Source organism: Lissotriton helveticus, chromosome 5_1, assembly GCF_964261635.1.
Source record: "Lissotriton helveticus chromosome 5_1, aLisHel1.1, whole genome shotgun sequence".
Lineage (NCBI taxonomy): Eukaryota > Metazoa > Chordata > Amphibia > Caudata > Salamandridae > Lissotriton > Lissotriton helveticus.
The window spans coordinates 704,731,642-705,885,074 of record NC_136065.1 but is presented as its reverse complement, the minus strand read 5'-3'; the positions used below and the strand labels follow the sequence as shown (position 1 = coordinate 705,885,074).

Sequence of the window (1,153,433 nt, the reverse complement as noted above, 5' to 3'; positions counted from 1 at the left end):
TCATAAATGAATGCACCTAAAAATGATAGGCAAGGGATGCAGCTTACCTTTAAATGTGGAGTTATCATAAAAACAGATAATTGGTTTCATTGAACGAAAAATTATTAATTATGAAAAAATTATTTGAGAAAAAAATAAGTGTTTTTTAAAATCGTTTTTTGATATTTATAAAGCTTAATACTCATACTATGACCTCCTAGTATTAAAATTTGATTTAAATTATGTGTTACGGTGTAATTAGGTAATTTGCATGTTGGTTTTCACTTGGCGCAGGCGTAAAAAGCTCATTTTTCCATGGATTTACATGAAATATGACTAATGTCTTGTCCTGTAACGTGTAAATAACATCCTGAGGATGATTAATATGTAAAACAATTATAGGATATTTATTTTTAAGGGGGCGTGGCTTAGCAGGCCACGATGGCGGCTGTGTCCTGCTGAGGCTCCGCGATCGGGCTAGCATCCAGCCCAGTTCCCGAGATCGCCGGGAGCCTCAGCCCACTGGAAAAGCACCTGGGACTCCCCACGTGCATTGGGGTGCCGCTCCAACGACCTCTGACAGCGGCGGACAGGCAACACACGCCGATTCTCCGAAATCGGAGCCGGGCGCCTCAATTCAAGATGGCGGGCGCGGCTCCGTCCGGCGGGAGCGTACGCCGCCAGGAGCCGACCCAGTGACCGAAGACCCCAGGAGGCGGGACCGGCGACCGCCTGCGAGGGATCCCGGAGCAACAGCGAGACCGACCCCCCCGGAGTGCACACCAGACGGCACCTTCTCCTGATCCACCACCCCGGTGCGCAAGATGGCGGCCGCCGCACCAGGGCTCCACCGCACTGACGCTGCGACCTCACCGGGTGCCTGAACATTCTCCGACATCAACCGCTCCGCCGCCGCGGGGCGCGGAGGACCGGCGGACGTGCTGCCAGCGTGGTGGTGGGCCATTCCAGGGCCGGCAAACGTACCAGCAAAGCGGCGGTGAGTGGCCGCCTCTCTCCCCCCCCCTTCCCCCGAGACACTTGGTGCCTATAGCCCCCCCTGCGACCTCGGGGGCTCAGCAAATCGATAAGACTCACACCGCTGGCTAACTCGGGGACCCAGGGTGCCCCCGCGGCCCCGCAACGACCATCGGACCCAAGCGCCTGACCCTAAGATGGCGCCCGCAGAGGCCTGAACACCGCAAACAGCGCGAGCCTCACCACTGGGACCCCCTCGAACTCTCACCATCTGCCCTCTGGCCCTCCCGGCTGATACTGACGCTGGGCCACACGCCGGGGGAGACCCGCACGCCTTTGTCGCCCTGATCTAGCGCTTGTCCCCTGAGACGAGGGGAGGCCGCCCCAGACCCTGAGGGGACAGGAGAGACCGGCAGACGTTAAACTGCCCCCTGACCCAGCCACGTTGACCTGCTGTGCCCGGAGCACACGACCTCACCCCACGGAGCAGAGAGGATCCTCACGCGGTCGGAGCGGCCGGCCCCTGGCAACCGCAAACCTCCCCTGACGCCCCTGGTGGGGGCTCCCCGAGGAGGAACAGACCTCGCCTTGGGCCTGGAAAGGACCGAGGGAACTGACCAGCACCCGACTGCCGCCACCCGGTAACACTGCGTGGCGACGACCTATCTCCCCCGGGACACGCAACGACCAGGGGGAACCCCCCCTCTCCCTCCTAGCAGCACCCATGGGGAAGCCGAGAGCCACACAGATGACGGCGGTCCCGGAAACAGCCGCCGAGAAGATGCCACAGACGAGAGCATGGACGCAAACCAATACGTCGCAAGCCGACCCTACGCTATCAGCGAAGCTGGACCAGGTGTTGGCAGCAATAGAAATGTCTCGCCTCTCGATGGAGGAGAGATTGGGCACCCTGACGACAGACATCAGCCTAATTCGGGATGAACACCGTAAACTGGCAGACAGGGTGAAAGAGGGTGAGCGGATTGTGACTGAACTACAACCAGCGGTGAAATCGCAGGAGGCAGACATGCAGGAGATCCTGCGCCGCGTGACGACCCTGGAGGAACGAACAGTGGATTTAGAGGGGCGCTCGAGACGCTGTAACATTCGTGTCCTGGGCCTGCCGGAGGGGATTGAAAACTCGGACCCCCTGACATACATGGAATCCTGGACTAAATCGTTCACCCCAGACTGCGACCGATCCCCGTTCTTCTCCATCGAGAGGGCCCACAGGGTCCCAGCCCGGGCGCCCAAACCTGGTCTTCCCCCACGACCCATGCTGGCCAAGTTCCTACACTTCCGAGACCGGGATGCAGTGCTCCGCGCGGCCCGGACGGCGGGCCCCCTGCGGGTGGAAGACCAGCACGTCATGGTGTTCCCGGACTATGCCCGAGAGGTCCAACAGCGACGATCCACGTTTCTGGAAGTCAAAAGGCGCCTCCGCGCAAACGATCTTCAATATTCCCTGCTGTTCCCTGCCCGCCTCAAGGTAATCCACAAAGGGAAAGCCCTCTTCTTCGATACGGCGGCGGACGCGCAGGATTGGACTGAATTTCATTGCCCACTGATCCCTAAACCCGGACCCCAGAAGACACGCAACAATGACTCCAGACGACCCAGGAGACGGGGCGCGAGCCACGGGCGATCTGGACACCCCAAGAGCCAGGCGTCCTCCCAAGCGGGCTCACCCGACCTCGCAGAAATCATACAGGAGCGGCGAGACGCCCTACGGGCGGCGACCGGACTGCACTCGTCGCCCCCGGCTTCGGACCTGGAGGGTCAGCCGCACCTGTTCACTCCAGAGAAAAACCGGGACAGTGATGGAACTATGTCGGGAATTGGCCCAATCTCTTCCCCCCTCGTGGTGACACACACATTGGACGCTACCCTAGCCAGCCAGCCTACCACCTCTTCGTGAACACCTGAACTGTCAACTGACATATCCTTTCCATGTTTGCCTGTTGTAATGCGCGACATCTAGAAGCCTAGACTGCTCTACCAGATAATTGCGAGCTCCAGCGAGCGATACACACTTCTCCTGCTAGAGCCCGACCCGCGCACAGGCCCAGCAGCGACACATGCTGCCACCCCCGCGAATTTCTGTTGGTTTTCTCCCCTAGTGGGACACTAGTTTGGATATGCCACCCCCAGTGACGTATCCTCAGAATTGGGACAGTTGCCCACCCAAAGTTCTAGTTGTTGTTAATTCCCCCAGTCCCCCCCCCACGTTTAAGGAAGCTTGGCGCGCAGGAACATACACGACACGCACACATGGGCGGCACGCGGGAACTGTAGAGGTGCCCCTCCCCCAACCACGTCACCCTAGAAATGGCTGTCCCCCACTCTGACGTTAGTATCCTTACACTAAATGTACGGGGCCTACACACGCCCAACAAGCGCTACTCTGTATACTCCTACATACGGCGCATGGCGGCCAACATTACGTTCTTACAAGAGACGCACATTAACGCTACTGAACTCATTCGCCTACAGGCCAAATGGCGAGGGACCATCTGCGCCACACAATATTCAGCGTTTGCACGCGGCGCATTAATCTGGGTGAGACCTGGTACTCCCTTCCGGGCGCTCCGGCGAGTAGTAGATAGAGAGGGCAGATATGCGCTACTGGAGGGAATTCTTGATGGGCAAGGGGTACTTCTTGGCAGCATATACGCCCCTAATACGGATCAGGACCGGTTCTGGGATCACCTTACGGGCGTCCTGGCCCAGTTCACCACAGTCCCATGGGTGCTGGGAGGCGACTTTAACTGCACACTAGACCCCTCGCTGGACCGCTCACATCCTCCCCCCACGCACTCCCCGGCCCCCCGGCAGGCGGCCCTCTTCAGGGCATGGACCACACACTGGGCGCTCACTGATGCATGGCGACACTTACACCCACTGGCTCGCATCTACTCCTTCCACTCGATTCCACACAACCTTCGGGTCCGCCTAGACCGTTTCCTCTGCTCTGCTCCGATCCTCCCTAAGGTTACATCTACAGATTACCTGGGACGGATCCTCTCAGATCATGATGCCCACATAATACGGCTTACCTGGCGCCCCCCACATCCACCGGTCCCCACCTGGCGCCTCCCCAGAGACTGCCTAGCGGACCCGGTCTTTCAGGACGCGCACAAAACCAGCATACGCGACTACTTTATGCACAACGAGAACACAGCGTCATCGGTACTAGTGGAGTGGGACGCGTATAAAGTGGTGGCGAGAGGAGAATGCATCAAACAGATAGTGGGGGTCCGCCGCACCTTAGAACGATCGCTCTTAACGACGGAACAGGCTCTAGCTGCTCTCACCAAACGGCCTGACGACTCGGAGGAACACGCCGTACTCACGGCGGAGGCCAAAACGGAATATCAAACTGCCTGCGCTGACCTCCGTAAGTATAATTTCAGGGCATACGCCTCTCGGGTGCACAAAGACAGAGACAAAACCGGGGCGCTTCTGGCCTGGATGGCGAAGCAGGACACCGAAATCAAGCCGATCACGGACATTCTCAACCCGGAGGGTGTACTGGTGCAATCACAAGATGAGATTCTCCTAGCATTCCAACGCCATTATGCACGAGTGTACGAAGCCCCGGCATGCTGTACCCTGTTTACCGCGGATCAGTTTTTAGACCCTCTGACGCTGCCCACGATATCGGATTCCGACAAGCGCACACTAGACGCCAAGATAATTCCCTCTGACATCACCCAGGCGATACGCGCCATGTCCCGAAATAAAGCACCGGGACTGGACGGCTTCCCACTAGAATACTACGCAACATTCTCTCCCCTGGTGGTTCCCCGTCTGTCACGGATGTTCGGGGCGTCACTCCACCTGGGGAAACTACCCCAGTCGCTACGGGAATCCGTGATTGTCACCTTTCTTAAGCCCCACAGAGATCCGCTTCACATGGGGTCATACCGGCCTATCACCCTCCTGTCGGCTGATTGTAAGATACTGGGGAAGATCCTAGCTGATCGTTATGCGCAGATCATACGCCCGCTGGTCCACCCCGACCAATGCGGCTTCGTCCCCGGGAGGAATACCTCCCAGAACCTTCGCCGAGTCTTCCATATCCAAGATCAGGTACGCGACAGATTTCCCCGCGCTGCCTGCCTCATTATGGACCTAGAGAAGGCGTTTGACACCCTCACCTGGCCCTACCTGTTTTCGGTCCTGCGTCGCCTTAATCTCGGCCCGACGCTCATGGCATATACCCGCCTCCTATACACCGACCTCACTACTCGAGTTCGTATCGGGAAACGTATCTCACCGGCGTTTGCAGTCCGACGAGGCACAAGACAAGGTTGCCCCTTGTCGCCCCTCTTGTTCGCGCTAGCGGTCGAGCCGCTGGCGGTTCGACTGCGTCGGGAAGGTGTGAACTGGGGAGTACCGCTTGCAGATGGGACCCATTGTGTGTCCATGTACGCGGATGATCTCCTCATATATGTCCAAGACATTGAAATGGACCTAACCCCCATAGGGGCCACATTGGCGGACTTTGCAACTGCCTCGGGTCTACAAGTCAACTGGGACAAGTCCGTGGTTTACCCCCTACACCCGGACCTACCCCCCCGAGACATCGACCTCGGACCACATAGTCTTTCATGGTCCGCGGAAGCTCCCCGATACCTTGGCGTCCGCTTATACCATTCTCCGACGGACATCCTTGAAGGCAATCACCGCGCGGTACTCGAGAGTCTGCGCCCGACGGTCGCCTTCTGGAATAAATTACCACTGGCCCCGATTGGACGGATAGCCCTTGCTAAAATGGTGATGCTCCCCCGGCTCCTCTACCATTTCACAAACCTGCCGGTGATACCACCCAGGTCCTTCTTTCGCGACGTTGATTCCCTCTTGGGAACTCTCATCTGGGGAGCAGGCCGCCACAGAGTCGCCCTGAAAACTCTTCAACTCCCCACAACACAGGGGGGACTCGGAGCTCCATCCTTCGAGGCATATTTCCTCGCAGCACAGCTCCAGTGGCTGTCCTACTGGACAGCGGACCGTTACCCTCAGGAAACGGTTACTCCTACTGGTAGAATCACAACCCCGGAACTCACCCGTCTGCTCCTCCCGGGCACCAAGCCACGGCGCACTTACCCCCTTCAGGTGACGATAGCGCGCCGATGTATGCTGCGGATACACCGGCTGTCTTCCGCTAGGCCCCCATACTCCCCGCTGCTGCCGCTGATAGGCGGCCCCAAGCAGGAGTCCTACTTTGCGGCCCCACTACTCGCCGACTGGTCCCGCTGTGGTATCACAGATCTGGAATCACTCTTCGAGGAGGGTCAACTGAAACCGCTGGACCGCCTGATCGCAGAGTACGGGCTCTCCCCAGGCCAATTCCTTAGGTATAGGCAATTACTCGACGGATACCGACCCCATTTCAATCTCCAAAATGGCGAGCCAGACACGCATCCAGTAATACATACTATTCTACATATGGGGGTGGGTCGCCACCTGGTCACATGGCTCTACAAATCCATCCGGGAACTCTCATACACCCCCCTGGCGACCCTACGAGCCACTTGGGAAGAGGACATAGGCCGTATTCTGCACGACTCGGAGTGGACTAAAGCTCTCGAGGCCCCTAAACGCGTCTCTAGGAACGCCCGCTTCAAAAATATTCAATATTATATATTACACAGGGCATATCTCACCCCAGCGCGATTACAGAAGTTCTACCCCTCCACGCCTTTCCTGTGCCCCAGATGCTGTTTCCCAGCTGCGAACTTCCGTCACATGTTCTGGGACTGTCCCAATCTTCAGCCTTTCTGGCAGGGGGTACACAACACACTACGGGAACTCACGGGTCTCACTACACTAGCCACCTGGGAGACCAGTGCATTAGGCATCCTCCACATCTCTAAGCGTGAACCGGTGCAACGGCGCTTCGTGTCCTTAGCGCTCCTACTAGCCAATAGATGTATAACCATGCGCTGGCGATCCCCAGAGGGTCCCCCCATAGCACAATGGAAGGGGGCGGTTAGCAAATGGGCGGCAGCGGAGGAAGACGCTTTAAGGGAGGAAGAAGCCAAGGGCGCGCGCAAACTTCCCATCTCCATGGAATGGGCCATGCTCCTTCACAGCTTCCGCCAGTCCACGCAGGCTGGTGACCCGCCTGACCCTTCCCCTCCCCCCACCCAAGAAGACCGGTAGCCTTCACCTGAAGTGAGTCACCCCAGAGTCGGACCCCGATAACCCCCTACGTCCTAGGCAACCTCTTGCATGTCCGGCCATCCGTGGGCTTCCCCCCCCCCCCGCCTCGACACCCGCTGCCATCATCCCCCTACTTAGACCCTGCTAGCGCCTACATGCTTCCCTCCCACAGTTCTGTTACCCCCCTGTTCACTGGTAACGCTGTTATGTGCACAGTACAGATCCAGATCCGGCGCTGTTATGGCATGAGAGTGCCCATCTGATCTTATTCATCGCCCCTATGGCGATACCGTCCCATCACCGCTCAGCCTGCAGGAGCCTTTACATGATTATAATGCACTGATTCATCGAAGTCATGTTTATGTGTACCAGTTCTATATAGCAAGAAAATGTTGCACACATAGCTGTTCGTGGCTGAATGTTGAGGCCACGTCGGCGGACTGTTTATGCTGTACTGAGATACTTTACTGCAACAATAAAAACAAATTTAAATAAAAAAAGGATATTTATTTTTAAGTGCCCCAAAGATAAAAGTCGAAATTGAGTTAAATGTTTTTTTTTAACACAGATTCTTGTCATTTACCATAGTGAAAGTGTCTCTGGCTTCAGTAAATGCATACATTTGGGTATAATACAAACTTGTGGGTTGTTATTGAGGTTGTTTTTCATAGCTCGGTGAGCCAATGTGCCCGGTGCAGAGGTTTGTGTTTAATATCAGGGTTGAAGGTTCTAAAATTAGCAAGGCCCATTTCAGACGTTCATCAATGTTAGGTTGCTAAAATGAGTACCATTGTAGAGGGTGGTAGCAAACATTTGTTCTAAAAAACTGGTATGTGTGAACCCTTCACAGTAAATGTAGTAGGCCTTCTGTCCAAATATAAAAAAGGTTTCTTGAAAGGTTTCTTTAAAAGTCCCAACATCATGACATTTGTATTTCTGCTCTAGAAAAATAATGTCTGCTAGTCGTTTTTAATTTGACAGAAAACGAAGTCTTAGACAAAAAAAATAGGATGCAGCCTTTTACTAAAATTTTGAAGCCTACATGAATAAGTAGAACGATTTGCCAAGTAAGAAGTTTTTATCATGGAGATTGTAATTTTAGGTGTCAAGGAAACGATTTTACCTTTGGAAAAGTCAAAAGGGCTTCATGTTGCAAGGTGACTGACAAGATGGTAACAGTTAAGTAATGGAAATTTATTTTTGTGTTTCTTAATGTGTATAATGTTTTGTCTTCTGATTAAAAGTTATAACTGAAATTCGCTTGTTGTCAGAAATGTCTCTCTTGTGTGTTGTGTATGTTTTTTTGTTGCTTCTGCCTACAGACCATTCATGGATTGTTCTGGGTGATTTAAAGAAGACAAGACACGTGAGTTTGGTTGGTTAGACAAAGATGTGTTTTTGCGCAACTTCTTTAAAAAGAAATGTCCATGCGTTTTTCATGTTTGTGTATTTTGTTCTATCATGAATTGTTCTTACTGGTTCTGTGTGTCCGAAAGTTGTATTTGACAGCGGATACCCACTATTGGTGATCTGCTGTCAAACAGGAGGGTATCCTTACACGGTATTATGCGTCACCGCTCATTTATGTATGCTATAGTTTTACAGCGAGTATATCTGATGGCTTCACGTCCGTTTTGTGCGTTTTTGCATGTTTTATGTTGTATGTTGCTGCTTAAAATTTTTTTAGCACAAATTCACCCGTGTAGTTATCAGGGACATGTATGACGATACGTGTCGCTGTTAACAGTTGGGTAAAATTTTCGCTGATACTAAAATTCACAGATATGATTTTTTTCATATTGTGAACCAGACAGACAACACTTCACCAGTGTATGTCAAATTTGGCTATAAGTATTGAAGAAAAATAAACAGCAAATTGTGTCATTTGTAGTCACGATATTGCCCTCTCCTGTAAGGAACAGGCAGCCCTAAAATTATATATCCTGATTGGACGTAAGGATAAATTATAGATTTGTGACTCTTGTACATGGTGACCTAATTTCTTTCACATTAGTCAGTTTTATTCTGCTTCCTAAGTGGCCTTCCTATGGCTCTGGACCGTAAAAGAAACCAGGTTTCATTTTTTGTCACATGCCTGACTATCACCCAAGCACATCAGGCCTAGTTATTGGGGATTTTTAGCTGTGTCCTATTCTCTTTTCCGTATTCCTTTCACCAGTCAGCTTTTTATTATTATTAGCATATTGTTCAGGTTCACACTTTCAGATTGCAGTAATGTACCATGGACCCCCATCTTATGTATAATTCCCTTTTTGTATAACTAGACTGGTTTCTAAGAATTTTCTTTAGGCCTATTCTGATGTTTTTCCAGTCTGACTGTTGGACTGTTAGGACTGATTAACTGACTATATTACTAAATTACTATACTAAGATAAAGCTTTCCACCTCAATAGGAGACACATTACGTTTTTTTTAAATGACAACTTCAATGCCTATTCTAAAATTGTTTTTTAGTTCCTTTTACTGCTTTAATTTTTGATGGACCAGATGTATTATAAATAATGGAAATACCAGGACTCTCTAGTCCTTGTCTTTTGTTTCCACATCTTGATAATTAGCTTTTGTATTGCATAGTCCCACCTGATGCACAATTATTATTATAATATGTATGTGATCCCGCTTTTAAGATGTTCTAGATGAGGATTTTAGGAACACATATGTAATAATTGAGATAAAATGTGTTTACCCAATTAGACGATGCCACTATGTGTGAGGACATCCATTCAGATAGAATTCCCATGTCGCTATGATGATGAAAGATATGCTCTCACACGGAAACCCAATTGAAGAGACTAGAGGCACTGTTTTGCCTATTGCCTTTGTTTTTGTATTGCCTTTGAGAATGACAGTGTATTCCAACACAGAATTGTCCCATGGCGTGTGGCCACTCCTTTGAAGATCGCAGGCCACCTGTTTGTAGTCCCCTTGTTGTACAATGAACTGTTTAAAGCTTCGCAATTGCTTCATCAGAAGGCGTTCAACATCAGAAGCTGGTTTTGCCACAGTCCCTTGAGATTTCAGTGCAAAAGAGCGCCTGTTATGTGCTGGTTAACCTCTGACAGTGTGCAGTCCCTTGAGCCCCTTGGCCTGAGTTTTGGCCACGCACCCCCCTTTTTTCCCTTGCTTCAACGGAAGTGCAGTGCACCGGAGGATCCAAGAGCGGCAAAAGGCACTCCATTCTGGTGCCCATGAAAGAGCAGCCTGAGCGTCCTCTGACACTGAATGATGAGTGTTGGAGTCTGAGAATGGTCCCGGGTCTGCACGAGATGATCTGTGCCCATTGATCAATGAAGCGCACAATATCTGTAGTGTCTGCCGCAGAGGAGAGATACGGTGCACTGCCTTGAGACATTGAGACTTTTTGAATGAGCTATGAGTGTTTGCCAGGAGGGCACTCCAACAGTACTGCAACATCAGAGCATGGGAGGCCTGAATCCAAAGGCCCATGCAACAACCGGAGCAGACTTGATTGGACAATAGAAGTCTGCCAGAGAGGCTTTTTGAACAGACTCTGGGCATAGTTGGTTCCACAAGAGGTTTCCGTGTGATTGTATAGACTACATGTTAGGAGAATGATTTTATTGTTCTGCTGGCATTATTTTAAAGTAGTATTCTGTTTAGTAAAAGCAGAATAAAGTCTATTTTCTGTGAAAGAGTAACCCCTTTTCACCTCAGAGCATTAATGAGGGTCACCACTTGAACGTATAATGAATTACAGAAAATGCATAGGAAAACCTAAAATGGTACTAGATAATTTTAGGATTTACTTTTTGCTTAGGGTTGTGGAAAATTATGTCATTTGTAATAACGGTCACTACTTTGTCTATATGTTCTTAATGACGTGTTTTCTAGTGTTTTTTAAACATGGCATTGTCTTTTATGGGTGGGATTGTTTTTGCTGCCCAATTCACATCTGTACCCACCTCCTATGTCTCTTCCTACTTCTACTTCTTTGCATTCTTTCCAGATTTTACCTGAACATGGACTAGTTAGGAGGTCAGAGTTTACTGATGATTCCTTTTGTACAGTTTCTGCATTTACATTTACATTCCACTACCAGTTAGTAGTGAACATCACTAATTGTTGGGTGTGTGGTCTTAAACCACATACTACAGATAGAGGCGTTCCCTATTTGGTCCTGCCATATATGGCCTTTGTGCTACTGCGTGTGTAGGGAGACCTGTCCCGAGAGAGTCGCTAAGTAATAGGATTATGCTTCAGCAACATCTTGATGATTTGATAAATATAGACCTGGACTCAGACTAGCGTGAGTATAGGTTATTGCCTATGTAAGGGCAAAAGGAGCGTCTGTGGTACTGAAAATTCTGGACTCGTGTAATAAACTTTGTCGTAGCATGATGATTTTTATATCAAAAGACCGAAAATGGCTAGTACACTATGTACAAGCATTTTCGTCATATTCGAGTGACAATTTCACCTCGAAATCGTCATTTTCGTCCTGAAAACTTGGCTTCCATTTTTTGTACGGCAGCCATTTTGTGGGTTGCCCTCACATAGGCTTATAATACAGCTAAATTCGATTCCAAAGGACACGTACACCTTAATTGACTTTTCTCTGACCTGGGCAAGCTGCAACATTGCCCCAGGCCGAACCTGTTTGGTCAGTTCCTCTCCCAGTGGCCGAGCGAGATAGCATCAAGGCACAACATGCCATAAACCTTTTCATCGCACACACACCCTGCCTATCTTACTTCCATCTGTTTCTGTTCCTGCCTCCACGAGCTATTTATGACATGGGCTGTGATCTTACTGTTTTGGGTTTATCCGGCCTTGTCAGCTAGAGAATGTATGCATTATGTGGACATTGTTTATGGCCTGGACTTATCTTGAAAGTGGGTTTGTCATCTACAGTGATTTGTGTGCACGTCCTGGGAATGACCAACAATAATGTACTTCAAAGAGAAAATGTGTGCCTATGGCATAATAAATGGTATAAAAGGTCTGTGCTGAGACCATTCAGGAGGCTGCCTCATTCAGTTGCTTTAGGTGTGACTGGGCGACGTAGCCTCACAATTAATTGTAATAAAGATGCCTTTTCATATTTCAGATTCTCTGTTGATTTCTTTGCTGCTTTTGAATGGACTACTTATTGGTAAGACCCCTGAGAAGGAGTTTGAGGATTTCTAGTACTACACACTGCACAAAGGCAGTACCCAATTAAACAAGAAGCTAAAAAGCAAGTCAGGGAGATCTTAGATCAGCTTGAATACCAGGGGGTGATTGAAACATGCACCTCACAAATGAACAATCCTTTGTTTCCTGTCTCCAAGTCAGACGATTCATATCGTCTAGTTTTGGACTACAGACACCTTAACTCATGTTGCAAAACATTTGCAGTACAAAACTCACACAGTGCAGCACTAATGAATAACATCATGCGCAAAAAATACAAAACGACATTAGACATCTCTAATGGATTCTTTTGTCAAAACATTGCACCTGAGAGCAGGTATTTGACCGCGTTCTCAATAATGGGGTCACAAAAAAAACTTCTGTCGACTCCCACAGGGATTCAAGAATAGCCCAGGATTATTCTCAGCAAGAGTAACAGAGTTACTACAAATATATGATGATGAAACACTATCGTATGTCAATGACATCTATCTAACAGATGATGACCTGGATACTCACTTGAAAAGAGTGAACACCATAATACTTGGTTTCGCAGCTGAGGGTTACAAATTCAACTTTAAAAAGTCACGAATTGCCCATCTAACTGTCCTGTTTTTCGGATATGAAATATCAAGTGAAGGCAAGAGCCTAGCAGACAACTTCTTAGAGAAGTGCGCTGTACTCCAAGCACCAAAAACGCTGAAGAACTTACAATCAATACTAGGTTTCCTGAATTGCGGAAGAACATACATTCTAAATTATGCAGAGAGGGTTAAACCTCCCTATGAATTAATAAAACCTGATTTCAAACCAATCAATTGGACTCAGAAACACACAGAAATTTTAAGATCATTGCAAACAGACATGTTAGCTAAAACAAAATTACAAACTCGTGAAAACATACGCAACCTTGTAATCCGAGTCATCCCAGGAAGATGCGGATTCACGTACCTAACCTCTAATGAGGGAGAAACGGTACCAATAGCTTACAAATCACACTTGTACACACAAGATGAAATGAAATTCAGTCGTACTGAAAAAATTCTCATAGCGGTTCAAACTGCTGTGGCAAAAGAAAGAGCCCAAGCCCAAGGCAGAAGAATAACTGTTTTAACAGCAGAATCTGCCCTTGAGGCATTAACGAGCCCACGCAATTTGACTACCGTGGCATTAGATCCAAAATGGATACAATGGCAAAATTCTCTGGCTGCAGAAGACGTGAAATACTATTTTGACCCGAACATGAAAAAACTAGAAAATCTAGAATAAGAAGAAGAATATCCTCTGCCAATCGAAATTCTGCCTCTCGAACAATACAAATGTGTAATTTACATGGACAGATTTGCACAACACTACGATGTAGAGAAAAAATCCTACAACGCAGCGTGCGCGATTGTTAAAGGTCGCTGGCGCTTGGGTAAATTCAGACCATTAATTACCAAAACTGAATCACTCAGAAACTGTTCAACTCAGCGAGCTGAAATAAGATCTTTAAAGATGGCGCTTGAAAATGCAGATCGCGAATTCCCCACACTAATAGTGTGCGATTCGCATTACTGCATCAAATCTCACAATAATGACTTGCAGAACTGGGTTCAAAACGATTACAAAGATGACACAGGTGCCACAATAAAGCATAAACAGCTTTGGGAACAGGTAGTTCTTTTACAGAAAGAACTACAAAAGACTCACGTGATACATACACTGAGTCATCAACGTGATGGCGTTGACATTGCGGGGAATTCATTGGCTCACAGAGCCACAGCGGAATCGGCTCAACCGGCTTCCATAGCCACAAAAAAGCACTCAGAAAAATACATAGACGGGGAAACAATGCTGGCGGTAAAAATGTCTTTGCAAGGCGACTGTGCAGCATTACCTGTGAACTATCCACTCAATTATACATACATAATTGATGCAAACTCCGTTCCTTTTGCTCGAATCCCTGGAGTGGGGGATAGGGTAATTCCAAACACGAACAGCAGAGTCTTTTTAATAGCAGGCGCACACATGGGATTGGGTCAAAGACACCGAGAGATCTTGAAATCTCTGAAAGAATTACAATCAAAATACTGGTGGCCGGGGATGAGCCTGCATAACTACAAATTTGCAATGGGCTGTCCAAACTGCAACAGAGATCGCAGTGGCGAACCGACCGGAGTTTTGCCAGGACCCTTCTTTTAGAAAGCATAAGGCTATCTATACGCAGAAATCCAATAGGAGAAATGCGTCCCATTTATGTTTAAGACCAGATTCACTTAAAATGTAGACACCAGCGCTCAGCTGACGCCAGAACTGTTATAAAAGATTTGCGAGTCCACATCGGCACATACGCAATTGCCATGCTACATTCTGACCAGGGTCCTGCTTTTAGCTCTCGAGCTTATAAGGAGGCCATGACCAGCATGGGCATTGCATTGCGGTACTCTTGTCCATTCCATCCTGAGGGAAATGCGGTAGTGGAAAGAAAAAACCAGGACATAAAGCAATCTATAACGGCGAGGGTATTAGGTTCGGGTGATGAGTGGGTCCAACATTTAACAAGTGTCCAACATAGTCTTAATAATCTGCCAAGAAATTCTCTAAAAGGTCTCAGTCCGTACGAACTATTGTTCGGTACTAGAATGCATATTCAGGACCTTGATAGTCAGACTTCAGTGGTAGAAGATAAATACTTTGATATCAAAGACCGTTTGGCTGTTTTACAGGAGTTAAATGGAACAAGACGAAACCTGAGCAACGTAAAGTTAAAGCAACAGCCACTGAAGAAAAACCACCTGTCCCAGCAAGACCTGTCTGGATTCCAAAGATTGGGGATCTGGTCAGAGAGAAGATCGCGGTGAAGAAGGAATTTGGGCCTTCTTACAGAAAAGCAGTACCTGTCTTAGCTGTCAGCGGAACAAGATCAGTTGTACTACCACCCCTTGCTGGTAAAAAGGAGAACCGAGTTGTATCCATCGACCTGGTAAAACCGCAATCATGTGGCCAATAATAAGTAGTAGGCCAAGTGGACTCCCAAGAAATAGCAGAGTACCAAAATTTGCTACAATACAAGAGGTTCAAACTGAGAGACTAATCACATTCGATAAACCTGCAGTGAATAAAAAAGGACTATGCCACAATGCCATGGAACTTGTGGCTCTTGAAACCCAAAATGCAACAGTTCGTCATGAAACACCAGTCTACAACGATGTAGCCTCAGACTATGCTAGTGAAACAAAGAAAAATCCAGAAGCAAATGAAAATTCGGAAGCAATTCCAACAATTGACAGAACTGCATCTGGCTACTTCATCAATTTCGATGACTTTTCTGAAGATCCAAGCGAATCTGAAGAAACGCCAGAAACAAAAACTTTCAAAGATAAAGTAACAGAACTCTTTCATCAACTCAAAGAAACCTATCTGATTTCTCCATGGATTGAATTTTGGATTATGTTAGGTTTACTTTTCCTCCTGCTTTGGCTCATCATGGTTCTTTGTTTGGGAAAATTCATTGAAGAAAAATACAGTACAATGGACACAGCAAGTCAGAACATCAACTTGGTCCTAAAGCCTCACAAGTCATCTCACATCGAGAAAAGAGAACTATCATCAGTGACCGTCACAGCCAATCCAATACCCGGTGGGGTAGCATGGGACAGAACTGATTTTGACATTTTTGGCCCGATTGAGCTCTTGAAATATCTACATCAGTTCAAGGTTTCATTAAGTGACTTTGTAACACCAAGTACTTTCTCTGATGATTGGGACTTTGAAAATATAAATAATATGATGTCAGATTTAGTAATGTCAGCATAATTTACAGAACATGATTACTTACAGGGTTCATCAAATTATGAAGAAATGTACTTTTATAATCACTTTGGCCATCACTATTTGCATAAATCTGCACAGCCTAGAAATGTTTTTAATTATAATCAATGGGAACATTTTGCAACTCCACCAAAAAGCAGCTCGAAAACATTCTATGAGAAATTCCCATACTTCTCAGGGTTTAACACAAGTGATGGAGAAACGTTTTATTTTAAAATGTTAAATAAGACAGGGATGAAAACAATGTTGACAAATACTAAATTGATTTATTCTGAAACATTTTATGAAAAAATGATTACATTTGGTTTTGATTTCTAGAATAAACAACATTGAAACAAAAACCATCTGGGGTACAAAAGAATGGCAGGTCCAAGGTCAAGAAGCATTGTTTAGAGCCTGCATGATCCCAGAACAAATAATATTCTTGAATTACACCATTCAACAGACTACCTGTCTTGGCCTAGCCAAAATTAAAGACTTAAACAAACCGTCTATTCCAAAGCCCATACCTGATAGTAATAGCACTATTGATATGGAAAAAGACGTATCCCATATTTGAAACCAAAACAGAACACATCCTGATTGGAAAAAATGGTTGATCTGGCCCACAAACACAAATAACTGTCAAAATAGATTCCTGAACAAAATACAGGGGTTCAAAATGACCAGGCCAGACCCAAGATACTCCCAGAGACAACATCCAGGGATAGTCAGCACATACAGTGTAGGGAAACTCTGCCTCGAATGGCTACAGAAATCCACACTGGCTGAAATTAAGCAACACTTGACTTTACTTAAAGACGGTGCTGACTTGCGTGATTTCATTCTGGGACCACGCAAACAGCGTCAAAAACATTTCATAGCGGCCGATATATATGCTGCGTACAACGAAGCTTGGAAAGTAATGCAAATTGAAACAGCAGAAAAAATACGAGAAATTGATCGTATTAATTTGGAAAAATCACTTTCTGTTGTGGACAATGGGTTAATGACTCTGTCCTCCAGAATATATTCACTGGAGAGTATTGTATCATCTGCTATTGATATAATGGAGCAAGACTTACTAATGTTACAACATGGACAGTCCCAATTGCGTTCTATTGTACAGCTTGGCTGGACGTTGCAAAACCTGCGTTCAGGCTACGTGTCCTGGCGTTTAATCAACGTAACGTCATTATTCTCTATCTTTAACCTTACTGATAAACAAATCAGTTTGGCACAAAAAGGAGCAGACTATACGATTCTGAGCATTGAAAAACTTGAGAGATTACCATTGACAATGTCAGAAAGACCTGTCATTGAATGGATAATACACGGAATAATCACAATTCCGATAACAACTTTCCAATTTAAATACTGCCAAGAGTATATACCTGCGGGCCAGTATGAAAGGTTGGGTAAAGGGTACATCAAGTCAACATGGAATTTACCTTATACACACACATGTTACAGTGAAAAGAAACAGAATATATTTCTTAGTGGTAAAAATTTTAAAAGATCACTAAGCGGTATACTTCTGTGTCAAGGTATTAAGTTGCAAGGGGCCTGCGAAGGGTCTTCGAATAACCTTTCATGTCACCAGCACGGCTCACCTGCAACACAAATAGAGCCATTCTTTAGACGGCTTTCTAACGGGAGCTATATTCTAATAGTGGACCACAGCTGTTGTGGCATGGTGCCAGGGAAAGCCTATCTCGTAAGCGTTAGTTCCATGGTCACTTGCTGTATGCAAGTATTGTATCCAAACAGCAATCCAGATATGGAGGTGGCAATATGGCCTCGTTTGAATATCTCTTCTATTCGAATTGATACTTTAAGCAGAATGAAGTCTGTTCTTTTACAGACGACTGTGCCTTTGACCTCGTCCAGAGAAACGTATGATCTGCAAGTCGGAAGGACAACGGCAGAGATACATACCCTTTTATCAACAAATTGCCCCACACATTTCGTAGAAATACTGGGCCAAATCCTAAATATGTCTGATACCAGTGGCATCGCACATGTATTTAAGACAATTTTTTCGGGACTGTTAACACCCTTTGAAACAGTTCTGGGCATCTTCCCCAATGTTGTCCATTCTGTCTTTGGTGGCCTACCTCTACTTTTAGGACTCGTAGCAGGAATTTTATTTTTGATTCTTCTGCTCCGATATGGCAAGCCAAGTTGCAGACAAGACTCCAGCAACGATGGAAGAAACGATCCTAGCAGTACGCTACCGGGACCGCATAACTAAAGTCCTCGGATTAGCCCGGCTAAGAGATCTGAATATGACTTGGTTTCTTTCATTCAGACCAATCTGGCAAAATTGCATCTTACCTGTGCTTCGATGTGTGCTATGTGGAGAAGAATGCGTGTTGGACATATGTCTTGCACTACCATCAGCAGTACCAATGGATACAGATACCTTGCTAGGTCCGGTAACGACTCATGCATCGTGTTGTCCCCAGCGGCTACCAATTCTGATGACGGCATTTGTTGAGACTTCATCACTACGATTATGTGGCAGTGAAGTACGAGATGAGAGCAGCATCACCCAGGTAGAACCTTCAGTGAGCATTGCTGATCCTGACATCGATGATAGCAATCATTCTCACGACTGCACTGTTGCGGCATTTTCAAACTTGGTCAAACTTTCACCTGATGCGGTAGACCAATTTTTTGCGAGTCTGTCTGAAATGATGTTCTCCCCTGAACAGAAAGAATAACTTTCTAAAAACAAACTAGCACACAGCGTTCCCTGAACTCTGAATTCGGCCTTCAGCTTTGATAAACAAAAGCTACTGAAAATATTTGGAACTATTTTTTTTTCTCTTCCCCTGAAGCGAAATTATTTTTTTTCCCCTTCCAAAATATTTACCTTTTTTCTGGCACATGTACTCTGCTTAAAGTAGAACTATTCTTAGAGAACAGAGCTTCTATTTATGAACTCTAGAGACAATATTATACCTCAGCCTCTAGCACATGTACAGCATTTTGTATTATTATGCGATGGAATGGTCTCGACCTTCTCTTCTGTATTAAGAGCCATTTCATGTGTAATTTTCGCAATTCATTCAGCTGATATATATATGCAAATTTTAACTGAATGATAACACTGCTTGAAAAGAGTACCAATACTCATTTTCGTGTATTTACCAAATACCATTTCAAATGCAAATTATGTATTTTGGGGTGGGTTGGAAAACACATGCACCATTATATGTTTACTATTGCTTAGTTTTAAGTAATGAGGGACATTAGATCGTGGAGTGGGTGTTGTAGTTCTATCTAGGACCCTAATTCGATATTCCTGATTTATGCCCTTATGTGGTTATAATAAATAATATCCTTATAAAGGCATAAGAATCATATCCATATTTAGTCATAGCCCATGCTGTCCAAATTAAGCAAGGCTACTTCCCCAGACTCCTAGAAAGTACAACGAGTTCTGTAAACAAACCAAACCTCCAGCAACCTGGGAATTCCCCATGGCTTTTGTTTTGATTTGTCCTAGAACTCCTGTGAGCACATCTTTATTGACGTCTTATGTCCAACCTTACGTCAAACCCAGCACCTTTCAGGTATAAATATACCAACGCTGCCTTAAGCAAACACACGGTGGTTTGGAGCAGAGCGGCTATCTACTTGCCCGAGAGCCCAGCTGATGCGGAGATCCCACGGACGCCGCCCCTCCCCTTTTTGACGCACTGAGAGAGACGCTGTCTTTTCTCCTGCCGAGAAATCCAGCTCCGGTGTTCTCAGCCGCCCTTGCGGGTTGCTGGGTTATCGAGTCCTGAGAGAGAGATACCAGACCTCCTGCTTTCTATTACCCAGGTACGGAGCTGACTAAACCCTTAAAGAGAATTCTTGACTCAGATTCTTGGCGAAACCAACTTAACTTAAACTGCTACTTACTTACTCCTTCCCATGTATTAGGCCTAGGTCAGGCGCATCGGGGTAGGCGTATTTAGAAACACCAGTTGAGTACGTTAGTCAATGTATATATGTATGTATATATTTTATCCATTTTAAAGTATCATATGGCTAAGAAACCATATCAATGCTTTTACAGTATTATTTTATAATACTCCTTTTACTGTACGCACTTTACTTTATGCTAAGTATTGCAATTGTGGCAATTCATTTCTCTTGCATGAGAAAGAAGACTGCTCAATAAATAACACCTTTTATTGAAAACGCCCGTCTCTCTATTCTCTGCACTCTGGTGAAACTAAGTATGCACGATCGATTGAGTAAAATAGCTGTGTATTGTTTTCACACGACTCTAGAGATACACTCTTATTCTGTGATGTATTCCTATAGGTTCTGAATCGATCCCCCTATTCCTGACCCTATTCTGGTTAAACAAACCAACAAGTTAACTAGCAGTCAGCCCATGAGGCAGAAAACCCCCATGATGCAGATACCGTTATCTGACGCAGTCACACTACGGCACAGGAACGTGTTATCTGATTAGGTCATAACGCTTGCGATCTAATTAGACAAGCGATATTCCTCCAGCCCCTGATAAGGCATACGGAGTTCTCATAACAAATCAACACTATGACAACCTGGGCAAAACCCTGCGGCCATTGTTTTGATTTCACCGAGAACTTCAGCAAAAGAATGTGCTAACGAGCAAGTCGTATGACATCCTTATTGACGTATCTATGTCCATCCTTACGTCAATCTCGGCACCTTAAAGGTATAAATATTACCGATATTGCCCTATGCAAACACACGCGGTGGTGACGAGACGGAGCAGCCATACTTGCCGAAGCGGAGAGCAGAGCAGACCCCGCTGGCACAGCCCCGCCTTCCTGACGCACTGAGAACGAGACGCGCTGCTTTCTCCTGCCGAGAAATCCAGCACCGGCGCTTCCGGGTAGCCCTCGCAGGCAGCCTGGAATATCGAGACCAGAGAGAGAGATACCATCCCTCATTCAACCTAGATTCCAGGTACAGAACTGAATAACCCCTCGCAGAGAATTCTTTAGGTATTCACTTGGCAAAAACAAACTTAACTTAAACTGTAACTTTCTATTCCCGCCCACGTATTAGGCTTAGGTCAGGTACACGGGGTAGGCGTATTTAGAAACACCAGTTGAGTACGTTTAGTCAAATGTATATGTGTATATAATATATTTTATTCATTTTAAAACATCTTATGGCTTAGAAACCATATCAATGTTTTTACAGTACTATTTCATACTATTGCTTTTAATGTATGCACTTTACTTAACTATAAGTATTGCAATAATATCGATCCATTTCTCTTGTATGAGAAAAGAGACTGATCAATAAATAACACCTTTTTATTGAACACGCCCGTCTCTTCCTTTTCTCTACATTCTGATGAGACTAAGAATGCACGTACTGACTGAGTAAAATAAATTGCCTTTTGTTCACACGACTCTCGAGATACACTCTTGATTAGGGGAGAGCAAAGTTGTCATGTTCTATGGTTGTCAGAAACTAAATCCCTTCTTGTCTAATCAGGGAAGTTAATTCCTTCCTGAACATTCGAGAAAGTTTCTAGTGAACTCTGAGCTAGCTGGCAAACCCAAAACTTTAAGTCTAATATCGACAGTAGTAGACCTAGTTAACGTCTGGTCTAGGCCTTTACTATTGAAGATATTATTCCAATGCGCAGAGCCTATTGGGATAATAGGAACTACACTACATGGCGCCCAACGCGTTTGGAAAGGGCGATAAAACTAACGTAAGACATTTAAAGTAACTCAGTCGTGCTTTCTCACTCAGACCCCTTTCTCCCATAATACTCCAAAGACGTCTGGAGTGGGTAAAAGGTTATATCCGCCAGACCTCGCAGGAGGGAACTCCTATGTATGGTTCTTGGTATAGTCAACGTTGAAGGATACACTGTTCCAAAACATTGTGCATCTAATCTTTGTTTCCATAAGAAACCTGATCTGCAAACAAAAGAAATAACCATCCTGTCGGTAAAATGGTAGACAGTGATGAGGAAAGAGAGGCAGTTAGATTAGCAACTGAACTCGCAGCAGCTGATACTGCACTGCAAAACGCAGACCCGGATATAATACTCATCCCGGTCATCAAAAGGAAATCTATAACCTTAAAACGTATAGAAAACGGACTGACACCTAGAGGTGGCACAGTCATATTCGTAATTGAGGCACACGAATATCAGCAGACAGAGGTATACTATTCATGGATACATTTTCCAGCAGCAAATGCTGTAACAAAGTACTTCCACTATTACAAAATAGAGGAACCTCCTGAAACGTACACTCCTTTCGAGGAGGTGGAAGTACCACTCAAATTTCAAGAGCATTTGCTCTTATTTGATGGCGCCCTAAAACATAATAATCACATCACCAGGCTCGGTCCTTTAGGTAGACCAGGAGCAACGTGGCCGGTCCCAGCCGGATACACACCACATCCAGACATCGACGAGATGTCTGCAGCTAACCTGTTAACACAGCTAAAACAATTAATAAAAATACATAGACAATTAGTCCAGTATGTGATGCGGACTTCAACAATTCAGCCAGCGATTAAACTCCCACAGCTGACCCCTCACCAGGGGAACACAAATAAAATTACACCACAGAACATCCAGTCCTGCCTAGGTAAAGTACCGGCTAAACGGGAACAAATACCATTCTGGCTAGCGCAGAAAATCACCCAAATAGAGGCGGTGTTTCCAGACACCACCCCGTTAGAAAAACATAGGATTCTGACTATCTGTCTTCCAATGGGAATCGCACCACACATTGAGGACTGTGACACTTGGGGTACAGTCTTTGCTTCCATTTACACAAAAACGCACGGTGTTCCATCCATTTCGGTAATACCAGATGTGCTAAAACAAATTCAAGACGAATATGGTCCAGAACCCGCTTTAACTCTTGGTATGAAATTACTAAAAGACTTCAAGCAGGTCTCAGCTATATTATTAGCCAACATAAAGGGAGAAGCAGCAAACGTGGCGATCCGCCAGAGGTTAAAGGAGACAGATATAGCAGACCAACCAGCTGAAATTGCCAGAATCATAGAACAAGCATTGGAAATGCAATAGGTCTCGCACCATTAGAGTTAGTGCTTTTAGAATTGTTTATGGTTTTTTTTTGTAAATGTTTAGCATTTTTGTTTCCTGTAGCCAATGCTAAAGTATTACAAATAAAAAAAGCCATAAACATTTCTAAAAGCTCTAACTGAAATGGTCTGAGAACTATTGCACTGTGTGAGGGTGAGGGTGAGTGAGGGTGAGGGTGAGTGAGGGTGAGTGAGGGTGAGTGAGGGTGAGTGAGGGTGAGTGAGGGTGAGTGAGGGTGAGTGAGGGTGAGTGAGGGTGAGGGGTTGAGGTTGAGGGTGAGGTGTTGAGGGTGAGTGAGGGTGAGGGTGAGTGAGGGTGAGGGTGAGGGTGAGTGAGGTGTTGAGGGTGAGTGAGGGTGAGGGTGAGTGAGGGTGAGGGGTTTTGGGTGAGTGAGGGTGAGGGGGAGTAGTTGAGGCTGAGTGAGGGTGAGTGAGAGTGAGGTTGAGTGAGGGGTTGAGGGTGAGGGGTTGAGGGTGAGTGAGTGAGGGTGAGGGGTTGAGGGTGAGTGAGGGTGAGGGTGAGGGAGGGTGAGGGGTTGAGGGTGAATGAGGATGAGTGAGAGTGAGGGTGAGGGGTTGAGGGTGAGGGGTTGAGGGTGAGTGAGGGTTTGAGGGTGAGGGGTTGAGGGTGAGTGAGGGTGAGTGAGGGTGAGGGTGAGGGGTTGAGGGGGAGGGGTCGAGGGGGAGGGGTTGAGGGTGAGTGAGGGTGAGTGAGTGAGGGTGCGTGAGGGTGAGGGGTTGAGGGTGGGTGAGTGAGGGTGAGGGTTTGAGGGTGAGGGGTTGAGAGTGAGTGAGTGAGGGTGAGGGGTTGAGGGTGAGTGAGGATGAGTGAGAGTGAGAGTGAGTGAGGGGTTGAGGGTGAGGGGTTGAGGGTGAGTGAGGGTGAGGGTGAGTGAGGGTGAGGGGTTGAGGGTGAGTGAGGGTGAGTGAGGGTGAGTGAGGGTGAGGGGTTGAGGGTGAGTGAGGATGAGTGAGAGTGAGGGTGAGTGAGGGGTTGAGGGTGAGTGAGGGGTTGAGGGTGAGTGATGGTCAGGGTGAGTGAGGGTGAGGGTGGGTGAGGGGTTGAGGGTGAGTGAGGGTGAGTTTGAGGGGTTGAGGGTGAGGGTGAGGGTGAGTGAGGGTGAGGGGTTGAGGGTGAGTGAGGGTGAGGGTGAGTGAGGGTGAGGGGTTGAGGGTGAGGGGTTGAGGGTGAGGGGTTGAGGGTGAGTGAGTGAGGGTGAGGGGTTGAGGGTGAGTGAGGGTGAGGGGTTGAGGGTGAGTGAGGGTGAGGGGTTGAGGGGGAGGGGCTGAGGGTGAGTGAGGGTGAGGGGTTGAGGGTGAGTGAGGGTGAGGGGTTGAGGGTGAGTGAGGGTGAGGGCGAGTGAGGGTGAGGGGTTGAGGGTGAGGGGTTGAGGGTGAGGGGTTGAGGGTGAGTGAGTGAGGGTGAGTGAGGGTGAGTGAGGGTGAGGGGTTGAGGGGGAGGGGTTGAGGGTGAGTGAGGGTGAGGGTGAGGGGTTGAGGGTGAGTGAGGGTGAGGGGTTGAGGGTGAGTGAGGGTGAGTGAGGGTGAGGGGTTGAGGGTGAGTGAGGGTGAGGGGTTGAGGGTGAGTGAGGGTGAGGGTGAGTGAGGGTGAGGGGTTGAGGGTGAGTGAGGGTGAGGGGTTGAGGGTGAGTGAGGGTGAGTGAGGGTGAGGGTGAGGCTGAGGGGTTGAGGGTGAGTGAGAGTGAGTGTTGTGAGAGAGGGGTGATGAGGCCTGGTTGTTGTGAGAGAGGGGTGATGAGTCCTGGTTGTTTTGAGGTACAGCTGATGAGGCCTGGTTGTTGTGAAGTATCTGACTTTCTTGTGAAGACAAGTGCGTCATAAGCTTAAACGAGAGCCTTGCATTCTCTGTTCCCGATCCTTGCACCCATGCATGGCTCGGGTCTCAGGGCAGCTACCAGGAGTTCTAACAGCTCTCATCAGGTTTCTACAGCTAGTTCCCCGGTTTTGTGGGCTGGGCATGAATAGTGGGCAAGAAACAGCTAATTATAGAAGGGCCGCTTTTGAATGAATTAATTAATAAACCTTTACACCGCAGATATTCAAAGGTCAAGCCACTGATGAGTTGTGATGTTTTGTTTTGTAAGAGGTGTTAAGCTGACTTGCAGGCGCCGGAGAGAATTCACACGGCAATTTGCCCGCCTCCGTTTCAGTTGCAGACTGTTTATGAGCTCAGCAGCAAGGTTTTGGTTGGTTAATCACAGGAACCCTCAAGAGGTGTAGAATTAAATGTTAAACCTGAGGTAGGATGGGGCCTTCCCACGGCTGCATTTATCCACAGTCCGGCTTCCAGGAAGAGGTGAGGTGAGTGGCACACGTCTGTCTCGTACAGCTTTTCCTTGGGTTGGTGAGCCTGCGGGGGCTCTCGTAAGTCAGGCTGCCCTGTTTGCCTCTGGAGAAAGACAAGCCCTAGCTCGTCTGCAGCGAAAGTGGGGGTGCTGGCTTGTGGCCATGACAGACGGTACACTGAAAAGCAGAGTGGAGGGCGGCCTCTGAATTCCAGCATGCCCTGACGTGTCGGCGGGGACAGAAGTGTATGCAGCCCCTCCTCCCCCCACGCTCAAGGCTGGCAGCCTGAAGGAAGAGACAGCTGGAGCGGTGGGTTATGTGAGGAATCTTTCACTCGAGTGTGCCGGGTCAGAGGCCTACCTCTAGGGTCAGTGAGCAGAGCCTTGTGTAATGTGTGCACCTGCAAACAAACCAGGACAAGCACAAGCGCTAATACACACAGCCCTGTACACACAACGAGTAACGGCTTGAGGAGGTGAGGGAAGGGCTAAAGGCAACAATGTCACCGGGTGAAAAGAAAGAGAAAGCAGGGTAACCTGACCCAGGAGGGGGGAGGAGGGAGGAGAAATGCGTCTCGGCTGGAGCAGGGGGCGGAGCAGGGAGAGCGGGCTTAGAAATGTACTTCACACGGCCGGCCGGTCGTGAAACTGAAAGCATGGCCGGCCGGCCGTGAAAGCCTTTGATGCCGCAGGGGGTGGAGCGGCACCAGCTGGGAGAGTAGGCAAGGCAGGCGGCTGGGGGCATGTGCACGCGCTTTTAAGCTCAATGCGCATGCGCATTGAGCTTAAATTTCTCGTGCACTGCAAGGAATCGCCACGATTCCTTGCAAGTTGGATAAAGAGTGGATAAGCCACCATAGTCTCGCTTGCTCGATGTGCATGCGCATCGACAGGCGAGACCTAAAAATCCTATGAGGAACTAGGTAGAGATAGTTTAGGTGGAATACCAGTAAAACCACAACTGATTGAAAGTCCTGAAAAAATATTTTTTAATAATAATTCAACATCACAGAAAAAGAGCTGGGATGGAAACAAACAATCCAATCCTAAAGAAAAGAAATTCCAGTCCAGGGGCAGGTCTCCAAGGCGAAGAGAAAAATCTCCGAACCAAAGACACAGGTCACCCCAGAGTGACCCCTCTGGGAAAAGATATAACCTTAGAAACAGGGATAATATAAAAAAGCCTGATAGATATCAAGACATTGATACACGTCCCTCTCAATCTTTTCAGACTTCCTCGCAGAAATCGGAAAGAAGAGGACGATCAGAACAAAGAGAAGAGCACGCCAAGTCCAAAGACAAGGAACCTGCTCAGCTAAAAAAGAAATTACAATTTCCAAAGAAGAAGGTAGCCAGCATTAAAATAGTTAACAATGCCGAGAATTCTGAGGACACAACTGAAAAACGGGGAATGGGCTCAGACAATCCTAGACAGCGCAGCAGAAGTGAGCATAGCTCGCAAAGTCCTTATGAATCATCTGGAGACAGTGGACACGAATGAATATCTTCAAGTGGAAACTGCAGACACCAGAGTTAGCAAACCTCACAAAATATACGAAATAACATTGCGTATAGAGGGGGATAAGACTAGAAAAATAAGGGGACTATTTTGGGATAATCTCTCCAAGGGCTATGATATCCTTCTAGCTGAAAAAGACTGGCCACCAGAGTTTGTCAGGGATTGCCCTCATGGCGAAGAAGTAATTATGCCAGCCTTCTCAAATCATATCCCAATTCATAAAAAATACACACTTGCTAGAAAGTGGGCAGTGGCTCTAGCTCCTGCTTTATATAAAAATCACGTGGGATGGGATGAGGACTCTCCTCCTCACAAAATCCAGTTAAAATCACAACCTACTGCACAAAGGCAGTACCCAATTAAGCAAGAAGCAAAAAAACAGGTAAAAGAAATACTAGATCAGCTAGAATACCAGGGGGTGATTGAAACTTGCACCTCACAAATGAACAACCCTTTGTTTCCGGTCTCCAAACCAGACAATTCATATCGTCTAGTTTTGGATTACCGACACCTTAACACATGTTGCAAAACTTTTGCAGTGCAAAATTCGCATAGTGCTGCACTAATGAATAACATAGTGCGCAAAAAATACAAAACAACCTTAGACATCTCTAATGGATTCTTTTGTCAAAACATAGCACCAGAGAGCAGATATTTGTCTGCGTTCTCAATAAATGGCACTCAAAAACAATTCTGTCGGTTAGCCCAGGGGTACAAGAACAGCCCGGGAGTATTCTCAGCGCGAGTAACAGAATTACTACAAATATATGATGATGAAGCATTATCTTATGTCGACGACATTTACTTAACAGATGATGACTTGGAGACTCACTTGAAGAGAGTGAACACCATAATACTTGGGTTCGCAGCAGAGGGTTACAAATTCAACTTTAAAAAATCCAGAATTGCCCACCTGACAGTCCTGTTCTTAGGATATGAATTATCAAGTGAAGGCAAAAGCCTGGCTGACAATTTCCTAGAGAAATGTGCCGTAATCCAAGCACCTAGAACACTAAAAAACCTACAGTCGATTCTAGGCTTCCTAAATTTCGGAAGAACATACATTGCAAATTACGCAGAAAGGGTCAAACCCCTTTATGATCTGATAAAACCAGATTTTAAAAGATCCAATTGGACTCAAATACACACAGAAATTTTGAGATCCTTACAAACAGACATGCTAATTAAAACAAAATTAGAAACACGTGATAACACACGCAATCTTGTGATTCGAGTCATCCCAGTGAGATGCGGATTCACATACCTGACCTCTAATGAGGGAGAAAAGGTACCAATTGCATTCAAATCACACTTGTACACTAAGGCTGAAATGAAATTTAGCCCTACGGAAAAAATTCTAACTGCAACACAGACAGCTATAGCAAAAGAACGAGCCCTGGCACAAGGTAAACGAATAATAATCGTGACACCGATACCAGCCCTAGAGGCGGTAACAAAGGCAAGCATTCCAAATGCTAAAGCGCTCCATCCGAGATGGATACAATGGGCTAATTCTCTTGCTGCAACGGACGTGGCATACGAATTTGATCCTAACTTAAAAACACAAGAATTTCTCCAATATGAATTTGAGTGTCCTCCGCCGACCGAAATTCTGCCTCTAGATCATTACGGCTGTATAATATATACAGACGGATCAGCACAACCCGCAGTCGGGGGTAAACAAGCTTATAGTGCTGCGTGCGCGATTGTTAAAGGTCGCTGGCACGAAGGGAAATTTAAACCAACCCTCACTAAAACGCAATCTCTAGGAGATTGCACAGCTCAGTGAGCTGAACTACTGGCATTCAAGATGGCGCTTGAAAATACCGATCGAGAATTCCCCACGCTCATAGTGTGCGATTCGTATTATTGCGTTCAGTCTTATAATGAATACTTGCAGATCTGGCTTCAAAATGGTTTTAAGGATGCAAAAGGAGGCACAATCAAGCATAAAATGCTCTGGGAACAAGTAGTTCTTTTACAAAAAGAACTACCAAAGACTCACGTGATACACACACTGAGTCATCAACGTGATGGCGTTCACGTTGCAGGGAATTCATTGGCTGATGAGGCCGCGAAGGCAGCTGTGCAAACGGCTTCCGTAGCTGCCATCACCCGGTCAAAAACAAAAATAGACAGCGAAATATTACAAGCTGTCAGCGCTTCAGAAAAGGATTCGATAGAAACACTCCCGAAAGGCTTTCCAGTAAAATACTCATACATAACTGATGCAAACAATGTTCCTTTTGCTCGAATCCCTGGAGTGGGGGATAGGGCAATTCCAAACATGGAACATAGGTTAGGACTAATAATAGCGGCACACAAAGGGCTTGCTTCTATCCATGCTGGCGTCTCAGCCACAGTATCATTATTAAAACAGAGATACTGGTGGCCACAAATGAGAAGACAAACAAGGAACTATGTTCTAGAATGTGAAATATGTCAAAAAATGAAAGTATCAACGGTGAGACGTCCAGCTCAGACGCCCCTTCTAATCTCGGATAAACCATTAGCCTGTGTTTATCTAGATCACGGCGGTCCCTTACAAAGGGACGGTAACTATAAATATATCTTGGTCGCAGTGGATTCATGCACGAGATTCATATGGATGTGGCCCCAGCGAACGGCTGACGCCAGAACTGTTATAAAAGATTTGCGAGTCTTTATCGGCACATACGCAATTGGCATGCTGCATTCGGACCATGGTCCTGCTTTTAGCTCTAGAGCTTATAAGGAGGCCATGGTCAGCATGGGCGTGGCATTGCGGTACTCTTGTCCATTTCACCCTGAGGGGAACGGAATTGTTGAAAGAAAAAACCGTGACATAAAGCAATCTATAACGGCAAAGGTATTAGGTTCGGGAGCTGGGTGGGTCAAACATCTAATAAGTGTCCAACGTAGTCTAAATAACTTGCCAAGAAATTCTCTGAAGTGATTCAGTGCGTACGAATTATTATTTGGAACTAGGATGTTGATCTCTGACATTGATAGTCAGACTTCAGTGGTGAAAGAAAAAAGCTTTGATATCAAAGACCGTTTGGCTATTTTGCAGGACTTAAACAAAACAAGAAAAGACCTGAGCAACATAAAGTTGAAACAACAGCCAACAACCACTGAAGAACCACCACCTGTCCCAGCAAGACCTGTCTGGATTCCAAAAGTCGGGGATCTAGTCAGGGAAAAGATCGCGGTAAAGAAGGAATTTGGGCCTTCTTACAGAAAAGCAGTTCCTGTCTTGTCTATCAACGGGACAAGATCAGTCGTACTACCGCCACTTGCTGGTAAAAAGGAGAACCGAGTTGTATCCATCGACCTGGTAAAACCACAATCATGTGGCCGATAACAAACAGTAGGCCAAGTGGACTCCCAATAAGTAGCCGAACACCAAGGTTTGCTACCAGTACAGAGGTCCTAACGAAGAGGCTCATCACATTCGAAACGCCTACAGAAGAACAACAAGGACTATGCAACAATGCAATAGAACTCAGACCTCTGAAAACCCAAATAAAAACATTTAGCAGAGACACACCAATCTATAATGAAGTACCAAGCGAAAATGCAAGAAACAGTAATCCTGAAGCAATTGGAACAATTGACAGAACTGCATCCGGCTACTTCATAAACTTCGATAATTCCTCTGAAGGCTTCAGTGAATTAAAGACACAGCCATCATCAAAAACCTTTAAAGATAAACCAAAAGAACTTTTGAAACAACTAAAAGAAACATATCTGATTTCTCCATGGATCGAATTTTGGGTGGGTTTTGGTGCATTTATCCTCATACTTTGGCTCATCATGGTACTTACTTTGGGACGCTTCATTGAGGGAAAATATGCTAAAATGGACACAGCAAGTCAGAAAATCAACTTGATCCTCAAACCACACACATCTTCACACGTCGAGAAAAGAGAACTTTCTTCAGTCAACTTCACAGCCAATCCGATACCTGGTGGGGTAGCATGGGACAACACAGACTACGAAATCTATGGTCCGGTTGAAATCCTGAAATATCCACACCAAATTAAGATCTCATTGAGTGACTTTGCAAAACCAAGCTCATTTGCTGATGATTGGGACTTCGAAAGCATTAATAATATGATGTCTGACTTAGTAATGTCTGCTAAATTTACCAAACATGATTATTTGCAGGGTTCTACAAATTATGATAGTATGTACTGTTATAACCACTATGGTAACCATTTTTTACATAGATCTGCACAACCTAGAAATGTTTTAAATTATAATCAATGGGAACATTGTGCAACACCTCCAAAAGGGAGCTCAAGAACCGTTTACGACAAATATTCATACTTTTCAGGTTTTAACATAAGTAATGCTGAAACATTTTATTTCAAATTATCAAATAAGACAGGGACGAAGACCATGATAACAAACACAAAATTGATATATTCAGACTCATTCTTTGAAAAAATGAATACTTTTGGTTTTGATTATTGGGACAAAAATGTTGAATTGAAAAGTGTTTGGGGCACAAAAGAATGGCAAGTACAGGGTATAGAATCTTTGTTTAGAGCCTGCATGATCCCAGAACAAATGATATTTTTAAATGACACTGTTCAACAAACTACCTGTCTTGGCCTAGCCAAAATCAAAGACTTAAATAAACCGTCTATTCCAAAGCCAACAATGAGCAGCAATAGCTCTATAGATGAAGAGATAGACGTAAATTATGTATTAAACCAAAACAGAACACATCCTGATTGGAAACAGTGGTTGATCTGGCCCACAGATACTAATAACTGTCAAGACAGATTCCTGAACGAAACACAGGGGTTCAAAATGACCAGGCCAGACCCTAGATATTCCCAAAGACATCACCCAGGGATAATAACCACCTACAGTGTGGGCAAATTATGCCTTCAATGGCTACAAACTTCCACACTGACAGAAATTAAGCAACACCTAACTTTACTTACTGATGGTGCTGACTTGCGTGATTTCATTATGGGACCACGCAAACAGCGTCAAAAACGTTTCATAGCAGCCTCTGTATATGCAGCATACAATGAGGCCTGGAAGGTTACTCAAATTGAAACAGCAGAGAGAATACGGGAAATTGACCGTATTAATTTGGAAAAATCACTTTCTGTAGTGGACAATGGGTTAATGACTCTGTCCTCCAGAATTTTTTCTTTGGACAGCATTGTGTCTTCAGCAATCGACATATTATCGCAAGACTTACTGTTGCTACAACACGGTCAGTCTCAATTGCGTTCTATTGTACAGCTTGGCTGGACGTTACAAAATCTGCGTTCAGGCTATGTACCTTGGCGTTTAATCAACACAACGTCACTATTCCAAATCTTTAACCTTACTGATAGACAAGTCAGTATGGCACAAAAGGGTGCTGATTATACAATCTTGAGCATTGAAAAACTCGAAAGATTACCAGTGACAATGTCAGAACGACCTGTCAGTGAATGGATAATACATGGGATAATAAATATTCCAATCTCAACCTTCAGGTTTCAATACTGCCAAAAATATATACAGGCTGGCATGTACGAGAAATTGGGAAAGGGGTACATTAAAACAACATGGAACCTGCCCTATTCACATGCATGTGTCAGTAATAAAGGACAGAAAGTGTTTCTTAGTGGCAATAATTGTGCGATGTCACTAAGCGGCACGCTTCTGTGTAACGGAATTAGTTTGCATGGAGCCTGTGAAGGGAATTCATACAACCTTTCATGTCACCAGCAAGGCGCACCTGCAACAGAGATAGAACCATTCTTTCAAAGACTCTATAATGGGAGTTACATTCTAATTGTAGATCGCAGATGTTGTAGTCTTATGCCCGGGACTCCTTATCTCGTAACTACGACTGCGAAGGTCAAGTGCTGTGGACGCTCATTGTTCCCCAGCTCCTTTCCAGACAGGGAGGCAAGGGCATGGCCCAATTTGAAAATTACTTCTATTCGAATAGATACTTTAAGCAGAATGAAAACAGTGCTTCTTCAGACGCCTACAAGGCTCACGTCATCAAAAGAAACGTATGATCTACAAGTCGCAAGGACGACTGCAGAGATACATTCATTGTTATCAACTAATTCCCCCATACATTTCGCAGAAATCCTGAATGAAATCTTAAATATTTCTGATACCAATGGGGTCTCAAAGGTATTTAAGACAGTATTTTCGATGGCATTAACACCATTCAAAGCCATACTGGGTATTTTTCCAGATTTCGTCCATTCGATTTTTGGCGGACTTCCCCTGATCTTGGGACTAATTGCAGGAATCCTATTCTTAGTCCTTATTTTTCGTTATGGCAACCCATGTCACAGACAAAACTCTTGCGACAAGGGAAGAAACAATCCTAGCCATTGGATACCGGGACCGGATATCAAAAATCCTGGGACTCTCCCGGCTTAGAGACCTGAACATGACTTGGTTTCTATCATTTCGACCAATGTGGCAAAGATGTGTTTTACCTGTATTAAGGTGTCTGCTATGCGGAGAAGAATGCGTGTTAGACACCTGTCTGACGCTACAATCGGATGCGCCAATGGATGCAGAAACATTGTTGAGCCCGATCAAGGTTCACGCTTTGTGCTGCCCTCAAAGGCTACCAATCCTAATGACAGCATTCGTGGAAGCTTCACCACTACGATTGAGGGGTAGTTAAGTTCAAGATGAAAGCAGCATCGAACAGGTACGACCTTCTGTCAGCAATGCGAATCAGAATGTCAATGGAGACAATCATGCGCACGAATGCATGGTTACACCTTTTTCCGAGTTAGTGGAACTTTCCCAGGAAGCTGTTGACAGCTTTTTCGAAAGCCTAAATGATATGATGTTCTCACCAGAGCAGAAATAGAGACTTTTGAGCAAGCTCGCACACGGCGTTCCCTGAATTCGGCCTTCAACTTTAAAAATAAAGTCACATGAACAATTTTACCTCCAGTTCACGGACAGCAATTTTTCAGCAGCCCCAAAATATTTTTGCATATTTTTCGGGACACTATCTTCTGCTTAAAGTAAGAACTATTCTTAGAGAACTAAGGTTTCTAAATTTTAGATAGCTTATAGACATTAGCTGCCCGCTGGTATTTTCGTAAATATTTTCTTCTGTGATGGAATGGTCTCGAACTTTTTTTCTGTATTAAGAGCCATTTCATGTGTAGATTCTCATATACCAAATAGCAATAATGTATACAAATGCGTGATTACTTTGGCATTATTCTACAGCTTGAGTGCATACAATACATATGATTGCAATTCTTCCGTATATTTGAAAAATTTCAAAATGCATTTATGTATTTTGGGGTGGTAAGGTATACACTATACTCTATTGTATGTTTTACTATGCATAGATTAGTAAATATGTCCATAGTTAGCGTGGAGTGGGTGTGATGTATTCCTATAGGTTCTGAATCGATCCCCCTATTCCTGACCCTATTCTGGTTAAACAAACCAACAAGTTAACTAGCAGTCAGCCCATGAGGCAGAAAACCCCCATGATGCAGATACCGTTATCTGACGCAGTCACACTACGGCACAGGAACGTGTTATCTGATTAGGTCATAACGCTTGCGATCTAATTAGACAAGCGATATTCCTCCAGCCCCTGATAAGGCATACGGAGTTCTCATAACAAATCAACACTATGACAACCTGGGCAAAACCCTGCGGCCATTGTTTTGATTTCACCGAGAACTTCAGCAAAAGAATGTGCTAACGAGCAAGTCGTATGACATCCTTATTGACGTATCTATGTCCATCCTTACGTCAATCTCGGCACCTTAAAGGTATAAATATTACCGATATTGCCCTATGCAAACACACGCGGTGGTGACGAGACGGAGCAGCCATACTTGCCGAAGCGGAGAGCAGAGCAGACCCCGCTGGCACAGCCCCGCCTTCCTGACGCGCTGAGAACGAGACGCGCTGCTTTCTCCTGCCGAGAAATCCAGCACCGGCGCTTCCGGGTAGCCCTCGCAGGCAGCCTGGAATATCGAGACCAGAGAGAGAGATACCATCCCTCATTCAACCTAGATTCCAGGTACAGAACTGAATAACCCCTCGCAGAGAATTCTTTAGTTATTCACTTGGCAAAAACAAACTTAACTTAAACTGTAACTTTCTATTCCCGCCCACGTATTAGGCTTAGGTCAGGTACACGGGGTAGGCGTATTTAGAAACACCAGTTGAGTACGTTTAGTCAAATGTATATGTGTATATAATATATTTTATTCATTTTAAAACATCTTATGGCTTAGAAACCATATCAATGTTTTTACAGTACTATTTCATACTATTGCTTTTAATGTATGCACTTTACTTAACTATAAGTATTGCAATAATATCGATCCATTTCTCTTGTATGAGAAAAGAGACTGATCAATAAATAACACCTTTTTATTGAACACGCCCGTCTCTTCCTTTTCTCTACATTCTGATGAGACTAAGAATGCACGTACTGACTGAGTAAAATAAATTGCCTTTTGTTCACACGACTCTCGAGATACACTCTTGATTAGGGGAGAGCAAAGTTGTCATGTTCTATGGTTGTCAGAAACTAAATCCCTTCTTGTCTAATCAGGGAAGTTAATTCCTTCCTGAACATTCGAGAAAGTTTCTAGTGAACTCTGAGCTAGCTGGCAAACCCAAAACTTTAAGTCTAATATCGACAGTAGTAGACCTAGTTAACGTCTGGTCTAGGCCTTTACTATTGAAGATATTATTCCAATGCGCAGAGCCTATTGGGATAATAGGAACTACACTACAATTCTGAGGGAGCAAAGTTCTCATGTTTTATGGTTGTCAGAAGCTAATCCCTTCTTGTCTATCAGGGAAGTTAAACTCCTCCTTGTTTATTCGAGAATGTTTCTAGTGACCTCTGAGCTAGCTGGCAAAACTAATTAAGTCTAATATAGTCAGTAGAGAGCTAGTCGACCTCAGTCCTACGTCTACACTGCTGTTTATATTATTCCAATGCGCAGAGCCTATTGGGAATATAGGAACTACACTACACCATGTTGCCCAATAGTACCAAATCCAGCTGTGATTCTGTATCAAATACCATGGGGAGCAGGATGGTTCACTGTAATTGATTTATGCCATGCCTTCTTTTCCATCCTCCTACATCCAGTTAGCAAGTTTTTATTTTCGTTCAAATTTGACGAGCATGTTTACATTTGGAATTGTGTTCCTCAGGGGTACATGGAAAGTCCATACATTTTTAATCAGATTTTGAAAAAGTGCCTTGAACCACTAGTGCTGGCCGGAAAATCTGTCCTGGTGCAGTAAATCGATGACCTATCGTTGGCATTGAGAACAAGAAATGACTGTGTGATTGATTCCATTGCATTGTTGAACCATTTAGCAAAAGGTGGACATAAAGGTCCCCAGAGAAATTACAATACTGTACAACCTCGGTTAAGTATCTGGGACACCAAATAGAAAGAGGGATCAGGAGAGTGACATCTGAAAGAATCAAAATAATCCAAAACATGAAACTACCTGTTGGACTTAGCCCTTTTGGCAGGTTCACCCCTGAACTTTTTGCCTTTTATTATGACATAATTATGGTGATTTCTGGTCTCTGCGCACTTTAGCACTGTGGTCCAGTGTAAAGTGCGTGCGCTCTATGAGTGCGTGTGGTGAGATTGGCCTGCCCTCCCGTAGGAATGCATGGGGAATATGTGTGTCCATGGTAGTTCCTGATGTGTGGGGAGTGCAGGGGCGAGTTTGGTATGTGCGAACTTGTGAGATTAAATGCTGCGCGATGATGTGCGCAGATTTAAAGTGTCTAGGGTAAAAGTGCCACTTTTAGAAGTTGGCATGTCTGTGCACTGAATGTGAATTGACTGTATGGCTTGTGATTGGCTGGAGCTGGCTGGTGTGCCTGGCTCCAGGAGTCAGGATGGGTCTGCCCGGTGGTGAATGGAGAGATCTGCATGTTGATGACAGGGAGTAGTTGCACCTGGGACCTGAATAGGGCTGGGCCTTCCCTCCACAATGCTGGCTCCACCCCCTGTGGTGTGTCTGATGTCCCTGGCCTGTCCTGTGAATAGGGAGAGGGGACGAGCAAAACAAAGTGCTCAAGAACCAGGTGCATCTGGTTCGCCCCTTGCCTGTACCTTTGGAGACAAAGGAAATATCTGTATAAAAGAGGGGCTGTGACCCCATGAAAATGTTCTTGTGCTCAACTCGAATCTACCAGGGGTGTGCTGCTGCCGGGGCCCAGGGGAAGGCTTGCCTCTCTGGGCCCTGCCCTGCCCCTGGATTCCTGGAGGACGTTCCTGTGCTGGGAGCTACTGTGCTCCATCTTGATGCTCCAGGACTTCTAGTGACCCTGCTACTTGCTTAATTATTTCCTGGACCTTGGAGAGACTTTGGGGCTACCCCAGCACCTTGTGAGTGCTGGCTTTGTTTATTTGGATGCCCCTAGTTCTTCCTGCGCTAAATTTCCCTCAGGGAGCTCTTTATTTTAGCCCAGCAGCGCTGGACTGCATCGTGTGCGAGGGATGCCCGACCTGAGGGCTCCCCGTCTGTGCTACCTTCAACGCGGGTGGCCACCCCGCTTATTTGCGCCTCTTTGCGGGTGCCCACCCCGCTCCTACATTTGTTCTTTATTACGAGGGTGCCTACCCCTCGTTTTTGCCCCGGGATTCACCGCTGCAGCCGCGGGCACATAGGAAGTCAGGCACCGTAGTGCCTGATGGCGGGCGGGACTTCCGGTTTCAAAAGGGAAGTCCTGCGCCCGCCGCCGGAAGAGGAGGAGGTTGGAGCCGGCCTGCAGAGCTCCCCGTCTGCTGGTAGGAGCCTGCGCCATGCCCAAGAGAAGAGTCCCGGATCCCGAGAGGGGGGCCCGGGTGAAGACATGCAGCTTCCAGCGAGGCTCTCGAGAGGAAGAGAGAGCCCAGCCCCCTGCCGCAAGGAAGCCTGCCTAGGCCCCCGTGAGCAAGGGAGAGCCCCGGCAGACCGTGAGGAGGAGACAGCACCCCCCGCCGCCTCTGGAGAGCAGCCGGTGAGTAAAGCTGCCTGGAGGGGGGGGTGAGCGCCAGATTGAGGCACCGCGGTGGGTTCCTTTGTTTTCTGAGCAGCCCCCGCTTGGTAGAGGGGCTGCTCCAGCGATGGGGACAGTGTTCTCAGAGCCATATGGCTACCACGCCCCACGGAAGTTGCTCTAGTGCCAGTGCGCTCCAGCGATGGGGGCAAGTTCGTTTTCAGGATTGGCGCAGAGTTGTTCTAGGAGCCCGTGTGCTCCAGGGGGCATCTATTTTTTGAAGGGGACCGCGTAGCCCAGGGGCAACCATTGTTCCAGGAAGCCCATGAGGGGCCCGAGAGGCCCGTGCTCAACCCCGTGGGATGCCTCAGTGTTTAGAGGCAAGTTCTTGTCTTCCCTAGTGGCACAAAGTGATGCAAGGAGCCAGCGTGCTCCATGGGGCAGATTCCTGCCAGAGCCTCCATGGCTCCAACGCCCCGCAGCATTTATTCAGAGCCCCGTGTGGCTCCAACCAGTGGCACCGTTTGTTCCTAAGGGCTGGTGAGGGCCCATGCCGCAGTTTTCCTTTTACAGCTGCCCAGCAAGTAGTGGGCAGCTGCACTGTTTAGGTATTTCTCTTAGGGGACATGTGAGTTTGGACTCAGGAGTGGGATGCACTCCTTCACCCCTACCTTGGCCTTCCACAGCTGCGCAGCACTTAGTGCCAGCTGCAGCGTTTAGGCCTCCAGTTCATTGTCCTCAGCTACCCAGCAAGTAGTGGGCAGCTGCAACGTTTAGGTTTTGGCGCAGTGGCGCAACCTTGACCTTCCCTGCTTAGGCAGCATCCCTGATTTTCTGGACATAGGGCATTTGAGACCCCTTATTTGATATGGCCAGTTTTCCAGGGGGGATTGTTACATTTATAGGGTGCAGGCCCTAATGTGATTTTATGTGCTAAAGTGATTTATGTACTAATGCTTTTGGGTGCTAGGAAATGTACTGTGTATAGTATGTTTTGCGCACCCTGTTTTGATACCTCTAGATATGGTTTATGCATAGGAGGTTGTTTTACCTGTTTAGGTTTGTATTAAGGAGATTATACTTCCCTGTGTGATTTACGCCCCTAGTGTAAGGTTTACTTAGGTGGTGAGGGTCTAATGTAGTTAGACTGGTGGGATACTGTGCATGATGGATTTCATGTCACAGACTCTTGCAAAGTACAGTGATTATCAGTGTTTACTGGCTCTATGTTCTATGACCTATTTTAGTCGAAGCATCCTATTTACCAGGAGTCAAGTCTGCACAAGAAGCCAAATTGATTGCTTTAATAAAGGCGTGCAAAATTGGGAAACATTGGAGAGTAACCAGTTACACTGATAGCAGGTATGGTTACGGGGTTGTGCATTATTTTGGTCAGCTATGGATGCAAAGGGAGTTCATGACTTCTTCAGGAACTCCTATAAAAAATGGACAATATGTAAAAGAATTACTTGAAGCAATTAAATTACCTAAAGAGTTGGCCATGGTAAAGAGTGCAGCTCACCATTCTGGAAGTGACAGAGTGACAGCCGGTAACCAATATGCTTACCAAGTGGCCCAACAGTGTGCCAAGTATAAAATGGCAATAAACAAGAACATTGAAGCATGTGGAAACAGCTGCCAACTTATGCTATTGAGTGGTGTGAATACATGGGAGGAAGTGAGAGATTTACAAGGTGAGGCAGAGCCCAAAGAAAATGAAGAGTGGAGGAAAATAGGGTTTCCTGAAGATGGTATAATAGTCTACCTAGATGGGAGACTAGTTTTACCTGACTGTATGCTTGCACCAATGGCCAGAATGCACCATGGGGAGACACACATAGGGAGAGATGCTATGGTGAGGTTGTTTAGAAGGGACTGGTTCAATGCGAACTTCAGGAACGTAGCAGAGAGCCTTTGCCAGAGATGCCTAACATGTCAACTATTAAACCCTAGTATGCAAACTGTAGCGTGCCAAGGAAAAATTGGGAAAGCAGAGGGTCCCTTTATTAGATTACAAATTGACTTCTTTCAGTTACCTGCTTGTCGAGGATTGAAGTATTTCTTGGTCATTGTCTGCCTGTTTTCAAAATGGGTGGAAGCATACCCTACCCGCACGAATGACAGCTTAACAGTAGCCAAACTCCGATTAAGAGAGCTCATTCCTTGGTTCGGTTTTCCAGTAACGATTGAGCCAGACTGAGGAAGACATTTTAATAATGAAATAATTAGTCTGATCTGTGAAGCATTCAAAATTGAGCAAAAGTTGCACTGTGCATACCGCCCAGAGGCTTCTGGGGGGTAGAACAATTGAATGGCACGATTAAAGCAAGATTGGGAAAGATGTGTGAATCTACCCAATTGGAATGGCCTGATGCTTCCCCTCTTGTCCTGATGGGACTCAGAAGCATTCCAGATAAGAAAACCAGCTTGAGTTCCCATGAGCTACTCATGGGAAGGGCAATGAGGCAAGCATGTGTGCCAGGTCATCAGCTGTTAACTATATCTGATGATTTAGTGTTGGAGTACTGCAAAGAGTTGGCTGACCAAGTGCGTTCTATCTCTCACCAGGTTGGGGAAGACGCAGAAGCCAGACATTCAAAAATCACACCTGGGAATCTTGCCTAGCACCAAGGTGGGGAAAGCCAGAACAAGTGATAGTGGTCACCACCACAGCTGTAATGTGCAAGGGAATCCCCAACTGGATCCATGCGAGTCGTACTAAACGGACACCAGAACCTGGTGAAGTTGAGGCTGAAGAGCGACAGATAGGTCCTAGTCAAAACGCACAGGCTGAAGACAATCAATAATCTGCAAGACCTGTGCAGGACCAGACAGGATTAGTAAAAACGGGTTCAGGATGAAGAAAAAAAATCCAGGCTCAACAAAGTCATATCCTGAATCAGGTCAGACTAGACTAGAAGAATCCATCCAGGCGGAACAGTCAACAGTTCAAGTTCAAGTTCAAGTTCAAGAATTTGTATAGCGCACTACTCACCCAGAGGGTCTCAAGGCGCTTGAGGGAGGGGGTGCATTATTTATCGAATAGCCAGGTTTTAAGTTCCTTTCTGAAGGAGATGTGGTTCTGTGTAAGGCGGAGGTAAGTGGGGAGAGAATTCCAGGTCTTGGCCGCCAAGTAGGAGAAGGATCTTCCTCCAATGGTGGATCTGTGGATGCGCGGAACTGCGGCGAGGGCTTGATTGGAGGATCTTAGTTGGCGGGTGGGTGTGTAGAAGGACAGTCGTGTGTTGAGGCATTCGGGTCCTAGTTTGTAAAGGGCCTTGTGTGCGTGGGTGAGGAGACGGAATGTTATTCTCTTGTTAACGGGAAGCCAGTGGAGGTCTTTTAGGTGACCGGTAATGTGAGCTTGGCGAGGGATGTCCAATATGAGTCTGGCTGATGCGTTTTGGATGCGTTGGAGTTTTTTCTGTAATTTGGCTGTGGAACCAGCGTAGAGGGTGTTTCCATAGTCCAGTCGGCTAGTGACCAGTGCGTGGGTGACAGTCTTTCTTGTTTCGGTGGGGATCCAACGAAAGATTTTCTTGAGCATACGAAGTACGTTGAAGCAAGAGGATGAGACGGCGTTGACTTGTCTGGTCATCGAGAGGGAGGAGTCTAGGATGAAGCCTAGGTTACGAGCGTGGTCTGTGGGTATGGGTGCCGTGCCCAGGGCCGATGGCCACCATGAGTCGTCCCAGGCAGAGGGGGATGATCCTAGGATGAGGACTTCCGTTTTGTCTGAGTTGAGTTTTAGGCGACTGACTTTCATCCATTCGGCTACTTCTTTCATGCCTTCGTGAAGATTGGTTTTGGCGGTGGTAGGGTCTTTGGTGAGGGAAAGGATCAGCTGGGTGTCGTCAGCGTAAGAGATGATGTTAAGGTTGTGTTGTTGCGCGATGGATGCGAGGGGACTCATGTTTATTTATTTATTTATTTTGGCATCTTGTATAGCGTGCAGTTACCCTTGGGCATCCTGGCGCTCGTTCATGACTCAGGGGAATGGCACAAAAAAGGAACCTTTGAGGAGCAGCATTAAACGGGAAATAGGTGGGTCTTAAGTAGCTTTCGGAACCTGATCATGCCAGACTCTATCCGTAAATTCAGAGGCAGCACGTTCCATAACTTGGCGGCGTTCACAGAAAATCTTCTACCCCCCGTCCGGGCTCTTTTCACTCTAGGCACTTGTAACAGAGCTTTGTGGTCAGAGCGTAAAGCGTTGAAGAGGGTGGGACTGAGTGATGATCCTTGTGGTACTCCGCAGATGACTTCGGTGGCTTCTGATTTGAATGGGGGGAGTCGGACTCTCTGGGTTCTCCCGGCGAGGAACGAGATGAACCAGTCTAAGGCTTTTCCTTGTATGCCGGTGTTGCTGAGGCGTTGTATGAGGGTGCTATGGCAGACTGTGTCGAAGGCGGCGGAGAGGTCGAGTAGGATGAGGGCAACTGTATCTCCGTTATCCAGAAGCGTTCGGATGTCGTCTGTTGCTGCAATGAGGGCGGTTTCGGCGCTGTGTTTGGCTCGGAAGCCGGACTGTGAGGTGTCGAGGGAGTTGTTGGATTCAAGGAAGGCGGCAAGCTGGTTATTGACGGCTTTCTCAATGACTTTGGCAGGGAATGGGAGTAGGGAGATGGGACGGTAGTTCTTAAGTTCAGAGGGGTCTGCTGTGGGTTTCTTCAGGAGGGCGCTGAGTTCGGCGTGTTTCCAGCTTTCTGGAAAGGTAGCTGAGTTGAAGGAGCAGTTGATGATATCACGGAGATGGGGGTCGATGATGGAGTCTGCTTTGTTGAAGATGTGGTGGGGACAGGGGTCAGTTGGCGAACCTGAATGGATGGAGTTCATTAGGCGGATGGTGTCTTCAGTGGTGATTGGGTTCCAGGCGCTAAGGTTGTTAGAGGGCAGTTTGGGTTCGGAGGTGGGTGGAGTGGACTGTTCTTTGGAAATGTTCTCAAAGCTGTTATGTATGTCGGCTATTTTGTTGTAGAAGAAAGAGGATAACGAATCGCAGAGGTCTTGGGAGGGAGTAATGTTGTTTGAGGCTGCGGTGGGGTTGGTAAATTCTTTGACGATGTTGAATAGTTCCTTGCTGTTATGGGCGTTGTTGTCGAGTAGATCCTTGAATGCTGATTTCTTGGTGGATCAGATTAGTTGGTGGTGTTTGCGGGTGGCAGTCTTGAAGGTGGTTAGGTTGTCATTGGTTGGGTTTTTCTCCATGTTTTCTCGAGAGTACGGCATAGTTTCTTGGATTTCTTAAGGTCATCGTTGAACCAGGGGGCCTTTTTGCTACCCTGTTTGGTTTGGTGGTTTTTCAAGGGTGCTAGTTCGTCAACGCTGTGAGTGATCCATTGTATGAGTTTGGTGGCAGCTTGGTTTGGGTCCGATGAGAGGGCGGGAGCGTTTTGTTTGAGCGATGTGAGGAATTGGTCAGTGTGGATTTTGTTCCAGTTTCTTCGCGGAATAGGTTGTGGGGGGTTGTGGGTCGAGGTGGTTTTGTAGCTGAAGTGAACACAGCTGTGGTCCGTCCAGTGGAGAGCTGTGGTGTGATCGAAGGAGATGTGCTTGCTGGAGGTGAAGATTGGGTCGAGCGTATGTCCGGCTACATGGGTGGGGGTGTCAACAAGTTGTTTGAGTCCGAGGTTTGCCAGGTTGTCTAGGAGGGTGGTGGAGTTGCTGTCGTTTTTATTTTCCAGGTGGAAATTGAGGTCTCCCAGTAGAATGTAGTTTTCGGATGTGAGGGCATGTGGGCGGATGAAGTCAGTGATGTCTTCGTTGAATTGTGTGCGGGTTCCTGGTGGTCTGTAGATGAGTGTGCCTCTAAGTGTGGTCCTGGGGTCGGTGTGGATCTGGAAGTGAAGATGTTCGGCGTTCGCGAGGTTATCGTCGGAGCTGGTTGTGATTCGAATGGTGTTCTTGTGGACGATGGCGATGCTTCCTTCAGTTTGGTTGGTGCGGTCTTTACGGATGATCTTGAAAGTGTCCGGGATGGCTATGGCGATGTCGGGGGCTGATGATGCGTTCATCCAGGTTTCTGTAAGGAATGCGACGTCTGGTGATGCAGTATCGAGTAGGTCCCAGAGTTCAGTGGCGTGTCTGTGGACCGAGCGGGTATTCAGCAGGATGCATTTCAGGTGGTTAGAGCCGGAGTTGTGTTTTGAGGGGGGAGATTTGGCGTGGGTCCTGATGCAGGCGAACTTGCAGGAGAGGCAGGCGAATGGTCCGTGGGTGTGTCCTGGGCTAGCAACGTAGCATTGTGGGGTGCGTCCGGGGTTGAGGGCTAGGAGGGTGGTGGCGGCATACGTTATGTGGGTGGAGGGCGGTTTGCGGGGGCCAGGGGGTCTGGCGCTGGGCGCGGTCCAGGCACGGACGGGCGTAGATGGGCTTACCTTTGGCGCACCTTCGGCGCGACCGCTGCGCGTGGACGATGCGCGAAGGTCCATCTGTCCTAAATGGAGAGTGGGGGGGGCGGAGGGTGGGAGGGGCAGCTGGGAGGTGGGAGCGAGGTGCAGGGAGGGTCTGGGACGGCCCAACAAACAAAACAAAATGGCAGTAACAATAACAAATACTGCGAAGGGTCCCCAAGTAGAGGAGCTATTTCAGCAATGTAGCGCTATGGGAGAAATTGATTTCAGGGCAGCAGTGGTGAAGCGCTATGCACTCAGCAGCAGGCAAGCGAAATGACACCCAGCAAATATCAGTACAAAAGGCAAGGTAATGCTCAGCAGTAGAGCGAGGGATTGTCAGTGGCGAGCGTTTCAAAGCGCAACACGAGTTATAACTAAAACGGAAACAATTACGAGGCACAAAAGCGTTTCAAAGCGCAGCACAGATTGAAATTAAAGCATAAACAATTGCGAGGCACAAAAAGCGTTTCAAAGCGCAACACGAATTAAATCTAAAGCGGAGACAATTACGAGGCACAAATGTGTTTCAAAGCGCAGCACAGATTGAAAATAAAGCAGAAACAATTACGAGGCACAGATCAGCAAATCAGCACGATACCAGGCGAGGAGGTGAGGGGAGCGACCGCTTCTGCAGAGAACAGGACGGTCATAAGCCCTGGACAAGGTGAGTTAGAGAGGAAACCTGAAGTTGACGAAAATCAAGTTGTGCCACAACTTAAAGAAAACAAAAGAACATTTGAAGAATTAGAAAGCACAGTGCCAGCTAAACAACTCAGAAAAGGTGATAAATGGCCTGGTTTTGTTAAAAGACTAAAATATCACCTAGTCACAATAGATGAAGAACCAGAACAAGTAGATGAAGTGACAAGTCAAACTGAACCCTTCTACAAGTAATCAAAGAAGGAGAAGTCCAGGCCTGAAAAAGCTGAACAATAAATTCAAAGGCCCTGAATGGACATACATCATCCTTGAGGATTTTGAAAATCTGGAAATCAGTGATGACAATGATGAAGAATTGATTGCTGATCAAGATATTGAAGAAGTGAGGCTAACGTGAGATAAAACACAGGTGTATTCTGTGTAAAATTCTCAAAGAGGGGTTAAGCCTCCTTAGTCAAAAATGGCTTATAAAAGAGTTACTGGAAACTCGAAAATAAGTTGTATAAAGACATGCTGTAGGATATGTATATGTAGTGTACTCATAGTACTTGTAGTATGGCTAAGACTAACAATAACAATACCGTACTTGATGGCTACTAAACAGAATGACACTAGTATACACGGAAAGATAGCGCACCACAAACAAGATAGAGTAGACTTAGAAGCACCTGATGAGATAGAATTACATCACATTAGAAACAGAAATGAAACTGAGATGAATGTATTTGCTAGTCTATTAGTATATTATGTAGAGACTATGCAAATGAGTGATTGTTTTGTCTGTATGAAACTACCCACCTCTGTAGCAGAAGGTGTTACCTACCATCATTTACCCCTGACGTCTGGCATTTCCTGTAGCATATTAACTAGCCTATTCTAAAAAAAATGGAAAGTTACAGTATTATTATTCTAACATAGAAGTCATTGTCTCTGAAATTCCTATCCGAAGGATAATGAATCCTGTCCTTAGTAGTAAAGACTCACAATTCATGGGTGAATATCTTTGAACAATGGAAAGTATAGATCTAGCTGATGCACACAAATCCACTGTCCTCAATATTATCTCAAAACTTAAACCTTCGTCCCAATCCAATGATCCTCTTCCTGCCCAGTTGGTTCAGAAACTCAAGCACATCATCGCCCCCACCTGGACTAATATCATCAACTCCTCCCTTGCCTCCGGCTGTGTCCCTGCATCCCTTCAACTAGGTCAAATCTCCCCCATCCTCAAAAACCCCACCGCCGACCCTAATGACTTTAACAATCTTCGCCCGATCTCTAATCTTCCCTTCCTCTCCAAAGCCCTTGAAAAATGTGTACTTTCCCAGTTAGACAAACATATCACCTCATTCAATCTCCTTGACGTTTTCCAATCCGGTTTTAGAAAAGGCTGCAGCACGGAAACTGCCATGCTCAGTATCATTGATGATATCCATTGCTCTCTTGATAAAGGTGAATCCTACATTTTGATCCTCCTTGACCTTTCTGCTGCATTTGATACTGTCTACCATACTACCCTTCTTAATACTCTCAAAGACCGTTTTGGGCTTGATGGCATTGTTCACAAATGGTTTACCTCTTATCTCCAAAATAGATCCCAACAAATCAAACTAAGTCATTGCCTCTCCAAACCACAACCTGTCTCACTTGGGGTCCTTTCTCCTACCCTCTTTAATCTATTCATGGAACCACTCACCCTTATTCTCAAAGAAGCTAATATCAATTACCACCTCTATGCTGACGACACACAACTTTATTGCAAGATCAAATCCCACCATGACATTCTTCTCCTCAATGATACCTTGAACAAAGTCCAAGCCTGGTTCCATCTTAACCATCTCAAACTTAATCCCCCAAAAACTGAAATCATCCTTTTCACTCCCAGAAATAGTCCCCTGCCGATTCAACTCTGGATCAATGACATAAAAGCACTCAACTGCACCCTCTCCACCTCGAACTCTGTCAAATCCTTGGGCATCAGTATTGATAAAAATCTTACTCTCATCCCTCACATGAAAAACGCTGCAAAAGGTGCTCTCTTCTCCCTTCTCCACCTTAAAAAAAATCAAACCTTTCATTCCAGCGGATGACTTCAAAATTGTTGTCCAGTCTCTTGTACTTTCCAGGATTGACTATGGCAATGCCACCCTTGTAGGCACCCCAAAAATCCACCTTGCCCCTATTAAATCTGTCCTCAACCTGGTTGCCAGACTTATCTCTGATTGTAAACGATTTGATCACATTTCTCCTATCCTCAAAAACCTTGACTGGCTCCCAATCGAAGGTAGATCTACCTTCAAAATGGCTTGTATTACTCACAAAGCCCTCCACCAAAACACCCCCTCCTACCTCTCGGACAAACTACAAAAAGAGGGCTGCTCTAGGTCCTTGAGAAGCACTAATGCCCTTGTCCTGATCCCCCCGAAACTCAAATGCAAAAAGACTCAATCACGTGCTTTCTCTGGTAATGCCCCGACGATCTGGAACTCTCTCCCCAAAGATCTTCGCTGTAACCCATCCTTCCCTCTCTTCAAAAAAAGTCTCAAGTTGCTTCTTCTGAACAAGTATTGGGTACCTAACACCTCTATTTCGATGTTTTTCCTCTGTTTTTATTCTCATCAGCACACTCCTTCTTTTTCACTTTCCTTTTCTCCCCCCTCTCCTTCTTCCCCTCTCTATCCCTTCTTTCTTCTTCTCTTTCCTCAATTCCCTCATCTAACTGACAGACAATTTCTCCCATTGTGAATTGTTACTCGCCCTGCAATGATGTGTACATTTTACTTGCTTCTCGATGTTTACTTGATTCTTGATGTTTATCTGCCTGTAAAGCGCTCTGATACTCCTGGGTCCAGTAGCGCTATATAAAACCTTCGAAATAAATAAATAAATTTAACATGTAAACTACACGAAGAAGCGAAGATATTTTTACATTTAGTAGAGAAAAGGAGACAGGATTTCCATAAGAACGTCACTGAACCGAAACCCCAGATACACAATTGGGCTGAAAGGGAGGAATTTGTGGCAACTGGCAAACCTCATACTGCTATGTCTTTGGACTTTGAAAAGAAGGGGAACATCTGTCTCCATAGAAAGAAAACTGAGTATAACAATGTATTCATCGGTTCCAGTGAATGTGAACACAATTTCCTCATAATTGGGGGTTGGGGACTAAAAGGGGGAACTGATCCAGTATTTCCTGGAGTCTATTACATTTGTGGGAACAAAGCTTACTTTAAGCTGCCTGATCATTGGTATGAGAGTTGCTATTTCGGAATAGTATTCCCAAAGGTATACCATGTAAAAAGAATCACTGGAAGCAATGAACACGAAAATGAAATAACACAATATAAAAGAGCTAGTTTTGCAGAAATTGTAGGTAATATATTCAGTGCATTGATACCTTCAGTGGGAGTGGTTCTGAAAACTCAAAGAATCTGTAAATTGCCTACAGTGGTGGATCGCTTATCCACTGACACTGCTGGAGGATTCTTATTGATCAATACCGAATTGGTTGCGATCAGATCAATGGTTTTACAAAATCGACTTGCTCTTGATATATTATTAGCAAAAGAGGGTAGAGTCTATAGAATGTTGAAAGCGCAACATTGTTGCACTTACATAACTGATAAAAGTGTAGAAATTGGAAGATATGTAAGGAACATTACTCATTTGGAAGAAGAACTGAAACCACTGGAAGTTGATAGTGCATGGAAGAGACTTACTGATGGTCTCTCCTCTATGGGTAATTAGATCTCTAATGTAGGTAGAAGTATTGTAGGTAAAGTACTGATGCCAATAATAGGAATATCACTAATAATATTGGTGATAATGATTTGGTGCAAATGCTGCAGAAAGAGAAAAAGGTACACTGTGAATGAGAAAATGAAGAAAAGGAAAATTGAAGAGATTCAAATGGAAGAGTTAAAGGGGGATATATACAAAAGAATTAAAGTCTATCAGAATAATGGTAAAAAGAAAACTCCCCAAGTAATTGAAGAAATTGAATCGGGAGAGTGTTACGTTGGCATCTGGTTCCTTAGTTTGGGATGATATAAAATATCATCAAAGAGGGGATTGATGGAGCAAGGTCTCACTTATGCAGAGACTTGCTTGGATTCAGCCCTCTCGAAATAACATACAGTTAATTAACCAACATGTTTTGTTCACTAATATTTGCACTACACGACATTTCTATTATCTAGGGGAAGCTCGCCTACGTGCTTTTACTAACAGTAACTCAAATGCATTAAAATGGCCGCCGAAAAACGCAGGAACTGTACTACGCATGCGTCTGCCACACTCACGTGGTGTGACGTTGTGAGCCGACATCCCGACAAACCCAACCTGAATACCGCCCTACCCCAACCTTACCTCTTGCGCTACCCCCGGGACTGTGTCCCCGGCCTCAGAACGCCAGCATAAGGACCCGACTCGACACGCCATCAAGAGCCCAGAGAGTCACGCCCTTCTTTTCCCCACAGGGACCAACCAGAACATCGGGCCAGACGGACTTAAATCTCGCGGACCCCGGAAGCCCCACCCCTATGGCAGCGACAGCACAGGATAAAAGAGGGAACCAGGAAGTGAAAGGTGTCGGAGATTTGTGGCAGGAACCTCGGACTGGTGGTCGTGAAGGAGAAGGAGCAGGAGACGGAGAGCAGACGGGTGAAGCAGACGAGTGGAGCGAAGAGTGGTGGAGTCCACAGGAGGTGGCTGTAGAGCGGCCGTAACTCAACGGGAGAGTTACGGTGGACCGCGTGAGTGCCTTTATCCTCACTATTTTTCTACTCGCTAGGAGTCCCCTGTAAAGTCCTTGTATAATATCCCCCTTCTCTTTAGTATCACGTCCCCTGCACTGTAAGATAATTGTATAGCACTGCACTGGGTGCCCCGCCGTTTCCTCCACGCCCCGACCGACCACTCTTTCTTCTCCCCGCCCCGTACTCCTTCCTCCCGGTACCTTCCTTTCCTCACTGTCTCTTTTCCGCTCCTTCCCCACACGCCCCGGGTGACGGTGACTGTTGCTGAGATCCTTAAACTAGGACAGGACTAACGGTCCCTTGTTTTCTCTTTTGCTCCCTGCCCTCCGTGGATACACCACGTCACCGGAACCGCCGTTGGAGCCGCCGAAGACCACAAGCTGCAACGCAGACCCGGCGTGGATCCAGTACCCTGACGCCCTCCTTGTTTTCCCTGTGTTCTACTTCTGTGACACTGCAATAAATCCCTACTATAGCACACTACATACGGCCTCCTCGCTTGCTTTTCCGGCCCGCTGCACACCCCGTCTCACATTTGGTGTCAGAAGTGGGATCTGCCGGAAGCCTGGAGGCCGTTGTTAGAAAAATGGCGGACTCACAGGAACAGTTTGCCAAATTGATGGAGCAGTTCCTAAAAACCGCCGAAGACGACAGGGGCCAACTTCACGACGTCCTGAAGGGTCAAGGGACCGCCCACGAACAAACCATGGAGAAGCTAACAACGGCCCTGGGTCAACAGAGGCCACTAGCCTCCCTCCCTTCAGTGGTACTGCAAAAGTACGTCCCGGGGGAAGACCCGGACTACTTCTTTACTAACTTTGAACGTCTTGCCCAAGCAGCCAATTGGCCAGTGGACCGCTGGGGGCAATATCTGGGACCCCTTCTCACAGGCGATCTACAGGCAGCATACCAGCAGGCCAACATACAGGGCACCACACCGTATGTGGATATCAAAAGGTGCATTTTGGAACATCTTGGGATCGATGATGACACCTATAGACTAAAGCTAAGGCAGGCGAAAGAGAGGCCACAAGAGAATCTCAGGGCTCTCTCATTTCGCCTTAGGGATCTTGCAAACCGATGGCTCCGGCCAGAGACCTCCACAAAAGAGGAGATCCTTGAGAAAATCTATTTAGAACAGTTCCTGAACTCTTTACATCCGGCCACTCAGCGCTGGGTGAGACAACATTCCAGGCTCACCCTAGAAACCGCCATTGAGATAGCCTCAGCCTTCAGTCGAGCACAGGAACTCCAGCGGGGTAAGGAGGAACCACCGCACCGAGCCCCGAACGCCGGACCGTCACGACCTCTCCGGCCCCTTCCCCCACGAAGACCAGAACCCACCCCCCTGTTTCCCTCACCAGTTGTATTTCGTCCCCCTCATCCTGGACCCCAGTGCTATGCCTGTGGTGGGTTCGGTCACATCGCCCGGATGTGCCCGCAGAAGGAAGAACCTATGGAGGTCGGGCTCGTCAGGAACTTTCTGTGCAACCCTCCAGGGACCACACCCCCTGCCTTCCACTGTCCGGTCTCCATCGACGGCCAACGATTAATGGCCCTTGCCGACAGCGGCTGTCGTCAGAGTGTCCTGAGACCTCAAGACCTGGCACATCCAGTCAGTCCTACAGGGATGGTTGCCATCCAGTGTGTCCATGGGGACACCAAACAGTACCCCACTACCCAGGTGCGTGTCCAGCACCGGCACGACCCCGGGACATCCCTCACCATTGGTCTTGTACCCGCTCTCCCCGAACAAGCCATTCTGGGGAGTGACTATCCGGGATTGCCTACGCTTCTCCAGGACACCTCCGACTCTCTGACCCAGTGGTGGAAGGACGCTTCTTACCAAGGACAGAACCACCCAGAGACCGTTTCGAAACCCCACAAAACCAAACGCCAGAGGAGAAAGGAGAAGAAAGAATACGTCAGCGCTTACCCCGCTTTTACGGATGACCACCCATGGCAGACCGACAGGGAGTTCAGAGCAGCCCAACAAGAGGATCCCCTTCTTCAAGAAGCCTGGGGAAGGGCCCTTGACCACGAAGACCCCCTGCAAGTAGGTCCCTACTTCTTTAAGAGGAATGGGTTGCTGTACAGAAAAGGGGGCCCCCAACTGAATGCCCAGCTCCTTATCCCAGGTCCCTTCCAGGACAAAGTCCTCTTCCTGGCCCACAGCCACCTTCTGGGGGGTCATTTTGGGGACGAGAAAACTAGTCAAACCATCTTGGAGAAGTTTTATTGGCCCGGGGTATATCAAAGGATCAAAACCTACTGTCGAGAATGTAGCATATGCCAGAAAAACAGCCGACACAGACCTCCCAGAGTGCCTTTGCAACCCCTCCCTCTCATTGACGTCCCCTTTAGCCGAATAGGGATGGACATCATAGGACCCCTCTTGCCCTCCCGTAGCGGGTGTCGCTATGCCTTGGTTGTAGTGGACTATGCCACCCGCTTTCCTGAGGCCATACCCCTGCGACAACCCACTACCCAAACGATAGCCAAAGCCCTGATCTCCCTGTTTTCCCGCGTAGGGTTTCCCCGGGAAATCTTGACCGACCAGGGCACGCCTTTTGTTTCGGCCTTGATGAAGCGGGTATGCGCTGAACTTGGGATAAAACAAATCAGAACTTCTGCCTATCATCCGCAGACAGACGGATTGGTGGAGCGCTACAACGCTACCCTAAAGCAGACCCTAAAAAAACTCTTGGGCCTAGAAGCCAAAAGGTGGGAGGACCTGCTACCATTGGCCCTCTTCGCCATCCGCTGCAAACCTCAGAGCAGCACAGGCTACTCTCCCTATGAGCTACTGTACGGACGCCCCCCTCGTACCCTGCTGGACATGGCACAGGAGGCCTGGGAAGCCGAGCCTGATCGTACACGTCCGCTCCCTGAATACCTCGAGAACCTAAAAACACACCTCTCCATGATCCGGAACATAGTGAGACAGAATCTGGGGAACGCTCAGGACAGTCAAAAAAAGCAATACGACAAGGGCACCCGGTCCCGCGTCTTTGCTGTCAATGACTTGGTACTCCTCATGATGCCCTCGTCGGACCAAAAACTGCTAGGTCAGTGGCAAGGCCCTTATACCATCCTCCGACAGGTGACCCCAGTTACCTATGAGGTAGAAATAGACCCTACACGTGGAACCTCCCAGATATACCACGTAAACTTGCTGAAGAAATGGGAAGGACCCCGTCCGGTTCTACACGGGAGCCTCGGTCACCTTCCTGTCTCTTTTGACTCCTGTTTGGATCCGGAATTGACTCCCGCACAAACCCTGGAGTTACGGGACTTCCTGGCACCCCTGAAGGGGGTCTTCTCCTCCTCTCCTGGTCGTACTAACATCACAGAGCACGCCATAGAAACGGTACCAGGGAAAGTAGTCCGCTTAAGGCCCTATAGGCTTCCCGAGGCTCGCCGAGCGGTCATACGACAGGAGATAGCGGACATGCAGAAGATGGGAATCATAGAGCCCTCAGTCAGCGACTGGAATTCTCCTATTGTCCTTGTGCCAAAACCAGATGGATCAGTACGTTTTTGCATAGACTTTCGGGAGGTCAACAAGGTCTCTACCTTCGACAGCTACCCCTTGCCCCGGGTGGATGAAATGATCGAGAGGATAGGAAAGGCAAAGTACATCTCGACTCTGGATCTATGCAAAGGTTATTGGCAAATACCCCTCCGGGAGCAAGACAAAAAGAAGACTGCCTTTTCTACCCCTGAGGGGTTGTACCAGTTCGTAGTCATGCCCTTTGGTCTACATGGCGCCCCAGCCACCTTTCAGCGCGCCATGAACCACGTATTGAGACCCCATACACAGTACGCCGGCGCCTATTTAGATGATATCGTCATCTTTAGCGACAGCTGGCCACAACACCTGCATCATCTGTTTGATGTCGTCTCCTCCTTAGGTTCCTTTGGGTTCGCCATTAACCCCGCCAAAACAACCCTGGCGGCAAAGACAGTTAAATACCTGGGGTACCTTCTGGGGGATGGCTTGATAAGACCCCAAGAGAGCAAAACAGTTGCAATCCGGTCCCTTCCCTTCCCCCGAACAAAGAAAGATCTTCGAGCCTTCCTAGGGCTTCTCGGGTATTACCGACGGTTTGTGCCAAACTTTTCACAGAGGGCAGCAGCCCTCACGGACCTCCTAAAAAAATCAAGCCGATCCGAAGAGAAACTACGGAACCCCTCTCCCGAAGCCTGGCAAGCCTTCACGGACTTAAAGGAAGCCCTGACCTCGAGTCCTGTCTTGGTTCCCCCCGACTACTCCCTACCCTTTATCCTACAAACGGATGCCTCTGATCACGGGTTAGGGGCGGTGCTGTCCCAGAAAGATTCCCTGGGTAATGAAAGGCCTATCCTTTATGTCAGCCGCAAACTGTTTCCGCGTGAAAAACATTACGCCGTGGTGGAGAAGGAAGCCCTAGCCATCAAGTGGGCGGTGGACCATCTCCGATATTATCTGGAGGGCAGAGACTTCATTCTCTACACAGATCACGCCCCTCTGGAGTGGATGGCTCGGAACAAAGGTCAGAATGACCGAGTCCTCCGATGGTTCCTCTCCTTGCAGCCCTTCTGCTTCAAGACCAAACACAGGAAGGGATCAGAACAGGGGAACGCGGATTTCCTTTCGAGATATCCTTCCTCTCCCTCCCCTACTAGAAGGACTGCTAGGGAAAGGGGATGTGAGCCGACATCCCGACAAACCCAACCTGAATACCGCCCTACCCCAACCTTACCTCTTGCGCTACCCCCGGGACTGTGTCCCCGGCCTCAGAACGCCAGCATAAGGACCCGACTCGACACGCCATCAAGAGCCCAGAGAGTCACGCCCTTCTTTTCCCCACAGGGACCAACCAGAACATCGGGCCAGACGGACTTAAATCTCGCGGACCCCGGAAGCCCCACCCCTATGGCAGCGACAGCACAGGATAAAAGAGGGAACCAGGAAGTGAAAGGTGTCGGAGATTTGTGGCAGGAACCTCGGACTGGTGGTCGTGAAGGAGAAGGAGCAGGAGACGGAGAGCAGACGGGTGAAGCAGACGAGTGGAGCGAAGAGTGGTGGAGTCCACAGGAGGTGGCTGTAGAGCGGCCGTAACTCAACGGGAGAGTTACGGCGGACCGCGTGAGTGCCTTTATCCTCACTATTTTTCTACTCGCTAGGAGTCCCCTGTAAAGTCCTTGTATAATATCCCCCTTCTCTTTAGTATCACGTCCCCTGCACTGTAAGATAATTGTATAGCACTGCACTGGGTGCCCCGCCGTTTCCTCCACGCCCCGACTGACCACTCTTTCTTCTCCCCGCCCCGTACTCCTTCCTCCCGGTACCTTCCTTTCCTCACTGTCTCTTTTCCGCTCCTTCCCCACACGCCCCGGGTGACGGTGACTGTTGCTGAGATCCTTAAACTAGGACAGGACTAACGGTCCCTTGTTTTCTCTTTTGCTCCCTGCCCTCCGTGGATACACCACGTCACCGGAACCGCCGTTGGAGCCGCCGAAGACCACAAGCTGCAACGCAGACCCGGCGTGGATCCAGTACCCTGACGCCCTCCTTGTTTTCCCTGTGTTCTACTTCTGTGACACTGCAATAAATCCCTACTATAGCACACTACATACGGCCTCCTCGCTTGCTTTTCCGGCCCGCTGCACACCCCGTCTCACAGACGTACTTCTGCTTGTGGTGGGAATTTCTCGATTCTGCACACAAGTGCCAGAAATCTCCGCTTTAAATCTCACATGCTAACGCTTATGCAGCAGCTTGTACTAAGCTTGTTCATTCTGCTTAACTATTAATGCAAAAGTTAAAATAAAGTAATGGGGATAGAGTAGAGATAAGTGGTACACGGTGCATTCATTTATTTTTTGTATTCTAGTGTGTCTCTTTTTGATATTACTGCTAGCTCGTATTTGGGCCTGAATACTGTCACATCCTCCAACTTGGGCGATGCTGTGCACGCGCACTCAAACTCCGAATTTGCTGAAGCATTAGCATTGAACCTCAGCCAGCACTCTTCTTCCCCTAGATGTTCCTGGGAACCTGCTCATGTGACCTTTAGAGAGGAAGCTACCAAATACAATGTATTCTAAATGTGTACCAATATTCCGGGGTGGAATAAAGTGCATGGGAAAATAAATTATGGGGGGTAACAGGAATCAATTGAAATCAATATTAAAATTATCTCATCTTAGTATGGTGTGATGACCTCTCCTCGTCTTTTCAACCAATCACTGAAGGGGAACACATAGATTTGCAACATTTAGGGGTGGTAGATTGCACTCGAAATGGTATAACTAAGGTAGGCTTAGATAGAGAAAATTGTCCAACTTGTCCGAGTAGCTGACCTGTCACTGACCCAATGACTGCTGCAGGAGATCGAGAGCAGAGGTGTTGGCAGAGCACTCTGTCAGAAGAATTGAGGTGTTGTTGGAAATTATCGATTACCCAGTTGGGTACTAATTGGCTATCCTGAGAGAGAGGGGTGTGACGCTGGCGTTGCACTTAGCTGAGGTCACCTGTCCTGATCTGCTTCTGTCTTGTCCCGTGGGCACCTGATTAGTCGGGAGCCTGAACCTGGTCTTTTTGCCCCAGCCCATGACCAGGATTGGTCATTGCACCATGCTAGGTAAATATAATCCATGTGGTATGTCTTTGTGCTATTTACCTTTCTCACCCTTGCCAGGTACAGATGTTTAAAGGTGTTACTGTGATTTCTTACAAACTTTATGTCCTACTGGTTATATTCTTGCTTGTAAAATGTATGGTCACGAGATTTTGGCCCTTTTTACTTTGACTCAGAAAATCTTTCATAGATAAAGGTTTTAAAAATTTTCCCCGAGTCTGTGGTTATTACAGGAAAGTAAATGTGTTTAAATATTGCCTGTTTATTCTACCTCCCTTTTCGATCCCTAGGACTTATAGCAAAGGTGACAAGGATTGGTAAGTCATGGTGTACAGGTATAAGTCCTAAACGAACTTCTAGGCACTGATAGGGTGACTAAATTAGTAATTAGTTAGGCAGGACTTCTAGCTCAAAGTGTGAATGTTATATGGGCCCAGTTGAGTATGGTAAAAATGGGCTAGTAGGTCCCTGCGCGCTCTATTAGGTATATTGGTTCTTATTTGTTCACACTAATAATTCTGGATTATTTACTTTGCCTCTTAGCCTTTAACAGATTAACTTTGGCTACATAGTGTAAATTTGGAGGTGTTATATGGTATGGCTGTGCGTTCTTACAGTGTAATACACTAGCAAAAAAGGTTTGGGGTCCAGTAAGGCTCCATTGTAAAACCTTAAGCTCAAACCTGGGTAGCAGTGGATGCGAGCAGCAAGGCTTCAACAAAGGAATTAATTTAGAGCACTTAACAGTAACAAACAACGAAATAAAAAAAAACGCAATACGTGAAATAAATTTGATAACAATTTATAAAAATAGATTATTTGTTAATTAATTTTTAGAGTCGAAAATGAGCAAAATCAACCTGAGGGTTGCGGAGTGTAAGGGAGAGGGTCTTAGGAGGATAATAATGGCCAATAGTCGTTCGTAGTTAGTGGATCGTTGTTTATTTCACGATCAACAAAAGAAACAGCTAGTTCGTTCAGTCTCTGACTACACAACGAAGAGCAAGAAGCGAGGTCCTCAAGTTTCTTTCACTTGGTCCGGGACTTCTTGACTTGGGTCCGCATCTCGGCGTCAGGAAAAACAAGGAAAACACAAACCGACCATTACTGTCACATCCGATTGCTTCACTGATAAGGAGGGCGGGAAAGGGGGAGTGATGAGTCACCAGGGCCCGACACCAAACATAATTATTGTTTTCACTGCGTTTAGTCCCAAGGAAAACAACATTACCGGGAGTGAGACACACAGTGGGGGTACCGGGTCCTCCCTCAGTCCTCCCTTATCGGTTCCCACCCTGCGAGACAAACAATCCCCTCAAACGGCCCCGTACCTTGTCCAGCCACACTTCCCCAGAAGTGCGGCAGGGCGGCTCGTGGTGACGGTGGCCTCCAGGCGTATTCCGTTCGTCTACTTCTCGTCCTGGCAAGTCGTCGGCTTCTCGTCCTGGCAACGCGTCTGCTTCTCGTCCTGGAAATGCGTCTGCGTCTCGTCCTGGAAATGCGGCTGCTTCTCGTCCTCGCAAGTCGTCGGCTTCTCGTCCTGGCAACGCGTCTTGAACGGCGATCAGCTCCCGATTCCCTTCTCCAGCTTTCGCGCTGTGTTGTTCCGGGAACTCCTCTTTATCCGCCCCCTCGGGTGCTGATAGGTCGGAATCGCCCGACGTCAGAGGAGCGGAGACCGCCTCCACCGGGGAGATCCAAGCTGCGTTAAAGGCACCGTAGGGTTCCTGAGGATGGGGCGGAAAGGAACAACAGTTAAGGTCCCCGCCCCGTTCCACGCTGACACAAGAGGCTCCGTGACACATCCCACCCCCGGGATTTCCACGATCGGGGGAAATAGGAAAGCGGGAGAGAAAGTCAACATTCCCCTGATCAGCTCCCTTCCGGTGACGGACCTCGATTTGAAAGGGCTGCAGGGCCAAGAACCAGCGCAGAATACGCTCATTATGTCCCCGATTACGCTGGAACCAGGTGAGGGGAGCATGGTACGTGTACAAAATGAAAGGACGACCCTCCAGATAATACCGCAGTTTTTCCAACCCCCACCGAACAGCCAAGCACTCCTTTTCTATGGTAGAATAGGCCTGTTCGCGGGGAAACAGTTTCCTACTAATGAACAAAACAGGCTTCTCCTGCCCATTCTCGTCAAGTTGGGACAGAACTGCACCAATACCAACCCCAGATGCGTCGGTCTGCAAATGAAACGGTTTGCAGAAGTCCGGGGAAATCAATACAGGGGAGGAGGTGATAGCGTCCTGTAAGGCCCGAAAGGCAGCTGTTTCTGTCGGGGACGGGACCGGCAATTTAGTAGAAGAGTAGGCCTTCCGTAGGAGGTTCGTTAGGGGTCCTGCGAGATCTGCGAACTGTGGGATAAACCTACGATAGTACCCAACCAACCCAAGAAAGGCTCTCAGTTCCCGTTTTGTGGTAGGGTAAGGCACGGCTTGTATTGCTTCCACTTTCTTGGTCTGGGGTTGTATCAGACCATTCCCAGGACATAACCAAGATAATTGACTGACTCATAGGCAACCCTGGACTTCTTAGCATTCATGTGGAGGTTTGCTTTGTATAGGCTGGACAGAATGTTGTCCAGGTGAGAGAGATGGTCTTCCCATGTCTTGCTAAAGACGACAATGTCGTCGAGGTATGCTGACGCGTACTGTAGGTGAGGGGCCAGCAGGGTATCCATAGCCCTTTGAAAGGTTGCTGGCGCTCCATGCAACCCAAAGGGGAGGACGGTGAAGTGGTAATGGCCAGAGGGGGTAGAGAAGGCTGTCTTTTCCCTATCTGAAGGGGCCAAAGGTATTTGCCAATACCCCTTGGTGAGGTCGATGGTGGTGATATATCGGGCCTCCCCAAGGCGTTCCAACAGCTCGTCCACCCTGGGGAGCGGGTAGGCATCCTGTTTGGACACCCGGTTCACCGCTCGGAAGTCTATGCAAAACCGGATGCTGCCATCCGGTTTTGGCACAAGAACTACTGGCGAACACCAGTTGCTACGCGACGGGACGATTACACCCGAGCGTAACATGTTCTCAACTTCATTCTGAAAGGCCAGACATCTAGCTTCTGGGATTCGGTACGGTTTTTGTTTCACCACAACGCCAGGGGGTGTAGGAATGGTGTGTTCGGCTAGGTGTGTTTTTCCTGGTTGGTCAGAAAATACACTCTTGTGGCGAAGAAGTAGAGAAAGAACCTCGTCTTTTTGTCTCAGAGGGAGGTTCTGATTAATGGGGGTATCGTATACAGTATGAGGAGATGGAGAAGCGGAGGCGACCGTGGAGACTGATTGAGGGGGCTTCCCTAACCATTTCTTCAATAGATTGATGTGATACATTTGTTTTTTCTGTCCGGATACCTGTATCAAATAGGTGGTACGCCCTATCCTTTTATGGATCTTGAATGGTCCCTGCCATTCTTTCCGCATCTTGTGTTGGAGCTGGGTAGCAGGACCAGAGCCCAGTCCCCTACGTTCAGTTCCCTCCATTTTTTTCCTCGATCGTAGAAGGTCTTTTGCTTGGCCTGGGCCACGGCTAGATGGTCATGGGCTAGGGGTTCTTAGCTTGTGGAGACGAGTTTGTAACTGACGCGTATAGTCCAACAGTGCTTCCGCTTCTTGGGCCCCTTCCCTTTCCCAGCTATCTTTAGTGATTTCTAACAGGGTTCTAGGTTTACGACCGAAAAGCAGCTCGAATGGGGAAGTCCCTAGGCTGGCCTGGGTTTGGCTACGTAAGACAAAAAGGGCTAGCGGTAGTAGCTGGTCCCAGTTTTTACCATCCCCAGACAGTAGTTTTTTTAGGGTGAGCTTTAGGGAGCCGTTGTAATGCTCAACCAAGCCATCTGTCTGGGGATGGTAGACAGAGGTCTTTATGTGTTTTATTCTCAGTTGGGCACATACTTGCTTCATAAGGCGGGACACAAAAGGAGTCCCTTGATCGGTAACGATCTCCCTAGGGAATCCCATTCTGGAGAACACTTCCACTAATCTTTGGGCTATTGCCGCAGAGGTGGCTACCCGGAGGGGAAACGCCTCCGGATAGCGGGTGGCATAATCCACCAACACAAGTGCGTATTGGTGTCCTCTACCTGACTTGGGCAAAGGACCGATGAGGTCCATACCGAGGCGGTCAAATGGAGTGCCTATAATAGGTAAAGGGTTCAAAGGTACCGGGGGAGGTACGTAGGGATTTCGCTTTTGACATATTCTGCATTCTTGACAATATTTTTGTATCTGGGCATACACCCCTGGCCAAAAGAAATGCTGCAGTTTGGCCTGTCCTGTTTTTTCTGCCCCTGAATGACCAGCTAAAAGATGGGCATGTGCAAAAAACAGTATTTGCTCTCTAAAACTTGTGGGCACCAACAACTGGGGAGTCGCATCAGCCTTAGCCAGTCTATAGAGCAGACCGTTTTTCTCTATAAACGTGGGATAAACCCGGGTAAGGGGGTCCTGATCTTCACGGGCTTTGTTCCATGCATTAGTGAGGCTGGCATCGTTTAACTGTGCGGTGCGAAAATGGGTATCTCTCGCCCAGGGTTCCGGTAAAAGAAGATTATCATACGTTGGCCCCAGGGGCTGTAATACTTCTAACATAAGGGAATGGAAGGAGGGGTTGTCGGTCCCTATGATGACTGGTTCTGGGAGCTCGGATAAGACCCCTACCTTCACCACAGTCCCCCTCCCTGAGTCGCTATAGAGAGTGACGGTAGCTATGGGGTATTCCCTAATATCCCCATGCACACACCTGATGTGAACCGAGTGGCCTGGGATTAGATCAAACTCCTTAATTAACGACTGCTTTACAACGGAATGTTTACAGCCTGAATCAAGTAGGGCTCTCACAAGAAAGCCATTGATGGTCACACTTACATAGAAGGTTCTCCCCGTTTCCTGTGCAAAAAGAATGGAGCGAGGGGCATAGCTCACGTCCATGGGCTCGTCTTCCTTTTCTTTCTTTTTTCTGCAAAAGCGAGCTATATGGCCCCATTCACCGCAATCGTAACATTGGGGTCCTGAATTTACTGGTTTTTTGTCTGTTTTCGCAGTAGGTATGTTTTTTTTTATGTTTTTCAGGTTCTTTAACATAAGGACGCCCCTGTGCTCTAGTATAACAAGTGGCCATTTCTATGGCGTGTTCGAGCGTAAGGCCTGCGTGTTGTTTCAGCCAACGCTGAGTGCCATAAAGCAGGGCCTCCAGAAATTGCTCGAGGTACATCTTCTCCATAACTGCGTCCATGTTGGCTTCGTGTGGCTTAAGCCAAAGGTCAGCGGCTTCCTTTATTTTATAGAACAATGTCTTGGGCAGGTCCCCCTGGGCTCCCCGTTCTTGGCGAAAACGTAACCGATGTGTTTCCTCATCCACCCCTAAGCGGTCTAGGATGTACTGTTTGACAACAGCGTATGCACAAGTACCATCACGATTCACCATTTGGTACGCTGCTTGTGCTTCTCCAGTCAAGAGGGGGGCAAGATAAAATGGCCCTCTGTCTCCCGGCCATGCACTCGCCCTGGCCGCTCTCTCGAAATTTAGGAAGAAGGCCAAGGGTTCGTCCCCCAGAGCAAACTTTTGTAGGGGGACCACGGTACCAGGAGGGGGTGCGGTTGGCCTGCCCTGTCCCAAAACAGTCAGAAGTTGTGTCTGCCCCTCGGCCAACCGGAGTAGGCTTTCAGACTGGTTTTGCATGGCCTGAGTAAAGGTTGTACGGTCCGCCTCTGCTTGTGTGGCGGTTTGTCCGACAGCCCATTCCAGTTTCTCTTGTCCCTCCTTCATCTGTTGGATGACTGCTTCCATCCTGTATCGGATGGTGGCTCGCTCCCTCAACTCCTATCTGGCTCGCCACTTGTAACGGAGAGGGTCTTAGGAGGATAATAATGGCCAATAGTCGTTCGTAGTTAGTGGATCGTTGTTTATTTCACGATCAACAAAAGAAACAGCTAGTTCGTTCAGTCTCTGACTACACAACGAAGAGCAAGAAGCGAGGTCCTCAAGTTTCTTTCACTTGGTCCGGGACTTCTTGACTTGGGTCCGCATCTCGGCGTCATGAAAAACAAGGAAAACACAAACCGACCATTACTGTCACATCCTATTGCTTCACTGATAAGGAGGGCGGGAAAGGGGGAGTGATGAGTCACCAGGGCCCGACACCAAACATAATTATTGTTTTCACTGCGTTTAGTCCCAAGGAAAACAGCATTACTGGGAGTGAGACACACAGTGGGGGTACCGGGTCCTCCCTCAGTCCTCCCTTATCGGTTCCCACCCTGTGAGACAAACAATCCCCTCAAACGGCCCCGTACCTTGTCCAGCCACACTTCCCCAGAAGTGCGGCAGGGCGGCTCGTGGTGACGGTGGCCTCCAGGAGTATTCCCTTCGTCTACTTCTCGTCCTGGCAAGTTGTCAGCTTCTCGTCCTGGCAACGCGTCTGCTTCTCGTCCTGGAAATGCGTCTGCGTCTCGTCCTGGAAATGCGGCTGCTTCCCGCCCTCGCAAGTCGTCGGCTTCTCGTCCTGGCAACGCGTCTTGAACGGCGATCAGCTCCCGATTCCCTTCTCCGGCTTTCGCGCTGTGTTGTTCCGGGAACTCCTCTTTATCCGCCCCCTCGGGTGTTGATAGGTCGAAATAGCCCGACGTCAGAGGAGCGGAGACCGCCTCCACCGGGGAGATCCAAGCTGCGTTAAAGGGACCGTAGGGTTCCTGAGGACGGGGCGGAAAGGAACAACAGTTAAGGTCCCCGCCCCGTTCCACGCTGACACAAGAGGCTCCGTGACACGGAGGTACAGGTTTTTTAAAGAAATCTTAAATCCCAGTTTAACTGCAAACAAGCACTGGTAACCGTAAGGTTGGTAAACTTTTGAAAAGTTTGAAACAGTTGGGAGCCAATAAGGAGTGAGTGAGAAAATAAAGTTTATTTCAGAAAATTAATTCCATAAACTTGCACACAATAAAACAATGATTTAAATGCAATGTTTCAAAATTGTAAGAATAATTGTGATCAGTTTGAGACTTAGAATAACATAACCCTCTTTTAAATAATAAAATCACAAGATGGCTCTCTTTAAAAGGAAATAGAAAGTGGAGCAGGTCTAGTAACGCCACCTAAAAAATCAGAGTCAGAGGCGCAAAAGTGGCAAACTGTATAAGAAATCCATTTTGGCATGAGTTAGAGTTTAAGACCTTTAGCTTTCCTTATTAATCTGTCCATAAATAAAAATGTGCTCAGAGCAAAGACAATGGTAAATAGGTGTGCTGCCCTTCGAGATTGTCATTGCCTCCTGGTATCTCCGAAAGCCATGGTACAAACAGAGTGGGCGTATCCATTTTCCTCTAGGCTTTGCATATGCTGGGTAGAAGAATAATACATGGTGTATGGATTCATTTGAGGCTAGCGAGCACATAGTGCATACGGATGAGTGAACAAGGCTGCTGTTCGAATTCCATAGGGCAGTAAATGACCCTAGTTTCAGTGTATCATAGCAAAATTTTAGATATAAGGTGTTTGCTAGTTGCTGGAGCGGGAGGTCAAGAAGGTTTAATAAAATGAGCGTTCCTTGATAGACAAAAATTGATCTGTCAGCCTACCAAGTGAGGAACTGTGAAAGAGACTAGTGTATATGAACTCCCAGTGACATTTTTTAGGATGCAGCTTAGAAGAAGCCTCCAATGAGGCGGGATCTGACCAAAAGGATCCTAGGTCCAATCTTTCAAACCATTGGTGGACGTGTTTGAACCGGGGAAAAGTCAGGGCTTTTCAGAGGACCAACAATTTCTCGACAGCCATCCGGTATGGCATCAACTCTTCCGTGCTCCAGCTCCTCACCCAATACAAAAGGGGCTTAAGTCTGGCTACTTCTCACACTCTTTTTATGTTGACATCAGAGAACATCAGTATTAAAGGAGTGCTCGATGGGAGATGGAGTAGTGACTGGGCAAACTTGTTTTCGCTTATGCTGAGAGCATCTAGATTAATATAACCCCAGAGTTCTACCCCAAACAACTTGGCTGATTGGGCCTTTAGTTTGTAGAGTTCAAGAGCCGGTATTAGGGCTCTCGAGGTTGTTCCCTGGATCCTCCTGTATATTGCTGAGGCCTGGTGTTGAATCTCAACCCTTCTTTTTTTATGTGTGCAGACCACAACAATTTACTCTCGAGCATTATGCCCAGGTAATTGAAGCACAAGTTGCTTACCTTTGGTAACGATATATCTGTAAGAAACATTAGTTAGTTATAGATTCCTTACCTTAGAATTACCCCTAGGTGTCGAACTGGATCCGGAACGTTTTTTCGTCAGCAGTACCTTTGCGTGTCGGAAGGTGGCGTCTGTCGGCTCCGCGTCCGTCGTTGGCGTAGTGGTCGCCGGGATGACATCGCGGCAGCTACTTAGACGCCACCCTCGCGCGCTGACGTCGGTTCTGTACACGACTTTCCGTGCCAGAAACGCAGAGCCAGGCAAGACACTGACCATTGGTGCACAAAACTAGGGCCCTGAAAGGATGTCCTTAACCCTAGAAATCAGTTCACAGAATGGGGAGGATGAGTGGGGCGGTAAGGAATCTGTAACTAACTAATGAGTCTTACAGATATATCATTACCAAAGGTAAGTAACTTGTGCATCTGAAAGAAACATGTTAGTTATAGATTCCTTACTTAGATACCCCAGCAATACCAACCCCGGTGGTGGGTCTGCGAATTAAGATCACACCAGAAGGTCCTGGAGAACAGAACGGCCAAAGAAGCTGTCTCTCTGGACTTGGCTGTCCAGGAAGTAGTGTTTGGTGAGCGTGTGCAGCAATGCCCACGTGGCAGCCTGACAGATGTCATTCAGAGGCACTCCTCTTCCCAAGGCATTAGTGCCTGCCGTCGCCCTGGTGGAATGAGCGTGAAGCATCACTGGAGGTTTCTTTTTGGATAGAGAACAAAAAGGCGTAATACACAACACAACCCATTGAGAAATGGTGGGTTTGTGTACGGCCCGACCCTTCTTTGCACCCATATAGACAACAAGAAGTTGAATCTCCATGGAACTGTTTTGTGCGATCCTGATAGAAGGAGAGCGCATGTTTTGGGTCCAGGCGGTGGAGCCTCTCCTCTTCCTTTGAAGGATGCGGAGGCGCAAAGAAGGTGGGAAAAGGGATGGTCTGCCCGATGTGGAAGGCAGTGGCCACCTTAGGAAGAAAGGATGGATGGGTCCGGAGAACCCCCTTGTCCGGATGAACAGACAAGAAAGGAGGTTTTGAGGAAAGAGCCTGGAGCTCACACACCCTTCTAGCAGAAGTGATGGCTACCAGGAAAGCAGTTTTTTAGAGTTAAGAGACGTAAAGGACAGTTATGAAGCGGCTCTAAGGGCGCGCAGCTGAAGTAAGTCAGTACAAGATTCAAGTCCCACTGAGGCATAACAAAAGGAATTGGAGGAAAGAGATGCGTTAAGCCTTTCAGGAAATGATTAACTACCGGGGACTTGAAAAGAGAAGGCTGATCTGGCAGCCGAAGGAAAGCAGAGATGGCTGAAAGGTAGCCCTTGATGGTGCCCAGAGCAGAGCCCTGCTGGGCTAAAGAGAGAAGGAACAAAACTACTTCAGAGAGAGGGGCATTTGCTGTGCACCATGCCACAAATTTGATCCACCTGCAGGCATATACCGTGTTAGTGGAGGGACACCTGGCTGCCAAGATTATGTCACAGACTTCGAAAGACGTCAACTGCCGCTGCTCAATCTCCACGCAAGGAGGTGGAGAGTGGACATGTTCGGGTGGAGGACCGCCACCTGCTGCTGCGACAGAAGATCCTCCTGAAGAGGCAGTCTGATCCAAGGCCATGTTGAGCAGCTCGGGATACCAGACTCTTCGGGCCCAATCCGGAGCCACAAGAATGACTTGGGCCCGATCGCGGATGATCTTCTTCAGCAATCTGTACAGAAGTGGTATAGGCGGAAAGGTGTACAACAGACCGCAACACCACTTGCGACGAAAAGCATCGCAGAGCGAGTTCCGCCTTGGAAATTCCAATGCGCAGAATTGCTGACCTTGCACGTTCTCTTCGGTGGCGAATAGATCTAACCAAGGCTCTCCCCACTGTTGGAAGAGACCTTGCACCACCTCCGAGTGAAGATACCATTCGTGATCCATCATGCACCTGCGGCTGAGTTTGTCCGCCCTGGCGTTCAGAGAACCTGCCAGGTGTTAAACCACCAAGGAAATGCCTTGATGTTCCAGCCATGTCCAGAGGCGAAGGGCCTCCTCACATAGGGTCCACAACCCCACCCCGCCCTGTTTGTTGCAATACCGCATGGCAGTGGTATTGTCCGTGAACACCTGCACTACTCTTCCCCGGACAGAAGGAAGGAATGCCTTCAGTGCAAGACTAATCGCCCGGAGCTCCAGGAGGTTGATGTGAAGCCCGGACTACGCAGGAGACAAGATGCCTCTGATCTCCGCCTCTCACATGTGGCCGCCCCATCCCAGAAGGGAGGCATCTGTTACTACAGTGTGGTCAGGTTGGGGAAGGGAGAGGGACCTGCCACTGACCCAATCCTGGTTCATGAGCCACCATTGCAGTTATTGAGCAGTGCCCTCCGAGATCTGGACGTAGTCTGACAGATTCCCCTGAGGCTGTGCCCACTGGAACTGCATGTCCCAAAGCAGAGCCCGCAAAAGCCACCTGGCATGATTGGTCAACAGGAGGCCATGATGCCCAGTAGCCTCAGGGTCATTCTGACTGAAACCCGGAACAAGGGCTGAAATATCGGAATCATAGCCCGAATGTCCCTGACTCGCTGTTCGGGAGGATAGACCGAAACTGCGCGTGTCCAGAACCGCTCTGATGAAGAAGAGCTTTTTTAAAAAAAAAATGTTTTAATTAGTTTATTCTGTTCAGTTCATAGCATATATAACAATTGTAAATCATACATACATCAATAATCAATTGGGTTGCTGTAGAAACTATACAAATACCAAAAACCATTATCAAAATCAAAAACATAGTTTCAAAACGACATCTCCATATGTTGTAGCATGGGCTGCCATATCTTTATCCCCAATTGTTTTTCTTCAACGATTTAATACGGTACAAATTAAATTCAAGATAAAACACATCATAAAACTTTGCTCGCCACATTTCAAATGATCGCGCCTCGAGTTTCAACCACATCGAAGCGATACATAATCTAGCGACGGCCATAGCCATAAAAATAGAGTATCGAAAAGGATAACAAATCTTCATGGCTTCCCTGTCCTTTCACACCCCTAGTAACAACATCTCTCTAAATATGGAGACATTAACCCTTGTCGCTTGAGACAGAAATTTAGTAATACATAACATAAATTGTCTTAGCACAGTACAATCAAAGAATATATGTACAATATCTGCTGCCTCCGACTTACATCTAAAGCATTTTCCATCGTGAACATCGCCCCATTTCATCAATTTAGCAGGTGTATGGTATAGAAAAAATAAACAGTGTTTTATAATGTTGGGTACGTAAATTTGCAGTTAGTATAACTTCGCTAGCCAAAGCTATCGATTCTTGCACAGCTGAACCAGAATTACAGAGTCTATCCCTCCATTTCTGATCTTGAATCTCGATATCATCATGCTGCTGTGCCAATATTATGTTATACAAAATCCCAATCTTAACCCTATTAATCAATGCTTCAAGGAGTTCATTAGTTAGAACAGGTAGAAATTTACAATGTTTGTGTATGTAGTCCCGTATCTGTAATTATTTGAAAAAGTCATTCCTAGATATTTTAAAATGTGCAGCTAATTCCGTAAAAGATAGAATTGCCCCAGCCTTATAGATATCTCCTAAGCGACAGATCCCCTTATCCCTCCATGTCTTCATTTTTGTGTCCCAAAATATCAACTGAAATATTTCTGTAGAGTCAAGAGGAGTATAGTAACTAATCCGATTAATAAACATAATTTTACGAATCCATTTCCAAGCTTTATATGCTGCAAATATAGTTTTAAATCGTGTTCTTTTAAAATAGCTTGGTTCGAAAAATTTAAGCAGGACTTCACAAGCCGGGGCTCCTAATAACATCTGATAAATATTAGGGGATTCAAACAACATTGTTTCTCCTCCAATAACCAAGTATTTCATATTTTGCAAAAAACAGACCAAATAATAAAAAGCAAAATTCGGCACACCCCACCCTCTTCGTGCCAGTGGTAACATCATGTATTTTGAAGCCCGCCGGTCCTTCTTCCAGCTCCAAATAAACCTATCTGTGATTGATTGTAACTGCATTAGTTGTACACGTGTCAGCTCGAGTGGTACAGTCCGAAAATAATAAAGCACCTTGGGGAGTATACACATCTTTAAAACATTACGTCGACCAACCATTGATAAATGTAGGCATTTCACCTTTTCCAGCTGTCTTTTAACTGATCCTAGTATATCAGCCCAGTTTACCTCGACTATCTCCTGGAGTGACATCCTAATTTTAATCCCTAAATACCTGGCTTCTTGTGTCACACGCGCCTCTCCAGAACAAAGCCCCTCAGTACAAACAACCTGGGCTTTTAAAATATTTAACTTATATCCAGCGACCTACCCAAACGCTTGAGATAAATGCTCAATCTCTCTTAGTGCTTGCTCGGGGTCCGATGTTACAACCGCTATGTCGTCAGCGTAGGCCAGAACTCCCACTTGATGCTCACCCACTACCATTGATTGTATACCATTGGTAGTCTCCAACCTTTGCAACAATTGTTCAATATAAATAGCGAACAGTAAAGGCGAACATGGGCATCCTTGCCGTGTGCCCCTGGTTATATATACAAAAGATGATTTATGCCCCATTGTGCAGATCTTGACCCGCGGGCGTTTACTTTATACATGATCTGTAGTGCAAACAAAAACTGGGGACCGAATCCCATCTTACGCATTGTAGCCCATAAAAATGCACATGTAACACGGTCAAATGCTTTTTCAGCATCTAAAAATATCAAACCAATATTTTTTTGTAATGAAGCAGCGTAATCCAACAGTGCTATAACCCTATGTAAATGGTAGACCGTGCTCCGGCCAGGCAGGAAGCCATGCTGATACCGAGATACCAATGGTGGAAGAACTTCCACTAACCGAGTTGCCAGTATTTTTGAGTATACTTTAGCATCCGCATTAATTAATGATATGGGTCTATATGATCTAGGGAGCCTTGGGGACTTGTCTTTCTTCTTAATAACAATTATATTTGCGTCATCCCAAGATGGAGGGGGATTTCCCCTTTGAGCGGATACAAAGGTAGCAAGCATATCATCCTTTATAATAGTAAAAAGCATCTGATAAACCTCCAGAGGAAGTTTATCTGGTCCAGCTACTTTCCCTAGCGCTAAGTCTTCTAATGCTGTCTGTAATTCTTGCATAGAAATTGGGGCTTCCAGCTCTTCTCTTTCAGTACACCCTAACTCCCACAAGTCCAGTTCACTAAGATATTGCTCAATCTGTTCCTGATCAACAGGGTCTTGAATATATAACTCTTTATAGTATGCGTGAAATACCTCCAATATACCTTCCATAGTCTCAACGGTACCCCCTCTACCATTCTCCAAAACTTCAATGCGTAGAGATGCCTGCCTACCCCGCAGTCTTGGAGCTAGACATCTGCCAGTTGTTTCTCCATATTCATAACTTTCGGCTTTATATACTTGAAACTGGGTTGCAATCTCTTGGCTCCAAACCCCATTAATCCTAGCCTTACTACAGGCCACCTTGGTTTGTGCAATCTGGCTACCCATATTCGCACTAATCACAGCGATAAGCTCACATTCAGCCTTTCTTAAATCCTCCAGTAAATCCCCTATTAAAGCTTTCTGTTTCTTCTGTTTAACCCAGCCATAACTACAAGTTTCCCCCCTTAATCCCGCTTTAAAAGAATCCCAAACCATTGGTTGGGTAGTTGTTCCTCAATTATGCTCTAGAAACCGTATAGCCCAAAGTTGAAAATAACAAGTATATTCCTCGTCATTTACAAGCTTTTTACTAAATGTGAATAATCGCTGTTCACGAATAATATTAAAACGAGACAAATCCATAACCACAGGGCCATGATCCAACGTAATACGGGGCATCACCTGCATCTTTGCACCAACAGTTAAAAATCGGGGTAAGAAAATATAGTCTAGCCTAACAAACTTATTATGTGGAGAAGAGAAAAACGTATATCCGGGATCTCCATAATTCACCACCGTCCACCCATCCGCAAGACCATGCTGCTGTAACAACTGGCGCAAAGCCCTGAATAGCTTCGGCTTGCGGCCTTTATAATCAGCAAATTGGCGATCCCATATCTGAGAATCCCCGTGTATATTAAAATCTCCAGGTAATATTAAAGGGGTCCCCCACAGTGCAAGCTCAACATTTAAAAGCTCCAAGATCTCAGCTTCATCTAGGTTTGACCCATACACTATGCAAATTGTAGTCTTAGTGCCCCCTATAATACATTCCGAGATTGCCCGCCTCCCAAAATTATCCGCCCTCTCTCTACCTGTACCAATTACAGCTCAACGCCCCAAAATTGCCACTCCCCTATTCATAGTGGATTGTCTAGATGCTGATAAAACTGTAAATCCCAACTCCGATAATATCTTACGATTGGACCAAGGGATATGCGTTTCCTGTAAACAAAGAATGTCGGGATTAATTAACCGCAACTCAGCAATCACCCGTTTTCGCGTTTGGATATTATTCAATCCACATTGAATGAACAAATACGTAAATTCCTATCTATCATTGAAGCTTATATATCGCAGGCCATTATTATATGGAACAGAAAACAAATATACTCATAAATTCCAACAGCACTTACTATGAACTGACATTTTACCCTTTTTTTCACCCTTCGACAAGTGCCACCCCCTCCCGTTACACCCCAAGTGTCCCACTAAACCCCCCTTCTCCCACCCAACAGAACCCCCCTCCCACCCTGCAAGTGACCCTCCCCCTTAGATGGGGAAATAGGGCAAATCGCCCTGGTGATGCTCGGTGAACAGCTCACTTAATTCTCGGCCGCCCCGTGGTCTTGAATATACAAAACTAGAATCAACAAACCAGCATAGATAGAGAAAAAAAAAGAATTTTTAGTATACAAAACCTGCATTTAAAGATATCCAATTGTCACAAAAAATATAACATCAATATCATTATACTAGTCCCTCAACCCAATGAATGGAGGTATTCTTTAGCAGTAGCCTCAGACGTAAAAATCGTGTCTGCCCTTGATTGACGGTCTTCAGAGTGGCAGGTTGCATTAAGAAGACTTGGAGGCCCTTTGTTTGAAACGGGGCAATCAGCTGCCGTAACTGCCATCTCTTTTCAACTTTAGAGTGACAATAGTCAGGTCGCACAAAAAACTGTATTCCTTTACCGGACCTCTTCTTATTTGGTCTAGCCAGATCATACAATACCTGCCTAGCCCAGAGAAATCAGTATGGCCCGAGGTTGCTGCACTGCTTGCCCAGTCCTTGCAGGTCGCTGCCGAAATAGAAATGTGTGTGCCCGTTGAATTTCACGAGCCCAGCTCCATTCTTTCACCTCGGGAAATGCTTCCTTAAACAGCTTGGCTACAAATTTACACATATCATGCCCCTCTAATCCTTCTGGGACCCCAAGAATGCGTAAATTATTACGTCGTAGTCGATTTTCTAAGTCGGCAAGTTTATCATGTACATCATCCCTATGTGCCTTTATATCTACAACCGCTTCCTTTTGGGTCACCATCTGCTCTTCCAATGAAAATATGTGGGCCTCAGCCTCCGCCATCCTATCGGTAAAGTCATTGCATGTTTTAGCCAAGCGTCTAACAGTGTTTTATAGTTTCCTACATGCAGTATGCGTTTTTAAATGCTCCGATAGAGCCTCCAGCCTATGCTCTGATATAGATCTATAGATCTCCTCCAACGACACCTGACTTGGTGTCTCCACAGCAGGGCCCCCACTAGCTTGGTCAGATAAGTCCAATCTCTCCAATGACAGTTCCCCATTGGAGAGATCCCAATCGAGCGTTTCCACAGGTACTAGTCCCACAATTCGTCGCAATTGCAATGGCTTACGCAGGCAGTTGCTCGGGAGTTTAGAGGGCCGGATGGTCCGCAGGGCAGGATAATTCCAAGGCACGTACTTTCTTTCATAGTAATGCGTCAGAAAATAGACTTAGTCCAACTCACCCTTGAAGAACGTACCTTTCGGCTCTGCTGGAATCGGTGCCACAAACGATTGGGTGCCATCCACCCGTATGCCCCGGAGATTCCTTTGGGAATGTGTACCGCTCTCCCGCATGGTGGCAGCTGGTCGGCGTTGGCTAATTGGGAAGATCTCGGGCTGCATATGGTTGGTGATTTATATAAAGATGGGATCCTACTGACCTACCAAGAGTTGCAGGACACAAACGGGCTCCCGAGGGGAGATTACCTACTTCATGCCGCGTTGATCACCGGCATTCAGAAGCAATGGAGTATGGGGCTCTCCGAGCCACCAACTTCTCTGGGCTGCCAATATGTGGTTATGGCGGCTGGTACTTTCAAAGCTGTGACATGCCTGTATAGGAGGCTATCGACCGAAACTTTATTACCCCTGGAGGGCTTGCGTGGCAGGTGGGAGACAGACATTGGAAAACCCATCCCTGAGTCGACATGGCCCCAATTGGTTCGACGCGCCTGGAAGGGTACTAGAAATGCTAGATTTCAATTGGTTCAGTTTTTTATGTTACATCGAGCATACTTGACTCCGATTAAGATCTCACAATATTTTAGCGGCGCGTCCTCGCGCTGTCCGAGATGTGGAGCTGATGGTGCTGATTTCCCCCACATATTTTGGTCCTGTCCGGGCTTGTCGAACTATTGGACGGCAGTGGTGGATTGTTTGAATACTATAACGGACCGACAGTTGATGGCGGACATGGGCACTTGTCTATTATTATGGTTCCCTAATACCTCCCGAACGAAAGTCGCTAGCAAATTTTATGACCTGGGCTTGATTCTGGCCAAGAGGGAGCTCACCATGCATTGGAAATCGGCCATGGGCCCGAGTTTTTTTAGATGGAGGGCGGCTATGCTTCGCTTGGCACAAGCTGAGGGAGTGCTCCGATTGCAGCAAGCCCGGCGATTAGATAAAGAGAGATCCCTGGAAACAGCCAGGGCTTGGGTGGCTCTGGTAACAACACTCCAAACCCCGGCAGAGGGTTCAAGTAAAAGTGAGGGGGACAGGGATTGAGGACACACTGCCAATTGTACTTGCACGTCGAAGGGAAGAGTTCACCATGGGTTTGTCTTGAGATGTTGCCCCCTTTGCATTCCCTACTGAAGAAGATTTATGGGTTCGGGAGGGTACTCCTGTAGGAAAGGTTTCTTAAGCTGGATTTTGGGCGTGCTGACAGAGGGTGGGATGTGAGGGCGGAGGGGGGTTTAAGTTTACCCTGGCGAGCTCCAATGTCAGTTACCATTATACGATATATTGATGTGCTCCATTGCTACGATATTCTGCATGTTGCTTGCCATGTTTTTCAAATAACAATGAAATTTATTTACAAAAAAAAAATACTAGTCCCACAATTTCTTCCCTATCTTTCTTCCGAACCGTGGATAGACCCGAAACAGCGCCGTGTCCAGCACCGCTCCGATGAAGAAGAGCTTCTGAGAGGGAATCAGGTGCGACTTCGGCACATTGATGGAGAACCCCAGCTGGTGCAGGAGGTCGACCCTAGTCTGGAGGTGAGACGACTGCCTGAGGTGAGCCCGCCTTCAACAGCTGGTCATCGAGATAGGAGAAGACTGAAACCCCTGATCTGCGCAGATGAGCTGCGATCGCCGCCATCAATTTTGTGAACACCTATGGGGCTCTGGTAAGGCTAAAGGGGAGCACAGTAAACTGAAAGTGCACATGGCCTACCGTGAACCGCAGGTAACGCTGGTGGGCCGGCAGGACGGGGATGTGAAATTAAGCGTCATGCAAGTCCAAAGCTGCCATCCAGTCTTGCGGGTCGAGGGCCGACAAGACCTGAGCAAGTGTCAATACCTTGAACTTCTCCTTCCGGAGGAAGCGATTGACATACCTGAGATCCAAGGTAGGACGCAGGCCATTGTCCTTCTTGGTAACCAGAAAGTAGTGGAAGTTGCAACAACAACCTACTTCTGGGACAGGAACGAGCTTGATGGCTCCCTTGGCCAAGAGAGACGTAACTTCCTGCTGGAGAAGTGCCAGACGATCCTCTGACATGCGGTGGTAACGAGGTGGCATGGCTGGAGGGGTAGTCTTGAAGGGGAGGGAGTAGCCCCTTTAGACTGTCTGCAAAACCCACCTTTCTGAAGTGATGGTGCGTCGGGGGGAGGTGATGGCGTATCCTGCCACACACTGGCATTTGATGGGCCTGAAAGGTCGGACTAGGAGGGTTTGGAGGCTGCTGCAGAGGGGCCCCCTGAACCACAATGCTGGTTCCCACGTCACTGGCTGCGCGAAGGTTGGGTAACTTGCTGCGGCCTGTGGCTCTGGGTGGGACGTAGCAGGGCACCCCTTCCTTAGCCATGATAGGGGCGAAAAGCAGACTGCGCCAGACGGGAGGAGAGGACCAAAGACTTGGTCATAGCCCATGAGTCCTTGAAGCGCTTTAGGGTGTTGTCTGCTTGGTCGCCAAAAAGGCAACGGCCATCAAAGGGCATGCCCATCAAGGTGTTCTGGACATCCCCTGAAAAGCCAGTGGACCTCATCCAGTTGTAGCGACAAAGCACTACCGACGTTTAAATAGTCCTGCCCAGAGTGTCGGCAGTGTCCAGCCCACAACGGATCGTAAACTTAGCTGCATCTCTCCCAGCGGTGACAGCCTGGGAGAGCACTGCCTGGGCCTCCTCCGGACACTGAGGCAGCAGTTGCGCCACCGTATCCCACACTGAGTGCGAATAAAGGCCCAACAGAAATGAGGTGTTTACGGACCGCAGTCCAAAGCTGGCAGAACAGAACATTTTCTTCCCAAGATGGTCCAGCTTCTTGGATTCCCTTTCCGCTGGAGCGGTAGGGAAGGAGCTTTTGGAGGTGGAGGCTTGGACCACCAAGCTCTCCGGGGTGGGGTGTTGGGAGAGGAAAGTGGGGTCACACTGAGCTGGGCGGTGGCGTTGGGCTACCATCCTGTCCGCAGGAGCCCCCGTGTTGAGCTGGGACCACGTGCCCCAAAAGGCATCGGTGTGATGGAGCAAGGACTCTTAGAAAAGAGACTTGCTCGGAAGCAATCCTCTCATTTAACTCCCTCACATGGTATTAATTATGTATTGTGTAAAACTAATACGCACCACACCAAAAATAAAGGTCAGAGAAGCTTGCCTATATGTTTACTAATGTAAGTAACTCGAACAAAGTTCTAAAATGGCTGCTAACGGGAAATCTTTATTGCACATGCGTCAACTGCATCTACGCAATATGACGAGCTATCGCTTGGAGGAACATTCTTGCTCATGAGCAAAGAATACTATAATGGCTCCCTGAAGACTCACATGCTTTGCATCTGCTTGCTTGAAACTAAGTGGAGCTATTTTACTAATGCGGGGAAAGTATTAATGAATAAAGGGAAATAGAGTAGAGATGAGTGGGATACAGTGAAACCATTTATTCTTGAGAGTAACGTTTGTTTTTCTGATTTTATTACTAGTGCACATTTGGGTCTCTCAAGTATGACAGAAGTAAGCAGAGTCATGTGATTGAATCGTGCATCTGCGCATGCCTATTAAGAGTGAACCCAGAACGATGACTACAAACTTGAATACAAGCCAAGGCCGCAGAGTGCTCTGGCATGGGAACTGAGCGGTGAAGAGTTCACTGCAATGAAAGAATATGTTGAAGTTATTATAAATGTTGCAAATATAATGTGAATACGGGTGGGAATAAAGTTTGTGAATAAAAATTAAGGGGATGTGTCAATAAACAATGGGCTGACTGAAAAAGGTGACATGTAAGCATGGTGTGAGGATCTTCCCCCTTGCCCGACCAATCAGAGTTAAGTATTTAACGATATTGGAACATTAATGGGTGGTACATGAGGAAAGAAAAGGTATAATTGAGGTTATTTAGTTTGTTAGAACGTTGTCGATGCTGAGATGCTGTGAGCCGTGGGTGCTGTTGGTGACATGCTGGGATATGCTGATGAAGAACTGAACATAGAGCCTACTATCCTAATTATTAGGCTTAGAAAGAAGAGCGCTGAAGAATCTCGAAGAGGAAGAGAGTGTCAGAGAGGAGTGCGATGTGAGCTTCGGTGCTAGAGAGGTCATCTATCCTGTCCTGAAATCTGTCCTGAAGTCTTTGTCTCCTGATCTATCCCGGGGAACCCCTACCAGCCCTTTGGTCAGGAGGCTGGTCTTCTAACCATCCTAGGTAACTATCATTTTCACAAGGTTGCAGATGTTCTTTTCTCTCTGTCCTCTCCTTTCTGAGAATAAGTCATTGCAAGTTTAAAGTATGTGTTAATGATTCGATTAATTGAATTTTCTCTCGTATGAGTGATAGTGAAAGCACTGTACTTTGGAATGGTTTTTCACACAAAGAATGTAGATAAAGATTTAAAACTTTACGAGTCTGTGTTTATTTTCTTAAAGTATAAAGGTTAGAATTAAGTTAGAAATTTTCATCATCAACTAGGACAACTAATGTTCCATCGACCAGAGGAAAGAACCTTTTGATCTGTGAAAGGTTGTTTAGGAATAAGGAATAATCAATCTTCAAGTATGAAAAATAATAAACTTTGACTCTAGCGGTTTACACAAAGTTGTGAGTGTTTATGGGCCCAGGTGAGTATATGATATTGGAGTATCTGTTGCTGATACGCCGCCGGATCAGGTAAGGGCCTCATTAAACAGCAGCAGGGGCTCCGAAGGGCTCCCTGCCGGTTGAAGCACCTCAGTCAGGAGGTTAGTCCTGACCGCCACTGTAAGAAGCTCGGGATTAAGAGCCTCGGCCGCCCTATGCGATTCCACAGCATATGACACTCCCTCCTCTGTAGCCACGGTAGGAGGAGAAAATATGCCAATGCCAGGAGAAGTGTCTATACCACTGACATCTCCCAGTTCCTCTCTCTAGTCCTGTTCAGACCCTATCTGGTCAGTTAAAGGGTCACCTGACCCCTCCCAGTCCTCTTCATCTTCCTCTGGGTGCCATTGTGGTTGGAAATGGACCCCAGGAGTGAACAGGGGCATGAAAACCCCACCCGGTGCAGGATCCGGCTTTGGACAACGCCGGTCCGGCTCCGTGTCCATGTCAGGAAGGAGGCTGGGGGGCCGAACGGCGTTGGGCACGGGAGTGGTGCAGTTGGAAGCGGCACCGGTGGAGGTGTAATAAGGTCAACCAGTGCTGATCCGGATCCAGGCCTGGATCCAAGGGGGGCCTGCGGCGCTGGGGCCGTAGCCGCTGGCGGCAAAGACCTAGGCCCCCAACAGAGTCCGCGGGGCCTGCCGGCGGGGTCGGTCCACTCAAATATGGCATGCATCGCCTTGTAGAACGTACGAAGCTTGCCGGGGTCGCTCCGGGTTCCGGAAAGGGAGGAAAGCTCGGAGTCGACCCTTTAGGCTCTGCACGCCAGCCGCAGAGGTGGCAACACCCACGCACCTCGTCGGGTTAGCCGAACGACGAGGAGAAGTCGAAGAGTGATGGTGCTTCTACGACTTCTTCTTATGTTTCGACTTACCCGACACCGAGTGCGAAGACTTTGATGACTTCAAGCCGGAAAGGCAATGGCTCCGCGACCGGTCCCTCGACTTCCCTCTGGACCTGCCCTCGAACGGCGCGGAGCCGACTGCCAGTTTTCAAGCAGCTTTTGGGACCACTCCCGCAAAGCCTTCGGCGTCAACAACTGGCAGTCAGAGCACGATTTGGGATCGTGGTCGCGCTCCATGCAAAAAAGACACACGCGGTGCGGATCCGTCACCGACATCATGCGATGGCTGGAACTGCAGGCCTTAAAACCAGGCATCCCTTGTGAACCTTACGGAGTTAAAGAGCGGAAAAAGAAAGAACTGACGTCGACCGACGCCACCTTCCGACCTGCAGAGGTACTACTTACGAAAAAACTTTCCAGATCCAGTCTGACGCCTGGGGGTAATTCTAAGGTAAGGAATCTATAACTAACGTGTTTATTTCAGATTCTAGATACTAGACCCAAGTTTTCATTTGCGGATAGCTTGCTTAAATGTTTTTGTGGTCTAACAGTCATAAATTTGTTTTTTGAGATGTTGATCTTGAGACCCTTAGCTAGACATGAAGCGTTAAAAGTAGTCAAGAGCTGCCGGAGGCCCATCAGGGTCTGGGAGATTAAAAGTGTGTCATCGGTAAATAGGAGTGTGGGCACCCTAGCACCCTCCAGTTTAGATGCATCTATATTCCTTAGGGAGAGGGCTTCCACTAGGTTGTTAATATATAGGGAAAAAGGGTAGGGGCCAGGACATGTCCTTGACTCACTTCCCTGGCAATCAGAATTCTGTCAGTTAATTGCCCTCCTGTTCCCCAACAGACCTGGGCATAGTTGCTCTGGTGGAGTCTGATTATCTGGGTGAGGAGGGCGTCCAGGGTCCCTAGATCCTTTAAAGATGCCCAGAGCAGCACCCAGGAACCAGGTCGAAGGCTGCTCTGAGGTCAACAAATGTCCTTTATATGTGTCCCTCTCGGAGTCTTGTATATTTCCAGAGGATGATCAGCAGCCTTAGGACTTGGTCAATATGGCAAACCTTTGGGCTAAACCCTGCTTGGTAAAGTGACACAATCTATAGTCCCTCAATCCAATCATTAAGTTTACTTAACAATTGCAGAACATAGACTTTCTGTAGGGCATCCAATAGGCTAACTGGTCTGTAGTTTGCCGGGTTTCCCAGTGACCCCTTTTTAAAGATGAGTATGATTTCTGCCCCTTTCCAAGTGTCAGGGATGGGGCTCCTGCTGCTACAGCATTAGTCGACCAATTGACATCGGGAACCCAGACTGCCAAGTCATGATGGAACAAATCTCCAGGGATTTATCTGGACCTGGGGCCTTGCTCAGTTTAATTGAGAGAATGGCTAACCTAGTCTCCTCAGGTGTCAACTATGGATCTGGGCTAAGGGGGCGCTAGGTGGCGCCAGACCAAGATGGCCGCACTGGTGTGAGGCTCCTGCCAGTTCGAGCACTCTTCCTCATCCTTCTGTGATCCTGACCGGCGATATCCGACAGAACACCACTCCATTGTGTCCGGGACACCGAGCTGCACACAGCGATACCTTTCATGTTGGGGTAGCACAACCGGAGACGGAGATATATGCCAACGAATCTGGGGCGAGCTGCCGCCTCTGTGAGATCGAGCCCCTGCGGCGGCCCAACCTGCTGGGAAAATCCGTGGATTCGTGGCCTACTCGAGGCGGACGAGAGCAGCCTGCTTTCCCTCCGAAACTACAGTAACGCTTGGCGGACCGGAGGCGAGACCGGCGCTGGAACAACCTAGCTTCTACCGGAGGTGAGCGGCGCTGGGGGGAGAGGGCTCCCTGGGGCTGCGGGCGGCCGGACTGCGTGCGCGCTCCCCGGGGCCGGGCACCAGGCGTACTCTACGGCCGGGCGCTTTGACTGTTGCGTTGCGGGGAGTGCTGGCTAGACACCCGCGCCGGCTGCCTGCCTTCGTGACGCCTGGGTGAACCGCCCGGCTGGTGGTGGTGCCGCGTCCCCCCCCCCCCCCCGCTGTACCCCACGGAGGCTCCCCGATCTACAGGTGGGGCCCCCCCCCACTGCCACAGGTGCATACGGTCTCCGGGGACCTGGCCGCAGCGACTACGCTACCTGACGCCTGTGACGGGCTGCTTGTCCCCCCCACACAACACGGCCTGTGGTCCCTGCTCCCCCATATCCGAAGCTTTGCAGACATTCTTTGGCGAGGCCCGGTAATGGCCGCTGCCCTCTCGTTTCCTGGCAACGAACCATCGGGGGAGATCTTTCCTCGCGCTGGAGCGCAACGATATTTGCACTGTGCCTTCTCGTACTCCCGATAAGACGGCTGGACGCCCTTGTCCTCCTCACGGCCTGTTACGGTGCAAGGCCTATGCTACTGGCGGCCATTGCGTGGGACAACGGTCCGCAATGTGATCGCTTCCCGCGCTTTTTCCCTTGGCATCTGGCGCTTCTTTTGAGGGTGGAGTGCGCCCGTAAATACCGTGGACCCTTTTATTAATTGCTTGCCCTCCCCCCTCCCGGTGACTGGATATTTGCTGTGAAAAATTGTCCACGAAAGCCTGAAAACTCGTCCTCCTCACAAAAACGTCTGGGATTCAGGGCGCCTCCCCTTCTGCGGCCTCCATCTTTGTACATATCGGATCCCCCTGGTATTGACTTGCGCAGGATATTGAGGATCCCCTATCCGTAACTCGATGACGGGCGGCATTTATTCGCCACACAGGCGGAAACCTCTTGGCCCAGTGCCCTCCCCTACCCGTCTTGAGCTGGCACACGCGACGGCATCCGACCTGTACCCAGCTCTCCTGCTCGGTCAGAGCTGATCTCCCCTCTCCTGCCTGAACCCACCCGAGACCTGGCGGCTACTCTTTCCACTGTGCCGTGGACGCCAAGGCGAGACATGGGCCGCAGTGATGCCAGGCAGTCGAAAATTCCATTTGAAGCCAAGAAGTCGTCAAAAATGGCGCCGGAGGACGGAGGCAGCCCTACCACATCGGCCCCACAGGAGGAAGACTGGGAAATGTATGAGGCAGAGCCTGTCGACAATAGGCTCCAAAATCGACACCATAAATACACGCATGGACAGGGTGGTGGCTAAGTTGGAACATCATGACACCCGCATTAAAGAGGCCGAAGACAGGATTTCGACATTGGAAGACGGAGCTGCATCTTCCACCAAACAAGTCACTCAAATGGACAGGCTGCTAAAAATATTAGCCGACAAGAATGAGGATTTGGAGGCGCGGTCTCGCCGCAATAACGTTCGTATTTTGGGCCTTGCAGAATCCACCAACACCGGAAAAATGGAGCCCTTTGTTGAAAACCTAGTAGTGGAACTGTTCGGAAAAGAATCATTCTCCCCCACCTCATAGTGGAGAGAGCCCACAGATCCCTGGCAGCTCGCCCCCCCTCCCGGGTCTCAGCCAAGGTCCATCATTGCACGCTTTCTGAACTATAGAGACCGTGACGCAGTGTTGCGACGCGCGAGGGAGCTGGGGACTGTAAATCATGGCAACGCAATACTGTCCTTTTTCCCCGATTCTACCCCCTCGGTCCAAGAAGCCAGGCGCAAATTTGCTGGGGTTAAAAAGAAACTACAAGCGCAGGAGATCCCGTATGCCATGCTGTATCCTGCAAAATGGAAAATCTCCCATCAAGGCAAACACCATCTGTTTCAAAATCCGCAGTAAGCGGAGGACTTCCTAAAACAATGCAGGAAAGAACCGCACAGAGAGGAATCAACTCGCTGACGCTCCAGATCACAGTCACCATTGTCACAACAAGGCTAACCTAATGCACTGATTTGTGGGACCTCGAGGTCGCACGGCCCCTGGTCACTGGGTATGTAAAGACTGCCTCCTGCGTAACCTGGTGAAGTTTCCGTGCTATTTTAAATCTTACTGGTCTAAGGTATAATTACGTGCTCGATCACCTACCTCCGTCCCACACGAATCGACTGGGGTAAGCCTGGTCGGATGTGGGTGAAAGAAGGGAGGTGGTTGGCAGGTCTGGTGCCCCTAGTTTTGACCCCCAATGGGTGAACCCCTACACTCCCCCTCCCTCCTGAAGGTAGGGGTATGTGAAGTGCTCCATTTTGTTGTGAGATGTTGTTTCTTAATGTTCTCTTGGGTTGGGGTGGGTGGGTGGGCGCTATTTCCCCGGCGGGTTGGGGTTGCCGGCGTGGGTGGTTGGGAGTTTCGACATTTAATGCACATGACCACAACAACTCTGATATGGTCTTGGGTAGAGAGAGCTGGACTGAGAAATGGGGTTTCTAGACGCGCTGTTGATTTTGCTTCAAGTACGAACCTTGATATCATGCTTTTATATTACACATTGCTGTATCCATTGGGATGGGTGACGTAACAGACACACAACCAATCCAACAGTTGCAACTAATTTTGTGGAATGTACGGGGTCTTAACAACCCGAGGAAAAAAAGACAGATTTTAAGCTACTTAGATAGGCAGGGAGTTTCCATCGCAATGCTTCAAGAAACACATTTAATGTCAGGTGGTTCCCCACTGTTTGCGTCCCGCTGGGCCTCTAACAGAGTATTCTCGTCTTATTCCAACTATGCTAGGGGGGTCACAATCTTGGTCAGGCGGGGAGTACACTTCACTCCCGCTGGTACTGAGACAGATGCGGGAGGTAGATATTGTATGATATGGGGCAGGCTCTATTCACACACAATCCTATTTGCATGTTACTATGGGCCAAATACGGACGACCTGACACCACTCCTCACACTATGGGGTAAAATTCAAGCGATGGGGGTTGGGCACGTCATCCTGGGTGGTGATTTCAACACTACACTACGGCCAACTATGGACAGATCTCACCCACAGGCTGTACATTACACACGCACTCAGCGCACCCTGTCGGACATTGTGGAGGAACATCGCCTGATCGACGCTTGGAGACATATACACCCCACACACGCGCAGGGCACACACTACTCAGCGGTGCACTCCACCTGGGCACGTCTGGACTACATACTTTGCACCACGAGGCTTTCCCCTTGGCTGGTTAAAGCAGCCCACCTCGCCCGCACCTTCTCTGACCACTCCCCAGTATTGGTAACTCTGCGCATTCCTCTCGATGTTTCCCCCTACTTAAATTGGCGACTTAACCCAGCTCACTTAACTGATTCGGCCTTCAAGGCGGAACTCGAACAGGACATAAAAGATTTTTTTGAACGCAACATATCCTCGGTGTCCAGTCTGACCACAGTTTGGGAGGCCTTTAAAGTCACAGTAAGGGGCTGGTGCATTGCTAAAGGGGGTGGAGTCCTCAGATCCCTGCGCGATGAGTTGCATAAACTCGAACTAGAACTAAAACAACTAGAACGGGATGTTGACAATCCCACACAGGGACACGCAGTCAGCGCTCAACTTCGAGAGAAACTTAATGACTATGCAGAACTCTCAGAGAAAGAATGTAAGTTCCGGGGGAAACCGTATGCTGCACGCGTATACGGGGAAGGGGATAGGCCAGGTAGGGCACTAGCGTCCAATGTTAACCCCCCTAGATATCACAATTACATCACTACCCTACTGGACGAACACAACGTTCCCCAAAGGAGCTTACCAGACCAGCTTAGGGTCCTCACTGAGCATTACTCTACGCTTTACACCTCCCAGAGATCCACTTCGATAAATTTAAACACTTATTTTGAGGATACTGCGCTCGCATGGTTAGGCCCATCCCAACAAAAATTTCTCCATCACGTAATCGAGTTGGAGGAAATAACAGACACCATAATGTCCATGAAATCAGGGAAATCGGCGGGTTCAGACGGGTTGCCAATTGATTTTTTATAAAACATACATGCATATCTTAGCCCCGATCTTGCAGCAAGTGTACTACACGGCTCTAGAGGAAGGTGTTCTGCCAACCACTATGCACGAGGCCCTAATAACATTACTGCTAAAACCAGGCAAGCCGCCGGAATCTTGTGATTCATATCGACCCCTCTCCCTATTAAACTCGGATATTAAAATTCTGGCTAAAGTCCTGGCATCACGGATTATTCTGCTGATGGAGAGATTAGTGTTGCCAGACCAAGCGGGCTTTGTCCTGAATCGTGCGACGTCCCATAATCTGCGTACACTTCAAGCAGTGATACAAGACATAACTCCCACATGCGAAGCAGCCGCTATTTTTCTCGATGCCACGAAGGCTTTCAAATCGGTAGAATGGGACTACCTGCTGGCGTTACTAGAAAGACTGGGCTTCCCCTCCAGTTTCCTAGACTGGATTCGACTACTATACCGACAGCCCCAGGCCTCAGTGGTGCTAAATGGCTCCCGCTCGGCCCCCTTCAAAATCCACCGTGGCACACGGCAGGGATGCCCATTGTCCCCAGTCCTATTTGCCATAGCGATCGAACCATTAGCAGCCAAATTGCGTCAACACCACAACCATCGCTCGCTCATATACCCGGAAAGACAATTACTTATAGCATTATATGCTGACGACATGACCCTTTACGTACATAACCCTCAGGAAAATTTGAACCCTCTGCTGCGCGTAATTACCAAATTCGGAGGTATTTCAGGCATACAAATCAACTGGTCGAAATCAGCCCTATTTCCACTGACAGACAAAACCACGCAATTTCCACTTGATTACCCTCTAATCTGGGAGGCAGAGGAGATTAAATATTTGGGTATAACCGTGACTAGACAACGGGACACGCTCATTAGGGACAATTACGGGACGGTTATGGACAAACTGACGGACAATGTCACCAGATGGATTCATCTTCCACTATCTATGGTGGGACGCATCTCACTGATTAAAATGGTAGTGTTACCAAAACTACTGTATCTCTTCACTAATATCCCATATAATCCGGGTGCCCATTTTTTCCGTACACTTAATTACCAAATGTCGCGACTCATCTGGGGTGGGAAACAGGCCCGGATCGGCTTGAAGACACTGATGCTGCCCTACCACCAGGGCTGATTCGATGTACCTAACTTCCGGCGATACTACGACTGTGCACAGGGCCACTTTGCCGCATACTGGCTTCGTTCCCCCCCCTTTTATGGCACACCTGGCGGTCGAAGACGGCTACATGAGGCTGATGCAACCATCGGGCTACCTCTACTCCGAGGCCAAAATTGCAGATCGAGATCCAACCACGGTTGACTGCACAATACCTGCCTGGAGACGCTTGGCGGAAGCCATGGGGACGCCATTCATATACTCGCCACTTATGACCTTAGCATACGATCCACGACTTAGCATAACCTGTGAGGAAATAGGCCGTAAAATGCTCACACGATTGGCGCTTCACACGTGGGGTGACCGATATCTACAGGGCAGCTTCCGCACATCAGCGCAATTCTTTGGTGAAGAATCCCCCTCTGTCATGGATACATTCCTATATGTACGGTTGAGACAGGGCGTTAAGGCGGTCACCCCAGCCTTTCCGGATGAACCGGATACAGTCCAGCCTCTTCATTCTCTTCTCCAATCTGACACCCCAAAACACGTTGTCTCCATGCTCTACAAACATACACAGGCGACCCCATCCCCTCCCACCCTTAGAGCGAGACAAGACTGGGACGGCGATCTAGTAGCCTCTATGTCGGATGAACAATGGGAAGAGAGCTGTGCGCACACTACTGCAGTGACGGGCAACACTCGCCTCAGACTGGTACATTATACATTTCTGCACCGGCTTTATTACACCCCAGCCAAATTACATCGCTTTCGACTCCGGGATGATGACCGGTGCCTGCGTTGCAAGGCCAAAGGCGCGGATTTTTTCCACCTTGCGTGGACGTGCCGAGCGGTGGCGACTTTTTGGGATGAGGTGTTTCAAGCCATGTCCGACATGGTTGGAGTGACTGTGTCACCCTGCCCGAGGGTCGCGTTGCTGGGACAGGCTTGCCCCGAGTTGACTGCGCACCGTAAATCTTTTGCGTTCGGCCTTCTCCTGGCAAAGCGGCATGTGGCGTGCCGTTGGGGACGGGGACGAGCACCTAAGTTTAAAGATTGGCTGACTACAATGATCACATGGCAAGACCACCTGCACAATTACGCGGAGTTACTTCCCCATAAATCAAGACCCAAGGACATATGGGGTCCGCTTACCGCGTACCTTCTCCGACTGCAGGCCAGCACTCAGCTGGACGACGACATGACACAACAAGAGGTCGCCCCTTCGATACCAGATACTGCACCTTACACCTGATACATAACACTCATTGAAGTTCTCCCTGATACACAGGCCATACCCGTCACGTACGATGCTACCTGCACTACCGCACATTGAAACACCTGTCTTATACTCATTGACACCCATTGTATATCTGCGATGTTTGGGATCTACATTTCATTTTAATTATGCGGGTTGAACTCATTATGAAATACTTATATTCTTTGCTGTCCAGCTGGTTCAGCGCGTCCCCACTAACCCAATGGATGTACGTTTAGCATGATGTATTGATAGTCACGTCTAATCTAATTCAATATCTAATCAACAGTCACACCCCCCCCCCCTTCCTCCCCATCCCCCCAGTCAGCGATAGACCCATCAGTCTGTCGGGTTACTCGGTTAAGTTGAAGTTAATTTAAAAGAAAAACTAAAAACTTAGAAAAGTTGTGAAACCTCAAGCACTCTCTGTCCTATACCCATCATTATCTCCAGTATTACGTAATGCTTTCTCACACAGCTCCCAATAGCATTTAACGCGGCCGGCCCTGATGGGTTGTAGGCGTCTTGCTGTGTCAGACTTGTATCCCCTCAGCGACAAACATATTTCAAGGAGAATGTTGTAGCTGCCGGCCTGACCATACAGGTTGTAGGCGAAAAAGCTGTGTAACCTATACTTGCCGTAATGAAGGTTTTTAAAAAAAAACTATGGATCTGGGCTAATGTGATTAATAAACAGAGTGGGTTGTGCCTAGGTGTGCATCAGGGGCTGCTCATATAAACAGGAGAAGTGATCCACCCAGGCCCCAGGGTTCAGATGGCAGTCTAACTCTGGGGTTGCAGTCCTCCTCCAGTTGGTGATAATTTTTCAAAGGAGGGAATTATCCCCCATTTTGGCCGCAATCACTAGGTGCCCCCAGCATGCTTCCTCCCAGGCTGATCGGGCTTCCCCAATTGTCTTCTTATGAAGGCATTTTAGAGCACGTACCTCTTGCAAATTAGTATTTCTTTAGAGCATCTATTAAAGACTTTTTTTGGCATTGCAGCACTTTTTTGAGTACCCTGAGTATCTTTCAAATTTGTTGGTCTTTGGTGTACTTTTCTTTAGAGGGGGCCTGGTCAGGATTGATTTCAAGGCTAGTGCTAGTTTACTATGTATATCTATGGTGGGAGCCCATAGAGAGGCTTGGGCGGAGGCTTCACGGAACATGTCTACAAAGGCTTTATATATTTCTGTGAGGGTTCCTACGTTATTCAGTACAGCAGGCCATTTAACAGACCTGTGGTTGTTCGCCAATGTTGGGGCTATAGGAAGAGAAGCAACCATAGGAAGAAAATTTGGGCTATGGCACCTTAATTTAAGACAAAAGGGGTAATGATCACTTTCCACCCTGGAGTCTATGTGGAAATCATCCAGCATAAAGCCATGATTATGATGTAATTTATTTTTGAACGTTACTGGCCCTTCCTTTATGTGGGAGCTCCCTGCTTATCATATGTACACCTGCCATTGAAGGCTCCCAACCCATTTGCCAGAGTAAAGCTTACAACCTGCAATGCTACAACTGAACTGGGAACTAGATGCTTTGTATTAAGGGAAGGAATACCCCAACTCTCTTCTTCCTCTATTCTAAAATCTTGTCAAAGCCATTTATGGGTTAGAAATTTATGTTGAGGTCGTCCCTATCACTATCTGGTTGCTAGGAACTACTGCGCGAACAGACTGTTGCAAGATGGCTAGAGTCTGATTCCATGCTCCTGCTTCTAGGCATGCAATATACGTTTTATGAGTATATGCAACTCCCCTTGGGAAGAGTAATATTTAAATCCAGAACGTCTGGGGAGACTATGTCCAAGTTCAAAATATGAAGGTTTAGGTGTATTTTTATCCAATTAAATAGCCCCCCAGAGGCCCTTCCATGGGTAGAGGGTAAGGCGTTAGCATGGATGGTGATATATTTTGTGTCCCAGGTTTCCTGGAACATGCAGATATCAACGTCTTCTAGGAATTGCATCCAGCCTGGGTCTATCAGATTGGACTTGATGACTGCAATATTCCGAGAGATGATACTCAATGGAACAGCAGACATAGTCGAAGGGCCAGAACTAGAAGAATTCACCTGGGATGTGACGGGGGGGGGGTGGACAAGACGACATTTTGGAAGGATCCAGGTCACCTGGCCAGAAAGATTGGCCAGGTCTGCTCAACATTAAGTTGTCTGGAGAGATGGTGCCATGCAGGGGGTTATGCCCCCTGTGGTGTAACAGGTGGGGGCTACATGAGTGGGCAAGAGTAATGGAGTTTTTTTAGCCCTCTTTAGTAAGCATGATCCTGCACCCGTGGATAGTGCCTGGTGCCATTGTCAGTCTTGCGTGTCTAGAGTTGATAAGGGCTCCAAGAAATTATGTGCTGGGATGGTAGAATTGCCAGGGGTAGGATTAGCAATGGGCCCCCCTAGGATAGTTTGTGAGCTTATTGCCAGATGAGTGGGGTTTAAAGGATGTTGAAGTTGTCTATGGGCCCCTTGCTAAGACTCGCGCGTGTAAGGGGGGAGCTGACCCAGTCTCATATCATCCTGGAAATTGGGGGTGGTAAAACTGACCAAGTGGGACAATTGATAAAGGAGCAGGTAGCCCTTAAGGCTAGCCCTGCCGCCCGAGATAATCAGACGATTAGCCAGTTAAGGGTTCCAACAGTTTACTACTATACAATCCCCTTCAATAAGTTTGTGGGAGGGGCCTACCCACCTTACTCTCCTCGCCATCAGAATTTCATCATATTCATCTATGGAAAAAGCAGTGTTTGTAGTAAGCCAGTGGCATGACCAAAAAAATCTCCTCCCTGTTATCTCTAGGCAGGGGCACCCCCACCAGTACTGTGACATAAGGACAACAAGCCAGTGGGAGAGATAGAGTCTCCTCTAATTGAAAGGGCCGGGAGGGGGATGCAAGCTAGCGATATCCTGATTGATCGGCTGGTTTTTGTCACTACTGGTAGCCAGTTCCTGGGCATTTGTGGAATGATGCTGTTGTCTCCAGTGCCACCTAATATACCACATGGTTTTTCAGAAGGCCCCCTAAAGAAAAAGTTCTGTTAGCCAATATAGTGTTAGTGGATTGAATTTGGGCTTGGGTTTGGTTGCTAGCTGGGTAAGGGTTAGGGTGTGTCCTCACCATTCGGGTCTACTGCCAGAAGGGGAGAGGAAGAAGGAAGAAAGGGAGGAAGAGCAGATAAAGAAGGTAAGGTGGAAGGCTTTGATACAGAGATGGCATCCCTCACCAATTTCTCAAGAGCCACTAATCTAGCCAAAATAGGCGCAGTAGCAACAGTAAGCGCATCTTTAACCTGGTCCATTATCCCCCCCCCCCCCTTGCAGGGTTAAAGTCTTTCAGAGTCAAGCCAGCTGGTTCAGGAGGGGGTGCTGGAATCTGGATGCTGGAATTAGCCAAGATCCTGTTAGATTTATGACTCTGGTTGTTTTGGCTAGCTCGGGCAGAGCATCTCTTCCTTTTCCTCTTAGCCACGAACTCACTCAGGGTTATATTAGCAGTTTGAGCAGGCATATCCTCAGATGATGCCTTGAAAGCAGGGTCTGGGCCACACGGTTGTATGTCAATACAATGCGGTGTTTACACCGCACTACTATTACAACGCTGGTTTTACAATGCAAGTCGTTACCACGACTTGCGCTGTAGGGTGCTGGACTGTAGGAATAGTAAGATTTACTATTCCAACACCAGCCTACGTACAGTAGGGAAGGTGTTGGAATAGTAAATCTACTATTCCTTAGCTTAGAGCGCCCTCCAGCGCAAGTTGTGGTAACGACTTGCATTGTAAAACCATCGTTGTAATGGTAGTGCGGTGTAAACACCGCGTCGTAATGGATGTTCCCCGGGCCACACCTAACTCCTGATCCTGGGGGGTTAGTCTCCTGCAGAATTGGGCCCAAGACTACAGGATCAGTTTGATGAGCTAACACCTCCTGCGTAGCGGCTTGGTATGTGAAATGTATGCATTCTGTAGTAGAACTCTGGCATTCCCTCATGTCCAAGGACAATCACCTCTCAGCCATTTCTATCTCCTTTAAAACTATGCTAACCGCCTGGAACAAGAAAGCATCCAAAGTGGTGCCAGTCCAAGTAGCGGGGCCGTGACCAGGTCCAGGTGAGAGCCGGCTTGTCTCCATACCCTTCTTCTTCTTCGCCTTCCCCACTGTTTGATTACGACCAACCATGGTCCTAGGATGATACAGTGTAGAAGAGTAGGGTCTGCTTTCCTATGGTCACCCCAATTTTTGCTTTTTGCTTCACTGGTTTTCGACTTAATGTGGCTGTGGGCCTGCTAATCAGACCCACAGCCTGCTGTTCTCTCTCTAAATTCATATCCGTGTACTAGAGGTACATCACCAATTTGGTATTGGACACCTTATCAGCCCCTGTACAGTGTACAGTGTACAGGGCATAGGTGCATCCAAGGCCTACCAGGGGCTGCAGCATATCTTTTGCCACCCCTGGCTGGCCATCCAAACTGACACAACTGGCTGATCACTCAGCTTGGGCAAGGTCGTGTAATCACCCCTTGCTTAGATATAGTATACCTATGTCTAAACCTATATCTGGACACATATGCACCTATAAGTCACTCCTATGGCAGGCCTTAACAATCCTGGAAGCAGAGTGCTTGGTTTTATGTGAGATGGTGCTCTAGCATGAGCTGAGCCTTTCTACAGCTTTTGGAACCATTTCCTTGTAGCTGTTCCAGGGTATTGCCATACCATATACTCTTAAGTGCATTATAATCCTCGCGGTTATTGCTAACTTTGGTTTGGCTTTATCAAAGCATGTCGTGTAAGGTGTCATTCACTTTGGAATACTACCCCCTCACCAGTTCTGGCGACGGGGGTAGCATTCCACCCTTCTAGAGGGAAAACACATGTTACTTTACTTAAACGCGGTTAATTCTAACCAGAGCCTCAGCATCACAAAATGGATGCTGCTGCCACCGACACAAGCCTGGCCTCCTGCTGCTGACCGAAACTTGGCAGGAGAGGCCTGGACAAAGGGTTTCCTGTCTCAGGGAGGTGCTACACCACCCCAGACAGGAGATAGTGGATTGGAGCAGGGAGGGCTGAAAGAAACTAGCCACAGCCTGGGGCACACAAGGTGTCCCATGCAAAATCCAGTCAAACCGGTTCTGGGGCACTCCAGCCCCAGCCCTGGCACGAAACTGGACAAAAGGAAAGGGGTGTAACCACCCCCTTCCTGGGTCCCACCCATAGGAGGGACCTAGCAGGTAATCCAGCCCCTTGATTTGGAATAAAGGTAGGAGCTGTGCCCATGAGCAGTAGATTTATCCTGACTGAAACTTTGATACAGAACTCTGGACCCTTCGACATCCCACTCGACGTGGACGACTGAAGAATCTCCCTTGTGGTCAAGGAGTGACCACCCTGTGCAAACAGGCACCATCCAGTGCCCAATGGTTTGCTTTGTTGCAGCTCCATCCGGAGCTCGAGCAACAGAGATCAACAAGAACCGGATTCCCAGACATCCAACAGCTCGATCCACAGCCACAGCAAAGCTGAGACACGTGGGACTGGCCATCTTGAAAAGACTGCGAAGTGCTGACCGTGCAGCTCCTGAGGTATCCTCGAAGCTGTGCATTGAGGTTTTGAGAAGCCCCAGCCCCGAGCAGCTAGTGCACCGAAGCTCACCCCTCCACACTCACCAAGTGCTGCGTGGGGCCCTTTTGCATTTTGCTGCTTGACGCTTCTGTCCGGTCACTTGCCCGTTGGCTAGTGGCCTCTACGACGACGAATCTTTGAAACTACTCTGCTAGTCTGGTTGCTCCAGACTGGCCCTCACTCCCCTGAAAAGGAGTCACCTCTCTGACCGTGCTGGTCCGAGTAAGAAGCGAACTGCAGTTTCTGCGTGGGTTGCATTTGCCAAGGTCTGTTGACTCCGATCGGAAGCCGACACCGCCGACAGCGAGAGCCTTCGTGGGACAGCTCGTGATTCACTCCTGGTCATCCTCGGTGCCCCAGAGTCCACGTGGCAGCGGAGACAAGCTTCACAACAACCACCTGATTGCGCCCGACATCGCCTGGTTCCTTCCTGGTCACTGGCTAGTGACCCAGACTCTGTCCCCTCTGCTTTCAGGTACTCTAAATCTTCGGTCCACCCTTGGATCCAACCGGACTCTTCTCTCCTGGCCGCCTGCAGCATCTTCATCTCCAGGCTCCATAGAACTCCACAACGAAACCCGACACACTTTGGCACCTATGCACCCTCTTCCTGTGGGTGAGGTAACGATTGAATGCCGGTGCTCCTGTAGTGGTTTACACCTCTAGTGTCCTCGTTTTAAGTGGCTAAGTTCTAGTCCAGTCGGAAGACTTCTAAAACAGTAACTTTGTAACTTTTACGCACCATTGACTTTGCATTGGTGCATGCGTGTGCTTTTAGGGCTGCACCCGAATCCCGCGGGCTACTCCCGTCCTAACTGCTGTTAGTCCAGTGTAGTCCCAGCGATTCCCAAGGACCTAGGCCTTACCACTGTTCGTAAAGTTATACTTATACCACTTATTTAATATATGGTTTGAGTGGCCACCGGGCCTATCCATAATTGTGCAACTTTCATATGTTTAAGTGTGCTTTTGTTTAAACGCTTATGCCTCTGCACTCATAAAAAGTACAGAGGATTATTCTAGTAATAAATACATATATTTTTATAATATATAACTTGTGTGGTGTCCTTTCATTTGATATTACAGGATTGCATATGGTAAAACAGCTGGCTTCACATGCCCTCTTGAGTTTAGCCTAAGACTGCTTAGTCCATGCTACCATTAGGATAGCTTGTCTACAAGGTTGACTTACAACCACCACCATAAGGGATTGTTTGGACTGATACAAGGAGCCCCCAGAATTGTGGACATCATACATCAGGCCAACTTCTCACATACAGGAACAATACAGGGGCAAGGCGACTGGAGAACGTCTATGAGGAGAATGCAATTTTGCGAAGACGGTAAGCACAGCGTAGTAGAGGTAGAACAGTAAGTGAACAGATGAAACAGCAGATGGACAGCAGGTATCCACTTTCCTCCTCACCCTGGTGTTGCTGACGCCACTCAATAAGGAGTAATTGGACAATTACCTACCGAATCGTTTTCCATTCCAGTTTCAATCTTTACAGTACAGGGGGAAGTGTCCTATCTGGTTTACAAAAGGGATCCATAGAACCGGACAGTCCTGATGAAAGCCACCAACTCCAGTTGGCGCAAGTAGACTGAGACATGTTGTACATATGTTTGTGTAGATGTGCTGGACATCCAACTCTTCCTCATACACATCTCTCTGTCTTTTAACATTACCACTACCCCAAGACCTGGTACTCACCACCCCACTTCTCTTGTCAATCCAGTTGCTCTTGGAATTCTTTCCAATGATGACTTATTGGTCTAAGAATCACCTAGGTTCTGTTAAGGAATTTGAACATAAGATCATTTGAAACTAGAAGCTATTCCAGTGGTACACAATGTGTGCAACATACCTTTAAGCATCAGATCGGAATGAGTCACTTAGATAGTCTGGTCAATGAAGGAGGTTATTGAACCAACTGATTCCTCACTTTGGATTTTTCCAATAGTAGTAGCTAAGAAGAAATCTGGGGAACTGAGACTTTGTTGATCTAAGGTTTCTGAACAGACAAATCCAAATCAACTGTTTTCCTCTAACAAAGATTCAAGAGATGCTGACTTGAATCGGAGGCACCAAAGTGTTTCCCTTACTGCATTTGAGGGCAGCATATTATCAGGGTGAGTTGTCCAAAACTTCCCATCCATTGACTGCATTTAGTACACAATTTGTGCGCTTCAGTTTCTATGCAAGCCTTTGGGCTTGCCTCAGCTGCCTCAGTTTTTTCAGAAACTGAAGATTAAGGTTTTAAACAATATTCCCAATGTTCTGGCTTACTAGGATGACACTTTGATTTACAGTGAGGAATATCATTTATCCTCTCTTGACAAAGGTTTGTGTATTTTACAAAGTTATGGAATAACTCTTAACTCCTTCGCTGCTAAGCCTTTTTTTTGGCTATTAGGGGTAGTTGGCGCTATGGCCCTGTAACGTTTTGTCCACATAAGTTATCCACACCAAATTTGGGTCCTTGTTTTCCAACATCTTGTGGATTCTAAAGGTACCTAGGGTTTGTGGATTCCCGGGAGAGGACCGAGAAATTAGACAAAATACATCTAATTGTTGTTGTTTTTCGTAAAAATGGAAAAAAAAGTGCTGCAGAAGAAAACATCAGGTTTTTTTCTCGGCAAAAGGTATCAACAAAGGGGTTGTGGTGCTAAAATCACCTTCATCCCAGATTTCAGGAACAGACAGACTTTTGGAGGAACACCTAAATCTTCTACACAGTTTTGACATTTAACTGGGACATAGCCTATTTTTCATATTTTTTGTGATTTCAACCTCTTTCTAGTTAGTGATAGAAATGGGTGTGAAAGCAATAATGGATCCCAGAAAACTATACATTTGATTGAAGGAAGAAATGCTTTCAAAGTCAAGAGGATCACTCGGAGCTCCAGCAAGTTAATGTGGAGTCTTGATTTGGCCAGAGACCATAGTCCTCGGATCTCCACCTCTCCCAGATGGCCACCACATCCTAGGAGTAACGCATCTGTCACTACTGTGTGGTCTGGTTGGGGAATGGAGAGAGGTCTTCCTCTGATCCAATCACGGTTGGTTAGCCACCACTGCAGGTCCTTTGTACTTCCCTTCGAGATCTGGACCATGTCAGAGAGATTGCCCTGATGCTGCGCACAATGGAACTTCAAGTCCCATTGCAGAGCCCACATATGCCATCTGGCATGTGTCTTTAGCACGATGCAGGAGGCCATGAGGCCCCGCAGCCTCAGAATTATTCTCACTGAAATCCAGGAAAGAGGCAGAAACAACGGTATGATAGTGTCAAGAGCCACTCATCTGAAATCCAGGTATTCCTTTAGGGAGATGACTGGACTGGACCCAAAACCCTCTGAAACCTTTCTCATCTATAATGCCTTTTGATAACAATGAGCTACGAATGGAGCCAAGGGTAAAGGGTTTGGGATGAGGGAGAGAGAAAAGAGAACAAACCGCACAGGAACTCTGGAAACCGGTCACTCTCTCTTAGAATTAAGGGTGAGGTTCTTATAGGTTTTTTTCTGGGACTGGAGATGCATTCAGGGTTGTACACTGGAAGAGTCTGTGGACAAGCAAATTAATCAATAGTAAACTTTATCTCACTAACATATACATTCCCGTTAGTATGACGCGTAGTGTCTTAATCTTAAATCATTTAACAATACATGTCTAGTTACATGTTTATTTCTGCTACGTATGTTCCTGGGATTTGAATTTTGTTTTATCCATTGGAAACAGTAAAAATTACGTAAAACTGTTTTTAAAACACAGTTATGCAATTTTTACAAATTTAACTATGTTACTTAACACTCATTTGATTAATTACCTTTTAACTTCTTCTCATACTCATTAACCAATAAAGAACATCTGTCCAAATATTATACACTTGTAAAGCATCAGTTAAAATAATTGTCTTGGTGTAAGTTCTTCACCTCTGTAAGAAAAGACTTTTAACAGTCTTAGGTCCCTAACCGCTTTGCCGCGGCGGACTTTCCTCCGGTGTGCGGCCGAATCTTACGCGTGCGCAGATTGGACGGCCTCCGCACACACCCACCATGACGTTGGACGGCCGAGGCCGTCCAACGCATCGAAAAGGTTAATAGTTCGTAGAATCTTTTTGGTATTTAAGATGCCAAAATAAGGTAAAACCAATATTTAAAATAAATACCTGATGCAAAACGTCTCTTCGCACTAGCCAGACGTAAGCGAAAACAGAAAGAAACTCACTGCCTGACCCAAGATGGCCCCAGAAGTTAGGTAGAGGCACATGGCAGGAAGAGGCAAGACCCAAGGCTATCTGGCTGTGGACTGCGAGAGAGCAGAAGAACGCTGCCAGAAGACACGCCCTATGGGTCATTGCTGGAGACCAGATAAGTCTCATAAAGAACGGAGGCCAAGCGTTGAGCTTTCCACACAGCAGTTATTTATAGTCAGCTTGGCATGCGCTGAATCGCACGCGGAGGTATGGAGACAATTGTTTGTTTGCACTTGGCATGAGCAGTCAGGCTTATCGCAAAGCCAATATGCAAAGCATTTGTACATAAAGCACGCAGTAACACAGTGAGAACACTACAAATGGACAGTAAACCAGTTTAGAAAAATAACCAATCGTTATCTAAACAGAAAAAGACCAAAACAATAAAAATCCAACATACACAACTCAAGATATCACTTTTTCATGGTTTAAGCAATTCAGTCCATAGAACTCTAAAGATGTGTTGATTTTAGCATAAAGTAGCTTTGATGCATCAAAATCCAAGACGAAAAACAGTTGCAAAGGGGGGAAGCATTGCGTCAAATCCTTACTACGAGGTGAAGCGATGCTTTGAATTCTGAAAGCAGCTCTTTACTGCGGGGTGATGCAGTGGAAACTTCCCGCACAGGTGTGATGCATGGAAAATCTAGGTGCGCTAGGTAAATGCAGTGGCGAATTAGACGCTGCATCGATTCTTCAGACACGGTCAGATGATACGTCGATTCCTTCAGCCGCACAGCAGGGTCTCCGTTGAAGTTGGGGTGGAGGTCTTGGATGTCAGAGCCATGGTGCTCTGGACTCGGGCTGCAACGATTCTTCCGGCAGCGAACAGGTGCTGCTTTGATTTTTTTGGCCGCACCTCAGTGATGCGTTGGTTTTTCTACAGCAAGCTTGTGGTGGGAAAAATGGTGCTGAAGGGCGATGCGTGGATTTTCAGCTCTTGATGCAGCAAAATGACCTTGAAGGGCCCAGAACTGGAGTTGGGACCACATGGCAGCTCAGAACCAACAGCAGAGGAGTTGCAGATGAAGTCTTTGATGGCCCTGAGACTTCCCACAGGAGGCAAGCTCTCACAAACCCTTGGAGAACTAGGAAAGTAGAATTTCAGAATGCAACGCCCAGTTCTTTCACTGCTTACTGACAGAAGCAGCAACTGCAGGCCAACCCAGCAGAGCGGCACAACAAAGGGGCAGTACTCCTCCTGACAGATCTTCAGCTCTTTTTCTTGGCAGAGTCCTCAGTCCGGAAGTGTTCTAAAAATGTGGGGTTACAGGTCCAATATTTAAACCGCAGATTGCCTTTGAAGGAGGCATGCTTCAATAGATAGTCTTTGTAGTCCACAGATCCTGCCTTGCCCTGTCCTCACTTCAGATACACTACATGGGGGTGGAGCCAGAATTGTGAGACGACAGGCACAGCCCCATTCAGGTGTCAGTGTCAACTGCTCCCACCACTCTATCCCAGGAAGGCCTATCAGCCTGGTGGTGGGCAATCAGGATGTAAAGGTTATTCCTCAGCTGTCTTTGTGTGGCTATGTAGAGTGAATGCACAAACAGCCCAACTGCCAGTCTAAACCAGACATGGATTTCACAGGCACACAGAGGCACAGGATGGTAAAGCAAGACAATGCCTACTTTCTAAAAGTGGCATTTTCAAACATATAATTTAAAAACCACCTTCACAGAAAGATGTGCTATTAAATCATGAGTTCAGGGAGCCCAAACTCCAAATCTCTATCTCGTCCCAATTTAAAGTTACACGTGTAAGGTGTTACAAGAAAGCTCCAATGATAACCTATAGGAGAGATATTCCTTGCAATAGTGAAAAACGAAATTAGTAGTATTTCACTATCAGGACATGTAAACTCATCAGCACATGTCCTACCTTTCACCTAAACGGCTCTCTGTCCATGGGGCTCCCTTGGGCCTACCTTAGGGCGGCCTTACATGTAGTAAAAGGGAAGGTTTGGGCCTGGCAAGTTGATGCACTTGCCAGGTCGACATGGCAGTTTAAAACTGCCCATGTAGACACTGCAGTGGCAGGTCTGCGACAGGTTTGCAGGGCTACTCATGTGAGTGGCACAATCAGTGCTACAGGCCCACTAGTAGCATTTGAATTACAGGTGTTGTAGGGATTCTTCATATATACAGAACTATGCGCAGGAATATGGGATCTCGGTGTATAGGGGCTAAGCCTTCCTACCACCTCAGTACCCACAATCCCAGGACCGACTAGCTATAGTGTCTCACTCTCCTACACAATCATGAAGATGCAAATGATTAGACACCCCAGAACACAACACTCCCGACTCTCTCCGGAATCGTGGTGACAAGATGTACCCTTTCGCTCACTCACTCGTACTTGTCCACAATAAGAAATGACAGAAACACTGATATAGTTTAAAAAGTTTATTTTAACTATCGTGCTCTATAAGGCTGTATACAAGCCACTACCAGCAGCAAAACGCATAAACCTAAAACAGTTAGCATTGACGCAAGTTCATATATTATTGAAGGAGATGTCATCTTATATCGACAGTGGATAAATGACTATAAGGCCTAACCACCCTCCCCTTGATAAGAAGCAGTATTAATACATAATAGAAGATCTCTGGGGTTTTTCAGCAGACCCCATACCTTAGATGTATCTACATCATAGGAACCACATGGCTCTTCTCCCTGGAAAAGTCCCTTTCCAAGTGTGTGTCAACCAAACATGCATCCCCATAATATCAAAGCACGAGTTTACAGCAGCTGCAGCTGTGTTAGCACGTTTTGTCTAGGTGCTAGGGACTGACCAGAACAGAATAACAAGGGGCAGTGTTTATCGACCGTGCCCACAGTATTCAGACTAAACTCCAGGATCAGACAGAGAATGCAAGAAGCAGGCTGTTCTCATGTGAAAGGCATAAACAGAGTCCGGCAAAATATAGTCATGTAGCAATGTGCGCAAAAGCAGCATCATGGCAGCAGAGCTCATGCTAACCTAGTGATGTCGACAATGTCCCCATCAGCCATATGATTCAGGCCCTGAGCACACACAGTGCACTTTACTAGGGTCTTACCAGTAAATCAAATATGCCAATCATGGATAAACCAATCACCATTACAATTTACACAGAGAACATATGCACTTTAGCACTGGTTAGCAGTGGTAAAGTGTCCAGAGTCCTAAAGCCAACAAAAACAGGTTATAATAAATAGATAGGAGGAAGAAGGTAAATGGTTTGGGGATAACCCTACAAAAAGGGACAGGTCCAACAAGTACCAACACTGATAAAGACTCTTGCCTGCAAAGAAAGATCTAAAATGAAACATATGTTGTCTCTGTGAGTTTGCATGTAACCAAAATATCTGTTGTGCGCAATGAACCACAGTTTTGTTACCTTAATTATTTAATGTATAGAGAGATTCCAACTATTTAACCAAGCACGGACATCCCTGATCCTAACATGTTATGTGCCATGTATTGCAATACAAGGAACATTGATGATAGACTTTGTTGTCCCTGTCTGTCTGCATGCATGAAAGATGAATGGCTAGTTAACTGATGTTAACTGAGACTTAGGTGTGCACAACTATATCAACTTTCAACACAATCCGTAAAGTTTCAACACAATTTCAACATGATTCAAAATGTATTCACAAATCTTTTCAAAATCAAACTAGACACAATTCATGTATTACATTAGCATTTTTGAAATACATTTTGAAATACATCAACTTGATTGCAACATTATTGCTTTACACTATATACATAAAAAAATTCAAATGAAGATGTTCATAGCCCAATGCATTTCGGGACCATTAATAGACCCTTCGTCAGGGGCAAAACTGCAATTCAAAAATACATATACAGGCACATTAGTGGTCGAATTCTTAATCACTCCATGTTCTAGTAAAAGTAAATAAAATTGAAAGAAACACCGTCACCGTAAATCACCTTGTGTGTTTGTGTGCTTGAACAAAAAGTAAGCGATACAAAAGGGGATGATGGACGGAGGGCTTGAGCAAATCAAACACTCACCCCCAGTCAACTGATCTGGGTTTAATCCATCACCATTCTTTAGCCCACTCAGCCACCCCATTTCAGACATGGCTATATGCAAATGAGTCTGACCCTGTGCCTCATGGGAACAGTTCAGCCCGAACTGCCAAGCCATGTCTTCCATGGACCGGAAACAAGCATCCTGGGACCGGTTTCGGATTCATAATCCTCATCAGCCAGGCTATCTTGAATCCAGTGGCCAAGTGAGCAAAGGACTCACGTCTGAGCATACCCTGCCACACTTAGGGCGAACAAAGCGATACAAAAGGGGATGATGGACGGAGCGCTTGAGCAAATCAAACACTCACCCCCAGTCAACTGATCTGGGTTTAATCCATCACCATTCTTTAGCCCACTCAGCGACCCCATTTCAGACATGGCTATATGCAAATCATGGCAGTTCGGGCTGGACTGTTCCCATGAGGCACAGGGTCAAGGCTGATTTGCATATGGCCATGTCTTACCTGGGGTGGTGTGGAGTGCAAAAAAACGATGGATTTAGGCCCAGATCTCTGTACTGGGGTGAGTGTATGACATTGTTCTGCATTCTGTCCATCAATTATTGATTTTGCATTTGTCACCCCGAGTGGGATGGGTATGATCAGACGTGAGTCCCATGCTCTCCACACCACTGGAGTCAAGCTATCCAGGCTGATGATGGCTGATAGCCAGAAACCGGTCCTTGGATGCTTGATTCCGGTCCAGGAAAGACATGGCTTGGCAGTTCAGGCTGGACTGTTCCCCTGAGGCACAGGGTCAAGGCTGATTTGCATATGGCCATGTCTGACCTGGGGTGGTGTGGAGTGCAAAAAAACGATGGATTTAGGCCCAGATCTCTGTACTGGGGTGAGTGTATGACATTGTTCTGCATTCTGTCCATCAATTATTGATTTTGCATTTGTCACCCCGAGTGGGATGGGTATGCTCAGACGTGAGTCCCATGCTCTCCACACAACTGGAGTCAAGCTATCCAGGCTGATGACGGCTGATAGCCAGAAACCGGTCCTTGGATGATTGATTCTGGTCCAGGAAAGACATGGCTTGGCAGTTCGGGCTGGACTGTTCCCATGAGGCACAGGGTCAAGGCTGATTTGCATATGGCCATGTCTGACCTGGGGTGGTGTGGAGTGCAAAAAAACGATGGATTTAGGCCCAGATCTCTGTACTGGGGTGAGTGTATGACATTTTTCTGCATTCTGTCCATCAATTATTGATTTTGCATTTGTCACCCTGAGTGGGATGGGTATGCTCAGACGTGAGTCCCATGCTCTCCACACCACTGGAGTCAAGCTATCCAGGCTGATGACGGCTGATAGCCAGAAACCGGTCCTTGGATGCTTGATTCCGGTCCAGGAAAGACATGGCTTGGCAGTTCGGGCTGGACTGTTCCCATGAGGCACAGGGTCAAGGCTGATTTGCATATGGCCATGTCTGACCTGGGGTGGTGTGGAGTGCAAAAAAACGATGGATTTAGGCCCAGATCTCTGTACTGGGGTGAGTGTATGACATTGTTCTGCATTCTGTCCATCAATTATTGATTTTGCATTGAACAAAAAGTAAAGCAACTTACTCATGCTATGGAGGGGCCAACCCTCCTGAAAATCTTTATCTAATGGCGTGTGGCAGCAACTCCAATCTATCTAGTATCAAAGCAATAAGAAATTAGTCTGTGCTCTATATGGTTATATTCACAAACGACCTGATTCATGACACATGGAGTTCTCATACCTTAAAAAAAGTCCAAAGCGCGGTGTCAATGAATGGTGCCATTGAGCTTGAATCTCTGTTATCAACGAAAAAGGAAACACTCCACTATCGTCTCAGAACGACTTCAAATGCCATTTCAAAACATGGATACAAACACCCAGCCACGCTTACCTCTTTACTTCAATGCGGGACATATTTCACCATCCAACTCTCTTGAGATTTTTAACTACTCCAATACCTGCCGGCATTAAAAAAATAACGTCACAAAGGCTTCCAAGCCTACATTGCCGACTCTATGTATAAACAATAGATCCCCGAGAACTCTTACCGCAATGAAACGCCGCTAGAGCGCATCCGTAACAAAGCCCAAGCTGTTCCACTCTCTATACTCTTTCCCAAAGTTCTTCAACAAACCACATGACTTTGCGGACCTCTAAGACGCGTTAAAAGAACGGCAACCAATCACGATCGTTCTACCAAGACTTCAGCATCACGTGCCCGGCATTCAATGTGTAATATCGTAGTCATAACAACCCCCGAGAGAGCGGCTTCCATACAAACCCATCCAACTTTATTAAAGCCCTGCTGTCTGATAGAAACTTTACCAATTTTAGCCTCATATGTTGCTCAATGCGTGACAATAACGAAGGCGCAACAACCTCCGCATAGTGGGAGTCCCGGAGCGAGAGGAAGGATCAGATGCGGTACAGTTCTTGGAAGCATAGTTGAAAGCGGAGGTGGCGCCGGAGGGCCTATCGCAATTTTACGCACTGGAGCGGGCACACAGGGTTCCGGCTCGCCCGCCTAGACCTGGGGCCCCGCCCCACCCAATGGTGGTGGGACTCCTACACTACCGAGACCGAGATTTCATCCTGTAGAGGGCTAGGGAACAACAGAATTTGCGCAATGGAAACAGCAAAATAATGATATTCCCAGACTATACTAGAGAGGTACAGCGCCAGAGAGCCTCCTTCTTGGCAGTCAAACGGAAATTACGTCAACTACGCCTCCCTTATGCAATGCTGTTCCCTGCCCGGCTACGAGTGACTGCCGACGAGGTCACACACTTTTTCCTCACGCCGCATGGGACTGGCTGGAGGCCCGGGGGAGCCCGGTGCGCGCTCGCCTCCCCTTGAGGACGCCCGCCCACCACACCGCTGACGCAGAGGCCTGTCTCCCCCTCGGACTGGCGCCAGGAGCAAGACAGGGCAGTTTTAGCGGTGGCAGCCATTAGCCAGGGGGCTCTTAGTCCGGTCAGTAGCAACTTGGAGCGCGTGAGGAGTGGAGAGGAGAGCCCAGGTTCGAGTAGCGCACATGGGCTCTCAGATGCAGATCTTCCATAGTTACTCCGCAAACGGCAGATGGGATGTTTGGGTGAGGGGGCAGCAGGGGAGGTGTGAAAAGATCTGTGAGGTGTCTGCTCTGACTATTGGACCTCAAGACTCCTTTGTCATGTGGTGGCGGGCTGCACGGGTGCTCTACTAGAGACGTGGGGGGCCTGGATGGGTGTATTAGATTGCAGGGGAGGGGGTTGGTGGGGGGTTCTGGGACCATCGTGATATAGTTCCGAGCCGCCTTATCTTGATAGATTTTTGTAGTCTCATTTACATAGTTTGGATGGGGTTGCCTCGTTGGGTGCCTGTCCTGGGGAGGGGGAGTTGGGGATGTTTTACCTATGGATTTTTTTTAAGGGGACCAGGCGTGTCACGTGGGTGGGAGTTGTGGGATATCATCAATGTCATTACATGCAATGGGACCCACATTAGGCTACACATGTCTCACATGGAATGTAGGGGGCATGCACACTATGATTAGGCGCCACAAGATACATTCATTTCTGACTCGTAGGGGCATACACGTCGCATTCCTCCAGGGAACCCACCTCATTGCGAAAGAAAGGAAAGCACTACAACGCCGATGGAGGGGTCAGGTTTATTACACTACATATTCTGCATATGCGAGGGGGGTTCTAATTTGGATAAGAGCTGGAGTTCCATTCCAATGCACAACACAATTGATTGACCCAGAAGGCAGATATGTGGTAGTACAGGGGAAAGTAGATGGTAGAGACCTTACTCTGGGGTGTATATATGCGCCTAATGCAGACCAGCCTGCCTTTTTCTCTCTACTATCACGCAAGCTAGCGACCGTCCTCACAGGGCCACTATTACTTGGTGGTGATTTTAACTGTATTACGGATATTGACCTGGATCGCTCCCACCCCCCCTCTTTCGTATGAATCGGCACATAAGCTGGCAGAGGTGCGTAGTACCTGGCAACAGACCTGGGTATTAGTCGACACTTGGCGGGCCCAACACCCACTGATCAAGGATTACTCCTTTTTCTCTGCCCTGCATGAATTGCACGTCCGCCTCAACGCCTTTTTATGCTCCCCGGATGTGCACGGGAAGATTCGCAGTAGTGAATACCTCACTAGGACTGTTTCTGACCATAATACGTTGATGGAGCAGTTGGGATGGTCGCGACTGTGCCCCAAAATCCCCACCTGGAGATTGTGGCCGGAAGCGCTTGACGATCAAGTTTTCCGCACTACCATCGCAACGGCTATTACACAGAGTATTTCCAGTTTAATGAGGCAACGGCTGGGGCGGTGACCGTGGAGTGGGACACCTGTAAAATGGTCATTAGGGGGAGGTGTATTTCGGCTGTGGCTGGGACCAGGAAGGTCCTCCTGCAAGATATCCAAAGAGATGATGAGCGCTTGCGCGCCCTGGAGCAGGAACACCCTGAAAATCCGGCCAAGCAGGATGAGTTATTAGAAGCCAGAGAAGCGGTGGCAGCGAATGTTGAGCACCAAGGGTGCTTTGTTTACAAAAAATATGTCACACGGGCGCATTCGGAGCGGGCTAAGTCGGGGGCCCTCCTAGCCTGGTTGGCCAATCTGGCTCGTTGCGGCTCAGTCATACTGGAGCTGCGAGATCAGATGGGGATAGCCAGCTTTGACCAACAGGGGATAATTGATCTGTTTTTTGATTACTACACGGAGCTCTATCACAGCCGAGTACTCCCTTCTGAGAAAGAACTGCAGAACTTCATGGAGGGGTTACCCTGCCCAAGTTGGGCGACGAGGATGCAAAACTGTTGGGGTGGAACATTGAGGAGCGGGAGGTGCGAGTAGCCATCAAGAGTATGGCCTGTAATAAGACTCCGGGCTCGGATGGCCTTCCAGTGGAATTTTATCTCACTTACATTGATCTCCTTGCTCCTCACCTCACGGGCTTATATAATGAAGCTAGGAGGATAGGTAGATTGCCAGGTTCCACTAGGGAGGTGATCATTATTCCTTTGCTAAAACCAGGCAAAAAACCTTGGGACAGAACAGCCTTCCGCCCACTGTCCATGCTCAACCAAAATCCTGAGCAGGATACTGGCCACTCGGCTGCTTCCTTACAAGCCTTCCCTCATCCATGTCGACCAATCTGGGTTCATCCCAGCTCGCAACACAGCGCTTAATATACGAAGGCTCCTACACATCTTGGAGGCGGATTCCTATGATGTGGATACGGCGGCGATATTTGCTGTTGATATCGAAAAAGCCTTTGACAGCTTAGAGTGGGAGTACCTATTCCAGGTAATGCGACGAATGGGCCTTGGACCTAATTTTGTGATATGGACGGCCCTACTCTATGCAGATTCGACCGCCAGGGTCAGGATGGGAGGCGTGATCTCCGAAGAATGCAGGGTGGGGAGGGGCACGCGGCAAGGGTGTCCCTTCTCCCCATTATTATTCGCTATGGCGGTGGAACCCCTGGTGGCACACGCTCGATCGGGGCGGGCGTACCGGGGCCTTGACGTTTATGGTCAGATCCACCATATCGCACTTTATCCGGACGACCTCTTACTGTTCCTGGTGGATACAGGCGAAGCATTGCAGGGGGCGAAGTCCCTACTGCAGGCCCTGAGTAAAGTGGCTGGATTAAAAGTCAATTGGGCGAAATCGTGTCTCTTCCCGGTGCGCAAATGTAGGATAGGCCCTGAGAACACTGAAGGGGTGAACTGGGAAGAGAGATGTTTGCCTTATTTGGGCACAGTGATTTATCACAAACAGGAGGATATACTTGAGGGAAATGTTGGGAAGGCGATCAGAGGAGCCATGGCTATTTTTGACTTCTGGGGTACCTTACCGTTGTCAGTGGCGGGACGTGTGCCGCTACTCAAAATGGTGACCCTTCCGCGTTTACTATACTTTTTCAGGGCCCTGACGATCTGGATTCCAGCAGCCTATTTTAAGTGGCTCAGAGCGATGGTCATCTCTTTTCTGTGGGCTAAGGGCAGGCACAGAGTGGCCCTCAACACACTCATGAGGCCCCGAACGGAGGGAGGACTAGCGGTCCCGGACTATGAAACGTATTACATAGCAGCCCAGCTCCAATGGTTTACACAATGGGTGGCGAGGGCCACTAGGGAAGAGGGTGGACCAGGAGAGCTGTTGTGCCCCCTATTTGCACTATCTCGCATAGTATTGCGACTTCCGCTAGGGACCACACACCTTACCCGGTAATTTGCCACAGCCCGGAAATGTTGGAACAGATACCTGCGGAGAGGGTCTATAGGGATCCCTTACACCCCTGACATATTGTTGAAGATGTGCAGGGCCCTACCACATGGGGGCACCTGGCAGAGGCTGGAGGCCTGGGAACAGAAGGGATTATTGACGATAGGAGACCTTTACGAGGACGGTGCCCTGATACCTTTTGACGACCTACGAGCCTGTTAAGACCTGCCGGGGGGAGACTTTCTGCTACACACTACACTCATGACAGCTGTTCGAAAGCACTGGAGGGCGGGCCTCACAGAACCACGCACTTCCATGGGATGTCAATATGTTGTTGTGGCGGCGGGCAACATCAAGGCGGTGACGTGTCTATATAGGAGCTTGACACAAGAAGCCCTGCCCCCATTGGCAGCCCTAAAGATGAAGTGGGAACCTGACATAGGGCAGGACATCCCAGACACAGCATGGAATGGGATAGTAGAGTGGGCCAGGAAAAGCACGCAAAACGCGCGATTCCAACCAGTGCACTTTCACATCCTACATAGAGCATACTTAAAGCCAGTCCGCTTGCATAAATATTTCTGGACCCAGTCAGCGTCTTGCCTGCAGTGTGCTATGGTTGAAGCTGATTTTAAACACATGTTGTGGGACTGTCCATATCTTGACCTTTTTTGGAGGGAGGTGACGGCCCTGTTGATGGATGTAACGGAGAGAGACCTACAACCCTCCATGGCACATTGTATCCTCCATTGGTTTCCCCACACCTCAAAGAACAAAATCACTAGCAAATTCATGGACATGGGTTTCCTGCTAAACAAGAGAACTATAACCTCCCATTAGAAAGCAAAAAAGGGTTTAGATAAGTGGAGGGTAGAATTCGGAAAGTGGGCCGAGTGTGAGGGCGCTATCTGACTACAAATTGCATGCAGAACGGGCAATGAAAAGGCGTTGGAGAGGGCGAGAACCTGGGAAAGGCTAGTCATGGAATTTACAGCCCCTGAGGAGGTAGATGTTGATGCCCCAGCACATAGTCCCAAGGCACGCCCAGCATAACATACCACAGTAATCGCTGGGGTTCCATCATGGGCTATCGACGAGATGCTGCCCCTAACCGCATGTGAGACGCTTACTACCACAGTGCTTTCATTGATCCCGTTGCATGGTACACTCAGGGTTCTGGTCCATCTGCGTAACAGTAAATGGCCCACTATGACACGCCAGGGGTGGGGGGGGTGCGGGGGAGGAAGGGGGGTTGTTGGGGATGACTTAGTTGGGACTGGGATTGGGGTGGGGGGGCGGTTATGAATGGACACTTGTACGCCACCCACACATGAACTGTACCGAAACTGGAGGACCGAGATGAATGCAGGCAAGGCAATAGACTTACCTGCAGAAATGGTTCGGTTCCCTAGGGCTCACACTCGGCAACTCTGGGCATTAGCTTGCCTCATCTCCACAACGGCCCCCCACATACACCGGGGATGCCTAGTTTCACCTTGGAGATACCCAGCAGGGATCATCTCTCAGGGAAAGCCAGGACGGGTTCCCCAGTGGTCTACAGCGCTGGGACGCCCCATTGCTGGGGTAGCCATGCGCTTTACAAGACAACATAACATAACATAAAATTGTCCTACTTCAATTTAGGGGTCTGTCTATGATGTAGCCTGCCATGAGAAGTTGTGGGTGAGACGACCCATCAAATATCTTATTTGATGTAGGTGACCGATAGGGACATTTATCTAGTCTTCAATAGTGACAGGATACAGACCGAAGCTCCTTTTGTCTAGTACAGGCTTCTCCAACCAGTAGCTTGTGAGCTACTGGTAGCTCCCCAGATACTAATAAGTAGCTCTACTGTGTACAACCCATCCTACTAAATTAGATGCCTTTACTTAGCTGGATATATTTAAAACAAATTGAGAAGTGTGTATTTGATGCAAAAATTGGTGTATTGTCAGAATTCATAAGATGGTAAATGCCTGAATTTCCGACATATATTTAAAGCTAATATTTGAATGAAGTAACAGGTGGCACTGGAGAAAGTTATTACTAATATTATTACTGTGGTGCCATGAGAATGGCTTCTACATTACTTACGTAAAGGCACTCCAGGTTGCCAAAGGCTTTTTTTTTTTACATTGCTACTGACAAGCCTTCTTGTTGCACAGAGTTGATTTTTGCTGGTAATGTTTTATAGGGTGGCCACTAATGTAATTTGCTGATGTGGTCACTATTGCAACACTAATAATACTAGTAACTTAGTAGCTCTGGATATTTTCATTGAACTTAAGGAGCTCTTGTTTCTGGAAAGATTGGAGATCACTGGTGTAGTGTATATAGGAGGACGTGCGTAAGGGTTTTTTGTTCCCACTTTCTCTCCCTGAGTTTTCATAGCATAGCCAATCTGACTTTTCCCACTGATAGGTCACTCCACCTCCTTTATAGCTACTCCAGGACAGTGAAGGAAACCTAGCATGAGGGGGAAAGGGGGTAGGGACGAGAGAGACACAAAATCCTCTCACCAGCATGTTGGATGGTAGAAGACCTGGACTACTCCATTGGGACAACAGGAGGCCCTGCAACACAGAGGTGTAACCTAATTATCAGTTAAACACAGAGTGAGACAGTAAGTACTGCATCATATATGAAGGAAACAAAAATGTACAAGACTAGCAGATTATCCTGTAACTTGCAGCGTCTCACTGTAACTAGTCCCAGGCAAACTGGGAACCGTCCCTGAGAACTGAAGATGGTTGAACTGCACAGGACCGGCAGGATGAGCAAGGCAGATATCCAAGAAAGGGCATAGTAACAAAGACAAAGAATATAATAAATACTTAGGCTTTCCTGTTTTCAATTTCTATTTTTGGTAAATTCTAGTGTTATTTTTTCCAGTGTTTTCAATACCTTAAGAGAACAGTGGTTACAAATTTTTGCACCATTAAATGTAACAGAAATCATGTTTTTCCAGTGTTTATTGAATGTTTTGCTTTTATTATTGCTTGCTTTCTGCACTGATAGTGCAAATGAATAGACAGTGTGCGTACAGGGTATATGAGGTCCAAATAAACTTTTACATATCCAACTTATTGTAGTACACCATACATTGCTTCTTTATTGAGTATTAGCTCATGCGCCCTTGCTCTTTCCTTCCCATGTAAATGTTTATCAATAAAAAGGCCCTCTCAACAATGGCACTTGGGACGGGCAACGCCAAAGCAGGCAGTACACTATTTGCTAACACTGGCCACTGACATAGCTTTCCATGCCAATACTGGGGCACCTGAAGTTTGCGATTCTCTGGGACAGGTCTGCAACATATGCATTGAACTGGGCGCGGATGCCCTTGGTTATTGAAACAGTAAAAAATTAAGGAGTACTTTCAAAGTCTGGAGAAAATTCCCCTTTAAAGAAGAGAATTAGAACTTATGCCGAGAACCACAGTGAGGCTTCATTGACTTCAAATGTAATGGTTGGTTGGTGAAGGGACATTTATTTGCACCATGGCAAGCCATTTCTCATGCACTGTAAAATAAAAATTCCTTAATTGTTCCTCAACATTTCTTTGCTTAAAAAGTGGCTAGAATTCTAACATAGCACATGTTGCAGTGCCAAAGTCACTAAAAGTGTCGGCCAGCTTACTCTCAAGGAGATATTGCAAATCTACACCAATTACGCTGAACACTTGGTAGACAAGGGTGTTTTCCGACTCTAGTTTTTTGTTTATGTCCACACCGTCAGTCAAGTTTTCCTGTAAAAATCTAAGAATGCAGTAGAGTGTACTTTTTTCACACCACTATCAATATGCAACCAAAGATCCTCACATTTCTTGTTTTGGCATCATCACTAAGCAAAAATTCTGTAAACGTCGCCACATGGATAATATAGCATTCAAGCCCTCTAGGACTGAGAACCTCCGGCTAAATGACCCAGTTGGGATGACTCTTACTTTGATGACATACAAAACACAAAATGAGAAATATTTGCATTTGAGTTCCTGAGCATAACGAAACAGTACACTAGAATGGAGTACAAATTCAACATTAATCACTTTTGCCGGGACCTGTACACTTGGAGCAGGGAGGCCGCACTCTCGTTATCAGATGGTAAATTGAAACACCACTGCAGGAGGACATCCCCTGATTCGCCGCGCCGCGATGAGATATGCTTTGATTCAATCACGCATGTAACTCTAGCCCTCATAATGTTTATCGTACCGTCTACCAAATACAGACAACGGTGGCTCCAGTGTACATATATACACTATACAAACGTGAAAACCATAAGGTTGCTTTTAACAAAAAGGATATTGATCTTCTATAATTGATTAAATAGACTCCATGACCCCAGAACTGAAAGTGTGAGCTTCAATGCACTGTGGTGTCTTGTGTAAAATACAAATTACTGGAGAAAAACTGTCCTGAAGAAAGTGTAAATTTCAAAAACCGAAGCGCTGCGTTGACAACCTGTTTTTCCTTTTTATGTGATCACGAAAATGATATGTTTTTAACCTGTTCTTATGATACTTTTGTACAGAATAATGCATTGCACTTAATAAATCATGTATTTTTATAATTGTTTTTAAAATATTTTTTTGTGATCCTGTACTGATAACTGTGGGACCAGTGGTTCTTCTTCTTTTTTTAAGCAAACGGATGCAAGTACTTGTAGTATCTTTATGTAATTTTATTACTGTTCCCCTTTACCTTGTAACTAGCTGCTCAGCCAGTGTGAGAGTTCCGTGTGGAATGTTTACATGACTGGAATGCTTGGGTGCTTGGGTGTGTGTGAGACAGTTAGGAAGATGGGCTGAGCAGCTAGCATGCTGCTCCTGGTGGGGCTGTTCTATGGATTTTAATAACTTAATAAATATCATAAAGACATCTCTCGGCTACGTCTGCTGTGTCACCTTTACTCATGGAACCACCTTATTACATTTGCCGACGAGGATGGGATACGAACCCACGCGTGCATAGCACAATGGATTAGCACAAACTGTTGTGCAACTCGGGTGAGAGGTCGCTCACCGGTGAAGGTCTATATGTTTATTATCTTGTTCATATAATATGCATTTGTCTTTCTGGAAGTTGGTGTTGCACAACAGTTTGTGACGCTACATTTAGTCGGGTTTGATGCATTGTAGTTGTGTTTCTCATATATGTGAGTTTATTTGTGCTACATGCTCGTTTTAATTGTGTGTGATAGTCATGTAGTGCTTCACACTTAGTTAATTGGAATGGGTTTTAGCCCCATGTCCACTTCATAAGTCACTTTTCATTTTTTTTAGATGTGCTTTGGAGTTTGCATGTTAGCTACATTCTTACTCAGTGTATAGGGGTTACTAGTCCCACCTATGTAAGTAGTATTGGGTTTTAGTCCCATATACTCAGTGTTTAGGGGGTGTCAATCTCACCTACGTTTTTAATGTTGGGTTTGAGTCCCAGTTAATCAGTTTTCAGGTGTTAGTACTGATAGAGCGCGCGGGTCACCCGACCAATAATTTCGCCACTTCTGGCTTCGGGCCCATATATTTCAAATCACCATATACATTGATCTGATGACCTCACGTTCTACTATCAGATATTTGTGAGTTCCCTTCGTTATTCCTCAGCGTACCCGACTTACCATCCACCGACACGGGTACCTATGACCACCATGGATCAGGGAGCTAGCTGTAAAAGGAAAGGCAGCAAAATACAAACCCAACAAATAATATTCAATACCTTTTGTAAAATGACCACGGACAACTGGAAGTTTTAAAGTCTTTATCCAATTTAGTAAAATTCAGAAATCATCAAATTCACAGTAATTAAGCAATCGATAATCAGAATAACAGAAAGTACATAGCTGAATAGGAAATAAGTCAGAGCCACCATTTGTAGATTAATGGAATCAGGACACACTTAAATGAAAGACCAGGAATTAGAACGTTTAAGATGAATCACTAAAGATGGGATAGGCTTTGATTAGGACTAGGATTCTAGAATTATTTCAAGGGAATAAGACAGGAAATTCGGGACATTCATGTAGCTATAGGAGAATCTATGAAGAGAGACACGCTATGCTTTAAGGCAAAGTTATTTAGACAGTTTAAGTAAGGAGGTTCTAAACCATATCAGGAAATGACAAACTGCAATGCAAAATATAATTTCTAACAAATAGGGTGACATAGGAACACGTTATGAAATAAATGCAAATAACTTTATGATTCAATGGTTGCGGCAAAGCATGGAAAATTAACATATGCAAAGGTATGTCTTTATTAAAGCAAAAGACAGAAATTCAGAAAGGTGCAAGATTCAGAGTGATATTTACCTAGACTGGTGTGAAAACCAAACCCTGGCCACGGGTCAGTTAAGGACAGGAAACCCTCAAGGAAGGATACCCCTCAGTGGACAGCAGGTGCAGAATGGACACCCAGGACAGGACAGGAAACCCTCAGATTAGGAATCAGGACAGGACCTCTTGGACAGGACCCTCAGGACAGGACCAGCACCCGCAGTTCGGAAGCAACGCCTGCGCTCCACCCTCTCTGCAGCTATCGATCAAGACCCCGATTGGGTCAGCGAACTCCCAGCAAAGTGCTCCGCCAGCACTTTAAGGTTTAGTAAAACCTTAGTCTATGGTCAATTTCGGACAGAGTGCTCCGCAGTACTCTGTATCTTCAGTCACCTATTGAGTGCGTTGGGTCAGTGACAGGTCAGCTAAACCAGACAAGTCGGACGACTTCCCTAGGTGAACCCAGGGTAGTTATACTGTTTTGGGACGGTGTACCACCCCCCAATGTTGCAAAGTATCAGAATCCCTCAATTTGGATTGGTCCTAAGGTAGGCTTTGGGTAACACACCAATCAGAATAGACTATTTGGAGGCCTAATTTACATCTCTGGGTACCGCCTAGCAAGATTGGGGTTCCCATGAGAAAGCCGCACAGAATACAATGAAGAGAATACATTTTGGTTACAATTGAGCATAATCATGATGCTTCTGCTCGGTGAGGTGTCCCTTTCCCAGGGTGGCTCTGGCATCAACCTTCTTTGGCCTGAATTCAATGCCATAGCAACTTCTGGCGAGTTTGCGCAGAAATACCCTCCAAGATGGACTCCCCAGCCCAGCACCCCTCCGAGTCGAGGATACATGAAAAGTAAGCGAAAACAAATTAATACATAGAAATAAATGTATGTAAACACATCATTGGGTTTGTACTTTAAACTTATCATTATAAAAATATACTATGCAACTGAAATGTTAGCAACATATACACGCTCACAAGAGCATTACCACGTTATTCCCGAAAGCTGTGTATTACGCATGCGCACCCTTTCCCACCAAAACTTATAACTACGTCAGGTCACGTGAGTGTGACTGACGCATGCGCAGAAGCACTTTTCAAGCGGCGGCCATGTTTTAGAGACATGGATTAGTTGTATTAGAAATACACGTACGCAAGCTTCCTTTACCTTGTTCGAATATGAATATAAAAAGATTAGTAAGACGTACAAATTCTATTAATTGATTACACACAGGCGAGGTTCTTGACTCGAGCAAGTCGCGATGCGAAGCTTGCTCTATCAATCCCCTCTTTGATGATATTTACTATCATCACAAAAATAATGGAACCAGATGCCAACTTCTTCACACCTTATACAGCTCTATCTCTTCCAACAAGCGATCCAGTTTCTCTTTCTCATTTTTGGTAGGGTGAGAATTTTTCACCTTTTTGTATATCTGATTATTCATTTCTTCTAATTCAAGCTCATCCACACTTCGTTTCACTCCTCTGGCATTCACTTGATGCTTTCCGGTGTGTTTACGACACTTGCAACAGACAAATATGAAAAATATGATAAGACCTATAATTCCAATTGGCATCAGTACCTTAAACAATAAGCTTTTACCTAAACTAGCAAACCAATGACCTACATTTGAGAGACCATCTACCAGTCTCTTCCAGGCACTGTCAACCTCGAGTGGTTTGAGTTCCCTTTCCAAATTAGTAATGTTTTTCACGTATCTTTTGAGCTGCACACTTTTGTCCGGAATATAAGTGCAACAATGTTGCGCCTTCAACATCCGGCAGACTCCGCCCTCTTTTGCTAATAAGGTGTCAAGAGCAAGTCTGTTCTGCAAAACCATTGATCTGATCGCAACCATTTCAGTATTGACCAGCAGAAATCCATGAGCTGTGTCAGTAGACAACACATCCACTATAGTGGACAATTTGCAAATTCTGTGAGTGTTCAGAACCACTCCCACTCCAGTTATCAGTGCACTGAAAATACTACCCATTATTTCACCTACGCTTTCTCTTTTACTACGCACTAAGCCATTAGTATTTTCACTGCTTCCAGCAAATTTGTTCACATGGTATATTTTCGGGAAGACTATGCCAAAATAGCAGCTTCCATACCAGTGATCCGGCAATTTGAAATAAGCCTTGTCCCCACATATACAATAAATTCCAGGAAACACAGGCTCTGACCCATTTTTGAAACCCCATCCTCCAATTACCTTGTAATTATGCTCACATTCACTGGAACCAATGAAAATGTTATTATAGTAGCTAGTCTTCTCGCGGTGAAGACATAGCTTTCCTTTCTTTTCAAAATCCAGCAACAGAGCAGGACCCGCCCCACCATTTGAGGTGCCTTCCATGTTCTCAGCCCATTTTGGCGTTTTCTGTTTTTCATCATCTGCCTTTCTTTTTATTTTTATTCTCCTCTTCTCTGCCATGTTCAGGAACATCTTTTCCTGCCCACGCAAAGAACAGGTCAAGTTATCTCTGTGTGCGTCACCTATGTCTATATTACCTATAGTCAGGAAGTATTCGCCCATATAGCGAGTAACGTCACTTTTAGTATGTACAGGATTCAAGTTCCCACGTATAGGGAGTTCAGAAAAGATCACGTCATTGTTAGAGTAATAGTACTGTAACGGTCCTCTTTTGTAAAATAAGCTTGCTAAAATGCTACAGGAAATTCCACATGTTAGGGGCAGGTGATGGTATGTCACGCCTTCAGCTACAGAGGTAGGTAGCTTCATGCAGACATAGCAGTCTTCAATTTCCATAGTCTCTACATAGTGTATTAACAAGTTTGCAAAAACATTTAAATGCGTTTTATTCTTTACTCCATGATAATGTAGTCCTCCCTCATCTGATGCTTCTAGGTCTTGTTTTGTTTGTCTGAGTGCTCTCTCATGTTTTGCTACACTTTGTGTTGTTAGTTCTTCAGTCTCAGTATTTACAATCTCAGTAGGGTCAATATTAGTATTTTTGCTCACCGCAAAAGGAATGAAAACTGTTAGTCCTATCCAAATTAATATCACTATAACTATGCTACATACACATACCTTGCAGCATGTTTTGCAACGACTGCAACTAGGTCTACCATTCACGTTTGAATCAGACATTTTGGCTCAGAAGAAGTTTCTCGACCCCTCTTTGTGTCTTTACACCAGTAGCTTACTTTGTGCAAATTCACGGTGGCTCGTCTTCTTCTTCGGCAGAATACTCAGCGACTGGTTCTCCGTCGCTCTCGTCAGTTATATCAAGGTCTTCAAATTCCTCCAAAACGAGCGTCCATTCAGGAGACTTGTACTTTTTGTTTTGTCTTTTTATTCGATCGCTCCTTCTTTTGGAAGTGTCTTCTGGTTGTTCTGCTATGCGAGCACTTCTCCTTTCTTCTGCACGTTTTTCTTCTACCGTTTTTATTCTCAGTCTCAATTTCTTTATGTATCCAGGCTCAATGTGCTTTCTTTTCTTAAGTCTTTTAGTTGGCACTGAGGCTTCGTTCTCTTCTCTTGCCCTTTTATTTTCATTAGTTCGTGGCAATTCTGCTTCTTCTTCCCTTCCTATCTCACTAGTTCCAGGACTTGCATCTATTTCTTCTGCCTGGTTACTAATCTGGCCTTGTTCAGGAGAATTTAGTTTTTGCTTTTCAAATGTCTCTGTTTCTGTTTCCTGAACACTTTCTCCTAATCCTGTCTGATCCTGTTCGAGCACTTCGTTCTCTTGATTTTCTTCCGCTCGAATCTCTTTACTAGGTCTAATCTGTCCCTTTTCGATATCAGGAGTCAGTGGAGGAGTATCGATCACTTGTTCTGTCCCTGTCTGACCTTCTCCTTCCTCAGTTTTGATGTGAATCTCAATACCCTGAGGTTCTTCGCCTGTGCCTTGCTTTTCCTCTCTATTCCACTCTCTACCTTTCAAAATTTGTTCGCTTGTTCGGATGGGGTCTTCGGTAAGGTCAATCAATGGTATCCACTCATCTGGCCATATGCTTGTCAGCTCGTCATCAGCTACTTCTGGACCAACTTTTGGGAACTCTTCAGCAGGCTGGACTCTTGGTAGCTCGTCATCAACTACTCCTGGACCACCGTCTGCGGACCCCTCAGCTTGACTGGTACTGGGCTGTACGTCGTCAGTTACTTCTGGTCTTGCTTCTGCAGGCCCCTCTGCTGGACCGTCTTCTTCTCCAGGCTCTTTGTCGGGTTGTACCTTCTGGGTGTGGCTGGCGTGGATCCAATGGGGAACACCTGCACACTTCACTGCTATGGTCGTTACCAGGATCACTTGGCGCTTCTCTCCCCACCTCGGTTCCAGGCAGCTCGACCGAGTATGCTTCTTTATTTTGACCCAGTCTCCGGGAACCAGTTTGTGGAGAGGAGTCGTTGGATTGGCGACGGCGTCTTCTCCGATCTGGCGAGAGATATAACGCACTTGGTCACCTAATCTCTTGCAGTATTCAAGCACCAAATCATCAGTAATACTCAACAGTTTGCTTCCTGGTACCCATGCTTGTCTCATCACTCTTCCCATCAAGATTTCATGAGGGCTCAGGCCTGTCTTTCGGTCTGGAATACTTCGGAGTCCCATCAGAACCAGAGGCAGGGCCTTTACCCAGGTCATGCCAGATGAATCACACAATTTCGCTAGTCATGTTTTGATAGTCCCGTTTATCTGTTCCACTACTCCAGATGCCTCTGGACGATATGCACAGTGGAGTTTTTGTGAGATCCCAAATGCCTTACATAGTTGGTCGATCACCTCATTCTGAAAATGTCAGCCTTTATCTGATTCACTAGTGACTGGAACCCCGAATCTAGGTATCAGTTCTTTCAGTAAACACTTGGCTACTGTCAGTGCGTCACTTTGGGGAGTAGGGTAAGCTTCCACCCACTTTGAAAATAGGCAGACAATGACAAGGACATAACGCTTCCCTTCACAACGTGGCATGGTGATGAAATCAACTTGTATTCTCACAAAGGGACCCGCTGACCTCCCAATTTTCCCTAGTTCCACCATTGTTCTCTTGCCTGGGTTCATCTTTTGACATGACAGGCACCTCTGGCAGAGGGACTCTGCTACCTTCCTGAACTTTTTACTATACCAAGTCTGTTGGAATACCAGAATCATGGCGTCCCTACCAATGTGTGATCCCTCATGTATCAATCTTGCCATTGTGCCAAGCAAGTGTCTGGGTAACACAGGCATACCATTTGGGCCCAAGATGACACCATCCTCACGTCTTGGTCTACACCCGTCTTCCTTCCACTTCTCTCTCTCTTGCCAGGGTTCCGCCTGCTGCCATTCTCTCACTTCATCCCATGTAGGCACTTCTTCAAACACTCGAAGTTGGCAGCTGGTTCCAGGCCCCCCCCCGTTTTGGATTTATGATATATCGATCCCTTGCGCATAATTTTGCCACTCGATCCGCTAAATCATTTCCCAAAGATACAGGGCCAAAGTCCTTCTTATGGGCAACACACTTGACCACTGCCAGTTCCTTTGGTAACTGGATTGCCTCTAAAAGGTCTTGAACAATTTTTCCATTTCGAATAGGGGTACCTGATGAAGTCAGGAACTCCCTTTGTAGCCATAATTGGCCAAAGTCATGCACAACCCCAAAACAGTACTGACTGTCAGTATACACTGTTAGGCGTACGCTTTTCCCCAATTTGCAAGCCTTTATCATAGCGATCAATTCGGCTACTTGTGCAGACTTTACTTCAAATAAATAACCTGCTTCTACAATTTTCGTTAAGGAGACTACCGCATAGGCAGCACTCAGGCCTCCTTGTTCATGTCTTAGGCATGAACCATCCACAAACAATTCCATGTCATGTTTAGGCAAAGGTGTTTCTTTAATGTCTGGGCGTGGCTTTGTGCAAAACTCTGTTAAATCAATGCAGTTGTGCTCCTCTTCCTCCCCATTTTCCATATCCATTGAGTCGGGAAGCAGAGTGGCGGGGTTCAGAATGTTGCACCTGACAACTGTTATATTTGCAGCACCCACGAGAATCCTCTCGTATTTAGTCAGCCGACTAGGGGTGAGATACTGAGTTTTCGTTCTTGTTAACAAAATTACCACTCCATGTGGAACATACACAGTTACAGGATGTCCCATGACAATGGATTCACTCTGCTCTAAACTTGTGCAAGTAGCAGCTACTGCTTTCAGACATCCTGGTAATCCAGCAGCCACTGGATCCAGGGTGGCAGAGAAATATGCCACAGGCCTTCTGGTTGTGCCATGTTCTTGGGTTAGAACTGCCAACGCGCAATTATCGCGAGTGTCACAGAACAGGGCAAAATCCTTGGAATAGTCTGGCATTCCCAACGCAGGCGCTGTACACAGACAATCTCGCAATTTTGTGAAGGCTGTTAAGCTTTCATCATCCCATTCTACGATATCCGGTGTTCCTCTCTTGGTCATTTGTATCAAAGGCCTAGCTAGGACTGCAAATCCCACAATCCATTGCCTGCAGTATCCTATCACTTCAAGGAACATTCTGATTTCTTTCTGAGTACGGGGTAACTGCATCTTTTGAATTATTCTCACTCTTTCTGACGTTACTTTCCTGATGCCTTTCTCTATCTGGTGCCCCAGATATTTCACTGATTTTGCACAGAACTGTAATTTTTCAGGGGCCACTTTATGTCCCTTCTCACTCAGGTGATTCAGTAGGGCAATGGTGTCAATCACACAGTCCCTATGACTTTTGGACGCCACCAAGAGGTCGTCAATGTATTGCACCAAGACAGAATTTCCAGGTAAGACCAAAGTTTCCAAGCATTTTTTCAAGATCTGATTAAAGATAGAGGGGCTCTCTGTGTACCCCTGGGGGACCCTGTTCCAGACATACACGTGACTGTTGAAGGCAAATGAGAAAAGAAATTTGCTGTCTGGATGCAAGGGAATGGAAAAGAAAGCATGACATAGGTCTATCACAGTGAACCACTCAGCATCCCAGGGGATCTGGTACAGAATCACTGCCGGGTTCGGGACAATAGGGCAGCAAGGAATCACTATCTTGTTTACCTTTCTTAGGTCCTGCACTACTCTGTACTTGCCACTAGGCTTTTTGATGCCCATAATCGGTGAGTTGCATGGGCTACTCATTACTTCTTGTATGATGTTTCCTTCTAGCAATTTTTGTATTTCCAGGGCAACACCAGCTCTCGCTTCTGCATTCATTCTGTAGGGTTTGGTATTAGGGTATACTGCATTGTCCTTGATGGCTATCTGTATGGGGTCTACGTTTTTCATTAATCCTACATCTTTTCCGGTAAAGTCCCATACCTTTAGCTTCACTGTTTCTTGGAGTTCTTTGGGCAAATCCTGCATAGTCATTCGTTTAATTTCTGAGTCCGGTCTGATTAACATTAATTTATAAATGCCATCTTCATCTGGGGTCTGAATTTCAACACCCTTTGGTGTGCAAAAGATGGTACAGTTCATTTTGCACAGCAAATCACGTCCCAGTAAGTTCACTGGGCTGGTGTCACAAACGACAAATCTATGCATTTCTTTAAAGTTTCCAATTGAGATCTCCATGGGCTCGGTAACAGGAGTACTAATCAGTTGATTAGATACACCCACTACTTGGATGGCTTCTCCCGAGAGGGGTAGGTTTGGAACGTCCACTGTTTTCACAGTAGAACGGGTAGCGCCAGTGTCCAACAGAAAAGTGACATCATTTCCGTCAACCTTTCCTTCAATGTATGGTCCGGACTGGTCTACCGGCAAGGAGGCGCCAAGTACGCACTCCTCGTCCTCCCCTCTCAGGCCCCGTCAGTACTGGTCATCACAAAGGAAGGTATCATTTAGTAAATACTGCGAAGTTGCTGTATTTCTGTTCTCATTGCTTTCCCAGACTTCTACGTCATCACCCTGCGTGGATTTTCCCTTAAATACTTGCTTTGGTGCTCGGGGCAACTGAATTGTTTTTACCTGTTGTTGTGTCTTTCTTGGTCTTTCTTTCTGCGTCTGTGGAGTTAAATCAGGTGTTTGGGAGTTATCATCCTGCAAATAGGGACACTCGTCTCGCCAGTGTCCAATTTCTCCGCACTGATGGCAGGGAAATTTCTTCTTAGCCTCCTCCCTGCTCATTTTGGGCCGGGGCTTGCCTCCTCCCCCACCCCCAGGACCTTGGTTCTGAGTAGTTTTGGCCATTTTACTCAATTGTTTTTCCTGCTGTTCTGCGAGCTTCACTTGAGCCCACATAACCTTCTCCTTGAGAGCCTTTTTCTTTTCTGCCATCTCGTCCTCGCAGTACTTTGCGTACCGCAGGACCTCATCCATCTTTTTAGTATGCCAACAGATTTTGTTATCTTTTATCCACTGACAAATTTCGGGTCTTAAACCATTTACAAACCTGTAAATAAAATGTGTCATATCCTTCATCTCGATGTTGTCTATACCGCTGTATGTTTTGAACACCTGCAACAGCCTTTCATAAAAGGAGTGCACTGTCTCGTCTCTTTCCTGTGTTGTTCTATCTATCTTAGTCCAATCAGTTTCCTTTGCTGGCACTTTTAGTTTCAAATGCTGAATTACTTGTTCATATTTTTTCATCACTTCTTTCGATGGTTCCCCTGTGTTGCCATCTCTCGGGTATTCTTCAGTAGGCCAAGCTATGGCTATTTTACACTCGGTCCACAGATCTACCGGGACCACAATGTCGAAAAACCCATCCAGGTCTTTCCACAGGCATTTTTGCACCTTTACGAACCTTTCCACCTGCCTGTACCAGTCAACTGGCTTTTCGCGCAATTTCGGGAAATCGTTAGTAAAGGACACAATATCCTGTCTGGACCATGGAACGTGCACATACTTTCCACCTGGTACTTCGCGCATAGGGCATAACTGTTCTGGTTTTTCAGCTTCTTTTAGCAAAAATTCGGGAGTTGCCTGCCTAGACCTGGCCTCGTCCTTTTTCTTGGCCCATCTGGCTTTCCACCTTTCCACATCTCCCCATTTTTGCAATACAGTCAATAGTTCTTTGACCTGTGCTTTCTTCCCTGAAACATTTAAGTTTTCCAAATCTTTGTCTGAGAAATCTGCCCTATATGGTTTCTGCAGCGGTTTTGATTTTGAAATATCTATTCCCATGCTAGCAGCCGTGTCTATCAGTTTTTCATGAAGCACTCGAGTATTTCGAGTGAGACTCTTGCAGATAAACAGCATTTCGTCTTCAGAGTAGGTATTTAATCTGTCTAATCCTACGTTTCCTGCCATTAATTCCTCTATTTCTATTCTCAGCTTGTAGAGATCTAAAGGCTTTTTTGGAGACGCTTGTTTTTCAAATTCTCGACTCCATCTTTCGATTTCTTCAGGAGTCACCACCGTGACACTCTTAGTACCTGAGGTCGATTCCATCTGGATTTCCCTCGCATTAAAGGTATTCTGTCTCTTCTGTATCCTTTTCCCTGTATTTCTAACGGGCAGATCTAGTAGCGAGACCTCCGACTCGCACTCACTAGTCTGGTCATCTACAATTAAGGGCTCTGGTCTGGGCGGTGCAAGGACAGGAGTAATTACGGGAGGGTTTGGACTTCCTTGACGGTCCCCGTACAACGGAACCACCGGTCCGATCGTTACTGGGATCGTTAAGGCTTCAGGACTTGCATTCAGCTGTGACATTTTCCGTATTATCTCAGCTCTCTGATTTCCTAGCGCTTCTCGCTCTTTCTCTTCTAATAACCTGTCCAAAGTGTTTCCATATAACACCTGTGGGGTTAGAATGGGAGCATAACTCGGGGCAGTGGGATGTGTCTCACTTGGTCCTCCGCCATAATTAGGTTTCTGGAACAGACTTCCTGTGCCTAGAGTTCTCGGATCTTCCTCACTCTGGGGCTGTAATAACGGGATTCCTGAACCCACGGACCTCACCTCTCCTCCATAAGGGGGACGAGGGAAAAAATCTCCTTCACGTGAATATCTGGTTTCCCCATCCACGGGTCTCCTGGGGTAAATACTTCTGGTTTCTATGGGTCCCAGATTCTCAGTATAAGGAGGAACTAGATAATCCCCTCCCACACTTGCGGACCTGACCTCCTCCCTTTGTAGGGGTCTCCGGGGAATATCTCCTGCACTCAAAGGTCGGTGTCCTTCATTATAAGGAGGCGGACTTCTCATGCACATGTCATCTAACAATTCGTCATCTGACTCTCCCAGTGGCCCCCAATGTTTAGTCTTTTCTGTTCTTTTTCCCCCCCCAGGAGGATCTTCTGCTGGCATCATGGGAAACAGTCCCTCAACAATCATGCTCTGTCTCCATTGTTTCATCTTTTTATCTCGGGATTCTTGTTTCAGTTTTGGGTAATACTTTGTCAGCCCTTTGTCCATTCGGGGCTTTTCTCTTTGGAAAGCCTCAATCTCCCATTCCTCTAATGCCTCATACTGCGTTAGTCTCAGTCTGGGATGTAATTCATTCATTCGGGTTCTTAAGTTGAACAAGATCCTACCATTAAAGGTACCTTCTAACGGAAAGGCCATTATTCCGTCATCTTGTGTGTATTTTACCCAATTTTCTAACCACACACACGTATTGTACCCTCTGTCAAACATCATGAAAGAGGCGGGAGTATTTGGTGGTGGAATAACAATGCCCTCTCTAGTTTTAATCGGCTTGTCCTTTTTGAAGTAATTCTTTACCTTATTTACAAGGGACATTTTTCGCTTATTTCCGTACATAATATCGTATCTATTAGCTTTCCACTGATCCCTTTCAAACCCTTGGTTTCTTGGATCGGGTCTAGTCTCTGGAGAATACGAGTGCCACATACGATTTATACGCTTAACTTTGTTTACAAATTACCTCCAATCAGAATGCGTCTTGCAATTCCGTGCGACCAATGGGTGCACGCGTTCAAATATTTTCGCCCAATGGGTGCGCGGCCCTTTTCGCGAGACAGTTCTCACGCTTCGGCGCTCACCCCTCCTTCACAATTCCAGCCCCGCTACCCGCCCGCTGCATCTACCAATCCCAGCGCGGCACGGAGCACGTCAGAGACGCTTCGCGACTGACTCCCTCCCTTCACAAGGTAACGGAAACTTTCTTTCTTTCTAAAGTGCTAGTGCTTGGTTATTTTACAACGAATACACATTCGCCACAGTGCTCAAGTGTCTAGACAGGAAAGATTTCTTTTACTGCAAGTAAACTACTTCCATTTACTTTTCACACGCTGCGGGTAGATCTCTTCCGCCTACCCTTCACTCTAGCATCAGTGAACCTGTTACTTCCCTAGACCCATCCACTCTTTTCCGGGATATATCCGAGTCTAAGGTTTCCCAGCGGACCCCTTTGCTTTCACTCAAGCTCCGATGAACCTGCTACTCTTCCGATGTGACCCTTGCTAGGTTACGCCACTATTGGAATTTTGCCAATGAACCTCGTTACTAACATTTATTCGCACACGTATTCAGAAAAAACCCTAGTTAGTGCTTCTGGTTTTCTACTTAACCTGCACCTAACTTTCCTTGAGCCTGCGACCTCAAGGCAATGAATTCTATTCACCACTTGCCTATTCAATTCCCCGGGGAGTTCTGACAACACTTAACGATACGTTTTACATACGCATGGATTAATACATATAACAATATAAGAACAAGAATAACAATTTTAAAACAATTCATAAATTTCAAAAACAGCTCATTCTCAAGAGAGTGATCAGGTCCCTCGAAATGGCCGCTCTTTTAGCAGCATCAATATACTAGCAGCTACCGACTTGACTTAGCTTAACTAGTCCTTTAACTATTCCCTAACCATCCTCTGCTTACCAGAAAATACTGATAGAGCGCGCGGGTCACCCGACCAATAATTTCGCCACTTCTGGCTTCGGGCCCATATATTTCAAATCACCATATACATTGATCTGATGACCTCACGTTCTACTATCAGATATTTGTGAGTTCCCTTCGTTATTCCTCAGCGTACCCGACTTACCATCCACCGACACGGGTACCTATGACCACCATGGATCAGGGAGCTAGCTGTAAAAGGAAAGGCAGCAAAATACAAACCCAACAAATAATATTCAATACCTTTTGTAAAATGACCACGGACAACTGGAAGTTTTAAAGTCTTTATCCAATTTAGTAAAATTCAGAAATCATCAAATTCACAGTAATTAAGCAATCGATAATCAGAATAACAGAAAGTACATAGCTGAATAGGAAATAAGTCAGAGCCACCATTTGTAGATTAATGGAATCAGGACACACTTAAATGAAAGACCAGGAATTAGAACGTTTAAGATGAATCACTAAAGATGGGATAGGCTTTGATTAGGACTAGGATTCTAGAATTATTTCAAGGGAATAAGACAGGAAATTCGGGACATTCATGTAGCTATAGGAGAATCTATGAAGAGAGACACGCTATGCTTTAAGGCAAAGTTCTTTAGACAGTTTAAGTAAGGAGGTTCTAGACCATATCAGGAAATGACAAACTGCAATGCAAAATATAATTTCTAACAAATAGGGTGACATAGGAACACGTTATGAAATAAATGCAAATAACTTTATGATTCAATGGTTGCGGCAAAGCATGGGAAATTAACATATGCAAAGGTATGTCTTTATTAAAGCAAAAGACGGAAATTCAGAAAGGTGCAAGATTCAGAGTGATATTTACCTAGACTGGTGTGAAAACCAAACCCTGGCCACGGGTCAGTTAAGGACAGGAAACCCTCAAGGAAGGATACCCCTCAGTGGACAGCAGGTGCAGAATGGACACCCAGGACAGGACAGGAAACCCTCAGATTAGGAATCAGGACAGGACCTCTTGGACAGGACCCTCAGGACAGGACCAGCACCCGCAGTTCGGAAGCAACGCCTGCGCTCCACCCTCTCTGCAGCTATCGATCAAGACCCCGATTGGGTCAGCGAACTCCCAGCAAAGTGCTCCGCCAGCACTTTAAGGTTTAGTAAAACCTTAGTCTATGGTCAATTTCGGACAGAGTGCTCCGCAGTACTCTGTATCTTCAGTCACCTATTGAGTGCGTTGGGTCAGTGACAGGTCAGCTAAACCAGACAAGTCGGACGACTTCCCTAGGTGAACCCAGGGTAGTTATACTGTTTTGGGACGGTGTACCACCCCCCAATGTTGCAAAGTGTCAGAATCCCTCAATTTGGATTGGTCCTAAGGTAGGCTTTGGGTAACACACCAATCAGAATAGACTATTTGGAGGCCTAATTTACATCTCTGGGTACCGCCTAGCAAGATTGGGGTTCCCATGAGAAAGCCGCACAGAATACAATGAAGAGAATACATTTTGGTTACAATTGAGCATAATCATGATGCTTCTGCTCGGTGAGGTGTCCCTTTCCCAGGGTGGCTCTGGCATCAACCTTCTTTGGCCTGAATTCAATGCCATAGCAACTTCTGGCGAGTTTGCGCAGAAATACCCTCCAAGATGGACTCCCCAGCCCAGCACCCCTCCGAGTCGAGGATACATGAAAAGTAAGCGAAAACAAATTAATACATAGAAATAAATGTATGTAAACACATCATTGGGTTTGTACTTTAAACTTATCATTATAAAAATATACTATGCAACTGAAATGTTAGCAACATATACACGCTCACAAGAGCATTACCACGTTATTCACGAAAGCTGTGTATTACGCATGCGCACCCTTTCCCACCAAAACTTATAACTACGTCAGGTCACGTGAGTGTGACTGACGCATGCTCAGAAGCACTTTTCAAGCGGCGGCCATGTTTTAGAGACATGGATTAGTTGTATTAGAAATACACGTACGCAAGCTTCCTCTACCTTGTTCGAATATGAATATAAAAAGATTAGTAAGACGTACAAATTCTATTAATTGATTACACACAGGCGAGGTTCTTGACTCGAGCAAGTCGCGATGCGAAGCTTGCTCTATCAGTACCACCGGCATTAAGGGTAATGGGTGTTAGTCCCATCTACTTGGTGTATAGGGGGTGTTAGTCCCACCTATGTAATTTGTAATGGGTTCCAGTCCCATTTACAGTCTGCATTATGGGTTTGTGTTCCTGACATAGGAATACCTACATGGGTGCAGTCCACAGATAGTTTGGAATAGTACATGGGTGAGGTCCACCCAGAGTGTATTTGTTCTGGGGGTGTTTCTCCCTGCGTGTCTTGTCAATGTGTAGAGTACCTGAAGTCCTTTTTTTCTGTGTCTCTCTGCATTTTGTTTCACATATATCTCATGTGGTGTTTTCTCACTTTCTGTTAGTGAGCTAATCGTTCTTTTTGTGTTTTATTAAAGGAGGAGGATGGTGATAGTTTATAATGACCTTTTCATCCTTCTTTCTTCCTTCATGTAGTCCGTTTCCCTCTCGTGTATGGTTTCTACCTTTTACCCCTGGGTTTTAGACTATTTAATACATGTGTACATTTTGTGTATAGTTGTTTAGAGTTTTTAGTATGGTTTGATTTATTTTCAATTGTAAAGGGAGAAGATAATGTAGTATCTTCATGTAATGTTATTACTGTTCCCCTTTACCTTGTAACTAGCTGCTCAGCCAGTGTGAGAGTTCCGTGTGGAATGCTAACATGACTGGAATGCTTGGGTGCTTGGGTGTGTGTGACAGTTCAGAAGATGGGCTGAGCAGCTAGCAGGCTGCTCCTGGCGGGGCTGTTCTATGGATCTAAATAACTTAATAAATATCATAAAGACATCTCTCGGCTACGTCTGCAGTGTCACCTTTACTCATGGAACCAGCTTATTGCAGTACTTTTGTTTACTATTTATTTATTATGCGATAATTGTTGGCCAGATTTTAGGGACCGGTCTGTTTCTAGTACAAATTCAATAGCATGTGATTTATCACAAACAGGAGGATATACTTGAGGGGAATGTTGGGAAGGCGATCAGAGGAGCCTTGGCTAACTTTGACTTCTGGGGTACCTTACCGTTGTCAGTGGCGGGACGTGTGCCGCTACTCAAAATGGTGACCCTTCCGCGTTTACTATACTTTTTCAGGGCCCTGGCGATCTGGATTCCAGCAGCCTATTTTAAGTGGCTCAGAGCGATGGTCATCTCTTTTCTGTGGGCTAAGGGCAGGCGCAGAGTGGCCCTCAACACACTCATGAGGCCCCGAACGGAGGGAGGACTAGCGGTCCCGGACTATGAAACGTATTACATAGCAGCCCAGCTCCAATGGTTTACACAATGGGTGGCGAGGGCCACTAGGGAAGAGGGTGGACCAGGAGAGCTGTTGTGCCCCCTATTTGCACTATCTCGCATAGTATTGCGACTTCCGCTAGGGACCACACACCTTACCCGGTAATTTGCCACAGCCCGGAAATGTTGGAACAGATACCTGCGGAGAGGGTCTATAGGGATCCCTTACACCCCTGACATATTGTTGAAGATGTGCAGGGCCCTACCACATGGGGGCACCTGGCAGAGGCTGGAGGCCTGGGAACAGAAGGGATTATTGACGATAGGAGACCTTTACGAGGACGGTGCCCTGATACCTTTTGACGACCTACGAGCCTGTTAAGACCTGCCGGGGGGAGACTTTCTGCTACACACTACACTCATGACAGCTGTTCGAAAGCACTGGAGGGCGGGCCTCACAGAACCACGCACTTCCATGGGATGTCAATATGTTGTTGTGGCGGCGGGCAACATCAAGGCGGTGACGTGTCTATATAGGAGCTTGACACAAGAAGCCCTGCCCCCATTGGCAGCCCTGAAGATGAAGTGGGAACCTGACATAGGGCAGGACATCCCAGACACAGCATGGAATGGGATAGTAGAGTGGGCCAGGAAAAGCACGCAAAACGCGCGATTCCAACCAGTGCACTTTCACATCCTACATAGAGCATACTTAAAGCCAGTCCGCTTGCATAAATATTTCTGGACCCAGTCAGCGTCTTGCCTGCGGTGTGCTATGGTTGAAGCTGATTTTAAACACATGTTGTGGGACTGTCCATATCTTGACCTTTTTTGGAGGGAGGTGACGGCCCTGTTGATGGATGTAACGGAGAGAGACCTACAACCCTCCATGGCACATTGTATCCTCCATTGGTTTCCCCACACCACAAAGAACAAAATCACTAGCAAATTCATGGACATGGGTTTCCTACTAGCCAAGAGAACTATAACCTCCCATTAGAAAGCAAAAAAGGGTTTAGATAAGTGGAGGGTAGAATTCCGAAAGTGGGCAGAGTGTGAGGGCGCTATCCGACTACAAATTGCATGCAGAACGGGCAATGAAAAGGCGTTGGAGAGGGCGAGAACCTGGGAAAGGCTAGTCATGGAATTTACAGCCCATGAGGAGGTAGATGTTGATGCCCCAGCACATAGTCCCAAGGCACGCCCAGCATAACATACCACAGTAATCGCTGGGGTTCCATCATGGGCTATCGACGAGATGCTGCCCCTAACCGCATGTGAGACGCTTACTACCACAGTGCTTTCATTGATCCCGTTGCATGGTACACTCAGGGTTCTGGTCCATCTGCGTAACAGTAAATGGCCCACTATGACACGCCAGGGGTGGGGGGGGGGGTGCGGTGGAGGAAGGGGGGTTGTTGGGGATGACTTAGTTGGGACTGGGATTGGGGTGGGGGGGCGGTTATGAATGGACACTTGTACGCCACCCACACATGAACTGTACCGAAACTGGAGGACCGAGATGAATGCAGGCAAGGCAATAGACTTACCTGCAGAAATGGTTCGGTTCCCTAGGGCTCACACTCGGCAACTCTGGGCATTAGCTTGCCTCATCTCCACAACGGCCCCCCACATACACCGGGGATGCCTAGTTTCACCTTGGAGATACCCAGCAGGGATCATCTCTCAGGGAAAGCCAGGACGGGTTCCCCAGTGGTCTACAGCGCTGGGACGCCCCATTGCTGGGGTAGCCATGCGCTTTACAAGACAACATAACATAACATAACATTGTCCTACTTCAATTTAGGGGTCTGTCTATGATGTAGCCTGCCATGAGAAGTTGTGGGTGAGACGACCCATCAAATATCTTATTTGATGTAGGTGACCGATAGGGACATTTATCTAGTCTTCAATAGTGACAGGATACAGACCGAAGCTCCTTTTGTCTAGTACAGGCTTCTCCAACCAGTAGCTTGTGAGCTACTGGTAGCTCCCCAGATACTAATAAGTAGCTCTACTGTGTACAACCCATCCTACTAAATTAGATGCCTTTACTTAGCTGGACTTATTTAAAACAAATTGAGAAGTGTGTATTTGATGCAAAAATTGGTGTATTGTCAGAATTCATAAGATGATAAATGCCTGAATTTCCGACATATATTTAAAGCTAATATTTGAATGAAGTAACAGGTGGCACTGGAGAAAGTTATTACTAATATTATTACTGTGGTGCCATGAGAATGGCTTCTACATTACTTACGTAAAGGCACTCCAGGTTGCCAAAGGCTTTTTTTTTTACATTGCTACTGACAAGCCTTCTTGTTGCACAGAGTTGATTTTTGCTGGTAATGTTTTATAGGGTGGCCACTAATGTAATTTGCTGATGTGGTCACTATTGCAACACTAATAATACTAGTAACTTAGTAGCTCTGAAAATTTTCATTGAACTTAAGGAGCTCTTGTTTCTGGAAAGATTGGAGATCACTGGTGTAGTGTATATAGGAGGACGTGCGTAAGGGTTTTTTGTTCCCACTTTCTCTCCCTGAGTTTTCATAGCATAGCCAATCTGACTTTTCCCACTGATAGGTTACTCCACCTCCTTTATAGCTACTCCAGGACAGTGAAGGAAACCTAGCATGAGGGGGAAAGGGGGTAGGGACGAGAGAGACACAAAATCCTCTCACCAGCATGTTGGATGGTAGAAGACCTGGACTACTCCATTGGGACAACAGGAGGCCCTGCAACACAGAGGTGTAACCTAATTATCAGTTAAACACAGAGTGAGACAGTAAGTACTGCATCATATATGAAGGAAACAAAAATGTACAAGACTAGCAGATTATCCTGTAACTTGCAGAGTCTCACTGTAACTAGTCCCAGGCAAACTGGGAACCGTCCCTGAGAACTGAAGATGGTTGAACTGCACAGGACCGGCAGGATGAGCAAGGCAGATATCCAAGAAAGGGCATAGTAACAAAGACAAAGAATATAATAAATACTTAGGCTTTCCTGTTTTCAATTTCTATTTTTGGTAAATTCTAGTGTTATTTTTTCCAGTGTTTTCAATACCTTAAGAGAACAGTGGTTACAAATTTTTGCACCATTAAATGTAACAGAAATCATGTTTTTCCAGTGTTTATTGAATGTTTTGCTTTTATTATTGCTTGCTTTCTGCACTGATAGTGCAAATGAATAGACAGTGTGCGTACAGGGTATATGAGGTCCAAATAAACTTTTACATATCCAACTTATTGTAGTACACCATACATTGCTTCTTTATTGAGTATTAGCTCATGCGCCCTTGCTCTTTCCTTCCCATGTAAATGTTTATCAATAAAAAGGCCCTCTCAACAATGGCACTTGGGACGGGCAACGCCAAAGCAGGCAGTACACTATTTGCTAACACTGGCCACTGACATAGCTTTCCATGCCAATACTGGGGCACCTGAAGTTTGCGATTCTCTGGGACAGGTCTGCAACATATGCATTGAACTGGGCGCGGATGCCCTTGGTTATTGAAACAGTAAAAAATTAAGGAGTACTTTCAAAGTCTGGAGAAAATTCCCCTTTAAAGAAGAGAATTAGAACTTATGCCGAGAACCACAGTGAGGCTTCATTGACTTCAAATGTCATGGTTGGTTGGTGAAGGGACATTTATTTGCACCATGGCAAGCCATTTCTCATGCACTGTAAAATAAAAATTCCTTTATTGTTCCTCAACATTTCTTTGCTTAAAAAGTGGCAAGAATTCTAACATAGCACATGTTGCAGTGCCAAAGTCACTAAAAGTGTCGCCCAGCTTACTCTCAAGGAGATATTGCAAATCTACACCAATTACGCTGAACACTTGGTAGACAAGGGTGTTTTCCGACTCTAGTTTTTTGTTTATGTCCACACCGTCAGTCAAGTTTTCCTGTAAAAATCTAAGAATGCAGTAGAGTGTACTTTTTTTACACCACTATCAATATGCAACCAAAGATCCTCACATTTCTTGTTTTGGCATCATCACTAAGCAAAAATTCTGTAAACGTCGCCACATAGATAATATAGCATTCAAGCCCTCTAGGACTGAGAACCTCCGGCTAAATGACCCAGTTGGGATGACTCTTACTTGGATGACATACAAAACACAAAATGAGAAATATTTGCATTTGAGTTCCTGAGCATAACGAAACAGTACACTAGAATGGAGTACAAATTCAATATTAATCACTTTTGCCGGGACCTGTACACTTGGAGCAGGGAGGCCGCACTCTCGTTATCAGATGGTAAATTGAAACACCACTGCAGGAGGACATCCCCTGATTCGCCGCGCTGCGATGAGATATGCTTTGATTCAATCACGCATGTAACTCTAGCCCTCATAATGTTTATCGTACCGTCTACCAAATACAGACAACGGTGGCTCCAGTGTACATATATACACTATACAAACGTGAAAACCATTAGGTTGCTTTTAACAAAAAGGATATTGCTCTTCTATAATTGATTAAATAGACTCCATGACCCCAGAACTGAAAGTGTGAGCTTCAATGCACTGTGGTGTCTTGTGTAAAATACAAATTACTGGAGAAAAACTGTCCTGAAGAAAGTGTAAATTTCAAAAACCGAAGCGCTGCGTTGACAACCTGTTTTTCCTTTTTATGTGATCACGAAAATGATATGTTTTTAACCTGTTCTTATGATACTTTTGTACAGAATAATGCATTGCACTTAATAAATCATGTATTTTTATAATTGTTTTTAAAATATTTTTTTGTGATCCTGTACTGATAACTGTGGCACCAGTGGTTCTTCTTCTTTTTTTAAGCAAACGGATGCAAGTACTTGTAGTATCTTCATGTAATGTTATTACTGTTCCCCTTTACCTTGTAACTAGCTGCTCAGCCAGTGTGAGAGTGCCGTGTGGAATGTTTACATGACTGGAATGCTTGGGTGTTTGGGTGTGTGTGAGACAGTTAGGAAGATGGGCTGAGCAGCTAGCATGCTGCTCCTGGTGGGGCTGTTCTATGGATCTTAATAACTTAATAAATATCATAAAGACATCTCTCGGCTACGTCTGCTGTGTCACCTTTACTCATGGAACCAGCTTATTACATTTGGCGACGAGGATGGGATACGAACCCACGCGTGCATAGCACAATGGATTAGCACAAACTGTTGTGCAACTCGGGTGAGAGGTTGCTCACCGGTGAAGGTCTATATGTTTATTATCTTGTTCATATAATATGCATTTGTCTTTCTGGAAGTTGGTGTTGCACAACAGTTTGTGACGCTACATTTAGTCGGGTTTGATGCATTGTAGTTGTGTTTCTCATATATGTGAGTTTATTTGTGCTACATGTTCCTTTTAATTGTGTGTGATAGTCATGTAGTGCTTCAAACTTAGTTAATTGGAATGGGTTTAAGCCCCATGTCCACTTCGTAAGTCACTTTTCAGTTTTTTTAGATGTGCTTTGGAGTTTGCATGTTAGCTACATTCTTACTCAGTGTATAGGGGTTACTTGTCCCACCTATGTAAGTAGTATTGGGTTTTAGTCCCATATACTCAGTGTTTAGGGGGTGTCAATCCCACCTACGTTTTTAATGTTGGGTTTGAGTCCCAGTTAATCAGTTTTCAGGCGTTAGTACCACCGGCATTAAGGGTAATGGGTGTTAGTCCCATCTACTTGGTGTATAGGGGGTGTTAGTCCCACCTATGTAATATGTAATGGGTTCCAGTCCCATTTACAGTCTGCATTATGGGTTTGTGTTCCTGACATAGGAATACCTACATGGGTGCAGTCCACAGATAGTTTGGAATAGTACATGGGTGAGGTCCACCCACAGTGTATTTGTTCTGGGGGTGTTTCTCCCTGCGTGTCTTGTCAATGTGTAGAGTACCTGTAGTCCTTTTTTTCTGTGTCTCTCTGCATTTTGTTTCACATATATCTCATGTGGTGTTTTCTCACTTTCTGTTAGTGAGCTAAACGTTCTTTTTGTGTTTTATTAAAGGAGGAGGATGGTGATAGTTTGTAATTACCTTTTCATCCTTCTTTCTTCCTTCATGTAGTCTGTTTCCCTCTCGTGTATGGTTTCTACCTTTTACCCCTGGGTTTTAGACTATTTATTACATGTGTACATTTTGTGTATAGTTGTTTAGAGTTTTTAGTATGGTTTGATTTATTTTCAATTGTAAAGGGAGAAGATAATGTAGTATCTTCATGTAATGTTATTACTGTTCCCCTTTACCTTGTAACTAGCTGCTCAGCCAGTGTGAGAGTTCCGTGTGGAATGCTAACATGACTGGAATGCTTGGGTGCTTGGGTGTGTGTGACAGTTCGGAAGATAGGCTGAGCAGCTAGCAGGCTGCTCCTGGCGGGGCTGTTCTATGGATCTAAATAACTTAATAAATATCATAAAGACATCTCTCGGCTACGTCTGCAGTGTCACCTTTACTCATGGAACCAGCTTATTGCAGTACTTTTGTTTACTATTTATTTATTATGCGATAATTGTTGGCCAGATTTTAGGGACCGGTCTGTTTCTAGTACAAATTCAATAGCATGTGATTTATCACAAACAGGAGGATATACTTGAGGGGAATGTTGGGAAGGCGATCAGAGGAGCCATGGCTAACTTTGACTTCTGGGGTACCTTACCGTTGTCAGTGGCGGGACGTGTGCCGCTACTCAAAATGGTGACCCTTCCGCGTTTACTATACTTTTTCAGGGCCCTGACGATCTGGATTCCAGCAGCCTATTTTAAGTGGCTCAGAGCGATGGTCATCTCTTTTCTGTGGGCTAAGGGCAGGCGCAGAGTGGCCCTCAATACACTCATGAGGCCCCGAACGGAGGGAGGACTAGCGGTCCCGGACTATGAAACGTATTACATAGCAGCCCAGCTCCAATGGTTTACACAATGGGTGGCGAGGGCCACTAGGGAAGAGGGTGGACCAGGAGAGCTGTTGTGCCCCCTATTTGCACTATCTCGCATAGTATTGCGACTTCCGCTAGGGACCACACACCTTACCCGGTAATTTGCCACAGCCCGGAAATGTTGGAACAGATACCTGCGGAGAGGGTCTATAGGGATCCCTTACACCCCTGACATATTGTTGAAGATGTGCAGGGCCCTACCACATGGGGGCACCTGGCAGAGGCTGGAGGCCTGGGAACAGAAGGGATTATTGACGATAGGAGACCTTTACGAGGACGGTGCCCTGATACCTTTTGACGACCTACGAGCCTGTTAAGACCTGCCGGGGGGAGACTTTCTGCTACACACTACACTCATGACAGCTGTTCGAAAGCACTGGAGGGCGGGCCTCACAGAACCACGCACTTCCATGGGATGTCAATATGTTGTTGTGGCGGCGGGCAACATCAAGGCGGTGACGTGTCTATATAGGAGCTTGACACAAGAAGCCCTGCCCCCATTGGCAGCCCTGAAGATGAAGTGGGAACCTGACATAGGGCAGGACATCCCAGACACAGCATGGAATGGGATAGTAGAGTGGGCCAGGAAAAGCACGCAAAACGCGCGATTCCAACCAGTGCACTTTCACATCCTACATAGAGCATACTTAAAGCCAGTCCGCTTGCATAAATATTTCTGGACCCAGTCAGCGTCTTGCCTGCGGTGTGCTATGGTTGAAGCTGATTTTAAACACATGTTGTGGGACTGTCCATATCTTGACCTCTTTTGGAGGGAGGTGACGGCCCTGTTGATGGATGTAACGGAGAGAGACCTACAACCCTCCATGGCACATTGTATCCTCCATTGGTTTCCCCACACCTCAAAGAACAAAATCACTAGCAAATTCATGGACATGGGTTTCCTGCTAGCCAAGAGAACTATAACCTCCAATTAGAAAGCAAAAAAGGGTTTAGATAAGTGGAGGGTAGAATTCCGAAAGTGGGCCGAGTGTGAGGGCGCTATCCGACTACAAATTGCATGCAGAACGGGCAATGAAAAGGCGTTGGAGAGGGCGAGAACCTGGGAAAGGCTAGTCATGGAATTTACAGCCCCTGAGGAGGTAGATGTTGATGCCCCAGCACATAGTCCCAAGGCACGCCCAGCATAACATACCACAGTAATCGCTGGGGTTCCATCATGGGCTATCGACGAGATGCTGCCCCTAACCGCATGTGAGACGCTTACTACCACAGTGCTTTCATTGATCCCGTTGCATGGTACACTCAGGGTTCTGGTCCATCTGCGTAACAGTAAATGGCCCACTATGACACGCCAGGGGTGGGGGGGGGGGTTGCGGGGGAGGAAGGGGGGTTGTTGGGGATGACTTAGTTGGGACTGGGATTGGGGTGGGGGGGCGGTTATGAATGGACACTTGTACGCCACCCACACATGAACTGTACCGAAACTGGAGGACCGAGATGAATGCAGGCAAGGCAATAGACTTACCTGCAGAAATGGTTCGGTTCCCTAGGGCTCACACTCGGCAACTCTGGGCATTAGCTTGCCTCATCTCCACAACGGCCCCCCACATACACCGGGGATGCCTAGTTTCACCTTGGAGATACCCAGCAGGGATCATCTCTCAGGGAAAGCCAGGACGGGTTCCCCAGTGGTCTACAGCGCTGGGACGCCCCATTGCTGGGGTAGCCATGCGCTTTACAAGACAACATAACATAACATAACATTGTCCTACTTCAATTTAGGGGTCTGTCTATGATGTAGCCTGCCATGAGAAGTTGTGGGTGAGACGACCCATCAAATATCTTATTTGATGTAGGTGACCGATAGGGACATTTATCTAGTCTTCAATAGTGACAGGATACAGACCGAAGCTCCTTTTGTCTAGTACAGGCTAATCCAACCAGTAGCTTGTGAGCTACTGGTAGCTCCCCAGATACTAATAAGTAGCTCTACTGTGTACAACCCATCCTACTAAATTAGATGCCTTTACTTAGCTGGACTTATTTAAAACAAATTGAGAAGTGTGTATTTGATGCAAAAATTGGTGTATTGTCAGAATTCATAAGATGATAAATGCCTGAATTTCCGACATATATTTAAAGCTAATATTTGAATGAAGTAACAGGTGGCACTGGAGAAAGTTATTACTAATATTATTACTGTGGTGCCATGAGAATGGCTTCTACATTACTTACGTAAAGGCACTCCAGGTTGCCAAAGGCTTTTTTTTTTTACATTGCTACTGACAAGCCTTCTTGTTGCACAGAGTTGATTTTTGCTGGTAATGTTTTATAGGGTGGCCACTAATGTAATTTGCTGATGTGGTCACTATTGCAACACTAATAATACTAGTAACTTAGTAGCTCTGAAAATTTTCATTGACCTTAAGGAGCTCTTGTTTCTGGAAACATTGGAGATCACTGGTGTAGTGTATATAGGAGGACGTGCGTAAGGGTTTTTTGTTCCCACTTTCTCTCCCTGAGTTTTCATAGCATAGCCAATCTGACTTTTCCCACTGATAGGTTACTCCACCTCCTTTATAGCTACTCCAGGACAGTGAAGGAAACCTAGCATGAGGGGGAAAGGGGGTAGGGACGAGAGAGACACAAAATCCTCTCACCAGCATGTTGGATGGTAGAAGACCTGGACTACTCCATTGGGACAACAGGAGGCCCTGCAACACAGAGGTGTAACCTAATTATCAGTTAAACACAGAGTGAGACAGTAAGTACTGCATCATATATGAAGGAAACAAAAATGTACAAGACTAGCAGATTATCCTGTAACTTGCAGAGTCTCACTGTAACTAGTCCCAGGCAAACTGGGAACCGTCCCTGAGAACTGAAGATGGTTGAACTGCACAGGACCGGCAGGATGAGCAAGGCAGATATCCAAGAAAGGGCATAGTAACAAAGACAAAGAATATAATAAATACTTAGGCTTTCCTGTTTTCAATTTCTATTTTTGGTAAATGCTAGTGTTATTTTTTCCAGTGTTTTCAATACCTTAAGAGAACAGTGGTTACAAATTTTTGCACCATTAAATGTAACAGAAATCATGTTTTTCCAGTGTTTATTGCATGTTTTGCTTTTATTATTGCTTGCTTTCTGCACTGATAGTGCAAATGAATAGACAGTGTGCGTACAGGGTATATGAGGTCCAAATAAACTTTTACATATCCAACTTATTGTAGTACACCATACATTGCTTCTTTATTGAGTATTAGCTCATGCGCCCTTGCTCTTTCCTTTCCATGTAAATGTTTATCAATAAAAAGGCCCTCTCAACAATGGCACTTGGGACGGGCAACGCCAAAGCAGGCAGTACACTATTTGCTAACACTGGCCACTGACATAGCTTTCCATGCCAATACTGGGGCACCTGAAGTTTGCGATTCTCTGGGACAGGTCTGCAACATATGCATTGAACTGGGCGCGGATGCCCTTGGTTATTGAAACAGTAAAAAATTAAGGAGTACTTTCAAAGTCTGGAGAAAATTCCCCTTTAAAGAAGAGAATTAGAACTTATGCCGAGAACCACAGTGAGGCTTCATTGACTTCAAATGTCATGGTTGGTTGGTGAAGGGACATTTATTTGCACCATGGCAAGCCATTTCTCATGCACTGTAAAATAAAAATTCCTTTATTGTTCCTCAACATTTCTTTGCTTAAAAAGTGGCAAGAATTCTAACATAGCACATGTTGCAGTGCCAAAGTCACTAAAAGTGTCGCCCAGCTTACTCTCAAGGAGATATTGCAAATCTACACCAATTACGCTGAACACTTGGTAGACAAGGGTGTTTTCCGACTCTAGTTTTTTGTTTATGTCCACACCGTCAGTCAAGTTTTCCTGTAAAAATCTAAGAATGCAGTAGAGTGTACTTTTTTCACACCACTATCAATATGCAACCAAAGATCCTCACATTTCTTGTTTTGGCATCATCACTAAGCAAAAATTCTGTAAACGTCGCCACATGGATAATATAGCATTCAAGCCCTCTAGGACTGAGAACCTCCGGCTAAATGACCCAGTTGGGATGACTCTTACTTTGATGACATACAAAACACAAAATGAGAAATATTTGCATTTGAGTTCCTGAGCATAACGAAACAGTACACTAGAATGGAGTACAAATTCAATATTAATCACTTTTGCCGGGACCTGTACACTTGGAGCAGGGAGGCCGCACTCTCGTTATCAGATGGTAAATTGAAACACCACTGCAGGAGGACATCCCCTGATTCGCCGCGCCGCGATGAGATATGCTTTGATTCAATCACGCATGTAACTCTAGCCCTCATAATGTTTATCGTACCGTCTACCAAATACAGACAACGGTGGCTCCAGTGTACATATATACACTATACAAACGTGAAACCCATAAGGTTGCTTTTAACAAAAAGGATATTGATCTTCTATAATTGATGAAATAGACTCCATGACCCCAGAACTGAAAGTGTGAGCTTCAATGCACTGTATTGTCTTGTGTAAAATACAAATTACTGGAGAAAAACTGTCCTGAAGAAAGTGTAAATTTCAAAAACCGAAGCGATGCGTTGACAACCTGTTTTTCCTTTTTATGTGGCCATAACGCGATTTCCAGTTAAAAGTCTAGACTTTTTCTACATTTCATTGCACATTTTAGAAAAACGGCCACAAAGGAGATACAGTTGTGGTTCAACAGTTGCAGGTAAAAAAGAGCTGGACGTACTTGCCTAAAATTTTGCTTTTTTAAAATGGGTTTTAAATAAAGGGATCTGGGCATTTCATAATATTTACAGAGGAACATAAAGTGGAGCAAATCCTGAGGAGACTTATTGTCGCAGCCACAGGATGCTAACACTTTGCCTTTGTGACTTCCCCTTGGTACTACAAGTAACAGATGAAAAAGGTTCAGTCTAAACCTGGTGAGTAGGAATCGCTCATATGCAGATATTGGCAGAGTCATATATGGTTCCATATCTGAGGAGGTTTTAAGCATCAGGTGTAACAGGTCAATAGGCTTCAACAAATCTTTCTCCTCCCTATCCATAGTTTTGTTGAGAAGAAAAGAGTGTTTTACGAGCGTAATATCCTTTCTGGTTATACCTTCAGGTTTTATGAATAAATCCAGACGTCCCAGATCACTAAAACAGGTTATTAAGTACTTAATTCAGGGGATTTTAGTCCTATGGTCTAAGTTTAAAATATCCCTCATAAGATTATGTGTAAATCCTAGGTGCTTGTTGAGCCAACATTGAAGCCAAGAAGTCAACGGGCGTAAGGCCAGAGTGTCACTTATGTAGGACAGACCAGTTTCTTCGTTGACTGACAAGTTCGCTGTTCCCTTAGGGACGCTCAGTAATTGTTTTTTATTTTCAGTCACTTGGAGGCCTACAAGGCCAGCGTATCCCCAAATATCACTCTCGTAGCTGGCTATAGATAAACTTTTGGCTCGATATATTTTTAACAATGCTGCCACTGGTCGATTGCCCATTTTTCTGGCAAATCCGAAAAGTGCGGCATTTGCCCGAGTGAATTCGCCCCTTTTTTTATTTAAAAGTGCTGCCCAGTTGAGCCGGTGATATAAAAGAACACCCAAATAGGAGAAAGTTGAACAATTGGGCACTTTAGTTCCATTCGCCAAAGGTGTACTTCCTATTGGAACTCGGCCCCACCTGCATCACATAGGATTTGGTGTTGTTTATGGCCAGATCTCGCTTGGTCATGAATCCGTTAAAGGTGTCAAGTAGGGTTTGTAGACCCTTAGGGGTGCGGGCAAGGAGGACTGCGTCGTCCGCATAAAGCAAAACGGGCAGTCCTCTCCGTCCCACATAAGGGTAATCGGCACCTGTGTCCAGCAAAACTCCTTCTAGGTTGTTAATGTATAAATTAAAAAGAAAGGGTGCTAAAATGCACTCTTGTCGTACCCCCCTTTCTGTGTTAAAATTCCTGGATACCTTCAGGTCTATTGTATATCTGATATTGGCCTTAGTATCTCTGTGAAGGTCCCTTAGGAAGTCCACCAGGGATCGCTCCACCCCCATGGCCTCCATGCAGCAGTATTCCAAGTGACACTAGGTTCCATCTTTTCCAAACGTTTGGTGTCATGTTTTTACCACTATCGCAGATGCTTGGTGACAGCACTCTTTTTACATATGCCTGTCACTACACCTTGCATTGAATGTCTAAAGCCTGTGGTATTTGGCAATTGTCCAACTATCAATACTGACTCTCTAGAAAAAAGAGCTGAAGTATCAAAGTGTTTCACCCATTCTCTGTCTATGGGTAAATGTGATGGTACATATTGGGAGAGAGTCTAATGAAAGCAGCCATTTTACCTCCAGTGAAAGAATCAAACGTAGCCAAAATATCAATATGGTTTTGATATTTCCGGATCCTCTTTAGTTTATAAAATAATTGAAAAAGACCTAAAACATGCTTCTAAGCTCTGCATCTTTAGACCAAAGAACACAAAACTGAAAAAGCAAATGGAAGAAACAATATTTTAGTGACATCCCTAAAAAACAAAACTCAAGCAGATTAATGTGAGCCCAGTCTTTCTTGTTGCTGCCTTGAATAACCAAGTATATTTTATTCGCCCCTTCAGGAAAAAACTTTGATAACTCTTTCACTCACCTTTTCCTTTCTTTGAATGGCATTTAGTTTGTGGCTGCGAAGGTGTTTTTTCAGTGTTTATATGTTTACACCAGTGAGGGCTATTTTCCTTTTGGTGGGGTTTCATCAGTTATATAGGTTTAAACCTAAAACAGGTTAGCTTATAAATACTGCAACCAACAGGTGAGGAAACACCAGAGCAGTCATAGAGGACAAGGTAATTGGAACGGGATCAAGAGAACCGAGAAGGAAAAAACTGCAAAAGCATGCATACAAAAACAGGTGTGAACTAATGCAAAAGCAAAGGAGTCGTAATAAGTTCAAAATGTTTATAGGGATCTCAATATTCTGTCTTGGAAATGGCTCTGATATCGTCCTTCCCCAGAGCCTCTAGGGGAAATCTCTGTCCTGTTCACTAGCTCCTCCAAGCGTGAAGCTTTCTGTGTCCTTTTGTGTGGTGTTCCTCTTTGAGATCTGGCAGCAGAGGTGCCCATTAAGTGCAATTTTGGCCCTGGTGAAATGAGCCCGCTGGGCTCAGGGGACTGCTTCTTGGACACTGCATACCAAATTTTGATGCTGAGGACTGTCCACCTTGGCAGAGTTCTCTTCTGCACAGCCTTGCCTTTCTTTGCACCAGACAATCAATCTCATGTCGGGCCTATGTGCAATCGATGTAAAAGCTTACTGCTCTCGTAGGGTCAAGGCAGTGGGGCCTGCCTTGCCTTTTGGAGGGTAAAGGTGGGACAAAGAACATTACCAGTGATTGATTGGCCAACTTGGAAAGAAGTCACAACCTTTGACAATAAAGCCACCCATGTCCTCAGCATCAATTTTTTTTTTTAAAAGGTGGTGTAGGGTGAATACACCAAAAGCATTGGGAGTTCACTCAAACGGCTTGCTGACATGACTGCAATGCCTTAGAGAATGGCTGTGCATAGGCTCAAAGGACGTGCCCATGAGAATTGTCAAGACCAAAGTCAGGTCACATTGAGGCATAAGAAATTGTTTAGGAGGAACATGCGAGTTAAACCTTTTATAAACAGCATCACAATCACTAGCTTAAAGATGATTGTCCAGCTAAATAAAAAAAGCCAAAAAGGGCTGATGAATAACCTAGTATTGTGGCTAACAACAGAACAAACTCATACAGTTTGGCTGTTAATGGATTAGTGATTTGGTCACCACACCATGCATCAAATGTGTCTCAGCACCCAGCTGATAGACTTCATGGTAGAGCATCTGGCTCCAAGGATGACATCAACCATCTCGGTCAGCAAGCAAACACATTTTATTTGCCACTGCTCAATACCCATGCATGGAGATGTAGTTTGTGGTGGCTGCGATGCGGGACCAGCGCTGTTGCCGAGAAAGTGGGTTCTACCGAAGTGGAAGCTTTTTGGAGGACAACTGCTAAAGAGGTCTGGGTACCACACTGGCCAGCCCCAGTCCGGAACAGTCAGAATGACTTGGGCTTAAAAGCACTTTTCATCGCCTGCAGCTCGAAACTATTAGCTGGGCTTTGTGCTGTTGTGCTCAGCTAGGTTGGGACTACATCCCCAGCATCTTCCTTGGCACAGAGTGGAGGCGGGGCCACAAGCACCTGAAATGCCACACCAGTGCTTTTCAGCTCAAAGTTATCAGCTGGACTTTGTTGGTCTGTTGTGCTCAGCTAGGGTGGGACTATGTCCCCCAGAAACACCCCTGGCACGAGTGGAGGTGGGATGCAAGCAGCGGAAACGCTGTGGCAGCGCTAAAAAGTGTTTTTCATTTCCCAAAGCGTGGGATGTCCCTGGGCGAAGAGTGGGCCCTTCTGAGCCCGTCAGAGGGTGGGTTGGCCACCTCCCCTACGCCTACTCCCATTTCCAGATACTGCTTTTTACATTCATTTTCTTTTCTTTTGGCGATAAGACTGTGACATGGGCAAGTACGGATCACTTTGGATTTGTTCTCAAAACAAGTGGTTGGTATAATTTCCAAAGAGATAGAGCTTGCGGAGTGTCTGACACTCTCCTTGCCCCCCCCCCCCCAGCGCTCTTCTGAGTCCTGCACCGACACTGATGGAAGCTCAAGGAATCGATAATAGTGTTGAAACCATCAAATCAGATACAGAACGAAGCCTTGGGGCTACAGTTTTAGTAACAGCTTGTGCCATCTCGTTGTCACAGGCCTTTGGGGAGACACCAAAAACTCTAATGAGTGACACCACAACTAGGCAGGCAGGAAAAAGGAAGAGGGCTGCAGCAAGTTCTAAGTCAAAGAGGCCATGCAGTTCAAATCTTGGACTAAAAAATGATGAGGGAACAATAGAAGAGGACTCTCTCCGTGATAAATTGAAAGATCTCTGTGTGATCGGGAATCTATACTGAGTAAACTTGAACCCATCTATGCTCACCTGGGGGCTATTGAAGCCCGATTAAGTACATTGAACTCCCTTCCTGCTACTTATGAACTGACTAGGTGCCTCTAGACGCCTCGTATTCTGACACGAGGATCACTACCACCAGCTCCAATAAATGCTTTAGCCATTCACCCAAAGGTGCACAGGGGTGACCGAGAGAGCGGATTCATCAGCGAAGGGTCAAAGGGAGATTGAAAGGGGCAGTGTAAATGCAAATCCAACTTTTTCCCAACTTCCCCCTGAATGCACTCTGTAGGTTTTGGTGTTGAAAGAAGTCCCGACTATTTCCCCATCCACACATGAGGATGGCTCTGGCCTAAAGAATAAAACAATCTATTGGCTTCGTGACCTGAGCTATAAAAAAACGTATTTCTGGGAATGCCCAGGGCCCGGATGTCGTTCCAGATGACATTTTTAAAACTAATGTAAACCTGTGGGCCCCTATACTGACCAATGTTTTTTGGTGTGCGGTGTCAGGCCCCATCCCCAACTCTTGAAGGATGGCTATTGTTGTCGCAGTTTTTAAAAAGTGAAATAGAACTCAGCTAGTCATTTATAGGCAGATCTCTTTACTGGACTGCAATGCCAACATCCAAGGCAGAGTATTACTGTCCCGCCTAGAAGATGGGTCTGCGGGGAAAAATGTTTTGACCAAAGTCCAATTTTGATTCAGGCATGAGATTGGCACTGTCAAACAGTGTTTACATCTTTACCTTATAACGGGAAAGTATTTTAAGGTAAAATGGGTTTGTTACACCTGGCTTTTATTAATTTATCATGTGCCTTGGACCCTGTGAATCGTTCCAAGTTATGGGATTTGATGTGCATGATGGGTGTTGAGAAAGAACTCATCACCCTTATTAGATGCCTACACCAGGATCTCACAGTAAGGGTGCGTGTCAGCCCATCTGGAGAATGTTTTCTCCATATTAGCTCCACTCGGGGTGTCAGGGAAGGGTGCAAATTTCCGCTTCCTGCTTTATATACATGGTATAAACAAACATTTAATAGAAAATAGAAAGAATTAGCCAAGTAGGGGAAATACATTTATACCCATTCTGCTATATGCCGATGACGCGGTGTATATTGCCCGTAATGGCAAATGGCCTCTTTTAGATCTGTTTTTAGCCTGTATAAATTACTTGGACCTCCAGGTAAATTATTCAAAATCATATATATTGACCTGTGGTCACCCAAGCAAGAAGTTGAAGCGTTTTGTTAAGGGGGATTTTCACTTAGCTAAGGTGAAAACTAGGGATTCTTTTTAGGCCATTTATTAGTTGGACTGCTCTTTTAACTTTGAGTACACAGCATTTTAACAGGAACATTGAGTCCATATTCAGATTTGCACATAAATTGAAGAATAAACCAAGAGCAGAAATGTTGAGTCTATACAAAAGCAAATGTACCTTGGTTGTGATACACAGTGCTGGGTTATGGGGCTGCTGTAAAGCAGGGATCCTCCAATGAGCTGAAAATCATTTGATCCGCAGACTATTGGCAGTTCCTGGGAGCACTGCTATACTCATATGTCACGAGGAACTTGGGATGCCATGCTTGGAGGAACTGAGTGGGCTAGCCCCACTGTTATTGTGGATAAATGTTTGGGGAACCCCCGAGGCAGGCCTTGTCAAAACCTGTATCTTTTAAGACCATAGGCCTTCAAGAATTATACAATAATCCTCTTAAAATTGGGTTAGAATACAAAGAACAGATTGAGCAATTCTACGTGGATCAATGCACAACCTGACGTTTAGAGAAGGTGAAGGCCATGGAATCGATAGTCAAATACTCATCCGTGTCAACAAAAAGAAGCATAGAGCCCTACCTAGAATGGCTGACAAATCCTACCCAGCGCCATATTCTTATACTCCTTAGGCTTTGTTTAATATATTTTAAATTTGCTTTTCCCCTGTCAGTGGGCTGGCAACATGAGTTACCCCCTATGCTCTTGCAATAAGGTTTCCATGCAAAACACTAGCCACTTTGTCTTGTTTTGCACTTTGTATTTAGCTCCGAGGCTCTCTTTTCTGGTTCCCATTCTGAGAAAGACGAATTTGCGACATTATAAGGATAAGCTTATTTTCTTGCAGCATTTAGAATCATCAGACATCTGCTACATGATTTTAAATTTAATGAGTGGCTTTTAATATTAGGAAATATGTTTTTAAATAATTTTGCAACACTTTTGCACTTTGAATTGTACTGGGGCACTTTAGGGAATGACATGAACCTTTTACATTTTTTGTGATACATATGTATTACGAATCTCACATTGGCACTATATCCTTCATCACATACAGTTTCGTCTTTGCTGACATTTTTATTTTTTGTATCTTTTTATGTTGATGCCTTGCTTTTATGGCCAAATACAGTTATTTGAATTGACTTGGGCCTCCCGGCATAGGATTCAGGAGCCCAGTCGCTGCTTGTAAAAGTACCACATAGTGGTTGTGTTGAGGACCTGTACCAGCCTATCCTTGATGGAAAGCAGCAAGTCTTTTAGGGCCAGATAGATCTCTGGAAGTAGAATCTGTAAAAGATGGAGAGAGAAGGTTTATGTAAGGGAGGTCATCACATCTTCCCCAGGGAACCCGTCACTGATAACAAGGAGGATGCCTACGAGTCCAAATCAGACTGTTTTATCTTTAGCTGAAGCTTCAAAAAGACAATTGATCTCTTTCTATAGTAGGACTTGCACCCAGACACTTCTGTGTGCTATGCATCATCATTGAGTCCTTTCCTGGTAGGTCTAATATCAACTGGTGGTCTACACCCCTTCATGTGATTTTGCTGCAATTGTTTGGGATCCTGATGAGGATTAAAATACCTATGGGTGATTACTTTGTATCTTACTTTATTTTTTAGGGAATCCTTGGCAGATTAAAAAAGTTGGATGTAGTTGGAGCATTTCTGTACTCCTACATCCATTGAGTCAAGATTCAGTCGGTTTTAGGTTGCCTAGTGGGTCATCCGGCTTTTGTCAGAACTTTCAAGATCCCTGTTGACCACCTCTATCACTAAGGTTAAATCTTGATGTTTGCGTACAATCTAACGCATTTCAGTGTGGTGGTCCGCTGCACAGCACTGAAATGCATTGTCACGCATTTCAATGCCACACCACTGACTCTCTGCTGCCTGAACCAGCGATGAGTAACTGGCCACGCCAGGCTGCTAGCGCGTGTGCCTCTCACAGACACCTGCGCAGGCTCTGCTGCCGCCCGGGCGCTGCCAAAAGCATGAGCACAGGCTCAGTAAACAGTTAATTAAAAATTTGCAAACATAGATGACAAGAATTTTCAATTCTATTACGGACACGGAGGCGAAGATTATGCTTTCTCATTTCTTTACTAAGGAATGTTCAGCAGCCAATCACAGTACAGTAAAGAAAAAATACACTACATTTCCCATGAATACTCTGGGTAACCATAGAGTATAACCACTATATAAAGAACCATAGAGAACAGCAAATCTTCTTTCTTTGTCCAAACTAAAACAGTTCAAGTGAAGAAAAATCACCGTCCCAAACGAAACCATGGAATGAAGAGCAACACCACGAAGCAGTAGTCCACTGGAAAGTAGAAACGATGCTTGCAGCAGGTGAAGAACTTCTGGGACAAACAACAGTCTTCAGGCAGAAGAAAGAACGCACAGCAAGAACTTAATTTAGGATCAGATCCTGAAAAAACAAAACAGAGACGTAATACACCATACCCACAATGGATCAAACATAGGAACCAAAAAAGGGGGGGTAAAAATGCAAAGATCAACAGGAAACAATGCATAAGGCAATGAGAAATCAAGTAAAAACAGCAAACATTAGAAATGCAATCAGATAACATGGGTGGGATAATCTTCGCCTTCGTTTCCTTAATAGAATTGAAAATTCTTGTCACTTATGTTTGCAAATGTTTAATTCTATGGCAGGACCGGAGGCTCCGATTATGCTTGTTCAAAGCTGAGCCACCACAACAGAAGCAATGTCAACAATGGGTTTGAAATAGAATGTCTTAAACACAGAGTCAGAAGACCAATCAGCAGCCTTCATAATGTCATGGAGAACCACACCCATAGAAAAAGCCTTTGAAGCCAAAGCCCCCCCCGTGCGGAATGCGCACCAAAAGTGGAAACATCAATGCCTGCTTCGAGCATGAGCCAACATACCCACCTTGCTAATATAGCAGGAGTCACAGGTTTAAAAGGCTTCTGCAGAGCAATCAACAATTGACCATGCAAATCCTGACAAAAAGGAGCAGTACTTACCTCATAATCTTTAATGCACTGAACCACACACAGTTGTGGAATATGTGGGAAAGAAGGACATGTCACAGAAGATATATTTCATTTGGTGCGTTTGGAGACAGAAAAAGTAACACCCTCCGGGGAAAAAGAACGACCAGCAAGGTCAAGAGCTCGAACGTCGGAGACACGTTTGCACGAGACCAAACACAGCAACATCGTCCATTTTGCTGAGAGTTGTTTGCGAGTCAACAAAGAGTTGGAAGGCCAATATTCCAGAAAACGCAAAACAACAGAAACATCCCATAAAGCCTCATACTTCGGACAGGGCGGTTTTACCAGCCGTATACCTCTGAGTAATTTGGAAACCAAAGGATGTTCCCCAGCAGGCTTACCATCAATAGAAACGTGCCCAGCAGAAATGGCAAATCGAAAATTATTGACAGTCCTGTAAACAAGACCTGAAGAAGCAATGGAGGCCAGAAAGTTAACAATCAAAGCAAAATCCACCGAAGCGGGATCCACCTCGCATTGTGAACACCAATCACACCACCGTTTGCAAGCTGAAGCATAACGTTTGTGTGTGTTGGGGGACCAAGCCTCGCTGATAAACCTGGTAGCGTCTCTAGAAAGGCCCGGGATCTGCCAGCGTCCCCCGAAATCCGCCACGCCACTAGAAGGAGCTGACCCGACTGAACCAGAGGGTGCGGGTAAGAGGGTCTAGCAGAAGATTCCACTTGTGGGGAAGAAGGAGTGGCGTCGAACAACTCATCTCCAGATGAACTGGAAACCAAGCCTGAGCCCTCCAGAGAGGAGTGATCAGAATGAGCTCCGACTGGAAGTGCTTTGTGCGAGCCAAGACCCTGGGAATCATTACAAATGGGGGAAAGGCATAGCACAGGAGAGGAGGCCAGTCCTAGAGAAACGCATCCGTGGCCAAGGCCTCCGGATCTGGACGCCAACTGTAAAACTGGGGAAGCTGTGTGTTGAGGCGAGAGGCGAACAGATCGATCTGACAACGACCCCAAATCCGGGACAGAGTCCGGAACACACGAGGATGAAGCCTCCAGTCGCTGAAATCTCTCAAGTGGCGAGAGTTCCAATTGGCTAACAGATTGTCGCGACCCGGGAAATACTCTGCAATAACAGTGATCTGACGTTGTAGACAAAGATGCCAAAAATCCTTCGCAATTTCTGCTAGAATCTTGGACCTTGTCCCCCCCAATTTGTTGACATAGCGAACTGCTGAGACGTTGTCCATGCGGAGGAGTATGCAACAGTTCGTCATTTGTGGGGCCAGGCAACGAATCGCAAAAGAGCCTGCCAGAAGCTCCAAGCAATTGATATGAAGAGACAATTCCGTCTTGGACCAGCGGTCCCCCGTCGAAACCGGACCCGAAGGAGCTCCCCAACCCCACAGACTGGCATCAGACTCCATCACCACATCTGGGGATTTCCCGAACAGGGCACGTCCGTTTAAAGACTCCATGTGGTCCAATCACCATAACATCTCCAACTTCGCATCCTCCGACAGAGGAACGTGATCTGAATAGCGGAGGCCTTTCTGGAGATGTTTGATCTTGAGACGCTGAAGAGCACGATAATGTAGCGGACCTAGGAAAATCGCCTGAATCGACGAGGCCAACAGACCCACAATCCGAGCCACCGATCTCAATGACACACTCTGTCTGGACAAAACCAATCTCAACTCCCTCTTGATGGATCTGATTTTCTGATTGGGCAAGAGGAGTTGACAGGAGACTGAGTCAACCTGAAAACCCAGGAAGTCTATCGACTGTGAGGGAACGAAAACAGACTTCTGAGGATTCACCAGAAATCCCAGAGATTGTAACAGTTCTATTGACCAATTCAAATGAGTCTGTAAGAGAAGAGGGCATTGCACCAAAAGAAGAATATCGTCCAGATATATAATGAGACGAACCCCGCAGGCTGCCAAAGGACTCCACCACAGGCCTAAGAAGTTTCGTGAAGCACCACGGTGCTGACGAGAGGCCGAAGGGGAGAACTGTGTATTCGAACCAAGTCCCGAGCCATTGGAATTGGAGGAATTGACGATGAGGGCCGTAAATCGGAACTGACAAATAAGCATTCTTCAGATCGAGGCGGACCATCCAGTCCCCTTCCTGAAGACGATCCCTTAGAAGATGGATACCTTCCATCTTGAAGTGACCATAAACAACTCCGCCGTTGAACTCCCTGAGATTGTGGACCAACCTGGAACCGCCCCCTTTCTCTGGACCAGAAACACATTGCTTACGAAACCCTGAGGATGAGGAGACGTGGGAACTATGGCACCTTTGATCAAAAGAGACTCGATTTCTGCGGAAATGAACTCCTGATCGTGACGGGAAAAAACTAGGGGAGAAGGCGGATGGGATTGATGTGGACTCCCGTAGAATTCTATCCTGTAACCCTGCACAGTCTCCAACACCCAAGCATCGCTGGAGATCAATCACCAATTTGGGAGAAAAAACCTTAACCTGCCCCCCAAGACAACCTCCGAGGCCAGAATCAAACTCACCTGAGTTGGAGGAATCGTGACGACCTCCTTCGTTGCCACCGTAGTGCCCCTTCTTGAATTGTCCTCTCCCCTTGCGGGAAGGGTAGAAGGAAGACTTATTTGAGGAATCCTGTCCACCACCTCTCTGGGACTGGTAACCACGCTGATTTTGCTGGTTGGATCCTTGGCCGAACGAACGTCCCCGTCGTCCGACCCTTGCAAAAACCGGGCGGAATGCACGACGAAGCGAAGATGAGCTTTGTCAAGCCCACTGAAAGTGGCCACGAACTGTGTTAATTCTTTGAGAAAAGGCTGTCCAAATAACAAACTCTGCGCCAGAGGTCCTGATTCAGAGGAGGCTAACTAAGTAAGTTTCGGATACAGTTTGAGCAGAATAGAGCGGCGACGCTCACAGGAAAGTGCCAATTTGCATTTCCCAACAGACAAATGGCCCTCTGGGACCAACCCACTAGTTCGTCAGGATCAATGAGAGCACCAGATTCTTGGGCCCGAAAGCCCAGATCCAAATTTTTTGTCAAGGGACCTAGAAGATCCAACATCTTATCCTGACAGGAACGTCAAGCGCGATCCAAGCCTTTTTTCGGGTCCTTAGCATACTTCTTTAGATCCGTGACCATGGTAGGATCCACTTCAGGAGTATCAGCTAGCTTGTCAGCGAGATCAGGACGTGGATATTCCGACCTAAGGCGGGCCTGTACATCCTTCTCGAATGGTTGACGGATATGAGTCTGCACATACTCAGCTACTTCGGATGATGGAAGCCAGGAAGAGGAATTGGGATGAATGATATCCGAAGGATCAAAGGTAAGTAATTGGGGGGTTGAAGGCGCATCCACGAAATGCTCTTTACAAATTGTTTTAGAAGGAGGAGGTACCACCGGACCAGAGGACGAGGAATCAGAAGTGGTATCAGTATCATCTGGATAAGAAGCTGGCGACGAGCGGACAGACCTGGCAGCTGAACTGGAAGACTGCGCAGAAGACAAAGTTTTGGCCAGCTTAGCAAAATCCGAGTGGTGCGGATTTTTGGGAGACTTAGAAGAGCACCCCGAAGAGGACGGCAACCAGCCCTGCTGCGTTGCGTACTCCGAAACATGGCTCTTCAAGGGGGCAATAGCGTGGACCAATGCCTGGTTCATCGAACGCTGGACACCCTGATCCAGGGCTTCCACCAAGTCCTGCTCCATAGAGCCAGAGACATCATCGTCTTCATAATAACCTTCCTTCTCATAATTATCTCCCATATTAGTATAGTGAATACAAAAATCTGCTCACGTGAGGAGGGGAAAAATCAACAGTGCCACAGGCAAATTCAGGGGAAGTGGAAACCCCAAGCAAGCCCAAAAGTAATGCAGGAAACACCTGACGTAATGTAATAAATTGGAATGTGGAGGGAGGGCTTGCTGAACACAATGCCACTCTAGGCAGAGCCTATGCTGCTTAATACTGTGGTGGGCGAGGTCAGGGCCTCGCGCGCAGCGTTGCTCACACAATAAGACACACACACAGTAATAGTATGGTATGCCGGAAAAGACCCCGAGCGGTCTTCCGCGCTTTTTATATATACCTCGGGGCGTGCCCGTCCCGAGGGTGAAGGCGTGCGTGCGTGTGTGTGGTAACAATGTATGTGAGAGGCCGGGTGGCTCTGTACATCCCTCCTTCAATTTAGTTCACATATAACTATCCCCACGTAATGGCTAAGGGGAAGTGCATATAAAGTCTCGAAGTCTTTGGCTTGGCCCAGGATTGGGCCGCAGATGATATCGGTGGTTGGTCCGGGCAGGAGACTCAGCAGCCCCGGCCGGGGCTGTTGTTTCATCTCGGGAAGAAGAAGTGCCCCCAGTTGTTTCACTTCGGGGTACCCCAAGGTGACGTCGGTCTTCTCCTGGCTGGTCGCAGCTCGAGAGGGGCACGGAGTTTTGGGCCCCTGGTCTTCCGTCATCCGGACCATCTGCGCCGACATCGGTGGTTTCATCGGCTTCCTGGGGAGTGCCATCCGGCACTCCTATTCGTTTGAAACAAGATACATTCCGGGTGACGGTCTGGTGGCCGAGGCGGCCCGTCACCATTGTTCCGTGAATCCTCTCCATGACCCATCTCTCTGGCTCGAACGGGGTCCTGAATTTCCACCCAGGGTGCCGATCTTGTACTACAACGACGTCTCCTTCTCGCAACCCTGGGTTTCTGGCATGTCTTTTTTCGCTTGCTTTCTGGTTCGTGATTGTTCTCCTTGTCTGGATGGCATCACTATCCCTCTCTTCCGGGGTCCAGGTAGAGGACGCAGGGATGTTGCCTCTTGGTGCTCTTTTGAACAGGACATGCGCCGGTGCGCAGTGAGTGGTGCTATGCGGGGTCTGTCGGTATGCACTCAGAAATTGATCCAACGCGGCTTCCGGATCTCTGCCATCGTTGACGGCGATGCGGAGCGCCCTGTTGAGAGTCCGCATGAGCCTCTCCACTTCGCCGTTTGCTTGCGGCCACAACGGTGTGATCTTGCGGTGTTTTATCCCTAAGCTCTCCAGGTATGTTTGGAACTCTCGCCCTTGGAAAGGTGGCCCATTGTCCGACTTCACCTCCTCCGGAAGTCCCATGGTGGCAAAGACGTGGTCCAACGCTTTCTTGACCGGTCCAAATGCTGTGGAGGAGAGCAGCTCCACGACGGGGAATTTTGAAAAGGAATCCACGACGACCAGCGTGTGGCGGCCATCCGGGAAACTCCCAAAGTCTATGCTCAGTTGGGTCCAGGGCGCTGTCGCCGCTTCTTCCGTGATGACTGGGGCTGGGGCCGGATCCGACCCCGTGATGGTGCAGGCGTGGCACGAGCGCACCATCTCATCCACCATGCGATCCATGGCCGGGAACCATACTTTGCTGCGTAGTCTGGCTTTTGTTTTGGCGGTTCCTTGGTGGCCCGTGTGAGCAATCACGAGGGTCTGTTGTTGGAGGCTCGCCGGTACCACAATAAGGTGCCCTCTCAGTATAACGCCTTCGTCACCGACGCTCAATTCATGGCGGATCTGCCACATCTGTTGTCGGGCGTGACTAACCTCCGGACGAAGTCCTTGAGCTCCTTCCAGAAACCTCGTCCAGCTTCCAGTGTCCAGGGCAGTCTTGACGCGGGTCAGCGTCTCATCTTCAGCGGTAGCTCTTCCCATCTCTTGCAGGGTGAGGGTCTCCGGGCAGGCAGCTACGGACACCATGTGGACGAATTCTTCCACCAACAGGCTATCCGCCAGTGGGATTGCTTTTCTGGTGACATCCGGATGCCTGGAAGATAGTCCGCGGGATTGTGGGCGCCGGGCCGGAAGACCAGGGTGAAATTATAGCCTTGTAGCTGTACGGCCCATCGTTCAATCCGCGGTGGGGCAAGCCTGGAGGACCCGGCGAACAGGGGGAGGAGTGGCTTGTGGTCGGTCACGATGGTGAAGGGTTGGCCACAGAGATACAAGTGGAAGTGTTGGCAGGCCCACTTGATGGCTAGCGCCTCTCGCTCGATTTGAGCATATCGCGTTTCAGTGTCCGTGAGAGCCTTGCTCGCATAGGCGACAGGTTTCCAGTCGTTTTGGCCATAATCCTGCAGTAGAACGGCGCCGAGACCTACGGGGCTGGCGTCCACGACCAATTCGGTCTTCCTGCGCGGCTGGAAGTAAGCCATCGTGGCCTTGTCCAGAAGGCTCGCCTTGATTTCCTGGAAGGCTTGGTTTGCCGCGCCAGTCCATTCCCATTCATGGTCCTGTCTAGTGAGTGCGCGGAGGGGCTCGGCCAAGTCGGCCAAGTTAGGTATAAATCGGCCACAGTACGTTGCCATCCCGAGGAAGCTTCTCACCTCGGTGGGGTTTCTGGGCGTGCTGGCATTCTGGATGGCTTCCGCCTTCTTTGGGTCAACTCGAAGTCCTTCGCGTGTGAATCGGTAACCAAAGAAATCCACCGCTTCTTGGTAGAACGAACACTTTTCCCTGTGGAGGGTTAGTCCATGTTCCTGCAACCTCTGTAAGGTGGCCCTCAGATGTGCATGGTGTTCCTCCAGCGTGTTCGAGTAGATCAGAATGTCGTCGCTCAGGTTGATGACCCCACTCAGCCCGGACAGAACTTCCTTTATTGCATTCTGAAACACTTCACCCGCCGATGACACTCCAAAACTTAACCTCTTGTATCTCCGGAGCCCGACATGTGTGGAAAACGTCGTGATGTATCGGCTGCTCTGGTCAAGTTCCAACTGGTGGTAACCCGCATTGAGATCAAGTTTAGAGAACCACTTCGCCCCGTTGAGGTCGGCAACGATGTCGTCCATGGTGGGCGTGATGTGGCGCTCCCTTTTCACGGCAGTGTTTGGCAGCCTCATGTCGACGCACAGCCTGATGGCACCCGGCTGCTTGGGCTTCGGGGCAACCACCAGGGGAGACACCCACGGAGTCGGTCCCGACACCTTCTCAATGACGTCGAGGTCTTCGAGCTTCTTCAGCTCCTCTTCGACCTGAGCGCGGAGGTTGAACGGCACTCTTCGGTGACGCAAAGCGACGGGGCGGATGGTGGTGTCTATGTGGAGTTTGATCTTCTTATCTTTGAGCTTTCCGAGGCCGCTGAATAGCGCAGGGAAGTCTCCTAGTATGGAGTCAGCGTGTGATTGGTGTACTTGGTTGGCGAAGAAGACCAGCCCAAGGTCTTCCGCTGTGTTGCAGCTGAGTAGGGTCCCTTTCTTTCCTTCAGTTACATGGAACCGGGCCTCGGTTGTGTACTCCCCATTACGAATGGTGGTGCTGATGACGCCGCGTAGCGGCATGGGTTCGGTGCCTCCATATGTGTAGATCCGAGCGTTCGTCGGGGCTAATGTTGGTTTTGGCGACATTTGTTCATACTGGTCAGAGTCCATGACATTCACGGAGGCTCCGGTGTCGATCAGCGCCCTGATCTCTGAGCCTTCCACAGAGATCGTGCACATGGGTGGTGGCCTCTTCCGGGTGGATATCCTGCTGACATAGGATACCACATATACCTCATCGTCTTCCTCGTCCTCATAGTACGGTTTCCGTTCTTGGGCCTTTGTGTCGGGCGGTGGGTGTTCTTGTTCCAGCGACAGCTGTCTCACCCTGGATGTCATCGACCGAGATCCATATCCACCTCGCGCCCTTTGGGCGCTGGGCCTGTAACGTCCTCCTTGGCACACCGCAGCAAAATGGTTGAGTCTGCCGCACTTCGAGCACGTCTTTCCTTTCGCGTTGCACACGGCGGTCGCCGCATGATCTCCCCCACAGTAGGCGCACTGAGCGTCCCGGGCCTGCCACTGTCGAGCTTTGCCGCCCGCTGGTCTCTTCTGTATCGCGTCGACGGTTTCCTCCTTGATGGGCGCCATTTTGGGCGTAGTTTGCGGGGCTATGGGGGACCGAAGCGCCAGCTCCATTTCGTCCGCTCTGGAGTCCGACAGTTCATGGGAGCGGGCGAGGACGAGAATGGCATCCAACGTGATGCCCGGTTGTCTGAGGATGAGCTTCCGTAGAAGTTTTGATTTGCACCCTACGATGATCTGGTCCCTGATTTCCTCACGTGGTTCCGTGAACGGGCAGCTGCTGGCCAGCCGGCGCAGCCTCGCGTAATACATGTCCACAGATTCGGCCTCAGTCTGCCACGCCCGCTTAAACTTGAACTTCTCGTAGTCTGTGTTGACCTGGGGGTCAAAGTGGGTATTTAGCGCGGCCACCGCCGCGTCATAGTCGTCGTCTTCGCCGGTGTTCGGGAGAGACTCGAAGAGGTCATAGATTTCTGGGCCTCCATATAGGATCAGGAGTGATCTTTTCACCGTGCTGTCTGTCTCTCTGGTGCCTCGAAAGTAAAGGTTCAAGCGCCCCAGCCACGCCTTCCATCTCGGCGCCGCAGTTGCTGGGTCCGCCGTCTCGCTAAATGGCGGAAGCGGGGCCACTCCAGTGTGGGCATGGCTGACTGTGTGCGTGGTAGCTCCGCGCCGTGGAGGTGGGCGTGGCGTAGCGGTATGTGCGGCCGTCCACGTGGGCGCACCCCCTGTGGCGGCGTCGTTCATGATGGCGACCCTTCCCTTGGATCACACCCCACCTGCGCGGGTCGCGTGGCGTGGACTGGAGATGGAAAGGTGAGCAAATGATCGAACAGCTGCACTCGCCAGTGCTTGATGGCACTGTTGATCCCTGTCAGTTGCACTCGCCAATGTTTGATGGCACTGTAGATTCCTGCCAGTTGCACTCGCCAATGCTTGATGGCAGTGTTGACTCCAGTGAACTGAGTGTAAGGGCCCACCGTGAAGCTATTGTAGGTGACCTGCGCCTTGCACTGTTTGTTTTATTCACTGTCTTTATTTCTTTTCATATTTTTCTCTTCACGCAGTAGCAGATGGTCACATCCCCCACCTGCTCCCAGCGAGAGCCCAGGCGCGCAGGACACGGCAGGATGCAGCAGGGACAGGCACGCGTTGGAGGCACCACGTGTCGTGTTCCTGCCTCGGGGCTGACGTGCAGCGTCTCCCCTGTTCACCCCTCCCCCTCCGGGGCAGCACGCAATGGAAGCGCACTCGCTCTAGAAGCAAAGCGGGACAGGCCCGCAGATGGCAGCAGGAGCAGCGCGGGGGCCGGGCAAAAGCCGCGGGGCGAATCACTCACCATGCGGCTCCCGCCAGCTGAACGCGACCCCACCAGGGAGTGCGCGTGGGCGGGGAGCCGACAACGAGCAGGCACAGCAGGCCGGCGGACGAGCTCCGCGGCCTGGGAAGACAGCCAAGCAGGGGCGGCCGGCAGCAGAGAAAGGTGAGGAGCGGACAGCTCCGGCGGGGCGGCCAGGCACACGTGGGAGTAGAACCGGCCTCGTCGCCAGTGTGGTGGGCGAGGTCAGGGCCTCGCGCGCAGCGTTGCTCACACAATAAGACACACACACAGTAATAGTATGGTATGCCGGAAAAGACCCCGAGCGGTCTTCCGCGCTTTTTATATATACCTCGGGGCGTGCCCGTCCCGAGGGTGAAGGCGTGCGTGTGTGTGTGTGGTAACAATGTATGTGAGAGGTCGGGTGGCTCTCTACATCTACAGCCCCAATTCTCATGAAATAAGGGCGCAGGCGGGGACAAACTTCACTGAAGGCTGTGGGCGTGAGCTGACTGAAAGACGCTGCTCCGGCGTTTCTAGCTCCGTAACGAAAAACGGAAGTAAACAGCGGAAAGACTGTCGCGCATGCGCAGTGACAGTCGCCTACGAAGTATGAAGCGGGAAGCGCAAGACTCACGCGCCTCACTGCCGCTGTCCCCTAAACTCCCTCTCCACTGGAATGAGGTGCGGGCACAAAGCGCCCGACCGGGGAGGTGAACACACCCTCCCTGCACCGGCGAAAAAGCGCGACGAACCACAAAGCAGCACAACACGGCGACAGAGCAATGAAGCCGAGAGGCACAGACGGCAAACAATAGCAGCGCTCACAAGGTAGAAGCACAAGGCAGTGCAATGACAAATTAAACAATGCACACAGATAAGAAAATGCAAAGTTAGAGTAAAAGTACTTAACTGGCTGCGGAGCAGCACAGAAAGAGGATTTGCTGTTCTCTATGGTTCTTTATATAGTGGTTATACTCTATGGTTACCCAGAGTATTCATGGGAAATGTAGTGTATTTTTTCTTTACTGTACTGTGATTGGCCGCTGAGCATTTCTTAGTAATGAAATGAGAAAGCATAATCGGAGCCTCCGGTCCTGCCATAGAATTTCAAGTTGCACTGCTGCTACATTGTATCTATAGCCAGCTGGAAAATTCCAGACCACGGCGCCAGCTTGGCTGAGTCACTCACTGATGACTACAGCCACGCCTGATGTCACCTGGCACAGGTACTAGTGCGCAAGACGTCGCAGGGAACTGCAAATGTGAGGGGTGCACAGCGTGACCTCTACTACCACCGACCTACAACAGAAAACCTCATGGTGAGCCTGTTATCTTTCACCAATCCATGTGACTGTAGCACGCTCATAATAACTCTGTTTTATAGCTTTTCTAATATCACTTTAGTGTTTAGCACGTGACCACTTTCCGCTGCCTCTGGCATCTGCCCCGCGGGATCTCCGGGTGCCTTTCCATCGCTTATACCGCTCTGATACTCTACCCCAGGGCTGCAGAGGCAGGCGGCTCTGCTGCCAGTACTCGCAGGCGCTTCAGGATATGCCTCCTTCAGTGCACTGCGTCTGGTGCGGATCGGCCCGCTGTTGAGGCTGAATTGTCATAAAACTCCCCAGATGGAAGCCCCTTCCAAGGTGTACGTGTACTGCAGCCTGCAAGCTTTCATGTTACAACCACAGTCCCCTGGCATGGGTGGGAGGGGCGGCCGTGGGGAAGCCGACAGTTATAGTACTTTTTCTGCACTACGTTCAGGTCGAGCAGATATGCTCCCAGCACTGCAAGAATGATGCTTTGCAAGGCAGGCCCCTGCCCTGTACAGACATTAATCTCGGAGAGATTTGTACTAATAGTGATCTCGGGACTAGTGAGGGGACGGTATGTATCCTGTATGCATCCTGGGCTCAAGGACAACAAGCATTAACAATGCAATGGTCTCGTCTTTGTTAAATTTAGAGCTATTGGCATTGCTCATGACATTATTTTTGTTTATGTTTTTGTTTAAAAAAAATAAAATAAATGGCATTGTCACTGGAGACGCCGCCGAGTCTTGCGGACCGCAGTTCCTACCCAGGAAATGTGGGTAACGAGGATGACTCGCTGCATGAAGGCCTGGAGAGTGGTCTGCGCAGCAAGAGGCTGCTCCCAAAAGTTGGACCAAATATGGGGAAGGTGGAGACAACACTAAGGATTGATAATGACCGAATAGCTCCCCGGCGAGAGATGGCATCAATACTGCAGGTCTCTTAACAACAGGGAAGGGGGGGTCGCAGGGACGAACAATTATTTAAAGACCACTCCTAGTTCAGGTCCCCAGCTACAACATATGATAAACACAAAGGAACGAAGGGGGGTCTGCAAAACCACCTCGTGTGGCTGGCTACCCTGTACTACAATGAAGGTCAGAAGTAGATACCCTAGTCACCCTGGATAGCCTATTTAATAACATACGTTGTAATGAAGGGTAAGTGTACATGGAAATAAGTACATACAGTGCCAGTTTACTGGATCCCAATAGCTCAGAAGTGGATTACCATCAAATGAACTTAGTGATCAGTCCTATCATTTGGTTCATCCATATCAAGTGGTTGGTCCTTTGATCATCGAAACCATTTAACCACGAGCTCGATATTAGAGCAGGATCAAGTCCACAGGCACTTATGACAGCAGATCATTGATGGTTGTGGAGATAGTGAACTCGCAGTGCAACTAAAGAATGTAGTGGTGAATTAGAAAAGAGTGGGATGTCCTAAGAGGAAATAATTTTATTAAGATAAGAATATCTCCCCTTGTTAAAACCAGAACAGTGCAAACGACAGTGAAAACAAATATCTGTCGTGAAAAAAGGCCAACATGTTTCTGCCTAGCGGGGCAAAAAGCGTCCCCTAGCTTTCATCAGGGCCTCTGCTCTTGAAATATTGCTACTGCTTAAAAGTGAAAAACTAATTACAGTCAATATGTAAACAAAAGAAAATGTGTTTAAGGTTGGAACAAATACAACCTGTCAAATCTACTAATCCTCCGTTTCAGTGGATGCATGAACACATCTATGGAGAGATATAGAAAATAAATGCACACATTTCAGTACACTGTATGTCAAAAAATGACCATCAAACATACCCAACATATACTAGAAAATTTAAGTGTTCTCACCCAGCTTGACCGGGGACTGGACCTCACCTCACCTGGACCATGCTCAGGTTACTCGAGGCCCCGTTCTAGAGATAAAAGACAATAACCAAAGGAAGAAAGGGGGGATTTAGGAGCTCATACTACAGATGCCCCAGAAGCCGCATAGTTCCCTCCTGGTTATTGATTGCACTTCCACCTCAGACGAAACCATCCCCTGTATAGCCTAACCATCTCAACTCTGGACCAACCCAATCGATGTCAAAACCACATGTTGAGATTTAAAAATATTCATATGTGTCCTTAACCCTAGCATTGGACTAATAAGTACTAGGGGCCATATGCATCAAAAATCGGTATTACATGTCCTTAATAGCGAAAAATAAGGAATCGCTATTAAGGACATGCAAACCGCGATGCATCAATGATTTCGGTATTAATTACCGAATCGGTAAAAATCGCTATTAAGTAGCGAAACAACCTCAGCGAGACTAGCAAATACCAATTTAGCAAATACCGATTCGGTATTAGTGAATCCGGTATTAGCGAAATCGGTAATAGCGAAAACGGCAAAAATACGCGACGCATCGGAAGCAGGCTGATGACATCACAACCAGGAAGTAGGACAGTCCATGCTCCATTCTGTGCCCGAGGAGCTCAGAGGAGGAGGCAGAGCACAGGAGCTGAGGAGCCAGACTGAACCAGCAGCAACCAGGACTAGGCAAGCAGGTCAAGATGGGGAAGGAGGCCCCCCAGCAGGGAAAGGACACACACAGAAAGAGGAAGCGCAAGTTCTCAGATAAGGAACTCGAAATCCTGATAGAGTGTGTGACCAGCAACAATGACAGACTGTTTGGGAAGTTGTCGCTGAAGGTGCCTGAGGCTGAAAAACGAAAGATGTGGCTGCGCATCAAGGACAAGGTCAATGCCTGCGGAGTCACCCACCGCAGCATCGACAATTTAAAAAAACGCTGGTATGACCTGCGTAAAAGGGCCAAGGAGAGGATTGCGCAGAGGGTCAAGGATGCTGCTGGCACAGGTGGGGGCACATCCAATGTGACACCTAACAGAGCCCTGGAGGACCTAATGGAGTCTACCATTGAGCCGGAAGCTGTTGTGGGGGTCACCAATCTGGACACCTCTGGTGCTGCGGAAGGAGGAGAAGGTAAGATGCATGGCAGCGTAGCAATGCAGCGTGTAGTCAATCCCTGCCCACTCCCCCATGCCATGCCCAGTGCACATGTAGCCATGCCTCAAACACATAGCCTCACCACAGTGTTGCACCATGGGAGTTGTAGTCAATACATAAATGAGTGCATGTCTGACCCCAGAGGTGAATGAAATGAATACAGCAGCAAAGGGCCAAATGTCTGTCCAAAAAACAGCTTTATTTTGAGACAACAATGCTATATCCACATACAATACTTTTATATTAACTATGCACTGTTTCACACACAGATGCATCCCCCATGGATTCTGACGGCAGTGACCGCCTCGTCATCTCGGAGTCACCAGTGGTGACCGATGCGGAGTGCTCACAGGCACATGAAGCCATGTCCTCCCATTCACCACCACCGCGGACAACACCTCCACCATCCATGCGGAAAAAGACACCACCACCACCGCCATCCACACGGAAAAAGACACCACCACCAACACCACCACCACCACCGCCATCCTCGCGGGCAAAGACACCACCACCACCACCACTGCGGTCAACTCCGCAGAGCCGCAGGGCAGATTTTCCCTCCCTGGTCGAGATGGAGTCGGAGCAGAGTTCAGCACCCCAAAATGTTCCACGCCAGACTGTCGTCACTCCAACCACCCAAACTGCAGCACGTCAGCAGGTCAGACAGAGGGCTGTGCCCCAGGTTAGGGCAGCAGCAAGACAAGTGGATCCGTCCGAAGGGTACGGAGTTGTGGAGGCCCGGATGCTGCGTGTCCAGCGCCTGAAGGGGAGACACATGGGTGCAATGAAACTCTCAATAACAAAACCGTGCAACAAAATTGGCAACATGACTGACGCTGTGCGTGAGCACACCACTGCCGTAGCTGCGGGCAACAATGAGATCAAGCTTTGCCTGCAGGAAATGACACGTGCCATAGTCACAGGCCAACAAAGTGAGCGCCGGCGTCACAAGCAGGTCATACTCGCTTTAAATTCCACCAACAAGGCCATCAATAAGCTGTGCAACAGCACAGCTGTGCTGTCCCGCAGGTCCGTGTCCCTGCAAGTGGACCTAGGCATTATTGTGGGGATGTGGCAAAGGCCCTTGAGAGGGTGACCACTGCAGGGAGCAACTGCAGCCTGGGTCAGCCAGTGTCAGCAGTGTGGGAGTGGATGAGGGGAGTGAGGCAGCCTCCAGTGTGAGCAGCGTCTCCCTGCCAGCAGCGTCTCCCTGCGGAGACTAGCGGGAGGAGGCGCAGTGTGCGCAGCGCAACTGCCACTGACACCCATCGTGGAGAAGCAGAGGAGTCACAGGACAAGAGACTGGGGGTACGCGGCAAACGCAAGTAAACATGTGGCAAAGTCAGACTATCCACGGTGACGTAACCATGGCCCAACTATAGTGCCACATGCATCACCCGTGTTGAGAAGGGACAATTTACGTTTAACTTCTACTGCAGCTGCATCATGTTTGAGTTACATATTTCTGCACCTGTCAGGTGTTTGTTTTCATTAAACCCTTCCAAATCAAATACTGTTGTCATGGCACTCACTTACCTGTCTCAGAAATGATGCTGTGTGATGTATGTCCGCCTCCGTTGCCCTTCTGCTGTGTTGGGCACATGCGCCTGTTGGTGTTGGGGGGGGGTTGCTGTGCACGTAGTTCATCCTCTCCGTCCACCTCCATGGGTATCCCCCTGCGGGTGGCGATGTTGTGCAGGATGGCACAGACTGCTATGATCTGGCAGCAGGTCACTGGGTCGTACTGCAAGGCACCTCCAGTCTTGTGCAGTATTCGGAAGCGACTTTTGAGGATGCCGAAAGTACGCTCAACCACATTCCGTGTGCTGATGTGTGCTCTGTTGTAGCGCTGCTCTTGCGGTGTAGCTGGGTTGAGGTAGGGAGTCAGTAGATATTCACGCAATGCGTAAGCGCTGTCACCTGCAGGATGGGGAGAGAAAGGTCATCAGCATGATTGCAATGATACATGTGGGGATGGAGTGAACGATGCTGCATCAATATGTACCTAGTAGGTGTCCCTCTCCAAATTCACCGTTGATCAGGCGCCTGTGGAGGCCACAGTGACGGAATATGTAAGCGTCGTGTGTGCTCCCGGGGAATTGGGCTACAAGGTCCGTAATTATGTACTTAGCATTGCACACAACCTGCACATTAATAGAATGATAAGACTTCCGGTTGCGGTATATGTATTCGGTGGCTGATGGAGGACAGATGGGGACATGCGTGCAGTCAACACACCCTATCACATGGGGGAATTGTGCCACCTGGTAGAATTCCCGTTTGGTGCGGGTCAGCTGCTGGGGGGTTGTGGGGAAGGTGATGTGGCGATTCATGAATGTCAGCATGGCCTCTAGGAACCGGTGGAAGAAGCGTGATAATGCGCTTTGCGACACGCCTCCAGTCTCAGCTATTACCCCCTGGAAGCTTCCAGACGCCAGCAGGTGCAGGCAGCATAGGACCTGGACATGGACTGGTATGGCGTTGGTCCTACGGGTCTCATGCTGCAGTAATGGTTCCAGATCAGCTATCAGGCGCATGATCATGGCACGGTTGAGTCTGTACTTATCGTACACCTATTCCTCGGTCTGCCCCAGCAAAGTGATGCGCACCCTGAAGACCCTGTCCTGGATCATCCTCCTGCGCTGAGCCTGGGCATTGATCCTCCTCCTCCTAGCAAGCACGTAGAGGGCAGCCATTTTGGATGACTTGTGGGGTTTCCCAGGGCATATGTGAAGGCTTACTGATTGTCAGCACCTGCTGGGAATTTTTTTTCTTTTTTTTCTTTCCTTCAAATAACTTTACCTCCTGATTCAGATTCCCCTTATTTTGCTCATGCTAAATAGCGATTTTAGTGCTTTTCGGTATTAGCGATTGTTCATGCATTCTATTGCGATTCTTTAATAGCGATTCGGTATTACCGAGGTCAGCTTTGGTGTTCGTTATTTCCGATTGTCTGATTAGCGATTCAGTAATTTACCCAGGGGATGTTGTAATCGATTCTTTATTTTTTTCCGATTTTTGGTTGATGCATGGCATTTTCTGGTTTACCGTTCGGTAACGGCCTGTTTTACCGATTCGGTATTTTACCGGGAGGTGTTTTGCTTGATGCATCTGCCAGTTAGTCGTTAACAACAAAATTATAACAAAATTATGAGTTGAAAACAAGGTGATAGTAGTGTATGTCAACCCAAGTATGTCTAATGCTTCGCTGTGTGACATTCACAGACCATCGCAATGGCACACACTCTCCTTGTATCAAAAAACCTTTTTATAACAAAAGATCTTGTAACAAACAATTTTGTAACAAACAGTCTTGTAACAGAAATCGAGGGCCTGATAGTACTGATAGTGATTGCAAATACCCTCGATGAAGTGTACATTTGGTCATTTGTGCCGATTGCTCAGGAATAACTAAGCCCCGGTATTATGTCAAACGCTCGATATAGCACCAAAGGGGGGGAAGGAAGGAAGGATGTCCGATAGGGCAGCAGATGTATGTGCCCAGCACTCACCTGTCCGTCGGTGCCTCTAAGCTCAAGCCTGAGTCTTAGGGGGAGGCACCGACGCGGCAGGTTGCGGCTCTTTTAGGGTTCTGATTGAACCGGACTACGTTGTGAACCTCCGCCATAATCACCGAGGAAATGCCGCTACCATCCTCAAGCAGCAAATGTCGCCTCAGAAAGGGTCATTCGAAGCTTGCAATAGAAAATAAGAGAATCCCGATTTTAGCCAAATACCTTGTTTCGCGTAGACTGAACTCGCAGGAAGTTTTGATGTTTGAGACTTCCTGGAACAGGGACCGGTCACGTGTAAATCTCAATTTACAGAACCTATGTTACACTTTTATAACCCTTTCTGAGTGCCGATCAGGACTGATACATAGTATTGAACTACAAATGAAGACGTCATGATGTCATTCTGTAGTCCTTCGACACGTGACCGGCCCCTGTTCCAGGAAGTCTCAAACATCAAAACTTCCTGCGAGTTCGGTCTACGCGAAACAAGGTATTTGGCTAAAATCGGTATTCTCTTCTTTTCTATTGCAAGCTTTGAATTACCATTTCTGAGGCGACATTTGCTGCTTGAGGATGGTAGCGGCATTTCCTCAGTGATTATGGCGGAGGTTCACAAAGTAGTCCGGTTCGATCAGAACCATAAAAGAGCCGCAACCTGCCGCGTCGGTGCCTCCCCCTAAGACTCAGGCTTGAGCTTAGAGGCACCGACGGACAGGTGAGTGCTGGGCACATACATCTGCTGCCGTATTGGACATCCTTCCTTCCTTCCCCCCTTTGGCGCTATATCGAGCGTTTGACATAATACCGGGGCTTAGTTATTCCTGAGCAATCGGCACAAATGACCAAATGTACACTTCATCGAGGGTATTTGCAATCACTATCAGTACTATCAGGCCCTCGATTTCTGTTACAAGTCTGTTTGTTACAAGATTGTTTGTTACAACATCTTTTGTTATAAAAAGGTTTTTTGATACAAGGATAGTGTGTGCCATTGCGATGGTCTGTGAATGTCACACAGCGAAGCATTAGACATACTTGGGTTGACATACACTACTATCACCTTGTTTTCAACTCATAATTTTGTTATAATTTTGTTATTAACGACTAAGTACTTATTAGTCCAATGCTAGGGTTAAGGACACATATGAATATTTTTAAATCTCAACATGTGGTTTTGACATCGATTGGGTTGGTCCAGAGTTGAGATGGTTAGGCTATACAGGGGATGGTTTTGTCTGAGGTGGAACTGCAATCAATAACCAGGAGGGAACTATGCGGCTTCTGGGGCATCTGTAGTATGAGCTCCTTAATCCCCCCTTTGGTTATTGTCTTTTATCTCTAGAGCGGGGCCTCGAGTAACCTGAGCATGGTCCAGGTGAGGTGAGGTCCAGTCCCCGGTCAAGCTGGGTGAGAACACTTAAATGTTCTAGTATATGTTGGGTATGTTAGATGGTCATTTTTTGACATACAGTGTACTGAAATGTGTGCATTTATTTTCTATATCTCTCCATAGATGTGTTCATGCATCTACTGAAACGGAGGATTAATAGATTTGACAGGTTGTATTTGTTCCAACCTTAAACACATTTTCTTTTGTTTACATATTGACTTTAATTAGTTTTTCACTTTTAAGCAGTAGCAATATTTCAAGAGCAGAGGCCCTAATGAAAGTAGGGGGATGCTTTTTGCCCCGCTAGGCAGAAACATGTTGGCCTTTTTTCACGACAGATATTTGTTTTCACTGTCGTTTGCGTTTGCACTGGTCTGGTTTTAACAAGGGGAGATGTTCTTAGCTTAATAAAATTATTTCCTCTTAGGACATCCCACTCTTTTTTAATTCACCACTACATTCTTTAGTTGCACTGCGAGTTCACTATCCCCATAACCATCAATGATCGGCTGTCATAAGTGCCTGTGGACTTGATCCTGCTCTAATATCGAGCTCGTGGTTAAATGGTTTCGATGATCAAAGGACCAACCACTTGATACGGGTGAACCAAATGATAGGACTGATCACTAAGTTCATTTGATGGTAATCCACTTCTGAGCTATTGGGATCCAGTAAACTGGCACTGTATGTACTTATTTCTACGTACACTTACCCTTCATAACAACATATGTTATTAAATAGGCTATCCAGGGTGACTAGGGTACCTACTTCTGACCTTCATTGTAGTACAGGGTAGCCAGCCACACGAGGTGGTTTTGCAGACCCCCCTTCGTTCCTTTGTGTTTATCATATGTTGTAGCTGGGGACCTGAACTAGGAGTGGTCTTTAAATAATTGTTCGTCCCTGCGACCCCCTCTTCCCTGTTGTTAAGAGATTATATGAGCAGCTGTCCGGCTGCGGGTCGTATTATATTACATTATTTTGTGACTACACTTTATCAAGGTAGTTTGCTCACAGTTTAATTCCTTTGAACGGGTGAGTTAGCTCTGGTAGATTCCATCTTTATTTTATCGTTTTTCCGTCCCCTCTGGCAAACTCATAATACTCTCCACAAGAGTTTCTTTATAGCATTGGTTCCATTACATTCCTAATAGTACTGGCTGCATTAGACTGTTATCATGGCAGAAATTAGCGGTTTAGCTTATGACGACACCGTTTATCAATCTATCCTAGACAGCATGCCAAGCATGCTAGAAGTTCTACCTATCGCAACCACTGGCACTCAGGATGAGTGGGCCAAGGTTCTGACTCTGAAGAAATCATACTCACGTACCTTAGTACATGGTATAGCCATGGCTGAATACCTCAGGGCAAGCTGTGCACCTCCTGGCCTGATTGTTACTAACGCGCCACCGCTCTTTTTACAGGATAAATCGTTTCTAAAAGATTGGTCCCTAATAGCTTGGAGGTGTACTAGGGATTGGCTTATCCTGATTATTAGCACCTCTAAAAGGATAGTTGACACAATACTTATTAAAATCCAAGTGTTAGAAGCTTCAATCAAAGCTACCATCACTGGACCTATTTTTAAAAAACAGCAGGATGAGTCTAATAAGAATTCGAAGGAATTTAATGACTCAATTTTACAATCTAAATTAGACAAATTCAAAAAGCATTTGGCAAAATTCAAGCATGAGCGAGTATACCCTTATACAAGTGACACATATACTCCACCCACATTTAGAACTAGCGGGAGACGTTATGGTTCTAACTATTCAGGCTCTAGCTCTGATAGCAGTGACACAGACACAACAGGCACACCTTCTTTCCAAAGAAGAGGGAGAGGTCGGTCCAACAGACGTTTCTCTCGTGGAAATTACCCGCAGAGGCAGTTCCAACAATGGTGGCCACCCACACCGTTGGGGTACCCACAGGAACACCAGGCTTACCCCCCACCACCAGGGCCCTACCATGGTTTCCCCAACGAATTTAACAACCAGCCTTTTTTAGGGTTTGGCCCACGCAGGACACGGGGAAGAAATCGGTCGGCACAACAATCAAGCGTTCACTGGGAAGATCAGTCAGGTCCCCACACAGGGACTCGGAGCCAGACCAGCAAGAATCAGCAGAAAGCAGGACCATCGGGGAATCAACCCTCATAGTCAATCTCTCAACGAAAACACTTAGTGAGATCAAGAAGAGAGTCCTTGACAAAGGTCTTGGTTTCGTAATGACTAATGATGGAGATCCTTTTTTGTTACAATGTGAATTGAGCCAATTCTTTCGAAAACTGAGACTTCATTACTTCTTCAAGAACGGAGACAGTGAGCCGTCCAACACCATCGAAATAAATACTGGACTGAAACCAAAATCAAAGTTCCAACCACCTGATCATACAGTTCCCCCTCAAGTTCTAGCGTTCGAGAAGGCAGTGCAAGATGATGTCTCCAAGATATGGGAAACAAAGAAAAGATCTTTTAAGAATTTGTCCAGAGAGGAACGAACTGCATTGAATGCGCTCTCGCAGGACCAGTCAATAATTATTAAGCCTGCAGATAAGGGGGGGCGCAACAGTTATCTTGAACTCCCTTGATTACAGATCCGAATGTCTGCGCCAACTGGATAACAGACATGCCTATAGACCACTAGAGCAAGATCCCACTGAAGGTCTCCAGAGACAGATCAAAAGCCTGACGGAAGAGGCACTAGCAGAAGGATGGATAACCATGAAGGAAGCACAATTCTTGGCGACTGAAAATCCGGTTATGCCATACTTTTACATCCTGCTTAAAGTGCATAAACAACAAAGGCCGCCACCTGGGAGACCAATAATCTCAGGAATATGGTCGGTTCTGGAACCGCTGTCCACTTTCATTGACTTTTTCCTTAGACCGATTGTCCAGAAGATGCCCACATACCTTCAAGACACGAAGGATGTGTTGAGAGTCTTGCCTGAGATTGATTTCGACCCAGAAAGAGACCTATTGGTCTCATTTGATGTAGAGTCCCTCTACACTTCCATCCCTCAAGATGAGACCCTCGAAGTGGTCACCTCCATTCTGGAAGCTAGTACACTTGATACAATAACACCTGTACCTTTCATTATGGCCCTTGCGAGACTAGCCATGAAAGAAACTTTCTTCCGCTATGAAGAAACAATCTATTTGCAAACATCTGGGACGAGCATGGGCAGCGTTTTTGCGCCGAGCCTAGCTTGTCTTTATGTCCATCAATTCGAGCAGCAACACGTGCTAACACCCAGTAACCCTTTCCATTCATCGATCAGATGGTGGAAAAGATACATCGATGATGTACCAGTGGTGTGGAGAGGCAACCAAGAGTCTATTAGAGTATTCCATCAATGGCTGAACAGCAGGAATGAATATCTCAATTTCACTGTCGAATTCCATAAAGAAAGGATTTCCTTCTTGGACCTTTCCATCTATGCCACACCAACGGGTTTGCAGAGTGAACTCTACAGGAAACCAATGGCAAGGAACTCTCTCCTCTTGTATGAGAGTCATCATCCGAAAGCACTTCGGAATAATTTGCCCTATGGGCAATTTCTGAGAGTACGGAGGAATTGTTCGGAAACTGCTGACTTTCAATCTCATGCTAATAATCTCACTAAACAACTACTTGAGCGACATTACCCACGATCACTTGTAAAACACTCACGTAAACGGGCTAATAACAGTAACCGAGAGGCACTTTTGGAGCCTCCAGTATACAAAGTTCCATCTGAGCGACTGACTTTGGTAAGCACGTTCAATACCAGGAGCAACCATATACAGAAGATAGTTCGCCAACATTGGCGTATTTTGAATCACGGTAGCAACTGTATTGCCCAACCTCTGTTTGCCTTCAAGAGATCGAGCAACATTCGGGATCGTTTGGTGCATACCCAGTCGAAAGAAACCCCCAGGAGAGCAGTAGGAACCCTATGGGATTTGCCTCCACTAACAGGACACCATCCCTGTGGAACCTGTTCTGTTTGTCCTCAAACAAAACATTTGACGCAAATAGACATCGGCACTGAGCGGCCTTGGCTTCAGACCCACTTCACGAATTGCAATAGTGATAATTTGATCTACCTGCTTACATGCCCATGTTCGATCAGATATGTTGGAATGACGACGCGTAAAGTACGCGTACGTATGCTGGAACATAAGAGCTTGTTTTGTTGCAGGAAATACATGACCAGTCTGACCAAACATTTTCTTGAAAAACATCATCGAGAAGATGACTTCGTATGGACAGTATTAGAGAAGCCATTTATACCATCACACATCAGTAAGATCACAAAATATCTCTTCATGAAGGAGCAAAAATTGATTTATAAGCTGCTCAACAGTGTGGAGGGACACAATGATGATATACCCGGGGCATCTTTATGAAGCTACAGGCCTGAATTCACGGCTTATATTGAATAGCTTTGGGAGGGCTTATGATATTTATCATGCACATAACCCATTACAGTAGTTACACAAGATATACAAGCTGGTTGCTTATGTTGCCACTCCCCATAAGTACCAGACATAAATGGCAGGCTTTCTTGCTTGGTTCTGTTTGCCTTTGCCGGGTATCGTGCTGCGTATGTGGACACCGAGTAGTGCATACTAGATACATTGATGTTCCTATTGAACGGTTGAGTCCTCTAGTGGCCTTAGACTGTGGTATTTCCACTAGAGACCTAGACCTCTGGAGTCCAGGATGGCTGGTTCTGTATTAGCTGATATATCTCCAATGTGCGTTTTTTATCATAGTGGTGAGGCATCTAGAGGTTCTAGACTTGGGTGCACTCATCAGAGATCTGGGTATCCTGTATTAAGGATGGTCTTCTTTTTATGAGGTGTTTACACCTCTAACATACAACATCATTTGTTAGGATTGGATTTTGAATTAAAACATAAATAGTTAAAATTGGACGAAGCGGTTTGCATTTAGCAAAAAGACAGACATATAATATATGCCCAGCTAATAGATGCCATATGTTTATTAATCTAGATTTACAGAACCTATGTTACACTTTTATAACCCTTTCTGAGTGCCGATCAGGACTGATACATAGTATTGAACTACAAACGAAGACGTCATGACGTCATTCTGTAGTTCTTAGACACGTGACCGGCCCCTGTTCCTGGAAGTCTCAAACATCAAAACTTCCTGCGAGTTCGGTCTACGCGAAACAAGGTATTTGGCTAAAATCGGGATTCTCTTCTTTTCTATTGCAAGCTTCGAATTACCATTTCTGAGGCGACATTTGCTGCTTGAGGATGGTAGCGGCATTTCCTCGGTGATTATGGCGGAGGTTCACAAAGTAGTCCGGTTAGATCAGAATCAAAAAAGAGCGGCAACCTGCCGCGTCGGTGCCTCCCCCTAAGACTCAGGCTTGAGCTTAGAGGCACCGACGGACAGGTGAGTGCTGGGCACATACATCTGCTGCCCTATCGGACATCCTTCCTTCCTTCCCTCCTTTGGCGCTATATCGAGCGTTTGACATAATACCGGGGCTTAGTTATTCCTGAGCAATCGGCACAAATGACCAAATGTACACTTCATCGAGGGTATTTGCAATCACTATCAGTACTATCAGGCCCTTGATTTCTGTTACAAGACTGTTTGTTACAAGATTGTTTGTTACAAGATCTTTTGTTATAAAAAAGGTTTTTTGATACAAGGAGAGTGTGTGCCATTGCCATGGTCTGTGAATGTCACACAGGGAAGCATTAGACATACTTGGGTTGACATACACTACTATCACCTTGTTTTCAACTCATAATTTTGTTATAATTTTGTTATTAACGACCATGGGCCAGATGTAGGAGGCCATTTACCGACCGGTAACGGCCGATTTCGGCCGTTATTGACTGGTAAATGGGTATTTGTTATGTAGGGGGCCTATTTTACCGATTCGGTAAATTTACCGAATCGGTAAATTTACCGAATCGGTAAAATACAGAATCGGTATTTTTACCGATTCGGTAACGGACAGATGTAGGTGGGACTCTTCAGAGTCCCTAAGGCCTTACAGATTCGGTATTTTACCACCCAATTCAATTGGGTGGTAAAATACTGAATCCAGGTGTGCATGCACATGTGTGCATGCACACCTATGCCATGTGACAGACAGACATGCCCTTAGGGCATGTCTGTGTGCCACATGGCACACATGCCTGTATTTGGGGTGCTAGAGGGTGTCAAAGTGACACCCCCTGCACCCTTGCTGGAATAGGTATTTACCGAATCGGTAAATACCGATTCGGTATTGCCCATTGATTCCTATGGGCTTCAAGGCCCATAGGAATCAATGGGTATTACCGAATCGGTATTTACAGAATCGGTAAATACCGAATCTTAACGATTCGGTATTTACCGATTCTGAAATACCTACATCCCCCCCCTCTATTTTACCACTTCTTAAATACCGAATCGGTAAAATTCGGTATTTAAGAAGTGGTAAAATAGAATTACCTACATCTGGCCCCATGTACATATTAGTCCAATGCTAGGGTTAAGGACACATATGAATATTTTGAAATCTCAACATGTGGTTTTGACATCAATTGGGTTGGTCCAGAGTTGAGCTGGTTAGGCTATACAGGGGATGGTTTCGTCTGAGGTGGAAGTGCAATCAATAACCAGGAGGGAACTATGCGGCTTCTGGGGCATCTGTAGAATGAGCTCCTTAATCCCCCCTTTCTTCCTTTGGTTATTGTCTTTTATCTCTAGAGCAGGGCCTCGAGTAACCTGAGCATGGTCCAGGTGAGGTGAGGTCCAGTCCCCGGTCAAGCTGGGTGAGAACACTTACATTTTCTAGTACATGTTGGGTATGTTTGATGGTCATTTTTTGAGATACAGTCTACTGAAATGTGTGCATTTATTTTCTATATCTCTCCATAGATGTGTTCATGCATCCACTGAAACGGAGGATTAGTAGATTTGACAGGTTGTATTTGTTCCAACCTTAAACACATTTTCTTTTGTTTACATATTGACTTTAATTAGTTTTTCACTTTTAAGCAGTAGCAATATTTCAAGAGCAGAGGCCCTGATGAAAGCCGGGGGACGCTTTTTGCCCCGCTAGGCAGAAACATGTTGGCTTTTTTTCACGACAGATATTTGTTTTCACTGTCGTTTGCACTGTTCTGGTTTTAACAAGGGGAGATGTTCTTAGCTTAATAAAATTATTTTCTCTTAGGACATCCCACTCTTTTTCAATTTGCCACTACTTCTGAGCTATTGGGATCCAGTAAACTGGCACTGTATGTACCTATTTCCATGTACACTTACCCTTCATTACAACGTATGTTATTAAATAGGCTACCCAGGGTGACTAGGGTACCTACTTCTGACCTTCACTGTAGTACAGGGTAGCCAGCCACACAAGGTGGTTTTGCAGACCCCCCTTCGTTCCTTTGTGTTTATCATCAGTACTGCAGACCCTGTCCCCTGACATCAGTGGAGGCACCACCCTCTTGTCAGTGGCTGGATCATATATGGCCCGGAGGGGGTGAGATTTGGGTGGGCAGCTGCCCCTACCGGAGCTTGTCCTCTGGGAGTAAGCATACAATGATAGATGGGTTGATGATGGTCACATCCTTGTGGCATTTAGTTTGTAGTTTTTATGCAAAAAATATAAATAAAAGAAACAAAAAACACATCATCAACAATACACACTGCTTGTAAGCAACTTGCTGCGTACAGTGTTGATCAGGCTTCTCCAAACTGTAGCTCATGACTACTGGTAGCTCTCCAGCTACCTGTAAGTAGCTCGCGTGTGCAGTTCAGCCTAAGTCGGAAACTTTGGTTGGCTGAATGAATATATTGTACTCCAAAATTAAAAAGTATGTAATTGAGACTAATATGTATGTATCCTGGAGAAAATGTTTTAATTTTCCAAAACTAATATTTGACTGATAAATCAGGTAGAATTGTAGGACACGTATTACTAGTTTTATTAACCCAATGCCAGAAGCCATGCAGCTATAGTCACAATGTATTAGCCCCATGTTAAACTCAGTACTGCCCATGTAAAGGCATTCCAAATTATGTTTTACATTACTGCAAATAACACTGCCCGGTGGACAGGAGGTGTTCACGGCTGACAATCTTGTGTAATGTGGCCAGTAAGTAATATTGTCGGATTGGTCACCACCACAATATTATTAATGTTAGTTGATGTTTTTCATTAAACATAACTCGTTCTTATTAAAGAAGAGGTTGCAGGCCCCTCAGATACAGAAATTTTAGCTCTGCAACATCATACTCTCTGTATGGAAGGATACTGCGCTCCACCACTCATCACTGCGAGGGCAAGCATGATAACAGGATCCCAATAAGCTCTGCTCTACTCAAAACAATGCGACACGAGTGCAAAATCCTATTACATGTCTGGCGTGTCTTACGCTTGTAGGTGTGGAATTGCAGGCATGCGGTCTATGCCATTAAAATACAGATCAAGACCCTGCACACAATGTGCGACCATGAAGTACACACAGACATCAACCCCATCCTACACAATACTCCTATCTCAGCCCCCAAATGTATAGTGAGCAGCACAACACTCATCCCCTCCGTACTGAGTGACAGTACAGCGCTCAGTAAGCAAAATAGAAAAAAACACGGTTTGCGACAGTCGAACACAAGCAATGGATGTCAGATGCTCATATTCCCTCTTGATTCTACCCCTCCATGTTAAATGTAACAAAAAGTTTATCATAAATCAGAGAGACATTGAGAAAAAAGCACACGTGGTACACAAAGCGATACTATATCGCATACAAACTGGTAGCTCGCTGTGAAAACCAGTTTTGCCCCAGTAGCTTTAACCCCATCTGAGTACACACAGGAATGCTCTAATGTAGAGACAGGAGATAACAAGGGGAGAATACGTTTGCTCGCATTGGTGCAGAGTCCCTCATACATTGTACACGCCTATACTACCCCCCTACAACACCTCACTGGACTGCGGATAGTGGTTTAAAAGGCCAGCACTCTGGTCCCAAAAACACGGTTTGTCAGAACTGCCTCAACTGTACATGCTACGAATGAATGTCACAACCCCAGCCCTGCCCCCTCACAGGTGTAAAGAAGTTCCCTGTGCTTGCATTTTGCCTCACCTCCTCGCCACCCGGTACAGCAGCACTCCCGACTGTCAGAAAGCAGTTCTTGAACCCACTCCATGCCGCTCAACTGCCGGTAAGAGAGAGCTCGGGTACGCAGGCGTGGTGTTCGTGCACCTTCACAAGGACTTCTCAGTGCGCAGGCGTCCACCTAGCGTGAGGACGCATTCCTCAGCAGGGCGCAGGTGCATTGGTCGCGTGAGCCCTGAAGTTTTGGTGAGCAGGCGCAGAGACGTCCACCTTGTCCTGAACAGATACTCTATACGGCGAGCTCGTGCTGCAGCCGCCTCGCGCTCCTTCGTTTAATAATCCAGCTTCCAGGTCCCCGCCCATCTGTGCCTTCGGACAAAAGAACTGACTCAGATTCGGCAGTCAATGAGGGGCCGTGGAGTGACAGCTCGGGGGCGGCGGAGGGGGGAAGCCGCGTGACACTCCGTGCGAGCGGGGGCGGGTCCCCGGACTGCTCTGCGTGGGCGGGAAGGAGTCTGAAGGGAACGTTGAAATGGCAGCGTCGTGACCAGCTGGGGGGCCCTAAGTGCGTTTTGGCGAGTGAGTCATACTGCTACAAACATTAAAGGGCACACCCCAATAGCCTTTACGGCCGCTGCCTTGTAACATTTAGCGTAAACACGAACAAACTAAGCCCCGTCCTTTTCAGACTGGGGGGCGTGTTTTTTTGATTGACCGAAGACGTCACAGAGAGAAAGAATCGAAAAAACACGCCCCCCAATCCGAAAAAGACGGGGCTTAAATTGACAGACAAACCTCTTCTCCAATGGCTGGCCGCCGTTTAGGAAGCCAGCCAATGGAGAAGAGGGGCTGGGTTCAGCCCCACTACTAGAAAACATAAAATCTCGCCAGCGAGACTGCGCAAGCACAGCCTACGCTAGCCGAGACCTAAAAAAGGGGTCACTTTCTGGTACACTTTCACTTTCAGAGCTGCTTCCCGCAGCTTGACCTTATCTCCCCATCTAATGCTCCTGTGTGATTTACACAAGCTCTGCTCAATGAACAGTGCTCATCCCAGCGCTGCTGCAGACACTAAAGAGGGGAACAAATCACAAAATCAACCTGCTTATTACTCCTATCAAGTATGCGACGCACATTATTTTGAGATCAGTTCAGAAAGGCGCGGATGGGCTTCAGTCCATAATAATTATACGAAAGTGAGCCGAAGAATAAAATAGTGCCAGAAAGAAAATGACTGTGCTCACATGCTGGGAGCTGCATTTCTATAACAGCCCTGGAAAAATTGTGCCACATTGCAATCTGCACCTAACTTCAGCTTTGTTGTGCTCTTAACCACCAATGAATTCTTTTTACATCATATTCAAATGCATTGAAAATACAAGCGGGGATGTACGTTTCTGTACAATTTCAGACACACTCCCAGGCGCTACAACGGCAGCAGCCAGGTGAGTCAAGTGCTCTGCCTAGTGTTGATACCTTTCCAAGAGAAGTTTACTTGTTGTTTCAAGAATCTGCAAATGCCTGGACGTGATACCAATTGAACAGAAAACAAAATCGTATTTATGCATTTGTACCATGCCATTGCTGTACTTTTGTACCTTAAGTATTAGCCACGGATCAGCACTAGAACACATTTAAAAGTGCTTTTTATTTATATTTGTTCTTTGAAGTGTATACAGATAAGAAAATATGTTTTACCACCTTTAGGTGATTGTTTTTGTACCCGCTGGAACAACAAAATATCTATCCTCTGTGTATTTCATCTCTGTAGCAAGTACCAACTAGAGTAACCCAAAGATCCGGATCCTCCGAGGGGCCCCCGGGAGCTGTGGGTCACCCCCCCCCCCTCTGGGAAGAATAGTTACACACTGAAGGTGGGTGTTGTATCCTATCGTTTATGGTCCTTGTCGCGGACCGTAGTTATCTGTTGTGGTAATATGCCCTACGTCATGCGTTCCATTTTGGAATGCCAGTGTTCATACTTATGTGACGTCACCCCTGCCCCGGCCATATTCTCCCCATCCTCTGTCCCCGCACCTGCTCTGTCTTTCCTGTCCCTGGTGGGCCTTTCCATAGTTTATACTGAATAAAATTATATAATGTTCCTCCGTGGTCCGCTCCTGCTTTACAACAATGGCGACGAGGGTCTGACGGAGGAGAGGCTCACCGGATTGTCGGTGCTGCGCGCATTGCCAGAAGGAAGGAAGCAGCTGATGTGCTGACGGGAAAATGAAGTTAGTCAACACGCGGGATAAAAGAAGACTGACGTAAGTGAATCGGAGCATCATTGACAGCTTTTCAAAAATGACCAGGGCTCGGCGAATTTGACAGCGCGTGAAGCATCTTGGGAGTGCTTCAGCATCGCGCCGGTAAAGAAAGCCCATTGGTGTAAGGGGAATGACGTCATTGGGGCAGCCATCTTAGAAAAAACCCCGAAGGAATCCTGTCAGTTTCCCTGACTGAACGGGAATAAATCGTGCTGAAAGTAAACTAGGCTAGCGATTTAAAGCGGAAGCCAGTGCCTGCACAATAAAGGCTAATTGGACTATAACTAAACGGAATAAAGCCGCATAAAAAGAAATAAATCGGCAAAAGTATACTTAATGAAGCAGGAGAGGGAAGCAATAAGAAAAATAAACGCAGCTGAGCTGTGTTGAAGGAAAAAAAAAAGTATACAATTAAAGTGTATGAACACGTCATAGTGAACAGTTACAATATAAAGGAGACACATTTCTATAATAATAAAAGTACGCACTGTCAACTCAACCAAGTGTAAAGTGAACATGGCCCAGAGCAATAACATCTGAGTACCGCCGCTATTCTTAGAGGAACCGGGGAGACCCACAATGAAATGGAAAAAATGGTTAAGGGCTTTTGAGAACTATATTGTGTCAATAGACGGAAAGAAATATGATGCCGAAAGTAAATTAGCTCTATTGTTCGGATTGTTAGGCAAAACAGGTACGAAAATCCACCAGGGGTATTTATACCACTTAACGAATATGATGAAGCAATAAAGAGACTTGAGAAACAGTATGATGAGGAGAGCAATATAATGGTGGGAAGGCACAAGTTTGCTCTCAGGAAGCAAGAAGAGGGTGAAACTATAGAAGAATACATAGGATGTCTAAGAGTGCTAGCAAAAGATTGCGAGTTTAATCAAATGACGGATGTCTACATAAGAGATCAGATTGTGTTTTATTGTCACTCAAAGAAGGTTCAAGAGAGACTATTGACGTGCAGGAACCCCACGCTACAGGAGGTAACAGACATAGCTAAAGCCATTGAAAGATCATTGGTCACCACAAAGGTACTGCCAGCAAGTAATAGTCAAACCAGCGTGTGTTACATACAAGATAAAAAGAGAAGTGAGCAAAAGGGACAAGAGAAATGCTGGGGGGATAAGAGAACAGGAGGAAGAAATTTAAGTTGCTTCAGATGTGGTTCGCATGAACATCTTGCAGATCATAAGTCATGCCCAGCAATCAGCAAAAAATGTGCTAAATGCAAAAGATTTGGCCACTTTACGACCTTGTGTAAAACTAGACTAAGAACAACTGAAAATGTGGTGGTGAATACAGTAGGAGACTTTGACGAGGAAATGTGCGAAAAAATGGTTTTGTATGTTGACATGGAAGGAGGAAGGATCAAAGGACCCATTGGCGAAGCAAAAATTGGAGACATTGAATTACAATTTTGTGCGGACTCTGGGTCGCCCATAACAATCGTATCGGACCTGATGTTCGAGGAGAAATGGCCAGGAACATTGCTGAACGAAACAGACGTGAATCCCAAGGCTTTCGGGGAAAAGGACATCGAAATGAAGGGTTATTTCAATGACTCGGTCACATTCAGAGGAAGGACAATCCACACGAAAATTTATGTGGCAGTAAAGGGCAAGATCTTAATAGGATGGAAAGACTTGGCAAAGCTGGGCGTGATACTCCAACCAGGAGCAAAGGAACCTATTATCTTAAGAGAAGAGCTAGTGAACAATATATGCATGGTAGAAAGCAAAGGAACAGTTGATGTAGTGGAGAAGTACGGAGACGTACGGCGAAGTTTTTAAGGACTCTATTGGATGTGTGCGTGGTTTTACACACGAAATCAAATTGAAAGAGGGTGCAGAGCCAATCAAACACAAGGTGAGAGCAATACCATTGTCTGTAAGAAGTGAACTGAAAGATGTACTGGTCAAGTTATGCGATGAAGGCGTGATAGAAGAGGCGGATGCATCCGAATGGGTGTTGGCAATTGTTGTTTCGAAGAAAAGGAAGACAGGTGACATAAGGCTATGTGTGGACCTAAGGTCATTGAATAAAAACATACTAGTAAACTGCCACCCTCTCCCATTGATACAGGACATCTTACAATCGGTGGCAGGATCGAAGTTCTTCACCCTTATCGACCTAAAAGCAGCGTACCATCAGGTCACGTTAGAAGAGGAATCCAAAAGCCTTACTACATTCATAACGCCCTTCGGCGCATACAGATACATAAGATTACCCTTCGGGCTGGCCTCCTCCTCAGGGGTATTCCAGAAACTGATGGATATACTGTTCGGTGAAATCCACAGAGTGAAAGCGTTCCAGGATGACATCCTGATCCACACTGAAACAGAGCAAGAACACCTACAGGTGCTGAGCAGAGTACTAAATATTCTAAGGAAAAGAGGAATGACGGTGTCGAAAGAAAAATGTAAATTCATGAGACGGAAGATAGAATATTTAGGTCACGTACTTTCATCAGAAGGAATCACCCCAAAAGACGACCTAGTCAAAGCGATCCGGGAGGCACCGGAACCAATGGACAAGGAAACCCTGAAGTCCTTCCTGGGACTCAGCGAGTACTACGCCAAATTCGTGAAGGGGTATGCGGATAAGGTGGAACCACTGAGGAAGGTGTTAAGAAAGAACACAAGTTATGTTTGGATGCCGGAGCAGGAGCAAGCTTTCAATAAAATAAAGGAAGACATAGCAAAGGCACCAGCTCTGAAAGCGTACGATCCCAAGCTGGAGAACGTAATCACAGTCGATGCCAGTGCCAAAGGCATAGGGGCAGTGTTTTGCCAGGTGAAGGAAGGCAAAGAAAACACCATCGCATTCATTTCAAGGAGACTAAACGATACGGAGAGGCACTATAGCACGGTCGAGCGCGAGGCACTAGCTTGCGTGTGGGCAGTGCAGAAACTGAAGAACTATCTGTGGGTAAAGAAGTTCGAAATTGTTACGGACCACAAGCCGCTAGTACACATGATGGATGGAGAAGGTCGTGGAAGTGGGAATGCACGCTCCAGACTCATAAGGCTTTTATCCAAGCTCCAGGAGTACACATTTGGAATAAAGCACATCAAAGGGGGACTGAACAGCAGAGCAGACTGCCTGTCACAAATGCCTCTGGAAAACCATGAGGGGGAGTCCTTGGACGATGTAGAATGTGTAGTGGCCTGGGTTGATGCATTGGAAGATGAATATGGGTCCATAACTGAACATGAATGGGAAGAAGGAATGGAGAAAGACTGGATAATAAGCAAAGTAATGCAGTATGTGCAGTCGAAATGGCCTCCGACAAGGAATTTAAGAAATGAGTTCAAAAGCTATCAGCAGATCAGTGAGGAACTAACTGTAGAAAACTGCCTACTTAGAAGATGCGAGCAGTTCATTCTCCCGGCGGCACTGAGGCAGAAAATAATAAAACTGGCCCACAAAGGACACCCAGGAATTAACGCTACAAAAAACATCATAAAAAACACTACTGGTGGCCAGGAATACATCAGGAGGTGAACAACTTCATTGACGAATGCGAATCGTGTCTCAAGGCAGACAAGCACTGGAAGATAAGGAGAGGAGAGCTGCAGAGGGTGGAGATACCGAGTGGACCGTAGCAAAAAATTGCGGTGGATTTTGCCGGCCCGTTCCTAAAATTGCCAGAAGACAACAGATACATTATAGTTGTGACGGACTACTACTCCAAATGGGTGCATTTCAAGTTTGTACACTTTATTACGACTGAAAAAGTGATCAAGTTCTTTAAGAAAATGTTCGCTGTTGAGGGACAACCCAAAATCATAGTCTCCGACAACGGAACTCAACTAATATCTGCACAAATGCTGGAGTTCCTGAAGAAGGCGGGCATAAAACAACAAAAAACGCCGCTGTATAGCCCAAAGAGTAACGGCCAAATTGAGAGAGTGAATACGTTTATCAAGGAAGGGATCCAACTGGCCATCGCATCTCAACTAAATGTAAAGGACAGTATACGAGAGAAAATAAACACATATAACAACACCCCGAATGAAACAACCAAATTCACTCCGTTTTACCTTATGAGAGGGAGAGAGTGTAGGGACGTACTTACGTCAATATTTGATGATTGGTACAGGAGTGGGGGTGAAACGAGCAGATAAAGGACAATGAGCTGCATGTCAGAGAGAAAATCGTACTGAAACAGGAAAAGACCAAGAAGTACGCCGACCAAGTCAATAAAGCCATGGTGAAGGAGATAGAACGCGGAGACTGGGTTATGGCAAAGAAACCTGCCTTGGTGACCAAAGGAGTATCAACCTACAGTGGTCCCGTGCAAGTACAAGAATCCACCAAAGGGGCAGTGTACCTTGGAAATAAAGGCTGGCGAAGCAAAGACGATGTGGTCAAGTTAAAACATGGACAAGAGAAGATCATTCTCAATGGTAAAAGAGCGGCAGAGGAAGATGAGGATGATAGCATCCTGGAATGGGATGAGGTGTGCTTTACAACAGTGGGCCGCGCTGAGACACGCGAGATACCAAGTAAGCTCTTCAGAAAGGGGCCCCCAAGAAAATACTATTGACTGGGGCATATAAAGTTAAAACAAAGGGGCAAACCGCATCAGAGCCTCTCAAAGACAACAAGACAAGATCTCCACAACATAAGGCCCTACAACGCCTGTGCATATTGAACACATCAATGACTGCACTGTGCGGAAACGCCGCACAGTGCAGTCACCTAGTGCCAGAGCTCTCACACAGGAACCCCTTAGCAAAGAGCCACTGCTGGGGAACATATCACACACCGACTCCAACCGTGCCTGGAGTCAAAATGGCGGGCAGAGAGAGGTGCCCCTCGACAGCACCAGGATCACATCAGGCCCTAGCAGCGGCTCGGCCAACGGTGGGTGATGGTGTGCTGAAGTAGATCCAACGCGCAGCACACAGAAATTGCCACAAAAATTGACTATTTTGCAACACAAATTGACTATTTTGCCCGTTTTTTTTAAACCAATTTTTATGTTGCTTCACTCGTAACATGGCCGTCGGCTTATGTTGAGTTTAGTTCTTGCTTCGTTGCACGCTACCCCCTGCTGGCCATCTAAACGCTTCATTTCTGCCAACTCTGCTCACCAATTCCTTGTGCTGTACTCCGATCACGGACGTCTGCTAGGGTTGTTTACTGTTTACTTCCCATTTCATGCTGCCCCCTGCTGACTGCCTCAAAGTTTGTCTACTCTGCTTTATTAGTTTTGCTAACCCCTTGATCACCTGGACCATGGTCTGCCTGGGTTATTTGCTGTTTGCCTCTCAGCTCGCCTGCTATACCTCCGGGTCTAGCCAGCGCTATATAAAACCTTTAAATAATAATAATAAATAAGTGCTTACCTGTTGGGCGCAATAAAGTGCAATGGCATAGGCTTGTGGGACATTCTATGATGATTGATTTACTTTGATATTTCCTGGGCATATAATAGATTTGTATCAGTATCTTAACCTCCCATTTCAAGGGTTTTAAACAGCATGAAGCTATTTTAGGGCTTCTTTTTGCTCAAATGGGTTGAATTCTAATATTTATATGTTTCCCTCGTCCTCATTGCTTGGTCTTTGCTTGCAAGAAAGTGTCACTCATAGTCGCTGAATGTCACTCATAATTACACAGAAGTTATGAAAATGTCACACGTAGGCAATTTGAAACCTTGGCAGCTATGAATTGTCACTTGGGTTAGTCTAAAATGTGAAGGGCAAGCATGCACTCCGTGCATACAATCTAACATTCCCACACAGAATTTCCAGTATGTCTCACTGCTGGATGACATAGAAGTCCCTGGTGTCGTTTTATGGTAGCAGTTACAAAAGCAATAATCATCTGTGAACTGTATGTGTTTATATATAACACACTGTACACTACTTGCTGTGATTATTTCATTATACCAGACTATTTGTTTGAATCTCAACCTGATTCTCAGCAGAAAACACTGTCATCGTCTAGTCAGTAGTCTTATCATGTTTATACAAGTGATCAGGTTGTATACAACTCATGCTGATAGGATCATTACTAGTATTGTGTTTTCACATGTGGTCAACAAGTACACTAGTCGTGCCATGTTTATAGGGCCAATTACATAATGTTTAGCCCCCATACCTGATACTGCCTGAATAATTGGAGTGAAGTCCAATCGAAATCATGTACTACTACCCGAGTTATCCCTTAGTCCATTCGTGCAGTGCAGGAATGGAGAATATGGCTAAAAAATATCTACAGTCTAAATAGGCATGTTAAGCCGCATGGGATATTAAAGGCAGGCATGAACCTCATATTCTAGGTGAAAAAGGAGGTAAATTGGATAAGGTTCCATAAACCTACATAAACCATCGAGATTATCTTGTTGGACAAGTTACTTACCTTCTTTAACGCCTTATCCAGTAGAGACATTATTTAGTTGCAGATTTCCAGGCGTCAGGCTGGATCTGGAAGTTTTTTTTAGCAGTACCCCTGCATGCCGGTAGGTGGCATCGGTCGATTCCGCGTGACGTCATTGGCTTCATGTTCATTGTGACACCAGTGTCGTCAATTTAACCACCACTCCGGTGCGCTGACTTCAGTACATTTCATGACTTTCCACGCCAGAAGCGCAGAGCCATGAAATGATTGACCATGGTGTATTAAAAAGAAGCTAGGGCCCTGAAGGGGATCAGCCTAGACACTAAAAACAATTCTGCAGTGCGCTGAGGATGGGTGGTTTGGTAAGAAATCTGTGGCTAGATCATGTCTCTATCAGATAAGGCGTTACCGAAGGTAAGTAACTTGTCTATCTGATAGAGACATCTAGCTGCAGATTCCTTACCTTTGAACAGATACCGAAGCAATACCTTCCCCGGAGGAGAGACTGCGGAAAGTTTTAGACCAGAAAATCCTGCAGAACAGAGCAGCCAAACAGGCCCTCTCTGCAAACCAGAGAATCCAGGCAATAGTGTCGGTCAAACCTGTGCGGAGACGCCCACGTGGCCGCTTGGCAGATAGCAGCAATAGGAACCCAACTCAGAAGAGCTGTGGTGGCTGCCTTCGTGCTGGTGGAACGGGCCCTGAAGCTTTCAGGAAGTTGCTTATTTGCCAAGGCGTAACAGATATTTAAACAGAGAATAACCTAACAAGAGATGGACCTCTTGTGAACAGCACATCCCTTATTTGCTCCTATGTACCTTATAAAGAGTTAGTTGGTCATCCAGCAGGAACTCTTTAGTGCAATCAGGGTAGAACAATAACTCTCTTTTTGGGTCCAGATGGTAGACACGCTCTTCTTCTTTGGAAGGGTGCGTAGAAAGTGGGTAGAGTAACGGACTGTCCCAGATGGAAGGGAGTTTCAACCTTGGGCAAAAAGGATGCCCTAGTCCTTAGAAGCACTTTGTCTGGAAAGACTGCAGGCAAGGAGGCTGTGATGTCTGTGCCTGCAGTTCGCTCACCCTCCTGGCAGAGGTCATTGCCAGCAAAAAGGCTGTATTGATGGTGAGCAACCGAAGATACAGTTGTGTAGCAGCTCATACGGTGCGCACATCAAGAAAGTAAGGACCAAATTAAGGTACCATTGTGGCATAAGACAAAGAGAAGGGGTAAACAAGTGGGTTAACCGCTTAAAAATCCTCTGCACCAGAGGGAACTTAAAAGGTGAAGGCTGATCTGGTAGCTAAGAGAAAGGATGAGAGGGCCAAAAAGTAGCCCTTCAGAGTGCCCAGAGCAGAGCCCTGCTGGGCCAAGAAAAGGATAAACCAGAGAATATCTGCCAGAGAAGCAGATAAGGGGTCAATAGACCGTTTTGTACAATATTTACATAATTTATTACATTGGCCGGCGTATACCGATTTCATGGGGGGATGCTTGTCTGCCAAAATAACTGCAGAATAACTTCACAGACTTCAGGGGGAAGGTCAAAAGCTGTCAACTGTCGCTGCTCAAACTCCACTCAAGGAGGCAGGAGAGTGGACAGGTTCAGGTGGAAGACCCTCCCCTGCAGGTGAGACAGAAGATCCTCCAGAAGAGGCAACCTGAACGGAGAATCGATGCTCATATCTAGAATGTCACGATTCGCTTCCTGTGCTCTCGTGTCCACCACCAGGGGCCGCATAGTGTGAATTTCCAGTGTTCTAATAAGCTTCCAGGCACTCCCCTGCATGCATATCCTGACTTCCAGCCATTTGAACATTATTTGGGAATTGACATCGATTCCAAATCCATGCAAGGTTTTGGGGAAGCCAGTCTGCTCATGCTGGAAACTCCCATTACCTAGAATTCCCTGCTCTCTGCTTCGCCTCCACCCCTGCAGGCCAAGGATGGGTGGAGGAATTCAGCTCAACTGTGGCTGACTGCTGCTAGGCTGCTCATACCTGAAGCATGTGAATACTGTGAGCTCTTTTAAGTCCCAGCTCCTTTCAGTCAAGGGTTGGTCATTGTAGCTGTGTCCCAGTGAGACCAATCCTTGTTTCTTGAGCTTTTTATATCCTTGTTTCCTGAGCTTTTGACATTCCTTGATTCCTGGGTTTTGTTTTTCCTTGTCCCAGTTCCTTAATTGCAGCTATTCCTTGTTCCTGATTAGCACTTCTTGCAGTGCTCACTTGATTCCCGACTTGTAGCTATTTCTTGCTCCTGCTTAGCATTGCTTGCAGTTTCTCTTGATTCCTGAGCTATAGCTATGCTTGTTCCTGAACTAGCACTGCCTTCAATGTTTCTTTGATTCCCGTTCCTGAGCTATAGTATTCCTTGTTCCTGAATTTGCACTGTCTTCAGTGCTACCTAGACTCCTGATCCTTAGTCCTTGTTCCTTTGATACCTGAACTAGTGCTATTTAATGCACCATTTAATCCGCTCTCCTGTATTTCCTTTGTCCCAGTTCCTGCTTTTCTTTCCATTACCTCTGTTTCAATCCCAAATTGCTGTTGTCCTGTTCTACTGTCTTGCTTCTAGTTTCCTTGTATGTTTGGTAATTGCTTCCTGCCTAGTGTGTCCTTGTTCCCTTCTTTCCTGTTAAGCACTTCTCCTTACTAGCTCCTTGTCTATTGTGCTTGTGTTTAGTTCTACACCCTTACTGGTACCACCTTGCTTGTTCCTGTTTGATCGCCAGGATACGTGGGCACAGCTGACTACCTAGATGGTGTTTCTTGTCTACTGTGACTATTGTCTTTGAGTTACTTTTATAACATCACAATAAGTATCAGCTCCTTTGCATGCTTATCCTATATTTTGGTTTTTGCAGTAAGAATCTGTAATAGCCATTGTGGGTGAAGAATTTACTGAACTTCAATGTTACCGTGTGGAGCTCCTGAGTGCTTTACCCCACATTCCCTTTATTGTTAATGTTGTTGTGTGTGTGTGTGTATGTATATAATATATTTGTATGTGTGTATATATGTGTATATATATATATATATTCACTGAAAAAACCATAGGTTTAACACTCGTTATAGTTAGGAATTAGCATTTAAAAAACCTTTGAAATTCACTGAAAAAACCATAGGTTTCACACCAGTTATAGTTAGCTGAACATTTTACTCATACAAAACCATTGAAATTCCCACGTTATAGTTAGTTGGACTCACTATAACTCACGTGCCCGCAATCCACTGCTGATGATGTCACATATTACATAATTCATGACATGGTCAGTGACATCACTGATGACATCACTGATGACATCTCAAATGACATCACTGATGACATGACTGATGACATCTCAAATGACATCACTGATGACATCACTGATGACATCAACCAGTGACTGTGTGTTTCTGTAAAGTTTAAATATGTTTTACATATTCAAGAATGAGTGGGTGTATAAGTGTCTGGATGAAGGATTTAGTTGGTGCGTAACTGACTGTATGAGTGAGTGATTAAATGTGTCTTACTGAATGCATGGGTTAGTGACTAAACTGTGTGAATGTGGGCATCAGTATGTCTGTTGTTGTGTAAGCTGCTGCATGTGTTGATCAATAGCTATATGAGTGGCTATATGGGTTATTGATTGGTTGCCAAAGTATTTGTATGTGAGTCTGAGTCTGTGTGTGGGTGGCTGGGAGGTGTGTGTCTCTCTGCATAGATGTGTGAGCAGTTGATTCACCAGGTATATGGGTTCAAGAGTGCATGTGGAAAAAGTTGTATGGGCGGTTGACTGTGTGCATGGCTGTGTTGGTGAGTGAATGGATATCTCAGTGCTACATGTCCAAGTAAGTACATATGTAAAACACAGTGCATGTGAGAGTTGGCATATATAAATGACTATACATGAGAGCCAGTGATTGTGTGAGTGGCTGTATGGATCAATGTGTACTTGTATCAGTGATTGTATAAGCGAGTAAGTATGTGTTAGTATATGTTTGTATATTTGAGGTGCTGTCTGTATAACTGTATAGATGAGGAAATGGGAGTGTGATTGATTCTTTGCATGACTGACTAGGTGTGTGAGTAACTCCATGGATGAGTGGCAGTGTGTGAGTGTCTGTATAGGTGTATGGGTGCATATGATAGTGTTGTATTGATGAGTGTCTGTATGTATGAGTGATTGTATGGGTGAATGAGTGGATAAGTGTGTAGACCTATGAATCAGTGAGTGCGTATGTAGTTACTGGTATTGGTGTGTCAATAATTTCAGGAATGGTAGTTTGTATTTAACACTGGGTGTATCAAAGGTTAGATTAGAGTGTGAGGAGGTGCATCGTATTATCACATGGATGATGTAATCAGTGATGTCATTAGTGATGTCATTTGAGATGTCATCAGTGATGTCATCAGTGATGTCATCAGTGATGTCATCAGTGATGTCACTGACCATGTCATGAATGATGTAATATGTGACATCATCAGCAGTGGATTGTGGGCGCGCGAGTTATAGTGAGTCCAACTAACTATAACGTGGGAATTTCAATGGTTTTGTATGAGTAAAATGTTCAGCTAACTATAACTGGTGTGAAACCTATGTTTTTTTCAGTGAATTTCAAAGGTTTTTTAAATGCTAATTCCTAACTATAACGAGTGTTAAACCTATGGTTTTTTCAGTGAATTTCAAAGGTTTTTTAAATGCTAATTCCTAACTATAACGAGTGTTAAACCTATGGTTTTTTCAGTGAATTTCAAAGGTTTTTTAAAAGCTAATTCCTAACTATAACGAGTTTGTAACCTACGGTTTTTAAAGTGCATTATTAAGTTTTTTTAATAGCTATTTTTTATAGCTATTAATTATTATAATTTTTTAAAATTTATTTCAATAATAAAAAAATTTCGAACATTAATTTTTCAATGTATTTTTCCTCTGTTTTAAAAAAAATCTTTTTACCCCGGAGCGCTCAGGGTACGCGCACCCGTAAACGCACCCGGAGCGCTCAGGGTACGCGCACCCGTAAACGCACCCGTACACGTAGCGAGAGCGCTATTCCCGCGTGCGAAAAAATATATAATTATTTTTTTAAAGTAAATAATAATTAGGGCTCCCGGTTTTCCGTTTAAACAGATTTTTACATATAAATACAGACGGAAAACAAGTTTTCCTTTATCTGTATTTATATTTAAAAACGGAAAATACTAGTATATTTTGTCATTGACATACCATCTGGTGTCTTTCCCCTCCTTAGAGGGTTAAGAGGTGTCAGCCTGGCAGAGACAGCTTGGGCAAGCACACAGCCACACCGAGTACTTCACATGTCTTTGAAAGACCTTTCACTTGTTAATGAGGCTTTGTTTGTCTTTCACCCCTTAGCCCCTGCCTCTTCACTCTGCCGATTGCCCACACTGCGAAGTGCTTCAGCAGTGCTTGTTTCTTTACTTCCCAGTCTGAACATTTCTCACTCTCTTGTCCTTTTCCCCAACCGATCGCCCTCCTTAGGTGTCTACTCCCCAGGGCGCCCCCCTTGCCCGCGCTGTCCAAAACATCTGCAGCTTGTTATGGAAAATACTCGGGGTGGGGCTGGAGGGGTACTGCTTGTTAACCTGCTGTTTGAAAACCCGCATACTTTTATCAGTTCCCATAATTGCTAATGCTCCATTTAATGTTCAACACCGAGAAGCTCTTTACCACCTAAGATCGCACTGATAGCTGCCAGATTTGATTTCTCTGTGGCAGCAGCCTTTACATCAAGTTATTGTTTTATTTGTCCTCCTGTTTCCCGTGCAGAAGACAGAGGGGGGAAAGAGGAGCGGAATTCCCCCCTCCCCTGCCACAATTACCCAGGCTCTTACCAGGCTGCAGCTGAACACACAGGCACTGTCGACATATAAGCAACATGTCATTTTCACATGATAAACAGGGACTGTCGTGGCCGTGTGTACATATTTATTTTCAGGAAAACTGGGTGCCCTACAGTGGCGCTTTGCAGATCTTTCTCCGTGGGGAAGAAGGACTGCTTCCTTGCAGCAAACAACAACAGTGTAAGGGTCCCAAATATAACAGACATGAAAGATGGGAAGCTGTCCACGAGGGTATTTTTTCCGAGCAACACCACAGATATGCCATTGACAAAACTAGGAAGTCATTGGACACTCCTTGGTGGAAAACTGTGGCACGGAGGACAGGTAACCATTCACACCGCTATATCGATAAATTATACAGCACATGGAGTGTGAATTGTGAAAGTTTGAAAGTGAAGTGTCAAAGTGAATCGCCTTCAGTGCGTTCATAACTAGTGTTCTTAAGATCACCTAACCCAGTTATCAACCTTAGAATGATGAAAGGAGGAGACAGAAATGGTCGGATTCAAACCCAATATCAAAAAGTTACTTAGTTGAGTAGGAAAGTTATTTCAGATGGTCCCCCACGAATGAAGGGGCTAATTGCTTGCATTCATCTTCCTAGCGCACACACACACACACACACACACTCACACATGCACACACACACAGCGCTAACTGTGTGCAGAATAGCAAAGGTGGTGCTTTCCTGGTCATCCGCTTGGAATGGTAGAGGCACACTGCATTACTTGAAATAAAAAGCATTTGTAATGCAACCAGGTCTCGCATTTATGAGAGCTTGTGCTCTTGGCAATGTAAATGGCCATGCCTTTTTATTTATGTTTTGGTTTTTGAAACATAAATAAAACACATTGTCATTTACAATGCCAATAGCTTAAACTCGCGTAAATGCAGCATATTACTGTAGTCAAGTGCATAATTTGAATTTAATTGCTTCCAGGTGTTTATAGCGGGGCACAATTGGGTTGCAGCTGAAGGCAGTGGTATTTCTCTTAGTCGGGCAGGATGGTGTTCAGTGGCAGGGGGGCATGTGGCACTCTGCCGATGACAGAAACTGCAAGGCTCTGAGGCAAATGGCTTGTGATAGCACTTTTAAGCATATTTGGGACATTCTGCAAATGGCAAAGTTTTCAGATGAATGCATACTGTTGACCAATAACAACTGAGCGCACGTGTGCATTGTCAATTTAAATAAATGTGGAAAAATACTGACTGTAGCGTCGTCTTTTGCTTGTGGCAAAAATAAATGTGGATAAATACAGAAAAAAAGCCCAAAAAATAAATATGGATAAATACAGACGGAAATGGCAAAAAAATAAATACCATAAAACCGGGAGCCCTAATAATAATGCAAGACATTTAGAGGCATACTCATAATAGTACTAAATTTCATTTTTAATAACCGTATTTCACCTTTAAACGCATTTAAGAAAATCTAGCAAAACGTCATTCTGACGCGCCGCGTAAGCGCCCCCGGAAGCGTTTCCGGAAGCGCCTACGTACGTGCCGTGTTATCGCACCCGGAAGTGCTCCGGAGCGCGTAGCGTAAGCGCGTCAAGCCATGTGACCCTAAAACAACACTTTTCATTGGTTCATAACAGTTTTTTTTTCCAAATATTGAAAGCCCCACCCATTTCCCTCACTATCACTTTGAACTTGGAGAGAGCAAGAGGTGTTATTTGGATCATCTGCAGCATCTTTTCTTTTTCACAACAATGGCTGGAAGACAACCAACCTCCAGTGACTCAGAAGAAGATTTTTTGCCTGAGGACCCTCCTCGCCGCAAAGTCAAGGAACACTTCATCTGGAAATTTTTCACCTTCCCCAAAGGAGAAAAGAAGGTGAATGCGGCAAAGGTGTGCTACAAGATCTGTGGCACCACCTTATCACGTGGGAATCCAAATTAAAAATAGAGCTTTGGGAATTCCACTTTATTAAGGCATGTTGAAAGGAGACACCCCATCAACTATGCATGCAAGGGAGAGTGTCAGGGACCTGGCACGCAATCCCCCAGCAGATGGCGGCAGCACCTCGACTGGTGGAGCAACACCTTCGGGAAGTCAAGCTGCAAGATTGATCCCGAATATACTGCCGGTCTTTGCAGGCAACAAAATTGTCTGCATGGACTGCGACAAACTGCTTTGTTATGGGGAGCAGAGCATAGAACTTATTGCTCGTAAAAAACAAGACCACCGCTGCTCCACCCACCACTAATTTTTCCCTTTTTTTTTGCTCCTGTTGAGCAGTTTTGGATTCCCTGGTTTTGTTTTTCTCCCCCCAAAAAACAAAAAAAAGTTTAAAATCGTTCTAAAAAAGTAAAAAAAAATATAACATAAAAAAAAGAAGAAAAAAAAGTTATTTTTAGAACTACCTCCAATTCTCCAAAGAGAGCTATATTCTTTATTTTTTTGTTATTTTAAAAAAAAAAAAGAATGTATGTGAAGGGAAGAAAGAGACTGAAGGAACAAATGACAGAAGGGGAGTGAGTGAGGGTGAATTGATGAAGGAGAATGAGGATGTGACAGGACAGAGGGAGTGAGAGAAGGAGTGAGTGAAGTGGAGTAAGATGAGTGAGGGAAGGGGAATGAGTGAGGGAGCGAAGGAAGAGAAGAGAGGGGAAGGGAAGTGAAGCAGGGGGACTGAAAGAAGGTGAGTGTGGGAGGTGAGTGAGGGGAAGGTGAGTGAACATGGGGAATGAGGATAAGTGAGGAAAGCGGAGTAAAGGAACGGGGGTGAGGAAGGATAAGAGAAGAGCAGTGAGGTTGGGGAAAGAGGGGTGATAGAGGGTGGATAAAGGCAAGTGAGCGTGAGATAAGGGGAGTGAGGGAGTGAAGAGACAGAGGGAGTGAAGGAAAGAGTGAGAGAAGGGGACTGAGTGAGGGAGCATAGAAAAGTAAGTGAGGGAGTGTAGGTGAGAGAAAGGTAGTGAGCATGAGTGAAGGGGACTGAGAGAGTGAGGGGATGGAGGTAGTGAAGCTAAGAGAGAGGGAGTGAGGGAAGGAGAATGAGGATGTGACAGGACAGAGGGAGTGAGAGAAGTAGTGAGTGAAGTGGAGTAAGGTGAGTGAGGGAAGGGGAATAAGTGAGTGAGTGAAGGAAGGGAATAGAGGGGAAGAGGACTGAAGCATAGGTACTGAGAGAAGGTGAGTGGGGATGAAAGTAAAGGGGAGGGGAGAGAAGGATGGGGACTGAGGGGTAGTGAATGAACCGGAGTAAGGGAACCGGGGTGAAGGAGGGTGAGAGAACAGAAGACAGCGTGAGTAAAGAGGGGTGAAAGAGGGTGGATAAAAGTGAGTGAGGGTAAGACAAGGGGAGTGAGGGAGTGAGGGGATACAGGGAGTGAAGGAAAGAGTGACAGAAAGGGACTGAGTGAGGGAGCAAAGAAAGATAAGTGAGGGAGTGTGGCTGAGTTATAGGGAGTGAGCGGGACGGAAGAGGAGTGAGAGGACGGAGAGAGTGAGGCTAAGAGAGAGAGAGTGAGAGAAGGGGAGTGAGGATGTGAGAGGACAGTGGGAGTGAGAGAAGGATTGAGTGAAGTGGAGTAAGGTGAGTTAGGGAAGGAGAATGAGTGAGGGAGCGAAGGAAGGGAAGAGAGGGGAAGGGAAGTGAAGCAGGGGGACTGAAAGAAGGTGAGTGTGGGAGGTGAGTGAGGGGAAGGGGAGTGAACATGGGGAATGAGGATAAGTAAGGAAAGTGGAGTAAGGGAACGGGGTGAGAAAGGATAAGAGAAGAGCAGTGAGGTTGAGGAAAGAGGGGTGATAGAGGGTGGATAAAGGCAAGTGAGTGTGAGATAAGGGGAGTGAGGGAGTGAGGAGACAGATAATAATAATAATAATCCACATTTGTAAAGCGCACAATCACCCGTTAGGGTCTCTAGGCGCTGGGGGCCGTCGGGAAGATTAAGCAAGCTATTGCCCAGAGTCACATGGTGCTGGGCTAATCTGCCGCCGGTGCCAGGGATCGAACCGTGATCCCCAGCTTCCGGAGTCAGTCGCCCTGGCCGCGGCGCCACACCTCTTCCACTCTTTCCTTCACAGAGGGAGTGAAGGAAAGAGTGAGAGAATGGGACTGAGTGAGGGAGCATAGAAAGGTAAGTGAGGGAGTGTAGGTGAGTTAAAGGTAGTGATCATGAGGTAAGGGGACTGAGAGAGTGAGGGAACGGAGGTAGTGAAGCTAAGAGAGAGGGAGTGAGGGAAGGAGAATGAGGATGTGACAGGACAGAGGGAGTGAGAGAAGGAGTGAGTGAAGTGGAGTAAGGTGAGTGAGGGATGGGGAATAAGTGAGTAAGTTAAGGAAGGGAATAGAGGGGAAGAGGACTGAAGCATAGGTACTGAGAGAAGGTGAGTGGGGGATGAAAGTAAAGGGAAGGGGAGAGAAGGATGGGGACTGAGGGGTAGTGAATGAACCGGAGTAAGGGAACGGGGGTGAAGGAGGGTGAGAGAACAGCAGACAGCGTGAGTATAGAGGGGTGAAAGAGGGTGGATAAAAGTGAGTGAGGGTAAGACAAGGGGAGTGAGGGAGTGAGGGGATAGAGGGAGTGAAGGAAAGAGTGACAGAAAGGGACTGAGTGAGGGAGCAAAGAAAGATAAGTGAGGGAGTGTGGCTGAGTTATAGGGAGTGAGCGTGACGGAAGAGGAGTGAGAGAGTGAGAGGATAGAGAGAGTGAGGCTAAGAGAGAGAGAGAGTGAGAGAAGGGGAGTGAGGATGTGAGAGGACAGTGGGAGTGAGAGAAGGAGTGAGTGAAGTGGAGTAAGGGAAGGGGAATTACTGAGGAAGCAAAGGAAGGAAAGAAGGGGAAGGGGAGTGAGTGACATGGAAGGGGGAGTGAGTGAGGGTGTATTCATGACAATGAGTGATGGAAGGTGAGTGAGGGTGAGTGAGAGGGTGAGGGGACAGAGAGAGTGAGGGTAACAGAGACGGAGTAAGGGAAGAGGAGTGAGGAAGTGAGAGGAGAGAGGGAGTGAGAGAAGGAGTGAGTAAAGTTGAGTAAGGTGACTGAGGGAAGGGGAATGACTGAGGGAGCAAAGGAAGGAAAGAAGGGGAAGGGGAGTGAAGCAGAGGGACCCGGAAAAGGAGTGTGTGAGGAGAGAAAGGGGAAGGGGAGTTAAGGATAGGGAATGAGGATAAGTGAGGGACCTGGAGTAAGAGAACAGGGGTGAGGGAGGGTGAGAGAAGGGCATTGAGGTAGAGGAAAGAGGGATGATAGAGGGTGGCTAAAGGCGAGTGAGTGTAAGACAAGAGGACTGAGGGAGTGAGGACATAGAGGTAGTGAAGGAAAGAGTGTGAGAAAAGAACTGAGTGAGGGAGCAAAGAAAGGTAAGTGAGGGAGTGTGGGTGAGTTATAGGGAGTGAGCGTGATGGAAAAGGAGTGAGAGAGTGAAAGGACGGAGAGAGTGAGACTAAGAGAGAGGGAGTGAGGGAAGGGGAGTGAGGAAGTGAGAGGACAGAGGGAGTGAGAGAAGAAGTGAGTGAAATGGAGTAAGGGAAGTAAGGGAAGGAGAATGAGTGAAGGAGCGAAGGAAGGGAAGAGAGGGGAAGGGAAGTAAAGCAGGGGGTCTGAAACAAGGTGAGTGTGGGAGGGGAGTGAGGGAAAGGAGAGTAAACATGGGGAATGCGAATAAATGAGGGAAGCGGAGTAAGGGAACGGGGGTGTGGGTGGGTGAGAGAAAAGTAGTGAGGTTAAGGAAAAGAGTGATGAGAAAGTAAATTTTGTTTGTCAAACTTACCTTATAAGTAATGTAAACGTAGTGACATATTTGTAATAAATGTAATATATGTGGAAGAGCAAAAAAAAAATATTTATAATTTTTATAATATATATTTCAAAATACAAGAGACAAGGCAGGAGATTAAAAGTCATAAAAGGGTACTTACAGAAAAGTAGGAGCGAAGGACACAGAAAGGGAAACAAAGGAATGGTGAAGGACAGAGAGAGGAAAAAAGAAATAGAGGGAGAGCAAATTACTAAGAGAAAATGAGGCGGATAGATTCAGTGACACAGAGGAATAGAGGGAGAGAGAAATGAACTGAAGGTGAGTAAGATACTAAAGGAATGTGAGTTATCAAAACTAAAGGAGGAAAGGGGAGTAAGGAAAGGGGAGTGAGTGACAGGGAAGGGGGAGTGAGTGAGGGTGCATTCACGACAATGAGGGATGGAAGGTGAGTGAGGGTGAGTGTAGGGGCGTAAGAGAGTAAGGGGACAATGGGAGTGAGGGTAACAGAGAGGGAGTGAGGGAAGAAGAGTGAGGAAGTGAGAGAACAGAGGGAGTGAGAGAAGGAGTGAGTAAAGTTGAGTAAGGTTACTGAGGGAAGGGGAATGACTGGGGGAGCAAAGAAAGGAAAGAAGGGGAAGGGGAGTGAAGCAGAGGGACTGGGAAAATGTGACTGCAAGAGAAGAGTGAGGGTAAGGGGAGTTAAGGGTGGGGAATGAGGATAAGTGAGGGAAGTGGAGTAAGGGAACGGGGGTGAGGGAGGGTGAGAGAAGGGCAGTGAGGTTGAGGAAAGAAGAGTGATAGAGGGTGAATAAAGGCGAGTGAGTTTGAGATAAGGGGAGTGAGGGAGTGAGGACATAGAGGTAGTGATGGAAGGAGTGAGAGAAGGAGACTAAGTGAGGGAGCATAGAAAGGTAAATGAGGGAGTGTTGGTGAGTTAAAGGGAGTGAGTGTGAGGGAAGGGGGAGTGACAAAGTGAGGGGATGGAGGGAGTGAGGGTAAGAGTGAGAGAGTGAGGGAAGGGGACTGAGGATGTGAGAGGACAGAGGGAGTGAGAGAAGGAGTGAGTGAAGTGGAGTAAGGTGAGTGAGGGAAGGGGGATTATTGAGGAAGCAAAGGAAGGAAAGAAGGGGAAGGGGAATGAAGTAGAGTGACTGAGAGCTGGAAAGTGGTGGAGGGGAGAGAGGGAAAGGGGAGTAAAGGAATGGGGAATGAGGGTAGTGAGGGAAGTGGAGTAAGGGAACGGGGTGAAGGAGACTGAGAGAAGGGCAGTGAGGGTGAGTACAGAGGGGTGATAGAGGGTGGAAAAAGGTGAGTGAGCGTGAGACAAGGGGAGTATAATATATATTTCACATACAAAATACAAAATAACTTGTACAACATGTTATATGGTTTATTTTTGCTATTCTCAGAATATATTGAATTTCACTTTAAACAGTGAGTTCAATAGTACTCATCATATGACAGCAGGCAAAAAAAACACAATCAAAAAGATTGTGTTTAAAAAACCCATACAACGTTTCAATAAATAATGTAAAACTTAGAAAAACATATCTTAACTCATTTGTGATCCACTTACTTTTCCACGAGGCCAAATAGTATATGGAAAGTCCCTTTCTTTGGAAATTACTCAATAGTAAACTTAAACTTCTATTTACCCGACTTTCTGAAAGAAAAGCTGCAACATCTTTTTTATCCTGTAACAATACTCATATTTTCACCTCTGGCTCACTCATGATTAACATTTCTTATAATACTGATATCACTCACTATGTGATACACTTACACTACCTCTATGACAACTACAAGTTTTTTATTATCTTGATCACTCTCACTCACAAAGTAATTTTGAACAGCAGACTAAGTTTTATTAACTGCTCCAATCTTCATAGGCCAATTACCTTTCCTAAAATTTCGGTTGTAAGAACACTAGGTAAGAATTTGGTAAGTCAAAAGGCAAACGTTGTTTGAAAGTCAATTGAGTATCATTACAATTAGTCCAGCCTTTTTCACATTTTAAATAAGCTGTGTAATGTCCTGATGCTGTCGAAGGACCATCATGGAAAATAATTGCTGCAGTTGCAAAGGTTCTTCCTGAAATTGATAATTGGGAAGCCACAACATTTTTAATTAAAATTGTCAATTTAGATCCATCAGGTCTACATCGTTGGAACATTAAAATTACATACTGTCCATATTTTTGTATAAATAATGTTGATGGCATTGCAGATTTACATTGAGTACAGACCATGTTTTGATTTGCTTCTCTAACTAGATTATTAAAAGACACTGATTTGCAGTCTGGTAAAGTCAAATATATACATCTTTCAGTGTCTATTGTAGTAGTACTTGAAAAGGAACAATTGTCGCAGTTATGCTGCCATTTATAAGAAAGGCCAAAAAGATTTTCTACATCTATACCTTCATCTTGCAATACAACAAGCATATACATTAGAAATTCCTGACAATCTTGCTGAATATTCTGTGAAAATTGATTTAGACCAGAACATATGTCTAAAACATTTCGAATTTCAGAAACACTTTCTGTTTTTGTTTTATCACTGCTACATGTCTGAAACACAGAATTCAACAAACAACAAAATCTTTGATCACGATTTTCAACAATCTGTTCTTGTACAGTTTGGAGAAAAAAAACAACATTAACCACTACATTAGCATAGCAGTTGACACCAGAACTGTTTTCAAACTGAAATCCAACAACATCTTTAACTGAATCCTTTTCCTTTCTGCTTACAATTACTGGTTCATCTACTTTTTTTCTTTTTGCTACAACTTCACTACAATTTTTCTCATTTCTTCTTTTTCGGCCTACCACACGCTTTTCAAATAGAGGATATTGAGGTAAATTTGGAGCATACTCCCTTCTTAACCTATTATATTCTTTTACACAATTTAGATCTGCACTAATCTTTGTCTCATCAAAATCAATCAAGTACAATCCAGATAAAGTTCTGACTCGAGATAAAGCATCATATGCCATACCCTCCTTGAACACAGACCTTCCAATATTCACCAATGCACTATCTACACTTAAACCTTGAGATTTATGAATAGTCACCGCATATGCCAAAGAAACAGGAAACTAATTTCGGCGGACATATAAATCTTTCACAAGCAAAAATCGAGCAGAACAACGACTGATTTGTTGTACTTCTTCAATTCCATCAAATTTAATTTTTAAAAATTCAATCCCATCTCTATTTCGGTAATTCACAAAATCAACAACATGACCCATTGCTCCATTTACTAAACCTCTTTCCACATGTAAATTCCGTCGTAAAATTATACGACAAATTAAACATGCATACAGAGTCTTTTCCAAACCAGCAGTTTTAGATATTGTCTTCTCTAAAGAATCCAATTTTGATTTCAACTTTTCTGACAAAATAATAGTTGCTCCTTCATGCTCTATTTTATCAATAGCTTCCAGTTTCACAATCTCTTGATTTTCTAACTTTAACATTTTGTTGTTGAAGATTGAACATTCTTGTAGAGTTGGCATCAAGCATATCATAGATATGTTTTCAGGAATGTTCTCAAAAATATTCTCTGGGAGAATATTTTCGTTTGGAAACAAATTTGAAATTAATCGTGCATGTAAAGCTTCTTTGCCATGCTCACTTACTTTTCCAATTCTTACATCTTGTAGAATATTTTTATAATCTTCATCCTTTGACTGTTGCATATTTTGAAGCAGTTCTGCATATTTGAATTATAACCATATATTAACATTTCCAATGCTTCCTAGGCACTTCCTGGTATCTTCATGCGTAAGCATTTTAAACACTGGTCTTAAATGCACAAAAGCAAGCATTACATTTGATACCATGCTTACCTCATCAATGATAAGAAGTTTCATTTTCTTCAGGACTCGGGAAACTTCACAACAAGCTTCTCCAGATAGCTTGTGGTATTGTAATTTATTATCATGCTCTACTGGCAGCATCAATAAACGATATAAAGTAATCCCTTTAATGTTATGTGCTGCCAACCCAGTTGGAGCGGTAACAACACAAGACAGCGATGACTCCGTTCTTTTCTGCAGATAAGTTGCAATTGCTTTAATCCGAAAACTTTTTCCAGTTCCTGCTTCTCCACTCACGTACAGTTGGACAGGCATAAATGATGTACATGAGCACTCTTTTTTCTCATGATATAAACCATGCTCAATCTGTTCTGTGACTTCGTCATATATTTGTTTCTGCTCAACGTTTAGTTCTTTTTCCAAATCTTCTAAGTTAACTACATCCTCCTGAGCTTGTTCCATGGCTCTTTCCACTTCATCCATGGCAGTGGCAGCTTCATTTTGGATAATTGGTCCTCCTAGTGGATCCTGACTCAATGAAGCAGAACTCTGACTGTCTTGAGAACTGTCTCTAGCAATCTCTGCTGCAATTGTAGCTTCTTGCTGTATTTCCTCGTTCAACATTTTCAGATAATTTGAAAAAACAGGACATTCTATGGTATCCTTGGTTGCATTGAAGGAATCTTCATAACTGAGAAAATCTCCAAGTAGTTCCTCTTCTGTACGCCAAGGCTTAAAGAGTTGCAAAAGAGCTAAATAGTAAAATTCCCTTTTGTCAGGAGATTCGCAACTCAATTTTTGAAGATTAATCAAATGGCCTTTTCTTTGTTTCACCAGACATCCTTCACATCCAATTACAGCATATACTCCTTTATTGATATCTTCTGTGATGTTCCTCTTAAAAGTATAGGTTTGCAGAACTTCATAGAGACAAACGTTCTCAAGATGACTACTTCTATTTGGATAGTATGTATCCAACATGTTTGTCTTGAAAATATCTGTACTATTTGGTTCTTTCTCCGCCAAATACTCAATTTCTTGTACAGATTTCAAAACTCGGTTTCGTGTTGCAGCAAGACCTAGACTCACCCAAATGATTGTTCTAGATTTGGCATATAGACTTGCTGATGATAACCGATCAGAACATTCATATGCTCCAATTTATCGATGCGACAACATCTTCAGGCTGTAACTGTACAACTTCTTACTTAGACTCTTTTCATGTGAAATTTCCTCCCACATTTCCTTCAGTTCCGTCTTTTCTGATTTTGTGATGTAAGACGTCACATATCGAGCCACAGCAATTGAGTTGTCAGCAACATATTGAATATCCATGTTAGCATTCCACATGGACAAAATGACTGGGTTGTAGTCATTTATATATTTGGACTCTTCATTTCTTCTTAAGTTGTATGCATTTTTTGGTGATTTTCTTGTCACAGTATGTCGTAAAGATGACATAAAATTGTTCACTCTTCCTTTCGATGTTACTGGACGTGGAAATGCAAAACGACATTTTGTGTAGAACTTGTCCTTGGATTTGAACTTTGGAAGACAGTATTTTCCACAACGATGGGTTTGAAAGCGTAAAACTTGATGTTTTAAATTGTTTTCTTCTGTACTTTTCGGAACAGCACATGTAGAATACTGTTCAATGAAACTCATCACTGTGTCATCCGAATCTGTTCCAAATTTGGGTGCATTTTTGATCCATAGCAGCATATGTATGTGAGGAGCACCTCTTGCTTGATACTCCTTTCTCCAAAAGAAATCCAAAACCTCTCCAAGCGGAGGATTTTTTTTGTTTGTGATAAAAGACATCATAGCTTCAAACCTATGATTGAAATACCTGCATACATTAACTGGATCCAAAGAGCACAGTTCTCCAGGTGTCTTGTATTCAATATTTTCAATGTTTGCATTTGCCTCTCGTAGAAATTGAAGTAAGTCTTCCCAAGCATACTCAGCACAGCTAAGAGTGAGGAACCATGTAGGAGTTCCTAAGTGCCTTAGCATACATTTCAATTCCCCATGACGACAGTACCAATACTTGTTAGTACCACGCTGACATGCCATGAGATTAATTAGGTGACATTCCAAAATACTGTCTTGCAGTTTGACTTTATCCACAAAGTCCCTTGCCGAAACATTTTGCAGATGTACTCCACTTTTCAGTATATGGTTCACTGCATAAGAAAGTCCAGACAAGTCACTCTCAAACAGTAGAGGAAACAAATATGGAATGCATTGACGAAACCTTGGATCTTCTGCATATAATCTTAAGGTCCGGTATTCAGATGCAGGAATTTGAACAGGTCAGTCGTCATATCGTCCACCTTGACCTGTTGGAAATAACTGAGGAAAACAACGAGCTTCCAAACTTTCTTCCCATACACTAATGGGACTTCCTTTTGCTTCTTTCATTTGAAACAAGTCAATAGCATTCCCCATTACTTCTTTGGAATGCAAAAGATGAACACTATAATGTTCATAAATTTCTTCACTTCTAGAGACATCAACTTTTTCAATTTGCCCAGCTGAGAAATGACTGTCCTCTTCTACAGTTGTTTCCTCTTCTCCAACATATACATTTTTGTAGTAGTGATTGGTTTTTACCAAATACAACGTTACCTTTTTGACTTTCCTAACATCCACTAATTCTTGCCAGATTGTCTTACTCTTTGTCGGAACACCATTAACTAGAATAACCAGAGGTTCCTCTTCTACTTTTTCTACTCCAATTGTATCAATATTTTTCTTAAAATCTAGAGGCAAATAAACAACTCTTCCCTTTAATTCTCTCTGTAAACCTGAAGGAGGCAATTTCCCTGTCTTATTATTTATTTATTATTATTATTTAAAGATTTCTAAAGCGCGTAGTCACCCAGGGGGTATCCCAGCGCTGAACCTATTACCACCAGTGGAAGATAGTCGGGAGTGGGAGTCTTAGGCTCCATGCGAACAATAGCTTGAAAAGGATGCACACATTGAATCAGAATAGACTCATAGGTATTTAAATCCATCAATTCAGAAGGAATGTCTACCAACTCCAGATTATTATGAACAGCTCTAGCAGGCATTCTGTTTTCATTTAATTTATTATAACAATATTTACAAATACGTTGATCAGACCCCAAATCAAAACAATTTTCTACCAACAAATAAGTTGCAAAATCCTTCCACTTATTATTATTTTCCATTTCACTTTTTACATATAAATCAACTAACCTAGTCTGATTCTTATAATGAGTTCGTCGACAACACACACAAGAAAAATTAGGCCTTTCACTTGAATTGACTTTAAACTTTGTAATTTCATGGTCAAATTTTTCTGTACTTGAAATCTGTACATTCTCTTCCACATTACCTTCTATTACTGTATCAGTCTGCACTGCCCTCTTTTTCACCAAAATAACAAAACTCAATTTCTTCACAAATGTTCTTCACATCTAATTCAGATCCATGCAAAAGAGCACTGTTTAACTGTTTTAGCTTAAGTGCTGGACTTTTTGCATAATACAACCTTCTCACTAATGTCCTCACTTTATTATGATGCACTGCTCACATCCTAAAATGGTGAAAAACACTCTGACATACTTTTCTTGAAAGACAAGCCATTGAATGCCCATGCAAACCTGTTTTTCTCTCACTCTGCAAGGATCTAACTCTTGCAACATTTTCATCTTTTGTTTTAGACTTTTAGTATATGTCCGTAAGAAATTGAGAAACAAATCAATTGAATCCTGTTGCACACTACAAATACTACTACAATTCCAAGTATACACTGGAGCCTTAGGACATCTCCCTAAAACTTCATCAGCTAACACCTCTTCTGCATTTCTAGGCACAATTTTTTCTTTTTCAACCGGACAACCGTCCTTCACCTCATATGCTCGACCACTGGTGTCAACTGCATGCACCAAATCATTATCCTGAAAGTAACTCTCTTCATTAAAAAATGGCTCACAACTTGAACTATGCTTCCATTCTCCAGAAAAAACATCACAAAAATTAGTCTGATTAATTACTCTTTTCCACTTACATTTTGATTTCAAAACATTGATTGCCTTATCTAGAGTACGAATTCTATTGATTACTAAACTAAATATTTTTTTTCACTTCAAAAGCATGATCCACAATCTTCACTATACTTTGCTTTTTCTTGTAAAAATCAGTCTTCTTTTTATAAATCTTAAAAAATTTTAATAAATTTAAAACAATTCTGTTATAAAACATTCGTCTACGAATGTCAACAAATTGATTTCTCCTTCTATTACTATAGACAATATCATCTCCTTCTACAGGTCTAACATTTTTTGGGGCGCTCTGTTTTTTCTTTGTATTTACAGATGATTTTTTTTCTTTGAAACAACATCCATTTTTTTATTACATTGAGTTAATTTCCCAAAAAACTCCTTTGTTTGCTTACCAGGAGCATTCTTTTTTTTCACCGAAGATTGTGTTTTGAATGAATCTTCTAATTGTGTTTTCTTGGCCAATAAACCATGTTTGTAACTTTTTATTCTTCTTTCCTTCGTCGGCATATTCTTTTATCTTTCTATAGATGATTACAATCTGTGGTAAAGAAAAAATAATATATTATAGACCACTACTAACATACTACATAGCAATTACAATAAGTGAACCATATAAACATAGGTTTACAAAATAAGTAAGATGATAGCACAGCAACTGTGTCACAGCAACAGTGCAGTACAGTTTCATTATTAATCTCCTTCTCTGTCTGCACCCTCTCACTCTTTGCGTGTCTCATCTCACTCTGTACCTGTGTCTCATCTCACTCTGTACCTGTGTCTCATCTCACTCTGTGCCTGTGTCTCATCTCACTCTGTGCCTGCCCCATCTCTCTCTTTGTGTATGTCATTTCTCTATTTGCATGTCTCATCTCACTCTGTGCCTGTGTCTCATCTCACTCTGTGCCTGTGTCTCATCTCACTTTGTGCATGTCTCATCTAACTCTGTGCCTGTGACTCATCTCACTCTGTGCCTGTGTCTCATCTCACTCTGTGCCTGTGTCTCATCTCACTCTGTGCCTGCCCCATCTCTCTCTTTTTGTGTGTCATTTTTCTCTTTGCGTGTCTCATCTCACTCTGTGCCTGTGTCTCATCTCACTCTGTACCTGTGTCTCATCTCACTCTGTGCCTGTGTCTCATCTCACTCAGTGCCTGTGTCTCATCTCACTCTGTGCCTGTGTCTCATCTCACTCTCTGCCTGTGTCTCATCTCACTCTGTACCTGCCCCATCTCTCTCTTTGTGTGTTTCATTTCTCTCTTTCCGTGTGTCTCATGTCACTCTGATAAATGTTTTATGGTAAAATGTATGGCTTTAACATTTTTGACAAGGATCACACTGAGTGTCTGTGTGAAATAAGGAATTATATTTTCACATTTTTCAATAATGTCACCTGTGTCTGCTCGCAGTTTGCATCTCTTAGCTTAAAGAGTACTGTTTCTTTTTGCATTGTGTCTCATGTTTCTATGTAATGCTGGCAAAGAAATGAATGGTGCATATTGCAAATTAACTAAGAGGCCTAACAGACATGCTGCCTAAGATTCTCTACTAGCACATATCCTAAAGCCTAACTGACTTCAAGAATACATGTATTCCCATATTTTTAAACACATTAACTAAGCAAATTATTCACCCGGATTCATTTAAAATCAAGCTTGACTCTCAGTGTGATCTTATGCACATGACCAGGATTTTACATGTAATCTACCATGTCTGTCTCTGCATGCAATGTGTGTGTTTGTGCTCATACTATCTCACTGTCTCTACTGGCAAAAAACAGACCATATATATATAAGCAAGACATAACATTCCTTATTCATTTCAACAGCACACCCTGGATCTTTATTGCACAGCTTAGAGCCTATTTGTGAACTAAGGGGCCTAACAGACATGCTGCCTAAGATTCTCTACTAGTACATATCCTAAAGCCTAACTGACTTCAAGAATACATTTATTCCCATATATTTAAACACATCAACTAAGCAAATTATTCACCCAGATTCATTTAAAATCAAGTTTGACTCACAGTGTGATCTTAGGCACATGACCAGGTTGTTACATGTAATCTACCATGTCTGTCTCTGCCTCCACTATGTGTGTCTGTGCTCATACCATCTCACCATCTCTCACCATCTTACATTTTACCAAAACACATGTAGCATAGTAAATCGTTTTACACACAGAGCACAGCCCATTTAAATGATCACTACATTACAAGAAAGAAACCTGACTCATTTTCAAAATACAATTCCAATATGCACCATTGATTTTTTTGCCAGCATTACATAGAAACATGAGACACAATGCAAGAATAAACAAGCCCAATATGCTTCTTAATCTTCCCCATAGTGCATACAGCACTCTATCTATATTAAATGAATCATTACTCACCTTTAAAAATGCTTTTAAAGATTTAGAACAGTGTCAGTCACACACACCAGATTTTCTTAAGCAGAATCTCTGAAATGCACCTCAAACATTGCAACCACAAATGGCCCTGATTCCCTGTAATTCTTCACACATATCCCTGGACTTAACCAATCAAATTTCTTCCCACACTATTTCAAAACCAAACTGACATTTTAATTGGTTCTACATTTCAACACTTTCAAACTCACATAACATTCACCCATCCCCCCAGTGCTCATTCAGCCTGTTACCATGGTAACTCCCACCTAACTCAGCACACAGGTGAAAAGTTCATCATACTATGTTGCAAATGAATCCAGCAAGGGTGTTTGAGCTCTCAATATACTAGCTAATCATGTGCAATGTTTCTTTCAATGACTTTTTCTCAACCATTAGAATTACTTCTTTCAAAAAACAAAAGCATGCACCCTAATTTTCAGTGGAGAATTAAAAGAAACCTCCAATCATTTCTTCTTTTTCAAGTGCACTGAATCTCAACCACTTTTTTCATAACTCCTACTTTCAAACTGCCATTTAATTTCCACAGCCCATCTGAGTACAACTACATCTACCTTCAAGATGCCAAAAGTCTGGATTGTGGGTCATAGCTTTGTTCACTGGAGTGAAAAGTATGCAGCAAACAGAGGTATTCCCAACCTTGATTTACCAAATGTGGATATTATGTGGATTGGCCAGAGAGGATTGAGATGCCACCAATTGATACCATTGGTAAAATCCTTTATGCATCTACCACACCCTGACCTCATAATTGTGCACTGTGGTGGAAATGACCTGGCCACTTTGACTGGGGTAGGTCTGGAAATGCTTTTAACAGACATCTTTGGGCAATTGATGTCACTTTTTCCAAAAACTGCCTTGGTATATTCTAATATATGCCAAAGGCAAAAATGGAACTAGTTCAACCAATTTTGTCCACAGATTGAGAAAGCAAGGAAACATGTGAATAAATCTGTTTCTGCTTTCCTCAGAAACTATGGTATGGGTTCCATATACCACAACAACTTGCGTTACAACATGCAAGGCATCTATAGGAGAGATGGTGTACATTTTACAGATGAGGGGAATAGAGTCTTCCTCTTGAATATTAGACTCTGCATCGGTACCTACTTGTAGGTACAAAAAACACCCACATAACACAACAGCTCTTTTCAGAGCTACCCTACCTCTAAGCACTCTAAATTCTTATTTACACTATTTTCTTTCACTGTTTTTCCCCGTGGTGCGCTCAGGGTCCGCGTACCTGGAAGCGTACATGGGAACGAACCCAGCGCTTACCCCCCGAAAATTTCAATTTTTTTTTGTTTTTTTAGCCTTCAGGGTCCTTCTAGGCCCCCCTCAGAAAACCTAGGGGGTCAGGGGGTGTCTACCCTGCCCCTTTTTAATCATTTCCCCCTTTTTTTCACCTCTTGTGTCTCGATTCTACCGAGACACAAGATGGCGGACTCTCCGGACTGTTTGGAATGTTGACAGACACCCGACAGCCAATCGGCTTTCCGCTCGCGCACATCCGTGGCGCGCCGGGTGCGCTTACCGGTACGCGTACCAGTAAGCGCTCGGAGCGCGCATATAGATATATACATTTTTTTGAAGTTAATTTTCGTAAAAATCACTGGAGCAATTTTCACCAAATATAGTAAAGGCACTTCTGCGTACCAGTCACTACAATTTTGCAAAGTTTGGTGAAATTCCATTCAGCCGTTCGGGCTGGAGCCGTGTCTGAACGTCCTATGGAAATGAACATGGGGAAAACACGTTTTGGGACCCCCGCATGACGAATCCCCCCGAAACTTCCAGGGAAGGAGCGGGGCGGAGCTGGCCTAAATTTTGGAAAATTACACGCAAATTCCTCAACCAGCGCAAAAGTTATTCCCAATAGAATGTTGCGGATTTACTATGGAAACTAGGTCCTAACTATAACTACCTACTGGCGACCACCAGTAGGTAATGTGTGTATATATATATATATATATATATATATATGTGAGCAAGGGCTCGTGTAGCCCGAAACGCGTAATGCACTTTTTCCAGCTATATCTGACAAAATAAAGAAAACCTGTAACTGATCCTGTGGTCCGTCTCCTGTGTGAACGCCTCGCTGGTCCGTGTGGATTGAAAGTGGCGTGGAGGAGTTTTCGTACATATATATATATATATATATATATATATATATATATATATGATCGCTCCAAGGTTGTCCACCTTTGAGTAGCACACGAGCAGCAGCTTGATTTATGTATAGGTGAGGACGGGAATCCACTTGCAGATGCCGCTCCGTAATGGATCTGCCCGACGCGTTTCGAAGCTCCATATGCTTCTCTTCAGGGGCTTTAACGCAAGCGGCGTGCGTGACCGCTAACCCACTTCTCCATTTTCCATATGACACACCCACCAATGGGAGGCTCGAATGAGACTGTGCATTATGGGAAGTGTGGTACGGAAAGTACATGGAATCGAGGACGGGCCCACTTGTGGAGTCCATACAGGACTTGATTGTGTGCTTCCCGGACCACACTTCCCAGAATGCACAGTCTCATTTGAGCCTCCCATCGGTGGGTGTGTTATATATAAAATGGGGAAGTGGGTCGGCGGTTGCGCACACCGCTTCCGTTAAAGCCCCTGAAGAGAAGCATATGGAGCTTCGAAATGCGTGGGGCAGATCCCGTACGGAGCGGCGTCTACGAGTGGATCCCCGTTCTCACCTATACATAAACCAAGCTGCTGTTCGCGTGCTACTCAAAGGTGGACACCTTCGAGCATTGATTTATACGCGGCCGTCCAGCCGCGGAGTATGCACCACCCCGGTACCCTGGGGGTCACGAAAGTGAAGCAGCAGTCGTACTTAGAATCGAGGACGGGCCCACTTGTGGAGTCCATACAGGACTTGATTGTGTGCTTCCCGGACCACACTTCCCAGAATGCACAGTCTCATTTGAGCCTCCCATCGGTGGGTGTGTTATATATAAAATGGGGAAGTGGGTCGCCGGTTGCGCACACCGCTTCCGTTAAAGCCCCTGAAGAGAAGCATATGGAGCTTCGAAACGCGTCGGGCAGATCCCGTACGGAGCGGCGTCTACGAGTGGATCCCCGTTCTCACCTATACATAAACCAAGCTGCTGTTTGCGTGCTACTCAAAGGTGGACACCTTCGAGCATTGATTTATACGCGGCCGTCCAGCCGCGGAGTATGCACCACCCCGGTACCCTGGGGGTCACGAAAGTGAAGCAGCAGTCGTACTTGGAATCGAGGACGGGCCCACTTGTGGAGTCCATACAGGACTTGATTGTGTGCTTCCCGGACCACACTTCCCAGAATGCACAGTCTCATTTGAGCCTCCCATCGGTGGGTGTGTTATATATAAAATGGGGAAGTGGGTCGGCGGTTGCGCACACCGCTTTCGTTAAAGCCCCTGAAGAGAAGCATATGCAGCTTTGAAACGCGTCGGGCAGATCCCGTACGGAGCGGCGTCTACGAGTGGATCCCTGTTCTCACCTATACATAAACCAAGCTGCTGTTCGCGTGCTACACAAAGGTGGACACCTTCGAGCATTGATTTATACGCGGCCGTCCAGCCGCGGAGTATGCACCACCCCGGTACCCTGGGGGTCACGAAAGTGAAGCAGCAGTCGTACTTGGAATAGAGGACGGGCCCACTTGTGGAGTCCATACAGGACTTGATTGTGTGCTTCCCGGACCACACTTCCCAGAATGCACAGTCTCATTTGAGCCTCCCATCGGTGGGTGTGTTATATATAAAATGGGGAAGTGGGTCGGCGGTTGCGCACACCGCTTCCGTTAAAGCCCCTGAAGAGAAGCATATGGAGCTTCGAAACGCGTCGGGCAGATCCCGTACGGAGCGGCGTCTACGAGTGGATCCCCGTTCTCACCTATACATAAACCAAGCTGCTGTTCCCGTGCTACTCAAAGGTGGACACCTTCGAGCATTGATATAGATATATATATATATATTGAACACACGCTCAAAGCTGGAGGACACCGCTGAAAAATCCCAGGCGCCGCTGCAACAAGGAACACGAGACCCAAGGGTTCAGGTGAGAAGATTTTAATCGGCACCTTCGTCAAACATAACGTTTCGGCCTCCGAAAGGCCTTGGTCACATGACACACGGAGAGCACGATCAAAATTTAAAGTGCTAGTGCTAAAATTCGACCACTTTTGATTGGACACCACATAGTCTTCAAAGATAACATGGAAGACAGACTTTAAATACATACTGAATCACCGGATAATCCAAATTGACAATTTCATGTGTACATTTAAAATGACATAGTGCATTGTTGTTTGGCATGTAGAAATATGTGTTATTAAAACTATTTATGTGAATATAATTAGCAGTCTCATCACAGTTTAGCTCTATATTATTTTGCAATATATTGGATTAATCCACTTTGTATGACATAAAGAGCAGGAACAAGACCCCATACACCCGTTGCAGTTATTAGTAAACCAAACAGTAACACATTAATTGTATAAATACAAAAACACAAATATATAATTTGCATCACCCGCCCCGAAAAAATAGTCGAGACCAACATGCCAAGATAAGCACCCATCCAGTGTCCAAAAACTTTTTGAGTCGAAGTGAAAAAACAAACTAATGAGTGAATGTGATAACATATGCATATACATGAATATTCATATGTAGCTAAAATCAAATGGATTCACAACCATAGGCTGATCCCAACCTATGATGATGTATTAATTATACAGCTGCCTCCACGGCCAACCACAAGAACAGGTAGTTCGAAAAAAAACCGTTCCTTCTCACTAAGTACATAAATGTTATAAATGCATTATGGGTATGGTGAGGAGATAAACATACAGTAACACAGTTGCCCAGAATCAAAACTTGTATAGATGGTATAACAGTAACACTGATGTATTTTTTGCAAGACATTTCAAAGACATGTATGAAGGTCTTCAGTGTAATTTAAGCCCCAAGGAGATTTACTGTTCAATTCAATAATATACTTGGTCTCCAAAGCTCTAAGGAGGCCTTCCCTATTGCCACCTCTTCTGAGAGGACCCACTGCATCAATTGCATAGTATCTAAGGAGTGCACTGTTGTTGCTGTGACACTCCTTAAAATGCCTAGCAACCGGGTACGTGGCATCGTTTGTGTTGATAGCCCTGATGTGCTGGAGCACCCTCTTGTGGACCTGCAGTTTGGTACTGCCAACATAACGCAGTCCACACGGGCACTCCAGCACATATACCATGTACTCACTTTTGCAAATGAGTTGCTTCAGGATTTTACGGGGCGTAGCTGTGAATGGAACGGTGTATTCAGTTTTGCTAACACCATGTAAGCAGGCTTTGCAGTTGGAACACTTTCTAAAACCTTTGCTCCCAAGCATCCAATTGTCGGGCGGAACCACCTCAGGACTAGATTTACCTAATGCGTCCTGAAGAGAGAAGGCTTTACGATAAGTGATGCATGGTTTCCTAGGCATACGCTCACCAATTACCGGATCAAATCTGACAAGATCCCAGTGTTTATTAATGATCTTTCTCAAAGCCCCATGCTGTCTATTGTAGGTCCAAATCAGTCTGGTGGGTTGTTCCTTGACCTCAGTAGTGGTCGTTAGGGTTTTTCTGTGAATAAGGGCAGTATCTCTAGATATCGCATTGGCCTTGTCAATAGCAGCATCTATGATATTAACGCTGTAGCCTCTGGCAAGGAACCGCTGTTTGCTGGCCTCCTGGACCAGCTTACATTGGCTCAGAGTACTACAATCCCTCCTGATTCGAAGCATTTCCCCATAGGGGATGCTTCTTATTAGGTGGGGAGGATGGTGGCTCTGCGCATGCAATACTGTATTACCCGCAGTGGGCTTCCTGTACAAGGTAGTTTGTAACTGACCCTCACTGACTTCGAGAGTAACATCCAGAAAGTGTGCTAAAGTAGGGCTCACTTCTGAGGTAAATGACAAATTGTATTTGTTACAATTCAACTTGTCAATAAACTGCTCAACTTCCGTCTGTGTCCCATGCCAAATTAGGAAAACATCATCGATGTATCTGTACCATCGAATGATGTTCTTCATACAGATGTCATGGTGTTCGCCAAAGAGGACCTGTCTCTCCCAATAGCCCATGTGCAGACAGGCATAGCTGGGAGAAAAACAGGCCCCCATGGCAACACCTCTCACTTGTTGGTAATACTTTTTCTGGAACATAAAGTAATTATTGTGAAGACAGAAGCTAATCATAGAAGTGACCATTTTGTTGTGTTCCAGCAGTTCCAATGGTCTCTGCTCCAGATAGTATTGTACCGCCCGAATACCATCCACATGTACTATGCTGGTATACAAAGAAGTAACGTCTAATGTCACCAACAGAAATTTAGGACTCCATTCCACCTCCTTGATTTTTCTTAAAAAATCACTTGAGTCCTGAATATAGGAAGGTAGTCCACAGACGTATTCCTGGAGAAAGGAATCTACATAGATTGTAGTTTTTTCCAACAATCCCCCACATGCTGATATAATGGGTCTCCCCGGAGGCTTGAAAACGTCTTTGTGGACTTTTGGAATGAGGTAGAGGACTGGGGTGATGGGGTGGTCATTCTTTAAGAATTTCAACTCATCCATGCTAATGAGACCAGATGATCGCCAGCCCATTAGCATGGAGTAAAACTCAGATTGAGCTTTCCTGACCACTCCCACATCACAATGTTTGTAACAGTTGTTGTCATTTAGCTGCATGAGCGTTCTCTTCCTCCAAGTACAAACTCCTTGGCCACAACACCACATTTCCGCCTTTATCTGATTGGCGAACAATCATATTTCCATCTTTCTGGATTCTCCTCACAAGGTCAAAGTACATTTGATTCTGTCTGTTCTTGTGTTTATTGGATGTTAATGTTTTGACATAGAGATCTTTGATCTCCTGGGTAACGGCTTCGTGGAAAATGTCAATGTTATCAAAAGTCATTAAAGGTGTAAACGTTGACTTTGGTTTAAAATTGGATTGACATTTCGAGCTAGTGATGGGCAAGTCTTGTCTGCTTTGTGAAATTGATTGTTCATACCGCAGTGCCTCCAGGTCTTCCAAAAGAGGCGCATCATTGACTGCAGGTCCTTTAGTTGTAGTAGCCTCAATTCGTCTTTCCTGTGCCTTACGGGATTTGCTGCCTGAAAAATGTTTCCTTAATTTCAACTTGCGTGTATATTTAAACAGATCTATACGTGTTTTAGCATAGTTGAAATCATTTGGTGGGCAAAATGACAGGCCCATGGACAAAATTCGCAAATCCGAACTTGAAAGTTTAGTAGGAGTAAGGTTTAAAACTGAAAGACCACAGTCAAGAGCTGATGCAGCATCCCTTACTTCTTGTTGGTCCCTTTCTTGTTGTTTTGTTTTTTCCACTTTGGTTTGGCGTCTTGCGTTGGCTTTCCGTCGTTGCCTACGCTTGTAGTTGAGGTTTTGGCTTTTGATTGAGGCTTGCCCCTGGGACGCAGAGTGTCGCGTCGGTCCTGCCGTACACAGTCCAGTTCCTGTGCCAGTGTAAGCCGTGTAAACCCCAACTGAGCTCTATTTGCGCCAGCTTCTGCTTCTGAACCACTATCCATATTGGAACTCAGATCAGTATTAGACGAACTCTGGGATAATCTGGAGGAAAAGGTTAGCCCATTATCAGTGGATACTTGAGACAGATTGGGTTTGGCAGCTTTAATTGCATCGTATTTTCGCGCAAACGTGAAAATGCGCCGCTGTAAGTAATCATTTTTGTCCCTTTGAAACTTGTATTGTTTTCTTTTGATAATGATATCCTCTTCTTTCTGAACACGCACCAACATTTCATCTCTGAGTTTAGTGCATTCAGCCAGCAAATCTTCTCCTAATTTATCTATTTCCTCATTGAGTTCGTCAATTAATATTTGAATTTTTCTGCGATCTGAGTCAGCATAGCGGATCAAAATTTCAACAAGTCTACGTGAAGAGTCTAAGTTGCACTCAGCCCACTCCCTTAACATTTCTGGGTCTGGTTGCTCATAACTAGGAGCTAGCATAATCCTTAGCCCTCGTGGGATACGATTGACCTCCAAGTACCGGCTTAAAGACCGGTGTTCCCACCACTTGGACTGCTCACGTTTGGTGAGTTTCTCCAGTAATTTGAACTTGTCACGCGCCGTTGAACCAGCGCTTGTAGTCGGTTCCGTGGAAGCAGCCGTGGCCGACCCCCCGGCCGGGGAATCGTCAAATACATCGAGGGCAGTAACCTCCCTCCCTCTCCTTGCGCCAGTTGACATGGTGCTTAAATGAATGGAAAACGCGTACTCGCGTACTCACTTGCGGGGCGGTTGTGTACGCAAATGGAAGAACCGCCCAACACGAACAGGACTCCTCGTCCGGACTTTCCTTTGCACGCCAAACTGCAACGAGCGCAAGATTATATATATATATAACCTACTGGCGGTTAGGTATAGTTAGGACCTATTTTCCATAGGAAATCCATAACATTCTATTTGAAATAACTTTGGCGCCGATTCACGAATGTTTGCGAAATTTTCAAAACTTACGGTCAGCTCCGTTCTGATCCTATCCTGAAAGTTTCATGGTGGTTCGTCAAGCAGGGGCTGAGAAAAAAGGGGGGGTTCCAAAAACACGTTTTCCCCATGCAATTTCCCTTAGGACCTTTAGCCGCAGCTACAGCCCGAACTGCTGAACGGAATTACACCAAATTTGGCAAAGAGGTAGTCGTTAGTTCAGACTTGTGCCGTTTGCTTAAATGGTGTAAATCCATTCAGTAGTTCCTGAGAAAATGACAGTTAAAAGCATTTATATATCTACGGCCTCGGAGGGTCCGCGTACCCTAAGCGCAGCCTACTCGCACCCTGCGTGCACAAGCTGTATTTTAATTGGCTGTCAACACTCCAAATCAGGAAGTGTTGGCAGCCATCTTGTGCCTCGGTAGAACCGAGGCACAAGAAGCCCCCAAAAAAATGTTGCGAAAAGGGGGCAGGTTAGAAACACCCTGACCCCCTAGGCCTGCTCAGGGGGTCCCACAAGGACCCCCAAGGCCCAAATTATTATTATTATTTTTTTAAAACAGGAGGATGCGCGCAGGATCCGCGCATCCTGCCGATAAAAAAAACAATTCAGCGCGGGGCCCCGCGCTTGATTGGTATTTATACCCTGGGGGGCCAAATATATAACGGTATAATAGAAACCAGATTATACCGCAAGAGTGCGTCGGGAAATACCATTCTCCACGCCACGAGGGCGCACCCAGCCCATTTAATATCCAGCATTCCCTACGGGGAGATGTTGAGGCTGAGGAGGGTATGTAGTAACATCAATTACCTCAAGCACGCACAATGTGACAGTAAATTCAGATTCCTTGAGCGGGGATATTCTGAAAAAACTATTGACACTGCCATCGCAAAAACCATGACACTAGATAGACACCAGCTCCTCAGCATATACAATCAGGAAGAACTCAAAGACAGGGACGGGGACAATGAGGGGACAATGGCCAACTCAGCAAAAAAACAACCAGGCCCCTTTAGGTTCTTTACAAGCTACAACAAACAGCATGCTGATATATATAGAATTATTAACCGTAACTGGTCAATAATTCTGAATGACCCAATTATTGGCCCTACTTTACCCAGCACAGCATCTCTAACGTATAGCAGAGCACCCTCTATGAGGGACCGTCTTGTTAACACCAGTCCTGTGGTTATCGAAAAAACCTCGCGGTTGCAGACAAACAGGGTTTTTTACAGATGTAAGACATGCAAATCATGTATCCATGACATCAACACCAAAATATACTGTGATGCATTTAGCCACAAGGAGCACCAGATTAACAAAGTATTAACATGTAAGACTGAAATCGCTGTATATATTCTTGTCTGCCCATGTGGATTGAAGTACGTGGGCAGCACTAAATTGGCTGTGCACAAGCGCATTTTACAGCATCTTAGGTCCATAGCTAATCACGACAACACCTATCTGGTAGCTAGGCACTTCAAAGAGAAACATAACAGCGATAATTCAGGCTTGAAATACTTTGTCATTGATGCTGTGAGTGCCAGCAGAAGGGGCGGGGACAGGGAGTCTAAGCTGCGAAAATTGGAAACTCGTTACATCCTTCAGCTTGACTCTAAGAGCCCAGGAGGCCTGAATATCACCGAGGATTTGCACACATGTCTATCCTAACCCCAGTACTTTTCATCTAGTCATAGGTTCCAGTTCCTCTGTAGGCAAAGCAATCCACGCTGTAATGTCTGTAGCCATAATGATGTAGCAGTTTGTGAATCTCAACCAAGTGATTGGAGTAACTCGGACGCATTACTCATCACTTTTGCTATCTGTACAATAAGCTAACTTGTGAGCTATTCACAAAAAACAATATATATATATAGACTAAAAACCTTGAGATCTCATTCACGGGCCGGGAGAGGAGAAAATACCGTAACTATCAGAGGCGCCAGAGGCGGTGGGCGTCAAAGAGGAGGATATCAAAGGAAATGGAAAAGAGGTGGAAGGGGTCAGGGATCTGCAGCCCCTCAGCAATAAATACAACCACCAACAAAACCATCGTTAATCTGACTTCGCTAGTTCTTTCCAATAAGGAGGAAGAAATCTTGCAATTAGGATTAACTTATGCTGCACCATGTGACTTTGATTACCCAGCGACCAGATGCGACTTATATAAAGCAGTGAGAAAGCTTAAACTCCGCAAATTCTTTGCTTTAAAAGAAAAACCGAAAAACATCCGGACTCAGACGTCTGAACAACGAAGTGAGATAATAAATGCTTCACAAGGCACCAAAATTATAACGGAATTGTGGCTTACAGAAGGAGCAGGATATGATCCCATCAACTTAGGGATAGGAAATTCAGAGGAATTTGACGAACATGGAAATAGATCTTCATCTAGTACAAAGTTCAAACCCGCATCTGTGTTTTGCCCAATTCTGCCTAGAGACAATCTGGACATTTTCCATGAAAATGTGGTAGCTGATCTGAAGGAATTACAAACACGCATAGGAAAAACTAAAAAAAGAAAATTTGACAGCAGGTTGCAACAATACATTGCACTTACCACCAAACTAACAAAGGAAAAAGATCTCATTGTTAGAAATAGCGACAAAGGAGGTAACGTTGTTTTAATGACCAAAGGTGAATATGACAAAGAAGCATATGCCCAACTGAATGATCGTTCTTGTTATGAGCGCATACAGATCAATTCAGTAACAACCATGAAATTGGATTACCACCGTAAGCTATCCAGGTGGAAGTCATTAAAATTGCTGTCTGATTCTGAATATAAATATCTAAAAACTGACAATCCTGTGACACCAGTGTTGTATTTTATCCCTAAGATACATAAGGACCCTGTCCATCCACCTGGCAGGCCCATCATTTCTGGCAGGGGTGGCCTATTGGAACATACTTCCGTATTCATTGACCATTTCTTGCAGGGTTACGTACAACAGCTGGGATCCTATGTTCAGGACACTGGTGACTTTTTGCTCAAAATCAAGGATGTTGAATGGGTCACAGGCGATTGGCTAATCGTCTTAGATGTATCCTCTCTTTATACCAGCATTATGCATGAGGATGGCATCAGAGCTGTTGACCATTACCTCTCTAGAAGAGGACCTGAATTTTCTGACCATAATGCAATGTTGCTTGACATGTTGAGATTTGTTCTTAATAACAATGTATTTCTTTTCAATCACCAATTGTACCGCCAGTTACAGGGCGTGGCTATGGGGGCCAGTTTCTCCCCAAGCTTCGCGTGTCTCCACATGGGAGCTTGGGAGGAACTGGTCCTTGGCCACGAATATCGCCACAATATCCGCAACAATTTGGTTGCGTGGTTTCGTTATATTGACGACCTCTTGGTAATATGGCGTGGCAGCAAGGAAGGGGCACTCAAATTCATAGAGGAAATCAATAACAATGAGCTTAACCTCAAATTTACGGCAACTCTTAGTCAGGAAAGTGTTACCTTTCTCGACACCGAACTCTATATCAGAGAAAACCATCTAGAGTCTAGGCTCTTCCGTAAATCAACTGCGGGCAATAGCATACTGCACGCAGCGAGTGCACACCCTTCTCACCTGATATCCAGTATCCCATATGGGGAGATGCTGCGATTGAAACGTATCTGTAGTAACCCCATGGACCTAAAAATTGCACAAGACCAATGTATTGTGCGATTTTTGGAGCGTGGCTATTCGAACCAGGCGCTACAAAAAGCAAAAGATAAGTCCATGATACCTTCTCGTGATGATCTTCTCACCCGAGCCAGCAGTAGACAGACTGCAAAGTTATCAGCACATGCACCAGGGGTGGAAAACGTTTTCCGAGTTATCACTGGGTATAACAGACAACACCAACAGATACGCAAGATACTCAACAAACATTGGCCTCTGGTCACGCATGATACCATCATTGGCAAAGATCTCCCCAATCATGTCTCCCTTACCTTCAGCAGAGCACCCTCATTACGAGATCACTTGGTAGTCACTAACCCAGAACCCTTTGCGAAATCGACGTGGTGCCAAGAGAATAGGGGTTTTTACAAGTGTAGGATTTGTAAGGCCTGCATCCATGGTCAGAACACCCGAACCTATAAGGATGGTTTCACTGATAAGGCACACAGCATATCTCAGGTATTAACATGCAAGACCGAATATGCTGTGTATATTTTGGAGTGCCCTTGTCAACTTAGGTATGTTGGCAGCACAAAGAATGCTGTCCACTTACGTGTTCTACAGCACCTTCGAGCCATCACCCATGGGGACAACACCTACCCGGTGGCCCGACATTTTAGAGAATGCCACCAGAGTAACAATAGTGGTCTTAAATATTGGGTAATTGACTCTATTCCATACAGCAAAAGAGGGGGAGACAGAGATTCCAAATTGAGAAGATTGGAGACCAAATACATTCTGCTGCTTAACACTAAGTCACCATTTGGCCTTAATGTCACGGAGGACCTGTACACGTGTTTACCCTAAAGTTATGATTGGTCATCCGGCTGGGGACCACAATCTGTAAAACAAACTGTTGAACTTTAGTGTTTTCAAAAAATGTATTTGAACATTAATAAGGTCCGTTCATTATGGGATGTGCTGTTTTCTGTTAGTTTAAGGTAGTTGGTTTTGATCACATGTTTGGTGTTTTCAATATTTTTGGACTGTGCTGGGTTCTTGAACCAAGTCAGCCCAATAACACTATCACTATGTACTTGCACGTCTGGTACACAACAAGGACTTCTTTGAACCTGCTCGCAAAGTTGGTGTTGAGGGTAGGCATGGTATTATAGGATCACAGGAGGTAGAACTCCTAAATAGTTTCCTCCTTTTTCTCTCCGAATATCCCTTGACACAATGAGGTTGGATTGCCTAATAACTTGCTACTCAAAAAAACCTTTTCCTTCCCGAATTACTTGCTAATTGGTATCATGTTCATGTACTTGTCGGATTTCACAGTATAGCGAGAAGCTACAGTTTTGCACATTTTTGCGTTATTTGCACATTCAAACTGCTTATTTGCACATTTTTTGCGTAATTTGCACTGTAAATTGGGTACATCAACATGACCCTCTTTGCTGATTTATGCATTTGCACTTTATTGTAAATATTGCTATGCTGTGACTAATCTGTATTTGACGCATGATTACGAATGAACGAATTGTTTGGTGACAGGGTATCCAGGTTGATATCTGGGATTTCACCGATTTTACTAGCACAGTAAATCAAATCTGAGAATAGACAATATCCAACTTTAAAAACAAGCTCTTTACAGGAGTGAATGTCTGGTATTGGTGACCTAGGTCCATACGTTAATTAAATGATAACATGTTAGTGATTCTAACTGTATATACCATGTTATGCGAACCCTCATTTAAGTATTTTACTTTTATAAAGTGATATTTTACTAGCATATTTTAATGAAATGCCAAATTTAAGGACAAATGCGAGTTCTATCTGATAGTATGTCTTCTATGTCCTTGTTACACATACACACATTTTTTTAACACGTGACATCATTCCAATGTTACTGGCACTTTAAAAGGTTGCACCCGCACATTAAACATTGTCAGGTGAACAAGGCTCGTGGAGCCGAAACGTCTTTGACATACCCGCACTGAAAATAAACTGAAGAAAAGATTTCTGTGGTCCGTGTCCGTGAGTTTTTTTGGTGTGCCCTGGCTGGTTATCCCGGAGCGGGGCGAAACTGCGGAGTACTGAATATATATATATATATATATATATATATATATATATATATATATATATATATATATATATACATATATATATATATCCAAAAGCTATGCAGAACACCCTTTTGAGAAATCGGAGCCACACGAAGGTTGAAGTACAGTCCCTTTAATGATGAGAGACAGCCCACCAGCAGGCTCATTCAGGAAAGCAAAGTGTCCATGAGTGATAACGCCAGACGCGTTTCAGGAAACATCCTTTCTTCAGTGGCGTGTCGTGGCACAGAAATGCTGTAGGCGCTGCTGAAGAGCACTCAGTAGCTGATCACCTGCTCCAAGTGGGCGTGGCCTAATGCAAAGCCTGCTGGGCGATGTAGTGTTCTTCCTTAGTAATCCCCAGTGGGCGCGCCTGCACCCTTTCTTTAATCAAGCCTTAATGAACTGCTAAAATTCATGATAGAACCTCCCCTGCTTTGTGCGCTGTCAAACCTGGAACTTGGAGCTGGTCTCCCTGCACGATTCCAGCTCCCCTTCGTTTCATGGCAGGCAGCACCATCAACGTGCCGCCTTGAACTCGTTGTTGCGAGGGGCTCCTTCTCGCGACCGGGACGGCCGCTTAATATCAAAAAACTATGCAGAACACCCTTTTGAGAAATAGGAGCCACACGAAGGTTGAAGTACAGTCCCTTTAATGATGACAGACAGCCCGCCAGCAGGCTCATTCAGGAAAGCAAAGTGTCCATGAGTAATAACGCCAGACGCGTTTCAGGAAACATCCTTTCTTCAGTGGTGTGTCGTGGCACAGAAATGCTGTAGGCGCTGCTGAAGAGCACTCAGTAGCTGATCACCTGCTCCAAGTGGGCGTGGCCTAATGCAAGGCCTGCTGGGCGATGTAGTGTTCTTCCTTAGTAATCCCCAGTGGGCGCGCCTGCACCCTTTCTTTAATCAAGCCTTAATGAACTGCTAAAATTCATGATAGAACCTGCCCTGCTTTGTGCGCTGTCAAACCTGGAACTTGGAGCTGGTCTCCCTGCACGATTCCAGCTCCCCTTCATTTCATGGCAGGCAGCACCATCAACGTGCCGCCTTGAACTCGTTGTTGCGAGGGGCTCCTTCTCGCGACCGGGACGGCCGCTTAATATCCAAAAACTATGCAGAACACCCTTTTGAGAAATCGGAGCCACACGAAGGTTGAAGTACAGTCCCTTTAATGATGAGAGACAGCCCGCCAGCAGGCTCATTCAGGAAAGCAAAGTGTCCATGAGTAATAACGCCAGACGCGTTTCAGGAAACATCCTTTCTTCAGTGGCGTGTCGTGGCACAGAAATGCTGTAGGCGCTGCTGAAGAGCACTCAGTAGCTGATCACCTGCTCCAAGTGGGCGTGGCCTAATGCAAGGCCTGCTGGGCGATGTAGTGTTCTTCCTTAGTAATCCCCAGTGGGCGCGCCTGCACCCTTTCTTTAATCAAGCCTTAATGAACTGCTAAAATTCATGATAGAACCTGCCCTGCTTTGTGCGCTGTCAAACCTGGAACTTGGAGCTGGTCTCCCTGCACGATTCCAGCTCCCCTTCGTTTCATGGCAGGCAGCACCATCAACGTGCCGCCTTGAACTCGTTGTTGCGAGGGGCTCCTTCTCGCGACCGGGACGGCCGCTTAATATCCAAAAACTATGCAGAACACCCTTTTGAGAAATCGGAGCCACACGAAGGTTGAAGTACAGTCCCTTTAATGACGAGAGACAGCCCGCCAGCAGGCTCATTCAGGAAAGCAAAGTGTCCATGAGTAATAACGCCAGACGCGTTTCAGGAAACATCCTTTCTTCAGTGGCGTGTCGTGGCACAGAAATGCTGTAGGCGCTGCTGAAGAGCACTCAGTAGCTGATCACCTGCTCCAAGTGGGCGTGGCCTAATGCAAGGCCTGCTGGGCGATGTAGTGTTCTTCCTTAGTAATCCCCAGTGGGCGCGCCTGCACCCTTTCTTTAATCAAGCCTTAATGAACTGCTAAAATTCATGATAGAACCTGCCCTGCTTTGTGCGCTGTCAAACCTGGAACTTGGAGCTGGTCTCCCTGCACGATTCCAGCTCCCCTTCGTTTCATGGCAGGCAGCACCATCAACGTGCCGCCTTGAACTCGTTGTTGCGAGGGGCTCCTTCTCGCGACCGGGACGGCCGCTAAATATCCAAAAACTATGCAGAACACCCTTTTGAGAAATCGGAGCCACACGAAGGTTGAAGTACAGTCCCTTTAATGATGAGAGACAGCCCACCAGCAGGCTCATTCAGGAAAGCAAAGTGTCCATGAGTGATAACGCCAGACGCGTTTCAGGAAACATCCTTTCTTCAGTGGCGTGTCGTGGCACAGAAATGCTGTAGGCGCTGCTGAAGAGCACTCAGTAGCTGATCACCTGCTCCAAGTGGGCGTGGCCTAATGCAAAGCCTGCTGGGCGATGTAGTGTTCTTCCTTAGTAATCCCCAGTGGGCGCGCCTGCACCCTTTCTTTAATCAAGCCTTAATGAACTGCTAAAATTCATGATAGAACCTGCCCTGCTTTGTGCGCTGTCAAACCTGGAACTTGGAGCTGGTCTCCCTGCACGATTCCAGCTCCCCTTCATTTCATGGCAGGCAGCACCATCAACGTGCCGCCTTGAACTCGTTGTTGCGAGGGGCTCCTTCTCGCGACCGGGACGGCCGCTTAATATCCAAAAACTATGCAGAACACCCTTTTGAGAAATCGGAGCCACACGAAGGTTGAAGTACAGTCCCTTTAATGATGAGAGACAGCCCGCCAGCAGGCTCATTCAGGAAAGCAAAGTGTCCATGAGTAATAACGCCAGACGCGTTTCAGGAAACATCCTTTCTTCAGTGGCGTGTCGTGGCACAGAAATGCTGTAGGCGCTGCTGAAGAGCACTCAGTAGCTGATCACCTGCTCCAAGTGGGCGTGGCCTAATGCAAGGCCTGCTGGGCGATGTAGTGTTCTTCCTTAGTAATCCCCAGTGGGCGCGCCTGCACCCTTTCTTTAATCAAGCCTTAATGAACTGCTAAAATTCATGATAGAACCTGCCCTGCTTTGTGCGCTGTCAAACCTGGAACTTGGAGCTGGTCTCCCTGCACGATTCCAGCTCCCCTTCGTTTCATGGCAGGCAGCACCATCAACGTGCCGCCTTGAACTCGTTGTTGCGAGGGGCTCCTTCTCGCGACTGGGACGGCCGCTAAATATCCAAAAACTATGCAGAACACCCTTTTGAGAAATCGGAGCCACACGAAGGTTGAAGTACAGTCCCTTTAATGATGAGAGACAGCCCGCCAGCAGGCTCATTCAGGAAAGCAAAGTGTCCATGAGTAATAACGCCAGACGCGTTTCAGGAAACATCCTTTCTTCAGTGGCGTGGCGTGGCTCAGAAATGCTGTAGGCGCTGCTGAAGAGCACTCAGTAGCTGATCACCTGCTCCAAGTGGGCGTGGCCGAATGCAAGGCCTGCTGGGCGATGTAGTGTTCTTCCTTAGTAATCCCCAGTGGGCGCGCCTGCACCCTTTCTTTAATCAAGCCTTAATGAACTGCTAAAATTCATGATAGAACCTGCCCTGCTTTGTGCGCTGTCAAACCTGGAACTTGGAGCTGGTCTCCCTGCACGATTCCAGCTCCCCTTCGTTTCATGGCAGGCAGCACCATCAACCTGCCGCCTTGAACTCGTTGTTGCGAGGGGCTCCTTCTCGCGACCGGGACGGCCGCTTAATATCCAAAAACTATGCAGAACACCCTTTTGAGAAATCGGAGCCATACGAAGGTTGAAGTACAGTCCCTTTAATGATGAGAGACAGCCCGCCACCAGGCTCATTCAGGAAAGCAAAGTGTCCATGAGTAATAACGCCAGACGCGTTTCAGGAAACATCCTTTCTTCAGTGGCGTGTCGTGGCACAGAAATGCTGTAGGCGCTGCTGAAGAGCACTCAGTAGCTGATCACCTGCTCCAAGTGGGCGTGACCTAATGCAAGGCCTGCTGGGCGATGTAGTGTTCTTCCTTAGTAATCCCCAGTGGGCGCGCCTGCACCCTTTCTTTAATCAAGCCTTAATGAACTGCTAAATTTCATGATAGAACCTGCCCTGCTTTGTGCGCTGTCAAACCTGGAACTTGGAGCTGGTCTCCCTACACGATTCCAGCTCCCCTTCGTTTCATGGCAGGCAGCACCATCAACGTGCCGCCTTGAACTCGTTGTTGCGAGGGGCTCCTTCTCGCGACCGGGACGGTCGCTTAATATCCAAAAACTATGCAGAACACCCTTTTGAGAAATCGGAGCCACACGAAGGTTGAAGTACAGTCCCTTTAATGATGAGAGACAGCCCACCAGCAGGCTCATTCAGGAAAGCAAAGTGTTCATGAGTAATAACGCCAGACGCGTTTCAGGAAACATCCTTTCTTCAGTGGCGTGTCGTGGCACAGAAATGCTGTAGGCGCTGCTGAAGAGCACTCAGTAGCTGATCACCTGCTCCAAGTGGGCGTGGCCTAATGCAAGGCCTGCTGGGCGATGTAGTGTTCTTCCTTAGTAATCCCCAGTGGGCGCGCCTGCACCCTTTCTTTAATCAAGCCTTAATGAACTGCTAAAATTCATGATAGAACCTGCCCTGCTTTGTGCGCTGTCAAACCTGGAACTTGGAGCTGGTCTCCCTGCACGATTCCAGCTCCCCTTCGTTTCATGGCAGGCAGCACCATCAACGTGCCGCCTTGAACTCGTTGTTGCGAGGGGCTCCTTCTCGCGACCGGGAGGGCCGCTTAATATCCAAAAACTATGCAGAACACCCTTTTGAGAAATCGGAGCCACACGAAGGTTGAAGTACAGTCCCTTTAATGATGAGAGACAGCCCGCCAGCAGGCTCATTCAGGAAAGCAAAGTGTCCATGAGTAATAACGCCAGACGCGTTTCAGGAAACATCCTTTCTTCAGTGGCGTGTCGTGGCACAGAAATGCTGTAGGCGCTGCTGAAGAGCACTCAGTAGCAGATCACCTGCTCCAAGTGGGCGTGGCCTAATGCAAGGCCTGCTGGGCGATGTAGTGTTCTTCCTTAGTAATCCCCAGTGGGCGCGCTTCAGCAGTGCCTATAGCATTTCTGTGCCACGACACGCCACTGAAGAAAGGATGTTTCCTGAAACGCGTCTGGCGTTATTACTCATGGACACTTTGCTTTCCTGAATGAGCCTGCTGGCGGGCTGTCTCTCATCATTAAAGGGACTGTACTTCAACCTTCGTGTGGCTCCGATTTCTCAAAAGGGTGTTCTGCATAGTTTTTGGATATATATATATATATATATATATATATTGTCTTAAGCTTATATTGTATTTGTATTGCACTTATCTTGGGGCATTAGATATTCACAACCTTCAGTTGCAGTAGGATGTAGCAATAACACAGTATCACATTCTAGAAACAAGTGATGTATCTAAGATAATTAGACTGAAGTCTAGCCAACGGATGTTGAATTGGTCCCAGTTTTAAAAACCAACTTTATTGACACTTAGCACTTTATGAACACTTTTTGCACAGTACTGATGATTGCCTGTAGCAGACCGCCGCTACCTATATTTAATATACAGCCGACTTAAATGTATATTAGTCCATTTAGGATGATCAGGTTTATTTAGTATCAGGACAATTCATAATCTTGTGCCATGTATTTATCCCAAAATAGACATATTTATGAATCACAAAGCTGGCTAACAGCCAAGATTCAGGAGGGAAGACCTGATTCCGTTATGGATAGGTAGACGAATCCGTCTGGAGATGCTACCTATTGAGTAGGGCACTTTACCTACAATTGCGGGGGAATACTACATTGGCATTGTTTTGGTCTTTTATATTTTCTTATAAGCTATCAAGCCGAAAAAATGCAATGCACACCCCTGAGGCCCACAGGGGCCGTTAAGCACATATGACTACAGGTCTTTCATTAGACATGCTCAATTTGCACAGTTGCATCTTTTGCACTACTGATTATGCAGTTTGTTTTAAAAATAATGTTTAATTCTACATGGTTTTTTATAACAACTGTTTTAATATCAAGTATTTTACTGTTATTAGTATATCTTTATATTTATGAACATGCATTTGACTACCAATATGTAAATCATTATATATTCGGGCTATTGAATTAAGACTTTTGGTGGCCTTGATTGCAAACCGCAATATGTGAAATACAAGTATTTTGTCTACCTCTATAACCAGTACTGTCACGTGATGCACTTTCAATTTTGGCACTGTCACTTTAAAAACTGCAGCTTACCTGAAACACATTGTCATGTGAACAAGCCTCTGAGGAGGTGAAACATTATGGCGGCAGTTTGCAACAACAAATAAAAATTTTGCACAAAACTCTGGTCCGTGTCTACGTTGCTGCGGTGGGGACAGGACTGCCTTCGCCGACTCTGTGGAATCAGTGATATATATATATATATATATATTCACTGAAAAAACCATAGGTTTCACACCAGTTATAGTTAGGAATTAGCATTTAAAAAACCTATGAAATTCACTGAAAAAACCATAGGTTTCACACCAGTTATAGTTAGGAATTAGCATTTAAAAAACCTATTAAATTCACTGAAAAAACCATAGGTTTCACACCAGTTATAGTTAGGAATTAGCATTTAAAAAACTTATTAAATTCACTGAAAAAACCATAGGTTTCACACCAGTTATAGTTAGCTGGAAATTTTACTCGCATAAAACCATTGAAATTTCCACGTTATAGTTAGTTGGACTCACTATAACTTGCGCGTGCAATGCACTGCTGATGACGTCACATATTACATCACTCATGACATGGTCAGTGACATCACTCATGACATCACTGATGACACCATCCTTGTGACAGAGTGACAGACCTCATTTCACTGTAATGTAACCCTTGAAACACATATTCAAAAATAGAAACTAACATTTTGCCCTGGTGCCCTCCCGGTGCGCGTACCGGTGAGCGCGCCGGTAAGCGCAGTTGCGGCGCGCCCCGGTTGCGCGTACCGGTGAGCGTCCCGTTAGCGCTATTGCCGCGAATGAAAACATCATCGTGACGTATCGCATAGCCGCGTGATGCGTCTTATGACGCATGGCGTAAGCGCACCCGGAAGCGCATACGATCGCGCAACATAAGCGCCCCGACGCGCTTACGCTACGCGCCCCGGGGCGCGCCCCCGGGCGCGTAGCGTAAGCGTGTCGGGTCATGTGACCTGAAAATAACACTTTTCATTGGTTCAGAACAGTTTTGTTTTCCAAATGATGAAAGCCCGGGTCATGTGACCTGAAAATAACACTTTTCATTGGTTCAGAACAGTTTTGTTTTCCAAATGATGAAAGCCCCCACCTTTTTTCCTCATTTTCACTTTGTTCTTTGAGTGAGGAAGACCTGTTTCCATTGATTGAGAAATGGCTACAGTAGCAGCAGCAGCAGGAGCATCTGCACCACCATCACCACCACCACAAGGACCACCACAACACCACATTGGTGGTGAAGAAGAAGAGGAGGAGGAGGAGGAGGAGGAGGAGAGGAGGACTTTCCTGCCTGAAGACAATCCCCCTTATAAACCGAGAGAGCACATTGTGTGGGAGTTTTTTAAATTCCCAAGAGGCCAAAAGAAAGTCAATGCGGCAAAAGTGACTTGTCTGATCTGTGGCACTGAACTTTCCAGGGGGAACCCTACAAAAAAGTATTATTTTGGTAATTACACCATGATTCGCCACATGCAACGCAGGCATCCCAACAACTATTCTGCGGCAGAGGTGAGAGAACTGTCCAGAAACCTTCCCCAATCTTCTTCCAGAACCTCAACAAGCAAACAACCCACTCCATCGGGTCCAGAGGCAAGGGAGATGGTCCCAAACATCCAAACTCGGTTTGGAGATTTTAAATTTGTTTGCATCTATTGCGGGACTACAATTACGTATGGCGAGAAAAGTATAAAACTAATCAACCGTGCAGGAGAGAACCACATCTGCAAAAAAACCTTAATTTTTTTCCTGATTTTTTTTGCTCCAGTTGAGCCGTTTACAATTCCCTGTTTTTTGTTTCTCCCCATGAAAATTACAAAAAAAAAAAAAATTGTTCATAAAAGCCAAAAAAAGTAAAAAAATTTCAAAAAAACAAACAAAAATATAAAACAACAAAAAGAATAAAAAAACAGTTCTTTTTAGTACTACCTCCAATTTATAAAAAAAGCTACATTTTTAAAAAACTCTGTCATTCTTTTTTCTCCAGGGTACGCGCACCAAAAAAAAAAAAAAGAAAAAAAAGAAAGAAAGAGTGAGCATGAGGAAGGGACACAGAGAAAGTGATGTTAAGAGAAAGAGAGCTAGAGGGAGCAACACAGAGGGACTGTTCAAATATATTTATTTAATCATGTAGACTCTATGTATTCCTTCTCAAAAATGTAAAAGCCAATCATTTGCCCCAAAATCGTTTTTCACATCACATTTAAGAAACACAGCACAGGTCCTATGTACAAGCATTCCATGTCACTACTGAAACTTCACAATTTTACAAATACAATTCCTCTATGCAGCAAAACCTTTTTACCAAGCATTATCAAAAAAACATGACACAAAGCAATATTAAAAAACCACAATTTGCTTCCAAATCTTCTCCATAGAGTATACAAGTCTCTATCTATATTAAATGAATCACCTGTACAAATGCTTTGGAAGATTGAGAACAGTGTCAGACACACACACCAATATTTCTTTAGCAGAGCAAAAGGTATGCACTCCAGGCACTGCAACCATGAATGGCACAGAAAACCTCTAATTCTACACACATATCCCTCATGTTAACCAATTAAAACTCTTCCCTCTCTATTTTCAAACCAACACCCTTCACCCCCTCAGCCCTTTCTACCTGTTACCATAGCAACTCCCTCCTCACTGAGCTCTCAGGGTTAAAAGTTTATTGTACAATGTTGCAAATGAAGTCAGCAAGGATGTTTGACCTCTCAATACACCAGCTTATCCGGTGCAATGTTTCTTTAAATTACTTTTTTTTAACCATTCTAATTACTTCTTTCACAGAACAGAACCATGCACCCTAACTTTCAGTTTTCAACTATCTGAATCCACCAATCATTGCTTGTGATTCAAGAGCAATGAAACTCCTCAGTTTTTTTTGCAAACTCCTACTGTTCCAACTGCCATTTCATTCCCTAACTTCATCTGACTGCACCAGAACCTCCTCTCACCATGTATTCTGTCTGGATTATTGGACATAGCTACATCCACTGGGCTCAAAGGTATGCAGCTATCAGAAATTTCACAACCTTGATTTACCAAATGTAGACATCAAGTGGATTGGCCAAAGAGGATTGAGATGTCATCAATTGATAACATTGGTGAAAACCTTTTACCATCTGCCACACCCTGACCTCATAATTTTGCACTGTGGTGGAAATGACCTAGGCACTTTGACTGGGGTAGGTCTGGAAATGCTTTTAAAGGATACCTTTGGGCAATTGATGACACTTTTTCCACAAACTGCCTTGGTATATTCCAATATATGCCAAATACAGAAATGGAAGTGGTCCAACCAACTTTGTCCAAAATTTGAGAAAGCACGGAAACATGTGAATAAATCTGTTTCTGCTTACATGAGAGACTATGGAATGGGTTCAATATACAACAATAACTTGCGTTACAACATGCAAGATATCTACAGAGGAGATGGTGTGCACTTCTCAGATGAGGGGAATAGAATATTCCTCCTGAATTTAAGACTGTGCATTGGAACCTACTTGTAGGTACCTAAATCAGCCACAGAACCCAAAAGCTCTTTTCAGGGCTACCCTACCTCTGATCACTCAAAATGATTACTTTACTCTAACTTTTTTCACTGTTTTTCACCAAAGTACACTCCCCGGTACGCTTTCCGGTGCGCTCCCCGGTACGCTCCCCCGTGCGCGTACCGGGCGCTCCCCCCGCGACCTTTTGGTCATTTCCCTCTTTGTTTTTGGCACCTCTTGTGTCTTGATCCTACCGAGAGACAAGATGGCGGACGCTCCGGACTGTTTGGAATGTTGACAGACACCCGAGAGCCAATCAGCTTTCCGCTCGCGAACTCGTGTAGCGCGCTGGTACGCGCCCCGTTGCGCGTACCGGGGCGCGCTTATAGATATATATATTTTTTTGAACCTAAATTACTCAAAATCCACTGGAGCACATATCTTGAGACATAGCAAAGGCACATCGGGCTACCAGTCCCTACAATTTTGCCAAGTTTGGTGTATATCCATTCAGCCGTTCGGGCTAAAAGGTAGTCCAACCGCCCTATGGAAATTAACATGGGGAAAACACTTTTTGGGACCCCCTTTTATCTCGGCCCCCGCTTGACGAATCCCCCCCAAACTTTCAGGGAAGGAGCGGAGTGGGCCATCTTCTTTTAGAAATTCAGGCAATTCCGTCCATCAACGCCAAAGTTATTCCCAATAGAATGTTGCGGATTCTAGGTCCTAACTATAACTACCTACTGGCGACCGCCAGTAGGTAATATATATATATATATATATATATATATATATATATATATATATATATGCACACACTGAAAAGCTTTAGGTTTCAGGCACGTTATAGTTAGAAATTAGCATTTAAAAAACCTTAGAAATTCACTGAAAAACCATAGGTTTCAGGGGCGTTATAGTTAGTTGGACATTTCACTCGGACAAAACCATTGAAATTCTCCCGTAATAGTTACTTCACCTAACTATAACTTGTGCGCCCCCAATTCACTGCTGGTGACGTCACATATGACATCACTCATGACATGGTTTGTGACATCACTGATAACATCACTGAAGACATCTCAAACAACATCGCTGATGACATCATCCTTGTGATAGAGTGGCAGACCTCCTCTCACCCTAATATAACCTTTGATACCAGTGATGTCACTGACCATGTAATGAGTGATGTAATATGTGACGTCATCAGCAGTGCATTGCGGGCGCGCGAGTTATAGTTAGCTGAACTAACTATAACGGGGGAATTTCTATGGTTTTGTACGAGTGAAATGTCCAGCTAACTATAACATGTGTGAAACCTATGTTTTTTTTAATGAATTTGCAAGGTTTTTTTAAATGCTAATTCCTAAATATAACGTGTGTGAAACCTATGTTTTTTTTAGTGAATATATATATATATATATATATATATACATCTTGCACATCCATCCCGGGTGTAGTTATTCTGAATGCTAAATTGCCTCTTGGGTGCCCATCCTTTCTGAGTCTTAGCCATCTTGTTTACTTGCGCAGGCTTCCCCTTTAGAAAGATCCCTTTTCTCCTCTGACTTCCAGTGTGATCCTGGGCAGCGCTGTACTCTTCTTTCTGCTTACGTTTTCTACCCAATCACCAGTCCTTGCCCAAGTCCCTGACTGTGTCTCAAACATAGACCCGGATGGTCCCTGACACAGAACTCGGGATACCACACACTCTGTGTCCAATCCGGAGCCACAAGAATAACTTGTGCCCAGTCGCTCCTAATCTTCTTGAGCACTCTGGACATGAGTGGTATGCACGGAAAGTTGTACAGGAGGCCAGAGCTCCACTCCCAACGCGCAAAACTGCTGACATTGCATGGTCTCTTTGGAGGTGAGCAGATCTAACCAAGGCTCTCCCCACTACTGAAACAGACCTTGTACCACCTCCAGTTGGAGACGCCATTTGTTATCCGCAAGGCACATTCGGCTGAGATAGTCTGCTCTGGCATTGAGAGAACTAGCCAGATGTTGAACCACCAGGGAAATGCCCTGTTGTTCCAGCCAAGTCCAGAGGCACAAGGCTTCTTGAAAGAGAGTCCATGACCCGACTCTGCCCTGTTTGTTGCTGTACCACATGGTGGTAGTGTTGTCTGTGAATACTTGAACTAGCCTTCCCTTGATGGGTGTTAAAAAGGCTTTCAGTGCAATTCGGATCGCACAAAGCTCCAATAGGTTTATGTGGAGCTTTGCTTCCACAGGAGACCAGAGTCCTCTGATCTCCTACTCCCCCAGATGGCTGCCCCATCCCAGAAGAGACACATCCATCACTACTGTGAGATCTGGGTTTGGAAGGGAGAGTGGTCTGCCTCTGACCCAATCGCGATTTGTCAGCCACAACTGCAGGTCGTTCACAGTGCCCTCTGATACCTGAACCAGGTCAGTGAGATTTCCTCAACGCTGTGCCCACTGGAACTTTGGTCCCACTGCAGAGCCCACATGCGCCAATGTGAGTGATCCAGCAGCAGGATGCAGGAGGACATGAGGCCCAACAGCCTCAGAGTCATTCTCACCGAAATCTAGGATAGAGGTTGAAGCATCGGTATCATAGCCTGAATATCCTGGACTCGTCGTTCGGGAGGATAGACCCGAAACCGCACGGTGTCCAGAACCGCTCCAATGAAAAGAAGTGTCTGAGAGGGAGTCAGGTGTGAATTCAGTTCATTGATAAAGAACCCCAGCAAAGGCAGGAGGTTCGCCATAGTCTGTAGGTGAGAGATGACTGCTTTGGAGAAGCCTGCCTTCAACAACCAGTTGTCGAGATAGGGGAAGACTGGAACCCCTAATCTCCGCAGATGAGCTGCGACCACCCCCATCACCTTTGTAAACACCCGAGGGGCACTGGCGAGGCCGAAGGGGAGCACTGCAAACTGAAAGTGCTTGTGGCCCACCGTAAACCTCAGAAAGCGACGATGGGCAGGCAGGACAGGGATATGAAAATAGGCAACCTGCAAGTCCAGCGCTACCATTCAGTCTCCCTGGTCCAGGGCAAACAGGACCTGAGCTAGGGGGAGCATCTTGAACTTCTCCTTTTTGAGATAGTAGTTTAGGGCTCTGAAGTCGAGGATAGGACGTGGAGTGCGTCCTTCTTTGGAACCAAAAATAGGGCGAATAACAACCTCAGCCTATTTCTGGCCCAGGAACCATCTCTATAGCTCCCTTGGCCAAGACAGTCTTGACTTCCTCACGGAGTAGGACAAGGTGATCCTCCGTCAGACGATTGTCCACTGGAGGCATGGATAGAGGGGTAGTCTTGAAGGGGAGGGAATAGCCCCTACGCACTATTTGCAACACCCACCTGTCTGAGGTGATGTTTTGCAAGTGGTGAAGATGATGGCATATTCTGCTACCAACTGGCCTTGAATGATCCTGCGGGATTGGACTAAGAGGGTTTTGCTGTGTAGGAGGGGATAGTGACTTGGCTCAATTTCAGGCCTCCCGAACCACGAGGTTGGGGTGAACCGTTTCCACGGCCCCTCAGAGGTTGCTCAACTTGTGGGTCCCTCTGGCCGGAATAGGGTTGGCACGGTTGGTAGGCCCTTCCATAGCGCACGAAAGAAGTAAAAAGCAGATGCAGGCCGGGAAGTGGTGGTGATGCCCAAAGACTTGGCCATAGCCTGTGAGTCCTTGAAACACTCAAGGGCGGCATCTGCATTGTCTCCGAAGAGACGGGAGCCATTTAAGGGCATATCCATGAGATTTGCTTGGACATCCCCTGAACAAACCGATATCCTCAGCCAGGAGTGGCGATGTACGGCCACCGTTGTGGAATTGCTCTGCCCAATGAATCTGTCGTCTCCAAGCTACATCAGATAGCGAACTTTGCTGCATCTCACCCGTCACAAATGGCCTGGGAGAGCAGATTACAGTCCTCCTACGAGATTGTGGGCAGCACCTGCGTAATCGTGTCCCATAACGAATGGGAATACCAGCCCAAAAGGCATGGTGTTCACCAACCACAATGCTAGACTGGTGGAAGAGAACATTTTCTTCCCAAAGCTCCCCAGTCTCTTAAATTCCTGTCTGGGTGTGCGGAAGGGAATGCGACACGGGAAGTGGAAGCTTGAACCACCAAGCTTTGTGGGGTGGGCTGTGAGGAAAACTGGGCCAGCCGGTGCAGGGCAATTGTGGCAGGCAATTGTTCTATTCATGGGAACCCCAACGCTGAGCTTGGACCAAAAGAACATCCATTAAGGCCTCATTGAAAGGCAGCAAGGCTTCTGAGCTGAAAGCACCAGGCTGCAGGACCACTGTTAAGACGTTAGTCTTGACTGCCACTGTAGGGAGCTGCAGGTCGAAGTCCTTTGCTGCCCAACGCACCACCAAAGCAAAGGATTACTCCCTCCGTACCCAGGTTAGGGGAAGACAGCATACCAGAATCTGGAGAGGTGTCCAGGCCACTGGCATCACCCAGTTCCTCATACCACTCCATGTCCTGGGGTTGCGGGATTTCAAGGGGTCCTGATCCCCCTCATCGATTTCTCCCCCTTCGAAATAGAATAGGTTAAATAGCATGGAGCCGTATGGCTCAGTTGGGGCTGGTCTTGGCATTGGCAAACGCCAGACCTGCTCCATGTTGTCGGGGGGCGCCACTGGTGGCTGCCAGCAATGCCGAGGACCTCAGCTGCGGACGTAGAGCTGGGGAAGGCTAGGTAGAGGTGCGACCGGTGCAGGTCCAGACCCGGGAACAGGTCAAGTAGGAGGCCGTGGTGCCAGAGCCGGAGCCGAAGGCGCGGTACCCACGAGAACTCCATTATCAGAGCCTACAGGGCCCGAAGGCACGCCGGTAGCGTCAAGCCACCAAATATGGTGCACATGGCGTCATAAAACTCCTTCAGTTGGGCGGAGGTCACTTCTGGCCACGAAAAGGGAGGGAAACGCAGAGCCAACCCAGGCACCCGCTCCACGGAGCGGGGCCTAGAGCCCCGAGGTTCCCCTGACTCGTCACGCGATGGACGTGGCGAAGTCATAGCACGCTTTGACTTCCTTTGACCATTCTTACCTGATAACTTGGAAGAAGAGGATTTTGATTCTCTGTAGTGTGCTCAGACCTTCCTCTGGACCGGGCTCGAGATCGACGGGGCAACCTCCAAGGTGCTGTGCGCCAGGCCGCGATTAGCTGTAGGGACTGCTCCCTTAAAGCTTTCGGCACCATGGCCTGGCAATTGGAGCACAACTTTGTGTCGTGGACATGCTCCAGGCACCAGAGACCCACTAATTGGGGGTCTGTGACTGACATGGCGCGGTAACAGGTGCCGAACGGCTTGAACCCTGAGGTCTTCCTGCTAGACATTCTTAGCACACAAAATGGAATCGTCAAAAAGTTGAAAAAGTCTACCAAAAAATGACATGGGTAAGCTCTCTTTGTCGGATCTGCACTGGCTGGTACGTAACAAAAAGAACTGACTTCAGCGCGCTGAAGTTGCAGTTAAATTGACGATGCAGACGTCACGACAACAAACACCTCCACGACATGTGTAGTCGACTGTCACAATCTAACGGCGCGCAGGGGTACTGAAAAGAAAATTCTTCCAGATCCAGCCTGACACCTGGAAGTTCAAATGTAAGGAATATGCAGCTAGATGTCTCTATGAGATGATTATGTTTGGAGAGTGACCTACTTATTACTCCAAAAGGTGAATCCAGTAGTCACACCTAATACAGCCCTGTAAGCCCAGAATGTTGGAGCTTGCTTGTTGGGATTAAGTATTTGCGTCTACCACAGAGCCCAGTTTCTTATGTCATCATAGAGGTGTTATGACGACCATACATTAAGCGGCGTAGTTCGTCATTTTTAGCAATCCACTACTACTGCCACGATTTTTAGCATGTCCTATTGTGTTCTTTGTCATTTTCATTTACTGACAGAAAACAACTACTTTTACTGTGTATATACTGCATCTATGGACTGTGTGAGGGTGAGGTAAGATGTTGTCATGTCCAAGCCTCCCTTAAGACACTGCGTTTTGGGTCCTGTGTATGCTCGATGTGTATTAAGGACATGGCAAATATAATATCATATGTATTGAGTGAACAGAGCAGTAATATCAGGATTAGTGAGAGGGCTCAACCGAGGAATATCATCATTCAGTACTTTGGTATCAGTGGCTAATTTATAGATCCACATGCTTGGGTGCTGGAAGGGGCCTAACACTTAGAATAGTTGGGGTGGAGCCATTTTAAAGCTGGATCAAAATTACTTGTGGGGGCTCCCTTCACTTTTCTGGTGCACTACCATGATATTGGGTGTCATTGTTCTCAAAGAAATGTAGCCAATAATGCATTTTTAAGTGGACTAGCAAGTGTTATTGGTCTCAATAGAAGAAGACTTAACAATGTTCAGCGTTCCTCCTCAAAGAATCTTAGCAGCATTCTTATTGTTGTGTGACATATTAAGTCAGTAGACCTGGTAAAGTGTGGAATTTCAGGTTCTATCCTGCTGAGCCATTGGAAGAAGTATTCCCTTGATGGAGCCAACGGAGGGTCTGTCAAGGTAATACTTAAGGTACACCTATCTCTAAATAAAGCAGGCGGACCAAAGGTTTGGTGGGAGGGTACTCTGTCCCATATGAGACAGACTACTTGAACCGACAAACTCTAAATCAGTCCCTTGGTATATGAATCAATGTTCTTACAGTCAAGGGGAAAAATGCCTTGTGTCCGAAGTTTGTAAAACACAGAATGTTGAACTTGTATTTCCATCATTCTAAATAGTACCATGAGTTTTAGCTGCCTTTAAATATATTTTATGATGCGTTTAGGCACTCCCAAGGCCTGAAATGGAGCCCACATTTGGAAAGCTGTTGACTGCACAGACACTCAGGAACCACAGAAACTGAGAATGAAGTGTAATTACCCAAGATGCCACAATAACACAGAATCAAACGTGCATCACATCCATAAACATTGATATCTGCAGAATATGAAATAGTATTACACTTTATAAAAACTATTTGGCAACATCACTTGTACCCAGCTTCAATGTATGTCAGCGGAGGTTTTCTAGATGGCATGATACGTGTACTTCAATTGAATTCTTGTGTGAGGTTGGGTGGACTCATGCATTCCCTGCAGAGATAGTCCATATGGTAAACGTTTTAATTCCAGCAGGCCTCACAAGCCTTTTATCCTTCTGAGGTTGATAACACGAATACCATTGAGGTGGCGAACAAAAAATATCTGTTATTCACGTTTTATTTTATGAGGTGTAGGAGCCATGGAACAAGATTTATAAAATGTTCAGTACTAGCCTAACAGAAGAAAGAATGATAAATGCATGAAATAGAACTGAACAAAAGGTTGTGAGCAACCATGAGAGTTTATATTGTAAGGAAAAGAGTGAGTTGCATGTGTACTAGTGTCTATGTCTAGAAGCATAATTATTTACAACAAGGGGTGGTGATGGACAGAGTCTCTGAATTAAGCAGAGTACTCTCACCCAGTCAAGAGATCAGGGCTAGATCCAACACCGTTTTTTAGCTCATTGCACCATCCCAGTTTCAGAACCTGGCTGTATGCAAATTAGTCTGTCCCTGGCCCAGTGCATCATGGGAACAGGGCAGACCAGACTACAAAAGCCAATTCTTACACTGGGAAGGAAACAAGCTTCCGGGGACCGGTTTCTGCCATTTCAGGCATCTTCGGCCCGGCTTGCTTGAATCCTGATGGTGCAATGAGCAAGGGACTCACATCTGAGTATACCCTTCCACGCTTAAGGTGGACAAAATTAGTACAACAAGGGGTGGTGATGGACAGAGTCTCTGAATTAAGCAGAGTACTCTCACCCAGTCAAGAGATCTTGACTGGGTGAGAGTACTCTGCTTAATTCAGAGACTCTGTCCATCACCACCCCTTGTTGTAATAATTTTGTCCACCTTAAGCGTGGAAGGGTATACTCAGACATGAGTCCCTTGCTCATTGCACCATCAGGATTCAAGCAAGCCGGGCCGAAGACGGCTGTAATGCCAGAAACCGGTCCCCGGAAGCTTGTTTCCTTCCCAGTGTAAGAATTGGCTTTTGTAGTTTGGTTTGCCCTGTTCCCATCATGCACTGGGACGGGAACAGACTAATTTGTATACAGCCAGGTTCTGAAACTGGGATGGTGCAATGAGCTAAAAAACGGTGTTGGATCTAGCCCTGATCTCTTGACTGGGTGAGAGTACTCTGCTTAATTCAGAGACTCTGTCCATCACCACCCCTTGTTGTAAATAATTTTGTCCACCCTAAGCGTGGAAGGGTATACTCAGACATGAGTCCCTTGCTCATTGCACCATCAGGATTCAAGCAAGCCGGGCCGAAGACGGCTGTAATGCCAGAAACCGGTCCCCGGAAGCTTGTTTCCTTCCCAGTGTAAGAATTGGCTTTTGTAGTTTGGTTTGCCCTGTTCCCATCATGCACTGGGACGGGAACAGACTAATTTGCATACAGCCAGGTTCTGAAACTGGGATGGTGCAATGAGCTAAAAAACGGTGTTGGATCTAGCCCTGATCTCTTGACTGGGTGAGAGTATTCTGCTTAATTCAGAGACTCTGTCCCTCACCACCCCTTGTTGTAAATAATTTATGTCTAGAAGCAAGCAGGACCCGGAGAGGAATAGATAAACACATCAATCCTAATCCCAAACTCATTTGAATTTCAGAGGCAGAGTACTGGTTCTTCTGAGCAGAAACTAAATACTGTAAGATAATAAATAAGTGCTCCTGGCATTTTCTATTTCATGAAGTGCCATTCCTGTTGGGGGGACTCATGATCATCTTTCTAATGATCATCATTTCCTGTACCTGGTCACGTTCTACGTCTCTATTCTCACCTCCTTCTTTTCTCTCATTCCTCTCTGCTCATTCTCTCTTCTTTCCCTTTTTTTGTGCCTTTGTCTGTGTACATTCTCTTTCCATCTTTCTTTTACACACACTTGTAGCGCTCTACTCTTTGTAGTCTTCTCTTTTTTCTCTTTCGTCTCCTTATCTGGGTATGTCCCTATCTCTTTTTCCATTCTCCTCCTCCTCCTCTTATTTATATCTTCTCATGTCTACCATTTCATTGACTATTCAGAGGTTTTGAAGCGCTCTCAAAATCTGTATGACCTCTGTAACATGCTACATGCCTTCAACAGTAACAGTGCTTTCAGAAGGTGGTGTTGAGTGAACGTTGCCAAATGCTATCAAGTACAGAAAGCTGAAAATCCAGGACATCTGGTCTTGCAATTTATGGTTACTGCACAGGCCTGGCTTGTCAAATCCAGCAAAACAATTCCCATCAATTAGAACAGTTTTTTCTGGACAAGGGAAAACCCAAAGGAGTAGCACTAGGGTCCTTGGGCAGTAATCTATAGTACAAGACAGTGGACCCTAGTTATTTAGGATCATGTAAAGGAATAGACATATACTGAATAGTATATAACCTCTGTCCAGCCGGACAGGAATTTATTATTTAGATTTTTTGTAATGGTTCAGATTTTTCAACATTTATACAAAAGTGGGCACAACCTGTGACCCACAGGAGACAAGACAAAACAAGTGACAAGATTTTATGTAGAAAGCGCACAAGGCGGTCTGTACTATTACTCAGTATAACAGACTAAGATTCATTTTGAGCAACCCATTGTTAGCAACATTTCTGTAAATTCATAACAACATATGGTGCTTTTAAAGTCGACGACGTTTCGATGCAATTCAAAGATACATGCATCATCTTCAGGACAAAACTATTAAGCCATGTTTGTCTTGAGATTATTTTACATATGTTACATAACCACTGTTGCGATTCACATAAATACAAGTGGAGAAAAAGAGGAGAAAACATAAACAGAAAAATTTCAATTCGACGCTAGGCATGACTGAATTTCATAGTCTGATGCTACTGTTAAGGTTTAGAGGTGACATGGTGATTTTTAAAAAAACATTGGTGAAGGTTGTGCATCGTTTCAACAGTTGCATGCGTACCACCTGGGTTTTTTTTTTGGTGTTCGGCGCTCTGCGCAAGAATGCAAGTGATATTGGTGAAATTTAAAACCATTCATTCGAGCTGTACTTCGTGCATATTCACGCCGGTATAACCCCTGGGGTTGTTTTATCACAAGTTGTATAGAGCATTTAGTACTTATACGTTGATAATAGAGACCATTCATAGGAGCTATACTTAGTGCAATCTCATGCAGACGTGCCTCCTCGGGTTGTTTCAACTCAGAGATAGTTGTATTAAGTATTTCATACTCATAAATTGAGCCACGGTACCATGCGAGAAGCCGTGACGATTCGTGGTGAAGACGTGAAGAAATAGAAATAAACGGCGCGGTGATAACTAAACGGCGCAGTGAACTGGGTGGAAGAAGGTAGAGCGAGGGAGTGAGGTTGCTATCTCGGTGGGCCAGGTCATACCTGGAAGGGCTGAATACGATAGCCGTGTTGCAGTTATGGGCTGATTATAATAGCTGTTTTTTAATCAGGGGGCCGCGGGATATTTGCATGGCATCTATGAGGGCGGGAAAATCGAGAGCATTATTTTAGCAATTACTTGTGAAAGCTTGTCGTGCTCTTAAAAAGTGCAGCTAAAATACTCACTTCAAATTGGTCAGCACGGGGAATTTACCGGAAACTGGGGAATAAGGGGAGGGATAATTAGCTAAGTAATAATCTGAAATAGGCGGGTAACCGTAAAGACAATCTAAGTCTTACTTGATAAAATAAGTTCCTAGATCTGGAACGCGGTGCTGCCGGGCTTCCAAGTGGAATGCTGAGAAAACAAGAGTATGAATTATTTACAAGCCCCGGGTCGGATAATATGCAAGGAGGAGTGGAGGGGAGGCTCGGACATCGTAGGTTACTTACTGTGAGAGGTCTTGCTCGATGGCAGGCCGGATGGGGTTCTGGCGGTGATCGCTACAGAGTGGTGGGAGGGACTGGGTTTTGGAGGTGCCAGAAATAGAAGAAGGACTAAAGAGTCCGTGACCGGGCAGACATCTTAGAATGGTGAAAATGGATTAGGAATCCGTGACAGATGGTGCTCTTGTGACATGTGGTGATACATACGTGCTTTTGTTAAAAAAACATGTTGAGAGACATTTATAACACTTCGATTGATTTCATCAAGGGGGCCACTGGGAGCGGTCCTGCTGTGAAAAAAATGTTATAGTAAGGAAGTCCAGTCCTCAATCCTGTTTAGCCCTTTCCTTATACTGTCTGTTTTCAGGATCCAATGCAACTCCTCTTTATTTAGGATTTGGGAAATGTCTGCTCCTCGTGGGGGGGCTTTGATCTGTGTGATGACAGTCCAAGTGAAGTCATCTTCCGTGTGTCTCTGTTCTTTGAAGTGTTCCACAAGAGGCGCATTGGCGGTTTGGCATCGGATTCTGCTCCTGTGTTGTCCTATTCGTAGCTTAACCTTCTGGCTTGTTTGTCCTATATATAGTAGCATACATGGACAAACAATCGCATAAATCACATTGTTAGAATTACAATTTGTGAAGTACTGTCTGTCATATTTAATTGTTCCATAGGAGAAGGTCTTGCCCTCAATGGTTGAGCTACAGGAGACACACTGACCACATTTGGCATGACCCTTGAGGGCCGGTAAGTCCCACATATCATTTAGTGTAGTTCTTATGTCAGGTTGAGGGAGTGATGCGCGTACCAAGTGATCTTTTATATTTAGGCTTTCCTGTTTTCAGTTTCTATTTTTGGTAGATTCTGGTGGGTTTTTTTCAGTGTTTTCAAGTGATTTCAATACCTTAAAAAACAGTTGTTATCAGTAGTTACACATTTTCACGCCACTAAAAACAACAAAAAAAGTTTTTTTCCTGTGTTTATGGAACTTTTTGCTTTTATTATTGCTTGCTTTCTGCACTGATGAGCATGGTATATAGACAGTGTACGTATAGTGTATATGAGGTCCAAATAGATTTTTACAAATCAAACTTATTGTAGTACACCATACAATACTTGGTCAGTGAGTCTTTGGTCATGTGTGCTTGCTCTTTCCTTCGCATGTAAACTTCTGTGAAAAGGCCTATCAACATAGGCACTTGAGACGGGCAACGCCAAAACAGCCAGTACACAATTTGTTAGCTTTGGCCACTGACATAGCCTTCCATGCCAATACTGGTGCACTTGAAGATTGCGATTCTCAGGGCAGGTTCTGCAACATTTGCATTTAGCTGGGCGGTTATGCCCTCAGAGTAATTGAAGAGGTGAAAAATGAAGCAGCACTTTTGAAACTATGGAGAAAATTCCCCTTTACTGAAGGGATCTAGAACTTGTACAGAGTACCACAGTGAGGTTTCATTGACTTCAAATGCCTTTGGTGGTGAAGGGACATTTCTATGCATCATTGCAAGCCATTTCTCATACATTGTAAAATAAACGTTCCTGAATTGCTCTTCAACGTTGCTTTGTTTACCAAGTGGCAAGCACTCTAACATCGTACATGTTGCATTGCCAAAGCCACTAAAAGTGTCGCCTAGCCTACTCTCAAGGAGATGTTTCACATCTTCACCAATTATGTTGAACACTTGGCAGACAAGGGTTTTTTCAGTTTTTTTTATTATGTCCACTACAGCAGTTATGTTTTCCTGTAAAAATCTAATAATGCAGTAGAGTGTACTTTTTTCACATCACTATCAATATGCAACCAAAGATCCTCACATTTTTTACCTTTGACATCATCACTCAGCAAAAATTGAGTAAACGGTTGCCACATGGATAATATAGCATTCATAGCCCCTTGGACTGAGAACCATCAGCTAAGGGACGCAGTTGAGATGACTTTCTTTGATGCCACACAAAGCACGAAATTATTAATATTTGCCTTTTAGTTCCTGTGCATAAGAAAACAGTGCAGCAGAATGGACTACAAAGTCAATAGCATTCCTCATTAACTCTGAAGATTGTACAGGTGCTTTCAGCATACCATCTAACAAGTGGCAAGGATCTCCTATAGAGAATCCCTTCCACTCTGGGATCAATTGTGACAGGTCATCACACAACTTTTTCATATACGTAGCTGAATGACTGCAAATACAAACAATATCACTCCAATCTTTGTTTAACTTGGAAATAAACTTTTTTGCAGTGCATTCCAGGTGACACTGCATTCCATGTTTTCCAAAAGTCTAGTGTCATGATTTCACCACTAATCCAGATTCTTGGTGATAGCACTCTTTATACATATACTTGTCTCTATACCTTCATTGATTGCTTAAAGCCTGAGGTGTTGGCACTTCACCTACTATCAATACTGACCCACTAGAAACTGTGGGCTGATGTATTAAGGTGTTTTATCCATTCTCTGTGGGTAAATGTGATGACACATATTAGGAAAGATTCTGATGAAACCAGCCATTTTACCTATCAGTAAAGAATCAAATGCAGCAAAAATATCAAATAGGATTTTGATATTTCCTGATTCTTAACAGTTTATAAATAATTAAACATGCTTCTAAACCCTGCATCTTTAGACCAAAGACCACAAAACTGAAAAAAGCAAAATTAGGAAACAATATAGTGGCATCCCTGAACAACAAAACTCAAGCAGAATAATGTTAGCCCAGTCTTTCTTACTGCTACCTTGTATAACAAAGTTACATTGTATTGGCCGCTTCAGGAAGAAACAAAATCACTCTTTCACTCTCTTTTTCCTTTCTTTGAATGGTATTTAGTTTGTGGTTGTGCAGGTGTTTTTTCAGTGTTTATAAGTTTTCAATCGTTAGGGCTATTTCTCTTTCAGTGGGGTTTTATCAGTTAATATAGGTTTAAACCTAAAACCCCACTGCCTATTTATATTTTTCGCTCTTTTGAAGGCGAACATTGGTCGTTCCAAGTTAAGGACCCCAGCATTAAGTACCGGCCAGTGTTTTACTACACTCTTCTTGATTGCATTAGATGCAGGTGAGAACGTTGTCACACAGGTAATTCTTTCTGAGTTGTTTTTGATACGTGGTTCTAGTGATGTCTCTCTGGGGCAGTACCATGCTCTTTTTAGTGAGCGGCGTACCAATTTGCGTGGATAGCCTCGTTGTCTTAATTTTTGACTCAGTGTCTTTGCCTCTGCAAAGTAGTCTTGTTTGAAATAACAATTTCTACGGATACGTAGAAACTGCGAGTAAGGCAGAGAATCTCTTAGGGCGTGGGGATGGTGACTACTATAATTCAGTAACGTGTTTCTTTCTGTAGGTTTTCTGTGAAGACTTGTTATCAATTGTCCCTCGCAGTGTTTTATCTCAATGTCTAGGAAAGGTAGAGATTCCTTGCTAGTGTTTAGGGTGTATTTCAGGCCCCCGCTGTTGTTATTTAGCCAGTGTAGAAATTGGTTAAGTGAGTCCTCTGAGTCTGTCCATATCATAAAGATGTCATCAATGTACCTTTTCCACAGGGCAATGCCACTGTGGAAAGGGTTTGATGCATCAAGGATGGTAAGGTTTTCAAGGTGGTCCATATACAAAATGGCCAGGTTGGGGGCAAAAATAGCCCCCATAGATGTTCCACGGACTTGCCCATAAAACAGTCCTTCAAAAAGAAAGACATTTTTTGTTAAACATATCTCTAGCAGTTGGAGGATAAAAACAGATGGGACATTATGAGGCCGAGGACGTGTGTCTAGAACAGTTTCTATCACTCGGAGGGACTCATATTGGGGTATATTAGTGTATAGTGATTCCACATCCAGCGTGCACATTGTGCTGGATGTGGGATCAAAGGGGTGTTCTTCAATGAGGTTAATCATAGACATAGTATCTCTGATGTAGCATGTGGTAGTGGGGACAAACGGTTTAATGAAATGATCAATATAATGTCCTAGGGGTTCTAGGATAGACCCACACCCAGACACTATAGGTCGTCCTAGGGGTTGTTCAGGGTTTTTATGGATCTTGGGAAGGCAATATAGGACCGGAGTCCTTGGGGCTTTGGTATTGAGGAACTCAAATTCCTTTTTTGACAGAAAACCTGCTTCTAAGCCTTCGTTGGTCACTTCAGATATTAGTTTCTGGATTTCAGCAGTGGGGTTACGAGGTAATTTGCAGTAGTGCTCTTGAATCGAGAGTTGACGCAGAATTTCATTTTTGTACTGCCCCATTTCTTGAATTACAATGCCTCCGCCTTTATCAGCCGGTTTTATGACTAATGATTGATTGTTTTTGAGAGTAGAGAGAGCATTTTTTTCTTGAATAGAGATATTGTAGGGGATGAAGGATCTTTTATTTTCTAACGAGGCCAAGTCATTCAGGACTAATTTCTCAAATGTGAGAATTTCTGGAGGAACCATGGCGCTAGTAGGTGAGAATTTAGATGGGAGTTTAAATGGAGTATTGGCATATTTCTGAGGGCTAGGGTTCAAGATGAAGTAGCTATGTAGCCTAACTTTCCTGAAGAACCTAAGGAGTTCGGTCTGGGCATCTAGAAAATTAGGGCGGACCGTGGGGACAAATGAGAGACCCTTGCTGAGCAGTGAGATTTCACTACATGATAGCGTGTGTTTTGTAAGGTTGAAAATAGGGAGGAGTGTGGTATTGTTTTGGGCATTTTCATGTTCATAGTCGTGTTCATTTACCACTGGTAATGTTGACGACGGGTGAAGCGTTCGCCTGGAGGGTTCGGCCATCTCTGTGGTTGTTTGCCTCTGCCCTTCCCTGGTGGTTCTGGTTGTCCTTGGCCTCTTGATAAAAAATTCCTGTTTGAGGGGCCTGGGCTGTCACTTTGATCAGAGTTACCTGAGGAATCGGCTGAACTGTCTGAAAATCCTACAAAGTTCTGCCGCCTATTAAATCTGCCCCACGGTCTCTGATTTTGGGGCCCGCTATATGCGCGATTGGTATAGTAATCCTTAGTGAGGTATGGGTATGCCCTTTCTTGACTAAAGCTTTTTATATCCTTTCTGACTTTAGTGGTTTTTTTGTCGGTTTCAAATTTATGAAAATCGTCGACAGTTTTTTGGATCTGGTCTAAAAGTTTTTTTGCCTCAGTGTTTGTGTTATCATCATTTATTTGTTTCTCTAAGTCGCTGATTTCAATGGCCAGTTTTTTTAGTTCCTCTGTCGCAATATCAATCCCTAGCACCATCCAGTGCCGGGAGCATGTAGTACTTATATAGCTAAATCCGTTGAGGTATTTCGGATTGTCTGTAAAGACACCAGGGATATTACGTACTTGTAGCCCGATAGGGATTATATTGGCCTTGAGATAATCTGTTAGCAGTTTTATCATTAATGTAAGTCTGACTTCTTTTTTCTTTGCTTTCTCCAACTCTTTAGTCCTTCTTCTATTTCTGGCACCTCCAAAACCCAGTCCCTCCCACCACTCTGTAGCGATCACCGCCAGAACCCCATCCGGCCTGCCATCGAGCAAGACCTCTCACAGTAAGTAACCTACGATGTCCGAGCCTCCCCTCCACTCCTCCTTGCATATTATCCGACCCGGGGCTTGTAAATAATTAATACTCTTGTTTTCTCAGCATTCCACTTGGAAGCCCGGCAGCACCGCGTTCCAGATCTAGGAACTTATTTTATCAAGTAAGGCCCCTCAAACAGGAATTTTTTATCAAGAGGCCAAGGACAACCAGAACCACCAGGGAAGGGCAGAGGCAAACAACCACAGAGATGGCCGAACCCTCCAGGCGAACGCTTCACCCGTCGTCAACATTACCAGTGGTAAATGAACACGACTATGAACATGAAAATGCCCAAAACAATACCACACTCCTCCCTATTTTCAACCTTACAAAACACACGCTATCATGTAGTGAAATCTCACTGCTCAGCAAGGGTCTCTCATTTGTCCCCACGGTCCGCCCTAATTTTCTAGATGCCCAGACCGAACTCCTTAGGTTCTTCAGGAAAGTTAGGCTACATAGCTACTTCATCTTGAACCCTAGCCCTCAGAAATATGCCAATACTCCATTTAAACCCCCATCTAAATTCTCACCAACTAGCGCCATGGTTCCTCCAGAAATTCTCACATTTGAGAAATTAGTCCTGAATGACTTGGCCTCGTTAGAAAATAAAAGATCCTTCATCCCCTACAATATCTCTATTCAAGAAAAAAATGCTCTCATTACTCTCAAAAACAATCAATCATTAGTCATAAAACCGGCTGATAAAGGCGGAGGCATTGTAATTCAAGAAATGGGGCAGTACAAAAATGAAATTCTGCGTCAACTCTCGATTCAAGAGCACTACTGCAAATTACCTCGTAACCCCACTGCTGAAATCCAGAAACTAATATCTGAAGTGACCAACGAAGGCTTAGAAGCAGGTTTTCTGTCAAAAAAGGAATTTGAGTTCCTCAATACCAAAGCCCCAAGGACTCCGGTCATATATTGCCTTCCCAAGATCCATAAAAACCCTGAACAACCCCCAGGACGACCTATAGTGTCTGGGTGTGGGTCTATCCTTGAACCCCTAGGACATTATATTGATCATTTCATTAAACCGTTTGTCCCCACTACCACATGCTACATCAGAGATACTATGTCTATGATTAACCTCATTGAAGAACACCCCTTTGATCCCACATCCAGCACAATGTGCACGCTGGATGTGGAATCACTATACACTAATATACCCCAATATGAGTCCCTCCGAGTGATAGAAACTGTTCTAGACACACGTCCTCGGCCTCATAATGTCCCATCTGTTTTTATCCTCCAACTGCTAGAGATATGTTTAACAAAAAATGTCTTTCTTTTTGAAGGACAGTTTTATGGGCAAGTCCGTGGAACATCTATGGGGGCTATTTTTGCCCCCAACCTGGCCATTTTGTATATGGACCACCTTGAAAACCTTACCATCCTTGATGCATCAAACCCTTTCCACAGTGGCATTGCCCTGTGGAAAAGGTACATTGATGACATCTTTATGATATGGACAGACTCAGAGGACTCACTTAACCAATTTCTACACTGGCTAAATAACAACAGCGGGGGCCTGAAATACACCCTAAACACTAGCAAGGAATCTCTACCTTTCCTAGACATTGAGATAAAACACTGCGAGGGACAATTGATAACAAGTCTTCACAGAAAACCTACAGAAAGAAACACGTTACTGAATTATAGTAGTCACCATCCCCGCGCCCTAAGAGATTCTCTGCCTTACTCGCAGTTTCTACGTATCCGTAGAAATTGTTATTTCAAACAAGACTACTTTGCAGAGGCAAAAACACTGAGTCAAAAATTAAGACAACGAGGCTATCCACACAAATTGGTACGCCGCTCACTAAAAAGAGCATGGTACTGCCCCAGAGAGACATTACTAGAATCACGTATCAAAAACAACTCAGAAAGAATTACCTGTGTGACAACGTTCTCACCTGCATCTAATGCAATCAAGAAGAGTGTAGTAAAACACTGGCCCGTACTTAATGCTGGGGTCCTTAACTTGGAACGACCAATGTTCGCCTTCAAAAGAGCGAAAAATATAAAAGATCACTTGGTACGCGCATCACTCCCTCAACCTGACATAAGAACTACACTAAATGATATGTGGGACTTACCGGCCCTCAAGGGTCATGCCAAATGTGGTCAGTGTGTCTCCTGTAGCTCAACCATTGAGGGCAAGACCTTCTCCTATGGAACAATTAAATATGACAGACAGTACTTCACAAATTGTAATTCTAACAATGTGATTTATGCGATTGTGTGTCCATGTATGCTACTATATATAGGACAAACAAGCCAGAAGGTTAAGCTACGAATAGGACAACACAGGAGCAGAATCCGATGCCAAACCGCCAATGCGCCTCTTGTGGAACACTTCAAAGAAAAGAGACACACGGAAGATGACTTCACTTGGACTGTCATCACACAGATCAAAGCCCCCCCACGAGGAGCAGACATTTCCCAAATCCTAAATAAAGAGGAGTTGCATTGGATCCTGAAAACAGACAGTATAAGGAAAGGGCTAAACAGGATTGAGGACTGGACTTCCTTACTATAACATTTTTTTCACAGCAGGACCGCTCCCAGTGGCCCCCTTGATGAAATCAATCGAAGTGTTATAAATGTCCCTCAACATGTTTTTTTAACAAAAGCACGTATGTATCACCACATGTCACAAGAGCACCATCTGTCACGGATTCCTAATCCATTTTCACCATTCTAAGATGTCTGCCCGGTCACGGACTCTTTAGTCCTTCTTCTATTTCTGGCACCTCCAAAACCCAGTCCCTCCCACCACTCTGTAGCGATCACCGCCAGAACCCCATCCGGCCTGCCATCGAGCAAGACCTCTCACAGTAAGTAACCTACGATGTCCGAGCCTCCCCTCCACTCCTCCTTGCATATTATCCGACCCGGGGCTTGTAAATAATTAATACTCTTGTTTTCTCAGCATTCCACTTGGAAGCCCGGCAGCACCGCGTTCCAGATCTAGGAACTTATTTTATCAAGTAAGACTTAGATTGTCTTTACGGTTACCCGCCTATTTCAGATTATTACTTAGCTAATTATCCCTCCCCTTATTCCCCAGTTTCCGGTAAATTCCCCGTGCTGACCAACTTGAAGTGAGTATTTTAGCTGCACTTTTTAAGAGCACGACAAGCTTTCACAAGTAATTGCTAAAATAATGCTCTCGATTTTCCCGCCCTCATAGATGCCATGCAAATATCCCGCGGCCCCCTGATTAAAAAACGGCTATTATAATCAGCCCATAACTGCAACACGGCTATCGTATTCAGCCCTTCCAGGTATGACCTGGCCCACCGAGATAGCAACCTCACTCCCTCGCTCTACCTTCTTCCACCCAGTTCACTGCGCCGTTTAGTTATCACCGCGCCGTTTATTTCTATTTCTTCACGTCTTCACCACGAATCGTCACGGCTTCTCGCATGGTACCGTGGCTCAATTTATGAGTATGAAATACTTAATACAACTATCTCTGAGTTGAAACAACCCGAGGAGGCACGTCTGCATGAGATTGCACTAAGTATAGCTCCTACGAATGGTCTCTATTATCAACGTATAAGTACTAAATGCTCTATACAACTTGTGATAAAACAACCCCAGGGGTTATACCGGCGTGAATATGCACGAAGTACAGCTCGAATGAATGGTTTTAAATTTCACCAATATCACTTGCATTCTTGCGCAGAGCGCCGAACACCAAAAAAAAAACCTAGGTGGTACGCATGCAACTGTTGAAACGATGCACAACCTTCACCAATGTTTTTTAAAAAATCACCATGTCACCTCTAAACCTTAACAGTAGCATCAGACTATGAAATTCAGTCATGCCTAGCGTCTAATTGAAATTTTTCTGTTTATGTTTTTTCCTCTTTTTCTCCACTTGTATTTATGTGAATCGCAACAGTGGTTATGTAACATATGTAAAATAATCTCAAGACAAACATGGCTTAATAGTTTTGTCCTGAAGAAGATGCATGTATCTTTGAATTGCATCGAAACGTCGTCGACTTTAAAAGCACCATATGTTGTTATGAATTTACAGAAATGTTGCTAACAATGGGTTGCTCAAAATGAATCTTAGTCTGTTGTACTGAGTAATAGTACAGACCGCCTTGTGCGCTTTCTACATAAAATCTTGTCACTTGTTTTGTCTTGTCTCCTGTGGGTCACAGGTTGTGCCCACTTTTGTATAAATGTTGAAAAATCTGAACCATTACAAAAAATCTAAATAATAAATTCCTGTCCGGCTGGACAGAGGTTTTATACTATTCAGTATATGTCTATTCCTTTACATGATCCTAAATAACTAGGGTCCACTGTCTTGTACTATAGATTACTGCCCAAGGACCCTAGTGCTACTCCTTTGGGTTTTCCCTTGTCCAGAAAAAACAGAATTTAGCGCAATCGCATGATTGCAAGGGATTGGAATCCCTCCCCCCTTTTTCTTATAAGTGGGTCCCAACCTTCACTCCCCTCACTTAAAAATCTCCTTTTTCCAAAAAACACCTCTTACTAGGCATGTCTGACCCCCACCCACCCCTATATAATCTTGATTATATCAACAAAAATCCTAGGAGGCCCTTCTCTACTTTCTGATTCAGGCAACACCCGCCAACGCACCAAGCTCTTCTTCTAAAGACGAGTTGGAGAAAGCAAAGAAAAAAGAAGTCAGACTTACATTAATGATAAAACTGCTAACAGATTATCTCAAGGCCAATATAATCCCTATCGGGCTACAAGTACGTAATATCCCTGGTGTCCTTACAGACAATCCGAAATACCTCAACGGATTTAGCTATATAAGTACTACATGCTCTCGGCACTGGATGGTGCTAGGGATTGATATCGCGACAGAGGAACTAAAAAAACTGGCCATTGAAATCAGCGACGTAGAGAAACAAATAAATGATGATAACACAAACACTGAGGCAAAAAAAACTTTTAGACCAGATCCAAAAAACTGTCGACGATTTTCATAAATTTGAAACCGACAAAAAAACCACTAAAGTCAGAAAGGATATAAAAAGCTTTAGTCAAGAAAGGGCATACCCATACCTCACTAAGGATTACTATACCAATCGCGCATATAGCGGGCCCCAAAATCAGAGACCGTGGGGCAGATTTAATAGGCGGCAGAACTTTGTAGGATTTTCAGACAGTTCAGCCGATTCCTCAGGTAACTCTGATCAAAGTGACAGCCCAGGCCCCTCAAACAGGAATTTTTTTATCAAGAGGCCAAGGACAACCAGAACCACCAGGGAAGGGCAGAGGCAAACAACCACAGAGATGGCCGAACCCTCCAGGCGAACGCTTCACCCGTCGTCAACATTACCAGTGGTAAATGAACACGACTATGAACATGAAAATGCCCAAAACAATACCACACTCCTCCCTATTTTCAACCTTACAAAACACACGCTATCATGTAGTGAAATCTCACTGCTCAGCAAGGGTCTCTCATTTGTCCCCACGGTCCGCCCTAATTTTCTAGATGCCCAGACCGAACTCCTTAGGTTCTTCAGGAAAGTTAGGCTACATAGCTACTTCATCTTGAACCCTAGAACTCAGAAATATGCCAATACTCCATTTAAACCCCCATCTAAATTCTCACCTACTAGCGCCATGGTTCCTCCAGAAATTCTCACATTTGAGAAATTAGTCCTGAATGACTTGGCCTCGTTAGAAAATAAAAGATCCTTCATCCCCTATAATATCTCTATTCAAGAAAAAAATGCTCTCTCTACTCTCAAAAACAATCAATCATTAGTCATAAAACCGGCTGATAAAGGCGGAGGCATTGTAATTCAAGAAATGGGGCAGTACAAAAATGAAATTCTGCGTCAACTCTCGATTCAAGAGCACTACTGCAAATTACCTCGTAACCCCACTGCTGAAATCCAGAAACTAATATCTGAAGTGACCAACGAAGGCTTAGAAGCAGGTTTTCTGTCAAAAAAGGAATTTGAGTTCCTCAATACCAAAGCCCCAAGGACTCCGGTCATATATTGCCTTCCCAAGATCCATAAAAACCCTGAACAACCCCCAGGACGACCTATAGTGTCTGGGTGTGGGTCTATCCTAGAACCCCTAGGACATTATATTGATCATTTCATTAAACCGTTTGTCCCCACTACCACATGCTACATCAGAGACACTATGTCTATGATTAACCTCATTGAAGAACACCCCTTTGATCCCACATCCAGCACAATGTGCACGCTGGATGTGGAATCACTATACACTAATATACCCCAATATGAGTCCCTCCGAGTGATAGAAACTGTTCTAGACACACGTCCTCGGCCTCATAATGTCCCATCTGTTTTTATCCTCCAACTGCTAGAGATATGTTTAACAAAAAATGTCTTTCTTTTTGAAGGACAGTTTTATGGGCAAGTCCGTGGAACATCTATGGGGGCTATTTTTGCCCCCAACCTGGCCATTTTGTATATGGACCACCTTGAAAACCTTACCATCCTTGATGCATCAAACCCTTTCCACAGTGGCATTGCCCTGTGGAAAAGGTACATTGATGACATCTTTATGATATGGACAGACTCAGAGGACTCACTTAACCAATTTCTACACTGGCTAAATAACAACAGCGGGGGCCTGAAATACACCCTAAACACTAGCAAGGAATCTCTACCTTTCCTAGACATTGAGATAAAACACTGCGAGGGACAATTGATAACAAGTCTTCACAGAAAACCTACAGAAAGAAACACGTTACTGAATTATAGTAGTCACCATCCCCGCGCCCTAAGAGATTCTCTGCCTTACTCGCAGTTTCTACGTATCCGTAGAAATTGTTATTTCAAACAAGACTACTTTGCAGAGGCAAAAACACTGAGTCAAAAATTAAGACAACGAGGCTATCCACACAAATTGGTACGCCGCTCACTAAAAAGAGCATGGTACTGCCCCAGAGAGACATTACTAGAACCACGTATCAAAAACAACTCAGAAAGAATTACCTGTGTGACAACGTTCTCACCTGCATCTAATGCAATCAAGAAGAGTGTAGTAAAACACTGGCCCGTACTTAATGCTGGGGTCCTTAACTTGGAACGACCAATGTTCGCCTTCAAAAGAGCGAAAAATATAAAAGATCACTTGGTACGCGCATCACTCCCTCAACCTGACATAAGAACTACACTAAATGATATGTGGGACTTACCGGCCCTCAAGGGTCATGCCAAATGTGGTCAGTGTGTCTCCTGTAGCTCAACCATTGAGGGCAAGACCTTCTCCTATGGAACAATTAAATATGACAGACAGTACTTCACAAATTGTAATTCTAACAATGTGATTTATGCGATTGTGTGTCCATGTATGCTACTATATATAGGACAAACAAGCCAGAAGGTTAAGCTACGAATAGGACAACACAGGAGCAGAATCCGATGCCAAACCGCCAATGCGCCTCTTGTGGAACACTTCAAAGAAAAGAGACACACGGAAGATGACTTCACTTGGACTGTCATCACACAGATCAAAGCCCCCCCACGAGGAGCAGACATTTCCCAAATCCTAAATAAAGAGGAGTTGCATTGGATCCTGAAAACAGACAGTATAAGGAAAGGGCTAAACAGGATTGAGGACTGGACTTCCTTACTATAACATTTTTTTCACAGCAGGACCGCTCCCAGTGGCCCCCTTGATGAAATCAATCGAAGTGTTATAAATGTCCCTCAACATGTTTTTTTAACAAAAGCACGTATGTATCACCACATGTCACAAGAGCACCATCTGTCACGGATTCCTAATCCATTTTCACCATTCTAAGATGTCTGCCCGGTCACGGACTCTTTAGTCCTTCTTCTATTTCTGGCACCTCCAAAACCCAGTCCCTCCCACCACTCTGTAGCGATCACCGCCAGAACCCCATCCGGCCTGCCATCGAGCAAGACCTCTCACAGTAAGTAACCTACGATGTCCGAGCCTCCCCTCCACTCCTCCTTGCATATTATCCGACCCGGGGCTTGTAAATAATTAATACTCTTGTTTTCTCAGCATTCCACTTGGAAGCCCGGCAGCACCGCGTTCCAGATCTAGGAACTTATTTTATCAAGTAAGACTTAGATTGTCTTTACGGTTACCCGCCTATTTCAGATTATTACTTAGCTAATTATCCCTCCCCTTATTCCCCAGTTTCCGGTAAATTCCCCGTGCTGACCAACTTGAAGTGAGTATTTTAGCTGCACTTTTTAAGAGCACGACAAGCTTTCACAAGTAATTGCTAAAATAATGCTCTCGATTTTCCCGCCCTCATAGATGCCATGCAAATATCCAGCGGCCCCCTGATTAAAAAACGGCTATTATAATCAGCCCATAACTGCAACACGGCTATCGTATTCAGCCCTTCCAGGTATGACCTGGCCCACCGAGATAGCAACCTCACTCCCTCGCTCTACCTTCTTCCACCCAGTTCACTGCGCCGTTTAGTTATCACCGCGCCGTTTATTTCTATTTCTTCACGTCTTCACCACGAATCGTCACGGCTTCTCGCATGGTACCGTGGCTCAATTTATGAGTATGAAATACTTAATACAACTATCTCTGAGTTGAAACAACCCGAGGAGGCACGTCTGCATGAGATTGCACTAAGTATAGCTCCTACGAATGGTCTCTATTATCAACGTATAAGTACTAAATGCTCTATACAACTTGTGATAAAACAACCCCAGGGGTTATACCGGCGTGAATATGCACGAAGTACAGCTCGAATGAATGGTTTTAAATTTCACCAATATCACTTGCATTCTTGCGCAGAGCGCCGAACACCAAAAAAAAACCCCAGGTGGTACGCATGCAACTGTTGAAACGATGCACAACCTTCACCAATGTTTTTTAAAAAATCACCATGTCACCTCTAAACCTTAACAGTAGCATCAGACTATGAAATTCAGTCATGCCTAGCGTCTAATTGAAATTTTTCTGTTTATGTTTTTTCCTCTTTTTCTCCACTTGTATTTATGTGAATCGCAACAGTGGTTATGTAACATATGTAAAATAATCTCAAGACAAACATGGCTTAATAGTTTTGTCCTGAAGATGATGCATGTATCTTTGAATTGCATCGAAACGTCGTCGACTTTAAAAGCACCATATGTTGTTATGAATTTACAGAAATGTTGCTAACAATGGGTTGCTCAAAATGAATCTTAGTCTGTTATACTGAGTAATAGTACAGACCGCCTTGTGCGCTTTCTACATAAAATCTTGTCACTTGTTTTGTCTTGTCTCCTGTGGGTCACAGGTTGTGCCCACTTTTGTATAAATGTTGAAAAATCTGAACCATTACAAAAAATCTAAATAATAAATTCCTGTCCGGCTGGACAGAGGTTTTATACTATTCAGTATATGTCTATTCCTTTACATGATCCTAAATAACTAGGGTCCACTGTCTTGTACTATAGATTACTGCCCAAGGACCCTAGTGCTACTCCTTTGGGTTTTCCCTTGTCCAGAAAAAACAGAATTTAGCGCAATCGCATGATTGCAAGGGATTGGAATCCCTCCCCCCTTTTTCTTATAAGTGGGTCCCAACCTTCACTCCCCTCACTTAAAAATCTCCTTTTTCCAAAAAACACCTCTTACTAGGCATGTCTGACCCCCACCCACCCCTATATAATCTTGATTATATCAACAAAAATCCTAGGAGGCCCTTCTCTACTTTCTGATTCAGGCAACACCCCCAACGCACCAAGCTCTTCTTCTAAAGACGAGTTGGAGAAAGCAAAGAAAAAAGAAGTCAGACTTACATTAATGATAAAACTGCTAACAGATTATCTCAAGGCCAATATAATCCCTATCGGGCTACAAGTACGTAATATCCCTGGTGTCTTTACAGACAATCCGAAATACCTCAACGGATTTAGCTATATAAGTACTACATGCTCCCGGCACTGGATGGTGCTAGGGATTGATATCGCGACAGAGGAACTAAAAAAACTGGCCATTGAAATCAGCGACGTAGAGAAACAAATAAATGATGATAACACAAACACTGAGGCAAAAAAAACTTTTAGACCAGATCCAAAAAACTGTCGACGATTTTCATAAATTTGAAACCGACAAAAAAAACCACTAAAGTCAGAAAGGATATAAAAAGCTTTAGTCAAGAAAGGGCATACCCATACCTCACTAAGGATTACTATACCAATCGCGCATATAGCGGGCCCCAAAATCAGAGACCGTGGGGCAGATTTAATAGGCGGCAGAACTTTGTAGGATTTTCAGACAGTTCAGCCGATTCCTCAGGTAACTCTGATCAAAGTGACAGCCCAGGCCCCTCAAACAGGAATTTTTTTATCAAGAGGCCAAGGACAACCAGAACCACCAGGGAAGGGCAGAGGCAAACAACCACAGAGATGGCCGAACCCTCCAGGCGAACGCTTCACCCGTCGTCAACATTACCAGTGGTAAATGAACACGACTATGAACATGAAAATGCCCAAAACAATACCACACTCCTCCCTATTTTCAACCTTACAAAACACACGCTATCATGTAGTGAAATCTCACTGCTCAGCAAGGGTCTCTCATTTGTCCCCACGGTCCGCCCTAATTTTCTAGATGCCCAGACCGAACTCCTTAAGTTCTTCAGGAAAGTTAGGCTACATAGCTACTTCATCTTGAACCCTAGCCCTCAGAAATATGCCAATACTCCATTTAAACCCCCATCTAAATTCTCACCTACTAGCGCCATGGTTCCTCCAGAAATTCTCACATTTGAGAAATTAGTCCTGAATGACTTGGCCTCGTTAGAAAATAAAAGATCCTTCATCCCCTATAATATCTCTATTCAAGAAAAAAATGCTCTCTCTACTCTCAAAAACAATCAATCATTAGTCATAAAACTGGCTGATAAAGGCGGAGGCATTGTAATTCAAGAAATGGGGCAGTACAAAAATGAAATTCTGCGTCAACTCTCGATTCAAGAGCACTACTGCAAATTACCTCGTAACCCCACTGCTGAAATCCAGAAACTAATATCTGAAGTGACCAACGAAGGCTTAGAAGCAGGTTTTCTGTCAAAAAAGGAATTTGAGTTCCTCAATACCAAAGCCCCAAGGACTCCGGTCATATATTGCCTTCCCAAGATCCATAAAAACCCTGAACAACCCCCAGGACGACCTATAGTGTCTGGGTGTGGGTCTATCCTAGAACCCCTAGGACATTATATTGATCATTTCATTAAACCGTTTGTCCCCACTACCACATGCTACATCAGAGATACTATGTCTATGATTAACCTCATTGAAGAACACCCCTTTGATCCCACATCCAGCACAATGTGCACGCTGGATGTGGAATCACTATACACTAATATACCCCAATATGAGTCCCTCCGAGTGATAGAAACTGTTCTAGACACACGTCCTCGGCCTCATAATGTCCCATCTGTTTTTATCCTCCAACTGCTAGAGATATGTTTAACAAAAAATGTCTTTCTTTTTGAAGGACAGTTTTATGGGCAAGTCCGTGGAACATCTACGGGGGCTATTTTTGCCCCCAACCTGGCCATTTTGTATATGGACCACCTTGAAAACCTTACCATCCTTGATGCATCAAACCCTTTCCACAGTGGCATTGCCCTGTGGAAAAGGTACATTGATGACATCTTTATGATATGGACAGACTCAGAGGACTCACTTAACCAATTTCTACACTGGCTAAATAACAACAGCGGGGGCCTGAAATACACCCTAAACACTAGCAAGGAATCTCTACCTTTCCTAGACATTGAGATAAAACACTGCGAGGGACAATTGATAACAAGTCTTCACAGAAAACCTACAGAAAGAAACACGTTACTGAATTATAGTAGTCACCATCCCCGCGCCCTAAGAGATTCTCTGCCTTACTCGCAGTTTCTACGTATCCGTAGAAATTGTTATTTCAAACAAGACTACTTTGCAGAGGCAAAAACACTGAGTCAAAAATTAAGACAACGAGGCTATCCACACAAATTGGTACGCCGCTCGCTAAAAAGAGCATGGTACTGCCCCAGAGAGACATTACTAGAACCACGTATCAAAAACAACTCAGAAAGAATTACCTGTGTGACAACGTTCTCACCTGCATCTAATGCAATCAAGAAGAGTGTAGTAAAACACTGGCCCGTACTTAATGCTGGGGTCCTTAACTTGGAACGACCAATGTTCGCCTTCAAAAGAGCGAAAAATATAAAAGATCACTTGGTACGCGCATCACTCCCTCAACCTGACATAAGAACTACACTAAATGATATGTGGGACTTACCGGCCCTCAAGGGTCATGCCAAATGTGGTCAGTGTGTCTCCTGTAGCTCAACCATTGAGGGCAAGACCTTCTCCTATGGAACAATTAAATATGACAGACAGTACTTCACAAATTGTAATTCTAACAATGTGATTTATGCGATTGTGTGTCCATGTATGCTACTATATATAGGACAAACAAGCCAGAAGGTTAAGCTACGAATAGGACAACACAGGAGCAGAATCCGATGCCAAACCGCCAATGCGCCTCTTGTGGAACACTTCAAAGAAAAGAGACACACGGAAGATGACTTCACTTGGACTGTCATCACACAGATCAAAGCCCCCCCACGAGGAGCAGACATTTCCCAAATCCTAAATAAAGAGGAGTTGCATTGGATCCTGAAAACAGACAGTATAAGGAAAGGGCTAAACAGGATTGAGGACTGGACTTCCTTACTATAACATTTTTTTCACAGCAGGACCGCTCCCAGTGGCCCCCTTGATGAAATCAATCGAAGTGTTATAAATGTCCCTCAACATGCTTTTTTAACAAAAGCACGTATGTATCACCACATGTCACAAGAGCACCATCTGTCACGGATTCCTAATCCATTTTCACCATTCTAAGATGTCTGCCCGGTCACGGACTCTTTAGTCCTTCTTCTATTTCTGGCACCTCCAAAACCCAGTCCCTCCCACCACTCTGTAGCGATCACCGCCAGAACCCCATCCGGCCTGCCATCGAGCAAGACCTCTCACAGTAAGTAACCTACGATGTCCGAGCCTCCCCTCCACTCCTCCTTGCATATTATCCGACCCGGGGCTTGTAAATAATTAATACTCTTGTTTTCTCAGCATTCCACTTGGAAGCCCGGCAGCACCGCGTTCCAGATCTAGGAACTTATTTTATCAAGTAAGACTTAGATTGTCTTTACGGTTACCCGCCTATTTCAGATTATTACTTAGCTAATTATCCCTCCCCTTATTCCCCAGTTTCCGGTAAATTCCCCGTGCTGACCAACTTGAAGTGAGTATTTTAGCTGCACTTTTTAAGAGCACGACAAGCTTTCACAAGTAATTGCTAAAATAATGCTCTCGATTTTCCCGCCCTCATAGATGCCATGCAAATATCCCGCGGCCCCCTGATTAAAAAACGGCTATTATAATCAGCCCATAACTGCAACACGGCTATCGTATTCAGCCCTTCCAGGTATGACCTGGCCCACCGAGATAGCAACCTCACTCCCTCGCTCTACCTTCTTCCACCCAGTTCACTGCGCCGTTTAGTTATCACCGCGCCGTTTATTTCTATTTCTTCACGTCTTCACCACGAATCGTCACGGCTTCTCGCATGGTACCGTGACTCAATTTATGAGTATGAAATACTTAATACAACCTAGTTGAAACAACCCGAGGAGGCACGTCTGCATGAGATTGCACTAAGTATAGCTCCTATGAATGGTCTCTATTATCAACGTATAAGTACTAAATGCTCTATACAACTTGTGATAAAACAACCCCAGGGGTTATACCGGCGTGAATATGCACGAAGTACAGCTCGAATGAATGGTTTTAAATTTCAACAATATCACTTGCATTCTTGCGCAGAGCGCCGAACACCAAAAAAAAACCCCAGGTGGTACGCATGCAACTGTTGAAACGATGCACAACCTTCACCAATGTTTTTTAAAAAATCACCATGTCACCTCTAAACCTTAACAGTAGCATCAGACTATGAAATTCAGTCATGCCTAGCGTCTAATTGAAATTTTTCTGTTTATGTTTTTTCCTCTTTTTCTCCACTTGTATTTATGTGAATCGCAACAGTGGTTATGTAACATATGTAAAATAATCTCAAGACAAACATGGCTTAATAGTTTTGTCCTGAAGATGATGCATGTATCTTTGAATTGCATCGAAACGTCGTCGACTTTAAAAGCACCATATGTTGTTATGAATTTACAGAAATGTTGCTAACAATGGGTTGCTCAAAATGAATCTTAGTCTGTTATACTGAGTAATAGTACAGACCGCCTTGTGCGCTTTCTACATAAAATCTTGTCACTTGTTTTGTCTTGTCTCCTGTGGGTCACAGGTTGTGCCCACTTTTGTATAAATGTTGAAAAATCTGAACCATTACAAAAAATCTAAATAATAAATTCCTGTCCGGCTGGACAGAGGTTATATACTATTCAGTATATGTCTATTCCTTTACATGATCCTAAATAACTAGGGTCCACTGTCTTGTACTATACATCAATTAGAACAGGCATGTCTATCAGCTACAGATCATGACTTAAGAAATTTGTGAATAGAAATTTGCCTAGCCTATGAGAAGGTAAGTTTCAATACTATTAAGGACGCGAAGGAGAGTATTATGCTCATTCTTCCTTCGCATTTATTATCAAAATTTCGACAGGGGCTTATCATCATCTTAAAACAAACTACATTTCCCATAAAACCAGGGGAAACAAAAACAGTCTCTATTGTAGTCCTTTCACGATGTCCAAGACTCCCAGCCAATAAATCATCCTGCCACTTCCTCTTTCTTCGCTGGAGGATCTCTTCCATGTTTACGCATTCTGTTTCGCATTTTTGTTTCCTGAAAGAAACCACAGCGATAAATCACTGCTTTATCACCACGGAAAACAAAGCAAGCAAAACTACAGCTTCAATTATTATGTAAAGTCAATATCGTAACACAAAAGGAACAACCATCATTTCATAAAAGCTCGCCAGTCCCATGTCAGGAAACTCTGATAATTGAAAATGATTACTTTTATCCATATGGGGCGGGACAGCAACCAACGCGCTTGCTGGGCGGGATAATCCTCGCCTCTGCGTCCTTAATAGAATTGAAACTTACCTTCTCATAGGCTAGGCAAATTTCCATTCTATGTCAGGACCAGAGGCAAGGATTGTGCTCCTTTAAATCTTGTTTACGACCACTTGAGCCATATTCAGCAGCGGTTTAAAGTAGAACCGTTTAAAGATAGAGTCCGATGATCAATCCGCTGCTCTCATAAGGTCTTCCAAACGCACCTCAAGGCTGACCGCCTTTGAGGCCATTGCACCCCGAGCGGAATGTGCACCGAAAGCTCTTGTATTAATACCCACCTCTTGCATGATCCACTGCACCCGGCGGGCTATAGTGAGAGAGGAAACTGCTCTGAAAGGCTTCTTGAGAGCTATCAGGAGTTGTCGCTTGCCCGGAGAGCGAACTTCCTCCGTGGCTACCTCATAGGCTTTTAAGCATTGTACCACTCAAAGCTTTGGTGATTCTACAAAAGCAGGAGAAGAAATTTTGCGAGTATTTGACTTACTTCGTCTACTCACCGTGAAGGTAACACCCTCAGGGGAGAAAATCCTTGCTGTAATATCCAAAGCTCGGACGTCTGATACTTTCCTGCACAACACCAAACATAGCAACATCGCCAATTCGGCCGATAACTCCTTCCTAGAGAGGAAACAATTCGGTTGCCAGGACAACAATAAATTCAAAACCTGGTTCACAATAGGAGCTCAGCGTGGCTCGAAAGGCCCGGCAATCTCCAGCGTTGCCTGTAATCCGCCATGTCATAAGCTGGAGTGAGCCATCCTCCACCAACCGGTGAGGAGTCCCCTCCGGACTCAACAGGAGATGGGGAGTTGGGAGGAGTCGGATTGGGGAATCCCAAGAAAGTTCTAGTAGAACCGGAAACCAGACTTGTGACCTCCAAAACGGCGTTATCAGAACCACGGAGGCTCCCTGCCTGCAAACCTGGGCCGCCACCCGGGTGATCATGGAGAAGGGAGGGAACGCATATCCGCTCTCCCACTTCCACTCCTGGCTGAACACATCTGATGCCACCGCCAGGGGATCTGGTCTCCAACTGAAGAACCGGGGAAGTTGTCGGTCTAGGTGACAAGCAAAGAGGTCGATGGAGAAAGGACCCCAACGCTCCTGCAGGTACCGAAAAATCACCGGATCCAGCTTCCAAACACTGGCGTCTCGGAGATAGCGGGAGTGCCAATCCGCCCCCAAGTTCTCCTTTCCTGGAAGGTACTCCGCTGTGACTGATATCTGAATGGAGAGGCAGAACTCCCAAAACTGCTTCGCAATGTTCGCCAGGGCCTTGGACCGAGTGCCGCCCAGGTGATTGATATACCTGACCGCCGACACATTGTCCATTGTCAGGAGAACCGAAGCCTGGACACAGTCCTTGGTCCAGCACCGGACCGCAAAGGAGCCCACCAGGAGCTCGAGACAGTTGATATGAAGTTGTTGCTCTTGAGGAGGCCAACTTCCGCCGGTGGAGAATTCCCCACACCGCACTCCCCAGCCTGCCCGGCTTGCATCCAACTCTATCACAAAGTCAGGGCGGAACCAAAGATTGCTCTTCCGTTCCAGGCCTCCATGTGGGATAGCCACCACTCCAACTCCTCTCGTACCTCGTCTGTCGGTGGAACCACCTAAGAGTACGTCAGGCCCTTCCACAGGTGATGCGCTTTTAAGTGTTGACAGGCTAGGTAATGCAATTGGCCCGGAAAAATGTCTTGAATAGAGTCCGAGAAGAGACCTACCAGACAGGCTATCTGTCGTAAAGAAGTCCCCTGCTTGGCCAGGGTTTGACAGATTTCGGGACGGATCTTCGCCACCTTCCTGGAGGGCAGACTGAGCATGGCGGAGAACCCAGAAGAGAAGCTTTCTGAGTCGGAACGAGGAGGGATTTCTGTTCGTTGATTACAAACCCCAGATCCTGAAGCAAGGACACCGCCATCTGCAGATAGTCCCGCAATTGTAAGGGACACTGGGCCAGGATGAGACTATCTTCCAAGTAGACGATCAAGCGGACTCCGTGCGCTCTCAAGTATTCCACCGTCGGCTTGAGGACCTTGGTGAAACACCAAGGGGCCGAGGAGAGCCCGAACAGAAGACATCGGAACTCGTAAGCCTGTCCTCGCCAAAGAAACAGAAGGAACCGCCTGTGCGGTGGAAAAATCGGCACCACCAGGTACGGGCCCTTCAGGTCTAATCTTACCATCCAATCGAGTGGCAGGATTACATCTCTGAGCAGATGAATGCCCTCCATTTTGAAATGTCTGTACACCAGCCACTCAATAATTCCCGAAGGTTGATGACTGGTCTCCGACCCCTGTTGGCCTTTTCCACCAAAAATATGTTGCTAAGGAATCCTTGGGATGAACCTCCGTCCGGCACATCGCCCCTTTGCGGAGCAACTTGGCCACTTCCTCGTCTACCATAGCCGCATCTGCCGCACAGAAAACTATTGGCCGGGGACGATCGTCCTGATGGGGAGAACCTAAAAACTCTATCTGGAACCCCCTTACCGTCTGAAGCACCCAGGCATCCCCGGTAAGAGCTTCCCAAGCGGGGAAAAACAGCGCCAACCTGCCCCCTACTCGCAACTGCGCAGCGGACAAAACACTCACCGTTGGAAGTGCTGTCGTGGCCTCTGTAGCCTCCTCGTCCGCGGAAGTGCTGCCCCCTAGTCGGGTAGAAGTTATTAAATCACTTGTCTGTCTGGTACTGTCCACGTCCGGAGCCTTGCCCCCTGCCCTGGGGGTGCTGGTTCTGAGCACGGCCGGGTGGGTGGCTCCTGCCCCGACCGTCCCCGCGGAAAACCTGAGGACTAAAGACCCTCTTGATATTTGCCTGTGCCTTATCTAAGGACGTGAACGTGGCGACGAACTTTCCTAGTTCCTTAATAAAAGGTTCGCCAAACAAACCCCTTTGCGCTGATGCCCCGGCCTCTGAGCATGCTAGATCACAAAGCTTGGGGTCAACTTTTATTAACAGTGACCTACCCCTCTCCGTCAAAAGAGCACAGTTCGCGTTCCCCATAAAGCAAATTGCGCGCTGCGCCCAAGCTGACAAGACTTCCGGGTCAATCAGGGAACCCGAGCTACGGGCCTCCTCTGCCATGTCAAATATCTTTGTCATTGGACCAATGGCATCCAGCAATTTGTCCTGGCATGCGTGCCACGAACGATCTATCCCTTTCTTGGGGTCCTTAATAAACTTAGCCAGAAAGTTTTCCATCTTCCCCTCGATCTTGGGAGTGAGCAACACCTTATCATCTAGGGTAGGCTGGGGATATTCAGCTCGCAATCTACTCCTAGCCTCATTCTCCAAGGGCTTTCTAAGGCGAGACACCACATACGAGGCAGCCTTCTCTGCGGGAACCCATTCTGCCGACCTAGGGTGTACAATCTCATTGGGGTCCAGCATGTCCGCTATGCTTGCCTTCGGAGGGTCAGTAGACCCCGAAGGCCTCCAAGACTTCGAGGAGCCTGCCTCATTGTCTGAAACATCTGGGGTGTCCCCTTGCTGCATCTGAGGTAAAGCCGGTTGGGGGTCCTCACTCGGTGGAGCGGGTTCCTGGGGAAGTACTATGGGAGCCGTGTGCTCCAAGAAAGCCTGCTTAAGGCCCTCAAAAGCATCCTTGTCAACCCCCCCTTTGCACTTCTTCTTGGGGAGAGGGGGTCCCTCACCGTCTACCTGGGCTGGCCCAGGCTCTCCCGAAGGTATCGGGCCCACAGAGGTGGGGGGCCCCATCTTTGCGCACAACTGCTCTATCTTGTCAGCCAAGCGTTGCTCCATCGGAGTCATGAGTTCTGTGACTGCCTTGTAAATGGAGTTCACCTTATTGTAAAATTCATCATCCCATTGCAGGTATGCTAAGGAGTCTTCCTCCTCATAGTATTCATGCTCCATATTGCTATCAATTATGTATAACACAAAGCGTGGATTAGAAACCCTGGGTAACCCCAGAGAGCACCCTCACGTGTAGCAAGAGGAATCAATAGCTGAGGGTCTCTCAGAATGTATATAGTGGCCAAAGGCACAGCTTCAATGGGGTAGTCAACCCCAGGACACCAATTCTCCCACTAATACACCGGGAATCTACTGCCTGCCCCTGGTGTCAGTGTGGTAACTGACCCGAAGTCCCACACTGTCTGGCACCTACCCGTGTCACCGGGCGTAAATAGAGGAACTCCTACGGTGCACCGCACCACTACCGACCCGCGACGCGGGCGTGAAACAAATTGGGGAATAGTACTGACCCAGCAAAAACTGGGCGATTTGACAGTCAGAGACGGGCGCGGACAGTATCGGATGACCAGAGCGCTTTTCAGCGGTTTCTGACAGAAAATGCGCTCCGATAACACCAAGTCGCGTTGCCCCCACAGCGCCCTCTGCCGGGCGGTGGACCGCACTGCGGTCCCAGTAAAGATGAAACCGAGCTGCGTAAGGAGCGCACTAGCGTTCCCGCGGCAGACGAGGGATCTGTGGAGAGAAGGCCCACCAGGCAAAAATCAGTATGAAGGATCTGGATCTAATGCTAACATTTCAGCCCATATCACACTGTAATGATGTCATAAAATACAAATCTTCGTAACTCATGGCTCTTGCATATAAACTGTAACCAGTTGGAAGCCTAGAGGCTAGCATGGTAGGCTACAACATACAACAGTAGTAAGGATTTCTGAAGGTGATATTCAGCGTTTGAAGGCTCAAGGTGGAGATCCGTTACATATGTAGAGGTTACTGTAGAAAACATCCTTGTGCATTTGCTTTAAACATCACTCATGTGGGCTTCTGTAAACAATCCAGTATTGGTCTGGCACAGTTGGGTTTCAGTTCCACATTGGCTCGGTTTAGTAAGGAAAGTTATTCAAGATTTCCTGTATAATTCAGTTTGGCATTACAGTACTTTGTCATTTCGGGAACCGATCAGCAGTATTGCAGTGGCACTCTTCCTATCTCAGATGTGTAAATGTAGTGCACTTGCATTCTTGTGATTTTGTAGGAATGCAACTGAAGCTGCACCTTCATCTCCTCAAGTGTTGAAGAAGCACGCCTGCATGCTGCTCACTACACGTGTATGAAAGAGCCAGAGTATCACCATTCTCACTTTTGTGTCTCCAGCATGATTGCCATTGCTGTACATCCATGCATGAATTTTGGTAAACTGAAATCTGTCACTTTCAGAGTGTATTTTGAACAAAAACAAACACGTAAAAAACGTTTCTAGAAATCTTACCTAAACATGCCTTTACTATGGCTGTCAGGACTAAAGATCATTGTAAGATCTGCATGCAGCTGAAAGATCACGCAGGACACAGGATGTAGTTGTAAAGTTGATAGGTTTAATCCAAGAAAAGAGAGACACATCCAAGCCACAGACTGGTCAGGTAACAGCTCTGATGTCTTTCAAAGGAACACATTCTAACATTCTAAAACTCCAAGCTAGAACAGAACCATTAGTGTGATGTCATGTGTTGCCATGACATCTTAACATCCTGAACATACCTTGTTCAGGATATTACACACCATTCCCCTTTAATACAAAGGAGAGATCCATGTAAAAACAGACATAACAAAATAAATAATAAAAACAGACAGTGAAAACAAAACAGCAAAAAATCAAGATACATAGTCTTTCAAATAGTATGGCTTCTTAACACATCTAGATGAACAATGAGGAGAAGAAGAATGAGCTCCAATATTTGCATCAGACGAAGACTCATGAGAAAAAGTAAAAGCAGAGCAAACAGAAATTCTATTTAAATTCAAAATACTGTGATCCTGAGTTTTCACAGCATTTTGAACACTTTAATCACTTTGGTTTTGAGAATTTGACTTTTGAACCAGGAAGTCTGATGACAACCAAGTCTCCAATCTTGACAGCAGTTTCTTTAGTAGAATGTTTTGAATCAAAATATAATTTCCTATCTAAACATTTGTTTTCCTCCTTATCACGCCAACCCACATTTACATCATGCAATTGACCCACATCTTTATCTTGTGAAACAGGCACTTTAATAGTTTCTTCAAACAACCTTACCCAGGACGGTTCTACCAGAGTGCAATGAGACCTCCCCTTGAAAAGAACAAAAGGGGACTTACCAGTGGAACTATGTAGAGTAAGCCTATAACACTCCATTTTCTTGATCACTTGGTTGTTCCAGTTCAGGCCAGAACCCTTAGCCCAAGAGATGGTTTCTTTAAGTACTTTATTAAACCTATCCACCATGCCGTTGGTCTCTGGGTGATAAAGAGAGCATCTCTTATGTTTGATGCCACGTTTTCTCAAAAAGGTCTTCATTTCTTTTGAAACTAATTGTTCTCCATTATCCATAAGAATAGACTCTGGATACCCTTCTCTAGCAAAAAGAGACTCAAAAAACTTTATTACTTGAATGGTCTCTATACTTGACGTAAAGTGAATTTCTGGCCATCTTGAAAACAAATCTAGCAATACAAATATAAAAACTTGTTGCCCATTGGAATGGATGGGAACCACTATATCAAAAGTGATTTCCTTCCAAGGCCCACGAGGAAGATCCCTGATAACCATGGGTTGCGCTCTCACTACTTTAGATTTATCACTCATAGTGCACACCACACAGTCTGTGACCACCCTCTCAACCTGTAGGTCCATCCCTGGCCACCAGTAAGAGGAACAAAGTCTCTCCTTCGTTTGAGATATTCCTGAATGATATTCATGTGCCAAGTCAATTAGCATCTTGCGAAGCTCTCATGGAGGAAGAAGACATGTTCCACGTACAAGCAAATCATTACAGAGTGCTAACTCATCCTTGACTCCTCAACACTTGGAGCTCTCTTCAGTAGCTTGTTTTTTTGAATGTCACCCTTTGTGAATTAAGGAGATTACCTCTGACAACATCGGATCTGAGGACAATTTGAGACGCCACTGACATTCATCAATAATCTCCTCTCCAACTGGAGAAAGTTATCTTCTTCACTAACATCTTCTTGAGCATCATCAGGAGATATCTCAACCAACCTTGAAAGAGTGTCAGCTACACAATTTTCAATCCCAGGGATGTACATGATTTCAAAGTTATACTCTTGTAATGCTATAACCCATTTAGTTATTCTACTAGAGACTACTTCAATTCCTTTTATAGAGAAGATCTCACAGAGCAGTTTATGGTCAGTCCTGATTAAAAATAGTTTCCCCCACAATAACTTTTTTAACTTTCTGACAGCCCAAAACACAGCGAGAGCTTCGTGCTCAATGACTGAATACAGAGATTCAGGGTCCTTGAGTCCCCATGAAGCAAACATGATGGTCTCCATTCTATTATGACCTTCCTGTTGAAGAATGGCACCCAATCCCTTCAGGCTGGCATCAGTAGTAACTATAGAAACTCTTGAGGGATCAAAGCTCCTAAGTTTGGGTGCATTTCCAAGTCTCTCTTTAAGAGATTTAAACTCTCTGTCACAGTTCGCATTCCATTTAAAGTCAAAACATTTCTTAAGAAGCCCCCTTAAATTGACACAACATTCAGCAAAGCCTTTCACAAATTTGTTATAATATTCAATCATTCTGAAGAATTTCATGAGTTCCTCCCTGCAAGAAGGAGGAGGCATGCAGGATGTGGTGCCTACTAGATTAGACATGGGGGAAATCCCATCACCTGAGATAGTGTGCCCCAAGTAATGAATGGACGAGGTTCCGAAATGACACTTTTCAAACTTAACAGTGAGATTAGCTTCCTCAAGCCTACCCAACACATCATTGAGGAAATTTTCATGATCTTCATCATCCTTCGCAAAAACTAGTATGTCATCTTGATAGACACAGACACCCTTGCAGCCTTTAAGTACCCTCTCCATTACACGCTGAAAGACAGATGCCGCAGATACAAGTCCAAACTGCATCCTAAAGTATCTAAAAGTTCCAAACGGAGTTATGAAAGAGGTATAATTCCTGGAAGATTCTGCAAGTTCAATATGATGATAGGCGGATGCCAAATCGATGGTGCTGAAGACCTTGGCTCCACCCAACAACGTCAACAGATCTAAGATATTGGGTAGGGGTAGCAATCAACTACTACACATTTATTGAGTTGCCTCAAGTCAATACATAAGCGCAGAGAGCCGTTGGCCTTGCGAGCTGAGACCACCGGAGCAAGCCAATCAGTACTAGCGACTTCTTCAATGATTCCCCCTTTTTTAATTTATCTAACTCTTTTTCCATTTCATCTGTTATGGCTAAGGGTACACTCCTAGCCTTGCAACTATAGGGTTGTGAATTGGTACGTACAGGGATATCTCATTTGAAATCTTTAAGACAACCAAGACCAACTCTAAATATCCTTGGAAACTTATGTTTGATGCGATTTACCAAGGTAACATTGGACTCCAAATTGACAGTGTTGATTTTATATTTAAGTTTTATGGGAGTAGAGGAGCTAGGGTCAAGAATGACATTCAAATCCCCTTGATGGAACCAGCTGATTATGCTATCTCCTTTCTGCGAAACATAAATCTTGCCAGAAGCATAACGCTCTTTGTATTCAATAAGCCCCATGAAATAACCAAGTAATGGAATAGGTTCTCCACCATAAGCTAAGGGGCGAATGTCAGGTTTAATCAGGCGAATCTTGTGAGCTAATTTACTTTGATAGAAGCCTCTTGAGACTAAGGTTATTTTAGCTCCAGAATCAAAGAGTACATTAGTGGATTCCCCTTCTACTTGAATAGTATCAACCGGGCAAGACGTATTATCCGATGTTGAACAAACTTGGACTACAATTTGCCTACATACAAAATCCTCTTCCAATGTTTCTTCTTCTACACATTTGACTAAACAAGAAGACATTTTGCTTTTGCAAACAGTTGAAAAATGCCCTTTCCTCTTACACTTTGAACATACCACATTGAGAGCAGGGCATTTTTTATCATTGGTAAAGTGCCCAACTTTATCACATCTAAAACACTTAGGAACAAAAGGTTTCTTTTTAGCTTTTGTAAGATTAACATTTTTTGTTAAAGCTTTTGCTTCTTCTTTAACAAGTTGAACTGAAGCTTGTTTATCTTTCTTTAAGGTATCAACACATGTTAAAGAATGTTCAACCCCCTTTGCTAATTAAATAACCTCATCCAAAGAGGGTTCATCTTTTAACCAAAGTTCTTCACAAACCCTTTCTATGTTGCACCCAACCATGAACCGATCTCTGATCCTTTCATCCAAGGAATCAGAAAATTGCATGAAGATGCTAATTTTCTAAGCTGCGAGATATAACCGTCAATAGATTCGTCTTCGCTTTGTAATCTTTTTGCAAATTGGTATCTTTCTAATACGGTGCTTACTTTGGATAAGTAGTGCTTGTCTAATGTTTTTATGCAGATTTCAAATTCATTAAGATCTTAACCTTCCGAATCACTAAGTTCTGGCAAGTGGTCAAACACATCTTGACCTTCAGAACCAAGACAACAAAGAAGGAGAGAGGTTCTGCGTTCCGCACTGAGACTCACACCACAAACTTTTGCATAACGTTCAAATACTCTTTTCCACTTCTGCCATTTAATGGCAGGTTCGCCAGGCGACATTAGGAAAAAACGAGGAGCGGTTACGTTTTGCATAATTTTGGTGCACTACACAATATAACATTTTAAAGCTTAATGTGCATAAAACCAAAAACAATGAGCTAATGTGTGGATAGTCCAAAAGGTACTGTTGCTGTACTGCAAGGCAGGAGTTTTTGAAGACACAAAGAAATTGTCTGAATGAGAGTAACAATGGTTCGATGTGTTTTGCTGTAGAAAACAGAAAACAGCTAAATAAGAAACACCATTTAAGAGTGCATGTTACTGTGGATATTCGGGTAAACAAAAACAACAGCATAAATGATATTGTCTAAAAACACAACTTCATGAAGTGTGAGTATAACTGTAATCATACGCAATGGATTTGAATGAGTAATAGCGTGCGTGTCACTGATGTGATTTAGAAAAATAAAGATGACCTTGAAAGCGCAGTTGTTTACAAGAAGTGTGGGTGTCACTGATGAGGCACGCAGAACACTGAAGGTAATAAGAAAGTGTGCCCGTCACTGTTGTGGTGCACAATTGTAATGTTAACTTTGTAACATAAAAGTTAAACCACGTTGTTCAAAATAAGTGTGCTTGTCACTGAAGAAACACGCTAAACCCTTGAAATAGCAAGGAAGTGTGCGTGTCACTGTTGTGGCACGCGTTGAAAATAACCAGGAAGTGTGCGTATTACTGTTGTGGCACACAGCGTAATTAAACTGCTTTAAAACCTTACGGGAGCTGGAGTTATTAAAACGAATGGTTGCCTGGTAACAGCAGTATGGCTTAGAAAGTGTGCGTATCACTGTTGTGGCACGCATTGAAAATAGCCAGGAAGTGTGTGTGTCACTGTTGTGGCACGCAGCGTAATTAAACTGCTTTAAAGCATTGCTGGGAGTCCGCGTTATTGAAGCAAATGGTTGCCAGGAAACAGAAATATGGCTTTCACGTAGCGTGACAGAAGCGTAAAGACATAGAAGCCTCCTTACAGTAGAAAGAAGAAGATGGTTATCAGGAGCATGGCAGAATGCGAGCGGTCGTAGAAAGCTAAGCTCAAGAATGCTTTCAACAGAGGCCAGCAGGTAGGAGACAACAAATGAACGATAGGTATTTGAAATATGCTTTGGCCAAATTTAAAGATCCGTGGCAGAAATTAAACTGCAAAATGTCAAATGTTGGCAGATCTCCAAACACGCCAAGCTGTGAATAAAAGCTCACCAATGACACAAAATCAGACCGTAATCGGCAAAGCCTGATTTGGCATGCCACATTGATGAAAGTGCGGAGAAGCTCCAAGTCCCATCCAAAAATAGATTCACTCCAGTCACAAGAAAATAAATTGAAAGAGGGACGAGCACGCACAGGTAACCACCTCTAAAACCAAAAGGAACTTGAAGGATGAGGTGAAAGTGCGGCAAAGCTCCCAATCCCGGTAGAACTGAATTGGTATAAATTACACTTAATTAAAACTTGAATCCAGTGAAGTCATGCACAGGATGAGTCCAGGGAAAACATGCAGAGGGACTCCCAAATCCTTTGAAAAGAATAATTTTACAGTACCTTAAAAGTTCACAAAATAAGTAGAAAGTTGAGGCTGTTGAGTCCCTCTTCCTTTCAGCTGTCGACTACGCTAGTGTAAGCTCCGCATGCAGCTGAAAGATCACGCAGGACACAGGATTTAGTTGTAAAGTTGATCCAAGGAAAGAGAGACACATCCAAGCCATAGCCTGGTCAGGTAACAGCTCTGATGTCTTTCCAAGGAACACATTCTAACATTCTAAAACCCCAAGCTAGCACAGAACCATTAGTGTGATGTCATGTGTTGCCATGACATCTTAACATCCTGAACATACCTTGTTCAGGCTATCACACTCATTTTCTGTAGTTGTGACTTTGGCCGTTCTTTTAGCCATGGATGGAGGGACATTATCAAAGCCTAGTATCCACATACTAGCATAACATGCTCAACTAAGTCTTCACTCCGGTTAATAATTGGACTCCTTTGAATTAACCTTCTGTAAAGTTGTAATAGTGCATTAGTGTGGATTTTATATTGGAACTGCCACATTTGCAAACCTGTGTCTTTGAAGCCACCAGTCACCGTAGGATTTTATCAGTGGTGGAGGATGCCATCAGTACTAGGGTCATGGACTCAGATGTGTTCAGTCCTCAGTGAAAGCAGAGCTGGAGATAGGGACTTAAAGTTGAAAGCAATATGATCTGTGCAACCATGCAACTGATTTAGATGCTGTATGCAGGTATGAACTCAGCATGTCCTCATTTAGATACCTCAGATTTTTTTAGGTCAGGAGATGGAAAAGAGGGTGTTGTTAAAGCAGGAGACAAATAGGGTTCAAGCTCTGATTTCCCTGCAGTACTAGTAAGGTCAAGGACAAAAGGGGCTTATCAAACAGGGATGCTGGTAACAATGCTTCCCACAATGCTAGTTTTCTTTTTTTTTATTTAGATAAACTAAAGGGAACTAAATGAAAGTAAGGGCTCACAGCATCATGCAGGTTACTGAAGAGGTTAACAGAAGGGCAAGAACGAACAGGGTATTATAGGATTTCAGAGTGAGGAGGTTGTGATATATTGAAAGGGCTTACCTAACCCCTTGCTTTGGTGTTTTCTGTAGTGAAGATTTCACAATTAGGCAGAAAGATCAGGAGCAGCAGGCACGACAATGACGGTTTGTTATGCCATAAACTGGCTTTAGGGGAGAGGTCAGAGAGGCACCATACGCTGGGGGAGCTAAAGCCCTCTCAGCCCAATGGGTGTTGCGCGCCTGGCATGGCGATGAGAGGGTTGGCATTGTGTGAACGCTAGCCCCCTGAAATAGCCTCTGAATGTTATTGGTAGAGTTATTGCTTGGCTAGCAACAATAGCTCCAAAGATTGTGCTGTGGCGCAATTACCTGTGCAGCATTAGCTCAGAATCTGCCATTTCTCCAAATTGCATGAAGCCATCAAAGCTGATGCTTCACGTCTTCAAAAACCCCAGTTGATTGCATCCAGGTGTGACTTCTGAGCATGATACTGATGCCAGCAGCCCTGCCTATGCAGTCCATGGTGTACAGTCCAGCTTGGAGCACATGCTTAGCTGTATCATCCGGGCTAAAGAGTCTCTGATGTTTTTGTCTCTGTAGTGGGTAACTAAAATTCAAGTGCCTCAGCTGCTCTCCTAATCACAACTATGAATGAAGTGCTTTCCTCCACTGGTGGCCCACTTTAGCTTTGCTTTAGGAGATGTGTGTAGCTCACTGGTAATTTGTAAGTGAACAAATAATTAATCATCCGTGTAATGAGTGGGTAGGAATCTATTCCCTTCCTCATCATTATCAGTGTCCTGAGGCACAAAAAATGGTGTGAATCTGGCTAGTATCGATGTCAGAGAAAAGCAACTGGATTAAGACTGATCGAAAGACTACTTGTTGCGCTTTTGAAATTTCATAGCGAGTTTTAGGCCTTGATTGGTCTGATGTCGATTCAGGTTGAGATATCAGGGTCATAAATTGGGGTTAGATCTAGGCGTTGGGACCAGGTCAGCGACCAGTGTTGGTGGAGATGGTGTAGTGCCCGGAAGGAACTGTCAAAGACCCTGATGCTGCAGTGAAAGTCAATGTTGGGGATAGCACAGGCCTGGAACCAGGTCTAATGGGGGCAGATGACATTGGGGATGGACCATACAGAGGCAAGATGGCTGGCGTGCGCTCGGCCGAGTGAGTTGGTTGCCGGCGTCCTCCTGATCTGGCTTTCCTCTCCCCCATGTCTCCGGTCTGATGTTTGCTGAAAGAAGAGCGGGTGCGAGCTGGGAATAAGAGGATTATGATTTGGAGGTCTGGTTGCTGGTGTTTGGTGCTCCCAGTGTTCTTGGGACGAGTTGGACGGGACCTCTGTGCTGGCGATTCACAACTACGGTTACCGTAATGCCACCGAAGAACGCCGCCAAGGGCACTAAGACCCGAGGGATACCTTCAGGCGTTGCGGCCGGAAGTCCCTCGAAGACAGGTAGTGGCACGACAGGTAGTGGCACGAGTAGTTTAAGCCCAGTAGGAGAACCAGGGGATGACAGGATGTTGAACACTGCAACTGTTTGGAAACACAGGTAGCAACCTGCAATGCTAGTAAAGAAAGCTCTGGATCCAGCGGGCTCACTGGTCTGGGACTATTCTTTCTCCCCAGAATTAACCATAAATGAAGCCGGGCAAGCTGGGAGTTGTACAGAAATGGAGGGGCTGAATACAGAGTCACAATATGAAATTACTCTCCTAACCATATATCAGAGCATAATGGCCCATAGAGAGGAGACCAGGGCAGAAAGGTCACGAACCCAGGGCTCAGTCAAGAAATTGCAGAATTCCGTGCGTAGAGTTGGTCTGAATTTGCTGCTAGATTTGGAGTGGCTGAAGCTAGAATCTCATCACTGGAAGATGAGTTAGCGCAACAAAAATCTATCACTGAATCCCTGAAGGCTCAGAAAGATTACACTATCTGTAAATTGACCGAGCTGGGAAATCACTCGAGAAGGAATAACCTGCGAATGCTGGGCGTTTCTGAAGGGGTGGAGGGTAACGCTGTCAGGCAATTTGTGGTGGAACTCTTCTCAGAAGCATTTCCTGAACTGCCACAATAGGATTGGAAAGTTGAACTGCAAAGAGCTCATTGGTTTCCTTTTAGTTAGCGGAAACAAATGGGGGTCTCCTGAAAAACCTAGCGCTATTCTGATTTGTCTTAATAATGTCTTAGCTCATGAAGCAATATATGATTTAGCTAGACTGGATATGAAGAGGGCAGGAACGGAATCCACATTTTTTGTACGGCCTTACTTTTGTCAGGCCGTCACAGTTGAGAGAAGATGGCACATCAGACAGCTGATTCCGCTATTCCAGGCAAAGGGGGCGCAGATTTTTCTGCTGAATCCTGCTAAGCTGAAAATAATAGCTAAGGGACAGATGCAATTTTTTGTCTCAGAAATCCTTGCCAAGGAATATTTGGATACGCTATGAAAGGGTCACATGGCTACAAAGATATGCAATATATTTATTGAGAGTTAGCAATGTATGGTGTATGTTAACTATTGAAGTTTAGACTTACTGTTACAGTAAGACATTGTCTTGTTACAGGGTCTTCTTTTTTTCTCCCTCTCTTTTCTATGCATTGGGGCAGTGCCTCCTTTTTCTTTTGTATCTATTTTTTCTGTGCACTTCATGTCTTTTGAGGGGACGGGAGGGCTAGGGTCAGGGGAGGCCGAGCAACTACTCTCCATCACAAAGGACCTAGGTCCTGAGATGCCTCATATGGGAGGGAGAGATATGGGGGGAGGGCGATGCTCAATGGGTGGGGGGTAGGAGGATGGAGAGAGGGTGGCACTACAGTATTGGGTGACTTTTAGCCATGGCATATGTCTCTATATAAGAAGGAATGAATGTTTGAACAGTATTGAATTTTTTGTATGGTTTGCGTCTGTAAGAATGGAGTTTGAGTTTTTTCAAAATAGGGATGATGGGTAGAATCCGGCTGTATTCTTGGAATATATGTGGCCTAAAAGACAGGAAGAAAAGGGGTCTTACCGCTAAAATTGCAAATTTTATGCAGATTGAGTTATTATGCCTGCAAGAGACTCATATTTCTTAGGATAAACATAGTCGGTTTAGAGATTTGGGATTTGAGATATTAGCTTGTACTCGACAATCTACAACGAATAAAGGGGTGGCAATTTTGGCAAAACGAGTCTGTAAACGAGTCAGGGAAGATACTTTAGGACGCAGGGTCATCTCAGAAATAATGATCTATGGCTCTTCTATATCAATTTGTTCTGTGTATGGGTCTAATTTAGATGATCCTGGTGTACTGAATTTTTTGAGTGTCGAATTAGCACTATGGCCGCATCCTTTGATTCTGTGTGGAGACTTTAATATCCATATAAATAACGATTTTGATATTATTAGTACATCCCCATATCAGGACAGGAAGCTAAAAGTGTTTAAAGCTCTCCGAGGTTTAATTAGAAAACATGGGCTGGTAGACGCCTGGTCCAGGCATAGACGAAACGATCCAGGAGAGACTTATTGATTTGCTCCAAATAATAAATTAGTCAGTTTGGACTACTTTTTTTTAAAAATCTAATCAAAATGTAGAGATGGTTAAAAGGGAAATATTACCCAGAGTTGTCTCAGACCATAATCTACTAATATTAGAATTATCAGTGAGCACCAAAATGAAAAAAACTAAACTCTTGAACTTTTGAAAGGAAACTGTTATTAAACCAAACATATTGCGATCATATGATAAATTGGATCCAGGAGTTTTTCAAGAATAATAGAAATACAGCTTCTGATGCCGTGGTGTGGGATGCCTTCAAGTCTGGGGTACGTGGTGAGACATTACGTTTCTTTATATCTAATCAGAAAATAATTCTGGAAGAAAATAGGGGATGGGTCGAACAACTGAGATTGGCTGAAATTGATCTTATGCAACAAGCTGTTGTAATACTGATGAATCTCAAAGGGCCATTGCTGTCTTAAGGGTGAAGCTACATCAGCATTTTGGGGTTGAGATAGCTGCTAAATATGTGCAATATAGGACTGAAATTTATGAATTAGGGGAAAACACAGGGAGAGTCGTAGCTAAAAGACTGCAACAGAGGGAAGTAGCAAATAGAATTTACAGGATTAAAGATCATGATGGTCAGATACAGGACTCCCCGGTTGAAATGTTAAATGTCTTTAATAGGTTTTACAGACAATTATATACGGAGGGGGAAACGGTAGGAGGAGAAGATTTGATGCAGGATTTCTTTTCAGACTTGGAGACAACTAAGGTTACATATGAGCAAAATAAGATTCTAGCCGCTCCAATAACGTAGGAAGAAGTGGAAGGGGCTATGATGTCCCTAGCCACCGTAAAGGCAGTTAGTCCGGATGGTTTTCTTTTGAAATTTTGTAGGACATTTCGGCAGGTATTATGGCAGGATCTTATGGTGTTATTCTTGTCCGCTCAATAGGGTAGTATTCCTGAGTCCTGGCGTAAGACTACTATAGTTGTTTTTAAAAAAAAAGATAAACCTGAATTGAACACTTCATCGTATAGGCCTATCCCACTTATTAAATGTGACAGTAAAATCTTCTCCAATATTGTAGCCTCTCGATTGGGAAAAGCTATCACCCCTTTAGTGTCAATTCGTCAGCTTGGTTTGTCCCGGGCAGGGATATGACGGACCCTGTGAGATGTCTAATCACACTTCTGGACTGGGCGCAGGAAACAATGTCCCTGGTAGGGGTGATCCTGTTGGATGCTGAAAAAGCGCTCAACAGGGTCTCCTGGCGCTTTTTATGGTATGTCTTGAAGTGAAAGTATTCTGTATGGAATTTATTCAAGCAATTAAGGCCTTATATGTTTCTCCAGAAGCTGTTATCTGTATATCTGGCCAGGAGTCAAGGCTGTTTAGTATCACTAGAGGGACCAGGCAGGTGTGCCCATGTCCCCCTTATTGTTTGCATTATATATTGACTCATTGCTTAATAAAGTAAACATAGACATTAATATTAAGCCAGTAAAAGTCCACAATATGGAATATAGTACACTGGCATATGCTGATGACATTGTGGTCCTTACTAGTGATGTCCCCTTGGCCATTCCAGCAGTAAGATCTCTGGCGGAGCAATTTGGTACCTTTTCGGGTTATAAATTAAATGTTGCGAAAACCCAGATTCTCCACTCACAGACCCAATATCCAGCAGATTTGCCAATTGTCGCTGAAGCCACGTATCTGGGAATTAAAATAACACCGTCAGTAGACTAAATTCCTGATCTAAATATTAAACCACTGATAGATAGTGTAAATAGTAAATTGGAGAGATTAGACCACCTGCATCTTTCTCTGCATGGGAGATGCAATGTTTTAAAAATGCTGATTCTTCCGAAATTCTTATATCTTTTCAGGACTATTCCTTTAGAATTGTCTGTTTCTTGTTCAACAAAGCTAGAGAGGATTTGTTTCAGATTTCTCTGTGGCTATCGAAGACCAAGAAGGGCGCTTAAATGTATGATTCTTCTGAGAGATCGGGGAGGGTGGGCGATACCGTATTTTTTGTTATATTATTGGACATCTATGTTACACCATATGGGGATTCTTTTAGTTGGGGGTTAAGGCTTTAATCCCCCCAGCTAGCAGACCAACCATTTATGAACTTTGTTTAGGGTATGAAGCAAAAAGCTGCTTGGTTAGGATAATAGAGCCTAGCTACTATAAAAAAACGAAATTCAAAGTCCTTAAAGCTGCTTATTCTGTCTGGAAACAAATTTGGCGCAAGTTGAAGATTCCAAATATAACCATCTACACTTCATTATCCGCTTCTGGTACTCTCCCTGTAATTTTTCAGGATCACATCACTTTAGGATGGGGGCGAAGGGAGTTCTATGTTTGGGGGATTTATTTGAGAGAGCCCAACTTGCTCCAATTATGAACCTTCAGGAGAAGTATGGTTTATCTAAATGAGATTTTTTATTTTTTTGCAGATTCGTAGCTTTATAGAGAGAGGCACGCATGGCTCAGAATCAAGGTTTGCCAAGATCCCTTTGGTGGAAATAATAGGTAATAAGGCTTAGTTAGCACAGATTTATCAGCAGTTACTGATGGCTCTCCCTGATGATATTTGTACTTGGAATACAAAGTGGGAAAATAAGCTAGGGCAATCAGGAATAGATATAGAGGAGTAGCTGGATTTGGCTGATCAAGTTTTAATAATCGGGAGACTAAGGAGCCAGCACTTCATGTGTATTTTTGACTTGTACTACACACCTGGTAAAATTGCTAAATGGGGTGGCTTGAGGGAAGGGGATTGTAACAGGTGTGGATTGCCAGCTGCAAATTCTGTTCATATGTTTTTTTCTTGCCCTAAACTAGACTTTTTTTTCCGAGAAGTGGAAACAATCCTGACTATGATCCTAGAGGTCCTGATAACTATGACTGCTGATCTTGTAATATTGGGTGTAGGATTCGATATAGAAAGAGCCACAAGGCCGAAGTCGGTGTCTGCATTTCTGTTCATTGCCATGGCTTTGGTCTGCTTATGCGTTACTTCTGAATGGATAAGCCGGGACACTCCAACATTTTTTAACTGGCGCTCAAGGCTTTTGGCTATCTATAAATTAGAATCTTCAATATATAAAGTAAGAGGGCGTAGCAAAAGGGCCTTGGGCTGCCAAATTTGACCTCCAGTCACAAGAAGGGTAAGAGGTTTTTCTATTTTCTAATTTCTTTATATACCCTTTTTTGGGCTCTATCGCTGTTTCAGAGAAATTTGCAGTCTATTATTGCAGGACATTATGTATTTAAACCGACCACATTTTTTTGTTGTATTCTGTATTTTCTTTGTATGATGTATATGCCATTACCTGCTGTATATTTCAAACCCTCGCTAAAAATGGGATAAAACTAATACAAATCTTTTTTTTAAAAAGGGGGATGGACCATACAACAGAAAACCAACTAGAGACCCCTGCGTCTCCGTGGGGACTTAAGGTGTGCCAGATAGAATTGGAATCACCCCAAAAACAGCTTCTTGGAAGGTTGCTTTTTGCTTCAGGGTTGAAAATAGTCCGATGAATTCGGGACGAAGGGGACCAATTTCGGGATTGGATCATCTTCAGCAGACAGGTGTGATCTTTATTTTGACACCCCTGCACCTGTTCTCTAAACTTCAAGTGACAGGATGGCATCAAGTCCCATATGGTTTTCTTGTGATTGTGTCTAGACATTTACTTACCGGAGGACTTGACCTGGGAAGTTAACTTTTCATGAAAGCGGCCTGTGACTGGGACCACGATCACACCATGTGACCTGGAGCGGTCGTGAGACATATCCTTTGACTGTGACCACTTCTTTTGTTTAAACATAGAGTTTCGCGCCTGGCCCCAAATTGCCTTTGGGTACCTAAGGACACACTTGTCAAGCACACTGTAAAGAGAGTTTTAGAGTCATTGGAAAGCAGATGAATGTGGGAGGAGAGCTCCGTATCTGCGTCAAAAGGTGTGTAAAGAAAAAACTGACATCAGTGCTTAGGGTTGACACTTGCTTGTGGCTCTGCTCTGTCACTTCTGGGGCGGTACGGAGGGAACGCAATGTAGAGCCACAGTGTGCCACCTACCTGCACCCAGGAGCACTGCTGAAGATATTTGTGGATTAAGACTGGTGCTTGGGGTATTCTAGAGGTGAGGAATCTTCAGTTAGATATTTCCAACAGAAATGGTTGGCATATGCAAAAGCCTCACCGAGCCAGATGACTGGCTTACTTCAGCCCTTACCAAGTCCTTCTTAGCCATGGATCATGATCACAAAGGATTTAATTGTGGCATTGCTCCCCTCAAATGGATACGCCACATTGCTGGTAGCGATGGACTATTTGTCCTAAATGGGTCATTACAAACCATTAAAGAATACACCACATTGCTGGTAGTGGTGGACTATTTGTCCTAAATGGGTCATTTCAAACCACTAAAGAATGTACCCAAGGGTGTGCAATCAGCTAGAATTTTCTTACTTCATATCTTTGTTTACAGGGGCTGCTGGACACCATTATTATGGGCAGAGGTATACAGTTTATATTGTTATTCTAGAAAGAACTCATACAAATAGTAGGTACCAAGAATATCAAGTCCACCAGTTATCACCCACAAGCAGAGAGACAGACAGAACGCCTGAATCAGTCCATTGAACCAGTACTGAGTGCTTTAGTGGTTTCCTATTGAACCATCAGAATATTTGGAGTAGATGGCTTACTTTTGCAATTTGCCTAAAATAATTTATTGCAAGCCTCCTTTCTATTGCATATATTATTGGCACACCCATTTGTGTCAGGCTAGAATGGCATTTTGGTTGATCCCTTTAGTCAGTAGCCTTCTGAAACACATCCACACTGTCTAAATAGAAACTTATCAATATCTACTGCAAGCAAAAGTCAAATACATACAATTTGCAGATCATCCTAGGAATGCTGCATCCACCTTTCAGAAAGGGGACACGGTGTGTAAATCCACTAAACTTCTGACAATTCCTAGTCCTCATCCCAAATTCACTCCATGATTGTTGATCCATTTAAGATATATTTATTGATTTATTTATTGTCTCATCTCTAAAAAACAATTCAATTAAAATACACAAAACAATCTTGCAGACAATCTTGCAGATCATGATACAAAAATACTTTAGTAAAAAACCTTCAAATAGAGTATTATAATAAAAGGTTATAAAATTAAGCCACATAGTCAATTGGAAAATACCAACATTAGTACATTGCGAGGTCAGGATAAGTACATTTTGTGGCTTGACATACACAGTCTAAAAAATACAAACTGGTCTTGCAGATAGTAAAGGAGGAATAGAGGACCACAAAACTTACAAATGAATCAGTTCCTCTAATATTCAAGGCAGATGCAATACATGTTGCCACAGGTAAAACGATTCCAGGCAAATCCGTCCTGTGGCACAAGTCCATTGCCTCTTTGTAGAGACTCACTTTATATTTTAAGAACAGGAGATGGAGAAGCCATTTTCTTAAGGAGGAGTTTTAATACAAATCAACATAAAATGTGTGAAAGTTTTACAGGCATATAAAGTTTAAGGACCAAATAGTAATTTAGTTTTGTATACTTCCACATTGGCACATTCATCCTGTCTTTCAGGTCTCCAGACTAAATAAAGCCTTGATGAACATCCCTTGCACTCTTCCTCCAGTATTAGTAGATGGTTCTCCTGAGTATGAGGTCAAGAACATAGTTGATTTTAGAGTACACAAGGGGCAGTTGCAACATTTGATTGCGCACAAGGATTACAATATCTCAAAGCTCATGGGAACCCGCAAACAGATTTTGTTCATGCTCCTCATTTCATACAGAAGTTCTACAAACGCTTCCCACCAAAAAAGCTGGTCTGACTGCCTACTCCTTAGGCATTGTTGCGGGAAAGCTTTAGGTAGAGGAGTACTGTCAGGATCAGACACCGTTTAGAAACTGAGTTACTCACAGAGCTGGAAAGATCTGGAAATTCTAGGCATGGCAGTGGAGATTGGCTTAGGCAAACACTAGACTGCATAGCATAGCTTCAGAAGACATTCTCACTTCTGGTTTATCACAAGCACTTTTCGATTTGATATGGGAGAGTAAGTACTTTACGCCTATTCTAACATAAGGCAGAAGACGGACAATGTGTTGTTTAGTTGCTGTTGTTTCTCCACTGTACATTAGTTCACACCCATTTATAAGTCTTTGGGCCTTTGCTGTTTTTGTCGTTTCCATTCCTTCACGGTTATGCTTCTCCCTTGCTTCTGTTTGTTGTTCCTTTTGTTTCTCTGCTTACTGATTTGATTTGATTCCTCAAATTATGGACTGCAATCTTCTGCCATTCTGGGGATCTTGTCCCCATATCCTGGACCGATGGAAGCTCTACACAGCACCATCCGCCAATATGATGAGTAAGCCTCGTTCTAACCTCGGACTGTACCTGTGTTTTCACAATGGTACTGTATTCTTAATTCTCCCATTTTGTTTACCACAGACATGGCCATTACTCCCTGGAAGTCCTTCATATTTCCTGATAGAAGACCTCTGTAGTCTCAACAAATCCACCCTGAGGGTGAATCCAGTCTAGCATCTTTCTTTACCCTTTCTTTGATTACCCATAGCCTCCCTCCCAGAAATCTACTTGGCTTTTCAGCAATGCCAGTGTCAACTTGAAAGTCCTACAACGTGCACTGGACACCTTTTGTTGCCTCATGTTCACCTATGGGTCCGATTTCATGTAATATCATCAAAACTGTGCATTTCCTGCTGGATGGAATCTTCTTGAACATGGTGGTATCCTCTTAAGCGATTGGTTAGTGATCATTAGGCTATTTTCCTTTCCTTGGTATAACACTAAACCAGCGGAACACAAACCCCATGCCTTTGGTGCCCCTTCCTGCCTAAGAATTAAATTCTGGCAATGCACGCACTTCAGGGATTTAGCAGCATTAGGTTTAATACTTTTACATTAGCAGTTTCCTTGTACATACATTTGTAGCTCTGCCATTTAATACACATTAAACCAAGAAGTAATGACAATACCCTCATGCTTGCAGTCCTGGCATGTCCCCCGTTTAGCATCTTTAGAAATTTGGATTAAGATGTTACGTTGGAAGGTTACAATGTTGGTGTCAGCCTTTTGACTCTAGGAATTTGGTTTCTGCAGTGCCCAGAGACACATCTACAATTTTTTTCCAGTAGGGTTTGATTAGTAGGCTGTCTCCATCAATCTACGTGGAGGAGGGTGGGTCAGTGAGTAATCTTCGATTACACAGAGTATCCACCAAAAAGAGCATTTTCAAAAAGCAAGTAAATATTTCCTCTGATGGGTACTTCTAATCGTAGATTCCTAACCTTGTAAACAGATACCAAAGCAGTACCTCCCTAGGTGGTGCGGCTGGGAACCTACCCAACAGACTGGGCAAAATGTCCCTCCCATCAGCCCTGGTTATTCGTGCAGTAGTGTTCTACAAACATGTGGATTGATGCCCCTGTAGCAGCCTTACAGATTTTAAAGACTGGCACACTACGTACCAGTGCAGTGGTAGCAGCCTTTGCTCTAGTACAATTTGTGGGTATGCCTTCTAAAGGCTGTTTCTTGGTCAGCTCATAACAGAACTTGATGCACAAGACAATGCATCTGAAGATGGTTGTTTTATGTACAGCGTCTCCCTTTTAATTCAAAAAGAAACCCACAAAGAAAAGATCGCCTACCTAATGTTCTCTTGTGCTACTTATGTAGTAATGACCTTCAGAAGGAAGGCAGCTTCTGTTTTAAGAACCAGCTTGCCCATAAAAATGTTTGTGTACGACTAATGGACAGACGGATCTTGTAATTCACTCATGTGACAAGCTGACATGATCGCTATTAAGGAACATGGGGCCAGATGTATGAAGCTCAAATGGGCTCATTTGAGCAAAATGGTATGCATGTAACAAATTTCAGTGCAAAATGAGGAATCGCAAATTTGTGATTCCTTATTTTGCGATTACATTTAAGGAATCGCAAAAATTGCGATTCCTTAAATGCAATTTGCAATTTGCTAATTGTCCCTAAGGAATCGCAAATTACCACCAACTTCAAGCCCATTTTTTGCATTTTTCACAGTGCCATGTGATGCACATACATGCACTTAGGGCATGTATGTGCACCACATGTGAACCCATGCTGATTTCAGGGGTGCAACAGGGTGTCCTTTGGACACCCCTGCACCCTTGAAATTATTCTCAATTTGCGATTAGCAAATTGCAAATCGCAAATTGAGAATAATTTCACATTCATTCCTATGGGCCTCCTGGCCCATAAAAATGAATGGGAAATTATTCCTTAATTGCGATTAGCAATTTGCTAATCGCAATTAAGGAATTTTAAGAAATCGCTAAAAAATAGCGAATTTCTACATACATACCATTTTGCAATTCTCAAATAGCGATTCCTTAAAATCGCTATTTGAGAATCGCAAAAGTGTATCTTGGTACATCTGGCCCGTAGTTTTCAGTGTCAGGAGACATAAGAAACAGCTCTGCTTCGGTTTACATGGGGCACACATAGGAAAATGAGAGCCAAATTATGGTCCACTAAGGCATCACAAATGGTCTTGGTGGTAACATACGAATCAGCCTTTTCAAAAACTGCACCACAACAAGTGATCTAAAGTGAGTTGGCTGTTTAGGTAGTTGCAAGAAATCTGAAAAGGGCTGATAAGTAACATTTAACTGTTGCCACAGCAAGACTTTGCTGAGCTACAGAAAAAATAGAAGTATGTCAGCTAACTGTGCATGTACAGGCTGTATGTTACAAGAAGAATACCAAACATCAAACTTCTCCTTGTGTCCCACAAACTGTTTTGACGGAGGGACATCTGGCTGCCAAGATGACCCCACCTATTTTGGGAGGAAAATCAATAGTCATCAACTCTTGCTGCTCAATCTCCAACCATGGAGGTGCAGGTTGTGCAGGCTCGGGTGCAGGGCCCAGCCCTGCTGTTGAAACAGGAGATCCTGCCGAAGGGGCAGTTGAATCAGAGGTGCAATGCTCATGGCCAAAAAGTTTCAGGTACCACGATCTCCTGGCCTTGTCCGGAGCCACGAGGATGAATTGGGCCTAGTCGTTCCTGACCATCTTCAGAACCTTGGGCAGGAAAGGCAGAGATGGCATGATGTACAGAAGTCTCGAGCTCAAAATCCAAACAAGAGGTGTCTCTGAGCTAGAACAGCCCTGGTAACTCCAACGACCAAAAGCTTGTACATTACGCGCTCTCTACGGTGACAAAAAGATCGAGCCAGACGCTGTGCCATCTCTGAATGCAGATGCCTTTCATGATCCGCTAGGCAATCTCGGCTGTGTTTGTCCGGCCTGGGGTCTAAAGATCCTGCCAGGTGCAGTGCCATCAGGGAGATGCCCTGACGATTCTACCACTTCCAGAGCCCCAGACTCTCTTGACACAGGACCCATGACCCTACTCTGCCCAGTTTGTTGCAGTACCACATGGCATCGGTGGTGTCTTTGAGCACATACACTTGATCCCCCCTTTTGGATGACAATAACACTTTTAGTGCCAAACGAATTGCCTGCAACTCCAACAATTTCCACCTCTCCCAGGTGACAGTTAACTCTGAGTAGGGTAGGGAAAGCATCTGCCATAGGTGCAACTGCAGTCAAGCAGCCACCCCTACAGATCTTTCACAGTCTCCTCTGATACCTAGATGGAACCGAAAGGTTCCCTTGGTGCTGAGACTTTAGATCCCACTGCAGACATGCATGTGCCATTTGGCATGGTCCACATGCAGGATTCAGCAGGCTGCTTTCACTTTGCTCCAGGTCAAGGGTTGAGACATCGTAATCATAACTAAAAATGCTCCGGACCCCCTGAGTTGGAGGGAAGGCCCAGAAGACGACCATGACCAAGATGGCTCCAGTTCGACAGACTCCTCGGTTAATTCACCCTTGACCAGACTTGAGTATTCTCTCCACCAGGAAACGAACTAACCGCATAATGTGACACCACCATCTTAATCATTGTTTAAAATGTGTATGACCATCGAATAATCTGCTGCATCTGTCTTGGTCGCAGCTACTGATGCTAATGTCAGAATTTCATTATTGTAACTGTAACCAGGGGCGGCTGGTGACATTTGAAAGTGGTGAGGCGTAAAAGTTGGGAATTACTTTTTTGTAGTGATTTAGTTAGGTTCTCAGGACATTATATACATATATTTTTCCCTTTGCGCTTGACTTTAGGAAATGCTGACAGACTTTCGAAAAAGTTGACAGAAACAAACCAAGAGATCGTAGCGTTCATTGTACTGTGCTTATATTATCTATTTCTGATGCATTCCCTTTCAAAGCAGGCATAATCACTATGGCATTAGCAAACACTGTATATTACATCAGGGAACTTTACATGACTAGTGACATCACACTGCTGTCTGGCATCTGTTCTTGCTTGAAGTGTCACAAAATCAAAAATGGGGATGGATCACTTGTCCTGCATTAACCTGGGTATGCAGGTTGCGTACTGAAATGTCCCAATTAAAAAACCCTCATGCACGTGATGAGGTATCAGGAATCCCCAATCTCCTTCTCAGGGGTCTTACCAATAAGTAGTCAATTCAAAAGCAGCAAAGATATCAACAGAGAATCTGAAATATGAAAAGACATCTTTATTACAATTAATTGTGAGGCTACGTCGCCCAGCCACACCTAAAGCGACTGAATGAGATAGCCTCCTGAATGGTCTGAGCACAGATCCTTTATACCATGTATTGTGCCCTAGGCACGCATTTTTGCTTTGAAGTACATTCCCAGAACGTGAACACAGATGCAAAACCCACTTTCAAGATAAGTCCAGGCCATAAACAATGTCCACATAATGCATACATTCTCTAACTGACAAGGCCGGATAAACCCAAAACAGTAAGGTCACAGCCCATGTCATAAATAGCTCGTGGAGGTAGGAACAGGAACAGATGAAAGTAAGATAGGGCAGGGTGTGTGTGCGATGAAAAGGTTTATGGCATGATGCTATCTTGCTCGGCCACTGGGAGAGGAACTGACCAAACAGGTTCGGCCTGGGGCAATGGTTCCAACAGGCCCAGGTCAGGGAAAAGTCAATCAAGGTGTACGTGGCCTTTTGGAATCGAATTTAGCTGTGTTATAGCCTATGTAAAGGGCAACACACAAAATGGCTGCTGTACACAAAATGGAAGCCAAGGGTTTCAGAACGAAAATGACGATTTCGAGGTGAAATTGTTACTGGAATATGACGAAAATGCTTGTACATAGTGTACTAGCCATTCTCGGTCTTTTGATATAGAAATCGTCATGCTACGACAAACTTTATTACACGAGTCCAGAATTTTCAGTACCACAGTGACTGATCTTGGATGGAAGCGGTATATCTTGATTCTCCGCTTTTTAGGCACGTGTGTGCATAATCATTGGGTTAGTAGTTATGCATCCTCCAACCGGAGGGTTACCCCTGGTTATCGCAGTAGTGATCAGTGATGGGTGGAGAATGTCAATTTTTTGGGGGGATAAAACAGGCTCGTACAACCAGATATTCCTATTTTATTAAGTCTGGGTTCGAGCCACCTTTAAAACTAAAGGCGTGTGTTTTGAGATAAATTAGGAATCTCACACACTAGTATTCTTTTGTATATAAAAAGGTTAACATGTTTCAGCCCTTGTTTGCCTGATGGGATCGGACGGGCTTTCTTCAGGACCAAGTGAAGTGGGCGTAGAGACCAAGGGCGTCTCTGTGAATGTGAACTCCTTTGAATAGGGTTGAATATTCGTGTGAAGGAGTGGGAAAATGGATATATTAATCCTTCTCCTAAATAGGTCTCGTAGGTACCTGTAATACACAAATGGCAGACATACATAGGAAGGGAATAAAGGGGTAGTAATTGTAGGACTGACAAACAAAGACAACTATTTATGTTGTCACACACAGTAATGTATACCAACTGAAAAATGGCAATACTTTGTAGAACACACACCACCATCGTAAAAGGTCAACTCACTCATTCCATGCGTTTGTACCTTCCGTCTGTGGTGTGAATAATGTATCTTTTATCAATGGCAAAATTCCTCTACTCATTCATATTTCAAAACTAGTCCTTATTGGTTTAGTTCTAATGCGCCTATTGGTTTCATTCCAATGTGCCTGTAGTTCGTTTCTCAGCGTCCTGTTTTTTGATGCATGTCAATAATTACGCGCTCCAAAAAATGTTCCTTGTCCCTCTGCAGTTTGGTATTAGTGCAATAGAGACGTTCTAAATGCGTGCCTTTCACTGTTCTCCTTCATACACTCTAGTCGCTCTCCTCATGCATGCGCGGTCTAATGGTGAAGAAAGGGACATTCACAGTGTCATGCTTAACATACTCTTATTTGGCCAACATTGGGGTGACTTTCATAACGCGTAAGCAGGCTTTAAGTAATAGTTATGCTTTGTGCGTCGTGCCTTGCACAGTAAACTTTTAGCACACTCGGATTAATTTTCAAATGGGTACTCAATGAACAGGTTGGACCAACAGTGAATGACACGTACCTTTGTTTTTTCAATCCCGTGACTCAACGGTGCCCTCATTAGTTATAGGAGCCTACTGGGATAATATACTTGTGCTGACTCTACCAATGGGGCCCGGAAAGACGAGAATGCTTACGGGTTCTGTTATATCGCGTGTGTGTATAGTGAAGAAAGACTCGAGATACTTAGTCTTTTTCTGGGAGGTAGCGGCTTGGATGACCAAGCTGTCCAGGGTGGAGTGGTTAGAGAGAAAAGCTGGGTCACCCAGTGCAGGGCAATGGGGACGGGCTATAGTTCTGTTCACAGGAGCCCCTGAGCTGGGCTTGGACAATGAGCCCCATAGAACATACATCAATGCCTCATTAAATGATAGCAAAGGTTTCGAGGTGGAGACACCAGGCTGCACGAACTTCGTCAAGACATTGGTTTTGACCGCCACTGTAGGAAGCTGCAGGTCCAAGACCTCCACAGCCCTACGCACCACCATTGAAAAGGTAGCCCCATTCTCCTTAGCTATGTTAGGAGGAGACAGCATGCCAGGCTCAGGGGAGGTGTCCAACTGGATGACATCACCCATGTTCTCATACAAGTCCATTTCCTCATTGAAAAGCGTAATTTCTAAGGGATCCTGCTGCCCCTCCCAATCTTCCTCCAGTCCTAACCCTTCAGAATAAGGCACAGGGCAACTTGGAGCCCAACAGCTCTGTAGACACAGGTCTCGGCATTGGAGGATGCCAAGCCAGCTCTGTGTCGTCCGGAATGATGATGGGGAAGTGCCGCCAGTGGATGCAGGTGATGTCGAGGGTCTCTGCCTCGGACACGGCACCAGGAAAGCCCTAAGTGGTAGGACCGGGGCTGGTCTGAATCCAGGATTGAATCCCATGGCAGCCGATGGCACGGAACCCCCGAGAACTCCTTCCGAAAGCGCACCAGCAGGGTCAGGCTGCCCAAATATGATGCACATGTCATCATAGAATTCCTTTAATAGGGTTGCTCCCGGCCTCAGAAAGGGTGGGAAATGTGGAGAAGACACAGCCACCCGGTCCGTGGACCAGGAGCTCCAACGCAGAGACTGGTCTGTCTCGTCAGGTCTTGGACATGGCAAAGTGAAAGCATGCTTGTCAAGAAGGAAGATAGTGTACATAGGTCCGACTGACAATGCTTGCAATGCGTGACATGACATGCACTAGTGACTGCAATGATAAACATGATCGTTAGAAGTTGAAGTCTCAGGGTACAACAATGAAGAGTCTCAAAAGAAGCACCCTTTAAGAATGTCAGTACTAAATTAAGGTACAATGGGCCATAATGAAGGAGAAAGGCTGGAATAAGTGCAAAAGCCATTTCAAAAAGTGAATCACAACAGGAAATTCGAACAAAGACCTCAATAGGCGAAAAAAAAACCTGAAAAGGCCGACAAGTTACAATGCAATAGGTCTCGAGTTAATTACGTTTGAGCTATTGGCATTGCTAAATATTGTAACATCAACTGCAACAAAAGTCTATAAATTGTAGGCCAAAAAAATGTGTATTCATTTTTGTAGCAATGGTGGCATGCTGCGCTTTAGATGAATATGTTTAAAAGTAAAGTGCGCCATACTGCGATTGCTACAATAGTTAATTGTGGATGCATTAACAAATAACGTGTGCACTGATGGCTGGTGGTGAGTGTGCCTGTAGAAACTGTGCACTGATGGCTGGTGGTGTGTGCCTGGTGGAAGCGTGCACTGACTTCTGGTGGTGTTTGTGCCCGGTGAAAGTGTACACTGATGGCTGGTGGTGTTTGTGCCCGGTGAAAGCCTGCACTGACAACTGGTGGTGTGCATGTCTGGTGAAAGCGTGCAGTGTCGGATAGTGGTGTGTGCCTGGTGAAAGTGTACACTGACGGCTGGAGGAGTGTGCCTGCTGAAAACGTGCACCGCCTACAGCACCACTCAACCCCCAACGCCCACATCACCACTCAATCCCCACCGCGTACAGCACTACTCAATCCCCACCGCGTACAGCACCACTCAACCTGCAACACCTACATCACCACTCAACCCGCAATGCCTACATCACCCCTCAACCCGCCAAGCCTACAGCGCCACTCAATCCCCACCGCATACAGCACCACTCAACCCGCAACGCCTACAGCACCACTCAATCCCCACCGCGTACAGCACCACTCAACCCGCAATGCCTACATCATCACTCAACCCGCAACACCTACAGCACCACTCAATCCCCACCGCGTACAGCAACACTCAATCCCCGCCGCGTACAGCAACACTCAACCCGCAACACCTACATCACCATTCAACCCGCAACACCTACATCACCATTCAACCCGCAACGCCTACATCACCACTCAATCCCCACTGCTTACAGCACCACTCAATCTCCACCACGTACAGCACCACTCAATCCCCACCGCGTACAGCACCACTCAACCCGCAACACCTAAATCACCACTCAACCCGCAACGCCTACATCACCACTCAACCAGAAACACCTACAGCATCACTAAATCCCCACCGCGGACAGCACCACTCAACCCACAATGCCTACATCACCACTTAACCCGCAACGCCTACAGCACCACTCAATCCCCACCGCGTACAGCACCACTCAACTCGCAACGCCTACATCACCACTCAACCCGCAACGCCTACAGCACCACTAAATCCCCACCGTGTACAGCACCACTCAACCCGCAACGCCTACAGCACCACTCAATCCCCACCGCGTACAGCACCACTCAACCCGCAACGCCTACAGCACCACTCAATCCCAACCGCGTACAGCACCACTCAACCCGCAATGCCTACATCACCATGCACAGATGGTGTGGGTGTGTGTGTGTGGTTGTATGTGTGGTTGTGTGTGTGGTTGTGTGTGTGGGATTGTGGCTGTGTGTGTGGTTGTGTGTGTAGTTGTGTGTGTGGTTGTGTGTGTGGTTGTGGTTGTGTGTGTAGTTGTGTGTGTGGTTGTGTGTGTAGTTGTGTGTGTGGTTGTGTGTGTAGTTGTGTGAGTGGCTGTGTGTGGTTGTTTGTTTGTGGTTGTGTGTGTGTTGTGTTTGTGGTTGTGTGTGGTTGTGTGTTGTGTGTGTGTTCGTGGTTGTGTGTGTGTTTGTTGTTGTGTGTGTTCATGTGTGTGTGGTTGTGTGTGATTGTGTGTGTGATTGTGTGTGGGGTTGTGTGTGTCATTGTGTTTGTGGTTGTGTGTGTGTGTGGTTGTGTGTGTAGTTGTGTGTGTAGTTGTGTGTGCTCGTAGTTGTGTGTGTGGTTGGTTGTGGTTGTGTGTGTGGATGGGTGTGTGTGTGTGTGTGTGCGGTTGTGTGTGTGTGGTTGTGTGTGTTCATGTGTGTGTGGTTGTGTGTGTGTGTGGTGATTTGCATGGGTAACCGTGTCGAAGGCACAGGAGAGGTCCATAAAGACCATTTAAATGGCACCACCCCAAGCCCTCCGTCCCACTCACACTTGCATCACCATCCTGTAATCATTTACACTTCCACCATCTCAAACCCCTGACCTGGTTCATCCTTGCTCTGGTCATCCCTCCCCACCTTCACCCATCAGCTCATCCCGACGCCACTTTAGAAAGAAAACAAACAATGCCAATTTACTTTTCCAGTGCTTGTTTTTTTGCCCAGTACCCTCAGCTTCAAACTTAAACCTACAGGTCATCCCAATGCTTCTTTAGAAAGAATACAAACTACAGTTCAGCTCCAGAAGCTCTGTTTCTAGCCTGGAATATTAATATAATGCAGCCAAATGCATGTTTACATTTCCAACAAAACAGACTGATGACTGCTGTTGCTAATGTTGATGGCGAGGACACTTCGTTTGTTCTTGGTGCAGCAAATGAATCATATAACGTCCTCTTACACTGTTATATGTTTTCAGACAAAACATTCAACAAAATGCACCATAGCTACAAATCACCCATACTGCACAGTGCAGTTCGTGATTGATCGCTTGAGTCAGCAGAGATGAAACCCGGAGCTTGTCCTCCGTGCCCCCACCACTCCCCCCTCCCCGGGCCAGGCTTGCGTCCGAGCAGAATGCTACAAGCACACACTCACACCCACAGGCCGTGCTTGGCTTTAAACCCCTGTGACGAGCAAAGCCCAGCTCATTTCTTTATTTTGACAGATAAAGAACCACAAAACCTGACAGCAACAAGTGTATCTAGTGTGATGAGCAAAGGAAGCAAGAATGAACTTTGATGTTAATGTAGGAACCTCCCTCAATTCAGACTTTTTGCAAATGTCACATCTGTTTATTGTTGCTCTCTGCCGGGGTATGTAAATGTTCGATTGCTATCAGGGTGTCCATGCAGAATGTGGCAGAGAATTGATGATAAACTTGGTACCACAGTACAGTCACATCTATAAGTGTGTATTTTATCATTAAAGTCATGTACTAGTTCGACTGGACTTGTCCCTACACAGTGGTTTGCAGTGCTGGGTGTGGGGGAAGGGAGGGAGGCAGACAAGTTGAGTCCTGGTGAGACCCCCCAGGACTGGAAGGGTGAATCTTCAACTCAGAGGGCGGCTCCGAAGTGCAGAGGCCCCAGGTGAGCCGTTGACAGCCGGAGAGGCGCTCCAAGGGGGGTGGGAGGCTCAAGCGAGGAGAGGCTGCCCGTGCAAATCACAGGTGAATCTTCAACTCAGAGGGCGGCTCCAAAGTGAAGAGGCCCCAGGTGAGCCGTTGACAGCCAGAGAGGCGCTCCGAGAGGGGTGGGATGCTAAAGCGAGGAGAGGCTGCCCGTGCAAATCACAGAGTCTGCCGGTATCCCTCTATCCTCCCCGTGAACCTGTGCGCCTCTGTGCTCGGTGCTTGCTTCGCAGCTGACGTGAAGAATGTTCTCTGCTTGTTAAATAAACAAGCAGATAAGAATACTCTTTTATGTCAGCCACAAAACAGCCTAGATTGTCCGGAGGGGCAGTGCGAAAAGCGGACAGGGTGGCACCCAAAACCCCTCTTTTCCAATGGGAAGCCAGAGTTTACCATGAACGCAGACGCTACCCAATAGAAAAGGGGCGGGGCTACAGTACCTTTTTTTAGAAACAATATCTCTCGCAGAGGCGTGGCAGCAGCTTCGCTGCTCTGCCCACGCCTCTCCGAGACCTAAAAATGTACTACATATCATCGAAAATGCTCAGAGAAGACCCAAGAACCTACTTTTTCACTTTCTCAATGTTGAAAAAGCATTTGATAGAGTGGATTAGAGATGGATGAGGTTGTCTAGCAGTTACTGGGGTTGGAGACTCTGTTTTTGGACAGGGCAATGGCAGCATATAAATCGATTTCATCAGGAGTAATGGCATGAACTCAGAGTCCTTTGCTACAGAAAGGGTAACTAGGAAAGGCTGTCCCCACTTCTATACACACTAATCCTTAAATTCCTAGCCACTTCCAGGAGATGAGATGGTGACACTCCGTCTTCCAACTGAGGGCCTCATTAGGATGGCAGGTGGACGGACTTCTGTCCATCTGTCCACCATCTATTTGGAATAGGTGCCGCCCACCTACAAGACAGCGGTCCCACATGCCGAATTACGATGCGACCGCCACCATGGCGGTAGCAATGTCTGTTCATTGTATTGCTGTGGGTGCTGCAGTCTGTAGCACCCGCTGCAGTACAATGAAATTACATGTTATATATCTCTGCACTAAGTTGCAGGCATCATGCGGTGCCTGCCACAAGGTGCTGGTATACAGGGCCCGTGTCCGAGGCCAAGGGGCCCTGCTACGAGCCCCCAAGTCTGTTTACGCCTGCCTGGTCATAGCGGGTTAATCACCGCAGACAGACAGGCGGAAAGGGATATCATTATCTTTACGGCAATGCGGGAGGTCCGTTGGGGAGTCGGACTTCAACCCCGAAGACTAGTTCCTCCCATTGTTTGATGCTGCGACAGCTCCACCCCCTACTCTTCTTGACACACTGCTATATTACCAACTATGAGTCACCTGGGGGGCAGTAGCGTGCTGTCTGCAAAATGGCCGCCACGTAGTGAGGCTCTGCAGGCTGGACTGTAAATCCGCCGTTTATACAGCAGTCAGGCCTCCAATCGTGGATTGAAAATGGGACGAACTGCTCCCAAACAACTGCCGCTATCACTCCGTGTGCAACTGACGGGCTTGGGTGGTATCCATACGGAAAACGGAGTGGAGACATGAGTAAGGCCTGCAGAGGCCCCAGCCTGCGCCGAGTCGGAGTGATGGTGCAGGACTCTGTGCTTCTGCTGCTGCTGAGATACAGCAGCCAGCCTGCAGCTGAGGAGGGCTGCTGGGGACCCGAGTGTGCTGGGTACCTGTGAGGAGCCTGTAGAGCCCTGTGGAGGTGTGTGGAGGAGGTGACCCCGAGCAACACCCGGACCCACAGGCGCTGAGGTGAGCGGAGGCGCGCTCTATCAGGGAACTGTCGGCCGCGAGGCACGGTAGGCGGTCTGCTCGGTGCTGATGTCCAGGAGAGAATTGGGGCTGCGGCTGTGCCTAGCCGACCCAATCCTTGCCAGAAGGTCGGAGTGACACTACAGGGACGGTGCAGTGGAGGTGCGCTAGACCATGAGCAGACTGGGACCACGATCGAGGCGGCTGTGGGAGCATCTCTTCCCACACAGCCACCCTGTCAGCGGACTAAGTATCTGACGACCCCCAACTCGGCTTGGTGCATTGGTGCGCCTCAAGGAACCCCTGTGGTGGAGCCGGCCCCGGAGGGCCAGTGGAGTGACACTGGGTCTGTGACGAATCAAGGGCGTGGGAGAGTGCCCCCGACGGAGCTCTGCTGTCCCTGAGGTGGGGAGAGCCCTGGCCCCTTTGGAGTAGGTGACTGTTAATTCAGGGACCCGGGCGCGAGCGGAGACAGCCCTGCAGGGCGGCGATAGTTTCAGTGAGGCGTTAAGCAGCCATTGCTGGGGGGAGGCCCCTACAGAGCTCACGGGCAGGGGACTGAGGCCGTGGATCCAAAGACACGCCGAGCAATGTGTGGAACGCCTTGACAGTTAGAAGGGCCAGTATCCACACTTGCCTGTGCTCCTCCCTGCTGGCCCTTGCTTTTGCAGGGGTATTCAGGGCACCACCTGCCGCACGGTCCCCGGGTACACCCAGACTGAGCCCGGATTGGCCGAGATTGGGAGGACCTGCTTAGGAGAGGACACCCCCGGTTGCACGAACGGGCAGCGTACCATGGGCAAGATGGATGCACGGCAGCCCAAGATATCATTCGAGCAGTGTAAAAACCCGAGGGGACGTACTCCCGCAGTGGAGGAACAGGCAGAAGCCAGTATGACGTCTACAACCCCTGAGCCAGATATCCATGAAATGTTTACTGATTTAAAGCACTCTTTGTCGGCAATCGACTTGAAAAGAGACTCTATGTCAGACCAACTCCGAGATAAAGATTGGAGCACGAGGAGCGCATCGCTGAGGTTGAAAAGCGAACCTCTGCGCTGGAGGATGAAGGTGCAGTGACTCGTGAAAAATTGCTTAGCATGGAGAAGGTGCTGGAAGTTATTTGTAACAAGAATAAGGATCTCAAAGCCAGGTCTCGTTGAAACAATTTACGCATTCTTTGGGTCCCTGAAATCACGGCAATGACTAAAGTGGAGGATTATGTTGAAGAAATGCTCAGAACCCTTTTAGCTGAGGCCCTATCGGCGCTGTGCATCGTGGCGCGTGCCCACAGGTCTCTCGGCCCTAAACCTCCCCCGGGCGCCCCGGCTCGGCCGATAATTGCCAGACTCCTAAACTATAGGGATTGAGGCGTCTTCCTGCGCAGGGCCCAGGAACTGCAGGAGCCTAGATACCAGGACAATCTCATCTCCTTCTCCCCCAACTTCACCCTGTCTGTCCAGGGTACCTGCTGGGAATTTTTTGCCAGTTTAAAGACTGCTGAAGCAAAACGATATCAAGTAGTTCCTGCTATATCCAGCGAATCTACACATCTTCCACGCTGGAAAGACTTTCTTCGGCTTGCTGCCAAATTCGCACGTGGTCTTAAGCGCCCACGACCGGCGGCACCTGCGGATGATGGTCTGAATGTTGAGGGCCCTCTCGATGAAAATGACTGATGACCTGCTGGAGTCCCGCGGTGCTCACTGAACGGGGGGTAATCAACACCCAAAAGGACTCGACCACTCTTTGTGCCCATTTGCAACTGCTTTCCACTTTGCACATAGTGATAGACAGTCATCGAACTTACTTGCCTGACTGCTTGACAACACGCCCGCCATGGATGCACTCTGTCCAGCCACCCAGCGCTGCAATGCTGGGAAATGCCGAGCGCCCTAGTGCCTTTCCCCGGGATGATTCCCATATTGCTCTTTGTGGTTGGCCTCTTGAGGCCTTGGTGGGCCAGGGAAAATGCTCTCCAGCTATTTTGGTCGGCTGTAGTAGGTGTGTGCTGCGAGCTGTTTGGGTGGGGGTTGATTCACCTGTGCTTCGCTGTCCTCTTCTCCCTTGTACTTTCTCCACGTCCCTCCTCTTCTCCCCCCCTCCGGCCTTTTACCTAGGGAAACTGATCTCTGTACTGCTCCTGGTGTTTAAAAAAAAATAATTTTTTATATAACTTTTATAGAGGAAATAAAAGGGCAAGTACATCATTGTCTGTCCACATTTTCAAATACCTAAACAACATTTGTATCTTGTATCGCATATTCTGGACTGCATAACACAATAGAAGCGAATTCCAACAGTGAACTCACAGTCTCCCGTAAAACCTGGGAGGACCCTTTAAATCGAAAAGGAAAACAAAAGGGGAAAATTAAAAAGAAAAGGAAAAAAAAGAAAAGGAAAAAAAAAGTTATCCACATCAGCATCCATGCACTTCTTCTGATGTTATAAGTCTATCTAGACCGTAGGCCGAGCCACGCATGTTGAGTAGGTCTACCCTTCCCACATTCCTGTCAAATAGCAGAGGTCCATTCTTGACTGAGCAGGTATGCTCTCAATGGCTCCCAAATGTCCCTGGGTCTCGAGATCTCGGGCAATTCTTCAGCATAGGTCACCAAGTTGTCTCTGCAATATACCAAGTCTTTAAGCCACATTCCCGTTTTCGGCCTGTTCCTGCCCCCCCATGTCACAGCTACCCTACGAGCCACCATCAATAGAACAAGGCGCACAAACTTGCCGATCACGCCTTTGACGTGTGGTACACAGCACAGCAAACAGGCAAGTGGCTCACATCGCAGCCCCACATTCACCATTTCATTCAGGCATGTTACCACTTTCTCTCAGAATTCCCACACCGTCATGGCCACACCGCGGTGTCATGGCCACACCGCCTACACCTCGCATTCATGCACAGTCCATATCTCTGCAGTCTCAGCGGGGTATAATAAACCTGGTGAATGTATTTGAGGTGGATAATTCTTAAATTCCCATTCATACATAACGTTCCCGTTAGCCCACATATGTGTTGCCAGTTCACTTCCGAGATGGGTTCAGGCAAACACGCAGACCACCTTTCCCAGCTGCGATCCTGGCCCTCCACATTCTCAAGCTTTATCAGTTTGTATAATTTGGAAACTAAACCTCTATTGCTGGGGGCAGTGAGAGCGTATTGTAAGGAGGTCAGTGTAGGTGGTTCTTGTGGATATGTGGGATAATGATCCCTGAGTGCCTGACGCAACCTATGCACCGCAAATCGGAACATCAGCGACTGGTTGTGAACGAAAGTCATATCTTCATCCGCCAACACTGAGCCATTCACATAAACATCCACCATTACCCTGAGTTCTGCCTCGGCTAGCAATCGAAGCAACGGCTTTTCCTGTGTTACTGAAAACTCGGCATGACACTCCAAGTTTAGCGCTGGTGCGTAGAGTGGTAATTTCTGAGCCAACCGCCCAATGTTACCCCAGGCGGATATGGTAGTGTCCACTGAGTTAATTTCCTCCCTCGGAGTACCTCGTCTACTATGTGTGATCACGCTGTGCAGCGGGATCGGGGCCGCATCTCCTTCCTCTACCGCGACATGTGGCGTGAAGGCATGTTCCCTGTACCAACAATACAGATACTGTGCTTGTGCACTTAAGTAATACACATAGAAATCTGGAGCTTCGAACCCGCCTCTCTCATAACTCTTAGTCAGAGTCGTCCACTGTATCCTTGCATGTTTACCTCCCCACGTCAGCCGGATCAGCTGGCCCTTCAGCGTCTTAAAAAATTGCTGCGTAAGTACTATGGGAATGTTGAGAAATAAATAAAGAAATCTTGGCAATACCACCATTTTTATCAATGCAATACGATCTGCTAACGACAATGGTAACGTTATCCAACTATCTACATGCGACTCCAACACCGTGTATGCCCTACCATAATTTTCCCTGATCACGATCTGCGGGTCCCTGTGAATCCAGACCCCCAAGTATTTGACCGGATCCGCTGTCCATATCAACGGAAACTCCAAGTCCGGACAGGAAGTCGAGGTGGTCAGTGGTATTATAAAGGACTTGTCCCAATTCATGAAGAGCCCTGAGAGGTGACCAAATCTGACATATTCTCTAAGCAGTTGTGCTAAGTATCTGGACGGTTCTCGAACAAAGAGAACCATGTCGTCCGCATAGAGTGATATACCCACCGGGCGATGATTAAAGTTAAGTGCCGCCTCACGGTGTCTCTGTCTGATCACGCACGCCAGGGGTTCTAAGATGAGCGCAAAAATTAAGGGCGATAAGGGACATCCCTGTCGCGTACCCCGTGTAATAGGAAACAATTCCGACGTGAGACCTCCCAGTCTCACCCTCGCACTTGGTTTGGAGTACAACACCACTATACTCTGCAGAAATATCGTCAGGAACCCCATACGCCGTAGTATATAGTGAAGGTAGCACCATTCGACCGAGTCGAACGCCTTGGCTGCGTCCAAAAACACAGCCGCCGCTTGCAGTTTCGGCTCTAAAACGTGAAACATGGAGAAGATCATATGCAGATTATAGGATGTAGATCGCTCGGGTATGAAACCTGATTGATCAGGCAGAACCAGTTTCTGCATTAGTGGTTGAAGGCGAGTCGCTAGAATCTTAGCCAGAATTTTAGTATCTATATTGAGCAGTGATAACGGGCGATATGACTCGCATCTGTCCACCGGTTTGTCTTTTTTGTGCAATGCTATCACCATCGCCTCCCGCAACGAGGGGGGCAGTTCCCCAGATTCATGAGCCTCTGCATACATTTCAAGAAGGTGGGGCGCCAGTAGGTCTGGATATGTTTTATAAAATTCCACCGTCAGCCCATCCGGACCGGGTGCCTTCCCGTTAGCTAAGGTTGCAATTGCGGTTTTTACATCTCGTTCATCTATCGGTAAACATAGATATTCTCTATGAGCATCAGATAGCCAGGCACACGCCACGTCCTCCAGGTATGTATCCATAATCTGCTTCTGACGCTGTCCCACGGGACTTATACAGCTCTGCATAAAACGGACGAAATTGCTCCAGCACAGCTCCTTGTTCAACATGTTCATCCCCCCGATCATCCACTATCCTATCAATTCTCGGTTGTTCCAGACGTGTCTTGATCTTAAGCGCCAGGTTCCGCCCCGGTCTGCCCCCTTCCCCGTATCTTCTAGCCGTGTGTCTACGTGACAGGTATTTCACCTCCGTGTCTGCCAATTCCTCAAACTCCCCTAGCACCCTCTGTATCTCAGCCAGCGTATCTGCTCTGGGGTCTGCCTCGTATTTACGCTCCAACTCGCGCAGAGCAGCCTCCTTGTTCCCTAGTTGCGTGCGTATATCTCGTAATATGCCAGCCGCTGTACTTATGCAGACCCCCCGTATGTTAACTTTGAAGGCCTCCCATAAGGTGGCTGCCTCTGCCACAGACCCCTTGTTCAGTTGGAAGTATTGTGTAATGGCAGTTCTGACCGTCGACTCATATACCGGGTCTAGCAGGGCTTCAGAGCGCAGGCGCCACGTGAACGAGGGACGGAGCTCTGAGGGGAATAACACTTCTAGTTTGATGGGATTATGGTCTGACAATGTGCGTGCTAGTGGCTGAATCTCCCTCACCCAGTCCATTACATCCTCCCCCACTAGCCAATATTCTAATCTCGACCAGCTGCCGTGGGCTGGTGTAGCATGCGTACCCGCTCTCACCTGTGGGTTACGAACCCGCCATACATCTAACAATCCGAATTCCTCCATCACACATCTCAACGCCTGGGCCACTTTGGGAGTACGGTGTGTCAGGGGGTTGGACTTGTCTAGCTCCGCATCCAGTTAAGTATTAAGATCTCCGCCCAGAAATACTGGGACCTCAGGCCACTCTCTCAATACCCCACACATTTTCTGAACATAAGTCACATCATCTGCAATGGGGCCATACATATTAACTATAGTGACCATTCTTCCCTTCAGTTTACCACATAACATCACATATCTCCCATCCTCGTCCACATATGTGTGCAAAGGCTGAAAATCCACTCTCCTTTTTATCAGGATCATGACCGCCCTGGCATATGTCGAGTAAGAAGCTGATAGTCTAAAGCCCGCCCACTTGCTAGCTATTTCCCCCTCCGTATGTTTGGTGAGATGCGTCTCCTGTAGTAGAGCTATGTGGATTGCGTGTCGATCCAGATACGTCAGCACCGGCCTGACTTTCTTCGAAGAGTTCAGACCTCTGACATTCCAGGTCAACAACCTACATGCATCCATCACGTCTTGTCAGGTCACAATAACTAATACTACATTGGTAGCCCCAGTCAGGGTGCCTCTCATGCCGGCTCGGGCCTCCAGTCATCCAGCCATTTTCCAAGTGCAGCGAAATGCTTGTGTCGACCAACAAGATATAAACCAAAAAAAATACAACATACAATGAACCCCTAGCCCGTCCCTCCCGCCCTCCACCCACTCCAACCTCCCAATCAGGTCGAGATTTAGTCCCGTCCCCCCCAACAATAGACATGGAACGCCATGTAATCCACCAGTCGGGGAGCACCCGCTAGGGGAAGTGGGCCAGCAGCGAACCCCCACACTATAGTGTGGTTGCCGACCGTCCATCAGATTGCCTCCCCCACCCGCCTCTTCCAAGCAGGCCGGAAGCATAGTGGCCCCCTTGGTATGTCAGTCCGTTCAACAGCGTATGAAATCGGTGCATTGCGAGGCATCTTCTTTTTGTTCTGGGCAGGTCAGAGTACCCACATCGCATCCACCTCTCCGCCCAAGTCCTCTCCTGACAGCGCCTTGTCCCAGCTTGATCAGTCCTAATGTTTATCCTCTTAGTCCGTATCATTCAGACCAGATTCTCCGAGCGTTGTGTCATGTAACGGAGCCGTCTTCCTGCCCTTGCAGATGTGTTTTGTAAATTTCAGCGCTGATTTTGCATCAGTAAAGAAGTGTGCCTGCTCCTCGTGCGTTATCTTTAGCTTGGCTGGGTAAAACATGGAGTACGGCACTGAGGCTTCCCTCAACAGCCTTTTCACCGGCACAAACTCCTTCCTCGCCGCATGTACTCCTGGAGTGTAATCTGGGAAAAACGATAACTTGTCACCTTTATACAGAACCGGTTCTTTAACCCTGGCCTCACGCAGCACCACATCTCTGTCTGCATAGTTCAAGAGGCGCGCTATTATAGGCCGTGGTGGTGCCCCCGGCTTGGGTCTGAGGCCCAGAGACCTGTGTGCTCGCTCCACTATCATAACAGCTGACAAGGCTGGCCCAAACAGTTCACGCAGCAGTTCCTCTACAAACGTCTCCATTTTGGGTATGGGTGTGGTCTCCGATAGGCCTACAATGCGCAGATTGTTGAGCCGAGAGCGCGCTTCTAAATCCTCATTTTTGGCGCTTATGACCGCTAATATCTTTTCCATCTGCAGGATCTGCGTTCTGGATTCAGCTTGCGCATCATGAGTGTCCGAAACCCGGTTTTCAAGAATGTCGAACCAATGTTCGTGTTTCTCTACCTTTTTCTTGACCACATCCAATCCGGCAGCTAAAGCGTCTATCTTACCATCAATAGTTTTCATGCCAGCTCTAATTTCCAATAGTATAGATCTTGTGTCATCAGCCGCATCATCTTCCGAGCCCAGGTTCCCACCCTGCGCTCCACCATCTCCCGCACCTTCCGCTGTGCGTGTGCTGCGTTTGTTTTCAAATTGTAACGTAGCCTGCCGTGGTTCCGTCTTCCCCATGGCAGGCACCCTTCCAGAAACGTGCTCAGAATGCCTCTATGTATGGGCCCCAGCTCTGGTGTCACCAATTGCGGACGGGGACGTCTTCTCCCCTGTTTTGTCTCCAGGGTGGCACGGAGGAGGTCTCCACTGTGCACGGGAGGATTTCAATCACAAATTATGTGCAGGCCTGCAGTTTTCAGTTCAGAGCCTCTCCTTGCAGTAGCGTATGATTTAAGCAGCACGGGGTCACCTAGTCGGTCGGTTCCGGAGCCCAGACAAAGAGCGGCACTGTTCATCATACCATGGGCCACCCGGTCAGGCCAGCAATCCCCTCCGTTCACCTGGCAGCCCCCCGCAGCCACCCAGACCCCCCCAACCCGAGAACGAGTCAGGGCTGATCCCGGTATCCGCAGTCAGGGCCCCCCAGTTCCCGGAGTCGATCCCCCAGCCTTCCCCAGGTCCCTGTGAGCGCGAGCCTGAACCAACGGCCCTCACTGCGCAGCGGTCGGGTCCGCACCGTGCCCCAGTAAAATGGCACCCGGTGTTAGCTCCGCCGCCCAGCAGTCCAGCCCCGGTCCACACAGTTGCCTCACTCACCCCTGCCGGGCTCCTCCGACCTCACCTTCCAGCAGAGCTCCGTCTCCGCCCCGGCCTGCCGTGTCTCAGTTCTGTCTCGGCCCTCCACTGCAATGGAGCCACACTCCTCTTGGGCCGCGTCCCGCTGCTCGATTTCTCTCCACCAGGTACTGCGCAGGGACCCTCTGCCGTGCAAGGCAAAGGGTGGCGCCGCCACCACAGCCGTTCTCCTCATCCGGGCATTCAGCGCGACACTTCTACTCCTCGCGGGTCGCCGCCGTTCGCAGCAGCACACATCCAGGAGATCGCTCACTTCCAGGGGGGTCGGCTCCGGATTTCAGCCGTTACCATCTCATCACCGCCATTTTCCTCAGGCTGACTTCGGTCTCACAACCACAGTATCTTCCACGTTCGGCCACCACTCTTGCCGTATGACCAGCACGACCCCCAGCAAGGGAGCCGCTGTTTAACTGCGGGTGGGGGCTCTATCATAGGATGGGATCACAGGATGGAAGAATCGGCTAGCGGAGCTCCTTCACCAGGCAGCCATTCCGCTTCGCGCCGAAGCCACGCCCCCGTACTGCTCCTGGTGTGCATGGATAACGAGGAGCGTAAGGATGACCGAAAGTGCAAACTGAGCTTACATCTAATGCCATTGACCCGTGTGCCCTTCCCTGTGCACATGATTGAATGGCAGTGCGGACATGGATGAAAGAAGTGATGTGCACTCAGGGCGGCAACCTGTGTTTGCGGTTTGAATGAGGTTATCATTGTGCAACTAATGGCGACGCCTTCTCACCAATATGGAGCCAAAGCTGGGTCCACACAGAGGCTGCACTCTCAGCAAATGGCCTCCCATGGCGTGTGCGCATTGTAGTGGTCCACAACGGGTGGTTTCTGCCTCCCTTCTTGGTGCGCATGGATGCATGGTCATACAAAGATGACTACGACCGTTGACTAGGTGCGCACGCTAAAAACAGTAACCTGGAATGTGAGGGGCCTGAACGATGGCAGAAAGATGTGGTTAGTGGCAGCGCTTCTCAATCGATATGGGGCAGACATTTGTTTTTTTACAGGAGTTACATCTTATGGGAGCATCCTGTTCGCGCTTGTGGGCAGAATGGATAGGCGAAAAGTTTGTGGCGGATTTTCCAATTATGCCAGGGGTACAGCCGCCATTCTCAGAAAGTGCCTGCCTTGGCACATGCGCACTGCACTTTGTGATCTCCAGGGCCGATATGTGATAGTGGTGGGAGTTCTTGGCGGACGCCCAGTGCGACTCGTATCAATATATGGCCCCAACACTGATGACCCCCAATTTTTTTGTGAGGAGTGGTGACTGGCGGACACCCTTGACCGGTGTTATGGGGGCGGGGGGGGGGATTAATGTGTTTCTCGACTCTGATTACAACAGGTCAAGCGCCTCTTGCAGACCTCACCCTCGTGCCGCGGCGCAGCTGCAAGCCCTTATGGAAGATCAGGATCTGATTGACGCTTGGCGTTGTCATGATCCATCCAGCCGAGAGGGGACTTGCATTTCTTTGTCGGCCTCTCGTGATCTAGAATGGACTTGGCTCATATCCCGAGATGTGGACACCTGGGTCTGGCACTGTGCCCACCTTGCCGGAACCTTATCGGGTCATGTTCCAGTGCTGTTAGAATTCACTCTACCAGATGCGCCGACCAGAGCCTTCAGCTGGAGACTTCCCGCTGGGGCCCTTCGAGATCAGGTGTTCCGTAAGCAGATTGGATCTGCCATCATAGACTACTTTGATACCAACACTGGCTCTGTAGACTTCCCGTCCACACTTTGGGAGGCATTTAAGATTATCATCAGGGGGCAGTGTATCGCCAAACACTCTGGTATCCTACTCTCATTGAGAAGCGACCTGTGGTGGCTGGAGACCGAGATTTGTCCTCTCGAATCGGATTTTTTCACATTCGGTTGGCTCAAGATTCTCTGGCAGATCAAGGCTAAAATAGCTGCACATTGAGAAATACACTTCCTTGGGCCAAATCGGGGAGACCGGACTGGCAAAACCATTGTGGGTCTCCTTCAAAAGCCTTGGCAATGACTATATCTATGAACTGAGCACAGACGAGGATCTGGTGGTAGTTGGGCAGTGTTAGACCTGTCAGCTCTAGGGTGGTCTTTCCCTATTTTTTTCGCCCTTGCCTCATTTTTCCCACCTTCTTTTTGTTGGCCCTTAGGTCTCCGGGCCGGGCACCTTTTTATGGCTAATCCATGTTGGGGTGCAGGTGCTCTCTACTACAAACATGGCTGCTACTGGCCCCTGCTACTGCAGCGTGGTCTTTTAGTGTAGCACACTAGTTGCCAGGAGCTGGCTGGATCCCCATACATTGTTGCAATGCCAGCCTGCCATCCCCTGTCCATAGGTAGAGTGGGGAAGCTCCTGGAACCTTCCAGAAGAAAGGCGGAGCTTATTTTTGCCGCCTTAGAGAGTGGTCACCTGACCTGGGCATACTTTAGCAAGGGAGGGAACTTTTTTTAGTCAGTTGGGGCATCACTGACCTGGGGGACCCACGCAGGAGATTAAGGCGGGAGGGCCTAGTCAGGGACTTATGCCACTGGGAGTGACAGGATTTAGGTGCTGCCACTTAAGTTGAGTGAGGTATCCTAGACTAGCCCCCCGATCTGGCCCAGCGGTAGGGGACCTCAGGGACCATTTTCAGTGACCTGAGGAAACTTGTAAGCCTCCAACTCAAGCCCCCCCCCCTCTTCAAGAAACCACCTCATAAGGGCGCAGAACCATCCAAGCGCCGAGAAGACTACTTGCCCTTCATCCAGGGATATCTGGGGGATCGACCAGGTACTGTGCTGAGCCACTGCTGCACCCTCTGCCCCCACCTGGGCCCGCACTGTCCTGCCTTGCTCCCCTGCCTAACTACCTGGACTGCCTGTCAAGCGCTCCCTCTACCTAGCGCTGGGACACTGATATGACTGAAGTGCTGTGCACCTGCTAAACTGCACCCCTGTGAGCAGCGCTGTGCCTACTCCATTTACCCCCGTCGAGTAAACTGCCCCCGGGGCGCTACACCCTGAGAGCGCCATCCTGCTCGAGGCGCGCTGTATGCCCCGCGGTGTTGAACCGGACGAAATTGCCCCCACAGCGCTGTGTGGAAAGAGCGCGCTGTTGCACTCACCGCCGCAGCCCGACCAGGCGTGGTAATATCCTTGGGGCGGCCCCCGGTGCCAGGAGAGGGCCGCCGCGATTCCCTGCGCCTCCAGCCCCCACTTGTGACCTGCTGTGACAGCCCCCGGTGACGGAGGAGGGCCGCCATGATTCCTGTCAGGCCGTGCGGGCCTGACGCGAGGGCCTGATGCCTTCCTCCCCCTGTCACGTGGTGGGGGCGAGGCTTCCTTGGACACGACCCCTTGGGTGCCGCGACCGCCGCCTAACGAAGTCCCCGGCCGCTCTCGTCATCGCGAGCCCCGGACCGGGGAAACTTAGCTCTGGGGAGGGCTCCGTGAGCGCTCAGAGCCCCTCCCTCCCCAGCAGATAGGATGAAATGCACATTTTTACCGCCTGAAGCGCTGGTTTTTGATTAATGAAAGTATCCACCTTACTTGGTGGAAAGGTTATTGCGACAGGCTATGTTATTCACTGAATTGTTATCATTGCTCACATGATGAAAATGTTTTAGCGGAAGATTCTGGGAAATGTTGATGAATTGATTACCCTGATCTAAATCTTATATAAAAGCTACTGATTTTAATCAAAAGTACTGGTGTGGTCTCCATTATTGCGCCCACTTATTGTCTCAGTGGATGAGTGTGTTGTGTAGCTGCTTTACAGGCAAGCCCCTGGTTGCCTACCTGCTCGAGCCAAGCTACCCCCGGAGAACTGTTGGTCCCAGTTCTTACATTGTTGGCGAGCGGTGGGATTCAGGACCTGTAGCTACCCAGCACCCTCCAGTGGGACAGAGTGCGCTGCAATTAATTGGACACCTATCGTGCCTACAAGCTTACTCAATTGCCCCCACTGTCTAGCCTGCAAAGTGTGTAGGGACCTGTGTTGACCCAGCATTGTTGCCTACGTCCTAGTATCTTTCTTCCAGGTTATCTGGGTCCCCACCTGACAAAATGGAGTTCCAGCTGGCTGACCTTGATGAGTACACGGTAGTGCAGTTAAAAGAGTACTGTCAGGGGATGGGGGTGCCGGTTGGGCGGAGAGCGGTAAAGGAAGAACTCCGCACCGCCTTGAGGGCATGGGTAAGGGCCCACCCAGGGGAGGGAGAGGATGAGGAACAGGAGGGACAGGTCACACAAAGGGAGGCGGGCACTCCAGAAGACCCAGGCCTGCTCAACATTGATACGTCTGACAATGTGTTGCCAGGAAGACGTTCCGGGGCAGGGAGTAGTGTATCCAGGGGGAGTGCGTCGTCGCCGGAGTACGAGGACAGGAGGGAGGAGAGGCGATTGAAGTGGGAGCTTGCCAAGTTAGAGCATGAGAGGGAGAGAGAAAGGGAAGACAAGAAGCTTGCTTTGGAGAGGGAAAAATTAGCTATGGAGGAAAGGAAATTGGCGCAGCTGAAAGAATTGAAGCTGAGAGCATTGCAGTTGGGTGCGCCAGGAAGTCCTAATGGTGGCAGCGTACCAGAGGCTCAGCAGGAGCCCAGATTCTGTTTACCTAAGGAGGTGATAGCGAGCTACACCAAGGGGGATGACATTGCGAGGTGGTTGGAGGCGTATGAAGTGGCCTTGACTGCCCATGGGGTGCCCGAGAAACATTGGGGAGGTGGCCTGTACCGTTATATACCTCCCGACGTCATGGACACCCTCCTGTATTTGGATAAGGCAGACCAGTTCAGGTATTCCCCCATGAAGGAGGCGCTCATTAAACACTTTGGCCTCAACCCCGAAAGGTATCACCAGAGGTTCCGTGGCAGCCATAAGCTGTCCACGCTGAATTGGGTGGATTTTTTTGAGAATGCCCGTAAGGCTCTGGATAGTTGGGTGCGTGGCAGCTAGGTGTGTGATTATGAGGGCCTGTACAATCTTTTTTTGAGAGAGCACCTCTTGGATAAGTGTTTTCCGGAGCTGCGCCAACATCTGGTGGACCGCAAGCTTACTGATCCCCGTGAGCTTGCGGAGGAGGCGGATAACTGGGTTAGCACCCGGGTGTCACACAAGGGCCCCGGGGGAGATGGCCCGAAAGGCGGACAGGGCGCCCCCCAGAAGAAAGAGGGTGGAGATGAAAGGACGGAGTTCTCACGAGGCCCACAAACTAGACAGTTTGGGAGAGGAGTAGGTACCCCACCTCAGTCCTGTTCCCCAAAACCCACTTACCCTTACAAGAGTCAGCAGCCAAAAGTGGTCCGGTGCTATGAGTGCGGAGAGGTCGGACACTACAAGGGAGATGCCCAGTAACACAAACGACCCCCAGCCCCCACTGGTGGCAAGAGTCCCGGGGTAGCTAGTGTAGCGCTTGGGATGGAGCTGCCCCTAGATAGGGAAGGGGAGTGGACAGGCCTGACCCTGTTTTCAATTGGGGATAGAGAGATGGTCCCAGTGACGCCCTTACCATCGAATACTGCTAAGTACCAGCAGAGGGTGAAGGTCAATGGGGAGGAGGTGGACGCTCTGAGGGACACAGGTGCCAGCATGACCACCGTAGTGAGACGGCTGGTGTCCCCATAGCAGGTAGTACCTGATGTGTTCCATCCGGCCGTGTTGGCTGACGGCAGTATGAGCTACTATCCCGTGGCTCAAGTTCCCTTTGAGTGGGGAGGAGTGAAAGGCCCGTTGAGAGTTGCGATAAGCCCTGCCTTGCCTGTGGACTGTCTGCTAGGTAATGACCTGGAACATACCGCCTGAAAGGAAGTGGAGTTTAAGGCCCACACTGAGATGCTGGGGTTACCAGGATGGACTTGCGTGGTCACGCGGTCCATGGCTGCCCGGCCAGAAGCTCAACTCGGGTTGGAGCCTGAGACAACGGCCCAACCCAATGCTGGTCGTGAAGAGGAGAGTGTTGTGGAGGACACACCCCGTGTGATGGATGGGGAGCCCGCAGGGGTACCCCCGGAGTCCGTGGAGGTGGATGTCATTCCCGTGGGGGACTTGCCGACCCTTGCCGAGTGGCATGTGGAAGGAGGGCCTACCCGGGAGGAATTCTGTCGGGCGCAGAAGGAGTGCCCCACGCTTGAAGGCATGCGGCGACAGGCCAAAGCCCAAGCGGCTGATCAGGAGACCGGCAGTTTTCACTTGTATTGTGAGGATGGCCTCCTGTAAAGTGAGCCAAAGGTTCCGGTGCAAGGATCCTCGAGGGCCTTAGTGGTCCCCCAGTGCTACCGGGCCTTTTTGTTGGAATTGGCGCATGAGATACCCTTGGCTGGACACCTGGGCCAGGACAAGACCTTTGCGAGGCTAGTCCCACATTTTTATTGGCCTAGGTTGAGAGTTGCCTCTGACACCTACTGCAAGACTTGTCAGGCGAGTGGCAAGACGGGGACCAAAGGGAAGGCCCCATTGGAACCGCTCCCGGTGGTCGGGACCCCTTTTGAGCGGGTCGGTATTGACATCGTTGGGCCGTTGGACCCTCCGACCTCTGCGGGACAACGGTTCATCTTGGTGTTAGTGGACCATGCCACTCGGTACCCGGAGGCTATTCCTCTGAGGACTGTTACTGCACCTGTGGTGGCGCGGGCCCTGATGGGGATATTTACCCGAGTGGGATTCCCCAAGGTCGTGGTGTCGGACAGGGGCACAAACTTCATGTCGGCCTACATGCAGGCCATGTGGAAGGAGTACGGAGTGACCTATCGGTTCTCCACTCCTTACCACCCCCAGACTAACGGGCTCGTAGAGCGCGTCAACAAGACCTTGAAGGGGATGATCCGGAGCCTGCCAGAGGACTTGAGGCGGAAATGGGACATCCTCCTCCCTTGCCTGCTGTTTTCGTACCGCGAGGTACCACAGAAGGGAGTCGGGTTCGGCCCCTTCGAACTGCTCTATGGCCATCCCGTTAGGGGACTCCTCAGCCTTGTCAAAGAGGGATGGGAGAAGACTTCGAAGAAGCTTCCCCGTGATGTCGTCAGCTACATGCTGGCATTCCGCAGCCAGATGGCCAAGCTGTGGAAGGAAGCCTCAGACAACTTAGAGGCTAGCCAAGCCGTCATGAAGGAGTGGTATGACCGTAACGCTCGGACGGTGGAGTTGGACGCTGGACAGAAGGTGTGGGTCATGGACCTGGGGAGCTTAGTGCCCTCCAGGACCGGTGGACTGGTCCGTACGAGATTGTAGAGCGTCGAGGCCAGACCACCTACGTCGTTGACTTGAAGACCCCCCCGTCAGCCCCATCGGGTGCTCCACGTCAACCGCCTGAAGCCTCACCATGAGCGATCGGAGCTTTCTCTCCTCATGGTGATGGACGGGAGCGAGGAGGAGGAGAGTGAGCCTCTTCCTGACCTTCTGGCGGCCCAGGAGAAGGATGGTTCAGTGGAGGGAGTTGTCCTCTCCCCATCCTTGACCCCAGAGCAACAGAGGGACTGCCGCCAGGTATTGGTGCAGCACGCCTCGTTGTTCTCCCTCACGCCTGGAATTACACATCTGTGTACCCATGATGTGGACACAGGGGACAGTCCGCCAGTAAAAACCAAGTCTTACCGGCTGTCCGAGAAAGTGAAGAACAGCATCCAGGGTGAGGTGACCAAAATGCTGGAGCTGGGGGTGATCGAACCCTCCAGCAGCCCGTGGGCTAGTCCGGTCGTGTTGGTGCCGAAAGCGGCCCCACCGGGCACCACACCAGAACTTCGGTTCTGTGTGGACTATTGGGGATTGAACTCTGTCACAAAGACAGACGCTCACCCGATCCCACGGGCAGACGAGCTGATTGACCGGCTGGGAGCAGCCAAGTACCTCAGCACCATTGACTTGACATCAGGGTACTGGCAGATTGCCATGTCCGATGGAGCGAAGGAGAAGACAGCGTTCTCCACCCCCGAGGGCCACTTCCAATTTCGAGTGATGCCCTTCGGGCTCAAGAATGCTCCGGCCACCTTCCAGCGGTTGGTGAACCAGGTGCTATCTGGCCTGCAGTCCTTCTCAGCGGCGTACCTGGATGACATAGCTGTCTTCAGTAGCACCTGGGAGGACCATCTGCAGCATATCCAGGAGGTGCTGCAGGCTTTGCAACGTGCTGGCCTCACCATCAAGGCTAGCAAGTGCCAGATTGGACAGGGATCTGTTGTGTACCTGAGACACCTGGTGGGCGGGGGTAAGGTGCAGACCCTCCAGGCCAAAATTGAGACCATCATGGCCTGGGAGCCCCCCCAAAACTCAGACTGAGGTCCGAGCTTTTCTCGGCCTCACTGGCTATCACCGCAGGTTCGTCAAGGGATATGGCACCATCGTGGTCCCCTTGACCGAGTTGACGTCTAAAAAGCAGCCACGCAAGGTGATCTGGACGGCTGCTTGCCAGGAGGCATTTGAAACACTGAAGAGCGCGATGTGCACCGCTCCGGTGCTGGCTTCCAAAAAGAATTCATCGTGCAGACAGATGCCTCAGAGCATGGCGTAGGCGCCGTGCTATCGCAACTCAACGATGACGGCCAAGACCAACCTGTGGTCTTCATCTCCAGAAGACTCCTCCCTCGGGAACAGAGATGGAGTACCATCGAGCGAGAAGCCTTCGCTGTGGTCTGGGCCTTGAAGAAGCTGAGGCCATACCTTTTTGGCTCTCACTTCCTAGTTCGAACCGACTACTGACCCCTTCGCTGGCTCATGCAGATGAGAGGCGAAAATCCCAAGTTGCTAAGGTGGTCCATTTCCCTACAGGGGATGGACTTAAGGGTGGAACATCTGCCCGGAGCTGACCACGCCAATGCTGACGGTCTCTCCCGGTTTTTCCGCCTTAGTGACGAGAACTCCCTAGAGGTTGGTTAGCTCTCCCCTCTTTCGGCCGGGGGGGGACGCATGTTAGACCTGTTGTGGTACTGAAAATTCTGGACTCGTGTAATAAACTTTGTCGTAGCATGACGATTTTTATATCAAAAGACCGAGAATGGCTAGTACACTATGTACAAGCATTTGTCATATTCCAGTAACAATTTCACTTCGAAATCGTCATTTTCGTTCTGAACCCTTGGCTTCCATTTTGTGTACAGCAGCCATTTTGTGTGTTGCCCTTTACATAGGCTATAATACAGCTAAATTCGATTCCAAAGGCCACGTACACCTTGATTGACTTTTCTCTGACCTGGACAAGTTGGAACCATTGCCCCAGGCCGAACCTGTTTGGTCAGTTCCTCTTCCAGTGGCCGAGCGAGATAGCATCATGCCATAAACCTTTTCATCGCACACACACCCTGCCTATCTTACTTCCATCTGTTCCTGCCTCCACGAGCTATTTATGACATGGGCTGTGACCTTACTGTTTTGGGTTTATCCGGCCTTGTCAGCTAGAGAATGTATGCATTATGTGGACATTGTTTATGGCCTGGACTTATCTTGAAAGTGGGTTTTGCATCTGTGTGCACGTTCTGGGAATGTACTTCAAAGAGAAAATGTGTGCCTAGGGCATAATACATGGTATAAAGGATCTGTGCTCAGACCATTCAGCGGGCTGCCTCATTCAGTTGCTTTAGGTGTGACTGGGCGACGTAGCCTCACAATTGTGTTTAATAAAGATGTCTTTTTCATATTTTCAGAGTCTGTGCCAAGTTCTTGTTATAATTAGTAAGTATTCCTGAGAGCAAAAACTGCCAAGTTCTAAAAATGGCGCCCCACGTGGGGCCTCATCAAGAAGTGACTATCTGAAGGAGTAATCTTGTCAGAGGACAAAAATCTACTGGGGAAGGCAAGACAGAAATCTACTAAGAGGTACTCTGTGCACAGAGGTTCTGGGGGATTCTTTTGTCTCTGCGGCCCAGTATATTTTTGATTTTTCTGACTTAAACTCTCCAAAAGATGTCACTCACGACTGAGGAACCTTTTTGGCTTAAGTGTTTTTTTTTGCAGTTAGAACTTGGCAGTTAGAATTTGGACAACTATTTGTTTGATATAGCTTTGATAGGTTTGTATAGGTTTGTATATGCGAATTGCAATTTGTGTAGGCAGATAATGAAGAGACTTTTCTCCATCTGCTTTAGTGAAGTGGGTCGCTCCCAGTCCTTAGTTCTTAGTTTGATTTGTCCTTAGTTTTTATTTGAATATTGCAATTTTCAAAAACCGAGGGTCTTGTATATTTACAAGTGTATCGATAGAGATAGCCCCCTTGAAGCTTGAAGCTAGAGTAGTGAGCTATAAGATGCCTGATCTTAGCAAATTTGGAGATTTGTGTTGGCCAACTTTGTATACGTTTAGGATTAGCCGGCTAAAATATCTAAATAGGTTTAGATATGAAACATATTTCGTCCTTGGTGATTTTGTATCCCCAGGGAATTAAAATATGACATAATACATGTAAGGATCCTTTGTTCTGTGTAATTTTATGAATGGAGATGCAGAACGAATTTTGGTGTTCTGCCAGTATTGAGAAGCGGTTCTTGTAAATATGACTTACATTTAGTATTTACAAAATGGTTTGGTTTGGGTACAGTCTTTGTAGCTGTCCTCTGTTTCAGTCCTATGTGTTGACCTGTGGGTTCCATGTGTGTTTAAATGTGGTTTTTTTGCCGTTACTGTAACTTCTGTTGTGAATAGCTTTGGCGCGAATTTATGAAACAAAATGCCTACAGCGCTGTCTTGCGTGTCCTGAATGTTTTGAACACTTTCTGTTTCTGTTTGAAATAAGCTCAATGTGTGTATTGTGAGTTTCTTGATGTTTTTCAGTTTGTTGAGTGAAATGTTGGATTAATTAATATTAGGTGGAAATTACATGAACATGCAGCAATTTACCATGCGACATGCTAAAATCGCTATATGTTGCTATTTAATTTATACATTAAGCAAAACGCATATGTGCAAAATGTTAAAGGCTTAAATTAGATAAAGTTAAAATTCGCATTCACTAGGAATATGAAAGGCCTCAAAAATAAATTGTGTGTTTTGTAGAAAAACGAATTTATAGCATTTTTTTGTACCTACATGCATTAGTATATGTACATGACAAAACCTTCAGCTACAATGAATCTTTGCTACATTTAAATGCATCTTATTGCACACGCATTTTAAAACTTGAAATGTCTGTCTTCGGTAACATTGAAAGCGCTCAGATTTCAGCATTGTACAGAGAGCCCTTGCTTCCAGCCGTTGAGGCAGCAGATGCTGTTTTTCGAAGGCCATGAATAGCATTGGAATGTTTATCTAGCCCAGGACTCAGCCGCTAGTTAATTGCAGTTGGTTTGTTTCCTTTCAGAATAGTGGTTTAGAGGGTTACAAGAATAAGGTTCATCGTTTTTGTATCACTGGAAGACCTTTCAACTCTTTAAGCATTTTTTTTTCAAAGTATATATATATATATATATATTTTTTTTTGCTAAAATACTGAGTGTCCTTTTAAAATGAAAGAAATTTGTGGCGCGGAAAATGTCATGTTTAAAGTTAGGCTTTTGTGCTTCGGCGCATAAATGGATTAATCTAAAATGATAGGCAAGGGATGCAGCTTACCTTTATATGTGGAATTCTCATAATAAAGATAATTGGTTTCTTTGAAAGAAAAATTATTAATTATGAAAAAATTATCTAAAAAAAAAGAAGTGCTTTTTAAAATCGTTTTTTGATATTTATAAAGCTTAGTACTCATACTATGACCCCCTAGCATTAAAATTTGATTTAGGTTTTGTGTTACTGAATAATTAGGTAATTTGCATGTTGGTTTTCACTTGGCGCAGGCGTAAAACGCTTTTTTTTTTCTAGGATTTACATGAAATGTCCAATGTACAATCTCTGTAATGTATAAGGGAAATTCTGAGGATGATTAAAATGTAAAGCAATCATAGGATATTAACTTTTAAGTTCCCTAAATTCCAAAGTCGAAAATGGGTAAATTAGACTATTAAAAGAGGCATTCTTGCCAATAGAGTAGCTTTTACAGTGTCTTAGGCTTTAGTAAATGCATACATTTAGGTATCATACAAATTTGCAAGTTATTTGGGGTTGTTTTTCATAGCTCAGTGAGCCAATGTGCCTGGTGCACAGGGCTGAGTTTAATATCAGGATTGAAGGTTCTAACTTTGGCAGGGCCCATTTGGTCATTCATCTTTAGGATTGCTAAAATGAGTATCATTGCAGAGGGTGGTAACAGGCAGTTGTTTTCAGATGGTATGTTGTGTTGTTGTGCTCAGCAAATTCTTCACAGTGAATGTTTTAATAATCTAAGCATAAATGAATTTTAGCCCCTAAAAGAAGTCATTTATAACATGTGTTTTTCAATAGGGTTGATTATAGGAGGGTTAAAAGAGTTGGACAGCTTTTTGCCTTTGTCCGCTCGAGAGACGAATAGGAGGGGGGGCCAAGGAGTGCGCGGAGTGCGCCAGGCAGAGTTTGACCTGAAGGTCAGTGAGGTGGGGGTTTAGGAGTAAGTGAAAACAGATGTTCTGCTGAGGGCCTCTAGGGCCTCAGGGCCTGCTGGCGCAGGGGATGTAGAGTGTCTGTGAATGAGTTTTGCTTTTGGAAAGTTGGAATTTAGTATGTTTACGGAAGATGGTTAATTACAGTTGGTATGTTTGTATGTTATGTGCAGTCAACAGTATGTTGAAAAGAGATGGGTTTTTATTATGACTTCTTTGCAAAGAAATGTTTGTGTGGTTTTTTCATGATTTTGCATTTTCCCCTTTATGAATCGTTCCTGCTGGTCCAGGGTGTCAGAAGCGACACTAAGTTTTATTTGACAGTTCAATCTCCAGTGCTGGTGATCTCCTGTCAAAGGGTGGGAGTAAGTGAAAGTGTAATTTTGAGACTAAATGAATGCATACCTGCGGACCTATTCCAGCAAGACCATGACTTATGGGTACCGTACCTAGCGCGATTGGCAAACGCGCTGGCTATGGGTGCTAGGATTCCGGATTCATGGGCAGGTGCCGAAATATTGCCCATATTTAAGAAGGGAGATCGGTCGGTTCCTTCTAACTACCGGCCAATCAGCCTAATTGATGCGGTCCAGAAGATTATTAGTCGTCTTGTCCTGTTAAGGGTTCAGGCCTGGATTGAGGAATTTAACATTCTTACTCCTCTCCAAGCCGGGTTTAGACCCCGTGTGAGCACCTTAGATCAGGCGTTTCGATTTATGTTACTGCACTGGAAGACGGTTACATTGGGCAAGGGCAACCTATATGCTGCATTTGTGGATTTACGGTCAGCTTTTGACCTTGTCCCAAGGGCAGGGCTATGGAACTGCCTCCTAGATATGGGCATGCCTCCTACTTTGGTGCGCCTTATAGTGAACCTCCACGCTGAGACATTTGCATTTGTGCGATGGGGTAAACCGGGTGAGGTGACAGAGAATTTTTCAGTGGCTAAGGGGGTCAGGCAAGGTTGCGTCTTAGCGCCTACCTTGTTCTCTCTATACATTAACAGAGTTACGAAATATTTCGATAACTTCTCAACGGATGCTCCAACCCTGGCAGGCATGAAAATCCCCCTGCTCATGTTCGCTGATGATACTCTCCTGATTTCAAGAACCAGACAGGGCCTTCAATGTGCACTGACAAGGTTCGAGAGTTTCTGCAGCGACCATGAGCTGGAGGTGAATGTCTCCAAAACCAAATTCATGGTTTTAAGGGGGCGCAAACAAATTACTGCTAGGGTTTCTATGGGGGATGTCCCCCTGGAGCAAACTAAACACTTCACCTACCTGGGTGTCACTTTCAGTGACACCTTGAGTTGGTCCCATCAGATTGAGCTTATGTCCCTGAAACACCAACAGCTGGGCGGAGCTCTGATCAAAGAACACAAAAGGTCTTATACGAGGCCAATGTCTCCTCTTATAAAGATCTACGGTGGTAAGGTTCTCTCAGCCATCTTGTATGGCGCGGAACTATGGGGTAGTTGTAACTTGAACTCATTAAAACTTGCCCAAAACAAATTTTTAAGATTGTCCATAGGTCTCCCCCAGTCGACCCCAATAATACCCCTTCTCTACGATTTGGGATGCCAACCGGTGGAGGCCCAAGCTAGATTCCGTCCTGTTGCATTTTGGCGTCGATTGTGGACAACGCCTGAACTTCACCATTATGCAGCAGCATGTCTGGAGGTCAAAAATAGCCCTGGTGCCTCAAGTGTAGGATGGTTTAGAGACCTTAAGACTATCCTATTAGCTTTGGGCCTCGGTGAACTGTGGCACTCGCCTGAGTTAGCTAGTTTCCCCTCTAAAAAGGACTTAAAAAGATGTTATTGGGATTGGGTGACCCATAATATGTTCATGGAAACTAATCCCAGCAGTCTCACTGGACAGTTCCTTGTACATAAGGATATATCCAAGTTAGAGGGGTTTTGGGATTTAATAACTAAACCCTTGGACCGCAAACTATTCTTTCAACTCAGATGCGGTTCTCTTCCGATTGGGGAGTTTATTCAAAAATGGGGAACAGAAAGGCTGTGCTTTTGTCCAAAATGCAAAGATACTCGGGAAAGCCTGGACCACTTATTGTACGTGTGCCCACTATATTCTGCCCCCAGAGCCAAATGGCTAAAACCTGTATGCCGGCAGCTAGGAACAAGATTGGCTGTAGAAGCAACTAGATTGCTAAAAACAAACTTGGATCCGCTTATTGTTGTGGGGGTTGCGAAGTTTCTTGGATGGGCCTGGGTCCTTAGAAGTAGGTTTTTAAATAACAATAATTAATAGGTGTCTATTCAGTATATTTTAATCCGATGATGCAATGTCTCCCGTGTGTTATTATCCAAATTTTTGTATCTATGTACAAGAAGCTGATTAGCTTGTCAAATGATTTAATAATTGTATTAATTGTTTATATGTATATATTGTATTTTATGTCTTTTATGATGAACTAATCGAATAAAGACTTCTTGACTTGAAAGTATAATTTTGGTGCAATTTTGATTTTGATTCTAAACCTGACAAATTAAGCAGGCCTGCATTTCTGGGTTTTGGGCTGCATGAATGCATGCGTCACTGCTTCTTTACATGTGCTATTGTAATTTGTCTATGCTTTTTTTGTGCTTGCTATACTGCATGTATATTTGATGGCTTGGTATATGTTGTTTGTGTTTTATGTTGCTGCTTAAGAAATTATTACAAGTTTGCCTGTGTTGTGAGGAGGCATGTATGACGATATGTGTCACTTTACAATAGTTGGGTAAAATTTGTGTTGATACTAAATTTCACAGACATGATGTTTGCATGCTGTGGACAAGAATAGACAACACCTCACCAGTGTATGTCAAAATTTGCCCATAATAGTATTGAAGTAAAATAAAAGAGATATACAGGAGTCATGATACTGCCCTCTCCCTCATGGACCAGGTAGTTCTAGATTTATGTATCCTTGATTGGACCTAAGGATGAAATTATAGATTTGTGGCTCTTGTTAAAGGTGACCTAAACTTTTCATTTTTTCCCTGCAGAAGGAACTGGACCATTAACTGACATTACCGTATATGGTGTAGGGGCCAGTGGTAGAGTCCAAATTTCTGCACTATTGTGACTTTTTGTGTCCATGCTTTTGGTATTATGTCACAAACTTGACTATCACCCAAGTAATTTTTGTTCTTCCTATAGATTTTTCTTTTGTTGCTTCTCCCCTGACCGATGTCGCATCATGCTTAGTTATTGGGGATTTTAGTTGTGTCCTAGTTCCATTTCCCTTTTCCATATTCCTTTCACCAGTCAGCCCATTTATTATTATGGGTGTATTGTTTATGTGCACACTTCTAGACTGAAGTGATGTATCAGGGACCCCCCATGTTATGTAAAATGTTTTTTTTTCAGACTGACTGTCGGGGTAGTGACAGGCTGGTTAACTGACCCAATATTATAGTAAGACACGTTTTCCATCTCAATAGGAGATATCTTAAGTTCACCTTTTGAACATGACGAATTTTCAATGTCTATTTTAATTTTTCAGTTCTCTTTTATTCCTGCTGCGTTAATTTTTGGTGGGATCAGATGTGTTCTAATCATGCAAATACCGGGACTCTCTAGTTCTTGTCCTTTTGTTTGCACATTTGATCATTAGCCTTTGTATTGCATAGTGCACTTAATGCACAATTTTTAAAGGGACTTTTATTCATGTCCTTGACAATCTGTATTATGTCATTTTTCTATTTGAGATGTTCTAGATAAGGAATTTAGGAACACCTAATCATTGAGGAAAATATGTATTTGCACCATTAGACAATGCCACCATATGTGAAGACATCCATTTAGATAGAATTTTCATGTAGTTATTTACCCTTAGATGATGAAGGATATGCTCTCACACGGAAACCCAATTGAAAAGCCTAGAGACACTGTTTTGCCTACTGCCTTTATGTTTGAATTGCTTTTTGAAAATGACAGTGTATTCTAGACCAACATTGTCCCATGACGTGTGGTCACTCCCTTGCAGATTGCAGGCCACCTGCTTGCAGTCCCCTTGTTAAAACCCATGAACTGTTTTTGTGCTTGATTTGAAGGAAACTAACAATTGTGCTACATTTCCTATATCACTAGGTTCTGCTGGATCTTCCAGTCAAAGGAAGAGTGATACCCTGCAGACCTGTGATCGAGACTAAGCCCACTCCCCATCAGTGACCGCTACAGATGAATGACAGATTTCTTGGCTCTACAATTTCTGCAACCAGAAAGTCGCGAGGCTGGACAGCGATCATCAGCGTGCCGTCAATGGTACCTCCCAAGCAAGGCATTTGCTTCATCGGAAGGCGTTGCAGAGGAAAAGAGGAGCTGGTTCCTTGTTTGCCACAGAATGAGAGCTTCTGTTTATTTGAGCTTTGTACCTGTTAGGTGCTGGAAAACCTCTGACAGTGTACAGTCCCTTGAGCCCTTGGCCCGAGTTTTGGCCACACACACACACCTCTTTTGCTTTGCTCCAGCGGAAAGGCAGTGCACCCAAGGATCCACGTTTGGAAAAAGGCACTACATTCTGGTGCCCATGAGAGAGCAGCTTGAGCGTCCTCTGACACTGAATAATGAGTGTTGGAGTCTGAAAGTGCTGAGGTTGTTTCTCAGTAGTGCTTGGATCTGCTCGAGATGTTTTGTGCCCATGATCAATGAAGAGCACATCATTTGTAGTGTCTGCCACAAAGAAGAGACACTGGTGCATTGTTTTGAGACATTGAGACTTTCAAGTGAGCTGTGGGTGTTTGCCAGGAGGGCACTCCAACTAAGCAGTACTTTTTCTCATGAAAAGGCCTGAAATCGAGAGGCCCAACGCGGAAGAAGACACTGGAAGCGGATTTGATGGACAATAGAAGTCTGCCAGAGAGGCTTTTTGAACAGACTCTGGGCATAGTTGGTTGCACAAGAGGTTTCCGTGTGATTGTATAGACTACGTATTAGGAGAATGATTTTATTGTTCTACTGGCATTATTTTTAAGTAGTATTCTGTTTAGAAAAAGCAGAATAAAGTCCATTTTCTGTGAAAGAGTATCCCCTTTTCACCTCAGAGCATTAATGAGGGTCACCACTGTTTCACTTGAACATATAATGAATTACAGAAATGCATAGGAAGACCTAAAATGTACTAGAACATTTTAGGATTTACTTTTTGCTTAAGGTTGTGGAAAATTATGATTCATTTGTAATAACGGTCACTACTTTGTCTATATGTTCTTAATGACGTGTTTTCTAGTGTTTTTTAAACATGGCATTGTTTTTATGGGTGGGGTTGTTTTTGCTGCCCAATTCACATCTGTACCCACCTCCCAACCTATGTCTCTTCCTACTTCTTTGCATTCTTTCCAGATTTTACCTAAACATGGATAGTTAGGAGATCAGAGTTTACTGATAATTCCTTTTGTACAGTTTCTGCATCAACACCAGTTAGTAGTTGAACATCACTGATTGTTGGGCGTGTGGTCTTATGCCACATACTACAGATAGAGGCATTCCCCATTTGGTCCTGCCATATATGGCCTTTGTGATACTGCGTGTGCAAGGAGACCTGTCCCGAGAGAGTCGCTAAGTATAGGATTATGCTTCAGCAACATCTTGAGGATTTTATAAATATAGACCTGGACTCAGACTAGCGTGAGTATAGGTTATTGCCTATGTAAGGGCAAAAGGGGCGTCTGTGGTACTGAAAATTCTGGACTCGTGTAATAAACTTTGTCGTAGCATGACGATTTTTATATCAAAAGACCGAGAATGGCTAGTACACTATGTACAAGCATTTTCGTCATATTTACCTCAAAATCGTCATTTTCATTCTGAACCCTTGGCTTCCATTTTGTGTACAGCAGCCATTTTGTGTGTTGCCCTTTACATAGGCTATAATACAGCTACATTCGATTCCAAAGGCCACGTACACCTTGATTGACTTTTCTCTGACCTGGACAAGTTGGAACCATTGCCCCAGGCCGAACCTGTTTGGTCAGTTCCTCTCCCAGTGGCCGAGCGAGATAGCATCATGCCATAAACCTTTTCATCGCACACACACCCTGCCTATCTTACTTCCATCTGTTCCTGTTCCTGCCTCCACGAGCTATTTATGACATGGGCTGTGACCTTACTGTTTTGGGTTTATCCGGCCTTGTCAGCTAGAGAATGTATGTATTATGTGGACATTGTTTATGGCCTGGACTTATCGTGAAAGTGGGTTTTGCATCTGTGTGCACGTTCTGGGAATGTACTTCAAAGAGAAAATGTGTGCCTAGGGCATAATACATGGTATAAAGGATCTGTGCTCAGACCATTCAGCGGGCTGCCTCATTCAGTTGCTTTAGGTGTGACTGGGCGACGTAGCCTCACAATTGTGTTTAATAAAGATGTCTTTTTCATATTTTCAGAGTCTGTGCCAAGTTCTTGTTATAATTAGTAAGTATTCCTGAGAGCAAAAACTGCCAAGTTCTACACTGTCAGCCCTAGGGTGGTCTTTCCCTATTTTTTTCGCCCTTGCCTCATTTTCCCACCTTCTTTTTGTTGGCCCTTAGGTCTCCGGGCACCTTTTTATGGCTAATCCATGTTAGGGTGCAGGTGCTCTCTACTACAAACATGGCTGCCACTGGCCCCTGCTACTGCAGCGTGGTCTTTTAGTGTAGCACCCTAGTTGCAAGGAGCTGGCTGGATCCCCATACATTGTTGCAATGCCAGCCTGCCATCCCCTGTCCATAGGTAGAGTGGGGAAGCTCCTGGAACCTTCCAGAAGAAAGGCGGAGCTTATTTTTGCCGCCTTAGAGAGTGGTCACCTGACCTGGGCATACTTAAGCAAGGAAGGGAACTTTTTTTAGTCAGTTGGGGCATCACTGGCCTGGGGGACCCACGCAGGAGATTTAGGCGGGAGGGCCTAGTCAGGGACTTATGCCACTGGGAGTGACAGGATTTAGGTGCTGCCTCTTAAGTTGAGTGAGGTATCCTAGACTAGCCCCCTGATCTGGCCCAGCGGTAGGGGACCCCAGGGACCATCTTCAGTGACCTGAGGAAACTTGTAAGCCTCCAACTCAAGCCCCCCCTCTTCAAGAAACCACCTCATTAGGGCGCAGAACCATCCAAGCGCCGAGAAGACTACTTGCCCTTCATCCAGGGATATTTGGGGGATCGACCAGGTACTGTGCTGAGCCACTGCTGCGCCCTCTGCCCCCACCTGGGCCCGCACTGTCCTGCCTTGCTCCCCTGCCTAACTACCTGGACTGCCTGTCAAGCGCTCCCTCTACCTAGCGCTGGGACACTGATATGACTGAAGTGCTGTGCACCTGCTAAACTGCACCCCTGTGAGTAGCGCTGTGCCTACTCCATTTACCCCCGTCAAGTAAACTGCCCCCGAGGCGCTACACCCTGAAAGCGCCATCCTGCTCGAGGCGCGCTGTATGCCCCGGTGTTGAACCAAACGAAATTGCCCCCACAGCGCTGTGTGGAAAGAGCGCGCTGTTGCACTCACCGCCGCAGCCCGACCAGGCGTGGTAATATCCTTGGGGCGGCCCCCGGTGCCAGGAGAGGGTCGCCGCAATTGCCTGCGCCTCCAGCCCCCACTTGTGACCTGCTGTGGCGGCCCCGGGTGACGGAGGAGGGCCGCTGTGATTATTGTCAGGCCGCGCGGGCCTGAGGCCTTCCTCCCCCTGTCACGTGGTGGGGGCGAGGCATCCTTGGACACGCCCCCTTGGGTGCCGCGACCGCCGCCTAACGGAGTCCCGGGCCGCTCTCGTCACCGCGAGCTCGGGACCGGGGAGACTTAGCGCTGGGGAGGGCTCCGTGAGCGCTCAGAGCCCCTCCCTCCCCAGCGGGAAGCCAACAAAGCTGCCCTGGGGCCGGAGGGAGGCCCGTGAAGAGCGCGCAAGCCGCGTTGGCCTCCCCGGACCGACCCCTCATCTCCTGAGGCCTGCCAGAGATCGGAGGGCTCTCCGAGTGGAATGAGAGCCCCCCCACTGCCGACACCACCGCAAGGGCCGGGAAGGCCGAAGAACAAAAGTTAACCGGGGGGGGGGGAAGGAGGGCGGCCACGGGAGTGAACGCGGGGCCCCCAGGAAGATCGAGGGAGGCCCCGGGGCCGCCCCTCCCCTGCCGGAATGCTCGTTAGCCCGGTGGCCTTCAGAAACTGACATAGGAGCCCCCGAATTGGGGACTGGGCCCCGTTGGCCCTGAGCTAGCCAAGGAAGGCCCTGAACTGGGCTAGGGGTCTGTTACTGCCTCAGGAAATACTGTTCATGTTGCCTGGTGCCTGTATTAATTGCTGAGATATAAAGTACCCTTGCTTGGGGGCAGTACCTATGCTTGATGAGGAGCCCATTGTCTCTGTATGCCTACAGTAAAATAGGAAAATGTCTTAAGCCTGCTAATAGAACTGTGGATTGCATGCCTTGTACTGAATTTCTTGCAGGGGCGGGCTTCCTAGAGTATCTATGGGGATGTGTTATACTGCTGATCTACCCCCTTGCTACTTCAATGAAATGTTTATCTTTGGTGAACTGGTTATTCTGATAGGATGAAATGCACATTTTTACCGCCTGAAGCGCTGGTTTTTGATTAATGAAAGTATCCACCTTACTTGGTGGAAAGGTTATTGCGACAGGCTATGTTATTCACTGAATTGTTATCATTGCTCACATGATGAAAATGTTTTAGCGGAAGATTCTGGGAAATGTTGATGAATTGATGCCCCTGATCTAAATCTTATATAAAAGCTACTGATTTTAATCAAAAGTACTGGTGTGGTCTCCATTATTGCGCCCACTTATTGTCTCAGTGGATGAGTGTGTTGTGTAGCTGCTTTATACGCAAGCCCCTGGTTGCCTACCTGCTCGAGCCAAGCTACCCCCGGAGAACTGGTGGTCCCAGTTCTTACAGGCAGGAAACTGTTCAGGCTGAAATGACTCAATACTACTCCTCTCTACACGGCATGACAATCGTAGGCCCTTCCTGAACTACTCCCTTTCTTCGACTCCATTGAATTGGTGTGGCTCAGTGATGCACATTGACGGTACCAGGACGAGCCATATTCGGTAGAGGAAGTGATTAGAGTGATTCGGGCCATGCCCAGGGATAAAGCGCCGGGGCTGGACAGCCTAAACCCTGCCTTCTACAAGGAGTTTGCGCCGCTTCTCGCTACCCACCTGCTCACCCTGTATGAGGATTAACTTGAGAGAGGCGTTCTTCCCCCCTCCCTGCGTGAAGGGCTCATCGTGACTATCGTTAAATTGAATAAGGACCCACTATTGTGTGATTCTTATAGACCATTATCAATGATTAAAGTGGATAATAAAATTCTTGCTAAGTTGCTGGCCGTCCGGCTGCTCCCACTGCTTCCTACTATACTCCGGCCCGACCAATGCAGCTTTGTACCAGGAAGGAGCACTGCCCCCAATCTCTGCACTCTCTTCGCAGTGATGCAGGATCTGGACCCCTCCCTACCCGCAGCTGCTGTTTTCCTGGACGCGATCAAAGCATTTGATATGCTGGAGTGGCCATACTTGTTTTCACTCATCGCTCGCATTGGTCTGAGTCCAGTCTTCCTTAAAAAGACAGCGCGACTCTCCACCTCTCTGACAGCCCGTCTGCGGATCAATGGGGCATCTCCCCCCAAGTTGTTGTGGCCCGTGGCATGAGGCAGGGGTGTCCGCTTTTGCCCCTCCTCTTTGCTATTGTCATGGAGCCACTGGTGGCTAGATTGGGACAGCATCACGCCAGAAGGGGACTAGGCTTTAAGCCCAGGGTAATTCTTGAGTCAATGTACGTGGACAATGTGACCCTGTATCTCAATAACCCGGCCGCCAATCTCGACCCCCTTACTCGTGAAATCACCAGATTCGGCGGCCTCTCTGGGTTAATGTTAACGAGGGGTAATCCGGATCTTTCCTCTTACTGCCGCTACGGATATGTTTCAATCAGAATTCCCGCTTAAATGGGCAGACTCCCCTGTGAAGACTTTGGTATATGGATTGGTAGGGATCATGAGGAGCTGTGGAGATACAATTGTGGTAGGCAACTGGACTGGCTTGAGAGCCGCCTACCCCGCTGGAGGGCACTCCCTCTTTCCCCGGCCGGCCGGATCGCTGTGGCAAAAATGGTTGTCCTGCCTAAATTTCTATATGTCTTTGTGAATCTCCCGCTTCCCCTTCCGTCCGAGTACAAGTGCGACTCCGTTCTAATTTGGTATCTCTTGCATGGGCATGAGGGCAACCTTGGGTGGCCCCGGAGACTCTCATGCTCCCGTTTGAGCAGGGCGGCTTAGGAGGGCCTGATATGGAGCTGTACCACAGCTGCGCGCAGGCTCAATATGGGTTTCATTGGGTGTATTCTTTATGGCGCATACCGCCCGAGAGCGATTTGGCAGATCAGCCCGCTGGACATGACGCTGTTCCGCCCGCAGAGTCGCCCGGGATCTGGAAAAGATACTGTGGGTTGTACGGTATGGGCCTGGCAACAGCTTCATCGCAGGGCGCATCTAGACACCTTGTGTGCACCGTCAGTACCACTTACTACACATCCAGCATTGCCCTTCACGAATGAGGCGGGGCCTGCCAGAGACTGCGCAGGCTTCAGCTACACACGATGGGACATGCTTTCCCAGATGGTGTCTTTATCAACATGGACGCCGCACTGGGGGATGAACATTCTGGCCTCCTTGACAGACTGACTTTCTTCCATTTACAGGCAGCGTTATGAGCGCTATATCCTGTGTTCCCGATTGTACCCCCCACTTTCCATGTTCTGGATGCTTTTTTGGCTAACCCTTCGCTCCGCAGGCTCAAATCGCGCATCTACTCTGGCATGCAGCGCGAGTCCCCAATTTGCGTTCCCCCAGCCCAACGTGAATGGGAAGAAAGTCTGGATACCCAGTTCGAGGAGGGAGTGTGGGAGTATTGTTGCACAGTCAAGGGACGTGTTGCCTAATTACATACTAAAGCTCATCCACTTCAAATTCCTCCATAGGCTATATCGGACCCCCGTGTGGATGTGCAGAGTTGGGCTGAGCAGTGATGTGAGGTGCATATGCTGCGGTGCGTCGGACGCCTCCTTCATGCACCTGGTTTGGGAATGTGTGGAGGTGACGAATTACTGGAACTGTGTTTTTGACGTATTGGATGAAATGCTGGTCTGCAGGATGGAGTGCTCCCAGCTTACTGCCTCACTTGGGTATGTTAAGAACCTCACAGTAAAGGGTGTTGGGGCAACCGAACATAGAGGGACATGCCAATATGGAGAACGACATGCAAAAACTAGTAATATGTTGTTATTTAAAGCAGCACTGTCTCTTTATATATAAATGATATAAAACGTTAATGTTGCAAATTAGGATTAAAAATGAGATTTTGTGCTACCTCTAAACTAGATAGAAGAACTCAACAAATTACGTTTATACAACCAAGTCAATTTGAGATATACCAGAATTTGATGGCAGTGTAAATATAGGATCTGTACTAAATCCAATCTTGTGATGTACTGTTGATGAAGCCTGGCATTTCTTGCATCAGCTTAGTTGCTTTTTAAATAGTTTTTAATGTAAGTTTTAACTGTATGTCTTGTATATTGTCTTTTTTGTAACAGCCCTGAAGAAGTCCCTTGAGGACGAAACGCGTCGGCTGTAGATCCTGTGTATAGTTTTTTTCAACTGAACTGAATAAAGAACCTTCAAGAATACAAGAAATAGCTGATGTGATTATTGCTGTTTACCTTATTAGAGATAATAGTTTGCAAAAACGCTTAAGTGGTGCACCTTGACCTTTTTCAAAACCTCACAGTAAATGTAGGGAGACTGACTGCTATGATGCTGTTGCTGGCCAAGAGACGAATTGCTATCTGGAGCCGCAGGCGCAAACCCGCAGAGACGAATGGCTTAAAGATGCCGCCTTCTGCCACAACCAAGTTCTGAGAACTTATGCTGGCGCAGGCTCGCCCTCGCAACATATGGGAACCATTGCCAAGTTTCCTGCAGGCACACTCTGATGATCATGTGCATGCTACAGCAATGGAGATGTGAGCGACTGTGATCTCTTGCGTGCTACAGATGGGCCTGTTTCACATGCCGGAGTAGCCATCCCTCCAACTTATTGGAAGAACCTTCCCTCCCCTTCTTCCTCATCCACTCTCATGCTTCTCTATTCTCCCCATCTCTCTTTTGCTTAATGCGGTCCATCTGAGACCTCTCACTTTACCCTGCATCACCTTGTTCTTCCTCTGTTACTGGCCTGCGGCCGCCAACGCCTAGATGGTTGCATGGACTGGCAAGACGGCATGCTACCTCAGAACCTCAAACAAAATGTGGAATCACTCTTTTCCTCTTGCTACGATTTGAATATTGCACTGCTATATGTATACGAGGACAGTCTTGCACCTATATGTATGCTGTTTGCTCCATTGTTCAGGATGGCAGGCCTGAGTTTGTTAAAATTCTATAAATAAAGTAAAAAAAAAAAAGAAAAACTATGAGCCACCTGCCGCATTCTACATAATGAATGAAATGAATGAATTCGTACTTGTATAGCGCACTTATACCCTGAGGTGTCTTGGCGCTGTACGCATACCGCTGTGGAACCCTTCCTGGCTTTTCCCTGTGAAATGCCCACTCCTGGTCACCCCCAAGGTGAAGCTAGGCATCCCAGCGCTGTTGGGGCCGTTGTGGAGATTAAGCAAGCTGTTGCCCAGAGTTGCAGAGTGGGACCCATGATTAGAATAGGCACCGAGGTGAGAATGATCAGGTCCGAGGAAATTGAGCCCAAGACCCGCCGAGGCGGGAATTGAACCCTGGGTCCCGGGCCAGACCTCTGCATCAGGGTCTGCCGCTCTAACCATTGAGCCACACTTCTCCACAATAATAATACATAATACATTCCCTTTTCTGCCACCGCCCCTCCCAGCTCCAGAGCAAATTCTCACTTCACCATCTCCTCGCAGAGTGATCGCTCGGCTTTAAGACACCGTGCAGCGTACCTCTCTAGCTGTATCTCCAAGGGCACGTGCGGCATGGGAGGGGGACCTTTCCCCGTCCCTTTTGGATACGCAATGGTCCTTCTGCAGTGGTCAATTGGAGCATCTTCCCAAAGCTATAGACTTTGGCTCATCCACTTCAAATTTTCACACCGTCTGTATCGCACCCCGATGCAGCTCTTCAAAATGGAGTTGACCCCCGGATCCTTGCTGTCTGCATTGCAATTTCACCCCTGATTCCTTTTTTTCACCTTGTGTGGCAGTGACTGAAGAGGGCATCCTTTTTGGACGGAGGTGTTTGCCATCATCCTCACGATCACAGGACATTCACCATCCCTCACTCCTTTGGTGTGGCTACTGGGTTATGTTAATAACACACCCAGCCCCCACTGTTGGCCTACCGCCGTGTTACTCCTGATAGCTAAATGTAGGGTCGCCATGTTCTGGGGTAGGAGGCTTCCCCCTCCTCCTGGGTATGTCTGAATGATTTGGCATATTGCCAGGAACAATTCACATTTTTTGGCAGCTTATGCCATTGCACTCTCGCCCCAGGGATATTTGGGAGCTGTCTGCTCTTTCCTCCGTGTCAGGGACTCAGACACACCCGTGTTGGATGTGGCCAGGTATGGGGACCAACCTGATGGGGGTAGCTGAAAAGCAATTGTATTTATGCACTGTTTTTCGCTACGCAATGTGCTGTTCTTATGCTGTTACAGACTTTATTTCAGTGTCTTCCTGGGTGATTTTGACGCTCCCCCTGCATTGTGCTTCTGTGATCTTTCTTATGTGCCTTTAATACTTTAGCCCCTGCACTCTGGGCATATGTCCCTGTCTATGCCCGTATTGGACAATATGAGTGGTGTATTTTGTACTTATTCATGATCGAAATGGTGTAACCGTAATACCCCCCCCTGACTCTTTTCCTTGTCTTTCCCCTATCGCCTAATTTACTTCCTCCTGTCCTTCATATCCTCCCCATCCCAGCTCTCGTTGTATTGTTATTTTGACAAATGCCAATCAAAATATTTTTTGCAACTATCTGGGGGGAAAGGTAAGCCCCTCGCCAGTCACTGGATGTAGGTGATGGCATGTAATTTCAAACTCAATGTTTTGATACCAAAAGTTTTGTTTAAAAGTTGGGAGATCTACCTGGCAACTATACAGGTGGGGGCATAGCAACTCTTAAATACGAAAAAATACTTCTTAGGCCTTTAGTAGGCTCCCCCTGAAGTAGCATTATCTGACGCATGCATATTCTGCTACTGTTAGGGGACGGCATGCGGAGAGCAGAGTTTTGCAATGATGCCCCTTCTAATCCATTAATCAATTGTTTTTCTAATTGTCTCTGTACCCAATCTCATTTGGGGGACTTTAATTTTCCATGTATGCAGCTATGGCTATGTGTCAGGTTTAACTACAACAAAAACACAAGATTCTGGAAGCATCATTCTCAGACACACCAGTGTCCTCACAGTCAGCCATTTATGTAGGCTAATACTATGAACGAGTTTTGACTAACTCAGATTTGATGTCCAAAGAGTGAAGTGTTTCAGTTAAAGTGCTATTGTCATCTGACTTGATCGGACAAAAAACATTCATGCTGATTATTGTGTAAGATAGATTTTGGAGAAGTAATACGATCACTATTAAACTTGTTACTTCACACCCAACCAAAAATCTACATATCACATACACAGGAAAAGTCAGTAATAAAAATGTCAACTTGATTTATAGAACATGATAAATATTTTAGTTATTTAATATGGATAACATTTCTTCATTTTTCTGGCAGTACACTTCCATAGTGCCTTCATGTATGATGGAAAAGAAACAGGTTTGTATCACTGTTAATCATGATTAGATGCATAAGCTGTGCACACATTAAGATACACACTCAAACGTCCATTTTTCAGGTTGATATGTCTAATCATTCTAGTAATTTTTAACTTTGTAAGAGGCATTAGGAAGAAAATACTAATTTCAACTGTGTGGCTCCGACATATATGAAACATATGGCTGGAGAGCTGTTAAAACCACTGAAACCAGTTCATCTACAAAGTTCTGAGGTGATGCAGTTTCTCATAAGAAATGTGAGACCTAGCCTAAATGTTCACAATATTTTATACATTATTGCTCAATAACAACATGATTTAAGTCAACTACACATTATAAACATCTTGATATAGAAGTGCTGATTTAACCCAAGACATACATATATATTACACACTGAAAGTTTTTGTTGGGAGATGTTATGAAGATATGACTTTCTCAACAATATAAAAGTGTAAAAATATCTTTAACTTTGTTTTATTCCTCCAACTTTCACTGGCCACCGAAGACATTTAAAGGGTCATCAAATGCGCTAGAAGCTTTACTTTCAGTTTTTGTTTCTAAATCAGACTTTTCAGGCCGCCCTTTGGATTTGGATGTCTTCACTTGGTTTGCGGATGAAAAAATGTCATCTGTAAAAAACAAATGTTTTGACAATATCTTACGTATTTGCTTAATTCATAGTATTCTCAACAGAAAATGAATATAGGACGATTACACTTACGGAGCATGAATTTATGTCCTTCAAACCTCAAAGGCACCACAATAATGATGTTGTTTAAATACCTATTCATTTACATCTGTACATAAATAACACACACACACACACACACATATATATTACCTACTGGCGGTCGCCAGTAGGTATATATAGTTAGGATTTTTTCTCTATGGGTTTTTTGAAAATTGTATGTCTAATAACTTTGGCGTTTGTGGACGGAATTGGCTGAAATTTTCAGGAAAATGGCACATTTTGTTTCTGAGCAGCCCCTGAAAATTTTGGGGGGGTTCGTCAAGGGGGGGCCGAGAAAAAAGGGGGGTCCCAAAACGCGTTTTTCCCATGTTAATTTCCATAGGGCGGTTGGCCTCACTTTTAGCCCGAACGGCTGAATGGATTTGCACGAAACTTGGCAAACTTGTAGGGACTGGTAGCCCGATGTGCCTTTTGTAGGTCTCAATATATGTGCTGCAGTGGATTTTGAGAAATTAACGTTTAAAAAAAGATATATATCTGTAACAGCGGACTGGGCAGCGGCCCAGGACGCGGACTTTTCGCGCAACGGAGCTTTGTGAAGCGAAGCTGATTGGTTCTCTGGCGTCTGTCAACATTCCAAACAGTCCGTAGCGGCCGCCATCTTGTCTCTCGGTAGGATCGAGAGACAAGAGGAGGCCAAAGCGAAGGGGCAAATGACCATAAGGGGGAATAGTAGATCCTCGCTGACCCCCTAGGTTTGATGTGGAGGTTTTAAAAGGGCCCCGCGGGGCAAAAAAAAAAAATAATAATAATAATCGAACGGCTGAATGGATTTGCACGAAACTTGGCAAAATTGTAGGGACTGGTAGCCCGATGTGCCTTTGCTAGGTCTCAATATATGTGCTTCAGTGGATTTTGAGAAATTAACGTTCAAAAAAAGATATATATCTGTAACAGCGCACCGCTTCGCGTACTTTTCGCGTTACGGAGCTTTGCGAAGCGAAGCTGATTGGCTCTCCGGTGTCTGTAAACATTCCAAACAGTACGTAGCGGCCGCCATCTTGTCTCTCGGTAGGATCGAGAGACAAGAGGAAGCCAAAGCGAAGGGGCAAATGACCATAAGGGGGCATAGTAGATCCTCGCTGACCCCCTAGGTTTGATGTGGAGGTTTTAAAAGGGCCCCGCGGGGCAAAAAAAAATAATAATAATAATAATCGAACGGCTGAATGGATTTGCACGAAACTTATAGTTAGGATTTTTTCTCTATGGGTTCTTTGAAAATTCTATGTCTAATAACTTTGGCGTTTGTGGACGGAATTGGCTGAAATTTTCAGGAAAATGGCACATTTTGTTTCTGAGCAGCCCCTGAAAATTATGGGGGGGTTCGTCAAGGGGGGGCCGAGAATAAAGGGGGGTCCCAAAACGCGTTTTTCCCATGTTAATTTCCATAGGGCGGTTGGCCTCACTTTTAGCCCGAACGGCTGAATGGATTTGCACGAAACTTGGCAAAATTGTAGGGACTGGTAGCCCGATGTGCCTTTTGTAGGTCTCAATATATGTGCTGCAGTGGATTTTGAGAAATTAACGTTTAAAAAAAGATATATATCTGTAACAGCGGACTGGGCAGCGGCCCAGGACGCGGACTTTTCGCGCAACGGAGCTTTGTGAAGCGAAGCTGATTGGTTCTCTGGCGTCTGTCAACATTCCAAACAGTCCGTAGCGGCCGCCATCTTGTCTCTCGGTAGGATCGAGAGACAAGAGGAGGCCAAAGCGAAGGGGCAAATGACCATAAGGGGGAATAGTAGATCCTCGCTGACCCCCTAGGTTTGATGTGGAGGTTTTAAAAGGGCCCCGCGGGGCAAAAAAAAATAATAATAATAATAATCGAACGGCTGAATGGATTTGCTCGAAACTTGGCAAATTTGTAGGGACTGGTAGCCCGATGTGCCTTTGCTAGGTCTCAATATATGTGCTTCAGTGGATTTTGAGAAATTAACGTTCAAAAAAAGATATATATCTGTAACAGCGCACCGCTTCGCGTACTTTTCGCGTTACGGAGCTTTGCGAAGCGAAGCTGATTGGCTCTCCGGTGTCTGTAAACATTCCAAACAGTACGTAGCGGCCGCCATCTTGTCTCTCGGTAGGATCGAGAGACAAGAGGAGGCCAAAGCGAAGGGGCAAATGACCATAAGGGGGCATAGTAGATCCTCGCTGACCCCCTAGGTTTGATGTGGAGGTTTTAAAAGGGCCCCGCGGGGCAAAAAAAAAAATAATAATAATAATCGAACGGCTGAATGGATTTGCACGAAACTTGGTAAAATATTAGGGACTGGTAGCCCGATGTGCCTTTGCTATGTCTCAATATATGTGCTTCAGTGCATTTTGAGAAATTAACGTTCAAAAACAAGATATATATCTGTAACAGCGCTCCGCTTCGCGGAGATAAAATTATATCTGTATTACCTAGCTGTTGCTAACACCAGTTAGCGACGGCTAGTAGGAGATAGCGACCATCTTGGGTCCCACTTTGCATGTGAGTGATATTTATCACTAATGACATGCAAAGTGGGCATGCCAAGATGTTAGCGACTGGAAACAGTCGCTAACATCGCTATCTCCTAGGGACTGGTAGCCCGATGTGCCTTTGCTATGTCTCAATATATGTGCTTCAGTGCATTTTGAGAAATTAACGTTCAAAAACAAGATATATATCTGTAACAGCGCTCCGCTTCGCGGAGATAAAATTATATCTGTATTACCTAGCTGTTGCTAACACCAGTTAGCGACGGCTAGTAGGAGATAGCGACCATCTTGGGTCCCACTTTGCATGTGAGTGATATTTATCACTAATGACATGCAAAGTGGGCATGCCAAGATGTTAGCGACTGGAAACAGTCGCTAACATCGCTATCTCCTAGGGACTGGTAGCCCGATGTGCCTTTGCTATGTCTCAATATATGTGCTTCAGTGCATTTTGAGAAATTAACGTTCAAAAACAAGATATATATCTGTAACAGCGCTCCGCTTCGCGGAGATAAAATTATATCTGTATTACCTAGCTGTTGCTAACATCAGTTAGCGACGGCTAGTAGGAGATAGCGACCATCTTGGGTCCCACTTTGCATGTGAGTGATATTTATCACTAATGACATGCAAAGTGGGCATGCCAAGATGTTAGCGACTGGAAACAGTCGCTAACATCGCTATCTCCTATTATCAACTTTTGGAAATATTCGAGATAAGCGCGAATATCTCCAAAAAGTAACAGCTGCCCTGAGCAGTTCTTAGCCATGTTATCCAATGGGAGGTGGATAACATGGCTAAGAGCATTAGCTCGGTAATGCATGAATATCGCTGAGTTTTCAGCGATATTAATGCATTGCGGTCGTTTTTTATCGTATTTGCGATAAACCTTGATAATAGCAAGGTTTATCTGCGATAATTTCTGACGGTAAAAAAATCTTTGCAATGCATCGTTAGGGATAAATATCGCTTAACTTTGGTAATATGCCCCAACGTCTGTTAACGTTCGATTCGAAGGAAATCAGGAATTGTTGAAAAACATTGTGTGCGCCATCTTGTCTTTTTTCAAATGCCACACTTTTGTCGTGCACGGCAGCCATTTTAGATGCCTTGACCAGACCCACTCTGTGCACGCTGTCGATCCTTAGCATGGCTCCCCACCCTCGCAAGCATCTCACCCAGGCAGTGGTCACCCCCGCTCTCTGTCTTATGCATGGGTAATAAACCTCCCCCCATCTGCGCTGCTCTTCCCTGAGAATCACACCCTGTGCCTGCCCGACACCTCCCTTTCGCCCTATTCACTACCGCACCCTCTGACACTCCTTTTCCTCTGTGTCCGATTGTCCAGGCCGGTCCTAGGCTATCAGCTAGCCCTGCAGATGTAGTTTATGGCCACAGCTGTAAAGAATCACCCCTCTTCAAAGGAGTTATAGTAGATCAAGGCCCACACTCGATGAGATCCGTCACAGCAGAAGCGTTGCTATTATCTGAAAACCATCCTGTATTGTGATTGGGGAGGGGACCGAGCGTGAAGCGGAAGATTCCAGGGATGACTCTTTGTACATCAAAGTTTTTACAATTATGTGTCACATTAAAAATATATAGCACTCCGACAAAGTAGTAAGATTATAAAACTTTAATAATTTATAAATATATACAAGAAAACAAAAATAGTAATAACATATAAACATTTTTAGGGAAAAACAACGAAGTAGCGGTCGGCTGTGCGAATAGTCCCAACGCAGCACAACGTCCAGATTTCCGGCGTGGGGCGTCGCGGGGGGTGGGTCATCAGTAGCAAACTGTTGTGCGAATAGTTCCAAGGCAGCAGAACGCGCCGAAATCTAGATGACACGAAAGTGATGTCTAGTAAGTTGCCACCCAGCAAATAACGGCGTGGGGCGTCGCGGGGGGTGGGTCATCAGTAGCAAACTGTTGTGCGAATAGTTCCAAGGCAGCAGAACGATGGCACCAAGGTGATGTCCAGTAAGTTGCCGCACTGGTTTTGGTATCCTACAATGCTGCTCCGAATAACGGCGTGGGGCGCCCCGGGGGAGGCGACGTGAACGGGCCTCTCCAGGTGGAGTCTCATCTGTTTTAGTGGGGCGCCCCTTTACCGTTTCAGTTGCCATTCCATCCGCTTTTGGTCCACTTTGTCAAAATCCGCCATTCAGCTGAGTTGCGCCCACTCTTGCGGTGCAGCGATAGGCGGCTGCCACAGGACTCTCAAAATGGCGGCAGGCTCTTTCCTTTTTGGGCGTGGTCCACTGAAATGGCCCTGGGACACCTTGGAAATCGGACGCTTGTCTGCTAGGTCTTGGACCCCATTCTCGAAAGCGTCCCCTCCGCCTTGAGAATTCATCAAAAGTTTTGGGGGCCCCGACTCCTGCAGGCTTCTGGTGGGGAGCGGCTGCCATGATTGCTCGCGGAATGACCACGACGGAGCTACGAGATGGTGGTGCTCTCATGCTGACGCCAGTTTAGTCTGAAACATCCAGAAACAAGGTGGGGCTTTCATCGTTTGGGGGAAAAAAAAAAGTTTTCATCCAATGAAAAGTGTTGTTTTTAGGTCATATGATCAAGCCTTCCATCATTAGGAAACCAAAAGTAAAATGAACCAATGAAAAGTTTTATAAACAAGTCACATGACCTGTTATGCGGCATAGGGTATAAAATGCGGAGAAAATACGTTGGCACGTGAGGCGGCGTCAGTAGCGGACCGATGTGCGAATAGGCCGAAGGCAATACAACGCGCCAAGATCCGGATGGCACCGAGGTGGTGTCCAGCAAGTTGCAGCACTGGTGTGGCCATCCTACAATGCTGAAAGTCGGCGTGGGGCGCCCCGTTGGCCTGTGAGTTTGCGTCAGTAGCGGACCGATGTGCGAATAGGCCGAAGGCAGCACAACGCGCCAAGATCCGGATGGCACCGAGGTGGTGTCTAGTAAGTTGTCGCACTTCTGTGGCCATCCTACAATGTTGAAAGTCGGCGTGGGGTGCCCCGTTGGCCTGTGAGATGGCGTCAGTAGCGGACCGATGTGCGAATGGGGCCAAAGGCAGCGCAACAATATTTTCTGACTGACACCACAAGGCGCTGAGATGCCAAGATCCGGATGGCACCGAGGTGATGTCTAAGTTGCGGACTGATGTGCGAATGGGGCCAAAGGCAGCGTAACAATATTTTTTGTATGGAAGATACCACTAGGCGTTGAGATGCCAAGATTCGGATGGCACTGAGGTGATGTCTAGCAAGTTGCTGTACTGGTGTGGTCATCCTACAATGCTGAAACTCGGCGTGGGTCGCCCCATTAGCCTGTGAGATGGCGTCAGTAGCGGACCGATGTGCGAATAGGCCGAAGGCAGCACAACGCGCCAAGATCCGGATGTCACCGTGGTGGTTTCATAGTTGAGAGGCACTTCATCTGCAGTGGGGCGCCAAAATCCGGATGGCACCGAGGTGATGTCTAGCAAGTTGCTGTACTGGTGTGGTCATCCTACAATGCTGAAACTCGGCGTGGGTCGCCCCATTAGCCTGTGAGATGGCGTCAGTAGCGGACCGATGTGCGAATAGGCCGAAGGCAGCACAACGCGCCAAGATCCGGATGTCACCGTGGTGGTTTCATAGTTGAGAGGCACTTCATCTGCAGTGGGGCGCCGAGATCCGGATGGCACCGAGGTGATGTCTAGCAAGTTGCTGTACTGGTGTGGTTATTCTACAATGCTGAAACTCGGCGTGGGGCGCCCCATTAGCCTGTGAGATGGCGTCAGTAGCGGACCGATGTGCGAATGGGGCCAAAGGCAGCGCAACAATATTTTCTGAAGAGAAGACACCAAAAGGTGCTGACATTCCAAGATCCGGATGGCACCGAGGTGGTGTCTAGCAAGCTATGCAGTTGAGTTGTGTGCGCACTTGCGGCGAATAGGTCGAAGGCAGCATAACAATGTTTTCTGAATAGGAGACACCACAAGGCGTTGAGATTCGGTTACCACCGAGGTGATGTCTAGCAAGTTGCCGCACTGGTGTGGCCATCCTACAATACTGCTCCGAATAACGGCGTGGGGTGCCCGAAGGGGGGGGGAGCCGGCGTGAATGGGCCTTCCTAGGTGGAGGCTCGTCTGCTGTAGTGGGGCGCCCCTTTACCGTTTCAGTTGCCATTCAGCTGAGTTTCGGCTGCTCTTGATGCTACAGCGACAGGCGGCTGCAAGAGGACTCTCAAAATGGCGGCCTGTTCTTTGGATTTGGGCCTGGTCCACTAAAATGGCACTGGGACACCTTAGAACTCGGACGCTCGATTTTTTTTTCCTTTCCTGTACATGCAAAAAAAGGTAAATGCCCGGTACGTTACACGCTTCATCTGCCACGATGAACTCTCCAGAGGAACCGAAAAAAAATATAGTTGTGGTAACTATACCATGCATCGTCATATGGAGAGGTGGCACCAATTAATTATAGTGCTGCATAAAAGAGAGATTTGGAGGAGAACCCCTGACCTGCTAGTACATTCATCAAAGAAGTGGCACTGAGAGCTTCAGAGGCAAGGGAAACGGTCCCAAATATTTAGAAGAACTTTGGAAAGATTAAAATGACATGTTTAGATTGTGGCAAATTAATTTCATGTGGACAGATGAGTGTTACTCTAATAAATACAGCATATGACCATCATCATAGTCGATGGTTGGTAGAGACATTTTGACTATATCCTGGACCTGCCCTTCCTCGCCCAAAATGGCGCCGGAATAAATGGGACTCGTAACTCCTTGTTGTGTACTGGTTGCAGAACCTTGAAATCACGAGATACGTATGCAGTTTTGAAGCACATGGCGGGCGGGGACGAGAATTGATTGAATATTTCGACATCCCTATTGATATTAAGTTCTGATGTGTTATTGATTACTGTACTGTTGAAAGTTCGAATTAACGTCACCCATGGTACTTGCCCGCAAATGTATATCTAGATAATTTTATTGTAACTGGCCCTGTCGTATTTTAATTATAAAATGTACGTCCACCGATTCCGTAACTGTTAGACACCTTAGTTCTTGCAACCTAATGGCCCGCCCGTTACGTTCCTCTACAGTGTAAATGTCTATTCATCATATACGATTACAGTTTGCTCTGTGGCAGGCCCACGTGGTTATAGGCTCGTATTTGTATAATGAAATTTTCACAATAAAGGTTTTTAAAAGAAAACATGGTAGTAGTATATACATTGGTAAAGTTTTTAATAATAGTGACTGTTTTAGAATCATTAAAAGGCAAGTGAAATAAAGCAGACCAATTACATGAAGGGTAAAAGGTATAATACGAAGGAACGCAGTAAAGATAAATGGTCAAGGGCTGTTGTGTTTTCTATTCCTGCAACATAAAGTGATCGATAAGAATCTCATATTCAGGCGTATCGGCGACTAAGACAGCAGGTCGACCCTCTTTTGCTCAACGGCTCCGTCATGGGACGAAGAAACGCTCTTTTTCTCGAAAAAAGAATATATTTTACTTGCAGGACAGTTGTAAAATTTCCGGGAAAGTACATTAGCCTGGAACATTATAACATATATTTAAGAAAAAATAATGTTCGGAAGTAATGAAAATCGTAATTTTTAGGTCATATGACCAAGCCTTTCATCATTACAATAAGAAAAGTAAAATGAACCAATGAAAAGTTTTATTAACAAGTCACATGACTTGTTATGCTTACGTTACGCGCTGCGCGCCCCGGATGACTTCCGGATGCGCTAACGCGGCGCGTCATATGACGCATTACGCGACAACGCAGGTACAGAATATAGTCAAAATGTCTCCACCAACCAGCGGTCGGAACACAACCCCTTTCAGCAGGCTATATAGTTCTGTTAAATGACAACAGAAGGGACAGGCAACAAGAACCATCAGTCAAAGAGGGGAGGGCTAGTTCTTCTCTACCGGGTTACATTGGGGCGCTACCGGAACTGATCGAATTGGTAGTCTACAGTGTTTCTGGATGTTTCAGACTGAAGCTGGGGTTAGCATGAGAGCAGCACCATTTCGTAGCTCCGTCGTGGTCATTCCGCAACCAATCATGGCAGCCGTTCTTTATCGTTATTTTGGGCGGGGTGGGTGGCGGAGCCGAGCTGTTTTGCAGCCATCATTGTGTGGAGTTCAGTTCATCTCACTAGTTTTGTATTTGTCATGAGGGGTTGTTCCTAATGTTTCTGTTTTAGCGAGGTCAAAAAGAGATCCCATTAGTGGCCTACTGATTTTGCTCGATTCCTTTTCTTTTTTTTTACACGATTTTTCGTTATCTGCAAAGACTAAACAGAGTATTGCGACTCTGTGTTTGTTTGTAAATAGAGAATGAACCAAAGAGAACTAATTCTAAAACAGTAAATACTTGGATAACAATCAATCAAATGGAGAGAGAAGCAGGCACGACGGATTACAATGGGGGCAAAGGCCTGCGTTAACTACCTTTCACTATCTGCAAAGAGAGAGTACTCCTAATAGAAATGAGGGGGGGGGGGCACCATTCAAAGCAGATCAGTGCGCATAAACACGAAAATGTTTTCACTTACCACGTACTTGACATTCGACAGCTTATGATATTTGCTATTAAAAAACCATTGAAATTCACTGAAAAAACCATAGGTTATAGACCATATATAGTTAGGAATTAGCATTTACAAAACCTTGAAAATTCACTGAAAAAACCATAGGTTATAGACCATATATAGTTAGGAATTAGCATTTAAAAAACCTTATTTTACTCACACAAAACCATTGAAATTCCATATATAGTTAGTTGCACTAACTATATATCGCGCACCCGCAATCCACTGCTGATCATGTCACATATTACATCATTCATGACATGGTCAGTGACATCACTGATGACATCACTGATGACATCTCAAATGACATCACTGATGACATCACTGATGACATCTCATTTGACATCATTCTTGTGCTAATACGATAAACCTCTTCAGACTCTAATATAACCTTAGATACACTCAGTGTATACAGACACTCACACACTGCCACTCATCCATGGAGTTACTCACACACCCAGTCAGTCATGCAAAGAAACAATCTCACCTCCATTTCTTCAACTATACAGTTAAACACACCTTACTTATTGAAACATATACTAACACATATTTACTCTCTTATACAATCCCTGATACAAGTTCACAATGATCGATACAACTACTCACTCATTCAGTGGCTCTCATGCACAGTTATTTATATATGCCAACTCTCACATGTACTGTGTTTTACATATGTACTTACTATGACATGTAGCATTGAGATATCCATTCACTCATCAATACACTCATGCACACAGTCAACTGCCCATGTAGCTGTTTCCACATGCACTCTTGAACTCATACACCTAGTGAATAAACTGCTCACACATCTATGCATAGAGTCACACACCTTCCAGCCACCCCTACACAAACTCAATCTCCCATAGAAATACTTGGGCAACCAATTAATAACACATATAGCCTCTCGTATAGCTAATGATCAACACATGCAGCAGTTTACAGAACAACAGACATAATGATGCACAAATTAAGACAGTTTAGTCACTAACCCATGCATTCAGTGAGACACATTTAATCACTCACTCATACAGTCAGTCACGCACCTACTAAATCCTTCATCCAGACACTTATACATCCACTCATTCTTCAATATGTAAAACATATTTAAACTTTACAAAAACACACAGACACTAGATGATGTCATCAGTGATGTCATTTGAGATGTCATCAGTGATGTCATTTGAGATGTCATCAGTGATGTCATCAGTGATGTCACTGACCATGTCATGAATGATGTAATATGTGACATGATCAGCAGTGGATTGCGGGTGCGCGATATATAGTTAGTGCAACTAACTATATATGGAATTTCAATGGTTTTGTGTGAGTAAAATAAGGTTTTTTAAATGCTAATTCCTAACTATATATGGTCTATAACCTATGGTTTTTTCAGTGAATATATATATATATATATATATAACTGTACAGTCCCAACTGAAATACTTTGTGCTTCAATGCTGCCCGATAGATTTAAGAAATCAATACAAGTGACATAATAATCAGTACTGAGGACTATCTCCTAATCTGATGAGCACCCTCTATGATTGCAAAGAAATTAAATCCAGCAAGGTGATGGGGCCTTGTTGGCTCTGGATTGTAGACTGGAGGAAAAATAGGAAACAAGAAGAGCAACTAACATCAGAGTTTTGGGGTTCTCTGTGATACATTCTCATAATAAGATGCTAGATGTGGTGTGGACCCTCTTTGAAAGTCAACCGGCTCTTGATTGTGGGGATGTAATATTGTTTGCTGTGCATTATTTTCAGAGAGTTATGAAAAACCGGGTGTTGATTGTTTGCTTGTGGAAAACTATCTTTATTTGGGAAGACATTGCATTGTTAGTATATCTTGGGGCTTTTTTGTGAATAATTGTGATTTACAATTAAAAACTTGTCACATAATAACCACACACAGATGCTTCAGTACGATAGCATTTTGAAATATACGTTTTCCTTTCTTTCCTTCCTTTCCTTTCTCTTATTGTAAATGGTTTATGAATTTCAGGATAATGTCCCCACTGAAAATCAACCAGCTCCCAAGGGAGGCCTAGAAGGGCAATGAAATACATGACGCTGCCAGTTTTAAGGGGAGGAATGGGGGTACCTGATTTTTTTTTTATTATGTCACTTGCTTTTTATTGAAAATGAAAGTCCTAATAACAGGTGTTAATGAAGCGGATGACCCTAATATGTCAAATATTTTTGAAATACAGCTTGGGATAAATGCAAAGCTTATTTTTGTAAAGGAAATTGATGGGAGCTATTTCAAGCGAACAAGGTTTAAGGTAATCATGGGGGCTTTTAAGGTCTGGAAATGGTTTATGAAAAATATGGATTTATCAAGAGTGTCATACTATACTCCATTTAATGCACACAGGATTTTACCAGGCATTTTTTTCTGATGTAATGTCCAATAAGTGGCAGCAGAAAGGCATTAAGACGCTAGGACATATGGTTAATAAGAATGGGATGTGTAAATCTTATGAAGAGATCAAGGACGAATACTCACTGCCTAGATGGTATTTCTTTAAATATCTTCAAATACGGGATTATTTAATTCGGCGGGGTGGGAAACTGATTCAACATCAAGTCATTGAAGAAATTAGTAGATCAGCCAAAATTGGAGCGATTTATCAATCCTTGATCTCTGCCAAGAAAGATGACTTAGAGAAATTGCAGCTGAAATGGAGAGAGACTTTAGGAGACTCAGAGATTGATGTAGAAGATCTTCTAATTTTGTCGAAGGAGGGGCTTATGTCTGCGAACTTGAAAGCTCCGTTTTTTAAGTCATTATGTGATTTATATTATACACCCAAGCGAATGGCGAAATGGGTAGTGGGAAGCCAAGGCAAATGTTTTCGCTGCGGTGAGGAGGACGCCGGAGCGATACATATCTTTTATTATTGTGTTAAGTTAAAGGGACTTATTGAGCATCTGGAAAAATGTATCTCTTTAGTGATTAAAACTACGGTAGTTATCTCTCCAGCAATGATGCTGTTAGGAAAAATTCAGAAAGACAATAATTCGGAAACACTTTTTCAACACCGGCACTTTATTTATTTTGCTATGACAGTTGCACGCCTTTGTATTGCTAGTGAATGGCTACAGGAAAAACCATCAGACTTTCATCAATGGCGTGCGAAAATGTTGAGCTTATATAATTTGGAGTGGAGCTTATTCTCAATTAAAGGATCAAGGAAAAAAAGACTGGGCATTAAAATCTGGGGTGCCTTCCGAGACTACTATGAGTCATGAGTCTATCTCTTCTGAAAGTTATCACAACTTGGACTTCACTACTGGACAATGTATTTGTTGAATGTAAAATTGAGATTTTGTTTGCAGTTTACTGTGCCAAGAACAATAATAAATAAAAAAAATAAAAAAAAAGAAAATCAACCAGCTCCTACAAGTTTTTTCTGTGTTTGGAACTTTAGGCAAAAGTGAGAAGAGATCATTTACTCGGAGCCAGCTCATTAAAATGTTCTTAAATGGATGGAAAATACTGCTAAGTGTTTTCCCTACGAAATAACTCTTTACTTGATACTTTAAATCTTTACACATTCTTGATCTTACATTTGCACCATATGAGGTAATGCAGGATTTTTTTTTTTTTTTACTTTCTACCAATACATCACAAAACGTCAGTTAGGGACAAAGAACTTGCTTGTCATCACACAATGCAACAACTCTTTTACTACTACATGAAGTAATAAAAGAAAAACAACTCTTGTTACAAAAATTGAACAAAGGACCAACCACTGAAGAGATAAGGATACAAATCACCAAACCACTAAAATATCAAGGAGTATACATGGCAGATATAGTGTCTGGATCTATTCAATCCCCATTTATAAGGTTTACGGGAAATTCTGACAATTGGTCAAAGAATGTGACAGCAAGCACATGCACAGCGATTGCTTATGCATATCTTACTTACAGTGGGAGCAACATATGAAGAGCTTGTACCAAGCATCTGTCCCTTACAGGATCATGTATGGCATTTGAGAACCACTAAAGATTAGTTATACTCTTGCTCAGGTCAGAGATTCAGCAATTACAGTGAAGTAACCTAGAGCACTGGTCTTAAATGGGCTTCAATGTAACTTATTAAAGATTAACAAGGAGTTCTGGGGACATTCATCCTTTCACTGTATAGTGTTGTACTTGACTGTGAATTTCTGCGTAAATCATGGGAAAATATCAAAACAATATTCAAGAAGGGCGACTTATGTGGCCCAAGCATTTGTAGGTTAATAGCCTTCTTTGTGAAAAGGGAAGAGATGAGGTGATTTGCATTAAATGTATGTGCAACTCCTGGTCCAGACATTTGAAGCAAATGCTTGAAAGGTTTACCGAGATTGAAGACAGGAACGTATAACTAATCAGTCTCCTTCCTTTTCAAGACATACTGAAATGATCAGTGATATGTGCCTAATTTAAACAAAATCTGTTAGTCAGGAGGCTAAATATAACAAAAAGGACCCTTCAGTACTCTTATGCTTCCACACTACTTATTTGCCTAATTGTTAGACACAAATTTACATGTTTCAGATTTCTAATGTTTTATTACGGAGTTCAATATGATTTTGCAGATTATAAATTTGAATCAAACCAGATTTGTGAATACAACACTTCGAAAGAAGTTGATAGAGACTTTTGAATTCAGTAAATGACAATTAAAAAAAATATATATGGTAAATCGTTTAGGGACCCAGTACGTAGAGCCGTGTCTGGATGTTGCAAAAATCAAAAATTAAAAAATTTTTTTTAAAAATTGAAAAAAGAAACAACAGACGGCCAAAAAAAGCAACGTCCCTCCCCCACCCCCCAAAAAACCATAAGCACAGGAAATACCAATTGGTTTGGCAGTCAAGACCTGAAAAAAGCAAGGCCTCCTGAACAAAACTTGAAATAAAGTTGAATATATAATGCAAGGATGAGATAAAGAATCGGATGTGTGCTACCAGAGTGGGCTTTTCACATGTAAAATAGTCCCTTAAGCATTGCAAAGAAAGCAGAAGGATACATGGAAACATCAAACATAAAGAAGGTGAGACTAAAATACTCCTGTGGGCTGATTCAAGATGCTATTGGTAATGTCTTAAGCCAATGAAGGTTTCCGAGTCAAATAAGCCAATGGCTGAAGAAAGCAGAATCAAAGCCCTGTAAAAATATATATAAATAAGTTCTTCATGAATAGTGCCAGGTCCATTACCCATAAAAACTACAAAGGGAAAAAAAGCAGTTTAGGGTCACAGTAATCTGTTCTGTATTTGTAATCTGCTTGTAACCATAAAGGAAAAGTTATTTACCCTTGGTAACGCATTATCTGGTAGAAGACACAATCTAGCCGCAGATTCCTTACCTTAGAATATCCCATGCATCAGGCTGGATCCAGAAACGATTGTCCAAGCAATACCATTGTGAGCCAGTAGGGGGTGTCAGTTGGCTCGACGTAACATTGTCAGCTTTGTCCGCGCCAGAAGTGACGTCTGCGTCACATATTTAGGCACCACCTTGATGCGCTGACGTCAGTTACTTTTCAGGACTTTCCACCCCAGGAGCACGGAGCCATGAATTGCACTGACAGTGGTGTGCACAGAACAACTAGGGCCCTAAAAGGGATTAGCCCTGACCTGAAAAGCCTGGCCACAGTGCGGGGAGGATGGGTGGGTCAATAAGGAATCTGCAGCTAGATTAGGTCTCTAGTTAAGTAACTTGTCCATCTGATAGACACATCTAGCTGCAGATTCCTTACCTAAGAATAGATACTTAAGCACTTACATCCCCGGGGGAGGGACTACAGGCAAGTTTAGACCAGGAAGCCCTGCAGGACAGAATGGCCAAGAGGCTGTCCCTGTGGACTTGACTGTTCAAGCAGTAGTGCTTTGTGAACTTGTGCAGTGATGCCCACATTACTGTCTGACATTTCTCTGTCACAGTGCAGTACATTTTTGGGATAGTTCTCATCTGCACTCTACGACGTTTCTTTGATCCAAGGTACCCCTCGAAGAGTTGGTCTTCCACCCAGAACTCTTTAGTGCGATCAAGGTAGAAGTACAACGCTCTTTTTGGGTCCGGACGGTGGAGTTGTTCCTCCTCTTTAGACAGGTGCAGAGGAGCTTAGTAAGTGGGCAAGGTGACAGATTGACCCACATGGAATGTTGTAATTTTTTTCGGCAAGAAAGAGGCCCTATTGCAAAGCATCAACTTATCAGGGAAGATGGGGAGGTAAGGAGGCCTGGATGGCAGAGCCTGCAATTTGCTCACTCTTCTGGCAGAAGTTATTGCCACCAAAAAGGCTGTTTTGATGGTAAGCAGCCAGAGGAGGCAGATGTGAAGAGGTTCGAATTTCGCACACATCAGGAAGGTGTGAACCAAATTAAGGTCCCACTGAGGCATGATGAATGGGGCAGGTGGGAACATATGTACAAACCCCTTGAGAAACCTATTTACAATAGGTGATTTACATAAGGAGGGTTAGTCTGTCAGCCTCTACAATGCAGACTAGGCCGAAAGAAACCCCTTAAGAGTGCCCAGAAGAGAGCCCTGCTGGGCAAGGGTCAGAATAAAGAGAAAGGAGCTGAGAGAGGGAAGCAGAAAGAGGATCGATAGACCGTTCCGTAAAAATTTCACAAATTTCTACCACCAACAGGCATACACAGTCTTTGCAGAGGGATGCCTCGCTGCCAAAATCACATCACATACTTTGTAACGAAGATGGAATGTTGTTAACTCCCAACAATCAATCTCCAGGCAAGAAGGTGTGAAGGGGACAGGTTCGGGTAGTGGACCTTCCCCTGCTGCTGCGACAGAAGATCCTCCCGAAGGGGCAGCCTGATCGGAGGATTGACGCTACTGATCTTCTTGACCACTCTGGGCATGAGTGGTATGGGTGGAAAGGCGTATAGTAGGCCTGATCTCCATTGGAGACAAAAAGCATCTCTGAGCGACTGCCGCTTTGGAAACTCCAACACACAAAACTGCTGACATTGCCCTTCTCAACGGAGACAAACAGATCTGACCAAGGCTCTCCCCACTGCTGAAAGAGACCTTGCTTCACCTCCAGATGGAGATGACATGCATGATCTGCTAGGCATTTACGGCTGAATTCATCCACCCTGGCGCTCAAGGAACCTGCCAGGTGTTGAACCACCAGTGATATGCCATGCTGTTCCAGCCACGTCCAGAGATGCAGTGCCTCCCGACAAAGGGTCTACGACCCCATCCCACTCTGTTTGCTGCAGTAGCACATGGTGGAGGTGTTGTCCGTGAGCATCTAAACCAGCTTCCCGTGGATGGAAGGGAGAACTGCTTTCAACGCCAAGTGAATCGCTTGGTGCTCTAGCAAGTTGATGTGGAGTCGGATTCCGCCGGAGACCAAAGTCCTCTGATCTCCACCTCTCCCAGATGGCCGCCCCAGCCCACGAGTGACGCATCTGTCACTACTATGTGATGTGGTTGGGTGAGGGAGAGGGGTCTGCCTCTGACCCAATTACGGCTGGTCAACCACCACTGCAGAACCCGTGCAGTTCCCTCAGAGATCTGAACCATGTCGGAGAGATTCCCCTGATGCTTCACCCATTGAAACTTCAGGTCCCATGCAAGGACCGTGTAGTGATGTCACTGTTTCCTTTTTGGACTCGGCTGCATCCAGTCCTCTTACTCTGCTTGTTAGAATGTTCGTGTAATGGCCATTCTAGAGTTGTCAGTTAGTCCATGGCTGGCGTTGGTGATCCCGGCTCACTAGCTGCATTGAAGAACTGCTATTCGACTTGCACATAATAATTGACCCACACTCAAAGGGGCAAGTACTTAGCTTGTCCGATTTGTCTACAGGTAAAGTATTGAGAGACATGGATGGTGTGTTCACAAAGGATTTGGGTGAACTTAAGGGGTACACTCACAAAATTGATTTAAAAAAAGGAACTACTCTGGTCAAGCACAAACTTAAAAGGGTGCCTGTTGTGGTGCGAGAAGAAGTAAAACAATTGTTAGATCAAATTACTACAGACCGCTTAGCCCGAGTATCCTAGACTCGCCGCTCGCGAGGAGAGCCCCGAAACTGCACAGTGTCCAGAACAGCTCAGATGAAAAGGAGTGTCTGAGAGGGAGTAAAGTGTGACTTTGGCACGTTGATACTGAACCCAAGGGAAAGCAGGAGGTTCGCCATAGTCTGGAGGTGAGAGACAACAACCTGGGACGAGATAGGGGAATACTGGCACTCCTGATCTGCGCAGAAGAGCTGTAACCACCGCCATCACCTTGGTGAACACCCGAGGGGTGCTCGTAAGGCCAAAGGGAGCACAGTGAAACGAAAGTGCTCCTGGTCTACCGTGAACAGCAGGTAACACTGATGAGCGGACAGGACAGGAATGTGAAAATAAACGTCCTACAAGTCCAACGCTACCATCAAGTCTCTGGGGTCTAGGGCAGACAAACTGAGCCAGAATGTGCTGCTTGCAGATCAGGACTATAAAGTAGTGGAAATAGCAACCACAGCCGACTTCTGGCGCCGGAACCCTCTCCGTGGCTCCCTGGGCCAAGAGAGCCCTATCTTTTTCCTAAAGCAAAGTCAGGTGGTCTTCCATCAGCGAGTCCCAAGTCGGAGGCATAGAGGTAGTGGTAGTCTTGAAAGGTAGGCAGTAGCACTTTCGGACTATCTGAAGAACCCACATGTCCGATGTGATGTTTTGCCAGTTGTGGAGGGGATGGCGGATTCCGAAGGGCCGGACTAGAAAGGTTTAGAGGCTGAAGAGGGAGGTATGGACTGATTAGATCTCTGGCTGCCTGATCGACGGGGTCGAAAGGAGACACGCCCACAGAAGCGCAGAGGTTGCTGAACTTGCGCCGTCTGCGGCACGGCTGAAAGCCCTTTTCGTGACCACGAATGGGAAAAAGAGCAGACAGGGGACGGGTGGTCACCGAGAGGCCCAAGGACTTGGCCATACCCCACTAGTCCTTAAAGTGCTCCAGGGCCATGTATGCCTGGTCTCCGAAGAGATGGATGCCATCAAAGGGAAGCCTGGACATCCCCAGAAAAGCCAGAAGTCCTCAGCCAGGCGTGGCATCCAATAGCCACCACTGACGACATTGCTCTGACCATCGAGTCAGTGGTGTCAAGTCCACAACGAATAGTGAACTTGGCCGCATATCGCCCATCTGATAGCGCTTAGGAGAGAAAGGCCTGAGTCTCCTTCGCATCACCTGCGCAACCATTTCCCACCAAGATTTGGGGTAACGGCCGCATAGGCATGCAGTGTTCACTGACCACAATGCAAGGCTGGCAGAAGAGAAAATCATCTTGCCCCAACATTTCAACCTCTTACATTCCCTATCCAGGCATGAGGAAAGGGAAGGTGCCTTGTGAGGTAGAGGCCTGAACCACCAAACTCTCAGGGGTAGGGTGATTGGCGAGGAATTTTGTGTCACCCGGTGCAGGACGATGACGGGGGTAATGAGCTGATTCACAGGAGCAGTTGTGTTGGGCTTGGACCAGGTGCCCAGAAAGACATCAGTTAAGGTCTCACTGAAAGGCAGGAGGGGTTCCAAGGAGGAGACACCCAGCTGCAGGACCTCAGTCACGATGGTCGTCTTGACGTCCACCGAAGCGAGGTCAAAGTCTAGGGCCCCCGCTGCCTTTCTCACCACCATAGCATATGAAACTCCCTACTCCGTGGCCAAGGCAGGGGGAGAAATCGGGCCAGAATCCGGGGAGGTACCCAGTCCACTAGCCTCACCCAAATTCTCATACCAGTCCATTTCGTGCTAAGGCTGGTCTTGTAAAGGGTTCTGTGAATCCTCCCAATCCTCCTCCATTCCTAGCCCCTCAAAATAAGGCTGGGGAACTGACCTAGGACTCAAGGGTGCCGTCAGAGCCGATCTGACTCTGGGTAATCAAGGATGAGAATGGGCCTGGTGGTGCCCGGGGGAGCCAGCGGTGTTGGGAATCTAGGCACGAGGGGCGGCGCTGGGGAAAGCGGCAGGGATACGACCGGTACTGGTTCAGATCTACCACCGGATCCATTGGGGGCCATTGGTGCCGGGGCTGCCGGCGCGGAACCCGATGGAGCCCCTCCTGAGCCTCCGGGGCCCAAAGATGCACTGGGAGGGTCAGGTCGCCCAAACATGCGGCACATGGCTTCATAGAAATCTTGAAGCTGGAAGGGGGTCGCTCAGGCTCCTGGAAATGCAGGACATCGCAGAGCCGACCCAGGCGCAGGTTCCGCAGAATGAGGCCTGGAGCGCCAAGGCTCTTCCAGCGCGTTGGCTTACAGACATTAAGAAGAGAAAGCATGCTTCGGCTTCTTGTACTGCTTATGCCTCTTACCTGACCAGGACTTAGTACTCCCTCAGCGACAACCGGACATTCCTCTTGACCGAGACTGGAACAATACCTCTGGGGCAAGCGACATGGAGTTGAATACCAGGCCACAAGCAGCTTTGAGGAACACTCCCTCAAAGCCTTCAGAGCCATGGTCGGCAGTCGGAGCACGACATTGTGGTAGCGCTCCAGGCAAGAGAGACAAATTAAGTGTGGCTCCATCACCAATGTGAAAAAGTGGCAGGCGCCCCATGGTTTGAATCCAGCAGTCTTCTTTGACATCAAGGGAAAAACCTCCATATCAAAAAATGTCAAAGAAAGCCTGTCAAAAAGTGAAAGAGGATAGCTCTCCTTACTGATCTGCTCAAGCTGGCGCAAAAAGAAAAGAACTGACGTCAACGCGCCGATGTGGCGCCTATATAGTTGACGCGCACCTCACTTCTGGTGCGGAGGATACAGGCGACATCCTGCGGAGCCGACCAATGCCACCTACTGGTGCGCATGGGTATTGCTCGAGCAAAAGTCTTCAGATCCAGCCTAACGCCTGGGATATTTTAAGGTAAGGAATCTGTGGCTAGATGTCTCTATCAGATGGAGGAAATACAAGAAGAGAAAACGTGTGGACAGTGGTTCAGAACTTAAAGGGTAAGGATGGAAACAAAAAGGGGGAAAAGTGGACAACTCAAGAGAATAAATATCAAAAAGGGTGCTGGAGGGAATGGTGCAGCAGGCAGCATTTAAAGAAGAGTCTTTGAGGTGAAAAGAGGGGCGGAGGTTTTTTTGGTTAGGTGGTCGTCCCTAGAAAACATTAAAAAAATAAAAAAAGATAGGCGAAGGAGAAATGAAGTGGCGAAAAAGCAAGGAATGCTTGGATGAAAAAAAAAACAGAAAGGAGGAGGAGAAGTCGGGACGGGGTCTTTTCCCAATCAGCAAGTTAAAAAAATTACATAGAAAAATGGAACAGGAATACAATGACAGGAGGAGGAGTCAGGATCTGAACATGCAAGAGGACATTTATCTGTGATTCTTGGGTAAAAGTACTTGCTTGTAAACAAAAGTATGAAATAAAAGGCATGAGCTAAGCTGGCTTTAAATACTTGATAAATGGCATTCACCTGGAAAATTTTAAGGAAACCGGTTTGAAGGAATGGTTTTGACTAAAGTGGTTTCTACAAGTTGCTTTTTTGACCAGGATCACATTGCAGTATTGTGCACCACGATACATGGAGATCAACACATACAAAAATGTGCTAATTGTATGGTTCGACTAAAGAAGATTAAAGGAATGTTGTTATACCTTTGCTTGCATCTGAACTCCGTTTGTAGGCTAGTAATGTGCCAGTGACAATAAAGTCAGAGTCGACTTTCGGCCTGTAGGGATGACTTTTTCTGCATAATATGTATGGAAATGGAATTATAAATGTAACTCTAAAGGGCAAGGGGCTTAATGAGGCTTAACATATTTGACTGCCTTTTCACATTGTTCAGTTTCAATAGTCCATCTAAGACCCTCATTATGAGGTGACAGCCACTGGGGCAGAATTAACAAAATAAATTCATATGCAAATTCGTTTTTTCCCCACAACCGACAGTTACACATATATACTAATTACCCGATTTCATTGTTTGATGTTTTCACATGTAATTACTCAACATACATATTACATATCCTTGCCCCTTGGGGGCTTGTGGAGAATTCACGTAACAAACTTTAAACAATAAGAAAAACAGTATACTGAGTAACAGTCACATAGATATCAGATTTATTTCTCAACAGGCATTGCTATTTCAGGAGTACTGTAATGTAATGTAATTTCCTGGGTCATTCTGGATGCCTAAAGAAAAATATCTTGCTACCTGTTGTGGGTATAGCCTAGAGGTGCAGCCAGTCCCATAGCAGCCGTGCAGCAGGAGCTTTACATGTCATGGCTATGCACTGCTTCACTAGGGCCTGTGCCACAAACATTTAGGATTGTTTTTTCTTGTCAATAGACTTAACAGACAGTGTGTTGCCTCCTTAGGTATCAACCTACTGGTTAACTCAGTCACAAATTTCCTTACTCCATTCCAAAATCGGGATACAGCAGGACACTGCCAGACCATGTGGCACCATGGGTACACATTCGAGGCGCCATAGATACACCCTCCGTATTCATTATGGGTTAAACAAGTGTGGTGAAGAAAAGTTTACTGAGTATCTTCCAACCTAGTGTTTTTCCAAGACCAACTTAATACTACTCAGGTATCTCAACTATTTGTCATCTAACAATTATAGATACAAATGAGTCTCGGACCATACTTTATGTGGTTTCATTTCGATATTGCCCATCTACAGCAGAACAACACATTGGTTTGTTATTGCTCTATGACCAAATTCATCTGTTACTACTACCTGTAGCACTGGTGAGGTGCTGGGATTCTCGTGTACGGCTGCCCAGGCCTGGGACAGCTGGTGTGGGAGTGCGTTATAGAGCAGAAAATTAGCAGGACCCGCATCGTGTACCTCCTTCAGGTCTTCACATGAGTTTAGCATCCCATTATCAAAGATGTCACCCTACACGTTTATTCGCTCTCCCACAAGGGCAGATGTTATGGCCAGTTTTAACCGGCACATCCAGGTAATGACCACAGGAGTAGGTCTAAGGCATAGGAAATTCATTTGGACTTCAGCTGCTCATACTTGTTTCATCTCACCACCTTCATTAACACGTTTATTTTCTCTGTCTAATAACAAGTCAAATATATTAGTGTCACCACATAATGCTATTACGTCATCCTTTTCAGGGCTATGCATATTGGATAACCAGCGCACCGGCCACTGGAGCGGAGTTGCAGCATACTATAGTTCATAATTTGGAGCTCCCACCCCACTTTCAGCCAGGGGGCCATATGTTTTTAGGTCTTGCGGAATCAGCGCGCATGCGCTGCTCGGAGAGACATTTAGTAGCGGCTTTTAGAAGTGCTACCAAAGCGGCCACCAGCTTGCGCTCACGCGCACGCGCACATCCCTTGCGTGCTTTAGCGTGTCATCGTGATCACGTTCGCTTTCACAGCGATCGTGATGACTTTCTTTTTCACTGCCGCGCGGCGTTACTATTACTGCCGCGCGGCCATTGCTATCCGTTGCAATGCGCATCCAGGGCCTGTCCTGCCCAACAAATATTGCCTCGTTGCATTGCTAATCCCTGGTTGCCCCGCGTGACTCCTTACCTCCCATTTCCGTCTCAGTACTAGTGGTGAGAAGGGAGTCCTCTCTACTTCACGGTGCCGTGTGCCGTTTCAGCCGCCCGTCTCACTGTGGCACCGCTGCTGTGCACTCTCCAGTCTTAGCTGCGCTCCTTATTCCAGTCCGGGTCTGTCAACAGTTTGTGACCTGGCCCCTGGGTGACAGGGAAAGTGCACACCAAATGGGAGTCAATCGCCTCTCTACCGACACTGCTTGTCTGCTATGTCATGCTCACCTTGGTCGATATTAACTCCCAGTTATTTAATAGTGTCAAGTCGCAATTTCAGCCCTGTAATAATTGGCATTGTGCATCTGATAGTTTAATTAGGGGAAACAAGCAGTTCCATAAATAGTATCTGTAGCCAACCCAGGAACTAAGGGCAGAGTCCCATTCTGTGTAGCACCCCTAGGAGATAAGGCCAACTTAGAATATCAAAGGCCATCTTGATGTTGAGGTAGGCCACCCAGTGCCCAGCTCATTCACGTTTATCCCAATCCATAATCATGAAAAGACTCCCTAAGTTAAAAAAGGTTTTCCTACCCGGAATGAAGCCATTTTAATCAGATTGCACTGTTGATTGTGCAATGGGTATCAAACGATTAGCCAAAATTTCCCCCAGTATCTTGCAGTACAGACGGAGTAGGAAAAAGGACAACAGTGTTTCTGACCGAGCCACGCCACTCACCACGGACCTCCTCTGAGTCAGCCTGCTGAACCGCTGCTGCTCGCCGGACCCGCTGCGCGGGTCCCGCTTCGCGGTGTCAGCGGCTGTTTGTATTTTTGCAAGGGCTTCCAGCTGGTGACCGGCAGGGCTGCGAGGAAACTGCGGGTGGACTCCACGGACCAGGAGTCCCCGCGCGCCCGTTTCCAGCTGGGCTCCTCTCCCTGCCGGCCCCGCCCCCATCTACTGCAACTATTTAGTGGCTCTCTGCCCTTCCCTCGGCGGATTAGTGTTTCTGACCGAGCCACGCCACTCACCACGGACCTCCTCTGAGTCAGCCTGCTGAACCGCTGCTGCTCGCCGGACCCGCTGCGCGGGTCCCGCTTCGCGGTGTCAGCGGCTGTTTGTATTTTTGCAAGGGCTTCCAGCTGGTGACCGGCAGGGCTGCGAGGAAACTGCGGGTGGACTCCACGGACCAGGAGTCCCCGCGCGCCCGTTTCCAGCTGGGCTCCTCTCCCTGCCGGCCCCGCCCCCATCTACTGCAACTATTTAGTGGCTCTCTGCCCTTCCCTCGGCGGATTAGTGTTTCTGACCGAGCCACGCCACTCACCACGGACCTCCTCTGAGTCAGCCTGCTGAACCGCTGCTGCTCGCCGGACCCGCTGCGCGGGTCCCGCTTCGCGGTGTCAGCGGCTGTTTGTATTTTTGCAAGGGCTTCCAGCTGGTGACCGGCAGGGCTGCGAGGAAACTGCGGGTGGACTCCACGGACCAGGAGTCCCCGCGCGCCCGTTTCCAGCTGGGCTCCTCTCCCTGCCGGCCCCGCCCCCATCTACTGCAACTATTTAGTGGCTCTCTGCCCTTCCCTCGGCGGATTAGTGTTTCTGACCGAGCCACGCCACTCACCACGGACCTCCTCTGAGTCAGCCTGCTGAACCGCTGCTGCTCGCCGGACCCGCTGCGCGGGTCCCGCTTCGCGGTGTCAGCGGCTGTTTGTATTTTTGCAAGGGCTTCCAGCTGGTGACCGGCAGGGCTGCGAGGAAACTGCGGGTGGACTCCACGGACCAGGAGTCCCCGCGCGCCCGTTTCCACCTGGGCTCCTCTCCCTGCCGGCCCCGCCCCCATCTACTGCAACTATTTAGTGGCTCTCTGCCCTTCCCTCGGCGGATTAGTGTTTCTGACCGAGCCACGCCATTCACCACGGACCTCCTCTGAGTCAGCCTGCTGAACCGCTGCTGCTCGCCGGACCCGCTGCGCGGGTCCCGCTTCGCGGTGTCAGCGGCTGTTTGTATTTTTGCAAGGGCTTCCAGCTGGTGACCGGCAGGGCTGCGAGGAAACTGCGGGTGGACTCCACGGACCAGGAGTCCCCGCGCGCCCGTTTCCAGCTGGGCTCCTCTCCCTGCCGGCCCCGCCCCCATCTACTGCAACTATTTAGTGGCTCTCTGCCCTTCCCTCGGCGGATTAGTGTTTCTGACCGAGCCACGCCACTCACCACGGACCTCCTCTGAGTCAGCCTGCTGAACCGCTGCTGCTCGCCGGACCCGCTGCGCGGGTCCCGCTTCGCGGTGTCAGCGGCTGTTTGTATTTTTGCAAGGGCTTCCAGCTGGTGACCGGCAGGGCTGCGAGGAAACTGCGGGTGGACTCCACGGACCAGGAGTCCCCGCGCGCCCGTTTCCAGCTGGGCTCCTCTCCCTGCCGGCCCCGCCCCCATCTACTGCAACTATTTAGTGGCTCTCTGCCCTTCCCTCGGCGGATTAGTGTTTCTGACCGAGCCACGCCATTCACCACGGACCTCCTCTGAGTCAGCCTGCTGAACCGCTGCTGCTCGCCGGACCCGCTGCGCGGGTCCCGCTTCGCGGTGTCAGCGGCTGTTTGTATTTTTGCAAGGGCTTCCAGCTGGTGACCGGCAGGGCTGCGAGGAAACTGCGGGTGGACTCCACGGACCAGGAGTCCCCGCGCGCCCGTTTCCAGCTGGGCTCCTCTCCCTGCCGGCCCCGCCCCCATCTACTGCAACTATTTAGTGGCTCTCTGCCCTTCCCTCGGCGGATTAGTGTTTCTGACCGAGCCACGCCACTCACCACGGACCTCCTCTGAGTCAGCCTGCTGAACCGCTGCTGCTCGCCGGACCCGCTGCGCGGGTCCCGCTTCGCGGTGTCAGCGGCTGTTTGTATTTTTGCAAGGGCTTCCAGCTGGTGACCGGCAGGGCTGCGAGGAAACTGCGGGTGGACTCCACGGACCAGGAGTCCCCGCGCGCCCGTTTCCAGCTGGGCTCCTCTCCCTGCCGGCACCGCCCCCTTTGTAACCCGTGGACATTATTAAGAGGTGTGGTCAAACCCGCGGCGCGGGAGCGCGCGGGAGCGCCGGGAGAAGCCCGGGACAAGGGCGGGACCGTCTGTGGCCGTCCGGGGCCGTAGGAGGCCGGGCTGGGCCAGGTTATTGACACTTTGTACTGTATTTATTGCCAGCCTATCGTATTGTGTCTTTAAATAACTATTGAAGGGTTCTGTTATGAGTCAGTCTGCCCCCCCTGGTGTAGGGACATCGGTTCTCGGTCCACTTGATAAATTTTTTAAAAAATCTACAAAGGAACTTGATATGGACTTACTCCTAGCCGAACGAAGAGCCGAGCGTCGTCGCTCAATTGAGCATTTGAAGAGAAATTCAATGCAGTCTTTAACTGTCTCGAATTTCACCCATGATATGGTTGGGGATGGGCAGAGTTTAATTGATGCTGATGTCACTGACATCAATCAAAGCCCGAGTATATTTAGATTTCCAACTATCTCTCCACTCTGTGTTAATGCAACTAGTGGCGACCGGCTAGGTTGCCCGCCGGTCGATCACTCTAGCTTTGTTGAGTCTAACATCCCCTCTACCAATCTTATTGACTTGGATTTATGCTCCACGCTGCCCTCCCCTCCACAGTTTGGTTTGGCACCAGGAGATGGTATATCCCCCAAGAGTGGATGTAACAGTAGAGCCAAACCTGTTGTGGCCAAAAGGGCTGCGCAATCACCACCTAGAAAAAGAAGGAGGAAGGGGGGAGTAAAAAGAAAAGGATATAGTGGTCGACCTCCCACACCAGCACCACTATCACTACAACGGGCAGTAGAATTGGCCCCTCCATCTATCATAGAGCCTAAGGCTTTAGATACACAGGGATTGGAGTCCATTGAAATATGTAGTGAAGGGGTTCAGGAGGTGTCTCTTGCCAACATAGAGAAGCTTATTAAATCGTACATGCTTCCTGTGCTGGAGCGTGTTAGGATACTGGGGGACAAACTGGATCGTTTGCTGGAGACAGTAGAACCCACCCACGCTCCTAGCGGAGACAAGGTAAAGGGACCCACCAAGTTAACTCAGGGTATACCGCATGTTGTTGCTAACGTGATTACCTCTTCCAATAGAGCTAATAAACATGTCTCTACTAATGAGAAGGCTTCTGCAAATAACAAAGCATTGGTTTCAGCAGATAAACAACCCCCTGTAGCTAGTACTGCTATAACACACACTAGGGTGGGTGTTAATAACAACCCCCCTGAGAAGGTGGGTGTATCTCAGCAAAGGACTGGGGCGATTAAATCCGCCATTCCCACTAGCAAAACTAGTAGACCCCTCCCACATAAGAAAAATGTTGATCTGCCCCCGGACTCTACGAATTATGTTATCGTTTTGACGGGTGTGCCTCCACTTGCGGAAGGGGACAGGGAAAACTATGCTAGTTTAAAAAATAAAGTCATCTTCTGGCTGAAAACAAATAGGCCCCTTCCTTCACATCTAAATGGGGACATTGCTACAGTCAGAAGATGCCGGTGGGTAGGGGTACGCCCCAAGGACATAGAGGGGGATATAGTTATCATTAATTTTAGGGACCACAAAGTCGTATCCCATCTCTCAGACTGGTATGTAGGTAATAATGAGGGTGGGATCTCAACTAGGAACCTCACCTATTTCTACCCTGAGACTTTGCTTAAACCTCTAGATCATCCACCAGTTACTAATAGCAATAATACCAATAACCTCCTTAAATGGACCAATTTCACCCCTAATTTCCATGGTTTTCAGTTTAATCCGGAGGTGCAGTATCGATCTTATATTCAATCAAATTACAATTGCCCTGACCAGACGCCGGGTTGGGCTAAGATCAATACTCAGTTTAAGGGCCCTCCAGTGCTACCTCCAGTCTTACACGACTCTTTATTCCCCAATAGGCCTCAGTATCCACCTGTTTCCAGAGCATTTGATCCTATTCAGACTCATCAGTACCCAAGTTTTTTCCCAACACATTCCTCTTCAAATATGTCTACTCAGCCTAAGGAGTCTTGGAAGATCCCTCTGAGAAACCTTTATGATCCATTATCCTGGCTGGCGACCAATGACTGACCAGCACCCCCACCTGGGGGTGTTGTCTCCAACTCAGAGTGTGGGGGGGGGGTAGAAGCTCTGGGTACTCCACCCTTTGCTGTTGAGAAAGGGGTGTTCAATGAGGTCTCTTCATTGGTTGAATTTTCCCTGCAACCCTATGAACAACTCCCCAAGGATACAACAGTCCAGTGTGCTCAAGCTTGTGTTAAGGGTACTACTTTGGGATGTTGGAATGTGGCGGGTATAGAATCCTGTTTATGTATACCTGACTGGGCTGACTTCATCAGTAATGGTGATATTTGGTCTTTTCAGGAGACATGGTCTATCCATCCAGTTTATTTTCAAGGATTTTTGTGCTTTAACAAACCCGCAGTTAGAGGCCAAAGAGGTAGAGCAATGGGGGGCCTCACCGTTTGGGTTCGCCAAGCTGCAGGGGTTTCTGTGAAGGAAATTTATATTGACTGTCCTGATATCCTTATAGTTAATTTGAAATTTAATAGTGGGTTGGACGTCTTGCTGTTTAATGTTTATGCCAGAGGAACTGCGGGTGGTCGTGTATCTTCCACCCTAACACGTTTAGATGAATTCCTTGGCTCTACAAATTCAGTGGGTCAGGTGGTTGTAATGGGTGATTTTAATATTTGCTTTGAACCTTTAAGTGGAGAGGACGGGATGTTAACTGAGGACGAAGATTTGATGTGGGGTATTCCCCAACTTGAGCTTCCTCCTATTGCTAAGTGGTCCCAATGTGCTACCTTTGTCAAAGGCTTATGTCTGAACTGGGGGTTGCGTGCTCTAAACGGCCGCACCAGATCGGACAGATCGGGCAGCCCAACATTTTTCAACGGCAGGCATAGTAGTCGAATTGATTATATCTTAGTTGATATGTCCCTGTGGCCCTTGGTGACGGACATGGCAATTAGACCACGTCCTGAAAGTGATCACGAACCACTCATCGCTGAACTGAAGGACTTTAGTTTTGCTGGGCCTATTGTGCGACACTCTAATCTCGTCCAAGGGGCCGTTGCATTAACTAATGATATGAGGAGGGTTCGTTGGCCAAGGGTTGCCGTTGATGGGAGTGCACGTAGTAAAATAAGAACACTGGTTTCAAGTTCGCTAAGGGAACTAGAGAAGTGTGTTGATTCGAATCAGACATATCCTAACATTTTAGACGTCCATGCAAGCCTGTTTGCATCCCTAAAGAAACTATTCGTTAAAATTGTAGCTAAAAAGGGCTTAGGTAAGACGAGGAAGCCTGTGAACTGGTTTAATGAAAATTGTGCCAATTCCCACTCAACTCTGTTTAGGGCATTAAAATCTAGGAATCCAGCCCTTATTAAATCCAGCAGGAAGGCTTATAACCAAGCTAAACGGAGGGCTAAAGCCGCATGGGATGAAGAGCGCTGGGCTCTCCTTGTTGATGCCTGCGGCTCTAGGAACCTCACTCAATTTTGGCACCTCCTCAAGTGGGGACAGTGCCAGGACGATCGTCCTAGTCCTGCTTCTGTTGACCCTTGTGCTTGGGTGTCTTATTTTGAGGAACAGTTTAGGTGTGTTAGGGTGGGGGTTGCTCCCATTGGTTGGCCACTGACTAGTGACATCCTTGTGTTTTCTGCTAAAGAGGTTGAAAACGTTTTGAATGCCATCCCTAGGGGCAAAGCGCCCGGCCCGGACTGCATCCCAGCAGATATTTTCCAAGAGGACCGGGACCTATGGGTTCCTTATCTTCTGTATTTGGCAAACTCTTTGGCTAGGGGTGCAAAGGTTCCTGATTCATGGGCTGGTGCTGAGATCCTGCCCATCTTCAAGAAGGGTGATCGGTCGGTTCCTTCCAACTACCGGCCGATCAGCCTTATTGATGCGGTACAGAAGATAGTTTCTCGCCTTGTCTTATCTAGGGTCCAGGCATGGATTGAGGAATTTAATGTACTCACTCCTCTCCAAGCAGGGTTTAGACCTCACATAAGCACCCTGGACCAGGCTTTTCGTTTTATGCTTTTACACTGGAAGACGGTCACCCTGGGCAAAGGAAACTTATTTGCGGCATTCGTAGACCTTCGGTCTGCGTTTGACCTTGTCCCGAGGGCTGGGCTCTGGAATAGTCTTCTAGAAATGGGTATGCCTCCCTCCTTGGTCCGCATTATAGTTAATCTCCACACAGAGACCTATGCCTTTGTAAGATGGGGCAAACCTGGTGAGGTGACTAAGAAATTCCCTGTGTCGAAAGGTGTCAGACAGGGATGCGTTTTGGCACCAACCTTGTTTTCTCTATACATTAATAGAGTTACCAAGTACTTCGACGGATTTCCCACTGATGCTCCGAGTTTGGCTGGCATGAAAATCCCCCTGCTCATGTTCGCTGACGACACTCTCCTGATTTCACGAACCCGACAGGGCCTCCAGCATGCACTGTCGAGGTTTGAGAGTTTCTGCAGCGAACATGAGCTCGAGGTGAACGTAGCCAAAACCAAATTTATGGTGATGAGGGGGCACAAGCAGGTCAACGCTAGGGTTGTTATGGGGGATACCCCCCTGGAGCAGACCAAGTACTTCACCTATTTGGGTGTTACTTTCAGTGACACCCTTAGTTGGACACATCAGATTGAGCTCATGACCCTGAAACATCAGCAGCTGGGCGGAGCCTTGATTAAGGAACACAAGGGGTCACTCACGAAGCCCATGTCACCGCTGATGAAGATCTATGGAGGGAAGGTTCAGTCAGCGGTGTTATATGGAGCAGAGCTCTGGGGTGGAAGTAATCTGGATTCCCTGAAACATGCCCAAAATAGGTTTATAAGGATGGCAACAGGTCTGCCCCAGTCAACTCCCTTACTCCCTTTATTATTTGATTTGGGCTGCCACTCGGTGGTTGACTATGCCAAATATCGGCCCTTATCATTTTGGCGACGCCTGTGGACGACGCCTGATTTACACCACTACGCGGAAGCATGCCTGGAGGTAAAAAATAGTCTTGGCGCCACCAAAATTGGTTGGTTTAAAGATCTTAGGGCCACCTTATTAGCTTTGGGCCTTAACGAGTTGTGGTTTTCGCCCGAGACAGCTAAATTCCCATCAAAAAATGAGCTAAAAAAATGCTATTGGGAATGGGTGACGCACAACATTTTCTTAAATACGAGTACGAGCAGTCTTTCTGGCCAATTTATGGTTCATAAAGATTCTCCTAGGTTAGAAAGGTATTGGGAAATCATCAGCAAACCACTGGACCGCAAACTTTTTTTTCAATTTAGATGTGGTACTCTCCCTCTGGGGGATTTCACTAAAAAGTGGGGAACGGGCAGTTTGGGGCACTGTGCTAACTGTCAGGGCACAGGGGAAAGTCTCTCTCACCTTTTGTATGTATGCCCCCTATACACAGCACCTAGAACTAAGTGGCTCATACCAATATGTAGACTGCTAGGTACCAGATCAGCTGCTGAAGCCTTGAGACTGTTAAAAACTAATCTGGATCCATTTATTGTTGTGGGGGTTGCTAAGTTTCTTGGGTGGGCATGGGTGATTAGATGTAGGTTTATTAAATACAATACAGTTGAGACTGCTTAAATCTTTTATATGTATTGTGATAATATGGTATACATGACAATATTTTAAATTTTTGTATAGATCTGTATGAAGTCAACTCGATGCTGATAATTTAATACTGGTTTTATATGTTTTTGTGTAATTGTATTTATGTCTTTTATGATGAATCAATCGAATAAAGACTTCTTGAAAGATAAAGACAACAGCAACCCACATTCAGAAGATTCCTTTCCGGTTTCGTAAGAACCTCCTGCAATGCCTCGGTCATCGATGCTGGCTATTTCCCTGCTACCCTAGCCAACTTGTAAACTGTCAGCAGTCGGGATATTAAGTGTGTAATACATACAGTAGAAATGTCAATGCCTTCCAATTTAAAAGCAGTAGAGTGCTGTTGGGCCCTTATGAAAATTATCCACTATTCCTACAAAATCTAACGAACAACATCAGCCACTTTTTGTACAAATTCGGCCACCCGAAGTTCTTCAAAAAAATTAAATTGAAGGTCCTGAAATCAGCTGCTAGATTGTGGTATTGCGTGAGATCTACAGTAGACATCCCCTTCTATAGCGATAAGGCCCCGATTTGGGATTCCCAGACGACACCAGACTGCCTTAAGGACAGTTTAGCGATCCCTCTAATATCTGCCGGAATAACAGAATGGGGACAGCTTCTCTTTCAAAATAAACTTCTTGAATGGGAAATATTATCTCAAGGTACAAACTCTACTCTTTCGCAATTCAAATATTACCAACTATTGAGTTGGAGCAAGACCCTCAAAGAAACTAGGAAAGGTAACATCTCCCTGGAAATAAAGATGCAGACGAGAAATCCATTTTTGAAAGAAACATCCTTTTGGTACTGGGCCTTAATTTCGGCTGGGGAGGATGATTTTCTAATCCCGGAAAGGACCTGGGGAAAAGACCTGCCGACGCTGGATACAAGCAACCTATGGCAAGTATCTATGAACAAATGCTGGTCGATTGTAACGTCTGCTGCTCTCAAAAGAAATCATTTGCTCACTATACACAGAGCCTACTGGACTCCGAAAAGGTTATCCAAAATGAACGGAGCCACAGTGAAGAGCTGTCCAAAATGCGCCTTACAGATGGCTGACGACCTCCATATGTTTTGGCGATGTCCCAGTCTGGATAACTTCTGGAAAGATGTGGGTAATACCTTAGAAGGGGTATTGGGAAGACAACTACCTGTAAGTATGAACTTAGTTATTTTTGGGGTCACCAATATAAATGTAATAAGCCCCTTGTCTAGAGCTCAAGAGAATTTAATTTTCATTCTGATTCTTTTGGCAAGGAGAGAGATCTGTGTAAAATGGATAAATCCAGCTCCACCGACCCATAGCGAATGGCTGGCGTCAATCTTGAAAGTGTATAACCTTGATAAAAATAAGAAGCTTACCTCTAAAAAATATAAATTTTGGGACATCTGGGAAGAGTTTCATAAAGGGTGATTTAAAAGTTAAAATTGTGATGTGTATATATAGGGTATACCATATTGTGGAATATATCTGGATCCTTCTTTATACCTCGTTGTAATGTCCAATGATTACGCTACCGCAACAATATCAAGGAAGGCTTGTAAGAGAAGCCACAATGGCTAGCTCATCCCAAATCCGATACAAGGATCCTTCTCCTTACAAGTATATGGAGGTATGAGGTTCCCTTTCTCAGAGTTGCCCGAAGTTGAGAAGGGTCCCTGAAACTTTCCTTACTTTAAACTGTTGCGTAATGAGGACTAAAAAAAACTAAAAAAACAAAACAAATGTCAATGGGTAGGTCGTCTACACCTGGGGTTTCTCTTGCTATCTGCTTCAATACCAATTGCACTTCCTCTGTTAGTGCTTACTCTAATTCAAGCTGCCGTAGTCCTTTAATTCTGGGCAGTGCATTTGGCGATGCAGCGCGCGCAACAACATTTGTTTTATTTATTTATATGTTTACTTACCTCTAATCGGCTGTAATCCGTAATTTACTACACCCCACCCTGCCCCTCCCCACGTCAGCGCCCAGCAGCACTCCCACCACGGGTCGCTACTGATCACCAGTCATATGTGTCAGAGGGAGTAGTCACATCTTTAACCTCCAGCCATGCCTAGGCTTCCTTCAGTGTTACAAAAAACCTGGTCATTCCACCATCACGATCTCCAGCGTGGCCAGAAACATAGAGGTGCAGTGTAAGAACAGATGTCAAGCCGCTTCTTCACCTCCAGGAATGATTTGTCTTTTTGTAACCCCTACAGTATAATCTGGGAAGATACTAATTTTGCTATTTTCCACTAACCAAGGACCTTTTGTTTTGGCAACTTGCAGGATGTGGTCCTTGGTGAGGTAATTGAATAGTCTGGCCACCACGGTTATGGAAGTTGCTCCCAGCTGTAGGGTTTTGATTGGTACCCTGTGAGCCCTTTCCACAGAGAAGAAAGATAAGGATGTTAACCTTCAATACTGTTGCAACCAATCATTCCTCTAAAAACAGGTACATGCTGGGTCCTTCAGATCGCTACAGAAAGCCCATGATTCTCAAAATTGCTAATAAAGAATTACAACACAAAATAACTTGTTCCGACCTTTGATTTGTCTGTGCATGTCATTCGTTTAGGGCCTCATTGTCACTAAGGTGGACTCATTAGTTTCCTCGTGTTCTTTGAGCTTCTTGTGGTCCGTTCAAAGCTAATCTACGTCGACCACCAATCTGATGTTTTTGGGTCTGACGGTGGTCCTAATGTCTTGCACTGCTTGCAAGAACATATGATATTTACTTGTGTGCTCTTGCAGGGTTTACGCCACTTTGTGAGCCCTGGTCGCAATGTCCACCTTGGTGGTGCCCAGCTTTGGAACCTTTGGGTTTCACCATAGCAGAGTCACGGTCAGTAGTCATTTCCCCTATAGGCAATACTCCTGTGAGGTCCATGTCAGAGCATGGTGCGGAGAGTCATCAATAATGGGTAGGTTCAATGAGTTGAGATCAGATTATTTGATGCTCGAAGGGGTGGGGGGTATGAGACAAGAGTCGTATCAAGGTATTTTCCCCTGGGAGGGCTCTGCACAATTCAATGTCTGCAGCATTTTAAAATAGGAGAGTTTGAGGAGCAGAAACTTGTAGCTTGTTTGTTCGAAGCCCAATCCAGTGCTACACTCCTGCAGTGCACACAGTCCAATAAACCAATTCGATACACTCCTCAAGTCTCCCTTGTTCTTCACAAAAACAATGGTGTTGGTATAACATGTTGCATTATGTGCTGGCCAGTATCTGTGTCTGCCGGAAGCGATGCAGTCGGTCAACAATGGTTGGATGTTTTAGGCTGACCCCTTGTCTCATCAATCAGCACTAATCTTTATTTGTGTGGGCCGGTCCCATTCACTGGACCATGGAGCAGGAGCACTCTACAAACTCAGGGGTCTCTGCCCACGTGAAGGGGGAGAAGGAGAGGTCAGTGCACCAGCCACTCCTCCCTGCACAGTGTGTTGCATTCTCCTCTTGTACGGATGATTCAGTGGCAGGCTCGTGCACAGACGCTTGCGGCACTCGATTTTCATGATCAAACTGAATCAGTTAAATTGCGGGCCGGCCTCTAGTGTATGTGCTGGAATTTGTGTTTGTGTCTCAGGCTGCAAAATGTAACCCGTTCTTCCGAGCACCTTCGCATTCCAGCAGCCCCGGCACGTGGGTCAAACGTTGTGTAGACGGAGCAAGTGCCTGGTTTTTGGCAACCAAGTGGAGGAGAGGGGGTATATCACTGTTCTTGGTCATTCCCTCCAAAATATACATGCACATTTACTTTGACCATGCAGTAAATCTGACCCATTACACTGCAATTACAAGATAATTCACAAGGAATGTGGAATTACTGTGTGAAACCGATTTTTTACGGTCTGCAAAACAACACAGAGTTCCCGATTCCATGGGGTTTAATGCATATATTTACCAACTGCTCTGAGCAGGTGGTATTTGGTATTCGGGGGACCACTGGGTGGGGTGAAGTGTGAGGGAGGGCGGTGAGGGCTGGACCAGAGGGAAGGGGAAGGTTATTCCTCATGGGAGAAGCACTGTATGCTTGCTCCTCGCAGAAGGGAAAAAAAGACAGGCAATGAGACTTGCCTGTTTCTGAAGCCAAAGCCTCATGGTATTTTACCATGCTGAATTACCACAAAGTAAAATGGGGTTTTGTTCTTCTGCACCCAGGAAAACTGTATGAGGAAAAACAAACCGCCTTGGAATCAGATGGAGCGAAATTGCATGTGGTAATTCTGCCCTGCCTGACTCGTAATGAGGGTCCAAGATATATGGAATCACCCACTCAATGAATGCCAGCAGATCTTGAGCTAGGCAGGAGTTCCTATTTTCTTTGCAACCCAATCTGCATATAGCCTGACAGATGATTTTGTAGACATAATGAATGTGATGAATGTCGTTGGCTCTGGGGCTATCATTTGTAACGACATCTGTAATCGTTTTACCTGGGCATTCGCACTTGACCTGCCTAGTCCGCCTTCCTTGCGGCCCATTGGTAAAATGATTGCCACAGTCAAATGTCACCATAATAACAATATACACAAAAAACCTGAATATTTTTAAACTGACAGCTGGGCAAGCTTACCTGTTCAGGCTTAAACCTCACACGTTCTGGCAGTTGAATTAAAAACTAATCTTTCTACTCCATCTTCTTACTGTACCTCAGCTCTTTTATCTCACCTCTCTCTCACTATCTCTTTTTACATTTCTAGGTAACAGTATCTCCTCTATCTTTGCTCCATCTCACCTGTCGACTTCATCTCGCTCTCAATATTCCTATCTCTAATTCGCCTCTGTCATAACCTCTCTGATGTTAGACACGGTGTGTAGGCAAGTTAATCCAAAAGAATATATATTTATTTCAAGTGTGGAGGGGATACGTTTATCCAAAAGGATATTTATTTATTTCAAGTGTGGAGGGGATACGTTTATCCAAAAGGATATTTAATTACTACAAGTGTGGAGGGGAAACAGGAGACATCGCCCGTAGTACCCACATCAAGCCATCTCCAACTGACTCTGACAATCTATCTGTTATCCTGGAATCCTGCTCACAAACACTGCTAACAGGATCCCTTGTGGGCATAGCACCAGGACATAACACTATCCTCTCTCTCAACCACACTCTGTGCCGATCTCCAGCCCTCTACTTCAACACTCTCTATTTCTTCCTCATACCAGTTCGTTGACTGATCTGTTTGCAGTTCGCCTCTCTGTAGCTCACCTACATCTACTGGACTTCTCTCTAAGCCTTGAGTCTCTACCCCCTCTCTATCTCACTTGGAAAAGAGCTGCTGAAAAGGGCAAAACTCAGGGACAGAAAGCATCTAAGGTTGGTGATGAACAGAATGAAAAATAGGGTATTCAAAAGTATGACACATCATTCGCAGACATAATCCTTCCTATGTATGAGCCAGGAAGGAAATTATATCTCAGGAAATTGAAGAGGGCACCATTTTGGAAATGGACACTCTGGCAACACAAACTGGAATGGCGAGCATCTTGTTTAGGAGTAGATACAAGCTTAAACATGCTCACCTCAGAAAAATTGCATTACACTTGGATGGCAGGCACAAGATGAGAAACTAAATGTTTGACATCCTGCCCTTGATCCATATCAAGTCTCTGATATTCCATTCTTCCATGCTTCTTATTCAGACTCCTCAATCCGGAGTCCTGGATTGTGCATGAATAATCCTTCTGGCAAACAAAACCCTCCTGATTCGATACATTGAAAAATATATGGGATTGCCCATTTCCTGATACTGGATGCCTCATCACAAAAGTTGACAATATATAAGCTGTATGACAGTCCTACACCCTTGCTAGTCAGGGACTTAGCTGCACAGACCATTCTAAGTTGGCCTCTGGCTTAACATTCCAGTCAGTAATGGTTCATACACATATGTTTGGCTTCACAGGGAACAAATGTTTATCTACCTAGCTATCATCACCTGCAGCGGGTGACCACTGGCCTGTCAGTGCCTGAAGAGCTGCTGGACGAACACTAGCCTGAAGCCAAGGGATAACCAGCTGAAGCCCGGGATTATAAGGGGCACAGAAAACCGCAGTCTAGTTGTCATATTTAGGATTGTAGCAGGAGAGACTAGGGATGGGGAACTCTTATTTGAGGGCTCCATGCTGTCTTCTTGCCAAGACACAGGAGCCCACTGGGGGCACCACAGACAAAACGAGAACCTGTGGGCCTGCTCACTCAGTCATATCAGTTCTAAGTCTGCCAGTGTAGCCATCACAGAAAAGAAAACAGAATATCAGTAGGCATCAAATCTGCTGGGTAAAAAGAATACAGTGGAAGTCCTGCAGGATGCTAAATGAGTCCACCATGTTCCTTGTTTCCTGCTGCTGTTTCCACGCTGGGATTGCTGTTGCTCCAAAATCTGCTTTGCCTCTTGTCACTGCTCGCGGAACCCGCTGCGCGGGTCCCGCTTCGTCCGTGGCCATCTCCTGTCAGCGCTACCGCCGGAACCTGAACTCTGAGTGTGGGGACCTGCAGGGCTGCGAGCGTGTTGTGGGCGCAGGACTACAAGTCCCAGGAGCGCCCACAACTCCCAATCGTTAACAGCTGGGACGCTCTCCCTGCAGGCTCCTCCCCTTCCTCCCTAGACAGTATTTCATTAACCAGAGTGTTCCGCTGCGCGGGAGCGCGCGGGAGAGCGCCGGGCGAAGCCCGGGCCAAGGGCGGGCCCGTTTCAGCCCGTTCCAGCTTGATCCAGGTTGGGCTGGGCCACCCCCCTTGCTTCATTCCATCCGGACCCTACCCTAAAGGTATCATCTTTGCCCATTGACGTCGGACATTTTGAACATTCATTTGTGAGATTTTAAACTGATATAACTATGACTAGGGGTTTAAGAAGTAAAACAGCTCTTAAAGCTGCCTCATTTACAGGACCTATTGATTTATTTATTTCTAAAACAACTGAGGCTATTAATCAAAATATTGCTGTTTTAGAACGTAGGGTGTCTCAGGACCTTGCGATTGCCCGGAGATCTTCTTTGGGCCCTATAGGAACAGCCTTAACCCCACTGCCATCAGCTACCCCTATCCCAATTCTAATACAGTCTGGCACCACAGCACAAGTTCATTCCATCCCTAGTGCCGTAGACTTATCAGCCACTAACCTGTCACTGGAATTGGATTCGACTGAGAACCTAGAGACAACTCCAGACCGTGAGCATATTCTATCCGAAGACCCGGCTCAGGATCTAGCACAAGTCAATAAGCTTAGGGGGGTCAGAGAAGGTGCCGTCCCAAAACAGCGTGAAGCGCACAATAAGGGTAACACCAATATAACCCACCATATTACCAACAAAAAGAAAGGGCCTACTGTCCCATTAGTCAATAATCCCCTTTCCAGTAAAAACCTTGTTACTTCAGATCCATCTAGTTTACAATGCCCCAATTTGGACATTGTTCAAGAAGGCGGCTCAAGTCCGTCTGACAGTGATTCTGCACAACTCCTTGCTGGGTTTAGGGACCTACTAAAATTTCACCTTCAACCCTTGGAGAGGAGTATTATGGCAATAGAAAAGCAACTTGCCATACTCCTCACCAAAATACCCAATCAGACTAGGGTGGGAACTTCTAAAAATGGAGGGGTACCAGTAGCAATTAATTCTGGGTCTACACCGGCTAATCCATCCATACCGCCTGTTACACCGAACGTACAGGCCAAATCTAAAGAGCCTTTAACCACCTCATTACCTGCTCCAAACAATTGTGCAACCTCCAAACCCAACGCTAAACCCATATCTCAACCCACACCCCAGTTACATATATCCAGTCAACAAAACTCTACTCAACCTCCTCCTGCTGTTATACCCCCAGCCACCAGTGCCATCGCGGCTAAGGGGTTTCTGCAGCCACCTCCTGACAAACCCCCGGTTACCCAAAAATCACATCACACAGATACTAAGAGGGGGCCTAGGACTAAACGCCCAGTTCATCTTCCACCGGAGGTCTCCCCATTTACGGTAATCTTAACGGGAGTCCCGGAACTTCCAGCAGGTACTGATGAACCTTCCTGGTCCCTCACGAATAAAATTCTCCAATGGCTCAGTATCAACAGGCCACTACAGCCTACTAATACCTGTAGAATATCCTCAGTCCGTAGGGTATCATGGGTGGGGGCGAGTCCTAAGAGCATTCAGGGGGATTGCGTCATTGTTACCTGCAAAGACGCATCCTCGGTGAATCATATTTGTTCATGGCCAGAGTTGGAGAAAAAAGGGGGAATCGATACTCAGCGGCTCTCCTTTTTCTATCCACCTGTATTTAATTTTCATGCTCCAATTTTAGCCCCCAACTGGGTTATTCCTCAAGAACAAGCCTGGAATTACGGAGGCCCCTGGATGACACAAAAGAGCAGGAACAGGGATTGGCTACCCCACCCCTGGTACCCCAATAAAGGTCATCCTATGGGGAATGGATGGCAAGGTATTCACACCAGCAACAGATTCGACTGCCTGGAGATGGTCGACTGACGTAGTGCCCCATCACCCTCTAGCCAGCCAGCCATCAAGCAGCCTGGGTCCCCCTATGTTTGCAAGCTACCTGTTAACGATAGAACTACTGCATCTAGTACCTCGGACTGTGTAGCGGCTGTTGACTGGGCGGGCCGACGCCATGATACGGTTAACGAAGGAAGCCCCACAGAACCTTTTCCACCCTATACTATCACTAGTAATAACCAAACCACCCATTCTTGCAAAGGTGCCCCCTGTATTAGCCCTGAAGTGAGTGCGTCCTCTGATGCCTCTAGACCGGGCTTAGTTGTGAGTACCCCGGAAGTTAGTCTAACCATACCTTGTGTTCCTCAGCCGGTGATGACCGTTTATGATACTACCAAGTCTGCCGGTCTTACCCTTATCTCCTGGAACATAGCCGGTATTGCAGGGAAATTAGACTCACCCTTTTGGTCCAGGTTTATTGGGGAAGGTTTTGATATAATCCTCCTCCAGGAAACCTGGTGTCAGGATCAAATTAACATTGAAGGTTACTCATCCCATTGCCTCAAAGCCACCAAATCTAGTTCAGGTAGGGCTAAGGGGGGTCTTCTGTTGCTTCTGTCCAACAAGTTGTGTAACTGTATAGTCAGAAGCAGTTCGACTGTGGGAACCCACAGCCAGGTAGTGAGGGTTGATTGCAGTAAGGGAATCGATTTGGTTATAATAAATTTCTATAACAACATCTTTGATGCCTCCAGAGGGAATATTTTATTCCCCCTTGAAAAGGAAATTGTAAGGGTTATGGGCCTTTCGAACAGAAAGGCAGATGTCATATGGGCAGGGGATTTTAACCTACAGCCATGCCACCTGTCCAAAGGGAATCCCTGTGGCCTAGGAACAGTAATGTCTAACCAATGGGGGGGAGTGGGAGAGAGGGAGGATTTCCTCCACTTCCCACATTGTCACTATGGATCTATACTTAATAAAATGTTAACCAAATTAGATCTACACCTGTTAAACTGTAATAAAAACATCCAGACAGATACGTGTCCCACCTTTACAGGAAGGGATGCTGGAACATTTATAGATCATATTTTGCTGTCTAGTACAGGGGACTTTTCTAATCTGTATATCAAAGAGGAAAGCCTCAGTGACCACAATAGCATTTGTATTACCCTCCTGGGTCACGGTACTTCACCAGCGATAGGAGAAAAGTGCTCCATTGACTTAGTACCTATCAGACCAAATGGTCTAAGGATCAGATGGTCTGGAACCAACTCTATGGCCAAACAGAAGGAGGTTATATCTAGCTGTAAAAACCAAATTAGCTATTGTTTAAAAAACTGTAATTAACCTTGATTCCCTATTGTCACACTTCATCACTATCAATCCTACTATTGAAGGTATTTTTACTAAGGCCCCCTCATCTAACAGAGACATGAAGCAGGGATGGTTTGACAAACCTTGTATACTTGCCCTTCGGGAATTGAAGAAGGCATTAGGTACCAAACCACGAGACAGTGACGGAATAAAACATCTTAGGGCCAACTATAAAATGGTAATCACCAAAAGAAAAAAGAACTTGCAAAGTGAAGCATGGGATAAGTTAAAGGAAGCAGTTGAGACCAAAAACTGCAAACTATATTGGGATACAATTAACAGCCCCTTTCTTAACAAAGATGGCATCCCGGAATTAACTTCCTATGTCGCATGTAATGATTGGATTATCCATTTTTCTAACATCTTTTAACCCAGAAGGGTCACCCTTAGTTGTATCAACTATTGAGGCTTCACCCTGGATACCTCTACCCATGGGAGTAACACTGGAGGAAGGTTATGAAGGACTTTCTAATAGTAAAGGGGGAAAAGCTCCAGGCCCGGATGGGGTTCCCATTGACTTACTAAAAGCTGAACCGAATTTGTGGGTCCCCATCCTGGTGGGGATTTTTAATTGTGCGGCAGAAGGCAATTTTCCTCCTTCTTGGGGTCAATCAGTTATAATTCCCCTATTCAAGAAAGGTAGCAAATCTGAGGCCTCCAACTACCGGCCGATTTCACTGCTGGATGCCTCAGTGAAGGTCATGAGTAGGATTCTGCTTAAAAGGTTAGAAACCTGGGCAACCGATTCGAATATTTTAACTAAAGTGCAATATGGCTTCCGGAAAGGTATGGGCACTTTGGAACAATGTGTAAATTTGGACATTATTATTAACAAATATACTGTAGTCAAAAAGGGCAACCTTTTTTTATGTTTTGCTGATTTGAGCAGCGCGTTCGATTTAGTTAATCATGCTATTCTTTGGGAGGTTTTGCTGGAGTCAGGGGCTCCGAAGGAAATTGTCCACTTTTTAGCCAGGCTTTACGAAAAACTCTCTTGTGAGGTCCGTTATGGCACCCTAGGCGAATGTACCCCATTTCTCAAAGTCTCAAGGGGAATTCGCCAGGGATGCGTTTTGGCCCCTCTTTTATTTTCCCTTTTTATCAATGGTGTTGATCGTACCCTGGTTGATATTTCCGCGGATGCCCCTTTGATTGGAGGTAATCCCGTCCCACTTTTACTATATGCGGACGACGCTGTTCTTTTATCCCGCACCCAGATTGGCCTCCAGCGCCTAATCGATAGTTTTATGCTGTTTATTCAAAATAGAAAGCTCTGTGTGAACAAATCGAAGACTTATGTTATGTCATGCGGGCAGGCTGCAAATAAGAAGAAGCAAAGTTTCTTCTTGGACAGTGATAAAATGACACACGTTAAATCTTTCTGTTATTTGGGAATCACCTACACCAACAATGGGTCTTGGACTACTGAATTTGATAACATCAGTTTGAAAATGCTGCGGTCTACCAGCAGTATATTTCGATTCGCCACTAAACTTGGATCGAGAAGCATTCCAGATATGACCAATATATATAATATCCGTTGTGTTTCTTCTGCACTGTATGGGGCGGGTGTATGGGGCCATAGCGAAGGCCCTTTGCTCCAAACTGATGAAAACAAGTTTTTAAAGAGATTGTTATGTGTTCCTTCTTCTGCCTCTGTACAATTAACCCATGATGAGGTAGGGATCGAGTTTATATCTGACTTAGCAGCAGTTCGGCCACTTTTACTGTGGCGTTCTATTTGGGCTAAGCCAGAGACTCGATTCACTCAAGAGATTATTCTTGATTGTATAGGTTTGGACCACTTGTTACGCATACAATGGCTGAGATACATCCAGTTCTGGTACAACCTTTTATTTGATATTGATGTCTTTCTTGATCCAGAACTGGCAGTTGCCATCTCCAAAAAAGAAATCAAGCAAACGTTTTTAAATTTTAAAAAGGTTGAGCGTGACAAAGTGTACGGTAAGTCAGCCACCGTGAAGTTCTATAAGGAACTGAATTTAATTCCGGGGCTTCAATCCTACCTTGTGAATGTGACTCGCCCATCTCATCAATTCGTATTAACCCGAGTCAGATTGGGTATCGTACACCACCTTGTTGCGTTCCCAAACCAGAAAGTCAGAACCGAGACCCCCTGCCCGTGTGACAACACTTCACGCCAGAGCTGTTGCCATTTTTTACTGTTCTGCAAATTTTATCAATTTTTAAGGGTAAAATACCTTAAGCCCATTTTTATAAAATACAACATTCGATCCGCAAAGACCGCATTGATATTATTATCCTCTTTGGAGAATGTGGATATTTGCTTTTTTTTGGCCACCTTTATTTTGAAATGTACAGCTGCCAGGAAAAGTATAGTGTTGTAATACCCTTATACATACCTGTCTGTACTGACGACCTGTATATGTTGTATACAAAATATTTTTCACTTTGTACCTTGCTAGTTTTATGCCCTTTGAGATGTACAGCTGCCAGGAAATGTATAGTGCTGCTATTATTTTATTCATTCCTGTCTGTACATAAAAGTTGTGTAAATATTGAATTATTTTTTATGTTATAAATCTACAGTATGTATTGTATGGTCCTTTTTCATACACTAAATTTTTCCTCTCATGCCAATTTGAGCCGCTTGGACTTTTGTTTTGTTTTAAACGTACAGCTGTCAGGAAACACCATTTGGTGTGATAAATATATTTGATTTCCTGTCTGTACACATATGATTCTTTTGTATAATTTTTATACTGCCCATATTATTTAAATATTATCTGTTGCCCACTAACTGTTGCACATGTTTCTTATCCCCTTTCTGTACATATAAGGTATTGTATTTTAATGTTTGCTTGTATGATTTGTACTTTCAAATCAAATAAAAGCTTATGAATTGAATTGAATTGAGTCCACCATCATTGATGGACCCTACTACATTGGCCACGGCCACTGGAACTACAGATCACAGCAAAACAAACAAATACAACACAGTAATTTACAGTGCATGGAAAACAAAGCATGCCACTACAATAAATTTCCTTTATTTATATTAAATTACGCTTTATAAGCATAAGCACACATTACAATACATATAGAGGTATGCCCTGTTTACAATGCATGTTTCCCGTAATATTTCTCAGCAAGTGAAAGTGATATGAATAAAAAGATGAAACCACTATATTAAAGTGCTATTTTTTTTTACTACTAAAAATATTAACTCTAGAGCAAATATGGATAGTACATATGAAATCTTCCTACCGCCCAATAGCTCAAATTTATACAATTAATGGCAAAATAAACTACAAAATAAAAACATGTCATTGTCACGTGGTCCTGGAGGCCATTGTCATTTCCCCTATGTTAGCATAAGCCAGTGGTAGATTATCTCCTACTTTGCACACATTACTATACGAACATATTTTGCTTTGTGCCACACTGAAACTTATACACAGAAACCTGCTGTTGTTTTTACGTTCTGTTCTTTCTTGGGATTTAGTTTGAATGCTGCAGACAAGTACAAACAACAATGCCCCTTGTTATTCTGGTCTGGTCAGGCCCTAGCACCTAGACAAATAATGCAGATGCAGCTGTTGTTTGGGAACCTGTACTTTGGTCATATAAGTATACATGGGTGGCCAACACACAGTTGGAGAGGGACCTTTCCAGAGAAGGGAGCGTGCCGTCACATGTGATGCAGATCTTCCAGCTACAGACTAAGGTACGGGGTCTCCTACTAAACACCTAGAGATTTTCTAATATATAATCAGGGGAGGGAGGGTAGGCCGCACTGTTTTATACAATGACAGCACCTTTTATGATTTACGGACAGCTTTCTATGCTAACTGTATTTGTGTTAGAAATGTTCTACTTGTTGTGGTGCGTACACTGCAAACTAGAGCACGTTAGTTAAAATAAACATTTTAAACTCTCCTTGTGTCTCTGTCTCATTCTATTGTGGACTGGTATGAGAACGAGAGCGAAAGGGTGTATCCTGTGACTGCGATTCCTGAGAGGGTCGGGAGTGTTTTGTTCTGGGGTGTCTAACCACTTGTTTCTCTGTGAATGAGTAGGAGGGCAAGTGAGACACTATAGCTAGTTGATCCCTGGGCTCAGGGATACTCGGTGGTAGGATGACTCAGTCACTGTCCCCTAAGGTTCCTCGATCCCACGCATAGTTCTGTGACTCTGCAGAATCCCTGCAACAGGGCGCCGCCAATGTTTGGTCTGGTACTGATTCATGGAATGCCTCAGTAGTGCTTGTGCTGGATTTAAAGACAGTTAAGCCTTGAAAAAGTTGTATGTATATACACAACAGAAGCGACGAAACACGTGTTTGCTTTGGCTTTCAATCTGGCTTACAAATCTGAAGAGGCCACAAGAGAAAATAAAAGAATCAATATTCTACTGTGACTTGTGTATATGTTAGCATTGACCTATTACTGCTACTGCTGTCATTTTTCTCTACGATTCAATTTGAACGTGTGCTAGGGAATTGAAGCTCTAGAGTTGCAGCTTAGGCTGCAGAATTTGGGGAGGTAGGTGGTTCTCCCCAACCGGTAGCACTGTACCTAAATAGACAGATCAATAGATACTTAGTGGATATACCTGTTGGGCGCCTTTCCCTCTACACGATACCACCGACTCTCCGATCTATATGCTTGTGCTGGTCCACAATACCCTCACACCAGTTTCTGGAGACGTCCGTGGTGGGAGGGCTTTGCCTCCTCGGGTGATAGGATACACCTATTGCTGAAAGTTATTCAAGCTTGAATTTTTAAAAAAGGCTTTTGACCTGTTTTTGTACTACCGACAGTTCCCTTACATACATTTCGATATGGCTCAACCAGTTAAGATTCCGGCACATTGCAGCGCAATGGTTACACCGCATTTGTTACACCATGGGGTTCCCAATGCGGGGTCTCTTATCATTTTTGTTGTTGAAGCAGATACAGCATACCGCTTCAAGGTTTTTTATTCATGTGTTGCAAATGACAATACTTTTCCTTCTTATAGAGCTGCTGCGGGTCCAGAAGCATATCGTCCTTATGCAGTGGTTGAAGTTCCTAAACAGCCTGAGAGCTCCAGATTTGGTTTATTGGCTCCCTTCCCCACACTTTTTCGTTCATATAGGCCCCTTAAGAATTGACAAGGCCACAGGGCCAGCATTGGTCGGTTTCACACTGCATCCTTTTTATCTTAATGCTAATTTGGCTAAAGTTTGTTTACTGTAGGGAAAGGTGTGTCTTCTATATAGACGCCTCATTCAGTTTATTTCATGTGCCTTTTTGGTGGCTCCTCTTGGCGCTGCGCCTCTGGTACAGGCACATGGTGGGGCCCTTGTAATTAACCCAGATCTTAATCACCCGGTGATGGGTAAACGTCCTCAGGCTCGTGAGGACATTCCAGTTTTGGATTGCTCAGAAGATTGAACAGCTTGATGCTGTCTTCCGTCAGAAACACAGGATCCTTACTATGTGATTACCAAGTGGTCTAATTCCTCCCAGGCAGATTGCAACACCTGGGGGATGGTGTTTGCCTCAGTGTAAACTCCTTGCCTTGGCACCTCCTCCTTGTGAATTCTTCTTCACAGTATTCTGAAACAAATACAGAATGAACACAGGGCAGTTCCTGCCCTGGATTTGGGATTGAACTTAGTGGGCATTGTTGCTGTGGTCTCTGAAATGATTCTTTCTAATATTAAGGGTGAAGCAGTTTGCTTACATGTTTGCCAACGCCTCTTGGTGGTGGCCGACGTTGATCTGGAACGTGAGTTACCGATTATTAATGCCGATGTGTATACATCCTTGTGTCGCAATAATTTGGGGGCGTCAGACCTTCTACCCAGTCTCAAGGTAAACCACCTCCTGACAAGGAGGGATGTCCAGTCATTCCTAAAATGACATGGAAAAGAAATAAACAGCAACAGAAGCCTAAATCATGTGCTGGGTCACCACCACCTGATGCTTCTGAACGTAGATATGATTTACGCGATTGCTCTAAGATTAAAACTCCTGAGAGGTTTCAGGTTCCTGATCCTCGTTCTCCTTGTTCCTTTCATTAATCGTCGGATCGGCAATTTGGTGGTGGATTGGCCTCCCCCGTTTGTTATTGCTTGTCCTTGAGGTGAAAAGGTGATTATTTCTTTGTTTTCTCAATGTGTCGTAGATGAGACTAAACATGCTTATGCTTCGGATTGGGATCTTGCCTTAGCACCTGCCTTATACCGCTACAAAGCGGGTTGGGATAAGGATTCATCTTTCCATTTTGTGCCTGTTCCCTCAACTCCTCAACCTCAAACTCAATATATAATTAAATGTGACGCAAAAGCATTGATTAAAGAAATGATTACTCAATTGGAATACCAGGGTGTAATTGAACCTTGTATTTCTGCGATGAATAATCCTCTTAATCCTATTTTGAAGCCTGATGGTTCTTATCACATTGTTTTAGATTACAGACATTTGAATAGGCATACCCATGCTTTTGGGGTACAAAATACGCATGCAACAACACTGGGTACTAATATCGTACGTAAAAAGTTTAAAACTACTTTGGATATTTCAAATGGATTTTTTAGCCACAATGTAGCTCCGGAGAGCCAGGAGTTGTCCACATTCAGTGCTCTCGGCTTTCAGCAGTGCTATGCGAGAATACCTATGGGGTATAAGAATAGCACTAGGATTTTTGCGGCACGTATCCTGTCCCTTTGAAATGAAATTGATCCAGATGCTTTTTCATATGTTGATGATATTTACCTGACTGATGATGAATTAAATCCTCATCTTGCAAGAGTAGATCACATTCTTCACTCATTTCGCAACCTTGGGGTACAAATTCAATTTTGAAAAATCGCACACATCCTTTTTGGCTTTTCTTTTTCTTGGATATGAACTGACGAATGAGGATAGCGGTTGAGCACCCCACTTTCAGGAGAAGTGTGCTCAATTGCAACCTCCACCTACCCTTAAAAAAATTACAGTCTCAGCTGTTTTTTTTTAAAATGTCAACAGAACTTACATTCCTGACTATGATCAGCGTATCAAGCCACTCTAAGCAGTGATACACCCTTCATTTTCTGCTTCCTCTAGGCTGGCGCAACACACCACATTGTTGCACACTTTACAATCGTATTTGCTCACAATATCATATCTGAAACTAGAGTGAATACTACCAATTTGGTTAACCGGATCTTACCAGGATCAATCGGTTTCACTTATGTGATTTTCAATGAGCATGACACAGTTTCCATTTCCTATAAATCAGATCTGTATAGTTCTGCAGAATTGCGTTTCTCTTCTACTGAACTTTTTTAAACTCCTGTGCAGATGGCGATTCTAAAGGAACTTCCTCTTGCACAAGGTAAACTGATTTTTGTTGTTTCTTCCGTGCCTGCCTTAGAGGGAGTCAATAAAAGCTAGTATTCCTACCTCTAAAGCTCTGCAGTCTCACTGAAAACAATGGGCTACTTCTTTGACATCGGCTGATGTCGATTTTGATTTTGACCCATCATTACAAACTCAAGAGTTTCTTCAGTATGAACATGTTCACTCTTTATCTTCAATGGTTCTTCCTCTTGATCAGTACAAAAGCATCATCTACACTGATGGCTCGGCTCAGCTCAACCTGCCATTGGTTCTAAGCAAGCTTATTCTGCAGCTTGCGCTACTGTGGTAGGTGCAGTAATAGATGGAGCTTTTCAGTCTACTTTAGTTCAAACACAGTCCCTGGGTAACTGCATGCCTCAATTGGCCGAGTTGCGAGCTCTACTTTTGGCAAATGAATATGCCAATCCTGATTTGTCCACCCTTATTGTAATTGACTGATTTTATTGTGTACAGTCTTACAATGACAATTAGAGTTTCTAGAAACAGAATTATTTTTGGGATTCTAAAGGTAGCACAATCAAGCATAAACTGCTTTCGGTCCGAGTGGCTGCTCATAAAGATAATTTGCCACTTGCACATGTTGTCCATACTTTGGGACAGCAACGTACGGGAGCGTATGCTGTTGGAAATTCAATGGCTGATGAAGCAGCCAAATCTGCATTAGCCACAGTTAAAGTAGCTGCAGTTACTAGGTCATACGTGTTCATACTGAAGAAACTATTGAGTTTGTAATAATAGGTCCATGACTAAAATTCCCTTCGTGTTATACTTGATACATGACTTCTAAAAATGTGCCATTTGTGATGATTCCTACTGTTGGTGATCGCTTGATTCCCAACAATGACCGCACACTATCTCTCATTGTGGCCATCCATGAAGGCTTGGCTTCTGCTCGTGCAAGACTGTTGGCTACGGTTTTTCTTTTACAACCATGCTATTGGTGGCGCGGGTTATACCAGCAGGCTTGTAAATATGTGCTTTGTTTGTTGTATGTAGATTTTTGTCTACCAATTAAGAGATCTACAGTCTCGCGTCCGCCTGAGACTCATCTTTTCATTTCTAGCCATCCATTCTGGTGCAATTATCTTGATCATGGCGGTCCTTTGACATCCGATACTGCTTTCACATATATTTTGGCTGCAGTGGATTCTTGCACTAGGTTCCTCCAGGGTTGGCGACAATGCTCTGCTGAAGCTCGTACTGTTATAAAAGGTTTGCATGTCTTTGTCAAGACTTATGCCTGTGGCACTTTCCATTCAGATCATGGTCCAGCTTTTGCCTTTAAGGCATACCGTGGTGCGATTAAGTCTATGTGAGTGAATGTGCATTTACCATCTCCATATAGGCAGAGGGCAATTCTTTTGTGGTGCAGATGAACAGTGACTTAAAGAGGTCTTTAACAGCAAGGGTATTAGGTATGGGCCGTGGCTGGTTAACTCACCTCTATGTGTTTCAATATGCACTTAATGATATCCCTAGAAGATCTCTGGGTAGGCGTATCTCGTACGAAATGCTCTTTGGCATTAAGATGTTTGTTCCAGACTTTTAGGGTCTAGAGGTTGTGGCGGCTGCCGCTATATTGGACGTAGATAACCACTATGCAGTATTGCAGGATCTACAAGAGGCTTGTGACGCCCAGGCAAAAACATATTTGCCCTCCAAAGATTACTGCCCCATACTGATTTTAAATTGGTGTTCTCTCCACAGTGCAACTTCACAAAGAAACCTGATGTTTTTACGTTCTGTTCTTTTTTGGTATTTAGTCTGAACGCTGCAGACAAGGTCAAACAACAATGCCCCTTGTTATTCTGTTCTGGTCAGGCCCTTGCACCTAGACAAAACATGCAGATGCAGCTGTTGTTTGGGAACATGTACTTTGGTCATAACGCTGCAGACAAGGTCAGACAACATTGCCCCTTGTTATTCTGTTCTGGTCAGGCCCTAGCACCTAGACAAAACATGCAGATGCAGCTGTTGTTTGGGAACATGTACTTTGGTCATATAAGTATACAAGGGTGGCCAACACACAGTTGGAGAGGGACCTTTCCAGAGAAGGGAGCGTGACGTCACCCGTGATGCATATCTTCCAGCTATAGACTAAGGTACGGGGTCTCCTGCTAAACACCCAGAGATCTTCTGATATATAATCATGGGAGGGGGGTTAGGCCCCACTGTCTTATACAATGACAGCACCTTTTATGATTGATGGACTACTTTCTATGCTAACTGTATTTGTGTTAGGCATTTTTCTACTTGTTGTAGCGCGTATACTGCATACTAGAGCACGTTAGTTAAAATAAACATTTTAAACTCTCCTCGTGTCTCTGTCTAATCTTATTGTGGACTGGTACAAGAATGAGAGCGAAAGGTTGTATCCTGTGACTGCGATTCCTGAGAGGGTCGGGAGTGTTTTGTTCTGGGGTGTCTAACCACTTGTTTCTCTGTGAATGAGTAGGAGGGCAAGTGAGACACCATAGCTAGTTGGTCCCTGGGCTCATAGATACTCGGGTGGTAGGATGACTCAGTCCCTGTCCACTAAGGTTCCTTGATCCCACGCATAGTTCTGTGACTCTGCAGAATCCCTGCAACCAGGCGCCGCCAATGTTTGGTCTGGTACTGATTCATGGAATGCCTCAGTAGTGCTTGTGCTGGATTTAAAGACAGTTAAGCCTTGAAAATGTTGCATGTATATACAAAACAGAAGCAACGAAACACGTGTATGCTTTGACTTTCGATCTGGCTTACAAATCTGAAGAGACCACAATAGAAAATAAAAGAATCAATATTCTACTGTGACTTGTGTATATATTTGCATTGACATATTACTGCTCCTGCTGTCATTTTTTTCTACGATTCAATTTGAATGTGTGCTAGGGAATTGAAGCTCTAGAGTTGCAGCTTAGGCAGCAGAATTTGGGGAGGTAGGTGGTTCTCCCCAACCGGTAGCACCGTACCTAAATAGACAGATCAATAGATACTTAGTGGATATACCTGTTGGGCGCCTTTCCCTATACACGATACCACCGACTCTTCGATCTATGTGCTTGTGCTGGTCCACAATACCCTCACACCAGTTTCTGGAGAAGTCCGTGGTGGGAAGGCTTTGCCTCCTTGGCTGATAGGATACACCTATTGCTGAAAGTTATTCAAGCTTGAATTTTTTAAAAAGGCTTTTGACCCGTTTTTATACTACTGACAGTTGCCTTACATACTTTTCAATATGGCTCAACCAGTTACGATTCCGGCACATTGCAGCGCAACGGTTACACAGCATTTGTTACAACATGGGTTCCCCAAATGCGGGGCCTCTTACCATTTTTGTTGTTGAAGCAGATACAGCATCCCGCTTCAAGTTTTTTTATTCATGGACTGCAAGTGACAATACCTTTCATTCTTATAGGGCTGCTGTGGGTCTAGATTGCAAAAAACACAGTTGATGGACAGAATGTAGAACAATGTCATACATTCCCCCCAGTACAAGGATCTGGGCCTAAATCCATCGTTTTTTTGCACTCCACACCACCCTGGGTTAGACACTGGCTATATGCAAATCAGCTCTGACCCTGTGCCTCATGGGAACAGTCCAGTCCGAACTACCAAGCCATGTCTTTCCCAGACCGAATCAAGCATCCAAGGACCGGTTTCTGGCTATCAGCCTTCATTCAGCCTGGATATCTTGACTCCAGTGGTGTGGCGAGCCTGGGACTCACGTCTGAGCATACCCAGCCCACTCGGGGTGAAAATTGCAAAAAACACAGTGGGTCTAGAAGCATATCGTCCTTATGCAGTGGTTGAAGTTCCTATACAGCCTGAGAGCACCAGATTTGGTTTAATGGCTCCGTTTCCCACACTTTTTCGTTCGTATGGGCCCCTTAAGAATTGACAAGGCCACATGGCCAGCATTGGCCTGTTTTACTCTGCATCCTTTTTATCTTAATGCTAATTTGGCTGAAGTGTGTTTACTGTAGGGAAAGGTGTGTCTTCTATATAGACGCCTCATTCAGTTTATTTCATGTGCCTTTTTGGTGGCTCCTCTTAGCGCTGCACCTCCGGTACAGACACATGGTGGGGCCCTTGTAATTAGCCCAGTTCTTAATCACTTGGTGATGGGTAAACGTCCTCAGGCTCGTGAGGACATTCCAGTTTTGGATTGCTCAGAAGATTGAACAGCTTGATGCTGTCTTCGGTCAGAAACACAGGATCCTTACTATGTGATTACCAAGTGGTCTGATTCCTCCACAAGCAGATTGGAACACCTGGGGGATGGTGTTTGCCTCAGTGTAAACACTTTGCCTTGGCACCCCCTCCTTGAAAATTCTTCCCAGCATTCTGAAACAAATACAGAATGAACACAGGGCAGTTCCTGTCCTGGATTTGGGATTGAACTTAGTGGGCATTGTTGCTGTTGTCTCTGAAATGATTATTTCTAATATTAAGAGTGAAGCAGTTTGCTTACATGTTTGCCAACGCCTCTTGGTGGTGGCCGACGTTGATCTGGAACGTGAGTTACCGATTATTATTGCCGATGTGTATACATCCTTCTGGCGCAATAATTTGGGGGCGTCAGACCTTCTAACCAGCATCAGGGTAAACCACCTCCTGACAAAGAGGGACGTCCGGTCATTCCCAAAATGATATGGAAAGGAAATAAACAGCAACAGAAGCCTAAATCTCGTGCTGGGTCACCACCAACTGACGCTTCTGAACGTAGATATGATTTACGCGATCGCTCTAAGATTAAAACTCCTGAGAGGTTTCAGGTTCCTGATCCTCGTTCTCCTTGTTCCTTTCAGGAATCGTCGGATCAACAATTTGGCGGAAGGGGGACGACAGGATCGTAGACAAGGCGAGTCCATGCAATCTAAGCGGGACCCAAACGGGAGAAACAACCTCCTAACGCAACCCCTTTTCAGAAGAAGAAAGTTGCCGCTTTGACTCCAAAGTATGCCCCAGATGGTAAGAACCCTTCTCCTGGACAGGAGTTGGGCGGTGACTCTCCTTGACAGTGCTGCAGAAGTTACCATAGTGCGGCAGACACTCTGACAGTTTCTGGAGGCGAAAGCAAATGACACATTTCTATCTGTAGAAACCGTGGACACCCGCGTAGCTACCCCAGGTAGACTTTATCATGTGAACCTTCAGATCGAAAGTGATGTTAAACGAACCATAAACGCAGTTTTTTGGGACAACTTGACTTCTTCTTACGACATTTTACTAGCGGAGGTGGGCTGGCCTCCCCCATTTGTTCTTGCTTGTCCTCAAGGTGAAAAGGTGATTATTCCTTTGTTTTCTCAATGTGTCGCAGATGAGACTAAACATGCTTATGCTTCGGATTGGGATCTTGCTTTAGCACCTGCCTTGTACCGCTATGAAGCGGGTTGGGATAAGGATTCATCTTTCTGTTTTGTGCCTGTTCGGTCAACTCCTCAGCCTCAAACTCAATATCTAATTAAACGTGACGCAAAAGCATTGATTAAAGAAATGATTACTCAATTGGAATACCAGGGTGTAATTGAACCCTGTATTTCTGCGATGAATAATCCTCTTATTCCTAATTTGAAGCCTGATGGCTCTTATCACACTGTTTTAGATTACAGTCATTTGAATAGGCATACCTGTGCTTTTGGGGTACAAAATACGCATGCCACAGCACTGGGTACTAATATCGTACATAAAAAGTTTAAAACTACTTTGGATATTTCAAATGGATTTTTTAGCCACAATTTAGCTCCGGAGAGCCAGGAGTTGTCCACATTCAGTGCTCTCGGCTTTCAGAAGTGCTATGCGAGAATACCTATGGCACAGCTTTCCAAACTTTTCATGTTGGTGACACACTTTTTAGACAATCTTTATTTTGTGACACGGTAATGTGAGCGAGCCCGAACCTCCTAAGGGGGGTTCGGCCTATTATTCCCCCGAGAAAATTTTGAAAAAATACTGGGCAAATGGTGCATTTTCAAGCAAATTTGAGAAAGCAAGAAGGTTAATAAAGCCATTGTGAATCTGGTCTAACACAGACAGTGACTGGCAAAAATGGGTGTAAGAAAGGTTAGGTTTGTGCCTGAAAAGAATATAATCATGCACACTGCAGGTACTGATCTGCAGAAAACACAACACATGAACCGCAGAAAATATTTTTCTGCTCTTGCTCTTTCTCACAGGCGGACCTTGGCTATATGTTCCCACCATCACTGATCTTCTGGTAAGAGCACCAATCACAATCAAAGAGTTGAAGCAGCCACTCTTTTCACACTTCACCCTCCAACCACTTCAGGTTCTCTCGAGTTTAGTTGCCCAGTGATGGTTTAAGTCAGACATAGCCACTGTCAATGTACATTAGGATCACTATTTCTATAGTTTTACGGAGAGAGAATGTGGAATAACAGCTAGGGCGGTCGACCTCGGAGCTGGGGAACAGGGTTTGAGTCTCTGCAGACACGCTCAACATTCTGTGATTCTGGGCAAATCACTTAATCTCTGCCATGCCTAACAAAAATTAATGTGTCCGTCTGTAACGTAACTTGTGCTCATGTAAAGCGCTCTGATACCTTTGGGTCTAGTTTGCGCTATATAAAACTCCACAAAAAAAAAATACAGAGCACCTGATGAGTCTGGGTCAAAAATATCACTATGGTTTGTGCATCAACTTCCCAAATTCTAACAGTAAATGTCTGAAACGGAAACCTAGTTAAAATAGTGGCATTTCCTGAATGTCTGCATTGGAAGAAGGGATATAGCTGGAGCAAGACCACTAAGAATTTGAAGAAAGACCTCCTCTTAAAAATAACAAATCTTGGATTGGGTTTTATTCCACGTTAAGATCAAGAGAGATGGCGGATGTAGCAGACATCATGCAGAATTGAAGTGGCAAAACGCGACCTGCCTGGCCGTGAAAATTTATTCCCAAGCAATAAAATAGCCAGACGTACCACATATCTGTATCAGAAACTCAAATTCTGCATCAACTCCTGCTTCCTTTTATACGACAATGGCAAACTTCACAAGTAAAAAATAAAATATATGAAAAAATAAAGCATGAACATCGACTTCTATGGCACAACCTATGTCTAAAAGGCAAGCGTAGGTGCAAGGCATAAACCACAGTTTTGTGAGCTTCATTTAAAAGGATGTTATGTGATTATTTATAAGTACTTAGTTTGAATTGCAGCTCACGTGAATCACATGGCTATAATACTAATGGAAAAATAATCTTCACTGTTCAAATTTCTCATAAATAAACAGTACTGGCCCTACCCCCTATAGCTCCCCCTTTTCATTCTCCTCTTCCCCTCCTGCCCATTTCACTTTGGCTATGTACACCCACCTTTTTGCTATCTCCTTTCCACTTCTTGCGAAGGGGTGCACCATGATTAACTCCTTATCATCATGCCTGCTCTGTTCAATACTCCACAACATATCCTCCCCAACCCACCTCTTTCGTACCCTAACCGTCTTTCTGCTTACTTTTCTATGTTACTGTTTTGCATTTCTTGGAGTCTATTTTTCTTTCTCACTTTTCATTGACAGTAAATGTGCTTTAAAATAATTGGCTTTCGCTGCTCTCTTTGTTTCTGTGCATCTCGCATTGATTTTCCTGAACTCGACATGGCGTTGTCCACCTCTCCACCGTCGCTCAGCCCACAGCCCCTCATGGAGGTCTGGTTTTGTCAAAGATTAGCAGGTGCTATTTGTGGTCAGCACAGACCATAGCCGGCCGCTTTTGTCCATGACCACAATTTAAAGAAGGATGGGTACTGTTGAGTCCCTGAGAACAGCAGTCCTTTGGAAAGTGGGTGCTCCCGGACGCACCATAAGGGTGTTTCGCACCAGGCCAGGCTCCGAGGCGCTATTCCAAAGATGTTCAGGGGTTGTGTTAAAGTTGCTAGCGGAGGTAGGCAGCCTGGAAGCCCTGCCAGGCAGGTGGCTGGTGAAGAAGGCCTCCCCTCATAATAAGTAATAAATTATGCCTCCTATAAATGTAAAAGCGCGCCCGGGTTTTAGAGTTTATATTGGTTTAGAAAAAATGTACTTTCAAATTTGACATTTAAGAGAGCAAGTATGTAAACTGTCAAAAAGTGTGTGTTGCACACACCATGCTACACAAAAACACAAAGAATGCACAGAGCACTTTACATCACACTTTTACATGGGCTTCGAATAATGCCAATGGATGCATGGCAGTTAAAAATACGTTAATCAGAGTCGACTTACTGCCTGTAAATCCCTGTAGCCACCGCCTATATCAGCAAAACTTATGAAGCTATAACCTTGTGACAGCCCTAACTCAGTAATTGTTAGCACACGATCAACCCCCTGCCCTCCTCCCATCTTCCTCACACCTCTTGCAATTACATCACAACGACCCCAGTTCCCACAACAATCAGTTTCTTTCTGCAGTCCCAGTCATTCGATTATGGCCAGCAATGCGTGTGACCCTTTGCAGGCCACCTCCCCCGCCCCTGCCTCTTCCACAGTGAACTGCTTCTCCACAATATATTGTCTTCACTTCTCCAGCATGCAAGTGACCATTTTTTCCAAGCAGCTTCACGTTATTAAAAGCAGCTGAAACGGTCTTTTTCATGATTTGTGAAATGGGCGCGCTTCTCAATTCAGTTTACACGCTCGGGGAAGTTACAGTGCATGCGCACATCTTACAGGGATCACTGCTGGTGTCATCCCACGACACACCCACCGTTTGCAGGTGACACAGTGGGGCGTCGCGACGCAGAGTTTGGAAAGCTCTGACCTATGGGGTATAAGAATAGCACCAGGGTTTTTGCTGCACGTATCCTGTCCGTTTTGAATGAAATTGATCCAGATGCTTTTAAATATGTTGATGATATTTACCTGACTGATGATGAATTAAATCCTCATCTTGCAAGAGTAGATCACATTCTTCACTCATTTCGCGACTTTGCGGTACAAATTAAATTTTGCCAAATCGCACACAGCCTTTTTGGCTATTCTTTTTCTTGGATATGAACTGACGAATGAGGATAGCGGATTAGCACCCCACTTTCCGGAGAAGTGTGCTCAATTGCAACCTCCATCTACCCTTAAAAAAATTACAGTCTCAGCTGTTTTTTTTTAAATGTCTACAGAACTTACATTCCTGACTATTCTCAGCATCTCAAGCCACTGTAAGCATTGATACACCCTTCATTTTCTGCTTCCTCTTGGCTGCCGCAACACACCACAGTGTTGCACACTTCACAATCGGATTTGCTCACAACACCATATCTGAAACTAGAGTGAATACTACCAATTTGGTTATCCGGATCTTACCGGGATCAATCGGTTTAACTTATGCGACTTTCAATGAGCATGACACAGTTTCCATTTCCTATAAATCACATTTGTATAGTTCTGCAGAATTGCGTTTTTCTTCTACTGAACTTTTTTTAACTCCTGTGCAGATGGAGATTCTAAAGGAACGTCCTCTTGCACAAGGTAAACTGATTTTTGTTGTTTCTTCTGTGCCTGCCTTAGAGGCAGTCAATAAAAGCTAGTGTTCCTACCTCTAAAGCTCTGCAGTCTCATTGAAAACAATGGGCTACTTCCTTGACATTGGCTGTTGTCGATTTTGTTTTTGACCCATCATTACAAACTCAAGAGTTTCTTCAGTATGAACATGTTCACTCTCTATCTTCGATGGTTCTTCCTCTTGATCAGTACAAAAGCATCATCTACACTGATGGCTCGGCTCAGCTCAACCTGCCATTGGTTCTAAGCAAGCTTATTCTGCAGCTTGCGCTTCTGTGGTAGGTGCAGTAATATATGGAGCTTTTCAGTCTACATTAGTTCAAACGCAGTCCCTGGGTGGCTGCATGGCTCAATTGGCTGAGTTGCGAGCTCTACTTTTGGCAAATGAATATGCCAATCCTGATTTGTCCACACTTATTGTAATTGACTGATTCTATTGTGTACAGTCTTACAATGACAATTAGAGTTTCTAGAAACAGAATGATTTTTGGGATTCTAAAGGTAGCACAATCAAGCATAAACTGCTTTCGGTCCGAGTGGCTGCTCATAAAGATAGTTTGCCACTTGCACATGTTGTCCATACTTTGGGACAGCAACGTACGGGAGCGTATGCTGTTGGAAATTCAATGGCTGATGAAGCAGCCAAATCTGCAGTAGCCACAGTTAAAGTAGCTGCAGTTACTTGGTCATACGTGTTCATACTGAAGAAACTCTTGAGTTTGTAATAATAGGTCCATGACTGAAATTCACGATGACATTTTAGCGGTTATAGCCGCAGTCAGGGAGGGTACTCCTTCTCCGCAGAGTTTCCCTTCGTGTTATACTTGATACATGACTTCTAAAAATGTGCCATTTGTGATGATTCCTACTGTTGGTGATCGCTTGATTCCCAGCAATGACCGCACACTATCTCTCATTGTGGCAACCCATGAAGGCTTGGCTTCGGCTCGTGCAGGACTGTCGGCTACGGTTTTTCTTTTACAACAAGGCTATTGGTGGCGCGGGTTATACCTTTTCGGGACGGGGGCGGGTCCTGCCGTCAAACAGGAAGGCGCCAGGAGGAAGCGGAGGTGACCGGCCAGCCCGTGGTAGCGCGGCTGAAGGGCGGGGCACCGAAGTCCAGAGTGAGAGCCCCAAATGGTGTGCAGTGTCGTTGGCTCCATCATGAAGGCCCGAACCCAGAAGGAGGACCGGGCGAAGCGCAGACGGAGGAGTCCTGCCCCCAGAGCTGGTGAGGTGGGGGGGGGGGGCTTGAGAGGGGTCCATGCTTTTCCCTGTATCAAGGCCAATTCCCCGCCGTTGCGGGCCGCTTCAACGTTGGGGACCATTTCTTTTTCGGGCATTATTTCTTTACAGAGCCCCATGTGGCTCCCACGTTTTGCATAATTGTTTTCAGAGCCCAGTGTGTCTCCAACGCTTGGGGGTCATAGTTGTTTTAGGAGCCAGAGCGCTCCAACGAGGTCCCAATAGTTTAGGGGCCCCTGAGGGCCACAGTGCTTGGGGACATTATCTATTTACAGAGCCCCGAGTGGCTCCAACGTTTTGTATAATTATTTCCAGAGCCCTGCGTGGCTCCAACGTTTTGTTTTCAGAGCCCTGTGTGGCTCCAATGAAGGGGGCACATTTGTTTTAAGGGCCACCGAGAGCCCATGCCGCATTTTAGTATTTCCAGGTGCCCAGCAAGTAGTGGGCAGCTGCACCGTTTAGGTTATACATTCTTTGAGAGCATGTTTGAAGTTAGGAGTGAGATGCACTCCTCTGCCCCAGTACTTTTTTTCACAGCTTCGCAGCACTTAGTGCCAGCTGCAACATTTAGGTTTGCGCAGGGCGCACCCTTGACTTTCGCTGCATAGGCAGCAGCCCTGACATTTGGACATAGGGCATTTGAGACCCTTAGAGATGACCAGTTGGCCAGGGGGACTATTAGGTTTGAAGGGCGCCAGGCCCTAATGTGATTTATACAGGGCTAGGAAATGTAATTTATATAGTATGTTTTATGCACCCTGATTTATGCCTCCAGATGTGATTTTACGATCATGAGGTTTTACATACTGTGTTATGTTTTATTTTATCCTCTACTGTGGTTTAGGTGTGAGTTATTCCCTACTGCTGTTTATGTTAGTAAGTTTATTTCCTAATGCGGGTTATGTTTAGGAGGTTATGGTCTACTATGTTTAGGCTTATGAGGTTGGCGCAGAATATATTTCTCGCCTGATGTGTTCCGGTGTGTAACATGATTTATGTTACAGGATGATGCTTAGTATAGTGTTTGCCAGTAATTACTGGTTGTGGTCTATGTTATGATATGTTCTTACTTTTACTATTTTTCCCAAGTGATGATTCTGACAGTGGCCCATGTGGCTCTGTCATGTGTATAATCCCCTGTAAATATTGAGCAGTGCCAGTTGGCACAGTGTGTATTGTGTGATTACCATCTAATATGTTTTATGATAATACAAAGGCTATTTTTATATATAACCTTATGTGGAGTTCCTTTTGTGGTGTGCCTAGTATGTTGTTGCTTTGTGTGATGCGCAGATGCTTTACACATCGCCACCGGGATAAGTCTGACTGCTCGTGCCAAGCTACCAAGGAGGTGAGCAGGGGTTATCTTTGGCGTGAAACTCCCTTGCCCTGACTTGAGTGGTGGTCTCTGTCTGGCTTTGGCGCAAGCCTTAGCCAACCAGAGATCCGATTTCTAACAATAACCTACTAAAACATAATTGACCTTGAAATCCTGATGTTATGCACAATTCGAAAACAATTTGAAAACACAGATACACAAATACAAGGCTGTTTTATTTCTTTTCTGGGCAAGCTGTATGGCAAAGGATACAAAAAAAAGCTTAGCAGAGGAGTGCATTTGAAAAAGCAAACTTCAACACAAAATTAACATAATTACATCATTGACTTTCGTCCCACCCGGCCAGGTAGAAGAAATTTACAAGTTTATGTCTGAGCAAATATTAGACAGAAAATAAGGAAACTGGCAGAATGACTCAATTATGTCTAAGGAATATGGATAGGTCACATAAACAAGTTGGATAAAAGAAGAACTCCTAAGGTTAAAATACCATGCTGAAACTGTTACTGGAGTTGCTTAGATGATGAGGAAAGAAAACAATAATAGCATAATTGCTTCAATTTTACAGTTTCTTGGAAGCTCTCACAAAAGAGTAGAGTTTCCAAGAAATGTGATCAATTGCAATCAACTGTATAAACATAAACTTCCACTAACAACTAAAGAAAATCAGGTGCAACTTATAACAAAATGCGGACAATTTGGTACAATATTAGGGTTATACTACGTGAAAATTATAGCATTTACTTTGGAAAAGAAAAAGTATTACTACTTTCAAACATCTACATTATGCATTCTAAAATTAAATACTTTCTTCTCCAAACAACATAATGCTAAATATTTACTCACAATCTCTCCAAAATTATTACAAAAACACTCCAGAAATGGCCATTAAAAACCTGAAAAACAATAAGATCTACAAAAAAATGCTCCAGGCAACACTATAGTCAATGCAACCTCAAAACTCTTTAAAACCCCATAAATGCTCTGTATTTCTACAAAACACTCCAAGGAATACGTGGACAAAATGGAAACTTCAAAAGCACTAAAATATTTAAAGTTTGATCTCCATTTCTTCTCCAAAGAATGGCATCCACACCACTGTGTGCTGTTCGTGTATGCCACCTGTAAAACAAAAATGTATAGTTAAACACAATACTATATTTTTGTAATACACTAACAAATACTTGAAAAAGTTAGAAAAATATAATACAACTTAATGTAGGGAAAAAAGTATGAATTAGTGAAACTTAACAGAGCTGATGTAACCGCGACCAACTGCTGCCTCATCCATAATGCCTAATACAGAAAAAAAGTGATAGAAAAGCAAATTACAGAAAAAATAACTTATGAACAGCACTCATTCACTGTATTATACATACTATAAAGGTACAGAAAGACGTATAAAAAAGTTAGACATAACATGTAGCAAAAGGTCTAAAATGTACTATTAATAAAAAATGTTTAAATACTTTAACCTAAATATAACTTTTAACAGATAAATTCCACACTATTAAAACATAAATACACAAATGAATGAAACTAACAATATCTCACCTTTTACACAGGAAACAATATTAAATTATATTTAAAAATATTGCTAAATCAATTAAAAATAATATAAAACTGACATTGATTCTTTCTTAAACAGATACAAAAATACAGAAGAAAATAAATAAGACTACTCCTAAAGTAACTTGTAATAAATACTAAATATGAATTAAATACTTTTTTCACAGTCTGAAAATGTAAACAAAAAGATACGTTTCTAAACAGAGGAAAACAAAAAAGAAAGAAAACACCATTCACTACTGTTTTTCTTCACTGATATGTAGTTACAAAAACTACTAATACACCTTTAAACTCTTACATATTTTAGTTAAAAAAACAGTATATATAAATGTTTTTGTTCTAGAAAGAATAGATAACATTTAAATCATTTAGAATTTTGATAAAATGATTAAAATGAACTAAATATTATTTTTAAAAACAATGGAAAGTACTGTTAAAAACAATAAAGAATGCACTTTATTATTAAGATGTTCTTAAAACTAAATGGTTGTCTCTTTCTCTTTTTTTAACCCTCCCAAGCCGTCCCTGAAAACAGCTAAAAAAACAACAAACAATTCCTATTTTTAAAACCCATGAGCCCATCCTCAAAAAGAAACTTATCCTCTGGAAATCTCATGTCCCAGCCCTAAACCCTAAAAATAAACCCATGACCATTCCAAACACCATCCACCAATTACAGTTAAAAATACTAATACCCCATTACTCAAACATACCTGTGAACCAAAAAACACCCTTGCACATCCCCAAGCACAACTTTAAAATTCTGAATTTACCCAAATCCCTCTACCAGCCATAAACTATGAAAAATCTATTATCCACAAAACACTATCCAATTATTACTCCTAAAATTCAAATACACCATTATTTAAAGACACCAATGAAAACATCTCCTAACCGCTTTAAAAACTCTGAAATATACTGTCCTCAAAACAATACACCCTTACCTTTAAGAAATCTCAATAATCTAAACTCAATTAGGCCCCAAACCCCTTAAACTAACCCAAAACCCTTGTCCAACCCTAAGCCCCAAAAACCCATTGCCCTCAAAATAATACCCAATTACCTAAAAAGCAAAATCAATATCTCATCCAGAAACATAATGTCAAACCTTTAAACTTTTCCTTAACTAAAAACATTTCACAGCACTTAACACTGAAACCCCTCTATCCCCAAAACACTGCACACCCAAGCCCCTAAAAATCATGTTGCAAATTACCCATGCTTTGTAAAGGTAATATGTATTAACTTACCTTGTTGTTGCAGTGAAGTCATTGTTGGGCCTGCATTGTTAATGCAATTCATGGTCCTGGATCTGCTGTGGGCAGTTATCGCAACTCATAGTCGGGGTTCCGCAAAAATCATATCATGGCGCTTCTGGTACAAGCGCAGAGTAAAACATCTCTTTAAAATAAGGTCAGTAGTGACTTAAATGCAGTCCTCTTTTATGAACTTTCTTAAAACTGTCTATGATAGGTACTGTATTTTAGTTGCCTTTATATAGAGTTTCATCCCCTTGATGAGGTTACAAAAAGCATTTGAAGACTAGTATTCCTCTTGCCTCTATAAGTGCTGGACATGGCAGTGGGTGTGTTGGTCATGTGGCTTATATGGGTAGTGTTCCGATGTCATACAGTTGGACCAAAGACCTGTTCTATTTTTTTTTTATTTCTGCACCTAGTTTTTTTTTCTCCAGTTTTTTATATAGCGCGAACTTGACCCGAACCGGGTATTAGAGCGCTTTACATAGCACCAGTTATGTTACATAAGGACACACATTCATTTTTATTAGGCACAGGGAGATTAAGTGATTTACCCAGAATCACGGGAGGTTTTAGCGACATTACCGAGACTCGAACCCGGTCCAGTCGAGCACCCTAGCCGTTAGGTGAAAAGCCTTTATGGATAGAACACTTAAGCAGTAGAAGCTGCTGTATGAATGGGTAGTGTGTGCAAGGAAAACATGATCTATAATGGGAAGCATTGTTGCGACGTGCATGTTTACTGAGACTGTTCAACCTTGTCACTGCAAGCATATGGTTATGTTTATACAAGTGTTTGGAAAAAGTGTGAGATTAAACCCAGTCATGGCAACTTCAGATCAGTCTGCATTTTACAGTCTAAAACACTATGAGAACGAAGTGCAGGAGAGGCCCAGAGGTGAAAGGGCCTACCTTAGATCCTGTATGGGATGCTTCATTTATCTACAGTATACAGTCTGGCATCCATACAAAAGCAGCAGTGGATTAAACCATCATGCAAACAGTTATTGTATGTGTTTGAGGATCCAGCCCTATATATATATGGATAGTTATTTCTAATAGAGAAACCAACAAAAACTAAATTCAACACACTTAATAATTGTGCTCATCACAGTGATATCACAGTTCTGCCTTGTGCTTCTTACTTACATTATAACAAACTTTTTTCGCAGGCCTCTAGGAAATGCCCCATAAATTAAAGTAACTATCCAACTGAGGTTTCAGAGCTCTATTTTTTGTCTGAATTTTAAACCAGGAGCAGAAATGAAACCAATTAGTACAGTACTATTTAATCTGTTAATCGTTTGGATCTTACCCATATCATCATCAAATATAGACTTGGGGTCCACTTTTTTCTTACTCTTCTTTTCTTTTGGCTTCACTGCTAGATCAGAAAATATATCTGCATTATCAAATATGTTTGAATCTGCTGCTTTCTCTTTCTCTTTTAATTTCTTTGCTGGTTTAATAGCTTCACTGGCAAATATATCATCCTGTAAAAAAAAAAAAATCAAACACTTATAAGTATTTCATACGGTCAGGCTACTTTATTCACTGTTTAGGTGAAGACTTCTATTGTGGAGTTTACAATGTCAGAAACACATTTTAGTACGTTTAATTATTTAAAAGACAATGTACAGTGCTTCATGGAGGTACTAAATAAACGGATAAACCATTTGGTAGTGTCCTTTCTGATAGATATGATGACATCTGCAGATTCCTTTCCATGAGTAGAAGTGGACTAGAATGTTTTTATAGCAGCAGTAAATAACTGGCGCTGGGTGACAGCACTCAAAGTAGTATGTGGAGTAGCAAGAATGTCAGAAGTGATGTAGGGAATACAAATAATAAGCAATAGGAGCCAGCAAAACCAGTTCTATTTTCAGAGTTTTCATAAAAGTACTAATAATTATTTTCCTCCCCAAATGCATCTTCCTTGCCAGGATCTTTTTCCACAATCCAGTAATAGATCCCATGCTCAGTTGATCCTCTTCCTTTCCTCACTTAGGTATTCAGTACAACGCTTTCATAGCCTGCCCAAAGAATCAACTGCATATTCCATTTTTCATCTCTGGGAGCCCAAGTTGCCTTCCAATGCATAGTTATCTCACGTCTTTCAAGAACAAGAGCCAAATCAATAAACCCTGTACTGTTTTTGCACTTGGCAGATCTTGGAAATCTCCCCAGAAGACAAGTCAAAGGAGCACAATCTTTCGTTCTCTGCATCACCTCATTCATACAGGACACAACACATGCCTCATGGAAAATCCAATATATTTTTCCTAGAGTCAGATATGCCTTGTGTAAATAATAAAAATTAATCAATTTAATTTTTGCCCAGTCTACCTCCGATATGGGATGTGCAAAATCTTCCTCCCTGTTCTCTTTGAGACCTACTCAGCCTGACATTGTGCAAAGTACTGACAAGCACTATGTTGTTTTGGCTCTTCTACACCCATTACGCAATGAAGAAACTCTGGCTACTACTGTCCGATGTAACAGAAATTACCGTCTAAGTATCTCAAAAGAGGCTGCGAAATCCTCAAATGATAACAGATACCCATCGTCATAAAGATCTCCTATTCTAAACACCCCATGATTTGACCATTCTACTAGGCCTATTAGTCTCCCACGTGTAGCAATTTATTCCAAACTTTTCAATGGGAAGTCAAAGGTAAGGGACTCTTCTTATAATGCATATTGCTAAGCGACTTGTTCTTATAATTAATACTGGTTTCCAGAGATTCCTTTATTGGACCGACACCCAAGCAACTCCAAAGGAAGAGCACTCAGACAAATTGGGATTGGGCTCTATCGTGCTCATCTAAACTGTAATACTGGTCAAAGGAATGCACAGAGGATCTGGTAACTGCCTGACAGATTGGCAGTACAGAAACTCCATTAAATAAAGTCAACGTTGCCCTTTGAATGGGTTCAGAATGCTTCATGCCGATCTTTAACCACTAATTCACAATGGGGTACATAAGGAAAACAATCAATATACAATTTCTTAGCTGCCTTGCTCACCCTAGAAACCTCAAAGGCAATACACAGTTTATCATTGTCCTGAAATCTGCCTACCTAAGAATATGCTGCTTTAGGGATTGTCTGTGATTTAACCCATGCAACCTTTCCAATACTCCTAAGGCTGAGGTTGAGAGTCTAAATGCTCCTCGAAGAGACCTTGTATATATATGTTCTACTTGAAAAAACCAGGGCAGAAGCGGTCCTTTTGTAAAACACCCATCTGAGAAGGGGTGTCTCAGTAGGCTCTCATACAGACATTATCCTAAAAAAGTCAACGCCACAGCACTGACCAACACATGTGGAGTAGCAATTATGCATGGGATGGGCATGGCAGTATTAAGAGCTATGTTTTCATCAAATGTCGCATAGGGATTGGCTTGCTTTAATGTACATCATGAACACTGGTCATGACCCCTTTATTTGCAGTGTAAAGAGGAAGCTGAAAGTGCTTTAAAAGGGGACTTTAATGAGGTGAGCCACAGGGAGGTGAATAGGTGGGGGGAGGGCAGGACAGGACACGCCAAGTAACATCCATTTATGTAGGACAGGACCTAAAGGAACTGGGGCTGTTGGATTTGCGATGCAATTTACACCCAACAGAAAAAGACTACACATTTTACACTCACATATGCTGCTCCTAATTCCAGGATAGGATACTATACCTATCATAGGAGGTAACAGCAGAAGTAAAGAATGCCACTTTACATTCCATCCCAATGTCTGACCATGCAATGGTCTCAATCATATTATATAGCATTTAAATTCAAAATATCTTTATTCGAATATAGAATATCCATAAAAGCACAATAAAGGAAGAAAGACAATCCATACATAAAAACATATTAAAGCAAAGAGGTACAGTTCATTTGTAACAATGACTAAAATGGACCACAATTTACGGTGCGTTTAACAACATTACAATGATATGCAGTTCTGATGACCTTCATTGAGTACACATAGTTCTGCGTGACCGTACAGCTGACTTCAGGAATTAACCAACATGGAAGATTAATTAATTAATCTTCCTCTAGTTTAAACACGTTTGTGTATGCTGCACTGAAGTCGAAAATGGCGCGTTTTTTAAAGAAAGGTATCAAAAAGCCTTTTGTAAATTCAGAATAAAAACTATAAAAGAATAAAAAATGCAACATTGTTTGATTACTATGTGCGTTGCATGGGCAGGGCAGTGCATCAAGATCAGCAGTGTAGCCCAGTGGGAAACATAATAAATATTTCATAATGCCTGCCCGTAAGCGAAATAGCTGCCCTCTTTCCCAGTGTCCTATAGGTTTTAAAAGGTATCTGGGAAGCAAGTGAGAACAATCCTCTATGGGCATGTACCTTGCAACTGAGGTTTTCTTGATCTCTCTCTGATGCCTTTCGTCACTATACTTTTACGCCTCTTGTATCACCTTTTTACTAATTAACTCAGATTGGATTGGGTTTGAAAAGATGCGCAGGTGGTTCACGCTCTTAAGGCTCTTTTTTACAGCATCGAGCCATGGTATGTCCCCACCTCCCCCACATCTAAGGCAATTAATTATTATGTCACGGTGAGGGTTGCTGCACTGTTCTTCCAAATTGCAACCCAGAATAGTGCTGGACGCGCCCTAATATAATTTTCGATGTAGGGGAATTTCAGTTCTTTGTGGCACACATATACAGAGGAGGAAATCGGGGCTCCAAAGTTTCCTGCAGTCTGTTTTCTTCACCTTGAATGCTACTACACTTGTTAAAGCCCTACATTTCTGCTCCATAGGTTGCAGTGGGGGAACACTGTAGTTTAAAAATCTTCTTAAGGGCTAAAACTACTTCAGACCTTTTGGGTTGGGGTAAACCCAAAATTGTGTTAATACTTTGTGACAACTTACTTCTGCCGTATGCCATGTGATCAGACCAAGAGCCATTTGTAGCGTAAATTAACCCAATATAAGAAAAAGTGCATATTATATAGCATAACACCACCACCAAGAGGCAAGTAGTGTCAATTAGGGAGGAATATCTTACAAGACTCGGCTAAAAAGGTCTAATTAAAACTCTACTTAAAACAGCACTGTTAGACACATTGAAAGTAGTGGTTAGAGGCAAATTCATTGATTTAGCCTCTGCAGTTAAGAGAAACAAGTAACTATGTCAACTCAAACTAGAACTAGCGCTAAAAAGGACAGAGGGAAAGCATAAGAGGTGCCAGAAAGGACTTTAGACAACAAATGAATATTTAGGACCCACTACATGCACAATTGGTCAAAAAATAGGAAAGGCCCGAGTTAACTCTGAGGCACAAGGTGTACACAACAGGCAAAAAAGAAAACACACACCCTGCTTACCAATACCCTAAAAGGAAAGAAGAACTCCAATATAATAGGGTACACGAGAGAGCAGATATGGAGAAAGGGAGAAAGGAAAGCAGTTTACACAGTATGGATTTTGAATATTTTATATAGCACGATTGCCCATGAGCATCTTGGCACAGAAATCTGCTACATTAAATGCTAAAAGACAAGGAGCTGGGATTAAATGCTAAGAAGAACCTGTAACCGATCACACTGCACAAAAAAGTATCCTGTTTTTGAGGAGTTTCCTAAAACAGGACAGATTGGACCGAGATCTGAGATGTCCTGGTAAGTTAATCAAAAGTTGGCAAGTGGTGTAGATGACACAGCTACCACCCCACTTCATTTCCTTGATTTTTGGAACATTAACTGTTCTAGAGGTTGCCAAACCCAAAGCTTTTCTGGGGGTATATCAGGAGAAATTTATTTTCAAATCTTCTCTGCCTCCACCATGCAGTGACTTATGTGCCAAACACAGTGCCTTGAAACCCACTCTTTTCTTCACAGGTAGCCAATCAAACTCCCTTATTGCCCCTGAGACTGACTTGAATTTAGGAATTTTCTTTAAAAAATTAGCCACTGTGTTCTGCAGGCACTAAAGTTTCTTAAAGGACGCTAGTGTATGCCTGTGTGTAATGCATTATAGTAATCCAGCCTAGACAGAACTAGGGAAGTGACCACTGACTTCTTAAGTTCATATGGGATGAAAGGGACAACTTTTAAAAAATGTTTAACAAAAAGAAACAGGAGTGGGCGAGTTTATTTATCTGAGTGTTGAAAAAAAAGACTAGGGTCAAAAATTTGCTTCAAATTCCTAACTGAAGATACCAGAATAGAGATAGGGCCCTGAGTCTGAGGCCACCAAGATTGATCCAAAAAGGAAGTGTCCCTGCCAAAAAGGAGAACCTCAGTTTTATCCAAGTTTAATTTGAGGTTATTACTCATCCACTGAACTATTGCACCCATACAGCTGTTGAAATAAAGTGCAGTGGCAGCTACATCACTAGAGATAGACACAATTTCTGTGTCATCCGTGTATGCAACTTAGAAAAAAACAGATTTACAGATCAATCTTGTCAGGGAGGCCACACAAATGTTAAAAAGTGTAGGGGATCAGTGAAGAACCCTTAGGAACACCACATGGAAATGAAAAAGGCTAAGATACAAGTCCCACTAGGACAACTGATTGCTCCCTGCCCAAATGAAAAGAGCAAAAGAGATCAGTAGCTGAACCACCAATTCCAATCTCCATCAGGCATTCCAGCATGACAGTGACTCACTGTGTCAAAGGCTGCAGATAGATTCAACAGGATCACTGCATCCTTCCCCTCACTGACTAAAATACTTCTTAGCTCCTCAATGGCTACTACCAAGGCCAACTCAGTGCTATGTTTTGGTATAAAACCAAATTGCGCAGAACCTAAAATTACATTCACCTTCAGAAACTCAGACAGTGCGATATTCATATGCTTCTCGAGATTTTTTGTCGAGAAGGCGAGGCGAGATATGGGACTATAATCATTTACGTCATTTGCATCTAGCAAAGGTTTCTTTAGCAATGGGGGGGATGGAGACCTTTTTCAACTCAGTAGCAAAATAACTTGAGTCCATGATGGTAAACAGTAATATGGTGAGGGGAGGAGCACCTCCCCAACTATATCAGGTAAAATGTTTGGCAGACAGGGGTCAGATGGGGCCAATGACTTTGTTTGGCCTGTAAGTTCAACTACTCCTTCCACAGTAAGAGGAGGAAACTTACAAAATTAATTGTTATCAGGTGCTGTCTCATATAACCCCATGGCCAGGTTTAAGGCCATACCACTGATATTCAATATTCCATGTATATCCTCCACGTTGTTTTATAAAAATTCTAATAGCTTGTCACAAAATACTTGACTAGGGGACAATGTGCAGCTAGACAATACATTGGAGAGGACCTGGACAGTTTAAAAAAGTTATCTTGTGTAGTTCTTGGCTGAATGCATTTTTTTTTAGAAAAATACTTTGGGCCATATGCATCAACAACCTGATTTGCGATTCTCAAATAGCAATTTTTTAGAAATCGCTATTTGAGAATCGCAAATAGGGATGTATGTACAAAATCACAATTTTTTTGCGATTTCTTAGAATTTCTTAATTGCGATAAGAAATACTTTCCCATTCATTTCTATGGGCCAGGAGGCCCACAGGAATGAATGGGAAGTTATTCTCAATTCGCAATTTGAGAATCGCAAATTGAGAATAATTTCAAGGGTGCAGGGGTGTCCAAAGGACACCCTGTTGCACCCCTGAAATTAGCATGGGTGCACATGTGGCGCACATACATGCCCAAAGGGCATGTATGTGCTTCACATTGCACTTTGAAAAATGCAAAAAAGTGCATTTTTCAAGGAATTCGCAAATTACCACCAACTTGAAGTTGGTGGTAATTTGCGATTCCTTAAGGCCAATTAGCATTTTTTTGAGTTCCTTTTATTCAATATATTAAAACACAGCAGCCAACGCATTTCACCCACACGGGCTTCTTCAGGGCAAAGACTTTTGGCTGCTGTGTTTTAATATATTGAATAAAAAGAACTCAAAACAGCATCATTGTGAAAACACCACTATTTCTGTCATCGCAGTCTTCTTCTTGTGTGGGATTTGAACCCTCTGATATTTTGCTTGGGATCCAATGCCTCTCCCACCCTCTGTGTTGATGTATTGTATTTGAAACCAATTGGGGGTGGCTGGTTTTGGGAGGTGGGCAATGGCTATTTGCAACTCATATGCATATGCATTAGGACCCCAGAAACATTGGTAGTAGATGCAGCAAGATATACCCTGCCACCGTATCTGTTTGTATTAGATGATCATCCTCCTTGATCTGTCGGCCGCATTCGACACCATGAACCACACGGTGTTGGTGCGGGGACTACGGAGGTGGGAATTGAGGACTCGGCGCTGGCCCTTCTCTCCTCTTTTTTGCAGGATAGGAAACAGAACCTGAGGTGGGACTGCTTAGAGTCGGACAGTTTCAATCTGCCCTGTGTTGTCCCGCAGGGATCTGCTCTGTCCCCGACGTTATTTAACATCTATGTGAAACCATTAGCAACATTAGTTAGGAAACATGGTTTCACATTTGTGTCGTATGCCGACGATTCTCAATTAGTGATATCCCTGTCAGATAGGCCTGAGTTAACAGCTACCAGTTTCCACTCCTGCCTAAAGGATATCATGAAGTGGATGACTTTGAGTTTCCTGAAGATAAACACAGGAAAGACTGAAGTGATTGAGTTCGGAAATGGGGCAACGTCATCATGGGGGAATGCCCACTTTGAGGTGCCGGGTTGAGGTGCCGGGTTTTTAAGAACCCGGTGGTGCCAGGGGATAACACCCGAAGACCTCTGAGTTCTCCCTTGTTCCGGACCACAGAAACACGGAGTCTTCTAGTCGCAGTCAGAGATCAAGTTTTATTGGCAGCTACCAAGTAACATGTGTCCTAGAAGCACGACAAACGCGGATCGTGTGTTCTCAGGAGACTGTTCGTTTTTACAGAACAAGCCTTCTCCTTATATACAGAAATAATAGCTGCAAGCAAGAATTCTTGAGTTTATGATATGGCTGTACACATATTTCTACAATAATACAAAGAGCGAAGTCATGTAGGCAAGCCCATATTTTAGACGTCCAGTTCGTGATAGATTACCCGGTCAGGCCCGGAACTCCCATCAGATATCGACGAAACCCCAATAAAGAAGGGCACCTCAAAGTCATAAAACTGGCCATAAACAGGGTGCGTGGACAGGTGTGTGTGTGTGTAGAAAACATGATCTGTACGTGGTGAATGGTTTGTGGTATGTTATGCATTGATGCTATCGTATTCGGCCACTGGGCGAGGAGCTGCCCAAACAGGTTTGGCTGGAGGCAAGGGAGTCAGTTGAGACAGGTCAGGGGGGAGTCAGGGAGAGGTGGACGTGTCCTTTTAGATCAAGCTCGACCTTACTCAATTGACTTATCATGAGGGCAAGACACAAGATGGATGCCGTTTACAAAATGGAGTCTGAGGGGTCGGAACGGAAACTACGATTTAGGGGCGTTGGCATTCCTCGATCATGACGCAAATGCATAGGAATGATGTCCTAATCATTAGCGGTCTGTTGATACCAAATTCGTCATGGGATATTGATATTTTGTGGCACGGGTATTGGATCTCGATATCGTGATAACAGTAGGGTCCAGAATTTCAGAACCACAGACCCTCCTTTTGCCCTTATGTAAGACAATAACTCATGTTAATCTGAGTCTAAATCTGTATTAATGAATTCGTGGAGATGTTGCTGTAGCATCATTCTGTTGCTAAGTTCGTCCCTTGACACAGGCTTCCTTACACATGAGGTAGCACAGAGGCCACATAGTGCAGGAGCGCACTGTACACACAGGCAGAACATAAACAGAAGCGCTAAGATCATCCCAACGAAGATCAGTGTTTTCCATCCCCAGGCAGTGATCAGGCCCCAGAACCACCCTAGAAGGGACCAATCTCCTTTTTCCACGTGAAGGGAACCAGATATTTCGTGTAGTTTGGAGATGGCCTGGTACACTGTCGGTGCATTATCAGGGATGAAAATACAGCAACTAGATTGGATCACTCTGCATACACCACCACGATCGGCGAGTATGATATCTAGGGCAACTCGGTTCTGAAGGGTCATAAGTCGATCCGACTGAAGCTCGGTTGTCAAGTTGTCAAGGGCTCCGGCCGTTGTAATCACGGCGGATTCAACTATCCTTGATAACTGGCGAATATTCCTGCTGTTCACCGTAGGCCCCCAAAATGGCAGAAAACCCTTTGCGAAGTCTGCAAATTCCTGACTCGCGGTGTCGTCTTTACTCACAACACCTCTAGCTGTCCTTGTCCGATGGTAATCTGCTCTGGCCGTGTAGGTGGGAGGCAGCAGAAATGAGATGAAGCATGTACCTGAGAAGTCAGGGGGCAACCATGTATAGGCTTGGTCGTGGCAGACGAAATACGTGCCTTTGGCTGCTAAGAATATAGGGGAAGTTCGGGAAGCGAACACATATGTTTCCGTGCATATGCTCTTTCCTAATTGTGCTTTGGGATCCCTACCGATACCTTGTAAACATAAGTGACCTTTGTGGGGCACTATCCAAACTGGGCGGGATTTCTTTGCTGTCTGTCCCTTACTCAGGGAAATCCCATTCTTAGTTATGTTCCAACGACTGTATGGAGTGAGTTCATCTTTGGGGATCGTTTGATATGTGTCGAACTCCCTACTCATATTTCTTATCCCTGCTACTAGTGCCTTGTTACTGGAATCGCTCTCAGTGGAACGGGTCGGGTATGGTTCTAGGGCAAATAGGAACATGGTCTGGAAAGCCCACAGAGAACCATAATAACTGAATGGCAGGATGAAGTATGGGATACCCTTATCCGTTGTGTGTGGCATGAGTCCACATATCCAACAGTTCGATGTGTTCATTATGGACTGGTGTTGGTGTAGGAGTTGAATGAATGAGTTGTTTACAAATTCGAGTCTTCTGGCAGACTCGTGTTCAGGTAGAGGGTGAAAGGAGTGTGGAGAGATAGTAGGAGGAGGTGGTGGCCGGGTGTCATTTGAAAAAGTAACTTGGAATACGAATAGAGTATAACCAGTCAAAAACATCGTTATGCTACACAACATTAAAATACATGTTATCAAAAACCTTCTTTTGGCCAGTACAGTGCATAGTTGTCTTTCAATGTTCGTGAATCTGATAGGTCTCTTTACCCTAGGAAACTCCGTCCTCTAGTTGCTGCCCGCGGTGGTAGATTGATTCTGCCAGGGAGTGCGCTCTGTTCAGTCCGGGGTAACTCCCTTGGACCAACCAGAACCGTTGACCTAAACGTCCCCAGTTGCACTCCCCAGACTTCAACCGCGACCCTAGCAGCAGAACCGGATGGCGGTTCGAAAATCAAAAATGAGCAAGTTCCCTGGGCGAGAGAGCTGAAAAATCTAAAATAGTTCTTAGGGGAAGGGAAATCACATTAATTTGCTTTTTATTAGTCTCTTTGTCTAGACCGTAGATTGTATCGTCGTTTCCCAGGTACGGTGTGGTCTTCAAACAATGTCTCAGGTTCGGTAGTGTCCAACTGCATTGACGGTGGCACAAGTCCTTGTAAAATATGATCACTCTCCTTTTCGGTACCAGTTTCTTTTAAACGTGCATCGCTGAAAGGGATGAAGCGAGGTATGGATTCTGTCTCAGAGTCGGCAAGTCCTTCATTGACCCACCGGTCGTATGGGAGGGGTAGAGGGACCCGTTTACAATGGGTCCCGTGCACCCAGTTCTTTTTGCCTTCCACCCGAACGGCTGATCTCGTGGAAAGAAGTACCAGGTATGGTCCGGTCCACCTCGGCTGTCCGTTGTTTGTGCGCTGGAATTCCGCACCAAGACCCACGTGCCGGGTTCGATGGAGTGACCTGGATCGTCAGAGGCTGGCGGAGAGGAACTGTGAACCTGTTGGTGTAAAACACGCAATTTAGTTGTCAATTCGCACAAATAGTCAAGCAGTACGGGGTGTTCTATTTCGCTGAGTTTCTTTGACCTTGGCACGCCCCAGACGTTGGCTGGGCGGCCAAACACTATCTCATGGGGGCTAAGTCCTAATCTGGAATGGACGGTCATTCTGGTTGACAAGAGTGCTAGAGGCAAGGCGTCAGGCCATTTAAGACCTGTACAGGCTTGGATCTTGGCTAATTTGAGTTTTAACGTGCCATTGTAGCATTCTACTAATCCAGCTGATTGGGGGTGATTTGCAGCGTGGAACTTTTGGTGTATGCCTAGACACTCACACACTCTCTTCATCACGCGTCCTACGAATTCACTTCCATTATCACTCCAGACAATTCTAGGCATACCAAATCTAGGGAAGAACTCTTTGACAAGGGCTTTGGCAGTTGACAAGGCGGTATTGTCCTTAAGGGGGTACGCTTCCACCCACCTTGACAAAGCGCAAACAACAACGAGCACATACTTCAGATTGTTGCACCTCTCCATGTGGATGAAATCGAGCTGCAAAACCTCGAACGGATACGTTGGAGGCGCAAAATGACCAGCTGGAGTTGGGGTTCCCTTACCGGGATTATGCTTCAAACATACCATACATTTTCTGACCACGTTCTCTGCATATTTTGGGATACTACTATTCTGCCATACTGGGGCCAATAGCTTACATATTCCTTTCGAACTGATGTGCGCAAATCCATGAGCCATCGTTACTACTGCAAGTACATAGGCGTTAGGTAATAGCCATCGCTGGTGTTCTGACAATTCGACCCAACAACCATTTGCATCTAATCTACCTTTACTTTCTCACCTCTTTCTCAGTTGCCTCGGCTTGTATAGATTTCACGCTTTCGATGGTGTCCTCACACATTCCCACATCAGTAATCCATCTAGCGGGACCTACAACATACATCCGACTCATTGTGTTCCTTGCAGTCTCTTTCGCAACCTCGTCTGCAAATGCATTCCCGTGGCCAACATCGTCTTGAATCTTTTTGTGTGCACTGCATTTCACGATGGCAACTTGTAGTGGCAAGGTCAGTGACTCGAGGAGCTCATTAACTAGCTTACCATGCTGTATCTTTGCACCATGTGACGTTAGGAATCCACGTTCACGCCACAATCTCCCAAAACTGTGAGCCACACCAAAGGCGTATTGGCTGTCAGTGTACACATTCACTCGCTTTCCTTTCGCCAACACACATGCTCTTGTAAGTGCAATTAGCTCTGCAGCTTGTGCAGAATTGTGGGAAATGCGCGCGGTCTCTATAATGGTGTGTAATGTTGTTACGGCATAGGCTGCAGTCGTATCACCATTTGGCAACTTGAAACATGAACCATCAACCCATAAAGTATTGCATTCAGGAAGGGGAGTGTCCTGCAAGTCTACTCTCCCTTTTGTCTCTTCTTCTGTCCTAAAGCAGCAGTCATGTTTATCAATCTCGTCTGTTTTTGTCGGGATGGGTAGTAGCGTAGCGGGGTTGAGTGTATCACCCCTCTTTATGTGGATGTGACTTGCTAACAGTGTAAGTTCGTAACTGGATAGTCGAGCGCTAGTGAGATGTTGTGTCTTCGTCCTGTTTAGCAAAATGTCTACTGCATGCGGGACCATAACGATCAGAGTATTATTCATGACTAATCCAGCGGACTTTCGAATGCAGACAGCTGCTGCGGCGGTAGCCCTCAGACAACTTGGTAGGGCTTTAGCCACAGGGTCTAGAGTTGCCGAAAAATACGCGCATGGGCGCTGCTTGTCCCCAAAGTGTTGTGTTAGGACTGATAATGCACAACCTTCCTTCTCATGGACGTATAATGTAAAAGGCTTACTGTAGTTGGGGTTTCCCAACACCGGAGCCGAACACAATGCATCACGCAACTCGTGGAAACTCGTCTGACAATCTTCAGACCAGGGCATAGGATTGGGCGTATCTTTACAGAGTAGTGCCAGCAAAGGTTTGGCTAGTGGTGAGAAATTCGGTATCCATTGTCTACAGTACGATGTAATGCCCAAGAAGGCTCGAACCTCTCTCTGTGTCCTTGGGGCACTCAGTTCTGCAATTGCCTGTATTCTTTCTGGTGTCAGTCTCCTTCCCTCCTTCGATAAGATGTGACCTAGGTAGGTTACTTCTTGTCGACAAAATTGTAGTTTGGAAAGAGAGACTTTGTGCTTCATGTCACATAAGTGACGCAATAATGACAACGTGGCTTGTTTGCAAATTTCTTCAGTGTCTGCAGCGATCAGCAGATCGTCCACATACTGAATCAGAGTTGACCCATCTGGCAGAACAATAGTGTCCAGTTGTGTTTTCAGGGCCTGACTGAATATTGATGGGCTTTCGCAGTAGCCTTGAGTAGCGCACTTGAAGCGGAAGCTTCGTCCTCCTAAATTGAATCCAAAAATATCTCTACTCTCCTCAGCAATCGGGATGCTGAAGAAAGCGTTCTTCAGGTCAATCACCGAGAACCAAGCTGCTGAAGCTGGAACCATTGTCAATAAAGCAGTAATGTCGGGGACAACTGGAAACTGTGGGATAACTACCTTGTTCACTTCTCTGAGGTCAATCACAAACCTGTACACAGGGGGCTGTGAAGGATCAGTACGCTTTAAGACTGGTAAAACTGGACTGTTACAAACATTTCCTATTGTTTCTTCGATGACATCTTTGTCAATCAGATCATAAACAATCGTCAACAACGCTTTTTCGCATTCGCTGGATATTTTGTATTGGGGAATACGTGGCAACCTAACGTTGGCTTTCAATGTTATGACATACGGTGCTATCTCCAAACGACCAACATCATTAGAACCATTAGCCCAAAGTATATCAGGAAGACACGACAATTCAGTTGCAATATTTTCTTTTGACACATACATTGGAGAAACGACTTTCTTACCTAAAGTAAGCTGTACTCCCAAGGGAGAACAGTACAAAGTCGCATACAACCTCTTTAGTAAATCCAAACCTAACAAATTTTCACCGCAACCTGTTGTCAAAATGAGGGGTGCTTCTAATTCGCATGGGCCAACAGAAAGGGACATGGGACTAGAGATTGGGTTTCTAACAGGGGCGCCAGAGAAACCTACTGATACATTCATTTCGCCAGACAAAGGTGCGCCAGGAAGTTTTGAGTGCATAATAGAACTTTTTGTAGCACCAGTATCCAGCAGAAATGGCTCTGACACTCCTGAGGTAATTACCTCGACATAAGGTCCATTCTGATCTACTGGAACTGAAACGACTCCCTCTCTTTGTCCATGGCTTTCCTAGCAATCATTACCCTCATTTTCGTGTTCGGTGTAATAGTCGTCAGCATAGTACTGAGCTGACCTAGACGATGCATTAGTCTGTTGGTCAAAGCTGTTCATGGAATTCTGAGGCGGAAAAGAAGCTGTGTTCTGGGAGAAATTTCCACGGCCCCTACCTCTAGGGGCATGTTGAACACCTCTTCCCCTTACACCTGAAACACCGTTTAAACGTCGCGCAAGAGCCGGACAATTACTTTTAAAATGACCCTCTTCCTTGCAATACGCACATTGATTCGGGCCATACGGAAGACGCTGATGGGAAAACTCGTTTCCTTGCGCGTTTCTCGAATACTGCTGTTGTGGTTGATAATTGGGCTGACTAGCCATACGAGGCGGATAGGCCTGCTGGAGAAGAACCTTAGTTTTCAAATCTTTAGTCTTTTTGTCTACCTTATCTAGCTCGTCTTTGCGCCTATTTTCATAGTACTGGGCTGTAGCTAAAATCTGCGCTGACGTAGAGACAGCCCAAGCACTCTCTGAATCTTTTAGTTTAGTACACAGTTCAGGAAGCAAATTATGTACGAATTTGTCTACAAACAATCTTTGACCACCCTCGGTAGCCATATCTTGACCACTATGATCAGTGAAAGTCTCCTCAAATCTCGTGAAAAAGTCAGACACATTCTCATCTTTCTTCTGCTTGCACGCAGATAGCTTGTCCCAGTTTACGCGTACTTCAGGCATTATTGTTTTCATGTACGCTATAATCCTACCGGGAAGTTCGGCTATTAACGGCTCAGGTTTAGAACCACCAATTTGTCTAGCATCTATAGCGGTAATATTAGCCCATGAATCACCTAGTTCTTGGTCATGGTCCGTATGACGAATTTTACTCCATAAAGGATGTGGAACAACATTCCCAAACAACATGTCTACATCCGCTAAATTCATTATACATGAGCTTGCAGTTTGCGATAACTCCTTATAATACCCAGTCGGGTTTTTACGGGGATCAGGTAGTGTCTGCTTGAGCGCTAAAACTTCTGATCTTTTCCAGGGGACATGTACCCATACACGCTGGAAATGTGGCAGAATTGGCGGTACTACATTTGCATCGCCTTCCCTCCAAACCGGAGGAACCTCTCTCATGGGGTACTGTCTCGCTCTTTTCCTACCTGATACGTCGTCTTCGTGCAATGATCTAGGGACGTTTCCCTTACTCCTATAAGAGAACAACAACTCTATCGCTTTCTCAACATCTGCACCTATAATCATACCTTCATGGAACTTAAAACGCGTACGCCATAGTTCGTCAATTGTGTATTTGGGATCATTCGTCTCCAAATCTTCGCACATATATACACACATCTCTTCGAATACGTATCTCTGAGTGGGTGCATTCCATTGACGGAAAACTTCCATAACAGACTGAACATCATATCTAACAGTATCCGCAATCCATTGGCGTGCTAGTTCATTCAGCACTTTTCTTTCCTCGTAATCAGGCAGTTGACTACGTAACTGTCTATCTTCTGTTTTAGGGGTCGTTTTAGGCGACCCGAAGAAAGGTGAAAGCAGACCAGTGACGGTACCTGTCACTCTTTGTCTGATAGAAGGAGAACCTTGCGGAGGGGCAAGTGCATCGGAAAAGACAGGCTGAGGCAAAGAAGAAATCGAGGCCATAGCAGAGGAAGTTGAAACAGTGGCAGACGTAGTATCATAGGGAACAGTTGGAGCTGTAGGCAAAGTGGTAGAAGTAGATGGAGTATGTAGCAAAGATGGCGGCCCTTGAGAAGGCTGCGCCGGAGAAGTAGAAACCAGCTGAAGAGGAGCTGGCGTTCGTGCAAGAGCTGGGTTACGTGCGCCGGGGCGGGGTATAGTAAAATGCTTCGGTGGTGCGGTAGCGTCTAACGCATACGGCGGTGGCGAGTTCAATAATTGGGACATTAACGGATCTTTCTCAGATCTTTCCTCTTGACCTTGTCCCTTATTTGGTAACATCGGGTAACATTTATCTACTGCTAGTTTCTTGCTCCTAAGTATTTGTTCGCTTTTCCTGCTCTTCCTCGTTATCCCTGTATGCAACGGCAGCTTGCACCATTGACATACCTCTTTTATTCCTTTTTGCTAATTTTATTTCTTTCTGTTTGGCTTCTTTGCGCCATAAGCGAAAAGAGTCAAACATCGCCGGCCGGGCTTTTTTCTTGAACAATTTGACCTCTAGGTTGTCTAATATTTCTGAGTCAAAACTACCATATTGGGGCCATTTTAAAACACCATCCTTGCGGGTGTATTTTATCCACACTTCATTATATGTGATGGGACCTACGCCATGCTTCACATAGAGCTCATACGTTGGAGTTCCAATCGGAGGAACCGGACAAGAATCCTCTAATCGGGAGTCCTTACTACAACCAAGACAAAACAAGTTTCCAAGTCTGCTAAAACCAGGCATCTTCGCTCACTAGTCTAGCTTCAAACTTCAAAGGATTATCTGTTACGATATTTCTCGTGAAAACACGAGTCCTTCGGCTTTGGGGCTTGCAAGTACCAAATCAAAGCGTATCTCAAGGATACCAAAAACTAAGGATCAAACTAAGGACTGGGAGACGCTCCACTTATACTTAACTGAAGTATTTGAAGATCAGTGACGTCGCTAGAAGACTCGTCTATCGTTTCGCTCTACCAAGGATCACTGGGTCCAAAACAAGGCGATAGTCAGGGCAGCAGTCCTTCGTAGCCGTCGGGACGCGGGGAACCTCGCAGCAAAGACCTTCGGAACCACGTCGACATACAGGGGTCGCTGAAGTGGCTGGCCGTCCTCTGGAATTTTCACACGAAGCTCCTCACGAACATCTGGCTTGGACCGTCGCCGCTTGATACCGCCCCGAGTTGAGCGCCAACTGAGGTGCCGGGTTTTTAAGAACCCGGTGGTGCCAGGGGATAACACCCGAAGACCTCTGAGTTCTCCCTTGTTCCGGACCACAGAAACACGGAGTCTTCTAGTCGCAGTCAGAGATCAAGTTTTATTGGCAGCTACCAAGTAACATGTGTCCTAGAAGCACGACAAACGCGGATCGTGTGTTCTCAGGAGACTGTTCGTTTTTACAGAACAAGCCTTCTCCTTATATACAGAAATAATAGCTGCAAGCAAGAATTCTTGAGTTTATGATATGGCTGTACACATATTTCTACAATAATACAAAGAGCGAAGTCATGTAGGCAAGCCCATATTTTAGACGTCCAGTTCGTGATAGATTACCCGGTCAGGCCCGGAACTCCCATCAGATATCGACGAAACCCCAATAAAGAAGGGCACCTCCTAGTCATAAAACTGGCCATAAACATGGTGCGCGGCCAGGTGTGTGTGTGTAGAAAACATGATCTGTACGTGGTGAATGGTTTGTGGTATGTTATGCATTGATGCTATCGTATTCGGCCACTGGGCGAGGAGCTGCCCAAACAGGTTTGGCTGGAGGCAAGGGAGTCAGTTGAGACAGGTTAGGGGGGAGTCAGGGAGAGGTGGACGTGTCCTTTTAGATCAAGCTCGACCTTACTCAATTGACTTATCATGAGGGCAAGACACAAGATGGATGCCGTTTACAAAATGGAGTCTGAGGGGTCGGAACGGAAACTACGATTTATGGGCGTTGGCATTCCTCGATCATGACGCAAATGCATAGGAATGATGTCCTAATCATTACCGGTCTGTTGATACCAAATTCGTCATGGGATATTGATATTTTGTGGCACGGGTATTGGATCTCGATATCGTGATAACAGTAGGGTCCAGAATTTCAGAACCACAACTTCCGGTTAGGAAGGTCAGGAATCTCAGAATTATTTTCGGTGATAAACTCAATATGTCAGCACAGGTAAACAGCCTAACGTCGGCCAGTTTCCCCATGCCAAAGACCCTTCGTAAAATCTTCCCTTTCATCCCCCCAAGCTACAAAAGACGGTAATGGTGGCCCTTTTTCTGTCCAAATTGGACTACTGCAACGCAATGTTTCCGGGTATCGACAAACACCAGATAAATAAGCTGCAATTGTTGCAGAATGCGGCAGCACAACTAATTTTAAAAATTCCAAAGGGTTACCCTACATCTCACGGAATAAGAGCATTGCACTGGCTCCCTGTGCGGCACAGAACTGAATTCAACATTCCCTCTCGAAATCTACGATCGGCCAATCTTGGCCTGATACGTACTACCAAGTTCCGAAGGGCCAGATGGGGTGGATGATCCCTGTCATGCTGCTCGGCCAAACTGTGGAACAAGCTGCCAGTGGGATTAGGATTACAACCCAACCTTTTGGCTTTCAGGAAGGCCTTGAAAACCCGGATCTTTACTCCTGACTAGACTTAGCTGAGCCCCTGCTTTGTATACACGTATCAGCGCCAAAACGCCTCGGCATTCGAGCGCTTTATAAGCCCCATATCATCATCATCAAACCCAGTAGGACGGTTCTAAAGCGCAGGGTACCACCAGCACAAGGGCTGCCCCAGGCTCAGCAGCCAGGCTCACTATACAGGAGACTCTTCTCCCAGTAAACCAAGTGATATCTGGACTCACCGCCAGCTACCATGTCTTCATCCTGTTACCTAAAACCCACTAGAGTAGGGCACACTTTCTGCACTACACAGAACTCCTCCCTGGGGAGACCTTCTTCTTGCTGCTATCTAAAACCCACTAGAGTAGGGCACGCATTCTGTTTCACACAGATCTCGTCCCTTGTGGGACCGCCTTCTTGCCACCAATGGGCCAGCTCACGCAAGTCTCCCAGTTTGGCCACTTGCTCCCCTGTAGGTTCCAGTGCGTCCCCCTGGAGGTCAACCTCCTCCCAGACCATGGAAACTTCAGGAGCGGGTTTCCACTGCCCCTTGTCTTTTCTCTTGGCAGGCATCATGGCCTCTGTTTCAGGCTATAGGTCTTTCTGATCACCCTGTCTGGCTGATATGGACAGTGCTATCACACATGCCCAATCTGGTAACCCCATCATCCCCAAGTGTGACCTGAGCTCCACCTCCATCCAGGTGGAAATCTCAAGGTCGTTTTCCAGCAGACAGTCAACCGGCATGGTGGGACTCACAGTTACCCTCAAGGAACCTGAGATTCCCCCCCACTCAAAGGGAACCTGCACCACCTTATACTGAAGCTCAGAAGTGTCCACTGCTACTACTTGGTGGAACACACCAGGGTCTACTTGCTCCTCAGACACCAGGTGACACCGGCCCGTGATCACATTGGCTCGGGTATCTCTTAGAGCCTTTAACAATTGATGGTCACCTATTGCTTGGACATTTTAGTGTTATCAGGCACTAGGTTTATCTGAACCATCTCACTGTCCCTTAGTTAGACATGGGTCATCTCATCTGGTTCCCCACATCCACCTGGGACCAACTCCTACCCAATCGCTACACTAGCCAACACCCTGGACTGCCCACTGGTGTGTGGCTGTGTCCGCTTAGGACACTTGAGATCACCTCTTATGTGACCTTCCTGATCATAAGTAAAACATTTCCGGGGTCCCGTCTCTGCAGGCTTTCCTGAAGAGACCCATGGCTTCTTATCTCCCAGGGGGTGTGAACCTGGAGGACCTTTTGAGAACTCCTTTTGTTTAGCCTTGTCCCCCCCACACTCTTCTGCTGGGGACCCGGCCCACCTTTGGAAGAGTCTACCTTATACACCTTCTTGTGGACCCTCGTACTCTCCCAGTGGTCTGACTCCATAGCAGGCTTTCTGGGGTAAGTATGTCCACTGTCAATCAAGTGCTGGTGCAGCTCTGCAAAACACAGTACAGACAAGTGCTCCCAACACAATCAAATTGTACTGTCCCTGAAAATCTGTGACATTACTGCCCCTCACCCAATCATCCAGTGATCTGCAAAAAGAATCCACACATTCCACCCATGTCTGGGACTCAAGTTTCTTACTCCCTCTAAACTGATCCCTGTACTTGTCAGGAGTGAGACCACACCTGGTGAGGAGAGCATGCTTCATGTCAGAATAGATGAGGTTATGCTTCTCAACCAAAGTCAACAATGTGTCCCTCTCCTCCGCTGTGAAGTGATTCCACAATTTCTCTCAGGGACCCCATTCATGTGAACAGCTGTCTCATAGTCCAGAAACCAACTCTGGATATCATCTCCCTGCATGTACTCTTCTACTTATATTTTTTGGAATGTGCACTACTTTCTTGGACTACACTGAGAAATGCTGCCTTCATCTGTGCTGGAACTGTTCTTGAGCTCCAGCTCCTTTATACCATGCTCGTGGTCTAAGATCATCTTTCTCCCCTCTATGGCTAGCCTCTTGTCCTCTCTTTCACTCTCCAACTGGAGTTTCTCAAACTCAAACTTCCTTGCTTCCCGCCTGTTCTCCAACTCCTCAGTGGACAGACCTTTTTAAGAAACACTGCTGGCTGAACCTGAGGTTACCTCCCCTCCTGGCAGCTTCTGAACCCTCAGCACATCTTTCCTTTGAAATGGCTCCTCGGCCTCCACACTAAGATCTCGAGAATGCCCACTGGCATTCCTGGCTGCTATCCAGGCCCTCATCGCCTTTGTAGCTCATCCTTTTAGGTGAGGCCTTTAAATTGGACTTTGAGGTTTTTGTAAGCTGACTTCAGTTCCTTCACGGTGTAGGTTTGCAACTTTTCCTCCTTAAAAAAGAATTCTAGGGATGTAACTAACGATGCTCTTGACTGAGACATGATGCAGCAGGAAGTTACAATTTTAACTTAAGAAAGGGGAAAGAGAAAAAAAAACAGAATGTGTATGTAGTGGCCTGCAATATGGTAGTAGTGCACACCAATCACTGGAAGTCAAGTACAAACATAAGCCCTATCCTGGTGATGTGCCACCAGTATATCCATCACCAACCCCTTTTGTACCGCTTTGTTCGCCATAAGTTGGCAGGGTATGCTCAGACGTGAGTCCCTTGTTCACTGTGCCACTGGATTCAAGCAAGCCTGGCTGAAGTTGGCTGAAATGCCAGAAACCGGTCCTAGGAAGCTTGTTTCCGGTCCAGGGAAGGCATGGCTTAGCAGTTCAGGCTGGACTGTTCCCATGGCCATGTCTGAACTGGGGTGGCAGAGTGGGCTAAAGAACTGTGATGGATTAAACCCAGATCTGTTGACTGGGTATGAGTGTTTGATTAGTTCAGATGCTCCATCCATCACCACCCCCTTTTGTACCAGTATATGCAGAGCACACTTCAATTCCTTTTGTGTGCCTGTCTAACGTGAATGCACAAAAAGACCCCTGTCAGTATAAACCATATGTTGATTCTACTGACAAGCAGAGAATGGTTAAGCAAGAAAATGGTCACTTTCTAAATGTTGCGTTTTCAAACACGCAATTTAAAAAACATATTCACTCAAAGATGTATTTTTAAATGGTGAGTTCCGACATCCCTAACTCCAACTTTCTATCATCTTCCTTTGAGAATCTACACTGGAAAGGTGTTCCTAGGCAGGCCTGTGTTTACCTATGGAAGAGACAGCCTTGCAATAGTGAAAAACGAAATGCACAGTATTTAACTATCAGGACATGTAATAACACAGCACTACAGGTCCTACCTTTTAGGTATGCTGCACACTGCACATGGGGCTGCGCTGGGCCTACCTTAGGGGCACCTTACATGTAATAAAAGGGAAGGTCGACATGCCAGTTTGAAACTGCGTGCAGAGACACTGCAGTGGCAGGTCTGAGACACCTTTGACAGCTAATTGTATGGGTGGCACAATGAGTGCTGCAGGCCCACTAGCATTTGGCTTCAGAGGCAAGTAAATGATCTGCAAACCATAGAATCATCACCTGTTCACTCTACTGAGTCAGTAGCAGCTGACAGGAAGAGGTGTGTCCATTCGGCGAGGCAGCGGAGCGAGCAGCAGAGTGAGCTATGAGGTACGAGCATAGCTACCGTGCCGGAGCTGGTATCATTGCGGAGACACCCCTGACAGCGGGAAAGGTTAGGTGTTTGCAGGGGGTTCCCCAGAGACCTGCCGGAACTGGGACTGGAGCTCCAGCGGCGAGCACGGCTGCCATTAGGTGGCGGCTGCAGTGAGTGCGTACCCTTGCCGGATCGCGAAGGCAGCCCGATTAGATTGGGTGCAGCCTGTGATTCTGCCTTGTGTGCCCCGCTTGCCTACCCTCCATCAGTTTTTTCCTCCGTTGTCCCAACTTCCCCTGCGCTTGCTGGCCTGCTCCCGCCGCGTTCACCAGCTTCCGTTTACTGTTGTCCACCTCAGCCACCACGTGTCACCCCCGCAAACCCCCCCACCAAAGCAAACATCACCGCAGCCGCCACCGCTGCTACTGTTGTCTCCATCAAGGTGCCCAAGATGCCCAAGGAGCCCAAGGAGTTCAAGGAGCTGCCTCCTCAGCAGCTGTCCACTCCAGTAATCACTCCAGCAATCACTGCAGCTACCACCCTCGCCGCAGCTACCGCAGTCACCCCAAACGGGATTACAGGATTTCAGGAGTCTAAGGAGTTTAAGGAGCCATCGGAGGGGGCAAGTCAACCAACCTTCTCAAGCCTGCCCCGCCCTACGCTGCATTGCGGATCCTTGGGTGAGCTTTCTGAGCATTTCTGAACTGCTCGGCCAGTAGGGGGGTTCTGCGAGGGGGGGTGTTCGGCTCCCGAGCTATTCTCCACACCCCACCAAAAGAAATAAACAAAAAAAGTCTTCCAGTGATGAGATCAGGAAGAACCAGGAAAACCCCATCCAATTCTAAAAAACCCCCTCAAGATGAGTGCTTCAGATGCCACAGTAGTTGCCCTATCTTCAATTGCAAAACCAGCAAAAATAGCGAAAACACTACCAAAACCGGGTACTGTCTCAGACTTAGCCCCTGAGCCCCAACCCCAGAAGCCTTTGTCTAAAGATCAGTTCTCTCATGGCGCCCTTCCCAACAACCAGTTCAGAGTGTAGGTGCGCCCCAGGACAGCCCAATCCTCGAAGACCCAAAATCTAGATCGGCAACAATCGCAGTCTCTTCGTTGAAAAAAGTGTCAATGAGGGACTACTTTAGAAGCTCTGTACCGCGTCCAAGTCCAGATAAAGCTCACTCGATATCCCTCCGACCTTTGCTTCACCTACCTCAACTACTTAGCTCTAGCCTCGCACCAAACTCTGTCTCAGCCCATGATCCACGTGTCTGCTGGTGTGACAGGCCTCAGTTCATTACCAGGCTTCCCAAAGAGGGCCGACGTCCAAACAAAAGAAGCCTCCGAGGCTCCCCCATCGCCCCAGGCTCTCAACCAGTCCTGCTTTGTCTTGCAATACAATAACTCTCCGGTCGCACTGGCTTCACCCCCCCCCCAACTCTAATCGGATGCAAGGTGACCTCGCCAACCCCTCACTCTGTTCAGAACCCTAGCCAGTTTTCTCCTCTGGCAACCAAGTCCCTAATTTTAAAGGACCATCCAGTCGCAACTATTAGAGTCCTTATCCCACAAGTTGCAACCCCGGCAAAACCTCAACTAAGCAACCTCAGAACGTCATCCCCCAATCCCTACCTCTTTTACAGTTAATGGTTGCCAACAAAAGATCAACTCAGGCGTGGGCCACAACACCTTGCCCAATACCCTTCTCGGCCTGTCTTTTTTCAATCAAGAATTTAAAAGGTCCACTGTTAGCCCTTCTTCACTAGACTTAGACGAGCTCTGGTCACAACTTCTTCAAACCCTTCAATCTACGGTGTCAGCATTGACTTACCACTCAGACAAAATGGAACAGCAGGTGAACCTTCTAAATACCCTGGCTGTGTATACCACCGGGATAGGGCGCTCAACTCACTGATAATAAAAGCCCAATCTCAAGTGCAGTATGCTGTTGTTCTCCCATCATTGACTCTCTATCTTCATTGCCTCAATTCCTTTCATCAGTACTAACAGAAATCTCGAAGATTCCGGCAACCAGGCACCCCGACCCCACGTCCCAGGCTCCCACGCAGGGCGAGGCCTCGGAGCTTGAGCATATGACCAATAAAATATCAGCCCTTTCTTCACCTCCAACTAAGGCGACAGCGGTCTCCAATGAAACTACTGACACAACTACAGATGCCCCACCTCCCCTCAACCAATCCATCGTCTATCAAAACGGGGGGAAAAAGAGACACCAGAAATCCAGTTTTAGGCACACGGATGAGCCCAAAAAAACAATCTTCAATTATTTCACAAATAAAAAAACCTGTTACAGCACAGGACTCGAGCAAAGCGCCCAGCGTCACTACCAGCCTGTTGCAAGTAGCCCAGTCACTAACGCCTCAAACAGCTCACCCCCCAAAAGTGAAAAGTTCCTCAGACACAGTGTTGTCCCTACCTCAAGTGACGATCAACAGTCCAGGCTTACATGGTGCAGTTAACCCCTACAAAGGCTTGGATTCACAGTACTCGGCAACCCCTCCTAGCCATCCACCCCTGGTGCTCATGCGCAAATCAGTTCTTACCTCAGCACTAACTAATCAAGTCAGCGAGCAAGCTCCCCCGTTGCCTGTTATACCCCTCCGTCAATGACCATCAGATGCGAAGCCTAAGCCAACTGAGACCTCAACTGCCCAAATCCACAATCTAGCCACTGACAGAAACGGGACAAAATTGCTGTTAACACCCGAGTACGTCGCCCAAGGCCCGCATGACATCTTAAACCGCAGGAACATGATCAGGCTTTTCAAATCAAACCAGGATCTGTGTACTCTGGATTCAAAGGATATAATCGCCATAGAATTCAAACCTAGTAATGGCTTCCAAGCAGGAGAATCAACCTATATTACATTAGCATCCACCGCCATAAGGGAGCTGGTTCAATCAAAAGCCGACCAATTTAAAAACTGGGGAATAATTATAGCAACGCCTTGCGCTCACCGCTACCCTGAAATACTCACGCCGACCCAGGCTCCGGCTTCCATTATAAGTTCTGTTCCTTTCTCTGTGTTAAAGCCAGCCAGAAGCCGCTCTCCGGTCGGCAATGTTGAACTCAGTGCCGAATCTCAAGCTACCTGAAGTGCAGACTGCGCATGGCTGCCAGCAGCCCTATCCCAGAATCGGATCATCTGAAATAAACACAGAACTTGGTTTAACAATTTGATTCTGGGATATTAACGGTCTTCTGCCGAAATCTCAATCCCAGAACACACACGGATTTTTTAAAAAGCACAACATTATTCTTCTCCAGGAAACTTGGTTAGCAACTAGCATCCCAATTGAAGGGTATCTAGAATTCACGTTGCCCGCTACAAGACAGAGCAAGTACGGAAGACTGGGTGGCGGACTTTCAATCTATGCATCCATTAGTCTGCCCGCACGCATCAAACAGCAAAAAATTGAAGTTGACTGGGTCACTGGCATCGTGGATGAAAGTTCTATTTGAGCTAGCCAGTTACTCCCACTAAATGTTTACATCTCTCTGTGCACCACTGACAAAAAATCCAAACTGGACCGCCTGACTGAAATTTTATGCAACATCTTAAGTGCACACAGCAGTAGACCCGGTTTAATTTCTGGAGATTTTAACACAAACCTCTTCCACAATACGTTCGAGGACCTAGGAATCATCTTTCCAGCGGTTCCCCCACATCTTGCTACACAAATATTACCATTAGGACTTAGACCTTCCAAATTGGGTGAATACGCTGTCCTCCAATTCAGCTGAAAAGGCTACATTGTAATAAACGGTTGCCAAGCCCACTCATTTCTGGACTTCACATTAAGAAATAGATAAATACTACCCCTAATCGAGTCCCATCACATCGCAGCACAATGGGAGAGTGATCCCCGACCTCAAATAATAACCTTATCACCAAACATCCCCCACCACCAGGAGTCCAGTTCCGTCTCCCCCGTTATGGAGACATGTAGTGCTTTTCTACATTTACTAAGTGAAAAAGACATACCCATCATCGATGGCTAGGAAGCACTTGTAAACAGATTAATTCACGAATTTTGGTCCAAAACATGTAGCTGGCAAGACACACTACAACCTCGCATCTCATCTGGACAAAAAAGCTAAACTTTCAAAGAAATTCGGGCTTATGCCGGGCCAGGAAAAACACAGGAGACATAGCCCTATTCATCCATTACCAGCAAGCTCAAAAAGCTTTCAAGACATCTGTACCCAGAGACAAGAAAGCAGCGTCAGGCCAGTTTTGGTTGAAGTTAGTCCATGCTAGTAAGAAGTGTAACACAAAATTATTCTGGTCTCTCGTGAATAGAGGCCCACTAGGAGGCAAAGGACACGGTATTGCAAACATAAGTGCCGATAACTGGACTCAGTTTTTATCCAATCACTTCTGTGAACATTCAAGCAGGTCGGACCATCCCAGCCCCCATCCATCCTCTAAATCTGTGTCAGAACCCATTGAAGTCCGCTGCATTGGTCCATCATCATCACCTGGTCCATCATCATCACCAGGTCCATCATCTTAGTCGAAGACGCTCTGGATGAATCAATAATTGAGAGAATGGAGGCGCGAAACGAGCCAACAATTGAGAGGCTGACGACATCAGGAGTGTTAAGAAATACCATCGCTGGGATAATCAGGAAAGGTAGGTCAGACGGAGCTCCTGGCCCACACAGACTACCCTAGGCCCAGTTCAAGTCAGACGTAACCTTGTGCTCAGGCCACCTAGCACCCCTGTTTTTATATTGCACGCTCAACTATAACATCCCAGATTCCTGGAAAGGCGCCATCATCCATCCCATCTATAAAAGTGGTAAAAGAAATGACCCGAAAAATTACAGAATGATAGCTCCCCCTTCAACCAGACTGGCTTTGTGGCCAGTTCAGGCACAACCATCAACCTACTGGCACCAACCATTTTGATGAAGGAAGCAGCAGTTCAGCATATTCAACTTTACTGCTGCTTTGTCGACTTCAAGACAGCATTTGACAGGGTGCCACGGGGCCGCTTATGGCAAAAACTAGAGAGCTGGGGTATACCTCCCGCTCTCTAAAAATCCATAATCCAACTCCATTCACGAATTTGGATTAGAATAAAGTTGGGAGACGGCTCTTATGTCTCAAAAAAGATTCAAACAGGAAGCGGTGTTAAACAAGGCTGCGTGTTGCCCCCCTCCTTTTTAACCTGTTTATTTCGGACCTATCCTCCACACTTGACAAGGTTAACTCCCACCTGCCTCAACTAGATGGAACCCGCATCAGCAACCTTTTATACGCTGACAACCTCGTGTTACTTAGCCACACCAAGGTAGGCCTGCAGAGGCTACTAGGATGAACTTCTTTCCTACACAATAAACAACGCCCTTGAACTGAATCTGTCAAAAACAAAAATAATTAATTTTGGCAAATGGAAGCAGCAGAAAGGTGGGTGCTTTTTCAACAGCAAAAGCATCGACATAGTGCCAAACTATAAATACCTGGGAATTCTCCTGGACTCCAGAGGCTCCTTCACCAAGCAAAAAGATGATTGAGGTCGTCTCTGGAAAACGTTCAAAACAGCTACTTGGTACAAACCTAACCCCACTGGTCAGGTGATGAAGGCTAAGATCACCAACCCGCTTTCATATGGATATGAGATTATGATGGGTGCAACAAGCACCTTATTAAACAAATTAATCACTAGAATCTTTAAACGAGCATGGCGCCTGCCAAGGTCCTTATCCCCAGCACAAGTTAGGCTAGAACTCGGCCTATTAGAACATTATGGCGTCAAGGCAGGCGTGTTCATTAAGCTCTGTAACAGACTGCGCAACTTCCGAGAAGGCAGTCTCGAGGCCAAACTTTGGAATGAAATAACGATCAGCACATCCAGTCGAAAATACCGGCACCACCTGACACACTCTCTACAGTTACTCGGAGTCATGGAATACTGGGGAACAAACCCATCACAACAGGCATTCAAGATCATAATCAAGCAAACTGTCCGGCTTTGGTCTTTTCACTCCACCAGGGCAAAACTATCTAGAAGGAAACACGCCTGGACAGTTACTTCCGACCTCAAACCGGGGGTTGAGTCATCTTACTTATCAAGCACATTTTCACTCTTCTGGAAGCTACAGTTTATGGACCTAAGTTGGGCGAATGGCCTTTTTTAAAGCAAATGCAGGGAGTGTGGCTACCACTCTGAAAGCATGGCGCATATAGCCTGTACATGCCCCGCCTTGCTCAACGATGGAAGGACCTTATTGTCGGAGGCGTGGAATAAACTTGGACCTCGCACTTGTCGCCAGGCCATAATAGCTGCTATGAACTCAGAAAACACAAAGTTGAACATCCGGTTCACTAAATTTGTTAGTAGAGCAGATAAATCGCTGGGGAAAGACAGGGCAGCAAATCCTCTGCTGGATGGTCGTGCCGCTACATCACCATAAAACTATTTAACGACCTCCGGCTCATCCAGCGTGGCCCACCCCAACATGGTTTTCATTTCTTGAATTAACTGTCATGTTCACCTGCCTCTAGTTTAGATTTTTTAAAGCGATGCCTGTGACTGTTCTGTTATCCAAAACCTCGAACTATAGAGGCTATAACCTCAACACTTGGACTCTCTTAACCTTAACCCACATTAAAGCAAGATTATTGCACTGTTTTTGTATTAACCTGGGTTATTTTTTTAACTTTGCTCTATGTATACATGAATTACTTGGTTTTTTAAATTTAGTTATGGTTTTTAGTAATCAAACAAACTTTGAATTGAATTGAATTGATTTGACTTCTAGGCCCTGAGCATACCTGCGCACATTACTAGGGACTTACTATTAAATCAAATATGCCAATCACGGAAGTACCAATCATGAGCACAATTTACAGAGGGAACACTTACCCTATAGCACCGATCAGCAGTGGCAAAATGCACAGAGACAACAGGTCAGCAAAAAAGAAGTACAGCATACCATTAAAACAGGAGGCCAGAAAGCAAAAAGACAGGTGAAACACACCAAAAGATGCCATGACTAACAATCCTCCTGAAGGGGCAGCCTGATCGGAGGATTAACACTCCTGTTCAAAAGCTAGGCATACCAAACGCTCAGTGCCCAGTCCGGAGCCACTAGGATGACTTGGGCCTGGTCGTTCCTGATCTTCTTTTGAACTCTGGGCAGTAGTTGTATCGGCAGAAAAGTGTACAGGACGCCTAAGCTCCACTCGAGACAAAAAGCGTATGAGAGTGAGAGCTGCCTGGAAAACTCCAGTGTGTAAAACTGCTGACATTGCCTGTTCTCGGCAGAGGTGAATAGATCTAACCAAGGAAGTGGTAAAATGATGGAGATGCGAGGAAGTGCATTTGGGGAAGAGTGAAAAGACGGTGCTGAGGAGGAAAGAGGTGGTTGAAGATGTGCAGATGGACGAGATGTGCAGAGAAAAAGGACATACATAGACATAAAGTACACATAACTGAATGCCAAAACTCCTTCCACAAGCCTCAATACTATTGAAATTTCAGAACTGAAACATTTTGAAGGTTAATTAAAACTTTCACAGCGGGATGAAGGTTGTTGCCAACTGCATGAAAGACAGCTCCCTCAAGCTCAACTCGGACAAGAACGAAGTACTCATCCTAGGACCCACCCCCTCAGCCAGAGACAACTCCTGGTAGCTCACCACACTCCCAACCCCATGCGCCATTCACATAACCTCAGCATCATACTGGGCTCTTTGCTCACAACGAACCACCAGATCAACGCCGTATCCTCATCCTACTCCCATACCAGGCCTCGAAAAATCTACTCGCCCACTCGCAATTTGAAGTAAAATGTTATTAGGTCGAGCTATTTTTAGCACCTACTAGTCCCATCTGGCCAGTAAACTTAGGCTGGAAAGGAACAGGCATTTCTGTTCATTCAGAAGGAATGAGAAATAAAGGTGCTATTAAATCCTGTTTTTATCTTGACACATTTGCTGTCAAAGGAAAGAGGTCAAATGTCTTTTAACTAATTGCTGCTTGGAAAATAAGGTTTATTTTTCTCTCTTACTGGAGTTAGAAGTTTTTGTTAAGTAAGCTGTCTGAAGATGTCAGTTATTTTTCACACAGCATTTAAATAAATAGCCTGTACATTAATATTACAAATATTTCCAAATATATCTGGAATTACAAAAGCAAGCTTTTTTTTTTAAATTAAGAAGTGTAATGCAAACAAAGAGGTAAACAGGAGCAAAACAAACCAGAACACTTTACTTGATGACAGATATTTGCAGAAACTCAATTCCCAAACATTATTGTTTGTGCACTACATAGATTTATTAGTAAAGCTGCATGTCAAATGGAAAGTTTGCGGCCATTTCAATGTAAAATCTTTTGATTACAGATGACAGTGTGCTACCACTTCATGCTTTAGCTATGTATTTATTATAAGTGATTAGGATACTTACCCTGTAAGCATCTGTTAGTTGCATGTATAGATGTTGATTCACATGCTTGGCAGACTCCTGCCATCTAGTGTTGGGTCTGGATGTTTGGAAGTTGTTTTTCTTCGAAGAAGTCTTTTCCAGTCACAAGGTAAAGTGACTCCTCCTTTCGGTGATAATGCGCATGGGCATCAACTCCATAAGTGTTGTAAGAACAATGTTGAGGTTCCAGGTGGTGTCATTCTTCGAAGGCCTTCCATAAAGGCTTTGATGTTTTTTTTTTGTAAACAAATGTTATTGATTATTTCTTCTGTATCACATTAATACATGAACATAAGCCAATTTGATTAATTTCACATTAGCTTTCTCATATTCTTTACATATGCTACAGAAATAGTTGATAGGTGTGTTCAAACAGCAATAGGTTGGTAATAATAATTGAGGCCTTCCCTCCCTCCCAGAGTCACTCTGCCAGTAAGTCTCTAGTACAGTGTTGGGTCAAGTGTGGTCTCAGTTCCTAAGCTGGGTGTGCAGGGTGCATAGGGGGGGGTGTTGTCAGTGAAGCATGACGTTCGGTACTCTCGTGGCAGCTGGTACCTATGCATATGCTATTCGCTGTTGACACGTTTATGTAAGGAGCATTAGTTTTTATTCTGCTTCTCTTTTGTCATCAGGGGGCTGAGGTTCCGGGTATTCTAGGTCGTTTACTAGAATCTACCAAGCTCCAGCTAACTCTATGCGCCTTAATCCCCTTTTGGTGTCTTACAACAGTACTCAGCTTTCACATCCTGCCCCATTTCAGGAGGTCCTTACGCCAGGCTGTTATCCTAGGGCCTCCTCTCGCCTTCCAGTTCTTGGTTATCTACTGTTTAGCTAAGATGTATGCTAGGTTTTGAAATCTGCTGGTTGCCTTAGTTTTAGTCGAGTGGGGACAACAGCCCAGGAGGCCGGAGTGCATGCCAGTTCTTCATCTATGATCTCGCTCACTGTCTGTACTACTTCTGTCCACAATTCCTGCAATTGGGGGCAATCCCAGAACATATGCAGTATGTGGACCAAGGGTGTTTTACATCACGGGCAAGCTGCATCTGCAACCTGAAAGTATCTGCTTATACGGTCGGGGGTCAAGTATGCTCTGTGCAGGACATAGTAGTTTATCAATTTGAAGTGTGCGTTTCTGGATACTTTCGGTGTCCCCGCTAGTATGTTATCCCATTCCTTAGTCGGTATGGGTATGCCTAGGTCTCCTTCCCACTGGAGGCGGAGTTTCTCCGGTGGTCGTAGTCCATCTGCGCACAATGCTCTGTATAGGCAAGACACTGCTTAGATAGTACCTGCTGATAGGGCCATATAATACCAGGTTTGTTGCGGCGGGGTTCCACAGATCCCAACCGCCAGTGCTTGAAAATGGCTGTCATTAATACCCTATGTAATAAAAAGTGTCCCTGTGGAATTCCAAACTGCGGAAGGAACGTCTCAAATGGCAGCATCTCCGAGTCCCTGTAGAGTTCACCCATTTTTGTCGCCCCGATTTCCATCCACGTGTTTAGGTCCCGCCAGTTCCTGCCATATGGGAGTGCTCTTAGCGCGTCCAAAGGAATGTCTGGCGAGTATGGGGCCTGCACTCCCATCTTCTGCAGTCCCCGACCCCAGCACTTAGCTTGCACTCTGAGCTCCTTACGGTCCCCTCATGGAGGGCCTTTGCACTCTGAGAAAAACCTTCAGCAGATCGTTCAGTACTACTCCAGATTGTTCCGTGACGTCTCTCTGCTGTCTCTCTGGGGCTATGCTGCATACTAGCCACTGTAATCGGGCTGCTATGGAGTATGTTTTGAAGTTCGGGGTCGCCAGGCCGCCCTCTGTCACAGGCCTCTGTAATAGTGTAAGAGCCACCCTGCGGCGGCCATTACACCAGATAAATGTTCGGATCTGGGACTCAAGGTCCCTAAAAATGCGGTAGGGATACAGAGCAGGAGTGCGTTAAAGTAATACAGAAGGTGGGGAAGTGCTATCATTCCGAGGAGTGCAATCCTACCAGCTAATGACAGCGGCAGGGTCCACCAGAAGTCCAAAGCCGCATGTAAGCTGCGATATGCCCTTCCTATATTCCCCTCATAGAGGTCCAACTAGTCGTGATAAATGTGGATCCCTAGATATGGCAAGCATCTGGTTTCCCATTGTAAGCGCGCCAGGTCCAGAGGTGGTTGGCCCATTCGCGCCACTGGAAAGAGAAGGGACTTCGGCCAGCTCACTCGGAGTCCAGATAAGGAGCCAAATCTCTCCATCAAATCTCGGGATCCTGCTAGGTTCTCCCCCCCCCCCTTAGAAACAGCAGATCATCTGCATATAATGTTATGTGATGATAATCCTGATTGACTCTCAGGCTCATACGATTGTCCTGTCCTGGCTGCTATGGCAAGCGGCTCTATGGCCAGAGAAAATAGTAGGGGGGAGATCGGGCATCCCTGTCTGGTGCCACGCCCTATAGGCCAGCTCCGCGACAATGTTCTTCCCATGTGTACTCTGGCAATAGGTCCAGAGTACAACAGCCTAGTCCACTTGATAAAACCTTCTGCCAGTCTCATGCGTCCCATCACTTCGTACAGGTAGGGCCATTCTAAGCTTTCAAAAGCTTTCTCGATGGCAAAAATTGTGGCGTGCTCCTGGTTATCTCTGTGCGCCTCTAGGATGGCTAGCAAACGCAAAACATTTCCAGCTATACTGCGTGTTTGGATGAACCCAACCTGGTCCTTGTGTACAAGTGTAGTCATGAGGGGCAAGAGGCGCTTGGCCAGAATTCGACTTTGGACATTATAGTCGATATTAAGCATCGACAGCAGCCGGTTAGCAGTCCTATCGTGCGGGCTTAATTTGGTTTCAAAATGGGAACTACTACATCTTCTGTCATGGTGTCTGGCAGGGATCCCATTTTATTAGCTATTTCGTAGGGTGGCAGGAGATAGGGGGTTAATTCAGCTGAATATATGGAGTAGAACTCCATTGGTTGCCCGTCTGTGCCAGGAGTTCTGTTACGTGTTATATGTTTGATAGCGTAACTGCAACAAATGAGGGACGAAATGCTGAATGATTCAAATATTCTCCCCCAGTCAAAGTTAAATCCATTGTTTTTTTGCCCACTACGCCACCTCACTTTGGATCCAGCCATATGCAAATCAGTCTTGAACCTGTGCCTCATGCAAACTGTCCAGATCGAACTGCCAAGCCAGGTCCTCCCTAGACCAGAAAAAAGCATCCCGGGACCGATTTCGGGGTATGCCATGCTTCATCAGCCAGGCTAGCTTGAATCCATTGACACAGTGAGCAAGGGACCCAAGTCTGGGCATACCCATCCCACTTAGGGCGAAAAGTGTAACTGCAACAAATAATGTACAGAATGCAGAGTGATTAAAACATTTTCCCCCAGTCAAGAGATCTGGGTTAAATCCATCATTCTTTTGTCCACTACGCCACCCCAGTTTGGACCCAGCCATATGCAAATCAGCCCTGACCCTGTTCCTCATGGCAACAGTCCAGACCGAACTGCCAAGCCAGGTCTTTCCTTGGACTTCATATGGCTGGGTCCAAAATGGGGTGGCGTAGTGGAGAAAAGAATGATGGATTTAACCCAGATCTCTTGACTGGGGGAGAATCTTTGCATTGTCCAGCATTCCATCCATCAATTGTTTCTCTTGCACATATGTTTGATAGCACCGGTAATCTCGTTGGTTGTTATGTTCCCCCCTAAGTCGTCTGCCTCATCCTCCGTGACCTGAAGGATCTGGAGGTCATCCAGGAATGAGTGCGCTTGTAGTAACCCATGTGTGGCCGAGCTGGTATAAAGAGTGGAATAGTAATCTACAAATATGTTGTTAATCTCCGCTAGTGTGTGGGCCCTTGTTCCCCCCGCAGTCTCCAGCTCTACGATAGGGGAGCCTCGCTTGTTAGGGTTAGCCAACCATGCTAACAGTGATCCCGATTTGTCTCTTTTGGCATGTGTTTTGTCCATATAGGCCTTATAGGCAAAGAATCTCAGTCTTTCTACATGGGCCGCTATATCCTCCTTCGATAAAGGCTTTGATTACTGATTACTGGAACTTTAATACTTTAATAAATGTTGCCTGTTTTGAAGATATGCAGCTACTGCTGCCAGGTGTAGTCGAATAGATGCGTAGGCTAAACCTGTGCATTGTAGATGCAAAAGATAACAAATATTTTGTATAGATGCATCTAGCGGATCAATTGAGTTATTACAATATATGACTAATCATTTCCACTTTGCTGCATAACATGCTCTAGTGGTAGGTCTACTTGCTTCTTTAAGAATTGTCATACAATCTGGTGGTAGGTTTAGATAACCAAACTCTATGACTTCAGGAGCCAAATCTCTAGGTTGAGGTCCTTAGAAATTGGAAGTCTGATTTATCCATGGTTCTGTGTGAGAAGGTTTGACGTTATGTGAAGCTTCTGTAGTGGAACCATTGGTAATTCCAATAGTGTGGTTAACCATGGCTGACGAGCTTATGTGGAAGCTACGACAATCAGTGTGAGAGATGTTTACCAGAGTTTCCGAACCATAAATGGAAGCAGAGGGAGAGGTGAAAAAGCATAAGCAAATATCCCTGACCAGTTCTTCCATAGAGCATTGCCTTTGGATAGAGGTTGTGGGAAGCTGAAGGCGAAGTCTGGGCATTTGGAGTTCTATGCTGTGGCAAAGAGGTCTATTTGTGGAAGTCCCCATTTGTGAAAGTACGGAAGGAAACTTGTGGGTGAAGTTCCCTTTTGTGTATTTGTTGTTTAATTCTGCTGAGATCAGCAAAGATGTTGTCCGTGCCTGGGAGGTGTTCGGCGAGTAATTGGATTTTGTGATGAATTGCCCAATGCCAAATTGTCTGAGAGAGGAGTGACAGTTGTAAAGAGTGTTTTTGTACATAGTACATTGTTGCCATATAGTCCATCGAGATTAAGACAACTATCTTTACTAGGTGAGGTAGAAATGCTTTTAACGCAAGTTGAACTCCTTGCAGCTCTATGTGGTTGATGTGATAGTTCTGTTGTTTGGAGTTCCAATGACCCTGGACTGTTAAATGTTGTAAGTGTGCTCCCCAACGTGTGAGAGATGCATCTGTTGTGAGTGCAACTTGTGGAATAGGTCCGATAAATGGCTGCCCTTTTGATACATTTTGTGTGTTCTACCACTGCAGAGAGCGATGAGTGTGGCAGTCTAGCAACACTAGATCTGTTAGCTGACTCTGTGATTGCTACAACTGATGTGCTAAGCATTCTTGTAGGGGACGCATGTTTAGTCTTGCATGAGGCACTATGGCAACGCATGAGGCCGTCATCCCTAGGAATTGCATGAATGTTCCGGCTGAGGAAACTGGTTGTTTTGAAACTGTAGTAACAATGTTTGAACATTTTGAATCCTTGCTGCATTGGGATATGCTAGAGCCATTCAAGTGTTTAGAATGGCTCCCAGATACAGTTGTGTTTGATTGGGTTGAAGAAGGGATTGTTGTGTATTGACTGCGAATCCCAACTGATTTAGAAGATCTATGGAGATTCGAGTGTGATAGACACACTTGTGATGAGTGCTGGCTTTTATGAGCCAATCATCTAAGTATGGGAAGACATGTATTTGTTCTTGTCTTAGATGTTCTGCACAATTGCCAGGCTTTTGGTGAACACTCTAGGCACAGTGGTTACTCCAAACGGAAGTACCTTGAACTGATAATGATTTTTTTCTATCACAAATCTGATGTATTTCAGATTTTGCTAGGTGAATGGGTATATGAAAGTATGCGTCCTTTAAGTCTAGTGTTGAAATGAAGTCATCTTGCTGCAAAAGTGGAAGTACTTGGAGAGTGGTTTTGGAAAAGGGGGTGGTGATGGACAGAGTTTCTGAATGATGCAGAATACTCTTACCAAGTCAAGAGATCATGGTTTTAATCCATCACCGTTTTTTAGCTCACTGCACCATCCCAGCTCAGAACCTGGCTATATGCAAATTAGTCTGTTCCTGTCCCAGTGCATGATGGGAACAGGGCAAACCAAACTTCCAAGCCAATTCTTATACTGGGAAGGAAACAAGCTCCCGGGGACCGGTTTCTGGCATCACAGCCTTCTTCGGCCCGGTTTGCTTGAATCCTGATGGTGCAATGAGCAAGGGACTCACGTCTGAGTATACCCTCCCACACATAGTGTGGATAAAACCGATTTTGAAAAGGGGGTGGTGATGGACAGAGTTTCTGAATGATGCAGAATACTCTTACCAAGTCAAGAGATCATGGTTTTAATCCATCACCGTTTTTTAGCTCACTGCACCATCCCAGCTCAGAACCTGGCTATATGCAAATTAGTCTGTTCCTGTCCCAGTGCATGATGGGAACAGGGCAAACCAAACTACCAAGCCAATTCTTATACTGGGAAGGAAACAAGCTCCCGGGGACCGGTTTCTGGCATCACAGCCTTCTTCGGCCCGGTTTGCTTGAATCCTGATGGTGCAATGAGCAAGGGACTCACGTCTGAGTATACCCTCCCACACATAGTGTGGATAAAACCGATTTTGGAAAAGGGGGTGGTGATGGACAGAGTTTCTGAATGATGCAGAATACTCTTACCAAGTCAAGAGATCATGGTTTTAATCCATCACCGTTTTTTAGCTCACTGCACCATCCCAGCTCAGAACCTGGCAATATGCAAATTAGTCTGTTCCTGTCCCAGTGCATGATGGGAACAGGGCAAACCAAACTACCAAGCCAATTCTTATACTGGGAAGGAAACAAGCTCCCGGGGACCGGTTTCTGGCATCACAGCCTTCTTCGGCCCGGTTTGCTTGAATCCTGATGGTGCAATGAGCAAGGGACTCACGTCTGAGTATACCCTCCCACACATAGTGTGGATAAAACCGATTTTGGAAAAGGGGGTGGTGATGGACAGAGTTTCTGAATGATGCAGAATACTCTTACCAAGTCAAGAGATCATGGTTTTAATCCATCACCGTTTTTTAGCTCACTGCACCATCCCAGCTCAGAACCTGGCTATATGCAAATTAGTCTGTTCCTGTCCCAGTGCATGATGGGAACAGGGCAAACCAAACTACCAAGCCAATTCTTATACTGGGAAGGAAACAAGCTCCCGGGGACCGGTTTCTGGCATCACAGCCTTCTTCGGCCCGGTTTGCTTGAATCCTGATGGTGCAATGAGCAAGGGACTCACGTCTGAGTATACCCTCCCACACATAGTGTGGATAAAACCGATTTTGGAAAAGGGGGTGGTGATGGACAGAGTTTCTGAATGATGCAGAATACTCTTACCAAGTCAAGAGATCATGGTTTTAATCCATCACCGTTTTTTAGCTCACTGCACCATCCCAGCTCAGAACCTGGCTATATGCAAATTAGTCTGTTCCTGTCCCAGTGCATGATGGGAACAGGGCAAACCAAACTACCAAACCAATTCTTATACTGGGAAGGAAACAAGCTCCCGGGGACCGGTTTCTGGCATCACAGCCTTCTTCGGCCCGGTTTGCTTGAATCCTGATGGTGCAATGAGCAAGGGACTCACGTCTGAGTATACCCTCCCACACATAGTGTGGATAAAACCGATTTTGGAAAAGGGGGTGGTGATGGACAGAGTTTCTGAATGATGCAGAATACTCTTACCAAGTCAAGAGATCATGGTTTTAATCCATCACCGTTTTTTAGCTCACTGCACCATCCCAGCTCAGAACCTGGCTATATGCAAATTAGTCTGTTCCTGTCCCAGTGCATGATGGGAACAGGGCAAACCAAACTACCAAGCCAATTCTTATACTGGGAAGGAAACAAGCTCCCGGGGACCGGTTTCTGGCATCACAGCCTTCTTCGGCCCGGTTTGCTTGAATCCTGATGGTGCAATGAGCAAGGGACTCACGTCTGAGTATACCCTCCCACACATAGTGTGGATAAAACCGATTTTGGAAAAGGGGGTGGTGATGGACAGAGTTTCTGAATGATGCAGAATACTCTTACCAAGTCAAGAGATCATGGTTTTAATCCATCGCCGTTTTTTAGCTCACTGCACCATCCCAGCTCAGAACCTGGCTATATGCAAATTAGTCTGTTCCTGTCCCAGTGCATGATGGGAACAGGGCAAACCAAACTACCAAGCCAATTCTTATACTGGGAAGGAAACAAGCTCCCGGGGACCGGTTTCTGGCATCACAGCCTTCTTCGGCCCGGTTTGCTTGAATCCTGATGGTGCAATGAACAAGGGACTCACGTCTGAGTATACCCTCCCACACATAGTGTGGATAAAACCGATTTTGGAAAAGGGGGTGGTGATGGACATTCAAGCAAGCCGGGCCGAAGAAGGCTGTGATGCCAGAAACCGGTCCCCGGAAGCTTGTTTCCTTCCCAGTATAAGAATTGGCTTGGTAGTTTGGTTTGCCCTGTTCCCATCATGCACTGGGACAGGAACAGACTAATTTGCATATAGCCAGGTTCTGAGCTGGGATGGTGCAGTGAGCTAAAAAACGGTGATGGATTAAAACCATGATCTATTGACTTGGTAAGAGTATTCTGCATCATTCAGAAACTCTGTCCATCACCACCCCCTTTTTCCAAAATCAGTACTTGGAGAGTGACCATATGAAAGTGTTCTGATAATATGTACAGGTTTAAAAACCTGAGAACCAATATTGGTCTTAACGAACCATTCTTTTTGGGAATTAGGAAGTACAGTGAATGTACTCCTGTTCCTTGTTGTTGTTATGAGACAAGTTCTATAACTTCTCTTGTTAGAAGACCTTCGACTTCGTGTCTGCAAAAATGCTTATATTCCAAAGATAGTTTGTGAATAAGAGGTGGAATGTTGGGAGGGATGCTTGTGAGCTCCAGGCAATAACCATATTGGATAATGTCACAACCCATTTGTCGGTTGTTCCTGATTGCCAAATTGGAAGAGACTGATGTAATCTTCCTCCCCGACAGGTGATAAAGGTTCGGGGGGAAGTGATATTAAGTCACTGTTTGTTAGAGGATGGGGAGGGGTACGTGATGTTGTACCTCTACCTCTTCCTTTAAAGTTGTTACCTCGGTATCCACCTCTATAGAATCCTCTGGAGGAGGAAGACTGTGCCTGTGTTTTATATGAAGATGTGGTGGCATCTGTGGTATTATTTTTGGAGCCCACTCTGTAGAAGGAGCGATAAAAGGAACCTCTATTAGATGGAGACTGAAGTGCGCCCATGGATTTTGCCACTTGTGTGTCATTTTCCATTTTCTCTAGTGATTGATCTATCTGAGGCTCAAAAAGGTGTTCTTTGACAAATGGTGCATTAAGTATAGTTTGTTGAACTTCTGGTTTGAAACCAGAAATTCGCAGCTAGTCATGTCTCCTTAGCAGAATGCTGGTATTGAGTCCTCTAACTGCAGTATCTGCAGCATCCAAATCACATCTAATGGATGAATTGAAAATGAGCTTGCCTTCCTGCACTATTTCTTGACCCTTTTTACTGAGTTCTTCGGGGAGATATTGTAATAGTTCTTCCATCTCATCCAAGTGTGCCCTATTCTACCTAGCCAACAGCCCTTGAGTGTTGGCTATGTGCCAATGATTGGCTGATTGAGCAGCTACTCTCTTTCCAGACACATCTATTAATTTGGATTCCTTTTCAGGAGGAGGTGCCTTTCCTGAGGTAAATTTGCCCTTTTATGTGCATTTGAAACTAATAAGGAATCAAAAGGCAACTGACCCTTAATAAAGACTGGTTCAGATGGAGGTGGTTTATATTATTTATTCACTCTAGGTGTTAGTATAGTGACCTGAGCGGGTCCTTAAAAATATTGTCTGCATGCCTCATCATACCTTTTAACATTGGCATGGTTTGAGATGTTCTGTGTGCGTTTCCTAAAGTTTCAAAAAGGAAATCATCTTCTAGGTCTTCTTTATGTAAAGTGACCCCATGGTAAGTGGCTGATCTAGCAATTAGCTCTTGATATGTATTATTATCATCAGGAGGAGAAGGCTGGCTGGAGATAGATCAGGATCTGTGTCTCCCGGTGGATCTATGTTATAGTCATCCCACGGGTCAGGTAGTGGCTGATTATCATTGTCCTCATCATCTACCATATCTGGATTTATATCAGGAGATCCTGGAGGTGTAATATGTAAAGGGTGTGAATCTGGTATGAGAGGCACTGGTGAAGAGGGTGGAGTGGTATTAGGAATATTAATAGGACTAGTAACTATGTCCTTGTTCTTCTTGAGAGGTATTCTGTATTCAGTGTTTATTTTGCTTTTGGGAGGTGGGTTCCCTGGTGTAGTGGTAATGTGCCCAGTTTGAGGTTTAATATGAATTGTCTTCTATTTCGGATACAGCTAATGCTGCTTTTTCTCCAGAATTGGCTCCGGTGTCTTTAGAGTAGCATATTTCAGTTTCGATGCCGAACTGGATTTTTCCTTTTTATTTTTCCATGCCGAAGTCTTTGGAATCGAGGGGGTGTCACCTAGGTTCGAGCCCGAACTCGAAGGCTTGACTTTCTGTTTCGGTATCTAGCCATGAGGCGTTGGAATCTGAGTCTCTGTGCCTGCCATTGCCTGATGATAGTGGTGGCCCAATATCCTTTGTTTTGGTCGTAGTGGGTTTAGCAGGGCAAAGGGGCTTTGTTACTCATGGCAGCCTGTCAATATGGAACGTCATGGAACTTCAACTCCAAATCGGAGTCCTAGATGGAAATGGCCTCTTCCACTTCCACCGCCTCCATCTCTTCTTGCTCGACATCTTCGCCGAAGATATTGGGAGTTCCTCGATAGTTTGTCACTGCATGTCTCTGCGTCGAGCGCAACAGTCTTTAAGAGTCTTTTAGAAATGGAACGACCGACACGCGTCGCAGTCTTCCTCTTTGTGCTCCGGAGAGAGACAAAGGTTACAAACCCAATGAAGGGTCTGTGGGTGGGTATTTGGAATGGCACCGAGGACACAATTGGAATGGTGTCCGTTCCATCGGCGGAAGACTCGATGCAGGATCTTCGAGTGGAAACAGGAGACAAGCTAGGCCTGAAGGCCGTGGTTAAAGTATTCTATTGGAAATGTGAACATTTTCAGAAGATCTTTGACACGTAGAAGGCAGGAAACGCAAACGAAAACAATACCAACAAGGGAATTGTAAACTGAAGAGATACCGTTGACAGTTTCTAATCGGAGCGAAGCAATACACGTCCGAACCCAAAGGCGGAAAAAAACAATCTAACAATGGAGTTGATGCCCATGCGCATTATCACCGAAAGGAGGAATCACTTTACCTCGTGACTGGAAAAGATTTCTTCGAAACAAAACAACTTGCAAACATTCGGACCCAATGCTAGATGGCGGGAATATGCAAAGCATGTGTATCTACATCACACATGCCTCGAACAAAATGCGTTTCCCAAAGATTTCCCTGTGCGTTGATTCGGTGTCCGGTGGTGTGGCAGGGAACGCATCAGGGTTGACTGTACTCATTTATGCCTGCACAAGTAGGCTCCCAGGTGTGGTTGATGGGTCAAGAAGTTCAGGTCACCCGTGGTTTGATGATGGCAGCATTGGGCTGCTATTTACTCGATAAAGCAAAACCAGTATGCAGTTCCTAACAGAAAGTGCAGGCGTTAAAGTGTTAGAAGTGGACTGATCAATTGCATCCATGGGGATTGGATAACATGGAGAAGGATTTTCTCCTTCGGAAAAAGACCCTCACACACCCAGCCAGCTAGGTGTCTTGCTTCATTATCGGGTCTGCTCCTTATCGGGCCGGCGGTGCAATGCCCGATCAGGCGCCCGTGATGGGGCCTACTTAGCGGAGATCTTTTTACCTTTATGCCAGCGGGTGAGGTGCGTGTGAGGGCCCTTGGGGAATCAGTGTAGGTGAAGATAGATGTCAGTGTAGTAAATTCAAATAGGGTAGGAGGTCCACTCAAAGCAATTTTAATGACTGTGGCCCCTCTCCTAATTAAAAATATATGAGGAAGAGTGTCCCGCGTTTACCGTTCCCTAGTGAACAATAGCCCCGCTTCCCTAGATCGACTTCGTGCCCGCTGGGGGGGGTGGGTGGGTCCCCTGGAGGAGGCGGATTGGAGAGATGCCCTTATGGCGCCCAGAACCCTGACCACGTCCTCCAAGCTGTGCCTGGTACAGATATACTACCCCCATGCGGCATACCTCACCCTGGAACGGTTGTTCCATGCCCGACTAAGACCCTCTTCGGACTGCCCGAGATGTGGCATGGCCTCTGCTGATTTCTACCACATGGTGTGGCTCTGCCCGGCGATAATGTCATTCTGGGAGGGGAACGGAAGCTCACCCGGGCCCTGGGATGGGTGGTCCCGCATGACCCATTGCGGATGCTACTGGGGGTCTTTGACGGTCTAGACGGTTCCAGGACGGACAAACGTCTCCTTGGGACGGCGGTGGCCAAGAGGGACATAGCGCTGCACTGGTCGCGGGCCAGGGCCCCAACTGTGGGGGATGGAGGAGAGGGATGGATTGGTGCGGGACACAGGAGGAAGTCCTATTTGAAGCCCGAGGATGCCCGGATTATTTCACAAAATATGGGGGAAATGGTTCAATATGATACCACCATGATTTTCTGTTTTTCTTATGTTCCACGCTGTGCTGTAACTACTATGCAGGGGATACTACTGGACTGGAATGGACTGACCCTGTTTGCTCTCTTTACTATCGCCGACCTACTACTTGTGCTGATTCGGGAGCTGCAACCAATGAATTTTGTTTGTTTATGTAAAATCAATAAAGTTGATTATCCCCCCCCCCCCAAAAAAAAAAAAATATATATATATATACAACAAAGACGCTGTTCTTCACTCTAAGGATGTGAAGCATGCATGTTTGTGGATTAAGGTCAACATGTTTCTCGCCTTAAAACTAATTGTTGGCGATTCGTCAGGACCAGGAGGATCTACCTACACTTTTTGGTAGTGGTCAAGGTAGAATATACAGTGTATAAGTGACCACCAATACAGCACCCTAAAAAGTGGTACCTAGTAGATCAAGTAAACACAGCCCACATGAGGTCGCAACTATATATCAGCTGTACCGGCTTGGGTTGAAACTCTGTCCGGGTAGGTACTCGACTCAGCAGAAACATCAAAAAAGATGTTAAATAAAGAACAAGTTACTTGCCCTTGGTGATGCTTTATCTGGTAGAGACTCTATTTAGCGATACATTCCTTACATTTGAATACCCCCAGGCATTAGACTAGATCCATTAGCACTTTGCGCGAGAAGGTGGCATCATTCTGTACTGCCTTGGCCTTGCTGGAAGTGACGTGCCTAGTAGTTATATAGGCGCCACCTCAACACTCCGACGATAGATACTATAAAGACTTTCTACGCAAGGAGCATGGAGCTACTACGCGTACTGACCACTTTTGTGGAAAACACCTGTGGCCCTGAAAAGGGTGTCCCTTACACCTGAACCGGTTCGCAGAGTGGTGGGGAGGATGGGAAGGTCGGTAAGGAATCTGCGGCTAGATACAGTCTCCTCCAGAAAAGGCATTACCCAAGGGAAGTAACTTGTTCATCTGATAGAAACTTCTAGTTACAGATTCCTTACTTTTGAATAGATAGCCAGGCAATACCTCCCCGGAGGTGGGTCTGTGAACTTGATTAAACTAAAAAGTCCTGAAAGACCAAACAGGCAAAGTGCCTGTCACAACAGACCTGACTGTCTAGGCAGTAAGTAATGTTTTGTGAACGTGTGCAGTGATGCCCATGTCGTTGCCTTGCAGACGTCCAGGAGAAAGGTAGGGTGTGCCCGCAAGCCCTCAAGGGCTGTTTCTTGGCCAATGTGAAGCAAATCCTAATGCACAGGACAATTCATGGTGAGATGGTTCTCTTCTGTACAGCTTTTCTAGCCACCCAGAACTCTCTTGTGGGGTCAAGGTAGAGCGACCATGCTAATTTCGAGTCCAGGTGGTGGAGTCTCTCCAATTCTTTAGAGGGATGAGATGGAGCAAAGAAAGTAGGAAGCATGATGTTCTGACCTACATGGGATGGAGTCACAACCTTTGGAAAGAAGGTGCTACACATCCGAAGAACAAGGTGGTATAAAGAGGGTGCACATAGAACGCTTGCAGTTTGCTGACCCTCCTGGCTAATGTTATGGCCACTAAAAAGGCAGTTTTGATGGCCAATAGCCTAAAAAGGGCAATTGTGTAGAGGCTCGAATGGTGCACACCTGAGACAGGTGAGTGCAGGTTGAGGTCCCACTGAAACAAGAAGAATGTAGGTGAATGTTGCAGGTCTTTAAGAATTTACAAAGCAACAACGAACATGACCTATATTCCTTTACTGGTGGCTCTCCCAAGCTCTAAACTAGGGCCTCAAAAATGCTAATCTCCACACAACAACTTTGATTACTATTTTTTCATATTGTATTTTCTTTTTCTTTTTTCATACGTATCAAAAAATTTTAAATTAACATTTCATTTCTTTTCAACATTTTATCTCTTACATTGTCATAATTCAATTTTGCATCTGTTTTCAAAATATAAATAATGTTGCAAAAATTAAATTTGAAATGAGAAAAAGAAACAGTCCCCTACACTCACACCTCATTCATATAACCCACAACCATATCACTAGCATACTACACACTTCCATACCATGCCCCAGATCAACACTGCATGCACAGATGGTTCGAAAACAGGGTGACAACATCAACCCTTAATTGCTGGGTCTTCACACTCTTTGACCTTTAAGAAGCCTAACCACAACGTGTGGCTTAAAAACAGCTTGGACCAACAACCACAAGCATGCTGAGGTGGTAGAAGTTGACCCTTAACTGTCCTCAAAGCAGAGCCCTGCTGGGCCAAAGACAATACAAACAAGAGAAATGTTGATAAACGTGCAGAGAGGATGTCAACGTTGTGAGACTTACACCAGGGCACAAACTTGTCCCAGCAGCAGCCTAATACTGAGTTGGTGGAGGGTCGCCTGACTACCAGAATAACATCACGGATTTAGAAAGGAAGGCTGAAAGCTGACAATTGTCACTGCCCAAACTCCACGCATGTAGGTGGCGGGTGCACATGTTCGGGTGCAGAACCCTGTCCTGTTGCTGCAACAGAAGAACCTCCCAAATAGGAAGCCTGCCTGGGGGACCTATGGTCATGCTCAACAGATCAGGACACCTACTCTCCATGCCCAATCCGGAGCCACAAGAATGACTTGGGTCAGTCATTCCTGATCTTCTTCTTGAGAACTCTGGATAGGATATGTATGGGTGGAATGGCGTACAGGAGGCCAAAGCTCCACTTGAGATGAAAAGTGTATTAGAGCGAGAGTTACCTTGGAAACTCCAGAGCCCAGAACTGCGGCATTGTGTATTCTCGGTGTTGGGGACCGGATCTAACCAAGGCTCTACCCACTGCTGAAAGAGACCTTGCACAACCTCCGGGTGGAGATGCCATTCGTGATCCACTAGACACTGATGGCCAAGTATTCCGGTCTGGCATTCAAAGAGCCTGCCAGATGCTACACCACAAGGGAAATGCCCTGACGTTCCAGCCATATTCAGAGGTGCAGAGCCTACTGACAAAGGATTCATAACTCCACTGCCCTGTTTGTTGCACTACCACATGGAGGTGGTGTTGTCCATGAACACCTGCATCAGTCTTCCCTTGATCAAAGGAACAAAGGTTGTTAATGCCAAAAGAATCGCCTGAAGGTCAAATAGGTTTATGTGGAGCTCAGATTCTGCTGGAGACCAGAGCTCACCGATTCCCACCTCTTCCTGACTGGCCATCCCAGCCTAGCACAGAATTGATGCATAGGTCACTACAGTCAACTCTGGTTGTGGAAGGAAGAGGGGCCTGCCACTGACCCAATTACAGTTTGTTAACCGCCACTGTAGGTCTTTTGCAGTTCCCTCCGAGACCTGTACCATTTCGGAAAGTTTTCGCTGATGCTTCTCCCACTGGGCCTTCAGGTCCCACTGCAGAGCCCGCATATGCCAGCGGGCATATTTCACCAGAAGAATGCAGGAGGCCATGAGGCCCAACAGCCTCAGTCAGTTTCATCGATATCCAGGCTAGAGGCTGAAAAATCTGTATCAGAGCCTGTATATCCTGGACTCGCTACGCTGGAGAATAGCCCCGAAACTGCACTGTGTCAAGAATAGCTCCGATGAAATGGAGCATCTGAGATCGAGTCAGGTGTAACTTCGCCATGTTGTTTGTGAACTCCAGCGAGTGCAGGAGGTTCACCATAGTCAGAAGTTGGGTTATGACTGCCTGGGATGAGTCCGCATTCAACAACCGATCGTTGAGGTTGGGAAAGACTAAAATCCCTGACCTCTGCATATGAGCTGAAACCACCACCATCACCTTGGTGAACACCAGAGCGGTGCGGATAAGGCTGAGAGGTAGCTCAGCAAACTGAAAGTGCTCATGGCCCACCGTGAACCGCAGATAGCGTCTGTGGGCAAGCAGGATGGGAATGTGGAAATAAGCCTTCGGCAGGTCCAATGATACCATCCAGTCTCCCGGATCTAAAGCAGACAAAACTTGAGACTATGAGCATTTTGAATTTCTCCTTCTTCAAGTAGAGATTGAGAACGCGCAGAGCTAGGATAGGACAAAGTACTCTGCCTTTTTTAGCACCAGAAAGTACCACAAATAGTAACCTCACCCTACTTCTGATGCAGGTACCCTCTCTATAGCTCCCTTGGCCAACATAGCTTGCATATCTTGACAGAGCAAGGAGAGATGGTCCTCCCTCAGCTGATCATAAGTGGGTAAACCAGCTAGGGCTTAGCTGATCATAAGCGGGTAAACTGGCTGGGGTTTGGTCCTAAAAGGCAAACTTGGGGTGGGGGGGGGTTGAGTTGTATATCGAATCGACTTTGCACTGATTGTGAATAGGACAAACAATAGGACAACAAAATCAATAAACTCAAACTGAAAGACAATCATGTGCACCATAAATATAGAACATACGTATTGATGATAGTGATACATTAATACAAATCAATTACACAGATAAATAGAATAGTTCAAACATTCCATGTTTTACAAAGTAACACAAATGGGTCAGATATGATGAATCACAAAGAAAATAGAAGCACAAATTATTCTCCGTCCTCTAACAGGATTGATGTCCTTAGTTGTGCTTTATTAAAATTGGTCTTGATTCATGGCTAGTGGCGGTCTCCTATTGTTGTCTTTTGATCGTAAGTGGGTGGCGTGAGTGAAGAGGGTGTCACAGTGGAAAGGGAATAGCACCTTTGGACTATCTGTAGTACCCAACGGTCTGATGTTGTTGACTGCCAGTGGCGGAGGTGAAGGCCTATCCTTCCTCCCACTGGGTGCCCATGATGGTCTGGGGGTGGACTAAAGAGGCTTGGAGGCAGCAGTTGCTGGGGGGTTGGTGGACTGGCCTGACCACTGGCCAGACCACTGGCCATCTGGTCCACTTGATCTTTGGGATACACATGCTCTGTCACGAAAACGCTGGCTAACCTGCTGGACTAGTAGTGGCTTGCGTCCCTTTCCGTAGCCACGAAAGGGTCAAAAGGCAGATTGAGTGGGACAAGTCTATGTGGGAAGCCTGGACATACCCTGAAAAACTAGATGTTCTCAGCCAGGCGAGGCACCATAAGGCCACAGGCAATTAAATTGTTCTACCTAGTGAGTTAGGTTTAGCAATCCAAAACTGGGATCAAGGAGCAATAAACTATCTGGCCGCTAAAAACTCAATTAATAAACAATGCTACCAACTGTCACAAAGAAATGACCTAGCAGACTATGACACAGGAAGAGGTCCATCTGGGCTGATAACATCATATGCAGGGCACAAAACTCAGCCCTATCTTAGCCAAGCACTGGGAAGGAAATCTCAAAAACATATCTTATGGGACAGATTAGTGCCCCTCCCAATTAAAGAATTAAACCCAGAAGTGGAAGTCCCTTGAACACAAAATCAGATGTAGAATTTGCAACTTTAAATCTGAATCTCTGCTACACCTCATTTGTTGTTGTCCTGGTATGCTACAGCCCCGTAAGAATCTCTTAAAACAAATATGGCTGCGTAACAGGGTCTGGACAGTGAAAGATGCATCTTTGGTTCTTTTTTCCTGCACCTTATCATCAGACTTGGCCAGATTTGTAAGATACATGGCCGAGCTGCATCTTAGGCTTATCGAAGAAGATGGGCCAGGCAATACAAAAGGCAAGCTTGTCTGTTTAATATTCAGCCTCCAGCAATTAGCTCGTGATGACGCCGTTTTACATGTATCAAATGTGCAACAAGGTTGACCTGGCAATCTCTTATCCATTTTAAATGTATATAACATATGTTATTGTATTTGGTTCAGATAATGCCGTAACGTGCACTCACTTTGTACGAATGTTTTAAATAATTGTGATCTTACATTTTTAAATCGTATGCAAGTCATATTGCAAATGGTTTTAAGAAACTGCAATAAAAATAAAATGAATTAATTCATTAATTCATTCATTCACCTAGTAAGTTTGTTGTGTCAAGTCTACATCTGATGGAAAACTTTGCTGCATCCTTCCAGTGGTAAGCCTAAGAGAGTATGGCCTGGGCCATAGGCAGGACTTGTCAAATCAAATCCCATAGTGTATGGGAATATTGGCCCAATAGGCATGCGGTGTTCACTGATCTAATAAACTATAATGTTATTCTTGCATAATAGAAACTCAGGCCACACAAAGAGTGCACATAACAACGGACTTGCTTCTTAGTTCAGTATTGGCATTGTCGGGGGGAGAGAATGGATGTATCTAAATTCATGTTTGGAAACTATCCCTTTTAAAAGATTCATCTGGGTGTTGTTGTAGCAGGTCTTAGAGTCATGCAACGAACTCAAATTCCTGAGGAACACCTCGAGGTTATCAGCCACAGACATCTGTTTGAAATGGTCCCTGCAAGTTCAAATTAAGTACTGTGGGTTGTAGTGGGTGACTTATTCTTTCGCACAGTGAAACATTTTGATGAAAACTCTCTTAAAGAGTGAAGGAGTGGAGCTTGGGATCCAGGTCTGAAGGGGCGGAAAGAAAGGAGCGGAAAGAAAGGAGCGGAAAGAAAGGAGCGGAAAGAAAGGAACGGATGTCTGTGCACACGGGTAGCGCTGATATGCATCTCTGCTCGTCACTTCCAGAGCGGAATGGATTAGATGTGGAGTAGCTCAGAGCAGCAGAAGCACTGCTTTTAAACTGTTCCGGATCCAGTCTAGCGCCAGAAGATATTCACAAGGTAAGGAATCTACATTTAGAATTAACCATCAGAAAGATTTGTTTCTGTTGCCACATAAAGGCGGCAAGGTGTTAATAACGTTAATATCTGATAATTATCTTTAGGGTTCAATTATGTTCACTTTTGTCTATCACAAAACCTTTATATGATATTCATTACAATTTTGTCAGGTGTAACAATTAACCACTACACACTGTACAATTTTTTTCGTGACACAACATTGTATACATTTTTTTTCTTTCTTTACCTCAAATATATTTTGGGTTTTCGGCTTAACATCTTGCTGTGATGCACTTTTTGCACCTGTTTTCTGTACTGACTTTTTATCACCAAAGAGATCTTCTTCGCCTTCATTTTCCAAGAAAGGAGATGTTTTTTTTTTTTTTGAAGCAGATTGCTTTGCAGAAATAAAAAGATCGTCATCACTCCCTTGGTCATCAAAAGCAGATAGAGCAGATTTCTTCTCCGCTTTCACAGGTTTCTTTATCACCTCTTCGCTAGATTTCCCCTTTGCTTTTGATCCAGTAGATATCTTTGACACTGCATGTTTTGAAGAAACCCCATCAGAGCTAAAAATGTCATCAATGGCAGCTGGTTGTTGCTTCTCCGCCACCATTATGTTCTTCACAGTGAAGTCATTCGGTAAAGAGGATGGGTTTCCACTGAAAACATGTTCATCTATTTTCTTTTTGGAAGTGTTTTCTTTTGACTCTTCAGTTTTGGGGTGTTTTATATCTGATATGGTAGCAGTCACTTCACCGTGTGTTAGATTAGATACCATTGTAGGATTCAATTCATCAGAATCTTGAGAAGCTAATCGTCTTCCTGCCCTTGAAGGTGGTCGTCTTTTTCCAGTAACTTTAATGCGATCCTATTTCAAAATCAAACCAATACAACAAAATGTTAGTAGGATTACAGGTCTTAACACCTTTATTTTTAGACATAGTGTACAAGTTAGTAACAACAACAAAAATTGCCCCCCCCCATTAAAAATATATCAGATATCACAGTGAGTGAGTGGAGTGAGAAAGCCTAACCCTGACTTGGAGTGATCTTTGAGAGTATGCAGGGTCGATGTAGTCTTCTCCAAGTAAACTGTAACAAAATAGGGTATAATGGCGCATTTTACAGCACAATATTGAAATAATTCAATATAAATGTTTCAAGTACACAATATGTTTTGAATGGACACTCATTTTGAATGGAAACTCTTGAAGTAATATACGAAATTCAAGACTGCCTACTAAGGTGTGGGTTTCTGCAGAGGGGGGTGCACCCCAGGAGACAATGGGGCCAAATGCATTCTAGGGGTGGCAGACAAGTCTAATTCTCCCCAAGTGTGCCGGAGGGTTTATCCCCAGAAGAAAATGTGGTAAAGATTTGTGGCAGAAAAGAGTATCATTCAGTCAAAATGTACCTAGCAAGTGATTACAAAGCAATGACATTTAGAAGCAGCTGAGTAATCCTAGTATGCAAAGATTTTCATCATGTACTGTGATTGAAAATATACATGGTGGGCAAGGTGAAGAAAGTATACCATTATAAACGCTTGTTAATACAAATTGAGAAATGGCGTCATATGGGGGCATGGCTGGGAACATGGCCGACAGGATGTAAGAGTGGAGAGCTCCATCCTCCCATTCATTAATCCTGCTACAGTCCGAGCCTGCAGCTGTCGCCCGCACGAAGGAGTAGCCTGTGAGCCCCGACACTCAGAATGCCCACCTTACGACGGCGTGCGGGGCAGAACTGCCTCTCTAGTTGGAGAACTGCTGCTGCTGGAAGCTTTCGTGTGCTGGCGGCCACTGTTTTCCATGATGCAGAGGGTGGTTGCAGGGGCCGCGCAGTGGTTGACACTCACCTGTGGTGTGAGCCCACCTTTTCAGGTGGAGGACTACTACTGCCAGGCGGCCTGTTGATGCTCGAGGCCACTCCTCTCTAGGCCACAGGCTGTGCTTTGGGTGCCCCGCAGGGACACCCGGTCAGGAAGTTGGCTGATTGAGGCAGGCAGGGTACCCGGGACACATGTTCTGGTCCTGGAGAAACCATGCATAGGGTGCTCAGGCTGAGCTCCCAAATGCATTCTGGAACAGCCCGAAGGGCGGGATAGCACTGCTGTGGTGACATGGGTGGCTGCAGATGTAGTGAGCGGCCTCACGTACAGCTGGCCCGTGGAGCTGGGAAAGCCCTGGGCCGCCCACTTTGAACACTATAGTCCTATGGCTGGAAGAGGCAGAGTGGGGCCTGGCAGATGATCCCCCAGCAGCTGCATAAGATAGACCATGCAGTTCTGGCAAAGCATTGATCCTCTCTGCTCCCTAGAGGGAACTGGGTGCAACTTCCTGGCCTTGCCTGATGTCCCCATTTGCCACATATTTGTGAAATGGTACACCTGTCACAGCAAAAGAAAAGAGAAGATGGCTGGGTGAGTCGGAGGATGTAGGGGGAATAACACTGGAATGGGAGCAGTGACTGGTGGTCCCACCCTGAAAGATGAAACCGCAAACTCCCCTGAAACATAGTGTGACATACAGGGAGCAGGACCTAAGTTGGACGGAGGATCTGCTTCAGCGAGCTCACTTTGACATTTTAGAGGGCCCTGTGGTATATACTGGTTGCTCTACTAGGGCTGTGAACGCACATGATGGGGGAAGACAGGGTGGCAAGATTGCAGCAACACAATATGATCACACAATATACTACCAGCAATCTCTCCCAAAGAGATCTACAAAACAAACAGAGTCCCTAGGTCGGCCAACACAAGCAGAGGAGGCTACACATACTAAACTCCTAGTGGCAATTCAGGGCTCCAGACAAGCCACTGAAGGGAAAATCGAGAATGATGTGGTGGAGGTAAACCTGCTGCATGCCGACTTGCGCGAGGTCTCCAACAGGGTCCAAATGGTGGAGGGCAATGTAGGTGAGCTGCAGACTGAGGTCACTGCAACCAAACATTATAGGTCTACCTTGTCAACACAGAGGACTATGTTGGAAAAGAGGGCGGAGGACACTGAAAATTGCTCCTGATGCAATCATTTCTGCTTTTCTTAGATTCCCAGAAAGGAGAGACTGAGGAAAAATTGATGACAGGATAGAATGTGACTTGAGACCACAGGGAGCGTTGATGTGGTTTGTAGTGGAGAGAGAGCATAGAGAGTTGTTGGCCAGACTACCACCAGGGGCACTGTCTCATGACGTGATTGTCAGCATTCTCAACCATAGAGGTAGGGACTGCATACTCTCTGCAGCCAAAATCGTGGACACTCTGAAGCTTGAAAAACACTCCATTGCCATATACCTAGACAGCTTCAGGCGTTAAATCTACAATACATGCTTTTATTCCGAGCGCAGCTTTGGTTTATCGCACAGTGGAGGAGCCATCTCTGTGAACAACCAGCTGAAGTGTGGAACAGTTTGGAAATGTGGGATAAGGCGTTGTCCCAGAGGAAAGAGGGCATCTGACAAGCAAGGGGTGCTCAAAATCCAGAGGAAGGAGTGAAGTGAGATGTTGGCCCTCGCAGAGACTTGAGCCTGCTGCACACACCTAAAGTGATTATACAGCAGCATGGCACTATGGCTACAGTGGGGCGGGGGGGTACGGAATTGGATATTGTGATGGACCGGGGCATCCCACAGGCAGAGGAACTCAACATGGAATCTGGACAGAGCAGAAGCACTGGAGCTAGGGGAGATCTGCCCGGAGTGACTTTGACCATACGTGAATATTTGAAAAACCAGGTTACCCCTGGCAGTACATGAGATTGTATCCTGCAAATGTAAAACGGCAGATGGGAAGCTAGTTATGTTATTTGTTGTATGGCTACTGGCCATGACAACTGTGGTTCGAGGGGGTGGACCATGATTGCTTGAGACCTCACTAGGTGGGTGGGACGCTGTTGGGTGGCAGTGGGAACTCTGTGGCAGCCCCCAGAGCTGGGAAGACCTCATACTGGTGGACTCGCCCTGGGAGAGGACTGTCCTCCAGTAGGTGAGGTCTGAACCAGATTGCACCTACCTGCACTTTGTTTAGCTATAACTAGTTTATTGTAAAGTGTTTTCATAAGGAGGAAATAGGTGGGTTCTGTGCATGCTCTCCTGTTGGTGACAAGTGAATTGTTGACACACCTAGGCAGATAGAAGTTGAGGTTGCATGGGTCTGCCCGGGGGTGAGATGGGAGGGAGACATTGTTGTGGGTTGTTATCCACACAATTGTTTATGCACAATGACTGCTTTTGTATACTAGGCCGGCGGAGGGCCACACCATATTGAAAACCCAGCCGAGGATCAAACCTAAGGGAGAATGGAGAGGGTGTAGCCCACTGGTGGACCCCATACACAGACTATCGATGCACAATGCAGACCACACTAATAACATGGAATGAGAGGGGTCTTAATAGCTGCTGAGGAGATACAGGGTTCAAATGCTATAAAGTCCAGATAGCTATGTTGCAGGAAACATATTTACGGTTAGCAGAGGTGGCCACCCTCAGTGAAGGTGTGGAGATTCCAATATCCAAAGGATAAAACCTACTCATTTCATTCTGGGGTACATAGAGGGTACGGCAGAATAGACTATGGGCCACATTTATGACCATTTTCTTTTGAAACTCGTAATTTGTGAGTTGCAAAAGAAAATGTACTAATGTGTCTCAGACACATTTTGCGATTCCAAATTGGGTCGCAAATGACCTGCCTCATGGATATTTTTGAGCCAGGTTGCAATTTGCGACCCATTGGGAATAGACAATAACACAGGGATGGTGGCCTGCTGGGTACAGCAGACCCCCATGTCAGTGTTTGCTTTTTTAATAAAGCAACTTTAAAAATAAAAAAAAATGTAGCCTGTTTTCCTTAAAGGTAAACAGGATGCGTTTCAAAAACAAAAATGAAATGTTTCAATGAGACCACTGCATGCCCCTAAAAACGTTTTCGACGCCAATCACAATGAGGACCCCTGGGGATCCCTTCCTGTTAGCGAGTGTCTTACCATCTACTTGAAGTAGACTGTAAATTGCAACCGCCTTCCAGTCGCAAAACAATCGTGCATGCCCTTGCGACTCGGTTTTCGGAAGAGACGCCCTTGGTACGCCCCTTCCTAATAGTGACTCCCAAACCCTATTTTGCAAGTTGGTAACATGTTAATGTCTCACAAAATAGGGATGATACATGCTACAACCCTTTTAGCATCCCAAATCTCCATTTGCAACTGCAAAACCGGTAGTACATGTGGCCCTATGTGTTTGGGTGTACAGAAAATCTCCCCTTATTTAACCACACTCCCTACCTAAATAGGTTTCTTTCAGATCATGCACCACTGCTTAATGTCCTTAAATGGAGGTATGTCAGACCACAGATTCACTTGTGATCACTAAGGAGTGAGGTACTGGCCAATATGATCTTTGTGGAGCATATAAAAGCATTCACCACCAAATTCTGTGCAGTCAATCAGGGTACCACCCAGAGCAGAGCCCTGGAATGGGAGGCATACATGGTGGCTTTAAGGGGGGTTTGTATGGAGCAGATGGTGGGGGTGAAAAGACGATTAGAACGCCCCTTGGGGGACCAAAAAACCAACAGTACTGATGCACCAATTGATCACAGACCCTGTGGCCTCCACAGCAAGGATAGACTTAATGAGACAGATAGAGGATACCTGAGCGAGTTAAGATAAATACACATTTATACAATATTGGCAGAGACTTTTCATGGTGGGACAAAGACGTAGAATGTTGAGTTGGCTGCTACAAAGGATAATAGCAATCTCACATATTGTAGTTGAAGACTGCAGAGGTGGGGAAAATGGTTGCAGACAGAGACCGAATCAATGTTGAGTAAGTGATGTACAGCAAAGAAACCTTCTCTCAGAAGCAGATTATCCTCCTGGAAAACATTGCTAAATATCTCAGGCAGTATGGCCTCCCGCGGCTAATGAGGGAACAGTAGTTTGGTCTGGAGGCCCCAATTACAGTGGAGGAATTCAGGGAGACGCTGAAAGGAATAAAAAAGCGTAAGGCCCCGGGTGCAGACAGCATCCTGGCTGAATTCTATCAGACGATCTCTGACCTTCTAAAGGAGAGACTGTTGGCAGTATTTGATGAAGCATGCAAGAGTGGCCAGCTCCCTCACACGATTAGGGAAGTGGTAAGAGTGCTTATCCCCAAGGAAAGCCAAGACCCAGAGCTCCTGATATCATACAGACTATTATAAAAAGCTCAACACGGATATTAAAATTTTTAGCAAAGCACTCTCTAACAGACTCTTTGGGATAACAGGCTCCCTGATTCCACTGGACCAGGCAGGATTGATCCCTGGCAGAAACAATGACTGCATTCGAAGACTCAAGCATGTAATGCACCAGGTCAAGGCTTCTGATGGTCACTAAGCGGTATCATCCCTGGATCTGGAGCTTACTTTTGACACTGAGCACTGGCAGTATCTGTGGGCCATGTTGTCAGGTGTGGGATCTGCCCCAGGTATATGAGAAGGGTGCAGCTGCTCTACAGGGCACTGGTGGCCAGACTGCATACAGAGAATGAGCTGTCTGTAGCGTGGACTCTGGAGCAGGGTACCAAGCAGGGATGCCCGCTGTCGCCTTTATTATTTGCATTGGCAATTGAGCCCTTAGCATGCAGTCTGAGGAACAGTCTACAAACATGCGGTACTCGAGTGGGAGATGTAACACGTCATCCCCATGTATGATGATGATACACTGGTTTATTTGAGTGATCCACAGAGATCAATCGGCTACTCTTTGTAGAACTGGACAATTTCACAGCAGTATGCGGTCTGCGCACAACCCGTGGTGAATCCTTGCTGTTGCCTTTAGGCTGACTGGGATATGCTGACCGTGACTTACCCGCTAATGTGTGGCTAAACTGGATCTATGACTGTTTTAGATATTTGGGTGTCCTGAGGTCCAAGGGCCCAATATGCCCTCAATATTGACAAAGTGATGATAGGATTGGAGCACTCAATAGCGTTCTGCAATAAGTACTCCTCTTGATTATGAGTCTCATATCGGTGGGGAAGATTGTAACCCGCACCCACTGCCTATATGTATTACTACACACAATGTGCCTGATCCCCATGGCCACATTCAGCAAACCAGATAGTATGCTGTGTGCACTGGTATGGGCCGGAATGAGTAAAATTGAACACATTTAAATTTCTGTGGCTGGAGGGAGGAATGGCGTTCTAGACTTGTTCCTATACTACACAGCTGCGCAATTGCAGCAAGTCGTGCATTAGCTGGATTTCAGCCCTAACTGAGAAATACCGTCATAGGTACACTTGCATGACTCAGGCGGGGGCTTGAACTGAACTCCTCATGACGGCCTATAGAATCCTGGCAGGCACTCCTGCCTTGATCTGTTGTACTGCACAGTTATGGTACACTGTGGTGATTAAAGTCATGAAATGACCCCATTAGTGGGCAACTTGCCCCTCTGGATTCTTTTTTTTATTTTATATTTCTTTTAATTAAATAGTTTGACCAAAACACATCAAATGGTTACAAGAAGGTGACTTAATCGTTCCTCAATAACATTTGATACAGTTCTAAATAATACACAGTTATTGTAGTAGGTAGATCAAGGGGACTCAAGCGCTTCAGTGTCTCTCAAACGTTCTGGTAGGGCACAGATATCCCCCTGTAACGGTTTCAAGCCTCCCATACCTTCTTCCATTTCCCCGGGCATCCCCTGGTGATGAAGACGGATTTCTCCCTGAACATGCACCAGTCCAAATCTTCCATCCATCTCCCAATCCGAGGTGATTGGCTGGTCCCACACAGTTGGGCACTGTTAGACTTTTTTTTAAACAACAATAGGGGAGTTAAACCTTATGAATAGATCCCAGCCTCAGTAGAGGGGGCAAGTCAATGTGTTAGCCACAAGCCTATGGGACGTCCTTTGTCCTTAAGAAGACCCCTCACTCACCAACCTGGTTGGTGACATTCTTCATCATCGGGGTCCCACCCGGATAGCCGAATGCCATCCAGGTGTGCTACGACACCTGATTACAGTGGAGCTGGTTCGTTTCTTTTATATGTGCAAGGGGAAAGAATAAGTGTTTTTAAAAGTATCCGGTACTACCCACTCACGGAGTTTATTCTGGAGTGTCACGGGTACTGTTTAAAATAAGGGCCACCTGTTACCCAGTTAGGAGGGCTGTCGGTGTAAAAGCTAGGGATATGTGAATTAAAAAGGTCTACATGTTTCAACCTATGTGTCAGGTTACAGGTTTTTGTCAGGACCAAGTGGAGTACCTGCGGGACGGTGTGCGCGCACTAAGGCGTACCCAATCCTCACAGGTAACAAAATGGAGGCTCAAAATGAGTCTCAAATGTGAAAAATGTGGGTTTCTTCCTGTATTTCTGGGAAAAAACTAGGAGCGCTACTAGTTATGGCTCCATGAGCAACCCCGGATCGGCCCAATCCTTACTACGATTTGTAGAGGGAGAGACGGGCGCCGTTCGTGCCTATGCCGTCCAGGCGGGTGCTCCGTGATGTCAGCATCGATCGATAGTAGCATGGCATCCAATTATAGTGGGTTTTGTCAATGAGATGCATGAGGCGTTTGGTACTGTCGCTGCATTTGCGGTTCGGAATGAAACCAGATTGATCAGGCTCAATGATGACAGGGAGATGCGGAACCGGTCTGGAAGCTAAGACCCCCGTAACAATTTTAAGTCGAGGTTAAGTAGGGAGATGGGTCTATACGTGGAGCATTGGGCAGCGTCCTTCCCTGGTTTAGGCAGCACAATGATGTCCACTTATAACATATCCGGCGGGATAGAGCCCGGTCCCTGAAAAGAATTGAAGAGTCGGGTTAAAATTGGCGCTAACAACGACCAAAATGACTTGTAGAAGTCCGCAGAGAAGCAAACAGGCCCTGGGGATTTCAAAGGTTTGAGTCTAGAGATTGCTTCGATGACCTCCTCTATCCGGATAGGTGCATCCAAAGCTGACGCCCCGGAGGCGTTGAGGGCCGTGGTCGCAGCTTGGCTAAGGGTAGACCTCTCCTGCTGTGTCTATGGTCTGATCCATGCTGTACAGGGACGAGTACTCCCTAAATGAATCAGCAATCTGGTCGTCGGAAGTAACCGACATGCCCCGAGCATCACAGATGGTAGTAATCCTGGCTTGTTGGGTACGGGCTCCGAGTTTGCTCGCCAGGAGTCGCCCTGTTTTGTTGCTCCCCACATAATAGGTGTGTTTAAGCCGCAGAGCCGCAAATTCTGCACGATCTAAGTCTAGATCTGCAAGTTGTGCCCTTCAATTGGCGCAAGACCCTAGGGGCTCCAGTACGGCTATGAACCCGTTCGAGCTCCATAACCTTGGCCGTGAGAAGTCCTCTCTGTTCTGCAGCTCCCTATTTTCCGCTGCGGAGAGTGCTACCAGCTCCCCCCTCACCACCGCTTTCAGTGCCCCCCACAGTGCGGGGAGGGGTATTACTGGCTGATCACTGGTTGAGAGATAGTCGGTGAAACATTTACTAAGCTGCTGAAGCACCCCGTTCCTGTGTAATAAAGATTCTCGTAACCTCCATCTGACCATAGGTCTATGTGTACGGGGAACTGTAAGGGAAAGTGACAAGGCATCATGGACTGAAAGTGCAGCAGGGATTATTTCCACTTCATCTATCACAGGGGAAAGTTCTGAGGAACCAAGGAAATGGTCCAGCCGCGCCTACGTGTAGTGTGTACTCTGGGGATGGGTCTCCCGACAAATATCCAGAAGCCCTCTCTGGCTCAACCAAGCCCTCCCGTCAAGTGAAATCGCCCCAGTCATGCCATAGCGATGCCCCGACCTATCCCTGTCCCGGTCCATAACAAGGTTGATGTCTCCACCTAGAAGAACATATTTATCTTGAGACTGCAAGACGTTCGACACTGCACCCTTAAGAAAGGGTTCCTGCTCTGTGTTACGAACATAAAGAGATCCCACAACCATAGTCAAGTCTCCCACCGTGACCTTGTGTGCCAACAGTCGACCCCTAACCTCCGCCACCCTCTCCCCCACCGAGCCCTGGAAGTGTCTGGCAACCAGTATGGCTATCCCGCCTTTTTATCTGCAGTGGAGGAATAATATTGATGCGGAAAGACGCGGGAGCGCATCCTGTGCCAGTCCTTAGATAGCAAGTGTGTTTCTTGAATGAGACAAATGGAAGCCACCAAATTCTCTAGGTAGGACAGAATGGCTCTGCGCTTGATGGGATTGTTGAGACCCTTTACGTTGAGGGTAACTATCTCCATGGTGGTGCCCAATATAGTGTCAGGGTGTGGCAACATCGCATCATCCAGGGAATCTCAGTCACTACAAGCCGCCCCTTTACAGGCCTTCCCTCCTGCTGACACACCGGTTCTCCCTCCCCCCATCCCGTCCCCCGACCCCCGGTCCTTGCCCCAAACTCCCCACACCCGCCCCTCCTCCCCCCTCCCTCCCCCCCAGCCCTTCCAAACTCTCCCCCCTCCCTAGCCCCAACTGAATGTCCCCAACGTGCAATCAAAGTCCCATGTCTGCCTTCCAACCTCGCAGACATGTGGAAAAGTACCCGTTGGCGCGTGCAACCTCGACCACTAGCGGCCACCCGCTCCCCCCCCAGACAGCTATGATTTGTTGCTACTGTAGCCCCCGCTAAATATTCATTTAGACATCAGGAGAGGTGTCTCTGAGTACCGCCCGTCACTGCCGCCTCTCGTTCTTGCGACACGGTGGCCAGGTCAGGTATCAAGCTCGTTGCCGGTGAGGATCTTCGTCTGCGCACCGTTTGCCACCCGCATTCGCGGAGTTGCTGGGACCGGATTGGCGAGCCACCTGCGTCCATGTGATCTAGGCCCAAAAGGTCACAGGTCTCCCGGAGGGACCTCATCTGGTGCAGCGTACCGTTCCACTTAAAAATCAGTCTGAAGGGATGGCCCCAGGCATATGCAACTTCTTTGTCTCTGAGAAAGGATGTGACTTCCTTGAACGCCTTCCTTTTCTGGAGGGTTTTGGCAGATAGATCTTGAAAGAGTGCCACCATATGACCCAGGTATTGTAGTGGTTGCTTCAGCCTAGCTTCCTTGAGAATCTTTTCCAGCAAGGGGAAATCAGGCAGAAAGGCGAGGATGTCAGGCGGAGGAGCAGAGGCCCGTCTCGGCAGGCCCACCCTATGCGCGCTGTCAATCCGAATGTCTAACTCTGGCCCGGCGCCGAGGATGTGTCTGAAAAGGCCCTGTAGATATGATGCAAAGTCTGCTCCTTCTACGGACGGTGGAACTCCCCGGACTCGTATGTTGTTCCTGCGTGATCTATTTTCAAGATCCTCTGCATGGGCTTTCAGGTCTACCTGTTGTTCCTTGAGACGGATCAGTTCCTGTTGGAGTTGTTCCACTTCGGCACTCCTGGATTGATCATTGCCCTCTAGAGCGGCCACTCTTTCCCCAGACCATTCACATCGCGCCGTATCTCCCTCACCTCTCCTGCCACCTCTTGCTTGAGTGTCTGAAAGTCCTCCCTGAGTGAATTAAAGAGCGTTTGAAGGAATGTGCGGATGATTGGTGCCTCCCCCGCAGCGTCTTCCGGCTGTGACTTGGATGGGGATGTGAACGGGGGGCCTTTGTCTCCTTTGGTGGGACCCTTGACAAGCATGTCCGTGAGGGTGCGTTGAGGTTATGATTACCCCTCCACCACCTGCGGCAGACGCTCGGTTCACTTGTGTTGTGCCTCCTGCTGTGATCCCTGGCTCGGCGGCGACCCCAAAGATTGGTGGCCGACACAGGTGCCCAATGGCTCCAGTGAACCCTCGTCTGTAGTCTATGGCCCCCCATTGAGGCGCGTGCACCGACTTCTGCCACCGGTCGAGGACACCTCCCCTGTGTGCCACACTATTGTGGGGGGCTTCCAGATGGCCGGCAGTGCAGGGGAGTTGGCTCTAGCCCCCCTCCGCTTCTCAAGTTGCTGGCCGCTTATGGTGTGGCAATGCGGGGGGTCAAGGATCCCCCCAGCGGCCCCCCCCTCGTCCGCGCCCACGAAGAAGTGGTGAAAAGCTGGTCCGCCGGGGCCCCCGCCTATCGCGGCCTTGTCACGAGCACCTGCCCGCCTGCCCTCAGGGCGTCCCCTCCGATGGTCACGCCACAGGCGGAGCGCTCACCTGTGGCACTGTGCTCCCAGTTGCTCCCTGCCAAACGGGAGTGATGCTGTGGGGCCTTAATCGGGGTAGGTGCGGGTGCAGTGGGGTAGATTGTGTGGTTACGGCTCGGCAGGTCATCCTCTCTCCGGGCAAGGCCCCCAGCCCCAGCCACCACCAACACACAGCCGCCAGGGGAACGTGTCCTCAGCCCAGCCCCACACCAGCAGGCTGCCCGCCGCAGAGGCGTTGAGAGTTACCTAGGCGGGGGGGGGGGGGGGGGGGGGGGGTATGGTGGAGCAGCCGGTGTTGCAGAGCTTCTTCACAGGGCCTGGCCGCCAAACCGCCCGCGCGCCCCCGGAACCATTTTGTGGTGTGAGGGCACGGTCAGGAGGCGCCTCGACCCCCAGTCGGCTGCCGTTCCAAAGTCCTCCTGCAGTGTCAGCTCTGTGTTGTCAGTAGAAGCCCCAGCGTTAACTCCACGGAGTGTCGCGGCGCCGGGCTATGGCTGTATGCAGTGTCCCGGCGGCACGTTGCTGTGTATGCCGTGTCCCTTCGGTACACCAGAGTCTCCAGCCCCAGACTCGATGGGTGCCCTCTCCTCACCTCAGGGCGTCTCGTAGGGGTGGTCCCGGCCAGAGTCCCAGCAGGCCACGCGCCGGTCGTCCACGGGCCGGCCCTGCAGCCCCAGCCTCAATTTTCGCAGTGTCGGCGATGGCAGCCAGCAGATTCTGCTAGCCTCTCGTGCTGGGCGGCGACGAGGTCAACAGCTCACTCCCCGCCACCGGCTCGTTGCAGCCCTCACACCGCCTCCTACGCGATGGACTTGCACTCTGAAGGAAAGCTAGCCAGGCTCAGGGGTCACCTTCGCATTACTGGAGTCGACCGCCCGCCGCATTCGAGATGGCGGTCAATGCGATACACAGCGCGGGAAGCCCCGCTGCCGTTGTTCCGTCTCTCAGCGCCTCAGGATCCACTTCCGTAAGTAGCTCCCTGCTCGCTGCTCTCCCACATGCAGGGGCCAAATAATCTGTACTTTTGGGGCACTTAAGCTAGGTTTGGCCGGGGGAAGGAGCCTGGAGCAGAGAACCTCATGGAAACACGTCCGACTAGTCCGCCATCTTGGCCACGCCCCATTCCAGTTTCTTTTGAGATTAAGTAAGGGATCATCTATGTTATTTATTAATTTCCTATAAATCAGGGAGATGGTCTTCCCTGGAAGGTGTCTGTCTAGTACCCTATCTTCTAGGGGAGAGGCGTCTGGAAGTGCTGTTTCCCTAGGGATCTGGGAAAGTAGCGCATGTCAAACTTGAAGGTAACTGAAGTACTCACTATCATTTAAGATGAACTATAGCTTGAGCAAGTCGTAAGTGTGGACAGTCCCATCCCCCCATACATCTTTTATTTGCGAATGAGGTCCCATTTGTAGAAGCCTTTGGATTTCCAGAGGCTTCCTAATTTCTCTGAGTTCCAGAGTGGGATGGCCAGTGTAAGTTCGCCTTCACATTTCAGGTGTCTATTGACTGCATGCCATATCTGGACGGCATACGCCGTGGGCCCAGTGAGCGGAAATCTGCGGGGCTCAGCATACAACGCTCTGGTGCATTCTCCCCCACGAAGCTGCCACCTATCCATGGCGAACCCAGGGTCGTTTGGTGGACTGTAAATCCCATGATTGATAGCTGCCAGCTGGGACGCCCAGTAATATTTCTTTAGGTCTGGCAACCCTATTCCTCCATCATACCAATTGAGAGTTAACTTTGAGAACGCCATCCGGGGTTTACCATCCCAAAGGAGCAGTCTCTGGAGACCCTCGATCTCTCTGAAATAGGACGCTGAGACCGGATCCATTGTGTTTTGAAGCACGTACACGAACCGAGGCAGGGCCATCATTTTAAAAGCACCGCTCTACCCAGTATGGAGAGCGGAGGAGATTTCCAGTGGGCGACGTCGTTTCTAAGTCTCAACAAGGGAATAGTTCAGGTTTCTGGTGTAGCGAAGTTTTGAGTCTAACGTTATGTAGATGCCGAGGTATCTAAAACCTTCAAGAGCAATTTGGATCGGGCAAGTGGAATGATCGGCGGGTCGCCTCGAAGGATTAATAGCACCAACTTAGTCCAATTTATCGCAAAGCCAGAGTATCTCCCGAAGGTTGGCAGCACATCTAGTAGGCAGATCAATGACCCTCTCGATTGGTGAGATAGAGCAGAATATCATCCACGTATAGGGAGACCTTTTCTTCCCATTCCAATGACCACAGCATTCCCCGTATAGATCGGTCTTGCCTTACCCATGCCGCGAGCAGCTCCAGGGCCAATGCAAAAAGAAGCGGTGACAAGGGACATCCCTGACGGGTGCCCCTGCTCAGACGGAAATCGGGGGACTTGCGATTATTCACCACCACTCAGACCATCGGGTCAGAATACAGGAGGCGTATCCAGCCCGTGAATTTCTGTCCGAATCCCAGTTTGTCCAATACTGTCAATGGGGATTCCAAATAATCTCTGTTCTTGCCCTATAGCGCGGGTAGCGTAATATCTCTAATCATCTCCCCGTTTTCTGCTTCAGTGAACTTGCCCGCCTTGCAATATACCACACGATAGTGGTCTGCAAACGCGTCTGCGATGGCATGTGGGTCTGTTATAGCGCTTGAGTCTTCCCCTTGTATCTCAGGCACTAGTCTCGATGCCCACTCCCTCCTGTCCAGCAAGGCAATCACCTTTCCTGCTTTATCTCCATGTTCATAGATTCTACTTTGAACCGCTCTACTCTGCGCCCTGGCACTATCCCTAGCGATGCTACTGAACTCGTCCTGCCGTAACTTCAAACAGTGAAGGCCTTCCGGGGTTACCGTTCGGGCCGTCTCCTCTTCCGAATTTAACACGCCCTCTCTGCCCTTTCAAGTTCAGCTTCTCTTTCCCTCTTTTTCCCTGCGATTAAAGAGATGGTCTCACCCTGAATGACAGTCTTGTATGCCTCCCACAGGGTCTGCGCTGAATCAACAGTGCCCTGATTCTCCTGAAAGTATCTATCCGTGGCTGTGGCAACATTCCTCCTTGTAGTGGGGTCTTTCAAGTATCACGGGTTAATAGGGGCCACCCTACTGATGTTTACCTGGTCAAATTCCATCTTGAGCCACACAGGGGAGTGATCTGAAACGCCCCGGCCCCGATGACGTACTTCCCCGAGAGCATGGGCCTGCATGGCCGGGACGAGCACATAGTCTATTCTTGACAAACTTTGGTGCGCACATGACATGTGTGTGTACTGTGTCCTGCCTGGGTTGCGTGCATGCCAGCCATCCACTAGCCCCATTGTGTCTAAATAGTCGGGAAGCCACCTTTGTGCGAGCCTAAGGGCCCGAGCCAGATAACGGTCTATTGCACCCTCAATTATGGCGTTGAAGTCTCCACCCAGTACCAAGAGCCCCAGTGGTAGTGTCAAGAAGATTGAATTCAGGTCTTTAAATGTGTCTGTCTGTAGTCCAGGCGGGACATATATTGAGATGAACGTGGCTGTTTTTCCTTCCCATTGGCCCGAAATCCCAACATATCTACCCCGCTTGTCCGACCACGTGGCCTGTATTGTAAGCGGGAATACGTTTTTAATCAATATACCCACCCCTCTTGACCCAGGGGTAAATCCCGCGTGTGCCACCAGCTTATACCCTCCTCTATGCAAGGCCATGCACTTGTTTCCAATTAAGTGCGTTTCCTGTAGAAGAAGCACGTCATGGGCATGTCGTCTGATAAACTGGTTTACCACCCCCCTCTTTATTTCGTCACCCAGTCTGTTTACATTGCAACTCAGTACGCTGAACCCCGATCCCCATCTACCGCTGGACGTCATTACTGTGCAGAAGTATCACCTGCTCTGCATTGTCGTGTGACGGTGTCGAAACAATTAAAACTGTGAACAATTCAAATCTGGCATTAAAAAACATTACAAACCACTCCCAACACCCCCTCTCCCTGCACCCCTCCTTGTGGTGTCCGTCCATTACAGAACTGGCAGAGTGCCTGTCGCCCCACACACAAAAGCTAACTAATAACTAAAAGAAGTAACGTGGAGGAAGGCCAGCATTCCTTCCCCCCACCCCCGGGTCCGAAGTCATACAAACAAAGTGTTCCCTGAAGATTACAAAACCTGTGTCCAGTTGCGGCCGGCTCTCAATCTTGTTCTTGCGTCGCATGTTCCCCTCCATTGTCTTGCACCCCAGCCAGTTCTGGATTGTCAAACAACCAAGCTTTACCCTCAACCTCAACTCGGAGTCTCGCCGGCGACATCATAGTATTTTTAAGTCCTTTGTCTCTAAGTTTATTCTTGACGGCAAGAAAGTTTCAATGTTGTTTCTGTACCAGCTGCGTGAAGTCGGGGAAGAAGGAAAGAGTGGCATTTCCATAGCGCAATGGGGGCGCCGCTCAGGCCGCCTGCAAGATTGCATCTCTGTCCCTAAAGTTGAGGACCCGCGCTATCATAGGTCGTGGGGGTGCTCTGGGCCTAGGCCGCCCCCCTGGGACCCCATGCGCTCATTCAATCGTGAAGAATTTACCGAGTCCCCAGGGCTTAAGATTTGTTAAAATAAGCTCCTCTACGATAGATCAGGGGCTGGTCCTTCTGATTTTTCAGGCATTCCCACGATGCGGATGTTGTTGCGTCTGGATTTCCCTTCACAATCATCCAGCTTCCGTTTGACTGCTTCACAGAAAGATTTCAGGTCACTTACTTCCTGCTGGATCTGCGACACATCCTCCGTCAAGCTTGATGTCTTTACATCCAAGGATTTAACTTTTTCGTTAACCTTAGTGAGGTCAGCCCGAATAAGATTCACCTCAATGGAGACAGTGTCCAATTTATGATTCAACGATTCAATTTTTGTCCCCCAATGATGTTCTAACCCCATCAATGGCTGCCATTACGTCTTGCAGGGTCAGTTCCGGAGCGCCACTTGCAGAGTCCCAGCCCCCCACCCCTCCGTGCGGCGGCCTGTCAAGAGTCAGTCGGCGACCCCCTAGGCAGAGTGTAGAGGTCCAGCTTGTTCAAGTGCACCTGCCGCATACCCTTGGTCACTCCAGACTGAGTCTTGTCTGCTTTATGGTTTAGTCGCCATTTTCAGCCTAGTCACACTGCCCTCCTGCGACTCCTGCACAGGGACTACCTTTGGCGCTGACGATGTCCTGCAGAGACTCCAGGCGCATTCCACGCTGGGCCAGATCCAGGGCAGGGTTCGAATCAACAATCCACCAAAATACCACTAAGATATGGGAACCGCTCCGGATAAAGCAGACCCAAAGCAAGTCGAACTGCACAACTCAGTCCACTATTGACCCCTCCACAGATCAGGGGAGTTGTCCTGTGCACAGAGAATGTCCAGGATGTCCCTACCAGATGCAGGCACTTGTCTTGAGGGGTGGGGTGGAGGGAAGGTCTTCCTTATTTTACTGACCGCTGCAGCACCCACTTGTTGGCTCCTTCTACTCCTGCGCCCGCAGTAGGGCAGCACCTCTGGTCTTTCGCAATCACTGTCCCCCACTGGCAGCAGTCTCAATGCAATGCCGAATGCCTCTGACTGGACGTCCACCAGTTCCCCAGAATGGTATCCCCAGGCCAGAAAAGTCAATTTTCGAGGGCTCAGCCGCACCGCATCTCAGTCAGGAGGGGGGAGGAGGGGGCCTCCCACAGCGTGATCAGCTCACCTCCGCCCCGCATTTGGGCCCGCCGAGCCCCGAGATGGCTCAGGCGGCGCTGAGGGAAAGATCGTCACTCCGCAGCTGCTACTCAGGAGAGGGGGGGGGGGAAAGGCAGGTGTCCACTGAAAGCTACCGGGGGGAGCAAAACCTCTCACTGTGCAGTCTGCAATAAACGTTTGGCCGCCGGACCGGCGACTTATGGTCCGGACCGCTGAGGTCTTCACTTCTTCCGGTGGCTTGCTCCGCACCCAGGTCCCCGGCTGCGAAGCTCCAACCAGGCCCAAACTTTCGGGAGTCACCACCTCAGCTCCCGGTTACATCAGGACTTCGGAGTTGCTCACAGAGGTATCGCTAGCGTCCCTCTCTTGGCATCTGATCCTCAGGGATAGGATGGCAGTCAGGATGCAGGACCCCGGGCCGGGGACGGTGCCCCCGGAGCCGAGAGGTTACACGGCCATACCGGTCCGGCGCTAGGCTCCTCCCCCGCCCCTCTGGATTCTTAAACCACTCAAAGACATGGACAGGGAGATGTTCTTCCAGACCTGGCAGAAGGGTGGCTGTCATACAGCAGGCTAACAGTACACAAGTAACATATGTATCACCTGACCACATAACAATGTGACTGGACATGGCAGGATGTAAAAAATTAAATACAGTATTATATGTGTCATTGGCACAGGGCAGAGTCGGGGCATGGGTAGGACCAGAGACAGCTGGAAGACTGATTACCCTGACGAACAGACACAATCAGAATGGAAGAAGGCACATGAACAGGCCAATGCATATCCCCTAGTGCCTGCTTCAAATTTGTACAAATTCATCATTTTACACAGAACATACTTCACACCCTGCAGGCATACCTGTATTTATACAGGGTGGCCTTCTCTCTGGGGCTGGTGAGGTTTGCTAGACGCTGATTTGTTACATATGATGTCAGTTTATCCCAGGATTGAAGAGTTTTAGATAATGTGAAGAAAACCCTGAATGGGACGACGGGGCTGTCTATAATAAGATGATTAAGTTGGCAGGGTATGCTCAGACGTGAGTCCCTTGCTCACTTTGCCACTGGATTCAAGCAAGCTGGGCTGAAGACGGCTGAAATGCCAGAAACAGGTCCTCGGAAGCTTGTTTCCGGTCCAGGGAAGGCAGGGCTTGGCAGTTCGGGCTAGACTGTTCCCATGAGGCACAGGGTCAGACTGATTTGCATATGGTCATGTCTGAAATGGGGTGGCAGAGTGGGCTAAAGAACGTGAAGGATTAAACCCAGATCTGTTGACTGGGTGTGAGTGTTTGATTGGTTCAGATGCTCCGTCCATCACCACCCCTTTTTGTTCCACTTTGTTCGCCATAAGTTGGCAGGGTATGCTCAGATGCGAGTCTCTTGCTCACTTTGCCACTGGATTCAAGCAAGCCGGGCTGAAGACGGCTGAAATGCCAGAAACCGGTCCTCGGAAGCTTGTTTCCGGTCCAGGGAAGGCATGGCTTGCCAGTTCGGGCTGGACTGTTCCCATGAGGCACAGGGTCAGACTGATTTGCATATGGCCATGTCTGAACTGGGGTGGCAGAGTGGGCTAAAGAACGGTGATGGATTAAACCCAGATCTGTTGACTGGGTGTGAGTGTTTGATTGGTTCAGGTGCTCAGTCCATCACCACCCATTTTTGTATCACTTTTAGAAAGCTGACATTTTCTTACTTTAGCCATTTGGTGCCTGCTGCCTGTCTCTGATCACGTATGGGGTGGGTGAAAGTTGGGTTTAATGGATTCCTCCTGGAAAGCCATACACAATAGAAGCTTAGGTATGTCCTAATGGGCAATCCTGGCAGGATGAGAGGGAGGAGCTGAACACAGCCTCACTTACACCTGAATGGGTTGTGTCCTGTCCCCAAACAAAGGGCTCCATCAACTGCCCCCGTAGTGAATTTGGATCCAGGGCAGGAAGTACAGGGACTTTGTGCACTTCAAAGGCATGTCACTGAAGTCTCCCCTACTTCAAAGGCCCAGCTTTGTAGAAGTACTGGACCTCAGGCGCCACCACTTCAGTGTACTTCTGGAACTGTGGATACACTGCCAGGAAGAAGAACTTCTATGCCGCTGAAAGGCCTGCATCAAAGACGCTGACCTGCTGCCCTCTTACCTGGGGAAGAAGAACCGGACCTAGAAACTATCTTGAACCCAGTGCCCTGGAGTGACTCAAAGGGCTAGTCTGTTGGCCTACTGATCTGAGCCTCAGGGAAATAACAGGCTCCTGTCAACTCCTGGATCCGCCTTCAATGAGCTCCTGACCCTGAAGAGACGCCTCTCCGTTCCTGGGCCCCTAGAAGAGGTTTTTAAATCCTTAAATGTCAAGGTTTTGGCCTCTTTGCGAACCAACCCGTTCGCTCCGGTACCTTGCCGCTCGCACAAAGGGTGAGCATGAGCCGCTGCAAGTTAGTCTCTTCCCACAGCAACCATCGTCTGCTAGCGATGATTGCCAGCACGAGGGTCCAGCCTGCCATCCACGACACCCAGTCTGCTCTTTGCGCCACGCCAACCACTGCCAGCGATGCTCAAATTGCTCCTAGCAAACTTTTTCCCCGCAAACGGAACTCCTATTGGCACAAATCTTGAGAAGATATATCTTTAGTGGGACTTATCTGAGACTACGTCTGACCGGCGTTCCATCGTGGTCGGCTTGAACTTTTGGATTTTACCCAGTCTAGTAACACCAGACATCCCTGGTTAGTGCTTTATGCTTTTAGGCACTATATTTCAGTTTACTCTTTAATAATTCTCAACTTCGGTTCTACTTTTTGGATTTTTGTTTTGTTAATTAAATTAAACTCTATTTTTCTATCCTGGCTTCGAATCTTTTTGTGTGGTGTTTTCACAGTTTCACTGTTTAAAGTGATGCGCAAATACTTTACACATTGCATCTTATGCTAAGCCTGACTGCTCTGTGCCAAGCTACCAGAGGGAGAGTACAGGTTAATTTAGCGTGTGTTTTTGACTTACCCTGACTAGAACTGTGGTCCCTTCTTGATCAGGGTTTCCACTATAGTCAACCAGGAACCCAATTTCTAGCACCCAAAAATAACATTTGAAAGTTTTAGAGTAACCTAGATCTGACAGCATGCAAATAGACGAACCACCACCTCAAATGCCACTGCAGATGTTAGAGTGGGCCTTAACAACACCACAGTTACTAGAGACCTATTAAACTTCATGAGGGCCAGGTTTGAATCTGTAGCTAATATTTCAATTATCAAAAGGTGCAGAACTAAAATGTTATGTTCTCAGTCATTCCTTACATGAAATGCATCATTAAACATTAGCTCTAATTCCTGCTCAGATGCCACTTATCAGAGTGACCAGATAACTCTTTGGAAAGGTAAAGGGCAAAAAAAAATATTCATATGATGATATAATTTAAAAACAACTTTTGTAAACCAAGAAAAAGGGAAGGAAAGTTAATGTATTTAAAAATAGGCTCATTCATAACTTCTATTTTCAAACTTTGGGCCTGATTTAGATCTCGTCGGACTATAAATTCCACAGGATATAATGAGATTTATATTTCGGTGGACGGGCTATCTGTCACTGTTGTGACATAGTAACCCACCCTCTGAGATCTAAATCAGGCCCTCTGTGTTACCCCAGTAATATTTAGGAACTAAAAAATGGAATGATAAATTGTCAAACTAGAAGACAAAACATGCAGCATCCCTAAGTGTCTCTGGACGCCATGCTTTGCTCCATCATATATTCAGTCCAAGAAAAAAGGTAAATATACAACTAACTTCTATTTATAAACTTGTGTGACCTCATTGCTAGACTAAGATTTTTTACAATGGAATTTTCAGTTTAAAAAGACAAACATGCAACATCTGTAAGCATTGCCTGGCCAAAACGTCCCCCCCCTGCATTTTGCCACATGCACAAAAAAACAAATATGTGACTAAGGGCCCGATGTGGGTAATAGGGAAATACAGATTCCTAAATACCGAATTTTACCGATTCGGTATTTAGAAATCAGTATTTCAGATGTAGGTAATAATTCGGTAAAAAATACTGAATTCTTAATATTCGTTATTATCGAATCGGTAATTGAGATTCGGTAATAACTAATACCTACCCATTCATTCCTATGAGCTTGGAGGCCCATAGGAATGAATGTGAAGACATTCAGTATTACCGATTCGGTATTACCGAATCGGTAATTCCGGGAGGTATTTCAAGGGTGCCAGGGTGTCCAAAGGACACCCTGTTGCACTCCTGGAATGTGCATGTGTGCACATGTGGCATACATGCATGCCCTAAGGGCATGCATGTGTGCCACATTTCAAAAAGCAAAAAAGTGTTTTTTGAAAGGAAATCGCTACTTACCACCAACTTGAAGATGGTGGTAAATTGCGATTCCTTAAGGCTGAGGTGCACTGTTTTAAGTGCTACCTACATTGCATTTAAGGAATCGGTAATACCGATTCCTTAAATGCAAGGCCAATAAGGAATCGGTATTTACCGATTCCTTATTACCGATTCCTTCCCTACATCCCACATGGCTAAATACCGGTTGGTAACAGTGAAATTTAACGAATTTCACCGTTACCGACCAGTATTTGCCCACCTACATCTGGCCCTAAGTCTTGATGTTTCCCCGGAAAAGATCAAACTACCTCTTGCCTAAACCACAGTGAATACTCAAAGTTCAAACAAAAGGGATTGTGCCAACTCATTAATATACTTAATATCTATCTTAGCAGATAATTACAATCAATAACGTGAGGAAGATTTACCACACAAAGATTTATTACTGTTGTACAACAATTTAAATACCTAAATATTTTCTTAGTTCAAATACATTAAATAGGCCTCAGGCCTCTCCATTGAAACACAACTAACGTGTTTACTCTTTGCACCAGCTATGTGTCTGAGTCTAGGGCAGAGGTCTTCAAACTTTTGTAGGTTGAGCCCCCCCAGCTTAATTTTTTTAGATGTTGGGCCCCCCCCACCACCTGACAGAAATTTCTGGACTCGACCGCCAAGCGCACATTCCGGACATATTCAGCGAATTCCATTCAATACAATAAGAGTGTTTAGTAAACTGCAGGTTTGTGAGTGGGTGGGTGTGGTGAAATGACAGAGGCTTATTACACAGCTCAAAACACCACTTTCCAAGATAAAATGTGTGCAAATTGTTTTTACTAGGATGCTTTGTTTTACATATGACATGGATTGATAATAACACCACCAACATAAATGTGACAGGTGTGCCTGTTTTCCTGAGACGGTCAATCTGTGGATGGATTTTTGCTACTGCCATCCTCAGGTTGTGCTCCACATCCAGTCTTGAACCGTACTTAGTATTTAATACCGAAAGTGCTGAGAACCCAATCTCACATAAATAGGACGAGCTGAAAGGCAAGAGAGTTTTGATAGCAGTTTCTCCCAAAGCTGAATATTCTGCAGACATTTTCAGCCAAGACAGGGACTGTAAGGGGAGACAGTGTTGTCAGATGTTTCGAGAACTCCCTAGCTCAGAGCTGGTACACGAGAAACAAATCTTCTCTAGATATCATTAATAAACGTTTTTAGCAGCATTATAATGGGATAATTGCCCACCAACCAGTTATGGATCCGAAGACAGTTGAAATTCCACAGAGAAGGCGCTGAACAAACCCCTCATTGAGAATTCCTTAGTGGTACGATAAGTTGCTTGCCTGAAGCAGTGGGGGTTTGGACAAATAGAACTAATAATAAATTAATGATGTTGTCTAGTTTACTTCAGAGTAATGTTGTCTGGCAGACTTTGTGATGGCAGGGACATGTTAGGGATTTTGGGTGCCCTGGGCCAAAACTATTTTGGGGGCCCCTGTTCAGTACAGGTTTAAGTTTAAATGATTTATTTTCAGCTCTGCCATACCCTATTTAGCCAGGCTACTAACGGTGCACAGGCACTGTAGTCAAAATTCTAAAATAGTTTACAGCTAATAATCAGAGATAGTGATGTGTTTTCACTGTTGTAACAAAGCAGCCGCCCACTAATTTTACATTGAATAATATCTGTGTTATCCTCCAATTTCTCATATGTGAGGACCCGCTTGGATCTAACTTTTTACTGGTTAACTTTTTTATGGTTGTTACATAAAACAAACACATTACTCTACAAATAGTAATAGACTCCCTCACATCAATTACATTAAAAAGAAATTAAACAAATTGGTATTTGCAAGAATCGGTTTAGGAATTATTCCCGTCCATCAGGGCAAAAACAGAAGTGTCTCTATCAAGGGGCCCCTGGAAGGCTGGATTGTTCTGCATTTAGATATCTCCTTTTATAATTTAGGACGAAAACCTTAATGGGGCACGACATGCCCATACTTGTGTACAGGGGTGAGTGAGGCGACCATATGAATTTGGGTGCGCATGTTAGTGCAGAGTGGGACGAATTAATGTATGGTTAGTGGTGGGCTTATTGGAGTGAGATTGCAGATTGAACAGTGAGGGGGACAGGTGAGTGAAGTGTCACATGAGTGCAGGTTGACTAGTGTGCTCGTGTGACTGCAGGGTGAGGTACAGGGTGAAAAGCGCAAGTGCATTGTGAGTGCAGAGTGATCACTGTGAGTGGGGGTAAGTGGGTGAATGGTGTGAGTGCATGGTGATCAGTGGGAACGCATTGTCTTCGCAGTAAGTGCAGAGTGCTCACTGTAAGTGGGTGAATAGTGTGAGTGCATTGGGGTCAGTGTGAGTGCTGGGTGAGAGTGAAAATGAAGGGCGAGAATGAGGAGTGAGTGGTCTGAATGCAGGGTGCATTCCCAGAAACTTGAAGTAACTCAGCATGTTATATACGGCAGCGTAGGGTTTCAAAAGTGTTAAACTATAGATATTATGGCAGTAACCAGGGATCAGGGTGGAGGAAATAAATAATGTGCTAATCCCTCAACAAACTCCCAGTCTTATGATTAGAGCTGCCAGCTCATAATTTTGATGTCACAGATGGTATAAAAATAAGCAGTCACCTAAAGCTGTATTTTCAGCACTTGTCTGTGCATACTTTGAACAGCAAATATAAATAGTAAGAACTTTTAATTGTTTTCTAGGGCTGCCTGAATGATCAATGACTGATAATAAAAGGGAGCAAAGATAAAAAAGTCACATTATAAATGAATCGACAAAAAGAAGGGGGGACCGGGAGCTCGTTAACATTACAAATGAATACATACTTATTTATAACTATATTTAGCAATTTGCAAGCTGTTTAAACACATGGCTGACTGGCATTTTGTGTGCCTGCCTGTGTAATTTTAAAATAAACTTTCAGGGACGTTTTAAGGATTTTGTGGCCTGTGGGCCAAATGTATTTTTGGGGCCCCTGTTCAGACCAGCTTTGATTTTATGATCTAGTCTCAGCTCTTTCATGCCTTCGTTGGTCAAATACTAAATGTGTGTACATCGGATATTCAGGGATAGTGATGTGTGTTTTCAGTATGTAACACAACAGCAAGTCACTAATATTACTGCAAATAATCTGTCACACCCTTCTATTTCTCATATGTGAGGTCATGTATTGATCTAAAATAAACTTTTTATATGGATGTCGCATGATGCATAAACACATTTTGTCTGCAAAATGTATGTAATAGACCTATACACATTGAAAATGAATGATTGAAAAACGTTATTTAGCATCTTTCTGGTATAGATACCCCCGCTTTTTGCCTGGTGTCAGTGTGTTTTGACTCTAGTTTACTGGGATCCTGCTAACCAGGACCCCAGTAACTGTGCTCTCTCCTCTAAATTTGATGGTAAGTACTTTGTACACCCCACAATTGTCATACTGGGGTACAACTGTACGTCCCTAGTATATGGTACTAAGGTACCCAGGGCATTGGTACACCAGGGGTCTCCAATGGGCTGCAGCATGTATTATGCCACCCATGGGAGTCCATGCAAATGGTGTCTGCAGAGCTACTATCCCAGTCTGCATGATATGGTGGTGAGAAAGTGCTTCTTTTGCATGGTTAGCCCCTGCCTTTTGCCTGGTTTTGATGTGGTTTCAAATTAAGTGCACAGGGTCCCTGCAAACCAGGTCACATGTACCCGTGCTTCTTCCATAAAAACAAACACAATTGGTACTTCTACCCCCTATTAGTCCCTAGTAAATGGTACCCTTGGTACCTAGGGCTTGGGAGATGAAGAAGGTCCCTTCGGACCCTCCTCACTGGGACCATGCCACTGCATAATCCTGTGAGGGAGAAACTGACAAAATCGACATGGCACCCTGCCAGGGCCGGACTGGCCATAGCGGGCACGGGGCAATCCCCTGGTGCGCCACACGGGTGGGGGCCAGTTTTGGACCCCTGGGGGGCGTTTTTGTTACAGGGTCGTTTCGGCACTGTACCAAAAGCGGCCGAAAACCGACCCCAGCAAAGAGCTCGGCGGCAGTGGGGAGGGGGGGCCGGCCGAGCACTTTGCCGGGGCCGGTTGTGGTTCCCAGTTCGGCCCTGCACCCTGCCTGGGTGCCATGCCAGCTAACACTGCCTGAAGGCATAGGTAAGCCACCCCTCTAGCAGGCCTCACAGCCCCAAGGCAGGGTGCACTATACCACAGGTGCGGGCATATCTGAGCAGATATACCCCTACAATATTGGGGCCCATTTTCCTAATATTGTAAGTGCCAAGGAAGCCATAGAGAGTACATGGGCTGGGAACTCGACAACTACAGTTCCGCAGCACCATGATGGCTTCACTCAACCCAGGAGTGTATGGTAGCAAACTACTCCTTACATAAATCCACAATGATGCCAGTGTGGGATTTATTGTACCATGTACTCAGCTACTCACCATCAGACATGTTTCTGACCCCTGGGTAGAGAGCCAGTGCTCTCTGTGACCAAAAACAATACACATCCTGGGCAGAGGTGTCATACCTCCTCCCGCAGAATGGGCCAGTGCTCAAAGAGCGAAGCTTCAAAGCCCTGCCGCCTTTGACTAAACACGCAATGATAAAGGAAATGAAAATAGTCACCGGACCACAACACCATGCAATCATAGCCCTCTTCCTACCTAGGGGGACCTGATTATTCCAACAAAAAATATGACCTCAGCATAGACATCTTGTTAATGTAATGATGCCTTTTTGGCATTTGACTTTATCTGACTTTATTTTATTTTTATTAATTTCTTCATCAACACTCTCTTGTTTAGACATTTACTTTTTAAGATGGCAGTGACCTTGGTTTTTACTTTCTCAAAATGGCCGAGGTTGGAAATATCAATAACAAGGGGCCCACCCCAACCCACCAGTACTTTTAAGTCTGTTTTCACTGTACCTCCTCTGACCACAATGCGTTTCAGCTGAAACAGGACTATCTTGCGATTAAGGTCCCACGACCGTGAAATAGGACTACACTGGGTATCCCATAGAACCCCATCAGCCCTAATGATCAGTGAAATAGGACTACACTGGTGCTCCCACACTTAATGGAAACAGACAAGGGACTACAAAGTTGGTCAGTAAGATCTCTCCCAATGAGTCGACTGTCTTTACCATAGAGCGCCGGTAGACCTTCACCTCAGATCAGAATCTCCATTCATTCTTCCTGCGTTATGTAAACACGTTATTCTATCCCTAAGCCCTGGGTATTTCCCTTCCTCTCTCTTTCCCCCCCACTTCCCACTCTACAGCCCGCACCTCCGGTGCTTCCACCAAGATACTTGAAATCCCACTCCCGTTTCCCATTCAGCCCATGATTACTTAGCCACCTCCTCATCGGCTGTTCCCCACCCCTCCCTACCCACCCTGCCCCAGCACGCCTCGCCACTTACCTCAAACTAATATGAGGATCATACCCACCTTGCTTCTCATATCATTTCACCAACCTGCCAGCCATATTATGGAGCTCACTCCATGCTGCACCTCTGGGACTACAACCAGGATTCTTGAGATCCTACCCCCTCTTCCCATTTAGGCCTGGACTACCTAGCCACCTCCTTCTTGGCTGTCTTCCCCCATCCTTACCGACCCACCTCCAAGCACTCCTCGCCACCTACCACGAACCCCTATGAGGATCACACCCTCTTTGCATCTCATCTCATATTATTTCACCTACTGTGCTGCTCTCATAATGGAGCTCACAGGTACACACACCTACAACATAATTTACCCCTCCAACCTCACAAAAATATCAGCCAAACGATTCAAGCACAATTTGATAAAACTTCACCCTGAAACTCTGTTTGCCGATCCCTATTTCTCATACATACAACGGGATTACAACCACTGATTTTATTTTCCACACAAAGCGAAGAGCCTCACTCTCGATCTCTTCCTCGAAGAAAACCGCACATGGTATAGTTTTATGTATTTCCCCCTCCCAGCTCTTCCATGCGACAGGAACTATCACCATAAACAATAACTGAATTATCCTCATTCAAGCCACAGACCGCAATCTTAATCTCTTGGAAAACATCTTCCCCATCATTAAAAACCTAGGGCCAGATGTAGGTAAAGTACATTTACCGATTCTAAAATACCGAATTTTACCGATTCGGTATTTTAGAATCGGTAAATGCTATGTAGCAAAAAAATCGGTAAACATTGCCGAATCGGTAAGATTCGGAATTTACAGAATCGGTATTTACCGATTCGGTAATTGTCATTCATTCCTATGGGTCTCCAGGCCCATAGGAATGCATGGCAATTACCGAATCGGTAAATACCGATTCGGTAAAATGGGGGAAACATTCAAGGGTGCCAGGGTGTCACTTTGACAGACTGCTGCACCCCTGAATCGTGCTTGTGTGCAGATGTGCCACACATACATACCCTAAGGGCATGTATGTCTGCCACATGTCACAGTTGAAAATGCACAGATTTGCATTTTCAAAGGTATTAGTTATTTACCACCAACTTATAGTTGGTGGTAAATAACGAATTCTAAAATGGTAAAAGCACTCATTTGAGTGCTCCCTACATTGCAAATTCGGTAATTTACCGATTTGGTATTTTAAGGAATCGGTAATTTACCGATTCCTTAAAATACCCAATCAGTAAATTACTGATTTTGCAATTTAGGACACCTACATCTCAGTAGCCTAATGAGTTTCGGTAACGGCCGAAATTCGGTAATTTCGGCCGTTACCGACCGGTATTGGGCGACCTACATCTGGCCCCTAGAGCCTAAATCCCAATTGGTTACCCAATCTTCCCTCAGCGCCAGCACACATTTGGTACCATCACCCAACCCGTCTGGCAGCCTCGCCCTTCTACCACCCTGTCCACTACCGACATCGGAGTTCTAAGATACTCCACCCAATTTACCCCTCCCGCCAATACACCACACCACACTTCACCTCACCAAAACCACCCAGCACACCTGCCATCCTCGCCCCTCGTCCAACCCGTCCATTTCTGGCATCGGATTCCTACGGTACTTCCACCCAGACTACCCTTCCCAACAACACACCTCACAACACTTTAACAATCCCACACATTCTACCTCCCAGCACGGTCGATACAGCATATGTCCCTCCAATAGATATGTAACCCCCTCAGCATAAGATCATAGCTCCCGTCCCCCCTAACATCATATCCTCTATAATCATCTTTCCCATTACGGCATCCTTGCCCCATAATGCTACTCCTTACAGGTATTCACCCCATCACAGCCCCCCCCCCGAGGTCATTTGCTGTCACATAACTCAACACCACATTACCTCATTGAAAACACATTACCCTCGGAGCACACCCCGCTCCCAATTATCTGTCCCACACCCACACCCACACCACAACCAGCCACCCCCTCAACTCAGCCATCTACATCCACAACTCGTCCACCCTCACGCACAACACTACCTCCAACTCTATTCATACCTGCACCTGTGCAGCCATTCACATGCATAACACAGCCTCCAACTCCACTCATAACTGCACCCGACCCTAGAATAGAGGAAATAATGTCTGCTCTTCACCAAATAAAAAAGGAACTCCAATCTTTTAAGGAGGTGATGTCGAGACAATCATGGCGTAATATTTCCTCAAGAACTTTTAAATCTAACGAGCGCCTGTACCACATAACTCGCACCCCTAAACTCACTCCACCCAGCTGGAAAACAGTTCCCCACCACAAAACATTATCTCGCGCAACGCGAAGCATCAATCCGTTTTCTGAGAGCGATCTTCTATCTCTTCTACATTCCAACGAACCCTCTCCCACAAATGCCCTAACTTCTACTCAGATGACCATACCCTCAATCCATTCAGATCCGCGACACCCAACAATAGAGGGGTCATAAATAACAACCTTAGAAGAGTCCCTCTCATCCAGGACCCCTCCTTCTCCCTCATCACTCCCAGTCTTAAATGCACACTCCTAAACTGTAGATCTGCCTCCAGACATGCAGCGGATATAGCTGACCTCATTATCTCACAGGTCTGGACCTGCTAATGTTAACCGAAACCTGGCTAACGGAATCCTCCACCCCACTTATTGACATTCTAGTGCCCCCTAACTATGACATCATCAGATTGGACATGAATCGATAAGATAGGGGAGGTATAGCCTGTATACATCGTAGCAACATCACTGTAAACAGAGAAATATCCCCGGTTTCCCCCTCTTGCGAATACAGTGGCCTAGATATTAGCAGTAACGGCAAACCAGTTTGCTCGCTTCATATCATCTATCATCCACCAGGTGACAACCTCATCTTCACCGAACACCTCATGGATATGATTTCAATGAACAACCGGCAGCAAAATACCCAAATATTCCTTGGAGATTTCAATCTCCATTGGAATGACAACAACAAGCAGTGGTCAACAGTCTCAAAAACTTCCTTGATGATCTAGCCCTCACCCAAACTTGCAATAGCCCTACACATAATAAAGGCTCAACCTTGGATCTAATAATCTCCAAAAGCGACGTTATTCAGTTGGAGTCGATACAACCCTGCGACTGGTCGGACCATCATATTATCACCTTCTTCATCAAGGAAACAGTAAAATTCAACTCGGTTCAGTCCACAAAACTAAAGATTTGGAAAAGAGACTTGAAAAGACTCAACCCCAACGCATTACCTTCCTCCAGCTACAACCTTCTTCGACCCCCTGCAGGCACGTCAGACGTCCATAATCTCACCAACCACTACCTCAACTCTATGACCTCGATAATTAATGAGGTAGCTCCCCTTCAACTAAAGAGCGTTCACACTGAAGACTATAAGCCCTGGTACAATGGCCTACTTAACGAGGATAGACGGTCTCTCAGAACTTTTGAACGCAACTGGAAATCAGTCCTGTCTACTAATCACCTCAAGTTATTAAGGAAAATGAGAAATGCCCATTACAAAATGATCAAGCGCACTAAAGCAGACTTCTTCAGCCACCAACTAGACCAAGCTAGAAATCGACCCCAAAAACTTTTCGAGTTAATCAAAACTCAATCAAAGGACGCACCTCAACGGCTGCAAGACGTAGCCCGACCGCAACCCAACTATGAAGAATTTTCTGCCTTCTTTAATCAGAAGACTGACAACATCGAGAAGGATCTCCTAAATTATCTATTATTATACTCTGTTCCGCATTCGCAAACCTTCCCTTCACTACCAACCACACCACACCAAATCCCTTCAAAGCTTGACCTTAAGAACGACGCAGCCTGGTCATCCTTTGATACCTACATTGAAGAGGCTTTAGGCAAGATTCTCAATGCCCTGAAGCCTTCCAACCACCGAACCGAACCGCTCCCTGAAAACGCTGTTAAAGACTTAACCCCTTGGCTTCTACCTCTCTGGACCAAAATCATTAACAGTTCACTGCAACAAGGCTGCATCCCAGACTCCTTCAAAGTCGGACAGGTTTCCCCCATCCTAAAGAAACCAACAGCTGACCCCACGAACCTTACCAACTATCGTCCTATATCCAATATTCCTACCTTGGCCAAATTACTTGAAAAATGTGTACACCACCAACTGGCTAAACATATTGATCACTTTGACCTTCTTAACAATCACCAATCAGGAGTCAGAGCAGGTCACAGCACTGAATCAGCCATGACACACATTATTGACGATGTGCTACAAATCCTTGACCAGAACGGATCATGCCTACTCATCCTACTAGACCTATCTTTAGCCTTTGATACGGTCAAACACGAGAATCTGCTAGATCTTCTCAAACTTAGAATGGGTCTATCAGGGTCAGTGTTAAGCTGGTTTACCTCTTTTCTCCATAACCGAACACAAAAATTCAAGGTCAACAACACTCTTTACAAACCAGTACCAGTAAGGCTGGTGGTCCCGCAAGGATCCTCATTATTCCCGACACTGTTTAACCTGTTCATGGAGCCACTCACCGAAATACTACATGCGTCTAACGTGCAATATCATATGTACGCTGACGATACATAACTTTATCTTAAGATCAACACACAGAAGACATTAAACGGCTTAACAATTCACTCTTGAACACCCAGACATGGCTGGCAGAAAACCATCTCAAACTGAACGCTCTAAAAAACAAATTCCTCCTTATAGCTCCACCCGCCAAAGTCCCCATTATGCAAGACTTGATCCAACATCTTACTGCACTCAACGTTCAACCAACCATTGTGGACTCAGCAAAATCTTTGGGAATAACTCTTGACAGCAATCTCACTATGCAGAAATACATTAGCGATGCTACAAAGGGAGCAAACTTCCAGATAAACACACTGAGGAAGTTGAAACCCTTCCTGCCAGTCAATGACTTCAAGCTGGCTGTACAAGCTTTAGTTATCCCTCGTGTGGAATACGGAAGTGCCTCTTTATGTGGTCTTCCAAAAGCTACGACAGCTCCCCTTAGAGCCTCAATAAACGCCGCAGGGAGACTCATCACTGGCTCGAAAAGAAGTTCCCACATTTCCCCAGACTTAAAATCCCTGAATTGGCTCCCGCTTGAAGCGAGAATTCATCTAAAAATAGCGTGCATGACGCATAAGGCCTTACATCATAATGCACCCAGCTACCTCGCACAGAAACTGACAATCTCTGGTGGATCAAGGTCCTCAAGGAGTGCAGACAACCTACTACTGAAACCTCAAAGATTCAACAGGAAGAAAACATAAACAAACCTTCTCGGGGATGGCGCCCAGGATTTGAAATACACTTCCCCCAGAAACCAGACTGAATGCTTCTACCGTTTCTTTAAAAAAGGAAGTAAAAGCGATTCTCATGGCAAAATTCACCTGATCATAGACTAAGTAAATTTGAAGATCAATAGTACCCTTACTAGTAGTCCATTTTTTTGTTAAGGGTTCAACTAAACATCCTAGTCACTTTATTCTGCCCTTGACTTGATTCAGTCGGGATGTTCCTGATATGTACTCTACGGTTTTTCTTTTGTGCACCAACTGTTATGCCATGCGTGATCATTTCTTCGCTTAATTGTCTGTATAATTTGTTCTGCTATTCGTGATTTACCCTCATTTATTGGTGTGTATAATTAGCAGTGCTCACTGTAAAGCGCTCTGATATCCGCAAGGATCTTGTCCGCGCTCTATACAACCTTCAAAATAAATAAATAAAATACCCCTAGCCTCTGCAGCTAGCAGCAGATGGCAGCCCCTGGTTTACACCCCCACTTTGGGTGGGAAAACCAGTGGGAAAAATTCAAAAGAATAAGAGGTGTGCCCACCTCTGCCAACCTCACCCCTAAGCTGGGGAAGACGAGGTGAAGCACAACTTTTAGTCGCGCCCTTTTGAAGATGGGGAGACCTCTCTAATCAGGGCTAGGTCTATGCACCCTCCCACAGGAGGGAGGTATAATAGAGGGTGTAGTCACCCCTGCCAAGGTGCTCATGTGCCCTACCTGCTACTCCCCTAAAATGCCTCCTAAATTTAGTAGTTAAGTGGCTCCCCCAGACCTGGAAACTAGAATAGATGGAACAAAAGAAGGAGAAGACCGAAGATGACCGCTAAAGGACCAGGACCTGATCAGCTGCAGGAAAAAATCAGCAAACCATCCCCCTGTGACCGGTTCGACCCAGAGACCTTTCAACCTTCACCAAAGTGCCAAGAACCTCCCTTTAGACTAGAGGCTCTAGTCCCCTTTGCCCGCCGGTACAAGAACTGATGTGGTGAGGAACAACACTTGTGTCGACGAGACTCACTGTTACAAAAAGAACACCATGACCGCAGTGGTAGAGGGCCGGCACTTGTGTTGACGCGACTCTGCCTTGCCTGCAGAAAGCATCCCAGCCAGATGACCTCCACAACCTCGAGGGATTCTCTCGGGCCAGCAACCCAAGCTGTGCCTGCTCCAGGCCTGGGAGTCCGTAGCCTCCTGAAAGTGTCCCTGTCTGCCTCCTCTGGCGCCTTCTGCCCTGCCTGCCCGACCGACCCGTGATGGTTCGACTATGGCATCCTCCATCTGATCCACAGCAGCCTGCTGCCGGTTACCGTAGCGGTAGCTGTGTTGGAGGTCGGCTGAATACACATCCGCTTCTTTGCTCTCCCCAGACCATGAGGGTAAATATCATTGCCGGTTTCGACCACTTCGCCGTAGATACTGAATCCCGCACCTTCTGGATGCCCCCAGTCCCACATGACCGACTTTGCACCCAGTGTTGGTCTGTGACGCCCGAAGGCTGGACTGGACCTGTAAGTGGCGTACTTCCCTGTTACACCACATAATTGTTTTCCTCCAAAGGATAATATTGAACTATTCTGAAACTGCACTGTCGACTTCTGAATCGGAAAAGTAATTCTAATTGAAAAGGTACTTCCCCGACTGCGAAGACCTTGGTTTTAAAATGAAGTACAAACCAAGTTTATTTTTTAAAAATTGGTCTGGATCTCCTTGAGTCATGTGTCCATTACTGATCACTGTTGTACATTACATGTGCTGCACTCCTCTGTGTTAGGCCTAAGGCTGCTCTCCCACACTACCACTAATGGAGCACTTTGGGTTTTACATTGAGCCCTGTACACTTTTGGGGAACCCCTGAACTCTGTACATAGTATTACCACCTAATAGCAGTATCACATATATAGACCAGATTCCTACAATGGCAAATCTACCTTTCACTTTAAATAAAAGGTTTTCTCTACTATATCCTGGTCACTGCACTTTAAACCTATAAGTCACCCCTAAGGTAGGCCCTTCAGTCCAAAGGCAGGGTGCATGGTTCTAATCGTGTAGGTACACCTGCACGAGCAGAGGTAGCCCTACAAGCCCCAGACTCCATTCTCTATGCTTTGAAGGTATGTAGACACTGGCAAGTCGAGATGTCTAACTACATAATGGTTGCTCTGAACCTGGTCATGTTCGGTATCAAACATGTTTGAATCATGGAACTACACTGGTTCCAGTGTTAGCTGCATGATACCGTGTACTGGGGGGCCCCCTTTGAGCCCCCCCCAAATACCTACCTGTGTAGCCTTAAAGGGTCTGCCTGCCAGCCCGTGCTGCTACCGACCTGAGACACTATTCTGCCCCCCCTGCTGATGAGCTTAACTCGAGTAGGAGAAGATGAACAAAGGATTTCCTGCGAAGGAGAGGTGTGACCACCTCTCGTTTAGAATTAAGTAGGGTGGGGGCCCTTCCGTGCCCCACCAGACTGCACAGGAGGGCACATTTGGTGCCCTCCTTCATTAAGCAGTTATGCTCAGTTCAGGAGCCCTGGCTACTGCTCTGGTGCGAAACCACACAAACGACAGGGGAGTTTCACCCCCTGTCCAGCTCCTCCCTAGGGGGGTGCCCAGAGATCCTGCAGGTGGTCACTTGAAACAGCCATATTGAACCTTGGCCCCTGGGAGCATCTGATTGGCTAGGCCAGCTGAATAGCGTCCCTGACACCTCCCCCCTCCCCCTCCCCCTGGATAGGTGGGTCATCGCAGAAGAGGTCCATCCCCTTTTAGGGTTACTTAAGGTCTACCCTAAGTATGGGTCCTTAGATTCATCTGGACAACATCTTCAAGAACTGACTGCCATTTAAAGACTCTTCTGCTGGTGGACACTGTAACTCTGCTGCTTTTTCGAGCCAGGATCAAATACAAGACTGCTCTTGATGGGAAGATTCCTGCTGCAACTTAGTCTCCACACTATTCTAAGGTTCTACAAGTCTGTGGCCATGCATCCTCTGAGTCAACAAGGACTCTGCATGCATCCTAGCAAGAAGGAATCTCCCTTAGAGTAAAGGCGTTGCTTCCCTGCATCTGCAGCCACCTCAACGTTGATGATTGGTCTGCTGATCCTGCTGTCCCACAGACACCTCCCGGCTCTGCAACACATTTGGTGGTTTGTTGGCTCCCCAGGTGCCTGACCAGTCTTCCCTGCAACTTGGGTGACTGTAATCCATCTCGAGCTGACCTGAAATGCCTCCATGTACACAGAGTCTGTCTGCCATTGCCTAGGCTTGTTGACTCTCTTCACAGAAGATTTTTAAGCTCCAAGAAACCCCAGCCTCCAGCATCGCACGGTCCAAGATAGACCTCCTGTCTTCATTCTCTGCATTGTGGGCCTTCATCTCCTGTGTGCTGCAAAGGTTTCCTTGCGACTCCCTGTGCCTTCATGCCAGAGGGTCCTCGAGGGGCCTGCAACGATTCATGCTGGTCTCCTGCATGCTGAGGGCCGGCCCTAACTTACCCTTGCTGGGTTAGTCCCACAGACTTTGCTGATCTGCATCCAAGCATCTTTTTCTTTACCCTGACTGTTGCGGTCTCAAAGGCATGTTGGTGGTCCTGTCAGTTTCTGACGCCTCTTGCACTCCTCATCTGTCATGGGACAGCTTGTGGACAGCTCTTGTGCTTCTGCAACGTCGCCTGGGCTCCACAGCTGCTTTGTCAAGCCTGTCGTGCTGCAGCAAGTACCTCTGACAACGGGTGCCATGGTGCTCCGGCTTCTACTGGTCACCTCCATGTGGTGTGGACTTTGTCCTCTCTGTTTTCAGGTACTTCTCATCTAGAATCCATGTTTGGATTCCACTGTCCTGGTCCATGAGTCGCTGTAGCTGCCGGACTTACAAGATCCTCCACTGGCGTCAACGTGTGGTTCAGACTCTACTTGATCCCTATGCACCTGGGCACCCTGGTCCAGGTATCTTGGTACCCAGGGTAACCAAGGGTGAGTTGGCTCTCTGACCTTCCCTAATGCGATTTGTCTCTTCAGGGTCTTTTGGAAAGGGTCCTGAAACAAGAAAATACCAACCGTAACATACTCTGTCATCCTAAGGATGTTTGACCAGATGTAACCACTCTGCATCTGGGCGCCTTGGGGGTCCCTAGCTACTCACCTTTGGTGGGTCTCTGCTTTCCCTGGGCTTCTTCATCCTTGGGTAACAGTCTCGTTTTGGTACCTACTTCACATACCACTTTCTTAGTATATGGTTTGGCTCCCGGGTAGGGCTCATGTGTATTTCTATGCTTCTTATCTGTTATTGAAGTATTCCTGATGTGTATTTGATCCCTTCGGATGGGAGACATTCCAAGTTAGTTATTAGTGTTGAGTAAATAAATACTAAGTATTTTTGTAAACACTTGTATGATTCTTTCTTGTGTGACAGTTTACTATGTGGTAAATGCACAGTTTTACACCCTCCTGAAGCCTCAGCTGCTCTCCACCGTTACCCATTGAGAGCTTTGGTTATCAGGGACCTAAACACTACCATGAAGGGTTGCATGGAATCAGTGCACAGTGCCTCACCACAGATGGACACTATATATAGTGATAGTGAGTAGACTCTTGAGGCGGAAGCCGGGAGTCAGGGAACACATTTCTGTTTACTTGTTGCATTTTATTTTATTTTACTTCCACCCTTTAGTAGATCGTAATTCTAGTTGTGTGCCAAATAATCGTCTCCTTCATTTATCTTGCACCATTAGTCGATCGTAAATCTAAATCGGTGTGGCTTTTAAACTTTCACTGTGTGGCATTTTTAATAACATCCACTGAACGCTGTACTGTTATGGTGGGATTTTAAAAAATAACGCTCTGCCCATACCTTTTTCTTTGCACGCCCAGACAGTCCACGCTGTTCTCAGTAGCCAATTAGGGGCCTCTGGAACGCGGGACTAGGCACGAGCAATCTAATTCTCTTCAGGCGCCATATTGGGCATACCGTAGGCTCAGCGGGCTAGTGTTTAGGGCGATTAGGCCCAGCACTACATATAGAGCTGAAGCCTCTGCAACGCGGTGATAGTGAGTAGACTCTTGAGGCGGAAGCCGGGAGTCAGGGAACACATTTCTGTTTACTTGTTGCATTTTATTTTATTTTACTTCCACCCTTTAGTAGATCATAATTCTAGTTGTGTGTCAAATAATCGTCTCCTTCATTTATTTTGCACCATTAGTCGATCGTAAATCTAAATCGGTGTGGCTTTTAAACTTTCACTCTGTGGTATTTTTAATAACATCCACTGAACGCTGTACTGTTACGGTGGGATTTTAAAAAATAACGCTCTGCCCATACCTTTTTCTTTGCATGCCCAGACAGTCCACGCTGTTCTCAGTAGCCGATTAAGGGCCTCTGGACCGCGGGACTAGGCACGAGCAATCTAATTCTCTTTAGGCGCCATATTGGGCGTACCGTAGGCTCAGCGGGCTAGTGTTTAGGGCGATTAGGCCCAGCACTACAAAATGCCCCTCCCACCTCGGCCGCGCAGCGGGCGCGACGATGGCGCGCCGGAGGTGCGCCAGAGGTAAGCCCGTCTGCGCTCGTCCGCGCTCGGCAAAGCTCAGAGCTTGAGACTATGAGAGGATTAAATCAGGCCCCACTCAAATACTCTAGAGAAGCCCTGATACACATGAAACAGAATGTAGCTACCCACTGCCTACACTCTATGTCAGGGGAAAGTTTCTCTACCCACTGCCTTCACTGCCCCTACAGGTTCAAGTTAGATGGGCCTTGTCGAGATATCTCTGTCTCATTTCGCATGGCCCTAGTCAATTGCAGATCGCTTCCTAAACATGCCGAAGAAATCTACCATACCTTAGACGACCTCCAGTTGGAAATCCTCTTCCTAACAGAAACTTGGTTAGGACCCGACTCAGATCCTGACATCAGTAAATCTCTCTCTCCAAGCTATCTCATTCAGCATTTAGATCGATCAAAAGGGAAAGGAGGGGGAATCGCCATTATTTACAGGGACCATCTCTCCTGCCGTTTTCAGGGCAGCCCACTCTCTGACTGTGAAAATGTTCTATTTATGATTCAAGTCTCCCCATGTAAATCTCTTTCGGGACTTCTTATTTATCGCCCGCCGGGCCCAATAGGACAATTCTGTGGCTCACTCCTAGAACAGTCAGGCATACTGGCTGCCACCCACTCTAGCTTTATGATTTTAGGGGATCTTAACATCCACTTTGATAAGGGCGATGATAAACTAGCCTCTGACCTGCTCCTAGACCTTGAAACTCACCAGCTCAAATTGGAAAGTCGGTGTCCCACCCATATGTTAGGGCACCTTTGGACCCTATATTTTCCAACATCACCGACCGTACAATCTTAGGTCCTACCCCGATACCATGGTCTGACCACTTCCTAATAACACTGAATTGGCGATTTTCCATTCTCGCCCGCCCCAGACCACCATCCAGTAAACTTACACGCTCCTGGGCTAAATTAGACCCAGAAAAATGGAAGCATAACTTGGAGCTATCCGCCCCATTATTAGCCTCGGATCCTGTATTAGCTGATGCAGAATTTTCTAAATGGATTGGAGAGACGCTAGATAAGACCCTCCCAAAAAAATCCACCTGCAAACCACGAGATAAAGTCACCTCGCCCTGGTTCACCGAGGAAGTGGGCCTCGTAAAAAAACTTTGTAAAAAAACTGAAAGAGAATAGAGAAAAAATGTTGACCCCGTCAAAAAGCTAGAATATAAACTCATGATCCTTAAATACAAAAAAGCCCTTAAAGTGGCACAATCCAATTACTTCGAAGAAAAAATTAGGCTATCTGCCAATTCTTCTAGGGAGACCTTCCAAATTGCAAAACAACTCCTAAAAACCCCCGATCCTCCTTCCCCCGTGGACCCCTCGGTTAGTCGGTGTAACGAACTAGCCGAGTTTTTCGACTCCAAGGTTAAAAAAATTCTTAACTCCCTTCCCTCACAATCACCGGACAAATCACCTCCTCACGACCTACCCAGACTAACACCCCAAACTCTGGAGCCCCAGCTGAATTGGTTCCCTCCCACGACAGTAGAGACGCTAACCCCAATATTACAATCAATAAAAAGTGGATCTCCATTGGACCCCGCACCCTTTAACATCTTAAAATCAGTTGCCCCAACCATCCTGCCTCTCATGGTGAGTCTGATTAACTCCTCGCTTTCCCATGGCACTGTTCCACTTAGCTGGAAAAAGGCAATTATTAAGGCACTGATCAAAAAACCACACCTAGATCCCCTTGACCTAAGTAATTTTCGACCGATCTCCCTCCTACCTGGCATCAGTAAGATCGCGGAAAAATACGTAAATCGCCACCTTTCCGACTACTTGGAAAGCAATGGCCTTCTTAAACCCTCACAGACCGGCTTTAGACCAGGCCAGAGCACAGAGACCGCGATGTTGGCGGTGGTCGAAGATGCAAGAAAGATCATCGATTCAGGAGGATCAGTGGCAGTGATCCTCCTGGACCTCAGTACGGCCTTCGACACCGTCAACCACTCCACACTGGTCCATAGGCTCAAGGAGTTGAGTATCTCAGGGCCTGCCCTATCCTGGCTGGAATCCTTTCTGAGGGACTGTTCCTTTCAGGTTACGGATGGAAATTTCACCTCCAAGTCAACATCTATACACTGTGGGGTCCCTCAGGGCTCATCACTGAGCCCGACCCTTTTTAATGTGTACTTGTCCCCCCTCGAAAGGATTGTCGCCCCATTTGGGATTAAGCTCTTAACCTATGCGGGCGACACCCAGTTGGTGGTATCCCTTAATCAGCAAGACCATTCTCCCACTGACCTTTACACTTGTCTTAGTGACATAACAAAATGGATGGACAGGACATACCTTAAGCTCATTAGCGAAAAGACAGAGATCATGGTTCTGGGCAACCAGTCACACTTTTGCCCAGAGTCCTGTGGCCTCCCTGTATGGGAACGCCCCCTATCCCCAAGCATGAAATCAAGAGCTTGGGGATCTGGCTGGACGAGGGTCTCAACTTTTCCACCCAAGCGAGGAAAACGGCTGGAACTTGCTATGGTCTTTTACGGACCTCCAGAAAAATCCTCCCTCTGCTCCCAGCAAAATCCCCAAAATTATTGATTCAGGGCCTTGTGATGTCCCGATTGGACTATGGTAACGCCTTGTATCTAGGGGCCCCTAACAAGGTGCTGGCAAAACTCCAGACTGTGCAAAACACCGCCGCCCGTCTTCTGACGGGGACACACAGTCGCTGCTCGGCCAAACCAGCCCTCAAATTGAGGAAAATTATATTTTGCCTTGTTCTATGTCCCTACGTGTTCCCCATCCTATGTTATATGTACATGATCGATATGCATGTATCCCCCTATGATCGATTAAAGACGCAATTACAGTTGTGTCCAACTCTAGTATGCCAGTATCCAGTTCTCGTGAAAGCAACGAGTATTAGGCCTATGTTGCCATGTTTTACAGTATATACGTTAATTCATTGAATTGTCCCCGTTTCTAGGCCTCAAAAGGGCCCGGACGCCAGATTCAAGCTCCAGTCTCCTGAACCCTCTCAGAGGAGCGATGCAGCCCCCACCTGCATCCCTGACCCTTCACTTACTTCCTGCCTCACAGTGCCCGGCCCGGCCTGGCTCTGCCTGCCAGTCTGCCAAGAGTATGTTATGCTTCTAGTTATCAGTCCAGCCCTCCTTCTCTGCATTCCTAAGCTACTGAATCGCATCAATAGTTTCAGCCATGGTCTAGCCTTCCTGTCTCCATGTAAGAGAAATACTGTATTAATATTCATCGAATATTCCTAGCACACGCAATACATGAAGAGTTATGCACGAACCAGTTTTAGTGTCTAGTAGCCTTTGCCCTGATAACTTTTGGATTCTATCAACATGTACTCCAAACACCAGATACTAGATATGCTTTAGGTACATGTCGCTCTGACACTGCAGACTTTAGTCTCCTCTTCTAGCACAGAAGTCATAGCCCCCAGTTCTCCTGGTAACACTTCATTGCCCGTTTGCGCGCACCACTAGGTTAAAGGTCCCAGCTGCTCAGGTAGCCCCCTCCATGTTTCCGCCCCGTTTATGACACTTCTGTTACGTTTACATCACATGTCTATGTACACGCCCTCTTGTTACACCCATCTTGCCCTTATCTTTCGCGACTGCTACAAGCGACGCCTACTGCTACGCCTACTGTATTGAATGTAATGTATTTTGTTTAAGTATAAATACTGTGTCATGTTACTTTTCGGTGTGCAGCTGCCGTCCCGTGCTTTCTATTGCAGGCTGTCCTGTTCCTGTCCCTTATGCCTGATTAAAGCCTGTAGACTCAAGATACCTCGAATCCTGTCTCTTATTTATTGAGCTATCTGTTTTATTCACTGTATTCAAAAATAGTACCGGTAATTAATTATTTATTTACCACATAATGGCGCCCGAATAGGGACTTGCCCTTTCCACACGCGCCGGCGAAGCCACGCAGGCCCCCTGATCCTCTGCAGCCGTGACGGAACCATACCGTGCACGTGCAGATATTTCTGCTTTAAGTATCCCTCAGGCCCACGGAGGAGACGGAGGTTGCGGTCCAGCATCCAGACGAGGCGGTGAGGAACGCGGCGAGTCCCGACCAGAGCCCAAGCCGAGAGTCCAAGGTCCGAGGTATCCGGAGGCCCACCTGTAACTGAAGTCCGAAGTTTCGTAGTCCGTCGTCGTAGCAGTCCAGTCCAGTCCGAGGCCTTCCGTTCTTGCTGCCCGGTGAGTACCGTTGCTGGGGTAGTATCTAGACAGGGTCAATTAATTTGTCTCTGGTCCGTGGGTTTGGGTACACAGATCCAATACGAAGTGTTCACCTAGGTGGATGCGGGTCCTGACGTGTCTCTTTATGGGACCGGTAAGTTTCGTACTGTTTTAGCAGTGCATCTAGTCATTCTAGTAAGTTTCGTTCTCGAGAAATTCATGTGTTCTGTTCTGTTCTCAGTATACCAGGTAATATTCTGTCCGAACTGTTATTTTAAATGTCGTTTAATGTGTTTTCAATGTCGTGGTATGAGTGATTTGTTTTTCCAGTCATTATTGTGTTTATCGTGTATTGTATTGTGTGCGGATTCCAGCCTAGAGAATGCCTCTATTCTCCAAGTTACGTCAGTTAAAAACCAGAAAAGGGTTATTAGAGGAAGCAGTTCCTGTCCCGCCTAGGGACAGTCCAGGTCATTTTATGTATCATAAGCATGGCCTAATTGCCATATTATATCTAGACTTATGGGTGGATTATACCAAGGAGTTAGAGGAAAAATATAGATGGCCCGTATCAGGTACGTGGGATGCCGAGTGCATCATGCGAGTAGAAGAAGCATTATGGAAAAAGAAATCCAGACAGTCCCAGAAAGATGCCATCGAGTTATGGCGCAAAGAATCTCACAAAAGAACAGAAAAAGAAATCAGAAAAACAGAATTAAGTAGGGAATCCTCAGAAAGAGCCCAAGAAAGGGAATTAATCGAAGTAGGTGAACGAGTTAAAGCAGAACAGTCAGACAGACAGAGAAATGCCCTTATTAAGGGTATGTATCCTCTTCTTGCCGAGGGCTTGCCAAAAGCAACCCCGGAAGCACCATGTAATTTTCGGCCGCCATTAGTTCCGATTAAGCTACGTCACAAACCGACCGCAGCTGATATTTTTCTCTCGTCCTATTTGGACGACACAGTCCCAGCATATGCAAATCCTGTTCCGCCTGCTCCTGTAAATAATGTAATTCCTGTTCCTCCAGCCACCGGGGCACCCGTTGCAGCATCTGTTACGGTACCCCCGGTCCAGCCCACAGTACATGTTATGTTATTTATTTATTTATATAGCGCTCGGCTACTCAAAAAGAGTGTCCCAGCGCTTTATTGGAGAAAGGAAAAACTGCGACAGAATAACATAACACCGAATAAAAGAAAAACCAGAGTGCCAGACAAAAACTCACAAAAAACAGACTACTGAGTAAACAGCCAAGTTTTAAGGCCTTTCCTAAAAGCCAACAGGCTGGTGGCTCCCCGCAGAGCAAGCGGCAGAGAGTTCCACAGCTGTGGCGCCAGCAGTCCAAAAGAGCGGCCTCCGAGGCGCGCTTTCTTTACACGTGGAACAACTGCCAAGTACAGGGATTCCGACCTCAGAGACCTGGTCGGTTGATAAAAGACCAGTCTCTTTTGGAGGTACTTAGCTCCCCCTTGTGCAGAGCCTTATAGGCCAGAGCCAGAGTCATGTACCAGCTACATCAGTCACTCTACCAGCACGTACAGTACACACCGACGATTCTAGTTTAGGAGCCACGGGGGGAAGTCCTCCTGGAACCCCGCCTCAACACAGACGTATGACGATACTTGAGCTACATGAACGAGCGTTACAGCGTTCGCCAAAAATTCAAACATTTGCAGATATCAAGCGAGCACTTACCGAATGTCGTTATGATCCAGTTTCAGGCGATGGTAATATGGTCATATATTCATTGCGTGTAAGACGGGTGACCGAATATTTGGACACCCTGCCCAATATGAAAGAATATCTAGACAGAATATATCGTTTTATCCGTACAGGAGTGGATCCAGAAAGTGTTCGCGACGCCATGATTCAAAGAAAAGTCGAGATTCAGCTCATGCTTTTGAAGTTTTTAATTAATTGTTTAATAAGAGAACAAGATTATCCGGACAAAGATCCAGAGGAAATGAAAGTCCTGACCAGGTGGAGTGACCATATAGCCGAGGGAAGACACAAGACACAGAACTGTATAGAGAGTATGTACAAGAAAATCCGTAGGGAAATAATAAAGTTACACGAGAAACGAGAAGCAGCACAAGTAACCGAGAAAGAAGACGACTCTCCTACTGAAGAGGTAGACGACGAGAATCCCTCCAGAATAGCGTATGTAGGTAGAACTAGACTTCCCGACCGACATTCACGCCTAGATCACAGGAAAGTTTTCCCTCCACCAGCACCAGAACAGGGTTCTCTTGAACAAGTATTTCAAGCTACCGATCACATTCTGAAATCACGAATCGGTTATAGTGAGCTTAGTACAATGCATGAACAAGAACTAGCCCGATCAGCAGTCCGATGGACTACTGATTCTACCACTTTTCCAGACGAAATAGTGGCACAAATGTTTCTGAAACTGCCCCCAGCCGAACAGCGACTGGTGGGTATGTATATGATCCAGCACCTCATTACACTGTATGAGGGACAACATTCTGATCCAGGTCCCCTACATGATGTTTTGAACAAGTTACTCCAGTATAGATGGAGAGGTCTAGGTACTGATTTAATTAGTGTCATCCTAGAACAGCGCCACAAATATCGAACGTTTCTGAATCCGCATTTTGTTCACGTCTCACCTCCAGAAAGTAAATCCTTTTACATAGATAGACAGCATCCGTTACGAGAAGTACACCCAGTTAGAGGAACGGGTGGTGAGCTAGAACGAGTATTTGTTTACACCCCTATCACAAAGATGGAACTCTTAGAGATGAAAAAGTTAATTCCCTGTCACGATAAAGATCCAGCAGGGTTCCATCGAGAATTAAAAGACATGCTCCGTATGGGAGAATACACGTATCCTGATATCATTAAAATGTTAAAGGTTCTGTTGCCCGCAGGGGTATATGAAAAACTCAAGGAAAAAGAATGGGAGGTGGGAGAGAAAAAGATTGATTGGACAGCTCTAGAAGCTGAAGATGGTTTACGAGTACCAGGTACCGTTCTTGGGGAGAAATGTAAAGATTTGCCCGAGTTATTGATACAAGTTTTGCCAAGATTACTAGCCACGAAAAAGGAAGATTGGGATGCAATCTCAGCTTGTAAGCAGAAACAAGATGAAGACACTAGTGATTTTTATTCTAGATTTGAAAAATGTTTTATTATTAACAGTGGTCTGAAAACAAGTAGTGAATCGTTCCCTCATCTTTTTGTTACCAAACTAGTCGAGAATTCTTTACCACAAGTTAAAAATCGAGTATTGAAAGTCGAAAGTACCTGGCAAGCTAATACTCCGTCACAAATGTTACAAATGCTCCAATATCACCAGAACAGAATCAGGGAAGAGCAGGAACACGAAAGGAGACGTATGAAAGACACGAAAATGAAAGTATTAGTTGCACAATCCGTTCCACAAGACAGTCAGAAGAGGGGTCCGAATCAAGCCAGTCATCATACAGCTCCCGTTAAAGGGACCTGCAATTACTGTAAACAGCCAGGTCATTTTATAAACGAGTGTGCAGTTCTGAAACACAACATAGCTACAGGTAAAACTAAAGAAAGACCACGTCCGTCTAGACAAGAACAAGTTTCACAGACTTCTCAACCACAGAATGCACAACAGACAGTTACAGCACCGCAGCCTATTGCTGCGACACAGCATGTTACACAGCAGATGTACCAGTATGCCCAGACAGAGTATCCAGATTATCAGCCGTATTCATGAAACAGCCTAGAGAGGGAGGTAGGCTTGCCTCTCATCGAGATACCTGTAGATCAAGAGGGTCCCTATGTACACAGTCAAGTATTAGGGAAAGACAGAAAGTTTCTGATTGATACAGGGGCAAGTAGGACTACCATCAGTCATGACGAGGTTCCAGGGGCTCCACTCTCAGGCTCTAAAAATGTTTCCCTTGGATTTTCAGGAAAGCCGATTGTTAATGAAATTTCGAAACCAGTTACTCTAGGAGTTGGTCCATTGTCCCGAACTACTGATTTGTTACTTACGAAATCTTGTCCAGAGGATTTGTTGGGCATTAAGACATTGAAAGAATTAGGAGCGGTTATTTGCTGTTCCCCAGAGGGGGTCCGCTTGTTTCTGAGAGACTTTAAAGGTCATTGTGTATTACGTGATTTTGATCCAAGATTATTGAATGTACCACAGCATTTATGGGCGCAAGGTCCAACTGATGTGGGTTGTATGCATATCACACCCCATCGTGTGACTCTAGAGCAGGGTGTAGTCTTGCCACGAATCAGACAGTACAGATTGCCACCTGAGGCTGCAGCAGCCTTATCCAAAATTATTGACGAACTTATTGCTCAAGGAGTGGTTGTAGAAACTGACTCCAATGTATGTAATTCTCCTATCATTCCAGTCTTGAAACGTACTGATCCAAATGCACCTCCAGTATATCGATTAGTGATTGACCTTCGAGAGCTTAATAAATGTATCATACCTCAGTACCCAGTAGTCCCAGATATATCATCACTTTTGACAGCCATTGATTCTGAAGCTACGTTCTTCACAGTTATCGATCTCAAGAACGCATTTTTCAGTGTCCCCATTCATCCAGACAGCCAGTACCTTTTCGGTTTCTGTTTAAATGGGAGAAGCTATAAATTCACACGAGCTCCTCAAGGTTTTACAGAAAGTCCTAGCATTTACAGTCAAGCACTTAAGAGACAACTAGACAATATTCACATGCCAACTGACACTGCCCTGCTCCAGTATGTCGATGATCTACTGATCACAGCCCGTTCTGAACATGACTGCGAGCGTGCGTCACTTACAGTCCTGTATTTTCTGGCCGAGCAGGGGCACAAGGTGTCCCCTTCCAAATTACAATTCTGTGTCCAGCAAGTGGTATACTTAGGACACTTGCTGTCCAAGTGGGGTAGGCAGTTGACACCTGACCGTATCCAGTTAATAGCGAGTCTTCCACAGCCCAAGACACAGAAGGAGGTACGAGCTTTTATCGGCCTCACTTCTTACTGCAGACAATGGATTCCTCAGTATGCATTTCTAGCCAAGCCACTGATACAGCTAACGACACAGGAGGCAGCCGTATCGACTGTCCTCCCTTGGACCCAGGAACATACACTTGTTTTTAATGAGTTAAAGAAAGCCTTATGCCAAGCACCTGTTCTAGCAACACCGAACTACAGTAAGCCTTTTACACTTTTTGTCACAGAACGTGATGGTACTGCATTATCTGTTCTTACACAAGATCAAGCAGGACAATACAAGCCCTGTGCTTATTTCTCGAGCACATTAGATCCAGTGGCCCAGGCTCTGCCTGCGTGCCTCAAGTCAGTTGCAGCCACAGCTCTAGCTATCAGACAAAGTGATTCCATAGTGTTAGGACATTCCCTGACAGTACAAGTTCCACACTCCGTGGAAGTTCTTTTAAACCGAACCCAGACTCAGCACTTGACAATTGCACGTCTAACAGGTTATGAACTGACACTGTTCCAGCCACACATAGAGATCAGACGCTGCAACATTCTAAATCCTGCTACACTGTTACCGTCAGTCACTTCAAATCCTGCCACACATGACTGTGTGGAAGTTGTTAACACTATGACAAAGCCAAGACAAGATCTGACATACATTGCATTACCTAATCCCGACCTGACACTTTATGTGGATGGTTCATGTATGAGAACAAGTACAGGAGAACTAGTAGCCGCGTATGCAGTGACTACTGAAACCGAAGTTATAGAAACACACCGTATTGACACCCTGTCTGCTCAAGCAGCAGAGCTAGTCGCTCTGACCCAAGCCTGCATACGTGCCAAGAATCGGAAAGTAAACATATACACAGATTCACGTTATGCATTCGGAGTCGTACACGACTTTGGAGTGCTCTGGCAGGAGAGAGGTTTCATGACTTCTCATGGAACCAAGATTCAGCATGGTCTCCTCATTCAAGCTCTGTTAGAGGCAATACATTTACCGACAGCTATTGCTATCATGAAGTGCAAGGCACATACGAAAGTCACTGACATCATTTCCCAAGGTAACGATCTGGCAGATCGAACAGCCAAGCTCACAGCTCAGACTCCAGACATTCCAGTCAAGACGACACAGACACTCACTCCGGATCAGACTACTTGTATGACAGTTAAGGACCCTACACAAGATGTCATAGACATACAGTTACATGCTACTCCTGAAGAAATCAAGAAATGGTCCGAACAAGGAGGGGTCCAGACAGATCAAGGATGGTTGACGAAGGGAAAAGCCACATGGTTTCTCCCCGACGCTATGGTTCAAGTCATTATTAATACCGCACATAGTCCAGCACATCTAGGAGAGAAAGCTATGTTAGACAGTATTCAGAACTTTTGGTTCAACAAGCATTTACGAGCTGCAGCCAAACAGAAAGTCCGTACCTGTATGATATGTTGTCAGTTCAATCCAGGTAAAAGTGTCCCGGTGGAACAAGGTGGATTCCAACCTCCTGACCACCCTTTTGAGGTCCTCCAGATGGATTATATTCAGATGGAGCGATGTCGAGGTTTCAAGTATGTCCTCGTAGTTGTATGCGCTTTGTCCAGGTGGACAGAAGCATATCCAGTTCCAGATTACACAGCTGCGACCACTGCCAGGCAGTTGGTTCGTGAGTTCTTTCCCCGCTATGGACTTCCTAGGGTCGTGTATTCAGATAACGGCCAGCCATTCTCATCCGAGCTCATGAAACATGTTTCCCTTCTGTTAGGGTACCAGTGGAAGTTCCATTGTGTACGCCACCCTGAAGCAGCCGGTCTCGTAGAGAGACATAATCAGACTTTGAAAATCCGCATTGCTAAAGTATGTAGAGAAAAAGGTGTAGACTGGTTAGTTGCTCTGCCAGTTGCCCTATTCTATATGAGAATGGTTGCACATTCCAGATCAGGTCTGTCCCCGTATGAGGTCGTATTCGGCCGCCCTCCAAACATGTGGGGTACACCTAGACCCCGTAGTATTACAGATGTTTCCAGTAATATGCTGACAGATTACCTAGCTTCCTTGATGTCTGCCCTACACTCTTGTCGTTCACAGGTTGCCGCTGCATTTCCAGACAACACTGAGGTGAAACCGCATGAAGTCGTTCCTGGAGACCATGTCTTGGTCCGCAATTTTGATCGTTCAAGTCCGCTGGAGCCCCGGTGGAAGGAGCCTCGAATGGTGTTGTTAACAACAAGGACCGCGGTGAAACTCGAAGGCAGGAAGGGGTGGGTCCACCTCAGTCATATCAAGAAGTTCCATGGATTGCGACAAAAGACATTTGTTAAGGACTGCCTTATTCCTAAAGACTGCCTAAGAACAGACTCTGAGTTCAAACATCCCCTGTTAGAGAAAACTCCGCAGCAGGAGTATAAAGAAAAATTGAGGTCTAGTAAAATAAGTCAGCCAGTTTAATTGTCTAAGTCCCTCTCGGGTGAAACGGTTAGACAGGTTCCTGACATGTATGAGATAGACCCACATAGTGAGAGAGTTAGTCAAAACTCTAAAAGATGTATTATTGTTCTATTCTTCTTGTTATTTTTGAGTCTTATGGTTACATGCACAAGTTATGCTTTACATTTATGTTTTCCAATTTCACATGTACATATGTTTTCTAATGCTACAGTAGAGCACACATTTAGTGATCTGCCTCCTCACGAGCTATCTTATCGTCTTGCTATGCGTAACAATACATTCATCCGAATGTTACACCATTCACACCAGACCAGCAATGCCACTAATTGTTGGGTGTGTGGTCGACTCCCCCCTTTCCAGACACCGAAGGGAGTTCTGCCACTCTTTCGTTATCCGTTCTCACATAATGGTTCGTGCGGAGCATGGTCCACGTTAACGTCATCCTCAAATGATATGTCCCTTCTGAATCGAACATGTTTCCCAGACAATCAAGGTCTTTCCCATAGAACAGGGTTAGATCTAGAAAATGAAGTATATGATTTAGGTAATTATTCCTCGAATTTCATGGTCCTGAATGTTCAGTCCGATACTACTCCAGATTTGCCTGCTATTTCAGTACTACCAGTCAAAGGTGAATTATGTATCAGAAAGAATGGTTCCGCACATGTAGGACATAGTGATTGTACTACTGTGGTCGAGTATAGTGACAGTGGGAAATCTATTTTCAAAGCCTCACGTCATTCTTATTTTGTTTGTGGTCAGACCGCATATGTTCGTCTGCCCCTCGATTGGGATGGAACATGTTACATTGCCTTCCTACTGCCACCAGTTTTTCTAGCCCCATCTGATTATCACAGAGACACACATCTAGTACACGTTAGACATAGAAGGGAGACTGAGTCCCCAATTGTCGATCAAACTGAAACTGCTCTAGAACAATATCAAGACTTCAATAAAGGTTTCTTTTTCTTCATAGGTCCTGTCCAGAATAGTAAGTTAATACGTAGGTTAACCAGAACCCTTGAAGCAGTAGTGAATGAGACTATTTCCGCTCTAGGTAATTTAACTGAAGAGCAATCTGCTATGAGATTTGTCGTGCTCCAAAATCGTCTCGTCCTTGACGTCATACTGGCCGATAGAGGAGGAGCTTGTAGAGTCATCGGATCTAGTTGCTGCATTTTCATTCCTAATAACGCACCGTCTGTATATTCAGCTATAACCAGACTTCATAAAATTGCCCATCAGTTACACCAAGATCCAGGCACCTGGACATGGTCCGGTTGGCTCTGGAGTATCATATCTGTCTGGGGATGGAAAGTATTGTCATTTATAGGTATAGCAGTAATGATCATATTCAGTTGCTGCCTCTGTTTACAATGTGGCCCTGCGATTTGCGGCTTGTGTGCTACCTCTTGTATTCCTAGCCCTAAGTCCCGTTCCAAGACAATTCGAGACGAGCAAATGATGCTATATGAACAGATAGATGGTATCATGAATATTGATGTTTCCTGATGGAAACGTAGGGTCAAGGAGGGAATGAGGAAAATTATATTTTGCCTTGTTCTATGTCCCTACGTGTTCCCCATCCTATGTTATATGTACATGATCGATATGCATGTATCCCCCTATGATCGATTAAAGACGCAATTACAGTTGTGGCCAACTCTAGTATGCCAGTATCCAGTTCTCGTGAAAGCAACGAGTATTAGGCCTATGTTGCCATGTTTTACAGTATATACGTTAATTCATTGAATTGTCCCCGTTTCTAGGCCTCAAAAGGGCCCGGACGCCAGATTGAAGCTCCAGTCTCCTGAACCCTCTCAGAGGAGCGATGCAGCCCCCACCTGCATCCCTGACCCTTCACTTACTTCCTGCCTCACAGTGCCCGGCCCGGCCTGGCTCTGCCTGCCAGTCTGCCAAGAGTATGTTATGCTTCTAGTTATCAGTCCAGCCCTCCTTCTCTGCATTCCTAAGCTACTGAATCGCATCAATAGTTTCAGCCATGGTCTAGCCTTCCTGTCTCCATGTAAGAGAAATACTGTATTAATATTCATCGAATATTCCTAGCACACGCAATACATGAAGAGTTATGCACGAACCAGTTTTAGTGTCTAGTAGCCTTTGCCCTGATAACTTTTGGATTCTATCAACATGTACTCCAAACACCAGATACTAGATATGCTTTAGGTACATGTCGCTCTGACACTGCAGACTTTAGTCTCCTCTTCTAGCACAGAAGTCATAGCCCCCAGTTCTCCTGGTAACACGTCATTGCCCGTTTGCGCGCACCACTAGGTTAAAGGTCCCAGCTGCTCAGGTAGCCCCCTCCATGTTTCCGCCCCGTTTATGACACTTCTGTTACGTTTACATCACATGTCTATGTACACGCCCTCTTGTTACACCCATCTTGCCCTTATCTTTCGCGACTGCTACAAGCTACGCCTACTGTATTGAATGTAATGTATTTTGTTTAAGTATAAATACTGTGTCATGTTACTTTTCGGTGTGCAGCTGCCGTCCCGTGCTTTCTATTGCAGGCTGTCCTGTTCCTGTCCCTTATGCCTGATTAAAGCCTGTAGACTCAAGATACCTCGAATCCTGTCTCTTATTTATTGAGCTATCTGTTTTATTCATTGTATTCAAAAATAGTACCGGTAATTAATTATTTATTTACCACAAAATCACTGCATTGGCTGCCCATCCAAGAAAGGGTGTATTTTAAAGCCCTTTGTACCACCAATAAAATTCTGCACAGAAAGGCCCCACCCATACTAAAGGACCTTATCGCCCCACACAAAACTAGCAGAACCCTTCGTTCCTCACTTGCAAATTTGGCAGCAGTGCCCAGAATTAGGAAAGCTCGCTCTGGAGGCCGACTTTTCTCGTACAATGCCTCCAAATTGTGGAACGCACTCCCCCCAGACATCCGAGCTCAGCCAAACCTTCTTCCATTTCGTAAGGCACTTAAGACTTGGTTGTTTCCTTAATCCATTTCCCTCTCAACCTCCTCTGATCTATCACTAGCGCTGGGACGCTCAAGGGCAGCCATGCGCTTTACAAATCTGTAAAATAAAAATAAATAAATACTGAGACAGCCTCCTACATATATTAACCCAGATCTCACTTTGTAAATTTGAAGTTGGGGGGTTTTTAATGGAGAAATGGCATCAGTTCGTTTTTCAACGTCCTAATTGCATCCCTTAGAAACAGAAGTGTGCTCCATTGAAATTAATTAAGTGTAATTAAGCGCTGTGTTCCTGTCAAAAGGGGCAAGAGTTTAGAACTCAACAGTCCACCAGCAAACAGTAACGTAAAGTACATCCTAGTGCTCATCTTCTATGGAAAAAGAAAATATTTTATTCACAAACTAAATACTGCACAATTTAATTAGAAAGTTAGTACAGGGTGCTATAGTTATCCAGGATTCTCACAGTTGGTAGCCCATAAGCAACTATTCCTTAGCAAGAAAAGAAAGGTTTCCATTTGAATTACAGCACAATTGTCCATATGCGTCCCAGACCAGTACAGTTTTTATTCTGACCAGTAGTTGGAAAGAAGGCCTTGGTCATGTTTTGTTTTTGGGAGATGGGCTATGTGGTCACTTTTTAAGGTATGTGGAAACATTTCTTTAGCCAGTGATGCTTTTATTAGTGCACACATGAAAGATTCAAAGAAGTGCAAATGGCCACTGATGTAGTTAAAAGATAAGTAACAACAGTGATTTTGCTGGTTTATTTTTTTTTTGAGGATAGTACAGCACTCGTGATTCTTGAAGAAAGAGAGGGAGTCTCAATGATATTTATTTTTTGGGTTATAAGGCGCTCATGGAGGTGCCCAGATGTAATATTTTCCCGTAAATATTTCCTCCTTTTGGTAAAGAATCTGAAGTACTCCTCACATTTAAAGAGCAATGAATTCCCGTTTGTCTTGTAAATCTGGGATCAAATACAACATTTGTTCTCTTATAAAAGTATTTTTTTTAGTAAGCATACAGGAGAACTGTGTTTAATAACTCTTTTTTGTTGCAGAGGAATTCTGAGGACCACAATGAAACACGATTTTGGAAGACCTTTTTAGTTGCAGAGGAGTCTCAACTGGAAGATGCAATTCAGGAATTGGGGAGACAAATTAAGCTATTCAGGTTTTGGAAGAAAAAAGTCTATAGAGCTATGAGGAATGCATCTTCCTCGAAGAACATCTGGTAAGAAGGGCCGGAGATCCACTTTGCTTCTCCTTAAAAAGTGGTGCGCAAACTGCACAGCTTCAAGAAAAACTGGTGAGATGACACAGATTATCTAAATGTGCCTTCTGACTTTAACAGACTTGGCCATGATCAGAAAAATTGAGGACAACAGAGGAAAAAAAAAGTTCTCTTGGGATAGACCCACCAAAATTCCACCAATCCAGGTGTAGGCAAAACTTGAGTTGGAGACCGTATAGCAATTTTAGGCAAACAAATTAACTAATTATTTGATGTGTCTCACTTCCTCTTTGACAAAAAGTATATCTCAAAAGTTTACCCAGGTTATCTTATAGTAAAAGTGAAGAAGTCTATTGCTCAGCTAAAAAGATGCGACACGGCTGACATGGGCAATTTGTCAGGGGTGCTTCGCTGCTACATAAACCTGGAGAGCTGATGCTAGGTTCCTCAGTTGTGCTTACTGGGTCTTCGAACCCGCAGTGCGGATCAAAAGGTGACAGATAGATTCATAGACTTGGCATTTATTATTGCTCAATGGCAACTGACCATGAGCTGGGCTTCGCCTAGAGGGCCAGATGTATATAGGTGATGCTTGTAGTTGGGGAAATGGGCAGACAGAGAGTGAGGCAATACGGAGGTAAGAGAGTAGAAAGGTCTGCAGGATCCCGATTTTGCCAGAGTGAGATGCCATTATCATGGCGTCCCCTAGATTTGGCCAAGAAGGGTGGATTGTGGAGCAGGAACAACTATCAGGGACCTCTTCTCCCGCCTCAAATGTGCGAAAAATGAACATCGGCCCCATGGAACAGAACCTACACACTTTAAAGTTGAATGTCCTGATAGGTGTTGGGCTCCTGGATGAGGATGAAGGCTCCGATAAATGACTGTAGTGGTTACGGGTAGGTGTGAACCTGGACACTTGACCCGATCCAGTGACCAAGATGCAGGTTTATTGGCCGTATTGTTCCTCCCTACAGGATGCACAATAACCTGTGCAATTTTGCTGTTTGGCCAGCTCTGTCACTGCATTCCAATATTTCTGCATGCCATGCCTACTATTGTACTCCTTTGGATTTTGGTGTTTCGTTTAAATGCAAAATAAAAGGTTGAGGCCGCACATCTTTTTTACTCACTATGGCACCAATGATGGTGAACAAACCACACCTCCATTAAGAGGTTTTGCTGAGGTGGGTTTAGAGAACAGTGTTGGCGGCACGTGTCCATTCTTTTAGAGTGACTCTACTGGAAAAGATACTGTTTTCCATCTGTTGTGCATGCTTTAATATGAAACTATATCTAAAAAATTTAAAAATAAGTCAATAATGGGAAAAAAGAATACTACAGAGTTCCAGGAGTCTACATACTAGTTTTGAATTTATAGATTGTTTCAACCTACTTTACAAAAGCCTTTCACAATCTAAAGGCATATTACATGGCTTTGATTTACATTTCTAGAAAAACCTGAGGCACATTTCCAGAAGTGTCTAGGGATGTTCAAGCCAGAGATCACTGACATAATAACTGACCATCTAAACCTGGATTCATTACATTGTTTGCGGCTTTTAAGCTGTCAGAAGACATTTGATTAATAGGTAGCTTGATTTGTGAATGGATTCACCTAACTGCATCTTTTGCCATTTCACAGAAAATCTAGATAATGTGTAAGTGATTTTGGCCTTTCCTGAGGCTAATCTATCCAAAGGAAAAGAAGCAAATGATCTCAACTATGAGAACTTCAATATCAAAATCTTAAGCTGCTTTTCTGAACAACGAAGCCATAGGAGACCATTTAGTCTGACGGAACAATTAAACTGGCATGGAATTAAACCATGAAAGAACAATTTAACTGATGCTGTGTTTGAAACCAATCAAGAAACTAGCCAACTCAGTCAAAGTGGTTCGTCCTCCACCGTCTCATAGTTATTATATAGTTCCTGGCTTAAAACAGCATTTCTTTATTCTCAGTGTTTATGAAATTGGCTAACAGCTAAAATATGAAGTTCACAGTAAACATCATGAAAAAGCTGGACTGGCCAAATCTGGAAATGTGACACTGAGGACTAGTCTTGTGACACAGAAAAAGCACGAGTTGAGGTGAAAGCTGGAGAAAGTATTATACACTTGGTGAGAGTCAAGAGTGGCATTGTGGGAGGCAGCGCTGAAGCCACAGGGTAATGTGGAACAGGGAGATCTTGTTAGGAACAAAGATTAAGAACCCGATAATATAGCCGTCAGTCCCAATCCTCCACATATTCCAATCAAAATATTGAATAGTGATAATTCAATTAGGATCTGGGAGAAAAGTGGGGGAAAGAGTAAAACACAGAAGACACTGGTTCAGAATATAGCCATCATCAGCCTCGAATCATCACATAACCTCACTTGTAATCTTGACAAACCAGAATACAGGACAAAGGCTTTGAAACATATTTAAATTAAATGAATAGTGACATACAACACACTGGAAGCTTACCACTCACTCTGCTCAGGAAGACTGCAACTAAATCTCATACTACCAGGATAGAGGCACGGAATGGAGGAGAGCAGTGTGGTGGAGATGGTGTGGCGGTCAGACACTTTTGGAGGAACAGCAGAAGATGGTCAAAGGATCATGTAGAGCGGTGAGGCAGAGGTGGTTGAATCTTAAAAGAGTCTGCATATGCAAAGCCTATATTGAAACCATAGTTATGAAGGAACAGGGGAAAAAGGAGAGTACCAAAATCCAGGGACTTAATGCTGTAGGATGAAGTAGTTAAAAAGGGAAAAGAAGAAACAACCAGAGATGTTGCCAAGCAACCACTCAGGGTCCGTGAGAGTCTTACATGCTATCACTGATCTCTCAGCCCTGAAAGTCCTGTACATAACCCAGAGGTGTAACCACTTTATCTCTTATGCTAATTTCCATGTTATTGTCTTCCGCAGATTCTATGCCTGACCTCTTATAAACTTACACCTGGCTCTAAACCCTTTATACTAGTTTGTTGTCGTCGTCCCCCAATATTCCTGACAGACCTCTGAGAGGATGTATTTCAAGGTACAGTCATAAGCACCAGCCTCTGGAGTTCTGTTATCTTGGTGGTTCTCTAGAGGCTGGATCTTGATACCAGACTAAGATAGTTGGGTGTACACTTCTGTTATCTGAACTAGGAGACGGGAAGGGGATGAGGGAGCAAAGAGAGGCTGAATGTTATATATTTTTTAAACGAGATGAACAAGTTACCTACCTTCACTAAGACTCTTTTTGTTTGATACTCTATCTGCAGACTCCTCACCTTAAGAATAAATCCTGCGAACAGACTGGATGTGGGGATCTTTTTTCAGCAATACTCCCACGCACTGACAGGTGGCTCCATGTGAGCCTGCGATGAGTCTGCACTGCCTTGGCAGCAAGTTTCCTAATCATTTTCCATCTGCGTCCTAAGAGGTGAAACACTACAGAAAATTGCAGGTGATAGTGTGCCAAAATCAACCTTGGAACATTATGATATTTTTTAATGCACTCCACAAAATGACGAAGTGAAAGGGAAATTAGAAATCTATGGTTAGACAGAGTATCCACCAGGAACAGTGTTACGGAAGGTAAGAACTTGTTTTTCTGAGGGATACTTCTAACTGTAGATTCCTCACCTTAATAAAACATACCATTACAATACTTTCCAAAGGCCATTGATATGCAAAGTGGACTCTGACTGGAAAGACTTGCAGGGTTAATCTGCAAAAATAGCCTTCCTTTTAGACCTGGTTAACAAAGAGAACAAGTTACTTACCTTCCGTAACAATATATCTGTAAGAAACATAGGTTAGTTATAGATTCCTTACCTTAGAATAACTCCCAGGAGTCGGTTGACTCAGCGTTCGTCGTCGTGGTAGCCGGGATGATGATCGACAACCTCGCCAACCTTGGCCTCAGACAACTGGTCACCGCACCCACCCACGCCGCCGGCCACACACTGGACCCCGTTTTCCCCACAGGCACCCACGTCACCTTCGACCACACCACCGAACTCCACTGGACCGACCACCTCTGCATCCATTTCACCTTCAAAAAACCAACCACGCACCACCGCACCCAACAGCTGCCTCGCCGCTGCTGGAGCAAAGTCACAGAAGACCAGCTGACCACCACCCTCGCCCAGAACCCTCCCATCGACCCCACCAACCCAGACGCCGCAGCCCGCAACCTCAGACAGTGGATCGACGACTGCGCCAACACCTTCGCCCCGCTCAAGAAACCCTCCAACAGCCAAGCCAGAAAGAGAGCCACCTGGTTCACCGACGAGCTTCAGACCTCCAAACGTGCATGCCGGAAACTGGAGAAATAATGGCTCCACGAACGCACACCGGACAACCATGCAGCCCACAAGGATGCCATCCGCAGACATCACCAACTCATTAGATCAGCCAAGAGATCCTCCTTCAAAGACCACCTGGATAACAATGCACACAACAGCAAAGAGCTCTTCAGCATCGTAAAGGAACTCTCCAACCCCAGCCCCAACGACATCCCGCCCTCACAAGAACTGTGCAACTCACTAGCCATCTTCTTCCACCGCAAGATCGATGACATCTATGACAGCTTCCACACCACGACCGCCCCATCTACGCCAGACTCCACCTTCCCTGGGAATACCACCAGCGCCAACCGCCTTACCTCCTGGTCCAAGTCAACGACGACGAGACACGCAAGGTCATGAACTCCATCCACTCAGGATCCCCGTCAGACCCGTGCCCACAACACGTATTCAACAAAGCAGACGCAGCCATCGCACCCCAACTACGGAAGGTCATCAACATCTCCTTCGAAACAGCGACATTCCTGGAAAGCTGGAAGCACGCCGAAATCAACGCCCTCCTCAAAAAGTCCAAGGCGACCCCAAGAACTTCCGGCCCATCTCCCTGCTCCCGTTCCCGGCAAAGGTCATCGGAAAAAATCGTCAACATGCAATTGGCCCGCCAACTGGAAGACAACAACATCCTGGACCCGTCCCAGTCCGGATTCAGACAAAACCACAGCACCGAGACAGCCCTCATCGCCGCCACAGATAACATCAGGCGCCAACTAGACAACGGCGAAACATCAGCCATCATCCTCCTGGGCCTGTCAGCCACCTTCGACACGGTCTGCCATCGCACTCTAAAGACACGCCTCCGGGGCGTGGCCAAGATGGCGGCTTAGCCAGACGTGTCCTGCGAGGCTCCCCGGCCCTGAACCCCTATTAGCCTCTTTAGAGACGTGCAATCCCCCCTCTACTCCCGGATTTCACAGTACGAAGCACAGTGCTTCTCAGCGGTGTCCTTTCCGCTCACTGATCATCGCGGGGTAGCCCGCCGGAGCCGCGAGATACGCTGCGGAGGCCCTGGCCAAGGTGGTACGGCATAATGGCGGCGGCGGGCGCTGGGCGCCCAGAATACCTCTATCATCGACAGCACCCTGAGCTGTGCGAGCAGGGAGCCGCGGACTGACGCAGCTCGACTGGGGACGAGTGAGGAGCACTCCGGAATTGCTGGGGTCAGATTGAGCCGGTGCCGGAGGCGGCGACACACGGGGGCCATCCAGCGGGTGGCGAGGACAATTGAGGCCCCGGCTTCGGGCCTAGTCGCCGCGGAGCGGAGGACCCAGGCTGCAGCACTCCCCCGGAACACATGCTGGTGCCCCCGAGGGGCTCCGGGGACCCTCCCTGGCTGGTCGATCGTCTGCCCCATTACCTGCTGTTGCGTAGGTGACCTGGACTGTGCACGGGGGCGAAACACATGCGGCGGACGGCGGCGGTGGCGGGGACCTGGACCTCGGACCGCAGGGAGCCCTGGCTGTCGGCGACAGGCGGATGTGCTGCGAGACGGCGCTCGAGCTATGGAGAGGTGACCAGCCCTGTGAGCCTTGCCCACGGTGTTCAGTCTCTACTGCCGGCAGGTGAGGAGAACATGCCCAGGCTCGCCCGGCCCTTTCGGCGGAGCACTGTAAATTGAGGCCCCGGCTCTGGGCCTGCTGAGGATTTGTCCTGCCCCGGCCGTCCTGGGACCGCGGGGGCCGCCGCTGCGCCGGGGTGTCTGCCGCGCAACTGGTAGCCCTGGTCTTGGGCCTATACGGAGATGGCGGGGCGCCCACGCGGGTGCCTGGAGATAACGGTCGACGGTGAGGCTCCCGGCGGTGGCGGCTGGTGCGGAGCGAGGGGACGCCGACCCCGGTGTGAGCTGCCAGTGTGAGGCACGAGGACAGGGACCGAGGCTGACCCGGGGGTGGCACGAAACTCGAGGTCCAGGCTTCGGGGCCTGCTGCACGGAGGGGGAGGCCGGAGCTCTGCAACGCGTTTGACGGCCCTGGGAGCCCAGCTGAGCCCAGCGGTGCTCTTCGACCAGCCTGATACCTGTGCACTTGAGGTGAAGAGGAAGGACAGCCATCAAGGGGAGCACCGCGCTTTCTCTCTGCAGGACCTGAACCGGTGTGGGGACTTCACCAACGCTCATTGCCTGCCACGGGCGTTCCCCGCCATAGTCTCCAACACATTCTGCCCGAGGAGAAACTGAGCCGGGTCCCTTGTGCCGGGACCTCTCTGCTTGGGCCCCTAGAGACTGTCCACTTTTCTTGCGTGGCTGGAGGAGGGACCCCCACCCCAGCTTGCACCCCTCGGAGACCAGGGGCTATGGCCAACGCAAACCGCAGAACAGGCCGCACGATACCGGACATGCACGCTAAGAGCGCTGTGAAGGGGGACAAGACCCGCACGCCTCCCTTGCCCACTGCTCCAGCTGACACTATGGGGCAGGATGACGGGAGTGCCCCTATCACCAAGGCGTTCCTGGAATCCTTATTCAATACCCTGCGCGATGATTTCACGGCCTTGAAGCAAGATCTAGCCGGGGAGCAACGAGAACTGCGCAGGGATGTGGATGGCCTGGGTGAGAGAGTGGCGGCAGTGGAGAACGCGGATCAAGCACGCAGCGAAGAGGTCGAATTTTTGCGGCAGGAGGTACTCCAGCTACGGGAACAGCAGGTGGACCTTCAGGCGCACGCAGAGGACCTTGAAAACCGTTCCCAGAGGAACAACATCAGCGTCCGGGGTGTTCCTTCAAAAGCCGAGGGTAACAGCGTGTCATGCTACTTACAGGAACTCTTCAGGGAGATTCTCGGGGAGCCAGCTGACTTCGAGGTCCGCATTGACCGTGCACACAGAGTGGGTCTAGCGAGGCGGGCCACTGACCCTCCGCCGGACATTCTGGCTTTTCTTCCAGATTTCCCTTTGAAGGAGCGCATTCTGAGGGAGGCGCGCCAGAAACAACCTCTTAGCTTCCAGGGTCACTCGGTGGCCTTATTTCAGGACCTCTCGGCCATCACGCTCCAGAAGCAGAAATCCTTCCGTGCAGTCACGTCCTTTCTCCAGGATAAAGGGATACCATACTCTTGGGGTCACCCATTTCGGATTATCTTCAAATGGCAGGGAGCCCTGCACCAGATGCGCTCCCTCCGTGACACATGCACCTTGCTGGGCATCGACATAGCGGAGGATGACTCGCCTGGAGGAATGACGCCACGGCGGTTGCACGAGGGGCCCTCATCATCTCAATCTGACGGGTGGCAGCGAGTGAGGAGACGCCACCGTCCCAAGAAGGGCCTCAAACCCGACCCAGAGACAGTGGCCCAGGAGCAGGCGGCGGCTATCCAAGAGGTGGTGAAGGACACGTCGAGCTCTGATTGACGCATCGAGGTTTGGGGGTAGATGTAATGCATTATACTCGCACAGGGGGGCGAAGGGGCCGGGGAGCCGATGGGGCTGCTGCTGCCACATTCCTCCACGTTGAACTTCCACAGGTCTGGAATACGAGTTGACTGACCTGGGACTAGGGGCTGCAAGGTTGCCAGCTCCACGTTTCCCAATACTGACCTGACCTATGGGCCTCCACGAACTTGTGACCGGTCCAGGACAATTTTGTTCTTTGGGGACTTGCCAGTTGGGGTTAGAGAGGGAGTCAAGGGGGAGTTGGGGAGGAGTTGGGGGGAGGGGGGGGGGGGGGGGGAGTCCAGAGCTCAAGTCTTGTATACACACATTGGTTACACCTCAACACTGCTCGGTTCTTGCCGGCCGGGGGGAACCCTTTTCATTCATTGATTAGGATCGCTTGCCGGGTACTATACCCTTATCCCACCACCTCACACGCCACGATGCCTAACACTTTTAAAGTATTGACACTCAATGTGCGGGGACTCAACAATCTGGTTAAAAGACGAGCGATCCTCTCTTCTTTGGAAAATACACACGCGGATATCTGCCTCCTCCAGGAGACGCACCTGCTAGCCCAGGATTGTCACAAGCTTCGCGCACGAGCGTTCCCGGGACAATACTTCTCGTGTGGGACCACTAAAACTGCCGGGGTAGCACTTCTAGTAGCGAGACATTTTAAGGGGGATGTCCTCCACAAAATAGCAGAGATAAAGGGCAGACTCCTGTTGTACCGCGTGGTCCTGGGAGGAGTGACTTTCACAATAGGCTCTTTGAATAGTCCCAATGAGGGTCAGGAGAAATTCCTACACACTGCCCTCACAGAAATAGTGGCGACTTCGGATAGACACATTATAATAGGCGGAGACTTGAATGTCGTATTTGACGCATCCTTAGATCGGTCTTCCCCACGCACCTTCCACGCTAGAAGCCTCTCGGCCGCTTGCACTGACAGGCTACGGGACCTTGATTTACACGATCTGTGGCGGGAGCGGCATCCCGGGGAAAGAGAATATTCCCACTACTCTGCAGCACACAAGTCGTACGCCCGCATAGATCACTTTCTAGTGACGAGTCCGGTGTGTTCTCTCACCTCCTCGGTTGATATGGGAGTCATATCCTTGTCGGATCATGCCCCGGTCTCCATGACTGTTACCACCCCGCCGTCTCTACCGTCTCCTAGAGTGTGGCGACTCAGAGACACGCTCTTGCATAGACAAGATGTGGTAAAATAGGTTCAGGAATCCATACAGGACTTCCTACAGCACAACGCGAACTCGGACACCACGCTAGCAACCCAATGCGCCGCATTGAAAGCTGTCCTTCGGGGAGTATTTATTGCAATTTCCTCGGCCGACAACCGAATGCGAACAGAAAAAAGAGAGGAACTCACTCTAAAAGTGCAGGAACTCGAACGTATGCACCAGCGGACGGGAGCCCCAAGAGTCTGGAAACAGCTCAAGGTGGCACGTGGTCACCTCGCAGCTCTCGATACTGATCGGGCAGAATATGCGGCACTGAGGCTGAAACACGCCTACTACACCGGTGGGGATCGGTGTGGGAGGTTACTAGCCAATCGGCTCAGAATAACCCAACAACCTCAGAGGGTGAAAGAAACCACGCGCCACTGATGGATCGATTGTATTAGAGTATGTGCAAATAGCAGAGACGTTCCAAGACTTTTATGCTGATCTTTACGAGGGCACGCCCCCGAATGTCGCTGCCGCAACCAGGTATCTGGACTCGGTCACACTCCCATCTCTGGCACCGGAACAGTCGGAATGGCTTGAGAGAGACATCCGCATCGAGGAGGTGTTCACTGCAATCGCTTGTCTTAAGGTGGGAAGGCACCTGGGCCGGAAGGCTATACCTCCTCCTTTTACAAGACTTTCTGCACCACCCTAGCGCCGTTGCTCACTCGCCTATTTAATTCGTTGGCGGACCCAGGAGCCATCCCACCGGATCTCCTGCGTGCCTCTGTCTCGGTTATTCCAAAGCCAGGGAAGGACGGAACTAAATGCGGGGCATATCGACCAATTCCCCTCCTTAATGTTGACCTCAAACTATACACCAGCATCCTCGCCACGCGTCTGGCCGCCCATCTGCCAGGCTTAGTAGACCCCGATCAAGCGGGCTTTGTCCCTGACCACCAGACAGTTGACAACACTAAGAGAGTAACCCACCTGATTGAAAAAGCTTCCCGAATACCTGGGGAATACATGATACTGGCGGTCGACGCTGAGAAGGCGTTCAACCGTGTTCACTGGCCCTACCTGGACATGGTATTGGCCAAGTTCGGGATTGGGGAGAAATTTCGGACCCTAATCTTCAATTGCTACAGCGCGCCCTCCGCAGTAGTGAGAGTCAATGGCTACACATCGACCGCGTTCCCCATCGAGAGAGTGACGAGACAGGGATGCCCATTGTCACCACTCCTCTTCGCCCTCTACATGGAACCCCTCGCTTATCGAATCCGGCAACGTCAGGATGCTCTTGGCATCAAATTCGGCGGCGATCTTCATACCATCAGCCTCTACGCGGATGATGTCCTACTTACCTTGGACCATCCGCGGACGGCGCTGCCGGCATGTGTTGCTGAGCTTGAGGCGTTTGCTACGGTGTCCGGATTCAAGATGAATACGGACAAATCTAGAGCATTAGACCTGTCTCTTGCAGCCTCCACACAAGCTTATCTGCAGTCCTTTCTACCCGTTCAATGGGCTACAGATACTGTTCCATACCTGGGAATTCAGCTCGCCCCGACCCTGACCAGAATGGTCACGGCCAACTACACTTCTCTGCGCGCTCGCATCCGAGGAGAGTTAGATTGGTGGAGACATCTTCCCCTATCCTGGCTAGGTCGCATTGCGGCAGTTAAGATGACCATCCTGCCGCAAATCTTATATCTCTTTCGTGCCCTACCACTTCGGCCTCCAGCATGCTGGATAAGACAAACCCAATCGGACCTAGCCAAATTTATTTGGCAGGGTCGGAAGCCCCGATTGAAGAGAACACTCGCCACTTTGGCTCCTGAGGAGGGAGGTTTGGGCGTTCCTGACCTGCATAAATACTACCAGGCGGCGCAATTGCGCTATTTGGTGGAGTGGAGCAGGTGGGAGTCCGACAAGCACTGGCTCTTTCAGGACCAGGCGGTGGCGGGGCGCCCGTTGCAGGAGATACCGTTTTTACCTCAAGTTTATAGACCTGCCAACCTCTATGCGTCCTCTATAACCCGGGTTCCCCTAGAAGTCTGGGATGCGACTAAAACGCTTCACGGCTTGACTACATTCCCCTCTCCACTCACACCCCTGACTTTACCCCCGGAATGGCTAAAGGGGTCTTTGCACATTGGAGGCCGGCAGGTTGCCGCTTCCTGTATCATATATACAGTTCGGATGGGGTGCTTCCTTTCCAGCTCTTTAGGCAAGATTATAACCTCCCCGAAACAGAGCGTATGAGATATTTGCAGGTGCGTCACTGGGCGTTGCAGCCGCAAGTACGAGAATCGGCTGATAGGAAATTCACTCCGTATGAGAAATGGCTTTTCTCACGCACTTCCAACTCCAAGCTCATCTCAGACCTTTATAAATTGATCCAGGCGCCAACCACACACATCTACAATCCGGGCAGGGTACGATGGGAAATAGAACTGGGTAGATCCCCGAGTCATAAGGAATGGGGGAAATTTGCATATAGGGCTAGGCACTCAGCGTACCACATGGGACTCACCGAGACACTCACAAAAATATCTCTATACTGGTACTACACCCCTGAGAGGCTATCCGAAATGGATCCTTCAAAAGATAAGCTCCGCTGGAGGGGCTATGGGCACACCGGAACTTTGGTACACATTTTGTGGGATTGCCCGCTCATCCACTCATACTGGACACACATCTTAGATGAAGTTGACACACACTTCCAGACAGAAGTACACCGCTTTCCCGCTTATATACTGCTGGGCCTCCCCAATGCACTAACTTACCCACTGCGCTCCCGTAGGGGCCGTCAAATGGCCATAGCTCTTGGGTCTGCTCTGCAGAACATCCTTGCACACTGGCGTACCACCACCGTCCCTACCACCACAGGCTGGCTTCACCGGATGTGGCAGGTGTTGGGTATGGAAAAGCTGTCACTCACCACAGCAGGGAAGGGGGACCAATTTGAGGAACTCTGGCAGCCCTTTAGAGCCCTACTTTTGACTGAATTCACGGAGATAACTTGTCCTAAATATCTCAGATTGTTGCGCCTGACGGCACCCATAGCTACGGCCCCTTAGGCACTCGAGGATTGAGACACTCAGAAGTTGAACGAATGAGCCGTAGGGTGACTGCTGGGAGCTCTAGACTGGGTGGGGGAGGGGGGACGGAGGAGGGTTTGGAAGGGGGTTGGACTAGGGGCGGGGGTGAGGTTTTCCTGGTTTTTTCTAGTTCTAATATTTTCTTGGTTCAGTGCATTTTCATCCCCGACAAGTTGGACATTGCTGGTATTGCCAGTATTGCCTTGAACATCATGCCTCCGCTGAGATTGCCAGTATTGCCTTGAACATCATGCCTCCGCTGAGAATTACTATTCGTACCTGGTGTAACCACACTGCTTATTGTACTATATTGCACTGTCTTCCGATAATAAAAAGATTTAAACCTAAAGACACGCCTCCTAGAAGCCGGAATCCAAGAGAAGGCCCTTGACTGGACCACATCCTTCCTCTCCGGCAGAACCCAGAACGTCCGCCTCCCACCCTTCCGATCCAAAGCCACCGACATCATCTGCGGCGTCCCCCAGGGCTCATCCCTCAGCCCGACGCTGTTCAACGTCTACATGGCCCCCCTCGCACAAGTGGCCCGCCATCACAACCTCAACATCATCTCCTACGCCGACGACACCCAGCTCATCCTCTCCCTCACCAAGACCCACACACCGCCAAAACCAACATCCACGAGGGAATGAAGGCCGTCGCCGACTGGATGAGGAGCAGCCGTCGCCGACTGGATGAGGAGCAGCCGTCTGAAGCTGAACTCGGACAAGACGGAAGTCCTCATCCTTGGACCCACCCCCTCAGCCTGGGACGACTCCTGGTGGCTGACCACACTGGGAACAGCACCAACACCCACCGACCATGCACGCAAACTAGGATTCATCCTCGACTCCTCCTGCTGCCAAAACACCCTCCGCATGCTCCGCTGGATCTACAAAGGGATCCCGACCGAAACAAGAAGAGCGGTGACACGGGCCCTCGTCAGCAGCAGACTGGACTACGGCAACACACTCTACGCAGGAATCCTAGCCAAACACCTACGACGACTACAACGCATCCAAAACACCTCCGCCCAACTGATCGTCAACATCCCCCGCCGCAGCCACATCACCCCCACTTGAGAGACCTACACTGGCTCCCCGTCGACAAGAGGATCACCTTCCAGCTCCTCACCCACGCACACAAAGCACTCCACAACGCCGGACCAGCCTACCTGAACAGCAGACTCACCTTCTACACCCCCACCCGCCAGCTCCGCTCCGCCAGCCTCACCCTCGCCGCAGTCCCCCGCATCCAACGAAAGACCTTCAGCGGCAGATCTTTCTCCTACCTAGCCGCCAAGACCTGGAAGAACCGTCCCGACCCACCTACGGCAGACGCAAGACCTACTCGCCTTCAGAAGACTCCTCAAGATATGGCTCTTCGAGCAGTAGCGGCACCCCCCTCCCCCTCAGCGCCTTGAGACCCTCACAGGTAAGTAGCACGCTTTACAAGTACTCTGATTGATTAATTGATTGATGTAGCTACGTAGACGCTGCCCACGCGCGCTGCCATCAGTTCTGTACATGACCTACCACGCCAGAAGCGCAGAGTCATGCAAGAAACTGACCACTGGTGCACAAAACTAGGGCTCTGAAAGTAAGTCCTTAACCCTAGAAGTCAGTTCGCAGAATGAGGAGGATGGGTTGGGCAGTAAGGAATCTATAACTAACCTATGTTGCTTACTGATATATTGTTACCGAAGGTAAGTAACTTGTTCATCTGAAAGAAACAGTTAGTTATAGATTCCTTACCTTCGAATAGATACCCCAGCAATACCAACCCCAGAGGTGGGTCTGCGAACCAAGTTCATACCAGAAAGTCCTGGAGAACAAAAAGGCCAAAGAAGCCGTCCCTCCGGACTTGGGTATCCAGGCAGTAGTGTTTGGTGAACGTGTGCAGTGATGCTCACGTAGCTGCCTGACAGATGTCATTAAGGGGGACTCCCCGTCCCAAAGCAGTTGTAGTTGCCGTCACCCTGGTGGAATGGGTGCGCAGTCCCATTGGAGGCTCCTTCTTTGCCAAAGAATAGCAGGCTTTGATGCAAAGAACGACCCACCTGGAGCTGGTCCTTTTGTGCACGGCCCGATCTTTCTTAGCTCTCACGTAAAGGGCTGGTCGTCCACCCGGAATCGTTTGGTGCGATCCAAGTAGAGGGAAAGCGCACGTTTTGTATCCAGACTGTGGAGCCTCTCTATCTCTTTTGAAGGATGCGGAAAGAAGGTGGGCAAAGTGATGGTTTGGCCAATGTGGAAAGAAGTAACCACCTTGGGAAGAAAGGAAGGTCTAGTTCTGAGAATGACCTTGTCTGGATGAACAGCCAGAAAGGGAGGCTTGGAAGAAAGAACTTGTAGCCCACTCACCCTGCGTGCAGAGGTGATGGCCACCAGGAATGCAGTTTTCAAAGTTTGAAACCTGAGAGGACAGTTATGGAGTGGCACAAAGGGAGTGCACATAAGATATGTAACAACCAAGTTTAAGTCCCACTGGGGCATTACGAAGGGAACAGGAAGAAAAAGAGGAGTATGCCCTTAAGGAAACGATTTACAACAGGAGACTAAAAAGAGAAAGTTGATCAGGAAGTCTAAGGAAGGCTGAAATGACCGAGAGGTAGTCCTGCTGGGCCAAAGAATGGAGGAACAAGAGAACCTCAGAAAGAGGAGGGGAAAGGGGATCCACAGCCTTTGCTGTGCACCATGCCACAAATGTTTTCCATCTGCAGGCTTATACCGTCTTAGTGGAGGGACGCCTGCCTGCCAAGATAACATCATAGACTTCGGTAGGCAGGTCAAACGACATTAACTGCCACCACTCAATCTCCACGCAAGGATGTGGAGGCCGGAAACGTTCGGGCGGCAGACCGCCCCCTGCTGCTGCGACAGAAGATCCTCCCGAAGAGGCAGTCTGATCGGAGAATCGATGGCCATGTGTGGCAGCTTCGGATACCAGACACTTTGTGCCCAATATGGAGCCACAAGAATGACTTGAGCCCGGTCGCGCTTGATCTTCTTCAGCACTCTGGGCAGAAGTGGTATGGGGGAAAGGCGTATAGAAGACCGCAATTCCACTCGCAACAAAAAGCGTTGCCTAGCAAGTGCGGCCTTGGAAATTACAACGCGCAGTATTGCTGACATTGCGCGTTCTCTTCAGTGGCGAATAGATCTAACCAAGGCTCTCCCCACTGCTGAAAGAGACCTTGCACCGTGTGACGGGGCGTGCCGTACGGACAGGGAACATTGTACTTGGTGGGACTCCACTCCCCTGTTACCTACTAACTTTACCTCTCAACAGCCGCCAGACCCCGTATGGACAGAGGAGCAGGAATCCTATTGGACCAGCCAACCTGAGGACGGCGGTCCCTTTAACTGTTCGACCTGGTATGACGGCGCCCCGCCCATCACGTGCCCGGGAGGTAGTTCAAAGGTGAGCCCAGCCCCGGATACGACGGATGAAGTTCCCCCGGAGAAAGGAGAATCGAGAGAGGAGAACGAAGGAGGATCGCGAGACGGAGAGAGAAGAGGAGAAGAGGAGAAGACCGGACCGCCGGAGGAGAGACCCAGCCAGGAGGCCAATGGACTCACGCTTCGCCCCGCCACGCACCCACGGGAGGGGCATGGCTACAACGGGTACGGGGCCGTGTAGCGGGTTGGGTGGCTCAACGGGTCCAACCTCCGGATTGAGTGTGCAGTCCCCTGTAGAGAACCCCCTTCCTTAAACCCCTCCAGCACGAGCACTACCTTTCACAGAGTGTACAGAGTCAGCCACTTCACCGGTTTCCCGCACCCCCGGCCCTACGTATTATGATTTAATACTGCTGTCTGACGAGGTCTATCTCTTTCTCTTGTTCCATATCCCGGAGTCGGAGACGAGGAGAGACGAAGACAGCCCTGTGTGTACAGTGCAGCAACCTGGATACCTCGAGGAAACCCCCTTTTGACTCAGCAGCGTTTGCCCGTGAAAGGATAACGAGCCGGCAAAGACGCAGTTATATTAAAATAAAACCCTCATTGAGATCCTTGATAAAAGACTCTGTATCTTCCTTGTCCTCACCCCCCTGGGAACCCTCAGTATCCCCCGACCAGAGCATAGCCGACCCTCCCCTGGAACACACCGCCTCAGAGTGAAGACGTTATTCGTGATCCATCATGCACCTGCGGCGGATTTAGTCTGCCCTGGCATTCTGTGAACCTGCCAGGTCTTGAACCACCAGGAATATGTCCATCCATGTCCAGAGGCAGAGGGCCTCCTGACATAGGGTCCACGACCCTGCCTGCCTTGTTTGTTGCAGAACCACATGGCTGTGGAGTTGTCTGTGAACAACTGCAATACTCTTCCCCAGACAGAGGGAATGAACGCTTTGAGTGCAAGACGAATTGCCCGAAGCACCAGAAGGCTAATGTGGAGCCCAGACTCTGCTGGAGATCAGAGGCCTCTGACCTCCACCTCCCCATTATGGCATCCCATTCCAGAACTGATGCATCTGTCACCACTGTGAACTCTGGTTGGGGAAGGGAGGTGGATCTGCTGTCGACCCAATCCTGGTTCGTTAGTCACCACTGCAATTGGTGTGCAGTGCCCTCTGAGATCTGGATGTAATTGGACAAGTTCCTCTGATGTTGTGCCCACTGTAACTTCAGGTCCCACTGCAGAGCCCTCATATGCCATCTGGCATGGTCCACCAGAAGGATGCAGGAGGCCATCAGGTGCAGTAGCCTGAGGGTCATCCTGACTCAAACCTGGGGTAGGGGCTGAAAGTTTGTAATCATAGCCAAAATATCCCAGATTCGCTGTTCGGGAGGATAGACCCAAAACTGCATCATGTCCAGAACCGCTCCGATGAAGAGGAGCTTCTGAGAGGGAGTCAGGTGTGACTTCGGCACGTTGATGGAGAACCCAAGCAAATGCAGGAGGTCGGCCATAGTCTGGAAGTGGGAGACGACATCCTGGGGTGGGCCCGCCTGCAACAGCCAGTCGTCGAGATAAGGAAAGACGGGAACCCCTGATCTGCGCAGATGATCTGCGACACCGCCATCACTTTTGTGAACACCCAAGGGGCGCTGGTAAGGCCAAAGGGAAGCACGGTAAAGTGAAAGTGCTCGTGGTCTACCGTGAACCGCAGGTAACGCCGGTGGGCAGGCAGGACGGGGATGTGAAAGTAAGTGTCCAGCAAGTTCAACGCTACCATCCAGTCTCCAGGGTCAAGGTCAAACAGGACCTGAGCGAGTGTCAACATTTTGAACTTCTCCTTCCGGAGGAGGCAGTTGACGTTCCCGAGATCCAAGATAGGACACAGGCCTTTGTCCTTCTTGGGCATCAGAAATTAGTGGGAATAGTAACCACAACCTACTTTTGGGACAGGAACGCGCTTGATGGCTCTCTTGGCCAAGAGTGCCAAAACTTCCTGTTGGAGAAGGGCCAGATGATCCTCTGACATGCGATGGTACCGAGGTGGCATGAATGAAGGGGTAGTCTTGAAGGGGAGGGAGTAGCCCCTTCGGACTATTTGCAAAACCCACCTGTCGGACGTGATGGTGGGGGAGGTGATGGCGAATCCTGTCGCCCTCTGGCGTTTGGTGGCCCTGAAAGGTCGGACTAGGAGGGTTTGGAGCCTGCTGCAGAGGGGGCTGTGGTGGACTGGCCTGCCCGCTGACCCCCAGAACCAAGGCGCTGGTTCGCACGTCCCCAGCCGTGCAGAGGCTGAACAGCTTGCGCCGGCCTGTGGCTCTGGGCGGGACGTGGCGGGGCACCCCTTTCTTAGCCACAAAGGTGGCGAAAGGCAGACTGCGCAGGGCGGGTTGGTGGAGAGGCCCAAGGACCTGGCTGTAGCCCGAGAGTCCTTAAAGCGCTCCAGTGCGTTCCCTGCCTTGTCGTCGAATAGGGGACGGCCATCAAAGGGCATGTCCATAAGAGTGGATTGGACATCTCCTGAAAAAGCAGTCGACCTCAACCAGGCATAGCGTCAAAGGGCTACCGATGTGGAAATCGTCCTGCCTAGTGAGTTCGCGGTATCCAGCCCATGGCGGATGGTAAACATTGCTGCGTCTCTCCCATCGGCAACTGTCCGAGAGAGCACGGCCTTGGCCTCCTCCGGGCACTGAGGCAGCACTTGCACAACAGTATCCCACAAGGAGTGGGTGTAACGGCCCAACAGGCATGCCGTGTTTACCGATCGCAGTCCCAAGCTGGAGGAAGAAAACATCTTCTTCCCAAGACGGTCCAGCTTTTTGCATTCCCCATCAGGTGGACCGGTAGGCAATGTGCCCTTGGAGGTGGAGGCTTTGACCACCAAGCTCTCAGTGGTAGGGTGTTGGGAGAGGAAAGTGGGGTCGCCCAGGTCCGGGCAGTGGCGTCGGGCAATCACCCTATCCACAAGAGCCCCTGTGTTGGGACTGGACCAGGTGCCCAAAAGGATGTCTGTCAGGGCATCATTAAACGGCAGCAGGGGCTCTGAAGAACTCGCTGCTGGTTGAAGCACCTCTGTCAGGAGGTTAGTCCTTACTGCCACTGTAGGTGGCTCTAGGCTGGGAGCCTCGGCCTCCCTACACAACACCACTGCGTGAGACGCTCCCGCCTCCGTAGCCACGGTTGGAGGAGAAAACATGCCAAGGTCTGGTGAGGTATACAGACCACTGGCTTCCCCTAGTTCCTCTCTCTAGTCCGGGTCATAACCTAACTGGTCAGTTAAAGGGTCTCCAGACCCCTCCCAGTCCTTCTCTCCCTCCTCTGGCTGCCAATCTGGTCTCAAAGAGCCAGGGTAGTATAGGCGCACAAAAGTGCATACCTCAAGGTGGACGCCGGCTGGGGACACAACCGGTGCCGGCTGCGGATGTGGGGCACCGGAGGAGGTGTAACTAGGTCGACCGGCGCCGATTCGGATCCAGACCTGGATCCAAGGGGGCCCTGCGCCTTCCGAGGCCAAAGCCGCCAGCGTCGAAGGCCCAGGGCCCCCAGCAGAGTTCGCGGGGCCGAAGGCGCTCCAGCAGAGTCAGGCTGTTCAAAGATGGCATGCATCGCTTCATAAAATTTACGAAGCTGGGCAGGGGTCCCTCCAGGTCGCGGGAAGAGAGGGAAACCCGGTGTCGACCCTTCAGGCTCCGCACAAGGAGCCGCAGGAGAGGCACCACCCGCATCCCTAGTCGCGTTGGCCGATGGGGAGAAGTCGAAGAGCGATGGTACTTCTTCGACTGCTGCTTGTGCTTTGACTTACCTGACCCCAAGTGCGAAGACTTGGATGAAGTATAATGGTGGCTCCGGGATTGGTCTCTCGACCTCCTACGCAACCAAGACCTCGAGCGGCGCGGAGCCGACTGCCGGGCCTCGAGAAGCTTTCAGGACTGGTCCCGCAAAGACTTCGGATTCATCCTCCAGCAGTCGCTCCAGGCAGAAGAGGCACACGCGGTGCGGATCCATCACCGACATCAGTCGACTACAGGAACCGCAAGCCTTGAAGTCGGGCATCCTTGACGTGCACCAGGAGTCGAAGACTCAAGAACGATGTCGACAAAAGTCGGCAAAAAGTCAGTCAAAAAGTGACTGGAGGTACAGCTCTCTCCGGATCTGCACTGGCTGGCGTGGAAAAAGAAAGAACTGACATCAGCGTGCGAGGGCAGCATCTATGTAGCTACCGCGACGTCATCCCGGCGACCACGACTCTGATGACGAACGCGGAATCGACCGATGCCACCTTCCGACACGCATGAGTACTGCTGATGAAAAACTTTCCAGAGCCAGTCTGACGCCTGGGGGTAAGTCTAAGGTAAGGAATCTATAACCAACTGTTTATTTCAGATAGTAGTGTTTCGTGAACAGTTGCAGCCTGTAAGACATTCAGAATCAACCCCACCCTGCCACTTTCATCATAGCGGGCTTCTGAGGATTGCTTCTTAGCCACCACAGAAGATTTTGATGCAAAGGACTATCCATTTTAATAAGGTCTATTTCTGCATTGCGTTCCCTCTCACACCAAGAGCTGGCCAACCACCCGATGGTCCAATGTGAGGTCAATGTAAAAGCTCTAAACCCATTTAGAGTTGACCCCGTAGAGGGTCAACTCCTCCTTCGAGGGTGAGGTGCAGCAGAAAACATTGAGAGCGTTATAGAATGGCTAACAAAGAAAAGCATCACAATTTTGAGTAAGACAGCCACTGGCATCCTCAGCACTAACCTATTTAGAAAGGAGATGGCTTAGGACAGTTGAATGGAGAGCATCTGCATGTTACTCACACAGTGCACAGAGGTGATGGCAGTCTCTGTGAGCTGCTTGTACATGGGCTCAAAAGGGATGCACATAAGAAATATCAATACTAAGTTCAAGTGCCATTGCAGCATGAGAAACAGCTTTTGGGAAAAACAGGCGAGTAAGGCATTTGATAAATCACAACAGGTGATTTAAGTAGAGATGCTTGATCAGGAAAACAGGAAAACACAAAAAAAGCAGAAAGGGTGGTGGCTAACCCTTAATTGTGCCTACTGCAGAGCCTTACTTGGCTAACGATAAAAAACCCTCACCGCATGCAAAGGTTTGGCCTGCAGAGGGTTTTTACAAAGAGCACCATAGCAGACTACAAACTTGTTCTAGTGCATAGCATCAAAGGACTTTGTGGAAGGTGGCTGGACTGGAATAATATATCAAAAACAATGAGAGGAGTATCCCCTATGAAGTTGAAGAACAGACGTATCTGGAGGACAGGTTTTTGGCAAGAAGGAGGGTATTCTTCCTTTTGTTTAAAACCCCTCACTCACCAACCTAGTGGTGACATGCTTCATCATCGGGGTCCACCTTGGCGTCCTAGCGACACCAAGGTGTGCTACGACACCTGTACTACAGTGGAGCGGGTTGTGACTGTGGGTGCGGAAAAAAATGTTAAAAATTGTCCTCGTTGTACTCAAAAATATAGTTTTAATTATAGAGCAACTGAACAATGTTAAAAATACGAGGGCGAGATCCTGGTAGGGGAGTTACGACCAAGCGATCTCTATATGTGTTGTGTGGTCAACATGTTTCTACCTTAAGGGCTATTGCCCGGTATTCATCAGGACCAGAAAAACAGGTGGACAGGAGGTGCGTGCTCCCTAAAAAGCACACCCGTGCCTTGATCCCCTGTGTGCCTACTGGCAAAATGGCCAGTGGTATATGCTGCTCAATAAAATAAGTGAGCAGACGAAATAGTGAAAAAGAGACCTGTAAGGAGAGAAAGAGGGGTAAACATAATCAGGTTTGAATGGTTAACTTACTCTCCTGTAACGTCGTGCAGTGTCTCAGTGGAATGAAATATATTGCCAAAGGGGGTTGATCTCCAAATAAACATTATACCGTGGTGATGGAGTGAGATACTACTCAACATCTATGCCAATAGTGGGTGCACGCGGGTTGCATGCGGTGTAAACTCGGCACTGGTGAGTTTAAATATTCAGTGTATAGAGTGCCGGTATTGAAGAATGCTAAGGATGGCACTGTGTGGATCGTGAATATCACGTGGTGCCTGTGCTCCTAGCGGGGTGGTAAATATCAGGGCGGATCCTCTACCATGGTAGGTAAATATAGGGTGGAGTGATCTAAGGCATAGCGGTAACTCGATAGTGCTATATTCATTTCAACAGCATCTGACTCATTCGTGTGAGTGAATAACAGTTAGTGAACATACATAACGAACACACATGTAACACTGAGGGACAAACTTCAGCTCAAATGGCATTAATGCGGGCTTACTCGAATATGAGCTCTCTGGGCTTCAACGGGCAGGGCGTAGGTTCAATGCCTTAAGCGTAACATATTCTGTAAGATTAAAAAGAGCGCGGGCATTGTAAATCTCTGTGCAGTTCAATGCGCTCTGTAAATGGTGAACGACGCCCACGTGGACCCGGTACATGATTGTGTACCCGGGCGCTGACATAGAGAATCTACTTACAGTTACTGGCAGGAAAGATCAAGTCCGACCTACTCCTAGCGTCCTCTACTCGGCTAGTAGTTGCGAGGGCAGCAGGACGCGGTAAAGAGGAGTTGGCCGTTTCCGGAATAGGGCGCGGCCTGGGCGGGTATGAGGGCGGGGCTAGCAGTACGCAATGGCGTGCTGTCGGTAGCTAGGCTGCCGTGTGTAAACAGACAGCGGGTTAGGGTGTATCACAACACAGGACAAGTTAGGTAGACTCGCGGAGCTGTAAATGAACCGCGGAGCTGGGATAATTGTTCATGTAGCGTGAAATGCATGCCAAAGGATGCAGAGGTGGAGATATTACGCAGGCTGGCGAATTCAAGGGGGGAAGACAATGGAATACTTATTCTGGCATGACAGTGAGGCAGACATTGGTTATTATGACCGGTAGTGGGTCATTTGGAGGGCATGACACAACGTTGTATAAGGTGAGGCTGACACAGGTTAACTTCCAGTATTGGGTCATGTGGGAGCTAGACACATAAGAGTGTTGTGACGCATGATGCATCTTGGTGGGCGCTTGGATAGTGCAAGTGGCCATGGGCTGGTCATCTAAAAGTTAGAGGCACACTAAGATATATGCCCGATGGGGCAAAGCCTGGACAGCCGCTAAAAGTATCTTGTAGCATCTATGCTCTATGGGTGGAGCGCTCCTAGTCACTGGTCAGGTCGACAGATGGCGATGGTATCTCATTTCAGTACTGAGTTCCATGGAATATTATCGTTGAGCCAAATTTTATGAGAAGAAAGCCGATAAATCCATCGCTGCTCTTTTTCAAACAGTCGTGCTTGTGCATTAGGGCCTGGTTGGATTTGCTCAATCACTGGACTGGAATAATAACATCTTTTGTGGTTGGCAGATCAAATTAATTTAACTGTTACAGCTCAATTTCTATGCATGGAGACCTAGGTTGCTTGGACTCAGGTGGAGACCTTCCTCTATTGCGGAGACAGAATTTCCTAAAGAAACGGTAGACACATCAGAGCGCAAATGCTCATTCTCAGGAGTTCCAGGAACCCCACTCTCTTGGCCCCAGGCCGGAGTTCTTGATATGACTTGGGTTGTTATGAGCCCCAATGTACCCCAATATAGGCATTGGTAGCTACCCATCCTTTTACCTACATTCGTCCTACCTTGCTCTGTATAACGGTTCTGGCACTGACCCTTTACCTTGTTACAGGCTGAATAAATGTCGATCAGTTTTCCCGGAAACTGGCCTCATTTAATATGCATGAGAATTCCTAGTAGTTTATTCCCCTGCCCAGAATGTAAACAACAGGATCATCTTCTGTATAACACCTCTATACAAAAGTCACTGCTAACGTCATCCTTGGACGATAGGTCCACTATAAATAATGGCAAGCCATTGCATATCTAGGAAGAAGCGCCTAGCCCCCTAATGCCTTTGGTGACTGCGCGCTTTATAAATCTTCAAATCAAATCAAACCCCTGATGGTACTTTTTGGGTATAAAAGAACCACATCTTTTCTGGGAAACCAGAGGAGAAGCTTCCACGCTGACACTAGAACCTGAGGTCCCGGCCTGCAGTAGCTCCAGCACACAGCTGTCTGACATCCCTTGCGGGGTGTCTAACTCGAGACCAAGATGGGGTCCTTTGTTCTCCCCCATCAGGTAGTGGGGTTGGCTCTTTCCTGGGGCTTTACACCCACATACATGCCAGGTACACGTAGTTACACTCAGAAAGGGTTTGCATCTGAGGAGTACGCTCTATTATTGCCATGTATCGATACACCTGCATATATTTACTGTTTTAGCACCATGGCAGAGTTCTACCTTTTATTACTCCGTTGATGCTTGTAATCTTATACATCTGTTCCTGTCTGATGATTTTCGCAGCAAAGATATTTTATACTAGAATGATGCTGGTTCAATAAATGCTTATTGTAAACGTCCCCACTGTTTATTAAGTGTATGTCTCTAAGACTAAGTGAGCACGATTTACTGAGTGAAAAGTACTGCACTGTTTCCACGATCCCTGAAGGATCAAGGGTTGAAGGGTTGTGATGTTCGATAGTTGCCAGAAACTATTCGCTCCTTGGTAAGGTTAGGGGGCTTATGTTGGCACTGTGAGCTAGCTGATCTAAAGGCTAACATATTCTTTGGGGGTGTCCAGAACCAGCCTGGACACCAATCCCTTTATCTTGTCTAAACGAACAGATCCTATGTATTATTAAGAACAACACAACACGCTCTGGTCTGTCCTGACTTTCCTCAGAAAAGCCAGTACCTCGAATCAAGGGAGGCAAAGGAGGGAACTTGTACTTGATATTAGCATCCTATTCCAGTTGGAATGCATCTCCCAGTGACTTTTCTGTAGGGAATGCTAGTGTGCAGTAGAGTGGGACTGCCTGTTTGAGAGTGGGAAACAGATCTAGAGCTAACCAGAGACTGCCTTTCTAATCCAAGATGCCTCTTGCCACCTAGGGTTGAATATGGCAATAGTGAGCCACCAGCTGATGTCTCCTTAGCTCATCTGTCTGGGATTCAGGGATCCTACTAGATGGTTGACTACCAGAAGGATGTTGTGCGGTCCAGCCACTTACATAGACCTAGGTCCTCCGGGCACAGATCTCAAGACCACACACAAACCAGCTTACTGCAGTACCACATGACTGTGAGTACCTGCACCAGCCTCCCATTGATGAATGGCAAGGTTTTCAGGGACACACGGATCATTCAAATCTTTAAACGGCTATTGTGAAGCTGGCTCTCAAGCTTAGACCAGAGGCCTCTGAACACCACCTGTTCCAAATGACCCCACCACCTCAGCAGTGATGCGTCTGTCACAACCATGAAATCACAGTGAGGAAGGGAGAGTGCACAGCTGCAGGTCAGGCTGGCGCTTGTTTGCCACCACAGAAGATCCGGAGCCAGGAAGAAAATGAAAGGCAGGGCATATGATTTGCAAGGCCCTTCTAGCTGATGTGCTGTTTCTCCAGCCGAGTAGGAAATGTCATATCCTGCCCAACATGTGCCTGTGAAGGCAAGTTAAAACAGCTTCTCAGCTGCCGCAGCCGAGTAGGAAGAGTTAAGAGGAGAACTATCCCAGTTGGTGAGAACAAACTCGGCGCTGACAATCCCCGCTCCACTGGGCCTGCTGCTGCTGCCACCGCACAGGTTGGGAAGGTTAGTGCTGTCTGTAGGATAGCTACCTTAAATAAACCATAAACCTCCAGTAATGTTGATGAAACTGTTTGGGGTGAGACAAGTCCAAATTGCTTGGATCAATCGTCCTTAAATCATTAGAGGGCCTAATCAGCATTCTCCCCAAACAATCTGGAGCAATCAACAGGCTAAAGGATCTTAGGGCCAAACTTGTCAAAGAACTTAGGGCCAGATCTAGGAAGCCTAATACCGGTCGGTAACGGCCGAAATTACAGAATTTCAGCCATTACCGACCGGTATTAGGCATTTGAGATGTAGGGCCCTAATTTAAGGATTCGGTGATTTACCGAATCGGTAATTTAAGGAATCGGTAAATTACCGAATTCTTAAATACCGATTCGGTAAATTACCGGATCCTTAATGTAGGAAGCACTCAAGTGAGGGCTTTCCACTTGTAAGGGTTCGTTATTTACCACCAACTACAAGTTGGTGGTAAATAACGAAAACCGTTAAAAAAGCAATTTTGTGCTTTTTTAACAGTGCCATGGGCAGACATACATGCCCTTAGGGCATGTATGTGTGGCACATGTGCACCCATGCACTATTCAGGGGTGCAACAGGGTGTCAATGTGACACCCTGCCACCCTTGAATGTGTTCCCCATTTTACCGAATCGGTAAGGCCCATAGGGATGAATGGGAAATACCGAATCGGTAAATACCGATTTGGTATTTACCGAATCTTACAGATTCGGTAAAAAATACAGAATGGATACCTACATCCCATTTACCGATTCTAAAATTCGGTATTTTAGAATCTGTAAATCTGGAGGCCAGATGTAGGAAGCCTAATTCTGGTCGGTATTGGCCGAAATTACCGAATTTCGTCCGTTACCGACCGGAATTAGGCTTTTCAGATGTAGGTGGCCAAATTGTAGGATTCGGTAATTTACTGAATCGGTAACTTAAGGAATCGGTAAATTACCGAATTCTTAACATACCGATTCGGTAAATTACCGAATCCTTAATGTAGAGAGCACTCAAGTGAGTAATTTTTACATTTAAGGATTCGTTATTTACCACCAACTATTAGTTGGTGGTAAATTCCGAATACCTTTCAAAAAGTAATTTTTTGCTTTTTATTCAGTGCCATGTGGCAGACATACACTATGCACTATACAGGGGTGCAACAGGGTGTCAATGTGACACCCTGCCACCCTTGTAGGTCTACCCCCTATTACCGATTCGGTATTTACCGAATCGGTAATTCTCATTCATTCCTATGGGCATCAAGGCCCATAGGAATGAATGGGGAATACCGATTCGGGAAAATTTACCGATTCATTACCTACATATCATTTACCGATTCTAAAATACCGAATCGGTAAAATTCGATATTTTAGAATCGGTAAATGATATTTACCTACATCTCGTCATATATTCTTTTAAACTCTATGTATATTTATTTACAACTCACATGTAAATGTCTGACCATGTAAATATTATTGCATGTATGCACACATTGGGGTTTGTGTGTGCATATCTAGTAAGATTTGAGAACTTATACAGAAAATATAACAAGTATAATGTGTATATGTGTGTCTGTATGTATACATTTCTCTTTATAGTTATATGTGTGGGGTTTTCTAGATTCACGTATATATATTTTTTTATTGTTTGAAACCTCTTCCTGTCCTTTCACTCACCGACGCGTCCCAAATTCTTCTGACAACTATGGACCCGCAAACATCCTTTCAAAACTCTTCCCTCCTTTACCTAATTAATCCAGCTAACAGTTCCTCAAGTCCTCCACTCCCAATAACATCTCACAGCTACCCTTTACTAATTCACCTCAATTAAACAATCCCTTTCAAAACACTACAGTAAATGCCTGATATCTCAAGAACAGTACTTCACAAACCTACCACAACTAATCCACAAGGAAAAAGGAAGCATATATTTCTAATTCTACTACTGATTTAACTCTAGCGTTAGGTTCCAGGGTAGCGTGCAATTCGCCACAAAGTGCTTCAACGCCTCGTCTGGGGTAGTAAGTGGTATATACATACAATTTACAATTACATGTCAGGAGACTTTGAATGTTAGACACCCTGTAAAGTAACCTTCTCCCCTAAACCAAACTGGCAAAACAGCGTGGGGCATTGCAATAGGACATACCTTCCAATCAGAATAGTGGGAGGCAATGGAGACTATACCCTCCTTTCTCAAATGTATTTTGGGCCTGATGGGGGCAATGTACCTCTCGGTTATAAATCTGTTCCAGGTACTACATAACATTTCTGTGAGTGCACATCCCTTACATGGCATGTCTGCATTTTTGCACACCTTAATGTCTGACACTGTTTAATTGTTTAAGTGAACTAGCGATAGAGGTTCCAATACACTGGCATATATGACACATGGGTAAAGAAAATATGTCAAAGGCGAAGGCAGGGCATTCAGTATTAGGAGACATCACTTAAAGTGATGTTGACAGTATCCCTGTCTCTCTTCCCTGACTACTATTGCACATTTTCAATTCTGGGTGTCCTTGAAATTTATTGCACAAGACAAAAAATTCACAGAAAGAAGTATAAATCAGAAATAGGGTTAAAAGAACTATTTAAAAAGTTTCATTTCTGGTATACGCAAACACAGGAATTCTCCGATTACCTTATTAGCACTGTGTAAAGTGGATATTTTTGCAGGTTGGTCAAAGCTAGATAAAACATCTTCATTGTTACTTTTAGTATATGACGTAGAAATGCTTGGGGCTTCATTATGATGAGATGAGGTGCTTAAACCAGGGAGACTGGGTGAAGTTCCAGGGACTTTGAAAACTGCACCTGGCAGCATGGTCGCAGGGTTAAATGACAAATTTGCCTGTGAAAGCAACAACAATGATATTTTTTTTAGATTATATGAGCCTTTTCCTTAGGAGGACAGAAGAACATGGTGAGTATTTGCAAGCAGCTGTGCACGAATAAATAGAAAAGCAAGAGTATAGAAAATGTGCTTTAAATCAAGAACATGCTTCAGAACCAATTTTTGACAGATGACTCGCGACAAAATCTATTTTACATTATGAAGGAGAACTAGAGTGCACCACTTTGTGAAAAGCCTCAAGAATGAGCCTTTTGACAGTTAGTAACGCTACTAAGAGCCAAGCTGTGCAGATAAAAACGAGAACTTTGAAGCTATGTTACTACAATTAAAGGTACAAACCAGAAAAAAAAACAGAAAATGCAAATATTTTCTTGGAGATATGCTTTTGCTCACTCAAAGAGCAAAAAAGGAAAACTGACACTTCAAAGCAACTTGTCAGACATCAACAAGAAAGACCACTGGCTATTAAATTAAATTAAATCCAGTCTTATAATACTAATAATAATAATACCAAGAAGGGAACATAGTAATTGGGGGAAATGACAATTTATTTGAATTAAAAGTTATGTTATTCATACATATTTTTCTTGCAGTGAGTTTTTTAATTTGAAATCATTGAGAAACCCAAATTAATTCAAACATATGCAATATGCTAAATTAGTATGTTTTTATAAGGCACACTTTCACCTCCGAAAGATCTCATCATTCTCTAGACAACAACGAGAAGAAGCTGCAGTTGTAAGTAAGACCCCCTGAAATGAAATCACATTCTTACAAACTTTCAAGTGTTTAGCTTCATGCCTCAGTGCTTCTTGAAGGGAATCACACATTTAGCTCATTAGACTTTGAAAGTTCTGCATCCCAAGCTTTTTTACACACAAATATGAACTCTTTCACAGAAATGTTGGGTATAATCAAAGATTCAGTGAAAGCAATTCTTCAAGCAGCCGCTAGAATTGGAGATGGATATAAAACGATCAAATTTTCATAGCGATTCACCTGTATCAACTGATAAAACCGAAAGATAACTAACCCCACAACATTGCATTGACTACCTAAAGGGAAATATCCCACCTTAGAAACTCTGAAAACAATTAGGATGTAAACATGGAAACAAGCTTTTTTTCTCCACCCATGGACTTGGAAAAGCCTCCCTGAAAAGATCAGATTGATTCATACTTTTCTTCCATTACGTAAAGACTTAAAGCCTCAAAAGTTCTCATCTCTTGTATCACTATGAATCTTCTCTTATGTTCTACTGCCTATTTATCTCGAGGGGGCTCTGTTTTTCTATGTACTTGTGTTTGTGCTTTTCTTCATGGCATATACTGTTGGGTTACACAAGTTAAATTTTAACAAAGTCAATATGGCCTTGGTAAACCTCTGCAGTATTCCTTTGACTAGCGGTACATCTATGAGATTGTGGAGAATCTGTAGTTATTCTTTAATATGGAAGCATTTAAAATATGACGGATGTGAAGTTCTTGAAAAGTTCTGTCTTTTAAGAGATCAATTATGCTGCTCACTAAAATTAATCTAAGAATTCAACTAGTGTGATGGTTAGTTAGCGTACACCAATACTATTTTCTAGTACGTAGTTGGCTGCAGAGTCATTGCATCAGTGACCTCCACAAAGATCTACAGAAGGTGCTTTTTGACACATTGGTAATAGCCTCCTGTTTCACTGAGTACATCAAGAAGTATGCACAGTAATTCACGTTCTGAAAGGCATGTAGATACAGATTAAAACAGACTCCTCAAAACATATGACATCTACAGAATAACACTGTATTGAGTTTAAATAAATCTAATTAGCTTTCAATGATTTTGGAGAAGGGGTTTTACTTTTTCATAATGAATTACAATGTGTAGAGGTGAGAAAAATAGCGTTCCCTTTGCTGTGTGCTTACAGTAGCCCACTCAGAAAACAGGTAAAAACTGCAGCTTTTACTGGTCAGAACTGTACCATTTACAACATACCGCTAGCTCAGCAACCTAGTATAAAAAAGATACAAGTCTCCTTATAATCCTTATGACCAATAGGTCTCTGGATGGCTGTAAAAAACATCATCGTGATTCTGTCCTACCGAGAAAGACCTGGAAATAAGTACACTGTAAGAATCAAGAAAGGACAAGGGTAAATTACTATCAAGTTGGTGTTTGGGAGGGCTGGATTAAAACATAAACTTAACACTGGAACCACGCTGGCTGTCAAGATTTGGGAGAAAAAAGAAGGTGCATGAATTGAAGCATATGTACCAAAGCTTTTCAAATGGTATTTATGTTTTATGGGGATTCGAAGTCTCTTTTTCTCACATAGGAGAGATAGAGCAGTCTCCTCAACAGCAGATTGTTAGACTAGAACTGACCGGAAATGTCATCCTATAAAAAGAGTGTTAATGTAATCATTAATAGAACATTCCTACTTTTGTGAGCTATACAGGAATTTAAAATGATGTTTGGCGCACTGTAGGAAGTCCTTACAGATGAATCTCAAGGATGGAAGGAGTCCATCAGGCAACCACCTAAATCTGGTGTCAGACCTAGCAGGTGCCAGGTTGGTTCCAAGCAGTAAGAAACAGATTCATGCTAGATCCATGATCGCCCTTTGATAATTATCTCTTATAGATCATGAGGTCAAGAAATTAGGCATTCGAAGCATTACAACAACCATGTGCGTACTGAACGTAGGGTTTGGGTTGAAGCTGAGACAGAGTAATAATTGGAGAAAAATACCAGACAAAAAAAGTTTAAGGAGTTAAATGTAAGACGAGTATCTGAGCTAAAGATTTGTGTGGGGGATTTCAGTTTTTACCAATGGTCTGGGATTTTATATATATATAATATTTATCATGTAAATTTCCACATTAGCTGCTTTTCAACTAACTGATAAGGACAGTCTTTAAAATAAAAGAACCATATAGGAAAATATTACAAATAGCTGAATATTAGGATTAATTGGCAAGCGTTAACTTGATAGAAGTTTCACAGTTTTAAATACAATCTAAAAAAAACACAAATAATAGGTAAAAAAGAGCACAAACATGTAATAAGATTAAAGATGCAAGGGAAGGAAGAAAAGAGGTCCAATAAAATAATTACTTGTAATTTTCCAATCCGAGAAGCAGGCTCTTTTGTTTTTTTTGGGACTGGAACTGTAGATTTTTCTTCAAAATGATCCTGGGTTAAAACAGATAAGCTGGAAACATTAACTGGGTGCATTATGTCAATAAAAATCAAATAATGTTCATTTGTATTTATTCCTTCAGCTGGCTGACTAAGTTGTTTTAAATTGGTAAATGTTACTTACCAGTAATGTAGTGCTCGTTATGGAGGCTAAATTCCCAAATTAAATATTCTGCTTGCTCTCCAAGGTTTGATTTTGTCCAAACCACATCAACAACACATTCTACACCACTGCCCATTCATGTGTAAAGGTGCAGGCCAAAGCATACAGTTTGACCTTCATAGGCACAAAGAAAAAGAATTTACCTTTGCTTGTTCGTGCCATTTCTTCCCACTTAAATTGCATTGTATGTGCTTCATGAACATTACCCCAGAGCTTTATCGGCTGTATAGTGAGGAAAGGTTGAAGAAGGACAAAGTCCTTTATCATTTATTCTTTATCGATGCCATTCATTAGTTCCGAAAATATATTTTATGAACATATTATGATTCTGAAGGATGCAAAAATCTCTATTTGTTATCTATGTTATCTTGTCCAATAAGTTTATTATCACCATAACATATTCTACATATATTGGCAGTTAAACTGGAGATCTATTCTGTTCCTGCTTCCATAAACAACTGTTATATATTGTGTAACATCACCATTAATCTATTCGGGGTATCAGAGAAAGAGATACCAAGGGCATTACTTAAAACTATCATTAAGTTGAAAGCCAAATAGTGAGGCCTATATAATGCTAGCAGAGGATTTTAATGTGAACCTGTTTGGGTGTAATGGTAACAAGAATTGGCTCTTTCATGATAATTTCTTCCTGTATGCAGGCAACCTAATCAAAAGGGAGACAAACTGGGGAAAGAATTAGTGATAGTCCTCCATAGCTTGGGTCTTTGCTCACTGAAAGGGTATTAATGTTAGGCCATCCTGCACGCTAGACTGAACCTCAACCTGCCCGAGCATGTCCAAATGTCCATTTATTTCTTCAGGCATTACACTGGCATTCAGTTGCAAAGACAATCCCATTCGAACACTTTGCCTTAGAAAGCGTTAAATGGTAATGTTCACAAATGCTTTCGGGACAAGATTATGCCTTACTGTTGTACTGCAATTGATCTAGTGGCCATGCTTTTTCCTAACTTGCATTAAAAAATGTAACAAACTCCCACTGCATATTCATCTTCAAATAAATCCTAAACAGTTTGTGAAAAAGCCAGAAAACGTGACTTTTCTCTACCCTTTAAACTCTTGTCTCTGGTTGAAAAATCTCAAGGAAATCCAGCAACAGGACACCCTTGTCTGGGCAACATAGCAATCTACAAATCACTTAACATAACATAATAAATACTTACTCGTCCGTCCATAGACAATCAGTGCTAGATTACACTTTTGTGTCTGCAGAAACTTTTAAACGTATATTGCACTTTGAAATGCTACCCAGAAAGGGAATGATCATTCCCTTCAGCTTGTGACAATCTTAGGTGAACACTCTTGGAATGAGCTAACAAATTGTGTTGCAAGCTCCACTGTATGTGAGAAATTAAAGCAAATAGACCCGTCTGAGAAGAACGACTGTCTGTGTATTTAGATGGCAATAATGCTCTTTCTGGAGGATACTTTAACAGCAGATTCCTCCCTTTCAGAATATCCCTGAGCATCAGATGGGCTCAAGAAACGTGTCACACAATAGTGCCCGGCCCACCAGTAGATGACAGCGTGCAGCTCATCGCAGACTTCGTTCCAGCAGGAAATGGCGACCGGAGTCACATATAAGCTCCACGCCTGCACACTGACATCAGTTTTTTCTTTGACTATGTCCATGGCCTTGGATGCTGAGCCCCAAAAAACAGTAATAGTACCAGTGTGAAATTCTACTTGGGACCTCTGTGGATGGAAAAAGAGACCTTGCCAGAGAACAAGGAGGAGGAAGGAGAGTGAGGAATCTGCAGTTAAGTAGATTATCATTGTTGGGTAGCCCATTGTCGTTTTCTCTATGTTAGCCTAATTGTGCATGTTGTAGGCCGCTTTTAATATGTACACTAAATATCACGCTTGCTTTTGTGCCACATTGTATTTTCACACAGAACCAGCACGTTTTTGTATTTTATCCTTTTCCTGGGATTTAGTCTGAACAGCCTATGCAAGGTCAAACAACATTGTCCCTTCTTATTTGCTCTGGTCAGACACTTGCCCCTAGACAAAATAAAAGAATGAAGCTGCTGTTTTGAATACACATATCTTAGTAAGTAAGTACATTTATTATGTATAGTTAATTAAAACCAGTACATTCGTTACATTTAAAACAATTTCTTAAAATATGATGACAATATGGTCTGTGTAATCGTCTTTGTAAAAAAGGCATGCAATGAGAAACCGAGGGTGATTGTCGGACAGTATTTCCTGAGGCAGGGCAGGCTAGTCTTTTGTGGCCCAGAGTTCGTCCTTTAGGTCCCAGAGCCAGAAGTTGCTGCCAGTTGTAGATTTTGCAGACTTTGCTCTATCGTGGTCAGAAATTTGACATATCTGCAGTTCAATTTTGTATTTGCAGGGTTTAAGCATGCAAGCACAGCCTGCCTTCGCGTGCTGGTCCCTATCTGCTTTAACTGGACCCTTAATAGCAATCGACGGACTTGTCGGAACTCTTCGCAGAGGCAAGTCATATGTAATATGTCTCCGGTTGCTGATTTGCAGTGCGGACAAACTTCATGGCCGTTGCTCCTGAGCCATGGTGGTTGGTGCTCTCTGCTGGGCAGGATCCCTAGTCTATATTTCAAAAACTTCAGTTTTGTTATTTTTGTGTAGCCCTGGCTGAAGTAAGGTTGTGGTGTCAAGGATTTGTACGTGTTTAATGTCATCCACGTATGGTTTCTTTTTGCAAAAGCGGCCTTGTCCTCTATTAGGGATATAGTTTTTACATTTTTCCAAACCACTTTTTTGAAAGGGTTATGCCCCAGTTGCATGTCCCAGAGTGCACATATCTTGACATATAACTGAGGACAATGGTTCTGAAAAAACAGACACACAGAGCGAAGGTTCTGAGACAAGAGTGTTGAATCAGCTGAGATGTAGAACATCCACCTATGTATGCTAAGGTACGGGCTCCGCCACTAAACCCAGAGATCTGTAAATTATAAACTCTTAGCTTCAGTGGTATGGGAGTGTTTAGGCAGATCTGTCAGATAACATGACAGGGCTTTTTATTGTATAAGGTTTACTAACCATGCTGAAGACATTATTGACATGTATACGTTTTCTAATTGTGGCACATTTATTGCATCTTAGATCATGATAGTTTAAATAAACATTTTAACTTCCTTCGTGCCTCTTCTTTATCATATTGTTGACAAGTATGAGTGAGAGAGCGTTACGGTGTCTCTTGTTACTGCAACCCCTGAGAGGGTAGAGAGTGTTATGTTCTGGGGTACAAAGTCACATGTCTCTCTGGAAAGGTTAGGAGGGCAAGTAAGGCACTATACCAAGTGCGACTCAGACTCATAGATACTTATGTGGTATGGTAACTCAGTCCCCTACATACTGAAGTTCTATGGTTCCACGCATAGTTCTAGTCCAGAGCAGAATGCCGGCAACATGGCTCCTCCAACGGTTGGTAAGGTACTTATTTTCGGGAACCCCGAGTAGTGCTTGTGCTTGTCCACAATACTTGCGCACCTTTTACAGGAGACTTCTGTGGTGTTGGGGAATCATCCTCCACAGTATTTAGGAATCACCTAGCTCGGTTAGTTTTTTAAGCTTGAATATCAAAAGATTGAAACGCAGTTTGTGTTAAACTTTGAATCCCCCCTTGTTTTCTCATGGTGCAAAACTGTTAATTTTGCTGTCAACAGCTGACCGGTAGTCCTTGCATATTTGCAGATTTGGCTGCCTCATCAGACAGAGAATTCCCAACAGAGTGTGTTTCCAAATGCTGGATCAATGGCCACTACCTCCCAGAATGTTCTGCTATGGAACTTGTCAACGGGGTGTTGGCTACTCATTCTTCTTCGCATAAACTGAAAAGAGACTTGTCCCTTGTCAACATTTCAGCCGCTCCAGTGACTGATGGAATTGTTTGGGATAAAGTTCCTTTCTATATATTCAGCCATATGGACATCGTGCAGATTCCACATTGGTTCAACTTTTTTATAGTGATGTAATAAATAGTACATGGGTTCCATTCAGATGATTGGGATGTTGAAACCGTAAATTCTCTGCTTTCAGAGCTGGAATATTATACAGTCTTTAAATCGGAGGACTAATACCTCAATTCTGCTAACTATGCTGATATGTTATGTTATCACCATTATGGCCATCATTTTCTAAGCAGAGCCAGAGGTCAGCGTCCACATTTTAATGATACACAATGGGAAAATTGTCTGACTCCCCCACAAGGGAGGTCTAAAACGCATAGACAAATTCAAGTATTTCACAAGCTATGACACTTTAGACCCCGTCATATTATTTCAAATTAGTCCCTACCCCATCCAAAAAATAAATGCTTGCACAGATCCAAATAATATATACATTTTTGTTTGTTAACCAATTAGCCCTTAAAGGCTATGATTACTTGAAATACACAAATGATCTACCTGAATGACACCGTCCAGTAGACTACATGTCTGATATTGGCAAAAATTAAAGAAATTAATGCCCCAACAATACTCTCCATTGCCCATTTTGATAATTGGCAAAGTTTTACACATTATACCGAAGAACAACTCAATAGCATGGTGCAGAATGGTACATTTAATTCTACACTTTCAGGTCCTATTGGGTGGTTATTGTGGTAGGAGACACTAATGGTTGTCATGCTCGTTTCCACACCTGGGTTCAAATCAAGCAGACCTGGTTTCCAATATTTTTACTTACAACATCTTGTATTGTTACCACCTATTCAGTGGGAAAATTATGTCAACAATGGTTGGAATAATCCCCACTATCTGTAGTAAAACAACATCTTTCTCTCCTGTCCGAAGACATGGATTTGTCAGACTTTCTTTTGGGTCCCAAATCTCCACGTTACAAAAGATTTATTTATGCTACTTATAATGAAATTTGGAAACTGCCCCAAATTGAAGCTGCTGCACGTTTAAGACAAATTGGACAAGATAATTTGGATAAAGTGCTTGCTGTTGTTGATAATAGTATTAATAATCTGTCTTCTCGTATTAATAATTTAAATAACATTGCATTGTCTGTTATTGATATTATGCAAAGGGACATGTCAACAATGTATTATGGGTAAAGTCAGCTTAGATCTATTACACAGTTTAGAAGGACGCTTCAAACCGTTAAAAATGGGTTCCTACCAAGGCGCTATTTGGATTGCAGTAATTTGTTCTTGCCCTTTAATTTAACACACAACCAACAACTAATCGCAATGAAAGACGCCACCTACACATTGCTACATTTAGAGAAGTTTGAACACCTTCTATTCACTATATCTGAAACACCTTCAGCTGTGTGGTTATTAATGCACTTCATGAAACATTTTCCTGCTGGTCGATATAGACCCCTCGGAGGCAGTTTCATTCATGAGTTATGGTCACTTCTCCTCTCCTACCGTTGAGAACGTGCCAATAAGGACGTTTTCTTTACTGGAGAGGAATGCGACTCTTCTGTCGGACATTCACTCGTTTGCAGACATGTTAAGAACCACAGTGCACGTAATGCTTAAGCCCCGAATTTGGCATGTTATTTAAAAAGAATACCGGTTCCCGCAATTCTTCCGCTTATTACGGTCCTTTCAAATTGGAGTTATTTAATGCTTAGTGATCAAGACCTTTGCAGAATGTGAGCTGGAGTCCCCCATCTTGTCAGTTTTCCAGCTCTTTACTTGTTGCAACAAGGTCCTGTTCACATGGGATCATAGAAAGCTTGTTGTGTCCTTCCATTTTAACTTTGAAGACAGATTTAACAAGCTAAACAGACTTAAAGCATTATTGTTTCAAAATTAAGTAACTCTCACATCTGCTCGCGAAACCTTCGAATTGCAGGTGGCTAGAACTTCTAGTGAAATACACTCATTGCTAAATACAAACCTTCCCCTGCATTGCGATGAATTAGTGCATCAAATTTTTAATGCCTCTAACACAGCTGTTCTCACACACTTTTTTCAAGGTGTTGGTTGTGGCCTCGTCAGTTCGTTCCAAACTGTCTTTGGAATAATATCAGCTTTTATTCATTAATTTATTTCTAGTGTGTTTGGAGGAATTATGCTGCTGTTATTCCTCATTTTCAGCATTCTCATCCTTTTTCAGCTTCTCGGTAATGGGTGTTCCCTGGAACTACAACTGTTCCAACACTATCACATGCTTCAGTATTTTGGAATATTTGTACTGCAAGAACTGGATCTTGATTGGTCCTTAACATTCCGGCCTGCCTGGTTTACTACCATACAAACAGTGTTCCACTGGCTCTGGAACCTCCTTGAATGGGCACTGGATATTTGCCCGGCTTTGCATCCGCCCCCTGCCATGGACATTGAACTGCTAATGAGTCCCTTAGTGACACTTTTCAGGACTTTCCCATAGATTTGCGACTTCTCCACAATGCCAAGATTAAGCCACTCACTTTTTAGGAAATATGTGCATCTGCAAATGGATCACAGAATACGGGCTCTACTAACACAGATGCAGGTTACCCTGTGACTATCTCAGCAAGACCGAGGATCGAGTCAATGGATTCCTCCAAAGCATCATCATTATTATTTTTCTAAATTGACAATTATGTTTTTAGCTTTCCCAATATAATTTTATAAATTATGCTTTCAGTTTCTTTATCTCTTGAATACACTTATATTTTTTGTGATTTACTGTGCTATTATCCTGACCAAAGGGAGGGTGTTGTGTTTCTTGTACAACCCGTTGTCGTCTTCCCTATGTTAGCCTAATTGTGCATGTTTTATGCCGCTCTTATTTTTACACGTTACTAAATATCATTTTTGCCTTTGTGCCACATTGTATTTTGACACAGAACCAGCACATCTTTTCGTATTTTATTCTTTCCCTGAGATTCAGTCTGAACAGACTAGTAAAGGTAAAATATTGCCCCTAGTTATTCTCTCCGGTCAGTTACTAGCACTTAGACATATTAAAGGGATGCAGCTGCTGTTTTGAATACATATATCTTGTCATATAACTGAGGACAAGGGATCTGAAAAAACAAACACACAGAGCGAAGGTCATGAGACAAGAGTGCTATGTTCGCTGATATATAACATCCATCTATGTATGCTAAGGTATGGGATCCACCACTAAACCCAGAGACCTATAATTTATAACCACTTAGCTTCAGTAGTACGGGAGGGTTTAGGCAGATATGTCAGATAACATGACAGGGCTTTTTATTGTAAATGGTTTATTAACCATGCTGATGACATTATTGACATGAATTTGTTTTCTAATTCTTTGCCCCAGAAAACCCCAAAAAAGGTGAATGCCCACCCAATGATCTCTGGCATGATCAATGTAAAAGCTTAGGGCTCTTTTGGGGCCAAGCCCATGGAGTTTCTCCACCTTCGAAGGGTGAGGCGGAGTAAATAAAGTTGGGAGGGCAATGGATTGCCAAAATGAAATAGGAGTCATGACTTTTGGTTGCCTTGATCTTCAAAGTCAGAAGACACAATGAGCAGCTACTTCTCGGCTCCAAGGAAGCACACATGAGCAAAGTCAGGACTATGAGGAGATCCCACTGTGGCATCACAGAATGTGTAGGAGTAAAAGCGTGCAAAACATTTCAGAAACCACATCACAACATGGGATTTACACAAGAACGACTGGCTAGGCAAACACAAAAAGGCTGAAAGGAATGACAAATAACCTTTTACGGTGCCCATAGCAAGTCCTTGCTGGGCCAAAAACAAAACAAACACTAACACATTTGACAGTATGGATCGTAAAGGGTCTGTGTTTTAAAACCACACCACAAATGTATTCCAGACCTGGGCGTAAATGTACTTAGTAGAAAGGTGTTCTGCAGCAAGAAAAACAACCGCAACCCCAGGAGGGAAATCGAACACAGTCAACTGTGGCCATTCAGTCTCATGAAGGTGCAAACTGCGCAGGGCTGGGTGAAAGAATCTGCCATGCTGCTGTGACAGAAAATCCTCCCGAAGAGGCAGCTCAATCAGAGTTGAGATGTTCATTCCCAGAAGTTCAGAGTACCACATTCTCTTGACCAAATCCTGAGGCACTATAATGATTTGGGCCCGAATATTCTAATCCTTTTCAGAACTCGGGCAGGAGAGGTAGAGAAAGAAGACTTATAGGAGTCCTTTGCTCAACTATATGCGGAATACGTTACAGAGAGAGAGCCGTCTTAGGAATTCAAACACAGAAGTGCTGACATTGCGTGTTCTTGGCAGTCGCAAAAAGTTCAAGCCATGGCTCTCTCCACTGATGGAAGACGTGCTGTGCCACCTCTGTGTGTCACTACCATTTGTGATCCACAAGGCATCGCCGGCTGAGTTTGTCTAACCTGGCATTTAAAGATTCCACCAGGTGCTGCATGACGAGGGTAATGTCCTGACAATTCAGCTAGTTTCAGAAGCAAATGGCCTCTCGGCACAGGACACCTCACCACCCTGATTGTTACAATACCAAATGGTGGTGATGTTATCCATGAGGACACGAAATAGCCTCCACCCGATAGACGAAAGGAAGCTTTCAATGCCAGTCGAATGGCCCACAACTCCAACAGCCTGGTGTTCACGGGAGACCAGAGTCCTGTTATTGCCACATTTCCCAGATGATCTTCCTAAGCCATCAGTGATGTATCTGCCAATATCATTTGCTCTGGGTGGGGTAGGGAGAGGCATCTTCCAATGGTCTAACTGTGGTTCAGCAGTATCTTTTAGCAGATTCTTTCCAGCCTCTTCCAAAATCTGGATAGCATCTGACAGGTTTGCTTGATGCTGTACACGATGAGACGAGATGCCCCTAGAGAGCCCGCATATGGCATTTGGCAGGATTAACAAGCAAGATGAATGAAGCCAATAGGATAAAAAACCTCAGAGCTACCCTCACAGAGAGAGAAACTAAAACATCAGAATCATAGCCCCAGTGTCCTGGACTCACAGATCTGGACGCAAGGCCCGATAAGGCACTGTGACAAGGGTGGCTCAATTGAAAGGGAGCCTCTGTGAAGGAGTAAGGTCTGACTTTGACATCCCAAAGGTGTCAGAAGGGTCTCTGCCATCGGGTTGTGGTCCACAACTGACAATTTCGAGCTTGCCTTTAATAGCTAGTCGTTGACATAGTGGAAGACTAGTATTCCTGGTCTCCATATATACACTGCAAACAACTTAAAAATCTTTTATTCTAAGTCATGCAAGGTAGCAGAGCAAAGCTTGGTACCAGTGCTGGGAGGCCCGCTGGGTAGCCATGTGCTTTATACCTCTCAGTGAATATAATAGAACCACTGCCATCACTTTCAAAAACACCCTAGGGACACTGATGCGGTCGAAGGGAGCACAGCAAACTAACAATGCTCTTGCCCCACCTTGAACCTCAAGTAGCGCCTTTCAGGCTGAAAATCAGGAACACTGAAATAGGAGTCCTGAAATAGGAGACCATACAGTCTACTGGATCCAGGGCAGCTAGAACTTGGGCCAGTGTGAGTATGGTGAATTGTCCTTCTGCTTCAAGAAACCGAGAAGTGAGATCTAAAATAGGACAAAGGCCTATGCCCTTTTTTGGCACAAGGAAATGGTGGAAGTAACACCCAATTTCTATTTCAGAGGCTGGGACTCTCTCTTTACCTCCTTCCTTTTGCCAAAAGAGCCTATATGTCCTGTGCCAAAATGGACAAGTGCTTCTTCAAAAGCTGCTCTGATGCTGGCGGACGAGGTGGCAGGCCGGAAAGGAATAGCAGAGTGTAGCCCTATTGAACTATCTGCAGGACCCACCTATCGGATGTTATGATATGCAACAAGCTATTTATTAATCAGGCAGAAAGTGTTTTGCTTTCAGTTTACGATTTAGAAAGTTCATTGAATAGAAGGGCTGTCAAATCGATTTCTCTTTTAAGCCTGCAACCACATTAATCCTTTAAGCAAACATCCAGGTGTTATTTCAGCAGGATAGCATCACGAGAAATAATGTTCCCATTACACTTTTGAAATTCCAACATGTACCATTGTAAGCCATACATTTTTAAAGGAAGACCAGTATATTTGATAACTGAATTATTCTGCTCAGCAAATCAATTCTAGCAAATAGGGAAGAATTGTTTTCCACTCTGGTCCTGAAATGCTTGTGTCCAACTGCTGTTCTGAAAGAGGGATCCCTCTGGAATTGATCTAGAAATGTAAACAAATAAGGAACCTGTACTGGTATTAAGTTTGATGCCAGGCAACTGCGGTTTTTAGAGGTGAAAGGGCAATAATGATTTCAGGAATGATAGCTTGCTTAGCACGTCATATATTCAAAAACCTGAAAAGCTTTAGATTAAGTATGGATAAGGTAACCAGCCTAATGAATCTAAAAGTTGCTTGAATGCAGATATCACAATTCCAATAGGTACAATAACCATGGATCATCAGGAACGTAACCCAAAGTCAGCAAGAATCAGGGCTCCTACCTAGGCACTGGATCTAAGAGATATAGCGCTTTAGAATAACATTTTTTTTAACTGTCTCAAGTATCACCCAGGAATAAGCTCTATAACAAACCAATGCAAGACGAAAAAACAATGACAACCAAAAGGTTATGGAAACATTTTTTACTTTTCTGCATTTCTGTGAGATTGCTTTCCAAAAATAAAATAAATGTTGATTTTTTCATAGTTTTTACAAACCTCAACTGACTCGGAAACAGCCACTTCTTGTTTCTTTCTGGGATTCTTACTGACTGCTTTTATTGTTTCAGAGATGTCTTTCTTGACTACTAGTTTCTTTTCTGGTATTATCTAGAACACATAAAGGATGAAATTACTCATTATATTGCATTTATTAGGACACTTTAAAAATTAAAGTTGCAATAAAGAAGGAGGACAACCTATATGTACATATGAGGCATTTGTGCCTTTAATTAGATGCAGGATTCATACAAGTTCACTTATCTGATGCCAACACTGGGTCACTCATAATTAGCTAAGATGGCGAAGGAAATGCCAATGCCAATCCGGCAGACTTGTGGTGAGGGCCTAACTTCTTTGATTTACCTCAGCATCACATGTTGACTTGCAGGGAAGTCTCAAATTGAGTGAAACACAAACGTGATTTTCCAATGTGTTTTTTTGTTTGCTGATTTTTTATTTGATTTAAAACATTACAAGGCTTCAAATTCTGCACCCTATTAGTGAAGCAGAAAGGTAGCTTCCGCACCAATATTAGGGTAAAAACACAAAATAATGGGTTCCAAAGTTGACACTTATATTCATAAACTATTCTGTATACTATTCTATATAGAATGTGTTTACTCATTGCTATATAGAATGTGTTTACTTAAAATAATGGGTTCCAAAATTGACACCTATATTCATATACTATTCTGTATACTATTCTATATAGAATGTGTTAACTGTTATTTTCATTATCAACTATAGTGGGTCATCATTTAGTTTGGCAGAGTGGAAGCTATTCCATAAACTGGAAGGGCAGAACTCATGGTCCTCCTGCCCCAGCATCACAGGAACACCTTTTCAAAATAACAGTAACCCTACCCAGTTCAGGCTGGGGCTACCACCACATATTTTTCCATCTCAGGACTGACATTCAAAGCATGGAAGTCCATGGAAAGAAAATGTAAAAATGTCCCTATCAAAGGAAAAAACAATCCCTAAAATCCTGAATATTGTTTTTGCTTTTCAGTAATAAATCCCCACTTTTGGGTTTGTTTTGGAAAACGAGAATGCTGAGTGGATCGAAAAACACAGTGGCTTGCTTAGCATTCAACTGGGATGAAAGTGAAGTCGCCTCACTGGAGGATGCAGTTTCAATAGAGTGATCCATGTAGATGGGGATGGGAGCTGTGGACATCGTAGAAAACCCTGTACTGGAGGACGGAGGCATAACTTATGAACACTCGGCAGGCTGGTGAATCACTTGCCAAATAATGACAGAGCCCCTTTGTGTTGATTGTAGGGCCCTCAATATACGTTTGCAGAGAGACTAGATCTGAATTTTCCCTCAGAAAAAAAACTGATAATGCAAGGGTCAATACTTCCTTTGGGCAACATTCGAAAGGATTACAATTTTTCACCCTCACATGAAGATTGACCACAAGATTTATTGTTTGAGCACCCATTGCCCTATGTTTTTCATACAATCAGTGCCTTATTCTTATCTGCGCCTTCCGGCAGGTTTTACCTTCCAAAATGTGTGCAAGGAGAAAATAAAAAGGTTTATGGTTAAATGTACAACTTGCATGCCGGTAACCTTTTAGTAGCCAAATCATGGATTATTGACTGCTCAAAATGAGGCTATGATGTACTGAAACGTTTTACACATTGGGGCATGGGCTGGTGGAAGAATTAAATATTTGAACGCCTTGGTTATTTACCATGGCCTCTGCTGTCATCTGCTGAAGTGAAAACCCTGCGACCAGGAAAAGGCCAGTGGATGAACGGTGCAGATATCAGAGTCAAGGGTCAACCAAATGAGAATAGAGATGCTGGTGCTCAGGTGAAAAAGGAGAGGAGAGTAGCCTGTCCACAAGAGAGGACCAAGCACACCACATAGGCATTATCTTGGCTAGCTGGTGGGTAGCAGTGAAATGAAGGGAAATTCTGCCTAAATATGATAAATCTATAGGCTCTAATAGAGTCCCATATTTGTACAGTTAGTCACAAGGCCACTAGGCCAGCCATATTCATAACATCAAGGGAAACATGATTAGAAAAGGAGTTTTATGTTTATTTAGTTTTTCACAAGTATCAATTCGGACACCACTTTGGAGAGTTTTTACATTTACATTTACATATTAAATAATCAGCTCATTCAACCCAAGTGCCACATATCCCTTCAGTCAATCATATCAAGCCACACATACTCACACACTCATCAATCATCCTTCTCACACCACAGCCAAATTGCCAGTTGTTGTAGATGAATCCGGTCCCGTAGGGTCTCAAAAGGAATAGAGACTAGATGGAGAAATGGTGGGACGATCTTCAAGCGCCAATGCGCGTTTCGGTGTTCGGCCTGGACTTGGGCCACACTTTCATCAGGGCACAAAGTGGGAGGGAGGGGGACAACAGCACAAACCTAGAAATCCAGACCAATAACTTCTGGAGGGGATTGTTGCAGAGTTAATCAGAGTGGGGAGTCGATTCAATCAAAGGAGCGCCAAACTCTGATGAGAGAAACAGAAGAATTCATGTTCAACAGAGGGTGAAATATAGAGCTGTGATGAAGATCACAGGGGACAAAGTAGAAAAGGCCACAGCTGAAGTCTGAACAAGCGATGGGGAATCATAGATTATCAGTGGTTTGGTCCTATGCATGGCAGCAACACAGGGTTCTGAGGGGTGGGGATGTGGACTAGGAATAGAGAAGCAGCACTTTTAACACCTCAGAGGAACTTTAATATGGACAGGGATCATCAGGGGATGCCTACATGCCAGAGGGCCTTCACAACATATGGGATGAGCACGCCCCTACTCCTAAGAGGAAGGCTGCAGTGTCTAGAATGACCATAAGGCATGTTAGTGTGGAGTCTGGAAGCATGAATTAGCACATAGGGTCAATATGCCTGCTGTAAAGAACAGATGTGCATTTTATGAGGATAGTTGAGTGGATTAGTAAAGCCAGCCTTTATAAGTGTTGTAAAACAAATTAAATGTATGTGAGAGAGGGGCTATGGGGAGATATGGGGCACTTTTGCCAGGTGGTAGTGAGGAAATCAGGAGAGGAGGCCATGGGGTGGTGCCAAAATAGATTTTCGCACCGGGCGCCACCAGTGCTAAAGCCGGGCCAGTACCCTATACTTGGCAAGCAAGCGGCAGTGGAGTGTACTCTTTAATCATGGTGCTGTTCCTACCTTACAGGCTCGGAGGCCTGCAGTATCTCAAAAGGTGGGTCCACTAGAACACATAGCTCACTTTGGGCCAATAAGTATTTTGAATAAAACATGGAAGTAGGTGCCTAAAAGCGTGCAATGACTTCCTCCTGGGATGAGGAGGGCTTTAGAGCTAAGTAATCAATAAGCAAAGAAACAGCTGTATAGCATTTGTCGCACATTAATAAGGGTGAAAGCTATCTCACATTGGAAAGTGGCTGCGAGGGAAACAGTGGTGTAGCTGATGAAGGTGGACACTCTGCTTCTCAAACTTAGAACTACAATCATGAGTGCTTCTGGTGTGAATAGGGTGATCTTTTTAGGTTTGAGAAATGAGATTGTGAAGACTGAAAATCTCACCTGAAGCACATAGTGTAGAGGCAAAATGGCGGCGGCTGCCAGCCGAGTGAGCACTCGTAACCTATCTCTCCTCACCCCGTAAGAAGAGCACTGTACTGTCTTAATGCGGAAAAAAAACATATAATGTGAAATGCTCTGGGATATACTTACGATACACTGCTCAGTGACGTGTGGCTCCCGATCCTCGGACCTGTGCTCCTGTTTGTTCTGGCGTCAGCCTCGAGGTGCTTTTCGGTGTTTAGCTCGGGACTGGCGTGAAGCGGCTCTGGGAAGGATGCCGCCAAAGAATGTTAGAGGTGGAAAGAAGCGCGGTACAGTGGACACTACCGCTGTGAACAAACCCCTGGAAACCACTCAGGGAAAACAACGAGGTGGTGCGGTTATGGATAATGGCAGCCCTGCAAGCTCCATGGGCCCAGGGAAAAGAGCTATCTCAGCAATTCTTTTGACGGCCAGAAAGGGCAAGAACCTGGGCCAAGATGGGGATTATATGGAGAAGGCAGCACTTTCTGCAGGTCACAATAAGGTGAGCCGAGAGAATGCAGGTGTCCTGGGACAGAGTGTGATGACTGCAATGAATTCAGGGGGGCAGGATAATTCTGTGGGCAACACCCCGTTGATTACTCCAGGGACTGTTAGGCTGAAGGGTCTAGAATTACAGACTCTGACACATGATACAATGACTACCCCAGGGGCGGCGTCCTTAGACCTTGACTTTAATAAGCAAGATTCAGAGGCTTTAATAGCGCATGGTGGCAAGGAGCACATAACAGATGGAAATGATGTTATAGAGCCGCCGGAGAAGGATATAGGAGATCATTTTTTTTCTCTCTCTGATCATTCGAACTCATCAGGGGATGAGTCGCTGCAGATATCTGATGGCCCCTCCAGTTCTCCAAACGGGTGGTGGAGTGAAACCAGCAGTATACATCAGGAAGAGGAGACCCCAGGAAAGCATACCAGGGTATCTGGCCCCGGGACAGTATGGAAACAAATTACAGTCCAACCCGTTTATACCCGGAGCACCTGTGGATCCTGATATATCTACGGGGCAAGAGTAGTTGAACATCAATAATCCGAGTGCAGGTACAGCAGTCGGTGGGGCACAGAGTAAAGAGCAGTGCAACCCGTCAGAATGTTCAGGCGATATCGCTCTGGGGGTTATATACTCGACAATGATGTCGCATAGAGATGAGAGTCGGGCAGAAAGCCGAAAAACCCAAGGTGCCTGTCAAAACGTACAAAATTCACTCCGGAGAGTAACCAAGTCATGTTCGGAGTTCGCAGAAAGAATTTCTGAAGCAGAGAACAGGATCTCCACACTCGAAGACGAGATGACTGTACAGAAAGAAGCCACGGACGCACTGATGACGCAGAAGAGTGACATTGCTTGGAAGCTCGAGGATATGGAAAATCGCCTCCGCCGCAACAATTTAAGAATCCTTGGTGTGCCTGAAAGTGTTGAAGGCTCGGACCCCCAGAAGTTTGTAGTGGAACTTTTTATGGAAGCCCTTCTGGAACTTTCACACTGCTCATAGGATGAAGAGATACAACGCGCCCACCAGTTCCCCTTTCGGCAAAGTAATAACTCGGGACCAAACCATAGACCTAGAGCTATATTGATCTGTCTTTCTAATTTTCTATCTAGACAAGCCCTGTACGACTTGACCAGGCCAGATAGACAGAGAAAGGGGGCAGGATTTGAGTTTTTTGTTCGCCCTGATTACTGTCATGCCACTGTGGAAAAAAGGTGGCAGCTCAGGCAGTTAATTCATCCTTTTCAGGGTAAAGGCACTCGGGGGGGGGGAGGGAGGTGTGGGGGGGCTTCTGGGAGGAGGGAGGCTGCCACAGGGGAGGGTGAAAATTGCCAATAATTGTTGTTAAGCTAACAAGAGGAAAGGATGGGATTATGTGGGAGAGAGGGAGCGTTCATTGCAGTTTTGAGCCAGGCTAAGGATGACTGCTTTATCTTTATGCACGTTTAATGTGCGGGGGCTTAAAGAAAGGGCTAAGCGGCAAAGAGTGGCACAGGAAATTAGAAATATGTCCCCGGACGTGGTATATCTTCAAGAGACACATTTTTCATGGAATAAACATAGTGTATTAAAGGAGTTAGGGTATGAACTTTTGGTCTGTACCTCGCAAGGTACTACTACCAGAGGCGTGGCCATTCTAGCTAAAAATAAGATATTAACGGTAATTAAAAGTCCTGCTGATAAGTATGGCCGGTGGGTGATGATCAAGTGTGCAGTTGCTAACAAGAGATTCACAATATGCTCCGTGTATGGGTCTAACAATGATGAAGCTCAGACTATTGAATATTTGAATACAGAACTGGCCTCCTGGACTTCTTCTTTGTTATAGTGTGGGGATTTTAATATCCAATTGGAAGAAGTTACCCAGGGGCTGGGTGGAGACAAATACCACAGCCGGAAACACAAGGTCTATAAGGCTTAACAAGAGCTCATTTACAAACATGGTTTAGCTGATGCATGGCCAAGGTTAAGACATCCAGATCCAGGGTATACATATTATTCTTGCCCACACTAAAAGTTAGCAAGTTTAGATTATTTTTTTGTCACTAAAACATAACTAGCAGTAACACACATACAGATCTTCCCTCGAGTCGCCTCGGATCATAATCCAGTTTTATTAAAACTCACAATGCATGGTTTGGTACGCTCTCGAAGGTCGTTTCCTTTTGATAGGAAGCTACTATTAAATGACAAATTTATTTGTCACATACGCCAGTGGTTAAATCAGTTTTTTGGCTATAAATTGCAACTCCACCAAATGTGGTATGGTGTGAGATGCACTAAAAGCAGGGCTTAGGGGAGCGATCCAGAGCTTCAGTCTATCTGTCCAAAAGCAACAGATGCAGCTCCTACTGGGCCTATATGACAACCTGCAACAAGCCGAGTATGCCCTGATACAGGCAGTCCAGAGGAAACTAGATACCTCGCAGACGGAGGTTGCTCGCTGTAAAGCTAGGATAAATGAGGAGTGGGCCAAAGATATAGCAAAGAAACATCATCTTTAAAGAAGAAAGTGTTATGAGTTTAGGGAGGCAACCGGTAGATGCTTGGCTAAGAAAATTAGGTGTAAGGAGGTTAAGGATACTATCACTGCAATTGAAGATTCAACAGGTAAAATAGTAGAAACACTAGAGGAGGTCATGGAGGTTTTTAGGGCTTTTTCTGAGGGGTTATATTCAGAGAATATTAATACCCAGGAGAGAATGGAATGCCTCTGTAAGGTCCATATAGGAAGATGTAAAGCGAAGACAATCAGACATTTTTAGAGGAACCAATCACTATCTTAGAGCTTTTGGAAGCTGTGGGCTTGTTAGCAACAGGGAAAGCTGCTGGCCCGACATGCTTCCGCTAGAATTCGACAAAACCTTTTTAGCTGAGATACAATCAGATATGCTCACCATATTTCAGAAAGCACAGAAGGGGAGGCCCGATGTCGTGGGATGTAGCTGGTATTATTATTTTTCTAAAAAAAGATAAACCGCCCACTTCACCAGGGTCGTAAAGACCCATCTCACTTTTAAATTACAAGGGGAAAATCTATGCAAAAATACTGGCCACACGAGTCTCTTGAGTAATAACGCCTTTAGTCTTGGCCCACCAGCATGGATTTTTTCCTGGAAGAGGCACGGTCAACCATGTAGGCAGAGTAATTGCCCTGTTAGACTCTGCTAATGTGCAAAAAGCACCATGCGGAGCGGTGTTACTTGACGCAGAGAAAGCGTTTGACCATGTCTCCTGGGAATTCCTGTGGCAACAATGCGGTGGCAAGGCTTTGGACCTGGTTTCATTCAGGCAGTTAGAACTACGTATAGATCACCAGTGGTGCGGATTTGTGCATTGGGGCTTGAATCTAACCCTTTCGGGTACCAAGGGATACCCGAAAGGGTTGTCCCTGCTCCCCTCTGCTATTTGCCCTTTATATTAATCCGTTCCTGAACTTGTAGGAAAACAGTTTAAACATACAGTCAGTGAGGCTTGGACAGGAACGGGTTAATATATTAACATATGCAGCTGATATAGCGATAGTCTCACCAGGTCCAGCCAGGACCTTGGCAGAGATTAAACAACTAGTAACTATATTTGGGAAAAGATCTGGCTACAAGTTAAACTTGGCTAAGACATAGGTTATATGCACAGATCAGGCATTATTTAACGATTCAAGAGTAACAAGGAGGGAACATACTTAGGGGTGCGCCTTAATGCATGTCTAGACATGATGGTATTGTCCAACTGGGATCCCATGTTGCGGAAGATCAAAAAGGAGTTAGACAGAATGGAGGGCTTACACTTGCCAATGTTGGAAAGGTGTAACGTCCTAAAGATGAATATTTTACCAAGGGTCCTGTACTTCTTTAGGGCGGTTCCACTAGAACTTACAGGGAAACAAATCCAGAAATTACAATCTATATGTGGTAGCTTTTTGTAGGCCCAAGGTAAATCCAGTTGAGCTATGAAATATATGACCCTTTCAAAATCGAGGGGGCTGGGCAGTCCCTAATTTCCGGTTTTATTATTGGGCATGTCTACTTCAATGAATAGGAATTTTACTAGTTGGGGAAGTTGAGGTTAAGGTAGACAAATTCCCGCATGTGTTTCAAATATGTTTTAGGCCCTAACGGGGTTAAGGTGCGCTAAAATTCCTGCAAAGAGCTTCGCATCAATGTTAAGAAGCAAAATAGGTCTGTAGTACCCGCATGCCCGTGCGCCCTTACCAGGTTTTAAAATAACAGAGATCGCCGCTTCAGACATAGAGGGTGTCACCACTCCTGTTTCAAGAAAAGAATTAAACAATCGGGTTAAAAAGGGAGCGAGCTCCACACAAAAAGTTTTATAAAAGGACGCTGGGAATCCGGATGCACTTATCACTGCTAAGATAAAATTTGTGTTGCAGCCTTAGGAGGGCATGTTCCGCTCTGTCCAGGTCTAAGTGCTTCAGCACGTGCCTGCTCTAGCTCTCGCCACTTGTGGCGCCCCCGTGTGCTTATGGATCGCATGTAGGTCACCTACCTCCCTCTCTAACTCAGCGCGTTTTTCTCTGCGTATGGTGTTGTAAGTTTCTGCAATGGCGATGCGCTCCCCTCACGCCACCAGCTTCAGGGCCTCCCATACCGTTGACAGTGGAGTGGACCCTACATCATTAACCTGGAAGTAGTGTACTACAGTGTCTCACATGCGCCTAACCACATTCTCAGAGTGCAACAGATTCTCTCTAAGCCGCCATCCAGGAGGGAATGCTTGTGTATGCTGCGCAGACAGAAGGACAGAAATGAGGGCGTGATCAGAAAGAGAGCGGGGAGTAATTGCAGAGGAGTGCAGATTAGTCATGAGCGAGGTAGAGGCCAAAAAATGGTCAAGGCGTGCATATGTTTTATGCGCGGCGGAGTAATATGTATAGTCTCGGTCAGAGGGGTGCTGAAACCGCAACACATCATGCAGTCCACTATCTTCCAGCCATTCCCTTCCCATCGGTGAAAGAGCCCCAGCTTGGTGCGTCCGCTGCCCTGACCTGTCCATCACAAGATTCAGATCTCCTCCCACCAGAATCGCAGCATCCAGGGAAGTGAGAACCTCCGTCAAGGCTGAGAGAAGGAAGGGTTCCTGTTTCTCATTTGGGGCGTATAGCGACCCAATAGTAAGGTGCGTCTCCCCCCATTGCACCCTTATGACCAACAACCGTCCCTTTATTTCTGCCACAGTACATTATTTTGCATGGGCAATGGGCTCCAAATAAGATAGCCCCCCCATTTTTCTTGGACGGCCCTGCTGACCACACTTGTTGAGGGAACCGACTATCACACATGCGAATGACATCTTTGGAGAGCAGTCGTGTCTCCTGGAGTAGGCAAATGTCACTATCTGCGTTTTCAAGGAGGGAAAGCACTGCAGCGCGTTTTACAGGATTATTTAGCCCACAAACATTCAGGCTTAGCACCTTAAGATCCCTGCCCATGTATCAACAAAAATATGCCATGCATGGCGGTCGTCGGCATCGGACTATCATGTAAATCCTAACATAGACCCTGACTCGCCCCTTGACAGGTCGACCTGGCGCGAGAACCTGTGCGGCGATCCTCAACTGCAGCCCAAACAAACCCCAACCCCCAAAAAATGAAAACAATACAGCACCTAAAGGAATAAATGTCAACAAGAAACTCAAGACCAAAGTTCGTCACAGTAGATAAAGTCCAGGGGATCGTGGCTGCGACTAACGTCCAGCCCGGAGAAAGTGCGACAAGTGTCCACATCGAAGTTGAAGAACCGTCAGTACGATGAACAGGACACTGCCTTCCGTCCTGCCGACGCCCCTCTGTGAGCCTACCCCAGGGCCATCAGCTGTTATCTTCACGGGGTAGCAGGGCAATAGGGAGGAAAGTACTGCCTCTTTCTCTCTGTCTCTCGTGGCCTAGTCAGGTTTCTTAATTGGTGACAGCCTGCCCACCCGCTGCCAGCCTGAGGTGCGACGTGTACGCTGAGAATTGGGTCGTTCAGCGCCCTCCGTGGAAGTGGTATGTTCGAGACCAAGGATCTCCAGGGCTTTCTCCAGCAATGTGATCTGCAGCAACTTGCCTTGATGCTAGAGTACCAGGCGGAATGGGTGGCCACATGAGTAAGGAACATTGTTCTTGCGCTGGTGCGTGGTCACAGGTTTGAACGCCCATCTCTTAATAATAGTGGAGGCCGCCAAGTCCTGGAATATAGCTGGTTGGTGTCTGCGGAAGTGTATGGGTTGGGCCTCACGTGCTTTCCGAATAATGCCCTCTTTTAATTGAAAGTCGTGTAGGCACACTAGTATATCAGGAGGAGGTGCTTTATTACCTCGAGGGAGGCCCACACGATGGACCCGGTCCATTTGAATGTCCGAGATCTCCTCATCCCCTAGGATTTGCTGGAATAGTGCACTGACATATGCCCTGAGATCGTCTCCTTCCTCCTTCCATGGAACGGCCCTGATCCTCACATTATTCCGCCTGGAGCGGTTCTCCCGGTCCTCTGCATGGGCCTGGAGATCGATGTTCTGCTCTCTCTTAGGCGCAGCATGTCTTGCTGTAAGTGGTGGAGTTCTTCATCTCTGTTAACGTCGTCCTCCTCGAGGGTCGCCACCTGCTCCCCAATTTCATCCACATTGCGACGTACCTCTTTTAAATCCGAGGCCAGTTGGGACCTAAGGTCTTGAATATCTTCTTTTATGGCCGCAAAGATCGCTGGGGATTTGTCACCCTCCATTGTACTTGCCCCCTTCTCTCTTTTTTTTTTTTTTTTCCTCATTTGCCTTCCCTTTTTCCCGAAAAGGGTTCAAACCAACCTCCTTGTTAATCTCAACAACATGATTTTGGAATACCCAATGGTATTATGTGTAACCCAGAGCTGAGAAGGAGTTAATTTGGCACTATCTAGGTTTTTCAACCTGTAGGACCCGATCGATTCGAGGCTGACCCTTGGTCCAAGAGCATTAATGGCATAATCATTGGACCCAGGGAAAAAAACCAAAAAAAAAAAAAAAAAAACAGGGTTCACTTCCAACTAACCAGAAGATCCCAAAAGGCCAAATTACGTTCACTGGCATTTCTTTGTAGGTCCATTTTAGAAGTTTCGTATAGAGATGACAACCACCAGGAATGTAGGGGGGGGGGTTTCTATCCATTGAATACAAATCTGTCTTCTTGCCAATAAGATCGCATAAAAAAGGAAAGACCTCTCCATTCCTCTGATATTATCTGCTATACCAAAAATGACAAGTGAAAGAGTAATTGACACGGAAGTTTGTAGAATTGAATTGAGCGTATTCCTCACCTGTTCCCAGAAATCCGATAGATCTGGGCACTCTAAAAACATATGTATATCGTTAACTTCAGCCATATTACACTTACTACATTTTTTGTTTGGAAGAAATTTAGACAATCTTAGTGGTGTAATATAAGCTCGGTGAATTGTGAACAGGTGGTTGCGTCTTAGCCATGCAGGTTTTACCATTTTGTATAGTAAGACACAAGACTGTTGCCATTTCTCATCGCATTGAGTGTCAATCACTTCCCCCCATAATTCGTATGGTAATTTGAATTCCCCATCATTTTCTTGCAACATCTGCCAGTACCAAGTAGCAACTTCTTTACCTCCACTGGGTCGCTCTATCAGCATTTGTTCAAATGTATTAGTTTTCCCGATATTAGGGTCTGTATTATTCTGAGATCTGAGCCAACTATCTAGTTGAATATATTTATATCTAGAAATTTCTAATCCTGCCAGTTCTTGTAGTAGATTCCAGGATATCAATTCTCCGTCTATAATCAGTTGGCCCCATCTTGCGATCCCTGCTTGTTTTATAATTATTGATAACCTGTCCTTCAAAAATTCTGGTAAGCCCGGTGAGTCCCAAATTGGAGAATAGCTGGAATAATATGACAAGCCCATTTTTTTTCTTATATGATACCAGTTTTTAGCCCATGATTGTGCCATCTTTAACTTAATTTTTTTGAAAAATTTGTAATTGCCAAATTTAAACATGAATCCCTCAGGTGTTAAGTTTGCCGCCAATATTATTGCTTTATACAAACTGTTAGAGCTTAGGTTGGATGGTGATTTCAATAACATTCTCGTATGTGACATTTGAAAAGCCCATGAATAGTAGACCAGATCTGGGAGTGCAAGCCCCCCCTTCTCCCTTCTCCTTCTTAATTTCTTCCATGAAATTCGTGTTGTTTTGTAATTCCAAATGAAAGAATTGATTTCTCTTTGTGACTTTTCCAGTTGTTTCACCTCAAATGCCAGTGGAATTGTATTGAAAATGAAAATAAACTTGGGAAGGATGCACATTTTGACCAGATTCACTCTTCCAGATACAGAAAGTGGAAGATGGGACCAGGATTTTAGCTGTTTCTTACTTTCCAGGTGTATTCTTTCCAAGCTATTTGATGCTATTTTGTCCAGGTCTTGTGTTATTCTGACTCCTAAATATCTCATAGTTGTCGAGATTTTTACCTCCAACATGATATTTGGGAGGTTCCAAACCATTACCTCCGTCTTGCTAGAGTTTATGTCATATCCCGATATTTGTCCAAATTCTGTTGCACATGTTATTATTGCTGGGAATGCCATAACTGGGTCCGACGTGCATATCAGTATGTCGTCCGCATATAAAGCTACCCGCTTTTTACCAATCTCCGTAACGAAAGGATGGTATATTAGTGTCTGTCCTCAGCCTTTGAGCAAATGGTTCTACATATAGATTAAAAAGGAGTGGGGAGAGCGGGCAGCCCTGCCTTGTGCCCCTAGTTATGTTAAAAGCATCTGTCAGGCCCCCATTAACCATTATCCTGGCAGAAGGGTTGTTATAGAGTAATTTGATTGTTCTACAAAAAATGTCTCCACAATTAAATTTTTTTAGTACCTCATTAAGATATAACCAGTTGACTCTGTCAAATGCTTTAGTCGCATCTAATGTCAGAGTAGCTAGGGGTAACAAGGTGGTATTTGCTATATCAATATCCCCCACGAGTTCATGAATTAACTCTGCCAACTGTCTACCTTTCATGAATCCTTTTTGGTCAGGGTGTATAATACTTCCGATAATACTGGCTAATCTAGTGGACATGATATTTGTAAAAATGTTGTAGTCACTATTAAGAAGTGATATAGGTCGATATGAACCACATTCCGATAGGGGTTTCCCTGGTTTTGGAATAAGTACTATCACGGCTTCTCCCCAAGATTTTGGTGGTATATCACCATTTAATAAAATTCCATTAAAAAGAGTCGTAAGTTCTGGAACCATTATCATTTCTAGGGATCTATATATTTCTCCTGGCAGGCCATCCGGTCCTGCAGCTTTCCCCTTTTTGGAATGACGAATTGCTTTAATGACTTCTTCCTCCGAAATCTCTTTTTCTAACAATGTTTTTTTGATTTGATGTTAGGATTGGTAGTGTAATGGATTCTAACCAGCTATCTCTTTTATATTGATCATTTGGTAAATCTTCTTTATAAATCTCCTAAAAAAACTCATAAAATGCCCTTCCGATATCTTGGTTGGTGGATCTAATCTCTAACTCCCCGGCTACCTTAATTTCTCTTATATAATTTTGGGCTTTCTCACTTTTAATTTTCCACGCCAAAATTTTTCCTGCAGCTTCACCATACTCAAAATTAGAAGATTTGCTCGCTTCCCACCTTTTATTTACTCTTTCTTGCAAAATATTTTCTAACTGGTTTTTCAGGTCAGCCAACTTCTCTTGATCTGGAGATGATATTGTCGGGTCCAGCCTTGAATCCAAATGTTTCATATTATCTTCTATTTTGCTTATTTTTTCGTTGTATACCCTTCGCCTGTAAGAAGCTCTGTTAGTAATCTGCCCCCTTAAAAAGGCCTTAAATGTTTCCCAGACTATTGTCTGGGTAGCAGAAAAATTGTTGATACTAAAAAAGGCTATAGTTGCATCTGATAGAAACTTGACCTCTTCCTGCTCTAACAAGATAGTACGGTCAAAAGACCAAGAGTGATGTTTGACCACATTATCTCTTTTTAAAGTAAACACTATCGCTGAATGGTCTGATAAATGTGATGGAAGATACTTTATAGCAATCAAGGTGTCCTTCAAATAATAGCTGAAAAAAACATAGTCTATTCTAGATTTATGTTTAAATCAACTATTTCTAAAAGATATTCCTGGCAAGTTGCCCACCTTTTCTCTCCAGAGATCTGCTAACCCTAAATGTTTCATAATAGATTTAAGAGTCTCCCTTGATCTTACCATACTGGGAACTCTCGATTTATTTGACTTATCCAAAGTAAGATCGAGTACGATGTTAAAGTCCCTCATCCAAATTATTGGATCCTGGGTGGATATTAATTGGTTTCTAACAGCATCCAAGTGTGATGGGTCATCTGAATTTGGTCCGTAGTACCCCACCAATGTTCTATTCTGACCCTCAAAAGATACTTTGACCATCAACCATCTCCCTGTTTTATCTTCTTTTAACTCTAAGATTTGTGCTTTTGCTGATTTTTTGAAGATAAAAATAATTCCTCTTACGTTCGCGTTATGGTCAGTAGAGCAAAATGTGTCTATCCATCTGTGTTTCTTTAGTATAGCGTATGCCTCAGATTTGAGAAGGTGCGTCTCCTGCAATACAATAATCTGTGCTAGAGAATCTCTAAGATATTGTAGAATCCTATTTCTTCTACCTTGCACTCTCAGACCGTTAACATTCCATGACATGAAAATTAAATTTGCCATAATTTATAGAAATGATATTTGGCTACTCTTAAATTATTGTTTTTTAGCTGTAATAAACGGTTGGTTTTTAGATGTTCACATTGGTTCGGCAAATGAGGTTTTTTAAATTTCTTGCCCCCCCTCCCTTCCCTCCCCCTGGGAAACCCCCCCTTACTTATTCTGGCTCGGTGTTGAGCCTTTCACCACCCGTCAGAAACCTGACCTTCTTCCCTCTACCACTATTCGTAAAAAAAAAACTGTGCCATCACCGTGTCAACTATAAATGAGTGTGTGTGTCTATATGATTATATATATTCTGTGATTATTCTTGATCTAATTTATCATTTCAGTTATGCTGAATCCTATTATAATTTTTATATTCTTATAGTGTATGTATTTTTATTTTATTTTTTTCCTTTTTCCTTTTCCCCTCTTTTTTTTCCTTTTCCCTTATCCCGTTTTTTTTTATTTTTTATTTTTATTTTTTTAAGTATTGTGGGCTTTTCCTATACATGCTCACATTCTTCCTTAATTTGCTTTATGCATTTGGGCTTGGCTTTGGGCATGCACTCTAATTGATTCGTATAATTCATCGGCATCCTGAATAGAGCGAACATTGTGCATTTTGTTATTGTACATAATCTGAAGAAAAGCCGGAAATCTCATCTGGACCGTTGCCCCAAGCGATCTGAATTTAGCCATACGCTGCCCCAACTCCCACTGCCTCTCCAGAGTAGTCTTAGAGAGGTCTGATCTGACTTCATATACAAAATCAGGACCCTTTATAGAGCCTGCTTTTAAGGCTAGATTTAGGATTTTCTCTTTGAGGGTATATGTTAGAAAATTAACCAAAACTTTCCGTGGCTTAGCCCTAGCAGGATTCAGACGAAAGGGGTCTCTGTGGACTCGCTGGATGTCCTTCTCCAGATCCTCAATTGACTCTTCCAGATTCAATGTATCCTTTATAAGATGCACAGTGAATTTCTTAAGATCCTCGCCTTCTTTTCCTTCCAGAATCTTAAGGAGTCGGATGTTATTACGTCTCGAATAGTTTTCTAATGTCTCGATCCTTCCTCTCATCTCGTCTCCATCCTTCTGCAAGCTATTAATTTTTGACCTTGCTGACTCTAGGCTTATAGTCAGGTTGCCCACTGAACTTTCAAGTGCCTCCGTTCTCTCGCAGAGACCTTCAAGTTTCTGCCCAAGCTCTTCACAAGTGTCTCTGATCTCAGCTTGATTTGTCTTGGATATTGTAAAATCCTGTCTTATTTCCTCTCTCATTTCTGTGATTGAGGAAACTATTGCTTCAAGTGCGCTTCCAATCTCGGGGTCAAAATTTTGAGAAGCAACCTTCTTGCTCTTGCCCACTTTAGTTTTAGTTTTAGTTGAGCCATCTTGCTCCATTGTGCCCGTTAGCTCGACAATTCCATGATTTTCTGCTCCATTAACAGTGGGTGATTCTATTGAGGAGTTTGGTACATCCACTAAAAGGAGACCATTTACACCTCCCTCTCTCAACGCAGTAGGATCTTCAATTATGCCAACTTGCAAAGGCAGCCCCCCTTGATTAATTTGTGAAGTGTGGTCAATATGTACAGCTGGCCCGGATATCTTAAGCTGTTGGTCTTCCAGAGCATCTGCCATGTCGTGTGTAAGTTGTAACACCTGTGGGAGAGCCTTAAAATATGCGCGCAAGAATGGAGCTATTTCCCCCAGGGCTTTAGGATTATTGCTCTTATTCTTGTTTTTCTGCTGTTTAGATTGTTTAGACTGTTTAAATGTAGTAGCCCTGTCTCTACCACCTTCTGGTGCTCTCTTTTTTGCTGGGTTTTTTTTTCACCCACTACAGTGCACTCTGGGAGATGTAGTCCCCTCTGCAACCCAAACTCCTTACCTCCACCTCTCCCTCTCGTTTTACTCCTGGTGATCCTTGTCTGGCTCTCCAACACCTTTTTAGTATGCACCTCCCCAGACGCCTCACAAAATAAATTATAAGGCTTACTTGACTGGAGTTGGTTGGTAGGTGGACAAAACCTCTCTGTCTCCTCAATCTGTGCAGACTGTATTCCTGTTCCTGTTCCTGCAGCCAGTGTTCCGTCCTCCGCCACCCCTCCAAACTTCGCCGACTCCAGTGTGAATGGGCAGACTCCTGGGGCCCCTGACGCTGTGCTCTCTGTTTTCCCGTTTCTCCAGCCGGTCTGACCGCCGGTCGCCGCTGCTGTGTGGGTCCACCTCGCTACAGCCGTGCGGCCGCGCCTAAGCTCTACAGCAGCCCGCCTCAAGTGGAAGGGAGGGGCGGGAATTCTCCGACAGGGTGTTCGTCGCATCCGACACAATCCCGCAATCCAAGAGATGCCGAGCCGAGGTAATAATATTATTTATGCCCCGTACAACAAATCCGCCACATTAATTTCTCCTGACACGGTGTTTCCGTCTTCTGAGGTACTGAAGGTTACAGGTCCCGACGAGCGAGCGAGCCGCACCTAGCCTGCGGCCGCCATCTTTCTTGCTGTAAGTGGTGGAGTTCTTCATCTCTGTTAATGTCGTCCTCCTCGAGGGTCGCCACCTGCTCCCCAATTTCATCCACATTGCGACGCACCTCTTTTAAATCCGAGGCCAGTTGGGACCTAAGGTCTTGAATATCTTCTTTTATGGCCGCAAAGATCGCTGGGGATTAGTCACCCTCCATTGTACTTGCCCCCTTCTCACCTTGGATCGTGGATTGTCCGTCCTGTTTCAGGAGGAGCTCCTTAAGCGATTTTTCTTCACGAGCTCGTGCTGCTGCCATGGCGCACACCTCCCTTCCCGAGCACAACAAGTCCCAACGGCCACACAAATTATCAATGTTGGTACAACCTGCACTGGCTCAGTGCGCCTTTCTGACAGTGAAGACCTACGTGCCCCTCTGCGCAGTACCTTTCCGAGACAGGCCGTCCGCCGAATTGCGGACCGTTAAGGCTTCACACTGGGCCCAAACCTTCAGGCTTTCACTCGGGAGCCACTTCTCGCCCTTTCGGTCCAGTGCCCATACGTTGCCCACTTCGATCTCCCACAGGACTTCTTGCCAGTGCCGTCAGCTCAGGCCCACCAAGGACAGGGGTAGTAGCACCGCTCCTCTGCCGTCACGTTCGTCAACCACGCCGCGTCCCCGTAGTTTGTCAACTGCACACACTCCAGGTAGTTCCCGTCCGCTGATCTGCGTACCACTATGCCCTCGTCTAGGCCCGCAGCCCACTCAACACCATATGCCCCGTGCGCCGATGCGCGGACCGCTAGGGCCTTATCGCAGGCCCACCTCCTCCACTGCCAGATGGGCTAAGGCACCCACTTCGCCTCTGCACACTGTCCCGGTAAGGGCCGCACCACCGCCCAGACCGCAGGCGGTGATGCATGGTGCCTAGGCCCGAAGAGAAATATCATGAGTTGTTAGTGGAACGGGGGGACCTTAAAAATAGGTCTAGGTGTAATAATATTTGCATCAGATGTGTGCCAAGAGAAGTGGAGGGGTAGGACAGTCAGGTCTACGTAGGTTGGTTGTTGCATTATATCTGAGATAAATAAGAAGTCACCTATCAAATTTGATTAGGCACACAAATTGCTTGGCCTGGGGCCAATGAAAGTTAGACCTTGGCCCCCTGATTTCTTGGCCTGAGTACACTTTTTCATGGCTACAGTTCAAATCAAAGATTTCCTCAGCTCCGATGGTCGCAAGGTCCACATATTCCTTGATGTTTTCCTAAAATGAGTATGTCATATCAGGTATTACACCCTTTCTTTCGACTTTCTTCTTATCTGTAATAGGGATTGGGTCCTGCAAACTACACCCTTATTGAAGTGAAAAACAGTTTTGGTCTGACACATGTTTCAGAGGTGCAGAGGCCTGCAAGGGATAGTTTAGACAAGCAAGAACAGACATATATTGCCAGAGGTTTGAGTGCTCAAAAAAATACTGTCTACCAAAGGCCAACCACAATTTCTAACAGAATGTAAAAAAGGTTCCGGGGTGGATGAAAAGACATAAAAAAAGTTTAACACTTTCACTGCGGCGGCAATTCCGCCGCAGCGCTAGGGTGGAGGGGGGGGCCGCACGGCACTCCCATGCTCGTGACGGAACCGCTCCATCATGAGCCTCGGGCGTGCTGTGCTTATGACGAAGTGCTTCCGTCACGGCCCCGCCCGCTCAATGGAACGCGCCGCTCCGTCACCAGCACAGCGCGACCAATGCTGGTGACTGAGCGGTTCCGTCACCAGCATGGAAGGTGTTAATTCTAGAACCCTGAAGCTTGATCACCCTAGAGCAGGACGTGAAATATCAGCTATCACCCCAAGCTGGCCACGTGCCAAAACGGGGAGCGGGTAGATCTAAGGACACTTAGATGCATGGATGGGTAACAAATCTCTATAATGGGGAGGAGAGAAATCAGGAAGAGGATGGGGTGGTTATTTTTGACTTGTTATAATGATACTACTTTTCAGAATTCAACTTTACTCTCTATATATTTGGGGTGTACAGCAAGTGTTTTTAAGGATAGCTAGCATCCCAGATTATATCAGTATGTGCAACAACCGTATACTAATATGGTGACATATATTGCCAGAGGTTTGAGTGCTCAAAAAAATGACTGTCTACCAAAGGCCAAGCACAATTTCTAACAGAATGTAAAGAAGGTTCTGGGGTGGATGAAAAGACATAAAAAAAGTTTAACACCTTCCCTGCGGCAGCAATTCCACCGCAGCGCTAGGGGGGGAGGGGGGGCGCGCGGCGCTCCCATGCTCGTGACGGAACCGCTCCGTCACGAGCCTCGGGCGCGCTGTGCTTGTGATGGAGCGGTTCCGTCACGGCCCCGCCCTCTCAATGGAACGCGCCGCGCAGGTGCGAAATTAGCGCCGCGCAGGCGCGCCGAGCGGGCCGTGACGGAGGCTGGTGACGGAGCGGTTCAGTCACCAGCATGGAAGGTGTTAATTCTAGAACCCTAAAACTTGATCGCCCTAGAGCAGGATGTGAAATATCAGCTATCACCTCAAGCTGGCCACGGTGCCAAAACAGGGAGCGGGTAGATCTAAGGACACTTAGATGCATTTATGGGTAACAAATCTCTATAATGGGGAGGAGAGAAATCAGGAAGAGGATGGGGTGGTTATTTTTGACTTGTTATATTGATACTAGTTTTCAGAATTCAACTTTACTCTCTATATATTTGGGGTGTACAGCAAGTGTTTTTAAGGATAGCTAGCATCCCAGATTATATCAGTATGTGCAACAACCGTATACTAATATGGTGAATCTTAACACCAACCTTACAACTGTTCAGCTAGCATCTCTTAAACATTTCATTCATTCATTTATAAGTTCTCTGCATTTTTTTCATCATCATTATCATCTACTTTATGGTCTGTTCTGAAGGTCAATAATCAAATCTCTTTTGTTCATCAGTTTACACCTGTCAGGGCGACAATCTTGTTTCCAGTGAACTGCAATATGACAGTTTGCCACTCTGCAGCTAAGTGCTACGTTTTAGAATTTCATGCACTTTATTTTCAGCATGGGTGTAAATTTAAGTTAAACTGCACCAGGATCAGCGAAATAATATCTCCCACTACTTCTTTGGAGATGTCTTACAACTTTATGTTTAATATAATGTAATTACACAGCATGTCCATTTGATGTAGATTTGTCTTCTTCACCTCACAACATGTACACCCACCCCCCTTGTAATGAGCAGGGTATCTCTTATCAAGGTCTAAAGATTTAAGACAGGAATGGTGCATGCATTTAAAATGTGCAATAAGCTAGTGTTGCTTTAGGGCATTTTGGGCCTGATGTATCAAAGAGGTTTCTCCATTCTGTGTCAATGGACAAATGTGTTAATACATTGTGATAGGTGCAGTTCACAGTCTCTTTCCCACTTAAATTTAATAAGCAGATAAGCTCGCTGGCAGTCCATAAATGTGCCTTATATAGCGTAGACAGAATGTGACTGCCAGTGGTCAATAAAACTATTTCTATAAGTGTTTCAGATTGGTCTTCCCGGAAATCCCTCCAATATATTATGTGCAGCTTTAGGGAGTCCTGTATTTAACAGGCAATATCATGCCCAGAGTGCCAATTGTATCTTAGTTTCCACAAAAGGACAGAACTTTGTTCATGACAGATATCACCCAAGATTAGGTATCCAACATCTATCAATTTGGCTGTCTTGGCTTATGACTAAATCTTTCAAAACTCTTTCATTTGCCATAGGGGTGCATTTATAGCAAAGCTAGAACTCTTCACCACCGATCTAGATGCCCAGTCCCATACTCGGGACACCGGTGAATCCAACTGGAATATGTCCTGACATGCGTTCACAGGGGTGAGAAATGTATATTTTCATATCATAACAGCACAGCATAGCATGGCATAGCCCTAACAGTTTGCTCTATCTGGTACTCCATCAATCCTCTCTGGGAGATACTGCAGTGGGGACTCCAGGTTAATAACTTGCCATTTGCAGCACACTCAGTCCATCTCTCTAGGGAAGCTTCCATGTGTCTAGTTTGACACTAGGGCAAGCTCTCACTTACTATTAAAGTAGTGAACAGGCTAACTAAGACAACATATTCCTTAACCATGCTATTCTACCGATTCTTAAGAGAAGTAGCTTAGACAAGGAACAAAACTGAGTTGCATAAACTAAACAATACAAACCCTACATTCAGATCTTGCAGGTCTCTTTTTCATGAATCAACTTTATTCTGAGATATTTTAGATCTATGACCTGGCACTGTAACCCAAGGTTAGACAGTTTGCTAGGACTCACTGATGCCAATGTAGAAAGAGGCCCAAAAGGCTGCATATCCAGTAGTAAATATAGCTTATCATGAGCGTAGAAGACAGAGTGAAGAATTCCACCAACCCTTAGCCCCCATTGTCTCAACTCTATCCCCCACACGACAGCCAAAGGCTTTTGTGCTAGGGAAGGAGCAGTGATGTGGGACAGCTTTGATGGACACCAGGGCACATCATCCATTTTTCAGATATCACCCTTCCTGTTCTCATTCAAGCTTGTTGGTTGAAATATAATAGATCAATCTATCCCAAAATATAAGGGCCAAAATTAAAATTCTCGATAACAAAGTTCCATTCTACTGTGACAAAGGCTTTCCAGAGAAGCCAGTGTGCATTTACATTCAGCCATATCACATGAATACTCTACATGTAACATGAGCTAATCAGCACAAGTTGGTTATGAAGTTTCATCCCGGGGTAAAGCCTGACTCATCAGGATATATCAGTTCTATGATTTTGTTTTGTAGATGTTTGGCTGTAGCTCCCCTTAGTATCTTTGTATGCAGTGCCATTATTGAATGTGGTCTGTAGGACCTCAAATTTGATGGATCCTTTCTGAGCTTAGGAAACACAACAGCAAATCCCCTTCTGTTTGAACCTGGGAGATGGCCTTTCTCAAAGGCTTCATTGCAAACTTCCAGTAATTTATCAATGATCAAACCTGGATATTTAGCATCAAATTCGACTGGAAGTTCGCTTGTAGCTGGTGTGTTTGCCTTCTTCATATTTTCAAGAGTAGATAGCAATTCTTCTCTAGCTGAAAGGCTTTCTGACATCAGTTTCACTTTTAGAGTCTGCTTTAGTAGTCATCTGCCTTTCAAATAGTTGCTGACTACATATGGATCATACACTGGGATAGTGCCATTCAGCTGTTGAACTAAGCGTGGCACAGGATGTATATTTTTTGTGGGAATCTATCCATCATACACATGTTACCATATGAAAACCATCCATGTCTTTGGAGTGTCTGCCAAGTGGAGCACCACTCTTAATAGTTTAGGGACAAAGTTATAGGAAGGATATTAGGAGCATACAAATTGAGCAGGCAACTCTCCAGTCTGTTTAAGGAGGATTACACCAGGACAAATCAACCCTCAAAATTTCTCGATAGAAGCCAGTTAAAAAGAACCGTGGCATCGATCAGAAATGCGACTTTGGCAGAGTAGTGCAGTAAGACTAGCAATATGGTGTATCCCTCCATTTTTTGGCTAGCTTCTAATATTACAGTACATCTAAGGTGGTTTCCTGTATGAAAGCAATTCCCATCCCTTGAGATTTAAGGAATGCTAGAACTCTAACATTTCTTTAGCCTTGTATCCGCTGGCATTCCATGCTATTATTTTTACTACACATAAAAGATACATTTCCAAGTCATCTACCACCCTGTCCGACCCCACACATGCAGAACCACTTTTCAATATTAATTTAATCAGTAATTCCTATGGCTACTCATATGAAAGAAAGACATCCCACTGGTAGCTACATGTAATATAGGAATCCTGTCAAATGACCTATAACCCAGCCCCCAAAACAACAACAGATCAGCCATATAGCAGCCACGTTCTTCTGGGGACTACCTGTCTTAGGCAGTATCAGGGAAAAAGGAACACACCTGGTTGGCCTTAAGCGCTATGAAATCACTTTCCTAGTTTCGTGGTGCAGGAGCCACAACCACATTCTTCTGTGGACTACCTGTGCCAGGCAACATCAGGGCAGTAGCAGAGCCCTGCAACATTAAGTGCACACATCTGGTAGGCCTTAAGCACTATAAAAGAGCCTTCATAGACCCGCAGCGTGAAAGCAGTAGCCACATTCCTCTGGAGACTACTTGTCCCAGGCAGAATCAGGGGAGGAGATAGAGCCCTGCAACGTTGACTGTAAACACCTGGTTGGCCTTAAGCGATATAAAAACACCTTCCTAGTCCCATGGGGACAAGCCTGAGCTGTGCCTGGGCTAACGGTGGGACCATCTGTGCCAGTCTGCGGCAGAGAGGCTGGGCCACCCCTCTCACATGGCTCTTCTAGCCCCTGCTCCATTTTGGTGAGTCATTTTTGCTATTCCCAGCCTTACTCTGCGGAATGGGCAAGAGCGAATCAACTGGAGGCCCCTCCTCGCCACGACAACCCACCAGTATTGACGCCATGTTGGAGTGAGTTATTGGGGTTGTGCGCAATGAAAGTGACCTTACTGAACGTAGGCGGTCACTGGGACAGGCAAACAGCATTGAGGAGGCAGCGGATCACTCTGACATACCAGGCAACCATGGCCTGACAGAGGAGGTTGCCTCAAGGGAAAGCAGATTAACAGCAGTCTGCTGTGGTCCACCACCCACACACAATACCCCTCCCTCTTTAGTTATCATGGGACCTCCTCTGGTACCCCTGAGGCCCAATAGCCCCACATCCCCTCCTGAACCGGCTACCAAGCAAATTAAATGCAGTAGTAGCTCTGTAAATGCGAAATCACAGCTGGACTCAACAGGCCCGGGGAAGGAGTCAGTCCCATTGACTTTGGGAAATTTTGATCCAGAGGAATTGTTTAAACGGTGTGCGACAATCAGACATTCAATTAAGTCCTATCAGATCTAGTTTGGATTTAATATAATCAGCTTTGGCATCATTACATAACACCCTACATCATTCTTCCAATGGCGAGTCAAAACCCTGATACTCTGAATTTGTCTGATTCTGGGAAGAGGCACTCTAGAATGTAGGAGTAAACACTGGAGAAACCCAAGTCCTGACACAGATCGCATCATGCCAGACATGACCTATTTACGAAGACAGGGTTAATTCAGGAGCTATTTGTGGAAAATATTGTTATGGGTGTATTTTTACCACCTCCGCTCGGCAACAGTCTACAGTGGCATCCTACTTCCCTACTGAACACAGTAAACAAGAAACTGTAGTCCCCTCCAATCAAGATCATAGGCAGCCATGTCCCTCTGCTTAGAGACTCCATCTTCCTCCCGAAACCAACCCCTTTGTTGCTATCCTGACCAGCATACCCCCAACATTGGGTGTGGTGGAATCGACACATGAACTTATTTGCAAAGCTAAACACTGGTGCCTTGTTAACAGGGGAGTGAGTGGTTATGATTCCGACAATATAATCATGGCCAGACAAGTTGACTGGTTAGGACCTGGCCAAAAGACATTTGAGGCGAACTGAATTGTTTTAGATTTTAGGCAATCTAACGTAGCTAGACGATTGATTCAGTGCAATATGTTGGTATTCAGGTGTTCCCAATAGACTTTTTCTACCCCTCCGCTGTTGTGCAACAGTTAGGGGATTGCAGGTATGTGCGCCTGGATTGAAAATTTAGAAAGTATCTGATTGTGGGACTGCAAGAGACTGGGGACCCAGACAACGGTTTCTTTCCAGAAGGGTAAATCTCCTTTTTCCTCCCAGCTAAATCCTCACCCGCAGGCAGAGCAAAGGTTGGTCTGCTCACACTGATATACCTGTTCAAGGTGTATTCCTACTCAGATTGTTTCTGGGCATAACAACCTACTTGTTGTCCAATTACATCTTGAGGGACGACCGAGTATTTTGTTGGTAAACTTTTACAACTCCTTTGATCGGGTAGCTGCAACTAAACATCTACATGCCTTAAGGTCCTTTTACATTTTTTGAGGAAAAACACAAACTACCTGATTTGGTTATTTTAATTTAATCTTATGCCCCTTTGGCTGTCACAATTTCGAAACCTCACTTGAAACAGATTTCAATTGGGGCAAACACTCTATTGAAGGAAGCATGCTCGACGATGTCTTGGCAGATTTTAACCTGGTGTCCACAAGTGTGTGTTTGGAAGGGGCCGTTATCCTCACTTTTAAGGGCAGAGGGGCTAATAGGGTTATTGATGATCTGTTTTGTCTCAGCCTCCCTAGCTCAGTTTGTGCATAGCTTTAGAGTTCAGTGGTCCGAGTTTAGTGACCACAAGCCCCTAACTTTATAATTGGAATGGGGGAAATCGAATACTTTGACTAAAAATGCGGCCCCAGGTAATAGTGAAATTATACCACATGATCAGGGGCGCAGGTTAAAAAGGAGCAAGGTTTCACATGATTCTTTCTTTAACCCTCTATGCTACTTGTGGCATTGATCTTCAGCTGTGAATAAATGACTCTGGGAATGATAAGCTACTTCTGAATGCATGTAGAAGAATTTGTGAACAGATCAATAACAAGCTTAGGACCACTGGCTAGCAGTACCTTAACACAGGTTAGAGATGGCTTGACTCTATTGCTCAAAAGCCCACCAAAATGTGATAATGGCATTAAAGAAAACTCCCAAAGACAGGGCTGAGATAGCACATACATGGAAGGATTACAGGCATGCTAAATGAACATGCAGGTGAGAGATTAAGGAGAAATCCTGGGAGGACCTTCTGTATCCCAAAACTTTTTGCAATTGTGCGATATTCTGGGAAATTATTACCTGCCCCTTCTTTTCTGGAGCAACAAATAGGGTAGCAGATTGCACAATCTCCACAGATGCGTGGGTAAAGCATTTCTCAGAGAATTTATGGTAGGCCAGAGGACACCATACGCACTCAATGTTTGGGACTACTGAGGAAGGATTCTGCCCTTTATTTTACACAGGAGGAGGTAGGGAACATCATAGCACCTATGACTAGGAATAAGGCACCGGGCAGGATGGGGTCCCTGCTGATGCTTTTAAACACAGCCTTCTGATCCGGGCAAAAATCTTAACACAAGTATTCAATGCTGCGTTGAGTAGGGGCCTCTTATTTCATGGCGATGCTCTGTAATTATCCATGTGTTCAAAAAGAGTGATAGGTCAGACCCTAGGTGTTATCGGCTGATTTCCCTTATTGATTCATCAGTCAAAGTTCTGGGTAGAGTGATTCCGGCTAGGCTGTCAAATTGGTTGGAACAAAGAAATGTGATCCTTTCCTAAGGTATGGGGTTAAACATGGGGGGAGCTATACTTGATCAGTGTCTTAACCTTCATTTGATAATTGACAAATACACAGTGGCCAAAATGCTGACACAGTCCTGCTCGCCAGAACAGCGGTGGACCTTCAGCTACTTCTTCATTTCTTCCTAGAATTTATGGCTTTCCTTAATAAAGATACTAGCTTTTCTAAATCCCATATGATGGCCATTGGCTACAAGAATAAATGTCAGAGGAAAATTATTAGAAAGAATCAGGAAGTGACCAGAGTCTCTACGCTTCCATACTGGAGGGTAATTTCTGATGAGAGGGGATCCTGGGCCCCCAAAAGAAGGGTCAAGAGAAACTTGCTGGCTAGATCAGTAGCACCAGCATTTGGTTTTACGAGAAGACTGGGGGCAGATCCACACTGGCAATGGTCAAAATTTACCAAGCAAAATGTCTATGGATCGCTAGTTATGTAAGCAATTTATAGGGTTATAAGGATTGTGGAGCGATACAGAGAGTAGAAAAGAGTGTTGTCAATTCTACAGTCGGTTGCCACTTTTATATCTGGCAAAGAACTGGGGCTGGAGTATATCTCGGATAGGCTAGCCCTTTTACCTCTAGTCAGATGTTTAAAAATGTGGTTGAACACTGATTTAGAAATGAACCAGGATATCATAAGAGATTGGCTTTCCTTGGACAAAGGCCATACAATCCCATGGTTGCATTACATTAAAGTTTCATTAGAGAAATTGGGGTGTCCAGCCCTATATGGGACTCCTGATAAAATCAACGAAAAAGACCTGTCCTGGATCAAAAAGCAATTTATGATAAGAGCTAATGCTGATAGAGAGGAAGAACTCCAAAACCCCACGGTTAGGGCACATATAATTTTAAAATCAGATACATTTACATCTACCCGAGTGTGGTGACATGGCCGCACCACAACTTCGTCTTAATGCGTTTTAGACTGAACCTTTTGCATTGGCATTTAGCAGAACCACAGGTCATCATAATGTGGAAGATCAGGAGCCATGTTCATGTGATAACTTTTCGAACCAAGACATAATGCACTTTATCATTTTTTTGTGACCACAACAGTATTTTAAGACAGCGTTATATCTTACCTTTGCTCAGAAGGAAGGGATTTTGAAAGGCAAAGCCAGCCTTGGTCTACCTTCAAATGCTGCAGCTCCTCCTTGTTTGTTTTAATATGGCCAGTTTTTTGTCGGGCATTTTTAGAAATAGGAAAAAGCGCTTGAGTTGCTGAAAATATGCGATGTCCTTTTTAACTCCTGTTATTGCATTTTAATCATTGAGGATGTATATTTACAGAAGATTTGAGTTTATTCTTGTTTTTCTTTTACTTGTGATGTGCTTTTATGGTTTTTATCAACCGAATATTTGTATTTTGACTGACTGAGCCATATCAATAAACACCAAGAGCAGACCATGACTTTCCCATTACCCTAATTATGACCCCATTGCTGAGTAGGCCACCGATGAAATATTATCTACCGTTCACCACAATTGTCAGAGGGTAACAGTAAGGAAGGAAAAAGCTACTTACCAGTATGCATCTGTTCTTGGCATGTAGAGCTGCAGAGTTGCACACTGTGCATAGATCGCCACCTAGGGTTGGGTTCGGATGTTTGCAGTTTGTTGTTGTCCTGAAAAGTTCTTTGGAAGTCACGAGATAGGTGACTCCTCCTTTGGACCACATTGCGCATGGGCATCGGCTCCATCCCCAGATTGTTTTTCGCCATTAAGGAAATGATGGAGCTTTGCAAGAAAAAGGAAGGATGCCCATGTAATTTGTATCTAATTAAGATAATACTGGAACAGACAAAGTTAGCCGGGGAGGCGGGAGGGCGTGTGCAACTCTGCAGCTCTACATGCCAAGAACAGATGCACACTGGTAAGTAGCATTTTCCGTTCGAGGCATATGAGCTGCAGATTGCACACTGTGCATAGATTGTATAGCAGTACCCACTCTTAGCGGCGACCACCCCTATCTGTTGCAGTAGTTTGGAATAATGTTTTGAAAACAGCCTGGCCCACATTAGCTTGTTGCTTGTTGTTTGGTGTGCACATCTTCACAATAGTGTTTTGTGAATATGTGCGGTGTACACCATGTAGCTGCTCTGCAGATGTCATCTAGGGGAATGTTCCCTAAAAATGCCATTGAAGCCCCTATTTTTCTTGTAGAGTGGGATTTAGGAGAAACAGATAACGTACGTTTAGCTTTGTGGTAACAAATCTGTATGCATTTGACAATCCATTGTGATGTGCTTTTATGGTTTTTATCAACCGAATAATGTATTTTGACTGACTGAGCCATATCAATAAACACCAAGAGCAGGACATGACTTCCCCATTACCCTAATTATGACCCCATTGCTGAGTAGGTCACCAGGGAAATATTATCTACCGTTCACCACAATTGTCAGAGGGTAACAGTAAGGAAGGAAAATGCTACTTACCAGTTTGCATCTGTTCTTGGCATGTAGAGCTGCAGAGTTGCACACTGTGCATAGATCGCCACCTAGTGTTGGGCCCGGATGTTTGCAGTTTGTTGTTGTCCTGAAAAGTTCTTTGGAAGTCACGAGATAGGCGACTCCTCCTTTGGACCACATTGCGCATGGGCATCGGCTCCATCCCCAGATTGTTTTTCGCCATTAAGGAAATGATGGAGCTTTGCAAGAAAAAGGAAGGATGCCCATGTAATTTGTATCTAATTAAGATAATACTGGAACAGACAAGGGTAGGCGGGTGGGCGTGTGCAACTCTGCAGCTCTACATGCCAAGAACAGATGCACACTGGTAAGTAGCATTTTCCGTTTCGAGGCATATGAGCTGCAGATTTCACACTGTGCATAGATTGTATAGCAGTACCCACTCTTAGCGGCGACCACCCCTATCTGTTGCAGTAGTTTGGAATAATGTTTTGAAAACAGCCTGGCCCACATTAGCTTGTTGTTTGGTGTGCACATCTTCACAATAGTGTTTTGTGAATGTGTGCGGTGTACACCATGTAGCTGCTCTTCAGATGTCATCTAGGGGAATGTTCCCTAAAAATGCCATTGAAGTCCCTATTTTTCTTGTAGAGTGGGATTTAGGAGGAACAGATAAGGTACGTTTAGCTTTGTGGTAACAAATCTGTATGCATTTGACAATCCATCTAGTTATCCCAAATTTTGAAATGTGTGGTGGTGAGAAAGACACAAAAAGTTGTTTTGTCTTACAAAAGGGTTGTGTTCTCTCTATGTAGTATAGCAATGCTCTTTTGACATCTAATGTGTGAAGAGCTCTTTCTGGTACTGTCTGTGGTTGCGAGAAGAAAACGGGCAGTTCCACAGATTGATTGAGATGGAAGGGAGAAATGACTTTGGGCAAGAATTTTGGATTAGTACGCAGAACTACCTTATTGTGATGCATTTACAAGAAGGGTTCTTGAATAGTTAGTGCTTGTAGTTCACTAACTCTCCGCAGAGAAGTAATAGCTACTAGGAACGCAACATTCCACGTAAAAAATTGTAGTTCACATCTGTGTAAGGGTTCGAAGGGAGGTCCCATTAACCGTGTGAGAACAACGTTTAAATTCCACACAGGGGAAGGAGGTACTCTGGGAGGAATTATTCTTTGAAGGCCTTCCATAAAGGCTTTAATGGCAGGCACTCTGAATACAGATAGATGTTGTCTGTTTTGCAGATATGCTGCTATTGCAGCAAGATGTAGTCTAATAGACGTATAGGCTAAGTTACATGTTTGTAGATGCAGTAAGTATCCTATGATGTGTTGAATAAACACATCTAAAGGATTAATACTGTTGTTGTGACAATATATTACAAATCGTTTCCACTTGGCTGCATAACATGCCCTGGTGGTTGGACGTCTAGCTTCTTTTATGACATTCATGCAGTCTGGAGGAAGGTTCAAATATCCAAATTCTAGGATTTCAGGAGCCAGATCGCAAGGTTGAGTTGAGCTGGGTCCGGGTGTCTGATCTCTCCAAGGTTCTGTGTTAAGAGGTGTGGGGACAGGTGCAATTTTTGGTGCGGTACTACCGACAGTTGCAGCAGTGTGGTGTACCATGGCTGTCTGGCCCACGTTGGAGCAACTAGGATGAGGGTCAGAGAATGCTGCTGTAGTTTGCGTACTACTAGTGGCATGAGTGGTAGAGGTGGAAAAGCGTACGCAAATCTGTTTGACCAGTTCATCCATATCGCATTGCCTTTGGACAGTGGGTGTGGATATCTGGCGGCGAAGCTTGGGCATTTGGCGTTTTCGTGGGTGGCAAACAAGTCTTTCTGAGGTTGTCCCCACATCTGAAAGAATGGCTGAAGAACTTGCATATGAAGTTCCCACTCGTGGGTTTGTTGTGTTTGACGACTTAACAGATCTGCTATGGTATTTTGTACTCCTGGGACATGCTGGGCTAGAAGGAATATGTTTTGAGGTATAGCCCACTGCCATACGTTTTGTGCTAGTTGAGATAGTTGCAGGGAGTGTGAGCCTCCCTGCTTCTGTATGTAATACAAGGCTGTCATGTTGTCTGTGCGGACTAACACAGCTTTGTTTGATACTTGCTTTTGGAAAGCTTTAAGTGCTAGGAATATTGCTAGTAACTCCAGATGATTGATGTGGAGTAACTTTTGTTGCGGTGTCCACCTGCCTTGCATGGTGTGTTGCAGTAGGTGGGCTCCCCAGCCGGAGAGCGATGCGTCCGCAGTTAAGATTATCTGAGGAACAGGCCCTTGGAAAGGTTTTTGGTGTTCCACCACTGCAGAGAGCGATGAGTCCGACCGTCTACCAACACTAGGTGTGTCAATTGACCTTGAGCCTGGTTCCACTGACGTGATGAGCATTCTTGTAGCGGACGATTTGAAGTCTTGCATGGGGCACTATAAAAATGCAAGAGGCCATAATCCCTATGAGTTGCATGAACACTCTTGCTGGAAGGGAGTGGTGTAGCTGAAACCTTGTAAGAAGAGTTTGCATGCTGGCTATCCTTTGTGGAGTGGGATAAGCTAGCGCTTTTGTGGTGTTTAATGTGGCACCGAGGTACTGTTGTACTTTGGATGGTTGTAGATGGGACTTGGCGTGGTTTATTGTGAAGAAGCGTGGCTCAATGGTTAGAGCGGCAGACCCTGATGCAGAGGACTGGTCCGGGACCAGGGTTCAATTCCCGCCTCGGCGGTTGTTGGACTCAATTTCCCCGGACCTGATAATTCTTGCCTCGGTGCCTAGTCTAATCATGGGTCCCACTCTGTGACTCTGGGCAATAGCTTGCTTAATCTCCACAACGGCCCCAGCAGCGCTTGGATGCCTGGCTTCACCTTGGGGGTGCCCAGGAGTGGACATTTCACAGGAAAGCCAGGATGGGTTCCACAGCGGTATGAATGCAGCGCTACGATACCTCTGGGTAGAAGTGCGCTATATAAATACAAACACATTTACCTTTACATTTACAACCCCAAGTCATGAAGCAGTTGTATTGTGGCATGAGTGTGTTCCACGCATTGGTTGTATGAACTGGCTTTTACGAGCCAGTCGTCGAGGTACAAAAAGACATGGATGTATTGTCTTCGTAAATGTGCTGCCACTACTGCTAAGCACTTGGTGAATACTCTTGGTGCTGTTGTGACTCCGAATGGGAGTACTTTGAATTGATAGTACTGCCCGTCTATTACAAATCTGAGATACTTCTTGTGAGCCTCGTGAATGGGAATGTGGAAGTATGCGTCCTTGAGATCTAAAGTAGCAAGGAAGTCGTTTTGCGACAGGAGCGGAAGGACTTGTTGGAGTGTGACCATGTGAAAATGGTCTGACTGTATGTATATGTTTAGCAGTCTGAGGCCTAGAATAGGCCTTAGAGAGCCGTCCTTTTTTGGAATTAGATAATATAGAGAGTAAACCCCTTTGTTTTGTTGGTGCAGAGGAACTTGTTCTATCGCACTTTTTTGTAGCAGGGATTGTACTTCTTGCTTTAGCAGTGCTAGATGTTCTTGTAACATTGGACGCTGTTGGGGGGGGGGGGGTAGATGTTAGTTCTAGACAGTAACCTGATTGAATAATTTGTCGCACCCACCTGTCTGATGTGATGTTGGTCCAGGCAGGAAGGAATTGTTGCAGTCTTCCCCCCACATGAGTGGAATGTTGGGGGGAAGGGGAGGAAAGTCATTGAGTAGGGGTAGAGGCAGAGCGGGAGTTGTTGGTTTTGCCTCTGCCTTTATTGTTGTTACCCCTGTAACCCCCTCTTTGGTAGCCTTTAGTGAATGTGGATTGGCTAGGGGTTTTGTAAGAGGTGGAGGGACTTTCGGAGGAGTAGCCTCTAGTGTTGCCTCTGTATGATGAACGACGGAAAGAACGTCTGGGAGCTTGCTGCTTCAAAGATCTCATAGATTTTGCTGTATCAGTGTCTTTCTTAATTTTTTCTGAAGACACATCAACATTTGGGCCAAATAAATGTGTCTTATCAAATGGCTGATTAAGGATGGAGTTTTGTACCTCAGGTTTAAAACCTGAGATATGTAGCCAAGCATGTCTACGTAGGAGGGTGCTGGTATTATTTGCCCTTGAGGCAGTGTCTGCAGCATCTAGGGCACAGCGAATGGAAGTGTTAGCAATATTTTTACCTTCCTGTATAAGTTCATTGGCCCTATTTTTGTATTTGTCAGGTAGATGCTGCATTATGGACTCTAGTTCATCATAATGAGCCCTGTCATATCTGGCGAGCAACGCTTGGGCGTTGGCAATGCGCCCGATATTAGCTGCTTGTGACGCGGTTCTTTTGCCTGGGGCGTCAAGTAGCTTGGATTCTTTGTCTGGTGGTGAGGCCTCACCTGATGTCTGAGAATTAGCATGTTTATATGCATTAGACACTACTAAAGAGTCTAATGGTGCAGGACCTTTAATATAGACTGGATCTGTAGGGGCAGCTTTATATTTTTTCTCAATGCGAGGATTGAGGATCCTAGCCCTGACGGGGTCCTTAAAAACCTCTGTTGCATGTTTGATTACACCCTTAAGCACTGGCAAAATGACAGTAGACCTTTACGTGTTATCAAAAGTGTCTAGTAGGAAATCTTCTTCCACCGCATCTGTGTGTAAGTCCACCCCATGATATTGGGCAGCTCTTTGGAAGAGTAGGTTAAAACCTATAGTGTCCTCTGGTGGGGAGGGTCTAGAAGGGTATATGTCGTCTTGTGGGACATAAGGCACATCAGGGGTGTTGTAATCATCCCATGGATTAGGTGACTGAGGGGGAGTATTGGTCCCTGCTGGGTCATGTGCACCTCCATCTGTGTCATCAGAGTCTGTGTCTACATCATCGTTTGGATTAGGGGACGGTGTAGGTGAATGGTGAGGTGGAGTAGGTGTAGGAGGAGGAACAGTATGGGGAGGTGGAGGAGAAGGCACCCTTAATGGAGAGGTTGCAATGTCTCTCTTCTTTGGAGGAGGAGGAGGAGGTGCTGGCGCATCAAGTGGTCTCTTTTTGGAACTGAGAGTCAATTGACCATACTTAGGATCCTTGACAAGAGTTTTTTGGTTAGGATCAGGTGTGAAAAGTTCCTCTGAACAGGGCAGATCCTTCGGTGCCGAGGTTTTCGGCTCCGTAGGTTTTTTCGGCACCGAGTCGGTAGCTGATTTCGGTTTACAAGTATGCCCTTTTGAAATTTCCTTTACCGGAACCTGTTTCTTCGGTTCTGGGTGTTTTCGCGGTTCCGAAGCGTGTCCTTGAGCATTTCGCGTTTTTTTAGTGGGCTCCGAATGCGGTTTCGGCATTGATGAGCCGCTGCCAGTCTTCGGCGCCGAGTGCTTAGGTGTCGGAGCAACTTTCGGTGTGGTTGAAGAAGATGGCTTTTTCTTCAGTGTCGGTGTAGGATCGGCACCGTGGATAGGCTGGCTCGAGCCCGAGCTGCCTAAAGACTTGACGGGCTTCTTTGCCGGGCCCGAAGGCGGGGCGTTGGAAGCAGTCTCTCAGTGTGAACCCGGGCACGAAGGTGAGGATGTGCCGAAGCCTTTTTAGAGGGTGTAGAGGAAGGGTTGGGGTCAACGATCTTACTTACGACCCGTTGAGCTGGAGTGACTTCCTCGACGTCGGAGTCTTCGGCATCTGAGGAGCTGGTACGCTCTTGGGCATGCTGGTGTTCTGGCACGTTGACGCCCTCTTCGAAGATGTCATCGGGGATCGAAGCTGACGAGTGAGCCATTGTTCTTCGAGCTCGTCAGTCCCGGATCGTCTTCTTGGAGTGGAAGGAGGCACACGTGGAACAGTCTTTGGCCTTGTGCTCCGGTGAGAGGCAAAGGTTGCACACCTCATGTAGGTCGGTGTGGGGAAACTTCGACCCACACCGAGGACACTTCTTGAATGGCGTCCTTTCCATGAGCCAGAAAGTAAGGCCTAGGTAGGCCCGAAGGCCCGAAGGCCTTTGTCGACGACTGGAATCGAAGACTTCGAAGTGGTGAAGAATCGCGTCGATGTGGAGCGCGATCAAAACAATACCGTCGAACTGGGTGATGATTGCGCGCCGAACGAAAATCGGTTCCTAACCGGAGCGCAGGAAACACATCTGAGCCCGATGGCGGAGAAAAACAGTCTGGGGATGGAGCCGATGCCCATGCGCAATGTGGTCCAAAGGAGGAGTCACCTATCTCGTGACTTCCAAAGAACTTTTCAGGATAACAACAAACTGCAGAATTATAGAATTATAGAAAAACACCGTGCCGGAATAGATATCATATGGTCCTCTAAGGGATCCAATTCAGTTAATAAAGGGGCTGAATTACCGAATATCAGAGCCAGAAAGTCAAATCATACTTTTTATGAAAAAAATCTCTTTTTATTGATTTTTGTACACTTATTTATAAAAAAGGATTCAGGGATAGGCTGTTCAGACATTTAAAAAGATATACAATCAAAGGTATATTTCAAATCAGGATAATAAGCGCAACATCATACATTACCGTGTTCCATTCACTCCGGGGCAGATTAAGGGGACTCAAACAGGCACTCACATCTTCAAGGGATCATTCAGACTCAAACACATTTCAACCGTTTACACAAGTAACCCGCAACACTAGAATGGATTTATAGTTGCATGGGTAAGGGTGCAGAAATGAAGGGGCAGATTAGATGGTATAAGACTGCCGTCCTTGGTGGTAGCGCCAACGCGCGTTTCGGTGTCAGGCACCTTCGTCAGGGCAAACAGATGGAGCCGGGGAGGGGAACACACAAACTGAGAGTTACGGAACTTCTAGATGTTATCAGGCTGATACGTGTCCGGGTTTTTCACGTAGGTGGGTCCTGTTTTGCTTTCCTTTCAGTAACAGTCAGGGGTACATGAGGGTAAAACTTCCTTTTCGAGGTGTCTGGTTAAGGTGATCAAGATTCAAATACTGTATTCACAAGCGGGTGTGGTTCAGAGTGTGCCGGCCACGTCTCGTCGTCAGGGGCAGGCAGGAAAAGCAGTTTTTTGCGTCTATCTCTGCCTCACAGGCGATAAATATCAGTTCCGGGTAACTGCGGGGTGAGGTGTCCGCATCAGTTGATCGGCCGGTGGCGGCACGTCAGGCTGTGGTCAGTCACTCTGGTTTTGAAGAAGACTTCGAAGTGGTGAAGAATCGCGTCGATGTGGAGCGCGAACAAAACAATACCGCCGAACTGGGTGAGGATTGCGCGCCGAACGAAAATCGGTTCCTAACCGGAGCGCAGGAAACACATCTGAGCCCGATGGCGGAGAAAAACAGTCTGGGGATGGAGCAGATGCCCATGCGCAATGTGGTCCAAAGGAGGAGTCACCTATCTCGTGACTTCCAAAGAACTTTTCAGGACAACAACAAACTGCAAACATCCGGGCCCAACACTAGGTGGCGATCTATGTACAGTGTGCAATCTGTAGCTCATATGCCTCGAACATAAGGTTTCATTAACCCTGAGCCTCCATTTCTTATGTGACATACTGCTACAGTTGAGGTACAAAACGCCGTCAAAAGGTTATTAGTCTTACCTTGTGTTAGATAAATGGGGAAATTACATCATTGTAAGCTACATTTAAGGGCTCACTGATATCATACATATTCCAGAAAACTCACTTTAGTCATGACGTGAAGGATGTTTTCATTCTCAATGTCTTGTGATGCACCCCTCAACATGTCCTGGCCTCTTCATGTAGCTCCAGTTTCTTCAGAGATAGCACTCCCAAGTTGACAATAGGGGGTTCTCCCGGCCATCTATAAAGTTTTAGACTGTTTCTGGGAACATGTAAAGGCCAGACCTACTTTGACTAGTCTCAGTTATGCAAGCAAAAGAAGTGAGTACTTAAGGATTGTCTCTTTAGAGACGTTGGTTCACCAGCTAATACTTTCTTTTGTTTTTACTTAGCAAAGTTATTGTATAATCAGTAAATATCCTAATGGCAAGGCCTTTGTTTTGTGTTTGTGTTGTTTTCATAATTTGAGCAACTGACCAAACCAAGACCTTGATGGGGTTTCTGCTCGAGACCATGGTACCAAGGCTCTGTATGACTGTTCAGTAGACCTTCGGTTGCAGTGTCTTTGAGTCCATTTTTTCTGAAATAGGTCATTGATGGCCTCCACTCCTTCCAGGCGTCCTACAAAGTGCAGGTTAATGTGGCAGGATCTCCCTTCAGCATTTCCCACTCTGGTTGCCAACATGTTTGTAATTTATTGGAGTTTATAAGTGATAATCTACATGTTTCTGACAGGCTAGTAGTGATTCTCTCTACTGTTCACGCAGTTGCTTTTCTTCTTTAAGATACTTTGAGCTAGCCTGTCCTGATCTGGGTCGTCTCGTCTGAGAAGGGTCAATTTTGTGTTCCAATGGAGCATATATGTCTTTGACAGCTGCAATAAGGTCAAAAGAAGAGGGTCCACATATCCCAACAGGTATCAGGATTTAAAATCAATTTATAAAATATAAAAGTCAGAAGCACTGTCCCTGAGCCTGCCCTCAGATCAGGTTAACTATGTTACAAGCACTTTCCCAGCTAAAGCAGGCGGTCTTCGATCACATATAAGTAATATCCTTAAATGATTTCACCCTCATGAGGATGCTGTGCAGGGATCTACATGCATGGCACATAGGAATGTCTTACTGATTTGGAAGGATCCCAATAAACGCTGATAATTACAATGGTTATCATGCCTAGGCTTCACAACTCATTCCAAACAATTCCTTTGCCACTTCCTCCAACTCTACATATAAGCAATTCCAAATGGAAAGTGACAATTTTGTTTATGGGGATGAAGACCTAGAAATGCTTTTCAGTTTCTCTATTGTTGCTACACAATGGGCAAAGTAGTGCACCACCGTCAAACTTGCTACTTCCAGGCAACAACTTTTTGCTATCTCATAGGGGGAGTGAAAGTCAAAATTGAGAAGGAATGGGCCCTTTAGTGACCATCTCGCAGCTGGTTGCCCTCTATGAATTGCACCTAGCAAAAGCTACGTACTACAGTTCTCACCCGTCACTTGCCCTACAGTGGTATCATGAGACAAGTTTGGTTGATCAAAAGGGCTCACGTACTTCTTCTGTGTGCAATCCTTTGTTCACTCCATGCAATCAGGAAGGTGAGTGACAGGCCTGAAGGGAGAAGGGGTGTATAATCTTTGTGTCTGTGTTATAGGGCTTTTCAATGATTTTAGAAAGGTAAATAGTCTGCCAGACGAGGCCCAGTGTCTCCAATTAAGAAAATGGGCCATTCATCCAGCAGTGAACGGTGGGGCTTCAAGATAACTCACCTCCTTTGAGAAATGGTTGAAGGGAGGAGACCAAGATACACATTTTCTAGCTAACATTTATAATTTTATACTGAATGCAGTTCTAATTGGGAAGACACCAGAACAGAAGATGTGGGAGAGGTTGTTAGGAACGAAATCCAGTGAGAAAAAGCTGGATGAAATATTCCAATGTTCACACAAAATGTTCAAGAATGTGCAAGGGAGGAAAAGATTTTGCAAAATTGTCATAGAATACCACTGTCCTGAGAAACCCCTCACACGGGATGGGAAGAGATTACATGGGTGCTGAAGGGGCTCTGGAGTGACAGGAATGCTACTGTACTTCTTGGGATGCCAGCGAAACTGGAGTGATTTTGGAGCTTTATTGAAGGGATGGTTGACAAGTTTGACATAGAGATATCTGAAAAGCCAGTGGGTTGTTTGGTTGGGTCTTCCATTTTCAGTGCCACTGTCACCACTCTTGTAGAGAGGTAAAATAAGCACCTGGCATTCAGAAAAGACAATATTGGCGTAGGAAACAGGGGGTATCAACTGAAAGAAACTGGATAATCCATATATAAGAGCCTCTAGCAATGGACAATCTGGTCTGCTAAACACAAGCTCAAGGCCTTTGTTACAAACTGGTCTCCATTTTTAACTTGTATGTTGAAGAATATATTGATTGTGGAGCATAGGTAGGGAATAAGTTTAGATGAAGATAGTTCAGAAGTAATCTTTTACTATTTTTCCAGCTGATTGGTTGTTGGCAAATAGGAACAAGCATTTACAATGCAATAGGTCTTGCATGAGTGAAAGTTTGAGCTATTGGCGTTGCACATAATAATGCAACGCCAATAGCTCAAACTTTTAGAAATGCGAGACCTACTGAATTGTGGAGGGTGTCTGGGAGCTTATTTTCAGAGACAGCAATGGAGCAATAAAAGCACCCACCAGGGGAGCACTGTGTGTAATGGGCTGTATTGATATTATAGCCAGATATTTATTATCATAAAACACAAAAGTAATATTATTTAAGTAAGTGATAAAGCGGGATAAAAGTAAATTACGGAGGACACAGGCTGTCTGAACATGCAAGATGCAGGGAGAGATGAAGACGGTGTTGTGCAGCTAACGCTACATTAATGTTAACTTTTACTCAGTTTGTGGTGTGCAAAGCACAAGAGCCGTGAGAGCTGCTACCCTGCCTGGAAACACCTACGGCTATTTAAATGCAGATTCCTGGACAGGAAGTGTTGTTGGGGTGAGCCGGGGAGATTAAGTAAAGTGCAAGCAGTGTCCTGTGCAAAAAGACACCCGCTTCTCAGAGGGTACTCCACTCACTAACACAACAAACCTGACGTGTAGCTTTCCCACCTGGACTGCACATGATAGGCATAAACTGCAGAAAAATGTATTGTGCACAATGGAAGTCTGCACTATCTCTGAGACATGGAAAATCGTGCTCCATAAAAGTTTGGAAATCCCCCAAAAAGAAAAACCCGCTTCCTATCACTTTTGCTGCAACATTAATTTGATGCTTGGTGGATAACAAACTTCTGTAACAGTAAAAACGATTCCCTCCCACACTATGTACAAGAAAGTTGAAGCTTTGCTTATACAAACTAACAGTCAGACCCACGGAACCACCAGAGGCTTGTGCAGTGTCGTTGCGGGTCTCTCAGTGGCTCTGGAGCTTCCTTGGAGTTAGTTAAGAGTGGTCTGCATGGTCTCTGAAGGCATAACCTCTAGGTGAGAGCAGCCTCTCTTGTCTTGGTTGTGACCCCTGCGCTAGTTTGCTGTGAGCCTCAAGCCTTCCAGCCTGCGGGAGCTCTAGACTTAAGCTACCACCATGTTGCTCTGAAGTCGCCTTGTATGGAGAGCACAATATCGGCTGGGGGAGCGGGCCTTGGTTAAGGTACAAATAGATTGGCTGCTGAAGGATAATTAAGGACAGCCCCGTGGAATAAGGTTTTTCGACCGCTTTTTTGTAAATATAAAGCGTGACCTAAGCAGCTATAGCCAAGGCGGGGACCGGGGCAGCAAGCGCCGCTGCCATTGTTAAAGTTAATGCAGACAATGCGCGCTGTTGAGAAAAAGCAAATGATTTAAAAGTTAATATAGGCGAGCCACGCAGCAGAAAACAAAGTTGCGGCCGCCATGTTAAATGTGAAGCGTGCTGTGGCGCATTGCACAAATAGACATAATTAAAGTTAAAGCGTCGTCGCGGCTGCAGCGAACGCTTTTTTGTAAATATAAAGGTGCCACCATATTTTAAGCTAAAGCGTGGCATGGGGCAAGCACTTTTTGTAAATATAAAGCGTGTCCTTATAAGCAGCTGTAGCCAAGGCGGGGGAGCAAGTGTGAAATGAAAACAAGCGTGCGTGCCTCGCGCTTGTTAAACATAGAAAAGAAAGGCAGGCAACAGCCATGTTTAACAAGCGCGTGCGCACTTAATGAGCCATGACGAGAGAGGAAAGCCAGATGGCGCCTCTGCTCGTAACTGTGCGCATAACCGCACGGTCTAGGCCACACAAAAAGCTGTGGTCGGCTTTTTAAAGCCCACTCACTAAATGTCTCGCCAGCGCAGCGCATGGGCTGGCTCAGGCGAGACCTAAAAAGTGAATAAATACAGTTCACTCTAAAATGTTTTCACAAGTAGGACAGGTACAGTGATCAACAGAAGTGCAACTACCCTAGATACAAATCATATACAGACAGCAGCAGCACATATTTCCTTTAACTCATAGAGCAACTGAATCAGAGTCAATAGCAGTGAAAGATTTCCTCTCAGTGCTGGGAGAGAAGATAAAAAAATGGAAAGGGGAAGACTATAAAGGTGGATTCAAAAGAACATGACTAACAGCTGGCTAGGATTACAGAAAAGGAAACAGAAAAATGTTTCTTTGGGCACAATGGATGTGGGTCAGGACGAGGCACTTAAGCCTTACTATGGTACAGCTGACTGGATAGTTTATGGCTAGTGACTTACCAAGAGAGCCTGTGTCTCCACTGTGATGATTCATTGGCTGGGAAAGTTACATGATGAAGTCAGCACTTCGTGAGCACTGCTACATAGTATGCTCCACTCCACTGATTTATTTATGTGATAGTAAGTTAACTGGAGGCTTAGGAAACACACCCATTTCAATTCCCATTTAGTGCCTTGCTTTTAGCATATGCAATGGCAGTCAGGCACGCTGCACACTATGTTAAGCACTTTCCTGATTACCAAATTCAGGACAGGTTAAATCAGTGTAGCTAACATGGAAGAAGGACTTCAAAGGCATCCCAATCTACACATATGGCACATTTAATTGTATTCCACATTCATTATAAATAACCGTCTAGGCAGTTGACTATATTTTTCACCCATGAATAGGTCACTGCTAATACATAGTGCTCAGTAAGGAAGTATTTCACTGCCTGGGAACTGGGTTTCTAATCCTGCTAAATGACTCAAAGGCTCCCGCAGGACTACATTTCTCATGACCACTTAGTGACCTAAGTTGTCATGAGAAATGTAGTCCTGCGGGAACGCACAGACCTCGATTATGCCAGCACGCCACTGTACCTGGTCACAGAGCAAGGTGCAGCTGGCAACTTCCATTCATACCAGTGCTCCTCCGAGTTGGTAGGACAATATGGACCCTTGACGATGTAAGCAGGTACCTATTGGGGCTTCTTCTAGCCCTCAATGTTTTTGGGGGAGTTTTATATAGCGCAAACTAGACCCGAGACATCAGGTATCAGAGCGCTTTACACGAGCACCAGTTTCATTACAGGTGGACACATTCATTTGTTTGTTAGGCACGGGGAGATTAAGTGGTATGCGCAGAAACACAGGATGTTGAGGGTCATTGCCAAGACTCGAACCTGGTCCCCAGCTTCGAGGTCGACCGCTCTAGACGTAAGGCTACATCCTCTCCCCTAATGATTTTGGATTTGGAATTCTTTAACTATAATTGACCTTCTTTAATTACAACCATGGGTCAGCAATACCTCCAATTACCGAATCCTAGTGTGTGACTACATGGGGCATGGCCCCAAGTTGCATTATAAAGTTACCAAAGAAGGTAATAATCCACATGTGCTTCGGACTCTCGTTTACATAATTTCATGCTTGCTATCAACTATATTTGTCACTATCTTGCCAGAGTACACATGTTTTCTAGACACCTTAACACGCCTCCAAGGAGAACTTGTGTGTGATATATCACAGTATGTTGCTACTACAAACGAGTATGAGTGTTAACTTGTGTTATGTTTGACAGAAAGGGTACATGTCTGCAACTTCCCATGAATGTCACATGATCTGCAGAACTGGCAATTGGTGATGTTAAACACACAATGACAGCAACTTCATCCCTGCTTTTTTATGAATGTTTTGTCTCTCCCTAACAGGAATCAAGATACTATTTCCTCAACAACTGGGTGAGTAAACCATATACGTGCCTGTTTATGTGTTGCATGTTGTTTGTCCTTTCTAAATAGATACGACGACAGGAAGTAGACTCCAGGGCACTTAACTTGTCCTGATGAAAGCTCTGGACTCTAGAGGACATTAGCTTGAGGGCTGAAACATGTCGAAAGACTTGCAGGGTAGCAGGTTCATTATATCCCATCATATCCTCGCATTAGTTTTTAATCAAAACTGAACAACCACGGATAAAGGGGATACCTTTGTTAAGGTATTTTTATTCTTCTTTAGGACCCCGGGCTATAACTAAATTGAAAGTGTTCCCTATAACATGGTTGAGTCCATCCTGGTTTTTAGGGACCAGAATGAGGCTTGATGATGAAGCATGCAACTAATTGAGTTAGTGAGGCTCTAACAAAGAACCCATTTGTTCCCAGAAAGCAGGGGGTAACCCGTAAGACACCAGTCTTCGATGATACCACTGGATGTGGGATACCTTTTATTGTTGTAGTATCAACTAAAGAGAGTGTATCTCATATCCTTGAAAATGCCTCGCTTCCCTCACTGAACGACAGTCTAGTCTAGGACCACGCTCTCAGATTATTGGATTGTGGACTTTAAAGGCAGCCAGAGTTTACCAAAACATGCATTAGTAGTACTGATCAGTTGGTCCTCTGTGAATGACCATTGTAATAATACAATATGTTAGAAATTGGGTTACTGGTTGACTGGAGTGTAAACCCTGCTCAAGCAGCAACCACAATTCTAGTCAGGGTAAGGCACAAGCAACCGCAAATTAACGTGTGCTCAACACCCTGGTAGCTTGACAGAGAGCAGTCAGATTTAACTCATAGGCAATGTGTAAAGTATTTGTGCAACACTTTAAATAGTAAAACACCACACGAAAATAGCCCAAACCAGGTAAGAAAATAGGGCTTAATTTAATAAATAAAACAAGACAATAATGACAAACATCCAATCAGTAAGGAATATGCTACTTACCAGTATGCATCTGTTCTTGGCATGTAGGGCTGCTGACATTCTTATCAGTGCATAGATTGCCGCCTAGTGTTGGGTCCGGATGATTGCACATTGTTGTCCTGGAAGAGTCTTCGAAGTATCACGAGATAGGTCGCTCCTCCCCTGGACTACAGTGCGCATGGGCATCCTCTGCATCCTCAGATTGTTTTTCGCCATTGTGGCAGAGATGGAGTATGATACAGTAAGTGATGACCATGCCTGAGAATAATTCTGAGTGCTACAGCTGCGACAGGCACCAGGGAGGAGGGCGGGCGATATGAATGTCAGCAGCCCTACATGCCAAGAACAGATGCATACTGGTAAGTAGCATATTCCGTTCGAGGCATGTGGGCTGCTGAATTCATATCTGTGCATAGAATAAATAGCAGTTTCCTCCCTAGCGGTGGTTGACCGTGCCAGCTGCAGCAGTCTGAAAAAGAGTTCTGAGAACAGCCTGTCCTACAGCAGCTTGCTGTTTGGAGTGTACATCCACGCAGTAGTGTTTGGTGAATGTATGTATGGTGGTCCATGTGGCTGCTCTACATATATCCTCTAGAGGAATGTTACCTAGGAAAGCCATGGATGCCCCTAACTTGCGTGTGGAATGCGCTCGTGGGGGAACTGTTAATGTGCGTTTAGCCTTGTGATAACAGATTTGTATGCACTTAACAATCCATCTGGCTATACCGGATTTGGAAATGGGGTTGCCTTTGTGCTGTGGAGAGAAGGCAACAAACAGTTGTTTAGTCTTCCTGAAATCTTTTGTCCTGTCTATGTAATACAGGAGAGCTCTTTTAACATCTAGTGTGTGCAGCACGTGGTCTGCCACTGAATCTGGATTTGGGAAGAATACTGGCAGTTAGATTGTTTGGTTAATGTGGAACTGTGACACCACCTTAGGCATAAATTTAGGGTTGGTACGCAGCACCACCCTATTAGCATGAATTTGGATGAAAGGTTCCTGAATAGTTAGGGCTTGCAGCTCACTAACTCTTCTTAGCTATGTGATTGCTACTAGAAAGGCCACTTTCCATGTCAGAAATTGTATCTCACAGGAGTGAAGAGGTTCAAAAGGTGGTCCCATTAGTCTGGTGAGAACTATGTTTAGATTCCAGACAGGTGAAGGCGGGTGTCTGGGAGGAATTACTCTTTTGAGTCCCTCCATAAAAGCTTTAATGGCAGGCACTTTGAAAAGGGAAAGGTGCTGTCTGTTTTGAAGATAAGCTGCCATGGCAGCTAAATGTATCCTGATGGAACTATATGCCAGATTGCATCTGTGGAGATGCAACAAATAACATATAATGTTTTGCGTTGATGCATCCAGTGGATTTATGTTATTATTGGAACAATAAATGACAAAACGCTTCCATTTCGCCGCGTAGCATGCCCTGGTGGTAGGCCTTCTAGCCTCCTTGATAATGTTCATACAATCAGGGGGCAGGTTCAGATAGCCAAACTCTATGACCTCAGGAGCCATATTGCAAGGTTCAACTGTTGTGGATCTGGGTGCTGAATGTCTCCACGGCTCTGAGTGAGGAGACTGGGTGTGAGTCGCAGTCGCTGGTGAGGCACCACTGAAAGTTCTAGGAACGTGGTGTACCATGCCTGTCTTGCCCATGTTGGAGCAACTAGGATGAGTGTCATTGAGTGCTGCCGCAGTTTGCGCGCCACCAGCGTATGAGCGGTGCCGGAGGAAAAGCGTACGCAAATCTGTTTGACCAGTTCATCCATATCGCATTGCCCTGAGACTGCGGGTGTGGGAACCTGGCGGCGAAGGTTTGGCATTTTGCATTTTCTTTTGTGGCGAATAGGTCTATCTCTGGATGGCCCCACTGCTGGAAATACGGTTGTAGCACTGAGGGATGTATCTCCCACTCGTGCATTTGATGGCTGTGCCTGCTGAGGAGGTCTGCTATCTGGTTGTCCTTGCCCGGGAGGTGTTCTGCCATGAGGAAGATGTTTCTCTGAATGGCCCACTTCCACATGCTCTGGGCTAGGTGTGACAATTGTGGGGAGTGTGTCTCTCCCTGCTTCTGGATGTAATACATTGCAGTCATGTTGTCCGTCCGGATCAGCACGACTTTGTTGCACAAATGCAATTTGAATGCCTTCAGCGCCATGAAGATTGCCATCAGTTCCAGTAGGTTGATGTGCATCTTTTGCTGCTGCGGCATACATAGTCCCTGCACCGTATAATGGAGGACATGCTCTCCCCAGCCCTGGAGAGATGCGTCCGTTGTCAGCACTATCTGTGGTACAGGCTCTTGGAACGGTCGTCCCCTGCAAAGGTTTTGTGTGTTCCACCAATGCAGAGAGTTGTGTGCACGACCGGTCACCAACACTAGGTCCTTCAAATGGCCCTGAGCCTGGTTCCACTGTCGTGCCAAGCACTCCTGAAGCGGACGCATGTGTAGCCTCGCGCGAGGAACTATAAAGATGCAGGAGGCCATCATGCCTATCAGTTGCATAAACACTTGCGCTGGGAGTGATCGATGGGGATGGAATTGTCGAATCAGCAATTGCATGCTGTTGATTCTTGCTGAATTTGGTTGTGCTGTTGCTGCCAGTGTGTTTATCTCCGCGCCTAGGTACTGTTGTACATGTGCGGGTTGTAGATGAGATTTTGGGTAATTTAGTGAGAATCCTAGACTGTGCAGGAGGTGAATCGTGCGGGACATGTGGCTGGCACATTGCTGGGCCGACTTCGCTTGGATAAGCCAGTCGTCCAGATAAGGATAGACATGGATGTGTTGTCTCCGAAGGTGCGCAGCTACCGTCGCTAAGCACTTGGTAAACACTCTGGGGGCCATAGTGACCCCGAAAGGCAGGACCTTGAACTGGTAATGCTGGTTGTTTATGGTGAATCTGAGATATTTCCTGTGACCTGGGTGAATTGGAATGTGGAAATATGCGTCCTTCAGGTCCAGGGTTGCTAGGAAATCCCCCTGATTGAGCAATGGTAGAACCTGCTGCAAAGTGAGCATGTGAAAATGTTCTGACAAGATGTATTGGTTCAAGTGTTGAGCATGTGAAAATGTTCTGACAAGATGTATTGGTTCAAGGGTCTGAGGTCTAGAATGGGCCTGAGAGACCCGTCCTTTTTTGGGATTAAGAAGTACAGTGAGTACACCCCTGTACCCTTTTGTTCTAAAGGCACGAGTTCTATGGCCCCTTTTTGCAGCATGCAGATGACTTCCTGCTGCAATAAGTGCATGTGCTCTGCGGACATAGGACGGTGCCTTGGGGGTATGTTGGGTGGAGTGGAGGTTAGTTCTAGACAATAGCCGTATTGGATAAGTTGTCTCACCCACCTGTCCGTGGTAATGCCTTCCCAGACTGGCAGGAACTGCTGAAGTCTTCCCCCGACCGGTGTTATATGGTCTGGGGGCAGTGACAAGACGTCACTGTTTATTGGTGGCGGAGGATCAGGCATTATTATTTCCTCGTCCTCTGCCTTTGGTGCTGTTCCCACGGTATCCACCCCTATTGCCCTTGTTATAGGTGGATTGTGCCCCTCCTTTGTTGTATTGGGTTTGCTGTGATGCTTGACCTCTAGAAGCTCCCGTTACCGGATCGACGACAGGAGCCGCCCCTGAACTGCTGTGACTGCAGAGCCCCCATGGATTTGGCTGTCTCAGTGTCCTTCTTAATTTTTTCTAGGGTCGTATCTACATCAGGACCAAATAGAAAGTCAGGGTTAACTGGCTGATTGAGTAAAGTTGTTTGGATCTCTGGCTTGAAACCAGAGATTCCGAGCCAGGCATGCCTTCTGAGCATCACACTTGTGTTGATGGCCCTAGCTGCTGTGTCCGCCGCATCTAGCGCACATTTAATGGATGCGTTTGTAATTAGCTTCCCCTCCTGTATTAGCATTTCCGCTCCCTCCTTATAAGCATCAGGCAGGTGTTGCAGTAGCTGCTCTAACGTGTCGTAATGAGCCCTATCATATCTGGCTAATAGGGCCTGTGTATTTGAGATTCTCCAAATATTTGCCGCTTGAGCCGCCACACATTTGCCAGAAGCTTCCAAGATTTTGGATTCTTTGTCCGGAAGAGGAGCATCACCACTTGTTTGAGAGTTCGCTCTTTTACGAGCATTAGCCACCACCAAGGAGTCCAAAGGGAGCTGGCCTTTGATATACGTAGGGTCTACAGGCGCAGGCCTGTATTTCCGTTCAATCCTGGGGTTCACAACCCTTGCCCTTGTTGTTTCTTTGAAAACGTCACTAGCGTGTTTAAGGACACCCTTAAGCATAGGTAAAGTCTTTACCGATCTTTCTGAAGTTGAGAAAGTATCAAACAAAAAGTCTTCTTCTACTGGGTCAGCGTGCATTTCTACATCATGGTTAATGGCTGCCCTTTCAATCAATGCGTTAAACGCAGCCGTATCTTCAGAAGGCGAGGTTTTGACAGTATAGGACTGAGTGTCAGGCGTGGTGTGTGGCTCACCAGGGTCAGCAGGGTCATTCCAGGGTTGATACTCCTCTTGATCTGTGTCAACAGGATAATTAAATTTCCTCATTGTAGCCCTCCCCCACATCCTCAGTGGCATGTGTGGGAGAATAGATATATTCTTGTCCATAGGAATCTAAAGGTTCAAAAAGAGCAGGTGAGGTGGCAGAGTCCCTTTTCTTTTTGAGTGGTATTTCGTATGACTCCATAGGATTTTCTGGAACGATCTTCCGTTTATAAATCGTGAGCCTTCCAGAATCAGAGTCGATGAATAGTTTCGACTGATTATCATAGGATGGCGCTTGGAACACAACATCCTCTTCCATAGGCTCGGTCCTTGAGGCTACCGACGACTTTTTTGTTGAGTCAGTGCTTTTTTGTAGCTGGAAAGCCTTAGGGCGCGCAGTCGGGGGCAGTCCGTACTTTATTGGTGGCGTAGGCCTCGGAGACGGACTGACCTGCTTCGAGGTTGGGGCCGCCTTCGATCCGACCGACGTGGGATTATCAGGATGCTGTTCGTGGCCATGCGTCAACTTGAGTTCTTGGTGCGCAGCAGGCACGCTCTTTTGCTTCGACTTTTCTATGCTCTTTCGGGTTGAGTTTGGTTTTCGACTCGACGGCCTTGACCAGTAGTGGCTTGGAGGCCTGAAGCTTCGGCTCGAGAGTCTTCTGAGCCTTGAGTCCTTTGTTAGTGTCGCCATCCTTGGACTTGGACGTTGACGGCGTCAGCGTGACGTGCTTGACTTTAGATACTGGTGTTGTCGATCAGATCTTTGGGTCGACACCCCCTTTTGACCCCGAGGGGTCGATGACACTCTTCAATTTGATTGGATCCGAAGTCGTCGATCCGATGACTGTTTTAATCAGTTTCGGTTTCGATTTAGCTTCTGTTGGTTTCGGTTTCGATTTTACCGCTGATTGTGGGTGATCGACCGATGGCTCTTTAGAAATATTCTTAGCCGGGCCTTGAAGCGGGGCTATAGAATGAGGAGGAAGATCTTGGCTAAGGCCTTCCGGCGATGCCTCGACCTGAGCCTTGGAAGGTACAGTGTCAGTACCGGGCCCCGTGACTGCGGTTGGGCCTTGCTCATCGACGGCTCAGATGGCTTGTGCGTCGTCTCCTACCTCGACGACATCTTCATCATGGGCGTAGTCTTCTTCTTTGTCCTCATCATAGTTTGAGTTTTGCTCCGACGCGGGATCAGATTGTGGATCGGGATCCTGTTCTCCTACACCCTCGTCGTCTTCAGCCTCGAAGATGTTCTCTGGGTCGGGAGCTGTCTCCCGCGCCGACTGTCTTGCGGCGGGTCGAAGCCGAAGTGTTTTCTTCAACCTGAATTGAGAACAGGCCATGCAGCTGGCCTCGTCGTGGTCCGGTGATAGGCATTTATTGCACACCGGGTGCACATCGATGTGAGGGTATTTGAAGTTGCAAACGGGGCATCGTTTGAACGGGCTCTGTTCCATCGTCGATCGTCGACGGGGCCCTTGGTGTCGAAAAAGGCAACCGGCCTTCGACGTCCGGTTTAAAGAAGTGGAACAAGTACGTGGCACCGAACGAAAGACACTACCGACGCCCCTAAGGCCTTTTGGCCTCGTGAAAAGTTTTGTTATATCGATTCCGAACGTGAGTTAAGAAAGTACATCCGAACCCAATGGCGGAAAAAAACAATCTGAGGATGGAGAGGATGCCCATGCGCACTGTAGTCCAGGGGAGGAGCCACCTATCTCGTGATACTTCGAAGACTCTTCCAGGACAACAATGTGCAATCATCCGGACCCAACAGTAGGCGGCAATCTATGCACAGATATGAATTCAGCAGCCCACATGCCTCGAACACCGGAGTTATGAATTTATAAATAAAAAACTGCAATGTAGCACCTAAAAGAGGAAAGCGCCAACCGCGGCTATCTGGTCACACTGGACCGGGTCAAAGTCAAACGTTCAGGCAGAACGCGATGGAGCGTGGGTTGGATACAGTCCCAGATAAGTCCTGCTTAAGGTTTACCTTCTCAGGTTTTGTGCCAAAAGTCCCGTCCGTGTTAGAGAGGGTGGCGAGATGCAAGTTGAGCGTTGCAGGTGGAAGTGGGCACGGTGAAAAGAGCAGGCCGGGAATTGTGGACAGGTGGGCTGGAGATTCGCATTGGCGGTCCTTCATGGGCTGCCAATGCTGCTGTGTGAAGAGACAGGCTAATGGCGGCTGGTGCTGATTTACCGAGACAGTGGCAGGGGTCCATGGCAAACTGGCCTGTTCATAGTCACAAACAGCCAAAAAGATTGATTTTAGGAGCTTGGGACCCACACCAAGGGTCCAGGACCTGAGTGGCACCACTTGGGGGTCAGGAACACTGAGGCTCAGATCAGGAGTCGAGCAGACTAGCCCTTTGAGTCTCTCTGGATTCCTGGGTTCAAGATGGAGTTGCAGGTCCAGTTCTTCTTCCCCAGGCAAGAGGTCAGTAGGTCAGCAGGGAAAATAGAGTTGTAGGTCCAGTTCCTCTTCCCCAGGCAAGAGGGCAGCAGGTAGCAGTCCAGCAGAGCGGCAGTTCTTGTAGCAGCATAGCAGCTTTTCTTCCTGGCAGAGAATCAACAGGTCCAGAAATGTACTGAAGAGGTGGTGTCTGAGGTCCTTCTTTTATATACAGTTGTGCCTTTGAAGTGAGGAGAAGCTTCTAGAGGCATGCCGTTGTTGTGTGCCGATACCCTGCCTGCCCTGGCTCCAGACTAACTACCGGGGGTATGCAGCCCTTCGTGCGGAGACAGGACATTACCTATACAAGTGTAAATGAGGCTAGGGCCAGCCTCTCCCTCCCATCCTTCCAGTGATGGCCTATCCAGATACACTAAAGCTCCCATTGTGTGTGGCTATCTTGAACGAATGCACAAAGCGTAACCGCCAACTACACCCAGTCATGTGACTCGAGGCAGGTTGCAAGCACCAAATGGCTTAGACAAAAAAATACCATTAAAAAAAGTGGCATTTTCAGAATTGTAATGTAAAATTCTACTTCACCATAAGTTAGGATTCTAAATTCTAATTCTAGAGACAGCAAACAAGATCCAATTATCTCTTCCCTTTTCGGAAATTACACTTATAAAATGTGCTAAAGCAACTCCAATGTTATCCTTTGGGAGAGATAGGCCTTGAAGTACTGAAAAATGAATTTATGAGTTTTTCGGCTCCGGGGACAGGAAAAACTCAAAAGTATATTTCCCACGTTTTAAATACACTGCACCCTGCCCTCTGGGCTATCCAGGGCCTACCTGAAGGGTGACATATGTATTAAAAAGAAGGGTTGGTGGGGGGGCGTGGCTAGCAACCGAGCGCAATGGCCGCTGCCTAGAGGGGCTCCGGGGATAAGATCGCTTCCCCATTAATCCGCATAATGATCCGGACATAAAACTGGACCCAGAGTCACAAAAAAGAAACCGGAGGAGAAGCGGCACTCAATGGTCTGGCTCCGAAGACGCTGGGAGCCCGAGGTCAAAAGTTATGCTCGGCGGCAGGTACGGGCCTGTGACCGGGATTGAAGCCGGGACCTAAATTGCATGAAAGTCCCCTGGTGCCTGCGGGGAGATCGCCGGAGAAAGCGGCGACTGGAGGAGCAGTGTAGAGAGTATGCCTGCTGGGAGGAGCGCAACGTGAGGATACTGCCTACAGACACCGGAGCGGAGCACGGAGGGCATCGACTGCCCCGCAACTATATATCTGGGCATTGCATACGGCGGGGACATCGGGATAGCCTGCTGAACCGGCCTGCAGCCGCCATTTTGCAGAATAGGAACTCGGAGGTCCCGTGAAGCAGTCAGTGCCGGGGAAGTACAAATGGCCCACTAAAACAGCTGTATAGACGCTAAAAATACACACAAGGGCACACGAAGTGTATTTGACCGCAGTGTAGTGCAAACAGGCTCATTTAAGATCCCGGGGAGACAAGCAGTGCATTGCACCATCGTGGGTGTTCAAAAAGACTGTGCAGCGCGACCTCTAACATATGGGGCAGAGACTATAAGACATACAGCCTGAAGGTGAGACTGTGCTGGAGGCACAGAAACACAGGTACACCGGCGACGGGGAGGTAGTGCTCTGACGCTGCGGACGGTGCGGGCCTGAGACTTCCCGTGATCCCCGCACCCACGAAGACACTGCTGCTGTTGCACGGGGCGTAAAACAGCGGAGCTTTGAAGCGCAGGACCGGGGCGGGCCCCCCATTGATTTTTTGTCGTAAATCACGTGCAAAGAACAATAATTCCGCAGTAGAGTGACGGGTGACCCTGATGTTGACATGATGAGTGGAAGAGGGACTCGTGCAAATCAGTAGGGTAAATTGGACAACTTTGCGTACACTAAAGACTTCCCTCCACTACCGGATGCTACAGACAAAATGAACAAAGATAAAGAAGCGGCAGCGGGGCCTAAGGTGACGTTGGAAGACATTATGGCGGCCCTTCACAGTGTACAAACTACGGTAGGCTCCGTATCAACGGATGTCATATTCTTGCGCGCCGACTTTCAGAAAATGTCCGCAAGGGTTGCGGAGGTTGAACAAGTGACAACAACGCTCTCAAAAGACTCAGCACTCCTAAGCAAGAAAGTGACACGGATGGAGGAAGAAAATAGGCGTAGGCGGCAAAGATAAATGACCAGGAAGGACGCTCCCGCCGCAATAACGTTCGAATCACGGGGCTTCTGGAGACGGAAGGGAGCCCTGCAATGGACCTCTACGTCGAAGAACTCATAAAAACTCGCTTGCAACCTAAAGGACTCTCCACCTACTTTTCCGTAGAGCGGGCGCATAGGGTGCCGGGTGGACGACCAAAGCCAGGAGCCCCTTCGAGACCGGTGCTGGTCCGTATCTTCAACTTTCAGGACAGACATGCGATATTACAGACGGCCCGAGTAGCCCCGCCAGTCCGAGTTCATAACTCAGTCATCTCCTTCTTCCCAGACTATACGGCAGCAGTTACAGCGCGATGCAGAAGCTTCTTAGAGGTTAAAAAAGCACAGAGGGCCCGTGAACTGCCGTACTCCATGCTCTTTCCGGCAAAATTACGTGTTGTGGCAGATGGCAAGACTTGATTCTTTGAAACACCGGAGGAGGCACATGACTGGTTGGAAGTATGGAGAGTAGCGAGGAGAGACGGTAAAGTAAAAAAAGGACGGCGGCATAATGGGAGAAATGAAGATCCTGACGATACTGAACACAACCGTGATGACACCAACCAGTCGCAGGCAAGAGCAGAGAAAGATGTGGGCTGAAGTGGTATTGAGCCCTCCTTGGTGCTTCAACGATAATGGAACTGTTGGAGAAGCAGACTCTGGGGCATGGGGCAGATACGGTCTTCCTTGGACTTCCCGCTCCCATACGTGCAAGTAATGGTTAAGGGGTTGGGTATTAAGCACTCTGCTAAGTTGGGGTGGCGGGCAGTTTCAAGTCCGCATGGCAGGGAGGCAGGGAGGGGAACGGGGAGGTTGGGTTTGTTGAATTTATGTTCTCAAGAGGTTTACTATATGACTCAATACAAAGTCAGTTACGCAGTAGCGCAAAACTCAGAGTTATACTCCCATTTCAGCCAGGCAGATTTTGAGACTCCTATCGGACATGTCAGAAATACCACCGAAAGGAATGGTGCAGGGTGATGCTCGCATAGTCCCTAATGCCACAAGGCCTACTCTTTCACTGCTTACATGGAATGTGAGAGGTGTAGGGGATAAAATTAAATGAGGCATAGTTCTACAGTGCATCAAAAGAGCCAGCCCGGCAGTGGTGCTGCTGCAAGAAACACATCTTACTGGAATATCCAGAAAAGCGATGGATAGATGGGGACACAAACTGGTGGCTCACTCAGAGTTCACATCGGGTTCAAGGGGAGTAGGCATACTACTTAAAAAGCAATTCCTACTGATTGTGAGTAGTGTAAGATCTGATGCACTGGGTAGATTCGCAGCGATAAGTACACAGTGGGAGGGACGACCCCTTAACATAGTATCAGTCTATGTTCCCCCGGCGTTGCATACAGTGGCACTGCCGGATCCCAGTGAATTTTTGCTTGGCCTCCCAGAGGGAGAGCTCCTTATTGGTGGGGATTTTAATGCAACTATACACAACACCTTGGACAGGCTCCCACCCAGACTAGGTACGTCCGGAGGATCACGACTGGGAAGTTTCCTAGAGGCGATGGGCCTTATAGATATATGGAGGAAACACCACCCAACGGAACGCCAGTTTACGTATCATTCGGGGGTTCATAACAGTCGGACCAGGATATATTATTTCCTGGGATCCTTAGGCAGTCTTAAAAATGTGGATACTATAGAAATCAGACCCCGGGGCATTTCTGACCACTACCCAATATTGCTTAAGTATACATACCACCAACAGACAAGACACAGAATCTATCCGATCCGCCCCGGCTACTTACAAGTTCCAAAAATCAGACAAGACCTTAAAAAGGGAGTTGCCCATTACTTTCAGGAAAATACAGGGTCTGTGGCCTAACCAACTATCCTCTGGGAGGCATTCAAAACGGTTGTCAGAGGCCGGGCCATTTCATCTATCTCAGCACATAAAAGGGAAGGACAGGTAGAATTACAGAATCTATGGCCCGATGTAGGTAAATCTTTTTTACCACTTCTTAAATACCGATTCATACCGAATCGGTATTTAAGAAGTGGTAAAAAAGAGGAGGGCAGATGTAGGTAATTTTATTTTAATAATTACCGAATCGGAAGGAATCGGTATTTACCGATTCGGTTAATACCGAATCGGTAAATACCGAATCGGTAATGCCCATTGATTCCTATGGGCATTGAAGCCCATAGGAATCAATGGGCATTACCGATTCGGTATTTACCAAATCGGTAAATACCGAATTTTGCAAGGGTGCAGGGGGTGTCACTTTGACACCCTCTGGCACCCCAATTACAGGCATGTGTGCCATGTGGCACACAGACATGCCCTAAGGGCATGTCTGTGTGTCACATGGCACAGGTGTGCATGCACAGATGTGCATGCACACCTGGATTCGGTATTTGACCACCCAATTGGATTGGCTGGTAAAATACCGACTCCTAAAGGCCTGTGGCACTGTTTGCAGTGCCACCTACATGTGAGATTTACCGAATCGGTAAAATTACCGATTCGGTATTTTACAGAATCGGTAAATTTACTGATTCGGTAAATTTACCAATTCTGTAAAAAAGGTCCCCTACATCTCAATGACCCATTTACCGGTCGGTAACGGCCGAATTCGCCCGTTACCGACCGGTAATGGCCACCTACATCGGGCCCCTAGAGTCCGAACTGAATGCAGCAGAGGCCCTACATGCATATATATCGGCTGATTTCCCCCTGGCGAGGGGCACGCGCCAGGGCTGCCCACTGTCGCCGTTGCTTTTCGCATTGGTCCTTGAACCATTGGCGGAGTGGATACGATGGGAGCAAACAATACGGAGCCTCAAATGGACGGACAATTGGGAGGACCGAGTGTCCCTCTATGTCGACGATATACTGCTATATTTTACCAAACCCAGACACTCCATAATGACCCTCCTGGACGTGTGCACAGCCTATGGCGTGGCTTCAGGATATACCATTAATTGGTCCAAATCAATACTTTACGTGCTTCATGGCCCTCCGCCACTTCTTCCTGATAACTGCCCGCTTAAAATAGCGGGAAGTACGTTTAAATATTTGGGGATCCACGTCACCGCTGACTCAAGAGAATTTTTAAATAAAATCCTACAGCCCCCACTGGAGCGTCTTAGGAGAGATGTGCGTCATTGGGAGACACTGCCACTGACGTTACTTGGAAAGGCAGCACTTTTTAAAATGATGGCCTTACCCCGCTTCTTATATGTCCTGGAGAATACACCATACCCAGTGGTGCCTGCCTACTTTAAAGCCATCGCGGCGCAGGTCTCTAGCCTCTTATGGGGTAGTAACCCACCACGCATAGCTCAGGTCTAACTGGTGAGAGGTGGTACGACGGAGGAATAGCGCTCCCTGATGTGCAGCTCTATTACTGGGCTGCACAGCTCAAGGGAATTAATCACTGGCTCCATGTCTCGCAATCCGACCCGGCATATAAGGCAGATAGAGCACAACTTGGTATAAGAGGTATGCTTGCATCCTTATATGATAAAAAATTGGCATTGACAATGTTTGGCCCACTGCGACATACTCTGATGTTATGGCACACTGCACAGACAAAACTGGGATGGCAGGGGGTATTGACACAACTTACACCACTATGGGACAACAAAAAACTAGGAAGACTTAGAAACAGCAAGGGCTTCGACCAATGGGACGATATAGGGATATCGACGGTTGGGGACTTGTGGCAAGGAGGGGGAATGGTACAGTTTGAGGGTCTTCAACAACTATATGAACTGGCGCCCTCTGAAATGTTCAGATATACACAAATTAGACATGCCCTGATGACGGCGATACCACCAGGCTCTGATGTTCCAGAGGCGTCCCCTATGGAGGATAGGTTGCTGACGGATTTCATGCAAAAGAAGGCTACCTCTTTTACCTATCGTAAATTGGTAAACAACTTCCCCGATCCTACCGGCCCTCTGAAACTTAAATGATCGCAGCACATAGGGGAGATGGATGACTCGGAATGGCAGGAAGCGTTAGCATCCCCGAGGGAGGTGGGAATACCCGCGCGCCTTAGAATTGTACAACTCAGAATTTTGCACAGATCCTACTATACCAGACTTGTTTTACACAAGATAGGAAGTATAGACCACCCCTTCTGTCTCCAGGGCTGCGGAGAAGAGGGAACATTTTATCATACTATATGGGAATGTCCCAGAATAGCAACGTACTGGACACAAGTGTTACGTACCATTTCACAAGTGCAGGGGGTGTCGCTCACACCAGAACTACGCAGATACATACTAAATATATGGAAACCGAATGATCTCACACGCCATGGGCAGACCTGGGTCACATTTGGAATAATGATAGCCAAGAGGAATATATCACAAAGATGGGGAGTGGTAGAGGTGCCTACACTAACAGTGTGGAGCAAAGACATGGATGAGGCTATGATAACTGTAAGGGCAGTGTTTAGTAATAGAGGATTCCGCAAGAAATGGACTAGAATCTGGGGGACATGGAATGAATATAGGGGAGGTATTTGTGATCCACCAACGGATAATGACAGTGATGACTCAGGCCTGGGTGAGGGGTGGTGGGCGGAAGGACGGAGCCTAACAAAAACCGTGAATAATTGGCAGTACAATGTGTATATATACTATGTGTAGAACTATATATTGTTGAAATGTGGAGTTATACAGATTTATTATGTATAACACCAGCTCAAGTTTCTGACATGATGGAGAAAATAAAAAGTGTTAAAAAAAAAAAAGGTTTGGGCCTGGCAAACGTTTTGTTTTGCATGATTGACATGTTGGTTTAAAACTACACACACATGCTCCGGAATGGCTTGTCTGGGACAGGTTTAAAGGGTTACTTAAAAGGGTGGCACAAGCAGTGCTGCAGGTCCACTAGTAGTATTTAATTTCAGGCTTTGGGCACATATAATGCACTTTACTAGGGACTTATAAGTTCTGGACCAGAAACAAGCCTCACCCTGTATCAGCCAGGCTACCTTGAATTCAGTGGTGAGGTGAGCACGGGACCCACATCTGGGCAAACCCTTCCCCCTTAGGGTGACAATAGCAAAAGGAACACATAATGGACGCAATACTGAACAATGCAAACATTCACCGCCAAGCACAAAGATCTGGGTTTAATCCATCATTTCTTTTGCTCAACACAGCACTCCAGTTTGGACCCAGTTATATGAAAATCAGTCTTGACCCTGCTCCTTATGGGAACAGTCCAGCCCGAACAGCCAAGCCAGGTTCTCCTGAACCAGAAACAAGCATCCTGAGGACGCTTTCTAGGCATCACCCTGGCTATCTTGAATCCAGTGGTGCAGTGAAAATGGGACCCACGTCTGGCCATACCCTTCCCGCTCAGGGTGGCAAAAGAAACAGATCTGAGTTTAATCAATTGTTCAGTGAAGACTGATTTGCACATGGCTGGGTCCAAACTGGGGTGGAGTGGTGAGCAAAAGAAAGTTTGAATAAATATAAAAGAAAAAAATGAAAGACTTACCTGCCGCTCTGCTCCCATTGACGACTGCCTCGCTACCCCTTTCATCAGCGTTGGGCCCGGAAGGGGATGGGCCCACAGGCTCCACACCCAATCCAGACGCTGCTCTTACCTGAGTAGCACCAGGATTGTTCTGAGCGGCCTTTTCTACAACCCTGCTGTGTAACACAACCGGGTTGGAGAAGCATAAGTGTGCATGTGTGTTTGGCCACACTAGGACAGCTGTCCAAACAAACGTACAGGCTTATAAGTGCACTGTACTCCTCCTCCCTGACATGCCCAACCCCGCCCCACCCTATAGTTACTGCAAGGCTCAGGCAGACAGCATAAATAAAATGATAATAACTGTGTTTTTATCATTGTGTTTATCATCTGCTGGCGCGGGCTGTGGGGCGACGCTCCTCTGCCATTATGGAGGAACCTCCCATGGGTACATGGCAATGTTCTTAGGGTTTTTAGGTGATGTCCCTATGCTTCCAGTCAGTTCTGATTGTTTGGCTATTTTGTATGCTCTGATTTTTAAGCAAATGCCTGGAATGTTGCGAGCTAAACTGCATGTCCATAAAGGCACACATCTAATCTTTAAAAGCCAGAATTAGTAGAAGCGATCGGAGACATCACATGGCCACTTAACTGCTTTTATGCGTGGGGGGATGACAGAAAAAAAAACACACACAGACATTTCTTCTTCATTATGTTTTTGTCTAATTGCTTTAAATTTAGCTCTTCTTGTTAGTGTTCTGCATTCTTAACTAAAATGTGACCCGAGTAACATTTTCTTGTATTTTCATTTATTGTGATCCTCTGAACCGTTTCCTAGCCTGCATTTATATATTTCACCTCAGATTAAAGAATCATAGAAAAAAAAATAATATATATATATATATATATACCGGGGGTTTCTTTGATTTAGCTGTTGAAAACAGATCATCATCCTCTTCATCACCGAACAACGAAGCACCAAAGGATTGTTGTGGATGTCCAGGTTTTTCAGACTGGAATGAATGAAACAAATTAAAAATACAGAATCAGGTTTCTGTGCTATAACGATGATTTTCATTGTTTATTTTTATGTTTGATTCTAGGATTTAAAAAATTGTATCTGATTTTGCCTCAATTTCAATACCAAACTGGATAACCAGGTACAGGCATTTATGTGTAACATCGAGAAAAGATGGCTATCTTTCTTCTATCCGCTTGGAGGCTAAAGTGCGATTTTATTCCGATAACTAATTTGTGTGTAATACAAAAGGAATGTGATCTGTGTTCAGCTACTTGCTGCATAGAATAAATATAAATATTAGTGTGCAAATATTCCGACAGAACAAGCTGAATCCATTATTGCACCTGTAATGGTTATGTGTTCCCTATCTCACCAAGATTCTCTCCTCCCTGCCCGCTCCCCTTTTCTTCCCCTTTCCTTCCCTTCTCCCCCGCTTTCATTGAATTGTAATCTGTATATTTGACAAAATGCAAATAAAGATATTTTAAAAAAAACAGGTTTCTGTGCTTGATTGAGTACATTATCTTCTTAACTACTGTAGTTACTCAAATAAATTCAATGTATATTGAACCGAACAGGGCTATTCTCAGTCCTTCAGACTCAGGTTTTAAAGTCTTTATTTCGATTAGAAGAAATCATAAAAGACAGGTAATAACAGACATTAGTTAATAATAAATACATATTCATTAAGGTCATAAAATTAGTATTAAACGGCATAAAAGACAGTCCTGAAACAAAATTACTAAAAAAGAAAAAGGTTTACGAATAGGTTCCAAACAGTAATTTGTAAGGGAAGAAGAAAGGGACAATGCAGTTAAATAATATAAAATGAGTCAAAAACAATCATTATCAGGAGCAAATAGACAAACTAAAAAATGCTCAAACAGAGGTACATCACAACAATCTCCAAGATTAAACTATTGTTTTGCCCTAAGTATCCAGGCCCAGCCCAGGTATTTGGCCAGACTCACTGTAATAACTTCTGATGTGTTAGTTTTTAATACACGAATGGCCTCTTCCGATTGTCTAATAGGCAGGCGCTGAAACAGTGGTTTTAGCCATTTGGCCCTAGGTGCTGAATATCTGGGACAAGCAAACAGAAAATGACCCACTGTTTCCTTATGGCCTGGGCACCATCTACAATGATCCGTGGTGCCAGTTGACCAATTTTTCGTAAATGTGTTCAGTAGCAATGCTCCCACCCGGTACTGGTGGTAGAGTTTCCTGTCCAAAGGTTTAGAGACTGTATCCCAATATTGTTCACGGGATGGGTCCAACTTGAAAGACAGGAACCTACCCGTGAGATTGGTGGAGCTAGAAGCATTGACTCTATTCCGGCGGAGCGTAGCCCAATACAGTTCTTTAAATGCTAGTTTAGATGGAAAAATACTGGTGGCGGGAGATGTCCAAAGCTGCTCTAGACCCATGTCCGTCAAGATGGATTTTACCATTTGGAACCAGGGAATTTTCCCCGAACCCCTGATTGACCTAACTTCTGCTACCTCATTTGCGAATAAGGTGAGGTCAGGGGATGTCTATAGGCGCCTCCAGAAAGCAACCAGTCTGAATCTGGCCATCTCATTGATCGGGGGACATCCCAGGTCCAGGCAGAGGGGAATAGAAGCGGACGACTGTGGCAAGCCTACCAAGTTTCGCAAAAAATTACATTGTATTTTAAACAGACCCGTAAGATCCATATGGCCCCACAGATCTGCACCATATAAAATTGCTGGGTTGATTTTGGCATCATAAATCTTAAGCGCTGGGGTAACCCGCTTAGTGATAGATCTTTTTTGCTCACTTAGTAGGAAGCCAGTGAGTCGAGCAAGCTTAAGATGTTGAGCACCAACTTGGGCTTTCCATCTCAGGCGGCTGTCTAGCGTGACCCCCAGATATATCATATTCTCCACTTGGTCCAGTTTGACACCACCCATACTAACTGTGCTCCGGACAGAGCAGTTCTTTGTTAGGACCATGAACTTGGTTTTTCCCACGTTCACCTTGAGGTCGCTGATGGCACAGAACTCCTCAAAGCGGTCCAACGCCCGCTGTAATCCGCAACGTGTTCTGGAGAGGAGTAAGGTGTCATCAGCAAAGATGAGCATTGGGAATCGCTGTCCTGCCAGCATTGGGGCATCCGTCGGAGTAGATTCGAAAAATTTGACCACTTGGTCAATAAACAATAAAAAAAGAGTTGGTGCCAGTACGCACCCCTGACGGACACCTCGAGTAACTGGGAAGGGTTCCGTCACTTGACCCTGTCCTCCCCATCTCACCCTCGCAAAGTTGTCCTCATGCAGTTTGGTTATTAAGTCAAGTAGTTCCTCAGGTATTCCCAAACTCCTCAAGACTCCCCACAGTTTATCCCTCGGGACTAGATCGAACGCGGACTTCAGATCAATGAACGCTGCGAAGATGGTACCGCCGCCAAGCTGGACCACCTTCCAGTAGATCAGACAAAATCTGAACACCTGGTCGATGGTGCTCGTTCCCGATCTGAAGCCCGCCTGCATTGGAGATAGTATGTCCTCTGATTCGATCCAGCCTTGGACCCTACCCAGGACCATACGTGCAATGAGTTTTTGCATGGAGTCAATGAGACTAATCGGGCGGTAGTTACCTGGGTTGGACCTACTGCCCTTTTTATAAATAGGTAATATCTCCGCCCCCTTCCAGGATTTGGGTATTCTCACACCTGCAGCTATAGAGTTGGCCACCTTGGTAATATATGGCGTCCACAGAGCGGGGTTGGCTTTAAACAGGTCGGCAGGTATAAGATCCATGCCCGGCGCTTTCCCTCGCATGGTAGAATTTAGTGCCAACTCGACCTCCCTTTCTGTGAAAATAATGTTCTCGCCTTGGGTGGGTGGGTGGAGTGCCATTCCCAGGGGACAGGAAGGTTTGGGATTCTCGGCACAGAACTGAGTCGAATAAAAAGTCACCCATTCAGTGGGGGGCACATGGTTTGCGGGCGTGCGTGCGTCCGGATCCTTCCCCCACTTAACTATTTCCCAAAATTTAATAGGGTTATTGGATGTGGAAGCTTCCAATAGGTCCGACCAGTACTTGTCCTCCCACTCCCGTTTAGCTTCCCACTGTGTTTTCCTATAGGTTAGTCTAGCCGCTTTCACTGAACCCATGATCCGAGACTTAACTGCTTTAATCAGATGAGTGTGGGCTTCCCTACATTTTTTATTATACAATTTCTGGGGACGGATAGGTGCTTTAGTAGTTCCCTGGTGGCATGGTTGTGAAAGCAGAGATTTTAGATCATCAAAACAACGATTATGGAGATTTATGATGTTGTTAGCCGTTTCGAGGTTATCCCCCAACTGAGCATATGTCAGCATCTCATTATATATGTTGTTAACCACAGTGGTGACCTTATTCCTTAGTGTTTCGTCCTCCACAATTTTTGACCATTTTAACCTCTTCCTATCATTTGTTAGGAAAGCGTCCCCAGTCTGTGAAATACCGGGTTCCTCTAGTCTCACAAGTCCTGGCAACCTTAGTTGCAGAGACAAGGGGTTGTGGTCGCTTTCTGGACGGGATAGTACTTCCATGTCCACCAGCAGGGGCCAGTCTCCTAGTTTTAGCAGGATGTAATCAATACGGCTTCTTCTTAACCCGTTATCAAATGTGTAGTTGGCTTCCTGGTCTGATCTTGCACGGCCATTACAGGCCCGAAAACCTCTATTTAGACAGAAAGCCATCCAATTCACCGCTGCCTCAGTTGCAGTTACCGGTTTAGCGGACAGCAGATCGGGAATACCCCATACTGCATCCTCCGCGGAGCCCCAGCTATCCCCTGGGTCGAGTAAAGGTTCAAAGCTGCAGTTTAGGTCTCCAGCGAGAAGAATAACATTATTGCTATCTAAGGCTGCCAAGTTGAGGTCCAATACTTCCAACAGGGGGGGGGGAGCGGCCACCCGGCAAACCTCGAGCATATATGTTGATCAGGATCAAATCCCGATGACCAGTCCTGCTCAGCTTGATAATAAGGAGGTCCGGGTTTTGTACTGTTAGTTCTGTGGGGTGATATCCCAAGGATTGTTTCACCCAGATCAGTAAGCCCCCTGAGGCTCGCCCTTTGGCACTTCTAATGGCGGGTTTGAAGAGATTTACATAACCCTGCCTAAATATTGGGTCAGTTGCCCAGGTTTCCTGGAGTAGGATGATGTCAAATTTATCCATAAACTCCAGCCAGTCTTCAGAGTGGATACGGCCCTTAACCCCAGCAATATTCCAGGACACAAGGGTAAGTGTTTCTGATGTGGATACCACAGGAGGGACCACCACATCTAAAACTGCAGGGGTGCCCTGTCCATCCCCACCATCCCACCCATTTTCAATTCTCCCAATGGTGTTCTGGTTATTCCCGGTCATCAAGGGGACTCCCACTTCCCTCGATGGTGATATGACAATCCCTGTTAGTGCTGGGACCCCCATACACTCTTCCGCTATGGTTACAAGCTGTAGAGACTCCTGACTCTGCCTCTCAGCCCGAGACCCAAGATTTTCTATGGGTTCGGGTAAGCACGATGATATTTAAAGTCAATCAATGGCCTCGAGATCAGATAAAGGGCCGAAATGATTGAAAAGGGGTGGGAATTGCGGAAGTTGGGGTGTCCTTATCATAGGGTTACTCCTAGTGGCGGGTCGTCCATGTTTAGGGGCCTTCAAGATAGAAACCTGCCTGTGTGGGTAAAAGTATGATAGGCCCAAGGTCTGGACATCCCCCTGCCTGGCAAACCTAGCTTCTCTACAAATCGTATCCACCACCCAAGGGTCCCTAAACGAGATTAAAATACAATCACCCTCCAGATCTTTGGTGCCATGGCCCACCCAGTCAACTCTTCTTACAAACAGGATTTCAGTTGGCGAGGATGGGGGTAAGGGTCGATTTTTATTTAACCAATAAATCACCTTATTACGCAGGTCACCATAGGTCTCCCTCTTACCAGGTTGTAGGGGGGCCACACCAGTCAATACTATTGTGTATAGTGTAGCCTCCATAGGGAGGTCAGCCCGCGGGGTAGTGTACCTGGAGTGTTTTTCTGCCATAGGATTTATGGTACTACGGTGGTTAGCTAGGGGCCCGTGGGGAGGATGCCGGGGGATGTTTAAACTAGGTTTTGCCAAGGAGAGTGGTTTGGTAATATGGGGTCTAGCAGGGTTTGATCTATCCGGTTTGTCCGTGGGCTTCATCATATGGGTACGTTGAGACGGGGCCTCGGATACCTTGCTTGAGGTGGTTTTAGAATCTCCACCCCTCATCGGTCTATCGGTTACTGGCCCTGAGGGTTTGTGGTTAATGGAATTACTAATAAGAGTGTTAGGAATGTTTGATGTCTTTGGGGCCAAGTGTGAAGATTTAACCCCCCCTGGGTTTGTGCCAGTTAAAGATAGTAACAGGGCTGAATTCGTGTTCACTGCAGCCTCCAGTGTGTCTATTTTTAAGGTCATTAACCTAGTCCGCTCCAAAACAGGTAATAAAAGATTTTTCATCAAAGCCTCAATTTTTGCCAACAAGGATTCGTCACTGTTTTGGCACGTTGGGCACGGGTTCGAAGAACCTAAGGAGATAAGGGAGGGGCATAAAACATTTGGAAATGTACTAGGACATTGTTTTTCACTAGGATGGCCAAATGCCAATGTGGGGTTGCCAATAGTATCTTTTAATTTAGGCATCTTACGTTCTCTCCCTCCCATGTGGCTCATGTCTTGCTTTCTCTTCCTCGATACCATGTCTGTGCCTAAAGGATCTATGTGAGTTAGCATGTTAGACACAGTCTTGGGAGAGTCAGGAGATGAGTGGGCGGATTCCGAACTGTATTCAGACACTAGACTATCCTGGGTTGCAATTTCCCCGCTTGCCTCAAAATCGTCCAGGTGGTGTTCAGCATAAACTGGTATGTGTACAGGAAGATCAACCCCCTCACTATCCATGTGGACTATAGCATCAGTAGTGTCTAAATGAATACAGTTAAAGGCTGCATGTGCATGTGACACGGGACTAGGAATCGTGGCCAACCTACCCAGCGAAGAGCGTTTTCCGCTGACTAGGTCAATTGAGAGTCGTTTTTCCACCATTGCAATTTCTTTTTCCAGAATTCCCGTGGCACGTGTAATGAAAGCGTCCAATGGACCCGATACCACTCCTTTGGGTGTTTGGATTTGGACTGTGCGTGTTTTACCTGATCTTAGAGACATGATATCTAATTGGCACCAGCTACAGTTATAAAGACTAGGCACACTGTTTACACAAAATGTAGTAATGACTTAGTAGCCCTCACAGTCAATACAATGTTTCTTGTGTCCAAAGCACTCTCTGCTGGGGAATAGGTTAATGGTGACAAGTCCGCCTACCTTGCATGCATCGAAACTGTGCAGGGAATATGGGCCAGGGCCGTCCTCTGCCGTCCTCGAACGGCCTCAAACGGCCCGCTCTTAGCCCGGTCTTTGCCCCGGGCTGCGTCCCGCGCTGCGGGAGAGATAGTCCCAGTTATAGTAACGTTTGAGAGCGGTGGGCGGGCCGACAGGGAGAGCGGACCGGAAGTTGTTGACGGTCTTGCAGGGACTCCTGGGTAATGGAGTCCCTGGCACGCTCGCAGCCCTGCAGCCCTCAGCCAAGGTTGATTTTTCCCCCGGTGGATGCCCAAGTCAGCTGCCCCTCTCGAACTCCGACGATGCGGCACCCGCGGAGCGGGTGCAGCGAGGTCCGGTGTCAGTGCTCAAAGTGACCGACCAAAGGTGAGCTCGTCCTGGATATGCGCTTCAGCAAATTAAATATTGTCCCACTGATGGAAGAGCAGGAAGGGGTTTAAAAAGCCCTCCGGTGGGCGGTGGGCCGGCCGACAGGGAAAGCGGACCGGAAGTTGTTGACGGTCTTGCAGGGACTCCTGGGTAATGGAGTCCCTGGCACGCTCGCAGCCCTGCAGCCCTCAGCCAAGGTTGATTTTTCCCCCGGTGGATGCCCAAGTCAGCTGCCCCTCTCGAACTCCGACGATGCGGCACCCGCGGAGCGGGTGCAGCGAGGTCCGGTGTCAGTGCTCAAAGTGACCGACCAAAGGTGAGCTCGTCCTGGCAATGCGCTTCAGCAAATTAAATATTGTCCCACTGATGGAAGAGCAGGAAGGGGTTTAAAAAGCCCTCCGGTGGGCGGTGGGCCGGCCGACAGGGAGAGCGGACCGGAAGTTGTTGACGGTCTTGCAGGGACTCCTGGGTAATGGAGTCCCTGGCACGCCCGCAGCCCTGCAGCCCTCAGCCAAGGTTGATTTTTCCCCCGGTGGATGCCCAAGTCAGCTGCCCCTCTCGAACTCCGACGATGCGGCACCCGCGGAGCGGGTGCGGCGAGGTCCGGTGTCAGTGCCCAAAGTGACCGACCAAAGGTGAGCGCGTCCTGGCAATGCGCTTCAGCAAATTAAATATTGTCCCACTGATGGAAGAGCAGGAAGGGGTTTAAAAAGCCCTCCGGTGGGCGGTGGGCCGGCCGACAGGGAGAGCGGACCGGAAGTTGTTGACGGTCTTGCAGGGACTCCTGGGTAATGGAGTCCCTGGCACGCTCGCAGCCCTGCAGCCCTCAGCCAAGGTTGATTTTTCCCCCGGTGGATGCCCAAGTCAGCTGCCCCTCTCGAACTCTGACGATGCGGCACCCGCGGAGCGGGTGCGGCGAGGTCCGGTGTCAGTGCTCAAAGTGACCGACCAAAGGTGAGCGCGTCCTGGCAATGCGCTTCAGCAAATTAAATATTGTCCCACTGATGGAAGAGCAGGAAGGGGTTTAAAAAGCCCTCCGGTGGGCGGTGGGCCGGCCGACAGGGAGAGCGGAACGGAAGTTGTTGACGGTCTTGCAGGGACTCCTGGGTAATGGAGTCCCTGGCACGCTCGCAGCCCTGCAACCCTCAGCCAAGGTTGATTTTTCCCCCGGTGGATGCCCAAGTCAGCTGCCCCTCTCGAACTCCGATGATGCGGCACCCGCGGAGCGGGTGCGGCGAGGTCCGGTGTCAGTGCTCAAAGTGACCGACCAAAGGTGAGCGCGTCCTGGCAATGCGCTTCAGCAAATTAAATATTAAATATTAAATATTGTCAGAATCACATGGGAAGATTAACTCAAAAGGGTCAGCTGATTCCAAACTACCGTAGCATCATATGTACGAAGCATGTCAACAGAAAAAAAACAGAAGACTAACAACAAAAAATGCTGGAGCACTACCTAATCGAAATTAGACTCATTTCAAACTACCATGTCCAAAAAATAATGCTTCATAAAAGAATGGGCGGAGCTCTTAGTAGCTACCTAACGTAAGAAACAAGTTACTCACCTTAGGAAGTGCCTTTTCTGGAACAGACTTTATCTAACCTTAGAATATCGCCAAAGTATCAGACTAGGGGAAAGATGTAGGTAATCCAGAAATACGGAGTCCTTAATAGCGAATTTTACCGATTCTTTCCGGTATTTCCGATGTATGTAATGAATTGGTAAAAATTACAGATTCGGTATAAATCGCTAAAAAATAGCGATTCGGAATGGATCTGTAAAAAATAAATACCGAATCCCCACTACCGAATCGGAAATACCGAATCCCCAATACTGATTCGGTAAATAAATAAAAAAAATCGGCAATTGTGGAATCAGCCAATCCTGTGCATCCCCATTACCTCCCAAACAGGAAGTGTCCACACCCAAGAAGCTGCACTGAACCTGAGTGGACTGTGAGGCAGGGAGCAGAGCAGAGAAGCCAGGAGCAACTCAGCTTTATTTTGCAACAAAAACCTAGCAAAATGGAAAACCAGGAGAGGGAGGAGGAGGCAGGTGAAAGGAAAAGGAAACAAAAAGTCAGCGAGACGAAGCTGGAGGTCCTCATTGAACATGTTACCAAGGACCATGATAAGTTATTTGGAAAGCAGTCCCTGCACGTGCCAGAGTCTCAAAAAAGGCAGATCTGGCTTTCAATACAGGATACAATCAATGTCATCGGAGTCACAACGGGCTTCATGAGGACCTGAAGAAAAGATGGTACGATTTGAGGAAGACTGCTAAGGCGAGAATGGCAGAGAGGCAGAAGCAGGCCAACCAAACTGGTGGAGGGAGGAACACAGTACCTGAACCAACTGAGTCAGTTAGTTCCACTGCTGTTCCTTTCTTTGTGGCAAGGTTATGCAGCATTGCACATGTTGCTATTGTTTTGCAGCAGATGATGGGGCGGTACTGACGTGCACCTCCACATTTGTGGATGCAACGGAACCCTGCTTTTTAGTAGTCCAAAGGTGCGCTCCACAACGTTGCACATGCTTTTATGTGCCACATTGTATCTCCTCTCATTTGGGGTGGATGGGTTGAGGTATGGAGTTAGGATAAATGACCGCACAGCATATGCGCTGTCACCTAAATGGGAAAGAAAGTGCCATTAATTTGAGTCACCAATACATTCAACCAAGGTATACATCAGGGTGTGTCACATTTATTTACCTAGCAGGTATCCTTCTCCAAATTCACCAGCAGCCAGACGTTTGTAGATCCCACTATTCCTGAATATGTATGAGTCATGGGTACTCCCTGGAAATTTGGCCACAATGTCAGTAATGATGTTGTCTTCATCACATATCACCTGCAGGTTGATTGGAATGCATGGATTTGCGGTTGCGGTATATGTATTCTGTAGCTGCAGGTGGGCAGATTGGTATGTGGGTCCCATCAATGCACCCTATTACATGTGGGAACTGTGCCTTTTGGTAGAAATCCAGCTTTGTCTTCTGCAGTTCCGCCTGTGTGTTGGGGAAGCATATGTAGTGATGAATTCTCTGCATCATGGCATCCAAAAAGGAGTTGAAGAAACTGGACAAGCAACTCTGTGACACACCACCTGCCGCAGCTATCGCATCCTGGTAACTTCCTGATGCGAGTAGGTGCAGGCTACAAAGCACCTGCACGTGTGTTGGTATGGCGTGCGCCCTTGGTGTCTGATGCTCCAAGTATGGGTGCAGGTCGCGTATCAGGTCAAAGATGGTTTGTAGGTGTAGCCTGTACCTCTCATGTATTTCTGCCTCAGTCAATTGGAACAGGGTGACACGCAGTCTGTACACAAGTTCTTCCCGTCTCCCGACCCTCAGTCCTGCTGCTCGCAAATGTAGCCGCCTTGCTATAACGTAGAGGGCCACCATTGTTTTCACACTGTTGCATTTTGGGACTGTTTTTATGCAGTGCACCTGATTACCACCTGCTCTGGGTCAGTGGTAATTACCGATTCTTAAATACCGATTTTTAACAAATTCGGTATTACCGATTTTATGTACATCGCATTAGCGATTTGTTACCGATTTCTTATTTACCGATTCAGTATTTTGGTGTTTCGGTGTCTTCCGATCGGTAAATAAGGAATCGGTAACTGGTTTCCCTTATTTTTACCTATTCCTTATTACATCGCACATGGCTAAATACAGGTCGGTAACGCTGAAATTTACTGAATTTCGGCATTACCGACCGGTATTAAGCCACCTACATCTGGCCCTAGATCTGTAAAATTTGAGCAGTACCTCTGCACGCAGGTAGGTGGCACCGATGGCTCTACTTTGACATCTTCTGCGCCGGAGTGACATGCATGGTGCCTATTTAGGCAACACCCCAGCGCGCTGACATCAGCTTCTTTCGTGCCACATTCTACACCCACATCACAATGAGTCTGACCAATGTGCTGAAGCTAAGGAGGAAAGGAGAATATTCCAAAGGAAGGAGTGCTGTTCGCAGGGCAGGGAGGAAGGGAGAGTCTGTAAGGAATCTGCAGTTAGATAGAGTTTCTACCAGAAAAGGTGTTATCGAAGGTAACTAACTTGTTCCTCTGAAAGAGCCTTCTAACTACAGATTCCTTAGTTTAGAATAGATACCCCAGCAATAACCTCTACGCAGGAGGGCCTACAAACTGACCTAAACCAGAAATTCATGCAGGACGGAGTGGGCAAAATGCCTTCATCAACAGGCCGGACAGTCCAGAAAGTAGAGCTTCGTAAATGTATTGAGCAACACACATGTAGCTGCTTCACAGATCTCCAACACAGGTACCTTGCATGTTAACACAGTAGTGGCAGCCTTGGATCTTGTGGAGTGCCCTGCAAGCCTTCCAGGCTGCTTCTTCACCAGTGCTGAGCAGATTTTAATGCAGTGCACAATCCATCGAAAGGTGGTCCGCTTTTGCATAGTTTTGCCCTTTTTTTGCTCGGATGAATCCAATGAAAAGCTGATCGGCCAGTTGGTGTTCCCTGGTACGATCGATATAAAAGCTAAGGGTTTTCTTTGGATCCAAATGATGGACCTTGTCCTTTTCCTTGGAGGGGTGAAGGGTAGCCAAAAACGTCAGATGGGTGACTGTTTGACCAACATGAAAGGGGGTCACCACCTTAGATAGAAGGGAGGCACGCATTCTGAGAACAAGTGTGCCCTGGTAGAAGGTAGAATATGGTGGGTGAACCGAGAGGGCCTGAAGCTCACTCACCCTCTGGACTGATGTAATGATCGCCAAGAAGACAGTCTTAAGAGTCAAAAGTCTGAAAGGACAATTATGCATGGGTTTAAAGAGAGAACACATCATATAGGTCAAAACTAAATTCCGTTCCAAATGGGGCATAATGAAAGGTGAAATCCTTTCAAGAAACGAGTCACAACGGGTGACTTACCAATAGAAAGCTGATCTATCAACTGTAGAAAAGTCAAAATAGCTGACAAATATCCTCTAACATTGCCCAGGCTTAGGCCTTGCCAAGCAACTGACAACACAAACAGCAACACCTCATACAGTTCGACAATGAGTGGAATACGTAGCCACAAAATTGACCCACTGGCAGGCGTATATATATATTTCATAACAGGACGCCTTCCTGTCTGAATAACATCAACCACCCCAGAAGGAAGATCAAAAGCATTACACTGCCCAGTGGTGTAACAATAGCCCACACAGCCCCCATGGTGCAGGAAACCCCCTCTGGCGCAGGTCACAAGCTCCTGACTGGGTGTGGAGCATGGGGGGGTCCCCTCCCAGTACTTTGCAGGGGGGCCTCTGCAAGTTTAGCTACACCACTGCATCTGCCGCTGCTCAAACTCCAAGCATGAGGATGGAGCATGCGTAGGTTGGGACAGGAGGACCTCCTGAAGAGGCAGCTTGAACGGAGGAAGATGTTCAGGTCTAGGAGTTCGGAATGCCAGACTCTCCGTGCCCAATCTGGAGCCACAAGGATGACTTTTGCCCGCTCCGTCCTTATCTTTTTGAGGACTCAGGGCGGGATTTGTATTGGTGGTAAGGCGCTCAGGAGTCCTGAATTCCATTCCAAGCGGTATGAATCTCTGAGCGAGAGCAGCTTTGGATACTCCATTATGTAAAAGTGCGTTCCATGCACGTCCTCAGCGGTAAGAAACAGATTGAGCCAAGGTTCTCCCAATTCATGGAAGAGACCTTGCACCACCTTCAGGTGCAGATGCAATCTGTGGTCCGCAAGGCACTGACAGCTGAGTTCGTCTGCCCTGGTATTCAGAGATTCCACCAGGTGTTGTACGCTGAGGAAGATGTCCTGATATTCCAGCCACTCCCAGAGGCACAGGCCATCCTGGCACAGAGTCCACAACCCCAGCAAGCCCTGCTTGTAGCAGTACTACATGGCAGTGGTGTTGTCTGTAAACGGTCTCCCTTTGATGGATGGCAGAAAGGCTTTCAACAAGAAGCAGATGGCCCTCAACACCAACAGATTGATGTAGAGCAGAGCCTCCACCAGAGACCAGAGTCTTCTGATCTCCACCTCTCCTTGATGCCTACACAATCTCAGAAGTGAGGATTTGGTTACCATTGTCAGTTCTGGAAACAGAGAAAGGGGTCTGCCACTGACCAGACCGTGGTTCGGTAAGCACCACTGCAGATCCTGTGCAGCCTTTCCGAAATATGGACAAAATCGGAGAGATTCCCCTGGTGCTGTGCCCACAGGTCCCACTGCAGACCCTAAATGTGCCACCTGGTGTGCTTCACTAGCAGGATGAAGGATGCAGGAGACCATCAGCCCCGAAGCCTCAAAGTCAGTCTCAGCAAGATCTAGGACTGAGGCTGAAACATTGGGATCATATTCCAAATATCCTGGACTCTCTGTGCCGGAGGGTAGGCACAAAACTTCACAGTGTCCAGAATAGCTCAGATGAAATGGAGAATTTATGAAGGAGTCAGGTGTGATTTTGGCATGTTGATAGTAAATCACAATGAATGTTGAAGATTTGCTGTAGTCTGGAGGTGGGTGATGGCTGCCTGGGGGGGAACACATCTTTTACAATTAATTGCCGATCTAGGGAAAGACTGGAACCCCTGACCGCTGCAGATGAACTTCAACCACCACCATCACTTCTGTGAACACCTGAGGGACATTGGTAAGGCTAAAGGGGAGCACACTGAAAGCACTGTTAGCCCACCATGAACTGCAGGTGACGTCTGTGGGCAGGCAGTACAGGGATATTTCTCCTTTCTCATAAAGTCGTTGAGAGGTTGCAGGTCTTGTAAAGGGTGACGGCCTCTGTCCTTTTTCGGCACTAGAAATTAGCAGGAATAGCAACCAAGTCCTACTTCTAATGTAACCCTGCTAAACAATTTGGAACACCCATTTGTCCATGGCTATGGAGTGGCATTGAGTCAGGTGGTGCCTGATCCTACCGCCGACCCGGGAGCACATGATGTTGCGAGGGCATATTAAAGGGGGTTGGAGACTGTGGCTGCTGGGGGGTTGGGGTACGGAGAAATAGGGCTCTTGCGGACTAGGTAGATCTCTCGTCTTGGGTCCCAAGGGGCTTGTGGGAACTGCGTTCAACTGGCACGAAAAAACTGAGGGAGCCTGTTGCCCGTGATTGCTAGGCGACAATGGAAGTGGGTGGTAGCCCGTACCACAGCAATTGACAGGGCAAAAGGCATAGTGGGGCTGGCACAGGGCCATGCAGAGTCCCACTGACTGGGCGGTGGCCCAGTAGTCCTTAAAGCACTCGTGCTTCAAATCTACCTTATCACCAAACAGGCGGATGGCATCAAAGGGCATCTCTATCAGCCAGATTAACTCAACCAGGCATGGTGACCAAATGCGAATGATTAAGCAATCGCTCAGACGTCAGTTGTATCTAGTCTGCAGCATATAGTTACCTTTGCTGTTCTGTGGATTCGGCAATAGCCTGGGACAGGGTGGCTTGGGCCTCCTCTAAGACCAAGGACAGCACTTCCCAACCAAATCCCAAACAGTGTGGGAATACCAGCTCACGAGACACGTTGCATTCACTGACCGCAATGCAAGGCTGTTGAAAGAGAAAATTCTCCTACTGAAGGTGTTCAGCCTCTAGGAGTCTCTACCAAGTGGTGTGGTAGGGATGTAACAGGGTTTACTTTGGAGGTGGAGACCTGGACAACCAGGCTCTCCGGGTTGGGGTGAAGGATGAGGAAAGCTGGGTCCCCAGGAGCGGGTGGTGGCAGTGGGCAATCATCCTGTGTACAGGAGGCCCTTTGAAGGTGTGACCCATGCTTTGAGCAGGACAACAGTTCGGGCTTGTTAAAGAGGAGAAGAGGATCTGAGGGGGGAAACTCCCAGTTGAAGCATCTTTTGTAGGACGGTCGTCTTGACTGTCACTAAGTGCAGCGGAAGGTCCGGGAACTTAGCCGCCCTCCTCACCACCATGGCAAATTAAACCCCTTTCCTCTGCAGCCACACTAGGAGAGGGACTAGACCAGTGTCTGGAGAGGTGCCTAGACCACTGGCATCCTGGAGTTCCTCAGAGCAAGTTATCCTCTGGCTCTTCCCTGCGGTCGGGGTAACCATAGAGATCCTCAGATCCACTCCAATTGTATTACTCACAGGGTTGATCAGTAAAGGCGACATTGTCTTCGACTCAGAGGGTCTTTTTCTGGTCGGCGCCCAGGTCAAGCTTTGTACTGGAGTCGGTATAACAATAGGATCAGTGCTGCAAAAGGGAATCCACAGCGTCGGGAACTGCGTCACTGGAACGGGCTCCAGAGAAGGTCACAGACTTGTGACCGGAGTTGATCCAGACCCAGGAACAGGTCAAAAGTGCCCAACTGGTGTCAAGTGCGAAACCAACAACGGGAATCCAGTGGGAGCACCTGCCAAACCCATAGGGCCCGAAGGCTCTTCAGAGGGGTGCGTCTGCTTAAACATGAGATGCATGCCTCCTAAAATTCTTTTAGATGGGTGGCTGTCGCTCTGGAACTGGGGAATTCTGGGAGCCACGGAGAGGAACGGACTCTGGCTCCGCAGCTTACGTGTAGGAGCATCAAATTGCGTTTAGGTCCTGTTCTACCACGACTATTCTTGACACTTATTGCTTCTTGGAGCTCTTTTTATTTAACCCTTTTAAAATTCATAACTCCAGATCCCCTTCTACGATGTTTGTCATTTTGGTGTCATTTTATTTAATAAACTATACTCTGTTCTTCTAATTCGTTTTGGGATTTTCATCGTTTTGACTGACTTTATTACTGCTTTAGTCCGGCATACATACTTTACAAATTGCCGCCAAGATAAGCCTGAGTGCTTGATGCCAAGCTAAGAGGGTTAAGCAAAAGGTTTATTGAGTGTCTTTTATGGTACATCCTGACAAGAATTGTGATTATTATTTCAAGTGGGTTTTTAACTAATACAATTTACTGGTCGACTCAGCGGTCCATTGTAACTGGCTCCTAATTAGTCACCAAATGGAAGACCTCCCTTTCACTGGAAGATGATGGCATAAGGGGGATGAGTCAGAAGGGTTGGAAGTTGCCGAACTTTCAGAGAACAGTGGAGACTGGAATGGTTAATGCTGATGAATACATCCCTTGAGGTCATCCCTGCCTCAAAAGGAGCAATGTAACTACTGTTCAATTGCCATATTTTATTCAACTGCATTATAACATTAGTTGCCTTTAGAAAACAGAGAACTGGAAATTTCCGTTCTATGAACCTAAAGATCTGCATGCAGTGATGCCACCCACAGGGCAATCCTCCTTTGTACAGATCTGACTTGGAAGGAAGCGGAAACAGTTACATTTCCTTGCACTTCTGCAAAAGGAATATTATCAGTGTTCTGAAAAAGCAACACAAGAACTGCGCAAGAGCGCCCCCTACCCACTCAATAGGGAATCATTGAAGTTGAAGGCATAAAGGGATTAGGGTGGGAGAGCACACACCAACGAGATGCTGAAGGGGCTGCAGAGAGATCAGTTTGCAACTGCAGGCTCAGCATAAGGTATGGAAGGGATACTGATGTGAAATGCCATAACAAAGCTTAGTTAGGCAACTATAGAATCAGGAGAATACTTATGCAAATAAGATAGATTTAGACTAATAAAGTAGAGATTTGTGAATAAATATCGTTAGAGCATTTTTAGGGTTTGCCCCAATTTTAGTTATGACTGCGTATATTTTTAAAATGAGAATTCTCCCGATACATATAATTTGAAGAGAAATTATGCATGGTAAATTATCAGTCACTGTAAAATATCAACTATTGTGTTTGTCATATATTTATTGGAACCAGGGTGAGGTTTGACCTTTGATACCACCTACAAACAAGAGGTTCTCTGACAGGCTTGGTCTGACTACTAACACTCGTCAGTTAAAGAGCCAGGTCTTGGGGGTCTTCCTGAAGATGTGCAGGGTGGGGGTGCGTATGATGTCGATGGGGAGCTCATTCCATGTCTTGGCCGTGATGTAGAAGAAGGCTCTGCCACCCGTTCTTGCTCAGCAGATGCGCGGGGGTTCGGAGAGGGCAAGGTCAGCTGATCGGAGGGTCCTCTTCGGTACATGGAAGGAGATTCTGTCGTTGCGATATTGGACTCCGGTGATGTGGAGGCATTTGTAGGCGTGGGTGAGTATCTTGAAAGTTACTCTCTTCTCAATGGGGAGCCAGTGGAGGTTACGCAGGTGTTTGTGATGTGTTTGTGTCGAGGGGTGCCAAGGACAAGTCTGGCTGTGGTGTTCTGTATGGTCTGGAGTTTGCGGAGCAGAGAGTTGTTGATCTCGGTGTAGAGGGTGTTTCCGTAGTACAGTCTGCTGGTCATGAGTGCGTGGGTGATGGTCTTCCTTGATTTGGAGTTGATCCATTTGAAGGTTTTTCGGAGGATGTAGAGGGTGTTGAAGCAGGTAGAGGCGATGGCGTTGACCTGTTGGGTCATGGAGAGGGAGGAGTAGAGTACGATGCTGAGGTTTCAGGCGTGGTTCGTGAGGGTGGGGAGCTGCCGAGGGCGGTGGCCTCCAGGTGTTGTCCCATGCAGTGGGGGAGATTCCTAGGACGAGGACCTCTGTCTTCTCTGAGTTGAGCCCAGCCCTTACTTCACGCATGAAGGCGAGGCGGTTCACATTAACTTGGGACAAAATTGTACCGGTGGTCGGAGCAGAACCTGTGTACAGAAGTGATTAGTTCTTGGATTGAAATAGAGGCTACAGAGGCTGCAGGGCTATTCACAAAGTATGAGAGAATTGATCCTCCACCATCCTGATATGATCCTTTTGTTTTTATTGAAGTCCAATTGACTTACATTGTGGCCCCTTACTATTAGCAAAAGCACAGAAGTTGGATATTTAATCAACCCCCTGTGTAGAAAATTATACGTAGGGGTGTCGACCTATAAAGAAAAGATTTGGATTCAGAAACATAAGATCACCATTAAAGGCCCCAATTAACAACAACGATGGTTACCTTTTTCAATTGGTAGCCCCAAATTGACAGTAACACAAAAGCGCAAGTTACTTACCTTCAGTGATGCTCTTTCTGGTGGATAATCTTTCTAACAGCAGATTCCTCATCTTAGAATACTCAATAGATCCAGCAATTCTTCTCCAGTAATGGTTCCATGCACATCTAGGTGGTGCCATCTGGCTCCATGCTGGGTCTGTACCGACTAGAAAGTAGCAGATTGGAGCCGCATATTAGCGACACACCTGAATGCTGACATCCGGTGCTTACTTTGGACAATTGTTGGTACCAATGTCCTTATTCCTAACTTGAGACCTTTTTAGGTGTTAAAAAAAGACCACTCCACAATACAACGAGGTGGGACAACAGTACTGAATCTTAAGTTAGACAGAATATCCACCAGAAAAAAAGTGTTATCAAAGGTAAATATCTTGTTCTTCTGAAGGATACTTTTAACTGCACTGCAGATCCCCTCCTTAAAATTTATTTTATTTATTTAAAGAGTTTTATATAGCGTGGACAAGACCACAGGGGCATTCAGAGTGCTTTACAGATGGGTAGTTGCCAGGGTAAAATAAATAATGACAGTAGTACAGACCGGACTAGAAAAGGAAAGCATTGGTCAAAACAATCAAACATTTCAATAAAGGGAAGGGTAAGAATGCAAGTCCTATGGTGAAATTTAAGGTCTAGCCAGAGATTTCTTCAACAGAACCTCTTTGACTTTCTTAAGAAGGAAGTCTTAGTTAATATCACAACCAAACAAGACAAGGTAAAAACAGATAACAATCTAGCAGTTCACTCGAGACAAGATTAAGATAGTGAGTCCTCAGGTAGGCTAGGGCACTAGCCCAGTAATTTCTTCATCAGAATCGGTTTGATTTCCCTTTTGAAGGAAGCTGCGAATTATTCAGCCTTACTTCAGATGGTAAGGAGTTCCAAATTCTAGGTGCAATACCTGAGAATGTTCGATTGTAAGTTTTCTTTTTATGGAATATCTGTGGTTTAAATAGTAAGGTGCTGGAGCCCCTATAGGATCTGGAGCTTCCAGAGAGCTCAAGTTTTTGTGCAAGAGGTAATGGGGTGTTCCAATGTAGAGCTTTTTGCATCAGGCGAGCAATTTTTAGATGTATCCTTGCTTTATAAGGGAGCCAATAAAGAGCTTTTAACTCAGGCGAGATATGATGATAACGTTTCGAGCCTGTAATGAGCCTTGCGGTGGAATCGAGAGAGGCTTTAAGTGGAGCCATCTTCGATCTAGGAAGTTCACAGAGGGTTGCACTACCATAATCCAGTTTGGGTGTCACTAATGCTTTTAGGTGAGGAACATTTTTATTTTCCTTAGGATGCTCAAATGGAAGTTTCCTCCTTTGGTGAGAGCACTAATGTGATTCTGCATGTTCAGATGTTTGTCCAGTATTATTCCGAGTGAGCTCATAGAATCAATGATGTTTGGAGTGTAGGTGAGGGCTGTCAGTTGGTGAACCCATTTTGCAAAAACTGGGGACTATTTGTCAGAAGCAAGGAAGAGGAATTCAGTTTTGAGAGCATTCAATTTCAGATGATTGAGTGTAAGCCAACTTTGCGTTTCCTGAAGTACTGAGTTGAGAGAATTGATGTCCTCTGGGGAGGAGATTTTCAGGTACATTTGTGTGTCATCAGCATAAATGCGATAATGGCTGTTGGACAATTTCAGGATTTCTGTTAGAGGCTCCATGAACAGATTGAAGAGCGTGGGTGAAAGAGTGGAACCCTGAGGCACCCCCAGAGTGAGCGGAGAGGGGTTGGACAGAAACTGATTAACCTTCAACCTTTGGGTTCTATTGTGTAGAAATTAGGAAAACCAGTTAAGCACAGTACCTGATAACCCCATCCCGTGCTCCAGCAGACTGATGAGGGTATCATGTTTGACTGTATCAAAAGTGGACAAACGGTCAAGGAGGATCAAAAGGCATGACTCATTTTTGTCCAGCGTTGGTAGTGCATCGTCCACATTGTGAGTAACAGCGGATCCCGTGCTATGACCCTGCCTGAAGCCAGATTGGAATTTGTCTAGTAGTTGGAATTTTTCAATATGGCTACATTGTTGGGTGTGAAAACGCATTTCTCGAGGAGCTTTGCCAGTGTAAGAATGGTGGAGATTGGACAAAAATTGAGGAGGTTAGTCTTTGTCTGCCATCATTTTTTTTTAGGATGGGGTTGACCTGCCGTGACTTCAGGAAAACCGGGTTTGACCCTTGGAGCAGAGAGGCGTTAACTATCTTCGTCCAAAAAGGAAGTATGGATGATCTGATCTCCTTGAAGAGTTTCGGTGGTACAGGGTCGCTAAAATGGTTGGAAGGTTTCAGAGTAGCCAGAGTTTTTTGAACGGTGAACTCATCCACGGTTTGGAATAGGCTCTAAGAGGCATTGTTTCTGGCAGGGAGAATCAGACGTTGTGGGGGCACATCCAACCCAGAGGATGGAAAGGTGGCAGATAGATTCTCATGGACTGCCAGTAGTTCCCATTCAATCTTTGTTGATTTATCATAGAAGAAGGAAGCAAACTCTTCACAGTTTGGCTGCTGACAGGGTTCTAAGGAGGGAGGGATAGGTGGGTTATTAGATTTAAACGTGATGAGTTCAAACAGTTTTTGTGGTTGTTTGTTTTGCTTCATCTAGTTGTTCCCTGAAGTAGCTAGCTTTAGAGCATCTGATGCGCTAGTTATATAAATTGTCAGAGACCTCAGCTGAGTAAGATGGTCCACAGAGGGTGAGCATCTCCAGATACGTTCTGCTAGTCTTAGATTTCTTCTCTCCGTATTTAGGCTCCTGTTATACCAAAGTTTGGAGATTTTGGAGGCATTCTTTTCAGTTGTAGTGGTGCCATAGAGTCTAGTATGTTAGATATCAAGTGATTGTAGAGGTCTGTGAGGGCACCAACATCAGACATGTCTGGAGGAGGAGGCAGGATGTGGTCTGTGTGGGAGGACAAATTATATAGGTTAATGTTTTCAGATTTTTTTTGCCAGAGTCTAGGTTTCTTCGGCTGAGATTTAATGGTTCTCGCCGGTTCTGAGACAAGGAAGGAGATGCAATGGTGGTCCGTCCAGTAACATGGGGCGATAAATTCAAGTTGAATGGAGCTGCTCTTGCCAATGGCCAGATCTAAGGTAGCTCTCTTTATGTGCATAGGGCTATCACATATTTGAGTGAGGTTGAGGTCCAATATGAAGGATTTGAGGCTGTTGCTGGACGAGCCATTTAGGTCAATTCAATGAAGGTTAAAGTCACAGAGGAAGATTTGGGTGCTGTGACAGTCCACATTCGCCGAGATGATTTCCATGATCTGTTCTATGAAAGGGGGATTGTCTCTTGGAGGGTGGTAGAGGGCATGGAATTTGCAAGCATGCATGTTGTTGCATGTGACCTCAAAGCACAGGTATTTGCACGATGACAGGGAATCAGAATGTAGTTGTCTAACTGATAAATGAATACATGTGATGCCTCCGCCTACCCCACCCAGTCTATTAAGCCTGATAAGGTTAAAGTTAGGGGGCACTAGAATGTTAATTATTGATACAAAAGATTCTTTAAGCCAGGTTTCCGTCAGCACTAAAATGTCTGGCTCATGTGCCATGATGAGGGCAGCAATGTCTGCAGCATGTAGAACTGCAGATCTGCAGTTGAGAAGCATGCATTTAAGCTGTGGTTTGGGGTCATCTGAGGAAAGTATAGTGGTGGGAACTATGGAGAGCTTGTTCTTATTTAAAGATCTATAGTTAACTGTAGGTTCTCTAGACAGGTGGGAACAGATTGCTTCAATTTAACACACCATATCTGTGTTCCAAACATATGATGGGTCATAAGAGAGAAGAAGGGTTCTAATATCTGAGTCTTGAAGTGAGTCTTTAACTCTGAAAGGCCGAGAGGGGTCATAAGGGAAGGGTGATGTTTTCCATCTATGGTGAGTAGGAGCCCTTAGAGGTGATGTCATAGTTGGTATGGGACACACAGACAGCCTACTCCCAGAATGAAAGGATGTGTATAGTTGTGTGGCACAGTCTTTGAAAACCCCCTAGACTTCTTAATAACCGATAGCTCTGATGTGAGGAGAAAGAGGCTTTGAACAACTGCCTTGAGTTATTGAAGAGTAAGTGAGATATCATCCAGTATAGATTCCATCCGAAGTGGGAGCAGGTTACTGGTCCTTGGGGACAGGAGCTGGGAGGTGGGGGGAGCTCTGGGGCTGGGGGATGGTTAGAGAGGTTCGTAGTCTGGATAGATATATGGGATGCATCATGTGGTGGTAGGGGAGGCAACTCGTTGTGAAGAGGTACCTGGGGTTTATGCATCACGTTGGTGGTCTGGTTAGGGAGACAGGGAAGAGAGCGTGACACCAGTGTGGTAAGGGGGGGGGGACTCCTGTGTATTATAGGAGTGAGCAAGGAGGAAAAGGAAGTAAGAGGGTGGATGGTTTGCCTTATTGGGTTCGGTGCTTTTGACAGTTGGCAATCCTGTTGACAAGTAGGGGAGGAGTGAGAGATGTGTCCTGACCTGCCTATTGTCTTGGAAGAGTTGCTATTTGGTATGCAGGTCTCTATAGCGGAGCTATGTAGGGGTGGGGCAGGGATGCATGGGCCGTCACGACAGAGTACACCAGCTGAGGATTAAGGGAGTTGTCAGTGGGGAAAGAGGCATCTTGGGAGGGTGAAGGTTTGTACTTAGACAATAAGTTCTTGATGATGGGGAAGATGTTGTCGAAGATGCCCAGGTTGTGGTCAGATGACTGTATGAGGTAAGCCACATTGCTGTAGAGGGAGATGGTTGCTTTGCTTTCATAGGTTGGAGAGGGGGCAACTGTAAGTCTGAGCCTGTGAGAGGTCTTCTTGGATGTGACAATTTTGAGCATTGAGTAGAATGCCAACCTCCATTTAGCCCGTCTTTTTGTGAAGAAGATAGGTTCAATTTTTACCACACCTTTTTTAATGTAGAAGTAGGGATCCGAGATGTGGGTTTCTGGGTGCGTTTTTAGGAGTCTGTTATTAAAGTTTTTGGATGCGTTGTTTGTTAGGTTAGGAGGGTAATTAATTGAGTAGGCATTGTGTCCTGAAGACTCCAAATTTGACAGGATAGGATTACAGACTTTAGGATCAATCATCAGGCTTCGTTTAGTTGGGGTCAGGTGAAAAATAAGTGCAGAGCTCTACGTGCAACGAGAACCTGTTGAGGCGAACCCATGCATGTCAAGAACGTGGTGACAATATGGTAGAATGGATGAACAGACAGTCATCTCCCAGCATTATACGGGTGTCAAGCAATTAAATAGGCAAGCAGGTAGAGGCAAGGCTCGAGGGAAGCTCAAAGGCAATGAACATCTTTAGGTCTCCTAGACCTCATGGTCACTTCCATCATAATGTTCATTCCAATAAATGGGATAGGCATCATAGCTAGAACACAAGAGTCTCTTAGTAAGGCCTGAGAAGGAAGGCAGTGTAGGAAACTACTGTGCTCAAGTAGATGGGGATTAGGAAGAGACAGACCTATCCAAGGTGGCAGTTCCTCGAGAAGAGTAAAAAAAAGTCCTCTTTCTGTTTCACCGGCTTTCCAGGCAGATTAAGGACAAGGGAGAGGAGCAAGTGAATCTTTTATTTCTGGTAACACCAGCACAATCCTCCAAGATGGAGAAGAGCTGTGAATGCCTCTTATATTTCTGGACCCTAACTGAGAGGCACCAAATGGCCGTGTAGTGGGAGAGAAAATGACAGCAAGTGGAAGATCAGCTGACCCAAATGACCCACGGTGAAAAGAGAGGCACAAAATGGTCGTACAGTGGGAGAGCGAATAGCAGCGAGTGAAAGTTTAGCTGAGTCGCAGACAGAGAGCAAATGGCAGCGAGTGGAAGCTAAGCTGATTCAAACAGCCAATGGTGAAATGCCGAGTCAGGTGGAAGAGACACCCCGAACCTTGCTCCGGCAGCATGACGCTCCGCTGCAGCGTTGCCAGATCCGCAGTCTCATCTCGAGTCTGCCCGACCCAATGTTATGTTTGGCTCAGCAAGGCGATGTAGCGGGGAGGAGGGAGTCTTCCTAGAGGTGAAGGACCGGGGGAGGGAATCGAAAAGGTATCTTGGTCCGATGCCTTCTCTGAAGCCAGGGGCCACCAGCGCATCCGGTGCAATCCTGCCAGCCCTCGGGGAAGTAGTACCTTTCCCAGTGTGGGGCTGTAGAGTAGACTCAGACCAAAATGCTTGCAGGGCCAAGCGAGAGAAATGTCTTTCCCATCGGCCTTGGCTTCAAGGCAGTAGCATTTAGTGAACTTATGCACAGATTCTCACATTGCACCTGGCAGATGTCCCAGACAGGCACTCCACATGCCAATGCAGTTGTAGCAGCCTTAGCCCTGGTGGAAGGTGCTTTAAGACCTTCCAACGGCTGTGTCCTGGCCAGTGCATAGCAGATGTTAATGCAGAGGACGATTATCGCCTCAACAGGGTTGTCTTCTGTACAACATTCCCTTTCTTTCCATGGGATACCCACAAAAAGGTGATCATCCACACGGTGTTCCATGGCACAAGCAATATAAAAGTTTAAAGCCCTTTTTGGGGCCCAATTGATGACACCTCTTCTCCCTTTTGAAGGGGGAGGGGAAAAGACTGCTGTGGTGATGGCTTGCCAAATGTAGAAGGGCATCACAACTTCAAGAAAGAAGGCCACCTGAATCCTCAGCACCAGTTTGTCTTGGATAACGATGGTACACAGTGGTTGATGTAACAGTACCTAAAGGAATGTATGACGGAATTCCGCATGTGTTTTTCATGCATGCCTTAGGAACTCAGTTATTTGAACCAATGCGTCTTTAGCACGCATTTGTTCTGCATGCAAGTTGTTTTAACCACTTACCTTAGGGGGCGGGGCGCTGGATATTGTAATAGTTTCATTTACTAATCCAACTCAAGTCTGCGCAACAGTAGGGAAGATGTTGGACTTTACTTCTAACATCACTCCACCATTGCGCCTCCTAAAGCAAGTCGTTTTGCGTGCAGAACGATTGCGTCCTAAAGACGCATTTGTTCTGATGCTGAAGCTGTGAAGGTACAGCTTTATTCCGGCTTTGTCTTAAAAGATGTTTCGCTACCTAAAGTTCACTCATGCAACAAACAGAAGTAATTGTAATGAGGAAGAAGGTCTTTAAAGTCAGGTGATGAGGCAAGTAGCTATGTATCAGCTCAAAGCGTGTAAACATGAGAACCATGAAGACCAATTTAAAGACCCACTTTGGCATCACAAACAGTTTGGGAGAAACATATGTGCCAACCCTTTTATAAACTTCATCACAACAGGTGATGTAAACAAGGACGGTTGGTCAGGTAAGAATAGAAAAGCCGAAAATGGCCAACAAATAACCTTTAATAGTGCCCCCTGTGAAAGGCCCTGCTGGGCCAAACACGAAATAATAAAATAACATCAGACAGCTTTGTTTAAAGTATAAGTCTTGTGAATACCACACCAGGACACAAATGGGCTGTGTGAAAGGGCACTTGGTGGCAAGGATGACATACACCACTTCAGGCGGCAGATCAAACACAGTCAACTCCTGCCATTCAATATCCAGGCATAGAGGTGTACATTGCACAGATTCAGAAAAAGAACCCTGTCCGGCTGCTGCGACAGAAGATTCTCCCCGAGTGGTAGCCTGTTTAAAGGACAGATGCTCATGCCCAGAAGTCGGGTTATCAAACTCTCCTGGCCCAATCCAGAGCCACAAAAATGTCTTGTGCCCTTTCGTTCCTGTTTTTTTTTAAAGTCGGGACAAGATAGGTGGGAAGGTGTACAGGACTCACATGTTTCATTCCAGCTGCAATGCGCCTCTAATTTGTTTTCTAGAGGGAATTTCAATACACAAAACCTTTGACACTGAGTGTTCTAGAAAGTGTCAAAAAGACTAAGCCTGGCTACTCCCCATAGTCAGAAGATGCCTTGTGCCAGATCAGGATGTAGACGCCATTTGTGATCTGCGCCTGATTCGGACTGCTCAGTGTGTCCACCGTGGCATTTAAGAGCCCTGCCAGGTGGTTTCCAAGCATACTAATGTCCTGACACTCCAACCAACTCTAGAGGTGCAGAGCCTTCTGACACAAGTGTCAAGGATCTCACTCTGCTCTGCTTATTGCAGTACCACATGGTTGTGCTGTCCGTGTGAACACATACTGGTCTCCCCTTGATGATAGAAAGGAAGGGTTCAGAGATAGACATATGGACCTGAAGTCCAACAGACTGATATGGGACAGGCTTCATATTAAAGACCAGAGTCCTCTGAGCACCAACTTCCCCAGATGACCTTCCCAACTGAGCAGAGACACAGCCTATACCACCATCAGCTATGGGTGTGGGAGAGAAAGTGGCCTGTTACTGGACCAGTTACATCAGAGCAGACATCACTATAGATTGCGAGTAGTCTCATCAGAGATCTGGATGACATTTGCCAGATGTCCTTGATGCTGAGTCCATTGGAACTTCAGATTCCATTACAGAGCCCACATATGTCACTTTGCATAAGCAACAAGAAGGACGCAGAAGGCTAAGAGGCCAAGAAGCCTCAGTCCATGATGAAGGCTTAAAAATTGGGATCACACCCCAAACACCATGCACAAGTTGCAGCAGTGGGAAGGCCATGAACTGCAATGTATTCAGGATAGCTTCAATGAATGGCAACCTCTTCGAAGTGGTCAGAAACTTCAGCTTGATACTGAACCCTAACAATGTGTGGAGCTTCAACATCATTGGAGATAGTCTGCGATTGACTTTGGAAAGTCTGCCTTCAACAGTCAGTTGTCAGGGTAGAGGAAAACGGATACCCCAAAGGTGGGCAATGTACCCCGCGCTCTGTTTTTTGAACACTCCAGTGGCACTGGTGATGCCGAAGGGAAACATGGCAGACTGAAAATGTTCCTTAACTACCGTGAGCCACAGGTCACATCAGCTTGACTACAGTACGAGTAAATGAAAACATGTGTTCTTCAGGACCTGCGCAGACAGGTTTGGGGCCAGCGTTAGCATTTTGAATCTGTCCTTCGGCAGGAAGGCATTCAAAGGTCGAGAGTCTAAAATAGGAATGAGACCCCCGTTCTTCTACGGCACAAGTAACTAGCAAGAGTAACAACCCTCTCCTCTTTACAAGTTCGATCCCTCTTGATAGCAGCTTTTGGGAGTTACACTTGCACCTCTTTTAGCAGAATAGGCAGGTGCTTCTATGAAATTCACTCTGATCAAGGGGGAAGAGTCGGTGGGATAAAAGGAAAGGGCATGTAATACAATTTGTGGACCCATCTGTTGAATGTGACAGATTTCCACCCTAGGATGAAGTGCTGAATCCTGTGACACTAAAGGCAAGCTAAAGTGGTTTGGTGACTGTTGCTGCAGGGCAATAGGACTGGGGGAAATGATGCTGCTGACCTGTGCACTGTCTGCCCAACCCATTTCCTCAGGCCTTTGAAGGACAGGGGTGCCTGCTGTTTCAGTTTTGGAGATTGTGTCTGCCTATATGTCAGCCCTCTGGAAAACCTCTGAACTTTTTGAACTGATTGGCAGGGATCAACATAGCAAAAGAGCGAACTGTGGCTCTATTTTCTTTAAAACACTTCAGGGGAGAATGAGTTTTTCACCAAAAACCAGTGATCCAGCAAAGTGTATATCCTTGAAAGAGGTTTGTACATCTCCAGAAAATCGTGTGGAATGCATCAACTCAGTCAGGGGAGCATAACAATGGTGCCATCCACCTTCCCCAGCAATCACTAGTATCTAGGCCAGCACAAATCACATACCTGTTCACGTCTTGTCCATCATAACCTGCCTGAGCCAAAGACACCCTAAAGTCCTCCAGGACAGCTGACAAAATCCGACTGACCATTTCTCTGAAGGCATGCATGCAGCAACCCAATAACTGCAATGCCAGACTGGCATAGGACAAAATATGTTTGCCAAACCAAATGACTCAAAACTCTTGAACTATTGATCAGGAGGAGTCCTATTGAATGAATTGGAATTCACCTTACTGGTTGAAACCTGAACCCCAAGGCTCTCTAAAGAAAACTGCTTAGTGAGAAAATCATGATCAGCAGAAGGGGATTTGTGACGCCTGGCCACCTGCCTGTTCATTTCTGGACAGGAGTATGGCTTTGACCAAGTGCACATCGATGCACTCTCTTCTATAGGTGGCCCAAGTGGCAGATTGAATCCCATCTCAGGGGAAGTTTCAAGCGCACTGGCCTCTTGTAAATCTATGTAAAAGTTTCATCAGTGTAGTGAGGGGAGGAAAACCATCCCCTCTACACCATCATCATCACCATCCTGGAGTGCACCTTGTTTCGAGTCAGAGCCAAAAAGATACCAGAGGCTCTGTTGTCGTGTATGCATGGTAGAGGCACTGGTTTAGGCTCAGGCAGTTTAACAACTGGTTGCACTTTTATTATCTTGTGGTGCTTTATTATTCAAAATTAAACTTTAGTCGGTTTGGTGTCAGACATCAGAATCAGCAATGGGTCCTCTTCCAGCACCAGCAGCATCAGTACTGGAGTCCACATGGAAGGGCTGGTGCAGGTCTTTCAGCCGGAGTCAAAGTCGGTATTAATTAATTAATTAATTAATTAATTAATTAATTAATTGCTGGTTTCGAACGCGCTAGAATCGACTCCCGAAGGAGTATTTCTGCGCTATAGACCGCTGGGGAACCCGTCCTGGCTCTCCCTGTGAGATGGTCCCTACTGGGTATCTCCAAGGTGAAACCAGGCATCCCCGGCGTATGTGGGGGGCCGTTGTGGAGATGAGGCAAGCTAATGCCCAGAGTTGCCGAGTATGATCCCTAGTTAGAGTAGGCACTGAGGCGAGAATTATCGAGTCTGCTGACCCTGGTCCAAGACCCTGCCGCGTCGGGAATTGAACCCTGGTCCCGGGCCGTCCTCTGCTCCCGGGTCTGCCGCCTCTAACCAGTGAGCCACACCACTCCACCAGAGTATCAGAGTAGGATGGGTGCGTGGTGGTAACAAAAATGGAGGCCACTGGGGAAGTGTCAAAATTCTGCATCATGGCCTCCTTGAAAGCTTCAATCTGCTGCATTGTCCTTCATGGCCGAGAAAAATCGGGGTGCACTGGGATCAGTTGTAGTATCGTCCCTCCAACCGGAGACCTAGAGGGAGATCACCTCGCACCACAAAACTCTTCTGCCCTCTCTTCGTATATAGAGCAGCAGGAAGGGGTTGAGTCCTGCTTTGCTTTTTTTGTGCTCGTGCTTCAATTTGGACTTACTGGCGAACTTAGACTGCAAAGTTGATCTTTCCCAGGATTGCCTCAGGAGCAGGATAGAGTCTGGGCAGTGACTTCAAACAGGACTTTGGAGAGGGCTGAAACTTCTTCTTATGTTTGGTGATATACAACTTTGTTTTTCGGTTCCAGAAAGACTTTGGGTGCATCAGTGGGCATTTATCACACATTACCACACTTCGTGTTGTGTTTCGAGCCTTAACACCAGAGACGGCGTTGTGCTGGTCTATGACCAACATACGCATTCTACAGTCACAACATGGTTTGAAACCTGTTGTTTTAGAAGGGTACATCGTTCCCCAGCACACTGGATTTATTATGGAAGCCTTTGGAAGGCTGACAAAATTGGGAGTGGAGTTGTGGATAAATATATTAGAAGGCGCAGGGAACGGACTTCAGCACACATGGGTGGTGCTTATATGCAGTTCTGCCCTCTTATTTCTAGGTTATTACAAAGCCAGCGCAGAGCCACATTGCGTCACCTGGCGAAACATGGAAGTACTGATCGAATAAAATTTCCGGATCTTGTCAGGTTCATTTTACGTATTATAAGGAGAGGAATCTGAAGTTAGAAGTATCCACCAGAAGTTCGGATTTGGAAGAAAGAGAACAGAACTACAGAAGCAGCCTTACTGTGATTGGTAGAGCAATGGGAGACAGACTATATACAGAAGAAATTAGATTGAATGATAGAGTGCAAGAGTGCAATGGCTATGACTTGCACAGTGAGGAAGCCAAAAGATTTTGTTGTGCCTTAGAGACATGATGAATAATAAAATGGCAATACTGTAAAAGTGAAAAACTGTACAATATCAATGGATACAAAAAGTGCAACAGAAGATATACAGTTTGGTTACATAACATAATTAGGGTCCAATTAATTCAAATTGTATATTTCAACATAAACTCAAACAAAAGTTTGGATTAATGTGAATATACAACAGCTGCACTGTACACAATGATAAATAAAAACCAATTATTAGCGAAGACAATATGTCTCGTCTTGGGGATCAACCGGCTTTGCTAATTGCTATTGGCGCTGTTGTAGTGTGTTGGGAAGCTGTGCAGCATCTTCAAAAATAAATCAAAAATGGTGCAATGGCGGTTGTGCCATTCCACTGATGCTGGCATGCACTAGAATATAGCCATAAGGCATTGGAGTGCTGCACAGGGTCAAAGTCAAGAATAAAGTCAACCACTGGTAGAAGAGGTGGTTGCTTTGTGGACACTTAATTAACTGTGATGTAGTCTTCTTTAAAGAGGACAATAATCTTAATGACTTCAAAATTTACATTAACATTTTAAATTCATAACTAACGGTTTCTTTACAAAGTGTACACATTTTGTTCCTACAAGAAGGGGGATCCCTTGCAGATATGGTAAATAAATATTCCTTTTACAATGAATGATTTTACTATTCCTGCAAGATCGGAGTTTTGCTGTAGTTAAGGCAAATTATCTTGTTCCAGAAAGCTATATGGTAACAAGATGTGGAAGTCCCGGGTCTGTAACATAATGCATACAAGGTGGCCATCTCTGATTTATAAAGAAAATCAGGGAATGCACAAAATGGTTTGTAGTTCTTGATAAAGTACGATAAGGAAAATGGGATGAAGGGAAGGAGATTCTACTCTCTTGTCCACTTCCAAGTTATATTTAGTGCATTTGTTATGTGAAGTCACAATCCTATATTCCTTTGTACTTCTACATTATTGTATTTATATATGTATATATAAAGAACTGTGGTAGTTGCTACTATGTAGGTATAGGTAGGACATAGTTTACAGAGGAAGGGCGTTTTTTTCTTTTGCCATTACCTTTGGAGCTGTTTGATGAATTTCCATAAAACTTTCCAAACGAAAGTTCATTCACGTCCGCTCTTTCCTGGAAGTTTTTGTGGGGATCTATCAAGCAGTGGCCATGAAAAAGAGGGGGTTGCTAAACGTTAATTTCCCAGGATAATTTCAACAGGAAATTATGAGAAGAAATACAGAAAGAAACAGCTGAATGGAATTTCACAAAATTTGGGAGAAAGTTCCAACTTTGGTCAGAAAGCAAATTTTTTCAGGCTTGATGTAAATCCATTCAACTGTTTCAAGAAATGTATGGTTATGAAAGGGTTTAAAAAGGGTATACGTTGACTGCTGGCTTGCAGATATGCTCCTATTGGCCACTCTAAATGGATCTAGTCAATACAAATGACTGGTTAGAACCTCAACAATATGTTGTGGCAGCCACTACAGGACCCGGGGACATTAAACCAACATCTGGAAAATAAATTAAAGAAATATTTAACACACCCGGACACCTAGGGTTATATGCAGTGGGGGTCCTAAAGGGAATCTTCCTTGATTGGCTGACCACAACATAGACAGCAAGTTGTTGCAGCTATTACAGGACCCAGGGTCAAGGTTTCCACTTAAATGCTTTGTAACGAATGGCAAATTTTGAGGGTGACAAAAACAAGCACCTATAAATGGTCATAATGGATTTGAATCACAATATAAATGATTTGTTGGTGCCGCTATTCTAATTTTAAGAATTGTGATGCGTTCTAAGGGGATTTTACCGATTGAAAAATGTCGACCCTCATCTGGGATTTGAAAAACCATGTTTGAGAGAAAACTGTTTTCTCTAAAGATATTCTCATAGAGGTTAAGGAAGGTGCCCTAAAAGCTAAAATGAGAGCACACTGGGTATAAATTCACAATATAGTCCTTTGCAATGTGACAAAGTCTGACATTCTGAGAAAAACCTAAAGTATTCTAATTAACAACTAAAGCACTAGCAGTCACTATTTATGACAATAGTGTGCACACTTGAAGCCATCTTGATGGATTCATAGCCATAAAACAAACACTCCTTTAAAATTAACAAAATGAGGGGATTCTTTCTGCCATAGAAATTATGGTCTAGAACAGTGGTTCCCAAACTGTGGTCCAATGACCCCCAGGGGTTTGTGACACATTCCCTGGGGGTCCACAGGTAGCAGTTTTAAAAGCACTGCAAAGTTCCTTGTATAATCAGCAGTTTTCGGGCAACAATAAAAATTCAAGATAACTCTGATGATTGATGTACCTGCTGGAGAGAGATGGGAGTTTTGCCCAGTGGCAGATTAGATTCATCTAAGGTAGTGCAGGTGCTATAAAACAACTGACATACATGTGACAGAGGGGCTATGGAGAGATAAGAGGCACGGTTGGAGTGTGATAGTGAGGGAATCATTGAAGAGCCCAAACAAAGATTGTTATATCCTGGTGCACAGTAAGGTCATCACTTACTATGCTTTAACAGCTAATACAATTCGATATAGAATTGTAGTTGAGAGGGTTAATATGCCTGCTACAAAGAACGTGTACCATGCATTTAAAAAACAAAACACATTTTATACGCATAGCTCAGTGGGTTACTGCTTTTGTCACAGAGATACTGTTGTTACGGTGCAGTTCATAAATTATAATCTTAATCAAGCACAGTGAACTATGAACTGGCATCAAACAGCTGCATGCAAAATGCAAGGTACAAGTTAGTAAGTTATGTCATTACCCTGAAGCTGCTAAAGAAGGTTCGATTGGTAGAAATACATTCTCATTATTAAAGCCAACGATAACCACTGTGTTATGTTCTGAATCCTGAGTTTGTGCTTTTCCAGACCAAGCACTCTTAAAAAATGCCTACCAATATGGATGACAAGTGATTGCTACACCTTGTAGTCCACTTTCCTTTATGTAACATTTCCTATACACTCATTTATACAAACATGATTTATTGTCTCTGTAAATTTGTGTTGTAAAGTGCTCTGGCACTCTACACTGATATGACAGGTGCTATAAAACAATTGAAATACATGCGACAGAGGGGCTATGGAGCGATAAGAGGCACAGTTGGAGGGTGATATTTATTTATTTATTTGCAATTTGTATTGCGCAAACTAAACCCGAAGGTGTCAAGGCGCCTATCAAAACAGATCAGAAAGTTTGCAGAGCACCACTACAGGTATGCACGTGTGAAAAGGTGGGTCTTCAGAGCAGATCTAAAAGCTTGTAGAGTGGGGCGGGACCTTACTTCCAAAGGGAGAGCATTCCACCATTTGGGGGCCAGATTAGAAAAGGCCTTGCCTCCCCATCTTGTTTTCCTAACACGCGGCACAGAAAGAAGAAGCTTATGTGTGGAACGGAGATTCCTGCCAGGGTTGTACTGAGAAAGGATCAATCCAATGCCTGTAGGGCTGGTTTTGGCTAAGGCCTTGTACACCATACACATGGATTTAAAAAGGATACGATCCTCAACGGGGAGCCAGTGGAGCTGCTTCCGGGCTTCAGTGGCAGAGGCACGTTTGGGTAAGTCGAGAACAAATCTCGCAGCCGCGTTCTGGACCACCTGCAAGCGCTGTAGCTGACTCTTAATCAGTCCTGCATACAGCGCATTGCAATAGTCCAGACGGGAGCCCAGAAGTGCGACGGCAAGCTGCTTTCTTGCCTGGAGTGACAGATAGTGCCTGATTTTCCTTAGGATGTGGATAGTCCCCCAACAGGTCGATATAGTCCTGTTGACCTGTTGGCACATGCTAAGGTTGGGGTCAATCATAACCCCCAGATTTTTTGCTGAGGAGGTAGGATCGGGGCAGACGCCCAGCGAGTTCGGCCACCACTCATCAGACCAGATCTTTTCCTTTCCTCCAAATACCATCACCTCCGTCTTCTCCCCATTCAGTTTCAGTGAATTGTGGATCATCCACTGGCCGACTGCCTCCATACAAGATCTAAAATTGGCTGCAGTCGACGTGACTGACTGGGAGAGAGAGACTAGGATCTGGGTGTCGTCCGCATAGGAAACTACCTCCATCCCAAAAGATCTAATAAGTCTGGCAAGGGGGGTCACATAGATATTAAAAAGGGTAGGACTAAGCGCTGACCCTTGAGGGACCCCACATTGCACAGACAGGGATGGAGATAGAAACGATCCCAGCATCACCCTTTGCTCTCTATGGTCGAGAAAAGAGGAAAGGAGTCCCAGGGCCGACCCGCGAACCCCAATCTCCCTCAGTCGAGATGTTAACACCGAGGGGGATAGGGTATCGAAGGCAGCCGTGAGATCAAGAAGGATCAGGAGGGAGGTCTGTCCCTCATCAACCCTAGTGCGGATGTTGTTAAGCACTATGGTGAGGGCAGACTCGGTGCTATGTTCCCTCCTGAATCCATGCTGGGAAAGATCCAAACAACCCGAGCTCTCCACAAATGCAGCCAGATGTTTATTAAGATGGGCTTCTAACATCTTCGCGGGAGCCGGGAGCAGCGAGATGGGGCGAAAGTTTTTTAATACCCCAGGGTCCAGAGAGGGCTTCTTTAGCAGAGGTTTTACTACAGCATTCTTCCACTGCTGGGGAAAAATGCCCTCCTTCATCACCCTGTTCATGATGTCAACCAGTGGGGGAAGGAGGGATTCTCTGCACTGCTTAAGGATCTTTAGCGGACAGACATCTAGCGGGGAGCCAGATTTAGTTTTGTTGAGCAGGATCTCAAGATCCTGACAGGAAAGAGGAGGAAAGGATTCCAGATCCTGAGGTCGAGATGATTCAGCATCATCAGGCTCAAAAAGAGCGGGCACCAAAGGCACGGCGGTAGAAGGTCTTTGAGCCTCCAGGGCAATGTAAATGTCCGCGATCTTAGACTGAAAGAAGGCAGCTATCTTGTCGCACAATTCCTGTGAGGCAACCACGGGGTTTGGAGTCTGGAGGGAGGTAAGGGAGTCAACGATCCTAAAAAGCTCTCTGGGAGACGAAAGTGAGGAAGAGAGGGCCATGAAATATTCTTGCTTGGTCTTAATCACTTCCAATTTGTAGTTTTTAAGCAGGACCTTATGAGCTTCTCTATCCTTAAGGACCCAGCTAGAGTGCCATAAGCGTTCCTGCCTCCTTACTGCCTGTCTACGAAGCCTTAGTTGTCTTGAGAACCAGGGAGCTGAGGGTCTTTTCCTGGCTGAGTAGCAAGACCTAGCTGGAGCCAGCTCATCCAGGGCCTCCGAGATGGTATTTTCATATTTAAAGACCGCTGAGGAAGCGTCTGTCTCCTGAGTGGTGGACAGACTAGATGTCCACGGATGGAAAGAATCTTCCCTGATATTTTTAAAGTTCCTTCGCACTTCCATAGTATTCGTGACCCTTCTAACAGAGTCCCGCGTCAAATAGGTCATATTGAAGGGAACCGCCAGATGGTCCGACCAGGAAAGATGGACAGGGTTAGTGACTGTCAGCCTTTGATCATTCGAAAAAATTCCATCGAGCGTGTGCCCCGCTCGATGTGTGGGACCATTCACCAGTTGGGTGAGTCCACAGGCTGACATTACTTCCAATAAGGAAATAGTGTCATGAGCCTCCAGTAACTCTAGGTGAAAATTAAAGTCACCTAGAACCGTGAGATTTTGTCGGCCAAAGTAGGGCTCCAAGATCTGCATTAATTTCAGCCCGAAACCTGCTCTAGGGCCGGGGGGGCGATAAACCAAGATCCCATTGAACGCAGGATTGGAAGATTCAGATAGGGAAAAATATAAAACTTGGAACACATCCTTAGGGTCAGAGAGAGGTATAGTATGGCAGTGGAATCTGTCCTGATACAGAATAGCCAGGCCACCACCAACACGGCCTATTCTGTCCTGTCGAGTAACCCTCAGGGACCGCTTCTACAAGATCAGGGCCTGAAGAGTCTTTCGCCCAGGTCTCAGTGATAAAAACCCAGGATGGTTTCTTATCTAAAACAAGCTCCTTAAAAACAATATTATTCTTAATGAGCGAGCGAGCATTAAGGAGAAGACAATTTTCGCTCGGCCTTTTAAGTGCCAAAGAAGGGCAAGGCTCCGGGAGAGCAGGAGAGAAAGAGAGATTAGGCTCCTTCGCGTCTATCTGAAAGCAAGCACAGCCAGGACATATAGGAAAGTCTTCAGGTCTGTACCGATGAAAGCACGGGGCAGGTGTGGGCTTAAGCCGCAGTAAAGCCTGTAAAGAATATTTCAGTGCATTAGCGCCTACCTTATTCTGACCAGACGTCCAGCCGCCCAGCCCGTCCTCAGGGCGGACGGGCGCAGACGGGCTGGACTCTGGCGTGACTCCGGCGTGGCTGCGGCGATCACGCTGCGCGCACACGCTGCGCGTCATCGTGTTCAGTTTAAGTAGAGCTCTAGCCAGTCCTCCTGACTGCTAGAGCGCGGGAGTGTCCTGCGTTTCCTGCACCCACCCAAGATGGCGCTCCGCAAATCGTAAGCGCGAGGGACCGGGCCGCCGAAGTAGCGGTGAGGGGACCAATTAATATGCAAGTGTGCGCACGGGGAGTTTAAAAATAAGGTAAAACGCTCCAAATGAAAAATAAAATAACAGACAAAAAGCGGGAGTTTTAAAATCTCAGCACACGAGCATAACAAAGTGAATCATTGAAGAGCCCCAACAAAGATTGTTATATCTTGGTGCACAGTAAGGTCAGCATTTACTATGCTTTAAAAGCGAATACAATTCGATATAGAATGACAAATGTGTTGCAGAATGCACTCTTTTTCCATAATTTTCTTGGGGAGAGTGCCCCCCAAAGCCCCCTTTGTAGTAATCAGGCTCACTCGTTGCACTTGGTCTGCACCGAAGGGGGACTGTTCTGTCAACATTTGCCAGGGATGCTTTGGGTTTCCACTGAGACTCTGGCAGAAGCCTCGTACTGCGAAATAAAACCAAACACTGAAAATTGAAATGTTTTGATTTTTGCAGATTTTTAATATAAAAGAATCTTTAGCAATTAGATTATTTGTTTGGTGTGCACTTGTTTGTGTATTTTTTGTGAATTACTGTTTTAATGTTTTAAAGTTAAATAGTACAAATTTCTTGGTGGTCCCAGAATTCCAGTAGTGACCCAATGGGGGTCCTCAGGAGTCAAAAGTTTGGGAACCACTGATCTAGAAAACCAAAACGAGCATAGTAGGTGGCAGGGGCAATGGCAGCACAATGGACCTCAGAAGGCAGGAGAGATAAGAGGCATTGTTGGAGGGTGATAGTGAGGGAATAAATGAAGAGCCCCAACAAAGATTGTCATATCCTGGTGCACAGTAAGGACATAATTTACTATGCTAATAGAATTCAATATATGATGGAAAATGTGTTGCAGAAAGCACCACTGTTTCCCTAATTTTCTTGGGGGAGAAGAGCCCCCCAAAACCCCCTTTGTAGTGGTCAGGCTCACTCACTGCACTTAGTGTCCACCGTATGGGGACTTTTACGACAATATTTGCCAGGGCTGCTTTGGCATTCGAGACCGACACCGGCAGGAGCCTCATGAAATTTAAATAGTGCAAATTGCTTGGTGGTCCCCGGCTTCCAGTAGTGGCTCAGTGAAGGTCCTCAGGATTCAAAAGTTTGGGGACCACTGGTCTAGAAAAACAAAATGAGGACAGCAGGTGGCAGGGGCAATGGAAGCACAACGGACCTCAGAGGGCAGGGGGGAGGGAGCAGGGGACACGCAGATGGACAAAGGAGGGCAGGAGTGTAGGGTGCAAACTGACCACAGTGGGTAGTCTGTCATAAGCAGTAGCAGCACAAAGGACCACTGAGGTTAGAAGGGACGTGCATGCACATGAAGAATGGGGGGCAGGGGGAGGGCAAAAGGGGCAGTAAGCTAACCACAGGAGGGCAGGACAGCATGAGCAGCAAACTGACCACAAAAGGCAGGTCGAAGAGAGGTGGTGGGGAGACAAAGAATGGAGGGCAGGCAGAAGTGGGGCAAAGGCAGTAAGATGACTACAGAGGTCAGCTGGCCGAGAGTTGACCACCCATGAGGCTGAGTCTGAACAACCTACCACTGCTCATAGCTGAAGGCCGGCACAGTTGGAGAGTTGGCTGAATATGAAGAAAAGCAAAAAGAAAACGACATTCACCGGAAAAAAAACAACAGTTGAAGAGACATTACAGTTAGCTTTAGTATGAATCTTCCCTTTCGTAAAAAAACATGAAACCCGGAAAGTCACTTAAAAAATAGAAAGGTCAAAGTGACGTCATAGAAAAAACTAATGTTTATAAATACAAACTATGAAATTTGCTAGGTATAGTTTATTGAACTAATTATAACGTGTGTATCTCCATGCACTGCTTATGACCTCACATATTACCTCACTCATGACATGTTAAATGACATTACTGATGACATCACTGATGAAATCTTTCAATGAACGTGACAGTTTGCTATACGCTTTAAAACTAGACGGTATTCATAGACGTACACCAAGAAACGATTCTCTATAACCTCTGCAGTGCTAATTAGTGTAACCTTTTGCAACATGCAGAACATCAAGCATGTCTGTGAAATCACCCACATTTAGTAGATGTTATGCTACTTTTTACTGCCATTCAGCTGCTTAAAAAACAGAAAGTCTCTATAGACATTACTGCAATCAGTACTTTAATAAACCTTGATTACTGTTCAAAAGAGCGTTTGATGATTATTTACCTTGATTAAATGTACCTGTTAATTACCTCAACTGACAGAATTTTAATTCAACTGCTTCACATCTGAACATTATTCACTGATACGGCATGCATAGCCAAGTCCTATGCACAACCCTCTACAGTTCATAAAGATACCTTACACATATATCTGAAATGAGCAGAATAGAGAACACAATTAGGGCAGCGCTTACAGTCCTAGTGCGTCTTGCACATTCGTGAGTCACTCATACATTATACATTCTTCAACAATGTGTAATGTATGTCTCAGAGCTTTCACTGAACGTATGGAAATACTACTGCTCAACTTATAAATCTTCAGTTTATATAAAAATTGTCAATAGCACTACATGACAACTCTTTAACGTCAGCATGCGTGCAAACATCGACAGGTGCATAATGTATTGTAAGAATAAGCTTTAGTTTTTCTCACATACCATGGCAAAGGACTTTGATTTAAGCCACAACCTACTAGTAACCTACGTCTGCACCTCACACTAGCTGCGCTTAGGCTCCACCTTGTTTTAATGAATTATTGGTTGCACTTATAATGTTTACCTAGTTGTTAATTGTGCACCATAAAACATTTACTACAGTGAATCAGACTTGACTCTAGTATTACACTATTTCTGTTTCGGACATGCACATATAATCAATCTATTATGTATATGTTTGTGGGCCCTTTACAACCTACTTTGTTTTCTAAAATGATCTAGGGGTTTATAGAGTAATTTGAGGAGCAATAGCTTGGATCATCAATAATGTTATTTGAAATGACATCAGTGATGTCATTAATGAGGCCATTTGACATGTCATCAGTGATGTAATACGTGAGGTCAAAAGCTGTGCGTGGCAAGGATGCAATGTATAGTTGAACTGAACTAAAACTTGTGAATTTCATTTTTTTATTTTTTGCCTTTATAAACGTTAGTTTTTAACCATTATCAACACCTAACAATAAAGCCACGTTAACCTTTTTTTTTTGTGAAATCACTGTGTCTACCAATATATTTTATAATCAAATATGGATGTTTTTTCTTATTGGCCTGAAGTGTCCTTCAGCCTCAATCATGCTTTCTGAGTTTCATAGCTCCAGTAGGTTCAGAGTCCATTTTATTCAGTTTAGTACATTTGCATGTTTCTGCAAACCTCAACCTTGTTTCAGTGTTGGCACCTACAAGCGGGGATCTTTTGGGAGGATAATAAACTCAGTATGGTTTACATTAATGATATCTTCTCCACAAGGATGTCTCACGCTTTCTTCAGGAGAAGATCTTGGCTCCTGCCCATTAGAGAACGTTTTGCTGAAAGTAATATGTTTCTGTCTAGTTATTAGGCTCCATCGATTTGTACTGAGAGAACACATACACAAACTACCCTATATTCATGTGCATAAGGTGCTGCAATTGTTCGGGGTGGGTCTTTATTGGAGGAAGGGGATAGGAATCTTATACTGTGCCCCAACGACTCAGGTTAAAATGGGGAAGTGCATCACCACCTCAAGGCCCATACACAGGGGCACCTGGCAGGGTTGTTCCCTTTCACTGTTGCTGTTCGCCATGGCCATGGCACCTTTGGGCAATTAGCAGAGGGTATAGATAGCTATGTGGGCAAAAGAGAGGGAGGGGGTTTGGTATGTTTACCAGAGTTAAATGTTGCTTTGTCTGTTACTACAATGTACTCCCTTTATTCTCCTATTTGAGGGTTTAATAGAAAAACTATGATGTGCAAGGGGTCTTCCATTCTGGAGTTTGGTTTATAGTCAATGCGTAGCAGATCTTTATGCACAGAAGCATCCAAAGGGAGATGGTTTTCTACTAAACTGCCTTACCATCAATTTGCTCCAAAGAACCCCACAAAGAGCTGTTCATTCACCCAGTGGTTCTTTGGTACCATCAATGTAGAATCTCAATGCTATCTTGGGGTCGAAGCGATGGAGTATCTCATCCTCCTCGGAGGGGTGAGGAAGAGCATAGAACACCTGCAGGGTGATAGTTTGATCAACTTGGAATTAAGACACAATTTTCTGCTGGAAGGATGCCCAAGTCCACAGAACCAGTTTGTCTAGGAAGAAGGTAGTGTATGGTGGAGTGACACAAAGAGCTTGGAACTCGGGCATGGCCTACGAGGCATGGAGACAGCAGTGTAACTGCGAAGCTCCAGTAATCTGCGGATGATTTGAGGACATTTCTCTTGCCTATACCCAATCCAGTGGGTTTAAGTTGGCTGCCCAAGCAGGAGAAGATGGATCCCGACCCCTAGCGAAGTGATGTGGTCATTGGTGTGATGAGGACTGACACGGGGCAGTGAGGCAACATGACATCACGGCACAAGAGGAGTCGGGCATGGCCTGGGGGTAGGCTGCGCGAAGGAGGAGTTGAACCCGAGAGGCAAACACAGAGCGAGGGCCGAGGTACAACCGCAGATGGCGCTGTACACCATTACCAGAGGGACAGCTTCCCTACAGAGACGGCAAGGCAGTAAAGCCTAAGGACCCCCGCATGATATAATTCTAAAATCACGGTACTTGGACCAGAGCAAGTAAAGAGGTGGTGCCACCCCCCCCTTCTCTCTCCCTCTACTGGAAGGAGCAACAGGCCCTTCTACAACTATGCTGGGCATCGTAAATAGAGCTCCGCCTGAGTGCTTTGTTTTCCTAAAGATATGGCAGTGTGGTGAGACCCGGGTGATATAATCCAGCCATAATTATTGTGTGGGAGCCAGTGGGGGGACAAGAGCCCCCTCCTTTATCCTCTCCCTGTAAAGCACTCACAAGATACACTGCCAAAGTGGTATTTTTGCAGGAGGGTGAACTAAGCACCACTATTGGGACAACATGGTGGAGGTACATGCAGGGTTCACCACGGGATCTAGAGGGGTGGCAACATTGATCACAAAGTCCTTCCTCTTCGCGGAGTATGGACAGATACCATGGGCCAATATGTAGTGATCCTAGGGGACTGGGAGGGATGAAACACTTTCGCTGATTAATGTATACATCCTACCAAACCTCTAGATGGAAACGATCCAGGTATTGAGTTGTGTAATAGCGGAGATCTCGTAGGCCACAAACCTACTGGGGGATGATTTTAACATGCTTATGGACTTAAGAGTGGACTGGACATATGTCAAACCAATATAGACCAGCCATGGAGGGAAGCGGAGTAGATTTATACAGGCATTAGGTATGGAGGATGCTTGGTGCCCTCCGAATAAACAGGATAGGGATTTCTCCTATTATTCGGGGTGCACAATATGCATTCCCAAAAAACAGATTAATTCTTCACGCCTGCTCTGACTCTCCCTAGACTTACAAAGGCAGCCTTAAGAGAGAGACAGGGATATCAGGCTATTACCACCTGGTAGTCACATTACAGGCCTTGCATGTGAGAGGGATAAGTTAATTGCATATGGCATCTTGGAGGTTGGCCTCCCCAGTGGAAGTGCAGAGGCTTCGCAAGGTCACAGATTTGTACTTTCTAGACAACACAGAAACTGCTAGCGGGGTTGGCACGCGATGTGAGCCCCATAATGTTACAGTATGCGGGGGGATCTCAGGAGAGGTGGCGGACAGACAGAAAAGAGAGGATGAGGGCTTGGAGAGGGAAATTCGGCTCTTGGGGGACAGACAGGCTCATACCCCATTGGATAAGGAGAATCTGCAATTGGTAAGGAAGTCGGAGGAATATAGAACAGTGGCGACTAATGAGGTGGAATAGATATGTGTGGCCCGACAGAAGAGGCTAAACGATGTGGGCAACAAGGCGGGCAAACTCCTGCCGTGGCTAGCAGGGCGGGAAGCAGAGAGATCGCAAATTACCAAGTTAATATGTCGAACTGGAGAAAGAACGTAAAGCAGTGATAATATAGTGGGGTCGTGGCAGGATACTTATGAGATTTCTACACAGGAGGCTCCAAGAGAGAGGAGTTGGAGATGAGGTAATTTGTCAAAAGAATGCCTCTGCAGAAAATTAGACAGGGGGAAGGTGCTGGTGTTGGGGGAGGACTTGACAGAAGGGAAGGTGTGTCTGGGACTCTAAAAGTTACAGTCTGGGAAAATGTGGGGACAGAATGGCCTCCCAGTGGAGCTCCTGCACCGATTATCAGAAAAACCTGTATCCTCACTCCCCTAGATGTATGTTGAAGCATATGAGAAGCGTGAACTCCCCCAAGACTTGAGGATGGCAACAGTGGTCCCTATCTAGAAACAGGGGAAACCTCAGGATAGATGGGGCTCTTACAGACCAATCTGTCTCTTGAATGCAGACACACAAATTCTAGCAAAGGCCTTAGCAAACAGATTAAGGGGAGTGATTATGAATTTGATACACCCAGACTAAAATGGGCTTATGTCTCAGAGATCCACTAGACTTAATCTTAGGAAACTACACACTGATATGGCCACAGCTAAAGGGGTAGAGGTAGCACTTACAGTAGCCTCTCAAAACCCACAAAGCATGCAACTCTGTGGAATTGCCTTATATGTTTGCAGCCTTAGAAAAAATGGGATTTGGGCTGAAATATTTGGCCTGGGTCTGTTTGCTCTACACAAAGCCAAAGATAAATGGGTTCCTCTCACCGACATTCTCGATTGGGAAGGGTATGCAGCACGGATGCTTCCTATTGCTGATTGGCGTTGGAACCATTTGCTCAGTGGATACGAGCCAATGCGCAGATTGAGGGTTAGAGATGGGACACCCTGTGGGAGGATCATATCTCAATCTATGCGCTATTGTACCTGGCTAACCCCCTATAGATCGTGGAAAGGATGGAAAAAAAGGGTACTTTATAAGAAATATTCTGGACTGCAAATCAACTGTGGAAAATCCCTGATCTTGCCAGTGTGTATGTGGAAGGCAGAAAGTAGCAGAAAGTAGCCTCCCAATGCAATTCTGTATTGAAAGAGAACACTTTAAATGACTGGGGATGTGGATCTCAAGAGGAGAGCCTCCCATTATGAGGACAATCTCGCACCACCGCTGCGGAATCTTGGGGCAGATGTTGGGTACTGGGGAGCACTGCCTCTTTTCTTAATGGGAGAGCAGCACTGCTCAAGATGGTGGCACTCCCCCATTGTATCTATATACTACAGAATAGCCCCCATCAAGTTCCCAAAACCTTTTTTAAAGCGATGGTTACTGCACTGAAGAAATTGTTATGGCGGGGGCGCCAAATAGCACTTTTCATTCTACAGTGCTCCACTTATGAGGGAGGTCTAGTATTGCCTAATGCTAAGCAATACTATGAGGAGGCACATATAAGTGTGATCAATGGTTGGGCGTATGCACAGATGGAGAAACCAGTGTTTCGAGAAGACAGAGATGCAGGGAAAGAAGGGCTACTTGCATGCTCTTTACGGTGGAAAGATGACTGAGAATGCCACACTGACAAAGATGGGTGTGTCTATACGGCATGCGCTTCATAGAGAGATGACATAGCGTGGGCGCCTCACCCAGAGGACCCCATTGTGAATGGGAACACGCCAAAGAAGTATCTGGCATCCGTGGCTTCCGGTAGTGAGACACGATAGGGCTTAGTACACCGGCGGATGTATGGGTTGCTAATGGAGTCGTACCCTTCACATATCTTCAAGCAGAATATGAGATGCGGCCCTCCCAGGTATTCAAGTATCTCCAACTGAGGCATGCTCTGCAGGCAAGGATCGCACCAGGAAGTTAACGAGGCCTGTCCACTCAAGAATAGATTGCTAGAGGAGCCAATACTCACCAAAGCAATCGATCTCACCTACCAGACCCTGATGAGAGATACCCAAGAAGATCTAGAATTCTTGAGGGAGAGAAGGCAGAGGGACATCGGAGAATTAGAATCGCCAACCAGTCGTGTAAGTTTCCAAATGCTTCAGTTTTCTTTCCATTGTCACAGAGTGTGACTATAGGTCCGGCCCCCACATAGAACTCATGGGGCATTTTCCAGACACTCTCCGAGTAAGGAATTACGTATCATATGTTTTATGTATATTCGCTAAGCACCATGTAAGACGTATATTGATTACCACATGGTAACGCATAATAACTAGGCTTCTGTTTTAACTACTCACTGAACGCCACGGTCCGTCCTCACTACGCCATTGCCCGCATAGAGCAAGGACACCTCGCTCCTGAATCACTTGCCACTATGTGCTATATAAGCATTTTAAATGTTTCTTTGTCTGTATGTTTGTCTGTCGCTTTTTTCCTACAGGAATGCGCCGTTAGAGGAAAATATCCTGTACCACATAACGCACCTTAGCGCGTGCGCCACATAGTTGGTCTTTTAAAAACACTTTTCTAGACCACCACTTAACTTGCACTACACATAAAGTCCTGAAGAAAGCCATCCCACTAAAGAGAGCATGGCTGAAACATGTTGACTGATTAGGATATCAGAGTTACTTTAGACCTCCTAAGATATCTCTCTCTCGTTTTTAATTACTGCCAAGGGGCCATACATTAAAATAGTCCTTTTTGTTCTTTCGGACCCATTGGACATTTTTTTTTAAATTCACTCACCCACTTTTACCGCACTTTCACCACACAAAACCTGCTTCACTGTATCCAGGAATCAAGGCACACCCAAGGTGCACTCGTGCTTTGGGTGGGGCCCGAAGATGAAGCATGTCACCAACTAGGTTGGTGAGTGAGGGCCTCCTAAAAACCAAAATGTGTTTTCCATAGAACAAACATATGCTAGGAGCACCCACCCCATAGCTAGTTCTCCTTGATACATACATGCGTCTAAGCTCGCTTGTACATTATCTGGTAACGTTTTTGGGGGAATATCATAGAGGAATTTCTTGATGAGCTATGGGCTGATGGCTTCTTGGGGTTAGTATAATGTTTGATAAAAGGCTGCAATACTTTCTGCGATCTCAGCGGGATTTGTGAGAATATTCCCAACAGTGTCGCTAATGGCTGGAGGTAGGGTGATAATTAGAGGCTGCTGACATAGGTGATATATGTTTCCCCGATTTATCGCCCCACTCATGGATCCTGCTTTGGGATGCCAGCCATACAAAATGCACCTCGTATAGGAGTTCACTCTGGTATTGTTGCTGCGTGAAACATAATTGCCTGCTTGCCTCATATACATTGCTATCTAGATCCCGTCTCTCCAGCGCACTGATACGGTCTTCTAGCTGTGTGAGATTATGCTTCCAACGCTTCCTTCCCGCCGCGCAGTAGCTAATATCCACCCCAAAGCTTCATGGCCTCCCACAAAATCTCTGTGCTTATGGCAGTATCTGTGTTTACTTAAAAAAAATCTGTTATGCAATATGTATGTGTGCGATAATCTGGATTCTGTAGATGCTATGGGGACAGTTGCCATCGGAAAGGACACCTGTGGGGGCCCATTAAGAGCTGGATCGTGATTGGAGAGTGATTTAATAGTGCGCGCAGCAGACTTATGGTGTTGGCCAATCTCTGTATGTATGTGTGAGGAATAAAAATATAATCTAGTCTGGAGAGGGAGTCATGTGTGAGGGAGCAGTTTGTGTGCCCTTTGTCATAGGGGTGGAGTGTTCTGGAAGCATCGATCCATCCCACCGTTTTAGAGAAAGATTTTAATTTGGATTCCTTGTGGTGATCCAAGGACCCGGAGGATCGTTTCTTGTCTTTCGATGTACACATGACATCGTTCCAGTCACCACCCATAACCACCAGTCCCTCAGGTAGAGTTTTCCAAACGTCTACCAATTTAATAATGAAGCTGTGTCTGAGGGGTAGGTTCGCATATACTCTCCCGATGACTACTTGCTCACCAAAAATGGTCCCCTGAATAAGAATATATCGTCCATAGGGGTCAACCGATGTGCAGGAATGAATGAAGGGTATCCGCCGATGTATTCGAATTGCCACCCCCGGGATCCTCTAGTAAAACCTCTGTGGAATGTTTGCGCAAAGCCAAACCTGGCTAGACAGGGAGCCCTAGTGTCCATAAGGTGTGCCTCCTGCATAAGCCGAATATCTGCCTTCAGTCGTTTGGCCTGTCGGAGGACCGCACCCCTCTTGACTTGTCGAGAATACCTCGTACATTCCAGCTTACAATCTATAATTGACCAATCGGGCTTTCACCTGTTTATGTCGCCATTTACATGTAAAAGTGTATATCTGGATCCCAGATTCCTATAGGAGCTACTGGTAGGGTTGGTGAATACGTGGCACTTTGATAAAATAACATCAAACTTGAATTCAATAAAACTTCCCTCCCCCCCAACCCAATACCTTATAACAAATGTAGCATCTGTTGCGGATGGTCCGTACTGCAGGCCCCCAAGGGGGACCGGCTTTGAGCCCATCCAATGGATCTCAAAACACCCAAACTGTTCCATATTAAGGAATATCGAACAGTATATAGTTTAGCCCAGTATGAGTGACCTGAGCACGGAGTAGTTTCTGTCCTGTAACTCCAGTTCTGTAGTAGGGGTATCACTGTTATAGTCATAATCTAGTGAATAGTCCCGCCCATGTGCGTGGACCCCGGCAATCAAAAAATAATCTCTTAAATTGCAGAACTGCAAAGACACTTAGGAGAGAATTTAAAGACAAATAATGCAGCCTATATCCACAGGCTACACCGTCCAGTACTTCAACTAGAAATTCCACCAAAGAAAACACACAAATAGCACAGCCTGCCCAGTTTCTTCCATAGAGAAACTTGCCTCTACCAGAAAAAGCCTCTGGAATGATAGAGAGGAAGGAATGGACAGACAAGCCCCATAGGCTGCCATTATTTGGCTTAAATAGGATACTGTGCCTTTAAGAGAACTTTCCAGAACTTCTCCCAGTATCCCAGAATGCACAGCAGGTCCTTCTTACTTTCAGTTCTTTTTGAAGGCGTAACACGCCAGACCTGTAGCATTCCTTATATGAACATCACTCTCCCCACAGGGGAGGCGAGCGGGCGCTTATGACTATAACAGAGATACCCCTACTACAGAACTGGAGTTACAGGACAGAAACTACTCCTTCTGTAGTAGGGGATCTCTGTGCATAGTCATAATCTAGTGAATAGAATGGCAAGCCCATCCCCACACCGAAGCGGCGGTGAAGAAAAGAAAATTAACACCACTACTGTGCGAAAATATTTCGCAGCGAAGCCTGCCCAACCTGAGCGTCTGCCCTGGCATCAGTATCCAGGCAGTAATGCTTAGCAAAGGTATGGACCGACTTCCAAGTAGCCGCCTTGCAGATTTCTGCAATAGGAGCATTACGGAGCAAAGCAGTCGTGGCAGCTTTGCCCCTGGTGGAATGAGCCTTAGGTTTACCACCTAAGGTCTTATTAGCTTTTTGGTAACATAGCTGTATGCAGGACACAATCCACCTAGAGATAGACTGCTTAGAAGTCGCAAGACCCGTCCTAACCGATCCATAATTGATAAACAATTGGTCTGACCTACGAATATCTTTGGTTTTATCCAGATAAAATTTCAATACCCTCCTAACATCCAGGGAATGTAAAGACCTTTCCGCTGGAGAGGAAGGATTCTGAAAAAACGTAGGCAAAGTTATGGTCTGGTTGACATAAAAATCAGAAATAACCTTGGGAAGAAATTTAGGGTGAGTACGCATAACAACCTTAGCAGCATGAAATACAGTATAAGGTTCTTGGCAACACAACGCCTGAATTTCACTCACCCTGCGGGCCGATGTAATGGCCACGAGGAACGCCGCCTTCCAGGACAGGTGCTGCAACGAAGCCTTATGAATAGGTTCAAAAGGCTCCTTCATCAATCTGGACAGCACCACATTCAATTCCCATGAAGGCGACGGAAGTCTGACAGGAGGGAATACTTTCTTCAAGCCTTCCAGAAAATCTTTGATCACAGGGATCTGGAAGAAGGAAGTCTGTGAAGGGCATTTCCTGTAGGCAGTCAAAGCAGCGAGATGAACCTTAATGGAATGAACATTAAGTCCAGACTGCGCCAAATGTAGAAGGTAAGGAAGAATAACATCCTCCTTGCACGTCGTAGGGTTATAGTTCTTGAACTGGCACCAGATACAGAACCTCTTCCACTTGTAAGCATAGGAGGTCCGAGTGGAAGGTTGTTTAGACTCCTTCAGTATGTCCATGCAATCTTCTGGCAGATTCAAATGACCATATTGCACTATCTCAGGAGCCATGCCGCCAAACTCAAAGACGAGAGGTTGGGGTGCAACATCTGTCCCCCGAACTTCGTGAGAAGGTCCGGCCTGCACGGCAGCCGTATGTGAGAAAGGAGAGACCGGTGAAGCAGGTCCGTGAACCACCACTGCCTGGGCCGTTCCGGGGCAATCAGTATCATCCGCGCCCTGGACCGGGCCAGCTTGATGAGTACTGCCGGAATCAGGGGAATGGGTGGAAAAGCGTACAGAAAGCTGTTCGACCAGTTGATCCATAACGCATTCCCCAGCGTCCCCCGCTGGTAGTACCTGGAGGCGAAGTCTCGGCATTTGCTGTTTTCGGCGGTGGCGAACAGATCTACGTCTGGCGTCCCCCCACCTTGCGAAGACTTCTCCTAGCACTTCGTCGTTTATGACCCATTCGTGGTTTTCCTGGAGCAGTCTGCTCAGTGCGTCCGCCTGAACATTCTGAACACCTGGCAGATGGGTGGCCGTTATCGTCAGTCCTCGGGCCAGAAGCCAATGCCAGATTGCCTGCGCCTCCTGCGACAGGGTGCGCGATCTCGAGCCCCCCTGCTTGTTGAGGTAATACATCGTGGTCGTATTGTCCGTCTGTACAAGCAGAGAGTTGTTCTGAAAGGATGGATGAAAGGCCTTCAGTGCCAAGTGAACAGCTCTGAGTTCCAGGAAATTGATGTGATACGCGGCCTCCGTCGGAGACCACGTTCCTTGAATCTGTAGGTTTCCGGAGTGCGCTCCCCAGCCTTGGAGAGAGGCATCCGTCACGACAGTCGGATTGGGAATGTCCTTGTGGAAGGGGACCCCTCTGAGGAGATTCTCCGCTGAGCACCACCACTTCAGAGACTGAAGAGCATGCAGAGACAGCCGTATCCTGTCGTCCCAAGATCCTTTCCTCTGATCCCACTGGTCCTCCAAGCACTCTTGCAACGGCCTCATGTGCAGTCGTGCGTGTGGCGTCAGGAAGATACAAGAGGCCATCGATCCCAGTAGAGAAGACACCTTCCTCACTGTAGTAGATGGAGTGATCATAAGAGCCTGAGCCTTCCGAAGGAGTGATAATCGTCTCTCCTCCGAAGGAGACACGCTTGCTGACAGCGTATTGATGGAGGCTCCCAAGTACTCTATGCACTGGACCGGAGTCCGGACAGACTTGGACATGTTGATGTGCAACCCCAGCTTGTTCAAGAGAACGCACGTCTTCTGGAAGTGTGCTTGAGCTTCCGAGTAGGAGGAGGCCTTGATCAACCAATCGTCCAGGTACGGGTAGACGAACACCTTGTCCTTTCTCAGGTGCTCTGCTACCACCGCCATGCACTTCGAGAATGTTCTCGACGCAGACTTCAGTCCGAATGGCAGTACTGTGTATTGATAATGATTGGCGCCGACTTGGAATTGCAGGAACTTCCTGTGTTTGTGTGCAATGGGCACATGGAAGTATGCATCCTGTAGGTCTATAGCACATAGCCAGTCTCCCTGTTGCAACTGAGGATAAATCTGATGCAACGACAGCATGCAAAACTTTTCTCTGCAAATCCACTTGTTTGCCTGTCGCAAGTCCAGAATGGGCCTGAACTCGTTCTTGTCCTTCTTGCGAACCAGAAAGAACCGGGTGTACAGACCTCTTCCTCTTTGAGACCGAGGTACGTCTTCTATCGCCCTTTTCCTTAACAGGATATCGGCCTTCGCCTGGAGCTCGCCAGCTGAAACTGCGAGCTGACCGGTGGAATTGCTGGAGGCGGGCTGGTGAACCGAAGACTGTATTCATTGCAAACAATATTCAGCACCCACTTGTCCTGAGTAATTTTTCTCCACTCTGCCAGAAAAGATTGAACGCTTCCCCCCACCGGAGTGGGTAACGGATGTAGGGGAAGTAAGCGCTCAGGGCCTAGACCCGGCCTGGCCTTTAGTCGCCGTTGCCGACTGCTGGCCGCCGCTGCCTCTCTGGCGCTTCTGGAACGGCCTTCGGAACTGCTGCTGTTGTTGCTGCTGTTGCTGTCCCGAAGACTGGCCACGCCCTCTGCCCTGTCCACCGAATCTGGAACGGGCGGTACGATTTCTTGGTATCCTTGGGCTTCTCCAGGCCCACCGCTGTGAGCGTTTCGGCCTCTGCCTTCATGCGGGCCATTTCATCATCAGCATGTTGTCCAAACAGGGTTTCGCCAGAGAATGGTAGATTGGCAACCCTCTGTTGTGCGTCAAGTTTTAGTAACGTGAGGCGGAGCCAGGCGTGTTTTCACTGGTTAATCCCATGGCAGAAGCCATGCGCCGCCAGTAAGGAAGAATCGGCTGCAGCACTGATGACCTGATTTGCCACCAGCATCCCCTCATTCAACACCTCCTGGAAATCTTCTCTCTTGTCACAAGGCTGCTGGAGGGATTCCCAGAGGGCTCGGTCATACCGCCCCAACAAGGCCGTGGCACTCGCAGCCTTCATGGAAGTCACCGACGTCCCACACACCTCCTCCCAGCCGAATCCAGCCATCTAGATTCCTTATCTGATGGGACCGTGGATGACGGAGTGGTGGCATGCTGTTTCCGAGCTGCCGTCACTATCACTGTTCCACCCTTAGAAAAGCCGGGTCCGAGTCGGGAGCCTGGTACTTCCTCTGCAGTCTTGAGGGGACCGCCTTAGTCACCGCCGGGGTGAGGAAAAGGTCCATGGCAGGCTCCTCCAGCCCCGGCACCAGTGGTAGTAATGGACGAGACAGATGTTTCTGGTGAAGTGTCTCGAAGATCACCGACGGCGTGGGCACCGCCAACGAGATGCCCAATTTCGCCGCACCTCTTAGAAGGACATCCTGAAAGGACACCAGATCGTCAACTGGAGACACCCTTGTCTCCGGTGACTCCGACAAAGTCGGAGAATAGTCCCTGGTCCGCGAGGACCTCGTCTGGGAACGAGACCTGAGCCTCCTGTGGCGTCGTCTCGACCTCGTGGATGACCTGTTATGCGATCGTTCCCTACTCCTGGAGCGAGAGTGCGATCTCCCAGCTCGTGGACACTCCACAGGCCTCTGTGGAGTAGTCTTCCTTGGCCTATCCTGGGGTAGAGGTTTTGGAGTCCCCTTAGGCGGTGTAGGGAGCGGAGGCAGTGATACCGACCTCGGTGGAGGAACGGGTATCTCCGACCGAGTAGCAGGCCCACGTGGCGGAATCGGTGGCGGTGGTTGTCCTGCGGGAGGAAGTGGTGGAAGAGGAGGCTTGATGGGAGGATCCTCTCTAGGCAAAGGAGGCGGAGGCGTCTTAGGCCGAGGTGGTGTAAAAACCACCGAGTACACCGAGCCCGGTGACTTCTTCGGGGGAGGGGACTGCGAATCAGCCCCTCCAGTAGGTGATAGCCGCCTCCGGCGTCCTCCACCAGACCCAGGGTGACTTCTGGCGTCAGAAATCCTTCTGCGCCGCTTAGGAGAGCTGGAAAGTCTCAGAGACGCCGACCTCTTTCTTCTCGACGTCGAGCGTCGCTTCTCCGGCGTCGAACGTCGCCTCCGCGACTCCGGCGTCGAACGGCGCCTTCGCGACGTCGAGCGCTTCTTCCTCGACGCCGAGCGCCCCTTGCGTGACGTCGAATGTGTAGTCCTCGACGATGAGCGCCGACTCCTTCTCGGCGCCGACCGCTTGTCCGAGGTCCTCGACGTCGAGGAGCCCCTCGACGTCGATCGGGGGTGTCGCTTTGACGACGAGCGCCGATGCCTTCTTCTTCGACGTCTGTGGGTCGACGCTGACGTCGACGACGAAGACGCCGTCGACGGTGATCTCGACGGCGGCCTACCCAGGCCTTTCGACGTCGACTTCTCACGCCGTCTCGACCCGGAGCCCCGGGGAGATGGGGAACACACCGTCGTCATCCCTCTCGACGTCGTCGTCGAAGCAATCGACGGAGCCCGGGACCATTTGCTGGGCTTCCTCCCTCTGGGGAGCCCCCCTGAGGCCTCAGCAGAGGCAGAGGGAGCCTTCCCAGTCTGCCCAGACCCACCTGCAGCCGTCTCTCTTCCAGGCCTTGAAGCCTAATCTTCAGCCTGTCCCTCAGGGTCCTTGTAGAAAAGGTATGACAGATGTCACAATCTTCAGGGACATGTGCTTCAGGAAGACAGAGTATTCAGACATCGTGTGGATCAGTCTTGGCCTTCTTCCTTCCACATGCTGGGCACTTGTCGAATAGAGCAGGCATTTTAGAGCCCTAAAAAGCCTGAACAAATACACAGAAGAGAAGGGAAACACCAAGTACATCAACTGAAAACACTTTTAAAGCAAAAAGTGCACAAAATTCCAATAAACCCTTGAAAAAAAGGGAGAGCTCAATGCACCAGGGTCCTGTTAGCAGGAGCCGGAAAAAAGAACTGAGTGTCTTTGCAGTTCTGCAATTTTCTGAAAATTTAAGAGATTATTTTTTGATTGCCGGGGTCCACGCACATGGGCGGGACTATTCACTAGATCAGTGTTTCCCAAACTGTGGTCCGCGGACCCCCAGGGGTCCGTGACACATTCCCAGGGGGTCCGTAGGCAACAGTTTTAAAAGCACAGAAATGTTTCTTGTATAATTAGCAGCCTTCCAGAAGCAGTAAAAGTGTCAAGAGAATGCCAGTGGATTAATGTACCTGCTGGAGCTGAGGAGAGTTTTGTTCAGTGGCAGCTTTGATTGAACTAATGTAGCACAGAGGGTTAATGTGCCTACTGCAAAGAATGTGCATCATGCATCTTAAAAAGCTGTATTTTATGTGCATAGGTTCGTGGTTACTGCTGTTGTCACAGAAATTCTTTTGTTACTGTGCACTTCATAAGTGACAATCATAATCTAGCAGAGGGACCTACAAACTGTCATCAAAGAACTGGTACCAGTTATTAACTTATATTTTTCCCAGTTATTCATTATCCTGATGCTGCTAAAAAGATTTATTTGGGTAGAAATGCATTTTTTTTTTTATTTCACAAAGGTTTTTATTGAGAGAGATTGGCATGATATGAACAGTACATACAAGAGCAAATAGAGATTTGCGGTATAAGTACAAATGAAATCAAACAAGTGAAGAATAACATAAGAGGGGGGAGAAAAAACAAGAAAGTAAACATCCTATCAGTACAACACTAGAGGCTTATTGCAGCAAGCAAATTATATCAGAGATATTATTGTATATTATATCAGAAATACAGCACAGTAGGGTGTATTACGTCCAACCTTTAACACTTTGAGAAGTTGATTGGGTAGGCAGAGTTTAGGCATTTCACGCGGGCTTGAAGAGATCAAAATGAGAGTCAAGCGAGGACCATAGTTTCCTATGTTGTGGACGCCAGGGGCTAGAAACAAGGGTAATGTTATCGGCACCCCTGAGATTAGAAACCCAGTTGAGCCAGTGGGGGAAGGAGGCTTTGGCTGTGTTTTTCCAGTTGGTTGTTATGATTTTAACCGCCGCTGTCAGCAGGAGATCAAGTAGGGCTTTGTCATTTTCATCTAAGGTGACAGCTTTGGATGAACCCATAACTATAGTAGCAAATTCTCTCGGGAGAGAAATGTGTAGGGTTTCGTTAATGAATTCAAATATTCTGTCCCAGTAGGTGGTAACTCGGGGACATTTAAATATTAGGTGTTCAAGGTCTCCTCCTGATTCCGAGCAGTTCCAGCAGGAGTCAGTATCTTTGATGTTGTGAAGGAAGAGTCTTCTAGGGGTCCAAAAGGCTTTGTGTAGGAGCCAGAATTTAGTTTGGGACAGAGTCGCACTAATTTTGTGTCTTGTGGTGGACTCCCAAATTTTGGCCCATTCGTTTTCCGAAGTGGGAGTGGAAGAATACGATTCCCAGTAAGATTGTATTGCAGAGACCAGGTTAGATTTCTGTGGTCTTATCATTTTGTACATTCTGGATACCTGGTGTCCAAGTTTATCAAGGGCGGATAAAAGGCTAGGGAGTGAGGGGGAGGTGTTGCTCAAGCTTGCTCTTGTGAGAGCGACCTTAATGTGTAGGAAATAGTAGAAGTCGATGTTCTCGAGTTGGAATCTATCCTGTAAATCTTTGAATGCAAGTGGAGCTGAACCCTCATAAAGCTGGTGAGGGAAGTGTATTCCCTTTCTGATCCAGGAAGGATTATACAGAGGTTTACCTTTGTATGTTAGTGTGCTGTTCTGCCAGAGAGATTCCCATTTTGAGTTACGAAATTGGTGGGGTAGGGACTTGCTTATATGGAGGAGGGAGTTCTTTGTGTTCTTAAAGATGATCCCCGAGTCGATGTTGGGGCGCAATTTAATGGTGAGGAGGGCGGAGGGGTTAAGACCCTCCATTAGGGATTTTTCTACATGTAACCACACCGGCGTGTAATCTGCTTGCGGTGTGAGCCAAATCGCACCTTGCTTTGCCAGGAAGGCAGTCTGGTAAAGTCGAAAGTCAGCCAGGTTGACACCCCCCAAAGATTTATCAAGTCGTAGCTTTTTCATGCTAATTCTGGCTTTTTTCCCTTGCCAGAGGAAGGAGATCATCTTATCTAATTTAGAGTGAAAGTCGTTAGAAAGTGTAAGGGGAAGCATTGAACTTAGGTAATTGACCAGTGGGGAAATCATCATTTTTATAGACTCTAACCGGCCCCACCATGTGATGAACCGCGGTGACCAGCCATCCAGGATTTTTTTGATTTTCGCTAGCGTGGACGATTCATTGTGTTTGAGTGTACTTAAAATGTTGTCAGTGAATTCTATGCCTAAATACTTTATAACATCTGGTTGCCAGGCTAGTCCCGAATCACCAAGGACTTCTTTGGTAGTATGTACATTAAGTGGTTTGACTTCGGACTTGTCCCTGTTTAATTTATAACCGGACAACGCAGAGTATTTGCTGATTGAGGACATAAGGCCCTTAATTGATACAGTTGGGTTTTCTGTGGTGATTAAGATGTCGTCGGCATATGCCGCTAGTTTTACCCGGGTGTTTCCGAAGGCTACACCTGTGATGTCCTCGTTGGTTTTTATGTCGGTTAGAAGGGGTTCAAGTGCCAGTAGGAATAGAGCCGGTGAAAGTGGGCAACCCTGTCTGGTGCCCTGGAACAGGCGGAACGGGCTGGAGAGCGTCCCATTAATTGCTATACGGGCAGAGGGGGAGGAGTATAAGGCCATCACCCTTTTAATGAATGAGTTACTCAGGTTGAATGAGCCCATACATTGTTGAAGGAAGGGCCATGAGACTTTGTCAAATGCTTTCTCAGCATCAAGGGTTATTGCAATCATCGGTGTTTTGCAGGATTTCGCTTTTTCAAGGACATGACATAGGAGTCTGGTGTTATCATTCGACATCCTATTTTTCAAAAATCCCACTTGTGACGGACTTATCAATTTGGGTAGCACGGGGTTCAATCTAGTAGCTAAGATCTTGGCATAGATCTTGCAGTCAATATTAATTAGCGAAATGGGGCGGTAGTTTTTGGTCTGGAGGGGGTCCTTCCCTTCCTTGGGTATAACAATTATTGTCGCTTCGCTCATCGAGGGAGAAATACTCCCGCTAGAGGCAAAAGAGTTGAACACAGTTTGGAGTATTGGTGAAAGTTGGCTGTCAAAGGCTTTGTAGAAGGATGCCGAGAATCCGTCAGGACCTGGGGCTTTATTGTTTTTGAGTGATTTGATGGCCGTCGATATTTCTGTAACAGTGATGGGGGACCCTAGATGTACTTTGTCAGTCTCCGAAAGTTTGGGGAGGTCGAGGGTCTCCAGGTATTCCGAGCATGCTTTTAAATCCAGAGATTTATCATTCCTATACAGCTCCTCGTAAAATGATTTAAAGGTATGCAGAATCTTGGATTGATTAGTGTGTGTGTTATTTGCGGGGTCTTTTATTGAGGAAATGGTTGCTAGCTTCTGTTTGTGTTTAAGATAGGAGGCTAGTAGCTTCCCGGCTTTGTTTCCCTCACATAGTTTTAAGGCTTTGAAGCGGTTAATCCACACCCCAGCTCTTTTACTTGTGATGGAATTATACTCGTATTTCTTTTTTATGAGTTGGTCAAGGGGGTTTGGGTCTTGGGGGTTAGTTTTGTGTAAGGCTTCTAATGATCTGATCTCCCCCTCTAGTAGCTCCAATTCCTTGTTTATCTCTTTGTTGGCTTTGGCTCTTATGTTGATAATAACTCCACGGATCGTGGGTTTGAGTGCGTCCCAGAGGGTGTTTGGATCCGTGTCAGGGATATTATTTAAGAGTAAGTACTCTTCGATGGCATTAGTGATCAGGAGTTTGTCTTCAGGGTTGGTTAGAGTTTCATCATTGAATCTCCATCTTCTGGGCGGTCTGGTAGAGCGGGAGCCTGCAAGTTTGGTGTGAATACAGGCGTGGTCGGAAATTAGTTTAGGGGCGATGTCAGTTTCCTCGATCAGGTGTGCAAATGTGGAAGATATTAGGATAAAGTCAATGCGTGAGTAGGAGTTGTGAGGAATGGAGTAAAAGGTGTAGTCTCTTCCCTCAGGGTTTTGGAGACGCCACGAGTCTCTAAGGCAGTAACGTTCGCATAGACGCAGAAGGGCCTCATGCGAGCGTGAAGGGTGAAATGAGCATTTGGATTGCCTGTCTAATAAGGGGTCTAGGGGGAGATTGAAGTCGCCACCCACAATCAAGAGGTCGTCCAGAGGGATATGTTCCATCGAGCGAGAAACTGAGTCAGAACTCGGGGTCGTCTGCGTTGGGGCCGTATATGTTCACTACATGTATGGGGTCTTCTTCCCTGCGTAGGTGGACCACCAAAACCCTCCCTTCCGCGTCGTGAGTGTGTGATACCAGTGTTATGTTCGCTTTCTTTGATATCAGTGTAAGTAGACCCCCTTTCTTGTGTGGTGCCGGGGACGACAGTATATGGGAGGCCCAATGAACGTTTAGGAATCGTGTGTCCTCTTCCGATAGTTTAGATTCCTGCAGGAGGATAATATCCCCCTTAGTTTTGGTGATGTAATCAAGGACTTTCCTTCTTTTTACAGGGTGATTAAGTCCCTTAACATTTAGCGACACAATCTTGAGGTCATCTGTTATGGATTTAGTGTTAGACATTGACAGGCAAGATTATCGCTAAATGCAGATCTGGCGGGGGGCAATGTAATGAATCAGTTATCACTGTGAGAGTCAGGGTGTTATTGCGACAACAAGGGGACAGAATCATTGATCTGGTTAGAGATAAATCTGGCATGCGCATGCTGTACCTGTAGGAAACTGACATATAAAGGGACCAAAAATAACATAAGGTGATGTATAAAGCTCTAAAGTACTGACATACTATAGCTGTAGAACGCTCTCTCTTTTTCCCATTACCCATGCAGAACCTCTCTTCCCCCCCTCCCCCCCAAATACGTACGTAGGGAGTACGACGGCAGTACCCAGCTAGGCAAAACAGGAGTTATTAAACATTAACAAACTTCGCTTGGTATTTCCCATGTTAGAACGAATGTGGGTTAAAATGTCGAGGATAAGTGTGACCGCGGGTACAATTTCCCTCGGTAGGTAACAATACCAATATAATATCAGACCATGAGCAACTGGTAGCATTGCGCCTGCAGACATAGTAAACCATCCAGCTGAACATTGTGCTAAACTACTAAAACCGTTAAACTACTAAAACCCGTTATACTGGCATTAAGCTTCCCTTAGCTATGGCAAAATTAAGTGTATAGAAATCCAGTGCATAGAAACATACAATAATGGAATGAATCCAGGTGCGGTTATTTGCGTTGCTTATTAGAAAAGCTGTAAGAAAAGTTGTAAAATAGGGGTAGAGCCAACTAGCAATTGTGTCCATAGTTACCACTGCTTTGTATTGCGGAGGAGAACAGCGATCAACATTGACAATACTGACCATATGTATGTCAGTGAGGGAACGCTAACGTATAATATGACAAATACTTGGTAATGTGAGTGGTCGGCTAGCAACAATAGAGACCAGAGGAAAGCAATTGCGACGTAGCATTAAATGCACAATGGTGCGACCTGGAGAGGACAAAATGACGGTTAACCTGCTCCTCGATGGCATGGTGTAGTCACGTGGTTTTCCTTTTATTGGATGGGGCATTTGACTGGTCCATTTCGTGAGGTGGGCCATTTTTCAGGTAGTCTTTCAAATCCCTCGGGTCAGTGAAGAACTTCGGGTGGCCATTCAAAATGACTTTGAATTTGGCGGGTCCTGCAAAGGAGCAAGTAATGTTTTTGGATCTGAGTATGGTGCGGAGTTCGAGGAACCCCTTGCGAACTTCCACCGTGTCCTTGGAATAATCCTGCGTAAAGACGATCTTGTGGCCCTCCCACATGATGGAGTGGTTCTTTCTTGCGTATTGTAGGATCATTTCGACATGCTGATATCTGAGTGGCTTACAGATCATTGGTCTGGGACCTCTCTCGCGGTTGGTAGTGAATGTGGGGATTCTGTACGCCCGGTCTAGCTCCAGACCGTGTGGGAATACAAGTTTGGTGATCATGGGGATCCATGCTTCCAGGAAAGCCACGCAGGAGTCCGCATCTTTCTCTGCGTTTTCCGGTATTCCGAAAATTCTGATGTTCCCTCGCCTGTTTCGGTCTTCCAACTCAGCATTTTGGCGTCTGAGGAAGTCAGTGGTGGAAACAAGGCGTTGGATTCTAGTGGCCGACTGGCGTGAGAGATCCTCTACATCGCTGATGCTTTGCTCTGCTGTTCCCAGTCCTGATTTTAGGTCATTCATATCAGCTCTAATAGCTGTTAACTCTAGCTGCATAGAGTCCGTGTTCGCTTTGGTAGATTTGGAAATTTCGGTAAGGTCTCCCAGCTTTTTCAATATCATTTCCATTGTGGCCGCCATGTCAGCTCTACTTTTAATGGGGGAGTCGGAAAGCTGTGGTTCAGGTTTCACCTTTTTTGGATTGTTCTTATCATCTCTGCCCGACATTTTGAAAGTGAGGACTGAGGAGAACCTTCTATTACCCCGTCTGGGAGTCTTGTCAGGGGTTATCGTCGGCGGGCTCAGTCAGAGAGGTAGGTACAGGCTGCGGCTGCGTAGCAAGTAGTGATGGCTAATACCAGGGGGTGTGTTGGTCAGGTGATATCACAGGGAGATCCGCAAGGACCCACAAGGAGATCCTATTCAGAACCAGGCAGGTAGGTGGGCACCAATAAGCAGATGACCTCCTTAGTGCTGGCAAACTGGTTGGCTCTGTGTCTGTAGGTGAGTTGTCCCCTGATCCAAGGCCTGTCAGCTGGACAGTGTTGCAGTGTTGCAGTTGGAAATAGGGATTTAGGTGAGCAAGCCTGAAACAGAGGCAGAGTAAGCTACTGGCTAAGAACACACTACCAGTATGCTTTAAAGTCGTGGTCCCCAGAAATCGATGAAAGCCTCACAAAAAGCAGGCAGGAGGTCTTCTCCTTGATATTAGAGGAGAACCGCTTCCCCAAACAGATGCTTAGTGGCTATTAAAGTTAAAATCAAGATCGGATCGTTTTTTGATGATGGCCGCCATCTTGAGGTCAGGCGAGACGGGCAGGAATCAGCATTAAAATGCAAGTTTTGCGCTGATGTAATCGCCTCTTACCGGCATGTGAGGGATTCCGGCGTTGCTATTATCATCCTCGGTGGAGTTGGATTTGATCTGTTGCGGCTGGGTAGTATAGCCCGAGGTGGTAGTCAGGCACCGCCGATGTGACGGGGCGCCGCCATTTTGAAGGGCACCGATGTCGGCGCGTGGGCGCTCTAAAAGGCAGCAAAAGTCCTCGTGAGGTGCGTTAAGATCGCCGATCAGGGCACCGGAGGGCTCCGCGAGGCATGAGGCATCGGGTCGTCACTTCTCCCGCTGTTCAGGACGGTGAGTCAGCTGGGAACCGAAGTAGTCGCTCTCCCGAGTTGCGGAGCTCGAGGTTAGGCGGCCATTCACACTGCCGTCCAAGCCACGCCATAGAAATGCATTTTTAATGTTAAAGTCAGTACTAGCCACTATGTTATGTTCTGAATACTGAGTTTGTGCTTTTCCAGACCAAGCAGTCTTTAAACATTTTATATACACACTGATTTACATGTATGATTCAATGTCTCTATATGTGTGTGATGTAAAGTGCTCTGCCATCCTACAATGGTATGAGAGATGCTATAAAACAAATGAAATACATGTGACAAAGGGGCTATTACTTCAATATAAAATACTAAGTGCCAGATGTACGATCTGTTTTTATATGCGCGAACGGGTTTGCGAACCCGTTTATGCATGCAAAAACCTACTGAGCCATGTACATAGCCTATTTCGCAAGCCGCAATTTGTTTGCGACTCGCTAAATAGGTTTTGCAACTTGCTATTTGGAAGGGGCATTCCCTTCCAAATAGGGAGTGTCTAAACCATGTACAAATGTTTTGCGGTTGCAAAACAGTCGCAATTACCACCTACTTCAAGTAGATGGTAATGCATTCGCAAATGGGAAGGGGTCCCCAGGGGACCCCTCCCCCTTTGCAAATGCATGCAAAATTATTTTTTAAGGGCAGGCAGTGGTCCCAGGGACCGCTGCCTGCCCTTAGACAATTAAACGAAAACGTTTCATTTTCTTTTTTATTTTAAATGCATGGTAAACAGGCTGCATTTTTTTTTTTAACTGCTTTATTTAAAAGCAGTCCGAGACATGGTGGCCTGCAGAGCCCAGCAGTCCACCATCCCTGGGAGGGCTGGGATTCCTAATGGGCTCGCAAATTGCGAGAGGCTCATTAATATTAATGAACCTCACAATTTGCGACCCCATTGGGAATCCCAAACAGTGTTTAACACACTGTTGTACATTTCATTTAGCAACTCGCAATTTGCCACTCGCAATGTGTCGCCAATTGCAAGGCACTTAATGAAATGGTCGTACATCTGGCTCCAAAATCCTTAGTACTTTGAGTATTTGTTTTGTGTGCACATGTGTGTATTTTTTCCGAATTACTGTTTTAATTTTGAAATTTAACTCATACAAATTGCTTGGGGGTCCACGGCTTCCAGTGGTGACTCAATGGGGGTCCTCAGGAGTCAAAAGTTTGGGAACCACTGCACTAGATTATGACTATACACAGAGATCCCCTACTACAGAACGTAGTTTTCACAAGGAGATGGAAGAGTCCCTGATGCGGCTCATGTTGGCGTCTAGATTTATTTAGGGCGGTTGGTGGGGGTATTAGTGGATGAATTCTCCCCATCGGTATTTGTGGTTCTGGAGCGCCATGTTGAGCGAGAGCAGTGTTGTCTTTTTTCCTTTGGTGATTTGTGCTTGCGTCTTGGTTCACCGGAGGATGATTCTGAGTCATGGCGTGGAGGTGTATGTTGTTTGAGATGTCGCAGTTAGTCTGTCCACTGGAAGACTTCTTCCCGTGTATCTAAGAAGATTGTGGGGGAATTGTACACCACAAGTAATCGCGTAGAAAATAGTGGAGCATAAGTGATCTTGAGGTCACCAGAGGGGCATCTTGGCAGCCTGGAATGACCGCTGCTGCTGTTGGACGAGTCTTATATAGTCCAGGAATATCATGATTCAATGTGAATCGTGAAACTGTTTTGTTTTCATCCAGGATAAGGTCATGGGTGCGATAGTTTAGGATCTGCGCAATAATGGGCCTTGGTCTGGCTCCTGGAGGCAGCCTTTGGAGAAAAGCTCTGTGTGCGCATTCTACTATGAAACAGGGGGAGAGTGTACCTGCTGGGATCCATGAAGCGATCCAATACGCCACAAACTTTTCAGTGTTGCAACTCTCGCAATTCTCAGGGAAGCCAGCGCCGTGGATGTTATTCCTCTGGGCATGCCCTTCGGCGTCTTCTATCCGTGTTGTGAGTCCTTTAGTTAATTTCTCAAGGGTGGAGGCCTTCGCTTGTAGCATAGAAACGGCATCTTCAATCCCCGAAACCCTGGTTTCAGCCTCAGCCAGACGTTCCACCGCACCTCAGAGGTCTTGTCATATAGGTGTCGTGTCGGACCCAATGTAGCCAATGTGGGCCTCCAGCACCACCCTGGATTGGAAAATCGTCGCAAGGATAGCAGTAGTGTCTGGTGAGGCCTCAAAGGCTCCTTCTGCCTCTGTGCAATGTGTGCCTGCACTAGTATATTTATCCATAGTGCTCTGGCGTGCAGTGGTGAATGGGAGTTTATCTTTGGTGTTTGTAGGAATGGGCAGTACCCACTGACCAGCAAACAGGATTCTGTCCCTCTTTATAGAGATCCTGCCGTCCTGTCCCCTGGGTTCTTCTTGATGTGTGCCTGTGATGGTGAAAGAGGTAGCTGTAGCTGCAGGCAGGCGGGAACACCCCCAGCCACACGACTCACTAGGGCCTAGCCTGGACGCCTCCGCAGCAGGGAGACACTCACCCCCAACCCCTAGTGGGCCTCACACCCCAGGGGGTTGTATAGTCGGTTAGTCTCTATGTTGCACTGGGTAGTGACTAGTCCCATCAACCAGCATCCCAGTGTACTTGGCCGCTAGTGTCCGGTCAGGCCTGCTACCTAGTGCAATCTGTAGGGCACCACCAATGTGATATCTGTTATCGGAGGAAGTTCTCACACGTGTGGTCTGCTATTTACCAGCCTTGGGTATGTGGGCACTTCAGGGGGTTATAGCCTATATGAGCGCGTGCACAACGATAGTCCGGCCTGTGTATGTACACTGTAGAGGGCTCGTGGCCGCTAAGACAGCCCAGGGCCCAGGCTCCACCGCAAAGCCGTGCCCAATCTCGCCCCGCAGCGGCCGCGTTCCGCGCTGTGGGAGCACACCAGCGCACCTCTAGGTAGTGCTGAGCAGACAAGGATCCTCGATTGCCGAGTTGCAGCGGGACTCGGGCGCCGAAGGCACTCTGCGTCAACACGTCTCCAGCCGGCCCCGGTCCCAGGTAGTATATTAGGCAGCGCGGGAGCTGCAGCCTGTACTCACCACTCCGTGGCCAATTCAATCCTCCAGCAATAGCCACCAGGAGTACAGCTTGCACTGTACCTCCTTAAGTTGAAGTCGTTTTTTACCAAAGTTGGTGCAGGTGGTGCGGTTATCTCCGGACATGTGTTTCTGGGGTCAACCGACCAAGATGGCCGCGGAGGTAGCATCGGGAAAACGGGCTCTCGGGTTTGGGATCACTTTCGTGTAAATCCCTCCTGGCCCGTTCTCCGCGTTCACCAAGCTCAAGACATCTAACCCCCGCTCTCTACTTACCGCGCTGTTATGCTGGACTGCGCGTCCGATCTGCTGGTCTGCCCAGGAACGAGGAGCTGCTTCTGTGTCCCCCCCAGGCTAGTCGGGCCGATCTCACGCCACCGGCAGGACTTAGCTTGAACCTGCCGTAGGTCCGACAGCCGCTCCGCCTTTGAAGAGCCCTGGCGGGAGTGAAGACCGGAGTGAAGACCGGAGCGGTCTGGAAAGACTCCTGGAACCCAGCGATAGCACGTTGTGGGCGTCGCGACCGCTAAAGAACAGCGGGGATGCCCCCTTTTCACAACGGAAGACATAACACGCAGGGGTAAGGCGCCCCCCCGCACCCACGCTTCACGGTGGGACCGATCCTTTCTGCTCACTGCTACAGCCGGGGATCACATAGAGCTGGCGACGTCTGGCCCTAAGATGGCCGCCGCCCAGGACATTCTTTAACTGTCCTTGCACATCGGAGGCCACAACAAGGAGGATTAAGGCGCCCCCCTCAGGCCTAATTCATCATTCCCACACCCGCGCTGCACGGTGGGACGGATCCTTCCACCCCCCCACTACAACTGGGGGTTACATCGATCTGACGACACCTGGCCTTAAGATGGCCGCCGCCCAGGACATACAGCTTCAGAGAGGAAGATTTTAGAGGCTGCCTCCACCTTACTGATTCTTACAGCGAGCTTGGGCAAGGCCCCCCCCTTCCTGTCGACATGATGGGCTCCTCAGGCCTAATTCATCATTCTAGTGAGCTGAAATCGGCTGACTAATGGTGCCTGACCTTAAGATGTCCGCCACTCTGGACAGAAAGTGACATAGGGAAGATCGAAGGTTGCCCCCATCATTGCCAGATCGCGTTGCGGGCCGAGGAAAGGCCCCCCATCTGCTGCTCACGGTTGGCTTCCCTGGCCTACAAATTCAACAACAGCATGGCGCTAGGCTTGGACCGATGGATAACACCTGGCCCAAAATTGGTTGTCTCCTAGGACGCGGAAACAGCAAGAGTCCGCTCCCGCGCAAACTGGGACGTGGCCCTTCCCCACCTGCTCCCATATCATAATGGATAGCTCCCCCCGCCCCTCAGGTAACTTCCCTTGCGAAATCTCTAGTAGGATGGTTATCAATAAGGTCTATCCTCCGCCTACTACAATGAGGTTAGCATCTTAAGGACAGTTCTAAGATACCAACACCTGCAACCTTACACTTAGTCTACTCGTTGTCTCCTAAATCACGGCCCCTTTTTCAAGACAAATCCTCCAGTCCCCTCGTTCAGCCCATTCCCCCCCCCCCCACAGCCCGCAACTATGCCACCAGGCACGTCACCCTCCGTCTTACCTCCTACCTTGTCCCACATGAAACCGCATGGCGTTAACGCCTTCGTGATTAGCTTCCCACCTAATCTCTCTCCTAAAGCGAGAAGAAACCACAAACACAACTTAATCAGACAACATCCAGAAACTTTATTTGCCGACACATACCACTGCTCCTCTAAAGGTCAGTTAAAATGGACCTCATCTTCCACACAGATAGTCCGGAAAGCTGGAACTCCGTATTGAGAATACAACTTCACATTTCCAAAACGACGATCACCTCACACAGCTGTAAATTGACAACCTCCCTACCTAATCAAGCAAATAGAAAAGGGAATACTTCAGTGACCATTTACTCAAATGGCACAGTTTTGGTACAGGCCAATAATGAGAACCTAGAGGCCTTCCACTCCTTCTTCCCCACCCTGTGCTCAGCACACCTACAGTCACGGCGCCCTGCTCCACCCCATCCTAATGCCCCGAGCGACCTCCCTCTGCTGGAGTCGGAAATACCTTCCTCCCCCCTCCTGATGGGACACCCCAGCCCCCCCCCTCAGAAACTCCCCCCACCACGCTGTCCCTGGGAACCCTATCCTTCAGGTCTCTAAAGACGACCAACGCCCGCTTCCCCCGTTATCTTCTCCTCGCCATCACTCTAGCTTCCCACGAGAGCAGCCCACTTACCCCCATCAACCTACCAGAGAAGACCAAGCCCCACCGCTCCAGCAATCTTGCCCACGCCAACATCACTACTCCCTCCCTAGAGCCCGGTCTGTGGACCCACGCATCACTCCAACCGACCCTCGGAGGATGAGCTCAAGACCTAACCCCCGACCTAGGGCTTCTAATACAAACAGCCCGGTTGACCTGCCCAGCATTAAACCCCTAATGGGGATCTGGCCCCCCTTTCCGCGAGATGCCCCTACCCAAAACTGCTCATCACCAGCCTTGGAAAATATGGCGCACCGGTTGTCCCTACTAGAGAGGCAGCTTGAAATGATATGCAGTGGCCTAGATGACATCCTTGCCAATCTTGATGAGACTCGTAAGCCCCGACATGTCCAACACAGGGCCTCCGATTCGACGGACTCTTTTACTCTCAATTTCTGTGCTGGAAACTTACCTACTCCCGAGAAACGACCGCCAAGGCCCCCTAGAACTGACGAGGGGATCCCTCTTCATTCTCCCTCAAGATCTTTATCCACCACATCTGAAGCTCAGACATACACTAATAAAGATGTGGAGACCCAATCAAATAGGCCTCTCAGATCTGCAGCAGCAATGTCAGAGGAAGAAGCTAAGGAATTAGCCTCCACCTATGTTTCCCATCCCTCAACTGCCACCAACGCCAAGATTCAAGTAATCACGGGCTTTGGAAGAGATTTCACACCTGTGACGCTTACCAGACCCCCACCCACCCTCACCTTCATACCGAGGGCCCCTCTAGAAAAGCAGTCGACCAAAAACAATATTCCTACCAACTGCATGCTCATTAACTGTCGATCTGCCCTCAAGCATGCAACGGATCTTGCCGAAGCCATCCTCTCTCAGGACTTAGACATTGCATTCATCACGGAGACTTGGCTAAAGGAATGCTCCCCACCTTGCTTCGACATGTTAGTGCCCCCGGGTTTCAAACTCATCGATAAAGACAGAATAGACCAACGCGGTGGAGGGATAGCCATCATCCACAAAGAGGATATTTCCATCACTGTAATGGACCCTTGCGAAAATAGCTCCTTTGAATGTCTATCGGTCTCTATTAAGCTTAAGGACAACAGCCCTTTAGTAGGTCACCTTCTCTATCACCCACCCGGCAACAATCCTACTTTTGGGGAACATCTCTCTGACCTAATTGCCCACTGCGCACTCAAAGACATTAACCACATAATTCTGGGTGATCTCAACCTACGTTGGAATGAATCCAACAACGCCCTAATCCAATCGCTTAATACTCTCCTTTGTGACAATAACCTTTTCCAACATTGCTCCGAAGAAACCCACAACAAAGGAGCGATCTTGGATGCCATCATTGCCCAACAAGAAACAATTACAATCGACAACATCCTCCCTGTGGACTGGTCGGACCACCACATGATCTTATTCCACATTAATCAAAGAGTCCTATCTCTGCCTCCTGTGCAGGATCCCCCCAAATGGTCGAGAAATTTCTCCCAGATTCCCCTGGAAGTCATGGTAGATAGGTTAAAGCTACTCCTTCCTAACAACAAAAATCTATCCACAACCGATCTTACCTCACTCTACAACATCAATATGCTAAACCTCCTCGAACAACTAGCACCACTGAAACAAAGAAAGAACAGAGCCATTCCATCCAGATCCTGGTTCGCCTCTGACACCAATGAAGAAAGAAGACAATTAAGAGCTGCAGAAAGACAATGGAGAAGTGTGCCTACTATCTCCCATAGAGACAAACTTAGATCCATCCGGAAGAAGTACAACAACCATATCAAGAACAAGAAATCCATGTATTTCCGATCTGCTCTAGACAACGCAAAGAACAGACCCAAAGAGCTCTTCAGTATTATTAAACAACAAACCTCCAAGCCGGATTCCTCCCTCGGACAGGCCTCCAAAGAACGTTGCGACAGCTTCGCCAACTTCTTCAATGACAAGGTCTCCAAAATCGAGCGCTCTCTGGTCATCAATTGCGCTCCACAACCACATAGCAGCCTGGGGGGGGGTGCTTGGTAGCGCTCCACCACCAAATTCTAAACCATGGTCACTCTTCCAGCCCATTCTAGAAGAGGAAATAGTCAAACTTATCTCCGCCTCGAAACCTTCATCTCATACCCTTGACCCCCTTCCTGCTCTGCTAACCAAAAAACTGAAACTCTCCCTAGCCCCACTTTGGTGCAGGATCATTAATAGCTCCTTACAAACCGGAAATGTCCCAGATTGCCTAAAAGTGGGACAAGTCACTCCATTGCTAAAGAAACCTGGCCTTGATACAAATGACTTAAATAACTTCAGACCCGTCTCCAATCTTCCTCTCCTTTCCAAAATACAAGAAAGGTGTGTTCTCCAACAACTAACACAGCACTTGACCAATACCAACCTCCTTGAATCACATCAGTCAGGATTCAGGAAAGGGTGTAGCACGGAAACTGCAATCCTTAACATAATTGATGACATACACAAATCACTTGACCAAGACCAATGCTGCCTCCTCATTCTCCTCGATCTATCTGCAGCATTCGACACAGTTGACCATATTCTTCTCCTCAAAGCCCTCGGAAAAAGGGCTGGACTAGATGATATGGTGCTCAACTGGTTCCCCTCTTTCCTGCATAATCGCTCACAAAGAATCAAAATGAGAAGCTTTTAATACGACCTTCATCCAGTCAATAGAGGAGTTCCACAAGGTTCAGTGCTCTCCCCTCAACTCTTCAACATCTACATGGAACCCCTCTCCACCCTACTCAGAAAAGCTAACATCCCCTTCCACCTTTACGCAGATGATACCCAAATTTATCTGGAAATCTCCTCCGCTAAAGACATTCACAGACTCAACGAAACACTAAAGGAAGTCCAATGCTGGCTGTCTAGCAACCATCTAAAGCTGAACCCTGGCAAAACTGAATTACTCCTCATCACGAACAAAGAAGAGAACCCACAAATGATCGAATGGCTTAAAAATATTGACGCGCTAAATAAGAATCTCTCCTAGCGGACTCTGTCAAATCACTAGGCATCACACTTGACTCCAAACTAGATCTAACCAAACACATCAAGATCTCGGCTACGAGCGCCTTCCTTAATCTGAAGCTACTAAGCAAAATAAAACCTTTCATTCCACCCAGTCATCTCAAACAAGCCACCCAACAACTGGTGTTATCAAGGCTTCACTATGGGAATGCAATCCTCTCCGGAATACCCAAAATACATCTGGCTCCTCTGAAAACAACCCTCAACGCGGCTGCCAGAATGGTCACTGGAATAAAGAAATTTGACCACATCTTTCCGGCACTAAAAGAACTCAAATGGTTACCAATAGAATTGCGGGCGAACTTTAGAACAGCCTGCCTCACCCACAAAGCCCTTCACACTGCCAAACCTGAATATCTGGCATCCAAACTTAAAAAAGCGGGTCAGAACAGGAACCTCAGAAGCTCTAACACCCTACTCCTGATCCCACTAAAAACTCGAAAACAAAAAACCAAGGATCGCTCCTTTGCCGGGAATGCACCCAAAATTTGGAACTCTATACCCTCCCGACATCAGAACTATTCCTTCTTTCCCTAAATTCAAGAGTCAGCTCAAAATCCTGTTCCTTGATCATTCCTTAACTATCAGATAGGATCACCCTGGAGTGCACCTCAAATGTCTCTTTGCTCTGTATTGTACTTTGCTATGCTTTGTTGGCTTTCTTTTGCACCGCCTTGTAATTATGTGAAGCGCTCAGATACCTTGCGGTCTGGCTAGCGCTATACAAAACTTCCTAAAAAAAATAAAAAATAAGAAATAGTAGAGGGCAGAGAAAAGTCACCTGGGGTTGCTGACATGCTCCCCAAGTCTTCACAGATCACAGTACAACTACACAGGAACATAGGTGCATCCCAGGTGAGCTTGTTGGCTCAAAAGAGCCTTTTAAACACAAGGGGGTTGGGAGCACACTGCCTTTCACCCCAGCAGAGTACACCCTATTACATTCTGGTAAATGCAGTACACTTACTTCACAGTTGCTATAGTTTTTCACCAAAGTTGGTTCAGGTAGTTCTGTTATCTCTGGATACGTGTTTCTGGGGTTAGCCCTTCATCAGTGGAGAGCAGAAGTAGCAGAGAGCAGAGAAAAGTAATTTGGGTTTGCCGAAATGCTGCCCAAGTCTTCACACTGCTTTTAAGTAAGCGTACTGCAGTTACCAAAATGCAATGGGGTGAACTGTGCTGGGATGAGAGGCAGTGTGCTCCCTCCCTCCTTATATTATAGCAGAACTCGACACACTCCAATGCAATCCGCCACTGCTTCGGAGTAAAGAAAGACTGGAGTCGCTATCCGCTTATACAAATTCCTTTCACCATGAATGCTACAAACTTGAAGACCCACAAGCCAGATACAATTTTGCAAAACTTAAAATAACACTATCCAGAGTCCTCAATTTCTTGTGTAAAACCAAGCTTTGATGAGGTGCAATTGTAATTTGCCCCTTGACAAGTATCCCGATAAATCTGGGAACCATGACACCAGACTACCACGGATAGTTGCATATTATCTGACATTCTCAGTGACCAATCATTATTGAAACACTGTCGACTAATGTAACCGCAAGATAGTGACTACACATTTACATCTTGCATTCATGGTACCCGCTCCTGTATAGATTTCATCCTGGAAGCAACATTGCCCTGCAACATAGCGAACACTTACTTTATTCCAAATGGCACATCCAATCAGTATTTAATCACTACGGACCCCCCCAACAAACATTGATTTTTCCACACCCCTGCCAGGTACCTTCACTCAACCAGCCTCCTCCTCCCCCACCTGCTACGTATCCTTTGCCAGAGGTGTAGTTTAATCCAACCTCACTCGCAACTGTTCTTGAATCCCAGAAGAAACTAAAAAACTTTAATCTTCCAATAGGCCCCTAAACATGCCAGTACCCCCTCCCTTCACAGGCTCCAGGATACCCACCCAGTTGATATGCAGACCCTACAACTAAAAATAACATAGCACATAGCATGAAATAAAGGGCTTTTTGGGCAGTCTACCTGTGTATACATGCATAGAGAACTAAATGATTTTCCAGCAATGATATGCAATTAAATATTATTTTTAGTCAGAAGCCTAATTGTATTTCAGGATGGATAGTGTCATACAGTGATTATGCGGTTTTACACAAGCTCCACCCTGAACTAGCAATAACATTTTTACTAAAAACGTTTGTAAATTGCTTATGCATATTGGTTTAAAACATATCTTTATTGATTTTCCTAATGCGTACATCATATAAAGATATAGGGGGAAATACTGTAGTAAGTATAATTGTTACTTGATAAAACTATTATCCTCATAGAAGAAACCATCTTAATGCAATTCGCTCAAACTTTTTATGATTATTGGCAAAAATAATGGTTCAAGGTCAAATGGGTCCGCAGACGCCCTGAATAGGTCCAGTGGAACCCAGGGGCCCCCAGGCCTCAGGTCAAGAAACACCGGTCCTAATTGAAGAACCTTTTAAACTACTGCATGTTTGGTAACCAATGAATTCACATAAATCCATATTTGTAATTTATACAATTTCACAAAAAATATGTTAGCATCGTTCATATTATTTGTATAAGCCACAGAGAACTTGCTTATACTACCTATTGCCCTTCACTAAGGTAGGTGGTGGCATTGACTGAGAAGTATTTTAAGGGACTAACTGGAATCAAATATACATACTTATCTACATTTATTGCGCAGTTTTATAAATTTGTGTTATAAACTCATGTGAAGTCTCTTGCAGTGATGTCACTAGGGAACTTGAATACTGTGACCAATACACTTTGAAGAATGTCAAAGGAAAAATAAGAATTGTTTGCAACTTACCACATTCTTTTTAGAACTTGCAAACAGATCAACATCAGGGTCATTGTCCTTTTGTAATTTGTCACTGAAGAGAAGTTCTTCATCTTGGAAGACACCTGTACTCTTTGAATGTGGGGCTCTTTCAATTGGCTAAAAAGAAACAGAAAAAAATAACCTATATGTTTAAACAAAATCTAAGAACAGAATATCTTCAAACTTGACCTATGCCTTACTTGTGTGTCGATACAGCACATTGGTTGTTACTGAAAAGATTACAGATTAGTGAGTTTGTTTCACAAATAACAATATCTGTTATGATTCATGTGAGTCAGCTACTCATTTTTTACATTTTGAATATCGATAGAATACCTGAATTTTTTTTCACAAATATGGATGTTGAATGGATGTTAAAACATATTGGGCCAGATGAAAGACCGTTGTTTGCGGTCGCAAAGGGGAATTCTGCGCGTTTTCAACCGCAAAAAGGTACCATTGTTTTGCAACCAGATTTGCCGCCGCAAATCACTCGCAGTTTACCACCATTTTCAAAAGGGTGGTAAACCATTCGCAAATGGTAAGGGGTCCCCAGGGGACTTCTTACCCTTTGTGAACTGGTGTGAAAATACTTTTTAAGAGCAGTCAGTGGCCCCAAGGATCACTGCCTACGCTTATGAAATGAAACTGAAAAGTGTTTTCGTTTTTTTTTATGCAGCCTGTTTTCTTTTAAAAACAAACAAACTGCTTTATGGAAAAAGCAGTCACAGACATGGTGGTCTGCTGACCCCAGCAAGCCACCATCCCTGTGAGTGTGAGCCATTCCCAAAGGGGTCACAAACTGCGACAGCCTCATGAATATTAATGAGGCATGCAATTTGAAACCCCATTGGGAATTGCAAACAGTATCCGAGACACTGTTGTACATTCATTTTTGCGAGTTGCAATTTGCGGGTCACAATCTGCGACTTGAAAAAATGAATGGTCGTACATCTGGCCCTTTGTCTCTAAAAATGGTGGCCAAATGTTCACTCTTTTGATTTTTAGTGCTGGGTGTTTGTCCCGCGCTGTCAAATCAGCATTAATGGCTGTGCAAGAGGGCGCTGCTTCTTTCTGCCTCTTGAGTAGAAGTTCTATTTGAGTGGTAGCTTCCTCAACGCGAACATAAGGTTTCTCAACGCGAGCAGTAGTGACCATCCACGACCGCCCGCGTTGAGAAATCTCACAGGGAAGTGGTCTAGCGTTGGATTTTCGTCGCTCGCCAACTAGAGGGCGAGTGAGGAAAAAACTCAGTGAGCTCTGCAAAGTGCAAACTCCTCAAACAGAGTGGAGTTCACTACCCAGGCTTAATAGTGGGACAGTTACAGATGCCCGCTCTATGTTGGATTCAGTGCCACAGTGATTTCGCTGCTGGCTTTGCTTCCCCCAGCTCTTTCTCCTTATTGGTTTTTCTTAATGTTTGTTACCACTCCTCCCAGGATTTCTTTGTTTTCTGGGGAAGAACATCTCTTCAGCATGTCGGCTGAAGGGGCTTGGATGCGATTTGGAAGCAATTGCTTTATCCGAGTCCAAACTGGCTTTGCTGCAATCCATTTTTTCCTATTTTTTGGGAGGGGAAGATACCCTCCTGTGCAACCCACTTGCCTCCTCCCATGTAGTAATTTCCCCCATCTTTACTTGCTACGTACGGCAAACTGCACCACAGTGGAGGTGGGAAATGCTGGCGCTGTACAGTCTGTAATTAGAAGGCTGCATACCACACTTGAGGTACCCTACCAAGTCAGAAGAATTGTGGAGGCATTGTGGGGGCTAGGAGATATTGGGGCACATGCATCATTGAAAATACCGGTCGCAAAGTGAAACTGCAACTTTGCGACTGGAATTTTTGCATTTGAAATGCATCAATCTAAATGCAATTTCGCAATTTAAGTAATCCTAAATTGCAATTCTCTAAATGCAATACATGATGCACTTCAAAATTGCGATTTCACAATTTGGAATCACAAATTACCATCAATTTCAAATTTATGGTAATTTGCGAAAACTTTGAAAAGTGCATGAAAGTGCATTTTTCAAAGTGCCATGTTGCGCACAAACATGCCCTTGGGGCATGTGTGTGCGCAACATGTGATCACATGCCAATTTCAGGGGTGCATCAGGGTGGCCTTTTTTGCCCCCTTGCACCTTTGAAATTGCATGCGCAATTTGCGAGTACCTATTTGGTACTCGCAAATTGTGCATGCAATTCCTATTCATTCCTATGGGCCTCTAGGCCCATAGGAATGAATTGGAAGATATTCCTACGAATCGCAATTTGCAATTCGCAATTAAGGAGTATGTAGGAATCGCTAACATTTTAGCGAAACCTATATGTATAGGCAATTGCAATTCCAGAATTGCGATTTCTAAATAAAGGCAATTATGAAATCACAATTGCCTACATTGATGCATGTGCCCCATAGTGACATATTTGGTGTTCTTGTTAAAGGAGTTCTGGAAGGAAGCTTTGGCAGTGATAAAACAAATAACATGTATCCCGACAAAGGATGATCCAACTTTGGTGGTCCTCAACACAGAATCTGAGTAGAGGAGATTTACTAATTGAATCTACCTACTACTCCTAACAGCAAAACTGATCTGTGTCAGGAACTGAACAAAGGGGCACATGCATCATTGAAAATACCAGTTGCAAAGGGGCAGATTAGTCACTTTGAGACCGGTATTTTTGCATTTGGGATGCATCAACCCAAATGCAATTTCGCAATTTAAATAATCGCAAAATGTGCGATTACCTAAATTGCGAAGGCATTTAGGTAATCGCAAATTGCGCTTCCCTAAACGCAATTCATTATGCACTTCAAAATTGCGATTTAGCAATTTGGAATCGCAAATTACAATACATTTCAGGTTGATGGTAATTTGAGAAAACTTTGAAAAGTGAACAAAAAGGCATTTTTCAAAGTGCCATGTTGTGCACACACATGCCCTTGGGGCACGTGCGTGCGCAACATGTGATCGCATGCCAATTTCAGGGGTGCATCAGGTTGGCAGTTTGGCCCCCTTGCACCCTTGAAATTGCATGTGCAATTTCCGAGTACCTATTTGGTACTCGCAAACTGCGCATGCAATTCCCATTTAATGAATGGGAAGCTATTCCTTAATTGCGAAACCAACATGCATAGGCAATTGCAATTCCATCATTGCGATTCCTTAATAATTGCAATTATGGAATCGCAATTGCCAGCATTGATGCATCTGCCCCAAAGCTTCTAGCACCCTTGATGCACATGTGATACTTGAAACTCTGGGACACAATGGCTAAGTAACATCTGACATTACATAGAAGCAATCAGGGGTATACATTTCTAGATTTCTGGTAACCTGTTTTTAACATTCATGGTGAGAGGTGATATAGATGTGACTTGCCCTCCAAAGCTCAGGATGCTGAAAATGATGTCGGAGGGCTGCTTATACCATAAAGAGGAAACTGTACTTCACACACTGAGCACTGTGGGATTTCTTAGCCAACCCATGGGCCATGCCTGGATGCACTATCAGATAGGAGTGAAGCATAGAGGAAGATATGGGAAAGATGTCTGGGAGGAAGATCATATAAGTGATTATACATTTTGATGATTATAAAACAATGGGTGGCTTCTCCTTGGCTTATGATTCTATGGTATATTGATCTTTGATCCTTTGGAAATTAATAAAATAGTATTTAAAAAAAACACCCGATCACAACCTATTGGTGCAAGAAAACATATCCAATCCTAAAAAGACAGGTCGCTAATCTACTACTTCAAAGTGCTAACGAGTTTCACCAATGCAAATCATTTTAGTAAAAGATTCCACATTGCTGTAGTTGGTACCCCCCCATCCACCCCCTCTAATCAAAATACTCCAACCTTTTGTACTTCTTTTTGGGGGTCTTTTTGACTTAGTTGATCTTCAAAGGTCCCTTCCTCTTCATCTTCTTCAAACAAGCTCAAAATATTTTTTATGTTCTTGTTTTCTTTTCCAAGTGGCAGCATTCCAGGAACTGGACTGCTCTCATCATTTTGCAGGCTGGTAATAGAAGTCTCTGCCTGCAGAAAATATAATAATTGAATGCATACAGCAGTAATCATAATTCTTTGTTGATTTCCATTTTTCCAACACAGCCCTAAAAGAAAACATCATCAAATTAGACACATCTGCATTTTAGCCTCAATGACAGACTTAAGGGTTAGTAAGTGAATATTACACTGTAGTAGAAATGGATCTGTAATTTATCTGGGAAGAAGCAAACCGCACCCAGGAAAGGATATAAGACCACTATAAAATGGATATATATACAATATGCAAATGTCCTAATATAATAGGAAGTTAAGTTGTGGGGTCCAGGATTATGCATAAGAGTCTCTTATAAGCACAGCAAACACAAAACAATAACTGCAATATGAAAAAGAAGATAATTTTTTACAATTAGACAAACACGTTACTTACTTACCTTCAGTAACGTTCTTTTTGGCGGATACTCTATGGAGCCACAGATTTTTCACCTTTAGAATATCCCTAAGCACCAGCATGAATCATGAAGATTTTTTAGCATAGCCCTGAGTGCCAGTAAGTGGCGTGGTGTGAATCTGCATAGACCATGTTCCACCCCAGAAGTGACTGTCTGAACCCCACATAAGCAGCATCCAACAGTGCTGTCAGTTCCTTTCTGGATTCTGTCTGTGCCCTTGGACGTGGAGATCAAAAAACAATTATATGTGTGCAGATCTCTTGCGTGGGAACATTTCAAATGAAAAAGAGGCAATTCCACAGAACAGGGAGGTAGGACAGTGATGAGGAATCTTCAGTCAGAGTATTCACCAGTAAGAATGTTACTGAAGCTAAATAACTTGTTCTTCTGGTGTATATTTCTAAACATAGCTTCCTCACTTTTAGAATAGATACAAATTCAGTAATTCACCTCCCCTCCCTGCCTTACCCCAAGGCGGTTGGTCTGTGAAATGGCTCAAATCAGAAAGTCTTACAGGACACACAGGGCAAGATACCTTTCCATTGAACTTAGCTGTCAAGGCAGTAGTGCTTTGAAGTATGCACTCATGCCCACGTTGTGGGCTAGCAAATATCCAGTTCAGGCACTCTGTCAACACAGTGGTGGCACCCTTGACCTTGGTGGTATCGGCCCTTCAAAGGCTGTTTCTTGGATAATGTGTAGCATGAATAGGACTATCCAGCAGGACAATTCTTTTTCTGTATTACCTTGCATTTTTTGGCCATGGAGAACCCAACAAACAGCTGATTTTCAAAACCGTGGTCTTTTGGTGCAATCAAAGTAAAAACTCAGCGATCTTTTGGAGTCCAAACAATGGCATCTTTCCTCTTGCTTCAAGATGTGAGGTGGAGCAAAGAACGTTGGAACTGTGATGAACTGTCTCACATGAAAGGGGGTCATAACCTTTGGTAAAAAGGCCATCCCAGTCTTCCACACCAGTTTGTCTTGAATGAAAGTGGCCTAGGAAGGCTGGACTGAAACAGCCTGAAGCTCACTCACATAGTTCAAGTTCAAGTTCGGGCATTTGTATAGCGCACTGCTCACCCAGAGGGTCTCAAGGCGCTTGGGGAGGGGTTCATTATTTGTCGAATAGCCAGGTTTTAAGTTCTTTTCTGAAGGAGATGTGGTTTTGAGTGAGTCGGAGGTGAGTGGGGAGTGAGTTCCAGGTCTTGGCAGCAAGGAAGGAGAAGGATCTGCCACCCATGGTGGATTTTCGGATGCGCGGGACAGCGGCGAGGGCTTGATTGGACGATCTTAGTTGTCTGGTGGGTTTGTAGAAGGACAGTCGAGTGTTGAGGCATTCGGGTCCTAGATTGTAAAGGGCCTTGTGTGCGTGGGTGAGAAGGCGGAATGTAATTCTTTTGTTGACGGGAAGCCAGTGGAGGACTTTTAGGTGTCCGGTGATGTGGTCTTGGCGAGGAATGTCTAATATGAGTCTCGCTGATGAGTTTTGGATGCGTTGTAGTTTTTTCTGTAGTTTTGCTGTGATTCCGGCGTATAGTGTGTTACCATAATCCAGTCGACTCGTGACCAGTGCGTGGGTGACGGTCTTTCTTGTCTCGAGGGGGATCCAACGGAAGATCTTTTTGAGAATGCGAAGTACGTTGAAGCAGGAGGATGAGACTGCGTTAACTTGTCTGGACATCGAGAGAGATGAGTCTAGGATAAAGCCAAGGTTACGTGCATGGTCTGTGGGTGTGGGTGCTGTGCCCAGGGCGGAAGGCCACCAAGAGTCGTCCCAGGCAGAGGGGGAAGAGCCTAGGATGAGCACCTCCGTTTTGTCTGAGTTGAGTTTTAGGCGGCTATGTTTCATCCATTCGGCTACTTCTTTCATGCCTTTGTGGAGATTGTTCTTGGCGGTGTTAGGGTCTTTGGTGAGGGAAAGGATTAACTGGGTGTCGTCGGCGTAAGAGATGATGTTAAGGTTGTGATGACGCGCGATGGAGGCGAGTGGACTCATGTAAACGTTGAAGAGGGTGGGACTGAGTGAAGATCCTTGTGGTACGCCACAGATGACTTCAGTGGCCTCAGAGTTGAATGGGGGAAGTCGGACTCTTTGAGTTCTCCCAGCGAGGAATGAGGTGATCCAGTCCAAGGCTTTTCCTTGTATGCCGATGCTGCTGAGGCGTTGTATAAGGGTGCTGTGGCAAACTGTGTCGAAAGCGGCGGAGAGGTCGAGTAGAATGAGGGCCACTGTTTCACCGTTGTCTAGTAGTGTTCGGATGTCGTCAGTCGCAGCAATGAGGGCGGTTTCGGTGCTGTGTTTGGCTCGAAACCTGGATTGAGATGGATCGAGGGCGTTTTTGGATTCAAGGAAGGCGGCGAGCTGGCTGTTGACGGCTTTCTCGATGACTTTGGCCGGGAATGGGAGGAGGGATATGGGTCGGTAGTTTTTGAGTTCCGAGGGGTCTGCTGTGGGTTTCTTCAGAAGGGCGCTGAGTTCGGCGTGTTTCCAGCTTTCTGGAAAGGTGGCAGAGTTGAACGAGCAGTTGATGACATCTCGGAGATGGGGTGCGATGATGGAGTCCGCTTTGTTGAAGATGTGGTGGGGGCAGGGGTCGGTTGGCGAGCCAGAGTGGATGGAGTTCATTAGGCGGATGGTGTCTTCAGTGGTGATTGGGTTCCAGGCGGTAACGTTGTTAGTTGGTGGAGTAGGGTCTGAGGGGGGTGGGGAGGGTTGAACGCTGGGAGTATTCTCGAAGCTGTTGTGAATGTCGGCAATTTTGTTGTAGAAGAAGGAGGATAACGCATCGCAGAGGTCTCGGGAGGGAGTGATGTCGTTAGATGCTGCGGTGGGGTTGGTGAATTCTTTGATGATGTTGAAAAGTTCCTTGCTGTTGTGATTGTTGTTGTCGAGACGATCCTTGAAAGCTGATTTCTTGGCGGATCGATTCAGTTGGTGGTGTTTGCGGGTGGGTGCTTTGAGGGTGGACATGTTGTCGGAGGTTGGGTTTTTTCTCCATGTTTTCTCCAGGGCTCGGCATAGCTTCTTGGATTTTTTAAGGTCATCATTGAACCAGGGAGCCTTTTTGCTGGCTGATTTGATCTGGTGCTTTTTCAAGGGCGCTAATTCGTCAGCACTGAGGGTGATCCATTGCTTGAGATTGGTGGCCGCTTGGTTTGGGTCCGATGATAGGGTAGGAGGGTTTTGGTTGAGTGATGTGAGGAGTTGTTCGGAGGTGATTTTGTTCCAGTTTCTTCGAGTAATAGGTTGTGGGCGGTTGTGGTTCAGGGTGGTTTTGTAGTTGAAGTGGACACAGCTGTGGTCCGTCCAGTGGAGAGCTGTGGTGCGATCAAAGGAGATGTGCTTGCTGGAGGCGAAGATGGGGTCGAGCGTGTGTCCGGCTATATGGGTGGTGGTGTTTATAAGTTGTTTGAGTCCAAGATTGGCCAGGTTGTCCAGAAGGGTGGTGGTGTTGCTGTCGTGTTTGTTTTCCAGGTGGTAGTTGAAGTCTCCTAATAGGATGTAGTTCTCGGAGGCGAGGGCATGTGGGCTGATGAAGTCCGTGATGTCATCGCTGAATTGAGTGCGGGTACCTGGAGGCCTATAGATGAGGGTGCCTCTAAGTGTGGTCCTAGGGTTGGTGTGAATCTGAAAGTGGAGATGTTCGGCGGTTGCAAGATTATCGTCGGAGCTGGTCGTGATTTTGATGGTGTTCTTATGAATGATGGCGATGCCACCTCCAGTTTGATTGGTGCGGTCTTTACGGGTAATCTTGTAAGCATCTGGTATGGCTATGGCGATGTCGGGTGCTGATGATGTATTCATCCATGTTTCTGTAAGGAAGGCGATGCCCGGTGACGCAGTGTCGAGTAGGTTCCAGAGTTCAATGGCGTGTCTGTGGACCGATCGGGTGTTGAGCAGGATGCACTTCAGGCGGTTAGAGTCGGGGCTGTGTATGGAGGAAGGGTGTTTGGTGAGTGTTCTGAAACAGTTGAACTTGCACGAGAGGCAAGCGAATGGGCCGTGAGTACGTCCTGGGGTGGCATTGTAGCATTGTGGTGCGCGTCCGGGGTTGAGGGCGTGGAGAGTTGCGGCATCATAAGTGAATCTAGTGGGTTGGGTGAGGCGGGGACCAGGGGGACAGGCGCTGGGTGCGGTCCAGGCGCGGACGGGCGTAGACGGGCTTACCTTTGGCGCACCTTCGGCGCGCAAGGGGCGCGATTGCTGCGCGTAGGTGCAATTGACTTAAATAGAGAAGCGAAGGGGGGCGGAGCGTGGGAGGGGGAGCTGGGAGGCGGGAGCGTAGGGGGAGGGACGGGCTGCAGGCACAACAAAATGGATGATACAACAACAGGGCAACAGGACGCTGTGGGCACAATCAGGTAGCGATTGTGCTCAGGGGCAATGCGGGTAATGCGAGCTGGCGGTGGAACACACGGGCACAATTTCAATGGAATAAAATGTTAAAGCAATGCGGAGCGTACACAGGTCAAATATGCAAAATAGGCAAAGCAATGCGGAGCGTTCACAGATTAACTATTCTAAGCACACAAAGCAATGCGGAGCGCTACGCAACAGAGCGGGTGCAAATTCGATTAAACTAAATTTAAACTATGGCAGTGGTGGGGGATCAGCGCTACGATACCAGTTGCAGCGCTATGGGTTCAGGATGAGAGTATCACATTGATTATTGAGTATTCACATTGAGACATTGAGTATTCACATGAGAGTATCACAATGAGAAAGACTGTTTTCAGAGTCAGGAGATGGAGAGAGCAGTTGTGCATTGGCTACAAACAGATGCATATATGTAAAGAAAAACTATAAATTAAGATCCCACTCTAACATCACAAAGGTCTTAGGAAGAAACATGAATTAAGTCATCAAGAAACTGAATCACAAGAAGTGATTTTAACAAGGATAGCTGGTCCAGTAAATACAAAAAGGCTGACAAATAACCTTTAACAGTGCTAAGCGTAAGTCCTTGCTGGGACAAACAAAAAATCAAAATACATAGAGCAATTTGACATGCAGCGGGCCCATATTATGGGTGCCACACCAAGCAACAAACTTGTACCAGTGTGAACAGACTTTGTAGAAGGACGTCTGGCTGAAAGGTTAACATCCACAAAGTCAGGACAGAGAGTGTTGTCAACTGACGCCACTCAACCTCCATGCATAGAGATGTAGACTGCACAGGCCGAGAAGAAAGACTCTTCCCTGCCCTGCTACTGCGAAAGAAGATCCTTCTGAAGCAGTAGGCTGATTAGAGGACAGAAGCGCTTGCCCAGAAGTTCCAGGTAGAACACTCTCTTAGACTAATCTGGGCCATAAGGAGGACTCTGGTCTGGTCATTCCTGATATTCTTCAGAACATGAGGCAGGAAAGGTGGCGGTGGAAAGGAATGAAGGAGTCCTGACTCTTTAGGAGCTCCACTGTGCAAAGGTGCTGACATTGCATGTATTCTGCAGTGGCGAAAAGATCAAGCTAGGGTTCTACCCACTGCTGGAAGATGCCCTGTGCCACTTCCGGATGTAACTGCCGTTCATGATCTGCGAGGGGTTGCTGACTGAGTTTGTACACCATGACGTTTGAACATCCCACCAGGTGGTGTACGATTAGGGAAATTCACGGACGATTCAATGGGTTCCAAAGGTGCAGGACCTCCTGGTCCAGTGGCCAGCCAATCCCTGGCTTGTTGCAATATCACATGGCAGTGGTGTTATCCATGAGGACCTGAACCAGCCTCTCCCTAATGGACAGTAGGAAGACTTTCAAGACCTACCAGATAACCTCCCTAACCCACTACCACTAGTGTTGCATTGTTCTCCATTGATATTTCTTGGTTGGGTAGAGCAGACTTTGCTGCTGGCCCAATTGCAGTCCATTAGCCACTACTGCAAATCTTTTGAAGTCTCCTCTGAAACCAGGATGGAATCTGACAGGTTCCCTGGGTACTGGGCCCACTGAGACTTCAGATCTCACTGCAGAGCCAGCATATATCATCTGGCATAGTTGACAAGCAGGATGCACAAACCGAATAAGCCAAAAAAACTCAGAGTCATCCTTGCTGAAACTTAGGAACAAGGCTGAAACATTGGATTTATAGCCTGAATGTCCTGGATTTGCTGATCTGAAGGAAAGACCCAATAATGACCTGTATCCACGAAGGATCCCAAGAAAGGGAGCCTCTGCGAAAGAGCAAGATTTGAGTTTGGAACATTGATGGTGAACCCCAATAATGTCAGGAGGTTCTCTGTTGACTGGACATGGTCCACGACTGACTGTGGCAAGCCCACCTTGAACAGCAAGTCATCGAGGTAGGAAAATACTGGAATGCCTCACGTCTGGTGTTTGGGTTGTCTGATTAAGCAGTATAACTGCGATATGAGATGGGCGTCATCAGTTTTGGATAATAGCCACTATTCAAATGCAGTGAGGTGATGCTACGCCGCAGACATCAGAGTGCATGACACAGTGCCTTATCTGTTGATAATGAAAGTGTTCTGATTCGGGGAGACACTGCTGGCTACAGAGGTCCTCAAAAGAAAGCGGGCCATCCTAGTCGATGAGGTGTCCAATCGATCTGCTTCACTCCCTTGTCCACTGTGTAAAGGTCTTTGTATCCATCCCCGGGGAGAAGGAAGTGTTCTCTACAATGGGAGTCAAGGGGGACGGAAAGGTGGTGAGGTTCCTTTTGAGACAGAAAGGTGGTGAGGTTCCTTTTGACCGCTATCTTATCCCAAGCCTTAAGAGGAACTCTTGTTACGCAAAAGAGATAGAGATTATTAGGCTTGGCCGCATCTGGCAGGAAAGGAATCTGCTATAGTGACCGCTCTGCTAGCGCCCTGTCTATTAAAAGCCGATTCTTTTCGGATTCCGGGCGTGACCATTCCACAAAAACCTTTATCCGGGCCGCCCAATAATAATCCTGTCGGTTTGAGATTCCTAGGCCCCCCTAAGTCACACCACATTCTAGGTCTCTTGCCCGCCCAAATGAAGAATGGCAAACACTTTTAGACCCCTGTAATGCCCTAGTATATGGTACCAGTGGTACCCAGGGCAGGGATGTAAAATGGGCACCAAGGCTGCAGCACTTATTGTGCCACCCTGAGTGAAAACAAGACTGCAGGTCTGCCATGTCAGTCCTGCACGAGCAGCTTGCCTGCCCGAGTTCGACCCTGCACACACTATGTATGACATGGTAAGCTCACAGCATTTAATATATGCCAGACACCCCTAAGGTAGGCCTCTTATAGCCCAGGAAGCAGGGTGTATTATGTTATATGGGTTGAAATATATGTGCATGCATATATTGCCCTGTAGTAGAATTCTAAACGTGATTCTACTATAAGTGACTGACCCTCCATAGGATAACATGGGCTGGACACTGGACACACCCCAGATGTCCAGATCCATTATGGGAAGGCTGATTTCTTTTATGTTGGTGTCAAACACAGGGCTTTTTAACACTTAACACGATGATGGTGTCAAGGTTTAACCAGCATGCACATAGGTGGCAAGAGCTTTGTGTGCAGGAGGTGACATCTCTGCCCACACAGGATGGCTAGTGAATGGGCCATCATGGCGGTGAGCCTCGAAGACTTCACCGGCGCTGATGAAAAAAGGAACTTGTCCCCCACCCGAAGGACCAAGCCTCCCTATGACCCAGGCACTGTTTTTCACGGGCAGGTGGAAAATTAGCTATCCAGGAGGCGTACACCTCCACAGGACTGACCACAGCTCTAGGGCATTGCAGGCGAGGGAGTAAAAAGCGGGTTCAGACTAATTCTAGTGACATTCACCCATAGGATGTTGTCACTAAATAGGCACATTAGCCACAGCACTAGATGCCCATTGGCTACTAGTCCTCACACCCACTAACAGCCCCTCAATCCAGGACTTAAGGGGCACCCCTGACACCAGAACCTTATATTCCACGTGACATCAAGAAGAGGCCCGTTTCCATGACAAAGCAGGACTCCGCGAAGTAGCCACCCTGCACCCACTGGATTCTGACTTGATCAAGGCAAGAGACTGGTTCCAAAAGGAAGGTGAACTCCTCTGCAAACTCCAGACTTCACAAGAACTCACTTGGGCTAGAGGAATGAGTCCACTGCAGTCAGCAGGCACAAACCGCCAAAATCCACAACCTTGAAGTGCTCTCCACCAAGTCGTCAGGCGTGGCACCTCAACATGACTGGGCAGGTAGCTTCTGGGAATTGTAGTCCAGACCCTCAGTAAGGCTTAGCTTTTTACAATGTTCCCCTGGTCCTTCGGAAGAAGATTTCCACAACTGCGGAATGGCAAGTACCAAGGCTTGTTGCTGATCAGCCCGACTACTACCTGCTTCATTCCACGCTCCAAGCGGAGAGATCCATCAGCACCAATGACCAACCACCCCTGTGGCTTCATTGTGAAGATATGCATTTGTTTTCACCCTCTCTTGGAACGCCTGCCATTACTAGTGGCCGCGGATCCATTCAGCACCGTGGAAAGCAAAGAGCAGCTCTGCACCAGAGTCCACAGAGCCAGGAGGAGTTGATCTGCCTGGAGACTCCTGGTCCAGGGCCAACTCTTTGCTTATGATCCAAAGGGTTTTGCTCAACTCGTACCGCCAGTACCTTTTTGCTAAAGTATCCATTTAAAGACCGCAAGTCTGATTGACAGCTTCATTTGCAGCTAAAGTGCACCTCAACACCGGCTCCCCTGAGGCAGGTAAAATTGTGCTAGCTGTTGTAAACTGGTTTAGGGACTCACGAGACCTTAACCCTGAGTGGGTTCCGTTAAACTCCCTCTCTAAGTAATCAATTGCATATTTAAGTTTTTCTCAGTGACTGAAACACTTTATACTGCTTTATTTAGTGCTTGAAAATTGATAAATCCAGTTTTCCTGTGTGTATCGACTTTGTTTTGGTGTCCAACAATGTATAAAAATCTGAGCTATTTTTAAAATTGGAGTCGGCTTACGCTCCAGTCAATTACTTATCATCCATGCTGGTGATGTGAAATGCTTAACTCATGTTCCTCTAAGAAGTCTTTATGCTCTTTGTAACTCTACCCGGACTAGGAGAATGTGTACAAGAGAGTACCCGGGGTCAATCTTTGTGTATTGTGCTAGTATTACATGGTAAAGCACCTCTGCCATACTTCATAATACTTGCCCCTTGCAACAAGGATCCACCTGTTGGATGCTGTGGTCTGCCTCCCCTGGAGGCAAAGACTAGGTCAGCATCCCACAGGGTGGTTGTTTGCTGCAAAGTAAAGCAGCTCAGAGGCTGCTGCCGAAGCGGTGGGTGGACAAGGAGGTTTGGTGATCCTCCGGGCCTAGACATGGTCTACTGGATGCCCGACCCAGAAAGGACAGGGATGACAGCTGCTTGGGTGTGGTAATTAACAAGATCCATGAAGGTTCCTGCTAGATCGACGCCAGCCCCAATCCATGATCTTAGACTTAGTGCCTAGCAGAGCTGCTCATAAAGAATTACTAGTCTGCCTGGTGATATTTGCTACGTGTATTTTTACTTTTGCATTTGGAACGTATGTGTAAAAAAGTGGATTTGTTCCCATTTTAAATGGCAGCTGAGGCAACACTTTTCATTTTTATTGAAGTGTTCATTGTGTAACTGTTGGGTCAAGTAAAAAGTATCTGTTTTAATGTGTTAATCCTGGTACTGGGCCATGTTTTGCTGCTTATTATTATGTAGAAAGAGCGTCAGAATGCTTTATTTAGAGTGAGTAACCTCATCCAAGGATGCTCTTTCTTCTGTGCCATTGCCTTTTTTTGTATGAAGCTCTAACTCTAGTGCACCTAAGTGCTTAACTGGATAAGGCTGCAGAGAGATTCAAGGCTCTAAAGGATTGGTATACGCAGGCCAGGGATTAACTATCCCTGCAACAAATAAGTCTATTCGCTTGTCACTGTACTTTTGTACTCTTTTATGTTAGCTGAAGTAGTAATCTCTAGCTGTGTTACTATTCTTGTTTGCTTCAATAAAGGCAGTTAATACAGTTATTGCACCTACAGTGAAAACGGATTAATTCAGATGAGTACTTGTAAACGCACGTTGCTCACCTTCAGAATATACCCAGGCACCAGAATAGATGCAGAACATTTTTTAGCATTGCTCCTGTACACTGGTATGTAGTGTAGTGAGACTAAGCGTTGACCTCGTTCTTACCCAGAATGATGGTCAGGGTCACATACGAGTGCCACTCGAGCACACTGAAGTCCGTTTCTTTCTTTCCACACAGGAGGATACATTACAGATAGCTACCAGCAGTATTTGTTTATGTCAAATGAGGAAAGGGTGTTCAAAGCTGGACATTCTAAGTCCACATGCAAGAGCAGTATAAATCAAACTAGCCAGAAACAAAAATCTGCATGTTTCTAGAAAAAGGTGGGGGAGAGTTGTGGTTCTAGTTAGTGACAACTTTGCCATCACCAACAAATACAAACAGGATAGCCCATAAAAAAATATGCAAGACTTTTCCAAAGTTAATGACAAAGCAAGAGATGATTTTTAGTGAATACTGTAGTTGTCTTGGAATACAGACAATATATTTTGAAAAGCAATGCGCAGATTGGAAAAAGCACCTGTAGATGATTACAGTACAACTCCTCCCATATAAATTTGAGAGATGAGTAGCACTCAGATGATCTATTGTTAGAAAACATTGCTTCAATATGCGTCCCTGAGGCTTAAAGTTAAGAAAGTGGATTGAAATTCAGCTTACAAAGAATATTTGTGAAAACTGATATGGCCACTGATAACATGGTTACACATGAAAATGCATTGAGTCTATTCATCAAGTTCAAGTTGACTCCGATTACTTTAAAATTAGAATTTGTGCTGAAGTACAGCTGCAATCGTTATTGCATGTTAATAGGAATAGCTAGTTAAGTGTGCCTTAAGATAACATAGCAACACATAAAGATGATGGACTGAATGCTGAACATTGTCACAAGTTCACCACCAGTCCCAGATATAGGTTAAATACATAGTGTGATTTTGCTCACCATGAATCCCTAATTTGGACCCAGCCATTTGCAATTCAGTCTCGACCATGCTCCCCCTGGCAATTTGGGCTTGACTGTTCCCATGAGAAGAAAGGTCAAGCTTGATTTGGATCTGGATGGGTCCAAACTGGGGTGGTATGGTGAGCAAAAACACGATGGATTCAACCCAGATTTCTAGACAGGGGGCGAGTGGTTGAAAAGTTTTAGCACTCTGTCCATCATCTTGTTGTGTTTGCTATGTTTGCCCTAAGAGGCCGAGGTATAACCAGATGTGGTTCCCTTGATCGCTGGGTGTTAGACCTGTCAGCCCTAGGGTGGTCTTACCTTGTTTTTTTGCCCTCTCGCCTCATTTTTGCCACCATCTTTTTCTGTTGGACCTAGGTCTCTGGGCGCCTTACCACTGCCAAACACTGCTGAGGTGTAAGTTCTCTCTCCCAACAACATGGCTGCTGCAAGCTCCTGCTACTGCGGAGTGGCCATTGAATACACGCACTAGTAGTTAGGAGCAGGCTGGGACATCCTGATACTGTATCTTTGCCGTCCCGCTTTTTTGTCCCATAAACCGACATGTGGAAGCTCCTGGAACCGTCCAGCCCTGTGAGGAGTTATGCTTTGCCGCCTGTACAGGAGGGTCACCTGACCTAGGGGTATAAGAGGAAAGGAGGGAAATCTTACTAGTCAGTTGGGGCATCACTGGACCTGGGGGAACCTCTGCTGGAGTATAGGCGGTTGGGCCTAGGGTGGAACCTACACTACTGGGACTGACTGAGCTTAGGCCCTGCTGTACCCAAGTTAGCTGAGTGACTCTGCCAGCCTGCTGATCTTGCCCAGTGCGGGGGAAACCCAGGGGACCAACTCCAGTGTGCTGTAGGTAACACCCGGGAGGGAGGCGATTTGTATGCTGAATAGTGGGACTGCCGAGGAGCTAAATTGGAACGGGATGGCAGCCCCGTGACCGCCCCTCACCCCAAGAGATTTCTAGAACAAGCAGCTGCGGCCTGTTAACCCCCAGTTGGCCAGAACTGACGAAGGCTGCCCCCGACTGCTACCTGCAAGGGGCACAGCCTTGACCATCGATGAGGCCTTTCCCATCCACCACGGAGGAGCCCCAGGGGATTCTGGGGGCCTGAAAGAACCTGTGCAGTACCCTAGGCCTATAAAGCAACCCATCTCTCGAATGTGACAGTGACTCAGCAGATATGCTTAAGAACTGTGCCCTGTAGTCACCCTTGCATAAGGACTGTTGCTTGTAAGGTGCACACACATAGGGAAGGTCACTGGCCCTGAATCTGTGGACAGTAAGTGATGCCTTATTGAAGATGCACAAGAGTGATGTTGCTCTAATGAACTTACATGAGATATGTCACCTATATTATTCACAGGCCCAGGAAATGTTTTGATGTTATATGCATCCTCCTAAAGTGTTACTTGATGACCCTGTGTACAAGATATATTGTGGGGACCAGCAAACACTCGGGGGCATACTCTGCTGACAGCGCCCATATGCACAGGGGGCCAATCTTTCTCCTCACCTGCCCACGGACGCCGCTAACTAGTACCGACGGCCGCGAGGGGCCAAAAGACTTCATCCCCCAGACGCCCTAGCGGCGCAATAGCGGATTTCCGCCCAAGGAGGCGCAACTTAAGGACGCCAGACCCGGCGAAGCGGGGGGACCAGCAAACACTCGGGGGCATACTCTGCTGACAGCGCCCATATGCACAGGGGGCCAATCTTTCTCCTCACCTGCCCACGGACGCCGCAAACTAGTACCGACGGCCGCGAGGGGCCAAAAGACTTCATCCCCCAGACGCCCTAGCGGCGTAATAGCGGATTTCCGCCCAAGGAGGCGCAACTTAAGGACGCCAGACCCCGCTTCGCGGGATCGCGCGCGGGTCGACGCCCGGGGCTAAGCCCGGCCAAAGGGCAGGCCCTCTATGGCCCTCAGAGGACCGAGGAGGACGGGACGGGCCACCCCACTTAACCCCACGGAGGGAGGAGGTACTGATACTCTACATCTTCCTATTTGTCCGTTTTTGACTATTTTATAATTGTTTCCTGGATTTCTGCTTTTTCACAATAATGCCCATCTGGGAGGAGTTGAATGCCCTGTGTGGCACAAACTATTCACCGGAGTTATCAACCCCCCCCATAGTGGGAAGAGTCATCGATCAAATAAATTGCACTTCCCAGGATGTACCTTCATCTCCCCTAAAAACTATTCCTCAGGCCAACATACTGTCCCGGGGTCCAACCAGTGAAAGGAAACATGATGAGGCTATTATCGATCGAATGTGCTGTAGCCCCTCTTTATCCCCCTCCAATCCTACGTCATCAATGACGGATCAGGCTGAGGCTACAACCAATGACTCTGTGTCGCCCCTCCAATTGACCCTATTGGCTTTAATCGAACGAATGTTAATCTCTGCATTATCACCTCTGGCCACTAAAATCAACGACCTGGGGGACAGGTTGTCCTGTATCGAAAAAACTGTAAAAAGGATTTGTCCAGTGGCTGATAACTCTCCTATACCTACATGTCCTGCTTTCGCTACCAACCTTGAAAAGGCTAAGCCCGTTGAAAGCAGGAAAGCTCAAACTACTGATTCCCCTCGTACCACACCAACTCCAAGTGGCCGCAATGTTAACCCTAAACCTGAATATGTCCCTCACACAACTCCTAGAATCATTCAAGAAGGGAGGCATAACATTAATCTACCACCTGAAGCGGCCCCATACGTGACGGTTCTTTCTGGGGTCCCTGTACTTAAACGGGGCAAAATGGAAACACACCAGGACCTGCTGTGTAAAGCCATCTTCTGGCTTCAAAATAATAGACCGTTACCACCTACCCTAGATGGCGGAATTCTGAGCGTGAGGAGGGTGGGATGGCTAGGCAGGTTGCCTAAAGACATCCCGGGGGATTTGATATTAATTAAATTCAAACACAGGAACATTGCCCCCTTCTTACGATCTTCTCAGCCCAATTTCAGAGATGGTCCCATCTGTATCTGGGATTTGCATGACTTTTATCCTAGCCCCCAACCACTGAATTATAATATCTGGTGAAAGGGGATTGTGTTCATTTCGCGTATCACTCTGATTACTTGACTCGTTTTTTAGTTTATTTTAAATAGATGGTTTTCTTTTACTCTTGTAACGAATTGTTGAGTTATTTATGTATGTATGTATTTTTTCTTTGTTGCTTTCATGGTTTTAAAAACCGAATAAAGCTTACTTGACTGATATATTGTTGCCTAGGATGTCCCTGAATAGTAGAAGCGTTACCTATTTGAATTGATATCTAGTATATAAGAAGAGTTATTTACCTGAACTAAAGAGATGAAATGAAATGAAATGAAAATGGTACTTATAAAGCGCATGGCTACCAGAAGGCCTCCCAGCGCTAAGCACCTAGCCAGCGAGAGCGCGCCTTAGCTGGATGGGAATAAGAACGACTTCAACTGCCTTTGAAAAGCCAGATGGTATTCTTCCAATTAGATAAAGAGTCTTGATTTAAACAGCAACCTGGTGTGGTGTCAATTTATTGCGTGTGCCTTCTTGAGTCAGGGTGAGTGTGTGCTGCACCACTGCTTTACACATTGCCTGCGGGTGCCATCCTGCCTCGCGCCAAGCTACCGTGTCGGAATTGGTGACCCCAGTTCTAACACTGTGCCACTGGATTCAAGCTAGCCAAGCTGATGAGAGTGATACCCAGAAACCGGTCCCAGGATGCCTATTTTCGGTCTGGCCTGGCAGTTCGGGCAGGACATTTCCCATGGGGAGCAGGGTCAAGACTGATGTGTATATGGCTGGGTCCAGCAAAACACACAAGATGATGGATGGAATGTTGCACAATGGCAAAACATTCACCCCCAATCACAGATCTGGGTTTAATCCATCGTTATTTTGCTCACCAAGCCACCCCAGTTCAGACATGGCCATATGCAAATCAGTCTTGACCCTGTGCCTCATGGGAACAGTCCAGCCCGAACTGGCAAGCCATGTCTTTCCTGGACCGGAACCAAGCATCCTAGTACCGGTTTCTGGCAATCAGCGATCTTCAGCCAGGATAGCTTGACTCCAGTGGCTTAGTGAGCAAGGGACCCACTTCTGGGCATACCCTTCCCACATAGGGAGAACAGCAAAACACACAAGATGATGGATGGAATGTTGCACAATGACAAAACATTCACCTCCAGTCACAGATCTGGGTTTAATCCATCGTTATTTTGCTCACCAAGCCACCCCAGTTCAGACATGGCCATATGCAAATCAGTCTTGACCCTGTGCCTCATGGGAACAGTCCAGCCCGAACTGCCAAGCCATGTCTTTCCTGGACCGGAATCAAGCATACTAGGACCGATTTCTGGCTATCAGCCATCTTCAGCCAGGATAGCTTGACTCCAGTGGCTTAGTGAGCAAGGGACCCACGTCTGGGCATACCGTTCCCACATAGGGAGAACAGCAAAACACACAAGATGATGGATGGAATGTTGCACACTGGCAAAACATTCACCCCCAGTCACAGATCTGGGTTTAATCCATCGTTATTTTGCTCACCAAGCCACCCCAGTTCAGACATGGCCAAATGCAAATCAGTCTTGACCCTGTGCCTCATGGGAACAGTCCAGCCCGAACTGCCAAGCCATGTCTTTCCTGGACCGGAATCAAGCATCCTAGGACCGGTTTCTGGCTATCAGCCATCTTCAGCCAGGATAGCTTGACTCCAGTGGCTTAGTGAGCAAGGGACCCACGTCTGGGCATACCCTTCCCACATAGGGAGAACAGCAAAAAACACAAGATGATGAATGGAATGTTGCACAATGGGAAAACATTCACACCCAGTCACAGATCTGGGTTTAATCCATCGTTATTCTGCTCACCAAGCCACCCCAGTTCAGACATGGCCATGTGCAAATCAGTCTTGACCCTGTGCCTCATGGGAACAGTCCGATTCAGAAAAGGGGTGGTGATGGACAGAGCATCTGAATTAAACAGAACACTCATACCCAGTCAAAAGATCAGGGCTTGATCCATCACCGTTTTTTAGCTCACTGCACCATCCCAGCTCAGAACCTGGCTACATGCAAATTAGTCTGTCCCTGGCCCAGTGCATCATGGGAACAGGGCAGACCAAACTACCAAGCCAATTCTTTACTGGAAAGGAAACAAGCTTCCGGGGACCGGTTTCTGGCATTGCAGCCGTCTTCGGCCCGGCTTGCTTGAATCCTGATGGTGCAGTGAGCAAGGGACTCATGTCTGAGCATACCCTGCCACTCCTATAGTGGCCAAAACGATTCAGAAAAGGGAGTGGTGATGGACAGAGCATCTGAATTAAACAGAACACTCATACCCAGTCAAAAGATCAGGGCTTGATCCATCACCGTTTTTTAGCTCACTGCACCATACCAGTTCAGAACCTGGCTACATGCAAATTAGTCTGTCCCTGGCCCAGTGCATCATGGGAACAGGGCAGACCAAACTACCAAGCCAATTCTTTACTGGAATGCTCTGTCCATCACCACCCCCTTTTCTGAATCATGGGAACAGTCCAGCCCGAACTGCCAAGCCATGTCTTTCCTGGACCGGAAACAAGCATCCTAGGTCCGGTTTCTGGGTATCAGCCATCTTCAGCCAGGATAGCTTGACTCCAGTGGCTTAGTGAGCAAGGGACCCACATCTGGGCATACCCTTCCCTCATAGGGAGAGCAGCAAAACACACAAGATGATGGATGGAATGTTGCACAATGGCAAAACATTCACCCCCAGTCACAGATCTGGGTTTAATCCATATATGGCTGGGTCCAAACAGGGGTGGAATGGCAAGCAAAAAAAACAATATATTCAACCCAGCTCTCTTGACTGGGGGTGAGTGGTTGATAAGTTTCAGCACTCTGTCCATCATCTTGTTATGTTTGCCTTAAGTTAACAGTCCATATTCAGTACAAAGCCTCAGAAGAACAGATTCACAGACAACCAATTGTTTAGTAGGTCTTTAATTTTCAGAATTCATTTTAGTCAGAACCCAATGTGCACAAGCGTTGTCTTTTGACTCCTTGGGACTCTCACTGAAAGGGAGACCTGGTGAGCACCAGAAAAGAGTATATGGCCTTAGGCTCCTGGGATCTCTGAGCAGGGGACTAGTCCTGGAATGGGCATTCTAAGGCAATGGATTAAATTTGACACACAAAAGAGGGCTAAGGTATTTCTTTATTTAATATCATCACTCCTTGATTTTTAATATTGTCTATTTATGTATTTATAAATTCCAAACATATTTATATTTTATGCATTGCTTAATTTATTGGATATTGTTATGACCACTGGTGCACAAAACTAGGGCCCTGCAAGGAGGACCTTAACCCTAGAAATCAGTTATCAGAACGGGGAGGATGGGTGGGGTGGTAAGGAATCTATAACTAACTAATGTTTCTTACAGATATATCGTTACCAAAGGTAAGTAACGCGCATCTGAAAGAAACACATTAGGTATAGATTCCTTACCTTAGAATAGATACCCTAGCAATTCCAACCCCGGGGGTGGGTCTGCGAATCAAGATCACACCAGAAAGTCCTGGAGAACAGAACGTCCAAAACGACCCATCACAAAATGGTGCGTTTGTGTACGGCCCGACCTTTCTTTGCACCCAACAAAGAGTTGATCATCCACCCAGAACTGATTTGTGCGACCCAGATAGGAGAGCGCATGCTTTGGGTCCAGACGGTGGAGCCTCTCTTCTTCCTTTGAAGGATGCGGAGGCGGAAAGAAGGTGGGCAAAGTAATGGTCTGCCCGATGTGGAAGGCACCACCTTATGAAGAAAGGATGGACGGGACCTGAAAACCACCTTGTTCAGATGAACAGATAGGAAAGGAGGTTTCGAAGAAAGAGCCTGGAGCTCACTCACTCTTCTAGCAGACGTGATTACTACCAGGAAAGCAGTTTTAAGAGTCAGAAGGCGTAAAGGACAGTTATGCAGTGGCTCAAAGGGAGCACACATGAGATAGGTGAGTACAAGGTTCAAGTCCCATTGAGGCATAACCAAGGGAATTGGAGGGAAAAGAAGCATTAAGCCTTTTAGGAAACGATTAACCAGCGGGGACTTGAAAAGAGAAGGCTGATCTGGCAACCAAAGGAAGGCAGAGATGGCTGAAAGATAGCCCTTGACAGTGCCCAGAGCAGAGCCCTGCTGGGCTAAAGAGAGAAGAAACAAGAGTACTTCAGAAAGAGGAGCAGAAAGGGGGTCCACAGCCTTTGCTGTGCACCATGCCACAAATTTGTTCCACCTACAGGCGTATACTGTCTTAGTGGAGGGACGACTGGCTGCCAAGATCACATCACATACTTCAGGAGGCAGGTCAAAAGACGTCAACTCGTGCGGCTCAATCTCCACGCAAGGAGGTGGAGACTGGAAAGATTCAGGTGGAGAACAGTCCCCTACTGCTGCGACAGAAGATCCTCCAGAAGAGGCAGTCTGATCGGAGGACTGATTGCCATGTTGAGCAGCTCGGGATATCAGACTCTTCGTGCCCAATCCGGAGCCACAAGAATGACATGGGTGCAGTCGCGCTTGATCTTCTTCAGCACTCTGGGCAGAAGTGGTTGGGCAGAAGTGGTATAGGCAGAAAAGTGTAAAACAGACCGCAACTCCACTCGTGATGAAAAGCGTCACCAAGCAAGTGCCGCCTTGGAAATTCCAACACGCAGAATTGCTGACATTGCGCGTTCTCTTCGGTGGTGAATAGATCTAGCCAAGGCTCTCCCCACTGTCGAAAGAGACCTTGCACCACCTCCGAGTGAAAACGCCATTCGTGATCCATCATGCACCTGTGGATGAGTTTGTCCGCCATGGGGTTCAGAGAACCGGCCAGGTGTTGAACCACCAAGGAAATCCTCTGATGTTCCAGCCATGTTCAGAGGTGGAGGGCCTCCTGACATAGGGTCCATGACCCCACCCACCCTGTTCGTTGCAATACCACACGGCCATTGTGTTGTCTGTGAACACCTGCACTACTCTTCCCCAGACAGAGGGAAGGAATGCCTTCCGTGCAAGATGAATCGCCCGGAGCTCCAGAAAGGTTGGTGTGAAGCCCGGACTCCGCCAGAGACCAGAGGCCTCTTATCCCCTCCTCTCCCATGTGACCGCCCCATTCCTGAAGGGATACGTCAGTCACCACAGTGTGGTCTGGTTGGAGAAGGGAGAGGCATCTGCCATTGATCCAATCCTGGTTCGTAAGCCACCACTGCAGTTGTTCAGCTGTGCCCTCCGAGATCTGGACGCAATCGGACAGATTCCCCCGATGCTGCGCCCACTGGAACTTCAAGTCCCACTGCAGAGCCCGCATATACCACCTGGCATGACCGACCAGCAGAATGTAGGAGGCCATGAGGCCCAGCAGCCTCAGGGTCATTCTGACCGAAACCCGAGATAGAGGCTGAAAGATCGGAATCATAGCCCGAATATCCCTGACTCGCTGTTCGGGAGGATGGAGCGGAAACCGCGTCGTGTCAAGAACCGCTCAGATGAAGAGAAGCTTCTGAGAGGGAATCAGGTGCTACTTCGGCACATTGATGGAGAACCCAAGCAAATACAGGAGGTCGGCCGTAGTCTGGAGGTGGGAGACGACTGCCTGGGGCGAGCCCGCCTTCATCAGCCAGTAGTCGAGATAGGGGAAGACTGAAACCCCTGATCTGCGCAGATGAGCTGCCACTACAGCCATCACGTTCGTGAACACCTGATGGGTGCTGGTAAGGCCAAAGGGGAGCACAGTAAACAAAGTGCTCGTGGCCTACCATGAACCATAGGTAATGTCGGTGGGCCGGCAGGACAGGATGTGAAAATAAGCATCCTGCAAGTCCAACGCTACCATCCAGTCTTGCAGGTCGAGGGCAGAAAAGACCTGAGCAAGCGTCAACATCTTGACCTTCTCCTTCCGAAGGAACGAATGATGTCCCTGAGGCCCAAGAAAGGACGCAGGCCCTTGTCCTTCTTGGGAACCAGAAAGAAGTGGGAATAACAACCACGACCTACTTCTGGGATAGGAACGCGTTCAATGGCTCCCTTGGCCAAGAGAGCCGTAACTTCCTGCTGGAGAAGGGCCAGATGGTCCTCAGACATGTGGTGGTATCGCGGTGGCATGGCTGGAGGGGCAGTCTCAAAGGGGAGGGAGTAGCCCCTTCGGACTATCTGCAACACCGACCTGTTCGAAGTGACGGTGCGCCAAGTGGGGGAGGTGATGGCGAATCCTACCGCCCACTAGCGTTTGATGGGCCTGAAAGGACGGACTAGGAGGGTTTCAATGCTGGTGCAGAGTGGGAGGTTGATGGACTGGCCCGCCTGCTGGCCGCGGAACCTTGCAGTTTTTTCACGACCCCGGCGCGCAAATGTTGTGTAACTTGCTGCGGCTGGTTGCACTGGGTGTGACATAGCGGGGCACCCCTTCCATAGCCACGAAAGGGGCGAAAAGCAGACTGCACTGGGCAGGAGGAAAGGCCCAAGCACTTGGCCAGAGCCCGTGAGTCCTTGAAGCGCTCTAGGGCATTGTCTGCTTTGTCGCCAAAAAGGCGACGGCCATCAAAGGGCATGTCCATCAAGGTATTCTGGACATCCCCTGAAAGGCCTGTGGACTTCATCAACGTTGAAATGGTCCTGCTCGGAGAGTCTGCGGTGTCCAGCCCACAATGGATCGTAAACTATGCTGCATCTCTTCCGGCGGCAACAGCCTGTGAGAGCACTGCCCGGACTTCCTCCGGACACTGAGGCAGCACTTGCGCCACTGTATCTCACACGGAGTACGACCAATGGCCCAAGTGACTTGCGGTGTTTACGGACCACAGTCCTAAGCTGGCGGATGAGAAAATGTTCTTGCCAAGGTGGTCCAGCTTCTTAGATTCTCTTTCCGGAGGAGCGGTAGGCAAGGCGCTTTTGGAGGTGGAGGCTTGGGCACCAAGCTCTCCGGGGTGGGGTGTTGGGAGAGGAAAGCAGGCAGTGGCGTCTGGCGATCATCCTGTCCATAGGACCCATAAGGACATCGGTGAGGGCCTCATTAAATGGCAGCAGGGGCTCCGAAGAGCTTGCTGCTGGTTGAAGCACCTCAGTCAGGAAGTTAGTCCTGGCTGCCACCGTAGGAAGCTCGAGGTTGAGAGCCTCGGCCACCCTACGCAACACTACTGCGTATGACGCTCCCTCCTCCGTAGCCACAGTAGGAGGACACAACATGCCAAGGTCGGGTGAAGTGTCAAGACCACTGGCATCCCCCAGTTCCTTTCTCCAGTCCTGCTAGTATCTAACTGGTTAGTTAAAGGGTCACTTGATCTCTCCCAGTCCTCCTCACCCTCCGCTGGCTGCCAATCTGGCTGAAAATGGCAAGGTTGGAACACGGGGACAAAAGTACCCATGAGCGCCGGATTTGTCGGCGGCCGACGCCGGTCCGGCTCCGTGTCCACGTTGGGAAGGAGGCCGGGGTCGACGACGGCCTGGGAGCCGAATGCGGTAGTGGTGCCGTAGGAAGCGGCACCGGTAGAGGTGTAATGAGGTCAACCGGCACCGATCAGGATCTAGACCTGGATCCAAGGATGGCCTGTGGTGCCGGGGAAGCCAGCAGCGAAGACCTAGGCCCCCCAACCAAGTCCACGGGCCTGAAGTCGTGCCGGCGGGGTGGGTTTGCCCAAAGATGCCATGCATCGCCACGTAGAACGTACGAAGCTGGGCGGGGGTCGATCCGGGTCCCGGAAAGGGAGAGAAACTCTGAGTCGACTCTTCAGGCTCCGCGCGCGGAGACGTGGGAGGGGCACCACCCGCGTGCCTCGTCGGATCGCCCGACTGACAAGGAGAAGTTGAAGAGTGACAATGCTTCTTCAACTTCTTCTTATGCTTTGACTTACCCGACCACGAGTGCGAAGGCTTTGATGATTTGGAACCGGAATGGCGGAAAGGGAGGTCCCTCGACCTCCCTCTCCACCGGGACCTCGAAAAGCGCAGACTGTCAGTGTTCAAGCAGTGTTCGGAACCGCTCCTGCAAAGCCTTCGGCGCAATCGACCGACAGTCCAGGAAAAAGAGGCACATGCGGTGCGGATCCGTCACCGACATCAGTCGGTTACAGGAACTGCAGGCCTTGAAACCGGGCATCCCTCGTGCACCTGTTCGGAGTCGAAGACTGTAAACAAGAAGTCACCAAAAGTTGAGAAAAACGTAGTAAAAAAATGGCTGAGGTACCGCTCTTCCCGGATCGCGCTGGCTGGCGCGGAAAAAGAAAGAACCAACATCAGCGTGCGTGGGCGGCGTCTAAGTAGCTGCCGCGACTAACGCGAAGCCGACGGACACCACCTTCCAAAGAGCAGAGGTACTGCTGATGAAAAAACTTTCCGGATCCAGTCTGACACCTGGGAGTAATTCGAAGGTAAGGAATCTATAACTAACGTGTTTCTTTCAGATTGCTAGATTCACTTAGGTATATCTAGTTAGGGTTGCATAGTAGGAGTATGCATTTTATTGCCATGTATTTTTATACCTGCCTGTATTCATCGCTTTAGCACTATGGTAGAAATCTACTATCCTTCTACTCTGTTGGTACTTATAATCATTTATATTTGTTTCGGTCTAATGGTTATTTCAGCAGACCTATTTTACTCTAGAATGACGATGGTTCAATAAATACTTATTGAAAACATCCCCACCATTTTATTCTGTGTATCTCTCTGAGACAAAGTGAGCACGAGCGACTGAGCAAAAAGTACTGTACTGTTTCCACGAGCCCCAATGGGATACAGTTATCATGTTTGATAGTTGCCAAGAAGTATTCTCCCCTTGGTAAGAGGGGTTTCTAGTGACACTGTGAGCTAGCTGGTATACAGGTGAAAATACTCGGTGGGGGTGTCTGGAATCAGTCGGGACACCAATCCCACAGTCTATGCTGTCCAAACGTGCAGATCCCATATAGGTTTATAGGAACTACACGACATGGCACGCCAAAGTTGGTTTGGTACTTATTTACCTGTCGAATTTGAGTAGTTCAGTTGTGCTAGTTTCAGATACCCCTACTCACATTTTACCAGAGACGTATGGAGTAGGAAGGGAACTATCTGCCACAGCTGAGTAGGCATATCCTATGTATTAGTTGTAAGTTTATCAAGCTTGAAAGACAAATTGTTCCTATTGTGCATACAACCTTATATCACTTTCCTTGAAACTTTTTCCTTCTTCAAATTAATGGCTGACGAAGATGCCAATGTGCCAGCTGTTCTTCGTCCCTATGCCTATTCCCTGCTGAGGAGAGGTAACAACCTTGAAACACGTGTCCAGGGATGGCCAACGCGACAGTGATTTTTGCTCAAGACCCTGGCAGAGGCGCACCCGCTGATGCTTACTTCATGGACCACAATGCTTTGGGGCAACACGCTGATAGGACAAGCAGTGTGCGACCAATTGGACTATCTCCCCAGATAGAGGATTGTACCAAAAGAGGAACAGTTTTCGCTGCCATAAATGCCAGAACTCATGGTATCCCTCCATTAGCAGTAATACCAGATGTATTAAGACAAATACAGTAGGACTATGGAGCAAAACCTGCTCTGAACTTTGGGATGAAATTATTAGGTCATTTTGCCCAGGTATCAGCTAATTAGAAAACATATGAGGGGAGGCAACAGCAGTGGCAATACGCCAACACCTGAGGGACTTCACTCCTTTACAACAGGATCGTGAATTACCTAAAATTATCGAAGACACCCCTGCTGAATTAGGAGGAGATAGTTTGGGAGCTAGAGCAACAAAATCTCAACTCATGGATGGTCAAGAAAAAGAGAACACCAAGCAAGCACCCGATTCTTCCAAGAAGAAATAGGATAAGAACAATAAAAAACAAAAGAATAGAGTGAATAGATCACAATTCAGGTGTGGGTCTTCTCAACAGAAGCCCTCCGAAAGGAGGTACAATCTTAGGAATCGTGATAACATTAAAAAACCTGACAGGTATAAGGATACTGATACACATTCCTCTCGTTCCTTTCAGGGTTCATAAAAAAAACTCTGAGAGGGAAGGACAGTCAGGACACATACAAGAAGAGTGTACAAAGTCCAGAGACACGCAACAGGCTTCTGACTATACTTCCAAAAAAGAAGACAAGCAAAAATCAAAACCTCAATTTAAAAAGAAGAAAGTAGCAGGTCTTAAAATTAGACATGCCCAGAATTCGGAGGACTCTTCTGAACGGGGAATGGGCTCTGACGATGCTTGACAGCACAGCAGACGTAACAATAGCTCACCAGAACCTGATGAAATTTCTGGTGACAGAGGAGTTGAATGAACATATCACTGTGGAGACACCTGATACTAGGGTAAGCGTCCCGCATAAGTTACATGAAATAACACTCCAAATGGAGGGGGACAAACCACAAAAAATTAAAGGCCTCTTTAGGGAGAACCGGACTCATGGCTGTGACATCCTTTTAGCTGAAAAAGATTGGCTGCCGGAAATTGTTATGGAATGCCTAAAGGGAGAAACTGTAATTTTACCGGCTTTCTCCGACCTCGTTCCAATATACTTAAATCATACATATGCGCAGGATTAGGCGATAGCACTTGCTCCAGCATTACATCGCAACCATGTTGGGTGGGATGCTGAGTCACCTCACCATGTGATCCCAGTAAAAACTACTCCAAGGGTGTAATTGAAAATTGCACCTCCTCAATGAATAATCCTTTTTTTCCCTAATGACACCCGATAATTCATATCGTCTAATTTTAGACTACAGACATCTGAACACATGCACTAAAACATTTGCAGTACAGAATGCACACAGTGCTTCATTAATGAATAACATTGTGCGGAAAAAATACAACACCACATTAGATATCTCAAATGGATTTTTCTGCCAAAATATAGCGCCTGAAAGCAGATATTTAAGAGCATTCTCAGCACTCGTTTCTCTGCGTCAATTTTGTTGACTCCCCAAAGCATATAAGAATAGCCCTGGGTTATTCTCCGCTAGGGTAACAGAGTTACTTTAGAATTTGGATGAAGATGCATTGTCCTATGTAGATGATATTTATCTGATGGGTGATGATTTGAAGGATCACTTGACCAGGGTGATCAACATCATTTTGGGGTTCGCCGCTGAGGGCTACAAATGTAACTTTAAAAAAATCAAAAATAGCCCATCTTTATTTTTCGGATACGAGCTTTCAAGTGAAGGGAAAAGCCTGGAAGATAACTTTTTAGACAAGTGTGCTCTGTTCCAACATCCTAAATCTTTGAAGAACTTTTGGCAGAACATACATTTTAGATTACGCAGAAAAAGTAAAACCTTTCTCCGACCTAATAAGACCTGATTTTTAGGGCTTGTGGCGTTAACCGCGCAAAGCGCGGTCTCGCCAGAGACCCTATTGTTAGCGGCTCAGCTTTCCAGGAGACAGCACCTGGCCGCGCGCATTTCCTCTGCCAGAAGGCGATTTGTGCGGGCCACGCGCACGAGAACGCGCTCACTGTAGCCAGCTCCTGTCTCCTGGAAAGCTGCTCCAACACACACGCATGCGCACACAGAGACATCCTCCTTATCGCCACCTTTTTCCAGCGCCTGCATTTCCTCCATTGCGGCGTGAGCCTCTCGTGGGCTCTGAGCAATGCAATGCCCCTTTGAGCCTCCGTGGCTCTGAAACAAGTATGACTCGCGCTGGGGGTGACACAAGCGGGAGCGGCCCGCTGCCTCCGGGGCCGCCCCAAGGGTATTCCTGGGCCCCTCACAGGGCCTTCAACGAACAATGAAGCCCTCTTGAAGCCACGGGGCTCGGTACAACAAAATGCCAGGAAGTACGCCCTTTAGTAGAGGAGCGACCCGCTGCCCTCCGGGGCCGCTTCCTCGCTAACTTGGGACCCCCCTCCTGATGCTCGCACTCACCGGGACTCCTGTTGCGGCTGGAGGCCGTCACCTGGCTTCTTGCACCGGCGGGACTCTCTCTTCCAGGCGGGAGCCTCGCTCCCTTCAGCACTCCTCCGGTAGCTGCTCTGGTGCCGCGGGCGGGGCTCCTCTCCTCCGGGGCCTCGCTCTGACGGCCGCCTTTGCTGGTGCACTCCGGGGCTCTCCCTCCTCCTGGGAGTCCCGGAGGAAGTTCGGTGAGTTCCTGTTGTCCCTCGGTCCCGCCACCGGCCTGCCTGACTTCCTACTGCGGGCCAGGCGGCGGCGGGGACAATCTCGGGGTTGGCTCCCATGAATTAAATAAAATACAGCCACGTATGCGGCGTGGCAGCCGCTGGGAGGCACAGGGTCCCTGGATGGGTGGGCACTTTCCAGGGACCAAAGACAGCAATTTAAAGCAAAGAAGATGCCAGTAGAGCCCTCCCAAGCGCTAGCAGGAAATAAACAGCGCTCCCAAGCGCTAGGTGAAATAAAGCGCTTCCAGGCGCTTGGAGGGGTGAATACAGCGCTTTAGAGCTGTGTGAATAATAACGGTATCAGCCCCGTGCATGAGGTGCATCATCCACATTGCTGAGGTCACCCAAATTCCTGCACTCTCTACCACACTGCTTTCAAGAACAGCATACTCTTGCACACACTCTCACTGCTCACCAATTCAAAGTTTGGTAAACATTTTATGCAACGCATTGTCATACACAATACCAATAACTCAAACTTTAATGCTGCGAGCCCTATTGCATTGTAAATGCTTGTTCAGTTAGGCATTGGACACAAGAACACAAAGATATCCTTTGTTCCCTACAGGCTGACATCATAGCTTTCAAACACTTACAAACACGTGTAAACACCACAAATCTGGTCATCCATGTTATAGCAGGTCCATCTGGGTACACTTACTTAACCTCCAATGAAGGCGAAACAGTACCCATAGCATATAAATCACACTTGTACACAAACGCTGAAACACGTTTTGCTTCAAGAGAAAAAAATCTGACAGCAGTAGAGACTGCGGTGGTGAGAGAAAGAGCAGTGACTCAGGGGAAACAAATAATTGTCGTGACTCCAGTACCGGCCTTAGAGGCTGTTACAAAAGCAAGGGTTCCAAATGCCAAAGCTTTACATCCAAGATGGATACAATGAGCCAATTCTCTCACTGCAACAGATGTAGATTAGAAATTTGACTCTACACTTAAAACACACGCATTTCTGCAATATGAACAAGAATGTCCTCTCCCGAATGAAATAATGCCTCTAGATCAGTATGAATACATTACTTACACTGATGGATCTGCTCAGCCGGCCCTATGAAGTAAACAGCAATACAGTGCCACGTGTGCGAATATAAAAGGTCATATGCAGGAAGGCTAGTTCCATCCTAGCAGTATGAAGACACAGTCTCTAAGAGACTACACGGATCAGCTGGAAGAACTAAAAGCACTGCTACTGGCACTAATAAAATACGGATCGAGAATTCCCCACACTGATTGTGTGCGATTCTTTTTACTGGGTCTAGTCATAAAATGAATATCTTCACTACTGGGGTCAAAATGGGTTAAAAGACTCAAAAGGTAGCACAGCTAAGCATAAAATGCTTTAGGAACAGGTAGTTGTGTTGAAAAACGAACTACAGAGAGCTCATGTGATACACATGCTGAGTCATCAATGTGATAGCGTTCACGTTGAAGTGAATTCATTGGCTGATGAAGCCACAAAGGGGGCAGTACGAACTGCTGCCGGAGCTGCAATCACTCATTCAAAAACTAAAATAAATGGAAAGATACTGGTAGCTGTCATTGCTTCACGCAAACGCAGTACAGACTTAACGAAAGGTGTTCCACTCAAGTACTCCTACAAGTTAGATGCACATAACTTTCCTGCGGCAGGGTCACCCGGGTGGTCGTCTGTGGATACCCTGGGGCATCAGAGAAGGACGAACAGGACCGGCTCCACTGATGTCATGGGGCGGAGTCTGCTCGCGGTAAAGAACCAGGAAGGCAAGGAGGAGGACGCCGGAGAAGGAACAACGAGCGGAAGAGTGGAGGGACCCAACGGGAAGAAGACTGAGGACTGCTGCAAGAAAGGAGGAGAAAGGCGGGGAAGATGCGGGAAGTGCAGCGGACAATCGATCAAGCAGCCATCCCCAGGAAGAGTCGTCCCCAGAGGAAGGCACCCTGGATGAGGCAGCCACGACCCTGTCAGCAGGTCATGACTTCAGGAAAGTGCTCAGGGGAACCGGGCAGAGGCTGGGAGGGTGGCTGTACACTCAAGCGCTCTTCACAGGGCTGTGAGACAGAGGGGAGAGAGCACAGGAAGCAGAACGGTCAGGAAAGGGAGAAGGCTTCCCCTTTCAAGAAACTGCTGTGAAATATCGTTTGTTTTCCCTAAGTTCATTTTTGGCCACAGGAGGTACCAAGTTGTTAGACCAACAGACCACAAACCAGAGAAAAGGGGTATCACAACCTGGGGAGTACCTGAAGTGAAGGCTCCCCAAGATTAAAAGAATTGTCCTACCAGAGGGGCGGGTGGAATCCCCAGGAGTGCATTAAAAGGGAAAAAAACAAGAGATGGGAGGGAGAGAGCAAGCAAGCAGGAGATCCTAACAGGCAAAAGAGGACACACTGACAGCCTCTCTTTCTTCTCTTCTTTACCGAGGGGTTGGCCGGCGCCTAAGAAGACAGGAGGAGGAGAACAGGGAAAGAGAAGAGCGGATAACAAGAATCAGAGGCAGCCTCATCCATTATGCACGAGGATTCTTGGAAACGCAGCAGGACTACCATCTCCTGCATAATAACTATGTATAAGGGTCATTCCTTCCGTGATCCTAAGTCCAACCTGGCATAGCAAGGTAGAACCCCTGAGGGTACCACTTTGGGTATATAAACACCATACCTTGCAGAGGTAGGCAGAGGAGAAAAAGGACTTCCATGCTGACACAGTGACACGGGACGCTGAGGTTCCTGCACGCAAACACTCCAGCTCTCAGCGGTCTGACATGTTTCGTGGAGTGTCCATCTCAAGACCAAGACGGGGTCCCACAGTCTCTCACTTCAGGTAATGGGGTTGACTTTATCCTAGAGGGGTTCTTGTCTGTACACCTACGTACATGCTAGGTACACTTGGGTACATCCTGTTAGGGTTGAATAGTAGGAGTACGCATTTTATTGTCATGTATTTTTATACCTGCCTGCATTTATCGTTTTAGCACTATAGTTGAAGTCTAACATCCTTTTAATATGTTGGCACTTATAATCATTTATATCTGTTTCTGTCTAGTGGTTGTTTCAGCACACCCATTTTACACTAGAATGACGATTGTTAAATAAATACTGAAATGCTGAGACAAAGTGAGCACGAGTGACTGAGCGAAAAGTATTCTATTGTTTCCACGATCCCTGATGGGATAGAGTTGTCAAGTTCGATAGTTGCCAAGAACTATTCTCTCCTTGGTAAGAGGGGTTTCTAGTGGCACTGTGAGTTAGCTGGTAAACAGGCGAACATACTTGGTGGGGGTGTCTGGATTCAGACGGGACTCCAATCCCACAGTCTTTGTTATCTAAATGCGCAGATCCTAAATTGGCTTACAGGAACTACACAGGCCATATTGGAAGTAGGAATGATAAGAAAGAGAAGATTGATTCAGTTCATAAAGATCAAAAATAAATGCTGCTTAAAGAAACAGTATATCATGTTTAGTATATATTATGCAAATCTGGTACCAGGACCGGCTTTAGCATTGGTAGCGCCCAGTGCCACAATAATTTTTCGCGCCCCCACATCCCATGATCGCCTCCTTAGATTCTCTCATTACCACCGGGCCCCTCATCTCTGCAATAATAAGTTATTGCTAAATACAGAGCCCACCCCTGAGGTCAGTGTCCCCTTCACAGGTCAGCGCCCTGTGTGGCCGCACCAGTTGCACTGCCCTAAAGCCGGTCCTGCCTGGTACACTGAAAAAGAAAGACATTAAGATAGACTTGAGACTTGAAGACGGAACTTCCCACAACATACATATGGTGAAGTCCAGTACCATCACATGTTAGTGAGAGCAGTTTCCCCATTGAGATGAAGGCGCCGCTTCTGAGGTAGCTGTCTGAAGGCTGATAAAACATTTGATGCCTCAAAGGTATTTCCAAGGACACCAAGTTAAAACACAAGGAAACCCTAACCACATCTAATGAATTATCATATATAAACTGCAGATCCAGGCTAAATGAATAGCTACAAACTGGTAGAAAGAAGACAGAATGATTAAGGAGGGGCACTGTATGCAGAACCCTGATTCGAATACATGGCACCTCAAGGCTCAAGAAGACCTAATTACCTGCGGAGTCCCCATGGTTCCCTCCTTTCGTCTGTCATCTTCAAACTCCTCACAGAGCCCATCGGTGCTCTATTCATCAATAAACAGGATCACAATTCACCAACATGCTGATGATACTCAGCTCACTTTGAAAATCTACTCTGCTTCAGAAATCCAAACACTGCCTGCACCTCAACCAGACCTGGATGTCCAGTACCTGCCTGAAGCTGTACCCAAGTAAGATAGAATTCCTGGTATTTTCCAAGAACCAGAAGCAATAAATCGTCAAAAACAGGTACAGAGACATAAACCTTTACAGCTTAAAACCCAAACTTTCACACTGACTGTATCCTTGCCTTTGACCCTGTACAAATGCTCCACTGTCTTTTGGCCACAATCCCACTATCCATTACACACATGCAAAGATACATAGATACTGCACGAATGCTTGAAGTCCTCAGGTGATAGAAGCCAGAGTACCTTCCTTGAAAATGAAATCACTAGCCTGAATCTCATGCACTGCTTATCTGAATAAAATATCAAAGGGGAAGTGATTATCAATGACTAACGTGTTAAATTGTAAATCGAAATCAACTCGTGGAAAACCGGTGCTAATGCACCATTTTCAATAGTTCAACGTCTTTGAGCGATATCTTTCTATCAAGTCTCCAGAGTGTAGGGAGATTAAAAATAAATAAGTATTCATAGGAATCCTGGCCTTTAAGTGCACTTAATAAATGCCTCCTGTAAACAGGTATTAGAATATAACAGATATCTAGTCCATTGATTTTCTGGAAATTGAACGACAGAGCTATTAGCCAAACATTTTTATCCTGTCCATACAAAGGAAACTATTGGTTTGTGACAGATCTTCCTCTTCCTGGTCTTCTGACAAAGAGGAATTATAGGAAATAGGTGTCACTGTGTTGCTCCTTAAAAAACACTGTTTCCGTCACATGGAAATATATCCTTCAGAGGGGTGGAATTGTGGTCTTATTCCTTAGGTATTTGAGTGCAAGGATGGAAGTAAAACAGAGTTTTGAATAGGCGGTATCCACACTTATCAAACTTGCGGAATGGGAGTTGTGGATGAATGATTATACTCTATGTGAAAAAATAACATCATCATTGCAAGAAAGTACTAGAAGTGAATGAGGTTTGCATTAGTGGTAGAAAAATACAAAATCTTCTTCTGAAAAACAGATCAAGAACATTCCACTGTTTCCCCAACACACAGACAAATACCCTGAGGGAGGTATTGTTTGTGAAATACACAGCTGTTCTCACCAGCAACTAATGTTGTGACTATATCAAGAAGGCACTTTAAGATGCGGAAATCCTGATGTAATACTACAGCATAAAGAGAATTTAAGGGTCTAAAGACCAATGTGTTGTTTGATTATCACATTCTGTTATTTTGCCATCTATATGTGAAGTTTAAAAAGGAATATGTTACTTACCCTGTAAGCATCTATTCATAGTGTGTAGTGCTGTAGATTCATATGTTTGGCATTGTCCTGCCATCTAGTGTTGGGCTCAGACGATTACAATTAGTTTTTCTTTGAAGGAGTCTTCTAGTCATGAGGTATAGTGACTTCTCGCCCAGTGTGTATTGTGCATCTTTCTTGGCTCCTCTGTTAGATTGTTTTTGGTTCATTGGGTGTGTGTTAGAAAAAGGAGCAATGAAGTGACAGAATAAAGAAGCATGCGTATAATTGTGTGAGTGTGTAAATTATGCTTCTAAATATTATGAAGTAAAGCAACCAAAAGCTTCCGGGGTGGAGGGTGGGTGCAGACGAATCTACGGCACTACAAGCTAAAAATAGATGCTTACAGAGTAAGTAGCATATTCTATTTGTAGCATGAGTTGGCCGAAGATATATATGCTTAGCATCAATGTAAAGCAGTGCTCTTCTTTGTGGTGGCTAGCAATTGGTTGAAGTACTTGTTTGAAATAACGTTTTAAGTACAGCTTGATCCACTCTTGCTTGTTGATGGGTGAATACATCAACACAGTACTGTTTAGTAAAGGTATGTGGGTTATGCAAAGTTGCTGTTTTACAAATATCCTTTATACGGATATTTTCTAGGAAAGCCATAGTGACTCCTTGTTCACGAGTGGAATGAGCCCTAGATGGTATTATAAGCACCTTTTTGGGTTTTTGATAACATGTCTGAATACATCTGACTATCCATCTAGCAAAACCTGCATCGGATATTGTTGCCCCCGGTGAGGTTTGTTAAAAGCAACAAAAGCTGTTGTTTCTTTTGAAAATATTTTGTTCTGTTTATGTAGACATTAACATCTAATGTAGTTAGAGCCCACTCTGCCACTGTGCCTAGGTTAGGAAAAAACAATGGTCGCTCTATTGTCTGACTTGTGTGAAAGGTTGAGACCACTTTAGGTAGAAAGTTTTGAGTTAGGTGTGGCTAAAGAGGTAGTTTTTCGTGTGGCACTAAATATAGTTGCAGTATGATTGTGAACCATGCCCGCCTAGGCCATGTTGGGGCTATTGGGATTAGTGTTAGAGATGTTTGTGTTAACTTCTGAACTACATATGGAATGAGTGGGAGAGGCGGAAAAGCATAAGTCAATACTTCTGACCAGTTCATCCATAGGGAATTGTCCTTGGATGGTGGGTGGGGAATCAAGAGGTGAAGGTTTGGCTTTAAGGTGAGTGGCAAACAAGTGGAGATGTGCCTGAGCTATTGTCCATTGACCGTGAACTGTAAGATCTTGCATCTGTGCTTCCCATTCCCTGAAGGGATGTATCTGTGGTAATGTGATTTTCAGAAGTGGGGCTTTGAAGGGCCAGCCCTGCAACAAGTTATTGCTGTTCTACGACAACAAAGAGCGATGAGTTGCTGGCCCTACCACCACTAGATCTTGTAGATGCCCCTCCGCTTGAGACCATTGAGATTGCAGAGTGCATTGAAGGGAACACATATGTAGACAAGCTTGTGGTACAATGGCTATGCAAGAAGACATCATGCCTAAAAGCCCCATCAGTACTTTTACTCTGAGATGAGCTTGTGATACAAAAAGAGGTAATGTTTCGTCAAACATTTTCACTCTTTCTGGACTGGGATAAGCTTTGACTGTAAATTAATTGAGAGTTGCACCTAGCAAAAGCTGAATTTGCAAAGGTTGTAGATGCGATTTTTGTATGTTGAAGGTAAACCCTAGTTTGTAGTTTGTGCAGAAGGCTGATAACTCTTTCTGAGTGTCTTGAAGACACCTAGTTGGTAGGTTGGGCTTTTGTTGAGCCAGTCGTCTAGGTAGGGGGAAACATGTATTACCTCCCTTCTGAGATGAGCTGTCACTACTGTACAGCACTTTGTGAAAACCCCTGGAGCTGTAGTGGCCCAAAGGGAATTGATAGTGTTGCCCGTTTAGTGGAAAACATAGATAACAGCAGTGTGCTGGATGAATGGGGATATGAGAGTATAGTCTGTGTCCCTGATGTTGTAAGGGTAATATTTGTATTGCCCTTTTTGAAGGAGAAAGAACCTCATCCTGTAAAAGTGTAAGATGTTCCTTTGGCATATTTGTGATTTTGGTGAAATTGTGGGAGGAGTTTGAGTTCAAAATAATACCCATCTTTGATTAAGGATAGAATATATTGGTCTGAGGTGATGTGTTCCCATTGTGGATAGAAAGTTTGTAACCTTCCCCCAACTGGTGACAAAAGTTCTTTCGAGCACTTGTAGTAAATAAGAACAACAGTCCTCCACTTCAGTTTTCAGTTGTCTGTATCCAAGTGTTATTTTCTCCAATAGATTCAAAGCCCATTCAAATAGGGCAGTGCAGCTAACACGTGTTTCGTCTGGTCAGTAATTGACTTTAGACTTCTTCAGGGCTGCAACCCAAACAGGATGAGGATACTTGCGTGAACTCAATGGGCGCTTGTGTCTATGGAGTCTAAGGCATATTGTATAGTGCCATTATATATAGTCTTGCCTTCCACTACCAATTGTATTGCACATTGTTGGTATTGATCTGGAAGGTGTTGCCGTAGTTCCTGCATTTGATCCTGTGTGGCCCGATAGTAACGGGAGAGTAGGATTTGCAATATTCATGTGGATGGCTGTTTGTGCTGCAAAACATTTATCTGCGGCATCATATTTCCTACTCTCTTTATCTGTAGGAGGTGCATCCCTTGTGTCTAGTAAATGTACTCCTTTCCTGGCAAGGTGTGCCCCCAATTAATCTAATGTGACTTGGTCCTTAATATATTCAGGATTTAATGGGTATGCCTTATATTGTTTTCAATGCGATGGGTGAGAGTCTACCCTAGATTTAACTGGCTGCCTAAATATGTTGTATGTGGACAATAACATACCTTTAAGCTTAGGGAGCGATTGAGGTTTTTTTTGTGACCTCAACCAGGAAATCATCTTCATGTTGGATTATGTGTAGGCTTACTTTGTGGTATGCAGGAGCCCTACTGATAGTGCCATGATAGGATGATATATCATCTGGTGGTGAGGGTTTGGATGGATAGATACTAAGATCTGTATCATCCAGTGGACCAATATCATAAATATCCCTTAGGTCAGGGGCAGTTTTGGGATTTCCCTGTGGGTCTGTGAAATATGGGATATTGTATACTTCAGGTTATCTAGTCAGAGGAAATCCCTGGGTAAACCACTTTCATAGGAAATGACTATGTTACCAGACCTTAATGATCTAGGCATTCATTCAATCTCACTCCTGCTAGGACAGACCAATCACCCACACTGATGGCAAATAGTTAATTTCCACACTAAAATTGAACGTTCACAGTCTCTTTAATACAAAGCATAAAAAAGATCTACACAAAATAACAATTTAAAATTTCAAAGGATGATCTTTGAACATATACAATAAAAAACAGATATTCATAACAGTTCATTATAAACATTAAGCAAGCACAATTACATTTGTTTAAATAAATGCATCAAAAACAAGAACATATTAAAAGCAAATATGACAGACAGAAGTGCTATTTGATCACAAAAAAAACCCTACACAATGTGGCTTTTAGATTCTTTTGCCACTCTAATTTCTAGATCCAATGGTCCTTAATTTATAAGTGGTGCAGTCAGCAGTACCATTAGTGCATGAGTATCTGTTGCTCCCCAGACCCTACTTGGATTCTACACACAACAATTTTAAAAAAGCGTTGACGCGTTTCGGTGCTGTGGACATTGGATACTGTAGCACCTTCTTCAGGACTGCCGTTTCTTTGGGGTCACCGGCTTCAAAGACTATTATATGATACCCTTTCCTTCGGGGTGAGGGTGAATAAACGTTCACGGTTATCTCTTGGATATACCACCTTGGTTTGTTGCTCCTCACTATGGATGAAGTTCTTCCTCTTCACTGATATGTGACAAAAATAGAATGGACCTCTCCACTTTCCTTGTAAATATGTGGAAGCACTTCCCCTCTTCCTGTTAGTCTGTATATGTATCTTAGAAATTTGTAAAATTCTTTATGGACGGGCATATGTTAACGTAATTCCGTCAGTCAGCTGGATTTATTCTGGTCTGCTTGACGTTCGCGATTCTGCCTCGTCCTCATGCCTACTTCAGGTTATCGCCAGAATGCGATTGATTTGGTTAGAGAAATGATTTGCCAGAAGGCAAGTATTCTGAAGAGGGTGCTTGCACTGGCCTTGAAGGTAGAGCAGGTGAAGATGGAATAGGAATTGAAGGAATTGGAGGAGGAGGGAAACAAATAGGACTTGTGCCTCTGTCCTTCCTTTTCTTCTTTGGTTGATGGGTTCACTGAGGCCCAGCAATGTTCTCTTCAAACGTGTTTTTCCTTTTTTGAAGCTTAAGGGAAACAGGTGGTGGTGGTGGCTTAGTGACTAGTTTCCCAGTGCCTGGGTGTACAAAGAGAGTCTTTTGTCTTTTGTCTAGTTTGTCTTGCAAGCGCTTAAGAAAGGGCTGCAATCGTTTCTGCCATGGCTCGGAGCTACTTTTAGTGTTTTTCGATGTTGAAGATGTTAAAGACGTCAAAGAGCCTTTTGTACTGGTTGCAGTCTTTTGAATTTGTGGTTTCGATGTGGACGGCTTATGCGCTGGTTTCGATGCCGAAGGCTTTGTAGATAGACCATCTTTCAGTCCTGAGGCTTTTTTCAAATCCGATGTTCGTTCTTTCGGCTAGGAGTTCTTGCTTGACTTTGGTTGTGCCGATGTGGTTTGTTTTGGTGCTGGAACAAACTTTAATGCTTTTGATTTTTCAATGCTAATTGAAGGCTTTCCAGGTGGAAAGGATTTGTGTTTGTGCGCCTGCTGATGGAGACTTCCATGGCTCAAAGGCAGTGGGGCTCCAAAAGCCTGTATGGGTGGTTTGTGTAGCTTTCGTCGAGGTACTCATGTGCCCCTGTATGTAATTGGGCAACGGAATTAGAGCTATCCCCCCTGCTAGCCAGCCGAACCTGCACATCTGGTGGCGACTTGTGTGCCTCTGTGTCTTCTGTTTCTTAACTGGGGTCTGGTGACTGATCCCCAAAGATATCTTAGTGCATCTTCTGTGTGTCACTGCATTGTTGTGTGGACGCAACAACGCTGCTTCCACTGCCAAACAGTTTTCTTCGACCAGAGCGCTTAGCACACCTCATAGGAAGTCTCTTTGTGCTTTGTGTGACTAACCTGGATTGCACACTTCATGTTGGTCTTGCCGGGAGTACTTTGCTTGGCAATTATTGCAAAAGCTGAAGAGCATGTTTCCATTCCTTGTGCACGTAGTCCTGTGGAATGGGCATGAAGAAGTTGTGTAATGCCGGGCACAGGCGGGCACTGTGAAGTGATCGATAACACCTGCTGCTGTGGTTCGAATGTGAACGGTGTTGGACTGGAGAGAAAAATCTGAGCGCTAGCCAAGGCCTCGGTGAGGAATGAAGCATTGGTCCCAGAGCTGCAATATCGACGTCCAAACCCGATGGAGGAAAAAACAATCTAACAAAGGAGACAAACAAAATGCGCAATACACACCAAAAGAGGAGTCAATATTCTTAATGACTCGAAGACTTCTTTGAAGAAAAACTACTTGTAATCGTCCGAGCCTAACACCAGATGGCAGGATTATGCTAGGCATATGTATCTATAGCCAACACATGGTAAATATACTTGTTTTCATTGCAATAAAATTTGTAAACTATGTGCTTCCACTCTGTGCCTTAATAGTTGGGTTACATCACATGAGTCTTGATTTAATACTACACCTTAAAGGGAATTTAAGTATCTTAAGTCCAACAGTCGTTTGATTATGACATTCTGTGCTTTTGCCTGCTATACATGAAGGTTAAAAAACTGGCTTTCCTTGCAACACAATTTGTAAAGTATGTGCTTTCACCTATGTGACAAGTAACATACGCAGAGTAAAATGGGCTAGTATGATGGACTCGGAGAAATGGTTGGGGGAAATCTATTCCCTTGTGGCCGATGGTTTAAGGATTCTTTTAAATGTAGAGAGTGGTTTGGGTAAGGCGATAGAGAGGGATACAATTTGTACAATCTATAATAATCTGCATGCAAAGCTAAAGAACATATGTTTTGTTACATCCCAAAAGTCCCATGGGAAGTGGCCACAGTCTTGGTATAATGGGGCGTGCAAGAAAGCTAGGTCTGCCTCATTATTTGCAATTCAGCAACAAGACAAGGAGGAAATCAAAGCCCAAAGGGTATAAGGAGACTATCAGAATAGCTAAAAGAGAATGTGAAGAGCAACAGTGGGAGGAGATACTGGCCACCACCAGGAAAGGGGATCAATGCCCTTTCTGGAATTTGGTCTCAATGGGGTGTAGGGCGGTGTATGCCCTTCGATGCCCAATGTGCTGGCAGCAGACTGGGTCACACATTTTTCCTCCCTCTACACTCTGAAAGTAGATGTAAATCTTTTCCAGCAAAGGTTGGTGGGTATCCAACCTATGGAAAGGGTGGGGGGGAAGATCCACACATGGAATGAAATCTAACCCAATATCCCTAGAGGATGTAAGACTGGCAATTGCTAGGATGGCACCTAATGAACAAGTTACTTCTCCGCAGTAACACATTATCTGGTAGAGACTATATATAACTGCGGATTCCTTACCATTGAATTCCCCAGGTGTCAGGCTGGATCTGGAAACGTTTGCTGAGCAATATCCCTTGCGCGCGACTTTGGGTGGCTCCATTTGGCTACACGTGACGTCGTTGGAGTTGGTAGCGTTGGTTGTGACATCGTGGTGCCTACACAGACGCCACCCAGGCATGCGGACGTCAGTACTTTTCGTTTTTTCAAGCCAGAAGTGCATAGCCACGAAGTGACTAACGAAAACATGCGCAAAACTAGGGCCCTGAAAGGGGAGAAACCCTAGACCTACAACATCAGTCCGTAAAGCGGCGAGGCATGTGTGGGGCTGTAAGGAATCTGCAGCTAGATAGTCAATACCAGATAATGAGTTACCAAAGGTGAGTAACTTGTTCATCTGATAGAGACTTCTAGCTGCAGATTCCTTACCTCTGAATCAGATACCCGAGCCATACCATCCCGGCGGTGGGTTGCAGACTCATGAGCTAGACTAAAAGTCTTGCAGGACTAAGCGGGCAAAGTGCCTCTCCCTGCACACTTGATCATCAGGGCAATAATGTTTTGGGAACGTGCGCAAAGATGCCCACGTCGCTGCCTGACAGATGTCTTGAACTGGGACACCCCGTGCCAAGGCCATTGTCACACCCTTTCCCCTGGTGGAATGGGCCCCCAATCCCTCAGAGGGCTTCTTCTTCGCCAAGGCATAGCAGATTTTAATGCAGAAAACAACCCAGCGAGAGATGGTTCTTTTATGTACTGCCTTTCCCTTCTTTGCTCCCATATACCCCACAAAGAGTTGGTCATCCACCCGGAACTCTTTTGTGTGGTCAAGGAAGAACGACAACGCCCTTTTTGAGTCCACACGGTGGAGAAGCTCCTCCTCCTTAGAGGGATGTGGGGGAGCAAGAAAGGTGGGCAAAGTAATGGACTGACCCAGATGGAATGGGGTCATAACCTTTGGTAAGAATGACGCCCTGGTGTGAAGCTCCACCTTGTCCGGAAAGGACATGAGATAAGGGGGCGAGCTGGATAACACCTGCAATTCACTCACCCTCCGAGCTGATGTAATCGCTACTAAGAAGGCTGTTTTGATGGTCAACGGCCGGAGGGGAAAATTGTGCAACGGCTCGAAAGGAGAACACATCAGATAAGTGAGGACCAAATTAAGGTCCCATTGTGGCATAACAAAGGGTGAACTTGGAAATAAATGAACCAACCCTTTTAGAAATCTAATAACAATATGAGTTTAAAGAGAGAGGGCTGAATTGGCAGCCGCAAAAAAGCAGGCAGAACAGAAAGGTAACCCTTGAGAGTTCCCAGACCAGAGCCCTGCTGGGTAAGGGTTAGAGTGAACAAATGGACAGTAGAAAGAGGAGCAGAAAGAGGGTCAATAGAACTTTCTGTACAGTATAATACAAATTTCCGCCAACGGCAGGCGCATATAGACTTAGTGGAGGGCTGCCTAAATTGCATAACAGACTTCGGGAGGAAGGTCAAAGGCCATCAACTGTCGCCGCTCAATCGCCACGCATGGAGGCGCAGAGTTGACAGGTTCGGGTGGAGAACTCTCCCCTGCTGCTGCGAGAAAAGATCCTCCCGAAGGGGCAGCCTGATCGGAGGATCAGAAGCTCTGGATCCCAGACTCTCCTTGCCCAGTCCGGCGCCACAAGGATGACTTGGGCCCGGTAACTCCTGATCTTGGTCAGAACCCTGGGCAGAAGTGGTATGAGTGGAAAGGTGCACAACAGGCCTGAGCTCCACTTGCAACGAAACACGTCGCTGGGCGAAAGCCGCTTTGGAAACTCCAGCACACAGTAAAGCTGACATTGCGCGTTCTCTCCGGAGGCGAACAAATCTAACCAAGGCTCTCTCCACTGTTGAAACAGATCTTGCGACACCTCCGACTGAAGACGCCATTCATGATCCTGAAGGCATCGATGGCTGAGATTGTCCGCCCTGATGTTTAGAGAATCTGCCAGGTGTTGAACCACCATGATTATGCCCTGCTGTTCCAGCCGTGCCCAGAGACGCAGGGCCTCTCGACTAAGGGTCCATGACCCCACCCCGCCTTGCTTGTTGCAGTACCACATGGCGGTGGTGTTGTCCGTGAACACCTGCACCAACTTCCTCCTTGACAGAGGGAAAAATGCTTTCAATGCCAACAAAATCGCTCGGAACTCCAACAGGTTTATATGGAGCCCGGTCTCCACCAGAGACCAGTGGCCCCTGATCTCTGCCTCTCCCATGAGGCCGCCCCATCCCAGAAGAGACGCATCCGTCACAACTGTGAAATCTGGTTGGGGAAGGGAGAGAGGTTTGCCGATGACCCAATCACTGTTCGTTAACCACCACTGATTCTTCCCAGTTCCTTCCGAGATCTGAACCACCTCGGTTAGATTTCCCCGATGCTGTGCCCATTGGAACTTCAAGTCCCACTACAGAGCCTGCATACGCCACTTGGTGTGTCTTACCAAAAAGATGCAGGGGGCCATGAGACCCAACAGCCTCAGAGTCAGTCTCAACGAAATCCAGGATAGAGGCATCGTAATCATAACCTGAATATTCTGGACTCGCTGCTCGGGATGATAAACCCAAAACTGCACTGTGTCCAGAACAGCTTCGATGAAAGGGAGCGTCTGAGAAGGAGTCAGTTGTGACTTCGGCACTTTTATAGAGAACCCCAGCGAATGCAGGAGGTCCACCATAGTCTGGAGGTGGAAGATGACTGCCTGGGGTGAGGACGCCTTCAACAGCCAGTCGTCGAGGTAGGGGAAGACTGAAACCCCTGACCTGCGCAGATGAGCTGCAACCACCGCCATCACCTTGGTGAACACTGGAGAGGCACTCTTAAGACCAAAGGGGAGCACGGTAAACTGAAAGTGCATGTGGCCTACCTTGAACCGCAGGTAACGCCTGTGGCCCGGCAGGATGGGAATGTGAAAATATGCATACTGCAGATCCAACGTCACCATTCCGTCTCCTTGGTCTAGGGCAGACAAGACCTGTGCCAATGTGAGCATTTTGAATTTCTCCTTTTTGAGGAAGGGATTGACAGTTCAACAATCTAAAATGGGACGAAGCCCCTTGTTCTTCTTCGGAATTAGAAAGTAGCAGGAATAATAGCCACTGCATACTTCTGAAGCTGGGACCCTTTCTATAGCTCCTTTGGCCAAAATAGCTGTAACTTACTCTTGGAGCAGTTTCAAATGATCCTCCGCCAGCCGTTCCTGAGTTGGTGGATTAGGAAGAGGAAAAGAATGGAAAGGAAGAGAATATCCCTCCTGGGCGATCTGCAAGACCCACTTGTCTGTTGTTATAGATCTCCAGCGGGGGAGATGGTGAAGAATTCTCCCACCCACTTGAGTAGTGTGGTCCTGCAGAATCAGCCTAGGAGTTCTTGGAGGCTGTGGTGCTGGAGCAGTGAGGTAGACCACCTCTGGCCTTCATTCCGAGGACGGAATGTACAGCGTCCACGCATGGCCTGGGCAGTCTGTGAAGGATGGTGGCTGGGATAGGGCTGATGCGGCTGGAAACCCCTTCCGTTGCCACGAAAGGAAGACTGGCCACGAGGAGTGGAGGAGAGGCCCAAGGATCAGGCCGTAGCTCAGGAGTTTTTGAACCTGACCAGGGCCGAATCTGCCTTTTCCCCAAAAAGGCAGGTTCCATCAAAGGACATGTCCATCAAATTGACCTGGATTTCGCCCCCAAAAAGCCAATTGTACGAAGCCAGGCATGGCGCCTCAAGGCCACCCATATGGCGAATTTAGCTGCATCTCTTCTGTCCTTGACAGCTTGGGAGAGCACAGCCCATGCCTCCTCTGGGACTTGTGGCAGCACCTGTGCAACCGTCTCCCACAGAGAGTGGGCTTACCGGACCAATAAGCATGATGTATTCACCTAAGACAATGCCAGACTGGATGAAGAAAACATCTTCTTCCAAATGATTCCAGTCTCTTAGATTCCCTCTCTGGAGGGGCAGAAGGGAATGGGAAGTAGAGGCCTGCACCACCAAACTTTCTGTGGTGGGGTTTTGGCTGAGGAACTTTGGGTCACCCGGAGCTGGGCAATGGCAGCGTGCAATCGTCCTATTCACAGGAGCCCCTGTGCTAGGTTTGGACCATGTTCCTAGAAGGACGTCCGTAAGTGCCTCATTAAAGGGCAATATGTGTTCAGATGTGGAAGCCCCAGGTTGAAGCACTTCGGCCAGGAGATTAGTCTAGATCTGCACTGAGGTCAACTCCAGTCCAAGGACCTCAGCTGCCCTCTTAAACGCCATGGCATAGGACGCCCCTTCCTCCGTAGCCACTGTAGGAGGAGAGAGCATGCCAGTGTCTGGGGAAGTATCCAGACCACTGGCTTCCTCAAGTTTCCCATACCAGTCCATAGACTCCTCAGAGACATCCTGGTTCTCTAATGGGTCTCCAGACTCCTCCAATTCCTCTCCTGAGCCCAGCACGTCCACAAAGTGCTCAGGCGACAACATAGAACCACTGGGTTCAGTCGACATCAGAATTGGCATCCCGCAATGCCGTTCTGGCTCCGCGTCGTCGGGGATGAGGCTGTGGCTTGTGTCACTGGCAACGTCGCAGGCACCAACGTCTGGTTCGACGCCAGGGGAGGTCGTGTTGGTACGGCCAGCGTCGACCCAGATCCGAGATATCCGCGGGCCCGTTGCTCACCAAATGGTCGTTCAGCTCAAATACGCGGCACATGGCCTCATAAAACTCTTTAATTTGAGTGGGAGTAGCTCCGGCTCCCGGAACGGGAGGGAGGCGCAAAGTCGACTCAGGCCTCGGCTACGCAGAACCGTGCCTAGAGCATCAGTGCTCTTTACCTCTCTCGACGTCGGACGCCAGTGGCGGTGAAGTAGAAGACCGCTTGGACGATTACTTTTTCTTGTGCCTCTTCCCCGATACAACCTTGAATGAGAGGAAGAGGACTTAGGGCTCCGTGAGCGGTCCCACAACCTCCTCTTCTTCGAATGGGAACATGACCTCCTTGGAGTCTCGCCTAAAGGTGTTGACTGCTGGGCCGTGAGCAACTTCATCGCCTGCTCCCTTAAGGTCTCTGGAGCCATTGCCTGACAGTCTGAACACGACTTTAAATCGGGGTCGCGTTCAAGACACCACAGACATACGCAGTGTGGATCGGTAACAGACATCATGCGGGAACAAGTCGCACAAGGTTTAAAACCTGTCTTCCTACCAGACATCCCTCGCACATAAAGTCGCTACTCAAATTTTTTTGACAAAAGTCGAGAAAAAAAGCCTGCCAAAAAGTGGCAGAGGCGTAGCTCTTCCCGGATCAGCGCTTAACTGGTGTGGAAAGTAAAACACTGACGTGCGTGCACCTGGGTGGCGCCTATGTAGGCACTGCAATGTCATAACCGACGCCAACGACATCATGCGGAGCCGAATGGAGCCATCAGACGTCAAACACAAGGGGTTTTGCTCAGCAAAAGCTTCCGGATCAAGCCTGACACCTGGGGAATTCAAAGCTAGAAGTCTCTATCAGATAAAGCCCCCGGGTTAGATGAAACACCAGAGGACCTTCACAGGAGTGAAAGTGTTTAGGGGGTCCATATTTTATATTAATATTTAACAACATCCTGGGTAGAGCACCCATCCCTCCTGCTTGGGAGGGGTTGAAAGCATCCCCATCCATTAAAAGGGATCTTCAGCTGATCACCGCAATTACAGGCCCATTAGTCTAATTGATTGTTCCCAAAATATTTTTTGTAGTATACTCCTAGATTGGTTGCAACTATGGATCAGAGAAAAATAAATACCGTCAACCCTCCAGGCAGGATTCAGGGTGGGTAACAGTAGGGTGGACCAGCCCCCAGATGCATCAAGCACCTATTCTGCGAATTTAAATTTGCGAAAAATACCGAATCCCAAATTGGAATTCGCAGAATGGGATGCATCAAAAAATGCGTCCCAAAAATGCGATTCGCAATCGCCGAATGCGAATTTCGCAAAATCGCACAAAAATCACAGAATCTCCTGTTTTTCCAACTTGAAATTACAATTTCGCAATTACCAAAATCGCAAATTGCGATCTTGCAAATTGCGAGATCGCAAAAACGGGAAATCGCATTTTGAGCACAATGATGACATCACAACCAGGAAGTAGGCACTTCCCTTACTCATTCTGAACACAGAGCTGGAGAGAGGAGGAGGCACAGCACTGAGCTCTAACAGACACACCCTGCAGCCTCACAACAGAACAAACATCCAACACCAGAATGTCCCAGGATGCAGCAGGATCCAGTGAAACTGGCAGGAAAAGAAAAATCTAATTTTCCGAACAGGAGCTGGAGTACCTGATTGAGGGAGTCAGCAGGGACCATGATAAGCTTTTTGGGAAGCTATCCAGGAAGGTGCCTGAGGCTGACAAAAGGCGCATTTGGCTGCGCATCAGGACAAAGGTAAACGCCATAGGAGTGACCCAGCGGTCAATCGATGACCTAAAGAAGAGGTGGTATGACCTCAGAGGCCGTGCCAAGGAGCGCATAGCAGAGAGGCTGGGGGAGCGACGGGCCACGGGAGGAGGAGACCCCACAGTTGCGGCCAACACACCACTCGAGGACCTTGTTGAGCACACCATCAACCCTGCAGCCTGCGTGGGGGTGACTCAGCTGGACACCTCCCGACTCACACAACAATCCCAAGGTAAGAGCCATGCAACTGCGACCTCGTCCCCTAACAATGCCCATGCCCCCAGAGCTAGCCATTTGATAACAGTCCATGCACATCAGAAACGCCCTATTGCATTGTGGGACCTTTAGTGTAACAATAGTTCCCTGATAGCCACACACAGCCAGAACTGTCAAGTGAAACATATCCCTGCATGCATGTTGCAACATCCCATGCAAGATTCATATCATTAATCATGCACCCATTTACATCACAGGTGCTGCAGCAGCAGAGACCACAGACAGCGAGGCACTCCATATTGAGGAGACCCTAGAGGAGACGGAGGGAGAGAGCCATCCTGCCCCACAACCTGGACCGTCACACACACCTGCACCAGTACCACCACCTCTCCATGTGGACAGGGCCACCCCTGCAGCAACAGGAGGAGTGCAACCACCCCAGGCGTCACGCATGGCAGTGGAACAGGCCCCATCACCACCCAGGAGGCAGACACGCCACACAGCCACTGTGCGGTCGCAGTCAAGCGGCCGGTTGAGGCAGCAGCGCAACGTGGCCACACGTTCAGACAGGGGGCAACATGCCCAAGATCCAGGGCTAGGGATCGAACGCCAGATGCTAGCTGTGCACCACAAGCAGGCACAGCACATGGCAGCCATGCAGCTGCAGCTGTACAAGACTGCACGCAATGTGAACCAGCTCACCAAAAGTGTGCAGGAGTTAACGGCTGCAGTGAAGGAGAACAGCCAACTGATGGTGTCGCAGCAGGACATTACCCGCCGCCGCCAACGCCAGCTGCTGGACCGGCTATCAGCATATACCCGGTTGAACCACCTGATTGGGAATGCAACATCCCAACTGTCACGCCGGTCCCTGGCAATGTAAATCCAAATGGTGCAATGCTGCCAGGATGTTGCAAGGGCCCTGGAGCAGGTCACCACCGCAGTCCAAAACCAACAGGTGTGTGGCAATGGCCATGCAAGGAGGGGGTCGGGGGGGGGTGATGATGCCAGTGAGGGCACATCCAGCCTGAGCAGCCTGTCTGTGCCGGTGGTACCAGAACGGCGCCGCAGTACCAGGCCCAGTGCAGCATCACGGCCGGACACTGACGACGTGGATTTGGAGAGGCTACAGGGTGCGTCCGGCAGGAGGCGCCAGTGAATTACTGAACATTAGCAGCAGTGCCATGCTGATGTACCAAGCACGCCTGCTCTGCATTCATGAGGCTGTATGAAGCAATACAGTAGTTCTGTTTGAACAAACAAAAAAGTTATAGCTCTTGTTCAAAATAGTATAAGAATTTATTTTCAATGCAAATTTTACTCATGTCATTATTTCATGTGGCATGCATGAGTGCAGTGTTGTGTGAGGGGTATGGGTGCACTAGAAATAGTTCAGTGTGATGTTGTTGCGGCGCCTGTGTCCTTCAGCAGGACTCTTCCCCACGTGCATGATGCACATGTGCAGGTGGCTGGTTGTCCCCCTCCGACTCACTACCAGAGATCTCCACGAATATCCTCCGCTTGGTAGCAATATTGTGGAGTATGGCACACACGGCCGCGATGCGTCAGCAGGCCTCAGGCTGGTATTTGAGGGCCCCACCAGTCTTATGTAGAATGCGGAATCGGCTCTTTAACATCCCAAATGTCCGTTCAATGACATTTCTTGTGTGAATGTGCGCAGCATTGTAACGCCGTTCCTGTGGTGTAGCAGGGTTGAGGTATGGGGTGAGGAGGTACTCACGGAGGCCGTAGGCGCTGTCACCTGAAGGATAGGAGCAGAGGGCCGGTGCCTGTTATGCGCAGCTACATGGTCTTAACATACTGTATGTGGGCATGTGTACTTACCTAGGAGATGTCCTTTGCCAAAGTCACCACAGGCGAAGCGGGTGTGTATGCCGCTGTGCCTGAAGATGAACGAATCATGCGTGCTCCCCGGGTATTGGGCCACTATGTCGGTGATGATTGTCTTTGCATTGCAGACCATCTGGATGTTGAGTGAGTGGTAGGACTTGCGGTTACTGTACATGTATTCTGTCTCAGCGGGTGGACAGATGTGGATGTGGGTACAGTCAATGCAGCCAATTACATGGGGGACTTGCGCGGTGTCATAGAAGTCAAGCTTTGTTTGGTTTAAGTCCTGTTGGGTGGTTGGGAAGGTTATGTAGTGGTGTATCCGGGTCAGCATGACGTCCAGGAAACTCCATAGGCAGCGTGACAGTGTGCTCTGGGAGATCCCCCCTGCATATGCAACTATCCTCTGGAAGCCTCCGGAGGCCAGGAGGTGCAGGCTGCACAGGACCTGGACATGGGTAGGCACGGCGTTGGTCCTCCTTGTTGGGTGCTGCATCAGGGGGTCAAGGTCTCTGATGAACTTAGTTATCATTGCCCCATATTTGGAGTAGATCTCCTCTTCAGTCTGGCCCAGGAGTGTTTAAATAGCAGCCGGAAGATGCGCTCCTGGATCCTGCGTTGGTTCCGGGCTGCAGACTGGAGCCTCAGCCACCTTGCCACGATGTAGGGACCTGGCATTGTGAATGTCCTCATGCTCCTGTCTCTCCTTAAGTGTGTTTGTTTCACCCTGCGCCTGTTTCTTGTAAGTATTTTTTTTTTTTTACCAAATGTACCTCATGGTTACCACCTGGTTTGACTTCTCCTTAATTTGCGACTCCCATTTAGCGATTTTGGTGTTTTTCGCAATTTGCGATTTTTAATGAATTGATTTTGCGATTTATTTGCGAATTCGCAATTTAATTCGCAGAATAAGTGGAAAATCGCTGTTACAGAATCACAAAGGGGGTTCCACATTGATTCGGCGAATTTATGTTTGCGTATTTGCTATTTGGTGGTTTTTTACTTCATGAATTGCGGGAGCGGAAATTGCGATCGCAATAGCTGTTTCGCAGCTATTCCGATCGCAATTTCGGTAGATGAATCTATGTCCAGGTCTTCTGGTTCCAAATCATTTTCTGGAAGATGGTGGTCCTACATAAAGGCAGCCTATAAATTTCATTTGTTGACCTACGTTCGGCGTTTGATTTAATACCTTGTATTGGCTGATGTGGGTGTACCTGCTGACATGTTGACTTTATTTATCAGATTACACAGCAATAATTTTGCACAATTCCGCTGTGGATCTTCGAGAGAACTGACGGACCCCTTCCTGTCGATTGGGGGGTAAGGTACTGTCATGTACTTACCTTCAGCCTCTTAACCCTTTCTGTAAACAATATGATTTCTTTCCTGAATAATTGTGATGTGCCAAGGTTGGCTAATACTAAGATCCCAGCATTGATGTTTGAGGACAATACCTTCTGCCTATCTAAAACACAGATGGGGTGCCAAAAGTTTCTCAGTAGTTTTGAGAGATTCTGTGCCCAGAGGGGTCTTGAGATAAACGTAGACAAAACAGAATTTATGATTTTAAATCCCGGCCATTCTACTCGAGCTAATCCCAAGCTAAATGGTGTTCCCTTAAACTGTGTTTGTGTTTTTGACTACCTGGGGTTGACCCTTCACAGATTTTGATTGGAGATGTCATCTTGAAAAGAGAAGGTTTAAATTAACCCAACCTAGTGGGGTGTTGATAAGAGCACAAAATAATTCCCATTTCTGCCCAATCTCCCCATCAATCCAAATCTACAAAATGCAGGCACTAGTTGTTGCCTTGTATTGGGAAGAGTTTTGGGGGTATGGGGATATTTCTGCTTGGCTAGTTAGTGAGAACCACTTCCTTTGTCAGCTATTGGGACAACCTAATAGTACACCACTACTACCACTTAGACTTGACTTGGGAGTAAGGCCTATTACTGAGGGGGTGGGGTACAGGCCCTTACTTTTTTGGAGGCGGATAAGGGCCTCTCCAGAACTGCACTCCAATCGAGCCGGTCTCAAACAAGTGCTAGGGATCCCAGGGTTGGGAATCATACCTTGGATAAAATACATAAAAGATACTTTGACCAAGGCAGGGTGTGTGGATCTCTGGACATACCTGGAGGCCGCTCTGACAGTTAGTAAAACTCTATTAAAGAAGAGGTACTGGCAATACAAAATGGATCAATTGCTGGCATTCTCCTTATATGGCACACCGACCAACTCTTTTCTTAAGATCAAGGTGGAATAGAGTCTCCTTTTCCTCAAAAGTTGAATACCTTCAGACTTTAGATACAGCACCCTACCATTAACCTCTGTTACTGGCAAATGGGTAAACAGAGCTCTACAGGACACACCTGATCTAGCTGTGGGGCAGATAGGAAGTTGGAAGTGCATGTTTTGTTTTCAGCCCATCTTATGCTAAAAGCAGCAGAAAGTGGATTATTACCATTTGTCTGCTTTTTGGTGTTAGGGATTATCAAATTGCTTTTCACATTTTAAAAACTGGGGTTAGGCAAAGTCTGTTTTTTGCTCTATCCCGCTTTTTAATTGAATTATGGAGGATTAGGCAAAACATGTGCCTCTATATAGTTACTTATTTTAACTAGTGTATTTAATCATTTTTAACCAGTTTTATCTTGTCATATGTGTATTGTATTCATTTGCTTTTTAATATTCTATGGGATTTAATTCATGTTATGTAATTTTATTTGTTTTACTTTTAGGCCATTTAGCCGAAATAAAGTTAATAAAGTAAAGCTTCCACCTATGTGCCTTAATAGTTTGGTTACATCACATGATACGTTAGTGCAGTTGGGTTGGGTGTTGTGTGCCTAATCATCAAAATGCTTTTACTACACCTATCTTTTTATATAACAATACACTGTATTTTAACAAAACAATCCTGTTGCAGTGACCCTTTTGGTCTGCCACCCCCAGTTTTCCATTTTTTCTTAGGACTCACAGGCTGGTAATCTTGAACTCTAACATCGGGACACTGCTATCAATTGCCCAGTGTATATGCTCTGATCCCTAAAATGTATCATAATTGGCTTAAAACCTGAATGGCACGATTTACTTTCCTATAAGGGCACAGTATATGATGCAGAGATAATCCAGTGGCAATGAAGGTTGACTGCCACTTAATCCAGTGGCAATGAAGGTTGACTGCCACTTGTGGTTAGCAGCACCTACTGTGCCATGAACTAAAGTGGCTCCGAAAACATGTTCCTAGGGCTAGTCTGTGTAGCCAGGCTGCTGCAGTGTAAAACCTGAAGTGTGACTTGTGAAAATAACACTTTTTGAGACGCAAAGCCTGACTTTTATATATAAGTAAGTCAGCACTATGAAGGTCTTGTGTTCCACAAGGCATGGTGCAATGTATTTAATACGCAGAAAATGAATGTTACCAAGACCCTACAGTGACAAGGCTCCAAAAGCAATTTTTATTACGGCAGGCCAAGCTGTCCTATCCAAAAAACCAGAGTGCAGGTTAAAATGCTAATACTGATATCTCTGAAATGGGACCAGCTAGAAAAAAATTAAACTACCATCCTAAATAGGTATTAAAAACCCAATTCAATTGTGGAGTTGTCTTTTTATAAATACTGAAGATAAATAACTTTTAGAAAGTTCATTTTCCCAGCCTGAACCTTCAGAAGGCTAACCGACATTAGCCTCTGACAGGTTGCCGCCCTATATTTGTCCTGAATGAGGTGTGACTGAGATGTGAATTTTCTCCCAGGAGCAGTCTGTTTGTTTGATAGGTCAACCTGAATGGTCAGAGCTGGCTCCACTTAGCTCAGAAGAATATTCAGGGTGGGGTCTATGGGCACAACAGTATCAAATCTTGCCTGACAGATCTGTCTGGGGAACATGTACAAGTTTTGTGCCCTTTAAAGGGCTAAAACAGGACCAGACACAATTCTTGTGTATCACGTGTGTGGTTGCTGAAAAACCCTGTTTTGTTCCATTAGATTTCTGTCTACTATTTTGTTGGGGATCCAGGGCCTGCTTTAAATTGGATTTTAGTATTATAGGGAGGAGGACACTGGTGATGAACATATTAACCTCCCAGCACACACCCTCAGCTCTCAGAGCCCAAAGTTCAGTGTGGCTGAGTACTTCATCAATTCTGTCACTGCCAGGGCACCAGCATTTTGGACCTGTTTGCAGGCCCAAAATGTCAAAGTCCTTTTCTGAAAAAGTTTTGAGTTTCAGACTTTCAATGGGACTAACCCACTTGGTGTATCCGACCCAGAGTCTTGAGTTCTCGGCCTGAAATGAAACCTGGTCCAGGTCTACAGCAACCACATACTTCTATTGGGCGCTTAATTTTTCTTCAAAAATTCATATCTCAGGTTTCCCTCATTGGATATTTGTTGTTTTGGTTTTATTTTACTCATACAAATTTTCTTTTTATTTTAAACCTGATTGTGGAGTTTTATTGCACTTTATATGACTCTGTCCACTGTGTATCCACTGCCTAAATAATGTTCGCATTGCCTTTGGTTTAACCCTAACTGCTGTACCAGCATAGGTTTATTTTATTTAATGTGCTTGACATTTAGCAGGTGGTGACTTTATCCCCTGAAGTGGATACCTGTTCACCCCAAATAATAAGTCACTTTCCTACAGATCCCCGGTACAAGAATTACATAAAGAATAAGAAAGACAACTCTCTCTCCCAAGCCTTAAGATAGAACCTTACAACTTGTACAACAATCTTACATCATTATATGCCTGTTTTACTTTTTCCTTACCTTTTCTTTTATCGGCTCAGCAAACCCATCTATTTCACCCAACACGTCCACTACTTCATCAGGATGTTTTTCAGCCCCACTCTTTCCTTGTGATGTTAATTTTTCTGCTACTTTAACTGGCACATCTTTTTTATCTTCATCAAACAAGGATGATGGCATTTGACCAGGAGTATTTTTCACCTATAACATGGAAAATAAATATAGCACATTAAAATCCTCGGAAGGGCTTTACTGTGAAAACAATTTAAAAACATTACATTAAGGCAATTAAAATTCAAAAAAAGTACTGCCACTTAAAAAAAACAGATAAAATGAGGGGCGTGTCAAAGTCAAAAACATTTGCATTGTCCATGTTTGGTGGTTACTATTAAGAAAAAAGAATGGACATGCTAGAGACTAACCACCTTCACACATATGTTTTTGCTTTATATGGTGGTATTTCTGCATCCCAGACAAAGAATTCCAAGTCCGGATTAGCAAAAATACAGCTCAGCTATGATGAACGATATATCTGTAAGAAACAGTAGTTAGTATTAGATTCCTTACCTTAGAATATCCCCAGGCGTCAGTCTGGATCCGGAAACTTTTGCGTAGCAGTACCCCTGCGCGTCGGTAGGCGTCGTCTGCAGGCGTCCCCTGCGGCTCCGCGTCGTCGGCGTCGTGCGCCGTGATGACGTCGCTGGAGTATATAGACGCCGCCTCCGCGCGCTGACGTCAGTTCTTTGCACACAGCTTTTCCGCGCCAGAACACGCAGAGCCATGTGAGAACCAACACTGGTGCCATTTGAAAACTAGGGCCCTGAAAGGGATGTCCTTAACCCTAGGTATCAGTTCGCAGAACGGGGAGGATGGGAGGGGCGGTAAGGAATCTAATACTAACTACTGTTTCTTACAGATATATCGTTACCGAAGGTAAGTAACTTGTTCATCTGAAAGAAACAGGTTAGTATTAGATTCCTTACCTTAGAATAGATACCCCAGCAATACCAACCCCGGTGGTGGGTCTGCGAACCAATACAACCTACACCAGAAAGTCCTGGAGGACCGAACGGCCAAAGAAGCCATCCCTCCGGACTTGACTGTCCAGGCAGTAGTGCCTCGCAAAGGTGTGCAGCGAGGCCCACGTGGCCGCCTGGCAAATGTCCTGCAAAGGGACTCCCCGGCCCAGGGCAGTAGTAGCCGCCGTGGCCCGAGTGGAATGGGCCCTCAGCCCAACAGGAGGCTCCTTCCGAGCCAAAGAGTAGCATGCTTTGATGCACAGGACGACCCACCGAGAGATGGTCCGTTTCTGTACCGCCCGTCCCTTCTTCTCACCCACGTAGCCAACAAACAGTTGATCATCCACCCGGAACTGGCATGTGCGATCCATATAGAATGAAAGCGCACGTTTTGGGTCCAGACGATGGAGCCGCTCTTCATCCTTCGAAGGATGCGGAGGCGGGAAGAAGGAGGGCAAGGTGATGGACTGCCCAATGTGAAAAGCAGAGACTACCTTGGGCAGGAAAGAAGGTCTAGTCCGAAGAACCACCTTATCAGGATGAACAGACAAGAAAGGAGGTTGAATAGAAAGAGCCTGGAGCTCACTCACTCTCCTGGCAGAGGTGATGGCAACCAGGAAGGCTGTCTTTAAAGTGAGAAGACGGAGAGGACAGGAATGAAGGGGCTCAAAGGGAGCGCACATCAGGAAAGTCAAAACCAGGTTCAAGTCCCACTGAGGCATCACGAACGGAGTTGGAGGATACATGTGCGTGATGCCCTTCAAGAATCTTAACACAATAGGGGACTTGAACAAAGATGGCTGATCAGGTAGCCTCAAGAAGGCGGAAAGGGCAGAAAGATAGCCCTTGATAGTGCCCAGAGCAGAGCCCTGCTGGGCAAGGGAAAGGAGGAAGAGGAGAACCTCAGACAGAGGGGCAGAAAGGGGATCCACAGCCTTTGCTGTGCACCATGCCACAAATCTGTTCCACCGGCAGGCGTATACCGACTTTGTGGAGGGACGCCTGGCTGCCAGAATGACATCACAGACTTCAGGAGGCAAGTCAAATGGCCTCAACTGTCGCCGCTCAATCTCCACGCATGGAGGTGGAGACTGGACAGGTTCGGGTGGAGGACCGTCCCCTGCTGCTGCGACAGAAGGTCCTCCTGAAGGGGCAGGCGGATCGAGGGACCGACTGTCATGCTGAGTAGCTCGGGATACCAATATCTTCGAGCCCAGTCCGGAGCCACAAGGATAACTTGGGCCCGGTCGCGCCTGATCTTCTTCAGCACTCTGGGCAGAAGTGGTATAGGCGGAAAGGCGTACAACAGACCGCAACTCCACTCGCGCCGAAAGGCGTCGCCGAGCGAGTGCCGTCTTGGAAACTCCAACGCGCAGAACTGATGACATTGCGCGTTCTCTTCTGTGGCGAATAGATCTAACCAAGGCTCTCCCCATTGCTGAAAGAGGCCTCTCGCCACATCCGAGTTCAGACGCCATTCGTGATCCACCGAGCACCGACGGCTGAGTTCGTCCGCCCTGGCGTTCAGAGAACCTGCCAGGTGTTGAACCGTCAGAGTCACGCCCTGACGTTCCAGCCATTGCCAGAGGCGCAGAGCCTCCTGGCAAAGGGTCCACGACCCCACACCGCCCTGTTTGTTGCAGTACCACATGGCGGTGGTGTTGTCCGTGAACACCTGCACCACACTCCCGTTGACAAAGGGGAGGAATGCCTTCAGTGCTAGGCGAATCGCCCGCAGCTCCAACATGTTGATATGGAGCCGGGATTCCGCCGGAGACCAGAGGCCTCTGATCTCCGCCTCTCCCAAGTGGCCACCCCAGCCTTGGAGGGACGCGTCCGTCACAACCACGTGCTCCGGTTGGGGAAGGGAGAGGGATCTGCCCCTGACCCAATCGCGGTCCGTAAGCCACCATTGCAACTGTCTCGCAGTGCCCTCCGAGATCAGGACATGGTCGGATAGGTTGCCCTGATGCTGGGCCCACTGAAACTTCAGGTCCCACTGCAGAGCCCGCATCCGCCATCTGGCGTGATGCACCAGAAGGATGCAGGAGGCCATCAGCCCCAGAAGCCGCAGCGTCAACCTGACCGAAACCCGGGATAACGGCTGAAAGATGGGAATCAGAGCCTGAATATCCCGGACCCGCCGTTCCGGAGGATAAACCCGAAACTGCGCCGAGTCGAGAACCGCTCCGATGAAAAGGAGCTTTTGAGAGGGACACAGGTGTGATTTCGGCACATTGATGGAAAACCCCAGCTCGTGCAGGAGGTCTGCCGTCATCTGAAGGTGGTGGACGACTGTCTGGGGCGAGCCCGCCTTCAACAGCCAGTCGTCGAGGTAGGGGAAGACTGAAACCCCTAACCGGCGCAGATGAGCTGCGACCACCGCCATCACTTTCGTGAACACCCGTGGGGCGCTGGTAAGGCCGAATGGGAGCACGATAAACTGAAAGTGCTCGTGGCCTACCGTGAATCGCAGGTAACGCCGGTGGGCCGGCAGGACGGGGATGTGAAAATACGCATCCTGCAAGTCCAACGCTACCATCCAGTCTTGTGGGTCTAGAGCAGCCAAGACCTGAGCCAAAGTCAACATCTTGAACTTCTCCTTCCGGAGGAAGCCGTTGACGTTCCGTAGATCCAAGATAGGACGCAGGCCTCCCTTGTCCTTCTTGGGTACCAGAAAGTAGTGGGAGTAGCAACCACACCCTACTTCCGGCCCAGGAACGCGCTCGATGGCCCCCTTGGCCAAGAGGGCCGTAACTTCCTCCTGCAGAAGTGTCAAGTGGTCCCCCGACACACGGTGGTTCTGCGGTGGCATGGCTGGAGGAGTGGACTCGAAGGGGAGGGCATAGCCCCTTCGGACAAGCTGCAGCACCCACCTGTCCGATGTTATCGCGCGCATGCGGGAGTGGTGATGGCGAACCCTGCCACCCACTGGCGTCACGTGAGCCCGAAAGCTCGGACTAGGAAGGCTTGGATGCAGCAGCGGAGGGAGGCGTGGACTGACCACGCCGCTGGCCTCTACCGCCACCACGGCGGAAACCACGGCCGCCACCGCGCTGGGGAGCGTTCTGCGTCGCGTGGCTGGCAGCACGTGTGGGACCTCCCCTCCCTTGGCCACGAAAGGGCCGAAACGAACCCGTCTGCTAGCGCTGGGTCGAAAGACCCAAGGACTTGGCCGTGACCCTGGAGTCCTTGAAGCGCTCCAGCGCGTGGTCCGCTTTGTCACCAAACAGGCGACTGCCATCAAATGGCATGTCCATGAGTGAATTTTGGACGTCTGGCGAGAAGTTGGCAGATCTCAGCCAAGCATGGCGACGAATCGCCACCGTTGTGGACATCGCCCGTCCCAGCGAGTCGGTCGTGTCGAAACCACAACGGATCGAGTACCGCGCCGCATCCCGGCCTTCAACGAAGGCCCGTGTGAGCTTGTCCCACACCTCCTGGGGACATTGCGGCAGACACTCCTCGACCGTATCCCACAGGGAGTGGGTGTAGCGGCCCAAGAGGCACGCGGTATTACAAGACCGCAGTCCAGCGCTCAAAGAGGAAAAGACCTTTTTACCAAATTGGTCATACCGCTTTGATTCCCTATCGGGCGGAGCCGACGGAAATGCGGACTGCGAAGTGGAGGCCTGGATCACCAGACTCTCCGGGGAGGGATGGGTGGATAAAAAGGCAGGGTCGTCCGAGCATGGACGGTGACGCCTCGCGACATTCCGGTCAACCGGCGCACCAGAAGCGGGCCTGGACCAGGTGCCCAAAAGGACATCCGACAGGGCCTCATTAAACGGCAGCAGAGGCTCCTGGGGGCATGACTGCGGTTTAAACACTTCGGTCAGAATGTTCGGTTTGACCTTCGCGACGGGGAGCTCAAGGTGCAAGGCCTTGGCAGCCCTCATCAGGACCACAGAATAGGCAGCACCTGCCTCAGACGCCACAGGGGACGGAGAGACAAACCCAGGGTTGGGCGACTCGTCCAGGCCACTGGCATCACCCAGATCACCTACCCAGTCCACATCATACTGGCAGGCACGGGATAGAGGGTCCTCAGACCCCTCCCAACCCTCTCCATACTCATCTTCATCATACCCATATTCTGGGTCGACGATATAGACGTCGGGGTCAACGGGCCCCATCGGCGTCGGATCCGGCGTCGGCCGACGCCGGTCCGACTCCGCGTCCGGAGTCGGGGAGGAAAGGGGGGTGGCGCCGCGCGGCGTCGGTGCCGGGGACCCGACGCCGGCCGGAGCCGACGGCGGAGTCGCTGCACCACGCGGGGGCGGTACCACGGGTTGGCCCACAGGAACCGACGCCGGAGAGGCCGGGAGACCAGCCGGCGACGAACCAGAGGGAACCAGCGGCGCCGGGGCCGGAGCCGCCGGCGGCGCCGGGGCAGGAGCACCCGAACCGCTCGGGCCCCCAGACGGGACCGACGGGCCCGCAGGCGCCGAAGGCCCCGCCGGAGAAGACCTCGCCCTCATAGCAATGAGGAAGGCCTCGATCTCCTCACGCGACGCGCCTTCCCCAGGGACCGACGGGTATGGGGTAGACGGCGTCGGCGACCCACGCGGGGCCGCGGGGGTGGGGTCACCCGAGCCCCCGGCCGCATCACGCGGGCGTCGGGGGGAGTCGGGGGTGCGATGGCGACGCCCCGACTTCTTGTGCTTACCTGACGAGCCGGAGGAATGGTGGCGACTCCCGGAGCGCCCATGGCGGCTCCGCGATCGTTCCCTCGACCGCTCCCTCGACCTCCGACCGGACCGGGACCGCTCTCGACGCGGGGCCGACACCCGGAGCTCGAGAAGCTTGCGGGACCGCTCCCGCCTAGCTTTTCCAGTCAAGGCCCGACAGTCGACGCAGGACTCCACGTCGTGGTCCGCGCCCAGACACCGGAGGCAGAGTCGATGGTGGTCGGTGACCGACATCATGCGGTCGCACTCGTCGCAACTCTTAAACCCAGGCATCCTACCGGCACCGTAGAAAGAATTAGTTTTACAAACACTTGGTCAAAAGACCGGAGTACTGCTCTTCGGATCTGCGCTAACTGGCGCGGAAAAAAGAAGAACTGACGTCAGCGCGCGGAGGCGGCGTCTATATACTCCAGCGACGTCATCACGGCGCACGACGCCGACGACGCGGAGCCGCAGGGGACGCCTGCAGACGACGCCTACCGACGCGCAGGGGTACTGCTACGCAAAAGTTTCCGGATCCAGACTGACGCCTGGGGATATTCTAAGGTAAGGAATCTAATACTAACCTGTTTCTTTCAGATAAAAAGGATCATGGCTTCCCTGAAAACTTTCTCAGGTGGACACACTCTACTGTGCTTCATGCGGAGAAAAGATTGAAGGTCTCAGTACTATTATAAGTAATTATGGCAATATTGGTGACGATACAAAGGTTGTGTCCAGAGAACTGGTTTGAAGTGAAAGTGGACAGACCCATAAAAATGACAGAGAAGTCTACTGTCACAGATTGAAAAAAGATGCACCTTTGCATGATTATCATACACCTTAGCATTCACAGCAATACTGAGGGAGAACCCTATATCAGTCATGGGAAACTTCCTTCAGACCGAAGCTGGAATCCTGCGGTGCCTTTACAGCAAAAGAATGAACGTGTCTTTAGTACTCATTCATTCAGCACGAAAGTAGTTATAATGACTTGCCTGGGGGGTGGGGTAGGGGTGGAGGGCGTATTGGTAGAAGGGTGTTGCATGTAAGGTCCAACACCTTCCCTACTGTTGCACACACTGGAGTTGGACTAGTATATTGACCTATTCCAAAATCCAGCACCCCCCTAAGGCAAGTCGTTATAACTACTTGGGTGCTGAACGAATGCGTACTTAAGATACATTTGTTCTAATGACGGCGCTCTGAAGGAACAGTGTGTTTTCGGCTCCAGGAATACTGTCTCATATTCATTAGCCATGTATCAGACAGACAATACTGAAATGTTAAAGCACACATCCTGTAAGGATATTGCAAACACTGAACATGTGGGTGAACCTTCACTAAAACTACCTGTTCCAAATCAAGGAAGTTACCACACCGCCTTCCCTTACTCTTCCAGCCTTACCCAAGGACCCCGTAGTCACCACCCATCTATCCATCTTTCCAAACAGCAGAGAGATTTCTTCTTGGAAAAAAAGCCTACTTTTAATCTGATTTACAAACAGTGAATAGGTTTACAAACAGAGAGCGGGTTTGAAATGTTATTGTATATGTTGCTGTTTGACTGAAGCGCAGGAAAATAATGAGTTTTTCAAATCACATTTGCATTTTCATGACATGTGATTGGCCGATGAAGCTCTTGATCAAATGTTTACCACCAGATTGAAACCCGTAAACTCACAAGCTTTGTGCCATAGAATAAAATACATACAGATGGGAGAACCAATGCACAAAAAAAGAATCTTTAAAATGAATATAGGTGATGATAAACGTATGAATTCCCAAAAATCGAAGGGCATACTACCTCTATTTGAAACAGGCTATATTTTCCACAGCTTGTGAGTTTCAAACTGCTGACACATGTTTAGTCTCAAAAAATACTTTTTCTAGGTTCCGGAGAATGTTTTAATGGTTCGAAGAGTTAAAGTCGAATGGTTGGAGGAGGGTTGGGGTTGACCAAAGCAAACATGCAACCCAATATTAGGATCATTTATAGATCCAGTAGACAGAAAGTATTCAGCAGGAGTAAATCCAAAAACAGTGTTGATATTGTATAGCATTACAGTTGCAGGGAGCACCGTACTGAAATAAGGAGAAGCAAGAAAACTGCTTTGAATTGGTAGAAGCTTGAGGAAAACTGTCCAACTGATATGAGGCAGCATTTCTCAACAGTATGAGAAACAACAGCTACCCTTTGTCTGGGAAGTGTTTCACAATTTGAACGACTGAATCACGTCCCATACAAGCCATTAAAAGTCAGCAATATCAGGATGTAGGGGTCATCTTCAACAGTAGTCCTTAGGTCATTGTCTATCAATTGTAAGATAGCGGTATCCTTGCTGCAGCATGATCTGAATCCAGATTGGTAGTTATGCAGCAGATGAATAGCATCAATATTAGGGAGGTTGAGTCAATGAGAGACTGTTTCACAGAAAGAAGAGGATATCAGAGCCCCATTATAAAAAAGAAATGTGAAGCTTATTGTAAAAGGTTAAGGTGGAAAGTCACTCCTAATAAGAATAAAATACAATACAATGACTAATACCCCTCTGATCTCTTGCCCATGGGGAACAGTTCATAAACTTCCTTATGGTGGCGACTGGTTCCTTTTTAAATTCAGTCACCCTAAATTCTTTAAAAAAGTAAAATTAAAGAGTTTAACAGCAGCTAGTGAGATTTGGTACCTAGCTAGAAGAATTTTAAGGTTATCCTATTATAGTGTCGGCGCACCTATTTGGAACTCCCCGGGGACCCCACCATGCCTGCAGGATAAATTGGCAGCCCCACTATTTGAAGCAGGAATAAATAAATGTGGGCAATTACTGCAGGAAGATAAAATTGCTCCTCTGGAGTCAATTAAATAGAGCTACAAACCAACATCTTTCCAAATTCAAGTTTTACCAACTTTCCAGCTGGGCCCGTGGTTTAGGTAAAGATGGCGAAGGCAACTAAGAGTGGGAAAATAATATACATGGGCCTTTATTTCAACATAATGAAGTCCATAAGTGGTACTGTATGTTGGTAAAGGGGAAGGAGGGTTCTCTAGCACCACCGGAGGAGTCCTGGAGGAGTGACCTGCTGACATTCGACTTAACACATCTATGGCAAGTATCTATGCTCACGCTATGGTCGGTTGTCAAAGCTGCTCCTCTTAGACAAAACTATATTTTTACCATCCACAGAGCGTATTGGTTCCTAAAAAGACAATCAAAGATGGGTGGTGGAAAAGGCAAACTCTGCCAAAAGTGCTCAGCGAGTGCTGCAGGATGATGTACATCTGTTTTGGCAGTGTTAACAGCTTCGGGTCTTTTGGCAAGATATCGGTACGGCCATCGCAGAGATTTTGGGAAAGGAAATTGATGTAAGTTTGGCCTTGGTTATCTTCGGGGTCTTGCCTGGTGGGGGGGCTAATATGAAACTAAGAATGCGACATGCCCATTTGCTACTTGTTTTAATGTTACTGGCAAGATGGGAAATTTGTTTAAAATGGGTATCCCCTGTACTGCCAGACTTTTCTGGATAGGTCTAATCCGCTAACAGAGTCAGCACCTTGGATCCGTCCGGCTTCTCCAAAAAAAGAGCAGCTATATGGGTGGCCTGGGAGGAGTAGGTAACTAAAATGTAACTAAGCTCTCTGGATTCTATTACATATGGTCCTATAATTAAAAAATAAGTAAAATGCTGGCAGTGAGGAGGTGGTATCCCTAGCTCATTAAACCCCTCAGTTTATCAGGTCTTTAAGAGGTTTGGTATCTAAACGAGATATGGAGTTGGTTGAGACCCCCCTCTCGAGCAATTAACCTTCTTTTGCCTTCCAAGACTTGCCCACAGCCTATACTTCTCAATAAAGCTACTTATTTATAAATGAGGATAAAAAAAACTGTTCATATACATTATTTTAATCTATCATAAATGGCAGTCTGCATGTCAGAAATACACATTTTTAGAAACATAGCACATAGAGTTACGAATCATACAGAGTTTTATACCCAAGTATTTTAGAACTGGTAATGACATTAATAAGCATTGTACAGGTAGAGAAACAATAACCAATCATTCTTGGGAGGTTAATATGTACATGCTCAGCTAGTAATGATGTGCATAAGTAACATTGCAGTAGTTGGTTGCACTACATAATGGATTCAATGAGACATGGTTTTGTTATTTTGGTTTAGGGAACATCTGGGTATGAAGTACTGATTCAGGATACTTTGTATTAGCTTTTTTGCAGCTAAATGGCAGTATCAACATAATTCCTGAAGATTAAAATAGGTTGATATAAATTATCTTTTGTAGGGGTACAGTGACAAAGGAAGGATCCCATAAAGGGACTTTATGCTCTAATATTCCTATCCCAGTGTCAAAAGGGATAATGATTTTCTATTGTGTAAATCAACTGTGCAACCAAAAATTATTTTCATTCTTGATGAATGCACTGGGTCCTTCTTGGGTCATACAGTGGGCACAGAAACATATATACAGTTTGAGGCATGAGAAAGTGTTCCATGTTTGGAAAGGCCCTGTCCATATTTTTAACTATGGCAGGGAAACACGTGGAAGGAATGCAGAGTTCAACTGCTATGAATTTGCAGCTGTTTTGAGGCCTCTGGGTGGTAAGGTACACTTTAGCAGAGGGGAAGTACGACGATGAAGAATGCTACACTTAGTGGTCAGGGTCCCACACACTTATGGTCTGTATAGTTCAAGAATGTGTATCATCTGAGGCAAAGGTGGAGAGCCTTTATTAAGTGTTATGGCTACTGCATTGTGTGATAGTTTGATATCATATGATATAGTAATTGAGTTTGTAAGTTGGCATACTTCTCAAAACATATATCTCAAATTTGCCCAGACCATAAATAATGCAGAAATGTCCTTGCTTGACCTTACTATAAAGCCAAAAGAGAGAGGTTTACACACCAAGGTATTTAACAAAACTACTGAACAAAAAACACATGTAACATCTGCACAAACCAAGGGAAAACTTACCATTCAATCATTTCCTAAGAAGAAAGTGCAACTGCACAGACGTGTGAGACTTTAAAACGGAGGCTGAGACCCTTTGAAACAAACTAAATGCCACTACCAAAAAATAAAATATTTGAAAGAACGCAGAAAACAGCTTAGGGCAATAAAAGGGACTCTATACTTGAAGTACGACTCGGATAAAACCGACCACACTGATCTGTGTTACCACATATTGCACTGTATACAACGAGGTAAAAAAAAGAGTAATCAACAGACATTATCGAATACTCAATTGCAATGAGCTAATATTTGAAAAACCCATGTTCTCTTTCAAGCAGAATAGGAATTTAAAAGACATGCTTAAAAGTTCATAGCAGACCAAGTAACTAAACTTCCACAGGAGACAACACCTTATGGGGTTTACTTCCAGTACAGTGAGATTTCCAAGTAAATTATTACATTTGGTATTACTCATCAGGAACAGAATAAGCACCTTCTATTGCTTGTAGAATACAGAGCACGTATAATTAGCAACACTCCACTCAGTTTCCTTAACCCTGCCCAATCTGAATAAGGATATTTATAAGTCCTGATGAAAGTCATGTACCCTTAACGGTCCTAAGTAGATAGCTGGAACATGCTCACACAAAGAATGCCAGTAGAGTCAAATCCATAGGCATCCATTACTTTCCATTTTAAACTTACCCGGTGCACCCAAATAAAGGGATACCAGAGTATCTTTTAAGTATTTTTATTCTCTCAATCACCCCAAAAACGAAATATCAAAGTGCTCCCTCCGGTGAGGTCGAGCGCATCCTGGCTTCCAGGGTATCAGGATGAGACCAGGTGATGAGGCTTTTCACTAACCAAGTGGGTAAGGTTGTGACTGCAAAACTTTACTGTATGTTAAGGTGTTTACACTCCTACTCAGGTTCCCAGATCATCGGTTTGAGAGCAGGGCCATGGCCGAAGGCTGCACCCTTTGGCCAACACCCCCTGTGAATGGACAAAGGCAGTGCACAGCAGGGGTTGCTGAAGAGGTGAATGTACTATAGAACAAAAAGATAAACACGCATTGGCAGTGCCAATAGGTCTGGATGAAGGATACATTGTCGGCCAGACCTAAAATTCTATGTAGGTCAAGGACTGTCCTCCTTCCATCTGTGCTGCTGCCAGAGAAAAAACCCCATAAAGTATCCAGTTATATAAGACACTTTAATGGCATTGCAAAGTTATGTGTGTGCCCTTGAAAGTTCAAGCTCAGGCAGCTGGATAAGTAAACAAAATTATCTCAGCTGTGTGGAGGGCGAGGACTTTTTTGTGGAAGCGCACAACTTCTATTCAATCAAACCATGTACTCATGGCTCCCCGACATGTGGGTTCCATAGTTCCAAAGTTCCATTCCAGTTATGCTCACATAGTTGTCTAGTGACAGCTGTACTCTCAAGTCAGACCATAAAAAATAAATCACTGAAAAATCATTAAAGGAAGAGCAATTTCATATGCTCACAAGACAATGCCATATTAGAAATTCCCTTAAAACCACAGCTAAAGTTGTCAAAAAATAAAATAAAAAAATCCCTGAAACTTTCAGGTTAGCTAAACCGATCATAGCCAGTGCCCCGCAATGATAAACATAACTCTCTAGCGAAAAACATTGCAAATGATTTTTGCCTTCTTTCACCCCACGACACAAACTTCCCTTTAAAGGTCATCTACCACCTCATGTGACCTTTTTAGACTCTTAGAATAGAGATCCCGGCGGGCAAAATATCTCAGTTTGCCCATCAAAAGACACACCATATCAAACCTTTCCGACTCTTTCCTAAACCAGAAAAAAAGATTCTGCTGAAAATATATCCTGAAGGTTAGCACTGATCACGCCCATTCTCCCCATCTTTTACAATGTTAGTAGGGGAAGCCACCCTTCTCCGGTGTTTGCAACGAATGTACAAGCAATAGGCTGTTGCTAACATTGAGATTCCGTATGCTGTTAGTGTCAGAAATGTTGTCAATATTTTCTGCAAATCTATGTTTTTATTTAATCATACAGGCAATATCAATACCAGCCCAAGCATATATATCACTTTTAGGAGCATTTTAAAAGGTAGACCAGTTCTTTCCCTTGCTATAGCCCAATTTACAATGCTCAGGTTTAAAGTTCAGAAATGTACTCCTCTGTGCCTACTCCTGCTTTTGGAGTCTATTTTCAACTTGTTGTGATCCCAAAAGAAACTCAGAAGTGCTCATGAGATTCCATAAGATGTCCAGGAGTACGTCAATGCATAATATTTCTTGTGAAATGTCCAGTCAGGTGAAAAATTCTGCATGAGTGTATGATGACGAAATATGCAGTTGTCCAATTTATTTTCTTTATCGCCACTGGAAAATATTTTGGTAACAGAAAGGAAAATGCTACTTACCAGACATCGCCTTCCTCACGGAAACTTGGATGAACGCCTCCTCAGCCCCCGACATCGCCATCGCCATCCCGGACGGTACAAGATCATCAGGAGGGACCGCGTCAACCAGACCGGAGGAGGCATCGCCATCGTCCACAAGAACACCATCCGCATCACAACCGACTTCAACGACACCTTCGCCGCCGCCGAGCACCTCCACTTCCAGATACACACCGACCCAAAGACAACCCTCAGAGGCACGCTCGTCTACAGACCCCCGGGACCACGCACACAATTCAGCGAAGACATCACAGACTTCATCAGCCCGCACGCCCTCCCCTCCGCCGACTACATCCTCCTAGGGGACCTCAACTTCCACCTGGAGAACAACAAGGACCGCAACACCGCCGCCCTGCTGGACAACCTCGCCAACCTCGGACTCAAGCAACTGGTCAACACCCCCACCCACTACACCGGCCACACGCTTGATCCCGTCTTCTCATCCAGCAAGCACATCACCTTCAGCCACTCCACCGGACTCCACTGGACTGACCACAGCTGCGTCCACTTCAGCTTCAGAAGAACCACGACCCACCACCACCCGCAACAGGTCCCTCACAGAAGCTGGAGCAAGATCACCGTCGACCAGCTCACCACCTCCCTCAGCCAGAACCCACCCGCCAGCACAACGGACCCCAACGAAGCAGCGCGCAGCTTCACGCAGTGGCTGACCGCCTGCGCCGACGACCTCGCACCACTGAAGAACCCTCCCAGCCAACCCAGAAGCAAGAAGGCCTCCTGGTTCACCGACGAACTCAAGGACTCCAAGAAGAACTGCCGCACCCTCGAGAAAGCCTGGCTCCGGGACCAGACCACAGACAACATGACCGCCCTCAAACACGCCACCCGCAAGCACCACCAGCTTATCCGCACCACCAAAAAGAAATCACTGAAGGAACGACTGGACAACAACGCCCACGACAGCAAGGAACTCTTCAGCATCGTCAAGGAGTTCTCCAACCCCAGCACCGGCAACAACGACATCACTCCTTCACAAGATCTCTGCGACTCCCTCGCCTCGTTCTTCCACCGCAATATCGCCGACATCCACAACAGCTTCGGCACACCATCCACGCACCCAACCGTCGAACCAACGCCCCCCACCGCCACCCTCCGCACCTGGACCGCGGTGACCGCCGAAGACACAACCCGCACGATGAACACCATCCACTCCGGATCTCCAACCGACCCCTGACCCCACCACGTCTTCAACAAGGCCGACTCCACCATCGCACCCCAACTCCGGAACATCATCAACACCTCCTTCAACACTGCCACCTTCCCGGAGAGCTGGAAGCACGCCGAGCTCAGCGTCCTACTGAAGAAACCAACAGCGGACCCCACCGACCTCAAGAACTTCCGCCCCATCTCGCTCCTCCCTTTTCCTGCTAAAGTCATCGAGAAGATCGTCAACAGACAGCTTGCCGCCTTCCTCGAGACGAACGGATCCCTCGACCCCTCGCAGTCCGGTTTCAGAGCCAACCACAGCACCGAGACCGCCCTCATCGCAGCCACCGACGACATCCGAGCCCTGCTCGACAACGGGGAAACAGCAGCACTCATCCTCCTGGACCTCTCTGCAGCGTTCGACACTGTCTGCCACCGCACCCTAGTGCAACGCCTCAGCAACATCGGCATCCAAGAGAAGGCACTGGAGTGGATCATCTCGTTCCTCGCCGGAAGAACACAGAGAGTCCGCCTCCCCCGTTTCGATCCGAGGCCACCGAAGTCATCTGCGGCGTACCGCAAGGATCATCACTCAGCCCCACTCTCTTCAACGTCTACATGAGACCTCTTGCAGCCATCGCACGCCAACACAACCTCAGCATCATCTCCTACGCCGACGACACCCAGCTGATCCTCTCCCTCACCAGAGACCCCGACACCGCCAGAACCAGCCTACACGAAGGGATGAAAGACGTCGCCGAGTGGATGAAAAACAGCCGCCTGAAACTGAACTCAGACAAGACGGAAGTCCTCATCCTGGGATCATCACCCTCCGCCTGGGACGACTCCTGGTGGCCCCCCGCCCTGGGCACCAGTCCCAAGCCAACAGACCACGCACGCAACCTGGGCTTCATCCTGGACTCCTCCCTCTCGATGACCAGACAAGTCAACGCCGTCTCCTCATCATGCTTTCACACCCTACGCATGCTCCGCAAGATCTTCCGATGGATCCTGACCGAAACCAGGAAGACGGTCACCCAGGCACTCGTCACCAGCCGACTGGACTACGGAAACACCCTCTACGCCGGCACCACAGCCAAGCTACAGAAAAGACTCCAACGCATCCAGAACGCCTCCGCCTGACTCATCCTGGACATCCCCCGACGCAGCCACATCTCCGGCCACCTGAGGGACCTGCACTGGCTCCCCGTCAACAAGAGGATCACGTTCAGGCTCCTCACCCACGCACACAAGTCTCTCCACGACCTGGGCCCCAAGTACCTCAACGACCGCCTGACTTTCTACACGCCAGCTACGATCCACTAGCCTCGCCCTCGCCGCCGTACCACGCATCCGAAGAGCCACCCCGGAGGAAGATCCTTCTCCTACCTGGCGGCCAAGACATGGAACTCCCTCTCCATCCACCTTCGGCTGACCCAGGACCATCTCGCCTTCAGGAGACAACTCACGACCTGGCTGTTCGAGCAGTAGCTGACCCCTTCCCCCCAAGCGCCTTGAGACCCTTCCGGGTGAGTAGTGCGCTATACAAATGCTATGATTGATTGATTGATTGATTGAGTATGCATCTGTTCTTGGCATGTAGGGCTGCTGACATTCATATCTTGTGCATAGATCGCCGCCTAGTGTTGGGTCCGGATGATTGCACTTTGTTGTCCTGGAAGAGTCTTCGAAGTATCACAAGATAGGTGACTCCTCCCCTGGACTACAGTGCGCATGGGCATCTTCTCCATCCTCAGATTGTTTTTCGCCATTGTGGCAAAGATGGAGTATAGTAAGTAAGAGATGGCCATGCAAAAGAGAATCCTGCAGCTGCAACAGGCACCGGGAAGGAGGGTGGGCGATATGAATGTCAGCAGCCCTACATGCCAGGAACAGATGCATACTGGTAAGTAGCATATTCCGTTCGAGGCATGTGGGCTGCTGAATTCATATCTTGTGCATAGACTGTATAGCAGTATCTCCTCTAGTGGTGGTCACCTGTACCAGCTGCAGCAGTCTGAAAAAGAGTTTTAAGGACAGCCTGGCCTACCACAGCTTGCTGCTTTGATTGCACGTCTACACAATAGTGTTTAGTGAAAGTGTGTATGGTAGACCATGTTGCTGCCCTACATATGTCTTCAAGGGGAATATTCCCTAGGAAAGCCATGGATGCCCTCATTTTACGCGTAGAGTGTACTTTTGGGGGAACTGTTAGAGTGCGTTTAGCTTTTTGATAGCATATTTGGATGCATTTAACTATCCACCTGGCTATTCCCGATTTTGAGATGGGATTACCTTTATGTTGTGGGGAAAAAGCAACAAACAGTTGCTTTGTTTTCCTAAATGATTTAGTCCTGTCCACATAATATAGCAGAGCTCTCCTTACATCTAGTGTGTGTAGGGCTCTTCCAGCCACTGACTGTGGGTTTTGAAAGAAAACTGTCAATTTTATGGATTGATTGATATGGAAAGTGGATATGACTTTTGGCATGAACTTAGGGTTAGTCCGAAGTACTACCTTATTTGCGTGTATTTGCATGAAAGGTTCTTGGATGGTTAGTGCCTGTAGCTCACTTACTCGCCTGAGGGAGGTAATGGCAATCAAAAATGTCACCTTCCATGTTAGAAATTGTAATTCACATAAATGGAGTGGCTCGAAAGGAGGTCCCATAAGTCTGGTAAGTACTATATTTAAGTTCCAGACTGGTGAAGGTGGGTGCTTTGGAGGGATTATCCTTTTAAGGCCTTCCATAAAAGCTTTGATTGGGGGTACTCTAAACAGGGACAGGTGTTGTCTGTTCTGGAGATATGCTGTTATAGCAGCAAGATGTAGCCTTATAGAAGAGTATGCTAGATTGCATCTTTGAAGGTGCAAGAGGTAACAGATAATGTTTTGGATGGAAGCATCTAATGGATTGATTTGGGTATTGTTGCAGTAAATTACAAATCTTTTCCATTTAGCTGCATAGCATGCTCTAGTAGTTGGCCCTCTTGCTTCCTTGATAATGTTCATGCAATCAGGAGGTAATTTAAGGTATCCAAACTCTAAGACCTCAGGAGCCAGATCGCTAGGTTCATCTGATTGGGATCTGGGTGCCTGATTTCTCCATGGTTCTGAGTTAAAAGATGGGGCGAGAGGCGCAGTCTTTGGTGGGGAACTACTGAAAGTTCCAGGAACGTTGTGTACCATGGCTGTCTTGCCCATGTGGGAGCATCCAGGATCATTTTGAGTGACTGCTGAAGTAGTTTGCGTGCCACCAGCGGAATCAGTGGAGCTGGTGCAAAAGCGTATGCAAATCTGCCTGACCAGTTCATCCATATCGCATTGCCCTGTGACAACGGATGTGGGAACCTGGCGGCAAAGTACTGGCATTTCGAGTTTTCGTTTGTGGCAAACAGATCTATCTCTGGATACCCCCATTTTTGGAAGAATGGTTGGAGAACTTGAGGGTGAATCTCCCATTCGTGTAGCTGTTGACTGTGTCTGCTTAACAGATCCGCTACTTGATTGTCTTTTCCTGGCAGGTGTTCTGCTAGGAGAAAAATGTTTCTTGGAATTGCCCACGTCCATATGTTTTGTGCTAAGTGGGACAGTTGTGGAGAGTGTGTCCCTCCTTGTTTCTGAATATAGTACATGGCTGGCATGTTGTCCGTCCGGATCAACACAGTCTTGTTGCACAGGTATTTCTGGAATACTTTTAGTGGCAGAAATATTGCTAGCAACTCTAGTTGGTTGATATGCAGTCTCCTTTGCTTGATTGTCCAGAGCCCTTGGACAGTGTATTGAAGTAAATGGGCTCCCCAACCTGTCAGTGATGCGTCCGCTGTTAGTACTACTTGTGGAACCGGCTCTTGGAACAGTTGCCCCATGGAAAGGTTTTGTGGGTTCCACCACTGCAGAGAGTTGTAGACGCGACTGTCTACCAACACTAGGTCTTTTAGTTGTCCCTGAGCTTGGTTCCACTGCCGTGCTAGGCATTCCTGTAGTGGATGCATTTGAAGTCGGGCATGGGGGACAATGAATATACAGGAGGCAATCATGCCTATGAGCTGCATGAATTCTCGAGCTGGCAAAGAGTGTTGTGGCTGAAATTTCTGAATGAGAGTCTGCATGTTGGCTACCCTTGCTTGATTTGGATATGCTTTTGCTACAGTGGTATTTATTGTAGCCCCCAGATATTGTTGTATGTGGGAGGGGTGTAGATGTGATTTTGGGTAGTTCATGGAAAAACCCAGGCTGTGTAGCAGCTGAAGTGTCTGAGACGTATGGCTTGCACACGGCGCGTACGAGTTTGCCTTTATGAGCCAATCGTCCAGGTATGGAAACACGTGGATGTGTTGCCTTCTGAGGTGTGCAGCTACTACCGCTAAACATGTTGTGAACACTCTTAGGGCTGTGGTTACCCCGAAGGGGAGAACCTTGAACTGATAATGTTGACCTTCTATTGTGAACCTGAGGTATTTCCTGTGAGCTGGATGTATAGGTATGTGAAAATATGCGCCCTTGAGGTCTAATGTTGCTAGGAAGTCGCCTTGCTGGAGTAACGGGAGTACTCGTTGTAGAGTGATCATATGGAAGTGCTCCGAGAGAATGTATTGGTTTAGAGGCCTGAGGTCCAATATTGGTCTGAGGGACCCGTCCTTTTTGGGAATAAGGAAGTATAGTAGGTATGCTCCTGTTCCTTGGTGTTGAAAAGGGACTGGTTCTATGGCTCCCTTTTCTAGCATGGATTTGACCTCTTTTTGTAGCAGGGTGATGTGTTCTTTGGACATAGGACGGTGTTTGGGAGGTATGTTGGGTGGAGTAGAAGTGAGTTACAGGCAATAACCATACTGGATAATTTGTCTCACCCACCTGTCTGTGGTAATTGCATTCCAGACTGGTAGGAACTGTTTGACTCTGCCTCCGACTGGTGTTGGATGGTCTGGAGGGAGTGTGATGTAGTCACTGTTTGGCGGCAGTGGAGGCTCTGGTGTTATTGCCGCCATGTCCCCTGCCTTTGTTATTATTGCCCCTGTAACCTCCCCTGTTGGAGCCTTTATTAAAGGAGCTTTGGGTGTTGCTTTTGTATTCAGAGGACGTCTGTGAAGTGTTGCCTTGTGCGGTGCCTCTGTAGGAGGACCGACGAAAGGAACCTCTATGTTATTGAAACTGCAGAGCGCCCATAGATTTTGCAGTTTCAGTATCTTTCTTCATTTTGTCTAAAATGGTATCTACTGCAGGACCAAACAGGAAGTCTTGATTAACTGGTTGGTTAAGGATGGTGGATTGCACCTCGTTCTTAAAACCAGAGATGCGTAGCCACGCGTGTCTGCGTAGTAACACGTTAGTGTTAACTGACCTGGCTGCTGTGTCGACTGCGTCTAGTGCACATTTAATGGAAGCATTAGTTATAAATTTGCCTTCCTGTATGAGATCGATAGCCTGAGCTTTGAAAGGTTCTGGCAGGTGTTGCAGTAAACCTTCAAGCTGGTCGTAGTGCGCTCTATCATAGCGAGCTAGGAGAGCCTGTGTGCTTGCGATCCTCCATGAATTAGCAGCCTGTGAGGCCACTCTTTTGCCTGAGGCCTCCAATATTTTAGACTCTTTGTCTCCTGTTGTTTGCGAGTTGGCCCTTTAGCGAGCGTTTGCTACTACCGGTGAGTCAAGAGGCAACTGGGATTTAATGTAAGTAGGGTCTGTAGGGGCCGCCTTATATTTTTTCTCAATCCTGGGATTGAGTACCCGTGCCCTGGCTGGATCTTTGAATATGTCTGGCGCGTGTTTTAGTACCCCTTTTAGTATAGGAAGTGTCCTGACATTTTTCTCGGAGGTTGGAAAAGTGTCAAATAGAAAATCTTCTTCTATTGGGTCAGTGTGCATGTCGACCTTGTGGTATTTTGCAGCCCTATCTAGCAGTTGGTTAAAAACAATGGTGTTGTCGGTAGGCAACAGCTTTGTAGGGTATGGGGAGGTGTCAGGGATGGGTTATGTGTCATATGGATCATTCTGATCATCCCATGTGTCATCCTGAGCCTGTGGATCCTCTGGGTCATTAAAATCTTCCTGAGGATCTTCCCCCATGTTATCCTCATCATTGTAGTCTGATTGTGTAGGAGAGTAGGGCACCAAAGGCATATTAGGACAGAAAGGAGGAGGAGTAAAAGGCCTAGAGGGAGATGTCCCGAAGTCCTTTTTCTTCGGTGGTACAGGGCAAGTAGTGTCCGTGTCCAATGATCTCTTTTTCCGGTAATAGATGGTAACTTTGCCGCTTTCAGGGTTTATATACAGTTTTGATTGTTCCTCCGATTCTGGATCACGATGGAAGAGTTCCTCCTCCACTGTCCGTGGCTTTGGCGCCGATGTTTTTGGCTTACTGACTTGCTTGTGACCTTTTGGCTCGAGGGCCTTTGGTTCTGGAGTCTTTTTCGGCTCGACTGTCGGTTTGGGGTCGGTAACCTTTTTTGGTTCGACGTCTTTTATTGGTCTGGCAGTCTTTTTTAGTCCGGCGACTTTGTCTGGGTCAACGACCTGTTTCGGATCGATCATCTTTTTGAGCTCGACGCCTTTTTTAGGGTCAGTGTTTTTGGTCGAGTCGATTACCTTTTTCGGTTCGACTGGCTTTGGCTTATTTGCACTCTTTTTTAGGATCGGGTACTGTTTTCGGATCGACGACCTGTTTAGGTTCGAGGCTTTTCTTTGGCTCGATAGCTTTTGACTCGATAGCCTATTTTGGCTGGACGACCTTCTTTGGTTCAACCACCTGCTTCGGCTCGACGCCTTTTGGCTGGTCAACCTGCTTTTGTTCGACAACCTTTGGCTCGACGACCTTCGGTTCGACAACCCTCTTGGGTTCGACGACCTTCTTGGGGGGAATGTTACTTGGTCCTGGGATCTCGGAAGGCTTTGTTTTGGTCTTCGGAGCCGAGCCGGAAGGCGGGGCTTCTGAAGGGGTTTTTCATTCTCAGCTAAGGCCTTTAGGCGATGCTTCGACCGGAGCCTTCGGTTTCGGGATGAGCGGTGTTGGGGGCAGTGTACTCACTGTTTGCCCCGGCGGGATCTGGTCATCTTAGTCCGTCTGGTCCTCAACGGTGATGATTTCTAGATCCAAGTCCGACGCTTCTGGGAGGTCGCGTTCATCATCAAAGATGTTCTCCGGTTCCGGTGCCTGCCGCTGCATCTCTTGACTAGCGGCCCGTCGAATCCGGATGGTCTTCTTCGAACGGAATTGGGCACACGCTGGGCAATTTTCTTTGTTGTGCTCTGGTGATAAGCACTTGTTGCATACTGTATGCTTGTCAGAGTGCGGGAATTTTGAGTGGCATTGTGGGCACCTTTTGAACGGGCTCCTTTCTATCAACAGCAGGCCCACGTGGCGTCGAAAGGCCCAACGGCCCGCGTCGACGACCGGATCAAGATGGAAAGGTTGGTCGAGTCAAGAAGTACCGAACGAGAACAATACCGTCGAAGTCGAAGGCCTTTTGGCCTTTAAAGTAGTTTAGTTTCGGTTTCCGAAGTTGGAGTAAAGGAATAACATCCGAACCCAATGGCGGAAAAAAACAATCTGGGGATGGAGAAGATGCCCATGCGCACTGTAGTCCAGGGGAGGAGTCACCTATCTTGTGATACTTCGAAGACTCTTCCAGGACAACAAAGTGCAATCATCCAAACCCAACACTAGGCGGTGATCTATGCACAAGATATGAATTCAGCAGCCCACATGCCTCGAACATTACGTTAGAGTGTGTTTTTAAACTCACATTGAGGGAGCGCCCTCAGCACCCTACTATGTTGGAAAAAACACAGTAAATGGGAGATAAGTGGGGAATGCCTTGGTGAAAATAAAGTTGGACCAAAGAATATTAAAAACAAATTTAATAACTTGACAAAAAGAAAAATTGGGCATGTATAAGCAGTTAGGGATGAACCTATTCAGTCCACTATGGGGAAGTTAAATATAATGTGTGCGTATATTAGGGGAAAAGCACAGTTGGATGTCTTTGATGCAATAGCTTACAGTGCTCATACTGCAGCTTAGTAAATATTATGTTTGAATAAAAAAAAACATACCTGAATATGAAGAGCAGGCACCGTGGATGAGGGTTTATTAGAAAAAAGCATGCCTTCATTACTAATATCATCTTCAAATAAAAGGGAAGCCCGCTGTGTTCTTTTGTTACTGTAAACAGACAAATAACATTTTTGGAGTTATACTTTTACCAGTAACAAATGATTTCCTAGGAAGGTCAAGAATTGACCTTGTACTGACCCACTCTCCAAAACCAAGACATTACCAAAGGTCCTTCCTGGAATTTGAAGAGTGCTGGCTAAACATGTATTTTTTTTTTTTAAACAGATTTTATTGCCATTTGTTTCATACATCATTCAATTTTGCATTTCTCATAATCATTTGTTCACATCTTTACAGTGCATTGCTCTTTCTCCTTTCAATGCCTTTAACAAAGTAAACTATTCAACTTGTTCAATCGGTTCCAACTCCCAATCCCCCCTCCCTCGCTCCCCCCTGAACTAGTCACTAACTTTCCGGTGTGTGTATGACAGCGGTGTGTGTTTCTTCTTCCTCCTATCTTTGTCTGAGGTCTACGCGAGGTACGGGGGGGGCGACAGTCCCCTCAGCTTTCATCGTACCTTAAGCCCTCTAAGTCCCTATCTCATTGCCCCCACCCTGCGGTGGAGAATTTGAGGATCGTCTGTTGTGTCGTCTAGGTCTGGTATTCGTAAATCATTCACTAGGCTCCCCAGGCTCTCGGTTTTTCTAGATTTCCTATCCCTCAATTAACCGCACGCAGCAAGATTCTATTTTCTGCGTCTGCCCACATCTCCAGGTCCTATTTGTGGGCCTCTCACAGACTTCCAGTTCTTCGTGATTTCCCTTTTTTTGCTAGTATGAAGGATAAGTCTTGAAACCTCCCAGTGACCTTTGTTTTGGTCTGTGCGGAACTTCCTTATCTATTATAATCTCAACAGTTGTGAGTACCTCCTCCCAGAATCCCCTCAGGCCCAGACAGTTCCACAGCATGTGGAGGATATGTGCCTCTCTGTCCCCGCATCTTGGACAGGCCGCGTATTCTGTTTGGAAGTAGCGCCCGATTCTGACCGGCGTGAGGTACGCCCTTTGAAGTACATAATAGTTTATGAGCTTGAACCCAGTGTTCCTAGAAACCTTCAAGGAGTGCTCTACTATGGTATCCCACTCTTTTGCTATAATCGGTACCCCTAGGTTCTCTTCCCATTGCGCTCTTAGTCGCTCCATGGGCTTCTGAACATTTCGTCTGATGGATGCTGGCTAAACATGTATACACATTATGACTGCTCCTATGCAATGATCCCCCATTATGCCAGAGTAGGCCTCGTGATGACAACCATAACCAGAACGTCAATAATTACCACCAGAATGCAGGGGCTGAGATTATATAATGTGTGGGCACCAGTAAACCATGCATCAATGCATCATGGATGCCCACAATATGTTCTGAATTAGCATCCTAGTGTCAGAGTCAACACTATTGCAGGGGTGGGCACCACTGTGCAGATACTCATAATAAATCAAGAATCCCCACTATGGTGCCAGGGCTGCCATTATAGCATGGGTCAGCACCATGTGCCATGAAAGCTTACTGTATGTCAAGAATTAGAACCATTGTGCCAGGACTAGTATGGATTGCCAAAATATGACAGGAATACTCATCATTTTTGCAGGGCCAGCATTTTACCACAGTAGGGATATAGGCACAACAACTCCATGTGCAGAAACACACACAGAAAGACACACACGCATGCATGCAGGCACACGCGCACGTGATGCAGGTTATTTTTCTTTCTTAGCTATGGACCATTTCTCCCACTTTCCAAGGTCAGAATAGTTCCTGACAGGTTTCTTTCCTCAAGGTGAGGGAGATCGCAGTTAATGTCTATTGGCTGAGGCAAACGGTCACTTACACCTCCCAGTAATGCTGGGTAGCATATATGCCCTGAACATAGGGCAAACACAGTTTCTTGAAACACCAATGTCATTACTGTCAGGCGAAGTGGGTTTGCCTATGATCCTAAGGGGAATTACAACAGCATTTAGGACATATACCTTGATAGGTTGATATCACCATTGGTAGATGCACCCACGGTGAAACTTATAGTGACATTGTGGGAATGGGAGAGGCACTCGCACTTAGTGGGTGCCTGGAGACTATGGAATGTGACAAATTGGGAGTACTCTCTATACGCCAGGTCCACGTTTAAACGTCCAGTTGGACAAAATCAATGGAGAAAGAGCTAACAGATCTTGAGAACTCTGTTAATGTGTTGGAGTGTATCCTCCCTACAGACCCATAGGATAGACCCAAACTAGCTACAGAGAGGGAAAAATATGCAGTCAACCTAGAAAAGCTGCGATACCACAGAACTATGGGGCCAGAACTACCATGCAGAGGGTGGAAGAGTGAGATGGCATGGCTTACCCAGACTGCAGACCATGGTCGCCCGATTACCCACATTAGGAACGTGACGGAAGATGTAGTCTTCGCTCAGCGCAATAGCCACTACGTCTTTATCAACTACTACTGTGATCTATACAGGGAGCAACCACAGGTGTTGGCAGTGGAGATGGAAGCTTTCCTGAACAGGGCACCTTTGACCCGGCAGGGAATGTTAGAGGGGAAAGTACTGGAAGGACCCATCTCGGAACTGGAAATCAAAGAGGCCATAGCGGAGCTGGCACGTAGTAAAACTCCAGGGACAGACGACCTATCAGCTGAACTTTATCACAGATCTGCAGCTCATCTTGCTCCTAAGTTAGCTACAATGTACACGAGGGCTCTAGAGAGTGGCTCCTTGCCGGTTACTACTAGAGAAGCTCTCATAGTGTTCATCCTCAAACCTAAAGACAATGCCCTCACCATGTCAGACCATAGGCAGCTATCCGTGAAATATACAGACTACAAAATCCTCAGTAAAATGTTGGCTAATTGATTACTGTCACACCTGAATGCTCTGGTTCATCATGACCAGAAAGGCTTCATTCTGCAGTGTAGCACCTACCTCAATATCAAGAGATTGTTGTGGGTCCTGGACAACCCCCCGGCCCAGTATCATGCCACTGCACTGATACGCTTTCATTTACAACCATTTTACATGCTCACGTTTAAACTTGACATCTTTCTTGAATGTTGACATTTGACACACTTTTTGCTTGCGTGCTTGTACTGATACTGTCCCAAGAAATAGCTCTACTTCAACTAACACATCTTCGTTAGCACATAATCAGAAGCCTTGAACATTCTGTATGAAAGCTAAAGTTCAATGCGCAAAATGGTGTTTATTATTATTTGCTCAGCGACAGATTTGTGAGGGTAGAATCAATAATGGCAGCCTGACAGACCTCGGCACGGCAACATGGGTAATGTATATTACATTAACATCACTCTTTGTTTAGTTAGAGGAGCATTTCGCCGGCACTGCGTGGTCGACCAATGCTGGAAATCCAGCTCAGCTGATTCCTGTTTACCTCCTGAGAGGAATGAAGCCCAGCTCACCACCAAGTCGGGTTTCTTGACATCACTTACACAAAGGTAACTAGGGAGTTAGATTACCCTACATGGATTCTGGCAGATTCACCCACACTAGGCGCACTAGGTTAGGTAGCACTAGGTAGGAGCAAAATATAACAGTAGTTATACACTTGCATATATTCTCTGTAAAAAGCACAATGGTTGTTGAACTGTTTAAGCATGGGCGGAAAATCCGTTCCGCTCGCGGATTTTCGGTAAATTCGCAATCCGCGAACGCTCGCGAATTTACCGAAAATCCGCAAATTCGCACGCAGCGGATTTTTTTTTCTTGGTGATACAATTTTGCGGCGTGCGGCGTAAGTTCGCAATTGCGAACATGTAGGTGCGGCGGGCAGCAACAATCTCGCACTCGCGTAATTACAAAATTTGCAATTCTGCACAAGAAATCCACTAGCAAGCAGCATAGACCTTCAGAAAATGATGATTTTTATCAGAATAACTCCTCAGGTTGACATTTGCCTGCACTTTTTTGGATTTGAGGACTTTTGACTTTCTTTGGATCACTTTTGGATTAGAAATCAACTTTCACAAGTAAGTTTTTTTGGGGCATTACAGTTGCTGTTCTGCAGAAAAACGAGTTTTGCTAAACTGAAAGCACTCAGCAGGTGCAAAAGTTCAAATTCATCAGTAGTATCCATTCCCCCATAGTGCTTCCTGACTAGGGCCCCTCCAGAGTTCAGTTGCTAGTTGCAACAATTGTATGACCCTCACAGCCGGATCATAGAATAGCTACAAGTAGGCCACAAAGGTCCTGGAAAATAAAATTGCACTGCAACAGAAAGCAAATTACAGATAAGGAAGCAGGTGCCAGACTGGATTTTTAAAACAGTGACACATTAATAAATCAACCCCAAATTAATTCATGTCAGTTGAAGCAGGGCAGGTGTACTTGCTTTTTATCCCCATAATCTACAGTGATGATGATGAACCAGAGGGTGGCATTGATGTACCAGAGTGTGGCATGGGTGAAACAGAGGGTGGCAGTGTTGAAACAGAGGGTGCTGTGAACCATTGATGATGAACCAGACGTAGAAACAATATAGTCGCGACCGTTACGTGCCGACAAGTAAGTTCGCAATTGCGAACTGGTACAAAATCCTCGCGAACTGGCAGAAACCATTGCGAACACTATAAAAACAAAAAAATCCGCAAATTCTCGAGAATTTGCGGATTTTGCGGATTGCGAGTTCGCAAATACGCAAATTCGCGAACACCAGATTCGCAAAATTCGCCCATGCTTAGAACTGTTCATCTTCTTCATCATTCTCGTAATGCTGATCCCACTATTCTGTTTCCTTCTATTGATTATTGCAGCACACATATTTTACGCAAGAATCATGATGCTCCAATAAATATTGAAACGCCATGTTGTTTATTTCTTGTGTATCTTTTTGGGTATGCATGGTTTACCAAACAAAAAGGTTCTAGATCTGTTACCATGATTTCCTTGGGGAGTCAGTGTTGTCATGTTCTGACATTGCTCATTTCACCTGTTACCTTACCTTGTTAGGGGTAAAATTGGTGCACTCTAAGCTAGCAGGACAAAGGCCAACATATACTGATGGTGTGCAATAATCAGTCTTTCACAATTGTGACATTTATGTTGTCTAACAAATGCACAGTTTTAGTGAGAAAGTATAAGTCTTATGACAAATCTAGATAGACTTACGTAAGGCATTTGATAGTCTGGACGGGGGGGAGTGGTTATGAGTCGCATAAACGTGGGCCCAGCATGGGACAAATGGGTCACTCTGCTGTATTCTGGCACCTGGGTGTGGGGCTGGACGGGCTGTTGTATATCAAAGGCGTTTACAATATACAGAGGGATGCGGCAGGGCTGTCACCTAACTCTAATGCACTTTGTGTTAGAGGTTGAACTTCTGCCAGTGTGATTAGAATAGAAGGAAGAGGAAAGGGCATCCCGCTACAAGACACTGAGCACATTTTCTCGCTACACATGGACGACATGCTCCTGTACCTCCATGACACAGATATACAAATTCCCTGAAGCTTCAACATCCAGACCACCCTGGATATCGTTTCCGAGCTACGCACTAATTAAAGGAAATCTTGTTCTTTCCCAGTGTCCAAGAGTTCCGTGATCCTTTGCGGCTTAATCCTCAATATACCGTTGAAAGGGCTCCCCAACTCCTTAAATGCAGAGGGATAATATGGGGATCACTCCAGAGTGGACATTAGGGAAGGGAACATGAGGGAGGTGCATCCACCCTTAGTCTGTAGCATAGCGTTCCTGCAATATTAAACTGCCAATTATGGCCAGAATTGCACTGCCTAAACTGGTAATCTTCCCAAGAGTATTATACTACTTTGAACCTGCCCGTGTGGATACCGCAGAGCTGGTTCAGGGACCTAAACACCTTGCTGCGTGACCTGGTCTGGGAAGGGGGTAGGCATCAGATCTCATTGGAGGTGTTAAGGTGCCCAACGGGGATGGAAGGCAGGGGGGCACCTGACTTTGAACTGTACTTGTTGTAGGCCCAACTGCAGTGGCTGGCTAGATGGCTGCCCAGATTTCACAAGACAGATTTAGGGGATGTGGGGGGACTCGAGCCCCAATCACGTTGTTGCTGGGAGTGCAACTGAGGGTGTTGCGGCACCCAGAGTTCCGAACTACTGCCCTTCACTGCTGGAAATTGGTGGTCCACCGTTCACTATACGAGCATACTTTGACAGTGGTTGGTTTGCCCACATCTGGAGAAGGATGCTTCATGTTCGCAGAATGTGAGGCTTGACCGAAATGGGGCTCAAAACAGTAGAAGACTGTCATATGGATTGTGGCTTTGCAACCTATAGGACCTAGACAGGGAAGACAGCCTATCACCATCAGAATTCCTGGCCTAGGTCACACTTATGAGGTTGATGCGTCGCCTCTGCGTGGGGTCTGGAGGAGCCACCTACACACGACCAGCTCCAGATGCTGCTGACTTTCGGTGGTGGACGCAGGCTCATCTCATGGATATATCAGACCGCTTTATTCATAGAAACCAAAAAATTATCAGCTCTACAGACCGGCTGGGAAACTACAAAAACACTTACAGGAGATACTAAGTCAACACAATTGTGTAATGTACTTATCTTTAAGCTAAACGGAGTAATGGGACACACCAGAAATTACATGTGGCTGAAAAACTCCCATCAGACCACCATGATGGCGGAGTATCGTCACGTGGGATACGGATGGTAAATCCACTCTTACCCAACCCATCAGGTGATGGTGTAAAGATGGATTCAGAAGTGACCCTCTAGCCACAATGTATTTCAAAGTGGTGGTGATGGTGTACAAAGTGAAAAAATGTGAGGTAAAAATAACTACTGTAACAGAAAATATGTTTAATGAGCACTGTTACAGTGTTTTTTTTTTTGGATTATAAACTTTTATTGACATACAGACACAGTTACACAGCAGTGTGCCTACAACCGTACAGGGCCGGCAGCGATACACATATATTAACACAGTGGAGCTTTTGTCAAGTAAGAACATATATAGGAAGGATCTCACATGGGTATAAACCAGAGTCACAACCAAAGGGAGGACCTAACAAAACAGATCCAAGCACTTGGGCAGCTGCGATTTTAAGCTTGGCAATTGCTATATGGGGTTGAGGGCAACGGAGCCAACGATCAGGTCATCCCTTCAGTAGGCTAGGGGGGGAGAGCACTTATCCAGCTCTCAATGCACTTGAAATACTGTTAAACAGGGTATGCAGCCGGCAGATCAAAGGGGCCGGGCAGAGGGTCCTTACAGTAGACTGTATTTATCAGGCATAAACCCACATATCCGACATCATTGCTTGCATAATCAATTCTCGTATGACAGAAATCCGAAAACAGCATAGACATATCACAGTTTCCCCCATCCATCCCTGACCAAGACAAGGCATGCAAGTTCAAACTGATTCAGCCGTTAGCGTAATATCCTCAGTGGCAACGTCCTCCTCTCCTTGTGTGGCAGTTGCAAGAAGATAAGTCTGCAGAGGACCCCATATGTCAGCTGGCCTAGAGTTGAGAGGCAGCAATTCTGAAAATATACCGTACTGTTCTTGGCAGTATAACATGTCATGCAGCCAAACCTTGAATTTAGGAGCTCTGCCCCGACCCCACCTACACGCCACGTGTCTTCTTGCCAGTAATATTGCCACATCAGTATATTTCCTAACTGTTCGTGCAATCTTTGCCGTGTATCCTAGTAGGAACAGCTGTGGATCTAAAGTTAGGGCATCTCCTATCATAAGGGAAAGTCCTTCACACACCTGTGACCAGTATTCCTGCACTTGCGGGCAAGTCCACGCTAAATGAAAGAAGTCCGCCCCCTCCTGACCACACCTCTCACATCTGTCCGAGTCAATCAGACCAAATCTAAATTTCCTAGCCGGCGTATAGTATAACCTATGAAGGAACTTATAATGTATTATTTTAAAACGACAGCTGGACATCACCGCTCCTGAAAGGTCACAACTATACTCCCATTGCTCGTCCGTTATCTCCCTGCCAAGATCTGATGACCAATGCGCCCTGGCCGTACTCTCCACAACAGGCATTTCCTCTCGTAGGCTTCTATAAATATTAGACACTAAATGCGCACCATCAACGCTATTCACCACTACCGTGAGTGGGGTCACACTGGGGGGTTCACGAGGGTATTCCGGCAGCAAGACCCTCAGGCCTTCCCGTAACCGTATATAATAAAACAACTCCAATGGGGTGGGTTCATTTTCCTGAAAGAAATCCTCCCGAGACCGAAATAGCCCTTCGCGGAAAAGATCACCCCATTTATGAATGTGTAGCCGACGACACAGCCTTTGGAATCCCACCTCTTGAAGGAGTGCTATCCGCGGGTGATAAGACAGTGGCATCCGAGCCGTGTATAGTAATGGGGCCTGCAGCTTCCTCCCTATTCGATGCCATGCATCCATCGTACAGGTCACTGTATTAGAATGCATATCCAATTCAGATGTAGGGGCATGAACCACGCCTGCCAGCGGTAGCGGATGGGCTATCCAACCCTCCGCCGCCACCTGCGGCATGTAGGGTGACGGTTTCAGCCAATAATACAGGTATTGTGCCTGAGCACTCAAGTAATATGCCTCGAAATCAGGCACGTCAAATCCGCCCATACGGTACGGTTGTGTCATAACTGCCCAGCGGAGGCGTGCCTGCTTGCCCCCCCATACAAGACGTATAAGCTCAGAGCGTAGGGTTTTGAAGAAGAATGCGCCTGGGTAGTAAGGAACGTTGAGGAACAAGTATAAGAAGCGCGGTAGAACCACCATTTTTATGAGGGAGATTCTCGCCGCCATCGACAAGGGCAATTTAATCCATCTGGTCACTGAATCCGCTAGTTTAGTAATAGCTACTCCGTAGTTCGCACGTAAGGTATCCCCCCTATCTCTCGATATATGTATGCCCAGGTAGCGCAGTTCAGAGGTGCACCACTCAAGTGGGTATTCCAGCGGGAACTCCGATATTGCTGGCGTTAGAGGGAAGAGTTGGGACTTACCCCAGTTAATAGAAACGCCAGAGAGGCCTCCGAAGGTGACAAATTCCCGCAGTAATGCATTCAAGTTAGAGCTGGGATCTTTGACGTATAGGGTAACATCGTCAGCATATAACGAGATAGAAAGCTGACGCTGGTGGTAATTGAAGGCGCTAGCCTTATGAAGTTGCCGGATTCGACAGGCCAATGGCTCTATCGCCACGGCAAACAGTAAGGGGGAGAGAGGACATCCCTGGCGGGTTCCTCTTGTTATTGCAAAGGCGTCAGATAGTTGGCCATTCGCGAGTACTCTCGCCGTTGGAGCCGTGTATAACAACCGTACCCAGTTTACGAATATCGGGGGGAACCCCATCCTTCGCAAGACTGTGAATAGGAACCCCCATTCCACCGAATCGAACGCCTTTGACGCATCCAGAAAAACTGCGGCTAGAGGGATCTCAGGATGTACCGTTTGGATCAGGGAGAAAACCGTGCGAAGGTTGTGTGAGGTCGATCTCGTTGGGACAAAGCCCGACTGATCAGGCAATATGAGTGTAGTCATAAGTAAAGATAATCTCGTCGCCAGCACCTTGGCCAGAATTTTGGCGTCACAATTCAAGAGCGACAGTGGGCGGTACGAGTCACAGTATGCAGCATTTTTCCCCGGTTTGAGGAGAGACGTGATAATCACCTCACGCATAGACCTCGGAAGTACACCCACTTCTAAGGCATCTTCAAATACCTCCCGCAGAACAGGTGCAAGGACCTCTATATAACATTTATAAAATTCTGCGGGTAAGCCATCGTGACCCGGCGCCTTCCCATTGCTCAAGGACATAATGGCATCCCGCACCTCGTCCAACTCGAAGGGCGCCCCTAGAAACTGTCTGTGGACATCGCTTATCCAGCAGAGTGCAATGTCCCCCAGATAGTCATCCAGGTCCACTTCACCGACCGCCCGTGAGGTATAGAGTTGTTCATAGTGTGTTTGGAGTGTATTCAGAATCCCAACAGAATCCCTGTGTATCTCCCCGTCCGTTGTGGTCAGTTCTAGGATAGTATTTGAACCCCGTGCCACCCGCACTGCCATGGATAGCGCTCTTCCCGGTCTCCCTCCCTCGATATAAGCGCGGGCCCGCCAGTGCTTTCCCTTGAATGATACCTCCCTTTGCGCTTCTGCCTCGTATTCCGACAGTTTAGCCCTGAACTTGCACCGCATGTCTCCAGTAGCCCCTCGAACCATGCCATCCTCCAGAGTTTTGAGGTCCTCCTCTAACCTACTAAGAGCACGTTGAATGTCCCTCAGCACCCCAGAGCTCTTAGCAATGCACCATCCCCTCACCGTAACTTTGAAAGCCTCCCAGACTGTCTCTACAGAGTCTACAGTATCTTTATTCCGGGGAAAAAAATCTTCTATGTCTGTTCTAAGTTCTTCGCGGAAGACAGTATCTATCAGTACACTAGGGTGTAAGCGCCAAGGTGGGCGTGGTTTATTAAATCCGGGCATGTCTAGAGCCGTCAAGACCGGGCAATGGTCGGAATGTGTCCTGGGCAGATGTTTAGAGTGCAGAATATGTGGTGCTAGATTTATGGATACAAAAATGTAATCAATTCTGGCCCATGTTCCAGTGTGTGGGGTAAAGTGCGTTCCATCTAGAGTATCAGGATGCACTCGTCTCCAACTATCGATCAATCCTTCCTCTTCAACTATCCCTCTAAGGGAATCCCTCGCCCTAGTATGGTATGTTGAACATCCATCCGCTCTATCTAATCTCGGGTGCAGGGCCACATTGAAGTCTCCACCCCAGATCAGGTGCCTGGAACCCACATCCAATATACCCCCCCAGAGTTGCGCAAAAAAGTGAGGATCATCAACATTAGGCGCATAGCAGTTGGCAATGGTGATCGTTTCTCCACCCAACCTCCCCCATACAATCACATATCTCCCCTCCTTATCAATCAGTTGACCTTGCAGTGTGAAGGGGAGGGCTCGGTGTATAAGTATAGCAGTGCCCCTGGAATAAGAGGAGTAGTTCGAGAAAGCCCTTACACCCGCCCATCTCGCGCCGAATGTGGAGGCAGCCGCTGGGGGTTCGTGAGTTTCTTGCAGCATAACCAGTTCAGTTTTTTATAGTCTTTATTTCGAAGTTTTCCTTCATAAAAGACATAACATACATAAAAATTTATCAGAAGCAAAAAGAAGAGAATGATATTAATCAAAATCAAAATTTAAAAGGGATAAACCTTAATATAAGCAAATAACCACTTAATACATTTTTTCTTTTAGCAGTTATCAACAAAAAAAACTATACCAACAATATCTGGAACAGTTTCCATTATACACAATGTTAGAACCAACGAATATAACAGACAATATGTCCCAGATCATAATCAGTCAATTTCAATTTCGAAATAATCTAGTTAAATTAATGATGGACGCTACTTGCTAGCTTCTTTGATATACCTTGCTCGGATTACCCAAGCCCATCCAAGATATTTTGCCAAACCAATAGACATCCACTCAGCTGTATTAGTTCTTAGAATGTGTATTGCTTCTTTACACACCCGTATTTTTGTTCGACGACAAACTGGTTTGAGCCACTTCAGACGGGGTGCGCGATAGGCATGACATTCGAATAAGAAATGGCTCTCAGTTTCGTTAACATCTAGACAAAAGGGGCAATACATTTTCGGACTATTCTGCCATTTGTTAGTAAATTCCCTAATTGGTAAAGTGCCTACTCTGAATTGATGATAGAGTTTTCTATCTAGGCCTTTGGTGATGTTATCCCAATACGTCTCAAGTTGGGGAATTACTTTATAAACTAAGAAGGTACTGGTAAGTGAAGAACCAGCTGAAAGTGAAATCATGTCATTTTTAACGACTGACCAGAACAACTGTTTAAACTCATTCTTTGAGGGAAAGGTTTGATTACCTGGGTCTGACCAATGTAACGGTAGACCCATCTTAAGGAGGGTTGCTTTAATACTTTTGAACCAGGGTATATATCCTGAGCCAAAAGACAGTTGAACCTTCCGAAGCTCATTAGCGAACATTATCAATTCTGGGGTAGACCAAATTCTTCTCCATAAAGCAACCATTCTAAACAGAGCTTGATTTTTAAGAGATTGGCAGCCCATATCGAGCAATAGTGGGATTGCGGGGGTTGAGGGCGGTAAACCTACCAAACTTCGAAAAAATTTGTTCTGTATTTTATCTAGTGGTACAAGATCAGCGTGACCCCATAGATCAGAGCCATAAAGAACGGCCGAACTAATTTTGGCCTTATAGATTTTCGTGGCAGGAAGTACTCTTTTCGTGAGGGAGCAACGCTGTTCCTTCACGAGACACCCTGATAACCTAGCTAGTTTGAGGCACATAGCCTCAATCTGTTCTTTCCACCGCAGTCTATAATCAATAGACACGCCTAGGTAGGTCATTACCCATACTTGCTCTAATGATACTTCGTTCATGGTAACATAACCCTTACGTGGTTTATATTTTGTAAATACCATAAACTTGGTTTTCGAGACATTAATCTCCAGATCATTTAGTTTACAAAACTCCGTGAATTTATTAATGGCAGTTTGCAACCCCACCTGGGTTTTGGCCAGAATCAGGGTATCGTCGGCGAAGATTAAAAGTGGGAATTTAGTCCCTCCCAATACGGGGCATCAGATGAAACAGACGAAAGGAACTCCACTACCTGATTAATAAAGAGAAGAAAGAGGGATGGTGCCAAGACGCACCCTTGTCTAACTCCCCGCGTAACAGGGAATGACTCCGTTACTTGGCTTTGGGATCCCCATCTCACTCTCGCAAAGTTGTGATTATGTAACCTAATCGTTAAGTCTAATAAGTCAGGAGGCATTCCCATTTTACTTAGTGCCAACCACATCTTGTATCTAGGGACCAGGTCGAACGCAGATTTTAAATCTACGAACGCAGCGTATAATGTACCTCCTCCTAGATGCACCGTCTTCCAGTAAATCATGGTGAATCTGACTACCTGGTCGATAGTGCTTGTGTTGGCTCTAAAGCCTGCCTGTAGTGGGGACAAGATATTTTCTTCCCTCGCCCATGACTGTATTCTGCCTAACAGCAATCTGGCCATTACTTTTTGTAGTGCGTCGATAAGGCTAATGGGGCGATAATTCGCCGCACTAGACTTATCTCCTTTCTTATGTACTGGAAGAATCTCTGCCCCTCTCCAAGATACCGGGATATCTGCTCCCAAAGCAATGGCATTAGCCAGGGCAGTGATATACGGGACCTAATTTTCCATATCATATTTAAAAAGGTCTACTGGGACACAGTCCATCCCGGGTGCTTTGCCATTTTTACTTAATTGTATCGCTACCTCCGTCTCATGTTCACTAAAGACCACATGTCCGCAGTTCACCAACTGTGGAAGAATCAACATTCCCTCCTCGCTGGGATTATCATTTATTTGCTTACCACAAAACTGGGCTGAAAAAAACTCAACCCACGTATCCGCCGAGACATGGTTAGTTGGGGTTTGCTGGTCACCACATCCTCCCCATTTAACTACCTGCCAGAATTTCAATTGGTTACCTGATAGACTGGCCTCATAAAGGTCCTGCCAACGATTATCATCCCATATAGTTTTGGCAAGTTTTAGGGTTTTTCTGTACTCCGCCCTCGCAATTTTAATTGCCTGAGTATCCCTAGTTTTAATTACAGATATCAGGCGATTATGCGCCTTCCTACAGCTTGCATCATACCATTTTGCCCCCAAATTACCTTTTTTATTATGTTTAAGACCACCTTTAAACGTAAAATGGGTTTTTATTGTGGTAAATAATGATTCATGAATTGGGCCTACCTGATCAAGAATGCCCCTATTTGCCAATATTAGCTCCAGCTTTTCAGTAGCCAATATGACATCCTTGGAGATCTTAGACAGAACTCTAGGGTCTTCCACAATCTTATCCCAACGAAGCCTACGACAATTGTTACTAAGGACTGCATTCGCTGTTGTATAGATATCAACATTTTGTTTTCTATCTATGCCCAATTCCATTTTTAACGTGATTGACAAGGGGTTATGGTCACTTTCGGGACGTGCGATTACTTCCATATCTACCAAAAGATTCCAGTACTCCACTTTAAATAAGCAGTAGTCAATACGGCTGTTACTATAGCCATTGTCGAAAGTGGGATTTCCTGCAAGGTCAGACTTGGACCTCCCATTGGCTGCCCTCAAGTTCCTCTCCAGACATAGCCCAAGCCAATGTAGCCCTGCCTCTGTTGCTTTAGTAACTGGTGGTAGGGTTAGGCTGGGAATGTTCCAAAGCTGGTCAGCTTCCTCATAGCAACCATCATCCATAGACAATATGGGCTCAATTGTACAGTTCAAATCACCCAGTAACATTACACAATTGTCAGTACCAATGTCATTTAACAAGAGTTCAAGATCATTCATCACTTCAGGGCATTTTCCCCCAGGTCTTCCCCTTGCATAAACGTTGATCACGAATAGATCCCGAGTTTCAGCCCTAGTCAATTTCAAACCCATGAGATCATCATTCGAAGTTGGTAACTCATATATCCTGACATTTAGCGATTGGCGAACCCAAATTACAAGCCCCCCAGACGGCCGTCCCCTTGGGCCTTTGTGAGCTAGTTTGTAAAAATTCAAAAAGCCCAGCCGAAAAAGTGCTTCCATCGACCAAGATTCTTGAAAAACCATGACATCATATTGCTCTGTAAAAATCCCCCAGTCAATCTCAGCCATTTTACCCCTTAGCCCTGCAATATTCCAAGACAGTACCTTTAAACAATTTACAGGCTCACAAGGGGGATCAATCGGTAAAAGAACTGGTAGGTCTATTAATTCAACTGGACCTTCACACGACACATTAGACACAATAGAACACAAACCCTCAGTATATTCTTCTACCATCGAGACAACAAGAGAATTATTACTCAAGTGGTCGTCCAAAATTTCCACCACATCAAATCCTAGGGAGATGGCATCTTCCACTAGCTCCCGTGTACAATTTAGAATTGAGGGTGAAATAACCTTTGTCAAACCTAGATGTCCCTGGTCATTAACCATTAATCCACTATCATGTCAATCTACTCCATCCAACCAACTAAGTGGAGCAAATCGATTTGAGAGGTGGGGCCGGAACAAAGGATGGATGGACACATCAGGAAAGGAACGTTCTCTTGAACCATTCCCAATAGGGAAATGGTTGTAGTTTGAAACAGTATTAATTTTTGGGTAGAAATATTGTAATGATAGGGTCTGTACATCACCAATACGACTAAATCTGGGCTCTCTGCAAATAAGTTCAGCAACCCAAGGTTCTCTAAAACTAATAACAATACAGTCACCCTCTAGATCTTTTTTACTATATCCAACCCACTCTACTCTTCTGACATTGAGTATGACTGCCTTCGTGGGGTGCGGTAAGGGTCGGTTCTTATTTAGCCAATAGTTGACTTTATTACGTAATTCGTTATAAGATTCCTGTTTACCTACTTCCAAGGGAGCCACACCAGTTAAAATAACAGTATAGGGTAGTGATTCCGGAGGAAGGTTCACATTACGTTTAGTACTAGCCATTCTAGGCTTTTTATTGGCTGGATTAGTTTTAGGTACAGGCTTGGGGGTTTTAGATATAGTGCTAGGAACGGGGATGGGATTATTTGCAGTAGAGGGTTTACTATTTCTATTTACTACAGAAACCTGAGTACGTCCAGAATTAGTTACTTGATTGGAAGCACTTGGGGCATTTAATGGCCCAGTCGGTTTTCTTGTAACCCCATCAGTTACGTCCTTAACTTGCTCAGGGGGAATTACTTGTGGCACTACCAGGACTGAGCGATGTAATAAATTGTTAGAAATGGACATATTTTCTTTAATTAATGTTTCCATTAGGTCCATTTTATCATTTAGGAGCCTTGTTCTTTCAAAGATAGGTAGTAGGAGTGATTTGATCAAGAACTCAATTTTCCCCAATAAGGTGACTTCAATGCCACCATCAGCAGCGTTAATACTCCCTGGGGGTTCTAAAAATCTAGATGACAAAGAGGGTTGAGGAATGACAGCAGAGGTTGAGCTTTTCGAATGCGGAGTACCCTCACTATGGATAGAATCCTCTCTTTTCCTTTTGCTCGTTTTACAAGCGGACTGGTTCTCAAAAGACTTGGGGTGAGGATTAATAACAGAACCAAGTGTATTATCAGGGGGCTGCTTTACTGGGTCGCTAGCCTTATACTCAGGAGAATGTCTAATGGAACTACTTTCCAACGAATTGTCAGAATCTGAGTCTAGGTCCCCAGTATCTTCTACCAATACGACATCCTGATTAAGTGTGGTCGAAGTAACATCTCTAGTATTTAAAACAACATCTGTCTGGTCAGTCAATGGGACCGGGGAATGGGCATTATGAATCGGTCCTAGTGAGGAACGCCTACCAGTCACCAAGTCCAACGATAGGCGCTTTTCAACCAGGGCGATTTCATTTTCCAAAACGCGAGTAGTGCGCTGGAAGAATTGGTCTATGGTGCCAGTAAAAACCCCATTAGAAGTAGACATCTGCACTTGCCTGACTTTGCCGGAGCGAAGAGACATATTAAAAGGCGTGGGAGGAAATAGATTAATATACAAATATTAAAAAACAAGAATAAAAGGTATACCAAAAATAATTGGAATATCATAAAATACCCAAGATCACAATGAAAATCATCAACAAATCAGTTCAATTAATTACCTCAGGAATCAGTTAAATACAAAAAATAAAAGAATAAAGAACCAAAATCCAAAAGTAAAAATATAAAGGGAGTAGCCCTGCCCGGCCTCGATCGGCCTCGGACGGCCGCTGACGGCCCCGCCCTTGTCCCGGGCTTCTCCCGCGCGCTCTCCCGCGCTGCGGGAGTACTAATGGCCGATATAGATTAAACACACAAAAGGTGGGAGGTGTAGGAGGGGTCGGGGAGAGCGGCCCAGGTGTTGACAATCAGGGCTGGCGGGCGCTCCTGGGAATTGCAGTCCCAGTTGGAGCACACGCACTCGCTCGCAGCCCCGGGGAGTCACTGTCTTCGCCGTTCCCTCCACAAACCTTCAGGCTGCTGCAACAAAGTATCTCTAGCGATGCGGGACCCGCGGAGCGGGTTCCGCGAGAAGTAAAGGTAAAAGCAGGTCAATCCCAGACGGATAAGTCTAAAATCTGCAAAGCGTCCCACACGCCGTCACAAGGGAAAATGCTTATGAGTCCTCGGTGGAAGGGTAGGAGGGGTCGGGGAGAGCGGCCCAGGTGTTGACAATCAGGGCTGGCGGGCGCTCCTGGGAATTGCAGTCCCAGTTGGAGCACACGCACTCGCTCGCAGCCCCGGGGAGTCACTGTCTTCGCCGTTCCCTCCACAAACCTTCAGGCTGCTGCAACAAAGTATCTCTAGCGATGCGGGACCCGCGGAGCGGGTTCCGCGAGAAGTAAAGGTAAAAGCAGGTCAATCCCAGACGGATAAGTCTAAAATCTGCAAAGCGTCCCACACGCCGTCACAAGGGAAAATGCTTATGAGTCCTCGGTGGAAGGGTAGGAGGGGTCGGGGAGAGCGGCCCAGGTGTTGACAATCAGGGCTGGCGGGCGCTCCTGGGAATTGCAGTCCCAGTTGGAGCACACGCACTCGCTCGCAGCCCCGGGGAGTCACTGTCTTCGCCGTTCCCTCCACAAACCTTCAGACTGCTGCAACAAAGTATCTCTAGCGATGCGGGACCCGCGGAGCGGGTTCCGCGAGAAGTAAAGGTAAAGGTAAAAGCAGGTCAATCCCAGACGGATAAGTCTAAAATCTGCAGCATAACCACCTGTACACTGTGTCTGTCCCAATATGCTAACAGTTGCCTACAATTCCGTGCATCCTTCAGTCCACGCACATTCCAGGATATAAAGGTGCATTTGTTAACAGTTCCTGCGCCTAGTGTGACCTATTTCAATCTGTTTTAGGATCGTACAATGGAGCACCCATAACCACAATGCAACATACTCAACAAGTCCACTCGCATCCCTCCAGCATATCACTGTGTTGTCTTGCCCGTGTAATTCGCATTCAACCAACTCATAAAATTCCCACATTTTCCCCCATTCCCCACCCACCACCCACAGAGGCTTCCCCAACTCGCCAGTGCAATCTTCCACCCGTCCCCTCCCCAATGCCCTCAACAATCGAGGGCGAGAAAACACCCTGTAACAACAGTAACAATATGGGTAATACCCGTTGGGTAGCATTCTAGGTGGCAACACAGCACCCCCTCCCCTCCACAAGTTCCCAACAGCGGGACACCCTTAGCCATCGGGGGGAAAGGGGGGTGCCTGGCGATGAGGATCAAGACCAAATTGTGTCAGGCCAAAACCCCCACCCACCGCAAAAATTCAAGGAGTATAGAAATCAATGATCATGTCTATTGCCGTGTAGTAGTCCACACCGTAGTACTCACAGACAGGATTTAGGGCGATATCTGAAGATCAAGAGTCAGGAGATCACTGTTCCTCATCCTCCATGCGGTCTTCTCCGCGGTCAGGCGCAGCCATCCCGTCCCTGTTCTGGAGCGTTGTGCGTTTAAAATGTTTTATAAATTCCTCAACTTGCTGCGGTTTCGTAAAAAAAATTTGGCGGCCCTGGTACGTGATTCGTAGTCTAGCCGGATAGAGTAGTGCGTAATCCACCTGAAGAGTGCGAAGCTTCGCCTTGACGTCCAGAAACTTGCGCCGTTCGTCCTGTACCATAGGAGTGAAGTCAGGGTATATCGTGAAGCGGTTTCCATCATAGTTAAGTGCTTTGGCGGTCCGAGCCGCCTGTAGTGCTGTGTCTCTATCCCTATAGTTCAGCAAGCGGGCTATGATAGGCCTCGATTTCATGCCCGGTTTGGGTACCGGTCCAAGGGATCTGTGCGCCCTCTCTACAATGAACTGGGGGGAGAATGCGTCCGAGCCACCGAAGCCAACAGGAGTTTTTCCACATAGTCCTCCATTCTGCCCACATTGGTGGACTCCGGAATACCCACTACGCGTATGTTATTACGGCGACTCCTCGCCTCCAAATCCTCGTTCTTCGCCGCTATTGTGCGTAGCAGGTCATCCATCCGCGTAAGTCGTGACGTATGTTGTCCTGAGGTATCTTCAACGTCTGAGATCCGCTGTTCCGCTTCCTTCAGTCTCCCCTCATGGACATCCAGCTTGTGCACGACAGCATCCATCCTGGACGATATTCTGTCCACCTTATCAGCAATAGTTGCGAATCCCTGTCGCATCTCACGTAGGATTTCCTGGATATCTGTGGAGTTGGTCGTCTGACTACTAGTAGGATTACTGGTTTCCGTCTGCGGCAGTTGCTCCGGATTGGTACGGGTTGACTTCTTCGCGGCATCAAATGTAAGCTTCGGCTGACGCGCGTCAGGTCGGCCCATCTTACCACCAATCACACACAAGCAGCACAGTGCGCAGTAAAGTGAGCAGCTAGTTCACCACTGGTATGCAGGCTCGGTGAGCACTATCAACGCAGTGTCTGTACCGTCGCAACGAGCGCCAGTAAATATCAGCACTCGGGTGGGGTTTAAATCAAAGTTAATGCCAGTATCTGTCGTCTCCTTCGTCCTCCAATCTCTTCTTCAACTCCGACTTAGGGGTCTCCCAGTGAGACCACCCCACCGCTGTCTCACCGTGCGTCAATTGCCCTCAGGGTGGTAGGACGGTCGCGCACCATTGGCAGTACTCGTGAATTAGGCCCGCAGCACAGTTAGTCGCATGGAGCAGCCTCCTCTCCCAGGATGTTAATTAGCCGGTGAGGGGCGGTGGTCGCAGTCAATAAGGATTAGTAAGTGCCAAAGGTTTTAGTGCATGGCAAGCCACCGCCGTCTCCAAGTGGCCGGTACCACCTGCGTCTCCTGCCTCTTGCACACCGTCGTGCACTTTCACTTTAGGACCCAGTTAATGCCAGTAGCTGGATAGTAGTTGTAGATCCCCAATAATGGCCGCAGCCTCGGCCCCTGCACAGCGCCGCTCGCTCCACTCACCCCGCTGTCAAGGGGCAGCCAGAAGATGGACCGCTGAGATCAGCCGATTCCTGGGTAGCTCCCAAGAGCTGACGGCATATGCAGCCGGCGCTGCGTGCACCGCGATGTCTTCCACGCCTGGGGGTATGTGATCAGCGATCCCCTGAATGTCTCGTGGATAGGCTGAGGGGCCGTTCCTAAGATGGCCTCCACCCCCGACAGCCGTCAGCAGACCGCTGGTCGCACTCAGCAATAAACAGTTTGCCCAGGGGATCTAGGAAATTATAGCGAGTACCTGCAGGGGTAGATGGGCCGAGCAACAGCACTGCTATCTTCAAGGCGCCGCTATGAGGAGTGGAGCTCGGACAGCGCGTCTCGCCACCGCCGCTCTGTTAGTTTCGCGCCTTCCAGGGCCCAGCAGCTGTTACTGGATCCTCGGCCTCGCGTTGTGCGGCAGGCCGGCCGGCTGCATCAAGCACTCCAGGTCGCTGGGCACAACGGAGCCTCCACCAGCCTTGGGGTATGAGCGATCAGCCTGAAAATTTCACCGGAGCACCCGGGCAGCCTCCTCAGCAGATGGTGGCAGTTTCAGCCCAATCACATATCGGTTCGAGGATCGATTATAGGATTAATTGCGCCAGGCTGTGAGAGCCTTACGAAGAGGCGTCCATACACCAGTGCGCCACCTAGCGCCCTTCAGCACTGTTACAGTGTTAAGATTAAAATGACGCTACATAGTGTGAAAATATGACTATGTAAGGGCGTGGTGCAGAGTGGGAAACTAACCTGGGTTACAGTTTGGGGGAAGAAATGGGAGGCTCTGGAGAGGGTGCTCAAGGTGTTACGGAACACGCTTCAAATCTACACAATTGAATTACCTACATGCATACATATCTCACTCTTGAAGGTCCTACTACACATGGACACCTTGAAATTTCCACGCAGGGCCTTGGCAGATGCCGACTTCACTCACATGGCATGGAGTTGCCCATCATAGCGGGATACTGGAACAGAGTGGTGGGAGACGAGGAGTGCACATTAAGAAGGAGCGACTTGCAGACTTTACTGATCTGCATACTGGGTTTCTACCTATGGCAGACAGGCAAAAAAAGTAGGCAATAAATTCCTTACCCTGGCCCTACTCATTGCCCAAAGGGACATAGCGCGTCATTGGCAGTCACCTGAGGGATCACCTTATAGTAGATAGAAAAGAGAGGTGGTGCGTAGGGCTATGGCTCAGGGGGATGCCATTCGAGCAGAGGAATTGAAGGGGTTGGTAGGGAACCCATAACTGGATTATGGGCAGAAGTCCTTGTGGCCTTCATTGACGTGGCCAATTACCCCATAGAACTTTACACCGCAAATCCCTTAGGGACACGTGCTCCTAGCCCTCACATCACAGGCTCTAGTCTCATGGTTGTTTACCATTTAACAAACAAATTACAGAATTTAGAAGTTGTTGGGTCATGTCACTGCAGCACTTCGCGTTACGCCATTGGTGAGTAGGTAAGCATTATCAGTAACTGCATTGGACGATGTGGGTCGAAAATGTGTTCTGCTTTCGTAAGATGCAGTCGGAATGAGAACATCCTTAAAAAAAAATCTGAGGATGTAGGTCTTTTTTGTCATCTGTATCCCAATTGGGAATGACACAAATATGTGTTGATACGCACTATGCTATCGGACTACGAGAACGCTTAAGCAATCGAACAATATTAAAAAAATGCTAACAAAAAAAGTACATAAAAATTTACAAAATGTATCTGAGCACTCAAAGGCAAATGCACACTTATCACAAATGTTAGGTGTTGTAAGAAGGTTTAGAGGATGGCAAAAGAGCAGCATTTTGGGAGGCTCCCAATCAGCTACTTTAAACAAATAAGTGATTCATAGAAGGTAAATTAGAAATACTAGTGATGAGGAGAAATCAAATGGATGACAGTGGCAACCAAATCAATGATGGGGTGGAAAAATTATGTTGCGCCTATTTTTGAGCTTCAAACATATAATTCAATCCATCCAGCATTGTATGTGATCTCTTCTGAACAACTGCTCCTAGCCTTAATGGTAATCCTGGTTACTTAGAGTTCCGGGATACTACGCTTTTGTCATCTGAAGTACTCTATAGGCAATCAAAGCCTCTTATTGTCCTTCCACACAAACGGCAAGTAACACAAAAAACTGGGTTGGAGATAGAGGTTTAGCTCCGCTAAATAGATTAATCAGAATTACAAGTATTTTAATAGGAGTTGTTTTCCAAATAAAGACAATTTTCACCTATCTTTCGTAATAGCAAACAGATCTTCTTCCTCGTCATCAAACAAAGTGGGCTTTTTCTCAACTTTTCCACTCTGTTCTTTTGAGTAGCTTGAATTAACAAGATCGTCTGTCTGCTTTTGTTCAGCAACAGGATTACTGCGGTTCCAATGGTCCTAAAAAACATAAATATAGTACATCTTTACCGAACATTTACAACGTCTAATCAACCATGTTTTTCAAACCACACGCTTACCATACTATCCTGATTCTGCCAAAGACAGTAAAATAAATACTGGAAAAAACACTTTCACTAATTAAAACCTATACACAATGACCATACACTTCTATTTAGTCAATTGTAGTCTTTAATAATGGTGTGTGCAAAATCGTATGCACATTACAAAATAAAAGCAGTACAAAATATTCTAAAAGTATTAGAAAATAGGTATGGATGGTAGGCAAAGGTACGTTGCTAGACATATTTAAAAATCATTTCCTTAAGATCTTATAATAGCAACTGCCCACTAAGCTTGAGGCATGTGCAAATGGTCTTTTGGTGTAGATTTTCAAGGGCTGCAAGTGTATTTGTGCACCGGATTCATCACGTTTGTTTCAGTGATATTTAACAGTTCTTTCCAGGGGCGAGTCCACTATGGGGCAGCAAAAATTAGTGGGCAGAAAAAATATGGTCCATATCTATAGTTCCACTATCTAGCAGATGGTGGCTGTTTTGCTTGCAGTGTCGTTCTAGCATTTGTCTATTAAACTGTTTGTATTACTTATCACCAATTTGATGGCATGTGTTATTGCTGTATGAAGGATGTGATCTGAAAAGCAGGTATAGTCCATGGCATGTGCTATCGGTATATGAAGGATGTGATCTTCAATTCTGGTATAGACCATAATTGTCATTGGGGTGGTGGAAGGAAATGGTGTGAAAGAAAAATGCTACTTACCAGTATGCATCTGTTCTTGGCATGCAGAGCTGTAGATTGATATACTTGTGCATAGATCGCCATCTGGTGTTGGGCTCAGATGTTTGCACTTTGTTTTTGTTTTGGAAGAAGTCTTTGTAGTCACGAGGTAGGTGACTGCTCCCTAGGGTAATAGTGCGCATGGGTATTGACTACATCTCCAGATTGTTTTCGCCATGAAGGGTTATGATGGAGTTAGTAAGAAATAGAAAGAAATGTCCATGTGTGATGTAACTAAGTAATTTAGTACTGCAACAGAGAGAGGTATCCGGGGAGGCGGGTGGGCGTATATGAATCTACAGCTCTACATGCCAAGAACAGATGCATACTGGTAAGTAGCATTTTCCGTTCAAGGCTTATGAGCTGTAGATCATATACTTGTGCATAGACTATACAGCACTTATCTCCTTAGCGGTGGCTACCTGTATCTGTTGCAGTGGTCTGAAGAAGTGTTTTTAATACAGCATGGCCCACACTAGCTTGTTGTTTTGCTTGCAAATCTACAAAATAGTGTTTTGTGAAAGTGTGTGGTGTAGACCAAGTTGATGCTTTGCAGATGTCATCTAGGGGAATGTTCCCTAAGTATGCCATTGAAGCCCCTAGTTTGACTGTGGAATGAGCTCTAGGGGAATGGTTAATGTGTGTTTGGCTTTAAGCTAGCATATGTGAATGCATTTAACAATCCACCTTGCAATCCCCACTTTTGAAATGAGATTGCCCTTATGAGGTGGGGAGAAAGCCACAAAGAGTGAAGAGCCCATTCTGCCACTGAGTCTGGTTGAGGGAAAAAAAAATGGGAGTTCAACAGACTGGTTAAGAAGGAAGGCAGAAATGACTTTAGGTAAACATTTTGGGTTAGTCCTAAGAACCACTTTTTTATGGTAGATTTGCAAAAATGGTTCTTGTATGGTTAATGCCTGTAGTTCACTAACTCTTCCAAGAGATGTGATAGCAACGAGGAAGGCTACTTTCCAGGTGAAGAACTGTAGTTCGCATTTGTGCAGAGGTTCAAATAGGGGACCCATGATTCTGGTAAGGACAATATTTATATTCAATACTGGAGAGGGTGGAACTCTGGGTAGAATTATTCTTTTAAGTCCTTCCATAAATGCTTTGATAGCGGGTACCCTAAACAAAGACAAGTGCTGTCCGTTTTGGAGATAAGCTGCTATTGCAGCGAGATGTAGTCTTATGGATGTATATGCTAAGTTACATTGTTGTAGGTGCAACAGGTAACAGATAATGTTTTGAATAGAAGCATGTAGTGGATTGATGTTGTTATTTGTACTGTAAATTACAATCATTTTCCACTTTGATGCATAGCATGCTCTGGTGGTAGGACGTCCAGCCTCTTTAATGATGTTCATGCAGTCTGACGGGAGATTGTGGTAGCCAAACTCTAAGACTTCAGGTGCCAGATCGCAAGGTTGAGTTGATTGGGATCTGAATTCTCTTTTTCTCCATGGTTCTGGGTGAGAAGCATGGGTGAGAGGCGTAGCTTTTGATGATGAACTACTGATAGTTCCAAGAGGGTTGTGAACCATGGTTGTCGGGCCCATGTTGGAGCAACCGGGATCATTGTGAGGGAATGTGGTTTGAGCTTCCGAAGCACCCACGGAATTAGCGAGAGACGCGGAAAAGCTTAAGCAAATTTGCCTGACCAGTTCATCCACAGCGCATTGCCTTTGGACAGTGAGAGTGGATACCTGGACGCGAAGCTTGGGCATTTTGCATTCTGGTGTGTAACGAACAGATCTATTTCTGGATGGCCCAACATGTGAAAGAATGGAAGAAGAACTTGAGGATGAAGTTCCCATTTGTGCATCTGCTGGGGTTGACGACTGTGCATATCTGCAATCTGATTGTGTACCCCATGGAGGTGTTCTGCCAGGAGGTATATGTTTTGTGGAATGGCCCATCTCCATATGCTTTGAGCTAGGTGTGAAAGCTGTAGAGAGTGTGTTCCCCCCATTTCTGTATGTAGTACATTGCTGTAATGTTGTCTGTACGGACCAGGACAGCTTTGCCTACCAGATGGAGTTGAAAGGATTTTAGTGCCAGAAAAATTGCCAGTAATTCCAGGTAATTTATGTGGCGTTGTTTTTATTGAGGGGTCCATATGCCCTGAATGGTATGGTTTTGAAGATGAGCTCCCCAGCCGGTGAGGGATGCGTGTGCTGTTAGCACTATCTGTGGAACCGGGTAGAGGAACGGCCGCCCTTTGGAAAGATTTTGTGTGTTCCACCACTGCAGAGAGCGATGTGTGCGGCTGTTCACCAACACCTGATCTGTTATCTGACCTTGAGCCTGGTTCCACTGACGTGCCAAGCACTCCTGTAAGGGACAAATTTGGAGTCTTGCGTAAGGGACAATGAGAAAGCAAGAGGCCATCATCCCGATTAACTGCATGAACACTTGAGCTGGTAATGAGTGTTGAGGCTGGTAATGAGTGCTGAGGCTGAAATTGCGATATTAGAGCTTGAATGTTGCATATCCTGACTGGGTTGGTGTATGCTAGGGATTTTGAAGTGTTTATCGGAGCTCCTAGATATTGCTGTGTGTTGGAGGGTTGGAGGTGAGACTTGGCGAGGTTCACCTTGAATCCCAATTGGTGAAGCAACTGGATTGTTTTGTGTGTGCGTGTTGCACACAGCTGTTGTGTGACTTGGCTTTTATGAGCCAGTCGTCCAGATAAGAGAACACATGAATGTGTTGTCTTCGTAAGTGAGCTTCGACCACTGCGAGGCACTTTGTGAAGACCCTGGGTGCTGTGGTAACCCCAAACTGGAGGACTTTGAACGGATAGTGTTGACCGTCTCCCACAAACCTGAGATATTTCCTGCGCACGGGGTGAATGGGAATATGAAAGTAGGCATCCTTTAAATCCAGAGTGGAGAGAAAATCGCCTTGTTGAAGCAGTGGTAGCACCTGTTGGAGAGGGATTATGTGGAAGAGGTCTGACTGCATGTAAAGGTTTAACGGTCTGAGGTCAAACATTGGCCTGACAGAGCTGTCCTTTATTGGAATTAAAAAACATAGGGAGTAAACCCCTGTGCCTTGATGAGGCGAGGGGACTGGTTCTATAGCATTTTTTTGTAATAGAGAGAGAACCTCTTGTTTTAGAAGAGTCAGATGTTCAGAGGACATTGGACGTTGTCTGGGAGGAATTTTTGGGGAGTGGAGGTGAGTTCCAGGCAATAACCACACTGGATAATTTGTCTTACCCACCTGTCTGTTGTGATGGAGTTCCAGTCAGGTAGGAATTGTGAGAGGCATCCCCCAACAGGAGTGGAAAAATCAGGGGAAGTGGAGGGAAGTCACTGCTCGGTGGTAGGGGGGCTGCAGGTGGTTTTACTGTGGCCTTTTCCTTTATTGTTGTAACCCCTGTATCCTGCTCAAAAAATATCCTCTGGAGGAGGTAGTTTGATTGGGACTTTTATATGATGAAGAGGGATGTTCCAAGCCAGTGGTTTTGGAGCCAGCCCTGTAAAAGGAGCGACGAAAAGAGCCTCTAGGGGAAGACAGTTGCAAGACCCCCATGGACTTGGCAGTCTCAGTATCTTTTTTCATCTTTTCTAAAGATGTGTCGACTGTGGGTCCAAAAAGATGCTCTTGGCCGAAAGGCTGATTAAGAATAGTAGATTGCACCCCCTGCTTGAATCCTAATATCCGGAGCCAAGCGTGCCTGCGTAGTAAAAGCAGGCATTAATAGCACGAAATGCTGTCTCAGCCGCATCAAGGGCACATTTTATCGATGCATCGGTTATTAATTTACCCTCCTGTATGAGGTCATTGGCTTTGTTTTTTAGTGGTCAGGCAGATGATGCATAAGCTTTTCAAGCTCATCATAGTGAGCTCTTTCATATCTGGCTAACAAAGCTTGGGCATTGGCAATCTGCCAGTGATTTGCAGCCTGTGACGCAATTTGTTTGCCAGATGCATCTATGAGTTTTGATTCCTTACCAGGAGGAGGAGCGTCGCCAAGTGCTCTGTGAATTTGCCCTCTTGCGTGCATTAGACACCACAAGAGAATCTAGAGGGACCTGACCTTTAATGTACACTGGGTCATTGGGAGCTGCCTTATGTTTTTTGTCCACCCTGGTGTTCAGGATCCTGGCTCTGACAGGGTCTTTAAACACTTCTGGTGCATGTTTTAGCATGCCTTTTAGCATTGGTAGGGTGTGAACTTTGGTGTGGGTGAAAATATTTCCAATAAAAAGTCTTCCTCTAAGGGATCAGAGTGTAATTGTACCCAGTGGTATTGAGCTTCCCTATTAATTAGTTGCGCAAACCCAATATTTCATCTGGTGCTGATGGCCTAGAGGGATAGAGTTCAGGATCATTGTGTGGATCTGGATCTGTATTGTAATCATCCCAAGGATCTACATCGAGTGGGGTGGTATGTGCGTCATCATCATTATCTGGATCTCCGTTCCCATCCCCCTTTATAATCATCTTCATCATCCTGTGGATGAGGTGAAAATATATGTTGTGGGGAGTGTGCTGGAGAAATTAACAAATTAGGATCAGCTGGAGAAGGAGAGGAAGGTGGAGAAGTATTAGTGCCCATTTCTCTCTGTTTAATGGGTATTTCAGAGTCTGGTGAAGTGTCCAGTTTAGGAGGCTTTGCAACAAAATGACCGGTTTCTGGGTCATTGTGTAGTGTTTTTTGCTTTGGGTCTGAAAAATCTGGCACACTGTTGTTTGGGTACAATGTCCTTTTTCGGTGCTGAAGGTTTAGGGTCAGAATGCTGTTATGCTTTTGTTTCTGAAGCTTTCTGCTGGATCTTGGACTCTAGTTTTTGGTATAGGAGTTTGTGGCTCAGACCTTTTTCGGGTCCGAAGGTTTTTTCGAGTCCGAAGGTTTTTTCGGCTCAGAATGTTTGTCAGATTTGTCCACAATCAGAGACGTCCACCTGTCTGGTGGCAATCCCTGTGCTGTCCAAGGAGCTGCCATTATGGTGCCACCAGTAACGACACTGTAGAGCTTTGCTGTACGAGCACCAAGTTCAAAGTGTCTGCACCAAAAAGTTGTTTATTTTACATATACAAACTCTCAAAACCAAACAAGCTAGGAATTCTCTCCCAGTGAATGGATTTTTTGCAAATGGAAAGGATTTTTGCAAAAGCCCTATGTACTAATAGGTTGGTTCACAGAATTCGGAATCACAGTGGGTTCCAATACGACCTACCTCATTAATATGCATAAAGCTGGTTGTAAACTGCGACCCACCACAATTGGCTAAGGTGACATGCATGGTAGCCTGCTGGGGTAAACAGACCACCATGTCTGGGATTGCTTTTAAATTAAGCAATCTATTTTATTTCAATGCAGCTCATTTTCCTAAAAGGAACAAGTGATGTGTTTAAAAAAATGGCAAGTTAAACAAAGTTTTATCATGAGAGGGCACTGGTCCTGTAGACGACTGCCTAAACCAAAAAAAAAGTTTTGTCAACATTCCCAGAGAGGAAGAGGTTTCCCTGGGACCCCTTTCCATTTGCGAAAGGATTAGCATCCATTTTGAAATTGTGGTAAAATATTAATGTCCTGTAACCGAAATCCGGTTACAATACATTACTACATACCTCATGGAATTGGTATTTGGGAGGGATGCCCGTAACACGCTCCTTCCAAATAGTGATTTCTTAATGTTTACTTAATCTCTTAAAAAAAATTGGAGAACCTTTTATGAATCGATAAACTGGTTTAGTAAATTACAAAAAGTGTTTTAGCAGTCACAAACCCTCTGATTTACCTATCCTGAGGGCTTGCAACCCTTAAAACACTTTCTACATCAGGCCTTAAGTGTAGAGAAATTATATAAGTTTAGAAAGAACAATTAAGATATACTATAGGCGGTAAGGGGCTAAGGGCCTAATGTGCAGAGCTGTTTTGTGGTCACAAAGGGTGACATTACCAAAATCACACAGTTTGCAACAGCAATAGGGCTGTTTAAAAAATACTAAGCCCATTTTAAGAGACAGTAACATTTTTACCAAATTGAAAATGTATTTAGAAAAGCATATTGAATCACTATTTGGTAGTGACTTGTTTAGGACATCAATTCCAAATAGGAATTGGTTATGTTATGTATCAATGTTTTCGGATCGTAATCCAGTTACAAAACATTGAAAAGTTACAGACTCCAGAGCTCGGGTGGTGACACATTTGCAAAAGGATAGGCTTTAAAGTTTGTTGGTGAGTCGACAGTAGTCCAATGGATCACTGGAAACTCTTAAACTTAAAAAATAATACTTTCTTTTAAAATACAGTCGCAAGACAAGCCGGGCACGGACCACAGCCCCTAGGCTCCACCGCATTTTGGCCGCATCACCTTCTCCACGCCCAGAGGCGCATAAAGGCGACTGTGAGGCCCCACTGCGCGGGACCCATCACGCAGGTCCAGTCACGAGACAAACCGGGCATGGACCACAGCCCCCAGGCTCCACTGTGTTTTGGCTGCATCTTCTTCTTTCGCATCCGGAGGAGCATAAAGGCGACCGCGAGGCCCCCCTGCACCCATCATAGCCCAGAGAGGGAGGGCCATCCCACTGAAACTTCATCCCAGAGATCTGCCATCTCCCAAACTCCAAAAGGTACTGTAAGCCACTTATTTTTCAAATCACCCAGAGGCAACACGGGACCTCTCCACTCCCTTCCCTTTTGTTCTTTTGACTCGGCTGCCCCCCCCTCCTTTGGATATTGGGGTGATATGGGAAAGAGATAATTAACCGTGGGAGGTGCCAACAAGAAAAGAATGAATCAGAGAACTCAGAATCTGAATCCTGTGGCAGGGACTAGTGTGCTGGAGTGTATTGTCAATTTACTGTCTGAGTGTGAGTAGCTACTGGACCCCACTGCCATCGTTAGTGATCCAAAGCCTGTCACCTCACGTGCACAACCCAGCCCCACTAAAACTAGGCGCATCGCGAGCATGTTCAGGAAGCCATCCACCAGGACTCAATCCTTTGATGCCACGGATGTGCCACACGGATATCTGAACAGCACGGATTGTACCCCATCTGCGACCACAGTCTATTTCCCATGCAGAAATAGATTCTCACCCCTTGCAGACTCACCAGAACCAGTGGATAGTATTCCTTTCTTAGGAGATCAGATGGTTTGGAGAGATGCAGAGGATGATTCAACAGATCATATCCCTCGGGCCGGGGGTGGGGGTAGGAGGATTGTGAATTCTGAGCACCCAAAACTGATCTCTGCAGGGAAATCTTTACCTTCAAAAAAGTTGTTGGGTCTGTGACTGGGCTTATGCACAAACTGCTGGAAAGACTAGAAGGGCAGGACAACCTAGATAGACTCCCCGCAACGGATATCTCACAGATAGACATCAATTTAACACAACCCTTGCAACCTGCATATACTGCTCCACTTGTTCCTCCCACACTCCTGACATGTAACCCAGACCAGCGCGATATGGGCTGTCACAATACCCCACCACCTTGGGCGAAGTGCTAGGATGGCAGAGGGGGATCCATTGGGGAACATGTATCACACACAAAGGCTTTTGCACAGCGCACACTTCTCCCTAGAGGACGAGGTGACAAGTTATCTCACCAGCCACGAGCTTCCCCAAACTCGTCTAGGCGATACAGACATTTCATCTACATGACAAATGTACCCAAAGGCGGCGAATTTGCCAATCACGAGAACAAAGAGTCCATCAAAAACAAGTCCATACACTGGATCAGGCATGTAAGGGGGTGCAGGTCCATGATAAGGGGCTTCATTCTGAGAGCTAGACGATGTTTCCTGACAAACAGTCCCACAGACGCACTAAAACTCACATTAGTCGATGAAAGCCTAATGCATAACTTAATTGCCCTAGAAGCCAGGATATGTCCTCCACCTACATCGAATATTCAATTCAAAAACCAGATGATCAGCGATTCCATTCAGTCTATGTCTAACATACTGTTGATAAGGCCTTCTTGGTTTTCGCACCTGGCTCAAACCGTTTGACTGTAACATAGAGTCCCCACCTAAACTTGCTGCACCCAGCATCTCTGATTTTGTTTCTCACACAGCCTCTTCACCACCTGAGGGGAGTCCACTGGATCCCAGACCTCTGATTGGCTTAGAAATTACTAATTACACTCCACAGAGGTCACCAGGTGAGGGAGATGCCACCTATGCCGTAGATACTGCCACAAACGCTTATAATGACTCCACGGCCCAGGAAGCTGAGCCCTAAAGTGCCCCCGCTAACCATGACCTAACACTGCTTACAGGTCCGTGGCAGCTCGAAAAAGCCTCATGGAACGTGGCTGGAATACAAAGCAAGCTACGCCTACCCCATTGGGCCACATTTATCATCTCGCATAATACCTGTATATTTCAGGAAACCTGGAGTTTAGCACCAGGATTTGTGAATCTCCACAAGTCGGCATTAGCTCCAAAGCAGAATTAGCTCCAAAGCAGGGCCGCCCCTCGGGAAGCCTCCTAACCTGATAAGCATTGCATTAACCTATGACACAAAGGAACTTCCTACTGACACCCCGACATCCTTGCGGTTAGGCTAAGGGGCACCTCAGGAATTAGTATAGACATCTATATCGTCTACACAAGAGACAACAAGTAATCTACACTGCAAACCCTAGATGAGCTGCTGGGGGGAAGGGAGGGTAGCACACATTAATTATAGGTGGCATCTTTAACGTAACCTTCAAGCCCCTCGACGGTGAGGATATTCAAGACATCACCGAGGAAGACAATGTGTGGTCAGTTCCATCTCTCGACCTCCCATCCATAAAGAAGTGGTCACATTCTGCCCTACAAATCAATGCACGGATGCTAGAGCACAGGTTGCGGGCTACCAACGAAAGAACGCGCTCTGACAGAGAAGGGGGGGCTGACTTTTATTGGTCCTACAGGCGTCAGCCGCATGTACTATACCCTCGTGGCCCTCAGGATATGGCCAACCATCATCAATATGGCCATAATCAAAACCTGTGAAGGAGATCACAACCCGCTAAGCCTGTTGTTAAGGTACCCCTGGGGCAAACACAGTATCACAGGCAAAAACCACTAACTCACTAAGGAGGTGGTACCATTAAACAACAAGCGCCAACTCAAATGGCCAGTGGTCATGAGGGACGAATCCAAATTGAACACCATAAAGAGGGAACTTGAGGCACACTTGTCTGCGACGCGATCTCTATCATATGATCCACGTTCAGCAGCAAACGTCAGTGCTTGGCATGAAAAGTTTTTCACTCGACCAGTTTTACATTTTATTGCCCATCGGCACAATACTAGCCCAAAACAGATAGATGCAAACAAGGTAAACTCAGAGTTCACACGGGAATGCTGGACCCTCCGGAGACGCTTGGCCACAGCTATCAGATCTAAGAATATACCCATGACACGAGAGCCTAGGAGACTCCACAAATCATCTCAAGCTAGGGCCAAGCAAGATTGGGACAAGAATAGGTAGTCTGAACTCAGGGAGGCTTGTTCCCAACCAGACACTAGGAAATTTTGGGCCCTTGTGGCAAAGGGTAATTTTGTAAAATTAACTCCCCTGGCCAATAACATTGCAGCCAACATATGGTATGACCACTTTGATGCCCTGTATAAAAACACCTTTAGCCTTGCTTAAGGCCTGTATACTCTTGATTCACCCCACCCCATACCAAGCCTCTCGTTTTCTAAGAAGGAAATTCTGGCCTCTTTAGAGGCCATTTATTGTTCCTGCCAAGGCCTCTGGTCCAGATGGGATCCCGGGAGACCTCTTCCATTCTGACAGGGACAACTGAGCACTATATATAATGGCACTTGCCAATGACATTGATGGGGTACCCTCTCCCCGTATCCTGGAAGGGAGCCAAAGTGATCCCCATTTTTAAAGAGCAATCCGGGCAACTATCGGCCCACTAGCTTGATTGATTACATCCAAAAAGTTTTCTGTTGTTCCCTCTTACTGAAGATCCAAGACTGGATGGCAGACCATCACATCTTGCCCCCACTACAAGCAGAGTTCTGCCAGAAAACTGGAACAATTGATAATATTGGGCAAAGGGAGTCTTTACATAGCATTTATAGACTTGAAGTCAGTGTTCGACCTTGTGCCCAGGGGAAAGCTATGGCAGGTCCTTAAGGAGATGGGGATGCCCATAGAAATCCTGTCCCTACTCATAAACCTCTATGCAGAGAACTTTGCTAGGATAAAATGGGGTCCTTCAGGGCTGTGTCTTGGCCCCAAAATTGTTTTAGCTGTAGATCAACCAAGTGGTCGAATTTCTAGTAGCAATTCCTGCAGACGTGCCTTCCCTAGGGAAACAGAAAATCGCAACCTTGCTGTTTGCAGACGATACACTCCTCGTCTTCAAAATACCAACGGGCTGCAAATCTTACTAAATCAATTTACGATCTTTTGCGATGAGGGGGGGTGGGCTAGAAATAAACACCACTAAGGCAAAAGTGTTGATGTTGAATCGCCACAAATCCGTCAATGGGTGCCTAACTTTAAACAACCCCCTAGAGAGAGTGAGCAGCTTTGAATATCTGGGCATCAAATTGTTGGAAGCAATGACTTGGAAGCAGCAGCTAAATAAGACCCATCTTAAGTTCTCACAGGTAACTGGGGCCCTTAGGAAGGAACACTGTCGCTCTTAATCGAAACCAGTCGCACCAGCCCTGGAGCTAATCAAATGCAAGGCTGTAAGAAGTGCCCTTTATGGGGCTGAACTCTGGGTTTTTTACAAACTGAGTGACCTAACCATGACTGAGAATAAATTCCTTAGGAATTTGGTGTCCCTTCCACTGAGCACACCACTCTTCCCCATAAAATTGTACATGGTTATAAAATCAATTAAGGATCTAGTTAAGCTCCGCCCGCTTGTATTCTGGCAGAGGCTTGTATCCACCCCGGAGCTGTACAAGTACACAGCTGCTTTTAATGAGGTTTGCTTATTAGACACATCATGCAAAAGAGGATGGATTAAAAACGTGAGGAACCTCATCATCAGCATTGGGTTAACAGGGTACAGCATAAACCGCCCAGCACTGCTCGCCAAGGAACAATTAAAAGCTCTGTACTGAGACTGGGTAGTGCAGAACGTACTAAGGGCTAGCAAGCGGGACAGATTAACAGAGGAATTTATAAACTTTAAATCAAGCTGCTCATTGGAAGACTATCTTTTTTTTTTGTTTTTTGCCCTCATTCATCTTTTAACCATCATAGACAAACCGTCTGTTAATACCCCTACTCAACAATCTGGGAAAACACAGGCTCTTTTGATAAATTCTCTCGATACCTTCAGCCTGTAGGGGTAAATTTCCAGACCGACATGCTACTTTCCGTCAGAGAAAGAGGTTAGGTTTCACTCCCACTTGATCTGTACGACCAGATGGACTCTTTCGGTGTCCCGGGGGAAGGCCCAACATAGTCCAAGGAGTATCCAATAGGCATAATCATCGGACCCGCCCTTCATTATAACATATTCAAGAAGGAAGTAACACAACATATATAAAGATTTTCTTAAACTATTTCCATTGAAGCAGTAGGTCCCAGTATGCAATCTTCTTTCGACTACCAGATCTAGCCAGGTCCATCTTAGATGTTTCATATAAAGAAGTCAGCGAATCCGAATGTTTAGGAGGATCAGGGTCTACCCACTGTGTAAAAAACTACCAACTGATTGCACTCCTCGACGTTGAGGCCAAATACTTTGCAGGACTCCTATTGATCCATCTGCGAGAATGGGCTGCAAACCAAAGCTTAATACCATCCACCCAAACGGGGTTCTGCAAAGACATGGGGACAACAACCAACTTGATCGCCATCTCGTTGCTCATTGACAAGGCAAGAGCGACCAAGCAGGCTCTCCACCTCTGCTTTGTGGACTTTAAAGCGGCCTTTGATAATTTCAACCGAGAAATCCTATGGCAAAAACTGGCCTCCTGGGGGATTCCCTTGCCTCTACTAAACCTTTTAATTGAGTTGCATACAAACACATGGGTCCAGGTAAAGCTTGGGAACAACTCGCACCTCTCTAGGCGCATTCCGACCACAAAGGGCCTAAAACAGGGGTGCGTGTTAGCTCCAACTCTTTTCAATCTTTTTACAGCCGACCTGCCACCCGCCTTAGATGCCAGCAATTCGCATGCTCCGCGGTTAGGAGGCCAAGGGCTGTCCAGCATCTCCTACGCAGACGACGTGGTCCTGGTCAGTCACACGAAAGTTGGCCTTCAAAACCTTATCAACACGCTTCATGGTTATGCCGTCGAAAACCAACTAGAAGTGAACATTAATAAAACAAAAGTTCTTTCTATAACTAGAAGCAAAAAGTCGCACACTTGGATGCTTGGTTCGGATGCAATCTCAAACTGCTCTGAATACAAATATCTTGGGATCCAAGTCGATAAAGGTGGCCGCTACCAAAACCAATTAGAGGCCATCAAGAGGAAAGGCATGCTAATAGCCGTGACATTGAAACAGCTAAAGACAAATCTGACCGGTGAGACTCTACTTCCACTATTACGAGTAGCCAAAATCAAAATAGAGTCATCAATCACGTATGGCAGTGAGGCTCTAAGAGGAATTGATGCTAAACTTCTGGACACAACCATCTCAAAGGCCTACAGATTTCTTCTTAATCTACCATCCTATACTTCGCAGGCCCAGATTCGGTTGGAATTCTGGCTGACGTGCCAAATGCTTGCTCGAAGAGGTTCATACATCAAGTGCTGGCACAAATTAAAGAATTCTCAAGAAAACACCCTGAACCGACAGCTCTGGCAAGACATGCTTACCACACCGCGAATGCCGGCGAAAAAATACCTAGAGGAGTCCTTGTCCATCACAGGACTGAAAGACCTTTGGGAGACCCCTGTATCACATGCGCAATTTAAGCGCATAGTGAACAAGAGTCTAAAGAGATAATCACATGTGGAGGACAAAGCTTTGCTCTCTCATAGGCGCCATGCCTGGATGACCTTGTGCACATACAGAACACCGGGGCTCCAAGCATATTTTGGTCTGGGGTATGGCTGGAAAACAAAAGATGCCTTTTTCAAACACAGGCTGGGGATTCTACCTGCCATTCCTCACCTACCACCATGGTTGAGGCAGAACTATGGGACCAAATGCCGGCTCTGCGGAACAGGATTTGAAGATTTGGAACATCTATTGTGCACTTGCCCGAGGCTGAACGAGGAAAGAGTAGCCCTGTTGAAAACAGCTTTCAACGAACTAGGAGTCCGCTCACGCACACAAGCTGTCCTTGCTTGTTTTGATCCTGGTCTACCGCCACTAAACGGGAAGCTAGTGAAATTCCTGAAACTAGCGGAACAGAAACAAATAACCCAGGCACTTGGCTAAGTGGAAACCCGGGACAGGACCAAGTGCCTTGAACATTTTTTCCCGCGGGGCTTTACTGTTTTTTTTATCTTTACTATTCGATTAATCATGAATTTCTGCTTTTAAGGTCTTTTAAATTTCTTATGAGATTGTTTTAAGGCTCTTTTTGTAACGGTTTTTATTAACCTAAAACAATAAAGAATTACTTACTTACACTGTGTACAAATTTGTCTCCTTGCCAATAAAATTGCATAAAATAAAAGAGATCTAGCTGGTCCTACAATAGGGCTGTTGAGACCAAAAATGATCAAAGTCAGGTCCATTAGGATCGGTACTCTCAGAATACTCTCCATTGTTATCCGTACCTCTTCCCAAAATACGCCAATTGAGGGACAATCTTTGAACATATGCGAGTCCGAGGCTTCTACCAACCCACATTTTTTACAGTTGACTTGAGAGCCTTTAAGGATTTTTGATAGCCTAAGAGGGGTTAAGTATGCTCTATGGACCGTGAAAATGTCATTCCTCTTCAACCATGCAGGTTTAACTAAGCTGAAGAGAATTGTAAAAGAATCATGCCATAATAGGTCACACTGTACACTTGGCATCTGTTCACTCCAGAGCTTGTTAGCCAGCTTAAACTCCCCATCCACCACCTCTTCTATGGCCAAATACCAGTATGAAACCTCCTTCTTACCTACTGGCCTTTCCACAAAACTGCTGCTCTAGACTATTTCCTTCACCAATAGATTTTTTCTGTACCCAACGATGTAGCTGAATATACTTGAATCTTGAGAGACCACTGCCCACTCTCATCTTTAGATCTTCCCATGAGATGAACGTTTTATGGCTAACCAGATCTCCCCATACGTCTAGTCCAGCATCTTTAAGTGGCATCTCCAGCTTGTCCAGAAGGCATTCTGGTGAGCCCGGAGAGTCCCAGAGTGGCGCTAAATTAGAAAAGTAGTTGAGACCTGTCAGATTTTTTATACTTGCCCATATTCTGGAAAATCCCTGTAGGACCTTCAATTTAACTTTCTTAAAAAAAAATTGGTCACCAAATTTATACATAAAACCCTCATCCGGTAGACCCGCCCCTTTTAACATAGCCAATAGCATGTCTCCTCTCCCTGTGTCAGTAGGCCTTTTTAATAACATCCAAGAGTACGTGAGTTGAAAAGCCCATGCTTAGTATTGAAGATCAGGTAGCGCAAGACCTCCCTTCTCCGCCTTAGCTTTTTCCAGGCTATCCTGGTGGATCTATATGCCCAAATAAAATAATTTATTTCTCGTTGAAATATTTCTATAATGCGTTTATTGAAGTATAGAGGGATTGTATTAAAAAGAAAAGTGGCCTTGGGTAATATTGACATTTTAACAAGATTCACCCTCCCTAAGACGGATAAAGGGCCCATGTCTTCATCTGTTTGTGACAATCTCGGAGGACTCGTGTTAGGTTGACTTCTGCTAATTTATCTATACCTTGAACAACTCTGACCCCAAGGTTTCTCGTGTTATGACTTATGTGATGTACCATCCCCGAATGTTCCAGGTCATAATTTCTGTTTTACCAGTGTTTATCCCGTATCCTGAGACGTGCCCAAATTCCTCTGCCAATTTGATAACTGCCGGGAAGGTTGTATCTAAATCAGCTGATAATATCAGCGAACGGCTCGGTATACATATCAAACAGCAGGGGGGACAGGGGGCAGCCCTGTCGAGTCCCTCTGGTGATACCAGCTGCCTTGGTAAGATTACGATTAACTAAAAGCCTAGCCGATGGCGCCTGATATAGCAACTGTATGGTGCGGCAAAACTTGACACTCAAATAAAATTTTCCCATGACTTCTGACAGGTTGTTCCAATTTACCCTGTCAAAAGCCTTAGTGGCATCCAGAGTTAACGCTGCCAGGGGAAGTGAATAGGTGGAAGCGATGTCTATTGCTCCGACCAGATCTCGGGTAAGGTCTGCCAATTGTCTCCCTTTCACGAACCCCTTTTGGTCGGGATGAAAAATGTCCTTCGCCACCACCCCCAACCTAGTATCTAAAATGGAAGTAAAAATGTTGTAGTCAGCGTTTAAAAGCGAAATGGGGCGATATGATCCGCATCTAGAGGGATGTTTACCCAGTTTTAAAATCAGGACTACTGTAGCATAATTCTGTGATGCAGGTGGGCTAGACCCTTCCAAAAATATTCTATTAAATGGTTGAGTTAGTATTGGGATCATACTCTCACCGAGTGATCTATATAATTCAACTGGTAGTCCATCGGGACCAGCTGCTTTTCCCCTTTTACCGCCTGCTAATGCCTTCCTTACTTCCTCTTGCGTTATTCTCTGTTCTAGGTCTAACTGTTGCTCTGCGCTGATAGATGTTCAGGTAATTTTCTCCAACCATGTTTTTACCCTAGTATTATCCTCTATTGAGGTCTCTATATACATCTCCTGAAAAAATTCAAGGAAAGCCTCTCCAATACCTCCATCCGAGGATATGGAGACTGCCCTGTTACCCCCAGATATTTCCTTTATATGGTTCCGGAGCTGGTCTGCTTTAATTTTCCAGGCAAATAGCTTCCCGCTCCTTCCCCATACTCAAAGTGGGCAATCTTGCTGGCCTCCCATCGACGCATTAGCCTCCCCTGAAGAATACCCTCCAACTTTTCCTTCAGAATTTTACATATGTCGAGATCTTCCTTTTAGCCTATTCCCACCGGTCTATTCATTCTTGCCTCGACTTTCCTCATTTCTTGTTTCAGAGCTAAAAATCTTCTTTATATTTTTTACGCTTATAGCTCGACCAATTAGTTATAATACCCCATTGGAAGACTATCTTGAACTCATCAAGGTGGCAGCAACCAGGAAACTATACATGCAATTTAGGCACGGCTCCCTGCCGGTCAATTCATTTACTAGCTCCTGGTCATGTAACACTGCCGAGCCTAAAACCTGCCCCAGCTGTTCCGCCCTGAACTAATCAATCTGTAACCAGGAGGACGATGGCGTGCCGCCTCCCCCCGATACCCGGTGCGAACCTATAATATATGACCCCCCCCCTCTTGTCTCCACAGCCCCCGAGGCTCCCGGAATGGAACCGAGTAGAGCAGTACAGTTATGACGAAGAAGACGGGATCGGGCCCTTTAACTGGATTGGCGGGTGTATGGAGGAGGAGGAGGAGTCCCGATCCACGTTACGTGGCAGCGGTGAGAGACCACAGGTGTGTTATTACACCGGAGGAGCGGACAGAGTGTTGGAGAGCGGAGCGGCGTGGAGCGGTGTGGAGATCGGAGAAACGAGAGCAGAGGAGGAGGAGAAGCTGTAGAAGAGCCAGAGGCGTTCACCTCACGAGAACTAGCGGAGACGGAGGAGATGCGAGGCGGAGGAGAAGCCGAGGACGGACGAGGCGCAGCTGAGTGGAGAAAGCCCGGAGGCCAACATCACAACGCTTCGCCCAGCCGCACACCAGGAGGGGTGTGGCTATCCGAGGTGCGTACCCGTATCGTGGGCTGGGTTAGAAAGAAGGGCAGAAGCCTTCCCTGAACCTTCCCGTCCCCCTGGGGTCCACCACCTTCACGTACTACGTGTTCTCAGCACTTACGGTTTCCATCACTCCCCTTCCCCTGATTGTATTATCATAGAGAGTGTGGACTGATACTTTCCTCTCTTGTGTTTCCCCCTCACTGGTGGAGCCTGGGTCACTACGGAGCCGGAGGAGAAAAGCCGGAGGAGGAGCCCGATCCGGAGAAGGGAGGAGGGACTACTCCGAAAGACCCGAAAAGAGAGGAGCCGATCACCGCGTAGAAGCGCGCCAAGAAAGACCTGTACCGATTATCTGTTCCACCAAATAAATCCCTCTAAAACTAAGACACGTCTCCTGCCCTTCCCTACCCCGCCGGTTACAGTGGTGGAGAATGCGGGCAACCCATCCGTCTGTGTAACGAAGATGGACAAGGTCGTACAGGCACTGGTGAAGGGACAGGAAAGACTAGAATGGCTGGCGGAGCAACATATTCGGTCAGCGGATGCCGACCGGGAAATCAAGAAAGCGGCCATGGCGGCCCGTGCACTCGACCCTCCCATGGCCAGCGGACCAGTGACGCTGGGAGTAGCACCACAGAGCATCAGTGGGGTTTCCCTGCCAAAGTACCAGCCAGGAGAGGATCCCAATGCGTTTTTGTTGAACTTCGAGAGGGCCGCCCGAGCGTGCGGATGGCCCGGGGTAAAGTGACCCTTCTTTCTCGCCCCTTTGCTGGTGGGAGAGGCCCAAGCTGCCTACCAGGTGGCAAACCCGACAGGTGACACCCCCTATGCCGACATCAAGAGGATCATACTGGATAATTTAGGCCCGGATCAGGAGGCCTACCGCCTCAGATTCCGAAAAGAACGAGGAGTACCCGGGGAACCCCTAAAACACTGTTCGTTCGATTAAAAATGGCTGCCGACAAGTGGCTAACACCCAACGCTTGTACCAAGGAGGAAATAATGGACCGAGTCTATTTGGAACAATTTCTAGAGGCCCTACTGTTTGCAACACAGAGGTGGCTCAAGCAGCACCATAACCTTACCACTGCCCAAGCCGTGGAAATGGCCACTACGTTTTCTCGAGTACAACAAAGACCCCCCCTCCCTGGGAGCTGGAGAAACAAAGGGCCGCAATTAAAAATGAGAAAAGACCCCTGAAAGCTACGGAACCGGCCAAGATGAAGCCTTGGAAACAGGAACCCCCGCCCCACAGCGGACCACAATGTTTTGAATGCAGCACCTGGGGCCACATAGCCCGGATGTGCCCCAGGAGGAAACCAGCCGAAGAACCGATGGAGGTCGGGTACCTTCCAAAGACTGTGTTGTATTCGGCTGAGATGGGGCATGCGTACAGAGTAAGTATAGAGGTAAATGGTAACCCCATCCAGGCCCTCCTAGACTCAGGTTGCCGCCAATCGGTGGTACAATCCCATCACGTGCGGCCCCACCAGGTCCTTCCCCGGGAAAAGGTGTACATCAGGTGTGTACACGGGGACGTGAGACCCTACCCCGTGGCGGTACTTCCTGTAGTCCCCCTCAAGGGCACCCCCCATAAGATCAGGGTAGGTGTGCTGTCCTCTCTCCCTGAAGACCTGATAATAGGAACAGACAACCCTGCCTTCCTAGACATGTTTCGTCAGAGTATAGGGCCCCCCGAACCGCGGGAAAAAACCATCCAGAGCACCCGGCCTATACCAGCGTTAGTGTCACCCGAACCCTGGATACTAGACAGGAGTTTTCGTTTTGCCCAGGCGAATGATGCGACGTTGTTTAACGCGTGGGAAAACGCCCACCAAACGCAAGGACAAACGCCTCTGAAATACCCCCTTTTTTTGTAAAAAACGACCTACTGTACAGACAGGGACAAAGGGACGAACCGGAGCAGTTACTCGTCTCCTCGCCCTTCAGGGAACAGGTTCTCTTCTATTCTCACTCCCATTTGGTAGCCGGCCATACGGGAGCCGAAAAAACAACCCAGAACATCCTGAGATGCTTTTATTGGCCAGGAATCTATAAGGACACCATGTCCTTTTGCCAGGAGTGTGAGATCTGCCAGAAGCGAAATATGACCAAACCTCCGGCTGTGCCTCTGCAACCCCTCCCCATCATCGGGGTTCCCTTCGAAAGGGTAGGCATGGACCTTATCGGCCCTCTTCTTAAGACACGAAAGGGACACAATACATCCTCGTACTTGTGGACTACTCAACGAGGTTTCCCGAGGCCTTTCCGCTTACGTCCACCACCACCAAAAACGTAGCGGATAAGATGTTGGAGCTGTTTTCTAGGGTGGGGTTTCCTAAAGAAGTTCTCACGAACCAAGGCACCCCCTTCGTGTCCCACCTAATGAGAGAGGTCTGTCAGCTTATGAACATACACCTAATCAGAACCGCAGTGTACCACCCGCAAACGGACGGGCTCGTGGAAAGATACAACAGAACCCTAAAGACCACTCTCAGAAAAATGCTGGAGGTTAACGGAGCTGACTGGGACCAGATCCTGCTTCTAGCATTGTACGTCATCCGCGGACAAAAACAAAGTAGTTTGGGTTTTTCGTCATTTGAGCTACTATATGGATGACAACCCCGCTCTCTACTCGACATGACAAAAGAGGCCTGGGAAAACGAGACCCCAGAGGAAACACTAAAAACCTTGGAGTACGCCCGGAATCTTCGCTCAAAGCTGGGGAAGTTAAGAGACCTGGCATTCGCCAATCTGGAAAAAAGCCAAGGGAAACAAAAGACGATATACGACAAAGTAAAAAAATGGCGACGATTACAGATGGCCGATTGGGCTTTGGTCCTCCTGCCCTCTTCGTCGCAGAAGTTCAAGGCGGAATGGGGCGGCCCTTATCGGGTGGTAGCCACCATAGGAAATACCAGCTACCGGCTGCAAGTACGTCCCAGGAAAACACAAGTGTACCACATCAATATGCTAAAAAAATGGCTGGGTCCACCGCCAGTGGGGGCACATATGGCAGACTCCACACCACCCGACATAACGAACACCATAGACAAACTCGTGCTCAACGAGGACCTAAGAGAATCAGAGAAGCAGGAGCTGCTGAAGACCCTAAAAGAACACGCAACCGTGTTCTCCGACCTACCCGGAAGAACCTCTCTTGCGGAACACCAGATACCGACTCTTCCAGGAAAGGTTATCAAGGTCCGTCCTTATCGCATACCAGAATCCAGAAGAAAGGGGATCCGACAGGAAGTGACGGAGATGTTGAGGCTCGGTGTTATCAGACCCTCCCGCAGTAACTGGTCAAGTCCCATCATGATGATCCCGAAGCCCAATGGAACCCGACGGTTCTGCATGGACTTCCGAGCCCTCAACGAGATTTCCACCTTCGACGCCTATCCTATTCCAAGGATAGACAAACTTATCGAAAAACTAGGGGAGGCCAAATATATAAGCACCATAGACCTCACTAAGGGATATTGGCAAGTTCCCCTCAAGGAAGAAGACCGACACAAGACCGCATTTTCCACAGAAGAAGGGCACTTCGAATTCACAGTGTTGCCGTTTGGGCTACACGGGGCCCCGGCCACCTTCCAAAGATTGATGAACAACACCCTAAAAGAGATGTCGACCTTCACCTCCGCTTATTTGGACGATATCGTCATCTTTAGCCCCGACTGGGAGACGCATTTAGTCCATCTGCACCAAGTCTTAGATACCCTTGAGAAGGCAGGCCTGGAGATCAATGCAAAGAAATCCCGAATGGCTTTTCAAAAAGTGAAATATCTGGGGTACGTCCTAGGACATGGCCTTATCGAGCCACAAATCGAGGTGCGGGCCATAGCAGAGACCCAGTTCCCCGGAACAAAAAAAGAAATGCGTGCGTTCTTGGGCCTTATAGGCTACTATAGACGCTTCATTCCACAATTCGCACAGCTAGCCGCCCCCCTCACTGAGACCCTGAAGAACCGAGTCAAACAGACTGAACTGTCCACCCCGACCCCGGTATGCTGGATGCCTTCGCTGCCCTGAAACGTATGATCACGTCTACCCCTATCCTGTCATCGCCCGACTTCTCACGTCCCTTCTCCTTACACACCGATGCTTCCGATTATGGGATAGGGGCGGTTTTGTCACAATTGGGGGTGGACGGGCTGGATCTTCCCATCCTCTACATTAGTAGAAAGTTGTTTCCCAGGGAGCTCAGGTACCCCACAGTAGAAAAAGAGTGCCTAGCGATAAAATGGGCGGTGGACAAGCTGGCCTACTATTTGGAGGGGCGACGATTTACCCTCTATACAGATCATGCGCCCCTCCAATGGATGGCTCGCAATAGATCGAACAATGCGAGGGTGATGCGTTGGTTCTTGGCTCTACAGCCGTATGCATTTACCGTGTGTCACAAAAAAGGAACAGACAATACAGGGGCAGATTATCTCTCCAGGAATCCACTTCCCGAACGGAAGTGTCCAGGGGGGATGGTGTGTAACCAGGAGGACGATGGCGTGCCGCCTCCCCCCGACACCCGGTGCGAACCTATAATATATGACACCCCTCTTGTCTCCACAGCCCCCGAGGCTCCCGGAATAGAACCGAGTAGAGCAGTACAGTTGTGACGAAGAAGACGGGATCGGGCCCTTTAACTGGATGGGCGGGTGTATGGAGGAGGAGGAGTCCCGATCCACGTTAAGTGGCAGCGGTGAGAGACCACATGTGTGTCATTACACCGGAGGAGCGGACAGAGTGTTGGAGAGCGGAGCGGTGAGGAGATCGGAGAAACGAGAGAAGAGGAGGAGGAGAAGCTGGAGGCGGGAGAAGAGCCAGAGGCGGTCACCTCACGAGAACTAGCGGAGACGGAGGAGACGCGAGGCGGAGGAGAAGCCGAGGACGGACGAGACGCAGCTGAGTGGAGAAAGCCCGGAGGCCAACATCACCACGCTTCACCCAGCCGCACACCAGGAGGGGTGTGGCTATCCGAGGTGCGTACCCGTATCGTGGGCTGGGTTAGAAAGAAGGGCAGAAGCCTTACCTGAACCTTCCCGTCCCCCTGGGGTCCACCACCTTCACGTACTACGTGTTCTCAGCACTTACGGTTTCCATCACTCCCCTTCCCCTGATTGTATTATCATAGAGAGTGTGGACTGATACTTTCCTCTCTTGTGTTTCCCCCTCACCGGTAGATCCTGGGTCACTACGGAGCCGGAGGAGAAAAGCCGGAGGAGGAGCCCGATCCGGAGAAGGGAGGAGGGACTACTCCGAAAGACCCGAAAAGAGAGGAAGCGATCACCGCGTAGAAGCGCGCCAAGAAGGGGGCGGAGCTAGCGAGCGCAGAAAATGGCCGCATAGTTCCCGGGCTCCGCCGGCACCGTCAGAAATCCTGCAAATATCCTGCACCAGCCTAACTTGTTCCTGACCCCCGACACCCCCGCGTTTGGCGGAGCAACGGAGGAACAGGGGGATCTGCCCAGCGAGAGAATCCGCCGCCTATAACGGCGGTAATCGGCTTGCTCTCCAGGACGTAGTGCGGGCCGCAGACCGCGGCCTCTGGTACACCCGGCACCCGCAGTGCGTGCAGAGATGTGCGGCAGCAGACAGAGAGCACGCCTCCCTGCGTATCCAACTCCTGATAGCGGCGATCGCGGACCAGTCAGGAGATAGCTGGGTCCACCAAGTGACATCGGAAGCCCCGGACCCCCGCTGCCGTGGCGGCAAGAGCGAGAAGGTGAGCCTGATCGGCGAAGCGGGGAGAGCCTGGCGGCGCCATTGTACCGCGACCAGTGAGGTACGCCAGGGAGACGGCGGCTGAGCCGATTGGTGCAGGGAGCACATCCCTTGCCAGGACAACAGCAGCGAAGGTCCCAGAGTCCACTGTTCTCCTATCCACACGCCAAATCTGGCGCAACAAATATCGAGGCTCTTCTCCACCTGTGACACTGGTGACTCGGTGGGTGTTAGCCCTTGCACCTACCTGCCGCGCGGCCTAGCTTGCCCCTTTTGACACCAGCGGCCGCGCCGAGGGATCTCTACACCTGCTCCCCACTCACGGGGTAACGGTGTCCCTTCATTGCGGGGGCACCCAGTATTACAGGCTTGATTGACCCGCTACCCTCCAGCCACTTCAGTGGGGGGACTGGGTGTGGAGATAGTGATCGGACCCCTGATATCGCGCATATTGGGCCCTGGGAGAAACGCTGGGTCAGCTGATTGCGATATAGCGGACTGCGCTTGGATTACCAAAGTAGCCACACGAAGCTACTAAACATGGGGAAAGGGGACAGAACCCAGAGTAAGCTCCCCTTCTCGCAGAGGCGAGTATCAGTGCAGACTCCCCCGCCACAACGAGACGAGGAGGCGCATACAGGGGTCCCGCAGGAAGACAACGCGGACATTAAAACAATGCTCCGCTCCATGGAGCAAAACATCCAAACGAATATAGCGGCGCTAGGATCCAAGATGGACGCCATGTCCTACAGAATGGACCGCATGGCGGAGCGTCTCGACAAGCACGCGGAACGGCACGATATGGCCGAACGGCGAATTACAGAGGTGGAGGAGGCCCAAACAGACCTGGATACAGCGAGACGGAGGGCGGAAACACTTATCAGGACATTGCAAGACAAGACAGAGGATTTGGAGGCGCGGTCACGGCGCTGCAACCTCCGCATTATGGGCCTGCCGGAGACCACCCAGACGGGGAAAATGGAATTATTCATAGAACGCTTGCTCACCACGCTCTTGGGTGACGGAGTGTTCTCGACTATGTTTGTCGTAGAACGCGCGCACCGCACACTTGGCCCGAAGCCCAATCTGGGCTTCCTACCGCGTCCAGTAATAGCGAAATTGTTGAATTATTGAGACAGAGACACGGTGCTGAGGCTGGCAAGAACCAAAGGGGACCTACAATTTGAGGGGTCGGCGATTTCGATTTACCCAGACTTTACAGCGAGGGTGCAGGAAGCACGCAAACATTTCGCACCACACAAGAAACGTCTTAGGGATATGGGCCTCGACTATGCAATGTTATACCCAGCCAAATTGCGAGTGAACAGACAAGGACACTCGCATATTTTCACGGACCCAGCGGAGTTGCAGAAAGCATTGAAAACGTGGGCAAGGGAGAAGGCGGACGGAAAAGCCGAGCAACAGCAGGAAGCGGAATCGAGCCGCCTCGACGAGCAGGAGTGATCTGAGAGTACGATGTTTGGAGCACAGTGAACTCATGAGTGAGACCCCTATTCTCCTAGAATATGGCGGGACGCTACCCTGGATGAGAGACTCGCTGAGACGATGAGACAGATAAGTGTGGCCAGGGATTGGACATAGGAACGGACTAATTGCTTCATGGCACTCTGGTCCCATGATCTGAGGGTGTTCCAGATATGGGGGTGGCTGGCGGAGTTAAGGGATGGAATTTGGGGATGCGAGGGCGGGAGGGACAACACGATGAATAAGCGGGATATATTCACACTGAAGTGCGGGTTGGTGCATTTGCACATTGCTGATGGTGCAGGGAGGAGGGAAGGGGGCCGGGCACCAGAGTCGAAAGTCGGACACTTGGGACAAGCCGGCTGGCTACCTTCGCCTCTGAGCGTTATGCACACGGGACTGTTTAATTTGTTGAAGGGGAGGGATGGGTGGGATGGGAACATGCATGGCCAAATTGGGGTGGGTCTGCTGTGGGTGGCGGGGGGAATGTTGGGGTTTGTATTTGGGTACCAGTTGTTGTTCTGTTTGACTGCTGAGGTGCTGAAAGCTGAAAATGGGACGAGTTCCGCTAGATACGGAATCGCCATTGCCACGCTACGCCGACTGCCAGACCTTGCTCCGCTGGGGCGCTTTCAACCTTTGCAAAGTAGCCTCCTCACGCACACTGCCGGATATGGCTGAGGCTGATAAGGATACATCACGGACGGGTACAGCACAGACTCACCTACGGGCACTGACATGGAATGTTAGGGGCCTCAATGACTTTAGGAAGCTGCGTAAGGTCCTTAGTTACCTGCGTAGGCAACACATAGACCTCGCTCTCCTACAAGAGACACATTTACCACTCAACAGCAGAATGTTGCTGCATAGGGGAATAGCGGGATGCAGTGTAGCGGCAGGCTTCACCACTCACTCGAGGGGGACACTCACGTGGGTCAACCCGCGCTCCAAACTCACATTGACGTCTCTAGAGACTGACCCAGAGGGGCGATACACCATCTGTAGATGCAGGGGCCAGGGACATGACTTATTGCTAGTGAATGTTTATGGGCCTAACTACGATTCACCTGATTTTTACGTGGAATTAGCCCAGAGATGCAAGTCGTATGATTACACGAGTATGCTCTGGGGAGGGGACTTCAATTTGGTCCTTGACCCAGCCCTGGATAGGTCTGCGGGACCCCACAGGAGCCCGTCGGCTGCTGCCACGGCACTTCAGACCGAACTAGTGCACTTGGACCTATTGGATGTGTGGCGCAGTCGGCATCACACCAGAGGGGGGTACACTCATTACTCAGCTTATCACGCACTACACACCAGAATAGATTACTGGCTTGCATCACAACAGCTATCCAATAGTTTGAGGGACTGTCAAATATTGCCACGCACGCTGTCTGACCACTCTCCGCTCCTCCTGATCCTGGAGACGCCGGTGCGCGGGATCCCCCCCCTTTACGTGGCGCTTCCCCCGGTATTCGTTAATGGACGAGGTGTTCAGAGGGGAAATCGCAAATGAAATTGAAAACTTTTTTGAGACCAATACGGGTTCTGTGGAAAGTTTCCAGACCCTATGGGAGGCCTTTAAGGTCTACATTCGCGGGATAGCCATGGCCAAACACTCCAGTGTTCTGAAGTCCATTAGGCAGAGGCTCACATATCTGGAAAATCAGCTATCAGATCAGGAAGAGAGGCAACGGGTGGACCCCGAGGGGGACGCCTTGGACCAAATTAAACAATTACTGACGGAATATAATACAGAGGCAGACAGGGAGGTGCAACATATGGGTAAATATGCTACAGCCCGCACCTATGGCGAGGGTGAAAGACCCGGCTCACTCCTAGCCAAGATGATTCGGCACGAACGTCGTCCGTTATTAATTGGCGAGCTGATCTCGAGTACGGGGGAGATCCTCACGGATGAAGAGCAGATTGTTGGGGAATTTAGGCGGTACTACTCCACTCTATATGAATCACAGTCTACGGGAATGGAAGGGGCTATCGACGAATACCTGAGCTACATCAAGATGCCACAGCTGTCCAACTCGCAGAGAGAATTCCTTATGATGCCCATCCAAAGGGAGGAAATAGCGGAGGCGCTAGATGGCATGAAGTCCGGTAGTGCTCCGGGCGCTGATGGGCTGACTGTCGGCTTCTACAAGTCCTTTAAAGAACAGCTGGTCCCCTTCCTCTCAGCTTTATTTGACGATATATGCATGGAAGGCTCCATGCCCTCGACGATGCGGGAGGCACTCATTATAACGATCCTTAAGCCAGGGAAACCCGCTACGGAGTGCGGCTCATACAGACCTCTGTCACTGATCAATGTCGACGCTAAGCTGTATGCCAAGATTCTCGCGACTCGACTCGCACTGCTCGCCCCGGAACTGGTAGCCCCAGAACAGGCAGGTTTTATCCCATCTAGGAACCTCACGTATAATATACGCACGGTCCTGGGGACGATGCAGCATGTGAAGCCGGAGAATAAGGCATTGGCAGTATTTCTCGATATGGAGAAAGCCTTTGACTCCGTAGAGTGGCCATTCATGTCCAGAGTACTCAGAAAGCTGGGGCTGGGCGAACCCTTCCTACAAATGATAGGCGCCTTGTATTATAAGCCGTCGGCCAGGTTACGAATTGGAGACAGAGTCACGGAGGCGTTTGGAATAGGCAGGGGTACTAGACAGGGCTGCCCTCTCTCCCCATTGCTATACGCCCTAGTGGCGGAGCCCCTGGCGTGTGCGCTCCGGGAATACCACAGTCATGAGGGCATTAACTTCCCTACTTACAAGATTTGTATTTCCACATACGCTGACGACACACTTTTGTACGTCAGAGACCCGGAGCTCAACCTCTCCCCCGTACTCAGGGAAGTAGTGCAATTTGGCACCTTATCTGGTCTAAAAGTGAACTGGACCAAATCGGTGGTGTTCCCACTGACTACGGTGACGAGTAAATTTGTCATGGAGTACCCATTGCAGTGGTCGGAAGAGCTACATCCAGACATGTGCTAGTTAGGGAAAATTATGGTGTCGCTTACACGAAGTTGACTGAGGATGTTGACAGATGGTGCAGGTTGCCGCTGTCCCTCATGGGTCGCATCGCGCTCATGAAAATGATAGTACTCCCGAGGTTCTTGTTTCTCTTTAACAATCTCCCGGTGATCCTCTCTAAGGCCTTCTTCAAGATGATGACTCAAACTCTCACGCGGTTGGCATGGGGAGAAAAGCAGCCTAGGGTACAGTGGCAAGTCCTGACCCTCCCATATGAGCAAGGCGGTCTAGGGGCCCCGGATATGGAACAGTACTATAGGGTCGCGCAGGCGACGCACCTGCATACCTGGATACACGGGGATCGTAACATCCCCCACGTGATTCTAGAGACTTTATTCACGAAGCCCCTCCCGCCAGCGGCTACTGTATTTGAACCGGTCACGCGACGGGTAGGAACTCTAGACTAGATCACGACGACGAATCACGCATGGCACTCTTTGGCCAAGAGCCATGACTGCTCACTGCTGTATTCCCCCCTGGTCCCGATAGACTGGGCCGTGTGGTTACCACCGCTGCGGGAAAAGGGAGTCACGCGTGCTCTTAATCAACTAGGCATACTCAAGTTGGGGGACTTGTTCAAGGAGTGGAGGGTGGTTTCCTGGGACCAGGTCGCTACCTCCCAGACCCCAGCGACGTTGCTGCACCACTTTCATTTGCATAGGGTCCGCGCAGCGCTGCAGGAGCTGCTGGGGCCAAACCTGGAGGAACCCCCCGAACTGCCTGAACTGACGTACGTCCTAAAAACGCCATCATCGTGCAATTTGATATCGCGATTATACAAGATGGGGCAGTGTCACCGGGAACAGGCACCCTCGAAGGCCAGACTGGCGTGGCAACGAGACTTACAGACGGAGATCAGTGATGCAATGTGGAAGTATTGCTGCCAAAATACGAAAAAGGTGTTGCCGAATGCTAGGCACAGACTCATCCAGTTTAAATTCCTACAGAGGGTGTACTACACTCCAGAACGCTTGCACAGATACGGGCTCCGACAGACGCCCGAATGTGAACGCTGCCATGCGCCAGTGGCGGACTTCCTACATCTGGCATGGTCCTGCCCAGGAATTAACAACTTCTGGGAGGGCGTTTTTCTAGAGCTGGGTCGAATACTCGAGATTGAGTTTCCGGTAGATCCTGCGTTGGCACTGTTGGGACACACCAGAGTTCTTCCTCTGGCGACGCGTCGCTTGGCAGACATAGGGCTAATTTTGGCTAGACGAGCGGTGGCACAGTGTTGGATGCGAGGACCGCTACCAACGAAACGAAAATGGGACAGGGATATGCTGTACAGTTGTACCCAATCACAGCTATATAGTGAACTCCTTCCCCCTGTTAGTAGGCCGAAAAACATTTGGGACCTGTATCTGACCTACGATTCCAATAGAAACACCGCGGAAGAGGATCAGGAGGAGACAGAGGTACAACGGGAAAGGGAGGAGGGCCACGAGGATTAGATACACAGTACTGGGGGCATGTGGGGGCACACGGGCGGGACACAGGGGTATATATGGAAGCTAGAAGACGTAGACATATAGGCGGCAAACACTGGGAGACACACTAGACGGGGGTCAGGATGGGCGAGGGACTTGGGTGGGTGGGGAGGGTATAGGACAGCATAGGCGCGGGCGGAATGACAAATAGCATTGAAAAGGCAGTGAAATAATAGTGGACGGCACACAGGCAGTCGGGGGAAGAGGGTGGGGGGTTTAGTGGGATTGTTGCGATAGGAAGGTTGGACCTGGATCTCGTTGTCGGACACACACACTTCATGTTAATACCTACCTCTCCCTGGCGGCCGCCAAATTCACACGCACCAAGGATTGAGGGGTAAGGACTCGGGGCGTAGGCGTACACACAACACTAACGGGGCTGTATTATTTTTGAGACTTGGTCAACTGGACCCTAGGACGATGGTGATGTGCAAATTTTTATGAGTTTGTCTTGATTACTGTACTGACATAGTCCTAGTTTGCTGCCGGCCCCAGGGTTGTAGGCAGAAAGCTGTGTGTGTGAATTGATGACGAATAAAAGTTTATAACCCCAAAAAAAAAAAAAACGCGCCAAGAAAGACCTGTACCGATTATCTGTTCCACCAAATAAATCCCTCTAAAACTAAGACACGTCTCCTGCCCTTCCCTACCCCGCCGGTTACACAATCAACCACGTCTTCTTTGTCTGTTTTGCCTATTCTAGACCCAGGGCAAAATGGTTATCTTCGATCTTCAAACAGCGCGGAACCTGTGACTCCAGTGCAGCTTTGCGCCTATTGAAATAGGACACTAGACCAGAACTTGTGTGCGCAACAACAAAGTTTCTGGGCCAAATGTGGGGAATAAGAAGGAAGGCCCAGAGCCCAATCCCGACCCTTCCCTAAGCTAGTAGAAGTACATCACCCAACTTATCAGGTGTACTACCCCATTGTAAAGCCACAATTAACCAGTCGCCCACATGCACAGGGCTCTCTGAACTAGCTAGCTTTCAGTTTTTAGAGCATCTCTTGCATTTTTTCAAGGCTTAGGTTTATATTGATGTGTTTTATGCTTTAGGATGGATTTTAATATTTTAAAATTTTAACTGAGCTGTAGATAGCATTTTGTACTTTTATGGTCTGACTGAATAAGGTTTATTGATGGGTAATACAGCCTTATTTTACTTAAGCAAAAAAAGCTCCAATTAACAGAAATGTTAACTGTGATCACATCTATGGTGGCCTGCTGACTCCAAATGACAATTCATAAATAGGGCTAATGTTCCTGAGAGAAAAGGAGGGAGGGGAGAGGCACGGTCTATCAGAAAGTGGAGAGTGCCTGGGCCAGAGTATTGGAATGAGACAGTCAGCAGGACTGTTTATGTTGCCCTCACTCATCCCCTAGAGGATCTCATGCTTCATCATAGGGCAGTGCTCCTTGTTGGGCCAGTGCTGCACTGCCCTACGGGTCCCACGAAGGGTCGCTTTGGGGGAGATCTTTCTTTGAGGCTACTGTATGATGAGTGTCAGTGAGGTGGCTTGTGACGTTAAATGGGGTGTGAATTAAAGGATAAAATTGGGAGGGTGATCCGACACTATACTTTAATGTGAGGATTGCCCTTCCAGATATAAAAACCAATGGTATGTGAGTGCTACCTCTGGGTTTAAAAGGATCCCAGGTTGTCTGGAAGGTTGAGATTAAGTAGGAGACATTCCTACCATCTCGAGAGAGGGACCTACCTATGAAAGCATGGTTAGTCGGCCTACTTAAGACTGGAGTGGCTCCTGAAAAGCTGAATCACTCAGGGCACACATAGTTGGCTCTTGCTGACTTGTTTCTACAAGTGTTGCAGACTTGCTGGGTGTGTGGAGTGTTGTACGGCTGTGGTGACATGCTGACCACAGAGTTCGAGTAGTCCCCTATGGGGATCTAGATGGACCACACTTCCTATCTGCCTCAGACAGCACCCAGAAAAGGTGACCTCTGAGTACAGATAGCCCACTGGACATTGATCTGTGCTGCATGAAAGCATAAATGAGGTACTGAAACAGAAAGCATGTTCTTTGGTTGTCCAGAGAATCCCTTTCTTATATACTCTGGAGCTAAAACTGGCAAATAATTTAAAGTGCAGCTTCCACTGTACAACTTTCTGCTTGTCCAAAGTGTAAGAGAGCCATGCTGGCAGAGCCCTATTTTGTAATAGCTTGTGCCCAGTGTCCTTACAGTCGAAGCAGTCTGGGAGTAGCAATAGTGTAAAACAGGGGATGAATGCTGACACTGCCTAAAAGTGCTGAAGAGGGGTGCCACCATTGGCAAATATCGGTGTGCAACCTGAGATAGTGGGATGAACTGGAAGTACCCTCTGCACTATCAGCAAAGACTATGGCATAACGCGGGAAGGGCAAGGATTTTGAGTTGACATGGTTAATAACAAGATATCTAAGGTGAAGCAGAGTAATAGCATTGCACAATTTAGAACTCCGCAAACACTTTTACAGAGGACCACTCTTCTAGCGGAGGCATAAAAAACACTGGAATACGAGGCACAAATAGAGAAGCCCTCTAGGCCATAAATCTGTACGACGAGCCATGGCTCACGAACAGCTTTGGAATAGAATATGGAAATTGTTTCTATGAAGGTTAACCTGTTATGCATGGACCTGAGAAAGGTTGCTGACAGGGTCCACATGGTCGAGGGCACAGTATTCGAAATACAGACAGAGGTAAAGGTGTAGAAAGACAAGATGATGGAACTAATGACGGTGTCAAAAATCGAGACCCCAGAGTGGAAGATGCGGAGACCTGTTCATGTTGCAATAATCTATGATTTGTTGGCTTCATGGAATGGGCCGAGGGAGATAATGCAGGATCCTTCCTGGAGAAGTGGATCAGCCAAGAAATTAGACTCATGGGTTTGTCTGACATGTTTGTGGTAGAAAGAGCCCATAGAGTAGTGGTAATGAGGCCAACCCCAGGGCTCCCTGTAGAGCCCTGATAACCCCAAGACTTAAACATAGAGACAGAAACTGTATCCTTGGGTCAGCCAGGGTGACGGCACAACTCACCTTTGTGAACAATAACATTGCAACTTACCCAGATCATACCAGAAAAGTGCAAGCAATCTTACATGGAGGTGAAAAAAACAAGGTGTTGGACCTCCAATACACATTGCTTTTCCCGGCATGTTTGAAAGTTATATGCAATGGCAGGAGCCACATTTTTAACACCCCGAGGAGGTGTGAGCCGAGTTTGAACTATGGACAAGGCAGGACTTGGGTCAGTGATGCATTTTCTCTCTATTTAAGAAAACTCTGCCCTGGGTGGTGGAGCATGAGGAAATACATACTCATCTTGAGGTCACAGAGCTGGAGGAGTGTGACCAACTCCACGAGTGATGATTCAGGAGGGTGGTATGATGGGGATAGAGGAGTCCTCCTCAGTGGGGCCTGAGACTACTACTGATCGCCCTGGATTATCATGGAGGGTGGTAAAGGCAAGATGGACACAGATCTATCACCAAACTGGCTGTATGATGAATTCTGAAGTAAACTGATGTCCAAATTCATGCTGAAAAAAAATTGTATTGTGATGTTTAGATTTGTATCAGTATGTGGTACACATACTCTCTTTACTGGTATGCTGGATCAAAGTGGGAACTTGACTAAGACTGTGTTCTTTGTATGCGACCACTGGGACAGATAAGCAATGTGACATAACATTTCACCCCACCTTTGGTGTGGGGGTGAATTGTGTGCTCCTCTATGCTCATATTTCGGGACTTGGAGCTATATTGGATAGGCCCTCAGCTGGTCGATGACTGCCCACAAATACTCTAAGAGTTAAGTTAAGGTTAAGGATTTGGTACTAGTTAGAGGCCTGGAGATGTTATATGTTACACCTCTGGAGTAGGCTCTTCGTCTGTGAGTCCAAATCATGTCTCCAAGTCACACAGCAATCTGCCTTACATTGTAGCTATTTGAGACATGGACTCCTTGAAGGGTGTTTTTCCCCCACAGCAAGTCCAGGACATCCGGGCAACGATCCTGATGTTTAAGCGAAAGTTGCTATTATAGCCTTGACAGTTTGCAGGCTATTGGACATGTTAGCCTCCTGTATCTTGTTGGTGTTCTATGTTCAATGTCACACATAGCCCAGCAGTGAAACCACTGCCTGTAATGAGCCCAAAATTGGGGGTACCAATTGGGGGATAGCTGTTGTATAAGATCTGAATTTCTGAGGATTTGTCTGGTTCTACCTGCAGTGTTAGGTGTTGAACTTTAATCTGCTATGAGGCAGGCTGATCTGCTTTCTGCCACCAAGATCAACGTCCCTATATTAAGGCAATTTGTCTTGATTTGTCCCTTGGTGTGAGGTGAAGCATGTTGCACTCTACAGGCAAAGTTGTCTGATGTTCTATTGTTTGTTTTGGCTTTGAAGTGGGCACAGTTAAAGGTTATTTATCTACCATTTTTTTCCATCTTCATGATCACGCCCCAATATTCAATTCAGCAACTGTGATGCAGTGTCTTAAAAAGCTTTCCCATATATTTTACCCAACTCCCTTTAACATGCTGCAGTGGAGCTTCAATCTGGTACTGACCTTTCCGTCGTTTGAGCCCCTACATAGGTGACCTCATTGGCTTCTTAGTCTGAAAACTGTGTTCCTCATTTCAACCATTTCTGCACTTCACATTAGCGAGCTTCTGCCTTTGTCAGTTCAAACTCTATATATAATATTTTTTACCTGACAAAATGAGTCTTCAAACTTGCATTTTTTTCTAAACATGGTGTCACACTCTCTTGAAGGGCAATCCATTACACTTCCCACGTGTTGTTACAATAAGGCAAAAGCTGCAACTATGGCTCTGGCTTAAGGTTTTCCCATAGACCTTCCATCCAGTGGTGGCTGATGCATATTAACCGTAGTGAGGCAGGTGCACAATGAGGGCAGCGCGGGGGAGGGGGGGTGGGGGGGGGGGGGCGGGTGGGGGGGCCGTGGAGAATAAAAAAAATAAAAAGAAACTTACTTCATGCTGCTTCTGCCGCCTCGCGCCTCAGGCTCCTCAACTTCCTGGTCCCAGCAGACACTGTAACAGCAGCAGACTTCCTATTCAATCCCCACGCTGCTCTCGTGCTGCATGACAGCAGAGTGGGGATTGGCCTGTGCTGTTTCTCTAACCTGGCAGTACAATGCAGCCGGGCTGGACAAACCTAACTGTGCAGGTCTGTTTGGCCGGCCTAAGACAGCTGGTCAAACAGACATGCGGAGTGTACATCACTCCGCCTCTCTTCGAATGGCCTGACCCAGCCCATCCCCATACATGCTGGCTCTGCCAGCTGCTGAAAAATAAAACAATATTGTTTTATTTTCCAGCTGCTTGCTGAGCCAGTGGGATGCAGCGAAGCTCCTCCGCCACTGTGGAGGAGCCGCGTCTGCTTCCATCCATACTTAAACAGAAACTACTGTATCCACTGTCAGGGAGGGCTTTTGCTTGTTTGATTCTGCAAAGCTACCTAGTGTAAGTTCACTTCCCAGGCTCTCCTCCTTTACAAGGGACTGTTTTGGATGGATTCAAATGGTGAGGAATCTGCAGGTAGCAGTATCCATCAGAAGAAAAAGTTACTTAATAACGATCTTTCAGGTAAATAGTCTAGCAGCAGATTCATCACTGCCTCCATCCGCCCACCTGTGTCTCTGTTTAGTAGAGTGTTCTTTCAGGTCCAATAAGTTTCAAAGTTACATTTACTCACTGTGAGTTATCACTTCAAAATTGTCATCCTTGCTCTGTGGATGTGCCAAAAAGGAGGAAAACTGACAACAACACACCCGGGTAGTGCCTATACGCAGACCTGTGTTGTCTTGTCTGGGGTCGAGTTGAACCCTGATGGAAGTTAATGGCACCATCTGACTTCTGTTCGACCACTTGTGAGCACACTGATAACTGGCACACATTACGAAAGCCATACAGACCATGAGTCATGCGTTGAAGCTAAGGTAGAGGTGAGCAGCCAAGCTCTGCATAACAGCCAAAGGTAGTAAAATCCTGCTGTAGCTGTAGGAAGGACTTCTAATTATAGCAACAACTTTCTGCTAATTAACAACATCCGTAATTTCCTGACAGACAATGTTGGAGTAGCGCACTGGTCTTATTCATCCGACCATGGTGTCTCATTTTAACATGAAAGGGTGAAGACAAGGAAAAGAATCCCAGTCTTTGATGCTTTTAATATTAGTTTATTGAATTACATCAATTGTTTATGTTTCCCTGCCATGATGATACTTGAATGAACCTAGTGGATGAGTCATCACAGTTTGGGCAGGAGTTTTGCATCATCTTTCCAACTGTGTATTTGAAAAATAGGTTTCTCCATTAGCCACAGAAGATAAGCATTACTATAGTCTTCCAGATGGTTTGTCTTAGTTCCCTTTTCTTTCCCAAAGGTAGCAAATCAAGCACTTGCTATAAAAACCAGTAACTATCTCTTCCCTCCACACTGGTGATATCCATATATATGTATGGCAAAGGTATCCAGTACAGCTTCAGTGCAGTGTTTAACAGCCTGCCCAGGGTGGGAGAACAATTAGGCGAACAGTCTCACGTGCTTAATGCCACTCATATGAAAACAGTACTGCTCGTAACTGCTATTTGCTGTTCAGTCATGTAACGTGCCTGGCAACACTCACACGTTTTAGCCTTATCACTTGGGACTCTGACCTAAGCTTAAATGCTCACATTGGCTTAGGAGTCCAAATAGTAATTTTCAGAATTCAGGAACCCTCGGGTTGTTAGTGTGGTCATAGATATATTCAAAACTGAACTGTGGTAACACGCGCTACATGGTATTTGCGGTTTAGCAGATTAGGCAAATGCAATAGCTACTGAAGGCCAAATTACATCTGGTGTTTAGCATGCAGAAGATGGACCCAGCGCACAGGCTTAGGTGCTGACTACTCCAGCTTTCGGTAGAATACAGAGCAATATTCTTATTATCTTGCAAATCTCATTATGGTATGCCACATCAATAGAAGAAATTAACCCAGTTGTATTTCCCCAGTAGGATTGTTGGAAAGCCAGTGGTGATCACAAATGCACAGTCCTTGGTTTCTCATTATCAATTTTTATATGGTTCAACATTCGCCACCAAGAATTCTTTAGGAAAAATTTGGGCTGCAACACAAGAGTCTATCACTTCTGCCTACACAGAAGCACTAATATAGTAAAGCGGTTTCAACAACACAAAAAATGGCATTGTGACATTATTTGGTTTGAGGACATGGGTATCCTTACTGAAACCACCTGATGACTGACTGAACACTGAGTATTAGTTGCCATAAACCACCCATAATCTTGAGTGGCTCATGGCACAAAGACTCTGTAAATTACAGCAAGCGATGTGATCTGTGAGCACAGAGGGCAGAATGCACACCTATATACTGGCCCATGAATTCTGTATCTCATAATGGCAAAGCATCACTACTAGACTTAGTAGGAATCTGTTTTACTCTTAAATAAAAGCTTTATGGTGATGCATAATAGCGCAGACTAGAGCATTAAGCATCAATCTGAATAGACCCATCCTACCTTGACAAACAGAATGTCATTCCAATTAAAAAAAAAACAAAGCCACAGCTTTCTTACGATTATCAAGTACTCACTGTGCAAGCTCTCACAATCCCCATCTTCTAGAATGAGTAAAGCAACCTTTCCACCAGGGACAGCATAATACCCAAACAGATCATGACCTCCCTTCCCACTATAAGTGCACAAAATAATTAATCAAGCTAAATATTTTCAGAGGCTCCTTCCCAAACAATTATACACACACACCCTACAATCCTCCTTTGATGTAAACCAAATGCCAGAAGGCCATCAGTTTGGAAAATCAAATTCCTGGCAGCAGAAGCACATAACTCAAACAAAAAGACCCCAGAGATCCCTATCAAAGTATAATAAGTATCCTAATGTCAAACTGCAAAAACACACGTCAAACAGACTGTACTACCTCAAAAACTAAGGTTACAAAACTAGCTCATACCCTCCTCTTCACAATTTACCCATATCCCCATCCGAACAATGCTCATTTGCTCCACAACCAAAAACCCTGATCTTTTGACTACAAACATATTAGGTCCCAAAACGTCTGCACCAGCAGTATTGGTAAAATATGTTGCATATCTCCCTACTCTTGCAATTGCCAATATTATCAGCTTATTTAAATTATTTGACAACATCCACAACTCAATTTGGATATCTATTTCTTTGACCAGACTCCCAAAACAGAAACTATGTGAACGTAAGAAGCTTTTGTTTTTCTACTCTGCCCATCCCAGCTATTGACCATCACAAATTTGCAGCACTATGATAATCAGGGTGATTGTGAATTTTAAACACACACATACAGATGCAGACAGAAATACCCACACACATCTCTGCAGAACTACCAATGTAGAGTCTCCACTGGAACTAAATACACCCCTTACACGATTCAAAACACTTGAAACTACATTTAAATGTCCATTTGACCAAGTTCTTTCTGATCTCTGCCAAGGAGCAAGTCATCCGTGCCTAACACATCTTCACTGTGTTACACTAATCTCCAAAAGTTCTCCATCATCAAAAAGATATAAGGTGAGGAGACAGAGGCTTTCCCACCCGAAAATAATAAACAATGGCATATCCTCTTTCTCAACCTCAGATTACACCTTCACAGCTTCTTATACAAAGGAATCTCTACAAACAATCTTAATCGACCAGCTCCAGGTATGATATCATACCCACAAACAAGCAATAAACTGAGAAGTGAATGTAACATATGTGCGTATAGATAAGCCATTTCATAGTTTGTATACTACAAATCGCGGAAAATAAACAATACATCACAATGCACAGATGGAAACCAATATTCTATTAAAATTTAACAATGTAAAGAAAAATATATATTCTCTTCATAAGGAACATGTACCTCTTCATCACTGCGGAACAATATACTTGAAGATTTTGCTGTAGGCTTGCTTGCTTTTATATTCTCTTGGGGTGGATTTACAGGTTTTTGCGATTTTGCTGGTGCAATGTTAAATAGGTTATCCTACAGACGAACAACATTAAATTACATAAGTATGTGATTACTGTTCAGTTTGGCTATTATAAATTACAATACATGCTTGCCTTTTTTTAAGCTAAAAAAGATTTGCTATAAAAATAAGTGACTTGTGTTAGCTACTTTAAATACAGTGCACGTCTTATCTGTAATGAATACTGAAAGAAGAGTAACATTAATCTCTAAACACAATTATAATTATTCCCAGAATTAATAATTAGACAACAAAGTAAAAAGAAGACTAGTTGATATAAATGAAATAAATAAGTAGTAGAAGTAACTGTTAAAAGGATGTGTACAGTAATTAAATTAAATCAGCCCACCACAGCCAGCAAAAAATTTAAGATCTAAGGTTGGGGACTGAATTTGCAACCTGTGTGGGGTTGTACCTCTGCTTTTTTAAATAGAAAAAAGTAAGAGGATAGCGATAGAAACATTAGGAGAATGCAACATAGCCAAAAATAAAATGCATGAAAGAAAAAACATTAATATCCACAAAATGTATGATTTCAATTTTTGGGATTTTCAGACAGAACTTGTATACAGTCCTCGAAGTCCTTTGGTAGGCAAAGTACCCCTCCATGGTCATACGATGGCAATGGAAAGTCCTTGTACAATCAACCATTTAGTAGAAATGAATGCTGGGTTACTGAGTAAGGTAAGCAAGGAATATAGACCGATCACTCAGCTAAGAAGTCAAGAAGTAGGAGATGAAAAATTATAAGTGAAATAAAGAGTAAGCAGAGATAACTGACCCACCATGTTGAAGAGATCAGAATATTGAACTGAATGTCCAGAGCATGCTGTTTTTTTGTGAAGAAACTAAGTGGACTCACTGAAGTTTGTAGGACAAACCAACAGATTGAAAAATACAGAAAGGGAGGTGAATATAATGAAAGAAACTAAGCTGGAAGAGAAGTTTAGCAGCGAAGGGTCAGAGTGAAATATGCATGTGAGAAACCACTGGGTAAAATGAAACAAACATGCCCACGGTCTCTCTGGCAAGCCCATACTGACCAAAATATATCTTGCAAAGGATGCATAACGGTTAGCATTTCAAAAATAGTGTAATTTTAATCACTGCTCTCGAAAACATCTCATCCACTTAAATACAGGTTTAAAGTTATTCCATTTACTTACCAAAAACCTGTTGCCACAGCTCTTCACAATTCTATTACTCCAAAAATAACATTTAAAAATACAAAATAAGTAAAAAGTTTCATTTACCTCTTCTTCATCGTCAAATAGGGAAAGGGCTTTAGTTGTTTTGCTTGCAGGCAGGGATGCAGATTTTGTTTGACTCACTTTTGGACCGGGAGCAAACAAATCCTGTTCAAAGCAAAGAAACATATTGAAACAAATTGCTCAACAATAGGATAGTGAAATAAAGTTTTACATTTGAACAAAAGGAATATGATTACATTTATTTTTTGTCAAATTCAAATTTCAAATGTATTTCTATCGTTATTAGTTGAAACCATCATATGCAAAACATTCAAACATTGGTCCTGACAATCAGAAACAATATATATCATGATATAAAAAGTGTGATCCCTGTTAACAAATACATGACAATCGTTTGGTTACTTTAAAAACTGTAACAACGAATGTAAGGAATACAATGAAACGCAGTGCTTCTTGTTATATAACTCTGGAAAAAAAATTTTTTAATGTATTTTTATTTTCTGCTTTGATACATATCAGGATACACATCGTAAACATTACAACTGAAAAAATTGATAGCATCCAAAAACTTGTCATCATCAACATATCAGACCCCTCCATCCCTTTAGTTCCTATTGGTTTGTGATTACCACCAGTGTCTTTACATGTCCATTACGCATTCCAGCTTGGGTTGGGAGAACAGCAGTAGTTACCGACCAGAAGTTCAGGGAGGCGAAATCTAGTTGGAACCTGGTGACGTCTACCTCACTTGGGATCCCCAGCACCACAAATTGTGGTTCGACCGGCAGAATCCCCCCTAGGACCATACCTAGTGTCTCAATTATCTGCGTCCAGTACATCTGCAACTCTGGGCATGCCCATATTGTATGAAAAAAGTCACCCTTGACCGTTTTACAGGTGGGGCAATATGGCGACACCGCTCTTCCCATTTTATGCAATCTGTCCTTGTCGTAGTAGATTCTATGTAATACCTTGTATTGTATGAGGTGAGTCTTGCCTTAATGGCTACTTTTCTGGGGTGCATTAATGCAGCCTCCAAATCTATATCTTCGAGTGGTCCCACATCCCTTTCCCATCGCGCTTGTAGCCCACTCATCCCATTTGGAATCTTATTGTTAACAGTCTTATAGGTGAACGAGACCGCTTTGCTTCTTAGCTCTTCCTGCAGGAGTCTACCTTCTATTTGTGCATCCTCTGGAAGGTGTTCACATTGGATGCTCTCTGCCTTCCATGCGTGACGCAATTGCGCATACTTAAGACATTTTGAGTTATGCATGTCATATTCCTGCTTACGTTTTGTCCACGTCTTGAGTTCTCCTTTCTTGATGATGTCTCCTATCGTGGAAATCCCCAAGAGATCCCAGGCCTTAACCCTTTTAGCTTACGTATCTCTTTGAACCAACTTCCTTCCCATATTGGCGTGTTCTTTGTGACCCAATTCGCCCACTCCATGGCTTTAGTCGCTCGTGCCCATGCAGCCAGAGTAACTTGCGTTGGGGGCAGTAGGTGGGAGCCCCCCTTCCCTCCTTATAGGTAGTGTGGATGCATGTGTGGTGTCTTTTCTTCTCTCTCTAGGCGGTACGTGGGATGTTCTCTATCTTTATTAATCCATTTGTTTAGGGGTACAGATGTGATGCCCAATGGTATGCCTCTATATCTGGGCTGTGCAATCCCCCTATTATAAGGGTTTCGTTGCAGTATCTTGAGCACAACCCTGGGATGTCCACCCCTGCCACAATAATGATAAACTTTTGCGGTCTATCTTTGCAAAAGTAACATCCGTAAAACATTAATCATTCAATTGCTTTAGTTGAAGCAATTATTTTTATTTTCCTCAATGCTCATAAACACCACTGTGAGAGTCCTATTAATTACTTATAAAGAAGCAATAACAACTTGTGTGCATGAACAGATGCCCAGTACATTAAAAGAGAATTTTAGAAGGGATCTCCTTTCAGGTAGTAGTGTTGGACAAATGCAAACTGTAAGAAATCAGGGCTTTTGTAAATGTCCCCTCACTTTTAGTTCAAATGCGGTGATGGGTCACTCCTGAGTACAGTGTAATAAGAGAGCAAAAGTATCAAGAATCCGGAGAAGGAAACAGCCAGGTTTAGAAAAGTTTACGAAACACAGGGAGTGAGTCACATTCTCTCAGTGTAGCAGTCTTGGTCCAAGATAAGAGAATGCTCAGCTTCCTTGGTGGGATTCCCTAATTCTGGGAATTAAGGCCAGCCTCAAATGATTAGAGCATAACGGTGTGCGGGGGAATACAGAGACACCAATGATCTAAACAAAGAGGTCCGGTATTTGCATATAGCATAATGCGTTAAATTGCACACGCTGCTCAGTGGGTAGCCAGTGATAAGTCCTTAACAAACTGGCTGGGTAGGAAAACATGGGGGGGGGGGACGTGGGGGAAGCAAGAGACGTGCAGCAGCATTTTGCACAGTCTGAAGTCGTTTGAGTAGTGATTTTGTAACCCACTGGTACAAGAAAGTCCTATAGTCCAGCCTACAAATAACTAGAGCATGGACTATGGTTCTCTGGGCAAAGATGGGGATACAAAGGATCTTCCTGAGCCATTTCAGTATGCAAAAGCAAGTTGCTGCTACCGTGTTAATCTGCTGACTCACAGTGAGTTTGTAATCCAGCCAGAAATACCAAATTCTTTACGACTGGTACTGGATTAGGTGGCTTATCCATAGTCACAGTCCACAAGTGTGAGCCCTAAGGGGTAGGGGGTTACACCAACAAGACCACCGTATTGCCTCAGTTTAACTTAAAGGCATTAACACACATCCATGATGAAACGTGGGAGAGACAAGAATGCAAGGCCATCATATTCTGGTTGTCTTTGATGACAGAGATACCACAATTTGCATATCGTCTTCATATGGAAAAAATGTAAGGCCACCATTTTCCACTATATCTGCCACTTGTCCGACATATAAGTTAAAGAGCAGAGGACTCAAGGTGGATCCCTGAGGTACATCAGAGGTTAAAAGATTTTGCCCCCATTTGATGACTGTTAGTGGTTTTCGACCCCAACAGTGGATAACAGCACACCCAGTCAAGTTTCCCAGATCACTCAATACATGCACAACACATGTACATGAGGTAGCATTTTTTCTATTTGGGAAACCCCTTCACTTCTTTCAAATCATTTCTTCATAAAATGATTAACAAAGGGCCCCAGATCTTCTGGGCACAAATGATAATCATTCTCACTGCAAATAACTGTATAATCAGTTACACTTCTCTTGGGCCGAATAAGAATCTAGAGTCCAGAAAAGTCATTTATTGACAGAAATGGGGAGGGCATGTCTTGATGGGTCCTTACCATCTAGAACAAAATACTAGACTGTTAAGAGAAATGAACAGTCATACAAATGTTAATAATATATACTAAACATGCTGGCTAAATTAAATTGGCACAAAAGAGGGTGATTCAGATGCTCCGTCCATCACCACCTTTTGTACCGCTTTTGGCCGCCATAAGTGTGGCAGGGTATGCTCAGACGTGAGTCCCTTGCTCACTTTGCCACTGGATTCAAGCAAGCCGGGCTGAAGACGGCTGGAATGCCAGAAACCGGTCCTCGGAAGCTTGTTTCCGGTTCAGGGAAGACATGGCTTGGCAGTTCGGGCTGGACTGTTCCCATGAGGCACAGGGTCAAACTGATTTGCATATAGCCATGTCTGAACTGGGGTGGCAGAGTGGGCTAAAGAACGGTGATGGATTAAACCCAGATCTTTTGACTGGGTGTGAGTGTTTGATTGATTCAGATGCTCCGTCCATCACCACCCCCTTTTGTACGGCTAAATTAAATTGGCAGAAGCTCCTTAGAGGCATTATAAAAAGGTGTCTATAGTAAAATCAGGGAAATTGTGAATGTAATTGGGGAAACCTTACATCAAATCCTAAGGATCTCCAAATATGGTGTGCAGGATGAAATGGCCACTGTTGGAAACAGCACTGTCTGGAACGCTGAGGGGGTGACCCGGCCAGACAGAACACACAGCTCCTGTGAGGTGCAGGTGATTACACACAGTTTACAGCCCGTGCTCACTCTTGGGTAGCTTGGCACTGAACAGTCAAGCATCCCTCAGAGCAATGTGTAAATCAAAAACACAGCATGCAAACACAATAAAAATTCTGCATGACACAAATAAGAGACTTGCTGTTGAGAAATGTCATTTATATTAAACATTCACATTAAACAATGTCGCATGAATATATTGGAGTTCTGGGCATAAATCACACTTGGCAATATTACTAGCAGTACTAGGCAAAATTTGTGTTGATCAGATCTCGATAACATGCACACATGGGAAAAGCCCTATTCTTTACCCCACACAAGCACCCTTATGCAGTGCGACAAGTTGACATATCACTAAAATATGCGTACATAGAACACTTTTAGCAGCACCGCGGGACGAGGCCACATGGATAAACCCATTGTTGAGAGGTTAAGTACTTTTAGTAAGAGAACAATGTATAAACCAACACCGTCGACCAGTGTGGTAAAGCACAGAGTGTCCACAGATGGTCACTTCCACACACTCACTTTGCAATGCAATGCAATGCAACAGGTACTAGCCTGGTCCGTATGGATATTTTCACACTCATACACACCTTACACCCTAATGCGGTGTCACGGATACCACGCTGGACAATAGATAACACGCTGCAGGTGCTGTGGCACCAAGTCTCTCGCCATCCTCAAATTCACCCCCACTGTCCCAAACACCCTCAATGGAAGTTCACCAACCCCCAACTCTGGGCACAAGGCCGCTCATGGCTGAGGTCACACCTCGTCTGGGTCCCCGGAAAGCAGTTGGGGATAAACATTAAGTATAAATAGGAGGTAGACATATACATAGGATGTCCTGGCGCCACGCATGAAGTTCACCAACAAGTTGTGAAGCAGGCACTGGCCTGGAGCAACAATTCATTACAAACAGGAGCCCAACAGGGTCTTTCGGCACCAGCCCAGTTCTGTGAGGCACAGGGAGGGTCACGCAGTATCTTGACCTGCTCCCGAAACTTCTTGGAAGCATTCCCCCAGCCTAGTCAATACCTCTTGTTACTACCTGGTGTAACAAAGTCTTCAGGAGGGCTAGATGGGGAAAGGGCAGTTTTTTCACTGTGATGGGACCAATGAGGAAACAAGCAGTGAATGGGGAAAAACACACAGGGGAGCCTCTGGGCTTGAGGAGGCAACCTCTCTGGTACAAGCTAATCCAAGTGGTGCACCGGCAATCCAGGGACAGGGTCTGGCGCACAACGAGATGAGTAGCACAAGACACTTCATGTTATATGAAGTAGAGTTGAAATTCTGAACCTCATTGGAAATGAGGCAATTATGTTTGCCACACCTTGATGTCGGTTGCACCAGATGATTCCAGACACACACAGGAGCAAGTTAATCAGTGCCTCACGAGGTAGAATGAGACTCAGCAATGGGAGCAACTCCCACCTCGGAGGGTTGCAACCTGTGAATCAGACACTGCACGCAATGAGCATGCAGTTGGAGCAGCGCACAAGAGAAAATTATGCATGATCGACGAAGCCGGCAATTTTGGATCCTGCAACCGGTGAATCTGCTCACCACCAAAAAAACGCTTATGCAAGCTGAGGTCCCTGCAGTAAAGGAACCACTTTGTCGTAGCTTCGGGCAAAGTCTTGAGCTCCACACTAGTCACTTCAAGTCTGTAGTCAACCTCGCACTGTACTATCCAACTTTCAGCAGGCGATGTGAGAACTTAGAGGGCTCCGCTGTCCAGATGTCACCAGTAGATGGTGTGTGCCCCTTGTAGGAGATTCTTGATGTCCCTGAGACCTCAGAGAGAACAGGAGACCAGCCAAGTGGTCCTTGAGAGTTCACCTCAGGGTGCCACATGTCAGCAGGTAGTCAGCCCAGGCCAGCCACTATTGAGGAAGGCATGCATCCTTTTCACAGGCAGTTATCCTCCATGTGCACAACAGAGTCCTCTGGCAATGTGCACCATGCAGTCCAGGTCCTCCGGTCCTGCGGCCCTACAAGCGGATTTCCCTGCTCAGTGGGGTGGCACTAGGTAGTTATCCCCCACTGGGCCTTTGAAGTTGGGGGAAGGTTCAAAAGGGTATTCCTTTGAACCACAGATAAGTCCCCTGATTTTTCCGTCCTGTTTGCCATGGGGCTGTGGAATGGAAATCTCTATCTTGATGGGGGCCGTGATCTGGCCCCAGAGACCAGGTGTCACAATCTCTGCCCCCATATATTATGCCAGGTCCGCAAATGGCAAAGGTTGGTTATCTTAATTGCCTGCCCAATGGTTTATGGCTGTCACTGGGGAATGCCCCGATGGGCTCTCTTGGCCTCCGGTGTAGACCAGCGCCAATCGCCAAGGCACACAAAGAGTTATATGCCTAGAAATTTCCACTTTCCATATGCGGCATTTCCATGCAAGATATGCCAAGCCCACCGTTACCATTGGAACGGGTTTGGCCTAGAGAATCCATAGATAGGAAACATCGCAAGGGTGCCCCTCTGCAATCCATTATTGCAGCTTAAATACAGGCGATCCCTTCCCCATGATAACTTAAGGGAAGAGCAAACCTCCTTGGTAGGGGAACCTTTGTGGGTCTTCCATTCTACCTGGGCAGCGAACACCCCTGAGTGCCTACCCAGCGCTTCGCATTCCATCCGAGTGGAGGTGAAAGGCCCCCCTCTGGCTGGACCGTGTTTGTTACAGGCCAGCCAGAGTACGCACGCAAGGCCGATCTCATAGACCTGCTGTGGCAGGTCAGACACATTTTTAAACGCAGTCCGTGCGAGCACGGACACTGGGAGCAACTGCAGGTCAAATACATAGGTAAACCACACCAGTGGTGTAAGTGCACACCCAGGTCACAAAGGCAGACGTGACCTACATTTACAAACATCAGGTCCACACCACTTCCTTCTCCGATTAGATGTGTTAAGAACTTGGGAGTTCTAATAAACAACAGACTTTCGTACATGGATCAAGCCAATGCTGCATCCTCAACTGCTTTCTTTGTATTAAAAATGATTAAGAAAATTCTTCAGTTTATACTGGGCCCTTTGCAAAAACCAGTTGTCACCTCTCTGATCCTTGCAAAGATTGATTATAAGGGCTTTTTCTTAATGCCCATCAGAGGGTCATTAATAAATTGCAATCTGTTCAGAATGCTGCTGCTTAGGTGCTGTGTAAAATTCCAAATCATGAGCCTGTCGCCAAACTTGTCTAAGCTCCATTGGCTCCCCGGTCAGACAGTGGATTACATTTAAGGCTTTGTGCACCATGTGTAAGGCACTGCACGGGACAGGGCTTGACTTTCTGTCAGCCCTTGTGCTCTGCTTTGGTCAATTTGCTAGTAATTCCCAGGTTCCAATGCAAATTGGGGAGGCCATAATTTTGTGCTCGGTGCATCTAGGGCATGAAATGCTATTTCATTACACATTAAAACTCTTCCAATCTGTTGACCTCCAGGAAAGTATTAAAAACATTGCTCTTCTCTTTCTGTTAAACATTTCTTCTTGGCTTCTCTCCAGCTTCTGTTTATTCAGCTAGTGCCAAGACACCATTTTGGAGTATACGAGCACAAAACCTCACAACACAAGATAACTTCCTAACATGTGTCAGAGGGGTGCATGCACTTTCACACAACAGTACAGTGAGAAATGGCCCAGTGCCTCGAGGCTCCACATGAGAACCAGAATGCACAGTGGCTTGCAATGGCAGGCGGGCGGCCTGGGTCTCCTGGACATCTGCTGTGTCTGTGTGCTATCTGCCCGACAATGGCGGTCTGGATCCACGCTAGATACTTCCTTGTGACATACTTGTGACTCTTGAGAGAAGACCGCGAAAATTCCCGTGCTGCAGAGGCTGCTGCCATCATCTCCCTGACTTTGCCGCCGCTGCTGACCCGTGTCTCCTCCCGCCGCCGCTACTCTGCACCACCTGAGTGCGGCCGCAGTGGGGGGGGGAGACCAGGTCTGGGGACTACAACATCCAGGATCCCTAGCGGCCGGAAGCCGCAGTCACCCGCGCTAGGAGGCGCTACAAATTACGGCCTTCCCGGCGGAGCGTGGGGACATACTTGTGACTCTTGAGAGAAGACCGCGAAAATTCCCGTGCTGCAGAGGCTGCTGCCATCATCTCCCTGACTTCGCCGCCGCTGACCCGTGTCTCCTCCCACCGCCGCTACTCTGTACCACCTGAGTGCGGCCGCAGTGGGGGGGAGACCAGGTCTGGGGACTACAACAACCAGGATCCCTAACGGCCGGAAGCCGCAGTCACCCTCGCTAGGAGGCGCTACAAATTACGGCCATCCCGGCGGAGCATGGGGACATACTTGTGACTCTTGAGAGAAGACCGTGAAAATTCCCGTGCTGCAGAGGCTGCTGCCATCATCTCCCCGACTTCGCCGCCACTGCTGACCCGTGTCTCCTCCCGCCGCCGCTACTCTGTACCACCTGAGTGCGGCCGCAGTGGGGGGGGGAGACCAGGTCTGGGGACTACAACATCCAGGATCCCTAGCGGCCGGAAGCCGCAGTCACCCGCGCTAGGAGGTGCTACAAATTACGGCCATCCCCGGCGGAGCGTGGGGACATACTTGTGACTCTTGAGAGAAGACCGCGAAAATTCCCATGCTGCAGAGGCTGCTGCCATCATCTCCCTGACTTCGCCGCCGCTGCTGACCCGTGTCTCTTCCCGCCGCCACTACTCTGTACCACCTGAGTGCGGCCGCAGTGGGGGGGAGACCATGTCTGGGGACTACAACATCCAGGATCCCTAGCGGCCGGAAGCCGCAGTCACCCGCGCTAGGAGGCGCTACAAATTACGGCCATCCCCCGCTTCGCGTGAGCGCCCGGGGCTAAGCCCGGGCAAAGGGCCGTTCGGTGGCCGAAGGAGGCCGGGCTGGGCCCACTCTCTTGCTCCCAATCAAGCTATTGCCCTGATACGTCCATCTGTGGAAATTATTTCCCAAAGGCTATCTTACACCGTTGCCATTTTCCCTGTCCGCCCCCCCTGCTGCTTTCCTGAGTAAACTCCACAAGCTGAGTGTCGTCGCTGAGGAAAGATCGCTTGGGGTCTTGATTTGCCACCACTGCATGGGGCTTGTGCTGGAGGAATGTAACTTAGAAGAAGTATAAAAACATCTTTAGCCCCGCTCTAAAATTAAGTTGAGAATAACATCTGCTTGATCATCTACCATGGCTACTACTCCTGAAATAAATACACCCGCAAATGTAGGGGGAAATAGTAAAGGCATACTCGATAAATATTTAATAAAGTTTGCCTCTGATACGGAAAGGGAGTGCGCATTGGCCGAGCGCAGGGCGGAGCGACGCCGCTCTATTGAATGTATTAAAAGTAGACCTCCTTTGGCCCTACCACCTCAGATTAGTCCATCTGGTGCAGGCCTGGCCATAGAAAATGAGGATCCTTTATATACACAGGGTATTCCCATACTTTTGTGAGATACGCCCCCCACACCGGATGTCCTCAATGATATGGACACATACAATGTATCTATCGTTAGTGACCCTATTATGGGGATAGATGTTATACCCGAGCCCTCTCGAGTAGTAATTGAGACGACCAAAAAGAAGGCAGGGAAATTAGTTGTGCCCAAAGTTTATGGTCCGCCACCAAATAAAAGAAGGAGGAGGGGTGGTGTCCCACAAAGAGGTAAGATCAGCCATTCGGACTTTGGCAAAGCTACAAAGCAAAGTGTAACATCCGTATCTAAACCAAAGGCTGGGTTAATACCTGATTCTACCCAAATGGTTCCCCAAGAAATAGCATTAACCCCAAAAACCCCTACACTGACTGCACTCATGTCTGGCTCAGCAAATCCCTTGCATTGCACGTCCAATGAACCATTGTCTGCTGTCTCCCTCGAAAGTATTGAATACCTACTTAGGTCATTCACACTACCTATATTAGAGAGGTTGAAGAAGGTAGAGCAACGGCTGGGGGACTTGGAATTGGCTATTAGCAACAAAGCCAGGTTATCTAAAGATAACGTGAAACCAGCCCTACCCCCTGCAGCCACAGAGATATTAATTACCCCTGTTGTACAAAAGGGTCTAAATCCAACTAGTAAACCCATGAATCAAAACCAACAGAGGGCAAATCCTCCTAAAACAGTCCATTATCCAGCGCCGCTTGTTATTAGCGAAACCCCGAAGGGGGGGGGGAAATTTCGTCACTGGGAATAAGCAGGAGGTAAGGGAGAGGGCAAGTCCAGTCAGAGCAGAGAACCACAGGGGCCGTCAAGTTGAATTAACCCCAGAGGCGGTCCCATTTGTAGTTGTGCTCACAGGTGTTCCCACATTAGAGGAGGGCAGGAGGGAAGGGTTCACCCAGTTAAAAAACAAAACCATGCATTGGCTCAGCCAGAACAGACCGCTCCCTTTTAACATCGATGGTGAGATTATGCATGTTCGCCGAGTCTCCTTGCTGGGGAGCCGAAAGAAAGACATCAAGGGCGATTTAATAGTTATAAACTTTAGAGATCCTGGAGTGGTCGGATACATCCTAAATTGGATTCCAGGGAACGTTGGTAACTCCATCGTTCCCTGTGAACAGACCTATTTTTATCCAAGATCCCTGGTGGCACCTATAATGTCCAATCCTATGATTGCTAAAAATGTATTTGGGTGGGACACTGTACCTTACAGGGGACATAGTAATGGTATTAGGAACATGGACCATCTGCAAGAAAACAGGAGAATGGATCACTGATTGCCATTCACTCCGTTGGAAGTCGCTAACAGATTCGAACCCATTTCAGGTTTTGATGACTGCGAATGACGGACGGGGTTCTCTATTAACATGTCTCCGACTGGCGAGAATAAAGATATAAAAGCTAATTTAAACTCCCAAGAACAAACTTTGGTACCTGTACAAATTATACGTACACAGGAATCTTACAAGGAGATAGTCCCTCAGCTTCAAACACATGTATTAGGGGAAGAAATACCACCATCCCCCCATTTGGTTAACACCCCGGTGATAACTCCCAGTGTTCCATCGGAGTTGGCTTCTCTAACATCTACTAATTTAACATGGTTAACTAACACTGAAACTCCCGGTAGCATAATCTCATGGAATACAGCGGGCCTCGCCTCAAAAATCAATGACGCGGCCTGGCAATCAATAACTATGACCCACTCCATCATAGCCCTTCAGGAAACATGGGCTATCGAGCAATCCCATTTGTTAGGATATAAAACCTTTTTTACTTCGGCAGTCCCTAGCAAAAGGGGTAGACATAAGGGAGGGCTGTCTATATATTTGTCGATTCATACTGGCCCCACTGTCCTTAAGAGCTTTTTGGATAGTGTTTATTATCAAATACTTGTGGTAACATGGGGCTTTTTAAAAAAAATTGCTATTGTTAATTTCTAGAACAATATCCCCATGGCACACCTGGAAACCGTCATTAAGGAATTGTCAGGCACCCTTAAGAACATCGAGGATAGTTGCCCGGGGGTCATGGCTCTTTTGTGGGTAGGGGATTTCAATTGCCCATTATGTCCAATGAGCTTACATGGAGTGTGTGGTTGGGAAGATGAAAACCAGGGGGCATCTAGCCATTTTGCCCACACAAAACTAGGGGATATGCTTAATAATCTACTAGCAGATCATTCCCTGGCATTTATTAATGAGGCCTGCTCCCTGCCTAAATTATTCACCCCCACTTTCAACGCAAGAGGGGTAAAAACAATTTTAGATTTTACTTTATTTTCGTCCCGTTATGTTCCACTGGTCACTAATTGGGAGACACTTACCAGTGGTATAAGTGATCATTACCCTATTTTAGTTACCTTTAAATTAAACCGGGAAGTGCAATCCCACAATACTCACTGTAACTATGACCTTAATCTCATTCTTGGTCAGCAAAACGGATTCTGTATTAAATGGGAGAAGGTAATTCCAGCTACTTTTCTAAAAAACTTAGTAATTAGCTTCCTAAAGGAAATTAATACGTGCCTGACCCTAGAAGAGGACGAAGAGCTCGTCTTGGATTCCTTTAAAAAAATCTGCTCTTCAATTAAACAGCTTTTGACCAGAAACCCGTGCAATGTAGTTAAGAGAACCCCTGGGTGGTTTGACCCAAATTGCACTAGGGCACTGAGGGAACTTAAACAAGCTCTGCACATTACACCAACAGATAGACCACAGGTACAAATGGCAAGGCGAAACTATCGTGTCGCCCTAGCCAGAAGGAAGAAAGATATAAAATCTGAAGCTTGGGCAGCGCTTCACGCTGCGTCCGTACAAAAGGACACTGTAGACTTTTGGAAGGCTGTGAATGCTCCCTTCTATCAAGATGACCAGGGCCCACGTATAGACAATGCTATTAAGGCCCAGGAGTGGGTGCTTCACTTCCAAGCCCTTTATGGCATGTCAGCTTTACCAGCACCCCCCCCCCAATCATCAATAGTCGCTGAGGGAGCAGACCCTCCGTTCCCCTTAGATATTCAGTTTGAACTGGAAGAGGTTTATAAGGCTCTAAGGGAAAGCTCAGCTTCTAAGGCACCAGGACCCGATTGTGTCCCTATTGATGTGTTTAAAATGCTCCCGGACCTGTGGGCCCCTTTACTCACTAGAGTCTTAAACTGTTTAAACAAAAGAGGTTTTATTTTGACATGGCAGGAGGCAATCTTGGTCCCGATCTATAAAAAGGGGGCAAAAAACATTAAATGGTTTAGGTACATCAAGAACTTTGTCAGTGAGATTGGTCATCCTGAATATTTCTCCAATCTGGCCTCACTGGAACAGCTCTCGCGATCCACGCTGAAAAAGACCCTTTTAGAACATTTGGAATTACAAAAATGGAAGGGTGAAAGGACTAAAATAACCGTCATGAGCCACGATGAGGTGACCTCCCAAAGGGGCATTCAGCTGTATCTTGTATTAGACCAACCCCTGCATCATCGTAGGCTCCTGACGTACTTCCGCCTGGAAACTTTTTACAGACTTGTAACATTCCCGATATGTAACGATTGGGCGAGAGAAAAAAGACGCTGTCCTTGTGATGATAAATCATACCAATCGAACATTCATTGCATTCTTTTTTGTACTTTATACAGCCATCCCAGGCGACAAATTTTGAAACCTCTCCTATTAGCCTGGGGTTTAAGAAAAGCCAGAGATGCCTACATTAGATTAAGGACTTTAGACGATTGCCTTACTATTAGCACAGTGAGCTCCTATTTGAACACAATCTTAAGAGTGAGAAGGACCATAACTATGGAATAGCAATAGCCAATTTATTATAAATAATTAATATGTTTGTGACCCGATTGTATTGTTTTATATTTCTCTTTTAACCTTTTTATAGTGTTGCTTAAAGCTTGAGTGAAAAAGATGGAATTTTAATTGTGATTTTATCTGTATACTTTTATGAATTGTAAATTCAATTCGAGTAATGCTTTGAACTGAACTGAGATACTTCCTTGGTGCCAACGCACACACCAGCCCGTCTTGGCAGGCTGGTGGCAGGGGCCTAGAAACATCACAGATGCAAGGGCTCAGGCCGACCGGCACTATCCGGACAGACCCAGACCCAGCACAACCTTGGTGCTAGTGCATCCATCGCTTGTTATGACAGCCAGATGAACTGTTTCACCCCTCATTTAAGTGCTGCATCCCAGGTGAGGTAGAAAGGGTGCATACATTTCCACACTGTACTACCAGTGGGTAAGGACATACAGCTAGATGCAAACAAAAATCCGATCGCAAAGGGGCAGATTCTCAGAATCTGCCCCTTTGCGACCGGTATTTTTGTATTTGGGATGCATCATCCCAAATGCAAAAATCGCAAATTGAGAAATCGCTAAATTGTGATTATTTGCATTTAAGGAATCTCAATTGAGATTCCTTAAATGCAATGCATGAAAGTTTTAAAAATAGCGAATGCGCTAATAGGGCACGCAAATTACCATGAAGTACAACTTCATGGTAATTTGCAAAAACTTTGAAAAATGCAATAAAGTGCATTTTTTCAAAGTTTCATGTTGCGCACATATATGCCCTAAGGGCATGTGTTTGCGCAACATATGTGCACAGTTCAATTTCAGGGGTGCAACAGGGTGTCCTTTGGACACCCCTGCACCCTTGAAATTGCAATCTCAATTTGGAATTCGCTAATTGCGATTCGCAAATTGAGATTGTCTTCCCATTCATTCCTATGGGTCTAGCAATTTGCGAGTCGCAATTAAGGAATTCTAAGAAATCGCTATTTTTTGTGTGATTCCTTGATGCATTCCATTTTGCTATTCCTTAATAGCGAATCGGTATTTTTCGCTATTAAGGAATCGCAAAATGGGTTGTTGATGCATCTGGGGGTTATGCCCTATGGGCAAAAAGGGGCCTCGGTAACCACAGGAGGTGTCCCATGGAGGGGAACTGACCCCTGAGGTACGGGGACCCCACCTAGGGGGTTCTCCCCTGTTCAGGCAGAGGTCACTCTTGTGCCCCCACCCAGCTATTCACCTACTGTGAGCTTCACCCCTCTGGACATACCCTAGGGCCGCTCTGGCGGTAGGGGAAGGCACCTTCCGGGTTGGCTCACCAGTGGAGACACCAACCTGAGTAGGAGACATACTGGGCATGTGAGTCCACGGCATGAGCAGTGCCATGTCAGCCTACTCACCAAATCCACACTCGCCCTGGGTCTATGGTGTACCTTTTCATAGAGCACTTCCGGGTACGACACTTGATCCCAAACACGTGAGCACCCCGCCCATAACCTGTGTAAGGATGGTGCTTGTACCTTCCCACTATAGTACGGTGGGAACATGTCCCGAATTCTAGGGTCACGAACAGAGAGTAGGCGAAGAGTAGGAGGACAAAAGAAGCTAAAAGATTTGGGGATGTTTACCTAAGAAGGCCATGTCAAACAGTCACACACTAATATTTTTTAGTGATAAGTCAGAACAAGCTATTTCAAATCAAATTGTAATACATGCCCAATTGTAAACTTACCTTTACGATTCCCTCTCATCTTGGATTTCTGCTACGGAGACCTTGCAGGTTAATGGTTGTGATGGTTGGACAGGAATCATTTTCAACAATATTGTACTCAGTGTTTATAATTCTCCTAACATTATTTGGAGCACTGTGCCAGCCGGACAGTGTTCTCAATAACCAGAGAGTTTCTTCAATAGTTCCTTTTCCCAAAAAGGGAAATTCCATTGATGGGGCTTTCTTGTTGATAACTGTACTGTTTGAACCTAGTTAAGAAGCACCAAGACCTCAGTTAAGTTGGGACTCGGGGCAAGATGGGTATAACCATGGAACTCATACCTTGATAGTGGTCAAGCAGAGATTCACACAGTCTTCCTTACTGTTTAATTTATTAGCAGCAGATCACACTAAAGAAGTGCATAAGGTTAACTCCTTTTCTCCTAAATTTGGAAGCTCTCACAGAGCTTTGTATTCTTTTCAGAGAAAATATGGCTGTCGTAAGTCATACAATAACTTAGTTTCTGCAACTAATTTCTAGCCATTATTAGGAAACGTAACACTTTAAGATCAATTTAAGTTAGCCCAAAATAAGGAAATTTGGTATTAAGTCCAATTTCAAATCTTGTTGGCTCAAGAGTCAAAAACTGGAAGTGGTTTCCAAATACTATTAGTTAGGCTTCCATGGAAGCATTAATCCAGTTTTGATGGTTCAATGGGCCCGTTTCTTTGCTCTCTCTGGTCAAGGCATACTTAATCATTCATGTTACTTAAGGTGTGAGTGTCCTTCCACATACTGAGGTATAGATGTTTGGGTAGGCACGACAAGATGAGTTATATGAATATATGTCAAGACTTCTGCTCCTTTTTAAAAAGTACGGCTCCAATGGCTCTCAATATCTGAGCTTAGGTGAATGTACTCAGATAGGTCTTCAAGTAAATTTAAACCATATAAAAAATTGGGAACTTTGTGGACTTCGTGAGTTTAGACATCTTGTAGTCCAAAACAGGGTAATTAGTTGGCAGGAGGTGATAGCCAGAGCAAATAATCCCAAGCGACCGACTTTTTTCGAGTATCTACAGATTATTTATTTCATTAGAAAAAATATAAGTGGCCTATTCAATTCCCCCAATGTGTTGATAACAGCCCTCTACGGAGGAAAAAACAAAGGGATAGGAAAATGGTATAAGATGCTCCACCGCTCTGGACAAATTGCTTTAGTAGATAGACACTTAGATAGAATAGCCTCTCGACTCAATGTACTTTTTGTTCTAAGGATTGGGAGGTTCTGTGCCAGCTGGGAAATAAATCCTTACGTGCAGCTAATTATAAGAGGATGTCTCTTTTATCGCGCTGGCTAGCGTATTTGACACCGGAGGCCTTGGAGAGGATGTACCCTGAAGCCGAAAATAAGTGTTTTAGATGTATGGCTGACGGCCAAGGAGGGTGGCACCATATCTTCTTCGCTTGCCCACAGCTAGAATCTTTTTGGAAGGGGATATTTGCGGATATTGAACAGGCCATCGGGAAAACATTCTTGCCAGTGGTAGAGGTGGCCTTGTTTGGTATATGTAAGGATAGGAGCAGGTTCAACAAAGCTGAGGAAATATTTATATTCATATCATGTGCTGTCGCTCGATCTTTAATACTCCAAAACTGGAAATCCACGGAGGTTCCATCCCAATTGAAATGGTTTAATGAAATGAGGAGGACCTGTCATTTTGAAAAAACCTATGCTGGTAGGGTGGGAGCTATCGGGAGATTTGAAAAGAATTGGAAAGACTTCGGGAATCTAGAAGAATTGAAGGGGGGGTGATTAAAAAAAAAGAAATTTGAGATTAGATAAGAATATTTTTATTGCTATCAGCCGCCTCATCTAGGATCTCAATATGTTTTCAGGCACATTTGCACTTTATTAGCTTTTCATGCTGATTTGCACTATTATGGCACTAGCACTTTTAAGATTGCACTTTATTGCATTTTTTGCACCTTGCTGTAGCACTTTGATCTTATAAATTGCGAATTTTGCACATGATTTTATTGAAATCCTTAATGATAATATTGGCTGAATATGTCTCGATGAATTTTGTTCCCCTTTTTATCTCTTTTTAACCTCTCATTCAATAGGAAAAGGTTTTTCTGTATTGAAATGTATTGATATTGAAATTTAAAGTGAAGTTTGTTTTATACCTATTGCTCTGTTCAATAAAAAAAATTAAAAAAAAGATGAGTTGCTACCAGGCCTAATAGCTGGATACTGTTTGTGCAGCCTTGATATAAGAACACTGAAACTGCTCCACTTTTTTTAATAGGATGCTTTAGGCAAGCAACACAAGAGCAAAACATATATTAGTAGACCGATAAATTTGGCAAAAAATTTGACTTTTAACAAAGTAGTACTGTACTTCTCATTCTACTCATGTGGTTATTAAGTATTATTTTTTAAAGTACCATCTAAATTATTCTAAAGAAGCATGGCACGTAATTATGAGTAATTTAATTTCAATTGCTCTTCAAAGCATTATATAGCTTTACCTTTTCATTTTAAAGGATAAAATAAACCTAGTAATTATGTGGAAAGAGGAGGGATAGGTGAGGACAGTGGGAGGAGTAGGGGCATGGAGACAGGAGGTGGATAGTGGGAAGAGGGCGACCTTTTTAGATAACACCCTTTAGGGAAGAGGGGGTGAGCATGGTAGGTGGCATTAATAGAATGTACGAATGGAAAGCAATATGTGTTGGGAAGTAAGATCCCAAAAGGGCTTCCACAGGTTCAGCCACTTAGAAACAGTATTCAGTGTTGATTAGAGCAGAAGGTCCCACAGGTCACATCCTACACCTGCCTCCAAATGCACAGGAATGAGGCCGAAGACCACATGCTAAGGAAATGTCAAAAAGACTCCTATACTGGGACCATGGGGACAAAGGGGCTCATTACGATTGCTGTGAATCCGCCATCGGCAGCCTGCCGGTGGCAAATTCACCACCAAATTGCAGATATTCTCTGCCTGCCAGGTTTGCTGGCGAACGGGAATTCCGTCTGCCACAGGCAATCATTCCGATTGCCTAGCAGACCCGGAAAGCATACCCAGAATGGTGGCGGTGCCTAGCAGGCACAGTCCACCATATTAGGGTGCTTCATCTATGCCAGAGGTGGATGGCTGTTCAACATGCCATTCACAAGCTGGTGGAGATTGACTTCGGGGGCCCGTTGCGGGCCCCCCTTTTATTGGGGGAGGTGTGGGTGCACTGGGGGGTACCCATAGTAGCCCCCTTCATTTCCCTGCACCATGTGGCAGGCACTGCCACTGTGGCGGTTGCATTGTAATTCCATGGTCTGGACCACCGCCATATAGGCGGACGGTCCCAATTCCCATGACTCAAGTCTGTCCACCATCGTAATGAGCCCCAAAATCTTTAGGAAACATTGATCCATGAAGAGAATATTTGTACTCAATGCCATGTCTATGTCAAGTTAACGAAAATAACAGAGTTGTACAGGGATTGTGTGGCTACAGTTACATGTTTAACATTTCTTGTTGGTGTGACATCAAGAAACAACAAAGGTGAGTCCAGCAAACTTTAGGATTTTATTCAGTACTGCAAATCAAGGTTCGTGATCACTCCATTCCCTTACCTCTGAATCCTCTTCATCTGAGAACAAGCCTTTAGTGTGTGTTTTATTGGAAGGATGCAATAAAGATTTGGATTCCTCTGGTGAAGGCTGTGAAAATTTAGAAAAAAAACACCAGCTCATTAAGTACAATTCAACAACAATACTGCAAAACCTTTCATAAATCACAAGTGTCTATGATAAAAAAATACAAAGCTAGAACTGAACTATGGAAGTCCTTTTCCTACCTCCAAGAAAAAAAAGAATCATAACATTACCAGATAATAAACATTATATTTATGTGTGCACACTGTAATCTGCTTATAAAACACTACCCACAAATGTTGCTTAATGACAAGGACTACTAATGTTGGACACACACATATAGCCACTTTCTTTTTTATGGGACTCGGTGATTAGCACTATGCTCATGACATACAGGGTAATGTAGCACAAACACCACAAACATAGCCACAAGAGCTATGAAATGCTCCAACATGTAACAGGACTAACTTCTACACACAAATATCATTATGCATAACATGTTTTGAGTAGTAGGTTTTTATTTTTTTCCTAATGAAATCAGGAAGATGCCAAAAATATTTGAGTCTAATATAGAGGTGGGTCCAGATCTAGAGTTGACAGATCAAGAAAAGGAATGGTAAAGTGTTTCTGCCTTTTTTGACCTTGGGAATGTCCCCTCTTGCAAAGGTCTCATCTCTATAAACTTCCAACCTCCAGTGATGGTATAAAGGTTAACCAAAGAGCATTTGGTGGCACCAGAAAGCTCTGCACAAGATGGCTGCTTCTAGTGAGTGTATCTATGCAATCTTGGATTTTATTGAATAATTCTAACAACAAAAATAGGAGAGTTCACTAAAAAGATACATCACAGAGAATGAGAATGGTTGATGGGCTGAATGAAATACCATTCATTTTTAAGGAAAAGTACCTTAATTGACCTGATGTGCAGTTTAATGTCTAATGGGGAGAGTACACAGGAATGGCCTCTTGGAAATCACTGCAGCATTTGACAGAACAAGCAGGGTAATAAGAGCAGATAAAACCCATATACCAGACACCCCAATAGGGGTAACTATGCAGCCATCCTAAGCATGATTAAGAGCATCTTTTGTAATTTAGTACTAATAATGTGGAGAAGTGTGGCTCAGGGGTTAGAGGCAGCAGACCCGGAAGCTGAGATCGGTCCTGGACCAGGGTTCAATTCCCCGCCTCGGCGGGGTCTTGGGCTAAAAATTCCACGGACTCGACAATTCTCGCCCCGGTGCCTCCTCGACTCACGGGTTCACACTCTGCGACTCTGGGCAATAGCTTGCTTAATCTCCACAAAGGCCCCTCGTGGCGGGATGCCTGACTTTCACCTTGTGGATACCCTGCTATCTCATAGGGGAATACCAGGAAGGGTTCCCTAAGCAAGCGCCGGGAAACCCACTGCGGGTAGCTGTGCGCTATATAAGCTCAACTACATTTACATTTACAATAAGGCAAGGAAACCCAGAGTGCTCCATGAACTTTATGCTGCTAAACCAAGATCATATTTGATAGAATAATGTAAGGAATGAAAAAGGCACCAAAGCAGTAAATGAATCGCAATTCTCTTAAGACAACCTCAGCAACATACAGTAGTTGCCACTGCCCATAACGGATAACAAGCCCGAAAAGATCTGCTCATCACACGTTGATTGGCATGGGATTGAAAAAGCTTGCTCTCCATTGCCAAAATGGCAGTTATAACCTTTTTTTGGGGGGAGGGGTAGGGGGTACTTCTTTATAATATTTTGAATGAACTAACAACAATAAACGCCCCTCCATTCCCCCGACCCCACCGGCGACCCTCTGTATCTCACATTCCTGTTTGTCAAATATATATTAACTCTTACAGATGTGAGTCTTGTCCAGGCACTAATGGATCCTTATTTGCCACAATTGGGTTGGTAGAGCGCAAAGTTATCAAATGACCAAGTGACTTCACTAGGGTAACCGCTTGGGTGCGTTGCTACTACCCCCTGACTAGGTGACCTCCATCTTCATCTGTCATTTTCTTTAAAGTCTCTGCAGGGTCTCTACACATTCTCATATTTTCGCGGGCAGCCCCGTGCCTGGTACTCCTTTTTTACGCCACCATGCACCAGTCAACATTCTGTATCTAGTGCTGTTACTTGCAGGATCGACCCAGTACCCCACATCAAGATGACAGGTCTGCGTGTCTCTATCAGTGAAACATTACAAAGCAGTAGGGTATATATCCTATTTCCTGTGTTGCTTATTTGCATATTTTAATGAGCGCTTTTGGGGGGCCCTGGTCTGCCTCTTTTTGCATAGGTCCCTCATATTGCTACCCTGCGACATTGCTCTCCTATCTGCCAGCAGGGACGGTTCAGATTGGTCTGCAAATGCTCACTGGTTTACCAGCCAGAGCTGTTTCGCCCAGCGGTAAAGTCGGAGGTCTGGCTGTGCTATACTGCGCTCATACTGTAAGTGTAGTCAGTGCTATTCTAGGTGCGCCCCGTCTCACAGCTAAGAGCAAGTGACAGCATTGACTGCAGCGAAGAAAGAGTCTGGGACCTCAGAGAGGCAGTTATAATATTTCTTGATCATAAATCTGTCTATAGATGGCTGCCAGTAAATTCTGCAGAATGGAGGACTGATGGCGTACAAGCAACTGCAGAGTACTGCAGCCTCTGTTTAAAAAAGTACAATACAAGCACTGATAAACAACAAATTCGTCCTCCTGGGTAGGCAGTTTCAGCCCTTTCAGAATTTTCAGTCTACTTGAGAAGGTCTGAGAAGGACTTGTTCCAATGTTTGGTGTCAGGGGTATGAAGAGAATGTTACTTGCCTTCAGAAATGCTCTTTCTGGTAGAAACCCTTTCAAATTGCAAACTGATCACCTTTTGAAGGTTCCCCAGCCATCAGACTGAATCCAGAAACTTTTCAGCAGCACTTCTGTGGGCCGGAAGGTTGCACTGTGTGGCTCCACAATAATGCCGATCTGCTCTAAAAATGACATGCAGGGACTATATAGGTGCCACTCCCACAGGCTGAAATCAAGACTTTCTGGCCCTCAGACACAAAGCCCCAAAAGCAAATAGGTAGACAGTGTGCAGATTCTTAGACTTGGGATTTTATTAATGGATAGAGTCCAGTCACAGAAAGGGGAGGATAAAGAGCTTTTCCAAAGGTAAGTATCTTGTTCTTTTGATAGGCCTCTAGCCTCAGATTCCTCACCTTTTGATTAGATACCAAAACAATACCTATCCGGAGGTGGGTCAGTGAATAGACTCAAACTAAGAAGTTTTTCTACCAGCGAACCTGACAACCAGGCAATAATGCTTTGTGAATGTATGGCGAGAAGCCCTAGTAGCCGTCTGGCATATCTCTAGGACAGGGACACTGCATTCCAATGCAGTCGTAGCAGCTTTGGCCCTAGTAGAATAAACATGCAGTCATTCTGGAGAGTGCTTTTTAGCCAATGCGTAGCAGATCTTAATGTAGAGCATGATGTAGAGGGAGATGGTTCTCTTCTGCACTGCCTTGCCTTTTTTCGCTCCAGAGAATCCCATAAACAGGTCATTGTCTATAAGGTGGTCTTTGGTAAGATAAGTGTAGAAGCTCAGTGTTCTTTTAGGGTCCAAACAATGGCGTCCCTCCTCCTCTTAAGAGGGGTGAGGTGGAGTGTAGAACGTCAAGAGGGTGATGGTTTGGCCAACATGGAACAGCATCACAACCATTGGCCGAAAAGAAGCTCACGTCCGCAGTACCAGTTTGTCTAAGATGAGGGTAGTGGACAGTGGAGAGACACAAAGCGTCTGAATCTAAATCACACCCTGTACGAAGGTGTTAGCGATTAGGAACACAGCCTTCATGGTAAGGAGTCACAAAGGACAGCTGTGAAGTAGCTCGAACAGAGGGAACATCAACTAAGTAAGGACCAGATTAGAGTAATTTTGAATCATTACAAAAGGAGAAGGGGAAAACGTGTAGTGGCCCTTTCAGAAATCACCTTACAACAGGTGACTGAAACAATGAGGGCTGATCAGGCAACTGCAAGAGGGCCAAAAGGTAGCACCAATGAGCCGGCAGGACAGATGTATGGAAAAAGGCATCCTGCATACCCAATGCCATCATCCAGTCTCCAGGGTAGAGGGCAGACAAGACTAGGGTCAGGGTGAGCGTTTTGAATTTCTCCTTCCGGAGGAAGATGTAGAGAGGGCATTGAATAGGCCGAGAACCTCTGTCCTTCTTGGGCACCAGAAAATTGCGGGAATAACAACCACATCCTACTTCTGGTGTTGGTACCCTCTTTACTGCCCCTTAGGCCAAAAGGGCTTGCTCTTCGGGTCTCAAAATAGAATCTGCTACAGGACAGAAATTAACAACAGCAGATCCTTCTGGGACATCATTTCACACAGGATCATAGAGAGCATGAATACCCACCATTGTCCTATTGAGACCAAGCAGTGGGTAGACACCTTCTCCATATTTTATGCCCATGAAACCTCCCTGCATGAAACCTAGAGGCATTACTGAAGATGCATCACATCCAGCCCACTGGAAGATTACAAAGTCATCCTTCTTCAGTTTAGAAGATGCCCTCTCTGCTATTAATAGCCTCAAGTCAGCAAAAGCTTCCGGAACAGACCGATTACCGGTTAACTTGTATAAACCTGAACCACAGATATGAGCTAGCTAGGTTAACCCTCTGTCAAATGCAATAGCCACTGTGGGAGAAATACCATAAACATAGATGGGGGTGGAAATAATTCCAGTTTTTAAGTAGGGAGATGTCGGCAGTCGATCCAACTATAGGCCAATAAGCCTAATAGACTTGCAGAAAGTCTTTTCAAAGCAGATTCTTGATAACTGCAAAATTGGATAGATAATGAACAGGTGTTGTCCCCACTTCAAGCTTTCGAGCTAAAACAAGTATCTTAGACCAAGTCTTTAGGTTTGTTCTTAGTGACTGGAATTATCCGCTGCTCAGCAACCAAAGATTTTATATGGCCTTTATAGACTTGCAGGCTACATTTGATCTTGTTCCCCAAAAGAATTTCTGGACAGAGTGCTCATAGAAATGGGGGCTCCTGGTGGCTTGATCAGTCTCATTGCTAGATTACACAAAATAAATATGCCCAGGTCCATTGAGTTAGCAGGGGCAAACTGACTACTTGCATTACCATTCTTCCCAGGGTTCATCATGAGTGTGTCCTCGCCCCCTACCCTGTTTCCCCTGTATATTAATAATATGGCATGAAAGAATGATTCTCCCATCTTAAATGGGGGAAAAAACCTTATACCCTTTTTTGCTGGTGATTTGCTTCTTATCTCAAAAACCCCTATGGGTCTCCAAAACCTGACTGGTTTAGTTCCTTTAATTCTGCATGGAAAGGGGTCTTAAATTTAATGCGTTAAAACAAAATGCGTGGTTTTTGGTAAAGGCACAACTAGAAGTAGAACTGTAAAGGTTGCCAGCAAACCCTTTGAAAGGTTTTCAGGCATTGACTATCTGGGAATCAAACTGTCTGACAAGCTCAAATGGGAATCCCAAATTAAAAAAAGCTCCCTCCTAATATCCAAAGTGCCAATGCCATACTAAAAACAGCATAAGAGGACACATCCCAGCTCAATTTCACCAGCCCTTATGGCATATTGAGCTAAAGCTCTAAGTGCAGCACTTTTTGGAGCGGACGTTCGGAGTTATACTGACACTTAGAAGCTGACTATTGCCAAGAATAATCTTTAAGATCACTTATCTCGGTTCCGACCAGCACTCCTCATCTTGCTCTGCCTTGATTAGGCATAAAATGTATTTCGGATGTAGCACAGTTGAACCCATTACATAATGGATTTGCATCTGGTCAACACTTGAGCTACTAGAGTATAGGGGCACCCTAGTGGATCTGATGAAAATGGGCAGTGCCATGAAGGTTCCTTGGTTGCGTTTTGTCTTTAGCTAGTTTAAGAAAGTAGGCTTACTCAAATTTTGGAAGGATTCTGGAAAAAGTCAGAGACTGCTCTTTTGAAATCAACATATTGGGCTTACTTGTATGACCAACAAACTACAAAGGGTACTTATGGGCAGCTAGCCAAACAGTTTATTGATTTCAAAACAAGCTTGCGCTTTGAAATATTCATAGACTGCACCCCATGCCAAAAGCTTATACGTGAGGTTCCAATTAGACAGCTTGCCCCTGAAGGCATTCAGCAGCACAAGAAAAAAAGATCAAGCCTCCGACATGGGTCCAACATGTATTTTGGCCCCTGGAACAGAGGAACACATGTTGTTCTTCTGTTCGGGGGTCATGCCAAAAGTGGATACACCTGGTGTGCCTGAATTTGGGGATCAGCCGGTTCTCAGTTGCCCAGCAAATTTTCAGATCTGACATTTCTGGTCACCCGCTTCCTATTCAATGTTCGGTTCAGACGAGCGAAGTTCTTGACCTAATTATATTTTTTATTAGTGGTACTTAAAAGATCGAGCCACCCTACCAGTTTTTAATCCCAGTCAGCTTTTTTGAGCAATTTGTTTGCACTAGTTGCGGAAACCTTTTTAAATGTATAAAATAAGGTTTCCACAATTTTGCAGGTACCTGCATTTTATCAATTCTTGCACTATGTTGTGTTGTACATTTAGTTTGAATTCTTTGGGACATGCTGATCTCTCGATGATTTTGCACTTCATGAATTCTGCATTGTATTAGTATTTGCCATGCTACATTTAAGCAGTTGATTAATTTGGTCTTATATTTCAAGGATCACTTTGTACATATGAAGAGGATGTAGTACTTTCCAGTTCTGGGATACTGTGTGACTATTCAAGTCAAATGTAATGATTAATGTAATGAGACTCAATCTTTTAAAGTTGTATGTTTGATATTTATATAATTGAGTTTTCATATCTTACTCTGATGTTTTATTGTACACTTTTATGGTTATGTCAATTGAATAAAGTATTTTGATGATGAGGAAAATGAGGAGATGGTGTTCTGTTGGGGGGTGGGGGAGGTGGTGGAAGATGCTGCCAGTAGGTTCTCCCTCTGCTCCAGCTGGACCCTCCGATCCTGTCTAGACTCTGGTTCTTGTTCTGAACACGCTTCAGGCGCCACAACCCTTGCCGGTTCCGGACATGTCGACACCAATGCCGACTTCACCAATGCTGACTTCACCAATGCCAGAGGAGGCAGACCCTATAGTTCTGCCCAGCACCCGTCTGGTAAAGTTGCGCCTGAGTCTACCTTAAACATAGGCATTTGATGGCTATTGTGTGTCAGTTTAGCATAATAATACATTTGCTTCCATTCCAGAGAAAAAGTGGGCATGTCAGGTGGATTTAAATATATCAGACTAGCTAGTGGGACCTGTTTCACTGAAACTCAGATCCAAGCAGTTTCAATTCATGATGAACACTTTTCTGCTGCAATGCAATGCAGTTAATCCAATTCAATTCTTGGTTATGCAGTTAATTTAAATAATTTCAATGTATGCAATTTATGAAACTATTATATAAGAACCTTAAAAGTATCAGTAAAAATTCACAGTATCAGCAATTCATTTTTTACTCTCCCACTAATTAATTGAGAAGACCTATATTTTGTGATACCTAGACTGAAGGTTTCTTTCTTGTTTGACTAACCCAGGAAACACCATACAAATATATATGATTGAGTCAGGTATGAAGTATTCTTTTGCGATTTTCTCAGACAACTGGACATGTGAAGAATGTATGAAATAGTATTTCTTTCTTGTAGTTGCAGATCCTGCACTTGCTATTGGCAACTAGATCTATCCAAAAGGAATTTGAATCACTGAAAGGGATTTGTCCAAATTTGTAAGACATCAATTTATACCCAAGACAGGAGATTTTTGTGAAGGCGAGCCTGCCATCGGTTTAGGCCATAGCGGTTCATAATCATTAAAGCATGAGATCTTTTACATAAGATAATTTTATCTTGAACTAGGAATGCAATTTTAAAGGATTTGTTTACAATTTACTTGAAACCACTTAAACTTGACAACATCTGTCACATTTAATGTAGTTTTAGGTTCTTTAAAGCTGTTTCCAGGTAACAGCCATAAGTTGTTACTTCTAGCCTTTATGATTTCTGTTCATGTCAAACTATTTGCTGTATAAAGGGTGGTCCGCCCTTAACAATTTCGAATAGGTGAGTTGGAACATCAACAGTTGTTTTGCTATGTCAAATTCTACACTTACTTGCACATGCAAAGCTTTTAGGCCAGATGGAATAGTCTATAAATCTTTTAAGGAATAGTGTCCTGCAATGCGGCATCCTTTACCATTAAATACTCTGTTGTGGGAGAAGTTTGCAGCTTATGACTTCTAAAATACATTCCAATGAAAGCCCTCCCGATTTCTTTAATAATAGTTTAAGTTCACGTCCTAGGGAATGGGCTTTGGCTATAACAAATATGCATTCTTACTTTTTTTCTGGAGTACATATCAAGTCAAGTCAATGTGGTTTATTTTCAATCTCTTTGCTGTTTACTATAAGGACTACAATGAATGTTTCAATTCCTTTTCCTATGTATCAATTATAAGAAAGTGAACCATTATTTGGGGTGGGTGAGTGCGCATCTCTAGGAATCATAACATTTCTTGTCAAGAAGAACACTCAAAGTCACTAAATTAACCTGAGTTTAACCCCTGGTCGTTAGGACACAGAATTGTCAGACTTACCTTAAGGCAATCTGTAAAGTCAAAACACCAAATAATAAAAATTCTACACTAAATTAAAAGAAAACAGTTACATTCAATTAGAAAAATGACTCCAGAACGACATAAATCAAATAAAGTGAACCAAAGAGATGAATTTTTAGGTAGAAATAGCACAGAGCACCAATGATAGTCCATGAAATTGTTAGACCTAGACATTAGTGGTATTTGAAGCCGACCAAGATAGTGCCCTGATTGGGTACACAAAGTGGACTGGCTCAGGTGAAAATCTGGAAGTCAAAAAGTTAGTTAAAAAGTCCCACATGCAAAAGGGGATTATGGCCTAGTTTATATATTGGCAGTTATGTATACTCTGTTACAACGGCGCCAGAGTATACATACCGTCAAGATAATAATCCATCCGCCAAATTCAAAAGTGGGCAAACCGCAGGTTTAATCATGGTGGAGACTTCTCAGCCTCCACCATGATTAAACCCCTCCAACGGCCCTGCGGAGTCAGGTCTGCCTTAGGCAGACTTCTAATTCCATTCACCTAATTTAGAAGGGCAGAATTAGAGGTCAAAGTCAAAGTCAAAGTTTTTATTATGTTTTGGCTCTCAATGAGGGCCACATAAAATTAAACACACCATTATACAATAGAAACCGACAGAAAAATATGTAAACATACTACATAAGAAACGAAAAAACAAAAACACTACAGTTATCAGCTCTTAAAGTGAACCTCGGCAACATCCCAGCAACATCAATAAATATTTAAGAACCCTTTAAAAAATTTCAAAATTCTACAACAAAACAGTTCATTAGGAGGGCAGTAAAGTGCATGTAAAAACAATTTAGCATTTGCAATTCCCAATTGTAAACAAATAGGTTTAATCCACTTAAATCGCAAGGAGCGTAAAGCAGGACAAATAAACAAGACGTGGTTACGATCTTGTACAGCATCATTACAAAAGTTACATATTGGGGAACCCCCGTACCACTTTGCTAAGAGTGAATTAAGAGGAAGCAAATCATGTCGTAGGAGGTACCATAGCCTACGAACTCCATGAGGAATATTCCAGATCAGATATTGTTGGGCCAGCTTGGGGGTGTATGTTTTTAGAAGAGGTTCCCTGTCATATAATCTGGGTTGGGCAAGGGTATCCAGCCTATAACATAGCTCCCACGATGCTCTTTTTAATGTAGCTTTAAGTTCTGAGGGAGTGAGTAAAAATAGGATACTCTCATCCAACTCTAACAGGGCTACTGCTTTCCTAAAAATTTTTAATAGAGAGGAAAAGTCATTAAGATTGCCCAGTAGCTCCTTTTTAATAAGTTCTCTTAGGGTACCAGGTTTTCCTCTAGCCAAGCAGGCTACCCATCTTACCAGGGCCACCAGTCCCTGTGTCCAACAACTTCGAAGTCCGAATTCTAATCTACATGAAGAAGTAGAACATGCATTACTAAGCGATGTGATTTTCCGAAGTACCCGTCCTTCCATTTTTTGAAGGAATCCCCAATGTTTCAGCTCTACTAATTCAATTCCATATAGGAGAGTAGCTGGCACTTTTGCTTTAAAAACTTCCAAAAAGAGTGAGAAATGTCTCTTCCCAGTGGCGTTATATAACGAACATAACCCCATACCATGGGTCAATGCTTTGCGAGAGTTATGTTCGATATGGGGAATCTCACTAAGATTCGCTGATATTATTTTGCCTAAAAAAGGGATAAGTTTTAACCACGTCGAGTTTTTGCCCCCCAATAAACCACTTATAGTTGCTAGACCTACATTTTCTCTTACCAAAGATACACATGATTTTACTTTTTGATGTATTAATTTTCATATGGTGTGCTACAGCAAATTCATTCAATGCAAGCAGACGGTTAGATAAACCCTTCGGGGTCAAATCTAAAACAAGAATATCGTCTGCATACATTAGGATAGATATAGCAGACCCTCCAATTTTCGGTGCCACTCCCTCACAGGATGAGATAAAGGTTGGGAGGTCGGCCATATATAAAGAAAACAATATAGGCGCCAGTATACACCCTTGTTTAAGGCCATTCTGGGAGGGGATGGATGAAGTGAGACCCCCTTCGCCGCCTTGTAGCACCTTACACCATGTGTTCATATGCAGAGACCTAACCAATGCAAGTAAGTATCCTGGCATACCCAATGCCGCCAATTTTCTCCACAGCGATGGGCGGTCCACTTTGTCAAACGCCGTGGAGAAATCAATAAATGCGGCATATAAGCCACCATCGCGGATACATACATACTTGTCAGTGATCACCTGCAATAATGTCAGGTTATCTAGCGTTCCATGCTCTTCACGGAAACCAGTTTGTTCCATTGGTAAAATCTTATTAGTTTCTGCCCATTCCGTAATTAACATTAATATACATTTGGCGAAAATTTTTCCTATGGCATCTAAAAGAGCTATTAGACGATAATTAGATGGCAGTTCCCGATCCCCCTTTTTAAATATAGGAATTAATATACTACCCCTCCAGGAATCAGGGACAGTTCTTGTTAAAAAGCAAGCCTGAAATATAGGGAGAAGAATCCTACTCCAAGTAGAGATATCCTGCTTAATTATTGACATGGGGAGTTCGTCTGGACCCATGGCTCCGGTAGAGCGCATACTCATTATCGCGGAAACTATTGTTTTTTCAGTGGGGAGTATAGTTTTTTGCATACCATTTAAATCCAACATACCTATATCCTCCAGTACTTCATTAGGAGCGTATAATGCAGTTACAAATACTGTCCAGACTTCTTCGCGAATGGCTATAGGACGGGGACGGGGAGTTACTATGGTACCACAGCCTTTCCTTATTAGGGAATTAGAGGTCAGTTTTCACTGCTCGTCACCACCAGGAAAACCCTGCCGATAAGGATGTAGTGAAAACTTCTCACTGCTCCCCTTTCACGGGAGAGGACTTCCATGGCAAAAAGAGCATTTGTTTTTCCAAAAAGAAAAACCCGGTTTGGGATTTTCTTTTTGAAAAGAAAAAACAAAACAGTTTGTTGCAGGGCTTCTTCATGTTAATAGAGTCCTGCAACAAACTGTAAACAGGACTGACAGAAACCGCTGTGACTGCAGTTCCTGACAATGCTTTAGAAATGACTGCCAGCTTGCTGGTCATGTAGAAATTTGATGGGCATCACCTCCGTCAGTTTGACGGTAATTTACCCTGATGGGAGATTGGATTTACCACCATTACATAAATTAAGCACTTAGTCACTGTTTTGATGAAAAACATTGGCATTTATTTCAAGTCCCAAAGCAGAAAGGACCACTGTCACTATCTGAGAAGACAAATCCTTCCCGTTTGCACCGCGGCTAAAATTGTAACTGCAGATGTGGAACTGAAGGCCAGATACTTGAAGTAGGTTGGTCCCAATGCAACTTTGGAGATTCCTTGCTGAAAGTCCAAACATAAAATGGGACTTAGTTTATTTCTGAAGTGCTGGGATCCATAAGTGGGACAAAGGTGAAATTCAATCCAAACTGTGGAACTGTAATTCAGATAAATTTTCTGGAAGGTTTCATTGAAACACTGGAGGAAAAGTATCCAAACCTTTTTCTGGTGCTGAAAAAACAACCACAGATCTAATTCGCCAATGGCCTCATCGCAAGGCCTTTAGCAACTCTCAGGATGTTAGGCAGAGGTCAACAGCAAAGCGCAGTCCAGGTCCAGTTGCCACCGTAGCCACAAAGCAGGTCAGCCAACTGATGCTCGGACTTCTTTGTCTTAGGTATAAGAGACGGCACCACGTACAGTCCATCAGGCTCCTCTTAGGTCAAAGATAGCAGGTCTAATCCTCTTCTGATCTTTTGCAGTTCCAGCAAGTGTTCTAAGGATGGTGCCTCGGGGTCCCACATTTATACCTGGCACTAGCTAGTGGGTGGGAGTAACTTCTGGGGTCTCTATAGCCAATGAGCTAAAAGTTCCCTTTGGAAACCCTACCCACTTTTTTCAGAAGTTCGGTTTGCCCTACTGCAAATAATCCCACAATGCCCCTCACTTTCAAAATCTAAGATGGAGAAACCTTCTCCCCTTGTGCAGAACCAATGTGCCCACACAGAGGTGTGGCCAGGGTAATAAACGTTACTCCCTTCGGTGGTCACTTCAAACCGGTTTTGTGGGTAGCTTTCCTCCTACTGGGTCTGGTGCCAGCCTGACTATAGGGACAAAGGCTGAGGCTTTTAAAGTGTCACCTACCATATGTCTGTGAGAGGGCAGTCCCCCCTTGAAGTTAATGAAGTTCTTGGGCTCACCCTAACTGATCTTCCTGCTATGGGAAGAAAGCACCTCTCCACACCAAGGCCATTGAGTCTGCTCTGGGAGCAGTTTCCACACTTCTTTCAAACCTTATTCAGGTCAAGTACAGGCTAGGCAGTGGCTGACGAGCTAATGCTTAGCCTCCAGTAGCTTCAGGCATGGTTATGATAACTTTCTAAAAGTAACATTTTGAATATATTTAATAAACATTCAGTGTCACCACTAGATTAATACATCTATGAATGAAGTCTATAGCTGCTACATTTCAAAAGTTATAGATTAAATAATATATTTTACAATTGGTCTTTCATATATGCCAGTTACAGCCTGACCAATGACAATGTTGTTTCTGAGCCTAGAATGTTACAATTGCAATGTCTCAGCCAAATCTGGTACCTTGTGTAGTTTCACTGCTCCTGGGTCTTCAGGAAACCCAGCATGAAGCCCGCAGCTGCGACTGCATTCCTTCATGCGCTTGTGCTCCAATTTGCTGCTCCTCCAGCTCTAAATTGGCAGTCACCTGCCTGAGCATTTGCAGGTGCCTTTTAAAGCTGCTCCACAGCAAGTACAGTTCAGGTTTTTGTTTATGTCCCTTTACGTTTTCCATCATGACTGTTCTCTCTGGTTACCCAATCCGTTCTGATTCCTGTTGTGTGATGTTTGATGCCATTTCGCTGTACTGTTCTTTTACTATATAAAGGCCTTAGGCTAGCTGGAGGGTGCATCACAACATAGATGTGGACCTTTGCTTCATGGAGCTATAGGTTAGTATTTTTCTGATATTTTACCATCCCATTTCAGTCTCTCTAGGTTTTTGTTTAAGGCTCATTGATTACCCTTAGGTAATTACACAGGTCAAAAGTGGCACCTACACTTTCAAGTACAAAAAATGCTTGTGGCAAATGGTCACTTTGAGTTCCTTTGCCTAGTTCAAAATTAGTAATGTAATTAAATAATGACATACTTTCTAGGGTACAATACAATGTGGTGAAAAAGATGATGTTCTTGTAGGTAGTTCATTATTTCGCTGTTAACCATTTATTCTATTAGTTTGGCAAAAAGAGGGCGTAAGGAAACAGACTGATTTCCAAGCTACCAGAAACTTTCCGGAAAAGAGCAAGGAATTGCATAAGGTGGTCAGTGTGGGAGTGGTGTTAACTTTATTCAGCTGTTGCACAGGGCAGGGTTCTAGAGGAGAAGTAGAAGTTAGTGAGGCCACTTTCTTTTCCCCCTCATTTAATAGTAATAGTCTCAAAAACTGACTAAATTTGCAATACTAAAACAAGCATTGGCATAGCAAATAGGTCTCGCCTTTGGGACCTTATGCATTCAGCCAGAACCTTTGGCTATGTTGTAGAGCATTGTGGCTGCAGCACATCATGTGGAAAAGATATAATAAAAAGTGTTAAGCATTTTTGTTACCTTGATACAAACCAAGACAACATTATATGCAACTGAACAACTTGATTAGAAAAAGATTTTAACATGAAAAATGTCTTCTAGTTTTTAGTACTTGCACTGCTGGCAACTTCTTCCTGCCCGAGTGTATTTTTTTGAGTGTATGTTGCATTAGGTGCAGTGTAATTATGTGGCATGTAATTATGTGGCACTGATGGGATTATGTAGAGTGTATTAATTTTGCATTGAGTAGAGTCTAATTATGTGGCGTGTAATTATGTGGTACTCAGTGGTATGTGTAGAGTATTTATGTTGCATTGAGCAGAGTGTAATTATGTGGCGTGTAATTATGTGGCACAGTAGTATTATGTAGAGTGTATTTATGTTGCTTTGAATAGAGTATAATTATGTGACGTCTAATTATGTGGTACTGAGTGTTATTATGTTAAGTGTATTTATGTTGCATTGAGTAGAGTGTAATTATGTGGCATGTAATTATGTGGCACTGAGTGGTATTATTTGGAGTGTACGTTGCATTGAGTGCAGTGTAATTATGTAGCATATGAATATGTGGCACTGAGTGGTATTATGTGGAGTGTATTTATGTTGCATTGAGTAGAGTGTAATTATGTGGTGTGTAATTATGTGGAGTGTATTTATGGTGCATTGAGTAGAGTGTAATTATGTGGCGTAACTATGTCGCACTGTTTCACCCTTCTAGTTTTGTCTCTGTTGCTTCCACCCTCCGCCGGCTTCCCAAAAAAACAAAAAACAAATAAAGGAGGTTTCACACTTTTTTCTTCATTTTGTATGTAGAGGATGCTGTAAAACAAGGCTAAAAGGAATTGCCAAAGCCGACAGTTAATTGGCTTAAAAGTAAGGCAGTAGAATTAGTTGAGATGTGATATTATGGGCTGCTTTTAATGAAAACCCCTCCTTTTAAATGCCCTTCCTTTTCAATGCCCTCTTCTTGGGAGCCCCTCTACATTTTACAAAGGGAAAGACGGTCTGATCCTCTCCTGGGAAAGGTGGCCTAATGCTCCCCCACCAGGAGTGAATGGAAATATCTATTGCGCGTCATAGAAGTCCGTAGACAGTAGAAAGCCTCCTTACAAACTATAAAAGTGCTACAGAGCCTCAGAGGTAGCAATCACTATATAAATGCCAATAATATTCAAGAGCTGGCAGGTCTGCATTCCTCCTTTACGGAGTCTTATCCTGGACAAAAACAATCGACACACCTTAAGAGCTGCAGCCTCAGGGTTAGTAAAATCGACACATGGATGTCATCCATACTGATGTCTACAGTATCAAAGCACTGCAAATCCCAGGTGTTACTATAATCCAATTTATGCTATTCAATTTGATTGCGTCAATAGTATGGCAAATTGAATACGCTTTGTCATAAATCACTGCATTTGATGACGGTGAATGTCCAACTGACTGTGCCATCATTCATATTTATAAAATGGAAGGGGAATATAGTGCAGATTTTTTCTTATCTTGCCAGACAGTCATTAATGTGACGAAACAGTTGTTTACCTAATGTTGGGGGACCTGTACTAGAACTGCCAGCATGACGCGGAAGGAAAACACGAATACTAAAAAAGAAAGTGTTTTTCTTTGCAGCTATTCCTGAAGCCCTAAGGTCTTTGTTAATGTCGGCCAAGCCGCGAAATAATCTCAGCGTGATACAGAAAATTTGGAATGTGTGCAATCTCAGCCAGTGCATGACAAGTCATTTAAAATAATTAAGTCAGCATATAACGTTATATTTTCATACATGAAGCACAGCAGCAGAGCCCGGCACTCAATATTTCGATGGCGCTGAAGGCTTACTTCTGTCGCACATACAGGAGAAGCGAAGAACGCATGAGTAGGGTGGGTTAAAGTGGGGGGTAAGGGAGGAGTGGGTGAGTGAGCAGAGGGGAAAAGCAGCTCACGATGGAAATAGAAACACAGGGGTTGGGGATGGACCCACATGTAGAAACACACGATGGAATGGGGCAGAGAGGGGGGAATACAGAGCATACGTGTGAGGGAGAAGCGTTCTAGAGAGCGAGCAGCAGGCAGAGGTGATAGCAACACTGGGAGCAGGGAGAACACAGAGGCTGGGGAGAAGTACCTGAGAGAACAAATAACCTGAGTCTGGAATGCAGCCTGCCCTCCATCTGGCACACTGCGCGCCGCTGCTGCTAATTAAAAACAGATGGCACCCGGCCGAGCTGCTCGCTCCCAAGCTCCCTAGGCCAGGGGAGAGAGAAGGTGGGACATGCACCCGCCTTTGGCCAATTGTGTGCTGTCTTTCTTAGAAAGACGCATGCAAAGGCCAATAGCAGGGGATGAAAAAAAAAGCACATGCACGAGCGTGTGTTCAGAGTTTAAAGTCCCTACTAAAAGCCTCGCAGCGCATGGGCGCTGGCTCAGGCAAGACCTAAAAAAAGAGCTGTTGCAGGACCAGAGTGTGAGTAGTGGTAGAGGCTGTAGGGGATCCTCATACTGGAAACTTAGTGGTGGTTACACGTTGAAAACATATTAGTGTGTATTAACAGAACTTTGTGCAACATTCCACTGCTGCTAAAGAGGACAGTGTCTTAAAATCTAGACTCCATTATAGTGACAACTATGTGTACTGATAAATTATCAGGTGAAGATTAAGCCTTATGGGAGGAAGAACATTGTGTTACCTAAATGAAAAGTACAGATTATAATTAAAAATCAAGCACAACATGATTGACTACTTCATGAAGTTATTGCTGAAGCAGATAGTACCTCCAGGGGGAAGAGATAGTTTTGTAAAACTGGAATGAGGGAGCATATTAACTTGCATTTGCTCACCCACTGTTGCAAATAACACTCTGTTTGACACGTACATGACTATAACTTCTTGCCAGATATTACCAAAATCCTCCATTACACTTTCACACACTGTATAATACAATTTAATGAATTCAACAAACAAATACAAGTTTACAAGTTGTTATCTAACCTGTGCATAACTACTAATCTCACCATACACACTTTATCATTTAGTGTGTGTCTCTCTTTAAAACAATGACCAGTTTCTATTGTGCCATGCCAGCCAGGAAAGGACCATGTGGTCTAGTAAGTTAGCAACAAAACTAAAAGTTATCCTGATAAAAGTATCTGGATGTTGTGTTTTATTTTTTTTAGAAATGGGTGTCTCTAGTTGGCAGTGGCTTGCACCCTGTCTAAGTAGGGATCCTTATTCTAGTCAGGGTAAGGGGATTACACAGCTAAAATAACCCCTACTCACCCCCCTTGGTGGCTTGGCACAAGCAGTCAGGCTTATCTCAGAGGCAATGTGTAAAGCATTTGTACACAACACACACAGCAACACAGTGAAAACACTACGAATTGACACCGCACCAGTTTAGAAAAATTACCAAGCTTTATCTGAATAAAATAAGACCATAACGACAAAAATCCAACATACACAAGTAAAGATATGAATAAACTAAGTTCCTTGAAAAGCACAAATCTAACAGTTGAGTGATGCAGCACCAGAAAGACCAGCAAAAGAGTACGTTTGGAAACAAAGGGGTCTCGGGGACCTTGAAATGAAATACGAAGATGAGGTGGTTCCGCAAGTTGGTGAGACCTTGAACTCACATGCGTTGCAGGTTAATTATCATGATGTCGAAGTCAGGAGCACTGGTGTTGGCAGGCATCAGGGCTTTGATGTCGTCACAGTTGATGTGTCGTGCTCCTCATGAACTGGAACACAGCTTCAGTGCAGGCAAGGCGTTGATGCAGACGCGTTGTTGTCAGTAGACCCGGGGCAACGATGTGAGACAGGACAATGGTCTTTGTGAGTGGTGCCTTCAGCCACATGTGCCGCAATGGCATCGATGATGGTGTGAAGTGTCATCGTCGGTGAGGTCGGGCTGCTTTGTCATTGCCGTCGATGAGTCATGCTTCTCACGAGCAGTAACCACAGCATGGGGGCCGCAGTGGTGTCAATGACTGCATCGGGGTTGCTTTTCTGGGATTTACAATACAACAACTCAGTTCCAAGGGCCCAGGACTAGATTTGGCACCACTTGGCAATGCAGAACTCACAGCAGAAGAGTCCCAGTGGTGGAACAAGATGTGGATGAAGTCTTTGATCTCCCTGAGACTTCCAACAGGAGGCAAGTACATACAAGCCCTTGGAGAACCTTAGCAAGTAGGATGTAGAAAGCAAAGACTAGTCCTTTTACTGTCCAAGACAGAAGCAGCAAACAGCACGCCAGCACACCAGCACAACACAACAACAAGCAGAGTGGCAGTTCCCTTCCTACAGATTCTCCAGCTCTTCTTCTTGGCAGAATCTCCTCTTTATCCAGAAGTGTTTCACAAATGTGGGATCAGAGGTCCAATACGTATACCCCTTTCTGTCTATGAAGTAGGCATGCTTCAAAGAACAGTCTTTGTAGTGTACAAGATCCTGCCGTGCCCTGACCTGGCTCCAAACACAATAAAGGGGGGTGGAAACAGCTTTGTGTGAGAACAGGCACAGCCCTTTTCAGGTGTCAGTGCAACTCCTCCCACCACTCTAGCTCAGGAAAATCCATCAGCCTGGTGAAGGGCCAATGGGATATGCAGGGCAGGGCACACCTCAGCTCCCTTTGCGCGACTGCCTAGAGTGATTGCACAAAGTTTGGGGAACTAACGGACAGATTCCCCGTTGGCAGAGGGGTGAGGCAGGGTTGTGTACTGGCACCAACCCTGTTCTGCCTCTTTGTCAACGGGCTAATCGCCCATCTCAATGGCATCGAATACACCGATGCTCCCAAACTGAACGGCAGCAGGGTACCTGCAATTATGTTTGCAGATGATACCCTGCTGCTGTCCAAAACCCCCATGGGGATACAGAGGATCCTTGATTCTTTTGTGGTTTTCTGCACGGAAAGGGGGTTAGAGATCAATGCTGTAAAAACTAAGTTCATGGTCTTGAACCCAACCCAAAGATCACGCTTGAACCCCTTGCTAGGATCATCACGTCTAGAGAGAGTCTCCACCTTTGAATATCTGGGTGTAACGCTGAATGAAACCATGTCCTGGGGTCCACACCAGACTAGGGCTTACCTCAAATTAGTGCAGACCACAGGTGGTATCCTACGGATGATGAAAAGTTCAACATATCGACCACTGGGGCCGGTCATCCAGATCTATAGGGCACAGGCTAGGGGTGCTACTACATATGGGGCGGAATTGTGGGGGCATACACCTGCCCCCAATTTGTCTATAACTGAGAACAAATTTATTAGACAGATAGTTGCACTCCCGCCTAGCACACCCCTCCTCCCTTTGAGGATGGACTTGGGCCTGAGACCCATAGCAGACGAACTGGGCCTCAGACCCATAGCCTTCTGGCGAAGGTTATGGAGCAGTGAGGAACTTTCTCCCTACAGGGCAGAACTGAGGGAGTTTCTAACCCACCCCAAAGCCCTACAGATTCCCTGGATAAAATATATAAAAAAGTCCTGCGTGAGAATGGGGTTCCCAGATCTATGGTCCGATCCAGCTAATGCGTCACTTAGGATCCCACGAAGAGTTTTGGCCAATGCTTATTATGAACAGAAACTGGCTATGGTCTTAGATTGCCAGCGCGAGGGGTCATTAACATCTGTATTTACACAATGCAAGGATTCTTACAGGCTGGAGAGGGTCATGGATGGGATGACTCCCGTGTTGGCCAGGAAGCTATTTCTCCAATGGAGATATGGCACATTGCCTTTGCGGTCATATACCAGCTCCTGGTCTACACCGCCCTCTACCAAGAAATGCTCGGCATGTACCTGTGATGAGGAAAGCGACCTACACGTGGTCTTGTTTTGTCCAACTTACAAGGCCGCTAGGAAATATTGGCTTTTACCCCTTATTAGAAACTTTGGTTGCAGGGAATACCTCCCGATGTATAGAATTTTAAAAACTGATGTTTCGGGACCAACGGTGTTTGCACTAGCCAAATTCCTTACAAATGTCTGGCATACCCGCACCCGTATTTTAAAGTCGCAGTTGACCACCTACTTACAAGAATATGAATTTTAATGTATGGCCTTTTATCTGCTTTTCTTATGAAGTACTTATCTTTTATGGTGGAAAGGTTTACTACTGTATTATATGTGTTTTACTGCATACATTGATGGTCTTACACTGCTTTTTTTGTGTTGTACTGTATATCTTTGATGGTCAAATTGGCCGAAATAAAGATGAAAGAAGAAGATTGCACAACCAGCCCAACTGTCAGTCTAAATCAGATGTGTGTTGCACAGGTAGGCAGAGGCACAGAATGGTGAAGGAAGAAAATGCCCACTTTCTAAAAGTGCAAAAAGAACAATTGGTTGACAGAATGCAGAACAATGACATACATTTACCCCAGTACAGAGAACTGGGCCTAATCCATCGTTTTTGCTCCCTATGCCATTCCAGTTTGAACCCAGCATATGCAAATCAGTCTTGGCCCTGCTCTCTATGGGAACAGCTCAGCCCAACAGCCAGGCCAGGTCCTCCCTGGACTGGAAACAAGCATCCTAGTACCGGTTTCGGGTACTAGGATGCTTGTGTTGCAGGGGTAGGCAGAGGCACAGAATGGTAAAGGAAGAAAATACCCACTCTCTAAAAGTGCAAAAAGAACAATTGATGGACAGAATGCAGAACAATTTCCTGCCAGTTCCTCCCTGGACTGGAAACAAGCATCCTAGTACCGGTTTCGGGGATTCACCCTCATCAGCCAGGCTAGCTTTACTCCAGTGGCATGGAGAGCACAGGACCCACGTCTGGGCATACCCATCCCACTCGGGTTGACAAATGCAAAAAGAACAATTGATGGACAGAATGCAGAACTATGTCATACATTCACCCCAGTACAGAGATCTGGGCCTAAATCCATCGTTGTTTTGCTCACGAAGCCATTCCAGTTTGAACCCAGCCATATGCAAATCAGTCTTGACCCTGCTCCCTATGGGAACAGTCCAGCCGGAACTGCCAGGTCAAGTCATCCCTGTAATAGAAACAAGAATCCTAGGTCCGATTTCAGGGGTTCACCGCTCATCAGCCAGGCTAGCTCGACTCCAGTGGCATGGAGAGCAAGTGACCGACGTCTAGGCATACCCGTCTCACTCGGGGTGACAAATGCAAAAAGCACAATTGATGGACACAATGCAGAACAATGTCATACATTCACACCAGTACAGTAAATGTGGCAACACGTAATTTGAAATCAACTTCACTAAAAGATGTATTTTGTAATTGTGAGTTCAGGGACCCCAAACTCCAAATCTCCATCTCTTCCCAATTGCAAGTTACACTTATAAGAATTTACAAGGCAGCTCCAATGATAACCTATGGGAGAGATAAACCCTGCGATCGTGGAAAACTAAAATAGCAGTATTTCACTACCAGGACATTTAAAACACACCAGCACATGTCCTATCTTTTAAATATACAGCACCCTGCCCATGGGCCTACCTTAAATGTAGTAAAAGGGAAGGCTTGCCAGGTTGACATGGCAGTTTAAAACTGCGCTCACAGACGCTGCAGTGGCACGTCTGGGACATGGCTGCACGGCTACTCATGTGGGTGGCACTATCAGTGCTGCAGGCCTACTAGTAGCATTTGAATTACAGGCTCTGGGCACACACAGTGATTTTTACTAGGGCCATGTCAGCAAATCAGATATGCCAATCATGGATAACCCATCATAATCACAATTTATACCAGAGAGCATATGCAGTGGTAAAGTTCAGGAGGCTTAAAGCCAAACACTGCTCAGGCAAAATGTTTGGGGGTAACCTTGCAAAAAGAGCCAGATCCAATACTTTTTAAAACTATTACTCTTATTTTCAGGGAAACAAAGAACTAAATGAATGATTTCCTAATTCCCCATGATCAAACATGATTTGTGCCTTAGGGTTTACCCACCATTACCAAATGTCACTCCCAATTGAAATCACATTTTCTCACTCTTGCTAACTTAGCAAATTCTGCACAGTAGTAAATTAAAGAGAACAAAACTCCACTTATCTTGATTCAGGAAATTACACTTTATGCTGTCATTAACTTTCACTCATGATCCTGAAAAGTTTGGGCACCTGGGTCGCATATGTTAAAATGGTCAGTTATGCTGAACAGGCAGCATCTTTCGCCCGAAGTATACAATTAATTAAGCACTTCCATTGAGTAATCAAGAAAGTACAAGATTATATAATATTGGCATTGTGGAATGTCCTCGACAGGTTAGGCTTACCCCCTTACTTGTTGGCTTTGCTTATAAAATTCCACGAAAACAACTTTGCTCAGATTAGGTGGGGTGTTCAAGGGGAAAAAACATCTAGTATCCCTGTAAATAGGGGCATCCGCCAGGGATGTGTGCTTGCCCCCACTCTGTTCTCTCTTTATGTCAACGGAGTGGTGGAGCATCTTCTTCAACATCCATCAGATGCACCTTCCCTGGCTGGGAGGAAAGTTCCGACGCTCCTATTTGCGGATGACACCCTTCTAATCTCAAAATCACCAGCAGGCATTCAAAAGTTGCTTTCCAGGTTTAAGGCCTTCTGCGATACCAGGGGCCTGTCTATAAATATAGGCAAGATCAAATTCCTTGTCCTTAATCCCCCTAGGAAATCTGTTGCCCCTCCTGCTTTAGATTCTGTTCCACTTGAAAGAGTCAAAGAATTTGACTACCTGGGCATCCGACTTTGCGACACTATGAGTTGGAAGGCACACCACCAAAAGGTGTTTCTGACCCATAAGAGGGTCGCAGGCGCCCTGCTCAAAGAACAACGTGCCTCATCTATAAAACCTATTGGGGCACTATTAGACATTTATAGGGCAAGGGTGGTGAGTGCAGCTTTGTATGGTGCAGAACTGTGGGGCATTCAGAGAGTTGACACCTTATCGTTCCTCGAAAATAACTTCCACAAAGATCTTATGAAGTTACCCCACAGTACCCCTACAATTCCACTCTTGCTAGATGCAGGCACGCGCCCAATATGTGAGCAAGTAAGGCTACGCCCCCTTTTATTATGGGCCAGGATATGGAACGTCCCAGAATTGTGTTGCTACGCAGATGCCTTAGGTGAACTCTTATCCCTTTCGGGTTGGCATAAGGTACCCTGGCTCAGGGAGGTAAAGTGGCTTCTCTATGAGTTGGGGTTAGGAGACGCGTGGGTTAATAGATCAGCACCGTCAAAACAATTATTAAAGAAGGCTTATTGGTCATGGGTGGATAACGAGAGACTGTGCAATCCTAAACATTGTAAATCTGTTGCCCAGTTTTTGCTAGTTAAGGAGCTCCCATACAGGGAACCCTATCTGGATCTAATCCATAACTCGGGCGATAGGTCACTGTACTTCAAATTCAGGGTGGGAGTACTCCCTTTAGGGTTGCTAACTTCCACCTGGAAACCACCATTACAAACTGCACCTTATTGTCCCTTCTGCGACTCAAGGGTTGAGTCTGTTGCTCATCTATTGTTTGAGTGCTATGCCTACGTGGTGCCAAGGTTGAGATGGTTGAAGCCTTTATATAGGAGCTTGGGCACTAGATCACATTTGGAAGCCTTACGTATACTGCGTACCGATGCCCGACCCTTTTTTGCCTGTTGTATGGCAAAATTTCTGGGCTGGGCTTGGCGAATAAGAACTGCAAAGAAACTGTTGATCCAGTAATGTGTTTTTTGCCTGTACCAGTTTTTTATACTATGCCCAATAATGTATTTTTTATTTTCGTTGTTGATTCTGAAGGGTTTTTACATTGTGCATTGCTAAAATTGTTTTTTTTATTGATGTAATGTATCGCTTTTATGATATGGTTTTATATCGAAATAAAGCTTCCTAACAACAATATTGGCATACCAACCCTTAAAACTAACTAACTAACTAATTAACTAACTAACTAACAGTGAATAGTGAGAGTTTTCTGTGGCAGAATTGAATATGCCCCACTATATCAGGGAGTTCAGCGGTATAAATTTAAGGGATGTAATATTATTAAGGAAGAAGTCCATCATCTTAATTAGGTATGATGGTCCTATTAACCACCCAATATGTAATGATGTGTGGCATCTATAACAATATAAGCTACTACAGTTGTATATCCTGAAAAAGGTGGCTTATTACATGACCTCCATTCTAGCAAGCATGCATTGTTCACTGCTTGATGACTGAGCTTTTTTATATGACATATTGGTATCACTATGGATATTAGTTTTTAAATATAGGAGGACCTTGAATTTTTCAGTATTTGCATTTGTTGCTAGTAGGTATAAATTATGGAGTAGATTTTTTCATTAAAACTATAGCAATAAATAATGTATTTTTATGATTGATATATGATATTGCGGACACTAAAGCTCGGGTACGAATCGGAATGGATGGCGAAACCTCGGGGGCAATTAAGGTAGAAAGAGGCGTCCGACAGGGGTGCGTTTTAGCACCCCTGTTATTCATCATCTATATAAACGGTCTGAGTGACTCCCTGAAAGAGACGACAACGGATGTCCCGAAAATCCAAGGGAACCCGCTACCCGCACTCCTCTACGCAGATGATGCGGTGATCATGGGCTTAACACCGAATGCTCTTCGTGCCCTGGTCAAGAGCTTCTCCCTTTTTATGGGGAAACTGGACCTGAAGGTGAACTTTAAAAAATCATTTGTTATGACATGTGGGCCAGGGGCCAAACAACTGAACTCCATCTCAATTGGATCAGAGAAGCTATACTCCACCAAATCATTTCCATATTTAGGCATGGTCTTTGCTGCGAACGGCCTGTGGAGTGGGCATCTCGCCCACGCCACAGGCAAGTTCTCAAAGGCCATAAATTCCATCCTTGCCTTGCCACGACCAAAAAGGTCAGAAACAACCGGGGCAATTATGAAAATCTACAAATTGCAATGTGTTCCGGTTGCAACCTATGGAGCAGAAATTTGGGGGATAGTGAGCCCATCTAGCCTGCAGACAGAAGAAAACCGGTTGTGCAGAAAAGTCTTAGGAGCTCCGATCTCCTCTTCTGGGTATATCTGTCATGCCGAGCTCAACTTGCCCTACATAACCGACTTCATTGCCACGCGACCCGCAACATTTTGGCTGTCGATTTGGGCTAATGAATGTGCCACCCTAACACAGGACATTGTATCTGAATGTCTAAACTGTGACAAGGGTATGAGCATCCCGTGGCTCCGGGCAACAAAGGAAAGCCTGGATAGTATTGGGAAAATCAATCTTTTTAACGACCCTGCCCAGATTAAGAACTCAGATAAGAAGGTCATACAAACTGAACTTTATGCCCTCTTTAGGGAAAAGAGGTTGGAGATAGAGTTACAAAAACAAACTGTTAAATCTTATGTGACTAATATAAACAATGATCTATCCCCACAACGAATACCTTTATACCTCAGACTCCCTCTGACCAACTGGGAGAGGTCGCTGTTATTCCGCCTAAGAGCTGGATCTACAAAATACTCACTCTGCTTTCCCATGGGCCACAGCACTTCGAACCCTGGGCACGAGCTAAGCCCCTGCCCCTGTGATGGTCACAGCAGACAAAACGACCTGCATTTCTTTTTCCATTGTAAATTTTTTATGAAATATATCAAGTGGTTCTTAGCTCCATATTTTAAAAAACAAAGGCCAGTTTCCCTAAATCAATCTTATGTAATGTTTTTAAACTTAGACAATGCAGATCTGATTTTTCGTGCAACCTCATTTCTGAAAGTTATCTTTTATGCACGGAAATCTATGGAACCTCCCTGAAATGCCCATGTACCCAAGAAGAATGTCTCCTATGCAACAGCACTTTGGTTACCTATAATGTATATTGGAATGCACTTTAATAACCTGATCTAGACTGTTTACATCATCATTGCTGCTCTCCTTTCTTTTAATTATTTTTATGGTAACTGTGTAAAATTATTTTTAAAAACGTGTTTTATGTCTATGTGACTTTTATGGATTTTTTGCAATCCGAATAAAGTTTTCTTTGAATTGAATTGAAATTGATATATGCATTTCTTTTGCTGGTGATCTGCAATCTATTTATTTCTGCTCTTGTGTTACAAAAGAGTGACTATACACCGGCACACGCGGCCTAGTATGGTTGAACAGACATGCTGCCATCCACTACTCTGAGCCAATCAAAAGCTTTAGAATGACTTGCAATTCTCACACAGAAACAGTAGAAACAAGTAGCACTATAATACAATTGCTCATCATCAAATGACTGAAAATGCTAAACATGTCAGTTTTGATGTAATTTCTATCAGGAGTATTTAAAATTAAATTATTCTCAGTTCTGTTATTATAAAAAAGTAGCAACCATTTACCGTTTTCTTGGCAGCGGTTACTTTGGTTTCTTGTGATTGTGTGACTGTATTATTTTCAGTGCCTGGAGGGATATCAGACTTTTCCTTGAATAATTTTCTATCACTTTCTGAAACAAAAACATTGGAAATTAATTTACTTGAAATACCAACGATGCAAATTGTAAATGAATGTGATCATTACCAGTTACAAATCAGTTTATCAGAAAACAAAGAAAACCTAAAGCACTTCAAAGTAATAACGATACAAGACCATAGTAGCACCACTGGAGGTCCCAGAAGGTTGCAAGCGTGTGCAAAGGTTCAATTGCAAAAATGGCAAAGTGCGAACAGAGACCTTTCCTTCAAGTAATAATGAAACTGATAAGCAACTCAACAAAACACAGATGCTAGATTCTAGTCGTTTTATTGTATGTCATAACTTGCGTGTACATGAAACTACTATGGTATCTGCATAATAAGAAGTTCTTTTAATCAGCGGATGCCCTACATTACAGAGCGCTGATATTGTGAGTTCAAAACATTTTGATTTGCTACCGGGAGAAGGAGAACAATATGAGAGACCTAGAAAAAGTGAAATTTAATGTTATATATTTCAAATTGTAGAGAATGAGCGCTGTCTCTCATAAGAGTAACGTCCCCAATGGGCACACCTTCAAATGAATCTCAAAAATGTTTCATGTAGATTTTTCATAAAGTTGTATTTTTATTTTTTTTCCACTTGATACTATTAATTCCATAGTATGCATAGCTTGCATTGTTATTCAATCATTTCTGCCCAATGCATTTCGGGGTTAACCCTTCATCAGGGCACTTAATTTCTGAAAACACTAAATGAAATAGAACATTCATATTGGTACAGGATGAACTGTTGTGAGTAATAATGCATATTATTACGAAGTGACAACGGTAATAGTCATACAGAGGTTAAGGTTGGTGAATGACATGTGAACTCAAGCAAAAGCCTTAGTGAAAAAAACATGAGATGGTTAAACGATTGTGTGTCCATGTAATTAGGTCACGCAAGAAGTAAAGTCACTAACAGCCACAATGCGTATCCCTTTGGACCAAGTACATGCTTTGACAAATGCCTCGAGAATGCAGAGGGGGGATCGAGGAACTGCAATTGGCATTTTGTGGGGTTCCCAGAGGGGACGGAGGGGGAGGCCACAGAGCTCTTCCTCGAGCGATGGCTCACTGAACTGATAGATGAGGGATCACATCTGAATTTTGTTATGATTAAGCGAGCCCAAAGAACGTTGGCATGTCGTCCTCCACTCGGGGTCCAAGACTTGGGCATTATTGCTAAAATCCTAAATTATAGGGACCAAGACACTATACTGCAGTGGGAAAGAAAGAATTAGGACCCCAATTTCGGAGGGACCACGATACGCATCTTCCCCGATTATAATCGCAGGGTACAGACTCAAAGAAAGTACTTCCTGGATGTCAAGCAGAAACTTTGATCCCTTAACCTATGCTACATGCTCCTATACCTGGCCAAACTGAAGGTTTGCGGGGAGTCGCTTGCACTTCTTTGGCTCCCCAGGTATGGGACTGATTGGATCACCGGGTTGGAACTGGGAAGGGCCGCATCCTAGGAGATGCCCTAACAGTAGGGCGAGGCCCAGGAATAGACTCAGTGGGTCGGCAGAACAGAGGAAATGGGGAATGACTCAGGTTGGTGGGATACAACACATCAAAGTGCAACCTGGAGGCACACTGGAGAGGGTAAGAAGGCATGCTTGGGAAACTCCTGGGCATCGGAGGGGGGGACCCCCTCTCGCCGTTGTCACAAGATACTGTTATATGACTTGCTTCTGGAGTGCAGGTGGCAAAGTTGTCGTTTTCAGGGTACAAGGAGGGGCACTAAGATGCAGGTGGAAATTGGCTGGTCCATCTAAACAATTTATACCCCATCGAGAGACGAGTATTGATGAAGACTTGGTAAAAAGTGTAAGGGAGGATGGGGGAAAAAATCAAGGGGATTTCCATTTTCTAATACGTTTCAGCATGCTGAAGTTAAAGTAACTGTTGGTGTTGGGAGTGAGGTGTGGGTTTCAGAACTCTCTTGCCTCGCTTGTGAGTGGTTGTTTTGTTTACATGAGGGTATGCACTTGCGATGGGAGGTGGGAGGTGGGGCCGAGGGAGGAATGTGGGGGTTGGAGGAGACTGTTGGGTATTTTGAAGGTTCTATTCAGTTGACACCAGAGAGGGACATACATAGAATAGCACATCTAGAACATGGACGGGTAGTCAATTAGACATTGCTACACAATCCATCAATGACACAAATTAGGTCTCAGGAGAACATGTTGTACTCCATATTGTCATGGAGTGTTAATGGTCTGGGTAGCAAGGTGAAAAGGGGCTGGTTGCCTAGTATTTATGGCGCCTAAAGCCTGACTTTCTTCTTCAGGAGACGCACTTGCTTGGGACCTAGAGCCGTTTTTTGGGTAGGGGAGCTTATACAACCTTAGCACACACAGGTTCAATTTTGTCTCTAGGGGGATAAATATTCTGATTAAGAACAACCCTCTATTTCAGGTGACCAAGACATGGGCAGACCAGAACGGGAGCTCTGTGGGGTCCAAGGACATTGGGGGAGGACTTAAATAACACTGTTAAGTGTCTATGCCTTCCCTGACTAAAGGCACCCACACTAGAGAAGGTAGCGGCCATACTCTTGGAAGCTGATTTCACTCTACATATTGGGGGTGGGGATTTCAATGTATGGTGGCCTCAGACATGGACTGCTTGGGTACAATGGTGGCCCCCTTCAAGGGCATACCCTGGGCACATTTTGTGGCCAGGCTGGGTTTTCAGACTTATGGAGATGCCACCATCTGGAGGAAAGAGGCTATTCATAATGTTTCAGGACGCATAGGGTTTTCCCCCAGGATTTATTATGTATTTGTCCCGGGTGGAGAGGTTGCCACAGTTAACAAGGCGGACTATTTGGCACGGAGACTGTCTGACCATTCGCCTCTATTGATCACGGTGGGTGTGAAGCGTCCCTCTCTGGGTCCAGGCTGGAAACTCAATGCATGAGACTTGCGAGACGCAGAGTTTGCTCGGGAGCTCCAGATAGATTCAGAACTGTACTTCAAAGAAAATAAAAAGACAGTGGACTCTGCCACGGTCCTTTGAGAAGCCTATAAGGCAGTCCTCTTATACAGCACAGGACATACTAGCACACAAGAAGCAGCAAGAGACAGCGGATTTGGAGGAAATTGAGCAACAGTTGTTGCAGCTAGAGGAGAGTCCCGAGGCCGGGGTAGACCCGCAGGTCCTCAGCAAAACAGAGTACCATGAAGTACCATGCTCTGGCACAGGGGGGGGGGGAAAGAAACAAATGCTAGCTACCCAACACCGCCTGTTTGACGCAGGTGATTAGGCGAGCAAGTCGCATGCTTGGTTGAGCAGGAGGGAAGCAGCATCATCAACAGCTCCAGGGCTGCCCATCCGACAGATACAGACTTAGCAGAGGTCTTAGCAAGGTACTATGAATCGTTCTATTGGGCTCACTCTCTGGCGGATGCCCAGCGTGTCAAGCACTACCTGAACATCCTAGATATGCCAGTTATGCCTGCTGAGGGTCGAAGGGCACTGGAAGAGGAGATCATACTCTCTGGAGGTCCAGAAGGCTTTAGCGAAACTGAAAGTAGGGAAGACCACAGGCCCAATGGCCTTTCGGCTGAATTCTTTAAACAATATGTTGGGTTATTGGGACCGTACCTGTTGGATACATAATGAGCTTTTCTGAGAGGCCTGGGACAAAGGGGAACTATCACTTGATGTACAATGTGCCACTATCAGTGTAATACATAAGAAGGGTAAGCCTGAGACTAGCTGCAAGCCATATCATCAAATCTCCTTGTTGAACATTGAAACCAAGGTGCTCGCTACAATACTAGCCACTAGGCTACTCACAGTGGTGGTCCCGGTCATAAATACATATCAGTCTGGCTTTATGCCCGGCAGGGCTACCAGACTTAACTAGCTCTGGGCAGTGAACTCTGCTCCGCTCCCGGAGTTTGAAGAGTTTTCCGCACTCTGCGTTCCGAGAGGCTCTCGTAGTTCCGAAAAACTTTGCTTCGTGTTGCAGAGCGCAGTTTTTTCCTTGCTTGTATTTGTCAACGTTAAGTTGGCGAGCGCAAGGGGGGCGTGGCCGAGCCGGCGACCGTAATGGCTGCCTGACTTGGGAGCTCCGGAGCCATCGTGTCCGATTACCCGCCTAACCACGTCCAGTCATGATCCTTCCAGCCCTTGTGCACTGAATAGTGCACCGGAGCCTCCGGGGGGCAGTCGGTGGCGCATATGGTGCCCAGTACACTTCTCGCCGCCTAATCAAGGCCCAGGCCGAGCCCAGACCTGACTCAGCCTCCGGAGGCCCTGAGTCGACAGTGGACTTGGGTGAGCCTGGGGGAGGGGTCTTGGGCTCAAGTGCTGGGATCGCCATCCCAGATGCCTGCCGCTGCCGCTGTGTGGGACGGCAGCTTCTCTGCTGCACTGCCGGCCACAGGTCGGGCGTAGCCTCAACAGCATCGTCCCCTGCCTAAAGGAGCGCCTCCATTATGCGTGGGACTGGTACAATGGATGTCGAATCCCAATCCTGATCCGAACATGGTGATCTGCTGGGGCTTGCGGTGAGCAACATGCAGTCCTATACTCGCAACTTTGAACCTCCAGTACTGTGAGTACGACCCCCCCTGATGCCCAATGCTGCGATCCCTCATTAATCCTCTTATCTATTGCTGACTATTGCTCAATCTCCACACTTCTGGCTGCCATTTTACAGTGTGACTCACTGAGCTGCTGGTGCGCTTCACTATCCTGTCCAACTGTGTTCCGTAAGCAAGGCACTAGCAAAAGGAATCTGGCTCTCCCCTCCAGCCCGAGCGTTACAGGCACGCTGCGGCCCTCCTGGCAATCCTGTGTAGACCAACTGCCTAGCGTTCACTGTGTGGTGGCTTGACTGTAAACTGACGTCTTGCCCCCACAATCGATTATAGAGAGTGCGCCATAATGTACATGTGACCATTATCAGAGGCAAATCTCCTGCTGGACCAGTATCGGTGACCCGCGTCACAACCTATGCACTTACTGGAACGCCCCACTCCAATGCCAATAGCTCAAGAAATGGGTCGCTCGGACCCCAAACGACGTCCATGGAGCTCCGTTTGGAGGCAAAACCCCCAAAATGGAAGAATCTAGGGGTGCAGCTGGTGAGGAGGGGGGCCAACTGAAGGGCACTGTGGCCATAATGGCTTAACTAAGAGCGGGCTTCCGCGCTATCAACACCCGCTTGGACACAGACCAACAGACTGGAGTATATTCACAGCCGCATGGAGGCCCAAGACACACGCATAGGGGGAGCTGAGCAGCATATTTCAGACCTGGAGGATGCTCAGCCTTCCCTGCAACAACGTCTCGAACGTTCGGAATCCCTTCTCAAGCAAATTGCCTCAAAAACCAAAGATCTGGAGGCGCGTTCACGCCCCAGTAAAATCAGTGTCGCGGGAATTGCGGAATCCACAAACACCGGGCCTATGGCGAAATTCATCGAGACAGTCCTGGTGGATCTATTTGGAAGGGATGCCTTTTCTGCGGCGTTTGCCTTTCGAGAGAGCTCATCGGACTTTGGGACCCATGCCCATTCCTGGAGCTCCCCCGAGAATGACACTTGTGAAACTCCTCAACTACAGTGATCGAGATGTGGCCCTTAGACTAGCCAGAGAACGAGGAACGCTTCTTTACCAGGGATCCACTATTTCCATCTTCCCAGATTTCACATCGCTTGTACAAGAGGCCAGACTCAAGTACATAACTATGAAATGCGCCCTCCAAAAGGCGAACATCAAATATGCGATGCTTTATCCCGCTAGGCTTCGCATTCAGCTAGATGGTAAGACTTATATTTTTGATTCACCGGACGAAGCAGAGAAGTTCTGAAAGAAGCATAAACCATCCACATCGCCGCAACGACGAGAGGTCGACACAGTGCCTGACCCATGATTTCCTGATTCGGGGTGAACTGATATCTCCATGCGCGACTCACATTGTATACACCACAATTTGCTTCCCGCTTGCTTGAGGCGGATTGACTACCTATATGCAAGTATAACACAATACCCTTGCTCCGCCTGGGTGTCTGAAGTGCTCTTTACAAACACTGGTGGGCTGTTTAAAGACCCTATGTTTACTATTGGTTTGGTGGGAATTATTGTTTGTGTTTATTATAGAATCTGATGGCTCCACAGAGCGTTGCCATCCCCGTTGGATGACTATTCATTCTCTTCTTTTTCTTCTCTGTTATTCACTCTGTTCTGGGCTTCCTCTATTGAGATTTACTGGGTGCCTTGTTGTTGTATTTCCGATGGGGGTTGGGGGTGGGAATGGGTTGAAAGGGTGTCCTTGATATACAACTATGTTAGTCCTGTTAATTGTAGGTATGGAGCATTACATAATATTTTTTTTCTGCTGCAGATTGTGTACACTGTTAACCTCTGGTGCGTTATGTTGTTCATACGAACGAGAATTTGTCCACTGATAGCGATACTAGTCCTGGACTCTGACTAAGGTGCCTCTCGTGGAATGTTAGGAGCCTGGCTAATCCGAAAAAGAGTAGACTGATATTAGTATATCTGCCTCGACACACTATCCAAATTGCCTTGCTACAAGAGATCCATTATGCACCACTTCTCGCACACAGTTTTGCATCCACTTGGGGTGGGAACCACTTTTTCTCATGCTACAGCTCTTACTCATGGGGAATGTGCATTTTAATACACCGTTCCCTCCCTTTCCGATCTGTTGAGGTCATTACTGTCCCTGAGGGTAGATATGGTCTTGCAAAAGTTGTTCTGGGGTGTGAGGCTATATTGCTAGTAAATGTTTATGCACCGAACACAGATATGTCAACTTTCCTAATCTGTCCGCTTATATTGACACACTGGGTGCTGACATTATTCTGATGGGGGCGATTTTAATCTTACACTTGATCCCGCTACTGACACTACTGATCCGGGGCGAACCACGAACCCCCCCACATGGGTCCTATTCCCGGATAGATCACTGGTACCTTACACCGCAGCTGTTGCTAGATGTGCGTAACATTGAATATCTACTTTGCACGATCTCAGATCATTCCTCGGTCCTCCTCGTCTTAGATTTATCATTACTCCCCAAACAGCGCCCATAATGGCGATTCCCCTCCTCTGCTCTTTTAGATCCAGTCTTTCGCAATGAAGTAGGATACACCATTAAGGAATATCTCGAGCTCAACAGTGGCACAGTTGACTCTCAACTTATGCTCTGTGACGCCTTCAAGGCTGTAGTGCATTGGGCCAGTATCTTCATGCAGGCGGGTGTGCCCCATTCAATCCATACTGAGCTGAGTGCAATCGAACGAAAACTAAAGGATGTGGACACCAGTTCCCTTGCAGACCCTTCTGCTTTCTCTTTTCGTACCCGTTCTGCGCTTATGGTTGAATTCAATGATGCAGCCGCCCGGGAAATCAAATACCTCGGGAAATATATCGGGGCCAGGGTTTATGGAGAGGGTGAAAGGCCAGGTAGAACGCTTGCGAGACTACTTCGTCCACAATACCAATCAACGTACATTACACCACTGGACTCAGATGATGGGACCCCACTGATTACTAACACTGACATCACGCAAACCCTATTAACACATTATACCCGACTGTACGAAACGCGGTCCCTACGCGATGACCAAGCCCTGAGGGACTATAAGCAAGAAATTGCCATGGTCTTGCTTGAAGATGAGTTCTTAGCATCCCCCATCGATGCTGATTAAGTGCGGCAGGCAATAAAAGACTTAAATAGTAGTCGAGCCCCTGGTTCCGACGGCCTCACCGCAAATTTTTACAAGGCTTATCAAGACCTACTCGCCCCTCGATTGGTTGAGGTATATGCTGAGGCCTTGGAAAACGGCCCCCTCTCTCCAACTATGCAAGAAGCCATAGTAACACTACCTATTAAACCAGGCAAATCTCCTACCAAATGCCAGTTGTACAGACCGCTATCACTGCTAAACCAGGACTACAAAATTCTAGCTAAAATTTTAGCTACTCGACTCTCACTACTGGTAGATACCATTTATTTATTTATTTATTTATTTTATGCGATTTTTAGAGCGCGCAAATACCCGTGAGGGTGTCTCGGCGCTAGTGATACTGAACTCACTCTTGAGCTATGGACGGGGTTAAGATGAAAACAACCAGGTTTTAAGATTCTTTCTGAAATATAGTAGCGAAGGGGCAGTTTTAATATGGAGTGGTAGTGTGTTCCACAGTTTAGCAGTTCCTGTGGTAAAACATCTGTCTCCCCAGTTGGTCCTTCTTGTCCGTGGAACCATCAATAAGTGGGCGGAAGATGATCATAAGGTTCTGGCATGTACCAGGGGACGGAGAGCTGTTTTTAAGAACTGTGGGCCAGGGCTATTGATAGCTTTATAGGCTATGCATAGAGCCTTGAATTTGATCCGACTCCGTACGGGGAGCCAGTGTAGCTCTCTGATGTAGGAGGAAGTTGGAGTAAATTTGGGGATGGCCAAAAGGATTCTGGCTGCGGCATTTTGTACCGTCTGTAATTTGCTGAGGACCTTTTCTTGGGCATTCAGAAAAAGGGCGTTACAATAATCTGTTCTTGAGAACACCAAGGAGCTGACTAGGGTTTTGCCCGCAGACGGCGGTAAGTATGGCAATAGTTTTTTAATCCTTTTCAGTATATAGAAGGAAGAGGATACCACAGCGTTAGCGTGTTGAGAAAAAGTCATCTTGGTGTCAAAGATTACTCCCAGATTGCGTACCTTGGCTACTGGTTGGGGGGGATTTCCCAGCTGGGATGGCCACCACTGAGGGGACCAGATGGGCTGCAAGTTCCCGAATGTCATCACCTCCGTCTTGTCGGAGTTTAGTTTAAGACAATTTGATGACATCCAGGAACTTATTGCCTTCATTCCCTCCTGGAAGTTGGCTGCGACTAGAATACCATCGTTGTGTACTGATAACACTAGTTGGGTGTCATCTGCATAGGTTGTAAGGGCGATTCCATAAGATTTTATTACCCTCGCTAAGTCCGATACATAGATGTTAAAAAGCGTCGGACTTAGCGAGGAGCCCTGTGGTACTCCGCAAGGTAGAGAAAAGGTCTGGGAGGTGTAGTTGCCCATCTTAACTGTCTGGGGGCAGTTGGCCAGGAATGAGGCAAGAAGATCTTTGGCTTTGCCTCTTATTCCTAAAGCCGAGACACGGTCGATCAAGGTGATATGATCGACCGTGTCAAAGGCAGCAGAAAGATCCAAAAGTATAAGAACTGCGGAACCTCCCTTGTCCATCGTAGCTCTTATTTCGTCTGCTGCCTTAAGTAGTGCTGTCTCCGTTCCGTGACCTTGTCGGAAACCGAACTGGGTGTCGTCAAGGAGGTTGTTGTCATTAATGAATTTCGAGAGTTGAGTGTTCATTGTTCTCTCGAAAATCTTGGCTGGGAAGGGGAGACAAGCGATAGGCCTGTAGCTGGCCGGAAGGAGAGGATCCAATGTTGGCTTTTTTAAAAGAGGCTTAATAATGGCCTTCTTCCAAACAGATGGATAGATGCCTGTTAAAAACATTGCATTGCAGATTGTTGATAGGGCAGGAGAGATTGCTTCCGAGATGTGATTAAGAATAGCAGGAGGGCAAGGATCGAGGGGGGATCCTGATTTAGTGCGGGACACGAGCTGTTGAATTTGCTACTGCGTGGTTGATTTGAAACATGAAAAACTCGGGGAGTTGTTGTTGATGGGAGATGCCATAGGGGTTGGGGAGCTGGTGGAGTGGCAAAAGGTCAGAAAAATGGAACTAACCTTATCCTCGAAAAATTTGGCCAAAGAATCAGAAAGAGCTTGTGATCCTTCTAGGCGTGGGGCAGGGGGGTTGGATAGGTGAGTAACTACCTGAAATAGTTGCCCTACCGAGTTTTTTGCCTGGTTGATTTGGGAGGTGTAATAGTGACTTTTTTCAGATATTATGAGTTTTTTGTAAGTGGAGAGAGCATTTTTATAAGTCAATTTGTCAGCAGGGCGGTAGCGTCGACGCCACTGCCTTTCCAGATTCCTACAGTACTGTCTCTGAATTCGCACGGGCTCCGTAAACCACTGTGCTGAAGGAATTTTCCTGCTACGGTGAGAAGTTTTAATAGGGGCTAGTTTGTTACAAGCTTTGTTAAGGTTAGTTAGATAATTTAAGGATGCTGAGGTAGGGTCCTGTTCATCCGGAATATGGCTATCTTGCATTATCTCCGCTAAGAGATCCAGGTTGATATGTTTCCAGTCTCTGTAGGAGACTAGAGACGACGATGTGGAAGTAGGTTTACTGGGAATGGTTTCAATAGAAAAACAGATGGCTGCGTGGTCCGTCCAGATCAAGGGGATTACCTGGGTAACCACAATATATGGATTGTTGGTGAACAGACCATCTAAAGTGTGGCCCGCTTGGTGAGTGGGTTCTTTCACCAATTGCAGCAGGCCGACAGCCGCTAAATCGGTCGTTAGCTGTGCTGTATCAGGGTCGTTGATGGATTCCAAGTGAAAATTAAAATCTCCTAATAAGGTAAAGTGTGGGGATCCTGCAGAAACTTCGATCATATTGCCTATGTTGGCAAGAAACTTGGCACGCGACCCGGGAGGGCGGTAGATTAGCATACCCTTAAATGATGCTTTGGCCATCTTATGCCCCTTCCAGGCAGGGTTTGTTCCCGCTAGATCTACGACTATCAACCTGCGTACAGTATTCTCGGTTATGAACCAAATGGAACCTACGCTCCCAGCAACTGTTGTGATGCTAGATGCCGAGAAGGCATTTGATTACTTGGAATGGTTCTCCCTTTAATCTGTTCCCTGAGAGAAAGAAATGTTGGAATTTTTTAACTATGCCAACGATCTTCAATTGGAGTTTGACATTAACTCATCAGCATCTAACTTCCAAGCCACTATGATTTTTATAAGTGACTAGATGAACAATAACCAATTGAAGCTGAATCCCGACAAAACTGAGCTGATTCTCACGAGTGGGTCCGCCAATCCATGGCACTCCAACTTTTGGCCCCACCTACTGGGCAATCCCCCCCGTGCCAGCTGCTTCCTCCAAAAGCCTGGGGATAATTATCAGTAATTATTTGTCCATGAAAGCCCAGATCAGTTCAGTTGTCTCTGGCAGTTTCTTTTAACTCCGGAGAATAAAGAAGATTAGTAGATTCTTGAGTAGGGAAGCTTCTGGTCACTATAGCCTTGGTAATTTCCCGACTGGACTATGCCAACTGACTGTATGTTGGCATTCCTGCGTACCAACTGAGACGCCTCCAATTGGTTCGGAACCAAGCTGCTAGGTTGATTTTTCATCAACGAAAGTGGCATCATGTTAGTCCTCTTATGAAAAGCCTTCCCTGGCTTCCAGTGATCAAGCGCTGTGCTTTTAAGCGGGGATGCACCATTTTGATAGCCCTTCATGGCAATAGTCCGGCTTTTATGTCAGCTAGACTTCAACGCTACACTCCTTCTCGAGACCTTAGGTCCTCCCACCTAAACCTGTTGGCAACTCACTCGTCTAAACGTAAGAAGTATGGTGGTCTAAGGTTTGCAGTTTTGGCCCCACAATTCTGAAACTCCCTCCCGGTCGAGATGAGGTCTCTGACCTCTCTTGTATAGTTTAGAAACCAGCTTAAGACCTGGTTGTTCGCCCAAGCATATGATGACTAAGCTATTTCCCTGCCACTCCCTCGACCGTTACCTGAGCTCCATGAAACCGTTTGGTGTACGCGCACTCAATAAATGCTTTTAACATAACATAACAATGGTCATTCTTATATGCAAAGCAAAACCAAAGGAAATGATGGACGGAGCGTTGACAATACAAGCACTCACCCCTGTCAACTGATCTGGGTTTAATCCATCACCATTCTTTAGCCCACTCTGCCACCCCAGTTCAGACATGGCCATATGCAAATCAGTCTGACCCTGTGCCTCATGGGAACAGTCCAGCCCGAACTGCCAAGCCATGCCTTCCCTGGACCGGAAACAAGCTTCCCAGGACCGGTTTCTGGCATTGCAGCCGTCTTCAGCCAGCCTTGCTTTGAATCCAGTGGCAAAGTGAGTAAGGGACTCACGTCTGAGCATACCCTGCCAACTTATGGCGAACAAAGCAAAACCAAAGGAAACGATGGACGGAGCGTTGACAATACAAGCACTCACCCCCCAGTCTACTGATCTGTGTTTAATCCATCACCATTCTTTAGCCCACTCTGCCACCCCAGTTCAGACATGGACATATGCAAATCAGTCTGACCCTGTGCCTCATGGGAACAGTCCAGCCCGAACTGCCAATCCATGCCTTCCCTGGACCGGAAACAAGCTTCCCAGGACCGGTTTCTGGCATTTATTTTTTTTTGCAGAGTTTTATATAGCGCGAACTAGAACCGAACCGAATCAGTTATCAGAGCGCTTTACATAGCACCAGTTACGTTACATGAGGACACACTTTCATTTTATTTTTTTTAGGCACGGGGAGATTAAGTGGTTTGCCCAGAATCACAGGGGGTTTTTGGCGTTGTTACCGAGACTCGAACCCAGATGCCCAGGTCCGAGGTCGAGCGCCTTAGCCGTTAGGCCAACCCCGTCTTCAGTCACGCTTGCTTGAATCCAGTGGCAAAGTGAGCAAGGGACTCACGTCCCTGCCTGGGGTGGCAGAGTGGGCAAAAGAATGGTGATGGATTAAACCCAGATCAGTTGACTGGGGATGAGTGCTTGTATTGTCAACGCTCCGTCCATCATTTCCTTTGGTTTTGCTTCATTCTTATATGCATGGTGCAGTGAGCTAAAAAACGGTGATGGATCAAGCCCTGATCTGTTGACTGGGTAGGAGTGTTCTGATTAACTCAGATACTCTGTCCATCACCACCCCCTTTTTGTAATTATTTTGGCCACCATGAGTGTGGAAGGGTATGCTCAGACATGAGTCCCTTGCTCATTGCACCATCAGGATTCAAGCAAGCCGGGCCGAAGACGGCTGTAATGCCAGAAACCGGTCCCCGGAAGCTTGTTTCCTTTCCAGTGAAGAATTGGCTTGGTAGTTTGGTCTGCCCTGTTCCCATGATGCACTGGGCCAGGGACAGACTAATTTGCATATAGCCAGGTTCTGAACTGGGATGGTGCAGTGAGCTAAAAAACGGGGATGGATCAAGCCCTGATCTGTTGACTGGGTAGGAGTGTTCTGATTAACTCAGATACTCTGTCCATCACCACCCCCTTTTTGTAATTATTTTGGCCACCATGAGTGTGGAAGGGTATGCTCAGACATGAGTCCCTTGCTCATTGCACCATCAGGATTCAAGCAAGCCGGGCCGAAGACGGCTGTAATGCCAGAAACCGGTCCCCGGAAGCTTGTTTCCTTTCCAGTGAAGAATTGGCTTGGTAGTTTGGTCTGCCCTGTTCCCATGATGCACTGGGCCAGGGACAGACTAATTTGCATATATACAGGTTCTGAACTGGGATGGTGCAGTGAGCTAAAAAACGGTGATGGATCAAGCCCTGATCTGTTGACTAGGTAGGAGTGTTCTGATTAACTCAGATACTCTGTCCATCACCACCCCCTTTTTGTAATCATTCTTATATGCAGCAATGCAAAAACTAGGCATCCCCATAGGCTTTCTGAACTTGGTTCACCTTCTATACTCCAGTCTGGTTGCTCGTCTAAGAGTGAACGGGATACTTACGGCTCCATTCACTCTGTAACGCGGCACTCGCCAGGGGTGCCCACTTTCACCCCTACTGTTTATTATAGCCTTGGACCCCCTTGCTTTCCATATGCAGGAGCGTCATCTCCATAGAGGCTTGCAATAACACACTGGTCTGCTCATTGTCTCCTTCTACGCGGATGATGTACTATTATTCGTTCAACACCCAGCAGAAAACCTTCCTCCATTATTAAGAGAGACAGTACGATTTGGCGTACATTCAGGGCTGGTCATCAACTAGTCAAAGTCTGAGATTTTTCCACTGACACCTGCAACCGCCCAAGTGGACGTTGAGTTCCCTTTACGGTGGTGTATCCCCCCCCCCCACCCCTCCCCCCTTAGATACCTTGGAATCTATTAACGTTGCAACGCGGACAAAGTCATCCACATCAACTATGGGCCGGCTATTGACCACCTTACCTCGCAGGTAGACCGCTGGATTAAACTCCCCCTTTCTATAGCCGGCCGTATAGCCACAATTAAAATGGTTATACTCCCACGCCTGCTATATCTATTTATAAGTATTCCAATTGCATTGACAACTGTATTTTTACAACCTTACGTTCTATACTAATCCAACTTCTGTGGGTAGGTAAACAGCCCAGAATCGGATGGGATACTCTCACGATGCCGTACGAGCGAGGTGGTTTTGCTGTTCCGGATCTCTACCTCTACTATCTGGTAGCTCAGGTTCATTTCACGTATTTTTGGTATCATTCTGAAGCTTGTATTCAGTATCTCAGACCTGAATGATCCCAAACGCACCCAAATACACTCGTTCATTGTACCGCAAGGGCTCCCACACTGCCCCACTCAAATACAGACAGTATCCACAACTTGTTGGGAATGGAGCAAACTGCATCGATATTTTCAACATGATATCTTATATTCCCCTCACACACCGCTACCCGATAACTTAAGGTTACCCCCACCACCGAAACTCTTACTAAGAGGACGCTGGACAGGTTGTGGCTTAGCACTATAGGAGACCTGTTTAAACACTCTTGACGACTGTGCTCTGTTACTGACTTGGCAGCAAGAGGCCCCGCTACTTACGTTGACAGATTTTTATTACATAGAGTACATGGCTCCCTAAAGAGTATTCTGCCTGAAGCTACAGCAGAACCAGCTGACTTTCCCACTCTTACATTCGTCATTGAATCTACAGATAGACACTATTGTGCCTGTCAAAATAGTTACAGTGAGGGACAGGGCTGCCCCAGCACCTTTGGTACTCAGAAAGCCTAAAGGCAGAAAAAGCCAACTGCAGAATCACAGAGCGGAAATGGAGGAAATCAAAGAGGGAGTAAGACAAATTGGCTTAAAAATTAGCACACAGAACATATCTAGGGAACCTCAATAGAGCCAGGAGAGCGCATCTGGGTAGGAGAATTGCGGAAGCTAGTAACTCCTCTAAAGAGCTCTTCAGGATTCGTAAAGAGTTCACCAATCCCAGAGCCAATAACTCTACCCTTTCACCCACGCAAAGACTATGCGACGATCTTGCCACATATTTTAAACAGAAAATCGATAACATTTATAACACATTTGAAGTGGAAGAGGCTGTCCAGGCCTCAACACCTCCCTCGGAAGATCCTCTCTCCTCCAGTTTAGAGACCTTCTCAGTCATCACCGCCGAGCAAGTGCGTGCCTTGTTGCTACACACTAAATCAGGCTCGCCGTTAGATGTGGCACCGCCCCACATCATTTCAGACCTGGCAATGGCCTTATCAACCCCAATTATGGAAGTCTGTAACTTATCAGCTGTGTTTCCTTTCAAATGGAAAAAGGCCTACATAAAGCCACTGCTCAAGAAAGCACTAGCGGATCCTCCAGACCTACAAAACTATAGGCCAATTTCTCTCCTTCCATGGTGTTCTAAAACCATAGAAACCCTGATTAATCAACAACTGTCGGGTTATCTAGAACAATATAATCCGCTTGATTCGTCGCAGTCGGGCTTCCGTGCTGATCACAGTACAGAATCTGCGCTGACAATGCGCTGACAGAGGTAACAGACTCAGTAAGGATGTTGTTGGATGAGGGAATCCTCTCTATTCTAGTCCTTTCGGATCTGTTGGCAGCCTTTGACACCATATCTCATAGTATCCTTTTGGGCAAGCTGCGAGAGATTGGTGTCAGAGGCTCAGCTTTAAACTGGATGCATAGTTTCTAGACAGACAGAACACAATGTGTACAATTGGACACGCTTGTGTCTCAAACTACAATGGTGGACAAGGGGTTACCACAGGGTTGCATCCTAAGGCCCACCCTGTTTAATAGTTATGTCTCCTCTCTGGCCCCAATCATTAGATCGTGTGGGTTCCAGACAATCTCCTATGCAGACGACACCCAGGTGGGTGATAGTCCCCATAGAAAAGGACCCGGATCTCTGACTAGAGAAAAATTCAAGAGCTGTATGCTAAAAACAGCAAACTGGATGAGCAAGATATTTTACAATTGAACTCTAGTAAAACTGAGATCTTGTTATTTGGGAAAGCTGAGGAGTTATGGCCCACGGAGTGGTTGCCAGAGGAATTGGGGGAAGCCCCCATTCCCCAAAAATGTGCAAAGAACCTGGGCGTGGTAATTTATGACAAGCTTTCCATGGAGGAGCATGTAAAAATCACCTCGGGCAAGTGCTTCGGGTTGATGCGCATGCTGAGAAAGGTCTTCCCATGGATTCCATTTTATACCAGGAAAGTTCTCATTCAGGCGCTTCTGGTCAGTAGATTAGACTATGGGAACTCTCTACTGGTAGGGATTAGAGAAGATCTGTTATCAAGGCTGCAAGAAGTACAGAATACGGCAGAGCGCCTTGCCCTCAATAAGCCCGCACAAACCCCATCATTACCTCTACTGCGTCAAACACACTGGCTTCCTATCAGGAAAAGATCCATTTTTAAACTCCTATGTCTGGTATTCAAATCTCTGCAAGGACATAGACCGACATGTTTAATCAAAAAGCTGGAATGGTACACCCCAGGGCGCCTCCAGATATCTAGCAGTCAAAGATTGCTTCGCACCTGCAGAATCAGAATAGCCAAGATGAGAGGGCGTTCATTTTCTGACCTAGCCCCCGCCCACTGGGATAGGCTACTAGAGGATCTGCGCGCATGCCCCAACCTGGCATAATTTAAGAAACTTCTCAAAACGTGGCTGTTTTGATAGAGCATTGTCCATCCTGTTATTAGTCTCCCAGGCGCCGAGAGATCCTCTTGGGAATGATTCGCCACGCCTTATAAATATGAAATATAAATATATATATAGCACACACCTCATCTCCCGCCTTTATCGTGTATCACAATCCATGAGACCATTATTGGGACTTAAATCTAGGAACGCTTGGGAACTGGATTTGGGTGAAATGCTGTCAGACGAAATATGGTCCTATTGCTGTGCTCAAACCTGATTTGTATCTAACAACTATAGGCATAAATTTACAAATGTTAAATATCTCCATAGAGCATATATTATATTATATTATAAAATATAAGTATTTATTACTAGAATAATCCCCTGTACTCTTTATGAGGACAGAAGCACAAGCATTAAACAAAGAACTTCATATAACATACAAAAGTTGCACAATTATGGATAGGCCCGGTGGCCACTAAAACCATATACTAAAATAGTGGTATAAGTACCACATCACGAACAATGGTAAGGCCTAGGGCCTTGGGAATCGCTGGGGCTACACTGGACTAACAGTAGTTAGGACGGGGGCGGCCCACAGGATGCGGGTGCAGTGTCTAAAGCACACGCGTGCACCGATAGAAGTCAATGGTGCGTAAAAATTGCTAAGTTACTGTTTTGGAAGTCTTCCGACTGAACTAGAACTTTACCACTTTAAACTAGGACACTAGAATGTCTGTCAGGAGATCAATTCTCAGGGAAGTTGAATTAATCAGATAGTGTGTGTGCAGTCACAGAGCATTCAGAAGGCTTTGAACACTAGGTGGCGATCGCGTGCGCGACACCAGAGCAGCCTCAGAGCAGCAGAGCAGAAGCTGCATCAGGGCCGAAGCTTTGGTGGGGGCGAAGGTGAAGCGTGAAGCCCTTAGGACTGGGGGAGTCCTGCCTGCCGCGTTTTGCAAGGAGCACGGAGCTAGAGTGAAGAGCGGACTGGCTGCGAGAGGCTGTTTGGCAGCGGTTTGGCGTCTGGCGTCTTCAGCATTTTGGGCATCTAAGTACTGGGGTGCATCTGGAGCGGGCCGGCTGGGCCGCCTTTGGCCCCACTTGGCCCACCCCAATCGGGCCATAACTCCCCGAAGCTGCCGGCTGCCCCGTGCTTTCAGTATCACGGCAGGGAGAGAGACAGCGCTAGGGAGACAGTGTGAGTGGCGCCGAGCTGCTGTGCTGAGCCAAGCCAAGTCTGCTGAGGGTACTGGCAGGAAGAGTCCGGCTGCTTCAAAAGGCTGCTCCAAGGGGTCGGACCCAGTCCTTAGACCACACGTCGTGACCTAACCACACCCGAAGAGGTAGGGGTGCAGCGTTTGAGGCTCGTGTTATCTAAAACTGTTGCTTGCCTTCTGGGTTTTGGGTTGACGGGACACGGCGGAAAACAACTACACCTACTCCCATACCCACACCCACACCCAGTCCCCACTAAAAACTGAGCCCTACGGCTAAAGACTGTACCGTTGTCGCCGCCATCACCCTGAGTGCTGGGGGTGCGGGCTGGCGAATAGAAGAGAAAGCGGGAACAAGGCAAGGGACACGAGTTTGTGGGTTTTATGCCTGAACGCTAGCTAACCTCTCGCGGCCCGAGGCGTGTAGGCATAAGAGATCAGTGACCAGTGATCTGGGCCTTGTGAAAAGGGACCTGTGCCCAGCGACTGGTGGCCAGTAGCAGCTGATTGAAGCTCTGCCGTAGCAGAGGTCCAGCAGTAGTCCTGTGAGCCTTTCTTCAGTTAAGCTCCTCATCTACTTTGTTGCCTTGAGATGAGATCTGGCAGGGTGAGGATAACGGCTCCCCAAAGGAAAAAGAAAAGCAAAGGGAGAGACGTGAGGACAGTCTCGGACCCAGAACTGTCACCTATTCTACTGCTGAGCGACATCGATATCACAATTGATAGCGAGTCTCAGGCCTCCAGGAAGTGTCCTAATACAAGGGCCAGTAAACCTATTGGAAATCAACCGAAGATAACAACAAAATTCAACTACATAAAGGACGCCGGGTCAACGGTTTTTTCTAGCAACAAGAACATCACTGGGCTTCCAACCCCCCTAAGCCCAATGGTGATCATTTCCAAGGGCCGCGCAGCAAATGGGGCATTAAGGACTCCTCAATGCAGTTACAAGTCAACCACAGCTTCCATCAAACCGCTAACGGCAGTCCGAACCGCGCTCAGGTGGAGCCCAGTAAGGATGACTCCCCCAAGACTGAGAGCGTGTCGCCACAACTCTGCTCCATCCAGACTCGCTATATCCATATCCAGCGTTGGCCTCAACACAAAGGAAATCGATATAGAACCAGCGGCAGAAAAAAACAGCATTTTGGGAAACTCTAACCAAATGCTTCCTGAAGCCAGCTTCAGCATCCCGTGCAGTCAAAACGGAGAATCTGCGCTTCATTTCATCAAGGGCATTAACACCGCCTTTACGACGGAAAATCCAGGCACCTCCTTTGGGGGGGGTGGTCGCAACCAACAGGACCCACACCGTGTGTGCAAATCTGAGCCAGTGCACACTGAAATCGTAACGAACACAGAAGATGCTGAGGGTGTCATGAAGGAGCTTTCCGACCTCGATTCGACAGAATGGGCAAAAATGTTGAATTCATATGGGAACTCAAATCCTGGCCCTCCTAAGCCACCAGCAACTCCAAGGCAGGACAAAAGCGAGGTCCCCTCACAAGAAAAAGCATGGGCTACCGCCCCTGATATCCTTCAAAAGTCAGCAGATGCAATGTTCTACCAGGCTGATAAAACGGACATTCAAATCAGCCTTCTAAATACACTTGCCGTATATGTTGCAAAAATCGACGAAAGGATCTCAAATCTAAACAGACTGATTAGACGGCCCAGGAAACTGTAGATCGCCCGCAGCAAGGATGCGATTGCTCACCAATAGTGGAGAAACTTTGTTCGCTTCCAGGCATAATGGAAAAGCTTGTAGCAGACTTAAAAGAAATAGCAAAGGCTACACCTATCTCTGGGAATGGCAGCGATACAGATTCAGGTAATCCAAGCGAAGCTCGTCAATCCAAAACAGTTTTTAATTCAAGGCTAAGAGAGGAAGAAGCTGTCAACTCCCCACGACCTGAAGAGAATACGGTGCAAGGTGGCGGCACGAGAGGAAAGCAATCTCCCCAGGTCACTAGCAGAGTTAGTTCCACCCCTCTCTCCCCAATTGAACAAGAAGAGGAAAACCCTGCGGGAAAAGTCAAAAGACAGAGGAAGCGGAAAGGACGCAATAAAATGAGAAGGAGCAAACAAGTTCTAAACCTCTACCCGATGTTCAACAGCCTTAGACGTCCTGGTGTCTCCGGAGACGATGAGCAAGGAAATCCCTCTGACCCAGGAATAACAACGGAAGCACAACCAATTAACCAGGATTGTGACAAAAGGAAGAGCCTCATTTCCAGCTCGCCAACAGTAAAGAAACCATCAACGGTCCCTCCGGGACAATGCTTGCTCATTGAAGCAAAAGAACAAAAAAACACTACCATCTCAGCTCCCCCTAACACACACATCAAGCAGAATGAAACAGATGTGAATCATACTCCGAGTCTCGCGACAAGGCCGCCTGGAGGCCCCATTTTAAAGCAGGAAGATACAGTAAATCGTGTCAACTACCAACAGGGCGCACTCCCAGCAAGTGAAAACTGGAACTTTGGTCATGTAAACAATGAAAGGCCCGATACTCTGCGCAACGAGATCCCTTTTACGGGTCCATTGATAAAATTTGCGCAATTGCCAATCATGGACAAAACAGAGGCAATGCCCAGGCCAAATAGCACAGTTCGGAGTGGGGACAACCTCTCTACCCTCTTCTATCCAGAATACAAGTCTAAAGGCAGCCACGATATCCTAAATCGGGGTAACATCTTAAAGCTGATACAAGCGTCAGGTTTGTCAGACGAAATTACCACTCAAGACATAATATCGGTAGAATTCATTGCACCATGTCAAGGCCAATTAAACGAATCCACAAAGATCACCTGGAGAACCGCAGAGGTAATGAACAAAATTCTAGGGTCAACCGACACCTTCAAGCAATGGGGAATACTGATACAACCGGGCAGGGAAGAGGGCTATCCATACGTTCTACAGGGAAGCTGTGGTGTTGAACATAGAAGTGTAGGGAGGGGTACAGTTTACTCCGTCCTCAGGGGTGCATGCAACAAAACTCACACTTCTGTCCACCCAATGAGGAAAGCAAAAGAAGACGGGATCACAATAAATAGGAATCAGGACGAGGTGGGTTCATGGTCATGGCTGGCCGGCGCCCTGAATACAACCCGCCTTTTACGTTGACATCCCAGCAGGGTGGACTGCCACGAAAAGATTCCTTTAAAAATCTGTTCATGGAATATAAATGGCCTTACGAGCAAACTCGAGGACAACGCTACCATTTCCTACTTTCGGGGTTTCGACATACTCTTACTACAAGAGACATGGCTTACGGCACCGCAGCACCTAGAAGGCTTTAAAACCCACCATATTCCAGCGCATAAACTGAATCGTCCAGGAAGAGGGAGTGGCGGTCTTGCAGTCTATATATCAACAAAAAATGCAGTCACCTCCTGGGACCTGCCGGTCTCATCAAATCGCCTCCAATGTGTGGGAATCTCTCTTACTTTGAACAATGGCCAAAATTGGAGGTTAATCTTCATGAATGCCTACGTCCGCCCAAACACAGTATCCAGGAAATCCTTTGTAGACGAAGTAACAGCGTCAGTAGTAAGAGTGAAAACAGGTTTTCTAAACTCAGAAATCCTACTCACTGGTGACTTTAACATGTGGTTAATGTCAGTCCTTCAAAAAAATGATGTCACTAAATCACATGATAGCATCTGGGTGATCCCACCGCAAGCCAAGCCTGGGTGGCACAAGGACGATCCACATGGAAGTTCTCTACAAGGTAACTTTGAAAATCTGGGCCTAAGAGCCTTAAATGGGCGTTATCCTGCTGACAAGCCACCTCGATTCTCCTATCTATCGAAAAAAGGCACTTCATTAATTGACTATACCTTCATCAGCATTTCATTGCTCCATCAAGTAGCAGGATACTGTCTTGGAAACAGAACAGAAAGTGATCACTGCCCGCAAGAAATTATTCTGAGGACTTGTCTTACACAACACAAAAAGGTAAGGGACTTGCCATCTGAGAGCCTTACAATCAACCTCAAACGCATCAAATGCTCATTTAAGAATCTTCAACTCCTATCAGCAGCGGCTAAACAAATAATTGAGCGCCAAACATGCCCGGACAACATATGTGCCAACTGGTCAACATTTGCTACCGAACTTACTGACAGATTCGCCAAACCAACAAAACACACAAGTCAAACTGATCAAAAGTATACGCCGCGCTCGAATTCTGAGATATTATCTGCAACAAGATCGATGAATCGCTTATGGCGGGCTTTAAAAACTGATCCAATGGATCCCATTAAAATAATAAAATTGAGAGAGGCCCGCAATCCTCTCAAGAAAGCAAAACGTGAACTATGCACAAGCCAATGGAACCTGTTTTGGGTCAAACTGCAGCATGACATTAAAACAAACAACTCTGCCAGGTTTTGGCGCACAATCAATAGTGCATCTGGGCGCACATCCAAAGTTGCTTCTTCGAGCATTCTTGAAATAGGGTGGGTTGAATTTCTCTTTTCCCACTTTAATGACCAGGAACTGCTCGTTAACCATCCAAATCCCCCTCCCATGGACACATTAACACAAACAGAGATTGTCCTGGAACCTCTCCTGAACACTTCAAACTCTCTAAAGAAGCTAGGTCACAAAATGACACCAACAAAAGAACGTCACTCGACCCAAAGCTGCGTCAATTTTGCGACAGTCCAGAAGGTCGAAATTGAAAAAATAATAAAAAAGGGACGCAAGGATGGCGCGCCTGGTCCAGGTGGAATTCCTCAAGCTCTGTTCAAGGAAGATGCAACTTTCTGGGCTGCGAAACTAAGCCCCCTTTTTAACACATGTCTGCAAAACAACACCATACAGCCCTCCTGGCGTGGATCCATCCTTGCACCAATCTTCAAAGGCGAAAAAAATCCCCAGGGAATTACCGTCTCATCGCACTCATTGACAACGAAGCAAAGTATTTTGCGGGAGTGCTGCTCAACTCACTTAGGGCATGGGCTGATGAAAACTCTATAATTCCTCCGAATCAAACAGGTTTCACAATAAACACCGGTACCTCAGTCAATCTCATGACCCTTTCATGCTTAATTGACCAAGCGAAATTCTGCTCTTGTTCACTTTATATGGGGTTTATAGACTACCAAGCGGCTTTTGACAATGTCAACAGAAGTAAACTCTGGCAGAAGTTGTCCAGACTTAACACTCCAGAGGCCCTCCTAAGAGCCATACAACTCCTACACCAGGACACATGGGTTAGAATTAAGATCGGGGACGGCTCAAGACTGTCTCGCCCGATTCCGACAGAAAAAGGCCTCAAACAGGGTTGTGTCTTGGCCCCAACACTTTTTAATCTATTCTTAGCTGACCTCCCTGAAGCTCTCAACTCCCACGCTCCCAAACTATCTGGCTTGCCGCTGACAAATCTATTATATGCTGATGACGTGGTACTGTTAAGTAAAACAAAGATCGGAATGCAAAGACTTCTGGATGCTACTTCCGACTACTCAAACGACAATGAGCTTCGCATCAACAACAGGAAGACGAAAATTTTAGCGGTGCACTCAAGCAAAGTTAAGAAACTGTCTTGGGCTTTGAACAATGAAAGCATTGTCGAATCAAATTGCCAAAGGTACCTTGGAGTCACTTTCAATAACAATGGAAAATACAAATCCCACCTAGAAGAGCAAGAAAGGAAGGGTACGGCACTCGCTTTTGCAATCGGACTAATTCAAAAGAAACTACAAGGCCCTACTCTTGCACCCACACTACAGGTGGCCCAGGCAAAAATCATTCCTACCTTAACTTACGGCAGCGGAGCTTTAAAAGGATTGGACAGTGACCAGCTGGATAAAATAGTTACTAAGATCTACAGGTCTGTGTTCAAATGACCAAACCATACATCACCGGCACAAATTAGGTTGGAACTTGGCATCTGAAAACAACGATTGGCCAGAGCCATGTCTTTCCTCGTGTGCTGTCACAAATTGAGGTTATCAAAGGAGGGAAGTTTAGGATACCATTTGTGGGCCAGCATTGATAACAACTCATGGCGAGCAGGACATGAATACTGGTCAAAAGGCTTAAAAACCCTGTGCCTAAATGACCTCTGGAACTTGCATGCTAGCCAGATGGAATTTAAAAGGCTAGCGAAAATCAGCACCAAACAATTATCAATAGTGAAAGACAAAGCCAGCCTTGCAAAAAGAAGCCATGGGTGGATGACCCTTCAATCTTATGCCTTGCTAATTCCACAGCCGTACCTTACTATATCGTTTAGTGCTCGGATGAAACTAGGTTTTTTAAAACTGAGACTGGGAGTTATTAACCTGTTGACTCATTGGCCAAAATGGAAAAGAGAACATGGAAAAGTTCAATGCCGACTTTGTGGGACCCACAAAGAAGACATCATACACATCATATGCCTGTGCCCTCTACTATTGACAGAGAGACGGGCCCTACTCAAGCATCATTGGAATAGAAACATGATTAGAAGCTGTAGAGCAGCAGTTTTGGCCTGTTTCGACCCTAGGAACACTAAATTAAATTGTGCCCTAGTAAGATTCATGGAGCGCGCTGCAAAAAAACTTACTGAGCTGCCCAGAGTTTGCGACCCCCCATTGGAATAATGCTGCCAAGCTTTACTTGCTGTTGCTGGCTTTTTATGAATATGACTTTTTAAATGGAAGTTTCATTTGTTATCATCTATACATACTGACTTTTAATGAATTTAACATTCTAAATGCAATCTTGAACCTTTTAAATGTTTTTTACTTGCAGAGGTTTATTTTTAAATCATGCAGTAAAGATTATTATTATTAACTAGGACACTAGAGGTGTAAACCACTATGGGAGCACCGGAGTATTCTCGTTACCTCACCCACAGGAAGCGGGTGCATAGGTGCCAAAGTGTGTCGGGTTTCGTCGTGGAGTTCTATGGAGCCTGGAGGTGAAGCTGCTGCAGGCGGCCAGGAGAGAAGAGTCCGGTTGGATCCAAGGGAGGATAAAAGATGTAGAGTACCTGAAAGCAGAGGGGACAGAGTCTGGGTCACTAGCCAGTGACCAGGAAGGAACCAGGCGATGTCGGGCGCAATCAGGTAGTTGTCGTGAAGCTTGTCTCCGCTGCCACGTGGACCCGGGGGCATCGACGATGACCAAGAGTTGAACACGGGCTGTCCCACGAAGGCTTTCGCTGTAGGCGGTGTCGGCTTCCGGATTGGAGTCAACAGGCCTTGGCAAATGCAACCCACGCAGGAATCGAAGATGGCTTCTGGATCAGACCAGCAAGGTCTGATGGGCTGCTCCTTTTCAGGGGAGCAAGGGCCACTCTGGAGCAACCAGACCAGCGGTGTAAATTCGAAAGTTCGTCGTCACAGAGGCCACTAGCCAACGGGCAGGTGACCGGACAGACGCGTTGAGCAGGAAAATGCAAAAGGGCCCCACGAGGCACTCGGTGAGTGTGGAGAGGTGATCTTCGGTGCAAGAGCTGCTCGGGGCTGGGGTTTCGCAGTCCCCAATGCACAGCTTCGAGGACGCCTCGGGAGCTGCACGGGAAGCACTTCGCAGGCTTTCCAAGATGGCCGGTCCCACGTCTCACGTCGCCTCCACGGGTCTCAGCTTTGCTGGGGCTGTGGATCGGGCTGTTGGATGTCTGGGAATCCGGTTCTTGTCGATCTCTGTCGCTCGAGCTCCGGCGGGAGCTGCAACAAAGCAAACCGTTGAGCGCTTGATGGTGCCTGCTTGCACAGGGTGGTACAAAAGGGGGTGGTGATGGACGGAGCATCTGAATCAATCAAACACTCACACCCAGTCAAAAGATCTGGGTTTAATCCATCACCGTTCTTTAGCCCACTCTGCCACCCCAGTTCAGACATGGCCATATGCAAATCAGTCTGACCCTGTGCCTCATGGGAACAGTCCAGCCCGAACTGCCAAGCCATGTCTTCCCTGGACCGGAAACAAGCTTCCGAGGACCGGTTTCTGGCATTCCAGCCGTCTTCAGTCCGGCTTGCTTGAATCCAGTGGCAAAGTGAGCAAGGGACTCACGTCTGAGCATACCCTGCCACACTTATGGCGGCCAAAAGCGGTACAAAAGGTGGTGATGGACGGAGCATCTGAATCAATCAAACACTCACACCCAGTCAAAAGATCTGGGTTTAATACATCACCGTTCTTTAGCCCACTCTGCCACCCCAGTTCAGATATGGCCATATGCAAATCAGTCTGACCCTGTGCCTCCTTGACCACAAGGGAGATTCTTCAGTCTTCTACGTCGAGTAGGATGTCGAAGGGTCCAGAGTTATGTATCAAAGTTTCAGTCAGGATTACCTAAAGTCTACGAACACAGCTCCTACCTTTATTCCAATTCAAGGGGCTGGATTACCTGCTAGGTCCCTCCTATGGGTGGGACCCAGGAAGGGGGTGGTTACACCCCTTTCCCTTTGTCCAGTTTCGCGCTAGAGCAGGGGCTGGAGTGCCCCAGCACCGGTTTGAACCAGGCTATGCATGGGACACCTTGTGTGCCCAGGCAGTGTCTAGTTTCACCCGCCCTCCCTGCCCCAATCCACTATCTCCTGTCTGGGGTGGTGTAACACCTCCCTGTGACAGGAAACCTTTTGTCCAGGCCTCCCCTGCCGGAGTTTCGGTCAGCAGCAGGAGGCCAGACTCGTGTCTGTGGCAGCAGCATCCATTTTGTGATGCTGAGGCTCTGGTTAGTTTTAACCGCGTTTACGGTTACCAACATGTCTTATCCCTCTAGAAGGGTGGAATGCTACCCCCGTCGTCAGAACAGCGTGGGGGTAGTATTCCAAAGCGTATGACACCTTACACGACATGTTTTGATAAAGCCCAACCAAAGATAGCATTTAACCGCGAGGATTATAATGCACTTAAGAGTATATGGTATGGCAATACCCTGGAACAGCTAGAAGGACATGGTTCCGAAAGCTGCAGACAGGCTCAGCTCATGCTAGAGCACCATCTCACATAAAACCAAGCACTCTGCCTCCAGGATTGTTAAGGCCTGCCATAGGAGTGACTTATGGGTGTATATGTGTCCAGATATAGGTTTAGACATAGGTATACTATATCTAAGCAAGGGTGATTACACGACCTTGCCCCAGCTGAGTGATCAGCCAGTTGTGTCAGTTTGGATGGCCAGCCAGGGGTGGCAAAAGATATGCTGCAGCCCCTGGTAGGCCTTGGATGCACCTATGCCCTGGGTACCTATAGTACACTGTACAGGGGCTCATAAGGTGACCCAATACCCAATTAGGTATGTACCTAAGGTACATGGAGTCCATTTTACAGAGAGAGCAGATAGCGTTGGGCCCTGATTTGCAGGGTCCCAGGCCAACTAAGTCGAAAACCAGCTAAACACAATGCAAAAAATCTGGGGTAACCATAGTCAGGTATCCACCCTCCTACATAACCCCCCCCCCAAACGAAAGGAGATAAGGCTATCCTTGGCCAGGTAAGCCTATATTACCTGAGTGGCCATATAAGGAGGAACCTGCACTGGCATGGTTACCCCCTGTCTCATGGTCCACCAAGCAATCCCTCGCCCTAGGGGTATCAGAGGGTCTCCACCATGGGAAATTACTCCCTGTGGTCTGTTTTGGCAAAGTAACATGCTGGTGTTGAGATGGAGTACTGAAGTGAGGCTCCACTAATGTAGGGCTCAACTTCCTCCAATCACTATCCACCATGGGTGCCTTTCTTTCCATGACTGAGTTGCATTGTGCTCTCAGGGTCAACCTATGGCTGCCTACAGCTGGAGGCTGGGTCCCTTTTGTTGGCTTACTGGAGGGACAGGTCATGTTTGGGGCCTTTGGGTCCCAGGTTTGGCTGTGCCCAACAGTGTCCATCTGGGGGAGGTTCCTAACTAGGTGTAAGGGAGATCCCTCAGGAGTTTTTGAAGTTTTCACCTTGCTAGGGCTGCTAGCTTTGGTGCCCCTAATCTGCTGATGGGGGTGTTTTATTGGACAGGGGGCCGTTTGGGGCCTACTGGCCTCCTTGACCTCTGCAGCCCTGGGCTGGCTGAGGCAGGGTAGAGAGGGGCAGGTTACCTGCTCCCGACTGGGTCCCACCTTGGAAGGGTCCACTGACATCAGGGGCTCTGCCAGGCTAGGCCTGACTACCTCTGGGGCAGTTTCTTCACAAGGGGTAAGATCAGTTCCCTGAGGAGGCTGATCCGTTCCTAAAGTCTGGTGGGAGGGAGATTTCTCTTCCTCCTCAATGCTCTCTGTTTGTTTGGAGTGATCCATAGTTTCAGGCTTCACAACACATGAATCTGTTTGAGTTTGGGCTGTGGCCATCACAGCCCCACCAACCTTTTCAGGAAGGGACTCAGTTTGGGTATGGACTGTGACCATCACAGACCTGCTAATCTGTCTAGGGAAGGAGTCTCCTTGAGATGGGGCTGAGACTAGCACAGCCCTACCAACCTTTTCAGGGAGGACATCTTGGATTAGGGCTGTGGCCATCACAGCCCCACTAACCTTTCCATGGAGATTTACCATTTAAGAATGGGTTTCTTGTTCTAACTCAGCCCAGGCTGAGATTTCTAAATAATTTCCCAGTAGACAATCTACAGGCAAGTTTGTAGACACTGCCACTCTCTTTGGGCCAGTGACACCTCCCCAGCTGAGATTTACTACTGCCATGGGATGATTTGTCTGCACTCCATCAATATTGGTCACCTGGTATGTGGCACCAGGTAAAAGTTGCCTTGAGGGGACTAGATTCTCAGTCACCATAGTGATACTAGCCCCTGTGTCTCTATAGGCATCAACTTTCTGACCATTGATGAGGGGCTCCTGTCTGTACTTGCTCAAAGTGTTTGGGCAAGCAGTGAAGTTGGCAAACCCCATGCCATTTTCACAGACAAGAGTAGCTGTAGTAGGGGACCTGGTTAGGCCAGAGTCCACACGAGTTCCAAAAGTAAACCCAGCTAAATTCTTGGGGGTGCTCCCACCACCTGGGGGATTACTACTAATAGTAACAGGAGGTGTTGGAGCCTTACTTAACGGAATATTTTCCGTATTGTTATTCTTTGGGCAACTGCTATCAGTCTTCCAGTGGCCAGGCTGCTTACAGGCATGGCAATAAGGTTTCTTTTGGTTAGAGGAAGTGTTTTGGGACCCACCCCCACCATTGGAGTTTTGGGGCCCTGTGGAAGACTTGTCTTTTGATTTATCCCCACCTTTCTCTTGAGCCTTGGAATTATCCTTCTTTTGGTCACCACCCTGATTCTTAAGCCTAATCCTGGTTCTGACCCATTTGTCTGCCCTCTTACCCAATTTGTGTGGAGAGGTCAGATCTGAGTTCACCAGGTGCTGGTGTAAAAGCTGGTTTTGACAATTACTAAGGATCTGCTCCCTCATAATCAAATTATACAATCCTGTATAGTCATGTACTTTGCTGCCCAGTAACCAACCTTCCAGAGCCTTAGTAGCACAATCTACCAAATCAGTCCAGTCCTGAGTCTGAGCCTTTTGGGTATCCCCGAACAACAACCTGTATTGCTCAGTGGTTAAGCCAAACCCATCAATCAGAGCACTCTTCAGGACAGTGTAGTGTTTAGCATCCTCATGTCTAACTGTGAGGAGCTTGTCTCTTCCTTTTTCTGAAAAGGAAAGCCACAAGATTGCTGCCCACTGACTCTGGGGAACCTGCTGTACCATGCAGGCCCTCTCCAAAGCAGTTATCCACTTGTGGATGTCATCCCCATCTTTGTAGGGGGGCACAATCTTACTCCGGTTTCTATGATCATAGGACCTCTCTTTATCCTTAGGGATATTGCTGCCACCAGTGGAATCTAATCCACACAATTTTCTTTACCTTGCTAAAGCAAGTTTAGCTTGGGCCAGAGCTGTTTCCTCTTTCTCTATCTGAAGTTGGACAGCTCTCATCCTAGCCTCATGTTCTCTTCTCTGAGGGGAAGTCATTCCCCTATGAGAACCTCTTGAGGCATTAGAGAGGAGAGATTCCCTTGAAGGAGATCTTTCCCTTCTATTGCCTGGATTAAGTCTACTAGTGGGCCTGGAAAGGTGTAATACCTCTCCATTCCCATGTAAGCTTAGGTTAGCCTGGCTAAGCCTTCTGACTTGAACCTGACCATTTCCTCCATCATCTGAATCAACATCCTCATCTACCTCCTCATCCTCGACTTCTGGGGTGATGGTGTCATCATCTATGGGGGTTGTTCCTTCTCCTGGATTACTTGAGGGATCTGCAGTAGACTTCTCAAGATCAGATGTCTCTAGGACATGTATCAGGATTGGGATGGTAGGGTTGTGACCCTTTTTCAGTCTCCTTGAAGTACACAAGGCACTCAATTCTCTGAAGCTGAATTTTTCATAGCTGGAAGGTGCCTTGGGCAGGTCACCTGTCACAGGTAGAGAACTGGACTGTTCACCTGTGCCAGACATGACTAGTGAGATGTGGGTGTGTGCACCTACCTACTCTAAGTGTTTTCCTACTAGAACCTTGCTAGTGAGTTGTAGTCAGGGTTTGCTAAGCCCTTTGGTCTACAACTACTAAGTTCAGTAGAACTTAAGTATTTAAAGCTTTGTTTATATGTACCTATGGTACTTGATGTGATCTTTCAAATGATATTGTCAACAGATTACAATTGGTAAAACAACAGCAAGCTCAAATCCCAACCGCTGCACACCAATGTGAGAAGTTGGCCTGATGTATGATGTTCACTATTCTAGTGAGCACCTTGTATCAGACCAAACAACCCTTATGGTGATTGGTTGTAAGTCAACCTTATAGACAAGCTATCCTAGGGGTAGCATGGACCTAAGCAGTCTTAGGCTTAACTCAAGAGGGCATGTGAAGCCAGCTGTTTTACCATTTGCAATCCTGTAATGAAAGGACACCACACAAGTTATATATTATAACATATATGTATTTATTACTAGAATAATCCCCTGTACTCTTTATGAGGACAGAAGCACAAGCGTTAAACAAAGAACTTCATATAACATACAAAAGTTGCACAATTATGGATAGGCCCGGTGGCCACTAAAACCATATACTAAAATAGTGGTATAAGTACCACGTCACGAACAGTGGTAAGGCCTAGGGCTTAGGGAATCGCTGGGGCTACACTGGACTAACAGTAGTTAGGACGGGGCGGCCCACAGGATGCGGGTGCAGTGTCTAAAGCACACGCGTGCACCAATAGAAGTCAAGTCAAGTCCAAACCACTTTATTCGATTAATTAAAATCATAAAAGTATGCAATACACTATACAGAACATTATAAAATATGTTATACAATATAAAATACAATTAAAAACTTTAAAAAGACAAATTAATTGTTAAAGACCAATATTCAATGTACATAAGCTTATGTTATATGATTTAGCATTTCCAGTTGAGCTGTCTGTCTAACCCTCCTACTTCTGACAGACGCAACAAGAAAGCTGGCAACACTACACATGATTTCAGGGGATTCCATCAATTGTAAAAACAATAATGCAGGTTTACATTGTATGAAGTCCATCTTTTTCACTAGTGGAAAAATAAACCTTTTTCTGACTTCATGAAAAAAAGGGCAAAAGAACATAAAATGCATGGTGTCTTGGGGGAAGAAATCATCGCATTTACACGGGGGCGCATCTTCTAGCCTAGTCCAACCCTGCAGATCCCATAATACCAGGTGAATTTGGTTGAAACGAAATTTGGTCAAAAGCCATCTGTGAAAGGGGTTAGTAACAATAGACAGATATGATGGCATTGCTAATGACAAAATTACCAAGAAGTGGGTCCTGACAGATGGTTTGCATAGCTCCACTGCTTCCCGCTCTGCGTCGCTTTGCCTAATAACATTTTTCTTAACCCACTCTAAGTCAGCTTTACATAAGGATTCAGGATGAAGGTAAATCTCAGGGCGCCCCAGTTTCTCAGATGTCATTTTTACATACGACAACAACTGGATATCCTTCATTCTATCTAGTTTGATACAATCCTTTAGAATCCTATGATTTAAGGTAAGATTCGGATTCAACCAGATTCTAATCCATAACAAAATTGGGGCTATTTTAATTATGTCGGAAATATATCCTAAGCCCAACTCGAGATAGACAGAATGGGTTGCAGTGGATTGTGGGAGACCAAGGAGGGCACGTAAGAATGTATTTTCTTCTCATTGTATACAGTCAAGTTTAATGTACCCCCATATAGCCACCCCGTACTTTGCAATTGCGATAGTTTTGGCTTTATAAATAGCTAAAATAGCCTCAAAGGGTTTCCCCCCCAATCTATTGGCAAATCCTAATATTGCGGCTGAAGAATTTCTCAGAGCATTCACCTTTATAGAGAGCTGGGGTGACCACGTTCCCCTGTCGTCGAAGACAACTCCCAAATAGGTGAACACTTTCACCCTAGTGATTTCTTCTTCGCCGCAATGAAAGGATCTAGCAGTACTTTTACCAGCCCCTAGGGACATAACGTGTGATTTGCCATTATTGACCACTAGGTCCAGAGAGTTCATAAAGTTCCCAAAGGAATCCAGCAGTCTTTGTAAACCCAAAGGAGTCCTTGCCAATAAAACGGCATCATCCGCATAGAGTAGCACCGGAACCGGTGATCCTCCCATACGCGGAATGTCGAGTGTAGCTGTTAACAAATTAGCTTCCAGCGAGTTTATGTACAGGGTGAACAGCATAGGGGCCAGAATACAGCCCTGACGCACCCCCCTTCCTGACTTAAAACTAGCCGTGCATTTCCCCTCTTGCGTCATCCTTATTGAGGCATTCAGATCTTTGTGTAACTCGGCCAAAAAATACACGAGGGGCGGTCAAGGCCCATTTCCAACAGCATAGTCCACAACCTAGATCTAATAACTAGATCAAAGGCCGTGGACAGATCCATAAAGCCCAAGAAAATGGAGCTCCTTGCTGCCCTCGTGTATTTGGATATTAAGTGTAAATTGAGGCATTGGTCCTCCGTGCCCCTCCCGACTCTAAAACCATATTGGGCGTCGGGCAGTATGTCTTTTTCCAGAGCCCAATCTGTTATCTTTGCTAATATGACCTTTCCCAATATTTTAAAGGAGGAGTCAAGTAATGATATAGGCCTATAGCATCTGGGATCTCCCCTTTGGCCCTTCTTGAACACGGGAATTATAGTTGATCGAGACCAAGACTTTGGAAATCATGAAATGGCCGAGATATTGAAGACATTAGTCAAAATCTTTCCCCAATAAGTGGGATTAGCCTTGTACATGTCTGAGGGAACCCCGTCAGGGCCTGGTGCCTTACGCCCCGCAGTGCCCTCTATTGCTTTAACAACTTCTGCTGTATTAAAATGTACAGGTATAATGGGTGGGTCAGAGATGGGAACCGCAAAAATTTCCAGCTCTAAATCACTCCCATAATTTTTTTTAAAATGGCTTAACCAATCCTCCTCTGCAATGTTTAATTCCAATGCAGAGTTCTGATTGCCAGAGAACAGGGGAGTATTAATTATAGACCAAAACTTGGCGCTATCTTTCAATGTCGCTTTATCCATTAGATCAGCCCACGCATCTTGTTTTATTTCATTTTTCCGTGCCTGGACTACTCTTGAGTACTCCTTCCTAAGCTGACCAACTAAACCTTTATTCCTTGGCCGATCGTTTAGAGCCTTTTTTAATAGATTATGTGCTTTGGTACATTTATGATTGAACCAGCCCAGTACAGGTTTAATTTTCCCTTCTTTACTATTTATTGTAAGTTCTTTAGCCACTTGAGAACAAATGGCTTCAAATGAGGTAATTACACCCCCCCCCATAAAAATGTGGGTCCGCCCATATGTTTAGTTCCTGAGCAGCCTTTGTCGTAATAATATGGAAGAAGTCTTCTGGAGTAACCTTACTCCAATTTAATCTTCTGCCCTGATCTTTAGCTTTTACCTCAGCTACAACCTGCGGCAAATCAGTTTAATTTAATAAGGAAAATCCATTTATCAATTCAATCACCACCGGATTGTGGTCACTGAACGAGGAGGGTATAGCATTATAAAAAAGTACATATTTTAAAAGTCCCGAAGAAAGAAATATATAGGCTATTATTGACTCACAGTCCCTAGCTACATACGTCGGGGTACGAACACTCTTATCGAAGAACCCTGCCTCAAACAAATCATTGTTGGACAGGAGTTTCTCCAAGGCTTCCCCCTTAGAATTATGCTCAAAATGCTGAGGGCATGTAAGATCAGGACCATCAATATCAATAATTTGACAATTTAAGCTACAAAGATGCACATTAAAATCGCCCAACAAAATATAATGGCAAAAAGTGGTTAGCTTTTCCTTATAGGAGTTTAAAAAATCAGACAACAAATTAAGGTGCTCATTAGGAGAATCCCCTTGCTGCGAGTTATAACAATTCACCAGAATTAGTTTTGTATTATTAGCCAAACTTATTTCCAGGATTAGAAAGTTATGGGAAGCACATTCAACCCATTTTACTCTTCCCCTTATGTTTACAGAGACCAAGATCATAAGGCCCCCTCTATCTCTCCCAGCAACTGATCTCAATGCAGGAACAAAATAAGATGTGAAACCATCAATCCAAAAGTCACAGTCTTTATCCCATGTCTCTTGGAGAGCCACAATGTCATATTGTTTCACAAGGTTTAACCAGTTACTATCATCCCTTTTGGAACGTAGACCAGCAACGTTCCAGCTTAACATCTTTACCTTGTCCCCCACAGTTTTACTTATGCTTTCAAGTTTACGACAAGTATTTTTAGGCCTTATTATGGTTTCTTCAGGCTCCAAAGGTTCCCTAACTACAGATGTCCCCCCCCCCCCCAAACCCTCACAACCCTCACGTCAATCACACAACTCTAATCCAGATAGTGCATCAAATCTATTGTGAGTGACAAGGTTAGGCCCAAATTTAAAGTAATTATCTCCCCCACAGCCCTGCGATGATCCAAGGGGCCGGGTCTCGATAGGTGTGGATGGTGTGAAAGGTCTCATTCTCGCACTTTGTGGGGTGCTCCACTTAAATGTGAGTAAAAGTACCCTAGGGGGCCCACACAAATATTATTTGCGTCAAACGACATAGAGGCTGCTCTTAACAAAACTGTGGCGACATGTTGTGGGTGTCTAAAATGTACAATTATGCATTCCCCGCTACACGTCTTCCTAGATGGCCCAATCCAGTTTGCCCTTCTAGTTGATATAATTTATGTGGCAAATTTTGTTGGAAAGCCACAGCTCCTATTCAGCCATGACACGGTTTTATTTGTGAGAGATTCGTGTGTTTCCTCGGTTAGCTGGGCAGAACGGGGGTCAAAGAGTGGTACATTGGTTAAAACCACTACATAGGGGGCGCAGTCAGGCAGAAGATTTATAAATCTACTTTTCCTCACCTGTCTGCTTCCCTGTCTACCCTCTGAACCTGGTTGGGTTTGTGAGTCTGCGCTAGTTGAGGTAGAAGGGACGGGTATGCCTGCATTAGTTCTAGCTATGGGCTGAGAAGGTTTCTGCTGGTTAACAACCATAACTTCCTTCTTTACTCCAACTGGACCCTTCCTGGTAGGTTTTACTCTGTCGGTCAGAGCCAGTTGTTTTTCTAAGATCACTCCTAGCCTCTTTACTTCTGCCGTAAGAGTGTCCAATTTGAGCACTAGGGGTTGAACATACTCTTCTAGTTTGGCTTCAAATTTAGCTTCCAGAGAGTGGACCAGTAGCTCAAACTGCTCTGAGTTTAGGTTAAAACTCGCTGCATTGCTTCCATCCAGCGGGATGGTAGCCACAGCAGGACTATGTTTAGCTGGTTTAGAGATATCAGCCCTTTTTTTACTATACTTCCCCCCACGTTTGCTTTGTTGATTCCTGCAGGTTCTTATTGGTCTGGAGGTTAGTGGGGCTTCCTCTGTTTCACTAGAAGATATGTTTAGATCTTTATCCAGCAACTCTGGGTGAACCTGGGCATCCACTGTAATGACAACCCGCGAGCCCATCCCAGTAAGGTAATCTTCCGGTTGTTCCACCACAAGGGTAGAAACATCTAGGGCTGCGTCAGGTGGACCCTCTCTACCTAGGGAGGCTCTCCTGTCGTTATTAATTTTATTTACCATTTTAACCATGTAATTATCAATGGCGCCTGCCCCCACTAAGACCTTCTCACTTTTGGATTTAGACATGATATATCCTGGTTATAAAATCTTTTGCTACTACAAAACTTGTTATGGAACGGAAGCAGTAAGTGTCTGATCACACGGTTATTTACTAAATTAATAAATAATATAATGAGTAACAATCTCACTGTACGGGGACACCGAGGGCAGCTGCACGAAAAGGTCAAGATCTGTGGCCCAGCCCAGTCTCCTCCTGTCCCGGACTGTCACAGACTGTCCCGCCCTTGTCCCGGGCTTCTCCCCGGCTGCTCCCGCGCGCGACTCGCGGCGCGAGAGGGCGCTCTCCCCTTTCTAGCGCTGGTGGCGTGTGTAGGAGGCGCCGCCCCGGTGCTGCTGGAAGATTAAGTCTTTCGGGAGTCTCTCGGCGCTCCCGGTCTGCCCAAAGACTTTAACCAAGCCGTTTCCCTCACGGCGTGACAGAGAGGAGCCGATGCCCCTTCACTCGGTCAACTGGTGGTTCCAGGTAACGCTCCCCCAGGGGGCTCCTGGGCGCTCTCCCCTTTCTAGTGCTGCTGGTCGCGCTGGTGGCGTGTGTAGGAGGCGCCGCCCCGGTGCTGCTGGGAGATGAAGTGCACCAATAGAAGTCAATGGTGCGTAAAAATTGCCAAGTTACTGTTTTGGAAGTCTTCTGACTGGACTAGAACTTAACCACTTTAAACTAGGACACTAGAGGTGTAAACCACTACGGGAGCACCGGAGTATTCTCGTTACCTCACCCACAGGAAGCGGGTGCAGAGGTGCCAAAGTGTGTCGGGTTTCGTCGTGGAGTTCTATGGAGCCTGGAGGTGAAAATGCTGCAGACGCCAGGAGAGAAGAGTCTGGTTGAATCCAAGGGTGAATCGAAGATGTAGAGTACCTGAAAGCAGAGGGGACAGAGTCTGGGTCACTAGCCAGTGACCAGGAAGGAACCAGGCGATGTTGGGTGCAATCAAGTAATTGTCGTGAAGCTTGTCTCCGCTGCCACGTGGACCTGGGGGCATCGACGATGACCAGGAGTTGAACACAGGCTGTCCCACGAAGGCTCTCGCTGTCGGCGGTGTCGGCTTCCGGATTGGAGTCAACAGGCCTTGGCAAATGCAACCCACGCAAGAATCGAAGATGGCTTCTAGATCAGACCAGCAAGGTCTGATGGGCTGCTCCTTTTCAGGGGAGCAAGGGCCAGTCTGGAGCAACCAGACCAGCGGTGTAAATTCGAAAGTTCGTCGTCACAGAGGCCACTAACCGATGGGCAAGTGACCGGACAGAGGCGTTGAGCAGGAAAATGCAAAAGGGCCCCACGCAGCACTCGGTGAGTGTGGAGAGGTGATCTTCGGTGCAAGAGCTGCTCAGGGCTGGGGCTTCTCAGTCCCCAATGCACAGCTTCGAGGGTGCCTCGGGAGCTGCACGGGAAGCACTTCGCAGGCTTTCCAAGATGGCCGGTCCCACGTCTCACGCCGCCTCCACGGGTCTCAGCTTTGCTGGGGCTGTGGATCGGTCTGTTGGATGTCTGGGAATCCGGTTCTTGTCGATCTCGGTCGCTCGAGCTCCGTTGGGAGCTGCAACAAAGCAAACCGTTGAGCGCTTGATGCTTGATGGTGCCTGCTTGCACAGGGTGGTCACTCCTTGACCACAAAGGAGATTCTTCAGTCTTCTACGTCGAGTAGGATGTCGAAGGGTCCAGAGTTATGTATCAAAGTTTCAGTCAGGATTATCTAAAGTCTATGGACACAGCTCCTACCTTTATTCCAAATCAAGGGTCTGGATTACCTGCTAGGTCCCTCCTATGGGTGGGACCCAGGAAGGGGGTGGTTACACCCCTTTCCCTTTGTCCAGTTTCGCGCCAGAGCTGGGGCTGGAGTGCCCCAGCACCGGTTTGAACCGGGCTATGCATGGGACACCTTGTGTGCCCCAGGCAGTGTCTAGTTTCACTCGCCCTCCCTGCCTTAATCCACTATCTCCTGTCTGGGGTGGTGTAACACCTCCCTGTGTCAGGAAGCCTTTTGTCCAGGCCTCCCCTTGCGGAGTTTCGTTCAGCAGCAGGAGGCCAGACTCGTGTCTGTGGCAGCAGCATCCATTTTGTGATGCTGAGGCTCTGGTTAGTTTTAACCTCGTTTACGGTTACCAACATGTCTTATCCCTCTAGAAGGGTGGAATGCTACCCCCGTCGCCAGAACTGGCGAGGGGGTAGTATTCCAGAGCGTATGACACCTTACACGATATGTTTTGATAAAGCCAAACCAAAGATAGCATCTAACCGCGAGGATTATAATGCACTTAAGAGTATATGGTATGGCAATACCCTGGAACAGCTATAAGGACATGTTTCCGAAAGCTGCAGACAGGCTCAGCTCATGCTAGAGCACCATCTCACATAAAACCAAGCACTCTGCCTCCAGATTTGTTAAGGCCTGCCATAGGAGTGACTTATATAGGAGTGGATATGTGTCCAGATATAGGTTTAGACATAGGTATACTATATCTAAGCAAGGGGTGATTACACGACCTTGCCCCAGCTGAGTGATCAGCCAGTTGTGTCAGTTTGGATGGCCAGCCAGGGGTGGCAAAAGATATGCTGCAGCCCCTGGTAGGCATTTGAGGCACCTATGCCCTGGGTACCTATAGTACACTGTACAGGGGCTCAGAAGGTGACCCAATACCCAATTAGGTATGTACCTAAGGTACATGGAGTCCATTTTACAGAGAGAGCAGATAGCCTGGGGCCCTGATTTGCAGGGTCCCAGGCCAACTAAGTCGAAAACCAGCTAAACAAAAGGCAAAAAATCTGGGGTAACCATAGTCAGGTATCTACCCTCCTACACCTTGCCTCGACCTTTGTTGTTGTTGCCTCTATATCCTCCTTTAACGAAACCCCTTGTAGAGGATGATTGATTGTTGCCTTTGTAAGAGGCGGCAGTATTGATTGAGGACATGGTCTTGAACCCCCGCGGTAGAAGGAGCGACAAAAAGAGCCCCGATTAGAGGGAGACTGCAGAGCTCCCATAGACTTGGCTACCTCTGTGTCTTTTTTCATTTTTTCTAATGATTTATCTACTTCAGGCCTGAAGAGATGTTCCTTGTTAAAAGGAGTATTTAAAATAGACTGTTATACTTCTGGTTTGAAACCAGAAATCCTCAACCATGCATGTCGTCTTAATAACACACTAGTGTTGATCTCTCTAGCTGCGGTGCCTGCAGCATCTAAACGTATCTTATTCAGGAACTGGATATGAGCTTTCCTTCGTGGACTAAATCTTGGACTTTTGCTTTGTATTAATCTGGGAGGTGTTGTAGCAACTGCTCCATTTCGTCCCAGTGTGCCCTAACATATCTGCTTAGTACGGCCTGAGTGTTGGCAATGCGCCAATAATTTTCTGCTTGGGCAGCTACCCATTTACCAGAGGCGTCTAATAGTTCGAATTTTGTCAGGAGGGGGAGCATTCCCTGTAGTCTGTGATTTGCCGGTTTAAGGGGATTAGAGACCACCACAGAGTCTAGTGGTAGCTGACCTTTAATAAAGACTGGATCTGAGGGAGCCGCTATATATTTTTTTATCAATCCTGGGGGTGAGAATTCGAGCCCGCACTTGGTTTTTGAAGATGTCCTCGGCATGTGTCGTCATGCCTTTAAGCAGAGGCAGAGTGTGACTAGCCCTATGTGTGGTACCGAGGGTTTCATAAAGGAAATCTTCCTCTAAAGATTTCTTGTGTAACTGCCCTCCATGATATTCTGTAGCTCTAGCAAGTAATTCTAGATATCCTACATTGTCGTCAGGAGGGAAAGGCTTTGCAGGATAAAGATCTGGGTTATCTGTAGGTGAATCTATGTGATAATCCTTCCAAGGATCTATCAGTACAATATTGTCCCCGCATCTCTATCATCATCATCATCATCATCATCATCATCACCATCATCTTCATCAGGTGGTGGTGGTGGAGAGTTAGCTGGTGTAATTAGTAAATGACACAAAGGAGGAGAGGTTGGTGTAGGGGAATGTGGTAAAAGAGGAGGAGAGGGAGGGTTAGTACCTAGTACCCACAGTCTTCCTCTTGAGAGGAATAAAGAAAGGTTCTTCTGCTGACTCAGGTTTGCATTTCTGAGGTGGCTTAGTAAGAAAACGTCCTGTACCAAGATTTATGCACAGTTCCTTCTGTTTTGGGTCCAATTTGGGTGTTGGGGCATTGAAAATTGGATCCTGCTGCTTCGAAAGCACAGTTTTAGGTTTTGGCGTGGAGGATTTAGGCGCTCGGGTGGAATCACTTTTGGGCACCAAAGGTTTCAGTGCTGAAGGAGGCATTGTCTTGGGCATCAAGGATTTTGGCTCCAAATCACTTTTTGGCTTCAAGCCTGGAGGTTTTGGCTCAGTGCCAGTCTGTGGCTAACTCGATGCTGAGCCGGAAGGCTTAAAGACTTGTTTCGGTGCCGAGCCTAAGGGCAGGCGTTGGAACCATCTTGTCGGTGCCGACAGTGGCCTGAAGGCGGGGGTGGGACAGAAGCCTTTTGTTTCGACTGAGTTTGGATTTTGGGTTAAGGAGCGTTCGGTACTCACGGTACGTTGACCTTGTGGCAAGTCTTATTCCGACTCGTAGTCTGATTTCAGGATGGAGACAAGTTTCTCTTGTTATTCCTCGGCCCCTTATGCATCGAATTCTTGCTTGAATCCTTCACCGAAGATGTCCGGCATGTATTCGACGTTTTGACTCTGCATCTCGACACGTCGAGCCCGACGATCATGGAGCGTTTTCTTCGATCGACTTGATTTGCAAGCGTCGCAGTCTTCTTCGTTGTGGTCCGGAGACCAGCACAAGTTGCACACTTCACGCAAGCCAGGGGGCAAATACTTGGCACAACACGGAGGGCAGAATTTAAATGGAGTCTGTTCCATCGATTGCGAAGTGGACTGATGGACGGCCTTTCCAAGATCTTCAATCGAAATAGAGGTTTTCCTCAACGGATACGATACGCGGAGAAGTGGGATACACGTTTGAAACAATACCGATGCAGGTAGAGTGGATTGCGCACTGAGGGGAACCCAAACAAATGGTTTTGAAGCGGAGGGCAGCATTACACGTCCAATCCCATTGGTGGAAAAAACCAATTTAACAATGGAGTCGATGCCCATGCACAATATCACCGAAAGGAGGAGTCACCTACCTGGTTACTGGAAAGACATCTTCGAAGAAAAACAGCTTGCAAACATCCAGACCCAACACTAGATGGCAGGAGTATGCACAGCATGTGATCTACAGCTCACATGCCTCGAACACATATTATCCAATTGCAGGGGCTACTTTTGCCAAATTAGAGGGAGACTTGAGTATTCTACTGTGGAGCAGTGGGCACCCCAGAATAGCGCTCAAGACACTTCAACACAATCCATTTCATGGTGGTATTGCTCTCCTAGATGTGGGGGCTTACTAATGGGCTGCGTACATGGTGGCTATACATGATTGTATTTTTGCGGCACAGGCACACTCCACATATAGGTTTGAATGTGCACAGTTTGTTACACGGTCACATTTACATTATATGTATGGGGGAGGGGAGTTAGACAGTTGATGTCAAAAGATATCTCCCTCACCTATAGAATACTAAACAATAACGCGCCAGATACACTAGGTAAGCTGAGAGAAAGATGGGTGAAGGACATGGGGGAGGTGGTGAATACAGACTGGGAAGAAGTCCTAATGCACCCAAGGGAAGTGGCAATTAAGTCCAGGTTGTGCCTGATTCAACTCAAGTTCCTACATCGAGTCTACTACGACCATGAAGATTACAAAAAATGCAGAGGGAGGTGTCTACGGACTGCAACAGATGCAACAGCACAGGGGGTACATTATGCACTTAAACTGGGGCTGTCAGTTATCCAGGCATATTGGGATATTTTGAGTCTATAGTCAGTAAAAATGGCTTTTAACAGAATATAGGTGCACCACAATTAATGACAGTAGCAAGACATTCAAGAACAGATTCCAGAGTATATTAAATTATTCCCATAAATGACAGTTAGTAACCAATATAGACATAGCATCAAACATTACCTGTTAAAAACACAAAGCAAATGGAAAATTCTGGGTTCTACATTTGTGGGCAACAAAGCACACCTCATATCATCTTGGTTTGAATAATACCACAATTCGATTTGCTAACAATTTATCACTATTTGAATACAATTTGTTCACCTTAAGACACTAATGCCACAATCAAAACATCGACTGCATGAAGAGGAGCCTGGAGAGAAATGCAACTAAGAACAAAACATGTGATATGTATTGTGGCATGAACAACCTGGGTGCCCACGCCATTACGGACTGAGATAAGGAACATCAGTGTCTCAAAATCAGAAGGACAGAGAAACTGAATAGTAGTCAGTCTGCGTCAGTGTTAAATATTAATAAGTTTCAAATATAAGTCCGTAAAATAAAACCTACCAGAATGTGTTCAAAAGTTCATGTCGTCAATTATGATTCGGAAAAGCAACATCAGGGGTAGTTTTGTGTGGATAAGGATAAGTAGGTTGCAGTCCCGCTATATTTTCATTGTGGTATTAGTGTTGATGATGAATGAATTGTATGCAAATAGTGATACATTGTTAGTAAATAGGATTTTGGTATTATTCAAAACAATATGATATGAGATGTACTTAGTTACCCACAAATGTAGACTGCTGAATTTTCTGTGTGCTTTGTGTTTTTGACATGTAATGTTTGTTGTTATGTATATATTGTTTATTATCTGTCCTTTGTGGGAAGAAAGGGGTTCTTGTTTTGAATTACATTTCGTTCTAGGAGTATCAATGTGCAATATTAGTTTGATTTGTCTGTCCTAGTTTTGGTGTCAATGTGTTTTAAATGTGCCATAAAATAAGATAACACACGGTTTATGTTGGGTTTTTGGTATATATATGTCATGGGTATGTATTTATGTATGTTTGTCTTTTACTTTGGACGAAATGCGTTGACTGTTTACACTGTAAATTAGAAATGGTTTTTAGAAGAATAAGAGAATGAAGAGAAGAATTTAATATACGCTGGAATTTGTTCTTGAATTTCTTTCTACTGTCTTTAATTTTGGTGCACCTATATTCTGTTAAAATCCATTTTTAATGATTATAGACTGAAAACATGCCAAGTTGTTCTAAACTGGACAGTAAGCTTAATTGTAGTATCCTACAATTATCAATCCAAATCAGCACATAGGTTTCTTTGGTAAAAGTAAAATAGGTCACTGATTTAAACAGATTCTGGCACTGAACTGGAGCATCACGGACCAGCAGCATGGTGAGATGTGATGGATAGTTCAGTCTGTTGGAGAGTATTATTTCTGCCAAGTGTGACCCACTGATGCCCAATTGTAATATCTGATCTTCCTGTGCTTCATCTCATCCATTTATATGGATTTATTGCTTGCTTGCACTACTAGAAAAATAATGTAATAGCTGCATGTAGTTTCAAAAAGATAGAAGTGGGACTGAAAATCGATAACATTTAAAAACAATATTTAAATAATGTAAGAATGTTAACATTTACTAGATTTAATATTCCAAAAAGTTAAAGGAGAACCATATGTCATTTCTTTAAATTGGAAAGGGTAGGTTCACATTTACTTTGCCACAGCTCATGTCAGTTCGGATACCGTTTAGCTCCAAACCACATTTCTACTTTGTGTGTTATGTAGATTGAAGTCTTCATTCTGACAGGCTCAATCATTTCGGATTTGTGTTGTACCTCCTGTAACCACCAGTCTCACAATTATGAGTAGTAAGGTTTTATCGCACCCGTAACCCCTACACTAAGTTCATAAAAAAAGTTATTTTTTTTATAAAACTCAGACATAAACCCACCCTCCCCACAAGCTAGATCATTAGACACCAGCTTTAATTTAGTGTTAACACACATTCTATACCTCAAATTCCTGGATTGATATAGAGTTCTGACCTTTCTGGGAAGTGAGCGTCAGCATGTTAGAGTAATGGCACGCTAAATTTTAGGTAAATATTTTCTGCGTATGTCCAGTACAGAGATGTCTTCTGCCAGGAGATCAAAGAGCAGACCATTTCTACATGTGGTTAAAAAAAATCATAGCATAAAAAAGGAGATGAAGTAAATTGTGGGAAGGTCATATGGAGTAAGAGGGCCAAAGCCACAACTCCTTTTAAAATGTAAACATGCATACCAGATTATCTGGTACTACCACTAGGGGGGAGTAAACTTCAGAATGTTGAGATCAGAACGCAGCTGGACACATGTACTAACAGTAAAAATTGTGGTCACCAGTCGACAAACACTAGAATTATTCAAGTTCAAACTATAGGTGTAGGAGCCTAAGCTATTTGGCAGGCCAACAAAACAATCTGTCATGCACAAAGAAATCTGTAATCTGATAGATGAATGGGAGAAGGATACATGGTGCTTTTCTTAGGTGTGGGATGAACACAGATCCAATCACTCAGTGACTCTTGCTTTTTTGCATAGAGGCCTCCACCTGATCTATTTTCAAACATAAGAATCACTGATTTCCCAGACTATTTTTAGATGGATTATGTCAAAACCCAACCCTTGACCAAGGCACTGTCAGCGAACAGTGGAAATGAAAATCTTACAGGTACTAGGGACTCGTTTTCACCCTTGAGTCACCAATCACCTCCTCTCAACCCAACCCAACAGGGTGGAGAGGGATTACTTACTATAATGCATCTGTGACTAGGTATTACCATTAGATAAAAATACATTTGGCACACATATAGACAGACATTGGGTTGTATGTAACGATGGCTAACACCTTTAGAAAAAATAGATTTTATCCCAGAAAGTACCTGTTGTTGGTTTTGTTTTAATTCCACCAAAGAATTCATCATCATCATCGAAAAGACCAGAACTTGTGGGCACTTTAGAAGCAGTTTCAGATTTTGGTGTTAGAGGTTTACTCTTGTCTTTTTCACTAAGAACAGATGATGGATTGAAAACTTGATCACCACCTGTAAAATAAATGCGGTAATAATCAAATCCCTATGTACAGCTTATGAAAATGGTACAGACAGCAACAAGTGACTTTATATGAATGGGTGATGGAAATACAGTTAAACCACTGAAAGGTAGCTACTAGCAATTTCATCTACAGTAAATAAAATAGATGTTTAAATTTAAGGAACAGAATCAGCAGCACACTTATTAATAACTACAACAATAGTTCTCCATTTTCCATGTGGCAGGTATAAATTAAAATGAAACCTACTACAAGCAAATAAGAACTGTTTTTTCACTACCTATGAATTCATTTATGGCCAAATTTAAGAAAATAAGTAAAACTACCTTCCCTCCAGATCTTACTTGGACCCTGCTTTAAAAAATTAACAAATACAGATAGAGACTGATGGGGGTTTCAAACAGACCTTAGAAAATATACCCAAGGGCATTTATAGTAATGAAGAAATCAGCAGCATCTCACTGAAACTTTGCACACTCAAGACTGGGAACTGTGATCCCTTATTTCTATAAATCTCTTAATAATTTCTTTGGATCCACACTGCACATGCACCAATGAAAGCTGCATTAACATAGTAACCTCCAGCAGAAACAGGTTTGCACTATGTGAGATTCCCCATTAATTACTCATGGCATTAATTCTGTTCCTCTAAGTTTCCATAATCCGAATGGCACCTTCACTAGAAGGCCCTTGCGTTTCTGCCACACAAGGCATCTCAAATCGTTCTAGTGTTTTGGCATTTATTACAGTGGAGTATCTAGGCCTTTTGCCGCCCGTGGCGGTCCCTGCTTTTGTTATCAGGTGGCCGCTGCAAGTAAAAGCGGTGGGGGGTGGTGGTGGTGGTGGGGGGGGGGGATTGCAGGCAATTCCCGCGTTTGAAGTCCCGCAATGGTGGCAGGTAAGAAGGGGGTGCAGGCGATTCCTGCGTTGGTCACCCTGCAACGGCCGCAGGTGAGAGCGGGGGCTGAGGCCGCCGCCCCCAAAACCTGTGCCGCTTGGGGCGGATCGTCCCCCTCCCCCTTGCTGCGCCACGGATTCCTTACGTGAGCTGAGAGTTTTCTGAGTGCATTCACATGTCTAAGTTGAAGAAAATATTTAGATGTTTCCCCTAAGTCTCCATCCTAGATTCATACTGTGACTTATATTTGTTTGTTCTTTTTGTTGGAAAATTCTTCTGTTTTGTTTTGGTTGTGTTAGTTCTAAGATGTAAAAAATTAAGATCACCTGTTTCAAAGGAGCTGCAGGGTCGCTTTTATAAACACATCATCACAGTGTGGCCAGCCACTGGGTTACTAGGCTCGCCCTGAAATAATCAATCAATCAATTAAAGTGTTCTTGTAAAGTGCAGCTTGTCACCTCGGAGGGACTCCAGGTGCTAGATCCTAACGTCCTTGGTCAAAGAGCTTCTTTCTGAATTCTTCAAGTGAGGGACAGGTGCGTAGGTGAAGGGGGAGGTCATTCCAGGATTTGGCGACGAGACAGGAGAAGGAACTACCTCCACAGCAGTTCTGGCGTAGGCGGGGTGGGCCAGGACAAGGGAGGTGAAGCAGAGTTTCAGAGTGGGTCGATAGAACATCAGGGGGTGGTTAAGTAGGCACGCCTGGAGTTGTGTAGGGCTTTATAAGAGTGAGTTAGGAGCATGAAGAGGCATCTCTCCTGTACGGGGAGCCAGTGGAGGATATGGAGGTGGGGGGCGGTGCTGGTTCTCCCTGGGAAGCAGAGGAAGAGTTTTGCTGCAGTGTTCTGGATGGCCTGGAGGCCGCTGAGTAGTTGCTTGGTGGTTCCGGCGTAGAGCTTGTTGCCGTAGCCGAGGAGGATGGAGAGGAGGTGTGAGAAAGTGCCATCTTTCTCGCCTTGGTATGCCCCCACTTTTTTCTGAACTGCTGATGTGCTTGACTGAGTGTGCCCTGGGTCCCTGCCAATCAGGTACCCTGGGCCTGTGTTCCTTCCCTAAAAACTGTGTTGAAGCAAAGCCCAATTGGCATCTCTGGCCATCTATCAGCCCCTAGTAAATAGTACCCTAGGTACCCAGGGCATGGGTACCAGAGAAGACCCCTAAGGGCTGCAGCACTTATTGTGCCACCCTTAGGGGCCCTGTACCTTGGTACCCACATGCTGCCTTTGCAGGGTGAGTGCATAGGTACAGAACTAAACAAAGAGTCGACATGGCACACATCCCTGTGTGCCATGCCTGCAAACCCACAGCCCTGGCATACATCAGTCGCCCCTCTAGCTGGGTGCCCTATGCCAGTGGTGTGGGCACAGGTACATGAGCCCTGTGCGCCTACAGTACCCAGGGCCATTCCTGGACACTGTAAGTGCAGTGATGTCATTAAGAGTATATGGTGCTGGGAGGTTGTCATTACGAACTCTACGGCACCATATTGGCTACACTGAAGACTGACAAGTTTGGTACCAAACTTCTCAGCACATTAAACCCACACTGATGCCAGTGTGAGATTTAATGTAAAGTGCACCAGAGGGCATCTTAGAGATGCCCCACTGAAAACCTAACCTAAAATCCACGTCTGGCTGAGTGGCTGCAGAGGCTGCCACACAGCAGACATGTTACTGGACCCCTGGGTGGAGAGCCCCCAGCTCTTCTGGGTCTGCAACAAAGCACATCCTGGGCGAGGGGCTATGTCTCCTCCCCCAGGATTGGCAGGGGGAAGTTTCAAAGGCATACCGCCTCTGAGAGCTTCTCCAGACCATTTGCTGTACCCAGCAACCTGCCCCCACCAGTCCTACCCCCACTTTGGTGGGAAGAGTGGCGGGAAAAACTACGTCAGGAAGGGGGGTGTGCCACCCTATGCCAACTCCACCCCTCAGGAGGAGGAGGCGAGGTGAAGCACGACCCCGGGCTCCGGCCATCTTGTAGATGGGGAGTCCTGCCCAATCCCAGCTAGGCCCCTGCCCCCCTCACACAGGAAGGGATCAAGTTAGGGGGTGTACTCACCCCAGGACAGGGACCCATTGGTCCCTGCCATGGCCCTACCTGTAATGCCCCTACATTTAGTATTTAGGGGCTCCCTGAACCTTCCTTCCTCAGATCCCGATATAAGAAAGAAGAAAGAAGATCAAGAAGAAGAAGACCCGCCGTGCAGCTGCTAACAGGTCAACAACAACTGACTTGTCCCCAGCCCTACCGGCCTGTTGATCCTGGAACCTGCTCCTGCCTAAACCCGGCGACATCCGCGGACAGCAACCTTGGGACACCCAGAGGACCTGCCTGCCTTGACCCTCTCGACGATTGGGACTCCCATCAACAGAGGCTCTGCTGCAACAACCCACCTGGTGCCCACCAGGAAGTTCCGGACCAGCCCACTCTGCACCAGCCGAGCCCGGGCCGGGCCAACCCGAACCAAGACCAAGAGGACGTCCCCCCGGCGACTGGGACCCGAAGTCCAGTGCCCAAAGACCCTCCTCAACGAACCAGCCGACGCCTGCAGACTCAGAACCAGGGGCCACCCCAACCGCGACCAGCCGAGGGTAAGCTTTTCCGACCCTCAAAGACACCCCTGCACCCGGCGGCCCGCAGCCCGCTGTGCCTCCCTTTGGGGTACCTACCTGTGCTCCAACATCTCAACATACCTCTCGAAGTGCTGGTCGCCCCTGGAAAGTCACCGTCCCCGAGCCTGCAGCCTTTGTTCCTTTTTCAAGATCCTCATTGGATAACATTGACCGCCAGACGGCTCAAAAGCACCCTGCACCCAGCCGCCCGAGTGCCGCTGGCTGCGACCTCTTTGCCCTATCCTACTTCCCCCCTTGCCCAGAGCAAGCGACCAGGAGCCCAGCTAACCAGCAGTCACCAACCGAAGGCCCCCTCTCCCTTATTGGATAACATTGGGCCTAACTAGCCAATAGGTGAAAAAAAAAAAAAATATATATATATATATATATATATATATATATATATATATATATATATATATATATATATATATATATATATATATATATATATATATTTTCACCTATCACTCCGTTCCTGGGCTATAAGGTCTAGTTAATTACTATTATTTTTGACTAGCTTGTATGGGTTGCATTGTCTAATCACCTTTTTGCACCACCTTGTTGCCCTTTTGTTGTTGATATATAGATTATTCTAGGGGTAGACAAGTGACTACATTACCCTCGCTCTCTTGTTGTTTAAACATACTTTTGAAAACTGCAAATATTCTTAGAAAATTGTACGAAATACTGAAACGCAATTACCTACCTGTTTTGAGCTAAGCCCCCAGTGCTGGTCTTAGGAGACTAGTACTGGGTTACCAAAGTAACGCAATAGTACTTTACCTGTAACCTGAATTTCCTCCCATTGGATAACATTGTCAGAATCACCTTGAAAAGTTTCTAAGTGTGAACTTTTAAAACAGCTTTATATTCAGGAAAATTCATCACAGTAACTAAAACGTGTTTGCTAATCTGGTTTCAGCTTGGACCCCAGGACTGAATCTAAGATCTAGCCCTGGAACTACCAAAGTAATCCCTAAAGTAATCAACTGTACTTTCCTATGAAAAACCCATTGAGCTCAATGCTATAGAGTGTGTTTAAGAACTGTGTTGCTTATTATCTATTCTGTAATTATTGTGTATACAAACTTATTGCTCCTCTGCAAAGTATTTACATGAGAGTACTCGTACCTTGAAAAGTATATTTATATAACTGTTGGTTCTAAAAATAAAACAACAATATCTGAGGATATAACAACAATTGGCCTGGAGTTCAGTTCTTGAGTGTGTGAAACCTTTTGCTGACTGAGTGTGTACAACAAATGCTTTACACTGTCCTCTGGTGCTGCCTTACTCGACCAAGCTACCACTTTGGAGAGTAAGGTCAGTTCTGACTTTAACCTCTGTTATACCTCTGGGGTTGGTGGACTCTATACACACTGTACTTCCTTCTAGTCCAGTATATATAGAGCCACTTTCTCACAGGAGGGCTTGAGTGACTGTTTTCCTAGTGGAGATAGGGATCCAGTGAAAGATCTTGCCAAGCATGCGGAGAGCGCGGGAGCAGGAGGAGCGGACAGCGTTGACTTGGTTCATCATGGTTAGTTGGCTGTCCAAAATGATTCCAAGTTTGCATGTGTTGTTGGAGGGAGCAGGAGTGGGGCTGGCAACCAGGCGTCGTTTCAGGGGGAGGGGTTGTTACTGAAGAGGAGCACCTCAATTTTCTTCGAGTTGAGCTTCAGACAGTTAGCCTTTATTCAGCTGGTGACGTGGGACAGGGTGTTCTGGAAGTTGGCTCTGGCGGTGTTGGTGTTTTCTGGGATGGAAAGGATGAGCTGCGTGTTGTCAGTGTATGAGATGATGTTAAGTCTGTGAGTGCCAGCGACGTCTGTCAGAAGCATCATTTAGGTGTTGAAGAGGGTGGGGCTGAGGGAGGAGCCCTAGGGGATGCCGCAGATGATGTCCTTGGGTTTAGAGGAAAAAGGAAATAAACATTTCTGACAGACTTCTTCCAACATAACATATGAGCTTTTTGGCGTTCTGGCCAGAGCTGCCACCTTTGGAACTAGGGAACCTGGTTTGAGTCCTGGCATCAGCGCAACATCCGGTGATGCGGGGCAAATAACTTAATATCCTTATATCTAACTAATCAATCTGACCTTGTGTAATGTCACTGGTGCTATTGTAAATCACCCCAATGACCCTGGGCCAAGTTTGAAGGAAATAAAAATCACCCTACCTTTCATGCTATTGACCGATAGCAGGATAGATAGCATTACCAGTTCATTTGTACCTCCTTCTTCCCACTTCTCTTCTGTATTCTTAAACTGTTTGCTTTCCAGTGTACTCCACATTCACGGACACATCTCAGCTGCCTGTAGCTCTGCTTGCATTATTTAAAACACGAAAACAACACAGTGTCTCCAGTCCCATCAATACTCCAGGGCATACACATGTACATACCGGAGCTCTACTCTCCTCGAAGTACATATGTTTTAAGTTGTGAATGATTCTAGTAGCCTGCTCCCCCTTTGCTTCTTATAATCATTATCATTCTCAAGAACTGGATTCTAGGCCTATACACATCAGTCTGGATCAAGTTGCATATCCCTTCTAACATGCATTTTCTTGCTCTCACCAAAAACTCACAGTTATCTGCCTAGATATGTCATGGCTCTATCTCACTTCCACTCAAACCAACTACTCCATATCTCAAATCTCCATCCTCAGGTGTCTGTTTTTTTTTAAAATCATAAATCCATGTCTTTAAAAGACTAGGTTTGTGTTCCTGTGCATCTTGGATCTTTGTGGTATTTCTGTGTCAGACTTACATACCTCCAGGAGTCATTATTTTATGACTGTGCTGCATTTTCTTGATTTTCAAGTGACTAACAGTTTAAGCCAATGCATGAGTATCTGGGTAATGGTTTCTGAGGCTGTGCAAATCAAAATCGCCAAGTACAAAATGTTACTTTGGATGGGTAAGTCAAGGTTTGTGTTATTCCTCTTTTAAGAATGTTTTTTAAACCCCGATGTCTTTGTACCTGGAACGTGTTCCGTGGCTCCTCACATTTAAAAAATGTCTCATAGTTGAAGCTATTATTCTACTAGTTATATTAAACCTCTTTAGCATTTATCATTCAACTGTCAATTGTGTCTCTCGGCCATGTGCTAGTTTCTAGATATCTTAGAGCTCTTTGGCAGCCCAGTTAGCAATTCTGCATGTTGCAAATGCAATACATTTTAAGGTCCTGCAAAAGAGGCAGATTTATAGCTTTTAAGACTCAACACACGGCTTCTTCAGGTGTGAGCACTGTTTGCATGGCCTGAAAGACAATATACTATTATCATCTTATTTCCTTGCTTGGCTCAACAAAATGTGCCACAAAATACAACATGTAGAATTATTATTTGAACTAGCACAACATCACTTAACCCTTGAAAAAATAAATATTCAATTTTCTGTATTGTAAAGCGCCTTTGCACGCTGCTTAGACATGGTGCTTCAAGTTTAAGCTTTTATTTTGGCTTATTCTATTCGAAGATTTCTCTTACTAAAATTAAATGTAAAATATAAAAAATGTAAAATGAGAAAAAACATTTATTGTGCATACCTGGAAATAGTGAAACACCACCTACAGGTATCTTCTTAGTGGGAATCGATGATGAAGGTTCTAGAATTACATGAAAAGTACTTTTTACAAACATGTATACATTTTCATATCATTACTTACAAAACTCCATTTCAACTATGTAAAAGTCTTGCCTTAAATAGCAAAGCTTTATACAAGTTTTCAGTCATGACATTCTGTGCAGTTTGTGCCATGCTATGACATTGCTTTAGCTAAGAATTGAAATGAAAGATTTCCCAAGAGAAATAATAGGGTTATTATTTTTCTATTATACATATTGTCTTTCTTTTACCAAAGATACCTGCCCCTCAAAAAGATCTGGATACTTAGCCTCTACCTGATGTTCAACCCCATCAACACAGAATATCTGCTAGTTCTAAAAAGAACAAGTAAACAATTGGTCCAACCTGGTTCCATGACATGAACCTTGATGGCTTGAAATCCCAATTTTCACCCGATGCCAAGTCACTTGGATTCACCTTGAACACCAACCTCACCCTCATAGGACAAATGGAACATAGCCAATGAACACCAATGAGTGTGTGGAATTTCCAGGTCCATTTTGAAAACCCCTACAAAACGGCTCGCCTGCGCGACCACTGCTGCGCAGTGCATCCCGAGGGGCGTGCCCTAAAAATGACGTGGTGTTATCTCTCTCTATTTAAAAAAAAGTGACTACTAAAGAAAGTGAACCTCCTCCTCCCAGAAACCGACTTCAGAACTGCGGAGCGCGCCCTTGTACTCTTGCAGCGGAATGATGGCAACATCCTGTCCTGCTCAGCTCCATACGTGCAACCCTCTTTACGGCCTCATACATGCCACAACATGTCTATCCAAGACCTAAAGTGATATGACCCCATCCTGATGGAACTCCGCTGGCTACCCTTTCTGGCCCATATCTTGACTACTCCCACACCTTTTGCAAAGCCATCCCGATTAGCACCCACACCAATCCGGCAGACAAGCTCACCAACTCTGAAGGCTTTCAGCACACCCACAGCCAGGACAATATCAGACTGAAGGCAAAGAAGTGTAAAATGTAATTTGAAAAAATGAAGCGAGCAGTCCTTTTCCACCACAGAACCCAGAACGTGGAAAAATATCCCCATTTCCATCAGGACAGCCCAAACCCTGCATCAATTTAGAAAAGATCGAAAGATGTACCTCATAAAAGAACAGTACATCACAATGCAGTAACAGTCCTCTTATGCTATCTGCACACAGCTACGTCTCCAAATAGGCGCCAACTGTTTCTTTGACACTGTACAGCTTTTGGCTAGGTTCACACCATGCAAATATATACAACATTCATACATACCAGGCCAATAGTTTTCTGTCCGGAACACACATACTTCAACGTACTCCAAACAAATGAAGGGGGGCCTAAATGGATTATTGCAACCCAACTCCATGCTACTCATTTCGAGGACTTCAGAAGGACGGTTGGTCCTCCTGGGAACTGAAACGGTCTTGGCTTGCTTGCATACCAGTTCAGGGAGATCCTGGCCTGGCAATTTGGGATGGACTCTTCCTTTTGGAGCAGGGCCAAGACTGAATTACACATGGCTGGGTCCACACTGCGATTCATGGTGGGCAACAGAACGAAGGGTTGTTAGGTTTCCATTTAGCTACGCAGTTTTAGGGTAACCAGAAGGATTCAGTGAGAGTGGGCCTGAAAAGCTTTGACCAGAAGGCTAAGGTAACACTGGGCTGACAGAAGGCCAAGAATGAATGACATAGGAGTGCAAAAGACGAATACCAGCATCACAAATAGATGACTAGATTAAGGGAATTACTGCACTATCTCTCCTTGAATGAGAAATACAATAAAAAGTGACGGAAAAATACTTGGAATTGATTGGAATCACTGGTAATTACTTGGACCACATCACGATTCATCAATTATTTTCCCACAATGCCACTTCATACAGGAACCAGCCACATGCAAATAAGCCTTGATCCTGGTCCTGCTCCAATAGACGTATTCCACCCCGAACTACCAGGCCAGGCCCACAGGACTGCATCCCACTTTACCCATTCTTAGTGCTGAAAAGTCGAAATGAATCACAAGCCAGCGATTTAAAAACCTCAGTACATAAATTTTATGCTATAAACGCATTTTGAGTCATATCCAATGCCTCAAAATTGTAGCACCTTGTAGATTTTATTGTCATTCATACTTTAATAGCTTGAGTTGATCACTTGGTAATCAAAGTCCTCGTCTTCACCGCAGATATAGCAGTGGCTGAAAACTGAGTTTACAAATTGTTATTTGCCATGTGACTCTCTAACCCTCTCTCTTTTCAGAGTAAGCCTTGACTGTTAGGCCTGCTGCCCATGGGCTGTCAAAGTGCATAGATTGGTTGTCCAATGGCTGTCCAATTGGAGTGCAGTGGTTTTCAGCACTGAGACTTAAAAAGCAAATAAGAATATTTATCCAGGATACAGCCCTATATCTACTTACTTCTGCAGGACCCAAAGGCAATGTCTTTCAAGGGTACAGACAATAGACAAATTATTTGTGTCCATTGTTAACAAACCTTTGACTGGTTTAGAAATGGCCAAGAGGAGTAAAGAGCGCATGAGGAGAATGTCCTCTGGTTACAGGTGGGTGGACTGACATTAATAAAAAGGGAGAGAAGCTTATTTAGGCTTTTAGGAGTACGGGCCATTAACCCCTTGCGTGCTGCCGTCGGCCGACGGGAGCACTACCTTCCAAGTGCTGCCGTCGGCCAACGGCCGACCCAGCCCCGCCCACCTAATAGAACGCCCGCACCGTGGCGGAAAAACCACCGCGGTTAAGGCGTTACATTGTGTGGTCCGCATATAATAAGGCAGGAATGGGACAGCAACCAACTCTAGGGACATCAACACCCGCAACAGTCAAGACCTGCTCTGAGTTGTTAACATAAAACATAAATAGAAAAGGAGCTAAAATGCAACCCTGCCGTACCCCTCTCTGCAGTTTAAGTTGCTCTGTGCATTCACCATGTCCTATTTTGACACTCTGGTTTTTGTAAATAATTTAGCCTTAGTCAAGGCTGGTTAGGCCATTTTATGCATTCTGATGTATACCTTGTTCACTGCCCTCCCTCCATCACTCACCCTCACAATTGCACTTTGATGCACTTACTCCTCCCTTCCCCTTCAGGGTCACCTATAGATAAACTCGTGTTGAAAAATGCTATGTTGATGCATCCTATGTTCAATGCGAGTAGATATTTTCAATTTGCATAAATATTGTTTATTTTGCAATCTGGTGATGTTGATGCTTATTTAATTGTTGCTTTTCCACTGGGACCCCCCTTTATTGTAGAGAAATGTTGCGAGGACTTGGGCTAAAATTGTGAAAACTAAACCAACTCCATCTTGCTTATAATCATGTGCATAGCTCAACTTAGGATGGCATGGAAAGACCAGGTAGTGAGATATGGGTTTCTCCTTCTGGCATTTGCAAGTGTTTCTCAAGGTAATATCTACAGGGGGAAGAATGCACCGTTTAACGAACGTTACCAAATGTACCAGGAAGGAGTAGTTAAATATATAATGAATATAGGACTGTTTGCCATGGAGGGGAACTGAACCGTTTTGTACATTTCCATCACTAATGGAGGGGATATCTCTCTCTATGCTTAAGAGTTTTTGTCAGACATTTTGCTGGAGCTCCAGGAGCTCCCATGTCGTCCAGCTAAATAAAACCTTGTTCTCAAAGAACAAGCTTATGAACTTTTAAGGTTTGGGCATTGACACAGTGAGCCAGGACCTTGTGTCGGCTGAGGCAACTGTTGTGCGAACAGCATCTAGGGCATCAACATAGTGTTTAGATGAGCAGGGGCGGCATCATTACCATTTTGAGGAGACTGTGGTGGGGTCACACTGCTTGCACCTCTGCGGATCTTGCAACCTAGTGATCTTCCTCTGGCCCAGATACAAAACCCACCACTCCAGCAAGCTTGGTGTGCACCCCTGGTGAGTACTTAGATCATGATGCAGGCCTCTACTTCATTGTGGTGCTCCTGCAGCACATAGGCATATCTTTTGTAGCGCCTTAAGGCTTTGTGGTGCTCAAGGGGAACTCAGCTAAATTCAAGTTCCTGAGTACCCACTGTCCACGTAGGTACATATTCTATGAATGTGCTGAGTCTTTGGCGACTCTTGGGTGTCACCCCAACATAAAGGTGCAGTTCCTCTCCTTGTATGAAACCGGTATCTTTTGTGAATCTTCTGAGCACTATCTCCCGAATGCAAGGGCACCTACAATGTCCATCTTGAGAAGCAAGTCAGCTGTCTTCCCTGAAGCAGGGTTCATGCAGTGTCGCCTGGCAGTCTAGGTCAAAGATGTTCGGTTTCTAATTCCGTACCTGGAATGGGGATTTGGCAGGGAATACCCTAACCTTCTAGCGTAGAGAGTTTCTTGTCGCCATTGTTATGAAGACCCCAGTTTTTGGTAGAGAATCTAGACATACTTGATAAAAGCTTCTCACTACATCCGTAAACCAATGTTGCAGACAGTAGTTGTGTAATCCAACATTCAGCTCTGAGACTGGTTCTGGGCACTTCTGCCTCTTCTGATTATTGCATTCAACTTCAAAGGTACGGGTAGGAACTGGAGGAGGGAGCAGGCTGGTAACCAGCAAACAGGAGAAATTCAAGGGCAAGGCACCCAAGCAAGGGAGGCTTTCCCCATAACTACAAATCTTTCAAAGAACAATAAGCCAATAGAAAATCCATAGCTTTAAAGGGGTCCTCTGTGTTCTCTTCTCTACAACCAAAATTCTGGCCCACTATAATTAATGTTTGGACTGTCTGCAAAAGCCCTGCAATTCACATCTGCTGCCTAAATTCTCTCCAACCCAACTGCATACATACAATTTGGATGTAGAAAATACAAAATGGATTCCAGTACTATGGCCACATGTATCACATAACTCCATACACACATCCTCTATTCACAGAAAGGTGCACATATACATTATCCATGTCCCACATTGCCAGTTACAACTCTCCAATTACAAAGGCAGGTAAACATCGGCCTTTCCACTACAAATGCCATTGCTGCCACCAATGTCATCCCACTGGAGCCCGGTAACTATGTGAAGAGAGTTTACATGGTGCCTCTTCAGAACACAGAGCTCTACTCTTGGTCTCAATTGGATCAAAATTGCCTCCAAAGCACCTCCATCACTGTCATGTTTGCTGAGGTTGGGGCTCAAAAATCTTCTGCTGGTTGCACGTATTTCCAAAACATGCAAAGGAACTTTTTCAATACCAACACATCCTTTCTTACAGGGGGAGGAGGAAAACTGATCGAACAACACTTCCATTTGCTTGCTCGACCATTACCATCCATAGACCAAACCTGCAATATCTCATTCTTACCTTCATTTAATGGAGTCTTAATTTCTTTAACCTTTTTAACCCTTGGAACATCAACAAAAAGATCATCCTAAAAACAAAACAAAATGATAGCTCATTAAATTAAATATATTTACAGAAGCAAATAATTATTTTTTAATAATTTTTCGGACTTTATATTACATGACCACATCATTCAGAAAACATGCTATTAAGACGGACACGGGCAGTGGGAAGAGTATCTAATAATTGTATTTGATGAAGGAAGCGGGAGCTGAGACCAATACACACAAGTAGAGTGAAAAGGTAGGGCCACTGCAACGAGTTGAGCGCCTTAGTGGCATCATACCCAAGTGTGAAGATGATGCAGAACAACTAAAATGGTGCGAAGATTATGTGATGTGGAGAGACCAGAGATGAATCCGGATTGATATGGCCTCACAATCTGGGGCAAAAGGGGAAGGAGGCGGTTTGCCAAAAACTTTGCAAAAATGTTTTCGTCGACGATCATTGAGAGTGGCCTGCAAGAGTCACAGTGAGAAGCAGGTTTATCTGGTTTGATAAGCGTCACGATGACCACACCCGTGAGGGAGGGTAGCAAAGACCCCTGAGTGAGGGATTCTTCGCACATAGAAAGCATATGGGGTGCCAGGATGGATGCATATTCTTTATAGAAGGAGGTGGTTAAACCAATCAGACCTGGGGCCTTGTCTCCCGGGAGACCCTAAATGACCTGTACTATTTCTTCTACGGTGAACGGAGAGTCTAGGTTGGCTCGGTGGGCACAGTCCAACCATAATATTTGAATGCTTTCTAGATATGCAAGTAAGTAACTTTTGTGGTGAATGAGAGCAGCAGTGTATAATATCCTTGTGTTTGCTTTATAATTTAGCAAAGACTGAAGTCATCGTATTTCGGAGTTCAGGGGAGGTGGATGGAAGATTTAAATCAGAGTCTAGCAGCTCCACCACGTAGGAGGATACATGTGGTTATGGAGCACTGTGGGTAGGGTCCTCCCAGGGCGATCGCCTTTCCCATAGCGGTGGACCTGCACGTTTCAACTCAGGAAAATGTTCTTGCAGAGTGCATCTTCGGAGAACTCCATCAATTTGTCCCTGATGCCTGCTAGTTTGGACGAATCTTTGTATTGGAAGTATTCAGTCTCGAGAACTTGAACATTGTGTTCTAGATTGGCAAGCCTCCCACGTATGGCCTTTAATACACCCGATTGTTTCGCGATACATGTGCCGCAAATGACTACCTTCATGGCTTACCAAAGAGTGCAGGGAGAGTCCACAAAGCCCACATTGTGAGTGAAGACCTCAACTATTTCTTTTCGAATCTTCTTTCGGAATACCATGTCCCACAGAGCCCCAGGCAGCGGGCGTCAAAAGGTATGAGGAGCTGTCTGGGGAATGAAGAGCTCTAGCAAAACGGAGGCGTGGTCAGTGAGAGTGCAAAATAGATGTGCCACCTTTATAGCCCAGGAATGAAAGTCCTGAGAGATTAATCAATAATCTATTCTAAACCATGCACTGTGGTGAGCTGTGATGCAGGTGCCCTCTGTCGCGTCTGTGTGCAAGTGTCACCATATGTCTTGGAGGTGGGTGCCGAGGATAATCGTGCCGGTTGTGAATGCAGCACTGGGGTGAGGGAGTCTGGAAACGCCTGACCATTGCAATCGGTCGTCTAGTATTACAATGAAGTCACCACCCCATAATAATGCCCCAGGACCAAGGTCAGCAATCAACCGCCAGATCTCCAAGAAGAAACCCAGGTCATAGGTATTGGGGCAGTAGACTGCACCGGCTGTCTATGTAGAGTGCCTGCAAGGATGACATAGTGTCCGCCGTCATCACAGATGGCACAACTAAGTTGCCGTGGTATGCCTTTATGTACAAATGCCACGGGCATAGCCCAAGTACAGAGAGGCATAGGAGTCGCCGCTGCACCATCTGGCATGCAGCCCCAGGACAGATGAGTGTGTAAGGTGGAGCTACTAAAGGAAACCGACATTGACCTGGTGTCTGGCTGAATATGCATGTACCAGGCATGCCTTCCTGCGGTCGTTGAGCCCATGAATGTACCATGTCAAACATTTGGTGTTTTGTCATGGCATTGTAAGGAGAGGGTGTAAGGAGTAGCGTTTGGTCAGCTGAAGAATATAGGACGTGCAAATGGATAGGGAAGGGGGCATAACCATGATGAATGTCTGGGGAAGGACACAAAGCAGCAACATACAGCAATAGGAAATAACAACTTTAATCTACCGCCACCCACTCCAACCCCCAAACATGGCTGAGTATTGCAATCCCATCCCACACCACAGTGCCCCATTATGAAATTAACAAGAGATCCGGGAAACATCCCTGGAGGAGGCGAAAAGCTGGAAGGGCGAACCAGCCAGGAAATGGCGAGATAGCCAAATAGGTGCAAGACACCAGAGGTCAGACAGCAGGCCCATTATATCTGCCTGGCATATCCATGAGCACAGCGGCCCCCCATGGGGCGCAGCAGGTCGGCCCCCATGGGTCGCAGCCTGTTGGCCTGGGTCTAAGGGTGGGAGTAATAGGTGGAGATAGGCAGTGACTATCCAGGACTATTCAGTAAGATCAAGTCACCTGCGGGTGCCAAGAAGTCAAGCTATCAATCATTATCGCTGAGATGATCCTCTCTGGAGCCATGCGGTGAGTTCCGGGTGAAGGTTTCTTAGCAGGGATGCGTTTAGCAAACTTCAACATGGATTTGGCATCAGTAAAAAAATTAGGTTTCCTTTCAAAGGGGATGCGTAATGTGGCTGGATAGAGGACGGCATAGATAATCTTTGCCTTTTGTAGGAGTCTCTTGGCAGGCAAAAACTCTAGTCAGGCAGCCCGAACAGTGTAAATAAAGTCAGGATGGTAAGAAATTGTGTTTCCTTGGTACTGGAGCTTTTGATGTTCATGGGCCAATCTTAGGACCTCTTCCCAATCCCGTGAATTCCGGTTTCTTGCAATGATGGGGTGGGCCGGTGTACCAGGAGGGGGCCGCGGTCCCAGCGAGCAATGCGCTCTCTCCGCATTGAGCACGGGCGAAAGTGCCGGTCCGAATAGGTCAAGAAGCATGGTTTCTACAAAGTCTTCCATTTTGTTGTTAGCAGTGGACTCTGGGACCCCCGTGATTTGGAGGTTGTTGCGACAGTGATTCTAAATCCTCATTTTTTACCTTGATATGGTCAATTAACTTGTCTGTTAGCAGAAGATGTTTCCCGAAGTCGGCCTGGGCATCATCTGGATCTTGATTTCCAGAGGGTCCGGTCACTTGCCGTCAAATGTAAGCTTAGACTGGCGTGCGTCTTGTCTACCCGTCGTTAATGTGCAGTTCGTGACAGTGCAGAAGCAGCGGTGTCAGAAGGAGTGCAATTAATGGTGAAGGGAAACTAGAGCGCAGTACTGCAGGGGTCCACAAGAAAGACCGGTTCAGGTGGGAGACTATGGAACCACGTTAGCAACAAATGGCAGTCTGTGATCGTTTCCAAGCCTTCCCACTCCCCGGAGGATGGTTACCCACGGGCAGAACAAGCAGGCTCACTGGGTCTCAATTGTGCAGCCACAAATGGAGAAATCAGCTGGTGCTATAAAACAGTGACTGGGCTACCAGCTGCCCACCACAGGACAGCAGAGGGTCTTCTGGGAGTGCCACATTGGAGGCAGGGTGGCCTGGAGGGTATTAGGAGCAATAGCAGTGGTAATGTTCATCACAGCAAACAAGGAGTGACCTTGTGACTCCAGCCTTTTGGCGTACAGGAGCCAAAAACAGAAAAGCCGGAGAGGGAGTAGTATTGTGCACTCATCAGCTGCCAGAAGGTCTCCAGGCCCTGCTGGTGCGATCTCAGAGCCAGCGGATTGGAACCAGTATCAGTGAGAGGTCGGGAGGTACAGCAATCAGTGCAAACGGCAGTTCATCACCCAAGCAGGAGGAAAGACAGTCTTGTGGGGCCCAACTGGAGCCGTCCATAGGCTCAGGTGGTGAGGCCAAGGCGCACATGTTACTTACCTTCGGTAACGCTATATTCGTAAGAAACCTTAGTTAGTGTTAGATTCCTTACCTTATAATATCCCGAGGCGTCAGATTGGTCATGGAAAGTTTTTGTCATCCTGGCGTCGTGATCACCGGGATGACGTCGCTGGAGTATTTAGACGCCGCCCTCGCGCACTGACGTCAGTTCTGTACATAGCTTTCCGCGCCAGGAACGCAGAACCATGCAAGAAACCGACACTGGTGCCATGAAACTAGGGGCCTAAAAGGGATGACCTTAACCCTAGATATCGGTTCGCAGAACGGGGAGGATGGGTGGGGCGGTAAGGAATCGAACACTAACTAATGTTTCTTATAGATATATCGTTACCGAAGGTAAGTAACTTGCGCATCTGAAAGAAACACGTTAGGGTTAAATTCCTTACCTTAGAATAGATACCCCAGCAATACCAACCCCGGTGGTGGGTCTGCAAACCAAAATCACACCAGAAAGTCCTGGAAAACTGAACGGCCAAAGAAGCAGTCTCTCCGGACTTGGCTGTCCAGGCAGTAATGCTTGGCAAACGTGTGCAGTCAGGCCCACATAGCTGCCTGATGAATATCCTGCAAAGGGACTCCCCGTCCCAAGGCAGTAGTAGCCGCTGTGGCCTGAGTGGAAAGGGCGAGCAGCCCCTCGGGAGGATCCTTTTTAGCCAAGGAATAACAGATCTTGATGCATAAAACGACCCACCAAGATATGGTCCGTTTGTGCACCGCTCGTCCCTTCTTAGCGCCTACGTAGCCAACAAAAAGTTGGTCGTCCACCCAGAACTGTTGTGTGTGGTTCAGGTAAAAGGAAAGTGCATGTTTTTGATCCAGACGGTGGAGCCTCTCTTCCTCTTTCGAAGGATGCGGTGGCGGAAAGAAGGTGGGCACAGTAATGGTCTGGCCAATGTGAAAGGCAGTAACCACCTTGGGTAGAAAAGAAGGACGAGTCCTCAGAACAACTTTGTCTGGATGGACAAAGAGGAAAGGAGGCTTAGAAGAAAGAGCCTGGAGCTCACTCACTCTTCTGGCAGAGGTGACGGCAACCAGGAAAGAAGTCTTAAGAGTCAGAAGACGAAGAGGACAGATGTGCAGTAGCTCAAAGGGAGCACACATCAAATAGGTTAACACCACATTCAAGTCCCACTGAGGCATTACAAAGGGAACAGGAGGGTACATGTGAGTAATGCCTTTCAAGAATCTATTTACAACAGGGGACTTGAAAAGAGAAGGCTGATCAGGAAGCCTTAAGAAGGCTGAAATGGCCGAAAGATAGCCCTTGATAGTGCCCAGAGCAGAGCCCTGCTGGGCCAAGGAAAGAAGAAACTCTGAAAGAGGGGCAGAAAGGGGATCCACAGCCTTTGCTGTGCACCATGCCACAAATATGTTCCACCTGCAGGCGTATACCATATTTGTGGAGGTACGCCTGGCTGCCAGAATCACATCACAGACTTCAGGAGGCAAGTCAAATGGCATCAACTGCCGCCGCTCAATCTCCACGCATGGAGGTGGAGGCTGGACAGGTTCGGGTGGAGGACCGTCCCCTCTTGCTGCGACAGAAGGTCCTCCTGAAGAGGCAGTCAAATCAGGGGATCGATTGACAGACTGAGTAGCTCGGGATACCAGTATCTCTGGGCAGAAGTGGTATAGGCGGAAAGGCGTATAACAGACCGCAACTCCACTCGCGACGAAAAGCTTCTCCGAGCGAGTGCCGTCTTGGGAATTCCAACGCGCAGAAATGATGAAATTGGGCGTTCTCTTTGGTGGTGAATAGATCTAATCAAGGCTCTCCCCACTGCTGAAAGAGACCTTGCCCCACGTCCGAGTTCAGAAGCCACTCTTGATCCATCATACACCGACGGCTGAGTTTGTCCACCCTGGCGTTCAGAGAACCTGCCAGGTATTGAACCACCAGGGTGATGCCCTGATGTTCCAGCCATGTCCAGAGACGCAGAGCCTCCCGACATAGTGTCCACGACCCCACCCCGCCCTGTTTGTTGCAATATCACACGGCGGTAGTGATGTCCCTGAACATCTGCACTACACTTTCCCGGACAGATAGAAGGAATGCCTTCAGTGCAAGTCGTACCGCCCGCAGCTCCAGAAGGTTGATATGAAGCCGGGACTCCATCGGAGACCAGAGGCCTCTGATCTCCGCCTCTCCCATGTGGCCCCCTCATCCCAGGAGGGACGCATCCGTCCCCACTGTGTGCTCCAGTTGGGGTAGGGAGAGGGATCTGCCACTGACCCAATCGCGGTCTGTGAGCCACCACTGCAACTGTCTTGCAGTGCCCTCCGAGATCAGGATGTGGTAAGACAGGTTGCCCAGGTGGTGTGCCCACTGGAACTTCAGGTCCAACTGCATAGCCCGCATCCGCCACCAGGCGTAATGTACCAGCAGGATGCAGGAGGTCATCAGATCCAGCAGCCATAGGACCATCCTGACCGAAACTCTGGATACAAGGCCAAAAGATCTGAATCAGAGCCTGAATATCTCAAACCCGCTGCTTGGGAGGATAAACCCGAAACTGCGCCGAGAGTCCAGAACCGCTCCGATGAAGAGGAGCTTCTGGGAGGGACTTAGGTGTGACTTCGGCACGTTGATGGAGAACCCTAGCGAATGAAGGAGGTCGGCTGTAGTCTGGAGGTGGGAGACAACTGTTTGGGGCGAGTCCGCCTTCAACAACCAGTAGTCGAGATAGGGGAAGACTAGAACCCCTAATCTGCGAGGATGAGCTGCGACCACGACCATCACTTTCGCAAACACCCGAGGGGCACTGGTGAGGCCGAAGGGGAGCACGTTAACTGGAAGTGCTCGTGGCCTACCGTGAACCGCAGGTAATGCTGATGGGCCGGCATGACGGGAATATGGAAATAAGTGTCCTGCAAGTCCAACGCCACCATCCAGTCTCCATTGTCTAGGGCAGCCAAAACCTGAGCTAACGTCAGCATCTTGAACTTCTCCTTCCAGAGGAAGCCGTTGACGCTCCTGAGGTCCAAGAAAGGGCGCAGGCCCCCTTTTCCCTTCTTGGGAACCAGAAAGTAGTGGGAGTAACAACCCCGTCCTACTCTGGGCCAGGAACGCGCTCGATGGCCCACTTGGCCAAGAGGGCCGAAAATTCCTCCTGCAGAAGTTGCAAGTGATCCCCCGAAATGCGGTGGTACAGTGGTGGCATGGGTGCAGGGGTCGCCTCGAAGGGAAGGGAGTAGCCCCTTCGGACGATTTGCAGCACCCACCTGTCCGAAGTGATGGTACGCCAGTGGAGCAGGCATTGGCGAACTCTGCCTCCCACTGGCGTGGAATGGGCCGGAAAGCTCGGACTAGGAAGGCTTTGAGGCAGATCCTGTAAGAGCGGATGTGGACTGACCAGCTCTCTGTCCCCCTGCTCCGCCACGGCCAAATGCACATCCGCGACCGCGCTGAGGTTGGTTCTGCGGCCTGTGGCTGGACGAACGTGCAGTGGTGCCCCTTCCGTGGCCACGAAAGGAGCGAAAAGCAGAAGGTTGCTGGCGCTGGGCCGACAGGCCCAAGGACTTGGCTATAGCCCTGGAGTCCCTAAAGCGCTCCAGCACGCTATCTGCTTTGTCGCCAAAGAGGCGTCGGCCATCAAAAGGCATGTCCATGAGAGTGCTCTGGACATCCCCTGAAAAGTTTGTGGACCTCAGCCAGGCATGACGACGAATCGCCACAGTCGTTGCAATGACTCTGCCCAGCGAGTCCGTGGTGTCAAGTCCACATCGAATGGCGTACCGTGCTGCATCCCGCCCCACAGCAAGAGCCTGGGCGAGTCGTGTCCTGGCCTCCTTTGGACACTGAGGCAGCACGTCTGCCACCGTATCCCAGAGAGTGGGTGTAACGTTCCAAAAGGCATGCGGTATTAATGGATTGCAACCCTAGGCTGATGGAGGAAAACAGTTTCTTGCCAAACTGTTCCATCCTTTTGGATTCCCGGTCTGGTGGTGTGGTCGGGAAGGCGGTTTGGGACGTGGAGGCCTGGATAACCAGACTCTCAGTGGTGGGGTGGGTAGACAGAAAGCAGGGATCGCCCGGAGCTGGGCGGTGGCCCGGGCCACGTTCCGATCCACAGAGGGAACTGTGGTGGGCTTGGATTAAGTGCCCATCAGAACGTCAGTAAGGGGTTCATTAAACTTCAGTAACGGCTCTGAGGAGGTTACTGGCGGTTGAAGCACCTCGGTGAGGAGGTTAGTCCTCACGGCCGCTGCAGGGAGCTCAAGGCCCAGGGCCGTGGCCGTCCTGCGCAGCACCACAGCATAAGTTGCTCCCTCCTCTGTAGCCACAGAGGGAGGAGAGAGAAAACCAGTGTCAGGCGAAGTGTCTAGACCACTGGCCTCCCCCAGCTCATCTGCCCAGTCCTGCCTTAACTGGCACTGCTGTGCCAGAGGGTCCTCAGACCCCTCCCAGTCCTCCCCTTCACCTGTGTCCTGATAAACAGGAAGAAATGATGGAGCCGGGGCATAGGTGAAGGACTCACCAGGAGGCGTCGGAGACGGCGCATATCGGCGCCAGTCCGACGCCAGGCCCCGGCCTGGGCTGAAACTGGGGCCCGAGGGGCTCGGCGCCGGCGGAGGAGTCGTGAGGTCAACCGGCATCGACCGGGATCCAGGCCTGGATCTCACAGGGTCCTGCGCCGCCGGGAGAGAAGTCACCTGCGGCGCTGAGGCTAAAGCCGCCGGGAACACAGGGCTAGGACCCCCAGCCAGACCCGCGGTGCCCAAAGACGCGCCGGCAGGGCCCGACGGCGGAAAGAGAGTGCTCAAGGCCATGAGGAAGTCTTAAATCTGCTCCAGAGTCGCATTGAGCCCAGGGAGGGCGTGGGGCTGGATGCGACTGCGCGGGCTCCGCCTGAGCCGTGTGGGCGGCGCCACCTGAACCCTCTGCAGAGTCGCGCGACCGGCGAGGGGAGGTCGAAGAACGATGGTGTTTCCTCGACTTCTTTTTGCCATGCCTCGACTTACCCGAGTGCGAGGACTTGGATCCAGACGATCGGTGATGACTCCGGCTCCGCGACCGGTCCCTTGACTTCCTCCTCGACCGGGACCTTGAGCGGCATGGAGCCGACTGCCGACTGCCGGAGCTCGAGTAGCTTATGGGACCGCTCCCGTCTAGCCTTTGACGTCAAGGCCTGGCAGTCGGGGTACGACTTGTCATCCTGGTTGGCCCCAAAACAGTGGAGACACCGGCGGTGAGGGACGGTTACCGACATCAGTCGGTGACAGGTGTCACACGGCTTGAAACCGGGCATCCCTACCGGCACCAGGAGTCGGGTTGACTCAAAAAAGATAGACAAAAATGTCCAAAAAGTTATTCCAAAAATGACTAAGGGTACACTCTTCGTCGAACTGCGCTTGCTGGCGTGAAAAAAGAGAGACTTCAGCTCGCAAGGGCGGCGTCTGAGTACTCCAGCAACGTCATTCCCGGCATTCACGACATCGACGACGGACGCGGAGCTGCAGACGATGCCTACCGACGCGCAGGGGTACTGCGGACAAAAACTTTCCGGATCCAGTTTGACGCCTGGGAATATTCTAAGGTAAGGAATCTAACACTAACGTGTTTCTTTCAGATAGGACACCTAGAAAGTGGTGGAGCTCAGCGCCAGGCCCACTGGTCACATAGGCCGCACTTCGCCCGGCAAGTCAGGCTGCCAGAGCCCTGTGGGTGAGTAGGGGCCAGGCAGCAGCCACCACGTCTTTCACAGTTCACTGCCATAGCCGAGCTGTTTTCAGCATTCCACAGCTGCTAACAGACCGTTTAGGAGGGCCACATTTCACCATGGGCGAGTCGCGGCCCGGGTCCCCAAACCTTAGTGCATGGCAGCAAAACAGGGCTGCAAAACTTGTCCACCAGCAGTCCCAGCCAATTAGGGAAGCCGTTGGGATACATAGGTGTGGGGTGATGGGTTCCGTGTGAACAGGATCCGTGCAGGATAAGGGGATTGGCCAGCAGAGCCCTCTTAGCAAGCAGCCATCTTGTGGCACGCTATGATCTGTCCCCATCTGCAAAGTTTAATAGAGGAGGAGTTGGGTAGGTATCCCTGGGTAGAGTAAAGTTAAAAGCAAATCCTTTCTGGGTCTTAGTCACAGTTTCCCTCTGGGTCAAAATAGTGAGGTATTCCATTATGACCAACAAGCAATCTAGAAAGTAAAAGAAGAACAATTTACTTACCTTAGGTTATGCTTTTTTTCTGGTGGATACTCTATCTGTATCTAATAGTAGATTACTCACCTGTAGACAGTGCTTAATTTGTAAAATATGAAGTCCAGGTGCTCAAATGTTTGTCGGAGACCACACCCACTTTCCCAGCTCCACCCACTTATTCCACTGGATCCACCCACTATATATATTGGCTCCACCCACATCCTCAACTGGCACTGCTAAAAGTCAGATGTAATACCCAGTCTAAATTTCAGCAAGAGAGCCTTCCACGTAGTAAGGTTTTGATAGGAGGTTCCCCTGCCCTGTGCTTATCGACTAATAGAGGTGTTTGGGGGGGGGGGGGGGGGGGTTGGGCGTGTGGGGGGATTCGCCCCTCAGGACATTTTGTAAAAAGAAAGACCAAAATGGTGAATAACACATTTGCCATTACATATTTAGCTGCATTAACTTTCAAAGCATAGTTAATCGTAAATGATGACCTGAAATAAGCACCCAGGCCAGATAGCATGGGAATGTCACACAAGCACCCATGTCATAAACCGTGGAAATATCAGATATAAGCACCCAGCCCATTAACCGTGGAAATGTCACACATAAGCCCTCAGGCCAGAAAGCATGGAAATGTCACACGTTAGCACCCAGGCCACAAAGCATGGAAATGTCACACATAAGCACCCATGACATAAACCGTGGACATGTCGGATATAAGCTCCCAAGACATTACTGTGGAAATGTCACACTTAAGCCCTCAGGCCAGAAAGCATGGAAATGTCACACATAAGCACCCAGGCAATAAACTGTGGAAATGTCACACATAAGCACCCAGGCCATAAACTGTGGCACTGTCACACATAAGCACCCAGGCCATGAACCATGGAAATGTCACACATAAGCTCAGGCCATAAAAGAGGGAAATGTCACACACAAGTGCTCAGTCTCAGACCAGGAAGCATGGAAATGTCACACAAAGGCACCGTGGCCAGAAAGCATGGGAACGTCACACAAACGTACCCAGGCCAGAAAGCATGGAAATGTCACACAAACGCACCCAGACCAGAAAACATGGAAATGTTACACAAAGGCACCCAGGCCAGAAAGCATGAAAATGTCAAACAAAAGCACCCTGGCCAGTGGCGCTGGAACAATTTTCAGAGTGTTGTACTAAAAATTACCACTCTTCACTTCTTCACCTCTGTCATGGTCTTACTTCTTTCTTACTACACCTTTCCTTCTCTACCTCTTTTTTTCTGTCCCTCTCTCATCTTTCTGTGCCCCTTTCCCAGTATCAATCATTCTCCCTTCCTCACCGACAACCATCCTTCTACTTCTCCTTCTCTTTATGAACTTTTTCATCTCACCTCTTATTCTCTACCTCTTTACCTCAACCACTCTCTAGCTTTGTTTCACCTTCAGCTCTCTTTCACTACCCCACCTCTGTCTTTTTGTTTCACCTCTCTCAACATCTCCTCTTTCTGCCCTTCAGCACTCTAATTCTACCTTTCTTTCTACCTCTCTACACCTGACTCAGTTATCATTCCACGCCTCACTTCACATTTTACCTCTTTCTTTTCCTCACCCTGGTTTCTCTAGCTTGCACCCCTATATAGTTATCGTACTGTAACCACCCACATTCTACCTGCCACTGCTTTCACTACTTCTCTCTTCCTAGAGTGCTCTTTCTACTTTACCTGTCTGTCTAATTCACCTCTCTTGTACCTTACTACCACTCCCTAAAGTTTGTTCTCTATATTTCTTGATGTCTCTCCATCTAACGGGCATCTCTAGAGGAGGGCTAGATAGGACCACCTGTTCAATAAAGGCGACCAAACTGCAGAGGTGGCTCCAAGTCCAAAGCACATGATTCTGAATGCACCTGAAATGTATGACAATCCTACAGTCTCTTTCCTTCAAACAGCTTTTTATTTTCTCATCCACACATTCTGCTGAACAGAACAGCTGAAGAGATGCGAATGACCCAGGTGCCAGACAAACTGCATCCTGCATTTTTATATTGAGAATTTAGACCATGCAGTGCAGTGCCACATCCTAAATGAATCCTCAACATAAACAAAAAACAAATTCAATGTCATTAAGGGCATTGTACCTGCACACGGTGCCCGGCGCCGGAGGCTTGGTGGCTCAGGGCAGGCCTGGCCTCGGACTCGTCACTCGGTGGTTCACTTCATAGTTCACTTCATAGATATGAAGTGAACTGTGAAGTGGACCACCGAGTGATGAATCTAAGGTCTGCCCTGAGCAACTAAGCCTCGGGCACCGTGAGCAAGTACAATGCCAGGGGCCACGACTAGGCGGCTGGAAGTGAAAGCAAATGGAGTTCAAAGAAGAAACATTTGTGGACTTATTGAACAGAAAGCGTGCACACAGACTGAATAATACAATGATTTTTCTAGTCTGTTTGCTTTGTATTTTTTCCATTTTGTAGAAATGTAACTAATATTTTCCAGTAATGTAAAAGTCGCTATATGTTTCCACCTTTAGAGAATGAATACGTTAGTTCAGCTCTATTGGAATTCACACATGTTCCCAGCATGCCTTACGCATGTGTGGTGGCAACAAGCATTTAACTGATTGAACAAACTTATAGACATTCACAAAAATTGGTTTTTGCAACGTGGCCAAAACAATAGTACAGTTTAAATAATTGTCCCAGCAGCGAGAAAAACACCACTGTGTCGGACAGTTTTGTAGTTTGTATACTTGGGAGACCGTCACCTGAATCTGTAACATCTTTAAACATTATATTGTAGGAAAAGACACTCGACTTTGGGATTGGGGTCAACCCTACCTTAAAGGTGTAAGAAGTGCTACTACGGGCCCCCACTTGCATAATTCAGGACTTGGAATTATTGACCTTCAGGTCCCGCTCCCCCATAAATTGGACAAAAAAGCTAAGGAGAGTTTGCAGGCCCCACATCACCTGAATATCGCACTGCCGCATTAGCGTCCCGGTGTAGCTCTTGTAAAAAGAGAACTATAACTTTATCCACCCCTAGAGAGAGCAGAATCCGCCCCAACTTGCATCTATTCATACAATCAAATGCGGAAGAGAGGTCCATGAAGGTCAAGAAGATGGTACCGGGGCCCGCAACTGTACAAGGTTCTAGCATAGATCCAACGTTAAATGACCAGGGAGGAAGCCATATTAGACCTTTTCAAAAATGTTATTCTCTCCAGCCCATATGGACAGCCTGTCTAACAGAATTCGTCCAGCAACTTTAACCACCGAATCCAATAGGGAAATCAGCCTGTAACAATGTGTGCTGTCTCTGTTCCCCTTTTTGAACACTAGAACAATAACGGGGGTGGCCCGTGAGGCTGGGGGCCCAGACCGAACAGCTGCATTTATAGCAGGGGTGAGCACTGGCGCCCAGAAATCTATATGGGACATGTAGAGGTCGGGAGGATTCCATACGGGCCAAGAGCCTTATTGCAGGCTGATTTTCCATTTTCTACCCCAAGCGGTATCGCTGAAAAGTGGAACCCCCAAACATACCTTCACAATGGCTGACCCAATCATTCTCTGTAATGCGGGTGTCCCATGCGTTGACTATTTCCCCCTGCAGGAGCGGGCTGTTAACAATACTTCAAAACATGGTGCTGCTCTTGATAGGACTAGCTTCCAAGAGCTTACTCCAAGCGTCCTCCTTCAGGGCTTCCTTACGAGTACGAAGGGCCACTTTGTACTGCTTCTGAATATTCTAATTAAGGCATTATTGCTAGGGGTGGCATGCAGTGCCTTTTAAGCGTCCTGGCCGCTAATGAACAGCCTGCGTCAAACCACCTGGGTAACCCTGATATGTTGGATTTTGGTTGATGGGACCGACAATTAATTGGCAATGGTGCTGGAAGTAGATTCAAAAGCTTTAACAATTATGTCATCTGACTGTGACTGAGCAGCCAGGCAAATCTGGATCTCATTCTGGAAACCTGAAGGGACACAAGAAAAGAGTCCTTAGTGATTTGTGCCCATTTAAGCCTTCTTCCCTCATCTGTTGTCTGAAGTGCAGCACCACCCCCACATCTCTTCATGCTAAATAGAGGCCAGCTGGCTTTAAGATATAGTGGGCTGTGATCCCTAAAAATACTTGCTTGGATACTAAAGTCAGCTATCAAATATAAGAAAGGGGTAGAGACAAAGATATAATCAATAAAGGAAACACCACTTTGCCTTTTAAAGGTGGGAACAGTAACCCTCTGTTCTGGGTCCAGTTTACCCATAACTGATTGAAGGTTGAGATCACATACTAAGGTGTATATAATGTCCCCTGACCACTATGTTCAAGGTGTGCCAAAGAATAAAAGGGACAATAGGAACCCCCCAAACCTTGAAATCTTGGCTCCCCTCATGGATGAATATTAAAATCTCCATCAACAAGTTGTTAGGGGTGTGGCGAATAGAGCCATTAAAATTAGTCAAAAACGTGCAAGATGCGTTATATTACACACTTGGGGGAGCTAAGCAATCAACAAGTCATCTAACAGTTTGGCATGTACGGGTCTGTATTGTGTGTGCCACACCAGGCTACAAACTTGACTCAGCATCCATTATAGACAAGACTTTTTAGCAGGACGTCTGGCAGCAAGGATGGCATCTGCAACATTTGAAGGATGATTGAATGCAATCAATCTCCATACATGAAGGTACAGATTATGTAGTTTCAGGTGCTGCTGCGAAAGAAAGTCCTGCCGAAGAGGTAGCAGAATAGGAGGACAGATGCTCATGACTAGAAGTTACCACACTATCCTTGTCCAAATCTGAGCCACTAGGATGACTTGGACCCAAGTCTTTCCTGATCTTCAAAACTCAAGGAAAGAGAGGCAGTGGCACAAAGGAGTACAGAAGTCCTGTGCTCCACTCCATCCTGAATGCCAGACACAGTCTCCTTCTTGGAAACTCCAGCAAGTTTTGACACTGTGTATTCTCTGTGATGGCAAAACGATCTAACCTGGGTTCTCCCCATTGCTAGAAGGTACTCTGTGCCACCTTGGGGTGTAACCTGCATTCATGATCTGCTAGCCACCGCTGGCTAAGTTTGTTTACCCTGACGTTCAAAGATCGTGGTAGGTGATTCAAATTTAGGGATATGACTGCTGAGCTGCTCCAGCCAGCTCCCAAGATAAATTGCTTCCTGGCAAAGGACCCAAGACACCACCCTGCCTTGCTTGTTACAGTACCAGATGGAGAATGCGCTATTTGCGAAAACCTACGCCTGCCTTGTATAGATGGTCAGAAGAAAGGCCTTCAGCGGTAGGTGAGTCACCCACAACTCCAAAAAGGTTGATAGAGACCAGAATCCACTGATCTCCACCTCTTCCAGATAACCTACCCAATCCAGCAGTGAAACATCTGTCACCACCATCAGCTCTGGATGAGATAGGGAAGGGGTTGGTCAGCAACCGGTCCAATTGCGGTTGAGCCACCACTGCATGTTTTGTTTGCAGTTTCCTCTGAAACATGGATGGTTCCCCCGGTGTTGGGCCCATCGAGACTGCAGGTTCCATTACCGAGCCCGAATATGCAACCTGGTCTTTTAAGGTCCTCATTTTGAATGCTAAAGATGTATGGTATCTGGCACTTTGCCATAAAATCAGGGATTGAAGGAACCACTCATACCCTACCAAAATACAAAGCTTTTATACCAATGGGTCAACAGACTTCTACTGAAATGATTGTGATAACATTTTGGCCTTGAAGTAGTGACATCCTAGTTGTGAATAAAGGAAATTTACTTATTCAAAATTGGGCACGGTCTTGTAAACCCTGATTCTGCCAAGAGGCTAAGAAGCCTCAGAGTGCCTCCTCCCAAGACTCAAGATTAAGGCGGAAAAATCAGGATCATTGCCAGAATGTCCTGAACTCATTGTGGAGGAGGAAAGGCCCAAAGTTCTCCCGTAATCAGGTTGGCTCCAATGAAAGGGAGCCTTCGTAAAGGAGTCTGGAGTGACTTCAACAAATTGATAGTGAACCCCAATGATCTTAGGATGTTTGCTGTCGTTGTGGAGGTGGTCTTCGAGTGATTTGGGTACCCGTCTTCAACAGCCAGCCATTGAGGTGTGGAAAAACTGTTATCCCCAAGCTCTGAAGGTGAACTGTGACCACCCCATCGCTTTTGTGAACACCAAAGGGGCACTGCACTGGTGAGACGGGTTGGGAGCATAGCAAATTGAATGTTTGCCTGGTTCACCTTGAACTGCAAGTAGCGTCTGAGGGACTGCAAGATGGGTGCATGAATGTAAGCCCCCGGCAGGTTCCAAAGCCACCATCCAGTCACATGGTTCCAGGGCCGACTGAACCTGGGCCAGCACAAAAATCTTTAATTTGTGCTTCCTCTTGAAGGCATTCAACGGGCAGAGATCTAAAATAGGAAAAAGGCTTACTTCCTTGCTCAGCACAAGGAAATAACAGGAGTAACAGCAAGTCTCTATTTTCTAGGATGGAACCCGATCTCTGGCTCCTTTTGTCAGAACAGCCTGTACTTCTTGGAGTGGAGCAAAACGGACAAGTGCTCCTCTGCGAGACTGTCGGATACCGGTGCCTGGTGTGGCGGGTCGAAAGGAATGGCAAGGCATAGCCTCAATGGACAATCTGGAGAACCCACCCGTCAGAAGTGATATTTTATCTGATCCTGTCTCCCAAAAGATGGTCGTGTTTTTCCAAGAGCAAATTAAAGTGGCTTGGATGCGGTTGCCAGAAAGGCAGGTGGCAGGATAGTTTGCTGCACACAAAGGCCTAGTCATTGTCTGCTTGATCCGCCCCCCAAACCATGAAGGCACTGAGGAGATTACTTTGAGGGCGGTGGACCTGGGCATGGCAATACTCTGGAGTAACCTCGAAGGGGTTAAACTAGTGAGGATACTATTTTACAGGGGTAGGAAGGACTAGGGAAAGCACTGTGGCCTACCTTACTTTTTTTTTTACAACCTATTCAATGTTTTATTTCCAATGGCCCGCCTTTCTTTAAAGCTTTCCTTTTTTTAAAAAAATTATTTTTATTATACAGCTTGTATATAACATCCATATTTCATAGCATTTGAGCGTATCATGAAAACCATAAGATCAAGACAAAGAATAAAAAATCATATATTAAAAAAAAAAAAAAAACAAATAATGACGGTACTACAGATACCATTCCAAGAGTGGACCACCGCAGCAATAAAACCAAATTAGTACATAAAACTAACACAGGTCCAGCAATTCAGTTATTCTGCCAATGAACAAATGTAGCCCAGATTCGCAGTCCTCTCTCCTGCCTCCTCTTGCCCCCACGCATGAACACAGCCGATTCCAGATTATGCAGTGCAAGGATCATGGCTCTCCAATTCATAAACTTGGGGGCATCTGAGCTAATCCATTCAAAAGTAATACCTGAACGTATTAAAGACATCGCAATGAAAATTAAAGCAGAGGAATGGCTCGACCTCAATTCTACGGGATTTGATTCACATCCCAATATTACTAGTTCGGGGGATAAAACAACAGAAATTTTAAGGCTGACATTAATAAATATTTGAACTTCTTGAATAAATAAATCAAGTTTGGGACAGGTAAAAAACATATGTATATCATTAGCAGCCGCTAAACCACATCTCGGACAGCTGTGGCCGCCATTCCCCCCCCCCCCATTTCGAAATTTTAGCCGGGGTATAGTAGAGGTCAAATAGAGCCATGTATGATTGTGCCCATAAGCTCCCTGAAGTCAAAACCGTACTGGATAACTCCAGTGCTTGCGTAATATCGGTGCCTGACAAACCCTGTTTGTTATCCCATTTAGTATTTTGAAGGGATAAGTCATCAGGAAGACCAAGAAGAAGGTTTTGATAGATCAACCCAATTTTTGATTTCTTCAGAATCAAACCCATAAGTGTATTTTCAACAAAAAAAGTTGGATTTCTGAGCAACAGTCTCTCTAGAAAGCTTCGATTCTGCAGATATTTAAAAAATGTGTGCGAGTCTAGAGCAAACTTCTCTTTGAGAAAGAGAAAAGAGGCCAAACTTTCCTGCTGCTAGATCTCCCAAAACTAGAATGCCATGCATCCTCCACCTGATTGTAATTTGGTCTTGAAAAATAGATGGTAACAATCTGGCTGCTGCAAGGGGCGTGTAGTAATTAATATTATATATTGACAATTTCCGCTGTACCTTCCTCCAGACCGAGTGCATAGCCATAATAACTTTGAATTTAGTTTTCTTATAATAACTGGGTTCTAGGACCGATAATGTTCCTTTAACTTCTTCTCCTAGGCCAATTGCAAAGATCGAAGGGCTACAGCATATTGGAAGCACAGCCCTATCCCTATCCCCAAAGAGTGGGACAGCTAGATGTTGAAGCAGAGCTGCCCAGATTGGGGACGGACCACCCACCCCTATCTAACAGCAGATGCATCCATTTCGATGCTCTTCGTGGCTGGCGATAGCTCCATAGAAATCTATTACAACATCTCTCTGCCCTAGCCATACTAGTCTGAGCAAATTCTAGTGGAATAGTCCTAAAGATATACAAGAACTTCGGTAAAATCAGCATCTTTAGGACATTCCTTCTACCAACCAAAGATAAGTGCAACTTATCTAGTCTGTGTAGGGTAGTACTAACTGTGTCTACAATAGGTAAGATGTTAATTTCTGGCAATTTATCCACTGCTGCTGTAATTCTTATACCTAAGTACATTGCACTTGAAACTACAGGCGCATTAGAAGGCCCCATTGTAGAAGATTGTACCACCTGAGTTTTTTGGGCATTGAGTTTGTAACCGGAGCAACGGCCAAATTGTCCTGCTAGAATCTTTATTGCTGAGAAAGAGGTAGCTACGTCGCTTGTTAGCACAATAATATCATCGGCATATGCCAATGCTTTGAACTCAAAGGTGTTAACCCGTACTGGGGATATAGACAAAGCAGTCTCAATTTTGCTTATAAACGGGTCGATATATAGAGCAAATAGCAGGGGCGAACAGGGGCAACCCTGCCTGGTGCCCCTGCTAATGCGAAAATATCTTGAAACCATACCTGAAATGCATATAGTTGCCTGTGGCATATAATAAAGTGCCTGCACTGCTTGAATAAAACTAGGGCCAAACCCCTTCTATTGCAGGACTCTCCACAGGAACCCCCACGCAACCCTGTCAAACGCCTTCTTGGCGTCTAACAGGATTGCGCCAAGGGGAGAGCCTGTAGCTTGAGCCAAGTCTAAAAGTGCAATGACACGTCAGACATGGTCCGCCGTATCTCTCCCCGGAATAAATCCGTGCTGGCGGATGGAAACCAATGGGGAAATAACTAAGGCTAGTCTAGTGGCCAAAATCTTTGCAAAAATCTTGTTGTCCGTATTAATCAATGAGTTCGAACGAAATGATGCAGGATCAAGCGGAGGCTTATTATTTTTTTTACAAAAGAATAATATTTGTATGGCGCCAAGAGTCCGGTATAAGGCCGAGCTGAGCCTCTCTAAGGATTGTTAAAAGATCCTCCCAGATCTCCGAGCGAAATGTACTGTAGAACTCGAGTCCGGGCAAGCCGCCTTGCCCTTAGCCATAGTATTTAGCGCCAGTTCAACTTCCTCCCATTCTATAGGTGCAGCCAAGACTAAATTCTGATCATCTGATATTTTTGTAGTGTTAAGTTCACAGACGAACGCTGCAAACTCTTCATCTATATTATAATCCCTAGCTGTCTCTGTATATAGTGAAGAATAGAATTCAGAAAAGACAGTCAGGACTCCATCTGGGGTATCATGGATACAGCCCTGAGCATCCTGAAACGTATCAATGCGATTGGCCATAGATCGCTGTTGAAGACGCTTGGCGAGGACCCTTCCTGCTTTTTCCCCAAACTCGAACATGGTTGAATGAAACTATATATATATTTGGCTGCTAGATCTATACCAAAAAATTCAAGGAGGGAGGCTGTAATACATGCCACTTTGGCTATGAGCCGTATCCTGCCCTGCCTTAATGGTACTTGTGAGCGAAACCTCTGCGCAGCGTAGTTCTTCAGTCCACACATTAATTTGCTCACGGATTTGTTTCAGACGAGAAAATGAAAAACTCTTAGTTTCACCTCGAATCGCTGCCTTAAGTGTGTCCCAGACTATACTGTTGGAAGCCGACCCTCTATTAATATTCAAAAATTCAAGAACCCAAGCTTGCATATGGTTCAGATAGGATTCTTCTAATAATAGCTTCCTCTCGAAGGTCCAAGGTCTAGGAACCTTTGTGATAGAAGAAAAGGTACAATTAATGATCAGCGGATTGTGGTCGGATATTATTCGAGGTGAAATAGAAATCGACGTTATATCCGCTAGCTGATCTGACAGGAAGAAATAATCCAATCGTACCATTTTATTATGAAGGGCTGAAAAATAAGTAAAGCCATCTAGATCCCTATGATGATGATACCAAAGATCAGTCATTGCATGCTCTTGAACTAGAGCTTGCAAGGCCCTAAACACTTTAGGTTTCTTGCCTATGTATTTTGGTCCCCCTGTTAAATTAAAGTCAGCTGGCAAATTAATATTAAAATCGCCACAAAGACAAACGGGGTGAGGCCACATAGCCAATTCTACATTTAAGTAGTGTAAAACTGCTGGGTCATCCAAATTGGAGCTATAGACAGTACAAATAGTCAGAGGCACCCCGTTAATCAAAAGTTCAACAATAGCCCAGCGGCCACCATTATCTTGGGTGGTTCTGACACACAATCCCACCCCGCGCTTAGCCAATATTGCCACCCCCCTTATCATTGAAGTCTGTTGAGAACATCCTATCAAATCAAAACCAGGGATTTTAAGATATTCTCGATTATGCCATGGTACATGTGTCTCTTGTAGACAAAGTATCTCTAATTCAAAGCATGGACAACCCTTGAAACAAGGCCCTCTTCTTGCCATTATTCAGGCCACAAACATTTAATGAGGCTATACGTAATTTACCCAACGCCATTTAATCTTTTCAACAATAGCAGCAAAATAACCAAAAACTTCAGTATGGTATCCTGATACACACCACATTTTTCAAGCTGTTTTTTTTATGCACCCCCCCCCCCAAAACCCCACCCAAAAGACCCCATAATCAACCCTGAAGCACCCCCACCCGCTAACCCGATCCCCCCCACCCCTCAAACAAGGCAGTAGGACCGAAGTCCGAATGATGGGGAAACTGGTGAGTGCAGGGACCTCCCCCTGGAATTGCTGCCCGTCAACTTGCACAGGGGCATACCCAAGGAAGTTCCAAAGAGAAAAAGAAAAAGAAGGAGACCCGCAATCATTGGCCCCCACAAATGTACATGCCCCCACTAATATTTATATGGAACATAGAAAAAGAAGGAAGAAAAAATAAAACGCAATCTTTCAAGCTTTCTAAATTGAGTCCAGAAAGACCTTGGCTTGTATTTCAGACTCAAAAAATGTAGTCTGGCCTTGATGAATAACTTTGAGTTTGGACGGAAAGAGCAAAAACACCTGCGCCCCCTTAGTTTGAAATGGAACATTTAGCTGCCGGAGCTGCCACCTCCGCTCAACTGTAGCAGGGCAAAAATCTGGCCGGACAAAAAATTGGCACCCCTTCCCTGATCTCTGTCTATCAGGTCTAGCTAATTCATAAAGCCTTTCTCTGGACAAGAAATTGTGCAAGCATATTAAAATAGCACGAGGTCTATTATGCACTTGTCCAGAGCGTTGTTTAGGCTTAAACGGAAACCGGTGGGCGCGTTGAATTTCTTGTTGCCAGTCCCATTCCTTCACTTCAGGAAATGCTTCCGTGAATAGCTCGATCACAAAACGACAGATGTCCGACCCCTCACTGCCTTCCGGAACCCCCAAAATCCTTAAGTTGTTTCTCCGGGATCTATTTTCCATGTCCACAAGCTTCCATTGGACATCATCCCTGTGAGATTGTATTGACTCAATAGCACTCTTCTGAGTAGCCATATGATCCTCCAGGGTCGAGATCCGGGTTTCTGCTTCAGCTACCTTAGATGTGATATCTGCACAGGTTTTAATAACTCTCCGGAACGAATTCTGTACCCTGCGGCAAGCCCCTTGCGCACAAGCACTTTCCTGGCGTGTCTCTTCCCGATGAGCCATTATTGTTTGATAGATTATTGCGAGCGTCATTTCGCCCGGAGGTGCGCCCTGGCTGGGATAAAACATTTTAGTAGCTGACTCTAAGGAGCTAGACGGCACCCCTGGTTGTGTTGTGTATGAATAGTCCCAAGCCAGAGAGCCAATTACTTGGTCAGAGTCTTGATCAGGGTTTGTGGACAGAACCCTTGAGATGGCTGCGGAATTCCAAACCTAATTTGTGCGCCAGTCCCCCATAACACTCTCTTCATCGTCCGTCCAATTACTATCCAAACCATTCTCATCCACCAAGGAACCAGTGTTCTCAGATAGGGAAAACAAATTGTCACAATCCGTATCGCCATCAGAATTTTTTTAGGGCTGATGGCATGGAAGCTTGCATAGCCTCTACATGTGGATGAGCGCCTAATGACGATAGAGTAGGTGTTGCAAGAGGATCTGCTGCTCTGTGTTTATTAAGGGTCTCTGCTGGAGGGACTACATCTTCCAGAAGGCTGTTGGGCTGTGTAGATACATCCATTATGGATTCAGTACAGATCAATGTCCCAGAGTTATTAGCATAAGACACCCCCAACTCTGGTTGTATAATTATGCTGCTTACCGAGCCCCATTTCTAGTGCTAGGCGGTACCACTACAGGTGATATTTTACAGACCCCGTCCACCTTACCTGCTGCAGCAGTAGGAGCTTTAGAGGATGTTGCAGCAGTGGATTGGCGAGTCTTCGCTAGCCCAGGACTGTGGGGGGGTCTGAGGCGTTTTACTGCTAACCGCCCGTGGCTGAAACATTGCAGGTACTGGAACAGTTTTATTGTTCTTTGAAGCCTTGCCGAGCGGGTTCTCTGAATGACCCTTCTTTGCATTCTCAGACACAGGTGCAGCCTGTGTAGGCAGGAGCTGAGGCACCAGGGAGCCATGTTTTGCAGGGATCCAAGGCTGATTTTTAGTTTGCCCCTTCGGCGGCATCGCGGCGTTCTGAATACAGAGAGAATGGGACTGACAGGGCCGTCGCGTCAGTCCGAAGCCGCCACCAAGGAGATGCCACGGAGCACAGATCAGCTGAGTCGGGTAGCGTCGATAACTCCCGGGGAAACGGAGCATCGCGCTACATAAAGGTAACCGTGAAAGATGGTTTTTTTCTTAAAAAAGGGTGATTGCATCCATTAATCCTCTGTCAGCTCGGCAGGGCATCCAGGCGGGGAGAAGCGCTGTGACCAGATCACTCGGCCGATGAAACGGCCGCCATCTTGCCCCCCTTCTTTAAAGCTTTCCAACGCTGAATTGGCTTTCTTGTCAAACAGGTAAGACCCATAAAACAGCATGTTCATTAAAGAGGTTTGCGTGGGTCCAGAGAAGGCCATGGATTGCATCCAAGAATGCAGCCGAATTATCACACTAGTGCCAACTGGTGCCAACTGCTCTGCCAAAGCAGTCAGTACTGTCCAGTCAAGAGTTGAAAATGTACTTTGCTGCATCCTGATCATCCTGGTTGGTAGAGCCAAACTGGCTAGAAATTCCTCATGGACTGCCAGCAAGATTTCGTCAACCATGTTCCATTAAGCAAGGGTAGATCTTCTCAGCAAGCAGTTGGTATTGATTCACTGGAAGGAAGGGTTGGTTGAGGAAAACATCTCCTTCCCAAAGGTCTCACATTGTTTAGAGTTTGTTAGGGGCAGCTGTTGGAAAAAAACTGGGGGTTACTCTACTGGTAGAAGCCTGGTCCGCCAAACTATATGATGTAGGTTGCTCTGTTAGGAACAAATCAGAATCAGGGTCACCTGGAGTCGGTCTGTGGTGTCTTCCTGTCTGTTTACCGGATGGCAGGAACAGAGCTTAGACCAGGAGCCCATAGGATTGTCCGTCAGGGCCTCATTAAATGGGATTAAGAGAGCTCTGACAAAGATTATCCAGGTCATAAAACCTCATAACATTGGTTTTGACTTTCATAGTGGGTATTGTGCATCTTTTCACCATGGCAAAGCAGGCACTCTCTTGTATTGGTGGTACATGGTAGGAGACCAAAACCCACTGTCTGGGTAAGTGTCCAACCCACTGTCATCTTGTAAATCCAGATATAAATTGCTGTCCCGACAATGTTGTGGAAAATACTCCCCATCATCATGATTGTCATTATCAAAGGCTGGTTGGCTCTGGAAAAAATCTGAACCAATACATTGGTGGAGTGCATCTCTGAGCTAGAGGTATAGTTTGGTATGAATCAGAATGAATTGTGTAAGGGTACGTCATTATGGCGTTGAGATAGGTAGGATAATAGGGACACAGTCATCTCTGGCTCCAGTGGTGTGGATGCTCACACTTATGTCTCAGGAACTGGGGTGGACTGTGGTGCCAGATTGAAAGTCAGCTCTGGCATCAGGACTAACCCAGAGGAAGATTCTGGAGGTACCAACAGCACCGAGGGCTGACTCACCAGCAGTATACGGTACGCAGGGCTTCTTGGGGCCAGAAGATACACCTCAGGGAGCCAGAAGGGTGGAGAGAATTTGCAGCATGGCCTCTCTGAGGCCCAAATCTGTTGCAACATCATAGACGGACCAGGAACCTCAGGGTGCATCGGGATTGGGATTTAATTGCAGAATTGACTCTTCTGCAGGGGACAGAGTTATACAGCGAGGCAACCTGAAAGGAGCGGACGTCAGAGGGCAGGGGTGGCACTTATATGTGGCTCTGTTCATCACTTCCAGGGTGGAAACAAGTCATCACAGAGCCACACAATGCCACTTACCCACATGCGGGAACAAGTGTCATGAAGGAGGACAAGTGTCATGAAGGAGGAAAAGTGCCATGAAGGAGGAAAAGTGTCATGAAGGAGGAAAAGTGCCATGAAGGAGGAAAAGTGCCATGAAGGAGGAAATGTGCCATGAAGAGGGACATGTGTAATGTAGGAGGAAAAGTGTAATGAAGGAGGAAAAGTGTAATGAAGGGGGGAAAATGACACAAAGGAGGCTACAGGGGACATAGATGCAGAGAAACTGGTCAGAGGAAGCAACAATGGAGTTGGTGATAGCTACAGTCCTTGTAAAAGGCTGGAAAAAGGGAAAAAGACAATCACATTTGGAGAAGGTGCAGCAAAGGATGGCCTCAACTGGAACTGCAGTGTCAACCTTGGACATTAGGGTGCCAAGAATGTGACGGATGTTGAGGAGAAGGAGCTCTAAGATCTACTGATGCTTTAGGCAAGATAAAGTGGAGATATGCTATTATCTGATAGCATGACTGAGATGCTGAAAAATGCTAGAAGTGGCAAATGTTATGATACTAAGCTTTCGCTTTCATAACTCATGAAGACATATTGAATGTGTGTGGTAAATTCTATTTTGCTAAATATATACCTTCTTTAAGTTATTATAGTCCTGCTTTGTCGAAGACATTCTTTAGACTTCCATCTAGATTATGTAGTACTGAAAAATATAAAGCAATGTAAAATGTAACGCATAACTCTGGAAAACTGAAACCGCTGTAGATTTCCAGATGTGACCTATACTGTTTTCTTTGTTAAGAAACCCCTTGGTCTATAAAACCTTGAAATCTATGAATGTTCCCATTACACATTTCCATTTCAGACTGGTATTACCACTTTTTGGGGAATATCTTCACAAGTGTTTGTGGGTGCTAATGGGTAAGCAAACTGTTTTGAATACTCACCAATGCAATTAAGTTTCTGAATGTCACATGCATTTTGCGTAATTAAAGTCCTAAACAACCGGCACTACTCCTTTCCATCTTACAACCTGAAATCACCAATAGCAGGAAATGTGGGCGCTTTATAATCCTATAACTCTTGAGCTAATTGAACATGTGTAATTGTAAGTATGCAATCAAAACTTTTTCCTGCATACATAGAATAAATTAAACATGATCTGAAGAGCTACCGGGGAATAAACAAGGTCTATTCCTTATTCAATATGAAATATACCCCTACCTACGTAGCTATGGATGCACAGACCCTCACACACATTCCTACACTTTCCTCCCTCCTCACCTTTCTGGATGCCCTAATATGGAGCATGCAGCATGAGAACAGAAGAAAGAATTAATTATGTGAAACAGACCAGAGTTTCATGTTTCTTATTCGCAAGACCTTTTACCTCCACTCTCTTATGTACAGCTTCTTTAGTGGACACCTTAATTACTAACCTCATCATCATCAAACAATCCGGTCCCACCACTAAACAAGCCTCCTTGAGTCCCAAAAGGAGAGAAATCTTCATTTGTTAACTCTGGGGGTTTGAACAGGACATCATCATCATCATCATCTATAAACAAATTAAAAACAAAAAAAAGAGAAACTGAAAATACATTACATAGATTAACCTCACATACCATACGGTTTCCACTATTTAAATGTGGTACCAAGTGGAGACTTAAACTTTCAGGAATCTTACACTTTATGGTTATATTTCTAATCACCCATAGCAATACAGAGAAATGAAATACCTATACTAAGTTGTACTGCCCTGATTACTGCTAAAAGTAATAGATCGTGCATTGAAAGAGTTGTTTATTAGAACTGCCCACACTGTAACGATTGGCACAGATGTAATGTGGTATTTCCACCTCCTTGCATTAAGAAAAAAAGTATATATTACACACGCACTCCTTTATGAATAATCAGCAGGAGCGGATTATCTCACTTTTATTGGGTTAAAAAGTACACAAAGATGTGTTTCGACAACCGCCTTTCTCAATGATCATATATATATATATATATATATATATATATATATATATATATATATATATATATATATCTATCTATCTATATATATGTATGTATGGAGCACAAGAAGCAGCTACCTTTATGTAGTTTGTCTATAGAATAACTGTATTCGTAATACAGTCTGTCAATTCAGGTGCCTTTCTTTGCAATAATTCTCATTTCAAAATTACCCCTTGAATGTTTTCTGTTCATTATACTGATTACATGAATGTGGCAAGTGAAAATCAACCCATGGATTATGCAATTTTAGTAAAGTATCAAGTTTTGTGTAGTTGCCATAGCTGGGGAATTTTATACACAAATCTACTCACCATCAGATGGAACTTTTCTCAATTCTTTTTTTTCTTTCACTTGTTTTTTTGGTACGGATTCCACAGATGGTGGCGCTTTAAAATAAAACAACATATAAATATTCACATTGTTCAGTATGCATTTGAAAAATGATGGCATGTCTGCAGTTTCTAATTATCTTCCAGAACTACAAATAAATATATCTGATATATGGCTTAAGCTTTTATCTGCACCAATCACACTGATCACTGCACAAAGTGGACAAATATTTCTGTAGCATGTTTGAACTGCAATCCAAAAATAGCTGGAGGGTGGAAGAAAAACAACGCTGTCGTTGTCTAAAGGTCACCCCAGCAACTGCAGAACTGGGAGAGCATGAAAGAAACTCTGTAAACTTAACATTGTGTCTACTGCGGTGGCACAATGCTGCAACATTTCACACTTCAGGTATACTCACATATTTCAAGATGGGGCAACCAACTTCAGCCCAGTGTTGAACATAAGAAAGGCTCTAGCATTTCACTGGAAAGGGGGAACCTAGTACAATGGAGCTTCGATTTCCATCTCATCTTTAAATTCAATATTGCAACCCATATGCTCACCACAAGAGTGAGGGTACCAATATACCGGGTTTAGAGAATTGCCAGGAGGATGCTAATGTACCCATACACCGAAATTACCCATCACAGCATGTATCAGACCCACAATAGTGGTGTCTTTTGTGCTGGGTCTGTGATGTCTACTTCAGGCAAAACAGTCTGCTTGTGCACTCTCCCTGTTCCCTTCCCTTTCAGAGTCCTGTTTACCTGGTGGCTGGATAGGGGTTTCCAGCACATTTTCTGTATCCCTAGTGCCAGTATCCCCTGCCAGGGATAATCACAATTCTCTTGTTTCCTGTGTTGTGGGCATCTTCCAAGACAAGGAGAGCACAAATGGCATACTTCCTACGGTTAATTCACCTTTTCTTGTAGGGTCTTTTACCCCTCGCAGAATGTGGAAATTGAGCCTGTTTTGTTGCTTGCCCCTTTGCCTTGGCTCTACGCGTCACCTTCCCCTTCACATCTTGGAGTAGGGTCTCGTCCCATACTCAAACTTGTACTTCATGCTGGCTACATTCTGCACTATTTCGTGGCTTGGGATGTTTGTTTCCTCGTGTCTTGTTTTCAGCGTTTCTCTGCCATGTTTTCTGGAGTTTCTACATTTGAATGGCATCGCCTGTGCTCAAATGGGGATAGGCACCCTTTAGTCGGTGGCATGCATGTTCAGCACCTGAGTATATCCTCTTCTGGACATCTGGGTCTGGTTGTAGGAGTCTGATTTCCCCTGGGGCCTTTTTTGGGATTTAGATTCTTCCCTGGTGACCGTGTTGGCAGGGGATGGATGGGATTCAGGGAAGACAGGACTACTGAGCCCCACCTCTGGTGAATGATGTAGTTTGCAACTAGTCCCGAGGCCCTTCCTATTATGGATCTACAATCTGAGCCATGTACACTCGTTCAGCATTTTACTCAGAGAGAAGAGAGGGTGGGCAGTCAAGAGCTTTTCAGGAAAGTAGTATAGAGAGCTAATGGGCCCCAGCTGTGTTGGATGAGATCATGTGCCTCTGGTGTCCTTCCTACTATGACTCTACATCCTGGGACAACGACACTACTTCAACACTTGACCATCAAGGTAGACAGGGTGAGCAATAAAGGGATTCTAAGGGAGGTATGTGGGAGCAAGTGCTCAGAATTCAAAAGTCAAACAACAGACACAATACTATGGTGTCCACTATTATTTAAAAAAAAATCCCTTAATAACAACAGAAAAACGTAATACCATACAATTAAATGGGGCTCAGCCACAGGGTTGTCATTCAAGCTATGATTCCTCTATAAGTGTTTATGCCCTGTATGGTGCCCTCTCCCGACTCTAGGAGCTTCTATGACACTTCCACCCAAGTGTAGTCATAAGCAGAGATTAGGAATAGGTGCAGATCACTAGGTTTCTACTCATGTGGGGTATTACATTGCTCATTTCAACCGTTTGCACTCAAACCTGGATTGGATAGTCAAAACAGTCAATATTCCCTCTGTAGAAAATGGTCTGCACGTCTAGTTTAATGTGTCATGTGTGAGGCTCTGTTATCTGCTCAGGTTGCTGAGGTAGTACTGCACAGGCAGCCATTCTCCTGGTTGGTGTGTTTCAGCAGCAGCTCGGCTGACATGGGATCATGGCGGCTTCATTTGGGACACCTTCTCTGGTAGATGTCACCTCTGGCTGGGATCAGACAAGTGCTTGTTCGGGCAATCATGATCTCCAGGCTGGGATTACATGGGAGTGCTCACCTGGTGAGCACGGCATCTGGCCCATGATTAGGATTTCACAGTGAGGGCAGCTTCTCCACTGGAGTAACTTGAAGTTGGACATCGCCTTCAGATGTAGCAGGGGTGCCGTACCGCAAGTGAATACTCCTCTGGATTGATTTCTGTATGCTGTCCACTGAGAGAGCCTTAATGTCTCTCCAACTTTGCCCCCAAAGTCAGTCAGCAACTTCTGGGTATCCACATGCTGGGAACACAGCTAGCTTTTCCTCCTCAGCTGGCTCTTCACCGGCCAGGCATTCACCTTACTAGGCACTCTCTCTCTTTGATCAAGCAGATTTCTAGCCACTAGGCAGATCCTCAGCTCCTTTAACAACTTCTGCAAGCTTCAGGTGATGTCACCTCACCTCTGGGAGACTAGCTGTTGTGCATACACCAGCCCTGGTCATAAACAGCTCTTTGAATAGTCTGTGGAGCACTCCTTTATTTGGTTAAGTAGAACTGGAACAAAATATGTTGGTTTGGATTCCACTTATATACCTGTTTTTCAAATCTTCATGTTACTCCTCAGACAGCCTGTGACTAAGATGATGGCTCTCACAGCAGGCAGCAACAGGGCTGGCTCCAAGCATGGCTCCAAAACACATGCACAATGAAGGGTGAGGTCTCTGCATATGACTGCCATTAGCCTTCCTGAAGCAGTAATCACAGACGGTCAAAGGGGCAGGAACTGCCAAGAAACTTCCTCCACTTAAACAACAGAAACTACAGTCACACCCCTGACCGCTATCATCTAACAAATGGCAGTGCTCAGGAAGAATCAGCAGCCTTTTACTAACATGGTCCTCAACTGAATTTTCAAAAGGCAGTCTTGTCTCCAGATTCCCTCACTTCAGTGTTTCAATCTCCTGCTACAGGAATGCAGCCAATACACTTGCACTGACTGGGGAAACTGAATCACACTCCAACTTGTACCATGCTAAACCAAGGACCAAAATGGATCCCACTGGTCTTAATACTCAGACTCATACCACGTGGAGTTTTATTAACATACATGTGCTACACAGTTACTGATCATAAATGCATTCGACATGCACACAGAATATTAGTGCCAACTTATTACAGTAGTCCTCCACATACCCATTATGAGGGCACGCTTTGTTTGTGCATCCAGGTTACAGAACAAGTTCTGGACCTTGCATTACCAGGAACAGGGTTAGGCTTCTGTGCACCCACTAGGTTAGTGTGATACAAGGGCCAAAATAAAAAGTCAGATACGAGTGCTTGCCTGTTTGCTGAGCAGTTCATTCCTGTCCAAACACCTGATGTGCCTGATCCAGAGGGCTGGCTTCCCCTTTTTCAGAAATGTGGCTGCTCCTTTATGGGTAACCTGTTTCTTGGTTTCCAATTTAGTTAGCCTTCAGCATCTGGCTTCGGCTGGTGCACTCACTTCCCACAATCCCCTTTTGTGGGTGTGAAGCTTGATTGTGACCCTCATCCTACACTACATAATGTGCCTAGGATCCGGGTTGTCGTGTGGGCCCTAGTCTTAGGTTTTAACTGCCTCCTGTCCTTCTCATTTGCTGTCCTGTTTTTGTTCCTCCTTGACCCACACACTTGTGGAGTAGAAGTTGGTAGTGACCTTTTCCCTCAAATTTTTGCTTTGATTGAGGTGTCCCTTCTCTCCTGTGGGCTTTTTTCTTGGGCTTTGTGCTGCTGCCTTGTAGCCACCTCTTTCTTTCTTTCTTTCTTTCTTTCTTTCTTTCTTTCTCTACATTTGTGGCTATGTATAATGGATTCCTTGGCTGAGGGCATATTGTAGCTTCTGCGATTCTCCTGTTGCCTCATGAGGGTCTATTCCTGCCATCACCCACTTTATTGACTGCTAGCTCATCTGAACACACAAGTTATGACTCTTGATTTTTGGGCTTCCTGTGCCTGTTGGCTTGCTTTTGCTCTGGCACCCCAAACTGGTGTGGCCAACTGGGGTTGGCCTTTCTCTTTTCTGTCTGGATTGGATGTCTTGGTCTGTGAGCGATGTTGGTCCATGTGCTTTAATCAATCTACAAGATGTAAGCTCTAGAATGAAGAAGCTGGGGAGGAGATAATGTCCAGCAATCTCATTACTCCAGTTCTTCCCACCTTAGTCCTTACAGCTGGCTTCCATCACAGTCTATTGGGCTGCTTTGGTAGCTTAATTATGGATAGAGGAGGTTTTTTAGCGGTACTCCTGAAGATCAAATAATAAACGTTAAGGTAGGCAGCAGCATGTCTGTCACTAGGGTGTGTGTACAAATCACGATGCGGGAACAAGATAGAAAACTGTAATAATGACATTACCAGTTAGTGAACAGATTATGTTCCTACATATCATGTAGAACAAGACCTAAAACCAGCAAAGCCTGGCACAGCAGAATATGATAATGAAGGTGATCAGTAACCTTCAGGAAGTCTTCTAAAACTGCTCACAAACATCGTGCAAGCCTATAACAACGCTCATTGAATCCTACTATTACAAGAAATGAAGAGAGATTCCTTCATTGGTCAGCAATTTTCAGTACGATGATGTTAATGTAGGAAAGTGCTTTTTTTGACATGGTATCCCCCCCCTCCCCCAGACACACATGTTTTGCCTGGTATTTGATTCAATTTTGACTGGAAGAGCACTAGGTTCCTGCTAACTTGGCCCCCAGTGCCAAATCTCATTCCCTAAAACTGTACAATTGTACCCCAATTTGCAATACCTATAACACCCCCTGTAAGTCCCTAGTAAAGGGTACCCCTGGTACCTAGGGCATGGGTTACTAAAGAGGGTCCCTAAGGTCTACAGCATGAATTGTACCATCTTAAGAGACCCGTCACCAATCACAGGCAGACTGCCATTGTAGGCGTCGTGTCTCGGTGCAGACAAAAGTGAAAATATGGCACGCACCCATGTGGCATGCCGACAGACACTGCATGCAGCCTGGGTAAGTCACCCCTAGAGCAGGCCTTACACCCCTAAGGCAGGGAGCACCATACTGCATGTGTGGACATATCTGAATGAGCAGATATGCTCCTGTGCTGGTCAGTTCAATTGCTGCCAGTACAAGTGACCAGGGAAGCCATTTTTAAGTACATGTGCTGGACACTGGTGAACATGAGTTCCCCAGCTACATGAAGGCTTCACTGAATCCCAAGATGTTTGGTATTAAACATCTCCTATTAATAAACCCACACGGATTCCAGCGATGGATTAATTAATACATGCACCCAGAGGGCACCTTAGAGGTACCTCCTGAAAACCTACCAACTACTAGAGTGCTGACTTACTGGTCTTAGCCAGCCTGCCACCACAGATGAGTCTCTGACCCCCCAGGGGTGAAGGCATTTGCTCTCAGGAAGCCTAGAATTAAACCTGCTCAGGCAGAGGGTGTTTACACCCCTTCCCATAGGATGACCTGCAAATTAGCATTCCAAGGCAGGGAGCTTCAAAGAGCCCACCGCCTTTGGTATGTAAATCTGGCTTCCTTCACAGGAGAGGATGCTAACCACACTGTCCAGGGCACATGTGGTGCTTGAACAGGAGGAACAATTAGTAGTGAGAGGCATGTTCACCTTCAAGCTAGTTCCACGCCTAAGGTGGGCTACCTGAAGTAAATACTAAAATCTGAAGTCTGTCATCTTTGTGATGGCAAGTTAGGAACTCTGGGACAGGCTTATGCCCACCTGCTACAGCAATTGATCATAGACGGGACGTAGTGACCCAGGGGTAAGTAGTCCATAGGCTGCTACCCTGCACTCCCCTAATGCCCCTTAATCTAGTAATTAAAGAGAGCTGCTGTCACCAGGAAAGCAGATCCTTCCACCCAAAAGAAGAAGGACTGAAGAGCCGCGAAAAGCAGGAACTGTGGAAGGAGCAACCGACTTGGCACCAACCCGAGATCATCTGCGGCGTACCCCAGGGATCCTCCCTCAGCCCGACACTGTTCAACATGTTGAGGTTGTGCTGTCGGGCGACGTGTGCTGTCGGGCACACGTCGCCCGACCTCAACATAATCTCCTACGCCGACGACACTCAACTGATCCTCTCCTTCACCAAGGACCCCATCACCGCCAAAGCCAACCTTCACGAAGAAATGAAGGCCGTCTCCGAATGGATGAAGATCAGCCATCTAAAGCTGAACTCGGACAAGACGGAGGTCCTCATCCTCGGCGCCAACCCTTCAGCCTGGGACGACTCCTGGTGGCCGACGGCACTGGGGGCAGCCCCGACACCCACCGACCATGCATGCAACCTGGGAATCATCCTCGACTCAACGCTCTCTATGACCAAGCAAGTCAAAGCCGTATCCTCCTCCTGCTTCAACATCCTCCGCATGCTCCGCAAGATCTACAGATGGATCCCGATAGATACAAGAAAGACAGTCACCCAGGCCCCCATCAGCAGCAGACTCGACTACGGAAACACGCTCTTCGTGGGAGCCCCGACCAAGCTCATCAATCGACTACAACGCATCCAAAACGCCTCGGCACGACTGATCCTCATTGTACCACGACACGCCACATCACCACCCCCCACTTGAGAAACCTGCACTGGCACCCCATCAACAAGAGGATATCCTTCAAGCTCCTCATCCACGCACACAAAGCACTCCACAAGATCGGCCCAGCCTACCTCAACAGACGGCTCTCCTTCTACATCCCCAACCGCCAGCTACACTCCGCCGACCTCTCACGCGCCACCTTCCCGCGCATCCAAAGAACAACCTCCGGCAGGAGATCCTTCTCCCACCTTGCCGCCAAGACATGGAACACCCTCCCACTGAGCCTACGACACACCCAAGACCTGCTGACCTTCAGGAAGATACTCAAGACCTGGCTGTTCGATCAGTAGCGCCCCCCACCCCCCCAACCCCAGCGCCTTAAGACCCTCGCGGGTGTGTAGTGCGCTTTACAAATGATTGATTGACTGAACCCTGCCGCCCTGTTCGCTGTTCCTCATGATTGCGCCAAAGTTGACTCTGCCTGTAGGCTGCTTTGTCTCCAAAAGCCTGGTAGGACCGCCAGCCCTTCCGCCAAGACTCAGGAACTCATGTGGAGTAGCAGAGATGCCCACCTTCAACCTGCAGGTACCAAAGAAAGAACTGTGAGGACTCCAGGCCACATAAACCCGACACCAGCTAGCAACAACACTGCACCCTTCGTCCACGCCTGAGTTAAAGTGGGCTACCAGTGCCCATGTGGTCCTCCAGAGAAGAAGCTCACCTTGGTATTGCCAGGTGGGAACTCCTCAAAGCCACCTGCAGCCTCTTTATTAAGCCTCCCCTTATCGTGAGTGACTTGGCTGTGAAAAAGCCGATGCCTCAAGACACATCTGCACCTGTCGCCCCTGGCCTGAGTGTAAGTGGGCTGAAGGTGTCCCCATGTCCCCGAGCATAGTCAGGCCTGAGCTCCCATGTTGTTTCAGACCAACTGGCATCCCAGTCCAAACCAGCAGCATCTTTCCAACTGGACCGGTCCCCATTGACTAACATTAGGCACCTGATGCTGAAAAGCACTTGAGCACCCAGCCGCCGCAAAGCCGCCCGAGGTGACCTGTTGGTGCTGCCTTGGACCCTGCCCCAAACTTACTTCAAATCCAGAAGATTGGCCCCACAGGTCACTGTGGTATATAATACTATATAATAGTAAAGTACCTGTATGCAGTGTATGTCTTTCGTCCATAGGATAACCTAACCGCTTCAGAAAATTTACTAAGTGTCCATTTTTAAAAACTGTACAAATTCAAAACTCGAAACTTACTTACATAACTTTGATGATCATGGTGCCTACATTTATATAAAGATACATGGTATTTTCATAAATTGGTGTGGATCGCCTTATTGAGTTGTGTGTATCCTTTATTAAATGTGTGTATGCATCAAATGTCTAACACTCCTCTCTGATAAACCTCTTTTTGGTATAATATGCTGAAATTAAAAAAAAAAAAATCTAAACACTCAGAATGAGATAGAATGTTTAATCCTTATAAAAACAATTTTGTGCCAAAAACACTATATAAGTGGCTATATGAAAACTGTATTCCCAAACTGACATTTTACAGTAACAGAAATATTTTCAGGATCTCATTACCATGCCACGGTCTATTAAAAAACAAACATGAATGGCTGGTTAGGAAGTGCAAGGAATAAATAATAGTAAGGAACTGATAAATTAATGCAGAAGTGTCTAGCGGCTGTATTTTATTAAAAACATATAAAGAGGGGCCAAAAAAGAACAGGTTAAAAAAAATCATTTTGACAACTCCCCTGAACAAGTTCGGTAGTTTCACCAAAGTAGACTAGGATTACTTGAATTTGTCAAAACAAGCATTTACAATGCAATAGGTCGCGCAACTTCGAATTTTGGAGCCATTGGCATTGTAAATGGCAATGCCTTTAAAAAAATTAAAAGCCATTGTTATTTCCAATACCAAAAGCAAAACCTATTGCATTGCATAGTGCGTGTCCGTTACTGACCATATCTCGTAAGTAGGGATAGTGCTGTGCAGGTGAGAACTGCAGGATTGAAATTTAACATTTCAGAGACCACGAAAAATCTAGGATTTAACATAATTTAAATGTTGTTTCGCTGCAGTCATGCTTTTCTGAAGCTGTGCTGGTTGCTGCCTCCTAAGCCTTCAGAAAAGCTCCAATTTGGATTTTTTGCACCTACTCACAACTCTGTAGTGGTCTCTCGCTGCATTCCTTAAGATTGGGATGTCGTCTACCACAACTTCCGTACAACTTTATGAGGGGATGTGGCACTACAGCCAGAGTTTTAATTCATTTAATTTGTCAAGTTTTATATAGCGCAAACTAGACTCGAAGGTATCAGAGTACTTTACAGAGATAGCACAGCAGCAATAACAAGTGATACATGAGGAGTAAATAGAAATACATAGTTACGCTAAAATGAAAATGGTAACATGTGACGTAAACTAGTCAATAGCCACGCGTGTTTTCTCCTGCCTCAACCCTTGTTTACCCCCCAATGTGTACCTCTCACACACATACTTCTTTCTGATCATCCGTAGACTGTCCTGTGTATTCACCCTAGTGCACCCCCCGCAACATATCGCCTACGTCTCCACTGATTTCCATCAGTCCCCCCCCCCCCACAGCCTTCACATCCCACGGTTTATTTTAATCGATATTAGCCCCGAGGACTTGTTATTTGAGTGACTTGGTAAAATTGTAACGTGTTCCTTATACACTGCCCTGAGAGGTGCTGTTGCGTTGCTGGCCTGCCCTTGGGGGTAACAGGCTGACCATTGTGTTTTGTTACACTTGAGGCCCTTCACTCTGTATCAAAGGGAGCCTCTGAAATGTGTGCAAGGTAGAAGTGGTGTCTGCTGCCGCTCCAACTGGTGCCACAGGCACTGTGTTTGTCCATGCTTGTATTCACCTTTATTCACTCGCATATCTCTGTGGTGGCGGGCTGCCTAGGTGCTTCGAATTTGCAACACACTCCAGCAGGTGCAACTGAGCGCTCCAAGGCGGTCACCCACCTCATGTCCCACAGGCCATGTGAATCTCCCCACACAGGGGCCACTGTGGGCCCCACACGCCCCTTGCCTGTCTTTTGTTGGAACAGAAACTATTTTCCCCTTTCCAAGTATCCCTGAAGTTGTGGGGAGTTCTCGAAACTGCGACACAGGCTATGAGCTTTCCTTTTGTATAGTGGGGTAGGGCGCCCCCTATCCAGGAGTAATCCTATGAGATTCACAGGTAGGCGCGTGGCTCACACTCTTTTCTCCAAATGGGGCGACCTGATGGCCTACCTCCTTCTTCCCTGAGGTGAAAGGTGACACCTCATGTTCAGGGGGCACCTTCACATCTCTCAGATAGGGACATAACCCAGTCCCCTGCAGTCCCCGTGCCCCAACCCTTAAAAGGGTTCCTAACCCTTTTCGGGGTGGGGGCATTCAGCCCAAGGGCAATGAGGATCTGTGAGATATGTGAGTCTCGGGTGCCCACATTACATTCTCCGGGTGGGGGAGTACATCACTTTGTGTTACACCACTGCTTTAAAACTATGAGGTCTTAGACCACTCGCCGCCCCTCATTTCCTTCTCACTCTGGGGTCATTTCCCCGCCACACTGCACACCATTACAGTGACAGGCTAGCGCTAGGCCTGAGGGGGCGGGTTGGGGATTTACTGCGTCCCAGAGAGGACGAGGTCTGCAAGCCCCTCTCTCCATTCCCAGCAGTATGGGGGTCTGTGCGCTGTGGGCTTTGCAGAGGCCTCTGTGCGCTATGGGATGTGAGGAGGCCTGTGAGCGGGACTCTGGTCTGTAGGGGGTTCTGTAGGGAGCTCTTTGAAACTAAGAGGATGACTGTGGGCCTTGGGGAACTCTGTGTGCTGTGGGGGGGCGCACTGGGATGCGTGGTAAGGCAGCGGGATGTGGAGTATGGCAGTGGGCTCTGGAGAAGGCTCTAGGCTGTTGGGGAGGCGGCTCTAAGCTCTGCAAGGACACCTGAGCTCTGGCACATTCTTCCTAATGTGTGTAGAGTACTGGTGTGTGAAGAGAGCCCAAGGCGCCGGGGCTGGGCGGGAGAAGTGTGCTGGGCCTTTGGGGAAGCTGTTGATAAAGCATTTTTTATTGACTTTTTCTGCTGTATTTTTGGGTCATGGGATTTGCATTGCGCAGGTTGTTTTTGTTTGTATCGCATAAAATCCCCCATCCAACCTTTACACACCCTCTCCTCGACATTGGGCTTTCGCTTCATATAATATCTATTTTCAACAGGAAATGGGAGATGTGACTTCCTGTCAATGGCTTCCTGGTACTGCGCCAGCACCTGTATGGTTCAAGGCCGTGTCTGTGCTGTCACTTCAGTTCAGTGTAGAAATTGCAACTTGGTTCTCTTGTGGGTAAACTGCAGCCCATGGTTTTGTGTGAGTGCCGCTCCCGAGTGAAGCTGGTGTACCTACAGCACAGGAATTGTGTTCAGGCAGCTCCGAACTTATGCCAGTGCAGCCTTGGACCGGGGCCTCTGCAGCGTAGGACAGAGGCCGTGAGCTTCAGTGTCACCCGGGCTCGGAGCAGTGTAGCGCTTCACTGGCCCAGCTCAGTTCGGCACCAGTGGGGCACACAGCCAGTGTCACTGTGGCTCAGAGGCAGCGTCAATGCAGCTCGGGACTGACTTCCTTGCAACTCAGTGCCACTCTGGACTCGGGCGACGTTGAAGTACAGTCCATGACTGTCTGATGTGGCAGGGATTGGCACTTCAAGAGAACGTTGTTTTTTGTATAGCGCTTTACACCCCATAAAAACGCTGACAGCGCTAAGGGGAACAAGCCATACGGGAATGAAAGTAGAGTTTTCTTGTCAGAGTTGCCGACTTTAGAAGTCAGTACACATAGGTTCTAGTCTCTGCGTCGGTTCAACGTTCCGTGCTTCCGTAAAATCAGTTAATATCAACATGCCCAAAAGACTGGTGCTCATGTAACGTGGCCCAATACTTTAGGGTCGAACTCGTGCTACATTAGAAAAACAAGCGCTCATGGGCCCACTCGCTCGCAATGGCCTCAGTGTGCAGGGTAGTGCATGCAGACTTTCTTATTTTGGGGGAGCATCGGTTTCTAATTAGCATGGCTGTGCTAAGGCCATGCTAATTAGAAACAGATGCCCCCCCCTAAAGATATGAAAGTGCTTCACAACAGCCGTGAAGCATTCGAGCCAGTACGAATGGGCCGTCTGAAAAGGAGAAAGGGCAGCGACAAAAAAAAACCATTTCCAATGGCAGGCCACTGTTTAGCATAAGCAGTGATGCAAGACAATGGAAATGAGGGGTGGGGCTTCGAGCCCCCTTCTAAAATCTCCTCTCTAACTATAGGTCTCGCCGAGCGAGCAGGGCATGCGCTGCAACGCTAGGCGAGACCTAAACAGACAATCAATTGGTCAAAAAGCTGTAATCTTTTATTGTACACATTTATACAGATTTGATTGGCTAGTATGATCTTACTATTGTACCATAAAACAAGTACTGAACTCTAGCAAATCATTTAATTACTACATTCAATAACATTTGGGACAGTGTTTTCACAAAAGATGTAACAAACAGCAATCATGGGAACAGCAGAACAACGTAACATTTGATCTCACGTTCATGCTGTATGCAACTAATCTTCACTAAACAATTAAGCATGCTTCACGAGCATCACTGTGAACAGAAACAAGTAATACATTTGGATGTGACTTACATTCTGAATCTTCATTTGGTTTGTTTGGGATATCCCCTTTGATCCGTGCTGCTAATTCATCTGCAAAAGAAGTTGGTCTTGGTCTCTTTTCCTTTATAATAAAAAAATAAAAAATAAAAAAACTTTGTTAAAGGTAACAACATTGTAAAACATACAGGTTTGAGACCACATGATTCAAATAAGTATATTGATATAGATTTTTGCAATGACAATCAATTTTGCATTTAAATATTCTAACATCTCATTCGGGGTACGCGAACAAAGTTCATCATCACCCACCTACATTACAAATAGCCATAAGGACTAGGATAAATATGATGACCAATAAACTGTTTGATAACTTTCTACAAAGATAATATTCTAATATGGCATTTCACTTGTCTTATTCAGCTAAAAAGGGACCTTCAGATATTCCGGTTTAGAAGCCCGACAGCTGTGTGTATACAACAATTTAGTAAAACTACAATAAGCTTGCACATCAGTATTGCCAATTGTCTCATGACAAGGGACCAACTGAAGTCATAGGTAATCAAGTACTTGTGAAGATCTTCACAAAACACCTTTCATATTCTAGTCCATCATCCATTGAAAACTTTTACAAAATATTCACAGTAAACCCGATGTACTTTTTTCTTACAGAGGCAATGGTCATTGTAATACACTGTGAACCAGTAAGCTGACATCTATGAATAATAGGTCTATGAACAATTTGACTAAGGTGCTGCCTGTCTCGGAAAATAACTGAAGGGCTTGATTTATAGTTTGGAGGATGGGTTGCTTTGTCACAAATTTGATAGATATCCTGTCACCTTATTTCAAGTGACACAGGATATAACACACTTGTAATAAAGCGAATAAGATATTGTCATGTTAGTGATGTTAGTGATGAAGTAACTCATCTGGCAAACTATAAATCAGGCCAAAATGTATTACATTAGAGTAAGATCAGATTTATTTAATGGCAAAATATGTTACATTATTTAAAATATATGTATGTATAGTGGTGGCAATTTTAGAGGCAAAAGAAACTTTGAATTAATACTACATCAAGTACTACAAAAGGCTGCATTTGTAGAAGGTATTAGCGGTCCTTTAAGACCGTTCAACATTAGATACACCATATATCATAAAGGCAACTACAACTATGTGTTGGATGTTACATGTGTCTGAAGAACAAGTGTGACCAGTGGTATTTGTGTCTCTGTAACGCATCCAGGGACTCTCCTCAGCAAGTCTTGGATAGAAATCAGTGTTCTGTTCTTGGCTTGTAGGCATGACGTTTTGCTGTATAGAGGACAGTATTGTAATTAGAGTTGATCGGAGTGAACCTGCAGATGCTACAACTACCTGAGGGACAATTTTGGTCTATATTCTGGAATATCGATAGATTTGGCAGACTGTGTTCTCAACCTGAATGTGAGGAAGTTCTATTAGACACTCCCTCCCATAAATTAGAGCAGTGGTCTTCAGGTCAAGAGTAGTCTGTACTCAAGACTTTGTGTTTAAGGAGGGAACATTATAGCATAAACAGAATGTAAGTTATGAACGGATTGCTTCAGAAATTATGATGCAACAAGAGGAGCAATAATTTAAGTTTAGAGCAAACAGTGTTTTAGCTAAAACGCCTCATATCCTACAAATGTGAAGAAGCTTTAGAAATTACACAGAAAAGAACACATGAAACACAGTTTGGGAAAGATTTATGGCCAAAGCCGGAAATATCAAGAGGAAAATAACAAAACAGTAATTGTCATATCTTGGTCACATAATTACTTTTATCCAAGTTGAAGTGATTTAACAACTGCAAGCTATCCTGCTGTAAACAAATGCTATATGTTTTCTGAAAAATTATAAATATAAACTCATGGTACATTTTTAATTTGCTATGTTATCACACAAATGGCTGTCCTCATGTGGTGTGAACTCAAAGCAATTTTCTCACTATCGTAAATGAACTGAAACAAAATTTAGGGAGACAATTTTGTTTAACAAAGCCAGTTGCATGGCCAAATGTAGTATATTTAATCTTACTGATTTTGCATGGTCTTCAACATCATCTTCCTCTTCTTCTTTTTCAGAATCAAAGAGGTTAGAACCGTCATCATCATCATCTTCATCACTCAATGCAGTATGCTAATAAGATCATAATAAAAGATATGGGCAAGGAAAATGAGAAATTAATATATACCTGACAAATTACATAAAGGCTCAATTTAACTAGGACATCCCCTTCGGTAGATTGAGAGCAGGGAGAGACACAACACAGGGCACGTCCATATTGATATGTCTGCCACATAACACTCTAAAACGTGTACACACAACAAAACACTGCATTGCAAGTTAACAGACACTTAACACCTTTCATGTAATTGAGACACCTAACATCTCCTCCTTTATCTTTGATATTTCTTCAAAATGTCTTGTTTGAATTGTACTCATCTTGGGGCATGTAGGTAACAATGAACTGCCTTCCCGTACTTCCTCTTTTTTCCTGGAAGACAGGTTTATCTTTCCACAACACTAAAGCTTGAGTTTCTAAAGAGCCATGGTTCAGCTTTTTGTTTTAAAACGTTTTCCATGCAGTTCTGGGTATTGTAGCCAGAGGCAATTCTTATGCAGCCAAGGCAAGAACCAGGGAGAAGGCACAAGTGAATACGTGTGTGGAAGGTTGGTGGTCAAAGAAAAAGGACAGAGCAACGCATCCTTGATGTAATGTTAAAAGAGTGGAAAAGAGAAGAGCATAGTGTATCTCCAATAATCAAGGTTACGACTTGAGACCATACTGAATAACTGGGGAAGAATTGTTGAGAACAGTGATCATGAAATCAACAGAGGAGTGTATTAACAATAAAGGTCAAAGAAGAGCAAACATGCATCAACACTCATAGTAGAAATTACCTGTGAGAGAAACCAATTTGGGTTATTCAGAAGGCCCTCACTCACCAACCTAGTTGGTGACATGCTTCATCATCGGACCCCACCAGGAGTGGCCGAATGCCACCCTAGTGTGCTGCAACGCCAGAGCTGGTTGAGTGTTTGGTGAAGGGTGAGATAAGGGAGTTAAAAAATGTCCAACTTGTGTCAAAAATATAGTTTTACCAATTGGACATGAGTAAAAACAAAGGTGTAGGATTACGGACCAAAATTAAAAGTCCAGTTTTATCCCTGAGGTGTGGTCAACATGTTTCTGCCTATGTGTGAGCAATTAGTCAGGCTTTCGTCAGGACGAATGAAGTGTAGTGGTGAACCCCGGCGGAATGGGTGCGCTAAGCCCACCCTGGCCAGGGGTTGCTAGTGATAAAAAGTTATTAAAAACACTATGTGTGGATTCCTTCACATTGGAGCGGAACCAAGTTTATTCTGGTTAAAAAAAAAAAGAAACAAAGAAATTATTTCAATGTGCCCTTGTAGGTTGTCAAAAAATGGAAATAAAATGCTGGAGTGCTCTTCGAGGTGCACTTATGACCGTAACGAGGACACGAGTGCCAGTATCAGTGAACTCGTGCACATACAGGATTAACAGGAACCCCGTGATAAAGACAAAGGACAGCTGTCCCTTATCAGGCCGATTGGGGTGGAAGTAAAGAAATTCAAATCACGGGCAAATGGTGTCAGAATGCCCATCTTATGATACTGTCTAGCACGTGGATATAGAAAGGGAAAACGGTCAGACGGGCTGACTAGTGCTGTTGGGCAAAAGATAAACATAAAACATAAAAGAGCCAGCAAGAATGGGGAACGGAACGTCTAGGAGGACACAGCCACGTAACACCATGTTGAGCCAATCCTGAACATCACTAGAGCACATGAATTCGACTACCCAATCGGAGTCGACATTGGAAAGTAAAGCTATGACGTGCGTTGTCATGGAACCGGTATTATCGGCATGAAGGACAACAATAAAATGATAATAAAACCACCGATCTTGACAGGATCGTTAGGCAATGTGGTAAGAGGGAGAAAAATACAACATGCCTAAGTGGTGGGACAACTAATCACTTACAAATAGAAGAACAGAGAACATTAAAGAAAACATGCCTCGGCAGCGCCAAAATAACCCAATGCTGGGTCAGTGTTATAGGCGGCACGCGGCACTCGCCAAAGTCATTTAGGAGAGGCAGATTCATATATGGTAGATTAGTAAGAAGTGGAGGTCGTCACGGACCGCCCATTGGGAAATAAAACCATACGTAGTAAGCTTTCCAGAGAGGAAATTAGAAAAAGTGGTGGGATGCACTGTAGTAATGGTAGAGAGTGGTAGTAGCGCACAGTTCAACTGTTAGGTAGATAATATAATGAAGTTCAATAAAGATTAAATACAGTTATGGGCTCACTCCATAATAAAGGTTAAGGATCATACATAACAATCTACCCTATGACAGGGGATTAGTTCTGTATAACAGAAGCCCAGGGGATATTGTCATTTAATCCATGCCCGTTTGTCCCAAGACGGTACACCCACTTTTGCTCTTTCTCTGAGTTTTTGGGGTATTTCGTTTGGTGCTGACCTGCTCAATAACAGTCCACCGCATGTCATTGGTTGTGTGGTTGCTTTGTAAAAAGTGCTCACTCAGTTTGGTAGTTGCACGACCACACCTGATGTTACTGCGATGTTCGCATATTCTCAATTTTACTTTGCACGTAGTCATTCCAACATACCGCAACCCACATGGGCAAGTTATTAGATACACCACGTTTGTGGAGTTGCAGTTGGTATGAACTCTCTGTGTCCACACTTTATTTGGTTCACGATCTAAGGTTTTTGTATGTGACGTAAGGTGGCAGATGCTGCAGTTGGAACAAGGATAATGACCCGTTACTTTTGGCAGACCCCAGGCGTCAGTAACAGATGGAAGACCTCTCGCTGCTGTCTCTCTGGGGCTTGTATTGACCAAGGTGTCCCGGAGACTATGGCCTTTCATGAAAGAAAACAATGGTTTTTCCCATTTTCTGTTGTTGCTGTTTATGATACGCCAATGTTTATTGATGTTTTTTTTGTTAAGAACAGTGCCATGTTTTGTGAGCTGTGAGTATGATAATCAAAATGTGCAACTTCAGCTATATGGCCAATGATCTGACATTTGAGTGAAGAGATTAAAACATTATATTACAACATCAATAATTCTAACAACATATCATGTATAGAATGCTTACCAGCCTTTGCTCCTCAGACCTAGTTTCAGAATCTTCATCCGATTCCTATAAAATAAAACAATTTGTTAAACAAATTGTTAGACTAACTATTGAGGCATGACGCTCATAGAATAAAATTAGGTCTTGGGTTTTCCATAAAAGTGTCAAGTGCATACACTAATATACCCCTTAGGCATAACAAAACTCTCCCAAAAATGAATAGCTGAAGTAGTGGAACATAACTATATATCTAAAAAGTATCCAAATAAATTCATGATCTCAGTTATGCCGCTGAAATCGGGTATCTCAATGATAAAGAATAAAATGTAAACAAGTAACTGTCAGAACCTGTTCAGGGGTCCCAGGACACATCGACTTTTTGGGCCTCAACCTTGTGGTCTGAATCATTTAACCATTGAGAATCAAGTACACTCCTTGAACAACTGACTCTCGTGATAGCAGGAAAGCAGCAAATGGCTTCAGAAGTAGGTGGTGTGGGGTTAAAGATTCTGAACACTACAATCAAAACAATAGCTTTTAAAAATAAAAATTCCCACTCCAATGTTTTTATTTATAAAACTAAAAAGGACTTTAATGAACTAAATATGCAATATAATGCAAAAGGAATAGGTGCAAGGAACATACAGTGCAACGATGGTCCTATAGGAAAGACATTTAAAGCAATATGTAGAAGGAATTCACAGGTGCAGGCTCACAGGAAATGATGAGAGTAGATTACTATGTCTATGACCTGTGGGCTAGTCTCCTGTGCTTGGAACCTCTAATCTAACAGTTTTAGAATCAAAACAAGGTCTTTGGAATTCCACAGGGTCTCTCGAGCAATGTCACTGCTTGAAGTTTTTCCTTCGCGCTCCAGTGGGACTTCAGTCTCGAGGTCCCTGCTATGGTTTTCGGAACGTCATACCCCGCCTCTTCCAAAATGCGGTCAGAAAGGTTGCAGATGGATTAGTTACTTACCTGTAATCCTAGTTCTCTTCCAGGGGTATCCTCAGCAAAGTCATAAGCATTAGCATTAGAATATTCCCGCCCATGCGCGGGACCCCGGAAACACTATATTATATGTGCCCCACATATATATATATACTCATATATATATATATATATATATATATATATATATATAAATATATATATAAAAATATGCAATAGCAGCCAAATCACATCAGAGCTGAAATATGCTGTGAAGAATTTCCACCATACATGAACAATGTGCATTAGAAACATGAGAAACAACACCAAAGATTATTTAGAAACTGTTTTAATGCTTAGACAGCAGTAGAAATTCTTATAACTCACTGAAAGCATAGAAAGCTCCCAGGCTGCATTGCAAACACACAGTCTAAAAGACTGAAAAGCTAACCTGTAGCTGTATGTAATACAAAAACTGACACCGTGCCTTTAAGGCACTCATGACCCCCGGAATCCCATCATGCCTCAGGGGTGACAGTTAGGTCAGTTGTTCTTTTCGGAGACTGAAAAAACCAAGTAACAAATAGGTTAACAATATCTCCTTATTAAAGAATATCCTTTGCCCGGGGGGGCGGGAGGGTTGCTTATGACTTTGATGAGGATACCCCTGGAAGAGAACTAGGATTACAGGTAAGTAACTAATCCTTCTCTTCCAGGGGATCCTCATCAATAGTCATAAGCATTAGAATAGAATAGCGAGCCTCTCCTCATCCCTGCGGGCTAAGGAATGACAAGACAGTAATCTCATCAACAAGCCTGAGAAGGCTATAGGCTACCCAAACAGATTTCTCAAGGAGGCTTGCCCTACTTGAGTATCGGCCCTGGAATCAGATTCTAGACAGTAATGTCTAGTAAAGGTATGAACTGATTTCCAGGTCGCGGCCTTACATATTTCTGACATTGGAATGTCATGTAAGAAAGCTACTGTGGCCACTTTCCCTCTGGTAGAATGCGCTTTGGGTGATACCAATAAAGGCCTGCCTGCAAGCAGATAGGCCAATTTAATGCAGGTGACAATCCATCTGGAGATGGACCTCTTGGCCGCTGGAAAGCCCGTTCTCATTGAACCATAGTTCACAAACAGCTGATCCGTCTTCCTGATACCCTTGGTCTTTTCCAAATAGAACTTAAGCACTCTGTTAAGATCCAAGGAGTGCAGCGACCGCTCAGCCGGGGTCGTAGGATTTGGAAAGAACGAAGGGAGGGAAATGGACTGATTTATATGAAAATCAGAAACCACCTTAGGCAAGAAGGATGGATGAGCTCTCAGAACTACTCTATTGTGGTGGAAAACAGTATATGGTTCCTTCGCACAGAGTGCTTGTATCTCGCTCACTCTGCGCGCTAACGTGATCGCCACTAAAAAGGCTACTTTTCAAGAGAGATGTTGCAAAGAGGCCTCGTGGATGGGCTCGAAAGGAGGTGACATTAACCTGGACAGAACCAGGTTCAATTCCCAAGGAGGAGAAGGATTTCGCACAGGGGGATACACCTTTTTCAACCCCTGGAGGAAGTCCTTAACCACCGGAACCTGAAAGAAAGAAATCTGATTAGGTGATTTCCTGTACGCTACTATGGCTGACAGATGCACTCTAATGGAAGCATATTTCAAACCAGAAGTTGCCAAGGAAAGGAGGTATGGCAGGATTACCTCCTCTTGCCCTTTAGTAGGATCTAGGTGATGATCCCTACACCATATGTAAAATCTTTTCCATTTGAACGCATAAGACGCTCTCGTGGAAGGTCTCTTAGCCTCCTTTAAAATGTGCATACATTCGGGAGGCAGGTTCAGATGCCCATATTGCAGGACCTCAGGTTCCATGCTGTCAGGTTCAGTGATGGGAGGTTGGGATGCAGTATCCTCCCGTTCATCTTGCTCAACAGGTCCGGTTTGCAAGGAAGTCGTCTGTGTGGACACACAGACAGATGCAGAAGGTCCGGGTACCACCACTGCCGTGGCCAATCCGGAGCTATCAAGATCATCTCCATGTCTGACCTGAGCAGCTTGGAAACTACCTTCGGAATCAGAGCTAGGGGAGGAAACGCGTAAGCAAATGTTCCCGACCAATCCATCAGGAGAGCATTCCCCTGCGTCCCTGGTCAGTGGAATCTGGACGCGAAGGCGTGGCATTTTGCGTTTTCGTCATCCGCAAACAAGTCTATGGCTGGACGACCCCAACAACGAAAAAGCTCTTCTACCACTTCGTCGTTTAGCACCCAGTCTGGCTGATCTTCGAAGTGCCTGCTGAGTGCGTCTGCTTTGATGTTTAACTCGCCTGGAAGGTGCACCGCCACCACTGAGAGGTTTCGAGAGAGAAGCCAGTGCCAGATGGTTTGAGCCTCCCGGGAGAGAGGGCGTGACCGCGTGCCTCCTTGCTTGTTCAGATAGAACATGGTGGTTGTATTGTCTGTCTGAACTAGGATTGAGTTGGACTCGATCGCTGGAAGAAAAGCTTTGAGAGCTAGAAACACCGCTCTGAGTTCCAGCATGTTGATGTGGTACGTCCGCTCCTGCACAGACCACTGACCCTGAATCTGAAAGGGACCCATGTGCGCTCCCCAGCCTTGCAGAGAGGCATCTATCACTAAAGACTGGGTTGGTAGAGGTTGGTAAAAAGGCACTCCCACCAGCACATTCCTCATCCGAGTCCACCATTTGATGGCATCCCTCGTTGCTTGGGAAAGAGTGATACGATCTTCCCAACGCCCTGTCGCCTGGTCCCACTGGTCTTCGAGAGCCTGTTGTAGAGGCCGCATTCTCAGCCTGGCGTTCGGGATGAGAAAAATACAGGACGCCATGGAACCCAGCAGGGAGGCTACCTGTCGGACTGTTGGAAGCCGAGACTCCATTAGAATCCCACACTTCTGCCTCATGGAAAAGAGTCTCTCCTCCGAAGGAAACGCTTTTCCCAATTTTGTGTCCAGAACGGAGCCGAGGTAGTGGATAGACTGTGTCGGCCGCTGGAATGACTTCTCCATATTTACATGGAGACCAAGCCTGTGCAACTGGTGTAGGCAAAGTTGCAGATCGTGGGTTACCTGTACCGGAGACGGGCCCTTTAGGAGCCAGTCGTCCAGGTATGGATAGATGAAGAGTCCCTTTTTGTGAAGAAAAGCCGCCACCACTGCCATGCATTTGGTGAAGACTCGTGGTGCGGACTTGAGTCCGAAGGGTAACACCTTGTACTGGTAGTGTTTGCTTCCTACGACAAACCTCAAGTACTTGCGATGCCGCAGTGCAATCGGAATGTGAAAGTATGCATCTTACAGATCCACCGAACACATCCAATCTCCGGCTTGAAGATGTGGGCATATTTGGTGAAGAGCTAACATGCGGAACTTTTCTCTGGCAATGACTTTGTTTAGGAGACGTAGATCGAGGATGGGTCTGAACTTGTCCTCCTGATCTTTTTTTGGGACAAGAAAATATCTGGAGTAGACTCCCTTTCCCCTTTGAGAAGGAGGAACTTCCTCTATAGCTCTTTTTTTGCAGCAGAACTTTCACCTCTCTTCGGAGCAAGCTTAGCTGGTGAGGGCAAGAGCTCTTTGGAGGAATGTTCTTTGGAAGCGCACGGAAACGTAGCATGTATCCATTGCGCAGTATATTCAGCACCCACCGATCCCTTGTGATGCTGACCCACTCTGCCAGGTGTTGTGAAGCACTTCCTCCCACTGGAGTGGGCAACGGCGCCAAAGGAAGCCACTGCTCAAGCCTTTCCTCCTCTCGTGGTGGTAGAGGACTGCTGGTGACCTCCTCTACCCCTGTTGGATTTGCCTCGAAACTGGGATTTTCCCTGGTTCTTATTTTGGGACCACGGAGGGGTTTGAACCCTCTGTTGAGCCCCTTTTCCCTTGTTGGTCTCAAAGCGGCGTTTGAATTCTTTTTTCTTCTCCAAACCCACCGCTTTTACCGTATCCAGTTCCGTCTTCATACGAGTCATCTCTTCGTCAGCATGTTCTCCGAAGAGAGAGGAACCCGAAAAAGGAAGATTAAGGATGCGTTGCTGAGCATCCGGCTTCAGCCCTGTGAGGCGCAACCATGCTGACCTCCTGGCACAAACCCCATATGAATAGGAATGTGCTGCAAGCACTGCACCGTCCGCTGCTGTGCTTATCAACTGGTTCGCCACCTGACATCCTTCCGTCATTGTTTCTTCGAAGTCCTTCTGGTCCTCCTTAGGTAGCTTGGACTTGAACCTTTCCATGGAGTCCCATAAGGCTCTATCGTATCTACCCAACAGCGTGGCCGCACTGGAGACCTTCAGCGTGGAGGCAGCTGAATTGCAAACTTTGCAACCCCACGAGTCCTGTGATTTGCTGTCCTTATCTGGTGGTACTGAAGAGGAAGCAGCAACTGCATGCGTCTTCTTTGCCGCTGCCACTATCACAGAGTCTGCTGGAGGGTTAGATTTTACAAAAACTGGGTCAGAAGAAGCTGGTTTGTATTTTTAGGTCTCGCCTTTTCCATTCCGCAGGAATGGATTGCAGAGAATTCTAGTGGTCAAAATACTCGTCAAACTATGGCTTTTTCGGTGCGGTTTTCTTCGAGTTCACGTGGCCACAGGCACGCGTTTTTGGGCCCGCCTTTTCCATTCCGCAGGAATGGATTGGAGAGAATTCTAGTGGTCAAAATACTCGTCAAACTATGGCTTTTTCGGTGCGGTTTTCTTCGAGTTCACGTGGCCACAGGCACGCGCTTTTGGGCCATAAACTTTTTTTTTCACGAGCTTTTGTGGTTTTTCATTGGCTCTTCACTTTGTCCACGCCTCATTGAAGCTGCTCCCTCCGCCCACCTTCTCTCTGACCTGCGCGTGCCTCTTGCTTATCTCACCGTAGCACAACAACATTCAGACGTGCACTCTTTCCAAGCATCCCCCCCCTGCCTTTAACTTGAGGAAACACGCACACTAAACACAAACAGCCCACAGACTCTCTCCCATTCACGCACGGCAACACGCACACTTCGACAACATTCAGACGTGCACTCTTTCCAAGCATACCCCCCCTGCCTTTAACTCGTGGAAACACGCACACTAAACACAAACAGCCCACAGACTCTCTTCCATTCACGCACGGCAACACGCACACGTCGACAACATTGAGACGTGCACTCTTTCCAAGCATACCCCCCCTGCCTTTAACTCGCGGAAACACGCACACTAAACACAAACAGCCCACAGACTCTCTCCCATTCACGCACGGCAACACGCACACGTCGACAACATTCAGACGTGCACTCTTTCCAAGCATACCCCCCTGCCTTTAACTCGCGGAAACACGCACACTAAACACAAACAGCCCACAGACTCTCTCCCATTCACGCACGGCAACACGCACACGTCGACAACATTCAGACGTGCACTATTTCCAAGCATACCCCCCTGCTTTTCACTCGCGGAAACACGCACACCAAACACAAACAGCCTACAGACTCTCTCCCATTCACGCACGGCAACACGCACACCAAACACAAACAGCCCACAGGGAGCATAAGACCAGCACACGTGGTAGTAATGAAAACTATACAGAGTCCAGCCGCTGCGCACCAAATTCGATCTTTTGGGACTCACATGTAGCTTACGTTACGAGCAAGATGGCTACCGGCGTTCATCCAGCCTATCAGTGCCTCGCATTGAAAGCCCCCGTGTCCCTATTACCCAGAAGCCCAGCACCATAGAGAGAAACAGGACAGCTGGCACTCTCCTAGATGTCCATGCTCTACAAATCGGGACACTAACGATAAATGTATTTTTGGTCAGAGGAGTTAAAACACCCTTTTGTGTCTGCAAATAAATCATCATTTTGGGACAGAAATAACAAGGAACACCAATCCATGCAGTTATTCAAGGACAGAGGTCTGAGGATAAGTAGCACCAAGACAGGTAATAGACTGTGACCGGCACAACTGCAAACATTATTCACGCACGGCAACACACACACGTCGACAACATTCCGACGTGCACTCTTTCCGAGCATACCCCCCCTGCCTTTCACTCGCGGAAACACGCACACCAAACACAAACAGCCAACAGACTCTCTCCCATTCATGCACGGCAACACGCACACCAAACACAAACAGCCCACAGACTCTCTCCCATTCACGCACAGCAACACGCACACCAAACACAAACAGCCCACAGACTCTCTCCCACCCACCCCCCCTCCCAAGCTCTCTCCTATTCACGCACGGCAACACGCACACCATAGCTTCTCTCTCATTCATTCATCTGCACGTTCCTGCCTTTCACACGCGGAAACACGCACACCAAACTCAAACAGCCCACAGACTCTCTCTCCCACCCCCCACACTACCAGTCTCCCATTCACGCACGGCAACACGCACACCATAGCTTCTCTCTCATTCATCTGCACGTTCTCCCCCCCCCCCTCCCAGACTCTCTCCCATTCATGCACGGCAACACGCAAACCATAGATTCTCTCTCATTCATCTGCACGTTCTCCCACCCCCCTTCTACTTTTATGCCCGCTTTTCTCTCAAAACATTTTAAAACACAACCAACAGCCCCCAGACTCTTTCACATTCACGCACACCATCTGCTTCTTCCTTCTACCCTCTCTAAGGTCCAGCGCGTTCCTTTTGCTGAACCCACCCCCTTCCTCTGTAGCACAACAACATTCAGACGTGCGCTCTTTCCAAGCATACCACTTCCTGCCTTTCAACTCGCGGCAACACGCACACGCACTTCTCTCTCATTCATCTGCCGTTTCCCACCCCCTTCTCTAGCACGACAACATTCAGCTGTAGTAATTAAGTACGGTAAAATTAGCAAAGCACCAAAAGACACATTTTTTACGAATTTCCTTTGTTTTCCAACACTTTACATTATCTAACAATTCTAAAACATGGAGAATATCTCTTTTTTGCAATTTGTAGGAGATACTTACTTAGGGTAAAAATACAAGGATACTGCAGTTGGTTAATCTCGGTTGTAAAGATTCTAATCTGTTGTCGGACATCCGCTGTGAAATGTAAATGTGGTGCGAAAATGCAGACCACTGCCTCCCTCACATCCAGCTGCACGTTCTTCTACTCCCCACACCCCCTCCCTCTCATGTGCGCTCTATGCTCTCTTTTTTTTTTTTTTCTCGAAACTCAAGTGAGGCCACAGACTTGCTACATAACTTGCGTTCTATTTCTTAATTTTAAAGGGACAGAAGACTTACTCACTCTGGCCTCTGCAACACAACCTTATTACTTAACACTAGTAAGCACAACCACAGTACCAACACAGCCTAACTCACCACCAGCACAAACCACAAATTACTGCTTTTGAATTTGATGAAAAATAAAAACATATTTTACGAATCATCTTATTTTAACTAAACCTTTACGTTACTTAGCATTTGTGCAACATGTTCTGCTAAACATCTCATTTGCGGAATGCTTTTTAGTACTTTGGAATTCTTAACATTTGAAACAAAGAGTAACATAGTAAGTCTGCTATAGTGGTGGCCATTTTTTTTTGGGGGGGAGGGAGCGAGGGAGCGAGAGCAACAAAAAAACGTCTGGGGCCTAACCACCCCAGGAGACTGGAGTGCTTTAATCTCAGTCGTAAAGATTCTAATCTGTTGTCAGCCATCCGCTGTGAAATGCAAATATAAACAAAAGGGAACGAAACTCGCCTTCTCACCAAATACCCTAAAATACAAGGGAACCAACTTTAGAAACACTGTGAAAACCACCACATTTTTTTACACAAACTATTACATGCAGGTAAAATGTATCGCCCTGAATATATCTTTAGCACTCGATCTATATATTGCAACACCACAGCATCACTCAAAGGCACCACAGCATCACTCAAAGGCACCACAGCATCACTCAAAGGCACCACAACATCACTATGCGCTACCACAGCATCACTGAACGCCACAGCATCACTCATCGCAACAACAACATCTATCTGCTCCACCACAGCATCAATCCATGCAAAAATTCAACAACAACTATTTATAAAATCTTCGCTCAATGGTTCAAACTTTATTACAAATGCCACAAAAAAAAAATTAGGATTTCACTTCTAATCTTAGATATTCTTCACCAAAAAAAAACCTGAACATAATATTCACAAAAGGTATTTAGGAAAGTTTACAATATTGCCATTATACATTATAAATAACTTTTATTTCAATATTAATTAACAAAAAAAAGACATTTATATTAGTAAGATATATACATCTACGTCACGTAAATACAAAACATGTGGCATTACAAATGCTATAAGTGTCACATTTGCTAAAGTTAAAAGTATTGGCATTGTAAATCACAAAACATAAATATAAAATGTCATTTACAAAACCAATAGCTCCAAATTTCCTACTGCGAGACCTATTGGCAACGACAGTGCTTGTTTCTGTATGCGGGCTGGCACCGCTCTGATGGTTGCTGGAGTTAGGAAAACGTCCTTGCCAGGATCCATAATCCCCGGGACTAAAGGCAGCAGTGGACGAGAGACAGATTTTTTGTGCAAAGTTTCAAAAATTACTGTTGTAGCAACCTGGGGGACAGACATTGCAATGCTCAGCTTCTGAGCTCCTCTTTGCAGGACATCTAGATAAGTGCCAATGTCATCCACTGGAGAGGATCTAGAAATAGGACTATCCATCAGCGTGGGAGAGTAATCCCTCTTGAAAGACCTGGTAGAAGAGGTAGATGAAGTAGACGGAGTTCTTCGACGTCTATGGTGAGCACCGTGCCTCCTCTCACGTGATCTTCTTGGATGCTCTTCCCTTCTAGGCGAGCGAGATCTGACCGGATCTTCTCTTCTGGGATCTCCTCTTCTGGGAGATCGAGATCTAACCGGATCTTCCCTTCTGGGAGAGCTGGATCTGGTTGGTTTTCTCTCAGGCGATTTGTCTGCTTGGCGCCTGGGAGGACTACGCCTGTCCACTTCATCCACCAGCCTCTGGACAGGAGATCTGTGCTGCGGACTGGCATAGTCGCGCATACGCTTGGTAGCCCCTGACTCTCGCCAATGATCCAATGACTTGTACCATCTGGGTGACAGTCTGACCTCCGCAGCCAAAGGATCTGGCTGACGCACAGGAGATCCGAGGACAGGACTTCTGGATCTTGAGGATGTTGTTGAGGAGCCAGAAGACCGTGAAGTGGAATGACAAGAGGCTGACTCCGGAACCATGATCACAGAGTTCCTCGACGACGATCGAGCTCTTTCTGAATGTCTCGACGTCGAGCGTTCTGGCGTCATATGTTTTTCTCTCGACGCCGAATGCTTTCGGGGAGTCGGCGGAGCCAACAATCTCGACATCGAATGTCTCGACGGCGATCGATGCGAGGTTCTACAGTCTCTCGACGCCGAAAGGCGATGAGCAGCTGACGACGGAGCCTCTCTCGACGTCGAACGGCGATGACCAGCCGTCGACGGATTCCTCTCTCTCGACGTCGAATGTCTGTGCGATGACGGCGGAGGGGTATTGGTCACCCTCGACGCCGAAACATCGACGGAGACTGCCTCCTCGGCGCCGATCGATGTTTTGTAGTCGACGGCGGAGGGGTCTTGGCCCTCGACGCCGAACGTCGTTTCTTAGACGACGGCGGAGGGGTCACACTTCTCGACGCCGGTCGTCGCCTGGATGACGACGGCGGAGGAGTGACCTCCCTCAACGCCAATCGTCGCCGGGTTGACGACGGCGGAGGGGCCTTGGATCTCGATCCGACCGTCGCCCGGTTGACGGTGGCGGAGTCACTTCTCGACGCCGAACGTCGCCCGGTTGACGCCGACGGAGGAATTACCTCCCTCGAAGGGGATTTCGACGACGGAGCTGGATCCTTGGACGTCGCCGACGTACCTGGTCTTCTTTTCGACGGCGAGCCCGCCGTCGACGGTAGATCTGAAGATAAATGACCCACCGGTGGCTCTTTCCTCAGCGCCAAGCCTGACGCTGAAGCTGAAGGGTGGGAGACTTTTCTTTTGAAGATGATCTAGCCTTCTTTGAGCCCTTCTTCACCGGAAACCTTCCTCTGGATGACCTGTGAGCCAGGCCATAAATGCAAATTCTCTCCCTGTCTTTGAGAGTTCTTCCTGACAGGTGCTCGCAGTGAGGACAGGTGCCTGGATCATGTTCTTCAGGCAGACACAGGATACAAACGTCGTGGTTGTCTGATTTTGCTTTCTTGTTGCCACAAGAAGGACATTTGTCAAAAAGTGAAGGCATTCTCAGCTGAAAATGCTCACCAAACTGACTTAAAAAGACAGTTTCTTACTTGACTAGATTTAAAATGTCAAAGTAAGTAGAAAAAGTTGTTGAAAATGAAGTAATTTTCTGTCAGAAAACAGAAATTAGTGGAGCTGTGTTACCAGGATCCTTCCTGAAGGAGCCGGAAAGAACAACTGACCTAACTGTCACCCCTGAGGCATGATGGGATACTGGGGGTCATGAGTGCCTTAAAGGCACGGTGTCAGTTTTTGTATTACATACAGCTACAGGTTAGCTTTTCAGTCTTTTAGACTGTGTGTTTGCAATGCAGCCTGGGAGCTTTCTATGCTTTCAGTGAGTTATAAGAATTTCTACTGCTGTCTAAGCATTAAAACAGTTTCTAAATAATCTTTGGTGTTGTTTCTCATGTTTCTAATGCACATTGTTCATGTATGGTGGAAATTCTTCACAGCATATTTCAGCTCTGATGTGATTTGGAGATATATATATATATACACTGAAAAAACCATAGGTTATAGACCATATATAGTTAGGAATTAGCATTTAAAAAACCTTATTTTACTCACACAAAACCATTGAAATTCCATATATAGTTAGTTGCACTAACTATATATCGCGCACCCGCAATCCACTGCTGATCATGTCACATGTTACATCATTCATGACATGGTCAGTGACATCACTGATGACATCACTGATGACATCTCAAATGACATCACTGATGACATCACTGATGACATCATCCAGTGACTGTGTGTTTCTGTAAAGTTTAAATATGTTTTAGATATTGAAGAATGAGTAGATGTATAACTGTCTGGACGAAGGATTTAGTAGGTGCATGACTGAATGTATGAGTGAGTGATTAAATGTGTCTCACTGAGTGCATGGGTTAGTGACTAAACTGTCTTAATTTGTGCATCATTATGTCTGTTGTTCTGTAAACTACTGCATGTGTTGATCAGTAGCTATATGATTAACTATATGGGTTATTGATTGATTGTCCAAGTATTTGTATGGGAGACTGAGTGTGTGTGTGGCTGGCTGGGAGGTGTGTGACTCTGTGCAGATCAATGTGTACTTGTATCAATGATTGTATAAGAAAGTAAGTATGTGTTACTATATGTTTGAAAATGTAAGGTGCTCTATGTTTAACTGTATAGACAAGAAAATGGAAGTGTGATTGATTCTTTACAGGACTGACTAGGTGTGTGAGTAACTCCATGGATGAGTGGCAGAGTGTGAGTGTCTGTATAGGTGTATGAGTGCATATGATAGTGTTGTAAAGATGAGTGATTGTATGTATGAATGATTGTATGGGTGAATGAGTGAATGTGTGTGTAGACGTAGGAATCAGTGAGTACGTATGTAGTAACTAGTATTGGTGTGTCAATGGTTTCAAAAATTATACTCTGTATTTAACACTGGGTGAAACAGAGGTTATATTAAAATGTGAGGAGATGCATTGTATTGCCACATGAATGATATCATCAGTGATGTGGTCATTGATGTCAAATGAGATGTCATCAGTGATGTCATCAGTGATGTCATTTGAGATGTCATCAGTGATGTCATCAGTGATGTCACTGACCATGTCATGAATGATGTAATATGTGACATGATCAGCAGTGGATTGCGTGTGCGCGATATATAGTTAGTGCAACTAACTATATATGGAATTTCAATGGTTTTGTGTGAGTAAAATAAGGTTTTTTAAATGCTAATTCCTAACTATATATGGTCTATAACCTATGTTTTTTTCAGTGAATTTTCAAGGTTTTGTAAATGCTAATTCCTAACTATATATGGTCTATAACCTATGGTTTTTTCAGTGAATTTCAATGGTTTTTTAATAGCAAATATCATAAGCTGTCGAATGTCAAGTACGTGGTAAGTGAAAACATTTTCGTGTTTATGCACACTGATCTGCTTTGAATGGTGCCCCCCCCCCCTCATTTCTATTAGGAGTACTCTCTCTTTGCAGATAGTGAAAGGTAGTTAACGCAGGCCTTTGCCCCCGTTGTAATCCGTCGTGCCTGCTTCTCTCTCCATTTGATTGATTGTTATCCAAGTATTTACTGTTTTAGAATTAGTTCTCTTTGGTTCATTCTCTATTTACAAACAAACACAGAGTCGCAATACTCTGTTTAGTCTTTGCAGATAACGAAAAATCGTGTAAAAAAAAAGAAAAGGAATCGAGCAAAATCAGTAGGCCACTAATGGGATCTCTTTTTGACCTCGCTAAAATAGAAACATTAGGAACAACCCCTCATGACAAATACAAAACTAGTGAGATGAACTGAACTCCACACAATGATGGCTGCAAAACAGCTCGGCTCCGCCACCCACCCCGCCCAAAATAACGATAAAGAGCGGCTGCCATGATTGGTTGCGGAATGGCCACAACGGAGCTACGAAATGGTGCTGCTCTCATGCTAACCCCAGCTTCGGTCTGAAACATCCAGAAACACTGTAGACTACCAATTCGATCAGTTCCGGTAGCGCCCCAATGTAACCCGGTAGAGAAGAACTAGCCCTCCCCTCTTTGACTGATGGTTCTTGTTGCCTGTCCCTTCTGTTGTCATTTAACAGAACTATTTAGCCTGCTGAAAGGGGTTGTGTTTCGACCGCTGGTTGGTGGAGACATTTTGACTATATTCTGGACCTGCGTTGTCGCGTAATGCGTCATATGACGCGCCGCGTTAGCGCATCCGGAAGTCATCCGGGGCGCGCAGCGCGTAACGTAAGCATAACAAGTCATGTGACTTGTTAATAAAACTTTTCATTGGTTCATTTTACTTTTCTTATTCTAATGATGAAAGCCTTGGTCATATCACCTAAAAATTACGCTTTTAATTACTTCCGAACATTATTTTCTCTTAAATATATGTTATAATGTTCCAGGCTAATGTACTTTCCCGGAAATTTTACAACTGTCCTGCAAGTAAAATATATTCTTTTTTCGAGAAAAAGAGCGTTTCTTCGTCCCATGACGGAGCCGTTGAGCAAAAGAGGGTCGACCTGCTGTCTTAGTCGCCGATACGCCTGAATATGAGATTCTTATCGATCACTTTATGTTGCAGGAATAGAAAACACAACAGCCCTTGACCATTTATCTTTACTGCGTTCCTTCGTATTATACATTTTACCCTTCATGTAATTGGTCTGCTTTATTTCACTTGCCTTTTAATGATTCTAAAACAGTGACTATTATTAAAAACTTTACCAATGTATACACTACTACCATGTTTTCTTTTAAAAACCTTTATTGTGAAAATTTCATTATACAAATACGAGCCTATAACCACGTGGGCCTGCCACGGAGCAAACTGTAATCGTATATGATGAATAGACATTTACACTGTAGAGGAACGTAACGGGCGGGCCATTAGGTTGCAAAAACTAAGGTGTCTAACAGTTACGGAATCGGTGGACGTACATTTTATAATTAAAATACGACAGGGCCAGTTACAATACAATTATCTAGATATACATTTGCGGGCAAGTACCATGGGTGACGTTAATTCGAATTTTCAACAGTACAGTAATCAATAACACATCAGAACTTAATATCAATAGGGATGTCGAAATATTCAATCAATTCTCGTCCCCGCCCGCCATGTGCTTCAAAACTGCATACGTATCTCGTGATTTCAAGGTTCTGCAACCAGTACACAACAAGGAGTTACGAGTCCCATTTATTCCGGCGCCATTTTGGGCGAGGACGGGCAGGTCCAGGATATAGTCAAAATGTCTCTACCAACCATCGACTATGATGATGTTCATATGCTGTATTTATTAGAGTAACACTCATCTGCCCACATGAAATTAATTTACCACAATCTAAACATGTCATTTTAATCTTTCCAAAGTTCTTCTAAATATTTGGGACCGTTTCCCTTGCCTCTGAAGCTCTCAGTGCCACTTCTTTGATGAATGTACTAGCAGGTCAGGGGTTCTCCTCCAAATCTCTCTTTTATGCAGCACTATAATTAATTGGTGCCACCTCTCCATATGACGATGCATGGTATAGTTACCACAACTATATTTTTTTTCGGTTCCTCTGGAGAGTTCATCGTGGCAGATGAAGCGTGTAACATACCGGGCATTTACCTTTTTTTGCATGTACAGGAAAGGAAAAAAAAATCGAGCGTCCGAGTTCTAAGGTGTCCCAGGGCCATTTTAGTGGACCAGGCCCAAATCCAAAGAACAGGCCGCCATTTTGAGAGTCCTCTTGCAGCCGCCTGTCGCTGTAGCATCAAGAGCGGCCGAAACTCAGCTGAATGGCAACTGAAACGGTAAAGGGGCGCCCCACTACATTTCAGCATTGTAGGATGACCACACCAGTACAGCAACTTGCTAGACATCACCTCGGTGCCATCCGGATCTCGGCGCCCCACTGCAGATGAAGTGCCTCTCAACTATGAAACCACCACGGTGACATCCGGATCTTGGCGCGTTGTGCTGCCTTCGGCCTATTCGCACATCGGTCCGCTACTGACGCCATCTCACAGGCTAATGGGGTGACCCACGCCGAGTTTCAGCATTGTAGGATGACCACACCAACTTGCTAGACATCACCTCGGTGCCATCCGAATCTTGGCATCTCAACGCCTAGTGGTATCTTCCATACAGAAAACATTGTTACGCTGCCTTTGGCCCCATTCGCACATCAGTCCGCAACTTAGACATCACCTCGATGCCATCCGGATCTTGGCATCTCAGCGCCTTGTGGTGTCAGTCAGAAAATATTGTTGCGCTGCCTTTGGCCCCATTCGCACATCAGTCCGCTACTGACACCATCTCACAGGCCAATAGGGCGCCCCACGCCGACTTTTACCATTGTACGATGGCCACACCAGTGGCACAACTTGCTAGACATCACCTCGGTGCCATCCGAATCTTGGCATCTCAACGCCTAGTGGTATCTTCCATACAGAAAATCTTGTTACGCTACCTTTGGCCCCATTCGCACATCGGTCCGCAACTTAGACATCACCTCGGTGCCATCCGGATCTTGGCATCTCAGCGCCTTGTGGTGTATTCTCTTCAGAAAATATTGTTGAGCTGCCTTTGGCCCCATTCGCACATCGGTCCGCAACTTACACATCACCTCGGTGCCATCCGGATCTTGGCATCTCAGCGCCTTGTGGTGTCTTCTACTCCGAAAATATAGTAGAAAATATTGTTGCGCTGCCTTTGGCCCCATTCACACATCAGTCCGCTACTGACACCATCTCACAGGCCAACAGGGCGCCCCACGCCGACTTTTACCATTGTACGATGGCCACACCAGTGCCACAACTTGCTAGACACCACCTCGGTGCCATCCGGATCTTGGCATCTCAGCGCCTTGTGGTGTCTTCAAATCAGAAAATATTGTTGCGCTGCCTTTGGCCCCATTCGCACATCGGTCCGCTACTGACGCCATCTCACAGGCCAACGGGGCGCCCCATGCCGACTTTCAGCATTGTAGGATGGCCACACCAGTGCGGCAACTTACTAGACACCACCTCGGTGCCATCCGGATCTTGGCGCGTTGTGCTGCCTTCGGCCTATTCGCACATCGGTCCGCTACTGACGCAAACTCACAGGCCAACGGGGCGCCCCACGCCGACTTTCAGCATTGTAGGATGGCCACACCAGTGCGGCAACTTACTAGACACCACCTCGGTGCCATCCAGATCTTGGCGCGTTGTGCTGCCTTCGGCCTATTCGCACATCGGTCCGCTACTGACGCAAACTCACAGGCCAACGGGGCGCCCCACGCCGACTTTCAGCATTGTTGGATAGCCACACCAGTGCGGCAACTTACTAGACACCACCTCGGTGCCATCCGGATCTTGGCGCGTTGTGCTGCCTTCGGCCTATTCGCACATCGGTCCGCTACTGACGCAAACTCACAGGCCAACGGGGCGCCCCACGCCGACTTTCAGCATTGTAGGATGGCCACACCAGTGCACCTTACTAGACACCACCTCGGTGCCATCCGGATCTTGACGCGTAGTGAAGCTGCAGCAGCTGCAAATAAGCTTCAGACAGTGTTACAACCGCTGCTCAGAACTCTCAACTATGACACCACTTCGGTGCCATCCGGATCTTGGCGCGTTGTGCTGCCTTCGGCCTATTCGCACATCGGTCCGCTACTGACGCAAACTCACAAGCCAACGGGGCGCCCCACGCCGACTTTCAGCATTGTAGGATGGCCACACCAGTGCTGCAACTTGCTGGACACCACCTCGGTGCCATCCGGATCTTGGCGCGTTGTGTTGCCTTCGGCCTATTCGCACATCGGTCCGCTACTGACGCCGCCTCACGTGCCAACGTATTTTCTCCTAATTTTACACCCTATGCCGCATAACAGGTCATGTGACTTGTTTATAAAACTTTTCATTGGTTCATTTTACTTTTGGTTTCCTAATGATGGAAGGCTTGATCATGTGACCTAAAAACAACACTTTTCATAGGATGAAAACTTTTTTTTTCCCCAAACGATGAAAGCCCCACCTTGTTTCTGGATGTTTCAGACTGAAGCTGGCGTCAGCATGAAAGCACCACCATCTCGTAGCTCAGTCGTGGTCATTCCGCGAGCAATCATGGCAGCCGCTCCCCACCAGAAGCCTGCAGGAGTCGGAGCCCCCAAAACTTTTGATGAATTCTCAAGGCGGAGGGGACGCTTTCGAGAATGAGGTCCAAGACCTAGCAGACAAGCGTCCGATTTCCAAGGTGTCCCAGGGCCATTTCAGTGGACCAGGCCCAAAAAGGAAACAGCCTGCCGCCATTTTGAGAGTCCTGTGACAGCCGCCTATCGCTGCACCGCAAGAGTGGGCGCAACTCAGCTGAATTGCGGCTTTTGACACAGTGGACCAAAAACGGACGGAATGGCAACTGAAACGGTAAAGGGGCGCCCCACTACAACAGACGAGACTCCACCTGGAGAGGCCCGTTCACGCCGCCTCCCCCGGGGCGCTCCACGCCGTTATTCGGAGCAGCATTGTAGGATACCAAAACCAGTGCGGCAACTTACTGGACATCACCTTGGTGCCATCGTTCTGCTGCCTTGGAACTATTCGCGCAACAGTTTGCTACTGATGACCCACCCCCCGCGACGCCCCATGCAGTTATTTGCTGGGTGGCAACTTACTAGACATCACTTTCGTGTCATCTAGATTTCGGCGCGTTCTGCTGCCTTGGAACTATTCGCACAACAGTTTGCTACTGATGACCCACCCCCCGCGACGCCCCACGCCGGAAATCTGGACGTTGTGCTGCGTTGGGACTATTCGCACAGCCGACCGCTACTTCGTTGTTTTTCCCTAAAAATGTTTATATGTTATTACTATTTTTGTTTTCTTGTATATATTTATAAATTATTAAAGTTTTATAATCTTACTACTTTGTCGGAGTGCTATATATTTTTAATGTGACACATAATTGTAAAAACTTTGATGTACAAAGAGTCATCCCTGGAATCTTCCGCTTCAGGCTCGGTCCCCTCCCCAATCACAATACAGGATGGTTTTCAGATAATAGCAACGCTTCTGCTGTGACGGATCTCATCGAGTGTGGGCCTTGATCTACTATAACTCCTTTGAAGAGGGGTGATTCTTTACAGCTGTGGCCATAAACTACATCTGCAGGGCTAGCTGATACCCTAGGACCAGCCTGGACAATCGGACACAGAGGAAAAGGAGTGTCAGAGGGTGCGGTAGTGAATAGGGCGAAAGGGAGGTGTCGGGCGGGCACAGGGTGTGATTCTCAGGGAACAGCAGCGCAGATGGGGGAGGTTTATTACCCATGCATAAGACAGAGAGCGGGGGTGACCACTGCCTGGGGGAGATGCTTGCGAGGGTGGGGAGCCATGCTAAGGATCGACAGCGTGCACAGAGTGGGTCTGGTCAAGGCATCTAAAATGGCTGCCGTGCACGACAAAAGTGTGGCATTTGAAAAAAGACAAGATGGCGCAGACAATGTTTTTCAACACTTCCTGATTTCCTTCGAATCGAACGTTAACAGACGTTGGGGCATATTACCAAAGTTAAGCGATATTTATCCCTAACGATGCTTAGCAACGATTTTTTTACCGTCAGAAATTATCGCAGATAAACCTTGCTATTATCAAGGTTTATCGGAAATACGATAAAAAACGACCGCAATGCATTAATATCGCTGAAAACTCAGCGATATTCATGCATTACCGAGCTAATGCTCTTAGCCATGTTATCCACCTCCCATTGGATAACATGGCTAAGAACTGCTCAGGGCAGGTGGTAGCTTTTAGAGATATTCGCCCTTATCTCGAATATTTCCAAAAGTTGATAATAGGAGATAGCGATGTTAGCGACTGTTTCCAGTCGCTAACATCTTGGCATGCCCACTTTGCATGTCATTAGTGATAAATATCACTCACATGCAAAGTGGGGCCCAAGATGGTCGCTATCTTCTACTAGCCGTCGCTAACTGGTGTTAGCAACAGCTAGGTAATACACATAAAATTTTATCTCCGCGAAGCGGAGCGCTGTTACAGATATATATCTTGTTTCTGAACGTTAATTTCTCAAAATGCACTGAAGCACATATATTGAGACCTAGCAAAGGCACATCGGGCTACCAGTCCCTACAATTTTGCCAAGTTTCGTGCAAATCCATTCAGCTGTTCGATCCTACCGAGAGACAAGATGGCGGCCGCTACGGACTGTTTGGAATGTTTACAGACACCGGAGAGCCAATCAGCTTCGCTTCGCAAAGCTCCGTAACGCGAAAAGTACGCGAAGCGGTGCGCTGTTACAGATATATACCTTTTTTCGAACGTTAATTTCTCAAAATCCACTGGAGCACATATATTGAGATCTAGCAAAGGCACATCGGGCTACCAGTCCCTACAATTTTGCCAAGTTTCGTGCAAATCCATTCAGCTGTTCGATTATTATTATTTTTATTTTTTTTTGCCCCGCGGGGCCCTTTTAAAACCTCCACATCAAACCTAGGGGGTGAGCGACAATGTACTATGCCCCCTTATGGTCATTTGCCCCTTCGCTTTGGCCTCCTCTTGTCTCTCGATCCTACCGAGAGACAAGATGGCGGCCGCTACGGACTGTTTGGAATGTTGACAGACGCCGGAGAACCAATCAGCTTCGCTTCACAAAGCTCCGTTGCGCGAAAAGTCCGCGAACCAGAGCGCTGCCCGGTCCGCTGTTACAGATATATATCTTTTTTTAAACGTTAATTTCTCAAAATCCACTGGAACACATATATTGAGACCTACAAAAGGCACATCGGGCTACCAGTCCCTACAATTTTGCCAAGTTTCGTGCAAATCCATTCAGCCGTTCGGGCTAAAAGTGAGGCCAACCGCCCTATGGAAAACTCAATGTTAAAAACACGTTTTGGGACCCCCCTTTTTTCTCGGCCCCCCCTTGACGAACCCCCCCCCAAATTTTCAAGGGCTGCTCAGAAACAAAATGTGCCATTTTCCTGAAAATTTCAGCCAATTCCGTCCACAAACGCCAAAGTTATTAGACATAGAATTTTCAAAAAACCCATGGAGAAAAAATCCTAACTATATATACCTACTGGCGACCGCCAGTAGGTAATATATATATATATATATATATATATATATATAGATATATAGATATATATATAGGCACATATGATATAGTGTTTCCAGGGTCCCACGCATGGGCGGGAATATTCTAATGCTAATGCTTATGACTTTGATGAGGATCCCCTGGAAGAGAAGCCATGGTTACACTGGAGAAGTGGTTTTACTTTACAGTACGGTTTAGGCCCAAAGAAAATCCCATCACCATAATGAGGGAGAAGAGACAACCCATGGATCTGTTGGCAAGCTCACAGGAGCCCATGGGGGGGACCAGTGTAGATTCTAGGATCCTGTGCTACAGAGTCCGGTGACGCAACGCTAGGAGTTAAGGACACATTGGGAGAAGGGCGCTTCCAGTGCTAGCGCAGGTAGCAGATTTCATCATGGGCAGCGGTTGCTGATTATGTTTACGGTCCCTTCACTATGGGTGCAAATTAGTCTTGGCTTGACTGTGGGAATGAGGTCATGCATTCTTCTCGATGCAGTACACCTTTGGGATGCAGGATGATTCACTTATATTCGAGTCCGGCTATGTCCCATTGGTGATCCCATCCCAGCCAGCACTTTGATTACTCCCAATCCAGGTAGATTGCAGAGAATACTTGAGGGTCATTAGGGGCAACTTGGAGCAAGTACCTTGGTAGTGGGCGCTTCTTTAGCTCTGTGCTGACAACAAAGATGCAAGTTAAGAGAGCTTGTGTAAAATGTAGTCCGCTTTTTCTGGGCAGCACTCTAGATGGCATTCTGCTCAGGGCAGACTTCCTGCTTCAGGGATGCCCTCTGCACCCATCTGTCAGCAGGCCAAGCAGAGTATGTTCCAAGACAGACCCACAGCTTTCCTCCAGCAAGTAGCTGACACTTTTTCAGGTGATGTCCCCCTCACCTTTGGAACACTGGCTGAGAAAGAAACCAGAACTTGATCTCAAAGGTTGCTCTGACAACAATGATAACTTCACCCATATTAGTCTGGTTCATTGTTACTGTTCTACTTCTTTTCCAGATGAGAACTGTCAAATCCCCATGCTCTGGAGTAGGAAGCAGTTTGAGGCAGCACACTTTGTGTGTTCCTTCTCTCCAGAGTAGACAGTATATGCCTTCAGGTGATGGTTCAGAAGCATGGGGCTGACGAGGATATTACACCAGCTCAAAGAAGAGTGCAGCCTTCATCCCTGACAGCTATAAGACTTTTGGGAGCTGCCCCTCAGCCGGAAACAAAAGGTAGATCTTGGAATGAAAGGTTTAACCTGCCTCCATACCAAACAGCTGACTCCACCTCCCATCCTCCAGCCAGACTAATAGGAGTGTTCAAAGGAGGAACCAAAGGCAGGACAACACAGAATGCAAGCCAAGTATCTGTCCCCCCCCACTTCAAATGTGTTGCTTAACAAAAGCATCATGAATGCTAGCAATACTATTTGCCTTTATCATACATTTGTACTGGTCACACAAACGGAATATAGCCAAAGGAACTAGCAACATAACTTGATCAGAATTTCAGGGGCGAGGTAGCATGTCAGTTCGGGGAACAGGGAAGAAAGCCTCTCCGGTCTATGATTCAAATATACACTCCCATCACTGCCAAGCTTATGTCATTTGGCATGAGGGCAGTATTTCTGTGTCCAATGAGGTAAGCTTGGTGTGCCCGTACAGACCTCAGAGCCCAGTTCTGGGTCCTCAGTATGATTTACTGATACTGGGTCCCAGCACACACATGAAAATGACAACATGCTGCAAGTAATTTCTTTATTGTTCGGTTAATTAAAACCACTACAATTTATAACATTCTACAACGTTGAAAACAAACATTTAAAACATAGACAAGGAAATAAATAGGAAAAGGGCAGGGAAATGAGATAAATAAAGAATTTCTGCAAAGAGTCAAACCAATTACGGCAAAGTTTCTGCAATACCAATTTATCTTTCAGCAATGTTCTTTAGACTCAATGGGAATCCGGCAAGTGGCAGCTTGCCTTGTTTTTTCTGCGAAACTGTCCAGGAATTTTACTAACCTACAGATCAGTTGGGCATCCGCTGAGCACAGGGTCTGGACTATCGCAGATCGGCAGGTGCGGACTCCAAGCTTGTTGAGTTTATCCTTAAGCCAGTACCGACGTCCGTGATACATAGCTGGGCAAATACAGACTATGTGTATAAAGTCTTGGTTACCTGCACCGCAAAGATCGCATTCCGTTGTTGCTTGTGGTCTCCATCTAGGTTGGTCTAGTCGTGTGGGTAAAGTGCCCAGCCTTAAGTGGAGAAATTTACGTTTGAGGTTCAACGAGAATGCCGTGTCTAAATAAGGTGCTGGTGCGGGCCTTGTGTACGAATTAATAGTCATCCAGGCATGAGTCCGGGTACTAAAAGTTATTTTGTCCTTGAGGAACGAGTGTTTCTTAGCAATCCTTTTCACTACCTGGTTAAACGAAGGGACTGGCAGTTTTGTTTCCCACAATGCTCCGAGCTCAGTTTCCTCTAATGAGGACTTTAGGTATTTTGAGTACTCAGAGTTCGGGCTTGTCTGTATTGCTCCCCAGAGTGCGCCATTCAGTTTCTTCTCCTTGTTTCTCCATACGTTATACCAAAATTTAATGGCCTCATATTTTTTCAGTAAGACCTGGGATTGTAATCCAAGTTCAAGTCTGACTTGCGCTGAGGAAGAGTTATTCGGTAACAAGAGAAGGAGTAGTTTCTGTCCTGTAACTCCAGTTCTGTAGTAGGGGTATCTCTGTTATAGTCATAATCTAGTGAATAGTCCCGCCCATGTGCGTGGACCCCGGAATATTCACTAGATTATGACTATACACAGAGATCCCTTACTACAGAAGGAGTAGTTTCTGTCCTGTAACTCCAGTTCTGTAGTAGGGGTATCTCTGTTATAGTCATAATCTAGTGAATATTCCGGGGTCCACGCACATGGGCGGGACTATTCACTAGATTATGACTATACACAGAGATCCCCTACTACAGAACCAGTTGTATACTTTAGTTTGTATTTTATCCAGGAGGGTGGCGCTTTTCCCGTGGTGCAAAATGCTCCCATATGCTAATGTGGGCAATAATTTAGCTTTCATTGCAGTTAGCAAAGGGGAGACTAGAGGGCCCTTTAGCTTGACTGCCAAGTTGGTGAAGGCATGCAATAATGTGGCCCCTTTTCATTCAAAAGCTTTGAGATGCACCAGGAAATTTAAGTGTTTGTCTAGGTGTACCCCCAGATATTTATAGCTGTTGACGGATTCCAGCTGATTGTTGTTTATTCGGAAAATTGGTGGATTTTTGCGACGCCGTGATATGAACATAGTCCTTGTTTTCTTAACATTTATTGTAAGCAGGTTCCTTTTTGTGTAGGCGGACAAGTCGTCTAGCAGACGTTGGAGGCCAATTCTTGTCTGGCTCACCAGCACCACATCGTCCGCGTACGATAAGTGCGTTAGACGAAGGGTGCCTAACCTGGGAGGATGCGCGTTAACCTTATCTAGGCTTTCTGCCAGGTCACTCATAAATAAATTAAATAAGTGTGGGGCCAGGACGCATCCTTGCTTTAGTCCGTCAACAGTGTAGATCTTCCTGGTCAGACGTCGCCCATTGTCGATTTTCACCTGCATCCAGGTTTCAGTGTAGAGGTTAATGATGGGCATGAGAATTGAGTCCGGTAGGCCCTGATGTTTTAATTTTTCCCATAACATTTGCCTGTTGACACGATCAAATGCCGCTTTAAAGTCCACAAAACAGGTGTGAAGGTCGAGGGAGTTCTGTAGACTTTTCTCGGCAATAAGACAAAGGGCCATGGCATTTCTCCAGCCCATCAAGGGAACAGCGTAAAGGGCACTGGCCCAACAGCATCATGGCCCAAGTATGACGCTGAACAAAGCATCTTAAAAATAATTGAGAAAAGGAGGCAAGATAGTGCCCCAGGCCCAAACGGCGTCCCACAAGCCATCTGCAAGACGGACCCGCAGTACTGGGCCAGCAAATTCAACTTACTGTTTCAAACAGTTACAAACGCAGGCGGTATTCCTGAGAGCTGGAGGGGAGCTATTATATCTCCAATCTATAAAGGCAGAGAGCGTAAGGATCAAACAACTATCGCTTGATTGCCCTCCTCGACGTTGAATCAAAATACTATGCGTCACTGATATTGGCAGACCTGGCTGACTGGTCAGAAACGAACAATAAAATACCACCGAATCAGACCGGCTTTCGGCGCGGCATGGGACAACATGCTGTAGACATTTGCAGTTCGACAACTCAGAATGGGGGTGCAGGCTCGCAAGACATGCAAAGGACATTCATGCGCCAACAAACACTCTAAAGATAAAAAAGTGTCAGTCAGCTTGCTGGTAGCTTAGTCCAAGAGGTGTAGGTCAGATGCCTGAAGCACCATGGATGGAGGACTAAGACTTCAAGAGTCACTATGGTGTGTAAACTGTGTTAGTCCTAGAATTAACACCCCTTCCTTCAGATCAATGGGAAAATTGTAAAACATTGTAAATTGCAAAACAGCTAGTAGGGGGGTCAATACCAGATAAAGCCAAAATAATTTTTAAGTACAGCTTACCACACGGGGCACTGGATGCAGAAACGATGGCAAATTCATACTGTTCCAGAAGATTGATAAAGAAGAACAAGTGGCTGTTGGACAGACTATGCAGAGACACTACCAAGGATACTTCTGCTGCATTGGCCATTATTGTTTGTGTATAGATATACTCAGGGAAGGACTTCCCCATATCTGGTACCAGAATAAAGGCAAAGACCACAGAAGGTATCCAGGGCCTACTGTAAATGAGCACCTACAGAATGACACAGATGTGACTTTCCTTTTGTTTTAAATTTACCAATCCAACATAGGCAGATTTTGGTGCAAAACTGCAAAATAAAAATGGGCAACGAGGGTTGGGGGGTTACTAGAGGGGTGAGTGAGCGCTGGAAGGAAAAGACAGACAATGAGGAGAGAGCAACATGGGTGGGTAGGCCACTGGCGTAACGAAAACTGAGGGGGCCACCCTGCACGGTACGTAGAGGGCCCCCCCTCCGGGCTAAATAAGGAGCTCCCCTGCCAGAGTGCAGTGCCGAGGGGGCCCCCTGGAGCTTGGGGCCATCACGCCCCGCAGGGGCAGCGGGGGCCTGTGTTACGCCCCTGGGGTAGACATAATATGAAATTGCCTCAGCATGAATATATACTTTGTTTTTTCCTACTCTTGTGTGTTTGTTCTTTTTGCATTCAACGAGTATGAGGAAGCATTGGATAACCCCCTAGGAAAGGAATTAAAAAATGGCTGATTAAAAAATTCAGATAGAACAACTAATGCATTGTACTGTTAGAAGTTCCATTGATAGGCAGTAGAAACAGGTCAGGAGTAAAGGATAAGGTGTATGGCCTAGACAGTACCTTGTGTTTTGGCTGTAGTACAGTGGTCGTAACAGCAGCATGCTCATCTAGTGCAAGAGTTTTGACTTCTGGAGGCTCTGATGCCATCTGGAACAGATAACTACTTACCATCTGCATTCAAACAATGAAAATCCTTGCGACGGGGGTGTGGAAGGTAAATATGCACATCCACAGGCCTGTCAGAAGCATTTGTGGTTTCAATCCCAGCTTAACCAAGCTGTGGGGCCATGTGCAATTACTTTTCTTCACTGTGCCTGCTTTGCCATGATCATCAAATCTGACAGCACCTAGAAATAATTCAGTTTAAGATATGCACTGTGTAGGAACCTCTCTTTTATACGGCTTCATAAACACTAACATTACTCTATCAACAACAATAAAGAGATGTATAGGAGACACAAGACAACTGACTTGGCTCTTGGGTCACTTATAAAATGGTCATCAAGACAGAAGGAAGAAAGAATACAATCCCAGTGTGCACAATGTGCAATGAGGAAAGCTGGTTTCAATCTCTGCTTCCCAGCTCTACTAAACAGTCTTACCCCAGGCAATTACTTTTCTTCACTGTGCCTCCATTTCTTTGATCATCATATTGGAGAGCCCATGACATAATTCAGTTAAGGATAAGCATTGTACAAAATCTCTCTTGTACAAGGTTTAATAGACCATAATGTTGCTCCGTCTATAACAATAAATGCGTATGTAATAGGCACAAGATACCTGAATGTCCTTCCTTAGTCATTGATAAAGCCTGTAAGGCTAAAGGTGGTGTAATTCACTGATTCTAATAAAGACCACAGAGTGCTAAAGTGAAACAATAATAATGTAAAAGTCCGTACATCAGCTATAAATAACGTGCAGCCAGCGACACTTGCAGCAGGGTGGAAGGTCCAACTGAGCTGCTCTTGCGGGGCTGTGAAGAATAATGGGACTTGACCATCACGGCCTCATGACCGCTGCCCAACTGGCACTGCTAGCGAGGCCGGAGATCCATGGCATTGAGCATGCTGTCTCAAGGATTACATGTGCCTACTACACACAGCTCCGAATCAGCTGCAAGCATGGCTTATAAGCATCTGCACAGTCCAGTTCATAGCACGGGCTACGAACACAGTGACCTGCACACTGTGTAACATGCAGGGCAAAGCGAGAGCCTTGCCGAGGAAAAATTAAAACAGGATGGGTGGATTGCTTGAATTAATCACAGCCAATGGTAATTACTCTGGGCCGAAATCCAATTTTTTTTTGACCCACCATGCCACCTCAGACAGAAAGCAGCCAAATTATTCTTGGTTCTGTGACAAATAGAATAGTTTAGCCTGTACTTCTGGACAGGTCCCCTCTGACTGGGAACACAAACCACCCCACACCACTCTGTCTAGTTGAGCACTGCAGAGCGAGTCTTGTGGCACAGTAAGAAAAGGACCCACGTCTGGGCATACCTTTTGCACTGAAGACGACAAGAAATGACGGGTGGATTGCATCAAATTAACTTCAACCACCAGTAATCACTCTGGGTCACAATTCAATCCCTCGTTTTTTTTACCCACTATGTCCACTTAGACACGAACCAGCTATATGCAAATCAACAGCCAAATACGGCCTTTTCAAGGACGGGAAATTGCCCCGCCTGCCCCAACCCCCCTCCTCTTCTGCCTCTTTCTAGCAGAGATGCATGTCCACTGGTACAAACAATTTGTAAGAGGTCTGGATGAAATCAAATCAAGCACAGGTGTGCAATCTGCAAAAGGTACAGACAAGTTTCTATAAGGTCTTGTGATATTATAAAATTGCTCCTCCTACCCCTAACCTGCCTCTCTTCAAGGGCTCAACACAGATTGAAATCTGTGATTTGAGGCGTATGAAGGAGCTCAGCAAAGAGAGGGGGAAGCTCATGGACCTGAGAATACCCCAACTTGCAAAAGAAGGACAGTGATGTGCTTTGTTTGTATTTGTTCCTCCCAAATGAAGAAAAGTGAGCAGGTATCATGGAGCCAGGATTATGCTGGGGGATAACTTGCATCATTGCTCAGAAAACATTAAGCAAAACAATACCCTGTTAGTCAGAAGGATTTGGATAATATGTTTTCAAGAACATACAATAATTGTGAAATAGCTCACACTGTCTACTTACCCGCTCTTCCTTCACATCTTCACTGTCAACATCACTGGCAAGATCACTGTCTATTGAGCCTTCTGTTATAAATGAAACAAAAAATGAATGAATTAAACGTGAATATATCACCTCGCTGTTAAAGGTGGCACATTTAGTGCAAAGAAGCAACCACATTTGTATACTGGGGATCAGAAAAGGTATTTACTTTTTGCAGCGCGCTTTCTGGTGGATACTCTGCGCAGGTTCCTCACCTTAGAATATTTCCCATGTCAGTCTGGATCTGGAGACTTTTGAAGCAGTGCTTGCACACACTGCTAGGTGGAGTCATTCAACTCTGGGTTAGCTCCAAACTGGCCAAATGACAAGAAGAGCCACATATAATCGCCACGCCTGCACACTAATGTTAATTCCTTGTGTTTTCTTTTCAGAGCCCACAGATGCAGTGTGTGAACAATTGTTGGATACAGTGTGCCGATGAATCTATGGTTTGTTCGAGTATCCACCAGAAAGAAGTTTACTGAAGGTACTTTGTTCTTCTGATGGATACTACTAAATGTAGATTCCTCATCTTAGGACAGATACCAAAGCAGTACCCCCCGCAATGGTGAATGATTTGTGTAGTGTACTCAGACCAAAAAGCGTTGCAGAACCACACAAGTGAAGTGCCCTTCCTACCCTACCCGGCTGTCAAGGCAGTAGTGTTTTGTGAACATATAAACCAATGTCCACATCGAAATAACAGGCACCCCTCACAGCAACGAAGTGTTGGCAGCCATGGCGCAAGTAGAATAGGCTCTCTGACCTTGGTTTTTGGCCAGTGCAGAGCAGATCTTACTGCAGACGACTATGCACCACGACAACGTCCTGTTTTGAACATTTTCCGTTTCTATACTTAAAGAACATCGCAAAGTTGATCACCCACTTGATCCTTGGTACAACATATGTAAAAGGTTATAGTGCGTTTGGGGTCCCTCCATCTATTTCGAGAGGTGAGGGGGAACAAAGAACACTTGTAGAGTGATGGATTGCCCATCATAGAAGCAGGTAACCACTTTAGGTAGGAAGGTCGTCTGATACATCAGCATCAATTTGACAGAGAAAACAGTGTTGTAGGACGGTTGCACTGAGTGTCTATAGTTCACTCACGCAACAAGCTAACGTAATGCCAGTGAGGAAGACAGTCTTTAAAGTTAGAAAAGTTAAGGTTCCACGGTGACTTTACAAAGTGCTTGGGAGGAAATGTTTCAAACCTTTAATAAATCTTATCATAACAGGTGATTTGAACAAGGACAGCTGGTCCAGCAAACATAGAATGGTCAAAAGGACTGACAAATAACCATTTGCACTGCCAGGTCGTGCTGGATGAAAGACAAAACAAATAAAATTACATCCAACAGCTTTACCAGTAATTGGTCCGTAATTAGTCTGTATTTTGTGCACCGCAAAAGGTCATACATTTGTCCAAGTGCCTGGCATAAGTGGATTTTGTGGAAGGGCACTTAGTACGGCAGATGACCCCAGTCAGCAAACTGGGCAGTCAGTTACCATCACACAATCTCCACACATGGAGGAGTAAGGTGTCCAGATTCATTCGGAGGATTCTACTCTGTTGCTGAGACAAGAAGTCCTCCCAAAGTGGCAGCCTCATCAGCTCCTAATGCTCAGGAGTTCTTGGCAGAGTGGGCTAAAGAACAGTGATGGATTAAACCCAGATCTTTTGACTGGGTGTGAGTGTTTGATTGATTGGGGTGCCGCTCGTAGCAGTTCCTGGATTGTGGGACTTTGTCTTTCTGCCTGCCGGTGTGGAAATTAACACTCCTGCCAAGTTACCTGTGAAGCTGAGGGACGGGATTACACGGGGGGAGTCCCTGATTGCAAGGAGCCAGTGCGGACGCCCAGGACTGCGAGGACCAGCATTCTTGCTGACATCCACAGCTAATGCCTCTTCCCGGGCTGCCCTGCCCCCACCCTCCGCCTTAATACTGCTCGCGGCCCCCGCTTCGCGGGAGCCGCTCGCAGCAGTTCCTGGATTGTGGGACTTTGTCTTTCTGCCTGCCGGTGTGGAAATTAACACTCCTGCCGAGTTACCTGTGAAGCTGAGGACGGGATTACACGGGGGGAGTCCCTGATTGCAAGGAGCCAGTGCGGACGCCCGGGACTGCGAGGACCAGCATTCTTGTTGACATCCACAGCTGGTGCCTCTTCCCGGGCGTGCCCCGCCCCAACCCTCCGCTAGGATTTAATTGGAATCCCAACGTGCATCGCGGGACGCGCGCGGGACGAAGCCCGGGTAAAGGGCGGGCCGTTTGAGGCCGTTAGAGAACGGCAGAGACCGGACCGGGCTACCCCCCTAACGCCCAATCCCCAGGTTCATTTACTGATCTGTCTGGCTGCAGAGATACTTGGAGCGAGTAAAATGGCCACTAAGGAAACAAGAAGTAAGGCCAACATTATGGCCTCAGGGACTTTGGATAACTTTCTAATTAAGGCAAACACAGTGGTGAACAAAGGTCTTACTGTGTTGGAGAAGCAAATTGCGGAGGGTATAGAGCATTCACATTTGGATTCACAAGGGTCATCATCCAATGTTAGGTCATCAATACTACTTGATGCCACGCATTTATCACTCATGGACAGTATTGACCAAACCATAGAGTCTGTCCTACAACAGCTAAGGACACCATCTAACTCTCATAGGGATAGAGATTCACTACGTGACACTGATGAGATGGAATCTTCCCCTATTGTTGAGTTAGTACCATCTAGGGCGACGGGGGGATGGTCTTACATTAACTGAACACTTGGGCAATAGAGAAGTCGCAGCCCCGAAAAGGAAAAGATCTAGGAAGTCCAAAGGTGCTAAAAGGGCTAAAGTTGACCCTCTACTGAACATTGTTGAGGACCGCCTGGTTACCCCTGGAACATCTGCAACGGGGAACGATCTGGAAACGGTATGCACTCCACCCCCCACTCTCATTTCCATTCACACTGGCCCTTTTGTTTTTGGTGGGGTAATTCCCAATACCCCAGAGCACATTATAGGCTCACTGACTGGTATCTTTAAAAGTCTCTTGGATCCTCTTTTCCTTAAATTAGACTCTATAGAGGCTAGACTTCTAGCTATAGAAAGACTAGGTGGTAGTGGTGGTGATCCGCTAGGGCCAAGAGTAAGCACACATGGAGAACATGTGGATAATGCTGGGACTTCTCATTCCCCTATTGTTACAACTACTATGGCCCCTATTCCATCAATAGCTCCCAACAGGGAAAATAGGAGTACAGCCCCGGCGCCACAGTCTGTTCCTGTACCCCTCCCTAGGCAACTGCCTCCGGTACAAACTGTAAAGAGGTTGAAGTTACCTGCTTCGGCCAGCTTACTTGGCCAAGAGAGACCAATGAATGAAACAGCTAGCCCCCCAACCCGGTTAGCTAGGTCTAATAACTGGCGTAAAGCAGTTAACCTGCCTCCAGAGGCGGCAGCCTATACTGTGATTTTGATGGGGGTACCAGAGCTTCCCAGTGACGTGGTAGAATCTTATGATTCTCTACGTAATAAGGCTATTAGCTGGTTAAATATCCAAAGGCCCTTACCACCTAATCTCAGAGGAGAGGTTCTTATGGTTAGAAGGGTCCCGTGGGTTAGGTACACCGCCAAGAAAAGTGTGGAGGACTGTATAATTGTAAGTTTCAAGAGTCCCCAGGTTGCTACCTATATCTGTAACTGGCTAGGAGGTCCAGGAAATACCTCTATAGAATTGGTTCCACTGTCATACTTTTACCCTAATGTACGTGACTTGACTGTGAGGAGGGACGATGGTTGGACAAGGGTTGGCTTTGCTGTTGATGGGTCAAGATACAGGCCCGCCCGTAATGTCATTCCTGCTTATGGCACCTATGTACACCCGAATAGATTTAGTTGCCTTGATCAGGTTGATTGACTTCGAAAGGGTGCATCCTTACGATGTACCCGAAGTATCGTTAGTGAATCTGTAGGCGACACTGATGTCATCACTCGAGAAATTGACCTAACCCCCCCAGGAAGACCCAACTCCTTCCTGCCCCCCGGGCCGAGCAAGTAACCTATCATGTAATCCACCTGTATATAGCCCAACACCCGTAGTTCCGTCTGGTCCCAACCTAACACCTGCTGCCTTATCCCTTTTGGAAACAACACTGCAAGGGCCCGCAGTTCCATTACTAGAAATCGAACCAGAGAAAATTGGGGGGCTGGGAATAAAATCTACAGCCGAAACCCTAAAAGTCCTCTCCTGGAATGTGGCGGGTATTGTTAATAAATTACACACAAATGACTGGGATTCTTTAGTTGGCAGTAGTGATATTTGTCTTTTTCAAGAGACATGGGCCAGGGAACCCCTGTGTAGAGTAGGGTACTCAGTTTTTTAAATTAAAGCCAGGTGGAGTGGCAGAGGGAGGCCCTCGGGTGGTTTGGCGATTTGGGTAGCTAGTCACATTGGGTGTAATGCGGAGAATGTACCGATGTCTTCGCAAGACATTCAGTGTGTTCTACTCAAGTGCCCTAATGTGCTAAATTTGGCAATCATTAATGTTTACTCTCGCCCAGTCAGTGTGGCCGCGGAGTCACCCACATTAGAAGAACTTTCGTCATTCCTGGGTCAACTCCCCACTGATTGTAAGATAGTGATGGGCGGAGATTTTAACTGCCACTTTGAATCACTGGAAGGTCTAAGGGAGGGTGCTCTCACTACTGAAGATGACTTCTGGGGTGTACCACCATGTCAATCCCCTCACCCTAAATCTTGGTCCCCTCTTGCAGTGCAACTTATGTCCCTAACATTAAATTTTGCTCTAAGGGCTTGTAATGGACGCACCCCGTCTGACATCCCTTCATTGTGTACCTTCAATAGGAAGGACCATGAATCGAGGTTGGACTATATTTTTGTGGATATTGGTCTTTGGGCCAAGGTTCAAGATTTTAAGGTAATCGTAAGAACAGACAGCGGCTATAACGCACTTTTATTAGATATGGTGCATCCTGTACCTGCTGGCGGGTTACTACCTGAAAATCCAAGTGATGATCCAGGGAATCTGATTCTTAGCTCTAATAGGCGTAGGGTAAAATGAGGGAAATTGGTTAATTCAGAAGAGAGCATAACTAAAATCTATGAATTAGCACTCCCTAAGCTAAATGATCTGGACGTATTCATTAATCAGCCCAGAACACCAAATTACAATGAGAAAGTGGCCCAAATCCATGTAGACCTAGTGGGAGATCTTGGTGAGGTATTTTTTTCCAGTGGTAGTCCCACGTAAGAAAAAGACCCGAACTTCAAACTGGTACAATTCTTCCTGTAGAAAGATTAAGGCAGAACTAATAGCTACAATAAAAGTAGGTTCTGATAAGGGTAAGGTCGCAGAGCTTAGGCAAAATTATAGGGAAGCTATGGCAGAGGCAAGGTCGGAATGGGATTGGAACAGATGGCAGGATCTCTCCCTAGCGCTAGAAGCGAGGGACTCTAGAAAATTTTGGTCTTTGGTAAACACAGGTACAGGAGAACCAAAGGCCGCAGTGGAGCCAAACATTGCATCTTCCGTCTGGGAAGACCACTTTGGCAAATTGTACCAAGATATCTCTAAATTTGCCAATGATGTGGACCCGGATGCTATATCCAATCCTGTAGCTGGACTAGAATTTACCCTTGGTGAAGTGGTTAGTGCAATAGAGAGATTGGCGAAGGGGAAGGCCCCGGGATTAGACAGATTGCCCGGTGACCTTTTTAGACATCATCCAGAGATATGGGGCCCGTACTTCCTTATTTTGTTCAATTCCATCGCAGGAGGTATGGAGATCCCTAGTACTTAGCTGGGGGCGGAGATAGTGCCCATTTTCAAAAAGATTATTTACAACAAGGGGTGGTGATGGACAGAGTCTCTGAATTAAGCAGAGTACTCTCACCCAGTCAAGAGATCAGGGCTAGATCCAACACCGTTTTTTAGCTCATTGCACCATCCCAGTTTCAGAACCTGGCTTTATGCAAATTAGTCTGTCCCTGGCCCAGTGCATCATGGGAACAGGGCAGACCAGACTACAAAAGCCAATTCTTACACTGGGAAGGAAACAAGCTTCCGGGGACCGGTTTCTGGCATTACAGCCGTCTTCGGCCCGGCTTGCTTGAATCCTGATGGTGCAATGAGCAAGGGACTCACATCTGAGTATACCCTTCCACGCTTAGGGCTCTCCTCTTCTCCCAGCCAACTACAGGCCGATCAGCCTCATAGATGTCCCCCAAAAATTATTTTCTCGCCTTCTCTTGGACCAGCTTCTGGACTGGATGGAGGAAAATGAAATTCTAAGTCCCCTCCAGGCTGGCTTCAGGAAAAACACGTCCACCATGGATCAGGTTTTCCGTCTCGTTCTCCTCTACTGGAAAACTGTGAGGATCGAGGGGGGGAGGCTGTACATGGTGTTCGTGGACCTGAGGTCAGCCTTCGACTTGGTCCCCCGCAAGAAATTGTGGGAGGTCCTAAAGGAGCTGGGTGTTCCTACCCATTTACTACACGCTATAGTTAGGCTTCACACCAGTAATTTTGCACAGGTTAGGTGTGGGAGGGATGGAGCGTTGTCATCCAGGTTTCCAGTCCTTAGAGGGGTAAGACAGGGTTGCGTTTTGGCGCCGACCCTGTTTTGCCTCTACGTTAACAGTGTCATATCCCATCTCGACAGTGTCAGGGACAACAACGCTCCCTTTTTGGCAGGCAGGAGGGTACCAGCTATCATGTTTTCTGATGATACCCTCCTGCTTTCCAAATCACCGATGGGGATCCAGCGGATCCTAGATGGTTTTGGTCTTTTCTGTACAAAACATGGTCTTGAGATCAATACAGAGAAGACCAAATTCATGATATTTAACCCCTCCCCCAAAACCAGACCTAACCCTTCCTTGGGCTCAGCGAAACTGGAAAGGGTAAAAACCTTCCAGTATTTGGGTGTAACCCTAGATGAGAACCTCTCCTGGGAGCCCCAAATAGCAAGATCTCGGCTCAAACTTTGTCAATTGTCCGGTGCAATTCTGAAGGTTGCAAATACTTCTACTTTTAAACCCATAAGCCCGGCAATAGAAATGTATAAAACTCAAGCCAAAGCGGCCGCTTCTTATGGTAGTGAGCAATGGGGGCACAAAGCTGGGGCAGAACTTCTCAGTGTAGAAAATACTTTTCTCAGACGTCTCTTAGCCCTCCCCCGTGGCACACCTCTGCTTCCCTTGAGACTTGATGTGGGTCTTCCCTCTGTAGCTGAGGATCTTGAACTAAAGCCTTTAAGATTCTGGCACAGGCTTTGGACCACTGATGAGCTTGCTCACTACAGGCAAGACCTCATTCATGTAATGAATTTGAACAAGCGTGACAGAATTCCTTGGTTGGTTTTCATCAAGAAAGAATTGTATCGCCTGAGACTCCAGGAGTTATGGGATGCTCCTGAACAAGGCTGCCAAAGGGTCTCCCGCAAAAGACTGGTGGAAATATATAAGGAAAAAAGTTTATCTAATCAGGTATCTGCACCCAATAACGGCACCTTAACAGATCGATTTTTGGATTCCAAAAATTCTTATCATTTTGAAGGTTTTATGGACATTATCTTTCCCATTTTAGCTCGAAAACTGTTCATCCAATGGAGATTGGGCACCCTGCCTATTAAAACTTTTACTTGTAAATGGACAAAGAGTGATGATAAAATCTGTCCGGGGTGCGCTAATCATGATGAGGAGGAAATTCATGTCCTGTTCTTTTGCCCAGCCTACAACAGACCAAGGAAATACTGGCTTGTGCCATTATGTAGGAACTTGGGCACAAGGAGCCATCTGTACTCTTACAGATTACTGAAAACCAGCACTCTGCCCCATATAGTTTTTGCAGTTGCCAAATACATACTGGCCATGTGGCAGATAAGACATAAACTCCTAAAAGACTGATCATTGATATGAATTGCAATGTTCTCTCTCCCATGAACAGATTTCCAAGGAATTTAACTTTTATGCAATGTTTTATACAAGGGAATGTTCTTTTTATTGTTGAATGTTTTAATTGTATCTTTTATGGTCTAAACGACCGAAATAAAGAATTTTTGGATTGGATTGGATTGGTTTGATTGATTCAGATGCTCCGTCCATCGCCACCCCCTTTTATACCGCTTTTGGCCGCCATAAGTGTGGCAGGGTATGCTCAGACGTGAGTCCCTTGCTCACTTTGCCACTGGATTCAAACAAGCCGGGCTGAAGACGGCTGAAATGCCAGAAACCGGTCCTCGGAAGCTTGTTTCCGGTCCAGGGAAGACATGGCTTGGCAGTTCGGGCTGGACTGTTCCCATGAGGCACAGGGTCAGACTGATTTGCATATAGCCATGTCTAAACTGGGGTGGCAGAGTGGGCTAAAGAACGGTGATGGATTAAACCCAGATCTTTTGACTGGGTGTGAGTGTTTGATTGATTCAGATGCTCCGTCCATCGCCACCCCCTTTTATACCGCAGGAGTTCTTGGTATCACGCTCTCTTGGTACCATCCTGGCCACCAGAATGACTTAGGCCCAGATGATTCTGATTGTAATAAAACAGGTCATTTTGCAGTAGTCCCTCCACTTTTTGCCCCCATTTGAACTACTAGATGCTGGTTTTCAGCTCGGACAGTGCACTGGAGCCTGTTAACCAGGCAACAGTGCCAGTGCTCTTTCCCTAAAACTTGTGTGAATCGGTAATCCCAACTGACAGAAACTTTACCCCGTTATAACTCACTAGTATATGGTACCAGGGGTACCCAGGGCATAGGTGGTAAAGGGGTCCCCAAGGCTGCAGCACGGTTTTGTGCCAACTTGGGTGACCCAAGCAAACTACTGACAGCCGGCCTGTGCAAACAGTTCGAACTCGAGTGTGCCCTCACCATGTGGGGCACAGTCAAATGCACTGCTTTTGGTATACGTCAGTCATCCCTAGAGAAGGCCTCCTTGTGCCCACTAAGTACGGTGCAGTATATTAGGAATGTGGACATGTAAGTGCAAGCATATATGTCTCTATTGTGTCCTTACCATTAAAGTACACTATAAGTGATAGGTGGTCAGTAGAATAATATGGAAATGGAACCAGGGATGCTAGCTCCATTAAGATACCACCTAAATATGCTAAGTTTGGTGTTGAACAATGTACCTTCTTTCCCCTGACATAAATCTGGTGTCAAAGAAGGCTGACATGCACCTAGGTAGCACCTTAGAGGTTGTCCACCTAGTTGCCCAGCTTCACTGTGCTTTGGCTGACCAGCCCACGCTTTCCCACGCCTGTTGAAACCAAGACAGGAATCTCACCTTCTGCCAGGCAGTTGGATCACTCCCAGGAGTCAGGAACAGAGGCCTGAGCAGGAAGGAGATCACACCTCCTCCCTCTCAGGTAGGCTAATGAAGAGACACATCAGAGCGGGAGCTTCAAAGTCTGCACCGCCTCAGATCTGCATCTGGGCTGTCCCCCTAAGGCGGACACAGCACTCTCCTTGCTCCAAGCAGGCTTGTACCCAGACAAGGTGGGAGATTAGGTATGAAGGAGGTGTACACCTCCAGGAAGGCTGGCCACACTTCCAGGGTGAGCAGCTTGATCTGTACACCCAAACTATATTTTTTCCAATTGTAGGAGGGCAGAAATAGTGGGTTCTGGGTAGAAAAGGTGACCCACACCGCCAAATGTGGTCACCTCAGGGGCAGATTATAGCTGCAAGGACTAGATGCTGGTGTACTTTGTGTGGTAACTCGGATCACCCTTTGCCCTGAGCCTAACAACAGGAGCTTTGCTCCCCCAACCTTGTGGCCTGCTCTTGAGCAGCCACCAAACTGAGGCCCACTATCGGATAACACTGGACCTCAGCACTCTGCACCCGGCCCACCCTAGTGCCGCTGAGGGTGCTTTGAGAGTGCATCTTTGAATCTGGGGAGCCCTGGTTCTAACCCCAGAATACCAACTCCCACAAACTTGTACTTACCTGCAAAACCATTAACTTCATTTTTCTCCATAGGAATACATTGACTGTTTCTTTGAAAAATGTTTTGTAAGTGTGGAGATGGTTTTGTATGAAACATTGAAACAACCTCTGCTGATAGCTGAGGCACAATACAGTAGGATGTCTGACAACCTGCAGTGCTTTTGAAATTTCATAGCACAAGCTTGGGCTGATGCCAGTTGTGGGTCTGACATTGGCATCAGTGCCAGATCATCCTCAGGCATCAAAGTGGCCACAGCCATTGTGTAATGCTGGGCTGAAGTAGAAGTCGGTAACAGCACAGATAACATGTCCCAAGGCGACAAACTACATCCAGGGTGGACCTACTAGCAATAACCTGACTGAAAGACCCTGTTGTTCAGTGGGGCCTGAAGGCAGGGCAGAGGGAACTGGCAGCATACTTGATATTTGCCAGATGGCCTCCTTTAAAGCTTTGATCTGCTGCAGGGTGGACAACAGCCTGAGGAATCCAGTGTGTGTTGGGACCAGCTGAGGAAACGGCTCAGTGACCAGTGGCCTTGAAAGAGTAGGATTTACATTATGACACCCTTGTGCCTCCTCTTTTCCTTGAAGTCGGAGTGATGGGATGGCGTTGACTCCAGCTTTGCTTTTTTATGTTTGCAGTTGGACTTGGACTTACTGGAAGACTTAGAGTGGGAAGTGGAACTGTGGCAGAAGCGACATGGGGATAACTCCGGGCAAGTGACTTGGTGCATGAGTGGAATCTACGTGAGGACCGCAACTTCTTCTTGTGCTCACTGACATATTGCATCACCTCCGGGTCTCAAATAGTCTTTAGGTGCATTAGGATGCACTTATCACCCAACACAGTTCTGTCCTGAGCCCAGGCACAAAAGACAGACCTCTTGCAGATTTGTGACGGAAAATACGACATCTGCTATCAGCAGTTTCAGCATGGCTTGATTCCTGTGATTTTCGGTGAGGACACTGTTCCCTAGCACACTGAAAAATCTGAAAGTCACCAGAAAATCCAACAAATTCAGGAGAAAAGCTCCAGATCTGACACAGAAGGTTAAGACTGGAACTGAAGTCACCGCTCTGCTCCATGGCCACCTTAACTGACGAATGAAAACATGCGCAAGTAAAAAAAAAAAACACCAACCCTAGAAAACTCAAGTACTTTTGACCCATTTCTCCGCTCCCCTTACCCGCCAAGGTGCTTGAAAAAGCCATCAACCGCCAACTCATGGAGCACCTGGAGAATAACAACCTTCTGGACATCTCCCAATCTGAATTCCACACGAACCACAGCACCGAAAGTGCCCTCATCGCTGCCACGGATTACATTAGAGCCCTCCTAGACCGCGGAGAAACGGCGGCCATGATCCTCCTCGACCTCTCAGCAGCTTTTGACACTGTATCCCACCACACCCTTATCAAAAGGCTCCACCACATCGGAATTCAAGGAGACACCCACAGATGGATCCCCTCCCTCACAGTAAGAACCCAGAGAATCCGCCTTCCTCCCTACAACTCCGAACACAAGACCATTCATTATCTGTGCCACCCCTAAAGGGTCCTCCCTCAGCCCCAACCTGTTTAACACCTACATGACCCCCCCCCCCCCCCCGGCCGACAATATCAGAATTCCACAGAATAAACATCATATCCTTCACCGATGACACCCAGCTCATCCTTTCGCTATCAGAAAAGCCCTCCACCACGAGGGTCAACTTGTACAAGTGCAGAACAAGCATCGCCCACTGGATGACAACTGCTTGAAACTCAACACAGAAAAAATGAAAGTGCTGATCATCTGGAACAACACCTTCCTGTAGAATGATTCCTGGTGTAATTCCGAAATGGATCCCTCACCCACGCCAATAGACCATGCCTGCAACCTTGGCATCATCCTGGAGAGCATGCGCTTACCCTGAAAAACCAAATCAATGTAGTCTCCTCCGCCTGCTTTATCACCCTGAGCATGCCCTGCAAGATCGTCTAATGGGTCATAGTCAACAGATGAACAGTCACCCAAGCATGAGCCACCAGTCACTGGACTTCGACAATGCACTCCTCCGGAATCAACTTACATCTCTCCTGAAAAGACTACAGACCATACAGAATTCAGCTCCCAGACTCATCCCCAACCTCCCCCAAGTGGACCCACATCACCCCCCACCTCAGGAAGCTCCTCTGGCTCCCCATTCAGAAGAGATGCCATTTCAAGATACTGATCTACACTGACAAAGCGCTGAACAATGAAGGACCCTCATACATCAAGCACTGCCTGTACTTCCACCAACCCTTCAGACACCTGCGCTCCGCCTCCCTTCACCTCGCTCACACCCCTCACATGTGCCAAAGCCGCAGCGGAGTTTGCTCCTTCTCCCACCTGGTGGCTAGGTCCTGGAATGACCCCCCTCTTCACCTCTGGACCTCATGCTCACTGCTGTAATTCATGAAAGGAGTCAAGACCTGGCTGTTCGACTGAGCCTCCGCAGCAAGGCCCTCAGCACCTGGATACCCTCCTGCATGATTAGCTGCGCTATACAAGACCTGTTTGATGCTTTATCGATTGCTCAGTCATTTTCAGGGCGGGCTGAAGCCAACGCAGAGCCACACAAATGCTATTCAGAGGCACACAGTACTGCTAGTTCGAAAAATCTCCAGACCTACTCTGGCACCACAAGAATATTTTAAGGTGAGAAATCTGCAGTTAGAAGAATCCATCGCAAAGGTACAGTTACAGCAAGTCCCTTTTTGTAAACCATCACAATGGCGAGGAACACCTAAAATAATTGATTACAGATATTGAAAACTTGATTCCCTATACTTCTTGGATGTACAATTCCACTCTTAAAGTGTCTAACCACTTCATAAGAATAAGATTTCACAACAACACTTCAATTTTTTCTGGAACAAACGATCAGACGTTGCTCATGCGTAGGAATGTTCATTCTGCAGCACCCAATCAGAATGCCGAATATGTGCTACAAGCCAACATCACAGACTACATGGTTTACAGCTCAAGGTCAAAGATCATCTATATTGGCTTGTAGTTGCATTCATATGCCTATTCACACCCTTCACAAAAAGCCAAAGTACTTGCTATAAGACGGGAAGTGTGCTTGGTTAAAAAGACGTTAAATTGCAGTGTGGTCTATGTGGTAAACATTTTGTTGTCTTGAGTAACCACAGTAGAGCTCTTTTCCTGATAGAAGGTCACTGCGGCTAGGCAGGTAATGGAGGTCATGGAGAAAAGAGGCATTAGAGACAAGTGCTTTACCCACATTTATTTTTGCTTCTGGTGTAAAGGGTATGGGTTATGTGTGTGATCTATGCTGAAAGCACTTCGGTCATGCTTAATGAAGAGTGAAATGTACTCCTCACATCACTATGATTGAGTATATGGAAAAGTAATATATAGCTGTGTATTTAGACTTGCCTACCATCCAAGAGAGGGCAGCGTTCTTGCTCTTTGTTGGATTTGAGCACCAGAGTAGCAACCCATAGGAAAGCAATAATTAAGGCAGTGAGAGTCCTTTTGTGAGCCACAGAAGAGTACATGCAGTACTGGCTCAATACCAGCCAAGGAAAATTAGCAGAGCAGTCCACATCAGAGGGAAAAAGAGCAACTAATAGAAATGTGCTGGATTAAGCGCAGGCATTATAAAAGCGCTTTACACACTACCTAGAAACAACAGAGAGTAAAGTAAGAAATGCTCTGGCAACAGGCAGCCATTGAAAATGATCGAATGATGGAGAAGTAACCCACAGCCATGCACAGGAGAAACCGAACCATAACGGTAGTACATGCTCTTTATGGATTTCCCAGGAGCCACAGGGAAGCAACCCATAGGCATATTCTTGTTGTAGCGAGTCTAGTCCCCAAAGCTCAGATTGGGGTGCAGGTCTACAAACATGTGAAACTAGACAGACTTGGAACGGAAATGCACCAAGTCAGAAATAGCCTAATGCCCAATCCTTACAAGTCACAATCATCCCTTGGTTAGCAAAAAAAACAGCACCTGGGAAATTTCAGCATTTGTTTTCCACCCCAGGCATGTACTCGCTACAGGCAGACATGCTCAATAGAGTGAACCCAGGACAGACAACCCAGAAGTATGCCCTTGAAGACAGACCGCCAGTAAATAAGCTGAAGAGTCTAGCGTGAGGGACAGAGAAGCAACTTATTGGAACATTCACAGGTGTAAACTGGATTACCAGCATCAATGATAAATGACCTGAAGAATTAACCCATGAGCAGCAGGTGAGTAACCCAGAGGAACACACTGGGTCAAGAAGAAAGCCTTTGTAACATTTCTGAAATGTCCATCTGAGAGAGAAGGTGTGCTATAAAGATGCTGGTTATACTTGTGAATGATCCTTTCTTGATCAAGAAAGAAATGTATTATAGTAATAACAACACTAATAGTAACAAAAACCTATTTTTAAAAAGGTTTCATTGCACCCTTTTGCGGTTTCGACGCATTGCAAGTAATAGGTGTTACTATCATCAAATGCAATGGTACTCCATTTACTGGCATCGAAATTAGAGGGAGTTTCAGTTGGCCTTGTAGTGATTCAACTAGTGGCCTGCAAATCACAGTGGACATCAGCAGCAAGCCTTTAACCAAATGTGCCGCCTTTCTGGCTTATAAGCAGTAGCTGTGCTCAAAACTAATGTAGAAGTAAATGGGTTAGGCAGATCACCTTCACTCGAGAACTCTCCAAGACCAACATCTTCTTGTTCCATAAACAGCTTAGAGCCGATAATGTAGGGTAAAGGTCTATCAATATAAAGATCCTGAAAGAAAAAAATGAAAATTATATTCATTAAATCTCATCCTTCCAGCCAGGTTCAAGCAAAATGCTATTAGAAAAAGGAAAGAAGGCATCTAGTAGGGCGTCCATGAAGGAATCCATTACTTCAGCTGTTAAAAAGTTCCTTACCACACCCCAAGGTTTTATTTCTTCTTTAACTATCATTTTGTTTTAAAAAAAGACTTTTACAGGGCTTCAAAACCTTGGAACTTTGACTTCTAGTATGGGCTAGGTCACATGGAAAAAGTAGTTTTGTTCAGGGCAAATCACTATTCTGCAATCTGTAAATATGGGTACTTTAAAAATGTGAAAGTGAAATGTACAATGTGCTGTCCCAATTCCATGGTCACCCACACTTGGTAACACAACCTGGCTTTTGTAATCATGTCTCGGCTGTATCCCTAACACAGTACTTCCTTGTGTTTAAAATGCTCCTGGTATAATTAGAAAAGCTCTCATTTAAGCTTTTCACTGTCCCCTGCAGACAGAGCAGAACTGTCATAAGTATCATGTTCTGTATGGCTTCAGCCACTATTATGAATATGGGTTACAAAACCTTGCTATTCATCTGAGAGTCAGTCAGAACAAAGAAAAATGACATTTGTTTTTCACAACTCTGACATAAGAAGAGCTGGAAAATCAGGTTACAAAGCCTGTGCTCTGATAGATGTGGCTTCGCCATCTCCCCCAGGTCACCAGACACTCGAGGGAAGCAGTTGAATGGGGGCTGACAGATTGCCATCCCTCCCACCGCACTCAGGTTTTCGGCTGGGGAATGTCATCCTCTAGGTCCCCTGTCAGCATAAGTCTTAATAGGTCCAAGGCGAGAGAAGGTTCCAGGACACAGCAACAAATAAAGCATTGAATTATTAAGTATTGGGAGGAGAAGGGTATTCCAGAGGTGGAGTGGGAGGGGGTGGCAGGACTTCAGGCAATTTTTTCTTTTTTATATAGAGGGATAGGAGTGTGGCACTGGGGGTAGTGGAGGAGTTTTGGCAGGAGGCCAAGTATTTTCTTGTATATCCGAGTTAGGGGAGAGTACTGGTTTTTTTTGTTTAAATTTGTTTATTGGTTTTTAACATCATACATAGCAGATTGGCATTGTACAGTCATAATAGAGGGATACGTGTTCGTAATACGGACAAAGAAGGAAACATCTACTGATGATGAAGTTTGCAATAACTGTTCATACAATGTACAAGTGACAATTCTCTGTGGTATGGGCTGGGTGCTACCTATTTGTTAGGTCCGAATATTTTAACAGACATGTGCAATAGCCTGGTTGGGCGCAGTTCCCAGGAGTCCGGAGCTATGCCTATCCCCATACTGACTTATGGGTGCTATTTAGTGTAATAGGTAAGGGATACATTCCCTGTTGATCACCGGCTACGGAACTGCCGATAGATAGTATTAACTTCAAACTTGAGGGGGTGAACTGTGGAAGCTGTAAGGGGGGGATGGCGGGGATATGTATGCTGAAATCAGATATGTGGCTGGTCATAGTGTGACATCACCGTGTGATCATGTATACATGGGGGACCGTCTGGGGCAGTTAAGGGTGGTCTTGGATCAGTGTATGGGGCCTACTGGGTTGGCTCGGGTAGGACGACCATCTTAGGTCCTTGGGCTCAGACTATTGTGTACTGCTGTTGGTCCGTTTGGGGATACGTGTGATGTCTGGGGCAGAGAGGCCTCAGGCGTTTCCGCTGGTGTAGTTTTGTGTTTAAATTGGTGTAATATCGGTACCCACTCCAGGGATATGGGGTGTTCCCTTCCCTTTCTCATCTCGCAACACCTCTTCTTCGGCTGCACCCAATTTTTGCACCGTAGGGGAGAGTATTGTTAGCACTGCTGGGAAGAGCAGTAGGATGGTTGGTCATTTTTGTTTTATATTTTGTTGGGGGGTTGGAAGAGAGCCGGATGCTTGTGGAGGGAGGTGAGTGGGGGACAGGGCACAATCTGTACACAAGGTGTGTACTATTTTGTTTCTGTAGTAGTTTAAGGGGGGGGGGGTAAGAGAGTGAGGTGAGGCCATGTTGTGCAATGTTCCCCAATGACTCCTCTACCCCTGTGCAGTTGATCCATGTGATCAGCTGAGCAGGAGAACAGAATCTGGAGGGAACATCATACAATTCTAGCTAACATGAAGTTTTTCAAAGTCATGGCTTCAAATGGCTTTATAGACATATTGACCTTTGCTCTCCTAGTTTATTTAATTATCACTCGGAACCCCTTGGTGGAACACAACCCCGTTATTTACAGCTACCCATCTATAATTTTATATGTACATGCCTCTCCTTTTTAAATATTAAGGGATTTTGGAGCATGACCAGTGGAGTTCAAGAGTCACTATCTGGAGGCTTGTCATAGGAAAAGTTGACCTTATTATCAAGTGATCTTTTAAGAGACTGTACAGAAATAGAGAAAGTGATCTTACCTTAGGCTCAAGTATTGGTTCAACTCTTTCATTAACTTCTTCCTCTTCTGAATCTGAATTTCCTGCCTTGATGTCCAATTGCTCAAATGCACTCTCCAACACTTGCAATCCATAATTGACAGCTTCTTGGACTTTGGGGATAAGTTCTGCTTCCTTTTGTTCACGTGTCTTTTCCTTTAAGAACAGTAATAATTTTTTTCAAGAAATACATACTATATCTTTCATAGGTTTAAAAAAAAAAAAAAAGCCCACCCCGTGCTCCCTTTTGACTCTGCCAAGTCACAGCCATGGCACCTTACGCGGGTTTTACCACCATCCAGTGCTCCCATGGGTCTAAACACCAATCAGTGCCACCCCATTTCTGACCCATACCCAGTATTTACAACCCATGATTCTATCATGCAAGCACCCACTTGAGTGATCCTCTTCATTCGCCTCCTTTAATACAATTTAACCGTGGTACAATGATTTCATTCACAGTTTTGTTTAAATTACACCCAACTAAACACTTTAGCTGCCTTGGAGACTAATTGCTAATAGTTTAAAAAAGGGACATGTAAGAAGTAGTACAGAGAGGGCTAGGTTTGGGTCAGCCCATCATTTTAGACACAGATTTCATACTTTCATTAGCCCAAACTGCCAAGCCAGGTCTTCCTTGGACCGGAAACAAGCATCTTGGGTCCGGATTGGGGTAACACCCCTCATCAGCCAGGCTAGCTTGTATCCAGTGGCAAAGTGAGCAAGAGACCCACATCTGGGCATACCCCAAGGACTTAGGACAAACAAAGCAAACAGAAGGAGATGATGGACAGAGCGCTGAAACTTTTCAGACACTCACCCCCAGTCACACATCTGGATTGAATTATTCATCCATCATTTTTTTATTTAAATCTCTTTTATTGGATTTTTTTGTTGTTAATACAAACATGATATAGTAAACCAATCATACATCGACACAATAGGATAGCAGCATTTCTGAGAGAATGGTTACATTGCATTTCAATATTCAACAAGGTATCAAGTGCTTAAGCATCACTTACATGTGCTTCTCCATATTAATAAATGCGCTGTGTATCTCTTAGTCGCCTCTCGCTGCCTCCGATTACAATGGACACCACTGCTATATAAATTCACATTGTAAGTGCAGCCCCCAGCTAAAAAAAAGTATCATTGGAATGCTATGCTTATAGGCGGTCTGTATTCTGGTATTGCTGCGTTGCGTAGTGATCTAATGATCTGCGGCGGTGTTTAGACCAAGAGATAACACGTTTCTTATATTATGCTAAGAAAGAGATATAAACTGAGAGAGAAAAACAAAAAAACATATATAAAATACTAAACGAACGCCGTCCAGTACATGCTGTACGTGGGTTGGGATTTATGCGTCGAGGTGTGTTAAAACCTGTGCTTGACTTGTGTTTGGATATGGATTGTAGAAGAGTTGTAACGTAGCAATTGCCCCTGGGGAGTCACGGGAATAACTGACTGTATAATCTGTATTGAGAGAAGAGGGCGTCTCGTTAGGGCGTTTATGGAGAGGGGGCATCTAGTGGCCCACAGCTCCATCAAAGTCTCTGGCTGGTTGTGGAGATGCAAGGCCATCTGTGTCTTCTGGATGCAAGAGCACTTTAAGGATGAAGTCCCAGGACTGCGCTTGTTGGATACTTGCGTAGTTCCGCAGTTTCCTCTCTATGTAATGTAGTGCTCTTAGTCTGCGCCCACACCGCAATTGATTTCACCCAGCTAACTAGTGTTGGGGGGCCGCCGTGTTTCCATCTCTTTGTGATTAGGCGCTTTGCCGTTATTAATCCCAAATACCTGAATCTGGAGGTCACTTTATTTTATTTTTGTCCGCTGACATAGTCCTAATATGCAAAGTTCCCATGTGTGCGGTATCGGCATCTTGGTGCACTTCGTTAATGCCTCCATAACTGCATGCCAATATGGCTGAAGTGAGGTGCAGGATCAGTGAGCCAGTTGGCACCTTGGGCAGAAAGAGGTAGTGGTATTGAAGTATTTATTCATTTTATCTGGGGAGAGGTGCGCCCTGAGCAGTATATATGTCTGTATGAGCTTAAATCTCGAACTACGTGGGATATACGTGGGGCCACTATCCACAGCCCATCTCTCACGGAGACTCGTCAGTGGTGTCAGTGTGTGTGTAAGGAGAGCATCTACCAACTAACGGACCATGTGCAAACCTTCTCCCATGACATGTAAGTATTGAAAGAGCTGATGCGTTTGTGGCTTGGCCGTCATATCTCCCCAGGCCATTGTCAAAGTCTGCATTATAGCGGCGTGTAGAAGGAATTGACCTGCAGGGATATTATTCTCTACAGCTAATGTTTCGAAAGTTAAAAGGGTGCCGTCTGCATATAGGTCCCCCACTGTTTCCAGCTCTGCTTCATGCCAAGCCATCAGTCCTGTTTCAGACACTTTCTCTCTGTCTCTAGGAGTTCCTACTAGTGGTATCAATGGGGCATAGGGGAGTGTGTAGTGAGTTAGCGGAAGGCTCCTTCGATAACACCTGTGAGCTAATTCTATATACATTTGAGGTGGGCGGGGGAGCCGAGTAATAGGGTGGAATAGATGATAGAGTTGAAATTGAGGCCACGGTGGAGATGCTATAGCAGTATCATCTAGATGTTTCCCACTCATCCACTTTGCTACCCACTGCATTTCAGACGCTAGGTAATAGAGCTCCATGTTTGGAACTGCTAGCCCGCCTTTGCTCGTTGGCGCATACATTTTCCATAATGACATTCTTGGCCTTCCTTTATTCCAAATTAAGTCTGGAAAAGTACTTTACAAGTTCCTAAGTATCTTGACCGGGACATATAGAGGGAGATTTGAAAAATAGTATACCAATCTTGGCAATATTATCATCTTAGTTAGGGTAATGCGGCCCATTACGCTCAATGGAAGGGTTTTCCATAAATGCACCTGCGTTTTAATGGCAGCGATGGCTCTTATTAGATTGCCATTGAGTACGTCAGTAGGGGATCTATATATGTAGATTCACAGATATTGACTCGTTTCTGGAGTGTGCTGAGTTTCGCACGTGCTTTATCACAAATATACTGTACATGTTACACAGTGTCATTCCAACTCAAGGTACAAATGAAATAGCGGAGATGCAGCAAAGGACATCTCTTCAAAGGTTGGTTGAGATTTGGTACGGGATCAAGCATTTCCTAAGGTAAATAGCCCATCCCTCTTCTTTCAAAATGAGAAGGTGCAAAAGAAACGTTTACCACTATACACTGTTGCAATTACTAAGAAGCATTATGGCATTTCTGCTGCACAGCTGCAGTTTGCTCATAGCAGTAACCACCTTCAAAGTGATGCATAGTGTACGGATTGAAAACAACATGGATTGCACATATTCATTAGTCAGCGAAAGCTGATGATTTCAATGCATTACGTTCATTACTACATAACAAATTATTGCTTGAGGTTTACATAATATGACCTAATATACACATATTGCTCATGTATTCAAACTTTCCCATAAATAGTTTATATGCAAAGTATCTTCTTATGCATATTTACGCATGACACTGTAAAAATTCCTGTTTGATTGTTCACCTGCTGCATCACGTACCACAAAGGCCACATTTGCCTTGTAGAAATAGAACAAATATAATGCCCTGTGCTTTCTCAGACTGAGACGCACAATTCTTTGATCCAAAGAGAGAGTTTAAGCAAGGACACTGACTGATAACTCAGCTGGGCTCTCAGACTGAACGTGGCCTTGCAAGCAAACAGGTATGCAATGGTGTATCCACCTCTCGTATCAGCAGATCTTCCAGGTGCTAATTCTAATTAGCAGAGGGGTGACTGTACTGGAGTCATTCTCACTGAACTGTATGTATTGTTATGGAGAGGAGCTTGTCCTGCACAAAATGGGGAATAGGAGTGAGTTTGACGGAACCTGCAGCCTGCGAGGACCCAGTGCAAAGAGCGCTGGGAGGCAGAGCGGGGAGCAAGAAGTACTCCCTGGGGGGAGAGTGAGGCACCCCAAGCAGATTGAGTGGGACATCAGATGAGGCAGTGGCAGAGCCCTTGAAAGCCCGCAACGGAGAGGACAAAGTTGCCCTTTCCCATCGCCCCCATTTATTTGTCCTGCTGCTATGCTTCGGGGTTTTGCAGCCATACTGGACTCTTCATTGATGTCGCGTGGGTAACAGGGGTCGCGCGGTTGAGCGGTGGCCCTTATCGTCTTACCGAGGCACTAGGCCCAGGCGGCTGTAGCGGAGTTTCTTGTGCACGATCAGTGACCGCCGAGGTGTGCCGGGCGGGCGGCCCGGTGGAGATTCCTAGGTGATACCCCAGTGAGGAACTAGTGAGCAACCCCAGGCCAGTGACATCTTGAAGGGTGGGTGGGGGCCCTTCCCGGGACCAGCACTGGGAGGCCCTCTCAGTGGGATTGGTCTGCCGTGTCGTGTAGGCCATATCATCAGGAGCAGAAACTACAGCCAATCAGGAGGTGCAGCCAGTCGCATCTGACTCTAGCACCAGATTGCTGCCCCTACCTCTTCTACCACTTGTTAGAAGAAAAAAGAGCTATTCGGAACTTAAGAATAAAGTCTGATGCTGGCTTGACCGTAATACTGGCTTTTCCATGTGGGAATATGATTTTGTTGGTGCAGAGGATCGGAAGGATAGGCCATTCATTTAAAAACACATGGTTGTAAACGCGCGGTTGTAAATTGAAGATACCCAAGAATGGCATTGTGGCTCATTCAATCTGCCTTTAGGCATGGTGCTGCAAGCTCAGCTATTAATATTGTTCCTTTAAGTTTTCTTGGTTTTTTTTTAACAGACCTAATTTGTATAGTGGAGGAAGGCCTCAACGGCAACAAGTGAATGCTGGGGAAGCTTTTTCGGTTCCAGCCCATAATAGATTCATGTCTTTATCAAACTTGGATGCCAACGATTAACTTCCTTCCACCCAGGTGGTGGGTTGGGTAATAGGCAGCACTGAGGATATGGACATGGGAGTAAAGTCTGCCACAGTCATCCCATTAGGGTTCAATAGACTTTCAAGACCCCGCCCCCCCCCCGCCCTCCGTGGAAGTACAATCAACTCATCTGAAGCCAAATACTTTGAATCCCTGGCTATCGAGGGTACCACTGTTTTCCAGGTCAGCACTTCTACTACTGCCTTAGTGAAAAAAGACAAACCTTTACTCTGGAATGTTGCAGGCCTAATGAGTAAGCTTTGTTGTCCTGATTGGGCTACCTTTGTGGACCAATTTGAAATGTGCACCTTCAGGAGAGGGCATCCATCTGGGGTTTGGCAACAAATATTAAAACTACTCTTGCATGTTCATCTAGAATGACTGATCTAGGTTCTCCCGATGTCCTGTGTGTTCATTTGAAGTTACCCATGGGGGTCTCCATATGGTTATACAATTTCTATTGTGGGAATAAAAGCCACAAGGCTAATTTAGCAGTTATTGACGTAATTAGCGGCCATTTGGCATCTCTCCCTCCCAATGTATTTAGAATGGTGCTGGGGGATTTTAATTGCTACTTTAAACCAATTGATTTTGGCCTTGGTTCCATTAGAGGAGAAGCAGACGAATTATGGGTGGTACCTGCCCTCACCTTACCACCAATCAAAAGGTGGTCAACTGCTGTTTTGCAGCTGAATGCTTTCGTTCTTGCTAATGGGTTAAGAGCATGCAATGGGAGAACTCAATCAGATAAGGAGGGGAGGGACAATCGGTAGGTGGGCTCAAGTCGAATAGACTACATATTGGTGTATATCAGGTTGTGGCCCCTAGTTGTCGATATTGAAGTGGTGCAGAGAAGGATAATGATCAGAATGCCTTGAATCTCACCCTCCACCCATTGGGACCCAATACCTCCTCGAGTGCTAACAAACCACTTGACAGGAGACTTACTCCCTCAAGTAATCGTCGTAGGCTGAGGTGGAGTGTTATTGCCTCAACCGGGATTATCCAGATGCATATCTAGGACGCTCTTGTCACTGCCTTGGATACAGTGCTATTGTTGATTCCTTGACACTTGCTGTATGGGATGATCTCGACACTATCCATAACACTATGGGGCAGATGTACGACCAGCAAAATTGTGACTCGCAAATTGCGACTCTTTTGCGAGTAGCAATGTCCAAGGTGCAATTTGCCATGTAGAACAGGGTGTTCAACACTGTTTGTGGCTCCGAATGGGGTCGCAAATTGAGAGGCTCATTAATAATAATGGGCCTCTCGTAATTTGCCCATAAAGCACTTTTTTTTTAAATGCAGCCTGTTTTTCTTAAAGGAAAACGGGATGCATTTAAAAAGAAACAAAATTACATTTTTGGTTTAATTTTTAAGGGCAAGTAGACAGTCACAAAGTGGAAGGGGTCCCCTGGGGATCCCTTCCAAATTGTGCAAATTTTGACTGCATTACCACCCTCTTGAAGAAGGTGGTAATTTGCGAGTGTTTTGCCACCGCAATTGCGGTTGCAAAACATTCATACATGGGGTTGCGGTCGCTTTTAGGCAGGGAACGCCCCTTCCTAATAGCCACTTCCAATTCATAAATAAGGAGTCACAGATAAATTGTGAATCGCTATTTAGGAATTGTACATGGCCCTGGGCCATTTTGCAGGCGCTAACGGGTGGTACACCCATTTGCGCATGCAAAGTATGGTCGTACATCTTGCCCTATGTTCCATTCACTAAAGTAGTTTATTATGGTGGAGTCCAGGTCCCTCCCTAGGAAGGCTAAAGTGGCTTCATGGTATTCTAAGGCATGTAGGGTAGCCCGGAGAGCTTTCTCAGATGCCATTAAGAGCGGCCAGAGGGATTTGATTAAAGAAGCAAGGGCCTCTTATAAAGCTATGCGAGCTCAGGCCAAGGAGAAGTATGAGATGGACAAATCGGAAGCCCTGTTGAAGGCAGTGAAAGATCATTGCCCATTTTGGCTGGCAGGTCTTTTGAATCAGCTGGCTGCTGAACTTTAGCATCTCTGCAACAGCATGGATTAACCACTTTTCAGGGCTGTATGCTGGTGGGGGGCATGGGTTTGTGGCAACGATTCACACTGATTGTACTAAGGGCCTCACTGTTAGGGTAGTAGAGAATGCTTGTGCAGAGAATAGCTCATATAAGGAGGTCCTTCCTGAACTGATTAGATGCAAATTTCCCCCTATTACTGTCAGGGGTTTACTAAAGCCATATATTAGGTCACTCCAGGAAGGGCGCCTGGCTTAGATAAGGTGCCTGGGGACTTGTTCATGGCAGACAAGGTAATTTGGGACCCTTACTGTGCTATGTATTTAAATTGTATATTGGAAGGCCTGCCTACTCCCCCCCACATGGACCAGGGTCGAGATTGTACCAATTTACAAGAAAGGCTCACGGTCCCTGCCTTCAAACTACCAGCCAATTAGCCTCATTACAGTTCCCAAAAGCTCTTTGGTTGCATATTGCTGGATAGGCTGAGTGAGTGGGTAGTGGGTCTCTTAACTCCTCTCCAAGCAGGGTTCAGATCAGGGACTAGCACCATTGACCAAGTATTTCGACTACAACTTATCTCTTGAAGTACGTTGTCCTGGGAGGTGGTCGCTTTATGTGCCATAGAAGGCCCATGGAAAGTTTTGATCAGCCTAGGTGCCCCAAAATACCTTGTTGATGTTATTAGGAGGCTGAATCAAACGAATCATCCGCAGGTTAGGTATGGCACACATGGACAGTTGTCAAATTAGATCCCAGTCACGAGGAGAGTAAGGCAGGTCTGCGACCTTGCCCCAACCTGTGTTTATTATACACCAATGATCTGGTAGTTAGAGAAGTGCACCCACGACAACCCAAACATAGCGGGCAGGAAGATCCCAGTCCTCCTGTTCGTAGAGGACACCCTACTGGTATCCAAGTCTCCTATGAGCATACAAAATCTTTAGGACAAGTTGGGTGTCTTCTGTGAACACAGAGGGCTTGAGATCAACCGTCAAATGACCAAGTATATGGTCTTTAATCCGAGCCACACAACCTGCCCAAACCCATCTTTTAACGGTGCTCCCTTTGAGAGTGTATGCACTTTTGAGTACCTGGCTCTTACTCTGATGGAGAGTTTTTGCTGGACTACACAGATCCAAATGAGCAGGTTGAAGCTAGAATATTATGCAAGAGGTATCAGGAGGGGTTTTAAGGGTTCCTGCTTTTGACCAAAATCCCCGGCCATACACACCTTCAACTTACAAGCTCTTGGTGGGTCATTATATGGGGGAGACTTTTGGAGACAAGAGAAGGCCTCCCACCTAGTACCCCACTCCTGCCACTACGGTAGGATCTTGGCCATAGTTCTATTGCTCACAAGGCTGCTCCTAGACCTTTGCTGTATTGGAGACGGCTGTGGGCCTCTGCGGATGTAGTCGTGTAAATGGTGGGACTGGAGGAGCTACTCAGGAATCCCAGAGTTTCAAGGTTCCCCTGGTTTGGGCATACAAAATCTTATCTGACAAAGCTAGGGTGTGAACATTTGTGGTCTAAGCAGGGAGCTATGACTCATGTGGCAACGGCTGTTCTCAAGGGTATTTACTGGAGGCACGTAGACGGAGAATTGAGTAGGAGCAGGAGTTTGGGTGCTCTGACTCTTGCTTTCTTGGAATTCAAAGATACCTTCCTTATAGAAGAATATATGTACTCCACTAAACTACCCCACCCCCCACCAATTGGCAAAATCCTTGTACATCAAATTACGTTTCGGGGCCTTACCATTGCGTACATTCGCCACTAAATGTGGGCAATTTGATACTGGGCCAGATATGACCTGCCCCTTTTGTCCCCAGACAAAGGAATGTATTAACCATTTGTTGTTCTTTTGTCAACGTTATCATGATTATAGGAAGAGGTGGATACCAGCACTCTGTCGTAACATGGGGATTAGGGACTTTAAGCTTGTTTCTAGAATTATCAGATCCAATACAGCGCTCTCTTGATTGTATTTGCTGTGTCCCACATTTTATTGGGAGTGTTTAGAACCAGAAAGGGCGGTGTAGGGCACTTGGACTCTTGTTGTTGGCAATGCAACCCATCGAAAACAGTCTAACTCCACCTTGTAAGTTAGTGGCTTCCATTTTAATGTGGTGTTTGACCTTCTATTGGACTCTGAAAGCATAAGATAATTGGCTGTAAACAAGTTTAGAATATTTTCATGATTATAAAGGTTTACAGATTATGCTGCTGCTTAGCAGCTGTTTATAAAAGGTCATTTATGATGTCTTAATTTTTTTTACGTTTTTGTTGATTTTAAGTTTTTTAGTGAATTGTATTCATGTGAACTTTTATGGCATGATTTGATGAATGAATATTCTATGGATTTGATTTAAATTTGCAGAGACGTGGTAGGAAATGGAATTATGGCAAATGCCATGTTACCCCTTGTAATATTATTCACATTCTGTTCACTCTGCATTGCCTCTGTAATTGGGATACTTGCTTCTATAATTCAGCAGATCCTCTTTCGTGGTCTGGCTTTTAATAAAATCCTTACAAAATATCACTAGTCAAGTTTTCTTGTGTGTGTGTTGTCTCCGGCGAAAGGGTAAGAAGGTCCCTGCAAGTATCTCTAGAGTCTCTAGTCGATTCCAGGTAATTTAGTGGAGAGATTCATGAGGCACGTGTTTCCCAGCTTCAAATGGTAAATTCACCTACCTGCATTACCTTGGGGCTAAGGGATATCTACTGGGCGCAACCATGAATTATTTGACAACACAGCATCCATACTTAGGGGTCGATTATGATGGCGGTGAATCCGCATCCTCCGGGCCGGTGGAAGCCACCGCCGGCCCGGAGGATGCGGATTCACCGCCGCGGTCACAGAGAACACCCACCGCCAGATTAGGATGGCGGTGGGACCAACGGCAGACGGCAGGTCCGTCCACCGCTGATCCGCGGGGTGTTGAGCGCTATTTGGTGGCGGTGTCTGCAAGACACCGTCAGCCAAATTAGGATGCGTGTTGAAACATGCTTTTCCGCCGTGGAAAAGCATGTGGAACTTTGCTTCAGGGGGCCCCTTGCGGGCCCCCAGGGTGAAGGGGGGGTGGGGGTGCACATGGGGGGTACCTATGGTACCCCCCTGCATTTACATGCACAAAGCGGCAGGCACCGCGCGGTGCCTGCTGCTTTGTGCATGTAAATGCAAATCATGCATTTTTAACCTTGCGGCGGGTGCTGCTTCAAGCAGAACCCACCGCAAGGTTAAAGATACGAGATGTGACCGCCAGGGTGGCGGTCACATCCTAATTGCAACGGAGGGACCACCACTGCCCCTGCGGACGGTCCCTCCACCTCGGGGGTGGCGGACGGACGCAGGTCCGTCCGCCATCCTAATAGGCCTCTTAGTTTGTGAAGATCCAGATCCAAGCTCGCTGTACTTCCAAAATGCATGTACAGAACACAGCATTAATTACAGGTAGCTACACACAAGGGAAACAACATTAGGTGTTAAATTATGTTGTTGATTCAAGGAAAGGTGATTACATTTAGAGAACACTTTTGTTTTATAGACCAGGTTTTCAAATACGATACTCATTGTTCATTTTGGCCCCATATGCAATTATGCCGAAAATTGGTATGAACAATCCAGGATGGATATCTATGGAAAAATATTTGTGTATTTGTTATCAATCGTCGCTCATGCTCCTACATGCCCTTTATGCTCCTCATTTTTTGCAGCAGTATAGAACTGTTGTGTACAGCCAATATTTTAAATGTTATATGCCATGTTATTCTCGTATTTTGCCATCTGAGTGTTTGTCAGGAGGACATACAGCATTGGTAGTTTCATGCTTCTAGAATGAATAGTTTGGTTATATAGCGGATTGTCAGTTAAGAAGACAAGAATATTTCTGCTGTTGCTCCATGTCCTTTTCTATATTCCATCTAATCTTGTTTCAAGGGTTGCGTCTGCGTTTATATGTAGGGACGAAAATGTCTCATGACTCATTTTGTATCAGCTTCTCATTCCTTCCAATTACCTTCTAAATGTAGCTATTGAACAATTAAAAATACAGTAGCCACACTGTGCTGCTCAACAGTCCCTTATCATTTGACATTTGCAATAGGTGGCACTGTTTAATTCAGTCTGTCTCTACTTCATCTCTAAATACATTACTGTAAAGCGTAATAGGGCTACAAAAAAGAAACATAGATTTATCTTCTGGACAAGCCCAGGCAAAGCCCGGGCCTAGGGTAGGCCCGTCTTCACCAGTCATAAACTGGAAAAGGCTGCTGGCTCTTCTGTTTTGATCCATAGTATGCTTGAACGGGTTGCTGGGATGGTAAGCAATGAAATTGAATTAACTGAACGCAGACACTTCCTTGAACAGGGGGCTTTGCAGCACCAAGTTCGGGACAAGAGGTCAACAAATAGCTGTAACATACCTGAGGCACAAGGTATTCATGTATCGAATCCAGTTGGTTTTGATAATGGCCATAAAACAATAAATCTAGAGGTGGCTGTAATTACATCTGGTACCCCTTTAACTTCAAAGCAGGTACCTATGGTAGCGCTTAAGAGGAAAAGGCCACCAGGAAAGAATGTGGGTGGCAAGAGGACACATCCCTCCCCTAGTAAAGGTCTTAAGAATCAATTGCCTTACAGGATCCAGCCACCAACTGTATCTCTGACGTAGGCTGTTGAATGCCAGACTAGAATCTTTTTGTCCACAGATTCTTTGGCTCTTGGAGCAATGTGCAAGAAGTGTGATAACATTTTGGAGGATAAATTGAAAGAGGTGATGGATCGCTTGGTCAGACTTGAAAGTTTAATGACCACTGCCCTGAATAAATACCTACTGGATCAACAAAAGCCCATAGGGAGCAATTTGCACGTGAGAGGTCGGCCAAAATTGTTGCGCACCGCCTACATAGATCAACAAGCTGGCCCTAGCAATTTACCATTGTCTTCTGAGGGGAATCTAAGGACATCTTACAATGCTGCACCCGGGGACATATCTTCAGATCAGCCTGGTGCTCGCCCTTAATCTGCAATCTGTCCTCTGGCCGGACCCACTACTGTACTGACTTCACAAGTTGAGGGCAGTTGTCTACTTGCCCCACGCTCTGATACCCTGAGTCTTCCCCCTGCTACCTGGCCTTATGTTTTAATATTGGCTGGGGTTCCGCTACTAAGATCAAGCAGCAAGAATCTTGGGATCAGCCATGTAACAAGGCTGCTGATTGGCTTTGTAAGCATAAGCATTTTACTGCCTGGGGCCAGAATTAAATAATAATGGCCAGGAGGGTAGGCTGGCTAGGGCATGTATACTTGACATTCTGAATACCAAGGAGCTCTTTTATCCAGAAACAGCTAAGATTGTTGACCTTTACCATTTTTTTTTTAGGGCCGTTCCCCAGGCCTAAGATCTCATATTATGAATACTACAGGCCATGTTCCATGTTTTAATATGTTTTTCACATCAAGTGATTTATGGGCTGTGGACTGAATTCTGGATACTGAGCCTGCGATTAGTCAACCTTCTTTTCATAAGAATTTCCCTAGAATAAATAAAATTCCTAACGCTCTTGATACCCTTGAACCCAAAAGTCAGGTGGAAGATTAATTCACCCACCCTCTGCCAATTTTGGGTATTAAGGGAAGGTCCAGCTTATTTCTTGGAATTTAGCAGGTTTAGCTGCAAAAATAGTTTGCCCAGATTGGCCTGAGTACATAGATCAGTTTGACTTTTGTTTATTTCAGGAGACATGGTCCCGGCAAACTCAGTTTCATGTAGGCTATGTACATTTTTCAAGAATTCTGTCATAGTAGGAAGGGGTAGGCCTTTTGGGGGCGGTACAGTTTGGGCAAGGACAACAGTGATAGGCATATTGCGAGAGGTTGAGGTGGACTCGCCAGACCTTGTGTGAGCCTCTAGGTCCCCCAGGGGAAAACCTACTTATATATAATGTGTATTGTAGATCTGAGGGGAGCAATAAGGAACCAATTGTTCTCGAACAACTGAATACTTACTTATCCTTACAGCCACCTAATGTTAGGGAAATTGCGAGGGTGATTTTAATAGGCAATTTCAGCCGTTGAGCTCTGAAATTTCATCGTTTATGGCTGAAGAAGATGCTTTATGGTCAGTTCCGCGCCTTGAGATCCCTTCAATAAAGAAATAGACCTCGACTGCAAGTACAATCCACGCCATTATTTTAAACGAGGGGCTGACAGCATGTAATAGCAGAACTAGTTCTGACTGGTCATGTTATGTTATGTTATATGAGTATTTATTACGCGCACAACTACTCTTGAGTATCCTGGCGCGGAGCATAACCACAACGAAGTCAGAAAACACATAGCAGAACAAAACAATTCTAATAGGCTTTATTAAAAAGGTGGGTTTTGAGAAGTTTTTTAAAGCTGCTAAAGTCTCTGGTATCCCTGAGAGTGAATGGAAGGGAGTTCCAGAGAGTGGCCGCTTTGACCGCAAATGATTGACCGCCCAATCTAGTTCGCCGGAAGCGGGGGATTGTTAGCCGGCGTTGGGAGGCTGACCTAAGATGCCGACTAGGGACATGGAATCTCACTCTTTTCCTGAGATAGGCGGGGCCAGTATCATGAAGGGCTCGATGCGTAAGAACCAGAGCCTTAAATTGAATTCTTTGGGCCACCGGCAACCAATGGAGAGAGTCAGGGGCCCACTTGTTTAATCGTCAAAATTCAAACAGTTCAAATGATTACATTCTCTTGGATATCAAGCTATGGTCATACCTTGTGCATATGCACGTAATGCAACAACATCATAGTGATCACAATGCCCTGGCCCTTAAACTCAATTTAAACTTAAAGAACCAAACTGTTTACTTCAAGAAGCCAATGGACAGGAGATTGAGGATCACTAGTAATAAGTGAAGGGTCAAATGGTGCAATGTTGAGACCTCGCAAGAGGACATAAGCCGAATCTTTTCTCTGTTGGTAGAAGGGATGAAGGAGATTGCAGGCCTCCTTTCAGGAGAGGGCTTGGAAAGATCACTGGGTGTAATATCGGAGATTCATATAGAATTGTTTTCGAAATTAAGTAGCTCATTACTCAAGTCTGTATGTGTAGAAAGGAGACTTGACCTCTGTAGTTGATAATGCCACATGCCCGGGGACATATAACCCAGATCCAGAGTGAGGAGGAGAGTACTTCAGAAGTGCCTTCCCTGGCGGGTATCCTTAATAAGCAGGGAATCTCGGTCCAGGAAATGTGCTTTGTCATACAGGGTATTGTACCTAACAAAGCCCCGGGCTTAGACAAATTCCTGAGGAGGCATTTTGGAGGTAGGTTGATATTTCGGGTGCTTATCTTTCACCATTTTTATAGCCTTCTTCAAAGGGGCCCCCTTGCCCCATACCTGAGCTGGGGCTGAAATTGTTCCTATGCACAAGACAGGCCCTCGTGATGTACCTGCCAACTATAGACCCATAAGTTTGATCAACAGCTCGCAAAAGCTGTTTTGGAGGATCATACTTGGCTGCCGAAAGAAATGGTTGGATAGGAAGACAGGATTTATATTTTGACACCCCTTCATAAGGGTTTTGGTGAGGCAATGAGCATGATTGATCAATTGTTCCGCCTCCTGAAGGTGTCCTGGAAGGTGTTCACCTTGTGCGTTGATCGCCTGTACGTCTTGTTTGTTGACCTCCGTTCCACCATTGATTTCGTCTTCAGGCCAACATTGTGGTGGGTACTTCAAGAACTAGGGTTACCAAGCTATCTGCTGAATATTATTGTGAGGCTGCACATGAATAATTATGCACAGGTGAGTGGGGACCAGGCTGGTGAGATTACTGAGCCATTCTCTGTAAAAAAAGGGGGTAAGACGGGGCTGCGTACTTGCCCCAATGACCTTCTCTCTATATAAAAACATATGGACTTTTTGGGGCAGAATGAAAACAATGCTCCAAGGTTAGCAGACATTAAAATCCCTGCTCTCATGTTTGCAGATCATACCCTTTTATTGTCTAAATCTCCCATGGGTTTATAAAAGCTCCCGGAATGGTTTGAATATTTTTGTAAGGTTCGGGGCATTGAAATTAATGTAGGGTAAAACTAAGTATATGACATTAAAAACGGTATTAATAGGAACTTCCCTAGAAAGGGTACATAGCTTCACACATTTGGGTGTTACGTTAACTGAATGCCTGGGATGGCAGGCACATGTTACCCACCGCATTCTGAAGTTGGAGCAAGCTACGGGGTATATTTAAGATAGCACGCAGTATGCAATTTTGACCAGTCCACCCAGCCCTACAAGTATACCTATTGCAAGCCCTAGGGGCGACATCCTATGGCGCAGAGCTCTGGGGTCCCCTGGAAACATCTTTGCTTGAGTTAGTGGAAAATCAGTTTATTCGACAATTGGTAGGTGTTACGATAAATATCCCTTTACTCCTCCTCAGACTTGACCTTGGGTTGAGAGTATTTTCAGATAAAATTAGTTTGCACCCTATCCTGTACTGGAGGAGGATCTGGGCTACCTCGGAGCTCCAACAGTATCGGGTAGGTTTAGCAGAGATACTTAATATTATGGGCTCCTGTAAAAATACCATGGGTTCAAAATAATAAAATACTCTGAGAGAAACTGGCCTTGCATCTATGTGGACCGCTCCCAATGAGGATGAGGGAATATCCAAGAACACTATCAAAAAAGCCTCTTGGCAGTATAAAGACCTTGCAATACGAACCCAGGATAGTCGAGGGCCTGTGACTGAAGCAAAGTTTTGTGATCCATCTGACAAGCACTCCACTGCAGATGCACTGATGTGATACGATGTGCAATGTATATCTAGTTCATGAATACTGCTATTTGGCTGCTCTTCCCAATTCCCTTTTTACCTCCTTTTGCACATTACAATTTAACTAAAGTTTGCAATAAGATGAGCTGGATTGAATTTTGCATGTATTTATGGAATTTTAATCTATTTATGTTTTAAACTGTTTTATAGGCTTTTATTGCCTATGTGACGAAATAAAGAACTTTTGAATTGTACTGAATAAGTGGATACCTACAATAATAAAATAGCATATTCTTCTCGGTGAGTTAGAGAAGTCAGGATGAGTTCAACTAGCATAATTAAAACTAAGGGCCTGAATATGGAATATGGACCGGCAAATCCACAGTGGAAGGTGGCAAACCGCCGTATTAGGACTTTGGTGGTCAGACACCCATTGGACCGATGCTACCCCAGGCATCGGTGATTCCTGGCAGTCTTGCAGCGGTCTGAGGCCACAATATGCTGGTGCTGCAGCTCTGCCAAGCATATTATGAGTTTCCTCACTGCCCTCCTTTTTATGGCGGTGAGCCCGCCATGAAAAGAGTGGCAGTGAGGTAACTACTGTGGCCTACTGGGCCCCTGCATGGGGGTGCATGCAGGGAGGGCACATAATGTGCTACAATGTCTTTCTGCACCCCCAATTCCTGCATGGGATGGAATTTACAGTCCATGCCATGCTGGAACGCACTGTGGCGGTCCCACGGCAATACCTTTCTAAGACTCTCCAATGAGCCTTTAAAAAGGCAGTGCCATGGGTCAGGCGCTGCAGGACAGCCTGCCCGGATTACTTGTAATCTGATGGGAGGTTGGCGGTGTTGTGCCGATCAACTCCCACACCGCCATACTTAAATCTTTCTAATGACACAAACATTTAAAATGCTATCTGGACCCCTCACTTCATTGGTTCTACCAAGTAAACGTACTATAAAAAAATAAAAACTGAGTGAGTACAAGATTAGAGAGGTATATGAAGAAAGTAAAATTAAATGTAATCCAGCCAGTCCATGCAATGTTTGGAACTATTTTTGTGCTAATTGCTGAGCATGTTAGATAATTCCTCTACAGAGACTAAATGTCAACCACGATAATAATAGAAAATACTGACACATTCTTCATAAAGGTTATCAAAATGATAACATTATGTTCCTTAAGCTATTATGCATACCGAGCTTGCATGGGTTCCACCCTTGCTAATAAACCATACTTTGATCTGAGCAGAATTGCAAGCAGCATTGCACTGGCTAAAGTTCAATTCCTAGCCAAATGCTAGAAAAATCGTGCATATGGAAAAGCTGGGATTTTCCCAAAGAAGAACTATCTCAGGGTTATTTGTAAGTCGGCTACTGTCCAACTGGAGGCATGGAACTGACACCGTTGATGTCAATGAATACCTCAGCAGAAGAAGACAGACGTTGCAGTATTTGTAATGCCTGACCTGTTTGCTTGCTTTGACACCATCAAATATGATTTCATTACAAGACCGGAGGCTACATTATGCATTATCCTTTAATAGCAACTCAACACAGCCGCACTACATCTTAAAATATAAAGTTCTAGAGTTAACAACACTGAACAAAGGATGTATCCAGGAGATGATCTGCCTCTTTTAAAAGCGGCTCGCCAGCAGATAAGTCACTACTACGTGCTCTCCTTCATTTTAAGCTTTAGACTTGTACTTTTAATTCCTATGTAACTATGTCGTGTTGATTTTAATATATTATGCAGCTTTTATTAACCTGTACCTTCTTGCCTATGTTGTTCTGACTTTATGCCTATTTTGATCACTATCCAGTGACCTTATGCCGTTTCTTTCCTTTCCTTCAGCCCCCTAACACTGTGCCTAAACACAGTCTTCGTCCGTGGGTGGCGCTGGCTTCCCCCATCCCACCCTTCCTCCCAATGGACTTCCAATTTATGGTTGTCCACCTCCCTTTACCCCCTCCAAGCGTGCGACCGCGCTGCCTTTTTTACCGATATTTTCGGCTTTCCCCTTCATCGGCCTTGCTTTCTTCCGCTTGAGACGCGCCTTAAATGTCCGTTTCGGTCACGGAGGTGCGCTTGCGATTAGAGGAAGGAACGTTGTCCCGCATCCATTTCCTCGCTTTCGCTTCAAAGGAAAGCACATTAGCAACACCCGCGTTGCGTGCCTCCTCTCCTAAGCGACTTGCCTTTCCTCCGGCGGCTGAGCTCGAGCACTCCTCGGTAATTTGTCAGTTGCTCTGCTTCAGCCGCCGGAGACACTCTACCATTGCGCTTTTTTCACCGATTCCTTCCCTATAACATTCTAAACACATCTTTTTATATTAAACACGCCTTTTTAGCCAATAATACTGTTAAGCCTTTAACCACTAATTTTAATAAGGACTTAAATGAGTTTACTAGTTCCCCAATAGATACTATAGTAATACCCCAACTTCCCTTATCCCTTCATGCTAATTAGAATTCTATAACCTACCCACCCTTACCTTATATAAAAAAAAAGTGGTAGTTTCAGATTCTGAACCCTAAAAAAAGAAGAAAAAAAAAAGAGGAGAAAGAGAGAAGTTTTTTATTACCTTACCTTTTAATATCTTTTCATCCCCTCTGAACTCTTACTACACCATGTCTGACATGGATTCTGATGACGCCACTGCTAGCTCACCTGCCCCTATTGACGATTCACTTAAAAAATTCCTGCAACAGGAAATTAAGTCATGTATGATGTCCTCTCTCAGAGAAGTCATGCTCTCTAAAAGACCGTGTGATCCCCAGGATCTCCCCTTACACGGTAAGAGACACAGAAAGACCAATCATTGCGAAAGCACTACAGGCCCTAGCGCCTTTCATAGTACAGGAGGTCCTAGCACCTCACTTTGGATGGGAGGCCACCGCGCCCCACTTGAACCTGATGTCCCTCGGGACACTCCCTTGACCGGTGCCCATGGCGGCACAAATATGTACGGTGTCCCTCGCGGCACACTTTCGAATAGTGCTAACCAAAAAAATAAGAATATTGGTCTTGACTCCTCTTCCTCCTCCTTTGATGACAACTCCTCCAAAGACCCTTCAGACGAATTCGTCTTTGGCCTGGATGAGGTCCAACATGATCTTAACTCCCAATCTGATCCGGAACCTACCTCAAAAAATATTATTTTGAACCCTATTGGAGAAGAGATGTTTTCTCCCCTAAACATCTCCCACCCTAATAGTTCAAAATGGTTCCCACAGGATCATGTTTCCAAATTTGTCACACGCTGGTTGAGAAACCTTTTGGATAGAAACACTAGAAACACAATGAGATCTGAATCCCCCAGACCTACCATTGATGAGAGGGTCTGTCAAACTCCAAACTTGGATCCAAACCGTATCAAATTCCTATTTAAATTAGGGTGAGATCCCAGAAAAGGATTGGAGAGAGCCCTTAAAGGCTGCCAAGACCGCCTTTTAGACGTCTTAGGACCCCTTGTTAGAATCCTGGATATGGCCGAACAATCCCACCTCTCCTCTACCCCCTTGAATGTTGATCTCATTAGAGGATGGAGCCAAAGGGCCATCGTTCTCCTTTGCAACGCTAATTCAAGTTTGAACGTTGAAAGGGGGAGGTCCACTCTAAACAAAATCAACCCCAAATTAGGTGACATGGCGGAGAAGGAACCCTCCCAGAACCCCATGGGCCTTCTTTTCGGAGAGGATATAATAAAGGAGATTCGTAAATATGTATCCACCTTCACTGCTCTTGATAGAGCTCAAAATAACCTGAGACAGGTATTCAACACCAACCTTTTTGGTCAGACCGGTAGAAGGGGTCGCTCTTCCGGCCGAGGCAACCAACGACCCTATTCGTCCTTCAGAGGAACAGGAAGGGGCTTCTACCCCCCCAGACAACCCTTCTTCCCCCAAAGAGGAAGAGGTCCAAGAAACTGTGGCTCGAGAGGTCGGGGTACTCCCAACACCTCCAATTCTACAAGTAAGTACTACTCCTTCTTCTTTTTTCCCTCCCATAGTAGGGGGCAGACAAACAGTTTTATCACGTTTGGGATTCAATTACCCAAGATCCAGTGGTTTTAGAAAGCGTCATGGGCTTCAAGATAGACTTCCTACAGATTCCCCTCCAATCACGCTTACCCCAGCTCTTCGTCCTTTCAGAAGATCAAGAAAAGATCGTGGAGGAAGAAATTATTTCTATGATCAAAAAAGACGCAATAGTGGAAGTTCCCTGGTCCGATGCAAGATTCATAAGCACACTGTTTCTTGTTCAGAAAAAGGACAAAGGTTGGAGACCTGTAATAAACCTTCGAGAAGTCAACAAATTTCTGGTTTATCGTCACTTCAAAATGGAAGGTATCCACCTCCTGAGGGATTTCCTTCTCGAAGGAAATTGGATGGTCAAGTTAGACCTGAAGGGCGCCTACTTCACCATCCCTATGTACAAGGAACATCAACCTTTCCTTCAATTTGCTTGGAAAGAACGTCTTTACCAGTTCCAAGCTCTTCCCTTCGGCCTCTCTTCTGCCCCTTGGTGTTTTACCAAGATCATGAAGTGTGTCGTTACTATCCTAAGAGAGAGACGTATCCGCCTCATCATTTACCTGGACGATATTCTTATCATGTCCCAATCCCGTTCAGACCTCCTAAGAGATCTAGAAACTTCCATGAACTTAATAGAGAGCCTAGGGTTCATCATCAACAGAGAGAAATCCATTCTCTCTCCCTGCAGAATTATAGAATTCCTCGGTTTCACCCTAGACACCTTGAAATGTCTTCTCCTTCTTCCTGCCAAGAAGATTGCCAAGATCCGGAAGGAGATCAGGTCCGTCTTGAAACAAGAGTCTTTAACTCTCCGCGAACTAGCCAGACTTCTTGGGCTCCTTTCTTCTTCCATCCAGGCTATTTTTCCCGTCCCTCTGAACTACCGCGCGCTTCAGAGAATAAAGAGAAAAGCCCTCAATTCAGGTCTGTGGTAAGGGGATCTTGTGTCTCTGGATCCAGATGCGAGAGCAGAGCTCTTTTGGTGGCTGGAGAACTTAGACGCCTGGAACGGCAAAGCTATCTTTGGCTCATCCCCGGATTTTGTCCTAGAATCAGATGCCAGTCTTCATGGCTGGGGTGCTCGTTTGGAAGACCAGAACACCGGTGGGGTCTGGACCCTGTCGGAATCTTCTCAACACATAAATTTTCTGGAATTGACAGCTGGTTTATACGCTCTTATGAGCTTCAAAAACTCCATCCAAGGGAGGTCCGTTGTTCTGAAAATGGACAACGTTTCCGCTGTGGCCTATATCAATCGCCTTGGAGGGACGAGATCTGCAGACCTCTCCAATCTTGCCAGGAAACTTTGGATGTTCTGTCTGGAACACAAAATTTCTCTCAGAGCGGAATATCTTCCCGGGAAATCGAACATTTCTGCAGATTGGAATTCAAGATTCCTTATAGACTTCTCGGACTGGAAACTCAATGTGAACGTCTTCAATTCCCTCTTCCACTTTTGGGGTCCCATAGACGTGGATTTGTTTGCCAGCAGGCTTACCTTCCAACTTCCCAACTACTTCAGTTGGATGCCAGACCCGGGCGCTCTTGCTGTGAACGCGTTTCTCCAACCTTGGTCTCACTTCCTGGGTTATGCCTTCCCTCCTTTCGCCATGATTCAGAGGGTCCTTCAGAAAGTCAGATCGGAACAATGCCTTCTGATCCTAATAACTCCCTTTTGGCGGTCCCAAGCTTGGTTCCCGACAGCCCTGGAACTAGCATGCGACATTCCCTTTCTGATCCCAGCCTCTCCAGGCCTGGTCTCAAACGCAGACGGGGAAGATCATCTTCTTATTCTCGAGGGGAATTTGAACCTTCTTCCCTGGAAAGTGTCAGGCAATCTAACGAGCTGTCTGGACTTTCGTCGACAGCTCTCTCTCTTCTCGGAGAATCTTGGGCACCTGGAACACACCTTAGATATAACAACATTTGGAAGAAATGGTTTCATTGGTGCCTGGAAAGGAGTCTGGATCCCGTGGAGACTCCTGTCGTGAATATCGTAAATTTTCTGGTCGAACAATTTGACAGAGGCCTTTCCTATCGTTCTATTAATTGCTTTAGATCCGCAATATCTGCGGGTCATTCTCCTATCAACGGTAAATCGGTAGGTAAAAATCCTATCATTTGTAGAGTCCTCAAGAGTATAAGGCTAAGAAGACCCCCTAGACCTAAATATCAGACCCTTTGGGATGTCAAGTGTATTTTAGACCTTTTTTGTTCTTGGCCAGATAATTCTTCCCTTAATAGAAAGTTTCTCTCCTTTAAACTCGCCACACTCTTATGTTTAGTCTCCTGTAGGAGAGTATCTGACATCAGAAGCTTAGACATTTCAAATAGATGTTATGATATTTTTGGTGTCAAGTTTGAATTACTAAGAAGAACTAAAACCATGTCAGATTTTATCTTTTATCCTCGTTTTGACAGTTTGCCTAAACTTTGTGTGGTTGCTTGTATGAAAGAATATGACGCTAGGATGTCTCTCCTACGCCCTGATGATGCAAATCAACTTTTAGTTTCTTTTGTGAAACCTTTTAAACTTGTTTCTTCCACCTCCATAGCTAGATGGGTTAAATCTACCATGAAACTTGCTGGTATCGACCTCTCTAAGTTTCAAGCACATTCTATTAGAGGAGCTATGGCCAGTAAATCCTTCTGGTCAGGTGGTAAGTTAGATGATATCCTGAAAGCTGCTGACTGGTCAAATGCTAATACCTTTGCTCGTCATTATTGCAAGCCTATCGAGCATATGTCTGATGTTGTTCTTCGAGGCTACGAACATGCATAATGTAGCCTCCGGTCTTGTAATGAAATTGCGATTCTCCTATTAACATGACCAGAGAATCTGGATTTCATTAAAGACACGGAGGCTGACATTATCCCTCCCTCCTCCCTTTTACAACTTTTGGGATGTCTTTTATGAACGTATTACATCTTTGATATATTGTTCATGATATTATTGATTGCTTCAATTGTTTTTAATCTGTTATTATGCCTATGTGATGAGATAGCTCTTTAGGCTCTTGGTTCTTAATCATTTCTTTCTTTCAGGCAATTCCGTTTAACCGTCTGGCCTTTGACTTGCTGAAGTTTCTTCCATGATGTTTTCAAGCTCTACCTGGATCTCTCAGTCTATGAAGTTCTTTCCTGTTACCCGGATCTCTCAGTTTTTGAAGTTCTTTCCTGCTGCGATTCTTTTAAAAGAGGCAGATCATCTCCTGGATACATCCTTTGTTCAGTGTTGTTAACTCTAGAACTTTATCCTTTATGATGTAGTGCGGCTGTGTTGAGTTGCTATTAAAGGATAATGCATAATGTCAGCCTCCGTGTCTTTAATGAAATCCAGATTCTCTGGTCATGTTAATAGGAGAATCGGAATTCTGTACTAGAACGAAAAACGGTTAAATGGGACTTAAAAAGCCCATTACTTGGTTCTTATTATTCGTAAAACACAGTTCTTGGATCTGCACAGGTTAATTTCAGGCCTTCCTGGCTACATTGGCCTAAGAGGACCTGTATACTTACCACTTTTACTGCATTAGTTTAATACCTATACATCTCCCTTGAACAAAGTCTGTGTTGGGTTTCACAATTATGCAGATGATACATGGCTGTACTTCTGTCTTTCTGGGAACTGTAAGAAAGATTCGAAACACTGAAACGTTACTCTAAAGTTTATATCTCTGAATAGGTGCCAAAAGGCCTGTACTTCACAATAGCAAGACAGAATTAATAATTCCTGACCCAAATTGTTTTATTGGCAAGCATTCATTAGGGGCTTTTTCACTTTTTTTTAATATATTTAAAAACAAATGTGTGCCTTATTTCTAAATTACCCAATTGAACAGTTATACAAAAAAGCTGCGGTTATTCTTTGAGGCTGTTCCCCAGTCTCCAATCTGTTGTGCAAGAGCAATGGTCTGGCCAGGTTTGACTACTGTTAGATACTAAGATAGCAACTGTGCTTTGACCCTGGATGCAGTCACCTCTTATCCACGTTTTTTAGACTATAACGGCTGCCACTCTTCCAATATGTGTTGTTGAAAACATCAAGGAAGAGCAAACTTCCCTTGGCCCTCAGCACCAACAGATCTAAAGAAACTCTTGACTCACTTCACGACCAGAAGAGAGCTTTTCTTGGCTTTGGAAGGGCTTTGATGATACAGAGAATTCAAAGACTCACCATCTGAGGATTAAAATCCGAGATGACATGCTGCTGATTATGCATTTGGATGCTGAACTTTAGGAAGGCATTGAAACATATTTGCTGATGTGATTACAATTAAATACAAAGACCACAGCTCTTGGACAGCATCAATCGGTTTCAGTGTTATTCAAAACTCTATGCCACCATTATCTGGTGTACAAAAGAGTGGTTGATTGCATCATAGGATCTTTAAGGACGTAGGAGGTGAATGATAGCTGAGAACTTAAGGCATACTAGATGATCTCTGTGGGATTCCGGAAGTTCACTGTAATGGGACACAATGGAGAATGTACATCCATAATTGAAAAGAGTGAGTTTTCACTGGTTTAATTTACAATTGAAAAATATGTGGAAGTGGACTTAAAAAGCCAAATTTTAGATTTCTATCTGTTCTAGAGGGACAAGGGATGCATTGGGCCCAACGTTTAGTTATTAAATACAAAGATCTAGCATTATGCCAGGGAAGCCAAGCACAACGGCACACCAGTGCCATTTTATAACAATTCTACATTTAGGCTATCCAGAACCTCGAGTCTATTCAGTAACAAATGGATTGGAGGGAATCAAAATATATAACAAGGATTTACAAAGAATATGCATTACAAAAAGGAGTGTCAATCATAAAAATTCAGCTGTAGAAACTGAACGAGAAGATAGTGATCAGCTTAATATTGTAGAAGAATTGAAGAAAGCAAATAATTAGAAGCAGCAGGACTGGAAGCTGTGAAGGTGTAGGGGGCTATGGAATAGAGTACGAAAGGTAAGAAGAGAGGCATGTAATGTATCCCAAAATGAAACAAAGTGTTTGTAGAAAGGTGAAATATGCAAAAAATGGGACTACAGGAGTCAGGTGAATGAAAGGGGCATTGACAGTAACGAAGGGCAAGCAGGAGTGAGAAGTTTGTTTGGATTGGATAAGTAAATCTACACTAAAGATTAATTCAGAGTTCCTCAGAAGAAATGCTTTTTAAAAAGGTTAGTTGATGGAAGGCCTGCCTAACCAAAAGCTGGAGAAGAAAGAACTGTAATTAGCAGATTGCAAGATCCATCATGGGTTAAGAATAGGAACAGAGGATGGAGAACTTATACTTTCATAAATTAAAAGAGAAACAGGGTTAGGGGGATTCCATTACTGCGTGTCCGAATGGCATGAAGTTTAGCGTTAGACGGTCTGGTTGTGAGACAGTTGAGTTTAATTTGAAACACTAGACAGCAGGAGTGTGCACTGTTAGTTTAATTTGTTTCTCAGGAAGGAAGAATAAGGAGATAGTGGGATCAGTATCAATAAACAATAGTGTGACATATTTTAGGTGATGTTTGTGAGATATGCAGGATAACGAGTGAAATTGAAGGGAAATAAATATTTTAATTAGTTGGTGACATTTAAGAAAAGTTAATGTATGTGCTTTAATGCATTAAAGTCCGCTGGAATAAACAATATGTGGATAATACATATTTTGCAGGTAAAGGAGGAGATCTATATTTGAATGCAGTGGATATAAGTGCAACAATAAAAGAAGAGGCCAATGGACAAAGGCAGGGTGCAACACATTTATGACACAGAAGCGTTGGACTAAAATTATGAAAAGATCCGAAAGATAGGAGTAATAAACAGTGGCATCAGAGGTGCCAGGAATAAGATGTTATTACATAGTCAGGGTGGGATGTTCAGAGATGGAAGTAGGAACAAACTAGGGGGCATGGCTACGGCACGTTGCAAGATGGCTGCCTGCTCAGGGAGCTCCGCAGGCCGGATCTAAACATTCAGCAAATACCATCCTTGAATCTTCATGAAACCTCGCAGAATCGAGTGCACTGATTGCTGGCGGCGCTTGGGGCTGGCGTCCACGGTCCTCGTCCTCTAAATACGTGTTGTTTGGCCGGAATGAGGTTGAGAGTGGCGTGGAGAGCGCGAAGGGAAAATGGCAGCTTGCAGCAGTGAAGCTGTGGAGTAAGCCGACGCCGCCGAACCTGCTGAGAGGCTGGGTGACATTTATACTGCCATTCGCCTGGAGCGGTGCTTATGTGTGCTGGCAGTGCTAGCAAATTACAGGCAGTGCTGCTGGGGGTTAACACAGGACTCACCGATTCCTTGCGGAGGAGAGGAGTGACGTCCGCTGGGCCACTGGTGGGTTTCCGGACCAGGACCTGCGGGACGCCATCAGGGAAAGTTTGAGGCGACTGGCGAGGAAGGCTGTCACGGTGGACGTCCCCCCAGGAGCAGACGAAGAGCAGAGTAATATACAGGTGAGAGCGGTGGGGCCCGGGACGCTCCGGTGCTGGGCACTGGCTCGCTGGTGGACTGGATCACCCCTGGACGCTAGAGTCGTGCGGGACTGGGGCCTCGTGCTGCGGTCTATTGTGATCTAATTGGGGGTTCTGTGCCTATCCGGCCTCCTCACTTGGGGGAGCTTGAGCCTGTGTTGTGTGCGTGGAGTGGAGCGGGACAAGAGGAGGACCGGGAGGTTATCTTGACTCCCCAATAGCACGCAACACTCTGGGGTGCTCATGGTACTGCCAGGGGCCTCTGTGTGTCCCTTCCCCCGCATCCCACAAGGCAGCCAAGTTCCTTTGTGATTTGTGTGTTGAGACTGCTCCGGCCGGGGCACTAGCTGAAAGCAGAACCGACGCATGTAGGTGGTGTCCCGCGGATGTCAGGCCAGTGCACTTGAGCTATTTCTTGAAGAAGGCTGCCTGCTGTTCACTAATAGGGGTGCGCTTTGCCACAGGGAACTTTCTCAGCTGCTCCTATCTGACTGAATGCTATGCGAGCTGCCTGAGCACCAGATTTACTTCGCTCCTGTATGTCAGACACTGTTCACTGACTAGGATTTGGTGTCACTGTGTCGTGAATTGATCATCCCGTCTGTGGTCTGGTTCACCTTCTCCCACTGCGTTTTGCTTCACGTCGGGTTGGGTTCAAGGCTGATAGCTGGTCATTGGCAAGGCGGGCCCCAAATAGCCCAAGTTCCAATTAGAAAGTAAGCACAACACACGCACTGTAGACCCACTCGGCGAGTCGGGGCTGCCCAAGGCCCGTCAGAGCATGCGGACGACCTGGACGAAGATTTGAAATTCTTCCTATTGGAACTGCGCACAGGATTGAAAACCATTGATAGCAAAATTGACGCATTCACTTCCAGCCTAGATGCAGTCAAGCAAAAGGTATATAAACATGAAACCAGGCTGGATGTGTTAGAGAACAAGTTGCCGGATACTCATGACTCCACTGCAGAAGCCAGAACCCAGATTCTAAACATGGAGAAGGTGTTGGAGGTCATTAGGGTGAAAAATGAAGATTTAGAAGCGCACTCAAGGCGCAATAATCTCCGCATCATTGGACTTCCGGAGTCGGCAGCCATCTAAAAAATGGAGTCATATATAGAACATCTGTTGCGGGAATTGTTCGGGCCTGTGCTCTCATCTGTCATGATTGTTGAACAGGCGCACCGGTCACTTGGACTCCGACCTGTACCAGGGGCGCCTCCACGCCCAATCATAGTGCGCTTACTAAATTATGCAGACAGGAACGCTATCCTTTAAGAGGCGAGGGCCAAGAGTCCCATTAATCATCAGGGTAACAATCTCTCTTTTTACCCGGATTACACCCCCGCAGTGCAGGCGGCGAGGAGGGAGTTCATGCCTGCAAAGAGACTGCTGCAATCTGCCTCAGTTCCCTATGCCATGATGTACCCTGCCAAATTAAGAATTGCTCACAATGGTCAAACTCATTTCTTTACGGATTCAAAGTGAGCTCTGAAATTCACAAAACACATCGGTCCCTACAAAGTGTCTAAAACCACCTCTAAGAGTGTACAGACATCGCCGTCTCAGAGTGATGCTGATTGAAAGATTGATCTCATAGCTGCATAATGTTTGGTTTTAGTCCAACTGTGGGTCGATAATATTACACATACTCGCTGATGCTATCAGAGAAAGTTGGGGGACCGGGCCGCGGTGATATGCCGTGGGTGTGCTATCACAAATGTTACTGTTATCTGAAAAGGATGTTTTTCTCTAGCATGTAGTGTAATACAGAAATTGCAGAGTTAGGAGGTTTCTATATAACTGGTACCTGACCACCCTACCGGCTGGTAGGTGTATGTTGCTGTTCCTCCCCACCCAGAGGGTGTTCCCCTAGTTTATTCTAGTATCTATGAAGTAAATGGGGTAGATTTGTGATGTGGGGGGTGTTTATTCTCGACCTAATTGGAAGGTTGTAGTGGGAGGAGGGTGGTTCATGTGTCTGCTGCTAGTCACTGTGAGGAGTATCGTGCTGGAACGACTGGCCGTTGTGATCACTTGGACACCAGGATTATGGTATGTGATTATGGGCCTGTGTGTTCTGTCGGGGATGAAGGTCGCTGGGTCCCTGCAGTTGTAAATTTTTATTCCAAGGAGGGTAATGGGTGACGACTACAAATTTATCACATGGAATATTAGAGATCTAAACTCTCCCAATAAAATGAGACAGGTGTTTGCATATCTTAATCGGATGGCGCCCAAGTTGTATTTCTGCAGGAAACACACCTGACCAAAGTCATCTAAACCAAAGTGGCACTCAAGTGGGTGGGGTATCGACTGGCTTCTTCCTACTAGTCTTATGCCAGGGGGTCCTCATGTTGATCGGAAAGGGCATTCCATTCACACCATACAAGACTCATATTGATGATGCAGGCTGATGTGGGATGGTTCAAGGTAAATTGGGAAACATGTTAATTACTCTTGTGAATATGTACGGCTCCATAGCGGATGAGCCAGAGGTGTTTCACCGTATGTATAGCATTTTGCGACAATGGCCGGAGACGATCACGCTGTGGGGAGGAGACTTCAATACATATCAGGATCCATCCTTAGACATGTCTAACCCACAGAATACACGCACGCCCAATGTAGCGCGTAGTATTAATCAAGCTAGGGGGGAATTCGGACTGGTAGATATTTGGAGATTACGGAATAGTGCAGTTAAAGAGGGAACACGTGCTACACCTGCACACAACAGCTGGTCTAGGCTGGATTATTGGCTCCTGAGTGAGGGTGCGATGGAGTGGGTATCTACAGTGGCTAACTACCCGCAAACGCTTTCAGACCATAATTCGGTGGTGTTGGAACTGCATATCCCCACTAAGACACGTAGGCCATTAACATGGCGTTTCCGCTCAGAGGCGGTTAGATTAATTGTAGTGTAGTTCCTATATTCCCAATAGGCTCTGCGCATTGGAATAACATATACTATAGTTTAGACGTAGGACTGAGGTCCACTAGGTCTCTATCGTATATATTAGACTTAATTGTGAGTGCCAGCTAGCTCAGAGGTCACTGGAAACTTTCTCGAATTCACAAGAAGGGATTAGTTTCTGACAACCGCATAAACATGACAACTTTGTTTCCCAAGAATAAGAAATCAATCTCTAGAGTCGCGGAAACAATAGATAACTACTCAGTCAATCGTGCATGCTTCGTTTCACCAGAGTTGCTGAGAAAATAGAGAGACGGGCATTTTCAATAAAAAGTATTTATTGAACAGTCTTCTTTCTCAAGCATAAGAAATGTACAGCTACAATCGTAATACTGGTTATAAAGTACAAGGCATATAATACGAAAAGTATTATAAAGTAGTATTGTAAAAGCATGATATGGTTTCTAAGCCATATGTTGCCTAAAACATATAAAATACATACAGTGATAAAATAATGAATACAAGTACTCAACTGGTGCTTCTAAAATACGCCTATCCCGGTGTACCTAATCTAAGTCTAGTACAAGGGAAGAAGTAAGCGAGGAGTAGCTCCAGTTTAGTATTTCTCTGCCAAGAGTCTGTCCAAGAAATCTCTATGGTCTAATCAGTTCCGTACCTTGGTTTAGAATGAAGCAGGTCTTGTATCTCTAGCTCAGGACTCGATTTCCCAGCAACCCGCAAGGGTAGCCAGGAAACACTAGAGCTGGATTTCTCGGCAGGAGAAAAGACAGCGTCTCTCAGTGAGTCAACTGGAGGGTCGGCTTCCTTCGGCACTTGCTGCTGCAGGGCGTCGGGCAAGTAGTAAGTCGATCTGCTCCAAACCACCGTGTGTTTGTCTGGGCAAATCTAGGCATATTTATACTTTGAAGGTGCCGAGTTTGACGTGTGATTGGACTTAATAACGTCATCAAAGACTCAGTTCTTCAAAAAGTCCATGATTTCCTAGATAAATTAGTATTCAGGCAAGAGGAAGTCCCTAGCTGCTGAAGGCGGATTTCTCTAAGAAATCATTGTTGATTCTTAGAATTTAGTGGAAGTAGCCATGTCGTATTTGGGCTGCATAGGCTCAGTCTAAATATGGTAATGATTTCTATGCCTATATAAGGATCGAACAATCTATACCTATATAAGGGCATGAATTGGGAAAAATTACACTAGAGTCCTAGATTCATTTACAACACCCACTCCACGATTTTAAGTTCAATAAAACTAAACGTAGAAGCACTGAACATATTTAAAGCTCGTGTTTACAATCCCACCCAAAATACAACATACAAATTGCATTTGAAAAGGCTTGTTTAAATGTATACAGTTCTCTATACACATGAAGCATAGTATACATTCTATCACTTGTAAAATACGAAATTACATTCATGAAACGTCTCTGAAGTTTACAGAAAGGAAAGTAAAAAAAAAAAAACAATTATTTTCGAGACCATTCCAAAGCATAATATCTAAACCGTTTTTGTTCTGATGATTAGGCCAAATATTGTTATTTAGGAGGTATAATTAAAAAAAAAAGAAATCTTGTTCTATAAGAATAGTTCTACTTTAAGCAGATTGCTCTGTGCCAAAAGTTCTATTTTGGAAAAAGTTCAAATTGGTAGATGGTTTGTTTTGAAAAATGAAGGCCGAATTTCAGAGTTCAGGGAACGCTGTGTTAATTAGTCAAAAGTTATTCTCGGTGTCAGGAGAAAACATCAGATCGTCTAGGCTGGCAAAGAAACCGTCTACCGTAGTAGGTGAAAGTGGAACCACTTCAGTTAGCAGATCAAAAGTGCAGAAGTGTGGATCATCGCCATCAGCATTTGATGCATTAGCAATGTCCGCAGTAGGTGGTACCTGTATGCCTGTAGTGTCTTGTATCTCACCCTCAGTTAGACTTGCCGGTGAGACCTCAATGAATGCAGTCATCAGAATAGGCAGCCGTTGGGAGCAACACGATGCATGAGTCGTTACTGGACCTTGCAAGGCGTCAACATCCGATGGCAGTACTGATGGAAGTGTAAGACAAATGTCCAACACTCATTCCTGTCCACAAAGCAGGCATCGTAGAACAGGTAAGAAGCAATCTTGCCAGATTGGTCTGAACGATAGAAACCAGGTTGTGTTCAGATCTCTTAAACGAGCCAAGCCAAGAATCTGTGAAATACGTTTCTCTAGACGAGGTCAGTGGCACAGTTGTTTGTAAAAGAATGACTTTTATTCTGCTTAAAGTATCAATTCGTATAGAAGAGATATTCAGTGAAGGCCATAATGCAGTCCCGCTGTCTATCTTGTGGGTTGGATACAATACTTGCATACAACAAGTGACCATGGACGAGACACTGACTAGATACACTTTTCCTGGCAACATGCCACATCAGCTGTGGTCGTTGAGCATAACGTAACTGCCATTGGATAGCTGCCTGAAAATTGGTTCCATCACTGCGGAGGGTGTACCGTGCAGGTGGCAAGAGAGGTTATTTGCAGAACCTTCGCAGGCTCCGTGTAAATTAATACCTTGGCACAAAAGTGTACCACTTAGTGAATTCTTACAATTTTTACCACTAAGGAATACCTCCTTTCCCCCATTCCAACATTTGTGTGTGTATGGTAAAGTCCAGGTCGACTTAATGTATTCTTTACCCAACCTTTCATACAGGCCCGCTGGTATATGCTGTAGACAATACTGAAATTGGAAAATCGTCACTGGTATCGTGATGGTGCCATGTATTATCCATTCAATGACAGGTTTCTCAGAAGCTGTCAATGGTAATCTTTCCAGTTTTTCAATGCTCAGCACCGTATAGTCTGCTCCTTTTCTTGCCAAAGAGATTTGTTTATCTGTAAGGTTAAACACAGTAAACAATGACGTGGTATTGATTAAACGCATGGCACGTAGCCTGAACTGAGATTTTGCAACGTCCAGCCTAGCAGCATTAAAGAACATAATTGAGACTGGCCATGTTTTAACATTAGCAAGTCTTGCTCTATTATGTCAATTGCAGATGATACGATGCTGTCCAAAGAATACATTCAGGAGGACAGAGTCGTTAACCCATTGTCCACTAGTGACATTTCTCTAAATTAATACGATCAATTTCTCATATTCTTTCTGCAGTTTCCATTTGCGTTATTTTCCAAGCTTCGTTGTACGCAGCGTATATATCCACGTATATGAAACGTTTTTGACGTGGTTTGCGAGGCCCCAATAAGAAATCTCGCAAATCATTGCCTTCTTTAAGTAAAGATAAGTGTTGTTTGATTTCTGGAAGTGTAGATTTCTGTAGCCACTCAAGACATAGCTTTCCTACACTGTAAGTAGTTACTATCCCTGGATGTTGTCTCTGGGAGTATCTTGGATCTGGCTTATTCACTGTGAACCCTTGTGTTTTGTTCAGGAATCTATCTTGACAGTTATTTGTGTCTATGGGCCAGATTAACCATTTTGTCCAATCAGGATTAGTTCTGTTTTGTTTTAAAATATAGGGTACGTCTACCTCCTCTTCTGTAGTATCATCACTGTCAGATGTGGGCTTAGGTATAGACGGTTTGTTTAAATCCTTTAGCTTAGCCAGGCCAAGACAAGAAGTTTGTTGAACAGTGTCATTTAAAAACATTATTTGTTCTGGTATAATGCAGGCTCTGAACAGGGCTTCTAAACCTTGCACCTGCCAGTCTTTCGTGCCCCAGACAGTTTTTGTCTCAATGTTGTCTTTCCAAAAGTCAAAACCTAATGTAGACAGCTGAGCATAAAAGTTTGCAGAATAAATGTGTTTAGTATTGGTCAACATTGTTTTCATTCCTTTCTTACTCTCATTTTTAAAATAAAACGTTTCTGGATTTGTAACATTAAACCCTGAGAAGTAGGGAAACTTTTCATAAAATGTTTTTGAGCTGCCTTTTGGCGGCGTTGGACAATGTTCCCATTGATTGTAAGTAAAAACATTCCTAGGGCTTGCAGATTTATGCAAATAATGGTGACCATAATGATTAAAACAATACATTTGTTCATAATCTGATGAACCTTCTAAGTATTCATGTTCTGTAAATTTAGCTGACATTTCTAAATCTGTCATCATGTTATTAACAGTTTCAAAGTCCCAATCATCAGAAAATGTGCTGGGTGAGACAAAGTCACTCAAAGAAACCTTAAACTGGTGTGGAATCTTCAGCAGTTCCACCTCGCCATAGATGTCATAATCAGTTCTGTCCCATACTATACCACCAGGTATAGGAATGGCTGTGATGTTTACTGATGACAAGTCTCTTTTTTTCACGATGAGATGATTTGTGAGGTTTCAGGACCATGTTGATTTTCTTACTTGCTGTGTCCATTGTACTGTATTTTTCACCTATCATCCTTCCCAAACTTAACACCAGTATGAGTCAGAGCAGGAGGAAAAGTACACCAAGCACAATCCAAAATTCAACCCATGGTGTAACCAGATATGATTTTTCAAGTTGATGAAAGAGTTCTGTTATTTTTCCTTTGAAAGTTTTATTTGCTGGCTTATCTTCAGGTTCACTCGGATCCTCAGAAAATGTATCAAAGTTGATGAAATAGCCAGAGGCAGTTCTGTCAATTGTTGGAAAGGCATCAGGATTGTTAAGAATCTTTGGAGCTGCTTTTTCCTTTCTCATATTTGTATAGTCAGAGGATACATCATTGTAGACGGGTGTTTCTTGACAAACTGTTATTTGGGTATCCAGAGGCACAAGTTCCATGGCTTTGTTGCATAGTCCTTTTTTTCTCACTGCAGGTTTATCAAAGGTGATAAGTCTTTCAGTTTGAACCTCTTGGATTGTAGCAAGATTTGGTTGTCTGCTACATCTTGGGAGTCCACTGGGCCTACTATTTATTATCGGCCACATGATTGTGGTTTGACCAGGTCGATTGACACAACTCTGTTCTCCCTTTTACCAGCAAGGGGCGGTAGTACTACTGATCTTGTTCCTTGGATTTGCAAGACAGGTACTGCTTTTCTGTAAGAAGGCCCAAATTCCTTCTTCACCGCGATCTTTTCCCTGACTAGATCCCCAATCTTTGGAATCCAGACAGATCTTGCTGGGACAGGTGGTTTTTCTTCAGTGGTCGTTGGCTTCTGTATGGTGTTACTCAGACTTCTTCTTGTTTCATTTAAGTCCTGTAAAACAGCCAAACGGTCTTTGACATCAAAGGGTTTTTGTTCCACCACTGAAGTTTGACAATCGAGGTCTTCAATTATAATTCTAGTACCAAATAGTAATTAATATGGAGTGATTCCACCCAGAGAACTTCTTGGCAGATTGTTGAGACTACGTTGGACACTTATTAGATGTTTGATCCACCCAAACCGAATACCTTAGCTGTTATGGATTGCTTTATGTCACGTTTTTTTCTTTCCACTACCGCATTATCCTCAGGATGGAAGGGACTAGAATACCGCAATGCAACCTCCAAGCTAGCCATGGCCTCCTTGTAAGCTCGAGAGCTAAACGCAGGATCCTGGTCAGACTGAGCGTGCCGATTGCGTATGTGCCGGTAAAGACTCGCAAATGCCTTATAACAGTTCTGGCGTCAGCCGAGCACTGGGCCACATCCAAATAAATCTTGTGCAGGAATCCACTGCGACCATGATATATTTATAGTTACCATCCCTTTGTAAGGGACCACAGTGGTCCAGGTAAACACACGCTAGTGGTTTATCTGCAATCAGAAGGGGCGTCTGTACAGGTCGTTTCACTGTTGAAACTTTTATTTTTTGGCAGAATTCACATTCTAGAACATAGTTTCTAGTTTGTTTCCTCATGTGCGGCCACCAATATCTTTGTTTTAATAAAGATACTGTGGCGGAAATTCCTGCGTGTGCAGATGCCAGTCCTTCGTGTGCTGCTAAGATCAGTCCTAACCTATGTTCCATGTTTGGAATTGCCCTATCCCCCACTCCAGGGATTCGAGCAAAAGGAACATTGTTCGCATCAGTTATATATGAGTACTTTACTGGAAATCCTTTCGGGAGTGTCTTACCACTGTCTTTAACTGAAGCAGTGACAGCTTGCATTATTTCGCTGTCTATTTTTGTTTTTGACCGAGTGATCGCAGCTACGGAAGCCATTTGCACAGCTGCCTTCGCGGCCTCATCTGCCAATGAATTCCCTGCAACGTGAACGCCATCACGCTGATGACTCAGTGTATATATCACGTGAGTCTTTTGTAGTTCTTTTTGCAAAAGAACTACTTGTTCCCAAAGCGTTTTATGCTTAATTGTGCCACCTTTTGCATCTTTTAACCCGTTTTGAACCCAGTTCTGCAAATATTCATTGTAAGACTGGACGCAGTAATACGAATCGCACACTATTAGTGTGGGGAATTCGCGATCGGTATTTTCAAGCGCCATCTTGAAAGCCTGTAGTTCAGCTCGCTGAGCTGTACAGTCTCCTAGTAATTGAATTTTAGTGACCATAGGTCTGAATTTACCTTCGCGGCAGCGACCTTTAACAATCAGGCACGCAGCACTATAGGCTTGTTTACCCCCAACTGCGGGCTGCACTGATCCGTCTGTATAGATTATACATCCGGAATGTTCTAGAGGCAGAATCTCGGTCGGCAGAGGACATTCGTATTCTAGGAATTCTTGTATCTTCAAGCAGGGGTCAAAAATGTATTCAACGTCTGCTGCAGCAAGAGAATTAACCCATTGTATTCATCTCGGATGCAAAGCCTTAGCATTGGGAATGCTTGCTTTTGTCACTGCCTCTAAGGCAGGTACAGGTGTAACGATCAGTATGCGTTTACCCTGTGCGAGGGCTTTCTCTTTTGCTACTGCAGTTTGAGTCGCTGTCAGAAATTTTTCTGTAGAAGTGAATTTTATTTCAGCTTGTGTGTATAAGTGTGATTTGTATGCTATTGGTACCTTTTCACCTTCATTAAAGGTCAGGTATGTGAATCCGCATCTCCCTGGGATGATTCGGATCACAAGATTGCGTGTATTATCGCGTGTTTCCAATTGTGTTATTGCTAACATGTCTGTTTGCACTGAACGCAAAATTTCTGTATGGTTTTGAGTCCAATTTGTTGGTTTGAAATCGGGTTTGATTAGTTCGTAGAGCGGTTTAACCCTTTCTGCGTAATTCAGAACATAAGTTCTTCCGAAATTCAGGAAACATAGAATTGACTAAGTTCTTCAGCGTCTATGGAAGTTGGAGCAGCGCACATTTCTCTAGGAAGTTGGCTGCCAGGCTTTTGCCTTCATTTGATAACTCGTATCCTAAGTATAGGACATTGAGGTGGGCAATTCGTGATTTCTTAAAATTGAATTTGTACCATTCAGATGCGAACCCGAGTAGTATGGTGTTCACTCTTTTCAAGTGCACGTCCAAATCATCGTCTGTGAGATAGATGTCGTCGACATAAGATAATGCCTCATTATCATACATTTGTAGTAACTCGGTTACCCTGGCTGAAAATAACCCTGGACTATTCTTGAATCCTTGGGGGAGACGGCAAAATTGTCGCTGTGTCCCCATAATTGAGAAAGCGGTCAAATGTCTTCTTTCAGGTGCAATGTTTTGACAGAAAAACCCATTCGAAATATCTAATGTGGTTTTATATTTTTTACGCACAATGTTATTCATCAGTGCTGCACTATGTGCATTTTGTACTGCAAATGTTTTGCAACAGGAGTTTAGATGTCTGTAATCCAAAACTAGACGATATGAATTGTCTGGTTTGGAGACAGGAAACAAAGGATTGTTCATTGACGAGGTGCATGTTTCAATCACCCCTTGGTATTCAAGTTGATTTAAAATCTCCCTGACTTGTTTCTTAGCCTCTTGCTTAACTGGATACTGCCTTTGTGCAGTAGGTTGATTTTTTAACTGGATTTTATGGTGAGGAGAGTCCTCATCCCATCCCACATGATTTTTATATAATGCTGGAGCCTGGGCCACAGCCCATTTTCTGGCATATGTGTATTTTTTATGAATAGGAAAATAATTTGAGAAGGCTGGCATAATTATCTCTTCGCCATGTGGGCACTACCTGACAAATTCAGGTGGCCAGTCTCGTTCAGCTGGAAGAATGTCATAACCCTTGGAAAGCTTATCCCAAAAGAGAGCTTATTTTCCTAGTTATGTCCCCCTCCAAGCGGAGTGTCACTTCATGTAGCTTGTGGGGTACACTAACCCTGGTGTCGGCAGTTTCAACTTGAATGCATTCATTCAAGTCCACTGTCTCCAGATGATCCATCAGGATCTTGCGAGCTATGGTCACTTCTGCTGCGCTGTCTAGCATTGTTTGGGCCCACACCCCGTTCTTGAGTTGTGTCCTCAAGATCCTCGGCATGTCTGATCTTTACGCTTGCTACCTTCTTTTTGGTGAATTGAGTTTTCTTATTTTTTGGAACGTGCTGTTTTTCTTCGGACTTCACGCGTTCCTCTTTTTGTTCTGATCGTCCTCTCCTCTCGGATTTCTGCGAGGAAGTCTGAAAGGTACGAGAGGAACGAGTATCAGTATCTTGATATCTATCAGGTTTTCTTAAAGTATCCCTATTTCTAAGGTTATACCTTTTTTCAGAGGGGTCCCGTTGGAGAGACCTACCTCTAGACTGCGAATGCTTCTCTTTAGGAAGTGTTTGCTTAGTGTTTTCCCACTTCTTTTTAGGACTAGTGATATTCTTAATAAAAACGTTTTCAGGATTTTCAGTTAGCTGTGGTTTTAATTCCACCCAAACTATCTCTACCTAGTTCTTCATATGATTTTTCAATAATTCTTGCAAGCTCATATGGTTGATCTGTTATATCCGTTTCTTTAAACTTCTGGCGGATTGCCATGGATGCTGCTTCACCTTTGATGTTGGCTAATAGTATAGCCGAGACCTGTTTGAAATCTTTCAGTAATTTCATACCTAGATTCAAGGCTGGTTCTGGACCGTATTCATTTTGAATCTGTCTCAGAACGTCTGGTATTACCGCCATGGACGGAACACCATGTGTTTTTGTGTAGATTGAAGCAAAGACTGTACCCCAAGTGTCACAGTCCTCCACATGTGGTGCTATCCCCATTGGTAAACAGATTGTCAGAATTCTGTGTTTTTCATGAGGTGTAATATCAGGGAATACTGCCTCAATTTGAGTAATTTTTTGTGCTAACCAAAACTGAATTTGTTCCCTTTTTGCAGGCATTTTACCAATGACTGATTGTATAGTCTGTGGTGTGATTTTGTTTGTGTTCCCCTGGTGAGGGATGTGCTGTGGAATCCTTACAGTAGGTTGGACTGTTAAGGTCCGCATGACATATTGAACCAATTGTCTATGTATTTAATTAACTGTTTTAGCTGAGCTAATAGTTCTTGACCTGTCATTTTTTCAATGTCAGGATGTGGTGTATAGCTGGCTAGTACCGGCCATGTAGCTCCTGGTCTACCTAGTGGACCGAGCCTGGTAATGTGATTTTGATGTTGTAGGGCGCCTTTAAACCAGAGCTGATGCTCTTGGCAAGTTAACGGAATTTCAACATCCTCGTAAGGAACTTATTCCGTTGGAGGTTCCTCTACTTTGTAGTAGTGAAACTCGTGTGTGTCTCCATCTGCTGGAGGAAAGTGAATCCATAAATAGAATACCTCTGTCTGCCGGTATTCATGTGCCTCTATAACAAAGATTACTTTACCACCTCTCGATGATTCTCCATTTTTTATCGGTTTGTAAGTTATAGTTTTCCTTACATTTGCCGGGATGATTATAGCATCCGGGTTATTCTCTAGGAGATTTCTGTCATTTAAGGCTGCTTGAGCTGCTGCTGCAGCTCTTTCTAATTCTTTGTCTGTATCTGACATTTCGTCGACTCAGAATTTGCAGAGCAAGTTTCAAGGAAACAAAGATTAGGTGCACAATATTTTGGAACACCGTATCCTTCAACGTTGAACAAACCAAAAACTAATACATAGGATTTTTTGTCCTACTCAGTTTTGGCGGATATTATCCTTTCACCCACTCCAGACGTCTATTGGAGTATTTACAGGAGAAAAGGGGTCTGTGTGAAAAGCACGACTGAGTTACTCTAGTATCTAGTGTTAAATTATCGCCTTACCAAACATTGGGCGCCATGCAGGCCCGGACTGGCCATAGCGGGCACCGGGCAATCCCCCGGTGCGCAGCACGGGTGGGGGCCGGTTTTGGGCTCCTAGCGGCCGTTTTTGTTACAGGGCCGTTTGTGCAGCATAGCTGCAAAATCGACCCTGCACCAAAATTGGCCGAAAACCGGCCCCGGCAAGGAGCTCGGCGGCACCTCCAACCCCCCCCCCCCAGTGGGGAGGGGGGCCGGCCGAGAACTTTGCCAGGGCTGGTTGTGGTTCCCAGTCCGGCCCTGGCGCCATGTAGTGTAGTTCCTATATTCCCTATAGGCTCTGCGCATTGGAATAACATATACTATAGTTTAGACGTAGGACTGAGGTCCACTAGGTCTCTATCGTATATATTAGACTTAATTGTGAGTGCCAGCTAGCTCAGAGGTCACTAGAAACTTTCTAGAATTCACAAGAAGGGATTAGTTTCGGACAACCGCATAAACATGACAACTTTGTTTCCCAAGAATAAGAAATCAATCTCTAGAGTCGCGAAAACAAAAGTAAACTATTTTACTCAGTCAATCGTGCATGCTTCGTTTCACCAAAGTTGCTGAGAAAATAGAGAGACAGGTAAAAAGTATTTATTGAACAGTCTTCTTTCTCAAGCATAGGAAATGTACTGCTACAATCGTAATACTGGTTATAAAGTACAAGGCATATAATAGTATTATAAAGTAGTACTGTAAAAGCATGATATGGTTTCTAAGCCATAAGTTGCCTAAAACATATAAAATACATACAGTGATAAAATAATGACTAAAAGTACTCAACTGGTGCTTCTAAAATACGCCTACCCCGGTGTACCTAACCTAAGTCTAGTACAAGGGAAGAAGTAAGTGAGGAGTAGATCAAGTTTAGTATTTCTCTGCCAAGAGTCTGTCCAAGAATTCTCTAAGGTCTAATCAGCTCCGTACCTCGGTTTAGAATGAAGGAGGTCTTGTATCTCTATCTCAGGACTCGATTTCCCAGCAACCCGCAAGGGTAGCCTGGAAACACTGGAGCTGGATTTCTCGGCAGGAAAAAAGACAGCGTCTCTCAGTGCATCAGCTGGAGGGTCGGCTTCCTTCGGCACTTACTACTTGCCCGACGCCCTGCAGCAGCAAGTCGATCTGCTCCAAACCACCGTGTGTTTGTCTGGGCAAATCTAGGCATATTTATACTTTGAAGGTGCCAAGTTTGATGTGTGATTGGACTTAATAACGTCATCAAAGACTCAGTTCTTCGAAAAGTCCATGATTTCCTAGATAAATTAGTATTCGGGCAAGGGGAAGTCCCTAGCTGCTGAAGGCGGGTTTCTCTAAGAAATCGTTGTTGATTCTTGGAATTTAGTGGAAGTAGCCATGCTGTATTTGGGCTGCATAGGCTCAGTCTAAATATGGTAATGATTTCTATGCCTATATAAGGATCGAACAATCTAAACCTATATAAGGGCATGAATCGGGAAAAATTACACTAGAGTCCTAGATTCATTTACAACACCATTGTATACTGACACAATCCGCACGGCAATAGAGAATTACTTTTCTGAAAACAAGGGCACGGTGGGCAGAGCTGGCACTTAGTGGGAGGCATTTAAGGTAACGATCAGGGGCGTATGTATAGGCACTACGGCTGGTATCCTGAAAGATCTTAGAGCACAGCTTACCAGAATAGAGACTGAACTGCAAACCCTGGAGGGGGGTATGAGAAGGGTCCCACCACAGATATATTATCGCGCATTCATACATTACTTCAGGACTATGACACGGTCGCGGAGAATAAAATGCGCTATATTTCACGCAGACATGTAGCTCGGAACTTCGGAGAGGGGGGTAGACCGAGCTGTAGCTTGGCTGAAAAAATTAGGATTAGAGAAGAATACACACACATTGATAAAATAATAGACTCAGCCGGTACGGAGCATTATGCCCCCTTAGATAAAGTGGAGTAATTCAGAGATTTTTATGCTGGCTTATATGCGTAGAGTGGGGCAGGTTCGGACACAGCGATTGAGAAGTATCTGGAGGGTATTGCATGTACATGGCTCTCGGAGGGCCACCGGGAATCTCTGAGTCAACCCATCGATGAAACGGATATTAAAGCTGCAATCAATACCCTACCAAATGTAAAAGCGCAGGGACCGGACGGGTTAACAGTAGAATTTTATAAAGCATATGCAGACCTCATCACTCCATTTCTATTGGAGGTGTATGCTGAGGAACACGAAGGGGGCGTTCTGCCTCCGTCCCTTAGACAGGCTCTAATAATTTCCCTCCTAAAGAAAGACAAGGTTCCTGATGCACAGACCGCTGTCTCTGATTAAAATCGATGCAAAAATACTCGCTAAGATTCTGGCCACAATACTACAGCAACTTATGCCGAAGCTGGGACTGCCGGATCAGTCTGGTTTTATCCCAGAGCGCTCTACATCTCACAATCCACGTACCATCTTTGCAATGATGCACATACTTGACCCCAATCTCCATGCTGCGGCAGTTATGCTAGACGCGGCAAAGGCGTTCGACTCCATCGAATGGAGTTATATGTTTAATATTCTGGGGCGTATGGGGTTTCCACCAATCTTGTATGCTGATCCGTCGTCCAGAGTTCTAGTGGGAGGACTGACGTCTGAGGAGTTCTCTATAGAGCGTGGTACAAGGCAGGGATGCCCTTTTTCGCCCCTGATATTTGCCATCGCTATTGAGCCCCTGGCATGTGTAATACACCAAAGACATAGGGAAACCGCTTTAAATTTTAATCATCGACCAGTGGGTATCTCGCTTTACACTGATGATATGGTGCTTTTAGTGCGCGGACCTGTTCGATACCTCTCGCAGGTACTGAGGTAGTACATTAAATTTGGGATTGTTTCTGGTCTGAATATTAATTGGGATAAATCGAGCTTAGTTCCCCTGACAGCAATTACGACTGCGCCACCCCTGGAATATCCAATAGTATGGTCCGCTGACCCGCTAAAAATACCTGGGAATATGGGTTCACCGGGATCCGGAGGTGGTCGTGCGCGAAAATTATGGGCGAGCATGTGTGAAGCTAGATCAACAAGTAGAAACCTGGATAGCACTGCCACTATCACTTGCGGACTGCATTGCTCTTGTAAAAATTGTGGTATTGCCCCGGTTCCTTTATTTGTTCTCCAATATTCCCCTGAAGCGAACGCAGGTTTTTTTTGCCACATTGCAGTCTTCACTGACAAAATTGATTTGGGGAGGCAAGCAAACAAGAATAGCGTGGGCGACCATCACTCTAGACTATGACAGAGGGGGCTTTGGCGCGCCGGAACCCGTATCTATACTATTTGAGCGCTCAGGCACAATACTCATATTATTGGTTTCACAGACATGATTTCATACCGCATGTAGCGGTTGATGATAGGGATGCTTCTCCGGTCCCTTTGCATGCCATTATTACTCACACAAGGCCGAACACTCCTATATCGGAAATCAACACGATAGACACCACCATAGCAGCATGGCAGGAGATATGCAGACTTACTAATAGACTGCCTCTTTATGCACCGCACTGCCACTGGAACATCAAATGGCGTTATCTGTCACTCAGGAAGCTAAATCCATGCGTATACTTAAAGAGGCGGGGCTGAGCACAATGCAGGATGTTTACCCTTATGGCACATTCCTCACTCCAGAAGAATTGCGGTATGTTGATAACTCCACATTATTATTTAATTTTGCTGTTCCTAGATTGGGACATGCTATTAAATCACATTGAGGAGCTTCGCGCGCAACCAAGATTGTCGCGTGAGCTTAGGGCTCCCGAGACCCTCGTAACCTCCCGCATCTATCCTGTCGTTTATCCTGTCCCTCATTGATGTTTTCGTGAAGGCGAACCACGAGTGAGGCGAAACCTGCTTTCAGATTTTGAATCGGACCCCGGGAGCCGGTGTTACGGTGCTTAGAAGATTGCGGCCTACATTTCCGTGATGCCTGGCTGTGGAGTTGGCGTGGTGCCCGGGCCGTAGTTGAACAACATCGGCTTGAGGGGGCTGGGATGACCGGTCCGGTTGCTTTCACTTTCGGTTTTGCTTCCAGAGAGAACTGTGACTGGAAACGTGCCCACCCCTGAGCCTGAGGACTGGCGCCCTGTGTCACCCACAAGTGTGATTTTTCATTGCCTTGCCGAGTTTGGAAGACATTCGGCCTGTGCCCTCTGGCTGGGGCTGCCTCCGCCCGAGGGGGCCAGGGGACGCCATCTTCCTGTTTCGTCTCTCCTATTCAAGTTAACCTATCTCCCGCAATGACGGGGAAACCAGAGGGTGAAAAGCAGAAACTTAAGACCACTCGACGGGGTGGCTATACCCAGACTAATATCATGGATCGATATGCCCAAGCTAAGGGATCTCCCGGCGGATCTGGTAGGTCGCAGGAAGACACGAGAGATCCACCGACTTCGGCTAATGAGCTGACCTTGCAAGATGTCATGGCCGCTATTGACGGGATTAAATCCTCATTGGGGCAACAAATGGAGACTCTCGCCCATAAGCTCGATACTGTGGCGATTGATGTCAACCTGATGCATACGGACCTGGCAAAAACTAATAAGAAGGTCAAATCTCTGGATATCAAGACTTCCAGTCTGACGGGCGATGTCGTTGACCTACAGACGGCGGTCCGTCACCAGAAGACTGCCAGTGATCTTCTTACACGTCGTCTGGAGGATTATGAAGGAAGGGCTAGGCGGAACAATGTCCGTATTATAGGGGTCCCGGAGAAGGCGGAAGATCCAGCAGCTGACCTCTTTGTTGAGAACCTTATTGTTAGCCACCTCGCACCTAAAGGACTGAGTAAGTTCTTTACGGTTGAACGGGCTCACAGAGTTCCGGGCGGCAAACCGAAGTTGGGTGCCCCACCGCGGCCTATAATTGCAATAATTTTCAATTTTCGTGATAGAGACGCTATCCTGCAGGCCTCACGGATGGGTGGACCTACAAAGTTCGAAAACACAAATATCAGCTTCTACCCGGACTTCACCCAATCGGTCCAGAAGCAAAGACTTGGTTTCCTGGGGGTGAAGAGAAGACTGCGTGACATGGGACACAAATATGCCATGCTTTTCCCGGCCAAGTTGAGGATCGAACATGCTGAGCGGACTTATTTTTTTGATCGACCGGAGGTGGTGGCCAATTGCCTGGACACTCTACCGAACCAACATCCGTCGGAGGAGCAGTTTGGCGGAGCAGAGGGCGGACCGGCGGAACAGGAATAATCGCCGGTTGATTGGTTCCTGGGGTCTCTCGTAGGCCTTGAACTGTGGTTCAAAAATCCTGACATGTGATTTAATGTACATTTGGGGGGATACGGGGCTATTGATGGGTCTTTTTCCTCCTCTGAGTGTCTTTTTGTAGCTTAGTTAAATATGGGGGCGACAGGCACACTGCAAGTTTGGGTGGCTTTTTAGTCTTATGCAGGGATGCAGGGTGGGGGGCTTTGTAAAGGGATGTTGGTGGGGGGATGGGAGGTTCTGTTGGGGTGTGTGTGTGATTTTCTGCAAGGTACCGTATCCTTAGATCGTTTCATCGAAGTGTTGGGTTCTTTCTGGGGATGGATCTTCTTTCTTTTTAGGGATGGGGGGGTAGAGGGCTGAAACTAATGAGTTGGAATGTGAATGGGTTGGGGGATAGGATAAAACGTGGGGTGGTGTTGCAACTGTTGAAGCGTTTCCCCCCTGATGTGGTCCTTCTTCAGGAGACGCACTTGATTGGCAATACTTGTCATGCTATGAATAGGAATGGGTATCGTTTGGTCGCACATGCTGGGTTTTCCTCCGGCTCTAGAGGGGTTGGAATCCTCATTAAGAATTCTCTCCCACTGGAGATTGACTCCACGGTTCTCGATGATAGAGGGCGCTACGTCGCTCTTACTGGTAGATGGGAGGGCCGCACCCTCTCTCTGGTTTCTGTATATGTCCCCCCTGGCCTGCAATCGACTACTTTCGCGGACTTGGGGCGGGTTATTATCGCTCTCCCTGAGGGGTCACTGCTTCTAGGTGGTGATTTTAACGCGGTCGTTTCCGGTATGGTTGATCGACACCCGGTCAGGGATCTAAGGGGATCACAGAACTGGCTTCATGGATTCCTTGACACTTTGGGTCTGGTGGATTGTTGGAGATTGCAACATCCTGCTCAGCGGCAGTATACGTTTCATTCGGGCGCTCACGGTAGCCTCTCTAGGATTGATTATGTTTTGGTACCGGCTGCGCAGGCTCTCTCTATCACTGAGGTCAAGCATTTGGCTCAGGGAATTTCGGATCATTCTGCACTATAGCTTCGGATGGAGTTGGATTCCGGGTCCGAGGGACAGGTTGCCCCGATTAACCCTTGGTATCTCCGAAACCCTAAAACTCGTACTGCCCTGGTAAAATCTCTTGAACTGTATTGTTTGGAAAACGAGGGTTCTGTTTCGTCAGCGGTATCGCTTTGGGAGGCTTTCAAGACCGTCCTTAGGGGTCAGGCCCTGTCGTTTATAGCGGGTGTCAAGAAACGGCGGGATGAGGAGGTGGTTAAGCTTGAGACAGAGATAGCAGACTTGGAGCTTGACCTGGAGCGGGGGGTCACCCGTGCCACGACCCATGTTCTGCGACTAAAACAACTTGAGTACAGGACATTGGTTACTGATGCGGCTAAGGCCATGAGTAGGGAGCAGCAGGGACGTCTGTATGACGTGGGAGACAAAGCTGGTAAATTGATTGCGTGGCTGGATAAGAAAGATCAAGCTAATCGGGTGGTACCTGTGATAGAGACGGCTACTGGTGCTCGGGTCTCTGACCCTAAAGAGATCGTTCAGTGTTTCGCGGATCACTTCAAAAGAGTGTACTCCTCTGTGTCGGACAGGCCGGAGAAGGATTCACATCTATTATTGCGTGATATTGCTTTACCGCGTCTCTCTGATGTCGATAAGGAACAAATGGACGCCGCTATAACAGCTGATGAAGTGGCTCTTGCGACTCGTTCCCTGCGGTCCCAATGGCCTGCCTATTGAACTTTACAAGTTGCGCCCTGACAAGATGGCTCCCTATCTCCAGGATATGTTTCTGGAGTCTCGGGAGTGTGGCTTTCTCCCCCGTGATCAGCGTTTAGCGACCATTGTGGTGATCCATAAGGAGGGGAAGCCGAGAGATAAGTGTGCGTCGTACCGACCTATATCCCTTTTAAATGCCGAACCTAAGATCCTCGCGAAAGTATTGGCTAACCGATTGATCACTGTTATTAGCGAATTGATACATCCGGATCAATCCGGTTTTATCCCACATAGAAACACCGCCATGAATCTTAGGTGTCTGCATGGTGTTCTTGCGAAAGCTGCGACGTTGCGTGAGCCGGCAATCTTGGCGTCGCTGGATGCCACGATGGCTTTTGATACCGTGGAATGGCCATATTTATGGGCCGCGTTGGCTAAGTTTGGATTTGGACCCGGTTTTATTGGCTGGGTGAGGCTACTCTATGAGGACCCCCTTGCGCAAATTGTTGTGAATGGCCGAGTCTCTGCTCCGTTTGGTCTTGGGAGGGGAACTCGGCAAGGTTGTCCTTTGTCACCGCTCTTGTTTGCCCTAGCTCTCGAGCCCCTCGCCGCGTGGATCCGGTGGGAGCCCTCGATGAAGGGTATTCGGTGGTCCTCTGAGTTTGAAGATCGCATCTCGCTTTATGCAGATGATATCTTACTGTATTTGACTTCGCCCCAGAAGTCACTGATAGTATTGTGCGATGTTTTGAATTCATTTGGTAGAAACTCAGGCCTAATCATTAACTGGACAAAATCCTATCTATACGTCCTTTCAGGTGAAGTCCCTCTTCTTCCAAATAACTGTCCCATCCAGATTGCGCACACGGGGTTTAAATACCTCGGTATCTATATTTCATTGGACCCCGCAACTCGATATGAACAGAATCTCCTCCCTCCCTTGTCTAGATTGAAACAAGATGTCGCGGGTTGGCGTAAGCTTCCGCTTTCACCGCTTGGTCGTGCGGCCCTCTTTAAAATGAAGTCTCTGCCTCGTTTTCTTTATGCTCTCCAAAACACTCTTGATGTAGTTCCGGCTAGCTATTTCCGTGCAGTTGAGGGTCTTCAAAGGAAGTTGATTTGGGATGGTAGCCCTCGTATTGCACTTGCTAAACTGACGCTCCCGTGGTACGATGGGGGGGATCGCTCTCCCTGATATAAAACGTTACTATTGGGCGTCTCAATTGGGAGCCATTAACCATGGTATGTATGGTCCCGAATTGAACCCCGCCTTTGCAATGGATAGATGGCTGTTATCTGGGGGTAACTATTACAGGGCACTGTACTCTAGATCGGTGATTAAGGATTTGTCGGGACCTACCAAGACGGCAGTGCGTCTGTGGCAGGACGCAACTAGTTCGATGGGATGGAAAGACCGCTTGACTCGAGCGACCCCGCTCTTTGGCTCTGATAAACTTGATAAACTATGGAAGACCAAGGGGTTTGATAAATGGGACCTCATTGGTATCAGTAAGGTGGGAGACCTCTGGGTGAAGGGCCAGATTAAATAGTTTGAATTGCTAAAGAAGGAGTTTGAACTAGCTGATTCAGAGTACTTCCGTTATGTTCAAGTTCACCATGCTTTGAGGTCGGTTTTCCCAGTGGGGGTGGTAATTCCGGAGTCGTCCCCGCTCGAAGATAGTTAGACGGTCATGTGCCTGATAGTACTATCTCCCTAGTCTATAAAAAATTAATAAATGATAGGTCGGACCTCCTTTTGCGTCTTCGGGACTTGTGGACCCGTTACGGCCTTGAACTGGATGACGAGGACTGGCAATCTGCGATCTCCTCTCCCAAAGAGGTCGCAATTCCAGCTCGACTCAGACTGGTTCAACTTAAGATTCTTCATAGGATATACGTCACGGGCCCCGATTGGTTCACATGGGCTTTACTGAGGAGGGTTTGTGCAAGAGAGGATGCGGGCAGATAGGGACATTTCTCCATATTATCTGGGAATGTCGTGAGGTTGCTGCCTTCTGGAGCGGGGTACATGATGTAATGAAGGAAGTGACGGGGGTTGCCCTCTTACCGGAAGCTAGGCGATGTTTATTGAATGTTTGGGAACCCACGGATTATAACGCAGCCCAGACACAATGGGCGACCCTGGGGGTCATGATTGCCAAGCGCGACATTGCTCAATTGTGGGGATCCCAAAGGCCACCTACAGTTGCAGTATGGAAGGAAAACATGTATTGGTGCATGTTCAGGGAAAAACAGTGTATTTGGCCCGGGGTCGGCCCCGGAAGTGGTGTAGAGTATGGGGACCCTGGAATGCCTACCGTGGAGATATATGTGCACCGCCTATAGTGGATAATACTGATGTCCCACTTTCCCCCTGACCCCACATTCTGGCTACTCTATTGTAAGTGCATTGATTTTCCCTCTGTCCCCCCTCCTTCCCCTTCCATACATAGATTGCTGATTTCATTGTATTGACTTTTCCTTCCCAGTTTGAATTGACACTTAGTCTAATATATTACTTACCTTGCTGTTTCTATATTTTTCAATAAAAAGAAATATAAAAAAATAAAAAAATCACATTATCACACATATCCGGTTGAACCTCCGGTCCTCCAGTCTCTACAACTCTTGCTCACAACGCCCATGCGGAAAAAGCTAATCACGAGACTATACAAGGCTATTAGAACTGATGTGACGAGCGCCAAGGAAGTGAGTTTGAACAGGTGGAATGCTGTGCTTAACCCCCCCCCCTAATGACCTTACGGGAGTGGGAGAATGTATGCAGTCTGACGGGTAAGCTCAGCCCTAACGGAAATCTCTGTATCATTCATTTCAAGTACCTACATCAGATTTACCACACTCCCATGCGCTTACACAGATATGGATTGAGAGATACTAGTGGGTGTAAACGGTGTGGTCACACGTACGCTGATTTCATGCATCTTGCATGGGAGTGTGAGGGAGTGGCTCAGTATTGGGGGCAGGTGGTGCAGAATATAAAGACATGTCAGGTGTGGAGCTTCAGGTCCTGCCACAGGTTTGTCTCTTATGTTATGTTCCTCACGTCACGGAGGCTCTGGGGAAATTTGTACGTATCACACTACTTTTAGCCAAACGTAGAGTTGCTATAACATGGGAAGCCACACGGACGCCACAGGAGCTGCACTGGATCAGAGATATGGTGTACTGCAAAGAAAAACTTGAGCTGTATACTGAGGAACTACCGATTTCATCTAAGCCCAGAGACATATGGGCGCCACTGCGACAGTTTCTGCAGAGGCAGGACTCGTCTGAAACACAGGACTAAAGACTTCTGAACTTTCTGCCGGAGGCGGCTTTGCCCACATAGTCCTACATTGTGCCCTACAGTTTCATATGTAATGTAAATGGTCCAATGGTGTTTACTGATCACAGGTTTTCGGTGACTAGCTGATGCAGAACGCAGATTGTGTAATGGGTTTGTTGTTTGTGGTTTTCTTTTGAAATGCGATAAACAGATGTTTTTTTAAAAAGTAGGAACAAACTAAGCATGAATTAAAAGCTGAAAAGGAAGATAGGCATATAAGTCAAAGATGTGAGATGCCAACAGAACCACATCTTAGAGGCAGGAACTATAGAGGGGATTATCGTAAGAGGGCGTGGAACGAGTACAAAGAAATTAAAGCACACAGAGAGGGGAATAGCGAAATGTAAGTAAATGTATCCGTTATATTTTAACATTTGTTGTGCTTTTAATTTTTCTGACACTGAAGAAAATCTGAGGTTGATGGATGTGACAACATACACTTGCATGCTAAGGTACCTTTAAGGTTAACATCATCCACTTAAGCACAATAAAAATAACTTCAGTTAAAAATCAACACCCAATAAAGTACCTGATCTTGTTTATCTCCTGCATCAGATTTTGGAATGGGTTCTGCAACTTCTTCATCATACACCCTCTGTACATAACAAGATAGAAACATTCAACTACTGTACAATGTAGTATATAAAAATATAAAATATTATGAAATAAGCTGCAGATAGCGGACATTTACAGCACAATGAGAAGCAACACATAAAGAACCACTTGCCCTAGTTTGTATTTAAACTACAATATAGAAAACCTTTTTTACATTATTTTCAGAGCTCACTAAGCTCTAAAGGAACTAACACATTTTTTCCATACGTGAACATGGAAAAGCACTGACATATTGCACTTGTTTAACAATAAGTGGAAAGAGCATAAAAATAACTTGCATTCTTTGATCCTCAGTAGATATCCCTGGCATTTCTGCTACCTTAAACTGTGCACACAACATCCAACATATGGCAGATTTGTCAGCCTGTCCTGTGGTTGTGGCCAAATCCTTCTGTGCAAAAAATGGTTCAGGCATCGTTAAATATAATAAAAGTGTTGTAACTACTATAACCTTTAGACAGTTAATATTATGTGGCAATGTTCTCAACATGTAAGAATGAGAATAAAATACAGAACTCAGCTGAATAGAAAATTAGTTCTCAATGTCCCTAAGGGGGTAAAGGTGATGTCCCTAGGTCAAACGAGCGTTAGTGGTAATTGAGAAATACTGTCATTTACATCAATCGTTCATCCTCAGTTCATCCAGAATGAGACAGCAAACTCCTCACAAATGTAGATTTGTCCCTACCTTAACATGCCTATCAACCAACTCATTCATGTGTCCACCCACCATCATATGGCCACTCACAGAACATCACATATGACCGAACCTCTTCCATTATATGTATACACAAACACCAGTATACGCTCACACACCCCAACAAACAATTATGGCCACATTTATAAACCCACAGCCATGAACATCTCCATTACATCTATCATCAAATGCCCAAACCATCCACAAACATTGCGCTCACACAATTAAATTTTCACGTATACCGAGAAATGTAGACTTATAAACAAGTTATTAGAAAAGCCAATAATTCACTATTGCTGAATTTCAAGAAACTGATAATGGCATGGAAATGTTATAAATCTTTAGGGGCCTGCCTATAGAAAGACTACTAGAGAGAACTGAGGGATAAATAATAGAAATGTGCACATTCAAGCTAGTTCTTGCACAATAAATGCTATATATAGGTTTTCCAGGCAATAAAACTGTAGATTTTACATAACAATAACATTAACATTAAACATTTCTTTAAGTTGAAGAACAGATGTATCATGATGTATCATGATAAGATGAAGTCAGAGGAGACAGTGAAAAACTATACAATGTACATGAGTCACCAGAGACGAAGAGTGGAGGGAGAAAAGTAATGCAGGAGAGATTATATTCCTGCTCTGATGTGTTCTCTCCCACAATGCTGTGCAGGGCTCATTTTTGCCAAAACAACAATGAAGAAACCAGTGCAGGGAAAAGAGGCAGGTACTTGTATACGTCTAGAGGCCAAGGCAAGAAGCGCAAATCAACCACAGGTACTGCAACATTTAACAGCCCCTATGTACCTGAAGTAGCACCTCCTCCTGTTGCTGGACACATTTTGAGGGCTTCTATATCAAGAGTTACACAACAGACTAGAGAGACCAGATGTAACTGGTGCCACCTGGGATGTAGTTAGCTTCTAGACAAAGTCCAATATCTTTTCCTGTTGCCATGGGTGACAGTAACAAGACTGGAACTGGGAATGGGCAAGGGAAACGTACCTTAGACAAAGGATTGGGTTGAAGACATGCGGTTGACGTTGGGGCAAGATGGCGGACACGGCTGTGTCCAAGTAAGCGGGTTTCCGGCGTTCTCCTGCACACCGTGGCTCTGACCCCCTGCTCAAATTAAGACGCTGGCATATCGGGGAAAAGAATAACGGATGGTTACCTGAAGAGGAAGCTTCAGCGACCTGCCAGTCAGACTCTGAACCACGAGGAGTGTGTGGCTCTTTTGAATCGGAGTGCGGCGGAGTGCTGGCCGGTTCAGAGTGAGGAGCGGCATCCTCTGCGGGATTCCTTGGTTTTGCAGCCTGGCGGCTTGCTGCGACGAAGCAAGTAAATCAGCCAGAAATCGTAAACGGTCTTGGATTTCCGCTCCCCTCGGGCTCAAAATGATGATATGGAGAGCCCTGGCTCCTTCTCAGGGGCAATTCCTCGGAAATGCCGACTACAGTTTCTTTTGGCCGCTGGCTCTCATCGGTTTTTTTTCAACATTACAGAATATAATTCTCCTTTCATTTACATTGAGAGTCGTGGTAATCGTCTGGCTGAGTATAGGTATCCACCTGGGAGACTGCGACAGTGTGTGACCAGAGAAACCAAGGTGCACCTGGAGGGAGTGCTGCAAAACCCGGAACAGATCACTCAAATTGACACAATGAGACCTAAGAATGCCGCCTCAAACCCGGCACCAAAGGGAGCTACTACGAGGGCAGCGGCAGCCGCCAACACTCCAGGGAAGGCTTTACAAGCTATAGGTCCTACAGATAGTCAGCAACAGGGGAGAAGAATGGAAACAATTTAAGACGGAGAGAGTGAGAAGTCTGATGATGCTCCCCAAGACATTCGACCGGACGCATCTCCTCCTACTGTCATCTCTACAGTTTCCCCCGCTGGTGCTCCGGGGATAGCGGCCTCTGAGGAGCCCCCGCAGGGGCAAAAGGTAACAATTCCGGCTATCTTTAATAAGACTAATAAAAAAAGAATCAGTTGAGGGCAGAAAAGAATGTACTGTTGATGCTAGCTGGCCAGCCAAGTGTCGCCATTTCAATACAGAACCCCCCCCCCCTCTTCGCCCGGTATAATTTCTGAGATACACTGTTCTGTTACCGCGGATGGTGACACAGCGGATGGTGACACAATCAGTTTACCTGAAGTAGATGATTCTCCCGCGGATAAGGAAATATTGAACGATCTTGACTCTTGTGACTCAGGAGGGAAATTTTACTCTATGTCAGATGTGTCACTGGTCTCTGACGGGGAGGGAGAGAGAGAGGATGAAAGTACGGAAATTGAGATTGAATGGGCAGATGATCATAGTCTTGCCAGCTCCGCTCTTTTGGAAGAAGAAGAAGATTTTTCAAGATCTCCCAGTGGGGAAAATACTGTTCTAACTGCTCCAGGGTCAGGTAACTCTGTATCGCCACATGCTCCCGCTGAGCAAGTGCCGACCGCAGCTGAGAGTTGTGACGAAGGGAGCAAATGGCCCTCTTTTGATGATGGTGGCAGTAATATCACCCTATCGACAATTTATCAAGCAATCATGATACATCGTGAGGAGACTAAGGCGGAGAGCCTTCGTATACATGGAGCAGTTCGAAAATTACAGAACTCTGTCCGCCGTAGTGTCAAAACTAATATAGAACTGTCCACTAGAGTTGCAGAGGCCGAGAGTAGAATTTCTACCATCGAAGATGACTTTTCTTCTTGTAAAGCTGACGTCTCCGCATTGCATACTCTCCGTGATGAGATTAGCTGGAAGCTCTGCGATATTGAGAATAAGGCAAGGAGAAATAATCTCAGAATACTGGGAGACCCTGAAAGGGCCGAAGGGAAAAATATCCGCCAATTTGTAACCGAGTTATGTGTAGAAGCTTTCCCTGAGCTAAAAGAGTGGGAATGGGAGATGGAGCTCCAAAGAGTTCACAGATGTCCCTTCCAGATTCAGAAGGGGACTGGGGGGGGGGGGCAGAAAATAGACCAAGGGCAATTCTTATTTGCCTTAATAATTTTCTTTTACGTGAGCAATTATATGATCTGGCTCGTCCAGACCGCAAACGTAAGGCAAAAGGTTGCGAATTTTTTGTCCGGCCAGACTACTGTCAGGCAACTGTACAGCAGAGATGGCACATTTCAAAGTAAAGGAGCACAGGCTTTTTTGTTAAATCCAACTAACCTAAAGGTCATCACTAAAGATAAAACGGTGTTCTTTACTTCAGAGATTAAGGCCAAGGAGTTCCTAGATTCTTTTTAACCGCATCCGCGCTAAGCGTTTTCCCGCTGTGCGCTGAGTTTTTTAAAAACCCGCATTACATGACGAGCTCCGCTCGTCATGAGTGTACGAGAGGCGTAACTCATGACGAGCTGAGTTTGTCATGAGTGTCGAAGGGGTTAAGGGTATTGAATAAGTTTTGGTTGGCCTCTGCAATCTTCTGTGAGATGTCTGGATTCTCTTCAAGGTTATCTATTGTTTTGTCTGAGTGCGTAGTGTTTTCTTTTTTTTTTCCTTTTTCACTTTTCTTCATAGGGTCAAGTTAAATCTCCTTTTGGAGGTTTCTCAAATTTAGCAGGGGGAAGGGGGTGTACGGGGAACGCCTACTCTTTTCTTTCCATCCTTTATGGGGACTTTTCAGTTCCTATGCCTCACTGTGGTGGGTTGTGGGGGGGGTTCGGGAGGGAGGGGTGGGATGGTTTGTGGGGGCGGGGTAGGGATGGGGGTTGGGGGGCAAGGAACAGCAGGTACAGAGTATGTAATTCACCTTATTATTTGAGACAGCAATCGAGAAGAAGCCACAATAAATTGTTTGTACTGATCTTTAACCCTTTTTTGGATAATGGCTAAATTCTCTATTTGCTCCTAGAATGTTTGTGGGCTGAATAATAGAAAAAAAAGGGGGGTGATGGAACAGATTCTCAAAAATATGGGGGTACAGATACTCTGTATTCAAGAAACTCACGGTGCGTGGAATAACAGGATGTGCCTGAAAGATCTCGGCTATGAAACCTTGATATGCACACGTCAAGGAACAACAACTAAAGGGGTAGCAATCTTAAAAAAATACGGATGGGGGAGTGTAAGCGTGCCAAGGCTGACCCATATGGAAGATGGGCAATTGCTGAAATGAGGGTTGATAATTTTCTCTTTACTATGCGTACCATATACACCCCCAACTTGGATGATCCTGAAATGCTTACTCTGATTAGTATTGAGCTGGCCCAATGGCCTTCTCCCCTTGTGATATGTGGAGACTTAAACTTGCATTTATCAGGAGATTTCGATCATCGTCTCAATTCCTCTTACTTAGGTAGAAAGCCTAAAATCTTTAAGGCAATAAAGGGCATTCTGAATGAATTTGGGCTAGTTGATGTATGGGGCTTTATGCTCTCAGCCTTGCCTGGTTTTACTTTTTTTTCTGCCCCACACCGAAAAACATGTTCGTATTGATTATTTTTTTGCCCCAGTAGACCTGTTAATTAATACTAAAATAGATATTTTCCCCAAAATCATATCGGATCACAACCAGGTTATTCTTGAACTAGTCGCAGATACCTTTTTTACCCCTAACATTAGAAGCTCATGGACCTTCGATCGCCAATTATTGGTTTAATGTCGGCTCTGCAACAGTGGGCATAGTCTGGGATGCGTTTAAAGCTGGGGTGCGGGGGAGAACATTAAGCTTTACTATAAATAAGCAGTGTTGTATCAGGGCTAAGCAAGAATTAGAGATGTCCAAATTGCGTGACTTAGAGTTGGCACTGATGCAAACCTCAAACTCTAATCAAATAGAATTTGAACAAAGAATGCGAGATCTTGCTATCCAGAGAATTAAAATCTATGAAAGCTATGCCGAGAAGTTAGCGGCTCAAATCGCGATTTTTCGCTCTGATATGTTTGAGGCGGGGGAAAAATCTGGTTGATTGCTAGCCAAACGACTAAGGCAGAAAGCGGTGGCTAGGAAAGTGGACGCAATACAGGACGCCAATGGCTTATTACATACTGAGCCTGGCAAAATCTTGGAAGTATTTAGAGAATTTTATGTTAAACTTTATTCTAGTGAGGACTCCTTGGATATAGAAGATGAACTTGCGATGTTTATGGATGGTCAGGAATTTTCTAAACTCACAGATTTCCAGAGGGAAGCCTTAGAGATGGAGTATACAGAACAGGAAGTAGAGATGGTGATTTCATCTCTAGCTTTAGGGAAAGCAGTAGGTCCTGGCGGGATTCCTTTAGAATTCTTTTGAACTTTTTTTTTCCATTTTGAAGAAACACCTCCTGGAAGTCTGCCTTAGGGCACAAAGTGGGGCACCTCCGGCTTCGTGGAATAATTCCATAATAACAATGTTTTTAAAGAAAGGCAAACCTGGTCAGTTACCATCATCTTACAGGCCAATATCTTTAATAAACGCCGACAGCAAGTTGTACTCCAAAATCGTAGCCACTAGACTTTCCGCTATGATTTCCTCTCTGGTTTCACCCCTTCAGCGCGGATTTATTCTGGGCCGTGACACGACAGACCATGTGAGGCGTGTTATTGCTTTAATTGACTGGGCAGAGGTAACTAAAACATCCATAGGCGTGACCCTGTTGGATGCCGAAAAGCCCTTTTTGGACCTACAACGTAAATATGGTGTACATAAAATGATTTTTTTAAATTTCTTCAAATCCGCAGTTACTATGTTCAGCTGGGACAATACGAAACGCGGTTCAAGCAAATTCCTGTGTTAGAAGGGATGGGAAAAGGGTCACCCATTGTTTTTTTTTTATTCAAATTTAATTTTGTTACTTTCAGAGGACCTGGATCAATGTCAGGAGAAATGGAGAACTAAACTAAATGTTGCCACTATTGACCTTTACTTCTCTATCTCTCTTGCTAAGGAGGTTCTGACCTCAGGTAAGATGTTTGCCCAACATTACATGGTTTTATATGACCTGTACTATTCTCCTAGGAAAGTCTCCAAATGGAGTACTGGTCCGGGTGCCAGTTGTAGTAGATGCAGATGTTATGCGGCTGATGCGTTACATATGTTTTTTTCATGTCCTAAACTTGCACTCCTTCTTAGCTTGGTTCAAATTTTTCTAACTGAAATATTGGGCTCTCCCATATGTATTAATGCTGAGTTGGTGCTGTTTGGTACAGACTCCACAGTTTTGATTACTTCTAAGGATCGGGCCTCTTTTCTTTTCATTTGTATGGCAGTACTACTGGGTTGTATCTCCAAAGAGTGGATATCTCCCGATCCTCCCACATTTCATCTGTGGAGGGCCCAGCGATTATCTGTATACAACTTGGAGATTGCAATATATAAAACAAAGGGTATTCGTAAGAGGAGAATAGGGCTTAAAATTTGGAATCCTATTACTGAATGGATATAATGAACGGATGGTTACTGATTTGTTTATTCCTTTTTTCTTATCTCATATCAACAGAATGTTTGATAATTGCCGTTATTTTTTGTAGTGTTCTTCTTTTTCTTCATTGTTTCTTTCTTTTGTTCTTTTTGACTCTCTCTTGTGTTCATATGTTATATCACATTGTAATGGTTTTGTTCTAACGATTGTGCCTACATGGTTCTGTACTTATTACTTGTGGGGTCTCATGTGTTTTCTCTGTAACCTTTTTGTTCCTTGCATAAAAAATGAAAATTTTTAAAAAAGGGTTGAAGACATGCCACCACATACCAGGTTGTACATGTTTTGGGGAGAACGGCTGGGGCATATCCATTTTACGGAATCAAAACCACCATCTTGTCAGGATGGACACTTCTTCTGAAGGACCCACAACCCACCTCACACTCACTTAGTAGATGTGCCAGACATGATGCAGCCAATTGACCCCAGTTATGGGGGATGGACAGACATTTTGCTTGAAAGCACCAGTAGGCAGAGCCCCCTCAGAGATACTGCTTAAAAAGGGCTGTCCCCTGGACTAGAATTACACTGCCACCACCAACAGTCACCACCTTCCCTAGGCTGAGGGTGTAGTAACTTTTCTCACTCAGCATGGGAGTCCACTTTGGGTCACACCATCTGCTTTCCCATACCCCTGCACCCTTCACTCCACATGGCTTGGTTCCGATGGTCATAAACAAAAAAAAGATGAAGCAACTCTAGTGGGTTTCCATTATTGTTGAGATAACTATCCCCCTTGAGGTTGAGAAGCAGGCACAGGGGGCAAATGTAGAACAGAGGAGGAGAGCAATACGAAGAGAAAGAAAAAGAGAGGGAAGGGAAGAGAGATGAAGAGAGAGAGAGTGAATATGAATCGAAAGAAAGAGACGGGAAGGATTGGGATGATTTGAACATATGCCAGGGCTACTTCTGGCTTCCAGTCCTGCCCTGGTGATGGGGTTAATGTATAAAGAATGTCGGTTCTGCAGGGTCGTTTATTAATTGCTAAGTGTGCTTTCAGATGCCCTGTTATGACATTTAAAAAATCACAATCGTAAGTGGGCTGCTCCAAATCAACGAGATATGCTTTTTTAGGTCTCGCCTTCTAGACAGCAGCCTGTTGTGAAACACATTGTCAGCTTATAGTGGCCTTAGAACCTGCCGATTTATTACCATTGCTTGGTTTCATTGTCACTCACTTACTTGCTTGTGTGGTCTTTCCATCCTCTTCTTGTGTTCGTTACTTCCCTGGAGAGTGGATGCAAACTTGTATCCTTCCACTGCTCTTCTTTTCAGTCGCTACTTTTTTCTTTTTGCTTAAGCACTCCCAGGAGTGCTTGTGTTTTCCAGCTGTCTCCATCATGCACTTTTCTCCCCCCTTGAGTGCTGCTCTGTAGTCCGTGTGCTTCTACGCCACTCCATCCGTGTACCTTTCTCACCCATGTGTTTCTCCCTGCTAGCTCCATGTTGCTCTCTCCCCAGTGCACCAATTTGCTCTCTCTTCGCGTCCTTCCTCACACCTATGCTCTCCATGCTGCTTCCTTCAGCCGTGACACCCCTGGGTTGTTTCCTCTCGCCGGCACCCCTGCTTGTTGCTTCACCCCACCACCACCTGTGTTGCTTCCCCCTACCCACGTCCCAGTGCTGTATCTGCCCTCATTTTTTTCTTTTAAGTTATTGATCAAACTCGGATTGGAAAAAAAAGGATGATGTACTTACCCAGTAAGCATCTGTACTTGGCATGTGGAGTTGTAGATTCACATGCTTTGCATACTCCTGCCATCTAGTGTTGGGTCCGGATGTTTGCACGTTGTTTTTCTTCAAAGAAGTCATTCCAGTCACAAGGTAAGGTGACTCCTTTCGGTGATAGTATGCAAGGGCATCCACTACATTGTTAGATTGTTTTCCAGTAAGAGGATGAGAATGGAGAAAGTAAGTATAGTATAGAGATGTCCGTGTATGTAATGTAGATAGTGAGAACTGCAACAAATACAGGTATCTGTGGAGATGGGAGGGCGTTTGTGAATCTACAGCTCTACATGGCAAGAACTGATGCTTACTGTTAAGTAACATAATTCATTTGAGGCATGTGTGCTGTAGATACACATGCTTTGCATAGCCTATAAAGCACTTATCTCCCAAAGCGGTGGCTAACCAGTAGATGTTGCAGTTGTCCGGAACAGTGTCTTTAGCACTGATTGGCCTACAATGATTTGTTGATGTGCTAACCCATCCTCACAATAGTGTTTGGTAAATGTGTGTGGTGTAGAACATGTCGCTGCCTTACCTATGTCAACTATGGGAATGTTACCTAAAAAGGCCATAGTTGCTCCTATGTAGTGAGTGGAATGAGCTCTAGGAGGTATAGATAACGTTCTCTTAGCTTGCACGTCTGAATGCATTTAACAATCCATCTTGAAATGCCAGGTTTAGACATAGTATTGCCCTTGTGAGGGGGAGCAAATGTAACAAACAGTTGCTTTGTTTTACGAAAATCCTTTGTCCTTTCAATATAGTACAATAGTGCTCTTCTGACATCAAGTGTGTGAAGAGCTCTTTCTGCTACTGAATAGACTGAGGAAAGAAGACAGGTAACGCAAGAGATTGTTTAATATGAAAAGCAGAAACTACTTTAGGGAGGAATTTGGGCTGATGGGAAGAACTACCCTCAATTTATGAAGCTGAAAGAAGGGTTCTTCTAAGGTTAATGCCTGCAACTCACCAACTTTTCCTTAATGAGGTGATTGCAATGGGAAAGGCAACCTTTCATGAGAGAAACTGTAACAGACAGTTGTGTACTGACGCAAAGGGTGGACTCATAAGTCTTGTAAGAACAATGTTAATATTCCACACTGGTGCTAGAGGTATCTAGGTGGTATCACTCTCTTTAAGCCTTCCATAAAGGCTTTAATGACAGGAACTTTGAACAAGGATAAATGCTGTCTGTTCTGCAAATACACAGTTATTGCTGCAAGGTGCAACCAAATAGAAGTGTAAGCTAGACCAGTTTGCTATAGGTGCAAGGGGTAACAAATAATGTTTTGAACAGAAGCATCTAGAGGATTGATTTTATTGTTGTTACAATAGGCTACAAATAATTTCCAATTTGCTGCATAACAAGCTCTAGTGGTAGGCTGTCTTGCTTCCTTCAGAATAGCCATACGGTCTTGTGGAAAGTTTAGATATCCAAACTCTGTGATTTCAGGAGCCAGATGGCTAAATTGAGCTCCTTGGGATTTGGAAACCCGATTCCTCCACGGTTGTGAGTGAGAAGACTGGAGATGAGATACTGCTTTTGATGTGGAACTACCGACAGCTCCAACAGGATGGTGTACCACAGGTTGCAGGCCCATATGGGAGTTACCAAAATCAGTGTGAGGGATGTTTGCCTGAGTTTCTGAACCAAAAACGGAAGGAGTAGGGACAGGCGGAAAAGCATAGGCAAATATCTGTGACCAATTCATCCACAGGGATGTGAACCTGGAGGCGAAGTTTGGGCATTTTGCGTTGTCTACTGTGGCGAATAGTTCTATTTGTGAAAATCCCCATTGTTGAAAGTATGGAAGAGAACTTGGAGATGACTTGGAGATGACTTGGAGATGACGTTCCCACTTGTGTATTTGCTGCCTCCTTCTGCTGAAGAGTGTGTGCAGATATTTGCGATACGTGCTAGCTTTGATGAGCCAGTCATCTAGGTATGGGAAGACATTAATGTGTTGTCTTCTGAGATGAGCTGTCTCTACTGCGAGGCATTAGGTAAAGACTATGGGAGCAGTAGTTACTTCGAACTGGTAGTGTTTGCCTGCCATTACACATCTGAGGTATTGGGATGAGCTGGGTGAATGTGAAAGTATGTGTCTTTTAAGTCTAGTGTGAACATAAAATCGCATTGCTGTAAAAGTGGAAGAACTTGTTGATGCGTTAACATATGGAAGTGCTCTGACAGTATGTATTGGTTTAACATTCTAAGATCCAGAATTGGTCTTAAGGAGCCATCCTTTTTGGGAATTAGAAAATAGAGAGCGTAAACCCATGAACCTTGGTACAGTGATGGAACTGGTTCTATGGCACCCTTTAGTAAGAGCGATTGCACTTCTTGTTTGAGTAATTGTAAGTGGTCTGGTGACAGTTTGTGAGAGTGAGGTGGAATGTTTGGAGGATTGGTAGTAAGCTCCAGGCAATAACTATGTGGGATAAGGCCGATTACCCATTTGTCAGTTGTTATGAGTTGCCAAATGGGGAGAAACTGTTGAAGTCTTCCCCTAACAGGTATTAAGTAATCTGTGGGAAGTGTGGGCAAGTCGGTGCTTTTTGGGAGTAGGGGTATTATGGGGTGTGGCGCCCTTACCCCTACCCATAGAGTTGTTTCCTCTATATCCTACTCTATAGAAACCTTTAAAGGAAGAGGATTGCTTGTTGCCTTTGTAAGAGAAATCATTGGGTCTGAGGATATGGTTTTAGACAATGCCCGATAAAAGGAGCAACAGAATGAGCCTCTATTCGAAGGAGACTGGAGTGTTCCCATGGACTTTGCCATTTCAGTGTCTTTTTTCATCTTTCAAGAGCCTGATCGACTTCTGGACCAAAAAGATGTTCCTTGTCAAAGGGGGTGTTTAGGACGAATTGTTGAACTTCGGGTTTAAACCCAGAAATCATAAACCATGCATGCTTTCTAAGGAGAATGCTGGTATTGACCTCTCTAGCTGCGGTATCAACAGCGTCTAGAGCCCACCTAATTGAAGAGTTGAAAATTAACTTGCCCTCCTGAACCAACTCTTGAGCATCAGCCTTAAGTTCTTCTGGGAGATATTGGAGCAGTTGCTCAAATTCATCTCAGCGTGCCCTGTCATACCTAGTAGGCCCTGTGAATTTGCGATTCGCCAATGATTGGCGGCATGAGCAGCTACATGCTTTCCTGAGGAATCTATGAGCTTAGATTCTTGGTCTGGGGGGGTGCAGCACCAGAGGTTTAGAGTTAGCTCTTTTGCAGCATTAGAGGCTACCAAGGAGTCAAGAGGCAGTTGACCTTTCAATAAGACAGGGTCAGACGTCGAAGGTTTATATTTTTTATTGACTCTAGGAGTCAGAATGTATGCTCATACAGGGTCTTTGAAGATGTCCTTTGCATGCCTCATCATGCCCTTCAGCATAGGGAGCATCTTACTTGACCTGTGTGTAGACCCAAGTGTTTCGAATGACTCTTTATGTAATGCTACCCCATGGTACTCTGCTGCTCTAGCAATGGGTTCTTGATAAGCCATATCATCAGCAGGTGGGGATGGCTTTGCAGGATAATGATCTGGATCGGTGTCTAATGGAGGGTCACTGGTGTAATCGTTCCATGGGTCTACAGGTAATTGAACATCTTCCTCGTCAAGATCATCCCCTTCAGGCTGTGAAAGTGGGGATCCCGGAGGTGTGATGTGTAGAGGATCTAAATGTAGAGAAGATGGTAGAGGTGGAGGGGATGGCTGGGCAAGATGAGCAGGGCTAGTAGCCATGTCTTTTGTCTTCTTAAAAGAAAACTTATAGTGAGAGTCTTTAGAAGGAAGCTTGTGTTTAGATGGAGATTTAGCATGAATATGTCCTGTATCAGGGTTGATATAATGTTCTACTGTTTGGGGTCCAATTTGGGATGAACCATGTCTAAATAAATTTGGGGCAGAAGCCTCAGAGACACTCTCTTTTAATTTCTGCATCGAAGGTTTGGGTGCGGAGATAGGTTTGCTTTTGTGAGCGGAAGATTTCAACTCCGAAGAATGCTTTTGTTTCGGCATAGATGGTTTTGGCTTGAAGCTGGTTTTGTTCTTCGAACCAGAAGGTTTAGGATCCGAAGAGGATTTCGGCCTACTCGGTCCCGAGCTGGAAGGTTGACTATGTGTTTCGGTGCTGAGCAGGAAGGCAGGGCGTTGGAAACATCGTCTAGGTGCCATCCTTGGCCAGAAGGCAGAGGTGGTGCCGAAGCCTTGGGTTTTTTAGGCATGAGTATAGGGGGCAAGGGGTCTTCGGTACTCATGGCACCTTGTCCCAGAGGCATGTCTTCGGACTCCGGATCTATCTCCAGCTCCGAATCTGAGTCTGGAATGGAGAAGGTCTCATCTTCTTCTGACGCTGACGCCTCAACTTCCTCATGCTTTGACTCTCAACTGAAGATATACGGAGTGTGTCCTATACTTTGGTGTTGTATTTCACGACGGCAAGCTCGAGGATCGCGAAGAATCTTTTTGGACCAAAACAATTTACAAGCGTCACAGTCTTCTTCCTTGTGCTCCGGAGACAAGCACAATTACACACTTGATGTGAGTCGGTGCGAGGGTACTTGGCGTGGCACAGAGGACAGAATTTAAAAGGAGTCAGTTCCATCAACAGAAGGCTGGACCGACGTAGTAAGGCAGGAAGGCCGCACACAAAGTTTTTTTTAATCGAAAGTGAAGGATTTCTTGATCGAAACGATACGAGGAGAAGTGGAAATGCATACAAAATAATACCGTCAAGGAGAGAGTGGATTGCCCACCGAGGGAAACAAGAGGAACGGTTTCAAACCGGAGCGCAGCAATACACGTCCGAACCAGATTGTGGAAAAAAAACATTCTAACAATGGAGTCGATGCCCATGTGCACTATCAGAGAAAGGAGGAGTCAACTTACCTCGTGACTGGAAAGACTTCATCGAAGAAAAATGACTTGCAAACATTTGGACCCACCATTAAATGGCATTATGAGGAAGTGTATACAGGTAGGTGTGTTTTCTGGTGACTGGAACATTCCATTTATGTCAAACGGATTATTTTACACTTGGAAGTACAGAGTATAGTGCTGACAAAATTCAAATGGCAACTTCATGACTGTAAAATGTTGTATCTTAAGAAACCTAGATATTTTTAAGGCATTGAGATCCCATCTGAATCAGTATCAGTTGAGGTGTCAAAAGAGTTAGATAACAATGCCATAGTAAGTGCTGCATACTGTGTGTTTAATTGCATACATGCCACATACTTTAATTTTTATTGCTCCATCATTTGCCTTTTCGTTGTTGGATGATTTAGTCAATTCTGCCACAATAACAGTCTTCCATTGCTGATTAACTCCAGAGGCCATGGTTATAAACTGAAATAGAAACTCTGAAAATCAACCGTACCATTTGTTTAGACAACCATACTTGGGACACTGCTTTTATGAAAGCAGAATAATATCAGCCATCTTATAAAGCAGACCTGTTAAGCCAAGTTGTGCACAAAAAGCTAAGGCCTTTAACTGACCACATCATTAATTTATTTGCATGCAGACAGGAAGTACACTAGCGCCTAAATCCTTGCACAATCTTGAATACTTACGTTCTCTATGAACTGTGTATTTGACAGCATAAGAAAGTCATTGAAGACATTATGGAGGCGACAATTTGTGGTTTTCGTATCTCGAATCAGACCATCCAGCTGCTTTTCTATTTCATGTGTTTTCGATATTGTTTGTTGGGAAAATTCTTGCAGAAAATTCAGGAGCTGTTTAACACAAAAAACAGAGAAATTAGTCTGATATGTAGCACAGCAAACGCTGGTGCTGCGGAGTGGCTCCCCTTTTATTTAATCTTTATATTGCTCCCCTTATTTTTTCTCTACAACAAATGGAGGTCGCCGTGTTTAACTACGCGGACGATCTCCAGCTTGTTTTTGACCTGTCTTCTTCTCCCTCCTCTGCTCTTAACTTTCAATCTATCATGCTCCATATCCGGGACTGGATGAGCCACAACCACCTTAAACTCAACCCTGATAAGACCGAGTTGGTGTTGACAGGTGGTTCATCCAGACCCTGGACTCCTTTGTTTTGGCCCCCTTCTCTTGGCCCCTCTCCCACTCCTGCTGCTTCAGTTAAAACCCTTGGCATAAAAATTAATTCCCAACTGTCCCTTCACTCCCAGGTTAGCTCTGTGGTTTCTGCTACTTTTCTTGCACTGCGTACTATTCGCAGGGTGTCCCGTTTTTTTTCCTTTTCTGCCCTCAAACTCATCATCCTGGCCATGGTGGTGTCCCGCCTGGACTATGGTAACGCCCTATATGCGGGTATTCCTGCATATAGTTTACGGCGTCTCCAACTCATACAGAACCAGGCGGCCCGCCTGGTCTTTAATCTCCCGAAATTTCACCACTCCACCCCCCTCCTGAAATCTCTACACTGGCTGCCTGTACGAGCCCGGGTCCAATTTAAGATCGCTTCCATTGCCTTCCTTGCTCGTCTAGGCTCAGCCCCAGCTTTTATCTCTTCTGAGATTACCCATTATGTTCCGTGTAGAGAGCTCCGTTCGTCCTCCCAGGCCCTTCTTACGATTCCACGTTTCCGAAGAAAGAAGTGGGGAGGCTCTAAATTTGCCACTCTGGCCCCGTCATTGTGGAATTCTCTCCCTCTGGAAATTCGATCTCTCACTTTGTACTCTCAATTCCGGAAACAACTCAAGGCCCACCTATTCAAGAAGTCCTTTGAATAATCCCTCACGGCCCCCTCCCTCCTTCTTCCCCCGGTAGTTCGTTAGTTGTAGCGCCAAGAAACCGCTGGTATACGCGCGCTCTTACAAATAATTTTAAACTCAAACTCAGTGGCTAAGAATGGTTAAGGCTGTCCCATGTTAAGGAGATGGCAGCGCCAACTCGTCTGTAGGGAGGTCATATGAATGGCCTGGTGCACTGGCAGTAAGAGGCTTGCTGTGCCCTAATGGCACCTCTTAAAAGCTGTTGGTGAGTTGCAGCAGAAACCCTCTTTGCATGGCTGGCATACCTTCTGTGAGGGCAACTGCTATTTAGAGACTCGCAGCAGCCATAGTAGTGACGATGTGAAGGGACTAATGGATTCACCAGATGACATAAGGGACTGATGGCAGCACTGAATGCACTGATGTTTTTCCAAAAGGCTTGAAAGGTCATGATGCGTTAATGCTGAGGGCCTGGCAATGTATACATGGATTTAGGATGGTGGTAGACTGAAGTACTACAGATGTGCAGAATTGGGGCAGCAGAGGCAGGGAGGCAGTTGCTTCTGTACGCGCCAATAGTGAGGGATTAAAAGTCTCCCATGGGTCCTCACAGTAATTGTCTCAAGTACCATTCATTTTCCTTTATTAAGGGTCTGGCAGTGCCCATTGTGTGCTATTAGTGAGGAGTAGGCAGTACATTGGCAATGCTGAGCCTGGACGCAGTATGCTGACAATAGGTGGGAACAGCAGTGCTGGGAATCCGGAGATAATGGATGAAAGTGGCAGTATCCAAGAGCAGTGCCCTAGGTGTGCAGATAGCACAGGGTTAGGGGTCCTCCAGGAATGTTAAAGTAAAGGGCCAGCAGTATCTCTTGGTTGCGGACAGTGAAGTGTTGGTAGTACTTGCCTTTGCCGTTAGTTGGAAGATTGCAGTGCCTGCTGTTGTTGCTTCTATAGAGCTAGGAGTGCCCCCAAATATGCTGATAATGAACAGCAAGAAGGGAGGTATGTGTTAAATAAATGTGAGGCTAGAAGTGTCTCACATGTGGTGATAATGATGGGGGCGGCGGCACCTAGAGGTGCTTAAAGTAAAATACCTGCCAGGGAACTGTGAAAGCAGATACTATAGGTATAGAGCACATAGGTGTGCTGACCATTATTCAGCGATGTGGTGTGCAAGGAATGAATTGTTTGAATCCGTTATATTGATTTTCAATTAACAACACAGACGTACACAGTATAAATCACATTCTGCATCAGCCATTATTGGTGTGTTACTTTGATAGGCAGTATATATTGGTACAAAACAACAAGGGCATGTACACATTTCTGGCGATGACAATCACATGTTCATGCCAAACTTATTAACACCTCACATGTTGACTTCTGGTGCTATCTGAAGTCCCTTCATAACTAAGTGCATCCTATGTGTTATTTCAGTGAGTGTCGACTGTGTGGAAGTCTGTTACCAGGAGAGGCAGGTGATAATGAAACAGGACAAAGTAAAAACATAACAGGTAGTTGTGAGTCAAACTGGAGCGTTTCCTGGTCCCCCATGTCTATATACCCCCTCTGCTTTTCATGAGTTAGGTTATTTTAGTGTATGCTCTGAAACCCGCTTCAGGTGGAGGAGTGTGGCTCACTGATTAGAGCGGCAGACCCTGATGCAGAGGTCTGGCCCGGGACCAGGGTTCAATTCCCGACGCGGCAGGGTCCTGAGCCCAAAAATGTCCACGGACTCGATAATTCTCGCCTCGGTGCCTATTCTAATCATGGGGTCCCACGCTGCAACTCTGGGCAATAGTTGCTTAATCTCCACTATGGCGGCCCACCCCACTGCGGGATGCCTGGCTTTCACCCTGGGGATACCCAGTAGGGGTTATCTCACAGGGAAAAAGCCAGGACGGGTTCCCAAGGCAAGCGCCTTGATGACTTCGGGTGATACGTGCGCTATATATAAGTCGCAATACATTTACATTTACAGGTGTTGATTGAGAGTGCCCACCAGCCATGAACCCTCGACTACAGCCGTATCAGGCCCCATATTCCTTCCCCAGCATACACCTGGAGGTGCCACTGTCATTCGAGGCTGGCATATCTATCTCGGCGTTATGAGTGTTTTGTAGCTCAGACAATATTAAATCCCAGCTTGTAGCAATTGAGGTCATACGTGTGCCCAATGTGTCCTCTCAGTGTAGCGCAACGATCTCCACTTTAGCCCACGTCAACAGGAAGCGCCTCCAGGCCAACACGTGAGGGGGTTCAGTGACCTTCCATCTCCTAGTGATCAGTCTCTTAGCTACTGCTAGTCCTATATCTTGGAAGCGGGACGTCACTTTGTGTTTTTCAGTTCTGCTCTAGAGATGAAGGATATAAGTCTCCCACTGGAAGGGAATGGCGCGCTATGTGAAGCGGGAGAGGGTGTCTGCCACCACACTCCCCAAAGACAAGGGCTCCCCCATAACATGTGTAACAAGTCTGCGTCGATAAGGCGACAGAGAGGGGAGGTGCATCGACACAATGGAAATATCTGTTAATCTTGGCTGGAGTGAGATATGCTCTCTGCATGATGTAGCATTGTATCTGGTGAAAGCGCATGTTCCTGGGGATACGGACAGGGCCCTCCAATACAGCAGCCCATTTGGGGTAAGTGAGTGGTCGGTTCAGGTCCCCCTCCTAATGGAGCCTCAATGGTACAAGTGTGATTGCGGTGGGCTGTCTAAGGGAAGCGGCAAACCACCACTTGAGGTGTCCACCGTGCCCCATCACGTGCAGGCACTGGATTGTAAGGTGTGTTGGGGGCTCGTTTGTTATGTCTCCCCATTTAGTGGCCGGAGATCCAAGGAGCAAACGATGCAAAAGGAACTGACCTGGGTGTAACCCATTTTCCTCACTCAGCTAGTGTGGCATGTGGTATTAGAACGTCCTTCCGGTACAAATCCCCCATGTCCTGAATCCTTACCTCCCACCAATCGCACAGTTCAGCTGCTGTGGTTATGGCATGTCCCCCAGGCGTGTCCCTCAGTTGTAAAGCGGGTGCATATACCGTGGTGCTCCCGGTGATATATAAGCACCTGAGGTAACATCTATATGCCACATCGATCAGCAGAGGCTCCGGCGCTTTTGACTTTACACATGGGTGAAACAGGTTTATTAGGGCAGCTATGGACCATGTCAGTTGCGTGACTGCTGTGTCGCATAGTTGGGGGTCGGCTAGCCATCTATCCACCCACTGCAGCTGTGCCACTAGGCCTCCTCTATCTGTAGGTAGGTAAAGCTTTTTGATGGCAATCAGGTGGCGAGAGTTACCCCAGATGAAGTCTCTGATTGTTATCTCGAGGGTCTGATGGGGAAGTTTGCAAAGTAGTATAAGAGTCATGGTAGGATCACCATTTTAGTGAGAGCCACCCTGCCTGTCACGGGTAGTGGGAGCGTGCCCCAGAAGGATACTTCACAGCAGACAGCTGCCAATGCTCTGCCTAGGCTGCCATCCAATAAGTCTGCCTGCTGTAGATATATTCATATGCTGAGGTAGCGAACAGTAACAGCCTCCTACTGCACCCGTACCCCATTAAGTACATACATCAGGTCCCGATAGGATATTGTCCGCGTACATTGAGATTGTGTGCACTCCATCTCCAAGCAGGACACCCCCCACCACTTCAGCGCGGATGGCCTCCTCCAAGGGCTCAATGGCTAAGGAGAAGAGGAGCTGGGATAACAGGCATCCTTGCCTAGTACCCCATAGCACCATGATTGGCTCAGATATGTATGCGCCTATTATCACTCGTCAAGTCAGCTCCTTCTATAGAAGTTTAACCATGCTGATGAACGTTTCACCAAGGCCATATCGGGCTACGCGGCGAACAAGAATTCCCATTCCAAAGAGTCAAATGCCTTCTCCAGGTCTAATATTAATCATCCCGAATGTAGCCAGAGACTTGCGGAGTATGCAGCAACGCTAAAAAAAGCCTCAGGTTTAAGGAGATGCTATGAGAGGGCACAAACCTGTTGTGATCCACATGAACTAGGGTAGAGACTATGGGCACTAGTTGGTCCTCTAGGAGTTTTGCTAGTACCTTGTAGTCTGCGTTCAGTATAGCCAATGGCTGATAGGAACCTAGGGTTGTGGGGTCCCTGTCAGGTTTTAGTAAAGACACAAGGCTTGCTTCACACATCAATGAGGGAAGTTTCAACTCTTCTAGTGCTGTGGTGTAAAGGTTGTGTAGCGCGATTAGTGTTGCAGCGTATGTCTTATAATATTCGGCCGGAGCCCATCTAGTCCAGGGGTTTTACCCATCGCCAGAGCTGCAAATTTTGTTGGGGGTAATTGGAGCGTCAAGTGTCGTGCACTGTTCAGGGGTTATCTTAGGCAGGCTCATTGATTCAGGAAGTTGTTCAACTGCTCTCTATCACAGCTTCCCGAGGATTTGTATAGTGATGTGTTGCATCATTGCTACGTGTATTTCATGTTGTATGTATAGCATGTGTCCCACATCGCCACGTAAAGCGTGTATAGATTGGCGAGCCTGCTCTTGGTGCAGCAGCCATGCCAGCATCCGACCTGCTCTATCTGATGTTGCATGTGTGCGTGCAGATTGTGCTGCATATTTGCTGCACCTAAGCCTTTTCAGTAATTCTACATGTTCACTGCGTAGTTCGTCCATCGCCTAGTATCCCCAATGCATTTAACATCATCGGTTATGTGTCCTAGGAGCTTGCATTCTATTCTGCTGATTAACTTGCTCATTTGTTTACGAATGTTGCAGGTGAGCCCTAGGCTACGCCCTCTAATAGTTACTTTAAAAGCATCTCATTCTAGGAGCGTGTCACCTGTGGTTTATCACAACGAATTCAGAGGTCGCAACCCCCAAGGTCTGCCGGAATGCCAGATCCTCCAGTGCCACCTGCTGGAGGCACCAGTTGGGAACAGGTAGCGGAACCACTTCCCACTTGAGCTGCAAGAGCTGGGGGTTGTGATTGGAGTGCTTGCGCCCCAGGTATTGAGTCTCTCCTACTAAGGAAAGCAAGGTGGTTCACCCCACAATGCGATCTATTTTTACGTGTAGGCCATATACGGGGGAATAGAATGAGTATATGCGAGCATCTGGGTTGCGAATATGCCATATGTCAGCCAGGGACCAGTGGGTCAGCCATGTTACTAGGGTCAGCCATGCTACGATACGCATTCGATACGGCTGTGGTGCGTGTCAGGAGTGGGAATAATCGGTCTTGTGTCACATACAATACAGAGTTGAAGTCGCCACCTATCAGCCAAGGAATTCCACTCCAATGGGCCAGACCTCTGTCGATTTACGAAGGAATTAATTTTGCTTCACATTGGGGGCTTTGAAGGATCCAATGAGGAGGCTCTGGCCTTTTAGTCTACCTTTCATAGCACATATCTGGCCTCTACCTCCTCTATCACATAAGGAACCCCTGCCCTTACCAATACCAGAGCCCCTCTTTGCTTGGGAGGAGTAGTTAGTGCTATATACTTTGCCTCGCCAGCACCGGCAGGGCGATCCACTTCTATTCAATGTCAGGTGGGTTTCTTGTAGGAGGTCTATGCTGGTAAATCTATGCAGTAATTAGGAGTATATGGAATATCTACGCACAGGTGTATGATTATTTCCCACGTTCGATAGGAAGATGTTCGTATGCACCATGTTGGGGGGTGGTTGTATCTACCTCCGTAGGGGGTAAGTGTATGCGGGGGGGCCAGGCGATCAGTCGGTGCTCCGTGGAGTTGCAAAAGAAAAACTTGGGTTTGAAGTGCAATTTGCACAACTTCATGAGAGTGAACTTGCAACTGGAGTTTTCCCCAACAATATTGCCCAACTATGGCAACTACTGCGTATGTTGATGTCTGGCTATGGGGGTAGTGCGCTGTGTACTGTTGCTGTCAGTCTACCCATGTAGTGTTTCCCATAGGGTTTAGTGCTAGCGCGTACACCATCAGGCAAGGGGGAGCACCGTATTCGTGCCATATACTGCCCTGACCCATCCAGAAACAGCTCACTACTTATGTGCCGTTTATCATATGAAGTGTCTGGTTGGTGACCACCCTCCCTCCATATATGTGAAGCGTGTGTTAGAGTTCAGCTCTTGGTCTTCTTGCGTTCACTCAAATGATATCATCTGATGTTTGTGGCGGGACAACTGGCAGGTGTGGCAGGTCTCCAGACCGAATGGGGGTAGAATCATCTTCGCTCTGCGATCTGGCAGACTCCGCCTCTTGGTCGGAACCATGCGTCGTGGCTCGGATTGCTGCCGCCACGTGAAGGGCTTCTCGTCTTTCTGTTAATATTTGCTCTAGGTCAAGAGCCGCTGATGGCGGTGCACAGCGGTCTGAGCCTCCACCCCTTCCCCTGGGCACAGCCTCTTCTGCTTCGTTTTGATGTTGATGGGTAATTGGTTGGTTTAGGTTCAATTGCCAGGCCAGCACCTTCCAACCAGTCTAAAAGCATCTGATGGTGTATCAAAGAAGCCCATGGCGCCTTTTGCCACCACTCGCAATCAGGTCAGGAACAGCAGGGAGTAGCCTATATTTAGTTGTCGGAGCTGGCATTTCACAGCACTGAAGGTGCCCCGCCATTTCTGTACCTGAGCGGTCTAGTCGGATGGTATCTCTGTCCTTGTAGTTCAGAATTCTGAATAAGAGCAGCCACGGATTGGCCCCAGGCAGACACCTGAGGGCAGGTACCATGTGTGCTCGCTCCACCATGAACTGGGCGACAATACCCCTTCTGGTAGGAGTTCTCTCAACCAGGGCTCTACATAGGTCACCAGATCCTGTCCCTCCGGTCCTTCCGGGAGGCCTACCACTCTCACGTTATTGCGACATGATCGTTCTTCTGCTTCTTCCAGTTTGTCTTCCAGGATGTTCACCCGGTCCAGGAGATCTTACAGTGTGCCGCATAATGTGACTGTTGGTTGTAGATTAGTTAGTGCATGTTCATTGGCGTGGACTTCCTCAGCTATTTTATGATGGTCGGCCCTCAGGAGCGTCAAGTCAGATGCAACTTTGTCGATTTTGGACTACAAGGACGTGACCATTTGGTTCTAGTACTGCTTCTATTTTCTTGACTGCTGCTAGGACTGAATCTAATTTAGTGGCCAGCTACAAGTGCGGGGTTTTCCGATTCTGTTGCTTTCTGCTTGTGATGCCTCACCCACTCCCGAGTGTGTCCCTGACTGTGGATTGTTTGATCGTAGATGACCCATGGCCAGTTTTTGCACTGAAGGCATATTTAAGCTATCTCAAGTGCGAAACCAGTAAGCCTCAATTATACGGTCACCAACCGGGTGTCCTATGGGACCGTGCCCAGTAACTAACTGCAGTCCCTCCAGTTGCCCACATGAGTTAGTGACCGCTCGTATGTCTATGTGGTGGTAATGGGTTATCTTATCTTGGCATTTGCTCCTTGTGGCATCTTCTCTGTAATGTCATCATCCAGGCCTTCTTCCTTGTTTATTCTGTCTGGTGCCTGCTTCAGATCGTGCTGCATCAGCTCTCCTCTGCCCTGGTTGTCGCAGCGCATGACGGGGCTCTTCTAATCTTGGGTTAAATTCCCACCTACAGATGCTCACATTAAAGTGTTTCACACTTACATTGAAGATGAAACACCAGAGGAATATTTTCCATATGTGGACATAGAAATTCAGTTAACTTACCAAGAACACATAAATTGGTTTAAATACGCCCTCCCCATATCATAGAAAATGTGAGACTTAGTCTACTCATTAAAGGAGTGACTTGGCAGGTCCTAGCTGCTTTTACACCGCATCCTAATCTTAATGATTTAGATGCAGCAGAAATAACAACACTATACAAAGATCTGGTAAACATTTACAGAAACCTCATGCTGTACATTATGCGAACACTCACTGTTAACCATGCATGGACAACTCAGGAAGCACAACCTCAATTGGCTGCTATGGATATCAGCCGTCGAACACTGAATGCTGTTATTTGAAAAGTTACCACCAGTTGGGAGCAAATTCCGTTCTGGATAGTAGAAAACAAGCTAGCTTGAAGCGGTTTTCCCATACGGGACCACAGGATAAACATAGAATATTAACAATTTGCTTGCCAATGGGGATGGCCCCCTCGGTGGAAGATTGTGCCACTTGGGGAACAATCTTCGCTGCAGTTTAAACCAGAACTCATGGTACCCCCTAAATAGCAGTTTTACCTGAGGTACTAAAACAAGTACAGAATGAGTATGGGCAGGACCTGCTCTGGACTTGGGGATTAAACTGATGGGCAATTTTGCTGCAGTATCGACCATTATGTAAAGTAATATAAAAGGAGAAACAGCAACATTGGCTATACACCAACGCCTGAGAGAATTCACTCCTGCAAAGCAGGAGCAGGAATGACCTTGAATTATCGAAGAAACCTATGCTACGCTAGGTAGAGATAATTTCGGAGCCAGACGTGGGAAACCACAGTTGAAAAGTAATTCTGAAAAGTATAACCCAAAGCAAGCAGCCAATTCTTCCAAAAAGAAATGGAACAAGAAACAAAAAATAAGTAAAATAAAACACCATCACGGGGTGGGACTACTCAGCAGGAAACCATTGACAAGAAATATAACTTAAGAAACGGTGATAATATTAGAAAGCCTGACCGGTATCAGGATACTGATACACGTTCCTCTTGATCCTTTCAGGATTAATCCGATACACGTTCGGAGAGAGGTGAACGGTCAGAGTGAAGATCAGAAGAGCGTGTGAAGCCAAAAAGTTAAACACATCACATTTCAGGCTACATCCTTAAAGAGGACAAAGAAAAGACTGCTAAACCTCAATTCAGAAAGAAGAAGGTAGTAGGAATTAAAATAAGTCATGCCCGACTACTGAGGACTTTGCTTCTGAACAGGGAGTGGGCAGGGACGATGCTGGACAGTGTAGCAGAAATCACAATAGCTCACCAGAACCTGATAGATTATCTGGTGGTAGTAGCGCTGAATGAGCAGATCACAGTGGAAATACCTGATACAGGGGTAAGTGTCCAACATAGTTTCTACAAAATAACACTCCAGATGGATGGGGACATACTCAGGAACACAAAGGATCTCTTTTGGGTGGACCCGCCATATGGTTACAACATTCTTTTGGCTGAAAAGGATTGGCCACCCGAGTTCATAATGGAGTGCCCACTGGGAGAAATGGTAATTTTACCTGCTTTCTCTGACCTCGTTCCAGACATTCATATGCGCAAGAGTGGGAATTTGCGCTATCAACTGCACTGTACCGCAATCGTGTTGGATGAGATGCTTGCCATGGGCTCATGTTATCCACACAATGAGTCATCAGAGTGTTGCCGTTCACGCTGAATGGAATTTCATGGCCGATGAGGCCGCTATAGCAACAGTCCGCCCTGCAGCCATTGCTGCAATCACTCATTTAAGTATAAGAATAAACAGAGACCTTAAGGTGGCCGTCAATGCTGGTCGCAATGATACCCACATGCCGAAAGGCTTTCTGCGCAAATACTCCAACAAGTTAGATGCACAAAATATTCTGTATGCTCGGATTCCAGGAGTGGGGGATGGAGTAATACCAAACATTGATCGTAGATCGGGTTTAATACTAGCTACAAATGAGGGTCTGGGTCAGAACACACAGGAGTCACTGCTACAGTTTCCTTACTGAAGCATTGCTATTGGTGGCCTAGTCTTAAGAAACAGACCAATAACTTTGTCCTCAAATGTGACATCTGCCAGCATCCCAAAGGAAATTCGGTATTTGAGAGAAGAAAAGTGACTTAAAGCAGTAGGCTCAGGTGGCAGGTGGGTCAATCACGAGTACAGAGGGCACTAAAGAACATGCCAAGGAAATCCCTATGGGGTCTTACTCCTTATGAACTCCTGTTTGGTATGAGAATGTGGGTGCCAGACCTCGGTAATGTCAACACAGTAGCAGTGGAAACATCGTTTAAAATCAATGAAAGTTTGGCTGTTTTACAGGACCTCAATGAATTCCGGGCGCGTACAAAGTAATGTCAAGGTACAACGCACTGCCATTGTAATAGTGAAGGTTGTACTGGCAAAACCTTCCTGGGTCCTGAAGATTGTGGACCTAATCAGAGAAAAAATCTGGACCATCTTTTAGAGCACCTGTACCTGTCCTGGCTGTTGAAGGTATCAGAATTGTACTTCTTCCGCCCCTTGTCGGTCGCAGAGACGAAAGGTTTGTCTCCATTGTTCTAATCAAACTACATTATGTGGCCGATTTTCAACAGTAGACCGCATGGGCTCCAAGGTAGCCACCGTACTCCTCTCGCTACCATTCAGGAAGTTCAGATGGAACCCTTAATAACTATAGAAGATTCCTCTCTGCAAACAACAGTGAAGTGATACTTCTTCCTATTCAAACAACTACAATTGTACAGTCAACAAGTACAGAAATCTCAATTCGAAAAATTCACAATGTCTATGTGAATATGCTGCAGATCGAGTCATCTCCTAGTTCTACAAAACCTGCTGAGCTACCAAAAATAGACTGGATGGTGTCTGGCTTCTTCGTGCATTATGACAACTTCTCACCAAGCTGATATAGTCTGCTTCCTTTATTTTCCAACTGTCTGTACAAGGTTTTTACTTTTGGAAAGGCACCATAGACACAAAATCTGTCTGGGGGACAAAAGATTAGCAGGTCAGGGAACGGAGGCTCTTTTTAGAGAATGTCTCATACTAAATCAGATAATTTTCCTGAATAAAACAGTGCAACAAACTTCCTGTCTTGGAATAGCCAAAATGAAGGATTTGATCACTCATCGTATTCCCTCATTTTCATGTTTTGAGAACTGGCATCACTTAACACACTTCAGTGAGGATACACTAGATACCATGATACTTAATGGTTCTTTTAATTCATCAGACCCCAATTGGAAGGGATGGTTGGTTTGGCCTGTGGACACAAATGGGTATCAATCTAGATTCCTGGGCAACATCGAAGGATTTAAGATCAATAGGCCTGATCAGCGATATGTACACTCTGGGGTTGTGACATTTTATGGTTTTGGGAAGTTGTGCATTGATTGGCTAAAACCCTCAACACTCTCTGAGATGAAGCAACACTTGTCCCTCTTTCTGATAACAAGGACCTCAGGGATTTTCTTTTAGGTCCCCGGAATACACGTCCTGTTATCTGAAGGATTCCAAGGCTGCCTTGATTCATCCAGTTTTCAAGCTCCTCTTGAAGGGGAGCTATTTGATGCTGAATGATCAAGGTTGCTGTGGAATGAAACTGGTATTGCTTATCTGGTGACAGTAAATTCCATAGTCACTTGTTGCACCTGCCCGCACAGTTAGGGAGGCAACACTATGGCCTTCGATAAAAGTTTCCAACATACATTTTGATTCTCTAAGCAAACTGAAAGTCATGCTTTTCCAAAAGGATGTGGCCTTAACTTCAGCCAGAGAGAAGTTTAATCTCCAGGTTGCAAGGTCCTCGCCTGAGATACAGACACTACTCCACACTAACCTCCTGCTGCATTTTGGGGAGCTGGTTCACCGTATCTTTAATATGTCTAATAAGGAAGGGTATAGTGCACTTTTTTAAATGTTTCGGCTCTGGACTGGTTACCACCTTTCAGATGATTTTTGGAGGTATACTATCTTTCATACACTCTGTGTTGGGAAGCGTTTTTGGAGGGCTCCCACTTGTCCAGATGCTTGTGGCAGGAATCCCGATTAAAATTTTTCTGCTCTGCAATGGACGTCCCAGTTCAACGCAAAGTGTGCTGCAATTCCGTGAGCACACGGTACACTGCTTCTGAACATCTCCGCTTCGAGAACTAAATGAGCACTGGTTCTTGTCCTTAAAGCCTATTTGGCTTCACTACGTACAATCTGTATTCCACTGCATGCTTTGCAGCCACAAATGCATTTTGGATCTATTTTAACAAAAAAAACTGACGGCAGTGGTTTGTTAAGGTAGTCAGCACCTCTGTTATGTTTGCATAAAGATCAAGTCATCACTATCCTACTTTAAGGCGTGCTCAATGTCTTCGCACCGTGCCATCCACAGCCCTACAAAATATATACAGAATCCTCCATATATATCAATACAAAGCAAAATATAGACAGAGCACAGCACAAATATGTATGAAATTGACTATCCACAGTCAGTAACAGTATTTAATATACAAAAGAACACTTGAACAACTGGTTCAGCAAGCAATCTTCACAACTGTTGTAAGATTGTTTACACCATAGGTACAGCCACAGCCGACACGTGTTTCGTCGCCATTCGCAACTTTCTCAAGGCTGTCAAACAAGATGTTAAAGTCTACAATCAATAATTTTGTTCTATTGGAAAGATCTGCACATATACATATTTTACATTCCTTTCTACCATTTGTGCTCGTTAAAACGTCATACTCCCTTGTGCATTGTGAACATGTAGAATAGAAACGACAAGGGTGTTAGAAAAAGACAGGAACACCAATACGTGAAAGAAAGGGGAAAACAGTGTTGTCTTAGCCAGCGTGCTCCGTGACATTATAAATAACAAAGTTGTTGAAAGAGAGTAAGGAAAAATAAAGGTAACATCACCCAATGACTGTGTTAAGAGTTCCTAGAGAATGTAATAATAATAATAATAATAATACTGATGCTTATAAAGCGCGAACAGCTACCTCTGGAGAGGTGTCCCGGCGCTAGCGAATCCTACAACAAGGAGCGAACCGTCAGGCTCAAAATTGTAAGTACCTTCTGTAAAAAATAAAGATGTCACTCTGGAATCAAGTATATTCAAAGTGAACAGGTTCACACCGGATCTGGATAACAATTGTCTAGATCGCTGTAATGGCTTCCAACTTGTAGGCGGGTACTAGGAAAGTGACACAAATATGCTTAATTTTCCCTAGATAGTACTCTAAACATTGTACGAAGAGAAGCAGCAATTATAGAATAGGTCATTAAAAGTTGGTGCTGGCCAAAAGCTTAGAATATAAGTTATAGCTCCCACATATAAGAGCTTACGTAAAACATCTAGATGATATATGACCACCAGTTCATGTCAAATATGTTCATCCCCAAGTCATAGAATTCTCTGACAATGGAGTTATTGTCATTACTACGAATGTGTGAGGCCATCTGGCAAAAGTTAGCTAGTGAGCATCTAAGAGCATTCCTCTTCCTGAGGTCTTGTGTATCTACGTATAGATTTGTCAGAGATTTATTAAAATGCTTTGACGCCTATATGCTAGCTTGAAAGGAATTATTAACAACGTCTTAACACATCACAATTTATCACTTACGATATATTTCTAGTTCATGCCCCAACGGAGGAAAGTGGACTCTGAGCTGGAGTAACAAGGCGTAGAAAATTCCTTTGTCTATATTAAATGCATTCACTGTAGGGAGAAAAGAAAGGAAGCCATTACAGCGATCTAGACATTTGTTATCCAGATCCGGTGTGAACCTGTTAACTTTGAATATACTTGATTCCAGAGTGACATCTTTATTTTTTACAGAAGGCACTTACAATGTTGAGCCTATTACCTTCTCTAGAAACTCTTATACAGGCATTGGGTGATGTTACCTTTATTTTTCCTTACTCTCTTTCAACAACTCTGTCATTCATAATGTCACGGAGCACACCGGCTAAGACAACACTGTTTTCCCCTTTCTTTCACGTATGGGTGTTCCTGTCTTTTTCTAACACCCTTGTCGTTTTTATTCTTCATGTTCACAATGCACAAGGGAGTATAAAGTTTTAACAAGCACAAATGGTAGAAAGTAATGTAAAATATGTATATGTGCAGATCTTTTGAACAGAACAAAATTAAAGATTGTACACTGTAACATCTTGTTTGACAGCCTTGAGAAAGTCGCGAATGGCGATGAAACACGTGTCGGCTGTGGCTGTACCTATGGTGTAAACAACCTTACAACTGTGGTGAAGATCGCTTGCTGAACCAGTTGTTCAAGTGTTCTTTTGTATATTAAATACTTTTACTGACTGTGGATAGTCAGTTTCATACATATTTTACTGTGTTTTGGATCTATACCTAGGATCACAATTGGTTGAGGTACTGATGTACCCCTCAAAGGCCCATGGGTGGTGTTGTCCCCAGCGTATTCCATTGCTGATGAATGCATTCTTCAAGCCACCCGGGATGCTTTTGCTCATAGGGAAACGGACACCAGTTCAACAATACTCTTACAGGATGCAGTCCCTCTCTCAGCGGCTGCTATGGGAATTGGATGGAATCACCTTTGCTCCATAAACCTGCTTCAAGGTGCACCTCTGGGACCATCTTCTGTGGTTGTGGGCAAGTGCAATGTTGAATCTACCACTCAGAACATATAAACAACTCGCTTTTACTGTGGGGGAACAAATTGGCCTGTTTTGTAAACAAAATTTAACCAAAACAGCTTTTTGCTTTTTCTATGCACCTTGACTTTCTGAGTGCTTTGAATTTCAAATAGATTAATGATTTTGAGGCTTTTATATGAATATTTTAAAGGGAAGTTGGCTTTTAGATTATTTTTTCTGTAGTTTTTTAAACACATTTTTAATTTTGTTTCATTATAGCCTGTTGGCTTTTTAGATAGCTTTTAAATATCGACCTCAGTGTGAGGAGTGGGTGTTACGTTCCATGTAGAGAAGCTCCTCATTTCCTACATTGTCCTCTTTTTCACAATAAAATTTCTGCTGTGAAATTTTCCACATATTTGCATACATGACAATGTCAGATTAGTTTCTCTGAAAACACTTTGTTTCCACATCTAGCTTCGCACAACATTATCATGATGCCTCAACCATCATGTACAAGGCCTCTTAACACACTATGTACAAATGTCGTTCTATCTTCATCCACGGGGTGACAGAGCTATCTTACATATCCATAACATCGCTAATCTACAACCTACATCGCAAGGCTGCTTTCTATTATAATTAATGAGTGTCCCGAAAGATTAGCAGAGGAGGCACTTCAGCGGGCACCAAGGGTCCTTTAATGCTGAGACTTCACCACGCAGCGGTCTGACATTTGGTGAGGGGCATTCATTTTATGACCAAGATGGGGTCCTTCATTCTCTCCCTCCAGGTAATGGCGTTGGATCGTTCCTTGGGGGTATTCTTGGCTCTATACCTACAAACATACTCTAGATACACTTAGAGTAGGGTTTGCATAGTAGAAGTACACCAGATTACTGCTTTGTTTATATGCCTGCATATATACACTGTTTTAGCACCATGGTAGAACTGTATCTACTATTAACGCTGTTAGTGCTTGTAAGCACTTTCACCTGCTTCTGTCTACTGACTATCACAGCACGTGTATTTTATACAAGAATAACGTTGGTTCAATAAATATATTGAAAACGTCCCACTGTGTATTCTCTGTATATTGCTCTGAGCACAAGGTTCTGATCTGTTTCCACCATCCCTGAGGGGTCAGGGTTGTCATGTACAGTGGTTGCGAGAAACCATCTGATCCTTGGTAAGGTTAGGGAGGCTTACAGAGGCACTGTGAGCTAGCTGGTCTCTAGCCCAACATATCCTGCAGGAGTGCCCAGCACCTCACCCAAAAGTTTATGTTGTCCAACAAGCGAACAGATCCTACGGATTAGTCGAAACTACATGACACAACCTTTCAGTACTTCACAGATAAACCTGCAATTGCTTTCAACAACAAAAACAAATAAATAAAAACTGAAACTTTCTTTTTTAACATTTTAACATATTTGACAAGTATCCCATTGACATGTATGACACTTTCACTGCTGGCTTTTGATACCAGCAAATTGCCTTGCAGGAGTTCCAGGGTAAGGGTTAAAAGTACAGGATAAAGAGTATAGGCTAAATGGTTAAGAACATAAGGTTCAAGATTTGGGTTGGAACATAAGGAAGAGGAGTAAAGAGCCTAAAGATTTAGGATTAACCCTTTTAATACATTTGTTTAATGTCAGCTGGAAATGTGTTTACTTTAAGATTGAGTATTACAGTCGGTCTATAACAGAAATAAAATCACTGTTACTGTTCTCAGTGACAATACACTTACTTTCAAGGAAGCAAACTTCCCTTTCGAAGTGAGGCAATTAGCTGGTGCTTGTTATCACTACCAAAATTCAAATTAACAAGGTAGAGCTGCTGCCAACGAGGCCATTTGAAGGAGTCATGAATGACTGAAGATCACCGGGACATACGTTTATAAGTTCCACGGCGTGGTCTATTACACTTCAAACACTGTTACTGGTTGCTCCTCTTGTAAACCCAAATACTGAATCCTGCACACCTATTTTATACAAGTGTTCTATTTCACTTACATTATGCACAAAATTAGGAAATTTCTTTACTTTATTTGTCAAATTTTGCCATCAAAAGTCATAAAAATAAAAATAACGTGCATACTCAAATTAAAACCAAAGGATTACAAAAAGATAGCATATTTTGTATAAAAGTGAAGGCATTAAAAACAAACTAGTGTGATAAAATTACTTTATAATATGAGAAGAGAAGATTAAAACCAAGTATAGTCGACTGGATAGCTACCATATGGTACACATTGCAGCACTGTATTAAAGCACTCTTTGCCTAATCCTCTACATGGTAAATCAGAAACCTCGAGACCCCAAAACCCACAGGTTGCCTGGCATCAGACAGTGTGATTCTCAAAGCTTCTTTCAATTCTCTTACTCTAAGGCTTTGACATAATGGAGCAACACATTTGGTTCTTATACGATGATAGGTAGGGCAAAAGAATAGAACATGTTTGATTGTTTCAGACCATGAACTGCAGAATGGGCAATGACCAAGTGTTGAGTTGGCCGGTCGATCGCACCTACTTGTTAACGAGGCAAGTAGAAGAGTCCAGTATCTAAATTGCAGGTAGAGCTTTCTTGTGTAACTAGGCTCTATTTTGTCCAGAAACTGTTCTATCACAAAATCATCTTTCTGCATGAGAAAAGCCAGCGTGAAAAAGTCCAAATTGGGCCGGTTTTGCAGTGAGCCCATTTGGTAGAACCAATAAGCCCTCTTTAGTGATCACACATGCCTCTTCTGGGGCAGCGCACAGGTGCGTAGGACGAATATTCACAAGTGTTGACCTCACATGCCTAACCCACAGGACATCTCACGCTTCTGGCAGAAACAAAACCTTGGCCAGTTCCTGTAGATAAGAACTCATTTCTGGGGTTGCCCAAATCCTCCCCCAAAACAAAGGAGGCCCTAGCATATCTATATCCATTTTTTAAGCCCCCAGATCCAACTGCAAGGGAAGCAATGTTGTACTTATTGGCAAACCAACCAGTTGTCACAACAAAAACGAATTCTTTGCAGCAAGCAAGGAGGATGCCTCCCTTGTGTCCCCGAACTTCAACACCATACAAAGCGGATCCCTGTGCCCGATAGTTGTAAACCTGCAAAATTGGAAAATAGGGCAGTATTGGTAGGCCTTAGATGTCTTCAGTTAAGAAATAGAGCAGGACCCCCATATCAGCTAGAATTTGCCACAACTTTAACCGGGGGACGAGGTTGAATGCTGACCTAAGATAAACAAACACCACATATAGTTTACCACCCCCTAGATGTAAAATCTTGAAATAAAATACCTGGAGGCCGAGAACCTGGTCAAGTGTACTGGTACACTCTCTAAAACCTGCTTACAGTGGCGTCAATATATCTAAGGCAGCCATCCAGTCTTGCAGTCTACTCAGGATGACCCTTGCGAAGAGCTTTTGGGCACTATCAATTAGGCTTATCGGCCTATAACTAAAGGGAAAATCTTAGCATCCCTTCTTACAAATGGGGACAATTTCAGTTCCAGCATGGGAGGGGGCGGGGGGGGGGGAGAAAGGAGACCCTTTCAGTATGGCATTAAAGAGGATGGTAAAATAAGGGGTCCACACAGCAATCGTATCCATGAAAAGGTCCCGGGACCTTATCTAACCATGGAGATTTATTTCGCCCAATTTTATTAATGGCTTATCTGATTTCCCCAAAACTAAAGGTCATATCTTCATGCGGGCCACATAACAAAGCAGGAAATCTTGCGATGGGTTCTAACCCATCAGAGCTGTCCAGGTCTAAATCACAAATGTCCAGCTGAGAATATTCCTACAGCTCCTCAGTGGAATATAAATTTGAAAAGTGTGAAACCCGTTCTGTCATTCGATATAGTTTTCAACAGGAATAAACCCTTCACAGGAAACAGTGAAAAAGATATTCCAAAAAGAGTTCAAGTCTCCTCTTTTGGTCGCTGCAAGGAGACCCTCTCATTTCTTAATTTTCCACTCTCTCTTAGCATTCCGTATGGCATATTTGTATGCCCCTCTGGTTACTTGGATAGTTATCTATCATTCGATTTGAGTGCACTCGTTAGTGCCCCCCAGGCCTCACTACAACTTGAACTGTACTAGGTAGGGGCACTACGCCTCCTAGCTGATCGAGTCAGATTTACATACTGAGGACCTACAATAAACATTGTAGATTTAAAATACAGCCACACCCAGAGAAGACAAAGTGATGCACAAAAAGTCTAAAGAGTCTAACTTGATTTCCTTGATGCTACGCATTAAAGTTGTTTTGGCCCACTATGTTACACACCCCACTGGCCTACCCCTATCCAGTGAAGTGACACAAACCCTGAGAGATGCATTGGGCCAGTCGACCAAGTTTTCTGGAATATACATATATTGTAAGCATCAATAAAGGCACACCACTCAGGGAAAGACAACTTAGATGGTAGTGTGGCTACATTTCAGGATCAGTCTGATGGTTCAGGTAGGATGAGCCCGGTCAATACACACACCCTCAACATCAGCGGGGTTCAATAAGTGGAGCCCATCCCCATCCAAACACACATTCTCCTTAGTAACATCACAGAGTAGAGTGATCCCTGCCCTGACCTAGGGCACACTATCACTGTCAGGAACAATAGGTAAGGCAAGCTCGGTCCCATCTAGGCAACCACTAACACGGTTGGCTATCTGAAATAGTCCAGGCCCTCCCTTATCATGTCAATTGATGTCCACTAATACATCAAAGAGGTTATAGGTTGATATCTCACTCTGCAGAACAATGCATCTTAGGACCATGTGCTGTGCCCATTTATTATCCTAGCTGGCACATGATCCAGGCTTATAAAAGTAGCCCAGGGGCAATAGGGCAATGTTGCTGTGATCCTGCTGACTATTCATGCGCCTGAAAAGCAATTGTTGTACCAAGTGAAGTGGTCTGAAGTTGACAATAACACAGTCCCCTTGCCTGTCCTTCAGTCCCATGCGAAGCCAGCCTACCCTTCTTGTCAGCAAGATGCCAATTGCCATATCCAGTGGAAACTTTCCATGGCGACCCAACCAGCCCATTGTCTTATTGAACAAATCAGCCTGGAACTCTTTTTGATCCAGTCTCAATGGCGGCACACCAGCATGGATTACCACATAAGGGCATGAAGCTGGAGGCAAGTTTATGACTGGCTACTTTTGCGGGGTCACTCCGACCATCGTCATCCATATCCTAGGCTTTATTAATAGCGTTACCATTTATTTGTACATAACAATTGGGCTTAAAGATGCAATGGTCCCGGTTTTGCTTAAAATTAGGGGTGTTGGTAACCAGCTTTGGCGAACACGGTGGAACACTGTGATTTGTCGGCGCTATTGGGCTGGGTTGGTGCCTCGTAAAGTTACTTTGATACACAACATCACCCTCCATCTCGCTTACACTTGCGGCGGAGGGCCTACTGGGGCACCGAGTAGAGTTCCCATGAGTGCTTTAGGTTTATCAACATGGACTCAGTGGCATCCAGCCTAAGTAATATGGGGAATAATTCTGTCTGCAGTGCAGTCATTACTTTGTCCAAGCAACCCTCAATCATGCTCCTCCCTTTTGAGGTTTCAGACACATGAGACAACGGTGGTGGATTAATCAAGGCTGCAATTTATGATTATTATACGTAACGTGTAAAGCGTGTGCCTACCTGAAAAAGGTTTCCCAGAGCTAGGCTCATCTACAGAATGGATTAGGACCTGCAAGGGGAATATCGAGCATTAGAACAGCCAAGTTTTTAAGGATTTACGAAAGGCAGAGAGTGATTGGCAAACTCTCAATCTTAGAGGAACATCATTCCACCATCTCAGACCAAGGAAAAAGAGGGCACGATCCTCTTGGCACGATTTTCTGATTCTGGGAATTATTGCCAACCTATAAAAACTTGAGCGCCGTGAGTGAGTGGGGATGTACGGAGACACCAACGCTCTAAAATATGAAGGTCCTGAGTTTGCAAGGCATTAACAGGGCCTTAAAATACACCCTGTGCTCAACGGGTAGCCAATAAAGCATCCAAAGCAAGGTGGCTTTAGAAGTCAATTTAGGAGGGCGGAGCAGAAGCCATGCAGCAGCATTTTGAACACTCTGAAGGCATTTAAGTAAAGCTTTTCACGCCTCCAATTATAACACATTCCCGTAGTCCAGTCTTGAAACCACCAAGGCCTGGAATACGGTTCTCTAGGCAGCAATCGGGAGACAGTATAGGATTCTAAGCCATTTGATGATGCCAAAACAAGTAGCAGCAACCTTATTAATCAGGTGATTTATGATGAGTTTGTCCACATTCCTAAATGTGTTATGACTGAAACAGGACTGGGAGGACTGCCCATGGTTGAAGGTCATAGCTGAGAGTCCCAGGGATTAGAGGGATCCCCTATCAACTCCGATTCATCACCATTCTATTTTAGGGAGTTGGAGTACATCCAAGCTGATACTTGACTAAGGCATGAGTTGAGAGCCTGCACATTGTGATTTCCCTTAGCGGACTCCGATACACTTTTCTTGTATGCTGATGATACAAAAATTGTTCCAAGTCCCCAATTCTCAAAAATATCTGAAAAAAGCCTAACATACAAGTTAAAAAGCAAAGGACCCAGAACCTATCACTGAGTCACACCTGAAAAAAGTGCAAGCGATTTTGATCTGTACACGTTGGTATGTACTTGAAAAGTACGATCCTGCTGCAGCGGCTCCACAATTATACACTGGCTGAGGCTTCATAAGCTGCTTTGAGCGCTTTGCCGCTGCAGGCTATCAGATGGGCAGGACGCTAGAGTTAAGGAAGGTGTCCAGCATTATGTACGGCTAAAGGCAATAAAGTACAACCGGGTATGCTAATGGAGTGAGCAGGTAAAGGAGAGGAGACTTGAGAAATGCTTGTAAATCCTATCCCGGCGCAGCAGCCAAGAGAAACCATGCGTTCAGTAAGGTCAATTTCATTACTTAACACACTCACAGCTTGCTGGCTCATTTTATCTTTTGAGGTGGCTTTGGCCGGTGTTGTGGTGCTGAACGGGCCTCCTACTGATTTTCTCCTAACCCTTTTGGCTGTGGTATCACAGGAGTCACAAATGAAATGCCAACTAACATATAACAGCAGGCACGTGAAAGAAAAAACCAGACCCAAAGAAAATAGAACCGGGGGGGGGGGGGGTTAGCCCAGCCTTCCCCGGGCTTCGACGGGCGTGTACAGGCCTGACCACAGTCCGCGCGAGTCGAGCGTAGCATGATAGGAGCCTACTTTTAATAGTGCTTCCAGCAGGTGGAGGTGATTGAGCAATGGGCCGCCTTCTGGGGCCGTGAGCCCTCTGATCTTTGAGGGCAGTTACCCCCTTGAGCAAGGCAATGTCGAGCGAACCACGCTGTGAGATATGGGCTTGCGATTTATAGCGCTTCCAGTAGGTGATGCAATGGGCCATAATCGCTCTGCTCTTTGTAGTACATTACTCCCTTGAGCCAGGCAATGATGAGCGTCACGCGCATCAGTATGGGGGCATGCACTTTATAATGCTTCCTGCAGGTGGTTAGGCATGCAGTGGGCCACCTCCTGGGGCCGAAAACTCTCTGGACTTTTCAGTTCACTACCCTCTTAAACCAGGCAATGACAAGCGTCCTGTGCAGCGGGATGGGGACAAGCACTTTATAGCACTTCCAGTAGATGCAGGTGATTAGGCACTGGGCCGCGGCGCCTACTGAGGCTGTAAGCACTCTGGTCTTGGTAGTATGTTACCTCCTTGAGCCAGGCAATGACTAGTGTCCCGCAAAATTAAGCAGTTACAATGACTTTTGGTTTGACTTCTCTATGGTGTGCACTAAACATATTTTTTATCAAGTGTCCCTAGCTGACAAAATAGGCATAGAATGTACATTAGCACTTCTAATACAGCACAAAGAAAAAGTATAGGTGGGTAGGCCGGGGCATTTGTGTAAATCAATGGTGTATCGATTAAGTAGTGAATCTGTTTCTGCTTGTCACTGACTAAAACTCAGGACAAATGCAGTAAACAAATTCGAAACAAACTGGAAACTGCTTGGTTCATGGGTAATTTGGGGGTTTTGTGTAGTGCACATTTTTGCTGGAGAGGGTGAACTACACAAATGGTAAGAAGTGCCTGGAATCCATCTGTATCCCTGGTTTGCCTGTAAAGGAGGGAAGGAGAGAGCACGAGAAACAAACAGAGAGAGACATATGCTTGAAAGGCTGCTGCTGGCCCTGGCATACAGGACATAACTCTTGTCTTTTGGGGATGGTATGCACAGCATATGCAGAAGGTGATTAGTTATGCTAAAATACAGTTCCTGGCATGCTAGAGGTCATACTTATCACATGGAAGTCTACACAAGGCATCACTGTCACTCTATGAAGATGCTGGAGTATTTTATGAAGGCCCCTTCAAACTCTGTTTTTTTTTCTAAAGCTACATGAAAATTGTCCATTAAAATGCACTATTTGACTTCTTTTTTCAGACATTTTCTTCACCCAAGCTCTTCTAGAATTAGGCAGACTCGCTTGCTGTAATTAGGAACAGGTGTTGCACGCCACCAATTTCAAAGATTAGCAGTCACACTGTTGATCAGAAAAAGTAGAGGCATAGATAGCGATGCATGAGTTGAGGGGGGAGCGTCTTCAGAGAGAGGGCAGGAGCAGCGACTTGGCAACGAAATTACGAGCATTTTCCAATAATAAAATATACAAAGCTTTATACAGTTCATTAGTGCATGAGTAAGCCACATTCCCTTTCTATCTGAAATTCTCCCAAAGTTATTATTCAAAGTATGGTCATGTGACAGGAGCCCCGCAAATTGTTTTGTGATGGTATGTATTTATGTATGTGATATTTCTTGCCGCGAACCTAGTCAAAAAGTAGTGAAGAGCTGTTACAGAGTCAAAGACGAGCATAAAGTCAATGACTAATAAGAAAGATAGCTGGTTTTAGGAATTATAAGGCAATGTGCTATAGTGTTCTTTAAAGAGGTGCAGCTCCAAAACTTTCCTTAATTGGACTAGCACTGGTGCTGGCTTGGTAGATACAAGGAGGTAGTTCTAGATCATGGGTGCATAGTTGGAAAAGGCCTGATGCCTTGTTTTTACTTTTTAGTCTACAGACTGATGGTGTACTGACTGTGCGTGTGCCGACAACCACCAGTAAAGGTGAGCCTGACTGAAAGTGAATGTAGGGTGATTGTCATGAGGCCTTTGTAAATGATGTAGCTTGTTTTCCGATGGTGCAGACAGGCTGGGGTGCCAATGGCAATCAATAATGATGATATTGATGTTTCTTCAGTCGCTGCATGTTGCTTCAGCTAGTGCAATTTAGGGTGCCAGTGTGGAGTCTGAGAAGGCATAGAGCAGAGGGTTATCATCATCCATATTCAAGAGTATAAGGGCTTGAACAGCTGTTCTGAAGTCTGTTCTGGAAGAAATAGTTTCACTTTCTTTTGAAGAGAGAGCTGGTATCAGGCCAACTGTTTCTTTGGCAATATATTCCTTGATTGTGAGGTTGGTATCTAGGGTGAATCCATGAGACTTGCCATTCAGTTAAAGTTGGAGTTTACAGATATCAAGATTTATGACAGTGAGCCAGGTTTGTATTGTTTCTTGTTCTGTGCAAATATGATGTCTTGGTGAACTTGACTCCCATTGATTCCAATAGACTTGAGAATTGGATACAGTATTTGTTGTCTGATGCCAGCGTAATTTAAACACACAAGTTGCATATGTGACAAGAAATGTCGTCATATTTACCATTAATGTAATTTCCCATTTCCTATGCCTTAATTCAGGCTTATTCTGGAGTGAAAAACTACATTTATTAGGTCTTTTTATCCATAAAACTCCACAATCAAAGGTACATAAAACCGTCATTCAATCAAGATAAACCTAAAATCTAATCAACAGTCGACATTAAAGTTAATGTTATAATAAAATACATTTCATTAAGTATAAATTACCAAATACTTTTATACTAGTTACAATCTGAGTTTGGCCAATTGCAGTATCACGATATTCCATATTCGCTAGAAAGATATTTTTAAGCTGTCTCGTATAAATCGCATATTTTAACAACAAAGGTTTTTAAAACATTTTCCACAAAATCAAGATATAGGACAATAAAGAATAATATGAGAAGTTGATCATCCTACAATTAAATTACATAAGCATACTCCACTTTTCTCCTTCACGATTATGCAAAGCTCTCAAACAGAAAACAGAAGATCACAATCTACCCATAATGTTAATATGTCTAGCAGTAACTGGTGGTCAGAAAAGCTAAACAAATAATGAAACGTATTTTTACTTCATAATGAATACAATTAAAATTATATTTACTAAGTATTCATGATCCAACTTAGAAGATATCTTAATCCCAGAAGATTTTAAAACTTTGACGGTGAAGGTTTCCATAACTCAATGCTACCAATCAATTCATATTAAGCGCTAATATTATTAATAACATTTAGAAGAGACTTGTCCCAGTTGCTTTCACTGCCCAAAGATTAATCCAAACAAAGGGAAAAATAAATGGTGGGCGCTTACTAGGAAACGATTAACAAATATACATCACAGGAGAACTCCCACCTATTAAACCCAAGCCTCCAATGCCCACACAGCCATTGCCTCTATCAAGAAACATTACCCCCATAAAGTGTCATTGGAAGTATTTTAATTTCAGTAATTTTCATTTTAGGAAGAAATTAATAACCCCCATATCTGCTGTTAAATTTTACTAATAATTCTGAGATTAAAAGAGCTCTGATCTTCACTGCTTTTAGATGATCTTTATAGTTAAATGTTCTATTTATAAACATGTCGAGATGCATATAAACTTGTACTTACTCTACTTTCACTTTATTTAAAAGCCAAGAGAAATTTGCTATTTACCTACCAAAAATAGTTACTTTAAAAAAAGAATTTAGTCATAAAATTAGACTCAGTTGAGACCTAATCTTGCTTTAAGTAGGCAGCATTTCTTATTAGGGTCAGGGACAATAATCAAATAATGCCTAATTTCCAGCATAATATTTGGAATAACAAAACAGAGGAAGGTACTGTATCTCTTCAGCTTATTTCATTATTCAATAAACGTTCAATCAGTTGATTATTTCGTTTATACTTGCTTTCTACTGATGGAGCAAGGTTTCACATGTAAAGTGACTTGCTTGTACTCAACCCTCTCGAAAATAATATTAATGTACTAACTAACATGTTTTGTTTTATTAATATTGTATTACACAACATATTAGGCATCTAGGGGAAGCTTGCCAATGTGTTTTTACTAACTATAATCCGCTTGCACTAAAATGGCTGCTGCTACTCTGGATTTTCTACTGCGCATGCGTCTGTCATGCTCACGTGACATGCTTGGTGGGAAAACTTTTGTTTCTGAGCAATAGAACTAAGATGGCTGTTATGTGTCCTAACATGCAAGAAGCTTGCATCGCTGCTTTGCTAAGTTGTTTGTTTTTGCTTAACATTTAACGCAATAGTTTAAATAAATAATGGGAATAGAGTAGAAAGAAGTGGTATACAGTGCATTCATTTATTCTGTGTCTCTAAAATTGCTTCTTTTCCATTTTTACATGTAACGAAATAACGGGCCTAAATGCTTTTCTGAACTCCATCTTTGGAGAAACTGCGCCTGTGCGACAAAAGTCCTGAAGCCACTGAAGCTGTAGCCTTGAACTCAAGCCAAATCAGACATGGATGGCAGAGAAGAATGAACTCCTTGCCTTGCTAGAGGAAGCTGCATTGAACAATGTTAATTATGTTTATTGTTACATTTCACTACCGGGCGGAATAAAAGTACATGAATAGATAAAGTTATGGGAGAGAACAACTTGAATACATGATTGACAAGTTGCTTCAAGAAAAGTATGGTGTGATGGCTACTCCTTGTTCGTGTCCAATAAAATTGTGGGATTCACACATTTGCAACATTTGGGGGTGGTACAATGACCTAAAAAAATAGTATAACTAGGGTAGGCTTAGCTAGTTAAGATTGTCCGACTTGTCCGAATAGCTGACCTGTCACTGACCCAACGCACTCAATAGGTGATCGGGAGCAGAGTTGTTGGCGGAGCACTGTGCCAGAAGAATCGATAACCCAATCGGTGTTCTGGGAAGGAGATCGATAACCCAATCGGGGTTCGACTGTTAGCTGCAGAGAGGGTTTACAACGCTGGCGTTTTGAACTTTAGCTGTAGTGCAAGTCTTAGCCTGTGGTGGTCCTGTCCTGATCCAAATTGGTCCATAACCTGTCCTGATTATGGCTTGCACCTGTACTTTGGGATTCTTATTCCTTGACTCAGCCCGTGGCCAGGGTTGGTCACCACACCATTCTAGGTAACTATAAAGTGTAGGTTTGTCATTGTACTGTTTTCCCTTTTCTTTACCCATCCTCTGTTTAAATGCTTGATGACATTTTCTCTCCAAATCATTTGCAATGTTTATGTTTAAATCTGCATTAGTCTAAACAGAATAAGACGTTAATATGAGTTCATGCTTTATAATTTTTTCAAAGATTTACTAGATAAAGAATTTGAACTTTTTCCAAGTTTGTGGTTATTTATGAAATGCTAAATGTTATTATTGCGGCCTATTCTCTCTTTAACTCCCTTGATCCTTTAGGACTATAGGTATCGGTGACTTGGATTGGTAAGATAAATGATATAAAATCCAAATGGTAAAAAACGCCAATTGATGGTTGTATACATAAATATATGGGCCTAGGTGAGTATCACTACAATAGAATTGACTAATCACAGGTAATCCTTTTTAAGCGCCAACAGGTGCTTTCGCTTCAGTCGGGATTTACAAGTAAAGCGAAAGTACGAAACTTTTTCTAAAGCAGAAATGTATCAAAATAACGCCTTGTGAAAACTGTACAAGGAAACGCCACACCAATGCATCAAAACCTCTGGTGTGCCTTATGGCTTGTGGTATTGAAGCTATACCTTCAGAGTTTGTACTCGTTTCTTTAAACTTTGCTGGTAGCATAATAAATAAGACAATCTCTTTGTGGTCGTGCGAGAGACCCAATAGTTCTGTGTTGCTGCATGTTTTCAGGAAATTAGAAAGAATGAAATGACCTCCCCTCACAAAGGCGATATGACTTATTTGAAAAATACTCCGTGGAGTTTGATTATCGAGTCCAATAAAACATAGGCCTATGAGTTGAGATAACTTTCAAATTGTGCTACATGTCTCCCATACAATCCGCTGACATTTTAATATACCAACAGCTTTCAGAATTATTTCAGCAAGTGCTTCAATTGGAGTAGAAGTTGATATAAGCGGAGAAGCCTAATAAAGGCAGTTTCGCATTCATCGGAGGTTTGGTGGATATGGCGGACAGGTATGATTAAGGCATGACAGTACTGAGCTGCACAGTTTGAGAGAAACCATCAGTGCTGCGTTTGTGATGACAGCCTGAGCATATTGGTAGTGCTCCGGTGTACTAAAGAACTGGCAGTGTGTGGATTTGCTGCTAATGAGGAGTCGTAAGTGTCCTGCTTTTGTTGATAAAGAAGTTGACAAGAGTTACAGACAAGCATGGAGGTGCGATAACCAACGACTGGTATTGTTTTGGCCTTTAAGCAATGAAAGGGAGAGTCTGCCAGTGCCGGGCATGCATATAACTTAGTAATGCGAGTCTGTGCTGGTATTAAATCAGGGAATGGGAGCTCCTTTTTGCTGGAATAGAAATACCCTGCATCGTCGTTGAGTGGCAAAGCGCATGGTATGATGGGCTTGTAGCACCCAATGTGTGCTGATCGTGGGGTCATGGGGCAGACGTCAAGTAGAGCTGGTAGTGAGGATCAGGCAGAGGTCTAAATACTGATAATGAGTTGCTCTCATAATCAGCTGCGTGCTGGGGTGAACTAGCCAGGGTGCTTTGTAGGTCCAGGTTTTCGTTGGCATGGCGGTGCTTTTGTACTTGCAAGATTTACAATGCCATTCTGTGTATAGGGATGGGAATACACTCAAGGGCTTGTGTATATATCTTGGGGGATCCTTTCACTTACCCCAGCGTCAGCTGCCAGTGACCAGTTTCCGCTGCTGCTGCGGATCTCCTCCAGCGTCCAGGGACGTTCCCAGATGGCCTCGCTCCGCTCTGAGCCCCCACCGCCATTATGCTGCCCTTCGTGCCGTGGCAATGGGGCTCCAACCGGCCCATCCATCTGCAGCTCCTAGATCTGTCACACAGAACTGCTCCAGGTACACCGAAGGCTCAAACAACAGTCACGTGAGCCACGATGAGAGCACGTGACCTGAAATTTCTACCCGGAAATTAGTCCTCATCTAGCTCGGCCAGAAGCCTGGGCGTGTCCTCGAGAACGGCCATTTTAAGGCCAGGCATTGTGCAGCGAACGAATATTGAACAAGCAGATGTAAAGTCAATAGGTCTGGCCTTCCGGGCCTAAGAACGCTGGCACTTTTTCGGCATGGCATACACTTAAATTACCATTGCAAGAAGTTTGATGTGTTGAAGCAACATATTTTGACCCTGGACGTCAAAGCAAATATAACGTTTGCCAAAATCAATATATAGATCCAGGCATACCCAATTCAGATTGGACCCTCCTGATTTTGTATGCAAAAATGACTTTATTTTGTCTGTCTCTCGCCTAAAATTGCCTTTGCTTCAATAGAAATCCATGGGGGAAATACATTCTCACAATTATTTTTTAAATCTCCCCCTTTCCTCCTCTAAAATGTTGGCATGTATGAGATGGGCTCAAGTGCATGGCTGCCACGTTCTCAGTTTGTTTATGAGTGACATGATCTCCAGGTTTTCAGTAGGGTTATGTGTGACATTTCAATGTTTAATGTGTGGCACTTTGAGTAACACTTATATGCAAAACAAAGAATGTATGTAAGAAATTACACCGTAAGGCATGCGCTTGCAAACTTGAGATTGTCTGCGTTATTCAGGTCACTGTTCCCTTTTAATCTTCACTTCCCGTATCTTTAAAAATGCATTCCTCACTTAAAGTTTACATGCTACAGGTGTGGTCTGTGCCATCTTCCTGTAATGCGATGTTAGCAAGAGAAAAGATTGATGGAAAAAAGTAAAATTCTTTAGAATGTTTAACCTTTAAATATGCTTATAAAGAAACACAAGTATGTCTATCTTCAAATGACATTCACACACCTCATCACAAATCTCTTATTATAAAAGCTGTTTGTTTGAATATTGATTTTATAAACACAATAACTACTGGAGCAAGAGCACACTTCTTACATGTTGAGCAAGTGGGGTGAATATTTCGGTGGCTGCTTGAAATTTGTGCTGTGCCAAGGCTCTCAGTTGGAGGGGTGGGAGTGAGGCGCATTCATAGCTGCCAAGTTTTCTGATTCCATAAGTGTGACATTTCTGTATTTTTATAGTTTATGTGTGACATTGATTGCCATATATGTGACACATTGAGTGATATTTTATGGTGAGTGTGTGTAGTCAAGCAGTTTTGTCCTTTTAATGAATATGTGACTGTAGGACCACACTGTATACCAGGGCTTCAAGTGGGCCAGGTCTCACCGGTGCTGAGCACCGGCAGTTTTTTAAAGGAGACCTCGAAACAGGTCTCAATCGGGTTCTGGTTTGTGCCCTGGCGCAGGCAGTCCTTTTTTTTTGGTCCAGATTGCAGTGACAGCAGGCACATCGAAGTGCGCATGCTCACACTGCTCATTTCTCACTAGTGGTTAAGTTACAACATGACGTCATGCCAGGTGAGCGATGTAGGGAAAGGGAAATCCTTTAAAGAGAGTCGTTGTCTCTCTGGATTTCCCTTCTCTTTTTGAAACGCAGGAACAGAAAAATTGTCATGGTGTCACCAGGGGTTCAAGTGTAAGCTTTTTCAATATTAATTACAAGCCATAGTTTCTGCTTATTTATCTTATGCAACTAACAATCATTGACAAAGCCAATAGTCCTGACTTGTAGGTATGATGTTACTTGATGTATCATATTTCTGGATGCAAGGACAAAAACAGCAAAATACAAGTCGGGCAGCACACTACTCTAAGCACAGATTTTTAGCTACGTGTTTTTAAGCCACACCCTTAATTGCATTGACCACGCCCCTTTGAGAGACACCGCCCCCCCCCCCCAGTTTTTCATCACACTTAAAGCCCTGGTGTACACACACTGAACATAAGCACAGCTCAGCTATGTTGTGTAGATATGCCTATGATGGCATTTGCGGTCGCTACTTAACAGGGCTGGTGAGGCGGGGGGAGGTGGGTTGAGGAGGTGTGGGGGTTTAAATAAAAAGAAAATTGTCACTTACCTGCTTATCTGCACGCCGGGTGGTCACTTCCTCTCCGTCCTATTCGGCTCTTCTGTGGAGTCCAGGAGCAGGAAGGAATCAGGAAGCACCCAGGCTCTGCCAGCCAATCACAATGCTACCTTACAGCAGCGTTGTGACTGGTCCTGAGCGCCGTGGTTCAGTTCTCAGAGACGGAATGGGGGTCTGGGCATGTTTTCCACCCAGGCTGCAATGCAGCCTGGGTGGAGAACATGCAACGTGTGCATGAATCTTTGGCAGGCCTGAGATGGCCAGCCAAACATTCTTGCGCACTTAGGAGAGTGCCACTAGTGTTCTAAAATTGGCAGGCCCATCCTTAATCAGGTGAGACACAGATGAAAAAATAAAATAAAAATAAAGTTTGTTATTATCCTTTTATTTTCCTTTTGTCAACTGCTCACAGTGTAGTGGGGCGATGCTCCTCCGCCTTAATGGGGGAACCACCCCTATTTGATGGGACAAAATGTATTGACTGTAGCATGGACTTGTTAGACCTGTCAGCCCTAGGGTGGTCTTACCCCGTTTTTTCGCACTTTCGCCTCATTTTTACCACCATCTCTTTGTTCGACCTAGGTCTCTGGGCGCCTTACCACTGCCAAACAGTGATGAGGTGCAGGTGCTTTCTCCCAATAACATGGCTATCGCAGGCCCCTGCTACTACGGAGTGGCCATTGAATACACGCACTAGTAGTTAGGAGCAGGCTGGGACATCCTGATACTGTATCTCTGCCGTCCCGCCTTTTTCTCCCATAGATCAACATGTGGAAGCTCCTGGAACCTTCCAGCCCTGGGAGGGGTTATGCTTTGCCTCCTTTACAGGAGGATCACCTGACCTAGGGGTATAAGAGGAAAGGAGGGAAACTGAACTGGTAAGTTGTGGCGCCACTGGACCTGGGGTAACCTCTGCCGGAGTATAGGAGGTTGGGCCTAGGGGGGGAACCTACACTACTGGGACTGACTGAGCTTAGGCCCTGCTGTACCCAAGTTAGATGGGGACTCTGCCAGCCTGCTGATCTTGCCCAGTGAGGGGGAAACCTAGGGGACCAACTCCAGTGTGCTGCAGGGAACCATCCTGACTCTGATGCCTGCCAACCCAACCCCCTTCTTCCCCTCCCAAAAACCTGCAACTGAGAACTGCTGTGTAATCTTCCCCCCAAAGACAAGTGCTGGACTGAAGAAGTGGACTGCCTGCTGTGAGCACTGCTGGGGGATCAACCAGGTAATCAGCGCTGTGCCAACTAAGCGCTGTATTGAGAGAGCTGTGCCCCCCCCCCCCCCAGCGCTGTGCTCCTGAAGCGCTGCGCAGCCTCCAAGCGCTATTTTGCCCAGGACTTTAAAGAACTGCTGCTGGAAGAACTGTGCCCCCTGCGCTGTGCTACTTAAGCGCGGTGTTATTCAAGCGATATATCGCCTAGATCACCGCCGCAGCTCAGGACTTGGTTGCATTGCTGCTGGGCCACTGCCTGCTCTGATTTGCTAAGCACTGGGGTAGCTCAATATTACTGACCCCAGCATCTGCCCTCTAGCACTGTGCCAGGAAGTGCGCTATCTGCCAATCACCGCCGCAGCCTGGTACCTGTGTCCTAGCGCTCTGTCCTTAAAACGCTCATCAGCCGAGGATCACCGCTGCGGTCCGGGCGCTGTGAGATCCAAGACCCGGCCTGCATCTCCAGCGTGTGGGTGCCATGGTTGGGCGCTGCTGCAGAGTGCGCCTTGGGCCCACGAATCACCGCCGCGGCCTTGCCGCCTGCTGACACGAAACCACCTGCCGCCCGAGTTCACCGCTGCGGCCCCCGAAGCCTGAGGAGGGCCGCCGCAGTATTGCAAAAGGCCGCACCAGGCCTGTGAGGGCAGCGAGGGCATCATCACGTGGCTGGGGCGCCGGCCACGTCATCGGCCGTGCCACCTGCCAGACGCGCCTTCATTGGCTCTTGGCGCTGCGCCCCCCTCAAGTCGCGTTCTCATTGGTCCCGGGGCCGGAGGAAGCATTGGGAGGTCCGGGACCGACTCTGAACACTGGCAAGGGGGCTCCCAGGAGAGCGAGAGCCCCCCGATCTGCCCCAGACCAGGGCCGAGCAGTGAGGGCCTCGGCAAGGCCAAAAACAAAGGTAACACCCACCCCCCCGGGGGAGGGCAAAGGTATCAGGGAATAGCGGGGCTGCCGAGGAGTCTCACAACCCTGCAAAATATAAATAACGTTTCTCATTCAATGGCATTTCCCAACTACAGGAATTTCAGATAGGCACCTTTGATTTTATTTACTTAAATTGGCCCTGCAAACATCAATATATTGGATTTATTTTGCCATCCGCTCACTACAGTAAGCATGTGTTAACCAACCCCATCTACCTGGCCCCAATACTGTTCCGAGAAGCCACAACATAGTTCTGGAACACTCTCAGGCCTGGTTCCGTAAGATAGCCTCTTCCCATGTGCTAATGCAAGCTTGCCCATATGGCAGCAGCGCTCTTATGGCTGTTTTGAGCAAGGGAGCTGGCTGCCACTAGGTGTCACTGTCTGACAGCTAATCAAAAGAGTAAAGTCATCCATAACAAGGTAGCGACAAGCATTGGCAAAGCCAACAGGTCTTGCCTTTGGGACCTTATAAGTGTTTAGCCATGCATCAGTTAATGTTGCAGTAAGGATAGTGTACTGCATAACTAAAGACTTATAAAGTCCCAAACTTAAACACAACTGGACATTTTCATCTAGGTCGTTTATTATGTGTATCAGTAATTATATCTATAAAAAAGTTACAACTGGTTAACTGGAATCTCATTGAAGAGTATAGCAATAATAAGAATGACCGTCTTTTTCCCCAAACCGACAGAAGGTATAAACCATGTTTGTTTAGAACCCAAGAAGCGCTGTCCATATTTCACATGGTAAGAACTGTGCAAACGGCGCTGTTTCTGACTCATCTTGTGACATTCATCATCAAGTGCAGTCTTACCCTGCCATGAAGCCATCAGCAACGCCGTATACTGTCCACATCCAACAAACGCTGTTTGTTTAAATAAAGCAGATATTGTGATTTGATGTTTTAATGTTTTTTTTTTATAAATCTTTTTATTGTTTTAAAGCAAGAAAATAAACAGACATATCCGATGCCATATATACATCCAATGATAACAGGGTGAATTGGTACAAAAACAGGATAGACGTAGAGCAGCAAAAATTCTTCGAGAGGCCCGCACTATTAAGCACAAAATAAAATTTGCATCAGTATAATCGCTAAACAGTTTAGATGCGGATCCTCAAAACCCTCCCACCCATAAATCAAACAGCAGGAGAATCATGGCAACCAGACACTAGAGGGTAAGGATCAAAGTCAGGATATTTCGCCAATATTACAAGTGAAGGAAAGACTAAGAAAAAAATTGAAAAAAGAGAAAAAACCATATGGGCGATAACAAAAACCAAACAATAAACCCATCCCCCCACCCTGCACCCCTGCAAACGGCTATCGCCTAACCCCCAGTAGCAGCGTGCCTGTCGCCCCAACTAACTAGGTTCTAAGGAAGAAATCTACCAAAGTAGAGAAGAGAAGTGGAGGAGGGCATATTCGTACGGGCTCCCGGTCGCCCCTCCCCCCCGCCAGAACAAAGAATCCCCAGATGGAAGTCAAGAAATCTATCGGACAACAAATATGTATCTCTACAAGGGAAACTTCAAACACCGCCCAGCCTTCCTAAAGCATAAGTTTAGCAGATTCTGTGCCCATCGATACTTAAGTCAAACCCAGTCTTTCAATCTCATCCTTGCCCCTTCCGATCAGACGCATGAGTCCCTCCGGACAAACCACCTCTTCCACAGGACAGTCCAAGTACGAAGAAACTGTAGTAAAACTCAATGCAAAACAAAGCAGAAGAACGAAAGTGCCGTGAACACCATCAGGCCCAGAGACTCCCTACCCCGTTATGAACTCCCAGCGTTGATTCGTCCGCCATCTTAGCGGCTCCGATGTATAGGGGAGTGACGCAGTTTCATTCCGATAACAGTTCTCATCAAAAGTCTCTGGAGTGGGAACATCAATTAGTCCTTCCATAGTCGGCAATGATCGTAGGCTTAACAATCCATTGGTGGCACCGAGCTTGTTCTCATCGTGCAAAACACTGGTCAAAGGCTCCGACACCTCACACAGTATGGGGTCTACTTCCCCCATCAGCGTGGCCATCTTGGGTATCTCGGTCGTCACCGTTTCTTGTAGTGGAGTAGGGTCCGGTCCAATTCGTACCATCTCAGACAAGCGCGCCACCATCGTCTGAATGCGGCCTTCGACGTATACATGAATTGACCCAATGGCTGCCAACACAGTTCGTAGCGACGGGTCACTATGGGTCCGTTCCACCACTCTTCGATCGGTGACGGTCATGATTGCTTCCCCCAGCGAGCTCGATCTCTCAGAGGGGGACGGGCGAATAGGGAACGGGTGAATAGGGAACGGTCGAATAGGGAACGGTCGACTGCAGAGGGAGACTTATCAGTTGTTCCGATGATATCCTAGGTCCGCCACCGCAGGCGGAGAGCCCAACCCAGCGAACACCAGTGGGCCCTTTACCGGGTCACCGGGCAGGACCTCCGTCCACAGCTGCAACCGTTGGATTGTCACCCCTCCTCCGACTTTCACCAAGGCAGCCAAACGTCATCCACATCAATCCGAAAAAGCAAAAAAAAAACGAAAAAAAAAAACATTTTTCCACTCCGGTAGACCGGACCCAATCACACCACCACAGCCAATGTTATTTAACTGAAACCCGGATGGGCCAGTACTCGAGACCCCGGCTTCCGGGCAGATCTAGGCCGCAAACTTCCACTCAACATATCTTCGTCAGCCGAACAGGTAGAGATCTCGGGATAGCACCATTAATCTCACGGTAGGTTCATACACACGGTGGCTGGGCGCAAGGACAGGATAAATGACAGGATATTCCGGCGGGAGTCAGAGGTCGGCGGAGCCGGGAGCCTACGCGGCCATCTTGGTTGCTAGCGTGGCTCCTCCCCCGATGTTTTAATGTTTAATTGTCCGGTCCTCTGAGCCCGTTTAACCTCGAAGAAAAGTGTCTATAACTTATTCAAGACAAAATACTGTTTGCTGTGTTTCCTGTAACCCCCACCCCTGCTGTCTTTTGCATCAAACCCATCATGTCACCATGCCTTACAACCTAAATAAATGCAAATATGTCACAGGACGAAGAGAGTATGGACCAGGCTTTGGTGCTTTCACACGAATAAACGAGGTATAGGATAATCGGCTTAAAAAATTAATATAAAATAGAAACCAGGATGTCTCGGCATCATATCAACGCCCTGTGATTCCAGGCATATCACTTAATCTCCACGTACTTTTAAAACAGAGTGGGTGTGTTTAAGTAAAGTGCTCCGATACTGTCAGGTCGAGTGTAAAACTGGAAAAATGAACACTTCATTAAAGAAAGGCCTCTTTGCGAGCCTCATATCTGGAGCCAGCCACCATATCTTCAGAGGCACGCACGGCAATGAGTTATCGGGGATCTGCCTCGGAAGCAGTGGCTTGCCAACGAAGGTGAGTTTGGGACAGCGCGCATGCTTCTACGAAAGTGAAAGTGGGTACGGCGCAAGATAATTAAAAAAACATATGCCCCTGCACGCCTGTAGATGCTGAGGGTGGAGGGGTGTGGGGGAATGCAGCCGAGAGCACACAGAGCGTTTCTCTTGCAGGAGCGAGCAGAGGCACCATCCAAAGCTTGCTCCCGCAAGGAAATCACCAAACGTGCATGCATTGCTATTGAAAACAATTCAACGTGTGCACGTTTTTCGGCGAAAAAGTGAGTCGATTACAAGAGGTCCCCTATGCAGCGCATGTGTGCTGCATAGGCGCTAACTCTTTAATTTTATATATATAGCGCTAACTCTTTTAATCTTTATTCAGCATAGTTACTTAAAACCATTGCAATGTAAAAATGAATTAAGAACAGTAAGGATAAAACAACAGTTTTAAAAGACTCCGAGTTTAAAATTTAAAATGTTCACATTTCCTAATGACCGATGTGCTTGTATTTGGACTTAATATTTGTTAGTTAATACTCAGTGTCCTCATAAGCACGTGAATCGGTGAAACAATCAGCGAAGTGATGTCAGGTCAGCTGAATCGGGCAGTTATCGGTTGGGTTTTTTGGCATCTTTTTTTCAACTGCCTTCAAAAATTTTACAAAGCTGCAGTTCAAGCCAGGGTCGTTAGGATGAAAACATGCAAGGACCGCCGCCCTTCGAGTGCGGATCCCTTGCCGATTGAAGTGGTGTTTTAGCCAACGTTTCCGTTCTTCCTGTAGTTTTCCACAAGAGCATATTAAGTGAAGCATGTCCTCTTGTGCCAAACCGCATAGCCGACAGAGGGGGTCAGCTTTGATTTTGAGCCAGCGTGGGAGATTTTGAGTACAAGGTAGCAGGCCCAACCTGTGCCTTAGAAAGCACATCTTGACACTTTTGGAGTAACCCTCGGCCAGATAGCGCTGTTGTGCTTTAGTTGTGTACGAGTTCAGAGTCAACCAGCCATGTGTTCTCTTCGAGAGGGTTTCCTTGTCTTGCAACCATGATTGTAATTTGATAGATTTTTTTACCAGTTTTTTGAAATTTGTATGGCTTGTTGGAGTATTCCAGAGCTGTTCTAGACCTGTACTCGTCAGGCTACCCACGAGGTACTTAGCTGCTTCTGAGAAAGGATGCTGTTCTAACTCCTTCCACAGGTGTTCATTCAGGGTTCCTTGTTTTGATTTCCTCACTTTATCCCAGGCTATCACGTAGGCTCCCTTTCTTGCTAGGAGCTGTTGGTCGATGCCGAATTCGAGCCTGATTTGAGCAGGTGAGGTTTGCTTGGGAAGACTGAAAATAATTCTGTAAGCTGCTGTTATAGTATTGTCAAGGATCTTTGCATCCCTTCCTCTGAGTGCCTCACTCCCGTAAGTAATTGTTGGAAGAAGTTTAGCACGAATTACTTGCGTCAGGGGTAAAAGGGATGGGCCGGAGAGTTTGTGATTTAGCGCCTTCAGCGAAATCGCTAACGATAGACCTTTCCCTCGTATGCTTGTTCTCTGAACCGAGAACCGCCCACCATTGTCGATCTTCACTCCTAGATATTTGTATGTTGTGGTTTCTTCGATTCTTGTCGTGTTCCAATACCATGATGTTGGTTTCCTTTTTTTCCTGCTGATGGTCATTGTTTGGGTTTTCCCCAGATTTATGATAAGATCGTTCTTACTTGAGTACCTTTGTGTTGCGTCTAAAAGATGTTGAAGTGTGCTGCATAGGCGAGAACTAAAAAAAAAGAGATGTACCGGTTAGCTTTCTCTTTATCTTGTTTGCATGACAAATTGCGGTAAAGCTGGAACTTAACTTAAGTTGCATTACCCTAACACAACATGCGGGGCACCTGGCAGATAACAAGAAGTCTGCGCAGCACATATGGGTGTCAGTGACTAAAAAAAACACTTAATCGCATAGAAAGGGAGGGTCGCTAGCCCAGGTTCCAAGGCAACAGTGGTCTCCAATGGGGCAAAGAGTCCTAAATGATTCACACTGTGTATAAAAAAAACTAGGCCTGTCAGCTGCGGGAGACGCAACTTTTCAGGGGGAGCATTATGCACTCACTTTAGCCCTGCAAAGTGCCACGCATGTGCGCGATAATGTTCAATACCTTTCAGGGATGCGGATCCTTCACTGACATGCATTACATTAACCGGAGATGTGTGGAACTGGGCAGGCCTGCAAGTGCATGAATGGTAGACCATCTTTAAATGTTTTGAATACAGTGTTTATTTCCAGCATATTTAGGTGAAGTGGTAAAATTGAGATTTGATGCCAAGTACCCTAGATCCAAACATGCCCACAAGACTAGACCCTATTACTGGTCAGTAAGTGTAGTAGATACTAACATTTACCATTGGTAAAGCTAAAGATTATTTAATTACATTTGTATACCAGATTTGTTCATTTTTTAAATTTGTCTCTCAATCAATGTAACATGGAGCAGTCAAAACTTACACCATGAGGTGGTAACTCAAATATAGTATGAATAGTAAACACGCACAATAAGCTCAAACTCTGGCAGAGTTATATGGTTTATAATTGTCTGAAGTAAAGATGAGTATTTAGAATAAAACTTCACAAATGTGTTGTCCAATTCATAGTTTCTCCCTTGTTCTCCCCAACAAGCTTCTTCTGAGGTCTACGTGCGAGCAATATGTCTCTGCCTATGCAGCATATCTCCATGCATGCAAAGTAAAAAGAATGCTGGAACTCTTTTAGTTACCACTTTACACCATAGACCTGAGACATAAGTGTTGGAGGGATGAATTGCAAGCAGACTTTGAATGTTGAGTTTTGACTTACACACAGCAGAATAAAGAAGTGTCAATTACTCTCCGTGTGTGGCATAGTTCTTGGCGGATACCTGGGTGCTACTACTAGCAACGAAAAAGTGGATACGAAGCTCGTACACTGAAAGCCATCTTCCAGAGTGTTTGCCATGGCCCAGCAAACTGCTCGTGCATGCCATGTGTGCCTCAGTCGAAGTGCAGAATTGACGCTGGAACCAGTGGTGTCTCAGCGCAATGTCAGCCTGTGTAAAACACTTGACGATAAAGAAAATGACATTGAAAGTCTACATGGTGGTGGCCAGGAATTAAAGGAAACACAGCCAATAAAAGGTACTATGACATTACGCAAATTAATGCCATAAGCTATAAGGAGTAAGAATGCTAAAGGTGGGTTCAACCAGGTTATGAAAGCAAAGTAATGCAATAGTTCAGTACAGATTAAAATGAAATTCATGTACTTTGAAACACAGATTAACTATGTGTTTTTGAAGAAACATTTAAGCACAACACTGACCAAATATAATGTTATCTGTTTTCATGGACTAGTAGAATACAAGGTTTACCGACTTACCAAAACCATTAATGAATCATCGTGCCATAATGTTTTGCGAGGCAGCCCCAGAAGGAGGGTCAGGCACTGTGTTTGACAGCTGCACAACAACCACTGAAGCTGCAGAGTAGGGGCTTAAAACAACTCCTTAGACTGACATCAAAAGGAGAGCTCCAATGGAGAACCAGGGTGAGATCCAAGCTCCAAAAGTTAATAAGACTGAACCTGAAGCCAGCACATCACAAGGTGCTAGAGATTCTTTGCGTGAACAAGTTCCACAAGAAGCCCCTGGGAGACCATTACTGTCCACCAATGCACATATGGCTGCTGCATACTTAAACCCGCCATCACCAATTTGATACTGCCAAAAAACACAATATTGGCAATAGATGGACTGCATGAATAGAGACTTTCGAAGATTTCATAGATGCAATAGATTAAAAGGACAATAAAAAGATTATAAAGTATCTGAAGAACATGGCTGGTGAAGGAGTGAAAGAAGCCATTGATAAGATACTACAAGAAGGTGACATACGATCAAATCAAAACAGCCTTGAATGTCAAGTTTAATCCAGTGGCAAATGTGGATTATGAAAGATACATTTTCATTCAAGAACACCAGAGATCAGGTGAGCCCATCGATGAATTTGTTGAGAGACTGGATATTCTGGTGAAACACTGTAAATCCAATTGATTTAATTATGAGGAAACTTCCGTCCTCAGAGTTATTGATGGATGTCTGTCAGATTCCTTTCAACGACGAATGCAGAAGGAAACTCTGAGCTTGGAACAAGTCCTCAAGGCTACTCGTGCTGAGGAGCATGCTGATCGTCAAGCGACTGACATGGAGGCCGGAGGCGCCCAAAGTGTGTCAGCCATGAGCATAAAAAGTAAGCCAAAGTTCAAGGTGGAAGGACACAAAGTGATGTCACCACAGAAAAAGAAAACTTGTTACAGATATGGACTGTCATTTCCACATGAAGGTAAATGTCCCACCATTGGACAGAGATGCATGGGCTGTGATAAATCGAACTATATGGTGATGATTTCCAGGGTGAAGAGAAAATGAAGTGCATCATAGCTTGACGACAAAATGGCCAACCAAAAGCTGCCTCAGTGACGTCAACGTGCTTCCACAAGGTCAAGCGATCAGACCCACTGAGGCAGATCAACACTAAATGGAGTTAATCATCATATAAATCATCCACAAAGAGTTCCTAAGTATCAGTTTCCAGTGAAAGTGACAATGACAATTGTGCAATGTTGATGTTTACTTCAGAAAGGCATGCACATACATGTGGGACTAGTCCGATGTGAGGAAAATTTCAAAGTGAAGACAAATCGACATGAAAAGCACCAAAGCCTTTCAAACATTGTCCAAAGATTACCCTAAAGATAAATGGGTGTTGAGTTCTATTCATAATTGACAGCAGTGAGTTGATAAATATTATGCTTGAGGTGATGTATCACAAATTGTCTCCACTACCACAACACAGTCAAATACTAAAACCTACATATTGGCTGCCTCATTGCCCTTAAAAAGTCAAGGTTCATTTGTAGCCATGATGAAACATAGAAAAACAGTTGTGAAAACGCCCATTCATGAATTTCAAGGAACGGCTTCAAGTGCTGTTTGGTCAGTTTCATCACTACTGCGGATATGGGGCTGATATCAGTGAAATACAATATGAAGGCTCATCATGAAATTGTAAGTCAAATTCCTTCATTATTTCATAGGTTAGCAAAACTCAAAACAATGAAAGTAAAGTTACAAATAAATGAGGATGTTTATCCTGTTGCTTAAAGGCACAATGTGCATTTCACTTGCAAGAAGCTGTTGAGAAGGAACTTAATTAGTTGCTTAAATATTACATAATTGGACGCTCCATTGATCCAACACCGTGGGTTTCTCCCATTGTAGTGGTGCCTAAAAGAGACAGTGAAGGAATTGTATGTAAATGTGTTGACATGCAAAGTTCCTATCTCCACTTGGCTTAAATAAAAAGATATCACCAATTGGAACTCGAAGAAAAATCTAGGTGCATTGCAAACTTTTCTACACATATTGGCCTGTTTAGGTATAAGCGATTGAGTTTTGGTGTATCCCCTGCTGCAGAACTTTTCCAAGATGTCATTCAATGTATATACAGCCTGTAGTAAATGCATTTAACATTTAACCATAACCATAGTCCCTCCATACTGACACATGGGTCCGCACGAAGCTCACACAGTCACACTCAACTGCCAAGACCTATACGAACAAATGGTTAAAACAGGGCTGTGTGATTGCGCCAACACTGTTTAACCTATACACCGCGGACCTGGGAGGGGCACTCTCTCAAACTAATATTTTTCCACCTAAATTGGGCCGCCTTAGAATACCCATCATGCAATATGCGGACGATCTTGTCATCTTGGACCATACCAGAGTAGGCATGAAAAGGGCATTGGAGACTCTTCATTTATATAACTCAGAAAACAAGCTCCAAACTAATGCAAATAAAACCAAAGTATTGGTCTTTGGACATAAACCCAAAAAATCTCTGTTGGGTTGGAACATCGGACCACTTAGAATTGCAACTGCAAATAAATATACCTACTTGGGTGTACAATTTTTAGATACCGGCAGAACAACATCTCAGTCCAAATCATTGGGGACAAAATCTGCTAAGGTCACACATGCCCTATGAAAAAACCATCAGAACCTTGTGAGTCACTCAACTGAGGGCTTCCGAAGAGTAATACAAGCCAAGCTATTTTCAACAATCAGCTATGGCCACCTGGCTTTCCCGGGCCTATTGTCCGATAAACTGGAGCATTTACATATTATGGCTTTCAGGAAAATCTTCAGGCTACCATTCTCAACAAGGGCACACTGATCAGACTTGAGTTTAACTTAACATCAATGGACATAGAATGTAAAACAGACATAGTGAAGCTATACCACTGTGTACCCTAAGGGAAGCACTTCAAACACTCTTCATGGATCAAAGCAGTCGATAGGCCAGGTACCTTGCTTCAGCTAATAAAACACTATGCCTGACAACTGATCAAATATTAAATCTGCCAATAGTTAGCCTAAAAAACCTGTTAAAAAAACAGGGAAAGACCATCTCAAGGCTCCGGGATATAGATACGATTAGAGTTATTCATGGCGCTGAGGGCCTCGCAAAATCACATGAAGCCACTCAATGCCAAGCATACCTGAATGCGGGCCTGGGGAGATATGCTCTTAAAAATGTTTAGAAGACCAGGCTGCTAACCCTACCAATAAAGGACTATAGGGCTCATTGGTCAACCATACCAACTGGAAATAGAGGATGTGTAATGTGTCAATACCACACAGAATAAGCAGAGCATATATTCTGTTGTTGCCCAGCGTTGGTAAGCCCAAGGCGCAAATACTTAAGGGCAATATTCAATCTTAATAAAGTAAGAACATGCAAGGAGGCCTTAATGCACATTTATACCACAACAGTGGCAATGGAGTTGGCACGTGCCGGGAAGTTCTTTGCCACTGCTGGACAGATCTTATGTCAAACGCAAAGTCCAGATAAATAACAGCTTAACTACAATCCGTATGTCGATGAGCATCTATAGTATCAATAGTGATGCTTCACTAATTCCTAGCAAAACACAAGGTCATGAACATTGCCACCATAATTGAACAGACAAATAAACAAAGTATTTCATGGCCACCGGTGATTCGGTACCAAGCTTGATAAGCTAAGATGATCTGACATTAGGGCACTGACTGTCCAACCCGATGCATATGTACATGTTTTTTTTAACTTTCTCTTTTTCCTTTTCTTTTAAATCTCTTTGCACTTTAAATGTTTTTCTTAAACGTTTATCTTTTATCAATCTACTGTTATTTTACAATGATCGTAATATGCTTTGCTTTTGTAAATGATTTTAGGTGATCATACAATAAAGTATTCATTCATTCATTCATTCCTTCATTCATTCATTCATAGTGATGACATAAGGTTTTCCATAGCACTCAGAAAGAGCATGACAAAGCCGTCATGCAAGTATCTTGTTTGCTTACTGATGCAAGCTTAACTGTTAATGCTGACAAATGTGGGGCCCTTTGGATCTTACTTTTGCCCATATCGCCTTGAGCCGTGCTGTGCTGTTTCGTCCACGGGACGCCTGCCTGCTGTGCATCAACACCCTGGTGGGTCTTCTGCTCCCAGGGTGCACCACTTCATTCGCCTGAGCTGTTGAAAAAGGGTCAGGCAGATCAGGTCGATTACCCCTTTTCAAGGATTGCCCGGCGTTAGCCGCCTCTCACCCAACTCACGGTTACCAAATAAAGAGGCAGGCGCTGGAGACTGGAAGGCAGGAAACAGGAGTTTATTCCGACGGAGCAGAACACGTCAAATCAGACAACAGGGTATCTTCTCGGGGTGCTCTAAACGCATCTCTGAGGCCTGGCCTCTTATACACAAGTTTATGACTTTATTACATTTATGACATCCGTGGTATTGCTTTGAAGTTTAAAAAGGCATCTTTGGAATCTCCGGTTCAGGCCCGTTCTCACACATATCTACAGTAGAGGTCCCCACCCAAATCTCAGCATGATGGCTATCGCGCAGCTGGACATTCCGCTGGGAACAAGAATGTGGGCGATCGGTCGGATCTAGTGGTGTGAAGGCATTGATTAATCCCCGCTCCTTTGATGTGAGGCGAGGTCCTACTGTAGGGGGCAATAAACTGCATCTGTTGGGCTAGGCGATGGCCTGGGATCAGGTCAGACAATCGGGCAGGGAGGATGAGGTTATCAAAAAGGGCCTGTTCTTTGAATGAGATGAAAGAGCGAGAGGATTCAGCACGGGATGTGGCTCGGAGACAGAGTCGCGTTGCAGGGGTGGTTTATGGCCCAAGCATGTGAGAACGTGGGCTGTCAGCGCGCGGGGGATGCTTGCGGGGTCAGAGAGGGAGAGAGAGAGAGACGCGCTGGCTATCGGTAGTGGGCAGAGAGGCCATGGCATTCAAAATGGCCGCTACTTACGCGCACATAAGAGCCTAAAAGGGACAAGATGGCGCCGATAATGTTTACGTCACAATCTAGATTTTAACAGTCCTCCATTTTCAACATATCTAGCCAGCTTGTCAATTTATGTCTATCCCCATCATATTGCGGATTTCTACATCATACAAAGCTTTCATGCGTTCAGCTTCAAAGTTCGGAGTCTTAGGGCAAACACAGTTAGCAAATAGTGAACACAGAGGTGGCAAGCATTGAATACCCAGGCAGAGTCCGCATATTACGACGATTGGTATCAGTACAATCATGAGCAACTTCCATCCCCAGTCCTTTACGGTACTCCAGAACATAACCACATGTAGTCGATGCGATAGGCGAGGAGGCAGTGCATACAAAATTACATTAGCTGTGTCATATGTTAGACCTTGGAGACGGGGATATTATTTAGACGATGTAGGAAATTCGTTCGAATACAAACATGATGTCATACAAAAATGTTCTGGCCAAATAAGGGCTATTACGTATATTTCTTGAGGTCTGGACTTCATGGGGGTCAAAACTAGACGGTATGCTTATGTGCATAACTGGTGCTCTACAATCATCATGATACAGAGTTAACGCTTTCTTAGGTATCCATGTACAGTTGAAAGTGACCGATGTAAGGTTTCGAAAGCTCAATTGGGTGATAATCAATACAAGTAGTTGGGAGAGGAATTCAACTGAATACAAGGGACAGTCAAGAGGTGGCAATGTTCAAAACGGGTTCGTCTGTCCAGTGTCTATTTTCAGCGAGCCATCACTGGTAGGCTCTCATTGTTTTTTTTCTTTCGTTGGCACTGTTGAGCACCGGCGGTGGAGCTATGCGTCCAGCTCTACTTCAGATCTCGCGTTGCAGGGTGTGGCCATTCTTTGCTCTTGGACCACAGTCCTGTGTTTGTCCTGTTCCTTAACTAATGTATCATAGGTACCTTAGGCGGGGTACCCGCATTCCGTTCTTCCTTCATGACAAACCCTATTCTATCTTTTGTGATGTCTTTCGTCTCAGAGTCAAGTTCAAAAAATTCCATATGAAAAAAAGGGGGGTGATGGGGGCGTGCTTTGGGAGGCCGAGGGAAGAGAGGGTGGAGTGGGATCAGATCTGAAACGGACCAAGGAGGGCAGAAATTTCAAGCAAGTGGGCCAATCAATCGGGCACAATGGGCTGGGACTTTCGGCACGAGCTCATCAATGTGCAGGGGCTTCTGGGCGGCCCTTCTTTCCTTCACTTTCCACACTGAGAACGGTGCCTTGTCCCGCAACTCTTTGCTCTGTGGCTCCACCTTGGTCGAGGTCATAGATATTCCCCGATCTGCAGCCAGGTTGTGCGTCACATCCGGCCCCTCTCCTCCGACGACTGCACGTTATCCTTAAATGAGTAAAAAAAAACAGTTTTTTTTTTTAGAGAATTGGCAGGGGAAGACGTTTACACACTTTAATTTCTCTCCCAACCCCAAGTAGTTGGGGAAACGTTCATTGGTCACGATAGGGTGGATGCTTAGTAATCCTTACATCGGTGTATGTTGTTAACTCATGCATCATTGCTGTAGTGCAGGTCGGCAAGCATTTTTTTATTTTCAAACAACATGTCTGTCTGGCGTTTTACTCTTGTTATATTTGCGAACGTGGCAAGAAGTCTGATATCTAAAATTTACATAGTTTATCGAATTCAAACCGGCTCCTTCAGTAGAGACTCGCGTTTGTCTAAAACAAATCCTGTTGAGCTATATGTTTCTTCAAGGTCTGTTAATTTATAAAAAATGTGAAATGCTGTTATCATGGGACTATAGCTACAGTCTTTAAGATTTTCTGGGACGGCTGGTACAGAACTGGGACCATTCTGGAGGAACGGGGACGTATCGGACATTCTGTTTTTGTACAATGGGCGGTGGTAATCCGAACGATGAGGGTGGTGTTACCAAAGTACTTAAGACAAAAGCCACTGACATATAGTTCCCTTATTAAGGGTCAGATTAGGGGACATCAGTCGTCTCACCTGTCCTTTCTTTCTCAGCCAATTAAGTTTCATCATTTTACAGAAAGGAGAGGCAGTAATATGGCAAAATACGATCGTTTTGTTTCTGTCAATTTGTTCAAACACTGTCGTGTCTAAAAGCCAATTATTCCCGTACCGGCGAGGTACAGTGTCGTCATTTATTCAAAAGGGAGCGAGGGAGCCCTCAGAGGGAGAGAGCGTCGTGCGTACCAAATAGGCTATTAGTACACGTACAACATAAAAAGAGGGAGAGAGAGAGAGAGAGAGAGAGAGACGTGTACAATAATAGGCTATTCAGTGCACACACATATAGATCAGTGCGGGTCAGTTTCACGTATAAAACACAAGCTGAGGGAAAACATAAATTCATAGTTTACGTATACACAAATACCAGATAGGGTGCGACAGTACATACATCAAGTACGAAAACTTAAGATAAAACAGAGGGCTATTTTTGGCGAAAGAGCCTTTTCATGCGTGTTGCATATTTTCAGTACTCCATTTAATTCATTTGGGGGTCGAGTTCTTCGTTCTCCTTCCTTCCTAATAGCAGACAATTTCTGTTGGTAACCTCGCTTCAATAAATACTTACTCCCTTTAATTGGTCGGACACTGGTCCAGTCGTGCTTATACTCACGGTGGGGTCTTCCAACATCTAACAAATGACGATCCAAGTTGAGGTAAAGGAGGGGTGTCTGTCGGATGTGCGATGGTGCAATTCTGACTTTTCTATGAGGATGGAAGAAGAGGGGGTGAATCTAAAACATGACAATATCCCTAATTTCTGGGCTGAGGGGGGGTTTTGGATGAACCCCAACCCGGGGTATCCTTAACTTTTCTCATCTAGTCTGCACATTAAGTTGACTCACTGGTGCGCGTCATTTAGGGCGTTCATTTGGGATATCGGTTGGGGTCCGAGGTACTACAATAACCCTTCAAGTTTCTGGCGTAGGCCACTCTCCCATTCACTAGCTCCAGAGAGGGAGAGAGTCGTTCCTAGGTAAGGTAAGTGCTATATTCTTTTTCGTCCTTCACATGCAGGTATCATGTTCGGGCTCGTTTTTCTTATTCCATTAACCGCTCGATCCATACCTCAGTCATACAAAAAAGCATTCGTCCGTCAACCCAGACGTGCGCCACACATGAGCATTCATACAACACAAATCGGGGCCCACGCGCGCATTCATACCATACAATTCTTCTTCTTTCTGCGTGTAACACGGTGCATTCTGGGTCTTCTCCATACTCCAGCTGAAATTCCGATATTAACCTGCAGAGAAAGAGAAGGGGGGGGTGACAGCGTACAAAGCACATCAGCGCGCAAAAACACGAAAATGTTTTTACCTACCACGTGCCTAACTTATCTTCTTTGGGAAGCAGTACCTTGCATCTCGGCATTGCAGCCCAGAGGAACTGGTCTATTGTCCTATTCATAGATATATCTAAATATCCGGATCCTTTACCTATTGCTTATGCTGCAGGAATGCAAAAATACGACAGATCTTGACTATTCTTTTCGCATTGTTCGTATGTACCATGCCTTTCTAATTTTTCATAACCAAAATTGCTTCATTTTACTTGTCCTTTATTTATTTTGAAAATAGTAGCCTTTATCCGAGAACCTACCAATCTAAGTGACTGATATGAGGCTAGTTCTACATATTTTATTTATTTTTTTCTTTTAAAACCTTGATTGAAAAAGATGTCAGCATAAAAATACGGGCCTACAACCACGTGGGCCGGCCACGGAGCAAACTGGAATCGTATATGACGAGGGGACATTTACACTGTAGAAAAAACGTAACGGGTGGGCCATTAGGTTGCAGGAACTAAGGTGTCTAACAGTTGCGGAATCGGTGGACTTAATTTTATAATCAAGGTACGACAGGACCAGTTACAATGAAATTATCTAGCTATACATTTGCGGGCAAGTACCATGAGTAACGTTAATTCGAACTTTCAATAGTACAGTAATCAATAATACATCAGAACTTAATATCGATAGGGATGTCCAAATGTTCAATCAGTACCCGTCCCCGCCCGCCATGAGCTCCAAAACTGCATACATATCTCATGATATCAAGGCTGAGCAACCAGTACACATCAAGGAGTTGCGAGTCTCATTTATACCGGCGCCATTTTGGGCGAGGCCGGGCAGGTCCAGAATATAGTCAAAATGTCTCCACCAACCAGCGGTCGGACCAGAACCCCTTTCGGCAATCCAAAAAAGTTCCGTTAAATGACAACAGAAGGGACAGGCAACAAGAACCATCAGTCAAAGAGGGGAGGGCAAGTTCTTCCCTACCGGGTCACGTTGGGGCTCCACCGGAACTGATCGAATTGGTAGTCTACAGTGTTTCTGGATGTTTCAGACTGAAGCTGGCGTCAGTATGAGAGCGCCACCATCCCGTGGCTACGTCGTGGCCATTCCGCGAGCAATCATGGCAGTCGCTCCCCACCGGAAGTCTGCGGGGGTCGGGGGCCCCGGTGACTCTTGTAGAATCTTCAAGGCTGAGGGGACGCTTTCGGGAATGGGGCCCATGCCCTAGCAGTCAAGCGTCCGAGTTCCAGGGTTGCCCAAAGCCATCCTTGCAGGCCAGGCCCAAGTCTGTGGAGCCGACCGCCATTTCGTTAGCTCCGTGGCAGCCGCCTGTCACTGTACCGCAAGAGCGGGTGCAATTCAGCCGGATGGTGGGTGAGACGCTGTAGCCGCAAGAGCAGGCGAAACTCAACCGGCCGAGCGAGGCACTGTGCCGCAAGAGCGGGCGCAACTCAGCTGGCCAAGTGAAGCGCTGGGGTGCAGCTGAGGGACCTCCACCTGGGGAGGTGGGGGAGGCTCGTTCGCGCCGCCTCTCCCTCCCAGTGCACCCCACGCCGTCTCCTGGCGCAGGTATATGTGATGGTCGGACCAGGCAATAAGAGGGGGGGGGTCATCAGCAAGGCATTCACCCCCCCCACCCGTGGCTCGCTGGATGCCACCTCAGGGTGGACGAATGGGAAGGCCAGTACAACAACATCGTGGCCGTGGTGCTTCCGGGCCATCCACCCAACGACCTCTTCGGCCGATGGCTGCCAGCAAGGCCCCGCCCTATACGTGCCGGGGGCCTCGTCTTCCGGATGGGCGTAGCTGCGAACCTGCTGCACTTCGGGAGTTTCCGGAATGGGGGTAGGTATCTGTTAACTTTTATCTGTATCATGTTGCCATTATTGGGCGTGGTGGGCGGTGGGGCGGACATGTTTGGGCAGCAGGGACGGAGGAGTCGAGCTGCCTTGCGTCCATCGCGGCTTCGAACTTGGCTCCTCCCACTAGTTTCATATTTCTCGTAAGGGGCTATCCTTAGTAATTCTATTTTAGCTGGTAAAAAGGATCTCATCAGTGGCCTACTGATTTTGTTCGATTTCTTTCGTTGTTCTTAGCGATTTTTATGTTTTTGTTTGCTAGCACGATACAGCGGCTAACCCGCAATTTTTTATATATATTTATGTCCTTTTTATTAGGGGCGTCTTCCGGTGGAGCCGGATGATCTACCTCTAATAAACGGTCCGGGCTGAACCAACTACCAACAAACGGGGCAAAGATAGGCATGACGGGTTACAAAGGGGACAAAAGTCTGCACTACCTATCCTTCACTATTCACAAAGACTAAACAGAGCATGGCGACCCTGTGCTTATTTGTAAATAGAGAATAACCCAAAGAGAACCAATTCCGAACGATCAATGTTCGGTCAAACAATCAATCAAATGAGGGATAAAAGTAGGCACGACGTATTACACCGGGGCCAAAAGCCTGCGTTACCTATCCTTCACTATTCACGAGGACTAAACAGAGTATTGCGACTCTGTGCTTTTTTGTAAATAGAGAATGATCCAAAGAGAACCAATTCCAAAACAGTAAATGCTTGGATAACAATCAATCAAATGGAGAGGGAAGTAGGCACGACGGATTACAACGGGGGCAAAGGCCTGCGTTACCTACCCTTCACTATCTGCAAAGACTAAACAGAGTATGGCGACTCCGTGCTTGTTTGCAAATAGAGAATCTCTCAGAAACAATCAAATGAGTAATACTAGTATTTTCAAACAATTAAACAATCAATTCGCAATTCGTCGTGTTACACGACACCTTACCTGGACCGCATGGACAGTTTCTCGTCTTCCGCTTCCAGCGCCTGATCGTCCTCTGTTCTCCGTAATTGCTGTGGCACTCCTGATGGTTCCCAGTCAGGACCGTAGATCACTCGAGAGAGGTCTGCTCGGAACCGGTGAAGTTCGGATGATCGGCTGCCAGACGAGGGTCTATCGGGCAGGAGCTCTTCCCAATCGTTGCGGTCGTTCACTCTGTCGTTGGGACCTCTCCCACTGGATCCACGCGTCGCTGATGGGCCCCACGTTTGGGACGCCAATTGTTGAAAAAGGGTCAGGCAGATCAGGTCGATTACCCCTTTTCAAGGATTGCCCGGCGTTAGCCGCCTCTCACCCAACTCACGGTTACCAAATAAAGAGGCAGGCGCTGGAGACTGGAAGGCAGGAAACAGGAGTTTATTCCGACGGAGCAGAACACGTCAAATCAGACAACAGGGTATCTTCTCGAGGTGCTCTAAACGCATCTCTGAGGCCTGGCCTCTTATACACAAGATTATGACTTTATTACATTTATGACATCCGTGGTATTGCTTTGAAGTTTAAAAAGGCATCTTTGGAATCCCCGGTTCAGGCCCGTTCTCACACATATCTACAGTAGAGGTCCCCACCCAAATCTCAGCATGATGGCTATCGCGCAGCTGGACATTCCGCTGGGAACAAGAATGTGGGCGATCGGTCGGATCTAGGGGTGTGAAGCATTGATTAATCTCCGCTCCTTTGATGTGAGGCGAGGTCCTACTGTAGGGGGCAATAAACTGCATCTGTTGGGCTAGGCGATGGCCTGGGATCAGGTCAGACAATCGGGCAGGGAGGAAGAGGATATCAAAAAGGGCCTGTTCTTTGAATGAGATGAAAGAGCGAGAGGGTTCAGCACGGGATGTGGCTCGGAGACAGAGTCGCATTGAAGGGGTGGTTTATGGCCCAAGCATGTGAGAACGTGGGCTGTCAGCGCGCGGGGGATGCTTGCGGGGTCAGAGAGGGAGAGAGAGAGACGCGCTGGCTATCGGTAGTGGGCAGAGAGGCCATGGCATTCAAAATGGCCGCTACTTACGCGCACATAAGAGCCTAAAAGGGACAAGATGGCGCCGATAATGTTTACGTCACAATCTAGATTTTAACAGAGCCAGAGTGGTAACAGCTGCTGCAGGGGGAGGCGCTGACATCGCGCTATAAAGCGCCACCTTCCCCCACGCAGCGCGGGGCCCTTTGGATCTTACTTTTGCCCATATCGCCGTGAGCTGTGCTGTGCTGTTTCATCCATGGGACGCCTGCCTGCTGTGCATCAACACCCTGGTGGGACTTCTGCTCCCAAGGTGCACCGCTTCATTCGCCTGACCCAGAGTGGTAACAGCTGCTGCAGGGGGAGGCGCTGACATTGTGCTATAAAGAGCCGCCTTCCCCCACGCAACGCGGGACGCGCGCAGGTGGCGCCAGGAGAAGCCCGGGACAAGGGCGGGCCCTTCTAAGGCTGTCCGAGGCTGGAAGAGGCTGGGCTGGGCCGATCCTCTTGGTTCCAGCATATTGAAGGTACACTTGGTGAAATAACTCTTAATCTTCATATCGCTCCCCTCCATTAACTGTTACTTCGCCCAGTTAATTTATATGGGTGCTGCTCTCTTTTTACTATCCCCGTATTCGGCCGCCCATTGATCTCTCGATTTCATCTAGTGGCTATTACTGGACATTTCGTGACGATCTATTATTGAGTGTTATACCACCCAAGCTAGTACATTACAGTCCCGCAAACTGGTTTTGTTGGATTATATGAATAGTTAAGCGGGCTGTGTTAATTGAACATCTTGGTGATACTTGCTATCTCTGCTATATTTATTTCTAACTATAGAGTTGGTGGTGGGTTGTTTTGGAGCTATTGCAGAAACTTGGTAGCTTAATACTGCCTGTTGATCAAGTTAGGGGAGGCTAATCTAATGATGAATAAACGGAAGGGAACTGCTGGAACGCCAGGAGATTTTATAACGCGTGCAGAATCTGTGCTATGTAACGAAATCGGATGTATGACATTACAACGCATACTTTTACATTGCATGCCTTTACAACGCGGTATTTACAACGAATACCATTACAACGCATAGTGCTTTTGGGTGTTGGATAGTGAATTATTTAATTTACTATTCCAACTCCAGTCCCCGTGGATAGTAGGGAAGGTGTTGGATAGTAAATTAAATCTATTCCCTATCCTAGAGCGCCCCCCAGCGCAATGCGTTGTAATGGTTTGTGTTGTAAAAGTTGAGTTGTAAAGGTTGTTCACCAACGAAATCGAACTAGCGCAAAGAAGACTCTCATTAGACCCCTTCAAACTCCCTACATATATGCAAACTGGGGTACAAACACCACATAATGTACTGCTGCCAAATATAGGTATGGATATCCTTCATGATAATGCCCAACTTATTTTGAATAAAACTAAAATAGACCCAATTAGACCGCTTGATATAAATGATCAAGCAAGTCCGGGAATTTCTACAAGATTACGGGTACAGAAAACAATGAGAGTATCCGAAGAAAAAGATGATAAGAATGTAAAATCAGAGAGGGGGAAAAAACTGGTGAAAAAAAAGGGAAAGTGGGTGGAAAAGGGGATTCATGTTACAGGGATCCCAATACACTGGAAAATGAAGGAAGCAGGCACAGAACTATAGGGTTGCAAACTGATGTTAAGAATCACTTAGGATCAAGCGGAGATAATGAAGTAGTAGGGGCAGTGGAACAAGCAGTGGCAGATATTTTCAAAACCACCTTAGATTCTATCCAGAGCCATATAAATGAATGCATGGACAGCAAATTAAGGGCCATAGATAATAAAATCGCCCAACTAAATGATGCAATAAATTTTTTAGGCAAGAATATTGGCGAGGGAAATGGGATAATTAAAGAAGGGGCAAATTTAATAGTCGATCTAAAGAAGGCTTCAATGATCAGTAATGAATTGTATGATGCTGGTAACACTTTGAACCAACCTAGTACAATAATTTCAAACAGTGCCCAGAAGGGAAAAGGAGCAGAGGCTTTAATGACGCATGACCCAAAGAAGAAGACTCCTATCCGTCCCAACAACAGCACAATTAATCCAGAGCGTGCTGGTTGCCGGACATTGGTGTATAGCCCAAAGGGGGCAGATTTAATTCCCAATTCGGATACTCTGATCTTAGCTCCTGCGACATGTCCATATGTTTTAGTCTTAGCCGGTGTCCCAGCATTGAAAAGAGATCAAAAAAATCTTGGCTCAATCTCAGGAATAAAGTTGTTGATTGGTTATCCAAATACAAAAAGTTCAACTTCAATAAAATAAGCGAGATCCTGATGGTTCGCAGGGTAGGGTGGGTGGGAGATTCTCTAAAGGATATACAGGGTGACTGTATTGTTGTTAATTTTAGGCATCCCCATGTAGTCCGTACCCTATTGAAGGCATATGAGGAAACTCCAACTTGCAAAACTAATATACACGCTCTACCCTTGGAATATTTTTATAAACAGATGGTAATTGGACCTGAGAACAAGCAACATAACTTGCTATTGCCAGAAACCTTTAACAGTTTCTAAGAACTGTCCTCTCTGGAAGCGATAGATTGACTGCACCAGTCAGATGTTAGTAAAAATGTATTGAAGTTTGTAAGGAGGAAAGTAGGGGCAATAAATATGGTACCAATCAAGAACTCTAGTGAAGAAATGGGGGGGAAGAATCCTGTTGTGTGAATGAGGACGTGCTACCAATTCTGAGATGCACTGATACATTACCCAATGAAAGTCCACTGAGAAAAGCTAGTGACGGGGCCCTCGTTGATCTAAAAGTTATTTCATGAAATATAGCGGGCCTTAAAAAGAATGCTAGGGATCCTGAATGGAACAAATTTATCAAAACAAGCGATATTTGCTTACTACATGAGACCTGGGCAACTATGATTATACACAGGGTAGGATATTAAACCTTTTTCTTGGCAGCAGTTCCGTCAGTAAGAGGAAGACCTTCGGGTGGTTTGGTTATCTGGGGCAAAATAACCCTTGTTATTAGTATAATACGATTAGACACGGAGTCCCTAGATATACTTGGGATCAAAATAACGACCAAGGATAAAAGGGTGCTCCATATATATAATGTTTATAACCGACCTGGCTTGGCATCGAAGGAGTCCACGATAATTGAGCAAAAGGACTCTATTCTAAATTTAGTGGATCCAAGCACAAGCATAGTGATAGGTGGAGACTTCAATCGCAATTATGAACCTATTGTAGGGCTTGGAATGATTCTAGAAGATGAAGATTTGGCCAATAAGATTCCTACAATACATAACTGTAAAACTGTCCCGTGTACTACTTTAGCATTACAAATCATGAGACTAATGGTGGGTCACGGCCTAAGGGCATGCAATTGTCGCCTTCCATCAGAAGTATCGAAGGTTCCAACCTTTTGTAGAAATACTACTCAAAGCAATATAGATTATATAATTCTTTCCCTTGATATTTGGCCTTATGCTGCAGACTGAAAAATGATACAAAGGGTAGAGAGTGATCACCGTCCGCTTGAACTTGTCTTGAAAATAGACTACTGTCAATTTCAGTGGAGGGCAGCAGTATTCCTTGTTGTAGAAGCATCGACAACATCATAGTTAGTAATAATCGCCGCTCGGTCAAATGGGCTCACATGTTGGAGCATGGCGAAAAGTTGGCAAGTATTTACAGCACTTTTTCAAACACTTTTTGTAACTGTGATACCATGGAAATGGAAAAAAATAAATTCTTAGAACTACACAAGGGTTTCTTCAAGGCACTAGTTCCATTTCTAACAAAAAACGTCAAATCAAATGGGAAAAATGGATATTCAAGGCTCATGGGGAAACCTTGGTATAATAAGGACTGCCGTGCTGCCAAAACTGAGTTAGTACTAGCTGTGAAAAATAATAGTTCTCAGACAGTCAAAGAAACAAGATTGAAATATAACAAAGTCCTAGAGAATGCTAAGGAACTCTGGGATGATGAAATTTGGGCTGAACTGTTGGCAAAAAGTAAGGAACAAATGGCATTTTGGAAACTCGTGGCCAAAGGAAATAAAAATTTAAAGGGCTCTAGAGATGTTTATCTTGATGAGACCACTTGGGTAAATCATTTTACCAAGTTGTATAGAGCCCCTGAGACTGAAAGTCCAACTAATGTAGATTTATTACTACGCCCGAGTGAAGAAATCCTAGTTTTTAATTTACAAGAAACGATCTTGGCTATAGATTTAGTGAAAAATAGTAAAGCCCCAGGACTAGACAAGATTCTGGGAGATTTATTCAAACATGATACCCGTGTCTGGGGCCCCTATACTAATCACTTGTGTAATTCTGTAGCCGCAGGAGCTGATTTACCAGAGACGTGGAGGGGGGCGGAAATCATTTGTAATTTTAAAAAGGGCGATAGGAGCGATCCTGCGAACTATCGCGCAATTAGTTTAATTGACATTTTACAGAAAATATATTCAAGGCATATTTTAGATCATATCAATTTTTGGGCCGAGGAGAAAGTAGTCCTCTCAAAGTTCCAGGCAGGTTTCAGAGCCAAGAAAAGCACTATAGACCAAGTTTTTAGGTTTTGTTGCCTGTGCTGGAAGTATGTAAACATAAGGAAGGGCCACTTATACGTGGCGTTTGTTGATTTAAGGGCTGCGTTTGATCTCATCCCCAGACACTTTCTATGGAAGACACTGAACAGTGAGGGGTTACCAGCCAACCTTTTGGAGCAGATCGTAAGATTTCATGAAAACAAGTATGCCAAGGTGAGGTGGGGCCCCGGTCGCGAACTAACTAACCCTATCCCCATAAAAAGAGGGGTTCGCCAAGGCTGCGTGCTAGCACCAACCTTGTTTTCATTATTTGTTAATGACATTCCATGTTATTATAAAGGGTTGTAGCAATGATGCACCGAAACTGGGGGGAGAGGAAATACCAGCCCTATTATTTGCTGACGATACTATTCTTATATTTCAAACACCGAAGGGCCTGCAATGTTTACTTAGCACTTTCCGAACCTACTGTAGTGAAAAGGGTCTTGAGATTAATACCAATAAGACAAAGTACATGGCATTAAATCCTCATAAGTCTTTTAGAGAAAATTTGTTTTTAAAGGGACAGAAATTGGAATATGTTAAAAATGTTAATTATTTGGGGGTGTCCTTGGACTCGAAATTGTCATGGAAAACCCAAATAGAAAAGAGCAAGCAGTCATTAACGCAAAACACGTTACCGATCTTAAAAAGGCATGGAAATAGCCTTAGCAAGGCGGTATCGCCAGCACTTGAGGTAGTCCGATTTAAAACCCAATCAGCAGCACTATATGGGGCTGAACTCGTGCAAAAAGGCTTTTGAAGTTAGCGAGAATACATTTTATAGAGCATTGTTAAAGATTCCAGTACGTACTCCGCTAACACCGACCATGCCAGATCTTAACATGAAACGCACTGACCATTACGCAATATTGAGACCCCTGATGTTTTGGGTCAGACTTTGGTCAAGACCTGAGTTGCTGGATTATAAGGTGGCCCTAACAGAAATAAAGGATCTAGATACTAACAACAGCATTGTTTGGTTTAAACATGTCTGTACTTGGTTAAAGAAGCACATTTTTGGAATAATCCATCTATACTCACCCCAAGCTCGAAAAAGATTTTAAAAACATTCTTTTGGGCTTTTATGGTCCATAACAGACTAAGTGATAGAGTGAATGAATCATTTACTAGCAGGTTTCTTGCATTTAAAGACACAGCTTGCTTTGAACTATTCCTAGATGAAGTTAATCCACCACTCGCTAAAAACCTATACTTGAAGTACAGATACGATGTACTAATGATAAAAGTGTATAAAAGTGTAGCAAGGTGGTCAAACGATACCAATGAAACGTGCACTCTGTGCTTAGGAAAAGTCAAAGAAGATATTCCACATGTTTTATTTTTTTGTCCGGCCTATACGGTCCCCAGAAAAAGATGGATTAGACCACTTTGTATAAATATAGGTGTGAGATCGTATAGAGAAGCAGAACAGATTTAAAAAACTGATACTTGCCAGGTCACTGTCTTTGGTATTAGCATGTTTTTGTTGGCTGTAAACTTTCTAAGAACAAAGGCCGGGGAGAAATTTTAGTGAACTGCTATTGAGATATATGTGTTGTCTAAGAAACAATATAATAAGTTGCATTCCTACGGATATATATTTGGTAAATTTGGAATACTTTGGCCCAAATCTGAACTTGAATGTTATATTTTGTATTCAAATGCTTGTCCTTAAATTTCTTGCACTTTAGTTCTATAGGTAACTATGTCCTTAAAATGTGGATGTTCTTATCTTATATATATATATATATATATATGCCTTTTTAAATAATTTATATAAGGTTCTTAATTTAATGATTGTTCCGCCCATCCATCATATTTATTAACTATTGAATTGTATTCTACCTGGTAGCTGTAATATTGAGATCTCTCCTTTTTTATGTACTTGTATTGTTTTTTTTAATGTAACTTTTATGATACTGTTGTATCGAAATGAACATTATGAAATGAAATGAAATGAATTCCACAACAAAAGCTTGAAATTGTTTGGTCATGTCTTTTCTGATGGGGGTATGAAACTTAATCCAGCTAGAATGTAAGCGTTCTCTATTGCAAATCCCCCATAGGATATTTCGATATTGCGATCATTCCTTGGAATATCCCTTTACTGTTTCAGATATATACAAGACTTTGCTATGGTCAGGGCACCGTTAAAGGAGTTGATGCCCAAAAATGTGCCATTTTATTGTTCACGTGAATGTGAGACGAGCTTCCAAAAAATCAAGCAAGTCATTGAGAATGCCTCTGAAATGGCCTATTTTGATCACAAACTTTATTCAGAGGTTGTAGTGAATGCTAGCCCTATCGGGTTAGAAGCCATCCTTGCATAGCACAATGGACAGACAAATGCCTGGAGACATATCGTTTTTGGCCACTATAGGTGTGGCAGGGTATACTCAGACATGAGTCCCTTTCTCACTGCTCCATCAGGATTCAAGCAAGCCGGGCCGAAGAGGCTGAAATGCCAGAAACCGGTCCCCGGTAGCTTGTCTCCTTTCTGGTGAAGAATTGGCTTGGTAGTTTGGTCTGCCCTGTTCCCATGATGCACTGGGCTAGGGACAGACTAATTTGCATATAGCCAGGTTCTGAGCTGGGATGGGGCAGTGAGATAAATAACGGTGATGGATCAAGCCCTGATCTTTGGACTGGGTAAGAGTGGTCTGCTTAATTCAGACACTCTGTTCATCACCACCCCCTTTTCTGAATCGTTTTTGGCCACTATAGGTGTGGCAGGGTATACTCAGACATGAGTCCCTTTCTCACTGCTCCATCAGGATTCAAGCAAGCCGGGCCGAAGAGGCTGAAATGCCAGAAACCGGTCCCCGGTAGCTTGTCTCCTTTCTGGTGAAGAATTGGCTTGGTAGTTTGGTCTGCCCTGTTCCCATGATGCACTGGGCCAGGGACAGACTAATTTGCATATAGCCAGGTTCTGAGCTGGGATGGGGCAGTGAGATAAATAACGGTGATGGATCAAGCCCTGATCTTTGGACTGGGTAAGAGTGGTCTGCTTAATTCAGACACTCTGTTCATCACCACCCCCTTTTCTGAATCGTTTTTGGCCACTATAGGTGTGGCAGGGTATACTCAGACATGAGTCCCTTTCTCACTGCTCCATCAGGATTCAAGCAAGCCGGGCCGAAGAGGCTGAAATGCCAGAAACCGGTCCCCGGTAGCTTGTCTCCTTTCTGGTGAAGAATTGGCTTGGTAGTTTGGTCTGCCCTGTTCCCATGATGCACTGGGCCAGGGACAGACTAATTTGCATATAGCCAGGTTCTGAGCTGGGATGGGGCAGTGAGATAAATAACGGTGATGGATCAAGCCCTGATCTTTGGACTGGGTAAGAGTGGTCTGCTTAATTCAGACACTCTGTTCATCACCACCCCCTTTTCTGAATCGTTTTTGGCCACTATAGGTGTGGCAGGGTATACTCAGACATGAGTCCCTTTCTCACTGCTCCATCAGGATTCAAGCAAGCCGGGCCGAAGAGGCTGAAATGCCAGAAACCGGTCCCCGGTAGCTTGTCTCCTTTCTGGTGAAGAATTGGCTTGGTAGTTTGGTCTGCCCTGTTCCCATGATGCACTGGGCCAGGGACAGACTAATTTGCATATAGCCAGGTTCTGAGCTAGGATGGGGCAGTGAGATAAATAACGGTGATGGATCAAGCCCTGATCTTTGGACTGGGTAAGAGTGGTCTGCTTAATTCAGACACTCTGTTCATCACCACCCCCTTTTCTGAATCGTTGGAGACATATCGTGGCATACCCCAGTAAAAGACTGTCACAGAGGGCTAAGATGGGCTGAGGAATGAGAGGGCCGCATCTCGCTGTATGCCGATGATAACTTACTATACCTGGCATCGCCGGTGTCCTCCCTGAATAGAGTACTGCACATCTTCATAGTCTTTGGGAAGTTTTTTCGGGCACACTATTAACTGGTCTAAGTCGGTTCTCTATGTCATCAGTGGTAAATCGACAATCTTACCCAGGAGGTTCACTATTGCCGAAGTCACAACAGGATTCAAATACCTGGGGGTTCATGTGTCCAAAGACCTGACGCTTTTTCATGACCTGACTCTCCTCCCCCCGTTGCAAAGACTCAGGAGCGATATCTTGCATTAAAATACGCTTCCACTGTCTCTGTTGGGGCGTGCAGCCCTATTTAAAAAGATGTCCCTTTCATGTTTCCTCTACGCCTTTTCAGAACATGCCACACCCAGTGAAAACAGAATATTTTAAATCTATTGACTGTGCTCTGAGAGAACTCCTATGGGAGGGGAAGCCGCCTCGGATATCAATTCCTAAGCTCACCAGAGGCTGGTATGATGGGAGTATAGTCCTTCTGAACATAAAAAGATATTACTGGGCGGCACAACTAATAGCAGTAAACCAATGTACATATGGACCGCAGAGCGATACAGGATTTAATATGGATAGGTGGCTATTCCCTGGCGGAGTTTTTGAGGGCATGCAGTATGCTAACCCCTCTAAATTAAAACTGATGGGACCCACTGGCCATGCCGTTCAGGTGTGGCAGACTGCCACGATGAGTTTGGGCTGGAAAGATAAGGTCCCACTGGCCACCACACTCTGGGAGGCTGCACAACTAGGCACTCTAAGATTCACAAAAGGCTTTGACCGGTGGGACTTGATAGGTATTTCCCCAGTCGCTGACCTATGGAGGGCGGGGTAATTTATTTTGTCCAACTGAAGGAAGAATACGAACTAGTTGATATGGAATGATTCAGATACCTGCAGATTAGACATGCGCTACAGGCGGCAATACCTGGGGGAGAGACACCACCAGAGTCATCCCAGCTAGTGGACAGGATACTAGATGGACACCTTCCCGGGAAGGCAATTTCACTAATCAACAAAAAACTTGTCAACAAGAAGCCTGTCCCCCTCCTCTGTCTCAGAACCAAATGGGATTATGACGTAGCGGGACTGGATGACGGGGAATGGCTTGAGGCTCTTGCCTCTCAAAGGGAAACAGCTATTTCTTCCAGGCTCAGGCGGAATATTGCAAAGCTGCGGGGGGGACAGGAACGGCCGCCCTTGACACTTTGGAAAAATGATATGGACCATTGTATGTTTACCAATAGACAGTAAGTGTATCAAGAGGCTGCCCTAACAAGTGGACACAAATATGAAACAAATGGAACAGTTACAGGGGAGAGATCTGTGAACCGCCGTTGGCTAGACAAAGGCATGTACCAGAGTAGTATGCTCCCTATTAGTCATAAGGTGCAATGTTTTAGATTTTTTGGTGAACTCTGTACTTACTGGGAACAGTGTTGATGGATGTACTGCGGAAAGACATGCTTGTTCATTGTTTTTACCTGTGATACCTTGTTTTTAATAAAAAAGAAATGTAAAAAAACCTTTCACACACACAACATGCTCACTCGCAACGTGAGAAAGAAAGTTTAGCACTGGTCTGGGCTTGTGAATATGCCAACAAAAGATACAGCAGCACAGGAGTAAGACCACTGGTTACCATATAGTTTGAAACAATAAAATACTTCAAAGTCCAAGTATTTATCGTTTGTATTTGTTCCTCTCAGTATTTTTCATAGTCCTTGAGGAGCAAGACGTGACATCACAGACAAAGCAGCAGCTGGCTACCTTCCGGCTTTTCCCAAGGTAGCAGCAGCCGGAAGATCGAAGCCTCGGGGTCTTTGGAAAGCATGAAGTTAGAGGCCTAATATCTACCGGGCGGCAGCACAAGCCTTTGATGTTAAAGTCGACGTATGAGATAAAAAGCCCATAGACGGTATCGTTTTGAGTTTAATATGGGTGGCTAGGAGGCTAATGAGGATTAAATAAAAAATTTAAAAAAGCAGCAGCTGGCACATGTTTTGTCACAGGGAGGTTTTCAAGGCTGAATTAAGGTAATCAATTTATTCAAGTGCAGGGTGGTGCAGGATTAGATCGTGCTTCATCACAAACGGAAGCGCGGAATTGGTTGGTCCAGGCCAAATAGTGGCAATGATGAAAATTTATCAAGCTCAACCAATAGCCAGTTGTGGTATTTTGAAGTGCACAGTCTGTTGCAGATTCCACTTGTATCTATAATGCAATTCTACTATTAGTGGGCTATGTGTTGCCAAGTCTTAAAAAGACCAATTCGTCATGGAAGAACAATAGAAACTTCCCAAGTTCGTATTGTAGCAATCCAGTCCAGGAATAAGTGATATCTTAAGCACAGTGTAGCATCAGGGCAGAAAGTCTAAGTCCGGGAAATAAGAAACTAAGGCTACAATGAGCCTGCAGCTGTCCAATGTCCTCAAAAGCAAGTCATCAGTGTAGGCCTGAAACATTTTCCAGGTGGACCACTTCACACAAGGTGGCAGGATATGCGTCCCAGGAAAACACCACTCTAAGAACTCTTTTCCTTTGTTGTTATACATTATTTCCCTGACTGTTTAATGCCTTTTTGGATGTGCGAATACTATGGCATACCCATCACCTGTTCCGCTTGTGGATTTGTTAATATTTCCACATGTTCTTATATGGAAAGCATTTCTCAGCCGTGACTGACCATCAACTTCATGGGTTATTTTAATTACATGTAATTCATTTGCAGTGTATTATATAATTTAGTTCACCCTGAAAGGAAGGAATCCGAAAAGAGGATAGGGTGTACTGCTTCAATTTTAGGCTAAATCACAATATCACAGATGGCACAGCACTGAGACCCGATAACTTCCTAATCATTAGAACATGGGTGCAACAAAAATGGACAACTCTTCAGCGAACTGGGCCAGTTCTGCATTGATTATTATACAAACGTTAAAGGTTTGGGTCCTTAGAATCATGCAAGATTGAACCACTATTAACCAACACACAATAATATAACTTCAGGTGAAATACTTCTTACTCTTATTTCAACAGCATTTATGCAAATAATGCAGTGATCACTACAATCGCAAGTACATGTATTTCTTTAGAGAGTTTAAATTACAGTTTATACTAAACTTTAGGTTTTATATACAATTATCATGTGCATTTCAGCAATACTCTCATTGTTCTAGGCAACAAATACCTTAAATTCAGAAAGGTTTGCTAGTAAAAATGACAGTCCAACATAATGTATCTTAGCCCATCCCCAAAAATGTATGAGCACCCTCAAGTGAACACAATATATGTATATAATGTTAAATTAGCATTTCCAGTCCTGTTTTTCAAAATGATGGTATGAATAATGTCCATAAAAGCTCATTTTAGGGAAACATACTCTATAACCCAACCCTAAACAAGCATTTACAATGCAATGGTCTCGGCTTTATTAAAGTTAGAGCTATTGGCATTGCAAATGGCATTTTTTTCATTTTTTGTTTTTTAAAAACATAATTAAATGGTATTGTCATTTACAATGGCAATAGGTGAGCATTAGAGGGTAGTAGAGAGTATTAGCGGACACAGAGCCACACACACACACACACACACACGCACACACACACACAGCCACACACAGACAGCCACACACAGACAGCCACACACAGACAGCCACACACAGACAGAGCCACACACAGACAGAGCCACACACAGACAGAGCCACAAACAGACAGCGCCACACACAGACAGAGACACACACACACAGACAGAGCCACACACACAGACAGAGCCACACACACACACACAGACAGAGCCACACACACACACAGACAGAGCCCCACACACACACAGACAGAGCCACACACAGACAGCCACACACAGACAGCCACACACAGACAGAGCCACACACAGACAGAGGCACACACAGACAGAGCCACAAACAAACAGCGCCACACACAGACAGAGCCACACACACACACAGACAGAGCCACACACACAGACAGAGCCACACACAGACAGAGCCACACACACACAGACAGAGCCACACACACACACAGACAGAGCCACACACAGACAGAGCCACACACACACACACACAGAGCCACACACACGCACACAGAGCCACACACACACAGCCACACACACACAGAGCCACACTCACAGAGCCACACACACACACAGAGCCACACACAGACAGAGCCACACTCACAGAGCCACACTCACAGAGCCACACACACACACAGAGCCACACACACACACACACACAGAGCCACACACACACAGACAGAGCCACACACACACAGACAGAGCCACACACACACAGACAGAGCCACACACACACAGACAGATCCACACACACACAGAGCCACACACACACACAGACAGAGAGCCACACATACACACAGAGCCACACACACACAGACAGAGAGCACACATACACACAGAGCCACACACTCACAGAGCCACACATACACACAGAGCCACACACAGAGAGCCACACACACACACAGAGCCACACACACACACACACACACAGAACCACACGCACGCACACAGAGCCACACACACACACAGCCACACACACACACAGAGAGCCACACACACACACACACACAGAGCCACACACACACACAGCCACACACACACACACAGAGCCACACACACACACACACAGAGCCACACACACACACAATTGAGAGATTAAGGAGTGCTTACTTACTGGGAATCAGCAAATAACAGTGCTTTCGCAAAGGTTTCAAAGAGAATCTTCAAAAATCTATGCCTTGTTGAGACGCTGCCTCATCCGCTGCAAGCCGATCGCCTGCACGCCCTCTCCCGTTTCCAGAGCTTCCAGTTCCTTAGTAACGGAGGGGGTTCACCACCCACTTGCTGAGTAACAGGTTGCTCCAGCCATTTGATGACAGTGGCTGCAGGCAGATGCAGTTAGACTACCCCAAGCCCCCAGCCATCCCCCAGAGCTGAAGCAAAGAGCCCCCGCCCTCCCCCAAGGAAGGTCAAATCATAGAAGCTCAGGCTTTATGGTGATTAATAGGGAGAAATTGAAGGTTTGGAACAAGGTAGCAGGGAGGGAGGAGGTCGATGCTAAGAACTTCCGAGAGGGTCATTCTCAAAAGAATAGACCTAGGAAAAGCTCTTGATACCAGTGCCTCCATGTTGATCCTAATCATATAGTAATTAAGCACAGCCGTACTTTTGCAATTAAAGAGAGCAGCCAGGTTAGGAGCAAAAGCGGCAGCCTTATCTGTGCTCCGTGTTACAGCTGCCCAAAGAAAATCGAAAATAAGCCTGAAAACGGTTGCCACTTTAATAAGAATACTCGCTTGCATCAAACGCAATGGCAGAGATGGTATGTCTTACTTTTGAGTGGTTATTTAGGACTTTAAACCCCATTGGAACTCTACTGAAACGTTCCAATCACCTCAGCCTTTGACGCCCAATAAGGCAACGTAACGCTGTAACAAATCCTGACCAACAACAGTACACAAAAACCTTTAGCATATTAACACCATAAGACACCAAACAATATCTAGGCTAGCAAAGGATGCCTCCTTGACGCAGATGTCAGGATGTTTTTAGGCAAAGCTCTAATACACAACCAAGGTAACAAATGAAAGGGGCGGGGAGATAGAAGTAGCAATCATGCTGTACACTCCTGGATTAATCAAAATTAGCAATATAAATACATTTGTATACAGTAATCTAATTTTATTTTCTTCAAGATGCATGAGAAGGACACGTAGGTGTTCCATGTGACGGCACAGTGCTGACGATTAGTGACCTAAGAGTAAAGGTGCACAGCTGAATGTAAGAAGCAAACAGAATATTGACTGTTTAGACCAGTGTTTCCCAAACTGTGGTCCGCGGACCCCCAGGGGTCCGTGACACATTCCCAGGGGGTCCGTAGGCAACAGTTTTAAAAGCACAGAAACGTTTCTTGTATAATTAGCAGCTTTCCAGCAACAATAAAAGTGACAAGAGAATGCCAGTGATTAATGCACCTGCTGGAGAGTGAGGAGAGTTTTGTTCAGTGGCAGCTTTGATTTAACCAATGTAGCACAGAGGGTTAATGTGCCTACTGCAAAGAATGTGTAACATGCATCTTAAAAAGCAGCATTTTATGTGCCTAGGTTCGTGGTCACTGCTTTTGTCACAGAGATTCCTTTATTACTGTGCACTTCATAAGTGACAATTGTAATCTAGCAGAGGGACCTATAAACTGTCATCAAAGAGCTGCTTGCAAACTGCATGGAACCAGTTAGTAACTTATATTTTGTCCCAGTTATTCATTATCATGATGCTGCTAAAAATATATATTTGGGTGGAAATACATTTTTAATGTTAAAGTCAATGCTAGCCACTGTGTTATGCTCTGAATCCTGAGTTTTTGCTTTTCCAGACCAAGCACTCTTTAAACATTTTATATACACACTGATTTACATGTATGATTCAATGTCTCTATATGTGTGTGATGTAAAGTGCTCTGAAATCCTACAATGGTATGAGAGATGCTACAAAACAAATGAAATACATGTGACAGAGGGGCTATTACTTCAATATAAAATACTAAGGGCCAGATGTACGATCTGTTTTTATATGCGCGAACGGGTTTGCGAACCCGTTTGCCCATGCAAAAACCTACTGGGCCATGTGCATAGCCTATTTCGCGAGTCGCAATTTGTTTGCGACTCTCTAAATAAGTTTTGCAACTTGCTATTTGGAAGGGGCATTCCCTTCCAAATAGCGAGTCTCAAAACCATGTACAAATGTTTTGCGTTCGCAAAACAGTCACAATTACCACCTACTTCAAGTAGATGGTAATGCATTCGCAAATGGGAAGGGGTCCCCAGTGGACCCCTTCCCATATGCATGCAAAATAATTTTTCAAGGTCAGGCAGTGGTCCCAGGGACCTCTGCCTGCCCTTAGAAAATGAAACGAAAACGTTTCATTCTCTTTTTTTGTAAATGCATGGTAAACAGGCTGCATTTTTTTTTTAACTGCTTTATTTAAATGCAGTCCGAGACATGGTGGACTGCAGAGCCCAGCAGGCCACCATCGCTGGGAGGGCTGGCATTCCCAATGGGCTAGCAAATTGCGAGAGGCTCATTAATATTAATGAACCTCGCAATTTGCGACCCCACTGGGAATCCCAAACAGTGTTAAACAAACTGTTGTACATTTCATTTAGCGACTCGCAATTTGCCACTCGCAATGTGTCACCAATTACGAGGCGCTAAATGAAATGGTCATACATCTGGCCCCAAAATCCTTAGTACTTTGAGTATTTGTTTTGTGTGCACACGTGTGTATTTTTTTCGAATTACTGTTTTAACCCCTTGGCCGTGGCGGTAATTCCGCCGTGGCGCTAGGGGGCAGGGGGGGCCGCAAGGCGCCGCCATGCTCGTGTTGGAACCACTCCGTCACGAGCCACGGTGGCGCTGTGCTGGTGACGGAATGGTTCCGTCACGGCCCTGCCCGCTCAAAAGAACGCGCCGCACAGGCGCAAAATCAGCGCCGCGGCGGCCGGGCCGTGACGGAACCATTCCGTCACCAGCACAGCCCCACCGTGGCTCGTGACGGAATGGTTCCGTCACGAGCGCGCAAGGGGTTAATGTTTGAAATTTAACTCATACAAATCGCTTGGGGGTCCCCGGCTTCCAGTGGTGACTCAATGGGGGTCCTCAGGAGTCAAAAGTTTGGGAACCACTGGTTTAGACACTTTATTTTGGATGTACTGATTACAGTGTTTAGAGTTCACAGATTGAACGTTAAATATCCAGCCAACAATTTACGCCAACGTTTCAAACTCAGTTGTTACTTGCAAGCAGGGTCTTTATCAGTACAATAGGATAGTATTACCCTCAAGGCTCATAATTACTGCAGTCAGAAAAATGATCATGTAAATCAATAGGTATCCGTTGGCGGTGCAAAGAAATCCTACCAATCCAATACCTGTATCAGCGCTATCGCATTAGCACAAGTGGTAGATTTTAATTCGAAGCACTTCCAGAAATAATTTGAAAATGTAATGCAACATCATCAGTACACAGTACACAATTCACAGTTACTGAATTTCACCACATTTAATAAATGCACTCACTCCAGGAGCACAGCAAATCCATTGTGTTACTAAAACGTTTCAAAATATTTTACTGCAAGTGCTGGTAGATTTGGCTGTGCACATTTAAAAATGCCATTGCGTGATGTTTTCAAAACAAAACGATCTGCAGTTATCTAAACTGGTCTTAACCCTTTGCCACCTGTTTCAGGCATGTCTTTAGCTAATCACAGCACAACGCAATGCCATTGGGCAATGAAAGCACTCCATTCCCATTGGTTGGAAGGAAGGCCACCAGTCTCACAGCAGGTTGTGACTCGAAAAACAAGTTTGCAGCTCAAAACATGGGCCTCTTGTGTTAATAATTTATAAGCAGGACGGAGACACAGCCTTGCAATGCCCGGGCGCGTCCTTTCTTGCTGACCAAGATCCAGGTCAGAAAGCACTGGCCAGATACCGCTCCTTCCCTTTTGGAGCCTGGGTCCTACTTCTTCCCAGACCTTCCGTCTCAAGTACCTGAGGATCCAGATCTCCAACCGGGTAGAACTTGACATCCTTAAACATGTCCTCGGGGACCGTCAGCTCCTCCATGGCCTCGGCCCGCAGTTCCGTCCCCCTACCCCTGCATCAGCAGATGCTACTTCTAGTACCCAAACATCCAGGCCCAGCGTGTTCTTTCCGCGCCACAGACTGAAGCGCCCCGCCCCCTGGAGCCACCCAACCACCAGAGCCAGCGCGCGCCTTGGCCTGTACCATTGTGCAGGCTTCCGAGGGGGAAACGGGCCATACAGCACACCTAAAGACTCACTCGGTACTGCTTTTGCTATGTAGGCACTGTATTTAACAGCGCCAAATAGCTATATATATTGCAAGTCATTTGTGGCAATTATTCATTTTGTGAATGCGTGTCTACTTTTGCGGTACAATAAATAACCCTTCTTAATGGTACAGACGGGAGGAAGATCCCCTAGACAGGAAGAGAAACAAGCCGTGAGCGTGCACTCTTCCGAACTTCCGGTGTCGGGATGTGCACGCTCACGTCCGTCTTATGCTCCCACGGAGTGGATGGCCGGCCCACAGGAGCAGTGGCAGCAGAAGTCAGGAGGAGTGGCGACTGAGGCCGCTGATGCGGTAAGTGGGGCTTGCGGGGCTTGGCACGTGTGTGTGTGTGTGTGTCTGCGCGTGTGTGTCTGTTTGCGGGTCTGTCTGTGTGTGTGTGCGTGCCTTCGTAAGCGCGTCCACAGACCCTGGTAGGCTCGTGCACCGCTCTGTCTCCGTTGAGAGCGAACTCAGCGACAATAGGTCTCGATGCCGAGACCTAAAAAGGGGTCAGCAGGGTGATGCAGTACAGTTCGTTTGGTAAACCCTATCCTTTTTAGGTTGAGGACCATCGTACTGTGTAGCAGTGGGCGGAGCCTAAGATTTAATGTTTCTTAGAGGGGGCTTCCAACCCGCCCCTCTTCTCCATTGGCTGGCTTCCTGGACGGAGGCCAGCCATTGAAGGAGAGGGGCATCACTCCCTTTAAGCCCCGTCTTTTTCGGATTCGGGGGCGTGTTTTTTAGGTTCTTTCTATCTGTGACGTCATCCGTCACTCACCCCCCAAAAATTTTTGAGCTTTGCGGCAGCCATTTTTTTGTTGTTGTTGTTGGCAGGAACAGCCCCGCTGCCACTCCAGGTAAATCACTTGTCCCTTCCTCCTCCCACGGGTCTTCCCTCTTTCTTTTAACCTATCCCACGTTTCTCCTTTCTCTTCTGCACCATTTCCATTACCATGACCACTTTCCCCTCCGCTCACCCTCGTCTTTGTTTCCCGCCCTCACCACAGGACCATCACCACGGACGGTGAACTCGTCTCCGCCAAACACAAGGTGAGTTATTTAATGAGGAGCCCAGCACCCCGCGCCGCCGCCTGATGCTCCAGCACAAGGCAGAGGAGGCTCGCGCTGCACAAGAGACATGCTTCTCGTTCCAGCGGCTTGGAGGGAACGGGAGCAGAGCCACGGAGCAGGCATCAGCGCTTCGTGGCATCTAATTGGACTGCCAGGCCGCATCGCTGTAGGAGAAGCAGGGGAGATATTAAAAGATGATGAGGCGCTGCCTCCAGATATTGCTTTCATTTGTCCAGCTCTCCATAATAAGGCAAGAGCTGAAACGAAGAGTCAATTTATTTATTTTTATTTATTTTTTAACATTTAATATAGCGCGAACAATTGCCCACAGGCGTCTCGGCGCTGTCCGGGGTTCAAGGGCAGCATTTCCACTTAGACGCTTTCCCGCCCTTTTATACCAAGAATGTATTTTCTTCCAGAGCCGACTTTTGGAAATGGGTGAGCTGGGCCTAGGGTGCCCAGATTTAGAGGGGGTGCACGTTTGGCTGACCTTCTAAGCTGCCTTGAATGATCCCTTCATTCCGGGACGCTGGTTCAGTTTATTACCTCTCGGATGTCTATACAATCGTATTTTCTTTACTTCCCTTCGCCTCCCTTCAGGTGATGAGACAATGGCAAATGTGTGTTCCCAGGCCGCTCTCTGCTCGGAGATATTCAGCGGCATTTGTGCCTTTCAGCCACTCCTAGCTTCCAGCCCAAAGCGCTCTGCATGTTGGGACATGTAGTTCCACACGTGTAATGCAAATAGTGGCGCTGCCACCCCCAGAATGCTGTTGCCTGCCTAAGAGTGAATGGTGATTCCCTTGTATTACCTGGGTATTTAGAAGAGCGCCTTAATAGTATGTAGCTTGTTAGAGATCTGCATGCATAGTGTACAAAACATTGTACCTGTACTTGGGTTAGTGGCTAGGCCATTCCTTAAGTATATGACTAATAACTGGAGTAATTACAGTGCTGCAAAGAGAGTGCATGCTAAATTTATAAGTGCTTAGGTATTTGCAGAGTGCTAGGATACGTACATAGTCCCTCATTAGAATTGCGTTTTTTCCGCATCCTCCGGGCCGGTGGAAGTGTCCGGTGGAAGTGAGTGATGTAATATATGAAGTCATCAGCAGTGCATTGCGGGGGCGCAAGTTATAGTTAGCACAACTAACTATAACGGCTGAATTTCTCTTGTTTTGTATGAGTGAAATGCCCAACTAACTATGACGTCCATGAAACCTGTGTTTTTTTCAGTGAATTTTTGAGGTTTTATAAATGCTAATTTCTAACTATAATGTCCCTGAAACTTGTGTTTTTTTTGGGTGAATTTTATATATATGTATTTAATCTCCTCTCACTCTTACAAGGAAGGAATCAGCACTCAGGTTGTAGTTTGGAAGTATTTAATCTGCAAAGGACGTGATGCACTCGTTTCAGCTCGTCTGAACCTTGATAACGATACAAGACGTCATTGTGGCATCCTTATTTAAATGTACAAATGCCTCCAGTTGCCAACATTAACAAAGGACATCATATTACTTCAATCCAAAAATCTGGCGGCCATATTTGTCACGATGTGAAAATTCAGGAATTGATACAATAAAGAAAAGAATGCAAGTGTTAATATGCACACAATGTTATTTTACCATATCTTGCCCCGTGACCGCCATACCTGTATGTTCATCAACGTGACTTATTCATAATAAACATACTTATGATTGCAAATATCAACATAAACAATGGACTACACATTACTTTAAAGTGAAAGGCTATCAGCCATATTAATATGGGCACGTTGTGTATTGTAATGGTTCTTACACGAAAGAACAGAAAAAAGGGGTGTTAATATACACACACTATCCCTAAATAAAGTTCTAGCGATTAGAGTTCCATTCCATTCACAGCTCATTTGAGATGTCATGAGTGATGTCATGAGTGATGTAACTGACCATGTCATGAATGATGTACTGTCTGAGGTCATTAGCAGTACATTGCAGGGCCGTAAGTTATAGTTAGCTCAGGTAACTATAACTGCTGAAATTCCCTGGTTGTGTATGAGTGAAATTTGAGTCTAACTATACTGTCTCTGTAATCTTTGTTTTTTTCAGCAAATTTCTAGTTTTTTTTTACGTTAAGTAAGATGCATATCACAATGGATGGTGGAGGGTTGGAAGCAGGGCCTGGCATTGTGTTGCCTCCACCCAAGCTTACTGCTCCAGCCTTCCCTCCTCCTAGCCATCCATTGTCCAAGTCTATGTCCCTGCTCCCTTATTACAGCCCTGTGTGGCTATTGTTCTGCCACTGGCCTTTCCGCCTTTTCTGAACAGTTAGCTTGCTGCCCCATTCACCTCCTTCCTATCCTCTTTTGTCTGAATCCATGGACTAGCCTCCTCCCTCCTCCCTCCTGCCATGCATTGTTTGATGTGCTGCCACTGCCCACCATGTAGCATGATGTACCAGTCCACTCCTCCTGCCCTCCATTGCCCAATTCTATGCCCCATCATTGACCTCCTGCTTAGCCTCTGTGCTTAGCTTGCTGCCACTATTTTCCTTCCTCTGCCCTCCTATGTCTGTGTGCATGCCCCTGCTCCATCCTTTTTGCCCTCCATGTTCCATGGACCTGCCACTCTTTCTACTCTGAGTGTTCTGTTGAGCTGCCACTCCCCTCCCACCTGCCAAGCATTGTCAGATGACTGTAACCTGTCCCTGCCACCTCCACCCTGCCTGGCCACATTCCATGCCCCTATCCCCTTCCTCCTGTCCTCCATGGTCCATTTTACTGCCACACCCTTCTTCCCTCCCTGGTCTGTTGTGCTGCAACTACTCCTCCTGCCTGCCCCGCGTGGTCTGTTGTGAGGTCCCTTCCCCTGAACTCTCTTGTCTGTGCCCTGGTCCTGACCCTCCCTTCTATCCTCCATGGTCTTTTGTGCATGCCCCTGCACCCTCCTTCTTGTCCATCATAGCCATTGTGCTGCCACTAACCCCCTCGCTTGCCATGCATGGTCTTCAGTGCTGCCCCGGCCCCTCCTACCTTCCCTGTGTGGTCAGCTAGCTGCCCCTGACCCCCTCCCACCTTCCCTCCATGGTTTGTATGAATGTCATTATAGTCTCACTGTTGCTCTCCATGGTGTGTCTTGCGTCTAGTGCCCATCCTGCCTGACCTCCATGATCATCTTGCTGCTCCTGCCCTGCCCCCTTGCCTCTAGCCCTATGTTTCCATGTGCAGACCCCTATTCCCTCCCTCCTGGCTGGTCTATTCCATTGTAATGCCCCTGATCCACCCCTCCTGGCCTTTATGGCCCGTTATGCTGTAGCTTTCTCTCTTGTCTGTCCATTATGGTCAGCTAGCTACCATTGCCTTTTCCCCCTCTGTTCTCTTTTGTTCATGTGCATGGTCCTGTTCCCTCCCTATTGCTTTCTATGGATTGTAGTGCTGCACTCCCGTCCCAGATGCCCTGTGTGGTGTTTTGTGCTGCTGCACACCCTGATGCCTGCCCTATAGGGTCAGTTTGGTGCACCTCTCCATGTTCCTCCTGTCCTCTGTTATCCAAGTCCATGTCCCTACCCCAATTCCTCCTGCCTTCCATGATCCAATGTACTATACTTGCCACCCTTTTGAACTAAGTAAGAGGGAGATTTTGAAACAAAACTGGGGTATTGATTTTCCCCTTTGACTTACATTGAAAAAGAGGAGATTGTAGACAGGAGACAGATCAAATTAAGCCCATTTGGGCTTAAAAACATTGGATGTTTCCTGACTGAATTGGGTCTGTTGGCATGTATGGTTGTACTACCACTGCCTCTTCCTTCTGCCCACAATGGTCTATTATATTGCAACAGCCTCTCTTGCCAGTCCTGTATTGTTGGTTTGTTGCCCCTGCCCCCCTTTCCACTGCCCTCCATAGTCTGTTGTGCTGCCAATGCCCTTCCTGCCTGCCCAGTGTGGTCAAAATGTTGCCTCTGCACCCTCCTAACTGCCTTTAATTTTCAGAGTCAGTGCCCCTAGCCCCTGCCTCTCAACAGTATCCTAATGAACAACTAGATTGCTAACATTCTATATTTATTACAAAGGTGTAGAATGCCTGATGACATCTTGATGTATTCAAAACTGTAATATCTAGAGCATTTCCTTTAGAAATTACATATATGAGAGGGTCTTATTTGCATCAAAATTATGGTTAGTGCTCTAAAAAACTAAAATGAGGACATATTTTCTGAGTTTTCAAATAGCGTCAAATCACTTTATGTTTTTTTATCCAGTTGACCACTTGATTAAATGTTGCACTTAGGGGAGAGGATGTGGTGTTACTTCCAGAGCTGCAGACTTTGCAACTAGGGAACAAGGTTGGAGTTTCAGCTTCAGCTCGACATTCTGTGATTCTGGTCAAATCACTTAATCTCCCCATGTCTACAACCAAAATGAATTTGTTCTTGTGTGATGTTACCAATGCTTATGTAAAGCACTCCAATACCTGACAAGTCTGCACTATATAAAACTGCAAAAACACAAAAAATAAAAAGTGTTTTGCACACTTCTGTCATTGGGCTACATGTGGGCTACATCTGGGTGATATTTGTGCAACATTTGGGCTCTTTTGTCTCTGGGGGCCATCTTGGGAGATTTATTTGTTATGAAGTTTCCTAATTTCCTTATTTACTGCAGTCTCTTCAGTAGGTAATACTTTCAGTTTTTTACTTTGATTCCATCAAGGAGGCATTCAGATGTGTCACACATTTGCATAAATTCAGAATGTTAGCGCTCTAGTTGCTTATTAGATCACTGTAGTGAGAAGTCACTCAAAATGTGCCCTCATTTTTCTTTCTGCAGCACTAATCATACTTTCTATGGCAAAATGAACTCCCTGATTTTGTTCCTTTTTAAATTAAATATTTTAAGAGTTACCACTTTATTCCAATCAAGATGGCTTCAGGTGTGTAATACGTTTGTCATAAGTAGGACTGTTAGCGCTTTAGTTGTTCTTTAGAACACTCTAGGAAGCTGCAGTAGGACACAAAGGAATCAACTGACAGTCTTTGCCCTTGTTGGATGCACATGTTTTACTGAGAATGTCAGACTTCATTCTCACATGACTAAGAAAGATAATGTGAATACTGAAAATGTGCTCTCAGTTTAGCTTATAGATCACCTTCCAAACCTCTGTGGGAAAAGCATGAGAAAATAGTTTTCTCTCAAACATGATTCATGATATCCCAGCAGAAGGCTTTTTCTTTTTTGTTTTTTATTTGAACCGGTTTTATTGAGAATATTTTTTTATATATACAGTACAGATATACAGTGCACAAATAGTGAACGCAATACTGGTGACATTGTGTGCCGATGGGGTTACAATCAGTACATTGTTGACATATTCGTAGGACGTACATGTATCGCTAGGTAATCACAGTCATGGCGTCAGTTGTCATAGCTGGTGTTGTGAATTGCCCTCGAAGAAGGAAATAAAAGTGGGAAAGAGAGAAAGGAAGATCGGACATGATTGTTCCATGTGAAAAAGCCTTCTGCTACACTATAGCAGAAGGCTTTTTCACATGGTAAAATCACCTTAGAACACACCACAGTTCCTAAAATGAGTATGGTACCATCAACAAATGATTTATAATGTAACTACAGTCTTAAAACCTTCTATTAACTGCAATGCTTTTTAATAAGTGCTATCATTTATATTGGTCCCAAGATAGCTGCCAACACTTCTTGGATGAAGTGCTGACAACCAATCAGATCTCACGTTGACATGTGTGGTTAGGCTCTGCCCAGATATATATTTTGTTTTCCATTAATATTTAAAAAGCTACTGAACGGATTTACACCATTTTTAAAAAAAAGTCACTTTCTGAATCAAAGAGTACCTTTTTGCCAAATGTGGTGTAATTCTGTTCAGCAGTTCGGGCTGTAGCCTTGGCTAAAGTTTCCTATGGGAAATTGATTTTTTGACTTTTATTTTTTGAATTTCTCGACATCTACTGAACAGATTGACACCATTTAAAACAAAGGTCGCTTTCTGAACCAAACTCTACCTTTTTGCCAAATTTGGTGTCATTCCGTTCAGCAGTTTGGGCTGTAGCCGTGTCTAAAGTTTCCCATGGAAAATAACATGGAGAAAACATGGTTTGGGACCCCCCTTTTTTCTCGGCCCCGCTTGCCGAATCACCCCGAAACTTTCAGGATAGGAGCAGACCGGAGCGCCTCACGAGTTTTGAAAATTTCGCGAAAATTCGTCATCCGGCGCCAAAGTTATTGGAAATAGAATGTTGCGATTTTCCCATGGTAACTAGGTCCTAACTATAACTACCTACTGGCGAGCCTACCCTATTTATACTTGCCTGCATGGGAAAGGCATGTGTAGTAAATGCAGATGCATGGTAAATGCATCTATTGTAAAAGATTGATGGTAAAGGCATGTGTTGTAAAAGCATGCGTTGTAATGCTGTACAACCAAAGGACGGGACGTGGAGGGTCAAACAAAAACTGTACAGCTTCCATACAACCCCCATGTGCTGTCTAAAAGCGGGCCTTTAGTTGGAGGAGTGGTTTGCTCATACTCTAGCGGTAGGCTCAGGATACCTTCAGAGTCTGTTACTGGCTGTAGTCTGTGCAGAGACAGTCTGCCCTCCACCCTACAACGGTGTATTTTGAAGCCGTCCCCAAATTTGGGTGCACTGTTTGACTGCTCCCCTTCATGGGGTCCTTTAGGGTTCCATTCAAGGGTTGCATACTACGTGCATAAAAGCCTGGAGAAGACATTAAAGCACATGTTTGAGTGTGCTGTTTCAGAGGAAGAGGTAACCTGCAAACAGCGCACATTTGTAGTAAAGTTGCACATGACCCAATTTGGATTGGACACGCCAAATGAGCGTGTGCACCGAGGTAAAGAGGAGCCATCACCACTACACTAATACAGATCTTGTGTACTTATGCTGTGGGTTCTCTCTCTGAGGCAGTTGTATTATGTCACTGTCTAATGTTTTGCTTTGCTATGAGGTACGTTCTTGTCACAGGCAGTAAGAGAAATTGTGTTACGCATTGGTTTTTTTTAGACCTGCCCTCAATATTTTACGTCGTACAATACTTCCACTCCTCAAAGAAGGAAGTCTCTCTTGAGCTTATTCTAATAAATAATAATAAATGGCACAAATATTGGAAAATAACAAATTGTCCTGAATTTTTTTTAATGTAAAATCTTTTGTATATTTTTTCTGTCGTCACCACGTGATAATTTAAAGTGGAAGCCGGGGAGCATAATTTTACACTATGCTTTTTTTTTATAGCTAATGTATTGTCCAGGGGCCCGATGGAAGGTGGGAAAATGAAGAACAATATTTTGAATACGTGTAAATGAATTTGGCCTCGGGAAATGAACTTGGCCTGGGGAACAGGACAAGAAACAGTAGAGTTACAGTAATATCAGTCGGTTCCCAGATTAAATGTTGCACATTTGTCCTTCAAGTGAACAGCAATGCTTGGCTTTGGGGAATGCAAATGCCCTCTGCTGTTACTTTTTGTAAGTATTGTTAATTCACGTTTGAAAGTTATTTTCGAGCATTCGGGCTATAACTCTGTAAAGCACTTGAGCATGTACGCCTTTAGAAACAAATATGAGATAGCATGTGTTCTGTTTAGAGAAGCGACATTATATATTTGATCACAACGTAAATCGACATTGAAAAAAAACAAGGTAAGCACGATATAGTTGTATTTGATATTATGTTGCTGGTTCAGAATCAAGAATTGAGCAATTCATTAAACAAAAATTAAATAAATGCAAGCTGCTTGTCGACTGACAAATCTAACAATATACAACAGGAGATACCATACGATTATATAACGTTCCAGAGGTCGGCAACCCCGCAATCTCATTTAGAGAGAGCCGAGTCAAAAACGAGCCACGCGAACGCCTATGGCACTGTGGGACAAAATATCCGAGCCGAGCCATTGCAAGTCAGACAAAAAAATATCATGCATAAAGTTGTGAAATGTTCAAAAAGAATAGCTCTACAAATTGTATGTTTACATTTAGAACAGTGATTATATCACCACTCACAACTTTTACAGTGACAATGTGAATTGAGGAGGGCCATATCACTTGCCTCTCCACCCTTCCACCCAATCCGCAATAATTTTAAGCAATACAGTGTCACCTACGGTGTACGTTTCAACACACACTTGTTAAAACGTACAGTGTAAGTGACATTGTATCATGTAACATTACTATGGAATGGATTGGGTGGAAGGGTGAAGAGATAAGTGGTAAGATACAAAATTACGAAGTATACTTAACTAGATGCCCAACTATGAGAAAATACTGAAAGACAGAGGTGGGTTTTATAGATATGGCAGCATCTTAAGAGGCCTGCCTTCAAAGCAAACCAAACCTATAATATTGGCCCTCGTCAAGTTCCCTGAGAGCCAAACAGTGTCGGGTTGGTAACGGGGAGCACTCGGGCAATGTCCGAGGAGCCGGTGTCCAGTTTTAGCTGTGGGCTGCTTTTTTTTAGCAGTCTGGGGGGCTGATTTGGGTGGTTTCTGTGTTGGTTGGATGCTGCCCGCGGCCCAGTGGGTGCCTGAATGGCCTTTCTGGTGGTGGCTGGGCGTCCATTACCTCCCTTTTATCAACAGGCAAAGGTGCCACCCCCTTACTCTGGCAGGGCGGGCCCATTAATGTATGCAGATTGTGCGGGGGCAAGGGGGCCTGAGCAGAAGTGGCCTCGCTTGTTTTCAGGTGTGTTTCACTTATGTGGAGGAGTCCCCCGACCCTTCGTCATAAATCATCTGCCCTCTGTCATGTGTGGTATATCCTGGCGTATTTGTGCCCAGGAGTCAATACAGTCCCCTGTCCTTATCCCCCCGTTAGCCTCTCTACGCAGCACCGCTCCTTCTCTTGACAAGCTTAGCCAGCTCTGTGTCCTCAAGCCTTCCCGGCTTCTCCGATTCATTGCCAGCTGTCGCCTAGCTAAAATCACTCCGCGTCTGCAAATCTAGTTGTGAGGGCAGTGGCCTCTGTTCTAGGAAAGCTCCCCGGCAGGCAGACTCCGGGGGTCGCAGATAGCAATCTGGCAGTAGCTACACTGATAACCTTCAACAGTCTGTTCCAATATGTAGAACAGGGACAGGTATCGCACTGGTGGCCCCTGGTGCCACAATCTTTTTTGGCGCCCCAACAGTGACAGCTGCTGCCTCTCAAACTTGGCCTGGAAGTAGGGGGTGGGGCCTGGGAGAATAATTAACACAAAACAACTTACCTGTTACTCCTGGCCGCCACCTCAGTGCTCCTCTGGTCCAGTCACCTTGTGCTCCTTTTCTTCGCCTCCCCACCCAATAAAGAGGCTTCTCTCATGCTATTACCCATCATTGAGAGAAGCACCGGGATTGGCCTCAGAGGGCTGAAATGCTGCTCTGTTAAGGACAGGAAGCCTGTGCCTCTTCTCCCACCTATTTGTGCAAGACAGCTGGGTTGGAGAAATATAAGTGCGCATGTCGGTTTGGCCAGCCTAAGACAGCTGGCCAAACCAACATGTGCACTTACAGTACATCTACCACTTCTCCTTCCTGGGCATGGCTGCTGCTGACTCGGAGCATGGCCCTACCCATCCCTAGACTCTGCGGACTCGGCCGAGTAGGTGTAAAATAAATTTGGTGATAAATATCATTATCACCATTTATTTGTCATTTGCTGCCTTTCAGGAGTGGGGCAACGCTCCTCCTCCATAACAGAGGAGCTGCCCCTGGTGCCCAATGACCTTTCTCCACGAATTCCCTCATTATCACCCTCCATCAGTGCCTCTCATCTCTCCATATTCCCTCTGTGACATACAGCTTTTTAGCGCTACTCATAGTTCACTTACACTAAGTTTTGTGATCTGCATGGTACACACTGTTTGCAGCAGGCACATTAACCTCTGCATTATTTTATGATGATTCAAAACTACCACAAAAGAAAACTCGATCCCTCTCCAACAATAACATTCATCGCCAGAATTATCTTAATATTTTTATTGCTGCTGAAAACTGCTGGACGCATAGAGAACTCTGCAGCGCATGCGTTTAAACTCATACATTATTTTTAAACACAGCGGCCCCCACAGTTAGTGCCAGATGCAGCTGCACCGATCGCACTGCCCTAAAGCAGGCCCTGATGTAGACAGTACAAGATAGAGCCAGACTATGTGGTAGAACTTCACGTTCTCCTCCTCAAACCCGGGCCATTCGGCCTGGGTATTCAGGGGCATCAGGTTCATACGCTTGGGTGGTATGTGCACACGCTGTGTCTGTATATCATATTGTATGAGCTTGAATCTCGCATT

At 45.9% G+C, this 1,153,433-nt stretch overlaps 1 protein-coding gene across 3 annotated transcripts; it reads right to left on the bottom strand.

Annotated features, from left to right (window-relative positions):
- Positions 1 to 331,370: 331,370 nt before the first annotated feature.
- LOC144754851 (WASH complex subunit 2-like) lies at positions 331,371 to 1,101,599 on the bottom strand. Of its 3 annotated transcripts, none has more exons than XM_078643106.1 (30): positions 1,101,373 to 1,101,599; positions 1,071,926 to 1,072,090; positions 1,057,408 to 1,057,473; positions 1,007,240 to 1,007,413; positions 1,004,692 to 1,004,785; positions 990,022 to 990,083; positions 961,729 to 961,773; positions 958,606 to 958,707; positions 956,575 to 956,665; positions 944,061 to 944,135; positions 943,167 to 943,285; positions 916,721 to 916,787; positions 911,324 to 911,383; positions 904,087 to 904,248; positions 859,037 to 859,143; positions 832,351 to 832,437; positions 813,767 to 813,868; positions 812,405 to 812,527; positions 773,956 to 774,110; positions 751,649 to 751,757; positions 729,331 to 729,510; positions 677,159 to 677,338; positions 673,278 to 673,406; positions 601,619 to 601,720; positions 542,415 to 542,525; positions 531,539 to 531,616; positions 528,224 to 528,433; positions 446,487 to 447,110; positions 396,836 to 397,013; positions 331,371 to 332,089 (listed from the first exon to the last, which is right to left on the bottom strand). In XM_078643106.1, the coding sequence occupies exons 1-30, from the start codon at positions 1,101,526 to 1,101,528 to the stop codon at positions 331,950 to 331,952; spliced, it is 4,053 nt and encodes a 1,350-aa protein (XP_078499232.1). In that variant the 5' UTR covers positions 1,101,529 to 1,101,599; the 3' UTR covers positions 331,371 to 331,949. The 3 variants fall into 3 exon arrangements, with proteins under 3 accessions (XP_078499232.1, XP_078499233.1, XP_078499234.1); XM_078643107.1 differs by having other exon boundaries at positions 943,167 to 943,286; positions 944,065 to 944,135; XM_078643108.1 differs by lacking the exon at positions 531,539 to 531,616 and having other exon boundaries at positions 331,731 to 332,089.
- Positions 1,101,600 to 1,153,433: the final 51,834 nt, after the last annotated feature.

Excerpts from the sequence above, each read along its gene's own strand:
- LOC144754851 (XM_078643106.1), bottom strand. The coding sequence starts at position 1,101,528 with ATGGATGGGCCGGTTGGAGCCCCATTGCCACGGCACGAAGGGCAGCAT. Across the intron at positions 832,438-859,036 it reads TAACCGCTGCCAAGAAAACG|CCTTCACCAGAGGAATCCAA; the intron begins GTAAATGGTTGC and ends AAATTTTCACAG. Across the intron at positions 677,339-729,330 it reads CTGAGCCGATAAAAGAAAAG|GCAGAGACTTCTATTACCAG; the intron begins GTAAGGAAAAAG and ends TATTTTCTGCAG.